Source organism: Neopsephotus bourkii, unplaced genomic scaffold (genome assembly GCF_033783945.1).
Source record: "Neopsephotus bourkii isolate Nb327-2 ecotype Australia unplaced genomic scaffold, CSIRO-AGI_Nbou_v1 NB_245, whole genome shotgun sequence".
Lineage (NCBI taxonomy): Eukaryota > Metazoa > Chordata > Aves > Psittaciformes > Psittacidae > Neopsephotus > Neopsephotus bourkii.
This window is the reverse complement of record NW_026900755.1, coordinates 855,980-1,976,986: the sequence shown is the minus strand read 5'-3', so window position 1 is coordinate 1,976,986 and position 1,121,007 is coordinate 855,980. Positions and strand designations below refer to the sequence as shown.

The 1,121,007-nt window shown below is 40.3% G+C and overlaps 16 protein-coding genes and 8 long non-coding RNA genes across 45 annotated transcripts; 11 read left to right on the top strand and 13 right to left on the bottom strand.

Annotated features, from left to right (window-relative positions):
• Positions 1–7,831: 7,831 nt before the first annotated feature.
• PDP2 (pyruvate dehydrogenase phosphatase catalytic subunit 2) lies at positions 7,832–12,088 on the top strand. 2 transcript variants are annotated; one of them, XM_061345945.1, is made up of 2 exons: positions 7,832–8,076; positions 9,984–12,088. In XM_061345945.1, the coding sequence occupies exon 2, from the start codon at positions 10,043–10,045 to the stop codon at positions 11,639–11,641; it is 1,599 nt and encodes a 532-aa protein (XP_061201929.1). In that variant the 5' UTR covers positions 7,832–8,076; positions 9,984–10,042; the 3' UTR covers positions 11,642–12,088. The 2 variants fall into 2 exon arrangements, with proteins under 2 accessions (XP_061201929.1, XP_061201931.1); XM_061345947.1 differs by lacking the exon at positions 7,832–8,076 and adding an exon at positions 8,104–8,429.
• Positions 12,089–28,513: 16,425 nt separating this feature from the next.
• LOC133208224 (uncharacterized) lies at positions 28,514–37,133 on the bottom strand. Its single transcript, XR_009724298.1, has 3 exons — positions 37,014–37,133; positions 36,777–36,872; positions 28,514–29,100 (listed from the first exon to the last, which is right to left on the bottom strand). It is a non-coding gene; the product is annotated as an uncharacterized LOC133208224 (long non-coding RNA).
• An 80,726-nt stretch (positions 37,134–117,859) lies between these two features.
• On the bottom strand, positions 117,860–121,131 carry RRAD (RRAD, Ras related glycolysis inhibitor and calcium channel regulator). The gene is made up of 5 exons (XM_061345944.1): positions 121,076–121,131; positions 120,624–120,990; positions 120,438–120,511; positions 119,705–119,909; positions 117,860–118,739 (listed from the first exon to the last, which is right to left on the bottom strand). The coding sequence occupies exons 2-5, from the start codon at positions 120,976–120,978 to the stop codon at positions 118,462–118,464; spliced, it is 912 nt and encodes a 303-aa protein (XP_061201928.1). The 5' UTR covers positions 120,979–120,990; positions 121,076–121,131; the 3' UTR covers positions 117,860–118,461.
• Positions 121,132–137,809: 16,678 nt separating this feature from the next.
• CIAO2B (cytosolic iron-sulfur assembly component 2B) lies at positions 137,810–140,548 on the bottom strand. The gene is made up of 5 exons (XM_061345943.1): positions 140,330–140,548; positions 140,142–140,221; positions 139,775–139,900; positions 139,246–139,291; positions 137,810–138,025 (listed from the first exon to the last, which is right to left on the bottom strand). Exons 1-5 carry the CDS (start codon positions 140,469–140,471, stop codon positions 137,928–137,930), a joined length of 492 nt encoding a protein of 163 aa, XP_061201927.1. The 5' UTR covers positions 140,472–140,548; the 3' UTR covers positions 137,810–137,927.
• Positions 140,549–149,461: 8,913 nt separating this feature from the next.
• LOC133208220 (fatty acyl-CoA hydrolase precursor, medium chain-like) lies at positions 149,462–159,884 on the top strand. Its single transcript, XM_061345942.1, has 13 exons — positions 149,462–149,609; positions 150,407–150,611; positions 151,450–151,591; positions 152,033–152,166; positions 152,506–152,659; positions 153,531–153,632; positions 154,593–154,697; positions 156,029–156,169; positions 156,271–156,357; positions 157,349–157,493; positions 157,696–157,827; positions 158,136–158,208; positions 158,633–159,884. The coding sequence occupies exons 1-13, from the start codon at positions 149,537–149,539 to the stop codon at positions 158,805–158,807; spliced, it is 1,668 nt and encodes a 555-aa protein (XP_061201926.1). The 5' UTR covers positions 149,462–149,536; the 3' UTR covers positions 158,808–159,884.
• On the bottom strand, positions 152,504–153,535 carry LOC133208221 (uncharacterized). Its single transcript, XR_009724297.1, has 2 exons — positions 152,946–153,535; positions 152,504–152,813 (listed from the first exon to the last, which is right to left on the bottom strand). It is a non-coding gene; the product is annotated as an uncharacterized LOC133208221 (long non-coding RNA).
• A 2,909-nt stretch (positions 159,885–162,793) lies between the features above and the next one.
• PDCD2L (programmed cell death 2 like) lies at positions 162,794–170,442 on the top strand. Its single transcript, XM_061345939.1, has 7 exons — positions 162,794–162,954; positions 163,064–163,227; positions 163,364–163,433; positions 165,834–166,234; positions 167,289–167,402; positions 169,052–169,200; positions 170,292–170,442. Exons 1-7 carry the CDS (start codon positions 162,841–162,843, stop codon positions 170,420–170,422), a joined length of 1,143 nt encoding a protein of 380 aa, XP_061201923.1. The 5' UTR covers positions 162,794–162,840; the 3' UTR covers positions 170,423–170,442.
• Positions 170,443–171,702: 1,260 nt separating this feature from the next.
• UBA2 (ubiquitin like modifier activating enzyme 2) lies at positions 171,703–192,133 on the top strand. The gene is made up of 17 exons (XM_061345933.1): positions 171,703–171,901; positions 175,574–175,657; positions 175,906–175,976; positions 177,087–177,151; positions 177,623–177,723; positions 177,887–178,008; positions 178,638–178,705; positions 184,929–185,050; positions 185,828–185,927; positions 186,455–186,615; positions 187,495–187,588; positions 187,682–187,794; positions 188,263–188,418; positions 188,977–189,073; positions 189,703–189,808; positions 190,615–190,751; positions 191,604–192,133. Exons 1-17 carry the CDS (start codon positions 171,746–171,748, stop codon positions 191,783–191,785), a joined length of 1,935 nt encoding a protein of 644 aa, XP_061201917.1. The 5' UTR covers positions 171,703–171,745; the 3' UTR covers positions 191,786–192,133.
• A 9,706-nt stretch (positions 192,134–201,839) lies between these two features.
• Positions 201,840–284,073, top strand: WTIP (WT1 interacting protein). Of its 2 annotated transcripts, XM_061345925.1 has the most exons (8): positions 201,840–203,424; positions 233,647–233,748; positions 260,347–260,414; positions 272,668–272,730; positions 275,143–275,273; positions 276,372–276,423; positions 278,269–278,337; positions 280,114–284,073. In XM_061345925.1, the coding sequence occupies exons 1-8, from the start codon at positions 201,948–201,950 to the stop codon at positions 280,264–280,266; spliced, it is 2,115 nt and encodes a 704-aa protein (XP_061201909.1). In that variant the 5' UTR covers positions 201,840–201,947; the 3' UTR covers positions 280,267–284,073. The 2 variants fall into 2 exon arrangements, with proteins under 2 accessions (XP_061201909.1, XP_061201910.1); XM_061345926.1 differs by lacking the exons at positions 233,647–233,748; positions 260,347–260,414; positions 272,668–272,730; ... (2 more) ...; positions 278,269–278,337; positions 280,114–284,073 and adding an exon at positions 206,318–206,994.
• LOC133208210 (uncharacterized) lies at positions 270,059–273,617 on the bottom strand. The gene is made up of 4 exons (XR_009724294.1): positions 272,779–273,617; positions 270,957–272,739; positions 270,343–270,491; positions 270,059–270,150 (listed from the first exon to the last, which is right to left on the bottom strand). It is a non-coding gene; the product is annotated as an uncharacterized LOC133208210 (long non-coding RNA).
• Positions 284,074–308,574: 24,501 nt separating the features above from the next.
• Positions 308,575–309,098, top strand: LOC133208181 (uncharacterized). Its single transcript, XR_009724279.1, has 2 exons — positions 308,575–308,750; positions 308,859–309,098. It is a non-coding gene; the product is annotated as an uncharacterized LOC133208181 (long non-coding RNA).
• Positions 309,099–338,150: 29,052 nt separating this feature from the next.
• On the bottom strand, positions 338,151–361,479 carry GPI (glucose-6-phosphate isomerase). Its single transcript, XM_061345934.1, has 18 exons — positions 361,243–361,479; positions 356,526–356,616; positions 355,986–356,054; positions 353,021–353,140; positions 350,896–350,979; positions 350,666–350,812; positions 348,910–348,981; positions 347,777–347,821; positions 346,881–346,934; positions 345,886–345,946; positions 344,264–344,307; positions 343,889–344,041; positions 343,403–343,532; positions 342,985–343,061; positions 341,354–341,482; positions 340,824–340,899; positions 340,678–340,744; positions 338,151–339,176 (listed from the first exon to the last, which is right to left on the bottom strand). Exons 1-18 carry the CDS (start codon positions 361,359–361,361, stop codon positions 339,053–339,055), a joined length of 1,662 nt encoding a protein of 553 aa, XP_061201918.1. The 5' UTR covers positions 361,362–361,479; the 3' UTR covers positions 338,151–339,052.
• Positions 361,480–370,082: 8,603 nt separating this feature from the next.
• On the bottom strand, positions 370,083–376,243 carry LOC133208219 (uncharacterized). Its single transcript, XR_009724296.1, has 3 exons — positions 374,659–376,243; positions 372,920–374,524; positions 370,083–371,005 (listed from the first exon to the last, which is right to left on the bottom strand). It is a non-coding gene; the product is annotated as an uncharacterized LOC133208219 (long non-coding RNA).
• A 3,668-nt stretch (positions 376,244–379,911) lies between these two features.
• On the top strand, positions 379,912–380,732 carry LOC133208218 (uncharacterized). Its single transcript, XR_009724295.1, has 2 exons — positions 379,912–380,459; positions 380,576–380,732. It is a non-coding gene; the product is annotated as an uncharacterized LOC133208218 (long non-coding RNA).
• A 1,510-nt stretch (positions 380,733–382,242) lies between these two features.
• Positions 382,243–446,065, top strand: GARRE1 (granule associated Rac and RHOG effector 1). 5 transcript variants are annotated; one of them, XM_061345929.1, is made up of 14 exons: positions 382,243–382,361; positions 413,491–414,826; positions 423,253–423,459; positions 425,637–425,777; positions 426,060–426,155; positions 426,287–426,448; positions 427,371–427,529; positions 432,124–432,221; positions 433,392–433,517; positions 434,016–435,010; positions 442,946–443,111; positions 443,794–443,928; positions 445,002–445,080; positions 445,629–446,065. In XM_061345929.1, exons 2-14 carry the CDS (start codon positions 414,332–414,334, stop codon positions 445,950–445,952), a joined length of 3,183 nt encoding a protein of 1,060 aa, XP_061201913.1. In that variant the 5' UTR covers positions 382,243–382,361; positions 413,491–414,331; the 3' UTR covers positions 445,953–446,065. The 5 variants fall into 5 exon arrangements, with proteins under 5 accessions (XP_061201913.1, XP_061201916.1, XP_061201911.1 ...); XM_061345927.1 differs by lacking the exon at positions 382,243–382,361 and adding an exon at positions 387,665–387,802; XM_061345930.1 differs by lacking the exon at positions 382,243–382,361 and adding an exon at positions 402,432–402,648.
• A 2,613-nt stretch (positions 446,066–448,678) lies between these two features.
• SS18L2 (SS18 like 2) lies at positions 448,679–450,728 on the bottom strand. The gene is made up of 3 exons (XM_061345940.1): positions 450,576–450,728; positions 450,332–450,408; positions 448,679–449,531 (listed from the first exon to the last, which is right to left on the bottom strand). Exons 1-3 carry the CDS (start codon positions 450,642–450,644, stop codon positions 449,444–449,446), a joined length of 234 nt encoding a protein of 77 aa, XP_061201924.1. The 5' UTR covers positions 450,645–450,728; the 3' UTR covers positions 448,679–449,443.
• A 709-nt stretch (positions 450,729–451,437) lies between these two features.
• On the bottom strand, positions 451,438–473,360 carry LSM14A (LSM14A mRNA processing body assembly factor). Of its 4 annotated transcripts, none has more exons than XM_061345935.1 (10): positions 472,987–473,360; positions 464,273–464,436; positions 462,759–462,891; positions 460,539–460,661; positions 458,549–458,725; positions 458,155–458,217; positions 457,265–457,444; positions 455,540–455,711; positions 453,728–453,956; positions 451,438–452,771 (listed from the first exon to the last, which is right to left on the bottom strand). In XM_061345935.1, the coding sequence occupies exons 1-10, from the start codon at positions 473,105–473,107 to the stop codon at positions 452,748–452,750; spliced, it is 1,386 nt and encodes a 461-aa protein (XP_061201919.1). In that variant the 5' UTR covers positions 473,108–473,360; the 3' UTR covers positions 451,438–452,747. The 4 variants fall into 4 exon arrangements, with proteins under 4 accessions (XP_061201919.1, XP_061201920.1, XP_061201921.1 ...); XM_061345936.1 differs by having other exon boundaries at positions 460,539–460,658; XM_061345937.1 differs by lacking the exon at positions 458,155–458,217 and having other exon boundaries at positions 472,987–473,359.
• A 10,124-nt stretch (positions 473,361–483,484) lies between these two features.
• Positions 483,485–484,986, bottom strand: LOC133208207 (uncharacterized). Its single transcript, XR_009724293.1, has 2 exons — positions 484,506–484,986; positions 483,485–484,285 (listed from the first exon to the last, which is right to left on the bottom strand). It is a non-coding gene; the product is annotated as an uncharacterized LOC133208207 (long non-coding RNA).
• Positions 484,987–485,338: 352 nt separating this feature from the next.
• Positions 485,339–733,931, top strand: LOC133208204 (transcription initiation factor TFIID subunit 4-like). Of its 8 annotated transcripts, none has more exons than XM_061345915.1 (15): positions 485,339–486,492; positions 490,248–490,420; positions 506,975–507,109; positions 508,165–508,392; positions 509,265–509,387; positions 511,150–511,239; positions 512,483–512,740; positions 522,546–522,651; positions 526,774–526,888; positions 532,584–532,747; positions 550,942–551,072; positions 552,995–553,120; positions 562,729–562,785; positions 589,171–589,293; positions 639,536–639,722. In XM_061345915.1, exons 1-15 carry the CDS (start codon positions 485,379–485,381, stop codon positions 639,701–639,703), a joined length of 3,111 nt encoding a protein of 1,036 aa, XP_061201899.1. In that variant the 5' UTR covers positions 485,339–485,378; the 3' UTR covers positions 639,704–639,722. The 8 variants fall into 8 exon arrangements, 5 of the variants coding, with proteins under 5 accessions (XP_061201899.1, XP_061201898.1, XP_061201897.1 ...); XM_061345914.1 differs by having other exon boundaries at positions 506,975–507,136; positions 522,549–522,651; XM_061345913.1 differs by having other exon boundaries at positions 506,975–507,136.
• KCTD15 (potassium channel tetramerization domain containing 15) lies at positions 641,124–687,131 on the bottom strand. 4 transcript variants are annotated; one of them, XM_061345922.1, is made up of 6 exons: positions 685,808–687,129; positions 685,342–685,468; positions 679,949–680,124; positions 658,547–658,691; positions 650,230–650,535; positions 641,124–644,659 (listed from the first exon to the last, which is right to left on the bottom strand). In XM_061345922.1, exons 2-6 carry the CDS (start codon positions 685,342–685,344, stop codon positions 644,504–644,506), a joined length of 786 nt encoding a protein of 261 aa, XP_061201906.1. In that variant the 5' UTR covers positions 685,345–685,468; positions 685,808–687,129; the 3' UTR covers positions 641,124–644,503. The 4 variants fall into 4 exon arrangements, with proteins under 4 accessions (XP_061201906.1, XP_061201907.1, XP_061201905.1 ...); XM_061345923.1 differs by lacking the exon at positions 685,342–685,468 and having other exon boundaries at positions 685,808–687,131; XM_061345921.1 differs by lacking the exon at positions 685,808–687,129 and having other exon boundaries at positions 685,342–685,597.
• CHST8 (carbohydrate sulfotransferase 8) lies at positions 720,068–900,707 on the bottom strand. 3 transcript variants are annotated; one of them, XM_061345919.1, is made up of 4 exons: positions 900,211–900,707; positions 857,675–857,898; positions 723,731–723,768; positions 720,068–721,472 (listed from the first exon to the last, which is right to left on the bottom strand). In XM_061345919.1, exons 2-4 carry the CDS (start codon positions 857,781–857,783, stop codon positions 720,324–720,326), a joined length of 1,296 nt encoding a protein of 431 aa, XP_061201903.1. In that variant the 5' UTR covers positions 857,784–857,898; positions 900,211–900,707; the 3' UTR covers positions 720,068–720,323. The 3 variants fall into 3 exon arrangements, with proteins under 3 accessions (XP_061201903.1, XP_061201902.1, XP_061201904.1); XM_061345918.1 differs by lacking the exon at positions 900,211–900,707 and adding an exon at positions 899,948–900,085; XM_061345920.1 differs by lacking the exon at positions 857,675–857,898 and having other exon boundaries at positions 900,211–900,706.
• A 56,093-nt stretch (positions 900,708–956,800) lies between these two features.
• Positions 956,801–1,098,573, top strand: PEPD (peptidase D). Its single transcript, XM_061345964.1, is given in 16 exon segments — positions 956,801–957,105; positions 962,063–962,246; positions 963,495–963,622; positions 977,290–977,353; positions 979,336–979,383; positions 980,924–980,985; positions 988,001–988,045; positions 995,339–995,414; positions 996,988–997,034; positions 1,032,873–1,032,941; positions 1,039,676–1,039,753; positions 1,058,624–1,058,772; positions 1,076,451–1,076,635; positions 1,089,205–1,089,396; positions 1,097,913–1,098,032; positions 1,098,034–1,098,573. Coding segments are annotated over 16 exon segments (1,782 nt in total). The 3' UTR covers positions 1,098,064–1,098,573.
• Positions 1,098,574–1,100,717: 2,144 nt separating this feature from the next.
• Positions 1,100,718–1,102,342, top strand: LOC133208203 (uncharacterized). The gene is made up of 2 exons (XR_009724286.1): positions 1,100,718–1,101,609; positions 1,101,814–1,102,342. It is a non-coding gene; the product is annotated as an uncharacterized LOC133208203 (long non-coding RNA).
• On the bottom strand, positions 1,101,938–1,109,251 carry CEBPG (CCAAT enhancer binding protein gamma). The gene is made up of 2 exons (XM_061345912.1): positions 1,109,142–1,109,251; positions 1,101,938–1,104,094 (listed from the first exon to the last, which is right to left on the bottom strand). Exon 2 carries the CDS (start codon positions 1,103,983–1,103,985, stop codon positions 1,103,533–1,103,535), a length of 453 nt encoding a protein of 150 aa, XP_061201896.1. The 5' UTR covers positions 1,103,986–1,104,094; positions 1,109,142–1,109,251; the 3' UTR covers positions 1,101,938–1,103,532.
• Between the last annotated feature and the right edge of the window lie 11,756 nt (positions 1,109,252–1,121,007).

Here is a 1,121,007-nt window from a genome sequence, read left to right as displayed (position 1 = left end):
CATCCTGTTCCTCAGTTTCCTCTTATATAAAAAAACTCATAGTAGCCTTCCAGTATCTGAAGGGGCATACAAGGATGCAGAGATGGACTCATCCTCAGGGACTATAGTGACAGGACAAGGGCTAATGAATGGGTTCAAACATACACAGGGGAAGTTCAGGTTAGGTATCAGGAAAAAGTTCTTTACTGTGAGAGTAATGAGGCTCTGGAACAGGTTGCCCAAAGAAATGGTAAATGCTCCATCCCTGACAGTGTTCAAGGCCAGGCTGAGACAGAGCCTTGGGTGACATGGTCTAGGGTGAGGTGTCCCTGCCTGTGGCAGGGGTGTTGGAAGTAGATGATCTCAAAGCCCTTTCTAACCTAAACCATTCTGTGAAAAGGAGGGTAACATTGACCTACCTCACAAAGATCTTGTGAGGGCTAATTCAGCATTGTTTTAGATGTGAGATTCTTACATAGCAGATGCAAGGGAAACAGAAAATCATTACAAAATACAATGTATTTAGCTATTATGAATGTAAATTTGCTAGTAATGCAAACTGGTATTGCAGAAAATCAATTTAATTTATTTTACAAATGAAAGAAATGAGTGTGCATCTCTGTGCTTTGTTTTGATTAAAGCTACCTCTCCCTACTTACAGCACTGTTTTTCTCAGACTTTCATTAACAGAAATGCTGTTTGGTATCTTCAGCTGGTGCATCTAAATCTGATCAAATGCTTTGATTGTTTACCTTCAGTTTCATGGAAACCTCGATTATGCTAAAGTAGAATGATCCAAGGACAGATAAATTATGCCCCCAAAAACTTCAGGGCTTTTTTAATTTCCACAAAGTCTACCTCTGTTTAAAAACTATTTTTCATCTATATTGCAAGTGTTCTCATCTTCTGAGACTAAACAGGGTATTTGGTTTTTTTAGCTTAAAGCTTTTACTCAAGAGATTCTGACTTCTTGCCTGGTCAGTTAGATTATTATTTTAATGACTTTTATGTTCCTGTTAAAATTAAAACCTCACAAAGAGACAAACTGTAAAATGTAAAAGGTCTTTTAAAAGAATCTCTACATATTGGATAGTCCAAATACATTTTATTAGGGGTAAATTAAAATACTTTCCTCATTAAAGTGTAACTAATATTACTTACCATAGATAGCTTAATCAAGTACTGTTGCATTAGTATGAGTACACACTTTCACAGGACAAGTCACTGATCAATATTTTCAATTTTCTCATTTATGGAGTATTAGGCGATTTCTGCTCACTCACCCTCTCATGAAAGGTAAAGAGAGTTTTTATACCAACACATCTGTTTATTTCCCAGCTACAAGCAGTCTAATAAAGTAAAAATCTGATTTATCCACAGGATGTGTCCATTCTGTGACCTTGAACACAGTACTTAAGCTTCTTTAAGGGTGGCTTAATCATGTATAACAGAAGTGTATAATAGTTAGCTCCCAAAGTTATTGTAGAAGCTTAGCTACTGTAAGGAGCTTTAAATGCTGAATCCTCACAAGGTGTTCAGTTCCTGGGAGAAACTGGATTATACCTTCCTTCAGAAATAAATTTCATCTTATTTACAGGGTGGGGTATTTTGTGTGTGTGTGTGTGGTTTGGTTTTTTTCTTTGTTTGTTTGGTTGGGGTTTTTTTCTCATTTGAATCAAAGAACATGATCTCTTTTAACCATGGTAAACCAATATAAAAGGAAGCCCTTTAGATTCTTAGTTTCTTGAAACCTTGGTCATCCATCTTCTACCAGCTACGTTAAAGGAAAAATAGCAGTTGACTTTAACTATTCCAGCAAGACTTAGCTCAACTTCTAATCGGATCACAGTTGTCAGGACTAAGAGAACACGAGGCCTCGTATTTAGCACAGGGACGGAAATTGCACAGCTGTAAATGCTAGACTAGAAATGCCATCTAGTGGCTGGCTGTTTACCACAGCGCTTAGAACAATTTTTAAGGCCAATTCAGTCAAAACACAACAGATGAGCAAATTAACTTTAACAACAATCGGTTTTAAAGGCATAGCTGAGAGTAATCGAAATCCCTGTCCTGGCTCTGCACATGTAGTCGTTAAAATGCCTTTATTAGATAAAAATCGATCTTACAAAAGAAACTCAATAAATTAGTTCCAATTTTTTATTCCTCTCTTCACTGATAGAGTGAAGATGCCAACTGCCTGGTAAACTGCACATTATCTTTAATAGCTATAGTTAAGGTCCAATTTAGTTGTGGGGTTTTAGTTTAGTTGGCTTGGGTTTTGGTGGATTTTGGTTGTTTTTTTTTTTTTTGTTTTGTTTTGTTTTGTTGTTTGGGTTTTTGTTTGTTTTGTTGTTTTTTTTTTTTGTTCCCATCCTCTGCAAACAAAGATTTTTAGGCAGTTTCAGTGATATAGTTGATATGATGTAGCAGTGATTTATAATGATATATTTCAGGATGAGTGCAAATTAACCCAAATATAAGCATCACAGAAAAAGTGTTGCAAGGTGTTTTGTCACTAGGTGATGCTTTTGGTGGTGTTCAAAGGTCAGAAAGATAATAAAAAGGATTTCAGAAAAAAAGCAAAGATAAGCCTGAGGAGAAAAAAAAAAAAAAACAGAGTGGGGGAGGGATGTTACCTTATACCTTAGCCATTTTCCTCTCTGAATTCCTTCTTCATGTGAATGTGACCATTTAGTAAAGACACTGCATCTTGCTCTATGCTGCCTGTAAGAGGGGGTCTCAAGTTTTTTCCTCACCCTGAATGAATTACTGTACACTGATGAAACTTGACTGAGTTTAACATAAATATTCTCAGTTTGCATGGCTGTAAGGCAGAAAATATTTATTCCTCTGATGTTCCATTTATACCATTACTTGCGTTACATTTGAATTTTGCCTTTACATTTTTGCTTGCCCAAGGAAGTTGTGAATGCTCCATCCCTGGCAGTGTTCAAGGCTGGGTTGTAGAGAGCCTTGGGTGACATGGTTTAGTATGAGGTGTCCCTGCCCATGGCAGGGGGTTTGAACTTGATGATCTTAAGGTCCTTTCTACCCTAACTATTCTATGATTCCATGATTTTTGTAAACATTTCAGCCCCTCACTCCATGTAGTGAACAGCAACATAGTAATGCAAACCATCATTTTGCTTCATTTCATATGAATATAGTGGAATATTAAATGAAGCAATTCAGGAGTCAGCTCATCCTATTCATTGGTTGGAGGGAAGAAGGTGGAATGAGGGCAGGGAGGAAAGGAATATAATTCATTTTCTACACATGAGCACTTTGGACCAACATATAAGACTTCTCTGCACTTGTAAGCTGTCCTAAAGAAGTTCCCCAAGAAAACTTACTTTTACAGTGGTACAGAACCTTCACTGAGCATGTATTTCAGTTTAACAAACCAGTTTGTAAGCAATGTCCAGTAACAATTTTATATGTGGCGTTCAGATCCAGTTACAGCAACTAGAAAGGCCTTTGCCTTAGTGAAATTACATTAACTTAAACTGGATCTTTGGTTTAAGCCCTGCAACTTTGTATAGAGACACACTGACAGACTCTGCTGTTGCAGCAGAGGTTAAATGAAGTTGGAGAGTTGGACTGGCATTTTTCCTACAGTTGTTCATTGTGTTTACCTCTGTTCATTGACATTTGCAGCTTGTTTGCTTTCCTAGCACTTGAGTATTTGTTTTAGATTATATAGGCAGATCAAAGACTGGAATTTGCTGTAACCAAAATAGGAAAATGCAATTGCTTTGTCAGACTTAGAGGAAATCTGTTTTTCTGTCTCAAAAAGAGATCTCTGGATCTAAGGTGCTAATCAGCCTTCTGTGAAAATTCAGAATATGATATACAGCAAATTAAATGTATGCCATTATTCACAGGGCAAAATGCACACAGTAAACAGCTGACATTTTTTAAAGACTTCCAGCAGGAAGATATCCAAGTGTTTTGTGGGCTGGTGTTGAATTAATTTCCATTCAGAAGCTGGTTAGCTAGACTGTTATGCTCTTTGTCAAAGGCAAGTTCCAACTCAATCTGTATTTTCTAAGTGGGACCAGAGAGTCAATTCATTCAAGGGACTTGCCTTCCTCTGCATGGTGGTTAGTCACATGTTTGGATCTATGGCCATTTTCTGGTGTGTATCACTAGACTGAGTCTTTCCACTTCAGGAAAACTTTAAGTAAACTACTTTTCTTTGAATTCAAATCGTGTTACTTACTAGTCAGCTTTTGGGAAAATTATTAGTTGTTTGTTAGAAGTAGTATTCTGATTTTTAACTTGATTTCTTAGGAACATCAGGCTTATTTAACAGTTCTGTTCTTTGTATGTCCCCATAAGAAGAAATGTTTACAAAGCACTAGTAGTCTCCCACCTCTAATGAATATAAATTGGTTAATGGAAAGTAAGCTATCATAGCACCTGCTATGGGGGCAGTAGGAACTGAGATGCATCTTCAGCTTCTGGAAACAGAAGTGGTATATATCACACTAAATCAGCCACAGCCAGTTGCCCAAATTCGCAAGTGGAGGAAAAAAAAAAAAAAGTTCCATGGAAAGAAATTTCCAAGGAAATCCCAAATAGTGCAGTGTCAGTGTAAGGAAAGTCAGATAGGAAACTTCAGGTTTCCCTGTCAGGTTAGTCACAGAATTAGCCTCCTTTTATAAAAGGACATGAAAAATAAGAAACATGCAGTGAAACTGATGAAGTCTCTTTCACAGTCTCACACTTCTCCATCCATACAGACTTACAAGTTGGCTGAACAAACTTAAGCAGTGTACTCCTGTCTGAAACATCTGGTAAGATTTATCTGCTTAGCTACTCCTGAGGTAGCAACTTTAGGTCACAATTAAAGTCATCGTGTACGTGTGTTCACTGCAACCTGTGTCATGTAGACCTCTCAGGCTCAAATAAATATTTCATTTAATCTGGACCCCACTGAAGCCTTCACTGGGAGCTGGATCATGGCCTAAACAAGCAACAGAAATGAGCATGAAAATGTGTTTGCAAAGAAAATCAAAGTTGCTGACACTACAAGTACACAGACAAAATGAAACCTTAAAAAATCTAAATATAGCATTTCTATGTTTTAACTTATCCCTGCACCTTAGTGCAATGCCCTGGGAATTAGGGTCATTTGCTTATAAATACTGGTAAGAACTTTTCTCCTGGCAGAAGATACTCAGTACTGTACTGAGTGATAGTTTATCTATAAACAGGGAAGTCAAAGCCAAATCCTAGTTTTATTTAACGAAACTTGAGTTACAGTTTTCTTGGATACAAACTAACAAGATAGAGCACCATGGCAACCGAGACACTGTTGCCACAGAAATTTGCCATTTTAATTAGCTATTCCTGAAGACACAAATACTACAAGCTTGTGCAATATTGTTTCTTTCCTCAAACCATATCAAGGAGTAGCATTTCTATTTTAAAAATCTTTAATCATACGTTGTTCTGGCTCATCAGCATAACCAAACACTCCCAAGCAGGATCTAAATCTCAGTTCAATTTCATATCTAGTCCTGTCAAGTACTGGTTATTAACATTGAAATACATTAAGTTTCTTGGAAGCCTCCAATACAGTATTTCTTCTTGTGTTTAGAAAATAGTGAATGAAAGCAACATCTTCTTCTGGAGGACTGTAAATTGTTTCGCCTTCATTAACACATTTCCCAAATCACTTCAGCTTATGCATACGAGCTTATGGAATTACTGCATGAAGTGAGTGATAAGTAATAGCGTTCAGCTGAACAGAAGTATTTAAAAATGCGAGGAGCACAGAAAATCTGAGCAGTCAAGTTAGTTTTCAGGCTGCTCTATGAGGCTTTATCACTGTTGTGAATAGTGCAAAAGCTGAACAGAATTGGTAGGTGAGAGTAAAGAGCGCTTTGAGACCCAGAAATGACTGCTCCTATACCTGTGCAGTGGAGCAAAGAGAAGAGGTGCAGGTAAGGGCTGGTAAGGGCTGCACTAGTACAGCAGATTTGTCAGACAAAATAGTCATGTCAAACTTAAGATTTTTTTTTTTCATGTGTGTTAAAATATTGCCCTTGAATTTTTCTCTGAAGTGATCTTCTATTTCTTTCTTTTTTCCTTTGGTTTGGTTTTCTATTTGACATGAAACTATGTTTCACTGTGTTAAAAAAAGCCTAAAAAACGGATGAAAGCTCAGACTCACAAAGATGGTTGCACATCCTTCCACTTGAGACAGCCTGGGAACACGTTGATTTCATCTAGGATACCTGCAACATGTTATTCCGATGAAACAAACTTTGGGACAAGAAGCCAGGAGAATAAAAAAATGCACTATTAAAATCAAAGCGTCTTGTGACTTGTGAGCCTCCGTTTTAGGGTAGACCATCATGCCAGGTTAAAGCAAGGAGTACTTAGTAACCAGCCCATAATACACAATAACTTATTAACCACCCTGCACTTTGGGCCTGTGCCTTGTCTTGCTACATGTTATAAAACCACTCCGTACAAATTTTAACTGGGAGAAGCAGCCGCATGAATCATCAAAAGAAACCAAAACCACAAAACAACACCAAAAACAAAAACAAAACAAAAAATAAACAACCCACCAAATGAGGAGCCCCAAAATGAGCCTTAACTTTTGCTCTCCATAATTTATGTGACCGTTTTCAGAAGGGCTTTTCAAGTTTTGACGCTCATCAGCTGGTGGTCTCAGCACTGAAGACTGTGGAATTGTATTTAAACGAAGCAAACAAAAATCCTAAGGACCCTGCCTCAAGAGAATGTAGTTTTTTGACCCTTACCCATAAGGAAAATAAATGTTGCTAATGGTTTTATTTCCCCTAACACATCTCATCTGCTCGCTTTTGTCGCTCAGGTTATTACCCTGCTTGAAAGCATGCAGGGAAGTTAGAAGCGGAGGCCGGGATCGCGGGGCCTTCTCTCAGCACCTCAGCCGTGAGGCAGCCAAGCTCTGCGGACCAGCGCGGGCAGCTGAGGTGACAGGAGCCGCCGGGCCCCGTTCCGGTGATCCCTGCTCCGCGCTAGGCCCGGGCGGCAGCTCCACAGCCGTGCCTGAGCTCGCCGTGCAAAGGCAGGAGCTGAGGAGAACATGGCGGAGCGCGGAGGGGCGGGAGGCCGCGCTCAGCCCCGCGTGCTTCACGCGTCCCGCCGCGTCCTGACAGGACCCCGCGCACCGCCCCGGGCGCGGCAGTTACCGGAGGCGGGTCTCCGGGGGCGGGGCTGGCGGCGGGGCCGCGGGTTGGGCTGCAGCGCCGTCAGTCAGTGCCGTCAGTCCTCTCCCGCCGCTCCGGACACCCCGGAACCTGCAGGCGGCTGCGGGCGGTGTATGTAAGAGCGGCGCAGTGGCTGCCTCAGTGCTGCGCGGAAAGGGAGTCGGTGTCGTCGGTGTCGTCGGTGTCGTCGGTGTCGTCGGTGTCGTCGGTGTCGTCGGTGTCGTCGGTGTCGTCGGTGTCGTCGGTGTCGTCGGTGTCGTCGGTGTCGTCGGTGTCGTCGGTGTCGCTGCCGGTGCCGCCCCGGGTGAGCCGCCGCGCCGCGCAGTTGGGGCTCGCCTGGGCGGTGGCCGCCGGCTCTTCCGCCGCGACACCGACTGAGTTGGGCGGGAGGCGATAACGCGGGGCTAAAGGGAGAGGAGCCGGGCCTAGCTTGATGAGTTTGCTGAAGGGGCAGCCTCCCGGTAGCGGGAGCGGGGAGCAGTGCGGGCAGGGAGGCCGCGGGGAGAAGCCTGCGGGGAGATATGCGGCTGGAGCTGTGTGTGCGCGATGGGGTGTGAGGTGTCAGTGGGCAGCTTGTGGGAGGTCGTGTGGTGGGGCTGGTGGGTGTGGGATGTGTGTGGGGTAAGGGTTGGGTGTGTAGGGGCTGTGTAGGCAGTGTCGGGAGCGAGGGGCCCATGGGGTGTTGGGCGCTGTATGTGGGAGCTGCTGCAGGGCTGTAAGGCTGAATGTAATGGATATCTGTTATTTTACTGCACAGCGTGAACTCCTCTCTCCTGCGAGCCCCCGGTGTGTAACCCGGCTAACCAGCAGCTGGCGGGCTGTGTTGTGGTGGCAGTTTCAGTTTCAGTGATTACACTAATTCACCTGATGAGGAAGTGTTGAAGTGGTAGGTGTGCCGCGTGGGGAGCATAAGCTTTATGTAATGGGCACTTACATAATGGTCTTTAGCACATTGCTTTTATTAGCAGTGCTACCGTATTTTAACACACTTGTGCTGCAGCGGCTAACGGGTGCGGGTGGGTGTCCTGGGCAGAAGCAGTGGGATCTGTACACTACGCTTGAATAGGAACCCAAGGATGTAAAGATGTAGTTATGGCAGCGAGTTCACAAATGTGCTCCAGGACTGATCAGTGCTACCTGACCGTAGGCAAACACATGCCTCTGGGGTATTGGGCAACTCTGCTTCTAGGAAAAAAAATGCTGTCTTGCAGTGTCTGTCAGTCAGCTGATGTGAGCAAGGTAAGTTTGCTTAAAACACTGTTTTTATTGGCTTTTGAGTCAGGAACATTGAAGCTGTCATTGTTTCTGTCTCTCTTGGCATTGGCAGTAAAGTTATGCTGCGCTTTTGCCTGCCCTCATAGGGTCCCAGAATGGTAGTGGTGGGGTCTTTGTTGAATGGCTTGTCTTTTCTGTTGTGAAGCATGGGTGATGCACTTCAGAAATATTTTGTTGCATGTTGCTTTTGTTTTCCAAATGGAATTTCAGTAAAGTCATTGGGTTCTATCAGTAGGCCTTTTGTTTACAATAGTTCAAGTTTGTTTTTAGCTCTTGCTGATTTCTTAAAAACACTTTAATGCAACAGCAGGGCTGGCTGCTAGTTTCTCATGAAATGCCCTGCTAAAAAGAACAATACTGCAGTGGTAGGTAGCACCTTTGGGCCAAGTCCTGGAACACGTTGTACTGCAGGCCGCCTGGAAGTGGTTCAGAGCATACAGAAAACTGTATTGTTCTAACTGGCTGCTACAGTGATCTTTTGGGAGTAATTGTAGTGCCAGTGTTACTATACAGTCAGCTTTTGAAATCCACGGGGCAAAATTGTGTTCTGGAGTAACCATCTGGTTGTACTTAGCCATTTCCCACAGCTTGAATAGCTTAAAGCAGGAGACAATATGATGGACATCTCCCATGGCAACTGAAGTTTTTCGGCTGGTGCCCTGGGTTTTAGTGATGTTGGCAGCAGAGCTTTTCACAGCTGCTTGTAATATTCACACCCCTAATGAAAAAGCAGAATTGTAAAAGCTGTCAATGTAACTGTGCTCTATCTATCACTGCATCAAAGTTCATAATGCTGTGATAAATACATTAATTAGCCAGCAGTGGAGTCTGCCTTCAGCTGCACAAAAAGTCTCACCTGTGTCAAGGTTGGTTATGACCTTGAAGGTAAAAAAAAAAAAAAAAAAACAAACCCAAAACAAAACCAACAATAGAAAACCAGTCAAGCTTATAAGCTGCAACAGAACTGGAAAGGTAGACTAGCTTGTTCTAGATGTCAGGATCATGGCAATCCATATAAATAATTAATTTCCCACATCTTTCCATTTCTCCATAGGATTTGAGTGCTGACCTTTTCTTGGTTTTGATACCTGGAGTGTATTAACAGAGCTGTGCTCTGTCAGGCTCTTTGAAGTTGAAACTTAGTTGTCATTGAAGTTCCTGTTTTCGAACTTGTAGGTTCTGTTTTTAGTTGTTCTGTTAGATAAGGCTTTTCTCTGTTGCAGTTTACAATTACATTTCTTGTAATGTTGCAATTTCTCCTTAGCCTTGCCACAATGAGGAAAAACATGCCTGGAAGATAAAAGTTAGCTTTCCTGATGAGTTAACTGGAGAAGGACAGTCCTTTCCTAAGGTTATAATTATGTGATGGAAGTTGCATCACTTAAAATGCCTCTATAGCAGTCTTCTGGGGAAAAAGTGTTCTGAATATTTCTGTGAGCTCTAGACTTGTTTTTGTGTCACTGTGTAGAAAGCTTCTTTGTGAATCTTCTAAGTTTTTTGCCTTTTCTTATATTCTAGGTCATAAGGATATTCTGTGTGACTGAAGGACAGTGCTGCTGTTTGTGGAGTGACTTACGATGTCAAGAACTGTATCATCCTGGATCTTAAGCTCAGCAAGAAATGGCATTGTTTTACAAGGAAAAGGACGTTTGTACTCCATCTGTATCCCAAACAGAAACAAGATAAAATGGAAGCTCATTTGTTCCAAAACACAGCTGTACCCTGCTGGAAGCAGCAGTTTAGACAATGTCTTCTCCTTAAAAGCATTCCGACACACATCTACTGAAGAAGAGCATTTTTCTTTCCAGTTGTCTCCATCACAAATCAATGATATACTCAGAGCAGGTGAATTATCCCATAAAGTATTGACTTTCAATGGTAAAAATGCAAATTCTGTGTTGAGGTTTGAAAGTAACCAGTTGGCATCCAACACCCCCATAGAAGACCGCAGAAGTGCAGCCACTTGTTTGCAGACCAAAGGGATGATGTTTGGGGTCTTTGACGGTCATGCAGGTTCTGCATGTGCTCAGGCAGTGAGTGACAGGCTCCTTCATTATATAGCAGTTTCTCTCATGTCTCGGCAAACCTTGGAGGAGCTTGAGCTTGCTGTGGAGTGCATGAAACCAGTGCTGCCTATCCTGCAGTGGCACAAGCATCCTAATGATGTAGAGTATCGAGAAATTACTTCACAATATTTTGAAAATCTCCGAGTTTACTGGCAGCATTTACTGGACCTAGACACTGAGCCAGGGTTCAGTTTAGAAGAAGCCATGATATGTGCATTCAAAAGGTTAGACTCGGACATATCACTGGAAGTTCAGGCACCCCAGGAAAATGAGTTGATGAGAAATGTTGCCCTTCAAGTAGCTTTTTCTGGTGCAACAGCCTGTGTAGCTCACATTGATGGTGTTCATTTACATGTTGCAAACACCGGTGATTGCAGAGCAATTTTAGGGGTTCATGAGGAAGATGGGACTTGGTCTACTCTCCCTCTGACCCGAGACCACAATGCCATTGATGAGTTTGAAATTAGAAGACTGAAAAGGGAACATCCTGGATCTGAGGAGAAAACACTATTTGTGAATGACAGGTTATTGGGGATTCTTATGCCTTCCAGGGCTTTTGGAGATGTGCAATTAAAGTGGAGTAAGGAATTGCAGCATAGCGTTCTTGAGAATAGCTGTGATGTTGAGGATTTAAATATTTACCAGTACGTTCCTCCAAACTACTATACACCCCCATATTTAACTGCAGAGCCTGAAGTCACATATCACAAATTAAGAAGCAAGGATAAGTTTCTAGTTATGGCTTCAGATGGACTGTGGGAGATGTTAAGTAATGAGAAGGTTGTAAAACTTGTTGCTGGACACCTTTCAGAGCTTAATGTGCAGAAACCACAACTGGCTTTTGAGAAACCAGTTAATTTGGGTTACATGCACAGTTTGTTACTTCAGAGGAAAAACAAAGGCATTGCCTCGCTTGACCAGAACATAGCTACTCATTTAATAAGGCATGCAATTGGAAGTAATGAGTATGGGGAGGTGGACCAAGAGAAACTTGCTGCAATGCTGACACTGCCTGAAGACCTTGCGAGAATGTACAGAGATGATATCACAGTTACTGTGGTGTATTTTAATTCAGAAACAATTGAAAATCACTACAGAAACAGTAAGTAGACCTGCATTGTTGCTGTTCTATACCACAACTTTGATACTGGAACCATTTCTGTCTTTCTCCGATAACCAAGCTGTTACCTGTGTTGCGGTCTGGAAGTTTCAAAATCTTTTTGTTACTTACTAGTCTCGAAAGTAACTTCCTAGAAGTGAGTTTGAAAGTTCCCTGGCTTTCTAGGTCTGTACATACTGAAGAAAAAAGTTTTGACAAAAGTTCATCGAAATGTAACTGAACTCAAGATTGCTGACCCAAATCTGATTCCATGGGAACCACTGTTAACCTTTCCAAATGAACAAAAGAGAGGAATTATACTGAGACTGGTGCAATTTAAGGGATGGCTAATACTTGTAGCTGCATGGAGGATAAGAAAGGCTCTGCTCTTGTGGAAAATGAGTAGCATACTATTGAAGCACTGTATTGAATTAAATAAATAAACTATCAAGCATCTATTTGATGTGTCACATACTTTAACAAATTGCTTTATATATGTGAAGACAACATTAAACAACTTCACGGAGCCCTGGGATTGTCTGACCTTGTCCTGGGTTCAGCAGTAGCAGTCATTTTTTCTTCTTAGTAGCTGGTGCAGTGCTCTGTTTTTGACTTTTGGCCTGGGAACAACGCTGATAACACCAATGTTTTTAGTGGCTGCTCAGTAATGTTTATTCTGACCAAGGACTTTCTAAGTCTCATGCTTTGCCAGGGAGGAGGGGAAGCTGGGAGGAAGCAGAGACAGGATGCCTGTCCCAAACTAAATAAAGAGGTATTCCATACCACAGTACATCATGCCCATTGTATGAACTGCGAGCAGTTACCCAGAAGGGCTAGATCACTGCTTGGTCAGGCTGGGTATTGGTCAGTGGGTGGTGAGTGGTTGTATTCTCTTCCCTGTTATTTGTTATTATTGGTGGTAGCAGTAGTGATTTGTGTTATACCTTAGTTACTGGACTGTTCTAATCTCAACCTGTGGGAGTTACATTATTTCGATTCTCCTACCCATCCCGCCAGGAGCCGGGGGGAGAAAGGGGGGAGTGAGTGAGTGGCTGCGTGGTTCTGAGTTACTGGCTGGGCTTAAACCGCGACAGTTCTTTTGGCGTCCAGCTTGGGGCACAAGGGGTTGAGATAATGACAGATCTGACCAGAGTGTGTCTAGTCGTATGTGTGATAAGCATTCATTCTTTCGGGTTAATAGTCACTCGTCACAATGCTGATTCATTGGCTCTCAAAGTTGTTGCACTTGATCTCACAGTTCCAGCATGTCATACCTTACTTAGAGCCGGTATTTGCTGTGTTAGTGTTTATTGGCTGGGGGTGCTTGGGCTAAGGTTCTTGTTTCATTATACTTTGTGGTAATGACTTGTAATTCAATAGACTCATTGATCATGAAACTGATCTGGCTTGCGTTCCCAGTCTGGTCATCACCTCTGTACTTTGGGAGGTATATAATGGAAGTGTTTAGCAATTACGCATCTCTTTTTTCCTCCTTGGGTGGTCAACCTATGAAGGAGACATTCCCTTACACTCCCAGCCCCCCCCCACTAGGCCATTTACAGCATCACTTGAGAGTTCTGAACATTTTGAATGGTCTTTGGATACCCTTGAGACATGTTGGCACGCATACATCGTGTGTTTTACCCACAACCATTTCAGCTGATCTTGAAAGTTAAGCAGAGTCGGGTTTGAGTTTTGTCTAGGGCTAGGTGACAATATAGGAGGGCCAGGATGAGTGGCAGGGTGTGTGGGGTAGTATGAGCAAATATCTAGGCCAGTGGGCCCCTCCAGTGCTTTGGAACTTCCCCAATGAACAAGTGCAAAATCCAGAAAAATTAGTAAAACACTTAAATGAGGTGTGTTGTCATCCTGGTCATACCAGAGAGGGACAAATCATGGCAAAGTGCTGGGGTTTGGCCTATGCTTACAGAGCGCTGTTCAACACTATCCAGCACCTTCAAAGGGAAAAAGATGTCTCTGTATCTGATGGCAAAGCAACAGACAACACAACTACTTCAACTCCAAGTACAGCAGCTACACCAACCCCAGTAACAAGTACAGCAGCTACACAAACCCCGACAGCAACAGACAGCGCAGCTGCTGGTGCTACTCAAACCCCAAGCACAGTGGTTGCACCAACCCCAACAACAGTCACTGCAGCCACTCCAACCACAGTGATAATCACTATAGCTAAACCAAAGTATCACCTCTTGCCAGTATTGGTTGCCCCTGTATCAAGGGAAAAAGCAAACAAGAGGCGCAAAAAGCAACCTGTACACTGAAGAAAGATGAAGAACCAATGCACTTGCTACATGGGACAGCATCTGGACTACATGGGACAGCATAATAGAATAATTATTATTATGTGGATCAGAGGCAGAAGAGATGACCGCAGACCTCAACCAAGCTACGGTATATGCAAAAAGATTTTACTCGTCATCCAGGGGAGCACATCATCACCTGGTTGCCCCGATGCTGGAATAATGGGGTGACCGTCACGAACTAGAACGTAGGGAACCCAAGCAGCTGGGATCATCTGCTAGGGAAGGGGGATTTGACAAAGCAATTGCAAGAGCGAAACAGTCCCTCAGCCTTTGTAGGTGGTACTTGGCAGCTGTGAAAGAAAGGTTTCCATACAAGGATGATGTTATGAGTTGTTTGGCCAACTGAGCTACTCTAGAGAAAGGCATCCAGTCTCTGAGGGCATCAGCAATTGCAGACATGATCTATCGCAGGCTAGATGCTGGGAATCCATCTGTAGATCCAGATGAAGTCGAATGTACACAACCCATGTGGCGGAAACTTACATGGAATGCACCGTCATCATATGCCCACTCACCTGGCATGACATAGCACCACTAAGAGTGGATGAAACGATTCGTCAACTCCGAGGGTTCGAAGACAATCTCACCCCTTTCATCATTTCACCTGTGGAAAAACTGTTCCAGGAGTTCAAACAATTGAGGGACGATCTATCTGATCTATCCAGCTCCCCACATGTACCAACGCATGTCTCAGCTATTAACAGAAGTTGTCCTACTGCTTGAGAGAGAAGATATAGGAGGTACACACCACTGGCCACCCTATGGTTTTACCTGTGGGATCATGGAGAAGACCTGATGAAGTGGGATGGAAAACCTACCTCAGCTTTGGAGAAACTTGTGTGTGGATTGGAGAGCAAAGGTCAAGGCTGATCATCCCATGAAAGCTGCGGCTTCAGTCTCTGGTGAGCAGGTTCCCAGATGGAGTGGAAGAGCTGATTTTACTCCAGTTCCTGTGATAAAGAAGACTAATCCCAGTCTACAAGATTTAAGTGAACAACCTTATGATCACTATTAGAGGGCCCCTGCCTCCAGCCAGGTGGAGGTAAGGGTCAACTGGATTTACTGGACTGTGGAACAGTGTCTTGTTGATCACATCTGTGGGGATCTGGGGACACCCATCGTGCCATTTAATTCCCCAAAATTGAATCTCCTGTGCAGGTCCCTTGACCTCACTCCATTTTATGGTAAAACTGGCTTTCAGCAGGATTTGGATTATTTTCCTCCCTTTCTCAAAAACTTCTTCTGCTGTATGTTGAGTACTTAAATTTTTCCCAAGATCTTAAGTAGATGATATCTGAGGGCATAAACAGGTAGCAGTTGTGGATTTGGGGCTTTTTGTGTGCTTTTCTTCTGGATAAAAATTCTCACTGCTTTTTCAGGCATTTAAATAATTTGTTTTAAAGATTATTTACAAGGAAACTAAAACCTGAAAAAGTAGCCATGTTTTTGACTAGCCAGGATTGACCTGTAATTTGGTGCTACAATTACCATCACTGAATGCATTCTTACAAAACCCTCTGTTCTGGAAAACTAATTTACTCTTTTGTTTTTTCAGCTAGTACACGTTGGAGTACATCCAGCAGCCTGGAGGCACATAGTGATACTTCTCAGATAAAATGAGTAGGCCTTTGCTAACAACAAAACAGGATTGCCTCAAGAGACCTGACAGGTCTTGGTGACATACCTAAAGCCTGCAGGAAGGCTTTAGGTATGTATAAGATGTTACAGAGACTGCTGAAATTCTTGTTGTTGGGTTTCTTACAGTAAGTAGAGTTACTGTACAGTGTGCCTTCATCTGTGAGGCTGGTCCTGTCGGATCCGAGGTTTCATCTCAGCAGCAAGGAATGAAGGTCAGGCCCTGTGTTCATCTCAGGAGGGGTCTGGCCTACCTATGAGGCAATTGGGTGAGGCGGGGAGAGCAGCATTTCAAAATCCTTGCAGCTTTAAGTGGGCTGTTTCTATTTGCTCTTACAGAGCCTTTTGCATGATTAGTTCCATGCCTCAATGCTTGATAAAAATCAAGCAGTAAAAGAATGCATTTCTAGACTACCTCTTAATAGAGAAATTACTTAAGAGTGTAGCTAGAGAAACAAAGGGGCTAACCCACATTGTTGCTGATATGAAATGATACTTTTAAAAGTGAAGATAATCTAGAAAACTTTTGATGTAAACATGCAACTACCAAAGAAATGAAGCTAACCAGCTACCTTTTTACCTAGTAATAAAATAAAAACAAGCTGTGTTGTTCTTTTCACCACCCAGAGGTGAAATCTAGGGTGTCTTTTAGACGAGCCCTTGTGGCACTGCATTATTTAAGTGTTACTCCTGGATATGTTATTGATTGTAGGTTGTTGTAACTGCAACTTGGTAATGATAGTTTTGGGGAACATGTTTGAAATAGGAAAGGTTCTATTTCGAATTTCATGTTAGTTTTGCCCAGTTTAACATGCAACACTAGAATTATTCTACTGTGGATAAGGATAATGTTAAACTAATTAGGGGTTTGTGTTTGTTTGTTTGTTTGCTTGTTTTTAATTGCAAATAATGAATTTAACTGCATGCTCCCTGCAATTTGTTGAAGGCCAATGAAAGCAACTTATCTGTACGTCTGGTAAGGAAAATAATGATTCCCCTTGTTTACTCTGGATCATAGACATTTTCATATCCTAACTGTAAATGCAATTAATAGGCATTAATAAAAGTAGTACTCTGTGATTTGGAAAAGAAGAAGTGTTTAAGTGAGTGAACTAAAACATTAATCTGCTCCTGCAAGCACAGTGATGTGAAGATTTGATAGCATGTTTAGATCCCAGTCCTACAATATTGGAATAATATTGCACATCTGTTTGGTTTAGGTTAGATTGTTCTGCTTGGTGTTTGTTTTCTTTATTTCATAGTAATCCAAAGAAGCAATAGTCCAAAAGTCACACAAATTCTGTTTCTCAGAAGTGGAATTATGGGCATTATGACTCTGACGTAAAATATCTGAGGTTAAGCACTGATGTAAATAGAATAAAAAATACTGTTTTCTTCTTAGAACTTAAACATCGGGTTGAAATATATCACTTTGTTTTTTATTACTCTACAGCTCTTATTCCATATTCTTAAATTATGATGCTTGCTTATATTTGGAGGGTTTTTTTTTTTGGTTGGGTTTTTTTTGTTGTTTTTGTTTTTCTTTTTTGATAACTTCTTTGTTTTTACAAGTAAAAACATTCATTTTATGCTTCAAACTAGTTTTCTTAAATGGATGAAAGGCAACATTTTGGCTGCTGTACAGGAATCTGTCATTCTTTCTGCTGAATGCTCATATTAAAGGACACCAGATTCCAGCTAGGAGAGCATGAATGTTTAAACAGAGGTAAAAGTGAATAGTTTGAGGAGACATTGCAAGTCTTCTCTGTGGTTTTTAGTTCTGTGGTTTCCCCACAATGGAAATCATTGTTAATACATACAAGTAAGGGCATCTTGGTAGTATTGAGCTTCCACTAAATTAATCAGTCAGTAGAGGGAGCACGAGTCCACCCGCCAAAATATCCGAGTTGCGCTTCAGTTAATCTACATTCATACATATTGTATTTTAATCAGGATAGGCTCATATGCACATACGTGTTCATGTTCACATGCACGAATGTGTTCATCAGCAGTGAGAACATCACTGTAACATTCACATCAGGTGTGTGTTGCAAATGTCTTAAAAATAATTCAACACCCCCCCCCCCCCAAATACATCATCTATAGAAACATTGATTAAGTCCTTGAATTACAACAGACCAGGCAAGTGTTCAGGTACTTAGTCTTTGAAGCTAAACTTTATTTCCACTAATTCCAAGTGGGAATGAGGGTTGTTTTTTGTTTGGTTGGTTGTTGTCTTGTTTTGTGGGTTTTGTGTGGGGCTTTTTTGTTTGTTCAGTTGGTTTGGTTTGGTTTTGGTTTAGTTTTGGTTTAGTTTTGGGGTTGGTTTGGTTTGGTTTGTTTTTTTATTTGTTTGCTTGGGTTTTTTTCCCCAAGAAAGAATATATTCATCTAAACATTGAGGACGAGCTTTTTGGTCCTCTTTTAGTCGAGGGGAGGTTCTCTGTTCAGAGCTATAATTGTACTGAGAACTGAAAATAAACTGTTCAAGCTTTGTAGTTTTGTCACATATCAATTGGTCACACTGGTGGTGTCTGCTCTTTATTACCACAGCCTTAATAGTACAGTAGTAAACTAAGTGTGGTTCTTTGGGGTTAACAAAGCATGATGTGACATCAAAAAAAGGTTTTCTTTCTTCATATCTCTTGTGAGAGGTTAACCTTCAAAGAAATATTATTGCCAAATAAAACACAGGAAATTTCACTAAATCTCTGTCTCTATCCTGAAGAGCTGACTCAAACTGCTACTGTCAGATCTCTCCAGCTGTTAGTCAGGTGACTGTCAGCCTGCTCTTTCTCACTGCATTAGTTAATTGCTGCTCAAGGACTTTACAGCCTCCTGGCCTGCACTACAGCACCATGCTAACAGGCAGTGGGGCATCTACTAGGGTTAGGCTGCTTTGAATCTGTGCTATTGGATACTCTCAGTGTTTTGGCTGAAGCTCTAGAACAACTTGAAAGAAAGTTGACTGGGAGCCAGGCAATTGTGGAGAGGAAGCAAAATTATTGTGGCTTCTATTTGGGTTCAGCGAAGTTAAGCTGGCGCTTCGCTTTTCTTTTAGGAAAAAAAAAAAAAGGTAAAAAAAAGGTATTTTTTTTTTTGCCTTCTGGTGAGCTTAGTTAAATTAGAAACAAGCCAGAAGGGGAAAATGTGATCAACAAGCAATGCTTAGAGAGCCTTAGGCAGCAGACAAGTGGATCGTAAAGTTTACTTCCTGTTTCTCCCTGCAGACATTTTGCAGCCAGTGCTACAGGGCGTTGCTCTAGAATAGGTTGGTTAGTTCAGACTCTGACTTCTCTCTGATCAGCCAAGATGCTGCCTGTACAAACTTCTTCCTGCAGGCTATGAAGTGCACTAGAAACACGCTCCTTGGTCTCAGGCAGGGGTTTTCGAGCTCTGATGGAGCCATCAACATGGTCTTTTCTGTTCTTGTTTAGTGGGCTTTGCTTCGTGCTCTCCGAAACGGCCTTTGTTGCTTTGAGGTGGCTCTTGCATCACTCTTCATGCTCCACAGTTCTGTGGCGTTTTTCTTAAAAAGGATAGCAGTTTCAGTGCGTTACCGATTAAATCTTTGATGTCGCACGTGCAGAACCGTGGCTCGCCAGAAGATGTCATCTGAGCTTTGCAAGAGCCGACGTGTTGTGAATAGGCTCTTCTATATTGTCTATGTGGCGTTTACAACTTAAATTTCAGGTGCTGCTGAAAATTTGAGTTTCAAAACCCCACAAATCACCTACACACATCTTAAAAATTGTATGTGATTTATTAGTACTCCCGATTTTGGTACTGTGTCTTCCACACACAGCACCGAGGGAATTCTCTAGTGTGGCAAGACGTGCTTTCAGCTGGGGGCATATGAGGGTGATCCTACAGTGCTATGAAAAAGCTTTTTCCAGCAATACAATACAGCACAGCAAATAACAAAACTTCTGGAGTGCTGGGTGATACAGAATGATTGCTTTGTCCTCATTGTTAACACAGGTAAGTGATGCAACCTCCTTGTAGACCAACTTTACCTTTTAATCCCAAAATTCAGCCTATGTTTGAGTCTCTGTTTCTAGGCCACTGTCTATGAAAATGAAATAATCAGACAATACTGGCAACTCAACTGAAAGATTAGAATGATAGGTGGTAGTGGGGCAGAATAAAGCTGATGTGTTTGGGTTACAGAGCTGATTCTCCGTGGACCTTCTTCACACATGGGCTTGGGTCATGCTCTGATTTCAAACCCATCTGGTATATTTGCTAATCAGATCTTTGCTGATCTATTAAACGTGAAATGTAGTCATTTGGCTGGATTTTCAGAGAAACTAGGTCATGGGTAAAATCTTCCAGGGTTGAGGATCACGTTGCATCATTTTTTTTAGACAGAATTGTCATGTCTTACTGTTCTCAAGCACATGTAAAGCAGATAAAAGCTCTGCATCCAACCCCTGTTCTGATGGTGTCATGCTTTAAGAAACACTGGCTTTCCCTGCTGTGCTATCCCCTGTGAACTCCTGTGGCATGTACGTAGGTCCTCTCTCTCACTTGCAGAGCTATGGTTTTAAGTAGGACATAATTCCGTACTTTCCAGACTGATAATAGTAGAGAGTAAATCCTGAATGACACGGCTCCTTTTAAAAAATGTGTCTAACAGTGCTGAAAAGTTTAGTTTATTTTTATTATGACTTTGCTTACAGCAGGCCCTGTGTCTTTGGAATCTTTGGCTACAGTACAGTAGATTGCAGTAGTGAATAGCCTGAAAGTTTCCTTGGTGACATGATGCAGAAGAGAGTGCAAAACCTTCTGTAAAACCAGCAAAAACTATGTACCATTGCTGCCCTTTGACATCCATGTTACTAAAAGCAAGAGGGGTTTCAATTTCCTTTTGACATTTTTCCATGTAGTTTTCCAACCACCCAACATAAAAGTAGGTGTACTCAGGTATCTTCATTCCCTTTTCTGGAGTGCAAGTTAATTTTCTATTCTATTTTTTTTCCAGTCATGCTTTTAGAGGCATTCTAGTGTTGTTTTCAGTGAATGCTGGTAATAAATATTTCTACCTTATTCACCTGCCAACTCATCTTTTATTCATCCTGCTGATGAAATCAATCTCCCATGAAACTTCCATTGCCAAAAGAGTTCAAAAACTTACCAACTATGAAAGTAGTGGATCTTTTAGCAGCTTAGTGTGAATTTTCTATGGCCTTATTACACACTTTTGAAGTTAATAATAGTGAAGTTCTGATGTTAAAGCAAGAGAAAGTATGCAACATGGTCAATGTATCAATATTTGAACCTGTTCTTATTACAGGCTATTATGTTCTTACTGCAAAAATGCCAATGTTGTACCAAAATAAAGACTTGGCTGTTCTTCTACCCTTCTGACTTCAGAGGTGGGGATTGGTGCAGCTGGACCTCAAGTCCTTAGTCAACAGATGCTGGTGCTCTTGCTTTATGGCAGTGGAACCACACATGGTTACTTGTGAAGTTTTGTGTCTTCGGAATTGGAGCTGAGAATAAATAAATTGGCAATGTTTATTAATGGAAAAAAGGAAGCACCGACAATACTGACTCTCTTTTTTTCATCTAGGGTAAGAGTGTGTTTATGTAGGAGCTTGGTGAGATAGACAACACTACTCAGTGGCATCCAGCTCAATCAAGCTGAAAATTCAGTGGAAATTCAGCTAAGTGGTAATTCTTTCTTTACACTTGAGTGGAAATTGCTAGTTTATGCAAGCTATTGACAGCATGATCTCAGCTTTAATTGCCATACCTCTTTATTTAGGAACGAGCACATAACTTTTCTGTAATTCAAAAAATCTTCCTCTGGTTGTATTTTGTAAATATGTTTTGTAAAAACTGTAAATTGTTGCAGGAGCCTACATATCTACATAAAAATTTAACAACATTACCAAATACATTTTAAACAGGCTTTGAACCAGACCAACTCATTTATGCAGCTTTATACATTCTATATAAATGTATCTAAAACCCATCATTTGGCCTACAGATGAAAAGTAGGAACTGTAGGCAAACTACTGTCCTGCAGAGTCATGAGTACAAGGATCCTGCTACTTTAAGTATATGTGTGTGATATGAAGATGTGATTTTTATGCTTTGTGAAGAGAAAGGAGGAGTATGAATATGCATCCAGTTAAACTTCTATCTGAAAAAGTTCTTTATACTTGACTAGATGAAAGTTCAGCTGCTTCAAGAGCTCTCCCATGACCTTAATCAGAGGCATGACTGCATGTTTCTGACACGTTCCTCAGCAGCATGTCAAAGTCTGGCTGTGATTTTCAAGATAGTGTTAAATTAAAACCAATCCTGCCAATGATGTAGCATTGCCTCTGAAGTCAGATCTCTGGGGGCACTAGTCAGTAGGATCATTATCCTCTGAGTTCTGGCAGTAGAGTAGAAAATAAGCAAATGTCCACCTCTGAAAAATTATGGAACATCTGATTCCGTGGCCTGGAATAGGAAATACACTGTCGTGTTTTCCTTGAGCTCAAGTAAGATTTCACTACCATAACATCCTGGGACTCAGTCCAGAGGCAATTGACCTCTCCTTGAAAACTTGGAAGGAGTAGAGAGTGTGAACCCCTGGACGTGTACATTCTGACTGCAAATGAGATGCAGTTTTAGATGTGCTGTGCCCATGGCTGATGATTACAGATCTGTGTTCCTATAGCTGTGCAGGAGTATTTTGCCTATTGGCTGATACAGTGTATTTTTGTTTATTGCTGACCAGTTTTTGAACTTTGCTCTTTGTTTCTGTAGCAGAAATAGGTTAGATCAATAACCTATTAATAACCTATTCAAGCTCAAAGTTCTATTCATCCTCACTCTCCTAACAAGAGGTATTTCCATTGTTCATTATTATGTGCCATTTCCATTTCAACCCCGACCTCATAAATCATAAATGAGCTTGAAGTATTCATTTCCCTCTTTCAGCACTACCTTCATCTAGTATTTGCTGACATGGCTTGTTACAACTTATTTTATAGCACAGTCAGGCCTTGTTTTCTGAACAGATGAATTCGTTGTTGGACAGGACTCTAAAAATAGAATTTAGGGTCCACCAAAATGAGAAATTCCAGCTAATTAGGATCTCATCTGGAACAATGTGATCTGATATAGAGAAGTTTTGAACTAATGAAACAAAAGCAAAGATCTAGCTAATTGGTTCTAAACTTTTACATTATGAAAGGGCTATTTCTGTATTTCTGTTAAGGATGATAGAAACCATCTGGAAAAGAGATTAAAGGCAGCATACATTGGAAAGAAAGGAGAAAAACTAGGGTAATTAAAGAAAATATGTGAAATGTATACCTTGGGTAAACAAATGACTTCTGGTATCTTCTGGTATTCTGAGCTACCTTCTTCAGATAAAAATTAAAGTCTTGTCAACCTCCGCTATCTTGTTCATATGTAAGAGGCAGTCGTGTCTCCTCTACCAGCACTTGGTGCTGAAGTGGTGAAGTCAATTTATGGGTATGTGACTCTATTTCAATATCTCAAGTAGAATTACTAATGGAAAATGTGTGAATCCTCAAACTACCTAGTGTCATGGGAGACTGAAGGCTTACTGCCTCAGCCAGAAATATGTCCTCTGAGAACACTGACAGTAACTGTGTGCATGTTTTGCTCTGACTGACACATCGTGCTTTTGGAAGCTGGAACTCTGGTGTTGGGACATGCATGAAGACTTTGCCCTAATTCTTCCCTTAGTGGCAGGCTTTAAACGTGGTTGGATGCCAGGCTAAGTCAATTTGTTTTGTTATCATGAAATAACATCCTAACTAATGTCTTTACTTCCTCCTTCCTTACTGAGGAGGAAAGTACACTGGGTAGGAGAAGACCCTATGTGAGACACAGTAAGTAACTGAAGTAGCTGTGGACAGTTTTTCTAGGATATTTGTTCTATATATTTATCTCACTGTTTTCTACAGTTTTCCCAGGACATACTAATTTTAGCTTTTTTACTGTGTACTGAAACCAGTTGAATCCATGTGTTGCCTCTAGAACCAACAGTTTATCACAGAAATTAATGACATGATTTTCTTAATAACTTAGATGTTTAAAATTATTGTGCTTTAAATAAGAAGCCTGTGAAATATACTGTTAGTGGATTAAGTATAATAATACACATCCTTAAAAAGTATATACTGTGCCCACTGTCTCTAACCAAAGCTGCCAATCACCATTAGTTCATAATTTGATGTATAGATGTTGACCTGCCTCATTAGTTACCAGCAGCGGATATTGTGCTACCATCTGACTCATCCTGCATTTAACTGCATACTGATGGGTGAGTGAACTGTTTGAGATAAAATAAGAAACTGCTTACAGATGTTGCTGTGTTGAACTAGGCCCTTTCACTTTGTGAAGGAGCCTTGCTGACAAGTGTGATGCTGTACGGTCTAGGTGAAAGCACAGCTTTCACTTTTCCCAGCGCACTACCAGAAGGTCTGTGTCCTTGTGAGTTGACTGACCTCAAAGCCACACAAAAAAAACTTGGTGCACATGAGACAAACACCAAAGGTAGCACTAACCATCTCTGGTCATGCAGTCGTTAACAGGGACAAGCTATTGAGCCAATTTTAAGAAACTGTTATGTCTCATAGTCTTACATCTTTTAGAAATGATGATTCACAACCTTTATTCATTAATGGGCATCTGATTCATCGCTGGTTACAGTGGAAACAGATTGTTACATTGTGGGATAATTGTTCATACTGCTTTGTAAAGACTCTGCAATTATTTCTATTATTGATGTCTACTTGGAGAATTTATAGCTCCTCTGTAAAAACCTATAACCTGCTAAGCTACAGCATTAGAGCAACCTCTAGATGAAGTGATTTAAAGTGGTCATTTTTAATTTATAAAAAGGTTTTCCTTAAAGATAAAGAAAAGGTTTCAAAGCATTCACAGCCTTTTCAGTAGCATATAGGACTATAGCTTTCATTTAAAAATAAAAAATGCAATAATTTTGTGTTCATTTAGCTAAATGGAAAGGTTTTGCAGTCACACATTTCAGCTTCAGACACTAATTTTCACCCTATAAAAATCGGAATGTTTGGAGGTAATCAACAAATTTTACAGGAAAATAAACCCTGCAATTACTTTTGTTTTCCTCAGGGAAGGGATGAAAACTCTCAATTTCTATGAAAAAGCAATTCAGATCTTCTGTCAGCACTTTTTAAAGTTAGATGACTTATTCAGGGACAGCTTAGATGAAATGAAGTATTAATTTTTAAAGTTTCACTGTCTATAACTTGAGCGGACCAATTCAGGTTGAATCATGACAACATGATGCCATTAGCCTTTAAGGCCACATTTGTTCCTTCCTACCTTGTGAAGAACCTTGATGCCTGTGGTCTAACTGGGTTTGAAATGTGCTGCTTCCATCCTGCACAGTAGAAGTTTGGTTCATTCCACATGGAAATGTTGCTCACTTCAAATCCCTTTATGAATGGTCACTAGTGGGTAATGGTGAGGGGGTTTTTGGGGAGACTGTTGTGAAGTTTTATGTGTTAGTGCCCATTTTACTGAATTGCCTGAGAATTCCAGGGGTCCGGCATAATGCTGAGAGAGCTGAGCTGATGAGTGGCATCAGATTGTGAATGTTCTTCAGCATCTCAAGATTAGAGAAACTGACTCACTTTGGGAAATTTTTATTCATAATAAGAAAAGTGATAGTAAAAGCAAATCTGATATTTAGCACTTGTTATTCCCATAATTTGGTCCAAAATGCTTTGTTAACTTTCCTATAGTCTTTGGCAAGCAGTAACTATCAGTTCTCCTTTACTGATCATACCTCCTTTGGAGATTGTGACTGCTGAGACAGATCTTGGCAACTTTGCAGAAGTCACTGTGTTTTGAGCTGATGGAATTTATACCAATGATACTGTGAAGTAATTATCTAAGAACAGATTTGTCCTGGTCACTAGGGCAGAAAGCTTTCCCTGTTGATATGAAATGATTGTTAGAAATTACTGTTTCTTCTTAGTTGCAATTTGTCAGGAGTGGGTGAAAAAGCAATGTTAAAACATGGAATTTTCATGGGTAAAAGTAAAGCCATTATAAGCTTTCAGGTACCGTGTCTTCAGGATGCGCTTCTGTCCAAAGGCCGTACAGTCAAGCTTAAAAAGTAGGTTATTCCCATCCTGTTGTTGTAACCCTTAATACATAGTTACTTTATCAGTAACTACACCAGTAACTATGCAGTCTACATCTTTCTTTTTTCTTACTATCCTTTATGCATTTCTTTTTATTTTATGTAAATACAGCTGATATATTTGACCATTCATTATTGTCTTCTGAAATAGTAATTGCTGTCAAGATGAAAGTATTAGGAGGGTAGGAAAGAAAACAGGCTCATATCTATTTATAACTATATATGTATATGTATTTTAAGCTATCTTTTATTGTTTGTCTTTGAATTGAGGCATTGTTTTCTCTGAGGACTGTGAATGTTTACCGAAAAAGTTAGAGGGTAACAGCAGCAGTAAGTGGAAGAGCACTGTTTTCTACCACACTTTAGACTGACCAAAAAGAACTGTTCTTATGTTTGTGTCCAGCTGGAACACACAGAATGTGAAGATCCCTGATTTTAATTTGTACTTTAGAGGTACTTTGGCAGTATGCACAGCTTTGCTCTAATACTCCTAATATCAGACACCATTTACCAACTGCTTTATTTCTATGTTCTTTTATCTAGTGTTTCACCTTCTTAGAGGGAGCACAACAGGATTAATGAGATAATCTTATCTTTTACAAGGTACTGGCAATGGCGAAGTAATAAGAGTACTAATAGCGCCTGTAACCTAATGTACAAAAGATTTTAAACCTTAATTCTATAATAGGTTTTGGGTTGTTCTCATTATATTTAACTCAAAACTCAAGTTTCAAATCAAGAGGTGTCCAGAAAAAGTCAGGGAAATAGAAAAAACAGAAGATAATTTGTTTACAGTTCAGAAGGTAAGTTTCAGTTAAAAACACAACTGGATGTATATGAACTTGTACTGATACAAAAAAGGAACCATGTAAATTATGGGTAGAGTTTCTAGTCTCTATGTGCTCATCAAAGGAAGAAAGCTGCACCGTCTGGGAACAAATGCATCTTTCCAGGTTTTTGCTTCAGGAAACAAGCAGGCTGCTTTGCCTCACAGCTCAGAGCATTTGGGCAAGAGAGCTTGTCTGAAATGTGATGCTGAGCATTGTCTGCTTTACAGTAAAAATATCACAGCTCTTCCAGAAAAGAGGCAGTAAATCTCCTGTTGAAATCTGGATGTAAGAGGAGCAGAGTTACTGTATTCAGAGATGTCTGTCACCAAGAAAAGCTAAAAATATTCTGGGTTTGAACCTTTGCTGACAGTGTGTAGGGCTTTATCTGCAGGACTCCTCTTGATTGTTAGCAAGGGAAAACAAGGAAGGAGCCTTAATGAGAACTTTAACCAAAAATGTTATCTAATGCACCTAATTTTTTTAGTACAGATTCTTTAGACTTTTATAGTACAGATACTTTCTAACTAAGAAAATACTTTAAACTGCGGAAGTTCACTGTGATTCCAGTACTTACCTTGTGTGTTTAGATATCTGCTAATCTCAACTGCTGAAAAAGTCTATTTATGTCTGTTTCTGGAAAAGGAAGGGTTTTCATCTGTGAGCTGAGAAAAGGTGAACACATGTCTAAAGAGACCCCACCCAGCTCTGACTGACAGCTGGTGTGCATATTACACAGATGACAAGAACTACTCATTTCTCGGTAAACCACTGAGTTATCTGCCTCTTGCCAAATGTTAATTACACAAATGTCTCTGTCCGTCAAGTGTGCATGTTGGGATTGCGGAGCATTTGACTCGATGCTAGATGTGTACTTTATCTGGCCTGCTGTCAGCAGAGTCCTCATTTCCACCTAGCACATCAAACTGGGGATGAGAAAAGCCTAAGGATTATGTGCTTGAAAATTTGCATGGAAGAGCAGTGATTCTGTTTGACATCAAGGTTTTCAAAAAAACCTTAGAAGTAAACCAATAACATTTCTGCATAAAATTGCCCTATGGTCTTTATAATTGATAGTTGTTTTGATTCTTCACCTTTAAAGACTAAATTACAAGGTGATTTCAGACATTAATTATGAGTTGCCTGTAGCTTGCATAATGGCATTCCCCCTTTTTGGCATTATTTCAGGCTTGAAATGAATTCAGAACAATTCCCCTCTACCTGGTAACATGCTGTCAACTACAAGCTGTGTGCATTGTTCCAATATTCTTATTGCTTATCTAACTCAGGCTGAGTAATGTAATCATAAACCTTACATGTTTAAGATACACAAATAGTGTTTCTAGTTAAAAACAGACAACCAAGCCAGTAGAAAAGAATTAAGGCTTTGACCTGTTGTTTGGGGATCAGTCTGGAAAATCCTTGGTATCACTTATCCACACAAGTGTAATGTACAGCAGGTTATAACATCCTTTAACGTGAGTATGTAGGCAGGTAAGCCAATAGTAAGATGAGTAGTTGTCTGAACCTGAGTTTGTTTACAAAGTATATTACTGCACATTAATGGTATGCATTGCCTGCTGGCTATTTTGCTACGGACAGTTTTTCAATTAAAGGTGTTGTGCAGTGGAATACAACACCATTCACTGAATAATATATATACTAAACAAGTGACCAGCTCTGACTCCAAAGACAGCAAACAGTTACTGGAGCACAATGCTGCTGCTTAGTTAAAAAAACTGTTGTTAGGACCTTTGTATAGTGCTGTGTTGGTATGACTGCTTAACTTTTGTTTCTGGCCACAGCTTGCTGAAGGAGGTCTGCACCACCTTTCATTTTAAGGGGAAGGCAAAATACTGTTTCTAATGCATCTGTTTCTGTTTCTAATGCATCTGTTTCTTAGTACAGATTCTTTAGGGGAAAGCATCTTTTCAGCTCAGAGCATCCTTGTCCATACGGATTGATTTTTCTTTTTGAAGTGTTTCCAGACACGAGATAGTGAAAAATGGTAAGAAGTAATATTTCCTTACCCTGGCTTAGGGTAAGTCTTACTGTAGACAAGCCTCTTAGGCACTCCTCAGTCTGTCCTAGAAGAGCTCAGCAAGAGAGTTTTATCATACTTAATTTTTCTAACTTTCAGATTTTATAACATTAATAAAAATGAGAGAGATCTGGTGTATGATAATGCAGCTCCTTTCTGATAATGACTGCATCTCTCAAGCTCTAATGCTTCGTAGTATTTTAGTTTTTTTCTAATAGGGGTCAGAATTAAAAATCACTGTTAAATTTCTAAGGTAAAGGAAGGGAACGTTTTCCTACATAAAAGCAGCTCATTGTTTTACTATATATTTTTCTGATGCCTGTATTCTGGTAGACAAGGTAAGTTATGACTCTTTATTAATTTTATTTGAGCCTGTTTTGTGTTGTTTTCTCAAATAAAGCAGTCTGGCAGATATGGTACAAGAAAATGCATATTCTTCCATGGGCTGTTTCCTCTAGTCAGACCTTGCTGTGGATACCTCAAAAAGGCAAAGAAGATATCGCTAAAGCATAGGTATATAGAAATAAGAATTGTATGACAGCTTTTAGAAATAAAACTCACTTTTTTTTCACCTGCATCATCTAAAAACATAGTAACTTTTCAATCCTTTTGTTTTCTTTTGTTCTTTTCATTTTAGTGTTTATAAGGAAAGCTTTCCATGGGAGCTTGTAGTCTCTCTTGCAGCATCTGAAATGGTCAAATGCTAAAGGAGAGGGATATTATGTACAGGGGGAGAAGAACAATTTACTAGTTGGATTAACATTAATGAATAAATTCATTAGCATGCCTTAGAGAGGAAAGTCTAAGGGACTGAATTTTTACTTAATGACCAGTGGGTATCAACATCAGTGAGCAACTAAGATAGATAGGTTTGTATTCAGCTGTAGCAATTGCTGCCCAGGCTTTGAATCTAATCTGGTCAGCTTTCAATCCTTTCAAAGTAATTGTGAAATGAATTGCATTCAGCAGTCTTAAAAAGTGTACCTTGAGTATGCCCTGCTAAAATAGGACAAATTGGAATCATCTTACTTGCAGGCTTAAGCAGCCTTAATGCACTGGTATTTAGGACCATATTTATTTACAGAAGAAATAAGTCTCTATTCACAGATTTCTTGTGAAATTAACTTTTAAAATTATTTCAAATATTGATAAAGTGTCCATACACTGATTTTTTTTTTCCTCCTATACTTTTATTACATAGATTTGCTGTTAAGTCATGTTGATGAAAAAGGGAACAGAAGCAAGAAACTACAATGGAAATAAAGCATTAAAAGTAGAGCTGGAGATCTGTTCCTTTTTTTTTTTTTTGATGACGGGCCATGGATTTGTTTTTATCTTCCCACTATTTGTCTGGCCTGAATGATGCATAGGGACTCCCCTCTTACTTCTATGTCTGTATGGTGCTAAGTACAACGGCTAGAGACTGAACTGCAGGCATGAAAGAACAGCAAACCGTAACTTGCACTACAGCTAAACCTGAAGGCAAGCTGAAAGCAAATCTTCAGTCCCATTAGAACTGAAGCAGTGCTGAAATGAGACCTCATAAAACTTGGAATGTCTGACACAATTTAAAGAAGTGTTTGCTGGAAATCACCAGGTTTGGCAACCAACAGGTTTTAACAACAAAGGAACTACTGTAGCTCTACAGGCTGATGAGGGTCTTTGCCAGCTGAATTCATGGCCTTGGAGATTTTCAGTCCTCTCTGGGTAATCTCTTACTTTTCTTAACCACCCTTGTTATAAAGAACATTTGTCTTATGCCTTTCCCTTGTTGCAACCTGTGACTACAGGTTTTTATGCCTTTGTGGCATTCCTTTGGGTATAGTCTGTCACAGTCTTCTGTATAAGCCCCACCTTTAGACAGCAGAAGACAACTCTTAAATTCCCTTATGGCCTTCTTTTCTCCAAGCTGAACAAACCCCATTCCATCACCCGCTTCTTACACATTATGTGTTCAAGTTCCCTACCATCCTTGTGGCTCTCCACTCTACTCTCTCCAATGGAGAGAGCTGAAAAGCCCAAAACTGGACACAGTATGGCACATGTGGCTCCTCACACAGCTTCTCTCTCTTCAAGTTGTCCTTCCACAGTGTCCACTTATTTCTATCTCCCTGTATTGTTTTCCTAGGTAAAAGTTGATAGTCTGGGCTTGTATTTAGTCAGCTGCAAATGACACCATGATCATTAAAATGGTAATGATTGTTTGAAAAATCTTACCAGTTACATTAAGATTTATAAGGATGGGAAAATTAAATTACCTTCCAGATTCTGTATGCACTGTGGTAAGCTAGGTCTAATTTGTGAAGCATTTTTTAAGCTGCAGAACATTTAGTAGCAATACACATTTCCCTGAGATTTGGCTCTGACTACAATAGTAAATATCAGAAACACAATTCACTATAACGTTGGTAGCAATGACTAAATTGGGTGGTGCTGCCAAAATGTTACTGTTCTGTTATCTAGTTGTACTGAATGATGTGAGGTAAAATAACAGGAGCTCTGCCTACGCACTAGCTTCTGGTGCTGTTTATGGCTGGTAAAGTTGTGCTACTGGGAAATCATGACTTAAAAAAAACCTGTTTGGATAAGGACATCTTCAATCTGCACTATGAATAAATAGGGAGCTTCTATCTGCCAGAGGGTGAATTTGGCATCTGTCATTAGTACCACATTTTCTTATTAACATAAATAAATAAATATATATATATCTTGTCTTCAGGTCATTAAATGAGGAAATGTATGAGACTCATCCCATGGTTACATTTCACTTCTAGTTAATTCAATTAAAATTATTTTCAGTTATGTTAAGTATCAGACCATCAGACATCTTAGAACTTCTTGAAGTGACAAGTCCTTCATACCCCTGCAATGATTTGGAAAACCTCACATGATAATACAGTCTCTATTTTCTAGGTCAGCTGTTCCGTTAGTGAGTACAAACAGCCAGTAAAATAAACATACTCCCTATCTCTAAGAAAAACCACAAGTCCTCTGACAGCACCTGAGCTATGTGCAAAAGTAGTTGTATAGGCTAAAGATCATCAAAGTTTCTGCAAGCATTTGTGCCAAAAATAGCAAATGTTTGGTATCTTAAATCAAAGGGTTGCTATAAAAAGATGCTTCTAAGCCTGTGGAGTATCCATGTCATTCGACAGGATGGTTTATTTTTGGCATGAGCGTTGACACAGCCACTTACAATCAAGGCAGATAGAGTCACTGAACCGTGAGTTCTAGGAGCAATGCTGCACAAAGAGCACTGTGACTCTCACGTGAGGAAAGCCAGGGAACGTCACTGTCTGTGAGCTGTGTATCTTAGAGGAGAAATTATAATTATATAACACAGAGCTGTATCGTTGTTGCTGTAGTCTTCTAAGATCTGTGCTTCCCAAAACAACTCAAAGGCCCTGCACATGGTGACCCTTTCTGTAGGCTGAAAGGGCAAAATGCTGCATTGTTTATCAGGGAGCAGCGGCTGTTTAAGTGTCAGAAGAGATGTTCATTACCCAAGAGGAGAGCTGGAAGGCTCTCTGTTATCACAGCCTTTTTTGACCCCCATACTTGAACTCTGGGACAGTTGGGGTTTTTTGATAGTTGAAGTAGAAAGCTGTTTCCAAAAAAAGTTGTCCACTTTTATGCTCCTCGGTACCATTGTATTTGAGGGCTTTGCAATCTTACCCTGAAGAACCCCTGCAAATATTTTTCAAGCCAATAACTTGTTCAAGGTCACAGAAGAAATCTCTCATGGTGCAAGATGTGAAAGCAGGTTTCCTAAGCGTGTCTGTCCTCTGCAGGACTGTCGATGTCTGACAAAGGGTATCCTTTGGCAGAAGATTTTCTTCTGGCAGACAGGCCGAGTCAATTTTGCTGGACTTCTGTAGTGCAGTTGTACCTAAATGCCACCTTTTGGCCAGCACATGCTGCAAATGGCAAAATGCCATACCAGTGTGCTGGGGAAGAAGACTGAACGCTTCAAGAGAGCAGATTGCAGGCTGGCAGCTCAGACAGCAGTTCTTCCTGAGCACTGCTGCTTGCTGTGCTGCCTGGCAGAGTGCGCCTTGTAGGAAAGGACTTGGGGCAATCAACAGTCCCTAATTTGCACAGGTGTAGTATGAGGTAGGATCTAGGCCTTAGTCCTTTTCTTCTTAATTGAAATTAATGAATTATCCAGCTTCAGATTCCAATTTCTTGCTGAGGCTAAGAAATGGGCAAAACCCAACTGATGTTACAACAAATTCTTGGTATTGCATATTAGCTGTATATATTCTGCTTTCAGGATACATAGTTGAACATAGTATTTGCCAAGTTTCATGACTTAATTTTATACACATTCTTGGGATCTCAGAGAGATTTGAGTCTTCTTATTAATTTACTGAGGCTATTTTCAGCTTCTGCAGTACTAATAAGTAACTCTGCTCCTGCTCTTTTTTTAATCTTCAGAAGATTTTAAAAAAGACTCTTTCCTAAAATAAGGTTTTCCCTGCTCCCATGTTTTTCCACTGGGTACAGCATCTTTTCAGGATGTACGGTTTGATCTGGCTTTGGCGGCAGAAGTTGAAGAGCCTCCTGTTGATTACACAGACCGCCTGAGGGTCCTGCAAAGATCTTCAGTGGTTGGTCGTGTTCAAGTTCCACTTCACTGTTTCTGGCAACAAGCCCACCACGCACAGACACTGTTGACAGGATGGAGGCTAAGGAAAACGTCAGAAAAATGTCAAGAAATGAAGCGTGTGTGTGACTTCCCTCTTTCCCGCAGATTATTAGAAGTAGAGGCATAGCTCTATGACTGAGTCCTGCCTTTCTGCAGGGTTATTTCCATTTACAGCCACACTTCTATTGCTTCTGTTCCTCCAGGTTACATAAAATCCCTTATAAACACTGGAAACATTTGCATCTGGTGCTTGCATATATTACTCTGTTCTTGCCTTCAGTCTTGATGTTATCATCTTAAAAATTACATTAAAAGTTCAGTTTTCTTCCTTACAAAATGATTAAACAGACTAAAATAAATCTTAGTAGTGTGAATACAGCCTAATACTAGTGCAAATGTGAAGTACCTGTACTGAAGTTAGTGACTTAAATGAATTAAAAATCAATTTACTCAAAGCAAAATTAAGACTTTGGATGTGGCTGGCCACAAATTTTCTGTTACGGGCTGGTAACAAATCTCCTTTTGCACAAAAGCTGAAAAAAAAAAAAAAAAAGAAAAAGCTTAAACCCAATACCATTAATTTGCCCCTGAATTCTTGTAAAATGAATCCCCTGCCAAGTTTCCAGGGAATGTGTTTGATAAGGACTGGGCATCGTTGTGACCTTACTAAATGCTCTCCTAGTGTGGGAATATATCTTACACACTGTGCCCAGTAAGAATAGTAACATTGCTAACTTTGTAACAGATAGCTAAAACCAGACTACTTCACACCTTGTGTAAATTATTCCAGTATCTATGTGGATGATGTGCAAAAACTAACTATGTGAGACCAAAGGTTTGATTTAAAACTGAAAGGGTATGAGAAGAGAGAGCTCAAATGATGACTTGGGTAATTAAAACTGTCTAATCTGGCTCCTTTCTGATTCTAGAGTTACGCATGAAGGTTTGCATTGCAATTCAGTCCATTAATGATGAATAGTTGGATAGACAACTGTGGAGCTCACATCACCTTCTTTCCATGGTTTGTTGATGGAAAAATAGCACTTCAGTGGTTAAAATTCGAGTGACATGAGAAGTATAGGTGATACCACTAAACAAAAATTCCACAGAAATGCCCTTCCACAGCACACTGGGGTCTAGAAATACCCCCCTCTCTTATCTCCCCTCTTCCCGTTTATTTTATGTTTTAAAAGGGACTGAAACACTGCAGAATCTGATACATAGGTAGAGGCCTGAATGCTGTGTTAACAAAGGCAACAGCATTATTGCTTTGTTGACCTCCAGTTTCTAAGGGACTTTTGAAGGTAAGCTATTTAATTCTGGTTGAATAAACTCTGCTTTGTAACACATTAAACACACTTCATAAAACTGCACAGTTAAGCCTAGGTATACTGCTAATTTAATCTATTTTTGAAGAAAACTTTGCAGACTTTCTCTATAGGTGTATTTTATTGTTAGATTGTAATGTTCACTTTATAACAGGGCTTGGCAATTGTGTAGTAAACTAAAACATATATTGAAAGAGTATGCTTTGGGATTGATTAGCTAGGCAGCACACCAGTTACCAGAGTTTAGAGTGAATCTGCTGTCTAAAATAGACTGGGACATCCAATCAATACATCCATTTTTTAAAACAGGGCAAGACTGTTAAGTCTGACAGAATGCACTGGCATGAAAGTGGTCTGTGTTGTTTGTATTTTTGAATAGTGTTAACACAAAGCTATGTATTTATTTGATGTTTCAATGAAAACCTGCTATGACTTGGTGATAATAAACTTTGTAATAGATTTACAAATCTTCGTTGTTTAACCAGATTTTCAGAATGGCTATTACTGAGTCTGACTTTCAGAAATTCCTGTTCCATGCTTTACGAGTGGTAAGTCCTTTGAAAATTCAGAATAAACTTTGCCAGTTGGCCTATTTCAAAGCGTAAGACTACTTTAAGTTCACATGACATATTAGCTGGGGGAAACTAAGTAGATGCAGGTGTTTACAGTGTATTTGCACTGTATGTTCAATGATACATGTATTTTACTTCGATATCTGCATGGCCTTCTGCTATGTTGTTTTTCTTAAATGTCTCTGAAATATTTCCAGTTCCAATACTTATTTGTATTGGGAAATAATTTATTATTTGGCATTCTCAACATGAAAATTTAAGAAATTTGTAATGTTTGCATCACAAACCAAGCTTTCACTGAAACCTTCTATTCCGTGGCTGAATGGATAGAAAAATACTGTATTCTGTCACAATTTTGAGAGGAAATTGATATTAAACTGTTAGAATTCAGATATTCTTGTCCTACATTCCTTCATATTTTCTAAAATATATACTCTCTGAAGCATCAGAAAAATCTCACTTTTCAGCCAAGTGAACTATCTACCTTGGCTTTTCAGACTTTTTCTATGGAATTACTGTTTTTCTTTTTTAAAAGATGAAGTTAATCAAAATGATTTGGCAAACAAAATCAAATGAACTGTAACTACCCTTCATTACCATGCTGTATCTTTCCAAATTTATCCCAGCTTTTCTGCAAGATGCTCGTTTTGCTAACAATGGGATTTTAAAAATATTGCTTTATGCACTCTGTGCTCTGCAGATCTAATTTTCAACTAGAGTCTGCAGTGTTCTGGGAATCCTTGCATAATCTGGAATGTGCTATAAATAGAACATGCACTCAAAGGAAGGAAAGCGTGACTTATTTTGTAACTATATGCTTGCCACAGATCCAGCTTTCATCCAAAGTCAAATTGCTTTTGTCAGGGCTGCCAAGTTGTCAGTTAGGCAGAGAAATTTCCTGCAATGCGCAAGGTGACTTTTCAGACTAAAGGGAGTGGGGGAGGAAGGAGGTTTCCCTTCTGCTGAGTAACTGGTTTCAGTCCTTTTTACTAGGCTTTTTATATCTTCAGTTGAAGATACTCACCCACAATGAGATCAGACTGACTGTTCAAGAAGGTCTATGAGACACTGAGTTATGGTCTGTATTGGGTCCCTGTTGGTACCAGCAGATCTACTACTGGAAAGAGCTGAATGAACATTTGCAACACTGAGTAACGAGGACATAAGTGAGAAATTGTACCTTCATCCCATTTCTGTATGCTGTTCACAGCTGCTGATCTGACAGGAGAGGTGGTTAGGTCTTCCACAGGAAGAAGCCATGTGGAGACCACTACAGCCCTCTTAAGACACTAGCTCTTAACAGGAGGTGCAGCTTGCAGCAAGGGGACTTCATTCCAGGAAGAGAGAGAAAACAGCAATGCAAGAATCAGTGTCTGAGTCCAGATTTCTGTCTGGTTGATTGCTTGCTTACGTGTGTGCCAATGTTTGAAGGGCATTCTGGAGCAAGAAGGTGGCTCTTACTTTCTCAAGTCTGTGATCTTACCATGTTTTGTGTCTTCCTTAGGTCTGTTCTTTCGAATCTTCCTGAATCCAGATGAACAATGTGATTTTGCTGTAACTATGGAAAGCTCTGAAATACAGACCTATTTTGTGTATTTCTACTCACTCTGTCTGTGAAAATCGATTCCTTCTTCTACTTGTATTCTGCGAATGCTCCTCAGTCAGGTCATCAAATAATTGCAACGACTCCATTCCCAATAAGCTGAAATGAAAAAATCAGTCTGTCTTATCCAATTTCCCCAAAACTCCGATATATCAAAAGACCTAATCTTAAACACTGCTGAAATATTAATAAAATTGGAGGATGATAAAAAGACGGAAAAGCAGAAACTCATTCCTGTACCTTGGATTTCTGAGTATGTCACTAAAATTATTGAATTTTGAAATGAAGAAAAAGCAGATGGTGGTAATTTAGGGTTTCTGTCATCCTCATTGAAAGGTAAAATGTTACTTTGTAGCTAAAATGTTACTTTGTAGCTAAACCACTCCTACAAAGCAGCTACTCTTGATGACTTAAGAAGTAATGGTGAGATCACCACAGCAGAGGGAATCCTCATGAGCCTGAAATTCACATCACAGCTCTAGTGGACCCCTCTTCCCCCTTTCCTGCCAGGAAAATTTTGTGTGGCTACACCACTTGTCTTAACAATTTCTATTTATAATAGCCCTCTTGGGTTTACTGGCAGTTGGCATTACTGAAAGCAAACTTTACCCTAGTGCACCCTGTGCTCGGGTGCACTTGGGCAATGTCCAGCTCCAGAGTGAACATAAGACCTTTTTTGCAAAGCTGCTCAGATGTGAGCCAGACTACAGTGACATTCTGGAATGATGTTACAAGATACGGGTAAACTCCCTAAGTATGTTTGGGAACAGTTTCCAGACACATGGTTCCGACTAGGAAGAATTTTGGTATTTTTCACAGCTTGGTGTTGTTTTGATCATGTGCACAGAGAATCAGTCACCAATTTCAAATGAAATCCCACCTCTAGAAGGAAGACCTTGTGTGTAAAGCACAATTCTAAGCTACTAGGAAAAAGCCACTAGAGTGAAAGACGGAAAAGTTTGTCCCTAAATTGAGCATGATTTACAACTTAAAATAATAAATCAGTGAAATACTTGATGACTTTGAAGGTTTCAAAGCCTCAAGAAACATTTGTTGAGCCATTATTAGGACTGTCAGCCCTGTTCTTTAAATCTATACTGTTCAAATCAGGAAATCCTAGTGGTCTTGCATTATTCCATTCTGTGTGGTCATAAAGTTAGCATAAAATATAACCTCAAACAAGCTATGTTATTGGAACTTCTTATTTTTCTTTTCTTACTAATTCTAGTAATTTTCTGCCACTTGCATTAAAAAAAAATCAAACCAGATGGGGACTCTAGTGTCAGAAAATTTTATTCTTTTGCTTTTAGTAAGTGACTAGGAAGATTACTCTGTTTCTTAGTCATTGCTCTGAATTTGATCCAAAGTAACAAGGAATAAAAATGTTGAGGTGTTCTAATAATGGAATTTGTGGTTCCAGCTGAACTTCAAAAAGAGTATTATCTGAGTTGCAGAGGAGCTCTAATGTTTTCAGTTCCCTTCGCTGTTCTGAAACCTCATATATGGTAGCACTTCACACAGCTGGACCTTTCCAGTGAATCTTCTTTGATGACCTCATGCCCTTTCAGAAGTCTCACAGCCCCTTTGGCAGGCAGGAAAACATTCCCATTGTACAAAAAGGGGAGGCTGAGGTACCAAGGAGGGAAATTCCCTGGTTGTGCACAGTAAACCTCAGCTGCCTGGACTTCCATTCTACCTACAAAACATACCTAAAACAAAACCAGAAAGGCTTCTGAGAGCCCCTGGCATACTGCATATTTAATTGAATCATGTAACAAAAAATGACTGCCTGTGAGGCTGAAGAGAAGCAATATGATATTAATGTGCAGCTTAGGCAGGGGATTAGTAAAAGTAAGTCATAAAACTGTTTAAGAAGAGAAAAGAACAAAGTCTGTTTGAATTTATGAAAGTAAGATACTAGGTAGGACACAAATGCTAATTGTAGGAGACATTTTTGAGGAGTCCAGTAAAAACAGCAGACAACATGCTTGTCTAGCAAACTATCAAGTTTGAGACTTGCTAGTGTCAGGTACTATTAATTTTTAATATCTAACCACAGATTCTCTGGGGACTTTTAATCTGTTTTCTCACCTTTTACCAAGGAAAGGTAGAAAAAAAAAAAGAACATGAGCTGGATCCAGAAAATCTTTACCAGGCCTTCCCACAGTACACACTGAACTTTTCCCTTCCATCTGTCTTTAGTCAGTGCCTCTGGAAAATCTACAGACAGCACAAACATCTTACACTCAGGAGGTCACTGTCTCTGGAATTTGTTAGGCAAGATGGTAAAAATGCTGTCTTTGAAGACAGTGACTTAAATCACTGGATATTCTCAGCCAAGGAAAGAAATGAAGCTACTGATGTTCTCCCAGATTTGCCTTCTGAGAGGAGGAATCAGCTGAAGTGCTTAAACTCCACTGAGCATAGAGAAGTTCTAATCACAGCAAGTTTTGTCCATTCAGAATGTAGTTCCCATAATCAAATACCCAAGAAATAAGTAAATACATACATAAAATGGTGAGAACTACTCCCTTAGCCTGTTTCCTGCCCACATCCCTGCTTTTTCCTTGTCTTCACAGACACTCTGAGGTAACTTCTTTTTTATATTTATTTAGAACTCCATGCTATTGCAGATTCTTACATTCTGATGGTACAGAAGATTTATGCTTACAAGTCATTGGTATAAATATCACTTACTTCTGAAAAGCAGTCCCAGATTTATTCTGGGAAATATCTTTCTCCTAAAAGCACATTTCTTTAATGCTGACAATAATTTTCTTTATATCTTAGCTTCTTATGAAAATGAGATGTACACTATCATATTATGAGCAATTACACAGTCTTATGTCCCTGAAGAAGTTTTAAAACCCCTGGGATAATTTTAGCCAAATTTGACAGAAAAACCACAACCAAAACAAAAAAAAGTCTAATTCATAATTAAGTTTCAATAAAACTGAAGCCTGTATAGAAGAGAAAATCTGCACTAGTGCTGTCACTGAGGGAAGCAGAGGTGCACACACTCTGTTTAGCAGAGGCCAGCTAACCAATCTACAGGCAAGTGCTGTCTGAGGATGTTTCAGACATGCAGGGAGAGAAACTATTAATACACTGATGTGTATTTGTAAGCATTTGTGGAGATGAAGAACACAAATTGATAGAAAGCAGGCCTCTCATTATTTCCAGCGCTCACAAAAGAACTTGCCTTTGATCAGCAGAGTCTTACGAAGTTTGGAGACCTGAAAAGATGCTGGAATTCTTCCCTAGTGTTGTGCTTTGACTTTTAGCAATAAATTAATATGGTCAAGCAATAAAATTAAAAGCTGCTTTTGAAAATTTGACCCCAAAGTTCATCCTTAGTAATTTAGGTTTTACTTCAGCAAGGCACATCCATATATCCTGAAGTAAAACTAGCAGTAAACAATTGTTTAAGTACCTTGTTGAACTATATCCAAACATCATAAAAAGGCACACATAATATTCTTCACTAAAAAATAATTAACCTACTAAATTACTACAATCTTGATTCAAGTACCTTTACAGTAACAGTTTTTTAAGACCTTGGTAGAAAACCTGAAGTCCTTTTAACTCATATAAAGCTGTATTCTTGAAAGAAGACAATATCTTGACTTGATTTGGAATACTGGAAGTGTGATTCCCAAAATAGCATATGGCTGAAAACAGGCTGTTACCTAAGTAGAATATACACTTTTCCATTTTATCCTGGGTATGATGTTTTAAAGGTGGTCAGTTGATTAATGTAACCACAAGAGATTTCTCACATGAAGCAGAAATGGACACTAAAAATTCATCAGTGCTAAAAGAGATGAGGGTTAATCAGGATTACCGAAACTAAGTCTCTCTTTTTAATGCTATTGTACCCAGCTTTGGAAGATATCATCATATTCATTGTACACTGAGTATTTTTGTATTTTGCTGGGAGTCTTTAGCAATGGTGTGCTCTTTATCAGTTCTGGCTGTACACATAGTAGTTCACTCAGGTTGTATTGGTAACAGGGCCCAAGCCAAAGTGAATTTCTTACTTTAGTCCATGAGCAATGATTGCTAGGAAGCTATTGTTTTATTTAGAATTACTGCTTGGCTAGTATAGAGAAAGAAAAGCCAGATCCTTGACCCAGTATTTCCTCCAGTTGTCTCTGCTTAGACCCATGAGCAGATCATAAACAACCCTTTTTTCTTTTGATTTTCACAGGAATTTGTGTTTAACAGAACTCTCTAATGCACATGAGAAGTCAAAACCAAAATCATGTGCATTTTAACAGTCTTGATAGGACAAGAGGTAATGGGTTCAAACTTAAATAGTGGAAGTTTAGGTTAGGTATATGGAAGAAGTTCTTTACAGTGAGGGTGGTGAGGCACTGGAATGGGATGCCCAAAGAAGTTGTGAACGCTCCATCCCCAGCAGCGTTCAAGGCCAGGTTGGACAGAGCCTTGGGTGACATGGTTTAGTGTGAGGTATCCCTGCCCATGGCAAGGGGGTTGGAACTGGATGATCTTAAGGTCCTTTCCAACCCTAACCCTTCTATGACTCTATGATTTCTACATTGTTTTTTCTCATCAGCTCTTACTTGACTTTCATATGATATGTTCTACTCTTATAATTTGGAGGGAGTGTATGAAAAGAGGCCAGGTACCTTAAATTATCAGATATTTGTAATGAGCCTGTGTACTATCATGTAGCAGAAGGCAGCTATGAATTAGGTAAGGCAAAATGCGAGTAGTAGGGGAGCAGTCACTTACTTGTACATGCATGTGACTTTCAGACAAGGTGAGAGTCATAGAGCAGCTTAATGCACACAGAAAAAGGTTTTCAGATTGAGTAAATCCATTGCCCATAACTTACAGATTGCGTATTACTTGAAAACATTAATATTTCAGTGTTAAACACTGTAACAAACTGCACTGAAATCTTGGTTACTCTATTTGAATAGCTTTAAAACAGACTTAAATGAGATGCACTTTCAGTAAATTCTCCTGAAATGAGCAACATGCATTTCAGTGAAGTGGGAGTCACTTCCTGAACTTTTCCTTATTTCTTTCAGCTTCCTAAAAATACATCTTCTATGGGCTGATATACATTTGGAATACTTAGGGAGGGAATCCCTGGTGATGTCACTGTACACACAGGCGTTGTGGCTTGAGCCAAACGGTAACTCAGAACCACGCAGCTGCTCACTCACTTCCCTTCCCTTCTTCCCCCTTGCTCCTGGAGGGGTGGGGAGGAGAATGGGAAGAACTGAACTCCGACGGGTTGAGATCAGAACAGTCCAGTAACTAAGGTATAACAAACCACTGCTGCTGCCACCAATAATAATGTCATGTCATGGCTTGACTTTGCGAACGAAGATTTGGGAAGGGCATTTACCCACGCTTACTACAAGCGCGCTGATGACTAAGAAGGCCAATGTGGGATAGGCAAATCCGGCTACAAAAAGCACAGCAGAAGGTCTCCTTGGGTGGAACAGGTGGGACACGATTCTTCCTGCGTTGTCTTTTCTCCTCGAGACTAGTTCTTCGTGAACTCTCAAAGGAGTCAGCGGCATTATGTATGGTGTGCCTCCAAGTCTCCCGATTGGAGGCCAAGGTGGACCACTGATGGTAGTCAATATGGCCAAGGCTAAGGTATTGTTTCAGGGAGTCCTTGTATCTCTTCTTTGGGGCACCTCTCTTGCGGCTACCAGTGGCAAGTTCACCGTAAAACACGATCTTGGGGAGGCGGTGATCCTTCATTCTAGAGACGTGCCCTGCCCAGCGCAGCTGCAATTTCAGCAATATGGCCTCGATGCTGGTGACCCCTGCCTGTTCGAGGACAGTGACATTAGACACATAGTCAGTCCACAAGTGATGCACAATACAATTGTTCACCACTGCCAACTAATACCCAGAGCAGTGATCTGGGCCTTCTGCGTGACTCCCCCCAGTTTCTATACTGAGCATGACATGCTGTGGTATGGAATACCCCTTTGGCTAGTTTGGGTCAGGTGCCCTGTCTCTTGCTTTCTCCCGGCATCTTGTGCCCCTCCTCCCTGGCAGAGCATGAGAGACTGAAAAGTCCTTGACTGGGGTAAGCATTGCTTAGCAACAACTAAAAACATCAGTGTGTTATCAGTGTTATTCTCAGACTGAAGTTGGAAACACAGCATTGCACCAGCTACTAGGAAGGAGAAAAATAACCGTTACAGCTAAACCCAGGACAACATACTAAATGCAGTCTCAGACACCTCATTGCTTTCAATGTAATTGAAATTCTGTGCATTTAGTGAGAAAATCTAGATTAATAGGCAATTTATGAGGTTATCAGATATGGTCATAGAATCATAGAAAAGTTTGTGTTGGAAAGCACCTTAAGATCATCGAGATCCAACCTCCCTGGGCAGGGACTCCTCACACTAGATCATTTCACCCAAGGCTCTGTTCAACCTGGCCTTGAACGCTGCCAGGGATGGAGCATTTACCACTTCTTTGGGCAACGTGTTCCAATGCTTCACCACCCTCACAATAAAGAACTTCTTCCTTATATCTAACCTAAACTTCCTCTGTTTAAGCTTGAACCCCTTGATGATAAACATACAGTAAGCACATAAATAGACTATTTTATAATTAATAGATTTCTGGTTTTCTGAAAGATTGCTTTGAAAAATAAAAACCAGAAAGAGTTTACTTTGTTAAATCAGTGTTTCTTGATGTATAGAACAATTTCATATTGGAAATGAGAGAATTATTAAGTTGCTATAGGGTGCATTTACAGACATGTCACTGTCTTTATTGCAAATTCCTGATAAGAAAGAGCAAAAGAAAGAATTTTAGGTTAAATTCAAGAAGGTATCTAACACATAGAGAGATTTTTTGAGGAATATTGTACTAGCATGAACGTTTTCAACTTTTTTTTTCCCTGGTATTATTAAGTGAAGTTTTCAAAGAATATTCTGTGCAGCCGCAACACTGCTTTTACCTGTTTTGCATAATATAAGGGGAAATTGCCAGCTTTGACTTCAGGGAAAAGCTCTGCCACTTGAGGCTTGATCCATTTACGAGATTATTAGTTCAAGGAGAGTATGTTTCAAGTAAACTCACTCACAACATAAACAGAAATGTTGCAGTGTTCCCTTTCTCACCTAAATAAGGGTTTACTGCTTTAAAACATTTATACAACTTGTTCTTTGTGTCTGTTTAAATTCACAAAATATTAACGTTCAAGTGTCTTTACAAGCAGCTCCATTGGGTTTATGTCCACTTTGTTGCATTATGAAAGGTAATTTACGTTTTTACAAACAGTATATCGGATAATCCTTATCCATTATTCTGAAATTAGATAAAGATTGCTATGAAAGATAACACATTTTAAATAAAGCCATTAGGAAGAGATTTTGTCTTTAATAGAACATTAAGTGTTAAGGAATGGTAGATGGGTGAAACTTCGTAGTTTAAACTGCATTGAAATCAGATGCTAAAATTGCCTGGAGGGAGGTAAGAAATAGCTTTCAATGTTTCTTGTGAAAGCACAAAGAAAGCACATGGCAGATCAATGTTATTCTTTCTAGGGTGGTCCAACAACACCATGTAGACCAAACTCATTGACAATGCCAATGATTATCCCACAAGCGTGACTGTCAGGCACCCTCTGAATTACACAGGGGCATGACTTATCCAAATATGCCCAGCAGCTTAACAAGGCTGGTAGGCTGTCTGGCATGCCTGGCCCTGGAGCGGCGTGCAGGTCAACTCTTCTGGAGTTTCACTATTATCATTGGAAAGCTTTTCTAATGTCTAACCTGAACTTTTTTTTTTGTTCTTATCCTGTCCATCCTGGGCAGGATTTCACTGCTTTTCCAGTTTTCAATGCTTTAAGCAATACAAGCCCATTTTGTTCATTCCTGCATAGAAACTAAAAGAAGCCTCATGTGGCCCTTGGAATTTTCTTAATCTCAGCAACAGCATTTTTGAAGAATGGCCTCCAAAACTGAGCCCCCAAATGTATTTCAGCCAAAGTTGCACCACTGCAGAATAAGAGGATGCTTTACGTATGTCTTTTAGACTACATTTTAATTTAAACCCCTCAGTGTCTTATCTTCCATTTTTTGTGACTGCATTAACAGCGTTGACTCATGTCCAACTTCTGAGTCACTGAGACTCCCAGGTTCAGCATTCATGTTGCCTTATCATTTATTCCCCATCTTTTATTTCTGCAGTTGGCTATTTCTGTTTGGAACATTATAGCACTTACCCCATCGACCTGCATGTCTTTTCAGATGGCTTTCCAAATTTGTACTATGCATTTGCAGTCTCTCCCAGCTTGCTAGTATCTGCAAATTTAATAAGCACAGTCTCTATTCCGTCTTCCAAGACAGTGCTGAGAACAGTAAGCAGCACTTGTGCAGGACAGACTATTGCAGAATCCAGCAAGGCAAGTCCTTCAGTTTTCATGAGCAATCATTGATGATTACAATCTCAATACAGTTTCCAAGGAGCCCTGCATCCGTCCTACAGCAGTTTCATCCAGAGGACACTTCCTTCTGTTTATGTTACATATGAGACAACAGCCAAGGCTTTACTGGACATGAGATATTTGACTCCTACTGCTTCTTCAGAGGGCCAGTTACCTTTGACAGAATGGAATTAGATTGACTTGACAGAATTTGTTCTCAATAAATATATGATGTCTGTGAATCTTTGGGGTTTCCAATGTGCTCTTACATAAAGTTTTGGAAAATACTTCAGTATTTTTCCAGGAATTTTAATTGAGAGCTGTGCTTTGTAATTTCCCAGATGCTACCTGCTTCACTTTTTCTTAGAATAGGCACTACATTTCTTTTTCCTTTTTCATTTTGTACCTTTGTGTACCATTTTTTTAAAAAGAGCTATTATGAGCTGCAGAACTGCTTCAGTTACTTTTTTCAAATATCCTACGGTGACAAAGTTCACCCAGCCCAGCTAATATGAAAACTCCCTAATCTGTATTTTATTTCTTCTAGGTCAAGATCTTATTTCTCCCTTGCTGGTACTAATTATGTTAGGCTCATGCTATTGTCACTGATCTTTTTTAAAAGGGTGATGAAAAAAAGATAATAAACACTTTAGTCTTCTCCAGAACTGCCATTTGTTGATCTCTTCCAAGAAAAGTACTTGAAAAGTACTGAGCCTTCCCTTAGATTTCTGTTTTTCTTTTAAAACAGTGTGTGGTTATACTGCCAAACACTGATACAAAAACTGTCTCCTATTCCAGAAGATTCTGTTCTGGAAAATGTTTCTATTGCTGTTGTTCAGATTTTTTACAATTCATATATAGGAAGCATTTCCTTTTGTCCTACAGAGCTGAAGCAATAATGTTTTGAAAATCTCTTTGGCCCATCCTAACAAAGCTCATTCAAGAGGAAAAATTAATACAGTTTTGAAAAAGTGGCTGTATATTAAGCTACAGATACTTAATTGTATAGACCTCAGGTTATGGGCAAACAATTTTTCAGAGAAAATAAAAATAAGCAATCAGAAATTAGGACATTATCTTTATGGAGATCATGAATTTAATCACAGGATTGCTCACAAGAACACAGATGCTCAAGTAAGAGTCACGTGGAGGATGGAAACATCACTAGGCTAATAGCATCTTTAATTGCTGTCCTTACTTAGAGACAAAATTGAACCAGTGGAGAGAATTACAGTACTTTATAGTGTGAGCAAATCTTGATAATTTTTTAGCTATTTTAAACAAGATAAGCTCCTATGAGAATATATCCTATGAGATCTATACTATATTCTCCTATATATTGCAGAATATAAACTGCAATTATCTTCTATCTGGGACAGGGAATGACTCATTTAGATATATGTCCCTTTATTTTTACATGTATGTAGCATTTCGGGACTAGTACATGAGTGATCAAAAAAGTGTTAGCTTTGCTTGGACAACCCCCCTTATAAACTGCAAACCAGTACAACAGAAATGGTGCATTATAACACAACCTGAGACAGTGCTTATTTCTATCGAGTCTTACCCAGCTCATTATGAAGTCTTATGGGAATAGATGAGCACATTATCAAACGATAGCACTTTATCAGATATCCCATGAGAGTTTCAACCTGTGTGGAATTATGACTGGCCTTGAAGTATTTGTGTAACAGATTTATTCCTAAAGTTTAAGTGCTTGTTTTCAGGAGCAGACTTCAAAATCCAGTGCTATAGTAGAATTTGGAAGAGCAAGCAGAAGGGATCTGGAGACCTGCATGCTGACAGAAAGCTGTGTGCTGATTTCTAGGGAAGTAGTGGATACAAGCTGCATCTTACACTCTGAGTTGCGAGAAATTTTATTCTCTATACTCAGGAGGATCTTCTGTCCATTCAGATTCCACGGCATTGATATCTCTTCCAAATGATGCCACTTCTGCCCATTCACTCACAGAGCAGAGCAGGCCTTCCTTTTTAATCTTGAGAGGTTCCTTCAGAGGAAATATATTGGTGGTATCTCCTTTTCTGGTAAAGGCAGTTGCTCAGAAAATGAGTGTTATTCATTCTTTTTGCTTAAAATATGTCAGAGTTAAAGAGCTGAAGACTGATTTCCATATTCTCTATGCTACAGAGTTCTTCTATCTTTATGACTCTACCAGAAAAGCAAGGAAAATTATAACTAAAAATGTCAGGCATCTCCAGATGGTTAAAAGAAATTCAAAATCACTGTTTTGGAGCTGGCTTTCAAATTAAGCCTACATCTTATTTTAGGTACCAAAGGCCTGGATCCTCAGAGATTTATCTTCCTAAAACCCAACTGACTTCACTGAGAGTTAAGTGCCTCAAATACTCTGATACTAAAATACTCAAATACTAAAATACTCTTATAAATCCAGGCGAATGAAGTCTTTGATTTGCTCTATCCCTCAGTTTGAGCAAAAGACACTTGGTGTTTTGCTAGATCACTCCTGGAGTGGCAAGGTAGGGTCAGAAATATGTGCTTTGTCTTCCCTATTTGATTACCTACTGCAATTTTTCTTCAGTTATATGAGTTACATGTTCTTCAGTTATAGAACACCCTGCATCTGGAACTTGACTGTTTCAGTGTACCCTGGAATAGCTGAGGTTACTGGTTCCCTTCTGAGTTGTTTATGTGCTCTTCCTTTGTCTTTGCTGTTGGGCAAATGCTAAAAATAAGAATTTGCTTATCTAATTTGTATGGATCTTCACAGTGTATGTGATTTCACTGTCTCCTTTCCCCTCAAGCAGTGGACAGATTTTCCAGACCTTATGACTATGGACTATGCATTCATTGCTGTCGTAAGTCAAAGGATTCTTCTTTTCAACACTGACATGCCAATTTAAGATACACCCAAGTTTTCCATAAGGAATAGTTAGAGGTAACAGTTTCTGTTTGTTCTGTTTGTTCCATTTGGGCTCTGGACTTACTAACTCCAATCTGAGTTTATTTATTTCCAGTCCTGGAAATCTAGTTAACACCTTGTAAATTGTTTACTGCAAGCATGCCTAAAAATGTGCTTTTACCTATGAACTGATCTTTATTTTTCTTTAGATTAGATGGGCAAATTGTATTTTGTGTCAGATTAATAGCTTGTATGACAGAAGAATAATCAGGGTAAGCTCTCCTTTGTTGTCAGGCCCTGTGGTAAAAGCTTCACTAGAGATGGCATTTTGGAGAAAGATCACATTATTCTGCCTTCAAACCTGTCCTGTCACTTACCTTATCTGTATATCTTCCCTTATTAACTCAGATCAGCAAAAAAAGTTGCATACCCTTAGAAGCTTACAGATGGTAGGAGGGATGAAAAATGCACTTTCTCCTTTTTCCGTACACATCATTCTTTTTTCGAAGTTGAACTGAGGAATGACAAATAACAGAGCAGTTATGTTTTGCTAACTTGAAACATCTTTCTATCCTAGCTTTACGTGCGGAGTCAGCAAGCACAGCAAAGCAGAGCAACAAGAGTGATTAGGTTGAAGTGGTGGCTTGCAATGGGCACAGGGCTGTGACGGTCAGGGCCAAAAAAGAGAGAGAAATTCCTTCTGAACATAATAAAGTCATCTGGGGGACCCATCAAGGACAAAACATATGGGCTACACAAGAGAAATAAACTGTGATATGTGAGAGAAAATAATCAGGGCTGAGGGAGGAATAAGGAGGGTCCTGGAAGACCCTAACTTATGCCCAAATAAACAAAAAGATCCCAAAACAACAATGATAGTGGAAGTATTTGGGGCTTTTTTAGAACTGCATTGTTAAGTGACTTAACAAGCATATGTGTCGACCTATTTACTTACATGATTATGTTCTCTCATGGTTGGAATTTTGCCTCTGGAGGAGCAGAACTGACACTGTGTTTAAATAACAAGGTTTTGCTCAGCAAATGCACTACAGATGTCATGAACACCTCCATGCACAAATGTGTATCTGGAGCCTACCTGAGCCAAAAGGAATTTAAAAGCATAGGAGCTTAATGTACAGGGAGCCAGTTTAGCATATAGTTTAGTAACCAGCTGGCAAAACTTTTAGTTTGACAGCAGATAGACCTTTAGCCACATTCTCACCCCAGCTGCACCAACCAGTATGAATACACGCTAATTTCCAACTCTGTCTGAATTTGCCCAGTAAATACGTTGCTCCTGAAAACTCAATTTCATCCTTTCTGTGCAACCTCAGTTTTATTATGGGACAGGTCACGTTCCTTGAGGGAATAATGAAACATCTAAGACATCTGGCAAATCTCCTTTCTGACAATGATACAGTGGTAAAATAGGTCAGTGCAGTTTAGGGTTGCTTTTGAAGTTAAGCTATAAGAGACACAGAAGACTTCTAATACAGGAGGCTGAATCCTAGGGACAGTGAGATTAGTTTTTACAGGGAAGATGTAGAATGATATAAAAGAGCTCTGAAAAAAAAGACATTCAAGAGGTTTTAAGGCTGCAAAACCAGACAAGATTAAATTAATTAAATACTTCTAAGTAATTCAATACAGCATTGGCTGTTGTTTACAAGTGCTTGGAAGGTAGTACAATTCCAGTGAATCAGTACAGTACAGTATATAGGATCATAGAATGGTTTGGATTAGAAAGGACCTTAAGATCATCTAGTACCAACCTCTGTGCCACAGGCAGGGACTCCTCAACTACATCATGTCAGCCAAGGCTCTGTCCAACCTGGCCTTGAACCTGCCAGTGATGGAGCATTTACCACTTCTTTGGGGAACCTGTTCCAGTGCCTCACCACTCTCACGGTACAGAACTTCTTCCTTGTAACTATCCTGAACTTCTCCTGTTTCATTATGAACCCATTACTTCTTGTCGTATCACTAGTCCCTCCTCAGCATGCTTGTAGGCCCCCTTCAGATACCAAAAGGCTGCTCTGAGCTCTCCACGCAGCCTTCTCTTCTCCGGGCTGACCAGCCGCAGCTTTCTCAGCCTGTCTTCATAGACAAGGTGCTCCAGTCCCCTGATTATCCTTGTGGCCTCCTCTGGACTTGCTCCAACAGCTCCATGTCCTTCGTATATTAAGGACACCAGAATTGCACACAGTACTCCAGGTAGAGACTTACAAGGCAGGATCACCTCCTTCGGCCTGCTATACATGTAGGATATGTATTAGCATAGTATGCAACAGACAAGCTTACATAGTTCTTCTGGATGCATGAGTACAATTAAATGTAGTAATGAAAAAAATTAAAAAGCAAAGGAAGGTTTGGGTTTTTTTTTAAGATTAAAACTAAGTATCCTGTCCTGAGAGTAACATTTGGAGTTGTTTGCAAACAGATACATCTTGAAGTATTAAAAACATGGTAGATAAAACACCATTCTTAGCAACATGAGTTTTTCTTTTAAGATAAAGAATTCTGGTTCCAGCAAACTTAGGGGCAACTTTTGAAGCCATCTGAAATTACCCATAGCTTACAAGAATAATTTCTGAAGGTGCATATGTCTAAAGGAAGTATGTAGCCTATTTGCATGGCACACCCAGATATTTAAAAAAAAAATCTGTTTAATGAAAGACTACTAGAAAAATAACGAGTAGCTGGAATTAGGTCAAGGCCTGCAACAATATTTAATTTGGCTTCAATGAAGGGGCCTGGATTTATCATTTGTTGTTAATCTGGGCACTCTGCTTGTCCTCATTTATCTTCCCTTCAGAGCTACTGAGAAGAGCTTCAGAAACACATTTCAGCACATTGTGCAAACAGTCTCTGCTCACAGCTAGTAATGAAGAAATCATGTAATTAATTGCTGTTATATAATGGCACTTGGTAAATTAATGTGTACTGCTACACAGTAAATAAAAACTAGTGCTATTTCTGGAATACCACTTAGAAACATCTTGACCAAAGGCCTGGAGCATCCAAACATTTGACTGATAATTTTTTTACACAGAAAACATTGACTGTTGGCTAAAGGTGTTGTAAGGGGGACTCTAGAGATTAAGAGCTCCTGTATCACTGCTGAGTAAGGACAGCACAGCCTGTGTACTTCACCCAGCTGCCTCTGTCACAGTCCTGCAGCTCCTTAGTTCCTGTCATCTCTGCTAAGCTGGCAATGGCATTCTGTTAATTCCATCAGCTCCTGGGGACAAAGTGATGTGGTTTAAAACAAAGCCACATGGTGTGCTGCAAAGGGAAGCATAAAGTACAAAATGCTGCTTTCTACTGACACTCATTCCCAGAGAGCCAAGAAGCTCTTGTGGGTGGGTATTAGGAATCACCTTTTGAAGTTAATAACCTAGGATTTTTTAATGTGTACTCCTTTCCTACACCATATGGGAAGTTTAACCATAGCCATGGTCTGTAAGTCTACACAACCCATGAGGGCCATGCGAGGACTCCTGAACAACTGCAAGCAAACACACAGCAGAGCATTTCCTCTGTGAGGCCTTACACCCACAAAGACTCAGCCTGTTGACAGAAGAACTGTAGTAAGAATGTTTGGTAAAGGAAGCTGCTCAGGGAGTGCTCCCTTGAGAGGATCTGTGGGTAGGATGGAATTGGGAAGGCTGCCAGGCTACCCTGTGACTCAGAGAGGGAACTCCCACCTACGTGGCGGAATTCAGAGCCAACAGGCAGAAAAGCAGAAGCACAAATTGTGGGTGGCTTAACCGGCTTCTGTCATGCCCTGTACTAGCAGAGCCTGATGACAGCCCTTGCTTGTTATCATCCCCATCTTTGTCCTGAAATCTGAACCAAAATTAATAGTTTTTATTTTTGCAAATGGGTTGACAAAACAGTATCTCTTCATCCTAATGACTAAGAGCTGCAAAGTAACCTCTTGGCCTTGGTTTGGGAAAGTTAAGAGCAGATTAAATTATCTGTTGCTATTACACATACCTTCATCTGTTTAGCTTGTGATGCATTTTGAGGGGATGGCTTTTTTTTTTTTTTTAATCAAGGCTCATACATTTCCAACATACTATTTTTAAATTTCTCATCTGCCCATTTACTTTGATTTTCAAATTCCTTCTTTCCTTTCCCATTTGAATAACAAATCCCAAATAACAAATTTAAACTGCTATTTATAAAATGCAGTGGGTGAATTGGGGCTTTTGCTGATTACAGTTTAAAATTTACCCAGTTTTGAACCTTCATGTTTAACCAGTAATTGTTTCTTTCCTGTTAATCCTATTGTGAATAGAAAAAAAACTGCACTGATAAGAAAATCAATCGGGTAAATCTGATTTTACACTGGGAATCCACTAACCTGTAATTTGATGTCTGATTGTTTGGTTTTGTCTGTTTTCTGTTTTATTCCTAGTATTTCCTTCAGGCCTCTTAGATTGAAGCTGCTCACCAGAAATCCCATGAATGCCTCATAAAGCCTTGATATCTGAATATTAACACTGCAGTTCAGCCACTCTGGTGCTGGAAGCCCTCCCAGGCTCAAGATTGCTGAGAGGATGGCTATGTGCAGTGGATCTGGACAGAGGGATGGCCACCACTGCCTGGGCATGGGCTACCTTCGTAGTCCCTGTGCCCTGGAGGAAGAGGGGCTGATGAATGTACTGGGCCACAGACAACAACCCAAGTGCTGTCAGCAACAAAGACAGCTGTCTTTTCCCTCTTCTGTGCCCTGCCTGTGGCTGTGCAGGCTTACCAGGGCAGCCCAGCACCAAGCCTCACCACCACCCTCTGCGAGGTGAGGTGGCCATTTTCCCTGCTGGTGCCCTGACATGAGGCAGGGTGCTAGCACAGCCTGTGTGACTCCCTCCCTCCAGCCCAGGCAGCCATCTTCCCCTCAGCACCCCACCATGGGGCGGCAGAGCTTGTGAGCACCACTTGACAGACAGCTGTCAGCACCCTGAGGCACTAATGCGGGTGACCCACCTGAAGGCTCCAGCCTCACCATGGCGCTCCATTTAACCTGTTACCTCCTGCTAAGCTCTAAGGTGCTAGTGGTGGTCTCTAGCCCAGTCATGGCTGCGTTTGCTGTGGTCTTGTTCATCTGCACCTTCAGCTATGACTTTCTACCGTGGTCCCGGACCTCCCTCCTCACTGCGGAGCTGCCTGGTAAGGCTGTTCTTCCTGCCAGCCCCTCGCCCTGGGGAGGCAGCGACCTCCTGGACGCTTACCCTGCAGCCACAGTGCTGCTCGGCGGCGCTGACTCCTCGGGCTGCGGAGGGCGCTGCCTGACGCAGCTGCGCCCAGCCTGCGGCAGCTGGCGCCGCTCCCGGCGGCTCCGGACCCTCCCGAGTGCCAGGTGTGCGAGGAAGGCAGGTTGGTGCCTAACCTTGATACCCAAATGTTAAAACCCCACCTGGCCAAAGGCTGTTTTCTGCCATTATTTATAGCTTTTCCTCTCAAGGAGAGTATTTGCGTGTAAGAATGTTTCTGTGACACAGTAATGCTGCCTTCACGAAAAGGTTTCAGCATACGGAGGGAACCAAAAGGGCAAGGTTTGAACTAGCCTAACCCTCAGTTGTTATCTTGACTGTTTTCCTATAGCTCTGGTGCCCTTTCTGTGAGTGACAGGGAGCCATGGTGAGCTGCAAAGGTAATCTTACAGTTACCTTTTCAATGCCTTCCCAATTTAGCTTTCTTTTTTAAAAGAAGCTCTATGTGTACTTGGCCAAAGGACAGGATGAAGAGAAGGAAGAAGAGCGGGCTTTCCTAATTGGGGTTTGCTAAATGTATCTATCTGTAGGGTTGCTCTTCTTGTTGTGAAAAAAAGAGTCTGCTCGAGCTAGCTAATCACCCAGTTTTAGAGATACACTTCAGTTTCTAACTTCCAGGCTTTTCCTTAATGTTTGAGATTTTATTTACTTATATATTTCTAAATTTGAAAGCATAAGTGAATTCAGCTTTTGGTTCCTGTAGCATTGGTGCATTTTTGCATTCAACTCTCCTAGAACCATAGAACAGTTAGGGTTGGAAAGGACCTTAAGATCATCAAGTTCCAACCCCCCTGCCATGGGCAGGGACCCCTCACACTAGACCATGTTTCAAAAGGCTCTGTCCAACCTGGCCTTGAAGACTGACAGGGATGTTTACGGCATCAATGGATTCAAACTTAAACAGGGGAAGTTTAGATTGGATATAAGGAGGAAGTTCTTTACTGTGAGGGTGGTGAGGCAACTAGAATGGGTTGCCTAAGGAAGCTGTGAATGTTCCATCCCTGGCAGTGTTCAAGGCCAGGTTGGACACAGCCGTGGGTGAAATGGTTTAGTGTGAGGTGTCCCTGCCCATGGCAGGGGGGTTGGCACTTGATGATCTTAAGGTCCTTTCCAGCCCTAACCATTCTATGATTCTAATATGCATTTGCCTGCCTCAAAGTATCTTACTGTGATTGCTGTTTCATTTTACTGGATTCCTTTTCATGCTCGTCATACTTAATATAGAGAAATGTTTCATCTTTCAAAACCTGTTAATTGTCATCACTTTTATGTGGGCACCAGTGAAGGACTCCTTTGGAATAAACTGTGACCATCTAAAACAAACATTTATTTTTAATGTTATTTTAAGATGGATTGGTTCCCTGATCTTCTTCATGACACATTTGGCACATCAGTGGTGCTGGAATAGTGGAAGGAGCAATGTGGACGCATTTGAGAGCAGGAACTGTTTAGGTTGGCGGTATTTGCAAGTAAATAGCATGAGGAACCCAATTCGGGTATGTGGACCCAATCTGGATGCTTGAAACAGTTGGCTCTGCCTACTAAGGCAAGTAAGTGATGGAAGCAGTCAAAAAGTGTGATGTCTGACTGTCAGAGACTCCCTCGGGAAAAAGAGGAAGTTCAAGCCCAGGTGGAAAAGATCCTTTCTCTGAAGCAGACTTATAAATACTTTTGTTGCTGATCTTGGTCACTGCTTGTCTGTGAATACTTCCTCTGCACAACAAAAGGGAACTGTTTGGAAGACTTATTATTTCAGTGACAATGCAATTTTATTGAAATCTGAAATAAGCTTTAGGTTGCACATCATAAATGTAGTTTTTTTCTTTGAAATCAATAGTGAATTCTATTGTGCAAATTGTTCTCCATCCCAGGCACAAACGGTGCAGGGAAGATGGTAATAAAAGGTACCTTGTACTTGAAAGGCAGTATTCAACTGAGTGAGAAATAATACAGGTCATCTAAAAAAATCTTTAACAGAAACAAGTAGTGCCACTCACTGGAGGACAGTAATGTAACTTGGTTGCCTGTTTCTTTCCTGTGGTTGGTGGACTTTAAGCGAACTATACAAGGCTGAAACTTGACATGAATCCATGCTATACAGCAGGCAAAGGGCACAGGAAGAGCTGAATGTTCACTTAGAAAACTGGAGTCTGTGCTTATTAGACATCAGAAAGTCTACATGGGAGATAAATCTAGATGAGGGACTATGTGTAGCTGAAAACAGTGAGTTCTGACTTACAGATCTCCTTTGCTTATAGTTCCTTATTAATCTGTCTTCCACAGAGTTCTATGTATAAAAAAGGTTGTCAGTCATTTTCTGTACTTTCTCTACTTTTCTGCTATCTATTTTTATGAAAACTGTAGGGCATGTGCTGAATTCCAGTTGGGGAGACCCAGAAGGCATTAGTTTTATAAATTAATGTGTTTATAACACAAAGCCTCCTCATCTCACTATATCTTCAGATCTCCTACATTCCTGTAACCTTCACTGCAATTCCTCAGATCCTTCTCATATTTCCTATGGTTTTCTGCTACCCTTCATTAGCTTTTTACTGCAGTACTCTATACTGTCCCATGTTTTCCACATGTTTCTTTGGCCAGCTGGCTGAGTTGCACACGGTACCCCAGCTGATCTGAAGCCATGGTGATTGAACAGCCTGGTGTCTAGAGGTTACATGTTTTTTTTATTCTACTGGACACAGGCCTCATAAATTTAGCTTAGGAACAGTATGATGTTCCTGTAACAGCCCTGCAAATCATGTGAAATTTTTCAGTAAATTAAAATTCTGTTTTGAGACTGACAGATACACAAGTGACTATACATAAATACTTAAGTGCATAGGTGCATAAGTTTCAGTTCTTCGGAAAATCAGTCTATATATATGTGCCTTAAAAGAAGCTTTTTCATTTTACAGAAGAGCAAGATCTGATCTTGTATGGTGGTTCTACAGGGTAAGATATACCTTCAACCGTCATGCTCCTTCTAAAACCTCAACACTGAGTACTCCAAGTCGTTTGTGCAAGTCTAACCTTAGACTTAGGTCCTTATTCTCTTTCTCACTATATAAAGCCCTTCTGGCAGTATGGCTCACGTGAGTAACTGTGGAGTAACAGCTACCACACTCCAGATAAGCAGTGGCCATGGTCTTTGGTGCATGCTGTTTTCCTGCAGCATGTAGGAGGCAATGCAAATTACCTGAAGTTTTGTTAAATGGGTGGAGTAGGAGTCCCACATACTTTTAGCGAAGAAATCATAGAAGTTGGAAAAGACCCTTTAGATAATAGAGTCCAACATACATGAAGTCTTGCAAACTCCTTGGTGTTGGAGAATATACTTCAGGGATCTTTCTGCATGCAGCCGTATTGTAATTTTCCCAGGTCATTTGGCTCACTGAAAGTGTTATTTGACGTCATACAGCTGTTTTTTTCCCCACAAGCTTCCTGGGAGGGAAGCAAGATGGGATATTACAACTATACAAATTATTGCTAAACAATTCAGAGAAAAAAATACATTCTCATGAAATGTCATTATTTGTTTGAAAGCTATAGATTTCATATGGTTAAATAAAAATGTTAGAGTGCATATATATGTAGAATAGACAAATGGATTGGATAGCAGTCTAATTGCTGTGTTTACTAGCAATCTGTATGGCTACATGTATATTCAGGGTGATTGTGCATTTTAGTGACTGAAATATGGAATTAGTGATGTTCCTAGAGGTGGAAGGAAGTGTACATTTCTGAAAATTAAGAGAAAGTTTCCAGGCAACATTTTTGCCTCTTGAAACAGGTACTTCAGAAGGAGATTTCTCTGGTTTTCTTTCTCTAAATGATTACAAGAATAAAATTATTTAAATGTATAGCATTTCCACTTAAAAATGTTGCCTTTTACTTGCATATGACACTGTATATCAAAGCCTGAATGTTACTTCTGTTGCATAAAAACAAGAAGAATATTTCCCAGGTTTAATCTTTGTTTTACCTTTATTACACTAACTTTGCCCACTAAGTAATAGGATTAGAAGTAATAGAAACATTTTTATACCAGTTTTATATGGAAATGCTTCAATTGAGATTGTAAGCCTTGTTAGGTTCTCAGCTGCACAAACAAAAAGAGCAATCATTGATCTAAATAGGTGACAATCCAATAGCCTGACTTCTCATTTAAACTTGGAGGAGGTACATTTACCAGAGGAGTAGAGAATGCGTTTTGTTATCACAGAGTTCAGCTTGAGTGTAGTTACTAGGCTAATTACTCATATCTTTGTGAAATGGGAACTTGAATATGTGTGTTTTGGTAGGTACATGCAAAATGGAAATGTGTATCTATGTGTACACCTAGGAATATATCCCTGTCTCTACAAATTGGACACTAATGGTTCATCACTGGTTTACCGAGCAGATTAGACTAACAGAACTTTGTCAATATAGGTGCATTTGTACATCAATTGAAAAGATCAAGATGGTGCTTACAAGCCTCTGTTTCAGTTCCAGAACAAACATTTGCCTTATTTAAGGTGTTGCACCATTCTGGGGATGGAAAAAACGTTTAAAAATATACTTCATGTTTACATTCCTTGTGCACTAGTGGCTCTATTCTCATTTTTGGTTCGTTTATTTAATCATTCATTGCTCATTTTTAAACTGCTTTTGGACTGGAAACTTGTCTCATTTGGCTCCTTTTTAGCTTGTGTTATTTCTGGGTCTGAGTAAGTATTACACATATCCACCATGAAAACAATTATGTATGGGAGATTGAGAGGACCTGTCAGAATCATCAGCTTGTCACTATAAACATCTGACATTTGAACTGTCAGGCTTTAGATTTTAACAAATGCAATTTCACCTCCCCTGCCTGCTTGCTGCTTGAATATTAAGGTGATTCTGGCAGAATATGCTTTCTGAACTGCTAAAAATAGAAACTTCATTTTAATGACTTCAGTAGAATGCTCATGTCCTAGAGACACGTTGGTAAAGCAGTTTAGGTGACTTCTGTTACATTTGTATAAACACCTGGCTGCCCAAAGCAAATGTCACAGACTTGATCATAGAATCATAGAATAGTTAGGGTTGGAAAGGACCTTAAGATCATCTAGTTCCAGCCTCCCTTCCATGGGCAGGGACACCTCACACCAAACCATCTCACCCGAGGCTTCGTCCAACCTGGCCTTGAACACCACCAGGGATGGAGCATTCACAACTTCCCTGGGCAACCTATTTCAGTGCCTCACCACCCTAACAGGAAAGAATTTCATCCTTATATCCAATCTAAATTTCCCCTGTTTAAGTTTTAACCCATTACCCCTTTTCCTATCACTACAGTCCCTAATGAAGAGTCCCTCCCCAGCACCCTTATAGGCCGCCTTCAGATACTGGAAGGCTGCTATGAGGTCTAATCAGTGTGCTTCAATCTAGACCTATACGCATATCTATTGTTGGATAATATCTCTATTTCATCAGATTCTTCAGTTGAGGACCTGTGGAACAATTCTTTACATTCTGTGTAGAAAGAATCTTGTTTTGGAAATAAAGACCTAACTAGCTTCTTACCTGCTACTAACCTCTTATCTATCACACAGTTTTGGTTTGTTTGAGTTTTTTTTTAATTTTTTTTTATCTATCATGGCAAATTAGGGATAGTTGTTCATTGCAACAATCCAAGCTGTGGAATTTAATAATAAAGGCAAATTTTCACAGCTAAACACATTTATACCCTTGCACTGATGCTCCTTGCAATGAAAGAAATCCTTGCAAGTCTGCAAGGAACAGTGGGTCTGAATAGCTCCTGAGGATACTTCTCTCAGATTCTATCTAAACAAAATGGTGTTCTCCAGAGGGCTCTATGTAAAATATTTGCCAAATATCAGTGAGAGACTTGGTTCATTTGAGATTTTACCATTTTAAGGAAATGAATAATCATAAGAAAGAAGGAATCCCTGAAATCTGTTAGGGCAAGTTTTACCCAGCTGTATTAGAAGAGCTGACAAAGCACCTTAGTGATAGTTTTGCTGGGAAATATATTATTTTCCTGGAATAAATTTAACAATAAACTTTTGAAGGAAGCTAAACAGATGGACTAATTGCCTGACATCTAGCATATTCAGACTCCTGTGCCATGAAAAGATGCTAGTATCTTCTGCATTCTTCTGAACATTTGACTCCACCTTGGCAGAAACATGGGCTAGAAACAAGTTGAAGTGTCTTCAAGTCATTAAAAGAGACAGAAATGTAAGTTCAAATGATAGGTTTCAAAGGCTAAGAAAGCTGGATGGTTTCCAGGTGGGAAGTGGAGTGTTCTTGCTCTGAATGCTCTCTATTTAAACTTGTTCCTTTTCTCGGTAAGTAAAATGTATATATTTCATTAAAGTTTTTTCTTTTCAAGCTTGTGTCTGCTTTGCAGAACTTTTTTATTCAAGATGTTAGCTCCTTCTACCCCATATAAGCTCATGAGATGAATTTAAGTTTCTAGCTATTAAGTCATTTTAGCTCCTCCTCTACTACATTATTTTTCTGGAAACCTTTTGGGACAGAGCAGTACTTCAAGCTTTCACAGGTTTATAATGTTTTTTTCCCCACAGTATTTCTACCTAATTTCAGTAATCTTTTTTTTCTTTCTTTCTTTTTTTTTTCTTTCTTTTTTTTTTTTTTTTTCCTTTCTTTTTTCTAGATGGTATTTTTCAGTTCCAAAAACAACTGAAAAATGTCACTATGTCATTTTTACTTTACATGTTTTTTTATTGGTTTTCAGTTTGATTTCTATGCAATGATTGGTACTAAGCCTAAACAGAACATGCTGTACTGCATCACCCTGGGTACACTTCCACTTACCTGTCTGCCCTATCAGCTACTTTATTTCAACTGTTATTTCCAGGTAAGAGTCACTACAAATGGGTACAAAGGTACAGGTGGTGGTTTTAATTATTTTACAAGTTAAAAACTGTGAAATCAACCTCAATTATGGGAAAACTTCCTATAATTCCTCAATTATAGGAAAACTTCCCTCCTCTCATTACAAACCAAGGCAAAATCCCTTACATGAAATTCCCGTGTTACAGAAGTGCACAAAAACTCTCAGCCACTCAGGGTGGGTATTTATTTTCTATAAATTATAAATCAGAAGTCTAAATGGGCAAAAGCAGTCTCAGCTGACTGGCTAAGTTTCAATTTCCAAAGGGGATCATTCAGACCCTTTTTACTAGGTTGCTATATGAGTTTCATGCCACTAGTCTTAAGTGCCACTGTAAGCATAGGCTGCATTTATTTAAAGTAATTTCCATCAGGCAGTAAAACTAACATTTCTGCTGTAATGCATAGATAGCAGTTTTACAGAAAGCTGTTGATTATGTTCAACTTTAGGGTTAGCTACTGGGAAGATGCTTACTGCTTCAGGGTGGGGGGTGAAGTAGGTGTTTGACTTCCTGCTGCTCAATTCAAGATGAGTTCTCACTGTTCACTTCCCTCTTATACTGTGAGTATGTAGTTGCTGGTTTCTGCCACAGAAACCAGCTTTGCTCTAAGTAGTTATGCAAAGTATTTCCTACCTTGGACTAGTAAGATAACATGTTCAGATCTGATTAAGGAAGCTGAAAGTAGCAAGTGACAAAACCAGTATTTTTAGTGGGTACAAGGGGAAGTGATTAACAGGTACAGAACATAAACAAAACTCTTCAGCTGTCCAGAGTGGAAGGGAGTAGGAAGACTGGCATGTAAACTAGTTGGCCTCTTACCTTCACAATAGGAAGTATATAAGACTCTCTTAATTTTTACTTCCCCAAAGAGTGATAATTCTTGCTGGTTTGTGCCATTTGAAAAGCCTGATTCATATACATGTAGCTGAAAAATTAATCTCCCATAAACTGAAGCTTGTTTAAAGGTACTTGGTAGAGCCTTTTCAGAAATATGTACACTTATGTTTTCCACCAAAACACAAATTTTTCTTGGATCCAGAGGGTGTTTGACAGTGCTATGTGAATTACAGCAAAGTCACATTTTCTTCAAAGCACTCCCATGGTTTTGGAGAGTAATTCTTCCTTTCTGAAAGCTTAGGTGTGTAGGGTACAATTAAACAGTTGCCAAGATGTAGCTTGTCCTGAGGATTTACCGACCATCAGTTGATGCGCACCATGACTATCCCAAACTACCCTACTGCAAAGCAGAATGGCTAACTTAACCTTGACAGCTTTTCTTGGTAGTTAGGATAGACAAAGTATTTATGTTGTTCCAGATGACAGGCAGGATCTTTGATGACAAGAGTGTGAGCAAGCCTATAGAGGTCTAGTACCAAAACAGGGATTTCAATTACAGAAGAGACTCCTTGGCCATTTAAACATTTGTATTAGTATATGGCCCCAGTAAATTCATGTTTCCATGCTACTTGGTGGTTTGCTTCTTGACGTTTTATAGCTGTAGAGAGCAATAGTACTTTCTTCTTGCTGAGGTTAATTTTTGAAGAATAGGGGTATGAAATGAGTGATAATTCAACTGCTTTAACTTCTTATGATGCTTATTCATTGTCATGCCATGGGGACAGTTTAGGAGTAGCTAGGGGAAGTCTTTAGTGAACGGTTTATCACCTAGTTTATCATATAAAACCAAGAAGTCATTTAATTGCAATATTGAATAAACTTTATTGGATTTTATACAGTTTATAGAGCAATAAAACTCATAAGCTCTAATTACCAGTTACTGTTTAATTCCTCCGTGACCCATAAATTTACAGTGGCAACGAAGTTGTTAAAAAGCTTCCTAGACAAATCTGTAGCTCTTTAATATAGTTTTTTTATTAAAGAAAATGCCTTCATTTCCCACTTTTACTAGACTATGGAGCATAAGAGTTTTTGTTGGTTTTTTTTTTTTTTCAAGCTTTGTGTCTTGTCACTTGATAACTGGAAGCAAGAAGCTAGGGGGTAGAGAAGAGAAATTCCAATTTGAGGAAATGCATGAAATATTTTTTAGCAGTATTGGTTGTTTAAGAATGCAGTCAGTAATAAAGTGGAGAAGTCCAGTGAATTATCCACAGACAATGTGATCAGGATGTTCTATTTTATTACCAGACACAATAATGCTACTTTTCTCATCAGGGGCACAAGGCTATTTTCTAATAATAAGTACCCTATGTGGGAAAAGGGGGAACAAATTCTACCTAATTAGGCTGCCATGGAGACCAGACTAACTTCTACTTTTTGCTGCTTCTCTCTGGCCTGAATATGCTTTCATCCAAGTTCAGAGGAGCCTTACCTTTGACTTAAGTGGGAATGCAGTGAAACCTTCTCTTTTGTACTTTATGGGGTCTGACCCCTGAATAGAAGAGTGGCATTTCTTGTAGTGAAGATAGTGTAAACACCAGCACCCAAACTCAGGCTCTTTCTGGCTGTTTCCTTGTTACTTTTAAAACCAACTCAAACACTCAAACTCGGATGACAGGTAATTGCAGTTCCAATCGTTGCTTTCTTGCCTTAAGGAAATTTCTTGATGATATCTAACTTTGAGTTTAGCTTTTTAATTTTGCATGTCCCCATAACACACTTATGGACTGAAGTGAATACAGCACAGTTTTTCTGGTCCATCCATTCACAAGCATTGTTTGTAAAATTATCTACCTCCATTTGCCAAAGCATACTCTGGACTGTGACAGCATTGTCTCATGATCTTTTTATTTACTCCCAAGACCAAATGAACAAAGATAATTAGTATAAGTAAACCTGCTGGGGGAATAAAATTAAAAAGAGTTACACATTTAAAGATACTTAATTCAGGTTAAAACTTCTGTTTGTAAAAGTCCTCACTGTTTTTCATTTAAGTATTTTTTAAATTAAGGGAGTAAAGGGGAAGTAAACAGAACTGGATGTTGACATTATCAGCAATGAAATATTATTAGCTGTAAAATAAGCGATATAGGTTTTCTGCTGGAAAAGTAGGTTTAGATTTTTGGTTTTACAGACAGTTACATTCCTACAGTTCGAGTGGTACCACCAGTGATGCCAAAACCACTGCAGAATCACTGCAGGGCTTGCCTTCCTTCCTCCCAGCTGCTTATTTGCATTGTCTGTGCTTAGTACACAAGCAAAGAGTCACTGAGACCAAGGGACAAAAGCACTCTTTCCTCTAAAGGAGAGGCGAGTCTGTCATGGAGAGACACATTAAATAGGAAGAACACAAGATCAACCTGCCTCATGTGAGTACTGCATTCAGCTCTGGGGGTCCCCAACCCAGGAAGGATATAGGTCATTACAGTGAGTCCAGAGAAGGGGCACAGAGATGGTCTGAGGGCCAGAGCACCTTTCCTGTGGAAACAGGCCAAGAGAGTTGGGCTTGTTCAGCCTGGAGAACAGAAGACTCCAGGGAGACCTCAGAGCAGCTCCAATGCCTAAACAGGGTCTGCAAGAAATCAGGAGAGGTGCTTTTTATAAGGGCATGTAGTGACAGAACAAAGGGGAATGATTTTAAACTGACAGAGGGAAGATTTAGATTAGATCTTAGACAGAAGTTCTTCCTTGTGAGGGTGGTGAGACAGTGCCATGGATTGCCCAGAGAAGCTGTGACTGCCCCATCCCTGGCAGTGTTCAAGGTCAGGTTGGATGGGGCTTGGAGCAACCTGCTCTAGTGGAAAGTGTCCTTGCCCATGGCAGGGGATTGGAACCAGATGAGCCCTAAGATCCCTTCCAACCCAAACCATTCTGTGATTGTTTATGGAAGCCCTTTCTTGTCTAAAAATCAGAAGATTAAATTCCAGTTCTGAGACCAGAGCCAATATGTAGAGCCGTAGCTCTTAACTGAAACATGTCCCACTTGAGAATGTCTTGATATTAAAAATTAATCTTGATCAAAACTTTCTAGCCTTTTTTGTCATTAGCATGCAGCAAGATAGTTAGTTATACCTCCTTCACCAATTTTGGGAGTGAAAGAAAATGTGTGGAAGTGTTTTGGAATATCCAGAGCAGGAAATCCTGAGCCAACAGCTAAATTCAGTTTGGCTTTCTTTGCCTTCTGGAAATTGGTGAGAATAATTAAGCACAAGTGAAGACTTGAGTATATGGATATGATTTAGCAGTGGAGTTGGCAGTGGTGGTTTGATGGTTGGACTCAATGACCTTAAAGGTCTTTTCCAACCTAAACAATTCTATGATTCTATTAACAGCTGTAGATGGATTAAACTCTAAAGGATAGGTAAGGCTAGATCAACTTGCACCCTACTGAAGGAGGAGGAGACTAAGCACATAGCATTGCAGTGTTAGCACATACATTGCAATCTGTCCTCGATTTCATACCTAAAACCCCATTTGAATCCAACCACTCCGGCAGTCACTCTGGTCTGTCAGGCAGCACAGTGTGGGCAGCACAAACGTCTGAGCTCTGCTCCCACAGACAAAGAGCCAGGAGTTAAATCTGCTGCTGGAATCTTCAGCACACAGTGAGCTTTTCAAGGGTGTCACCATCATTGCACTTGCTCCTCACTTTCATAAAAGGAGGAAAGTAGCTGCCACATGACTGTTGCATGAGGTGATGTGAGTGTATCCCTGTCTTTTGGGGTGGACATACAGTCTTCTCAGTGATCTTAGACCTTTATTATCAAACTAAGAATTTATCTTTAGATTAATTTTTGTGGATTATCTTTGCCCATGTTTCTTCAGCCTTGTTCCTAGCCAAATATGTGAATGGACATACAGAATGTGAGCTGTGAAAACCTCTAACCATCTCACTGCTCTTGCTTACTGCTCTGGGGAGAAAGGAAAAAATATTTTATGTATTTTTAGCTATGACCAGCAATGTGACAGTGAGAGATACAGCAAAGAAATAGCTGGTAAAGTTGCTTTAAAATAGTAAGGAACTTCTTCAGCAATAACGATTTTCCATCCCCACTTAGCACAGTCAGCTGTATAAACTAACATTTTTTAAGCAAGAGCTTGGATTAGGCTCAATTTTATATTTAGCAGCCAAGTTTAGGTTCTGAGAATGAATGCTTAACCCTAATATGGGGTACTACTGGGCACTGTTAAAAGTAGGTGAACAACTTGAAACAATTAAATGGTGAGTTTTAGTTCATATATTGTCTGCAAATGTCTGCACTTATAAATACTTATTGTCAATCAAAAAAGTTAAGCAAATGTTTTGTATGAGGAAAAAATAGCTCTGTTACACTCTTCAAAATCTATAGGGGAATTATAAATATATCTGTTAACTTCAACACTCAGCATAGAAATAGTCTTTCAGCATTCAGTTAGAGACCCAAGTTGTGCCAGAAGTTGAACACTTTTAAGTTTTACAAATGCACTGATCAGTTTATCTGTGTCAGCCTGATCCAAAATGCTAATTAATGATGAATACCTTTTAGCATCTAGCACAATGGATCCTGATCCTTGAAACTGAAGGGTTGACAACTTAGATTTAAAAAGGGACTAGATCTGTGTATGTGCAAGAAGTTATACTCATTGGCACTGAAAAAAAATCTAATTGGCATGTTCAGTATCCTAGTTCAAAGCTTGCAGAAGTCTCCACCAGACACTCCTAGAATGTCATCAAACATGAAGCTGTGACTATCACTCAGGGTTCCTGCTGTAGAGTCCTATGCCCCTGTGTGTGGACCCTGTGAACAGCAATTCCAGTCAGTTTCTGAGTTGCTATTGGTTGAAGTACAGCTCTGATTTGGGAAAATATGCATGCTCATATCAATAGATTTATTGCTCACAGAATTAGTATCAGTATCTTGCCTGCTGTCTTTTGAGGCTGTATTTTGACAACAGCCTGATTTCTGCAGCAAAGCCTGTTCAAAGAGACTGTGTGCTGTATTTCACTGCCCCTTTATGCTAGCACAAGGAGCAATGATTAGGTTTGTACTGTAACCCCACAAGCAGTTGTGTAGGCATTAATACTGGGTGAAGCAAGACTTAGAGGAGCTCTGCTGAGTAGTGTCACTGAAAGAACATATGAGCTACACCTTCAGGATCGGCCAGAAACAGGACCAACAGGCTGATGCAACCCGAAATCACTTCAGATGCAGCTATGGCTCAAGAAAGCACACTGTAAAATAGTTGCATGAAGGTAGAGGAGTCTTTTCTTTGGTATTACTTTTTTCAATATTGTTTCAGCAGACTTTTAGTATTTTAAATGTACTAGAATTGTGCCTCTAGATTGCTTATCTTTAAATCACCTGCGCTGTTAATTATTGCTACATTTTACTACTTTTACTGCTGTCCTCTTAAAATAAGAGCCATAGGACAGTGATCTGATTTTACGTGACTGAGACACAGTAAATAGCACAGCATAAATATTAAACATTTCCATTTATTTTCTCAGAGCATTCACACTTAGGATGTTCCACTTAACAACCCTTAAAATAGCCACTTCAAACTATTCCCTTTCAAACAAAGGAGAAATACATGCAAATGAATCACTGCTGCAATTTTTGTAACAAACATCAAAACATTATAGGGAGCATTTCTCCCTAGATATACACTATATATATATATATAGTGTGTATATATATATATATATACATCCAATCATATACTGAATCATGATCTCTTTAAAATAAGTGCCTACTGACCTTATAAGATATAATTGGGCTTCTGAAACATCTTATAGACTCAGCTGAAACACACAGCAGTGCATTAGCTATTAAAAAACCTCAGCTCATTAAACTGGTAAATTGTGTGTTTGACCATCATGCCACTTCATTGGTTTCCAGATCATGTACAAGTGGGAAAGAGGGTCAGGACCCGAGCGCTGAAGAAATCTCGTGAAATAATGCAATAATGAAGCTAATGTATCCTTACTGTAGACCAGGCTCTGAGTAATTACTGTGCTTTTTCAGTGTTTTGCGTTCACTTTAGTGTCCTTACCCATTGATATCCACAACCAGTACTGCCAGATTATGCCACAGCTGTGCCACACAAGTCTCAATTTATAACTTACTTTCAGGTTTGTCAACAAAGAGCTGACATCTGGTGCTGTGGCTCACTTATTAAAAAGAGATATACCACTGGAGGCACATCATACAGGCATGTGATTTTTATAGCTAGGAGTTGCAAACCAAAGAAGGAAGCTTAAACTGCTCTTTACATCCAATCTGTGTGTGCTGCCCTGGGTTGAATAATTACTGTTTGGTCATGCTTACTTACTTTATGTCATACTTGCTGCTTATGATCAACAATAAATAAACTTGCTGTTTATGATCAGCTACATACTGAGCTGATTTTCAAGGAGGTACTGAAAGCTTGGGCACTTTAGACAAATACCCTCCACATTGTGTACAATTCAGTCTGGTGCAAGCATGGTAGTAGGAATTGAAGAGAAACTTTATTTTTGGCATATTACATACTCACTGAATAAAGGTGCCAGACGGTACCAGTGCGAGCTTAATATGACCTAAAAGATACCAGTTCTGATTTACTGCAGTTAAACACAATGGCCATAACACCTTATTTGAAGAGGGAAAATGTGTGCCTCATTCCAACAGGAATTCTACATCTTGTGAGTAGGTAAATGGCATCAGTCTCAGAGGTGTCACAGAGAACTTCATGATGTTGGGGGCAATGAGAGAGTAGATTCCATGGATGGCACATTTCTGTGAACTGTTTCAGATTTGGAGAAACCAAGCAGTAATAAGTAATATTCTAGAAATAAGGAAAGGAGAACATGGAAACAATATTGGAAATAACATTTTAGATGGACAATACTCAGTCTGCCCTGAACAGTTGTTGTGCTTACGTAGTATCCTATTCTCCAGCTTTAAATTAAAATTAATCTATCTGGTAGCCCTTCTTAATTTTACACTTTAATCTTACCTTCAATAGAAGCAGGTCTAAGCTTTTAATCAAGGACAATGGAGGAAGATCTGCACAGATGCCAATTGACTAATAAAAGAGCAAAGCAGGTCACTGTCCGCTTCTCTGGGTGGAAATAATTTTCTTCAGCTGTGCTGCAGCAGTAACAGTCCTTGGCCTTTCCACACTGGTGAATAAGGGCCTGGAGAAACTTGTGAGCAATATTTATAAATGGATCTTGTAGGTCACTGACAACAGCCGGAAAAAAGCATGTTGGCAATCTGTTCTTAATTCTATTTTAAGATGCCATGACTTTTTCAATGACAGGTACAACTTAGACCTGCAAAGCCAGAGGCAAAGATCAGTATATGGTATATACTGAAGGCCGTTTGCCTCAGGCTCATAATACAAATGCTGAAAATTACTGTGGAGCAGGTCCAGATCATGATCCATTCCATACTGCTTCTATGACTTCTTTTAGTGTTATTTTCTCAGTACTGTCATTGTTGCTACCTTCACTTACTAGCCCACTATGCTCCAAGGCAGCAGGTGTCTTTTCACGAATGTGGGCTATGTTATTTCCTGCCTTGTTCAGCCTCATGTGTCCTCTAGATTAGCCCTACAATAAATTTCACAAAAATGTCATGAAAATCTGTCAGACAAGATTTACTATTTATGTAGACTTGTTTTAAGCAGCTCATGTTTCTTTTTAGTTTTGTGATTTCATCTCTTATTCATGTATGAAGGATCTAGCCAGCAACAGAAAGCAGACTCTTGATTTCTCCTTCTTTGCTTTAGTAAATCATCTCTCTTCTAGAGTCCCACTTTGAAAGTGCTGGAAACCGTTGCAATTATGCCACCGATTTCTTCCAAATACGTTTGAGCTGCCTTTCCACCCAGATATCACCCTTTGTACTTGAGTCTATAGTATGGAAGACAGTTTTAGGAAACTGCTTGCCAGTGAATGATTGAGCATAAACAGTTTTCATTATTAAAATGTGTTTTTCAGTTAAAATACAGTGTCTGAACAGATCATTAGAATGGTGTACTGTTAGGACATAGAGTACACTTAATCTAGATTGGAGGTGCAAGGGAAAACACAGTCTTGGACAAGATTTGTTCTCTCCAGTTACTTCCTGGATTACAGGTAGTAAGACAGAAACAGGGACAAGCAAACAATTCACTGTCTATCCTGCTGAAGTTGCAGGTAACTTCCAAATACAGAGATAACTCCTCAGCAGCAAAACAGAAACTTAAAAGAGTTTTTGTTGTTAGCACAAGGCAAAAGATAGCTTTCACATACATGTTGTCAGACTAACAGAACTGCTTTTGCTAAAAATGGATCATCCATTGGCAAGGAGCATCACTGAGAGGAAGGTAGCAAAATAGCATCACTGAGAACGCATGGAGTAACCTGAACATAAGGCTGCTAGGAAGTCGGTGATATATGCAATTCTCTGAAAAATAGTTTTGGGGGAGGGAGAGGAGTGGGGTTGTGCTGGATGGTTTTATTTGGGTTTGTTGTTGGTTTTTTTTTTTTTGCTAAGTATGTAAGCACATGCCTAAATATTCCTCACCTTTTTGGGAATTAAGTGGGAAAATATTTTCTTTTAATCTTGTTTTGGAATGTGGACTTTGGGAAGCTTAGGATGAGTTGACAAGTAAGGAAATTCTGTGAATACCCCTCTAATTTTATAGATATATATATTATAAAATCAAAAAGCACTATTCTGATCATCAGTCTGATGACTGATGCTTATGAGCAGACTGATCTTTATGAGCAGCTGCAGACAAGTCAGGGAGGGCAAGGGAATACAGTTCGTCAAATTAGCAAAGTCTCCTATCAGTATTCTAATACTTATTAGAATGTGTTATATATGGTATAGACCAATACTTAACTTACATACTTTTATCTAAAACTTTTCTTTTTCTTCTTTATTCCTTAAGAACAAAGCTGCACAATGTATAGGTTGTGAAGTTGAAGGTGTTCCAAGAATTTCTATCTGTAATTACAGTTATGGTGAGATCCTAATAAGATCACTCACTAGGGTAGTGAACAACATGATTTCTTCTTCACTCTTGCCTACAGTCTGTGTCCTAGGAACTCTACTGGTCTAGTTGATCCACACTATCTGACTCCATCAGTGCATTTCCTAGAGAGTCTTCTTGAATCCTCTTCTTGTCTTCAGAACAGGTGAATGTACTAGCTGTACTATTTGCAATTAAATACAATTGGGAAACCTCTCTGTGTTTTAATTTCACTTTTTATAATCTTATCTCTTCACAGTCTTTTCTATTTCCCAAAGATGATGTCTATTTGGGGTAACAGAACAGCAGGGATTTTTTAAATTTTTCTAATTTTTCTCATGATACTCATCTTCAAGAAGCAAAATTCCTCCCTGTGACCTCGCTGAGCTTCCAGAATGCTGGAAGGCAAATTTCACTCACAAATGGTTATCTCTGAAGATGTCCTTAAAAATTAAGATCTAAAGTCTGTGGACTGCTCTACAATGATAAGTAACAAAAATGACCTTAAAGTAGAAGCATATTAGTGGGTCTTAGCCATTATTGGTGGAGTGGAGATAACTGGAAAGCAAATGCTTTCTTACTGTCTATGTGTTAGGCCTGAGGTGGAGCTCCACTCTGTTTTGGGATAGGGGAACAATGTGTGCTTTGGGTTCCAGCTGAGTGTTTCCCAGCATTAGATCCACATGTACATCTGTAGGAGAGCCATGCAGAAAGGACCAACATCCACAGAAAAGTGAATGTCCAAGAATTTGGAATGCTCAGACAACTTTAAAGAGCATCCTATTTCTTCTAGGGTTTCACAGAAAGTTGTGTGCTTTTGAGGGGTTGGCTGCCTATGATGTACTCATCTATTTGTAACTGAAGATGTCAAAATGACAAGTAGTGTTTCTAAGTTCTTATGCCTGTAAGGTGCTGTGTATTCTAGGGCATTAAGTCCCAAATACTTTTGCTTGTTTTAATTGATTAGTTATGTAAGGAGAATGAGGGATGCGGGGTGGAAATCTGTGCAGTTTTGGTCTGCAACTAATTATAAACTGTAACACGGTAAAGTGGCATTGTTTATAGTAAGGGGCGGATATGTAGCAATGTGAAAGAAACTAGGCTAAATGGGAACATGTCTACTATAATGTTTCAGATTAGAAGCCAGTAGGTGTTATATGAAGTCTTAGACTGCATAAACCAGTGCTAATTAGATGAGGGAATTGAGTGTACTATCAGCAAGTTTGCTGATGACACTAAGCTGGGAGGAGTGGCTGACACGCCAGAAGGCTGTGCTGCCATTCAGCGAGACCTGGACAGGCTGGAGAGTTGGGCAGGGAATAACTTGGTGAAATGTAACAGGGGAAAGTGTAGAGTCCTGCATCTGGGCAGGAACAACCCCAGGTTCCAGTATAGATTGGGGAACGACCTGTTAGAGAGCAGTGTAGGGGAGAGGGACCTGGGGGTCCTAGTGGACGACAGGGTGACCATGAGCCGACACTGTGCCCTTGTGGCCAAGAAGGCCAGTGGCATCCTGGGGTGTATTAGAAGGGGGGTGGTTAGTAGGTCGAGAGAGGTCCTCCTTCCCCTCTACTCTGCCCTGGTGAGACCGCATCTGGAATATTGTGTCCAGTTCTGGGCCCCTCAGTTTAAGAAGGACAGGGACCTGCTGGAGAGAGTCCAGCGCAGGGCAACTAAGATGATTAAGGGAGTGGAGCATCTCCCTTGTGAGGAAAGACTGAGGGAGCTGGGTCTCTATAGTTTGGAGAAGAGGAGATTGAGGGGTGACCTTATTAGTGTATATAAATATATAAAGGGGGAGTGTCACGAGGATGGAGCCAGGCTCTTCTCAGTGGCAAACAATGACAGGACAAGGGGCAATGGGTACAAACTGGAACACGAGAGGTTCCACTTAAACTTGAGAAGAAGCTTCTTCTCAGTGAGGGTGACAGAACACTGGAACAGGCTGCCCAGGTAGGTTGTGGAGTCTCCTTCTCTGGAGACATTCAAAACCCGCCTGGACACGTTCCTGTGTAACCTTATCTAGGTGTTCCTGCTCCGGCAGGGGGATTGGACTAGATGATCTTTTGAGGTCTCTTCCAATCTGTAACATACTGTGATACTGTGATACTGTAATGATGGAAGAGTTCAAATCATTCTCTCTTAGAGGACCCTAACAGTGGTAGGAAGCTTTGTATCCTTATTGTACAGAACATGTAGAACTTCGTGGCATCTTCATTTCTAATGATATTTGGAACTCAACCAGATAAGGCCCTAGAAACTTGATTCAACTTAGAAATTAGTCTTCTTGAAGTCAGTTAACTTTGAAATTATCAATCAGAAGATGACCTCCTGAGAACCCTTCCAACATAAATTATTCTATGAATTTGAAGTTTTGTATTCAAAAAGTCTTAATCCCTTTCCTCATAAGGGAATCAATGAAGACTTTCCAGAAGAGACTTTCAACTGTTCTTTGATTATTTAAAACTGTAGGTCATGTGCGTTCAGGGAAAATACTTGCAACAGTCTTTTACAGAATACCAAGTTTGTGAGAATGCATCCTTTTTTGCATGTGAATGATATTTTGTAAGCATAGATTTAGAAGGAACAGCTGAAAATGAAGTCTCTGCTGTGTCATTGCAACATCACTAAAAGAAAACTTGCAATTCTATATGACTCATGTCTCAGGTGTTACCATGTGATGTCTGGAAAATAGAGATTTTTGAAGCAGAATCAATATAATGCTTTTTTGTGTTGCATTGGTTCAATCTCATTAAAGAAATATGCATCATTCTAGCCTCCCACAAAAAAAAAAAAAAAACAAAAAACCAACAAAACAAAACAACCAAAACAAAACAAAAATAAGAGAAATAAAACCCAACACAATTCCCCCCCAACAAACTTTCATTAAATCAGAAAGTAGAAATAAGGTCACAGAAAGGATGATCAGGATTACATGGGAAGTCTCAGCCGTGTGAGTCTGTGGATTCCAAGTAATTTGGTCAGTATATGTAACTGGTGTTAGTATTTCTGAAATTACAGATATAAGTTATGTAGTTAGGAAATCTCTACAAAGCTAATGGACAAAACAAGCTGTGAATTCTTCTTACTTGACAACATGAACAAATGGTGGAAGGAGTAATATACTGCTTACCTTTGAACCTCAGACTGTGATTAGTCTTTCAAGCAAACCGTTGTGGATTAGTGAAAGTAACAAACCGATATCTGTGAGGCCAATGTGCATAATCCTGCTCCCAGCAGCCAAAATTGTGAGTGGACTCTTGGAGACAGGCTGGGAATGCAGCCCCTTTGACAACAGTGAACCTGAACCTAAGGCCAGGTTGGACAGAGCCTTGGATGACATGGTTTAGTATGAGGTATCCCTGCCCATGGCAGGGGGTGTGGAACTTGATGATCTTAAGATCCTTTCCAGCCCTAACTATTCTATGATTCTAAAACATCAATGTTTAATAGTAGAAGCCTAATGAATTTCTCATATAAGAGGCTAAACTTCTTCCAGTCCCTGATTTTGGAACTGTTTAGGATTGGGCTTTTGGAGTGCTTCATACTATTTAGGAATGAATCACCCCAGTTGCTTCTCACTGTAATTGTCTATGAAGAAATGTGATCGCAGTCATCTTGTTGACCTTACCCTGCTTTTAATACATTCAGTGATTTACCATTCAGCAGTTGTCTCTGGCTCAAGGCAATTTGAGTGCCAACCTTTAACCACTGCAGCCAGCTCACTACAGCCTTGTGTCACACATGAATGTTTAAATTACAGCACTTGCTTTCACATATGGCTCTTTCATTCACAATGACAAGAGTAGATTCCCCATCTGCTGTCAGAGCTAGGTGTGATTCAGATAGAGGCTAAAAAAGAAACATTCCTGTCCAACTTACTTGGATGTTTTTTTAGGTAAATGGGTTGGTGACGTCACCAAAGCGTGAATCACTGCAGAGAAGTAGTTTCTAGAGCAATAAATGGCTGATGCCTCTGTGCTGCTGTGCTTCAGTTAACAGCTCTGGTCATTACAAATAGCCTGCTATTTTTTACAATTAGATTGCTTCCCAGTGTCTGCTGATTTCAAGGTAGTTTTTGAGGAAGAAATGTCAGAGTAAAATTTTGATGGTTATGACGTGCAGTGTAAACTGCATTATCTGGTTGCCAGACCCCTTGACATATACAAAACTGAAACAACTTTTAAGTCTACCTCCACACAAGGCTGCACTGCATGCATTTAGGAAGCAGGGTGCATTGCTACAAATGCCTTAAACCCAGCAAGAGCCATTTAACTGTTCATTAGGTGCATTCGTATTGTTTTTAATGAGACAATGTTGTGACAATAAGGGATAAGGTCTCAATTTGGTTATGAAACAGCTAACTTGATTTTTAAAACAAAAGAAAAGACTGCAGGAAAATACTTGTTTTGATGAAAGAAAAGGTTTTTCGTCACATTGCCGTAACAGGTTTCAGTAAATTTTCTCTGCTGTGATCAGCAATAGAATTTTGCAGGAATAAACCACCACATCAAAGGCTTCTAATAACCCTGCAGCATTCACTCTGTGCCACAGAATCCCGCTCACAGGTCTAAATGTGCAGGTAATCTGCCTTTTCAGTAATAAATGACCAACAAAAGAAGAGTTTTATTGAAAGAGTATTTAATACTAGGCAAGAAGGAACTCTCAATTTTGATAATTCAGTCTAAGGACAGGAATATGAGGCCAGAAATCTCTATCTTCAGGTTGCCTTCAAAACTAATAGGATCATAGGAGTTTCAAAGGTGCACTTTTAAAAATACAAACAGTTTCCATGAACAAGTGTGGAGCCAGAGATTACCTAGCACACAAGAAGTATGTTTTCTGCTAGTCATTTATCCTACTTACTCATCTATCAAAGTGCAACTTACATCCATGTGACACCTCAGAATTTGGTGTGCTGTCTGCTCTGCTGGGCCTAAAAGATGGACAGGAAGATGCTCTTTTCGGTGGCAAACCCAAAATCCATTCTTACCTTGATCCTGAGCAATGACCTGCATTGTGTAACTGCCCTGTCCAGCCCCTCCATGGCTTGAATTATCCATAGTATCCATTGATGGCAAACCACTTCAGAAACTCATCTCTTGTGGAGCAGCTGTAAAGTGAAATGTAGTGGTGAATTATACTGAAGTTTGTTTAATATTTTAAGGAGTGAATGAAGGGATATAACCCAGCCAGGACTGACGTGCCAAAGACAGGTAGTGAAAAATTCAGAAAGGAATGTACCTGTCAGGGCTTCCTGATGCTTTTCAATTGTAAGATACAATTTTCAGCTGCTAAATTTGCCTTAATGTTAAGAAAAATCTCACCTTCCTTGTCTACATCAAAGCAGTTAATTTCTTGGGATTGTTTCTGTTTTTATAGTCCTGTCCAGGTACAAGTCTAAGCAATGACAATGTTTGGGCTTAGTGCACGAAATTCCAGTTATCTTTTGTTTGAACTGCTATTGCACCTTGGAGCCATGATGACTGAAATGGAGCAGAGGCTTGAGAACAGGGAATGTTTGGAGAGGACTTGTGTAGTTTACTGTCAGGGCAGAATCGTATTCTTGGCCATTGGTTTTTAGTTTGATTTTAAAAAATGTCCTAGCTTTTTAAATACTTTTGCACTATGTATATTGTGATGTTGAAAGCTGGATGGTTATGTGTAATACATGCTTTAAAACAATCTTAGAATTTGATTGTTTGCACATAAAGTAACTTTACAGTTCTTGGAAAGTTTTGCACTGGCAAATGACTGTGAAGGGCTACAACAGCTTCATCACAGCAGATAGCTGTGCTGTGCGGGAGGGACGCCTGCCTCTTTTACTTGCAACTTAGGCATCCAGTGTATGCGGGATGGTAGAGAATAATAAATCAGTGCCTTATGAAGCTTGGAAAGTAAGGAGCTGTTCTAACCAATCTAGGAAAAGAAACATCAACACTAGCAAACTTTGAGTCTGAGTTAGCATACAGATGGGTGGAACTTACATGGAAAGATGTATTTTGAGTATTGGCTGAAAATAAAAATTGAGATTTTTATGTTTCTTCATACGGTATTCCCTTGTATTCAGTCCTATTAACCAGTGGTTTATCTACTTCGAAAAGTATCTGTGCTGTTGTGTTACTATTGTTTGGGTACACATTACAAAGGCAAATAAAAGATAATTTGAATTGTAGTCTGTGCTTTGAAAGAAATCCTGATTAGCTCATTAGTGCTTATGTGATGCTGGCAGGGTGACAAAGCATCTACAACTTACTTACTGCCTCAGTTTGAATCAGAATTCTAGACTTGTGCATTTACAACATGGGCAACATTTTTACTCTTGCCCTGGATGTTCCTTAAATAATTGCAATGTCCATTTTAGGTTCTGAATAAAAAATGAAATACCAATCTGCTATGCCATCCAAAACCCTGTAGGTTTTACGGTTGATCACAGATGACTTAATCATTTTGAAAGCATCTACATCTTTTTCATACACTTTCTTCAAATGATAGCATTCAGTTGCTATGATATCAGTTGGTTTTCTTGTGTTAATTTGACAAGCTCTACAGCATAATCAAGGAAACAAAGTTCACATGTCTTTTTGAACAAAATTATTTTTCGATTACCTTTCCTCATAGATTTTGGCTATTTATTTGACAGTGAAGCATATAAATATGGGTGTAACTAAGAGTAAATAATATGTCAGTGATACCAGCTACAGTTTATAATTTCTGTATTACAGTTCTTACAAGACAGCCTTTATAAAGAATGTTTTGGATTTGGCTCTAATTTTTTTATTTCCCTACCTCTTGATACAAGGCTGAAGCTTTCCAAGAGTTTGAAATAGATATATAGATTTGACTAGAAATATAATGACTGAATAACATAAAGCTGACAAATTTCAGCCAGCACCCACTTCAGTTATAAGATGTGGTTGCCACCGAACTTGCACAAAACCTGACAGTTTTATTCGATTTTCTAAGGGAACAATTTGAGATATCACAACCAAAACTCTGAAGTTTGTTTTGGGTTTATTTCCCCTTTGTTTGTGGGTGAGTTTTTTTGTTTAGGGTTTTTTTTTTCTTCTTCTTTTTTCTTTGGACATTACCTAGTACTTAAAATTATTTTTCTTTGATTAAATTTGAGGTTCACTCATTAAACTTCTCAGCAATAGAGCTTATAACTAAGATCTAGTGAGATTCCTGGTTTCTTGGCCAAATGCAAATCCTGACCTAAATCCACTGGGACACCAGCCTGTTTCTTGGTGCTTTCATAGAATCATAGAATAGTTAGGATTGGAAAAGACCTTAAGATCATCTAGTTCCAACCCCCCTGCCATGGGCAGGGACACCTCACACTAAACCATCTCATTCAAGGCTTCATCCAACCTGGCCTTGAACACCGCCAGGGATGGAGCATTCACAACCTCCCTTGGCAACCCATTCCAGTGCCTCACCACCCTAACAGGAAAGAATTTCCTCCTTATATACAATCTAAACTTCCCCTGTTCAACTGGTTACCCCTTGTCCTATCACTACAGTCCCTAATGAAGAGTCCCTCCCCAGCATACCTATATGCCCCCTTCAGATACTGGAAGGCTGCTATGAGTTCTCCATGCAGCCTTCTCTTCTCCAGGCTGAGCAGCCCCAACTTTCTCAGCCTGTCTTCATACGGGAGGTGGTCCAGTCCCCTGATCATCCTCGTGGCCCTCCTCTGGACTTGTTCCAACAGTTCCATGTCCTTTTTATGTTGAGGACACCAGAACTGCACACAATACTCCAAGTGAGGTCTCATGAGAGCAGAGTAGAGGGGCAGGATCACCTCCTTCAACCTGCTGGTCACTCTCCTTTTGATGCAGCCCAGGATACGGTTGGCTTTCTGGGCTGCAAGCACACACTGAAGCCGGCTCATGTTCATTTTCTCATTGACCAGCACCCCCAAGTCCTTCTCCACAGGGCTGCTCTGAATCTCTTCTCTGCCCAGCCTGTAGCTGTGCCTGGGATTGCTCCGACCCAGGTGTAGGACCTTGCACTTGGCATGGTTAAACTTCATGAGGTTGGCATCAGCCCACCTCACAAGCGTGTCAAGGTCCCTCTGGATGGCATTCCTTCCCTCCAGTGTATCAACTGAACCACACAGCTTGGTGTCATCGGCAAACTTGCTGAGGGCGCACTCAATCCCACTGTCCATGTCAGCGACAAAGATGTTGAACAAGACCGGTCCCAACACCGATTCCTGAGGGACACCACTCATTACTGGTCCCCAGCTGGGCATTGAGCCATTGACCACAACTCTTTGCATGCAGCCATCCAGCCAGTTCCTTATCCACTGAGTGCTCCACCTATCAAATTGATGTCTCTCCAATTTAGAGACAAGGATGTCGTGTGGGACAGTGTTGAACGCTTTACACAAATCCAGGTAGATGACATCAACTGCTCTACCCCTGTCCATCAGTTCTGTAGCCCCATCATAGAAGGCCATCAAATTGGTCAGGCAGGATTTCCCCTTAGTGAAGCCATGCTGGCTGTCACCAAGCACCTTGTTGTTTTTCATGTGCCTTAGCATGCCTTCCAGGAGAATCTGCTCTGCTTTCTTTTGCTTTGCCTCTTGGTATTTTCTATTCTTGGTATTGATCAATCTTTCCATAGTCCATGCTGTTAGGCACACAACAAGAATCACTTACAATTTTTTAACTTCAGCTGTCAGATACTCCAGACTATTTTGTAAGGAATTCCTGTTACATTATCAGCAGCAGTGTTAAAACATCCATTGCAGGCCAGCAAGCACAGCAGGCACAGCTCAGATTTACATGCAAGATTTCACTGGGGGTGGAAGTCTCCTTTTCTCCCGATTTGCCCAGGGCACAGTTCCCAATGCTTTCTGCAAAGTGTGTGCATTGCTTTCTCCTGCTAAGAACCTCCTAATTTGGTCTGCAAATAGTAAATGGAGCCTGTGAAGGTTTTGGCATGTGGTTTCTTTAATAATGAAGATATGACAAAATCGTTAAAAAGAAGAGCATTCTCAACACAGTGCCTTCAAGAACTCAAAAGGCTGAAATTTAATGATGTTTTATTCACTCAGAGAAAAAGAACCTGAGACTCACTAGGTGAGTTTAGTAGATAGAGCTATCCTCAATTCCCAAAGGGTAAAATTGAAGCAGGATACAGTTACAGAGGACAACCAAGGTTATAGTCACTTTCTTTTTTTTTTTGCTTGGGCCCTTTTTCTTAATTTCTGGACTTAGTTTACACTTCTGGTGATTCATTTGGTTTAGTATTTTCTCAAATAATTTAGCACAATTAAGGATTAAAAGCTTCAAATTGAGTTAAACAGCTTCATTTTCTCCATCTAGCCTGCATCCTCCCCAGCCTTATATTCTCTGAAGGAAAAATAATAAAACAATTGGATGCGTATCTCACACCTAAGCAAAACTTTGTCTACAAGTACCACAATAATTTGATGGACACTTAAATTACCAGCTGTCTTGGATGTCGTGACTTCCAGACATGCCTGGCTTGCGTCAGGACACTACACAAACCACAGTAAGTTGTAGATACAGAGTAGAATTATTAGTAACTCTGATGACTTACCAAACACTAAACCAAAGTCAGCAGTTATCTCCAAAGATTTAAAATGAGATTATAATAATGTAATCATCATAATTCTTTAAGGGCTACTCTATAAACACAGAACAAATAAACGCATCCATGTTCTGAAGCAGTACCCTGTGCTGCACTTAGTAGCTGTGCTCTCTCTGGAGTGATTATATTTCTAATTACCTGTAATGATCTTGGGTCTTGAATCTCTTTGGAAAATAGATTTGTGAAAGACTAGAAAACAATTGCTTGTTTACTTCTGTAGTTAGCTTAGCAATAATTTTAATAGCAGTTACATGAGCACTTGTGTTTTCTGTGTAACTCTTTAATCTCTGCAATCTTTTAAGATAACAGCTGTGGGTACAGAGGCTTCAGAATAACAAGCAGTGTGGTGCTGAGGATCCCCGTTACAGGCATTGTGAGGACTTGGGTCATTCCTGTTTGCCTTCTTGAAACTCTTCACCTTTTTTCCAGGAACAAAGGATTAGTTTCTGTAGCTTTCTGTGGCAGATGAGCTGAATGCATTTCCTCTATGGAACTTTTTCCCAGAAATGTGACTGATGTGTGGATCAGAGGGAGGAAACTGACTGTCCATTTCTTAGTAAGTTAAGAATTTACCCTTTGAATTCTGCACTTCAGAAATCTGAGCCAGGCTCATTGAAATCAGAGGAATTAAGCACTCTGAAGAGCATGACCAAATTAGTCTAGTTTAGAAGAGATCTATGCATTTGTTCCTCAGACTTTGGGATCTAACTATCTAAATTCCACTCATGAATTTGCCTCATTAAACCCCAGCATTTTTTTTTTGATCACTCTTCCATTATTTGTGTTTGTTACATGATTTATGAGTGTTTTGTTGTTTTTTTAAACAGCTTAGTCTTTTCCCTTTGTTTCAGTTTTCAGACTGTGGCTACACATCTTCCATTGCCATTATGTTAATCCCCTTTAGATTCAATATGTCTAGACTTGCAATGCTTAAAAATAGAATCTGCTAGTGAGCTCTCTCCACCATTGTTTTCTCTAGATGCTTTTGTATGGAGTGGAACTAAGTGGTGGTACTTGCTGCTCCCCAGACATGCTCGTGATGTGAAAGAGGGAGAGCCAACAAGGGAAGATGGAAGCCAGGAGTGGCATCTGTATTCAGAGAGATTAAAGCCGGCAGAACCCAACAAAGTACAGGTAGCCCCTGCTTCTGAAGACTTTGAAGAGTACAGGCCCATGAGGAAACAGAACCACTGGATAAAAATAGATCTGCATTTTTTCTCCACAGGGTTTTCAGAGTTCAACATTTGTCCCTCAAATATAATGCTGCATATTCCTCTTGTTACACTTCAGTCTTTTCTGCAGTCTCTGCTGGGGTGCAATAGGTTACATTACGTGTTAAGACAAAATGTCTTTTTAGATGGCAATACCAATCTCCTTACTTTCATAATCTGAAACAGGGATAAAACACTATTTGAACTTTTTCTTTTAAACATATAATCTTAAAGCCCAATTCTGAATTAACATCTTCCACTTCTGTTTTGGACAGAGTTTGTGCTAAAATTTGTTTGCTGGTAGTCGCCAGCCTTGTCCAAGTCTGTATGTATTAGTTTATTGACTGAGAACTTGCTGGCTACTGAGGTTTGAATATACTGATTTACCTTAATGTCACTTTTGTCAGAAGCTAGAATTTCCTTGTAAATGACAGGCAATGACTAAAACCATACTGTTATAGCTGACATCACTGAAAGAAAAGTATCACTTAATTACTGTCTGCTTAAGAGTATTAGTACATTCACTGATGATACTAAAAACCCCAGGTTTTACCCTTTCATTGATAACAGTAGAAAGGTAAGGCTGGTTTGCACAGAAGTAAACCAGTAAGGATGTACTGCATTATGCAATTACTAAAAGATAATATATATTTTTTAATTGGCTTTATTTAATTAGTGACTCATATGGTCCCAGAACAAACTCAACACCGTATTTTCATTACTTTTATTGTTGCCTTTTAAATCTGATGGAAAAAAAGGATCCTATAGCTCATTTCATAGTCCTTACCAAGCCGGATTCTGACTAGAGTGGGGAAAAGGTTATCAGGAGTATAAAACCAGGCCTTGACAGCCCTATCTTCTACTAATGAAGGTGACTGTAGAAATAATTCATGTTACTTTTTACAAGTGCAATGACTTAACAGTTCACTTCTCTGTAGTATCACTTGCCACTTCAATTACAGCCAAATTGCTTAGCTGAAGTGGAGGAAAAACTAAACACTAATTTCCAGGAGCTTAAAGCTGTATTTTAGGAAAAAAGATAATTTAATTCTAATTAAAACCAACCAACCAAACAAATAAACCCACAAAAATCCCACAAACAAACAAACAAAATAACCCACCCCCCACCCCCTCCTACAAACCACCAAACAGTGGGTATTTTTATTCAGCAGCTTTATATTGCATTGTGCTGAGCTTTTCCAGACAGGAGAAAAGGGAAATGTCTGGTTTTCATAGAAAAGTGGAGTTAGCTGGAAACTAGATTATACCAAACTGAGTTGTGTTGGGTTTTTTTCTTTAACACTGTTTCAGCTTCATGGAAAGGGGTAATGATTGCCTGTGATTCCAGCAGACAGTTATAAGTAGGCATGTTTTAAGTACTGTTAGCAAATACAAAGCTCCAACCTGAGCTTCATCCGTTTCTGATTTCTACATTGTAAGAATCTTTTCAGTGATGGTGTCTGATTTACACTAGTAAAGCAGAACTGCTGGTTAGTTGTTTGGAATGGGGAACTGTTGTCCCATTCTGTCTTTCCGAAGTATCAGTATAATAATGTCATGCCTGAGGAGTAGGTTCTGAAGTGCTGCTATGCTACAAGTAGTTAGTGAAGCTGATAGTTGTACTGTGAGAGTAAGAGGAGGAAAAAATTTTGATTCTACTGCAATGAATTATTTACTGTCATGAGATGCTAAACATGACAAATGGTCTTTTTAAAATACATGACAATTAAAAACTCTCTAGGACTTTAATTTCACACCTATAAATTTGGGGTCTTTATTGTAAGGTAGTTAATTATATGTGAGCTAAATAGCAGGTAGAAAATATTAAAGGTTAGCTCTGCAGGGAGGTAAACTTAATACAGTACACCCTGGGTGAGGACATCATGGTAACCCTGGTTAATATATGTTGCAGTAAGACCAAAGTGCTTTTTCTCAATTGATTTTGTTTTGTTTTCTTTTTTCACTGCGGAAAGGCTTCTGTACTTTGCCCTCCGGTCAGGTAAAATAAACAACACAGCAGCGAAAGCAAGGCTTGGAATATTCATTAAGGTATTTTCACAAACCCTGGTTACCTTAAATGTTCAGAAGAGAAGACCTTCATGTTTGTGAGTCAGACTGGACTGCTTCTAATAATCATTATTAGATCTTATATTGCAAAAAGGCAAGAGTTCTTGTGTCTATGGACAAAATTCATCCATAAATTGGTAAATATCTGGGAATATAATTTAGTTTGTCAGATTCCATCATAATCAGGCAATTCTAATGACAAAACAAATGACACCTTGTTACTGCACCACAGCAAGAGCAAACTGTGGGCAAAGCTGACTGAATAAAAATGTAATAAAAAACCAACCAAACAACAAGAAGAAACCAGCATGCAGACGGTCTTACTAGTTTTCCATGCATCTGCTGTTAGAAATGGTATTTCTAGCTCTACAGGTTGTATTAGGAGCTGTCAGTGTCATAGCATTAGCTGAATTAGCTAATGTCTGAGGTGAAAACACAAATAGTGAGATTCTGTTTTCAGTTACAAGAGAAAACCAGAATTACTGTACAAAACTCATAGTTACTCTGAATTGTTTTTTAATGGAACTTTCGGGGGGGAGAAGTGCGGGAGGTAGGGGGGAGGTGTTATGGAACTTACTATCTAGCCCAGAGATTTAAATGTGGAAGTTAGCTTAAACTGGTAAATCTCTTCTGCTAGATACTTTGGCCTGTGAATTATCCTAGCTAAAATATTGACTTAGCAATGCTAGCATAGCTTTGAACCTTTTCTGTACAACACATGGATTTTTTAAGGGACTTTACCTGAATATGTAAACAGCTACTGGCTTAATTAAAGTTTTTATTTTACTGTGTTTAGCCTTTTAGTTCAAACCTATTTTAATTCACTGTTTCACGAGCTTCAAATTATCTCATCCCTGGCTAGAATCCTATGGTACCTTTGCAGGCCAGATGCTTGCAGTGCCAGTGTGGGGGTCGTTTAGACTTCAGAAGGTTGCATCTTCAGAAAAGTGAGTAAATTTGAGTATCATGGCCTTATCTTTGTGGTCACAATTGCTATCAGTATACCTGCTTCTGTATCTTCATGAATAATGAGTTGTCTGTTTCACACTGAAAAAGATTACAAAAAATAGCACCTTTTACTGCTCTTCTGGTTTTTATCTTGAATTTCAAGTTACTTTCAGCTACAGCACAGGAATTGGTATAATGATCTATGATAATTGCTGTAGTGTTCATATGGGGTGCTTGACATTTTTCCTCCACTTTTAAATGTAGAATTAGTTCATTTAGTAGTCTTTTGGCAGCATTATTTTAACATCAAGGAGCTCTAGTAGTCAAAGTCCAGCTGTGCTGTGAGCTTTATCATGTGTACAGTTGTTATCCATGTCTTAGTAATCCTAGAATCACAATTCAGGGTAAATTGACCATGTGAATTAAGGAGAAGGGAAAAAAAAAACCAACACAAAACAAAACACACAAAAAATACCCCAAATCAAACAAAAAAACCCCCACCAACAACAAAAAAAACAAACCCCAAACCCTCCCCCCAGACAAACAAACAGGAAAACCAACAAAAACAAAACAAAACAAAACAACCCACCCCACACAACAGGGGAAGTGACAAAAGTATTTTTGCATAGGAAAACTAATGCACTGTATCTGGGATTAATAAGTATACCATGCAATACATCCATTTCTCCCTTCCAACACTATTTATGCAAGTGTAATTAGATTTCAAAACAATGAACTAATCTTTGTGACAGAGGATCAGACTAGAATTAGCCCAGTTTTCCTAGTGATATTAATGAAAATTTTATCACTGACTTTGGTGGGAACAAAGTTAGATCTACCCTTAACCTTTGCCATAGCTGTCTACATATGAAAGTGATTGAGTTGCTGAGTTAACTGAACATTATTCAATACTCCAGAGTGCAGTTCTCTAAGATGTCAGCACTCCTTTGACAGCTAGCTATTAGAGTAAAGTTTCCAAGTCTGGTGTGTTAATCTGTCCCCTCTGAGATCAAACATTGCACCTTCTATAATAAGAATGACAACATCTTAACGGGCCAGATAGTTATCAGGGATGCTTGGAATCACTTCTGTGTTTTGTGCTGTATTTATCTCAGCCTTAAGCCCTCACATGCTATTTTAAAAGCAATGGAGAAATATTGAGAAAAAAGCTGTCAATCTTATTGAAGTTGGTCTCAGCTCATCAGAGTATTTTCCCAGCCTAGGTAAGCCAGGTCTTCAATGTTGCACCAAGTGAAGGAGACCTTGCCAAACTTGGAACGCTAGGTCAAAATCTGACCTACTATAAAGGTTTCAAGAGTTACTTGGTATTTTGAAGAGTTCTTACAGGTGTGTAGACATCCAGGTTAATATGCCCAGTGCTCATGCTGTTATTGCAAACCTTCTGAAAACTGGCACTTTAATATGCAGGAATTTTAAAACAAAAGGCAACTATTCCCCCCTTCTCCCCTGCACAAGTTTTGTATGACTCTGTCTGTGTGTAGGCATGTAGTATTTAGAATAATTTCATGATCCAGGAGCCGTAATTCTGATTCACTTTTTTTTAACACCTTGAGATGGTTAGCCATTCTGTAACTCAGTGACTGGATGAGCAATCCATACAAGCAGATTCTTCAGTGTTCATCAAATATATGCTCATGCAAGAGTAGGTAAGTCTTCATGCATACATATATAGATGGTTCATACACCCCTTTTCCCCCCAGGTAACAAATACGTGTACAGCTAGCAAAAAAAATCAAAAACAAAACCCAAACCAAGAAACCAAGGGTATTTGCTCCAATACATGCTTGAAGGTGCAGGAGTAGAGATATGGGTATGTGTTCAGTCACACACACACAAATCATGCCTCTGTACAATCACATACAGGTAAGACAGCAACCCATGCACTGGCATAAAGAGGTATGTAAAAAGAGGTATGTAATCAACTCATTAAGATATTGGCTTGTTACTTATTGCTAATAAATAGATTTTTAATATGTGTCCTTGTGTTTTTCCCAGTTTATTGGAGTGTTGAGCTATGTATCTGGGGTTCCTTTGTGTATGTAACAGGCAGGAGAAAAGAGGGTGACTGCAATGATAACCACTTAGTGCATGATGCTTCTGAGAGTGTTTGTAGGTAGAAGATGCTTCCCACTCACTAATATACTGCTAGTGTAAGCAATATGCTATTGTCAGGGGCAGGAATTTAGTAACAATAGAGTATTCCTTTGTGAAAACTTAGGAGAGTTGTTTACATCCACCATATCCACGTTAACGAAAATGTTACAGGAACTGCTGAGATCTGGCAAGGAAACACAAACGAACTTCAAAGCTTCGTGACCCAAATGAAATATTTGATGCAGAAGCAGACATTCTTTAATAAGACACTATCCTGACTGTCTGCTGCTGGGTCTTTGATGTTATAGGTTTGACAGGAGATAATCTGCTTTTAGGATTCAAGATCTGTTCTAAATCTGATTACAAGAGAAGTCAAGATAACAAAAGTTTGAGTGATCTGCCCAGTAATTAATCTTCTATAGCAGTCTTAATTGTGAAATTGTATTGTGAATGTATGTATGTGGATACTCCATGTAAAATGGATCTGTAAGCCAGACTGGTAGCTTCAGATTGTGAGTGCCATTGATATTTATAAGGCTCCCATAAAAATACCTATGTCATTGGAGCTGCAGTACTGCTGTGTCACTGGGGAATCACTGCATCATCCTTGTGAATCATCGTAATGGCCAGTGTAATGAATGTGAAGTTAGCAGTTACTCTTTCGTATGGACTGCAAAAAACCTTCTGCACTCAGAGCCACTCAAATGGGCTGCAGCTTGAGCAAGGAGCCCAGTTATTCTTCATAGCACTGGCATTCAAATTGTAATCTTCCAAGGTTATCACTCCAATTCCTTTGCTTATCAATCAAATTTCTTTGCCAATCTGAAACGAAAAAGCATTTGATACCAGAGGCTCCTGTCTCAGTATCTCACAAGCAATTTTAGAACTGTTTGTCTTTGGGTCATTAATATTCTCTGGTTTTACTGTGATGATCTCACTTCCTGCAAACAGTAAAAATAGTGAGTTGAGAGTGAATTACAAAACACCCCCCACACAAGTACAGCACTTGAAAAGTTGTTTTCCCCATTACTTCAGAGGAAAAAAAAGCTGTTTAGAATTAAATTCGATTGGTTTTATTTTCAGGGGTTTGAGACAGTTCTTATGTAATACACATTATATAAAGAATGTGATAATTTATCTTTTTGCAGAAATACAAATAAAGCAAGGTATTAAAGCAGAAGGACATAAGAAATAGTGAATATTCAGATATGATAGATTCATCTCAGATTAATGAGGGGTTTCTAACTTTTTAATATTTTTTTCCCCACTGTTTCTCCCTAAGCTTTATCTCACAGGTTTTTTTTATTACTTCATGAATAACTGTGCCTCTTCTAGATCAAAATCTATGAATTTTTCAAATGCTCTTGCAATTTCTGTAAAATAATAATTAAAAAAAACCATGTTTTTTCTCATTTAGCAGCTATGAGGTAAGATCCTCACTGAAGTAAAGCTTGTGCAGCTGAGACTTACATAAATTCCTATCCTTTCTCAGAGCTGTGGTGGACTCATAATTTTACAGCCCATGTTACTGAGTAAGAACTCTTCTCACTTTTGGCTGTATTCTCCTTGAGTGCTATCTGATAAAACCCCTGGGTGAATGCTGGCAAGTTGTCGCTTTCATCCATCACTGTTATCAGCAGCATAAGTGGATCGCTGTACAGCAGCCTGTCACTGTTCCCAGCAAGAATCTGAATCTCACACTGATACAGTTCAAATTGATGGGGGTGGAGGGAAGTATTATTAATAAAGTGTTCGTTATTAATCTTGGTAGAATTTGACATGAATATTTCCATTTATATAAAAACTGCTATGATCTGCAGTAGAGTTGTAACATTCAACTCCCTTTTAATATAAAAAAAAAATTTGGAAAAATAAGGATGTGTAGGACTGAAAGGGCCAAAGGTTGTTAAAGTTCAGTGTTGAGCCTCACAGACTACTTGTAACATTTGTTATATAAAACTTTTCAGTAAGGTTTTTTAAGGGATTGCACAAAGCCCAGTGTTATATTAGCAGAACTAAAGGAAACAAGAAGAGGAAAGGAGAATACAACAGTGGACAGCTAGTGTATTTAAAAAATTTCCTTAAATTTCCCCTCTGACAACTGTATCTTCAGCTGCAGTAAGGCATAAATGTGAACTCTTATGCAACTCCATGCAGCATGTGGACTGTGCTGGTAGATAGTCTAAACTTTTGAACTGCAAGCCTACCTAGTTTGGAAGTGATGCAAGATCACCAAAACAAGCAAAGTAGTCAGTCTTGTCCAGAAACAGAATTTCTGCCATGAGCTGGACTACGAAGACAGAGATAAGATTACTGTCTATTTATAAATTTATCTGACAAGTATTGATCCGATTTCAAATAATGGTATTTGAAATGAGGGTTTGCCTATAGCAAACTTTAAATGCTATTCTCAGCTTTATATATTCCAGAGAAAAATCTAAAGCTGAAAGGTAAAATGTCTTATCACTGACAGAAAAAGACTTCAGTATCCCAGATGGCAGCTTGCAGGCTTTCCTAATACATGGAAGTCCCAGGGCTCTTTCTATAAATATCTAGGACCATATGTTCCTACATCACTGAAACATCAGTAAGCTCGTTTCATAGAATCATAGAATGGCTAGGTTTGGAAAGGACCTTAAGATCATGTAGTTCCAATCTCCCTGCCATGCCTTCCATGCATACTACCCCTATACTTTTTCTGTTACTTCCCTTTGGAAAAGTGGGACAGTAGCATCATAGTAAGGACATCCCAAAAATCCAAGACAAGAAACTGTAGACAATAAGATCTGTACTCTATGTCTACCCAACTCAACATTTGGCACAATATTCTTTCTTAGTAGTGCCTGTTATGGGCTGAGTGATGCTGGGGTCAAGTCTAGGAGGACATGAAATGGTATTTAAAGCATAGATTTGTTTAACAGTGCTGCTGCCAGACCTGCCTTGCTGCAGGAGCACCCAAACTGCTTTCCGTGCTCGCTGTTCCTTCAGAAGGCCCTATGCAGCACCTTTGGCCCATAATCTGTTTCTGTCCCCACTGAGCCAGAGGCTGGGCTTTCCATTCTGACATTTTTTCAGGTAAATTATAGTTGGTTTCCCTGGTATTTTGTGGGAATTATGACTACATGGAGAAAGATTGCAGTTTAGTCCCATGAAAATAACTATGGAGAAAATACGAAGGAATGCATTACTTATGTAAAACTCTAAACAGAGTTAATGCTTCAAATAGAATCAGAACTCTGTTAGTTGTATTTGATGAATCACTGTTTTTATGGTTGAGGGTCAAATCCTTTTCCTAATCCAGTACAGTCTTTCTGTACTGGAACGTAGAACTGTATTCTGCAATTGATATCAGAAACTTATTCCTCAAGGAAGAAGTTTAATGGATAAGGCACTGAACAGAATGTAATTCCTAAGTTAGTCACAGACTGCCTGTATGAATTTGGGCAAATTACTCTAGGTAGTGTCTTTTCTTCGGCAGCAGGAAATAATAGCATTTTCCCACTGCCTGGAAATGCTGAAGAGCTACCCATTAAGGTGGCATGCAGGGACATAAATCCTACTGTTGTGAGACAAAAGGTTATTAACAGGCAAAAGATTGTTTCCCTGTCCTTATCTTTAAGCATCCTATTGTTTCACATATGTAAAGTTTCCTTAATCCATATTAACAAAATCCTCTGTGTACTAAAATCTCCTGAGCAGTAGTTGAAGTCATAATACAGCTTTTGACTGCTTGTTCCTTGTAATAATACTTACCTCTGCCTGACTTTATCTGTCAAGCCCTAGTGTTGCATAAGTATTTCCACCTGGATCAATGTAGGAAAAAAAAAAAAATCCAAGGGGAGCTTCCCTTCAAATAGTAATGGATCTTTCTACCCTCCCACTGAACCTGGAATCATGGGCAAAACATTAAAAAATATGAGTAACTTTGGAATGGTTCAGTCTAAAGGTCAGGGTCACACAAAAACACCATTACATTTTTTCTGGCAGCTACAGAAGTTTGCTATTAGGAGTGAGTAGGCAGAGAAATTGAACTGCACTTTGGGTGGACATTACGAATTTCTTGTGTTATCATTCCATCTCCTTGCCTATTCGAGTATGAACCGAGAAGCTTGTCTCTGATATTAACAGCACAGAATTTGTTCTTACCAAGATAATTTAATTCTTTTTATCAGTTACTCTTTTTAGAGAGGCAGCAGGCCTCAGGATGAAACTGGGGACAACATTGCTCTTCCATCTAGCTGCAGTACAGTGTCTGCTCTTAAAGCAGCTGTGGTTGAGGACTGAGCCAATGTGTTTTGCCATAATAGGCTTCTTAAACAATTTATGTTATCAAAAAATGTTGAGATATGCTCTACTAGCTATAGAAGGCATCTGGAAATCAAGAAATGCTGGACTTGAAGATAATTTCTGTTAGACTTACTCTATGTATCATTAGTCAGGCTATTTATGACTGAACGTTTCTGTTGACTTTAGCTGGATTTATCACTGAACATCTAAATAGCCAACACTAATCTCTGCCTCAGTTATTGTAAAATATAGTAATTCATGCCTGCCTCCTGCAATATTGTGGGACTTGTATACATAGTTTTATCAATCTGCTTTCAGATCCTTTGAATATATAATTATGTTATAATTATTCAGACTTCTGATGAGATAGTTCAAGCCTCCTCAGTTCCACATTTTATAGCAAACAAATTCAAAAGGGTAATAATGAAATTGAAGTGAAATAATGGAATAATGAAACTCTTCTAGGACTTTGGGACACATTTACTTGTTATTACATGGTGTAATCTTTCCATCATCACAAGCCAAAGCAAAATCAAATCAGTCAAAGCTTTCCCTGACATGCTTTGGCAGACTGAAAGTTAACTCATTTTCAGGTTGATTTAAATATGAAATTGAATTAGCCAAGCTAAAAATATTTCTGCAGTACTGCACTGGTGGAAAGCACTAAGCGCTTTTTTGCCAAATAGTCTCAGAAAGAATGGACAGCAAACTCTGAGAAAATTATAACCCATTTTTTTGCTGTTGCCACGGAAACATAGCTACAAACACTTCTGTTTAGACTGTACAGTCCTCATGAAATACAGCTTGTCAGTTGTTTTTATAAGACATAAACCCTTTCGACTCCATGGATGCAGAACAGTTCCTAACAAGGAGAAAGGAGAAGGTGACTGTTACAAATGAGATATATGCAGTGCCTCATCAGTCCTCAAAATAACAAGGCAAAGCCATTATGGAGGCCTCATTCTAATTTAAACATCCATTTGTTTATGCTAACATTAATGTGTTTCTTGGGTGATTTTGTTTAGATTCTGTGCCTTTTAACCCGTATGACTGTACTCCCAAAGTATGTGGATACAGTCATGCAATGAACTCAGTTCCATCGCTGCATTACTTGCTTTGCTATGAGGAAAGACAGTACAATCTCTAATCCATGTTTAAAATAAGATTGTTATTTTAAGTGACCTTTTCCTACCCCTTTTGCATCTTTGCATGCCTGAGGGATTCCCTTTGGAGTTCTAATAAATAGAGCAGCAGGCTTTACTCTGTGTGTCCAACAGCCCTGTGTTCCTGTTGGTGCTCAAACAGTGCAAGCTGAACAGGCAGTTATGGTTGGAGTTATAAGATAGGAAAATACAGCACTGATTTTAGGTATTTCTAGGAAGGTGACAGTGTGTAGTTTAGCCTTTCAGGGGGAAAAAAAAAAAAGTGTTTACATGTCCAAAACACGTGCATGTAAATGACTTCAAACACCTTCATGTAAATGAAATGCACTTTCATCAGCTGTCACTTGAAGATCACATAACTGAGATGCATTTCTGATCACCTAATTAAAATTGGTCTATTACCATAGACATTTCCAATGTGGAGCACAGTAAATCTGCTCTTCATAAGAAACCTGTGAACACAGCAGCATTTCTGCAGATGCACAAGAAAAGGCTGAATTTAATGGGATTATTCGTAAACCTAAATTATCACTGGTTTGCTGTATCAAAGACAATGTTCCTAACCCAAAGGAATTACCCAGAGTAGATATAAAACTACAGGGGAAACTCATCTTGTTGAAGTTGAATGATTTTGAAAATCAGGATGTCCTGACACCTTGGAAATGATCTGTGGATAACTCACATTCAGGAGTTCTGGAGGAAAATGGCACCTGGATTTACCTAGCTGTTTTCCTCAATTGTGATTTCTGCTGTTGGTAAGGCACAATGTCCTAGAGACTGATTCCTCAAATCCTTGACTTGCACAATTAGATGATAATTGCTGCACTGGGCTGTGTCCTGCACAGAGCTGTCTACAAGTAAAAGAAACTCAACAAAGACATAATTCTTTTGAAAAAGCATGACAGCTGGTCTAGGAACATGAAATTAAGCTCACTCGTGTTAATTGATGCTAAATAATTAGAGCCGCTACTTTGCTACAGGCATATTTCTGTATTCTTGATTCTGTGTATTTGTCTATATTTGTTTACTGAGGGTTACTGCAAATGGTAGTAAGGTGATGGACATGATACCTCTGCTGAGCCTCCTAGAAGAGAAGAATCTGGGACTCTTCTGGGACAGTTCTGTACCTATTTTCCATGATACCTGTGTATCTTTCAGAGTCTTATAATGATTGTATTGATCGCTTGTTGCTGATTATCCTGGGTTAGTGGCTGCTAAATCTTCACTTTAAGGTGACTGTAGCATCTGCTGCTGGAAAAGAAATGAAGCATTGCCAGAAAAACTTCTCCAGGCAGCTCTCAATAAGAGGTGCCAGGAGAGCGAAGCTCAGTTTCTGGGCTCTGAGGAGAGAGCTGCTCTGCGGAGGGATAAATGGAGTATGTAGGTAAATGAGAGACAGCCACTCTAGATATCATACCAAACTTGTTCTAGGCAATGCTGTGACCTGTTTTCACTATCACTTACCTGAGGTGACATTTGTTTTCTTATCATTGTGACTATGCACCATAAAGCATGGAACACTACTTTGTTATTGCAGTCAGTCATGAGGAAAGCCTTTTAGAAGTTTGATTTAGGAAAGTTCCCCCTTCCCATGTCCAGTGGAGGGATCCATTCAGGGAAGCTAATTTAGCTACACCAGCTTCTAAATCCTTAGGCACCAGGCATCCTGATCTGCCTGCTGTGCCAATGCTGTGAGTGTTACTGTCTAACGCTGGACAGAGATGATGTCAAGCTGACTCATAATGACCAGTGTTTCCTTGATGAGGACAATTCAGACTGATAACTCCAGCAGGCTGTCACTGAATTGCAGGCTGCCTCCTACTTTATGCTCTGCATGGCTTTTCTGTGAGCAGAAGGTAGCCCTTCCCAAACTGCTCTGTATGGACCTTTCCTCTAATTGCAGAATTTTGCTGGATTACCTTCCTGCTTCCTCTGAAGTCATCTCATTGAAAGGAGTCAGGAGTATCAGGAATGGGAGAGGATGTAGGACTTACGATATATTAAAGGACCCTGGCAGGGGGAGGCTGATTTATCTTTGAATGTTCTTTCCTCATACATTTCTGATGAGCTCGTGATGCAGCTTTCTGTAATGATTCTGTAGTGACTAATACCTGAAAGCCATAGAAATTTATCTGAACTCTAGAATGAGGGAAGATGTGCTCTTCTGTTATCATGAAGGAGGCAGAGGATGTTTTTGCTTTTGTATCAGAGAGGGTGAGATATATATCATGTTGCTGTGTCAGTACAAAAATAATAGCAACCATGAGAGAGAAGTTAGGAAAGCCTGCTATTTTTCAATCTCTTTACCCAAAACAGAATTATATAGTTGAACTGTTTCACTGTTAAACTGTTCCTGAAACAAAAGAAATCAACTGAATGGCAGCTGTATTTTAAATATCAGAGGAAAAATATTAGACTAGAAGGCTCAAAAAAAATCTGATGTCATCTGAATCTTTCTTTTTGGAGTTTGTTGCTTAATTTGACACATATTTTTAGTGATAGTTTAAGCAGCCTTCATCTAATCTAAGAAACTAGCTGTCCAGGTTGGTTATTGTTCCTAACTGTTATTCTGACCTTAGCCTTTATCTAAAACATAAGCAAGGACTTTGTTAAGTGATGGCCACCAGCTGTTTTCCAGGGGAAATATTCTTCACCCATTTCCATGAAAACACTTAAAATTACTGTCTCAACCTTAAGTTTGGTTTTAAGTGCTCTTCCCATTATGGTGGTCAGCCTTACATAGCATTTGGAAATGTAAAAATAAGTCAAAAATACATTCAGGAGCAGAGTTGAATTTTTAATTTTGTAATTACATAATTCTTCATGCTATTTCATGAAGAATATGGAGAAGTGACCAGGAATGCACCTCTGTGTGCTGTCCTAACACAGTACAGTGTTTAAAGAAAGCATTGTAATCTGTGTTAGCTTCGTAAAAGATGATATTCCATTATTGCTTTGGAGTTGCCATGTTCTACTGTCATATTTCCAGGAGATTTTTCTCTGCATAAAATGGCATTTGCAAAATGTTTAAGGTAAGAGAGACCATTAAAGCCCAAGGTAAGACATTCATTCTCCAGTGGGTATAGCATGTGATTAAAATTTCTCAGGCTAGATGTTCTGTTTGGAGCAGGCAGACACTTAGTCTTTGCAGTCTCCTTTAAAATATTTGACATTATTAATTTTTTGTATTTTTTTTTTAAGAAAGTATTTTTTCCCTGGGTTGTTCTGTTCCCTTTTTCCTGCTGATGCAAAATAATAATGTACATTTAACGTAATTCCAAGTTATAGGTTTAAAAAATATAGATTTACTTAATCCCCTACAATATGTACTGACTTCTTTGGTTGCAGTCTCCAAAATTTTCTATGACTGTTACATTAACACGGACTTAGTCTTTTGAGAATCTTTAATGAAGTACACAGTGACTGCAGGCACACAAAATGGACTTCAAAAAGACCTTTCACTGCACTACAAAAAGCCCTAATCCAACGTGTCATTAATGGTGATGCATTGTGTGGGTGTACAAAAAGCATCAGGCAGTGTTTTTCCAGGATAACAATTTGCACATTCTCAGCTGTACTTTATAATCTGCGGACTCAAAAAAAAAAAAATAAAAAAATCATCTGTAAAATGAAACTTTGCATATTGGAATTTACTCACAAAAGAACTGAAAATACAGAGTCATCAGAGGCAGCAGCATCTTGTGGTGGGTATGTTGGGATCATTATTAGAGTTGGCTGCTCTGTGCCAAGGTGTTATATTTCTACTGCTTAGGTAACTTAACAAATGATGGAAAATCTTACATCAGGTATTACTAAAGGGCCATCTTTTCATATAAAACCAAAAGATTACATGGTATGGCAGCTGCTGTGTTGTGTGCTTTTGTTTCTTTATTACATATTAATTTGGTTATTCAGATTTTTACCACTGAAAAACAAAAGTTCTAGTAGATGTCTCTGCCCATGACAGAGGATTGGTACTAAATGATCTCTAAGGTCCCTTCAACCCAAATCAGTCTGTGATTCTATGATTCTTTTTGTGTTAACAGCACCTAAACAGCTCTCCTAACCTAGAGCTTATTCCTAGTTCTAAAAAAAACAGTACATCCTCGAGCCTCTAAAAACATAATTTTGTTTAGTTCACATGCTTGTCTGCATTGAACACAGTCTCAAAATAGAGAACTGACTTCTGTTTCCTAACGCTTAAGGTCTATAGTTTTCCAAACACTTAAATACAAAACAAGAGAGAGCTGCCCAGCTATATCTTACTTTCTACAGATAAAGAAATAGCTCATGTCCTTGAATCCATCTGGAACATGTGATCTGAAGGTTGGCTTGAAGGCTGTATGAGGATATTATGCTGTATCTCATCATTTGGTGTGGAAGGGTGCTGTGATTTAACCTCAGCTGGCAACTAAACACCACAGAGCAGTTCCCTCACTCCTCCCCAGATGACCAGTGGGGTGGAGAAGAGAGCTGGGGGGAAAGACTGTGAAGTAGGCAACAGATTAATGGATTAATTAGAGGGGCCAAGACCGTATTGGTCTAATTTAGGCTGCTTCCGTGATATGAACAATGCACATTCTTTCTATATTTTAATGCAGTGTTGCTTAATTATTCAAAATAAAACCTACTTGGAAGTAAATATTCCAGTGTTTACATTTGTATGTGCATTAAACAGATCCTAAATCACTTTTGTGTCCTACACTAAAGGTGGTTGTCTTTATGGTCAAAATATACCCAAACTCTACCTTTATTTCTATGCCAGTGTAAGTGGGATTTTCTAGACACAGTGGAAAACTATCATGTGTTCGTTGCTCATGCAATCACGCAGCATTTGGTAAATGTAAATTGAATAGTGGTGTCAGGATGGTTTGACATGCATGGGGTTTGACATGCATGGGGAATCCCAAAGGACCTGCTAATTGCTTGGTCAAAAATATGTATCTCTTCTCATGAGGGATAGTAGAGGTCCAACAATGTTTTTCAGAAATCTCCTGAGGAGTAAGCATTAAGAAAGCCTCTAACTCCCATTTGTATCCCTATTTGTATGAAATTGGAGACAAGCCATGTTAAGGGTTAACATTTGGAAGAGTAGTAGTATTCAGAAAAGAGCTTAGGAAAGTGCTGTTATATTAACTGTCAGAAATGTAGCACTACGAATTGTAACACTTTGTTTCTGCATCTACTTTTTCTTTGTTCTCAAGAATTTTTGTTAGATTGGAGCAAATGACAAGTACCCATTAAAACTCATTCAGCCTTCACACTATGAATCCTTCTGCTTCTGTGGCATGAAGTAACTTTTGCCTCTCTTATAAACATATGGAAATGCACAGCAAACCTTTTATAACATCTACAATAGGATGAATATTGCTTTTAAAAAACACCTTCTGAGACATGATGCAGAGCAGCATGACCAATGCAAGCAAAATGTATGTATTGAGGGAACCATCATGCTGAGGACAACAAATTATTTCAGAGAGAAAAAAACCTTCTTGTGATTAATCAAGGATCTTATTCTCTGGCTTACACCTCATTTTCATCAGTATAATAATACAGAGTTTCGTGGAGTTATTTGTGAATTATAGCAATGTGAGAGGAATATAATACCAAATAGGTCATATTCTCTGATTATTTTTGCCTCACATCCTGACTGCCTGGCATCTGTGCTGGCTTTAAAATGCTTCCTGTTTCATGTAGGAGCTTTTTATACCGTTTGTACTTGCTGTGTAAGGGAGAGGAAAATTAATCGCAGTCTAAATTAAATCCCTTTGGGATGCATTTAGATATGACTAAGAAGACTCCTAAAATATGTTAACTAACATGCTTTAAAAGTATATTGTGAAGAAAAGAACATTTTAATATGTGTTTGCAGGTCAAGGAGATCTGTAGATTGAGTGCCTTTACAAGATCACATCAAGGAAACAGCATATTTTCTTGTCTATCACCACTCCAGTCTTTGCCCATGTCCATTATGTGCTTGTTACCTAAGGTGTTTGCAGGTCAAGATGATCTGTAGGTTAAATGCCTTTACAGGATCGCCTCAAAACAACAGCGTATTTTCTTGTCTGTCACTACTCCAGTCATTGTCAATGTCCATTATGTGTTACCTAAGGTGGTCTAAAACAACTTTTTCTTTTCAGTCCACACACGTTTATCGTGTTGTAAACCCTGTTGAGAAGTAAAATACAATTAACCTGATTTTGTTCCTTTTTTGATTTAGTAGACCACAAGCAGATACAGAACTACTTTAATAGACCCTTTTGTTGGGAAACTGGGCAAATCTCTTAAGTTTAATTTTCAGAATGTTTCCAAAACATGAGTGGCTTGCCCTTTGAGGACTGAAGCATTATTGCTTGTGTGCTCGTCAGATGATTCCCAGTTACAAGGTATTACAGAAGAATGCACAAGCTCAAGAAGCTTGATAATTTTCTTTCTGACTTGTGTCCTGAAGATTTATACTTACACCTTCCCCATTTCTTGGACAAGCAGAATAACTTTAACATAAAGCCTTAGGTACACTAGCAGCTTAAAAAAAATAGCCAAACAAGGTTTAGCTATTTCACCCTCTATGAAGAGTCTGAAATCTCCCCTACTTCCATATTAAAATACTGTTTCCTTCTGACTATGTTTGACTAAGCAGTACCATTTGCTGTTCAAAAATATGCTGGGAAGTTTATCTATAGAACTAATGATAGAACAGTCCATGTTTCTAAAATAGTCTCCTTTTAGCCTGCTTATCTCTTCCCTGACATTTCTTACTGAGCATCAGTGAGCAGGCAACTTTGTACTGACATCTGAAAGCAAGTCTAGAGCAGCAGTGTTCAAAAGGCTATGGAACAAGCAGTCACATGGTTTCTATATTTTCTCTCTCTTTGTTTACTGTGTTCACAATGCCAAATGGCAAATTAAAAGAATGCCCTAATCCCAAAGAGTAAGGCATGGTATTTCTCCTTCCCACATGGATGGTTGTGATTATCTTTGGGGAGGGAAAGCATTTATACTCATTTTCTTGATATTCAGTTTTACTATCTTCTCTGGGAGGGCAAATAATTTCTGAACTTTCTGTATAAACACTATATAATCTACAAAAATTTGATTATTTTAATTAAAAGCTTGACTAAATTTACAAAGATTAGCACATATGATCTGTAAAACTTTGGTTTTGAATGTAGGAGGAGACAAAGGAATGTGCCTTTATAGAAAGGAACTGGGAAGGTTGATGTTACCTTGTGTTTGCTAAGAACTGTAGAGAAGACATCTTTAGTTAACACTAGCATACTGCCTTTTGTCATCTTCTACTGCTCATGATCCTGGAATTCAGTTCTTGATGGTCACCATCTTTTTGAAATAGTAATTTTTAGAGCATGTTTTATAATACACGTTACTAGAGCTGTAGGACAACCTCTGTTAGTTGCTACTAATAAAGGGCACATGAAGTTTACATGTAATCATAGTTTACATTAAACACAATGAAGTTTAGATTTAATCATTAATTTATTAAAAATTTAAAATATTTAAAATAGAGGGAAAAAAATAAACTGGGGTGTGGAGATGAGCTTCCTCTGTCTCTTCTGTCTGAATTTCTGTCCTTCATCTCACCCAGGAAAAAAGGTAGCAGGGAGACAAAAGACAGGCTGATATTGAGATCGCCAGGTGATGCCCTTGCTGCTGCTTCTCAGGGCCAGAACTATGGAGTTACAGTTTTCTCTGCCTAAAGCTAACAAGGGGGTGATGATTTTTTTTGTATCACTTTCACTGTCTTGGCATAGCCACAGTGCAATTTGCTTATATACAGTCCAGAAAGAAAAAACATGAACAAACAAGTGCTTGGGTATTGCTTTGTTAGTATTGTATTGCCACTTCAGGAGTATTGGGCTTTTTGGATGTTTGAGTCTATCACTTCATGTCAGTGTACATTAATGTAACAAGATCCATGCACATTTTCTGCCTTCAGAGAAACATCTCCTAATTTGGATGCTGCAGTGCATATGTCTGATGACAGCCAAATACTTCAGCTGTAGATTTTTTTACTGGCCTCACCTATATTGAAACTTGGGGGGGGGGACGAAAGTGACTTTATTGCTAAGTGTGGCCTGAATTAGTGTCAGGGGAGACAGGTGACTCAGGATACATATCCAGAGAAGTGTAGTCTACTTGTGGAATAGGCTATAAAATGTGATTCTGTCATGAAAGGCATTCAGGAAATAATAGAGGTGTTTATGAAGTTGTCACCATGAGATACCTAAAACCCCATGATTTTTGTTCAGTTCACACCATTTATTAGTGAGCCTGGGGGAGCTTTTACTGTATTTGGGAGGATAGAAGGTGTAAGAGTAATCCATGTTCTTTAATTTTCAAATTCTTATTTAGTAGGGTGATTATAGAATCACAGAATGGTTTGAGTTGGAAGGGACCTTAAAGCTCATCCAGTTCCAACCCCCTCCCATGGACAGGGACACCTTCCACTAGACCAGCTCCAAGCCCCATTCAGCCTGGCCTTGAGCACTGCCAGGGAAGGGGCAGACACAAGTGATACTAGCTGATAATGTGGTCTTAGTTTTCAATTAACAATAATTTTATCTTAATTTATTTAATTAGCGTTATTTGCTAATTATTTTATACTTGGACACTCACATATCAAAATCTGATCAAGTAGTCCCTATAAGATCAAGGCTACTTAGTTTTTCCATTCAGCGATCTCCAACCACAGGGCTGACATAACAAGCAAGCACATTAAAAATACGAAAGAAAATGGGTTAGTAAATACCCCCTTTACTTTCTTTTTTTTTTTTTTCTTTTTTTTTCTTTTTTTAAGACTTGGGCAAAAAGTGTGCATTGGTTATAGTAACTGCTGGAGGGGAGTTTAGCAATATGACTTAAAGGACTTAGTCTGTGTTCAGTAGCAAGAATATTCACAGCAATACATGCATCTGGAAGTAATTTCAAGGAGAAGGTAAATTCACATCAATATGCAATTTAATTTTTTACTTAAAGAAAGCACTATTTTGAGTAGGTTTTCAAACAATATCAAAAATGTCTATAAATACTTTTTCACATTCATTTAATATCTATTTCAGTGCACAAAACTATCTGCACATGCAGTTGGACAGTTCTGAGCTCCAAGTACACTTTTAGCACATGCAAAACATTTTAAAATCACCTTTGAAAATATGTGCAGTTGTGCTACTCTATGACAAATAGTACAGTTGTATTAGGACCACATTCGTGCTCATGCATTCAGAAAGTGTCAGGTAAAGAAAAGGATACTAAGTCTGAAAATAAAGTTCGAGTACGGGTTACACAAGCCTGGAAACTGTTTTCAAAGATACTGACATTATCAGCATTGACTTGAAGGGTCCTAGCTGGTGCTGCAAAGCACAGCAGCAATAAAATGGCAGTGTTCTGTTCAAAGTCAATTTAAGTACAGCCTAATGAGTCACTGAAGCACCTATTAAATGCCAGATGGTGCTTATGACTGGAAAGTAGAATGGCCATTTGTTATTCTAGCAGAGGGCAGTTACTGAAGTCAAACCGGTTGTTGGGAATTAAAAGGCAGGCTTAGTATCAGTAACATTTGTTTCATTTTGGTTGCAGACTTCATTATAAGATTGAACAGGACCATAATACTTAAAATTAAAAGGACTTTTACTCTGGTCTTTCTTTTTCTTTTTTTAGTAATTATGATGCCTCCCTCAAAATCTCTGCACCCTATGACATCCCAAGATACAGAGAAGTACACAGTATAAATTGTTTTCAATATGTATTCTGAGTGGCTCCAATCAACAGTATTTATACTCAGAAATTTAGGATATTGTGTTTGGTTTTCATCATTTATTGTGCAACGGTTATACGGTATAGCAATTGTAAAACTAAAGGTAGGCTAGGTGGGTCTTATTCTTCATTTGAAATGAAGGTGCTGACAAAAACTGCAAAATTATGGTTTTAAGTAACAGAGAGCCTCAGTGTCTTCTAGAAAGTATTCTCTGGGTCTCTGATAGTTCTCCTCTCCTCTCCTCTCTGAACTAACCTCTCTGTTGTCATACTTTTTTGAATGCACAACAGTTAGGAACTCGTAAGACATTTAAGAAGCGGAATGGTGTTTTGTGCGTGCATGTTGCCCTGTTAGGGACCCCAGCACGTGCAGAAAACCAGAGTAAGAGCTGTGACTCCTTGTATTTACCACAGAACATTTTCAAGTCCAAACATTCAGGAGGTTTTTTTTTTTTTTAATTATTCCTATGAAATATTTTTTAAAAATCCTTTTGTGTTTCTGTTGACATTTTTCTTGGAGGAAAAACTCTTTCCAAATATTTATTTTAAGCATTGAGATAATTCTTTTAAGTAAATAAAAACCAGGCAAAACTTTGCTAGTCCATTTTTCACACTGAATTCCTAGGCTCAGACTACTTAAAAAATGCTATCAGTAGAAAGGTTTATCTGGCTATAAGACAAAAAGGGGATTGCTGGAGACAGAGCTATTAAAATCAATCTATTTTTACCTGATAACAGTGGCTTTTTCTTGTATTTCCTGGATACCAGCAACAGGGGCCAGGAAGAGCAAAAGGAATTAAAAAGCACATAGCAAGCTAGGATTGAAAGTGATTTTTTATTTTTTTTTGCATGCTGCAAAGGTTTCTTGCAAGCAGCACTACAGTAATGTAGGTGACCCAGTTTAGTCTGTCTAGCTTATACCTGCCCTACAGTGGTGTCACTTCATTGACCTTGGTGGGGCTACCGAACAGTGAAAATGAGGTTAGCATCATGAGGGTGAAGAGGGTGGGGTTTTATGGTAGCATAAAGAATACAGTGGGAATGAGCCATCTTACTTTTCAGGTACCAGTGCTTATTCTTTTCTGCTAATAAGATATATTATTGATAACAACATAAGAACCTGAAAGATAAATGAACTTTTAAACTCAAACAAAACCAAATACAATTTTGTGTTTTTCCTGGCAATACTAGGATGACATCTTTCCTTTACAGCAATGGAACAAATACCAGTCTCATTCAGTGGCATGTCTTCCTGAAAATTAGTCCTGTCATTCTGAAGTTGATCAATATGCATTAGAGCAGACTTTAGTCCTACTTTCTCCTCTTTCTAATAAGAATTGCTTGCTTATTTGTACAGTGTCCCTAAGTACATTCCACTAAGTTCTTCAGTAAAATACATAACAAAAATGTTTGCATAGGTTAATGACTTAAATACACTCTTCTATGTTTAATCTTTCCTTTATATGTGACATCAGTAGCTGGAAACCAGGTTATACTTCAAGAGGATGTTTAGACTGTTTCTAACAGCAGATAGGATAAGCTTTAACTAACATAGAGGATTTAATCTAGAATAGTTCTGAACTTCCACTGAATCCTTTGGAATTCAAAACCTCTTTGTGTCAGGTTTCTAATCACAATTATCTGAACTCATCTCCCTAATCTGGAGTTGCTTTTAATGCTAAGGAATGAGTTCTGAACCAGCCTCTATTTCTGCATATGCATTATGGTCTGAGATACTCAGCTGACCTCAGTCCTTGGTACAGGAACCATGTACAGTCAAGTTTTGTGGTCTTTAATAAACTCCAGCTAGAGAGTTGTTAAAGATGGTCAGAATAAAACTTGAATAATATATAACCCTGCACTTTTGAAAAATTTTGTCTCAGGATGAGTTTGTGGTTCATTCTCATCTGAATAACCACCATCAACCTTGAACCAGGTCTAAATAAAATCATAGGCTAATTAAACAGGCATTTTGCACCAGCAGCTCCGGTGACAATATTTGTGCACTTATAAAGGTCATGTGGAAGAAATTAATCTTATCCCCATCCCTGCAGAAAACATGTTTGTAACATCACTGGCCACCAGACAACATGGTAAAGCAGAAAATATTAGAACTGGTAGACTAATAGGTGTCACATTTCCATTATCTGATTGTTCATGTTTTCCACAGGTTACATCTTTGGTAAAAAGCATAGAGTAAAACTCTGAATGATGTCACAAATGTATCTTAGCCCATTTAATAATATAATGTGTTCAGGACTCCTTTATGTGCCTGAGTGAGACAAAGTGACAAAGCACAAAATTATTCCTGCAAAATGGGGAGAATGGTTCATACTCTGCAGTGTGCATCTGTGTGTGCAAGAGATTTATCTAAACCCCTGTGAGTCTTCACTGTTAACCTCTTACAGTGCTATCACCTTGTTTTCATACTTTTCCACTCTACCAGGTCATTGTCTTTGTCAGTCTACACTCTTTTATATCTAATTATGGAACAAATGCAATAATAAGCTGACTGTGGATAGATTTATAAGGTTACAGGGCTCATCTCTTCCAGAATCACAGTAAGATTTCTGTTGGTGGTGTAGACCCATGGAGCAGGTTCATAGTGTGCTCTAGGGTCAAAATTAACTCAAACTTTATATGAACCACAAAGACTATCTATGGTACAAAGGACACTTTTGATTCACTGTCCTTTTTTAAAGATATATCACAGTGTTACAATCCAAATATCCCATTATGATATATTGCTGTGAATATGAACCATCATCCTTCAGTAAGTACTTCCCTTATTAATGTTAAAACTGGATGTCTACTTAAGAAATCTGATATTTAAATATCCCAGTGAAAGGTAAAAGTATTTCACAGTGAAACAGAAGTTCATTTGTACTAGATAATTAGAATTAAAATTTTTATCAAAACAGAACAATAAAGATGAAAAATTACTGTAAATACTCTGGGGTTTTTTTAAATATAAATATATTAGAGCAGTATGGAAATGCTTATGTTTACTGAAAGGTGAATGGTGAAAGAATGATATGGGGGAAAATAATGCTTAAAGCCAGTTATGCCTGTTGTCTGGCTCAGTGTCAGAAAACTGGCTGAATTGTATCCCTGGTATAAACTAAATTAAAACAATCGACTAAATTTAATTGACCATTCCCATGATATAAAGCAACAAAATCTAACAGTGGATGAATGCTTTTGATTTCTCCTGTTTTCTTATATAAGTACTGGACACTGTTTTAATCTATCGCTATTGTCCTGATGCCTCTTAAATAAATTATTCTGAGGAAAAAGTACTGATTTACACAAAAAGAAGGGTAATAGCACAGTGGATATCCTGGTACTACAGTTAGTCATTAGAGCAGTAGCTCTGCAAATGCAGATGCACATGTTACTTTGAATTTAATTCAAGTAGTATCAGGCACATATCTAAATATCAGCATATATTAAAGTTGCAATACTGAAGGAAGGAGCAATATTAAAGTTGCCTTTATTAAAGCAATCTATCAGTTTTAGTTCTGATTCATTCTTTAATATACATCAGCTTGTACGGAAGGGCTCTAATCACTGAAAGCTGTGGTAGAAGAACTTTGGTAAATTGTGCTGTGGATCTTCAAAATGTTGTTCTTAAATATGAATGGCACCTCTCTGGAATATCCAGGTCTTATTTTAGCCCTACCTTCCCTGGTGCCTTGAGCTAGGCCAGCCTGGTGGCCAGGATGCAGGGTATGCACTCTGGCAAAGTGCTGGTGTGGAGAGTGAGCTGGGGAAGATCAGCTCTCCAAATCCCCCATCATATGTTTAATTTCTTGAAGTTGTCATTTCAACTCAATGTAGCTCTTCCTCAGCATGAAGTGTGGCAGGAGCATGTGCCTTTGTAGGACTTTGACCTCCACTCTATTTTTAATCAAATAAAATGAAAGGTTTTTCCGCAGTTTTGTTGTTGTTAATTGCCTCCCAGACACAGAAACATAGTTTTGCATTTAGTCATTCAAATATTCGAGATGTTGGAAACAAAAATAATCAGGAAACCTTTGCTGGGTTCATTTTCTTAATTTCTCTGTCTGAATGCATCCATCTGTCAAAACATTCTTCTGCAGAACATGTAACACGAGGTACAGGTTTTGAATTCTTTCTGTGCATAGTTTAATAATTTGTACAAAATCCACTTAAAAATAGAACTAATTTTTCTTTTTGTGCTTTTTAAAGTTACTGCATCTTTAATGACAGAGGAAATACAGCTTTTGGCCACAGTTGGGTCTAAGGAAAAACTGTGTTTCATCAGGGTCAGGATTTAATCCGTTCTATCTGCCAGCAGGGCTGGGCAGGAAACCATTTTCTTACCACATGATTCTTGGATGCATTCAATTTTCTTTTCTTATTCCCAGCCTCAGGACAAGCCCCCAAAGTACTCTCTGTTCTTATTAGGGAGGTGGAGGGGGAGTGAAAAGGAATCTCATCAAGCAACTGCATACAGATGCATCTGTATTCCAAGATGCATTTGTTCAACTGCATCGGAATAGGTTTGAATTACGGAAGACAAATGAAAACCAGTCACTTTCAGCTCAGTACTCCAACCATTCAAGTAGCAGGTATTTTAGCATGGCTTGCTTTTGCAGCTTAAAAATTCCTGAAATGCACATGGGGCCTCTTCTGTATTGCAAAGGTGTAGGAATGTTACCTGATGTTTCAGCACAAAAAGAAAACGCACATGTGGACATAGGCAGACAAAGAACCCTCAGATAAAGTTGGATTACACTAGTTTACGACTCTGTCTATTCAGCTTTTTAAGAATTCAACAAGTAAGATGTCAAGCAAAGTTTTTTTACAACTGATTACTGTAGGCAAAGCTCGACATAGGAAAAGACTGTGCTGGGCTGCAAATTTACAGAATCTTCTTAGAAATAAAATAATCCTACTTCTAATGAAAATATAAAAAATGTCACACAGTTGAGCTTTGACCTAAAATGAGGTGTTGCTTCTCCAGGTGACAGCCAGTAAATGGCTACAAAATTAATGGTTGATTTCATAAAATATTCTGACTGAAAAGGAAGTAAGAAAAGAATTGCTTTAAAAACCCACAACAAAATCCCCCCAAAAAAACCCAAACAATCACAAATCAAACTCTCCCCCCTCTCAAAAAAAAAAAAAAAAAAAAAAAACCCACACCAAAAAAACCCCCACAAAACAAGACACAACCTAAATCCAGTTCTCTTCCAATTCAATGCAAGTATTTTCATAGAATCATAGAATAGGGGCAGGATCACCTCCTTCGACCTGCTGGGCATGCTCCTTTTGATGCAGCTCAGGATATGGTTGGCTTTCTGGGCTGTGAGCACTCAATGAAGCTGGCTCATGTTCATTTTCTCATCGACCAACACCCCCAAGTCCTTCTCTGCAGGGCTGCTCTGAATCTCTTCTCTGCCCAGCCTGGAGCTGTGCCTGGGACTGCTCCGACCCAGGTGTAGGACCTTGCACTTGGCATGGTTAAACTTCATGAGGTTGGCATCAGCCCACCTCACAAGCGTGTCAAGGTCCCTCTGGATGGCATTCCTTCCCTCCAGCGTATCAACCGAACTACACAGCTTGGTGTCATCAGCAAACTTGCTGAGGGTGCACTCAATCCCACTGTCCATGTCAGCGACAAAGATGTTGAACAAGACCGGTCCCAACACCGATCCCTGACGGACACCACTCATTACTGGTCTCCAGCCAGACATCGAGCCATTGACCACAACTCTTTGTGTGCGGCCATCCAGCCAGTTCTTTATCCACTGAGTGGTCCATCCATCAAATTGATGTTTCTCCAATTTAGATACAAGGATGTCGTGTGGGACAATGTTGAATGCTTTACACAAGTGCAGGTAGATGACATCAACTGCTCTACCTCTGTCCATCAGTTCTGTAGCCCCATCATAGAAGGCCACCAAATTGGTCAAGCAGGATTTCCCCTTAGTGAAGCCATGCTGGCTGTCACCAAGCACCTTGTTGTTTTTCATGTGCCTTAGCATGCCTTCCAGGAGACTCTTCTCCAAGATTTTGCCAGGCACAGAGGTGAGACTGACTGCTCTGTAATTCCCTGGGTCATCCATTTTCCCCTTCTTGAAAATGGGGGTTATATTTCCCTTTTTCCAGTCGTCAGGAACTTCACCTGACTGCCATGATTTTTCAAATAAATGGCCAGTGGCTTAGCAACTTCATTTGCCAGCTCCTTCAGGACCCATGGATGGATTTCATCAGGTCCCATGGACTTGTGTACGTTCATCTTCTTAAGATGGTCTCGAACCAGTTCCTCTCCTACAGTGGGCTCAAGGTCTTCATTCTCATAGTTCCTGCCTCTGTCTTCCAAGACTTGTGTGCTGCGGTCAGAGCCTTTGCCAGTGAAGACTGAGGCAAAGAAGTCATTCTGAACTTCAGCCTCCTCCAAATCCAGGGTAGCTAGTTCTCCTGATAGCTTCCGGACAGGGCCCACATTGTCCCTAGTCTGTTTTTTATTTGCTATGTACCTATAGAATCCCTTCCTGTTATCCTTAATATCCCTAGCCAAGTTTAATTCTAACTGGGCCTTAGCTTTCCTAACCTGGTCCCTAGCTTCCCAGACAACATCCTTGTACTCTTCCCAGACTGCCTGCCCTTGCTTTCACCTTTTTAAGCCTCTTTTTTTCCTCAAAGTTTCCTCAACAGCTCCTTATGCATCCATGGAGGTCTTCTGGCCCTCCTGCTGCACTTCCTTCTAGTTGGGATGCAACACCCCTGAGCTTATAACAGGTGATCCTTGAATATCAACCAACAGTCTTGGGCCCCCTTGCCCTCTAGGGCTGTATCCTATGGAATCTTACTAACCAGGTTTCTGAAGTCTTTATCAGTAACAAGTATTTTCTGTGGTTATCTTGATACTCTGCAGCAGATTAAAGTCACTGTCAGTAATAAACTGCAAAGTAAAGCAAGCAAACTGCAAGATTAGGCTGCTTTCACTCTATGTTTTTGTCCTTCCCAATAACAAGTTTTCACTTGTGCAAGTAAAAATACTCCTGAAGAGGCCAAATTCTGCTCCCTTGAAGTCCAGGGCAGTGAGCTTGTTGCACGCTCTTCTCACTGTCCTGAGGATCTTGTATTCAACCATCTGATGATTGCTACAACCAAGGCTGCCCTGAAGCATCACATTTCCAACGAGCCCTTCCCTGTTGGTGAGCACGAGGTTAAGCAGGGCACCTCTCCTTGTCAGCTCCTCTATTACTTGCAGAAGTAAGTTGTCTTTCTTAATTGTTCTGCTGTAACTCAGAAGAAGGTACGGCTTAGAAGCAAGTTCATACTGGTTCTGTAACTTGCAAATGGATGCTTTCCACGAATAACAGAGATCCATGAAATTGCCAGTGTTCGATTTTATCAGAAATTCACAAGCCAGCATTTGAAGTTGTGTGAAATTTAAGAAATATCTTACTTGATCCTTTGGGTTCCAATTAGTTTTTGTTTTTAACTTTTCGCTATTGATTGATGGCTTGGCTTCTCGAGCGAAGATTTGGGAAGGGCTTTACCCACACTTGCTACAAGCACAATGACCAAGGGCATGTGGGATAGGCAAATCTGGTTGGAAAATGGCAACTTAGGCAATCAGGAAGTGTCCAACCAGTACTGTCATCTCCTGGGGCAATCTCAAGTGACCCATGCCCTGGTCTGCCCGCATGCAAGGTTGGACTTTTCGCTATACCTCTACAGCTAAACCCTTAATTTCTAATAGAGGTGAGATTCCAGCATAATCATTCGTTTCCAAAAAGTAGATTGGGTAGGATGTTAATAAAAATTTCAGCTATCCTTTTTATAAATTTGCAATTTAGAATTAAAATGATGTGTTAGAATCATATCCCTTTCTTTGGAAAACTGATTCTTAGCAACATTCTGCTCTGTTGAAATTTCTGTGTGTTTGTGACATTATTATTTTAATGGTTTCTTAACCTTTGATCTGTAAGTGCTGAGAACATTCCAAAGCAGGATTTAACTTATTAGCGATTAATGTAATCCCTTATTCTAGTAGTGGGTACCTGATCTGTCTTATTTTTATGGTAAAATAAATCATCAGTGGAGGAATTGTTTAGCTTTGGTTTTACTTTGGAGAACCATCCTATGCTTGTTCACGTTTTCAGTACAGTGTGATTGTGTCTCACAGAAATTGCCATTATTGCAATTATTTAGTTTTCGAAACATATCCTGATCCTGCGAACATGCCATACATGTTCATGAGACAACATAGACATCTCACAATGCCAAATTCCAACTTTGTTTTCCCAGTGGTATAGCAAGAACACAATTCCAAACCGACAACCTTTTAAATATTCATTTCAGTTTACACGTTCAGTGTACGCTGCTGACATTGCATGTGTGTTAGTGCTTCCAAAACCAGGGCCTAAATCTGCTGACTCTTCAGAAAAGAGTAGGATTTGTCCTGAGATTTTAATAACATTATTTACATAAATAGCACTCAGTTGAATAAGGAATTATAAAGCTGGGAGTACGTTTAGCAATGAAGGTGCTGTGCCTTATCTGCCATTCAGATAGAAATGGAAGTAAAGAGTATTAAAAATTTCACCTGGGTTTTTTTTCTGTTCATCTTTCTGGAAATTACAAAGGATAATATCTGAAACACAGATATTAAAATGCAGTTAGTGTTCTTCATCCATTATTCACCAAGTGACCTTAATAAGCCATTTTCTGTGTCATATAAAATGTTTTATAAATGTTTTTAAAGCTTTAATGGTTTTTCAGCTTTTCTGATGCAGTACAGTTAAATTCAAGGAAGAGTAAAAGAAAATGCCTAAACTATCGCTTTGGTTAACCAGCCTCAGCAAGGATTTATTCCCTGAAATGCATGGGATTTTGCTGGATTATGTTAGTACCAGGTGGAGTTTTAATTAAACCTCTATCCTGCTGTTAAGAAAGCAAGCTTTACAATCAGTAAATTAAAAATAGCCCTTTGGGGGTGGGGGAGGGGAGAAGGAGGGAGGGTAAGGAAGAAGGGTAGAGGTGATACTTTTAAGATGCAAGACATTTCTCAGCAAACACAACATGGAAGAACAAACTGCTTGAGCAGCTTAGACACTTCACTCCATCTTCCTCAGCCACAGCTCCTTGTTGAAGTCAGCAATCTCTGTGCTGCAGTTGAAGCAGCTCCAAGACAAGAAGTTAGTACAAGTGAAGTCTGCACTGCTCTGATTGCCCTCCTTTTCTCTGCTTCAGCCCAAGACCCCCTGCATTTGCCTGTAGAGTTTGGGAAGGGAATAGTTGGCAGCAGGCAGTGATCAGAAAGTGCACACTGCGTCTGGACCTACAGGTCTTCTCTGGCATGTTTATCCCACCCATTCATCTATCCACCCACCCCCCATCTGCAATTTCAGCAGCAAAGTCAGGTGATTTACTTCATAAATACCCTTGAATGCAAATACCAACTTGCATACAGATTTCATTTCAATACATTCCTTTTTGCTCAGCCTTTTATGTGACTTCTGTGGGTGCCAACATAGTCACTCTTCCTATGATACCCAAAGAAAAAAAAAAATCCAAGAAAAGCCAATGTAAAGCAAATGTCATTTTCTAGATGTAATTATATCTTTTGATACTTGCCAGCAAACATACCCCATCCAGCATTAAACTGGACATTTAGAGTGCATGAATGCTTCAAATTCTCTTAAAAAATAAAAAGAAGGATTATAAAATACTGACATTTATTAATGAGGAGAATATTAAACATCTTTGTTCAGTCAAGACCTGAAATTACCACCTGGAATGCTGCTTTGCCTTTACAATATTCACAACATCCAAACTTCTGTCAGAATTTGTCTGTGGTTTGTTCTTTTGGGCTTGACCTCTGCTCTACATCTTGCTTCTCAAATGAATATTGCATTAGCAGATACTTAGGCATAGTCATTCAAAAGAAATGTTAAAGCAGGCAAAGCCCTCTCCTTCGAAGGCTGGAGATGTCCTTATTCACCGTGGACAGGTAGGATGGAGCACTGTGACCTTAAAGGGGCCACAGTCCAAGCCAGCAGAAAAGAGAGAGAAAATCAATCAACTCCCAGTTTCTCTGGTTAGAATGAAAATGCTTTTTAGTCCATCTTACTCTTGATGGGCAGAACATTAATTTGGGAGTGAAATAATAAAGATGTGTTAATTATGCACCTTGTAATTAAAAATGAACCAATTAATAACCAAGTCAGGATCTGTAGAATTTAACTAAGAATTTCATTTAAAAGTCACTTTCTGAAGGCTGAGTATGAAATTGTTCATTAAGAAGTTCTTATCACCTTTTTGGTTTTAAATATCCTTTTGAATATAAGGTGCTGTCTTCTAGAACTGGTCTAAAAACAGTTGAACATTCTGCTAATTAAATCTCTCAGAAGATAGAAGGTACCTTGCTTGATATTTGCATACTAAATATTTATGCTTGAGGACTTGGCCATTCAGAGTTCTGCTCTGATGCTTGAATAGCTCAGCTTTTGAATAAATGTTGTGCAGGCATGCCACGGGTACATCAGCTCTCCAGTATCTTGAAAAAACTAATGGTGAATAAGAGACAGATCTGCAGGAAGCGTTATTTGCTCACTCAGTTCTCGCTACTGATTTATTTTTGTACCTATTTCACTTCTATGCTATACCTTAGATCTTTAGTATCATCTTTTGAATTATTACATAGGAGTAAAAGAAAGAAAAAATAGTTCTGCAGGTAGTGGCTGCATGTAGATGCATTCATTGTGTGTTTATCAGACATATGAATTGAGTAGCTTTACTTGCACAAGTGAAACATTGTTAGTGATAAGGACAAAAACGTAGAGTGAAAGCAGCCTAATCTTGCAGTTTGCTTGCTTTACTTTGCAGTTTATTACTGACAGTGACTTTAATCTGCTGCAGAGTATCAAGATAACCACAGAAAATACTTATTACTGATAAAGACTAATGAGTTCTATGTTTTCTTTGTTTCTCTGACCAGTTTTTCCTTTCTGAATTTAATGGACTACCACAGTGATGTGGACTGTGAGTTGTAAACCCTGCAGAGAAATGTGAATTTGTTGAATAAAATGTTTTTATTAGTGTTTTTAAAAATCATGGAAACTTTCCCATTGCTCGTATCTTTAACCCAACTTGTTTAACTTGAGTGTGTGTCAGACTTCTAACAAGATTTTCCATATGGGACTGGGTAGGAAGGCTATTGATCCAAGAACTCTGAATAATCAAAAGGCAGAAGAGCATATGCAGCAAGACTGCACAGCCAAATAGATTTCCATTGAAAAACATTACTATAGGGTAGAAATGAGAAGTTGCTGTCAGATTGCTTAGATTTGTTCTTTTTTCTCCATACTCTGATGAGCTAAAAATCTATTCCCTTTTGCCTTGTAAATACAGCCGTACCCCTGACATTCAAGGAGAGAGTAATTTAATGTGCTATGTCTTAATCAGGGACTTACATGCATCAAAATCTGACATTTTTATCTAGACTATATTATGTAAAGCAGTGAGCTGGAGGACCAGGTTTGTGTTACAGCTGTTGACAGCTTATGTTTTTCAGTAAGTCATGCAGCAGCAGAGGAGTGCTGCTTTCCCATTCCCACCGTACCGCTGAGCCACTGCTGCAAGGGTGACAATGTGTAACAATGGAGGTTGAAAAGATAAAGCTGAAGTTGACACGAAAAGCGTGTGACAAAGAAGCCCAACAACTGAGATACCCATAGCTGAAAAATCTGTGAGAAAGTTGTTCAGCACCTGGCTGATACTCAAAGGCAGTTACAGTATTCTTTTTCTTGAAGAAGGTTGGTAAGCACTGCTCAATAAATCCCAATGGCAGGCCTGTAATAAAGTGGAGCTTATGCAAGTTGGCACGGTTTGAAATTTCACCATATGTTCTAGTTCAGTTAAGATGTATTTCTGTTGCTTTATGCTTTTTGCATCCTTGATCTGCAAGAGTGATGAATAGGGCATGATCTCTTGCAGTTAGCGTAGCAGTGACAGATGCATTACGCTCCTGTGGTGCAAATACCTGCAGTAAGACACCTGAACACCTGCAATTAGAAATGCAAGGATTGTTCTTATTGAGCAGTCCAAAATCAAGCAACACTGCTGATTTTCTAGTGAGTTCACAAGCTTTGTAGCCAGCCAAGAAGCATGCAGCAAAGTGAAGCATTTTCAACATTACTCATACTATTTGCAGCTTTTCTAGATCATCACTTCACCTAAAAATGTATGGAAACCCAGGCTTGGGGTTCCCACAGCACAGAATTGACATGTTCATTTGGACCTTGCCAGCTTGATTAACATGGCTGTATTTCCTACTACCTGGAGCTCCTGAAAGCTCTTTGTTAAGCATAATGCATTACAGTAATCCAATTTAGATGTGACAAAAATCGTGTTCTTCTGCCAAGGCATCTACTGCACTGAAAACTGTCATTCCCAAAGTAAGGGTCACAGCCTTCAGTGGGGCTGCCAGCCTAACAGTGGTGTAATTATCTAAGCTAGTGTAATGAGGCTGATGAGAGTGGGACTTAACTGCCAGAAACAGGCTGAGGAGATTTTTAGGGGGTAACTAGACTACTCTGAACAGGAACACTTGCTCTCCAAATACTGTTTTGCACTTCAGAGCAGCTTTTTGGAGGATGAGAAAATTAATGTTTTCAAATGTATTCTATTTATGTGTCTCTGAATCTGCTAAATTTTAGTTCAGATTAATATTTTCTTCAGGTCCTGTGATAAATATGGTAAGTATTAGAAAAAATGTGTAGGCTCCTAATTAGTTTCCAATGATTCATTCAGACAGCATATTTATAGATAGGGGGAAGAAAGGGCAGGGGGAGGAAGGGAGCACGAGAGAGAGAAGATTCTTTGGAACACATGCTGCCCATTTTACCCAGTAGCCAGAAAAATTTTGCGGTACATAATTATATTATTTTGTTCATGAAGAGCTTGGTACTGGAACTAAGTTTCTTAGCCTGCCTCCTACCCTCTAGTGCTAGTATCCTTACTACATTTTTAAGTTAAACGGTGTTGTTCCCCCTTGGATTCTGAACAGCAGTTAGAGAAATCTCATTTGTAGATAAGTAATGGGCATTTGTTCTCCCTTTTATCTTTTACTTCTCTGTTCAATGTCCGTATCACTGAGCACAGGAAGAGCTGACATAATTTACTATTTCAATTTTTAGAAATTAGTAACTTCAGTAGTGTTGGAGTTCAGGTATTCCTTTATTCAGAGGGAGTCAAATTGTCCATTATAATGCCAGACACCATGTGGTAAATTATAAATTAAATGGTGATCCTGGAATGCACAGACATCACCTGTGACTGTGACTGCAGGCTCAGTGAGGTCTCTGTGACATACATGCAATTAAACCTGTACATTGTCTCTGAATAAAATTAAGAGTACTAAAGCAAATTTCAGCATGAGTATTGCCCCACACTTTTTTAGATTATGTTAGCAATCTCTTATCACACACTGGATTCGTAATCACTGTCAACTCACTTTCCTTTTCAATAAAGAACAGTGATGTTATGCAATGTTACTATGTAGAACATGCCCTGGTTTTTTTAGTCCTATTTTAAGAACGTACATCTGAGTAAAACTACATTTTTGGTGATGCTAAGTCTTCCCCCAGCAGTTAACATTTTGTCTATATTTATGTGACATGACTTTATGCTTTATAGTTTTGGCAGAAGGAGGAATGATTTTCTTCACATTTTTCATATGGTGAGGAATTTACAGGAGCTAGTTTAGCAATAGCAAGCAGAGGAGGCTTTGATTTGTTTACTTAACATATGTGTCACATATAAAAGGCAATGTCCTTCCACTGTAGTTGTTAATAACTAGCTGTTCCAAATGGATTTGTGCCAACACAAAATCCACCACCACAATTAGCAGTAATAGGAATTTCAGCTGGCAGCAGCAATGAAGGCAGTAAAGATTAAATGACTGTGTGAACTGTCCCTCCGAATTAACACTGATGTACATTGGCAAATAGTAAGAAAACTCACACCACTGTTACTCTTTGCTCTGTTCTACTCTGGTAATAATTAAGGGAAAATACAGCTGTCTGCGACTCAGTAGTTCTCACATGGTGTAGATTCACCCCAGTAACAACAAGCATCCAAGTATCCACACCAGTAAAACGTCCCAGATTACAAAACCCTTACAGATGACTTTCAGATGCTTCAGGATACAAATAACCTTTCAAAGAAGGTTGGTTTTGAGAGGTATTTGTCAGTTATGTGCCTATTACTGACTTCTAGCTGGTGATGCACATATATTTCCAAAAGGCCTACGTGAAAATTCCACTAAATGACATCCAAGAAGTTAATTTTTTTTTTCAGAATAGAAAATCTTCGAGGAGCTACAGAATCTCAGCAATATAGCATTCATGGTAATACCTCTACAGCATAAAATACGAACTTGGCCTGGAGCAGGTTGTCAGAGATGCAATAATAACAAACCCTCCCGCTTCTCATGAACCATGGCTTAATTATGCTAATCCTTGTACAATCAAATGAATGAAAAAAATAGTAGAATGAGGATTTGAATAATTATTTTACAGTATTAACTGATAGAATACATTATAGATGAGCCCAAGTTTCTTTAGAGTGATTCAGCTTGTTGTCTCAGTGTCTTGTATGACATACTTTCAAAATACAAATTATTTTCCACACTTTAAATGAACCTCTAGCAATGTGCTAGAGCACCTCAGAAATATTTTAGGCTTAAGAGTTGTCCAAACCTAACCTTTGAATTCAGGAACACAGTAAAGCATCAGATTTGTAGGTCAGGGTGTGCGAAAAGCACAGCTGTTAACCATGACCTTGAAGAGGCTTTGCAGCTGCAGTTACGGTGCAGCATTAGGAATGACACATCTTCATAACATTTTGTACTTTGTGAAATGCCATATCTTAACCTATGGGTTTGCAGGACAGCATATGATTCCTTGTATTTGCTATGGACAGAATTAAATCTCACAAGTCAATCTGAGATGTCAGTCCTTTCCTGGTCATTCTGAAAGCATCTGAAACACAGAAGCTTTGCAGATGCACAGGAAGCACCATGTAATTTTATCAGTAACTTTAGCATGTACATGAATAGGTACATGCCAAATTTATGCAGATGAATTCAAGTATCTTTGCTGTAGAATTTTCAGGAATAGCGCAATTGCTTTGGTGTTGACACTTAAAAGCTTCCATGGAAATAGATGCCTGGTGCCATGCTCTGGCACTGATTAGACATTCCAGTGATAACAGTTTGCCAGGAAGCAAGGCTAGCAAAAAAAAAAAAAAAAAAAAGAAAAGCTAAATCCAGTTCAAATTTATCATCAGGTAAATGTGAGTTTTGGCAGCAGGACAGAATTATTCACGTTAGACTTCACTCGGGACTCACAGTGAACCCCTCTCTTCATAAGAAAGGTGACCCGTTACCAGCAACATAGGCTAAACTGTGCATCTAACCAGGTAGGTCCACCAGTAGCACATCAGGAGACACTAATTCTACCATGTATTACCTATGTAAATCAGATGCAATTTTCCCCAGTATTTACTGTTTCCTGATTTCCCAGTGCTAACTGCCCAAGCATTGGGTTAAGCCAGTGGAGAAGTGGTTGTTGGATCTTGGGGAAGCAATACATAAGGTGTAACAGCTGATGCAATGTGCCTGCTGTATGGGACAGGTCAGCCCCTATAAAATCATAGGCAAATAGAACTCTCTGAAGAACTGGGCATGGACAGTAGAAAGAGACAAGAAAGCACGTTTTATGTTTTTTGAGAAGTTTATGTATTAAAGAGAATGCATCCTATGAAAAGGCATTTATAAAGCAAATACAGCAAGTCCAACTTCTTCACTGAGACATGATTGCTTTTCAACTTCATGAATAGCAAGTAGGGAAAAATCATGGACACACATTAATTATAATACAGTAAAATGAACATGAAAACTTTAACAACACTGAAGGCCACTGTACACCACAACTACAACTGTAGCCTACAATTGTTTCAAGCAGCCTTGCCAGTCTGCTTTGACCTTTTTGAAACCACAAGAAGGTTATCTACAGACTTGGGAGTAGGTAAGTATACTGCTCCCAGGGAAGGAAAAAATCCCCAAAATGTAACCCAAATCCCCACATTTGGTTATTGGCTATAATACAATACCATCAACTCAGGAGAAGACTTAGAACACAGAACATTACAGGCTTTTTTTATCAATATAGACACCAGACATTTAACTAACTCAAGGCATTATATACAGTCCTGTTCCTGCCAGAGCTGAGAACCAGACTGAAGGCACCCCTTCCCACTATGAGCTGTTGAAGTAGAGTATTCATAAAAGCAGGGTTTATATCTTAAAGAAGCTGTCCATTAAAGAAAAGGACACAGGTATTCCAAATTCATCTTGTTCCAGAACTTTCACATGTAAATCTGTGCATAATGTTTTGTACGGTGAAAAAAATCAGTATAAAAATACTGCTGTCTTTTATCCATACTGTGAGAAAAGCACAATTTTTAACAGGAAATAATACTTTATTATAAAATTTACATGTAAACAAGTAACAAATTAATTGAAGAATGGTTAATGTAAGTGCAAATTAACTTCATAAAATGGTATCTGTTCTGTATTTAAATATATATAATTTGTTTTGTCACATTCTAAAGTGGTTCTACTCCACCATCCCCAAATTTCAGTTTAAAAAGATTTATCATTGCTTGCTTTATACTAAAAAGAGTGTACGAGCCTGCGTACAAGTTTTAAGTTTTGCTCTGCAAACAAGACACATCTATGGTGATACTTATCATCCTTTCTTAACATCTGATATCCACAGGACAAGAAGATATATAACATATATACACAGTGAAAACGTGGGCATGTCAAGCCACTTAAGTTTAGTTCATTTGCTTGCACAAATTGAAACTTAAACCATTTATCAATGAAGCAGACACTGTACTGTAACTTCCAGACTTGCTTGCACACCTTAAGGCATTAACGAGAGTCTCAATTGATAAGTCATTCTTGTTATCACCATGAGGATCATCTGTACAGTTCTTGTAACAGTCAATTGCTTGTTCATCACCCACATGCAACAAGCTGGCCTTTCTGAAAGCTCCTAAAGCACAGACAAGTCATGGCAAGACTTTGATTTTGCTTTGAAAGCCATCTTCTTGTTGTTCTTTGCCACAATTCTCCCTAGGAATCGTCTTGCCTTTTTGCCTATGCTTTCTCTTCTTTTTGTGTTGGCCATTCTCCGAGCGTTGTCTTCTTTGCTGTCTTTGCGAAGTCTAATCTGCCGAACAATACCTTCAAAAAGGTCCTTGACATTATGATGAAGAGCAGCTGAGGTCTCAATGAATTTGCAGTCAAACACAACGGCACAGGCCCGTCCCTCTGAATGGAAAAAGAAATAGAGATAAGTAGAGATGGTGATTTTGCCTTTATATATACTGGCAGAATAAAAAACAAAACAAAATTTGACTTTAAGTAAAGAAAGTGCCTTCAATGCCACAGAAGAGCTTTACTACGTTGTAGGAAAGTCCAATTTTGTGCTCATGTTTTTGCCCTCTTACTCTTCTCAGGTTTGCTGTGGTATAGTCAGGAATCTCATTTGACCAATGGCACTGAATATAAGGCAATACTAGTCCTCTAGGCAGAGCATCCCAGTCTTGTTTAAGAGCTAAAGCTGGTATAGGATTGGCACTTGGATGCACGCTTACAGTTTGATAGCAAGAGTGCGAGGTACAGAAAGAAATGGGCTTTACTGCTACTGGAAGTCACTGAGCTACTATGAACCTCTGCCTTGCTGTAATAATTGAGTTTTCCACACTAGCTACAAATGAAGCAGTTGAAGTCCACAAGTCAAGTCATTGAACATACCAATAGATGTTAGGAAGTTGTACACCACTGGATTTGACTAGGACTGCATTGAAAACACAAGATGCTCAATGTTCCAGATGTAAGCACGTAACTCTGGAACATTGCAGTAACCCATATCCAACTGGTGGTAAGTAGTGGCAAAGTTGTAAGCTTGAGCAAAATACTTATGTTGCAGCTAGGACAGGTTAAGCATGCACTGCCACCAGCCTGAAAAAAGTGACCATCCGATGAACTTCAGTCAGTCCCCTGTGTGCAGGCATTTAACACAGGGAGCATAACAAAAACAGATCACCACACTCGCCACTGTTTTCTGTGGGACCGAGTCTCTCCCTGCATGAGCCAGCTGGCTTGATTTTTCCAGCATGCCTCAAATAATTTGTTTTTCTACATTAAAACCAGACCATTTCTATTAACCGTGATCCTTCACACCCTTTGCTACTACTGTAGCCACAACTGTGCACGTGAATGGTGTCACTTACCATCAACCGAGACTTCCCGGGATCTGACCAGGTCGCTTTTATTGCCCACAAGAATAATAGGAATGTCTTCTGTTTGCCTTGCTCTTCTTAGCTGGATTCTTAGCTCAGAGGCCTTTTCAAAGCTAACTTTGTCTGTCACTGAGTATACAATAATATAGGCATCTCCCATCTTCATACAGTGGTTCTGAAGCCACTGGCTGTCATCCTAAAACAAAAGGCAAGAAATAGATTTATTGCACTGAAAGTCTATTCAACATTGTTTTAATTATTGTAAGCACCTTAAAGGTATTTTTCTTAGCTTTATTATAAAGAGTTAGTGAAAGTAAGCCAACCTCCCAATTTTTAAAAAACATTTAAGATACATTACAAAACAAAATTATTTTGTTTCTAGAAATCCTGTCAGGTCTGCACTGCTCACATTGCAAATCTCTCATTTTACAGTAGTTCCCTGGGCTGCTCATGTAAGCTGCTGCTTATTCTAAGCATTAAGGGATTCACACTCCAACGCTCTTCAGATTTATAAATTGTGTGTAGCTACAAGAAATTAGTCGCAGGAGTGAACAAAGGCAGCACGAATTCTAATTGTTAATGTCATTTTTTAAATCTTAGTTATCTTCTTTTAGTGTTAGTTATCCGACTGGAGAACTAGACAGACATAGCTGTGCTATTTCTGCTTTTGTGAAGAGTGAACTACTGACAAGCCATGACAAAGAGATACCAAATCTGTAATTACCTGCTCCCATATATCGAACACCACGAGAGACGCCTCTTCTCCATCAACTATAATCGATCTGTCGTACGTATTTCCTACGAGAAAGACAAGTACACAAAAAGCAGTTACTCTCCTGCGTCCCCGACGGGGTGGCCGTAGGGGGATGCCCCGGGAGTTACGGGACCCCCGCTCCGCCCGCAGTCTCACCAGCTTCCTCCGCCTCCGCGCTGTCCTCCACGCCGCCGAAGATGCGCGCCAAGCTGGTCTTGCCGACGCCGTGCTCGCCGAGCAGGATCACTTTGTAGAGGCTGCTGTCGGAGTCGCTGCCCGAGGAGATGACCGAGTCGGAGGAGTCGGAAGCCCAGCTCTCCCGCTGCGCCTCGCCGGGGCTGTACGAAGTGCAGCGCACCAGCCCGGCGACTTCGTCCTCCGGCAGGGCGGCCTGCAGGTCCCGCTCGTCCACCGGCATGCTTCGCCGGTGCAGATGCTGATGCACGGAGAAAGGCATGCTGCAGCGTCGCTTGTCCAGGTAGAGCAGCTTGTCGCCGCGGTTCAGAGTCATAGAGGTGCCGAGCTGAGGCCGGAGAGAAGAGAACTGTCAGCACCCGCCGCCCTGTGCCGAAGAGCCCCTCCGTACCGTTCCGCGGAGCGGCGCTTACCTCAGGGCGCTCGGAGAAGAGGGGGCAGTGAGGGGTTCTTCGCTCTTACCCCTCGTACCGAAGCTCTCTCACCGAGTGCTGCCGCTTCTTCGCCGCGGCTCGTATTTATAGCGCCGACAGACGGCTCGGCCCGCCCCTCCATGACGCGCCCGCGGCACCCTGCCACCGCCAACGGGGGAAGCGGCGCACGCCCACGGCGGGGTGGCTTGGCTCCGGTTGACGCTGCTCGGTCGATATCGGTTCGGCTCGGCTCGGCTCGGTTCCGTTCGTTTCGGCCGAGGCCGACGGGGAGCCGCGGACCGATCTGCCGGTGGCAGCGAAGGGGTGGGCGGTGCGGCTGCCCTCCCATGGGCGCGGAGGAGCCGCCGGGACCGCGGCACGGCCAGGCAGGGCGAGCGCCGATGGGGCAGGCTCGGAGCGCTTCTGGGGGAAGCACCGCCACAGGGATCAGCCCCACTGCCCGCTCCTGCCGACCCGGGGTCCCGCTTCCCTGATGAAGGCAGTATTCCCATGTATGCGGCTTGTTGCCGCTAAACAGCCCTTTGTGAGAGAGCACCTGTTGAAATCAGATAGGTTTCTGAGGCTTGTTAGGCTCTAAGTAACTGACCAGGAGTTTATGTGTCTGCAGTAATGTTAGGGAAAATACTGTCAAATCTGCAGTATTTGTTTCACTTGGTGCTTAACTTTACTCGGTGCTCAGAAGGGAGTTACGAGAAAAGAAGCTGTGCTGCTTCTTGCACTTAACCTTGCCAATGTCTTCACATGCAATGCTAACGATATAAGAGGTCAATATAAAACATATTATACACATAAAGGTCAAATTCTTCTCTTGATTCACCTGAGCAGCAAAGTGAAACAGTGAAAGTCTTATCTCATAAGTGACACAGTCATCACCGTGTGATCGGGTGAAGAAACGACTAACCAGATAACTATACTTGTATTCCGAATGGCTCACCCATGCATCGTGTATACAGTTTGTTGTTTACCTAGCAACGAAATGTGTGAGACATTTTTACAGCCAAAATAACTTTGGCTGCTGCTCCCAACAGATTAGAGCCTGATCAGTATGGGAAAATCCCTGTGACTCTGGGCAGGAGCAGTTGCCACTGAATTCGTGACAGTTTAAGGATTTACAGTTCAGCTGCAGAAACAGTGCTAAAGAAGGCAAGAGGTAGGAATGTGATGGAAATGGAGTTACAGATATAATACAGGATATAGGAATAAAGTAAGGAGAAGAAGAGAGCATGGTATTGGGCTATGGGGTTGCATAGCCAATGAAATACAGCATACCGGCTCAGAAACGTCTTTTTTTCTTACATTAAGCTTCTCAGGCTCCGTAACTGCAACAAAGATAACCATAAAAATGCTTTGAATGGACTGACCACAGGGAATGAATGTTTTTTTTTCCTATGAAATTGAGTGAGTGAATATTCTGTTGGTTTGGGGTTTTGTTCAGGAGCCAGTTACAGTCTTCCAGTCCTGCTCTCGGGGTCCTTTTGACCCTTTTGCCCTGATAACTGCAGTTCGAAGTGTTAATGTGGCAGTTAAAGATCACCAAGTGCTTACAGCAAGTTCTTTCTGCCTGTCTCACAAAAGAGCAACCAAAATAGCCTTGTCAGTTTAAATAGAGTTTGGTGGTGAAATGAAGTGAGTGCTTCCGAACAGGATTATAAAGCTCTGGTTAGCAATTTAGATCATATTTAAGCAAATTATAGTTAGCATTTGAAGTACAACATGGTTACTTGGATAAACTGGAATTTGCCAAACCATCTTGATTAATCTGTATTTATATACTGTTAATTATGTAACTACCATGCAATGGAAGGGTTTGTCGTCAGCTAACTTTTTAAAAATTTGAATGTTTCTGCTTAAAATTCTCACCTGAAGATACTGTGAGTGGGTTTCTGGGTCTGTTGGACCAGTGTTTCTTGAGTGCCTTTACTGTGTGTCAGGGTCAAACTTTAGAAGCTGACACATGAAGTGGGGGTATCCCTATTTCTTTTCTGAAAGAAGGAAAATTGGCAAAGCATCAGAACCAAAGATGCAGAGGGCCCCTTCTGTGCTGACTGGAACCAAACTAAAAATGGGAGTTTCCTGGTGGGACTTCAAGAAGCCATATTCCAGGCCTTTTGTTGGTGAGAATTATGAATATTTTAATGATGTACAGACCTCTTGCTAGCCAAAAAATAACATAAAAAGCATATGTAAAAGTGCTAAATAAAACCATTGAGAGAACAGTGTTTCAGCAGGAAAAGTGATTGAAAATAAAATAATACCTACTAGAAATTGTGCAGAAAATCCAGGACTATGCGACAGGTATTTGTTTGGTGCCAGCAGCCAGGTACAACTAACGAATTAATGGTTATAGAACACCACCATGGTTACGAGATACCACTGAGGATCTGGCACTGGGTTCTGTGAGTTGTCCTTTAATGCAAAGTGAGATGGGTTTGGATTAGGTCTCCAGGGCTTCAGTTGTTCTAGAGGGGTGAGTACAAGCACATAGGAGTGCTGTGCCAAGGTAGATAGGTCTGTTGCTATCTGCCACAGGATTTGTGCCTGGAACGATAGAGAGGCAGATCACAGGGGTCACATAGCTGGTTCATCTCCTCTGATCTTAATAGGTCCAGCTATTTTGTGAAGTTGGAAGGAATTAACAGATAATTCAGGTTAATCACTTGAGACACATAACCTGCTTCTTCACATAGCATGTAATTCTATTTGCTGTTAATTATTGCTATATATTCATGTATACATTACCGTGGCACCTGCTGATTTCAGTGGGGTGCATATGAGACCACCTTGAAATGTTGATCTTTTCATTTCCTTGAAGGATTTTAAGACCATCTCCTTTCTCACCTGCCTTCCATTTCCCCTTATATGTGGCTATTCTTCTAACAGATGGATTAACTCTAATTCATTTCTATTTTTAAAAAGATTTTAATGTCTTGCTTTTCTACTCTTATTTTCTGTTGTCATAGCTTCCATGGTCTAGGGTTTGATTAGATTCAATGAGTGCTTCAGACATGTCCCGTAGACTTGCTGGTTTTAGTAGGCCTAATACACCATTCCTTACATCCTGAAATGGAAATGGGAAATTTTATATTTTGGTTGGATTTTACATGGAGCAAGACCTGGAGTCTCAGTGTGGAGGGTGAAAGTCCTGTGTGGCAGACTGTAACTGCACCGTTATAACAGTGGTACCATCTGCGGTTCTTCAGTCATGGTTGGCCCCTGGGCAGTTCAGGTGCCTGTCCCTGCAATGGCTGTGTCATAACCAGCAGCAGAGCTGCAGCCCAGGGGCTGCTGTCTAACTGCCTGGGCTTAAACCATGACAGTAACCCAGATCCTTGCTGTGAGGAGGTACGGCTTAGCAAAAGTAACAAGCAAATTCTGCTGAGGTCAGGAGTCATTTTTAGTCTGCAGGACCCCAGTCAAGGACATCTTAATCATCAGGGTATTCTGGGATCCTGGCGGAGCCACTGTAACTTCCCATTTGTGAATCAACCCAAAAATTTCCCTTTTGCTTGGCTGCCCAGCCAGCATCTGTGGTGTGTGTCCTGTGGTTGTCATGGAAGATTTTCATCTGAGACTTAGAAGGAAAGGAACACTGATATCCTGTACTGTGTGAAATTGAGCATGAAGCTCTCTAAAAAGGGACTACCTTTTCTCCCCCAGTTTCATTCCATCTGTATATGATTTTCACTTTTGTTCTTTCATACACTCTCCACTTTCCTTTCTTTGTATTTTACTGTTGTACTGTATCTGGTTTCTTTCTTTCTCTCATTCTTTTCTTATGCTGCCTCTCTTTCTTCCCTTTCAGTTTTTCTCTAGCTTTTTAGAAGTGTTGGTGTTCACTTCTAGTGCACTCTTTTGCCGTGAGTACTTTTCATCATATGGGAAATGGTAAATATGCAGTCCAATCCTGTTTTTCCAGTTATTTATTCCTGTGGTAATAAAGCCTGTGCTGGGAGTTTCTTTATGCTATATTACGTGCACAGTGGATTTCACGGTCTAAATGAAAAGCACAGCCATTGCAGGGGCTGCAGTGATAGCTAAGAATGTATAACCGAATACCTAACCTCCTGTCTTTTGAATTTTCAGATAAAAAAATCAGGATTGGGGGGGGTTTAATTAATTTTAGGTGATTCTACCTTATCAGTGTTTGTTCAAGGTCAAATGTCATATTATAAATAGCATTTATATTTTTTAGATCAAAGTAATATTATCACTGAATTCCAGTTTTTGCATTTGCTGCTGTCTTACGCTGGAATTGGTTTGTATTTGATTAGGAGTAATAGAAATATGTCAAACAGCCCAAAGTCTGGATTATCAGCAGTGAGGTTTAAGAGAAATTGTTTTTCTCAGTGGGGCTCCATGCTGGAAGTCGTGGGTTTCTCCTGTACTTACTTTTCAATTAATCTGCACTGCCTCAAGTCTAATTAATCAGCCATTATGTGGATAAAGTTTTTTCTATACAAACTGTAGAGATATCCCTAAAGGTCTGTTCTTGCCAAGTTACATGAAGCATTACTCTTGCAGAGTCTGGCTACCTCCCAAATACCTGGACTAAAACAGAAATAGCAGCATTTATTATTATTTTAATTACAAAACTGACAGACTTGGGGCAGTGGTAGAGGAGACAGAGGCAGGAGTTGGAAATGTTTTGGGGTTTTCTGACCTAGCAAGATCGAACAAACAAACAAGCCAATTTTTTTCCTTATCCTAAAAAAAAAAAAAGGATGTAGTGAAAACGAGTTGTCAATTTGTCCTCACCATCACCCTTAAAATCACAGATTAGTGTGTGCTGAACCAGATACGGGATAATTGGTTCAGTTTGTGGGTGTATATAAACACATATTAGACCTTTTCATGTGTAGCAGGTGGTATATTGCATTGTCTTGCAGTTAATATATAGGGATGCAGAAGTAAGCTGCAGATTGAACTGTAAGTGTAGCTCTAGCAAAGGCTGAATCAATTTCAGCCTTCACACTACCCACCGCCTTTGTGGGAAAGCCTGATAAACGTCACATCCCCACTGAACCTGTGTTTGGACATTACCAAGGGAGGGCAGCACAGCCTCTTAGCCAAGGAACCCTGCTTTTTCTCATAATTACTCATGCATTTAGTGACAGATCATATTTTGTTGGAGTAGTGGTAGCCATAAATTGGGGCTGCAACAGTAATATGCGAGAAATACGCGCTTTGTAGTCCATAGAAATTGACATAGCTTAGAAAACTCACATAGAGTGCTACTGGGGAAATGCAAGCAGAAACCAACTAAATCCATTATTATGTCTACAAAGTTAATCACAGGTTGGTTCCTGTCATGGCTGCTGTGCTTCCTCTGAGCTTCAGACCTCAAATTCTAAAGGGCACTGATAGGCACTGCAGAAGAGTGTAGTGCTGTTTGTGTTTTTCAGGTAGAAAGTGATAGAATAGGTACGTTTTAAGCCCATGCTTGTAACTTAAAGCAAAGGAACTTAAAGCAAAGGCTTGTCTTTCTGAAACTTTTGCAAAAGAGTGCAAAAAATAACTTGGGCTAAGAATAACTGGAAATGTGGTTCATCTTCCTGCTGCTCTGAATTTCTCACTGCTTTGAGTAAGCTCAAAACCCTCCACTACTAGATAACCTCATGACCAACAGAATCAGGTGAATCACTGCTCTAAAAAAGAAGTTGCACAAGTGGCATATCTAATTTCATTTTTGACTGTGTCATTCCCCACCTTTTTTTTTTTTTTCACAAAATGCACCACACTGTCAATAAACTGCCCTGTTGGAATATCTGTGGGAAAGCAGTCTGTGTCAGTATCACTTCATTTTTTAACTGATTTTTATCTTTTTTTGAGTTTATTTCACAGGGACAAGGTAACCGCTCATGCTGTACCCTGCTACGAGAGTTAAGAGTATGGATACCCGTTTAGTTTCCTCAGTCAGTGCAGAAGGGACTCAGAGCACGTACTGTGTGCAATCAGCTGTTTGCTCCTATTGCGTTTCAAGTTTGGAGTAAAATCAGAACATGACCTAAGATATTTCCATAATTATTTTCTTTTATCACCCCTAATTCCTCTTTTTCAGTATTAAACCTGTCATGGCTAATGTGCATGACATACATCACCCATCCATGAGTGGAATGCCAAATATCCTGTTACAATTCCTGTGGGATGCATACTCCTTAGTGTGGATTTCACAGGCCCATTACAAGAAATATCTAGAAGTCTGATGCTATGAAAAGGTTTCTGAATTTACAGATTGCAACAGACAGTTGGTTTAAGGAGCGGGCAGTGTAAATGTCTGTCTGTCTTACTAAGTGCATAGTGGTAAGGAAGGAAATTGCAAATGTAAGATTTATTGTTTACCAGCAATAGCTCTTGGCAAGAGGAATGAATCTATTTACAATAACAAATTAAAGGAGCTCTACTGGGTCAGACTCAACTTACAGGCAGTTTCCAGCAGCTGTCAGTAGATATCTAAAGAGAATGGACAATAAGAATATGATAAACACAATTAAAACTCTCCCCATACAACCACCAGGCTGAAAGTATTCCTTCTGTTCAGAGGCCCTTAATGTGGTTTTTCTGCCTATTTTTCTAATGGCTTTTTAACTCACAGATTATTGATATCCTGCAACACCCCCATTCACTGTACTGTGAAACAGAGAACAAGATTTCCCTTATGTCTTCTTCATACATGATGTGTTTTAATAGCTTTCTGCAGTAATTATCTCTCTTATCTAAGCAACCTAGAGTATTCAGTCGCTCCTTATGTAAATGCAATCCCTACATGTATCTTTCGTAATAGAGCTTTTTAGATGTTAGAGGACGAGAAGCACATAGGTTAGAAACACTGCATGTGCACATGGACTTACACAATGGACAGTGATGCTTGTTGCTTTCTATGTTAATCCTGAGAATTCCTACCATCTGTTTACGCTATCAAGTGAGCAGTGAGTAACGTTTTCATGGACCTACTGTAAGTCCTTTTCTATTGAGGAACTAAAGATTTAATAGGCAGTAAATTAGGTAGAGAACAGCCTAAAACTGACCTTGGTAACCCACACAGCCCATTTCTCCCATAGGCCTGCAGGACAATGTCTTCAGAAGTTTCCTGTTAGAAGACACCTTCCAGATAGTACTGCAGAAAAAAGTGCAGGAACTTGTAGAAGGAGAGTATAGCTGTAAGGGAAAACTTCACTGTAGCATGAGATTACAGCAAGGGTGCTGGGAATATGCCAGATTGTGCTGGTGACAAAGCTTTGCTTACGTTTCAACACATTACAGATGTCAGAGGAAAGAAGAGCCAGGGATGTGGGGTCGGAAAATCTGGATAAAGTCATTATATTGTAAATGTTTCCATCCATATGACAGGTGAACAAGGAAAAGTATCCTTGCAATGAAAATCTGTAAGTAAGAGCAGACCTGTGGTCCTCTGAGAAAATGACCACTATGCTTCCAGCACGCAGAGTTGCACTGATCCGTTGCTGAGGGCATCGCACAGAAACACAATTTATCATGTGTCTGGCAATATGAAGCGAAAGTTTACCTATGCTGCCCTCTTCTGTGTACTAGATAAGAATTAAAGAAAGGATGAGGATTTTTTAATCTATCTTCTCTTATACAGAAAAATTTAGTTTTGTGTCCAAATGTGCATTTATAATGGTTAGAAACACTGCAAGTTATCTAAAGCTCCAGGTGGGGACTGGTAGTGATGAGAATTAAAACATAGCTGCCCTTTTCCTTTAGGTGAAAAAGTCTGATCTTGTTTCCCTGTGGGGAACACTCAAATTCTCTTTTATTTCAACAAATGAAAGCTTGAAGCAGGGAAAAAACCTCAGTCACGGAGGAAACATGAATTTGAATTAGAAGGCTTTACACTTCTTTATAACCCAGTGCAGAATTTATGGTATCTTTTCCTGTAGTGAGTGATGTGCAAAGTGTGTAGGAATTTGGATGTGTGAGATGTTATAATCTGTTCGAGGAAAAACTCAGAATTTGCCCATTTGGAATGTGCTGAGTTTGGCAAATTCCACATTTGCATCATAGCAGTAATAGGCATCTCTTCTTCTTCGAAATGCCTCATTTCCTGCTTTGCCTCTGATGCTATACAAGATACTTAGATAAGATCTTCAAAATCCTTATAGTACAATTATACTAGAATCAAATCAACTTTCTGATATCCAGTATGAATTGTCAAAGTTCTTTCTGATTTTATCCTTAAGATTGCAATAATGATTATATATAATATGCTTCATTATCTACCACTTTCCTTCCAAAAAATACAAACTGATGAGGATCTAGGCTCATGATGAAATACAGAGAACAAGCACAAGCATAGACTGAAGCAACAGAATGGTATGAAGTGTGTTATAGAGGGTTATAGACAGTAGACTTGAAACATACAATTTCATGAAAGCAAATGCAGATCTTAATTTCAAAGCCAGCCCTAACTCGAGAAAGCTGAATCAAAACTCCAGTGCTAAAAGTCTCTCAGTGCTAAAGATAAAACTACAAAATCTTGATGCATATGAAGGATGTTCTATACCCAAACCAGTTAAAGTGGAGCAGGTATTTCCCTGTTCCTCCCACAGGCAACTGCCCCACATCTAGTGAATACCAGCACACTGAAATCTTCAGTGAGGCAGTGGCATGCTGAGTTGCTGATCATGTTGGGGATGTGCCAAGGAATTAATGCTCTAGCTCTCAATCTCTGCATGTCTCATGTGGGAGGGTGGAGTTCCCTGTCAGAGGTTCCTTTGACAGGCACATTATAATGTAAATCTTTGGGCCTTAGGCATTTTGAGAGTACTTTCTTAATTTTCCAAGTCATCAAAGCTACTTACATTCAAAGAAGGATGATGATTCCATTCTCTAGTGGTAATGGATTTCAGGAAAATAAACCCAGCATTTTTCCCAATTTACAGTTTTGAAAATGAGATCAGAATCAGGCCTCCACGCTTACTCACAGCAGTAATTACCATGAGCCAAGCAAATGCTTCCTTGGAATCAGGCTCTCACGTCAAAAGCATCAAGTCTGTGATTTCACTGCCTGCTCATGCACCCTGGGCTGTGGGGTGAAATGGTCTTTATTCAACAATTAATGTCAAAAAGAATATGATGAATACAGTAAATTGGTTTTCCACAAAGGCTCTTTCTTTTCACACTCACCCATTTTTTTCATAATCTTTACTGAAGAAAGGGTTATATGTTTGCATTACTCTTCTGCTGAAGCACATCAGCACCACCAGAATCATTCAGATGAATCTACAGCCTTCTAAGGTAACAGGCACATGTAGCTAGGCAACAAAAAAGAATATAGTATTTTTCAGGAAGGAGGACTTTGCTAGATGATCTCATATAGATGCAGTGGTGTTTTTTGCCTTATAAGAAGAAAACGTTTCATTGGAGAAATTAGTCCGTTGTCCTGTCATCATCAAGTCATCTCGATGTATAGGCTTTCTCTGATTAGCTATGACAGAAGATAACTATGCATTGTGTACTGCTCCTATTTATTTCTCTGTGTCTATCTATTGCCTATCTGTAAGTTTTTTTTACAAAGATTAAAACACAAATGATTTTATGGCAGATTTCATTAACCCTCATCCTAATTAAAATAGAATGCTTCAATAATTACCAAGTCAGCTGAAATAAATAATATCTCAGTTCAGCAGAAAAGTGTCAGCATTCAAAAAGATTTAATGAGTGGAAAAGGCATGCTGTTGTATGCACAGTCCATCACTATATGTAATGACAGGGCTGTTGTGAATGTCGGACACTGGTTTTATGCTTATGAAGGGATTTGTTTAAATGCAAGTAAAAACCTGATGTGATGTAGCTGGTACGGCATTGATGCCTTTGGTGCCCTGGATGACAATGATGAACCCAGCAAACAGAGGATGGCAGAGATCCAGGCCAGCTTCTGGGATCTGGGGGACAACTTCCAGCCTGGAGAGGCAGCAGGGGCTGTGAGATGCTGGATGAAAACATCATCCCTTGTTTCTCATCTGGGTTTGTGTTGGCCAGGTCTCAGGACAGCCACAGACCTGTGTGAAATTGTAGCAGCATCTGCCGGATGCCCTTACCAGCCCCTCAGCCACACCGGGGTTCATGATCTCAGCTCATGATTTCAGCTATCCCATTTCCCATTTCTCATTTTCTGCCTCTCACTTCATCTGTTCCAGTTTCCAGTTTGTCTCTACATCCAAAAACATGTTTAACTTGCAGTGGTTTCAGGTTTTCTTTCCCAGTGTGGTACAGCCAGCATGGCTGGGACAGGCCATGCACAGTGCAGGTAGGAGATATGTGGGCAACAGAGAACACATTCTGACCTGGAGGAGGGCAGTCCCTCGCAAGGGGTCCATGTTTGTGAGAGCACATGCCCTGTGCATTGCAGTTTCTGTGGCCAGCACTTTTTCTGGTACAGACCTGAAAGCAGCTGATCAGAGACACTACACCACAGTCTTGGCAGCTTTCACATACGCATTTCCTTTCTTTGGCATGCTATTTTATTTGTGTATTCCAGAGCCTGTTCTGTAGGTGGCTTCCATTCTTCCCAGCTGGAGCAAGGCACAATTCATACCACATTCTCTCTTTCATCTAGTCAGACTTCATGACGAAGCAGGGATTGCCCTGTTAGGCATGCGAGCCAAAAAACCCCCACAATGTATTTGTAGTAAGTGAAAGAGTCAAGCAGCTTTGAAGAGGATGAAGATCAGATCACAGTAAAATGTCAGAAGAAGGTATAGTGTCTTTCTAACATCCAAATCAAAGTTCCTGCAGTTTCAAACACTAGTAGAATATGTTACAAGTGCTAAACTAGTATGATACCTTAACTGATATGTATACAATTAGGATCTAAGCTATTGTTCATTCAGCAGTAGAATGCAGAGAACTGCATATCTCCTTTGGAGTTAAGTGCTTAAAGTACAGATGAGCTGAAATATGTACATGCAGATGGCATATGTATTTAAAATAAGGCAATTAGGACTGAGGTTAAAGCTGATACAATGTTTACTTTTTGTTTGAAAAGATAAATTAACTCTCAATGAGTGGACCAATATTATTGTTACCAACAAAAACAAATGTGACGAGACATCATCACTTCTATGCTAAAAATATAATCCAGAATATAACCTCAATTAAAGCACTCAAGTTTGCAGGCTCAGACCCAGAATGGTGAGTTTGATAGGGGAAGAGGAACAAATTGTTTAAATAACAGCTCCTGTTTCAAGCTCCTGATCAATTTTGTCACCAGTAAGACTCATTAATAAAATAGAATCTGACAGGCTTTTTGCATTATTGACTTTCATTTAAAAAAAAGTGTCTATAAATGCATTGTTGTGAAAAGAAATCAGTACCGATTTGAAAAGAAACAATTTATGTGACTCATTCCTAATCTTCTTCTCTCAACCTAAAAAGTAATTGTGTTCGTAAAAATGTTGGCTGTAGTGTCAATGAAACTGTTTTCTGATTTTCAGTAATAAAACTAGTTTTGTTCTGTTAAAACTGTTAGAAAATAAAAAGAAGTGCAATCTACTGGCAGTTATAGTTTCTCTCCACAAGCATTTCAGACTACGATGATGATTTATTTGCCACTTTGAAAGGGAAATAAAAAGCACTGCTTCTTAGATACTTTCATAATCCTCAGGCAGAGCATGTGCCAGCTCTTCCATCAGCAAAAGGGTAGGCAATCAAGCTGCCAGGCATCCTGGGGTTAAGCAAGCTCCTGGCAATCTACTGAGGTTATTTTGGTCAAGGCCATGTGTGACACATCTGATAGGAACTCAGATGTAACTAATTTGGGAGGGTTAGGAAAAGAGGTGCTATGATAAACCATCATCTCACAGTCACATCAAAATAACAGGGAGGATCACGTCCAGCAGACAGAGTTTGGCAGTGATGACTTGCCAGTTGCTTGGGTCTTCCTGCTTGGCTCAGCATGGACACAGCTGCTGCCCACACTATTTGGCCACTGCACTTCCAATCTGGCAAGGTGTGCATCTCTGAATGCCAATTTAAAGCGCTAGTTTCACCTAGATACTTTTTCTCCTCCTGTTTGTGACTTGCCTGCAGGGGGACACCAAAGGCTTTCGTGCTACCACAGCAGTGCAAGGGCATTAACCTAATGGGCTGTGTAACAGCCTAGCAAGAGAAGACAGAGATCCACGCTGTGGCCATTTCTTGGCTACAGGCCCCACATGGGAATTGTCCCTTCAGGCAACCAGGTTGTAGGGAACAGGAAACCGGAGGGGTGGGACATGTGTAGCATAAGGTAATGGGAGCTCATAATTTTTCCTGTAATTTGGAGGATAAAGCCTCCAGCATCATAGAAGCTCCCTGTTTCCCATGTTGCTAGCGGCAGCACAGTGAGGTGTTGTATGCCCCTGCTGTTTCCTTTTCTCTTGTCTGCACCCTCCCAAAGCTCCCAGGCAGCAGCAGCTCCCCATTTCCATGTTATATTTATTCCACAGACTTGTTGGAAATGAATTGCCGCTGTGTTCTGTCCCTCCAGCCCTGTGCTGGAAACTGAGCTAAAGGCAGGCACTGGAGACTGTTTTAGCTTCTGTGCCTTTGCTTTTTGAAGCTTGCTTGTGCTGCAACATGATGCTGAACAGCATCAAAACTGATGAGACACCTGGCAAGTTACTCAGTGATGCTGATGAGTGTGTGGAATCAAGTTAGGAGAGCAGGGTTTCCAAACATTCAACCAACCAGGATATTTTTATCACTGCAGACACTGCTCCTTTGATCCATGAAGGAAACCTAAGGAATGGAGGTAACCTGCCACACCATGCAAAAGCTCTTTTACAGTTAGGACATGAAGGAAGAAATAGATGATGTGTGGGCAGCTTACACAGAATGCAATAGCAAGTCTCCTACACCTACTGAACTGTGTTGAACAGAGGGGGCTCTGCTCTTTGTAAAAATCTCGTGTACTTTTAACATTTTGTGGATGAATTAAAGTTTTATGTGTTTTCTATCACATGTTGTTGTCAACTGGAGCAGATACAAACATAGACGTAAGAGCCTCAGCTTCCCCTGGTTTTATTCCGTTGATGATCAGCTTTCCACAGGAACATTTGAAAGATTTTGCTATAAACTTTCCTTTTGTACAGGGAAAAAAGTTGACTCTGCCACTTATCAGTGTATATTTATGCTAAACAGTGCACTTCATAAAGAAAGGGAAGGGAAAGTGGCATAGTTGTCTGCTTGACAGGCAGGGAAATGTTTCTAACAGCTATAAAAAATAAAAACCAGGTAAAATATGTAGATTATAAATCAAAGCTCCAGAGGAAGACCTTTATGAAAGCACTGTACTGATAGCAAACACATACATCTTAAGCATGATCGGAAGACTGAAATAACTTTCATTAACCAACAGTTCTCAGCATGTGGCACACTGCTCCTCCACCCAAGGAGCACAAGAAATACTGCAATCAAAGTGTGAAGTTCTTCCAGGCAGTTCAGTTGCATCTTTGGGTACAAAGCTGCTAAGCTGCTTCCCTGCCACTATGAAATTGGGGAATGAAGTCTTCACGTGTTTCAAATTGCTCTACAAGGCAGCAGTGGCAGTACAGGAGCTGCTGGGAAGGAGCCTGCCTCCTCCCAGGGAGCAGGACTCTGTGGCAGGGTGGTGAAACCGTGGTGGTCTGCAGCTCAAACACGGCAGGTTACCTGAATGCACAAGGCAGTCAGTTGCCCTAGGGAGCTCCTGCTGCAGTGTTTGCAGACTGAGAGGACTGAATGCCATTCAGTCACCCCTGGAAGGCTTTGCCCAGAGCCTAGGAATGTGGAACAGATGTCTGCCTCTGGCATTCTTCCTGGATTTGAATGAGGCTATATTCAACGCAGCTGCTCTAAAGGGTCACAGTTTCTGATGGAATGTGTCCTGTTACAAAGCATTCCAGAGGCTAAATTTAGGGGTAGCTTTTGGAAAAATAGAAGTCTGAAAAGAAGTATTTGTAATAAGTTAATGTTTTCTTCTCTCACTTTATCTCCATACAGCAGGAGCCAGCTAACAATCATTAAAAGCAAGGAATGGAAGACTTTTGTTTGAACATTATCATTCGGAAAGTATCCAAACTGAGGGAGCCTCTACAGGAGGACCTAGAATCTTGAGCAAAGTAACTGTGGTTTGTTCTTAACCGTTTCTGCCATCTCATAACATCCACAACATTTAAAGAAGCATGCCAGATCTTAAAGCAATAGAATTCTCCAACCCCGAGTACCAGAAGTCAGACCTTTTCTTTGATATCCCATAATAGAGTCCCATTTTCTGAAAAGTCATCCCCCAACTATATGCTATATATTTAAATAATCTAACCACATACTGTTGCTTCTGAGCAAGTAAATGGTACAAATTGCACCTCAGGATTACTGTGTACAATGTGCTTCATGGGGCAAGTGCCAAACTCCCAATAAATTGACACTACTATTGTGTAGTGGTGAAAGCTAAGCAGAGAGATTCAACAAAGCATAGTTCACTATTCTTTCTCTACTTGGAGCACAGGGTGAAGCAATCTGTTGGCAACTTAGTCATCCTTCTATTTTCCCCCTGGCACATATTTGCATTCCTTTCTTCCCCAAAATCCAGGAGGGCAAAATCAATTTCCTATTAAAAAAACTCAACCAAACAAAACAAAATGGAAAACAAAATCAAACCAACCAAGCATGCTGCCTACAAGCTGCCTACATGCACTGCCATGGCTGAAGTTTCATTCGTGGTGCAAACACTGGCAATGTCAGAACTAATCAGTTCAGTGATGCAGGAAGATAAGCAGAGAGGAAAGACGGTATTAACAGCTGGACCATTCTGCTCCCTTCTCAATATTACTAGTAAATAAATATTGTCTTTATTTACAGTTTCATTCATACATCCAAACAAGTGTTGATCATTCAAAGGAAACTAAGATGAATAAGCAGATTAAGAGATTAAGACTGCTGCAGAATTAGCTTTCTGTAGAAGACCTATGCAAACTGGGTGCCTTGTTTCTGAAACAGGAAGCTTGCATTTGTTTCTGTCCTAGTCTGCTGTGTGACTTTAGATGTCACACTTGGATCACCACTGCCTCGGTTTCCTCAGCTGCTCAACACAGACTAAACTGAACCACTAGGCTTTGGTTTACATTGTTCACAAGCTTCAACAGCATCTGAGACCTTAAAAGAGAAAATACCACTAAAATATAAAGCATTACCATCAAACAGGTGAGCACAATCTACTTTTCTAAAAGTGTATTACTATACAGGTAACTGACAATGATGAAGGTAACATCGCATGTGAGCAGGCACCAACATACCCAATAGGATGTCTTCATTAAGTTGTTAATTTTCCATATGGTCCATTAGAAACATGTTTTCCATATGGTCCATTAGAAACATGTTTTACAAAAATTCAGATTAATTCTGGAATTCTTAAATTATTTTTCTCTATTATCAATTTCTGCCAAATACAATAGTTGAGTAAATGACACGTTTCTCAGACCAGAAGCTTAGGTCATGTACTATTATTAAATCTCAATAGCCTTAAGCAAAACTTGTCACTGAGCTATCAAATCTTGTGAGGAAACGGTACAGAAAATAGCTGTACTGTTCTTACAGAAAACTATGAATTATTCTCTCCTATATTGTGGCAGGCACATGAAGAAAAAAACCCCAACAAAATAACCCACCTCAAAGATTCTGTATTTCTACCACAATCAATGAGTAATTAAAAACAAGTCATACTTTCCATAGGTCTTGGGAATTCTCCGTATTTGTCTAATCCAAGGTAATGTAATAAAAGCTACCCAGATTATTCAAAAGTGTTTACACTTATCGCTAAAATGTGATGCTACTTTGCACACATGAATGTACACTGTTTTTGACATCTGATGCTAAAATTATATTAGCAGTCCAAAAGAGTCATATGAATGTAAAGATTTTAACTGCCAGTTAGCTTTGTGTACTTGTGTCCAGGTTTAAGCTGTAATAGTTATTTTTCTCCTTCTTAGTAGCTGGTGCAGGGCTGTGTTTTCGACTTGAGTTTGAGAACAGTGCTGATAACACGAATGTTTTTAGTTGCTGTTAAGTGACGTTTACTCTGATCAAGGACTGAAGAGGACTGGCTCTGCCAGTGAGGAGGGGCACAGGAAGCCAGGAGGAAGCAGAGACAGGACACCTGACCCAAACTAGCCAAAGGGGTATTCCATACTACAGCATGTCATGCCCAGTATATAAACTGGGGGGACTTACCCGGAAGGACAGGATCACTGCTCTGATGGGGCTGAGCGTCGGTCTGCAGGTGGTGAGCGGTTATATTCTCTCCCGTTATTCCCCTTACCACTATTAATTTTGGTGGTAGCAGTAGTGGGTTGTGTTATACCTTAGTTACAGGACTGTTCTCATCTCAACCTGTGGGAGTTACATTCTTTTGATTCTCCTCCCCATCCCTCCAGGAGCCAGAGGTGAAGAAGGGAAGTAGCAAGCAAGCAGCTGCCTGGTTATGAGGTGCCACCTGGGCTTAAACCATACGAACTTGTGAAGTCCGTTGTGCAAAATCCACTTCTAAATCGCAGTTTATAGCTAATTTTGGATAGTGAGAAACTGGATAAACCAAGTTGAAGCCAATCTTTTTAAAGAAAAAGACTACCTATGCTATGACTAATAAATTGTAAAAATCAATTTTCATTGTATTTTTGTAGCTGCCTGTAAGACAATTTCCCACAAACCATTTTTTGTAGGAGTAAGAAAACGTTTAAGAAAATCATTATGATTTTATTTTGAACACAGATATATGTATATTATAACACCAGCGTCAGCACTTACATACAAGATCTGTTTAATATAGTAAAATACCAATAATTTTCCCATCGGGCGATTATGATCGAGCAGACAAACACTGATTCACCACTTCCAGTAAGTGAGAGTTTTCCAAAGCAGCTGCTACACGTTCTTTATCAGCAAGCTGTTTATTAACTGTACAAGGAAAAAAACAAAAAAAACAACAACAACAACAAAAAAACAACAACAACAACAACAACAAAAAAAAAAACCAACAAAACACATTAACCCAGTCAAAACATTGGTATACAATGTCTTTTTAAAAGCATTTTACATTGAGATACATAATCATACTGCTGCTATGGTACTCAAGTACACCAGAAACTGCAGAACATAGAACCACAGAATGGTCTGGGTTGGAAGGGATCTTAAAGCTCCAACCTCCTGCCACAGGCAAAGACACCTTCCACTAGATCAGGTTGCTCCAGGTCCTGTCCAACCTGGCCTTGAACACTGCTAAGCATGGGGGTGCTAACTGCATTTAGCAGATGCTAAGTACACTCCAGAGTTGCAGTCTAAGTCAAAGCTACCGTGTTATCAAAAATTAAACCAGGAAGCTGTTCATGATCCAGTAGCAGAGAGATATGCATGTGTAGGTGAAACACAAGAAAAAATCTACCCCCAGTCTCTCCCCATTTTTTAAGTCCTCCACAACCAAGGCAAATCAACAACAGCTGAGAACACAGGCTGCCCGAGGAGATGTTTAGAATACACAGAAGAGTGGCTGGAAAGCTGCTCAGCAGAAAAGGACCTCAGGGTGCTGACTGACAGGGGCTGAACATGAGCCAGCTTATGTACAAGCAGCCAAGAAGGCCAACAGCATCCTGGCCTGCATCAGCAGTAGTGTAGCCAGCAGGGTCAGGGTAGGGATCATCACCGTGTACTGGGCACTGCTGAGGCTGCACCTCAAATCCTCTGCTCAGTTCTGGGCTCTTGTTTAGTCTGGAGAAGGGAAGGCTCAGCGGGGCCATTATCACCCTCTACAACTACCTGAAAGGAGGTTGTAGTGAGGTGGGGATTGGTCTCTTCTCCCAAGTAACAAGCAATAGGACAAGAGATAATGGCCTCAAGCTGCGCCAGGGGAGGTTTAGACTGGATATTAGCAAAAACTCCTTCACAGAGAGGGTGATCAGGTATTAGAACAGGCTTCCCAGGAATGGGGTGGAATCACCATCCCTGGAAGTGTTCAAAAACCATGTAGATGAGGCCCTCAGTGGTGGTTTAGTGGAGGTCTTCACAGTCCTGGGGTAATGGTTGGACTTGATCTTAAAGGTATTTTCCAACCTAGTTGATTCTGTGATTCTAATACGATACAGAACAAGAAAGACCATACAACAGAGGCCTAAAAACCTTACCTGCATGCTCAGAGACGTGTGTTCCTGGTGTAATATGAACATCCAGCTTAAAAAGCACCACGAAAGAAAAAGTCAACAAAATACTGGAAGGTCAAGTTCAAACTATTTAATAATAAAAATTAGACAGTTATGTAGAAGAAAGGAAAAATGGATATTCTTGCCAATGTATGATATTTCTATATGATATATAGCAGAATAAAGTCTGAAATAACAGAATATTCTGCATTCCCACCTGCTTAAACCTGCTTCAGACAAGGGGGCGTGGCAACCTTTCCTCCTGTGCCGCAGAGCACTGCGGGTACCCTGCGTCCTGCTCACCTTTGACATGCCTGCCACACAACTGTAATCCTGCATCAGTATCTTAGCCCACTGCCCTCTCTGGTTTCTGGTGTGTTCCCTCCCCCATAATATTAAAATAGCTCTTGCTATTTTTCACTGTAAGTTAGTTAGCTTATTTTTTTGCCTTTTATTTTTTCCTTCTTAAACACAATTCCCCTCTTCTGCTTTCCACAGTGATTTGATTACTCACCTTAAATCTCTCAGGCAGAGACCTAATCAATTTTACTTTTATGGAGAGCCCGATTAAGGTGGCCATGCTGCAGTGAGGAATGGTGGGGGTGAACTCCACTGACACCGTGCTTTCTGCGTCGTTCACCTGTTAAAACAAACACCTCCAGTACACAAACCACGACAGTACCACACTCGCTGCCTTCACCGCGAATGCCATGCTTTATTTTACATGCAATGCAGCTCGAAGCCATGCTTGGTTGCCCGTGGGTCTGTTGACTGACAGGGCAAGTAAACCTGCACACACGGCTGCAGCAGGCCTGCGTTCATGTCAATGATGGAGCGCGCCGGCAGAGGCCGCACGGCTCTGCGGCGAGCGGGGACCTCACCTTCACTCGCACTTGCTCGACGACGTTCAGCTCCTCCAGCGTGAGGGGGTGCTCGGGGTCGTTAATGGAGCGAATGAGATGTGTCGGGTTAAGGAAAGCGGAGCGGAGCGGCGCCGACCTGGCTCCGCGGTCCCGGCCTTCCCGCCCTCAGCCCAGCGCGGCCCGGCCCAGCCATCAAGGCAGGATATCGAAGATCTCGCGGTCGTCAATGATGTCGGGCAGCTCATCGTCCTCCTCCCGCGCCGTCACCGGCCGCTCCCCCGAGCGGCGGTAGATGAGCGGGTTGGCGTTCTCCAGCGGAGCCCCACCGCCCGGCCCCGGGCCCACCATGGCGCCTCTCAGCCCTCCCCCCTCGGCTGCGTGCGCGGCGGAAGGAGCCCGGACGCCGTTCGTCACCGCACCGGGAGTGGGGCGGGCCCTAGTCCGCGGTCCCCGGTTACTGGTGGCCATAGTGCTCCCTGTGGGTGAGCAGTGTAACTGGTAGTGTGTGCGGGAGCTGCTGGGACAGCTCGGGCGAGCGTCGGGGTCGCTTCTAGGGCAGGGAGCAGCGCTGAGGGAGGGTGTTCGGCCGCCCGAGCCTGGCACGGCCTTAACTAACGTCTGAGGGTGAAAACCGAGTGGCTTCACCGGAGTCAGCTGCGCTGCGGAATGTGTGAGGGACCTCTGAACGGAGCTTAGTGCCGGAGAGGGTGTGCTTGGTTAAAATACAGACCTGATGGCAGCCTTCTTGTACCGAAATGGGCATAAAAGAAATCAGAAGAGGGACTTTTTACAAGGGCATGTAGTGACAGGACAAGGGGGAATGGCTTTAAGCTGCTAGAGGGGAGATTTACATTAAATATTAGGCACGAGTGAGGGCAGTGAGGCGCTGGCACAGGGTGCCCAGAGAAGCTGCGGCTGCCCCATCCCTGGCAGTGTTCAAGGCCAGGTTGGGCGGGGCTTGGAGCAACCTGGTCAAGTAGAAGGTGTCCCTGCCCATGGCTGGGGGTTGGAACTGGATGAGGTTTAGGGTCCTTCCAGCCCAAACCAGCCTTGTATGAGTCTGCTTGCTGCAACAAGTCCTGGTCACAGGCTTAGTATCTGTTCCCCAGGAGAAAGGCAGCAGTTTCCCCCAGTGGCTGACTGAAAGAAAATACTTGGATGTTTAAAAAGGTGTTGCAGCTGGAAGAAAATACTTACATTGGGGTTCTGCTGCTCAGCACAGGTACGGGGGTTACCTTAGGTGTGCTGCTGAATGCGTGGAGTTGGGCCACATTGAGTTTGTCTCCAGCAGGACCTGTTTACACATCTGCTGATACTTTAAATGTGATTTACAAACTACCACTGAGCAAAGTTTTCATTTATCTCTGCTTTCATCTCTGTTTTGTATTATATTCAGTTAATACATAGATTACATTGGCATTAAAGTTCACTTCTTAATCTAAGCCTTTCTTAAGTTGGTCTTTCAATTTGTGTATGTTGTTTTGGATAATAAATTTTGTTGGTAAGGATATTTTTCTGGGTGTTTGGGAAAGCTGACTGAGCTGACTTATTCTAAGTGGTGAAGGTATTGGCTGATTTTAAAAGTGAGGGTTCCTGTGGTTGGTTAGTTTTCTTTTTAATTTTATAAAGAGAGTTCAGTTTGGAAGCACAAGAAGTCCATGTTCATTTAATCTCACTAGTGGAAAGTGTTCAACTTAAGTAGCCTCATGGTATCCTACCTTTTCCAGCTCCTCTCTCCCTGCCTCGTATATGTGCATGTATGTGTCTGTGCCTGGGTGGATGTATACATGCACAGACAGGTGCACACACCTGTTCCCATATGTTGAAATCTGCCTTCTGGTGTTGGTCTGTCTTCCTGGTCCACAAGAAGAATCATAGAAAAAAATCCTAGGGCTGTTCACACTGGACTGGAACAACAAACAGTAAATGCAACAGGTAGCTACTTTATAGAGAAAGTGAGATCATGGCCCTTTCCCACTTTTCCGAGAGAAGTACATAGCCCGTAATGTATTGATAAGTAGACCTTGGTTTTTGGCCTTCACAGAGGCTGCTCATGGAGAATAAGCTGTAGTCTGGCCCTTAAATTTAATTTCCTCTTTAATTCTGAAAAACACAGGAGGTCTATTTTTATTCAAGAAGGGATAAAGAGCTATTTTGAGATATACAATACAACATTTGGGCTGGAGACAGAGAGGTTGCCAATGACTTTGCCTACCAGAATGAACACAAGGCTTTGGGACAAAAGACTTTTCTTCAGTACTGTACTAATGCTGTCTAACAAGTTTCATAACAATGTGTTGATTTAAGGATAAACTACTGTGTGTAGAGATTTATGTAGAAACCTTCACACAGGAAACCTTTACTGGCATAAATAAAAGCTTTTCAAGACAGCTGCTACACTGTACTGCATTTTTGCGTATGATTTGATGCTGCAAAAATAAACACCAGTAGTATGAATAAAGTAGAAGGATGCAATTCCAATGTTAAAAATACTGGAAAAGTTGAATGGCACTAATAAAATCGGGTTTCTTTTCTGTGCAGGCATCAAAAGTAACAGGTTTGAAGGAAATGGGTGAAAAATCAATCCCTTCAACTTCAGAGTTTTTACTACCAATGTTGGTAAGTACTGTTGCACTAATAATCTAATTTGAGAAGTGAGATTTATTTTTAATGCATATGAAAGATTTGTGATGTCTGGTGTTCTCTAATTTCCTGCTTCTTATATGAGTATGTCTTAGTCATAGTATTACTAACACAGGACTTGCACAAATGGGGTTGAGTCAGGCCTGGGATTTGGGAAAATTCTAGACCTCTGAACCAGCATTTTTATCTTATGTATTTGTATGTAGGCTTACTACAAATAATGTCCCTAATCTTATGGTATCTGATGGTTAATCTCCTGGTTGATGGATTTCAAGGCAGGATTTTTCAATATGTTTATATTAGAATAAATGCAACTTTTAAAATAGGTATGTCACACTCCTGGTGAAATGTATTTTTCAAGCAGCAAATTCTAACACTAAAAACTTAGGCTGTGTTTGAAGAGCCCGTTGGTCTTGGCCTGTAGTCTAATACTCCATAAATCTTTCACAGACTCAGCGAAATTACTTTTTTAATTCCCATCTCTCTTCTGAAGAAAACAGAAGCCAAAGGTAATTAGGAGAAGTTTCTGGATCTTTGTTGATTCCTGTAGCATTTCAACCCACATAAATCACTCACCTTAGGTGGTTTGCTGGGTTTGGTTTTTTGGTGTTTTTTGTTTGTTTGGGTTTCCCCCTTCCCAGAAGGTCTAAACAGATTTTATTTACTATAATGTTTTCCCATCAACATGGGTGCTACCCTAGAGCTTTGTGCCTTTGCAGAATCTCTAAAGTTTAAAAGACGACAGTTTTAGCTGCTAATTCACAGAATGATAATTTTTGTGATTGTGTCTTGTTTCCTTTTTCTCTTAGGATGTACCATGAGAGTTTCTGCCTGTGACAGTGGATGAATATCTAGGAAACACAAGTGTTCCTGCTGAACTATGGGACTGATTTCTGTTGGTAGGGGATGCAGAAATTGCCTTACCATCCATTAAAGCATCGAATTATCACAGGGGTGAGCTAATGAACACCAGTAGGATATTCAGACTTCCTTCTACATGCTGGATCAAATGTAGCCAAAAATCCAGTCATGCGTAGGCAGCTGTTCTTGAGATTTCCCCTGGGAACTTGAGGGTGAAGAGTGATACAGGTATGCAGGCTTGTGTGAAGCAAGTGTATGTGCTCCTTTATCTTTGTACCAGAGTGTTGTACTTGTCCTCATAGTCATAATATATTGAGAGCAGAGCGTAATAACACAGGTAGATGTTTGCTAAGTGAAGTATACAGGCTTAAAATTTAAAACATGCTAAAGCAACCTGGAATTTGTCCTTTGGCCTACTGCTGCTTGGGAAATCAGCAACTCTGTATTCTGGAGACTTTCTAGTATTTAAGTGTAGACAAGCGATGCCAAAATACCCAGAACTGGAATTGCCTTTATCTTGCCAGTTTGGGCATTTTTGTAGGATTCTGGAAGTTTTGGTTCCTTCAAGCAGAATCCCATCTTGCTACAGTCCTAATGGATGTGCCAGTCATGGAACAATTAGATGCAAGATATCACATCAGGAGTACTACAAATCCAGCAATTTGCTTTAATTGCATATGACTAAAATAATAATACTTGGGATGGAGTATTTTCTTTCCCATGAAACAAATTAGGAGCAGTTCTTATTTTGACAAAGAAACACAGAAATTCTACTTATTTTAACTGAATTCACCATTATTTCTGCTTTTATTTTTGTCATTTGCACAGTAGTTCATAGTCTTTTTCACAGCCTACATAAATGAAAGTATTTCCTTTTACTCCATTGAACTTTGGACCAATCCAATTATGTTGTAAAAGCATCTGTTAATTTGTTACTAGAGCCTTTTGATTTTGCTTATATTTTATATTTACTTTTTTACTAATGTTACCTTACACTAGAAAACACTACATAGTTCTTCTTCTATTTGCCTGAATTTACTGAGAGCATTAAAATAGCAAACATTTTTATTGGTGTATTGAGATTCATTTATAATTAATAACACACTGTAACTAAAATTATTTTTGCCTAACTGATATGGTGGGCATATGTGTAACTTTATTTAAATTCATTTTCTTGAAATGATAAGACATGGAATGACCTTGTCTTCTATCAGAATGAAGAAATCTTTGCCTAGTCATGCTCTGAATAATAGGGAGGATTTCAGGTCCACAACACTATGAAAGTAAACCATGTGGCCTGTTCCTTGAGTAGACCATTCCCATGCCTTTTGATGGGACTCAGGAAGTGTGGGTTCTTTTTTTGGTTCTGCTTCTGGTTCCCTGAACAACTACAGGCAAATCACCTTATTTCCTTGTACCGCAATTCCCCCATTTGTAGAATAAGGATAATTATGCAAATCTCATTCATAAATAGAATTATGTTGGTAATTGCTGTATTACTAACTTATTACAAGTACGGTGCCTCTGTTGTAATCTTAAATTGTTACAACATATTCAGAGAGTTGAATGCTGCTTCTGTAGTAGCAATATTTTGCTTTTGCCACACATCATAATTGTGTATTTTGTCTCTCAGGTGAAGTTACAGAGGAAGAAAAGCGCCTTATTAGACTCTAATGAAGTACTGGGTTAACTTGATCAAACTGGGTAAGAATCATGAGATTCATGACACACACAGTGAGTTAGCTGTTTTGTTGATTTCAGTCTTCTGTGAATTTTACTGTGACAGGAAAGGGCATCACTCTCTTGCTGTTTACAGAAATCCTAATGGAGAGGGTTTGATTGATTGGCTGTCTTAGAACCTAAATGAAGAATACTTAGAGATGAATCTAAACCAAAAGAAAACCAGAAGGCTGAAGGAAAAGCAGGTAGTATTATCTGGAGAAAGGTGATATTTGGAAAGATAAATAACAATAGAATGGAGAACAAGAAGGTTATTTCAGAGTTACAATTTATAGTCTTAACATGCATATAATATGCAAACTATGAGGATAGTAAAAGAAATTACTGAAAGTGATTTTGTGGACAAAATTATGTTTCCTTTCTTTTTACCTTTTCTTGACAGTTGTCATATTTGCAATTATTGAATGTAATAATTCCAATTGAGCTATTTTGCCTTTTTGATCCTTTACTTTTTTTCCTGGATTTGTCTACAACAGAAGCCTCACTTATTAAACACAGGTACCAGATTTCCCCACTGCTCAGGTTTTTTTATCATTTCCACGGGACTGAAGACAGAACGTAACAGCAATCTTGTTTTAATGACATGAAATCAATAAAGACCCAATTTGCAAGTAAAACTGTCTTTTGATGTCAAGTGTATCAGCGATGGTACAGAAGTTTTGGTTTGATTTAGATACAGAAATGTCATCTGTGGGGAGGGGAAAAAAAAAAGAAACTAAGGAATGTTCTGCTTTGTGGGTTGGTTTTACACCATAGTTACTGTATTTCTGACTGCTGTGATACAGTCTGTAACAGTAGTGCTGGAATTAAGACTTCTTTCAAAGGTTAGAAAAGTGAGAAACGGCCTCTACTACCTGAGTGAGAAGCCTCTCTACTACCTTTTTTCTTTTTAAATCCAGCAGTAACTCCGCTAAAACAATCAGTGTTGGTAACATTATTTTCCTGTCCTTACCATGGTGCTCTTTATTGTGCTCCAGGCTGTTCTCTGTGCCCTCACTTACAGATCTCTGTTTGCACTAGGTCACAGGCCTTCATTACTAGCAGTGGAGGGAGATTAATTTGTACCAGAATTATTGCAGTGTCCTTTCTAGCTCATTGGCACTTGGAGTGTCAAGAGCAAGTCTTAAAACACTGACTTTCTGCTTTCTCTGCTATGTTGTTTCTTTCTTCTATCTGGATCCCAGGACACTCCAGCTGTCCCACATGTATTCCTGACCATGCTGCTACATCACAGCAGCATTATGCAGCTCCACAGATCCTACAGGACACTAGGCATCTGTTCACCACTTTTTAATCTCCCCTCTATGTCTCTGGAATGATTTAAGATTGTACATAGATAATAATGTCTTACAGCAGCTCAGTGGCCATTCCTTCTTTTCAAGTTACTTTATTGGAAGAAATAAAGTGGGATTTCCTCTGTCTTTTTGCCCAAATTCTGTTGCCAGTCAGAATTCAGAAGGTAGGGTTAGACTGTAAGCACAACTGCTGTTCCAGTGAGTGGCAATTCCTGCTAAGCATCTGCCCCTCCCCCTTTGTTTTAGCTAAGATCTTTTATGAGGGGAATACAATCTCAAAATAGGCTTGATAGATTTTCATTGCACACACAATTCCCCTGAATCCTGTACCACTCCCTTTCAAAGGAGATAAACAAGCAGCATTGTATGTATATGCACAGAATATAAGCTTATCTTGTAATAGTATGCAGAGAAGTGCAGTGGTGCTGACTTCTTAGGCAGAGGCAGAGTGCTAAAAATAGATCACAGTGGAAAGTGTCAAAATATTTTACTCCTATCTATTTAGAGGGGAATGTTCTGATACTCTGTATCATCCCAGAGACATCCCTATGTGAGATTAACACATGCTAAAGAGACAGCCAGTTAAAGCTGTCCAAGTACTAGCTTCATAGACTCTAGCTTTAAATTTTATACCCTATAGCTTTATTGAATTCTCACCAGGGGCTGAGTAAAAAAACAAACTGCAGAGTTTCAAACTGCAGAGCTTCAAATGCAGAGTTCTAAACATTTCTATCATACATACTTGAGGCAAAATGTAATTGTGAGCTCTTACACGATTATGAGCCTCTAAATGTGCTATTTGTCTCTATTTCTCAGCTGTTGAAATAAAGGTAGCAGTGCATTTAAATGTAGAGGCAAATGTCATCATATGTCGGGAGGTTTTTTTTATTTATCCCTGATTTACGCATTTTTCACTGTTTGAGGGTAAACTGCAAAATGTTATCAAAATGTAATGCCAAACAGGATTCAAGAATTACACTTTTCAGGTATGTAGCACTGTCTCCAGTTTAGCCTATGTCGAAAGAGTAAAAGTTTCCACAGTTGCAGTGCATATAGGTCATGCTTGCAGATCCATACAAAGTATTTACAGGTAAGGCTGTAGGGTCCTAAAATCCATTTTCTTTATTATCCTTTTGTAAGTAAAATTGGCAGAGTTTGCAGAAACTGTTTCGTAATATTTTTAGAATGGCTTCTTCCCTGGGAGTGTGGATTGGATATGGGTTAAGCCATTTTGTAGAAGGGTACTTGGGAGAGCAGTAGTGAAGATTAAGGCTTGGAAATAGCCAGTTGGGGGGGGGGTGGATGTAATGGGAAAGCAGATGAGAAAGGACAGTTCAGTAAAATCAGTAAAGATCAGGGAGAGAAGAGGAACTGTTTATGAAGATTAAAATCAGTAAAGATCAGGGAGAGAAGAGGAACTGTTTATGAAGATAAAGTCTGCAACACCAAAAGGAGAAAGGAGCAAGCAGAGTTCACAGCATTGCTTTGTAACAAAGCACGGCACTGGCATTGTTAACAGCACGGCAGCAGCAGTGCAGAGCTCAGTACAGAGGGCAGGAGTCTCCTGATTAACAAAGCAAGTGCTTAAGATACGCAGCATGCACTGAACGTGTACATCTACCTGTCAACAGTTTGCTCTCTAAGCAGTCCAGTATAAAGTTGACTGGGGTTTACCTATGAGGGCTATAAATCACACCTGTGCAGAAACACTTAGGAAGATCTGAAGTAAAGTACACAAGCATAGCCATAGTGCACGGGACTACTAGGTGCATCATATAGGTGCTGAACTGCTTTAATGACTGTGGGTCTTCACAGCCCACTTAGCTGAAAACAAATGTGCAAGCAGTAGGTGAATCTATAGAAATGCTGTCTCTGGAAACTGAGAATTCTCATGACATAAAATTGCAAAATGGCCTTTCTGGGGCAAGAGTTACTGAACCTTGCCAGAAAAACAGGGGAACAAGGGCCAAAGCTTACATAAATCTAGCACAATCCCTTAGTTAACGTGGGTGGATAATCTCTTTTCATTTCTGTTCAGCTTCCCTCCTTTTCGTATTGCACTCCAATGACAGATGCGAGTTCACACAGAAGCCCATGCATGCTTCTGATTTTTCAGAGGTATTAAATGTATAGTTCCACCCAAACCCTTCAATATTGTTCCCACACTACAAAAACTGAAAAAACTCACCAGTTTAGTATTGCAAAACTCATGTTAGATACCAAACAACCATCCCTGAACATACAGGACTGAGTGACGGAGTATCCACCCTGCAGGGAAAGCTAAGATTCTTCTAGTATTGTTTTTGTCAAGCAGTATCCTCCTGCGAGAATAAAAATCCCTCAACTTTTACTTCAGCAAAAGCACATTTTTCAGGAGTATGGATTTGGATTTTGTTCTTTGTGGCTATATTGTGTGTTCCTTACATTGAGATACTGATGCCAAAACAAAGTAAATAGATGTAATGAAAATACAGTTCTTTTCCTGATCTCTTCACTGTGTGGTATGAGGAAATCCCAGCTTTATTGTGGAAAATTGCAGGGTTACAGCAGCAGGACAAGTCTCCTGGTGTAGTAGGAGACAACTGTTTTCAAAGCATTTTAAAGCACATAGTTGATGCCTGAGGTTTTGCGAATGAGAGAAGGGGCACTAGAGAGCCAGTATGAAACCTGTGGGGCCACATGCAGTGCGATCGTGGTGCATTTCCCCTGGAGGAGTGCCTTATGAGCAGGGCAGTTGCTCTGGATGCCTGCAGCTAGGTTGGCTTACAGCTTGGGTGTTGCTTTTCCTAATCAGTATTCGCCTTGCGTAACAGTTACACGTACTAGAATATATAAGGCAATGCACTGAGGACACAAACGTGACTAGCTTGCAATATGGCAACTGCAAAGGAAACGTTGCTGCTGTGCTTGATTCTCACCATGCAGGTCACAGCACTTTTAGCTACTGGTAAGCTGCAGAAGGGCTTTTCCCCATTGCCTTCAGTAAGGAAATAGAGCGGAGGTGCAGCTTTCTCCCCTAAGAGAACCCCACGTTTAAGCTTGCTTGCCTAGGGGAACCCCAGCTTTATCAGAGGAGCTGGGCACTCAACCTCACTGCAGTGAAATTAAGTCTGAATAGCAAGAGTTCTTAACTAATTTCTGTGATCTGTTTTCAGTCATTTGTCTTACTTGCCTTTTTTTGCAAATAGCAAAATCGAATTCTTGTTCCAAAATCTTGGTTGATGAGACACAGCAGATGACTGATCCAGATTTGTAATTTGGTATTGAGAACTTCCATCTTAAAATGAATCTTGCTTAAATCTTAACAGTATTTGTATCTGCCAGATTATTTTCAGTATGTTAGAAGCTTTTTCATTTAGCTGTGTACCCTATATCAAGCATCTGGAATGTATTTCGTGTGCTCACGGTCTTCCTAAAAAGGAAATGCCTTTTCTTCATGACAGCAACCTCTTGGACTTTTAACTAACAACTTGGATCAAAAAAGATTAAGATCTATATGCAATTATTAATGTGTGTATGTAGTAAGAAAATACATATACCCAAGATAGATCATACATACAAACCAATCAAAATGAAGGCTGAAATAATGTCAGTTATATTGACTAGAGTTTGTTGAAGTCTTATGCTTGGAAATTAATTGTTAAAGCAAACAAAAGGTGTGTATTTATGTAGCTAAAGCTCTTAGAAATCTGGCAGTTACTCATGAATGGACTGATTATGTAATTTTGTGTTCATATTCTCCAGAGCAGAAAGCAGAGCAACCAGAAGTGGTGACCAAGTACGGGACACTTCGAGGTTACCAATTCAAAGTAGACGCAGCTGAGAAGAGTGTGAATGTTTTTTTGGGAGTTCCTTTTGCTAAGCCCCCTGTTGGACTACTGAGGTTTTCTGAACCCCAGCCACCTGAGCCATGGAAGGATGTCAGAGATGCCACTTCCTATCCACCAATGTAAGACAGTGACAAAAAAATAGATCTTTATTAATATGGAATTCCAGGACACTGATGTACAGGGCAGTGAAAATCCACAAAGTTTAATTCCTTGGTGCCACCTGCAACTGTTAACAATGAATGCATTTCTAAAGGCATCTTTATAATCTTCTGGTTTTATTAAAAAATGCTATCTAATGGACATCAATGATGAACTAAAATGGACTGGCACTTTGCCAATAATGTTCTGTTTTGGGAGCATTTGGCCATAACTTGGCAATGTTTATAAACTGTGTAGCTTTGGAGCAGAAACAGGAAGAAACTGAGGAAATGTTGGAATGCAATATTAGAATTAAAAAAATGCTGAGACACATGCTTAACAGGACACACAAGAAAGACTGACCAGTTCTAGTCTATACTGTAAATGTCTTACTCCATTTGTACTACTGCTCTTGTTTAATGCCTCAAGCTTAATACCTAGCAGCATTATAAAAAGCTATTGAAGATGTAAAATAATTAATTTGTGTTTCCACTGAAGTGATTTAAGGCCATGTGTATTTGCAGGTATATTGCTGTGATATTTTGAAACATGCAAAATTATATCTGCATGTCACTGTGTACTGCCGTAGACTATGTCTCTGTTCTGACTCTCTTTAATGCCAGGTCAAAGGGAGAAAACACATTTAAAGTGAAAAAAACCCCAAATGATTATATTTTCTGTTGCCAACAATCTACAAATGTGCCAGAGACTGGTTTCTGGTTTGCATTTTGTTGTAAAAGAATAGAAAAACTACAATTTATAGCTTTAAGGTTTTAGTTATCTCTGTTTCTTTTTGTTTTGTTTTGTTTTTTAATTCAGGTGTCTACAGGGTAAAGAAGGACAATTTTTGTCAAACTATGTTACTAATAGAAAAGAAAAAGTTATCCTGCAAGTGTCTGAAGATTGCTTATACCTAAATGTGTATACACCCATTTCTACAGGAAAACAGGAAAGGCTGCCTGTAAGCAAAATCATTATAAGACCTCTAGCAAAATTATCTTACAGCAAACCTATGACCTGTGCTGTATGCAGACCTAGACAAGCAGTGTGGTAATGCTGATTAACTTACATGCTTTGCCCCAGTAGGTATTTGCTGAGATTTAAGAGATACAAAATCCTATTTTATAAATAAAAAGTTATTGATGTTTTATTTAGGTAATGATTGATTTCTTCTGAATAATCTGTGAAAAGTCATGGGGCACTGATATAGTGTAAGTATTTAATAAAATCAGTGCCATTTTGTAAGTTTGCAGGCCTCATCTTGAAAGATTTCTATTTGTGAAATGAAATCTGAAAGATTCAGGAGTGAAATAGCACAAAATACTGTATATTGGCTTATATTTAGTTTTTATCACTGAGAGCTCTTCTCTGTGCTGGGTTGCTTCTGGTTTTGTCTTTTCAGGTCTTTGTATGGATCCATGGAGGTGGATTAGCTCTTGGAGCAGCTTCATCATACGATGGTTCAGCATTAGCGGCATTCAACAATGTGGTAGTTGTAACAATTCAGTACAGATTAAATATTCTTGGGTATTTTAGGTAAGATATTTTATGGTGTTTTTTGCTAAGTGATTTCTAAAATTACGTGTGCAGAGCCTCTGTATAGAGACATATGGAATACTTGCTTATGCAAAGAAACTATACATTTTTTAATTACATATGCAACAGTTGGGAATAATTTTAAAGTCCCAAATCAGCTTCCAGGTCTGTTGTTTGACTGCTACTCTGATCTCAATGCTTTGTGAGCATTTATTTTTCAGTTATGTAGAAAAACTCTGTGTAGATAATGGCAACTGATTTCTTATACCACAGGTTGTAATTTTTCTGCCTTTTTTTCTTGCATTGAGCATTTAAAACAAATCTGTTCTTCCTCTGCAGCACCGGTGATAAGCATGCCCGAGGTAACTGGGGGTATTTAGATCAAGTAGCAGCTCTTCAGTGGATTCAGGAAAATATCATGCATTTTGGAGGTGATCCAGGATCTGTCACTATTGCTGGTGAATCTGCAGGAGGAATCAGCGTTTCTGCTCTTGTAAGTTCATAGTAATACTGGATTTTAATTACTTGGGGGAGAAAAACACCATCTGCTTTCATTTGTAGTACCTGCATGTAAAGTCAGTGAGAGAAAAGGAATTGTTTTACAGGAAATGACTCATCACCTTGGTCTATAATACAATATAATACAGCTTCTGATTGATGAAAATGGTATTTTCATACCCAAATCTTGTAGTTCAGACCCAAAGTGTGACTTCTCATCTACTAAATAAAATTCAGGGGCGGAGGGGAAGGCTTTCATTGCCAAAACCCCCAAAATTTACCCTGAGAAGTTCTTTAAGGGGGCGTATTGCCAATTTCCTAGTTGCTTTGAGAGCCACTTGTGCAAATGAGGTGAATAGTCATGATGGCTGAAATAGATATGCACTTTGTGACCCAGTGATAATGTAAAATTTTTATATCAACACTGAGCACATTAGCCAAGAGTTTCTTCTTATCCAGTCTCTCACAATTTGGTACAGATCACATAGTGAAACCAGGGTTCAGAGATACATGTGATAAAAATCTCTGCTGTAAGCTTCTGACCTCTGGCCAGTAGCTCTTTATTCCTCTTCTGCAGCACAACCAGGCTATCTTGGACACGGTTCTATTTCATCTATATCTGGCTTGCAGTGTAGTCTTGGAAGCAAGTTGCTATGGGAGAGCAAAAGGCAGGCACAAACTTCTTGACAGTGCTGCCAAAGCTCTTTGCATGGCTGAATTATGATCAGAGCCTACAGAATAACAGTCTTACAACATTTGTTTTCAAAATATTTTAAAGGGCAATTCCTGATACTGAAATTATAAGTCAGTGGTCAGAACACAGTGCTTGTCATGCTTGAAATGCTTGTTCTTGGTTTTTTTCACAGATCTTATCTCCCCTAGCAAAGGGCTTGTTCCATAAGGCCATTTCAGAGAGTGGTACTGCAGTCAGAGCTTTGTTCACTGACCATCCTGAGGAGGAAGCACAAGTAAGTATTTTGTGACAATTTTAATTATTTTTCCAAATAGTTTTGCATACCTTAAACAGCATACCCCAAATGTAGAAACAGATTTTTGTCTTGTGAAACTACAACCACAGTCATTAAAGACAGTACTTCTGTGGAAATAATTCATATTTAATGATGCCTTGCTTGTCAAATACCCAAATATCCATATATGCCTGATTGAAAGTGAAAGACTAACAAAGTGATGAGGGAAGGCAGGGAAGAAGTGTGACATTTAAAGGAATACTATAACATATACTGACTTCAAGAAAAGTTGAGATGTAATTTTTGGCAGGAAAACAGCACCAGATGCCAAGTATTCTTCTTTTTCCCTGCTGTTTGGTGCCTGTTGTGTGCAAATAAACAAGACTTTATTCTATTCGTTTATATTTGAAAAGAAGAGCTGGTTTCAACTTCTTTTTTTTTCCTCCCCCCCCCCGTTTTTTTTAATAATTATTATTTAATGGGGGGGGAATAAATAAAAATCCCAGGAACCGAGATTTGAAAATCTGGGATATAAAAGAGGCAACATTATAAAGAGCTCTGTTTCTCTAATGATGACTGTTATTCCGTCAGAAAGACATCATCAATAATTGTATAATGTGTTCTTTGTTACCATCTATCTACCGGCTGTATTCGGATTATACATGACTCTGACTCCTTCATGTCATCCTGCCTTCTCAGCCCATGTTATTTATCAGAATGACTTTCTCGGTCTATTCCTGTATCAAAATATTCTGGAGGCACGTTTTGTCTTTCTGCTCAGCTCACACTGTGTAGAGTTAGGAGGGCTTCCTGTTCTCTACCTCTGCAGGGGGAACATGGATGGCCTCGATGATCCTTAATGCACAAGCTTAGACTTCCCCCTGCTGGACGCTCAGCCGCAGCTTCATATGGGAATATGGGAAGTACCTGAAGAAGTGTTGTTTTTTTTGTCAATTGCAGAGAATTGCTGCTGCCTCCGGCTGTGAAAAACCGAGTTCAGCTGCCATAGTTGAATGCTTAAGAGGAAAAACAGAAGAAGAGATAGTACAGGCAATGCTAAAACTGGTACGTGAAATTACACTTTTTGGTTTCAAACGGCATTTCAAATTCTATTGTAACAGAGTATGCTGTTTGGCTGTTGTAATATTAGAATGTGAAGTGGCTGAAATATCTATCTGCTTGACCCTCTCAGGATTTGACGACAGGGTGACCATGAGCCGACACTGTGCCCTTGTTGTCAAGAAGGCCAATGGCATCCTGGGGTGTATTAGAAGGGGGGTGGTTAGTAGGTCGAGAGAGGTCCTCCTTCCCCTCTACTCTGCCCTGGTGAGACCGCATCTGGAATACTGTGTCCAGTTCTGGGCCCCTCAGTTTAAGAAGGACAGGGACCTGCTGGAGAGAGTCCAGTGCAGGGCAACTAAGATGATTAAGGGAGTGGAGCATCCCCCTTATGAGGAAAGACTGAGGGAGCTGGGTCTCTATAGTTTGGAGAAGAGGAGATTGAGGGGTGACCTTATTAGTGTATATAAATATATAAATGGGGGAGTGTGACGAGGATGGAGCCAGGCTCTTCTCAGTGGCAAACAATGATAGGACAAGGGGCAATGGGTACAAACTGGAACACGAGAGGTTCCACTTAAACTTGAGAAGAAACTTCTTCTCAGTGAGGGTGACAGAACACTGGAACAGGCTGCCCAGGGAGGTTGTGGAGTCTCCTTCTCTGGAGACATTCAAAACCCACCTGGACACGTTCCTGTGTAACCTTATCTAGGTGTTCCTGCTCCGGCAGGGGGATTGGACTAGATGATCTTTTGAGGTCCCTTCCAACCTCTAACATACTGTGATACTGTGATATGCTATGCTATACTTCACCTGAAAAATGTAAACAGGTTACTTCCCTTTCATTCTGCATGGACTTTAAGCTACCTGTATTTTGCTGTCATGCTGTACCAGGAGAAGGAAGAGAGTGTGGAAAATACCACAGTTTCTCCTGGAGAACCTGAAAATTAATTACTATAATATGTCATATTTAAAATTTCTTATCACAATGCTGGAATTCATGTTCCTTTGCAATTTCAACACAAAAATCGTTTTTTTTCCCTGACTGTTCCACACATGAACCTAAGAAGAGATGTGAACTGGACATCATCATCTATGTTTTGCAAACATTAAAAGTATGATGCTAATCTTCACTGAATCTTCTGCAGAAAATGTGTCACAGACAATTTAGAAGTAGTTTGAATACTATTAATTATTAGATTTTCAGTTGGCAATTTATTTTTCTTTGGCACTACAGTAAAAAAATAGGTTTTTTTCCTAGAAGCATAATTAATATATTAATGAAGCTTTGTGGTCTGTGGGTTTTTTCCCTTTTTTTTTCTTCTTTTTTTGTCCAGCCTTCCATGTCCGCCAATGCAGCTATAGATGGGGTGTTTTTTCCAAAGAGTCCCGAGCAATTACTATCTGAAAATGCGATCAATGCAGTCCCATATATAATAGGAGTAAATAATTGTGAATTTGGATACTTAATTCCTATGGTAAGAGACCAATCATGTTGTTATTTATATATTGTTTTGTTAATACAGGATTATTTTATTCATATAAGATTTTCTAATCAATACTATTCTGTATCATGCAGGTGATGAAATTTCCTGCTTACACAGATGATCTGGATGAAAATGTTTCACGTCAAGTTTTACAGACCTCCTTAGCATTACCATTTAAGGTAAGAGGCCATTTTCAGAATACCCTAGTGCTGCTTCTTCACTGATCTGGTTTTGTGTTTGTACTCCTGGAGGAGTACTTTTAGACAAACTTCTTTCAAACAAAGCTGTTTGACAGCTTCCTACCATGGGGCAGTGCTGAGCAGCATTTGTGGTGTATTCCTGTCATTCCTGCCATTAGTGATTGAAAATACACGCTACATTTCTATCCTAAGTACCTCTCTTTTTAAAAGAGTTCTGTGGAAATCCAGAGGTGATTCAGGTACCTAAACATAGGCCTCTTGTGACATTTTAGATACCTTAGATTAGCCAGAACATGCGTATGACACAAGATCTATAGAACACACCATTCTGAAGCAGTAGCTGGAGACCAGAAAGGACAACGTGAGATGTTTAAAATGGCTCTGAGAGACCTATATTCAGGTTTGTTGTGGTTTTGCTTCCCTTTAATGTACATACCTCTCAGCTTTCTGGTTCCTTTGTGCTCTCCTGAAATACTAAGTACAGAAAAACACATATTAATAGGTAAGAAGGATTTTATAAATGTGGCCAGGATTTGGAATGGATCATTCAGTGTCACAACAACCATCATGAACTTGGAAAGGCTTGGTTTTTAGACCAAGTTATGTCTGTCTATCTACAGCAATAAATTAATTTTATGGAAGCCAACAGAATGTCTTATGAGAGTTACTTCCACAGAAGGCAGAACAGGCTACTGTACCTGTTTATCAGCATCACTGACTGATGTTTATCTAAAGATGTTTGAGCTTTAGATCTTGCAAACCTCTTTTCCCTGAGAACATCTATAACTGGTAGCTGTGTAACTCCTGATTCTGAGCTTTGAGCCACACTCTGACACAGTTGAGGATTTTCTCTGAAAGTAGTAATGTTTGGGGTTTAGCCAGGGATGTGCAGATGGCACACTCAATTAGTGCTGTTAATCTTTATTATATTTGTCATTATTATAAGAAGTATTTTTGTTGTTCATTTCAGGGTGCTTCTGAAGTTGTTGATCGCGTATACAATGAATACGTAGGGAATGCAAAAACCAGTGCTGAAGTACGAGATGGCATTCTTGATGCATTAGGAGATTCTGTTTTTGTTCTGCCATCCATTCAAATGGCTAGATACCACAGAGGTATGTCTCTGATTCAGCATCTATTAAAAGAAATGTGTAATTCCAGGGGTGTGTTTTGGACAGTATAAATCACACTTCATTATCCAAAGAAAAAAAATAGTGTTTTCATTTTACCAAAACTGCTTGTAATGGAAATTTATTATCTTTCATTATAGATATTTTCAGCTCTTCCACTAACGCTCTTCTGTATCTTTTCTACTAGATGCTGGCAACCCAGTCTACTTTTATGAATTTCAACATCGACCAAGTTCAGGAGAAGGTGTTATACCAGAGTCTGTAAAAGCAGATCATACAGATGAGATTGCCTTTGTCTTTGGAAAGCCATTCTTGGCTGGTGATGTATTGATTCTTCTAATGTATTCCTTTTAAAACATCATTATTACTCATATTACCTACTGGGAGGCTTTAGAATAGAAATGTTTCTTTTAGAAACACTGGACCCAGCTTAAACATTTTCTGTCTCTAGTAGCAGCTACTTCTCATGAAACCATTCATCTGCTGTCCTCTTCTAGAGTGCTGCTCAGGTAGAACTATAGCTCAGAGTAATTAGTAGAACTGATTACAGTCTATTGAAATTTATATAGCTGCTACTTTTTTGATTATTCAGGTTTTAGTATTGCTATTTTGTCTCTCACTTTGCAGGGCATGCTACAGAAGAAGAAGAAAAACTTAGCAGAACTGTTATGAAATACTGGACTAACTTTGCTAGAAATGGGTGAGAATTGTAATGCTAATTACAGCTCAAGTTTTGTCTGTGCTGCCTGAAATATATGCCTGAAGGAATACTCACATAGTGGTTCCTACAACTGTGACAGAAGCAAATTATTTCTATACATAATAATTCTGAGAAAATCTTCTAAATGAACCTGCAGACCAAAGGAAAAAAAAAAACTCAAAGAAAACAATCCAAAACCAAACCTCTGTTACTCCATTTGCAGTGGAGTTTTAGATCCAAAAGCAATGGCAATAATTAAACCTTTGTTATTCTGTTAATGAGCATTTTGATAAAAAACATGCATCTATTGGGTACTAGAATCACATAATCTGAGCTTGTGTTATTTTTCTGAAATACAGCCAGACAAGACAGAGCACAACTGACAGGCAAAGGAAAAGCTAACTTTTCTTTATGTTATTTCCAGAAATCCCAATGGAGAAGGCTTGGTCCATTGGCCTCAGTATGATCTGGACGAAGGATACCTGGAAATAGACCTAACGCAAAAGGCAGCAAAGAAATTGAAAGAACACAGAGTGGATTTTTTGATACAGCTCACAAAAGAAATGAGGAATGAGGAGAGAAAACACACAGATTTATAAAAGTTGTAGAGGGTAGAGATTGTTTTCAAAACCTGAAATAAAGTCAAGCAAACTTATTTTGTCAGGATGCAGAATTTAATAATCACCTTCTAACTCACTATTATGTAATCTGTTGTCAAGATCACAGGGAAAGGAGAGAATAGAGGGAAATGTTGAATGTTTGTGGGACTAAAAATCACTATTTAATGAAGCAAGCAGAAAAAACCCACAATCATTCAGGCTCAAAAAGACCTTGGTATCTATTTAGTGGATGTCAAAACTGAATAATGCTGATGTGAGAAGGGGAAATGGAAAAATTGGCAGACATTGAAATCTGTAAGAAATCATCTATACAGAATATATCATAAGTGTCAGACATATGATGTGTGTTTATTCCCCTTTTCTTCCAGACTAGAATGGTCAGATATCATGCTTACAGCCTCTTTCCACTTTTTTAATTGGAAATAGCTTGTAGGGAGCACAGCATCCATAAAAAAAATCAGTCAGATGGACTTGACATCTCACAAATGAGGACAGAAGATCCTACTTGTTTTCCTGTTTTGTAAGGTGTTATAAATTAATGTTGCTTTTGATTTTTTGGAACTTCCTTTTCTTTCACTTAACTGATACAGGCTAATTCTAAGAGGTTAAATCACACCCAGGAAGCCAGAAATGTGTCCAGTTTCTTTGTTCAACCTGAAGGGTTTCAGATAGGAATTTTCCAGTCTTTTTTTGCAGAACCTGAGCATGGGGGTTCTAGGGTTTTTACAGACTATTCTGTGGTGTGATTATCTGTTCTTCAACCCTTCCTGGCAAAGAATTCACAAGTCGTTGGCTGAAGGCAGGAGGTATTGCTGGCAGAAAAGACACCTGCTGAGACAGAGGGGAGAGCAAGTATGATGTTGATCACTGCATGTTGTTAGCTCAGTATTGTTCATGGGCTCACAAAAGGAAGACCTGCTGCTCTGCAAAGTATGCATACCCAGTCTTCCTGACTCTGGCCTTCAGCTGCTGTTCACTGTGACTTAGTTGCTGAAGAAAGTACTGTTCATGGAGGAGTAAAGCACAGTTAATAAAAGAAAATTGTCAGTCTTCTGTAACATTGATTGCAGATAATTCCGTCTACACTACTGTGAAAAACTTGATTCAGCTGCAGTGATTCACTGCTTAAGAGGAAAAAAAAAAAACAGCAAAAGAGATGGTAATCATAACTCTATTAAGGGTTGCTAGTGCTGTACTTATAAGACAGAATAAATCCTGCTTTAAGATGACAATAACTTGAAGCATATCCATTGTATCACACTTGCTTAGCTCTTGCAGAACTTCACAACAGTGGACTGGAACAATAATAATGCACCTGAAGAATGTGAGCAGGTACATTCCCTACCTTGCATTTCACGGTAGAACTGCATTCATCACAGGAATGTAAACAATTTAGCTTATTTTACCCTGGGAATGGTCATGAACCAGGCAGGATAATGAATACCAAGTAGTTAAAATTGCAAAGATGTAACTGGCAGCTTTGCGCAGCCCGTTGTGTCACCTTTGTCATCAGCAAGGCACTTCCCAGCAGCTGGCTGATTTTCAACAGTGTGTGCAAGAAAGAAGGACTTGCATATTGTAGGAAGTAATACAGGATTTCTCAACCCTTTCTAGGAAGTGCAGCCATGAAGAAAGCTCTCCTTGTCGCAAATGTGACCTTTTGTTAATAGCTGTTTTATCTGTTGCCATAACCAGTTTTTCCATATCACTGTGCTGGCTTGTCAGTTCTTTTGCAATCTTACCATGTAATCTGATTTTGACCCTGTTACTCGTGCAACCCTAAGACGTTAGAAACTCATTAACAAGTTACTCTCTGTCTTGAGTGCTATTAAATTCTTAACTGGTACTAAAATTGCTAAAATTACTGAGAGAAACTCAGAACAATGCCTGAAAATTAATTACTTTTGGCATTATATATTATAGCTGAAAATAGGTCACTTAAGTAATTTCTTTAGGTAAATACTAAGAGGGCTGAATTATCTTTTCAAGCAAAACTGACAGATAAGTAATGAAGAGGTGTTTTATCTCTCCAGCATCCTCTTGCTATTGATGCAGTTGTGAACAGAATATTTTTCCCTAAAATCCCATTGCTGCTGCTGGCTGAAAAAGGATCAATGCAGTCTGTAATTAGACATAACAGGACTAACTAAATTTGGATTTATGCTTCCAACTGTAAGATACATACAATGCCTTTTATTTGTATGTTGATTTATTAACTATTCAAGATCATGGGAGCTAACAGAAAACATTCTTTCACCCTGCAGGTGCTGAAGTAGAGCACAGAGTCCTTCACAGTGAGAGGCAACTTTAATGTGCTGATTGTTATTTAGTGAGGGTAGGTACTTCAGGCCTCCACTAGTCCCTCTTCCCTCTCCCTCCTCCTCCCTCCCCTCTTCATTTTCTTGGATACAGACACTGTGGCAGGATTCCCCCCTGTACTGCAATGTCCTTGAACTAAGTGTCAAGTGTAGAGGGACATTTGGGTTGTCATGCAGGCTCTACAGAGGGTCCATCATTTTGGGGTCCTGGAGGCTGGTTCCCAAAGCTCCAGGATACTCTTCCACTTCAAGCTCCTGCAAACCTCTTGCTTCCAAGTGAAGCTGTAACATGTAACACTGAACAACCAGCAGTGAGTTTCAATTACTTATTTCACTTGTCTATTAGTGTAGTATACTTTCAGGAATTTCAGCACCAACCGAGTGTCCTGGGCTCAGCCGTAGCAGTCATTTTTTCTCCTCCTTAGTAGCTGGTGCAGTGCTGTGGCTTTGACTTTCAGCCTGGGAACAATGCTGGTAACACACCGATGTTTTTAGTTGCTGCTCAGTAATGTTTACTCTGACCAAGGACTTTTTGAGTCTCATGCTCTGACAGGGAGAAGGGGAAACTGGGAGGAAGTAGAGACAGGACACCTGACCCAAACTGACCAAAGAGGCATTCCATACTACAGCATGTCATGCCCAGTATATAAACTGGGACAGTTACCTGGACGAGCTAGATCACTGCTTGGGTCAGGCTGGATATCAGTCGGTGGGTGGTCAGCGGCTGTATTCTCTTCCCTTGTTATTTCCATTACCATTATTATTATTGGTGGTAGCAGCAGTGGTTTGTGTTACACCTTAGTTACTGGACTGTTCTTATCTCAACCAGTGGGTGTTACATTCTTTCAATTCTCTTCCCCATCCCTCTGGGAGCATGGGGGAAAAGGGGGGGAGCAAGCAAGCAGCTGCGGGGTTCTGGTTACCAGCTGGGTTCAAACCTTGACACCAAGTTGAACTTAATGTTCAAAACCCAATTCTTCAAACGCAGATCATGCAGGTGGCATTTGCTTTGTGCTTGGGAAGTCCTTCTTGGCAGGTATCTCAGCAGGTATCTGTGATTTGCTAAATCATAGAACCATCATAGAATCCTAGAACGGTTTGGGTTGGAATGGACCCTAAAGCTTATCCAGTTCAAACCCTCTGCCATAGGCAGGGACACCTTCCACTAGATCAGGTTGCTCCAAGCTCCATCCAACCTGGCCTTGAACACTGCCAGGGATGGGGAATCATTTTGTTTACTCATTTGTATTGGAGCACTGTTAAGATAAAAGCATTTCCATTAAATAAGAAATTTCAGTACACTGCAAAAGCACTGGACTCATGCTCCTTCATTACTTTATTTAGGTGGAATCAGTTCCAGGACATGCATTGAAGCAAAGCTCCTGTAACAGTGCAGTGATTCTTCTACATCGTTTTCCGCACAGGGAAACCCCAGACTCGGCGTGCAGCAGCGTTCACCTCGTCCCTTCGCTGCGATTCCCCTCGGCGGGGAACTCTGATCGAGCAGAATAGCTCTGAGGCGCTGAAGCGGCATTGTCGGGACCCGGTTAAGTTCTCGTACCCCGCCTGAACACCACACCGCTACCGCGCAGTCTCCTCTCTTAGCGCCCTCCCTGCGAGCATGCGTTGTGGGGCGTCACGTCCGGCGGCGTTTGTCCGCTGGTGGCCGCCGTAGCGGGGCGGGCGGTGCTGGGATGGCGGTGCGGCCGGCTGTGCTGCTGGGCCTGCGGGACGCCGCTATGGTGGGGCCGTGCCGAGGGAGCGGGCAGGACCCTGCCTGGGTTACCAGCAAGCTGGGCGGCTCCGCGGTAGGGTTGGGGCCGCGCGGGGCGGGCTGAGGGTGGCTGTGCTGGGGGTTCACGGCATGGTGCTCCTCGGAGGGTCCCCAGTGAACACTCGGCGCCGTTCCTCTTCCAGGACTGGGTGCCGTCCGTGCGAGCTGCCGCGCCGCGGTGCGGGGTGTGCGGACGGCTGCTGGCGCAGCTGGTGCAGGTGTACTGCCCGCTGGAGGGGTCTCCTTACCACCGCCTCGCCAACGTGTTTGCCTGCACCGGGACCGGCTGCGCGGGAGACGCCCGCAGGTGAGGAAGGGCTCACGGCGGCTTCCTTCGACACGTGCGCAGCCTCCCCGCCGCTGATAAGTGTTACCAGCTCGAATGGTTTGTGCCTCACGTGGTTTTGATTCATTTTCTTTTTCCTTTACACGGCTTGTTAAAGCTGGAAGGTGCTGCGCTCCCAGTACTTGCAGACACAAGAAAAGGAAACGCAAGATTACAGTGTAAAACAGGTATAGCTGACAACCTGTTTTCTTGGGTTCTGTCGTAGAAAGGACCTTAAGATCATCAAGTTCCAACCGCCCTGCAATGGGCAGGGACATCTCACACTAACCATATCACCCAAGGCTTCATCCAACCTGGCCTTGAACACCACCAGGGATGGAGCATTCACAACTTCCCTGGGCAACCCATTCCAGTCCCTCACTGCCCTTACAGTAAAGAACTTCCTCCTTATATCTAATCTAAACTTCCCCTGTTTAAGTTTTAACCCATTACCCTTTGTCCTGTTGTTACAGTCCCTGATGAAAAGCCCCTTTCTGGCATCCTTGTAGGCCCCCTTCAGAAACTGGATGAGGTCTCCATGCGTCCTTCTCCAAGCTGAACAGCCCCAACTTTCTCAGCCTGTCTTCATACAGGAGATGCTGCAGTCCCCTGATCATCCTTGTGGCCTCTTCTGACCTTGTTCCAACAGTTCCATGTCCTTTTTATGTTGAGGACAGCAGAACTGCATGCAATACTCCAGGTGAGGTCTCATGAGAGCAGAGTAGAGGGGCAGGATCACCTCCTTCGACCTGCTGGTCACGCTCCTTTTGATGCAGCCCAGGATATGGTTGGCTTTCTGGGCTGTGAGCGCACACTGAAGCTGGCTCATATTAAGTTTCTCATTGACCAACACCCCCAAGTCCTTCTCCACAGGGCTGCTCTGAATCTCTTCTCTGCCCAGCCTGCAGTTGTGCCTGGGATTGCTCCGACCCAGGTGTAGGACCTTGCACTTGGTATGGTTAAACTTCATGAGGTTGACATCAGCCCAGCTCACAAGCGTGTCAAGGTCCCTCTGGATGGCATTCCTTCCCTCCAGCGTATCAACTGAACCACACAGCTTGGTGTCATCGGCAAACTTGCTGAGGGTGCACTCAATCCCACTGTCCATGTCAGCGACAAAGATGTTGAACAAGACCGGTCCCAGCACCGATCCCTGAGGGACACCACTTGTTACTGGTCTCCAGCCGGACACTGAGCCATTGACCACAACTCTTTGTGTGTGGCCATCCTCTCCTTTGTGTCAATGTGCTGTATGGAAATAAGAAATTCAGCAGGGTTGAATGAGTTTTGCACCTAATAGATAGTTGTTTAAGTGACCGTAACATGTTATCTGTAGTTGTTTAAGTAACCATACTTAGGATATATAGTGACAGGATGAGGGGATGGCTTAAAGCTGAAAGAGGGTGCATTTAGATTAGACATTAGGCAGAAGTTCTTCACTGTGAGGGTGCTGAGGCGCTGGCACAGGGTACCCAGAGACGTTGTGGCTGCTCCATCGCTGGCAGTGTTAAAGGTCAGGTTGGATGGGGCTTGGAGCAACCTGCTGTAAGGAAGGGCAGGAAGGTGGCTCTTCCCATGACAGAGGGTGGACCTGGATGAGCTTCGGGTCCCTTCTAACCCAAACCAGTCTGTGATAGCCTTTTTTAAGAAGCTGTGCTATGTGCCAGTTTGATTCACATATGTGGTTGTGTGGATAATTTGTGGTTATGGAATTTTGACGCCATGAGTACTACGTGTTAATTACTAGAAGAAACTTCTTGTTTGTGATCTGTGTTAGACTTGTTTTAAAGTGGAGATGGTAATGCAACTGTATGGTCAAAATTGATAATTAATGTTTTAATTGAGCTACCTAACTACTATTTTTCAACTTTAAATGTTTGGGCTATACTGTTTAGGTTTGCATCTTTAAAATGATGTATTTTTCTGATTTAAATATATTTTCTAAAAATTATTAGTTCTAATTAATATGACTCAATTACTGTTAATACACTTCTGGTATTCTTGCTCTTGAAGAGCAGCTGCATGTTGGCTTAAAAAGATTGAAAGAGGAGGATGGCTGTCAAAGTAGTGATGACAGGCAGAAAGTGTTTAATCAGCTGCTGCTTTTGTACTGTGAAATTTTGGTCTGTGGTAAATGAGCTTGTATTGTTGTTCTTATTATTTTCCTCCATATTCTGCCCTTTGAGCTTACCTGTGTTTCAGTAACTGTGCTTCAGCTAAATGTACCCAAAGTAGCTACCAGTGGCCCTGGCAGCAGCCAAGGTATGACAATGCGATGTGCAAAGGCCAGGCAAAAAGCTGATGAATTCCTGCTCTGTTTATCTCCTGTGAGATTTTTTTTGCCATAACTCATAAATGTTGAGAATTTTTTTGCCATGGCTGCAGTACCGGGAAATGTAAATGTGGGTACACTGTTAAGTATCACTGTGAGGAGAGCAGGTTAAATAGCACAAAGCACGAGGTGAAGGTTTTGGTTTTCTTAGCTTTTATGAAGCTATATTTGAAGTGTCTGAGGGTGGCTGATCTTGACAGTGTTCTCTTTACTTCTCCTTTAATCTTCTTTTTTTTTTTTGCTTTATTCTTCTCAGAAACAAGAATCACATTTCACTCCAAAGGATTGGTGTGATGAAGCAGATGACTGGGGAGTCTCTGTTGGAGCAGAAACTCCTGCATGTACCTCCCTTCAGCTGCTTGGCTTAAATGAAGCAGTGAGCAGCTCCTTGTCCAGAGAGGTGGAGTGTGCATCCCAGCTCCAACAGCTTTGCTTGTCTGAGGCTATGGATTCAGGTTCCCTGAATACGCATTCTCCAGTCAGTGAGGGAATGGTAATGGAAACATCTGGTTCAGCTCCTGTGTTTCAACCCTTTTACATTAGTGTTGTGGATGAGGAAGACTACACTGGTTTCCTTGATACAGATCATGCAGATAGGCTGTTGAAGGAGTATCAGCAGAGAGAGGGTGTTGATTTGGAGCAGTTGATGTCAGAAAGGTGAGAACAGGTCTGGATTTCACACTGAATTGAAGCGATTCCATAATTTCCTGTCTGATGATTGTAGTCAGAACCTGATTCTTACTAAATCTGAATGCTTTCTGTTTGTAACCATTGGTGTGTAGTACTTTGCTGGAAGAACATGACAATACACCCTGCTGTGTCAAATTTTAAGTTGTTCAGAGTTGCATCTGCTTCTAAGTGACTGAGCAATTGGAATGGCCTTGGGCTCCAGATAGAGCAATGGACTGTCAATCTCTGAAACCAAACTTTTGTGGTTCAAACAATGTCTTACACTAAATGGCATGAGTTTATATTGTGACATTTGACTTTTTTCTTTTCAAGGCTAAAGCTTTTCTTACATTCCAATCACATTTTTAAGATTTAAATTACTTGGAGACTTTGGCTAGAGACTGGGATGATGGAAAGACTCCCAAAGATTTTTTAAAGGTTGTCTGAAGACAGTTTTTGAACATAGTTACTGAAAATATTTCAGTTATAACTTAGGTTTTCACAGCAAGCACTTGAATCCTTACTGTTTTGCTTTTGATTATATAAACATGTGATGTGACTTTTCCTGATTTGTGGACAACAATGAATTTTTTGGTAACTAAGGCTACTGCCAATTGCAGAATCCACATGGAACGCTTTTTAGTGGTGGTATTCTGTTGAGTTTTGTTGACCTTTAATGAGCCATAGGACTTTAATTGCATTTAATTCAAAATTTAAAAAGACAACATTGTAATTTAAAAACTTGTGAGAAATTTCTAAAATAATGACTTTTTTAAGTAGTAAGGAGGTATATGGTACACTTCAATCTCATATGGTAGTTTGAAATGCTATTAGTAATTGTAAGCCACCAGAAGCAGAAGAACTAGAAGAAAAATGTTCACTTGCAACCTTTAACAGGAATTGCCTCTTAATTTAACATGCATATTTTTTTCTGTGCACTTAGTACAATTTTAATGTGAATGTACAGTAACTATTGCTTATTTAAAGCATGCATATTGTACTGAAAGCCTCAGTGAAAATTCTGTTTCTGTTCCTGTTCTAGTTTTGCTGGTGAAGGTGGCAGTGAAAAATACGAGAAGAGTGAAGTCAAAAGCAGAGACCACAGATTCCATAAATTTATGAAAAGAATATCTCTCTGTCCTGAACAGATTCTAAGGTATGCTGATCATCTGGTTGTAGCAGGGAGATACACATCATAGATATGGATTGTTAGTACCTCAAAATAAACTATTTCATTTGAAATATATGTATCTTTTTATTTCTTTATAAGAAAAATTAAAAGGGCTGTTACCATTTATGTGTGGTCAGACTTCAGTCCCTGGTTGGGCTTTTTTGTGTAAAGTGTAAGTAGGTGAGAAGCGAATTAAGATCAGAGACCCTGGATCTGGCTGTGGGAGACTTTCTTCAACATTAAATCTGATGAGAACAGACCCAGACTGTCTTTGAAGACTCCCTGAAATCCACACATAGCGGTTTTCAAGTAACATTTTGGAGGTGGAAGTATAATACACAGTGGTATGCTGTTGTGATAGATTTCCAGGGCAATCTGCTCCTCTGAAATTTTGTAACCTTATTATAATTGCTAATTGTTTCAAGTCCCAGAGATACTATTGGAGTAAGAGATTACCTGTTTTAAAGCCTGAGTTACTCTGCAGCTTATTGTGATTACCCCTTAGGATGCTGCAGTCTTAAGTTCTTGTAAACCTGTTGCTTTTCCTAGGATAAAAGCAGATTTAAACGCAGAGCAGCTGCTTTCCTGAAAGAGGAGTTAATTCTGAACGGAAGTATAACAAAGAGTTCAAATCATAAATTGTTAATAGTAACAGATAACACAAATGGTTTTCATGCGTCATACCAACTGTTAGTTTTTTAACTTCTTTGTTCCAGATAGCCCAGTGCAGCCTATCTGGTCAAGCTGTCCCAGTGCAGTGACAGGACCATTGTTTAGCTAGTTCCCAGAACTAGGTACAACTAACTGGTACCTTCTTGAGGAGGAGGTAAAGTCTGAGGGTCTGTTTACGCAGAAAAGAAACATTAGAAACTTTATGTATCAAAGATCATACAGAAAGTACACTAATGCAGAGTGCAAGTGGCGTTTTGAGACTGGGTTTTTTTTTCCACAGGATCTGTCACTTTGCAGTATTATGCTCTTTGAGTTTTTCATTCTTCTGAAACATCACCTCTGGTGATCCCTATGACTGTCACTAGTTACAGTCTTTACCTAACCCTCCCTTTCCCCTTCATGGGTACCGTGAGTATGCCTGTTAGACCCCTGTTGCTCCTAGAGGTTGATCTCTGTTGAGCTTTCAGCTTAGCACAGAATCGTCAGCTTGGCATTCAGTGGAAACTATCTTCAGTCTTGGTTGCCTGTTAGTTGTGGAGCTCTGGTAACTCTTACAAATAGAAAATCAGTTCTGTGGCTTAACTTAGAGAGGTTTTGAGACATATTCTGTGCTGAATAACTGCCACTGGTTAGGATTTCATTTTTCAGGAAAGTATAGTTTGTTTAATTGAGTCAGGTACAGCACATTTTAAAAGTGTCAGTTCAAAGCATTTGTTGTCCTTAAATCCAGCTCTCACTTAGAGACTTTTGAGGTGTTGACTTTACAAGTATTTCCCCCTCCCCATCTTTACTCTGTTTAATGATTCATCTGAAGCTGACTCAACAAATCTAGTTCATAACAGTGGTTTTTATTACAAGCAAGTTCAGAGGTTTTGGAGAATCCTGAATGCTGTTGCCAAAATGTAAGTTTTCTTCTGAAATTCAGATTTAAAAAAAAAATACAATTTTTTCATTTCTTTTAGATACTCTTGGGGTGGCCAGCCTTCATTCATCACATGTCCTCCAGACAACTTTACCAAATGTATTCCAGCCTGCAGTAACTGTGGAAGCAACAGAATATTTGAATTTCAACTCATGCCAGCACTGGTCAGCATGCTACAGAGTGATTCAGGTGCTAACCTTTGACTTAGATGAACGAATACTAGAAAAAGTCACCTTCTTGGTAAAGTTTATGACTGCAATTTGGGTTGTGTCTCACTAACCATCCACACTGATGTGCTTCACTGTGGTCGTCTTCGTATATAGAATCCACTCTGCTTCCATTATTGATTTCACTAAGCGAAAGATAGAACTTTGGTTTATGGAGACTCTTATGATTGCAACTTCATTTGCTCACGAATGAACAGCATTTTAGATAACTCGATAACTCCTGACCTGGGGAGTAATTTGTCTTTATTGCCTCTTAAGGGAAGCCTTGAAAAATAAATATTGTCAGGTAAGATTGTAGACACTTAAGGTCTTTGAAAATTCTGAATGTGCTTGTTTTAAAATCTTTACCATTAGAAGACTGAATATGAGTAATATTTTCTGAATTGGCAAAGACTGAAGTGAGCAATGAGCAGCAGCTCCGATGATACCATTTTGTCCTGGGTTCAGCAGTAGCAGTCATTTTTCTCCTTCTTAGTAGCTGCGGCAGTGCTGTGGTTTTGACTTTCAGCCTGGGAACATCACTGTAACACCTGTGTTTTCAGCTGTTGCTCGGTAATGTTTACTCTGACCTAGGACTTTCTGAGTCTCATGCTCTGCCAGGGAGGAGGGGAAGCTGGGAGAAAGCAGAGACAGGACACCTGACCCAAACTAGCCAAAGGGGTATTCCATACCACAGCACGTCATGCCCAGTATAGAAACTGAGAGCAGTTACCCAGAAGGGCCAGATTGCTGCTCGGGTCGGGCTGGGTATCAGTCGGTGGGTGGTGAGTGGTTGTATTCTCTCCCCTTGTTATCTCCCTTAACATTATTATTACTGGGGGCAGCAGTAGTGGTTTTGTGTTACACCTTAGTTACTGGACTGTTCTAATCTCAACCCATGGGAGTCACATTCTTTTATTCTCTTCCCCGTTCCTCTGGGGGCTGGGGGAAGAAGGAAGAGGGGGACGGGGGGAGTGAGCTAGCAGCTGTGTGATTCTGAGTTACCGGCTGGGCTTAAACCACGACACATTTTTCATACCTTTACATTGTGTGCCTTTGTTGCTTTGTTTTTAGGTTTGTCAGTGGAATTTGGAACTGCTCTTGTTTACATGTGTGAGAGAAGCTGTTGGCCAACAGATCACCACACCCCTCTTGAAGAATTTATATTTGTACAAGAAGACCCAGATCAGAGATTATTTAAATAAATTGTATTTCTCTGCCTAAATGGAATGTCTGATATTTTGGTTTTGTGGGTTTTTTTTTACTACAGATGAAAGAGTGTAATTATGCAAGAGAACTTTCCTCAGATGTGGTGAAAAATGAAATTGTTGTGATGACATTGTGTTTATTTCCACAAATAACTGATTGAACATGCCTTTAAAATGTGGTGAAAGAAACTTGTATGCTTTGGTTACACATAGAAATTCTAGAGATGGTTTCCTGAGTGTAGTTAATGCTTAATGTTTGGGGAGGACAGTAAAGTAGAAAGTATAGCTAACTGTAGTGAGGCAATCTGTTAATTCATCAGCCAAACATGATTCAGTTTTTAGAAACTATAAGCAGTGAAGAACTTAATGTAAGCTTGATTTTAAAAACCAAATCTGCTTTGTTTTGACTAGATTGTAAACTCGATGGGTGGTGGCAGGAGCCCTGTTAATCACTGCAGTCTTCCTATCATGAAACTTTTCTCTATGTTTTTCTGATGAGAGATAAGCTGCATTAGCATGGTGAAATGTGCTCTGACAGGTTGCTTTGGATGGGGAAGGGGTGGAGTTTTTTGTTGGAGCTTATTTTCTCCCGGGTACAGTAATGGGGTAGGTACAGCACCTGCCTTGTTACCGCAGCCTGGTCCTTGCGGGCTCATCACGCTGCTTTTGTTCAAAACAGTCTAAAGCCTTCTGCGGCGTTCCCTGTTAGTGTAGGCTGAACTGCAGTATTTTAATTGACTTAACAGAGGAGTAATTTGAGTGTCTTTAACTGTGAGTTTAAAAAGGGGAGTGGCGGGGGCTAACATGATGGAACGTCTCTGAAAAACTACTTTTTGAAGGAAGGATGGTCACCGTGTGTGGTTATAGGGGTAGTCAGTCAGTCAGGCTAGGCTGGCACACACACATCTCGCGTTCGGCCCCGACTGCTGCCCCTGCTCCCCAGGGTGCCCGCCTGCTCTGTTTCCCGGCCACGGCCCGTGTCCCCATGGCTCAATCCCTGGCTATAGCAGGCGAAGGCCGACTTCCCTGGACGTCGGCCAACTCATGCAGTCTCCAGCCGAAGCGGGGCCTAGCAACGGCGACGGGAGCAGGACTCGAACCGAAAACACACTCCTCCCCGCTCCAGCGCCGGCCCCGCCGCAGCCTTCCGGGGCGGTGCGCGGGAGAGAGCAGAGGCCCTCCTGTCTGGCAGAGGGCGCTGCGGACGAGGCTGGAAGCCGCCGCTCTGGTCTCGCCCGGTCTCTCTGTCCGGAGTGCGGCCCGGCTGAGGAGAGTCGCGCGCATTTTCCCGTTGCCCGCCGCTGTTGTTCGCCCGCAGTCATGTCGGTGCCGGTGTCAGTGTCGGTGTCGGGCCCCTTGCGCAGCGAGCTGGCGGAGGCCGTAGCCCAGGCGCGGCTCCTGGTGGTGGGAGCCGGCGGCATCGGCTGCGAGCTCCTCAAGGACCTGGTGCTCACCGGCTTCAGCAATATCGACGTGGTGCGGAGCGGGGCCGGGGCCGGGGCCGGGGCCGGGGTCGGGGGCCGGGCGGGTGAGGTGCCGGCGGCGAGGCCGGGGCGCCGGCGGTTCGGGGAGTGGGGCGGACCTGGGGGAGTGGGGGGGCGCTGTGTCTGCGCGGCCGCTCCCGGCAGCCGCATTGTCTGCGTGTTTTCAAACTGCTCCTGGCCCGCCAAAGCGGCCGGTCGAGGCGAGGACAGGCCCCGCCACAAAGGGGCCGCGGCCTGCGGGCGCCATCCGCGTCCCCGCCTCAGAGCGGTCGGCCCGAGCTGTGCCTGGGCTGCCCGGCAGAGCGAGCACTGCTTCCCCCACGACGGCCCGTCCGCCGTCCTAGGTCCCGCTGTCGCTCTGCGGAGGAGCGGTTGCGCCTCTCTGGGAGCCCGTAGATGAAATGTCCCAGGAGACAGCAGTGTGCCATGTTAGCTGCCGCACGAGTGATCTTCAGAGATCCTAAAGCCGCCTTCACTGATGTTGTAATGGCCCAGTGATGGGAAACTAATTTCGTGGGAGGTGAACTGTATTTTCAGATACCGAGCTGTAAAGCTGTCAGTTTTAGGAGACTGGCCACGACAGCTTCCCGCGGTCTGTGCTTTCAGTTTTGCTTCCTGGTACTAATCTCTAAGTGTGTATAGAAGGGCAGAATTGCGAGGTGGTAGAGAAGAGGGGGTTGGAGAGAAATAGTGTTAGCAAAAGCCTGATTACCCAGCTTCCAGACCTTTATTAGTAATGTCTTGTTTTATGAAAAGTATATGGTTTTAAGAACTCATGGGAGTACAAAGCCAGGTGGAGCACAGGGCTGTTTCCTAGAATACATTTGTTCATGTTTGTGCCTGGCCAGGAGTCACATCTGAGAGTTTTGCATGACAAGTTGTCAGAAGTTTTTACAGTCAGACTTTCTGAGCAAAGCACGCAGAGATAGCTTTTGTCTGAAACTGTATCTGCTCGTAGAAGTGTCCAGCTACTGATTTGCCTTGTTCAGAAAACTAAGGCCTTTCTACTGCAGTATTTTAAAATTTGCAGGTTATGCTTAAGTGTAACTCCAGGTTGTCCCTTTGATTTCAGTCTGTGCAGACAGCCCATCTGATTTTAGTATTGTACTGGTGAAATAAACGTGTGCAAAAAAGTGGAATCCTGTGTTTTCTGGACTGGTCTTTTTCCCCTCTTTACTTTTTCCTACCTTGCTGTGTCATTTGTGTACTCCTGCAGTCCGTTCTAATAGAAGGAGTGTAATATCCACTGATTTTCCATTTAGTCATTAGGGATAAATCTCATTGCAGTACACTTATTTTTTTCACTTACTATAGTTTGATTTTTTTGTGGTGTTTTTCAAGGCAAGTTGGACTGCATTAACTTAGGTACATTTTGGATCAGAGCCATCTTAATTTAAAAATATCATTGGCAATGTTCTATGCAAGACAGTAATGTTTTAATAATGTATGGAGTGGGTGGGCAGAAGATGAGGTGAGAGCAAAAAGAGAATTGGTACGCAGAGATGAAATGTGCTATTGGGAGAATAAATTGCTTTTATCAACATTTATGGTATTGTTGAGGGTAACAGTGTAACAAACATGGACATCTGAAAAAGCTTTGTATTTTATAAGTTGTGAATTAAAAAAAAAATTAATGCTATTTTAAAAAATCTAGTTTTGAATACCTGACAACTTGCAAATATGTGATTGCATTAAGTATACTTTCTGGAAGGCAGTACCTTTGCCCTCATGAAGAACAAAATCAAATTACTCAAAATCCAGGTCTGAACATGAATGTATATATTCTTAGGAAGCTCTGGTCCTTTCCTTCTGACTTACAAAAATTGGAATAATGTAAAAGCTGTTTTAATAAGAGAACTGTTATATTCTGATTATTCTGAGCTAGACTGACGCTTCTCTTGAGGCCTAAAGGTTTCGGGTACTCTCTTTGGAGAAAAACTGCTTTTGCTTCTGTTGGTCTTGGTAGTACTGTTCTCAGGTGTGGTTTACATCATTTGTTATCATCTCCAGTTAAGCGCCTGAATGCTTTCTCGGTAGTGGAAGTTTTAGCAATGATGCACTTGATCATTCTCACTTGAGGTTCTTGGGCTTTCTGGCTTTGGACTAAGCAAGCTTCTTGAGCGTGTCTCAGTGAAAAGAAAGGAGGTAGAAATGTGTTTCAACACAAATACCATTTTCATTTAAGGATGCAAGACCATGGGTAGTTATTAGGATCCTATAAAAATTAAGAGTCTTTATAATACTTTATAATACTTTCCTAAAGCATTGTGTATTTTCTGTTTGCTCTATAAGCACATATTTAGTGTTTAAATAAAGTTATTTACTATTACAGTTCTTAGTATATTAAAACTTAGATTTAAAAAATATTCTCTTCAGAAAACAGGCAGTTTAATTTGGAGCATGATTCTCGCGTGCCAAAGGGATGGCATAATTTTTCATTATTTAAGTTTGGTTAATAAAATTAGAAGTGTATGAGAACACCCTCAGTAGATCATGTTTCAACTCCATGCTGCACGCTCGGTCTGATAGTACTCTCCATATAGCTGGAAGCATTACTGTGTTGATTATGTCAACATTGTGTATGGGAATTGGGGAGAAATATCTCTGAGGCTCCAAAAAAATTGTCTCCCATCCTAGTTAAAAATGTTAGGGACAGGAGAGGACTTCTTAAAGGATGGTGGATCAGAGCAACTGTTTAATTAAAGCAACAGTGGCATCAAAGGTAGGAATAAATCTCAAATTTCTAATTAAATCTTAATTCTCTTGGTGGAAGGTAAACACATTTGTAATTATGGTGCTTATGTGCATGTATTAATAAATAGAATCATGGCCGTTAGGGGGACTACAGTCATGGCATCCTTTGAGGTTGCACTTCACAGGTGTTCTGTGGTACATGTTCTGTGGTACATGTTCTTACACATCTTGATTGCATGATTGGATTTTGGTGTTTGGTTTTTTTTTTTTTGTGAATAGACTTCATAATTTTTTAATATACACTTAAGCAGTTAGTCCTGGTGACAACTGGTAAAGCCTTTTTGCTCTGCAGTGTGTATGTATTAGAACACAGTGCAGCCCTCAGTGAACGGATTCAGTTGCTCAAAGCCATGTTCAAATGTAAAGTAGAAGTACTAATTTGCTGAATAGCCTTTCTTTGACCTTGGGGGAGCGTGGAACAGAGCCAGTGGTCAGGGTGGTTAGTCCCAGGTTGAGTCTTACTGGACTTAGCTAGGCTGATGTCTGTATTGTCCCTTTTGAGTCTGTGTACTGCTCCTTATGAATTCTCACTAACATCTTTATCCTGCAGTAAACAGCAGAAGGTCAGTAGCTGATTGTCCTAACTACTGTGCGTACCTATCTCAAAATTCACGTGTGGTTTTAGTAAGGATTCATTATTCAGAAAGTTCACTGTGTGTAACCCTTAATTTTTGACATATGGCTCCATTGTTAGTAATTATTTAAAATGACTGGATTCATGAAGATGATTAGGTGATCACTCGTGCCTCCACAGTTGTTATAGTGCAGATGTAACCCCTGAATGCAGGTCTGAAATGGAGTTTGTAAAGTTTATGCATTTTGGTCAGTCTTGTTTGCTTCAAATTCTGTTAATGATTATGTTCCTTTTGTTTCTGTAAAAGTGAAATGGCTGTCTTTTGTGACTTTATAGATTGATTTGGATACTATTGATGTCAGCAATCTCAACAGGCAGTTTTTGTTTCAAAAGAAACATGTTGGAAGATCAAAATCACAGGTAAGGAAAAAGTCAGAGATCATGTTTTACTGTCCACAAAATAATACTGAGTGTTAGAAACATGTCACGATTTTGTTTCGATTGTGAAAGGGAGGTGTTGGTTGGTTGGTCTTGACTATCCACAGCATTTCATTATAAAAGTATTTAAATCTCTTAAGGTAGTCAACTTGATACTCAACTGGTATTAAGTGTATCTTCTGAAGGAGGGAAGAAATAATAAGTGGTTTTTTGTTTGTGTTTATTTCTAGGTTGCCAAGGAAAGCGTGTTACAGTTTTATCCAGAGGCTAATATTATAGCTTACCATGATAGCATAATGAAGTAGGTTTGGTTTTATGCTCTAATTGCATGTTTTAGTTTATAAGTACTGTGCTATTTAAGTGCTATGATAGGGTGAGTTAAGATACTTTACACAGCTACCACAGTAAGAAGAAAAAGCTGTGACTACCACAAACCTGAGTGGGAGTGTGGATTTTGAATGAGTTTTGAGTAGTTTTGGTACTATGCTGTAGTCATTTGCTTATATCTAATTCTCATTTTATGAGCAACATTTAGTATATAAATTTCTACACTGTAAGTCTGCCCTGGTGTTTTGAGCCATTATTAGGTTAAAATAAATGTGAATGTTGAGTCTGCAATGAAAAAAAAGAAGTCCTTTGTTTTAGGTAACTGAGTATTATATATGCCCAAAACTGTTAAAATTTAATCTTTATGATCCATAACCAGGGAGTAGAGTACAGGATTATGTAGATTTTCATTTCTGTTTCCTATGTTTTAATTTGTATTTGTTTGGTTTCTTAAAAATTGATACTGTGGCATGTTAAAGTTTGAACTCTGATATTAGTAGCCACTGAAATACTCACTCACTGCATCCTTCTGAAACTGTAAAACTGTTAATCCTGTTTCCTTTTTATTCTCTCATCACGTTCTTTAAATAAAAAAAACTAAATGTAAAGGTACTAAGGCATCAGGATTTTAAAATCCTGTGTCTTGGATCCTAAAAGTATGGAGGTACAATCAAAACCAATTGAGCTATCACAGTGTAATGACTTATCAACAGTCTGAGGAAATGGTAATTGCAGTGTGCGCATTTTAGCCTCAGCTGGTGGTTTTTAAGGTCAGTTACCACAGCTCAGCCGATTTCCTCATGTTACTGTAAGAACAGTATAATCATTTCTTCATTGACTGTCTCTCTCATTGGTCAAATTAGCACTAATTGCAATAGCTTCCTTCCAACAGCATAAAATCCATTATTTCATCCAGTTTTAAAATGGGCAGAAGGCAAATCAGGCAGTTAAAGGCTAGCAGTAAACTCATAATATGTGTAATTTATCACATCAGTCCGCCCTTTGCATGTGTATAGTTTCTGTTGTGTCATAATAATCAACAACTTTGATATACCATTCTGAGTATTGTTTTTCTTTTCTGTAGCCCTGACTATAACGTAGAGTTCTTCCGCCAGTTTACATTGGTTATGAATGCTCTGGATAACAGAGGTGAAGCTTTCACTATGATTTTTATTGGAGATGAAAATAACTGTTGTTCATATGAATAATCATACAAACAGAACTTTAATGTGTTTTAGTATTCCTGCAATGTCAGTTAAATAATAAGTATCCTCTTAACCTCTCTGTAGTTTCACTAATACTTGTGTGCTTTACTATAAACTTGAAAGGGTAGTTAGTGCTTTTACAGGTGTTTAGAAGGTAAACGTTAACTGCTGTGCTGCTGCTTTATAGGAACTGATGATTATCGTGTATACATGTGTAACATTATTCAGTTGAGTTTGCTATATTTAATACTGTTGATGTATTTTCTGTTAATTGAAAAATAACTGTCAAAAAGGCATAGTAGTGCTTTATGATGAAAAAGGCACTTAAGGATAAATGTTTGCATAGGAGGCTGGTTTGAATTTGGAGAAGTAAAACTTTTTTTTCTGTTTTTCTTTAAAATCTCTTGGTTTGCAGCTGCCCGTAACCATGTGAACAGGATGTGTCTGGCTGCTGATGTTCCTCTTATAGAGAGTGGAACAGCAGGCTACCTTGGACAAGTAACAGTTATTAAAAAGGTTAGTTTGTGTATTATTACTCTTGTTGCTTTAAGTTTAAATCATTGGCTATTTTAAACAGCAGGGCATTGGGTGTTTTGAGATAGTTACAGTTCAGCTGGTAATAGCATATGCTGTCAGTAGCCTTCACAGTGTGACACATAAATATTCTGCTTTTCACCAGGGAGTGACAGAATGTTATGAATGTCATCCCAAACCAACTCAGAAGACTTTTCCAGGCTGCACAATCCGAAATACACCATCAGAACCTATCCACTGCATTGTGTGGGCTAAGTATTTGTTCAAGTAAGTGATTTATTTAAAAGGAAAACGGGTACTGTGCTTCACTCTTCTGGTTGCTGAACCTACAGACAGAGAAAGAAAGTGAACATGCTCTTTTTGGTTTGTTTTATGTTCAAATGAATATGGATTATAGGGAAAACCTCCAGTTCTTTGGCCTGGGTTTTAGGGTGCAGTTTGGGGCTTTTTTAATTTGGATATAAAGATGAAAGGTCAGCTAGTACTTAGACCTTGCTTTAATATCACAGAAAATATGGCAGTTTGGCATAGTGCTGTTGACTTCGTTTTTTACCTGTGTGAGAAGTTAACACATTTTTCAGTTTAATGCATGTATTAACAGATGTAAAGTTTGCTAGGATCTTGGAGGGTTACAGGCAATGCATTCTGTACTGCAATATAAGGTAAACTGTTGAGTGAGTAATACAGAACTTAGTTTTTGTATTGGACATTTTGTGTTGCCAGTGTTAAGACCATGTGTGATGAATCCCAGAAATTTAAAAAGCAGTGTGTGAAATGGTTCTCTGATAGCAAGAATTCTAAAGTGGATAATATATATCTCTCAGCAAATGTTTCAGTCTTTTACAAGATATGATAAAATTCTAGTGTGGTGTTAATTGTTCTTAATTATTATATAGCCAGTTGTTTGGAGAAGAAGATGCTGATCAAGAAGTCTCTCCTGACAGAGCTGATCCTGAAGCTGCCTGTAAGTGTGAAATAAGCCAGTAGTTTACCCTGTTATTAAACAGTTCTTGTTCCTGTACATCTCATAAGGTCAGAGAGTTCAGCTACATTTTCTTTTAAGATGATTCCATTTACTGCGCCCTTGAGCAGTAAGAGTTTGGGATGTGTTGACACTAGTTTCCCTAACAGATCTTCATGTACATGGTGCGTAATTTGGTTCCCTCCTACTGTCGCTTATATTTGGAACAATTTCCATGCTTTTAGTTAACTTGATCCACAGTGCATACCAGAGGTTTTTGCATGGAGAATATGCAAAAACCAAAAACCATTGCAAAGTAACAACAGCATAATAGTTTCACCTGTCAGAAGTGTGGCCCTTGTGGGCAGCCTAAAATATCATTAAATGATTACTTCAGCTGTGAGGAAGGCTTTTCTATACAGTATAAGATGGGTCACTGGCATTCACCAAATTTTCTCAGGTAGTGTGTGTAGAACAGCTGTGAGGACCATAATCAATACGCTAATCATAAAGCTCCAGTTAACAGTGTTAAGATATGATTTAGATGAATGGGCATGTATCTGTGGGGAGACTCCTATTCCCTCTTGCCCTGGGTTCAGCAATAGCAGTCATTTTCACCTTCTTAGTAGCTGGTGCAGGGCTGTGTTTTTGACATTCAGCCTTCAAACAATGCTGATCACACCAATGGTTTTAGTTGTTGCTAAGTAATGTTTACTTAGCTTGCCTTTTGAACTGAGAACTGAGTGGTATTTGTAGTCACTCTATACTTTCCATTCCTAGCTGAGGGGTTGCAAGGAAATACCAGGATTGTATGTGAACTCTTCTAGACTGAAACACTTCCGTGTTAATCTGTGTAGGAAATATGCCCATTTTGAGTGACATTTTTATAGCTATTCAGTATTCTTCTATAGGGGCAGTAACTGTAGTTACTGTGCAGTGCATAAGCATAATTGTTTCTTCTTTTGGATCCTTTGATAGATGAACGGACTTGGGAGAGGAAGCTTAGAGGATTCTCTGAACATCAGGTAGTGATTACCCGACAGATTGTTCTTACAGAATGTGTAGAATGAAATAGCTGAGCCTTTAAAACAGTAGTATATAAAGTTACTCAAAACAGTGGCTTCTGGAATACTTGGAAGGCAGCAAACACAATGCCACTTATTTAAACAAAGATGTCAGGGCAATTATAGGAGGTCCTCAGCCTGTAGCTGAGCTGTAGTAGGCAAACTGTCCGTAGCAATAGTGCTGTTTAGAATCAGTGGACCTATGTGGTGTATCAGGGGGAGAGCCAGTGCAACCTTTGCAAAGGGAATTCATGCCTCGCATGGCTCTGCAGGTCCTTTAAAGGAATTGGGAAGCCTGTGGACAAACCTATCTGGTCTACACTCTTCTGAATCTGCAGGGGGCACTCAGAAGCTTTTGTGAGGTATCTGAAGGAGCTCAGCAGCCACGGGGAGAAAAAAGGATGGAGATCCTGAAGTGGCTAAGCTTCAGAGATAGGTGGTGATTAGAGGAGAGGCTCAGACTGGGGATGGGACCAGCGTACCATCATCATCATGGCTTGACTTCGCGAACGAAGATTTGGGAAGGGCTTTTACCCACGCTTACTACAAGCGCGCTGATGACTAAGAAGGCCAATGTGGGATAGGCAAATCCGGCTACAAAAAGCGCAGCAGAAGGTCTCCTTGGGTGGAACAGGTGGGGCATGATTCTTCCTGTGTTGTCTTTTCTCCTTGAGACTAGTTGTTCGTGAACTCTCAAAGGAGTCAGCGGCATTATGTATGGTGTGCCTCCAAGTCTCCCGATTGGAGGCCGAGGTGGACCACTGATGGTAGTCAGTATGGCCAAGGCTAAGGTATTGTTTCAAGGAGTCCTTATATCTCTTCTTTGGGGCACCTCTCTTGCGTCTACCAGTGGCAAGTTCACCATAAAACACGATCTTGGGGAGGCAGTGATCCTTCATTCTAGAGACGTGCCCTGCCCAGCGCAGCTGCAATTTCAGCAATATGGCCTCGATGCTGGTGACCCCTGCCTGTTTGAGGACAGTGACATTAGACACATAGTCAGTCCAATGGATGTTTAGAATTGTACAGAGGCAGCGCTGATGAAAGTGTTCCAGGAGTCGCAGGTGATGACGGTAGATGACCCATGATTCAGACCCATATAAAAGAGTAGACAATACAATGGCTCTGTAGACACTGATCTTTGTACTTTTCTTCAGGTGTTTATTACACCAGACTCTTTTATGGAGTTTTCCAAAGGCTCTATATGCCTTTGCTGTTCTGTTGTCTATCTCTTTGTCGATCGTGGCATCCGAGGAAATGATGCTTCCCAGATAGCTGAACTGCTGAACTGTCTTAAGCTCTGACTCGCCGATGGTAATATGGGGATGGCGATAATCTTCTTGCGGTGCAGGTTGGTAGAGGACTACTGTCTTCTTCAAGCTGACTTCCAGCCCAAAAACCTCAGCCACCTTCACAAAGCAAGATGTTAAACGCTGCAGAGCTGCGTCTGTGTGGGCAACAAGGGCAGCATCATCAGCAAAGAGCAGTTCAGGGACAAGATGGTTTAGGGTCTTAGTGTGGGCCTTCAGTCGCCTTAGATTGAATACGCTACCATCGGTACGATATCGAATATAAATGCCGTCTTGTTCATCGAGGTCTGCTGTAGCCCTTTGGAGCATCATGCTGAAGAAGACTGTGAATAAGGTCGGTGCGAGAACGCAACCTTGTTTCACACCATTGGTTATTGGGAAAGGCTCAGAGAGTGCATCACCATACCTGACTTGGCCTTGCTGATCCTCATGTAACAGAATAATCATTTTGAGGAACTTGGGGGGACAACCTAATCGTTCTAAGATCAGCCACAAGCCTTTCCTGCTCACAGTGTCAAAAGCTTTGGTGAGGTCAACGAAAGTTACGTATAACCCCTTATTCTGTTCTCTACACTTTTCTTGCAGTTGTCTGAGAACAAATACCATGTCTGTGGTACTTCTATTAGCTCTGAAGCCACACTGACTTTCAGGTAGAAGTTCTTCTGCGATAGCAGGTACTAGTCTGTTCAATAGTATTCTTGCAAGAATTTTACCAGCAATGGAGAGCAGAGTTATACCACGGTAGCTTGAGCAGTCTGACTTGGCACCTTTTTTCTTATACAGAGTGACGATGATTGCGTCACGAAAGTCTGACGGTATTTTGCCTTGTTCCCAACAGCACACAACTAGCTCATGAAATTTAGCGTGGAGTGCTTGGCCTCCGTTCTTCCATATTGCAGGTGGGACTCTGTCAACCCCAGCTGCCTTGCCAGTTTTCACCTGCTGTATGGCCTTAAGAGTCTGTCCCATGGTAGGGGCTAAATCCAATTCGTTTTTCACCGGATGTTGCAGAATGTGCTGGATTCCTTCGCCTTGGACTACACGATTTGCACTAAAGAGGGTTTGAAAATGTTCAGACCAACGATTCAGGATGGAGATCTTATCTGTAAGAAGCGTTTGGCCATCTGCACCAAGTAAGGGGCTTTGAACCTGGAATGTGGGTCCATACACTGCCTTCAGAGCCTCATAGAATCCTCTGTGGTCACCCAAATCTGCACATAGTTGAGTCTTTTCTGCTAGGTTGAGCCACCACTTGTTCTGGATGTCTCTAAGTTTCTGTTGGAGTTTGCTACATGCAAGACGAAAGGCTGCTTTTCTTACATGGCAGAGTGGCTGAGCGAGGTGTGCTTGATGAGCAGATCTCTTTTTTGTCAGCAATTCCTGGACCTCCTGGTTGCTATCGTCAAACCAGTCTTTGTTTTTCTTTGAGGAGAACCCAGTGGATTCTACGGAGGACTGCAGGATGCTGTTTTTGATATGTTGCCAAAGCGCTTCAGGAGAAGAATCTATAAGTTGGTCTTCAAGCCTAGTTTGAAGGTTAGCCTGAAAGCTGTCCCTCACTGCAGCTATTTGAAGATTATCAACATTGAGCCTCCTCCTCGGAATGCCGCCCCTCTTAGGTTTGGGCTTGAAGTGGAAATTAAGTTTGCAACGCACAAGGCGGTGGTCTGTTTGGCATTCTGCACTAGGCATCACTCTGGTCTGGCAGACATCACAAATATTTCTCTGGCGCACTAAAACATAATCAATAAGGTGTCAATGTTTAGATTGAGGATGCATCCAGGTTGTCTTCCAGCTGTCTTTCTGCTGGAAGATAGTGTTGGTGATGGTAAGCTGTTGCTCTGCACAGAACTCTAGTAACAGATGACCGTTATCATTGCAGCTGCCAACACCGTGCTTGCCTAGTACTCCTTTCCAGGCTTCAAAGTTCTTTCCTACTCGGGCGTTGAAGTCACCAAGGATTATGATCTTACCTTCTATAGGAACTTTCTGAGTGAGGTGACGCAGGTCGGAGTAGAATTTTTCTGCAGGGTCAGCTTGCAGAGTTGGAGCATATATGCTGAAAAGAACAACGTGTTGCTTATTGTGTAGCAGAAGACGTAAGGAGATAATACGGTCGGAATGACCTATTGGCAGATTTTCAAGTTTGGAGGCTATGGAGTTTTTAATCATGAAGCCGACTCCAGAAAGATGACTTTCAGTTTTGGGTTTGCCTGACCAGTAGAGTGTATAGCCAGCACCATGTTCTTTGAGGCTACCTTCCTCATGAAGGCGAACTTCACTGAGTGCAGCGATATCGATGTTAAGACGTGACAATTCATGGGCAATTAGCACAGAACGGCGCTCAGGACGCCCACTGTTCACTGTATCAAGCATGGTTCTGATGTTCCAACATGCGAGTGTCAATCTGGACACACCTTTGGAGGCAGGTGTATGCCTTTGTCTCTTTGTTTTTAATTGACCGCAATAGAAGATGCCCGTTGGCTGCGGCTAGCCAACCAGGTGGAGGGGGAGATGAGCTTTGGTTAGGCCACCTTTTCTAGGCCTCTCTCCATATGGAGCAAGCAGTGCTGTCCTTGAAAAAGGCTGCTTGGTCATTCAGGATGCTGCCGAACAAGACTGTCATCTCCTGGGTCAGACTTGAGCGACCAATGTCCTGAACCGCCTGCATGCAGGGTTGGGTCTGCGACTTCCAGTGCACCTTATCACCTGCCGTTTCGTCCCTCGCCTGTCGCTACAGGGCTTTGCAAGTGTGGGTAAACCCTTCGGGCCTGCGCAGTGGATTTATTTTAGGTGAGGCACAGCGTGCGCAGAACTGGCCTCACCCTTTACACCTGAGGTTTATCTGCCAGGGCCTAGCGAGCTTGGACGGTGACAGCAAAGTCCTCAGGTCGTAGGTTTAATTAGAGTATCCTTCTCTTAGATGGATGGCCTTACAGGGCTACACGAGCTCCATCTGCCCAGGTTTGAAGTTGGAGTTGTCCTTCTCCTAGGATGGTTGCCCGAAGGCTAGTGAGCCCATCCTGCCCATGGACACACTTTGTCTGACCCTTCGTTTGAGAGCTGACTGGCATGGGAGACCCTACCGGAAGCATAAGCCACCACCAGCATAACTCCCAACTTCACAAGGGCACGCAAGCTCTTTCCCCATGACAAGGGGGTGTCCGTGAAAGAGGACCAGCATACAGGATTAGGCAAAGTCACTTAGGACTGTAAAAAGTAGTGGAATGCTGCACAATGACTGGGCAATGTGGCATTAGGTAGATCTGATGCAGGTAAATATAAAGGGATGCAAATAATGCATTGGGGAAAAGGGGAAACATGCAAAAGTTTACACATAAAGTATGGTCTCTGGTTTTTCTTAGTCAAGATGTTAATAGTTTTATGAAAACATCAACCTACTGCTTATTAGGAATTATGATAGCAGTTGCTGGATGTGACTGGGAAAGAAACACAAAATGAATAGCATCTGTGCATGTAATATTTTTAAATAGAAATAACCAGAGCTAAGATAAGATAGGTGTTTTTGCGTTGAAGTTCTAACCGAACTAAGACTGGAGACTACTAAAGGAGAATCATTGGACATACATGAAATCACATTATGTGGAGAGTATTAGGGAACAATTGTTCACTCTTTCTGCCAATAAAGGAAAGAGGTGACAACAAGTTAAATTAGTGAGTTGCAGTTGCAGAAGCAAACAGGAGTAGTCGCACTGTGTCTAATTCAGCTTTTTGGGCACAGTAAAGCCATTTTATGGTCTGTGCATAAATTTGGTTATTGACTCCAGGGGAAATGTTTGGATGGGAACTTTCCTGCTTTTACTTGAAATATTGGTTCGTATTTATTAATAGGGGAGCCAGCAGAAGCAGAAGCCAGAGCACGAGCAGCCAATGAAGATGGTGAGATTAAACGTGTTTCAACTAAGGAGTGGGCTAAATCAACTGGATACGATCCAGTAAAACTTTTTACTAAGGTATCTTCTTTACCCCTATAAATTACTTTATTTGAAGCGCACGAGGTGCTGTAAAGTTGTCAAACCCCAGTTTGGACACTTAATGCTAGCTATTTATTGTGCAATTACGCTACGACTTCCACTAATTTTGCTGTAATATTGGTCTTTTACAACACTTTGTTTTATGACATTCCACCTGTGTTGTACAGATGGCTTCAGCAGCTTGTCTGTACTGTACAGAAACACTTCATTCACATTCCTTTTAATATGAAAAGGTAAACCTGAATTTTGTAGGAATTTCACTGGGTATAATCACAGTCTGAGGACCTAAAATCTATCAGTTGTTATGTATAATCAGGCTCCGGCATGAGAAAATACAAACTGGTTTAAGAGTCTTCCTTCCAAATAGTTGCGAAAGTGGATAGAGGAAATTTGTATGGAATGTAATGTTGATAGGTAGTAATAACTTTACTTTGGAAACACATTGGCTACAAATAGCTGTAGTGTTGGCTTCAGCAGGCAAATGTTTGGATTATTGTTTCCTGATTTTTACTTTATTCCTTCTCAGATTAATCAGAGCTATATCTGCTTTATGTAATAAGTTTTAGAGGATTAGGAATATGAAATTTTTCAAATCTGTTTTTATTTATGTGGTTGAAAATGTTTTCAAGGACAAAAGCAAGATCTCATAAATATGCTGATTTTTCAGTTTCACAGCAGATAAAATAAAGTATGCCCTTTTTTTACCTTTCATTTTAATGTGTTTTGGGTTTTTTTGTTTGTTTTAATGTTTCCTAGCTTTTCAAAGATGACATTAGGTACCTGCTGACAATGGATAAGCTGTGGAGGAAAAGAAAACCTCCAGTGCCACTGGACTGGGCTGAGATACAAAGTCAAGGTAATTATCCCTCCTCCCACTGTTCATTTGTAAGCCATACTTGCTGTTTATTAAGGCATCTCTGTGATAACTTTCTCACTGCCACACTTGAGTACTGAAAAACATCTTAATTCTTTGCAGTTCCTCAAGATTTAAAATTTTTCTCTATAAAGAAAACATTTCCTTTCTAAAACTGTTTTGCAGTTGTTATTTTAGATACTCGGTATTTGCTGTAGAAAATTCACATTTCACAAAAGTACATATCAGCTTATTCTAGGAGCACTGATGTATTTATCTCTGAAAGCTGAGTTTTGCAGAAAATATACATTTGCTGTAATTTGTTCATGTGTGGGCAATTGATACAAACGTAGTTGCAGTTTTAAATGCAGATTTGTTGTAAAATGTTTGGGCTGCTATAGTTTAGGGATATTCTTTGATTTAGAAAATACATAATTTTGCTGAAACTGGAAAATTCTAAGCTCTTTGAGAGAATTTCTGTGAGATTTTTAAGTCTTCCTGATCTTAATTTTATTTTCCTTTTCCCAAAGAGAAAAACACATCTGATCTACAAAATGAGTCTTCTGCAATCTTGAAGGATCAGCAGGTTCTCGATGTCAAGAGCTATGCACACTTATTTTCAAAGAGTGTTGAAACCCTGAGACTTCACCTGGCTGAGAAGGGTGATGGAGCAGAACTTATATGGGATAAAGTTAGTCTGCCCAAATACATAAGAACCAGTTACAGTCTACATATATAGTACAAATATTAATTATACTCAGTTTCATTCCAAAATAGTACTCTGGTACTAGTTAGAACAATGTCTGGCACCTCACTGAAAGCGCTTTGCATATGTAAACAAATACAAACTTTAAACACTGTTATTTTGTAACCTGCTGAGTGTAAGGATTAACTGTGATGTAAAATAATTCACCAACTTCAGAAAGTACAAATTCAGAAGTACTTGTCATATTTTGATTTTGAAAATATTTTAATAATGCAACTTCACTTTTTGCTTTTTAGCTTTCTCTAAAACATGCTCATAAATAGTGAGTTGTAGTCAGAGTTCTACTGAGTTGTACCTTCTGATTAGCTCTGATGATAGGTGTGAGTGATACGAGTTTCACGGAAGAAGAAAAGAATTTTCTCTCGTAGCACCACAGTGTAATCCTCATGTAGTCATTGTCGTTTAGCATAAGAAAAAAAAGTAGTCCATAAATACAGGGGGGACAAAATAATAATATTACAACAGACAGTAAAAATACTTCTTTCTGAAACACCCATTTTTGAAACTGAGCGTAAAACATTGTACGATTTAGGATTTGGGTATTTTTTTGAACATGCAAGGCATTTTACTGGTACTAATAAGCTACTGAAATAGTAAGTACAGTTGTTAAATGTGTATTTCAAGTATTACTGCTCTGACTAAACATGGCATCTGAAAGAGGAAGTATATTGCCTTTGGAATGGAATACTGCACAGACTTTTTTTTAAACTTCCTATTTTTAAGGTTTTAGGAAATGCATGATGCAGGCTATTTCCAGTGACTAATGTGATTTTTAAATACTTAATGTATTAATTTCTTGTCAAGGATGATCCTTCTGCGCTGGATTTTGTCACTGCTGCTGCGAACCTCAGGATGCATGTTTTCAGTATGAATATGAAGAGCAGATTTGATATCAAGTGTAAGGATAAAATCCAGCACTGTTTTATTTAAATAATAATTTTTCATTTTTACTTACTGTTAAAAATCTTGCATACTCTTGCTTATTTTGCAGCAATGGCAGGAAATATTATCCCAGCTATAGCTACTACTAATGCGGTAATAGCTGGTCTCATAGTGCTGGAGGGTTTGAAGATTTTATCAGGAAAAATAGATCAGTGTAGAACGGTAAGTAGGAATGAGATACTTTTAATTTCTTGTTATTTATTACTTGTTTAGAAGTTACAGTTAATCTGCTTTGACTATTCTGTAGTTTTACTGTCTCTCAGTTGTTGCTTCAGTAGATTCTGAATGTGCTGGGAACTTTCAGTCACAATGAAACAAAGAAGTAGAAGCCTTAAGGAACATTAAATTCCTCTGAGTTAATAAAAATCAGTTGCTGAATAGGATAGAGAACCAAACTGACATCATTTGAAATACCGTTGTTTCATTTTAATTTGGCAGCAGCTGGTCAGTCAGCACAGGTGTTACTGTGGACTGGCTGTAATACATGCCTTTTCCTGTTCAGCGGGCATGTCAAGAAGAATTAGGGAACAGAACAACCTGTGAGACTAAACGAATAAATCTGTAGGAAAACAGGTTTTATGACTGCTGTTACTTACAGAATAACTTGTTTTCTTCTTTTCTGTCCTCAAGATTTTTCTGAACAAGCAGCCAAATCCCAGAAAGAAGCTATTGGTTCCTTGTGCTTTGGATCCTCCAAATCCCAACTGTTATGTATGTGCAAGTAAGCCAGAAGTGACCGTGAAACTTAATGTACACAAAGTTACTGTGTTAACACTCCAGGATAAGGTAAGTCTTGAGTATTAGCTACAACTTCTGTTATTATTCTAATACTGTAAATTATTAAAGTTAAGGTTTTGCTCTGTATATTTTGACTGAACACCAACTTTTATATTTGCTTTACATTTTACATTTCTCTGAGCAACAAAAATGCAGTCTGCTTCTTACCCATGTGTACTTCTGTAGCTTGTGAAAGAATGTTTGTATTTTATGACTTTGGTGGTTTAAAAGCCTGTTTGTATTTAACAACAAAAAAATGAATTTGTTTTTTGGTTGTTCAGTAGCCACATTACAGCTGTATGGTCACAGTTGATGTGTTTCTGCCATTTAATGAAGTCTTCTAAATTTTTTCAGCATATCTAAACCTCGAGATTTCAGACAGCAAAAAATATCATTCTTTTGTTCATGGAAATTTAAAAGAAAAGGAAAAAAAAAAGTATAGGCATTATAGTTTTTCAGCAGATGTCTGAAAATGAACCAGGATAAGAAATCAACATAATTCAAGGTTCTTTTTTGTAAGTGTTTTTAAGTCCAATCTTAATTAAATAATCATCTACATCTTTTCAGATAGTGAAAGAAAAATTTGCTATGGTAGCACCAGATGTACAAATAGATGATGGAAAAGGAACTATTCTTATCTCTTCAGAAGAAGGAGAAACAGAAGGTATGCATACTGAAGCCTTTTAGGTAAGGGTAGATACAAACTAGGAAGAAACCAAGATACATAGAATGGAAGTATAGCAGATGTTCTGGGGTTCATCCTATAGACTAATATTTGAAGAGAGCTGGATTGTAAGTATTTAAGTGCCTCAAAAATAGCTACTGGTATCATCTACAAGCTTGCATGTCCAGCTCAGTTTTCCTATTAAAAGTACTTTTCACCTGAAGTGTCAGGATTCCTTTCAAGAGCAGGTATTCAGCTATGAAAGTGCATCAGTCATTTTCCTCTCTTCACAAGGCTGCTTCATTTTCTTGTTCTTAGATTGTGGTCATTTTGTGCTTGAAAGTGCTTGAAAGCACTGTTGTAATACAAATACTCTGGCCAAAATGTTTCTAAATGTAATAATAGTGAAGTGCTTGAACATGATGCACAAGGGGTAAATATGTCAAACATAAGCAGTTCTAGCTCGTGATAGCTAGCTTTAAATATAGCTAGTAAATGTTAATCTTATGTTTCTGTATAGAAGTTCTGGAGTAGTCATTTCATCATACTCACTCAGGTGTAAAGGATCTTTACGTAAATAGCTGTATACACTACCCTGTACATACTGCAGGTTTTCACTTTTTTTGTAGCAAATAACCACAGGAAGTTATCAGACTTTGGAATTCGAAATGGCACTCGACTACAAGCAGATGATTTCCTTCAGGACTATACACTGTTAATCAATGTGCTTCATAGGTAAGGATTCTGAAATAATTATTTTTGTATATAGAACAGTTCCACAGGGAATTTCCAACTCAGAATTTTAAATTAATGAATAAAGCTCAAAGATTAAGTTGTAGACAGAAAATAAAGAGGTAAAAGAGGAATTGTTATTTTTTTAATGAATTTATAAACTTTAGGGTGTTTGGTTTTTTTGTGGATTTTTTTTGTTTTGGGTGGGGTAGGCTGTTGGTTTTCTTGGTTGTTCGGGTTTTTTTTCCAAGAGTAATTGGAAAATGTTTATTTGAATAATTTGTCATTGCACAGCATAAAAATACAGTGCAGAAAACAAATTTACTTTTGAGGCAGCCAGCAAATGGGAAAATGCGGTTACAATCTTTTAAAAGGCAGAAAGCCACCCAGGCTGCTGAGGTAGTAAATCCCGTGTTTGACTACCTGTGTTTAGATACAGCAATGCAAATAGAAGTCACTTTGAAATAACTGGTGTGTGTGTGTATTTAACCCTGGACAAGTAACATACATTTTTGTACAGTAATTTAACACAATGCACTTTGAGTGAGAAGAGGAATGTGACATTGAGGAAGAAAGGTAAGCTCAGGTAATGCTTTTAAGTCATGGCACTGGGTGGAACAGTGTTTATGAACAGCGAAAGCGTAAATTCTAAAGGACTAAACAGATTTTCCTCTTTTTTAATGTGCTTTTCTTGTTTTGTCACAGTCGCAGGGTGCTCTAACACTGTAATGTCATACATTCTTTGTTAAAAAGACAGGATTTTTTTTATTTTCACCTAGTTGTTTAAAAGCATATGTATTCTTCTACAGTGAAGACCTAGAAAAAGATGTAGAATTCGAAGTTGTTGGTGATACCCCTGAAAAGGTTGGCCCTAAACCATCAGAACCAACATCCAAGAACATTACCAATGGGAGTGATGACGGAGCGCAGCCCTCAACATCAACAGGTAAGTAACAGTAATAAATATGAAATTTTAAAAAGTCTTTCAGTAGAACAGTCCAATTAAAATGGTTGTCTTCAATTTTATGACTTTGCCAGCATGAAATGAGGCATTTAAATTCCCTGAGTGTATAAATATAATATTAAATAGAAAAATGCACATTTACAGTTGCTAAAAAACGCACATTTAAGATTGTTACAGAGGTTTACAGTACATACAACCTGAAATTATATCATATTTAACTTGCAAGGGTTTAGTGGGGTGTCAAATGCATCATTTTGGACAGTGTTTTACATTAAGTTAGACCCATTCTATCTGATGGTCATGCTATTGCTTGGCAAAAAAGTATCAACCAGATTTATCACTTTCTCCTAGCAGATTAAAAATTACTTTGTGGATGTCTTTGATCATGTTTTATTTTGTTAATTTAAAAAGATGTCTTTATTATCCGATTCCAAAATAATTCTTTTTCACCTGTCAAGCAAAGCATGGCAAGAAAATAGTATTTCCTATTCAGGAAGAAGTACCATCACCTTCCTAATGTAGGGGATATGAACATACTCAAAGTAGGTTAAGTTAAATCAGTATCAGATGCTTCAGCACTGAAGGCTCCTGTTCTGGAAACATAGTGTTCTACGGGGGTAGTGTATGAATCTGAATACTTGTGACATATATGTTAGATATTTTTTAGTTCTGTTTTACACTTTTCAAAATACTCTTGGAGTTAAATGATGAAGAATAATAAAGAATGCTCCAAGCTGTATTTGTTTTATTAGGGACATTTTTATGTATGAAATTTGGGTTGAGAGTAGGCTGTCTTAACAGTATCCACCTGAATTACAAACATATATTTTGCAGCTCCAGATCAAGATGATGTATTGATTGTTGATTCTGAAGATGAAGGTACTTCAGGCAGTGTTGATGATGATATGGAAAACAAAACCCGCAAGAGAAAACTAGAAGATAAAGAGTGTGTCAGTACAAAGAGAGTGCGTACTGAGCAGACAGAAGAGCAAGATGAAATTATAGCATTAGACTGAACATGCAAATGCCCCTTGACAAAATGATTCAGATAATGTAATACAGTAACAGCATATTATGTTGGGATGTGAAAGATGCACAGAACTAGACTAATTTTAAGGCCTTTGTTCCAAGTGAATACCAAAACACTGACTTAAATAATTTCTCTTAATGATAAAGGTCTCTTCTCAATAGACTCTTTCAGAAGTTTTTCTATATGAATTCCATATATTAAATGTAGTAGAAACATAGTTTATAAATACTTACAGATAATTATTTGTTTAAACAGTCATGAAAAAAGCATGTTACTATGTGTAAATACTGTTTAGGTATAATTCAATAGGACAAAAAAACCCTACCATTATTTAGTAATGATGTCCAGATGTTGAGTACATTTATTTTCTTATCTTTGTTTGTTTTTCTTGAAGAAAAACAGTTTTAGCCTAGTCCTAAACATTTTTCACACCCTGAACAAGTGAAGAAAAAAATTCAATAAAAGAGATTGGTGCCATGTTCTAACAGTGGTTTTGAACTTCAGCTGGAACTATGTACATTACTGTAAAACTGTTAATTTACTCAAGTTTTTCAGCTCGTACTGCCTGGTATGTCAATGTAAGAAGCAAATTTTTGTGTATTGTTACAGTTTCAGGTTATTTATATTTGATGTTTTGTAAACTCAGATACTACTACTATACCGTACATCTGATGGACCAAATAAATGACATCTGAAATACTTGCTATATTTGCTTGCACTTACAGGATTTTACAATGTATAGCCTTCAAAAATTACTGTATTATTTTCATTTTTCTAAACATAACCTAGTAGTACAAAACTTAAGCTTCACTTGTTTGAGGTGAAAGGGGATTTTTTTTAATAAAACTTTTGTGAATGGTTCTTTTCTTGGACAATCAGTTATTGGCCTCTTCAGTTGGAGCATTTGCACCACCACACACATGCTTTGCCACCTCATGCCTTCAGAAAGAAGAAAGCATCAGTCTGTTGTACTTTACATTTTGCACATAGGACAAAAGTGCACTGTTGAGAATCGGTATCTTAAAACCAGCTGCATTCACCTAACTATTTTGGTAGCTCTCAAAACTGTCAGTGTTGATCCTCAGAACACATTTATCAGCCTTTGCTTGTCACTGCACTAAAACTGTTTTCCAGCTTTGTGTTAGTGAACCAAAACTGCTACTATTTATATATAGGTATGCTGAATTAGCCTTTCAGTGCAGAGGAATGGATTGGACAAGATTTATTCTGTTACAACTTGCAAACTGAATTTTGAATAAGATGTTAACTACATAGAAGCAGAATGTAAAAACTAATTTTTGAGTTAGTTGCTTCTTGGACAGCATGAATGAAGACTAAGAGGCAAAGATGTAAATTAGAGGCATTACAGAAAGGATTTTTAATGCTGTGGTGAGAAGCTTTTATAGGTCCTTGCTATGAAGAGCTGATGCACTTAGAATTTAATATGTCTAGTTACATCTTCCAGAATTAAGGCTGGCATTTTGGGTTTAAAGTTTTACTAAAAATGAAGTTACTGGGTTGTTATATTAGTTATTTAATAGCTTAGCTGTCTAATAAGATGTACTTATTGTGCCATGACAAAGCTTTATCTAAGCTGATAGCATGTGTAATGTATCTAAGAGAGTCTGATCCTGCCTTACTGCCCTGCTTGTACTGGTTGGTACACAGGAACTTAGCTTTCATCTGTAGTTCTGGTAACTATTGTATTAGTTTTACTGAAGTTGAGTGTTCATGACTTGGAAGTTGAATGGTATATGACCCGAATCGAAATAACACACAACACCAACAGATTTGGGGGTGAGAAGGTGGGGGGCTATTCTGTCCCATTCACTCTCACTGGCTTGTTAAATTACTAGCATTAACAGCATAAGATGCCAGTACTGGAATTATAAAAGTATTCGGGATGCTGCTATCCAAGAAGATACTTGGTAGTTTTTCAGGTCAGTAGACAACTGTCGAGAAGGCCAGATTGTAGAAATGTTCAGAATTAATCAGACAGTGTATCTTTGATGGAGTGGTACTGCTGCAGGACACTGGTTAGGTTAAGTTTTATAAAATCATCAAGTAATTTTAATGATGCACCCTCATTTGGTTTGCAGCATGAAAGGCAGTCTAGAATTTTAACTACCCAAGCAATTATATCTTGATGTATTTACGAGATGTAATTGGGTTGCTTTTGTTTGATTAGTAAGTTAGATGGCCAAAAAATGCTCTTACATCCTTCCTGCAAAATACTTTAAAGTGAATGATTTTTAATCTCTTTTCTTCTCACAGGCTGCTCCTATAGAACATACGACAGGCTGTTCATACAGTGTCAGCTGTTCTAATCAGTTTTTAAGTTTGACAATGCTGAATGAAAAATGCAAGCTGCTTCTGTGCTAAATGAAAAACTGCTTTTCAGAACTGGAGTATGAGTGTCCTTAATTGGCTTCTAGTCACCAACATTGTATTAATGTAGAATTTTCCACCTTAACTTTCTCATGCCCTCGAGAGCGAGTTATAAATTGAAGCATTTATTAAGCTTTCAAGTAATTAAAAAAATACCACAAGGCAAGCCACTTTTCAACTGACAACTTTTTCAACGGCTAATAGCAGTAATACCGATATGGAAGGAAGTGTAGCTGGAAAACGTAAGATTGAAATGTTAAAATGGAGGAGAAATTCTTCCTAGCGCCTTAGCTTGGCAATTCTCATGTAAGCTCTGTCTTCACTAACAATTTTTGAGGCGGGATCATTAAATGAGTTTAGAAATTCCTATTTGCAGTGGTACACATTGCTCTTCTGTCACACAGCGTTCTCAAGTTATTTATACTGAAACACGTTTCTGTAAAGCAGATGATAAGCTTTTCTGGCTGCTTTTCATAGTAACAATTCATTATTGATGCTTTTATTTTTTTATTTGTGCAGTGAATTTCAGTTGCATGTATGAAAAAGACAAAATACTTTAGCGTAGCTGAACATAGCAGTGTATCTTTGTATGCTAGTTCAATATTCTTTTCATGCAGTGGAGCATGGAGAGAAATATCAACCACTGCTGATATACAGCAGTTAACTAGAGATTCATTAAGCTGCTCTGGCTTATGGTGAAGAAATTTGTAATGACTTCCCACAACCTTACTGTAAAAAGAAATAAATATGTATTTCATAACAGCAGAAGTGCACCCATCTGATTCTGAAAGCATCTAGAGATCACCCTTAAGGGGCAACTGATAACAGACAGCCCACCTCTAAAGAGCAACTTTAACGTGTGGATAATTAATGTTTGTAGTGCAAGCTATCTGACATTTTAATTTTACTTTATGACACTATTTCACTGTTGAATCATAGGGATAGATGCATGCCTTCCTCGCCTGTTGGCTTTGACAGCTGGGAAACAAGCTGATGTGCCATTTCAAGTTCTGACCTTTACAACAAAGACCTCTTGCTAATCCCAGAAGACAAAATAGGCTTCTGTTCAGTTAGTATATACCATTGATACCTGTTTCAAGCCATCTCTCTACTGACCCAAAATTTAAAATTTGGATTAGAATACTGAATAAACACTGAATTAAGGAACATAGATTTGTTTTCTCCCTGTGTTCTGTTTCTGTGTCTACAGGTAGATATATTTTCTTTCTTCACTTCGCAGCTATAAGGACAAGAAGCCCACACTTTTGTGCATCTAAAACACAGAAACCAGGCTCAAAGCAACACAATAGTTCTTACACAAGTCATCTGTGTTTTGCTTATCTGAGGTTATTTCTGAGCTGGTGTCTAAGCAGGGGGATTACAAGTAAGATGTAAAGAAAATGGAATAGGAGGGGGAGGCAATTTAGTGCTTTGTTTTGGAGGCCTTGATTCTTCTTTAAAGGAGGAATAGGATGAAGTAAATAAAGGTACACCTTGATATAGTTTGAAACCTGTTTATGTTAAGAGAGGGAAACTGCTGTTTAGGTACATGTCATTATTTTTATCTTTCTCATCCACATACTCCTTCACTCACATGAGAAACGCGGACAAATTTTCAGTATGCTTTCCAAAAGAAAAGACAGGGAATTGTTCCACCGGTCCTCTCCAGAATTTGAAGCTACTTGCAAACATTAAGCAATTACACCAGTGATCTCAAAGCTACTGCAATTCCATCAGTAAGTGGCTGTAGGTAAGGACAGACAGACACACAGAACCATTTCTACAGTAGCACTTAGCCTTCTGAGGTGTGGTACTGTGCCGGTCTTTATGCAAGTCCACATGGGAGTTTGCATCTAACCAGTGACAGCTGGAGGTAGCCCGAGAGTGTTGAGAAGAAAGGGTGGCTAAGAGACCAAACTAGGACCTTAGGAAGCTTCTGGGAGCTGTGGATATAAAGGGGACAGAGACAAGGTGGTGTGTAGGTGGGCCTGGGAGAGAAATAGAGATGTTATGGAGGAGTTCCAGAGACAAAAGAACACTGACAAGGCTAGAGATGTAGGTGAATACAGTGGGAGGAAGCTGGAGGTACTGCTTATAGTGGCTGAAGTCTAGGGTAAGTCTGTAGCAGTGGGACAGCTCTGTGAGACAAAGGGTGTGATAGAACTGCAGCATTACTGGGGTTTTGGAGAGGAAGATACAAGCAGGAGAATGCAAAGCATGTAGAATACAGACCTGTAGGAGACCATCGTTCATTAGTTCCAATGCTCATGAAACAGCGCTATACTTCTTGCAAATGTCTTCATTGTTTTCAGCTAGCAAGTGTGATCTCTGAAATACCATTTTATATGGAAAATACCATGAAATGTAAATGTAACTGAGGTTGTCCACAAACCAATGTCCTCTTTCTTCTGAAATGATCCTTCTCATCGTAGCTGAAGTGTGTTGTATTGCCAGGTCAGGAGGTCAGTGCTCGTAGCTTGCCTTGTTTCTTGAACAGCTATGAAGAGATGCATACAGTTAATCTGATGCTTTTCACCAGCAAAGAATAGGGAAGCATGTGTATAGCAGTCTGACCCTCACAGAGTGTTTCTGGTTTTTATTAAACGCACTAACGCTATCTGATTTCTTTGCCAGATGATGGTTTGCAGTATCATAATGAGGGCTTTCTTCTTAACGTGTCAAGATAAATTTTAGCTCTTTATAGAGTCCTAAATCCCTGAATTAAGCAGCTGTATTAACCTAAGACCTCCTTAAAAGTACTAAGTGGGTACACTGCTAATGGAGCTGATTTATGTATTTATGCAAATGCAGTGGCTGCTGTTAAGCTAACTTTGTATTTGAATATACAGGGATTATGTCCTGTGACTGCAAGGAAGTATGACTAAGGGCATCTGCAGTCCCAAGTATGAGCCAATAAAGTGCTTTAGCCAGAAGTGCTATTGTCTGAAATATGTAAGAGAAGATGAAACTATAAAAGAAATACGATACATAAATGGTGTATTAATTGTAAGTGATTGGACATATGTTGTCTGTCTAACCTAGCAGGTCCACAAAGCGCCTGTTGTGACTGGAATTTCACAGAGGCCTGTCCGAAGTTAAATTTGTGCAGCACAATGAATAGCTGCATTTGCAATGAATAAGAAGAATGTAAAAAATGTTAAATAGTGTTTTATTGCAGATTTAGAATGAGAAATGACCTGTACGCCTGCAGAGTGGAGTTAGTCAAAAATACTTCAAATAGTTGTGCCTCGCAGTCATTCAAATACCATGTGCTCTGTCTACCAGAAGATGGTGCCCTAAAACGCAGTCAAAAATTTCAGCTTTGAAACGCTATGGTCGACTGTAAATGAGTATATTTAAAAACATGGGAGAATAAGGTGATTTGCAAACAAATCGCCTAAGTCCAAGTACATATTAATATCCAAACTTTACATTCCAAAAAGCTTGCGTAAAGTTATCACAACACAAATTAACAGACAGGACCCAAGCATGCAAAGCAAAGCAATGGAAAATACAAGACCACTATCCCTTGCATTAAAACTAAAACTTCAGTCCCCCCACCCTAAACAAAAACATTCCTCAGCATAATTTTTGTATGAAATTCACAAGGGTTTTGGTGGTTTGCTTTGTTGAGGGTTTTTTTTTTAATTAAACTTGAAACAGACCAGAGAAAAAGGACAATCACTATATTCCTCACCGAGAAACCAATCAGCTTTAAAACTGGAAATCAGAACAGTAAATCCCTGAGTAATAAGAAGCCTTATTTACCTTCTGGCATTCAAGGTGTAATTGCACTGATTTCTTTAAAGCTGGAGACAAGGAGGAAAACTGCAAAAACTCAGGTAGCATCTAGTTCAGTAAGCAAATCTGTACAGTAGCTTCAAATCATTAAATTGATGAAGTGAGACAAAGCACTCCCCTCCTGCACTGTGTCAGTAGAACCACATATGATATAACATACACCACAGTACAAGCCAGTAGGATTTCTGCCATTGTCTTCAATAGAGCTAGAATTTCACTGGTGGACTCTTACATGGACATGTTCTCTGCTTTGTTGGCATTAAGCTGTTAGCACTCAGGAACACAAAACCCCCAACAAGCCATTAGATTTCCCCTGCCTGCTGGCTTGGGCAGCCTTTCCTTAAAGGCACTGGCAATTAGGAGAAACAGGAGTGTGCTGCCTGCGAGGCCCAGCCGGCTGGTATTCACAGATCAATAACTCCACCTGGCTTTTTTGCTCCCTTTAAGTCTCAAACAAAGGAGTTTAACAGAAGCAGCTGGCTTTCCTTAATATCTGGTTTACTGATATAACTTAAAATCAGGCGTAAGGACTGCCACCCCAAATTAAGAAATTAGGTTCAGCTTTTATAACGCTCTATGACAGCTCTTGTGCTCTTGGTTGTGGAAGTGAGTCTTTTTGAAATATATGTATTTTAGTGCTGGTTGTTACAATTCAGCAAATGTATTTAGAATGAAGTGAGGATTGCTGAGCTGTAACTTTTGAGTTTTCTAGTACATAAGAGTTAGGAGAGTGATAGGGTACTTATTACAGCAACAGCAGCTTCAACTCCACACTTTTTGTTTCCACAGCCCAGCACATATGGTCCTCTGTGAGAAATGCAGCACTGCTCAAGTGTGCTATGTACCACTGCAAGCATATTTATTTCACCCATGTGGCCTGCATCTGTGGCTATGGTGTGGATAAATGTTATGTTCATTACGTGTATGATAGAAGTACAATTTACTGGTGAAGAGGGGGTCTGTTGTATTATCCCTGGAGCAGGGCTGAGGTGGGAACACAGGGATAGTCTGGCCCAGGGCTACACCAGGCTCATCTGGGCCTGGCTTTGAGGATTTACTTACAGAGCATAAGCCCTCAACAGTAAAAGTAAATGATTTTTATCATCTGATTCACATTACTTACTAAAAAAGTGTTTCGTTATATTCTCCATATTCTCTTGGTCTCCTGTATGGTTTTCCCAGGAGTTCATCCTCAACATGCTTTAATGACTTAGGTAGCAAGAGACTTGCTACCACAGAAACCTGCTGCTTGCTTGCAATGGAAGCAATATAGACCTGTGCTGCCTCAAAAGGTGGGAAAAGGGCCAGATTTCTGGCTCAGAAGGGTAGAGCTACAGGACAAGGAGCTTCTGCTGCAGCTCACACTTCTGACTTCATGCAGCATCAGCTCTGCAGTTCTTACTGTAAAGACAGACATTCATAATGCTTCCATGCATGAGCATATCAGAGGGGCCTCCCAATATGCCCTACCCATTTCTAGATTAATCGTAAAGTTATCTAATGTTGTGAAGTTTTTTAAAGCAAAACAAAAACTTAATTTTTCCTTACATGTGCTCTGATGGACCAAGTCCCCAGGTTGTCCACGACCCTCCCCTAGTTTCTCAGGAAGACAACCCTGTAAATATCACAGTAGGTGGTTCAAAGTCTGTAACAGGACAGAGCATCCTAGCGCAGGCTCCAGGAAGGGCTGAAGAAGGAGCTCCTATGCATGAAGGCAGCAGTTGATGAGACACCCACTGTCCCAAACAAACACTGTGTGGAGAACCAGGTGGGGTAGATGGAGAGCTCAGGTTAATGGCAACTTCCATGTGCTCTGTGAAGGAACCTCTCTTTGTTCTTGGTGGGTGCAAGCCCACGCCATGTGGCTAGCAGCACAGTTTGTGTCTTTGCTGACAGCTTTACCAGAAAGCCCAACGCTTGAATAAGACTTGAACTACTGCTTTGATCCTGCTCTGTGCTGTGGCACATTTGCTGGGAAGCTTTTGCTGCTGGTCCATGGGCCTGCGCTGTGTTAGCTGGAGCAGGGACGGCATGCACCAGGACACAAAGCTGCAAGAGGTGCTTCCAGCCATCACACACCTGCAGACTACAGGTGAAATGTAACTTGTCCCACAAGTAACACCTTGTTTAGGAGATTGGCAGAAAGTGCAATGAAAGATGTGAACATATATTAGAAAAGAACACTTGGCTCCCAAGATCGTTTGTATTGGCACATGGATGATCACATTCACTGTGACTACCTCTCCCATGTCTGATAGATTTGCTTTTCATGTCTTGCTCTATGTATTTATATGATTTGTTGGATTTCCACCCCCCTGCCACCCCTCCACACAAACAGATTGCCAGTCAATTGCCCTCCACACCTGGGGACATTTTTGAGTACACAATTGCTTTTAATGTTTAATTAGGTATGGTAACAGGATAAAATGTTCTTGGCAGTGTACAATGGCTATAGCTCAATATTGCAACGTATTTCTCCCCTCTCAGGGCGCCCAGCACCTGGCAGTGTGAGAACATTGTTCAGGTACCCATTGTTACGGCTTTGTCAGCATTTCTGCCATTACCACAATGATCGTTAGGGATTTCAGCTTAGTTGCAATAAAATTAACTGTAAGGTGCTGGTTTAGTACGGGAGTTCTCAGTTCAGTAGCCGTTTTGGGGGTGTTATTTTCTGGCAGCCTTTTTTGTGTATGTACAGATGTAAATGGCAAGCAGCGCTGGGTCTTGTTACCAGATCAACAGATGCAGCTCTTGAAAAGTTACACAGTAGCTTGCTTTCTTAAACTCGTGTCAATTCATAGATTGCTTTAGGCCACAATATGTTTATCGTATGTCTCGGCACTGTCTATAAAAGAAAACAAGGAGGCTACCTAACTGCTAATGGCGATCAGCTGCGGTGCGGACCGTGGGTGCTGAGCGGGTCACCGGCCCTGCTCCGCGGTTACGCACACGTGTAAGTCACGGGCAGCACGGCGCTGACCGCAGCCCCCGGCCCCGAGGTCGGGGGATCGAAGGGGGCACCCCTTTCCGAGGGTCCCGCCGGCAGGTTCCGTGGAGGGGCGAGGGCAGCGGAGCCCCCCGGGGAAGCGGGACCCCACCGGCCGCCTCCCCGACAGACCCGTCCGTGCGCGGCCGCCCTGGGTGCGCTCCGCCGAGCCCCCGGCTTCCCGGTGACAGCCCCGCTGGCCCGCGGCGGCACAGCCCGACAGCCAGTCCCGGGCAGGGGGTCTTGGCCAGTGCCGGCCATGGAGAAGAGCGGGCGGCGCGGAGGGGAAGCCGCGAGGAGCGCCGCAGCCGCCCTCTCCCAGACTGACTCGGTGAAAATCATTGTTTGGCTCCAGCATTAACTACATTCCAGCGGGACGCAGCGCCCAGTCTCCTTCCTCGCATTCCTGCCCCACACAAAGGAGTCCCTGCCTCGCCGCATCCAGCGCTCCGCTCGCCGGGCCGCAAAGCCCCTCCGTGCCGGCCGCCGCCTATCACCCCCCGCCCCGGGGGTGCCGGCCGGATCGCGGCCCCTTCGCGAGGCGGCCGGCCGGGGGCGGCGGGGGCAGGGAGCCGCCGAGCGCAAATTCCTCCGCGCAGCGCGCCATTGACTGGACCGAGCAACTTATTTAAGGCTGGAAAGTGACACAGGGGCTCTTCATCTCTGCTCGCCGCACTCCGCCGGGTAGCCCGGCTGTATTGAGACGGGGATGCCGCCGAGGTGACTGCCGCCTCGCCTGGCCGCCGCCTCGCAACCTCCAGGCCAGGGAGCCGCGTCCCCGGCACTGCCCTGCCAGGACCGCAGGAAGGGGCTTGCTTTTGGGGTGGTTTTTTTTTTTTTCCTTTGGTTTTGTGGTGCTTTCTGGAGTGGGCTGTTTTGTTTTTTTTTTCCCCCTTTCTCTGCTCCGTGCTGTGCTTTCACAGAGTTCGCCGTGCCTCCCCCGCCCCGCCGCGCCGCCGGGCACCGGCCGATCATGGAGAAGTACGTGGAGGACATGGCACTGAAGGCTGCCAAGTTCATGGAGGATCTGTCCCTCTACGAACCGTGCCCGGAGGGTCCGTACGGCCGGGGCGGCCGCCGGGACATGGTGCTGCACCCCGACCTGGAGGAGACCAAGCGGGTCATTGCTGCCCACATGACGGCAGAGCAGAGGGGCCGGAAGATGAACGGCACGGCCGCGCCGCCACCCGCCGAAGCCTTCCCCGCCGCCGCCCCCTGCGGCAAAGTCTACCCGCCCGCGGCGCCGGGCGTCCCGCTCCGCGCCGCCAACGGCCGCGCCGCCGAACCACCGCCGGGCGCGGGGCCGCTGTGCTGCGAGGAGGGGCTGTGCACCCGCTCGGAGGTGGCGCTGCCCTGCTACAGCGGCTTCGCCGACAAGGGCAAGCGCTACTCGGCCGAGGGCTACCGCTACGCCGCGGGCAGCGCCTATGAGGGCGGCTACGTGGCCAAGGGCGGAGGGCGGGTGCCCGGCGCCGGCCCGGACGGCAGGTACGGTGCGTCCAGCCCGCGGGCCAGCCTGGCCACTTCCTCGCCGGGCCCCGTCGCCGAGCACAGCAAGTTCTCCAGCCCGCGATCCAGCCTGGGTGGCGCGGCCGCGCTACCCTACGAGAAGTTCTCCAGCCCGCGGTCCAGCCTGGTGGTACCCGGCCAAGAGAAGTACGGCAGCCCCCGCGCCAGCCTGGTGCAGTACGACGGGGCCGCCCTCAGCCCCCGCTCCAGTTACGCCAGCACGGCCAGCGACACCAGCAAGCACTCCAGTCCCCGCGCCAGTCTCACCAGTTACGACGGCGGCGGCGGCAGCAAGCCCAGCAGTAACCGCACCAGTGGCATCAGCATGGGCTACGACCAGCGCCACGCCAGCCCCCGTTCCAGCACCGCCAGCCAGTACTCCTGCACCACCAGCCCTCGCTCCAGCTACTCGGACTCTAGGTACGGCCCGCCGGGCAGCAGCGCCGAGCCGGAGGCTGCGGGCGGCGCTGGCTTCGTCTTGGCCAGTCCCCGCTCCAGCCTCTGCGGCCCCGAGGGCCGTGTCGCGGCTGGCGCCACCGTGGTGAGCCCCCGCTCCAGCATCTCCAGCCAGAGCTCGCGGAGCTCCCGCGGCTCCATGAGCGCCTACCCTGAGCTGCAGCTGCCCTCTCCCCGCTCCTCCCTGCTGGGACCCGGCCTGCAGGAGGACGGCGCCGCGCCGGAGCTGGGGGACGTCTACCACAAGATCCATGCCCAGTCCCCGCCGCGGCTTGACCAGCACCACGCGGCCGCTGTCCCCGAGGCCGTGCCCCCCTACGCCTACAGCCCGACCAAAGGCTCAGTTTCGGCACCCAAATTCAAGCTCCCCTACCAAGTGACGCCGTGCCGGGAGAGCGGCCCCAGCCAGGCGGAGAGGCGGCTGGAGGCGCTGACGTTGGAGCTGGAGAAGGAGCTGGAGATGCACATGAAGAAGGAGTACTTCGGTGAGTGAGCAAGGGCGGTGAGGGGCTGGGGGGCGGCAGGGTGCGGGACCGCGTGTGCTGCCCGGGCTTGCTCCTGGCCAGGCACCTGCTGGAGGCCCCTGTCGCCGCAGTTCTAACTGTCCAGCTGGTGTCGGAAGGACTTGCACCATAGCACGCTCCTGGTGTGTGGTCTTGTTTTCTATATAGTCTTCACACACTAGGCAGAAAATGCCGGGACATGTGGTGCTTCCCCTTCCACGTGCGGATGGGAGGCTTTTCTGAGGTGTTACAGGAGCTGTTTGTGCTTGCAGTGACTTTCGTGTGTCTCTCTTGCTCTTGAGCTTACTGATAACCTCCTACACTCCTGAGGCTGTGGCGTTTGACATCGTCCTCTCAGCCGTTTTGTGATAACTGTTACACATATGAGTGTGGCTGGTAAAGTAACTTTTAGTGCCCCGTTCAGTAAAATCCGTGTGTTAGTTTGGAGCAAGAGTGGAATCCTGGCTTTGTTTCTGCCCCTGAGAGCTTGAAAGGCTGTCATGGGTCAGCATCTTCCCAGGGATGGGAGTTTGGGCAAGGAGAGCCCTCTGTCCCTGCTAAGGTTAACCAAGCCCGTTGGTCATCTCCTGAACTGTTGTTGCTTCTTCGTAGAACAAAAGTAACTTACTGAAATCAGTGAATGCGTTTTGTAGTCATGCTAGTTGTGATTAAACTCCCTTGTCTTTCTTGTTTTGTACTGTGGAAAAGGCCAAGATGCTTTTGAAAGATGATCCTGGAGCATGCAAATACTGTGCTGTGGGCTGTAGATGAGCTATGTGACTGCAAGACCTAGGCAGTCCTTGGGAGCAGGCTGTCCCCAGCTCGATCATGGGGTGAGGGCTGTCGTGTAGGGGTGCAAGAGCTCCCGGCAGAGGAAGGATAAAGAAGCCTTGGAAAAAGGTCTGTGGGTGAGCCAGCCCCCATGTATGGCCTTCGAGGAGGCACTTACCTCTGCCTTTGTGTGCTGCCTTCATGTGTGGGAGCTGCTGCTTAGTGGCGTGTGATACGAGCCTTGCTGAGGATGGGTCATGCATTGCCTTAGTTGCCAATTTAAACACAGGGATTCAGAGTGGTTTTGGCATGGCATTAGTGCACTCTGCATGGAAAGGTGGAGTTGCAGGGCTCCTTGCAAGCATCTGGGAGAGGCTTGTAGTGAGAGAGACCTGGGCTGATAACCGGAGGTAGCTAACAGAGCAGTACCCTCTCCTACTAGGAAAAAATCTTTCTGTGAACTGCAGCAGCATCATTTCTACAGGTTGTTGTGCCCAAGGGAAGCTGAACACAGTGCTTTCTGCCTCCCTCCATCCCTTGTGGGACTGGTAAGAAAGCTAGTGGTCATCCATGGCATCTTTTGCAGGGTCTGGAAGCTGGCATGGTGCTCCTCAGCAGCTGAGGACAGTAAGAGTTTGCTTCTGTCTGTGCAGAAGCTGAATGGGAGGGCTCAGTTAACATGCTCACTGAGCACAGGAAACACTGCCTTCAGAGTTTCTGTGATACGCACTGGAGATTGGGAAATAAGATGTATTCAGAGTGAGAAACAAGCTTGTTCTGAGGCTCTGAGTGGGGTTTTCAGCGGTCAGGGGGGCTGTATGTGTGATCAGCAACTCCAGGAGCACCGCTGGGGAATCTGTTGCGGGTGGGTTTTTCCTAATTTGTAAGAATTTGCCAGTTTCAAGTGTCACTACTTGCAGGTATGTTCTGCAGTAACATGTTGCAGCATGCTGTGAATGTCGGCAGATGTGTCCTGTGTAGGATCAGCAGTAAGCTTGTGCCTTTATGCCTAGGGAGCATATATACCAGCTGCTCTGTGGATATTTGTTGTAGCAGCACAAAGACTGCTGCTGTGACTCACATTCTGGGAGCAGCTGAAACCCAGAAAACTGGGGTTCTTTAAAGGAGAAAGTTGGTTTGTGTGAGTTGATGAGGTTTTGATAAACCCTGGTGGGCTTGATCCTGCTTTTTTGGTTCAGATCACACATGCAGGTGAATGCTGAGCTTCAGCTGAGCAAGTGCATTGAGGGCTGGCAGGAACGACTGCAGGCTGACGGGTCAAAGACGAGGAAAGTAATAACAGGACAGGGAGAAGTCTGTACCTGGGAGGGTCTTACACACTGCTAATGAAAGGGAGCAAGGAGAAATGCATTGGTTGGTGTAGCAGTTCACACACAACTGCAGCTGAAGTCTTTGCTTACGTGTTCACTCCCTTGGTGCTGGTGTCTGGCATGCTCTGGGGGCAGTAGTGAAATGTTCTGTGATGCACGTGGAGAACCGAAGTGTTGAGCCTGGAGTCTAACAAGGTAGAGGGAGCAGAGGGGATAGTTTAATACTCCTTAATAAGGAGATGGTTTAATACTCCTTAATTAGATGAGCTCAATTGTCCAGTGAGTAAATGCTTATATGAGGACATTGGTAATTTTAGTGTTCTCCCACTGTTTCCCCTGTTGCACCCTCCCACTCATACCCACTCTCCCCCAAAAAACAAAAGGGGGTGAGGAAAATGAATTGAAAATTTGAGCAGTGTCTTTGAGGTCAAGTGACTAACAGGAGGAGGAACACTCTACCCTGTCTTCATTCTGTTTGTGGGTTAGTTTGAGTGTTCCCTAACCATGCTCGTGCTGGCAGTTGCTGACTGCTCTCCCACATCTCACTGCTCTTCTTCAGTAGGAGCCTGCAGTCTGGGGCAAATAAATAGGTGATGAAGGGCATGTCTGAGCATTGAAGAGGCTCTGGAGGAGCCGAGTAGCGTGCAAGCCAGCAGGTCTAAGGGACTGACAGCTGTGTCTGCCCATGCTGGTATGAATGGCTCTGAGCAGTGCTGTGCCGGGTGGTTTGCTTTGCTGCCTCACCTTCTCCGTCCTCCCCTCTCTTCCGGCAGGCTTCAGCGCATCTGTAGCGAGGAGGAAAACGCCCTTCCGCAGTTGGTTTAGTCTGACTGAAGATGACAGCGCCGCAGAGAAGCTCTCTGCATCTGCCCTAACCCCAGTTGCACAGCTGCAGGGTAGCGCCCTGCCACTTCCAAGTGCTCTCGCCAGCATGTTGCAGCCACATGGGCGCACTCATCTTGCAGAATGTGGAGCCTGCAGGGGAGGAAGGGGAGAGGGAGGGTTGTCCTGGGCTGGGTTGGTGAGCTGCTCCGATCCATCCCTGTGGATGAGGTGTCTGAGCTGACCTGAGGAAGAGGGTGCAAAGAAAGTGGTTCCAAGAAGTTGGGACTGTTCCCTTGGCAGCAGCCTACAGCTGGATTGGGTAAAGCTTGTGGCTGCTGCCTATGCAGTTCCAGCCCAAACTGCTTCCTCCTCCACCCTCTGAGACCTCCTGCCTGTCCCCTGTCTAGGTACTGACAGCTTAGTAATGTGCTTGGTGTAGTGGCAGATGATAAGAGAGGTAATAAGAGTATTTTCACTTGCTTTCATAACTATTCTCAGCTGAGTATTTGTATGTGATGAGGTGAATTGCCAAAGTTGTTTCAGGGATACTTTGAATTGAATGTGAGTCCTGAAGTGTCAACAGGACATTTGTGGGTGTTGGAAAGTCATCAGCTCAGGCGCTGCCTTAAATCCTGTTTTCTCTGCAGAATTCTTCGGTCTGACTACATGTTGAAAAAGGCAGTTTAAGGCAAAACCCTGGCTTTTGGCATGGTTATCCACATCAAGCAGTCCTTTTGGGACTGACTGTAGACCTACAGCTTGTCATCTGCTGGGCAGGGAAATGTCATCGTGTTGAACAGTCAGGCTGATTTGGCTGTTGCTTTTGAACAATATCTCTGTATGTCCTGTGGCTGTGCTGGCCTGTTGTCAGGAATGGAAGGAAAGCCGATGGAGGGGCGCAGGCAGCTATCCTATGCTCCTGGCAGCTCCTGCTGTGCTGCAGCCATCCTCCATCAAGGGCTGTCTGCTCATCATGGTCAGGGTGGGGGATCCAGTGCAAGAAGTCACTGGATTGTCTCACTGGAAGTAAAGAGGAGATGGAAAATGCACTGTGAGAAAATGAGGCAAGGAAAGTGTGTCTCGTTTCCTGCTTGTGCAAAGCCTAGAGACAAGCAGGTTTGCAGTCTTGCTGGCATCTTTCGGTACCCCCATGCAGTGCCCTTTGTGAAGGTGAACATCAAGTGCCTTCCTCCCCACTTTGTGGTCACCTCACCCCCTTACCTCCCACATCAGATATGCAGGATACAGCAAGTTCATACCACATGTGGTAGTGAGAAACAAGCTAGCCCTTTGCAGAGAGTTGTCACCTTTCTTACTTTATGCCTTTGTCTGACCCTTCTGTATCCCAAGGGAAGCAGCCCCTTTCTCAATACCATGCAGGAGATTTACCAAGCAAATCAGGAGTGAGTTATGTCTTGGAATGAGATGCAAAGTCTGGATCCTGTTAATAACTATAGTTACCTGTCTAGCAAAAGTCTGCTGTTACCCTAGCAAGTAGGCTTGCCTTTTGAGAGCTCCTGGATCTTTCCAGAAAGCCACCCAGTAGTACCAGCACAGGGTTTTTTGGAGCACCACCAGGAAATGCTGCTGGTAACATCCTGCTGAAAAGCCTCTGGCCTGGTAGGTAGTTGAAGGGAAGAAATAGATTCCTAGACCCATCCAGGACCTTTTTGCCCTTTGTGTGCGTAGTCATCCATGCAAATCTGGACTTGGTTTTGGGCCCTACACTATGCTTCTGAGTTAGTTTTTGTGTGTACAGGTTGGTGGGATGGGGAGATGTATATGCAAGTGAGATCAAAATTAAGAGAGACAACAGTGGTGAGTCCCTAGAAGCTGCATTGTTTAAAGATGAAATATGAAAATCTGAATGGAATTTAGGTGGGCTTGCAGTTGGTGACCAGAACACTTGATGTATTTGCTAAAGTGTTTTAAGCTTTCTTCCTGAAATATTAGATCTTTTCTATTTCCATGGAAATAGAGGTAACAGTTGATACATCATACTGTGTGTACCCCTGTGAACATCGTGCCTTGTGGCTTTTGAGGGGATCCTTATATGCGAACTGTGTGTGGAGAACGAAGTTACTTTTTGCCTGTTTCAGAGAGTCTGTATCTTTGTGGAAAGGGTACTACTGGTTTGCAAGGGCTGAGTGGAGCCTGTGTTGCAGTTTGGTTTGGAGCATGCTGTGCGCCTGGTGGTAGCAGACCCAAGGGGCTGCTGCCTGAAACACTGAGCAATTCATTATTTCTGCTCCGGGTTTCTTAGGGCTGTCACAAGCTCCAAGCCAAGTCTGTATTGCATTCCCCAAGTAAAAGCTCTCAAATTCTCAGAAGTAACATCAGGCTTTTAAGTAACACCCTTCCCTGTGCCGAAAAAAAACCTATCAGGTATGCAGCCTTAGGGTGGTCAGGGAGACATCCTAAGTGAGATTAAAAGATTTATGGGCGCAGATGTCCCAGTTTGGTGTTAAATCATGCACTGGAAGTTCATACACGGTGGAGTGTGAATTGGGAGTAAATAGTTTAATGGATTCTGTGGCCACTATAGGTTGCGGAGTAGGAATGTGATGCTGCTGTGAAGGAACAGGTGACTGTCAAAGTAGCTGCAGTTACAACGTGATTGAAGTTGGTGCTTCATAGTGGAAAATTCCCCTGAAGTTCTATAACTTTTGTATCATTTACACATGTTAAATGTAACTTCATGTGCTCCTGCTGATGGCTTGATGGCAGCAGCGAAGATACTGGTCTAGACTGAAATCCTTAATATCCACAGTTAATAAATTACGATGTAGATGTCTCTGTTACAGCCATGTGGATACTGGATGCTTAGAAAGCCTTCTCAAAGCAAAAGTATTTGCCAAATACTAAAGTGATTATTAAAAAATGGGGGAAAAATATCTGGCACAGTAATTTCCAGATGTTTCAAAGGCTTGTTCAGCAGTGGAAAGGGAAAAAAAAAACAAACACAACCAACCCTGCAATGGTAAGTCAAACAGTTCTACTAAAACTGAAACAATTGCAGAAAGATGGTACATCTAGATTAGATAAAGGAAGAAGTTCTTACACTCTGTTCCAGCGCTGAGGCACTGGAACTCACAGAGAAGGCCGTTAGAACAGCTTGCCCAGATAAGCTGCAGCTGCCCTGTCTCTGGTGGTGTTCAAGGCCAGGTTGGATGGGGCTTAGGTCAACCTGGTCTAGTGGAAGGTTATGCTGCCTGCAGCAGGGGCTTGGAACTGAATGAGCTTTAAGGTCCCTTCCAACCCAAACCAGTCTGGGATTCTATGAAATCACTGTGATTGGGGTGAAGGTGTTAGGATCCTGTGGCACCCTGCTACCTGGGTCCCCTGCCTCTCTGGTGGAAGAGGAGGTACAGCTACTCCTGTGGTCTCTTAAAGTCTGTGCTTTGTCCTGCAGCGTGCCCGAATGGAGTGGTTCTGCAGTCAGAATTAGCTGTAGGCTGAAGAAACTAGGTTTCTCTTAGAGTAGAATGTGGTGTTTGATTTTTATGTCCGTCCTGGACAATGTGCCTCCTCTCTGACAGAGCTGGGAAAGTATTTTCATTTTAAAGCAAAATTTAAGCAGCAAAAAGGAAGAAATGAAGGAATGTGCACGGTATCTGTAAACTTTGTTATGAGCTTAATAAGGCTTGTTTTGGAGGGCTACATTCAACCGCATGCAAGGATCAAGTCCTGACAGGATGGAGGTGCCTGGGGCTCTGATGTGGCATTGCTTGGAGATGCTCCAGGGGCGTGACAGATCCCATGGCTCGCAGCAGGATTCCCGTTGGCTTATTTGGTAGCAGGAAGGACCAGCCTTCAGATCCTAACAAAATTAGCAGATGTGCTAACAATTGGCCAGTAAATTCCAGTATTTGGCTGGACGTTTACATGATTTTTCACTGTGGCTGTGTGTATGCTGTCTCTGGAAGTAGATTTTGTTCCTTTTTTCTGTGTTGCAGCAGATATTTCTGTTGTGTGGTATGTGTTACCTATCTATTAAGCTTACTGTGGTGTTTTAATTCCCGATCAGCATAGCCGTGTTTATTACTGTGCTGTGATACAGAGGAGCACAAGAAAACGGCCAAGCAAGTCATGTATCTCTTCCAGCTGGAATATTTCACATCATCTGAAACTTTGTTCCTTGTTTTTTTGGAGCAGTTTCACTAAATCTGTAATGTCACATTTATGTGTTCCAGCAAACTTTTAAGAAAAGGCCTATGACTCATTAAGGAAAAAAACCCAGCATCCCAGAGCACAAACACTCATTTAATGCTCAGCTGAGAACTACTGTGAGTATAAAACATGTAAGGGCTTACACAGGGGGACTCAGCTGGGGGTCAGGATTTATTGCTAGAGACATCTGTTTCCAAATTTGAGATCCTGGAAAAGCTCCTCTTGGCAGGTTTGCACGAAAACCTGTAGGCAATTGGGTTCAAACCTCTGTTCCGTGTTGCTGGGGCTGTGGTGGTGCAAGTCTGCTGACAAGAGCAGCTCAGCCATTGTAACCCAACCTAGATGCAAGCCCCAGCCTTCCATGTACCTGAGATTAGGGGGCAGCAGTGTCAGCTACTGTGCGGTTGGAGGAAGGGGTGTATTGATCTGGTTTGGTAGGTGCTGCCCACTGGGGTTGGGCTGGCATGGGATCTGCTAAAGGGCACTGCATGCTGCTTGCATGCTGTGGGCATGTGGGAGTTTTTCCAGTGATGAGGTTTTGGGAGCTCAGGTACCTGACAGAACTGAGTTCCTTCCAAGTGCCAGGGATGAGAAGTCGAATGACTTTGAAGAGGGATTTGAGTGCGTTGGAATAACACCACCAACAGCGAATGCTAAATCTGGGGGAGGTGGGTAATTCTGAAGTCTCTAATTGCAGGCAGCAGCACTGAAATGCATCAGGGTTTTTGTGAGGTTTAATGTGTGTATTTGTGTTGTCAGGAGAAGTGCAGGGAAGGCAGCATGTAAACACAAAGAATATTAATACCACATATTGGCATGAAATAGTCAGGGAGTGGACCAAATGGACCACGAGGAGGCATTTTATAGGTTATAAAAGGCCATGTCTGGCTGAATAAGGCATGTTTCTGTTCAGAACGTGTTTATAGCTTTTGTGAAGAGTAGATGGCTACTGTGGAAGAATTGCTGGGGACTCTCGGATGCTTTCCTGGCCATCTAAACATTAATTTAATTGGTGAGCTGTTTCACTTGTGACACCACACAACTTCTGGAAAATGAAAACAAGATGTTGTCTCCCTTTTAATGTGGCCACTTAAAAAAATTGGAAAATTTCAAAGTTAAAATAAAGAGAAAAGCAATGCCTAAATGCAGTTTGACACTTACGCACATTTAGATGCTGCAGCTCACTTGGATCATGTTTCCTGTGGTCTGTGGAGATGCTGTGGCCTCTCCCAGGCATAGGAAATACCCTTTTGTTCTGGCGGTCATTACATAAACCTCTCTCCTGTGCTGCAGGCTTGTCCCCAAGTGTATGCAGTACAGGGAGCTGGGATCCCATGTGTAAAGCTCTGGGACTGGAAGCTGAGTGATTCTGCTGTGCTTTCTCAGTCTACTCCAGTGTTCCCTGGGTGCTGGCAGTACCAGCCCCTGGTGTTTCAGGGGGCAGGATGTAGCCGATTGGAAACCTTTGTTAGGAAAAGATATCTAATGAGATATGGAGAGAAGTATGGTTGGTTGTTACTGTAATACATCAAGCACTGACCTGACTGAATTGAGATGGCTGAAGTCTGCTGCTGTTGCTTGATTCAGTTTCCTGGCCCTGTGGATGTGACACTGCCTTCGGTAATGCTAGAGCAGTTTTAATGTCTTTTTTCCTAGTGTGAAATTCCTACTAAATCCATTTTTTTGGGCCAGGTGATGATTGACTGGGAAGTAATCACTACGGAAATGGTTCTGAGCAAGGGGATAGTGAATAGGTTTTGCCACTGTCTATGGTTTCCTCTGCTCAGAAGGCATGCTGACCAGGCCCATGTGCTGCTGTCTGCTGCTCTACCTGTTCTTGTCATCAACATGAAACACAGCAGGATCAGACCCAGGATCTCTGTGGACTGTCTCACCTGGAACTCTTCTTTCCACTTCTCCATAACTAAGCTAGTTCAAAGAGAATGTTGATTTAAAAAAAAAAAAGTAATGAAAAAGGTAGAAGAATCAAAAGCTTTTGGAGTCCAGCAGCAGCTGAGACAAAACAACTGTTTATACCAGACAGCAGAAGGAGCTGTAATTGATAAAACGTTGGCACTCTGTTTCTCTTTGTGTTGCAGCAGTTGCCATGCTGTTAACCTTGAGCATCTCAGTTCTCAGGTGTAGATGGGGGAAACAGGTAATTGACAAGGCACAAGTTCTGATGAACAGCTAATAACTTGCAGTTTGCTCTCTGCCAAGCCATTATGTGAAAATTCTCTGTAATTGGTGGGTTGCCCACTTTTAATCAAAGCCACGTTTCCCAGATCTAAACACTCAATAGAAAGCAGAGCTGCACAACAACATGTTAGAGTCCAGATTTTGAGCTGGTTTGAGAAATAAGCATGTAATTTTCTGAAGTGTAAGTCTTCTAAGAAGAGCGGGTTGGCTTGTTGTACATGTTCCTGGCTAGAGGAGGGCTGAGCCTCTGTGATACAGCCCTGGAAAGCAGTAGTGGTTCACAGCAAGTGATGCACTTGCTCTGGTGGAAAACCCCTGCAACACAGGCGCAGACCTTAGTGGCTTAACTCAGGAAGGAAACCCCCTCAAGACATCTCACAAGGAAATCCATGCAGGGTATTAACTAAGTACATTTTCATTTAGAAAATGGAACACTTACCTGATAAATGCAGACCTCTCCCATTCATGACAGGCCTGGTTAGGTCATGGGGGCAAGTCTGACTTGGTTTTGACAGCTTGTAGTTATCTCTAGTTGTTTTTATTACACCACAGACACCAGGGAGTAAGTAAATTCGTGTCTGTGTTTTACCCTTGCCATGTTTCTCTGCCTGGCTTGCCAGGCTGCCTCTGCACCTCCCAGGATGTATCCACTGTAGAGCTGTGAGTATACAGCTGCTTTGAGCTGCGGCTGCAAAAGTGACCCTGGGAGTTTAGTACCTTGACCGATAGACACCAGATTCCAGCCAATTATGATGTAAATAACAAAGAGCAGGTGGAGTTAATGGTGTGAAAGAGGATTATAATGCTCTGTTAAGTCTTACTGACCTCTTTCAGCTTGTACAAAGCCAGCTATTGCCATTGTGCTCCCAAGTTACTCTGCTTGCTTGCAGGAGACAGCTTTATGGAAGATGTGTGTGAATCCTAGGAAAGCAGAAGCTGGAATCCCACCATCTTGGGGCATTGAAATGCCAGTGAGAAGAGATTAGATCCAGAAACTGAACCTGACTTTTCCATATGCATGATTTTGGTAGGGTGTGGTACAGGTAGTGTCTAGAAGTGGAGTTCTGCATCCTCTACTTTTCCTCTCCTTGTTGTCTTGTGTTCAGAACAGAAGTAATTTAATAAATGACTTCTAATAAATGATAATAAAAATATCACAACCTAAACCGGGAGAGGGTGTACAGAGCAGAGGAACATAGGTAATCATGTGACACCCATTGCCTCTGATTTGCAGGTAATTATAGAGAGCTCCTTGATGCTGTGTGTGCTCTGAATGAATGCTGGGGTCTCCTGGTACTGTTGCCCCTTTGTTCCTTTTGATGCCTTTTTTTTTTTTTTTTCAGCAAAATAAAAGGTCCTGTTTATTGATATTTAATGTTTTTTCCTAAAATGTTAGTGTCCATCAGGTGTTGATCCAGATGCTGTGTTACAGATAATTAGAAGAAAGCTCTCTGTTTTGCTTTGCCAGGAAAGAGACCCTCCCAGTCACTTCTGTATCTTAGTTTTGAGGGAGACATTCCAGTGTGAGGTTGGCGAGAGTGGCTGTGCTGGGAGGTGTTGCCTGGTCTTGGAGAGTGGTTCAGGGCTTCCCGATAGCAACACACACAGCATGAGCAGAGCAGGTCACTGCCCCATTCAGAGAAAGCAGAAAAACTGAACCCACTGCAGGTTTGGGCTTGGAGCTTTGAATGCAGCAAGGGCAGGCACAAGGCATGGTTTGCCTCTTGCTGTAGTTTCTGGCAAAGTGGAGATGTGGCAGTTCGCTCACCAAATCCCACACTGCCCTAGAGCTTCAGAGAGCTGTTGTGTGGGGTGCAATGACTCGAGAGTGCCAGACCATGCTCTTTTAAAAAACAAAACCAAGAAACCACCCTGACATACTAAGAAAAGGGAAAAGAGAAGGGGCAGCTTGGGTTAGGCTGAAACAGTCTTGAATGCTGTGTAAGAGCAAACTGCTGTTACTCTTTTGGGAAAAGGCTTTCTCAGCTCCTGCTCCACACCTTGGAGGAATTCAGGCTGGTGAAGAACCAGCCCAGAAAGAGGTGATCCCTGCAGGCTGATCTGCTTTTATTCACAAAGAAGATACTTTGAAGATGCTCCAAGTGCAGACTTGCAAATCAGTTTCCTGGTGTGCCAAGTGTGAAGCTCTGCCTTTCACTGCTTCTGCCTCTGTTCCCCACCTTGCAGGGCTTTGCCTGCTTCCCCATGGGGTGGTGGGAAGGGAGAGGGGGGCAGCTCAGACCCATCTGGCTGCCGCAGTGGCTTAGCTCTGGTTGGGTCACTCGTGTCTTAATTTATTTCTCAGGCTCATGAAAGAGAAAAATGCCGCAGAACGCCATAGCTGCTGAGCTTAAGGCTGAATCTTGGACTCCTTTGTGGGCAGAACTTCCTTTCAAATTACTGGGCGTTTTGCTTTACTTAAAGACTGGCAGAATTGGGAAGCGTGGTCTTAGGTTGTTGTAAGATCAGAAAAAGGATGCATTGCAAGGTCTGGGGGTTTTCATTTTTTTTCTGACAAAGTACCCATGAATGAGTATTGGCTTGGAGCTTTTTCATTCCCAAATAGGTTGGTCAGCACAGTGTGCCTCCATGGGGAATTTCTAACCCTGCTCTGCAGGCGGGATGACAGAAGAGCTGCTGAATGCCACTGTGCCTGGATGGAAGCAGACCTGGCTGCCCAGTCTCCCAGCAGTGTTGTGTGTTGTGCTTGGGGGCTTTCAGCATGGAGCTGAATCCCACCCATGGGAACCGGAGGTCAGCGGCAGCAGCACTGAAGGGGTGAGGGTAGGTTCTGGGGTGCTGCTGAGAGCACGCGACCATGCACAAACATTAGCTGGACCTGAAGGCACAGACATCAGGGTAGCAACTGGTAGAAGAATTTTTCCTGTCTACATCCAAGTATCTCCTCCTCCCACTCTCACAGCCTGTGTGGTTGGGGTGAGGATGGTATACCCACTCACCAGCATGTGCATTTGCAGAGGTTTTAAATTCATGTTCCTAACCAATGTGTAAAACGCAAGAGATGACTTTGATTCAAAACAGGAGAAGGGGCTGCTTCAGAGGGTTTTAGCAAATACGTGGCAGTATTTGCCTAACTTTTGAGAAGTGTTATTTCACCTTTATTGTGAAGCTTATGCCTGTGTGTTTACACACACACATTTTCTAGGCTTTTGCTATTTCAAGGCATTGTTTCCAGAACTTCCAGCATCAGGGCTGAGCTGAAAGTGGCTATAAAACCACTTTGTTTTTAATTTCGGCTGTTTTCATTTTGAGCACAGGAACAAGTTATAGGGGCATTTAGGGGAATGTTAGGTCGTAAGCTTTATTTTGCTTATGTATGTTTTACATTGGCTTTGGAGCGCAACCAAACTGCAGTGAGGTGGATGGGAGTCTTCCCTTTTCAAAGGACAAGAAGTACACACCCATGTAGCAATCATTTGTAAAAACATCTCCCTAAGCAGAAGACATTCCAGTTTTGAAGAAGGATCAGCAGCTGGGGCCTGGGCATGCTGCTGATGCAGGCTCAGTTCTGCATGCATCATTTCCTTCTGTAATGCTGCTGTTCTAAAAAAAGTTATACCAGCCAGAAAAAAAAGAAGTATTCAGTAAGCCTGCAAACAAATTGTAGTCTGATTTTTGATTTTTTTGTTGTTTTTTTTTTTTTTTGGACTATAGTTTGCAGCTTCTTACCAAGCAGTTGACTTAAGAGAACAGACTTAGTGTTGTCTTGGGGTCTAAATCAGAGTAAGACTAACTCCAAGGTCAAGTGTGACAGTTTAATAATAAATAGCTGTATGTTTTTATCCTGTGGGTCAGGGCATAATTTTTAAGCCTGTGGTGGGATGGTGAGATGGGGTTGTTCTGTGCAGGATGGAGACTGGAGAACTGTGATCCTAAATAGGAGTATAATATTTTGAGTTTTCTTTACTCAAAGAGCTCCAGGATCAGGTAATAGAGAAATGGTACCAAGTAGTGCCCTGGGCAGTATTGTACAGGGGAAGAAGAGGCTGAAGGCCAGGGGACACCCAGTATTTCAGGTCTGAGCTGAAGATCCTTCTGCTGTCAACAGATGCTTAGGTAAAGGAGTGGGATACTTGTCAGGATGTAAACCTTAAACCCAGTACTGTAGAGGAACAGGGCCTTTTTTTTGTTGTTATAATAAGATGCAAGTTTCTTGTCAAACTCCTGAGTGATATCACACATCTTTACAGCAAGTATTTTGGTTCAAGAGAAGATCCTGTGCTTTCCATGACAGAAACTTTCATGAGCCATTCCTGTCAGCCTGAGTCATTGATACCACTGCAAGATAACAGCTATGGTTCCCATCAGATGAAGACCAACAGGGAGCAAACATCTGTAATGATTACTTAGTTTTACTTGCTTGTTTGAAGAGACATCTCTCTTTTTGGCTACGATGGAAGACAACTGGAGAAAACATTTTGTGACTGATACTAGATTGAAACAGAATGTTTTAATTGAGAATAAACAATGATTCCTTCTCTGAAATGGACAAACAGCTCGTCTGCAGAAATGATAAAATCCTTCATCTTTCAAAGGTACCAGTGAGAGAAGCAAGGGATGTGTAGGTACCAGCTCAGCACCAACTCTGTACTTCACTCATAACCTTACAGAGACAGCACAGTAGAGAGATTCTTTACTGATTTAATAAAAGCTACCCTTATTTTCATGAATGTAATTACTGAAGAGGCTACATTCATCTGGAAACAAAGGCTTTATTAATTAAAAAAAAGGGGGGGAGCAAAAATAAGAACAGTATACCCCACCCCCCAACTAATGCACCAATTCTTTTAGCTGGTCTTCAAGAGAAGTATTATGGGTTGTGGGTCTTTCTTAGGGACTGTCTGCAAATTTATTATTTAGTGGATACAATGAAAAGAGACATTCCAGAAGGACTTTGTTGCAGTTGAGGCAATGGTTGCATTAGGTTATGCTGCCATTGATTTACTGTGAGAAGGAAAATCCCAACTGAGTGATTTACACACTGATCCTGAATGTTTTGATTAAAGGTCACTCAGAAATGCACTTAACTCTAATTTGAATGTCTGAAGAGAATCCACTGGGGACTTAAATCTCTAAATAGAAGTTGAAGGTATAAATATTCACAGGTAGCTCTTTACGTACCTATGTCATTTTGTTGTGAATTTAGTTAGGGAAAGCTTTACTTGAAAACGGAAGTCCTAGAACCTACAACAGGGGAGAGCATTCCTGTAGACTGGCCTGATGTTGGTTATTGCATATAAAACTTTTGTACCTTACTAACTGGAAGGAGTTAGAAAGTAGCTGTACTTTATATAGGAAGAAGAGAAAAGGGATCCAAGAAAGCCTTTTTCAAGGATTCCTGTCTCCAACCTCAGGAACGGTCCATCCTGATGTGCAAGAACTCAAGCAAGAGTGGCAGGAGCCCTGCATGGATGAGCAAACAGCTCCAAAGGAAGAAATGAAATGTTAATGTATAAGAGGTGGAAGCAGGGCCAGATGACCTGGCAGGAATATAAATATCTGAGCCATGAATGGATGGGGTCAGGAGAGCCAAGGCTAGCCTGAAGCTGAATCTGATGAAAGATGTGAAGGTCAGGAAGTGCTTCTGCAGATGTATGAGGAAGAGTGAAAATGTGGTGCAGGGTACCGGCCTGTTCTTCTGTGATAAGAAGCTTGGTGAGTAAGGGCAGAGCAGTGGATGTTGTTGATCTTGGCTTTAGCAAAGCTTTTGATACGGTCTTCTGTAGCATCCTCCTAGCCAAACTGATGAAGTGCAGGCTGGATAAGTGGGCTGTGAGGTGGAATGAAAACTGGTTGAGCTGCTCGACTCAGAGATGTGACGAGCAGGGCAAGGTTAGTCCACTGGAGTCCACTCACTAATGGTGCACTTCAGGAGTCAGTACTGGGGTCAGTACTGTTTAACTTGCTCAGTAATGACCAGGATGATGGGACAGTACACATCTAGCAAGTACGCAGATTGTACTATGCTGGGAGGAGTAGCTGGCAGATCAGGTGGATGATGTGTTGTCATTCAGCAGGACCTGGAGAAACAGGCTGACAGGAACCTCAGGAAGTTCAACCAAGGGAAGCATAAAGTCCTGCACCTGGGGAGCAACAACCTTGTAAAATGGTCTGAACTGGGGGCCCACTGGCTGGAAAGCAGCACTGCAGAAAGACCCACTGGTGTTTTACTAGACCTGAGCCAGCAGTGTGCCCTTGTGGTAATGAAAGCCAACACCATCTTGAGCTGGTGTTCAGACCCATCTGTCTTGGATCATGGGAATATCGAAGCAGAATGTATGCCCTGGATGTCTGCCTGGAAACTGGGCGCCCACATGCTCTGTCCATACGCTGCAGGTCATAGAATGGTTCCTCAGTATCTGGGCAGCTTGCCCAACAAGAGCTGTATGTAAACAGGGGACTGCAGGGCCTGGAGGCTTGGAGTGAGTTGTGTCAGCTTCTGTCAGGTAGGTCTTGGGTGGGAGAGGTGCCAGCTCTCACCCAGTGCCTAGATGGAAGGTGGTGCTCCTGTGATGTGAGCCTGTGGGGCAGCTCGGGTCTTAGCCAGTCTTACCAATAGGAGCCCCACTGGTGCCCACTTCTCAGGTGAACCCTTTCAAACTTAAAAGGCCACAAAACATGTACCACATAGACCATAATCAGATGTAAATTATCTTATGTTGCTTTTGTCAAGATCCTAATCTGAACCAGTGCTTTAGTAGTAGGGAAGGTATTTATCACCGACGTTGCACATGGGGTTTCCACCAGGCTCTGTAACAGTGGATGAACAGTGAGGTTGAGGTGGAATGGGTTACCCCTCTTTATCACTCCTCTTTATTGATACTCTGTGTTTTCCTGAGTATTTTAATTTAAACCAGATAAAGGAATGTTTTTCACACAGTTTCCATTTTTTAGTGATTTCACCTGCTGCTGAAAATTGCATGAATACGTAACACTAAGGAAATAATGTCACAGACTCATAGACTAGTTAGGATTGGAAAGGACCTTAAGATCATCTAGTTCCAACCCCCCTGCCATGGGCAGGGACACCTTGCCCTAAACCATATCACCCAAGGGTCTGTCCAACCTGGCCTTGAACACCACCAGGGATGGAGCATTCACAGCTTCCCTGGGCAACCCATTCCAGTGCCTCACCACCCTTACAGTAAAGAACTTCCTCCTTATATCCAATCTAAACTTCCCCTGTTTAAGTTTTAACCCGTTACCCCTTGTCCTGTTACTACAGTCGCTAATGAAGGGTCCCTCCCCAGCATCCTTATAGGCCCCCTTTAGATACTGGAAGGCTGCTATGAGGTCTCCACGCAGCCTTCTCTTCTCCGGGCTGAACAGCCCCAACTTTCTCAGCCTGTCTTCATATGGGAGGTGCTCCAGTCCCCTGATCATCCTCATGGCCTTCCTCTGGACTTGTTCCAACAGTTCCATGTCCTTTTTATGTTGAGGGCACCAGAACTGCGCACAATACTCCGAGTGAGGTCTCACGAGAGCAGAGTAGAAGGGCAGGATCACCTCCTTTGACCTGCTGGTGACGCTCCTTTTGATGCAGCCCAGGATACAGTTGGCTTTCTGGGCTGCAAGTGCACACTGAAGCCGGCTCATGTTCATTTTCTCATTGACCAGCACCCCCAAGTCCTTCTTCGCAGGGCTGCTCTGAATCTCTTCTCTGCCCAGCCTGTAGCTGTGCCTGGGATTGCTCCGACCCAGGTGTAGGACCTTGCACTTGTCATGGTTAAACTTCATAAGGTTGGCATCAGCCCACCTCACAAGCGTGTCAAGGTCCCTCTGGATGGCATTCCTTCCCTCCAGCGTATCAACCGAACCACACAGCTTGGTGTCATCGGCAAACTTGCTGAGGGCGCACTCAATCCCACTGTCCATGTCAGCGACGAAGATGTTGAACAAGACTGGTCCCAACACCAATGCCTGAGGGACACCACTTATTACTGGTCTCCAGCTGGACACTGAGCCATTGACCACAACTCTTTGTGTGCAGCCATCCAGCCAGTTCTTTATCCACCAAATGGTCCACCTATCAGATTGATGTCTCTCCAATTTAGAGACAAGGATGTCGTGTGGGACAGTGCCAAACGCTTTGCACAAGTCCAGGTAGATGACATCAACTGTTCTCTTGCTGTCCATCAGTTCTCTAGCCCCATGATAGAAGGCCACCAAATTGGTCAGGCAGGATTTCCCCTTGGTGAAGCCATGCTGGCTGTCACCAAGCACCTTGTTGTTTTTCATGTGCCTTAGCATGCCTTCCAGGAGAATCTGCTCCAAGATTTTGCCAGGCAGAGGTGAGACTGACTGGTCTGTAATCCCCTGGGTCATCCATTTTCCCATTCTTGAAAATGGGGGTTATATTTCCCTTTTTCCAGTCGTCAGGAACTTAAAGAGGACTTTCAAGAGAGGAATGTCAAGAGGAACGAATGCTCCTTTTGGCTATTATGAATAGAGGCTTCTCATATCAGTTAAGTGTTGACTTTGCAGTTACGAGGTTACACATTTCTGTTATTTTTTAGTCAGTCTCCTAAAACATAAATTAACTAACCTTTCACCACTTTGCATAACCTTTCAAAATGGAGAAGGGAGGTCTGGCTGATAAATTGCAGAAGATCACATCTATTTGGAGATATTTGCTGTAACTGAAAAAGTGGAAAATCACCTCCCTAATCCTGTGGCCTTTTCTATATGCTCACGATTTCCCTGGTTTTGCGGTTCTTTATTTTCCTTTTTTCTGCCTCTAGAAAGATGTGTAATGAATTATCCTGGAGGGGTTTGCTCCACAGCTGTGCTTAGCTGTATTTTTGTAAGTGTTGCAAAAAAATTACCCACAACTCCTTTGCTGCCTGATGCCAGGGGGCAGTGGAGCTGATGAGTTACTAAATGAGTGATGTCTGAGTGGTGGGATGCTTGTGGGGATGGTGGGGGATTGACAGGGGAGAGAGGAGCATCTTGCTTTTGGTTCGTCACTTTGACTTGAGTGTGTCATCCATCTCCAGAATAAATGGAGTCCATCTTCCAAAATTCAGCTTAAAATGAAGTTGCCTTGCCATCTTGGCACAGAGACAGTGAGCGGGGTGGGTTGGAGAATGCACCTGGTGCTGGTTTTGGGAACAGGCCTCCTGCAATGTGTGGTTGGGTCTCACAGTGCTGAGGGCTTGTTGACAGCTGCCAGCATCTGTTTTGTGAAGACCAGACTCACTAGGCACCAGGGCACCAGTGCTACACAAGTGATCATTTTGCAAGCAAATAGCCTCTGACATTAGCCACTGGGGCCAAACTGTATTTCACTGTTTGCATCTCAGTGCCAAGTGCTATAGCAGGACACGTGTTCTTTAACAGGAGCAGCTTAGCACTTCAGCTAAGCAGCTGCAGGTTTCTCCCCTAGAGGGTTTGGGCCAGGGATTTGGCTGCAGGTACAGTGGGCAGGTTGCAAAAAGAGCAGATGATGCCAAAACCCCATTATAGTTGGGGTTTGCCTTTTTTTGCCATGTTCTTCCTGAGGGAACTCACTCGTCAGTGTCTTGAACTTATTTTTTTTTTAGCTCTGTGCTCAGCTTTTGCAGAGCAGCCAGGCACTTCTACTGTTGGTCTGGCCTTGAGAACGTAAAAGGTGCGTGGCAAAACCCCAACTAGGCATTCAGCCTGTTAACCTGGAGGGTGGTTTATTATTAGCTGGGAAACAGTCAACACATGCTACTTATTGAGTGCTGTGACCATACCTGTTTCCCACTGTCTTCATCTGAGAAAACTAGCTCTACTCTTTTTTTTCTTTTTCGAATTTTCCAGCCTTTTATACCCACTTTGTGTCAAGATAAGTGAGACAGAGACAAAGCAGGGGAGACGGATGGTCCCAAGTGTGATATTCATGCATTTCTGGATCATTCCTTGATACCAGTTGGACAAAGGTCAAGTGTGTGTTCACATTTGTCATATTAGCCAGACAGACCACGTACCCTGGAGTTCACGCCAGCTGCTGAGAGCAAACTGTTACCTGATCCAGCAAAAAGTCAAATCAGTCCAAACATACGATACCTGACCTAGCAGAAGACCTGCTAATACGAAGTTAACCATCAGTAGTTTACACTGTGTAGCATCTTCTGTACAGTACCAAGAGTTGTAAAGGCGGATTTATTCAGTCATTGGAGCACATCTACTGCAGTACTACTGCCCATCTCATTGGAAGGGTTGCTTTGGTATTGAGAAAAATAAGATCTGTCTACTCCTACAGGTCTGAGTGGTGCTGGCTGGCCACAGCTGCCCTAAAAAGCAAGTCACTGAAAATGGAGCTCCTTTCATGGTCCTTTCCTCCTGTAAGAATCAGTGCAGACAGGAATCTGAAGTCTGAAACAATCACCACTTGCCTGCCTTATTTTGCTATGGAAATTGGCAGTGTGTTGATTTTCTAACTCTTACCTTCCCCTCCAGTTGGATCCATAAGAAGTACATGAGCCTATATATGTATATATAGCATTTGCTGTTACTGTTTTGTGGAGGTTGAGGAGGCAAAATTTGAATATCCTGTTTACATGTTGTTAGTGCTGTATTTGACCGTTGTCCTAAGGGTTTTCAGCTTGCTAGATCAGGACAAGCTTTTGTTAGTCTGAGGGTTTTCTGTGTTACAGGATAGAGGAGTGTGGCTGTTTGCACAAGCCCTGAGCACTTCTCTGGACTGAGCCTTGCAGCTGCAGAAACAGGGCTTTTTGCTGCAGCTGAGGCAGGGAAAGTGAGGCTTGCTAGGCTAGGTACTTCAGAACTAAAATCTTTCATGAGCTAAAGGGAGAAACCCCTGAAGTGTTCAAGGCCAGGTTGGACGGGGTTTTGAGCAACCTGCTGTAGTGGAAGGTGTCTCTGCTCATGGCAGGAAAATGAACTGGACGAGCTTTAAGGTTCCTTTTAACTCAAACCAGACTATGATTCCTGAAGGATATCCTTACAGGAAGGCATAGCCCTCCTCTCCGTGTTCTCAAAGCATCCTTGAGTCACTTGACTTGCAGTGACTGAGAAAAAAGCCCCCTCATTCAGATGGTTGAAGTGACAGGTTTTAAAGTAATTTCTAGCTTTAAGTAATCCAGTCTTTCTAAATATCTTCGTATATTACCTACATATATGCATGCTTTTGTTCAGGCAAACCTATTTATACATCTGGAAATGATAAAGAACCTCCATGAGGCAGGTGAGAACTAGTGATCCAGTGCTGGTAGCACCTTTGGAGGGTGGGTAGTGGAAATGTGGGGCTGCTGTGGACGTGTAGCGCTTGGTACTGCTTGTGGCAGCAGCTGCTGAATTTATAACCAGACATGGTTACCTAATGCCATGCCTTTTCCAGACTGTCATGCATGTTCTGGAAATGAACCGTTACCTGAGAAAATGGAGAAGTGCACCTGGAAACTTTTAGACTAGTCTCCTTGTTTAATCATGAACCCATTTTAAATATGTCAGGGAGGGCAGCTGTAATAAATGACCTTTTCCTGCCATATATTAGAGTGATGACTCATGTGCAATGTCAGGAGAACATAATGAAAAGTCTCTCCAGCTTGACGTCTGTGCAGTTGAAAGCTTTCAGGTCTGACATGCTGTGGAGCACGGCATTTGGGCTGCATTGTTGGTGCTTTCAGTATCACTGCTGTCACCTGGTTGCACAAAGCTGAAGCATTTATATTGATTCTGTCTTTTCCATGTCATCTAGAAGGCTTTTTGTCTGAAGACCACACAGGTATCAGAGGCTCCCATAGAATACCGAAAAAAGCCAAGACACAGAGAAGCTAAATGGTTTGCTAAAGACAGCTAAGAAAGTCAAAGCTGGAAAAGGGGGCTGGTACAGTAGAGTTGCTCACTGATTTTGTACTGTTGTGTATATAGGAAAATCTGCTATGTCTAGATAAATAGATTATTACTAATACGTGGTATCAATCTGCACAAATGAAAGGTGGTGAAAATACAAGCATTAAGTATTTTGTTTATTGTTTACTTGCTGTAATAAAATTGTCTGCAAACCTGCCACTGGAAACAGCTTGAATAAAACTTAGCATGTCCACTTTTCAACCTGCAGTATGCCAGAATAAGTCTAAAACAATGGCACGAGCAAGCATCTCATCTCAGACCTTGGATAATCTTTGAATGGTGCAACTTGCAGAAATTAAAACATTGGTAGAAATTGCAGTATCTGTGTTAATTAAAACCCAGATGTTTTTGTGTGAGTGCATTTGCAACCTGATTTCTTCTTTTTTTCTCCCTGAGAAATCTTCGCTATCACTGTCTGTGAGCTGCCACTTCTTCTGCTGCCCATTCAGTGTGAAGGTCTGTCTTCTTTCTCAGTGTGCATGTACAGCAGGGCTGACTGCCCCTGCTGCTCTGCAGTAGCTTCACAACAAGAAATTTGCTCAGCAGCACTGGGGAGGTTTGGATGTTGGTATTAGATCATTCTCAATTGAAACTGAGACTCGCAGGAGCATTGCTCACATCTGCTGTCTACATGACCTATGTGTGTATGTCTGTTGGGCTTGCCTGATGACTCTGGATGGGGTGATGCATCTTCTGCTGCTAGAAGTTATACAAGCTCAAGTTTTTGCTGGCCTAGCCTATTTTCACCTGATTGCTACATCCACCATGCCAGAAATGTCACATTCCTGCACTAGGCTGAATTATGTATGCAATCACATATAATTCCAGGCAAATTAAGTACAGTTTGAGCTGAAAGGTTAGGTTGACGCAGTCCTTTTGCGCTGTAGGAGGATGCATGTCAACAGTGAGACATTCAGATGTTCAGCAGCAGAGGGGCAGTAGGACATGGAAAGGCCTTTACAGACACTCTTTTTCCCTCCAAGTCATTCATTCCCAGTGGTGCTCTGCTTTACCCCTGCAGCTGATTACTAATCCCCGTTATCACAAGGTTCTTCTAGGAGCAGGATTTTCTTGTGTGTCTTTTTGTGTTTTTTTCCGCCCTTTTTTTCTTTTTGTCAGTAATTCAGTTGCTAATGTTATTTGCAAGTCCCCTTGTGCTGTGGCTGTCAGCTTGAGCATGAACCTTGAGCAGTCAGCTGAGCTCTGAATTGTGGACAAAGCACCCCAAAGTACCACAGACGATAGAGCAGCCACAGAACGACTTGGTCTTCCAGTTCATTGCCTCAGTAGCAAAAGATCTTTCTATAAGCGCCAAGCGAGATGTAATAAATCATCCTGGAACTGCCATGCGCTAAATCAAGAAGCAGAGAAATGAATGAATATTTGTAAACCAAGTGTCAGTGTAACTAAAACACGGCGCAGAACAACAGGCCTGTGATAAGCCTTGTGCCATCAGGAGGCTCCACGGCAGAGTCAGACCCATACAAAGGGAAGTTATGCAGAGGCATGCCGGCTGCGGCTGAGGCAGAATGAACTGTGTGCAGATAGCGTCAGTAATTTCATGGTTCAGAGCAGTAATTTCACATACTGTATGAAGCAGTAAGTGTTCGCTGTGCTAGTTTCAGGCTTTCGCTGGGTGATGAGGTGGATCTATTTGAACGGTAACAAAAGCCTTCCAGTTTCCAGCAGCTGCTAATCAGACCTGATACTAGCTCCCATGACATCTCCTGCTTCACAGTATTGACCTGGAGCTGCTGTGTCTTAATTTGCCAGCACAGACATGCCCTGGGCTCCTAGATGTGAAAATACAGTCAGGAAGGGTGGTGTTTTAGAGTTGTTTCTGCAGCCTTCTGTGTTCCAAACTCTTGCCCATCATCTCGCCCTACAAGAAGGTTTCTGACAAAACAGTGCAGCCCATGTATTTACCAAAGCAAGTGGGAATAGGTTGAGGCTGAGCCTTGCTGGCAGCACCAAGTCAGTCCTTAGGCAGGTAGAGCTCAACTCCTGTGTCCTGAATCAGCACTGTCACTCCTGGAATTGATCCCAGCACCTCCCTTCGTGGCCATGACATCTCCCAGCAGTTACGTCCTATACGAGCCATAGCCTTATTAAGCGATAGACAGAGTGGAGATAATTGAACGTTATTCCAGGAGCTGGAGTTAGAACCTAAAACTTGCTTCTGCAAAACTTCCAGTGAATGTGAACTTCACTGTGTTTGTAACCAAACATAAATTAACCTCAAATTTTGGTTGTTCTGAGTAAGTTCAACACATGCATCCCTTCTGCCCGAAGTCTGTACATGGAGTAAAGTCTCTTGTAGGAGGCAGGTGCTGAAGTGATGGACATATTTTTAAGTCAGCAGGTAGATACCTCAAGGTCCTATAAGTGGTTTATTTGTGGGAGTTTTACCACCTTTTCAAGGAATAAGGTTTAGTGATGACAGCAGAAGGTTTCTTCGTCCACAGCCTGCTTCTTGTCTTGCTTTGCTTAAGCTGTGATTTGGGGTAGGTGTTGCAGCCCATCTTCCTCCAGTTTAGAATGCCCCAACCTCCAGCACGATTGCTGCAGGGAGCGGTGTTATTGAATAGGGTGAGGTCCCTCCTGGCTGTGGAGTGTTGCGGTGCCAGGTGTGAATGGGAAAGGGAGCATAAAATGTTTACTTGAGCATTTCCCACTTTTCTTAGTTTGTCATTTTCAGCCTTAATTCAAGCTGTGGTGTCTTCTGGTCTTCCCCTGCTGCAGAGGGCAGTGCCAGTAGCTTAGCCAGACGAGTCCCTCCATTGTTTCTGTCACAAGATGCTGAGTGTGTCTGGGATATAGTTATCTATTTATGTATGTATGTATTTATTTATTTATAACTTGAACATTCCATTTAGTTTTTTGCTGGCTATTCAAGCCATTTGCTAGATGTCTGCCAGGTGACTGAGTCCTCCAGTCAGAGCCACCCGTGGTCGTGAGGGCCAGGAGGGTTTCAAGAGCCGCCTCCTTTGTTGCCGCCTGGTTGCTGGGTAGAGGCTCTGCCCTGCACAGGTGCCTCGTTTCTTCTATCTGGCTCTGCCTGGGAGATGACGTGTGTCAGAGGATCCCTCCTCCTGGGGTTGCTGGAAGGAAGAGAGCATTCTTCTCTTCTGAAGTCAGCTCTGGGCACCCGAGCTGCCACAGTCCAGGATGTCTGCACAGTAGCTGCTGTCAGCTTGGGCAGGTCCTGCTGCAGCAGTGGCACAGCTATCCAGGCATGGGCAGCTCTGATGCTTCACTGTTTACCCAGCTTCTTAGCAGTGTATTTCTTTAAAGATAGTAGCAACACTGGGTAAAACCTGGCCAGGCATGTGATCACTGGCTGCAGGCACTGCAGCCTATGTGGGAGAACACCTCCCATGGCCATGGCCCTTCCAAGGACTCCTGCTCTTGTAGCTGGCCCCTGTTACTGCAGTTTGATTTCTTGAACTGGGTTAAGGCCTCTCCTCCTCCTTTGCTCTTCATGTTTCACAGCTGTAGGTTTTCGTTTCATTGTCCCTGTGCTTTGGTTGGGGCACAGGTGTGAACAACCATGTTGGGGACTTACATAGAGATGGTCTTTTCCTGTCCAAGAGAAGAAAAGGGGATTTTGCAGTCACCCAGCCTGATGTTCACCAGCCCTTTTTCCAGCACTGCAGCATGAACAGAACTGCAGAGGCATGGAGGGAGTCATCTGTGCCATGTGTTAGCTGTTAATTTTAGCCTTACCATAACTCTTGATGACAGGGTTTGGTGTTTCCTACTGTAGGCATCATGTAGCACTTATCGTGGAGATACGGTGTGGCTGTAAGATAGCAAAGCTGCAGCTCATCCCTAAGCTGCAGTGCGCTGTCAAGCAGTGAGATAGCCAGATTCTCTTTCTGACTCCCATAGCTGCTCTGTACTGGAGTTGAGAGGCAATGGTACCATGTGGTACATTTTTTATTGAATTTGTGCTAAACCCTTGACTTCAGGTTAAGCAAGGATGGCAGTAGGCGCAGGCTGAGTTCCACACATCTCTGAGGACAAAGCTTAGCCAAAAGGTTGTTATATATTAGCCAGAAAAGTCTCTCCATCATTATTTTATATTGCTATTGTACTGGCATGGTCAAAAGAGTGTCCCAGAATTTGATGTACAGGTCTCAAATAGAACTTCCGATGTGTAGGCTATGTTACAGTATGTTACAGCAGGCTGAACAAAATCACATAGCTTTAATAACCCCTCTGGATTATTGATGATAGTTTTACTTGTTAGAGTGCATTGCATGCTCTTGGGTCTGGACCAAAATCACTGACTACATCAGAAGATACCCATCATATTTTCTCCCAGTGCTGATATTAGCTCTTGTTGATGCATGAGTTACCCAGAGCATCGTGCTTCTGACGACTGTGTTGCCGTACAGTGCTGGAGAATTGCCTGGCTTGCATCCAGAGATGATGTTCTGACTGACATGGTCAAGCTCAGTGAGGTGGATTGGTTAAATGTGCGGGGAGCACTGGCAGTGTTCTGCGGCTGATTCCAGCAGGGAATCTCTGGGAGCTTCTTCTCTTGCTAGTGTTGTTTTGGTGGTGGTCTTTTGCATGGTCTGCAGAGTTTGGTCAGTCTCTACTCTCATGTTTGGTTAAACACTGCATGAGGATGCAAATGTCTTTTCGCTGCAGTGAAGGAATGCTGTGACGCTGTGCTCCTGCTCAGCCAATCTTTATTCAAACTTTGGGTACATGCAACATCTTTTTCTAGCTAAAGAGTGATACCAGATCTGTAGGAGAGCTGATGCCTTTAGTTGGAAATGCAGTAGTTGATGTGTTACAAAAATGGAGGTACTGTTGGCTGCTTAGAATAGCAGTGCTGGGGAGAGGCAAGGAATTATATAGAGGCTGAAAGGGTTGATCTGAAGTCATGTCGAGTGAAGTGTCAGAAATGAGACATGCTGCTCTGTAACAGAACATTCTTCATAGACACTTTAACAAGCTTTGGAATTAAATCTGGAAAAAAAAAAAGCGACGTGGCTGTTATGTCAGGGCTTTCAGAAGCTTGCAGTGTGCTGTTTGGGCTGTGACTGGTAGAAAACCAGACGAGAGCAGCCATGTAATCAGTGCTTTTCCTAGGCAGTTATGAGCTCACACTATACTCACACCACAGCTGCATATATGTTTTCCAAAATACACTTTTGGAATTATACATACATTTTGTTAGTATGCTAATCGTCTCTGTGGTCATTCATTCCTGGAGTTAATGACTAGTCTAATAGAGAAAATAAGTTAACAGACAGCTGCTCCTAACAAATCACTTGCTGGAGAGCCCAGTGTAAGTTTAACATTCACAATAAATCCTTCTTTTGCTTCTGATGGTTCAGTGGAGCAATGGCAAAGAAATGAGGCAATAATTTCATTTATCAAAGCAGTTCCTGGCAGATTTGAGCATGTGAGCTTATAGACAGAGATGGAAGGGAGTTACAAACTATGGATTTCTGCTGCTCTTTGAGTAATACTAAGTGTAAATGGGAAAGGATAAGATCTCTTGGTATAACCTCACAGTTGGACAGACTAATAGCTGCCAGTCCTGGGTACATGTTTGGCATGAAAAGACTGGGAAAAAGGGTGGAGATAAGCAGGGCGCTCCAAAGGGGCTTTCTTCTGTCTACTGCCAAGAGTGAACTGAATCTCATATCAAGAGCTGACACTGAAGTAGCAGATTGCTTGTTTCAGATGTGAACCCCATGTTCTCATGGTTGTTCTGCATGCAACCCCTTTTGTTCCCAGGTTCAGGAGGGACCATTGCAGAGTTCATGGTGCATGGTAAGACAGAGGGCAGGTTTATGGATGCTGTGCTGCTGCTGGCAGTAATTCTTGCAGCTGCTGGCTGATGGGGCACCTTTTCTGATCACAGTATCTACAGTAATCAATAACCATCTTTAAGCAGCAGCTAACCATTAACTCACAGCAAATAGCACATGTTTTTCATAACCTGTGGTTACAAAAAAATAAATAGACATAACAGCCTTGGATAAGGCAAGAAATTTTCTGAAATTCCCATTTGCTGGATCAGAGTTGATCTACCCTCAGGATCAGCATTTTCTTAGCACTGTATATGGAATGAACTGACAGATCTAGTTGGCAGCAAATTTGTATTGCAGGTTTAGCTTGGAACATTGGTGCCTGATAATATTGTAGTTCCTGCATCACAGAAACACTGACATCAGGTTTAAGATTCTAAGATTGTTGTTGTTTTTCAAAATTACAGTTTCATGTGGCAAATATGCTTACAGTCCAAAACGACAACATTGTGCTGAGCTAATTGAGTGAAAGGTTAATTAATCTCTCTGTGATCTGAAATGAGGGAGCTAAAGGTATAAACACCAAGAAACCTGTGATTTAAAGAAAAGTCTTTCATTTCCGCATTTGAATTAATAGTATAGGGAAATTCTTTTCTTCAAATGCAGTATGTTTTTAAGTTGACAGTATCCTGATTAAACTGATCACGCTACATAGCCCATACAGGTGGCTGCGTTAATGCTACACTGAACTGAAACAGCTCAGTTTCAGAAATGGTGTTGCATTAGGTTTATATGGCATTAGTTTGGTAGTGGGAAGGATAACGGGGTGGCTTCAGTGAGAAGCCACTGGAAGCTTCCCCTGATTCTGATAGAGCCAACACCAGTCAGCTCCGAGATGGACCCACTGCTGGCCAAGGCTGAGCTCATCAGCAGTGGTGGTAGTTCTTCTGGGATAACACATTTAAGAAGGGTGAAAAAAACCTGCACAACTGCACCCAGAGAGAGGAATGAGAATATGAGAGAAACAGCTCTGCAGACACCAAGTTGAGTGAGGAAGGAGATACCCAGGCTGGAGCAGGTTTGCTATCAGGACTGGTGACCCCATGGGGGACCCATGCTGGGGCAGTCTGTTCCTGAAGGACTGAACCCTGTGGAGGCGACCCACGCTGGAGCTGTTCATGAAGAACTGCAGCCTGTGCAAAGGGCTCATGTTGTAGAAGTTCATGGAGAACTGTCTTCCATGGGAGAGACCCCACACTGAAGCAGGGGAAGAGCATGAAGAGTCCTCCCCTGAGGAGAAAGGAGTAGCAGAGACACCATGTGATGAATTGACTGCAACCCCCATTCTACATCCCCCTGCAGTGCCGGAGGCAGGGAGAAGGTGGAGAGTTTGGGAGTGAAGTTAACCTCGGGAAGAAGGGAGGGGTGAAGGAAAGGTGTTTTTAAGATCTGATTTTATTTCTCATCACTCTAATCTGTTTTGATTGGTAATAGATTAAACTAATTTCCCAAACTGGAGTCTGTTTTGCCCATGGTGGTAATTGGTGAGTGACCTCTCCCTGCCCTTACCTTGACCCACAAACCTTTTGCTATATTTTCTCTCCCCTGTCCAGTTGAGGAGGAGACTGATCAGAGCTGCTCTGGGAGTGTCTGGTCATGGTCAATCCACTGTATAATTGTATATAAGAACTACTGCATAGGAACTGTTTCAGGCAGAGAGTACTAATGTACTGCTTATGCCAGTTTGTATGCTGGTAGTGAAAAAAAAAAGCAAAACCCATAGAAACTGAATGAAGGCACCAAATGCTTTGTTAGCTTAACTCTGTTTTTTCTGCTATTAAAATTTCTACCGCTTCATAATATGCTAATTTACCCCCAAAGAGGTTGCATTTGTATTTTCTCTGTGTGTGTCTGTATAAATGTTCACAGCACAGCAGGGGAGAATTTTGGATTATTAAAGCCAAATTTTGTAATTCTCAAGTTTCTAGACTCTGAAAGTGTATTAGCCATCTTGCTGATGCTAATGGTTAATGCTAAGCTCATGAGTGTGTTTGTAGAAAGAGACCCTCAAGCACATGGATCATTATAGAGTTGTGTGAGGCAAAATCTCATTTTTTATTTTCTGTGGTGCTATTTTAGAAAAGTCACACAGTCTTGTCTTGGGATGTACTGTCCTGCTGTGGTCAAATAGAGGCCAATGGGCATCTCGGAAGAATTTACAATCAGTAGTCCTGATTATGTGACAGAAGGACATGATTCTCCTCCAGCATTCCATTTCCTCTTCACGAGGATACAGAAGCAGTGACTTTTTAGTTACCTGCTTGCCCTGGTTTGACTTTAGGAAGGTTATGTATAGATAGAAATAAATGCATGGGCAAAAGACTTAAAGCTGCAACTATGAGGAAAAAGCTTTTTAAAATGGGACAAATAACCACTCCTAAGACCCTCTTCCAGAGACATTATTGAAATCATGACCTTTCCTATTAGCCGGCTGTGTTTGGAGGTAACCACCGACTTTACGAGTGCTGCTCTGCTTCTTCGCACTTTGGTCTGATGCAGGCTTCATGAGAGTCATCCCCAGCATCATCAAGAACAGGTTTGGGCAGCAAAGGTGAATTTCTGACCCCACTGAAGCAAAACTGCCAGCCAGTATTTTTTCCCGTAGAAAGATAGAAGCCTTGCTCTTCTGTTTTGTAAGGCGCCAGGTTATGTTTATGTGGTTAGATACTCCTATCTAATGTAACTGTGGAGAGTTAAACAATTCTCAACGTGACTGACAGGCCCATTTTTCTGGTGCTGCATGGCTTTCAACATGGACCAGTGCTCTTGGTGTTGCCTTGCTGGATAGGGGCAAAGAGAAGTCTTTTGGGTTTGAACCGGATTGTTGTATTATTAGTGATTATTGAATGTAATGAGATTGAGCACCTAGATGTGGAGGTGAAATAATTTCTTGGGCAAATGGAGTTATTTCTGGAGAGTGTGTGTTTTTTTCTGCCCCCTCTTGTTACACCTGCCTCCTTTGGATTTCTCTCTTTAGCCAGCCTCAGCCTTCATGGATGGAAACACCAGCAGAGGTTTCCCTCCCTCTTATTTTGGGTTAATTTCCATGCGTCAGTTTCATTAAAGCCATCTGCAGCTGTCTGAGGTACTTGAATCTGTTCAGGGTGGGGATCCCATTGATTTAGGGTCTGATGGTGGGGGTATCATGAGTGATATGAACCAATGGCCTGGAGCAGTGGAGGATTCTAACTGTCATTCTTTTTCCTTTATAGGTATTTGTATAAAGTGTGGAAAAGGTGTGTATGGAGCGAGCCAGGCTTGCCAAGCAATGGGTAACCTATATCATACCAACTGCTTCACATGCTGCTCTTGTGGTAAGTCAGATCTACCATAGCCTTATTAAGTGGCTTTATTTTCTAATATATATTCCTTTAGCAGCAAGTATGCAGAGTGAAACCTCATCTTGCCTGCTCTTGAGGCAAAATTCCCACACAAGATTCCAGCTTCAGAAGCTGTTTTTTATTTGCCACCTGTAAATGTTCAATGGCATTTTCCTAAGCAACAGCCCAGAAAAACAGTATTTGGTTGGTTTAAGGCCTGCATTTACAAAACGGCTTCAACCTGGCCATTATAAGCACTACATACTTAGATCACTTGTGTTTACAGAACTGTAATGTGCATTTATCATTTTTACCGAAAAACAGTAAAACTTATGCAGCCAAAACTGTATTTTCCCTCACTTCCTATTCCCAAATTTAACCCTAGCCAAGCACATATATTTGTCATTTCTGTGTATACCTAGTGCTCAAAATTGTTTTCTTACATTTGAATGTGGTAAAAACAAATAGAAACTGCATGTTGAAATAGTTTAAGCTATTTCATTTTGCAGGAGAAAACTTGCGGGTTTATCGCTAGTTGCTCTTTGCTGTTCTTGGGACCCTTTTAGGTTTCTCTTCAAACCTGAATGCATCTGAAAGTGATCTATTCCGTATGTGATCTGGGGAAGTCATGGTTTTCTCAGGGAAAACAGGACTTGGAAAATTCAGGGCAGCACTTTCTGAAGCGTTTGCCTTCGATCAAGCATTGTGAATTTAAGTTGTAAGCTTCCTCAGTGTATTGTCTGTAGCTGCTGAGAGCTCACAAATTCACACAGATTCAAGGGAAGCATGAGAGCTCAGTTCTCATGAGTCAGGTAATTTTTCTTGATACGTCCACCCATTTATTTAGGTACCTAATTTCTGAAAGTATTTGCCTGGATGTTGAAGATGTTGTTGCGATGCATATAGACAGAAAAAGATTTACTCTGAGTAGAATATGCCAAGTGTACATTGTTTATAAAAAGGATTAATTAAGGATTAGAAAAAGAGTAAAAGATTATTGGCATAGAACCAAGTAAGTTGATAATGAAAAGACCATTGTAAAGTTGACTTGTGAAAGGAGAAATGTTGTCTTTTCTCCTGAGATTTGTACAGATAAATATTAAAGAAACCTGTAACCTGAACACAGAATTTAACGACCTTTATAAATGACTCTGGAGCACTAGCAAGTTCTAGAGTAAATTCATCTGAAACCTTCAGGGATCGCTCTTGACTTTGCTCAAGTCTGACAGTGAAAGAGCAGCTATTTTGTTGGCTCCCAGAGTGAACAGCATCCTGTTTAGCAGAGGATTACAAAATACGGTATCAGATAATATCTATCCACTCATTGCCAACATTAACCTAACCTAATTGTATGGGTAAATTCCAGCTCTTCTCTGGGGCAGATGTGTTTTATTTAAGTAATCAGGATACAAGCTTGCTACGACAGAGATCTGTACACAGGTCACTCTGTTCCTCAGAAGAATGCGTAAGGGCCAAGGAATGTATTTTAACAACAAAATACAAACCCGACTTCATTATTAAAAAGGACAACAAGCTCTTCTGACTGTTCTAGCAAGGTGTGTGTGGCCAGTGTACATCTACCACGGGGCAACTTGAGACATGTCTGTTGGGAGCATAGTTTTGCCCACCTCATGATGCCAGTGGAATTTCATGATTCACGGCACTTCCCATGAGTCACATACACACACAAGGAAATGGTGTTCCAGGTTGGTCTTCCAAGCTTCTCGCTGTACTGCTTGTGGGCTGGAGGGCCCGGCTGTCATCCACCAGGATGTTTCATAAGTGAGGGCTTGGATTTCCTTCTGCCTGCAACCTCTGGTACAATCCCATTGAAAGGGGAATGTGTGGGGACTTTCTTATGTTAGGCATTGAAATGGGGGGTGTGTTGCTAATGTGGCAGAGTTACATAGCATATTAAAAGGGAGGAGACAAGCTAATTGTGAGAGCCTGTGTATGGGCAAATTATGGGAGGGACATGTGGCCAGAGCTCGTCAATACTTTTACCATTAAGCAGCATTAGAAAGTGGTCTCGTGTATTAGTCGCAAACATGAGAGGCTGAATTTGCACAAGTCAAATAGGAAATCAAAGACAGTTTTTGAGGAGGATTAACTGCTGGAATGAAAAAGCAAAAGAAGTGGTAGATTCTCTGTTCTTCGTTATTTTCAAATTAAGACAAAATATCCCTCAGGAAAGGGTTTTAAGTTGAGCTAAGCTTTTAGATTCAATACATAGGTAACTGGGTGATCATTAATGACCTTTGTTAGGCAGGAGGTCACAGCACACACACTAATGCGCCTTTGAGCCTTCGGCAGGAGAGTAGAGAAGGATGTTAGTACTCTCTGCCTAAATAGGTGCCTATACAGTAGTTCTTACGCACATGGTGGGTTGACCCCGTCTGGACACCAGGTCCCCACCAAAGCCGCTCTTATCAACACCTTGCCACGCTTAACCCAGTACAACTTAGAAATCTGAGACAGAGTAAGAGTGCGAGCTTGCCTTTCTTTATTTCCCAAGTAACAAAAGGGATCCAAACTGTCCTTCATCAGTTATCGGCCTTACTTTCAATATAACAGATCTAGAAAGTAAAAGGCAGTAGCTGAAGAGGAAAAATTCTGTACGTGAAGACGTCTGATTTAGGTAAGGGCCAAATATGTAACCAGCAAAATTAAAAATGTATTTCAGATCCTTGGGAAAAGTTGTGGTTTGGAGACCACTCATGCTGAAATGTGATAATGAGTGATGGAGCTTCCAAGGGCCTCATTTCAGCACTCAGAAGTGAGAATTTTCAACTCAGCAAAGACAAGTGCAGTTACGTAGAGAAGTGGGAAGAGACTCTCAATAGGAAATTTTGCCTGAGTCAGAATCCCTTCTTAGGCACTTCTCTAACTTTGGTTTCAGTGCCAAGTGCCATCTGTCAGGGTGCCCTGGTTGAAAAGGGCAGTGTGTGGCAGAATGGGCCATCCTTCACTTTCTGGGGAGCATGTAGCACTTGCCCCAGTGCTGTCCTTTTCAACTCCCACCATTGCTGGAGAGTTTGTGTTGCTTGTAGTTAAGAGTTAACCTAAAATACACTCACAGATGCAGGCACTTCTGTGAAGACTCCAGCCTTGCTAGCGTATAAGTGTGAAGATGCAAAGGATGGATTCATCTGCAGTGGTGATGGTTAGCTCTTGAAACATGAATGAAGAAAGATGAGGAAATGCTCCAGAAGTACAGTAAATAATCAGGAGACTTCTGTCCCCTTTAGATGTTTTTGTAAATGCTCAGATGGTAAATCTCTTAATTGTCTTCCTAAGTTCTGAGAACTTCGGGATAAAACTCAGTAATACATTAATTCAGAGTTGCACAGGATGTCCTTAAAAAAACCCGAAATCTTGCCAGTGAGCTGAGGTCAGAATGGAAAGGAAAAGTAAATGACCTAGCAGGCATATTTTTATGTGCTGCATTTCTGGCTCTGTAATGTGTTCAGTGGGCTTTGGATAGTTGAGCCTTGCTCCCATAACACCATTTTAGAACTTTGCTCTGTCAGTTACTTTTTTATTACATCTCTGTGTAAACCCCTCTTGCCTTCTGCAAAAAGCCATACTCCTCAGATAGCTTTTTTTTTTTTTTCAGAGGCCTGATAATTCTCTTCAGGTAATGTAAAAGCCAAAGCAGTCTGGTTTCCTAGGATCAAGTAGTTCAATGCAGATCTTTATTCACAGTCTCTTACAGAAAGCAAATGAAGCTTGTTAGGGTGGTTTTAAAATGTAGATTCAAATCTTCTATAAGCCTTCCATCAGTGGAACTTCTTGATTCAGCAAAACACATAAACATGTGCTTAAATATGTTATATTGCTCATGTGTAATCATTTGCTGAATCTTAAATAACAGAGATTAATTCAGGCAGCAACATACACTATCCCTTCTGTTAAGTGTAAAATTTTAGTTTTGGCAGGAGTTCAGTTGCAAATTTTGCTTATGGAAGATAAAAGCTGATATCTGCCTGAAAAGCTCATCATCTAATTCCTCTTGGAAGTATTTCAGAGCATAACAAGATTTCTTGAAAATTAACTGCAGTAATGCCAGATTGCTTGTGTGCTATAAGTGTAGCTGATCAGTTGCAGGAATTAATGGGGTCTATTTGATAGTCATTACAGAAGGTAACTTACCATGTGCCTCCAGTTTGCAGACCCTAATGCCATCCCCAGAATCTCTTCAGGCTGAAAATTTGAATCCAGTAGCAGTGATTGTAGAAACTACAGTAAGATACATCTTTACAATGAGGAATATCAGTTTACTATTTGTTACTCTGAGGCTGTAGGAAATGGGCAGGGAATGAGCTTTGAAGAGCTAAGTGTTTCAAGCTTCTGTACTCTCAAAGCTGAGACGTATTTGACTGTAAAAACAAGGAACATTTTCTGCTCTTACACGATGGCAAATGTTTGAGCAAAGCATTCATCTTTAATTTGCACTTTTGTTGATGGTTTTAAGGCACAGGAAATCACCACAAATCAATCAGAAGCATTAAGCAAAACATGTAGTCCCAAAGATATATAGCTTATTTCTTACCTGATAGCTATTGATCAGACTGGAGCACTGATGGGGTTTTCATACAGCAGTTTAAGTGACAGCTTGTAAAGGTATTGCAGTTCAGCTGATTACTGGCATGGCTGCTGCTTCAACACCAGCCTTTGTTCAGGCTTCACAAGCTCATTGCTACAATATGATACTCTAGGAGAAGGATCACAGCGAGGGCTGATAGCACTGCTGTTTGAAAAGGCCAGTGTGGGACAGCTGTAGCAGTACATATCGTTACCCTGAAGGTATAATGAGCAGTTCTGAACTAGCCCACGCCCTCCAACTGGTGTGAAAGTGGAATTGGTTCATGGTTGTGGACCCAACCTACTTTTTCTTGGAGACAACAGCTTCCTTCTGACTGAGGCCACTCAGTGCTACTGTATGTAGAAGTCTCTTCATAGAAGGTTGCTCATGTCCGGACTTGTAGGGAGAAGTTCCTTGTGACACTGGAAATGGTCTTTTGCGTATTTACTGCCCTGGGTTGAACCCTGTTGTTTGCTCTTGGTGGCAATAAGGCATAGAACATCTTAAGGGAGCTGTGTCCCTTCAGTGTATATTTATCCACAGTCAGTGAGTTTTTAAAATACCCCAGTTCCCAATGGAAGGTTCATTTTTAATTCACGTTTGTTCTGTCCCCACAGCATATTTATAAGTCTGGCATGAGTCACTGCGTCCAAACTGCACACTGCCAGTACTTGCTTTGTAGCATTAAATTGTCTGTGGATGTGATTTTCACATATAATAAAACAAAGCTCAGTGTCAAATGTGTGAGCTCTACACTGTATGTCCACCAATACTAGAGTTGATAATCACAGAGGTGCAGATAACTTGTGTGTGTGTCAGTGGCTTTTAACTTTTCAGTACCTCATGGCTGACTTTTAGCTGACGCAGGTGTAGGTTTGGTATCTGTTCATCTGAGGGCCACCACTTCATGCAGCTATTCTGAGCACCAGGGAAACACAGTGAGAACACTTCAGGGAAAGGAGCTAATGAGTATTGCCACAAGGGGTACATTGCTGCGCAGTGAAAGTGCTAGGTAGCTAATGTTCTTGCACGCTTTTCCCTGCTGTTTTCTAACCACATGCTCTCGGACTGGAGCAGACTGGAATTTTGGGATTTTTGGTCTAATCCTGCCAGAGCCATTGGCTCTGGTGCTCAGGGGAGGACAAGCCGGCAGGTGATTCAGTGCTGTGCATGTGGGAACATTCCTCCCTGACCCCATGGCCTGGAGCGTGAGAGCTGGATGCCCTCACCTTACATAACTGTGGTTGTTACTCATCCCAAGCTCACACCCTCCATTTGAATTGAATTCATGGCCACCTGAGTGTTTGGTGGTTTCCAACCATAACTGGAGCTGGCAGTAGGTCCTGATGCGCACTGCTTATGGGCAGTTACTTTGAGGTGTGATTCACAGGAAAAGGCAAGCGCTTAAAAAGAAATGGAGTTTTGTTAGGAAAAAAGGACTGAAAGATTTTCTGTACATTCTGCTAAGGCTGCTGTTTGTGTAGATGTGTAATGGAGATAACTTGCAGCGCTGCTGCAGGACTGCAGAATTTTGCCTGAGCCATTCTGCATCATCAGGATAAGTTTACAGCCTGTGCTTAGTCCTGCACTTCCCTTTTTAACACCTATCAAGACAGATAGCTAAAGCTATTTCAGGTATGTCTGCAGCTGCAGTCCCAGACAAACCCATTAGTGCAGAGCTCACGGAAAGGGAGGTGCTGGCTTTAGAAAGAATCAGTCAGTTGGAAGGTAGAGATGACAGCAGGCTTCAGATGATTTGAGTTCACCTTGTGCAAGGCTGAAACATGAATGAGTCTCGGCAAAAGAATGTAATCGTGTCTTTTGATAATTGAAAGTCCAACTTGGATAGCAGCCCATGTAAGACACCAAGTACCTTCGGGTACCGATTGGTAGAAAAATGTTTCCTTTATCTTGGTTTATGGTTAGTCTGATAATATTCCAGGCTTTAAAAAAAAAAAAAACAAAAACAAAAAAGGATGGGATGGGAAAAGGGTAATCAGAAATGTTTGAGATGGGACTGACAGGAAACTCTCTCTTTTTTTTTTTTTTTAGAATGTATTTGGTTGGATTTTGTATTTTAGGAGGTATGTAGTAGTTTCTCTGCATTGCTGTCTGTTGTCCCAGCTAGCTCTGGTCCAGTGGGACACTAATCAGTGCGCTTGACTTCAGATAAATCATCCAGTCCATTGACTGTGCACCTTCTACAGATGATACTAATAGATGTTACAATTAAAGGTTTTCAATTCTGTGACCACTTTCAGTTAATTCAGCTTGAGGAGAGAACCTGGTTTTTGAGGGTGGATTATCTGATTGGCCCAGTTCTGGGCCTTAATTCCACGGGGACATTTCAGATGCTTGAAGGTGCATATGCATAAAGTTTCTTTTTGGTTGGGGCAGTCTTCTCTGAAGGCTGCTTTTAGCTTGGTTTTAGCTTTGGTAGATCTGGAGGCTGATCCCCAGGGAAAGGTGGTGTAGATAGGTAGCTAGCTGACAGAGAAACAGGAAGTATTTCCATTTCCTTATTTCTGATTATTAGAGAGCATGTGATCAATAGTTGGCTGGTGGTTTGTCTTTTTTTGTTCTTGAAAAGTGGTAATTGCATTCTGCTATTAATTATTCCAGCATGAAATCTGTGGCTTTTGATGGTTATTTTAATTGGAGGGGTCTGCCTGGCAAGTAATGATGGAAACTTTCCTCTGTGTTGATTGATGACCATAGATGTATTCCTTCCAGAATATTTTAGTATTCATAGTGCAGAGCCAATCACTGACAGGGGTTGGAAAACACATAAAATAAATAAAAAAAAAAAACCCAAACCAAACAAACACCCCCCCCCCCCACACACACACACCCTAATTAACAAGGTTTTCCTGTGTTTTTTATTTCTCTGTAAAAGCCACAGAGAACCTAATCACTTCCTTGCATAGTTTTGTATGTTTGGAATGCCACCTATTGTTTAGTGTAATGAGATTTGCTAAAATTGCCCTGTTTCCTTGTCAGCATCTATTATCTGCAGGTCTCGATTGTCTTAGTCTGAAAGCCACATCTCTTGCACCTTTTTTTTGTCTTTCCATTCTACTCTTTTTTTCTCCTCTTTCTTGCCTCCCCTTCTTCTGCCCCAGTTCAAAATGTTTTCTTGGAACACATCTCAGTTTATCCAAAAGAGAAGATTCCCCTGGGCTGCTCTTGAGTTCATCTCTCAAAGGAGAAGAAATCCAGATAATCCAGAACAGAGCACAGGCAAGTCACTGACATTATCAACAGATGTTTCTGTTTCCTATTCCCCGGTTCTGTAATTTTTAAGTATTGCCTAAAACTAAAGGGGGAAAACAGGTGGCAAGAAGAAAGTGAAGGAGAAAAGGAATGAAACACACAGTTGGCTTCCTGTAATTTCAATAATCTTAAATTTCCGCTATATGTTGTCCCTATGTATTTTGCAACGTGCAAATGTCCTTTAATGTCCTTTAATGATGTGCTTGATCCTTTAGTCATCTGAACACTAGATCCCAGAATGCCATAGCTCTCTGAAATAATTTCTTATTTAATAAAGATCATCATCACTTCTTCAACAGTAACTCAACTCTGTCTCCACATGTGCCAGTTAACCAGTTTCGTCCATCATTTAATAAATCACTCCTTCCTATTACAACCAACTAATAATTTATTTTCCACTGCTTTCCTCTGTAAATTTGGTCCTCTCAGATATACCTGTCCATGTACTCAAACATACAATCATAGAATCATAATATAGTTGGGGTTGGAAAGGACCTTAAGATCATCTAGTTCCAATCCTCTGCTTTCATTCATTTAGCCTCTCATCTAAACATGTTTCACCGGGATACTTTCATATCATTTGACTGAATCCTGAATCTCCATCTTTCCTTTGTCCATTCCTTTGGATGTGTGCCTCTCACCATTACTGCTCTGTACCAACCCAAGCTGTGGTCTGTGGGCCACCACTGTTTTCCTGGCATGCTGGAAGATTTGATGGTGTGAAGCGGAAAACTGTTTTTGCTGCTTCTGTTACCTTCATTCTCATGCACTAACAAAACAATTCTTTTGCTTTGCATCTCATCCATGCCTCCCATCTAGGCTAGGTTATTAACTCATGCTTAGTAATTCTTGTTTACTGCTTATTTCAAGGAAGAATGTCAGTATAGCCTGAAAACTCATTGATGTTCCACACCAGAAAGCAGCTTGAGTTTTACTTACAAATTAATTTTCCAGATCAAAGATATCCACTGCCACTCTTCACCTTTAGGATGCATTTACTTGTTGCAGGTCTAGAAAAGGTGTTTCCCATAAGAATCTTACCATGTACAAAACAAAATTAAAGAATATTTTTTCTTCAGTTTGTTTTCACATTTATAAGATTAGTGGTGGTAGCAAACTTCAGTGTTCTGTCTTTCAGGCTTTCTTCTGATATAGGGTACTGGCAAACAACAGAGAAAAAGGTTCTTGATTGAGAGGGTTGATAGGCTGGTGGTCACAAAATCAGCCTGTAAGGCAGAGGACGGGGGTTTATTCCGCTTGCTATGGGCTTCCTTCTCATCTTGGGCCGATCACTCACCCATGTGGAGATGATTCGTCTCACCTACCTCATGTGGGTGACACTGTGCTGATTTCATCAGCATTTTTAAATTTTTGAGAGCCTGAGGTTGAAGTATTGAAGGGAGAATATTATAAATTATTAAATAATTATTGTTAGATCACAATAGATGCATTTGCTGGAGGAAGCACTTGCAGTGTCTGGCAGCCAAGCCATACAGCTGCTGCAGCATGCTACTGAAAATAATTACTTGGTCAAATAATGCATATTTACAGTTTATGGAGGACTGGTTTGAGGTTCATATATCATTAAATACATAGGCTAATGCAAGATTTTAGAAGACTACTTTCCCAGCACCACTCCCCAGAGCCCCTAGTGCCTGAGCCACGTGAATAACGTTCCCATTCCTCTTTCCAAGCCCAAAGTTGTGTTTTTAATTTATTTTAAGTATCCGAGGAATGCTGTCTCCAGTATTTGGAGGACTCTAAATCGGATGTGAGAGACAAATGCACCAGAGAAGCTTATCAGAGAAACAGGCTTGGCATGAAGCCTACATAAACAACCATAAATCTTTTCTCGTTTAAATGATGGGACTCAGGAGGATTGGCTGATTATAGCTGCAGTGGGCTGTCCTTGAGCACCAAGGAAAGTGCTTTGGTGACCCCTGGTATTTGACATGAGTGGAATGTTTTGCTTGCTTGTAAACTTACTGTTATTGAGTGACCAGCTTGGTTCTGGTAAATGGACTTCTATACGTCACTTTCAAAAGTTATTTACCAGCACTGGATGTTTTCCTGGCCTTGGACTTCTCAGGAAATTTTAGCTTGGTTTTAACCTAGGTTAAGGGAGACCTTTGTTCCCAGCCACTCTTCTCTGCCTCTCTCCTTCAAAACACAGCACAGGAAGAAACTCAGTAAATTTGACTTGGCCAGAAAGTGTTTTTTCCCCCTTCCAATAAATATCTCATTTCCTGAAAATCCTGCCTTTGACCAGTAGTTCTACCGGGACTTTTTAGATTTATCATCACCAATGGCCAAATTGCATTTCAGGTAGTGTCAAAGTATTCTTGACTTTGTGGAAAGTAGCATGAGCTCTTAGCTGGGCAGCAGGAGCCTGCTCCCATCACACTGACATGAATGGTGTAGTTTGCCCTAGGTGAGCCTGCTCCCTGTACTTGTATTAAAGCAGGTAGTTTTGCAATATAGCTTTGATTATGAACACCTTGCCAGAAATAGTAAGGAAATATTTCATGGTTTTGTTGAGCAACTCCTAGTATTTTACCAGCATGAAACCTGTATATGGGTGCCCTGCACTGAACTGACAAAAATAGGAAATCTTCATGCTTGCAAACTCAATCCCACAGTCTCAAATTAGGTACTGTAAATACTTTCTAAAAACAAACCTGAAGCAACCCCCCCCCCCATGGCCTCCTTATGGCCAGCATCCAGTCTGTATTCAGTACTCCCTCCATTTATAGGATTATTGACTCCATTTGGCAGTTCTCAGGACCAGTATCTGATTGAGCACCGGCAGCGCGTTGGCAGCCAGCAGGGGTGAAGCGATACTCTGTAGTGTCGGTGCATGCCTGGAAACCCACGCTGGGCTGCAGAGGATGAAAGCACTCTGACTGGGGCTGGTAGAGAATAGGCAGGTGCCCTATGCTGTCCCTTAAGCAGTCGCCTTCTCTTGGTGATCCACCCTGTCATGAGAGCTCACCTGCTCTCCTGCCTCAACGCTGAAGTAAATTAATGAGAATTACTTTTTTTAAGTGGTGGAGAAAGTGGGAGTGTAATAACCTTGGGTGTAGTCCTGTGTTCCTTGCTTGCCTCAAACATGCTTAGGGCATGGAAGGAGTCAGGAGGGTTTCCTCAGGGAACAGCTTTGAGCATTTGCTGGGCACTAGGTCCTGTCACTCCTCGGGGGCTTTTAGTACTTGAGGAAACAGGTCTGCATCCTGTGGTTCTGGGCCAGAATAACCTCCTACCATTGTTTGAGGTAGTGTTGGCTCAGGTACTTAAGCATTTCACCCACAGCCTTGCTGTTCCTGGGTGATGAAACAACCACCCTGCAAGCTGAAATGATGCAGTGTTCCAGTCTCTGTCTCCGTTGGACAGAGCCAAGTGGCACATGAAGATGTAGGTCAGTGTGTTTGCACTTAAGTTTCAGTTTGTGCATCAGACGTGACTAGAGAGGTGTGGAAGCCTGCTGGAGGCACCTAAGTGTGGCTTAACGCTCTTGAAGCATCTTTCTGGTGAGTGGTTTTGCAAGCACTCCCATCATGTCGAGCAGTCTGGGAAGAGTGCTTCGGAACAGGAAGGTTCAGGAGAGGCTGCTGACAGGCCTGGCCTCCAAGATGGGGTTCAAACGCCATGGTAAACTCAGTTGTTTGTGAGGTTACTGGGGCCTTGCAAAGTCGTTCCCAGAGTCCCCTGTGAGTGCTTGCTGCTTTGTGGTATTAGGGGTGCACTTGCAAGTTTTCCAGTTGCATGGATACCCTTCCTTTCCTCCGGCCTGTTCATCACAGGGTGGTACAGAGGCATTGGGTGCTTAGTGAGAGGTTCCCTCGCTGCTTTGTGTGCTCCTTTTGCATTAATATATGCAAACCCAGCCCCCCCATATTCATTCCCTTTCCTCTTCAGTGTCCCATGTAACCTCATCCTCACTTCCTTCTCTGGTGTTACTGCATCTCCCCCCCGTGACTCAGCTGGTCAGTCCCTGGTGCTGCCATCTCCTGCCTGATCCTTCTGGCCACCAGCCTTGCTTTCCACTGGCAGGGAGTCTTCTTCCAGCAGTGCTCCCTGCTGTGTCCATATCCTTAGGCTTGCTTCGTTCTCCCCTAGGCCTTGAGCTGATTTTTCTTGCCTAGAACCATCAGGTCTTGACTCTCTTTGCTGCGCTCCTGTGAGCTTGCAGCGTATTTGGAATAGTAGCAAAAAAAAAGTGAATGATAAGTTAGGCAAGAAATAATCAAGGAAGTGAGTAAGGAATCTTTAAAGTATGTCTTGTAACAAGAAATAAAATCAGTAGTGGCTGCTGGCTTCTGAGAGCACTGTTGACCGACTAGCGTGGGTGACCCATAGTGCCAGCGCACATGCAGAATAGAGCTGCTGATATATGCCAGTGCTTTTAATTGTACCTGTGCAGAGTGAAAGGCATCTGATTCAATGAGTATTTAAAAGCAGGAATGGATTTAGCAATCATTTTTTATTACTGACTGCTGTGTCTCAGTGGCTGTCTTATCAGCATGTTTTAAAACACAAGTGTGGTATTTCCTAACATTAAATTGGACATAGTCATAGAACCTCAGTCACTTAACTCAGCAGGCTGCCTGGGTACTCTACACTGTTCCTCTTCCAACTGCATTCCCTGCAAAATTTTTCCTGGAAATAATGCAAATAACTTACTTGAGTGAGTCAGTGGATTACTGACCCTAGGAACCACAGCAGTGTAAATGCAGACCTATGGAAACAATTTGTGTGTCAGTATTAACAGTCCAGTGGTCTCTAGAGCAGCAGTCTGCAAAGTGGAGGCGTTTATAATTTATAAGCAAATATACCTGTATTGGGGGTGTATGCTCAAACATTTTTTACTGGTAGGGGAGCAAGATTGAAAAAGCCTGGAGACCACTTGCTGTCCTAGAGGAAGAAACCCTGAGGAATATACAGCCACCAGGACTTGTTTTACTGTTTCCACAAGTTATTTGGCAAAGGAGAATGTATATGCTTGGGGAAATGAGGTTGGAAATCATGTACTTAAACTCTTAAGAAGGCAAGTAGGTGAGAGCCAGAGATCATGTTTTCTAAGCTTTGTTTTTTAATAGATGTAATTTTTTTTTTTATTGGCCTGGTTAGATTCTAGTAGCAGATCATCCCTGTTGTTACAACAGTTCTTTTTTCAGGCCACATTGCATAAAGTTGGTTCAAGTAAAGTGGCCAGCAGCTAGAAATATCTCAGAAGTACTGTGGCATCCAGATGATGATGATGAAGAGAATTTGGTGTTGCACACAGAGATGACACAGCACTGATGCTGGCAGATGCAGACATGCAGTACCTGCACATGGAAACCTTGATAGATTCCAGTTGAATATTTGCAAAGGGTAAAGTTGTCTTTTATCAGTGAAGCTCTGCAGCTGATGCAGAGTGAAGCTCTGTGCACTTTGGATTTGATAGCACAGTGCATTTGGTGTTTGTGGTTTGCTACAGCTGCTTTTTCATATTTGCTATATAGCTGCTTTTCCACCTAGCCTAAATAGTGTGCTAGTGAACAGGATATACAAAAACAGAAAACCAGGGGAAGTCAAAAGAAGGAATAACCAGGCTTAATATGAGCATGGCTGAAGGCAGGGGTTTTGGTTGTCTTAGTCATCGCTGGCTGTAGTGGCGAGCTGATGTCTCATGCTGGGTAGGGAAGAGAGGAAGGAAGTGGATTTAGTGGAAAATTGATTGCATCTACTTGGGCTCTTTCCAGCTGAATCCTGAGTTAAGTACATTCATCCTGAGCTAATCGTTGGGGAGAATTGGCTGAAATCTCACATACTTCTTAAAAGGAAAGCTAAGCATTAAAGGAACAATATCCTTATTGTACCTGAGTGCCAAAAGAAGCTAGTGTACTATCAGGAGTTCTACCTATTCAGTTTTGTGTCTACAAGCTGCTTGTGGTTTTAGTTCTAATGTAACCTGCTGTAGGAAGCTGTGGTCAGTCCACCACAAAACATCAAGGACAGGGCATTTTGGAGGACTGATTTCTGATTACATTTGGAATTGGCTGAGCAAGCCCCAGTTCATTTCAATAATATGGTACAACTGCAGTTTTCAGGTTTATTTTATTTAAGGCAGAATATACTGGAATATGGTGTAAAATACATAGCTAAGGTTCTAGTAAGGTTCTGTTTAAAGTTATACAGAATAAATCTGAAGTAATGTTACTCATATCAGTATAACTCTTCACCAGTGGGAGCAAGAGAATAGTTGTCTCTGTGCAATACTGCTAAATAATCTAAACCCAAAAATGTGCTTGAAAACTGACAGATTGTTTTAATACTTTGCTATCCTGAGAATATTTAGGGTTTTTTCTACTGGTACTGGAATCATTCCTCAATACATTCTTCCATTATCAAACAAAAAAAAAAGTTAACTGCTCAAGATACTATCTCTAGGCATTGTGTATCTCAACAATTTCACTTTATTGTGAAGTTTAATCTCAAGGGAATGAGAACTGGACAGTGGGCACTTGATTTCAAAAACACATGGGTGCCACTGGTGTTGGCTGCTGAGCACTTTCTGGACGTGACTGAAATCCAGCATTGCTGGTATGTTGAGGTTCAGGAGCAGTGCCTTTTGATGCTGCTAACACTGAGGTGCTGACGCATGCAATGCTATGGGGAGGAAGAAAGTAAACTATTCCTCTGCAAATCCATTCTTGTTTTTTTGAGACAACGCAGAAGATAGTTTAGGGAAATTGCTCATCTCCCTTGAGGCTGTCTTGCATGTTGCCACAGGATTGGGCTGCGTCCACTCCTTTTGTTCAACATTCTTTTATGTGCAAAGTATAAGGAGTGAAGGTGATGCTGCAGCTCACTTCGTGCAGAGATGACATTAAGCAGTCTGACTTGTTGCTTCAGGTCTTGATCAGATTTCTGATTATCTGCTTCAGAGCCAGGCTAAGCTGTGATTTTTAGTTGAAGCTGAACTTGAATGAAGAAGAGAATGATGCCTTGCAAGAAGGAACTTAGTAGCAATGGTAAGGGGTCTGCTGTGTGCTTATCTCAACAAGTTTACCTACCTAGCTTTTGCTAGTCAAGTTTGTCACATAAAATTTCCGGTGGGTTCTTGCCCTGCCCCAAATGTCCGGGTAGCAGTCCAGGTGGCGTAGGGACCAGTTATCATCTTTTGGATGTATTCCCAGGGAAACTGTTTCCAGTTGTGTCTTACAGCAGTTCACGTCTTGTGAAAGCTGCTCATTGCAGTACAGAACTCCATGGCTTGGTCAAGTTTCCTGCAAGGACCTCACACACAAAGTGTGAACTTTTTGAGCCATGACTACTGGTTCCACTTATATGTGTCCACCTCCGTGTTGTACAAAGAGTACCTGAGCAGAATCTTAAAAAGAGATGATAGATAAAAATACCAGTTGTGCCATTCATTTCCACAGTTGAAGACTTAAGTTTCAGGCTTTGACTTCCAAAGCAATTCTCTTCTGTTTGTGATGGCTGTAGAGGCTTTGTTCTTCAGGATGCAACAGGAGCTTGAGATCAGCAGAGGTTTTAAACAAACAAAAGGGAATGCTTCATACAATGCATAATGCAGTTGTGGAATTCGCTGCCATACGGACAGCGTGGAGGCCGACAGCGTGGAGGCCAAAAGTATAAATGATCTCATAGAGGAATTAGACAAATTAAAGAAGGATTGGTCCAGTGAGGCTATTAAACATAATAGTTATGATGCAACCTGCAGTGCAGGAAGGCCTTAAGTGCTGGCTGCTGGAAGCTGGGAGGTTATTCTTGGGAACACATCAGCCTATGCAAGCCCTGTTTCTGATGCTCTTTCCCATTCAGCTTCCACTCTTGGCCAGAGCTGGATACCGTGCTAAAAGGATCCTTGTTGCTGCCATCATGGTGGTTCTTGTTGGAGCTCAAATGAAAACCACCTACCACGTTGCATGGGTAGCTGCCAGCAGGGCTGCTTGAGAACGTTGCGTCCTGCAAGAACCAGGAAGACTAGGGCTGGAATAGGCTGCAGTTTGGTGACTCGTGGATTTATTTTGCCATAGAATGGGTTGGCACTGAGACCCTGGGATAGTGTGATAAGTACTCTTTCAAGTCCTGGCTTAGAGGCAGCAGCTGGGAAAGTGGCATTCTTTGCTGATAACAAGCAGGGTCTGTGATGGAGTGATAAAAGCTTCCCACAGTGGAGGCCACCTTTGAGGGAGAGCTCTACCGGTTCCCCTCACAGCTTGTTCTGTGCTGGGGAGGGCTCTCGTGGTTCTTACTCAGTGGTCTGTGTTGCTTTGGCCTTGTTCTTCACTTTTTTTTTGCCTTTGTAAATCCAGCCCCAGGAAAAATAAAAACCAACTTAAGTACATTTAGTTTTAGTTTACATTTCCCTATTAGTGTGCCTGCTTGCTAGCTTACTAAGAAATGTATTTTAAGATGTATGTTAATCTGTAGGCCTAAAATAGCTATTAGATCAATGCAGGCATTTGTATTTCTGTTTTTAAATACATGCTTGGCTTATGTTTTTACAAACTCCTTTTCAACATGGGTCCTGTTGGAGCTCCATGGAAATAATTTATGCCTTAGCCCGGAAACTGATGGGTGGTATGGGATAGAATAAATACGTAAGTGGGAGAGAAAGGAAACATCTGCCAATTTTAGCTTCAGCAAATTATATGGAAGCTTGAAAGTATCTGCTAAGTTTGTAATATGGTCTGCACAGGAACGCTTTGCCCGAGTACCAGAGGTCAGAGATCTTCTCATCCCTGCAGCATTAAGTAACCTTTTGGTTAAATAACCTGACTGAAGAGTAGGAGGAGAGGGGAGGGAAGAGAGAATTCCACACTAGAGTAAACATGGCACGGAGATTATGGATACCCTGCCAAGAAAGGTGTGGTTTTCCAGCAAGGTAACAAAAGATACTAGCTAGCTATCTACATAATCATGCTGGAGACTGACAGTGTAAGTAGCACAGCTGGGTTGGGGCAGAAATGTACCCTCTACTTCCTCTCCACCCAGTATTTGGCTTGCTTGCTTTGGTGGTAGTGAATGCTGCAGAGTGACCAGAGCAAGATACATTGCCTGCCTCAGTGTGATGATTTTTGGCAGCAGAGGTGTGCTTTCTGGACAGATGGGTGCTTCCTTCAGTGTGGTAGCTGACACAAGGCAAAATGCTAGGGAAGATAATGAAGTTTTTCACATTGACGTCGTGGCAGGTTAAGGTAAACTGCAGAGGAGATGCTGGAGTTTACCATGGGCTACAAACATGTCAAGATGATGAACTACCTTGTTTTCATCTGGATTTTACTGCACGTTAGTGAGTGCATAGCAAAGACAGACTTTTTTTTTTCTCGCAAAGATAGTTCCTTGGGGCAGGTCTGCAGCTTATATAAATGGTGATGAATTTGGTGATGCTGTCACGATTCACACCAGCTGCAAGTTCAGCTTCGCACAGTCTGCTGGGACTGCTGGGAGGGGAGTGGTACTAGCACATCTATGCAGCAGGAGCTGGCACGCTGCTGCCGTGCTGGAGAAGTGGCATGGAGCACAGAGCAGTGCAGAACCTGGATAGCAGCCCAGAAATGGAAATGATAATTGTGTTATACAAGAGCCTACTTTTGTGGGAGCCCAAGTAAGAGCTGGGCAGAGGTAATCAGGAGGAAAACCAGTTAACTGCCATCTGCCTCTCCAGGACATATCAACTTGGGATGGAGAGCGGGAATGAATACTGACTTAGTAGCCACAGTTAATTTGTACTGAAAAGCTCTTTTTTTACTGTACAAATATTAATTATTCTAGGAACTTAAACTATAGGGAAATTTTCAATTCAGATTTTTCAAATAATTTATTTTAGATCTAAATTATGATTTTAAACCATTTTTATGCTTTTCCTGCACTGATACTTTTAAAACGTAAATCTCCCAATCTCTTAAAAGTGTTCGTTTGTATCTTGCCATGTCTGCCTACCTGATGATAATATTTGATTAGAATTTGTTCACAGACTCTGAATACTCTTCCCTGAAAGAACCTATGTAAAGGCAGAAAACAATACACATCCTGTACTCCACCTTCATAGGCCTCTAGCATACGATGTCACCTTTTGTTTGCAAGAGTTTAAATTTCAAATAAAATCCCAGCATTCGGGGGGGGGGGGAGGCGAGAAAAGGAAAAAAAAAGGAAAGGGCCTCTCCCCTGCTTAGATTGTCAAATCCCAGACTAGCCCAGAATTGAATAGGCCAAGTTGGTGACCTCAGGCAGAAAGAATGTTGGTTATTTACGTAGGGCTTCTGCTATTTTAGCAGCAAACCTTTTCTTCTGAAAGGACAATCTATACTGTTTTGTGTTTATGGCCAAGTAAAAAGCTTGTACATCTGAGATTTGCATCGTAATAGCCTCGTAACTCAATATACAGCTCTGTTTTGTCATGGGCAATGCGGGTCTTTTGGAGGCTTTTACAAAAGTTCTCTGAAAAACTGTGCTATAGGTTCAGCTGCTTATATGTTTGCTTTGGTGGCTTTTTTCCCCTGGAGTTCTTCTTTTTTTCCAAACCAAAAATTACACGTGGTTTCTGTATGAGCTATCAGGCCAGTGCTCAAAATATTTTGATGCATCTCAAGCTAAGCTGTGCCTGCAGCTTGAAACCAGGAAAATGTGTGAGAGTGTGTGTGTGTAATTCACACACTGAGCATTTTTCTTGAAATAATGGAGGATCTTTACAGGCATTCTGGCCTGGTGGATGAGCCTGCAATTCCAAATGGTTTTTAAAGTGTGCTTTTCTCAATAGATCGTAACCATGAGGCGCTATTGTGCAAGTAAAGCACACATTTAGGATCCAATCCTGCATTCCTTAAAGTCAATGGGAGTCTGAGCGTGAAAAGAATGCAGGATCGGGTCCTGAAACAGCGGAGCAAAATTGTGTGCCAGATTGCTTTGAAAAGAAGAATACAGCACATCCACAGTAGCTTTTTAGTGTTTCAGATTTCAAACGGATGGAGTCTGTGAAAAGTGGCTTCTGCCAACAGGCAGTATCTTCTATTCAAAGGAATCTGGCATTGATTTTTTTCTTTTTTTTTTTTTTTCTATCTTAAAAACCTTGAAAGCCCCAGAAATTCACCCCTCCTTTCACAAAGCCTGAGCAGTTGAGCATTGTGAGGAGGGGACAGTGCCAGTGGGGGATGGAAGATTCTCCAAGCCCAGGGGCTGGAGCTGGAGCAGGCCTCCCCATGGTCCTCCTGCGGTCCTTCCTGTGGTCCTCTGCTTCCCGCATTTCCTTCCCTCTGCACTGACCTTTCCTTGCCCTGGCACCCACAGCGGAGGCTGAGGCTGGAACACAGGACCCCGTCATGAAGAGTTGGTGCTCATGTTGCTTGGTGGCTCTGTGTGAGTCCCTTGTAGAAGATGGAAGAGGAAAATTTAATTAGCAGTTATTCCAGGGTTAAAGTAACCTCAGTGCTCCCCGTTCTCAAGTGGGTGGAGTGGCAGGAACCCCATGTAAAGAAAATCTCTGTGCAGATAGACAGTCATAAGCCAGAAGGGAAGGATGGAGAATGGCAGGCCTAAAACTCACATGTGAGTTAAAAGAAATGGCAATAAAGTATTGGAAGCTTTCGTTTTCTTTTGGCATGTCTTGAATGTTGGGCAGGTAAGCCTCCTCTACCAAGTGAAAGAGAACAGTGAAATCTTGGGTGAAAACCTCAGTTTTAACTTGAGATGACTGGGAAGAGGAGGTAGCAGAGGTGGGTTGTTATTATTTCATGTTTTCAGTGATCTATCCCATGTGTGTAAACTTGGTATTTCTCTTGAAGTTTCAGCTCCTGGGATCATCCTGTGACATAAAGTTTAGTGTCCACTTTTTAGAAATAGTAATCCTCCAGCCTGGGGGTTTGTGGAGAGCAGAGTGGACTCTGGAGGTTGCCTTTATCCTTTGGCTCTCGAGTTATTTTGGTCACGGTTTCTGAATCATTAGGATGTGTACGTAAGAGAGCACAGAGGCCCCGCCACAGCCCATGGGTGCCGTGTGGGGTGTAAAAGTGCATTTGGGTGCTGTCTGCATATGGGAGCATAAGTAGCCTGTGAATGTTCACCACATACAGGCTCTGAATCAGAGCAGCCTACGTCAGGGGCTTTTGCAAAGCAAAATCACCACGTTTGGTGTGGTGAAGTTTGTGTTTGCATTGAACAGTGATGGAGGCTGTGACCCCAGATGGGCAGTGGACAGGCAGATTTGTCTGCTCAGCTCAAGGCACCTGGTGTCTGGTTTCACTTCTGCAGGGCTTTGGGGCAATACATGACAATTTTCCTTCCCCATTACAGAAGCTGGGAAATACTTGAGCAACTGTTGTTGCATATTTAATCCTGTGTGTATGTTTACATGTCGCTTTAGTCTGGAGGCTTTGAGAGACTGTCACTTAAGGTGCTAACAGTCGACTGGTAACGATGCTTGTGTCACATCAGTCACTGCAGAAATGGTGTCTGAAGCAGTTAACAAGCAATTAGGTCCGTATTTAACATTGCTAACTAAAACAATTATGCGCAGTTCTTTGGCCAGTCAGGCATGACGAGTCGAGTCGGGGCTGCCATGCTCAGGAAGCAGTGTGAGTCGTGGACCATAGCCTCCAGGATGCAGAGATTCTCACCAAGTGTCCGTTTCATCCTTAGAACTGACAATAAGTAAAATAAGAAAGAAAGGGAAGAAATCCCAGTGAGAATTACAGTATAGTTTGGGTTGGAAGAGACCCTGTAGCTCATCCAGTTCCAACCCCCGCCATGGGCAGGGACACCTTCCACTAGACCAGGTTGCTCAAAGCCCCATCTAAGCAATGAGAGAAGCAATGTGATGTGCTTTTCTTCCTCCAGAAAGGGCTGTTAAAGGAGGATGCTGTGCATTGTTGGTGCTGTGAGACAAGCGTGGAGCTCCTCATGGGTGCCGCTTTCCGACAGGAGCAGTGCTACGGGCTCGAGCAAGCCCTGATGCTGCAAGGGCAGCCACAGCCGTCCTGCCTGGTCCTGCTGCACCCTGCACCCCACCTCACATGCTGCCTGTGCGGAGCAGCCATGCCCCATGGCAGAAGTGGCAGCAGAGCTGAGGTCTGTGCTCATGTGTGGTCAGACCTACCCAGGCATGTCCCCAGCCACCGGGAATAGCAGGTACTTGAATACTACTCTATGGTGATAGCTTGGGCTGTCCAGGCTTTTAATTAGCTCTGCTTTAACGAATTTCTTATCTTTAGCAGAGATACATACAGCTGAACTCTTTGATTGCACTCCATATGGGGAGGTTTTAATTACATTTTCTGACTCGAATATAGTCCCCTTGGTCCACAGAGCTGTAATGTTAGAAATAACGTTATTAGTCATCTTGCACTTTGTCCCTTTTAACGCTGAAATTTTCCCGCATGAAGTTCCGACAAGAGGCACGTCTATGATGAGAGAGATCGTGATGGTGAGAAGGGACACTGGTTTTATCTGGGAGGCGGGGCCGGGGCTGCAGAATTCCCATTATGTCAGAAGGGAGCTGTTTGGTTTCAAGTAGCGTCAGGCACTGAAACAATGCAGGCTTCTCACATGAACTTGCTTATATTACAGTACTAGTAAATCATGATTATTACCCAACGGTTGTATGTTTTTAATCATCAAAGTACTTAAAATATTATAATAATGCTTGGCACTTTTCAACTTCAAAGCACACTGCAAACAGTAATTAGGTCTAATAACCATGCTGTGACAGTGAGACACTGCTATCTCTTGTCTTACAAAGGCGAGGGGGGTGTTAGCCCCTGACGAGGTTGCATCATCCCATGTCTCTGAGACTGGAGATCTACCACTGAAAGCTGTGACTTGATAAATTCACTTCCCTATAGGCAAATACCCCGCTGCCAGCAGCAGCAAGGAGGGCTTTGGAGATGCTTTTGAGGCTAGTGGGGAGGGGCAGAACATGTTCAGTGCTCTTTTGAACACCTCCTCAAGGCTGTAAAACCTGGTCTGCTTCACATTTAGTTCCATGAGGGCCTGGAGCAGCTTTTGAAACAGTGTTGGAAAGAGTTTTACCCCATCTTGCCTGCCTGGCTGGTGTGTTTTCAGCACCCAGTGGAGTGCTGTGGAGACTGGAAAGAATAGTTGTGGACAGCTGGTGTCAACTGTGGGTCGTTTTTCCTTTTGCAAGCTGAACCTCCTTTGAGTCCTTTGCTAAAGCATCAGCTCTCCTGTTCCTTCCATTTAGTTTGCAATGCATAAAAGATAAAACTGTGCATCAAGCAATTGCTAGACACATTTAAATACCAGAGACTCATAAACTGGTGAAATTTGAGAATTTATGTTAAAAATCTAGAACTGATTCTGATTTTATAAATATTTTTGAAGTTCAAAAGCTTGCATTCTTGTGGATGTTTGTGTGTTGGTTGCAAACACCAGTTGTGATTGTTTGTTGTGACAGTCATTTCTAGCTTGCATTTTATTAACTACTAGGTTATCTACAGGAATCTTTGCTCTCTTTGCTGGAGCATTTGTGAGGTCTCTGTTCCCCACCTGAGTTGGGGGAATCCCTTTATCCTAGCACTAAGAACCCCTCAAAGGTGTGGTATTAGTCAGGAAAAGTTACTTGCAGCAAGCATTTGCTGTCACCGTGAGTGCATAAGCTTTGTTTTCTACAGTAAAACAAGGCTAAAGAGCACTTCAGGGGGGAAAAGGAGCTTCCCTATCAAAGCTGGTGTTATGTGCCTGCAGGTGGGCTGCAGGCTGGGTGGTTCTACCCCATCCGTGGTCCCCCCAGTGCATTCCCAGCCAACCTGCTCCTCCCCTGGTCGGTGTGAACTGGAGCCTCCCACTGCTGTTGGGAACTGGTCTGACAGGGCAGATGTGCCAAGGTGGGTATCCAGCAGGAGGAGAAGAGAAGCACAGTGTTTGTGTGTGAAACCCCGTACTTGTTGAACTCTGCGCTAGGCTGCTCTTTGTAACTGCTCATTATTATTATAATGAGCTATCTGCAAGTTGCATCAAGTTTTGTCAGAAAATCCTGACATTTTTGTTTCACTATTACGAAAGCAAACAGTAATCTGGGCGGAAGGCCAGGCAGCAGCTTCTGTGGACCAGTGGGCAAAATGGTATTCCTTGTCTAGCTGGCCAGGCGCTTTACTCAGCTGGCTAAAGCAGCATTAGAAGTTTAAAACTTGTAATCTGTGCCTGATTAAGAATATGTTATGGTTACAGGGAAGAGGCTGGTGCTGTGCAGGCCCCTGAGTTGCTTCAGGAGGGCCATGAAGATCCTGCATGGGCTGCAGCACCTCTACTATGGAGACAGACTGAGAGAACTAGGTTTGTTCAGCCTGGAGAAGAGAAGGCTCTTCCAATACCTGAAGGGCGCCTACAAGAAATCTGGATAGGAACTTTTCACAAGGGCATGTAGTGACAGGACAAGGGGGAATGGCTTTAAGCTGACAGAGTGTAATTTACATTAGATCCTAGACAGAAGTTCTCCCCTATGAGGGTGCTGAGGCGCTGAGACAGATTGTTCAAAGAAGCTGTGGCTGCCCCATCCTTGGCAGTGTTCAAGGCCAGGTTGGACGGGGCTTGGAGCAAGCTGGTCTAGCAGAAGGTGTCCCTGAGCATGGCAGGGGGTTGGAACTGGATGAGCTCTAAGGTCGCTTCCAGTCTAAACCATTCTGTGATTCTATGGTATGACCTGGGAGGTGAAACTGCCCTGTCCAGCACATGTTGCTCAGGGCAGGTACCCTTACGTCAGGATGCTGCATCCACCCATCTGCAAGGCTGTCCTGGGGCTGGGAGGCATCAACACTGCTGCATCTCCTCAGGATTTGTATCTCCCTGGCTGCAACTACCAGCACTTTCCTCTTGATTGCAGTTTTCACATGACGCCTGGAGATCTGCAGAGTTCAGGGTTTGACCGTGTTCAGTGCTGTCAAACTGTTAGCAAACTGTTCTGGAGGGCAAGTGGAATGTGTATTTTTGCCTTTATTTCTAAAGTGCAGTATGTAGAAGCCAATATAGTGCACCAGGGTTATTTGTGTGAAAATTTGCTGTTTCTTGTTTATGAGATAATGTAAGATCCCGGAATGAAATTCTTCTAGGGTAAAAGGCCTGTCAATCTTATTAATTATTGCTAATAATAGTAATTATCATGTGACCACGCTGTCTGCCTCCTTTATGGGTTTAGGCAAGTCATTTCCCTAATAGATGGCTGTAAAATGGGGAAAATGGTATTTTTCCTCAGTCTTGAAAGGTGTTGCCCTGTGAGTGCCATGTGAGACACAGGTGTTTCACCAAGGCAGCTGTATGGCAGGGACGGCAGGGGTTTGTGTTTGGCAGAACAGGGTGTGAGCAGGGGCTCATGGGTTGTGTACTAGCTGAGGAGGAGGCTTGCAGTGAGGTGAGCTTGTTTCATGTCACAGGGCCATCAGCTGCCAAATGCATCTGATAACATAAACATCTTTGAAACCCAGTCCAAAACATCCCTTTTGCCTTGTTAGCTTTGGGTCATAGGCTTCCCATAAGCTTCTGCCAGTGATGCTATGCTGTGGAAACAACAGGAACAGAATTTGGGGTGTTTCTTTCAACCTCAGCACTGCCAGGATCTGCACACTGGGATACAAAGTGGGTTGTATAGGTCCTCATGGACCTTCTGCAGCGCCTCAGGAGATGCTTATGCCTCCCCAAATTAGGGATTTCCTTTCCTGCAGAGATCCTTGCAGCAATGTAGTTCAGGATTTGTCCCTTAATTATCTCTGCTGCTTCCAGCCATAGTAGTGGTGTGTGGTCAGGATGGTGGCCAGTGCTTCTCTGCCTGAAGCAAATGCCCCAGCTCTGCACTGGTGATGGTGTGAGCAAGGTGGAAGTACTTCATCAGCACATCCAAGGCAAGTCCCTGTTCTGGGTGCAGCCACTTGACTTCCATCATCTAAAGACAAGTTGTGTATCAGTTCTGGGTCTGCCAGAGCCAATGTGTCTTTTAAAAAGCCATTCTGGCCTCTTTTCTTCCCTCCTTTCCATTTACCTTTCCTTTACTTTTCAGTGGAGAGGTTGAAAACAGCTTGGATAAGCAGGGGGTATGATCTAGAGGTGATTGCTCCTGCATCAGTTGAGAGAAGCCCTGTGACCCACTGACTGCTGTCCCAGCCCCGTGCCTTGTTTGTGTGACATGTAGGATGGACCAGTTTGACCTAAGAGTCCCAGAGGAGGTAGGACAGTCGCAGTGCACTGCCCATGCTACCAGGCTTCTGGTCTCCACCAGAGCTACCAGGCAGCTGGAAAGACAAACAAGAGCTGACTCCACCTACCAGCAGTATGGAGACAGCAGCCCGTGAGATCGACAGCCCAAGAATGTGCACACAAAAGAAGCATTTCCCTCGGCCACGACAGTAAAACCGCCAGACGACCACATGCAGCATGTGATTTCCCAAAAGCATCAGCCCAGATCCCGACTTCTTTGTGCCACACACTGTTTCCCAGGATCAGATCACAGTGGCAACGTGTAAAAGGCATTTTCAGGCACTGAAAATTAATCATATTTTCCTCAACATTGTTTATGGAAACCCTGGAGTACGCTCCTGCCCCTCTGTGCTTGGCCAGCTGGCTCAGCTCGCCGGCCCTTGGAGTCAAACCCTCTGCAAAGACCAGCCATGTTTATGGTGGAGCCACTCACTCTGCCTTGATGGGAGTCATCCAGGCTTACTCTGTGGAGTAAAAGCTTAGGCAGTGACGAGTGGTCTCATCTGCTGACCTGTAAATACAGAGCCTCTCGCCCTGTTCCTCACTCTGTGTCACTGCTAGCAGGAGCAGGTACACATGGTAGGCACCGTGCCCTCTGCTTGCCAAGGCTGCAAACAGCTTGTAAGAGCCCCCAAACATTTGGGAGCTTTGGCCAGTGGGACTCTGGCACAGAGTGGAAATAAGGTGAGACAGGATGAGTGCGGTTTCCCTTCTCCCCCACTGGTTTCCATTGATAAATGGCATTGCTTTCAGTGGAGCAGCTCTGGTTAAGACAGATCTGATCTATCCAAGAACTGTTTGGGCTGGGTGTTTTCTGAATTCCTGGCTTTAATCCTTTTTGTTGTGACTCTCTGGAGCCTGTTGTACATTCTTAGCTGTAAAGGGAGCCATCAGTTAATGATGATCACAGGCTTTGTCAATAGAGTTCCAAAAGCGCTAACGAAATGGCAGACGTTCAAACTTGAAAATGAAATCTCTTGTTTTCAGTGTGATTTTTCTGCCCTTCCTTCCATCATGTGTGGCTTGTACTGCTCTAGTAATGCAGGCAGCTGTGTGTGTAGCTGCTGTGGCATTTCTGAATGTATTAGTACTTGTAAAGGTGACAGAACATCTGTTTGCAGTGTCCCTTGTTTGGTCCTTCAGAAACAAACGCTGACTGGAGTGGATGTATGCCTGCTGTGATTTCACCTGCTAAGGAAATAGTCTTAATGTACAAATGAGCCTTTCCCCCCACCCCACAATAGCAACCTTTGGGTTTAGATTTCCAGGAACTGGTATCAGCTGGGTTCCATGACCTGCACTTAGAAACAACATTTAGTTGATAAGGCATTGATAAGGCATTTAAGGCAGAATGGAGCTGAGAGCCAGACCACCACCCATTTCTCTGGATTGACCCAGGAAGAGGAGAGGGGCCGGGCCAGGAACTGGCTATGCGGATAGGCACAGCAGGGCGTACTTTCCACTTAGCATCCTGAGTTTGGGTTTGGGTATGGAGCACAAATCCTGACAGTACTGTGTTTTAACAGGGAGAAGACTACGAGGAAAGGCGTTCTACAGTGTCAATGGAAAGGTGTACTGTGAAGAAGACTTCCTAGTAAGTAAGATCTCAGGCTTCTTTTTCTTTTTTTTTTTTCTGTTTTGTTTTTAAACCAGATTGGTTTTTTATATTGGTTTGCTTGCTTTGAGACACAGTTTAGTCATCTGAGGCCTCCTGCCAGTGCTGGAATTGGGAGGCATTTACCACTAACTCCGTAACAGCAGGATCAGGCCCTTGGTTTGAAGTGGTGGCTATGAAACCAAGTACGTAACTGTCCATAAGCCATCACAAAGTGTAAATTATGAGAATAAACACTGTAGCTGCTCAAGCCTGGGACTTGAATTGCAGCCACAAAGGCTTGCCTGCCAAGCTAGAGCTCAAAGTCAAACACCTGGGGAATACCAGTCATAACAAGAGGGGAGACGTTTTTGACTGGAGCACGTCATCACCATGTACAATGTTGCTTTGTTGCAGGCACAGTTTTAATCACCACCGTGCTCAGAGTGATGTGGAGCTGCATTGTGATTAGCTAAAAACTGTTAGCCACGGAGGAGCAACTAATTTTCTCTCTGTGCACAGAGCTTTCATAAATGCTTTACTTTAATAGGGACTAGGTCATGAAAAGAAAAATGAAGCTTGTTGCTGAACTGTGTTGTTCCAGAAATAAAATATTTGTGCAATTAGGGGTGAGGATTGTGCAGGACACAGAGAATGATTTGATAAGTGGCAGACCATTTATAATTAAGATTAAGCGGACAGCATGTCTGGGAATTGAAATGAGAGAGGAATGATATATTTTAGCTTAGAGGATGAGATGTTGTTGGACAGCCAGTATGTTGAATGTGTACCACTTTTATTTATTGAAATACCAGCTTGGGTCTTCCAGAACTACTTTCCATTTCTAATGAAAATATGTGCTTTTTGCAAAGGAATTACTCAAAATACATCCCACAACAAAAATGTTACTGGCAGTTCAAAGAGTGTGCAAATGCATTTCTCATCAATTCAATCCATAAAACTCATGGAAAGTCCCCAAAATATAAGCCATATTTGCCTTCATGTGTTATACCTTTACTCTCAGCCTACCACAGCTGGACCCTGTTGAAAAGAGCAAATTATATTTTGTGCAGAAAGTAAGTTTCTTGTTATAATTTAAACGTGTTACTGTTTTGCTGGCATTTTGGAGAGAAAACTGATTTTCTCCCTTGCTTTTTCATCTTTTTTCTTTTCCCCCTGTGTTTCTGCAGATGCATGGGGAGAGGGGGAAGAAGGTGGTGCGTGAGGTGGAGGGGCTCAGACCTTTGAGATTTTTATTTTGAACTATGTACTTTCCCCATGGCCAAAACCTTTCATCCAGACTTAGTGAAATTATTATTGTTACTAGTTTGCAATTCCAACCTAAACATGAGAATTTAAAATCTCAATCTGTTGGAGAACATTCCATTTTCAAGGGATGGGGAACCTCTGGTTCTTCAACATGTTCTGTAGTCAGCTTCTGAAGGGAGATACTTGCAGTGATCTTCCCAAGAGATTAAGGGCCTGATAGGAATAAATTGTGCACGTTAGGGAACTGTTGGGACATTTAAGACATAGATTTAAAAGTCCAAACCTCCCACAAGTGCCTCTTAGCAGATTCACGGTAGTACAGAGGAATGGGAGAGAAGCAGACCAAGGGACTCTAGGCTGTGTAAGTCAGCAAAGAAATCAAATTCTGACATTGTCCCTGCCTGTGTTAAGCCAGCTGCTTCTCAGAACGTGATTTCATCTTCTCTCAGTTCCCCTGAGCAAATGTTATAGCAAGATTACTAGGAATTGTCTTGTTTCCCTAATAAAATAAAACAACTTTGCTTATTTTAGAGTTCTGTGGACAGAGAAAGCTCAAAGCTGCTCTCAAAGTCAGAGGAAAAGACTGCAAAGTGGTAGTTATAAAGGGAATTATTTAGCTACTTCATATTTCCTTATTTCCTCTTAACCACTTGGAAACCTTAGTTCTAACAAGAGTTGTTTTTCAGTCCAAAGCAGATAGCCAAAGTTTTTTCTGTTTAACAGAATTTCAGTCTCTATTGTAACTCAGTGCAATTTTATACATGGATTCCCTGCTGACAGTATGGTAGTGGGGTATCAGGATTGTCATTCGTAGGTAAGAGCATAGGAAAAAGATTATTTTAATTTGGAGAGCTAACAGAGGTAGTCTACCTCTGTTATGATTGTATTCCTGCTAACAAAATACTGTCTCCAAGTGGTATCCTTGCTGTTTCTTAGCTTTTGCTTGCCTGGAAGTTGATCAGGAGAATTACATGCTCCTATAGGTATTGGAGCTGGGTCACAGGTCTTCAGAATTGTGACCCTGCAGCTTGTGACCTGGTTATGTCAAGTATGACACAAAGATAGTAAGAATTGGAAAGCAGAGCAGCTTCAGAAAATTGGGCAGGAGGTACCGTGCTATCAGGCTTGGGTCAGTGGTGAAATCCATGTATTAACAACTGAATTGGAGGGGCCTGTGTGTACATGGTTCGGCTTGCAATAGCAGGATGCTCTTTTGATGGATTGCCAGGGACAGATGTGAGGATTTGCGTTGCTTACAGTCCTGCTGAAGCAGCAGTGGTTTGAGTGATCCCCTCATTTGCCCTTTCAGCAAGAGGCATGCTGATGGGAAGCAGTTGCAAATGTAATGCCAATTGGGAGCAGGGGTGGTAGGAGTCTCCCCACTACCTGGAGGAGAATCCAGCCCCTTCCTACGCTCAGCAGGCAGCATGGAGGGCTTTAGTTCGTGCAGAGCTCTCCCTTCCAATTGTTACCTCTGTGTATCCCATGAACGTGATGCAAGTGCTTCTTCCCCTTCATCCCTGACGTCACTCTGGGGATGTCCTGCAGCAGGCCAGGCAAGACACAGGAACTTGTCAGTCCCACTTTAGGATTGCAGTAAATAGCACATGAACAATGATGGGTGGAAAAGCTGAAGCTGTTCTTGCTGTGAACCAGTCAATGTAGGAAATTTTAGGGAAGAATTTATATTATTTATGGGTTTCTTCTTACTGTAATTGTTAGAAATGTTTAACATCCTACAGATGCATTTTAACTCTACTGTAACACTGCTGTTTCCTGCATCAGAACAGCTCCTACCAGAGCAGAGTCCCCAGAACTGTGGTTGGTGGCTTGTATGTGATAGCTGGTTCTTTAACTCCCACTCAAGACAGGTCAGCTCTTTCCCTCTATCAGAGGTGATGCTTGGAATTTGCTGCAGTATCATATGGTGCATGAAGGCAAGACCTTGAGAAAAGTCATTACCTGATCCTTATAAGTGCCAGAGTTGTTTCCAAACAAATCGGTCCATAAAAGTGTGACATAAGGAGCTGTTAGTGTCAAGTGTTCAAAATAGGGGCCTTTCTTTGAAAAGTGCTTTTGATTTCTGGACAAAAGGTGTTAGATAAATGTAGATGTTATTAATTATGAGCAATTTCCACTGCACAGCCATAAAGCTCTCCAAAGTGCAGATACACCCGTCAAAACCTTTGGCAATACCCACAAGGTACATTCTTCTACCAAATAGTTTTCTCACATATTTGCTCTTAATGAGGGTACAGATTATCTTTCTCTGAATAAGGCAGCTTGTTTTGGTCACTCTTTTCAGGAAAGAAATGCTACAAGTTTTTAGACATGCTTGTGGAGCTGTGGATGGGGAAGGGATGCTGCATGCTACAGTCATCCTCATACATCCTTTGCTTTAGCTCCAGGGAAGATCCAGTCATGCTTTTTCAGGCCACCTTAAAGTAGCAAGTCCAGCAATATCCAAGTCTTGCCCTTTTAGGATGGTTATTTCATGAAAGGAAATAAAACAAATGGCAGTTTAATCCTTCCCTGAAAGCTGTTCGGACACAGATGGGTAACTAGCCATAACAGGGACACTGTTCCTGGTGCAGTGAACGAAAAATAAATGCCTTGCTGTGTAATAAATAATCCCAGTCAGATGTTCTTGTTCTATTTTGTTGATAAATTGCTGCATAATCATGGGTGACGGAAAAACAGCTCAGTAATTCTGTCTTTCCCTTTCAATGCTTAAGTATGGAAAGAAATTTAAAAGAAATTACCATTTTTCTTGGCAAAAAAGACTTAACAAAGTCACCAAAGCAACCTGAATCTTACTTCTATTATATTTTCTTTTTTTTTTTTTTTCTTTTTGAAAGGTTTTCCCTTTTTCTCTTGAGGTAATGAACATTATTGAGTGGGGGTCCAGTAGAGGTTAAGAAATTGGAGAATTTCCCTCCAGGGAGGAGATGAGAGGGGTAAAATGAACCTCGTGACAGATGTTAGTTACACTGCTTAATGCACTAGTGGAAGACACTTAGATGCTCTAAAATAACCAATTACAGACACCACCAGCTGCAGTGCATAGCATTAAGGTCATCCAAACCTTCCCCTTTTAAGATTACCTCTTTCACTGTCTTATAACTTTGCCAAATTTTATCATCTAGGTTGAACTTCTTCATGCCAGGTTTTTGCCTCTGGCTAACTTTGCTGTCATTAGTTGTTGAAAGTTTTACTAAAGCTGTTCATCCATTTCAGTGAGTAAGACTGGAGGAAAATCTGTCACTTTGCCCATAAATCCTCAAAGAGAAAAGCTCTAAAGTCTTCAGTTTGCATGTGCCAACCAGAGAGAGAGACTTAGTGCATTGTAAGCCTCTAGGGCCTTGCAGGTTGCCTCTCAAGTCTTCCTTCTCCTCTCCATCCACTTAACAAAAGTTGGCTACAGAGAACATGCAGGGCCTCATCTTCTATCCACAACTGTAAAACTCCCAATGATTTAAATAGGTGATGAGGGTGTGTGAGATTGATAAGAAAGGTGGCAAACGGAAATGATGAGCCTTTCATGGGGAGAAAGGAACAGGACATCAGTGGGGGACTATCTGAGTGATCGACAGTTCAGGAGAGCAGGGCTTGCACCCTCATCTTCTGTAGCACCAAACACAACAAGACCCATACCCTAATTTGGGCCTCTGGCCATGGCTGCAATGTAAATATTAATGCTAACTAGGCTATTCTCAGTTTGTGCACATGCTGTTTTCCAAGCCTGGTGGTGGTGAAAATGGCCTGCCCACTGGCTGGGACCCTAGGAAGAGAGTTTTTATTTAGTGTAATGGAAGCTGGTGTCAGCTGGAGTCAGAGGTTTGATTTTCCATCTAAGTGAGTATAAATATTTGGAGATCTCCCTTGGGAGGTGAGCACTGGGACTAGTGCATTAGTCAGAACCCACTGCTGCTGAGCAAGACTCTCAGAAAAGGTAGACTCAGTTGAAAAGGTAAGTGACGGAAGTTGCAGCTCGTGTCCATTTCATTTCTAATGGGAATCACAGAGCAAATGCAGTTCTAGATAATTATGAAGATGTTGTGTTTAGAAGACTTGCTGTTAAAATGCATACCCCAGTCAGAGAACAGGCAGATACGGGTGTTTATTGATATGTTTAACAAAAGGATGGAATCAAAGCTTGAAAAGGGATTTGCTGCAATATTCCTGATGTACAGAAGCACAAGGAATTCTGTGAGTGTTTTCAAGGCGTTGATGATTCTAGGCAGGGACAGGAGGTGCCTTTCAAGTTCCAGAAATATCATGAATGCCAAGCGTTGCTGTGGTCCCAAATACTGTCATTGAAAACAAAGGCAAACAGATTATAACGTGTTACTGTAATCAGTGCATGAGGGAGTGAAGTTCGTGTTGCTACGTGTGTGTGTCTTGCTCCAGCCCCTCCCTGCCAAAAAAAGCTTGAATACTTCCTTCCCTTAGTTTTTCTTAAGTTTGTAATATACCAGTGGTCTGGTTTTATTTTACAAACAAATTTGACAGTAAAGACACTTAATTGGGGTGTTCTAATTAGAGTGTTCCATCAAACCTACAGATGGGCTTTAAAATTCAAATTTCAAAATATCTGGGGATAGTCAAATCCTGATTGGCCTCTGCACTTTGGGCTTGAATGTGAATCAGCATGAGGAGCATGTCGATCTGGCAGTTTGGGTTCACCTCTCATTGCAACACAATACTGTAGTGCTGTATTCTGTATCAAGAAGTTACAAGCCCATTGAAGCTGGTGGCAGAAGTCCCACTGACTTCAAGGGGGTCTGGATTTTCTCCCAGGAATTCGTCCCCTAGGGTCTACATAAAAATGTTGGCATCAAGGCTGAGAGGCTAAGGATGAATGCTGCATGGCGCAGCAAGTGCCATTAGCAGGTCTGCTAATTGAAGAATACTGGTGTTTTGAAATAGAAGATGAACTAGAAAATCTCTCAAGAGCAATACACAGGCAGTACCTAGACTCAGGTGATAACATAGATAACCATAACGTGATGAAAGGTGTGTATTCACTTAAAGGATGCTCAGCGTTTCCTCAGCTAGGTCACGAATTGTCAAATAGGTCACAGGAATCACTCTCTGGGCAATAACGAACTAGACAAGGAAAGGATGGGGTTTTTTGGAGACGTATCACTAGGTGCTAGCTTTCGCAACTGTCCGTACTTTACATTTGCATTTAGTGGAATGTTTTGAAGGGTATGTTACAAAGTCCGATTGGTTTCATGCCAGATAGCCACTCCCCCATTTCCTCTTGAGATGGCAATCCAAAAGTCAGATTATTGCATTTTTCTTAATATTACATTGAAAAATAAATTACAATAACTCAAGCACATTTAAAAGAACTAGAGCTCTTTCCAATTATGTGTAACTCCTGCCAAACACTTAGAAGCAGACAGCATTAATTTTTTTTTTTTGGGGGGGGGGGGGGAAAGAGTAAAAAAAAAACCCCAAAACAAAACATGTGAGAAAGTGGTGTGTTTCCACTTCTGTAGTAAACGTTGGTATTAGTTGCTGTTATGTTTTGAATTGAAATCTTTCAACAACTGTTTTGAATAAAATCCAGATTTATTTCCTTTTTTCCAGGAAGATATGTTCTAATGGAGGCAGCTCTTTTGCAGCATACATAATAGATGGTAGCAGTGACAATAAATAACCCCTAGCAAGAATATAAATATATGATGTGAGTCGAGTTAATAGATTTTTGGGCTGTATGGTATGAGGCAGAATTAGAGTTGTTGCTTCAAGCCTTTTACTTGATCATTGTTACTTCAAAGGTTCCGCAGGAGTTTGTTTAAGGAAGTTCTAGGTGAGAAAATCATTATCGTCTCTTAATTGATCAGACAGAAAGTAGTCTTGGTGAATGTGTACATGGCTCTGTGTAGGCTCTCTAGGACATAAATGGCTGTTCCCTTCTCAGAGACTCTGAAATGCCTGACTGCTAAGGCAAAGTTAGCTGCCAGCTGAATTCCTATCTTTTGGCAGAGTTTTGTGCATAGCCAGACCAACTGTTACTTCTGTGCAGAACATGAAGTCCCTCCTTGCCCTACCCATGTCCTTCAAACATAACAAAGTGGAAACGGAGAAGCAAGAAGATAAGCTGTGATAGTGTTTCCTCACTGGCAGCAAGACAGGGTTAAGCAACAGGGTATAGGAAGCGGTTTTGGTGAGATGAAGAGTAAGTTCTGGACTATTTTCCTTTAATCTCTGCGCCACCTGCCATGAGGCTCCTGTATCTTTGAGCCTAAGAAGGCCTCATTTTGTTCAGTTCAGTATGATCGCTGCCTTTAAATATGTGTGTAAAAAAAAAAAAACCACAAAACCCATCTGCATCAAACCAAATTTCATATTTTCTCCCTCTCTTAACGTGATCCCATGAATTTCTTGCATTGTTGTGTCCCATGTACTGAGGATCCCATGCAGAGAGCAAACAATAAAGCAGCGAGGAGACAGATGCTCCGCTAATGGGAAACCAAGGAGAGGAGAGTCTGTGAGGGATTACAGGCAGCCTGGGGTTGGAATACATTATTAGCATAGCACCCAATTCAGAAATTAGTTTTCAGAATTAAATGCCTGAGGCGTTTTGGCAAAATGTCCTGACCATCCCTCTCAGAAGCCCTTAAAACATAAAAGAGTAGGAATCTCAAGTCTAGGCTGAGCAATCACACTGGGTGCGTTTGCAGTGCTGGAACAGTGAATTGTAGTTTTTATGGCTTCATACCATTACCGGGGCAGCAACTGCCCCACCTACTGAAATGTAACCCTCTCGATCTGCTTGCACAAACCTTTAGCAGGTTTTGAACATCCTCATCAAAGAAAAAAACAGGCCTGAATGAGATTCCAGGGTCTGTTTCCAGGAGGAAGGTTTTGTTTTGTTGAGTGCATAACAGCAGGGAAGTGCCTCAGCCTCTCCTTGGGCACGGTTAGGCATGTGAAGGAAAAGCAGCAACATGTCTTTTCAGAGATCTTACGTTGCCTAAGGTAGAAATTTGGGGTCCTGTAGCCTTTTTCAGGCATGCTATTTTCTGAATGCTTTTTGCTTTAGAAAATAGTGATAAAAAGATCAAACTTTAAAAGACCCCGTGTAGACAACCAGGCTTGGTTACAGGACTGAGGGCAGACAGGAGAAATTGTTTCTCATAGTACTTAGTGGGATTATCCTCCATGCATAATTGTTCATTATATGCTCAAAATTCATTGTTAATTTCTTTTGGATGTATTGCACATTAGACAGAAGAGTTATAAACCCCAAGATTATCACAGGGGTGATATCACTAAGAGGCCTAAATATTCAGGACAGAAGGGGACTTGTTTTCCTCTTGCATTGAAACAAAGACTCTTGGTCAGAATCATTAGAGAGGTTTTTTGCCTGTTTGATAACCAAAGTATATTGGACAGCAAACAAAAGAAAGGATCAGCAAACCAGGTCTTCTACTTTATTTTTACTCTTCTATTCTAACGTAATTAACATATTTCTCAAGGTTTATTTAGTTTCCCAGAGCCTTATTTTATGTAAGTATCATTGGGAAGCTTGATTACAGGGTCTTGCTTCATGCACATGAAGTGTGACTTTGTTATCCTGGCAGGACAAGGTAAATATGGGAGGAAACACCTGGGACCAAACCAAGAAATCAGAAAAAACACTATGCCAACTCTTCAAGATGCACTTGTTTTCTTTGCATCATGGTAACTAGCATCTTATTTCTAAGTCACAGAAGTGAGAGTAGAGGGTAATAGTTCATTTTCAGCTTTGAATCTTAGCGGTGTTCTTTTTGTAGCAACTTCTTTCAAAGTTTTTATATATGCTTAATGAGAATCTATAATGAATATTTGGGAAAGTTGAAAATTAAGCTTCTTATGTGTCCTGGGTACAGACTGTCTGTAGACTTCTGAACATTTCTGTCTAGTTTGAAACTGGTTTGTATTTATATCATTGTACAGGTCTGCCAACAAAATTGAAAAGAAAAAAAAGCCCCCCCAAAAAGCCTGGCATGTACAAAACCTCATAGAGTAAGTCTAGAACTGAGCCCAGGACTTTTTACATCCCAAATGAAACTGCAATATAGAATACCCTGTGCACAGGAAGCATAGCTGTGAGTTGGCAGCTTCTCCACAAGGCTGTTGCCTATCAGCCCGTATTACTTCACTGTTTCACCTCAGTTTGTTTTTCACGTCTCCAGGTTGTGAGGGAGGGCTGGTGTGTGCAAAAGCTCATTTTCCCTGCTCCAACTGTGTCAGTGATAAAAGGGGCTACAAGTTTGTAGAGCATAACCTCCTCTTCTCTTGCAGTTACCAAGTTCACAAAGTCTGGGGGACCAGTGCTTCTTCCACCCAGCCAAACTGGGCATCCACCACTGGGGAAGCTCTTGGGTGTGCTGAGAGATAATAAAGAGGCCATTCTGCCTTGTCTGCAGTGTGGAGCAAGTCACAGCTTCTCATTGCACACGCAGGATTTCTGAAGGTTAATAATAATAAAATGCTTCAAAGACAGAGGTTGCCAATTTTAATTAGTATTTTAAGACTTCATTGGTAAGCTCTCCTTCTGAAATTGAAAACTTAGCCCAAGAGCCCTGTTTGAAGTCTCCAAGTTAAGAACAACCAGTGCAAAGCAGAAGTTGACAAGTAGAGAAAATTATTTATTATTTACATTTAAACACCAGTCTTCACGGTACTACCATCATGTAGGAAACTGCTGCAGGGATCTGAGGCTGTTTCTCTGTTCCAGTCCAAGTAGATTTAAAATACAAGCAGAGACGAATCCAAAACTCTGATCTCACTGTTTGTCTGGGATCAAGACTGCGATCAGAAGAAAGTGTAGTGGTAAAGGACAACTCCCCACACCCATGAAATATGTTATCACTGCTATTAGACTTACTGCCCTTTTGCAAAGTCTTAATTGGGTAATCCAGTTCTGGATGTGTTGGACAAATAACAGTTCTCTTGTTAAAAATAAATCATGGTTTTAATTTAATAGGGTTAGTCATATAAAGAGTGATTTTGTGTCAGCAAAACCTTTCTTTCTGACAGTGTAATTTATGACAATCTAGTTAGCAATAAATGACATTATTCTGACCACTATACCATTCTGTTCCAGGGGAATAATGTTCCCTCTTAATCAATAGCTGGGTAAATACTCCTTTGAATTCCTTATCAAATGACAGCCAGATGGAGCTGGTAAATTCATTCCAGCAGGATTTTAGAATTAGCTGGGTTTGTACTATTGTTAATCTTCTGCTGTCTGCACCACTTGGACCTACCCACCTGTTTCCAGTAACCCTCGAGTCTGCAACCTTAGGAAATAGTCTAGCCAGATGGTTACTCACACAGTGCAGCCAAGAAGCATCCCAAGCAGTGAAGCCTTTTGTTCTGCATCTGTAAGAAAAAGGCAAACTGGTATCTTGTAGTAATAGCCAGCTAGGACTGTCTTACTCTGTATTTGTTCCTCAGCACCCAAGTCTCTTTTGATGAAGTTTCAGTTCCTTAGGATTACATAAACTGTGTTACTTAGCGTGTAGTAAATCTGGAGCTGTGGCAGCTGCCATACTGTCATGTACTGACTTTCTGGGCCCATCAGAGAGTCTACGAGACCTTTTCCTTTATAATTACTCTGTTGCATAGCAACAATAGTTTTGTCTCCAGTGTATTGATTGGAAATAGTATGTGATCCTCTAGCACCAATAAAAAGGAAAACATATGGCAGCTCTAGGCGGGAACCACTCGCTTGTGAAGTGAGAGGGCAGTTAATCTGCACTAAATCAAGGGGCGATGGAGCAAGCCCTAAGCTCTGTTGGGCTGAGGCCCTGAAGATGCATTAGATGCATGAGCCAGTTAACCTGTGCTCTGGGAGAAGAGTCCAGTTTACAGTCATTCTCCCCATTCCCTCTCTTGTATCTTGTGCAACTGAAGTACATTTCAGGTGAGCTTTGCTACAACCTGAATTTTTGAAATAAGCATCACTCTGCAGTACCATACAAATAACTGGGCACCCCTTCCCTCTGGCAAGAAAGAGTGAGCACGCACCACTTTGCTTATATGGGACTGCAGTGGCTGAGGGCAAAGTTCAGCCACTGCAAATACCAGTTTGAGAATGACGTGGCTGGAGTTCCTCTTGCCTGTAGGCCAGTTTGGTACATCAGTTGTCTGGCCTGATAACCTTGGTATTTTTTGTACACAAGGCTAAAGACAGACTCTGGCATCCGAAACAGGATCTGCTTTGGGGACGCAAGTACAAAGTTAAGGTCAAAACGACTGAGGCAGGGAACATAGCGCTTTGGTCCCAGGTGGGCCAAGTGACTCGCTGCTGCTGTGCCCCTGGCATTTGAACCCAAGAGGGCTCTGCTGCCAGGCATGCCCAGCCTTCCCATTTCCCACTGAAAGCTGGAGCATAGGCTGGTGGATGGGGTTTGTATCATCTTTCTGAGGTACCTCACTGTTCACATCGTACAGGGAGCCCGAGCTCCTATGACTGGACTTTTAGATTCTTCCCTGGATAAAATGCCTGGTATCCATGAGATAGCTAAATTCTCCTTGGGCCTGTATTCATTTTTCTAGCCTGCATGTAAGAGTGAAATGTAGGTCAGTATCTGAAATCAGTAAGCATCTGTTCACTAATTTGAACAGGAGTTGAGAGGGAAGTCCTGTGTTATTTACTTACCCAACAATAGCAACCAAAAGAGTTAAGTCAAGTGAGTTCTAACACACCAAACTCGACAATTAGACTTCCAAAATAAAAATCAAGCTTTGAAATAATATTGAAAATCTCAATGGAAACCTTGCACTGGAAAGCCAAGCTGGTATCTGAGCATGCTGCAAGAGCAAAACAAAGGCTTCTACTATGTCCCAAACCTATTGTGTGAGTTTGTTGCCATATATATAGCACAGGCTGGAAAATAGCATAGCGCTCACTTAAAAGGTATTTCTGCAGCTAGAGGAGTGGCTACTAATAATCCTCTCTTTTCTGTCATTTGAATAGTATTCAGGTTTTCAGCAAACAGCGGACAAGTGCTTTGTTTGTGGACATCTCATAATGGAAATGGTAAGAGACCTAAATCCCTAACCATGGAGCAGCTTACTGTTCATGTACTTCAGGCCCTGCACTGTGAGACGTAGTGCTTTTCACTAGTCAGACTGTCACTGTGTCCTCACCTCTTTCAACCTATCGTTTGAAACTTAGGCAGTAAATAAACAGAAATACCTTCATGCTCTATTACTTTTAAAGTACAGTAAGTTGGTCTTCTTTTCTAGCTGAAATTATGGAAAGTCGTTCTGCCACATGTCAGTTTAAGAACAAAAAGATAAATAGAATTTTAATACTAAGGAGGGAAAATACAGCACAGCTTTGTATGAGAACATGGTAAAGGAAAATAGGGTGTGCTCTGTAAGACAGTAGAATAGCAAGAGCTCTGTCAGGTGAACGGAAATGGCTAAAGAGGAGGCAGTATCAGTAGTCCTGAGGCTTGTTTCCTGATATTTTACTGGCTTTATTTACCTGCTGCCAATTGCTCCATGTCAGTTAAAATGCATTTTGCCCTGGGATTTGTAGAGAGACAGCAGTCAGAATCAAAGGGCTATGCGTTGGGGCAGGTACTGCTGGCATCGTTTATTTCAGTAGGTGAAAGTAGGAAGAATCAAGTCTGTTCATCCTAATGAGAAATTCCCCAACAAAATGAAGTGGCTTCCACACCAAGGCAGTGCAGATCATGTAGTGTATCTGTTTTCCTCTTTCTATAAAAGGTACGTGAACCTCAGTGTGCCTAATGGAAATAGCTGTTGCGATGAACACACAGAGGTTCGGTACGAGCTGGAACTGAGACATAACTAACAAGGATTTTGGCTCGTATCCTGGCACCACTGGTTGGACAAGGATATTGTTTATTTTAGCCCAAGAGCAAATTTCTAGAGTTCTGTCATGCTGGGAGGGGTATCCTGACTTGCATGCTTTGCGCTGGCCCTTAATGGCGGAACCCCAGGCAAGAGTCTGTAATTGGTCGAGCTCTGTAGCTGGAAGCTTGGCAGGTGCTTGTCTGCCCTTCTCCCATCTGGAAGTGTGCTCTGACAAAAGGAAACAGCTCTCGGAGCTCCAGGAATTAAGCAGTCTTGTTTGGTTGATTCCTTCATGTTGTTCCCTGAGAGTGCACGTACAATAAAAATGACTGCACAGCAGTGGTGACCATGTGCAGCTAAAGAGCCGGGAGCTGCACAACAGCCCTGGGCATACTTGAAGCTGTTCAAGGCTGAAAGTGCAGTTGAATTAGGAGTTGCTCTGTGCAGAGGGGTGGCTGCACAACTATGCCAGGCTATGGCATATGTGTGTTGCATATCTGCCTCGATCACAACACACACAGGTGGGTTGTTTCTGGCTAGGAACAGGCTTGCAAACCAGAACTGAACTGTAGGGCTTCATTACAAGGGGGAGAGCGAAAGTTAAATTCAATTGACTTGTGCATTTTTCCTATGTGGCACTTCTTATTTCCTGTTGATCTGATCGTTATTCATAGAATCATCTACAGGGCCATGGAGATTGGCACGTGGAGATTTTCATCTCCAGTTTATTAGCAGCTCCCAGCTGAGCACTGCTGCTAGCAGATACTTATTGAAATTACCTTCCAAAGGTACTTCTTACATCAGAAACGTATGTGGTTGGTGCTGTAAGCTGCTGAGAGCTGCCTGAAGATGATACCATGTCTCACTCTTCCCAAAGGCTTGTTCACGGGTTTGGTGCTTCCTCCTTGATGTCCCAGTGTCACAGTGAGGGTAGCCGACAGGGATGCCAGGAGGGTGGGGATCTGTTCTGTGGTGCTGTAACTGAGACTGACTGCATCAGGCCCTTCGCTTGAAACCTTTAAAATGAAGTAGGGAAGGTCAGCATGGGAAAAGCCTGGGCAGATGGATGGATCTGTATCCATACACATGGATACATATATGGAATTTTAACAGAAACTGATGGGCCCCTATGACTGAGTGATAACCAGTCAGTAATTGGTGGATTTGGATCCTTAATTAATGAAGGGACACTTATTTATTTGGTTGGTTTGGTATTTTAAAGTTTGAGTAATGACTGGTTTGGATTCTGTCTGTTAGAGCCTGTTGAGTTTTGTAAATTAACTCTGTATCCCATTAACTTGTGTTTGGCTGCCACAGATTTTCCAAGAAGTGGTCTCTGAAGTCGTTTTTAATTTCTGTTGGCAGTACTGGCCCTGCAGAGCTACAGCTGATGGGTGTTAGACTGATTTTCAGTTAGCTCTCTTTATTGGGAGCCAACTGAAACCCACTGAAATAAGCAAGTTGATTGTTTTAAAAGCCTCCTGCTGACAGATCTGTGGAGTGGTAATTTCATCCTGAAGAGCTTTTCTCACTGTCGTTATTAAGAATCAGACACAGCAGTATATGAGGGTTGGATCTCATGTAAACAGGCATCTGCTTATCTTGTTGTTTGCCACCTCTTAAGATCTTACAGGCCCTTGGAAAGTCATACCATCCTGGCTGCTTCCGCTGTGTAGTGTGTAACGAGTGTTTGGATGGAGTCCCTTTCACTGTAGATGTGGAGAACAATATTTACTGCGTCAAAGATTACCATACGTAAGTATGCAAATCCATTGATGCTTAGTAAAATTATAGTAGTTAAATTATTGCATAGTTATACGTCTGTATAAGCCTTATAGTTATAAACCTTATAATTATAAGCCTATGCAAGTTGTAGATAAAAAGGGTCATTCCTGTTTGCTCAGATGTCGAAGTGCTGCTCTCACACGTTGGCATTTGTAAAGCTTCTTAAAGTTATATTAAAGGTCACTTCATGGGCCCTGTGCAACATGCAGTCACTAAGTGAGGTTGAAAATGTCAGAGGATGTACTTTTCTGGTGGCTGTTTCTCTACTTCTTTTAGGACTTTCAGTATGTATTAGATCAGTCTAATTCTGCAAGTGATGGTAGGTTTCTACTGGCTGTTTGTAAGAATTGACTTTCTGGTAGTGCATGACACTGGTTAAGTGTAAATCAGGTTAGTTTAGACTGGACAGTAGACATGTAATTAGCAGGTAGTGTTAGAAAAATTACAGCCTCACCTGACAGAAAGTTTTGTGGTTCAAGTGATGGCATTTGGACTCCTTTCTCCCGGTCAAAGGTGCTGGTAGCTCCAGTCAACCAGTAACTCAGCTTATGCTGCAAGAGTACTCAACTCTATTGGTACCAACGTGATCGTGTTACAAGGATAGAGTGAGTGTTGGCCCAGTTACTATCGTAAAATGCAGCTGTAGATAGTAAGACCAGTTGATGTGTTTGGTTTAAGCAGAACCTAGCCATGAGCAGCCCCTCTTCTATTTAGCATAATTATGTCTCCCTGACATCAGTGACAATGCCCACGTCAGGAGCTGCTTTGCAGTCAAAGCAGTGAATCTCTGGAAGAATTTGAATGACTTTGAGTAAAGGTAGGTAAAAGAAATGGCATACATGGGAAGAGGGCTGCGTTCACTATGCCTAGTGGTCAGGAAGAGCTAAGCAATAAAGCTGGACTAGCATTGGTCTCCTTTTCCCTGAGTATCATCAGACACTTAGAGTAGTTTGGAATCCTGTGGATCTCCATTTTGCTAAAAACAAGGAATGATTAGAATAGGTCTTTTGGTTGTACTTTTTGAAGAAGCTTTAAATGTGATTTGACCACTTTCTTCTTGCACCCTAGGGTTTTTGCACCAAAATGCGCTTCCTGTAACCAGCCGATCCTCCCAGCACAGGTACATGTTAGCATGCATCGATTCTTTAGAGAAGACAGCCGTTGGCATATGAACACTTTCCAAAAACACATTTGATGCTTTTTCTCCTTCTCCCAGAATCTATACTGTCAGATACTAAATTAAATACAGTTTGGAGTAATGTCACTCCCAAACATTCACAGAGGTTGTAATAGTCATACTACTTATGCAGCTTAGTACTTTGTATCTTTAGGGTGCTTTCCAGCTCTTAATTATGCTGTTATAAATCTCATTTAATTGAAAGCTCTGACTGGGCCTCCAAGAACAACCCAAGAAGCCTTGCTTATTTTTAGAATCTCCTGTTAGCTCAAGTAGCAATTTTCGTTGTCTGCTGCATCTGCATTTCTGATGTGGATCTGTTAAGATGCTCAAACTTGAAAAGGCAGCTGAGGGTTTACCCTGGCCCTGTGAGAAGGCCACAGAGTCTCTTGTCCTGGGGTGGCAATGAAATGAAAGTGCTTACAAGGGTTGAGAAGGCAGCAGAAAAGTTGGCTGAGAGGGAAGCCAGGTGAAGACATACTTCCAACCTCAGCCTATCCTGACAGGATAGTTAGCATGATAAAACTTCTGCATTAAGACATCCCTTTTCTGCCTGCCTGCAGTGGTGGTCCCTCAGACTCTCAGGGTGCAGAACCCATTGCTGAGGTCACTGACCAGATCGCTTGTAAGCAGGGGCCTAAGCACCTCCCTCTTTTTCCTCTTGTCAAGTTTATAGAGCCAGAGCTTGCATCCTATAAGCTGCTATGCCTGGTGCTAGAGCTTCTCAGCATGCCCACCTCCATCACTCTGCATGTTAGTCTCATTTGTCATTATTATTTCTGTTACATGGGCAGGTCTCACATAATTAAAAACCTCATAAAGGCTGAGCCAGAACTGCTTGTTCTGGTGATGGGATGTCAGGAGAAAACCCCTCTGTAAATTTCACTGGATTTCTGTCTTACAAAATTAGTTAAAAATAAAAAAAAAATAAAAAAAAAGAGGGGAAAGAAAGAGCAGTGCTACTGCTGACTCATGTGATGGCTAGCAGGGTAGACTCCACATTCTTTCCCATGGAGGTTTCTTAGGTAGTTCAAGTCTAGCAGTGCAGGTACTAACTTGCCCGTAGCTTCTCTCAGACATAGTCTACGTCATATCTGATGCTTTAAACCACACCTAGAACTGGAAACAATGAAAGGCAAGAGATTTAATGAGCTCTGTCTTCAGAGGCTTCAGAGCAGATCAGGGAGTCTGTGAGGTTACAAGAAGGGTATAGGCTGCTTTGCAGGGCCTGGGGCTCAGCCAGGAATTACACAACTCCACCATATCCATTCTCATGCTGAGGTTTTGGCTGGTGCACATAATTACCTGTCAGACTGGTATGTAACTCCCTGTGGGGTACATACAGTGACATGTGCATGTGCAAAATAGCTGTGCAGCAGATGGTTTGAGGGGAATACAAGTCCTGGAAAACTCAGGCCAGGATGTCCACAAAGAAAAGTTACCCAGTCAGCAGATCATAGGTTTTGGCTGGTAATTCATTCAGAACCTGGGTGCCCTTGGAAAATTATTTAATTTCAAGATTAGTTTCTCCCTTGAGGATAAAGTATTGGCTACACTTCCCAAATGACCTCTACAGCTTAGATATGTCAGACACTCATGCTGCTCCTTACATCAAAACCAGGGGTGCACCAGGGACAAGACCTCCAGTGGTCACAGAGCCCTGCTCTGCAAAGGAGGAGGGATCCCCCAGGGAAGCAGCTCTGCAAAGCAAAAGATTGGGCGCTGGGAGAAGATGGAGAAAACACTGCTTACAAGCCCACTCTTACCTTCTTTCTGCTTCTGCAATAGGGCTCTGAGGAGACCATTCGTGTGGTGTCAATGGACAAAGACTACCATGTGGAGTGCTATCACTGCGAGGTAAGCATCTGGCCCAACCCATGGCAAGGCTTTGCTCATACCTAGCAGCCTCTTGGTAGGTGCCTAACTAGCACCCCAGGGTGCACTTGCTGGCTTTTACATGCCTGAGCAGGTAGGGCTCTGCCCCATGGCTCCTGGAGGGAGGCATGAGTGCTAGCTGGTCTGTAAGTGGTGCTGCCATCCCCAGTACCATGTTTTGGTTTAGTAGAAAATAGATAGGGATAGCACTGTGTTGCTTTTTGGGCAGTAGTTTCTTTTTTGTGGAGAAAATTTAAACTTCTACTGAGGCAGATTAAGTTGTGGGATTAGTGCGCTTGCTTTGGAGAGAAGAGCTGAGTTCAGTCCTAGCTTTGCATCCAGAGGCATGAGGAGGGGAACAAACTGTTTAATTTGGAATCAACCCAAAAGATCCACACAGATCCTACCTGTCTTAGCACCAGAGGCAGAAATGCAGCCATATTATCTTCCATGCTTTTTTGCACAAAAAAAAGTTTTACAAAGAGACTTCTGATTGAGGGAGAAAATAACAAAATTTGGAGTATCTTGAAAAGTATATGAATGTAGGCATAAGGAAGACGGCTTCCCCTTGGCTGTCTCCTTCCAACAGAGATACCTGATACTCCATCCTTTTCTATTAAATTTTAACAAGAAATTGGCACAGGAAATTGCACTATTTTGGAGAGCTGTACTTCCCTCCTCCTTCTTACCCCATCTATTGCTTTGTGCAGGCTTCACCTAAAATGACAGCTCCCTCCCCTTTCTCTCAGGCTATTGACTTTATGTTAGAATGTCCCAATGGGGGTTTATTTTCTGTTCTGTTTCATTATTCATTTCCCCATTCTCCTTCTAGTTTGAGGCAAATCAAGCTGCCTCCACATCTGCCCAGAATGGCAGATTGCATTTATGTACAGAAATCAGGGGTTAACCATGTGTTAACAGGGGTAAGTTATTGCCTCATGGTCTCAAATCAGGCTCTCAAACTACATGCTGGGTCAACTGCTGTCCCGGAATCATGCTAGAAAAGCTAGTGCCAGTATTTTGAGGTATTCGGATGGAGACTTCTGCAAAGTCTCTGACCAGCCACTTCTGAAATGCTGCTAAAGTCATCCTTACCTGGTGGCCTTGCAAAGGTCAGTGGGCAGTGATGAAACTTTGCTGTTTTTCTCTATGATCTCTTTGTTGTGTAATCACTTAAATTATGCTGAGAAGTTTAAGTAGGGTTATAGATCAGTAGACCCCCATTCTAAAACTGCATGTGTCCAATTAAAAACTTTGCATCAATTTTCAATACTAAAATGACCTCTATGCCCAAATAATAATGATGACAACTGAAAGTCAGGACTGTCTCTATTGTAGCATGCATAATAGCAGGTAGGATCATTGCTTGTTATTCTTCTTTTTATCTCTGTTCCTCCACTGCTGTTCACCCATTTTGTACACTTCTACTCCCCCATTTCTTGCTTGCTGCCTTGTTGTAGAATTGGCTCCTTCTCATTCCTAACCTCTTCCATATTGTATGTGTCAGGGTCAGCCCTTGGCCTGGTTTGGGTTGGGTTTTTTTTTCCAGAGTGGAAGACAACAGGAAGAAAGATGCCGCATACTATTATAGACTGGCCTGTTTGATTTCAGCAATGTCATTTTGCTTAATATGAGATAGTCACAGTCCACCTGCAGAAAATTCTTGAGGTTGCTGGCTTCAGAGGATGGGTAGGTCAACATTGTTGCACAATGACACCTGAATCACTCAGTAACATGAGATGTATATGTTTCTTCTAGGATTGCGGCTTGCAGCTCAATGATGAGGAAGGCCATCGTTGTTACCCATTAGAGGGCCACTTGCTCTGCCATGGCTGTCATATCAGGCGCCTTAATATTAAACTGCCATCACATCCACCTCCGAGCTATCCAATGCATGTCACAGAACTCTGAAAGACATTTCCATTACCAATAAGCCGTTCGAAAGAGAAAACAAATATCTAAAAATTACTTCCCTTTCGTTTCCTTTAAAGATGAGATTCCAGTAATAACTATCTAAACCAGCTATTTATTTTTTAAATCGGAGGTGAGGGGTCTTTTTTCTGATCTTGTACATACGCATTCTTTTATCTAGATGTTTTCACTGAGACACCACCTACTTGAACAAGTAATACAGCACTAAACTGTAACTGTAAATGACAGCATTTCTAAAAGCAATGGTACAAAGGGCTGTTCTGCACTCCCTATTCACTTTATTCCAGTGGGGATTTCATCCAACTAAGGAGTGTTGGAATTACTTTCAAAAGTTAGCACCTTATATTGCAGCAAACTTGATAAGATAAATGCTAGTATTTTAGCTAGCTTTGTTGAATTCTGGTCTTCGAGAATACAGGCTCGCATTTTTTAAAGCTTAGATGCCCGAAGGTAGGTAACAGGGAATAAACAAGTGTTTTTAGTATGGACAGTTTTCAGCAGGGGTTAAATAATAGCATTCTCTAAAGTAGAATCAGGCCAGCTTTCCATCCTACAAGGTTCCAAAGTCATCCAAAGACGTGTTGAAGGCACATAGCAAGTATCTCTCAAAAACTACGTTACAGAGGATTATATCCAAAAGATTGGCATATGCAGGGTCATAACAGTTGAAGAAAGTTACAGACCTCTGTAATTGCTTGCTGTGTACAGCTGTAGCTATGGTTTCAAAATGCATTCATATCAGCTTGATGATTTGGCACTTAATAAGAATTTATCTTTCAAAGCTGTTTTTTCTTTAATAGGGTTAGCTGCCTCTTTCTATGCAAAGGTACACTTGTATTTATGCTACTTGTTTTATACAAGACTCCATTTGTTACCAACTGCTTTATGATTGTATGTTGATGTATTATTAAAAAAAGAGGGGACAGTGTTTTTGTATTATTTTTTCAGCTTTGTGTTTTTTTCTAGATGTACTTTTGAACTGATTATGGTGATTGTCTTAGTTGGAAATCAAAGTCCAGTTTAGCAGAAAAATAATTTAGAGAGACCATTGAAACATTGGTATTTTATAACAAGTATTAGATGTACATAGAATGTACACACTTTCATGTTTTGCATAAGCTTTTACCGTAACCTCATTGCTCTGGGGAAATACATGTCTTCCATATAGGAAGTTAGATGAATCCTTTTTATGGTTTGTTTTGTACCATGTGTTGATGATTTACATGCAAATCACACATCTGTATGTTTAAAAAAATTCCCTGCATTCTCATGAGAATTAATCCAGCCTTCCTGAATTCAGATTTTAAATAAATCCATCATTGCTGTCTTCAACTGTACCAAAAATTACAATAAAATAAAATTATCCTGCTCCAGAGGAAGTGGAAATACCAGACCAGATTCTGCCCATCTGTAAATTGGGACATTTCCATGCCAGTTCTCAAAACATCAAGATTTTGATGGATACATTCAGAAATGATCCCATCTTAAAGTCAGCATGCAGACTGGTGAAATTACTTATTTGGCAACACCATTGCTGTTTAGTTTCTTATGCTCCATTGACTTTCTGAAAGCCCCTCTCAAAAAATACAAAGAACATCCAATGGACACTAATTCCTAAGTGGAATAATTAACTCCCTTAGCAGAACTTTTTGATAGTCTGGAATTTCCTTAAGGGGGAAAGGGAGGGGCAGGAACAGTTCCTGTGAACTTTTTTTTGTTAGTAAGGAACAAAAGGTATGTTTTCTGAACTTTTGCCAAACTTTCATTGGCCTAGATTAACCTGTCCTACTGAACACTCCTTGGCAAGTCAGATGCTCTTTTAAAAAGTCATTTTCTGACTAATATATATCAGTTTATAATTAGCATATTTAATGTGACAAACGTGTTTTCAAGTAATTACAGTGCAACTGGTGCCTCTTTTCTACAGTGTGGCCTAAGAGCCCTGCAGAAGAGAGGACGTAGGGTGCATGCACACTTTTTCTGCATTTGCAAATGTTACCTCTGTGTTCATAATCACCAGCCCAGCCTCAGAAGGAAGTACATGTGTGCCTCTTACCCAAACAGCAAATGCTAGAAAAAGGAGAAAAAATGCCTTAAATTGGAGTGTATTACTAGTTAAATTCAAGATTATTACAAACATGGAAGATACCAGAGCTTCAGGATACACTTTTTAGCATCAGCTGCAATGTAATACTATTTCCATGTAAGGAAGCTGCTTTGGACCACATTTAGCTTTGCAGCATTTTCACTTGCTTGTCTTTACAAATATATTAAGGGACCCAAATTAAGTGGCAAGTTTAAGTTTCCACTGCAACATAGTTTTCAAGGGACAGCACACTAGCTAATATGTACATACCATACCTTTTCTTATTTTTTGAAAACAATCATACAGTAGAACAGAATAATATTTTATTTCATTTCACATGTTAATTTGTCAGTCTTGTAGTTCTCAGTTGTGCTAAGTATCATCAATACTTCAATATAGAATAAGCAATTTGTTTAAAACCAGAAAGCAGCAGTTGTTATTCCAGTATTTTCTATAGACAAGTGCATTCCATTACTGTATAACAAACTACAGCTTTGCTTTTCCAACTCCTAGTGTAAAAACAAGCTTGAGTGAAAATTGCCAGTAGGGTTTTTTAGGTTTTTTTCAATCAAAGAGAAAAATAAAAGCAAATGTAAAATAATGATGTGCTGTGATAGTGCTAGTTTCTGCACATTTTACCTCTTGTCTGGGGATTTATGTAGATAGATGTAAAAGCTTGTCTTAATGATTTTCTTAAAGAGTATTCTTATGTTAAATGAGTTCAACATAGATGTAAACTTTCTGTAGTTCATTTTATGATGTGATTGTTCTTCAGAAGCCTTTGCTGTACTTTCAGACTATTTCCATAAAGTTAAAACAATAACAACTTGTTCTCATTTGCATCAGGACAACAACACCTTTCCATTTTGGTAATGAATGTTACAAAGTCCCTACAGCACAAAGCTGTTGTAGGCAATTCAAGAGTCCCTCATGCACTGGAGGACGCATTCCAAAGAAAGAACCAAAATAATAATGTGAAACAAAACAAGAATGCACTCAGATAATTGAGCTTTCAAAGAGGGTTTGTTTGGGTTTCTTTCCTTTTCCTTTAATTTGTGTGCATGTGTGTGTATGTATTTTGTAAGGTGGAGCTTCAAAAGAAAAACATGGTTAGAGGAGCTCTTTAAGACCAGAAATTCCAGAGTAGTAAAGTAAACCAAAGCTCTAAAGGGGACAAAAGCTGCTTTCTTGTGTTTCAAGAAAAGTTTAAAAGTTTGTGATTCATCCTGTAACTAATGCCGTAACTAGAGTATATAATTTGACTTAAATTAAGTTTTCATTTAAGAAATATTTTCATTTTCTTTAAAAGAATATAGTTTTCTTCCAAGAACTTGGACCAACGTTGATTTTTATTTTGTAGGAAATATATAAATTCCCAGTTTGTATATCATGTAACTAGTTTACATGCTGAAAATATACATTAGTTTAACTATTTTTGTATATATATATATCCTTGTGAAACCTTTCATTGTGCTTCTGTCTTAGTCTTTAGAATTACTTGTGGTTTTGTGTTTCAGTGTTTGATTCCCTTGATTGTTGAAGAAAAAAATTGGGAAATGTAGATTTATTTATCTAAAGGAGAAGCTACTTCCTATCATTCTAAGTTATTTAATATTAAAGTCAGAAGTTTCATTTAACCTTAGATGCTATAATCTGCTTTTTTTCAATAAAGACACTTTGTAGTGATCTTTGATTTTGTAGTTTGTTGCATATAAATTGGTTTGGGTTCTTTTTTAATCTAGGTGGGTACTAAAACAATTTTCAGGACACCCCTGTATTGCCTACAGAAATGCCTAACTGATATTAATTGATCGCAGCTGCATTCATGAAAGACTCTGGTCCTCTAGTGCAAGTGTTACTAATTAATGTCTAAAATATGCCCACAGCTAACATTTTGCAGCTGCACTTAGAAAAGAATTTAGCCACTCTGGCAATTTCTAATTAAGCTTTAACCAGTCTGGCTAGTTCACGTGTGGGACAGTCAGTATTGAGGAACACTTTCTTCTCAAGGCTCACATCATTTTTTGGAGTGTTCCAGAAGAGGTGTGCTGCCTGGGCTATGAACTTGGATAAAGCACTCAGACCTTGGGGGGGGGGGCAATTTTATCAATATTCTTGCTAAGTCACAGTAATTCAGCCAGAGCTCTCATAGGATCAAAAATATGGTTTTTTATATGTATCTTACTTTTATGAACGTTCTTGCCTCTTTCTTGTCTCCAACTTCATGGCACAGATGGATTACATTTATGTTCTGCACACAGTGGTTCTGCAAGAGCAGCTCTTACCTGTCAAAGAAAAGGTTCATCAGGGTTGGTATCTTATCTCCAACCTATCGTCAGAACTGAATCCCTGGTTTCCTCATGTTTAGTGGGTTTCCTTTCCATTAAGCTGGTCAGTTTACCACCCTTGGGGATGCTCTTTCCTCCCGTGACTCGCATAGTGCAAATATTCACAAGCTGTTACTTTAGTGGAGGAAGGCCCACTCTGCAGCGCTCTCACCCTGGCTTTGCAAAGTACAACTGCCTTCACATTTGGAAATGGAACTTTCAAGCATTTTTCACACAGTGGCTATTTTGGCAAATTTGTCTTTTGCACAGTCAACAGAAGGAGTTATAAACACCACAGTTGTGTCAGGGACTTAGTCTGTGCTTCGGAACAGATGTATGCACTTCTGTAGGGCCTTCACACACATGCTATTTTCTCACTCTGCTAGTTTTTTTTAAATTCCTTCTAAACAAGCAATTCATACCCTTGAATTAAAAAAAAAAGGAGGGGAGAGGGGACAGGATGACTAAGGCTGGCCAGCTGAAAGCATTTTCACAGTTCCTTACCACAAAGGTGACACAAATGTAGTTAGTAGAATCTAGGACATATTCTTAATGCACTAAGAATTTACACCAACCCATAACAAGCCTGGTATTTAAATATATTAACTGCCCCTCATGGGCCTCCTTGCAGGAAATACATACTGGAAAATGAACATACATTCGCTGGAGGAAGGCTGTGAGTCAGGACATAGCTCCCAGACGGGAGCACCACACAAGTCCACAGTGTTGTAGGACTCCCTGGCATGGCATCTGAGCCACAGAGAAGTGTGTAACTGGAAGCTGTTGCATGACGAATGGTTGCTAAATCTGGCATGCAGATTATTCAGGAGGGCTTTGTGAGGCTTCACCTTACCAGATGTTCCTGGGGTCTGCACAATTTGGACATGGAGTAGGACACATCAGTCATCTCTGGGTGCCTAAGCTGGACATAAAAGTGTCACACATGAGGTAGAGGGCATGGTTTCTGGAATAAATTGCAGGTCACGCCTCAGTCACCGCTACAGGGCTCATCGCTAGTTGAATTACGTATTTCAAAAGCCTTGGACTTAACCACAATTTTTGGTAAAAACTGCAGAAAACAAAAAATATTTTCTTCCTGTTCAAAAAATCAAATTTAAGATCCTATCCTAGTGCTCAGTGCAGTTCTCACCATCTCTTCACTTAACACTAGGACAACAAAAAGAAGTTACCATATTAAGAGCACATACCTGCAGTTTTCCTGTTCTTTGTCTCGGAAGAAAATACACTGCATTAGATAGATAACATAAATCACCGTATTCACATAACCAGCAAAGGAGAAGTACAAACTGTACAAAAAGAAAGAAACCATATGGAGAGCTGATTTTCCAGTAGTGATAAGTATCTATCCAGCAATAAATTTAACAACAAATTCTTAAAGGTTTGTCTCATGGCTGAAAAAAGTCCACAAAACCCCATATTTGTATGTGCATGTCTGGGAAATCATCACCTCGGAGAACAAGGACTGCATTGGTTAGTTACAGTAACTCTAGTGCTTAAATGGACTGTCCAAAATGGCCTGTTCATTAAAAATTTGGCACATTTAAACTATTGCAGGAATGTTAAAGCCACCTGATCAGTTAATTACTGGCTGCTCTGGTGAGCCACAGGCACCCCTCGGTGCTTCCAGGTATAGTAAGGGAACAGTGACATGCTCAGTTCCCAACTAGTGTAACTGGGTCTTGTTCTACTAAAACAAGGAAGCTAAACTGGTTCATTCTGAGTGTCTCATGCCTTCTGTAAGACAGGGCATTAGAATAGGAGAGAAAATTTTTGTGTCAAGCTGTGTCTCTTACCACTTACATTCTGCAGCTGAAAGCTTCATGAGCCAAATGTGACAAGCTTACCAGAGGGGAATAAAGCAGCAGTAAATTTTGTTCTGGGAAGGGCAGCTATTATGTGACTCTGGCCTAACCGAAGTGCCTTTACCTGAAGTTTGCAGAAGTCACACACTGTGTGTAAGGATGCATACAGCAACAGAGTAGGGGAAAAAATGAATCTGGCATGTGTGGCAGGGTGCAACACTGGGGAGAGAGCAACAAGACTTACCTTCAATACCTGCAAGCCATGTGTTTAAATTGTACTTACAGCTACTAGTGGACATGGCTCCCAGATTATTTTTTTTTCACAGATCATCTTTAAAGTGCTGAAGTAAAAAAGGGCACCAGAAACCGCTGAGTGTTGTCCAAGAAGATTGTGGCGGCACTCCTCCACACCTGGGCTTACTTTGGAGTTAGCTCTTTTCCTCAGTCCTCCCTCCTACATCAGAAAAAGAATAGAAAAGAAAAAAATAATCACAGCTTTATGTGATGAATTCACTTTCCCATTCCTTATTAGGAACTTTATCCTATTCCACTTTGAAGCAAGGAAGAAGAGGAAGACGACACCCTGTCTGGCACCTCAGCACAGGCTGCTTGCCAGTGGTCACTCTGTCACCCATGGATTCCTCTTACCAAAACAGCAAGTCTTGGTCCAACAAATATTTTGGCCACTTTATGCACACTATTGCTTCTACCAAAGTTTTATCATTTGGAATAGATCATTTCCTACCTACATTCCCAACTCGTAAAAGCTATACCTACAGTTTGTATAGCTCATTATTCTTTTATCACCCCAATATACCACACTTAATGGAAAAATAACAGACATTTAGTTGCAATAAGATCTGCCTTTAGTTGGTTATATACATTATTTCATTCCCTAATTAAATAAAAAATATGTTTGCAACCTTTTTAAATAACTTACTTGCCTTGCATCAGCTGCTGGCTGCTCTCTTGCTAACAGTACATTTTCCAAGCTCTGGACCAAAACCATTGGTTTTTTTAAAGCCAGAAAAAAAAAGTAATTAAAAATTAATAAATTCACTGCCAGTTAATGTGTAATTTGCTAATTATTTTTTAGAAGTCCCACCAGAATGGGGAAAAAATAACTAACATTTCTATATGTAAGAGTCCATTAATGCTTCTGAAATGAAGCAGAACTCCTTAAAGAACATGCCATTGCATCTTCCAAATTGAATCAAAAAAGAAGATCAAACAAAGATTTCTTTAAATGTTTCTTTGTAAGCTGCAACATGCTGCAAATATCTGCTAAATCAGTGGCTCTGGCAGCCACCGGACGATGCTTCGCTAAAGCAGCTGGATTCCGTGACATAGCTGACCTTCAATTAGATTTCTTTTTTTTTTTTTTTTTCACTAATTATAACATCTTCAAAGGTGAAATCTTTTCCTTTGCTGGTGAGCCAAAAGATAGTCTGAAGCTCGGCTCCTACTGCACAGCAATCAGTAATTTTCAGATTACCTTTCAGAAATTCTATGGCTTTATTTGCACCCCAGGTACCAAAGAGTGATGTTTTCTTTGAGCCAATCTTCAGTTGCAGCCTTCTATATAATCACACAGCCCAAAAGGAAGCAGCATGGTAAAGAGGATGTTGCAGAGACTCAGCAATGCTTCTGTACTGAACAGGAGAGAAGAGGTGAGCAGGACTGTACATAACCTGCCAACTGCCATCCCTCTTTGCAGAGGAGCAGCAAAGCAAGCCACTAGCTCTTGCTGTGGTGTAAGAGTAGTCTCTTCATCCACAATCTCTGCAGCTTTACTGTCAATGAATGCTATCCTTTGTATCTGCCCATGGAAATGGCAAAGGTTTTGCTTGTCCTAACACTACTCCCAACTCAAAATGAAAACAAACCCACATAGATGAACTTACTGTCTATACTGTACACAATATGCATTATTAATAAATCCACATATAGAAGTGTAAGTGGGCTGAATGGCTGGTTTGTGCAAAGATTTCACTTTAGAGGGAACCAGGCCACAGGAGGTTCACTGGCAAAGGTTTACAGAGTATTTTAAATATATCCTAATATTATTCTTTGGAAGAAGGTGCTAACAATGCTTGCACATACATAAGCACATTTCCTCTTGCTGTCTGGCAGTGTATATTAATCCTCACACCCTCTCCAGCTGAAGTTTACTTATTATCCCATTTTACCAGGGAGTTGCAGATACATGCTCAAGGACAGGCAGCAGAAACGGGACCCGTGAGCTCTGCCCACTGCAGCTGTGGCGGGGCACAAGCTGGAGCAGGGCCTCGGCAAAGGATGGGGATCAAACTCCTGCGCTGCTTTGGGTGTCTGTTTCTAGGTGCTGCCCCACAGCCTGCTGCAATAGAGCACAGGCTTGGGAGAACAGCAAGAGGCACCCTTCTGGCCTTTGTGTGTTTGGGTCTCAGATGAGAAAGACACGGCTGAAGCATGTTGGACTAAGGTAAACAAGGCCAAAAGGTGGGAAAGATGGAGGTGACCAGTCAATGGCTTGGTTGGAGGAGCAGATGGCCACTGCTCAGCTTCCCACTTGGTGCCAATGCCCTGACTTTGAAGGACATGGGAATGTCACCCTTCTCCTTTTCCAGTGGAAATGTCAAAGTTACTGCAAAACAGACACCCCTGAGCTGTCTACTCCATCCTCCCCTGTGCTTCATGGTGTACACAGCAAGCAAGCATTAGTAGGGCAAGAGCAGCACCACCAGTCCCTATCCTTCTCTTCCAAAATGGCTGTTCTAAGGGGGGCTGGCACAAAGCCTCATTCACATTCCTTGTTTTGCATAAGTAACGCAAAGAGGCCCAACACCACCTCTGCCATGTTTCCTACCTGGATAATGTCAGTAACTAATATCTGAAATGCCATGGAGGAGACCCTCCTCTTCAGCCTGCTGCTGTGAGCTGCACTGAACTCCACTGAGTTCCACCACAACAAATCCAGGTTTAGCTGTGCAACTCTCTCTTTCTTCTAGTTTGGGGTTTGTTTGGTTTTTGGTAGCTTTTTTTTTTTTGCTAAGGAGCTTCTGGAATTCACTAAAAATACGTTTGTTTGTGTTTTTAAATGGAATCCAAACACATATTTGTGTCGTCCTTCAATATGGCACTTTCCCCTTGCCCCTACTTGACAGGAGATTTTTCAGTCATTAAGAATGCTCTGCATGCACAGAAATACCTCGGGTTATTTTTCCCATAATCAAAAGAAAACAAATCCCAGAGCAGCCCTGGCAGGCCACTTCCGTCCAGCACCACTGCCCCCCCAGAGACCCATCATGCTCAGCTGCTGCCTCCAGACTGCAAACAAGAAACTTTGCTTTCAATAGAAGTCTTTCCAAAATCCCCACCAAAACCCAAACTCTTGCACTACTACTTCTCCATTAAACATATTCCACGACAGTACTTCAGATGTATATGAGTGGTTTGGTTCATATAAGCCAGCATTTATATTCTTTCCCCTCCTGCTGTCAGTACCATTGGATACATTCCTGGCCAGGGCTGGAAGCTCACATCCCACTGCAGTCACATGTAAGCATTTGTGATAGAGCTCAAACCCTGCTATTAGCTACCAGCATGCCCTCTGCTTATTGCCTGTTTCTTCTTACGTGCCTTCTCCTGCAAGGCCCTTCCTAATTATGGTAGTCTGGCGTTGAGAAGGAACCACAGAGTTATTTACCTCATTATCTTCTTTCAAATCCCTCCCAAATACCCTCATCTGCTGTGATACCTAAATGAATTTTACCAATTAGGGCTGATAGCACACTCCGACTACCATCTGTACCCATCTATCCCATCTTAAATTTGGACAGTAGGTTTTTGAGGGCAAAAAGTTATTTTTTAATTACAAGGAAGACAGACTTGCAACTCTACAACAAGTTTACAATTAAATGCCAACAAATCTTTCAATATTGCCAGAATCTTCTTAGCTTAATGTAGTGCAGTTCTGCTATAGGAGTTATTTCTATGTCTAGCACTGAAATCTGTCCTCATTAAATAAATAAAGAAAGAAAGAAAGAAAGAAAGAAATGAAACCTATCACAGCCTTCCTTAGCAGTACCATTCCTGCAGTGGGTTTATGTAAGTACAACTTAAAGAGTTTTCACAGGCAGTTCACAGTAATTTAGCCAATTAGTATTTTGCTTTGTCTGTCCATTATAGATAACACTGGTGAGAAAATATGCTGGCCACTATCCAGAATTGTTGAGGAAAGCTTCTGGAATGCTTTTGCATTCTTCTGATGGGACCTTAGCGAGAGACCACTGTCGTCACTCTTAGCCTTGGGTCTGCAAGGTCAGATGAGTCACTGCAGCGTCTCCCTTTCACGTCTGATCAACTGTGCAAAATCCTGGGGACAAATACTCCTGCACGTTACTCCTGTGTCCTGGGGGTCTTCATTCAAGAGCATTCAGAGGAAGCAAGCATGAAACGAGGCTGCAAAGCGACGTCATTTAAAAACTTAAGCAGAGTTACAAAAAAACACTGGGGCCTAAACCAGCCTTTTGCTATCTGCATACAGTACCCAGCACACTGGAGACCTAACATATCATTAAGCACCTAAGCTTTATGGTTTAATAAACTTTTTCATTTTAGCAGATCTGATAATTCATTAGATGTCCTACCTTTTGCATTTATGGGGGCTTTGAATCTTTATCCCCATCTTTAATCCCCAGCTGGGCCTCTTCCCTTCAAATATGTGTCATCACACTGGATGTGTCACCACAAGAATGCAAAATACATGCTTCATGTCATTGCGTTTTTCGGTGTGGAGTTGCATGAACTATACTCCCGAGACCTCTGGAAGGAAGAAAATTACAGTAGCTTCAATCACTATAAAATATTTAGAAGGTGAAGCTCAAACACATAAAGGATCCTGGTTATAAAAACTTATTTCACTGCAATTAACTGCAAAGAAGTAAAGACAGGCACCACCGAATATTGCCAACCCCCCACTGCATCAGTCTTTATATAAGCCAGATTGCACAGCCACTACTCTAGGATTTTATATTCCCTGTTACACTGAAATCTAGTTCTAGGTCTTGTTCTTTGCCCGTGAGAGGCACATCCTGTGCAGGGAAATGCACAGAGACTAGATCATGGCTGAGAAAAAAAGCAAGGAGAGAAGACAGTACAGCAAGGGGGAAGGAAAGCAACTGCCTGCCTTCCATTTGGAAGCAGATTGCTTCCCAGGGATGGGGTTCATAAAAAAAAACAACAGCCAAGCATGGTTCCCCAGGAAGTTTGTTAGCATTGGCAAAGCCATTCAGCCTGGGGGGAGGCACAGTCAGGTCTTAGGACAACTTAATCCTGTCCTTCTACACCCATCACAGCACTTGAGGATCACCTGCAGTCTGGGACTTGACACTCCCCATCCAACCATCCTCAGGTCTTGTGTAGGGCATCAAGAGGCCTCCAAGTAGCATGAGCATTTGGAAAGAGCAGGACCAGATATTGCACACACAGGCTATCACTTTAATACTTAAATCCAAGCCTCTAAGCAAAAAGCAGTAGCAGCAACACCAGCCTCTAGCAATCACTGTCCAGGAACCTGAGTCACTTCTGTGGTGGGCTGCATATCCACCTGGGCTCCTCAGAGAAGAAGGTGTCTGCAGCCAGTGGCAAGCTTATATAAATAAAACGTCTATATTCCTTGATTTTCTAACTTAAAAGGAAAAAGTAGTCATACTGAAGAAGAGCTGTGAAAAGGCAGAATGTTTTCTGTTTGAGAATGGCCCATTTGCCAACTTTCAGAGTCTTTGTGCGCAGGGTGCTGCAGAACTCCATACAGCCACCTAGTGCTGGAAGCAAAATCTCTTCCCCACTCTGGGAGTATCCTCTGCAGTCCCCGTAAGTGTATTTGAGACCAAGAGTCGGGCAAGGAGGAGCAAAAGCCAAGTCTCTGTAAAAGTCAAGAATGCACACTTCCAGTTATGGGCAGCAGCAAGTCTGAGAACAAAACAGCTTATGAACTGTGCACACAGGAAACGCTCTTTTATCCTGATAAAGAAAAAAGAAACATCCCACAACAGGCATGGCTACTGACTGTGGATTCTCTGGCGGTTGTTATCTGTGGCATCTTTTCTCTGTGCTGCTGGGCTAAGCTGAGTAGCAGGTAGACCTACTTATTTTTAAGGATACCCACTCTTTTAAGAGCTGTCCACCCCACTGCTGGCCCTCCCTGCTCTGGCTCTCCAAACAGCTTGCTTTCTTCTCTTCCTAACAGGGAACTGCCAAAATTTGCTTCAACCAAATCCTTCTCATTTCTCAGCAATTCCTTGCTGGAATTGCAGGATGAAGACTGCCTATCCTCACATATAAGCGCAGCTATAAAATAAAACTACAGTGTTCTTTCCAAGTCACTTGCTCCTAGGTTCATACATCTCCTCCCATATGGTGGCACAAGCAATCATGCAGATGTGCAGTGGAGCAGATCAGGGAACCAGACTGGTTTAAAACTAACCCAGCAAAGAAAGAAAAAAAAGAGAAAAAGGTTTGCATCCAGCCAGATCAGTTACCTGGTTCCAGTTCACTGCATAGGTGAACAGATGCTTGTGCCAACGGGAGGCTGGGGACAGCACCAGCACCAGGTGATGGTGTGATGTATTCAGCAAACTACAGTGCAGCTCCCCATCTCTGCCCCCGCTATGGCCAGAAACAGCAAACAGGAGTCCAGAATGGGCCCTGTGATGCCTCCATTAGGGGACAATCCTGATTAAAACCAGGTTAGCTAGTGAATACCTTTCTTTAAAGTCTTTATTCTTCCATAACTTTCAGACTGGTTGCCTGGAAAATGGCAGAGCTTACCCCACTCAGGAAGTGTGTGGTTTGGATGTCAGTTTGGAATATCCAAATTTATTGGGGTTTTCCCCTTTGGATTCATAGATATTTTGCCATGCAGATAGCTAACCAGGTCTTAGAAGGGTATGGTTCCTTGTTCTCTTGCTTATAAGGAAAACTTGAAACAAAATAAAATTATTCTGGCCTTGTACTAAAGGTCAGCATTGCGGGGCAGGATGACTTGTTCGGAATTCAGTCAGGAAGTTTAACACAAATAATCCAGCTTGAAGTTCTGTGAGAACAAGTCCCAGCCAAAAAAAAAAAAAAAAAAAAAAAAGCGAAAGAAGGAAAGAAATGAAAAAAAAAAAATCCATCAGCACTTTTTAAAGTCCTAAATCTCTCCTTTCCAAGCATTTTTTCCACCAATAAACCTAGAGGCTTTTAAAACTGCCATGTGAACAACTATTTAGCTGAGGTGTGAAAGATGCTATTGGTACCTTCCCAGATAAAACCAGGCTTTTATTGGGAGATTTAAGCAGGAGCAAGGAGGGAAGGAAACAAAAGATATTGTTGTAAATTGTTGTGAAGATAGGCTGTACTGTACAGAGTGTCAACATTAGGCTGCCTCAAACTTCTTCAGCAAAGCTCATGCCATATAAAAGGGAGAACAATGGATAAAATCCAACAATTTATTTGCAAAAAACTTAATTCCTTGTTAGTAAAGAATGCGAGCAATATTTGACTCTGAGGCTACATCACAAATTACATTTGGAATTGTTCATGAAACACCAGGAAGACTTTAAGAGATGCTGTTCGTACTAGGAATGGGTATTAGAAAGCAGATATTAGAATTATTAAAAAAAAACACTAGATACTCTACTTTCATGTCATTGGCAGCATTGAAAGGATGACTTCCAACAGAAATAGAGAGAAAGCACTTGTTTTAGCCAGTATGTATGTGTTTGTGTATATGCCTATGTAGATGTATTTCTTAGTAAACCCCCCTAGGGACACAGTGGGTCAGGAGATCCCTCACAAAACTCTGGAAATTGTGAAAGAACACAAATTGTCAGTTCCTCACAGTTTTATACCTCTGTGGCTTGTCTGATTGAAACCAGTGGGGCTATAAAAGCATCTGCACCTAAAGACTTAAATCCAGCCTTGGACACTCTGGGTTTGTTTTTCTGGCTGACCAAAAGCTGTTACCAAGAAATGAGGCTTTCAGTCCCCTGTCATTACAGAGCATTCAGTTCCACCAGTAAGTGGGCACTCACATTAAACCAGTTGCACCTGCGACTAGAGCAACATTAAAACCAAAACAACCTGCAATGTTCCTGTAACGGTCACATAACACAGCAAGTGTGGAGTGCCATGGTCGGTAATGAAACTGCCCTGCAGATAGAAAAAGCCTGAATCAACTAAGAACCCTGTGTGGTTCTTAAAAGAATTTCAGTGCATTTCCAAAAATGCTGAGCTGGAATAAGAACCAAATCACTTTGAAAATATGATAGTAAACTTTAAATTCAGTTTCTATAGCTGACTCTAATTGGATAACCTGCCAAATGCCAGTAATAAGCAAGCCTTCGTATTTTATGGACAAACGTTTTGATAATTTTTGCAGGAAGAGTTGCTGTGGCCTACATTTCACTAGTAAACATGCACGAACACTGGTGCAGTGTTCTTAGCACAATTCAACACCCAAATCTGTCCAAAGAGGTTTCTGCTGCGTTACCTGCACACCCAGTTTCATCCCGTCCAACCCTGCACAATCATGACTCGCTGCTGCCCTCTTTACTCCAGTATTAGTTTCAATGCATGATAAACACACGGTGCCAGGAATATTTCTCCAGCTCGGTGACTCAGTGTCCATTGCTTCAGTATTTGTGTGCTCTTCTCAGCAAAAATAACCTGGAGAGAATTGTGCTTCATTCAGAGAAAAATACATTCCTGTAGTCCAGTGGGAAACAGCAAAAAAGCAGAACTGACTCACCAAGTGCTCCCTTCCAAACAGCAACATGATGTCTTGCCACCCAAGGTGCTGTAATTGGACCATTCAAATGTGGATGTTTCCTTTCAGCTCTAACGATGCATCAGCAAATGGATAACATATCTATAGCCTCTGTCTTTTTGTCTGTCTCTGGAAGGCAGGTGCAGACTAAAGTAAGGTTCACAAAATGGGTTCAGATGTGACCGATTTGTAAATTCCCAGGCAGCTATCCTGAGAAAGCTTACTGCTGCCAAAAATGTGCACTTTGAAACATCACTGAACGTCTCCTGTGTTTACAGTAATGGCTTCACTAGATAGAGTTCCTCAAGAAAAAGGACCAAAAGGACATAAGGAGGAAATTCTTTCCTGTGAGGGTGGTGAGGCACTGGAATAGGTTGCCCAGGGAGGTTGTGATGGTTCCATCCCTGGCAGTGTTCAAGATCAGGTTGGATGAGGCCTTGGGTGATATGGTTTAGAGCGAGGTGTCCCTGCCCATGGCAGGGGGGTTGGAACTTGATGATCTTAAGGTCCTTTCCAACCCTAACTAGTCTATGATTCTATGACATTGGAGAAATATTTTAATATGTTTAAATGAAAGTGTCATGACGAGTGCTGCTGCTCCTGCTGGTTAGCAGGGAGAGGCACCCACAGGTGCTCTCCCAGGACAACTGAAGCATTTTCCTCATGTATTCTGAACACTTATTTCAGTGGGAAAACCCCCAAATCTCAGTTTCCTAGCTGAGGAAACATAATAAAGTAGCACCAAAGCAATCCAGCTCTGCCTTAGACAGAAGAGACATTTTTAAAATGGCTTGTAAAGGTTAGTTCTCCTGTAATATGTAAAGCATCCGCTTGGTATTAGTGGTATGAAAATATTAATTTAATTCATGGTAAACTCATTTTTTGCCAGTGGACTTGCTTGGGATGGTTTTTAAAGGTTTGTCTTATCAGCAAAAATGAAGATTCACTGACAAGTCATTTTTAATGCTGAACAAAGACAAATGTTCCTTTTGGCCAAAATTAAAAGAGTATCTGGGACTCTGGCCTACACTGATAATAGAGTCAGACTGTCTGTTATTTATTCTTTTTCATGAGTTAATCTACACATACACAGTGTACTGAAAAAGAAGAAACAGCAATGATAACCCAAAGGTTAAATTCATCCCAAATCTTTGTATATATATTTATACATGCCCTTTGGCATGACTGTAGCACAGCAAAAAGCTCATTTTCATGCTCTGATGGAAGAAAAGGTTTTCCATCAAACCTGTTAAACTTCAGCCAAATTTACTAATAAGAATATTTGTATGGTTTCCTGTTCTTTGCTTCTGTATCCATGAAATGGAGAAATGGGTTATCAGAAATGTCTCAAATAGCAACTTATCGCTGAAAGACAATAATGCAGCAGAGTATTCTGGGTTTCCCCCCAAACCCTCTTTCTCAAAAAAAGGGTATCAGGTAAAGTCCTAAAGTATCATCTTAACTTTAAGCCTCTGAATCATCCCATAAACAACCAGAACAACCACCATTTCCAAGCAGCAGAGCTTCAGAGTCATCTGCCAAGAAGCAGGGAGGTTGAAAGGTGTTCAGAAACAGCAGTCAGGAGGCTTGGAGTTTCCCATTTGTAACTCATTGCATCTGAAAGTCTCACAGCAGAGTATGGAAATGCGAAACAAGTAAAGTCCTGAAATAATGCATTATTACTTTGATGATGATTCCCTTTCCATTTGTCAAACTCCCCTTGCCTGGGTAAAACTCCCTGTATGACTGCCAGCAAGCAGCTCCGTGCAGCACCATGTCTCTCTCATTACTGCTGCCTCCCATTAAACAACAGCGTGACAGCAGTGACATAGAACAGCTGCCCCCAGAAAGTTTACTTTCATGGGCCTGTGGGAGCCTACCATCTGCAGCTCCCTGCACAATGTCACATCTACCTTTCATGCCATGCAGGGCTTTTAAAAGTCTCCAGAGCGGGGAGATAGGGGAAATAGTAAACCTTCTACCTCCAAATTACTTTTGCAGTTTTGAGGGTATTTTTTCCATCTTGGAGGACTAAAATAGATCAGAAGGGCTGTTTTCCCATAGCTCCCCCAAATTATTCACGAAGTCTCTTCATGGTAGTGAATGTTTCATAGGGCTCATGAGGAGTGGTAAACAAACAAACAAACCAGCCAACCCACCCTAAGAAACACTCTCCCCCTCCACATTTGTTTTTTGCTGTAGCCTCAAGCTCTGAAATGATACAAGGGAGGAAAAAGGAATTCAAATATATATGCAGAGGTCTATATAGCTACAGCATAAATGCTTGAAATGTAACCCATGAGAATACCGACTGCAGGCTCAAGAAATCAGTTGCATCTAAAAAGATTTCAGTTGCTAAATTAAGACTGCATGTGAGGTTTTAAGAGCTTTAAGAATTTGTACTCAGGTGCCTTCCTACTTTATTTCCTTGATATTCTGTTTACCATGCACACTTTAGCCAAATCAAACAGCTTTGCAGTCACCAGATACATTTCTGTAAGGGAGACTGGACCAAGATAACCTTTGATGGATTCCTGATGCCAAGGAAGCTTGCTTGCACCCCTCCTTGCACATTTGGCTGTCCACGGGAGGACCTCAGCTCTGTAACCATTTCTGTGGCAGTAATATGCCACAACAGTGCCAAATACTGACAGCCATACCAGCTGGCACTACTGCTGCTTGGATACCTGACTTTTCCTCAAGTTTTCTGCTGACAGTCATCATCATCTGCTCATTTGCGGGGATACCCCCCCAATCCCAGTCTTTCTCTTCCCTTCAGGTATTTGCATGTTGTCCCTCCTATAGGTAACCAGCAAGCACCACAGCTGGCCCCACCAGCAAGGGCAGTAATGGTGAATCTGGTTTCCATCCAGAAAAGCCTCTATCCATATGCAAACCTTTGCTGACCTGAACTATGCATTTACTGCTTTCTTGCTTTGCTTGTAGGACAGCAATATAATAATATTGCAGAAACAGCAAAAGCTTATATTCTCAACTGTGACTTTTTGGAAGTGGGACATTTCTGGCAATCCAGCAGAACACTCCGGTTTGGTTACGTCCTCAGAAACAAGTCTCCCACATCTCCCATCTGATTGATTCTAAGGGTGCAGGTACAGACTGTACATACACATCATGGTTTACTGTGCAGTAATCACTGGTGTGTCCCTATCACATGATAACTCAGTAACTCATGACTGAGTGGAAAACAATGGAAACAAAATGGAAAGGTACAATCAGTAATTTCCAAATGTACACACCCCATATTGTTTCTTTTTTATTCCTGCATGCTTGACCTCCTGAAGTCTCACTCTAGAAATTTAACTAGTGCAGATGACTTAATGAAGTAAAAAAAAAGGAAAAGGATAAACTGTAAAAGAGAATAGTCTAGGAGATGTCACAAAGATATCCTGTTCATGGATCAAAGCATCACTTGGTGAGTATTTATTTGAAAGTGGGTAGATAATTTTTGAGCAACTACATGAATAGCTTCCTGCAGAAGCCAAGCCTTTACATTTCCCTCTGAAAAAAAAAGACTTGTCAGAATCCAAGCAGAAATAAAGCTGTTGGGTCTACAGACTTATCCAGGTAACACAGACTTAGAATAATGAAATCATAGAATAGTTAGGATTGGAAAGGACCTTAAGATCATCTAGTTCCAACCCCCCTGCCGTGGGCAGGGACACCTCACAAATAAAGCAGAACACTGATAACTTAGTGCTATCAGCATCAGAGAACTGACTCTGAGGTGGAGGTGCAGCAACATTTGTAATTACACTAGCATTCACCGTAAGAAGCTGAATAGGCAAGCAACCCACAACCATGATAACATGGTTACACTGGGAAAGAGAATTTATGAACAATATTTATATACAGAACCCAAAAAGCACTGCAAGTCCACAAGTAAGCATGTAAAATTGATATTCGGAAAGAAATTAAATAGGTGAAATAACGCAGTTCTTAGTAACGAAGCTAAGAAGAGCAGTAATGGCTATTTCTGTTAGGGAAGAACTTCACCTAAAGTTGCAGAGCATTTTGCCAAGGCCTGCACACATACAGAAAAGACTTCTCTACAATCTTATTATGGCTACATACAGCTGACACCAAACCTCAGAGCTGAGGAGTCAACAAAATGAAAAAAAAAAGATGAGAACTGCATTTTGAAACTTGAGCCTCCCTCTAATTTTGTGCAGAACAAGTTTCCAAAGTTGAGATTTCCAAAACAAGTAGGGCTCAAAGTGCAAACAGACATTTCTTTCCAAGTCCATTGTGGATACCATGGATGCCTGGCCTGCTGACATAGTTTAAAGTTTTGAAGGGAGACAGTCTCAGACCCCAGGGTGGGTTCCTGTCAGCTGAATGGATAGCTCCTTTGTGCAGCCCTCCCTGGTGAGTGGGTGCAAGGACAATACTTAACACTTCTGTTCCTGCCTTGTCTCACTGTCTTTCTTTAAGCAATTTGCTTAATCCTCAATTACCCATCCACAAAGCTGAAATACCACCAGAAATAATTTGTCAATGATGTCTGTAAGCTGTTTTGACTCTGTAGTGAAGGGCACCAAAGAAAAATTTAGAAACAGATGTCTGTGGAGAGGGGAAAAAAACCCAAACCACCTGTGAATGTGTAAACATACAATATTTAGTACTCACATAAATCCAAATCTGTCTGACAGAGAACTACTTGGTAAGCATAATTAAAGGATGGTTTCAGAACAAACTGAACTACAACAGAAGGTTGACGTTCTTTTTCCTCACAAGAGTTCAATGCAAGAGAGATACTGAGTTGCTGGAGCAGGTCCAGAGAAGGGCAACAAAGCTTTTGAAGGATCTGGAGCACAAGCATGATGGGGAACGGCTGAGGGATCTGGGGTTGTTTAGTCTGAAGAAAAGGAGGCTCAGGGGAGACCTTATAGCTCTCTAAACTGCCTGAAAGGGGGATGAGTGAGGAAGTGGCTAATCTCCCAAGTAGCAAGTGGTAGGACAAGAGGTAATGTCCTCAAGCTGCAGCAGGGGAGGTTTAGATTCGGTATTAGGGAAAAATTCTTCACCAAAAGGATAGTCAGGTATTGGAACAGGCTGCCCAGGAAAGTGGTGGAATCACTGTCCCTGGAATTGTTCAAAAAACCATGTAAACGGAGCATTTAATGACATGGTTTAGTGGTGGACCTGGCAGTCCTGGGCGAGCTGCTGGACTTGATGATATTAAAGGTCCTTTCCAACCTAGTTGATTCTATGACTATACTTTCTATGATAGTATCCCCAGCACTGCTTGTGAGATAACAGGATGTTTGCACTGAGCATTTCTTTCCTCCTTAAGACAAGGGTAAAAGAAGACAGCCAGCCAAGCTGACATAAGGACTGCACTTCAGCAGACAAACCTTGTGTGAACATTAACCAAGGACAAGATCGTCTTCCTTATCAGCAAAGACCCTCACACACTATGTGTTAGAATCACACATCTGACATTTAAGGAGGAAGGGTTTCTCGTATGAATCAATAAAGTTAAGATACTACCAACAAATGTTAGAGGGCAGACTCACAAGAAGTTTCTGTACACAACAAAGCCTTGATCTGGGTTTCCACAGACTGCTGGCCCTAAATACCAGAATATTTCTGCTGCTCCATTTCCATGTATCAGAATTCAGAGACTGGTGCCTCACTGAGTGAAATGACACTACAATAACCTGTAAGGCAGCTTTTCAGAACCAGCAAAAAATAACGTTGACTGCCTTAATACCTTAATCAAGACTTGAAAACTGGCTGGGTAATATGGACATTTCAAAGGAGGCACAATTTAAGAGCATTAAAAGTCATTCATCAACCAAAAATGACTTCAGCCAGAAACTCCCAAAGAGCAGCTGAGCACTAATTCCCACAGAAATCACACTCAAAGAACATAGCCAACTCCAGATCTAATTAGTAGTTTGACTCAATAATAACTAAAACAGATCAAGGACAAGCCTCTTTTGCTGCAATTATAAGGATCTGTATCTTGTACTGCTTTTTTCTTTTTCCCTAAAGCCAGACGGCACAAGAAACACAAGTCCTGCAAAGCATGGACATATTGGCATGATTCCTTTAAACAAACAGTAATGGTCATCAAGACACACAAGAGTACATGTTGGGGACTTCATCAGGATGAGCCACACTCAAGGCTCATTATGCCAGACTCCAGTGATCTGGAGTGAAAAAAAACCTACTTTGTCTCAAACATAGCAAGTATTTGTCTTCTCATGTCTCAAGTGCAATCTATGTTTTTCTCCCTGTTTCCTCTCCTGCCTCGCTTGTCACAGAGATGTTCCAGCAACATGATACATTTTGTTCACATTTTGTTCAGCCAAGATTAGTCTGTCTCTTATCTTATGTCCTTACTCCCTGTCGCCATGTCACTTTGACTTGTCCTGTGTGAAAAGTTATTGTCTTGGATACAAAAGCACAGAGCAAAATATTTATACTTAGGAGACTAGCAGGTATCTGTGTTGCTGATCATCAAGAATCACTAGATAAAATCCACATGCACAAGTAAAACTGGGACAAACATTTTAATTTAAAGGTTAGGAAGAACATTTTACCATAGATCTCGAAATGAACTAGCAAAAGCCTTTGGATCAGTGCCCAAGGGACCCTGCCTACCACAGACCGACCATGTATTTAGTACAATTAATACTTTTACTAATGAAAAAATAAGATTGTATTTAAAAAATGGCAAATACACTGCGCCCATATTTTCCTAAAATATACTCCTTCAGATTATATTGTTATCTTGCATCAAAATACGGTGACACTTTAAAACTCTTTTCTGCAATTTCCACATTTACACAGCTATGTCTCAGGTATTGATATGATTGAGCCAAAACACTGAAATCACCAAAATACAAGTATTAGTAACATAATAATATTACTTTTGATAAACAGAGACACATAACAAACAGTTACATTTACTGCAGGAACATTTGAATACAAGTTTTCTGAACAGCAATATATGAAGTCACCTTGCATTCAAAATGCAGCTGTTCTGCTATTAAGTAGGAAATGGATTTTTTAAACTAGAATCCTGTTAAACATGTAGGGAAAGTTTTGGCAAGACAGATTGTTTTCCATTATCAGATGAAATTTTGAAAGCTGTTTCCTAGCAGAACATGCCATTGCAAATATTTTTGATACTTTCATCTGACTTTGAAGTCAACTGAGATCCATGCTAGCATCTCGAACAGTTACAAGACAAAAAGCAGATTTCTGAAGGTAAAAATAACTCTCTTTTCCAAGAAAAAAGCCTGCCCCTTAGAAGGAAAAGTGATAAAATAGTTCACAGGAGTAGATGCATCTTTTCTTGTAAGGAATTAAGTGACAGTTGCACAATGGTTTAATTTAATTTCCAAGAACTTATTTAGTTCAAAACAACTTCTAGAACATTAAAAAAGCCCACTCTCTATGCTTAAATGTCTGGTAGATGCCCAACACCCACTGCCCAAGTTAATTTCTATGAAGCTACAGTTATGACCCTATTATCCTTCAATGCCTGAAGCAACACAACACATTCCCTTCCTTGCGAACATACTGATGCTTCACAAAAAGACAACACTACATGTTTATATTGCAATATCACGTATTCTCATACATAGGTGTGTTTCTTGCCTGGTGTTGCATTATTTGCAATGATTGCCCAGAGAAAACCACTCTGCCCCTAAGAAACTCATCGAGTTGTCCATCTACCTGAGTAACTGAGGTCTTAGACTTTATAGGAAATAGGTGATGTTTCAGGTGCCTCCAGCCAGTGGCTGTTCCAAGGTGAGACGAGCACTTGGGCCAGTTTTCAAAGTAACTGGGCCTTTCTTCAACATAAAACCTCTTCATCTAGAAAATGAAACACGGAAAGGCTTTACAGTTAACTCAGAAGACCAGACCACGCATCCTTGGAGAAGCACCACAAGTTTATCCTAATTTTTTTTAATTCCAGGTCCTACACCTGGGTTGGATCAACCTCAGGCACAGCTACAGGTTGGGCAGAGAAGAGATTCAGAGCAGCCCTGCGGAGAAGGACTTGGGGGTGCTGGTCTATGAGAAACTTAACATTAGCTGGCTTCAGTGTGTGCTTGCAGCCCAGAAAGCCAACCGTATCCTCGGCTGCATCAAAAGGAGCGTGACCAGCAGGTCAAAGGAGGTGAGCCTGCCCCTTTATTCTGCTCTCATTGAGACCTCACTTGGAGTACTGTGTGCAGTTCTGGTGTCCTCAACATAAAAAGGACATGGAACTGCTGGAACAAGTTCAGAGGAGGCCACAAGGATGATGAAGGGACTGGAGCACCTCCTGTATGAACACAGGCTGAGAAAGTTCGGGCTGTTCAGCCTGGAGAAGAGAAGGCTGCATGGAGACCTCATAGGAGCCTTCCAGTATCTGAAGGGGGCCTATAGGGATGCTGGGGAGGGACTCTTCATTAGGGACTGTAGTGATAGGACAAGGAGTAATGGGTTCAAACTTAAACAGGGGAAATTTAGATTGGATATAAGGAAGAAGTTCTTTACTGGGAGGGTGGTGAGGCACTGGAATGGGTTGCCCAAGGAAGTTGTGAATGCTCCATCTGTGGCGGTGTTCAAGACCAGGTTGGACAAAGCCTTTGGGTGGCATGGTTTAGTGTGAGGTGTCCCTGCCCATGGCAGGGGGGGTGGAACTTGATGATCTTAAGGTCCTTTCCAACCCTAACTATTCTTTGATTCTATGATTCTATGATTTTTTGTAGACATTATAGGGATCATTTGCTGCCAAATCGATGGAGCAAAAGAGCCCTGTTCCTGGGCTACATGACTAAGGCTGCTGAGAGAGGCACACCAAACGCCACACTCTTTTGGCTGTGAAATACACCTACTCAGATGGGAAGAGATGTTTCTGTGACACCTCATTCTCCTGGCATGCTGCACATGGAATTAAAACAAAAGGAGTGGGATATTTCTCTGTGGTTTACAAAACAAACAGGAAAAGCCCACCAAAAAAATCTATGACTAATATGATGTAGTGAAGAAGAAAATCACACAAACTTCTGTTTCCATGACAAAGTTTATATAAAACAAGATGGTAAACAAGAAGAGCTGCAGCATTCAAAGTAAATCACACTGACTTTGGAAAGACAGCTTTACTTTATCCAGCTTAAGTGAAACCCTTTTCTAGCCATATAGGAACATTACTAGCAATCTGCAGGTAACATTTACCTCTATCTCCCAGAAGTTAGCTCAAACCAAAAAGTGCATGCTATCTGATATCACCTTTATAACCACTGAAGGTGATGAAGGGGATTGAATTCTGAGAGTTTTTGGGATCAAAGTCACTTGAACTAGCTGGGAGGGAAACATCAGAGCATTCCCTGCCTCTTTCCTCCACATGTGCTTTTCCAGCCACCAGAGCTGATCATTGCTGGGAAGCAGATTTTGAAGCAATTGCTCATACACCAGGAATGATGACACCAGGTGTGGTTATGGAGGGCCTATTGGAGCCTAACAAGTTAATCTTATATTTTGCTAATATTTGTGCTTATGCTAAATTACAGCTCAAAGAGTAGAATTGCAGTCACAAATGTGGAAGCTTCTTCGGAAGACAATGATGGCACCATTCCTATTTGGTACTAGATGTGACTTCAATGTTCAGAATTGAAAATGTGTGAAAATCCAATGAAACAAACAAAATGCTCACTCAAAACCGTCCACAAACATACAGACTTTAGTGAGTACATCCTAATGCACTGAAAATACCCCAGTATCAGCCATAACAAAAAAAGAAACAACCCTACCCGACAACCCACAAAAAGAGAAATCACAATGACTGGAGTATTTGCTAGTAATTCTCCATGGTGGAACACGATATAAAAAGATCCATCTCAACATACAAGGTAATATTACTCATGTCTGCATGACTGTAACAAAGATAACCTTATCTGCAAAATATTTGTAGATATTAAAGACTTGCCAGGAAAGCACCATGATAGTTTCCATAAACTCATAGTTACCTTGTTGGATTTGTGGAAGGGGGTGCTTGGAGAGGAAAAAGACAAACAAGGTCATGTTACTTTTCAGTGGTAGTTGGATGGTAGCAGAAAATTCCAAATAGCAATGACAAAAAGGAGATTTATGAGCACCTTGTAGTATTTAAGAACAGCTGGGCCCGAATATGCTTCCTTATGCAAACAGATATTTGAGTATGGAAATCAGCACTTACACAAACAGATCGCCATGTGTACAAACATCTCCCCATGAAAGCTGCTCATTTCTTAAGCCAAATCTGCTCCCATTCAAACCTATGGTACAATTTCATTTGGCCTGAGAGGAAGCAAGAATAGAACCCCAACGTCTGCAAAAACATTCTCAAGGTTGTTTGGGCTTTGGTTGACTGGTTGTTTTTTTAAAATCAGACCTGCATATGGGACTGTCCATCAGCTTGAAGATCATTCAGCAATTGGAATGGGTATATCAGAAGTTATTTCTGCAATCTTTTCTCAACATGAGGTCAGTAAAGCTTTTGAAGTGGTTATTTCCTGCAGAGTGTGCTCAGACTTACATTGCTAATGCACCCAAAGGCCTCGGAAGTTTTGTTTACAGATTCTGAAAACTGCAAAACTTTTGCATTTAGGATCCATTCACATTTTTGTTCCAGAATACAAACTGTAATGTGTTTACCACAAGAAACATCAGATATTCCTTCTGTAAGGAGTTTGACAGTATTGTGGTGTGTCAAATTCACTGAATCCCCAAAATAAGAGCCTATTTATTAATCACAGCTAGCTTTGATAAGCTCTGCATGCTGATACCAACTTGTTTCTTCATTTCTTTGCTTACAATTTTTCTTTATTTTTTCAATCAACTAACATTACTGGTGAGTAAAAAGCAGCCAGGAAATGTGATCCATAAAACACAACAATGCTGTACGTTTCCCATGGCTACTCAAGCTATTAAAAGGTTAGTTCAAGTCTGTACGCAGTGAAATCATACCATCATTATCATTGTCTTGTGGGAGCAATGATTCTGGGTGGTCTGTAACACTACAACTCCTAGCCTCCTAGATAGTATGACGATGTTGTCAAGAAGAGCCTATCTAGGAGTGTAAGTAGGCTGAGGCTTTTTGACCTCATAGATAAATAGGTTTTGTTGAAAGCTGTTCTATTATTTTTCAGATTAGCTTGGACTTGCATTTGGTTTATTCTCTGCCACAGGGGTGGGGGGAGAGAAATGCCTTGAGATATCCAATAAATGTTTATCCAGCTGCGGTAGCTTGATTCTTAAAGTATAACTGTCAACATCTCCGCTCCCTCATGCAAATCTAAATTTGTAAACAATCCTAATAATTTCTCCTCCCTGTTGTTCATTTTAGTTTTACATTCCTGACTGAACAGCCACAATATTTGAAGGAAGGAAAGCAACACTAGTCAATCCAGAGCTGACTGCGGTGGAAAAAATATGTGCTAAAACCATGGGCTCCCAGAACAGACTGTTCAATGCTAATTTTAAATCCTAAAAAACAGGGCCAGTCTGACTTCAGAGTGGGGCATTTTTCCGTATTTTTTAAATAATCAAAAGCAACTGTGTTGCTTTTTAAAAACAAAACATTTGATTCAGCTCCCGTTCCAATAGCCTTAGAACATTTATCAATTTTTTTTAAACTATACAAACAGCATTGCACTTCACAGACGTTTGCTTACCACCATAATTCATAAAATTTCTTTATCTAATCTGTGTTTGTCTTTGCAGCTATGCTATGCCAGAGCAGTGGGGCAGTAAGTTGACCTACAAAGGATATTCATTCAGCTCTATGTACCACAAACAAGCTGAACTTTACAATGACATGATACCACACCACTGAAGACGTTTCATTCCAGCCACAGCTAAGAGCTCTTTTCAGCATTTATCTAGTTTCAGCAAAGGCCAGATATTGCAAGTATTTATGCACAGGCTTAACGGGGAATAGCTTTGAAGAAGTTAATGAGCTTCATGATCTGCCAAGACTAGTCTTGCACATAAATTTTTGGAGCACAAGGGACTAATAGCTTCAAAATTATGGAGACAATTCTCTTTAAATGTAACATTTTAACTTGTTCAGATGTTAAGCAACAAAATAAGGTATTATTTTTCATATATTTTATGTCTTAAGGTTCACGTCCTTGGAGGACTCTCTAATGAATACAGTTTTTCCATTCAGTAAAAGTTAAAGTTCCTTTCCATTTTCTCCCCAACTATTCTCACATCACTTCAAGAACAACCAAATTTGGTTAGAAGTTTGCCCAAAATTCTGAAGTGATGAAGGGACTGATAATACAATGGCATAATCCCTGTTTCTGGCACATTTTCTTTAGGAAAAGGCTTAATAATACCATGGAAGTTAAAAAAACAAAACAAACAAAAAACCCCACCATCTGTGCTACACCTTATCAAACCTGCAGTTGTAAAAAAGGTGTTTAGTTTGTATATATTTATTTGGCAGATTATATACTAAAAAGAATGTGTACACACAGGGAGTCAGTCCAGACTTAATTCTGTGCTTCCTATCTACAGCTTTAGCTCTCAGCTTTAACACAGCTTTTCTGTTACTTCCTAAATGCAAAGATTGAACTATGCATTTCCTCACCCTCATTCAGCTTGCCAGGAAGCAACTGAATACCACAAACAACCTCACAGCCTTGATATTACTCCCTATTTCATGTGGAGCCTGAGTTCAACAGGCATTTGAATTAAAAGCTCTGTTGAGCATCAGCCTGCTTTCAGTTCCTGGTGGTAGATGAAGCCTGAAATATAGATACCTATCCTCATTTTCCCCACCACTTCTTTCTCTCTTCTGAGATGTGCTCATGAGGCAGTTTTATTAACTGCTTTCTCCTTTCCTCTCCCTCCCCTAGAGGCTCCCACATTTTCTCTGAAGAAAACACACATTTTGGTCAGTCCAGCTGCTCAGGAGTCGCTGTTGCTACCTCTAGAGCTCAGGAGGACGTATACCTTCAGATAGCTTTTCATACCTCATGTCTTCATAGACATACTGTCATCTTAAGGACACAAGTGTTTCTATATGGTGGTATTCCTCCAAGTCCGACAACTGACTGAAACTGTAAAATTTTAACAATAAATGCTGTATTCCTGGGGTAACAGCTGGACTCAATGATATTAAAGGTCTTTTCCAACCTAGTTGATTCTATGATGCTATGATCAAATGCACAAATTAGCATACATCACTACTGAGGGCCATATTTCCTCTTCACCTTGTAAACAAGTAAGGACCTACCTTGCACCAGGCACTGAAACTTGGTACAGATTCTCTAGATGTGTGGAGCTGAGAAATTAGAAAGAAGTCTTTTGGGAAGCAGAGGAGGGATACTACATCCTCCTGGACTCAATGGCTGTCCTTCAGCATTCAGCGATACCAAGGATGGAACATGATATGAAAAAGAATCACCTCAATCTAGCAGGTAACATTATTCATGTCTGCATAACTCACAGGGCCAGCATACATGGCTGAGGGTCAGTTCTGGCACACAGATGTTGCCCTTGTGATCTGACCCCCTTTCCATTCACAGAACGTAAAGCCCCATGGAGCAACTGCTGAAGGAATTCATAGAAGAGGAAGGGATGGTATTACAGAGGTTACAGCTTCTCCAATTCCAAGACTTTCAGAAAAGAACCTGAGGTAGATCTGTTTACTCAGACATGCAAATCCAGACCATCCATTCTGCCAAGTAATATTTTAATCTCTGATTCCTGTCCCGAAATTTCTTCACCGTTGATACAAATATGAAAAGGAATCTAAATGAGTTCTACTCTGTGAAGTTTTCAAATTACATGTTCTGCTGCATCTTCATACTCTGTTGACCAGGCCTAATTTCCTGGCAGTATTTGTTACTATTACTCACTCACAACACACCATTTAAGTCATTTTTGTAAGACCTCATCAATGATGCTTACAACAGTGGCTTTCGCTGTACTTTGTAGATGTGGAGTAGCACACACAGCTCTTCATAAAGGCATTAAAAAGGCAGTTTTGAAACTCAGATTAAGCACATCACAATTTTCAGACCCACTTTGGCAAGCATTAGGTGTGTCTTTATAGCTGTCCCTTACATCTCTTGTGCAGTAATGTCTTCAAAGAATTCCATCAAGGCAGTGAGCCATGACCTCCACTTCCTGATGCTCAGCCCACCGTAATCAGGCTTTTCTGAGCAATCTTACATTTGATCTCTGAAAAGTAGTTTTCTAGGACTTTCCTACTAAGAGATATCAATTGTGGCAGGCTGGCACACAGAGGTGCTTTTCTGGGCAGTTAGGGCAAAGGCAGTGTGTGGCACATGTGAAACTGCAGGCAGCTGCTCAAAACTGAACCCTCTTGGTAAAACACCCCCTAAAGATGCCTTGTTCCCCTCCTTAAGCACCTTCCTGCTCTTGGGCAGGGGTGGATGTTGTACTGCCCAAATACTGAGAGGGCCCTGCCGCATGTGACTTAAGAGCACGTGCCTGGCACCCTGCAGGGGAACAGCAGCAGGCTAATAGATCTTGGTAAGTTTGAATGTGTGTCCTGGTCTGCATCCCATTAGTGACTGCTTATTTAAAAAAAATAAAGAAAAATAGCGTATCTCGATACCAGGACACCAGCCACTCCTCATTTCCTATCCCAAAAGGCTGGTTCCTTAGTCAACCATATAGTCATATATGAAAGACAAAATCACAACAAGGGTTTAAGATCTTTTGGAAAACACATTCCAGTTTTCAAAAGTAATTCTTATAATCGTGGAATAGTTTGGGTTGGAAGGGACCTTTAAGGGTCATCCTGTCCAACCTTCCTTGCCATGAGCAGGGATATTTTCCACCAGATCAGGTTGCTCATAACTACATCAAGCCTGACCTCGAACACTTCCAGGGATGGGGCATCCATCCATCACCTCTCTGGGCAGCCTGTGTTTCACCATCCTTAACTGTAAAAAAGTTCTTCCTTATATCTAGTCTGACTCTGTGCTGTTTTAGTTTAAAACCATTTCCTCTTGTCCTATCACAACAAGCCCTGATAAAGAGTTTGTCCCCATCTTTCTTTTGAAAACATCTTTTTTATGCTTATTAATGCAGCTACATAAAAATTGAGGTTTTATTTTTTAAAGAAAATCATGATGGCTGTTTTCAGTAGGAAATACAAAACATTTTCAAGGTTTCTACAGGATTCAGTATTTCAGTGTTGCGCTAGGTTTTTCTTGCAACACAGTGTCACTACTACAGCATAGCATGTATGATATTATGGTAGTTCCAATAGTTTTCTTAGGCACAGAGGTTAGGCATATTGTTATTTTGTGAAATACTCCTGAGGTTTTAGAAGTTTAATAATTTCTATGCAAGAATGTAAACATTAACTCTTGTTCAGATGTACTTGAAAATAATTTTGATTTGTTTACATTTGTGCTACTTTTTTATATAAAATAGTCATGAAGTCTTTTGCATTGGGCCAGAATCTGATATAACATTGCTGTGCATTCTTCCTAAGACGTGGTGTAAAAGTATGTTCAGTTACAAGAAAAGGACCTTAAAAATGGAGGTATTTTGAACAATAATTAGTGTTTGTAAGTTATAGTCTTCTGAACTAAAGGATTATTTATTTTGCTGGAAAGTTTTGCTGATGAATAAGGTCATATGTGTTGGAAATTTTATTGAATTATTACATAAATCAAGATTCCTGAATATGTTTCTCTATTTAAGAACTGATAAGTCAGCTAAATCTCGTCTTCAAAGTAAATTTGCAGTATCAGAGATGGATAAATGTCCCTTAACATCAGTGAGAATACTTCATCTGTGCACAGATGAATTCCCCACCTTCAATTGTTCTTCAAATTCTGATTATTTTGAAAGCTTTTAAGCTACCTTCTCCCTGGGGAGAAGGACTTGGGGGTGCTGGTCGATGAGAAAATGAACATGAGCTGGCTTCAGTGTGCGCTTGCAACCCAGAAAGCCAACCGTATCCTGGGCTGCATCAAAAGGAGCATGACCAGCACATTGAAGGAGGTGATCCTGCCCCTCTACTCTGCTCTCCTGAGACCTCACCTGGAGTATTGTGTGCAGTTCTGGTGTCCTCAACATAAAAAGGACATGGAATTGTTGGAACAAGTCCAGAGGAGGGCCACGAGAATGATCAGGGGACTGGAGCACCTCCCATATGAAGATCGGCTGAGAAAGTTGGGGCTGTTCAGCCTGGAGAAGAGAAGGCTGCATGGAGACCTCATAGCAGCCTTCCAGTATGTGAAGGGGGGGTATAGGGATGCTGGGGGTGGACTCTTCATTAGGGACTGTAGTGGTAGGACAAGGGGTAATGGGTTAAAACTTAAACAGGGAAAGTTTAGATTGGATATAAGGAGGAAATTCTTTCCTGTGAGGGTGGTGAGGCACTGGAATGGGTTGCCCAGGGAGGTTGTGAATGCTTCATCCCTGGCAGTGTTCAAGGACAGGCTGGACAAGGCCTTGGGTGATACGGTTTAGAGCGAGGTGTCCCTGCCCATGGCAGGGGTGTTGGAACTTGATGATCTTCTTGTCCTTTCCAACCCTAACTATTCTATGATTCTATCAAGTTTGCCTTCCCCACCCTGTATCATTATGAGACCATGTTAGGGCCTTACACTACTCTGATCATTCCTAACAGCCATTTACCACAGAAGAGATCGTGCTGTTCTGCTTCAGAGACAAAGGTCCAGCCGTACCCTACGTGGCTGTGTGCAATGAAGCAATTAAAACCATTTTCTGAAGTACACAAAGAACCAGTGGAGCTAATATCAGCTCCAGTTGCTCCTGACTCCTTCAGTAGCCAAGCACCTTTCCACCAAATGAATCAAAGGGGATGGATTCAAGTTACTCCAGAGGAAGGCTCAAACTACTCTGATCCACAGCAAGGGCAGTGACCTGCTCCTGCCTTCTGCTTCTGTCTCAGGAGGGTGTAATGCATGAGCTCTGGCTAACTTGAGCACTTGCCAGGTGGTAGCTGTTCAGCCTGATCAAGGAATTCAGTACATCACAGCACAACAGGCAAACTGAAACACCTATTTATTGAATTAAGCAGCAAAACGAGGAGATTTTGTTCACTTGTTTAATGTGAAGTTCTAAACTGATCCCAAGTTATTTAGAAAACAGTTCACTGGATTTCAAATAATAACTCAAATGAGGAGATTCATACTGAGAGAACAATTTAGGTGCCAGGAGCACCATCTCTCCATCACTCTGCCTGCAGAGAATTAAAGAAGGGAAAGAGAAGGATGAAGAGGACAGGAAGAGTCAGGGTACAGAACTGCTATAGATTTTCTATTTTTTAACCTAAGTCTTACCAAACAACTCCACTGCAATGTTCCTGTTATACTAAAAGCACATACTTGCCAAGAAACAAAGAAAAGTTGTGTTTGTCCCTAGGAAAAAAAAAACAACAAACAAACAAAAAAACAATGCTTCACTTGCCCTACAAAGTTTCACCCTTATACCCTCCTTTATTTTCATTATAATCTTTGTCTCCCTGTAATGTCTGAGATTTCTTTTTAATCTTTCAATTACTCCCCAATATCCATTGTCCCATCTCTCTACACTTCTCCTGCTTTACATGCAACCCATGTCCTGAAAGCATGTGAGGAGGCCAAATACCAGGCATCTTGGCACAAGCTTGTACTTTACACCCATTCACAAAGAGAAAACATTCCTCTTTTCTTAAGGAAAAAGAAAAAAATAAGAAGAAGGGGGAGCAGAGCTCCCCCAAGTAGTCATAGCAAAGAGATGAAGTAATGTTTACACTCACCCTTTCTAAAACATGTCTGGTCCTTTAATAATGACCTGTCAAAGCTGAAAATTTAGAGCAGCCTCCAAAACAGTGAATTTATTATTATTAATTATTATCCTTACTGCAGTTATTTCCTTACGTCCTGTAACTGTCTCCATCACACAAGCTGGTTTACATCTGCAGAACAAGAGGGTTTCCACAGGCAAGGTAGGGCCTGATGCTGGACAATGGCAGCACATGGACTGGCCTCATGTCCACTGCAGCGTGGCACAGTGGCACCCAAGAGACTCTCAGAGCCCTCCAGAAGCATAGGCCCAAACCCAAGCACCCAGAGCTGCCAGGGAAAGAGCAGAGAGCACTGAAACAGCCTTGGACAAAGGGTCTCCAACAGGGAAGGTCAGATGGGCCAGAGCAGCTCTGGGCCAGCTGGGAGGGCATGATGCCAAGCACAGAGCAGGAACAGCCTTAGCTTCAAGTAAGATTCAACCAGTAAACAAGCCTTGGACCCACTACCCCAGGCTGTGGCTGCTAGGTCCTGACATCCTCCTTCTGAGCACCATGCCCTGTGGATGAGCAGAACAACACAGGTCCCCCACCACCACCACCACCCTTGCCAGTGGGCAACCCTCCAGAGAGACGAGGGTGGAAAGCTCAGTCTGAGAGGCAGTACAGCACAGAGGAGCTCATGGTAGCTCTGCCAGGCTTCAGCTGGGCATGCAATGTGGAGTTTTTATTTCCTCCACTCTTTTCCACCAAAGAAGCTACCACGAGCAGCAAGCCAGACTCATGGCAGGGGAAGATCTTTGACCTGAAACATGAGGTTTTCTACTGTCAAAGTACCCTTTATTTGAGAATTGCTTCTTGTGAAAGCATTAGTTACCTGCTATCAAATCTTGAGCCACTAAGTCAACAAAAACAATAATATATGATATAGCTTCCTTCTCTTGGATCATAAGAAAGATCTAACCTCTTGTCTGAAGAATTTACAGTGTAATCAATTACATACCTTGTTTTTATTTTTTAACATCACAAAAGCTCACAACAGATACCATTTTGACATAAAGAACCATCCATGAGCACAGATCAGTACAACTGATTTTTTACAATTAAGTGGATACCCCATCAGAGTAATTCCTCTTCATGTATCTCCACAAATGCATCCTCCCAAGGAAACTTGTCCATTCTCATGGACACTCAGAACAGCACAGCAATTCATTCTCAGTAGCAAGACCTTTGCCCAGGGAGATGAGTCAGGAGCAAGGGGCAAAGCAAGGCAGGAAGGGACCTCATGAGCAAGCAACACAGTCCCACAGTCTCTGAGCAAGCAGTACAGGTACAGTGGCATGAACTGGGGTCAGCCACACTCACCAGACAAGTTTGCAGTGATGAGGTAGGTCCAAAGTCAAGCCAGGAAGCCAAGCCAAGCCAAGCCAAGGCAAGGTCACGGTCAGCAAGGCACACAGCCAGGTACAGGCACACACACATTGTAGTTCATGCAGGGAACTGAGCTTAAATGCGACTCCTGAGCGAAGGGAGAAAGCCCTCAAGAAGCCTTCTCACCAAGCTTACACAGCTGCCCCATATCACAGCTGGCTTTGATAGAGCCAGGAGATGGGGAACAGGTTGCAGACCCTGCTGCCACACTCCACACCTGAAATCCACCTCCAGGAGCAGAGAAGCAAGCCCATAATTGCTCATAATTGTCCTGCCCTCCTGCTCCCATCATCACTACAGCTGAACGTCTCAAACAACCTTTTTCTGTATTGCACAGACTTGCAGTCTGAAAATTTATTAAGCAGGATAGCTTTGTATTTGTGTGCCATATCTACTGGCCGATATTTTTGAAGTGCTAACAAATGTGAATGTGAGTTTATCAATTACACTGAAAGGACTGCACTGAATAATTCTTATCTGTATACTTTAAATAAGGTATATGCTCATGTTAATGGAAATCTGCGAAAGTGAGGATTTGTGAAAGCTGTTGTTCATGGGTATTGTGGGTGAGTATAAGTAGAATTGGCTACTCACATTTAAAAATAAAGACAGCATCAATATTCAAAGGTGAAAGGCGTGTTCTTAGTATCAGCCTGGTTACAAAAAAAAACCCACCAAACAACAAAAACGACACACACAAAACCCCAACAAAACTACCACCCTAGTTCATGTATGCAAAACTCAATTGTATTTTCCTGTATAACAGCTATTTGCAAGAACCTGTGCTTCATGGATGCATTGCAGTACCTGAGAAACCCTGCAGTTACACGCTTGACTTCTGGGAAAAGCACAACCATACTCTCAAACTTACACGAGAAGCAAACCAACATGGGGAACAAGCAAGGTTTTACTCCCGGGTCAGAGGAAGGTGTCTCCTCCAGCCTAGCCCTCAGGCTGGCACTGGCTGGGAGAGAAGAAGGCACTGCTCAGGTAGGTGATGCAGACTGCGCAAAGTGAGGGCACAGGCACCGGGTGTCTCCGTTTGCTCTTGGCACCAAACTGAAATTTGAAACACACCACTTGGAAAAGATTTCTGCCTACTCCTGTTTTCTAGTAGTGAAGGAGGGTTTTTGTTCAAAGAACATGGACTTTGTTCAAACCTGACATTTCTGAAAAGCTGTACATTGTTGTGGTCTTGAAAAGAAACAGTTTAAAAGAAGAAATTCCTTGCCAACTGGGATTTATTATTATGTGCCTTTAAAAGTAACTGTCTGAAAGGCTGCTGATAGCCTTGGGCTATGAGAACTGAACAGTCACTATGAACGATACAAATAGCTGTATAGAGAGTACACTGCTCCAGGACAGGTACCAGTTTTGAATTGTCAGGCAGACATCGGTAGATCTATTTCAAATTATCCTCTCATTAGAGTTTTTGTACCACTGCTCCCTCCTTAACAGATCTGTGTTATTAAACTGAAAGTCAGCTGAGCATAATAAAGTAGTGAATTTAAAGTGTGTGGTGGATGTCATGTGTCACAGTCACAGCAGCTTATTAGCTGACAGTCAAAAACATCTCCTGGCTAAGCCTTTCCTCAGGATAAGCTGAGGATTCTTAAATTCCCCCATCAGCACATCTTGCATTTCGAGCTCTCCTGCAAGCGGTGCAGAGGACAAGATACCAGCACAAGAGGCTGTGCGGGCCCTTCTCCCCTGAGCCCACCACTCCGGTTCACACCTTCTCCTGCCTGGATGAACATACCCGGGCCAGGGCTTGTTCTTTTCCAAACTGTCCTCACATCAGCCTCCGCTGTGCCCTGCTCACAGTGTGTATTTTACATGGTTTAACTACATCCACTCAGTACAAGTTTTGGGGGTTTTGGCTGTACCTAAGAACTAAACAGCCTGCAGAGATTATAAGGACAATCTCAACAGACTTCGAGCAGTGGTGACACAGATTTTCTCTCAAACTAATCTTTTATAATTCTATCTAGCAGGATAAGGATCACAGAGAAAGCTTCCTGCTTCCCACCTTGTGAGGTGTCATGTTAACACAGCTCTGCCCCTGTGCAACCACAGCACACTCCCGAATATCTGTAGCAAGCACTCATGAAAGACCTCTACCCAAAACAAGACCCATTCCTGTAGATTGCACATACAGGTACAATGGAGAAAGTGTTGAAGAATACGTGCTATAAAAAGATACTGTTTGTTTGGTTTTAAATCAATTTAACCTTGTATCGGTTTACAAGCAAAACAACCCCTACTAGCAAATGGTTTTGTTAATACAGTTATGTCTGCAGTCAGTTTGACCTTTGCTTGCATAGAGCCTGACTTGAAGAGAACAATAAAAGCCGCCTACAATCACCATTGTGGGGGGAAGGACAGAGAACTCATATTCAGTTGAATAGTATATAAGTTTGCATTCTTTAGTCATATGATTCAATACAAAGCAGATTGTATTTTAAAATGCTGCAGAATTGTACAGGCCAAAAATAGACAGCTAAATTGGTCACATCTGAAATTCTTTATGTTGATGTATGGTCACCTTCCACTGACGAACATCTACCAACAATGTCTGCTGTGTCGAGCTGGCAGACTAAAAACCAAACCAAATCCAGAAGATAAGCATCACACTAGCCCAAAGGTGAAGATTTACGAGAACAAAATTAATGTATAGTATTTGCTTGCCCTTTTACACCTGAGAAAGATTTCTGGCATGAATGTGCACATCTGCAGGGATATCATATAATATGCATCACAGAAACATGGTGGGATGGCTCCTATGACTGGAGTATTGGAATGGAAGGTTACAGACTCTTTAGAAAAGACAGGCCTGGTAGGCAGGGAGGGGGAGTTGCCCTTTATGTTAGAGATAGGCTGGAGAGTATGGAACTCTGTCTGGGGACAGGTGAGCAGTCAACAGAGAGTTTGTGGGTCAGGGTTAAAGGGAGAACAGAGATGGGAGACATTACTGTGGGGATCTTTTACAGACCACCTGATCAAGAGGAATCTGTGGATGAAGCACTCTATACACAGATAGGAAAAGCCTCACGCTCACAGCCCTTGTTCCCATGGGGGACTTCAACTACGCTGGTATCTGTTGGAAGGATGGTATGGCCCAGCACAAGCAATCCAGGAGGTCCCTCGACTGTGTGGAAGACAACTTCCTTCTGCAAGTAATAGAGGAGCCGACAAGGAGAGGTGCCATGCTTGAGCTCCTGTTCACCAACAGGGAAGGGCTGGTTGGAAATGTGACACTCCAGGGCAGCCTTGGTTGCAGTGATCATGAGATGATCGAGTTTGAGATCCTCAGCACAGTGAGAAGAGCATGCAGCAAGCTCACTGCCCTGGACTTCAAGGGAGCAGACTTTGGCCTCTTCAGGAACCTGCTTAGTGAGGTTCCATGGGATATAGCCCTAAAGGGCAGGGGGGGCCAAGACTGTTGGTTGATATTAAAGGATCACCTGCTACAAGCTCAGGAGTGTTGCATCCCAACTAGAAGGAAGTGCAGCAGGAGGGCCAGGAGACCTCCTTGGATGGATAAGGAGCTGCTGAGGAAACTCTGAAGGAAAAAAGAGGCTTATAAAAGGTGGTAACAAGGACAGGAGGCCTGGGAAGAATACAGAGGTGTTGTCCGGGAAGCTAGGGACCAGGTTAGAATTAATTCTAACTGGGCTAAGGCCCAGTTAGAACTAAACTTGGATAAGGATGTTAAGGATAAAAGAAAGGGATTCTGTAAGTATGCAATGAACAAAAGACAGACCAGGGACAACACAGGCACCCTCCAGAAGCTGTTGGGAGAACTGACTACCCTGGATTTGGAGAAGGCTGAGATTCTGAATGACTTCTTTGCCTCAGTCTTCACTGGCAAAGGCTCTGACCACACCACTGAAGTCTTGAAAGGCAGATGAAGACCTTGGGCCCACTGTAGGAGAGGATCTGGTTCGAGACCATCTTAAGAAGCTGAATGTACACAAATCCATGGGACCTGATGAAATCCATCCATGGGTCCTGAAGGAGCTGGCAAATGAATTTGCTAAGCCGCTGGCCATCATATTTGAAAAATCATGGCAGGCAGGTGAAGTTCCTGATGACTGGAAAAAGGGAAATACAATCCCCATTTTCAAGAAGGGGAAAATGGATGGCCCAGGCAATTACAGACCAGTCAGTCTCACCTCTGTGCCTGGCAAAATCTTGGAGCAGATTCTCCTGGAAGGCATGCTAAGGCACATGAAAAACAACAAGGTGCTTGGTGACAGCCAGCATGGCTTCACTAAGGGGAAATCCTGCCTGACCAATTTGGTGGCCTTCTATGATGGGGCTACAGAACTGATGGACAGCGGTAGAGCAGTTGATGTCATCTACCTGGATTTGTGTAAAGCGTTCGACACTGTCCCACACGACATCCTTGTCTCTAAATTGGAGAGACATCAATTTGATGGATGGACCACTCGGTGGATAAAGATCTGGGTGGATGGCCACACACAAAGAGTTGTGGTCAATGGCTCAATGTCCAGCTGGAGACCAGGAACAAGTGATGTCCCTCAGGCATTGGTGTTGGGACCGGTCTTGTTTAACATCTTCGTTGTTGACATGGACAGTGGGATTGAGTGCGCCCTCAGCAAGTTTGCCGATGACACCAAGCTGTGTGGTTTGGTTGATACGCTGGAGGGAAGGAATGCCATCCAGAGGGACCTTGACACACTTGTGAGGTGGGCTGATGCCAACCTCATGAAGTTTAACCATGCCAAGTGCAAGGTCCTCCACCTGGGTCAGAGCAATCCCAGGCACAGCTACAGGTTGGGCAGAGAAGAGATTCAGAGCAGCCCTGCGGAGAAGGACTTGGGGGTGCTGGTCAATGAGAAAATGAACATGAGCCGGCTTCAGTGTGCGCTTGCAGCCCAGAAAGCCAACCATATCCTGGGCTGCATCAAAAGGAGCGTGACCAGCAGGTCGAAGGAGGTGATCCTGCTCCTCTACTCTGCTCTCCTGAGACCTCACCTGGAGTACTGTGTGCAGTTCTGGTGTCCTCAACATAAAAAGGACATGGAACTATTGGAACAAGGTCAGAAGAGGCCATGAGGATGATCAGGGGACTGGAGCACCTCCCATATGAAGACAGGCTGAGAAAGTTGGGGCTGTTCAGCCTGGAGAAGAGAAGGCTGCATGGAGACCTCATAGCAGCCTTCCGGTATCTGAAGGGAGCCTATAAGGATGCTGGGGAGTGGCTCTTCATTAGGGACTTGTCACGGACAAGGGGTAGTGGGTTAAAACTTAAACAGGGGAAGTTTAGATTGGATATGAGGAAGAAGTTCTTTACTGTGAGGGTGGTGAGGCACTAGAATGGGTTGCCCAGGGAAGCTGTGAATGCTCCATCCCTGGTGGTGTTCAAGGCCAGGCTGGACAGACACTTGGGTGGCATGGTTTAGTGTGAAGAGTCCCTGCCCATGGCAGGGGGGCTGGAACTTGATGATCTTAATGTCCTTTCCAACCCTAACTATTCTATGATTCTATTATTCTATGAATAAATCAGCAGGATGTACAGATTACTGCATCATGTTATAATTTAAATAGTACTTGTCATCTGGGTAAGGAACAGGGGTTTGTTAATCCTTAATTTTTTAGAAAAAGAGTAATTTCATTTTAGTACAACATTCTCTGAAAGATAATGATTATGCAATTGCTAATAAGAGGGCTTGGTGCAAGGAGTACAGCAAAGATGATCTTAAGAAAGCAAAAGTATACTGAGTCCATAAGCAACACTCTGCTTCTTGTAAAAGTAAATGCTGGATGGCATTTGTCATTTTTCTCAGTTCTACTTCCCGATGCATTTGGGGAAAGAAACCCATTGGAAAAAGCCTTAATGACACCGCCGAATGCACGTTTGTATTGTAACAGCAAAATAACTGGTTTAAGGAATGTTATGATTTTTTCCTCCCAAAAGTGAAAATCAAAATGATTTTTGGAAGAACTTTGTCTTGTGCATCCAGGTTCTGCATACACAAATATGGGTAAAATAAAATCCATAGGTCCCTGCCAGATATTAAGTATATATTGTCAACAGATGGTTATGATAAAGCCAGACCCAGTCTCTACACACAGCACTTACATGCTCAGTACCAGCCTGGCTCCCCATAGGTTTCTATCATTGAAGTATGAAAGCACTTTGATACTGCATTTTATACACAGGAAGAGGGTGGCTAAATAAGACATTCAAAGCCACAGCAGTAGTGATCCCATGTTTCAGCGGGCACTGTAACCACCCTGCTGGTCTGCTTCACCGCGTAGGAACACCTTAGCATCACTGTGACCACAGTTTACTATAACTAGTTCACTTGTCACTACCACCCTCACAGAGCGTGATTTCTAACCAGTCAGTGTGAATTAACCTTTCCATTAAAGTTGTCCAGCACTCACTTATATGAAAACACCCATCCAGATATATATGCTGTGCTGTAAATCTCCTTTAAAGAAGACAAGTACAGCAATACCAGGAAGCAGAGCCCTCAGGCATTCTCAGAGAAGTATACAGTAAAATGAGTCTTCCAGAGACTCCCATCAAGACACAGCTATTGATCAGTCTCTACACAACAATTAATGACAACTCACTTGTGGCACAGAACTCAAGGCTGGCCTAATGTCACTTTGAAACATGAATGTGCACGTGTATACTCATTGTAAGAGGCATACCCGCATGATTTTTTCTGAAGCACTTTTGAAGATCAGGTCTGTTTACCCTGTCTATGGAAAGATAAGCTTCTTTAGAGCTCCCTCTGTTGTAAAACACGAAGAAAAAAATAATCCTCAGAGCAATTTACTGATCATTTTTACGTAGGAGAGGATAACAAGTTTTAAGATACGTAAAAGTAAGATCTAAATTAAATCACCTCTGGAGTTAGTAACCCCAAGGTTACCGATTTTTGTGGCTAAAAAAAAAAAAAAAGAGAGAGAGAGATTTGAATGTAACATTTTTAATATTGAAAGAATTTAAAGTTTTTTTTAAAGAGGAAATTATGTGGATTTATGCTGTACATAGAGATTGACCATTTTATTCACTCAATCCTACATTCTGTGTCAGTATGTCTAAGCTTTGCAAGCATGCAAGGAAACACAGTTCAGCTGTGCTCAGCTCTGATTTCTCCCTCTGCTCATCACGCAGGTTTCCCTATCAGAGAGTTGAACCTGGCCCATCCCAAATGCTGCCTTCCCCCCATTTTCTCTCCAGACAAAAGGAAGAGTATTACCACCTCTCCTATGAGTGGGACAAAGGACAGGCACAGTTTTAATTTATAGCTGTTAAATTAGAAGCTTCTACCTTATGTCTCTTCCCAGCAGAAAATAATAAATACTTCTTCTTGATCCAAAAGGTTTCTAGGAGAGCCAAGGTCTGGCAACAGCTCCTGCTGTTCCCCAGCCAGGCACACACACAGGCTGACAACCACCACACCCCCATACAAAACTCCAAGTTAGTTATTCCAGCTGAATTTAATGTCTGGTGAACTGCTGTAGCACTTATCACCCAGGTTTATGAAGGTAAAAGGGGGAACTGAGAGATGCTATTGCTCACTAAAGCCTTATGGCCACAATGAAAAACCCAAACATGCAGGCATGACAGAAAACCTCTGTGACACCATGGAGCAGCACTGCCACCTTTGAGCTGTGCCACCCATTTCCACAACGTGCAGGGACACCACACTTACGATTTGAGTCCTGCAATCACAATCCTAAAGGACTGTCCGGTATGGGTGTTCTTCATGACATGGCAGATTCACTGTTCACAGATCAGTTTTTCTTTCCCTCTCCACCACATGCTCAGGGTTCAAATTCTCCTTAGTCATTCATTCAAACACTGTACTTTTGATTCCCTGGTTACAGACCATTAGCCCAGACCCACTGTTGTTCTCAGAAACACTGGGTGCAGAGCCCCAAGAACTGTGGACATGGTGGGACCATATGTGAATGACTTTGAGAGAAAGCAAAGGCCAAAATAGAAGTAGTCTCTATTCCTCCAAGAAAAGATGACTCTGGAGATTACAGTGACTCCTCCAGCTCCCCGTGGTGCCCTAAGAGGCCATGAGTGCCTCTCTCAGCAGTGGGTGCATTGCTGCTCCCACCCTACAAGCCAGGGAGAGCAAACAGAAACCCTAATTGTCCCCATGGAGCCAAATTTGACTGGAAAAGCAGCATTAACATTTCTAGTATCCCCAGGGTAATGCAAGCATGTTTTTAACAGGGAAATAATTAGCACATCAGAGCACTCAGTGCAGATCACCATTCAGGTGCAGCTTGGTTTTAAATAGGTATCTAATAATATTATATAGCAAGAATCACATCCCCATACACCCCCCCTCCCCCCCCCTTCATTAAGTGATAGGGATATTTGCAAGGGTGTGAACAAGCCAGCCAGATCATTACTCTGAAAGTAGCTCATGCATCAGGTTCCTCCACTGCTCCAAAATTCTGATGCTGCTCCATCACTGTGGCTGATGTATTGCAGTCCACCTCCATAGAATGAGGTGAAAGACCCAGGAAATGAGGTCAATGCAAACATTGTGGAGAGGGTTGAGATTTTTTTCTCTTTGCCTTGGAAGAGATGCAAATAGCTGAAGGCTGGAGGTCACTGGAGCCCCCCAGCAAGTCTTTGTAATAACAGACAGCAGTCTCGAGGTCTGCAGGTGATAAGCTATCGCTTGTCAGAAATATTTTGTATGCCTCCTGCTGAGCTTTTCTGGCATTCAAGGGACAGATCAATGTTTGGTATTTTTGCTGTGCTTGAGGTGCTATTGTTCTTTGTATCTGAAAACAGAGTAACTGTTCTGATGTTTGTAAAGGTAGCCAGGGCAGCATTAGGAGGAATGTGAAACAGAAAGAAATTAAAATATATTACAAGAAGTGAAAAATCTTCAAACTCTGGTTAGACCAAATGGTTCTATAAAACCAAAGAAACAATACAATACCTCTTAACACACAGAGCAAGGGGCCACAGCTGGAAGCTACTGTTTCCCTTAGTGAAATTAATCTAAAAAAATGGAATACTTGAGTGAAGTCAAACCAGAGACCACAAATAAGGGTCTTTTTAATCTTCAGTCAGCATTATTAGAATGCTGTTTGTATAAACTAGAGAACAGGTGTATAAGAAAGGCTTACATATTTCCTATGTTACAGCTAATGGACTTTGGGGACTTCTCTCACTTTTGAATGAATGAAGGCCAAGCCAGGTTACATATTTGTGTGCCTGAGGTGTGTTTAGGTAACATACAGAGAAGAAGCTCCAACCATACTTATCTCTGAGGTTAGAAAATCAAATTAATTGCCAGCTCTACAGGATTTCTTTCTCTAAAAAAAACCAAACCAAAACAAAATACCAACAACTAAACCCAAACCCATCAATTGCTTAACTGTTAACATTTTAGTCTGTGTTGCCTGAAGAAATTCTGGTTTACAAAAGTTAATTTTGCCTATATTTGTTTTGGTCTGTCTTTAAGCACTCAGCACTGCACTGCACCACCCAATAAGCAGCTGAAAATGGAGATCAGGTATTTCTTTGGCGCAACTCTCCGTACTTAATGGAAACATACCCAGACCTGCTCTGATATAAATACCTGGTGCTGATGACAGCAAACAGCTGCTTACCTTACATATCCCAAGCACACCTTTCTAGCCAGGTCTGGGTCTCAGGAAATCTTGTCTCTCTGCCCAGAACCTCTTCCCTTACCTCCTGCTTCCTCTCCCCTGCTGTGCACACCTGCACAGATGCAGCTCAGCACTCCCTGATCCCCTTACGTTTTCCACCATTCCCAGAGAAATTATCCATCAACCCCCAGCTTGCCTTCAGCCCATCCCATTGCCTCCAGCTCCCTGTTGCTCACTGCCACAACTCCAGAAAAGGATTTTCATTTGTTTTTCTACTTGCTGTGAAAGAAAGCATTTACCTCACTCGACAGCGTTAACAAGGCCTATGATTGCTCACGTATCAAACACCTATGGCTGCTACAGTCCTAAGAATACATGGACAGAATTAAACTAAGTGTAAAAAAAAAAATAGGATTCGTGTGATGTATTGGGCTGACTGTCCAACCACCATTCCCTATGTGCCTTCGGCAAGCGCTCAAAATCAGACTGGCTATAAACACACGTTTTTGTTTGCTGCTGCACTAGGGAAGGAAAACACCTATCTGGCAGCCTGCTCCAGGCCCTTTGCTATCTTACCCATACTACATTTTGTTCACTTGCTGGTGACAAAAGCACCCATGTTTTCATTAACATGAAGTCAAAAGCTGCATTGTTGGGAAAAAACTACAACGAAAAATAAGACAAGCAAGGGGTTCTGCACTGGACCGTCTGGCTCTGCAGACAAAAAACACACCAAAAATGTTTCTGTTTCTTTACAAATGTGTGGTTGCTACAGCAACAATGTTATCACCCTGTCAGACAGCAGCCACCACTCAGCCTCACAGTTTCATGTGCCATTGATAACAACCTGGACTTGGCTTTAGTCAGCAGTAGCTTAAATAGGTTTAGAGATGTGGCATATAAGATATAACCATATATAAAAATTATTGCAGGCTTCAGGTATAAAGACTATCATGAGTACGTAATGGTACAGGTCAGCCTTCAGTCTCAAGATCCACTCTAGCTTCGTCTCCTGTCTCCTCCGCATCCTGTTAATTGTGGTACAGCAGGAATGAGGATAAAACCTCAATTCTGAAGAGTAAAGACTTTATTATATGGTTAACGGAGATGGTAGTGTGTCCATTATTAGGTACTGCCCTCGTTGCAGCAGTATTGCATCATCTCATCCTTTTTTCTGTTTACCTTCAGCACTATCGCACATGGAAAAACAAGGGTAAAATGAGGTAGAAACGGATAAAATGGCTTTTCAGAGGCTGCAGCAGAGCAGTAACCCAATGTGGTTATACCACAGGCCCCTAAAAGCTGGGGTCTCCAGGGGCTCCTGACCTTGGCCCTATGCCCAACTTGAGAGCTGCTCTTCTCTACAACAAGTCAGTGAATAGTACAGATTAAGTCCCCTCAGTTACACAGCCTACATCTGCATTATGTGGCATGGGCCTCTCTGGAGAAAATCAGTATTATTCTCTTGAGGTCTCTCAGGTGTTGAAGGTGATCAACAAGCAGACTTAGGGCACGGTATGACTGCATCAGTCCATGGCTCTTTCTTGGGCATTGATGAGATTCATGTTTTCAGCAATGTGGTAATTATACACTGACAAGCCAGGCTGAGAGATCTGGCTGGGGAAAACCACTTCTTGTTAAGGACCATGCAAGCAGCCTGAGCCAAAGGAACACGGTAGTGCATTACCAGGGCTCAGGAAATCAGCACTGAAACAGCTTATGCAAGCTATCCAAGCACTGGGCAGAAGTGGCTGCCTCTCACTAGGCCAAGGCAGGCATAGCAATCACACTAGACTAGTTCCCTTGGCCTTATCCCATTTGAGAGGCCATGGAGATAGGTAGCTAGGTCAGCCCCTCCAGAGAGCAGATCATCACTCTTATCCTACTCTTTGGGTGGCAGATAGAGCCTAAGCCCTTACCACAAGAAGCAATAGATTCGGTATCAAGCAGGAAGATCTTCACAACGGTGAGAAGCAAACAGCTAAACTGACTTCCAGCAATGATGCAGCTGCAACAGTAACAGCCACTGCTACCAGCCTGACTGGAGTTCAGTCCTTTTAGCCACTTCAGTGGCTATTTACAAGCACAACTGTAAAGAGACTCATCATTAATTGACTGTATTTGTAATGGAGTCACACAGGGTTGGCTCTTGAAGCTGAGCTGTTTAGTATCCTTACCTATAAACTGGAACAAAACAGAAATTGTTTGGACATTAAATCCACAGATGATGCATCTGTTTGAGAACTGTAACTAGTAGTAAGGGCTATCTGAGACAAAGCAATTGCTTGGTAAAGCAGCTCTGTTAGGCAAAAACAGGAAAATTCTTAATATATTGCTAAGGAACATGACAATAAATTGGCTTGTCTCTTTGTGTACTGTAGTGCATAGTTTGCTTTCCAGATAATCTGGGAATGTCACTTAACAAGTTCCATGTTAATGTGAGGATCTACGAGCAGAATAAAGCTCTTACTTACTCCAGGTGTCTTCCAGTGGGACATGGGAGTTTGCAGCTCTTGATCTTTTACATAAGATTGATAGGTTTAGATTTGTTATAGAGTGAGGTTTGCAACTTGTGGTTTGTCGGAGCATGTGGAATGGGTGTTGTGCAGACCATCCCGAACTTTCAGACAACTATGACACAATGACAACAGTCAAGGCTTAATGAAAAGGGTGATGCCTTCTAATCTTACAGTGCTACCTGCATGAGCAGAACAGAATCATGGTATTAACTGTGACAGCAAGTTCTGCAGAGATTTTGATAAAGCTGCCTAATTTTGAGCCTATTGTTTCTGTATCCAGTCAGGTCAGGAGAAAACAGAGCTCCATTACTCCACAACTGAGAATGGGACCAGCTAATGATGCTAAAGCTCCTGAAGGTGGTGTGTGTTGGCTGATGAAGATACAGGCAAAGAAATTAATTCTTGTAAAGGGAGTTCCCTTTGCAGTGCTATGAGAAACACAAAGAAATCCTGTTTCGACTGGTTAATTGAGCAAACATTCCATCCTGCCTCAAAATATGCCTGCTATGCTTTTTCAGATTTTTTTCTTTTGGAAGTGTATCACCCCTTAGCGTGTTCATGTCTCCACCGGTCTGAAGAGCAACTGTCAGTTCCAGCCCCTGGGGCTCACCTGCTGCTCCCCACTCCTATCAGGCTGGATTACTTTAAAGAGCATGTTGGTTGCAGCAAATCTTTTAATGCACTGGGAAAAGCTTTAATATTTACCACCAGATCAGCTGTGCTGGGTACTCCCCCCTTACCAAGCTTCTACCCCCCTTGACTGTAGTGTAGTGCTGTTTACTCCATGTTGTCAGCCCTACCTTTACTTGCCCACCTCTCCCAGGAACGCTTCAGCTGTGCCAGACTGCTCTTCTGCCTTCATCCATACAAAATCCAAGTCTGTCCCATGACTGGCAGCAGCAAAACTCCTCAGGAGTCTTCCCTCACCTTTCTGGTGCTCCGATTTCTCTCCTCCTTGCTGTGCTTTCCCACTATATGCAAGTCCCCTTCCCCAGCTCCCTGGCCCAGACCCTCAGCCTGCTGTCCCTATGCCATGCCACCCCGTGCCTGCATTCCCTGCACCCTCCCCACAGCACTATATCCCAGCAGACATGCCAGGCCTGGATCACACTGCCAGGCTCTGTTTTCTGTACTGCGCTCTTGATGTGTTTTCAGCTCATTCAATCAACAGAAAGAGCTGCTTTGACTTTAATGGATTTCAAATGAAGACTTCAGACTATGTCTCCACAGCAGCACAGAAATAATGACAGTGTTGTGTAGAGATACTCAAGCAGCTTTGAACTAATTAGACTGGATCCCAATAACCACCTAATCATGGAAACAGGGAGCTCAGTATTGGGTAATTTACCCTAATGAGATTGTGAGCTTGTCAAAGGAGAGAGCCTGTGTTTGCTTTATTCCAGTTCCAATCTGACATCATAGGCCCATTGCCTTTTAAGAAACACCTACTATTATTTAAAATCAAACAGCACATGCCAAGATAACTTCTCTTTTCATAGTAATGCAGCTACACAGAGCAACTGCCTAAAACATCCCAAGTGTCATGGTCAGTTCTCTTTTCTCTCATCTGCCATCTGCACAGTAAACAAACAAAAGCAACATTTTATAAAAAGACAGGAAACGCAGAGCACAAGAGAATATGTGATTTATCTATCAACTTATTAGGGGGAAAAAAACAAAAGCAACAAATCCTTTGTTTCACAGTACCCAGAGACAGCTAATCCTTTCCTTGTAAAAAATGTAAATGTTGAGCATTATAAAATAATACTCAACAGGTTAATAATAGGTTAAAAACCTTTCAAAATGCACAAACAAGATACAGGACTCTCCAGCCAGTGGCATTGGTTTTCCCTTGGAAATCAGAGGTAATCACACCTGCAATCTTCAGACACACAAAAACCTGCTAAATTGCATGTAAGAAGATAAAGCATGCTGAGAAGACAGATACAGGATGTTTCCTATATTTCAACATGTATTCCAAATTCCAGTTATACAAAACTTACTGCCTAGGATTTGCTCCAAAATGACATTTTCTGTCTTATATTTAAGTATAATTTTCTGATTATTTCCCCCTCATTCTGATTTAAGGAAAATTCTGATTCTGTTTTAAGTCCATACACAAGTGTCATTGTCATGTTCATCCTGCCAAAATTGGCTGAAACTAGCCCTTACATTTCTGAAAGGAGATGCCTGACTTCTTATAGTGCTTTGCATTCAGCAGCAACCACTCAAACCAAAGGTATATCCTATACTGTTGTAAACCAGCCAACATAAGCAGAAGCCTAAATATAGATTTGGGAGTCTAACTTGGGGTTTCTGTCTTTGAAAAGTATGATTTGACTTCACTAAGTAAACCAAACACCGTGTGTTCTCCACAAATGCCTTAATCCCTGAAAGCAAAGCAGAAACGGAAAGCAAACATTAGAGGAAGGCATATGAGAATCTTCCATATGATAGTGTTAGGCCTGAGAAGATGAACAGCTATCCCAGCAGCCTCTCAAATTTTTGCCCCACAGACTTGGGTAACAAATTCGTCTTCAAACTGAAGCCAGTAACAACATTTATCATCAAGTCATTCCTTCAGTTTTGCATTGTCATTTGGCCAAAAACTATAATTGACTAAGATGGAGATTTTTCAAGTAACTAGAGATAGCAGGTGCTAAATGTGGTTATTGTAAAGTGAATGCTCAACGACTTCAGAAGCCATTCCAAAGCTTAGAGAGATTATAGACAAGTACCACTAGATAAGGTACATCTATACAAGGCTTTGGTGCACCACCACAAGCTACACATTGAACCCTAGGCTTTACTAAGTCCTGCTTCCTTCGAAAACCCTGTAGATTCTCAGATCCAAAGTTTCTCATTAATCCAAAACTTCCTTTCAGCAGAAGAGAGTGAGCAGGAGGGAGAGCCTGCTGCTGCGGGAACAGGATTTAACAACCAGCATTATCACTTACTGAATACAGTGCTCCTCCTTCAGCTCACTCCCATCTGCCAATCTCCATCCACATGGGATCACTGAATGTTGTCCTTTGTTGATGTATTAATCAACAAGTGCTGTATCTGTGTTTGGATCATAATTATTTGTTCTCAGTATGCTACCACTGCAGGCCCACATCTAATGAACCCCCAAAGACTCATTAAAGATTCAAGCATGGGATAAATCAAACTTCCCGAAGTTATTTAGTCTCAGCTTGATGCTCCCTGTCATTTTTCACCCATTTCTTAATGCATTCTAATTTATATTAAAACACTTAGCATTTCAGAACTCTGAAAAAAACCCAAGCTATCCTTCAAGCCTCTTCCTTTTATAAATATATTAAGTACACTATTAGCATGCTTTGGTTCAAAGGAAACGAGTGCCCTGTTAAATTTAAAACCCCATGAAACCTCAAGGGAAGAGAAAAGTCCAAAGTAAAGCATCTGGGACTAGACTGCAAAGCTATTTAGGTACCAGACTCCTGCTGATTTAGGAACCATCATACCTTGCAGACTAAAGCTGATTTATGATTCCCTCAGGGAATTCTGCATTTCATCACTGAATTTTCTGTTACCATAACACTTTGTCAACATCATCATTCCCCCCTTTTCACCTCTCCCTGAATTGTTAATCTTCATTCTGCAAAGTCCATTAAAGGACTCTCTTTTATTTCTAGCTCCCTTCATACTGACTGCTTTGAGTACCTTGAATTGCTGCTACATTCCAGTCCTATCAGACTCTTCCAATGCCTGTAGGTTTATGGTGTTATATATATTAAAAGATTACAAAAAATTAACAAAATCCATTTAGAGCAGCTCCAGATTTTCCTATTTTGGACATGGCTTATGCAATTCTTTCCTGCACTTCTATAAGCCAGGAACTTCCGTTCAACTGAACTCATTACGATCCCTCACAACTTCAGCAGGATGTAGGCATTTATGCCAACTATTGAAATTACAGTGATCCCTATTTTTCTGCCACCCAATCACTACTCTTTCTTCCAATCATGTCCAATAACTGTATTTTATTGCAGAAAAATTTCTTCATGCAATGTCTAAAACTTAAACAAAATTTCAGTGTTCTAATAAATCTCAAAGAATGACCTGCCACTTCTGAAACTGAAAGCTGCACATTTCTGATTTAGAAGTCATTTTAATAAGAACCTACCAATCATGACAACTAACAGACTGGCAGCCCAGGAGGCTCCATGGAATGTGACCAAATACAGAAAATAAGACAATGTTCAAAATCAAACCAGGTTGTCTTCTTCCCATATGCCATTCTGAGCTGTTGTATTAATAGCGCTGCACCCCCAGGATCATCTCTCCTGAAGCTGAACCCTGACTGCACTCAGAACAGCAGCCCTTCATACAATCCACCATACAGCTTTTAATCAGGAACCCTAGATAAGGCATGCGTAGACGCAACAAACAACAGCGCAATATGTGAAGTTTTGGCTTAAAGCCATGTGCACCAGGAGAGAGCAGCCCTGCCCAGCCACAGCACAGGCAGTGAAAAGGAATACTTTTTCCCACTGCAGCACATCAGCCAAACCCAGTGCTTTTTTTTTTTAATACCTTTAAAGGATCACAAACTTTCCAGTTTCCTAAATGCAAACTAACCTTCTCTTCCCATTTGTTTTACTTTGCCCCATTAAGCTTATGCACCTTTTTTTTTTCAGTAAAAAATATCACCTAATTTTTTATTTTTAAGTAAAAAAACATTTTAATGAATATTTTCCTTTGGCTTTGTAGGATGATCATTCAGTTACATAACTGACTCCAGGACAAAAATAACAAGATGCAATAAAAATACATTTCTCTAATGAAGTATGATTGTTACCTCTACTGCAGTAATAAGCAAGAGGCTGAGCACAGCTCTTTCTCTGAAGGCCATACCAAAACCTGCTGTCATGATTTAACATGACTGGATTAAAAAAAAACCCAACAGTTATTGCTTACATTACTTCCAATACTTTATCTGCCATTCAGAATTAGGGCAGCAGAAAGTCCCAGTGCTGAAGGAGAGAGGATCTTTGTAATTGTGTAGAGCAGAACACTAATGCTACTAGCCGTTTTGTTTGTGGTACAAAACAAGTATTGATTCTATGGGCTCGATCCTGCATCTCTGTGTGAAAACATCCTTTCAGGCAGGGGAGGTTTCCTGCTAATGGAGACAAAGTCGCACAAACCTCATAAGCATTTGCTTGTTTTCTTCACCTGACGGGGAGATCAAGTTCTGTGCAACTACAAAATCGCCTTATCACATGATAAAGGAATTGTCTTGTTTTCCTGTGATTGTCCTTAAATTGGCTTCCAGCTACATCAGGGAGGATGATTTATTGTTAGAAGAAAGGTGTATTTTGTAAAGCATCTTCAGATATACATATGCCAGGATGCAAAGACCACATGCATCTACCATAATCTACACACTGAAGATCGCAAGGAGGCCACTGAGCCCATTCCAGTTACTGCTGTCACTCTAATCTCTCATGGAAATAAACTCTATCCAATTAGCAGTTCTATACCAATAAAACTACATCCAAACTGAAGGGGTCATATTAATTTCATTGTACTGGTTTAATTAAAGTGGTACAACCTGTGAGCACACAAGGCTTCAGTATCTATTAAGAAAACACGTTTCCTCTTAAAAGATTGGGGAAAGATTTAATTCCCTTAAAGTCAGCAAAATGACACTAGGGGCCATTGAAGCCCAGCGCCCCTGATAACGAATAGTCCTATAGCTGAATCCACTTGCAAGCCAATTAATTACCTCCATACCCAGCTGGTATGTTCCAAATCTTATTTTTATTTCAAAATCAAAGCTAAATAACTAGAAAAATCATGTGGCTGAGCCAAACTGCAACTTTATGGGTTTTAATTTTTGAGATTAAAGCAAAGTACAAAGACACACCCAGTCAGCAAAGTCTGGAGACAATAAGATGTAAAGCAATCCTCCTCCTGACCTCACATTAACACAGAAATCACCCTACAGCATGCAAGTGTCAGCCAACAACGGCACCTACTTATTTCCTGTCAGCTTGTCCCTTTGATCTAACCTGATCCTTCTTCACTTTATTAAAAACGTTCTAATCTTTTGTCTTTGATCTCCCTGTAGGATTCTTCAAAGAGCTTCAAATTAGCAAACATACAAACAACAAAAAAATGTACTCTGTATCTGCAAGAAACAATGATGTGGGGAGCTGTTTCCTTCCTCAACACACAAGTTGAACGAACAGCAGCATTTTAAAGCCAAAAGATGCCATAGTTATCTGTTGTTTATTGACATTAGGGTGGATGACAGAGTCCAAGCTTTTTTACTGGGGGGTGGTTTGCTCTGAAGGTGTAACAAGGCAGCCCAGCAGGGGCAGCAAAAAAGCCATGTGCATACTTCATTCAGCATGCCAGATGAAAGGATTTTGTCACATTCAAGAGCAACAAAGAGCTCTGTTTAAGTTTGTACCAGCCTGGAACTGTGGGGCAGCCGTTAAAGACCACCAAGGTTTTAAATAAAACTAGACACTTTTAAGTTTCCTCTAGCTTTCCTTGTGGCAAATCCACCCAATATGAAGGGAATGTCAGTATCTCCCAGGAGGAAGATCTCCGAGGCTTCAAAGAGGAAAACAAGTTTAATGTATTTTTATGTATGTAAAACCCATATGTATATTCTAAATATGTATTTATATATGATTTTTTTTATTATTAAAGGTACCATGAATTCAAGGAGATCACTGTATTCATTTTCTTCCTCGTAAACAGCAAAATGTTTTTAACAGGAAAAGCACTGCTCTTCTACTATGCCAAACAGTTAACATCATTCCTGTCCTATAACTGTAATTTAGCCCCAAAGATACACATCATCCAAGATAAATCAGTGCTTTTTATTGTGAAATACTACGCACCTCTGAAAAGAGTTATGAAGCCAGGTTAGAAAGACTATAAGATACAGTAAGTTCCTTGCATGTGTGTCTGCCTCTTAGCAGCGACTTGATTTTAACTCTCACTCCAGGCAGAAGTAGATCAGTAGCCAGGCTGACCTTTGCCAAACAATCCAGGTCACTTGAACTCCCCCTATGACTGCAGGTAATAATTTAAGGCTCAAACCAATATCTATTGAAGTCAATGAAATATTTTCACTGGTCCACAAAAACCCAGTTATATATTGTGAGACAAGCCTTGGCAGTAAAATCTCAATCCCATGGAAATAAAACTAAACAGAGTTTGAGCCAAGCTGGTATGCGTGTACCTTGGCCAGTAGTACTTATATCAGGGTCCATACTTCTAAGATTAGAATGGATGAAGTACCTATGCAGATTCTTTTCTCACTTGTCATCCTAAAATCTACTAAGATTATAGGTAGCAGGTGTATATCCTGAGAATTAAACATAACTTAGGTAACAGATCATTATAACTCTTCCAACTCACAATGATGTAATTTATGCCAAAAGGCTATTGAAGACCAACACTGATATTTACGGAGAATTTCGGTGAGGCTCCAGCTGATTCTCTGTACTCTTGAAATACTGGTTTTCTTAAGTGGTTCAGGAAACACTGCTGCTAGAACACAAATTATCCAGCCACAGACATATCAACAGCCCTTTTATTGTCTATGTTAGTGTCTATAATGGGTTTGGGAGAGCAAAGCAAACATTAAAAAGACCAGTTACATAATGTATCAAGAGCAAAAAAGCAAAACTGCAGAGATTTGTTTGTATAGTTAAAGAAATGATAGGCCAAAGACACATTTCTTGGAAAGCCTGGAGAGAGTCCTAAAATGAGCAGCTCTGCTAGCACAGCAAAGCACATCAGTTGTTCCAGGAGCCCTGCATAAAACTGAAGAATAAATCAGACCAACTGTAAATAGAAATATTTATGAAAAGTCACATTCAAGGTTTGAACTTGTCAAACTCATTAACTGCTGAGACATTGGTTACCCACTTTACTGACTTACAAAGACAAAAGTTGTGTTTGTAATTAGCCGAAAACCACACAGGAATATTTAACAAAAGCTACTGGAACTGCTACTCAGGATTTTTTCTTTTGACAGTTCACTAGCACTCCAAATCTACCCAACAACAAACAACACACTGCGCTTTCATCCTGTGTAAGTGAAAGGGATCTTCCCACCGGATATTGTCCCTTGTGGCTGTTAATGATGAAAGGCAGAGCTCAGCCTTTCTAGGAACTGCTGTGTACTAGGAATGCTCCAGATGCATGGTCCCAGGCCAACTTCTTAGCAGGCTTCTTGACGTCTAGCTCTTACCTCAGCTGAATCCACCATGCAGTCTGCTTCTGGACTCTGCAAGGATTAACCATTCCCCACGTCCTTTCAACCTGCACAGCCTGGGGGCAGCCCCATTTACAGGGACTGAATGGGCTGAAGACACTGGGTCTCCTCCCCATACAGGACTCCACTTTGGTCAACAGTTCTGGGCTCAAAATAATTCCTTAGAGAAAACAAATCCTGAAAACTGCAGTTTAGAGAAATACTAAGAAATGCATTTGCTTGTGAAATCATCAACCTGACTACAAATAATTTTGGGAGCATGCTTTTTGAAATTCCAGGTGCATTCAGCAGGATTGGGAACTGTTGTTTTGCTTTATGAGAAGGTCAGAATCTTCTGGGTTTTTTTCCATCAGAGAACTCAAAATGAGAAAGGAAACATTAGGAGCACAATAAAGTTATCTGGACATTACCAGCCCTCTGGGAATGTTTAGCTCTGGAACTGTTTTTTACCTGATCTATTTTGACAATCCCCACATGTTGCAAAACCAATAAAAACTTGAAAAGAGGGTAGAGCAGTATGGTCACTAGCATCCAAGTCTGACTGAGAAGCAGCTAAAAAGCATGCTCTTCTCTGTTGAATTTTCATTAATAATCCAAGTTACTTAACTCTGGAAGCCAAACTGCTTTCTATTTGTCACACTCTGTAGTCTCTACAATAGTGCTCATAACGTGGCCTGCACTTTTATCTACTTAAGAGTTGACAAGATGCATACCCTGCCAATATCCTAATGAAACCTCACAAAACCAGACTTATGCAAAACTTTAATGTCCTAGATTTCACTGCTCTATTGTACACTGTATTTACCTATCTAACTCTCCAAATTCCATTTTTTAAAAACAAAACATAACAGCAGTAACTGCTAAAAAGCAGAACAGTTTCAAGTACGTGTAAATACAACTCCCTGCCTGGAAGAATGTAAAGACAAAAATGAATGAATAAGGTAAAACTATCTTCTTTGTACTTGACTGACCTATACAGACTTACGGCCTAGTTGCTTCAGCACTAACACTGCAGGTCCGTAAATGCATTTTGCTCCTCCAGAACAGCAACAGGTTCAGCTGAAGCTCTTGGTGTAGCTTGGGAAATTATACTCATCTTCCTTCAAGCAGTCTAAACAAAAACTATTACCATCATTGAGCCTGCAGGAATTCTGTATGTGGTGCTGGGTAGTCTGGAAATTAGAAACACTGCAGCAGATGAGATCACTGTGAACTGGACCAAAGGGGATCACTTACAGGTTATTCCTGCTAAATTATCTTTGAACAAAGGAACCAGAAAATGTCTTCACTGCAATCATAATTCTGACAGTTTCTTCAATTAGAATGTAAGCATATTCTTTTTTTAATCTCATACCCACAGAGTCTATGTTAAGCACATGCCCAGTGGGAATGCAGTATGAATTTATCTAACTTTCTTTAAAAATAATAGAATTTTCCCTTGAATACTCTAGTTACCTTCTCAAAAACTGTTAAAATAAATTCATAGATGAATTCTGACTTTGAAAAAATATGATTATATAGACAAATCAGAATTGCAAGTGTACGGATGGTATTTCACATACATATATCAACTTAATACTTACACTGACTGATGCAACCCTGCACTCCTTCCTCAGAGGCCTTCAAAGGGAATGCATGTCTTGTGGCTAACACACTGGGCTGAGGATCAGGGATCTTGTGCAGCTCATGGGTCTGACAAGTTTCTGCTTTAGGCACACTATTACCTTTCATTCTCTCTTGTAGCATGACAGACATCACCAGGGAGCTCAGCCGTACCCACTGCACTTCCCCAGTCAGAAGTGCATCGGTCAGACTTTCTAAGTACTAGAGCACTATTTACGAAGAAATCTGTTTTGTCCTTGCAGGAATCAGCAGGCTCAATATTACACAGAAGGATCAAAGCTGTGGCTGCCCATCCCTGGCAGTGTTCAAGGCCAGGTTGCACAGGGCTTCAAGCAACCTGCTCTATCGGGAGGTGTCCCTGCCTCTGGTAGGGGGTTGGAGCCGGATGAGCTTTGAAGTCCCTTCTTACCCAAACCACGCTGATTTAAACTGATACACTAGAGCTGGTGGCTGCCCAAGCTTTCTGTGGTTTTTATGCTATCTCATCCTCCAAACACAGCCGCAGTTCATTGCTCTGCACTTTGTGATCTTCCCGCTCAACGGCTGCAGGGGAGAATCTCCCGTTAAAGCTTCTTCACAGACACTGTTTGACTAGAGCTGAGGCGCCGTGCCATGGAGCAGGCGCTCAGGTCTGACCGGCCCTACACACGCGCGTCGCCAGGGGGCGCGCCAGAGTTCAGCGCATGCTATGGTCTGTCAACCGGGCTGCGTTGAAGGGCGCCGTGCTGAACGCTACGGAACCCGAGAGCGAACCCCTCAGAGCCCCTTTTGCTGTCGGAGAGGGTGAAGAGCTTCAGAAAAACAGCTTATGTTTTTTTTAAAAAGAAACAGCGCTGGCGACTGAGTCTTGCCACTGCAAGATCACTGCTGCATTATAAACTGCACAGCATGTGTGTGCTGCTCTGCCGCTTTAGGTTTTGAGATGAAGGGTGTAAGCACACAATGTGTTACAACTAGGACATGGTGTCCCTGTACAGGGCAGAGGTATTAGGACGAGGTAATGCACAAAGTCCCTTCAACCCCAAACTCTTCTGGGCGGCTATGTTGTATTTCACATTGTTAAACTCCATGCAAGATAAAAAAAAACAACCCAGGTTTTGGAAAAAATACCAAGCTTAGAGTAGCAGAATAGATATAGCTTCATTCTCTTTTCCAGAAGGACACAAGGTGAAAAAACAGCACTGGACCAAAACAATAGGCTTGAACATTCAAATCACAATGGGTATCTGAAGAAGAAGATCTCGCTTCACACCTACCTCTACAGAAAGCAGAAGCCATGCATTAGCACATGCTTTTACAGAGACAGGTAAAGTTTAAGACTTCATACAGAAATAATGCCTCCCTCTAGTGGATTCTCTTTTTGTGACCATGTTTTATGTGGGAAAATTGCTTTATATAGTTGAATAAAACCTAAGCAACTAAGCACAATATTCTGAGTTTAGCAATTCAAATTTATGCAGGTAAAGCTGTTAAGTGTGCCACACCTGCAAGATTTGTCAATGAATCTGTGCTATAAACACATGCATTAAGAGGCACAAGCTCAGACCTTGCAGCCAGAGTAGCATCTGTCATGAAGAGTTCAGGGTATGAGAACCACAGTTACTATTCATTTTCCTTTCAATGCTTTGTCTTACCTTTATTAAAGGTGTTACAGAACAATAGTCACAGCATGCCAGTCTGCTAGCAAAGGCGAATTAACAGTGGTAGAGAAAAGAGGGTATAAGCACTTTTTTCACAAAGTAATTTTTTAACTTGTTGGAACAGTGATGCTGATTTCAGAAGAGTGAGGGAAACTGTCTCTGGAGGATGCCAAAAAAATCATTTCTTCTGCAGGTAATCAAGCTTTACCATCAAACTCCTGAACACCGTTTGAAAATTAGGTTATCACTGGCACTGCAGGAGCTTTCTTCTTTTTTGGACAGCTGTACACATAGGGCTGCCACAGTGTACAGAAAACTCAGGAGATCTTTTACAAAGATTACAGAGCTTTCTTTTTCACAGTAGCATTGGATAACAATCTCTATCTTGCTCACATGCATCAAATGATGCAACCTGAACAATCTAGAGCTGTTACACATTCTAGTTTCAAGCTCACAGAACTAGTCCAAAGATACAGGAGTTACTTGGCTTCAGAGAAATTTACACAGTGAAGCACATGTTACTAGGTCTGCATTTTAAAAACAGAGTGAAGAAGGTTTACTCATCCATCATACCTTTTATTTTCCATTATCAGTATGTGATCATCTTAAAGGAAGTGAGGGATAAGAACTGAGGAATATTATCAGCTGCACTTTACAGATTAACAGCCACAATAATAGTAAGCAACTATACCATCTCTAGGTTTCACAAAACTAGTTTTCATTTGTAATACTTGACGCAACAAGATTAACTGCAACAAGTGACACTACATCTGTAAAGTGCTATTTTTGTTAAAAGTGGCTAAAAAAGCACAACTACAACAGATCTAGGTGTTTGGTGACTAGATTGTCTATCCCCTTCAAATTTTTAATTTCAGGCTCTGTGTTTTTTGATGAAATTGATGAGCCCATTTGTTGAGCTATCATGAGATGTCACAGGAGCATCTGACTCCAGTTCAGGTTCAATTTTCTTGGCAAGTTGTTTTCCAAGTTCAACTCTGCATATATAAAAGCAGGAGAAGAAATAACAACATCGTTAGTGCTAACAGCCTGCAGTGTTTACTGTAAGATATTGACATTAAAAATAGGTGCCAGTAGAAATTAACTTGACAGTGAACACTATGATCAATGTTCCCCACCCCCCCAACTAACAGACAAAGTTAATATTATTCAACTGGGTGCCATTCATGAACAGCTGGAGTTCTCACAGCTGCTTAGCTGAACAGACAGCTCTCAAATTACAGGATGTCTGAAGAGAGAGTTCTCTTGTAAGAGTTAAGCAGAGTCTTTTCCCCTTCAGTACTCAGTTGTGTTATGCAGCCTGCCTCAATGCAGAATGCATTCAGCTTCCTACTGTTCACTGTTGAACCTGTCATCACTCAGAACACTGATTTGCAGCACCAAGACAATAAACAGGCCTAGAAGCCTCCCCCAACTTACAGCATGCTGTCCAACAGTTACAGCCACAGAGACTAAGGACCTAGGATTTTCAAACAGCTGCAAGAAACTAGGCTGGCTCTACAGTATCCCCACATGGCATAGTTTTGGATGCCATTCTGGATTTTGATGTGCTACAGTAAAAGCTGTAGTTACTCCTATCCCACACCTGATCTCAGTTTGTAGTATCAGCTATAGATGTCTATAGACATCAGCTTTTCTTAGTCTTTCATTTACACTTTCTACTGCAATATTTTAGCTAAAGCACTTGCTATGGTAGCGTAGCTCTAAAAATACATACTAAAAGCAATCCCTCAGCCTTTAAGACAGCTTAGTGTGAACAGCTATTCTAGGCCTGCAGAGCAAACCTGCTCTTCAAAATACCTCCCCAACACCATAAAACTAGGTTCCACCTGAAAAGTCTCATTTCCCAATCCCTTTCTCCTGCCAAGTGTTCATGCAGTATGTTGTACCATTTACACTGTTACAGATTAAAAGCAATCTGATTAGCTCCTGATTAGGTCTTCTATTTTTAAGACTGACAAACTCCTCATAAATCTGCTGCTCTCCACATGGAACTCTACCATGAACCTTGGCCACAGGGTTCCTGTATATGAAGACATCTGCCAAGAACAGTCTTTTATCTCCAGTATAGGAGAATTAAAAGGCAGTCAGTCTTTTGCTTAACAGATGCCATTCAAACTGCTTACTAAATGTTTCTAGAGGTAATTCTTTTTTTCCATTTTATAAGGGAAATTATTTTCCCTTTCCAATTCTCAGAGCATGCGTTCTCCATGCTTGACTGTTTTACTCATTATTACTGCCTCTTTTCTGCATTCATAGTATTTTCTTAATCAAACAAAACAAAGGTCTTTAGTTAAAGTTGTATCTACAAAATGATTACAAATGGCTGATCAAGGATATACGGTGACTTATCCACTGCAAATCTGTTTCACTTAAAACTTTCATAATCAGTAAAACATTTACTTTTAATTGTCTTTTCTTCGAGTCATGACAGATTAAGGAATACCACAGTACAAGAAACATATCAAGGAGACTTACCCCCACTGGTCATAACTGTTAATATCCCAGATAATTCCTTGAACAAATATCTTGTGCTCATACATGGCTATAAGCAGAAAAAGATTTATCAATTAATTTTACCAGAAAGTCTTAATAAGCATTCACAGAAGAATCTATTTACTTACCAATGATAGCTCCCAGAGTGAATGGGTTGAGTTTTGTAAACATGATTGAATTGGTTGGTCGATTTCCCTCAAAGACCTTTCAAAACAAGAATTACGTTGTTAACTAGTATTTTCTAAAACTTACATCAGAAACTTCAACTTTGTATTTTCATTACAGCCCACATGGCACCAGCTGTATTAGCAGCAAAACCAAAATCCTGAAAGCTTTAAAGGCTAACAGCTTCAATCATAAAATTGTATCACTTTTACATTTTATTAAAAACAATGCCAAAATGTTATCTCCAAGCACTATTACCGACTACTACTGTCTACCGGAAGTAAAATAAGAGTCATTATCCTACAGCCAATGATAAGATCTTTTCTGACAAACTCCAACTCAAAACTTCACAGCTGTCAAGACAGTAGCACTTGGCAGCCACCGGAGGGCACTGCCGCATTAGCAAACTCCATCGAGCATCAGACCCCTAGAGCGCCCTCACCACCACAGTAGCTAGTCAGAGGAAAGCTGTCAAGTGCCAAAGCCTGGTTACCTTATGGGGAAGGAGCTTCTCCAGAGCTTCTCCACTCAGTCCTGCTGCTTGAAGTTCCTTACGAGCTTCATCAGCAGTCTTTCCTTTCATCAAGGCCTCAGTCTGAGCAAGGAAGTTGGCCAAAAGGATCTAATAGGTAGAAATAAAAAAATCAACTCAAGCTACCATTTTCTTAGCTGGAAAAAGATACTTAGGGCTTGAATCTAAACCAAGACCTTGATTATAGTTACAGCACTTGTTTTTAACCCTATAGTAGCAAGATGCGCAATATTTATAGCTGCATAATGCCTGTTACTGCTTTTTACCTCCGAGTGCCAGGAGACTTGATTACTGTCTTAACAGTACATGTTTCCATAGACAACCAGGAGTGTTTTGCAGAGTCCTGCCACTAATGAGACTGACAAGCAGTGAGAAAAAAGAAGCCACAATTTCACACAGCTCTTTCACCCAGTATAGTCTATACTTTGTCACATGCTACACCATGGCTGTAGATTCAGCTGAGTGCTGAGTCATTAATCTAGATCATGCTTTTATCAAGGTTGGACCAAATGATCCTTGAGGTCCCTTCCAAGCCGGGATTCTGTAATATGCATGGAATGCCAGGTGCAACAATTAGTCAAAGGAAACCAGCTAAGACATACTTACTCTATATGAAGGAAAACCACCGCAGCATACCATATACCAATCCCTACCAATTAAGTTTTTAGTCTCCTGTTCCTTGCTTAATGTTAGCTTGCAAATTCATGTGCACTTTCATCCTACTCATTACACTGAGCATAAACTCTTACTATATCTACAGTTGAATTAAACCTTTTCTCCCCTTCTTTTGCAAAGCCCTGCTCCTCTAAAGCTTTTGCCTGGACTTGGTATTGCTTGACAAAAAGTACAATTACACAGTTTTATAGAATTTGAACTCTGACATCATGAAAAGATTGAAGTTTAGCGAGGAAACATGCTTTTTTCTGAAGCATGCACTTAGTATTAGTAGTAGACCTGGACATGTTTCCACCTACAAAACTTAAAATTGTTTAGCAGTTCCCTGTAAATCTTCAGTTGCATGATACAGTAAATTAAAATTGGGCTTGTTAAAAAATATCTGTATCTAGAAGCCTTTCACCCTAGCCATGTTAGTATACTCACTAAATTCTGTTCCGAAATTAAGATCTGAAAACCTCAGAGCATCAGCTCTTGCGAATTTACTTCTACTCTGCAAGAATTTCATTCCTTACAATTGGAATCACAGAATAGTTATGGTTGGAAAGGACCTTAAGATCATCAAGTTCAAACCCCCCCTTGCCACAGGCAGGGACACCTCACACTAAAAAATTCCTACAAGGAGTTTTCTCTCCAAATACTTAATTGGTCAACTCTTGCCAGACTCCGTAGGCCATCAGACCACACCACTGATCTGCCTCAAGAACTGTGGCTGCAGATTCAAAAACAAAAATACAACCCTATTACATAAAATATGTAATTATAATTAAGATCTTTTCAACCCTATTATGAATGTTCGCAGAGCATATGTGTAGAGTTTCAAAAAGACATTTAGAAATCTTGCACACTATAATACTGAGTAAGCTCCAGTGCTTTCAGCCACAGTAATATGGGTGCCCTGACAAAGAACTAATTACCTTGTGATGCAAGCCATTTCTGATTGGATGCTGGGTCTGGACTGGGATCAGGAAGTCACAAGGAATCATGCGAGTTCCTGTAAGAAAAGGCACATTAATAACCCCGCAACATGAATGTCTTAGAAAAAAAACTTCAACTCTCAAAGCTAAGACTCAGCCATGTGAAAAGCTTTTTTAACAGCAGGCGGAAGTGACAGTACAGCTTTGTAGTTTTATCTTTAGTTCACCATCCTTATTGTAGGGTTAAAACCTGCATCTTGTAGCCTTCAAAAGCCACTAATGAATAGCACCATAGCAATGTGATGCTAAGGATTTAAGAGTCCAACCTTTAAAACAGTGTAAAACCTTCAAACTCTTCCAGCTTTGTAGCTATTCAGAATTGAATTCTAAACTAAGGTAGTGAATAGTTTTATTTTACCTTGATGAATGAGCTGGTAAAAAGCATGCTGCCCATTGGTGCCAGGCTCTCCCCACACAATAGGGCCAGTATTGTAATCCACTCGAGAGCCTTTCTTGGTAATGTATTTGCCATTAGATTCCATATCACCCTAAAAGAAGGGAAGGGCTGTATTACCATTCATGCAGAACCACACAGCATCAGTACAAGTTTCCATACATACTTCAATTACAGTAAGTGTTGCCTATTTATGGAGACTTCGTAAAAATCTGGGATAGAGCTGCTTAATGGACATCAAGATAATGGATGTCTGAGGGGAAAAAAAAATAAAATCTAAGTTAACTGAGTAAATAAGCCTGTACCAATTCATGGCACCAGTCTTCCTTAAGCCCTTGCTAACATAAGTGACTGCAATTTTAACCTAGAAACATGCATTCAGGCTCTAGAACCAGGATGGAAGTGTATCTACATACTTGCTTCTTGAAACTTACTTTGTCTGACCCTTACCTGCTGGAAGTAGGCAGCAAAGCGGTGCATGTATTGGTCATAGGGCAGAAGGGCATGGGTTTCACATCCATAGCAGTTTATATACCAGATCCCCAGCATGGCCAACAGAACAGGCATGTTTTTCTCCAGCGGAGCAGTGTGGAAGTGATTATCCTATGTGACACAAAGGAAAATTACACTTTTGATAAAGAAACTGTAACTCCCCACAACTCTGAAATTATTTTTATTGTTTTTTGATCCAGGGAGAACTCCCCAGGCACAGACATTTTAAAGGCATTGAGAGGACATAAGCTGAATTTCAGAAACCAACCTGCCTTCAGTTACCTTACTAACATCTCTTAAGAGAAACATCTGAAATAGGCATCACATACTCACCATCCAGTGGGCTCCTGAAAGCAGGCTCTCAAAGTTGTCAAACCCTAAATGGAAAAAGTCAGTTTGAATTTACTACTACAACTCAAACTTTTATTTTCCTTGTAGAGAAAACTGTAAACCAGTTAAAATTTCTTGTGTACAGTAAGGCTCCCAGCTATTACTGGAGTTTAAGGCTGCACTTTGACTTCTCCTGAGATCTGCATCCCATAATTCCATATGCTGTTATGACTGAAGCTTCATAGCAAGTCAAACTTCATGAAGCATACTTCAAAAACCTTCGCCTAAAATCCCCATTCAGACAGCATAAGCAAATAGAAGGAAAACAGAGCCATGTATTAAAGGCTACAGTTTTCAGCAAGTTTGAACACTTATTAACTTCACAGCCACAGTGGGAGAGACACGTACTCCCCAAAAAATGAGGGCAAGGCTAGTACAGCAGCGATTTCGATGTTGGTCTGAGGAAAAAAAACAAAACAAAACTGTAATACAGTTTTCTCAAAAAAAATTACCCTTCTTAATTAGTGTATTTAAATCAATATTCATTTCCACTAATAAGCAGTTTAACACCATTCTTTCCTGCAAAGCCAGGTATCCTGATTTTCATACAGAGAAGCGCTTAGCAATCAAAGCAGCAGCTCTACCTATGGTCAGAAGCCAGCTTTGGGAGATGAAGGATTTAAGAGTAAAAAATGCCAACAGACTGGCTTTTCAGGCATCAGCACCAAATCTGTCTGACAGCAGAGATGAACAGTTTATTACAGACAAAACAGTAAGTGCCTGAATGAAGTTTATTTTGCTGTTCAGAAAGTTTTTCTACACATGACAACTCCTAATCATATAATTCCAAAGCCATCAAAACCAATGTTTTTCTTTTAACCTCAGTTCAAGGTAATTCCAGCTTTTATTTAGAGAAATAAGTGACATGGCTTCAGACTTTAGGTATCTGACAGAAGTGATGAGGAAACAAATGCAAAGCTGCTAAACAACCTGCTCGCCAGCCAACAGCAGAGTTCTTTGAGCTCTTTCACATTAACTGTGCTCTCCCCCTGTATCTGAGATCTGGATCAGAAATGCCTATGCTACAATACTAGTAGGTGGGAATTTGTTTCAAGGGTCTATGTTTGTTCCATGATCAACTGCAGATAGAAACAGCACTCCTGTATCATCAGGCCCTATAGCCTAGAAGAACAAGTACTGGGGACAAAAGAAAGTAAAGGGAGAAGACAGTTAACGATAAACAGAGCTTATATGCAGAACTGGAGAGAGAGCTTTGATGTTTAGTATGCATATAGTTACAGAAACTACTCATATAGTTTAGGAATGTCAGTTGCAAGGTCTGATTTTGAACACTGACATGGCTTTACATACAACAGGCACTTTTGGCTACCCAAGTGACTCAGGAGATGCAACTTGTCCATCTGTACTTAAGTATGGATAACTTCCAAAACTGCATTTACAGTACCAAAAATCTCAACACTGCCATTGCATTGGATTTTCTTCATACAGCCAACCACTCAGAGTAGGTTGGGTAAAATAATATTTGCACCAAATCTAATCCACAAGACATTAATGTATTCTATAATTATATTTCTGAACCAAAAAAACATCATAAGAATACCTACCAATATGCAGGGCAATGGAGAGACCAATGGCAGACCACAGAGAATAGCGACCACCAACCCACTGAAAACAAGAGACTGGTTTAGACAAGAGAAGTGCAAGGCTTTTAAATTCAAACTTTTTCAAATTATGAGGAAACAGCAGTGTGTGCTTAGACTATTTTCAGCAAAACCAGCATTTCTGGTGATAATTCACTGCATATTATATGGTCTCGTCAAGGGAACCTACACTTCACAATAGCTCCCTAATGAATCCTTACATATGCATTTTTTTGGACTTTAAATTTATCCTAGTTATCCAATTTGAGTCACATCTATTGAAGATCCCTTGATTATTCCAATCCACTTCCTAATACTAAAATTTCACCTTGTATTAACTGCTTTCCTAATGTCACCCCTCTGCAGGTAAAGTCTGCTTCAGCAGGATTTTGACGCTATCTAGGAAAAGGTAAGGCTCTACATACATTTTTAAACAGCAGTTTTAGAAATCTAGTTTGTCAGGCACAGAGTCAATGAAACCAACCTGTTTCTAATTAAGTATAAGGGCCAAGACAAGGGCAATATACTCAAAAGTATGCATCTGCTATGAAATATCAGATTAGTCTCCCATTTCTGATGTTTGACCTTTACAAGCCTAAATTATATACAGTAGACCCCCGCAATCAAATGTCAGAGCTTATAATAACTACTTACACAGGGGAACAACCTAAGACTTGCATCTCCTGTTACCCAACAGCTGATTTGACAGGCAATAATACAGAAGACTCCTCTTCAGACCTTTGACTGCAGGATTTTAATGGAATGGGCAAGAGATGAGACTGTTTTGCTTGCTGACAGGTACTCAGTTTAGCTTCAAGTTGCAGATGTTTCAGTACAGAGCACAACTACTATAATTTCAGTGTTTTGGCAGTTTCCTGACATGTAGTTAGCATTTTCTGAAGCAAGTTAGGTTATTCTAACAGTTAACGTCTACTACACAACATTAGGCATTTACTTACATCCCAAAACTCAAACATGTTCTCTGGGTCAATTCCAAAGCCTTTAACTTTAGGCTAGAATAAAAAAAGTAAATACATAAATAAATAAACCCAACAACAACAAAAAGAGATTAAGAACACTGTACGTAAAGCCAACAATCTTTAAAAGTTTTAGGACTAGCAAATAAAACCCGTAAGTTGGATACTTATTAAATAGACAATTCCCCAATTACATCCTTGATTTGAAAAAATACAAAGCATTCATCAGAAGAGAAGTGTACCTTCCTTTCAGAGATCACTATCACTCTTCAGTAATCTCAAATAAAATTGGTGACATACACATTTTCTAATCAAAATGGCAACAGTTAGGAGTTGAACTGACATTCAGTTTACATTTAACAGAACCAGAATAGAAGAAAGGAATTTCACAGCACAGTGACAGCCTTTCAGTTACTGCACAGCCCAATAGCTTTTGGTCTTTTTACTTTATCCTTTTGCATGAAACACCACATCTAGGTACATTATGCTCATATGCGACAAATTAGTCACACAAACTGCCTGCATCACTTCAGCACTTGAGAAGTCTAGGAGAGTAATATTTACATAACTGTGTTCATACAAATGTAAGCAATTACAGGTAACACTCATTAATAACAGAACAGTCATTTCAAGTATTAAAGACCTGACTTCAGATTTAAAACTCTATCAGAAAAAGCATAAATCTACAAAAAAGGTCCAGTTACAGTCCTGATACAGTTCATTACCCGTTTTTTAATAGGAAAAAAAAATATGCTTCCTTCAGGAGGAAGGCTAACTTTTGGTGTTCAAGTAATGGTGTCTTAAAAGGTAGGCTTCCTTACTGGATTTTAAAAGGAGGCCATCTTAAAGGTACATAGAAAAAAAATTGTTATACTTACAGCATTGGTAGACAAGGCAACGAAATGCTTGGCCACAGCTGAAGGCTTGACAAAAACAAACACAGTGTTAGATCTAGGATGCTAATTATTTTAAGTTCCATTCATAAAGCTGATCTGCTACTATTTAAACAATGGTTGACTACCAAAAAGTGCAAATAATGTTTGCATTATACTGACTTTCTTATTCACATTCAGTGTGGGATTTGGCAGCATACCTGCCTGAAGATAACATTCTGATGAAGCCCTCTGGAAGCAGTCACTACTTAGAGCAGCACACCGTTTCCTTAAGAGTATGCTATCAGTCTGGAACATCACTACCACCACTTTGGAGCACATGGAGTTTGTTGTACATGCACTACCCTTCCAACTAGGGTCAAAAGGTCAAGACAAGTGATATTACTGATAAATCTCCAAGCTCCAAATTTAGACTTTGGTCTTTCATTAAGTATTGGGGTGGACAAAGATGAATTGTCTGCAGTAGTAGTGTAGTATGGAGTTTTGAAAAGTGCAGCTTTCAAACTATGTACAGCTCCCCTGACTGAACATGTTGAAGACCATCTTGATTACCTGAGCAGGCAGAATCTCCTTTTTTCTCTTAACAGTTAGAAATAGCAGAGAATGAACCAAACACAAGGTTTCTATTCATAGCACAGCCATCTGCCACTGAAATGTCAGTATATCACTCCAACCACTAACTTCATTTCAACTCTTTAAATATTTGCCAAGAACCGGAAGGCAATGCCACATAGAAACCATATTCTTGGCTTTTCATATCAGTGGTTCCACTAAATTATTAGCCAGCTCTGAGCCGAATGCAACACTATTACTTAACAGGCAGGATTTGGGGGAACAATGCATGACACCCATTTATAATGAAAAACTAATCTTCACTTTGATCGAACATACAGTCTGTCACTAACTATGAAACACTGACATTATATATATTAAATTATATATTACTACATATATATTTTATATATATATATACATACACATACAGTATTTGCTGAGCTATACATCTTATGTCTGGGCAGCTACTGGCTCTGCTCCAAAGAACACAGGATGACCAGGGAGAAACTGCACAAGAAAAAGCTGTTGCATTCCATTATGCAACCTAAACATATTAGACTTACATCATTAGCAGCATGTAAGAACCACTCTTTGGCCGTTTCTGCATTGGTGATAGTTTCTTGGGTGGTGAAAGTCTGCCCATCAGAAAACAAAGAAGTATGTAAAACACTGTACTTAAAATTGAAAACAGTGCAGGCTACTAAAACATTGTATGTTCCAATAATCAGAGCAGAGCAACTGTAGATATTCATAATAGATACCTGCTGTCACATTTCAGCAAAAAAGCAAGCTGATCAGTCCAAAAAGACTAGTGCTGTGACATGTACCTATCTAGTTTTAAACATGTATCTGAAATCAGAATAGTTATTATTCCCCATTTCCTATCTTCCCTATCCCAAACTGCTATGCAAAACTTTGAGACTGAATTACCTAGTCTTTCACTAAATGCAAAGTTTTACCATTCAACTCAAAAGAAACTAATTAAGCATCAAAACAGGATAACCTAGCTTGATTGTCATCTTGTTCTTCAATTTCTACATTTTCATGTAGGAGCACTCATTTCTCCCAAGACTCTTGCCATAATTTTGTTCTGCTGATTAGAGGAAAACATTCCGTTGCTTCACGAAGTGTGCACAGAAGTTCAGTCATGCAGTTTTGCAAATATCTACAACCATTCTGATTTACTCACCCATCAAAATTTAGCTTTAAGGGTGAACACCAGACTGAGCTTACTCTCATCCATCTCAGAAATATTTCATTATGAAACACAAGCCTTTTATGGGAAACAAAAAAGTGCCATTCATCCTCTTCCAAATATATCCAATTATCTAACTACAGTTTGGCAAACAGAAAGAGAAGTGTTACTCTTTCAATTTGGCAGTCCTCTAAACCTTTGAACCATGGTTGTTCATCTCAATTATTCAAAGTGATCATGTGCATTAGTTTGTGAAGTTTCTTTATTATTCCATAAGTTGTTGCTTGGCTGCAGTATTGCCAAAATAAGATAATGAGCACCACAGTAGAGCATGGCCAATATTACACACACTCATTTGTTACAGATTGTCTTCAACAGCAAAAAGGTTCTACTGTGCTTTACAAATGTAGGCAACCCAAGTTACGTAACTATAAAGTTTTCATCAGTTTCCTCTGCTGACCAGAAGCACTCCTCAATGCAAGATGGCAGAGCAGCTGCATTTATAGAATAGTTAATAGCAAGGCAAGACTTGAAGGCCTGTAGTCTGCATGCCATCTCTGCCATTTTGTAAACAAAGAAGCTTATTATATATATAGTGCTTAAGGGCTCATTTATTTAGTTGTGGACATATTGTTACTACCCTAAAACAGAATGAAGATTTCCAAACTGCATGCAATTAATGCAAAACATTAATGCAGAACCAGAACATGTTAAGTAGTTACACTGTACTTAAGAAGAAGGACCAGAAGTAACCTTGAGTAAGGAATAAGGCAAAATATCCCGAATTCAAAAAAATAACTACACAGGATCTGACAGTCCACCCAGTAAAATAAAACATTCTGAATAAAGCTGAAAACTTGTGTTGACTGAGAAACACAAGTTTCTAGACAACACAAAACTGCTTATAGGTCTCTCTTGTAGGAAAAGTAATTTTCAGCACTTGACTTCTGGATTCCCAAGTATTTCATTAGCAACACAAGACTGCACTGCAACTTCAGGATGAATCACAACAGACCTGTTTAGAAACAGTCCCTGATCTAGATCTTCCTGTGTACACATTTCTATTCTGACTGAATCCTTTACGGTTACAGAAAGGCATACTCCAGTGCTTGTAAGAGACATACCTTTGATGCAATGATGAAAAGCGTAGTGTCTGGCTTAAGCTCAGCCAGGGTTTTGGCTATATGAGTACCATCAATGTTGGATACAAACCAAACACGAGGACCTCCCTTGGAATATGGTTTCAGAGCTTCAGTTACCATCAGAGGGCCCTGGATAGAAGCAACAAAATTTTATTTTCACTGCAAGCATACACACACAAAAAGATGAGAAAGATGTATAGAAGTCATCTTACCAAGTCAGAGCCACCAATCCCAATATTGACAACATCAGTGATTGCCTTTCCAGTGTAGCCTTTCCATTCACCACTACGGACCCGCTGTGAGAAAATACAAAGACTGCTGCCATGACTCTTTTACACCTAAAGTTAGTGATTCTAACACTGAAAATGCTAGTTTCAGGCACTGCTGCAGAAAGTCTCTGAAGACAACTTTCAAGCTTCTAGACTTTAGAGCCTACACACAAAGCTACCCTCTTAAGTCAAGATTTAGTTATAGCCAACATAACCCTTCATTAACAGTTAGAAGTCTAATGCACATATTTAAAAGCACACTGTAGTATTCAACTCTCCTTCTGTATGGACTGCTATAGCAATTACAGTATTGACAAAGGCAAAAGAAATACAGCTAAAAATTAAAAGTACTGGGCAGTGAACTATTTGCAACAAATATCAGAACCAGAAGGGATTAAGTGCCTTTAGAAGCAACATTGCTAACTAAACTGGAAGACATTAAAATAATGAATAGAGCCATGCAGATAGCAATTTACTGGCAAACCAAGTATTTAAAAAGCTTTTCTAATGCATGTATGTTTGCATTAAGATTTATTTCTGGGCAGGTTTCTGCTCTACTGTTGTCATTTTATTGGTTACTGTGAGTTCTGACAAACAAAATTACAATCATTAAGTAATTATCAAAAAACTGCACTGGACTTCGCCCATCAGGTACCACCCTATGCATTAAATGCATTCAGTCACAAAATTAATCTTCCTAGTTATCATGCACACTTCAACATACATTCCCCCATTCTAAATCAACTCTTCTACAGCATATCACCTGGTTATGCTGATAGCTGCTCTCCTCCACAGATGGTTTAAATCTTACAGAAAAATCATTTTAACATATACCATTTCTGTAGCCTGTAGATCATGTTTTAAAATTCCATCTGCTTAAGTGAGTTGACTGTAACAAGCATCTTTGTTAATCTTTCCAAATGACCTGCTTAACATTACTTTTATTTTACAGAGAAGATAAATCTGCATGGAAAGTGGTATTTACCACCAACATCTTAATTAGTGAAAACAAACTATACAGTGGAAAATTCATCACTGAATTTCTGTAGCCACTTCAGTTCTTGCATTATCTGAAGAAAATACCAAATTCAGACCAATTAGCATCAGTTAATAATAAATGCGGTTTTGGCATTTATTCATTAGGAGCTGAACACAGTACAGGCTCATTTTGTATACGTTAACAAGCATGAGTTGGCAGCAATATGAGCTACTACCACCTGGATAAGACTCAATCAACCAAGTTAGTTCCTCAGCACTATGTTTAAAATGCACTAAAACTACCCAGTGAACTTTTATTGATTAGTTTTATCACAGAAATTTGACTTCTTTAGAGTTCCAAGTTCTTCAGAGCATTTCCTTAACTGATCTGACAATGCACCTACATTTTAAAAATGTACAGCATCCAAAAACAACCCCCAAACCAATTAATGATATTTGAAGATAATGCTTAACTGCTGTATTTAATTAGGGAATAACAAAAATTTCACACCACTAAAGTTGTAACAGAATAAAATTATAATGGAATCTGACATAAAACCAGTCTAAGAAACTATTTAAGCAGAGTATAATCACAACTGCAAGTTAGCAGGCATCTCCTACCTCTCTGATTTTACAAAAATTGATAGTTTCTACTCGATAGAGACAAGTGAGTGAAAAATCAGCAAGAAGAAAGGCAATATCTGAATGGTACTAAATGCCTTATAAGTCTTCTGAAGTAAGTGCAAGATTACTGTGAAAAGAGCAAGATCTAGAGAGCCTATTAAGAAAAAAAAAAAAAAACCACAAAAAACCTCAAAAGCAAAACAAACAAAAACAAAACCCCAACAAACAAACAAAAAAAAAAATTCCCCAAACCCAGAAAAACTCAAACTGGGCACAGACAGAAAGGAGCAAATCATACTAATCCCAGCTCTAACTCCATGCTTGAGCCAGAACTGTTATTAACATCAAAACAAGGGCACAGTAACTCATGTGAACCAGCCCACAATCAGTGCTTCACAATATACATAAGAACTGGGCTAGGTATAGAATAATTATATGAGAAGTAAGCTATGGTAGCATTTTATACCTGGCAGAAGTGTTTCATTTTGTCCAACACTTTGTTTACTTCTGGAACAACATCCTTCCCATCTACAAGTATTGGCACATTGGAACGATTTCTCAGAGCAATATGAAGCACAGCTCGGTTCTGAAACAAAAAGAGAAAAAATTCATTAAGCTATTTCCAAATCATACCCAGGGGTCTCAGATGCTGCATCCAGGAGGCAGTACGACCTTCACAGCTTAAGAATTCTTTAGATTAACTGGATTAGTAGAGCAGTAGTTTGTGCATGTATGTGTATAATACACACTCATCACCAGCTATCTAAATCACTCTCTCACTTCACAAAATCACTGCAGAGGGCTTACCAAAACACAGTATGCAAAGTAAACAAATAGCTTCTTTGTTTATATTGACAAGAAAGCTCAAGATCCCTTGAAAAGCAATTAGTAACTGAGGGTCAGAATTCAGCAATAATCACTATTCAGTGACCTTAATTCTTTTGGCATGCTTCAGGTATACGAGAATGAAGTTGATCCCTATTAATGACAACACCAAAAATCGATTATAACATGCAGCCAAAGTTCTCTGGCATTTTCTCAATTACTCTGAGTAATATTTCATATAGGAAGAGACACATACTTATGGATTTGACAAAACAGAATACAATAGCCATATTATTCTGCCCATTGCTCACAATTGAATGTTCCCTAAATACTGACACACCAGCTATATTGGTGGTAGTTGTGTTGGGGAAAAAAAATGTTAGTATGCACCATTTTATGTTAATCCTCTAGTTATACATAAGTCAAAGCATTGAAATCTGGCCTGTGATTCACCTGAACCGGAGCAGCTTGAATCTGGGATGAAGGAGCTAGTCAATACTAATGAACAAATTTAAAAATTAGTCTGTTCTACCTCATTGTTCCCTGATACAGTGAGAGGCATTGTGAGACAAAGACAACACAAACAATACAAACTGCCAAGTCATGATTTAAATACCAAATGCTAATTCAAAAATCATTGAGTCTGACTTGGAATATGAGAAAGCTCTTTCAGCTGCTAATTATCAAAGGGCACCCACTTGTATCTGTAGTAAACAGAGGAAGGTTTTTCTGCAACTCAGCCATGGAATGGTATTTGATAAATACTGCTCACTATCCAGCTTGAGGGAAGCTTTGTCTTGATCAAGAGAAGCAGTCATATTTGACCTGATGTCTACTGTTAAATGGAAGTATTTTCTAAATATCAGTTGGACTAAAAAAAACCTGTCCCCATAACAAGGGGTTAGATTTGAGATACCTTGCAATGCACTGTCTTTGTGTCTTACCAAGCTGCAAGTTTTAACTCATCTGGGACAAACACCTGGCAATGACACACTTGGATGAACTATAAAGAATTTCCACATAAGCACACACCATGCAGCCAATGCCTGCAGCATCAAATACAGACAAGTCTTAAAATACTTGAGACAAATAGCTAAAAACATTCTAAAACAGAACAAGAGTAGTAGACAATTCAGCTCTTGCCATTAAGGAGCTCCCTTCTATCATATTGCTTTAGGTTTATTCAGTCATGCTGTTTGAAAGTATCCTGTTTTTAATGTCTCAAGACAAATTTCATGTTGTCCACATGTTCTTATTCCTGAGCCAAAACAGCCTGATTTGGTATTCTACACAAACAGAAAAAATTAAGGAGGCCAAATCTACTTCTAAGTCAACTTCTGACTAAATGAGAAACAGGCCAATATGAAAAAGACGTTTCCAGACTCATCATGCAGGTAACTGCTACATGAAAACTGACGTATCAAGACAGTAGCAAAGCAGAGAATTAGAAGCCAAGTACATAGTTTAACACTGTGTTTAAGTGGTTTCTGTGAAAATTACATCCTTCTGAGAAGACTTCACCTGCTACATTTGTTCTCATGTAGGCAATGAAAAGTAACTCCATAATATACAGTCAAAGATGTGCTAACCCTGCAGCAATTTTTACGTGAGGCTAGCCACCAAGTATCTGAGGTGACAATTCTCCAGGTAGGTTTAAGACATCACCTTCTTTTCCACTTCCATTTTTCACTAGCTAGAATTGCTAGCGTGAATTGAAAGCATTAATACAGAAAGAAAAGAAATAATCTCTTCAGTGAAGCTTTATCTGTTTGTGCATTTTTACAAACATGGAGCATTCTCAAACAATACAATGTCCAATTGCTGAGTTATTTTAAGCAAACAACTTGTGCAACAGCTACATCAGTCAATAACCAAGCCAAAGGAAATAATGATTTCTGTGTATTTACCTCAAATGTACAAAATAGCCTTTAATTTTTAAGGCAGACTAATAAATCACACTAAAGACTTTCCAGTTTTTCCTATTTTTCATTTCAGAAGAAAATGTTTATTTGGTTTTCTGTACATTTTGGTGAAGATTGAAATGTAATTTCAACCTTCATATCTACAAAAAGAGCAAAATACTCATCCTCTTACTGAAATAGGTGGCTCATTTCCCCAAGATTGTTTATAGCCTCTACTGTTAAATATACCAAAAGATAAGTAGCACCAACAGCCCAAAGTCTTCCAGAATCCTCAGTCTTCAACAATCCTCACTAAAACTTTGTAGGAAGTTTACTAAGCTTTATGATCACCAACATCAGGCAAAAGCATACAAGGGATACCTGCAATGCAATACTCTATGCCCACTGCAAGACCTAACTTATCCTACATTCTATGATTGAAGACAAAATAATAAAAAAATACCACCAAAATCTGTAAAATTAACGTATGTGTGGAAGGGAGGCTTGAATAGCTTTAGCCATACACATTTTCTTCTGTCTAGGTCAGAGTTGTAAGAATTTCTCATTTAAGTAATGCAGCAAGCATTACAATCACTCAGCACTTCAAAGAGTAAGTTGTTTTCAAGACTTCCTACGTAGATGCATGACCATCTGTAATATATAAGCACAACTGAAGAGAAGACCGATGGACAGAAATAGCCTTACCTCCGTGAAGTTGATCTTCTCTCCACTGAACATACGCTCTCTGGCACTTTCCACACCCCTTGACTTTGCCTGGAAAATATAAAAATAGATTCCTCTAGGAAGGTCCAGCTACATCAAGTATGAACATCCACCATAAGATGGTGAAACAAATTACGGTATTAGATTAAAAGACCCACCTGATTCTACCTTAAAAAATTCTCTTCTTGGAAAGCAAGTATTATACAGGCTGTTCATTTCCTTGAGAAGTTACAAAGTAACATGTGCTGAATAACCAAGATGCAATAAATCCATCTTAATAATTCAGTTTCATGTTGTCATGCTACTATACAGTTCAGTGATCTCCTGTACTAGCTTTTATCTTCTTTTTTTTAAAGTGAAGAGGAGGAAAAGTCATTTTGCTAGTTTTGCTAGGATACATTTTTAAAACAGGAAGCACTACCTGGTCTAAGCCTCTGACTGCACCACTAGCCAGGGAAGGGTTGTAAATAGAAATACTAGGCTAAAATGAAGTTTTATTAATTCAACATTTTAAACAGTTACCAGTTCCATCAGCATTTTCATCACTTCTTCTGTAACAAGGTTCTTTGAATAATCCAGTAAGATATCCCCATGATCAGTATTCACAGTCAGGCTGCCAAAACAAACACGTTTTTTAATTGCAAATTCCTGGAGAAAAACTGTTTAAAGCAAGACTATGATAACTCCTCTATAGATTACAAAATAATTTGAATCTAATTATACTAAGTTAGTAAAGATAACCTGAGGGACTGATTTGCACCACGAGTTTCATAAAACGACTTACTAGTGTGTTGTTTTAATTGAAGACCATGGTTTTCAATAAGCTAAATTATAGTGTCCACTTTCTGCTTGGGTAAGTCCAAATAAAATAACATACATTTAACGCATAGCCAGACATTCCATTTTATTTTCACTATGCCACTAGCACTCTCTAGCAATAATTAGCTTTTTTCCTAATATATCATAGGTAAAAAGCTTAACACATTCTTCTGCTGCTAAAAAATCAAACTGTCTTCCTACAGGTCTTTTCAACAATAATGACTACATAGTCATTATTTAATATGGTAAATTGAACAAGCATGATTTAAAAACCTACACAACTTCATGTACAGAAACACCCTATCAACTACTATGCCTGACTAAACTCCCATTTGTGCGTGGTAAAGTCTCACTGACCCAATGGAAGTGTCCAAGTTATTTGACTAATCATCATCTGAAAGCTATAGCCTACCACTTCAAAACACAAGCACTTTTGGGTTTACTGCTGAGATGAAACACAGAAATGGTAGTCCAGTGGAAATCAAGTGAACTCATTTGTATTACTAGCTTTGTAGCCATGGGAGAAGTTGTACAGTCCCTCTAAGTCCTTTATAGCACAGTTTTCTGCCCATTTCTTCTTTGCACTAATTGACAGCCAAAATACATATTTACTCTGAACTGGAGAACCCAAGTCTTTGAAATAGTTCAGTAGGCCTCCTATACAAGCACAGAAGGCCTTTTGTATCTCTCTTTTGCTCCACTTGCACAAGCCACAGGAAATTGCACGCTTCTCAATTCTCCATGCTTCTACATTCTTCACTAGCTCCCCTGCTTTCTCCTTCCCAACACTGAGCACAGAAATATGTGCTGTTATTTTAGTGACCATGTATGCCAGAGACTTCACAGGAACAAACCATGCCCTAATTGTTACTCCAAACAGATACAATACAAAAGACCAAGCAAAATTCTGCCAAGGAAGAAGGAAGCTGGACTTGTAGAAACAGCAATAATCAGCAAAGTCTACACATTTGAGTGGCTTCATAAACTTGAGGCAAAAACACAGTAGTGTGCACTTTTTCTAGTCCTAAAATACAAGAGACAGTAAATAAAGAAAGGAAGGTGTCTTGAAGCACTATCTTTGAAGGGTGTTTCTTTTATAGGTATGAACACAAAGAAGGAAAAACAGTATCATAACTGCTAATCACTGTTCTCTTCACTGGGCTGCAAACAGTAATCCTGAAACCCTGACCATCCAGCACAAGGGTACATAGAATACAACTAGCTAAGAGAAAGACTGTCACCTCTCATCAGCAAAATATGCTATTTATTGGTAAATTACAAAAGAAGCATAAGAAAAAGTCCTTCAAGTCTGACAATTTATAATTTATTTACAGACAGCTCTCAGATTTTAACACATTTTACTAATGATACCTCAAGGCCATTACTATAGTAATACTACTTCAGTTTAAAGAAGTAGAGCTCTTAAAATTCTCATCTACACTTCAATATAGAAAAATAATCTTTCCAGTATTCTACTCCATGAATACAAAATCCTTACAATCTTGTCTTTGTATTTACCTGACATACACCTTACTTCTAGAATTCATTCTTATTTTACTTATATGAATAAAAAAAATAAATCAATCTTACTAGAGCTAAAAGACAAAGTATCTCATGAAGTTCTGGCTGAATTCAAATCACGATGCATTTGGAGAAACTGCAGAAAGATGGCATCCCAAGACATTCCGCACAAAAAAAGCAAGCAATTGTTACAAGATCTAACTTCCCACACACTGTGGAGCAGAGAGCATGCAACATAATCTCATCTTAAACCTTTACACCAAGGGATCCACCCTTTGTTTAAACAGAAGCCCTAAACCCTGCAGCTCAGTTGCATTCTACTACACTATCCATTCTGCAATGCAGCAACTAATGGTAGCACTACCTAGGTGGAACAAGAGCTTTGTCACGTAAGCCACATCCACATTTAAGTGATGCAGTCCTTAACTGAAAGGCCACCCACAGCATCTCAATGATTTTATCTCTCAACTAAACACAAACTAAAGCTGTATGCAATCCCTAAATGTATTATTACGCATGGATTCCCTGGTAGTATAGTTTCCATTTAGACTGGGGGCACTTTCTGATCCTTCATAATGGACAAGCCAGCTAGCAGGAGTATAATAATAGTGCTTTATATCCTGCACTACCTGTTTACATTGAGAGTAACTTAATCAGCATCCAGGTATCTATTATCTACTGACTTTTATGAAGCTGCATCAGATCAGTTCTAACCCCTTCAGAATAGTGGAGTTTTTCATGTTGTTAAGACCCACTGTTCTTAGCAGACCTTACATTTGGGTGACAATGAAAGCCAAAGGTATACCTTGTAGGGTTGACTACACTCCCAATCAGGAAAACAGGAGATACAAATTCCGAGAACGACAACAGGAAGAGAGGATTTTCCATCTATATTCTGTAGGATATAATCACCAAGTGTAATGTTCTTGTAATAAAATTAACTAGATACTTGTTTCTCAAACATAAAATACTCAGATTATGTTATTCACACCAGTAAAATTTCTCCAGAACTAGGAAGCACTTTTACATGGGTGAGCATAAATTTCTCTTTTCCTTCTAAAGGAAGATATGATAGTCAATGTTTTTATGACAATACCTAACAGAATTAACTGAAATGTACTAATAAAGATGAATTTCACATTAAGAGAGAGGTGCAAACCACAAAGGACCATGTGGCCAGTCCTCCAGACTGCTAGGCTTTCAATGCATGGTAACTACCATCATCCTGCTGATCTGGCTCAAAGTGGCAATTGGTGAGATGTATACAAGCAGACCTGTCAAATCAAACCTGGCTGCCCGTTCTGTGATTGTATTTTTGTATTTCATGATAAAAGTGGCAGCCAGTAGGATTAAGATACAGTGCTATCCCCAATAGGAGTACTTACTTAAGCCATTCAGGAAGGAACCTTGTAAGAAAGTGCTTCATTTTGCCTTTTGATTTATTTAGCTAGTTTATTTCAGCTTTCCCATGTTCCAAGGATGTTACCAAATTCAAGTCTCTTCAAATATAGCAGATACAAGGAAATCCTGCAACCAGAACTAGCTCTAGTAGAGAAAAGCTAGATGTGTATAAGATATGACACAGTTCTTTAACAGTATAGAAAATCCTGTTAGAAGAGCCAGATGAAGTCAACACTCCAAAAATTTAGGATACCTTTTCCATCAATGCAACTGACATTCTAAAGTTCATCTGCTGGTGTGCAGGACTTCATATACGATGTTTAATTGCAATTTAAGAAGTATCTAATGGGCTCAAAAGGGAAGAAAAAAAATCACTTTATCTAGGACAGTTCTGAAAAGCTTGATACTACAAGTCTTTATCAGAAAGGCTGAGAACAGCAGCTCACTTTATCTACATTACCCATGCTCAGTTCAAAACTAAGTCAGGGACACATCTACATGCTATTACTTTACAAATTGCTGGTATATACTCCAAGGGAGCCACACACAACTTCTGAGCACAGTCTCTGGTGCGCAGGATGAAACTGCTGAACGTTACCGTACTGCTCGCACTTACTTCCTCCTCACATGTTAATGTGTTGCAATACATCTGCTGCAACGTGGATAGCATGAAGCAAGGGAGGGCTAAACCTGCTAACCATCCCTCTCCTTCCCCATCTCAGAGAAGTTAAGCACCGCGGTACTCCTGACAAGTAGAGGCAGATGGATGGATGGCTCCATGCGATTTTATCGCGGACCTTATCATGACTAAGCACACGGGTGCGAGAGACTGAGAAACGGAGGACCCACAATGCCGCTGTGCAAGCCGCAGCCCGGCGCCGTGCTTCCCGGCACGTACCCTGCTGCAAGGATGAGTCAAGGACAAGAGGGCTCGGCCGCCCTCCTCGGGGGACGCCGGGCAGCGCTCCCCCGCCCGCACCCGCCCCGCTGCCCACGCCGCGCTCCCGACAGAGAGCTGCAGGCCCCAGGCGCATGTGCCCGGCCTGCCATGGGCCTGCGGGCGGCCGGAACGGATTCGGCCGTCTTTCCCTAGCCCCTACGCAAGCCGGCGGGAGCGGCAGCGAGCAGAGCCGGCCACATCTGTGCGCGGCGACTCCCCGCTTCACTCCCCCGCCGGCCCCCGCTCCTCTCCCGGGGCAGCGCATGCAACAGGGAGCGCAGCAGAGCTCCGCCCGGCCCCGACGCGGCTGAGGCGGGAGGGCGCATCCCGCTTGCGGTGAGGCCCCGGCTCTACGGCAGCACCCACCTGAGGGAGCGCGGGAGGCAGAAGGAGGCAGCGCTACACAGCCCCAAGCAGTCCCGGGCCTCGCACACGGAAGTGCCCGTCGTGCCGGCAGCCTGAGGGCTCGGCAGGCGACGGTGCTCGGTGCGGATGGCAGGTGTGACTGCTACCTCGCTGAGCCGCGGGGGAGGGAGAGCAGCAGCAGCCCAGCCTCACCTGAACTTCTGGAACCGATCCTTGTCAGCCTCGAACAGCTGCCGCAGGACGAGCTTGGGCGAGTTCACCTTGTGCCACTCCACCAGCTTCTTAAACTGGGGGTCGCCGGAAAGCGCCATGTTGGCGGCCAGGGAGGGCTGCGGCAGACAACAATAAGGCGCCCTGGAGCGAAGACGGCGAGCACCGCAATCGCCCCCGCCTCCGCCTTTATAGCGGCGAGCTCGGCCTCCTGCCGCCGGCCCCGCCCTCCCTGCGGCCGCCCCGCCCGCCTGGGCGGTGGGATTCCCTCAGTTCGCCTGCGCGGCCCCGAGAGGGACGAGTGGTGGTTCGTGGCGTTTGCTGCAGTTGGTCGCGGTGGAGGCGTACGTGTAGGGGTCGCTGGCCCTTGGGGTTGTAAATCCTGCCGTGAGGGAAGAGCTGTTTCCCCGCCACGGGGCACCTGTGCGCGGCGGCGATCGCAGCGGTTCGGCGGACCCTGCTTGCCCAGTTCCTCATTGGCCGCCGCCGCAGTTGTGCCAGGGCTGTTTGGGTGCATCGGTAACTGACCAGGGTAAAAGCAATGGCTCTTCCCGATGTTATTTTTATCCTTGGTCAGCCCCACGGCCTGGTCCAGCATGGTCCAGTTGAGGGGTGTGAGGGGCGCAATGAGGGAAGCCACCCGCTGTGTGGCCCAGGCCTCAGGGTAGGGATGCGGTTGTGAACCCCGCCTGGCGTTGACACCACAGTGACACCCGTGCTACGCCTCTAATCCCCATAGGGTGCCCACCCTTCCTGCCAGCAGCATTTACCCGCTTTTTCAGATGGCCGAAGCACGACACGCCGCCTGGCCTGGCCTGTGCTCCAGGGCCTGGCTTCCCCTGTCCGTTGCATAAGGAGCTCAACGCGGCTGACCTGCGGCGACTGCCGGCCGGCGCCACGGTCCGCTGCTCGGAATGCAGGCCAGGGCAGGCCGGTGAGCAGCTGCACCATTCTTCAGAAGGAAAAAAAGGGCTGTTCTGGGCACAAAGCAGAACGTTGCCTAAACACGGGCATGTAAAGAAGCATGTCAAATTCCAGAGACTGCTCTCTGTGGCTTAGGTGAATAAATCCCAGTGAAGTCATATTTTATGCACCTAAGCCCCTTTATGGATCTGAGCCCAAACTTGAGGGCAAACTTCACTGGCGTCACTAAAATCACAGCCCAAGTTTTCAGCAGCAGGATCAACATCTTGTACTTGCTGCAAAACAAAATTCTTACTCAATCCTTAATTACATTAGCAAATCTGTACCTCTAGTATAGTGATAATAGACTGCCTAAAAAAGGCCTCTCCTTACCTCACACTTGCTTGTTTCTAAGGTTTATTTTTCAGACTTTAAATAACTGTTTTATAGGCTAAAGCCTTTTTTCTTCAGCAAAATAAATCTCAATAACTTGATATGTCTTATTTTTTTTACATTTTGGAGGCCACTCTAATCCCTGCCAATCATAGGCTTGAGCAATTTCTCCAGGTTAAAGCCTTCTCTCATGCTGTCTGAATCTACCTGACCATCCCTCAGTGCGTGTGGTTCCCTGCATACCTTCACCTAAGGAAGGAAAATGGAACGACAGGTAACAATTGGACTATGGAGTTGATTCCAGAAAGAAGCCCACAAATGCCCACCCAGTAAGTCTTTAAGAAGCCACTTATGTCATCATGCACTCTGCCATATAAACTTTATACATTTTCCTTCCTTTTCAAGGCTTTTAGGATAAAACCCTCAATAATCTTAGAACCCTGTTCAGTGTCACACTGCAACCCAGGGTGTAGAGTTCTTTGGCTTAATAAATACCTCCTATTAGTTACAGGGACACAACGAATACCCTTTTTAAAATTATATAAATAATATAGCATTTAAAAGCATTTGATAGTAAGCCATGAAATACTCCTAATTTTTCTCAAAGCAGGGCAAATTGGATTTCATTAAAGTGGTCTCATTACATCTGCACCAAATCCAGGGATTCTTTATATACACTGTTCCTGAGTTTCTCTCCTGCTGTCAGCAGTAGTCATTGTTCTCTGAACACTTTCTTCACTTTCTACTGATTGGCTTCAAGGTCCGCCATGTATACAAATTTACATTCACTTCTCTTGCAGCTCCTCTCAGCTATCCTGTTGTTTTCTTAGATGTTGATGTCTCAAATTTGCCTCTACTTTTACACTTTTATTGTTTCAAAACTGGCAATTCCCATGTTCTGCCTTTCACTATAAAACATGGGTGGTATCCAAGGTGTTCCTTTCTTCACATTCAGGATTTCACCGCCTCTTGTTACATGACCTGCTGAAATATTATTTGATGATTCCTTTCTTAAATCCTCATTCCTCACTGTAGTTCCCTGGCCACCTCAGTTTTCCACTTCCTTTGCAAACTACTGAACCACAGTGTAACTCTGTAGCTTCTTTCTGCTCTGATCAAGTAGCAACTATGTAACGGTTCAATTTTCAATTTTCATGTGAAATTTGAAGCCTATGTTCTTATGCAGTGTAATTGCCCAACTATACCTTAGTCCAAGTTTCACCACAGCTCTCTTCGATTTTGTTTCCCCATTGCTGTCATTTTTTACCATAGTCCTTGCACTATTTGATTTGTCTCCAAACCCTCCAGATGTTAAACCTTGAAGATCTTCAATTTTATTTGATCCAAACCCAAAGTCAGCAGGATTTTGCTGGCTTAACATCCCAGATCTACAAGCATTCTTCTCATACTTAGTTATATCTGTGCAATAATGTATAGGCTCAATTAATCAATAACATAATCCATAACATATTAATTCTAGTTCACAGTACGGACAAACTATGAGTGTAACATCACTGCCTTGCTACCGATTCCACTTTCTGAAGTGCTGATTTTATTACCTGTGATTAATGTGCTTGCTGATTACATAATGTAAATTCCATTTACTTTCTTCTGTAACACTATATTCTAAAATTTTGAGATGTTGTCTCTCATTTAATTAACCTTCAAGTTTATAAATTACCTGCCATTCATATTTTCTTTTCTTAGATTCCTTTGGTGCCAGCACTTCCTTCTTTCCCTAGGATACACACCTCAGAGAGTTTTAGAGTTCAAACTATTCTTGTAGCAGATTATGCAAATTTATGACACATAAGAAAGTTTTCCAGGCCAAAGTCCTAATTCTAATCTTCAAAGACCACAGGATAGGTCTGTAGCTGTTCCAGGAGCTGCTTGTGTTTCCATAAGCTGTGCACCGGCTGACCACTACAGGGACAGTAAGGCCTTGTCTACACTGAAAAGACCAACTGATTTCATTGTACAGGGCAGGAGGAGGATTTGGACCTGGAAGTTCAGTAGTCAAGACAGCTGTTTCTTTGACAGCTGATAGCTGTCATACCAATTTCCCTCAAGATTAATTTTAAGGCAGCTCTAATGTAGATGGAAGTGATGATGTAGAATCAAGGCAAACCCATAAACTAATGGAAGACAGTCTGAACACAGTGGTGCATTAGCTCTTGCAAAATAGATGTCTTAAACACATTCCTATTCCAAAAAGGCCAAAGGCTATCATAGCGAGGGATCACACCCTTTGGGGCTGAGAAAGGGCATTTTAGTAATGGATATTCTGTAATTAATGGAGATAAATTTTGTGACCGATAGGAAAAATGGTGGATTTACCATTTTACAAATGCCAGTCTATTAACAACAGCTGCACAATGACCTACTTATAAAAAAGACAAGTGAAAATTCCATTTTGGAAGACAGCTGCATAGAAATTAATATTTCCAAATGAATGTGGAGAGCCTAAATACTACTGCCTCAGGCACTTATGCCAGAAAGGTTAAGTGGCACATTTAATAGATAATCTCTATGATTAATTTATCAGAAAGAACCAAGTGGCTAATTTCCCCTAATTGAAATTTTCTGGCATGATAAAAAAATTTCATATATAATTCCACTTCCACTTAAGTCCATTGTACTAACCTATTTTATTATGTGAAAGCAAACAAAACTACAGACTTCCATTTTCTGCTAATGAAACAAACTACATGAGTGGCAACAGAGAAAGTAGCAGAATGGATTCTTCTGAATAATAAGAAATAGGACCAGACTTACAGATCCAGTACTATGTTTTAAATACAAGCAAGAAGCCAGATTTTCAGAGAGCTTCACAAGCAAGTTTCACAAAGCTTTTGGTTTTAGGAGTGGGAGAAACCAAACTGCACACTCACTACACGAACTGGTTGGAACACGGCTCACTCAGATCAGCGAAGAAACATACTTTGAGATTGGAGGAGGCTTTAGGAAAAAAAAACACATAACAACCTAAGGCCAAGACTGACTGTCAATGTAGCAATTCTGAAATATTTGACCTGATTGTTTATACCTACATTTTAAAGTATTTCTGATAAACTAAGTGCTCTAAATTTTTAGGAAAAGGACAGTTTGCAAGGAGAAGTAATCTTTTTACTCAGACTGCGATAGTCAGATACAAACACAGAGAGAGAGCAAACTTCACGGTAAAGATAGACAGGAAGAAATTGCTCTGAATTAACTTTGCTAGGTAAATCAGTTAAAAAATTTGGGGTGAGGGGGGGGAAAGGGTACCTGACATCTGCAACAGTGAAGGAAACTTGCAAGGAGAGCAGTAATGTGGGTCTTATCCAGAACAGCAGTTACATGTTTCCTTTGGGCCATGAAGTAGCATGTGTGTGGAAAATATTGATATATGGTCAATGTCAATGTCTCCATTATATCCATGTTATTTCTGCCCTGTCATTTTTGTTCCTGGGATTGTCTTCTCAGAATACTTCTAAAGACTTTTCTGATGGTCAGGACAGCAACCACAGGTGGTGATTACTTTGTTTAAAGCTTCTGCTAATTCTTTCTATGTTTTATTGCTTGTCTATTTGAATTAATTAATGTATGTAGTAATTTTTTGATTTATTTATTCGCATGGTTCACTTCACATAGTCCTCATACAGGCTTTTGGTTCATCTTTGGCTTAGATAAGACAAAAGTTTACAAAACATGGATATTGATGGATCTTGAGCAGAGGTATCAGCTCTTGAACCCAACATACAGGTGCATAGCACTTCTGAAACTTGCTGCAGAGCATCTCAGCTTGGCAGCACTGGAAAAGTGAACCGCTACATGATTCTCTGAGGGCTTCCTAATGAGTTGCTGGAACTGGAACTCCATATGCCTGACTCCAGATCTCACACCATGTCTTTTGTACTGAAAATTATTGCTGTTGAATAGATTTATGATACACAAACATTTCTTGGCTAGAAAGTAGAGTTGTTCTTTTTTTTAATACACTTTTTATCTGTCACAGGTTTTACAGGTTTTAAAACTCATGCAGAGAAATTTTACAGATTCCACTTCTTCTCTTCCCTCCTTGGAGGCCTGGTCTTCACAGAATTAGCCCTGGCTAGTAGCTTCAGATGCAGAAGAGGGTCTGAACAGTCTTGATCAGAGCTGGGAGCCAGAGGCCCCCTGTCCTGTCCTGTCCTGTCCAGCCACTTCCCCAGCAATGCAGCAGTACAGCGCAAATGCCCTGCCAAGGACGCGCAGCTTTTTGGAAGAAGAAAATAGTAATAATCTACAGCAAGTCAGTGTGGCAGTTCATCGATCAAGGCTCGGTAGCAGTTCCCCTGCAGGTTTGCTAGGCAGTTACCAACAGATGGCAGTACTGCACTGAAGATTCGGTATCTGTATGCGGGCGTATGGACTTCTTTCCCCTGCCCTTCCCAAGGAACTTCAGAATGGTTACTACCTTGTTTTGAATTCCTCTCATTCCTCGCAGTGTTCAAGGCCAAGCTGGAGGGACTTTGAGCAACTTGGTCTTGTGGAAGGTGTCCCTGCCCGTGGCGGGGCTCTGGAATTAGATGAGCTTTAATGCTCCTTCCAAACCAAACCACTCTATGATTCTATAATGTCTTGTAAAAAGCCAGCCAAAATCCCCGTAACACAGGGAAGCTAAGAACATAAACTGTACTATGGTGGGAAAGGGAAAACCATTTCCAATTATGTCAGATGCATGGTCCATAATAGAGATATTTTCTCTAAGTTTCTTATTACCAGTAGCTTTCCATCTATGAAAAAGGGAGCCAGCAGTATAAATGAGAATTAAGCCACTCTATTTTAATTAACTGGTATTCTAAAAAGAGTAATGGCAATAAGTCTGAAACACAGGTAGGAAATAGTCTATCTCAGAGACACAAAAATTGTCAAACTAGAGCTTTTTTATATTGGAATTACATTAATAATTTTACTAAGTAAAATAATAGTTCTGTGTAATATATTACTGATCTGGAAAGAAAGCAAATATCAGAAAAGGGAGCAGCAAAATCTGTAGAGGACAAGTTCTTTATATTAAGTTTAGAGAGGACTAGAAAGAATTTCAAAAGACCCAATTACTCAACATTATATGGACAGACTAATGGCATGCAAAACTCAGTTTTGGTTAACTACAAGTATTGTACTATGGAAGCAAAGAAAAGGAGTTATATATATCATTCACAGCATTCTAAAAAAGTGTATCAGCTTAGAAAATGGGCTGAGGTCATGTTTAGCTGTGGCCAAAACAAGTAAATGAAATGTTGGGATGCATAAGGAAAGTGATAATAAGTAAGTTGAAGAATGTTAGAGCAAACTGGTACTGATATCTTCATCTGGAAGGTAGTGTAATGATACAGTCTGCAAAGATCTTGATACAGGATACTGCACAGCTAGATGAAATTAAAAGAAGGATGAGAAGAATGAACTGGACCAGTAAAAGGGCAAACTGAAAGCAGCTTAGTTTTTTACCCTTAAAATGAATCAGGCCTAAAAGGCCTGTGATAAAAAAAAAAACCAAAACATAAAAATTACAGAATCTTACAGAAAATACAGATTTTGAACTAAAGTCCTTGCTGAGGAAATTTGTTGTAAAATGCAAAAATAACAATAAAATATGCTTTTAAATATATTATAAAACCTCTTGTTAAGTGAAATCACAGAGACCAACAATTTCATGAGATTCAGTGGTTAAATTGTTACCAATAATAACTCAAAAGTAGATTTCTTTGAATAAAAAATTGTTGGAAGTATATAAAAATTCCATGCTTCAGGTTTTTAACATTCAAAACACGTTTAATAGTAAGTTGAGATCTCGTATGTATATCAGATTATTATTATGAGTCTTCTACAGCTTTCTCCGAATCATCTGCTAATGGCTTCTGTTGGAAACTATACATTAGGCTAAATGTATATTAGCTGAACAATTCCCATATCTACACAGTACAAAATTTCTGCAGTGATCATATTTTTAAATTATACTGAAATCACAAACAGATTCCAAGCCTGTGCAGAGATGCATTTCAGTAGACCTAACAGTGGCTTCCCAATTTGCACATTATTTACCCTAGCAGGCTACTTTCTGGGAAAAGAAAAGGGAAAGGGAAAGGAAAAGGGAAAAGGAAAGGGAAGGGAAAGTATATAGGTATATCTAAGTGATGCAAACCTTTACTTTCCTGCAGAACAGCCAGCAATGTCTGTGTTCTTTCCTTGAATATGCAACTGCTTCAAATCCTTAACAATACTACTTGGCTTCTTAGCTATCATATTTGGACTCCTCAGCATCCAACACAAAGCTTCAGGCTGCATTAACATGCTGCTTTTGGTATGACTGAAGTTGTTCACAGTCTGTCCCAAAATTGTTCTTGCTCATTTTGGGCTAACTTGATGGAAGACCCATGGAGATGAACACTGCATAAGCAGTTAACATCTCTGTAAATACCTACTAGGGAATACACACGGAAAAGAACCCCAATCTCATCCTTTCTGAAGAACCTAGTATTTCCATGCTTCAGTTATCAGCTCATAAAATGACTGTAATGCTAATGCTTTACATGAATGGTGACTAGTTAACCAACATTTCTTAAAGTCCTGAAACCTCAAATTAATAGGACTCTGGAGTATAAAGACATAATATTATTTCACTGAGCATTTGTCATTTTAAAAGCTCTATGCCTAAAGCTTTAATCAAACTGTACGATGGCAGCAATTTTCTTTTTTGTCACATTTGGGTCTCTTGTCTCTGCTAAGATGTATGTGTAGTTAAACTATGCATTTCTTTTGAGAGGAGCACTTGGTATTACCGTTTATGTGACCACAGCAGCCAAACCTAACAGCAGAATCCTACACTTGAGAGAGGTGCATAGTTGTTTTAAGAGTTATTTTTAGAAGATATGTTTTCTGAATGAACAAATTGTGACACTATATAACTTCCATTAGTACAGAAAAACATCTCCTCTTCAGATAACTATTGTTTTGTAAAAGCTACCACATCACAGTGTCTCAGTTCTAACAAAACCTGCTATTTTTTTTGTTACATGAAACAATTACTGGCTACCAGATTTAAACATGTTTTGGTAGCATAGGAATAAATTAATCTTGGGTACGATTTCTCTATACACAATGGATTTTAACAAGGCAGGAAATAAATTTATAATACTACAAAAATCAAGGGTATTCTTAGAATAATGAGCAAAGAGCTATGAATCTTCAGTAATGTCCATGGCTACAGAAAAGCTATCAGAGGCTTTAGCAGTGGCCAAGAACACTTGAATAGTAAAAAAAAAAAATCACTTCAGATATATGTCTGTGTAGCTTGAGGCTGAAATTTCATGGTCATTTGGCAATTGTGCCATAAACATTAATAAAGGAATACAGCTTACTTCAATGGCTGCAAAATCGGGCCCCATGCAATAGTTTTTTCAAGCTGCAGGTGACACTGTAGAGCATCTGACTGCTTACTTGGACTCCAGTGCCCATGCAAAAATCTTTTTCTTTTCCAAAAGACCTCTGGGGAAAACAAACAAACAAACAAAGATAACAGCAGAAGACTGTTACTCAAGCCTCATCTTGCGGCTAAGCACATAGCATCAAGAACATTACTGCATGTACAGCACAAGCAGCAGTGCAAGCTGAGGGCACAGCTGCTTTTAAAAGGAGTGGGACTACTCCTTTTAAAAGTAGCTGAGATTTCTGCTCCATCAGAAAGACTGTGTGACGATGGCCTGCAATTGCTCAGGTTCCACACAGGGCTGGTTGTGCTAACACAAGCAGATCTGAGCACACATATTCTTTTTGTATATTCTGCGAAGCCAACTGTATGCAGAAAGGTTTTTCTGCCTTTCTTGTGTAATCAATACTGACAGGTAAATTCCTTCTGACATTACATATAAACTTCACCCAATCTCTCACAGTTCAGAGTTTTTTTCCCTTTACAAGCAAAGAAGCTGAAATTGGATTATTACTCTGAACAGCAGTGGTGCCTCCTCTGATTTTTATATTACATTCTGTTTACAATTTCGGTAAAGATCTATTTACTAGTTGTCAGCCTGCTCCATTTAATATTAAAAGTTACTGTTTCTGACTTCAATATGAAAATTAATAAAAATTCAGGAAGTACAATTAATAATTCTGCTAATGAAGCGATGGTCAGGAAGTTTACTCTTTCATAACTGTATTAGTGGTGACATTAGCTGCCAGACATACTGGCAGGAAAAAATACTCATCTAAAAAGAAAGCAAGCAGATTTTTCTTTATTTTTTTATTTTCCTCATGGAAGGGTAGCGAAGTTGTTAAATTATGTATCCCTTTTGATAGTATTCACAGGGAAAGCATTTGCCAAGTTCTCAGAGGAAATCATCGCACCAGCCTGGTTCGCAGGTCCATGATCAGCCATCCTTGTCTTGTTTTCGTAAAGGTGAGGCCATCAGTTAGGTAAAATATGGTTCCACTCGAAACAATGGGAAATTAATGTTGATGTTAGCAGAATTATGTCAGTTCCCATAACTATTACTTTTTCAGGTAATTGTTGTATTTATTATACTCTGTATTAGCATTAAATATTATTTTTATAATTACGTGTAATTACGTAAATATTACACGTACTTATTTTGCACATAAACCATGCAATAGAGAGGAAAGGTCTTAAGACATACTATTTAAAGATGATATTTATTCCCATATTAAAAATACTTTAACAATGGAAATGGTTTAATACAGACATTTAAGTTACTTTGGTTTCTAGAAAAAATACATTTTTTGCAGTCATAGAGTCTGATCTACTCCTGCTAAGTTTAATACAAGATTGCTGCTCATACTAGAAGCCGCAGAACCAAGCTCTTAGAATACATTCTTTTAAAATACGGTTACTACTTTAAATGTTCATAATTGCTGCAGTGAATTGCATATATATCTGATGACTAGGAATTTGCAGTATCAAGTAAGAAGTGACAACTGTTTTAGTCACGTGTGTGTTAACTCAAAGTTCTAGCAAATTCTCTGTATATGATTTTTCAATTGTAAATCAAGTCCTGAATGGGAAGCAAAGACACCTTTAAAGTACCATTCACGTGGAATTTTTGGCAGCTGACCCACTGAAGTGGAGTTTTGAGACTTGTGCTTTGCACTGCTATCATTTCTGCCACCAGTTTCCTTCCTCCCCTCTTAGTGAGGTTCCTGCTGGGAATGTAACACACATCACTGGAGTAGGCAGCGATGTGCCAGCCTGCATCTGCTACAAAGCAGCCTAAAAACAAATCCCAATTGGACAATGCCATTTGGTGTAGAGCAGCACATAGTGTAATAATGTAAACCAGGCTGTCAGCAAAGATAAATGATTGTTCAGCTACCTGCAAAACAAATCTCGAAGTCTTAAAAAAAGTCAGAAACAATCCTTTGATATTCATTTATAAACATAGTCTCTCAAGATTTATTATTATTGCAATTTAATGAATTTGCATCAGTGAAAGCATAATGAGAACGTCTCATCAAAATTTACTATTAATATTTTAAGAAATCAGCCCATTTTGCAGCTTGTTTCAGTTTAAGGAAGGTCTCTGGGAATGCAGATTTTGGTGTAGAAGATCTCTGCCCTTCAGGCTGATATTTTTTCCTGTGCAAATCAGATAAGCCCGATTCTTTTGCTGGTATCTCTTTTAAAATCCCAGTTCCATAGATGGAATCTTTTCAAAAGGATCTATATGTTAATGTTGTTCTTTTTACAGATTGTTTGAAATACCTGCCTGTGTTTTTTTTTTCTTGTGTGTATTATCAGACTCCTTGAGTTTAAAAGAGTATGATCATGCAGAAAGTGCAAATTACCACAATCCAAATAATTGCAGACACTTACAGATACAACTTTGTACCTCATCCTTCTTGCTACCATGCAATTTTGCTGGGGGGAACCTCTCCAGATCTTTCAATTTTTGAGGTTTTCAAATTACTATTGTACTGGATTTTGAGGCTATTTACTATTATTATTATTACTAATTCATAAATTGCTGACCTTGAAACAAATGCCCACATTTATTTTATGTAAAATGCAACTGCAGCTAGACACAGACTGGAATAATACTAAGTGCAGATCCTGGGCCTTTGCTTGGTAAATGGATCTCACTGCAGGATCAGCACTGTGATTTTTAAATTAAGTAAAAACATGATCAAAGCTAACAGGCTTTAAATATGTTCTGTTATTGCTACTATAGTTACAGATGGAAATCCCCAAATTACATGTATGACACTGTACAGCTGGAGGAATGATCTTTACAAAGATTCCTCTTTATATATTTTCAGAAAAATTATTACAAACTCTTAAAAACATAGGGTATAAAACCACTACAGTTGGAAATTCATTCTTATTATGTACTGTACTGGTTTGCCAATTCCACATGCACAAAAACCACGAGAGTGTCCCAAAGTATTTTGAGCCTGATTTTTCTCAGGAAACAACCATTCCTAGAACTGAGATGAAGCAAAACATGAACTTGCAACCAGAAGGCCAAAAGTAGCAACTCTGAGAGTTATTTAATCCATATGAGGAGAAAAACACAACTCCTGACAAGGACAAATATGCCTAATCCTCAAATCCTGCTTTTCTGTAACCATGATTGGGGTCACCCTGCATACATAGCCAAGAGTTTGTTAGTTGGCACAGGGGTCATGCTCATACAATTGTGGGTAATTACACCAGGAAATAGCAAATCCTGTTATCTCAACAACTCTACAGATTACTTGTTCTCTAGAAACAATATTGAGTAGATTGGTTGATAGAGATACATACTGTACGTTTTAATCTAAGAGCACAATAATAGATGGTTATCAATACTTTCATGATTATTATCTGATACAGTTTCTATGACAGGACAGAATTGTCTGCGAATTTGTACAGAAGAGAAAATACTTGGATCTGCATTGTGTCCCCAGCTCAGAATGCTACTTATAAGCCCCAATACTTCTGCAGTTTGTTTACCATCTTCTTCTATTTGTAGCCTTTGTTATGGTGAAAACCAAAGATAAATATGACAAATCAACTCTGTATATTTTTATCAAATCAATCTTTGTAAAACCAGGTAATTTATTTATTTGTCATAGTATCTGTAGTAACAATTAAAGATCAGACAAATACACGTGCACCTGTGCATATACATGAGCATTTCTTTGCATGCTTCAAGGTTGTCTTTGAGCTGGATAAAACCCAATTACTAGCTAGCATTAGTGAAATATCAAAAGTGATGTGCTTATCATTCTATATTACCTTTATTTCATATTACGGTAGCATGTATTTAGCTTTCTTAGACGAGGCTATGCGTAAGCTACTCTATTGTGATAAATTCACAACAGGTTCCCTTACTAATTAGTTCCTTTACTAATTAGGTTTTTCTTTATTTCCTATATGATTATGCATTTCAATCTCTTTTCTTCTCCTTTATCTTTTATGCTAAACCAAAAATCTGTCAGCTACATCACCATGTCTGAAATATTCTCCCATTAAAAAGGAGGAAGAGTATACTCTATCATATTATTTATTGACTTCTCATTTTCTAACTCTTGCAATGGCAAAGATCCTTGAGAAGTATACAGAGTGTATGACACTCAATACCACTAGCAAAGCTTAACTTTGAAAGATCTGTATCTTATCACATCATTTCCTCACTTTAGCTCTTGGAATTCAAAAGAAAACTAACATATGCAAAATTCAACAACAGAAAACAACTGCTGTATAGAATTTGTATGGCATACAGATTGCTTTATTACTCCCTTATTTTCTAATAGCTGTTGTCTTGATGTTGTATGCCTAAAAGGATCTAAAGGATATATATTTGGGTTACAGTATCTTGATCCACCAGTGTGAAATAAAATAAAAAAAAAATGCACCTGTAGGTACTGTTTATCTGCTTTGAATTATTTAGAAGTGCACACACAATGCTGAAAACTATCTTCCCCTCAAACTTCAATTGTTGCTACCACAGGGCTGTTGTCTCAGTCCATTGTGCTGACATAGGACAACTCACACAAGAGTTGCATACTGCATGTGCACTTCTTGTGGGACTGATGTTTTGTTTCCTGCCTCTCACACCAGGGAGAACTATGATCTGATAGATTGACACAGGCCTGGTAGCTTTTTACACCTCCTTTTACAGTACTGCAATTGATTAGATGTTATACAAAAGATCTGGGAACCACAGCTATCAATTTCAACAAGGCTATACCAAATTTATATTAAGGACACATGAATTGGGACCTTTGGAGCCAAGTGACAGTGGAAAGGTCTGCATGTGCCTCTTAAAACATGGAGACATAGTAATCGAGACAGCGGATGCTAAGAGCATCTTTAACTTGCCTATTCAGACATAAAGGGCATCTATCTCCCTTAGATGCCCTGGCACATTTGGAAGATGGTGAAGGATGTAAAATTATTGTGAAATGCCTCAGAAATAGCTTCTGGTAGCCCTTAATGCAAACAAATACCCAACAGAGGAATTTCTGGGCTGTGAAGAAGGCAACAGTAGATTGAACCGTAAATGTTCTCAGACCTGCTTCTGCATCCCTGGCATGTGTCCAGCGGTATGGGATGTTTGCATCTGATAACTCAGCCACTTGTATATCATTTTGATTAAGGAAGCTTAAAAAGCAAGCAAACGAACAAATCATCACTGCACACCGCACCATCAGCTTTAATTTAATGATGAGGAGAGTGAGCTGCTCAAACCTGATGTCAGGTTTCTTAAGGAAAACCATGCCCAGGAGGTGGACCACAATGCAAGCAAACTAAATACCCTCTTGGCAGCAGTTACAGAGAAAGTATGAAAGCACCAGAAGCTGACTAAACAAATCAAGAACCTGAAACCAGCCAGAGGTCAGCTACTCTGGCTTTCCTGCTGGAGCCAGAGGAAGATGGTACACAGCCAATCAAGGATTGCTAGCTGCACTGGTCCTTGGAAAATAGAAGAGGCTGAGTTGCCAAGTTTTAGTAGCTAAGTCCCACTCTTCTCTGTCAACATCCTGAATATCTTCTGAAGCACAGGACAGACAGGTGGCCAAAGCTCCGTTGTGGCCAGAGACTAGCTCATAGGCATCTCACATTTCATGATGTCACCAGCAGACCTGGACTGGTTTGGACAGGACACTCAAAAGAGGCTCTGTATTGAGGGGTTTAGCAGGAGTCATTTATGAAGGAAGCTTTGTCAGTCTCTTATTTTGTTGTTTCTGAGAAATGCTTTCCTCTAAGTGGATTGCTTAAATCCCAGATGGGGCATTTCAGTATTTCTGTAATCACTTAAGAAACTCTAGAGAAAAGACTAGTTCATTTGCATGCCATGCATGCATCAGATCACAGCTTTATCTACTACACTTTTCTGTATGTTATGAAGTAATTTAGTTTCGTACATGACTCACATGTTTCTGTTATCCTTCTGTTCAACTTACTTTCATAATTCCACATTCTCCATTACAACATTATTCCTTATTGGTCAGTTTGCCATGGTACAAAATAATCCGTATAGGCAAAAGGTAATAACAGTACCACTAAGGCAGTGAAATTCAGTTGCCTTTGTTACAGTGCCCTAACAGAAACTAAGGCAATGCAATAGCAATTGGTCTCCTGGATCAGTCCCCCTGTGACAATCCAGTGCTGCAAGAACTACCACATGGAAATTCTTTACCATTTAGGCTTATTTCTAGACCACTTCAAATATTTATATATATCTTTAGAAATATTTTTATGTCTATTTATATGAACATAGACTCATAGAATAGTTAGGGTTGGAAAGGACCTTAAGATCATCAAGTTCCAGCCCCCCTGCCATGGGCAGGGACACCTCGCTCTAAACCATATCACCCAAGGCCTCGTCCAACCTGGCCTTGAACACCGTCAGGGATGGAACATTCACAACTTCCTTGGGCAACCCATTCCAGTGCCTCACTACCCTCACAGTAAAGAACTTCTTCCTTATATCCAATCTAAACTTCCCCTGTTTAAGTTTTAACCTGTTACCCCTTGTCCTATCACTACAGACCCTAATGAAGAGTCCCTCTCCAGCATCCTTACAGGCCCCCTTCAGATACTGGGAGGCTGCTATGACTTAAAATAAATAATTCAGAAGTCACCATTCATATAGTAACATATTTAGTATAGACCATTAAAATAAGAATTGTATGTCCAACATTAGACACAAAAAAAGTCAAATCCCGTTACCCAAAATACACGTAACACCTTACTGCAACCAGTCGTACCAGGTTAAACAAACAAAACATAATCTGGCAGGTGGCCTCTAATGACAAACAATTAGTATAAGGGATACTATTTTTCTATACCTGTTTATGTTCTAGAATTAATTATAAATTTTGTTTCACTTCTTTAATAGTGTTTAGACTCTATGATATTAGAAGCCCTAAATACCCTATTTAATAAGTTAGGTCAAGTATGTAGAATTATATTTTACTCTTAGTTACATCCTTACAATGAAATACAGTTAAATGCCATATTTATTTTTAAGTGGAAAAAAAAACACCACCAAAACCCAAAAAAACAAACCAAAACCAACAGAAACCAGTCTGGTTCTCATTCACACATTTACAGCATATCTGTTTTATAACAGTCGTCTCAGATCTAGTATTACAAAATATCAACAACAGTTCTTTGTCTCTCACAAATATTCTCTCAATACTTCCATGCATGCTGCATACTTTGAACACTTCCAAGCCAGCTTCTAATGGCTAACTAATAATGAATTCATAAACACTTGCTAGTCATCAGAATAATTTTTTTCTTTATAAAAACCTCTCCAGAATTTAGATGGCCAAGGAAACTGTTTTACCACAGCTGGCTGAGAAGTACATTTTTGTGGTTTTGCAAGCCGATTCCTTTTTTTGAAAGTTTTCAAGAAAACAAGCAAAATAAGATCCCAGACATCTGAATCACCAGACATTCAGAAAACATTATACGTGTGTTTGAGTAGTTGACTTCCTAAAGCAAAAATATGAAATGCCAATGAACATTTTGTGCATGCAGTTGGGAAAAGTCCATTCCTGTGCCCGTCTAGCTGGTTAAAACAGAATTTATTTCAGAGGCTACTCCTCCCCTTCAGCACAACTGGAAGAGAGTTTCTTAGGCAAAAGAGCAATTTAAAAACAAACACATCTTCTCCTTCATCTCTGGACTAGGGACACTGACCTTAGAAATATGCAAAATTCTTCCACTGCCTGCAAACAAAAATGGACTGCAGGCAGTCATGATCATGTGTCACTCTTACAAAACATTCTTACTCATTAGCTACTTTTTGGAAAGGTTATTTGCTGTCAATCAAGTGATAAGTTCTGCTTATAATAATGGTGATGACATCAGACCCACAGAAGAGAAGATTAGTATGGGGAGTCTAAATATATAAAGCAGAAGGTCATGGGACACATCCAACGTCAACTGAAGTTAATGGCCTCCATTCACTTTGATCAAAACTGGACTGATCCATGCAGGATTAAGAGATTTATATATATATATGTGTGTGCGTGTGTGTGTGTGTTTATTTTTCTTATAGCTAGTATCATTGGCTTACAGCCTTGGATTTTTTAAGGTGACCTATATCTTTGATTTGTCTTACAAGAAGAGGTGATTGTCCCTGTTCTCTTTTTTAGGTGGCCGTACATAGTCAGTCATGTTCACTGTTTCCAAAGTTGGAGTTATTCTGCGGAGGTAATGGGCAAGAATTTTTTCTAATCAGCAGGTTTAGGGCTCTAACCTTGCATTTCTTTTGCCATTTGGTAGTATTTACAAATAAGGTGGGAGAGAGACCAGTACTCATTTTAAGCCTCAGGTTTGACACAATGGTCAGTCAAGGTACTGAGGGGTATAAAGCACAGGTCAGCAGCTTTCCTGTCAGGCAGCAAATAACTAAATTTCACTTGTCTGAGATAGGATTTTAGTTGTCCAGGGCTGCAGGACAGAAGAACTTTTCTCACCCTGACAGCTGGAATGGATGATCTGTGAAATGTATTTTTAGAAGTCATATTTGCCTAAGTGTATGCTTGCATTGTCGAACACGCAGACAGCAAGAGGGAGTTAGGCTACCAGCCATGAGGACCGTGACATACTGTACAAACTGTATAACATAGCTAGAGCTAAAGCTGCATTTTTGTTACTTCTCACCCTCCAACTGCAAATATACAGTCCAAATATTAATGCAACACTACTGCTGTTCTTCCTGTACTTCAACCATCCCATCGCTACAGCATTCACACTAGTTAGTAACCACAAAGGGGAAATCGCTGCTGGTACAATAGGACATTAGTGATCAAACCTATTTTCAAAAATCACCCCAGTTTTTCCCACATTTCCTTTCCCTAAATATATCCCTATCTGATTAACAGAAACAACAACCTCTTGTAGATTAGCCTTTTCCTTTAACAAGACAACGCACTCTTGAGGGATTTTATTACTAACATTCATCCTCCTAATCTTATCCCACACCTTGCCGATACGCATTTCCTTATTAACATTTGCACATGGCTATTGTGCCAGTGCTGCTTTTTTTCCAAGCTAATGATTTCCTCCTCCTACAGCCCATGACATCAAGTTGCAGTCATAGTACATTTCAAAGCTGGTTTCCTCTCTCCCTAAACAACATTGTTACATTTTTTGTTTAAACAGTGCATTGGTTTCCTTCCCCTCCTATTCAACAGAAGTCATGGAAACCACATTTCACATACATGTAACATCACTATGAAAATCATAACTGAATACCTCTAGTCTATGCTGATTTACATATGGTTTTACTAGTTAATCATACCACCAGCTTTCAAAAATATTTAGAATTACAAAATAAAAAAATCAGACTGTTGAGTACAAACATAGTATTGTAAGCATTCAGAAAAAAAATTTCAATGTCATGATAGCTATACTACATACTTTCTTGTCCTTAAGAGTTTCCTCTTTACTCTGCATTATGTACTTCTACTGTACTGAATGTTTTCATACCCTGTTTATATTAAAAACTGTGAACTTCCTACTTATTTCTCAGTCTGTCTTAAATATTAGCTTTAAGGCTAGGATTCTTACCAGTCTTCTGCATCTTTATGCTCTTAATGTATAAACTTCATCTGTAATAAAATTCAAATGAAATGTCTTATCTTTAGAGGCAGAATGTGTTGAAAGTTGTTACACAGCACTGTAAAAAAATTATAACGTGTAAATAAACCGGGCAAGTCAAATAAAAAAATATGCTTATTGTGTGTAACTCCACTGAAAGTGCCAACAGAACCAAATTGTGCACAGATCCACGGAATACAATTAAAATCACTAGGATAACAAAATAGGGAACGGATTTAGAGACCTCCTGATAGCGTGAAAGGACATGTTTGTGTATTGCGTTGTATTGAACTGTAAGACTAGGTTGGTAGAAAAAATTTCTGCCTGTGAATACAGTATGCTTTAGTCAGTGTGGCTTGTGTAGTTTTGGGATCTATTGGTAAAACTGCATGTTGGTAAAACAGCTTTGTTAGAAAAAGTTCTGGTGGCTGGCTATCAGCTACTGCAACATAATTTGTCATCAATTCATCATCAGGAGATTGGTGTGATCCTATGAGCACCATATCATGCCCTGCATATGACCAAGAACCACAAGGTATTGCAGCTTGGAAGCAGAAGGGTTTCTGCAGGTGGGAAATGTCCATGGCTCACCAGAGATTCTAGATTTCTTTTTGGACAGGTCTGGACTGGACATGCAACAAGACTTATGTGCGAGGGGTAATGTTTGCCTTAGTTACTCCTAATGGTTTCCTATGACTGTTCCAGACACTGCTCTGCGCTGCTGTGTGATGCAACCTCAGCACAAGAGTAAGACCTCAGTTCCTGGATATCTGCTTGGAGATAAGAAGCTCCAGACTGGCCACCCTGCTTCCCAAGGATAGGAAATGTAAGTACTCCTAAGAATACATATCTGTCTAGATGTGTTAATCTCTCTCCATTCCTTGAAAAAACCCAAACGAAAAAATGAAGGCATTTTGTGAGCTTTTTCGGTCTTCTTTTAAGGTGTAGCCTCAGTATCTGGCCTCGGAGGAAGGACAATCCATCCCAGTATTTTAATTTCTCTTTCCCTTCCTTTCCAGTTCCTTCTGATTTCCTCTAGACTCAGTTCTTTCACTTCATACCTGTACTTCCTTCCTATTAAAAACCTGTTGAAACCTTGTTGGAGTAATTTTAACCTTTTTTTAAGTCAATCTTTCATCTACCATTTAATTAAAAACATAAAAGAAAGAAAAAAATAAAAAAAAAAAACAAACAAAAAGAAGAAAAAAGGCACCTTCTCCAGCCCTTTACTGCACTCTGCCAGTACAAAAAATACTCAGATATCCCTCCCTCTTGAAGGAGCCAACAATACGGCAGCCTTCTGTTCGGTCGTGTCTTCCAAGTATTTCCTAGGTATCTCTTAATTATAGGACTAAATTTACTAGGATGAGACATTAGCACACATGCAAGAATCAGAAAAGTTTGGAGGGAATACACTGATAAGAAGCCCAGTCTGCCAGCCACCATCTGTTATGAGAAGGAAACAAAGCCACAGATTGCTCCTAGGCAGCTCCCCGCAGACACTACTTGAGAACTATTTGTAGTCTGTGGCTAGAAGGTGTCCAAAAAATTGACAATTTCACTTCTTCCCACGGAGTTTTCTGATTAGCAACACTGAAACTGGTGGAAATTACTATTATTTTCACTTTATTAGTACCAGATCCAAGTGTGTAGGTTTGGGTTTCTTTGTGGGCGAATTAGAGCCAGATTAATGGATGCTTAGCCTTGCTGACAAAATTTTTGATCACATACATTGCAAAAAAATTTAACTACTCTCTTACTATTAGACGTTACCTTTTTTGTAACTTCTACCAGACATTTCTGTACATTATTAATTTCTTATTCCATTTAAAATGCAATATTATAAATAAGCCTCGGCAATAAAAAGTGTCCACTTTCTCCTAAGACAGGATTAGCATAAGACTATTCCAATGGAAAGGTAATTTGAAAATGCATTGTGTTGTACAGCAAACTCCTCTGCATAATATAAACCTGAGAAATAGTAACAAAGCAGTGTAAACACAGCAAAGCCATCATAGACTAGGCCTGTTTCTGAGCAATTCCCAAAGCCAGCAGCACCATGAAAATTATGCTCAATGGATCAATCTGAGATAGTTTTTGTGCATGTTACCTAATTCCCACATAACTCCGTTTAGCAGCAGTGTTGAACTCTGCAGTTACTCCAGCCAGTGATTTTGAAGGGAAGAGGAATACTGCGCTTTGCAGGTGCCACTGGGGATCTCCATCAGAAATTAGACTACTAAGGACGCTGCACCTGACCACAGAACAACAGAATGAGAAACCTCGTTGTTCTAAGCAGATATTAAATATTTACTGATTATTTTTCTTCCTTTTCCACTTCTGCCCTGCTCTGCCGTGCCGCACCCTCACCCCCCTGCGCCCCTCACAGCCGAGGCCCGTCCCGGGCGGTCCCTGTCACCCCCTCAACGGAATAACCCCGCCGCCCGCCTCGCCTCCTTTCGTCCCTTTACGCCACCCCTGTCCCTGGCGGCTCCACCGCCCCTTGGGTCCCGGTGCTGGCTCTGCCCGCTTTTTCCCCCACAGCCCCCTGCCCTTCCCTCACCCCTCCGCCGGCAGCCGCCCGCCCTCTCCCGCCTTCCCCTTCCCTCTGTCACTCGCGGCTCCGCCCGCCCCCTCGCCCGGCCCCTCCCCGGCGCCCGGCGGAGGAGCCACCGTTTCCGGAGTACACAGAGCAGGGCTGGCAGCGCGGTGGGGGTGTTGCGGGCAGGTGAGTGAGAGCTGCTGCTGAACCCGTGCTCCCGCGGCGGGGGCGGCCTTCCCCTGACCCCCCGGACAGGGCTGGTCCCCGACCGCAGCCCCACAACACGGCCGGCAGGGCCCTGGCGGTGCGAGGCACCGGGCTGGCATGGACGGCGCTACTGCCGCTCCTCCCTCCCCGGGCGCCGAGAGGCACGGGGCGCGGAGGAGAGCGGCCAGCGCCCTGAGGCCGCACGGGGGAGCGCCCCCAGGGCCGCGGCTGGGGGCACCGGCAGGGGGTGGGAGGAGCCGCCGGCGGCGCCTGCGGCGAGCCCCGGCCAGGGGGAAGACGGCGGCGGTGCCCCGGGGCGCGGCCCGGTGCTTGTCGCGGCGCTCCCTCAGCGGGGCCGGGCTGGCCCTGTGGCGGCGGGGGCAACTGCGGAGCGGGAGCGCAGCCCGGGGCGGTGGCGAGGCTGCAGCGGCCCCCCCCCCGTACCTCTCCTGTTCCCGCCGCCGTGACCCGAGTGCGGCAGCCCGGGGAGCGCGGCTGGGACTGCGCCTGCGGGAATTCCTGCGCACCTTCCTGCTAAATGGTGACCCGCGGCCTCCCGGGGCGGTCGGCCCGCTGCGAGAGACCCCGCCGCGGGGGCCTCGCCTCAGGGCTGCGCGGCGCTGTCCGGCCCGCGCGGTGAGGCGGCCCCCTGTCTGTGCGGGCCTCCCGGGCGGTGCCGGCGGGAGCTGCCCTTCGGGAGGGCTGTAGTGTCGGGCACCCGAAAGCGCAGCTCCCCGCGGTGGGCTTTCTTCGCCCCCCCCCGGCCCGAAGGCCTGTGGGCAAGAGTGTCTCCTTGGCCACTGCAGTGGGTTGCGCTTGCACGGTTGTTTCACCTGATGTTGACTGGGAGTGCTGTTTGCTGTTACCTAGCCTTACGTTTAATGCGATGTATCCTAATGGTAATCACAAGAGGGTAGCTCGTTTTGGGCTGTAGCTTAAAACTTCACTACCATCTCTTTTCCCAGCTTGAGGGGTTTTATCGTTTGAGTGGGGCAGGTGTATATTCATCAGGTGGATGTTGGCTTAGAAATTTGAAAGGAGTTAAAAGATCTCATTTGTTTTATGTGAGATTATAAACCTTGTTGCAGGTATAAATCAGCCACTGTTATTATTGGGTTTAGAGAGGAATAGATGTTGGGATGTCTTAAGGAGCAGCATACATCAGGTGTCTGTAGTCACAGTTCACTGCTTGGCTTTTAAGAGTCCGTCAGCCTGTGGCTCCAGAGGTGTATGCAACTGGCAAAAGGTTGGGGCTTGGTTCCCAAAATGGCACTGCATCTTGTAATGGCGTGTGTGGCTGTTGAATAATCTCAGATCAAGATGCTGGGGAAAATGTTGCTGTCAGTTTTCTCACGTCAGTGCTGTCTTGCAAAGGGGCAGTGGTGCTCTTGAGGAACTGTTGTTTTCTATGGACAAAGGGTGACTGAAGTTCCTGAGGAATGCTTCCCTTCCCTCACCTCTCTGAGGTATGAGTCGCATAGCTCCTGGCCCCATGAAAGTTTTGGTATGCAGCTCATGGGATCAGGAGTGTTGGCCTGTCTTGGTATGTTCATAGGTGCTATTTGTGTATCACGGGAATCAACTCAATTTTGTCTTCTAGTGGGAAACATTTCTACAGAAGAGAAGCTGGACACTTCTTTTGTACAGAATTGCTGGTTTTCCAGTGCAAGACTTGTACAAGGTTTTCTTCTTTTATTTTCTGTTATTTTCCCTTCTAGAAGGAAGGACTTCATCTAATCTGTAGTTGTGAACATGTCAACATATATGTTTCTGCAGCTTTGTGAAACCTTTAGGGAGTCAGGAACGGTGTAGGAAGCAGCACGGAGCCACTGCTTTCCATGCATCTAGTGGTACTGCTTCCGAAGTCAGTGTAAGGCATAAATCCTCTTGGTTTCTCATTCTGAAACAGGAGTTACTATAAGTTGTTAGGAAACTAGAAATTATGTATATAGGGAATATTTTTCTAGTCAAAAGTCTCCTCTGAGACTCTGAAATAAATAGTCCTTCATAGAGAAAGTAATGTGAAAATAGTTGCTACACATGTTTAAAAGACAGGTCTAGGTTTCTTCCACTTCTTGGGCATCAACTTCTCCACTTCTCGCTATTTATTACTTTTCAACACCTTTTCCCCAGTGTACGAATGACAGCCAGTTTTATTTTACAGCAAAAGAACTGTATTTTTGCTGTCTTGTAAGGTGTAAGTGAGCTTCCCTTTTCACCTTGAACTAGTTTTAAGTGCTGCCACTTGTCTTCTGTTACTCAAAACAATATTATCAAGAGAAATTGTGCTGCTGCTTTTGTTTATATAGTAGTACTGTAATGGGAAAAGACTTTGTTCTTGGAACAATGAATACTGGTACACCAGAAATCCTGCTAATGATAGTGATTAATGGGTGCTGCTCAAAATAGCTATCACTGCTGATATGACTAATTGTGCTGTATGAAAAGAGCTCCTTTATTCTCAGTAATCTTAAGGTGTTTCTACAGTTTTGGAGAAATGCCTGATCTGTGCAGACAGATAAATGCACAGTGAAATGCGGAACTTGCAGTGAAGTATGGCAGTTCTTTAAGGGCTTGCTGCTGTGCTGCAAAACCACTTGGGGCTGAAAATGAAGACTATTTTCTTGTGGTTACTGTAGGTAGATAGAATATTATTACTGGAATTGGATGTTAGCCAGACCAACACCCTACGTGTTGCAAACAATGCCAGGGTATTGTTAGTAGCTACAGAAGGGGTTTTATATCATACATGAAAGATGACATTTCCAGCAGCATGGGTAACCTCATCACAAAACATTGTGGTGGGGCTGGCTCAGAGGGCAACTGACTCTGCTAGGACTGATAAAATCTACAGTGTAATAACGCTGGTCCTCCTAGAGCTTGGTGATAAGTCTGGATTAGTGTTTCTTAACCTTCACGGGCCTTTGAGTAGCAACTGTATTAGTAACATGCCATAGGTAGTCTTGTGCTCTGCAGAAACTGCAAATCTAAACCATAGAAGCTGCTGTTTCTTGGTATCTGTAAAAATCTGAAGTTCTGCCAGGTAGGATGAAAAAATATTTTTCAAGTTAAGCAGAATTTGTTAAAGATGGATTCCAAATTCACCAAGAAGGAGTTAGTAGTTGTGCTTTGTTGTGCCTCTGGCTTTGCCATGGGCTTCTTCTGTTCTGCTCTGTGTGTACCTCAGGATAATTTTATGGCAGGAGGGGTGCAGATGTTCATCCCTTCTGCCCCCAAATAAATTATTAAGGGATGGCTTGGAGTGGAGTAGAAGGCATTCGTTTAACAAATCATGTTTTGCGGGTTAATTGCTGATTTGGTGTGATACAATCCCAGTCTCCTGGTGTTCTGTGAATGAACCGTTTTGGTTCAGTCCTCGAATTTTGCAAAAACAGTAATTAAAAAAAAAGATTTTTTTCTATGAAACTTGAAAAAGATGATGTTGGTGTTAATGAGGTGTGTATCCACTTTGAAGTGCTTCTGACATTATACAACAATTTATTTTGAGAACTGTGGTTTTGAAATAACCAATCCTGTCTTACTTCGCTGTAATTAATGAAGATTAGTGTTTTGATAAGATAAATTTGGGGAATTGATCTGTCTGGTTCTATTAGGGTCATAAACTTTGCATCAGGTCCAGTGATCTGGGTTGGAGTAGCTTTGAAGTACAAGAGAAAGAGGGGGGTTGTGTGGAAAACAGCAGAATAGAGGGTCTAGAAATGCTGGTTAACTTTGAATAATGAAGAACGGCTGAAAAGGGGAATGTGAAGTACTGCAGGTGTAACGGGGGGATCATGAGATGTCTGTGTGTGAAGGTCGGTATGGGTGTATCTGGGAGGCTTTAAGCATGTTTAAGAGCCTTTACAGCAAGTCAGACATTTTTCCAGCTGTTATATTGCATACCATTGGTAATACATTGGCTTAAGGCTAATGATAACATGTGACAACTTATCAGGGCAAGAACCTATTACAAGTTTTTATTTAAACAAATCAAGTTTGATGTGGGATGTTCTAGGGCTTTGTTTTGAAGAACTGTTTTCATAAAGGAAATAAAAGCAGTCCCTTCTAAGGGAAGACTTTCTAAGTAAGGCCTCATAGGACAACATGGTAGCACTAGTAAATAGAATTTTTGCTGTATTTGCTAAAAAAGCAAAACAAAATCTTTAAAAAGTTTTTGCTGCAAGGTGGCCATCTGGTCTTTAAAATAAATTTTTACCTTGTGTGTTTTCTAAATTTTAAAATTTAAAATTTTAAAATCTAAAAATTTAAAATAAATTTTTACCTTGTGTGTTTTTACCTTGTGTGTCTTTAAAGTAAATGTTTACCTTGTGTGTCACATTAGAGAAAATAATTTTTTAGGAAAAATCTTTACAATACAATTATGACCAATTCCTGCTTATATTCATAGCAAAATTTTCTCTTTAAAATGACTATTGCATGTTCTCTCTTTAAGGCTACCTAGATTTTCACTGTCTTGTAACAGAGCTGTACAACTTCTCTGTTGTCTTTTGTTTCTTCCTAATAGTTTTCTGCTTTTTTCAAGTGGTTAGAGTTTTTTTGTCAATGGGACTCTCCTTGGTTTGTTTTATCTAGTCATGTTTCAATGCGGTACTTGTCAGATGCTGAAGTCTTCCGGTAAGCATTTCTGAGAATAGCACTGCAAAAGATACATTATTTGGAAAACTTCTACAGGGAGATCCATGTGCCACCTTGTCATCCACCTCTTCTCAAGTTAGACATTCTGGTTTTGTTCTTTCCTGACACCACTTGTGTGTTGGTTAGAAAGTTATAAGTTGGTTAATAACAGTATTTTAGGTGCGATTCTTGTTTAGTTGTACACTCAGAGTTGACACTTAACGGCACCATCCAATTACAGAAAATTCCTCACAGGCTTTCTGCAGTGTACTCTGCAGTCCAGGAGTTGAACAGTACTCAGTTCAAGGACTGTAGTGGACCTTTCCACCACTTCTCCACAGGCATCCATGGTGTGATTCCTTCATGTGAAAGTTGACTACTAATGAAATCTGTCTTCAGTCCTCACAGTAACAGTGTTTTCAGTTTCCCAAGTAGGTTACCTCACTGTGATAATTTGCTATGCTTGTGAGTTTCTGGATGGTATTGGGAATTCTTCTGGATTTACTGGGGTAAAAGTAAGCATGTCCACATAGCCCATCTGATACCAGGATATTCAGAGAAATATTCCTAGGTATTTTTTTGTTGTTGTTCATGAAAGTTGATCTTCCTGCTTTTTTGTACAGATCACAGAATCTCTAATCAAGTGATTGCAGATTTTTCTGTAATATAGAACTATGCATATTCCCAGGATCACTATTCATGCTTTTTTTTTTTTTTTCTTTTTCAGGGCTTTGTTCTAACAGTTGGCATTTCCTTCCAGCGCTGCGTACAGTTTTCATCAGCATGTAAGTCTGATGACTGACTGTGCCTTAGAAGAACAGTTTGAGTCCAAGCACAAGAGCTTCCCTGGAGAAAGATAAAGCACCTGAATATCCGCAGGTCACATTCCAGAAAAACCTGGAGATCTTTTAAGTGTTCCTTTTCAGGGTCTAAGTGCAAAGTCGTATTTTCAAATGTTCCTTAAAAATACTTGAAGCTGACAGTTTCATCCTGAAGAAGTTAGACGTTCTTTTTCTGTGGCCCAGCATATAACAGAAATGCTGAAACCCAGTGAAAGCTGTAATGACTGGAAAGGACAGACCCAAGAATACCCTTGTTGTTAAAAGACTTTTCTTGTGTCTGCATCCTCACAGCTTGAGTAAAAGACAGAGTATCAGAGGGCAAAGATCACTTTGGTTAAATGTAACTCTATGCCAGCCTCCAAAAGATTTGAGGAATGTAACTTCTTTTTATTGAGTATTTCAAATTTTTCTCAGAATCCTATTTGCAAGTCTTGGACCAGATGGTATTATGTAGAAGGGGAAAGAGTGCATGGAGGAAAAGGCTACCTAAAAAATTTATTCTTTCAGATCTATATGTTCTTCTGCATGCATCTTGCAGGGTAACGTCAATGTAGAATGAATTTGTCATCTCTACATGCTCATAAAAAAATCACGTTTGTCAGATTAAGATAAAAATTAATGCTGTTTTTCAGCATTTGTTAAAGGCACCTGTGTTTAGTCCAAAATGGAAGGATCCTGAGGATATGAGATTTTTTTGGTTGGAGGGAAGAATAGCAATATGACCTGCTGCTGAGTGGACTGCACTTTAGTGTCCAAGCAGCAGTTGAAGGCCAGGTGGCATAGAATAGTGTTAACTAAAACTGTGCAAATATGTTGTTACAGAATCCGTTTCATCAGCGCATGTTTCACAGCTCCAGAATAAACTTTATTTAGCCTCTTACCAAAGACATAGTTAGATATTGGGGTTTTTTTGGCTGAGCAACACAGGTTGCAAGTGTTTAAATAAGGTAATAAGATATACCCTTTTTCTTACATGAGATGAGCTTACAAGCAGATGGTGTAATTGAGAATTATAATATGGTACTGAAAAATAGGTCTACTGCTAAATATGCATGTATCATTTAGAAAAGCTGAAGTCTTTAATTTATTAAATAAAAAGAAAAAAATGAAAAAAAAAAACCCCAAACAACCAGTAAGATTTAGTAGTGATCGGAATTTTGGTTTACTGCGTTTGGGGTAGTGCAGGTGGAGTCATCAAGACTGCCAAGTGCCACTGTTGCCATCAGCAGAGTGGAGGTTTAAGTGGGTCCTTATACATTCTTCACCTACAGAGAACAAACTGTAGGTGTATTTAGCTAACTCAGAGTGGAGGTCAGCTGAACTGTTTATCTGCCAGTGTAGGTACACAAGTTATGATACAAGCAAGACGTAAGGTTTTGGTAGTATGATAACTTGCAGTTCTGTTTTAGCTCTTTTTTGAAGAGAAGTTGCTGAAGTTTATGTATGCAAGGGCAGGGTAGGTTAAGTAAAAATTACATTTCCTAAATTAATGCAAGTGTTAGTGGCTTATTTTTCTTAAGAGACTTATGTGCTGATGAAAACTGCATGGGGTGCTCAAAGGAAATGCCAATTGTTAGAACAAAGCCATGGGAAAAAAAAGCATGTATGGTGATCCTGGGAACTTGCATGGTTCTGTATTAAAATAATGTTGCAAGAATCCTTACTCAAAGAGCTTCCAGAATTTCTGTCCATCTTGTGTTGCTGTTAGGAAAAGAATGGAAACATTTTCTGTCTAGCAATCCTATTAGATCTCATAATGAACTTCTTTGTCTGAACATTACAATAATTTGCAGTGCAGTGGATTGTGATGTTGAATTCAGCACTTTGACCTTGTTTCAGGTCCAAAACGAGTGAGTTTTAGGGAAGTTATCCTGTTACAACTTTGGTAATTGGTGAAATTTCCATAAAATCTGGCCATGAGTTTAACTTGGGTTTGTTCACAAGTTGTTCTTAGTAAAGTTATTTTACAATTTCAAGTTATAAGCTCTAATTTAAATGTTCTACAATATTTATTCTTAAAACTAAAATAATAACTGAGGTTATGGGACAGCGGATGATTTAGTTGGGCAGTCTTTGGTCGATGAGAAAATGAACATGAGCTGGCAGTGTGCGCTTGCAGCCCAGAAAGCCAACCGTATCCTGGGCTGCATCAAAAGGAGTGTGACCATCATGTCAAAGGAGGTGATCCTGCCCCTTTATTCTGCTCTTGTGAGACCTCACTTGGAGTATTGTGTGCAGTTCTGGTGTCCTCAACATAAAAAGGACATGGAACTGTTGGAACAAGTCCAGAGGAGGGCCACGAGGATGATGAGGGGACTGGAGCACCTCCCATATGAAGACAGGCTGAGAAAGTTGGGGCTGTTCAGCCTGGAGAAGAGAAGGCTGTGTGGAGACCTCATAGCAGCCTTCCAGTATCTGAAGGGGGCCTATAAGGATCCTGGGGAGGGGCTCTTCATTAGGGACTGTAGTGATAGGACAAGGGGTAATGGGTTAAAACTTAAACAGGGGAAATTTAGATTGGATATAAGGAGGAAGTTCTTTACTGTTAGGGTGGTGAGGCACTGGAATGGGTTGCCCAGGGAAGTTGTGGATGCTCCATCCCTGGCAGTGTTCAAGGCCAGGTTGGACGAGGCCTTGGGTAATATGGTTTAGAGCGAGGTGTCCCTGCCCATGGCAGGGGGGTTGGAACTTGATGATCTTAATGTTCTTTCTAACCCTAACTGTTCTATGATTCTAAGTGCACTTACTACTTTATCCATGTGGAAAGGTGGTACATCTGACCTTTGCTGTTTTGAAAATAATCTCTCTTATGGTTTTGTGGTCAGAAATCTATTGCTCTGCAGATGCTGCTGGACATGAAATCTGTTGAAAACCACCAATGATACTTGTTTTGTTTTTATATAGGAATGTTACATTTTTGTGGTGATGGATTGGTATGATGGAGTAAATCTGTAGTTGACATGCAAGATTTAGGGAAATGGTTTTTGGGAAAAGTGCATTTTCTTCCTTTGAAGGCACATCAGGAAAAGAGATTGCTTGTGGTTTTGGTGTTTTCTTTCTTCTTTTTTTTGGTTTTTTTTTTAATTTTTTTTTTTTTTGTTTTATATCAGTTTCTGGAACAGTTGGGCTTTAGGAGCTCTGATCATGATTATCTGGTACAGTCAGACAAATGAATAACAGACCGTGATTTGCCTTTTAATTATGTTGTCCCTGAACATGTGTTAAAAGATTCTAGCTCTTCTTTCACTCTGGCTTCTCCTTCTGTATTACTGTGACCATGAGGATGCAGAGGTCCTTTTCAAATCATAGATGCTGTCAGAATGGGTTTTTGTCACCGAATCTCTAATGCTATTTATGTTCTTGCTGGTCAGATGTCAGCAGGGAGTTACTACTCCAAAACCTTTAACGGTGTCTTTGATTCTGGCTGCTTTTCTAAAGAGTATGCTTTAATCAGACACATCGTTGGACCAAATGCTGGGAGTATTGAATTGCTGTGGCTTACAGATAACATTGTTCATGGATGAATAGCTCTTCTGGCTTTAAAGGAACAATATATTAAGCTTAACTTGTCTTAAACAGCTGCACAGAGTTTGTTGCTTGTGCAGTACATTGACGTGTGGGGGTTTTGTCATAATTTAATGTGTTTTGAAACTAAACTTCTCAAGTCAGTTTCTGAGGAAATACCTGTGTATGAGCATGTTGCTGTTGGTCTCTTCCAGAATCACCTGTCCTTACCCTCTTATTGTTTTGTGTTTTATTATGTACTGCTCCATCCCTTACACTTGGTGGATTATTGATGGAAAATGTCTGTCCAGCCTCTGCAGTCTCCTGTATTTACACATTATTTTGCTGTGTGTTTGTTCCCCTTGAACGGCCCTCATGGCCCTCAACTTTGTGCATTGTGAGAGATGGAGAAGACTACTGCAAATACGACTGTTAAAATTTGACTTGATGTTAAGTTGTGGTTTGTTTGTTCTTTTCCCTGAGACATTGACATTTTTATCGGCTTTTTTTTTAGCTTCACAGTGCAGCCAGTGGATGCTTTTTTCTGTCTGATGCAGTATCTTGTTACCGATACTTTAGTTGCATCCTGAAACGGGAGAAAATTATGTAGTTGTCACTTTCTGCTAAAGAGTTGCATCTGTATTTCATTCTGAAATCGTTTTAGCAGTTTCTTTTAAGAAAATACTGTGGTTTTAGAGAAATAATATATTGTTATCTTTGCATAATGCTATTTGATTGTACATATTCTGGAACATGAGTTCCTCATCTCTACTCCATTATTTGTTTTTCACTGCACATTAAATCGTACATCAAGAAAAACAAGGGTAAGTATAGTTTATGGAAATTTTCTATGCTACATAATTACGCTGTTTTTCCTTTAACTTAAGGTTTTGTAGGTGATACAGCCCTCAATTACAAGAGTACATGGGAAAGGTATGCTTGTACTTTGTTACAAAATGCTGTATTTTGATACAGTTGTTCAGTGTGTTGTGGAATAAATTATAATATGAATGCAGGGCATCTTGCGCACTATGTCCATGTGAAATATTTTTCTCTAAAATGAATTCTAATGTAAGCAAAGTTAAACTGTTGTAATTTGGAACAATAGACTTGGGGCAAATATTACGCAACTAGCTATGTGTGAATATTGATTATGGTGCTTTGTAGCATGCAAAAAACGTGATAGTGCCTCAAAGCACTGTTGAGTTAGGGGGTTTCGTATTTCTTATTTAGCTGTCTTTAAAGGTTTGTGTTGTGAGGGTGTTTTTTCTTCTTTCTTTAAGTCATATTATTGACTTAAAACCTATAGTTCAGTGGCTTTCACTTCCTGTCTGCCTGCAACAGTATAAGGTATTTGGGCCAAATGACACTGTTGTGAGGGATAGCACTCTCTCTGAAATAGTCCAAGTCTGGTGACTTCAGAAGACCCACTTAATACTGTGGAAAAAAAGCAGGGAATAACAATTGCAGCCGTAGAATATACTTCAGAGAGGGGAACCAATTGCCAGGTTGACTTACATATACCAATGTGTGTCCTCAAATGCAAGGTACCCTTGTCTTAATTGCTGTGTATTCCAGCACTGATAGGGTGTTCTGTATCTTTTAGGTAAGAAGTAATACCTTGAAATTGGTGCTTTGTAGTTGATGTGACAGGAAGAATTGTTTTTTTATTTTCACTGGTGGCTTCTTTTGTTCTAAAACTGATTTCTTCCATATAGAAGGTACCAGGTTGGGCTGGTGGTAAGCAGTAGGTTGTGTGACAGGTACTTGTAGCTTCTTTGCACTGACACTGGAATGCCTTTCCTTCTGCTTTCTTCTTTTCTTCTTTGTTGTCTTTTCTCTGTTCAAAGGCTTTGGTTTCTTCTTAAATACTTTCATAATGAAGATTAAGGTAAGAAACATAGCAAAGCAACTACTCATAGTCATGAATTCAATGAGTAATTAATAGTGCTGAATGTAATATTTTAGAATTAACAAATAATTAGGTAAAAAAACTTTTAATTTACTATGTGTGTCAGATTTGAGATTGTTATTCATAAAATAGCCAGATTTTTACAGTGTTGATATGTGGTAAAAATCTAGATGCCACAAGATTTTTCACTGATGTTTTTTCTAAAGTAGTTATGATCTAGGAGTGTAATAGTATATATTTTCTTGAGTAGTTGTCTTCTAAGAGCTTACTAGTACAGATTGCTTAATATAACATTGAAATTGTTTTTACTAGTAATGAATGAGTACAACTTCTGACCAATAACAATCCATTGTCCAAATTACGGACAAAAAAAATGTCTACATAAATGGAGTTTGCATATTTCAACTTCAGAGGCAAAGCATGCCAGCATAGTTGCCCGAAAACTATGAAAAGCAGTCCATGGAATAATGTTCTATTCAGGACAGAGGATAATATGTTAGCTGCAAGAGGGGATGAGACTCCATTTTACAAGTGGCTGTACTGTTTAGAACAATTTGCTGATACGCATATTGTAACTCAGAAAGCTGTAGGATGCCTTACTAATAGTGTTTGAGAGCCCTAAAATACAGTTTAATCTAATTTTTGAATATCATTAGATTGATTTACTGTAAGGAAAAGCATCAGTTTCATTGCCAAGCTCACAATTATCTAACTTTATTATGCTGCTGAATTCAGTCACTCTCTTCTTCTCCCTGTAACTATTTTCCTCCTTTTACTTCTTGTGTTCTGCTTTACACTTACTTCACTTTTAAACTCTCCCATTTGCATGTATTACACTGTGAGGATTGGAATGTTACCTGAAAGATGGGGAGAGGAATCTGCCGTGCTGAAAATGTGAAAGATTTCCTACTGTTACAAACTCGCTTTGGTATGAGCGTCAGCGTCCATGCTGCTGACATGGCACAGTGTCACAGTGCTGACATGCTGACACAGTGTTGTGCACTGCTTGAACTCTTCTGCTGCACATGAATACATGAGTGGTAGTTGAGGATAAAAATCCCTTGATGTATCAAATAATACTCGTGATTGTGGTTAGTCCCAGTTCTGACTTCAGAACACACTGTTCCTAGTAAAATAATAAAAGCAGAAAGTGGTGTGGTCTGCTCCAGCTGCACTGTGTTACCGGACACTTTGAAGGAAGGTAATTATTTTATTTATTTCTAGAATGGAAATTTTGAGAAAATGACTCATTGAAATTCAGCTCCTTTAATAAAGGAGAACATAAGTCCTGTAATATGCATGTAACAGGTATTGTTAGGTGTATGCAGGAAATACATGTTTTGAATTACTTGTGGATAAAACCAAATATATATATACCTTAGTAAGTAATAAGGATGCATTGCTAGTACTGTGGTTTTTAAGTTTGCTGGAGTGAATCGAAAAGTGGGAAAAAGAAATTGAAAATAGGACCAATGTTAATGAATTGAAGGCAAGAAAGTAACATGTTTTCAGTGTTCAAATGTTGCAGGTAAATACAAACTTGATATTATAACAGTTTTTTTGAAAAGAAGACTTAGAACATGAACATAGCATGCCTGTGTTTATTCATTGTAGTGTTCTGTGAGAGATTCCTACAGATACATATTGTAGGTTTATGCAGAATGTAGAAATTGCAGTTTGCCTAATGGAATAACTCTGGAAGTAAAGCAAGATCCTTACAAGCCTTGGAAGGAATATTAGTAATAGTAGGAACAGAGTTTATAGGTTTTTTCTGTGTATTACTCTGAAGAACAGGAATGGTACAATCTTTCCTGCAAAAGCATGTTAGCTGTTGTGTTTGTGCAGTAGTGATTGATTCTTTCTGCTGCCATCAGTAATTCAGGAGCACAGTACAATGAGTAATCATTGTAGTAATCATTGAGTAATCATTTAAGGTTTTTGTCAGAGCTTGCTTAATGGGGAAAAAATGTGGAAGAAGATGTATTATCAGTAGATGGAGAACATGTCATAGGATTACAGTGGAAGCTTGATCCTGAGATCTTAAGGTCTAGCAGCAGGGTTCTTTCCAAACAGTTAATTGTTCTGTGGGAGTCTATTACTGTGGTTTATATCTTAAAGCAGATGCAATTTTTTGCCTTTGTAAAAATTTCAATCACCTTCTCCAGATGTGTGCAAGGAATAGGTTCCATAATACTGATTATGGGGTAAGAGCAGGGATTGAGTTTTGCCCAAAAGCAGTCATAGCTGCTATGTGATGCTTCCACTGAGGTTGGAGGAACTTGAAAGTAGTGAGGATGTAGGAATGTCTTAGGTGAGATCTGTGTTCAAATAGAAGATTCCTCACTGTGGTTCTTGAGGTGTTGATTTGCAGTGCTCGGTTTCTTGCAGGAAGGTGGATTTTACAGTAGGCTGCAGGCTCCCTTGGCACGGGATCTGCATGAGGGCTCAGTCAGATGTGTGGAGGCAGTTTATGGCAGGTAGCAGAGGGTCAGGAGGCACATGTTGTCTATTTGGCCACTAATTTTATCTTAAATGTAAAATTTACAAGATCTTGTTAATATTCTTGTATATCATGTTGATATAGTTAATATTTAAAATGGTGTTATTTTTCTTTAAATTAAGAACTATATTGTTAAATTCCAAACAAAACAGTCGCCTAGTTTGATGATCAGCATTCATTTCTTTACATTTCAGCACTGACAGCAGTAGTAGGAGCATTGCTGTTAGCACTAGAACGACTTTACCTGATGGTATGGGAGGCTTGTAAGTGGAAGGCATTATTTTACAGAAATCCTCAGAATTTCTTTTCAGAAAATTTTAACCACTGTATTTTTGTAAGCTTAGATTTTTTTCAGATGCTTATTGAGTAATTTGAATGTTTCATGTAAACTATCATGTTAAAAGGGTTGTTTAAACTTAGTAGAATGTTTACTGCATGCTTTATCCAAAATTAAGGCACAAATTAGCATGCATTTCCAGCCCTTAGCTGTACTCCAGAAGCCCTTTCTCTATGAAGTAAGGATTTAAAAATGGTGTCAACTGTGAGTTTACTTTGGTACACACTTGACTTACAATGTGATTTAGTTGAAGATGTCCCTGCCCATGGCAGGGTGTTGGACTAGAGGACTTTTGAAGGTCCCTTCCAACCCAAACTATTCTATGATTCATTCTTTATGACTAATGAAGACTATTCTTACCTAACTAAAACCACCTATAATGTGTTCCTGCAAATTTATGAAAGATGGGAGTGGAAACAGTTTTGAAAAGTAAAGACCTTAATGCTGTTCTCAGTAAGAACTTTAGAATTGCTTCTGTAACTTTCATACTGAAGGTAGAGACTGGAAAAACGTTTTAAAAATTATATTTACATCAACAGTTACATTAGTTCTTCAGTTACGTGTTTTATGGACACCACAGTAATAAAATGCTAAATAAATATAATATTTTGAAAGAGTTGGGTTGTTGGACAGTGGTTGTGTGATACTGTTTTTTCCATTTGAATAACAGTATCCTTTTGAAAACACACTTGCAAATATTTTCCTAGTGCTATGACGAATTTTTGTGGTTGTCATTCATTGACATGAGAATCTTAGTGAGGTTTTCTTGAGGTGTTTCTAATCCTCATTTTGGGCTGGGGTGGAGGAGCTTTCAAACATTGTCTCTTAAGACTCAGTGAAGTTACCTTTCAAAATATGGAGCATCTTTTTTTTTGCTGAGGGAAACGCACTCCTGACATTTCTGTTGACAATATAAATTTTTATTTTCTAAAGTAAAGAAAGCAAGCATTGTTACTCCCCCAGTAGCCACCTAGGAATGAATCTCATGTTGGGCTGCTGCTGCTTGCGTGGCTCATGCTAAGCTAACCTTTGCTTCATAATATAAATTGATTTGGTAAGTATATTGATGAGATGGCTCTTCAGGGTTTCTGTATTCATTGTTTTCTGGTCACTTCAAAATCTGTCTCTGCTACCTTAAAAAATTCTTACATTGTTTTTTCTCTAGTCTGATTTATGTTCACTTGCCTACTTTAATTCTTAATTACTAGAGGCTGTCCTCCCACTTGCATTATTCAATTTCTGTGGACCTACCAGTAGATTCAGTTGATGCCCGGCTGGGAACAGGATGGAAGCTGAGGGAGTGGGAGAGGGAAACTAGAACAAACTAATGGTAGAACAAGCTAATGCAGACCAGTGTGAAACAAGCTGTATTTATTGTAAAATATGCTTATAAGATGTATACAAATTCAACAAAACGTACTGTAACACTTAATGTCTATCTTCAAGGATTGTTCCTTCTTTCCTAATTTTGCTAGTGGGGTCCAGTTGTCCCAGAACTGATTATATCTAAAATATAGTTAGAAAGTAATTCTGTGGAGTATTAGTGGATGTTTCTTTGCTATTAGCATCCTAGTCTGACTAAATTTTGTTATTGATCAACAGAAAGTCCTGTCAGTATAGTTGGTCTTGTTTTGAAGGTCTAACTACTAGCTTGGTAATTATTTTCGTATATGGGTACAGTGTAATTCCCTTTTTTGTTCTTAAGGGTTTTTTTTAAACTTTGTAAGTGAAGGCATTCACTAATGCACAGTGGCCAAATCAGTTCCTCTCTGCAGAGTAAGCACACAGCTGGCGAACAGTGACAGATGTTCCTCCACCCTCCATGTTTTCTGGGACTGAAATAGCTTGTTTTGGGGTAGACAGATGAGTGTGGCTTATGACACCGCAGACGTGTACTTGTAACTGCGCAGCTCTGAGAGGGCATGGCTATGTCAGGCTGCAGCCTCCAGACTTGGGACGCACCATGGAAACTTCTTGTTTTTCTGCACTTTGGAGACAGAAAAATATTCTTCATTCTTCAGGAGCTGCTCTGTATCAAAGTGCTTTTGTGGGAGAATTTGTGCACAGAGGAATGTTTTGCTGTAGCAACTGTATAAATTGTGTATAATTGATAAAAATATGAAAGAAACTTATGGATAGTGCCAATTAATGAAAAGTACGAATTTTGCCATTGTGGCAACTGGTTGAGTCAGCCACTTCTATTTTGGTTTGCTTAGTGTAAGAAATGTTACAGAATTGATGGCAAAGAAACAACATACCTTCTTGTTGCGAAAAACCAAACAAGTTTAAGCAAATTCCTTCTCAGAAATAGATGGTGTCAGATGAGAAGGCTTCTTTTGTAGTAAACCCCTGTAATCTGTAAGACTTGTCCACAGATACTCTCCAAGTATCAATAATCGCTGGAAGTTAATGCTTTGCTTTGCAAACTGCCCTGATATACAGATCTGTGGTATTTTAAGGTCTTTATCTAAACCTTCTAACAAACAGAGCTTTTTCATTGCAGTGGAATACTGACAGTAGTGATGAAAGCCCCTTTCTCAAAGAAGGCTTTTAAAACCTATGTTGCATAAATACAATATGTTTCTAATGCTGTTAAAAGTGTTGTAAAATTGTCCTCAACAAGAAACATATGGTTAGAAATTCTGACATACTCTGTGCTATCCTGACTATGGGAAGCAGAGTCTGCAACATGGAGGATATTTAATTTAAAAAATTGGGATAAGGGTCGTGAATTGTATGCTAGAAATAGAAGATAAGATTAGAGGTTATGTTTCAGGCATGGAGCTGTCTCGGGGTGGGGGGGACAGAGCAAGGTTACTTCAAGGTTTGGAGCCTGGTTGGGGGATGGGGAGAAGGGAGGTAAATCCAACAGTGGCTAAAAATGGTGCCTGTGTGTGTTTGTAGTAATATGTAAAGTAGAAATTGCCTTGATCCTTAGTGTTGTATATTGTAGCCTTACCCTCACCATCACTTGCTGGTGCCAGATTTAGTCATGGGCATTGCTTGTACCAGTGGGGTGGTCCTGGCTGTCAGCATGCCCTCTGCGCAAAGAGTCCCAGTGGCTAAAAGGTCACTTTTTCTGAATCTAATACTTAAGACATGTATTTGAATAGGGTCTGGCCAGATCTGTAATAGATGCATCAGCTGGTATTGAAACATTGCTCAAATGTATTTGGCATCTTTGCAGGGTCTTACGGCTTGCAGAACTTCACTGTGTCGCAATTTCTGCAGCAGAAAGCTTTACCAACATAAGTTACTGGGAAGGAGTGTCAGCATGGCTTAAATCACCTAAGCATCATTTAATGTAAGCCTAGTCTTTCATGTTAATAATAATTTTCAAGAATAATTAACACATCAGAAGATAGCACTTAAAATTTTAAGTGTTTCTTTCTAGTCTTCATTTGTGAACAAAATTCAGCTCTGTTAATGAATACTGAGAGGTATCATTGCATGGGCCTAATTAGGTATGAGTTAGGATCTTCCACAGATGCATACATATGAATGTGTACAGTTTGCCCTACGTGCTTTGGGGAGAACACACATGCCTTTTCAGAAATATCTAACAAATAATAAAAGTCTAAGCTTAAGTCTCTAGCTTGCTTCTAGATGTTTGATTTTTACTGAATAGATTAATTCGTAGAGTCATAGAATAGTTAGGGTTGGAAAGGACCTTAAGATCATCTAGTTTCAACCCTCCTGCCATGGGCAGGAACACCTCACACTAAATCATGTTACCCAAGGCTCTGTCCAGCCAGACCTTGAACACCACCAGGGATGGAGCATTCACAGCTTCCCTGGGTAACCCATTCCAGTGCCTCACCACCCTCACAGTAAAGAACTTCCTCCTTAGATCTAGTCTAAAATTCCCCTGTTTAAGTTTTAACCTGTTACCCCTTGTCCTGTCACTACAGTCCCTAACGAAGAGTCCATCCCCAGCATCCCTATAGCTCTCCTTCAGATCCTGGATGGCTACTATGAGGTCTCCACGAAGCCTTCTCTTCTCCAGGCTGAACAGCCCCAACTTTCTCAGCCGATCTTCATATGGGAGGTGCTTCAGTCCCCTGATCATCCTTGTAGCCCTCCTCTGGACTTGTTCCAACAGTTCCATGTCCTTTTTATGTTGAGGACACCAGAACTGCACACAGTACTCCAAGTGAGGTCTCATGAGAGCAGAGTAGAGGGGCAGGATCACCTCCTTCAACCTGCTGGTCACACTGCTTTTGATGCAGCCCAGGGTACGGTTGGCTTTCTGGGCTGCGAGTGCACACTGAAGCTGGCTGATGTTAAGTTTCTCATTGACCAATACACCCAGGTTCTTCTCCGCAGGGCTGCTCTGAATCTCTTCTCTGCACAACCTGTAGCTGTGCCTGGGATTGCTCTGACCCAGGTGTAGGACCTTGCACTTGTCATGGTTAAACTTCATAAGGTCGGCATCAGCCCACCTCACAAGCGTGTCAAGGTCCCTCTGGATGGCATTCCTTCCCTCCAGCCTATCAACTGAACCACACACACAGCTTGGTGTCATCAACAAAGTTGCTGAGGGTGCAACCAATCCCACTGTCAATTACATAATTTTAATTTTTTATGGATTAAAACATTGCATATGTTTATCTTTCAAGATGTTATTATATTATTATACCAGCATAAATATCCCACTGTATCTTTTACAAATTTCTTGCACAACTCGGTGACCTGAGTGACCTTGTGACAAATTGCGCTCATGATTGAGGGCTTAGTTGTTGACATAAAATAATCAGTACTTCTGCATTCAGGATGTGGTAAGGTGGTCTGAGTGTGCTTTGTATGTTTCAAATTAGAATTCATAATTTTTTAACAATAATTTTGTTGGGAAATATTTTGAGAGTTTTTGGTTAATAATTTTACCCAAAGAAGAATTCACTTTTTTTAAAGGAAAAATCACATTACACCAGTCAGATCACATCAGTATTTATCTGAACATCAATTTGACTGTTGTATGCCTTTCCATGCCATATACTTAATGTAGCAGCTTAAAGCCGGAAGCTAGAAAGGCTGTGTGTGCTGGTGAGGCGTGCCGGCAGAATTCCATGTATGCATTTGTTAGCAAGTAGCTCTTGTGTGAAGTTATTTATATTCTTTGGTAGCATCTACACTAGATATAAAAGATATTTTCTAAACATGTAAATCTATTTGTATTGAAAGAACTGTAACATTGATAAGAACGTTAACTCTGGTTTTTAAAGAGGCAGGAAAACTGTGTATTTAAAATATGAAAATCTTTGCTTTTCTGTATAAAAGGAAAATAATCAAGATAGCCTTCCGAGGAAAAATGTGTCAAATGCAAAACCCAAGTAACTAATTACTTTTAAGCCCAGAAATTTCTTAGAGCTGTGTCAGTGTTAAGGAGTGGATGGAGAAGACCAGAAATTGCTCTAGTGTTCTTCAGCTTTCAGTCTGCAGCTTTTTAAGTTGACCTGTGGCCTATTTTGACATTTACATTGCGTGGATAAAAGGCAACAAATTATTCCATGGACTGAAATAGAAAGCAAGATTACTGAAGCAGCTAATAGAAGGTACTAGATGTTGGAGTCTCAAAGGGGTAAGTTGTTGCCATTGTGGTTAAGGCTGGGTAGCACACAGAGGCTTGCTGAAATAGGGCAAGAGGAAAATCTTTTTGTCTCTGGTGCTTAACTTGTGTTAGCACCAGTTGTTAATAGCATTTGCAGAAGACTGAGCAACTTGGGGAAGGATTTTTTTAGGTGTCTGCTGTGTAAAGCAAACAGAACAACTAAGTGAGTGCTAAGCTTGAAGGGGGAAATGTTAGCAGTTGTCGAGATTGGGCTATATTTGGGGGTTGGAACAAGGTGATCTTTAAGGTTCCCTCTAACCCAAACCATTATAGCTCCCCTCCCACCCCCCCTTGATTTATATTAAAGGTTTTTAAACTGAAAGGATGCTATATTGGATCTTACAACTAATCATGTCATGACCCCACCTATACAAAATGAGTTAGTCCTGTTTGAAAAATCTCATTTTTATTTAATTAAGACTTACCAAATTCTGGTCTTAATGAGAAGGGGAACGCTGTGCCCAAGACACACAAAGAGCTGTTTTTTTATTTGAAAAAATGAGAAAAGGTAATATAGTATACATGCTACTGCTTTTTTAAATTTTATGATTTAAAAGTACTTGTCACCACTGTTCCTTCATCAGGTACAGAAATTAGTTCTACCTAATCTTACTAGAAAACAAAGATTTGTTAGAAATGAAGCATTTTGACAGTTCCAGGAGTGTCCTGTTGCAAAAATCTAGTTCAAGAATGGTTTTTAGAATTAGTTAAAACTATTCAGCTACTACTGCTTATGAAATTGCTATTTACAATAATATTATATGATGCTTTTGAAGTATTATGTTTCTACTGATGTTTGGTTTTGTTACAGGAGAGAGACTGTTATTCATACTGGATTGCTCTGCTTTATTCGTATCCTGTGACAGTGAATCAGACATTTCTGTCTATATACAGACTGAATTGCCAGCCAACTTTGAGCCCAAATATGGTAAACATAATTAGGTTCATTTGCTGTAAAAATACATTCTCCTTAGTTTAACATTTTCATGATTACAGTTTTCTGATAATTCCATAATTTTCAACATGAGAGGGATATGAAAGGCCTAATCATCATGTCCTTCTTCAGTATAGAATATAGTTTGTTTTCCTGGGCAAAACTCCAGCTGTTCAGTGATGAATCCACTGCTACTCAAATACAGTAAGCCCATAAAATGTTTGGAAAGCCTGTTCTCAGAGTGCAGGAATTGTGGTATGAGGACATGAATCTCTGTATTACCTAGGTGACAAAAAAGCTGATGGCTGCACTGTTGTGAGAGAGTAAATGCATGTGCTGATGTCTGTTTTCCTGATACGTACTTCTCTTTCCTATTTTTGGAAATGAAATCTGTGTCATTTCAGAATACTTAATGCTTTTCAAGTAGGAGACTTTCAATTAATGAATTGTGGGAGAAGGCAGACATTAAGATAGCCAAAGCTTCTACCATGTACTGAAGAGAATAAATGTTTGTAAATAGTGGATTAGGTTTTAATTTCAGTCCCAAAGAAATAGTATGGTAATACACTTTTAAATATAAAAAGGTGAATCATTTACACATGGAAGTACATGCTAATGCTAATAATAGCCACTGCATTTATATGAGTGGGTTAGGACTAACATATTTAATGCAACTAAGAAAACACATTTGCAGGTCTTTTTCTTTCTCTTTTTTTTTTTTTTTTTTGGTGTAGTCTAGTGTCAAGAGAATGTTTTAGATGTATTCTGTGACAAGTGCTGAGAATTCAGAAGTAGCATAGTAATTTGGGAATGGAAAGATTGGTGGTGTTGAGTTACTGCAAATGTTTTGAAAGCTTTCATCATCTTTGCTCCAAACAGGCTAAAAAAACCCCAAAGGATGAAAAAACAGTGAAATGCTTTGCAGGATTTTTTGTAGATCATCTGTCTTATGTTTCTAGGACTCAAAACTTACCTACTATGAAGAGCTTTAAATGTGTAGATGATTGTAATTTTCACTGCCTTGAAATACTACTTTTGTCTGACACTACTGTGTGTACTGAGTCTACTCGGAGTTTGGGTTTTCTTTCTAAAGTTGTCTAGCATCACAAACTCAGTTAAAACAGTTTAGAAATTTGGTTTAGGGATATTTATTCCAGTCGGAAAATTCAAATGTGTATATGCTAATAAGTACTGTGGCATTTATGGAATGTAGCATCTGTGTTTGCAAGAGCAGCAAAATGGCTGGAAGCCTTCTCTAAAAGTTAAGAGCTGATTTATCAATGAGTAAATGCTCCTGTTTCCAGAGCAGTTGTAAACAGTATGCCACTGTGATATACTGCTTTCGATGATCACAAGTCGGCATGAATAAGGAGTGAAAGTGGCCATGCTGATCCAAACTTCAAAAGTGATCCAACTCAACCTTCTTTATGCAGTGGAGGTTATAAACAGATACTATGGATAGGCAAGCAGGATGAATCTGTGGGCTGCACTCATTTAAAACTGTCTTCAGCATTTTGCTGCATATAAGATTTCCTGAGTCTGTGATTAGGCTATTTAGTAAGCCAGATGAGCCCCTCTGTAAGAAAGAGTGATAAGGAGACCAGAACTGCATGCTAAATTTGAAGAGTAGGTAAACCATGGATTTATGCAGTGTCTGATTTTCCGTGCTGCCATGCCCTTCCAAATTCCTTTGCTAATAATTTGTAACATCAGATTTAGTCTTCTGACTACCATTCAGTATCAGACTGACATTTTAGCAAACCCAGTCAGTTGTAACACCGAGATCATCTTCCTGAGTGGAAATGATCAGGCCAGAGCCCATCACTTTGTATGTGAGGCTAGGATTGTTTTTCAGTGTATGAGTTGATAAATTTAACCGTAACAAATCAAGTCTCTTATTTTAGTCCGTTGTCCTGTAAAGTTATGCCACGCTGCGTGTGTGTGTGTATATATATATACACACACATATATATACTAGTTCATGTGGTATGTCGTGACTGAATGCTGTAGTATTTGACTTGAGCTCTTACTCCCACTTGTCTTTCCAAGTCTTGTTTAATGTATGATTTGTCTGGGGCAATGACAAGTTCCTCCGAAGACCCTCACTTTTGAAAGATGTACTGATGATGACATTTATAGAATATCCTTCAGTTACCTCTCTAAGTACTTTGCCAAAGACTGGGAATTATTCCCATTTTTCTAGGTGCGGAATCTTTTTATGCAGTATTTGGGTCCATGGACAAATCATTTTAAGCCAGTGGAAATAAAGCTCTGCATAGAGGCCTCTGCTTGTTTTTTTCATCTACACTGACTCAGCAGTAACAGATCTCTTCAAAGCAATTTCTTAAACCTCTTCAGCAAATTTAAATAGAAACTTTTAGCACGCATATTAAAATGTATATTAAAAACCTCTCTTCCCAGTGAATGATACTGAGAAATACATATGGCCTTTGCTTATGCTGGAAAGCTGCAATTCATGATTCAACAAGGAGATTTAATTCTCACCTGAGTATGTGAGAGATACGACTAACTTTACTAGAATTAATCATATGCATAAGTCCATTCCGGAAGTGAGCACAGAGGTTTAAGATGTTTACCTATAAGATTACAGGATTGTACGATTGGGGGGGGGGAAGGGGGATTTGTTTGGTTTTGTTGTTGTTCTTTGTTATATCCTGTTCCCCCCTACATGAAAGCTTATCTTGTGCAGAAACATGGGAAATCTTTATCTTTGTAGCTATTACAGTTTTGGGTTTTTTTTTATTGTTAAGTTTTTACAAAGAAATACCTTCCTGGACTCTGTGTTTACTGTATTTGAAAGTGAAACACTAATCAGGAGTGACAGGTAATACTCTAGCATAGGTAACCTCCACTGTAGCTTAGAAGGACTTCAAGTGCATATATGATGTGGGTGGGTTTGCAAGGAAAGACTTGGGAGGGAGCCTGTGGAGAGGCATTATCTCAAATAGCCATCACTGGACTATGATGCACAAGCCTGACCAAGTAATATTCCTGTTTCATGTATGGTTTAATTGAATATTTATGTAGTTCAGCCTTTTCTTCTTGGCTTCTCTTCAGAAGGAAATGACATCTGCCTGAGAAAGGCCATTTATAGGAATAGATGCTAGCTGATTCTCAAGAGCTCTCCATCCCTTCAATGAAACCATGACTTCGGTTCTTCACTTGGTTTTGAAGAACAGTGTATTTCTTGCAGTGACTGGCTTCCAGCATGAGCAGGCAGCTCTTCCCAAGCAGTCTGAAGGTAGTGGCCATAGTCAAAGAATTCTGTAGGTTATCCTGAGAGGCAGAGTTGTGCCTTTTCTGCAGGAAGCTTGTTCTGTTCTGCTCACTCTCACTGTGGTTGCACGAGTCTTTTCTTCATCTTACAATGGTTTTCATCTTGGTTGAGAACAAGAGAGTGTGCTAGTGGCTGATGTTAAGTGCACCTTCTTGGGAGATGAGAGATGGAGTCTTGAGTCTTCTGGCTCACAGTCCCATTGCATGGGAATTTCTCAAGCTGTGTGCAAATGCTTTGTTAGGCTGCTGTATCAGAAGAATGGACATGTATTTTCATTTCCTTCAGCTCCCTTTCAAAAGGGGACTGGTCCTGCTTTGAAAGTAGATAACGTAAGCACCTATTGCCAGGGGAGGATTGAAACAGTGAACCTGATCTGACACAGGCATCTATTTTTGACATTCAGGGAGGCACTCAAGTCTGAAAGAAGGTCTGGTGTAACACATTCCTTTCACCAGCTTTTCCTTTTGCTGTCATGTCTTACTGCTGAGACTTGAGTTAGTACTATTTGGTGTGTTGCATGTTTTACTTCAAGTAAGATGTAGAAGTCTCCTGTTGCACTGTAGGTTCTGCCATGAAAAAATCCAGCTCAGTACACTGACAACTGTGAACCTGATTCAGAGATACTTACCTTCTGTGTGTGCTTCAGAGGGAGCGTAGTTACACAGTTCAGGGCTGTGGACTCTTTTTGGGGAGTGTTAATTGCTGGAAGTGAGATAGTGTAGTGCTGAGTTGGAAAGACCCTCAGTACTTACATACCTCCAGAAATTTGGTGTTCTTTGTCTTTTACCAGTTCTCTCTGTTTCAAAGTGGTTTTCACAGCAGAGTCTTTAGTGACTTGTTTTTTTGAGGCAGGGCATGCTTGTCATATAGGACATCTAGCCTAGATGTTTCTCGAGAGTATTTTTCAATGTAAGTGCAAAAGACACAAATTGGCACAAATAAATTAATAGTTTTGTTTTAAGGCAGGTCATTTTGAAGGGAAGAAAAGTCTAGACAAAGGCATAAATTAGTTAAACTGCCTTGGGTAAGTATTTCATCAGTGAAATTGTTCTTTGAGTTAATAACACCAAGTTGCTGGAGCTTTCCACTTAGGTTAAATGAATCTTTATGCTTCTGTTTGTCATTGCTTCAGTGGTGAATGAGATTAGTTTATGCATTAATAAGCTGCTCTGCTTAGATTTATATATATTTAAATGGGATGCTCAACTTGATGGTTCTAGTTAAACTACGTGAACTACATAGTCCCTGTAGAGTATGTGGCATGAGCTATGGTCCCCAACTAGTGGGTGGAAAGACTGAATAAGGTTTAATACTGTGGCTGTTGACATGCACCTAACCATGGAATAGCCATGAGAGCAGGCCAGAGCTTGTGGTGAGCTGGTATTAGGAAGGAGAAACCCTGGTAAGAGGATGTTTCCAGCTGAAGCTTCATGGCTTCAGGAAGGTTTGGCTTGCCTACTTTTTTTTGTTCTGTTTTGTGTCTTTCTTGCAGCTGTTCTGGGCAAGCAGCTGAAAAGGAATCCCAGTAAGCAAATCATGAGCTAACAAGAACTAAAATGGCATTGGTAAAACAGGCTCTTTCTGTCTCTCTTGCCTTTTCTCCCGTGGTCCTCCTCTAATAGGAGATTTTTAAAACTTCAATGACTAAAAACCGAATGACAGCTCCCCAGAACTCCCGGACTGTACAGGAGATAACGCAGCTCTTCTAGTGGCCACAGCCCATCCGGTTAGGAAGGCCTTGAAAAGCGAGGCTGGTTTTCCTTTCTGGCTCTGTAGCCTGAGTTCAGGCATCTGACCAGAAACCGTTGGGGTTTGGTGTCTGGTGTTGTCTGCCCATCGGTTGGGCTCCCAGGACTGTCCTTTTCCCCAGTGCTCCCAGGCTTCTGGTTTTCTTGGCATGTGCCTGCATCCTGACAGCTGTGTGCAGTGAGTCCTGAGAAACGGTAAGCCTCATTTGCCCTGATGGTGAAGGTAATGATACTTGTCAGCTGCTGTAAAAGCCCTTGCCTGCTTTAAGTATTTCTGATGTGTTGGTAAGAAATTACAGGTGCAAAATTACTTAGCTGATGTCAAGAGATTAATGCGTATTTTCTGCCAGTCAGCATTACTTGGAGTTGGCTCTTCTTGTTGACTGAAAAGCTTAATTTTTCAGAACATAGTTTCAGCTCTTGTATTATTCTGAAGACTTTTGTGTCTAAGTTAAAAATTAAAACAAATTTGAAAAGCCCACACACTTTAATTTTATGCATTTTATCTTTATGAATGGATTGAATTTATTGTACAGTTCTCATTCTTACAACAATATTAATAGTATGTGGTATATTTATTGAGAGTGCTGGAGATGCAGTGGAAGTCAGAATTTCATTTCTCAGGTTGAGATTTGTTACTGAAATTCTGATAGTCTTTATATTGATCTCTGGCATGGAGATTGCCATTCCAATTTCTAGTGTTTTTGAATGGATATGTTCATAAATGCAAAACATTCTCTAGAGCTGTAGATATAATCCATCTTAAGTTTGGGGTAGTGTAAAGTGAATCAACTCCCAGTTAAAATGAATAGAATACTGTATTGATGTCTGTCTGAAAATTCCTCTCTGTAAGTAACTGGGACTGTTTGACTGGGTTTTTTTAACCTGTTTATTTATGAGGATCCTGAGAAGTTTATTTGGAGGAGTTTCCACCATTTGTTTTAGTTCACTTGTATTTTTACAGTTAGTAGCCTAGAGGATAAGAAACAACCTCTTATATCACACATAGCCTGTGGCTCTTCCCTCCAGGTGAAGATTTTTTTACTTTAATGGCTCACTAGTGCCTGGAGCTCACTGGAACAGTGTGCAAGGTCCCTATCTGGGACTAGCTTTCCGTTTCTCCTCTTTACTCTCTCTGTGCTTCCGTGTAGATTGCAGGTTTGAAACCTTTTTATGGTTAGGCCTTTTGATGCTGCCTTCTCCACACTCCTTTGGTGTTGTCTCTTCTGTCCTTGCTGCCATCATTTTGTCAGTGTGGGGCTCGAGTACAACAGCAGAGCCTGTTGTGTGATACGCTGCCGGATGTCATTCCCAGTGAGGGGTCCCTTCTTTAGGCTGCTGTGTTTCCTTGGCCAGGATGTTGGTATTGCATTGTGAGGTGTCAGTATAGAGATTGACGTTGCTTGGGCCCTGGCTGGTAACTTTTTTTAGTTCTGAGACGGCTTATGATGGGGACAATAGGAGACTGGTCTTCAGGAAGCTGTGTGTGGGCTTCCCTATCCGTTTTGCTTCCAGTTTGCTGTTTATATGTCAAAGACTGGGATGGTTTTATTTTGTTAGGGTATCCACGTTTGTACTTTGGCTGGCCTGGCCAGGTGATGGATGTGATGTACACATTACTGACAGCAGAGCTTGAAGGTAACTTTTGCATTTGCACAAGATTTGTGTAACTGAATGAGGGAGGGAATTGGTGTGTTCTAAACAGGAGGCCCTTGGCTCTAACAGCCTGCTGGCCTTTTGGCCTTGCAGTAGGCTTTGTTTGTTCAGGCTTTTTCCTGGTAAGCAATCTGGCTGTTCTGGGTTTTTTCTTTTGGAGTTACTTTTTTTGGACATTAATTGAGTTTAGTTGCTCTCATGTTTGATTGTTTTACATGAATGGTTGCAGTGCTAAATTCATCCTGGAATCTGTATCTCATAAAATTAAAACCAGCATACAGTATCTGGAAATGTTACTTTAAAAGAGATTTATCTTGAGTATTTTGGATCATCTTACTCATTTACGTTATGTTGCAAGTTCACTGAAAAGACGACAGGATTCACAGAGAATACATTTGCAAGCAGTTTTTAAAACTGGGATCAGAACCCTTTTTAAAGCATGAAAAATTGGGGATTTTTTATCAAATCAATTTAAGCTGGTGTGACCTGCAAAGCATTCATGTAGATGGTAAATGAAGTTGGCTGAGAGGAATTTGACACTACGGGTAAATTGTGTAACTAAACTAGCTAGTGATAGACTTGTACATTTTGCTCACTACTTCCTCTGCTCAGTTTCCTGTGTTGATTCAGGAATAAAGTTGCATCCTCTGCTGGCTGGGTAATCCCAAAAGTCCTGGATGGGGATTAGACCCATTTTTTGCTGGTACAAAACAGAAACTGGGAGGTGCCAAATTCCATTTGTCTGAAAGTCTTTCATGTTAATGTATGTCTCCTGCAGTCAGTGAAGTTGGAGAAAATGCTTTTGATTTTTCTGGGAAGTTTCTAAGCAAAAATTTTTGGATGTTACATTTAAAAACCACTAGTGAATTTGATTCACTTATGCACCTATTTTTGTGCAATTCCTGTTTTTTCCATGCAAGTGTTGCTGTTGGTTTTTTTTCCGTGGAAGTCAAATAGCTCAAACTAATAGCAGTTAACTGGCACTAACTCCTTAAAGTGAGAACATAAACAATGTGCTGAGCTTTTTCAGTAGCATTTTACAACTTTCAACAGGGTAATGTTCAGTGTGGAGCTTGTTTTTATACTATATATTCCATTTATAATGTTTAATAGTACATAAGCAGCACTGCTTTGGCCTTGATTACATACAGGAAGGAATAAAATGTATTAGTGGCATGCTGGCTTTTTTGGGACTTTCTGTACTTGTTTTCTGTGAATATTTCTATTTTCTGCAAGTAAGTACACACTGAAGGTTTATATTTTGGACTGATAACATGCTATTGTATCACTAGAATGAAACATTATTATTTATTTTTTCTAATGTGATGAGTTACATTAGCATAAAGTTCATGCAGTTGCAATATTTGTCAGGAAAAGATGCAAAAGGAAGCATATTTGTTCTGTACATAGCATGTCGGAGATCTCATTATATAAAGCTTAAGACGTGTAACATTACCCGCATGCCTAGCACTGAGAATTGCAGCTTTCCTCTCTTTAGACAAGTATCTCTTTAGATACTGAAGGTGTAAGAAGCTGTCCTCTTGAGCTTTTGTGTTCACTTTATTACAAGGGAATATTGAAGAATTCAATCAGTACCTGCAGGTCTGACTATGAAATTATCTAGAAGCAAAGCACAATGATTTGTCACATTTTTTCATAGCTGTAGAAAATACGAAAACACCATTTTTTTCTATTCATTGCATTCATGTTCTTTAAGGATGTAGCAGTTTTATGCATTGCCTAAATACCAGAGCATTTCAGATGATTTCAGTGTCTTAGTTTGATCCTGAAAGACTTCATCTGTAATAAGAAGCACCAAATTGTAGTATCTCTCTAATATGCTTGTCTAAATCAGTGCTACGTAACTTGAAAGCCCCTTCTTAGCTTTTTATACTTTTGACACTAGTTAACATTTAGGTGTTTCATGATCATTTAAGTTCTTTTGCAATATGAAGTTCATGTCTACTTAGAGAAAATAATCACCAATTTACTTACACAGTGTATATAAATTAACCGACTTTTGTTCTGTCTACATTTATATGCAGTCAAGAAACCAATTTATTTATGCTTTTCCCTGTAAGGTATTATAGTTTGTAAGCAAGGAGAAGAATATTTTCAGCTGTGCATATGATAGCAAGACCTCCAAGGAAATGCTACTTTGATGGGATTTTTAAGTTTTGACACATCAGTGTGAATACTGAGAGAAGTATAAAGTAGTTGGGACAGAAAGTAATCAAGAGCATTTTAATAAGGGATGCTGACATGTGTGGGAATATCTGCTGGGATTTATATGTTTATTGAGTTTCAAAAACTGGGAATACAAAAGAATATTTGCTTTAGATCTCAGAAGCAGAACCATCTGCAGCAGTGACTTCCTGAAAAACTTGTGTCTGTTGTTTTAGTGGGTGGGAGACCATCAGTTCTATATGTTATTCTGTACTGCTGTGTCTTGCCTACTTCTTTATCTGTGGGATTTTTGTGTCATATGTATGTGTCAAAACACATTATGAGAATGAATTAATGTCTTATTTGTTCAGACAGGTGGAAATAATAAATTTTGGCTGCAAATCTTTATTCCCCTAATATTTTGACAATGTCTCAAATATAATAGCTAAAGGAACATTTTGTTGTTGAATTAAAGGGCGCCTTCCTTTTTTATTTAGATTATCTTTTAAGTGCTGTGGGAAAAAAAATATTAGGAATTACTGTTTGATATTAGCCTTGTGTGTTGCAATTACTGCAGTAAGGAGAAGATGTCCTTATTTGATCAAATCAATTTATGTGTAGGTGTAGGAGAAGGAGAGAGTGGCCTGTAGTGTGATTAATAGCTAGGACTATATACACTGATTTAACAAATAGTATTCCTCTACATTATACTTTCCTTTTAATAATGTCCTGACATTGTTTATCAGTGTCTTTTGCAGTCTGAAGAAATAGAATGTGCCTCTCTCAAAAGCAAGGAATGCTGTAGGAAGCTAAGGCTACCTGTTCAGCACACTAGTATGGGGTTTGCCATGGTGGGATAAGAGGTAATGAGGTCAATGCAGTTCCAACTCTGTCACAGAAGAAAGGCAGATGATGGTGATGGGATTAAGTAACAAGGTATAAACTCACAGTACATTAAAAAAAAATCTTGTCAGACATGTGTGTATAAATATATTGTATGTTTATATAAAATGTTTATATAAAGACACATAGATGAGCTTCTAGGGTAACTCCGACCAGTGTATGGGTGTATGACTCCAACCTGTAAACAAGATCATGAGATGCCAAGCCCTGTCCAGTTAAGACCTGTGTTTGGCTAAGGGGAAGGGCTTAAAAATCTTCATGCCCTTTTCCAGAAGCTCCAGTTCCTCCAGCCTGCCCTTGAATGTCTCTTGCTGCAAACTAACCCTTTCTCACTGGTCAGGCTCTGTTTGCCTTCCTGCAAATACCTTCAAGAAAACACTGTTGACTGTTTAGCTACACCATTAGTTTGCTAGTAGAAGCAGGGCAGAATTTCCTTCCTACTTTATATCTGAGTGAGAGTGTTATTTAGGCCAATCTGTTAGGCAGGTCTGCCTCATGTAGTAACTTGGTATGATAGATGTTGTACTGAGAAAAAAATTAAGGACCTCTATCTGTTGATTTACTAAATTATTAAAGTGGATGCGAGCATTGGATTTATGCAATAAACTATGGTGCATGAAAAAAAGGTTTAATTGACTTCAGTCTTTAATTATTTAAGAAGGATGAGTTTAGAAAATGTGATCAGCTCCCCCTGCACTCTGCATTAATAGTCTTCCATTGTTCTTAACTGTATGAGGGTTGCACTGGGGATTAGCTTTATCGCTAATAGTCTCATGTTTGACAGTCTTTAAGTTTTTAGTCTTAAGTTTGACAGTCTAGAATGGGGGGATAAATAAGAAAATATTTATCAGTTTGAGTTTAGCAGGATGAAATCAACATACAACTTCCTTTTAGATTATCAGCACAACTTTCCCTCCCTTTTGGTCTTGCGTGTAGTTGACATGGTATGCACAGAGAGGCATACCAGGACACTGCAGGAGTTAATCTTAAACCTTCTCGTTGCTCCATAACATTTTAAACCTCTTTTTTTCTTTTTTCCTTTTTTTTTTTTTTTTCCCTTTACAGGAAATGACCTAGAGGCCTTACAAATACATTTGTGCATTTTTGTTCTGAGTCTCCAATTGAGGGCAAATGCAGTCTGGAAGCACCACTTCTTAATGTTGCAACGGAAACAACTACCTCAACAAACAAAGGGAAAGAAGGCTTGCAGTAATAAACACTCTAATTTTTAATAGCTTACACTTGCAAAGTCTTCTGTAAACAGTCCAGATTACTATTTTTTTTCCCCTCCAGTATTAATAAGAGACACCACAAGTAAATCAATTTGGCAGACTGGATCTGTCAAGACGTTTGAAGATACTTGATCTGCTGACGTAAGGATTTGTTTTTTCAAGGAGGGAGCCTCTGCACTGCTTTTAGAATCGCTGTTGATCGGTGGTTTGCTCCACTTTCCCTAATATTACTAACAGGAAAATCATATTAAGCTATTGCTTCTAAAACTGTTACTTGCATTGACAAAAATAACGTCTGTAGACTTAACAGCAAGTGATTACAATATGCTCGTGAAGAAATTGTAGGCGATAGTTTCTCTGGTCCAGCATTGCTTTTCTGTGTGCAGAGTGGAAAACCAAGCAGGAGACAGAGCATTATTAGGATACGTCGGATTGCTTTTTGCCTACAGTTTTAACTGCAGCGGGGCTGCACTGAACACTGAAAATACGAAGTCAGCAAATCTGCTGCCTTTCTCACTGCTGATACAGATTACACGGACGCTTGCCTTTTTGAAATGCCTTTTGTGAAACCTGCGTACACAGTCCTCCACTGTTACTGTACGTAACTATATATTTGGGGAAGAAATTTGACAAGTGATTGTTAATTCAAGGAATCTTTGGACAAGCACTCACTTATGTATTGCTGTAGTGCACAAGAAAGCAAAATGGACTATAAGCGGCGCTTTTTGCTTGGCGGGTCCAAGCAAAAAGTGCAGCAACACCAGCAGTATCAAATGCCTGAACTAGGCAGGACGCTGAGCGCACCACTGGCATCTACATCCACAGCATCCCCCTTGGTCTCCTCAGCTGCTGCAGGCAGCTGCAGCCACCCTGTGTCCCATACAACTCCGATTGCAGACATCCAGCAGGGAATCTCCAAATACCTGGATGCACTCAATGTGTTTTGCCGTACAAGCACTTTCCTTACAGACCTTTTCAGCAGTGTATTTAGGAACTCGCACTATTCTAAGGCAGCTATGCAACTGAAAGACGTGCAGGAACATGTCATGGAAGCAGCGAGTCGACTCACAGCAGCAATAAAACCAGAAATAGCAAAAATGCTGATGGAACTGAGTGCAGGAGCTGCAAACTTTAAAGATCAAAAAGAGTTCAGCCTACAAGACATTGAGGTAAGTTACCTTGGGGGATACTGTTTTGCGTGTGAATTTATATCATTCCTTCTTAGTTGGACATCTCTGCAAAATCACTTCTACACCGAAAGTTCCCTCTGCTTTGCTTTGTGCTTGTGGACTGTGCTAGTAAAAAAAGAAACTATTTCCTGTGTTTTCCTGAACGTAGTAAGTCATTTGCAGTGCCTAACTTCCAGCCATGTTGAATTAGGTATTTAATAGGTATTTCTGTATAAGAACTTGAACTCTAAAATTTAAAGATGTCATGAAATAAGAAACACGAGGTACAATTACAGTGTATCACCTATAAATTTCTAAATGGTAATCTTCTATATGTTTTAATCTTAAAACCTGCCATCCAACAACCTCTTTATTCTTGGGGGCAACTATGCTTAGTTTAAAAATGATAATGCAAAACAACAAAAACCCCCAACCAACCAAACCAGCACCCTGCTCCTCCAAACCAGCTAGATAGAAGTTTTAAACAGTTTTCTGTTTTATGTTAGCTAATATTTCTAACAATATTAAGCCATCATATTCTATATCAACCTATACTTTCCTTAGTATTATCTGTTCTAAGAGGAAATCTGAACGCTGGGAGTGGCGTATTGTCATCAGTGTTTGTGTAAAACTGCATATTATGTGACTAGTGATTGAAATTGGTGTGAAAACATGTTTTATCACTCTTGGAAGCATTTTTGTATTTTTGAGCTGTTGTGCTTAGAAGAAAAATACCATGCTAGACTGAGACATTTGACATTTTGTGTTGTAAAAAATTTGTCCTGACTTTGCTATAATTTCCATACTTTGTCAGCGAGTGCCCAACAGCCAGAATTTGGAGTTAAAAGAAGATGCCCAACTCTCATTGTGCCTGGCCGAGTATTTCTGAGTATTTCTCCTGTAGTAAATGTCTTAACTGCGTAACAGGCAGTGTTAAGTGACAGTCACAGATGAATCCCTGGTGTTTTAAGTAGTTCCTCATATTTTGACATATTTCTTTACAGCAGTTGTTGCGAAGTTATTCCTGCAGAACTTCATCTTGAGTGGAAAACTGACTTTTGAGTTCTCACATTTTTTATGTAGATTTCAGGTAACTTTGTAAGGATAAGTGTTATATACACAGTGTATATCTGCTTTGTGTAATTGCACAACTTATGAATAAGGTAGTTAAGTACAATATTATTTGTAGTGCATAATTTTAGTGAGAAATATGACTGTTTTCAGTGTTGTATACTTAGTATAGAGTGAATTAAGATTTGCTATATATTTGTTATAGTTGCCTTCTGTGGACTGCAATTTTTTGAAGGCAATCTAATAACATCACTATTTTTAGCTATAGTAGCTGTATATTGCTTTTATAACCCAGTCAAGCAATTCTAGGTACTAATTCAGACCCTGCCGCACATGCTTCATGGAGAGTGCTTTTTCAGTAGGGAGTTCACCAGCAAAGCAAACCGTTGTTTGCTTAAGTTGGCTGTGTGTCCTACCAGCTTAAAGCAAAGGTAGAGAAACTTGCTTTGGTCCCTGCTTTACCTGTATAGACCTAACCCATATTCCTGAGGAACATGTGCACCTGCCGTGCTCTTCTCAACAGGCAGCTCTGTGGTAGGAACAAAAATAAAGAGAATGCAGGCAAAAACAGCTGGATTGCTTGGTTCTGGTTTTGGGCATATCTTGTAGAAATTCATCATTTGTCATTGTAATTTTACCATGGAATCCCAGACTGGTTTGGATTGGAAGGGCCCTTAAAACTCATCCAGTTCCAACCCCCCCGTCACGGGCAGGGACACCTTCCACTAGACCAGGTTGCTTGAAGCCCTGTCCAACCTGGTCTTGAACACTGCCAAGGATGGGACAAGCACAGCTTCTCTGAGCAACCTGTGCCAGTGCCTCAGCACCCTCACAGGGAAGAACTTCTGCCTAATGTCTGATCTAAATCTCCCCTCTATCAGCTTAAAACCATTCCCTCTTGTCCTGTCACTACAGGTCTTTGTAACAAGTCTCACTCCAGCATTCTTGTAAGCCCTGTTTAGGTATTGGAAGGCTCTGCATCTTACATATAGCTTTTTAAAAACAAGCTCAAGATTCCCAGGAATTTTTGTGTAGTGAGGAAAGTATTAGGTTCTGATTTTGCTTTAGAACCAGCAAAATTTAAGGTTTTGACACCGACTCAAATGGTGGTTTTATAAATCAGCCAGGGAGCATGGTTTAGATGACCTAAGTATACGGGCAAGCTAGTTGGGTGATTGTTCCCAGGAAGCAGTTATCAGTGCTCACTGTCAAAATGGACCTTGGCAGGTCAATATGTGGAAAGCATATGATACAACTATGCTGGGAGACCTGCTGAATTAAAAATAATCTTGAATTGAACAAATGAGTTTTCAGTTTGGGTTAGAATTCAGAGGGGAAAATGTAATGTTACAATGTTTAAGAAGACATTTTCAGCCTCAGAAGTGGAGCCCCCTGGGAAGCCGTTCTGAAGAACTGTTCTATGGCGCATGGTAGTCATACGCTGAGTAGGAGTCAGTATTGTGTGGTTGCAAATAATAAATCAGTGTTGTTGATATTGCGCAAAGAGACGGTTGTCATGCATTTAACACTACTGTAACCTGCACGAACCATGAAAGAAGCATTCAGCTCTCTTCATTGGTTATTATGGCCTTAAACACAGCAGTGCCCCCATGTACCACTGTTGTGGTAGTTAGAGAAATAGTGAGCAACTGAAGACACACCAGAGGATAACAAGAGCAATCAGACATCCAGGAAATAGGACTTCAGAAGACAAATTGAAAGGACTGACCCTACAGAAAGAGAAGACATAGCAAGGAGAATCAGAATTGTTCAGGTATGTAAGAAGCTGCAAGAAGATGTGGTATTGTTTTGTTGTTCATGTCCACTTAAGGTGGAGCAAGAAGTAATGAATTTAAATTTCTGAAGGCAAGATTCATATTAGATGCTGTGGAAATACTTTGTAGTGTTAGTGAAGCACTGACGTGGATTGGTACAAAGGGTAAGGAGCCTACATCATGCATAACTCACAGAACAGGTTAAACCTGCAAAACTAACCCAGGTGAAATTGCTCCTTGCTTGGGACAGTAGGGTGACCTTCAAGAGCCTCTCCTACTCTGTGTTCCTGTGATTTGAAGACTGAGCTATTTATGATGAAATTTTAATTCAAGAAAGCATGGCTTAGGATTTTTTTTTGCTGTATCTGTAGAAAATTTAACATTTTTTGAAACTTATCACCAGGATTAAGAAGTTCACAATGGAAACAGAAAAACACGAAGGGCTTGCCTGATTTCATCAGAGTTCACTGACTAGGGAAATGGAGGGCAAAAGAGTGTGACAGCCAGTGTAATTGTTTCCTTAGGAAATAAAAAGGGGAAATAAAGTAGTATCTTAAGTTGCTTTTGTAGCTTCTGTAGTGAAAGAACTTACAGCTCTGAGAGAGAGTTGAGTGATTGAGTGATGGTTGAATGTCTGAGTGGTAGCTCAGCGATACCCTGTGAAGAGGTACTCCAGACCCTCTTATTTGAGGGATTGAGTCTGGTATTACAGAAACAGTGGGAGGTGAGTTGTACTTCCTGGTAGGTGAGAGGACAGAACCCCAGATTCCTGAGGAGGACATGAGAACAAGGCTTTTTCTGTGAGTGAGCCCAGCTAAGGAAGACACACTTTTCCTAAGCCTGCCTCGTCAGAGCCAGTATGTCTTGAGGAAGAATGAGAAAAAATAGAGCAGGTTTGTCTTTAGAAATTTAGCAGAGAGCTATAGCTTTTTTTATAGTGCCACATGTTTTTTATCTAGTGTAGTGGCCTTTACCCCCCCAGGGCAGGCAGTATCAAGAAAACTTCAGGCTTTCATGAACACACTTGGATTCGGACTACAAAAAAGGTGGTGCAGCCTGGACTGTAGTAGCAGTGGATGAGGGTTTTAATTCATTTACTGTTTTTTAGCGGAACAGAGCTTGTTAGTTCAGAGCTATCTGCCAGGATGTGCAAGAAGATGACTTCTCTTGATCAAAGTATTGGTAACAAATGGAGTTTTCCAAGGTTTCTTAATTTCAGAAATGCAAATGCTGAGTTTTGTTTTCTGCCTTTCATTTCATCTTTCAAAAACCTTTGAATTCTCAGGTGTTTTGTGCTTATACGGGTGAGAAACAGGTTGGAAATCAGGGGAAAAAGAGTGCATTTTATGTTAAGTTTTCCAGCTCTGTTGTAAACTGAAAGACTGCAGTAAAAATGCACTCCTGTTAATAAAAGTGCTAAAGGAAATACGGGGGAATTAAAACTGGAAAAAAGTTTGTGTATTTCCTCATCTTCTGTGAGGTTTTGCAGCAGCCACAGTACTGCAAAATGTGCAGAATGAATCTTGGTTTAGCTACATGGAGTTTGTGCGTTGTCTTAGAAGTGGTAGTAATGACAGAGAGGTACATGCTGCCTTCCCAAACAAAAGGGAAGCATGAATGGGCACAGGATGTTTACTTGGATACTTGTCTTTGTACTAAACAGAGTTGTGGTTTTTTGGGTTTTATCTGTATAGTAAATGAAGATTTTTGATCAAGAAGCTTGTGGGACAAAAATGTCTTAGTAAATACAAAATGTAAGCTGTCCTTAGCAAACATTTTAAAGCACAATTTTAAATACATTTTTTAAAAATATTATATTTGCTGTTATTTGCCGGGATTGGCTTCAGACTTCCCCAAGTTGAGAAACTGTCAGTAACAAAAAGCTGCTTCAAATCCGTAGAAAATGCTATGGCTTGCTGCAGTGCTGTTGTCCTCTTGTCTTGCTCTGCTGTCGCATGGTCTGCTCTCAGAGCTGTTAGCATTGTCTTTAGAAATGCTGTGTAATACATTTTAATGGCTTTTTATTTTTTAAATGATTAATACTGAAATGCTTTTTTGCTAAATCATAGTTAGCGTTTTAGTAGCTGTCAATATCAGATTATCACTGCTGGTTAACTGTTAGCAGAAATGAGTCTGTCACTTTGCCCATGTGGGCTAATACGTTATCAGTAATTCTGCTGGAATCTAGTTTGTCTTGTAGGTACCACTTCTTTAATGAGCAGGACTGTGTCTTCCCTTGGAGGTGTTTTGGTCATGAGATCACTCTTGCAAACTGCAGGGCACTACTGCACAGTAAAAATGAATAGTATTCTGCCCACTTTCAGTAATATGTGGGAAAGGGTGCAATTTGATCATCTGGTACACCAGTTTGAGTCATACCTCCTTGTTAGCTTCATTATGTTGCTATTTTAAGGTGACTCTTCAGTGGGTAGATGGGTTTTGCACAGGCTTATTGTTACTCAAGCCATTAAGAACTCTGTTAAAGGAAAAGGAGGTAGTAGGAAACCACTGAAAAGTGGGTTGTGGTGTTTTGGTTTTTTGAGTGTTTTGTTTGTTTAGGGAAATGCCCCCCCCCCCCCCCCCCATGAAAAATTCTGCTATGTAAGATGGTACTTGGAACTGCAGGTCAGCATTTGCATGACTTATGGAAGGCTGACTGACACCGATTGTTTGTTAACTTTATTAGTGGCAGTGTTCTTTTTTTAAAGAACCTGTTGTGTAAGATTTGTTTGCCAGGGAATTTACATAACATCACTGTTTAGAAATGAATTCTGGCAATTTTATGTGTGCACTTTGTCCAGCTTGATTGTGTGCCCCCATTATGAGAATGGTATAGGACAGATCAACCTAACACTTCATCTCTGCCTGATGCTCCTGTTTGTAAGTAACCAGTTTCATTAAACTCGTCACCTGTTTCAGAGACAAGGAATTCTGAAGTGAGACCTCCCCAAAAAGTCCTATTTCTTCCAACTGCCTGAACAGTAAGGCAGATTTCCTTTAGGTAAGGCTATTTCCTACTGAGATAGACAGCTGTCCTGCCTGGTAATGTTAAGGAAGTCAAGATGTTTGAGCTGTATTTCTTGGGACAAAAAGCTTGCAAGCTGAAGACTTCATTGTATATGCAATATAAATTGTTCTAAGAAATGGATTTAGAAAACACATCACTACCAAGAAGTTATTAGTTGACAACTGTGATGATTTCACTTTGTCTTTGATTATTGCGTAGTCTCTTAGTCTCTAGGTTTTTAGTTTGTTCTTAGTGTGGTCTAAAGTAGGAGAGTTAAACAGTTCTGCATGGGAAAGTAGGAAAAAACCTTGCAAAAAGAGATGGTGGTGTCTCCTTCTGTGGAAAAGACACATCCATATGCTAATACTGTTCTGCAGGCTTTGCAACAGAGATTTAGTATATTGCTTTACACACTTTGGTAACTGCAGGCTGACCCTGGCTGTATTTGTTAAACTGTGGTGGTCGTACTTCCTTCTCCAGTTAAGACAGTTTTAGCTCTTCGGAAGAAAACCCTCAAGAAGTGAACTTTAAAGCAAAGTGAGTTTGGCATCTGCACTGAGCATTTAATAGTGCAAAAATCCTCCACAACTTGGGTTTTATTTAAGCAGTTGAAACCATCCTTTCCCATTTCTGAGAAAGACTGAGCTAGATTATTTTTTTAACAAAATAAGAGTTCAGTTAAGCAGATGTTACTATTTATCTTTACTGTTTAACACTGTAAATTATACTAGGAATGTTGTGTGCTACCACTTAAAAAACCTAAATAATTTGTTTATTTTGAGCATTATTCCCAGGCAGGGGAAACTTTAACCTCTGTACCTTAAATATTCTTTGAAATGTAATTGGCTTGAGATTCGCAATGAGTCCTAGTTTCTTCTTCCACTGAGAACTCCATTCTTTGCACACAGAAATATTCAGATCACTAGTTTTCTTACAAATATTTCTAACCTTGTAGCCAGGAAAGTTGGAGGTTTCTTTTTTTATTATTTTATCATTTCCTGGCTGCTTTTTTAATAAGGCAGACTCCTTTCAGAGGTCAGTCAAAATATTAAAAATGTTTAATTTCATGCCTTGTACAAAGAAGGGAAGTGATTGAACCAGAATGGAATGTCAAAAGGAGTCCGGATGCAATGGAAAATAGCATTGCCACCACTGGTTCTTCTGAAGTAGATAGTTAATGCATATAACTGTTCGTGTGAATACAGAGTCTTGCCAGAAAGATCATTGTGTCGGAATATTTTTATTCCAGAAGAATGTAGCTGAAAGTAAGCCTGATGATTTATTTGCTCCAAGGCATAATGGCTTTGTACATTCTCTATGTATTTTATGATTTATTCCTAAAATGGAGTTTGAGTCTTCTTTTAATCAGTCAAAGTCAAATACACATTTTAAACCACTGTGTGTGACAAAATCCAAAAAAGAAAAAACCCACTCTGAATAGCTATTAAATACTTTCTGCAGTAATTTGGAAAATACTTGCTTCTTTGCTGCATTGTAGCTGTGCTTTGTGGTAAGCTTTGGTTTGCTTAGAAGAACGTGACCCTGAGGGTAGATGAAGCGCTCCTGTTTGTGCTGCTTTGCTTTCCAGGTTGTCTTGCTGGATGGCTGCACTCCTGTCTGGTCTTCCATGTGTTGTGGCTGTTCTTAAATACTCAAGTTGTGTGATCTGATTTGTTTGTAGTAACTGAGGCATGTGTTTGTCTTTGGTCATAATTCTGATTAGCACTGGTATGACAGAGGGAGATAAATGGGGATGGAAACGTGCAGGGAACAGCAGTCTGGGATGCAGAGGTGGGACCCTGTTCCCCAGCACAATGCCGGTGCTGCCCTCAGCCCAGTGAGTATGGGAACTCATCAGCAGCCCTTCGCCTCCCTGCTTTTCCTCGGGCTTTCCAAGTGAGCACTCCATGACCCATTTCAGTGAAGTATTCTGAAGAGAAGATTTGTGCCAGCGTTAGCAGTTCCTGTCAGACAATACGAGTGACAGGCCTGCAACTTTGTGCATTCTGCAGTCACTGTTACATTCTAAAAATGGCACTGTGTTGTCACTGCATTATGTTGCAAAATGTTTTCATGCTAATTGCTGGTTATTGCTCTGCTTGGAAGATAAACTCATGGATTAAACTTCTCTGATTTTAATGATACTGTTTTAAAATTATTCAGGCTTTTGTTTTTCTTTGTTTTTTTTTTTTTTAGCATAAATTCAGTAAGGTCTATGTGCAAGTGGGTTTTGCTGTTGACTTTGTCCTTGTGATAATGTGCTACTCCCCTTTTTGTATTGTTTCATGTGCTCAGTATTGCTAAGTAACTGAACAAGTTTTTCATTCTTCAAATAACTAACTTGAGTGCAGAAAAATGACATGGGATCAGTGTGATCACCCTTGAATTCATAGAAACCAGTGTTTGCTTGCTGATTACCTTATTCTAAGTAAACAGTTAAATATCAAGTATTACTTACGGCCTGAAATGTTATTTTAAAAGATCTGAGTACCCCAGACACTGAACAAAGGAAGAAGAGAAACTTCCGTGAAATCCTCTACTTTCTTGAAAAGGGTTTGTTTCTTCTCTCACAGGTGCTTGGGCGATGTTTCTTGACGGTGATGCAGGTCCACTTTCAGTTCCTGTCACAAGCTTTGCAGAAGGTCCAGCCAGTGGCACACTCTTGCTTTGCTGAAGCTGTAGCCCAGGAGAGAAGGAATGTTAGTGGGGCTGGAACCTCAAATATAAGCCCCACAAATGAGCTAGAAGATGCAGTAAGATCATGGAGAGGAGCAGCAGAGGTATGGAGGTCTTGCTGTAGTTACATTATATTTAGTGAAATGGCAGTTACTTTTAGTGAAACCTAAATTTAGGCTGAATGCCCTAATAAAGGAAGGAAGTCTCTGATTTTTAAGACATGCTACATTTGAAGTGGGGAGCATGTTGCAGTTAGTTTTACCTATATGCTGATTACACCCATATGCTATTTTACCTACATGCTGATATATTTCTGCCCTGTTTAAAGTTTTCTTTGTGATATATAGGGAATATATAAGGAGTACACAGTGGAAGCAGCTTTTTGTTAGTAATGAATTAACAGCATTCAAGTGTGGTTTGGTAGAAGTGGTAAAATGTTTGAAAAAACAGCAGAAAAACCTAATGAAAAATAGTTTAGATTATGTCTAAACCTTTTCTGCTTTCCATTGCACTTTTGAAGTCCGCAGACTGATAGATCAGAATGGCTTCAGACACTTCATGCACATTTTCCTTAAATTCAGGTAACTTGGAGAATGTGCTTTTGAAGCCCAATTTGGCAGCACAGACAGGCTTTTTATAGTCATCTTGACTGGAAATCTTGTCAGGGTTGCCATTTATCAACCTGGAATGTGCAAGGTATATGAAAGCAAATAAGTTTCTTTTAGAACTATGCAGAGGAATTATTTGTAATTTTTACTGCAACATAAATTTATTTCATTGGATAAAATAAGGATTTGGGGGTGCTTTAGGTGTAATACAGATAACTGTAACAGGTCTAATCCTGGTATAGCTGTACTTCTTTTGCATTAAAAATAGTTATTTTTATGTTTAATGTACTTAGTTCCTTAAAACTCTTACAATTTGTAGAAATGCCCTGCCATTGCTATCAAGTTAATTTAAAAATGTGGTTGAAGTTAAACTTGGGTCTGCAGAATCTGAGTCCTTAACTTTCCCTTGTACCTCCTTGACAGCCCTCTTCAGCTATTTCTGTTAATAAAACCTGTATTCGAAATAGAGTTTAATGCAAGTATTACACTAATCAAATCCTTCATTAAACATGCATGGAGAGAAGAGAAAAATACAGGTTCTTCCTAGTTCCTAGAATAAAAATAGAAGAAACTTCTTAATTTTTATGGTTGCCTAAAATAACTACTCTGAAGTATTTGTGGGGGGGGTTAGGATAGCATAAGAAAAATCTGCGCTCTCTTATAATTTAGACAGGCTAATATACAAGTCATTTTGATAGAGGGGAGAGTTGAAATACTGAGATCTTTCCAAATTTTAACCTTACGGAGAAAGGCAATCCATTATTTCCATATAAAGCCAGCTTCCTTGACAGGGAATACACTGCTATTTCAGAATAAAGTTTAAGATAAAAAGTTTTGTCAGTAGCTCAAAACTGTTTTCCCTTTTTAAGATTTTTTGGCTTGGAAAATGCTGTAATTCTGTATGTGTCAATGAGGTGAGCAATACCCATTGGCTGTAGCACCAAAAATCCCCAATTTCAGCATCCTGCTTTAGAGCAAGACTCGTTTGTAGTCTGAAAAATAAGCTTTTTCCAAGGCCTTAAATGCAGTTGTGAGCAGTTTTTTTTGTTTTACCCTGCTCAGTCGTGTATTATTTTACAGTTAAAACTAGATATGTGGCTTTTCGTATTTTTTTATTTTTAAAAGTCATACTACATAAAACTGTTCTGCTGTGCTAAGTTGGTCTTACTCTTGTGTGGCTCTTCTCAAGTCACACCACAGTAATCAACCTCAATTTTATAAAATACATCCTGTGTACACAGGAGTGTTTGTCCATATGGTTAAATGCGTTTTCTGTGGCAAGTAATACCCTTTATGTTGAAGTTGTATCTCCTCCAGTAATGACAGTCATCATGTGGCCTGTGTAACAGGATCCTTAGTCCTGAAAGGGAGCTGAAATAGTAACAGCAAACAATGAATTAAGTTGCTAGCCAGCACCTATATGCCATACAATTTATGTGAGATTTGTACTTTCGAGGCAGCAGTAGAGATTTAATGAGCTATAATAAATAATCTCCTCTGGATCCTTCCCACCAGGTGCTGCTTCTCAACTCCTTTATAAAGTTTTAAACTCTGTGGGGTTTTGTTTGTTTGCTTTTTTTTTTTTTTTTTTTTGCTCTTCTTTAAAATTTAATTAAGCTTGACCTGGTTTAATGTTGAACCTCTTTACCGTGGATTTTTATTTTGCATTACAGGCCACATCTCGACTCCGAGAAAGAGGCTGTGATGGATGTTTGGCAGGAATTGAAGTTCAGCAACTTTTCTGCTCACAGAGTGTGGCAATCCCTGAACATCAGCTCAAAGAGCTAAACATGAAAATTGACAGTGCTTTGCAGGTAGTTTTTAAAGACTGCAGCTTTCATGTGCATATAGTACAGTCTGTGGGCCAAGGAATGAAATAGGGAATTTTACTGTCTTACTGCAGAAATATGTACCAGAGGCAGCCATGAAGTATTTAAGAATTACAGTTTTGGAATCTTATATGGTAAATGTATGTATGCTGTAGAACTGAGTAGGGTGGCTCCATGTAACAATTCTTATGTATGTATCCGGATGTGATGACTGCTTGCTTACTTGCTGTTATGCCTGTGCTATCTCAACCTTTTGTTTAATGCCAGGCTTACAAAGTGGCTTTGGAGAGCTTAGGCCATTGTGAATATGCAATGAAGGCTGGCTTTCACTTGAACCCAAAAGCTATTGAAGCAAGTCTTCAGGTAAGATCTGCTAAACCTGGTCTTTCGTTTGTCCCTCCTCACCTTGAAAACAACTATTTCAAATGAATAAGTTGGACTCATGTTTTTTCTAATGTCTTAATTTCTTCTAATGGACCTGTTTTGTACTCCAGGGCTGTTGCAGTGAAGCTGAAGCCCAGCAAACAGGAAGGAGACAGACTCCACCTCAGCCCATTCAGTGTGAACTGCCCACTGTACCTGTTCAGATAGGATCACATTTTCTGAAAGGAATATCCTTTAATGAGTCTGCAGCAGAAAACCTGAAGCTGAAAACGGTAATAACGGAGTAAACAGTATAAAAAAGAAAAGTGAATTCCTTAATCTTCAGAGAGCAACTGCAGTAGAAGTTCAGTGCCAAACTTGTATTTAAAAGTGCATATTTTTAGCCTGACTTCCTGTAGAAACAAGATCTTGATAACATTGTAGGTCCACGCCTGCTTCTGATGACATTTAATCACCTGGAAAAATTCGGTTCTATCTGAGAGGAGCAGAGAAATCTAGGAGACACTGAAGCCTTGGGAAGATAGATGGGTTAGGCATCAAGAAGTGGAGGGGAATGTGAGCCCTTGCAAGTGGCTCAACCAGGTGGTGCACTTGACAGCACTTATCTTCTTAGGTGCCAAAATGAGTCTGGCCCAGCCTAGTGCTAAGGGAGAGACTTAAAGCATTTGTACCAAAGCTCCTCTTAATGTCTTCTTACAAACTTTAACCAATTGCTAAAAGTAATTGAAAATTGTGGAGAAGTTAACTGTGTTTTCAGTGTGAAGGAATGGAAAAGATACCATTCAGGAGTAATTTGGGCAATTTGAATGAGCATTTTCACCTTTTCATTTTTTATTTTTTATTTTTTTTTTAGGATAAGCCCAGTTCCTAGTTCCTGAAAGAGTTGGAACAATCCATGCTTAAAATGCTGCTTTTCTGTTGTCTTTGCAGTGCTTCTTAATTAAACTGTTCTGCAAGCTAAGCAAAAAAACCTGTTTTAATATTTTGGAGGAGTGTTGTGTTCCCAATAGCAGAGATGATCTTGTATATTTCTGTTCTGCAGTTGAGCTTTTCTAGTTGTACAAGACTGCTCAGAAGTAACAGATGTTACAGTTGTGTGAAAAGCATGTAGAATAATGCTAAATGCATGTGGAAGCATTGGTGTTAACATTTCTGAATTGTGTATTTAATATGACAAAATGTTTATTTTTTCAGCACACAATGCTGCAGTTGATTAAGGAAGCTGGATGCCATAATGGACTTACACCACGGGATGACTCTCCTGTTACTGAAGTACTAAATCAGGTTTGCCCTTCCACTTGGCGAGGAGCCTGCAAAACTGCTGTACAATTGTTGTTTGGCCAAGCTGGACTGGTAAGTGACTATGAATAGGCTTAGCAAAAAAAGAGCTACATCCTGAAGAGAAACTGGGTATTTTAAAGAGCTTGGAAATTAATTTCCAGGGTCTTACTTTGTGCTTCCCCATTTTTAATGCTGCAGCTAACTTGATTTATGAGCAAAGTGTATCCCTGTAGAATGCAAGTTCATCTGTAGCTGATAGGAACAGGAGAATGTACTGTGTACTTTGTACTCTCTGTTACTGGACAGAACACAAAATGAAACTTCTAATTCATAGTGAAAGATTTTCAAATCTATGGATGACCATGTTAAAAAGAAACACCCTTCCTCTCCCTTTCCCTCCCCGCTTTTCTCAGATTAGCTTTAAAAACTGTAGTTTTTTTTCATTTCCTCTCTGCTTTGAATGGAAGCTGGGTTTCCTGCCTGGCATAAACCAGGAAGTCCTCTGCCCTGCGTAATGCTACCTCACATATCCAAAAGAGCCCAGAGCAGCTAAACACCTTGCTGATGACATACGTGTTTAGAAACAAAACCCTTGGATTTCAGAGTGTTTAAACAGTTGCTCAAGATAGGTGCTTGGAACATACTCTGTAAGAAAATGCATTTGTGCTCCCCTAACTAATTACTGAAATCTCTGCATTTAATAAAGTGTCATTCATGACACAGATTTTTTTGGACTAATGTGAGTTTTCATTTGACTGGACAAAATGGGGGCACGAATGCAATCTGATAGGAAGAAAATGCAAAGTACACCACAGCCTATGACAGTTTCTGTCAAATATTCTTTGAACCATCTTTAACCTACAATAACCTAAATGCTTCTTGTTGATTCATATATGAATGTTAAGATGATGGCAAGGCATCAGGACTTTGTAATTAATTGTCATTTCTGATGAAAGGATCCATATTGCTACATACCTAGTAAATATCACATTTTCCAAACAAATCACACAGCTGATTATGTGACTTTGACCTTCTATCTTCGTTCATTAAGCCATACGTGTTTTGGTACTATTGACAAGGTCTTTGATAATGGTGAATGATAAATTGGAAGTTATGAATTTGTGAGGTGTTTCTACTTTAGCATTCCTTTGATACTAGATATTATCTGTTAGAGGAGTAGGTTCAAATCATAGTGGAATTCAAGTGTCTTTTCATGTAAAGAAGGCCTAAAATCAAAGGCACAGACAACCAGTATCCAACAGCAGTGCATCTGCTGTCAGTCCTGACTTCACTATGATACAGGGATTCAAGGACAGGAGATAGTAGTGCATTAATCACTCTGTGTAAGGAAGCTTTATAGGGAGGCGTAACAAGGTGGTATCTTTGCAGGGAAAGAAAACAATTGTGGAATAGTAGGATTGATCAAATTTCTACTGAGGTGTTTTCAAGGAAAGCGTATTAAATATTAGTACAAGAACTAAAAAGAAGGCTATGGTTAAGTGGGTTTGTATCTTCACCTACCATTGTTTATGCTAGGATGCTGGGAGCCAGCAGCAAGGGATGGGAAATGAGGTTAAGAAAGGAACTGCTGCTCAGCAGCCCTGTGGGAGCGTGCTGTAACTCAAGAGTTCTTGGCTCCTAAGTGTCTAGATGAGGAATGCCTTGGAGGATGCTGCACCTCCCGTCATTTCCTTTCCAGGGGGTTTCAGTGTTGTGCACACCCAGGTTCTGCCCTGATGAGATCTGGGGAGTGGCCTGAGGCACATTTGGACTCAGGATTCTGAAAATGTCTTGATGTCCCTCAGTCTAGACATAACTAGTTAGACCTGCTGGTAATTAAAGCAGTGATATTCTTCAGCTTTATCATAACATTTAGAGAGTTGTCAGCATAAAACTTACTTACACATTCTCCCAAATGACAGTGCTGATATGGAATATTATTTGTGTTGAATCATGCATGTGTCCAAAGCTTTTTGCATGAACCTCAGGTTCTGAAAGTAGCAGGTTTCTATCTTCAAAGACAGCAGTGAGCTATCTGCATGACGAAATAACTTGACAGCCTTCTCTCTTTCCTTCATTCTCACTTTGATTTGTTACAGTCTGGAAGGGTGTGAGAGTTGAGGTTTTTCTTTATAAACTGTGTGCTGGAATTTTTTATGAGGTTCAGCTATGGTTCTATGTAGCCTCATGCAATGGTGAGAAAGTGTGATTTGCTTCTCTAAAGCATTCTTTAGGTGGAAATGAGAGAGGAAGCACCTGTAAATGAAGAACAATAGATGTCTGATGCACAGGAAGCTATCTTCTAAGCACCCACCAGGCAGGGAGGGAGAATGTGTTTATTTTAAGTTTATTTTGTGTAGAACTCGGGTAAGTGAATCATGAGACAAGAGTTATGTAGCCTTTGCTTTGAAGCTTTTAGAAACTAAGCTGTCTGCACTAGTTCAGAATTGTGTATAAATTTGTCATTCAAATGCCAAATTTAAAAGAGAACATTACTTGACAGTCTTTAGTCTATCTTTAATCTATCTTGCCATGTGCCTTTTAAGAACAAACTCATTAAGAGTGGAAAGCACAATGAGATGTGACTTAGTTTGCATGGTTATTTTAGGCTTCTGTTTTTTAACATAAATAAATTTTTTTAAGTGCAGTTTTTACCTTAGCAATATATCAGATTTGGGTCAGCTGAAGAAACCTCCATGTTTTAATAAATGATGTGTATTAAAATAGTTTAATTCAGAGGATGAGTAGAAATAACACTTTGAACTGGCATCATGCAGAGTCATGAAGAGAAGGTTTAATTGAGTCTCTAGCCTTCCTTTTTTGTGCTAGTACATCTTTCTGTGCAAAAAACATGCATTGCAAAGCCCTAAATGTTGTAATAATGTTTAAATCCCAGATGTTGTAACTCTGACCAAATGTTGAGAGATGTAAAGCTTTTAAAGGCAAAAACAGAATGGGGGGAGTGAGATGGGGTAGACAGACGATGACACCCCAGCAAAGCCCAGACCATGAGCACTGGCCAGGCACCAGAAGCTGATTTATGTCTGCTAAATCAGAACTTTAGTTCTGACATACAGGTCTGAGATGCAGACAGGATTTTTTCTTGGGAGTTAAGAACAATCACTCCTAAGGTAATCTCTTGTTACCCCAATTATAATTGCAATATAGCTGAATTGCAGATTACCGAATTGCCTAAAATTAAGATGGTACAAATACAGGGAGAAAAAGAAATGGAGTTGCCCTGTTATTAAATGAGGTATTTTCATGAGTGGGTAATAGCATGGCTCTTTGTCACTGTGCTTAGACATGTTTTACAAGTCTGAATAAACTTGCACAAATGCTCAGAGTCAACTGAAGGAAAATTAAGGCCTTATGCTAAAGTACCTTAAAGGTGGGAAGTAATTATGTTCAAGTGTCATTGGATGGCTCTGTCAAAGCAAGAAAAGAGACTCTAAGCATTATTCATACTTCACATTTCTTCATAACCAGTAGTAGACAACCACTTAGGAGCAGAACCAGTGTAGGATGATCACAGAAGAGCCAGTAATATCCCTTGAGGCTTATTTATACCAGAGGACGTTAGCCATTTCAAGGATAAATGGTACAGCTAATCTGCTAGTCACTGGAGCAAGAACTGCTGATGGCTGCCAAAAAGCTGCTGGTTCAGCGTGACCAAAATAGGAGATTATGGAAATGATCAGAAAGGCTGACCTGTGCAGACTGGACAAAAACAGAAAGCACAAACCAAATATGGAACTTACTATCACTGGCTTTAAAGTTTAAATGAAGCTGAAGTGAACCTGTTCCTCCTCCATTCCATAAAAAGAAAGGTTCGTGACAGCAGGTTGATTTTTCAAGACTTTTATCTTCCATATATCTTCATTATGTCGTACAGAAGGCTCAGAATTTCACAAATTGAACAGTCACTTTTCTTCCCTTTATGTAATAGGGAATTAATAATAATACAGTTCTATTAGATAGAATAGACAGATGTTGGTGTGGGATTTTATAACCTTAAAAGGGAAGAGGGGCTCTTAAAAATTGTGAGCTATGTGAAGAATTTCAGAGTCTATACTACTTGTCTGTATCATAACATGCGCTGCAGTTTAATTATTTAAAATATTTTGATAAATAGGTGTTGGGGAGTTGTTAAAGTACTCATAGTGCCAAACCTCTCAAATACAGGGGCTGTTGCATGAAGCCACTGATGGCTACCAGCTGTTTAGGTAAAGTAGTTGGTAACTACATTGTGATGCATAACTATAGTTATGCATCCTGAAATATATATATATATATATATAGTTATGCAATATATATATACACTATAAATATACTATATACGATATATATACTATATACGATATATATACTATATACTATATACTATATATATACTATATACTATATACTATATAATATATATATAGTTATGCAATATATATATAGTTATGCAAACCTGAAATAAAGGTTACTGTATCAAACTTTTTCTAATTTACTTTTTAAAATAGAAATAGACTTACAATAATTATGTGATTTGTTTTTATCTGGTTATGTTTTACACCTGCAGCATGGCACATAGCTGAAACTATTGCATCATGACTACAGTGGTGATAAAGTATCTTGAACTAATTTTTAAAATCATTTCTATTTTCATTTTATTTGCTAGGTGGTTGTGGACACAGCTCAGATTGAAAATAAAGAAGCTTATGCTCCTCAGATAAGTTTAGAAGGATCCAGAATTGTGGTGCAAGTTCCATCAACTTGGTAAATAAAAATACTGTATTGCAGATTATACTGTTAGCTATGACTGAAATATGTAGGGGGAAACACAGCAGTACAAGTGGAAGAGAGAATACTAGGCAATTATAGCATATCTTCCTGAAGTTCCTTTATCTGGAACTGAGTACAGTTCCTGACAGACTGACAGTTGTACTTTTGATGTCTTTCTACTTGTGCTGCCTCCGGAGGCAATGAACAGGGGCAGTGCTGGGGCAGTCAGATGTTCTTATGAAGACGTGAAAGCTTGATGATGAAGGTTTAAAAAATAAAAAATAATAGTCCAGTAGTATTCCTGTTATGCTTCTTCCCTGCAGGTCCTCACAGCTCTTGCCTCAGAAAGACCAGGAATTAGATGAGTTTAATGTGAGAGCTTTAGCTCTTTCTTCACTGGGCTGTTCTTTAAGCACTGTCATGAACCACAGAACTCTGTGGTCCGAGAGACTCTATCCCTGCCAGTTTAGCTGACTGCCTAGGGAAGAACTGTAGGATTAATCTGCAGTTTAGGTTAGGATTTCTTCCCTTTTGAAACAATGATTTGGATTTAGAACACTTCCTTTCTCTCTTACTTCAGAGTTCCCTGTGTTAGGAATTTCAGTACAACACAGTTCATTCATCTGAATCCTTAGTGAGAGCCTGTTACTAGTGGTACCAATGGTATGTCCAGAAGTGCGAATCAACTGATAGTCTGTTTATACAAATACATCTTTAATTCCTCTATAGACTGGCACTTCTTTGTTCTCCTCATGTAAATTGCTGTACTATTAAAGGACTAAGATCATGTGGAGTGCTTGAGCAAGGCTTTGTGTGTTCTGGAAGAGCTCCTCCTGCTGACGCACGGTGAGAGTGGCTCTGCACTTCTCTGTGCCTGAATTATGCTTGCTTAGCTAAAGAGCTAATCATTAATCATGATTTTAAAATAAGTTATGCAACTCTTATAGTTAGATTAGCTGTATCTTCAACAGTAGAAAGAAACCAAGGGTGCAGGCATAGTCTTTAGGAACTATCAGGCATCCATACATTGTGCTGCTTTTATTAGCTGCAACTCTGTAGCGCAGCAATTGGCCGTTTGGTATCTGACTAGTATGGTAAAATTGTCTAATGTAAAAAAAAAAAACCCAAAAATTTTAATTTTTAAGTTAAACTTAATGATTACAGGTGTTTGAAAGAAGATCCAGCAACAATGTCTCTGCTACAGAGGAGTCTGGATCCAGAGAAGACTTTGGGGCTAGTAGATGTGCTCTACACTGCTGTGTTTGACATACACAGGTGGAAGGAAGGAAGGTATATCTCCTCCTGACCCTTTTGCTTTCATGTTCTAGTGTCCTAGTTTAAACAAAGCCATCATTGTTGAAAGATTTGTACTGATGTATTTAATACTGTTCATCAGGAGGGGAAAACAGTAGTCAAACTGAGTGCAGAAAATTGGTAATCTACATAAGTACCTTGAGGATACGTACAGAGATACAGCAGTCTTCTTGAAATGAAACCAGCAGCTAATCCAAGTGTACAAAAATATTTATTTCTGTCTTAACGAAAATACTTGATTCTTATTTAATTAGTCACCATTTACATATAGAAGCACAACTAAAATTTCTTAATGAAAGTAGTTAATGCTATTGCAAATACTAGTAATAATTTGCATTGTTACCATAAGAAATAATTGATGAACTCGGCAATCTTTGGGTTTGTTTCTTGCACTAGCTACACCCAAATACACATTTTCCTACGAAGTACTAACTCAGTTGTATGAGTGGTTTGATATACGTGTTTTTGATGCAGGGAGCAAGCTTTGCCTTGTATTCAGATCCAGCTACAGCGTGAAATCTCAGACTTTGGGAATCAAGTTGACATGCCATCCGGAAATGGAAGCAAATCTTCAGGTGGTCTGCAAAAGACGTTCTCAAAACTGACTTCACGGTTTACAAAAAAAACTTCCTGCACCAGTACAAGTAATACTGGAAGTTACTCAATCCCCAGTACGCCTTCCAAAAATGTCTTCGTAAGTTCCACCTCAGAGGAGAAAGCTAAAATGCCCACTAACATAGATGCAAGGTTACAAAGCATCTTGAACATCGGTAACTTTCCTAGGACTGCAGATCCACTGCAGTCAGTTCAAAGCACAGATAACCAGCTAGTGAATGGGTTTCTAGTTGAAAGACGGGACAGCTTCTTCAAGCCAGACGATGGCAAGGATGAGAAAGGCATGAATTTACCAACTGACCAAGAAATGCAGGATGTCATAGATTTCTTGTCTGGTTTTAACATGGGCAAATCCCAGCAGACTTCTCCAATGGTGAAAAGAAGGAATTCTGCTGCATCCGCTACAGCAGCAGAACAAAAATCAGTAACAGTACAACAGCAGCCACAATCTGTCTCTCACACACCACTGCATCCTTCCCAGCAAGGCTTGTCACAGCAGCAGCAGTCACAAAAGCAGCAGCAGCAGCAGCAAATGCAGTATTACCAACACCTGCTTCAACCTATTGGACCACAGCAACGTGTACCTGCCAAATGGCTAACTAATTCTTCACAGCAACCAGCCCAAGCTGTTGGAGCTGGATTGTCTCATCTAAACCAGTGGAACAATCCTGGTTTTTCAGATTTAAGCTCTGATTTGTACAGCTTGGGTCTTGTGAGCAGCTACATGGACAATATGATGTCAGAGATGTTAGGACAGAAACCACAAGGACCTAGAAACAACACGTGGCCAAATCGTGACCAAACTGATGGAGTGTTTGGGATGCTGGGAGAAATCCTGCCTTTTGACCCTGCAGGTACGTGCCTTTTCCTTTATGTATGTATGTATGTATATAGTTATTTATTTATTTTAAGGATTCTTTCACAAAGAATACTGTTAGATATTGCTAGCAATAACTTATTTCCTAGAGCTAGTCACGAAATGCAGAGGTGCTTATGAGGCCAGCAGGTATTTGTTTGTATGCATTCTTAAATGGACTAAAGTACAAGAAACTTTCATTGATAAGTAAGAATGGGAGCAAGTTCCTTGTTTCTTGTCCCAGCTGTAGTAGTTCTGACCTTTCCTGTATAGACCATATCAAAGTACTGAAACAGATACTTACAGATGATGTTCCTCCTACTGATAATTTGTGAAACTGTTTAAAAGTCAACTCTTGAACTTACATGTTTTACATCTCCCCAGAATGATCCTTAGTGGTCTTTACCAGTCCTGCAGTATGGAGATTAAACTGGATTGCATCTCTCACATATCCCAGCATTTCTCCTCCATTACTATGCAGTTCCATGGGAGTCCTACTGATTCCTGTTCCACAGCTGTGACTGCAGTGAGAAGCTTATATGCCAAGTGTTACAGACTTCGAAAGAGTAATTGCCCTGTGGTTTGCCAGATGTGCCTGAATCACCAATAAACTGTAAATCTAGAGGGATTACTGTTAAAAGATGAAGTGAAATAAAATTTTGTAGCCATAAGCAAATAGCTAAAGACTATGAAATTGACTGTAGAGCCTAACAGGAGATCAATGAATTCTTCTGATAGTAGTACTAAGAACAACTTAAAATCCACTGTCATAATTTCTGTTGGTGTGGAACGTCACTATAGAAACTACTATGCATTTAGGAAAACTGCCTGGAGGGAGGCAGTGCTCACACCAACAGGAAAACCTGTTCTCAAACCACAGAATACGCTTCCTGTGCCCCTTTGCATGTGCATGTGTGTGAGGACTGTGGAGGCATCTCAGAACTCAATTTTGATAGTTACTTTGTCAACTTAGTTGATAAATCAGTGGAGTTTCGTCGTGGTTTAAGCCCAGCCCGTGACTCAGAACCACGCAGGTGCTTGCTCACTCCCTCTCTACTTCCCCCTGGCTCCTGGAGGGATGGGGAGGAGAATCAAAAGAATGTAACTCCCAGGGGTTGAGATAATAAGAGTCCAGTAACTAAGGTGTAACACAAACCACTGCTGCTACCACCAATAATAATAATGGTAAAGGAAATAACAAGGAGGGAGAATATAAAACTAAAAAGGGAAGGGAAAAATGCCCCAACACAATAAACACAAGTGATGCACAATACAGTTGCTCACCACCTGCTGACCGATACCCATCCCAACCCGAGCAGCGATCTGGGCCTTCTGGGTGACCCCCCAGTTTCTATGCTGGGCATGATGTGCTGTGGTGTGGAATACCCCTTTGGTCAGTTTGGGTCAGGTGTCCTGTCTCTGCTTCCTCCCAGCTTCTTGTGCCCCTCCTCGCTGGTAGAGAATGAGACTGAAAAGTCCTTGATTGGGGTAAGCATCACTTAGCAACAACTAAGAACATTGGGGTTACCAGTGTTGTTCTCAGACTAAAGCTGAAACACAGCACTGCACCAGCTACTAAGAAAGAGAAAAATAACTGTTACAGCTGAAGCCAGGACAGTACCCACCCCTTATTCCACACCATTCATGTTATGCTCAGGTCACACATTTTTCAATATACTATCACTTTTTGTCTCTTTACATATATGTATATATAAATACACACACACACACACACACACACACACACACACAAAGAGACAGGTACACCTTAGTCCACGGACCATCCATATAAAGTTCTCTGAGATCATCCAGTCCATGTTAGGCTCCACTGTTTTAAGAGTCTTTCAGGGCAGGAGAGACAGTGTGCAGTGTTGGATTGTTGCATGCTGATGACACTGCTCAACTTGTCTGGTCTCATCAAAGTTCAGTCTTTAGGATGGCAATTGGAGGGAAGTCAAGGTCAGTTACTGGTGACGTGATGACAGTTCTGGGAGACTCCTGCTGCTGCTGCTGGCTTTTCCCATGACTTCATTCTCTGCTGATAATCATGGCACCACGTATCTTCTCAAAGCCCCAAGTGGCAGAGATGGGAATCTAACTGATGAGCTATAGAAGTTACATAGCAGGCAGCAGCATACAATTGAGTTCATTGGCTGTTTTCCCCCCAGATCAAATCCCCTTGAGGTACACATCGGACTTCCCCATTTTCCCACGTTACCCACCAAGTACATCCAGGTCCCTGAGCAAAAGCAATCCCACGAGTGGGTTTGCCTTCACCTGAAGCAGGAATAACCCAGACGTCTTCCCCAGCAAATTCTTCATGTGCACCACAGGAACTCTGTCCCCTTCTACAGTATGTAAAAGTTCTGACTGGGCTGGGCCAGCCCTGTTGGCAGATCCCCTGGTGTTGACCAAGCAGGTGGCATTTGGTAAATGTCTATCCCAGTGTTTGAAAGTCCCACCACCCATTGCTCCCAGTGTAGTTTTTAACAGCCCATTGTACCGTTCAATTTTCCCAGAGGCTGGTGCATGGTAGAGGATGTGATATACCCACTCAGTGCCATGCTCTTTGGCCCAAGTGTCTATGAGGTTGTTCTGGAAATGAGTCCCAGTGTCTGACTCAGTTCTCTCTGGGGTGCCATGTTGCCACAAAATGTGTTTCTGAAGGCCCAGGATAGTGTTCCGGGCAGTGGCGTGGGGCACAGTGTATGTTTCCACCCAGCCGGTGGTTGCTTCCATCATGGTAAGCATACGGCACTTTCCTGGGCGGGTTGGTGGCAGTGTGATACAGTCAGTCTGCCAGGCCTCCCTATGTTTGTACTTAGAATCATAGAATCATAGAATAGTTAGGGTTGGAAAGGACCTTAAGATCATCAGGTTCCAACCCCCCTGCCATGGGAAGGGACACCTCGCCCTAAACCATATTACGCAAGGCCTTGTCCAGCCTAGCCTTGAACATTGCCAGGGATGGAGCATTCACAACCTCCCTGGACAACCCATTCCAGTGCCTCACCACCCTAACAGGAAAGAGTTTCCTCCTTATATCCAATCTAAACTTCCCATGTTTAAGTTTTAACCCATTACCCCTTGTCCTGTCACTACAGTCCCTAATGAAGAGTCCCTGCCCAGGATCCCTATGTGCCCCCTTCAGATACTGGAAGGCTGCTATGAGGTCTCCACGCAGCCTTCTCTTCTCCAGGCTGAACAGCCCCAACTTTCTCAGCCGATCTTCATATGGGAGGTGCTCCAGTCCCCTGATCATTCTCGTGGCCTCCTCTGGACTTGTTCCAACAGTTCCATGTCCTTTTTATGTTGAGGACACCAGAACTGCACACAATACTCCAATTGAGGTCTCACGAGAGCAGAGTAGAGGGGCAGGATCACCTCCTTCGACCTGCTGGTCACGCTCCTTTTGATGCAGCCCAGGATACAGTTGGCTTTCTGGGCTGAGAGTGCACACTGAAGCCGGCTCATGTTCATTTTCTCATCGACCAACACCCCCAAGTCCTTCTCCTCAGGGCTGCTCTGAATCTCTTCTCTGCCCAGCCTGTAGCTGTGCCTGGGATTGATCCGACCCAGGTGTAGGACCTTGCACTTGGCATGGTTAAACTTCATGAGGTTGGCATCAGCCCACCTCACAAGCGTGTCAAGGTCCCTCTGGATGGCATTCCTTCCCTCCTGCATATCAACCTTCAGCCATCATCCTCCATACTGCAGAGGCTTTAACCACTTGGCTTGCTTAATTGCAGCGTGTTTCACGGTCATGAATAACGTGGGCAATAGTGTCCATTGGTAAGTCCACTCCTCCATCACGAGCCCATCTGTATGTTGCATCTCTGCCTTGATGGCCTGAAGTGTCATGGGCCCACAGGGCCAAAAAATAATCCACCTTTATGTTGCCAATCTAAGTCCATCTGAGCTGCTTCAATCTTAGCAGCTTTATCCCCTTGTTGGTTGTTCTGGTGTTCCTCAGTGGCCCAACTCTTGGGTACATGGGCAACTACATTGTATACCTTCACCACCAGGTTCTGCACCCGGGCAGTGATATCTTACCACAGTGCAGCAGGCCTGATGGGTTTACCTCTGCATTGCCCATTGCTCTGCTTCCATTGCTGCAACCACCCCCACAGGGCATTTGCCACCATCCATGAGTCAGTATACAGATAAAGTACTGTCCCCTTTTCTCGTTCAGCAGTGTCCAAGGCCAGCTGGATGGCTTTCACCTCGGCAAACTGACTCGATTCACCCTCTCCTACAGCAGTTTCTGCACCTTGTCACTGTCATACAGCTGCCTTCCATCTCCATCTCCAATGCTTCCCCACAATATGGCAGGACCCATCAGTAAACAAGGCATACTGCTTTTCACTTGCTGACAGTTTATTATATGGTGGGGCCTCTTCAGCACCCATCACCTCCTCCTCTGGTGACATTCCAAAATCTTTGCCCTCTGGCCAGTCCATGATGACTTCCACAATGCCTGGATGACTGGGATTTCCTGTTCGAGCTCGTTGTGTAATTAGTGCAGCCCACTTACTCCATGTAGCATCAGGTGCACGATGTGTAGAGGAGACCCTGCCTTTGAACATCCAGCCCAGCACGGGCAACCAGGGTGCCAGGAGGAGCTGTCCTTCAGTGCCAATCACTTCCAAATCAGCTGGAACCCCTTCATAGGCTGCCAGTACCTCTTTTTCGGTTGGGGTATAGTTGGCCTTAGATCCTCTGTATCCCCGACTCCAAAAGCTGAGGGGTCGACCTCGAGTCTCCCCTGGAGCTCTCTGAGAGAGGCTCCAGGTGGGACCATTCTCCCCAGCTGTGGTGTAGAGCACATTTGTCACATCTGGCCCGGTCTGAATTGGTCCAAGGGCCACTGCATGAACTATCTCTTGTTTAATTTGTTCAAAGGCTCGTTGTTGCTCAGAGCCCCATCTAAAATCACTTTTCTTCCGTGTCCCATGGTAGAGAGAGCTTACAATTGAACTGTAATTCGGGACGTGCATTCTCCAGAACCCCAGAGCACCCAAGAAAGCTTGTGTTTCTTTCTTATTAGTGGGTGGAGACATTGCTGTCACCTTGTTGATCACACCTGTGGGGATCTGGCGATGTCCATCTTGCCATTTCATTCCCCAAACGTGAACCTCCTGTGCAGGTCCCTTGACCTTACTCCGGTTTATGGCAAAACCAGCTTTCAGCAGGATTTGGATTATTTTCCTCCCTTTCTCAAAGACTTCTTCTGCTGTATCACCCCACACAATAATGTCATCAGTGTATTGCAGGTGTTCTGGAGCTTGCCCCTGTTCCAGTGCCATTTGGATCAGTCCATGGCAGATGGTAGGGCTGTGTTTCCACCCCTGGGGCAGTTGGCTCCAAGTGTACTGGATGCCTCTCCAAGTAAGAGTGAACTGTGCCTGCACTCTGCTGCCAAAGGAATTGACAAAAATGCATTGGCAATATCAGTCGTGGCATAGCACTTGGCTGCCTTTGACTCCAGTTCATACTGGAGTTCCAGCATGTCCGGTACAGCAGCACTCAATGGTGGTGTGACTTCTTTCAGGCCACGATAGTTTACTGTTAGTCTCCACCTTCCGTTAGACTTTCACACTGGCCATATGGGGTTATTGAAGGGTGAGCAGGTCCTGTTGATCGTTCCTTGGCTCTCCAGTCTATGGATCAGCTTATGGATGGGAATCAGGGAGTCTTGGCTGGTGCAATATTGCCACTGGTGCACTGTTGTGATTGTGATTGGCACTTGTTGTTCTTCAGCCTTCAGCAACCCAACAACAGAAGGATCCTCTTGAGAGATCAGGCAAGGTGGACAGCTGCTCAATTTCCTGTCTCCAAAGCAGCAACACCAAAACCGATTGATACCCTCTTGGGTCTTTGAAGTATGCTCTCCCAGTTAGCAACATCTAAAACATCAGTATGTTATTAGCATTGTTCTTAGACTAAAGCTGAAACACAGCACTTACCAGGTACTAAGGATTAAAAATAACTGTTCCAGCTGAACCCAGGACAAGTTTATAAAGCAAAAATAGGCAGTGTAGTTATGTTATCAAAAGCTTCTTAACAATTTCAAGTCTGAATTAGCGTCATCTTATTTAAATGTACTTAACGCTATATACTTTAGGAAGATTACAACACTTAAGGATAAAATTATTTTAACCAAGTGCATAGAAAGGACTGGCATTTCTAGCATTTTGAATCTGTTATATTTCTGTGAGATTTTTCTTTTGATTTTCTTAAAGCTACTTGTTCGATTGGATGGATATGGTGAATACCAAGGACTTTGAAAGTGTTAATTTGGAAGGCTGACTTACTCAAGTTGATAAATGGTGCTGTCGATTAAGACGTACGTTCCTACAGTAGAAGTGATAAGTTGACAGTATTTTCCACAGGTGTGGAGTTTAAAAAACCAAACAAAAACCTCCAATCACGTAGACTTTTCCATTGGAAATACAACTTTTCTGCATGTAACCTGCCAACTTCAGCTCTGATGTAGGTGTTTTCAGTTTAAGCTGTACTTAGTGCAGCACAGAAAGCTTTAAAAAACACAAAACACTTGTTCATTTCCAGACTTTCTTGGGACTTTGTACATTTCTCATTTGAAACAAATGGCACTACTTTTTTGATAAATACTTTTAGAGCCTGAAAATGATGTTTCTTTTCAGGTGCAGATCTGATAATAAACAATTTTAGAAATTGTAGAAAAAGTCGAAGGCTTTTGGCAGTGACCAGAAATGTTCTGCAGTGCTTTTATAATTTGTGGGAATATTTGGTTCTGACAGCTGTCAGATAGCTCTGTCCCTTGCTCACGTAACAAAGAATGCGTAGAAACAAAGTTATTTTCTTCACTGTCATTTGAATTTGCACCCAACAGAACACTGTGGGGCCGTTTTCTGAATATGCCAGGTGACAATGAGGAAACTTCTCTCCTGAATGCTGAATTCAGTGTAGAGAAGCCATCACATCAAAGACTGATTTTCTGCTTTGGGCTGTGCATGCTTGGTGAATGTTCTTCAGTCTCCACTCTTAATTTAAAACTGAGACCAGCAAGCCAACAGCTCTGCACTTCCTGCTGCAATTACTGTGCATGTAGTCTAGACATTTTCCATAGATCCAGTCAGATTGCAAAGTTTTATCTCAGGGGAGGAGTGGGGAGAAAGGCAAAAGGAAAAAGAAGCTGTGGAAACTCAATTACACTGACTCACAACAGCATTCTTTTTAATACAACAATTACTGGCTGTGATCAGTTGAGCATATAAACCACTTTGGCATTAAGGCTTTTGCTGTCTGCTCAAGATCATGCTGATCACTTGTCAGATGCTTGGGACACATAAAGCCTTTTAAGAATGGAAGAATTTTTAAGAATTACTGCTTTTTTCTCTGTATACATCAATGTTACTCTGAAATGTCTTGCAGGTCAGGATGAGAACAGCGTTCAGCTTGCTGTCTAATCCTTGTAGGAAGCAAGCAATTTGTGGGCTGTATGTTCTAATATGTTCAGGCTGAGATTCTGATTTCTCAGAGTAAGCAGGGTCACAGCATAGCTGGAAATCATGTTGCAGTCTGGAATCAACTACAGTAATTGATATATTCCTTCTCTCTGAGCTCGGGTGGATGTACAGGCTTTAATTACATCAGCATCTGGTGATGGGATGTTTCACCTTTCAGTGTATGGACATGATCATAGTGACAAATACTATTTCACTGATGGAAGGCAAGGGGCAGGTGTACTTTCATGTGAGATTATTCAAGTATGTATGGATGTGTCTTTGCTCCATAAAGAGATATCAACTCTTGTGTGGCATTTGTTATCTGTGAGGGAATTATTTTCTGTTGGTGGGATATGGTCAGGCCTAAAGGATTAAATGAGGGAGATAACTGCAGTAGAAATAGCTGAATGTCAGCAACCGATTTCTTGGTTTCTTTTGTTCAGTTGGCTCTGACCCAGAATTTGCCCGCTATGTTGCTGGGGTCAACCAGGCTATGCAACAGAAAAGGCAAGCACAGCATGTCCGTCGCCCAAGCAACACACGTAGCAACTGGCCTCTCCCTGATGATCCTCATAAAACCTGGCCATTTCCAGAGTATTTCACAGAAGGGTAAGATTTGGAAGGTTACGCATTTCTATTGTATGTGAGTCTGTTTTACTCACAAACTTGGCACAATGTGGGATTGTTGGGTGCTTTTTCCAGTTACTGCTGTATTTGTGAATGCTGCACTTCATTATGTTGTGAGAAATCTGAGCCCTTCCTGCTTTGCTGATACGAGGCACTGACATTTGTTTGATGTCTCCTTTAACAGTGGAATGTATATTGACTTTGACTTGAACAGAGGAAATAAGGAATTTACAGCACAGATGTATTCAGAATTGTCTTACTTCAGCATTTTGAAAACCTTTGAGACCTAGTTTTAATGAAAAGTGATGCTGTTGAAGTTGTAGTACCTGACTGAATTCAGCTTTCCAGATTCTAGCCACTCAGTCTTGCTATACTATAAGGCAGGTACCTTACAGCAAGTACATTAGTAGTTCTTAATCTCTTCTTCTGTTTATCACAACAGAAGTATTTCAAGATTCTCTTCCCATTTGTCCTTACTTAGAAGTAAGTGAGAGCTATTTGTATTACAAATTTAATTTTACAGATTTTACATTTTACAAAGTACTGCAATGTCTTTGTGCTGTGAGGTATCACTAGTGACTAAGATTCAGCGTAACTCTGCAGGGCTCACAGTCTGGACCAGGCATTACAAATACAAGGGCTAACACAACTCCTTGTCTTGCAGTGATGTAACAAATAGTTGGTCTGGTACTCAAGGAGACTCGGCCAGCTCAAGTGATGAGACCTCTTCAGCTAATGGAGACAGTTTGTTCTCCATGTTCTCAGGGCCAGACCTTGTTGCTGCAGTAAAGCAGAGAAGGTGAGCAAAATAAACATAAATGTGTATTGCTTCATAAGAGTTCTTTTTGTGATAATCTCATTTCAGTAGCCACACAAAAGGAATCCCTGCTAATTAGATGAAGATAATAGCAATGTCCATGTGTGTACTACACTGATGCTATTGGTCAGTGTACAGTGTATCTGACTTTAACGCTCCCATATTGCATTATATTAGTAGCTGTCTCCTTACGCAAACTAGCACCTGTGCAAATAGCCAGTTGTTAGCTGAAATTCAGCATGTCTAGAAAAGAACGGACACCCCTTACAAGAGAATCTACTTCGGATGGATGCCAGTGCTTTCTGAACTACTGAGGCATTAGAAATCATCTTTGAATTGGCTTTCCAAACTGAGTACAGTTTAGAACAAACATGCATACCCCAACTCAAGACAACCAAAACCGAGCAGATTTTGCAGAATGCACATGCGAAGGACTTCTATTCGATATTAGGTCACAGATTTAAACCAAAGGTAGAACGCTTGTTCTTCAGTAAATTCACTGTGCTTCAGCAGGTGTTTCAGTTGCTCAGCTGTTTCTTTTGTCTTGTCTGTAAAGTTATTTCAGAAAAAAATACATTAAAAAAAGCAAACCAAATTAAAAGAAAAAAACCACAAAAACCAAGAGCACATAGAACCATAGAACAGTTAGGGTTGGAAAGGACCTTAAGATCATCAAGTTCCAACTGCCCTGCCATGGGCAGGGACACCTGAAGAAGAAAAAAGGCAATTTATTTCTTACTGTCAGATTTCTTCAAAGTGGGCAAAAGCCTAGCGCATCTTCCTTTCACCTGTAGAAATACGTGTATGTGTTGCTGAAGCTGTAGCTCAAAGAACTGTCAAGCCTCTGACAATGTTCAGTAATGAATTTCTTTCTGCTTTGCTTCTCCTACCTGTACTGAGCAGACATGAAGCAAGACTAAATGTCAGTACACATTCTAGGCTGTCAGGGATGACAGAATGAAGCTGCAGAATGGTGTCTGCCAGTGGCAGATTAATGGGGATGACTCATTTAAAAAGCAAAATAATAAAGTGAATGTTACTGTCTTTCTGGGCAGAAAACACAGCAGTGGCGAACAGGAACCTAGCACACTACCATCACCACCTCTTCTTTCTGCAGCAGATGACCGTAACCAGGTAAGCTAAGAATGGCTTTGCTTAGTCATTTTTCGTATTTGCATTTAGGGGTGGTTCACACTAGGAGGACAACTAGATTAGCATCTGTATCTCCAGATATCTTAGCTAAAACACAGACCATCAGCACATTAGTACTAGATGCTTTTATCAAAGTTACCAGGTTTAAATACTAGCAATTCAAGTTAAGCTAAGAGGGAACACAGTCAATTTTAATTGTTTGTGCAGAGAAAACTGAACTACCACTAGATTTATTACTTGTCTTTGCTAGAAACTTTTGACTTGGAACAGGACTACTATGTGTAAAGCAAATGTGAAGTAAATAAAAATGTTTCTCAATAGGGAGATACTTTAAGAATCGGGAGTGGTATATCTATGTATCAATTCTGCTTTCAAACATATCTTCTGAAAATGTCTAAAGGAGGGGATGATAGTGTGATGTGTTAAGTATTGTCACAAAGTGTTTTGTTATTGTAAAAAAACCAAAACAAGCAAAAAACCCCCACAAACCAAAACCCCACAAGTCCCAAACCCAACTAATGTTTTCCCAGGATAATAAGACCAAGACCTGGCCTCCCAAGGCACCCTGGCAGCATTCAGCCTCTGTCACAAACACGCTACCTGGTCAAAGTACATCTTTGTATCCCATGAGCAGCCCTGTCAGCCAGTGGAGCGACACGATGCAGATTCTGCAGTCACCCATGTGGGCAGCAGCCAACGACTGTGCTCCAGCAGCGGGACTTTCCTCTAACTTTGCCTATGCGCAGCAGCAGCAGCAATCACAGCAGGCTTCCCAGCACAAACAGATGAATAAGGGCTTTAAATCTTTCCCTGTGAAGCATGAACGCAGACCATCTTACCTGCATCAGTACTGACTGCTTCTCATGTTGGGGAATGCAGCACAGGGCCAAACATAAATTACCTGTACTTTGTTTCACAAGTGTGTATTGGCTATATCCTGTTTATCTCATTAAATACAGAACTGAGGGGGATTAAATACAGAACTGAGGGGGATTGGGTGAGATATGCAAACTCTTGAATTCTGATTTACAGTGCTGAGCAAACATGGCCAATATGTTTGTTTGATGTATATGAAGCAGCCCAAAACTGTGATGTAGAAATGCTTTTAAAAACGTGTATATTGCCTTTACTTTCAAATTTTATTATTTTTTTTTAAGAACTGCTGAAGGACTACCATACAAGAAACACTGTATTTTATAGCTATTTTTCATATAGATTTATAGTTAAGCATCTTACTGAAACACATTGAGTATGTTGAAGCAAATATATAGTGGTCACTCTGCTCAACACTGTGTTTAAATTTCTAACAGCCAAGCTGTAAAGCCTTTTGAATTCTCCATAAATGGCCTGTGGGCAGCTCTTTTTAAATGAAGTGCAGCAGCTTTGTGTGTGCCATACAAGCGTGTTCACGGTGAGCCTGTTGCAGAAACGTGAAATTGAGTTTTGTGGTAGTTCCCTTACTCCTAAGTAATGATCTGCAACAGAACCACTGGAGCTTGTGTCACAGATGTTACCTGAGCTGCTTAAAGTAGATGGCGTCTGTGTGGATATTAAGACACTGGTTTTCAGATACAGAGTTTCTTACTGCTTCATTTGGCCAAAGGCATATCCACACAGTGCTTGTTAAGTGTGCAAAAGTACAGCTGAAAAGACTACTTGCATATATTGAAAGTCTTATTTCAGATGCTACAGTTGATTAAAAATTGTGAGCTGGCTCAGTAGATACTAAACTGAAACGTGGGGTAGCAGTTAGTTAAAAAAACATTATTTTTTTTTTTAAGGATAAAGTAATTATTTGCAGTCAATATGTGCCATTAAGTGAACCTGTGGAATTAGCAAAAATCTTCCAACCAAAGTGGATCTGTGAGAGTGACTGGTGCTTAAAAATTGAAGAACAATGGTAAATATATGTATAGCTATCCCACTGTATATTAATTGAGATTACAGAAGATTCTTTATATAGTTAGAGCTTATTTAAATTTTCATATTTCATCTTTGAAAGAGTCTAAAAACCACAATATTTTCTGGTATAAGAGTTTTGACAGTATTAATCTTATTTTTGTATTTTTCTTAAGTCATATCATTCTAATATGTTAACTACTAGTAAAATGGATTATTAGTTCTAACAACATAATTTTTCAATGAAGATAAAGCACATTTGTGGTTTTGGTTTTACAAACTAAGTACATCTATATCTAAAGATACCAAAAAAATAAATACATTATATAAAGTATACACAACACTAAAACTATTAAACATGTGGGTATTTAAAACCCATCCACCTTTTCTGTTTGTTCAGTGACGGGCTGTATTTGCAGGCCCTGATTGTTACCTTTTGTGCTGTTTTGAGGATGCCAATGTTGCCTGTATTTATGATATTGTCACCATGTTTTCTGAAACTTCATACTTACCATGTTTACAAAGATTTGTTTGCTGTACATAGACTTTTTACAGTAATGTGCTTTGCACAATCAGTGTGGCTTCTGTCTGTAAATTGTTTATGGTCTGTACTACTATGATTTTGAAAACCCTCTGCTGAAAATGTTAGTGGTTATTTGATGAATGGTTTTGAGTTTCCTAAACCTTGTCATTTAGAGCTAATATTAAACCCTAAATTTGGTTGTAGTTACTGGTTATTCATAATAAGACCAAAATGGAAGTTAATGAAAACACTTAATTTTGAACTTTTTCTAACAAGTGCCAAAATTATTGCTACAGTTTTTGCAGTTTGTTCATAATGACAAATGCTGGCAAGTTTCTGGACCTACAGAAGTGAGTTGTGAAAACAAAACAAGTCTGTCTGCATTTTGACCACGTAGGTGCTACCCTGTCCTTTGCTTCCATCCTCCTGAACACTGGTAATTTTGAGAATTGTTGCACTTGGCAAATGAGTCTTGCCATTAAAGTTCACTTACACTGCCAAGTGCAAGGGTTTGGTGCTTAGTTAACTTACCCTTATTGCAGTGCTTCTTGTGAATAGCTAATGCTTCTGAACTGGAACTGTACATTTTGTATTTTAAAGCTTCTGTAAAAGTAAACTATTTGCTTTATTAAAGACATACATTTACTAGGTCATACCTGTTTAAAATATGCACCTTGCTGAAAATGAGCAGCACCTTAAACTGTAATTTTGGTTTGTAAACAAAGATCTTATTTCATTAACATGGGATTATTTAACAGTTTGAAAATTGTCAACTGCCTACTTACTGACTCGATCATATAAAAATGAGCTTCATGCACTGTACAATTTGAAGCATCTTTAAGGCTACCTTTTCAAGTAGAATGCACTGAAGAACATGATACAGAAAATGCCTTAGCAGTGTCTTTGAACAAGCAGTGCTGATGAACATTAACATACTGTGTTGAGCTTTTAGGAATCAGAGTAAACAACTTTGATGGTAGTGAGCAAACTGTAAACTTCCCCCAGCTAAGTAAGACTGTTAGTTTAGCTTATGCCTGTCATGCCACTGAAATGCAGTATCTATCTGAGGTGTGCAAGCTGTGCTCTTTCTGGGTGAGAGTACCCAAGTGTACAGCGTAGCATAAATGATGACAAACACACAGGAAGCGTACAAGTCCATTGTGATTATGCAAGAATTTACTTGTTTACAGAGTCTACAGTACAGAGCATTTCAAGCAAAAAGGAAAAGCCTTGACACAACTAGGGCAAACACACAGCCTTCTCTCACTGGAATAAAGGCTCCGTTTCTCCCTTGCACCCCACTGCCATGTTATGCAACAGTCTCACCCTCCCTAGAGACATTAACATTCTTGCTTCACAACATCACTGAGCTGCTCCTTTGTTAATGTTACATGAATCCAGAAATACATTATAATTTACAAGGAACATCTTTAATTTACTGAGTAAAGTCTTACAGTACAAGGTACAAAACAGTCTTCTGCTTGCATCTATGGCAGTAAATGACTGGCTGTGTTGTGTTGGAGGTAGAAGTCATCCAGTTAAATGCTTCCCTGTTATTGTACAGTCTTACGTCATGAAAGCCTCTGCGTCATGAGACTGCATAGGGCCTCCAAACGCCCCTGTGGTAGCACTGTCCTGACCACCAGGCTATGTTCAGTAGTACACTACATGTAGTTTTTCAGAGGGGAAAAAAACACAGGACTATGATAATGATCACCCTTAAGAAGTTCTGCTTACAGAAAGAGGGAAGAAGCTAGCCTAATATGACATTAAAAGCTACATTCACATTTTCAACATAAATGCATAGATGACTTTTTACCTGCCTGTCAAGACCACACCCTCTCAGCTCATAAAAGCAGGACTCTAAACTAAGTAGTTCTACTGATGGTTAAAGCATCCCTGCTTGTGTCCAGGTATGTGCAGTCATTCTGTGGTCTTCTGCATGCTGAGTGGCGTCGCATCAGCAATTGTAGCTAAATAAATGAGGTTTCTGTGCAGGATATGCTGGTACCTATGAGAGGAAAAAACAAATCTGGGAAATGCGTTCTTTTCTAGCAAATTACCCACACTTCGTCACCTCTATAATCTGATCAAGATTTGCTCTTAGGAAAAGAAACAGCAAACTATGAAAATAACAAAAAATGAGGGCAAACACCTCTATATCCAGTTCTTGTTCTAAAGCCCAGAATGATGCACTGAACTGCACTGTGTAACCAGGTATGTGCTACAAACCGACCCTGACAGCGAACACCTACATTAAGTTATTTCTGTGGTCAATACTGCAGAGCTCCAGGAAGCAGCCCAGGGGTAGGAGATGGCACAGCTCCACTGCTGGGCAGGCCTGACAGTGCAGTCAGTACAAAAGCCGGCTGGGCGCTGCCAACCTGCTCATTCTGGAGGTCCCCTCCAAGTTCAGGCACAGCCGAGCTGCTGCAGACACAGGCTGATGACGCTGGCTACCTGCAAATACTACTCGGTGTACTTCACACACTGGGGGCTGGGAAGAGCTTGACCCAACAGCGCTGGTTCTCATACCAGCACAGAACAAAACCCTTAGCAGAAAGGTATCAGATTCACTCTATGCACTGGTTTCGCTTCACAGCTCCGTGAAAGCAATTTTTGGGAAGCCGCCTAGGCAGCACAACCGCACTTTACTAGCACAGGAAAGCTCTGGAGAGCGGGAACCGTTTCGTTCCCGTCAGGAATGTGCGGCCTGCGAAGCTCTCGGGGCTCGGACTGTCCCGGAGGAGGCCGGGGGGTGAGGGTGGTATCAGCGCTTGCGCGGCGCCCGCGGTGTCTCGGCTCACTTACTGCACGCAGTCGGTGGCCCGGCCCTTGCTCTGGTACTCCACGATGCACCGGATCAGCTGGTCGTTCTCCTCCAGTAGCTAGGGCATAGGAGCGCGCCGTCACGGCCCGCCGCGGCTCGCTACCGCCCCACAGCCAAGGCCAGCAGGGCCAGCTCTACCTCAGCCGAGTCGGAAGGGCCCGTGCCGCAGCCACCACCACCACCACCACCGCCGCCGCCACCGCGGCCCCCACGGCCAGCACTCACCCGCTGCAGCGTCTCCTGGTTCACCTCCGTCTTCCCGCGCAGCCGCTCCGGCACGAACGCCACCGACATGGCCCCTCCGTCGCCTCGCTCAAGGCCTGACGGGAACCGACGGCCGCCACCGGCCCCGCCCTTCGCAGGCTCCCATTGGCTCTGAGGGGCTGTCGCGCACGCCCCCCCCCTTCCCCGGGAGCAGCCGCCGCGCGCCTTGGCACGTCCGTTGCGCTGCGGTAGGCGTGGCCCGCCCGGCTTCTCCCTCCTACCACCGCTCTCCCCATGACCGCGTGGTGGCGCGCTTTGAGCGGCCCGTGAGCCGCCCGCCGCTCCCCGACCGTAAATCAAATAACCTCCAGAGCCGGTCTTCAGGGAACGGTTTATTGGGGTTTAACATAAAGTGAAAACAAAAGGAACATCCCCTCGGTGCGCGGCCCACAGCCCCTGCAGGCAGCCTCGCGGGAAGGGCCGGACCGCCTCACCCCCTTCCCAGCACAGACTGCCCGTATTTACAACTCATGTTTAAATAAGCCCGGGCCACAGCCTGCAGTAGAGTTATTGCAACAGCACAGCACTGGCTCTGCGGTCCAGCATCCCCCACGGCTGCTCACACTTATGATCTGTGGATCCCAAAAGGCATTGCTGTTAACATGCAAAAAACATTACTAAACAATATTATCTTAACTTCTACTTGACCTTAATAAGGAAACCAATTACAAAATACTTCCCTGTAGTGCTATACAAAAGTTACAAAATTAAGGTTCTATCACCACTTTTAAATATCCCAATTTTCCAACAGTGCAGTCTTCCACCTTTTATTACCACTGAGCATTGTGAAGTTTAAGAAGAAAAATAAAATGAAATCTGCAAATTAGAACAAAAGGTTTTAATCTTTGGATCCCTTTATTTCTGTGGCCTTCATACACACAGACAGACACAAATGACTGGGGTTTCTATTCCAGCGCATCAAAGCATCATAACTAGTCACTCGTAATTGGCAGAGTCCATTCTACATCAGCTGTGACTTCACGGTCTTACAACCTGGGTCATAATGTCTCCAAGCTATGGCCTAGCAAAATGCAAACAACTTCAAACACTAAGAATTCTTTAAATTGCTTATGTCTACAGGTATTACAACAAAGTTAACAGCTCAAAAAATGATGAATGGAGACATGTATCAGACCCAGTCACTCCAGGAGAATCACAAACTTGTGTGCCTGGTCCATCATTAGAAAGTTAATATTTATCACGAAGTAAAATTAACTGCAAATTTGACACACTAAATTTTCTGTTCTCCTTACTTTAAAACATCTCCTTTAATTTGGTCAAATCCTGTGATATGCCAGAAACTAAAAAATTATATCCTTGCAAAAAAGAGGAAAAATGTATCCAGTTCTGTGTGATGGAAGAGTATTTTTAAAGTCTTCACTAGAGTCCAAATACAAAAATCAAACATTTAAGACCAAAAAGCTGCTAAAAAAGAAAAACAACAAATTCAGTGTTCTTCAGCATATCAACTTCCGCAATAACACAGTATGTTTGCTGACTTAAAAATGTTTATTCCTTAAAAAATTAGTTGCTTTTTATACAGCTATACAAAGTTTGTGATGTTTCTTTGGCAATGGGATACAATGGAATTTTACAACTATATAAAAAGATTCCTTTGCCTAAGAAACAGTATTTACTGTGTGTACATACTTGACTGACAAAGCAAGTTACCTACTGTCCAGCACTCTAGTTGATAAAAGTACAACTATCTCAAAAGGGATATTACAGGATTTCCAAAAAACAAACTTCAGTGGGTCAAAACACTCACAGTATCGACGGCCTTCTGCATACAATTGTTCTTACAACTTGAAGCAATTATCAAATACAGTTTAGTAGTAAGAAAAATCCTTTCAGTGATGAAAAAATACTTAACTCCATCGAAGTACTGCTTTATAATTAACTATACATAAGAAATTACTCATCCTTCTTTCTCAAATATATTTAATGCTCACTGTTTTCAAAGATGGCCATTTTTCTTAAGTAACTGCATTACACCCCTTTGAAATTAAATAGTTAAATCCCAGTGCTGGTGACAAGTATACAGCAAATTAACTTCATTCTTTGCAGAGATTGAAACTAATTCTCTGGATCAAGAAGATCTAGATGTTCACCCAGTTTCAGCTTTCCTGTAGACTATGCAGCAACCTTGTTGTCTTTCTAGAGGGAACAAAAGTGTAAGATTAAAATTAAATCTGCAAAACAAACAAACCCCCTAACCAAAACAAACAAAAACACCACAAAAACAACTACAAAAATATAATCACAAATTAATCTGGGCAACAGCATTAGGCCAAGATGTACCGTGATGGCTCCTTCCCATCCTCACAACAGGAAAAGAGACCTCCCTGTGCAAGCAGGGTTACTGTCTGGTTAATGCTCCTTCACCTGGCACATGCTGAAGCAGCTTGTCACTTGGACATGGCACAAATTCTAGGTCTTTACATTACCTCCCACTTAGCTGGAAGGCTGTGAAATTATTTCACGCAGAAATTCTGATCTTCTACCCCTCATTTCAATAACATGCTCAGCTACCAAAAATGTCTTTAAATCACAGGACTAATTGTTGCAAACTAACACAGGAGTAATTGAGGGACAGTCAGAAATCCTTAGCCACGAGAAAAAGATCCAACCCCTCTTGTTTTTATTAAAAATATTTAAATTTTCAGACATAAAGTAACTGCTCATGCAGTAAACTACCAGACAAAGTTTTTCTGTGCCAGTCAGAGTTGTAAAAGCCTACAATTCCTTGCACCAATATGATTAATTACATTTGATACTGATTCTGAACAGGGTGCCAGTATTACTGCTGTTCCTTCACAAGCCAATGTTCCAGCTGCATATACACATCTGACGTCAAGAAAAATATCTTGCACTGAAATTGTTGCAAGATTTTGTTTCTCTAAACAGCTGAACTCTGCTGAGATCATATGTATGATCCACAACCTTTCATACAGAACTGAATTTACCAAGTTTCCAATGTAAACTGGAAAATTTATACGCAAAGTATTATTCAAAAAATTCTAGTTCAACATCAAATCTAATAGCAGGAGGTTTTTCACTACTAGTCTCCAAGAACAGTGGATCAGGTTACAGTAACATTAAATATATTTTACCCTGTATTCAAAGTCAGCAAATTCCCTGCCTCCACGACCTCCTCTGAATCCACCACGGAATCCTCGGGGGGCAGTGAAGCCACCTCTTCCACCTCCTCGACCTCTTCCACCTCGGAAACCAATCGCCCCTCTGCCTCTGTACCCTCCACGGCCACGATTGGGACGCAGTGGAATCCCAAAGGTCTCTGCATTTAATCTTCTTTCTTCAGCCCACGTGGGTCGCCGCTCTCTGTCACACAAAAGAAACAAGGATCACCGTAAAACACACTTCAAAAGGAAGATTGCCTGGGTTAGTCAGAATCACCAAAAAGCCCATGAAATGAAAAATGATACATTAATCCCACTGTAAATCTTCATTATCCCTTCTGCAAGAATCTAGGTGTGTGCCACAATTCATTTCTCTCAACAAAAAGGGGTATGTTACAGTATCACTAATTATATATTAATAATGCTGTAAGAGTTTCCAATATAGAAGGACACAGTCTGTATCCTCTGCATATAACATCATATAACTAAATAAATCTTAAGAAGTTATATGCAATTTAAAACAAGACACAGAAAATATAAATTTGCAGTTACAGATGCTATTTTATCTAGCTGTCAGTACATGTTCTGCTGACAGGCAGAGTACGAAACAAAACAGCATGTTATACACTAGCTGTATACAGTTTACTAAACAAGTACACTAACATGAATAGGGTCTGTACCTCTATATACACAGTAAATAAGTACAATAAAGCAAATCGGATGTGTGTATATATATACATATATATACACATGTAAGTACAGAGGAAAATTAGCAATGAATCAATTCATTACTCCATAGAGAGAACAGAGATTAAGAAGAAATACTTGACCAATCACCATCCAGGCCCACACTTTCAGCTGGGAAGCTCTGCTGCAGCCAATGCCAGGAGTTTCAGGTAACTGCGAAAATTCCTATGCAGTGTGTCTACCCATAGGGGAGGCTCTGTATTTGGCCACAAGAGGGTCCTCCTTTTATACCCTTTGAAAAACAACCCACTTTATGCCAGATCTCTTAATTGTTTATTTGTGGGGCCATGCAGTTTCTCATTATCTCATTTGTCCACTGTGAGAGTGCTGGCCAGGCACACCAGTGTAGCCAAGTATGAAGGTCATAGAACAGCTGCACATCTACGTTTTCCTGCATCTTTGTGACAAACAGTAACAATGAACACATATTCTACCAAATACACTTTGACAAAACATACTCCCTTGTATCTCTCAGTCACAAGAGGGAATCAGCTCCCAGCTAGGTTCCCATCCATTACATATCAACACCTCTCCACCCCATAGTTCATATAGGTCAGTAATCCATACCACCTTGTCTAATAAGAAGGACAACAGCGAAAGACAAGCTCTAACATTCCTGAAATGCTGTCTTCCTATTCAAACACCACAACTTGCCAAGACAGTTACGTGATCTACTTAGAAGCCATTACTAAGGCAGAGTTGTAACTGATTTAACTAAAGTGGTGATTTAGTAGGAAAATAAATCACAACACCTACTTCAGCAAATCTGTAAAAGAGATTCTGGAGTATGCATACTAAGTTCCAGAAGTATAGTTTGGAAAAAAAAAAACATTTAAAATATTTTCTTATTATTGCACTGGACTTGCCCACAAAGAAATTTTGTGCTTGGTATTCCTATTTTATTTTTTGCCTACTGCATGTGGAAATAAGCTTTACTCATTTTCAAACCAGAGTTGACTTTAATGAATAGTGCTGGCACTAACTTGCAACATAAACAGGCATTAAGAAGACTAACAAGTTTCCCCTCACAGGTCATACCTATTGTCATCACAGGAGATGTTATCAAAGAAGGATTTGGTTTTGTCATAGTAGCAGTTGGGGCCAAGTGGATCTTCCTCATCCGCATTCCCTTCACTATTTTGGGTATCAACACCTGAGTCACCTTTGTCTTCTCCATTTACAGGCTTCTCTGGTTTCTCAAGTTTATCTTCTGGAAAATAAACAGAAGCTTTCCAGACTATTACACTAAATGAAACAGCACTATTAACTAATTCCGAGACAGACAGAAACTATACTGAATGTTCAAAAATACACACCCCCCACACCCCCCCCAAAATTTAATGGGAAAGTCAAATAATTTGACACATAAATTAGGATGTTTTGCTGTTATTGTCTGGAAGTTTGATATCTTCTATATTATCTGTAGGTTTAATTAAGAAAAACCAACCAACAAACCAATCCCCAAAACAAAAAGAAATCTGTGGTAGAATGCATTTGATAGCCATCTATTTTCTACCATCCCAGCTACCTCTTTTCCAAACATAAAAGCCTCACTCAGTCATTCCTCATAAAAGCCGTTCATGTTTTTCTCATCCCTGTTGCCCTTCTCCTTTGTCTTCCAGCTCTGCCGTTAATCCTTTGAGAAACAGGGCCAGCACTCATGATATGCAATGAACTGACTTTGTATCTGCTTCCTAATAATGCCTGAAGTTCAACTTACTTTTCTGAATGGCACTGAAAAGGAAGCTGGTGGTTCAGCAGAACTACCTACTACAGTCTTAGAGTCTCATTCCTGAATGGTTACAAATTTGCATCTCATAATGTTGCACATAAAATTCAGATAGCCAGCTCAACCTTTCCACAACACACACACACAAAATGACCACTCTGTCTCATAAAATATTTCTGTAGCTCTTTATGGTTTGCTTTCCCTTTCCTCTTTCTTATTCTGAGTAATAAAAAATATTGTATCAACAGCAAACTGTCAACTCATTTCTCATTTAAAAATGATCCAGAAAGAGGTAAGCATCACAGAATAAATACTACTACGGGACTCCACTGGTGGCTTTTCTCTACACTGAAATCTGAACACTCACTCCCACCTTTTGTTTCCTGGTTTTTAGAAGCCATCTACTGAAACAGAGAACGCCTTATTTTAACCTGCAACAATTTTGTCCAAAAATAGATGCAGCAGTGTAACAAACAGGTGGCTGGTCACAAGAGGATGAGATAATTAAAACAGAAACCTGCTAGGAAAAATAAAGACAAACATGCTGGCAATACAGATTCAAACTACTCCTGTTTCCTTGGAAAAGGGTAAAAGGGAAAGAAATGGCAGAAACTTTCTTAAACTGAAACTCTTGTGGATCCTCCAACAAAGTTTTGATTCCAAACTCACATTTTTATGACTGCTTTAGTCTATTAATAATTGGAAACATAAATGCAGGCTTTCTTTTACTGTGTCTTTTCCAGAATTCAGAAGTAAACACTGTTGGGACTTCTGCTCAAGTAATCTTAATTTTTAATTAACAGATCTGTTAGAACATGATGTACAATATTTGGTAGTTAAAATGCCTTCAAAACTCAAATACTGACACAATCATTTAATTAAATAGATGATTCCAGTTTGCTTGTTCATTGATTTTTTTTTTTAAGAACTGCAAACAAGACTTAATAGGATATGCCTTTTACAACTTGTTCTTCAAGACAGGATTAAAACAGCAAGACACAGTTTTTACCATGATTAAAGCAAAAATGATTTACCTTTTAGTTTAAGTTTATTATGAAATTCTCTATCAATTTCCTCCTTATTGAATTGCGCATTTGCACTTTCAAAGTCAAAGTCCTTCTCAAACTTCATTGGACCATCTCTCCTAATACCAAATCTTCCTCGACCCCCTCTGTGACCTCCACGGCCTCTCCGTGCTGCAGGTCCACCTGGAACTGAAAAGAGGGAAATTGCATTTTGTTTTGGTTTGTGGACTGTTTTTCCTTTGAGGGTGGTGGTTATGGTTGGGTTTTTTGGGTGGAGGTTTGTGGTTCGCTTTTTAATCCCTGGCGTAACAGGTTGGGATTTCATGCATCCTCTTCCTACACTTCTGTTGTTAGGTCCTGTTGGAGCAGCTCGTAATTTGTAAATTCACTTACAGTAATTATGACAGTGACACACAAAGCATAATGGTACTGAACTTGGTATTAAAATGACTTTCTAGAAGTCATAAAGCTTTTGAAAGAAGAGTTAAAATGTTACTGGCTTTTCAGTCCACTGTTTCTGTAGAAAGGCGACAGGTTTTATTTTATGCTATTGTGTTTCTAAATACACGCATACTGCTTGGTTTTGCATTTTTATTCAAATTCCTTAGTATGGAGCAATCAGAAGATTGCTCTTTATAGCATTCTCTATAATGTTGACTTTTTGTGTTTGTATGATTCTGACCCCAATGCAAAGTTACTATTACTCATTAGAAACAATTACATGAAATAATTCTAAATACATAAATTCTTTACTAATGTAATCTGAACTGCAAGATCTCTGGCTGTTTATGAAGACCTAACACTTCGCAAACTACAGAGAATGATGTATTTCAGCAGACTTTTAAAAAAACTTGACAAAGTCTGGAAACATGACAGCTATTTCTCAAAACAAGATTTACCAATTTGTCGTTTGTTTTCATTTCTGAGTTCATTTTCTGATCTTGAAACCTTGTGTGCTTCAGCTAAAGTTGGAAATAAAAAAGTTATTTATTTATCCGATTATGTATCTTTGATCATACTTTTGTATATAGTTATGTAGTTCATATTTCAAAAAAATTCCAAATCTATAAAAAAGTAAACTAGAAGTTCAATTCATAAAAGGGAAAAAAAAAAAAGAAAAAAAGACATTTTGAATATATGCTTTGCCTTCAAAAAGAAATACATAAAACCAAGGTCTCTGCTAGTCAGTCAAACAGAAATTGACTGCAAGAAAATTCCTAAATGTTACCCTTAAAAAGAGCGCTTCATATGTGTATGGAAAAAGAAAGCCATATGAAAATTATTCAAAGCTACCTCGTCTGTGCTCCTGATTCTCTAACAATTTTTGGCTAGCAGACACCAAAGGTCTGGCTGATACAGGACTCCTCCTCCCAACTGGCGCTGGAGTAGGTAAGTGGGTTGAAGCTGTTTGTACTGATTGCTCCATGGAGGGGCTCCTTCTCAAGTGCTCCATCTGAGGGCTTGAACGACCTGGGACAAAACCAGAACAGAACCAAAACCCAAAGAGTTATTTCTCATCTACAGATTTTAGTTACTGGTCTCAAGCAATCTAGACTGACAAGTTTATCTGCCTTACCAGTCAAAACAGCTGTGTCCAAAGAAATAGGTATTTCTGTACCCTCAGATTCACTAATCTACAATGAAGGCTATTTAGCAATTCCCTTTTCCCCAGCCTGAAAGAAAAAAAAAAGGGGTAGGACAACTGATCCCTACCAACCCATCCATGATGTGCATTTAGCTGTGGAATTACAGTTTTTGATCGACTGGAGGTAAAAATACTTTCTGCTTCTACAGAAAGCCAAGTGGAAAGTGACTTCTCCTAAACTCAGAGATGTAATTATGATACTGAAATTTCATTTATCTAGCACACTCTGTTGTATGATCACGACAAAGTAAATGAATCGTGATGGCTAGGTGCCACAGAGTGCTGTTCATATATTTCAATTTGCAGCCATGAGTGACTGGAGCCAGAAGCATGTTTAGAATGGAAACATCTGATGCAGCCAGACAAGTTTATGACAGCATATAGGTCAAACTATTAAGAAATTAGAATGAGATTCAAAACCCAGTAAGTAAAAGGGCAATGTTATATCCTGTAAAAAAAAAAGAGCTTAACAAAAGAAATCACCACAATAAAACCAAGCAAACAAGAACCCACCACACCCAACAAACTAACGCCACAGAATCTATGAAGATGATAAATATTTTAAAAGCAAACACACAGAGATGAAAACTTTTCGGTGCCCCCCAGGAGATTTGGTGTCAGAATACATATTCATCTGGCCTATGTGTCATACACTAAGTCCAGTGATCGTATGTGTTTCAATTTCACCTACAGAAACCCAAGGTACTCCTTCAACACAGAAACAGTAAATGCTGAGCATGCTTCCCCCCCACTTTCCATGAACGCAACACAAACCTAGAACCTATTTTTGGTAATCCCCTCAACTAACCCTACAAAATAGTCCTAACTGGTATACAAATCTCAAGTAGAAGTCAAGAAAAGCCCTGTTTGCTGCAAGCGTTTTGCATTTTAACATGACTGCATAAACTTAAAAACAGCATTAGGAATATATCTATTATTTAACAAGCAGCAAAGAAGAGTGAAGAGCAGCAGATAATGTCATTCAGATTTTGAGGAGCTAGCAACAAATCTGCACGAAAAGTGAGGGTGAAGGTAGTCAACATTTAGTTTCTTTTTTCTTTGCCACTCAAAAAAGCATAAAGAAGTTGCTTTTTGCTTCTACTTTCTTTTTCCAGTATTACACAAACTACCCATACATTCTACTACTATTAAGCTAACTTAACTGTCATGTCGCTTTCTCTAACAAGCAATCAGGTCAGTTGTTAATATTACTCACCTAGATACACATTAACAAAAAAATACCTTTAAGAATACAGATTTTAAAATTGTAGGCTGAAGAACTTCACAACTCAGTCAGTATGAAGTACCTTGAGTTTTGGCATGTAAGCAATAAAACTAGATACTGAGTTTCCATAGTCACCTATCTGCAAACAGTATTCAGTGGGACCAAGTCCTGCTGTTCAATACAGATGGCTTTAAGGAGAGCAACAGGTATATTGCTAACAGTTACCTATGCAGCCCGTCAAGATAGGAAAACACTCGTAAAGAGGAAGTGCAAAGCCCCTCAACACTTTCTGGTTTTAATATCAAGTGTTTCATGTCAGGATTCAGCTGTTTGGTTACCATTTCTGGCAACCACATAAGTCATGGAGGCACGATTGGTCAAAAAAGATCAAATAGTTATTAAAAAAGATCTACCTTGAGACATCTGTGTTTTTAGTGATCTTGCATCTGTTGTAAATGCAGAACCAACTGTAGTGCTTTGGGACATGCTAGTGCTGGCTGAAGACTCTGTTCCAAAAGATGTTAAAGAACCTCCTGCTTCGAAAGAAATAATATAGTTGTAAAACTTAGACTTTTTTTCGGGGGGGGTGGGGGGGGGTGTTTGCTTTTCTTCAAATTAGCACTAAATGATTAGTGAAGTCATATTAGGCAGTTATTCTAGAGTACACATAAATCTGCCCTTCCTGTATGCTTTTAAGAATAATGTGATACATGTATTCTTTCACAGTAAGTTGTTAAAACTCTAATATTTTGATCTAACCCCCTCAAAAAAAAACCAAAACAAAAAAACCCAAACAAACAAAAAAAACCACACCCCCCCCCAAATCACTGCTGACTTTTATGTCACAAGTATTAACACTGCACAGTCATGACAGCATCTTACAGAATAAACAAACTGTACTGGCATATGTTTCCACTCGACATACTTTAAACAAAAATATGACTGCCACATCTTATTAACTGATACCAAGTTATGACCAGCTCTACAGCCTTCCTTTCACATGGCTAACATTTTCAGCACCAGGAGTAATGCTGATGCCACAACATTTACACAAACTAAGTTCCTATGTGAAAAACTAAAATGTGGAATTGAAAAAAAAACAAAACAAAAGGGAGTAAGATGGTTGAAAGTTGGTTGGCGAGTCTCCAAAAGCATCTGAAAGGAGCATTTAACCAATGCAGCTCACAAATACTTTAAGCGTGTACTTCACGTCAGGCTACCATCTTCTGAATAGCTGGAGGACTGTGATGGCACATGTATTGCTGAACAATTCAAACCCCTTGTTAAGATCCATGCTACCCCATCAACCTGGAACACAGCTGGAGAGGTTTTGTGGAGGAGCTGCCTACCCTTGTGAAATAAAGCTAACATACGACGAATACAACGAATATATACAAAATAAAATGCATTACTGCATACAGGAACCCTTTTGAGATAGGGTGTTTAATTCTCAATCATCATTGCTTTAATTTGAGCTGCAAAGACTATGAAAGACACTACTTTTGAGATAAATCCAGGATCGGCGTTAGGACCGGTCTTGTTTAACATCTTCGTCGCTGACATGGACAGTAGGATTGAGTGCACCCTCGGCAAGTTTGCTGATGACACCAAGCTGTGTGGTTCGGTTGATACGCTGGAGGGAAGGAATGCCATCCAGAGGGACCTTGACACGCTTGTGAAGTGGGCTGATGCCAACCTCATGAAGTTTAACCATGCCAAGTGCAAGGTCCTACACCTGGGTCGGAGCAATCCCAGGCACAGCTACAGGCTGGGCAGAGAAGAGATTCAGAGCAGCTCTGCGGAGAAGGACTTGGGGGTGTTGGTCGATGAGAAAATGAACATGAGCCGGCTTCAGTGTGTGCTCGCAGCCCAGAAAGCCAGCCGTATCCTGTGCTGCATCAAAAGGAGCATGACCAGCACACTGAAGGAGGTGATCCTGTCTGTTTACTCTGCTCTCATGAGACCTCACTTGGAGTACTGTGTGCAGTTCTGGTGTCATCAACATAAAAAAGACATGGAACTGTTGGAACAAGTCCAGAGGAGGGCCACAAGGATGATCAGGGGACTGGAGCACCCCCCATATGAAGATCGGCTGAGAAAGTTGGGGCTGTTCAGCCTGGAGAAGAGAAGGCTGCGTGGAGACCTCATAGCAGCCTTCCAGTATCTGAAGGGGACCTATAGGGATGCTGGGGATGGACTCTTCATTAGGGACTGTAGTGATAGGACAAGGGGTAACGGGTTAAAACTTAAACAGGGGAAGTTTAGATTGGATATAAGAAGGAAATTCTTTCCTGTTAGGGTGGTGAGGCACTGGAATAGGTTGCCCAGGGAGGCTGTGAATGCTCCATCCCTGGCAGTATTCAAGGCCAGGTTGGACGAGGCCTTGGGTGATATGGTTTAGAGCGAGGTGCCCCTGGCCATGGCAGAGGGGTTGGAACTTGATTTTAAGGTCCTTTCCAACCCTAACTATTCTATGATTGTATGATTCTAAACTGTGGGAGTGATACAGATTGAAGACCTTGGATCTGCCTTTAGAGTAAGAAAGACATAGGTGAAGTTGTAAGCATCGATTACTGTCTATGCATACATAACTTCACTTAGAGAAAAACACCAAATAATCAAAAGCAACATACCAACTCCAACGGCGCCGAACTGCTGCCCCACCAGTGGGCTTGGACTAAACTGACTGTATGCAGGCATTCTGCCAAAAGGACCATAGGACCCCACATTCTGGAATGAAGATGCAGTCGAAGATCCTAATGAAGACTAAAGACAAAATACACTTGCAGAAACTCATGTTCACACAAAAAGAAATAGTTCTGCAAGGCAAGAAAATCAGATACTCTAATACTATCTTTTAAATTTACCCCACCACTGCTGTGGCTAGTATGTGTACAAGATCTCAATATTCACAAAGTTGCTTCTTTTAATATCAAGAATTTAACCACTTTAACACAAGTGAAGACAGAACAACAACAACAACAAAAAATAATTTACACACGTTACTCTGTATGAAAACTCATCACAGACAACAGTTGGCAGAAAACATTTTCACAACTATTACACAGTTTAGAAAGTACTTTACCTTTCTAAGATCACAAACTTGTGAAAACAATACCACAAAATTCTGCAACCTTCTCCCTAAAACCTCAGATACTGGATTCCACATGTATAAGCTTTCGTAATCGAATTTGGAAAATGTCATATCTTTTTCCTTATAGTTTCAAATACTACATGAATAACAAAAGACTCAAGCATACTCGAGAAAGGCAGACCCTTACTATTACTTGGCTTCGCAGTAATGCTATTTCACAGCTCTCAACCATCATGGACAGGAGTTGCACCACATTTAGAAAAAGAGCTCAGAGGACTGCAAGACTACTTTGTAAGGAATTATCAAGAATTTTACCTTATGGAGTAGTTAAACATTAGAAATGTAAGCACTTACAGAATTAATAAGCTCCATTTGAACCAAGAACTTCTATCTTGCTCTCAGGGATGATTTTTAAGACCCCAGAAACATAATCAATAAGCCAACAAATTTCAGTGATCAAAAATATCCCTGTCAGTCCATTTATTATGGAATAATGGCTTATTTAACCTTGAAGACTTCAAGATACAAGTTGCTTTCTCTTTAAGCAACTAAATATTCCTTTTTCAGGTAACTGCCCTTTCGTATGAAGCCTTTTCAAAAACACACTGCTACATGAAACTTCAGAGTCATCAAAAAAAGATGAACATGGAAAAAGAAAAACAAACAGAAGAACTCACTAATGATTTTGAGAGGTTTCAGCTTCTATTCCATTTGACTTACACCAAGTCTCACCTTTCCAAGAAGTCTTGCATACATGTCCTCCTAATCCCAGTACCTTTCCAAAAAGACAACAAGGTCTACTGAAAGTCGTTACTTGTTTTGATAAAACTGACAGCCTTGGTATCCAGTGCATTGTGCTAGAGTTAGATTTCAGCCTTGACTTTCACAGTTAAAAGACATGACACAGAAGAAAATCCTTCCACAGTTCTTTACCTTGGGCTGTGAACTTTACAGCAACAAACATTTTATTTTTTAAACACTCAGCTAGAAAGCACTTAAAGCTACCAGATTATAACTTCAGGAACAAACATCTAAAAATATGCTTTGACTTACCTGAACTATAGCAGGGTCCTGTGGCAAAGAACACTGGGGCTTTGGTGGCTCACAAACAGTCAAGTCTTTAATGTCACTGCCACGGAATATAATATACTCAAAGACTTCATCACGAGGCGGTATAGGTCTATCAGTTGGTCTATCTTCTGTGCCAAAGGAGCGAACTGCAAAATCAGGAAGGCACAAAAAATAAAAACATCTTGCATTTAACAAAATGGTCTCAAATATACTGCGGATACCAACAGCTTTAAACAAAAAGAAAAAATTTTGTTCAACAACAACAAAAAAACCCCACACAAATAGGCAGCATATCCTTTGTTGTTATCAACTGTTCAGACTTAAAACAAGTTATTTGATCTTATAAATTTCAACTGAAAATGGAGCAGAAAGACACCTATTTTTCACTGAGACACCATTTATGCTATCATTCACATTGACTATTTTGACTGTTTTATAAGGGGAAACAACAAAGCAGTTTTTTGCAAAGTTAACACCTTGTGGACATTACAGCAATAGGAACACCAATGAAGTCTGGTAAGTCATTCCTGTGAATCAAGGACTACAGGAGTTTGCATTCATATTCTGCACTTGCAAATCAGGAAAAAAATATGCTAATACTAGTAGAAACTCAACTATTAAAAATTACCTAAAGCAAAGTATTTCTCAATAGATTCCATGTCTGAATCAAGACTGATATAAAAATTAGAAATTCTATAGCAGGTATATGCAATTTTCAGTAAGCAAAAGGCATTGGTGGTGGTGTAAGGTTCTCACAATCTCTGCCAAATTAAGTAAATTCACTGGGCCCCAACCACCTTCTTAAGGGTGCCTGCATAGGGTGCAACATATCAAGACATTAAATTTATTTATAAGTATTTAGCTGAATGCCAACAGTTTTCACATTGCATAGGGATGAAGCTTATCATGCTTCTGCCTCTGCACTACATAAAATCACTAGCACTGTGTATGGATAACATAAGTTTACTTTCACTACCCTCTTGAAAGACTTTTCCTCACCTTAAGACTGCCAACCCTAGGTGAAAATTAAGCGAAACAAAATTTCAAGAGCTATGTTTCCAAATGCTAGAATTTTGTAATCAAAAACTAAACAATTGAAACCAGAGAAGAAAAATCAAAATCATGACAATCACATTCTACTGAACCTCAACCTGCAGAAGCTTCAAGAATCCCTCACAACTATCTTTTCTCTACATTTATGAGGTTTTTGTTTGGTTCGTAAGGTACTACAGGTTATGCTGAGAAAATACCTGTATTTTGCTTTAATTCACCGTATTTTTTCCCTCCATTTTCAAATACATCATCAACTTGGAGACATCACTAGGCACTTATTTGCAGCCATAAAACCATTAGTCAAGAAAAGCAGAGTTTCCTGTAGAGCTGTGTAAAGCAATACCAAGTCATTTCTCAGGCTGTGCCAACTATCTTCCATCACTGCTGCTTCTTCTAGTACTGCATAAACAGTCAAGTATTAAAAATCTCTGAGAAACTTAATTCAGAGGTAAAAGGATCAATTCCACATTACAATGAAAAGTAACATTAAGTGGTTACGATTATTTTGGTCATGCTTATATCATCTGCTGAGCTTCATTTAATCAAGTTTTCTTTTTCTGTGCATCTCAAAATGTCTTCTGAACGGTAGTAAGCAAAAAAAAAAGTGCTATAAAAAGGCATGTACTTGTAAGTGATTTTCCATTTTTGTTATAAATCTGTCTCCTCTTCTCCCTCTACAGAAAAAAAAGATATCCAAAGCTGAAGAATTTCCAAAAGTTAGTTCAAAGTAATACACAATAGCTTAACAATGTTACCAACTGGTCATGTGCATTACTGTTGTGAAATTTTTATTCATCAGGCTTTTTCTATTTCACTGTCTTGACCAAGGATCTACCTCCACTTTCTCGCCATCCTATACTTTATGTATTAGATAACTAATAAATTAACTTGGCCCTTCATTTTGCCTGCTGTCTTGGTAAGTAAAACCAAAGTTGATTTTGTGTTGGTTCTCTCTACCCACACTGAAATGGTTGCTCCGGTAGCCATTTTGTCTATGAAGGTGCACAAGAATGGCCATAGTGTCATCACTAAGTGTCCTGGGTTCAGCCGTAGCAGTCATTTTTCTCCTTAGTAGCCGGTGCAATGATGGGATTTTTACTTTCAGCCTAGGAACTAGACTGATAACACACCAACGTTTTTAGTTGCTGCTAAGTAATGTCTACTCTGACCTAGGACTTTCTGAGTCTCATGCTCTGCCAGGGAGGAGGGGAAGCTGGCAGGAAGCAGAGACAGGACACCTGACCCAAACTAACCAAAAAGGTATTCCATACCACAGCACATCATGCCCAGTTATGGGGGGGCATTTACCCCCATAAGCTGGGGGCAGTCACCCAAAAGGGCTAGATCACTGCTCATATCCACTGGGCTGGTTATCGGTCAGCAGGTGGTAAGCAGTTGTATTTTCTCCCCTTATTATTTCCCCTATCATTATTATTATTGGTGGTAGCAGTAGTGGTTTGTGTTACACCTTAGTTACTGGACTCTTATTATCTCAACCCTTGGGAGCTGCATTGTTTCAATTCTCCTCCCCATCCCTTCGTGAGTGGGGGAGGGAAGGAAGGAGTGAGCAAGTGGCTATGAGGTTCTGGGTTACCAGCTGGACATAAAGTTAGCAAACTATTTAGTTTTCTAGCTAAAGGGAACAAACTAAGCAGTAACAACACCACAAAAGAGAGTAGTAAATTAGAGACTGCACCTCACATTTACATACAGATAAAAATTTTATGAACTGAAGAAATCTGTTTTGAAAGTATTTAAGTCAAAGCTATGCTGCATGGATAAATATTTTACTATTAATACTAACATCACATGACTCTTACAGAACAGTTTTAAGAAACTGAAATTATCTTTCTCCATTCTAAACCTTTTTCTTTTTCCCTTAAAAATTGAAACATTTTTCATTTAATGACACCTTAAAATATGTAAAGGGTTGTACTGTGTGTAAAAAAGAATTTGTCTTTCTCCCTACCATAAACGTATGAAAACATGAAAAGGAAGTATTTTCAACATTAAAAAAAAAAAAAAAATCGGAATTCATTTTTAAGACATTCAGCTGTCTATGCAAGTGCATCAAGATACCGATATGGTCATCAATGGTTTTGCAGTGAAACACATTAACAGTTGCTACTAAGAGTCTGGGGTTTTTTTCCTTCTACCCTTCCCCCACCCCAAACCAGACTTGTTTTAGTGCAACTTTCTGCAAAATATAACAACAATTTCATCTAATAAGGCCTCACACTAGTAGAGAGGGGTAAGCAAACTCCTCCAATTTGGGGCTCAATCTTCCCCTCTCGTCCCAAAGCAACAAAAACAGTCACCTCCAAGTCTAATTTCCTTCTAAAACAAGGAACCAGAACTGCACAGGCAGCAATCTAGCAATGCAGTTTAGGACAAGGACTACTTGATGATTTTGCAGTTTCAATCCCAGCTAGGTTCTTCAGATAGTATTATAATATAAAAGACTTGAATGTTACTTTTAGTATTTTGCAAAGGGATAGCTATCTTCCTAGCTTGGATCAGGATTTAACATAATCTGAGCTCATCAAAGAAAAAGCCCAATATTAAATGTGGACAGTAAAATAGTATTTTTAGAAGGAAATAGAAAGAAAACAGAAAGAAAACCCAGTTTTGCATTATCAGAAATACTAAGTTGCCTGAGTATGAAAACCACAATGCATTGTAGCATAACAGTTTTAAGAGCTCTATCCAGCTCTGTCTCTTGGGGAATTTACTCAGACGACATTCTTCCTCCAGAACCAGGTACAATGGTACATATACAGTAAAACACTGAAGAGTGACAGGAAATTAAAATAAGCATGTGAAAGATAACAGTCTTGTAACACCTCCCAGAACTATGGTAAACCCATTTAATCTTACCCTGTCAATTTAAGTGTGGTGAGGTTTTTTTGTTGGTTTGGGATTTTTTGTGGCAAATGTTCTTTTTTGTTTGTTTTCTGTATTTTGGGGATTATTTTTTTTTTTTTTTGCATTGGGGGTTTTCGGGGGGGGGGGAGGTTGTTTTGTTTGGTTGTTTAAATGAGCTAAACTGGCTCAGGAACTTTCAAATAAAAAGGCAACCATAACAAGTTAAAAGCAAACTTTTTTTTTGTCAGTTTAAATACACACAATTAAGTAGCTAGCTGGAAAGAAATTAACACCAATGAGCCCGACAAGATTCATGTATGTAACATTATGCCCAAGAAGTTCCACTAACTTCATATTAAAGTGCTGCGGGCAAACTTCTGAAGATATTTTTAACTGACTTCAGTATTACTACTATACTATATTTTAACAGATATTATTGTATTATACTACTACAGCATCCAAGGAAAACATTGCAACTATCTCTATCAGTTAACAGAAATGACTGCCTGTTGATTAACACAGAAAAATACAGTGTTAATCAGAAGCCAAGCTATACATTCTACTAGCAAGAGGACTCTCTTCCTGTACAATGTGAATTACTGTAAACCATTCAGTCTCTGTACACAGTACTGACACAATCTTACCAGCCTTACTTCATATTAAGCATACATACATGGAAACCAGTTTTTTCCCAACTAATGCACCCATGAGAAGCTTGACAACTAAAATTTGACCATTTCCATGAGAACAAGTAATTTCAGTTGCCATCTCTGCTTAGATGCCTGCACACCACATTACAGGAAACATATTAATGCAAAGCAGCCAACCTGTGACAGGCTCATACCTTCAGAACAATTAATTCAGTCTGTACTGCCTTACTGGTAGGGGTGGTAAGCTAAGAGGAAGATAGATAGAAGGGAAGCAGCCAGGAGTGGGCTTTGACAAGGCGAATTTTACTACTGTAACACACTACACACAGGGCTGGTTTGGCACATGTGCCCTAAACCTCAAACATGAAGGGATCATGTCATTTAACTGGCTAAAAAATAACTTCATAAAAAACTTGATACAAATTTAACCCCCCTTTCCTGTTCCCACCTCTGAACTACAGGAAATACTCAAGTCTCCACAAGAATTTAACTGTCTAAATTTCCGAGTCTTTTCCCCAATTAATACTGTGTAAAAGTCTAAAAGAAAGCAAGTTTTCTCTTTCATGTGTCATTAAACTATGTAAAAACTATCACAGATGGCTAAAAATGCCAGAAATATAACTACTACTTATATTACTGGAAGCTATTTCATTAATATCTGTTATTATTAATGACAGGGTTTCCAAATGCAAGTCTCAATGGTCCAGTAACTGTTAACTGAAAACTGATGCATTGTATCAAAGAGACAGGAAATAATTTTCTGTTTCTTATACCCACATGCCTACGGATTCCCCACTGCTGTTAAGAGAATAAAGCCTTTTCTGACCCGGTATGGTTGTTCTTACACTGCTTATCAACATCAAAATCTCTAAATCAGTGCCTTGAACTAGAAAGACATTATGTGTTACTAGCATGACAGATCACGTCTAGGTTTTAATGCTGCGGTATGTAAGATCAAGATTATTCTGTAATTCCCCCAGGTAGGGCAGCAATCACTCTACAGCAAGAAAATTTTACTCGCAACCAGGGCTTGCAAGCACTCTACTCTTAAATTGGTTGGACTTGATGTTGACAAAATTAAGCCTGAGTTGGAAGTATGAACTAAGAGGACATCCCAAGTTAATTTAACTTGAAACTTCAAAGTAAGGGTGGATAGTTTTTGGTTCCAAACATTAGCACTGAAAAGCTGGCCATCCCCCCAGAAACAGTATACACCAATAATACCCAAAAACCTCGAATACTTGTACACATTGCTTAACATTTGGAATCTGACAATGGGAATTTTCCGTTATTTAAATAACACACTTTCACATTTTCTGAAAGACTGCAGTGCTTTCACTTATCAGAGTCCATTAGGACAAAAATGCTGTTATTTAAACACTTGCTGTTTTCCTCTAATTTGCAAGAGAGGCCACAACTTTTGCTAGTAAAAGGATCACAGCTCTCTAAACAAAATGCTGATTAGAGAACTATAGGAGACTGCCCCTCAGTAGGCGAAGACTACAATCAGTATACCCTGTCAGCAATCCAAAAGTATTATTTCTGTCTAAAACCCCAGAAGATTTAAGCTAAATGAAACAATTCCATATGTACAACCTTGTAAGATCTATCTCAGACTTCAGTTTAGCCCACAGAAGTCCTACTGTTAGGCAAATCTGTAGTTACTCAAGAACAAATTCTACTTTTACAGTTCCTGTCACAAAACGTAATTTCAGTTAGGAAATAAATAGTGGTAAGAGGAGACCCTGCACTCAAGCCAGGTAACAGCCACACGAACCCAGCTACCTAGCAAATCAACTGAAAGCACTGAGTCATCTTTTGGGGCCTTTCTTGTCTCTTTCTGGCAGAAAGTTTTGGTATCTGTTCTAAAGATCTATGGTAAAGAGTTCTGGTTCAACTTCTGGACTCACCAGAGCAAGAAGAGGTAACTATTATCTGATCAACATACTTACAGCTACAGACAGTTCAAAAGGAAGATCTGCTTTTTTCACGTAAGGATCTGGCCATAATTAACCACACTTGCCACCTTACATATGAAGCTATCATACCGCACTCATGTGACCTAAACCTTCATTTATTCAGAATCTTCAGTACCCTAGAGTTGAACAACTTGTTCATAAACATGGTGAATTGTTTTGCAGTCTGATCTGGCTGTTATCAGCTCCCAGATTAATCTCAAGGTTTTGGGGTCTACGTGACCTAGAAACACGGGTTTATTCTCTTCTGAATCATGACACTGTATTACAAAACACACATTCTTCAGCTAACTCATCTAAGTTTTATTAAAGCAAATTTAATGGTTTATATTTACATTTCTGATGAGAGCAGTAGGAAGAGAGTAGTTCAAATTTGTAACTGCAGTTCTATCTTATGTACACTTTGGCATATATGCCATTATATGACTTAACCACTCTTTGAGAAGTCATGCAGAATTGAACTGATCATTAGTAAAATTGTCTAATTCAGTGCAAGGCTATCACAGGTTTCTCAAGGTTGAGATTCTTCTAAGTGCTTTTCTACAGACTTTAACAATCACAGCATGCAACTGGAATTTCTAACGCTGCTCAGGCTTTTTCTCATGTGAATACTAGCTGCGGTTTTAAAACAGATAATTCCAGTAAGTTTATTATTGCAATGAACTATGCAATTCTGGGAGCAAACCAACTATAAGGTGTTTCAAAGCATTTTGAAAGTAAAAATTTACAGACCAAAGCAACCTATTCTTTAAATAATACTTGTCGGTGGGGAGAAGGGGAATAAGAGGACAAGGCACGCAAACAAGAATTACCACAAAGGCCAATGTGAGATGAAAGCTAACGAACTGCTGCTAAACAGCATCAACTCCACAGCCCAGCTATTACACACAGACTATGTAAAATGTACGAGTGTCATCATGCTGAACTGCTAAACCTATCGTATCAAGCAGAAACTGAGGTTCAGAATACTCTCAGTCCCAAGTACTTAGTTTACACAAAGCAATTTTCTCCCTTACCTAATGACTAGATAAAGTCTCTGCTTTTACATATGCATTTAGATTATTAGCAAGACTTTACAGAGTCAAGAAGTGTAAAGTAAAATACCACTGAGTTTTGCAGGATCTATTATAAACAAGTTGTTAAAAAATCTGACAATTTTTTACCTCAATATTACACATTCACTGCCATGGCTAATAAACTTGTGTTGAGTGCACGCTATCATGCACAAGAAACAGCAAAGTCCTTCGATGCCCCGTTTCAAAGATCCTCTTCTGTTTTTCACTTCCCAGTCTGACCCTCTTCTCAGTAAACGTATCTGCCTAACTTTCTTAAACATATATATGCATACATTCTCCAGACAGTACATTCTCATGCCAGTATCAATTTCGATTTATACACTGCCATACAGCTACTTCCGAAATCTAGATCTCACAGCCTTTGATGATATCCTAACACTCACAGGATCCCCTTTAGACCCCAGACGCCTCGCAGCCCAGGATGCGTTAACAGTTCAGTCGAATGCGGCCCTATACCCTGAAACCCTTACGATGCAAACAAATTCTCTTTCCAACCTCCCCTTCCTACTCCCTTTTACGCAGTAACTCTAACCCAATTCCACCTCGAAGGGCGTTATTCTTTTACTCTATTCAGGAATCCTATGAGCAGCCCCTAAAGAGGTAACGTTCTTGGCTCTCTTTCGCGACGGTGCCTGGGCAGCCGCTCTGAGTCTTCCAATACCACTCCCTGAAGCCATGGGAGCAGCCCGCGCCGCGGGAGCCGGGGCCTCCCCAGCGCGGTCCCGCCGCCTCTCCCAACCCCTTACTCACTTCCACCTCTGCCAGAAAGCGCGGCGCGTCGCCCCAGTCCCACCCGCAGAGTCCGGGTAGATGGCGGGAGGACGCGCCTCCGGCCGAGACTACGCAGACTCTTACTAAAGCTCTGCCAAGACCCTCACAGCTGCTGCTTGGCCCTCGCGGGCTGCAGGCCACCCCTCGCACTTTCCCATCGGCACACCACCACCTACAACTCCGCCGCGCTTTCAGGTTTTTGCTCGACCCCAACAGGCCCCCTGCGCTCCCGCTCCCCTCCCGCCCTCTCCCTAAGGTGTTGCTGGCCCGCCAGGGCCCGGTCCTGCACTCCACCAGGTCCTTACCCTTGGCCAGCGCCACAGTGGAGTTTTCGGTGTCGATGGTGTACAAAATCCCTTCATAGCGGATCTCGGCCTTAGAAATAAGGCTGATCTTGCTCCCGATATACGGCGTCCCCCCGCTCATGGTGGTGGCTTCGCGGTCAGGGACAGCCCCCTCCCTTCCTTTTGAAGCCGGCCACAAACAGCTAAGCAACCTCGGCTGAGAGTGGTAGTAGGCACTCAACTCCTCCTGTTTCGAGCCCGACCTTCCCTCGATCCCCCAGCGACAGCTTTCCCTGCGCAGACTCCCTCAGCACACCCCGCACGAAAAGCTCCCTGAAGCTCCCAACATGGCCGCCGCCTTCATCTTCCCTCAGAGCCGCCCCCCTTCGCTTCAGCCGCGAAATGGATGCCGGGAGCGGATATGATCTCGCGAGAGCTGCCGGCCGGAGCGGTTTGGGGGGCTGCTGAGGTGGGGGTGCGGCCATTTGGGCCGCCCGGGAAGTTAATGCAGTGGTGGCGGAGTGCTTGGTGGGTGCCCATGTGTGGAGTGTGGCTTCTCCGGCGGGCGGGCTCGGCTGTGCCGCATAGTGCTTCCCATGCTTGGCTGTGCTGGGCTACGGCTGCGAGGAGCCCGTGGTTCCCCCCTCGCCGGGCTCGCGCAGGTTGAAAACCCCACCCACGGCCTGTAACCTGTGGGCACTGGGGGATGTAGGAGTTGGTTGGATGATCTCGTGATTTGTGATCATGGGATGGTCGAATTTGAGATCCTCAGGACAGTGAGTAGAGCGTGCAGCAAGCTCACTGCCCTGGACTTCAAGGGAGCAGACTTTGGCCTCTTCAGGAACCTGCTTAGTAAGGTTCCACCGGATATAGCCCTAGAGGGAAGGGGGGCCAAAGACGGTTGGTATTGATAGGCTCAATCCGCGTTATCAGTATTAAGGGATCACCTGCTACAAGCTCAGGAGTGTTGCATGCAACTATAAGGAAGTGCAGCAGGAGGGCCAGGAGACCTCCTTGGATGGATAAGGAGCTGCTGAGGAAAATTCGAGGGGAAAAAAAGAGGCTTATAAAATGTGGAAGCAAGGACAGGCAGCCTGGGAAGACTACAGGGATGTTGTCTGGGAAGCCAGGAACCAACTTAGGAAAAGCTAAGGCCCAGTTAGAATTAAACTTGGCTAGGGATGTTAAAGATAACAGCAAGGGATTCTGTAGGTAGACTGTGAATAAAAGACAGACTAGGGACAACGTAGGCCCCCTCTGAAAGCTATTGGGAGCAGTGGCTAACCTGGACTTGGAGAAGGCTGAGGTTCTGAGTGACTTCTTTGCCTCGATCTTCAATGGCAAATGCTGTGACCACACCACCCAGGTCTTGGAAGGCAGATGCAGGGACTGTGAGAATGAAGACCTTGGGCCCACTGTAGGAGAGGATCTGGTTTGAGAGCATCTTAAGTTTGGGTCAGGTGTCCTGTCTATGCTTCCTCCCGACTTCCCCTCCTCACTGACGGGGGGAGCTGCCTGCTCTTCCCACAGCCACCCAGCCTCTTGCAGGTATCCACCCCTTATTCCATACCATTCACATCATGCTCAGATCCTACATTTTTCAATATACCATCACTCTTCTCTCATATATATATATATATATATATATACACACACACAAATCAACACACACACACAGAGGTATCATTCCTTAGTACATGGACCAATCCCTATAAAGCTGCTGAGTTTATCCGGTCCATGATGCCAGGCTCCAACTCTTGTAACAGTCTTTCAGAGTAGGAGAGATGGTGTGCAGTGTTCGATTGTTGCCTGCTGATGACACCACAAAACTCATCTGGTCACTGCTGAGATTATCTGGTTTATCAAAGTTCATTCCTTGTTGGGATGATGGTCAGGGGAAGTCAGGGCCAGCCGCTGGTGACCTGAAGATACCTACTTGGTGGGCTATAAAAGTGCCACGTAGCAGGCTACAGCATACAATTGAGTTTATTGGCTGTTTTCCCCCCAAATCAAATCCCTTTGAGGTACACATCGGACTTCCCCATCTTCCCGCGTTACCCACCAAGTACATCCAGGTCCCTGAGCAAAAGCAATCCCACGAGTGGGTTTGCCTTCAGCTGAAGCAGGAATAACCCAGACGTCTTCCCCAGCAAATTCTTCATGTGCACCACAGGAACTTTGTCCCCTTCTACAGTATGTAAAAGTTCTGACTGGGCTGGGCCAGCCCTGTTGGCAGATCCCCTGGTGTTGACCAACCAGGTGACATTTGGTAAATGTCTATCCCAGTGTTTGAAAGTTCCCCCACCCATTGCTCCCAGTGTAGTTTTTAACAGCCCATTGTGCTGTTCGATTTTCCCAGAGGCTGGTGCATGGTAGGGGATGTGATATACCCACTCAGTGCCATGCTCTTTGGCCCAAGTGTCTATGAGGTTGTTCTGGAAATGAGTCCCAGTGTCTGACTCAGTTCTCTCTGGGGTGCCGTGTCGCCACAAAATGCGTTTCTCAAGGCTCAGGATAGTGTTCTGGGCAGTGGCGTGGGGCACAGCGTATGTTTCCACCCAGCCGGTGGTTGCTTCCACCATGGTAAGCACACGGCACTTGCCTGGGCGGGTTGGTGGCAGTGTGATACAGTCAATCTGCCAGGCCTCCCCACAGCTGTACTTCAGCCATCGTCCTCCATACCAAAGAGGCTTTAACCACTTGGTTTGCTTCACAGTATCACAGTATCACAGTATGTTAGAGATTGGAAGGGACCTCAAAAGATCATCTAGTCCAATCCCCCTGCCGGAGCAGGAACTAGATAAGGTTACACAGGAACGTGTCCAGGCGGGTTTTGAATGTCTCCAAAGAAGGAGATTCCACAACCTCCCTGGGCAGCCTGTTCCAGTGTTCCGTCACCCTCACTGAGAAGAAGTTTCTTCTCAGGTTTAAGTGGAACCTCTTGTGCTCCAATTTGTACCCATTACCCCTTGTCCTTTCATTGTTTGCCACTGAGAAGAGCCTGGCTCCATCCTCGTGACACTCCCCCTTTATATATTTATACACACTAATAAGGTCACCCCTTAATCTCCTCTTCTCCAAACTATAGAGACCCAGCTCCCTCAGTCTCTCCTCATAAGGGAGATGCTCCACTCCCTTAATCATCTTAGTTGCCCTGCGCTGGACTCTCTCCAGCAGGTCCCTGTCCTTTTTAAACTGAGGGGCCCAGAACTGGACACAATATTCCAGATGAGGTCTCACCAGGGCAGAGTAGAGGGGAAGGAGGACCCTTAATTGCAGCACGTTTCACAGTCATGAATAACCTGGGCAATAGTGCCCATTGTTAAGTCCACTCCTCCATCACGAGCCCATCTGTATGTTGCATCTCTGCCTTGACAGCCTGAAGTGTCATGGGCCCACAGGGCCAAAAAATAATCCACCTTTATGTTGCCAATCTAAGTCCATCTGAGCTGCTTCAATCTTAGCAGCTTTATCCCCTTGTTGGTTGTTCTGGTGTTCCTCAGTGGCCCAACTCTTGGGTACATGGGCAACTACATTGTATGCCTTCACCACCAGGTTCTGCACCCGGGCAGTGATATCTTACCACAGTGCAGCAGGCCTGATGGGTTTACCTCTGCATTGCCCATTGCTCTGCTTCCATTGCTGCAACCACCCCCACAGGGCATTTGCCACCATCCATGAGTCAGTATACAGATAAAGTACTGGCCCCTTTTCTCGTTCAGCAGTGTCCAAGGCCAGCTGGATGGCTTTCACCTCGGCAAACTGACTCGATTCACCCTCTCCTACAGCAGTTTCTGCACCTTGTCACTGTCATACAGCTGCCTTCCATCTCCATCTCCAATGCTTCCCCACAATATGGCAGGACCCATCAGTAAACAAGGCATGCTGCTTTTCACTTTCTGACAGTTTATTATATGGTGGGGCCTCTTCAGCACGCATCACCTCCTCCTCTGGTGACATTCCAAAATCTTTGCCCTCTGGCCAGTCCATGATGACTTCCACAATGCCTGGATGACTGGGATTTCCTGTTCGAGCTCGTTGTGTAATTAGTGCAGCCCACTTACTCCATGTAGCATCAGGTGCACGATGTGTAGAGGAGACCCTGCCTTTGAACATCCAGCCCAGCACGGGCAACCAGGGTGCCAGGAGGAGCCGTGCTTCAGTGCCAGTCACTTCCAAATCAGCTGGAACCCCTTCATAGGCTGCCAGTACCTCTTTTTCAGTTGGGGTATAGTTGGCCTCAGATCCTCTGTATCCCCGACTCCAAAAGCTGAGGGGTCAACCTCAAGTCTTCCCTGGAGCTTTCTGAGAGAGGCTCCAGGTGGGACCATTCTCCCCTGCTGTGGTGTACAGCACATTTGTCACATCTGGCCAGATACAGACTGGTCCAAGGGCCACTGCATGAACTATGTCTTGTTTAATTTGTTCAAAGGCTTGTTGTTGCCCAGAGCCCCATTTAAAATCATTCTTCTTCTGGGTCACATGATAGAGAGGGATGTGCATTCTCCAGAACCCCACAGCACCCAAGAAAGCTTGTGTTTCTTTCTTCTTAGTTGGTGGAGACATTGCTGTCACCTTGTTGATCACACCTGTGGGGATCTGGCGATGTCCATCTTGCCATTTCATTCCCCAAACGTGAACCTCCTGTGCAGGTCCCTTGACCTTACTCCGGTTTATGGCAAAACCAGCTTTCAGCAGGATTTGGATTGTTTTCCTCCCTTTCTCAAAGACTTCTTCCGCTGTATCACCCCACACAATAATGTCATCAGTGTATTGCAGGTGTTCTGGAGCATGCCCCTGTTCCAGTGCAGTCTGGATCAGTCCATGGCAGATGGTAGGGCTGTGTTTCCACCCCTGGGGCAGTTGGCTCCAAGTGTACTGGATGCCCCTCCAAGTAAAAGCGAACTGTGGCCTGCATTCTGCTGCCAAAGGAATTTAACATAGAACTGTTGTAGTTTAAGCCCAGCCAGTAACTCAGAGCCATGCAGCTGCTTGCTCACTCCTCCCCATTCCTCCCCCAGCTCCTGGAGGGACTGGGAGGAGAATCGAAAGAATGTAACACCCATGGGTTGAGCTAAGAAGAGTCCAGTAACTAATGTATAACACAAACCACTTCTGCTGCCACCAGTAATAATAATGATAAGGGAAATAACAAAAGGAGAATACAACTGCTCATCACCTGCTTACCAGTCACCAGCCCGACCCAAGAAGTGCTCTAGTCTTTCTGGTTAATTGCCCCAGTTTATTATATACTGGGCATGACGTGCTGTGGTATGGAATACCCCTTTGGCTAGTTTGGGTCAGGTGTCCTGTCTCTGCTTCCTCCTGACTTCCCTTCCTCCCTGGCAGAGCATGAGACTCAGAAAGTCCTAGGTCAGAGTAGACATTACTTAGCAGCAACTAAAAACATCGGTGTTATCAGTGTTGTTCCTAGGGTGAAAGTCAAAACCACAGCATTGCACCGGCTACTAAGAAGGAGAAAGAATGACTGCAACTGTTTAACCCAGGACAGTATCTGAAAGTGCGCAAGTCCATGGGACCTGATGAAATTCATGCAGGGGTCCTCAAGGAGCTGGTGAATTAAGTTGCTAAGCCACTGGCCATCATATTTGAAAAATCATGGCAGTCAGGTGAAGTTCCCAACAACTGGAAAAAGGGGAATACAACCCCCATTTTCAAGAAGGGGAAAATGGATGACCCAGGGAATTACAGACCAGTCAGTCTCACCTCTGTGCCTGGCAAAATCTTGGAGCAGATTCTCCTGGAAGGCATGCTAAGGCACATGAAAAACAACAAGGTGCTTGGTGACAGCCAGCATGGCTTCATTAAGGGGAAATCCTGCCTGACCGATTTGGTGGCCTTCTGTGATGGGGCTATGGAACTGATGGACAGGTGTAGAGCAGTTGATGTCATCTACCTGGACTTGTGCAAAGCGTTCGACACTGTCCCACACGACATCCTTGTCTCTAAATTGGAGAGACATCGATTTGATGAATGTACCACTCAGTGGATAAAGAGCTGGCTGGATGGCCACACGCAGAGTTGTGGTCAATGGCTCAATGTCCAGCTGGAGACCAGTAACGAGTGGTGTCCCTCAGGGATTGGTGGTGGGACCCATCTTGTTCAACATCTTTGTCGGTGACATGGACAGTAGGATTGAGAGTGCCCTCAGCAAGTTTGCCGATGACACCAAGCTGTGTGGTTCGGTTGATACGCTGGAGGGAAGGAATGCCATCCAGAGGGACCTTGACACGCTTGTGAGGTGGGCTGATGCCAACCTCATGAAGTTTAACCATGCCAAGTGCAAGGTCCTACACCTGGGTCGGAGCAATCCCAGGCACAGCTACAGGCTGGGCAGAGAAGAGATTCAGAGCAGCCCTGAGGAGAAGGACTTGGGGGTGCTGGTCGATGAGAAAATGAACATGAGCCGGCTCCAGTGTGCGCTTGCAGCCCAGAAAGCCAACGGTATCCTGGGCTGCATCAAAAGGAGCATGACCAGCAGGTCGAAGGAGGTGATCCTGCCCCTCTACTCTGCTCTCATGAGACCTCACCTGGAGTATTGTGTGCAGTTCTGGTGTCATCAACATAAAAAGGACATGGAACTGTTGGAACAAGTCCAGAGGAGGCCACGAGGATGATCATGGGACTGGAGCACCTCCTGTATGAAGACAGGCTGAGAAAGTTGGGGCTGTTCAGCCTGGAGAAGAGAAGGCTGTGTGGAGACCTCATAGGAGCCTTCCACTATCTGAAGGGGGCCTATAAGGATGCTGGCAGGGACCCTTCATTTGGGACTGTAGTGATAGGACAAGGGGTAATGAGTTAAAACTTAAAAAGGGGAAGTTTAGATTGGATACAAGGAAGAAGTTCTTTACTGTAAGAGTGGTGAGGCACTGGAATGGGTTGCCCAGGGAAGTTGTGAATGCTCCATCCCTGGTGTGAGGTGTCCCTGCCCATGGCAGGGGGGTTGGAACTAGGTGATTTTAATGTCCTTTCCAACCCTAACTATTCTATGATTCTATGATTTGGGGGTTTCAGGTTTTTTAGAGAGGCCTAAGCCACCTATTATTGAATGCTATGTTGATCCTTAATAAGCAATTTAGAATCCAGTCATGCAGAGACCTGCAAAAGCTGTGATGACAGTAGCTATTTAGTTTGCATTTCAAGGGGGATTCTGTTTTACTTGGTCATCAGAGCCTTGAAATGTTCGGATCTTGCCAAACAACACAGAGCAATGCAACTGTTGATGGAATTTTGACTGAAGTGTGGGATTAATCTGCAATAAATACCCTTTTAATAGAATTAAACACACACACAAAATAATAATTTCGAGATTGCACTTAACTTGTACATCTCAAGTAAAAATAACAAATGGGGCTTCCTTTTGGAGTCTTTGTCTCTTAAAACATGGTACTATCTCAGGTGCCCTTTGTATATTTACAGCCTAGAAAACTGCATGCAACAAAGACTAACTTCTGGAAAAGGGCACTTAATAGCTTTTGTTGCAGCAACTGGACACTCGTAGATTGCAAAGATTCAGCAAGTATTTTGTTCAGAATAGGGCTTTGAAGCACAATAGCAAGACAGATTTTTCTGGAAGAGACTGTGGGATTCTAAATAGGAGCCATATTAGATTTCCAGAAACTTTATGCACAGGTTCAACTGTCTAACGTTGTGGAGGACTTGAGTGCCCAGGGAGCTTTAATGTGATGTGCTTTAAGCATGTCCTGGACTAACTGAAAGATTTTGGAACAAAGTTGTGCAGTTAATTACTGAATATACATGTCCATGTAAAGTCCCTGGGAGACCACTGCTGAAAATCAACATTTTAAACTCAGCTCCAAGTAAAGCTTTCCATTAAGTCCTGTCTTGGTAAGTACAGACAAATATTTACAATGACGATTAACTTCAAAAGAAAAACTCCTACATTTCTATAAACTATATATAAAAAATAAATTTGTTTGCAACTGAAGTACATGAAACTAAAATTAGGCGTGTTTGTAGAATAACCTTTTGATACTCTAACCATCTCAGTGCTGAAGGTGTATATTTGAAAAGAACACGTCATTGAACTAGGCAAATAGTGCTCCTTTCTAAGTGCTTTCATTCTTTTAGCGATGTCCTAGTTTTGTCTGGGGTAGAGTTAATTTCCTTTGCAGTACCTGACGTGGAGCTGTGTTTTGGATTTGGTGAATCAGTGTTAGTAATACAGAGATGTTTTAGTTACTGCTGAGCAGCTTACAGAGAACCAAGGACTTTTCTGCTCCTCACCCCATCCCCCCAGTGGGTAGGCTGGGGGTGCACAAGGAGTTGGGGACACAGCCAGAACACCTGACCTCAACTGACAAAAGGGGTTTTCCATACCATATGGTGTCATGCTCCGCATGTAAAGCTGGAGGAAGAAGGAAGGGGGAGACACGTTTGGAGTGCTGGCATTTTGTCTTCCTCAGTAACCATTAACATGTGGTGGAGCCGTGTTTTCCTTGAGATGGCTGAACACCTGCCTGCCAATGGGAAGTGCTGGATTAATTCTTTGTTTTGCTTTGCTTATGTGCTCAGCTTTTGCTTTACCTATTAAACTGTCTTTATTTCAACCCATGAGTTTTATCACTTCTATCCTTACAATCCTTTTCCCCATCCCACTTGGGGGTGGGAGGGTGAGTGAGTGGCTCTGTTGTGGTTTAGTTGCTAGCTGGGGTTAAACGATGACTGGCCTTTTTGGTGTCCAACACAGGGCACATAGGCTTTGAGGTAACAATAGATGTGACTGGGATTGCTAGATGGAGTTTATAGCTGTTACTGCTGTTTAGCTATTAACTGACAGCATGCTGTGCTTGCCATGGGGCTTGCTTGCCTTACTGTGTATCAGAGTGTTGAGCTCATTAGTGGCTGCCTTTTGCTTTCGCTGCTTGCTGTCCTGCTTATCATCTAACTGCTGTGCCTGGGAACATTTTGATAACAGCAATGGCAATGTGCCTGGGCTGGCAGATGGCCACGGCTGCTGTTTCTGGGCTGTTTCTGTTCTTCCTGGGCAGGCTGGAACTCCAGTGTGAACTCAAGTCAAAGGCACTGTGACCTGTCAATCAGACCACATAGGAGCAGGACACCCTGAACCATGTGTGGCTATAGGTAAGTCTATGCCAGAGCAGGTACACATCTTGAAGCATCTATGGCCCTCGTTATTTTTGAGCTTCAGCAGGTATACCTCTGAAGGGATGCAACTCAAGAATGAGTCCATGCTGGAGGAGGAACACCTTGAAGCATCAGTAGCTGTGCATGAGGTCATACTGCAGCACCTCAAAGCACGTGGCCAAGGATAAGACTACAACAGAGAGGATACACCTCTGGAGGGTCTGCAGCTGTAGATAAGGCCATGTTGGAGCAGGTTTATTTCTTAAGGGGGTATGGGTTAAGGCCATGCTGGTAGCAGGAACTTCTCTGAAGGCATTGTGACCCATGGAGGCCATGCTGGAGAGGTGCACCTCAAAGCAACTGTGGCTGTGGATAAGTCACTGCTGCAGCGGGTATGCCCCTGGAGACACTGGCTTGTAGGTAAGGCTCCACTTGGAGAAGGTACACCCCTAAAGGACTGCAGTCTATGGGTAAGCTGAAACTGGAGCAGGGGCAAGGGGAGGAATTCATTGCAATGTTAAACCCTATGGTGCGGTCCAAAGGGACTAGGCATGGAGATTGTAGTGGAAATAGCTTTAAATTGTTGCAAGCCATGGTTTGAGTTGCATGTTATAGGAATTACTGTAAGTTATGTAAATATTTTAAAAATATTTTTATAATAAAGGAATGAATACAAAAGTTCACCAAGATTCTGTGCTTTACCAAGTCTTATTCCCTACATAGAAGCACAAGCCCAAAGGCAGCTTCAGCAACAAGTTTATATACATTCTTACATATGTCATAACTTCTGGACTTGAAAGGAGTCCAATATGAATCAGTACATATCATGTTTTATTAAATGGTTCTTTTATACTTCCTTATTCTGTGTGTTTATATATATAAAATGGCTCAATTAAGAAGAGGTGAGTGGGAAGAAATATGAATTAATGTTTTACAGATTACCCACCCACAAGTGTATTTTAAAACTGTAATTAAAAGTAGGTAATTTTTTAAGTTTTGAAATCTGTTGTATAAATCACGACTTCCCATTTTTTTCCTCTGGTGTGAAGATTACTTCTTATCTTCTGAAGTCACAAAGTTTCTTCTGGGTGTGTTTTTTTTAATGGAGATGCCCAGTTTGATGCTATAGTGTTAGAGAAATGTATACAAAAACTTTTTCGCATACAGGACTAGTTGCAGAATTGTATGTCTACCTCTTCATTAGAAAAACACTGGGGATGGTGGTATGCAAATCAAGTGCAGGATAAAAGCATGTAAGTCAAGGAAGCATTGGAGTCTTCTCTGAAGTTAATAAAATGTGCAACTCTTAAAGTAATAGTGGATAGCTTTTGATTATTTTTTTCAACAAAAATGAATATTCTATATTTTTGTGCAATAACAAATTGAGTCATAGTCTACTAGTACATTTTAATCAAATTTCCAGGTAGAAACATTTGTTAAAAGTCCAAATTTAATTCAGTTGTATCATTCCATAAAAACAATACCCACTTGCTAAGCAAATTTTTGATGCATAGATCTCCTGTGGACAGTTAACAGTGTTTCTCATAAGCACCACTGCGCTTTCACAGTCACTTAAATGCACTGTCTCCTGTTTATACATCCTGACCACACCTTTGAGCGTTCAGTACTGTCACTGGCCACTTTGCTGATGAAATACATACTGGTTTAATTTCAGGAGACTTGTAAACTTAATTAAACTGGCACAACCTATTTTTAATGCATTTTAAAAGCAGTTTATTTTGATTTATCATAAACCTGCTCCTAAATGTATACACAGACAACCAGGAAAAACTACTCTAAATAAAAATGTAACCTACATTGAGAGGAAACAGATGGTAACAAGCCAGTGATTAGGAGTTTAGTGACTTGACAAGTCATACAATGTCTGACTTAACAGATTGAGTCTGAGAATGGAGAAGAGTTGTGCATGCATACACTGTGAGCCCTGCACTCATTTCCATCAGTAGCTCATGCAATTGAAGGTGGGGTTTTCACCAGTGCACCTTTTTCAATTGTGTGGAAATTCCTGAAAAATCGCAAAATGGAGAATGAGTCACCATTTCAGGCCACAGCAGCAGCTCAAATACATTCAAGTTTGCAGACATCCAAGTTACTGCAGGCTGGCAGAGACAGATAATGGAATCTAAGCTGTTTTCTGCTGGCTGCATCACAAATCCATGGTAGTTATCACCTGTTTGCAAGAACAGATGCAACAAACTGTGGTCAATGGCTATTCATAGGGGGATAGTTATTTTGAAGGCCCCATCAAACAAACTGCTCTGTCATGAGTCAAAGAAATTACAGTTTAGAACCACTCTCATAAGTGAGATTTCTGAATGCACGAGGCAAACCTTGATTAGAAAAGGGCTTACAGGAGTGCAATGCCAAGTGTTAGCATCAAAACGAACTACCTCAAGTTTTCTGTGTGGATGCTGAGGGAATACAGTATGTCTGAACAGCTGCTGTGACGATGCAAAGAATCCTGGGTTTGGTTTACAACTCTTCTGTTAACAGCATCCACATTAGGAATTGTATTACTGCAATCATTCTTGTTTAGGTGGAGCTGTAGCTTTGAACATGCTCTGCGTGCTTCTTAGGATTTCAAACCGCCCCAAACAGCATATGCAGTTATCTCCTTTGAAGGAGCTGGTGTCAGGCATCTGAGCCACTATAGCTGGCTACACACACGCTTTCAGTTCTACCTAGGCGTGAGGAAAATTGTCCTGGCTGCAGCCGTCCTCACAGGGTATGAAGTGAAGGCAAAGAGCATAATTACGGCAGCTCTGCTAACAAAAAGATGACATGACTGCGTGACATTTCAATTCCCAGCGTGCAACCTAACACCTCTCTGTCAGCACTAGGGTTTCTTCCAATAGTCAAACCTCCGAGCCAGAAGTCTACAGACACAACTACCGGCACGCTCTCACACGCACCACCAGCCCCGCATAGGCAGCTGTCCGGAGAAGACTGCCTCTTCCCGCGGCGGCCGGGGAGCAGCCGACAGCGCTCTCACTAAATGCCCCAGGCCCTGTGCCTCTCGTGCCCGTTCCCCAGTTAGGCCGCTCCTCAGGAGAGCTGCGGCTCTCCCTGTGCAGCGGCGGAGCCGAGCACGACCCCCACTCAGCCAGACCCGGGAACCGCTGCCACCACCCCATGAGCGCTCATCCCTGCCCCGGCCCGCCCCAATGGTGGGTGGGGGAAGCCGCCCCCTCCCGGCATGCCCAGCGCGCGGCAGAGGCCGGTGCGCTTGCGCGCTGCGCGGCCGGCTCCCAACTCAGCGCAAGATGGCGGCGGGCGCCTCGGACCCCTTGGAAGAGATGCTGCTCTTCTCCGAGGAGGTGGACGAGAAGGCGGTCAGCGATCTGGTGGGCTCCTTGGAATCGCAGCTGGCCGGCGGCCGGAGCTCTGCCGAGGCGCCCCAGCCCAGGATTTCCGCCCCGTCCCAGCAGCAGCAGCCGCAGCAGCACCAGGGGAGCCTAGCGGGGGGCAGCAGCCCCGTCCGGCAGCAGCAAGGGCATCCCGCGCCTTCTCCCACTCCTGTGGCAGATGAGGCAGCGGCGGGGTGTCCCGGAGCCGCGGAGAGTCGAACCCCTACTCAGGGGCAGCTCCCGTCCCCGTCCCCCCCGGCGGCGGCAGCGGCGGCGGCAGCAGCAGCGGCGGCAGGGAGGGGAGTGAGTGTAAACAGTAGTAGTGTGCAGCAATCACATGGAGCGGCTCTGCTCAGCAGCGGTGGCAGCCCCGGCGCGCCCGCCGCCCCTGCCCCTGCGCAACCCGCCGCTCTCTCGCCCTCCGGCGCCCCTGCCCAGCCTGTCAACAACCATGTGGCTGCCGGCGCCACTGCCCGGGAAGCGGGCAGCCCCAGCCCCAGCCCGCCCGCCGCCGACAGCACGCTACCGCCGTCGCATCGCAACGAGGCCGCGGGGGGGAGCGGGACCCCGGCCGGGGGGGGCGGGCCGGCGGGAGTGGCGGAGGGTGCTTCTGCTGCTGCCACCGCGGCGCTCCCCGGCGAGGCGGCGCCCAACGGGGAGGGTGCCGGGGGCCGGCCGGCGGCAGTCCCACCAGTCAGCAGCCACGGCAAAGCAGACGCCGCCACGGCACAGATAAAACCCGCGCACGGCCCGCTCTCCGCAGTAAACGCACTCCGTAACTCAGCCAGCCCAGCGCCTGCCGCACCGCCGGGGCAGGGCTCGGCCACCAACTGCGCCCCGGCTGCACCCGCAGCTCCCAAGCCGGCGGTCAGCGCTTCTAAGGCTGGCGCAGTCCCCCTCGCAGCCCCGCAGGCTCTTTCGCCCCGTCCGGCATTGAGTGCTGCCCCCAGGATCGTTGCCCCGCAGCTGATCATGAGGCCGCAGCACCAGACCACCATCCAGCTGCCCCCCGGCTTCACCATCCCGCCGGGTAAGTGAACCGCAGCAGCCGCTCGGGATAACCTTTTCTTTTTTCTCTTTTTGGCCGAGGTTGTTTTCATTCCCCAAAGTTGTCTTCCCGCTGCTCGACGCGCTGGGAACAAGAGGAGGCACCTGTCTGAGGGCGACGTCTGACAAACAGGCTGCCGTTAATGAGGGTGTAACTGGTACGGGACGGGCAGTTGCTAATGCAGTTTAATTACGACTGTTGTGTGGTGAGTTACTTGTTCTGTCCTGGGGTGAGAGCGGCAGCCGCGGTAAGTTATTTTGGATGGATATAGTGAGCAGTCGCGCTCCAGATAAAAGGCTGGGTGTTAGCGAAACGTAAGTTTATATGTGCCTTGAAGGACTCTGTTTTCTGCTTGACTTCTGATAGACTTTAAAAGTTTTTTTACTTCAGGGAGTATCTTCTGATGTGAATTAGGCGGCGAGACACAGGCTGATGTACATAATTTAATCCAAAATTTCTGATTTCAGCAAGTGTGATGGTGGAATTCTCTGCTGTGTCTGGGCAGGCTTTACATCACTGGATTTTATTTCCAACTCTGAAGTAATGGTTGCATCCAGTTTATTCTGCTCTTAGTTTTTAACTGTCATTACTAAAAATGTAAGTTCAACAAGGTTGCTAACTAACCAAAACAGCATCGCTTCATCCTGGTGATTCCTGTTCTAATTGTGTATTCTTTCAACTGAAATTCTAAAGGATTCTGTGATCCCCTACTTAGACTTTCGTGTTGCAAAAAGTTGGTAACTTTGTGGCTTGATTTAGGAGATGATTTAACATTTGAACTGGTTTTGATACATTTTTGCTAGTACTAAGAATAGAATGATAATATGTGGAGCTATTGATGTAGTCTGAAACAACTTTTTCCAACATGTTTCTTAAAATACTTGATATTAGCTAAGCATAGCAAAAAGCTAAGTGTAGCAAAAATGTAATGGTGTTGAAGCTCACTTCTAAGTGAAGGTTTAGTAGTTTTATATTTGGCTGTAGTTTTTGAAAGTCCTGCTCCAGAATCTAATGCTCCAAAGGTAAAAAGCTCAGTGGTTTCAAACAGGTAAGAAGTTGCTATTCAGACTACATTAGTGACTTTAGCCTTTGGTTTTCCATTGTTTATTTGTTTGATAATTAGCATACACATACGATAATAACTTTGCATACTGTTGCTGAAGTTTCTTGTGTTGACATTTCATTTTGTTACTTAATTTTCAAACAAAAGAGGGAAAACAGAGCCCTTGAAAGTGATCTGGTCCAAGATTTAGAAAATGTTATGGAAATAATACTGTGGAAAGTTATAATTTGAATTTGATTTTATTACAGGTCAGCTTGAAATCCATTGTATTTTTGTAAACAGTAAGATAGTATGTTCTAAAGGAAGTTATTCAGAAAATACAATGATATTTTTGGGTTTTTCATTCTTAAAATTGGTGGATCGTTTATAATTAATTTTGAAACTCCCACATTGTAAATTTCTTTCTAAAGAAGAAATTTAGAATCAGCTTTTGAGAATAGGTTATTTTACCATATAATAATCATAAGTTGTGTGGTTTGACCTTATGTGGCTGACAGGAAAAAATAATCTCATAATTTAACCAGATTCTAATTTGTATGTATTGCTCGGTAAAAGAAATTTCAAGTCCTCCAAACTGAATTAAAACATAACATTAATATGTGAACATTTATGCATCTATAGTAGTAATTATGTCTACAACTTTTATTGTAACTGTGGCTTGTGTTGCAATTAATTTTTCTTCTCCATTCATTATTTTTTTTAATTCAGAATTGGTTTTAGAAGATTGGAAGATAAATCGACACACCTATGAATCTGTAGTTTTTAATGTGTGGTAGGCAGATTTTTATATAGGAGGATTTTTATACAAGATTCACAGTGTAATCAGAGGAGGGATATGTGTTTGGCCAGTTGGCAAGGTACTGGTGTATATATATATATATATACCAAGCACATAATCTGCGTATGGAATTATTTGCAAATACAGACCATGAGGTTTGCTGCTTAAATTGCTGATGGACCTTAAAAAGCAAATATATTTTAAAAGAGTTTCTATGGGCTTTTTTCAGCTTTTCTTTTAAAAACTCCCGTCTGGTCTTAGAGTTACGAACATGGCATTTGGATGTGGTTCTTCCTGTAAAGCTCTGTTCCTTTAACCTTAAAGCTTGATTTCCTAAATTCTTTAGTTTGTTGTGGCAGAAATTTGGCTCCTGTTTGTGTTTTTAGCAAGGAGGGTTGTGTGGGAGCACCTAAGACTATGAGAGTGAGGGCTTTTGTTGGTGCTGCAGTTCACTTGTGTGTTAATCCCACGACTGGGATTTGTATTTTTATGTTAAGAGACTGAAAGAAAGACTTTCTTGGTATAGGGTACATCTGAAATTTGGTATTTGCTTGTTATAATAGTGTTGGATTTCTTTATCCTGATGGTATGTTGCAAGCCATGTCCCTTTACTCAGGTAGGCTTAAACACACACACACACACACACCCCCCCCCCGGAGCTCATCAGAAGTGAATGTATGCTTTTACCTCCTTTATTTTCCCTTAAAAAGTAAAAAAAAAAAAAAAAAAAAAATAAGCAGCAGCAATTTGCACATAGAGATGAATTGTAGAAACACTGTGAACTGACTCTTACCACCAGAATAAAAGTGACTTCCTAGATTCTTATGTTTTTTGTTTCTCTTGTAGTTGCAGTCAGGATATTTTTCTGTTTATAGACCTATTGTACCCTATCTAGGTTAAACTGTTAAAGTGTATTCTGGAAGTAACTCGGAAATTCTTTTAAATGATCTGGCTGGGGAATTGCTGCTTAATAAGGAAGCACTTTACATGTTTTGCAATGATCTTGAGCAAGTGTGAAGCTCCAGGTGATCTAGGGACCAGCTTAGCCATTGTCTCCCCTTTTCTGACCTGCTAATTATGGAAAACTTAAGACAAAGCTTAGTGGCACTGGCTGTGTTGTGTAGAATGCCTCTATTTGTGAAATGTGTTACCAGAAAATCTGAGAAAAATTATCATTGACCTCCAAAAAGTATTAGAAAACACTTGCCAAATACTGTGATAATTTTGAAACAATTCCTTTGGTGTTTGCCTAAAATACACGCTTGTGTATCATTTTCTGCTGGCTGGGTTGGTTGTCTGGATTTGCCAATATTTTTTTCTTGATGTCTAAACCACAGGTAATGCCTCCCAATGCGGTGATGATGGGTACCCAATAAATTCATCTGTTAACTCGCAACGATTACCTAGATCTTAAGTATTGTATACTAAAAAATGAGGCTGGCCTGATATTTGTATGTGCACATCTCCTGAAGCTGTTGTTTAAGTAAAGCTGTCATGTCATTGTCCCTGCTATGTTCATACTGAATTCTATTCTCAGCTACTACATTATCACTATAGTTTAATTTTAATGAATATTTCTAATTTTATTCTGCTGATCCTGACTAGACTGCTGAAAGTATGCGTATGCACGCAAGTGACCCTTTTTTTAGTCACTGTTATCCATAAGCTACAGTTACTTGAATTCCGGGCTGAATAGGGTATTAGTTTTTGTCTGCTGGTGGGGGTTACTTTTCTTCCTTGAAATAACATCTCATGCTACACCAGAATAAAAAATGATACAGTGTAAAGAAAAATGTACATTCACTGCTATCCCTAAGTTTTACTTGTATTCCTTAGTTACATAATACCTCATGTGTTATCTTTATTGTATAGTTATTGTTACTTTGTTCTCATTAGGTATGGTCTTAGTGCGCACAGATGCTGGACAGCTTGTAATGGTGCCTCAGCAGGCTCTAGCACATGCCCAAATGCAGGCTCAAGTACATACGCAGGCACAGGGTCCTGCCACCATGTCACCGAGACTTTCCGTGCCCACAGCTGGCCCTGTTTTTCGCCTATCAACAACTCAGGTATGTGTGGCTTGATTTCACATGACTTTTGTGCCTTGTGTTTTACTCTGTCTTACGTATTGTTAGTTCATGTGTGTTTGCAAATATTCTTTCCTCCTCTTTTTTGTTGTGGAACCACTAAATACTTATTCAAATACAGTTTTATTTTCTGAGGCCTAGGATTACATTTTTTTTCTCATCTTTCAGAAAAGTCTCAAAGAGTCTCTCAAGACCTTTTTCAGACTGTAAGATCATTGGAGGCTCAAAGACTCAGTCTTAGCCTAAACTGAGTTTGAGCTTTATACTACTGGTTCATCAAGTGCCCATTGTTCCTCTGAATCACAGAATCATAGAATCATAGAACAGTTAGGGTTGGAAAGGACCTTAAGTTCCAACCCCCCTGCCATGGGCAGGGACACCTTGCTCTAAACCATATTACCCAAGGCCTCATCCAACCTAGCCTGGAACAATGCCAGGGATGGAGCATTCACAACCTCCCTGGACAACCTGTTTCAGTGCCTCATTACCCTAACAGGAAAGAATTTCCTCCTTATATCCAATCTAAACTTTCCCTGTTTAAGTTTTAACACATTACCCCTTGTCCTACCACTACAGTCCCAAATGAAGGGTCCCTGCCAGCATCCCTATATGCCCCCTTCAGATACTGGAAGGCTCCTATGAGGTCTCCATGCAGCCTTCTCTTCTCCAGGCTGAACAGCCCCAACTTTCTCAGCCTGTCTTCATACAGGAGGTGCTCCAGTCCCATGATCATCCTCGTGGATTCCTCTGGACTTGTTCCAACAGTTCCATGTCCTTTTTATGTTGAGGACACCAGAACTGCACACAATACTCCAAGTGAGGTCTCATGAGAGCAGAGTAGAGGGGCAGGATCACCTCCTTCGACCTGCTGGTCACGCTCCTTTTGATGCAGCCCAGGATACGGTTGGCTTTCTGGGCTGCAAGTACACACTGAAGCCGGCTCATGTTCATTTTCTCATCGACCAGCACCCCCAAGTCCTTCTCCGCAGAGCTGCTCTGAATCTCTTCTCTGTCCAGCCTGTAGCTGTGCCTGGGATTGCTCTGACCCAGGTGTAGGACCTTGCACTTGGCATGGTTAAACTTCATGAGGTTGGCATCAGCCCACGTCACAAGCGTGTCAAGGTCCCTCTGGATGGCATTCCTTCCCTCCAGCGTATCAACCGAACCACACAGCTTGGTGTCATCGGCAAACTTGCTGAGGGCGCACTCAATCCCACTGTCCACGTCAGCGACGAAGACGTTGAACAAGACCAGTCCCACCACCAATCCCTGAGGGACACCACTCGTTGCTGGTCTCCAGCCAGACATTGAGCCATTGACCACAACTCTGCGTGTGGCCATCCAGCCAGTTCTTTATCCACCGAGTGGTACATTCATCAAATCGATGTCTCTCCAATTTAGAGACAAGGATGTTGTGTGGGACAGTGTACCCCTTTGCACAAATCCAGGTAGATGACATCAACTGCTCTATCCCTGTCCATCAGTTCTGTAGCCCCATCATAGAAGGCCACCAAATTGGTCAAGCAGGATTTCCCCTTAGTGAAGCCATGCTGGCTGTCACCAAGCACCTTGTTGTTTTTCATGTGCCTTAGCATGCCTTCCAGGAGAATCTGCTCCAAGATTTTGCCAGGCACAGAGGTGAGACTGACTGGTCTGTAATTCCCTGGGTCATCCATTTTCCCCTTCTTGAAAATGGGGGTTATATTTCCCTTTTTCCAGTTGTTGGGAACTTCACCTGACTGCCATGATTTTTCAAATATGATGGCCAGCGGCTTAGCAACTTCATTCGCCAGCTCCTTCAGGACCCATGGATGGATTTCATCAGGACCCATGGACTTGTGCACGTTCAGATTTTTAAGATGGTCTCGAACCAATTCCTCTCCTACAGTGGGCCCAAGGTCTTCATTCTCACAGTCCCTGCGTCTGCCTTCCAAGACTTGGGTGGTGCGGTCAGAGCCTTTGCTAGGGAAGACCGAGCAAAGAAGTCATTCAGAACCTCAGCCTTCTCCAAATCCTGTGTAGCTAGTTCACCTGAGAGCTTCCTGAGGGGGCCTACGTTCTCCCTAATCTGTTTTTTATTTGCTGTGTACCTGTAGAATCCCTTCCTGTTATCCTTAATATCCCTAGCCAAGTTTAATTCTAACTGGGCCTTAGCTTTCCTAACCTGGTCTCTCTAGCTTCCTGGACAATAACCCTGTATTCTTCCCAGGCTGCCTGTCCTTGCTTCCACTTTCTATAAAGCTCTTTTTTCATTTAAATTTTCCTCAGGAGCTCCTTATCCATCCAAGGAGGTCTCCTGGCCCTCCTGCTGCACTTCCTTATAGTTGGGATGCAATACTCCTGAGCTTGTAGCAGGTGATCCTTGAAGACCAACCAAGAGTCTTGAGCCCCCCTGCCCTCTAGGGCTATATCCCGTGGAACCTTACTAAGCAGGTTCCTGAAGAGGCTGAAGTCTGCTTTTTTGAAGTCTAGGGCAGTGAGCTTGCTGCACGCTCTTCTCACTGTCCTAAGCATCTCAAATTCAACCATCTCGTGGTCGCTGCATCCAAGGCTGCCCTGGAGTGCCACATTTCCAATGAGCCCTTCCCCGTTGGTGAGCAGGAGGTCAAGCATGGCACCTCTCCTTGTCGGTTCCTCTATTACTTGCAGGAGGAAGTTGTCTTCCATACAATCGAGGAATCTCCTGGATTGCTTGTGCCGGGCCGTACCGTCCCTCCAACAGATACCAGCGTGGTTGAAGTCACCCATGAGAATGAGGGCCTGTGAGCGTGAGGCTTTTCCTATCTGCCTATAGAGTGCTTCATCTGCAGATTCCTCTTGATCAGGAGGTGTATAACTGATCCCCACATTAATGTCTCCCATCGCTGTTTTCCCTTTAACCCTAACCCACAAGCTCTCTGTTACCTGCTCACCCGTCCCCAGACAGAGTTCCATACACTCCAGCCTATCCCTAACATAAAGGGCAACTCCCCCTCTCTGCCTGCCAGGCCTCTCTTTTCTAAAGAGTCTGTAACCTTCCATTCCAACACTCCAGTCATAGGAGCCATCCCACCATGTTTCTGTGATGCCTATAATGTCATACCCCCGTAGATATGCACACATCTCTAATTCCTCTTGTTTGTTCCCCATGCTATGGTCATTTGTATAGAGGCATTTGAGCTGAGCTCCAAATGAAGCCGGCTCATTGGCTGGAGCAGCCGGAATATCTCTGCATTGTTCCAAGCATTTATTATAGGTGCTGGCAACTGACTGGGACACACTGAGATCCTGACATTCTGAATGGATGCACAAGATGGCTGGATTTTAATAGAAATTAGAAAAAGCCAGGCATATTCAATACAAAGATTTTCAGGAATTAACTTTTCAAATAACATCTTATTAAAAAGAAAGGTTTAATTCCTTTACTTCATCTCTGATTGTCATAGGTCTACGCTTAGTTTTGCCTGTGTCATAACTATATTTCCTTTTTTATATGGATTGACAGGATAATGTGCTTCCTTACTGCAGATTTGTCAATGGAGTGTTTATGTCAGCTCAGAAGTGATGTATATTCAAGAGTGGAGGGGTATTGTTTTTAAATGACTTGATAGGCTGCATTGGTTTAAAATTGTTTAGGGAGGTGGTTCATCTTCAGGTTATTTGGGGCTAGAGCTGAGCTATCTTACTGAAATATAGAGTCAAACACCTTTAGATGTTAGTACAGGGCAGCTGTGCCATAATAATGATAGGCAGTTTAAGGTAGATGTGCCCAAGGTCTGTGTTTGCAGAAGTGGTAAGTAATTCTGAATGGAAAGAGAGGAAGAGGTGCCTTTCTAATTTTTTAATTGATGGTTGTATATGTTGCTTGAAATAACTTAAATGTGTGTTTCCCAGTGTTTAACATTTGATTAATGTCCTCTTACATGCTTTGTGAGTTACACCATATTTGTAGTCTAAAGGATTAGTAAGTTTAATTCAAAACTGAAAATGATGATAAAATTTTCAGAAGAGAAGGAACCAGAACAAAATTGGAAAACTGAAAATAAATAAATAACATGAGGAAATCTAAACCACAGAATAGCAAGTAGAATGTAAGTTTTAGAAATGAGTATCACTAGGAGGATGGTAGCTCAATGGAATGCATCTCAGAAAAGACACAAATAAAAGTCTGGAAGCACTTGAAGGACTTTGTGCTCTCAGGAAAGAGAAGTGTATATTGGATGGAATTTGTAAAAGAACTCTTCACAGAAAAGGCAGATGTTCAAGGTTTAGATCTGTGATATCCCGGAGTATAAGAAAGCTTGTAGAAACCTTCAAAGATAAATTTACTTGAGGAAAAATACACGAGGAGATAAGCCTGTGTTAATTTTGAGATTTATTTCTTTTTCCAAGTTTGATGGCACTGAAAATCCAGACAAGTTGTTCTTTTGAATTTATCTGTCTGTCTGTGTTTAGGGCTTTCTTTGTAAATAAGTACAATCAGTTCTTTAGTACTGAACTACAAGGGGCTGTATGGCGCACATTCTAGTGAAGGATCCTGAGATAAGTGCATAACATAAATGCAAACCAGAAACTGTGGGGTGGGACTGTGCCAAGAATATGATCTCAGTCTGTTAAAATGAGTTAGTTTTAGCTGTTTCTGTTTCATACTGTTAGTTTTCATGTAATACATTGTCATTATGTTGTGGCCAGCATACAGAATTAAAATTCAGAGTGGAAACATTCATAGCAAATTGAGTAATTGTCTGTAGTGTGGAAACGTTCAAGGAATGCATATTTATTATACATAGAGAAGCATACAAAAATGTAGACTGCTTGGCTATGTGTGTTCAGTCTTTACTAGAAGACTGGAGTTTGGATACCAAAGTCAACCTTAAGATGTGTGCACAGCAAATATTGGAAATTGACCATGGTGGCCTCAGGCAATTATAGGAAGCAATTAAAGTTGCAGAAAGAGTATAATCTGATTTGTTGGATTTATATAAAACTGAATCTGTGAGGATACTGCATGTTTATATGCTTGTAGAGATGCCTAAAATCTGAAGGAGTTCAGGTATTAGAAAGATATGATTCTTTTTATGCAGGGTTCTGCCCAGATAAATACCCCACTGCATTACAGATACTCTTTTTACATGTGCTAGTGCTAATAAGCTGGTTGAAAGTAGAGAAAACCAGCCAGACCTTATGAATGATTGATGTCTTTTATAGGATGCAAAAGTTTGATTATTTTAACATAGTGGGATTAGAATCATGGTATTGCAGCTTGTCAGGATTCATCTCCTTTGGCAGATCTTCATAGTAGCTGCCCAGACTGTACTGCATCATTTATTTGTTGTAATTAGCAAGGATAAGAAATAATTAATATTGTCCTTTGGAAATTTGCATTGAACTTCCTTGACTCTGCATGTGGTCCGAGGCTCTTCTTCCATTTTGACAGTGCTTATGTTTTATAAATGTTTGACCTTAACATTTAAAAATGATGGTTGATAGCCTTTTAAAACCAGACAGTGAAGGTTTCAAGTCTAAAGGTTTATCCTGTCAGAATTAGGCACTAGACTTTTATTTGATTAGGTGGATTATAACGAGAGTCCTTGGTTTTCTGGAGGGAAGTCTAATGATAATTATTATGCTAAGGTTTTAGAAGTGCCAGTTATTTAATAGTCATTATGATTGATCAAGAAAAGGGATCAAGTTCTAAATATAAGAACTTGTATATCCTGAAAAATATTTTTTTCAGTGAGTTTATAAAGTTTTTTTCTTTCAGAATCAAATTCTGATATGTCAGCTAAATTCTGTGAATTAAAATTTTCATAATTTAACAGGTATGGAAAATAGTGTCTTATGGGTTTATGTGAAGTATAATAGTTAATCCTAGTCTCCACAGTGACTGAAACGGAGAAAAAATGTGTGTGCCATTAGCTCAAGACAGACAAAAACATTACTTGCTTGAGTTCTGCAAAATATTTTGCAAAGTTGAAGAACATTACAAGGTATGCTTTTTTTTTTTTTTTTACCTCTAGAACATAGAATGCCTATCTCTGGTATGTTAGTGGGATGATTGTTATGTTACTGTGCAGAGCTCAGATTCACTATCATGTTTTTATTCAGTTATTTCAAGTTAGTTTTATTTGAATTAAAATGCAGCGTGCTTTAAATGTGTAGAGTTTACTAATGTACTTCAGTCACTTTGTGTTTTACTCTATTTTATTTATGTATAAGTCTATGCAGGTGGTAACTTGCAGTCTGTCATAAGTATTGTAGGAAATAGTAATTTGTTCTATCAGAAAAAGTCAGGTTTCATGCTTTATAGGTAGTATGGTTGCTTTTCTTCAGCTTGTTCTGATTCCTAGCCACTGTCAAAAGTTACTGAGCTAAGTGATTGCTTTCGGTGCTAATTCTGTATACACTTTAAATGATTATTGTGTTAAGAAAGTGTTATGAGCTGTATAGTTAGACGTAAAACACAGGTTATTAAATAATGTGAAAGAAATTGCAAAAGCTCACAGTTATTTTTGGCAAATCATTAAGAAGTGTTGAGAGTGATAACTGGAGAATATAAAATGAATTATGAATTAGCTTCTTTAAAAATATGAGAAAGATTGTCTGAAAAGTTACGAATTTTGACAGCTCTTTGAATCACTCCCCTTGATAATTAAGTAATTCTTCCTTCACTTGCAAGAAAAGAAGGAGGGGAAAATAAGGCAATGTTTTTAAATGTACTTGGTTGAGATTGGCTTAGTTGACACGTACAGAGCCGTCCAGGTTCTAAACTGATTCTCCAGCAGTTGAGAGATTTTATTCTTGTGTCTCAGGCCATTATTTGCCATATCTTCTCCCTGCTGGTTGGGAGGGAAAACAATTGGGTTTCTCTTGAAAATTCCTTTAGCTTCAGCAGCTGGGCCTATATCCAGGAAGGATCCACCTTCCTCTGGGAACAATGGAAGCTCTTGAAATACAGAAAGTGTAGTCTGTTTCCCTTGGGATTTAGTATATGGGCTTAGGGTAATGCTTTGCTTAAAGACAGTGGCTTTATCCTTACATGTTGCATTGCTGAAGGTTGAGAGTCAGGTATCTCTATAGAGTAGTACTTACTTTTACAGGGAATCAATACAGCCGTATGTAACAGATGGGAACCTAGCTAAGAGTTAGTTCTCTCTCATGGCTGAGAGACAAAAACAAAGTATGTTTTTGTCACAGTGTATTCTGTAGAGCATCGATGTTTATGTTCATCATTACTGTTTGTCAGAAAGAGGCAGGAAAACATAGGGGTGCAGCTGTCCTGTGACATTCATGTTTAGCCACAGCAGAGGGCCTTGCCGATGCTCTTGATGTGGACAACAGTGAGATCTTGAGAAAATGCCCAGCTTCACAAGTAAACAATCAGAGGTGGGGCATAAAGCTGGTTGTTTTTCTGAGGGTATAAAGGCAAGACCCTCTTGAAGCTGAATCTGGAGCCTCACCTCTGGTGGACACACTGCACAGGAATTTTCTCAGTTACTTGAGACTCCCGGCGCTGACTGCAACAGGGCTTCCCAGCTGGAAGTGTGAGCCTGGATGATTATTCGGTGGTGAATGGTCATGTATTTCTTCTTAATCTCTTTTCTCTCTATGCAGTAATGACTTGATGACTGATTTTCCTCTGTACTTATATGTATATATATATATGATTTGCATTAATATATATAGACAGATATACACCCTATTCATGTTAGTGTGCTTGTTTGCTTTAGTGTGCTTGTTTAATAAACTGTGCACATTATATGTATATTATACAGCTAGGGTATGGTCGTTTTGTTGTGTGCTGTGCCTGTCAGCTGAACACCATCCTCTGCCATTCCCAAGTTTAAGAAGAGATACTTTGATTGGAGTGCCAAGCACACAAATTTAGGAAGATTAAGATATGTAACTTCCCGTTCATCCTATACTAGTTTCTTGTGTACGTACGCAGCAAATTCCTTACAGTCTGTGTGAGATAAAAGCAGAGAGATAAAAGCTTCAGCTAGGCAGTCAAGGCACAGAGTTGATGTTGCACAGCAGACATAAATCTAATGTTTCTTATATTTTGAGCTCTTGACTTTGCTGTTTAAGTCATTGTTTGACTTCTATTGTTTGTAGTACCTTTGGCTAATTCTTTTGCAGCTTTTAGGAGTAGATGATGTAAGTTAATGTAGTACAGCTTTGGGGACAATTTTGAAGAAGATAGGCAAATCCAGTTTGAAAGAAAGGTTCTTCTCGATTCTTAGGTGTGTTCATCTGTCATTAGACAGTTACGCTTCTCTCAATTGCTGCAGTGTAAAATATGAATAAAAACTGCTTGTTTCAATTCCTAGTGGAATTCTGGAAAAGCGGCTAATGAGAATAAGCAACTACCTTGTTGGAAGGGTTTCAGTTCTGACTGGTTTATTGCCAAGCCCAAAAGCTCTGGAGCATGGGCGTGTGTCAAAAAAGGATGTACAATGTCTGAACCAGAGTCAGAAGTAGTGAAAGGGGTTCAATCAAAATAATCAGAATATGTAAATAACAGAACAGAGAAAGCAGTAAGTGAGAGAAGTGTCTAATAGAAAAATGTACTTGGTATTTTAATGGTATTTTACATCAGACTTTCTGGTTTATTTAAATAAAATATTCAAGAAAAGCATGAATAGACGCGATTGCACTATACAACAGTTTTAGTTTAGGTCCACTTTTAAGATTGTATAGGACTGTAATGGGGGATATTGACTACAGCTAACAAAGCTTTTCAGTTTTTTTGGGGGGGAAATATTGCAAGATATTCAGGTATATAAAACCAAAATTTGTTTCACATTGTGAATATATATTCCATCTTATTGATGCAGCTGTGAGAGGCTTGCCTTTTTTAAATTGGAATCTTATGTTTTACATGGAAGTACTCACACTTCCATGACTTGGTCAATGAGAAAATGAACATGAGCCAGCAGTGTGCTCTCCCAGCCCAGAAAGCCAACCGTATCCTGGGCTGCATCAAAAGGAGCGTGACCCGCAGGTCAAAGGAGGTGATCCTGCCCCTCTACTCCGTTCTCATTTGGAGCATTGTGTGCAGTTCTGGTGTCCTCAGCCTAAGAAGGACATGGAACTGTTGGAACAAGTCCAGAGGAGGGCCACAAGGATGATCAGGGGACTGGAGCACCTCCTGTATGAAGACAGGCTGAGAAAGTTGGGGCTGTTCAGCCCTGAAGAAGGTTGCGTGGAGACCTCATAGCAGCCTTCCAGTATCTGAAGAAGGGCTATAAGGATGCTGGGGAGGGACCCTTCATTAGGGACTGTAGTGACAGGACAAGGGGTAACGGGTTAAAACTTAACCAGGAGAAATTTAGATTGGATATAAGGAATAAATTCTTTACTGTGAGGACGGTGAGACACTGGAATGGGTTGCCCAGTGAGATTGTGAATGCTCCATCCCCAGTGTTCAAGGGCAGGTTGGACAGAGGCTTGGGTAACACGGTTTAGTGTGAGGTGTCCCTGCCCATGGCAGGGGGTTGGAACTTGATGATCTTAAGGTCCTTTCCAACTCTTAAGTATTCTATGATTCTATGACTATTACATTGTAATCTCTTGATGCATTATTAAGTGTAATTTTGTTGTACTGTGAATAGTTTTTCAGGGATAGTATGCGTGTTTGAACAAAACATATGTAATAAAATAAAAGCTTTCGATGTTTAAAGCAAACATTGGTTTGAATTAACTGCATAATTCTTACTGTACAATTTTTTCTTCATACTTTGTTTTCTTTAAGTTTTGATTGACAATTTAAATGAGTATTAAAAAATTATTAATGTTGCCAAAATTTTATCTGCTTATAGGGCCTTAGTTAAGGTACAGGATTTTGAGGAAGCAAACTGTAATTTAGTGGAACTTCAGTTGATCTTAGAAAAAAATTGTTCTGGATTCTTGTACTGCAGGCAGGTCAAATAAGCAGGGGTTTGCTTGAATTACTATATTCTTCAGAGGTAATAAGTACGTTTAGAAGTATTCCAAAACTTGATTATTTGATGACATTAAATTTTTGCCTCCACATCTTCTTTTGAAGCTTATACTTGTGAAATTATGAAAAATAGGGAGGTGCTGCCATCTAGTTTTTCTTTGTTGTGTTTCTTTTGTTTACATTATTCATTTGTACATTTATGGCATTTCATGCTTTTGATGCAGCTTGTTTGCTAGTTTTCAGTATCTTAATACCCAATGGGGTTTATATTAATAAAAAGCAAAAAATAAGTTACATACTTAAAATTATTTTAAACTAAAATAATTTTATTAGTTACAGAATTAAAGTGCTACTGTCCATTGAGAATATAAAGTGAGTATCATACAGGAAAGACCAGTGTTAGCCTCACACATAATATTTTATTGTAGAATATCTGTTACTGGAACTTACAAATCAGGGGAAATAGTGTATATTGGAATTTTCATTGTATATATTGGAATTCTGGTCTTAAGACTTTACTAATAATTTTGTTTCAAGTTTGATTCAAAATGTGTTTTCCAGCATTAAGTTGCTTTGTGTATTTCTAGTGATCAGAAAATGTAGTGTGAAGTTACGTGTAAAGTTTGATGGTTTAGTCCATAACAGGCATCTAAGTAGGCTATTTAACAATTCTTCTTCTTTAACAATTCTTCTGTTACAAATATAATTACCAATCACTTGAGTTTTGCTTCTGTGGCATAAGTTGTCCAATCAACAGATACGTGTATGTGTATGTATTTTTTAAGAACATGGTAATTCTTTTCTAGCTTTGTTTCTTCTTGCTTTAGGCATTTTCTGACTTCTGCTCTTCAGAATTTCAAGTTTGTTATCTAAACTTCACTGATTTGTTTCCTGTATTTTGTTAATTCACTTTCTGTTAAGTTTTACTTCCCCATCATTTATTAAAATACGGTTTTTAAACTTGTGAAAAGTGCTGAATCACCTGCTCTGAAAGTGGCTATATTCTTTGCTATGGAATATGCTCAGTGCAGGCAACAGCAGTTTAGTCTTTGCCATCATATGTTGAGAGGAGTTCTAATTTGGCTGATGTTTCACAAGCTGCTTGTCTTGCTAAAGCAGAGCCTTTGACATGACATACTTCCACTGTCTGTTTTCAGCAGTGTTTGTACTTTTATGTCATCTTTTAGTATTTTTCTTGATAATTTTTCAACTGTTTTCCACACCCTTACTGCTTTTTGAGAAATACTTGTTTTGCTTTTTGCAAACATTTAAAGCAAATTGAGAGATCTTTTTTGTTGCCTAAGGTACGCTATCATTGTTATCAAATAGGCTATTCTATGCTGTTTCTTTATACAGTCAGTTTTTGGGCTTCTTGCACAATATTCTGGAATATAGATTTGAGTTAGCAGGGCAGATAGGTTGGAAGGTCAGAGAAAGTAAAAAAAATGTATGGTCTTGGCTGTGCTTGCTTTAACCACAAAAGATTTTCCTTCTCTTCATGGTGAGGGGATCTTTTCTGTATAAGCAGATAGTAAGTTCATGCTACTTACAAATTCTACTGTTTACATTTTCATAGTGTTAACGTATCTTCTACAACTTCTTAGAAGACACTCAAATATTAGTAAGGCTGTAAAACTAAACAAAGACTAGAAAATGATATAAAGAAGGTTCCTGAGTAGTCTAGTAGTGTCTTCCACTGTTCAGTGGGTTTCTTCAGGCTTAATTGTTGCACACTAAGTTCCCCTCTGAAGTGGGAATTAATAACCACACAGGGTTATTTTTTCTTTCTGGGTTTTTTTTTGGTGAAGCTTATCCCTATAACAGCTTTTTCAACAATGTATCTAAGGGGTTTATTGCCCTTTTTTTTTTTATAAATAGAAAACGACTTTATTGTCTCTATTTAAAAATACTACATTAAAAATACTGTGGTTTTGGTTCGTTTGTTTTGTTTTGTGGGGTTTTTTTTTGTGTTTGTTTTTATTGAGTTTGACTTCATTGTCTTCAGTTTTAGTCATGACCGCTCCTGGTCACAAACTTCACATTTCAAGTTGGGTACTCATGTTATCAATGAGAGAGCCAATCTCGTTTTTAAAACGTAAATCTGTAAATTTATTAAATTGAGCAAGCGATAGCAGATAAAAAAACCAGCGCTGGGTGTGCAGCGGTGCCCCTGCTCCCCCGAAGACGCGCATGCGGGGTCTTTGGGAGGCTGTCCTTTATATTTTTCAGTTCAAGGCTTCAGCCAATCCCGCTGCTTCTTTTCGCTCGGATGCTGACATGGCTCTTTGCCATTGCTTCCCTTTGGTGCTGGGGGTCTCATCGTCGAGAAGTTTCGGGAGATTTCGAGAAACGCCCATTACCAGCCTTATCACAGCCTCCCTCACTTATATGGTGCATATAACAAGATACAACTTCAACCTACCTAACCCCCCCCTTAAAGCGGCAATATCGAGGCAAGTCTGCGGCCATGCCTCACTGTCTTCCCCCCCCCCTTCTTTTCCCTCTCATAATCTTGTGTAATAATACAACTGACTTCCCTTTATAACTCACGAAGTACAATAGTTACGAAGAAGGAATATGCTTCCAGTTGCAGAGAGTTTCTTAGAGTGTAGCAAGCAATATTTCCCTGTAAACCTTTTGATGAACAAACCTCACACATTACACTCATATATATACCATATGAGTATTGTTTACAGTAGGTTATCTATATTTGCATGCAGCACAAGCAGTGAACAATTGAGGCAGGGGAATAATCTAATTGTGCCAAAATTGAGCTGCTTTTTATCCACCAGAACCTTTGCAGGAATCCTGGTGGCTACAGGTGGATCAGCCACTTCACCAGAGAACGAGAAAGTACTTTAATTGATGAATTATATAGGTATTTGCTTACACCAACATGATGGTGAGACTTAAGAAGTAGGAATTTGGGGCTTAGAAACCCTGGTTTCTGAAGGTTTTTCTGTTGTGGCCCCAAGCTCCTCTGCCTGTCTTGTCTAATTGCTTCCAGTCCTGTGTCTTCCTACCCTGTTCTTGCGAACATGTAGTTTGTGAACCTAAAAGGGGCGTGATGAATATGAGAATTACAGCAGCCTCTCCGTGTGTTAGGGCTCTGGTGCTTGACTCCATCAATGCTGTAGTAGCAGTGAAGGTTCTGCCTTTGTTGGGTAAGTTTTTAGAGATTCTGCCTCCAGCAATTTTATGCAAATGTCAGTTTTTTAAAGGGTTAGTACTTTGGCTCAATTTGGCTGTATTTTTACCAGAATGAAAAACAAATTCCTGACATACAAATTGCTTTTCATCTGACGTTTAAGTACGTGTTCAGACCAAATAGCTGAAAGAATTATGAGGCAGTCAGTAAGTACGATTTTTTCCATGAGCTCTGCAGAAAATGGACAGAGTTTCAAGCATTCAAAAGCAGAGTTTGGTTATGGGGAGTGTTATGATTGATACTTAAATAGTAGGTAGGGCTACAAGCCATGCCTGTAAGAAAGGTTGTAGAAATTAGTTACTCTAAAATGATGTGGTAATTTGACCCTTGCTGGATACCTGGTGCCCACCAAAGCTGCTCTATCAATCCCCCCTCAGCTGGATGGGGTACTGTAAAATGTAATAATTTAGGGAGTGAATTTACAGGACACAGAGTGATTCCACACTGACTTCTGTGAACACTTCTAATCTGCACTGACTGCCCTGCTGGAATTCACTTCTTGTACCCTGAAACTGGAGTTACTTGCATTATGTGGGTAACTTCTGCAGGCAGAGTGGACATTGGGATATGCCCTCTCTAAGCTGGCAGGATGAGAGACAGATGTGTTTGAAAATCCTAATTTCCACAGTAGCACTTGTGGTGTGTTCTGTTTATCAATTTCTCATGTCTCTGTGTGGACAGAGCCAGGTAATGTCTGTATACAAAAGGCTATCATAAGCATTCTCAAGTGTCCCTGTGGAAGTTGGTGGTGGATTATATTCTGTATTCACGCAATTTCTAGTTTCCCACCTGTTAATGCCTGAGTAGAGAGGAAAAAGCATCTTAAACATTACCTTAATGTATTCAGGAAATGTAGAAATATGTGATACGTCTAATAAAAAATAATAGTTACATGTGAAAATATATTCCATTCTAAGCTTCTCTTTTTAATTTTGAAATTTAACAGCATCATACCAAACCTCAGCAGGTTAAAAAACATCATAAATTCTTTTAGCTTTTTCCAGTAGGAGCCCGACGTGTTGGGTTATGATTTTTATTTTTTTTTAACATGATGACAACTTTTGTTTTCTGTTTGATAGATTCTCATGAGATCTGTTTACAGCTTTCCTTTCATAGAAAACAGCCATTTGTTTCTAAACAGTTTTACCAGTTGTTCTTGAAGCATTTGTGTTGAGAGTCCTTAGAGTGTCTTCTGGCAAATTGTAGCTGTCATTTGAAGATCATTTCCATGATACTTAAGGATTTCTCTAGGCTAGTTGCTTGTTACGTTTCTCATCCATGTATTTCGTAGTTACCTTTTTAACATTTATGAGTTTTGGGACCATGTTAGTAAACTGTTGCGTTTCATTGTTTGCAGTTCTGTGGTAGTAAGGCTTTTATTTCATATCCAATGCATTAATAAGAGGTTTTAATGCCATTTTGTATCAAAGGCTTTTGTCAACTATTGATTTTAAGACTGAGGGTGAATTTAGTCTTCATGTTGCACAGTTTGCTCGTGTGGTCAGGCACAGTAGAATGTATGCCTAGTTGGATAAAACACCGTTATAATAAAATTTTATGGTTTAATTACAAGTGTTTTTGGTTCCATGTATGTCCCTGTGATAAATCATGGGCATTTATTAAGATGAGGGAAAAAGCACGACCTTCTAGTTAGCAGTCTGAGCTCTTTGTGTTTACACACTTCTGGCTCCAGATATTTCTTGGAACTGAGTAGTTTCCAGAAGTTTGCCTGGTTGTCTGCTTGCTTAGTATACCCTCAGCTCTGGAAGCACTGACAAGAAGGGGGCAGATATCACAGGCACGCTGTATTTTTAGGTTGGAAACACTGATTAATGAGCAAGATACACAGTATTTTTGTGTTGTTTTTTTTTCTTTTTTTCTTCTTTTTTAGTTATACCATTTATCAGGTAAATACAATTTTATTCAACAAGTATTTAAGGAAATTGAAGCAAGTGATCTTTACAATGAAGAGGTATGATACTGAAAACCAGAAAAGGCTTTTATATGATCATTCTTCAAAAAACCCCCAGACATTCTGCTTATTCATGATGATGCTGTTTACTGTCTCTAGGCTGTCTCAGTATGGAAGACAACTCTAGTCAATATTTTTAAAACCTTGAAAGCTGTTGAAATAAACAGAAAGGTTTTGTTCAGATCTCAGGTAGATTTTTTTTGTTTGTTTTCCTTTCCCTCCCTCCCCCCCCCCCCACCGTGTACAGAAGGTTGATATCCAGTAGATGATGATGCTGAACTGATTGTTAAGGAATGCTTGGGGCTTTGAATGCCTGCCTGGGCCTTTGCTTCTTTTGGAGATCTCTTAAGAATACTGGATGTTCTTTGAAGAAGTTTTTTATGTAGGCTTAATATAAAATGTAAGAATCGAAAATAAGCCTTTTTTTATAAAAATTTTAACTGAAGACATATAAAGTAAAATTTCAATCAGGAAAAAAATAGTCCTATCTTGTGAGAAACAGTATTCTCCATGAATTTATTTACTAGAGCCACCTTAGAAAATTTGCCTTTACTGAGTATTTGTTTTAATGCAAATCTTAATAAATGCAGGGTATAAGAGACCAGGGGGGCCTCCATTTTTTAATAAGGAGTGGTTCTCTTTTTGTCAAAATTGCCACATTGTCTGATGTATTTCTTCCATACTGGTGTTTACTTTCCTGTAGAATTAAATAGCAACATACCTGGAAATTTTTTTTATTCCAAAATTTTGTCCTTTTATATGATGGTAAGAGATTTCAGTCTCCCAGTTACATTGCAAGACCAGTAAGTTTGCTGTGTGAGACAAATTTACAGAGTTTAGAGTATGCTACTGAGTGAAAAGCTGTAAGCCAGTAATTTTTGTTTGCACTTGACATTCTGATCTGTTTACAGTGTTCTTTCTGTGACAAAGGTTTTACTAATGCTTAGACTTCATTTCTGTTCAAGTTGGTTTCTGTGTAATTTAATCTGAAACTATTTTTCTGCTTTCTGGATTTATCTCGCCATATTCATTTTCTTTAAGGAAAAAGACTAGAACAGACCAGCAAATACCGAAATGAGCAATATGTGTTACTGGCAATTATGAACCAAAATATTGATGAATACTGACAATTAAATGTTACAACTGAACTAGTACATCAATGTAATACCATTTTTTTTTTCAGGTCATGTCCTGGTTTTCCTGATCTTTTCCACAAAGCTGTAAGAGAAATAGTTTTTTAGGAGAAATATTAAAAATATGCCATTAAGTGTATTATTGCATTATTTGTGAATATATCTCTAAAACATATTACTGGTTTGGGTTTTTTTTTCAGCATTAATAATGATTCTTCATGTAAGCACTATCATTAAAGTGTCTTGGAGATCAAATTACTAAAGAGGAAAACTAATAAAATGCTTATTTTTCCTTTATTAGCAACCAACTTCTGTAGCCACATCTCCTGTCTGCCTGGGACTTCCAGTCCAAGCCAAAGTTGTTCAGTCAGCTGCACCTGTCAGTGCTACATCTGCTGCTGCTCTGCCAGGAGGCTCTATTCTCGCCCACACCACAGTGAGTAGTAACAATACAGATGTCAAGGTGTGTGAAGAAAAGGATGTTTGTAGTTACATGTTTTTTTTCAAAAGTGAATTTAACGTTCTGATGTTTAGTGTTCATGTAGGAGAAGGGGGAACTGGTTTGAGCTGAAAAAGGGGAGATTTAGATTAGGTATTAGGCACAAGTTCTTCCCCATGAGGGTGTTGAGGCACTGGCACAGGTTGCTTGGAGAAGCTGTGGCTGCCTGGCAGTGTTCAAGGCCAGGTTGGATGGGGCTTGCAGCAGCCTGGTCTAGTGGGCAGGGGGTTGAAACTGGGTGAGTTTCATGCGATTCATGAGTTTCATGAGATTCTATGTTTGTTTTTACCGCAAACATAATCCCAGAAATTGATAACAAATGTATAGTCAGACTGTTACACAGGTCCTGAGTGGTAGCTTAGATTTTATTTTCTACTGTTTCCTAGATAAAAAAAATTGTAGGTACTATAGATTCAGTTTTAAGCTTCTTCTAAAAGAAAAAAAACAGCTGGACTTGCATACCATTTCAGTAGTGGACATGCTGCACTGCATTTGCCCCTGTAGAGAGTGGTGGTATCTGCTGTGTGGTTGCTGGTGCTGCAGGATCCATGGCATCTGTAGCATCACAGTGCAGGTGCACGGGTCAGCTTGTAATTGTGCACAGCAACAGCTCATATCCACATGACATGACACTGGTGTAAACCTGGTGACATGACCACAGATTGCTGGGAATTGACTTGTTTGTGTTAAGAGACAAATTTACAGCAAGTTGTGTTAGAGAAGTCACATCATTGTGGTGATCTTAAACTGCTGAATAATAGCAACTAATTTTTAATTGAACATTCATTTATATTATAAAAAGAGGACTTCACTGTTGAGTAAAGAGTGGCAAAATTAGGGTTAAAAGCAAGCAAAATCAATGGTTTTATCAGTAAGGCTGTATTTGAAAAGAAACAAGTTTTTCTTGTCAGGCTTTGAGAAACTTTATGGTTGAGTAAAAGAATTAAAGGAAGATAATTACCTAGTTTTTTTTCAATATAAAATATGAACAGGTATCAGTAGCTACAACGAGCGCTCAGAATTTATTCAAGGCAACAGTAGCAACTGGAGCATCAACTTCTCAACAACTTGCAGTAATTACTGGTGGACAAACTCAAGCTACAGCACAAACCCAGGGTCAGCCTCGGTTGCCAGTTCCACCTCATACAACAGCACAGGTACCAGCACAGCCCCACGTCATACCAAGCTCTCCTGTAGCTGGAACTACAGTTGTATCACAGGTAAGCTTTAACATATTACAAATTTGGTTTTCTTAGTACTTTTTAAACTTCTCAGGCCTATTCAGAAGAAGGAAGAATTTTTCCTCATGCCAGCACTCTTCCTGTGGTGGAACAAATAGTTTACAAACAAACCCTTCCACTCATTTCAGCTAAATAAGATACATATTCTGCGAGGGAGGATGAACATTTCTGATCAGTAGTGAAACAGCTATCCTCTTTCTGCTGACAGAACAATCAGGCCTTCAGTCTTACAGTCTTCATTATTATCATGTTACTGGGCCTCAAAACTCTGGTTATGCTGCAGTGTTTCCATTTCCATGAGTAATTATATCACATAAAAATAAAGGCTTGAAAAAATTAAAGCATCTGTTTTCCTACTGATGAAGAAAAGATTAGATAAGGTGATATTTGAATACTATTTCTAGTTTGATTTTACTGCTGTAGCTGCATTGTACAGAAGCATACTGAATCAATAATTTAACAAATTAAGACAGCTTGGGAAACGTTGTACATTGTGTAGTGGACGCTTAAAGGAGAAAGCATCTCCCAACAGGTTGTTGTTGGAGATACACTTCTCATATTTAAGGTTGTTTTTATCAAAGCAGACTGTAAACTATTAAATATATATATATTTTTTTCCTAATTTTTTCTTTTTTGTTTTTGTTAGTATTTGTGAGATATGGTGTTCAGTTACGTAAAAAAGTGAAGAAAATGTCAGGTAACTAGCAGCAAGATCAAAATACCAGCAGATGTATTTCAGTGTCCTGCCTCTATTAGAACAATTTCATCATTTTTCCTATTTATAGTGATCAGAGCATGCATTGATCCCGATTGCAGAATAGCGTGGATCTGATATTTCTTTTCTTTTGCAGGAAATGCAAGAGAATGTGAAAAAATGCAAAAACTTTTTAGCTACCCTTATAAAACTTGCTTCTCATAATTCACCATCTCCAGAAACATCCCGTAATGTGAAAGCTCTGGTTCAAGATTTGCTGGTAAATAATTATCTTTCATTCTGTCATTTATCTATTAAGCTTGTTATTTGCATATGGTAAGGACTATTGCTTTGATCTTAGTGTGGTTTTTTTTTTTGTGTGGTTTTTTTTTTTGTTTTTGTTGGTTTTTTTTTTCTGTAATGTAAGTGAAGGGCTGCATCAAAATTCATATATTCTGTATATTACATATCTTCGAAAGTCTCTTAAAGGTAGGCTGTCTCTTCAATTTCTGAAGGGGGAAATGCAACAAAGCAACAAAGCATATGCATTTGTGGAGAACACTCTTGTTTTGATGGGTAATACTGTGGTCTTTTATTTAGGTAAAGATAGTAACATATAGTATTTTCCTTGGGTTTTCACTCAGTTTCTTTTCCCCCAAACTGAAGTCTTTTCTGAAACAGTAAGAAGCTGTTTAACCACAGAATGGATTTAAATGCATGCCTTCACAATGTGGTTTATAATTTATAGGGGTGAAGTAAAAGTCTTTTGCTAAGCTGCTGAGTCCAGGCTGCTGAGTTCTGCAGGCAGATGCCCCTGCATGGAGCCTAAACTGCAAGTGGATTTCAAAAGGCAAAGATGTGTTTCAGCTAGACAGAGTCCTTGGGCCCAGAAAAAGTCTGACTTACACTCTCCAGTACCACTTGCATTTCAGTGAATTGTATAAATGAATTGCACACATACAGTTACTGTCGAGCTGGACAAAATGGTCAAGCTTCTTAAAAAAAAGATTAAATATAGTCTATGAAGAACTTGGATGTAAAAGCAGTTGATGCATATTTCTTTGAATTGGTTGACAGAGTAACCTGTGTGTTTAGACAAGTCTTAACACTTTTCATGTAGGAGACATTCAACAGTAATATTAATGATTCCAGTTTTGTTTTAACGTTTGAAAACTAAGATTACCTAAGTAAAGGTAATGACTATAGTATTTTTAGACCAACTAATAAGACATATGTGTAATAAATTCATTTATTGAAGGTTGGTTTTGTTTTTTTTTCTGTTCTTGTTCTGTATCAGTCCAGGAAAGCTAATGAATGTCTTTTTACCACCTGAGATTGTAACTAAAGATACTTTAGAAGTATTATAAAATACACCTTGATCACAGAGTTTTTCTGTATTAACTACTAAACAAACTATTATATATTTCATCTATTTAAACATGTGTGTTTTGTGAATATACATACATACATTTATACAGGTGGAAATTTTATATATATACTTATATGTATACTTTGTATATATGCATATGCTTTACATATATATGTGTATATATATAGATATATATGTGTGTATGCATACACATATTCTAAGTTAGATTGAACCCTCAAAATTGGTTTTAGAATTAAGTAAAGGTAATTTTCATATTAAAAGGGCTGGCAAATTTTATAGTAGTTGGTAAGGTTATTTCAACAACCTGTTTTTTTTTAATCAGTCTTTTAATTTTAAAAGAAGAAATCACTATGTAAATGTTAGCATGAGAATGGAATCCCAAAAAAGACTTAAGTGTATGGGAGTTCATTGTGTCTTAAATTGTACATGCCCAAGGGAACTTTCTGAATTCCAAGGGGCTTGGTGCATATGTAGATTAGCTCTTGACAGAAGGATTTTATAGGTACAGAGGAGTTGAGGGACTTCAGCTTTGGAAGTTGTTCTTGATATGGTAGCCCATTTAGCTAGAGGTATATGTATATACTTATCTAGAAAAAAAAGCAACAAAACAACTCAGATGAGTTCTTGATGCTTTTTCTCTTTCCCCCTAAAGGATGCGAAGATTGATCCAGAAGAATTTACAGCCCGCCTTCAGTCGGAGCTCAAATCATCTCCTCAGCCATATCTTGTACCTTTCCTTAAGGTGATGTGAATCTTGCTTATATAAATTTATTTCCATAAAATGTCATTACATGAAGTTTTAGAATATACTTTTAAAAAATATATTTGAAATAATTGATGTCTCTTGTAATCTGGAACTAATTTAAGATGGAAGTTCTGATGTGATACCAAATGGATTTATTGTAGGGTCCTAAATTAGTATATGTGGGGTAAATTTAACTTTTATTTAGTTCTTGTTGTACATCAGCTGCAAAAGCATCCATATACAAGATTATATGCAAACATACAAAATGTGTTTAATTATGCCCCAACAAAACCACAACTGTAATTCTAAAAACATTTTTCTTCTAGTCCAGAGCTTCTCAGTTTAGGGCAGATTTTTTTTTTTTTCCCCCCTTCAACTTTTCTTCAGAACTCTCACCCTCTGTTTCTGTTTTTTCAAGTTATTATTAACCCTTATTTGTGCCTTTTCCTGCTCTTACACTGCAGTCATTTATAGAATCATGATAAGTTTTAACTTGCTTCCTTTCTTTGAAGTTCTTTCTTGGCAACTGAAAGGCATTAAGTTTTTAAATAAATACTAGAGGTTTAGAAAGAACTGTAGCTTGGGATAAACACACTTGCATTCTACAGCTGCCTGGGGGGAGCACTTCAAAAGAACTCTACCACTACTTAAAAAGTAAAGTTTGTTTGTGAAGGTACAGTATAGCACCAGTTTTTGCTTGAACTGGTCTGAACATGAAGCATACACTAGTACATTTTTCTAATCCAGTCAGAATACATTAGATCAGTAAAAATACAGTAAATAGCTGTTGCTGTAAGGCATCAGCAGTTGTATCATCTTCCAGGTACTGGAGGCATGTCAGAAGTAAATTGGTGCAGCTTACTTCTTCTAGCATGCAGTGGGAATGGGGCTGTTCTTATGGTTCTGCCTTTTCTGTTTCAATTTGTTACCCTTCCAAAGACCTAAGCTACAAGTTATAGATAGTTTTGAGGAGGGGAGTGTTCTGTTTTATGGCTGTGGTGGAGTTAGGGCACATAAAAATTGACAGGTTGCTAAATCCAAATTTAAAGCTTATTAAAAGTCTAAATTGATTCTTGCCTCTTACAAGATATGCTCAATCTTACTTCTTTTTGATGAATAGGCCAATATTAAAATGGGAAAGCAAGCTGCATTCTTTTAGTTATGTTTACAGCAAATTTCAAAGTATTTTTTTGGTGTGCGTGCTAAATTTGGTATTTCATAAACTTTCTTCTGTTTTTAGAAAAGTCTACCTGCACTGAGACAATCTTTACTGAATAGTCAACATTCAGTTTTGCAAGGACAGCCGTCTCAGCAGTCACTTCAGCAAACCAAACTGTCACAAGTTATACCTCAGTCTGCCTCTGGAAGCATTTCCTCTGTTGTCACCACACAAACAATGGGAATAAGGCAACCAAACAACATTTGCACAGTCTCTGTATCAAATACAGTGCAGCCTCCTCAGGTTAAGGTGGTACAGTCAAATCAGAGTTCTCAACTGGTAGGTACTGTAGTATAAAAGAGAATTTCTTAAGCTGAATAGCAATTTTCAGTGTTATTTTTATTGCAGCTTGTTTTGGAAAATACTTTTTTGTTTGTATCATATTCAGTGATATTTAGTAGTTCGTCATTTTGTGGCAGTACACATGTATGTAAACTTAGTTCAGGCAATGTTATTGGCGTAGCTTAAATATAAGAAACTCTGCTCTTGTCTGGGATACCATGATTGTTATATGAGCACAGTGGAATGTGAGTTAATTACAAACGTAGAACAGAAAGCTTTTCAAGACTTGCAGATGAGTATAATTTTTACTATGTCGTTAGATATGCTGCTTTGTTTAGCTTCATCTGCATAGAAATTAGTTCTTATTTTAAATTCTTCTACACATAGTTATAAAATATTGTAGAAGAATAGCTGTACTGTACCAGCATGCTTTGTTTAGAAATAGTGCTGTACTTTGTTACTTACTGAAATATGTTACTGTTGTACATTCTGGAGTATTATGTGCTCATTAATTTTAAAGGCACTATCAATAAGGCAACTTTACAGTCAGTTACTCATTGAGTGTGGTGAATTTATCCTGTTGTTACATAGGATCTTGCATGTGTGTTTACAGTGGTAATTAAAACAGGTTTAAGATTTTTACAAGGCCTTGATTTTACACAGGCATTATCATCCTTCAGGCAAAGATGTAAGAGTTTTGTCTGTGGTTTCTGTGTATGTATGAATGAAATACTTGACTTAGATTTCAAAATCAAATTGACAAGTTCAAGAAGGTGTATCAGGTTGGTAAAAATTTGTCTTAATCATATCACCATGATCCAGAAATGCACATATGATAATGTAAAACCTTACAGTGATCTGTCTTTGAGCTTATAAGCTCTGTAAAGGATGTAAATAATTTGTAGGGTGTGTGAAGAGAGAAATATTTCTTTTGCTTTAATTTAAAAGTAGCAGTGCACAATCTAAATGCCTAAGCCAGCAAAGCCATGTCCTTTGAAGCTTACAAATACTTTCTAGAAGCTAAATTACTAGCTTTAAAATGAAATTAATATAATTTTACCATCCTTTAGTGAGCGTGGTTTGAATGTGTAAGAGCATCTTACGTGCTTACACTTCTGACTCTGGCTTTTGTAGTACACACAGACATTTGGCAGTTTTGCACCTTACCTTGTCTCCTTTTTGGTCAGCTGCTTGCAGTCTGTCTTTTTTAAGACGGGTTCTCCCTACCTCTGCCGGACTGTTGCATTAATCAGAATAGTGGTTTTAGGCTTTTTGTGGCTTCTTTATGATTTATCTCTGTTAGTCTGTGTTCAGTCATATCTGTGTAGGACTGAATTGACAATCACTTTGGTTCTTCAAGGTAGGGAGCAGGAACAGGTTGCAATTACAGGCAGTAGATGTAAAAATTACCCCTTTTTCTGTGGAAGGCAGTTTCTCAGAGCAGCTGACAGGTTTTTTGAAAGTATAAATGTTAATGGCCACTAAGCATAGACTTACTTTATGCAACAATCTTAGGACTAACCTCCTGCTGAGTAACACAGCTTTTCCCAGTTTTTCACAGCCAACTATAAACACTCATACCTGCTTTGCTGGTTGTACCCCACCTTTTGCCAAACACTGACATAGAACAAAAATGTTTTAGTAAGTCGACAAGAGTTCTTACTGTTACAGTTTTTGTGGAATATTTTCTGAACAGGATAAAGCCAAATTTATGGGAAAGACACTTCTTGTGTCTCTCTCACATGACAGTGCTTGCTCAAAGCAAGCAATCATGATGTTTACTGTGGTAGAGATTAGCAATATGAAGAGTTGCTCTGTCATCTTATTTGACATACCTGTGCAATATGAAGGAGCTGAAAACTGCTAAAGTAGTGTATTGTCAAGATTGATCTCATGGACCAAAGAAATTGTTTGTCTGTAGGAAGTCGTAGGTCTAGGATTGATTTTATTATTTTTTTATTATTTTTTTTCCCATCTTACTGGGTGCATGAAATGATCACTGCGTTTTCCAGAAGGTAGCAAACTGCATGGAGCAAACCTATGCTTAATACTGTCTGTTTTCTAGAAAATATTTAGGGAGGAGCAAATAACTTAAAAATTGTAATTTATTGTTGTATTGCAAAACTGGCGTTCAGTATTTGCTTTCATTTTATCAGCAATTAGTTAATTGAACCAAACATTACATTTAACCAATCACTTCTTAATGGCCTTCGGATTAGTTCTATACAGACAAAAGCAGCATCAGGCAGTAAGATCTACTGCATAAGAAAAAAGATGTTGTACACCACAACCACCATCAACTCAGGTGCCAAGGCAGAAAACCCAGCAGCATCTCTATATTGTACTAGTAATTGTTCTTAAGTATAGGCTTTTTTTGTGGTGACACTGATCGCACTCTTTACACTTCTTTGTGCTCCTCAAAATCAGAGCATAGCGAAGAGCTGCTGGCCATCTTGCCTGGGACTTGTCCGGAAGAGGAAGATTACAGCTGGCTTGCCTAGGGGTGGCCAGCACTGATGGAGGGAACTGGCTGAGCTCCAGACTTTCCAAGCCTGAAGCTCACTGGAGAGAGTTCCAGCTGGCTTTGCAAACTGTCCAGCTGCAGAAGGGCAAGCCTGTTTTGGAATATAGATCCTTCTATACCAGCTACTTTACAGGAGTCTAGTTTCTTTAAAAATGTGGGGAATCTGTTAGCGGTTCATTTGTTTTCACTTTCTCTTTTACAAAAGGGTCAGATATGGTGATACTTCTGCCAGTTATATGGAGGTATCTTGCAACATGGGAATTCTGTGTATGCTGTTTAGCACACAGTGTAGATTGCACAGAGGAGACCAGCATTAAAATATATAATAATAGTAGGTATGAAGGAGGAGACTATTTTATTTATCTGGCTTGTAAAGTACTAGAATTATGTTCCGAAACTGTGAAAAAGCTATGATTTAAAAAGCTAGATAGTGCTGTTAATACTGGTAACTACTGCTAGCTAGGGAAAAAGAGAATAATCTTAGGCTAATATTTTATTGATGAGATGTTAGTGAGATAAGCCAGCAATCAATTTTTTTTAATTGTTCTAAGAGCAGCATTCGAAGTTTATCTGAGTTGTCATTCTTAGGGTGCAGGAGCTCTATATAGCCTTATATACGTAGGCGTTACCTGTTTTGTTCTGGCTGTTACAGCAGGCAAAATTTCTATGAATGAGAGATACTCTCTATTAAATGTGCTGAAGTTGTAAGTAGATTGATGAGTAATGGAGATCAATGAGCACTTTATATAGAGAGTTGACACTGCATTGTAAGAAGAAAGTACTGCTGGGGTTTGATGCCAATTATTAAATGTAAATGACAAACAGTAAGAAATTGAAAGTGATCAATCTTAATTAAAAAGAATTTAATTATATGCAAGGCAATATAAAGGTTTAGGCAGATCTGGGATTTGGAAAGATGTGTAGAAATACATGTATACATGGTGACAGACCACTGGAACAGGCTGCCCAGGGAGGTTGTGGAGTCTCCTTCTCTGGAGACATTCAAAACCCGCCTGGACACGTTCCTGTGTAACCTTATCTAGGTGTTCCTGCTCCGGCAGGGGGATTGGACTAGATGATCTTTTGAGGTCCCTTCCAATCTCTAGCATACTGTGATTTGTTGCTGCAGCAAATCGTGCACAGATTCTGGAGGGGAAATTTCACCATCGTCCAAATTACATTGGAAAAGTAATCGCTAAAATGTTTACTATTGCTTTTTCAGAGACTGTTGTAGTGATTAGAGGCTCACAAAAGTAATGGAGTTTGGAAACAGGACACAAAAGCGAAATAAGCATGGTATTATATGGGGATGTTCTGCTCTGCTTCTTAATTCTCTGTTGAAGCTTAAATGATTATAATTCGTACACATTTTAGTGACATACAGGAAATAATTTTCGTCTTGTGCTGTATGCAAGACAGCTTAGGAGTAGAAGAGTAAAATATGGCCATTTGGATAAAAGAAGTAGTTTCTATTAATGAACTAATAAAGATTTATTTGATGACTTAGAATTTGCTGTACAATAAAATTTAAGTAAAAATGGCTGTTGAACAGTAGATGCCTGAGATGCACTGACAGGAACAAAGCCTGTATTTGACAAATTGTTTGCCTATTTGAAATACAGCCTAGAACTAACTAGGTTGTATTTCTTAGTTATCATGGACTTTACTCTCAGAATTTTGTGGGATGTACCTTAATACAAGGAGCATATTGGCAAAGAATGCTGTTTGGAAGTGAGTAATAAAGGATGGCAATTAAAGGACAGACTTGAAAGCAAAGACTGAAAGAAGGGATTAAGAGACTTAAACCCATGTAAATTGGTCAGATGCTGACTAAAAAGGAACATAAAAACCATTTACAAATATTTTAAGGGTTTAAACATCAGAGTATATCAATGAATTATTTAGAGTGGTCTGAGAGAGTGTAAGTATGAATAACAGGATATTATTAAGCAGAGGGTTTAGGCTGGCTATAAAGTGAAATATCCTTACAGAAAGATCATTAGATGGTAGATCAGGCTCCCAAAGGCAGTGATGAAACAGGCATCACTGAAAATGTTCAAAATTAGACCAGGTGAAATACTGTAGGAAGAATTGAATTGTAGGATTCAAACTTGCTCCTTAGAACAGGTGGTACAAGTGATCCAGTGGCTTCTGGTCTTATTTTTCTTCATGGCTTCTTTGAAAATGTATACTCAATGGAACAGTATTGTCATATTAACATTAAAAAATACATGCTGAGTTTTAAAAAAAGCCCATATCTGTCTGGTTTTGGTGTGTTCTTTTTTTTGCATATGCAAATTTTGAGGCACTGTTGAAAAATTGTAACTGTTACAGCATGGTAACCAATGCTAAATATGAAATCTAAGCCCATAAGCCTGAACATTGGAAGTTAATGCTGCCAGATTACATGACAGCTAAAGTTTGATATGACATTTATCTTCAGGAGTGAGTAGACTGATAAATCAGAAATGGCATAGCCACAAGTGAGTTAGCAAGTGTTTACTCGTGAGTGAAGATAAATGTCATATCAGACCATAGCCATTCTGAATTTTGTACATTTACAAGTGGCTTGTTTCTTCCTTCCACAATACTTTTTCTTTCAAGTGAGGGGAAAAAAAAAAAAAAAGAAAAAGTTTGTCAAGGGATATATTTTCCAAATGTCTTTTTGTTCTGTTTTTGTTTGTTTTGTTGTTGTTGTTTGTTTTCTACTTTCAAAAGCTTCTTTTCTGTTGCAAGGTGTGATTCATTTTAATTGAGTTAGGCTGGTATTGCACCCCTTGTTAAGTAAGGGGAAGCATATTGTTGGGGCATCTGCATTGGTAAAGCAGCATTTAAATTGCTGAAGACTTGCAAAATCCCTGTCCTCAAAAACTTAAGCAGTGAGTTCTGGTCTAATCGTCCCAAAGGATTTTTCCTTTCATTGGTCTGTAGGTAGTAGCTTTCAGTTTTATTTAGTATCTCCTGTTTGAATAAGAGAAAGATAACAAGTTATCAGTCTTTCTGCTTTTATACATTTTCTGTGCTTTGCCTAAATTCTTTCTCAGCCTAAATTTGCTGGTCAATTGTGCTGTTAATGGATGGTCTTCATTCTTATCTGTAATTTGTTCTTTGTCCTGCAATAACACATATGGTAGAAGATTCACATCTGTCATAGTGTGATCATCACCTTTTGCCTTGAGACTGGGATCAGAGATCACTGTTACTTTTTTCTCATACAGTTATTGAATACTTTTAAAGAAGGGCCTTAAGGAAAACGGGTACTTCAGCTGTCACCACTTAGTTATTCTGGTTACCAGTAGTATGACAAATACCCTTTTTTCATCTTTGTAAGTTGTCTTGTTTTGTGGAAACACCATTGTATAAACATCTTTTTACAGATGTGAAAATAAAAGTTAACTTTAGCAACAGACAGGGTAGTAGTCTGAAGCATTCAGAAAGTTAGAAAAGGAACTTGTCTGGCTGAGCAGGCAAATGTGAAAAAATGTGAACGTGCCTAGTGAAATGGAATGGAATGATGGTTAATAGGAGAATTGGGAAGATGAAATAAAAAAGGAGAGAATACTTTGTTGTGAGAAATGTGCATTGTTTATGCATAAAAGTGTTATTTCATAGAATAAAACTTGAGGTGGCTTTTCATGTATTGCAGTCAGAGAAGCAGTACCATGACTTTCCTGCCTTAGTGTGTTCCTTGAAGAGCTCCAGAGTTCATCAGTCTAGGAGTTGTTCTTCAACTTTTCATTGATAAATGAAGAGGAATGAAAGGAAGAAATATATGACAGTACTTGCTGTCTCAGTACTATCTTGTTCATAATTTTGTTCGGTAGTTTTACTGTTTTCCAATTTTTCAACGGCTAGATCAGATTAAATCTTTTCCTATTTTCTGTGACTTTGTTGTTACTCTTCTGTTGTGCTTGTCTTCAGTGGTGAAGTAATGAAAATGGCTTCCCTTCTATTTTGTGGAGATGTAATGATTAACAGTTTCTATAACTTTGGAGGTAGTCTGTCTTGTTACCTTTTCTGACTCAGCACTTGTATAAGATCATTGAGAATACAGTTACAGATGTAGTCATAAAATGTTGGAAAGGACTACTGGAGGTGTCTAGTTCAGCCTCCTCTTTACAGGCTAGCATGTTGCCCAGGGCCTTGACCAGTCATGTTTTGAAGCATCTTCAAGATGATATTACACAGCCTTTCTGGGCAACCTGTTCCAGTGCTTGCCCACCCTTGTGGTAAATCTTTTTTTTCCTTAGATTAAGTTGAAATATGCTGTATTTCAACTTGTACCTATTGTGTCACATCCTTCTGCTTTGCATCTCCAAGAAAGGCTGGCTTTATCTTCCCTACATCTTCCCATGAGGTGGTTGCAGACAGCAGTAAGATCTTCCCTTTTCTGAAGTAATGTCTCTGATAACCTGAGTATACTAAAAAATCCACTTCTGAATCTTCTAGCTCAGTCTGGGTTAGTAAATAGGTCCTCATGAATGGATCATCTGGGCATTTAGCATCAATTCAGCGTATCAAGAGATAGCAATAAATAGGGTACACACATTGTGTGTGATTTTAAGGTGTGAGAAATATGAAATAATATAGTTAATAATCTCTCAGACTAGCTTGATAGTACCTTGTTTGTTGTCCACACTTTTCATGCTGAGTTAAGGACATAATAATATGTTTATGCTGTTAGGAAAATAGACAAGAAGAGTTAGAACAGATAGAATTATTTTAATTGATGAAGACTGGTTTAGGTTGTTTATACATTTTAATGCACAGTCGAGTAACTGTTTCATCAGTATTTACTGTGTTCCTTGGTTGCCACTAAGGAAGGTTACACATTCTGTTTCAGAAACAAATTGCTAATGTGCATTCCTTAATCACTTCAGTTCTGAAGATTACATCTGTGTTGAAAGGGATCTTAAAACTGCATAGAAACTGGAATTTAAGTTAGTGTAAAACGTTGCTCTGAGTTCAGGTGCTGTTGTTCCTTTTAGAGAGTATGCACTTGTTGCTGATCGGTTTCTGTATGACATTTAAGATGATGATTTTGATCTGTGCCCCTTGGAGAAGTTATTTCTCAATCATTTTCTATACTTGCAGCACTTCTACATATGTTAAGTCCTCATACTTACTAAAGGACATTTTTGAATGTGTTTGATATCAAGGAAATAATTTGCATTATTTATGTAATCTTAAAATGGTTAAATGCTGTTCTGTCTTTTGTGGTGTTAATGGGTAATCTTTTAGGGCATTCACATGGCAATATTAAACAGGTGAAACAGAACTCGATTCTGAACTGTAGAAGTTGCTTGCTTCACAGAGGAAAAAAAATGGAAATCACAAACGATTATTGTAATACCAGATAGTAATTCTATCCACAGGTCACACATCTCCTTTTTGGCCTGGCTTCTGGCCGGTTAAGGTGTGGCTGCTTTTCTTCACTGTTCTCTGAAAAGTCATAAAAAAAATTTACTATAAAAGTGTCAACATTCTCCTTGGGTTTTGTACCAGTATGTTTTGGGTTTTGTTTTTTTTTTTTTTTTTTTTCTGCAGGCTATTCTACCTCTACTTATTAAAATGCACTTGTACATGTTTCCTGTGCATCAAAATGCAGTCAAATTCCACTTTCCCCTCATTTTTACTTATCACCTCTATTTCTTTCCTGTTTTAAGCATGGTAGCTACTTCACTCTTCCTCTCAGAATGTCACTATATACTTACTGCCTGTCTTGAACAAGTAAATTGACATCCATTTGCTCTGTTTTTGTGCTTAGTACATTTTCCTTCATTGTTTGTAGTTGGAGCTCAATCCTTAATCATTTTTTCCCTTTTTCTCTTTCTGCAAGGTAGCTATTGCTAATACTTCTACACCCACAGGTTTATTAAGACTTTTAAACTGCTGATATTTTAGGATGTACGGGATGCAATTTCGTAACTTCAGAATGGCCGTGTTTGTTTAGTTTGGGTTTGGTTTTTTTCTTTTTCTCCAGACGATATCACAGGTCTTGTTCCCTCGTTATTCTTTTCTTGTTTGTAGTTTTCACCTTCTCCTCATGGGAGCTGTGGTTCCTGCTGATGGAACAATTTCTTATTTGTTCCATAGCCTCTTTACTCTATTTTTACATCTCGTTTAAAAATACTGTTCCTCCTTTCCTTTCTCCACAGCATACTTGGAAGTCAGAGATGTGGCAGTTCATTATTCAGCTAAATAATACCAGGTTTAGGTATAATTTGTAAGAATAATGCCAACTGGTGCTGAACAAAGGTGCAGTGGTTCCTGTTTGCTTAAAGTAGCCATGTGTTGTGTGGCATGTTGTCCTCTAGGAGGGAATACTGCATCGTGTGGGTGTGAGACTGATTATGTGTAACTTAGGAACAGCAGACACATTATGCAGTGGGAGTAACACAGTTGTGACTGAAGAACATATGACTTCTCAAGTTGTCATATGTGAGCTGTGGTTGTTATTTTATTTGCAGCTATTTGCCTGTATTTTGTTTCCAAGTTTATGTATGGACTTTTTTTTTCCAGCTCTGAAGCATCTACTCATCTTTTAGACTCTTCTGTTCCTTACATCTGTGCCTACCTTGTCCTTGATTTCATGAACGTACATTTTGCTGTTGCTTACACATAACCCTTACAGACTTTTTCTTTTTGATTTAATTTGCTTATGGGTCAAATTATAAGTTTCTAACCCAGTTTCAGTTTTGCGTAGGGGCTTCAGAGCTTGGCTTAGTAGTAAGTGAAACCTTGAGTTTAACCAGTTAATACTTAAAAGATGAATAGTACATGATTGCTACAAAACATTGTTTTCTTTCTTGTGCATATCTGACTTCAGAACCCATGATATTTTTGAATTTACTTTTAGTATATATTTTTTTAAAAAGCGTAGCTATCTAGTGAAAGGCCTCATGATTGTAGGTGGAAACCACTAAAATTGTTGCAGGATTTTCTTCTGCAAAAATGTTTTTCTTCCTAGTAAAACTTGTAAAGACAGACGTCTAAACTTTAATATTTATTTTGAAATAGATTTTTGATGAAAGTTGTGACATGACATTTGTGTCGAATATTTTTTAATTTTACTTTTTTTTTAAGGCATAATGACAAAATAGGTATATACACACACACACAACCACATGCATTACATGAATATGACTTTTGTCACTAGCTGGTTGTGCTTTTAGAGATCCACATGTTTATATTAGTAATTACAGGTATTAGTGTATTTACGTTGTGTGTGTTTGTGTATAAAGAGTATAATATAAGTATACTTTTTTTTAATAATAGCAGATTATCCAGTCAACATCTGCTCAAACTGTGAAACGAACCCCTGCTTGCCAGACTACCCAGATTAGGATGCCAGTGGTAATAACTCAGACCATTAGACCACAAGGTATGGGTTTAAATGTTTTAGTGAGATTGTTACCTTTGTATGAATTTCATTGTAAATACAAACTAGTAGCATGGGAAAATTTTAAAGTGTTGAAATTGGCAGGCTTGACATATTTTTTTATTCATGCTGGCTGAGGAATGCATGTTTTTGCTATGCAGTTTCAAGGTATTTCAGACAGCTAAATGTTTTGGAACGCACATGCTTAGTCCTTTGCTCAGCAGTTATTCATGGAAGGTTCTTGAAAAAAGTCAGAATTACCATCCTAGACTCGTAACTCTGGGCCAAGAAAGAAATTCATTTGTTTTATCCCTGGACCTAGAAGATGCCTCAGTGTAATCACCCTATTTCTAACTTACTGCTGAAGCAGAGCATGATAGTCACTATGTCTGCAGCTACAGAGGTCAAGATAAGAACTCCAGAGAAATTTCTCAACCCCCAACTGCAGCAAAGTGACATGCCATGATCAGCCAGGGGAGCAAGAGGAGTGGCTTGAGGGCAACTTCCTCGTATCTCTCTGCACAGGTGGATTAATGCCTGGCTTATACATCCCACTTTCTAAGAGGGTTCTTGAAGCCTTCTTACTTTCTAATAAACGCTCATTTGTTTTTTTCCACTACTAAACCTATTAGGCTTGGTTTTTATTTTTCCTGATTATGTGTGCAAGTATCTTTTTGGGTGTGGGCATTTAGATGATTCAGGGTTTGTAATGGAATACAGAGCTTGTCATATTTAGATACTCAGAAATCAAACTAGTTTAAACTCACAAAATGTGTTCCTGCCTATTTGACTTAACTGTTTGGTCTTCTCTGTCCTCTTGGGAAAAGAAAGCATCAAAACTGGTTAACAGCAGTTGATGTTCTGCCATTCTCTTCAGAGAATCCAAAGGTTGAATGGGCATGGAGACCAAACTGTCACTGTAATCTTGTAGGCTGTTTTTCCAAGTTAGGAAGAAATGCCATTAAAGGTACCATATATTTGATAGCACTGATACTCATGTCCTGACTTTATTAACAGGAAAGGTATTCGACATCTTATAGCATGAACTTCCACTTCTAACTAATGTGTCTGAGACTGAAGGCTGATTTAATTTCTGTGCTTGTTCAGTCTCTGAGTTGTGAAAGTCATCAATGTGCCAAGAATTTACATGATACTGGCATCTGCTTTCTAAACACTAGTTTTGGAATACAAATTTATTCATAATAACAATTGATCAGCCAACAAAATGTAACTTAGTTGGCAGTCTGACTTAAAGAAGGCAATAGTTCATAAAGGCAAATTAATGCAAACCCCTGCTTTCAGATGAGCATATTCCTAATTACAAGCTTGTTTAAGCTCACCACTATATTCTTTTAATTATACAAGAATTTAGAAAACATCCCATTCTAAAACTGCCCATCCTGCAGCCTGTGTCTGGTGAAAAGTCTGTCTGTGTGCTTGCAGCTCTAAGAAATGCCGCTACGGCATACGGTCAGATACCAGATTATTTTGATCTGGATATATTGTTAAAACTTTATTTATTTATTTATTATTTATTGCTAAAACTTTCTACGGTAATGACCGGTATAAGGATGTTGTATACTGGCCTAGGTGTTCCTCTAGAAGGAAGTAAACAGTAATACGATGTGGTCTATATAGAAAAATAAAGTAGTATAATTTGGTGGAGTGTGATTTTTAGTGACACCAGAATTGAGCCACCTTCCACCAAATGGTACATTTTCCTTCTCAGATTGGAGTGAATCTCCTAGTGTGTTGTGTCTTAATGCATCTATGTGAACAGAGTATAATGCTTTTTAAAACAGTTGTACAAATAAACAGGCTTTAAGGACTCTGATATTAATAAAATTACTTCTACACTGGGGAGAGTGACACCATAGTTACAGCCAGAAAAATTCACACTCCTTTATCAGATCACTTGTCAGTATAATAATAATGTGAATTGCACCTTATGAATGGGAGAATTGAGCCATAGAATAAAGACCCAGCATATTCATTGCAGCTATTTAACCTATGCCAGAATACAACTAAGCTCCTAAATTGGGGCTTATTTCCCTAGATCTTCCTACTTAAAATTTTGAAACGAGAATGCAGTGGTAAAAGACTCTGTATGTCATTACCAATCACATGAACTATCTAGGCCCACAGTTGATTTGTGATTTAAACCTGAAAGCTTTTATGTCACCCCAAAACTTATATTTACTTTAGCAGATCCATTTGAGTAGAATTACACATACATGGGGTGAAAGAAAGAGGCCTATTTTTCCATATCCAGTGTAGACATACTCTTTTCTTAACACCAGGAAGCTAACTGATCTCTTGCTGTACCTTTTTCTTTTCTATTTTTTTTAAACCAAAATTTATCATATCATCTGTAGAAGACAAGCTGTTGATACTAGTTCTAAAGGAATGCTGTAGTAATTCTGGAGGAGTTAATGCCACTGTTACCTTCATTTTGCCACTGCAATAATTTTCAAGGTTAGCACACTTTTAATCTCCTTGATGTTAATTGTAGAAAGCAGAGATCTGCTAATTTTTATTATTCTATTATTTCTTTCCTTCCAGTTCACTTAGTACTGTTCACATACCTTTCAATTAGCTAATCTTAAATAGATAAATGAACTATCGTGACCATGAACTGATGCTATCTATGACATCTCATGGACCCTGAATATTCTGATGACAAAATATTTTTGTTCCTCAGGCTTGGAGCCTCAAGTCCTGAATCTTGTTTTGTACTTGCTAATGTCGACAGTCCACACAATGGTTGATTTATCCAGATTGAAGAACTGAACAAATACTGTTAGATCAGTTTAGCTTTATGATCATATGTTGAAGTTGTTGAAGACTTCAAAATAAAAGAAAGTAATGCTGTACTCATTCAAAGCTAACACTTTTGTTTTAGCAAAGAAGTGTTCTCACAAGAATTTGTTTGGGTAATACATTTCAGATTTTTATAATTCCTGAAAGAAAAGTAATGCAACTCTACTAAGGTTCATAGCATGTCATTTATATGCAGTTGAGTTACAGATGTGTAGAAATAACCTCATGTCCTTCTCAGAGTCTGAAGTACTATGTGTATGTAACGCTCAATAAAATTGAGTGAAAAGAAGGTGCGATCTTTTAAGTTAAGCAGACATGAACTCATTATTTTCACATGCCAAAACACAGGTGGGATTAAAGGAAATATAAAATACAACCCAAGTAAACATGTTTAAGCAGTTAAGGAGGGCTTACTCCGAAAGTTCAATTTATCATTCCTTTTTCATTTGTATACTGATGAAATGTTTTTAATAGTAATAATACAGGTCTGTTGATTTTTCTAACTAGCAACACAAATTTGTAATTACTTTTTGTTAGATATTAGAATCATAGAACCATAGAATGGTTAGGGTTGGAAAGGGCCTTAAGATCATCAAGTTCCAACCCTCCTGCCATGGGCAGGGAGACCTCACACTCAACCGTCTCACCCAAGGCTCTGTCCAACCTGGCCTTGAATGTCAGAGAGGAATTAGTATAAATGTTTTTAATATACTGTCTCAAGAAGCTGAATGGTCCACCACAGCCTGGCTCATTTAGAAAGCCCAGTTTTACTTCCAGTCTGTGTCAAATTTTACAAAAATGTCTTTTCCTTTACATATAACATGAAATATTTTAAAATATTTAAAATAATGCTTTCAACTCTGAAAATACATGTGTTTCACTGCAACCAAGAACAATGACTATGTAAAAAATATAAAAGGCATAGTTAATACCCTGAGTGACTGCGACTTAAATTGTCTGTATCAACACCATTTCAAATTCTGCTTCTTTATTCTGTGCAGATTATCTAGAAAAGTGGTTTAATGGCAATTGCAAACACACTTATAGCCATTATGTGTATTATAACCAGTTATGGCAAATGGTTTTCAGTTTTGGAGTCCCCAGTATCTCATAAATATTGAACAAACTGCAGGATTAATGTAAATTTTGTATTTTAAATTGTTCTTCTTCAGCAGTGTAATCTTTAAAAATAATAACTTCCTTTGTTTGCAATTTACAGACAGTTAAATTTAGTTCCTGGACAGAAGGTTCTTTGATGTAAATTGCCTAAGACAGCTCATAATAACGTTGCTTGGTGTTTTTCAGGCACAGTAGGAAAGGCACCAACAATACAAGCCAGCAAAAGTCCTGGGGGCTTTGGTGTTCAGGTCTCTGCAAATCAGAAAAACAAGCTGAATGACCCTGGAGGTGGTTCTTTCAGGTAAAAAAATAAAAAATAACGAGAAAAATGAGGGGGGTGGGGTGGGGTGTGCTTGGGGGGAATCTTAAATATAAAATAGAATTTAGAATTGGCTTAACACCAGAGGGCAGTGTTTTACAATAATTCCTGCCTTTTCTTACTATTATTGGGTGACAATTTGCTCACTTAGTTCTATTTTAAAAAGAAGGAGGGGGTCACGACATATCTTGAGGATTTTTCCCTAAATGCACTTTTTAATGTTTATTAAAGCCTTCAGTTCTGTGGGTTATAATAAAACTTCTGGTAAAGGGAATCGTGTGTATGAAGTTTTTAAAAAATACATGGGTGGTTTCATTCTATCAGATTCTAACATTCATATGGAATGTATCTTGCTGAGAAGGTGCTGAGTGTGACGAGAAGGCGTCCTGTTGTTAAGCTTCTGCAGCTATGCCCTTATCAGCATAGAGAAAATACTGTATGGGTTTGTTTTGTTGTTGGTTGTTTTTTTTAGTAGTTGTGTTTGGGTTTTTGTGTTGGTTTTTTTTTTTAGGTTTTTTTTGGTGGTTTGGTTTGGTTTTTTGTTTCATTTTTATTTGTTTGTTTGCTTGGGTGGGTTTTTTGATGTGTGCTTGTGACTGTGTGTAGGATTGTTGTTCCTGGTTGTAAAGAGAAGACATCGTATATATTCTTCACGTGCTTACCCTTCAGTAGCAGAGGTTGGGGCATTCTGTGGGTCCCTGTATTAACCAGGTGATGCAAAGGTTCAGCAAAGTAGCATTGATGCATTGAGTTGCTACACCAGCTCTATTGTACTTCAGATATTTTTTTAATATGTATTTCGATAGTTTTACTTTTTGTAGTGAAAAGCTAGTCTTATGTTTACTGCACTTTGCTTATGCTATCATAATTTTAATTTTTTTCCACTGATAAAAGTACGCTTTATTTGTGTTTCAACATTTTCTTTCTTTGTTAAATGACAAAGTGTTCTTAGATTTTCATATTCTGTATTTCTTATGTTGCTCTGACATCATCAAACCAGTAATTAATTTTCAGGCTTATGCTTTCACAGGTGAAGTAGAAGAGAATTTGTAGCTCTTTGAAACAGCTCTGCTTTGAGGCATGTCAGCATTGCAACTAATAGTGGTAGTACTTAGTATTAATCTAGAAGCAAAATCATTCAATTTTTTATTTTCCAATGCTTTTGCCTCCCACTGAGTATTTAAATGATTTAAAATGTCTGTTGGGTTCAATTGTACTGTCTTAATAAGTATTTTTTATGTTTGTAAGCAACATGAACATTTATTCTTCGTTAGTACAGCTTTCAATTTTACATATACCAAAAGGGACAGCATTTTTTTTTAACTGGATGTTGTAAACTGTGCCAGGATTGATTCTTGCATTCACTTAGTTTATACATAGAATATATTAGGTTAGCTGGAATTGTTAATTTTCCCTTGGGGAGAAGCAAATGCTCAAGGCACTGATTGATAAATCAATAAATCTTTAGTGAGTTTGGTAAATAAGCTGTCAAGGGTGTATGTCATTTTTCCTCTAGAGAACAAATTTTAGTCAGAATGAATGTGTTTGTTTCCTTGCATTGTTTTCTCCTTCAAAATAGTAAAACACAAAGCTGCATTTAAATAAGTCCATAAAATTGCAAGGATTTATTAAACAGCAGCAAAGATCAAGCTTTTTCTTGATATCTTAACAAAGAATTTAGTTGTTTGCATATTTGCATTTCAACCCCTAACCTTTCCTGAGGACAAATAGATGTCTGACTATTAAGCCTAAAGGCACAGAGCTGGAAATCTGTATTAATCCTCTGAATGCTGACTAGTTTTCCTCAGCATTCCCAGCGTGTGTGAAGAATGTGTTTTTAGCCAGAAGGCAAACTGGCATCTAAAGCAAAGCAAGAATTTTGAAAAATAGTTGTGTTATGTATAAATTTATTTTGCCCTTAGTGTTTTATTATTGCATATTTGTTTCATTATTTTATATTCTGCTTTCTTTAAAATAACTTACTTGAGCTTTTCACTTTTGTGAGCAAAATCTTGGTCACTAGAAATGGAAATGTGAACTTTATTTTCAGTTTCCTCTGTTCTGGACTGTGGAAAATAGAAGAAAGAATTACATAAAAGCAATGAGGAATTTTGCAAATTACAGCTTAACCTTTAATGTCAGTATTTATTAATGAACTCTACCGGATATTATAGTAGCTGTTTTATGAAGCAGAGTTTTCAACCCAGAACTTCTGTAACATAAAGTTGTTGTATTGATGAATTACTGTCACTTTTTGGTATTAAAGTTTGTTGTTGCTGAATTCTTTAGAGAGCTACAGACATATTCCATCTAGTTGACCTTTCAACGCTGTTAATATTTGAGGATGCAAATTTGAATTGTTTTTTATATTTTTTTGTTTCGTTTACAGTAAAGATCCAGACTTGTGCTTGTACCATAAGAGGTTTCCATAGTCCAGAGAAATGAACATACTGACATAATCTACCATTGACAACAGTGAAAGTAGCAAACTGTCAAAGTAATTATTAGCCATACTTCAGACTGTGGCCAATGTAAAGAACTAGTGGAAACATTTTTACTCCCTGATACTAGGTCGCAGTAGTTTCAGATGGAAGGGACCTTGGGAGGTCAACTAGTCTAACTTCTGACTCAGGGCAGGTTTGATCAGGGACTGGCCAGACTACGTATCTCCTAGGATGGAAATACTGTGTTTGTACTCTTGTATTATTCTCCCACTTCCTAACTGTATTGAATAAGGCTCAGTGGCATTACATGTGCAATGAGGCAAGAAGCGGACAGAACCATTCTTAATGTGTTATGGACAACTGTGCAAATACGTTGTTTTTCCTTTCTTATTTTCAGATAAGGTTATTTTTTGTAATTGCACAAATGTTTTCAATGCAGAAGAGAGGGGGAGGTATGTCACAAGAGGTAGAATGCAGGAGGAGAGCTCAGCTCTTAGCCTATTTTAAGATGTAGCTTGTGTTTGGAAGGAGTTTGAGAAACCATGCTCTCTTAAAAATAGCATGTATGTCAGAATGTTAGATTTATCCCATAAGACTTGGAATTTAATCCAGTAAAAAACCCTAGAAATAATTACTGAGACAATGTAATTAGCGTGAGCACAGTAATACACACCAAGAAACATAAAATTGTTAAATACTGTTCTGGGATGAAAAGGGAAAGATAGACATTAATCGTCAATCTAGACGACCACTGGATGGCATCTTTGTTCCACAGGATGACTTCTGAAAACTCAACTGGACTTAAAAGTTGACTTTTATAGGAAACAGTTTTGGAAGAATGCCAGCCCTCTTAACCTATAAATGTGTATGTGTGTTTCAGTATCCAAATCCAAGCTTTTACTCATGATGAAGTTCCTCAAAGTCGAAAATAATATATTGGTAGTTTTTCCCTTTAGACTGAAAAAATTTTAGTCCCAACTATGCTTAAAACATATTTATTTTCCATTAAACATTAAAAATTGCTTTCCAAAACATTAGGAAAAAAAATGTACTCACATTAGATTGCTAGTTTAAGATGGAAGAAAATTATTCTTTCCAGCAGTTAGTAATGATGATTATAAGTGCAGTTGCATTGATTTTTGGTAATTTCATTGGAATCCTGGTTTGTGCTCAAATTAATTGTGTGGTTTTATTTCAGGCAATATTTGTTTATTTATAGCATGTTCTCAGACCTATACTCTGAATTAAAATCAGAATAGTGAAAATGCGAAACAAAAGGAAGGTAAAAGATAAATTCTATTTCTCTGTTATCAAGTAAAAGTAGAGATAAGTATAAACTTTTAAAAATTGTTTTCTTGAAATCAAGAGTGCGATCTTGATTTTTGTATGGATGTTTGCTTGAAGATGAAGTTCTGGGCTTAATTCTGTTTTCCAGTAGCTTCTTCTATCTTATATAGTTTCAAGTTTGATTTATGAGAACTTCCTTTTTACTGAATTTGGTTTTGCTGCGGTTTAAAAGGCCTGATGGATTTGGCCTTGTTAGTCCTGGGTAGGTTACCTTGGGTGATGCTCTTTCTGTTTTGAGTGCTGAGGTTTTTAACCTCCCAAAATCTTAGTTTTCCCCCTTTGTTCAGCCTTAGTTCCTGTTTTTCATTTATAGTTAGAATCTTTTGAACTTGTCAGTGAAATATTTAAATCATTGTTAATTGATATGTGGCTAAGTGCATTTATCAGCTGTGGTATTTGGGGGCAGTTTCACAACTGGTTGGACAAGGCAGAAGAGTGGTTTAGTCATCCATGCGCTGAATGCGTAGGAGCCCAGTTTCTCCATGGCAGCTCCTGTGTCCCTCCTATGAGTGTCATATACATACCATGGGAAATGTGAAAGTGAAAATCCTTTAGACTCCTCATGAAAACTGTCAAGTTGGGAGATCAATTTTGTTATATTGTCCTAAGGAATTTCACTCTTAGAGAAGAAATCATATGCTTATCAATCATTGAAAAATTTTCCATTTTTTGCCTCAGTTGTTAAGTACGCTTATCTAGGTTTATATGAACAAAAGTCCCTTCTTGAAAAAATCCAGTATCTAAAAAAACATAGAAGTCTTCCACCAGAATGGACTGCTGTAGTGCAGATATCAAGGAAGGTGTAGAAGGGGACAGATTTCTAGATTTGTCTCATTTTGTCCTTACTTGTAGCTTTTGGTTTTGACTGTAGACATTGAACTTGTAACAAGCGACAGAAAGTATTCTAGGATTGCATCTATGTAATGTTTTGGTTTTTTAAATCTTTCAAATTAAGCTTTTATTCGTTTGCTTTATGCAGTAGTTGGAGTCTGGACTTGGATGTATGTGAGTCTTTTCATATTTATAGTCTCTAACGTTGTGTAATTGCTTCTAGAATATGCTGAAATAGTGTTCATGTCAGTAACAGTCCTAAACAGAATGTGCTGAAAAACAGATGGTTATTTTCACAGTTACGAGTCATACCTCATAAAGGTAAAAGATGCTTGGAAGATACAGGTATGGAAACTCAGATTTGGCAGTGTACTTCCTCAAGCTTCCTGTTAGGAAGGCTATTGTAGGGCAAACAAGTGAAGTCCTGCTATCATCTTCTCAAAGTGGTATTTGAGAAGATGATAGCATCTAATTTTTCTAAGACTACTTGACATATTCAGCCAATTGTTGCATGTTGCCGTGGAAAGTACCAGTGCACATTGAAACCACACTTGGAACCCAAACATACCCAAGAACTCATTGTGGTCAAAGAATCTTTCCTTACTATTGGTGTCCATTTTGATAGGAATTTGTGAAATAATGCAGTATTCCAAATTCATGTTCTTTCTTTTAATGTCTGTGGGGTTTTTATTTATTATTTTACTTCTAGTTTTCAGCATAAAAAGAATAGCCAAATGCTGTGTCTTTAGTGGTGATCATTGCCTGACCATCCTGGTTTCATTAATATTACTAACTCTCAGATGAAGAAAGGACACTTCAGTCACACCTTCTGGTACAGACAGATTGTCCGGCTTCTAAAATTTTCCTAATACAATCAAAGAAATACTTAGTTATTTCTGAATCCTAGAATATGTTCTATAAAAACAGAGAACGTGGTGGTTGTGCTCAAGGTGACCCAGCCACTGGGCATGTTGCAGTGATTATTTCTTGCGAAGCAGTTAATCACAAAATGAATGTACCACATTCAGAATTATTTTGTCTGTTTATTATCATAGAGATGATGATGACATCAATGATGTTGCCTCTATGGCTGGTGTTAATGAAGAAAGTGCCCGCATTTTGGCTGCCAATTCTGACTTGGTTGGAACTCAGATACAGTCCTGTAAAGATGAGCCGTTTCTTGCTGCTATACCTCTACATAAACGCATACTTGAAATTGGTGAGAACCGTGTCCTTTCCTTTTGATAGTGTTTCCTTTGGAATAAATGAGTATGCTTAGCATTTAAGATTGTTTTTTTAGGAGTTTCATTACTTGATCTTGTATTACTAAACTTTCAAGGTTTTTTGTGATAAAAGTCACTTAATTATGTCACATTGAAAAAAAAAAAGTATACTGGTGCTTTTAAACATGCTTTCCCTCTGTTTTTATATCCAAGGATCTCAAAGCTCTTTGCAAACATTAATTATTTCTCACAATCCTCCTTCATGTTTTACACATGAGAAGATTGAAAGAGAGAGGTAAAGTAAGTAGTACAGGTCACAGAGGACACCTGTGAATAACATTTAACAGAATGTTGAATTTGTCTGTCAAAATTTTATTTCACTGTGCAAACCAGTTATATCTTAACATGTGCATGTATTTAAGTTGTGATTTTCACATAGCTTTTTTTTGTTTGTTTGTTTGTTTGTTTTCCCAAAGAAAGGTGTGTTTATTTGTCCTGGTGATAAAAGTGTATTTATTTGTTCTGCTATTTGAAAACAGAAGTTAAAAACCAGTGGAAAATTAACTCATCACTATTAGTGATATTTTAAGGTTTGTAAGTATCCTCAGAATGTATTTAATATGACATACTTAATGTACTGTGTATGTTCTAGTACCTAAATACATCTTTTTCAACACGATTTTGGTAATATTTTCAGAGCTATCAGTGTCTTTAGATGCTAAGCTCAGAATCTGTAAGGGTGTGATTCATGTATTTCTTTTAGAACTATGCTTGTATCACTGGTAAAATTTTTAGGGATCTAGTAATTTTAAAGATAGAAAAATCTTGTTACAAATCAGTACCGTTGGGTTTTTATGTTATGTGGTTACTTCTGAAATGTTGTGTTGTGTTCATTGAATTAATGGAAGTCTTTTTCATATTGCAGTTGCAGGTAAAGTTTTTCACTAGCTTATTGTCAAGCTTCATTCTTGGACTTTAACTAGTGCCCTTTTAAGTTCTAGGAGAAGTAAATTATTTTGCATGCTGTAGTTACTAGGTTGCAATGGTGCGATGATGGCATTATGTGATATTATCTGGGAAGGCGTATGCACAGCATTCTGTGAGATGGTTCACCACCACCTGAGAGAGGAAGCCATCAAGGTTTCAATTAAACTTGAGTAACTGTTGTGCAGAGTGCTCACACAATAGATAATAATGGTGTAAGGAAACAAAAAGGAAGCAGACATAAAACTGTTATAAGAATGGGAAATCAGTAATAAATTTGCCATATAAGCCTTAATGAACTGTCTGGGTGTAACAATTGCTGCACAACATGAAGCTGTAATTACAAGTGCAGGACTTAAAGGAATCTGTACATACTTTAAGAGCCACAGAATCCATCACTCTATTCATCACTGCCTTTTGGGGTTTACTCCTCTGAGGAACAAATCCCCATGGCTGTTTTTGAAGCTTTATTGGCTTTGATAATTGAAATGAAACTTTCAAAGCTTTTAAAAGCAGCTGCAGGGATTTACTTCTCAAAAGCAGTGAATCCAGAAGAGCGGCCACTCCTACTGATCTCCTGAAGCCACTTTTAGAGCTTTATTTTGGCTTTACATGAAGCCTTTTATAGTTTTGAAAGTGGCTGTGGGGTTCACTAGTGGCTTCTATCTGGGATCTGTGGCCCTTGAGGAGAGAATTCCTTCAGCTGGTTTTGAAGTTTTAGAAGCTTCGTTTTCACTGTGTGTGGCCAGATTTGTTGTTTGCATAGGACCACACACAAATGTAGTAGTTTGTGCTACTGGGCACTTAAAATAACGACACTGTAAGGTCATGACAAAACTCAGTCTTACCATATGTTGCTGTGCCTAGACACACGAAGGCTAAGCAAAGGAGGCTGTGACCTTCTCAAGCACACTGGGAAAAAGAATGTTGTGTGAGTCTTCATTCTTCTGTTTTTGTTAAGCCTGTTGACAAATGACATAAAATACATTGTTTCTTCTTACTTTTACCTGAATAGGGCTTAAACAGACTTTATTTTCTACCTTTAAGTCTATTCATACTTAATCACTTCAGTTTTAGGGCACGCTTTTAATGTTTTAGTAAAAGAGATTTGTGGTATGTACAATAATAGGAAACTGCTCTTCTTTCTTTCTCAGAAGCTAGATCTTTCAAGTTTTCTGTAATATTAATCTCCTTCTCTTTTCTGAGTAAGAGCTCTGTCGAGCAACTCAGTAGTGTTCCCCAAAGGCTGTTTCAGAGATTGTGCTCCCATTCACTAGAGTCGGAATATAAACTGCTAAAGTAAGAGCAGATGCTGTTCAGTCTTTGGCAGTAACCACCAGCCAGATGCCTCAAAGTTACAGTGAAAGAGGTTTCCTAATATATTGTACATTCCTACCTCTACTGTAACTTTGTAGTGTTATCATCCAAATGTTACTTTAAATCTTAATGACCAATGTTATTATTGATCCTTTTAAATGGAAGAAGTAACTGAAATGTAATTCATGCAAAGATATTCATTCACTTCCCACATGCTTCCTTATCCAATTCTGTATCTCGTCTTTGGCTGGTAATCACTGCCACTTGTTCATGTAGGAAGACAGGGCTATGACTGTTACAAATGCTTTGATGCAAAATCAAGTGGGTATTTCTTAGCAGATAATGGTGGGCGTTTTTTTTTGCAATTTCATTCAGGATCATAAAACTTTAAACCCTGATCTTTCTACATGACAGCACAGTACAATGAAACATATGCAGAGTTGTAAGGCTTTTGTTTCTCTTTTTGGGAAGCTGGGAGGCAGAGTTTGAAGTTCGTCATGCATGTGCGTTCTGATGTCCATATAAACTTCCGAGGTCTTTAACTCTGTTACTAAAATGGGTAGTATTTCTTTAAAGGGCAAGCTAAGTCAATTGGACGCTCACAAATAAGTAATGCTGAAAAATCCTAGCTTTTTAATGTGGTTTTATGGGAAAGAAACAAGAAAAATAACTTTCGTAATTATTTCACCTTTATTCGTTTGTAAGGTGTTTTTTTTTGTGGGTAAGAATGGTGTATTAGTTAAGTTTTAGAAGCTGGTTTGTGACATGCTGTTTTCGCTGTTTACCAAAAGGGGCGACACTTCAATGAATAAAATAATTTGACTTACTAGGTTGTTTTTAAGCTAACAGTTTCCTCTGGTTTGTACCAACCTTGTGAAAATGGAATTTTTTTGGCTCAGGAATTACTTTGTTACAGCATTGTTTCTCAGAGCAGGTAAGAATTAGGATGCATTATATTTTATATTTAGTATTCAATAGTAGTGAAAGGGCATATGGAAGGATGGGATAAAAACTGACCTATTTTATATTGCCTGCTAGCTAAATCCGTGGAAAAGGGAATAGCTATGTTATGTATTTTTCTGAGAAGTCTATTGACTGGGATTTGGTGGTCTCTAGAACACCCAGGAGTGGTTTCAAAAAGCTTGCTTTATGTTTTGTGGTAAACCATGCGTGATATTCTCACAACCTCAGAATCTGCAGCAGTTTATTAATTCCCACAGCTTTTGTTTTAATTCTGATTTTTTTTTTTTTTCTACAACCAGATGATGCCATTTTGCTTTTATTGGCTATCCCGAAAATGTCACAACTTGTGGAGAATCTTAACCGTAAATTAGCTGTCTTAATGTAGTAATAATGAAATTCAAGTTAGGCATACTGTATTCGTTGACATAGCTTAGTTTTTTTCTCTCTCTTCACTTTCAGTGTTCTACACCCTATTTTTCTACTTCATTTTTTATGGTTACAGAGCACTAGCTAAATAGAATAATTACAAATGTGAAATTCTAAGAAATGTGGGACTGGCTTGGCCATACTGAGTACATTTTAACTGTCCATCTTATATTTTCCAAATTCTTTTTACCTAAGTATGTATGAAAAAAGTGTATTGGTGGATCATCAATTACATTTTTATTTTACATTCATTTGGAATTATTTTTACACCTGCATTAGGAAATCTTTTTTTTCTGTTGTGTGATTTTATGAAATACTTCATTTATGTCTGGTTTCTAGCCTTGTTATAAACTTCCTTTGGAAAAATGCTGTTACATTGTCAACACAGCATACACCTGCAACATTTCCTGTCACAATATTAGTACTAGATTCCCTTGTTTCATCCAAATAGAGTTAGGCAAGAACACATATAGTGGTGCAGGCCAGTTATTACGAAGTTTGAAAGTGTGCTGATGAATCCAAATTCTGCTAGTCCAGTCGTTAAAAAAGGCCTGCAGTCTTTCTTGAAACAGCTTCAGAGAAGCTTGGCTTGAAAGAATTAAGCCACTGTCTCTGTTAACCTAACAGTTATAGTGTTAGGCTCAACATAATTTATAGCTTTACATGTGATACATTTTTTTAAGTCAGTCTGAAGTATTGATAATTGTTCTGCCTTCTCTCTTCTGTCATACTTGAATTGCATGTCTGCTGTAAAAATGCATGTTAAAACATAAGGAAATAGCTTATGTTTTTTCTGTATTGTGGAATGTACTGAATATGCTATGTGGCATCACAGTGGCAGCCCAGTTGTATGCATGCATGTGTATATATTGTAAATAAATAATTTGAATACTCTAGAGGACATTTTATGTTGCTAAACCATCTAAAAATTGATTGGGATATCATTCATGAAACCAAGCCAGTAGATTTCAGAGCTTCTATTTAAACCATTTGTTACTAGTTTAATAAGAGTCGTTCTGTCACCCTGCTTCATCTGTTTGTCAACAGTTGTGCTTATGTTTGAATGAGATGAAACTGCACTATTGATGATTGTTCTTTCATATACAGAGCAGTTCTAACATGAAAGTACACTTCTCTGGTTGGTTTACTTTAGAGAGTTTTTATAGCTGCTTATATTACAGCTGTGGGTTCTGAAATTCTGAGCTATTGTATTGACTGTGAATGTAATCTTTTGTTTTCACTGCACTTTTTGTTGATGTGACTTGGTAATTTTCATTGTTGACTTAACTTTTTATCCACGAGTTGATTTGTCTTTAAACTGAAACATTCTTTTAAGATCAGTTTTTCTACCAGCATCTTTCTATCAGGGTGATCTCCTTAAATGCTTCTGGACATAACTGTTGATTGTGTTTGGAGGTAGTTCTAACACGTACTTGTTCATAAGCGTAGTATTTTGAAGTTGTACACTGTCCTAGTGACCCTAATGCCCGTGGCAGGGGGTTGGAGCTAGATGATCTCAAGCCCTAACTGTTCTATGATTCTGTGGTTCTGTCTTAGTATCAGCAGCAGTATTGCCAAATAAACATAACCAGTAAGTATTTCAGCAGAATGTTAAACTGTATTGTTCTTTCTTTAATAGGTCCATGATCAGACTTCCTGTTTTACACGATGTCCCAACATGTGTTGGAATGATAACTTCAGTACCACCTGAGAGCTTGGAGTCTGCCTTTCTGTGAAAGGTAGGGCAGCTTCTGTTCAATATTTTTTGTGTATTTCTAAGGTTTTCTTTTTATTAATCTTACTGGTTCTGCAACACTACAGAATCAGAGTCATGCTTTCAACAGTATCACCTTTAAGTGCCAGAACTGGTGTTATTTCATCAAACAGTAATTTCTCAAATTAAATTTAGATCTGTTCAAAATATGATTATTTATAAAAATGAAGCTGTTTCAGGCATCATTTTCGAAGGTTTTACTCCAGTTGAACTGAGAGTGTGAACATAATACTTGCTCCCAGAAATATTTGGAGAGTTCAAGGTTTGTTTTCACCATAATACCTTGCTTCTGTTTTATGAATGTAGTGGAAGAGCCTTCTTGTAAAGGTCTTGCTATTTCTGGAAGGCAGTTCCGGCCTTTAGGGCCTACCAAAATATGTTGCCCAGTCTCAAAATAAGTTTATATCTGGGAATTGAATGGCTTAAAGATCTTGGCCTCTCTGCAAAGGAGAGCAAAATTAAGGTCATCATTCTGTGGGGATACATTCTCTACCAGTTTAATTTATAAAGTCCATCTCATAAAGAGATTTCTGGTAATACATGCTGGATGTAAAATAAGAACAATAAAAAGAAAACCTTAGAGAACCATTCAATATTGTAATAAAGCTGACTTACCTTATCGCTATAGGCAAACTCCATGCTCTAGAGGTGGTACTAATGTCCCTAACTCTCAACACATGTTGGAACATCTTTGTGGAGGAGGAAGTCATTGATCAGTGAGCAGCATCTTCAAGGATGTAAGGGGGAAAAGTAAAAGGTAATATATTTTGAAGTGTATTGAAATGATTGTTCATTATGTTTATTTGGCAATACTGCTGTTCATACTAAGGTCGTAATGTTTTAGTTTCTTGCATTTATTAGAAGTATTGAAAACCTCATAAACTTCACTTTAGTCTTTCCTTCCCATGAGTTTGAATGGAATTTGTTAGCCTCCTTCATGTCACTGAGTCTACTGCATATAAAGTCCAGATTCTACTGTAGCTCATTGCCAATTTGACTGGGGTTTTTGGGCTTTTTTTTTTTTTCAGTGGTTATGACATGGAGAGAGTTTGTGTGTAGTTTAACCAGTTTTGCAGTGTCCAGTGTTCAGTAAGCCACAGACAAATGTTGTAAAGTGTAAAACTGGTGCAAATAAATTCCACTGGTAATGAAAGGGTATTCGGTTTTGGGAAGTAGCTGTAACACCGGAGGTTGTGCTAGATAAGGTACCACAATCTATTCTTGTACAATAATTTCGATGTGCAACTTCAGTGTCAACTATTGTAAACTAAAGCTATGTATTTTAACAAAATCAAATGACCATGTCTGATCTGAATAAACTTTGTAGTGGAGGATGATCCAGCGATGCACCGATTTGGTGTTAATGAATTTGGCAAAATTTCCTGATCTTGACAATTTTCCTTCTAATCATGGACATACAGAGGTGAAGATGCTGACATTTTAAAATTCAGGTTGAGGTCTTTGGTCTACCCTTCTGGTATCCTTCATAATTTCCTTTCTGGCTGACACATCCGTAAGATGACCCTCATGTTGAGGGTTATCATCTGCCTGGGTATCGTCTGGCTGGCATCAGGCTTGTAGTGAACAGTATGCTACTAAGAGGACTTCTGTAGTGACAGTGAGGCAGTTTCTCTGGTGGGGAGAAGAGGGAGGAAAATCTGCATTGTTTGCAGAAGTTGCTATAAAAGAGCAGCCGCATACAGGTGGGTTCATATACTTGGTATTTTTTTTATCCTCATGTGGATGTGATTGAGAGCGTGTTCTGTTACTGTGATGACTATGCTACAGGATGCTGACATTTGTGCCTTTACGCATGTTTGTCATCTCTGACATTCTTACAGCAGTTCTCCATCTTTGTCTCACCGGACATTTTTTTGTAATCGTGTGCTTTGTACTCTAAGCCTGAGGTCCTGTAATGGTTTAGTATCTACTGATCTTGGGTTTTGCCCAAGAAGTACATTCTTCTAGCGTGCATGAAAACACGTAAGAGCTAAATCCCCAGATAACAACTTCCCTGTTGCTTTCATAAGGACTCTTAACTGGCATCGTTGCCATATTAGTTCTTTCTCATCTCGTCCCTCTAACAATCTCTTGATTTGGCTCTGTAGTGAGTACCCAAACAAAAGTGCACTGAAGCATGTACTATTATTCATAAAAACAGAGAACATATTTTCCAGTTCTGCACAGTAACTCTGTGTTTATTCTTGAATGTTCTTGAATGTTTTTGGAGACACTTGTTATATTGTATTATATTTTTGTATGGGGAAAACTAAGATTAAAAAAAAAAGTCCTGGTACTGTAATTTGTATATTCTCATTTGACTTGTTGAGACCTGCACCTGTTTCAGTTCTCATCCCTCCTCTTTTACATTTTACATTTTACATTTTCTTCACACTGTGCTGATGGTGCAGCACAGGTTACTGGGCTCATGGGATAGGATCTGAATGTATTTCCCAAAGGTTCTTTGACATTTCAGTTACTTCTTTTTAATAACTTCATCACCTTCCCGTTTTTTTAGGATACATGTGCAATTGCACAAAACTAATCTTAAAGAGGAGTTGTTAAAGGAGAAGGAATTAAACATCAAAATTAAGGATGTTTCCTTAGTGCATTGAGATCCTGAATTTGGAGAAACTAGGTAATATGAACTTTAGTTACAGAAAAAATAGGGAAAAGATCATTAGTAATAGCTTCTGATCCTTCAGAGTTTACACTTTTTTTTTTGTCCTCTCTGATGGAGCTGTAAAGCTTCCTTGCTATCTGAATATCAAACACTCTCTTCTCCTAGATGCACTGTTTATATGTTCACACTTTCATGATTTGTGGCAACTCCTTCCATTTTCTAGGCTTCCACATACCTATACATAATGTTGTTTGGTGAATAGCTTGGTTCTGTTTCAGAAAAACCACTAGGGATAATAAAAGGATTCTTTAGGGATGATTAATAGCTACCTTTCAGCTGCTTAATTGTCTGGGTTAGAGACAGAATTTTGGAAACTGGATTGTCTGGTTACATATATTTTAAGTCAGACCTCTTCTCAAATTAGTACTTTCTTTTTGCCAAAAAGTATGAATTATGTGTGGGTTTCCCCGACTTACCCATCTGATTGAAAATTCTTAGGGAAGTGAAATCTTTTATTTAATTTTTTTTTCTTCTGTCATTCTTGCATGCCTTTCATAAAAAAAAAAAAAAAAGCCATTGATTATATAAGTAGGGTTAAGTAGGATTCTTGAGAAGTTCTTTTTCTACTTGATAAATTATTTTTTTCCTGCCTCAGATTCCACCAACTTGCATAAGAGATCTGAATTGGCTCAGAAAATAAGATCAGACATTTTGGCCTGTGTTAGACATAGATTTTGCATGGATCTAACTATTTCTCTGGTTCTCTCGTGTTAAAATAATTACACCAGTATGTATGACCCCCATTTTTCTGCTTTACCCTGTGCAAGAATTAGGGATACAAAATTAAATTAGAAGGTAAAAGTTAAAAAAAAAAAAAAAGGGTGGGTTGGTTTTTTTTTGGTTTTGTTTCTTTGCCAGGAGGGTAGTGAAGTTATGGGACTCTGTTTTAAGATGCTGCAGATTCAAAACTTCTCTTGAAAAATTGATAGGAGGTAAATTCCATCCTGACCTAATAGAGAGGATAGATAAGATCCTCTAACCTTGGAGTGTCCTAGGCAATATATTGTCACACGATTACCACTGCACACTTTTTACTGGTCTTCCAGCAGCATTTCCTCTTCTGCTGCCAGAGAAGGGATGAGAAACTGTATTATCCAGTGTATATTTCTTGTTCAATACTGTAATTCGTAACTATTTATTGTAGTTAGTGCTAAGTTAAATCCACTATAGTATTGAAAACAAGCTTTATGAGTGGTTTTGTACCAGTGTGTTCATACTACAAAGTTTTGAGTCTTGGTTAAATCTTCCTTTACTAAAATAATTTGGTTAGCATTTTCTGTGGAGGGAGAAGGAGAAGGGAGTATTAAAATCTATGTATCATTTATTAAGAATTTTTATTCCTTTAGGTTGCATTCCAATTGTATATCTGATTATCTTTTTTCTGCTCTGTCTTGCGCTGAAAATTGTTATGTTTTTTGAGGATTTTAATCTCTAAATTTGGGATTTCTTAATTGATCTTTAAAGAGCAGATGATTTTTCACCAGTTTCTCAATTTCACAAGATGTTTCCTGGGGAATTGTCTCAAGGTGATTGTTCTGAAGCATAGAACAAATACTACATCCACCCAGCAAGTTAGAATTCTCAAGACCTCCCATGAGGGTAGCTTTTATCCTATGAGAGGAGAAATCATAGAATGGTTTGGGTTGGAAAGAACCTTAAGATCATCTAGTTCCAGCTCCCCTGCCATGGACACCTCATACTAAACCATGTCACCCAGGGCTTTGTCAAACCTGGCCTTGAGCGTTTACCACTTCTTCGAGCGACGTGTTCTGATGCCCCACCATGCACGCTCACAGTTCAGTGTTCTTTTACAAAGAAGATTACTGAAGTAGTTGATGTTGGGTCTTCTGTTATTTTGTAAATTACAGTTACATGGTGCTAAGTCATTTTCTTTTAACAAAGTCAGTTTGTTACCTATGAGTGTGAACTGGTAGTGTTGAAAAGTTTTACAAAAACTTTCCCATCCCAGTTTGGGCTGGTTTGGAGCTATGCAATATGTCTTGGCCTTCTGCCCCTCACAGGGGGCTGCTGAATTTTACCTGCTAGAGGGAATCATTTACCAAATCTCAAATCACTTGGCACTGATTCTCTCTAGCTTGGCAGGAAATAATCTGTAGCTTTTGGCTTCCCTAAATTCACTCGAGGTTGTAGGTTCCTTGGAGACGTCTGCGCAAATGAGTTCATTTGGATTAACTGTTTTTGTGAAGAGAGCAACTAAAGTTTTATGGTTTATCCTTCCTTCATTCTGTCTTCCAGCCCCAGACAGGCTTAATGGTACAGCAAGTCAATGTTTATTTAATTATTTATGCATTCAGCTAGAAAGACTTAAAGTGAAGCTTTTAGTTAAAGGACTGAAAACAGAAACATCCCCTGTTCTGTAGCTTAGTATTAAAGGTGAGGCTTTCCCTTTGATAGCAGTATGAGTGCTATATGGGAGATGTACCCTGTTCTTAAGTAGCACCTGATTAGGTTGTGGCAAGTTCAGTAATTACAGATTGTGGCTCCCCAGGATCTCAAGAGCTCTTAGTACTAGAGTTGTTCTGCCTTTGTGCCTCATCAACCTGATAATTAAATGCTGTTGCTCAGTTTAGGACTATTAATGCAATAATTTTAGACAAAGTACCTATAGCTTATGTTGGTTTCATGACCTTCTTTCTGTAGAGACCACATATGATATGTCTTAGGGCATAGAAATACCTAGTTTCTAACTAGAAGTTTCTAGTTTTAGGTGTACTGGTGTCTCCCCCATATTTTTTCAGCTGTTAGTCCCTGGAAGTTCCTGTGTAGTGTAAGTCTTGAACAGTGACTACTTAGCTGATCACATATTTAATTGCATCTAATTTTAGAGATTAAGACATTTTGAATATCTCACTGCTGACAACTACAGCAGATCTGTAAAGTCATTAGTTGCCCTTATGCTGCAAGTCCTGTAAAACTCTACCAGTTCTGTTGGGATTAAAAGAGGAACAGGGATCAAGCCTACAGCTGGAGATGCAATCCAAGACACAGCCTAGTACTTGTTGTGCTGTGGGGATGAGATAGGTAGATATGACCAGATGCATCTTTGTTGCATTATTCTACATCTGATGTCATTGAGGTTAAATAAAAGTTTAAACAAATCGTGTTCCAGATTCATGAACTTTCCTGATTTGTTTCCATTAGGTAGTATGCAGGCCATCTGTAATAGCAGAAGAGGTCTAGACCTAAGAAGCCTGGTTCCAGTTGCACTTTGGGCCAGTATTTCCTGCATAGAACTATAGCATGAATAAGTTCTTTAAGAAATTGCTCCTGGTTTTAAGATGATAGTAGAGAGTGCTTTCTCCATTTCTTCTGCCTGACCTGTGATTAGGGCAAATAGAGACTAATTATGCATTCTCCAAATGTCTTTGTTGAAGGACAAGACAAATTCAAGCCCTAAATGCATGCTGTTTAACTGTTTAAAACCAGTTCTTCAGGGTTTTTCTGTTTTAAGTGTAAACGTAAAGACATTTTATATACAGGCACTCAATAATTTATCACATCAATAATCAGTCAGACCTGATGTTTTACAAATAATTTTTTATCTTTGATCTCAGTCCTGTCAGTCCTCTTAAAGTATAAATTATTAAAGTAACTTTTTGATTCTTTGAAAGCCTATCTGCAAAGATGGTATTTTTCTTCTGCTTCTCAAATAGGGCAGTACTCTTCTTACGATTTAGTTCAGTTTGTTTGATCAATAAAATATAATTAAACTTTTAAAGTGCAGCAAAGCGAGTACCTTTCAGGTATCTAAGCAGATGATAGCACTCAGAATTTTCACTTCTTGGGACCTGAAAGTTTTCAATGACAAGGTTTAGGTGCTTTTATGTTTGTAAAAAACAATCTCGTGCTAGTGACACATATGCCAATATCAGAATAATATTGCTGAATGTTTTTTCCCCTCAAGGTTTTTGGAACTTACATACAAGTTCTAACTTTATAGAAACTCTGTTGCAATATCTCAAACTTTTAACTAGACTATAGTTTATTTGCAGCAAAAAAACTCCAAAACTTACACTTCCTTTGCATGCCATCTTGTATACTGTAGATCTTTATTAAATGTTGATTGAACCGTGGTTTGCTATTAAAGTCTTCAAACATGTAATAAAAATTCTTATGTAGGTAGGCTTTATCATGTTGTTCATCATGTAAGTATTTGGCAGATTAGAAATTTGCTTAGTTTGGGGGTATTGATTTGTTATCCTTCATGTTTCTCATATAGGATAGTGTGACTCAACTGACTGCTTTTTTGTTGATTTTGATGCCTTTGGTAATGTGTTGAAACTGAGTCATGCCACGAAGAATTGAAGTGTTCATGCAAACAGTCATCAATTCTTGATGGTCTTGTACAGCTCTAGTGTAGCAGAGATCTGGCGAGAACACTTGAATGAAGAATGTGACCTTAGTTATGTCTTTAAAAATATAAAACCTCAAATTCAAGTGGGGAGAATGGTGAAAATTATTGCTTGGAGCATTGCTTTGCTCTAGCTTAATTTTTCTTTTTATCCTTGATGATGTTTTTTATCATAGCTCTAGGAAAAGTTCAGAATTGTATTGCTAAAGCAATTTTAAGAACTTGAAGCATATACTTGTTATCAAAAATGTCTACATTTAACAAATGTGTTATTTAGAAGCAAGCAACTTTTTTCAAATTATACATATTTTTATGTTTTACTTTTTAAGTGTATGGCTCCTTCTGTTTTAAATGAATTTTGGTCTTAAAACTACAAATTAAGAGGGCCACATTATTGAGCTGAAAGTACATTAAGGAGGTCACCTAAAAGTCAGAAAAAAGTTCAACTTTTATTACAGTATCACAGTATGTTAGAGATGGGAAGGGACATCAAAAGATCATCTAGTCCAATCCCCCTGCCGGAGCAGGAACACCTAGATAAGGTTACACGGGAACGTGTCCAGGCGGGTCTTGAATGTCTCCAAAGAAGGAGATTCCACAACCTCCCTGGGCAGCCTGTTCCAGTGTTCCGTCACCCTCACTGAGAAGAAGTTTCTTCTCAGGTTTAAGTGGAACCTCTTGTGTTCCAATTTGTACCCATTTCCCCTTGTCCTTTCATTGTTTGCCACTGAGAAGAGCCTGGCTCCATCCTCGTGACACTCCCCCTTTATATATTTATATACACTAATAAGGTCACCCCTCAATCTCCTCTTCTCCAAACTATAGAGACCCAGCTCCCTCAGTCTTTCCTCATAAGGGAGATGCTCCACTCCCTTAATCATCTTAGTTGCCCTGCGCTGGACTCTCTCCAGCAGGTCCCTGTCCTTCTTAAACTGAGGGGCCCAGAACTGGACACAATATTCCAGATGAGGTCTCACCAGGGCCGAGTAGAGGGGAAGGAGGACCTCTCTCGACCTACTAACCACCCCCCTTCTAATACACCCCAGGATGCCATTGGCCTTCTTGGCCACAAGGGCACAGTGTCGGCTCATGGTCACCCTGTCGTCCACCAGGACCCCCAGGTCCCTCTCCCCTACACTGCTCTCTAACAGGTCGTTCCCCAATCTATACTGGAACCTGGGGTTGTTCCTGCCCAGATGCAGGACTCTACACTTTCCCTTGTTATATTTCATCAAGTTATTCCCCGCCCAACCCTCCAGCCTGTCCAGGTCTCTCTGGATGGCAGCACAGCCTTCTGGCGTGTCGGCCACTCCTCCCAGCTTAGTGTCATCAGCAAACTTGCTGATAGTACACTCAATACCCTCATCTAAATCGTTGATGAATATATTAAATAATACTGGTCCCAGTACCGACCCTTGAGGCACTCCACTAGTTACAGGCCTCCAACTAGACTCCGCCCCATAGACTATTAACTAAAGACAGATTGTAGCAGTTTGTTGGTAGAACTAAGGTGGGAGGTTTTTTATTTAATCCTGATTTTCTCTTCAGGTTTTATATTTCTGTATATATGTAAGTGCAAATATTATGACTTACTATTGCATTGGTCAGATGGTGCGATTAAGACTGGAATCCAGAATGCTAGGACCTAAATAAAAATACCTGTAGATGAAGCCACTGTCTAGTGAACTGGTGCCTTCCCAAGCATCTAGTGACCTGGATGCCTTCCCAAGCACAGATGAGATTGATAATTTTCCCATCCTTGCCCCAGATGTAATTCAGCTATTGAAGTAGGGTGCCAAATCGTCATGTAGGGTACAGCTTTGGTATGCACCCTGCTTCTGACACCTTATGCTAACAGGGTTTTAACTAATGTTATTTATAGCAGGGAAGGGGTGATGATGCTTCCACACAGGATAAATGTTGTGCATTACAAGCTGACTTTTTAAAAAAGTATCTTTTTGGGTTTTTTGTAGTCTGGCTTCTTGACACTAATTCATTTTTTTGGGGAAAATTTGTTTTGTATTCTTTCTGAGCCTGTTTTCCAAAGAAAACTGGCTTTAAATGATTGAACATTCTATTCATCTGCCTTCTCTATCCCTTCAGGTAACTTTTGAATCCATTGATAAATCAGCAGCTAGATAGCTCCTCCGTGTGTCCCAGTTGAGGGGGAAATGAACCTTTTCTTTGTTTTGCTTGGCTGCCAATCAGTGCTGTCGTACAGACTACTCAGGCTGTCCTCAGGCTGAGCAGGCTGTGCTCAGCTAGCAAGCTGGACAAATATGTACTAGGAGGCATGCCAGGGGGTGATCCTAGATGTATGAGGGAGCTGGGGCATTGTGCAGTAAGGAACATAGGAGGAAATTGGAGCTATGCAGGAGGACAGGGATCATGGAATCGCTCAGGTTGGAAGAGAACTTGAGTGGTCATCTAGCTCAACCTTTTACATTAAGCTGGGTCAATGTTAAATACAGCCAGGGCTGCTTAGGGCATTGTCTGGCTGAGTCTTAAAAGCCTGGAAGTTATGAGAGTCTACAACTTTTTTGTGCAAAGTGTGCCAATACATAATCATCTTCATAATGAGGAATGCTTCTCCATATGCAGTCAGAACCTCTGCTGTTTCAGTTTATGAATTTCTTTCTTTCAGGGATCCTCAATAAAGAGTCTGGCTCAGTCTTCTCAATGACCTCTCCATTAACACTTCTCTCGGCTAAAGAACCCTCAGATCATCCTCATATAAGTCATGTGGTCCAACCCCATAACTGTCTTGGTGACTTCTGGGGATTTAAGTGTTTTCAAGGCTTGTACAGGGTGACCCAAAATTGATTGCAGTATTCTAGATGTGGGCTGAGTTTAAAGGAATAATTTGTTCCCTTGATATACTGGTTACTGTTGATCTACCATTTTGCTGTTGATACAGATTACTGTGCTGTTAGTCTTTGTTGTTGCCAGGATGCACTGTTGAATCCTGGTTAGCCTCCTGACCACCAGACTCTCATGTGCTTTCCATTAGTGCTGCGGCTCTGATAGGAAGCTCATAGCCCATATTGTGGCATAGAGTTAATTGCTTTGCATTTGTCCTTCTAGAATTTCATGAAGTTCGGTTGGGTGCTCATCAGGTCCTTCTGACCAGCATCGCCCAGTGTGGTGCCAGCTGCAGACTTGATGGGGGTACTTTGTGTCTTCCCCCTCCAGGTTCCTGAGACATATATAAAAAAAGGAGAAGTCCCAGCACACACTCCTGAGGGACTACATTTATAACTGGCCTCCGGGTAGTTTTCTGAACTTTAAAATACTGTGTTGAGGGGTTTCAGGAGTAGAAAGTTACTGGGATATTGAAAAGGCTGATGATAAGGATATAGGACAAGAATCTTTAGGAACCAGTCATCTCGGTGAATAGTCCCTTGATTATGGGTGAATTTCTCATGAGCTGAATAAGCGACAAACCATATAATAGTTGAATTTACTTAGAACAAAAGTCTTTAAAATTAGGAAAACCTTTATTGTGGAAAGCCCAAAGTGGTGATAGTTCAACTGTGTGTGTGTTCAGTTTGGTAGCTGCAGTTACACTGCTGAAATTCAAAGAATCATTATTTTAACAATTACTCTTTCATACCCTTACCTGGAATACTTGGCAGAATATTTCATCTCAAACCTGTTTTCTGGATACTAGTTAATTAAATTTCCCTTCTTACTTGCGTTTTACTTTTCAGACTATGGTTTTTTGTTTGATAGCTTTGCTTACACATCTTTGCATAATAGAGTGGTGCATGCTCAAGTAAGCCTTGATATTGCAAGTCTGACTTGGACAAATAGCTAGTACCAATATGAATAGTCTTACCGACTTCAAGGACTTAATTTGCATGAATAACAGTTGCAGCGCGGGGATCTGAATGTGTATGTCTGCTTTCCATTACACGTTCAGCTCTCAGCAACTTCAGCGGAGTGCCATCTCTATTACAGGAGACAAATTGGGCTTCAAGGAAGATGTAATTTCTTTCCACAATAAAGCAGAAATCAGTTAAAAAGCGTATGTGCATATTGCTAAAATCCTTCAGGTAATGTGTGCAGTGTGGAGTTGGTGGTGGCTTAAGTTAGCTGAAGAGATAATTTTGTTAATGACTCTTTGAAGTTGTTAATGTCGGAATTACATGGCATAGGGCGCTGGGAAGAGCGGGAATGGCGTGCTGTAGTGATGCAGTAAAGCACGCATTGAAGTAGACACCGCGGACCAGAAGATGGAGGGGAGACGGGCGAGGAAGGGCCGCGGTATCCATGACCGCGCCAGGCTGTCGGCGTTACCTCAGCGGGGCCGCCGCAGCGCCCCCAGCCGGCGGTGACTGCACCCGCCTCCCCGCCCCGTTGATGGAGCGGCCGCAGCCCGGCGCTGACAGAAGCCCAGGGTGATGGTGAATGCTGCCAGCTCGCCTCAGATCACATCATGGAAATAACAGACGTGTACATCCCCGTAAGACCGCTGCTCACTTGTTCGCCCTCATTTTTTTAGACGTGTGACGGTTTCTTGCTCTTGAATTTGGCCACAAAATGCCTCTCAAAACAAATACTCGTTCTTAAACCTCTCAGGTTTGTATGAGGTCGGGGAACCCTCCCGCACACGAGGATTACTTTTGTAATTAGCCACTCAGGAAACGGGTTCCACAATATTCTCAGACGAATTTGCTGTGCTGTTTTGTACGTATCAAAAGCATATTCACAAGTGTTTTTAAAAGTCTTGTGGAAAACTGATTCAGTGTCATGAGAGTGTTAACCCCCTGTGGTGGGTCAAGTCCAAGAATCCATACAAAATGCAACTGCTGACTTTTTTTATATGTAATATATATATAATATATATATATTTGTGTGTGGACACAGAATTTTTATCCAGAATACTGTCCCACTGGCACTACTTACATCTATGTCTTTGTAGGAGGATAGCTTAGATTAATATCTACAAATTTATATCCAATATTCTGGAATTATTTTGATGCATTAGGGAATTCTTATGAGTTACCCATAATGTTGTTTCCATAGCTCAGGTGTTTTCTTAATATATTAATACATTAGACTGTACAGAGTTTGCTTTTCATATAAACTTAGCACAAAATACCAAATATACAAATAACCACAAATACAACTCTTAGCAGTGTTTGAGGGACAACTGTGTTTCTTAATAACTGTTGTTAATATGACTTTATTTGTTTGTATTTAATTAATAGGTTTTTTTCCCTAAACAATTTTTATTATCACTAGCATGCCAGTAGCGTAGGCTAAAGTACATAAGCAACAGTATGCTTTGGGCTGCAGCCTCATCTCATTGACACTGAAATTAATCTGCACTATTGCTTTGGAAAATAAAGAAATTGCTTTGTCTTTTGTAGAACAACTGAGAATTCAAATTGTTTATGCTTTATTTTAATATATGAGGATAAGCTTTGGTAAAATTTCATACGCTTAAATTTCTAAGTGGTTAAAAAAAAAAAGCTCCGATATCTCTTTCAAACTTCAAAGTGCAGTCACACCTCTTTTCAAGGGGTCATGAATGTATCACCAAAGCCATATAAATACACTGCTGTGGATTTTTCTGTTAAGGAATATGAAGTTGTGGATTTATGTTCTTTAGAAGGTGTCTTTATGGCGGGTAAGCTAATTCTCTGTTGTTTTCTTTTTGCTTTAGCTAAAAAACTTGGAATTACTGATGTGCCAGCTGAAGTGGTTACTTTTATTTCCCATGCAACACAAAACAGATTAAAAACAGTGATAGAAAAAGTAACAGTGATAACCCAGCACCGGATGGAATCGTACAAAGTAAGTGTACAAAGAAACGTATTCTGTATGTTATAAAATGATGCAGCGTGATGCTGTTTTTTCATAACATACAGTAGATGTTTTGTGTCATTCTCTGTGCAAAGTGTGTTTTAAAGGTAGGTTTGTCCATCTCAGCAAATAGAAGGTGGTGTGGGATGATAGCACTGTTTGCCAGATCTGTCTTCCTTCTGTATGACAATTATGTTTTCATCTTCTCTGCTAAAGTGTCTAGCATGGAGCATCTGTTAAGCTATTTCTGTTCATAGATTGTGACTAAGATTGTTGATTCTTGACATCTCCTTTTCAGACCAAGGTATCCTTCAGTTGGATCAAAATGGTTTCAATATAAAGGAATCTATGATAAATTTACATATCCTTGTCTGTGACAAATATTAATTTTTACAAAAGCTACCAATCTGTCTTAAACCAACAAATAAATTTCAGCTGCAAATTCTGCACTGTAATTAAACGATTATGCTCTGTTTAAAAAGAACATTTCAAGATAAAATGCTACCTGATCCCATTGTTAGTGATTGAATTCTTAAAGAAAATTAGATTAGATATATTAAACCAGAGAGGAATTTTAAGTAATACTCTGCAAACCAGCTTGAAATTCAAATAAAGCAAACATCTTTATTGATAAATTTGAAATATCCTAAATAAGATGCTAATAGCTATTAAACTGGTGTAAAAGCAAGATTACAATAACTGTTGATGTATGTTGTGTCTAAGCTGTGTTTAGATTTCTTCAGCATGCATATACATTGAGTAGCTCTGGTTTGGGGCTCTTTTGCTTGGGGGGGGTTGTTTGTCTGATTGTTTGTTTTTAACCTTGAGTGAAAGCCTGGGCAAAAAAGTTTGAACTGTACCTTTGCTCACCTATTTCCCAAACCTGAATCACAGTTAGACTAATTACATGTGGCATTTTTGAGAAAAATTTAACTAGGATCTGTGACTAGAATTAACATCACTGTGATAGAAAAATAGATTAAAAAAACCCCACAAAGTCTACTATGACTGTGTGCACTTACATCTTTCCTTTCAATTGATACATTCTACTACATTGGATTAAAAGTAAATCTCTTTGTTTGTTCCCAGTATTCTTCTTCAGCTTCAGCAGTGTTAAATCCTTCTTTCTTTCTCCCTAGGATGGCATCTGAGAAAAAACCCCACTTTGCTTAGCCTGTGCTAAGCCAAAGATGCATTTAAAGGTTCTTAGGGAAAAACCACTGTTGTCTCCAATTTTCATTGTCTTCTGTATATTTCTTGGTTAATGGTTTTCTTTGATTCATAACATGACAGTCAGAAAGGAGAATTTTAAGGAGATTAATATGATGGAAGTAATGTGAATAACTTATTGTTCTGACTGGCATTCTGAGTGTTCACCCTGTTCATTGTCATAAATTTTTATTGTTTGTTGGGTCCTAGGAAAGCTTCCATGCTCTTAGTTGTCATAAAGTTCCTCTATTTTAATAGTAATTGGAGTCTTATTTTCAACTGAATTTTTTGCTTTAATGCTTTTATTTTTTAATGCTGCATTTTGATCATATCTATTACTAGTTCGAGTACATATACAGGTACTGTATATTGTACAAATATCAGGCTTATATGCTATAACTAGGACTGTTCAGTAACAAAGTTGAGCATCCTAAGGATTTTTAATTAGTGTTTGCTTTAACTCTTTGATGTCTCTCTTGCTGATAAATCAATCCTTGTTTTTTCAGTTTGCTTAGATACTAATTAGATTTAGCTGCATTATTAACCACAGGCTGGTTGCATTCCCCTGAGCTTAAAAAAATTGGTAATTTTATTTTTTTTATTGTTAGTAAAATGGGAAGATTTTAAGTTATAGCATCTATAGGCTTCTTTAAATGCATAGTCTTGATTAAAACACTTTATAAGACACTGGTTTTATTTTACAGGATGATGAGTGGTATGAACAATCTACAGATGTCCGATCACAGTTAAAGTTTTTTGAACAGTTGGAGCGTTTAGAAAAGCAAAGGAAAGATGAACAGGAGAGGGAAATCTTGCTGAAGGCTGCCAAGGTATCTGTTTTGCTCTATTTTTTTAAAACTACTAAACAATTCATAGACTTCAATTATTTAATTTCATTAAATCTGTTTCATAAATACTTTCCTTTTTTTTTAATAACAAAAAGATATTGTGACATTACAACTTAAGTTCATTAAGTCATGCTATCTTATCTGTGACAACTACAGACCTATCCAGCTGGAACTCTCCTGCATTTTTCAAGATACAGCTCTGAATGTGAGGAGTTCTTGGGAATATAGGAGACAATGGCTAACATTTTCAAAATACCATGGTGAAATAATTTTCACAATTGCCTTTGAAATTTAATAGATGCCAGGGTTTCTGTGCCATTTGAAAATCCTAGGCTGCACTTCTGGTATTTAAACACAATTCAGTAAATTCTTACAGATTTTTTTTATTTTTCAGGCTTCTTACTTCCTGAGTTACTAGATTTCTCTTATTTTAAAAAAGTTTTGTTCATTTATTTATTTTAATTTAAATACTGTGTGTCTCTCTTGGTGTTCCTCCTCTATATATAAGTTCATTATTTTATTGGTCCATGCCTGTCTTCAGTTAGCTATCAGTTCTTCTGGACTTTTTCCTTTTTAACTTTAATTCCAAAGGCTGAATTTTTAAACTAAGGTAATACTCCTTCAGGAGCATACAGGTATAGATAAAACCTCCTGTTTGTAGCTGAAAATTTAATTATATATAACATATCAAAGTGCAAATAAGTTTATCCTTTAGTTATCTCAATTTTAATCGCATTTTCATTGAATTATTTATTGTATATTCTGAAGATATAATACAGAACAAGTTAACACTCAGTGGTAAGATTTAGCATCCTGATTTTGTGCCATTGATGTCTGTAAATTAAGGTATTTCAAAAAAAAAAAAAAAACACAACAAAAAAAAACGGAAAAATAACCTACCCTTGCTTATGTCAGAAAGTTGTTTCTCAATGTAGCGCTTTAATCTGTCCCATTTTCACTCTTAATTTGTGACTGTTCACATTGTTAAATATTCCACAAACTTCTACATAATGTATATACTCTAAATGTTTAGACTGAAAAGGTAATGCTTATTAAAAAAAAAAAAAGAGGTATTTATTTTTTTATCCCATTTCCTTCTTTCTGTGAATACATCTTGATGACTCATGTTTTCCGTGTATCTTGCTACTTGTTTGTTATGTTGGTTATGGTTTTTTATGGACATTGAGGAAAATACAGTAGCTTGCAATCCTTCAAAACATTTTCCCTGACTTCATTAAGCCTTATATACGCTGATCTCAGGTTGGGTGAGATGACCTCTCCTGTTGTCCCTTCCAACCTGAATGACTTCATGATTTGATAATCTTTGTGAGTTGTTTCTTTCTTTTAGTCTTGAATAATCTCCTGTGAAGTCAAAATTTAGGAAATAAATACATGATCAACATGTTTGATTACTATAGATGACAGAGCAAATCAAAGAATTCTACAACAAACAAATATAAGAATATCCTATTTGAAGAATTTTTATTAATGAATTTATAAATCAATTTTATGACCAGAAAGTGACAGGAGGCAGCTTGGCATAACTACATGGTGTACTGGAAAAATATCTGAAGGTGTTAAATAACCGAAACTAAACCACAAAGTAGCCATGGAAGAGCAATGCTGATTGATCAGTATGAATGTTCAGAATGAATTTTCAGAAAGATAAGTTAGAAGTATTGTGAACCTTTTGTGAGGTGCTTATGCAATGTTGTGATCTAAGTGAAAATGCCTATTTGGAATTTACATGTATTTACATTGATAGTGTCTTCTTTCTGGATTGTTCAGCTGGCTCTCAGCCATTCTGTTCTGAAGGACTGACAACCTATTGCAGCACTTGTGTAGGACATAGTTTGGCAAAATATGGTCAGACGACAACTTTTAATTTGAAATAATAGATTTTTCATTATTTCCTTTGAATCTAGGGTGCTGCTCAAACTTGAGACCACCTGTACAATAATATCAGTAACTACTGAGATCTTTATTCTGAATTTCTATGTACTAATTCCTTACTCAGGATTTAGAATTTTCTGTCTTTTATGAATTTGCCTAGTGGTGTAAGGAGATTGAGGTCTTTGTGGAAAGAATACAGTAATTGTAATGACACAGGCATTACCTGGACACAGTTAAAATCTGCCCCAGCTGTCCTGATAATCATGGTAAAGATCAGTAACTATTTCATGTCTGTTTGTGGATGGTGGTTGATATTTTTGTCTGCAAAAGGGGTAATAGTTAAACTGTCTCTGAAGACTGAAATACCCACTATGCAAAGAAGTCTTTTCCCCAGTCATGGCATCTTTATCACCTTGACAGTGCTGTGTGTTTAAAGGTTAGAGAACTTTGGATTTTAAAATGAAATTTCTGTTTCTGATTTTTTTTCTACAGGTGCTTATGTGTAAAAATCAGATTTATTTTTTTTTATTTGTAACTGCAACTTCTTAATGTGTGTATCAGATGAACAGATTTTTTTATGTTATACATGTTTTGGTGTGTTATTTTGCAACATACTTCTAAAGTTACTCAGCAGAGTAATTTTAGGAAGAGTTTCAAAATTGCCTGCTAGTGGTATCTCACCTATTGTCTGTTCCGTGAAAATTCTGTTTTCCTTATTTACACTTTGGAGCTTTGTTGATAGCCAAAGCCCAGGTTTTTGAGAAAGAGTAAGACAAATAAATGTTTTGGCTATTGGAGCGGATGGTATCAAATAGTCAAACTTAATAAAATTATCAACTGAAAAGATGAAAAAACAAAGGAATAGGTTGAAATGAAATGGGAGTCAGCATGAGTCTTTTGGAAGCCTTGAAACCAATTTGGTAATTTTGCATTGTAATTCAGCAAGGGGTAAGAAAGTATTGGGTTTGCAGGTTTTGTGGTTGTTTTGGGTAGTGGGTTGGTTTCTTTAGTAGGAGAAAAGAAACTTTGATACTAGTGTTTGGATTGATCTACAACCATAATTTCAGTTGTTATAGTAGGATGTGATTGCAGAATTTGTAAGCATCCAGATGGAGTTGATTTTGTTTCAGATAAAAGTTTTGAGAGAAAGAGATAAAATTTGATTGGAAATAGACTCAAAGTTAGGTTCCAAAAAGGGATTTAAAATTTTTGCCAATCTGTCCCAAGTTAAAAAAAAGTGTGAAGCTAGAAGAGTATCTTTAAAGCAAAATAACAGTATTATTTGCTTGTTGAATGAGAGAATATTACAAAATTTTACTTGCCATGCCTATTAAGTACTAGAGAAATAGAAACTTCATACCACAGTTTAGAGAAGAATAACTCATGTTTGCATTTCAGCGAGGTATTTTGGGGGAAGACACACCTGATAGGTAAGGAAAAATCATACTATGCTATAGTAGCAATGCAACACACAATTTACCGTTACTTCTGGATTATCTTCCTGATAAGTGAATAATTGAGTAAAATAAAAATGTCACAGGAAAGGGGTGTCTTGAATATGAACACATAGATCGAGTGCAGTTTCTTTAAAGGAGATAATCAGCTCTTCTCCCTCATTTGTTTTCCTAGTAAGAACCCGTTGTTTCCACATGTATGCAGAAGCACAGATCTTTCAAACGTGTCTTTGGTGATGTAGAAGAAATTGCAAGGAGAGCTAAGTAAAGTCTTAACACTGCATAAAGGTCAAAAGCCAGACTAAAATCACTTGAGGAGTTTACGTTTGACATGGTGTGTGCTGTGTGAACTTTCTTAAAGAAAAACGAAACATAAAAGCATCAGTCTTGCTATAGTAAAAGATATGTTCCTTGCTGCTTTCATAGCTATTTCCAAAACCTGGGAAATGCAGGCTGTGTGTGTCAGACTGAATGAGGTTCTGGTTCTGGGCTAATAATTGAAATATTTCCAACAGCAGGAGGAATAAGAGATAGTACTTAATTTTTTTTTGGTTGGTTGGTTTTATTTCTGAATTAATTTTTTGAGAGGGTAGTACTTAATATAGCGAAGATGTGCAGCTTGGGATTGCCCATGTTTTCAGAAAAATCTATTTTCTGTGATACAATCTATATAATAAAGTGAATCTTGGTAGAATTACTGTGTTAATTCATCCACTCAAATAGGCTAAATGCATTATTATTATCAGATTAATTTTGAAAACTCATTTCCAATATATATATATTCCATTAGTCTACTATTTTGAGTGCTCGTATTAGTAACACAAGCCTGTCAAGTTTTAGAGTCTTAACTCCTATGAGAGTCATATTTCTATTCTGTAAAAAGAATAATTACATAAGTAAATGAAAATTGTTTAGTGTTGTTTGCAAAGTTAATTGATGTTTATGGGTGATAGTGATCTTTATAGTACCATAGGCTGAAGGTCTTTTTTATTGCAGAGATCACTGAACTTGGGCAATGCAAATTTCCTTACTTGAAGGGGCTGCCTCTTTGAGCCATAGATGAGTTCAGTCATCATGCCAATTAAATCCTTTTCTTCTCTTCTGAGAGTACAGTGGATGTAATGCAGTTTTCTGTGAGAAGTACTCTCTGAATGGAAACTTGTAACTCAATTCTGATGTGAAGAGAGCAAAGAGGGAATTATTGTGTTGAGATAATTTTCTGTATTTTTAGAAATTTCTTACTACAATTTTAATGATTTTAAAATAAATCATTTTTTTCGATCTCCATTCCTGCATTCCACCTCACTGTGGTCGTAGCTCTGAATAGGGTTTTACCCTCAGCTATGCTGCTTTTAACTTTCACTTTTTATTAACAAAGCTAATGTGAAAGCAAAGTGTTTCATGTTGCCAATTTAATTTCTTTAATTAAAAGTGAAAGTTATAAGCTGGTACAGCCGTGGGTGAAGTTCTAATGTCATCAATGGGGAAAAATAGGTTTAAAATTGAAACTGTTGGCACAGCAGTGACTCTCAATAGTGCAGCACCTGCAGTTGTGACTCTTAACTTTATTTAATGAAAAAAGTTGAATTTGAAGCATTAAAGACTCCCAGTGTATGTAGTGGGAAGGGGTTGTAGAGTTGTAAGTGCTTTAACTGGGATCAGATGTTGCTAAGTGTAGGAGACATGTATTTAGGAGGAGAGATCTTGTGAGATGTTTTCTAACACAGGGTTAACAAGCTGGGACTTCAAAATCATTATAAATCTGATAGGAAACATTTTTTGTTAGTGAGACAAAAAGTGTAACAACATTTGTAACAAAGCATCTTTGACATTACAAATTACAACAAAATGCTGGATAATGGTCACAGTTAAATACATCAGAAGGGCTGTTAGTCTGCACATCTGCATAGATACACAAAATACCCTCCAATTTTAAAAATAATTGCTGCATATGTTTAAGTAGTATGTGAATAATAGATACCATTATTTAAAAAATACTGTTACTTTCTAATTTAAAAAAATTCTATGAAATACAAAATCCCCTTCTTAAAATTACACTATTACAGGTGTTATTAGATGTCTTTGTGGTATTCTTCCTTAAAACAAGCAAGGAGAAAAGCTGAGGTTTGGAACATTATGAAGGCTGGTAACATGTAAATGACCCCCTGTATTTCTGATGTGTTTTGAATATGCACATTTAACATACATTGCTTTTCATACTTTGAAAGTCTGATATTTTCATAGGCCTAATGTGATCTATGCAGTTTTCAGATAAATAAGATAACAAGTTCGTTAACACAAAGCATTTTCATTCTTAACAATTAAAATATCAGGCTCTCTGGTCTAATAAAAATGGCTTGTGTTTGGAGTAGTTAACAAACCTGGTTTGGTGAATAAGTTCTTAGTAGGAGATGGCATTTGATGTATTTAAAAGTATATTATATGGTTATGATCAGTCCTAGGTTTTTCTAAAATGATAATGGGAATCTACCTTGCTTCTAAAGTTGTTTATTCAGCAACATGAAAATATATTACACAAACCCAGCTTTATTTAGAGATCTAGACATGAAGATTAGAGAGCAGAAAGGAAAGGAGTTGTGATAAAGTCTTTTAACCTTTTTGAGCTGGGGGGGGTCAGTGGTTGGTGTGTGTTTCCAAAGCTTTAGAGGAAGCATTGGTGTATTGAAATATTTTGGAAAAATATGCTTCAAAAAACAGGTGAGTTGCAGCATGTTAAGATTTGGATGTTAGAGGGAAAGGAGAAAACAAGAAAAAAAAAAACAACAAGAATACAAGATGTTATTGAAGAAAAAATTTAAACTGGAATTTCAAAACAAAAGAATGATTAGTCACTAGTTTGTCAGAGGTATAAAATGGTAACACAGTTGATGAGTGAAAATGGTGGCACAGAAACAAGCACTACAAGAGCTGAGGAACAGCAGAATTACTGACTCTTCGGAGAAAGGAAAAGATGCTCATAGGTGGAATGGAGTGTAAAGAGAAGCTAGTGACATTTTAAAAGCTTATCTAAGCACCTCTGTTAAGCTTGACATTTTTGTTTGCTTATATTTGCTTTAATCTGTGTTGCATTGGCTTTGTAGAAGCCTTTTATAGTTTGCTTAAGATCATAAAGAATTAGTAGTCTTTGTTTATACTTTACACATTTTAGCCTCCATATGCTGATGATTTTATTTCTGAACCTTACTGCTTTGCAAACTGGCATGGTAGTCAGCAGGAAGGTATTTTAGTCTTAACAATCTGTTTAAAAAAAAAAATCCAAAGTATAAAAATGTGTCTGAACACAAAAAGAAACAGAAAATGACATTTAAGTTCATGATTTTTTTTTACTAATTTATACCAGTAATAACTTATCCAATGTAAAGTTGAGATTCTACTTTTTGAAACAAAGCTCCTTGAAAAGGCTACTTGGTGAGAGTTCAAGCAAGAACTAGAAACTCATTGCATTATTCTGAATATAAAAGTAGTTCTACCTTCACCTTCAATCTGGGTTTGTATATCTAAACATCACCTGGTATTTTAAATCTTCCTTACTGAAAAATTCCATGTACTTAATACCAGTCAGAAGCTGAGGACCTGTTTTCACCTTTGATTATTTATTTACTGTGAATGAGCTGAAGGTTACACAGAGTAGATCATACGGGTTTTTGTCTGCTTTTGGATTCTGCTTTTTCAGAGTGCTGTGAATTACAAATCTACTTTTATTTGGTTAGTTTCTGGAATGGGTCAGGGGGAAGACCCAACTTTTAAATGTGCTATCAGCTGTAGCACTTTCAGGGTTGTTCCTTCACTTACAGAGTCCAGGAAGTTGCAGTGTTACTTTGCATCTGTTGCTTTAATTTTTCTTACAGTGTCCCCAAACACAGTGTAGATCTAGTGTGTTTTCCAGGATTCTATCTTGTACAACTACAGCTACTTTCTACAACTTTCTTGTCAAAAGTTGGTAACAATATTAGAAGTCTTAGTTTGATTCTCCCAGGACACCCTGCTTTCTCCTTAAGCTGAAGTGCTTTTAAGTTGTACTTTGCATTTGGCAAATGATTCAGCTTTATACAGTAGTATAACAACACTTTTTTATTTCTGTACTGCTTTCACTGAGACTCAGAAGGCAATAGAAGTTCATTGCACATTTATAAATTTATCATCAAAACCCATGAAAGGGCTACATATGATTTTCCATACATCACGCTGGAGAAACTGAGGCACACAACAATTAACTGTCATCACAAAATGACAGAGCAAGGACCTAATTCAGCTCGTTTCATAAATACTCACCTGTCTCCTGGATAAGGAGCTCATTGAATGGGGCTTTTTATTTGTTTGGGTTTTAACCTAAAAGGTATAAACATAATCTCGTTCTTAGTAGTTGCTGTACTGAATAGAATTCTGGCAGATCTACATATTTAATGAAATGCCTTTTTGTTCTTTAAATGTTAACTAGATCATAGAATCATGGAATCAGAGTGGTTCGGGTTGGAAAAGACTTTAAAGATCATGTAATTCCAACCCACCTGCTATGATCAAATTATCTACATTTTTCTTATTGTCTGGCCACAGCAGTTAGAAGGAATCTCCATCTGCGTTAAGTTAGAGTTCCTTTCTTGGTTGGCACAGCTAAAGTATTGAGAGTCTAATCTACCTACAGATTTTAATTTGTCATTCTTTACTCCATCCTGCCAAACTGCCTTTTATTATGCCAACAGGCACAAAATCACTTGTAAGTGGTGATGGAAGATGAAGCTAATGTGCATAGTGGAAGAGTAAAGCATATCTAAAATTATCATTATTGTTTAATTTGGCCATGTTTTATCATCACTATGTTTTGTATAGGTGGCATATTAGCTGAAAAATAATCCTACTTTAAGAAAAACCCAAACAAACATGAAAAGAGGATAGAGAATTCAGTGTCATTGGTGCCCTGTATGCCAGGTCATAGTCAAGGTTCTCTCCAGATATATCAACAATACTGTATGTCCTCTTACCCTTAAAACCTATCTCCCATTGGTTTTCTTCATGGATTTTTTAACTTCTGAGCAGAATATATTATGAAAAATTTAAACAACAGGGAAAAAAGATATCTTAAGTTTGCAAGCTAAAATTCTTTTGAGTTTTAGGTTTTTCTTCAGCAGAGAAAAGGCAGAGAAAGGTAGATAGGAAAGGGCATAGGGATTCTTATTCCTTTAGGAGTTGTGTAAGTGATATCACTTTAAATGTCAAAGAAATGCGAAAATAAAAAAGTTACATCTTTAACGTCTCAGGGACAACAGTTTTCCATGGATGTCACAGATTTTATTGTCGCTTCTTACAGCTTTTCATGCAACATTTTCTGAATCCTGACAAATCATGCCATTGAAAAGCATAATGTATATATTATCTGTCTCCAGTTTTGAATTCCATCATTTTGAGTATACCTAGTGAGCATAAATAAGAAGTTAATCGTTTTAACATATGGTTGTAAACCAGTTTGTATACCAAGAAATGTATGGTTACGTATTGTTATTGTAATTTAGCAGTTACTCTTAGTGGTATTTTAGAGCTATTGTTCTTGGTTTTGAATGAAAATATTAAAGTTGCCATTTGGCAATATTTCTCCAGTTTTAAAAATTATAACATTGTAGTATTAGTAGTACATGAGTGAGTTTAACTTAAGCGTATTTGTATGCTCAAAGTTCAGCTCATACAGCTAATAATAGCTGTATTATGAGGATCTACTGTTTGGGAGGGTGACTTTACAACTGTTCTCTCTACATTCTCTACCAACAGCTGAATAAAAGCTTAGTTGAAAACAGTAGATAATTTTAAAATAAGTGACTGTAAGGACTTAAAATTTAAAAGTTCAGGTAATGGAAAGGGTGTTACTTCTGCTCTTGAATTTGTGTTAGATAATTGAAATCTAACCTGTATAGAAACTTTAATTGACAAAAACATGTTGGGGTTTTGGTGGGTTTTTTTGTTGTTGTTTGTTTGTTTGTGGTTTTGTTGTTGTTTTTGTTGTTTTGTTTTTCTTTAATTTAAACCAAGGGTAGATCTTACTTGCAACTGAATATTTAAGTCTTTTGGGTAAGGCCTACAGGTTTAAAATTGCACTTCTGTGAATTTAAGCATCCCATCTTTGACACCTTGTATCCTGTTCCCCTTTCTTTGTTATTTTTTAACTTACTGCAACAGATGAGGGGTTCTTAAACCATCTGGTAACCTTTTTTCCCCATTTTTTTAAACATGTAGAGTCGCTCAAGGCAAGAAGACCCAGAGCAAGCCAGACTGAAACAAAAAGCAAAGGAGGTAAGCAGAGCTAGAGATCATTACACTTGACATTTCAAGGCTTGAACATATTAATTTTTTATGCCTTGCTACTTGTATATCGTTAATAAAAATCTGACTAAAAACTTTTTAGGATGTATTTGTTGCTTTGCCTTTGATCTTAATGTTTGCAAACTAATACATTAATACATGTGAAGCCTAAGGAGATTTTATAAGAGAATATTTCCATACATTACATTTCCATTTTAGGTAGCTGTAGCTTTTGTTGGGTTGTTGATGACAGCAGCACTAGATTTTGGTGGAAAAATGTATGCCTTTGTCTTTTTGTAAAATGTCACTTTCTCACAAATGTGCTACTTAACAATTTTGTTCTGTTAATAGTCTTTCAAGTAGTGTAATTGCCAGACATTTTCTCTGTGATGTGATTCAGTGGACTGTTTACTTATCAGTCTAAATTACACCAACCTAAAAATTACTGAATAATTTCAGATGAAGTTTTGATACGTTATTTGAAGAGTAACAATTTGTGAACCAATGAGTACCTTAATTTGCTTGTAGGTAAGAGTGGCTGTCCCTTGCTTAAGGCATCTCACAGTTTAGGGTTGGGTTGCAACTTAATTGGAGTAAAATATCTATCAGTTGATAGTCATTCCTATTTTAAAAATTTTGCAACATTATTTGTAGCAAACGCATGCTGGGGTTTTTTAGCCAACTTCTTTGGATATACGCACGAGGACGTTATAATCATACGTTAGAAAGTTATATATACAGAAAAATGCATGTAACAAGTTTTTTTGTATTGCCCTGTTCTTCTTGTCTTGTTTCCCTGTTGGCAGTATTTTACTATTCCGTTAGTTATACAGATCTTATATATATAAGCATATAACAGTCAAAAAAATTCCAAGTACATATTGAGATGACTTTTTTTTTCCTTTTCATTATGCGATTATGTAGTAAGATTTGCTGAAATGAGTTCTTGTAAACATCAGACTGTGCCTTAGTATTTCCAGAGCTGGGTTTGTCAAACAAGTATTCAAATGAAATAAGTTATTGGGCAGGAAAAGACGTAGGATTTTAATGCTACTTGACTTTCGTATCTAGCCAGTGTATGCAAAGGAAGAATCAGGTCTGTGAAATACTTGTTGGCAGGTAAAACTTGCTGTTGAGCTGAGAACTAAAACTACCACGCTGCTTGGAAGTGAATGCAAGCTAGAAATTACTGCTTTTCTTGCTGCCACAATATTTGCATTCGTGGTAACTCTTTTTTGGCCATTGGAAACTTGAGGAAGCCAAATTAAACAACAGGGTTACTAAACCCGCATTTTTATAGTAGTCGGAGTGGTTCTCTTTGTAGCTGCAATGGAAGTCTTGCATTCCATTACGTGTAACTGCTTTTGGTGTAGCTGCAGGAGTGCTTCTCTCGTCTGAAAATTCAGGTTGTCTGTAAGCTCTGTTTCTTACCCACTAGAGGGAGTGACGCTGTGCTGATGTGGATGAAAGTGTATGAAGTGTGTTCTTAGTGATAGCAATAGTGGTATTAGTGAAGAGGTAGCAAATATTTTGGTGGTAACCTAATAAAAAATGCTTAGATCAAACTGGTATGTAATTTTAAAGTAGTGGTGTTCCTGGATATGATAACATGTTTGAGTAAATGCAGAATGAAAACTAGGTTTTCTGTGTGAGTGCTGCACCCCATTGTTTTGTATAGTAGCCCTGCCTTTTTTTCTCACTCTTCTAATGAAAGTGTATAATTTGCTGGCACCATGCCTCTCTCTGAAGTTGAATTTCATTCTACCTGTTCGAAACCATAAGAAATACAAGCATGTCTCTGTTTTTAGTAATTAGCGTTCTACAGCTCTTTCTTCAGCTGGTTTAGAGACTTTCACCTGAAATATTCCAATATATTTAGCAAAAAATGTTCTTTTGCATTAACTTTTGCAAAGGGGTTTGGGGATGTGTCAAATTGTACTGCCACTGCCAAAAATAAAGTAATTAAAAAATATATAATTAAAACAGTCTGGAACTGTACTCTTCAAAACTGGTTCTGTGCCAGGTAGAAATGGATGACCATCTAAAACAAATACAGCAAAAAGAGAATATAGTCCAGGATACTTAATGAAGACAAAAGTCAGAGCAAGAAAGCGACATACCAAATAAGAAAGTCTTTTACATATTTAAGAAAAAAAACACTTGTGGAAACATTGAAAAAAATGTAGAAAGCATTGTCTTGCAATGCAAAATAAAGGAACCAGTACAAGGATAATAGGGTAAAGAGGAAATAAAAACTAGCTTTGTTCCAAAACATTCTCCTTTATGGATATTTTGGGGTCTTCCATTCCATAACACTCTGTTTTATTTCCTAACTAAAAAAAAAAAAGAAGTTTGAATTCTTTCACTGAACTTACACCCTTAAGAAGTGCCCTTCTTGCTTATTGGTGTCATCAAGAAAATGTAAAGGGAGATTACTGTGTCCTTTGAACATATTTAAAAATTAATTTAGTAAGGTGAAAGTTATTTTATGTTTTGTTCTGTAACTTCATTTTACTTCATTTATTAGCCAGTTTTCAGCCATTCTACATATTGTTTAAACCAAACTGGCTTAAATCCAATTTAAATTGTGTTTAAATACTTACCAAAACAAACAGAAAGCATGTCTACATATGGTCTTATTGGAGACTAGACATAACAGTGAGGTTTCATTCACAGACTAGCACTGTTTTAGTTCAGTCAGTGCAAGCCCACTCTTATTTCAGTTTGACTTATTTTGTTTTAGTATTAACCTGTTTCAAATGGACTTGAGTGAAAGCAGTAGGAGAATGTGCCTGTGGGCATTTATATTGCTTAAAACTCTCTGTTTACTTTCACACTTCTAAATTGGTGCAGCTTTTTGTCAGTGGACATTACATGATAGTTTTAATGGTAAATCTCTGTAATAAACTAGTGAAAAATATTTTCCATTGAGATTGTTTCTAGGAAAAATGTTGGTGTTCAGCTGTTAGTTGTTGCATTGTTTTGTAACACAAATTTGGAAATGTTTGATTCTCAGTACAATTTAATGTAAGAAATAACATCATTTGTGAGTAATGCTTACCTCAGGTTGCATGATCTTACAGATTCAAACTTTAGAAAATATACTGATTTATGTAGTCTGTTGGAAGTATGAAAATTCACAAATGTAAGTTAAACAAATTACCAGTTCTCTAATTTCCAGTAAAAGGGTCATTAAATAGGTCATAAAATAGGCCATATAACAGATAGGAGGAATAGATCAAGATTCAGAATAATGGAGTCAACATCTAGTATTAATAATAGAAATAATTTAAGAGAAAGGCAGGGAAGGAAATATCCTAAGTATCCTTTCCATCATGGATGTTATTCTACATATTCAGTGTCTTTTGGCTAAAAATCTTTTAATTTAAGAGTCAGGTAGTAGAGTTTGATCTTTAAAGATCAACTTGGTTAACATCTTTGTGTCATCACCAACCAACAACATTGCATAATGATAAAAACTTAAAACAGACACCATAAATGTCTGGGCATGTATCCAGAACCTAGAACAGTTTAGATAACACTCAGTTGAATCTATTCTCAGATGTACTTGTTAACCATGCAGACGAAATCTCAGACCGGTTGATATTCATAACAAAAGCCCTAGTGATCTGAAGACACAAGACAGTCCTTTATATGCCTTTGTCAGCACAGATATCCCATCTTAGGGTTGGATCAGGTCCTTTAACAGTGAAATTTATTTAGGCGGGTTGCTGTTCTGACTATTACACTGGCTGGGTATTCTGGGAATCCTCGCCTCTTCCAGAAGCACACCAGGGGCAGGTATTTTCCATACTTCCAGAAGGGGTAGTATCCACTGCAGTATTATGTTAACCACTCTGCTTGGGCGCTGTCATTCCTCTGGGTCTGCAATGTCTTCTCTTAACAAGAGCCTCACTCCGCTGTGTTTCAGATTTTGAACTGTATCATTTTCTGAGTTAGATGCGCAAAAACATCTGGGCTGTGAGCATATAGAGGGCTATAGGAAGCCATATGAACCTTCTCTGATTAAAAATAAGAATGAAATATGTAGGATGTATTTCTTCTGTGGCTCTAACACTGGCTTAGAAATTGTGAATACCACATAAAACAAGTTGACAAAATTACTGTAACTCCAGTATCATATACCTAATAGATTATGAAAACAATTTCACTTCAAATAATTTCTTGTCACCATATTAATATTTCTGTATCAACTCAGTAGGAGTGGTTTCTTTTAAAATACTTAGTTTACTGCAGTTATCCTGTTTTCATAAGGTGTTACAATGAAAAGCAAATGAAAAGTATTCTGTTTTCTTGAAGTTCGCTTATTCCCCTTTTTTACAAAACCAGAGTCCTTAAAGATTGTACTAGTAATGCAGTATCTCTTGTGATGAGAAGTCTGAAGGAGTTTTCTATTTTATCAAGCCTGACATAAAAATATTGATTCAAAAGCAACAATCTTCTCTTAAAAGTGTTTCTTATAAAACATTCCACTGAGAAATGGAGCACTTTCACAGAAATGAGTTTAAATTAAATTTTCAGTTAGGTCTGTAACCCGTCTGAGGGTCAGTAGGGGGAAAGAAGGAAAAGCTAGGAATATGATACCTGAAGTAATCATAGTGCAACATTTAGGCAATAATGTTTCCTCAGAACTGAGTTATTCTATAGATAATTTTCTGCATCAGGTTACCAAAGCTATAACCGTGATGCAGAAGGAATGCAGGCATTTTTGTCAATACATGTAGAAGGTTAGATAACAGAGCTACTGTGTGTTTAGTCTCCCTTTACTGCAGGTCTGTTGTTTGTACCCAGAAAAATGCTTCAGATAAGTGTTTAGGCTGTTCTGGTACCATCCAAGCCCATTCAACACTGCCATGGATTTAGCTTTGGAGTACAAGATTTTCCTGAAGTCATAAAGTTGTTGCAGTAACTTCATATGTTAGTATTAAACTTGCATTTCAGAGAGAAGTGGTCCTGTCTGTTATCAGTCAAAATACTTTCATGAGAATCCTGCTGCGTTATCAAGCTTACTGTTTTATCTTAACTGGATTTTTTTCCTTTTGAGTAGATTTTACTTTGGATGTAGAGATACATTACAATACATTGATAAGTCACAAATTCTGAACAACTGAAGTTGTTTATGAACTTATGGGAAGGACAGGAGAGGACTAGTATTACATTTGCATATACAAATACTGCTGCTGAAGAAACAAGAAGATCTATAATAAGTAATAAACTCAGTACATCTGAATCTTGGTGTGTAGCTCTTCAGAGTTCCAAATTAGTTTAAAGACAGTGGGGTTTGACAAAATGTTTCCTGTGTTTCTAAGGATAAGGTGCTACCCTGTCATGAATTCTACAAATCCTGAAGAACTTCAGGCAGCAGTAGTCTTACTATTAAGCAGAAAAACCAAACACATTCAACCTGGTTTTGTGTGCTAAGAGCAGAAGCGATGGCAGTTGTTTGGCTGAAGATGAAGTGTGGCATTACCCTTGCAGTAGAGGGAGTCAGAAAACTGAGTAACTGATGGAAAAATGCCATGGGATCAAAGGAATGGCCATAATATTTTCCAACTGAGTCAAATTGGTTTATTCCTGCTTGGGTGAAATGTATATTAATTAGAGTTGAGTCAAGGGCTGGAGTTTGGGTTTGGCCTTTTCTCTAACCCAAGCTTGACCCGAGATTACCTGGTTAGTCTAGTAGAAATCTAAATTAAATCCAGTCCTCTCAAACATAATAATTTCCTTCTACAAAATCATGTTGGTGGAGTTCCACAGTGATGCGAGATTTTAGTGTATATATGCTGCATAGCTCTTGCTTAGTTAACATGAATGCTTATTTTTTGTGACTGATTAAAACTGTTATTTTTCGCATTCTAAAAGCAAATGCTGTTTTACTGATACATGAGCTAAATACACAGCCCTTCTTAAGTAGCAAACTATTTTTATACTTCATACATCTTTAAAATATGAAGAACACTCTTAATATTTATTTATACTTGCTCTCTAGAAAATAAAGTCTTAGAACTTTGTTTGCTCCCTCACTAGAATTTCATACAAATTTGAATGCACTGTGTGAGGAGGACAGTCAGTGTCATATTGATGTGTTCTGCTACCTCACAAAGAGCCATGTCAGAATTGTGAGTCTTTGTATGTGGGTTGTTTATAAGCACAGATGAATGAGGCTGCGTATCTTTCAGAATGGGAGCTAAAGTGAAACAAAATGGGACAGGAGATACGAACAAGAAGGCAGGCTGCCTAGTCGGACTTTTTTTTGTTGTAAAGCTGATATCTCAGTCTAGAAGAGGTATTTGAAAGGTAGGAGCCTTCGAATTAACACAGCAACAGTGTAATTTATTTTAGATTTTGTATGACAACTGTATTTATACTGATGGAGTCTCCTATTTGAGACATTAGCAGCAATGTATGCAAGTGAAATATAGTGATAGTTCCCATGTGACTCTGGGAATGTAGGAACATTAAACAAGTAAAAGTTGTATAGACTTGTATAAGTAGGCTTTTCCTTTCAGGTTTTTTTTTTGATTGTTTGTTTTTTTTATTTGTTTGTTTGTTACTTTTGCCAACAAAATTTTAAGTAACTATGTACTCTGATACTCAAATAAAACTAGTAGGGAAGAAAAGACTCATTTTCAAGTTAGAGTTTAGCTCTGTTATGAAATGCATTTGGTTTGTTTTCTTAATATATCAAAAAAAGGAGTACCTGTTACAAATTCTGCTCTGCTTAATGGGTTTCATTTTTTAAAAAAGCTGACAAGAGGTTAGGGGAGGATAAATCCATCCCTGTGGTTTACATTGACTGTGTATACTCTCAATGGAGTCCTGCCTAATAAAAGATTGTTGTCTCTCATTATAAAGCAACAGGACCACTAAAATATGAATTTCCAGAACTTGGGTTTAGAATGGTATAAGCTCTTTGTAATGAATTTCTTTAGCTGAAGTTGACTTTGCTTTTCTGAATGTCACCAAAACACTCCAGCAGCAACTTTCTGTTGTAAAATGAGTTCCATGAAAGTGGTGTCTGACTTCAGGAAGGTAACAGGACAATTTGCAGCCCTTCAGGTCCCTTGCAGTTTCCCTTCCATGTCTGTAGGAATAACCAGTGGTACTGCTGTTGAATTTTGAGGGACTGCTAAACAAGTGGAGAGTAGTGGCCCCCTTTTTCTAATTGCTTTTGGGTGCCCAGACAACAGGGCTTAGTGAAGAGATAAGGGAACTGTTTTCTTCCACCTTTGCAGTGTGAGATTTGTGATAAGGATGGTTTGGCTTTGCATCTCCTGAGTACTGCCAATTGCATCCAGAGGTTCCAGGAGGGGCAGTGAGGAATGCATGCAATGGTACTTCCTTTTTTTTTAAAAAAAACCCTTTTATGTGTCCAAATATAGAATCATAGAATAGTTAGGGTTAGAAAGGACATTAAGATCATCAAGTTCCAATCCCCCTGCTGTGGGCAGGGAAACATCGCTCTAAACCATATTACCCAAGGACTCTTCCAACCTGGCCTTGAACACTGCCAGGGGTGGAGCATTCACAACCTCCCTGGGCAACCTATTCCAGTGCCTCACCACCCTAATAGTAAAGAACTTCCTCCTTATATCCAATCTAAACTTCCCATGTTTAAGTTTTAACCTATTACCCCTTGTCCTATCACTACAGTCCCTAATGAAGACTCCATCCCCAGCATCCTTATAGGCCCCCTTCAGATACTGGAAGGCTGCTATGAGGTCTCCACGCAGCTTTCTCTTCTCCAGGCTGAACAGTCCCAACTTTCTCAGCCTGTCTTCATATGGGAGGTGCTCCAGTCCCCTGGTCATCCTCGTGGCCCTCCTCTGGACTTGTTTCAACAGTTCCATGTCCTTTTTATGTTGAGGACACCAGAATTGCACACAATACTCCAAGCGACATCTCATGAGAACAGAATAAAGGGGCAGGATCACTTCCTTCGACCTGCTGGTCACGCTCCTTTTGATGCAGCCCAGGATACGGTTGGCTTTCTGGGCTGCAAGTGCACACTGAAGCTGGCTCATGTTCATTTTCTCATTGACCATCACCCCCAAGTCCTTCTCCGCAGGGCTGCTCTGAATCTCTTCTCTGCCCAGCCTGTAGCTGTGTCTGGGATTGCTCCGACCCAGGTGTAGGACCTTGCACTTAGCATGGTTAAACTTGATGAGGTTGGCATCAGCCCACCTCACAAGCATGTCAAGGTCCCTCTGGATGGCATTCCTTCCCTCCAGCTTATCAACCGAACCACACAGCTTGGTGTCATTGGCAAACTTGCTGAGGGTGCACTCAATCCCACTGTCCATGTCAGTGACAAAGATGTTGAACAAGACTGGTCCCAACACCAATGCCTGACGGACACCACTTGTTACTGGTCTCCAGCTGGACACTGAGCCATTGACCACAACTCTTTGTGTGCGGCCATCCAGTCAGTTCTTTATCCACTGAGTGGTCCATCCATCAAATTGATGTCTCTCCAATTTAGAGACAAGGATGTCGTGTGGGACAGTGTCGAACGCTTTACACAAGTCCAGGTAGATGACATCAACTGCTCTACCCCTGTCCATCAGTTCTGTAGCCCCATCATAGAAGGCCACCAAATTGGTCAGGCAGGATTTCCCCTTAATGAAGCCATGCTGGCTGTCACCAAGCACCTTGTTGTTTTTCATGTGCCTTAGCATGCCTTCCAGGAGAATCTGCTCCAAGATTTTGCCAGGCACAGAGGTGAGACTGACTGGTCTGTAATTGCCTGGGTCATCCATTTTCCCCTTCTTGAAAATGGGGGTTATATTTCCCTTTTTCCAGTCATCGGGAACTTCACCTGACTGCCATGATTTTTCAAATATGATGGCCAGCGGCTTAGCAACTTCATTCGCCAGCTCCTTCAGGACCTGCGGATGGATTTCATCAGGACCCATGGACTTGTGCACGTTCAGATTTTTAAGATGGTCTCGAACCAATTCCTCTCCTACAGTGGGCCCAAGGTCTTCATTCTCACAGTCCCTGCGTCTGCCTTCCAAGACTTGGGTGGTGTGGTCAGAGCCTTTGCTAGAGAAGACCGAGGCAAAGAAGTCATTCAGAACCTCAGCCTTCTCCAAATCCTGTGTAGCTAGTTCACCTGAGAGCTTCCTGAGGGGGCCTACATTCTCCCTAGTCTGTTTTTTATTTGCTGTGTACCTGTAGAATCCCTTCCTGTTTTCCTTAATATCCCTAGCCAAGTTTAATTCTAACTGGGCCTTAGCTTTCCTAACCGGGTCCCTAGCTTCCCAGACAACATTCCTCTACTCTTCCCAGGCTGCCTGTCCTTGCTTCCACTTTCTATAAGACTCTTTTTTCATCTGAATTTTTCATCCACAGCTCCTTATCCATCCAAGGAGGTCTCCAGGCCCTCCTGCTGCACTTCCTTCTAGTTGGGATGCAGCACTCCTGAGCTTATAGCAGGTGATCCTTGAAGACCAACCAGGAGTCTTGGGCCCCCCTGCCCTCTAGGGCTATATCCCATAAAACCTTACTAAGCAGGTTCCTGAAGAGGCCAAAGTCTGCTCCCTTGAAGTCCAGGGCAGTGAGCTTGCTGCACGCTCTTCTCACTGTCCTGAGGATCTCAAATTCAACCATCTCGTGGTCACTGCAACCAAGGCTGCCCTGGAGTGCCACATTTCCAACGAGCCCTTCCCTGTTGGTGAGCACGAGGTCAAGCATGGCACCTCTCCTTGTCGGCTCCTCTATTACTTGCAGAAGGAAGTTGTCTTCCACAGAATCTAGGAACCTCCTGGATTGCTTGTGCCGGGCCGTACTGTCCCTCCAGCAGATACCAGCATGGTTGAAGTCCCCCATGAGAACAAGGGCCTGGGAGAGTGAGGTTGTTCCCATCTCTCTGTAGAGTGCTTCATCCACAGATTCCTCTTGATCAGTCTATAACAGATCCCCACAGTAATGTCTCCCATCTCTGTTATCCCTTTAACCCTGACCCACAAACTCTCTGTTAACTGCTCACCTGTCCCCAGACAGAGTTCTGTACTGTCCAGCCTATCCCTAACATAAATAGCAGCTCCCCCTCTGCGCCTGCCAGGCCTCTCTTTTCTAAAGAGCCTGTAACCTTCCATTCCAACACTCCAGTCATAGGAGCCATCCCACCATGTTTCTGCGATACCTATTATATCACACCCCCGTAGACGTGCATACATCTCTAATATATATGTACACACACACACACACATACATATATCAGATCAATTTGCACAAGGACGATATCAAGACTGAATTCCCAGTTCCTCTTCTGCCTCAGTGGTATGTTGTCCGAATATTTGTCTTCCTGAGGTAGAAACAATCTTTTCCTTAGTCTGCGACATCACAGTCAGAAAAGAGGAAAGGGAAAGGAAGGAAAGGAAAGGGAAAAGTGTGTGTGGGAGAAGAGATATTTTCATATGGAGCAAGCGTAAATGTAGAAAAATCACATAACTCTATTATCTGAACACTGCGACAGATTTACTTCCCTGCTGATCTGGCAAAAGAGTGGTGCTTTAGAAAACTTCAGAATATGATTGCCTATTTAATAAGTAGAGGGCAGCAAATGTCAGCTGTGTCAGCTTGTCAGAAACTGAGGAGTTTACTTGGACAACAATCTAAATTATTATTTAGCTGTTTTGTCCCTCAGTCAAGCCTGCTCTACCCTATAGAAGCTTGCAAGGAGAGGTCAAGGTGTACTTAGGCTTCAGCCTGCAGGGCAAGTTTTCCCCCATTCTCAGTATGCACACTGTTTTTTTACCCCAAAATAAACCCGAATAAGGGCTTTAATTCTGCCGCTGAGCTAACATGTTTGTAAGCCCTGTTTGGCAGCCCTGGAGCGCCTGAGGCAGCACACAGCTGCCAGCTTTCATCTGCCCCCAGTTCCTCCAGGCGCTCCCGTCACATGAGATAACCTAAGGGGATCGAGACGCACCTACTAAATCTTCTGTTCCTCTGCCCACTCAGTCTGGGTGCTGCACATTGCACCGGCAGCAGGCAGCTGGCCATCAGCAATCAGCTGCATACCTCCTGCTGACAAATCTTCAGTCTCTTCTTTGTGCAAGCCCCACATACAAAAGTCTACCCGTGGTCCCCACATCTACTTCCCGGCTGTAGTCTGGAAGGGTATTTGCATGTTCTTGTCATTTTACAATGGCAGAACCTTGTTTCAAATGTATATATTTTGTAGAACACACTGAGTTTCATAAAATCCGTGGTCTGTTTCTAGCCTGTTAGTGGAAGATGAAAGAGTTCACGGGAGCAGAGTTAAAGCTGAAGTTGGAGCTGTAGTAGTAAAATTTTAAAAGCGTAATTTTAAATTTCCTTGCCAGCATATTTTTGAGAGTGTTAAAATATGTGCATGCAATATTTGTGTATCTCCAAGTAGCTTATGCACAAGACATTAATTTTCACAGATCTCTTAAAGAATATTTTATTTAGCTGGTTATGAAATCAGATACAAAGAAATAATCTGATTCTGTAAATGTGCTTTGTAAAAGTCTCATAATTTTTGTACAAGGCTCATTATCATCTTCAGTTTGTGCTGGGATTTGAGGATTTACATTTATGTATTTACATATGTATGTATTTATTGTGGAGTAATGGGAATAGTAGCTTTGTTGTCATTTTCAGGTAGTTTACTGTGGTAAAGTCATAAGGAACATATAAAACACGCAACAGCAGAGTAAAAAGTGTCAGTTTTGATGTAGTAAATACTAAACTTTTCCATCTATAGCTCAGTTATCTGCATACTCTTTTCCTAAACTACAAGCCTGGCGGCTAGCCAATAATGTGTAGAGGTCATGAAAGGCGTGTTAGCATCTATTTCCTATTCTTAGCTTAGTCTTGTCGTTAAAAATACCTTTGTGAAAGCCTGTGAGTCTCCCAATAGTCACATCAACTTAGATGTAACATACTGCTCAACCTACCCTGAAAATTTTTCCCTTTAGTATCTTTAAAAATAAATAAAATGTATTCTTGCCATTCAGGGTAAACAGGATGATTATTTTTCCCTCAAGTATGTATTACTAAAGGTAGATACAGCTATGTCTAAAAGGTACACTTGAAAAGTGTCACTGTATTTTTAACCTTATTAGGCAGTTGTGTAATTATTTGTAAGGATTTTGTTTTCATTTAAAGTTTAAAGTTACTGCTGAATTGGTGGTTAACTTCTAGTTTTCCATAGAAATGGACAGAAAGATGAGAATAGGATTTTCTGGAATGGGAAAGCACGTTATATGTTTGTGCTGACAGGTGTCTGTACACTGAGGTGTTACAGCTTCCTCAAAAGTGATACCTCACTATATGTAGGGTAGAAGGGAAAGGAATTGAAAACCAGTATGATCCAATTACAGTTCATGGGTTTATTGACTCTACACAGCCATATGAAAAACTAAATAAGCCATCTGAAAAACAGAGTAGGCTTCCTTACTCTTCCGTGTCCTTTCCCTTTGCAACTAGTAAATTTATATTCAGAAATGCATTTCTATTATTTAAAAAGAAATAACACCATGTAGATTTCTGAAGGTTTCTCTTAATCTTGTTTTTTTTTTGACATACTATCAGGTTTTAAAGTGATTTTCGCCCTGTATGGCCAAAAGCCATATTCACATGTTAAGGTGTATGAAAATCTATAAATTTCCCCAAAAGTAAGAATAGTTAAATAAATAAATAAATAAACCTAACCTGTTAAATAAACAAATAAATCTAACCTGGCAGAAGTGCTCATACCTGGCAAACATGTCAGGCAAGTCAAGTAAGCTTTAGGAAGGTGTCACATAATACCAAATGCGAAATTAGAAGCATGAAAAACTTAGGTGTTAATTTTGTGCAGGAAGGCAGGAGAAAGGGGAGCAATTTAATGAGAAATACGATAATTTTCAAAATCTGTGTTTAAATTTTTGAAAAGTTTATGTTTTCATAAGGTGCCTCTTAGCCTTAAGGCATCCCAGCACTTTGTGGCAATAACAGACATCTGTCAGCTCTGAAGAAGTGAGATGGGCTCCCCAGTATAGGTTACCTGCAGAATACATAGGGATATCTGCTCTATCTTACTATGACAGGTAATAATTGAGAAAGTTATTCAATATACATTATTACTTCACTGTATATGCTGCTGTTCAATTACGTAAAGCACTTTTTACTTCCTTTTTTTAAGGCAGAATAAATTCAATATGCAACAAAATTGTTCTCTGTTTTAATCATGGTCTGCCATTAGCAGCTGCTGGTTTCTCCTTCTTAAGCAATATGCAGAGGGAATCCAGTGTTTACTGGGGTGTGTCAGAATACATAAATAAAGGATGATTTTTCCCCCTTCTAAGAATACAAATTGTTTACATTTCTTATATATTTTACTTAGGTAGAATGATACAGACCTCCAGCTTGCATGGAAAATGCCTAAAGACCATGAAGCTACAGTAGCTAACCCTAAAACCTCTAATTTAGTCTTTATTGAAAACCTGTACCTTATTTTAGGGTGCAGAAGTCAAACGAGGCTCTGGATTATACTAGAGATGTATCTTCTTAAGGGACAAAAGTAACTTGAGGTCAGGAGAGACTGGCAGGCTTATCAGAAACCAGTTGTTCATTCCAGTTTTTTCAAGGTTTAATCTCAGTAATTTACACTGACATAAAATACACTTCACTATTGAGCTAAACTTACATACGTGTTGCATGGAGTCATGGTGCTCAATAGAAGGTGCTGGGTTTCAGTAGTATGTGACAGCAGTCTACTCTGTGGTGTTTTTTTTTTTTATATTCTGGATATAGAGCGATTATAACATACTTAAGTATCTTGTATGTTGTCACGTTATCTAAAATGCCTGCATTTCTTAGGTTTGTCAACTGATGCTTCTGTGAACATTGCAATATGTGATGATTTCTGTGATCTGCTTAGCTGTATGAAGGAAAACATAAATGTACATTTCTTAAATATCTTTACATAATTTTAACTGAGGCATTAAAAATAATTCCTGGGTAAATGACTCTTATCTGCCCAACTATGTACATGGGGATGTTATTTCTGGTTAAGTACTGAAATTTGAGAAACAAACCCTTAAATCTGATGGAGAAGGAAATGTCTGCCTGAGCAGGCATGCCAACGTAGGGAATGCTGGTGACATATGGTAGACTGTGTGACAAATAGGAGAATGATCCGGCTATTCTGTCTTGGGGATTTTTATTTTTGCCCTGTTTGCCCTCCTTGTGTGTTTTTACTCCTGTCACTTTTTAAAATATGAGTTCCTCATACTTAAAATATCGGAAATTGATTTCTTCTCTGTTACACCATTGTAACTCTGGGATAACACTACTGACATCTGTAGCAGTATTCAAAACAAACAATTTGTCTGTCTAGTGTTACATACAATCTTGTATCAAAGCATCTCTTGTGGACAATTATAATTTCTTCTTATCAGCTCCATTTAACCTTTTTCCTTAAATGCAGACTACTTCTGTAATTGCATATATATAGTTGTGTTTATGTATATGCTTTAATTGAAAATCAACTCAAAATTTTGTGATTTTTTGCACTGATTTTTATTTTGCATGTTTAGCATGTATTTCCAATCTCCTAGCTTTGATTTTGTTATTTAAGACTCAAAGAAGAATGTAAAGCTTTTTAATGCACGGAATCTGTTTTGTTTTTGCAGTAGTTTTGCATTTAATTACAATTGTCTTTGATAATAAATTGTGTGCCAGAGTTTGTGGTGTATTTTATAAAGCAAAGGCCTTTGGTGAGTTGGTTACTGAAACAGTAAGCATTTGTGACAGGTTGTTTGCTGAATACTTCCTCTGTGCATATGGCAGATCATAGTTCAGTTGTTAGCAGATTATCTGTTGTGCCTTGATGTTAAAAGAGGATACTTCTCAGCCTGTGTTTAAAGCTCTTCTGCACTGTCCTAAGAACGGTTTTGTTGAGTGGGATCTAAGAGAAGATAGGGGAGGCTCAAATGCTAAGAAGGGAAATAAACATAGCAAACAGCTTGTAGTGATTTTAGTTTTCTGCTCATGATCTCTGATACTATTTGTTGTGGATATTCCCATGGAATTTAAAACAGTTTTTAAACAGTTAATCAGTTCTATAATAGAACCTCATTATATATTCTTCAAATTTATACCCCCACAAAAGAACCTTTAAAGGCTTGTAGAACCCTTTATTACTTAGGGGCCAGTATTTTAATCCCATGTTTTTAAAACTGGACTGGTGAAAAAAGTGAAGGGGTTTTTTTAAACCTCAGTATTTTGAACATTGATTCTAGAATGTAAGGAAATTTTACCCGATTAGAAGAAGAAAGTCAGAAATATTTCTTTTCAAGATTGTGAGGAAGAGGGACTTGTAATGAGGAGAGGGAGAATGTGTACCCTACCTCACTTGATGTACCAAGGAATAGAGAAATAAGAATATAGTGGAATTTTTCTGTGAAGAATTATATTCCGCTTTTAGTTATATGCATTTTAGACTTGCAATAAGTTGAAGAATTGTTAAGATTTAAATCAAAGGTTCAATTTGCAATAAATGGAAAACTAATTAAACCCCCATGTGTTTTGGAGATGGGGGGAGTATTTTGGGGAGAAACAGAAGAAAGAGTGGAAGATTTAAAATATTTTACTTGAGAAGATGAATGTAAGGAGGTACATTTTAGATCATCTCATTTCCTTTTTAATGAAAATCTGATTCTTTGATTATTCACTTTTATTATTTATTATTTTACAAAAGTTAGAAATTATTACATATTGGGAATGTAGGCATTTTTATAATGCAATAATAAAAGTGCTATTTATTAATTTTATCTTCTGGTGAGCAACAATTTCAAGAAAAAAATTCTGAATAGAATTAATTACGGGATTCTGAAAGTGCTAACCGTAATGTAACTGCAGTTCTTTACAGCAGAAGACGAGAGAAAACAAATTATGTCCCTTAAGCAGATGCTTACTCACGTAGGATAGCTACTCTTTGATTTTGGAGGGGTGGTCCGACTTGCAGTTGGAAACCTTGATTTATTGTGTCGTTATTTATATCTGCAATAAATGAGGAATAAGCATAAAACACGAAAAAGGAAATTAGGTATTATGCTAGTTCTCTTTTTGTATTTTATTTACGTGAAAGATACGTTATTTTTTTTTAATGGTATGCCTTTTGTTGACCATATCTGTACGCCAGGTCTGTCTGCTTGTTTCCATTGGCTTGTCATGTTCACTAATTAGGGAACTGCTGCATGATTCACCTTGTTAATTAGAGGGACTTGCACACAAAGGCCCTTCGGGCAGTGCGAAAGAAGAGCCTAGCACTAGTGCCCTGAGAAAGCTACTGCCTGTGAAGTAATTCTTCTCATCTACCTTCTATTTTTTATTTGAAATGAATAAATCATTGAGATTTTCCTTGTGGAGTGAGAATGCAAGAATTCACATCTTTATAAGATGTAAATTATATGTGATCAATAGAAGGGGATGACTACTGTATTGTACTTACAAGGTTCCCTAATTTACTACTTGTCAGTGTATGAAAAATTGCTTGAAATATTTTGTCCCCACACTGTAGTGTGTTGTTTCCTTGATCTGCAGGAGGAATGAGCAGTAGCAGTTTTGCCGTAGTTAAATCTAAACCAGAAAAGATGTAGATTATTTAAATTTTGAGGTTGTTTTGCATCCCCAGTGGAACTTCCATTTTGCAAGTGAACCAGTCCTATCCCCATGACTTTTAAGGGGGAGAAGGATGTGGGCGTCTGGCTATTTTTGTTCCTGATATTGCTCTGCCTCGAATCTCACTTTGGAAAAGAGTAGCATACTCGCTATACTGTGCATTCTGTAGTTGCATATAGTTTCAGAATAAATTAAAATTTTGTAATGTCACTTAGACTTGCTCAAACCACAATCCAGACTGAAAAAAGGATATTGTGTTAAAAGTGCACAACCAGTCTCTCAACATTTCCCATCTGTTTATGACTTCAATGCCATTCTCTCTAACTATTTGATTAAAATTATTGCAGCCAAATGATTTTTAGTAGATTGCTCCACTTGCCTCATTTCCTCAAATGAGGCTAGCAGTTTCAAGATGCAGATTTCCCATAAGAATGTGAGATGACTGGTATGAAAATCTGGGCGTTTTCTTTTGGAATAATCTAGATAATAAAGCCTCTTACCAAAATTTCTGATAAACTATTTTGAAGTTTTGTATAATGGCATACAGGCAGAGAAATTTCACCAAAAGAGTTGTTTTGTTTTTTTTTTTTTTTTTAATGGGCAAAATACTTCAGACTGACTTGAGATTTTATGGTGTGACTTCTGTCACTCTCCGCTTTCACAGAGCTGAGATCTTCCTATGTACCTTGGTCTTCAGTTGACTCCCTTGATGCACTGACCAAAACCATACATTTCCTGGGTTTTTGCTGCAGTTCTGTTGTACTGGTTCTTAATTATTTCAGGTTTCAAGTGTGTGCCTGAGATGGAATAGAAATAAAAGTAACAAAAGGCCATGCTATGCTATCAAAACTCGTGATGTACAAAGAAGATGTGCAGATAAAATTCTTGATTGGAGTCTCATAGTACTAATCATGCAGAGTTGTAGCAGCCATGGAGAGCTGTCAGTATCCAAGAGCTGTTGTATTACTCAGATACAATGAAAGATTCTTTAAGGGGCAGTTTCAAAATTGTTTATTTCAGGGACACTTTGCCATCTGAAAAATAGAGCCATTGATTCATGTTTTAGTACAACCTTTAACACTGTGTTACAGTGGACAGCACAGCCTCTGGGAGTTACTGCATGCACTCCAGCTGCAGGCACAGGGAGCTGGTGGAAAGCTTGGTTGTGAGGTTCATCTGACCCTTGTGTTTTCCAGTACATGATTTAAAAAAAAAATAAAGTGTATTTCCTCACTTTTATTAGTTGAGTTGGCTCCCATTATCCCACTGCTTCTGTCAGACCTCCCTAACTAAAGCCACAGCTCAACACGTTTGCTGCTCTTTGTAACTCCAGTCTGTAAATCTAGATATGATGATAATTCATACAGGTTTTAACTGTATTTTATATTCCTAAATCTTCATTAAAATATCTTCTGGAGCCCCTCATACAGTGTCTCACTTCAGGTGGCAAGGAGAGCATCCTAGAAATCTTGGGAGGATAGTAAGGCCCCACTTAGATTAACAAAGGACCTGAGAAAAGTTCTCAACCAGTCTTTTTTCAACCATGCCCCAGAAGTGAGGGTATCCTTCTGTTGCTTGCACTTGAATTAAGGAGCCTGTGAGTAAGCCATCAAGCTTTTTGACAGGTATTCTTACTAGTCTGATTTATACTTTATGGGTATATCTTGTTTCCTTTGAAGAACAGTTTGAGAAAATCTGTCATTGTCCAGTCTTGAGTTGCTTTGAAATAAAATTAAGACCAATAACAAAAAATAAAATCACAGATCTTAGGGATTTTTTTTCAGAACTTTTTCTGATTTATTACAAGTAAGTTACTGACATCTCAGAAAGTTGCTAGCTCTGGTAATACTGATCCTGCCAGTTTTCTGTGCCTGAGAAACCCTTTGCTCAAATGATCTGTATCTGCTTAGTATAGAAGAGCCTAGAACTAGTGCTATTGGAGCTAAGTTGTTTGAAGAATAGTATAACCAAGAACCAACAACAGATTTTAAGGAATGAAGAAATGTGATTATTAAGGTTACTATAAAGACAAAAACCCCTACATAGTTAGAGAACTCTTTCCAGAGGAATTTGAGAAAATTTGTTAAAATAAATATTATACCTTGTATTACTATAGATGGGAACATGAAGCTCAAGAAATGGTTGGACAGCTGTAGAAATAAATGGTTTTAAGTTAAACTAAAACAGTGCATTGTATTTGGAAAATCAAAAAGGCAACCAATCAGAAATATACAGAATTAACCAAAAGAAGTTCATAGATACCTATAAAGACCATTAGTTGATTAAAGGGACTAGTGGGGTAAGAACTTCAAAATATTTGCAGAATAAAGTACTACTAGAGATGAATTATGTTAAAAAATGACAAGCCTTCTTAAAATCACTCTAAAATTCTTCATGCTTTTGATTTTTTTTGTATGCTGTAAGGAAGCTTCTAAGGAGACTTCCAAGAAAATTAAGCCTACAAATATGAATATATATATAAATCAGTTCAGACAGTATGTGATCTGAGTAGTAGTAAGAAGATAAAACTAGTTTTACTGATAATTATTTTAAAAATTGCATTAAATTTGGTAATTTACATGACTGGAGAAAATTACAATTAAGGTAGCTCTTTTCAGGCAAAAATAATGATGAAAGGCAGGATGCACTTAGTTTTCTGTATCAGAATTTTGACATACGTAGTGTTCAAAGTAATAGGGCAAATGTTAATGAAAAATTTGGGTAAACTTCTACTGTAATGAAATTAGATGTCATGAACACAAATGTCTACTGTAGGAAAGACACTTGGTCAAAAGCATCCCAGTGAAGGTTCCAGTACTGTAATCAGATGCTCATTATTTTGAGAAACTCACGTTGGGGGCTGAAATGTTCCCAGCTTAGTCTTTGCCTAAGGTGGTTTTTTTCAATACCGTGCAATAATTTTTAACTGTTGTTAAAAAGAAAAAAAGGAAGGAGGGAAGAAAAGGAAGAAGACCAACCAATGCACGCACCTCTTTGAGTAAAGTAAAATCTTGATCTGTATCAAATAGATGTACAGCCATTGCAGGTGAGGATCAGAGCTTTTACTGAGTTGTGGCAGAGCATTTGTGGAGAAGTAGCATCCAGCTTTGTACTGTAGAATATTGGATATCATTCGGTAGAGCTGTGAATGTTTAAGTGTATCACAGAACACATTCAGTAAATGATTTACTGTTACCCACATATAGTTTCTCTGGTATTGCATTATTGCAGTGCCACATATAAACTTTAGCTTCTTTGGACCAGTTTCATACAAGTCAGTGTTATTGCTGTAGGAGTTCTGCTGACCTTTAGAGACTTCAGAAATGCAAAAGAGAGGCAGAAGCACAGCATGGGCGGTCTGCAGACATTATCTGTTTTTCAAGACACGCTGTCTGATGTTCACTGATCCTTCTTGATCATTGTCCTGAGCTTGTTTAGGTTACTGCCAACATTTTTAATGAGTTTCATTTTTTAATTGCACCTTCTGTTGTGGGCATCTTAGGACATGTGTAATGGTTCCACATTTCAGGCCCTCCTCAGTAAAAAAGGTGTTTTTCTAGGGGGTGTAATTACTGTCTGAGACTGATAGATATATGTTGCAGAACCATCAATTAAGACAAGCTTTTCCCAGCATATGACCCTCTTATCAGGAATTAAACCATCCATCGCCAACAGCATTAGGAGGGATCTCCATTGATGCCTATTGGCTAGAAATCAATGCTTAAATCATTGTGTATATGATCTTGCTTTCATCAAACATTTCTGCCATGTTGTGCTCTCTGTTGCCGATTTCCTGTTTGCTGTTCATTCCTGGCTGTATTAATTCTTGATTGCGGTTCACAGTCTTGTCAATATTTATAGCTTCTCTCGTGCTGTTAGCCTCCGTCCTCTTTTCTTTTTCTTAGGTGGTATCTCTGAACAAATTTGGGAATTGTGAGTAGCCAAAATCAGTAGCTCTGAGTCTATAGAAACTTACTTTTACAACTTAGCTTCTCTTCCCTTCTCAAATTCTGTATTGACAGTATTTAAACATACTTGAATATTTCCTCAAGCTCTTACTCCTTCTTTATCTTCACAATCATCTGTGTGTCTCTGTCACTGGATTATTTTCCTTCCAAGCCAAAAAGCATCCATGATTCCTGCCTGTAGGTAGAAAAGCACCTCTTTGACTCCTGTCTCTTCTCGTTTTTATTTTTGAAGGTGTTTATATGTAGACTTGAATTGTTAAGAGTTCCAGTCATCCTCTTATTTTCTGATTATATTGAAGGAATTTTTCTCCAGGTGTGGTCATTACTAGCTCATGCCCATATTTCATCTGCATCTCTTGATTTAAACAAAGCTAATTTCAGTTTGCTTAGTCTTTGCCCTCCATTTGGAGCACACTTTACCATCCTTCCAATACGCTTTTTGCTCATGGTTGTGTAAAGCTCCTGTCTTTCTGAAGCGTAGTGCAGTGCTTCATTTGCTGTGTGACATTTCCTTTTCCTATGGATTCAGCTGAGCATGTTAGGTTCACTGGGTTGTTTGCATAGCTGACATTAACAGACTTTTGTGCTCACTGAAGAGGGAGAATCCTCTGTTGACAGTACAGATTACAGCCACTGCTAGGCCTTTTCATTTTCTGGATTGGAGAAGGTGTTTGATTTGAGATCTCTAGGTGCTCATACCAAGTATCCAGCATTTGTTTTACAGTTGCCTTTCCAGACTAAATTCATACCTTGAAAAAATTTGTAGAATTTATTTTTCTAGCAAGAGCTTCCTTGAATTTACTCGTGGTTCAGTTGATTTTTTAAGAAAGTGGAAAATAATCTTCACTGTCCTCTGTGGTTATTATAATACTAGAGTAATGGATGGAAGTTCTTATGTCTTGAAAATTAAATACTCAGTTTTGAAACAGGTGGTTTCTTACAGTTGTGTGGACTGCCACAATTCCCAGTGGAAGTAAAAATCTAAGAATGTGGCTGCCACATCCCTGGCAGTGCTCAAGGCCAGGTTGGACAGCGCCTGGAGCAACCTGGTCTAGTGGAAGGTTTACCCTGCCTCTGGCAGGGGGTTGGTACTGGGTGAGCCTTAAGGTCCCTTCCAACCCAAAGCAGCCTGTGATTCTAAGAAGGAGAAAGTATTCACTAAGCATACTAACACCACATATTATAAGCTCAGTGACAGTTCTCACGATGGTTTGTATTGCAGAAAAGGCTTAAAGTGTAAAAGGTTTAAAATGCTTGGTTTCTTTCACAAAAATTACTTACAAAGCATGCCATGGATAAGTGAGTTCTTGATTTTTGGAAATTATTAAATCTAGATTTTAAGATCTAATGTTGATACTTTAGATAGACATCTGGCTGTTTTCCTTGTGGCATATGGCTTGTGGCATTTCTTTCTGAAATATATAAATGTATCAGAACATAATGATCTAAGGAAAACAAACTAAAATTCTAGGACCTCTCTTCTTAGCTTTATTGAAGTAGTGAAGTAGTGTTCTTCCTTGGGTTTTAATGTCATTGCAACATCACAAAAATTTTGCTGTGTGAAAAAAATACTGGTGCTTAATTTTTATACTGTACTTTTTCATCAGTGGCATCTAAGTTAAAGTCATTAAGTAATGAAATACCTTTCAGTAAGTAAATGGCATGCTAAAAATAAGTTGGGATCAAATAAGGAGCAAGGAACAGCATCTCGTCTTTAAGCATTTTCCTTGTATAATATGTCAGAATATTTGTGGTTTAGATTAATATTTTGACTTTCAAAAAAGTTAATTGTTGTTGGTTAGTGTGGTTCTAAATGAAGCATTGTTTTTTTCCCAGAGGGTAGAAATTTGAATATACTATTGATAAATATATCCGTATTAATTGTAATGAAGGCAAGTTGAAGAATGTTACTGCATCAGCAGTCCAATATGAAAATGAGAATGTGAATGAATACAGGTGTCAAATAGTAGCATCTTGTTGGTTGATGTACTGAGTTAGATTCACTTCTGCTAAATCATATTAATTAACAGGAAATTTATTTTTTTATCAGAATATATAGACATTAACGGGTGCTTCATTTGTTTAACTATCCAGAAATTATTAACTAGCTTAGTTAGAAGATAAACTACACTGTAGTAACAATCTGTTTTGTTACTTTAAAAATCGAGTAAGAAGCTTAAGTAGCTTTAGTTTTAGTTACTTTTAAGAGTAATTTCAGAATGCTGAAGATAGCTACATGTAATTCACCTTATTATTAGTGCTAAGAATTCAGAGGGTGATTACCGTGTAGCTCTGTATGCAGAAGTGGTTGCAAAGTCGAACTGGTTGCAAAGTCATTTCCACTTGTCGCAGGGACTAGAGTATACTGGGGAGAAGATGCTCCACTAGTCAGTGTCATCTGGTGGTACAAGAGGTACATCTTAAAAGTAATCTCTGTTGGCACCAAAGCAGAGTTATTAAATCTAGGTTATTTACACAACCCCCATGAAGCTTGGATATTCCTAAACTTCTTGCAAGTTACCTGCAATAACCATATCAGGTTTTATGACAATTAAAAATAGCTCCTATCTTCATGCCATTAATTTTAAAAAGCTCCTGTTGAATCAGATGTTGGCAGCCACGTTGCATGTGTAAATGTCTTTATGAAAAGTGTAGTGTCCCCTTCTTTTCACCAGAGGCAAGATACTGCTTTTTTAAACAAGGATTACAATTGGGGATAATATTTTTTCTGAAGGGTCAGGTGATGAGTAGGAAAGAGACTAGTACAGATAATCTCATGTAGGGTATAAATAAACGGAAGTATGTGCCTTGGAGAGGGAAATCAGAGCAAGCTGGAATATGGGTACGAAGAAGCCAACAATGGTGATTATTGTGCTCCAGGATGTTAAATAACATCCAGGAATCTTGTCAATTATCTCACTAGTAAGTATCTGTAAACTGCAAAAATGTTTTATTGTAAGCAAATTAGCAGTTAATAGTGAGTGTGGAAAGATGTTCCCTCAAGCCAGCTAGAGTAAAGTAACCACTGCAAGATAAAGGCTTCTGTTGGTAATATCAGTATCACGGTCATAATTCTCTTGATTATTTTCAAATGTAATTTTATCATCTACCTTCAGATGAGCCGGGGTGGGGGGAAATCACCAGCAATAAAGAATTTTTAAAGATTGATGAGAATTTGTGTACTGTAATACCTATCAAGTATTTCACTGCTTCAGCTCTTACTATGTAAAACACCAGGATACTGTGGTTGTGCTGATGATGCAAATATATTTGATGTATTTGATATTTTTATGACCAATATTCCTTGAAGTATACATAAGAAGGTTTTGTTTTCTATTGTAGTATACCAACATGTGTACTGTAAAACCAATATCAGAAACTATTGTGTTTTTGTCTGGAGTTTTACCTGGCAGCTTATTCCTTATTTGTATTAGTGTGTATCGGTCCCATTGGGGCCAGATTATAAGTAAGGCACATTGAGGAGGATCCATGTCTTGAAAACTTATAACCTAAATAATAGACACACTGTGTGAAGCAGGGTGAGTGCCACGGGAAAGTGAAGGGAAGGATCTTGGTGGTTTTTCAATAGAACAGAGCCCAGCTCTATTGGCTAACCCAGATTTCCTGTCATGTGCTAAATGGAAATGGTGACTTTGAATAAGAGAGAACACTTTCTGCATGATACCAGTTAACTGTCAGGCTTTATCTTTGACCTGCACTTCCAGGAAGTGAATACTTCCTCCAGTGCAGAATTTCTTATTCTGTGAAGCCATCCACTTTACAACTTCGTCTGAGATCACTCCAAGCCAGTTGGCCCTTGCTAAAATATTCATCAGGCTTCGGATAATTGTGATAACCCGTATAGGCTAGCAAGCATGGCAAATTAGCAAAAAGATGATTGATCTTTTTTTATATGCAGTTTTATCTTCAACCTTTCCTGGATATATGTTATACTATAGTAATAATTTCTTCTCTAAGGTATTTGCCAGTATCTAGATTTGCACATCTATTTACAGTTGCCTTGAAGCCTCATAATTACAATACAGCTGAAATGTCCATTTTCTTTCCCTGACTACAAATAGGGATCAATCGAATTTTAAATGACTGCTTACGGGCTAGCTTCCGATCATGACCTTTGTAAATGATTAGAGCTCACCACTGTTGCTATCTACCTTGAAAGGGTAAGCGGGCAGGTCTGTCTAACTGGCATTTAATCTGGAAGAGAGCCAAAGATATTTGAGCTAAAAAGCTAATATGAGTTGGCAAAGGGAAGTATGTATAGACCTTTGCACTATTATTTAGATATTTTTCCACATTTCATTTTGTATTTAGGAAATTCTTTTGTCCTGTAGATGAGATGTGTGTTTGTAGATAATGTTATGTTCAACTAATGATAATAACTGAAATCACAAAATATATAGCATAAAAATGTGGAAAATGGGGTTTCGAACTCTAAATGAACTGAATTTGCTTTTTCTGAAGGACATGAAAATATGTTGCATTTCTAAATGAATGAAACTAAAAAATACACTAAATAGAATACATGAAGTGGACCTGCTCTTTCTAGGCAAAAGTAGCTGGAGAAAAGATACCATACATTGGTACTTTTAGTCTAAATTTCCTTTCCTTTTACATTGGCCAAGACAGTTCAGGCCCTGCTTGTGTATATTCAGTTCACATATAACTAATGGCTGAGACACTTCCATCTACACTTGTCAGTTCAGTTTTATTTTAATGAAGAATAACTGTGTTTGTATCATACAAGGTTTTCATTACCAGTACTGAATTTCTCAAGGTAGTGTTCTGTGCGTTTCTGTTGAAGTGGGAACAAGTATGATATCAAAGAGACTAGAAAACAAACACCTCCTCTGAATTTACTGAAGGATTATGCAAACCCAAAGTTTTGAAATTGGTAGTAATGATTACTAGGAGCTATGGGGTTATAAATGCTTTTATCTATTTAAAATAATATGTTGCATTACCTAATCAGTTATTCTCGTGTAGTATTGCTGATCAGAATATTTATTACAGTAAGATTGTTCATGGGAATATGTCTGTTACCATTAACTTTCTGAAAGGATTATACTTAAAATGAATATGCAGTCCTTCCTCTTCAGAATGGGGTGGTCAGGATACTTTCTCTTATTTTCTGTAGTTTGGTATATTGTTGCATAATGTACTGGCAGGTTATTTTCTTAGCTTCAATCTAGTCAAAAGTGTTGTTACCTGAAGTCTAATCCCATAAACTGTAAATTCAGTTTGTAGGGGGTTTGTGTCAGCGCTAATTTCTTCTAACACTTAGATAGAAGTGTTTTATAAATTTAGATATGTTGGGTTTTTTGAAAGAAGTATCAAGTGTATTTGAAATATTCAAAATCTGAGATGAAATAATGTTTGAGATATTTTTGAGGATTTGAATTGGTGTTTACGTTCTTCGTATCAATCTTAATCTGGAGATGTGTGGTTGGTTCTGACTAATGCAGTTTTCAAGAATAAGGATGGAGTTTTAAAAAAAAAGTTGGGTTACTGGAAATGGAAATCCTGTGAAAAGCCAAGAGACCTTCTGTGTCTTCATTACTGCAAGGCTGCATGCTTGAGCTGCTAAAGTGGTATTTCTAGGAAGAGCAGAGTATTCTTAGGGATTGTTTATGTGTCAATTTTACCCAGTGCTCACAAGGCTGAGAACAATTTCTTGAAATGACAACAGAATTAAAAGTAACCAGAGGTTTTTTCCTCTCTCTAATAGATGCAGCAACAAGAACTTGCACAGATGAGACAGAGGGATGCCAATCTCACTGCGTTGGCAGCTATTGGTCCTCGGAAGAAACGGAAGCTTGATTCACCTGGACTGCTTGCCACAGGGGGAGAGGTACATGTCAATGCACAGAATAAGATAAATTACTCTTTCAAAACCTGGTAGGAATAACCAGAAATGCTACATGCTGATATTTTCATTGAACTGTGTAACTTGAGCAAGGTGATGCAAATTCCAGAGTTAGGACTGAGTCCAGTTTATCTTGCCTTAGTTAAACTGGCATGTTCGTTGTATTTTCAAGTGTTAACTTTCAACAGATAATGGAAGAATATTTTTAGAAAAAAACAAGTTAAATGCAAAGTATAGGTCTCTCCCTGAAACTGTTCACTGCCTTTATATTGTTTTTCTCCTCTGCATATTCCAGAGGAAGACAGGAAGAAGAGTAGGGCATGAAGAAATATCTTGAGAAACATAACTGTATTCTTGCTTACAGTTTGGACTGAGAGCTTGTAGTAATAACATTAAGTGCAGTTTGCTTACAAATATGTGTCTAAACTTTTTACAGAATGGCTAGTTTTCCCCCGCAACTGCAAAGATGTGTTTGCAATCTTGCTAAATTGTATGCAGTTTTAATAAGAATATTGTGCTCTAGAAGCAGAATCTGATTCATTAGCATGATTCTTCTGTTATCTTAAATGGAGAAGTAGCTACACTACTCAATGGAATGCAAAATCTCATAAGCATGATATATATTAGCCAAAGTAGAAAACTAGGATAATTAGGTTAACTTATATTAGATAATGCAGTAAGAATACTGTGTTGTTTAGTACAGCTAAAGTTTGGCTGCTTTTGTTTCTGCTAAATATGACTACAAATAAGAATCGAAGTAATTCCCTCTATTATATGCGTGTTCTGAGGAAAATGCAAACATTTTGTTTTGAATAACTAACAGTTTTGGCTCTGACATTTGGCTGTCTAAATGCCAGGCGATTCCAAAGACCTTTTTGTTTCCCATTTTGGATAGCTTTTATCTGACTTGTCTCTTTTCATGTGCTAAGATTAGTGCAAAGGAATTAGCTGAGCTAGGAACAGAAATGGATCTTGTTTATGTTCTGAAGTTGACTTATGACTTTAGATACGTAGAAGGTGCTCCTGTTTTCTAGTCAGAGACTGGAAAGTCTCTGACTTAGTTTCAGACTGAGGGAGCTTGCTGGGTTTTGTGCTGTCTTGTTGCATTGCCTTGCTTTCAGTCTCGCTCCTTGTCTTACATTCAGTAAAGAATTCTGTTCTCCTCTGCAAGCACCTGTAAGAAATTCTGGAGCAACAGGACAAAAAAACCCTTTCATTAGAAGCTAAGCAGTGATAGCTTTGGCTTCCATTGTTTAATTTAAAAATAATTTGAACCTTTGAAATAATATACGAATCCGTTCAGATTCATGATGTACAAATACACGTCCTCCATACATCTTTACTTGACCAAAGGAATATTTTTTCCTAAATACCAGAATTTCATTTTATTGTCTACTGTCCCCTTAAAAATATCTTTTTTTTAAAGCTTTTATAGTTTGGTTAACCAAACTGTAGTCACCTTTGGTGAAACATTTTATTCAGAGCTATATGTCTGGATGGGTTATGGTGAACAGCTTTCTTCTATCTAGAAGCTCCTTACTCTCCTGGTACAGTGCTTAAAGGAAACATAAAGGTCTGTGGCAAATTCTGAAAGTTTCTGGAGACTTTTTACTTCCTTTTGTTGCACTCCTAGCCCAAATTTTGCTGAACTTCTGTGTTATTCAATTGACAAATTACCCTTGAGTCTTTTGCTGATACATAGATATCCTGGAGTCATGAATTGTGTGACTTCTGCCAGTTCAGACTGAAGTGCTCCCATCCCTCTCCTCCTAGCTTCTAACCATTCTGGCTGACTTATATTGGTGTCTGGCTGCAAATTGATTTCAAGGACTTGGATGCTGTATCTGGATTATTCAGAGTCTTTGGGGGGGGGTTATATTGTAGAAGCTGTGTCATACAAGTTGGCTGCTAGAAACTCCCTCTCTCTTTTTTTCTGAGCTGTGTATGAGGGCTGCTGTGCAGAAGTAAACTGAGCTCCTCAAAAATGTTTCATTTTAAAAAGGTTCTGGAAATCTGTATTGTTTGTCTAAGACTATCTGATTTATCTTCTTTGATTTCTGGAAATTATAAACAACAGAGAAAACTATTTTAAAACTATATCCTGTCCAGACATCCCCTTAGCCCAAATGGAATTTCAGATGTCTGATTTCCACTATGGTCTGTGACCTTCTGATTTCTCTAAGCGATTTCTAAGCTGCTTAAGTCCTTGCTACTGATAATCTATTTGCAAGATCTGACTTGGTAAGAGCTTTCTTTGCCTGCCCTTTTTGACATACATGTCTGCTTTTGTTGCAGTTAGGACACTGCACATTTGCTGATCCAAAGTGATAACATTTACAGATCATCCCACCCTGCATGTTACATTTTTTCCCTTTCTGAGCTCTTGTTTGATATTTTGCATTGGCCATTTTTTTTCAATGGAAAGTGTTGAATTTCAGTCTAGTTTCTTGGTTTAACAGAAATACTAGCTCACAATTTCTCTTTGGAAATTAGATCTTTTTACTGATACCTTTTTGATCTGAGCAGGGGGTCAGTTTGGGGAGTAGTGGTGGTTATTTTGCTTAAGAGAAGTTGATACAGAGTTTAGTGTTTCTGTGATCAAGTACTGTTTGTTGTATACAGAGAAACAGCTCTTTCAAATATGAACAAGTTTGTGCTCATGATTGTAAATATTATTCTACCATCACTTTGTTCAAGAGTGTTTTCTTTAAACTGTCTCACATTGCCAGGGCTTATTTGAACTTCTTTGCTTGTTTTCCCGTTGTAGATAAATTGACTTTTTTTCTGATGGTAGAATTAGTTTAAATTATCAAGGCCAGGCGCATCATTTGCCTCTTCTGTACTAGTGTGGCTGGGTGTTTTGACCACTTTTACCTGGGGAGATGGAAAATCAGAAGTTTGAGAGTGAGGCTGATTTTTATCATATATGCTCATTGTTTTGCTTCTCCATGCAGCCATATTAAAAAAAAAAAAAAATCCTTTCAAAATATATGAACAAAAGATTTTATAAAAAAGTGCATGAGCAGGGGCTAGATATCCTCAAATAACACTGCCACCAAATGTGTAACTAGTTTCAGACTGTAATTGCACAGTAACATGAGCTAATCTGGATGTGATCTCTATCCCAATCCCTAGTAGTGCATTCCTGCCCCTTCGCTTTCATTGGCTCTGGCTCTTGTTGTACCTTGTGTTAACCCGTTCCCATTTGATAAATTGTCGGAAAACTAACCTAACAGCAATAAAAAGTGAATAGTTTCAGCTTAGCTTGTTGAAGTAGTTTGGCCTAGAGCCCAGTGGGCACTGGAGGAGGAATTTATAAGAAGACAGAGACATCAAACTTGAGATCACCTGCTCTTCATTCACTTTCTTTTTAGTACCTTTCTTGTCTTCTCATATTTTAGACAATCTGCTAGGAACACAGGTTCCTCTGTAGCAGCTAGCAGCTCATCAGTAATTCAGTCTGCTTATTATAATATTGTGGCTTAGATCAAGAGTGAAAGAGAAGGGGTAAAGAGAAATGAGGTATCTTTAGAAGAATTCAGCTTCTCTGCCTTGCAGAGTTGAAAATACTGCATTTGCAGATTTTTGTTTTTTCGTGTTCTTAATGATAGGACAAGCTTATTGGAAAATATCTTTAAATGTTACTGCATTTTGGAATTTAATGCATGATTATCAAGTTAGGAATCTAATAATCTTTAGCTGTATTATGCATTTAGCAACAGTACTGTATGATTCTTACTTGCTGTGTCCTTTTGATGCTTGTGTTGATACACAGCAGTGGATGGCAAAGGATGACATGTACAGGAATGGAAGAACAACCACTTAAGCTCTTTAGTTAGTATCCTTAAGCACCTCTAATGTTGGGTTATTTTGAGTTGCTTTTGTTTACCTTATGGATTTTAAATCTATTCAGTTCATGTTTTTCAAGCGTTTGTCTTGAATCTTAAGGCTTTTTTTTTTTTTTACTATGGGATTAAAGTGCGGAGGTTAAATACAAGTAGTTTTCTGTATTTAATAATAATAAAATAATTTGGCTTTTCATCAAGACCTATGGCTAGTATCCCCAAATACATAAACACAGAGTATATGTTTGAAATATCTCAGGGTATAATTTGTTTAAATATAAAGTGAAAGCCCTCTCCTGGTACTTGCTGGCACAGATGGTTTTTGAATACTGAGCTTCCAAATGCAGCTTCAGGGCTAGTTCAGTGAATCACTGCTTATTGAAGACAGTCATTTTAGGGATAAGAAAACCCCCTCTTTCTCACATAGTGGAAGAGCACTCATGTTAAGAATATTCAACATACCGTACCAAACACCATCTTTCAGAATTTGCAGGACCATATGTTGGGTCAGTGCTCAAGGGAGATCTGATACTTTGAGTCTTTTCTTACCCAGTATATTCCAGCCATCATATTAGTCAAGGAAGATAATGTTCTTGCAGACCTGGAAGGTCCCAACACAGCTACAGTTCAAACAGTGATGTTTTGTGTAGAGAAAAGCTAATTATGAAAGTGATTGTAAAACGTATTTTGGGCATGAGGCACCACATTTTTTTAATTAAATTCGTCTTTCAGATGGTATAATTTGAGCATTTTAACACTGTTTTCGTGTTAAGGTTTTGTATAAAATATAATTTAAAATTATGTCTTGAGACTTGGAAATCTGTTATCCCAGAGACTTCCAAATGCAGACACAGAGAAGTTACATAATATTCCTGTCTATCAGATCTTTATACTACCAGTAATTCCTAATTTTTAAGTGGAAATATAGGGATGGATTCATGATGATTTGGGAGGCACTTCAGTACTATGACGCAGTTTGAAAAAAATCTTTTGACTACCTTTTCTTTTTGATTATCCAGGACTGAATATGATTAATTTGTTTGCACACATTACAGCTGCCTTCCTCACTTCATGCTTGGATTATCCATAGACATTTTTCAGCCACTACAGCAATTATTCGTCAGATCTGCTTTTAGTGTCGTAACAATATTAAGAAGAAATCAAGGTACTGAGTAATTTTCAATTTGGAATGGGTCAGACATGCTGAAAAGTAGGACAGAGCTGTCTCTAGGAAAACCTGGCTTTGTTTCCTTCCTTTCTTTCACTTTTAAGCAAGAAGGTATGTCTTGCAGAAGTCTTTGTTACAGAAGGGTTGTGCATTGGGTTCTCTCCAAAGTGTCTACTCAACAAATATCATGCAGATTCAGAAGTTCATGAATAAGCGAACGTTAACTGTGAGGCATAACTGCTTCTGACACATCTGAAAGAGTTAGAACCAATGAATAGCCTTATTTTGAAGAAAAACACCAATCAGTGGGATTGCCCTGCTCTGAGCAAGTCTTCAGGGTATTCCCTCACGTTTTTTGGCACTAAAGTAATTCTATGGTATGCACTTTCAAAGATCCTTGGAAGGACTTGTTCTACAGCTCAAGTCGCAGCTTGGTCTTCGTACTGTATAGTTTGCTCTTGATAAATTACTTTTTGTTTAAAGTGGTCAAGATGTGTTTAGAAAGCACTGGAATCTAAAGAGCCTTTACCCTGGTTAAGCTTGAGTTATATGAAAGCAGATACAATAGACCAGAACACCTTTTGCAAGTGTTCATGGTTCAAGAAGTTAAAGCTTGCTTTTTGTGCTTTTAAACCTGTAGACTAATGGCAGGAGGAATTGTTATGATTTATTGTATCATTGCCTTTTCAAGCACTCTTTGCTCCATGTATCACTGACATGATAGAATGTAGTGGTTCTCTCAGACCTGTTTTGATGTAGGATGTCACTGCGGCAAACAGTTATGATTTCGTCTGAGATATCCGAAAACTACCAGTTAAATATATGCGTTTGAATTTTCAGGGAGACAGAAGGAATTTAAGGACTTTCTCCTTGTAATTTTTTTATGTAATTCCATGCATACTACTTTGAGTCTTTGAAAATCTCAATTTTAGTTTCAGCTTCTCTGGCTTGTTTTATTTTCTGTTTCCAAAAGTCAAATATATATTAAAATAATTCACAGGAAATGTATTAATATCTATTTGAAAATTGGTCTTTTGAAGGACTATATAGATGTTATTCTAATTAATAATGGCAGCTATTTTTCTCATTCTGAAATAAATGATGTTTCAGTTTAAAAAAAATTTCCCCAGTAATAAATTTCCATTTAAAAAGATTTAATTTCAAACTGTGTTTTTAGCCCATGACAAATGCAGATGATTTTTTTTAGAATTCAAGTTTTTTGTGAGACAAAATTTGTTAACATGACTCTAATGCATCTTACAGACTTAGTAAAATGTAGGAAGGCTTAAAAGATGATGGATAATGCTGTGTTTGCATTGGTGATAAATAATTCTAATCTGGAGAGAACATATATAGATATATTTGTGCCTGTTGCAGACAGGCAGGAATACAGACGGTGAGTCAGGAGGCAGAACAATTTTGCATGGATCTCAGTTGACAGGAGGTAAAAGCCAGGCAGAAATGCAAGAAAATAGAAGGTGGCTCTCTGCCAGCAAAAACATTCTTTTTTTGCTAGTAGAACAGGTTTGCATACTGTGTGTATTCCTTTGATCTGTGTAACACAAAATATTCTGACACAGGTTCAATGATATTAATAATTTTTCCTTATTGGCCAAGACAAATTCGATTTTTACTTCACTTGGAGATGGAAATCGTAGTTGATACTTCCTGACTGCATGACAGCCCTAACATGTTGATCTAGCACACAGAAGAGCACTTTTCTCTGCTTTTCAGAGGTTCCTTACTGGAGTCTTAAATAGCATTTGGGGAGGGGGGAGGTTGATTTTTTTTGTGTGTTTGGTTGGTTTGTTGTTGTTTTGTGGTTTTTTTTTGTTTAATTAAAATCCTCCTTGGATAAAAAAAAAAAGTATTGCATTTTTTGAAAGAAAATAGTTTTATCAATGTGGTAATATTGAATACAGTCTATATTTACAATGTTTTATGAATATACTGTGTACAGCTTATTAGCATGGAAACTGAGAACTTGGCAGAATGACTTTTGAGTAGTTAATAGTTCATCCATTATTTGGCAGTCCCTAAATAGGTTTGCTGCTGTTGCTGTGAAAGAGTTGTTTTTTCTCTTGCGAAAGGCAGCTACCTTGAAGATTTTGTGGGGAAAGAGGGTATGTGAGCTTGCTCTTTGGTTTTTATTTGGGGGTTGGTTTTGGTTTGGGTTGTCCTGTATTTTCATTTATCTTCTCCATTTGCCTTCCTGATTTTTCAGACACTGAAGGATAAAGCACATTTTACATCCTGTTTTTCTGAAACAGTTCGAGCCTTTTTCTTTCTTATGGCTAAATAAAACTGGTAAGACTAAGAGAAAGTCTGAAGGGGTCTAGCTGAGGGTTTGTCAAAACTGACTTGAGCCTCTCCATTGATTTCAGAAGGTCAGACCCAAAGTGCTATGACATTTTTAGGTGTCAGTAAAAATAATTTTTAAAAACCTGACCATAGGATTTCCAAGGCGTAAGTTTTCAGTATGTGGAAAGATTTAGACCTGTATCTTAAAGTAGCAATGTTTCTCTTTTAATTGGTCCTCCTCCAGAAGAGTCAGATGAGTCACCAAATAGATTAATTTCCTTCAATGCCAAATAGATTTTGTGGATTTTTTTTTCTTTCTGCCTAAGAAGTCATTTACTGGAGCTAAGGTATTGAAGAAGTCTCAGGAATTTGAAATATATTGAGATGCCTATTCTTGGGTATTTCCAGCTTGATTCTTTATAGGAAGTCAAGGTCATACAGAGAGTGACAGTAATTTAACATTTTAATCATAGAATACCAGGTTAGAAGGGACCTCAAAGATCACATGATCCAACCTTTCTTGCCAAAAGCACCGTCTATGCTGGATGCCCCAGTACCCTGTCCACCTGAATCTTAAAGTGTCCAGTTTTGGAGAATCCACCGCTGCCTGTGGAGGAGGACTTGAGGGTGTTGGTTGATGAGAAACTGAAAATGAATCAGCTTCAGTGTGTGCTCACAGCCCAGAAACCGACCATATCCTGGGCTGCATCAGAAGGAACATGACCAGTGGGTCAAGGGAGGTGACCCTGCCCCTCTACTCTGTTCTTTGTGAGACCCCACTTGGAGTATTGTGAGCAGGTGTCCTCAACATAAAAAAGACATGCAGCTGTTGGAACAAGTCCAGAGGAGGCCATGAGGATGATAAGGGGGCTGGAGCACTTCCCGTATGAAGACAGGCTGAGAAAGTTTGGGCTGTTCAGCCTGGAGAAGAGAAGACTGCATGGAGACCTCATAGCAGCCTTCCAGTATCTGAAGGGGGCCTATAGGGATGCTGGGGAGGGACTCTTCATTAGGGTGGTAGGGTTGATGTAGTGATAGGACAAGGGATAATAGGCTTGCACTTAAGCAGGGAAGATTTATGTTAGGTACAAGGAAGATATTCTTCACTCTGAGAGTGGTGAGGCACTGGAATGGGTTGCCCAAGGAAGTGGTGAATGCTCCATCCCTGGTGGTGTTCAAGGCCAGGTTGGAGAGAGCCTTAAGCAGCCTGATCTAGTGGGAGGTATCCCTGCCCATGGCAGGGGGGTTGGAACTAGATGATCTTAAGGTCCTTTCCAAACTCAACTATTCTGTGATTCTATTATTCCAGCAGTTGATAGCTCTGATTGTGAGAAATTTTTCTCTTGTGTCTGATTGGAATCTTGCCAGGAATAAATTGTACCCATCACCCCATATATTTTCCATATGACTCCATGTAAAAAGGGAGTCTCCGCCGTCTCCGTAGGCACCTTTTAAATACTGTATTAAGGTGATAAGGTCTCCCTTGAGCTATCTTCTGTTACGGCTGAACAAACCCAGTTGTCTCAGCCTTCACATGGCGTCCCACTCCTTGGGTCATCATTGTGGCCGTTCTCTTGACTATCTCCAGTCTGCCCACATATTTTTTTGTATAGAAGGGACAAAAACTGAACGCAGTATTCCACGTGTGGTATGAGAAGCATTGAGCGGAGCGGGATAATGACTTCTTTATCTCTGCTGGTGATGTCCTTGTTGATATATCCCATTTATTTTATCTTGAGCCTTTAGACAAACAGGCATAAACTTCAGTCTTGAAAGATTAATGTTGCCATCTTCTAATGTGTTGTGCTTTAAGCCCAGCTGGTAACTCAGAACCATGCAGCCACGTGCTCACTCCCCTCCTCCCCTCTCCGGGCAGGATGGGGAGGAGAATCCAAAGAATGTACACCCCACCGGTTGGGATAAGAATAAGTACAATACAAAACTACCACCACTACTACTGCTAAATAATAATAAGAGAAATAAGGAGAGAAGACAGAAAACTAAAAGAGGAAAGTAAAATAACAAATAAGACACAAGTGATGCACAATACAATTGCTCACCACCTGCTGACCGATACCCAGCCCGACCTGAGCAGTGATCTGCCCTTCTGGGTGACTCCCCCCAGTTTCTATACTGAGCATGGCATGCTGTGGTATGGAATACCCCTTTGGCTAGTTTGGGTCAGGTGTCCTGTCTCTGCTCCTTTGTGGCTTCTTGTGCCCTTCCTCACTGGCAGAGCATGAGATTGAAAAGTCCTTAATTGGGGTAAGCACTGTTGAGCAATAACTAAAACATCAGTGTTTTACATGATGTAGGCACCTTACCTAGAAGAAAGGAATTTTTTGTTATTTTAACTGATGTAAATTGTGGAATCAAAAATTTGTCCCAGTTGTGTCTGTTCGTCATGCCCTGGTCCTGTTCCCCATCTCCCCATCCCAAAACAACAGTATCTAAACTCTGCTTCTGTTCACTCTTGACTATTTCAAAGAATTAAATCTGTCTGGGATCCTCTTTTACATTTTCTAATGTAATACACAGAGAAAACAGTTTAGAATTATCAGATAAGCTCTTCTTTCTTGGAAATATAAAGTTATCTGGATAAGCTTTATTGATGGTTCTTAAATGGATCTTACCACCACTATGCATCATACTACAGATGAATGTTGCATTTCAGTCAGGACTTCCTGTCTTATGTATAGAAAAGGTTATCCCTTCAGTGTAAGTAGTTCATATCAAAATAAAGCTCAATGTGTAATAAAGATGAATGAAGACAGGGCCTTAATGGTTTCCATTTACCATACACAAGTCTTCCAAGATTGTGCTGTAAGTCTGAATGCTTTTTTTTTCAGTTTGGGAGTATTTCACATATCATATTATGTGTATATGTGCACAAGTTTTAGAGTCAGGTCCCTTGTACAAGTTTGTTAAGTGATGTCATTATGAAATTACACAATATCAGCAGTATGGGGTGCAGGCAAATTTATTGTGATGAACTTTGGTGTTTATTGAACATGATGTTTTTAAATCCCCATGATATAATCTGTATTGTAAGAGTATTTTGAGCAATTATTTTATAAATTTGGAAATTAAACTTCTTCCACGTATGTTGACCAGTGTTCTACTGTCCCCAGTCCTCTTCAAAATTTGGCTGGAATTTGTCAGTGAAAAAATGCAAAATTGTGGCTCAAATACACTGAAACTTTGAGCTGAAAGTAACCTTCAACCTTCGTTAAGAACTGTTTACAAGTTTACTTGAACATGTGTATTGCACATCCCTTCTTTGTAAGAGAGACAGTAAAATGGGTCCTGTTTGGCCACATTCACTCAGGATTTGAGCTCTAGACCTGCAGGGACATAGGTACATGCTTAACTTTAAGCACAGTGGTTAGTTTGTTTGAAGTTAGTAATGTGCCTTGCGTAGAACATTAATTACATGCAATAAGCTTTTGCTGGATCTCTGTGTATGCCAGTGTTCCTGTCAATCTTCTTGTGTTTCCTGCTGCATGAACTTGGGTTTGCTAATCCCCAACGGATTCTGATGTAGGAAGTGCTTTCTTTCTTTCTTTCTTTCTTTTTTTTTTTTTTTTTTTCAATGCTAAAGACAGGAGTTTCTTTCTAGAAATTTTCATATACATGCTTTTGAAAAGCTTTATGTTATTTGACCACAAAAGTCTTTGAGTGTGTGTTAAGTGCCCATTTATGAAGTTTTCCAATGTGTCTTGAATATGATAGGCTGTATTTTGCTTTACAAAAAAGAATATAGTAAAAATATCTGATAGTGGGATCTTCGTCTTGGTGTTCCTTTTGTTACATACTCTGTTCTAGTCAGTGGCTAGGAAAAAAGGGGCTTTTGTTTTTGTTTTGCCTGGAGTCACACAGGAGCATGCTGGTTAAAGGGATTCTGTGGGGGAGTTGGGCTGGAGAAGGCCTTAGGGAACTTGAAGAGACATCTACCACCAGCAGCTTGTCTGTGCTACCTAATTATAGCTAGGGTACTGTTTACTTTAGTGGTATACTCCTTATTTATTAGTTACTTAGTTACTTGCTTGCCTTCAAGTTACAGGCTTGCAGCCAGTTCCTGCAGGGGAGGTGAAATAGGAAGAACAGGGCACCATGCAAGACTCCAAATTGCAGCTCCCCAGCCTTGGTGTGGGGTTTTCTTTAATATAGACAATAGGAGAGACACTCAAACACAAAATCAGACAAGTTAAAAAATGGCAACAACAAAAGATTAAGGAAATCTTTTACAGTCTAGAGGGATGTGTTTAATAAAAGTATCATGAATGTCTCCATGACTTATTAATCAAACTGGGGTTTTCCCCTGCTTTTCATCCTGAGTAAAATCTCACTTTTTGGTCTATATGAAGTTACATTGATTTGAATAAAGTTTTTATACTTTTTTTAACTGGGGTCCTACTGCAGGAATCTGGAGTTAGTTTCACAGAGCAGTTTCACTAACTGGTTAGTTTTGCATTAGCGCTTTTCCAAACATGAGTGAATCCACACACCTTTCACACAGTTGACTAAAATTAATTTAAACTTTTAGACTGTGTATGGAAACCCTAGGTCATGTAGGAGTCCAAGTTGTTAGGAGTCAGACTCCTAGGCCTTTAAACCACTTCGGGAAATCTTATCATAATTCACCCTCTCATTTTTAGGATACTTTGAGCAGGGCCCGTGGATTAGCTATCTGAAGTGGGTAGTACAGTACACCAATTTCCACTGCTAGTTTTGCTGTTGCTTTTGTTATTCTGTTTGTAGTAATCTCAGTGTAATAGTTATCTCAGCAAACAAAAGGACGAAGAACAGTAGAGGTTCATTTTGTAGAGATGACAGCAAATGAGAGAATTATGAGAAAATAGAAGGTATCATAAATAGTGATTTCTGTGCTTTAGCATCATGGAGTAATGTTGGCCCATGCTGTAATTGTCAATAAAAGAGATATTTCTTCAGTCTTTTTGAGCCTGACAGTCTCTTGGAAAGCCAGGAGGATAACAAGAGCTGAACCTCTGTGTGATGGACCAATTACTGTGCAATTTAGAGGAAGCTCTGTTAGGACAATGAGCATCCTGTAAGATCCGTAAAAAAGATGAAGTTTTTGTCTCCAAAGGAGAAGGTAGGGAATAAAAGGAGCACAACAGGTTAAACAGCCTTGGCCGAAGAAGTGAGTACCCCTAGGCAGACCAGCATCTCTAATCAGTGGTAGTGGTACTAGCTCTGAGGGGAGGGAAATTCAGGCTGGTGCTCTCATGTAACATTAAAAAGGACAAGCAGTCTGTCAGGGGAAGCAGTCATTGGTGTGGGATTTCTTCTCTTGATCAAAAAGACAGCAGCACTACAGCCTGCTTTATCTACTGGGGAGGTGTTTGGCAGAGGGAATTTTTTTTTCCCAGGCCATATCGCTAGCCCGTGATATAGTTTCCTAAGCCATACAGCAACATTTTAATTAATCCCTCTTTTTCTTCTTTTGTTTTCATTTTTACGTTATTGCAATAAAAATTAATTAAGAAGTATCTTTACAGAGTGGAAGGTGAGCTAAATCTGATGAACCTGGAAAATATGCCTGGTGCTTGTCTCCAAAGCCAAAGTAAATTTTCTTATCTCTGTAAGTAATTCTGTATAAATAAAGTACCAGTCCTTATGTTGTTTCTGTGCTCCTCCTCTGAGTTTCAAATTACAGTGTTCTCAACCTTCCCCCCACCCCAGATAACACTGACAGCCATAAGTCTGTTGCCTTTTGATAAAACTTACGTTTCCAGAAAATTCTTGTACCAAAAGTCGTAATCCTCAGCTGTAGCTACAATGAGATGGGATGAATTTTATGCTGCTGTTGATTTAGCTTTTATCTTACAAAATGACAGAACAAATCTCTAATGAAGAGCTGCAGGTATGGTTCCTACCTGCAGATAGTCAAAGTAATAATATTTGTGAGTGATGTTAGAAAAAACAAAATAATCAGGATTCCAAGTATTCTGTTCATTTCATAATATACCTTAAATAACTTAAAATCAATATAGAAGGGTTTTTAAAACAAGAAAATTAAAATGGAAAGTAGGTTTGCTCTCTTTGAAGAAATTATCAATAAAAATTGCCGCTTTGGAAATACTTGACATCACAGTCTCATTTCTTGGTTGAGAATCTAGAAGAATTATTTACTTTGAGTCTGAATCTTCAGTTTGTTACTTCGTAATATTGCAAAATGCTTATTTGTTTGATCTCTAATGGGACATGTTTTATGGCTTTTCTCGGTTAAAGGCAAAGAGAATTACACAGGTGATCTCATTCTACCCCAGATCATAATTTTCAGGTTTGAGCATTTGTCAGTGTCCAGATCACTCAGGTGTTAATACATTATCTTAGAAAACTCTTAATGAAGAGTGTCCAGAGTAAGGCTAAACTGATTTCAATCTGATTCCTTCATAATCATATCTGTAGATTGTATACATGGTGCATTTCAGTTCTACATCTGATCAGTTTGCAACAATTAACGAATATTAAGAATGCTTAATTAGCATTTAATACTTTTCAATTTACATTCCTGATATGTGTTGGAGACTTCAATGTTCCAAGTGTCTTTAGAATTCTCTGCCTAGATCTACTTTGTGGCTTATTAACTCATGTTATTCACAGTACGTATTTTAGCAATAGTGATCAGTAAGTCAGTTTGACCTATGGGGGTTTCTTTTCTACAGTGCCGTATATTAAGAAATGTAATGTAATCCATAATTCAGCTTTTTCAACCTATATTGAGCAGTAAATCCTGTTTGGTCTGAAGGCAAATGTGTTTTTACACTAGCTCTACTGAGATAGAAGATTTTCTGGACTGCAGTCAGACAACTTTTAAAAGGTTATATATTGTCTTTTAAGCTGTTTAACCTGGTGCCGATGAAGATTCCTTTTAACATAATTTTCTATATTTTTGCCCTTATGTACTGCTGTGGTAAATCTGTTAAATTGTACTAAGTGGCTGGGTGGGAGATAGCAAAGCTGTGTTTCTTTTTGTGAAAATGATTCTCCAGCTGCAGATTCTCCGAAATTATATATTCACTTTTATTTAAATGATCAGTTTAAGTCTTCTAATCTCAAAATAGCTCTTTAACAAGGCTACATCATCTCTAATTTACTTCTGAGTTATTTCATTAGACTATATATTGAGAATCGGTGCTTTTTACATTAAATGTGTAATCATATGCGCCTCAACAAAAATTATACTTTTTTTTTTAAGGCTTTCAGAGGTATATTTTTATCTACAGCATTCAACTGGTATAACTGAAAAATTCCAATTTGTACTGAATTTCTGAAACAGTTTTCTACCAGAAGAACAAAACAAACCCAAGCCAGTAGCAACTCACTAACAGCTTTTCTCCCCTCTCTGCTCTCTCACTCTCAAGTCAGAGCTACCTGACTTATGTCTGGTTAGAATGAGCATCGCATAAAACAGACGAATCAAGCTGTGTCAGATTAATCTGCCTTAAGCAGCTTACACTCCAATTGCATAGAAAGACTCCATAACATGGAGAAGTTACTCAGAATTGACACCCAACTAAAGATTGCTTATCAAAGAAAATGCTTTACCTACCTATTCTGAAGTCTACCCTTTAGTGGGAATTGTTCTTCTAGATCTGATAATATAACATTTTTCTCTGGCTGTGCTGTGTCATCTTGACATTTGAAATACAGATACATGAGAAGTATGTCATGTTAACAGAACACTACAACAGTCATACTTTGTCTCAATTGATGGGGGGATTGCAGTGTACAGAGTAATTCATGTTGACAGTAAGAACTTGCAGATAGGCAGCCTAAAATGGTGAAATCATTATAGAAATTTATTTCACTGGTTGAATGGCTGTAGCAGATTGGTTGAGCCAGCCAAAGCAGAGAGACGCTGACTAGATACCATCCCTACTGCAATTTTTAAGATTAATTTGTGGCTGGCTTATGTGTGTTTGGAGTACATACATTTCTATCTTTCAGTATCTATACTAATATCCAAGCTAATAGTAATTGGTAAAATGTTAAGTACATCCTTTAACCTCTGTTGTTCAGAGATATAAAGTTATTCTTTTCATGGTTAAATTTTGGGGAAACATACTGAAAAGAAGGCAACCATATAATTGAAAATGAATTCACTGAATTTTCATTTATATTTCATTCTCCTTGGAAAAATGTGTTAGCCATTTACTCAGTAATATAGTTTCACATCTTGTTTTAATTAATTCACAAAATACTTTCCGATTGCTTCTTTCTCTTTGTATCTAAGTCTCTTATCCATGACGAAAGTCAGAGTTTTGTCTACAGAAATTGTATAGATAATTTACAGGAGGAGCTGCCTAAAGTATTAAAACAATACTATTTAATGAAGAATCTCTTTTTAAGTTTAATTTCTTCTTTGCAAAATGGTACTGTAGTTCTTCCCTCTTACACTTTTGAAAGTAAATTCTTTTGATGTGTGTTAGCTGCAGCATTATGTTACCTAGTTAAAAGAGGAATGTTGTTACCTGGGTCTATCAGTCTAATAATGCAGTGGCATCTCTGGGTGAAGAACAAGAGGGATGGTGGTTTGTCACTGTGTTTTGTTTGCAGGTAGAGCTAACTCCTTTTGCCTAAGTGTGACAGCGTAAGTGATCTTCCAGCTATTTTGCTCACACAGGACAATGATAGCTTCAAATGAGAGAAGGAAGCCTGTTGGTCTGGCAGTATTTTTTCATTTTATGGCAATGTTTTGCATTACTGTTTTTATCCAAAGCACCTGATTCCAGTCAACCCTGTGTATTCATTGTCAGAGGTAACTGGCTATGAGAGACAGACCTGGGAGTAGCTCCTGTTCTCGACTTTAACCAAACCCTAACCAATCACCTACATGTACATATTTTTTTAGAACTTAATTTCAACAAGTTTTAGTCATATCCTCTAGGATCTCCATAATACAATCCTGTAGGTACAGCAAAATCTGTAAATCGCCGTCAGCACCAGAGCACACAGGCATGTTACAGATGTTAAGCACGAGAGACCTAAGTCTGTAGAGAGAAATATGCTTTGAGTATTACCCATATAAAAAAAGAGAGATACTCCAAACTTTGCATATAAAAATGCATCTCTCAAGTGCCTTTTTCAGTGTAAATGGAGGTGTGCATCGGCATTGAACGACTATATAGAGAATGCTCTGTAGCCCAGTAGAATGGGAATTCTTCCCTTGTCAGTCTGGCTCTGCTTCTGTTTGTGGCTTACTGTAGTTGACTTTATCTTACGTACTCTTATCTTGTTAATTGCTATTCATAACCCATACTTTTGTGTGAAGATGGGCCTTTATTCATAAGAAATATATGCCAAGTTCCTTGTTCCTTTATGTAAAGGAACAATAAATACTATTTGAACATATATACCTTTGATTTGTTTTCATGCTTGGTTTAATTATGCAGTGTGTATTTTAGACAAATATGTCTGATTCTTGTCTTGTATTAATTTGCCTTTGCAAGTTAACAGACGTGGAAAGAAAACAAAACCAGTACTGCTTTCTAGGTACGGGTATATTTCAGGCCATCTGTAAGTTCTGGTGATAGGAGAAGGTTATAGCCAGATGTTCACAGTTTCTGGATAACTTAAGAAAAATTGCCTCCAAAGATGTAAAAGATGAAAAATTGGCAACTCCTCAGCTATATGAGAAAAGAAGTCTGACATTTGACTCTGCTCCTTTTTTTCCCCATTAATTTCTCAAACTCCTGCTTTGTTTAGTCAGGGGAGAAAAGGGGTGATTGCGTAGGTTGTGGAAAGCAAGTGGAGAGTAGAGGAGAGAGTTCTCAGTAACTTCTGCTAACTTGTATAAATTCTGTTGACTAGAACTAAAGTGCTCCAAACCTCTTCCTTTAGTTGTTCAACCAGTTGCAGTTGTTCTGACATACATGATAGGTAAGGAAGGAGTAATTACTAAGAATTCATGAAGCAAATGAAAGGTATATGGATTTGGGATTGATACTCTGGTAAGCCGCTGCACAGGAACTGTTTAAGGTTACCATTTCTGATTCAAGTCTCCCCTTTGTATGAAAGCAGCATAATTAATCAGGCTGTAATGAATTCAGGTGCTTCCAGTTTGTCACCTCAAAAGAAAAGTTACCAGAGCAGGATGAAATCTAATTGAAATTATGGTTACACTGAGTATTTACTATTTAAAAAACCTTTTTACCATGTGTGGTGTAATAGTAGGCACCTTTTGGTAAGGTTGGGAAATGTGTGTTTTATGGCTTGAATATTCCTCCAAAATGGAAGATGATCCAAAATTCTCCTGCAATTTTAGAAAAAAGAACACCAAACAACCCAAACGCAAAACTGATTTACAGTGTATTTACACATTAAAAAGGGACTCTTCTAGTGCTAGATATGGAGTCTGCAGCTCAAAATGTTACCTGATTTGTATATTGAGATTTGTCTTTATTAGCAAAAATCTCAGCTTGCTTCAGTGTGAAAGTTGAGTCAGGCATAATCTATTCACTCAAAACCAAGAATTACCTAACAGTGTTTTGGCTTATGGTTTAAGTTTTTACTCTTAGTGATCTCTTAACAAAGCTTATTTGAACAAAGGTGATGGTTTTGGTGCTGTGCACATTTGGTGGGAGATATATATCATTATTGTTCATGCTGTTTTCAAGTATCAGTGCTATTCTAAGTCCTATGTGTAATTCAGTAGGAAAATGGGTGTTTTGTTGAGTAAATAAAATAATCAGGTTTTAGGCATGGCTTTATTTGCTTGCTAATTTTTAAAACACTTTAATTTATATTACTGGGGAGATGGTATTTTAGAAGTGACTGTTTTCTAGGGCTTCAGGAAGACAGGCACAATGCAAGCAACTATACTAGTTGCCATCCATGTGACTTCTTATCAGAAGTCACCACCATGAAGCTCTGACAGTGGAACAGTTTGTTCAAGTGTATTCACTTTAGACAAAATCAACTGGATTATTCTAAATAATGTAAATAGGTGCTATGGGTTCGACAGGCTGATATTGCCTGAAGTGAATTAGGGAGCTGGCAGATCTTCAGGATAATAACTTCAGCAGGGGGCAGTGAGGAGCAGCTGGGGGGCATAAAGCCTTTGATCAGCACAGCTGGATCCAAAGCTAACATCTGTCTATAGTCTTAGACTCGACACTTTTGTTAATACTGTGAGCAGTATTTGCATTTGTTAGATTATTTTGGTAACAGTGCTTTCCTGTCTCTAGTGTTCCATTTCTTTCCATAATCCCCTCTCACAGCAAAATCAGTATTGGCAATTCAGGAGAAATAGAGCAATTATCATTGTGTAACCCTTTAACAATTATTAACTTTCTTATAGTTTTCTAGCAATTGTTATATGTGTAAGTCTCAGTAAAGAGCAGCTGTGAAATTAAAATACTGGAATTACAGAAAGAAGATGTTCAGTTGTGCTACAATTGCCATCAAAGAGTTTGTATACACACTCAGTCTTTCATAACTGATGAGGAGTCCATGTGCCCATATACTCAGGATATTTCAGGTTCCTCCAGTCATGAAAGTTCTCTGTGCCTTGAGGAAGTGAATGGCTGATGGGAGGACAGGAGATTTGAATTTACAGTCCAATGCACTCTTGACCATAACTGAGTTGATTATAAAGATCCTTATAATAATTTAATGACAATTTGAGAAACACAGGGAGGAGAAGCTTAGATTTAAAAAGGGTGCTGTGAAGCAGCAGTTTTGGTATCTATTCCGCTTCCCTGTGTACACTTATTTATGACTCTTCCTTATATCTTCTCTGTATGCTTCAGAGAAAAAAATCTTGTAAACATTTGCTTATTTTTGACATGGAATAATAAAGCAGACAAGTGTCACATGAATGATTGTGACACTTGTACAAATGTCTCTGACAGGCAAATTATGTTTTGACCTATTAACTATAGCTGTCCTAGGTAAAAAAAAATACCAATTTGTCTAAAATTTTAATTCAAATAAGCACTTCAGACTTAAAAATTCTACAGAATCATACTTTCAAAGATTAATAATTTGTCTGCATATCAAAAGCATGTTAAGATGCGTCGTTCCATCCTCAGTTTACTGAAAAAATACAGCTTTGAGTGGATGACAGGGAGGAAAATCCAGCAGTGTTTGGATTCCTTTTCATACAGATACAGACCATCTTTTCCCCATTCTTCCTGCTTATCCATTTAACTGCAGTACTGTGGAAAAGATGAATGAAGGCTTTGGATATGTCATTCTTTGGCATTAACAACTTCTCAAATTTCCTTTCAACTTCTCATAGTGTTGTGTTGATTCTGAGGTGGTAGTAAGAAGGTTTCTACAACATAGTAAAGTGGCTGTATGTCCATAAATGAACATAGGACAGCCTGGCTTTGGGGCTCAGATACTGCAAATGCTTTATTTTATGATTTATTATTATTCATGTTGGAAAATTTTTAATTTGAAGGATTATTTTTTTAAAGAAAATAGACTGTATAAATTCTGTCATGTCTCAAAATAATTCAAATTTATTGTTATTTCCTTTTTAGCATAGGTGTTTATGTAGTTACATTACTGTGTTGGAGTCTGATGCCATATGAATTTTTCCAGCCAATTCTCAGCAGTCTTATTGTAGAAAGAGCATTCCATACCTGTGTGTTGCAGTAACTGAAGATTCCCATCTTTTGCTGTTGTTTTCTGTCTTCTTCCTTGCATGTTCCTTACCTGAGATTTTCCTTACGTATTCTCCTTTTTCTTCAAGTAAGTAACTTTTTTTTTGATGGTGGATTTCATTTTCTGTAATTGAGACCTCACTTGTGAAGCATTTTCTTAAAGATGTATCGATGTTAATGAATTCTCCGTTGCTTGGTTTTGATTATATGGACGATAGTACAGCTCAAGAATTTAGGACAAAGGATAAAAATTTTAAGTATTCATGTACTCTTAATTTGAGCATTCTAATGGATCCTCAAAGTGTAACCTTTTATTAATGAGGGTATTTTGGAAGAAGATTAGCAGTCTGTAGCAAGTAATAAACAGGCCGAATGTACGTTTGTGTAGACTTCTTTAGTATGAACAAGGAAATGAGTTTGGATCTGCTTAAGGAGGAGATAAAAAGCCTTAACTTAGTTAAAAGGCATAATAGGAGTAAAAAAGTGAGGCACAGTTTTAGAGTGAAATGAGAGTGAAGACTTGGCAGATTAGGTTTGCCTCAAGTCTGTGATAGTTGAAATAACCCAGTTTAAAATTTTGAGATTAATTTACATGTTCCTTTATTATTATTCAGATTAATACTAAAAGGGCAGAAGTCATCCAAGAAATTTACGCATTAATTTTCTTCCCTTTCAGTACTCGGCAGATTTGTTTCAAAATATTTTTCTAGCACCTTGAATTCTGTTGTTATTTTTTGTTTTGACAAGAAGTAACTTTTATTCCTGACTGTCTGTTAATGCTGCTGAGAAATAAAAATGCTTTTACCAAATGCTTTCAAGCACAAAAGGAGATGGTTTTCAAGAGATTATTTTACATATTTACATATTTTACCTTAAGCATTTTGTAGTCACTGCCTACTGGTGAATGTATCAGATTTTTACACACACTTTCAAAATGAACCAGTTTTGCTTCTAAGCCATTGCAAAGGGAGGAAATGAATTCTAACTTTTTTCACTTCATTTTCACATCCTCACATTTCCTTATTTCACATGGTTTAAAACAAAATGCCTCTAGCATTATTTTTCCTTTCTCAAGAGCAAAGTGAATGTGACTTTTCTAAGGGGGTCACAGGATGCCTCTGAGGCCTGTGGGTGTTACTGGACTGCTGCCTGCTTTCAGCTTAACTGAAGGGCTTGTCATAGTTTTCATCTCCTAAGAAATTAGCCCTAGGTGCTGGCCAGAAGCAGGAGAAGGCAGCATTATGAGTCCCACGCTGGTTATTTCCCACTGACATCAAATCCTGAGGTTTTTAAATTAATCCTACACAAAGACAACCCTTCATTTTGGTGCCAGTTTGAAATTAGATTGCAGTAATGACCTTTTAAAGATGTCTAGTTGTTAAGATAACCCGCTGTTGAAACTTGAAGGTAGCTGTTGGACCCCGTGTTGATAAGACCTTACTGACGCTTTAGCAGATTTTGTAAAGGTGATTGGGAGTCGTGGCCAGTGCCTTGACCTGTGCTGCCAACAGGAATGAAACTGATAGCCCACTGAAGCTGCCTTGCCTTGTATCTCCCTAAATCCTGGTTCCAGGAGCAAACAAAGGGTCTTTATAAAGTTCCATCACGCAGATTAGTTACAAACTAGTAATAGAAGACTTGCACAAAAGGAGACTCACTTGGCCACCAAAAAAAGTTAATACTTGGCTCCAAGTGTGAATTAAAGGCACACCTTCTAATGCTTTAACACTGGCTGGCAACTGGAAAAACTTGGAAAACGGAGTGTTAACAGCAACTGCTAATATAAACAAGTAAAACAAAGTGATTTAATATATGCTACCCTCAAGTGTTACTACATATGAGTGAAAACTGACCCAGTAGAAAATGGGAAACAGAACAGACCTGCATAACAGACAGGATTTTTGGCTATTGGAATAAATAGAAATTTGTCTTGGTCCTCACTTAAGATTACCTACCTAATTGTTCCTGTCTTTTCACCTTAGGGTTTTGCATCATAAGCCTGTATGAATTTACCATGTGCAAAATTGTCTTTCATTGCTATAATAAATAGGTATGAAGCTGGAGATGGTATCTCTTCATAGTCAAAATAGGTGTGTATAAACAAAGAGGAGATGCTGTATATCTATGAAAAATCTTTTTGGTAACCATTCCCTTAGCAAATTTTTTCTACATTTAAATTATGAAAAAATGCTATCAATCACACTGTTTCTGTAAAAATGATAACGGTGTCATTTTCAAAATGTAAAATTTGACTATGCTGAGTTTTTCACGGATTTTGAATTTTGCAGTACTTAAAGGCAGTTACAGCTGTATAGAGTATAACTTCGATTACGGAGACAAATTTGATTATGATTTTAATTGTACGTAATATATGAAAATTTCATCTGTTTAGCCAGAATCAGTGACATGTCTCCCTGTAAAAACTGTAGTAGGTCCTGTGGAATGAGCACTTTTCATCTGTTTCAGTACTCTCCCTTTGACTATTTACAGTTATTTCAGTTCTGTTCATCAAAAATAGAAAATATGCACTAAATAGTTCATTATTTGATGGTGCACTACACCATCTGCTGCCATAATGCACACAAATCTTCCTTGTTTTGAGAAACATACTGTGAAATCTTTGTTTGAACCTGTATATTTTGAAAATGTGTAATATCCAGATGTTTAAGAATTTATCTTTTAACCTCTTTTAACATTGTTAGAGATTTCACAAGCGTCTTTACAGCATTTCATGAATTGAAGGCTTACCAAATACAGGCTTAAGAAAAATGCTGTTTGTATCTTATATTTCTCTTTTGGCTATTAAAATAGTGAGTTTACTTGCTTTATCAGTTTAAAGAGGTAGTAGAAAAATTGTCTCTCTCATTTTGTGATCATTTCTCTTTCTTAATACATTTCACCTAGTTTAGAAGTATGGATCAGAAACTCACAAGGAAAACTGATGCCCTTTCCTGCAGCTAAATTAACAGGAATCACGTGGAAAACAATCTGAGCCTTGTATGAAAAGGGGAGCCATTAAAATTAGCCCTAAGCTATGGACTGCACCCAATATCACTAGAACTGCACTCACTGCAGATGTGGAGGCTGGCTCTCAGGCAAACTGAGCTGTGTTGTATAGCTACAATTAAAATCAACTCCTCTGCCAAAAAATAAAAGGGAGGAGGGTAGAAGGAGAACATCAAAGACAGATTGAAATGTGTAGTTAGTAATAAGAGTGGTCTCCTCTTGAACCAAGCCCTGCAGCTATTCATGGCCCCCTTGTTAATGAGAAATTTTGACCTCTGGTTTGTAAGTTAAACTTGTAATCCCAGCTAATGAAGTAAATCAATCCCAACTTCAGTCTGTTGTTCCCATTTTTCTTTCCACACTGTGTCTGGGAGTTAGTATCCAGGTCTACAAATACAATTTGGGGAAAAAAAATTATTCTGCTGCTATGTAACTTCTCCTATTTTGCAGATTCATGTAAACATATCTGAAGCAGACAGATTATTTTAACTTGTCTGTGGGCTTGTAAAATGTTCTGTTACTTTGGGTGGTTTAGAGACATTTAAGTAATAGACCTGAGTTAACATTTTAGAAGGAAAGCTGAATTTGTAACTATCCAAAAATATTCATCTCATAAACAAATTTATGCTTTAGATATGTAGATCTGTTTGAAATTATTTGAGGAGCCTTAGTTTAGTTCTTGTTTAAGGGGATACTGATGAGGGCTTTGTGTCAGAAAAAAGGTGTCCCACTTCAGTCTCAATTCTGAGCGAAAGCAGATTCACTAGCAATAAAATGAATGCAAATCTAAAATATTAATTCTCACGATGGGTGGATCATCCTTTGAAATACATACTTCTGTGTCTGGTAAGCCAGTGAGTGACAATAAACCCAGCCTCAAATCCAGCCCAAAAGCCCTGGTAAAGCTTCCGAGTTGATTCCATGTCATATCATGTTATTAAAGAATCTGTAAAAGATAAGCAAATGGTATAAAAGGAGGTGAAGTCTGTGGCAAAAACAAGGAGATGCCAGGTTCATAGTAATCCCTTAAAAGAAAACATAACCAGCTAGAGAGAAAAAACAAACAAACAAAAAACAGTAACAAAAAAAAAAAACAAAAACAAACAAAAAAACCCCCCACAAAATACCCCCCCCAAAAAAAAACCAACAAAAAACATCAGAACTACCAAAACATGCGTGCTTGTAACTGCTTTGCTTTCCTTCTGCATTAGCAATTGATATCACTGTGGACCCTTCTAAATGATATGGGCCCTTTTTTGTTCTTTTTCTCTGAAAACAAAGAGCGGTTTTACATTATTTTACTGCTGTTTAGTGCTGCAGATACAGTGTTACAGGAGAAGGGGTTCACAAGTCCCCCTCTAACTGTAAACAACTTGCTGCATCTTTGCATGCACCTCCATTCTCCCTGGCAGCTGTGGTACAGAGCCGCATGGAGTTGTGGCTGGCAAGTTTTGGCTCATATTCCTGCCATTTGCTCAACAGGCCTTACAGCATACTACTATCTTTTGTACAAATCACACACTTAGATTTCTGTCACGAAGAGGAAACAAAAGACCAAGTGCTGCAGCATTTTATGCAATTTCATTATAGAAGAGTTTTTTACACCAGTGAAGTAGGTATCTACGAGGATTGACACAGTTCAGGAGTTGTTGTTTCTGGGGTGACCCTGGAGATGCTGTATTTTGGTTACCTCTGAGACTGAGCCTGGTTTCAGTCTACTTTTTTCCAGAAGTAGAAACTGTATTATTTTTACTCTTTAAAAAAAAAAAAAAGAAAGAAAAAAAAAGAAAAAAAGGCGACTCCTGACTGGATTTGCTTACTTGCTGCCAGAAAACTGAAGCTGATTTCCTCAGGGCAGGCAATTGTCAAAAGGCTGCTGGGGTACCCAGAAGGGATGCATTCCCCCGGGGTGGGGGGACAGGCTCCTGACGGCTTCAGTGAATGACCTGTCATCAGCAGGTGACACCCGGTCGTTATCCACTGCCCTGTTAACTGATGGAGACTGGGGAGCTCTGGGAACGGTGAGATTCAAGCAGATTTGGAGAAGAGGCTTCTTTGTAACAAAGGCTGTTACAAAAAAAGCTGTTACCGGAAGCAGAAGCTCAGACTTGCCGGTATAGGCCCTGGGTACTTTCTTTTCAGCCTTCCTGAGAAAAGCAAAACACCTGAAGGGATGAAACCAGAGGTTAATGAACAGTAGACCAGAAAGCTGTGGAGGGTGAGGTGCAAGAGGCTCTCCCAGTGCAAAGGAGGAAGAACTTTTCTGTAGAGGAACAAAATATTAACTCAATACAAATACAGAGATTACATTCCCTAATAAGTTTTAGCCTGTAATGTGTATTTTTCCTAAGGATCAAATGCAGTGAAAATTTCGACTACTCAGAGTTCCTCTGTATCTAGAGGGGCTTTGTTTGGTTTGAAAGTAGTGCATGATGTGTTACATATGATCCGCAAAGGGATGAAGGGTTAGATTAAACTGTATGCTACTTTCGTTGGTGATAATACTGTACAGTCGTAAACTTTACCTGTATTATTCTTTGAAGATGCTCACAGCCTTCATAATGATTTGAAGCTGGATGCTTTAGACTGCTGCAAATCATTAGTACATTGTAAGCAAGAGTTTATAATAACCTACTTTTTGTCTCACTAAATTTAAAAGAAGCTGTTAATGCTGACAACAAGTGGAAATCGCAGCAGTGAATCTGTTCTCAAGTGATATACCTTAGTATATGGAGAATCCTGTTGCGAGGAACTTCGAAAATAATCATGGTTTATTAGCTGCACAGTCTTTTCCCCTTTGTTTCTATTCATTTAATTTAAAGTGAAACAACTCAGCATGCAAAACTAAAATTAGCTGCAAAAAAGGTGTAAGTGAATAAACAGGCAAATCCATTAGAGTCGATGGGTTATTGGATCCCTTGCCATTCCTCAGATGGCTGCCTATTAAAAGTGGTAATGTCTGCCTCCAGCATGGCCTTAAGGCAAGAAAGAAGGCCAAGACAGGCATATTTCACATGCATCAGACACAAGAATTAAATAGACCAATGTTCCCTAAAAGACTGAAGTACATCTCTTTCTGACGTTCATCTCGGGCAAAAATTCATTGATCTCAGTATGTCCCTTGGCAATTATAAAATATTAAATCCAAGTCACACTTTTCTAGTTGGCTTAATTTTTTCTCTATTCAGAGCTTTCTATTTGATCAATTTTAACAAGTTAGGAATAGCATCTAATAATAAAATAAAAACTGCAGAGTGAAAAAGTTTGTTCATTTGACAGTCTTATATTTCTGTCTTTAGACCTGCCTCATTTTATTGTATTTTAAGTAGATTTGCAGACTAAATAGATGAAAAGAATATATGTTTATTCACTCAAACCCTCCCTCCACTGTCTCCTTTGAATTAGCACCCTCTTCTCAAAGCTGGATACTTGTATGTGGTGATGGTATTGCAGTGAAATCTGTATTTTAAAGCTAAATCTGTGTAGTTAATCACCATTGTTTTTTTCTGGAGTCAGACAGTAATTATTTTGCTTCATATTTCTCTTATGTCAGACTGGAAAATGTGATATTGGTGGAACCTTACTTCTAAATGACTGCATACATGAGCATTTGTTTTGCTTTGTTTTAACTGAAATTTGGGTTTGTGTAAATACCAGTCAGGTAGCAAAATGAAAAATAACCCGTCAGAACCTGGATCTCTTTTAACATAAATCTGGAGCATATACAGTACAGCAGAAAGAATGTCTTTGCCAGTGGTCTTTACTGATGAGAGAGTAATCTGGGGGAAATCTATTCCATACAGGCATTCTACCTGTTGTGTGAGCTTGTTCCCTTTCTGCTTAGCATGCTCATCTGGCTGGCACACTTGCAACCTTCCATTTCTTAAATAAGCTCATTCAGTGGCCAACAGCTAAAAGCAATCTTGGCTGAAAAGATGTCAAGAAGAATGCTCAGAGACTTGGTTGGCTTTCAAAAAATGACAATTTTGATTATTTACTATCAGCAGAATTACTGCACAGAGAGGGGGAGGCTAACCAGTGGGTCTTAAATTTTCAGAAAAGTGAAGTTTAGGATTATGTGTTGCATTTTTGGAAACAAGACCCCATTGCCATGTCACTACATGTTTATAAACTGCTTCATTTTTTATTTTAGTAAGAAAAGGTATTGTAACTATTAGATAGAAAAAAGAACATCAAGGAGTATGGCTGCTAGTGTAGCTCCGTGAGCACCATTGAAGAGGAATCAGCTTGCCTTGTTTAAGCTTGCCTGGTTTAAAACCAGGAATCAGCTTGCCTGGTTTAAAACATGGGCAGATTAGATGCATATTTCTGTGTTTTATCAATTTCATTTTTAACCTGGAAAACATTTACATTAGTGTTCAACCCAGCATGTGTAAGATTAGTTTTTTTTATCCATGTTTATAGTCCTTGACTCAGTTTTGCATCCACTTGCCATGAGTTGCAGCTTCCTGGGTGGCCCTGGGAAGTGGACCAGCTCCCAGCTCACTCTTATGGCTGCACTGAGATTCCCTGGTTCTAGAGATATCAGAACAGCTTATCATCCATTCTTCTTCTTTTCCTTTTTTTCTTTTTTTTTTTTTTTTTAGACTGCTAATTGTGCCTGTTCTTGCTGTGTCTTTGTAGAGCATATATTGTAACAGAGCTCATTTTTAGATGGGGCTTAAAGGTTGATACAGTTGCTGATTGACCAGCATCCATCTATCCTGCCTGTGACAAAGAAAGAAGTGTAGCTATAATAGGTATTCAAGGATCACAGGAAAAATGTACTGGTGACCCAGAATCCCAGTAGCTGTAGAGATTTTTTTCCCCTTTTTTCATAGAAATTGTGATCCAGCCATTTAAAAGTCAGTTCAAGAGCAGTGTTACTCAGAAGCATATTGAGTCTTGGAAAATACAGATATAATTTTCCCTTTTTAAAATTCATTTTTTTTGTTCTTTTGAAAGAGCTGCAGTTTGAAAAAAGGTCTATAATATAACCTCTACTGAAATGCTTGTGTGTGTATTTTCCTGTATACACACACTTAGACATATATATGTATGTGTATATATAATATTTTCTAAGTATACATCTGGTTTACAATCAGCCATTTGATACAGCATTATAAACTGTTTCAAATATGTCTGAGACTAATCTCAATGAAATTAGAGCAGTTGTGTTCTGTGTTTGATGATTCTAAGTTGACAGGGTAATTGGATCGTTCCAAGTTTCAGCATACTACTTGTTAATATATTCTCAGTAACGGTGGTTTTTTTGAACTGCCAGCAGCACACCTTTATGACCAGCCAAAGTTTGATTTCCATTTCTTACCTAATGAACTGACACATAATATATTATTTATTAAAACCATGATTCTAATTGATGTTTAGTCTAAGTAAACATTAGTACATTGGTACTAATGGTACTCTGTTCACAATATTGTTTCCGTTATTGAGTCCCTGCTGCCATCAACCATACACTCTTAATTTCATGCTATTTGTCTCATCTGTCCTGAACACCACTCTCACTTATTCATGTTTGAATGTATAAATTGCAGAACGAGATTTGCTTTTGAAATCCACTTAAAATTCTGTATTTCAACAAAATGAGACAAAGTAGGTTGATTTTAAGTATTCCGGTTACGGATGGTTCCATGACTTCACATAGTATGAAAAAATGACCATCTCCAGCTATCAATTTTGTTTTGTGAAATAAATGGCAAAAATAAATACAGCTATTCTTATTTTTTTTCCAGTTCTTTGAACATAAATTAGTAATACTTTAATCAGTTTTCTGGGTGTTTGCATGTTTTTTCCTAGTCAGTTCTACATCATGATATCCTTATACATTATATTATGATGCTGTGGTACAAAAGTAAAATTAATAGCTGTAAAAAGTGGCAACATTGTTCTGTAAGGATGTGCAATATTGTTTATTAAAGTGATCCTGTTTAAAGAACATTTTACTGAACTTCATTTTTCTTGAACTGCATACTAATTTTAAAGGTCAGTGTGGTTAGTTACCATAGTAGTGACCTAAAAATAACCTTTCTGGTGTACCTGTATATTTCTGATCTGTAGTGTTAGCATTCAGAAATGTTCTTTCCCTTAGAGTTTCAGCAGCTAAATAAGTTGCAACCCCTTCAGCTATACTCATAAAAATTTGCTTCCAGACAACATGGTCTGTTTATTGTGTAATAATCGAAATGGCACTAAATTGCAATGATTGCTGAACACTTAGGAATTGCATTAACCACTTAACTGCTATACTTCCATTTTCTTCCTCACTGTGAAGTATTATATTGATTTTCCTCTTAGTTAGAGCTGCTTAACTAAACCTCTGAGATGAACAGAATATTTTAGCAGCCTCATACACCATCATATTTTGAGTCAATCAGTAGTGACCTTGTCTAAGAATTTTCTAGAAGTTTTTAAAAAAGCTATCAAGCAGAATAGCTCACAGAGCATTGCCTTGAATCTTTACAGAAAACAAAGGGAAACACAAAACATCTCTAAGTGAGTTTAAAAATATATAGGGAGAATTAAGTCTTTCTTTTTCCTTCTATATTAGGTAGGTTATTTCCTATTACTTCTGATACACTGCTGATGAGACAAAACAGTTAATAGTTTTGAGGCCTTATCCACGGACTTAATCATAGTCTGTAATGTGGTGCTGGGAATGTAATTAAAAATCTAAGTACACTGATCGGTGAAGGATTTTAGTAATGCCATTGTTTTTATGGATATGTTGATGATTTTTTGTTGTCTACCTGTTTGCTGTTAACTGGGGTAAACCAGACAAACATTTGAACAATATCAGACTTCAAAGCTCCATGATGATTGCCAGCTAAAATAGTTTTGATTCCAAATATTTTAGTTTAAAATTGATTTCTGTTTTCTCTCAAGGATTTATAAATTCTGGTCCTGTTTGCTTGTAAGAAAAGTTGTCAGGAAAAGCAAGAGGGGTTTTGGTTTGTGGCTTTGTGTGTGTTTTCATCTTTTTTTTAAGCAAAGCCCTTCTGAAATCTTGCTGCAGAAAAGGGGGAAAAAGGCTGATACAGGTAAGGAAGAGTTAAACAGAAATTGAGCGGGGATGCTGGGGGGCAGCAGTGCTGCAGAACATAGCAGTGTTCGTGCGAAGGCAAGTCATTTCCCGAAACACTGCAGACACATGGCCTGAGGCAGTCTAAAACCTTTGGAGACCAAAATGGCTCGCAGGAGTTAGAAGTAATAAGGTGTTTTTCCCTTCTTTCTCCTTCACTGAAATTCTGTAAGGTTGCTATGCATTACCAAGGAACAATGCCACTATTTTTGTGTTTTATATGGGTATTAAGATCCATTACAATTTGACATTTTTAAGATTGGTTATCCTGTAGTTTGGTGTTAAATTGAAATTGTTTGTTTTGAATTTAATTCTTTCATTTTTCAAAGGAAAAAAAGGCAGCACTGCTGTGCTGATAGCTTACTGAAGTATGCCAGGATCTGATGTTTGAATTGAATGTTTGCTATCCCAAAATATAAGCAAGATTATCTGTAAAACAATTCTTGAATCTGGGGTTTTATATTTTCTAATAATTTTTTTAAGCCTGAAAGATGCTTTCTGGCTAGCTTTTCACAGATTGTAGAAGATATTGCACATGTAATATCTTTAAGGCATGATGTTTCTGGGATTATTTTTAACACTATGTTACGCATCCAAGATGTACTGTGCTTAATGCAACCTGCTTATGATTATTATAACCCTGTATGTTTGCAGCAGCTAAATAAACTCCACATCACATAAATTACTGCAGCAATGTTATTAGGCCAGCAGCAATGTTAAGGACATCTGTTAACTCTTTTTCAAATGCCCTGTCCTTACTCATTTATTCTAAACATTTCTGTTGTTAATTACTACTTAAATACATGAAGCAGTTATTCAGACATAGCTGTGAAGAGCAGCTGAAGAGGATGAGGCAAGTTTTGGTCCCATTTTTAGCCTTGCTCTGAGTGCCACAGTCAGAAGGGACCTGTAACATATTGTTTTAGGGTAAACACAGGTAAACCAGGACAGAGCAATGGATAATAGACATATATACCCATTACAGTAATAGTCATTGTTTTAGCCAGAAAGACCTCCTCTCTATATCAGCCAGGCACAGTCCAAACAACTTTCTCCACTTAGGCCCTAAAAGTCTGACTTGTTATTGTAGCTGGTGAAAAATATTTGCAATGGAACTTTCTCAAAATACGTTTTTGTCAAAGAATAAAATGTTTAACAAAAATACATCTGTTTCAAAAACATATTTGACAAGGAGGTTTCTCAACTCCATGATGACATTTCTAGTGAGAAAGTGAGTCTGTTGCCAAGTGGTGCCAGCCTGGGTGTCGGATTTGAGAGATGAATAGCACCTTAGCCACTGCGTTGATGAGTCTCTCTGCCAGTCATGTTTGTTACAACACAGAAAAAAAAACATAGCTGAGAATTGAAATGTTTTCTGGCTTAGTCTTTATTGTGTGGTAAAATGTTACACCAACAAAATGCCCAATTCATAGTTCTTTTAAATATTATTTCTTTCCATGTGGAATTCATGGGAGACCATAAGGTGTTTTACTGGCACCAAGTCACCCAGGTCTCCTCTTCATTTGTAATTCAGTGAATTTCAAATACTTGATCATGAAAATAAACAGGATGCTGTTTTTCAAAAGTTAGATGGAACTTAAGAGCAGCTCTGGTAAATTAAACAAGCAATAATAAAAGGTCCTGCAGAAATTCTTTTCAGACAGTGTAAAAGGTTTCTGTTTCTGCTGGGAAGTTTGCCAGGATATTGTGAATGTATGTAGCTTTTCATCAGCCTTGTAGGAAAAATAGATGCAAAGTAAGGAATACTCAATAAGTGTGTTTCATTTCTATCTTCTGAGCAGTGTCTTATTTTCAAATTACAGTCTTGTCTCTTGATGCAATTGAAGCAAGCCTGTAGTATATACTTATAGTATTGCCAATTCAGGTATTTTCTTTTCTCTTGCTCGCTACTACTGCAATTCAGTTAATCATAAAGTGCATGTGGCTTATTGCAGTGTGTGAAGCTGTGGAGGATCACAGCTCAGGTAGAAACCTCTCGTTAAATGATTTACCTGCAGACAGACTGATCAACCAAAGACAGACTAACTGCCTGCAAGTGTACAGGTCCAGGTTGCAAAGCAGCATCCTCTCCTTTGCCCTCCTCGTTGGTGAGACCAAGACACCCAAGTGGAGCACTTGACCTCTGTTTGTAAAGCCCAGTGTCTGCCACCACCCCTGACCAGTCTTTCTCCCATAGTGAGATTCCCACAAGTGCTCCCCAGATAAGATCATGGGTTGGCCAACTTTATTTATGGACCAATGAATTATGCAGCTGGGGTAATTAGATGTTTTTGTTTTGTGAATCAGAATTAGCTCCTGGGGTGCCAACCTAGGAAAGTCTGTGAAACTGCATAATAAAAGTCATTTTTATGCAGAAGTGGAAATATTTGAATGCAAAAGAAAATTGGGAGGAGGGGAGTGGGAGAGCTGAGCTTAAGTCTTGATGTATTTGTAGTGGAAAGGTGAAGTGTAAACTCTAGTTGTTACACATTAAAGCTTTTATTTCTCTTGCATTGTATAGGGAAGGAGGAGGCTGTTTTAGCATAAACTCCAAAAGAAAATAAGTGCTTCTTCCTTCCCCCAAGTATGGCTATAAAATACAGATGCTTTTGTGTAGCTGGAAAATATGTATGGAATTATATATGTATATTCAGGGACTCTATAGTCACCATATGCTATTTGTATAATAGACCCGGATTACAACTAAATTCAATATAGTTTCTGTGATACCCTTCAGATGCATATTTTGAAAGACATTTGAGGTAGCAGGCTAGTATGTAGTTTTGACTTCTCTAACCTATATGCCTTATGTTTATGCCTCAAGATAACATTGAATAACATATTTAAACTACTCATGTGTGAAAAAGCAAAATTATATCTCATGAACTGATTTCACACATTCAAAAAATTGAATTCCTGTTTTGTCCAGATACTAAATAGAAATCAGAAGGGAAAATGCTTGTAGAAATGATACGGTGTTTCAAAATGGAGAAGATACAAGTAGTTTTAATGAGAAGGGACTAATTTTAGAAGTTGAATCATTTTACAAAGGTATTCTTTACAAATGTAGCTTACATTGTGTAGGCATTACAGTCTGGTTGATTTGATAATGAGTCAGAGAAGTTTACTGGGCTGCTATGATTTAATATTTGGAATTGAAGCTAGATATTGTAAAACAGTAATTGGTGATAGCCATATTTGATTCTTTCTTCAATTTCGTCATCCATAAGAACTGCTACTGTCAAGTGATAATCCTTTATTTACATATAATAAAAACTGAAGGTGTATATATTCTTGTGGCTATCATCAGTATTTATTAAATATATATTTGTTTTCCATATGTTTGTGTGTACATAGTAGTTTTGTATGGGTATGTATAAATTACGCTAAAGCCATGGCCTTTCATAGATTTTAATTACTGTGTAGCTATTCTGTGAGTTTTTGTAAACAAGACAGACATTATATTTGAAAGCAGTACACCAGATGAGCTGTTCTGGCAATCCATAGAGTTTAAATCTTAGACTTTTGAACTCCAACATCTATATGAAATAGCAGTTGATGACATGGCACGCAAGTCTTAAAAAAACAAAACACAAAAGCAACCCCACTACCAGTAATTACAGAATTGCTAAAGGTCCTCTCGCAATTTACATAATCTGTCTGGGTTTCTGAACTTTAGAGAGATTTTAATGTATATTGCCATAAAACTGGCATTTTATTTTTCAGTATGATGCTACTGTTTATGAGTATGCAGAGTAGCAAGATGGCAAGGTGTTATGGTAATGGTGCTTCATAGTGTGAGTTGGTTAGAGACCGAGTCAAGCACCGTGGGGAGCATGGCTGAAAACTTGGAAGTTTGCTCTCAGAAAGGAGAGTCCATTGTAGCTCCATTGAAGGTGATGCACTGCATAATGAAAACCAAGTGCTTTATAAATGAATATGTAGAGAATATAGAAGGATCTTGAGCAGTGTTTTTCAGAATAAGGAATGTTCTGGTTATTGATTTGTCTTACTAACTTGAAAAACAAACAAACTAACAAAAAAACCCACCCAAACTACTGTGGTTTTGTAGAGATTCTGTGTTTAAGACCCTGACCAAATTAAGTCACCTGGGGAGCAGCAGAGCCTTCTGAAGAGCAGTATATAATCCAGCTGTGCATTTTGCTGCAATTGACTTTTAACAAGGTTAAGTAGAAGCCAAAATCGTAAGAACTGCAGCAGTTAGCAGGAAAAGCTGAATGGGATTATCAAGGTTAGAGTTCAGATAGAACAGATGGTAAAATAGTTATAACCAACTGTACCATATGTTGGTGCTGCACACATTCAGGTAGCACATTATATGTACTGTGTGGAAAGTTCAGTGATCCTAATGCAGGTTTGTAGAAAGACCAAAAAAGCTCTTGAAAATCGATTTCATAACTTCAGTCTGGGTTAATGAGAAAGCCATAAGTGTTTGAACTGCACAACAGAACACCCTATTCCAGAAAGGGATGCAAAAAAATAGGCATAGTGTGCAACTGTTACCTTTTCTAATTCCCAAAAAAGCTAAAATGAAGCTTGCATTTCAGGAAGTGTGTTTCAGTCTCCTTTTAATTGAATTTCTGGGGAAAGTTATTTAAAGTAAAAACAAATTCACAGCACTTGAATTCAGACCATTCAAAGCAGGTTGGAATTTACGATTTTTGGAACTTTTAATCAGGAGCCAGATTTTAAAGGTGCCAATGAAATGATAACATTTTTTATCAGAAACAACTGGAGCTTCACAGCATCAGAATACTTCAGAAAATGTGACTCCTGAATCTATAATCTCTGCTGTTATTACTCAGATGCTTTTTAAGGAATCCGATATGATGCCATAGGAAAGTAAAAGACAAGAAAGAGAAAAAAGGGTTAATCAAGTCAGAAGTACTGGGAGAAGAAGTGGAATGGTAACAAAGAAGAAAAATGAAGGCAGAGAGTTGTGATTTGGAGTGGTGCTAAAGAGCCTCTGGGCTTGAGATTCATCTCGCATTTTATAATGCTCATGTTGTGTTGTATCATAATGCACTTGCTCCTACCAGAGCTAGCTGTTCCTCCTCTCTTATTGCCAATGGTAAAAATAGGCCAGTATCACCATTCCATATTATTGAGCAAATTCTGAACTTCACGTTATTTTTTCACTTGTCTCTCTAATTAATTTAGTAATCCTCTGCAGTGTGCATGCATGTGTACCTTGGTGTATGTTTGCTCAGTTGCCCTCTTCCATCATGTGTTAAAGAGTTCTCACGTTGCTGATGATTGGTTGTGCCAGCTCCCTTCCAGAGATGGTGAATATATTACTTTCCACTGCCTTTCGTTTAACTTTGCAAAAAAATAAATCCCATCATGAGCCTCGGGTTTTGGCTAGTGCTTTGGGAAAGGTTTTTCTGCTGTAGTTGCAACCCTCTTTTTTAATATAACTTTTATTTTATTTTGGGAGTAATTAGATATGAGAGACTTGTCAGTTTATACATTGATCATTGTCAACTGTAGGGATCTGTTACTAATAGCTATTCAGTATGTATCAGATGATTTATGGTATTAGGTGGTTTTGTGTCTGCCTTAGACTTATTTCCTATTATTTATTATCATATCTGTTTCAGTTACAGTTGTTCATAATGGAGCCTTTGATTTTGGCCATCAAGGTTTTAATTTATTTTAAATAATTAATAACTAAGTATGTTGGTGGTGTTTCTAATACAGGAAAGATGGAGATAGTTGAGATATTTATTTGTTGATTCTTCTTTTCTTGCAGTAGTCTTGAGTGGTATCCAGATTTGTGAGTATAGTAAAGATTACAAGTTAGGGATAACTAACATGAGAGCTTTAACACCTGAAAGAAGCATTTTGTGTATCACCGTGTCTTCACTATGTATCTCTATCTGTAGACTGAAGAGATATTTTTTTATATTCATATGGATTGCTCAATCATTTTCTCACAGCAAAAAACAGTTGGTTAAAGGATGTCCTTTGAAAGCTTTCTGATGCATTTAATCCCTCTTCATAATAAGAGGTGGATCTACAATAATTGTGAGAGCATGAAAGGGTTAACTTTACAAAAAAAAAAAAACAAATGAGTTTAGTTTTTTCAAATGGCTGAGTTTGAAATTTGAGATTTATTCTCTGTTCGCTGTGTCTTTAAAAGGTTTGTTGGTTGCTTTGTTGGGGAAATGGGTTGGAGGAAGATAGGGATTTGGGAATTCATGGAGAGGGGATTACAGGTTTTCTAAAAGTTAGAGCAAAGTTTAAATTGTCAGTATAGTGTCTATAAGTTAAACTGATCTGCTTTTTATTCAAGGCTTGGCTGTCTTATTTTGTCTGATAATGGAGACAAAAAATCCTGAATAGGCATTAAGAGGTTAGAGTTCAGTATGAAGCAGAGGTTTTTGGTTTTTTTTGGTTGTGTATTTTGGGGAATATTTTGTGTGGTTTGGGGTTTTTTTGTGTTGTTTTTTGTTTGTTTATTTTGTTTTTTGAAGATGTTTTAAACATGTATGCTGAAGCAATTTGAAGTTTGGTGGCAGATTAGATTGCAGTCTGAAGGACAGAGAACAATGAAGAGTGGCGGAGATGTGGGGGTCACTGAAGCATATATACTTTGACTCCTGGATAAGTGATCCTGGTGTAAAAGAGAGAGAGGGGAAGGAGACATAGAAAAGGACTTCAGAAAGAGTACAGCATGATAAGCAGCATGGAGTGACGATGACGTGCAAGGGGACTGTCTGCGTAATGTAGAAGGGGAAACAAAAGAACCTATTGAACAGGGGTTCCTATAAGCTTACTCATGTCTGCAGGAAAGAAAACCCACCTTGTTTCTTTTCTTGGAGCCATTTGTCCAAACACAGAAAACCACTAATTTAAAAAGAGTCAAGAAGAGTGAGACTTAACTGGGAAACAGAAATGTTAAGGAATCACAAAATGAGTGGCTAAATGATTCAGCGTCTTCTCCCTGCTGAACTCTGGATCATCTCTCCCTAATGCCTGAAATGCACCATGCCTTAATTATATTCTGTGATATTTTCAGTAATAGAAAGTGTTAGCCTCTTTCACATTATATTTACAAATTTTAACATCTTATTTCCTGTACACTGGCACTGTGTTCTGACAATGTGCTCATCCTGCAAGGTGAAGGTATTAGCATTTAGGGCTTAATTTTATTGCCACTCAATCCAGAGATATCAGCACTGTCTGCTTTGTTTTGCTTTGTTTAATGGGCTGGGTGTACGAGTTAGGGCCATATACTACCCTCAATCCACAGAGGAGCCTCTGGTAATTATAGAGAAAGGTTTATACCGCTGTTCATACATAGATGGCAACTAATCTACAAGCAGATTTTACACAGGAATAACACGTGCCAGGAGCTGGTAAATCTGTGACTATTTTGCCTGTTGTTTGGCAAGTGGTGCATAAAGTCTCTTGATTGGCACTTGCACAATTGCTGAGAGTGCACAAGATGGCCAACAGTTGCAAACACAGTAAGTCTGGGTGTTATATACATCATAATTAAGTTTAAGAACTGAAAGTCAGTTGAGATGAATGAGGGCAATTCATGCTCTCAAGAGCTGAGAAAGTGATTTTGTGGTTGCATTAAGATTTAGATACTTTTCTCTCTGTCTCCTGCTCTTCCTCCCTCCCATGGAAGGATTGGCAATATATGAAACACGTGTATGGTATCTGTGTCTCACCTTAAAAAGGGGAGATATAGCTAGCACATGAAATGTCATGATGTACTTATTGTGCTGATTTCCTCTTCATCAAAACTAGCTAGGAAAGAATCTAGTTCCCCGCAGTTGTTCTGCTCAGCATGTCTTCAGTAAGAGGTAGACCAAGAAACAACTTTTACGGAATCCCAAGGGTTGGAAGGGACCTCAGGAGATCATCTGGTCCAATCCCCCTGCAAGAGCAGGGTAACCTAGAGCACATCACACAGGAACTTGTCCAGGCGGGCCTTGAGTATCTCCAATGTGGGAGACTCCACAACCCCCCTGGGCAACCTGTTCCAGTGCTCTGTCACTCTCACAGTAAAGAAGTTCTTCCTGATGTTAACGTGGAACCTTCTATGCTGCAGTTTACACCCATTGCCCCTTGTCCTGTCACTGGATATCACTGAAAAAAGCCTAGCTCCATCATCCTGACACCCATCCGTTACGTATTTGTAAACACTGATGAGGTCACCCCTCAGTCTCCTCTTCTCCAGGCTGAAGAGACCCAGCTCCTTCAGCCTCTCCTCATAAGGGAGGTGTTCCACTCCCTTAATCATCTTTATGGCTCTGTGCTGGACTCTTTCTAGCAGTTCCCTGTCCTTCTTGAACTGAGGGGCCCAGAACTGGACGCAATATTCCAGATGTGGCCTAACCAAGGCAGAATAGAGGGGGAGGAGAACCTCTCTTGACCTACTAACCACACCCTTTCTAATGCACCCCAGGATGCCATTTGCCTTCTTGGCCACAAGGGCACATTGCTGGCTCATGTTCATCCTCCTATCCACCAGGACCCCCAGGTCCCTTTCCCCTTCGCTACTTTCCAGCAGGTCAGTCCCCAGCCTGTACTGGTACATGGGGTTGTTCTTCCCCAGATGCAAGACTCTACACTTGCCCTTGTTGAATTTCATCAAATTTCTCCCTGCCCAACTCTCCAGCCTGTCCAGGTCTCACTGAATGGCAGCACAGCCTTCTGGTGTGTCAGCCATTCCTCCCAGTTTAGTGTCATCAGCGAACTTGCTGAGAGTACACTCGGTTCCCTCATCCAGGTCGTTGATGAAAATATTAAACAGCACTGGTCCCAGCACCGACCCCTGAGGCACTCCACTAGTCACAGACCTCCAGCTAGATTCTGCACCATTGACCACAACTCTCTGCCTTCTTCCTTCCAACCAGCTCTTGATCCACCTCACTACCTGATCGTCAAGCCCACACTTCCTTAGCTTATCTATGAGGATGCTGTGGGAGACAGTATCAAATGCCTTACTGAAATCAAGAAAAACCACATCTACTGCTCTACCATCATCCTTCCACCTAGTCACTTCCTCATAGAAGGCTATAAGGTTGGTCAAACATGACTTCCCCCTCATAAAACCATGTTGGCTGTTCTTAATAACCCCCTAATCCTTGATATGCCTAGAAATGGAGTCAAGAAGAAGTTGTTCCATCACCTTTCCAGGGACGGAGGTAAGGCTGACCGGTCTATAATTACCCGGGTCCTCCTTCTTGCCCTTCTTATAGACTGGTGTGACATTAGCCATCCTCCAATCCTCAGGCACCTCTCCCGTTTCCCACGACTTACCAAAGATGATGGAGAGTGGCCTAGCAATGACCTCCGCCAGCTCCCTCAGCACCCGTGGGTGCATTCCATCCGGACCCATCGATTTAGAGATGTCCAGATTGCATAGCTGATCTCTAACCCAATCCTCATCTACCAAAGCAAACTCCTCCTTTGTCCTGACTCCTTTACTGATGGCAATTGTATATATTTTAAATAGATATTTAAACAGTTAAATTTTACAGTTATATGGGTCTAGAGATTGATGGATGTCAAGAATATTTTAATTATTTCAAGTTTCTGATTAAATGAAAGTCACCAACAAAAAAGGAGGAAGAGGACAGTTAAAAGCAAGGGACTTCCTCCTAAATCTGTTTTCCCCACCCAGAACCGCTTTGCTGTCCTGCAGTGGGCTGATGAGGAAACACACTCGCACCATGAACTGGTGCACTGGTAAAGAAGATCTCTACTGGTGCTGCCAGGAAAAAGCTTTGGGTTGTAGTGGTAGGGGACTCTGAAAGGAACAGAGGCACCCATCTGTCGGCCTGACCCAGTCTCAAGGGAGGTGTGTTGCCTACCAGGGGCACGGATCAGGGGTGTTGCAGAGAGGCTGCCTGCTCTTGTAAGTCCCACTGACTATTACCCACTTCTAGTGATCCATGTGGGTGCTAGTGATATAGACAGCAGTAGCTTGGAGAGCATAAAGAAGGACTACAGAGCCCTGGGAGAGGTGGTTAGAGGCTCTGGAGCTCAGATAGTCTTTTTGTCAATTCTCCAGGATAAACGGGAGGACCCTAAAAAGGGTAGGAGAATTGGCCAGGTTAATAAATGGTTAGGATGGTGGTGCCATAGGCAGGGATTTGGGTGTCTTGAACATGGGACCCAAGTTAGTAGGCCACATCTACTGGGGGCTGGTGGAGCTGGTCTGACAAGGGAAGAGCGGTTTTGGTAGGAGGCTTGCCAAAATGGTCAAGACAGCTTTAAACTAGATGTGTTAGGGGAGAGGGGCATCATCCCATCCCAACACTCCCAGTCAGTTGCCAGCACCTATAATAAATGCTCAGAGCAATGTAGAGAGATTCCAGCAGCTCCAGCCAGTGAGCCGGCTTCATTTGGAGTTCGGCTCAGATGCATCTATACAAACACCCATAGCATGGGGAACAAACAAGAGGAATCAGAGATGTGTGCATGTCTATGGGTATGATATAATAGGCATTGCAGAAACATGGTGGGATGGCTCCTATGACTGGAGTGTTGGAATGGAAGGTTACAGGCTCTTTAGAAAAGAGAGGCCTGGCAGGCGCAGAGGGGGAGCTGCTATTTATGTTAGGGATAGGCTGGACAGTACAGAACTCTGTCTGGGGACAGGTGAGCAGTTAACAGAGAGTTTGTGGGTCAGGGTTAAAGGGATAACAGCGATGGGAGACATTACTGTGGGGATCTGTTATAAACCGCCTGATCAAGAGGAATCTGCGGATGAAGCACTCTATAGGCAGATAGGAAAAGCCTCACGCTCCCAGGCCCTCGTTATCATGGGTGACTTCAACCACCCAGACATCTGTTGGAATGACAGTACGGCCTGGCACAAGCAATCCAGGAGGTTCCTTGATTGTGTGGAAGACAACTTCCTCCTGCAAGTAATAGAGAAGCCGACAAGGAGAGGTGCCATGCTTGACCTCGTGCTCACCAACAGGGAAGGGCTCATTGGAAACGTGGCACTTCAGGGCAGCCTTGGTTGCAGTGACCACGAGATGGTCAAATTTGAGATCCTTAGGACAGTGAGAAGAGCGTGCAGCAAGCTCACTGCCCTGGACTTCAGGGGAGCAGACTTTGGCCTCTTCAGGAACCTGCTTAGTAAGGTTCCATGGGATATATTCCTAGAGGGCAGGGGTGCCCAAGACTCTTGGTTGATATTCAAGGGTCACGTGCTACAAGCTCAGGAGTGCTGCATCCCAACTAGAAGGAAGTGCAGCAGGAGGGCCAGACCTCCTTGGATGGATAAGGAGCTGCTGAGGAAACTTAGAAGGAGAAAAAGAGGCTCATAAAAGATGGAAGAAAGGAGAGGTGCCCTGGGAAGAATAGAGGGATGTTGTCTGGGAAGCTAGGGACCAGGTTAGGAAATCTAAGGCCCAGTTAGAATTAAACTTGGCTAGGGATGTTAAAGGTAACAGCAAGGGATTCTGTAGGTACATTGCAAATAAAAGACAAACTAGGGACAACATGGGCCCTGTCTGGAAGCTCTCGGGAGAACTGGCTACACAGGATTTGGAGAAGGCTGAGGTTCTGAATGACTTCTTTGCCTCAGTCTTCACTGGCAAAGGCTCTGACCACACCACCCAAGTCTTGGAAGGTAGAGGCAGAGACTGTGAGAATGAAGACCTTGGGCCCACTGTAGGAGAGGATCTGGTTTGAGACCATCTTAAGAAGCTGAATGTGCACAAATCCATGGGACCTGATGAAATCCATCCATGGGTCCTGAAGGAGCTGGCGAATGAAGTTGCTAAGACACTGGCCATCATATTTGAAAAATCATGGCAGTCAGGTGAAGCTCCTGACGACTGGAAAAAGGGAAATAAAACCCCCATTTTCAAGAAGGTGAAAATGGATGACCCAGGGAATTACAGACCAGTCAGTCTCACCTCTGTGCCTGGCAAAATCTTGGAGCAGATTCTCCTGGAAGGCATGCTAAGGCACATGAAAAACAACAAGGTGCTTGGTGGCAGCCAGCATGGCTTCACGAAGGGGAAATCCTGCTTGACCGATTTGGTGGCCTTCTATGATGGGGCTACAGAACTGATGGACAGGGGTAGAGCAGTTGATGTCATCTACCTGCACTTGTGTAAAGCATTCGACACTGTCCCCCATTACTTCCTTGTCTCTAAATTGGAGAGACATCAATCTGATGGATGGACCACTTGGTGGATAAAGAACTGGCTGGATGGCTGCACGCACAGAGTTGTGGTCAATGTCTCAATGTCCAGCTGGAGACCAGTAACGAGTGGTGTCCCACAGGGATCAGTGTTGGGACCGGTCTTGTTCAACATCTTTGTCAGTGACACAGACAGTGGGATTGAGTGTGCCCTCAGCAAGTTTGCCGATGACACCAAGCTGTGTGGTTCGGTTGATACGCTGGAGGGAAGGAATGCCATCCAGAGGGACCCTGACACGCTTGTGAGGTGGGCTGATGCCAACCTCATGAAGTTTAACCATGCCAAGTGCAAGGTCCTACACCTGGGTTGGAGCACTCCCAGGCACAGCTGCAGGTTGGGCAGAGAAGAGATTCAGAGCAGCCCTGTGGAGAAGGACTTGGGGGTGTTGGTCGATGAGAAAATGAGCATGAGCCAGCTTCAGTGTGCGCTCACAGCCCAGAAAGCCAACAGTATCCTGGGCTGCATCAAAAGGAGCGTGACCAGCAGGTCGAAGGAGGTGATCCTGCCCCTTTACTCTGGTCTTGTGAGACCTCACCTGGAGTATTGTGTGCAGTTCTGGTGTCCTCAACATAAAAAGGACATGAATCTGTTGGAACAAGTCCAGAGGAGGGCCACGAGGATGATCAGGGGACTGGAGCACCTCCTGTATGAAGATCGGCTGAGAAAGTTGGGGCTTTCATCCTGTAGAAGAGAAGGCTGCGTGGAGACCTCATAGCAGCCTTCCAGTGTCTGAAGGAGGGCTATAGGGGTGCTGGGGATGGACTTTTCATTAGGGACTATAGTGATAGGACAAGGGGTAACAGGATAAAACTTAAACAGGGGAAGTTTAGATTGGATATAAGGAAGAAATTCTTTGATGTTAGGGTGGTGAGGCACTGAAATGGGTTGCTGAAGGAAGTTGTGAATGCTCCATCCTTGGCGGTGTTCAAGGCCTGGTTGGACAAAGCCTCGGGTCACATGGTCTAGTGTAAGGTGTCCCTGCCCATGGCAGGGGAGTTGGAACTAGGTAAATTTAAGGTCCTTTCCAACCCTAACTGTTCTATAATTCTGATTCTGTGAGCATACAAGTTAGGAGAGAAAGGGCCTCCCACTATGTGAAACTGAGGTAGTGTTGAACTAGTATCAAGGATTACCACATGAGAAAATTCAGATGGGAATCAAATATGATTCAAGGAAAATGTGAATCCTGAAAGTTCAGCTATAGGGCTTCTGCCAAAGTTGGTTTGACCTCTCTTGACTCCTGGTAAAAGAGAATACAGGATATAGGAGAGTACAGCATGTCTAGGCAGCAGTAAGATGGACAAGTACTTAAAAAAAAAAAAGTCACCAAAAATCACCAACCCATCCAAAAAAACCGCCTATGCTAATACTGAAGAACAAGAAGGGAAAAGCACCACAATGCTTGGGAAAAAAAGGCATTAAAAATTTTGGCAGGATAGTGTTTCAAAGGGAGCAGCACTTGATTAAACGTTTGGAAAGCATGGGAGGAGAAACATTCCAAGCAAAATGAAAATATATGTGTATGATGGAAACAGGATAAATAGACTATTCCACATATAATTACCACAGCAAGAATGCAGCCCAAACTTAAAGTTCTTAATCAGGTAAAATTGTCATTGCTTTTAATTCCAAGTAAGGTGGTGAATTGTGATAGGTATGAGATGTTTGTGGATAAAGATGTTGGCAGGATCTATAGCTGCGTTGAAGAGCAGGTCCATGAGTGAAGTAAGTAAAAAGAGCCAGAGACTGTGCCACAGAGCAAATTATGAGTATGTTGCAGGAAGTTGGAGGATACAAGCCATCAGTTTTTTATCACATACCAAGTGAGGAGCAAGGGATATAGAAAGATCTGTGAGAGGTTAAAAGACCTTAGAGGGTGCAGAGCTGTATCTCTGTGCAGGAAAAACTGGAGGCTTGCTTTCTCGTGTTAGCACAGTGATTATTCAGAGATGTACATGATTAAGAAGTTCAAATTAGTTGCAGTCTGGTTTCTTCCTGAGAATGACCTGTTGAGGACTGGGTGGTTGAACACCTATCTCCCTTAGCAGGTAGATGTTATAGCCCATAGCTGCCTTAGAGCTCATCTGAATTATTTATTTCCATTGGGGCAGACTTCTTTTCAAATTGTTTCTTACTGCAGTGCTGCCCAGCCTGCTTTTTGGCCTTGGTCTCGTGCAGTTTGTAGGGGGAGTGCTCTCCTAGAGGAAGGAACAAGTGGTCAGGTTGGGAAGAGATGCCCAGTTCTCTCAACTGGAAGATTTTGGTGTGATGCTGTTTTACAAAGCAGGTTTTCAATTGTAATAGTGCTTGCATATGTGACTTAGCTTTACATAATAATGGCAAAGAGCAGGTACATACATATAAAGCATTCTTCTTGTAATGGCAGCCGTTTCTTTAGGTTGAAATAGCATCATGTAATTATAAACTAAAGAGATCGCATTGTAAGAAAAAAGTTTCACTGTACCCATGTCTTAGTATGATTTACCTTCCTCTTATTATTTCTTAATATAAAAATTACTGCGTGCTGTCTTTGAAATGTTACAATTGTGTTGGTATTTGAAGTACTTGTAAATACTTGTGCAAATCAGTTTTTCTGATGTTTGTCTGCGGGGCGAGGTGTGTGTTTATGTGCCCAGGGGAAATGAGATGCATTTGCATCCAAGAGGGTGTAGCAAGTGAACGTGTGCCAAGATGGATTCTGTAGGAACAGTTGCACTAAAATAGTACAGGATGAAAATGTTTGCAAATTAAAATAACTAGCTTCCGAAGAAGTGATGGGAGCTAATCCTCCCTGTTAGTGTAGCTGATCTGAAGGCCTGAACGCCAGCTTTTGGTAATGAATCCTTCTAAAGATACCTGTCACTCTACTGCCTGTATGAAGATGTACCATCTTTTTGTAGATGTGATTTATGGTGCTTGCAAACGGTTATCACTTACTTTTCTCTACTTCAGGGGAATACTAATTTAAGGACGTGAAATCATTACTATTAGCCTCAATATGTGCTGAATTAACCCTGAAATGTGTGGAAGAGCTAATCATACATAATATACTTGGTTTTCATGTACAAAGTGCCTCTCAGCCAATGATCTAGTGAAACTTTATGCAAGTAGACATCATTGCTGCAGAGTATCTCCACAGTATTTCTTACTATCCAAGACCTCTTATTGGTAAGAGCAGACTAATATATACCTTATCTTCCCACTCCTCTTCAGTGCATGGAAGTTGGAGAGACAAAATTCCTGGTGTTTTTTCACTCCATATATAGCTTGGCTTTGAATTGTTACTGTTCAATTCCCACTTTCAGAGTTGGGCTTGAAATGCAAGGCTGCCACAAGGATGAGCCATGTAGCCTGGGAAGAAAACCAGCAGATCTTTTATCATTATTGCCTTGTCTCTCTGGGTCACAGAGAAGCAATAGCCGCAGATCAAGACTATGTTCAAAGGAGAGTTGTCAGGACTGAATTGTTTTCTGGTGAAGGAAGGATGGATAAAATATTAAATGCAATCTTCTATTTGCCCTTTGTATTTCCTGACAAGAATATCATGCTGTATTTTCATGGTTCTGTAATTCAAAGCTGAAGGTATACAGATTTGTGAACAACCTGATCTAATTGTTCAAATTATCATTATTATAAAAAATAAGTGCAGATTTTGTATTAAATATGCTTTCTTATGTGAAAGCATTTCTATCTCAAGAAAGGAATAGCACACTTTGGGGAGTTACTTGGTTTAATTTTCATACACCTGATGCTGTAATTATTGTAATTTAGTGCACAAGGACATTTTTACTTTCTGAGCAGTTTGTCCATGAAGATTTAGAAGAGGTATGTCTGTCTCAGTCCTCTTTCCCAGTTAAACCTTTTGGGAAATGCTGATCAAATCTGGTGGTGGGGACCACCAGAAGGGAGAGAGAGGTAGAAAGGATCTTGGGATTCTAGGTGCCTGCAACTTCCATGTGAGCTGATGACTTGGATACAGGAAGGAGAAACATGCCAGTCTCGCCAGCGAGGAAGAGGCTGTGGTATGAGCCCAGCAAGCTTTGGGGTACATTTGGCTTGGGGGCCATGTGTCTGCTGGGTGGCTGATGAGCACATGCATCCACCCTATGGGACATGTGATAGGTGGAGGGCAGCACTGTAAACCAAGAGTATTTCTGAAGCAGGCAAGAGGTGATGAACTCTCTGGAGAGGAGATGGTTTACTGTGTTAAGCAGTACCAGAGCGATATGACACGTTGGAAATGAGGCTTCGCTTTTCTGCACAGGACTGTTTGTTTTAATTCTTACCCTATCACTGTGAGAGTGTGTTTCTTTGGCAGACTGTTGGGTCAGTATTTTATTTTTAACCATTTTTATTCTGCATGAGTTTTCCCATAGAGGACAATCATGAAAATAGCAAACAAGCTGAGATGGGTGACCCAAACCTTATGTCACATCTCACATCAATTCAGAATCACTTCAAAATGTGCATGTTGAACCAGTAATTACTTTGATTCTTCTTCTTCAGCCATAATTTCAAGCTAGGTAGCTTCTAACAGTTGAATTGAGCTTGAGAGTCCAGCAGTGTTATTTAAAATACTCTGAGCTCTGCGTGTCTGAAGTGCATTAAAACCCATTAAAGTAAATGGACTCCCAACTGTTTCAGTGTGTCCTGGATTATAGGTTAACAGAGAGCATGGCACCATGGCAGTCTGTTGAATTCCTTGAACTTATTTTGTCTTCATTCCCAGCTGGGAGCGGGTGCTGTGTGTGGGTCTTGGGAAAGCCCTGTTGTAGCCGCACGAAGAACACGTGGAGCACAAAATAATTTGTTTGCTCTCTGTGTCTTCCTTGCTGTCCTGTGGGATTTGCAGCTGCCAAGTTCAAGGCTGTCACCAGTTGCTGTGGTGTGTTACAAGAGAGTAGGATTGAAGTGGCAAGGGAGAAGAGGCAGTGGGGGAAAGTGAAGGATGAGATGGAAGGGGATGAGAAGTCACTGTACCTTGTGTATGTAAGCAGTCTCAAAATGAAGAGGAGAAGGAGTTTGCATCTAAATTAAATGATTTTTTCTGGTCTGGAACATCTTCAATTTTCCTTAATTTTTAACTCATACCAAAGCTGGTACTGATGTATATTTGAGTGGGTGTGATTTGGGAATAGCTTGGGTGTGGCAGGCCAGGAAATAAAGGATGTAAACATCTTTTATTCAAGCTTTTGTCTTTGTAACTTATATTAGTTGCCATAGATACAGACAACAAAGGGCTCATTGGGGTTAATGAAAAGTCTGTCATGCTGACAAAAGATGTCATTTTTCTGGAGAAAGATCTTCATTTTACTTCAGTTCCAGTATTCTTGGCAATTAATTTTAACTCTGCTAGCATTCATGTATATAATTAAAAACTCATGGCATTTAGTAGTCTGCATTTCTTATATAGCATCTGCAGAATAATTATTCTGAGTAGCAAACTAATTAGTCTTTAAGTTAGAAATCATATTGACAGATCTAAATCCCTGTTCTGTCAGCTTAGAGATGCTTCTGTACTTCCTAAAATCTTACAATTTTGTATCCACCTTCCAGAAGAATTACAGAACATTGTCAGGTAGCTGACTGGCTCACCAGTGTGGTTATGAAAGTGCACAGCTCCATGTCATGATGTTGCATGTAGTATTTGTTCTTCCTGTGTGAAAGTTCAGTATCTTGAGTGATACATGCAATGAATACAGAGTCCTAGACTGGTTTGGGGTGGAAGGCACCTTAAAGCTCATCCAGTTCCAATCCCTGCCATAGGCAGGGACACCTTCCACTAGACCAGGTTGCTCCAAGCCCCGTCCAACCTGGCCTTGAACACTGCCAGGGATGGGGCAGCCACAGCTTCTCTGGGCAACCTGTGCCAGCGCCTCAGCACCCTCATGTCTTAATTCCAGCTATTTTGTCCAAATAGGAAATGAGTTTATGTGAAGAAAAAAAATAAAAAATTAAGTAGCTTTTCTATGACTGTTTAGGTAGTGTGTGCAGGCCGGTCCCAGTCCAGTGTGCTATGGACAGTGCTTTTCAGGAAGTTCAAGGTGGCCACATTTCTTACTAGCGTGTTTGTCACGGTGAATTTGAAGTACTACTGGGGGCAGGGGGAAAGATGCATCATGTGGGGAGCAGAGACGAAAGAAAAGTATTTTTGCATCAGCTTGACTTAAAGATCTATTTGGTGGTTACTTGGAGAGTAGGAAACAGTGGCAACAGCCCTGGCAAAGTGGATCCATGGTCAGAGCGCGAGTGAGAGGCAACTTAAGGTAGTGGATCATTCACGACATGTGGAAGATGAAGAATAGGAGTTTAAATGATGCTATTTCTTTTACAAATGCAGAGTGTTTTGGCATAGAATTCAGGGCACCACGAAATAAATGGATTGTGTGCTGGGGATATGTTTGGCATCAGCATGGGTGAGCAACCCTTGCAGCTGCAGCACATGCTTTTCCTATGAGCAGTGAGGTTAGTTAATAAATCAATCTGTTAACAAAAGCTATTCCACACGGGAGAACAGAATCCTTCAGATCAAATGCTCATGGTACTCAAAGGTTGTGGGCTTCTTCCTCTCTTGCTTGCAAGCGTAGCCACATTCATGTAACTTTTGTGGTTCTGGTTACAAGAGAATAGGATTTGCCCCACTACCGTGATTTAATAATCATGTATAGGAGAAATTATCTTGAGCAGCACAGCTCTGCAAGGAGTCTGACTGCTGATAAGCTGGGAGAAAAGCAACGGAGAAAACAGTGCCATGTCTTACTTGCAATGTACCATATATGTTTCCCCTACAATCTTTCAGTAGTAGAGTTACAATTAACTGTATTTTTAATGGCTAGAATTAAGATCCTAGAATAAGTATTTCCTGGGGAAAGAAAGGTTGGTTAGTAAGAGCAGCAGTATGTAAATTTGGGATTTCAAAAGTATTGAAAACTCCAGATATCTTAAAGGTTTGAAAAATAATTTAAATAATTTTAGAGATTAAAACCGATATTCTAAGTTAAAAGTTTGTTTTGCCAGAAATCAATTGGAATTAATAAAAACAGTGGTCTCCTAAGGATAAAAAAAGGGTTGCATGTGTGTGTGTTGCATTTCAGTTTTAAACTCAACAGGACTGCAGAGTCTCTGTAATTTTGTCCTTTCAGTTTCTAAATAGTCAGAGCACAGTGGTCTCATGCCCAGTCTGTGTGTTTTCTCTCTACATATAGAAAGCCAGGATAAGGTATGCAGTAATTCAGTACCCCTGAACCAATTTAAAAAACAGAAATAAAAATTATTTAATATAGCCTTAGTACTGTTATTTGTCTTTATCATCACACAATGTCCTTGTGATTTTTCTGTTTGATTTTCCATCTCTCAGCTGAGTATTGGTTGTGTACTGGAGCAAGGTTGCCGACTATCTCTCCCCACACTGAGCATTTCTCTTTGGTAGATTCAGAGGAGAGAATCAGGGTCCCTGTGGGACTCACAGCTGCAGAGGTTATTGCAGTAGCAGCATCCTGATATACCACTCACTGTTTTCCAGTCCTAGACCCAGGATGTGGAGTAGAATGGCGCACACATTCGCTGTACTGATGATGGCTTTATCTGCTACAAATAGTTTTGTCCTAAATAGGTTCCTGAAATTAAACTGGTCAAGTCTATGGTTAACACGCGTGTAGCAGGACAGTAAGTCAGACATACTTATCCTGAGTTGCAAATGAACCAAGGTCTATAGCCTCATGTGTGTTTTCAATTGGGTTTCTTTACTCAGGATAACTTGGTAAGACTCAGAAGAATAGAAAAAGAATAAACTAAGTCTCGTGTAATATTTTCAGAATTAAACTCACAATAATCAAAGATGTTTCAAATGATACAGCAGTCAGTTGTAAACTGACTGCTATAAAAAGTAGTTGTAAACCTGAGAGTATGAGGAAACTCTTTGCTGTTGCAGGACTTTTGACTTTGCTATGTTCTGTTTGCAGGGTCTCGGTATGTCTAGCGGAGGTCAGGCTGGTTTGGGCACTCCTTCATCCCGGCAGTATGCACGACAGAAAATAACTCGCATAAACCTCAGGGACTTCATCTTCTACATGGAACAGGAAAGAGAAATGAGCCATTCTCTCCTGCTCTATCGAGCTCTGCTTAAGTAAAGCCAAGAATTGTACTGAATTCTCCATACAGAAGCTCAACTTGCATTAAAAAGCTGTCATTTTAATGTGCCTTCTATTTTTTTCAGAAGTCTATGTTCCAGTAATTTTATTTTGTAAAATTGTCAAACACATGCAATAAATTCCCTTTATGTAAGAAAAAAAAAACAAAAAAACACACACACAAAAAAAAAAAAAAAACAACCCACAAAAATGTGCAAAAGGTTTTAAAATGTTAAATCTAGAGATACAACCACCATTGAAGTCTTGCTTCATTTGGCCACTTCAGGTACAGCTGCAGTGGATGGTGTTGACTGGTAAGGCTGTTGCGATGGCTCACCACAACCATCTGCATAAGGAGGACTGGGACAGGTTTACAGGACTGGAGCCTAACTGTGATGTTAACCTGTATGCTCATGAAAGGTGTTGGGTTTGTTTCCTCTTTAATTTCGTTAGAAGTTTCCACTAACCATGGCTACAACGTATCTGTTGTTATTTTAGATTAGTTATAATTGCAGTCTTTTGCACAGCTAAGAGAATAGCCACTGCATACTCTCACACATTTTGTATAGTTAGGATTTCTGCTTTTACTGCACAGCTCATTTCCTCTGAGCCATTTTCTGAACCAAATCCTAAGTGTGTGAAATCTATGTGCTTGGGTCTCAGCTGAGTTACCTGGACTAACGTCCAGTTGTTTTCTGGAATCTTCTCAACCTTTTGCACATTTGTAGCAACTGGTTAGTAACATGAATCAAAGTTGGGTTTTATTTTCTAAAGCAAAGTTAAAAAAAACCTTATTTATTGCAGAGTATGGTTTAATGGTGGTTTTGAAAGAGACGTATTGTTCAGTGAAGATTTCAGAGTATTGTACACATGGATTTTAAAGTCGCTGTAAGGGGAGTTTTGGGGGCTGGTTCCACTTGTGGAAGATCAAGTGAGCCCTGGTGCCACAGTGCCTGCGGCCTGGCCATGTCCTGGCCTTGGAAGACTGGACTCCAGTCCAGAGAGGCACATGAACAAGTACATGACTGAAGCATAATGAGTAGTGTTAATTACTTAAAGGTGGGATGAATGCTTTCTAAATGCTTTGCTGAAGTGGGATTTAAGAGGCCTACAACAAAGCCAAGTGACATTAGTGTGAGTCTTTTAAATGGGGATTGTCTATGAGTATTGACCAGGCAGGTGGGCACAAGTTCTACTTCAAACATAACAGTATTAGGAGTAACCATTGAAGGGGAGACGTTTGCTTGTTTATCCTGTCAATTTTTACCATGTTATGCTTGCCACTTTTTTGAGGCAATTTTTTTTTCAGATGGGGAAAACATAGCGAAAGCACAAACAGAACTATTTGTCCGATAGTTTTAAAACAAAAGTTTTAATTATTTTTTAAGATTCATGAAAAGCAGAAGAAAATTTATACTGCTGCTATTTAGCCAAAAGATTATTCATAACATATTTAAGGCCAGAAAGTGTAAAATTATGTTTTAAATTTATTGATCATTTGTACATGTTGTTTATAAAGGCCTTGTGTTTATTAGAATTACGTTATTTTGATGATTTATGTACATATTCGTAAATATCCCCAACTTGTGTGAAAACATACTCCCTTATTTGTACTTATTTTATAAAGAAATAAAACAATTTACTAAAGTAACACATCGAGTAACATACAGTATTAATTTATCAAACAGGAATTTCACATTGTCTTGTCGTTCTTGAGCACTGTTCAGGAACATTTTGCATTAAAATATTAACAGAATACCCTCAAAGAAATACTAAACCCAAATACTTCAGTGTTTTGTTGTGCTGATCCTTATCCTTTGTCAAACATCTAATAAAATTGTCATCGAACCCTGATGCTGTTAATACAGTGAATGAATGCACTCAGCAGTTGTCAGTTCAAGAAGCACAACAGAACATTTTCTCTCTTGCTTTCCTTCCGAGGCTTGGGAGCACAGCGGTGGGAAGTGTATGGGAAGTGCTACTGAAGACCCAGGTTCTTCCAGCCACAGGTTCAGTTTTCAGCAACGGAGAATTGGGACTGTTTTGTGCAGCTGAGTTGGGCGAGAAGCCTGGCTGTGTTTGCTTCTTGGCCTCCATGGTTTTTTAGCCTTCGCTGGGCTTGCTGGGGTGTTCTAAAATCCGTCTTAGCAATGCTGAGCAATGTTCTTAAGTTATGTTGCTATGGTCTAAGGCCAGAAGTAAGAATTCAGATCAGTTTTTGCTGCTATTGCTGCCTTAAAAATATAGGGAAATTAAAAAAAGATATAAAAGAAACTGTAATAAACTTTAAATAAGTGACCTGAAGTTACTAACTAAAAGAACATGTCCTAGCTTAACTTTGTTTTAAAGGCATATTTCTTCTATCCAAGTGATTGTTTCCACATGTCTTCTTTGCCTTAGTGCTATTTTGCAGTCAATGCTGTGATGTCATGGCTCAAACTTTCCATCTCAAGTTCACATTTAACTTGGCTGGTGCAGCCTGGAACCCTTTCCAATGCCACCTTAGCAAGCTGCCCCAGTCACTAGAGCTGTTTTATTGAGCTCTAAAGAAACACAGGGTAAAAAACACCAATCTGAAGAAAAACCAACCAACCACAAACCTCCCTGTCCAGGAGGGCAAGACATTAAGTGTATGTAGGATCAAAACAAGCTAAACAGCTTATTTAAGGATACTCTGAACTCAAAGTGAACTCAATGTATGAAAGTAATAAATAAAACACTTTTTTTTCCTCTTTGTAAGACCTGGCTACATAGAGGTGAATGGAGCAAAAGCCAGAAGCGATGCAATTGAAAACTCTCACGTCTTTCAAACAACATGGAAGATACAGTGAGTGTTCCACCCTACTTGCTTATTTTTGATCACTTACTTTACAGAAATGTTTATGGCATGAACTACTGTATGAGAAATGTGCATACACAAATACATGACAATTATGTTCTTTACAATATTAAATGTATAATGTACAATTCTACAGATATCTTACATACAAAGGTGAATGTTGTGCCATATATTCAGATATGGCAATGCCTAGCAACTTAAGAATGTCATACAAGTATAAAACCACAAAATAAAATAACTTTACAACTCTTTTGAAGTAGACACATGTGCTCAAAGTGTTCCGCTAAATTAGCAGGCTAATGCTGACTGGCTGCGAGATTGCCGAGTTGGGCAACCAAGGTGAGGAAACCTAGGGAGGTCTGATTTTCCATGGACAGGTATCCAGCCCTCTTCCAAAAATTAGACCCCTGCCTAGATTGTCCCTTGGGCAGCCAGTACAGCTCACTGCTGTTGAAAGTATTAGTCTTAAAAAATGATTTTTTTAATTTTGCCTGATTGTGATCAATTGGCATTAAGGAATTTCTGACCACTTCATACTCTGTCCCTTGTTCTATCTGGCTGTATTTATGCATCTAAGAAGAGTTTCATTAAAATTCAGCATCTACAACAGTATTCTATAAATTAATGTGGGAGAAACTAAACTGTGATTAACACATGAAATAGTTACTGAGGACCCAATCATGCCAAACAGCAATCAACAGGATTTAGCAGAATGCTATTTATAACCTTGCACCTGCAAACCCGGTGCTGTCTCCTGAGTTAGGAAGCCCTGTGAGTCAGAGCTGATACCAATTTATGGAAGGAGCAGTCACCTCCTGCAGACAGCCTGCTTCAATAGACAAAATTACAGGTGGGGGCAGCTACCAAACTGTATTTTAATAATAGTTTACAGAAATAGAGGGAAACGAATCTAAACAAGCACGTCTGGCTTCCATCGGACAGTAGAGAGGGGTTTAACATAGTTTTGCAAAATTACAAATAATAGTAATTTTGCAAAAAAAATGTAGGCTTATCTAAAATTCTTAATGCCTCCTCCTAAATGTGGGCTTACAACATGGTCAGTAAATGATTAACAAGGGATGGCAGAGCTTGCTTGGCAGAACCACGCTGCTTTGATGATGCCAAACCTAACAGTTTCTGAGTCAAAACAAGACTGTCTTTAAGAGAACTACAGCTCCATGTTGGGTATGTCACCCTTGTGGGATGGCAGCATTTTGTTTTGTGCTTCCAGATCCCTACTTTTGCAAACATTGCCAAAATGGGCCTTGTCAATTTTTTTGTCACTATTTTTTTGTTTAGTGTGGTTTTTTTTTTAGTACGGAGCACCAGTTGACTATAAATTGGTCCTTTTCAGATTCTGGAGTCTGTCCATAGGGAGATATATCTGTTGAAAATGTAGTATAAAAATAAGCCATTTGCTAGTACGAGCGAGTACAATCACAGAAGTGTCACGTCATGTATGGAGGTGTAAACCACGTCTGATATGAAGGAGGTGCGGCAGTCAGGGAAGATACTCAGTGCACTTTTTAAGGAACCATCTTCCTCTCGGAGGCTCCTGCTTCCATGCGTCACAGCGTCGGGGTACAGCTGGAAAGGCTGTTGGAACTGCTTCTCCTGCTGATCTATTCAAATTGCTTTTACTGCTCTTTCACAAGTCCAACCTAGGGCCAGTGGCTGATGAACCTTTGCCTTTTCCACCACCACCACCGCTGTTCAGCCCAAAGTACATTCCCAGCCGGCCTGGGATGCTGAGCATGTTCAGTAATTCCATCGTGAAAAACGAACAACTGGTTTTTCAAATGCATTTCATGGCTGGCTATGTGACAGGTAGTTTCAGAATACCACTAATTGGCAACTTAAAGTCAAAATCTGTTTGCTAATACTGTTTTCCGAATTCTTAGTGTTTCACATAAGGGACTATTAAACACTTATACGGTTACAAAGGAGTAGGGGGGTAGGGTCTAGTCCAGGGGCTCCTGTTTTATTCTGATGGTTGGAGTGGGTTGTGGTCGTCTGTCCTCACGACACAGCACGTATTCACTGAACTGAGAGGAATCCACCCCACCACCGCATGAAGCTGCCACATTGAACCCCTTCTGAAATAATCTTTCAAGCACCTGCAATGTGGGGAAAAAAATTCAGATTAATATTTAGCAAATTTTAGTGATTGAAGCATTCAGGATGACTGGCTCTAAATGGCGGATTTAGTCTTACCAGTCCTCATCGAATGAATATTATTCAGCTATAATTCTTTTAAGTTATTGTTAAATGACTATGCTGTGATTAAAGTCTCGCTCTCAGCAAACCTCTGCAGAAAACAAAAATTAATCACACAAATAAGAGCTCTGCAGAGCAGCTTAGTACATTATATAGTAAAATACTGTACTGTGGCGATGTTATATCTTACTGCTTACAGGAAGCAACATCAGGTTTAGGTTGTAATGAAAAGTGCCCATTACTCATTAGCAGTATGAACAGGCTTACAGAAAGGGGCTGAAAACATCTCAGCTCATCCTTGGCAGATGACAATGCCTTAGGAGGCTGAGGGACACATCTCCACACATTCCACCACATCTCCATGGACATCACAGTCGTGGTTTTCACTCGCTGGAAGGGAGTGCTGCTGTATGGTGCATGCAAAGCATGCCTGGGATGGGATGTGGACCCAAGACAAGGACAAACAGGAAACGCTCCGGCCCAAGAAAGAAGATCATTTTTATTAACCAAATACGTATTTTCTCTTTCTCCTTCTGAAGAAAAGCTGGTGCAATTTAGATGCATGAATTTAAGGAACCCAGAGGCAACTTTAATTTCTGAGGCTGTGTCACACAGCACATTACCCTAGGATATACTGATCTCGGCAGTATGTTCGGGGCCATGTTTCCACATGCATGAGCATGTTGATACATGGTTTCCCAGCAGAGCAGGATGCAGGCAGAGTTTTCTCAGAGCAGATGCCAGGTCCACCTTCAGCTGCTCTGCAATGCTTTACTGGAGGAGCTGCTGTGCAGCCTCCCACCAGTGGTGGCTCTCCCGGGTCCAGGGCAGCAGCCTGGCAAAAAGGTTCTTCTACCGGTAAATGCCATCAAGAGGAGCAGCCTGTACTGGTCTGTATGTGCCCAAGGCACCGTGTCCATTGCCACAGCACACGAGCCTGCTGTGATGGGAACTGAACCCAATGATGGATTAAACCTGACGAACTTGGCAACACCAGCATCCCCATGTGCCAGCTGTCTGCTGCCCACAGCGACAGACTAGGGACAGAAAAGGGACTAAGCCACTTAAAAAACTTAACCATAGAATTATGGAATCCCATACTGATTTGGGTTGGAAGGGACCTTGAAGCTCATCCAGTTCCAACCCTCTGTCATGGGCAGGGACACCTTACATTAGACCGGGCTGCTCCAAGACCTATCCAATCTGGCCTTGAACACTGCCAGAGATGGGGCAGCCACGGCTTCTCTGGATCACTCAAACCTGAGTGTGTTTAAGTGTCTAAGCAATAGACACACATTCAGTCAAAGGCAACTCATATGCTTTTACAGGTTTACGTTATGGGAAGAACTTTCTTTCTTTTTTGGTTTTACTAGCCCTGTGAGCTCTGCAGCAGTTACACCTACTGCAGTAGTACTGAAAAGTCTTAAATTTCACACCCCAAGCTGACTGTTAAAAGATCTGCACACCAGACTGCTGCCCTGACACACAGACCCATGCAAGGCCATGGTGCATTTCTTAATGTACCCTTTCCTTGGCCTGCATGTTGGGTGTGCTTTCTCCAGAAACATCAATTCGAAGCCTATATTAAGGGCAAAGGACAACTATCTGAGATGGTACCTTGGTGTAATGCAAGCCATGGCAGCAGCATTTGCTGGTTTTAATCCATGGGAACTCAAAGATCGAAAGAGCGCACCAGTGTATGGTAGAAAAGTGAACCTGGGGAGATTAAAAGAAGGGGTGGGAGGGTGGGTTATCACAATACATTTAAGATGCTTACAACTCTCTTACTGGGGCTGTATGCTGCCTGCAAGACAGAAATGGGGTGCGTACACTAACACTTGTTCCAGCTGAAAGAGGAAAGCAGGTGTTTGAGAGGGAAAGAAGAGGATGACATCATCAGACTGCTGTTCCATGAGCTGGAGAGTATTTTGACTGCATTGCATTCCTAGAGCTGGCAAGATGAATATGAGAGGCAACCCAGCTACAGGAAAGGAGGCTGGTTCTGTTTATCTGGATAGCAAACCAGAGGACTGATGGGTAAGATTTCAGAGAGAGACGTGACTTCAAAATCCTTGATAAAAACTTTTTCAGGTCAATTTCCTTGTAATATAAACCAAGCGCAGGGCTGCCCTTGGCTTGCCTCTGTCCAAAGATACGGAAGGCTGCCTATTAACATAGGACTCCTCTTCCCTCAGCCAGCTTTCTGCACACACACAGTCCAGGTAGGCATTACACCTTAGAGCACTGCACGCAGAACAAAGTGATTCGGTTTTACTACCTAAGTGCTCAAAGGACTAGACTGCAGGCTATCTAACCTTAAAAACCAGTTTCTCAGCCAGAAACAAACGGAACAAACTCTATCATCCAGTTTCTCAGCAAGAAACAAACGGAGCCAAATCCTGTAAACAATGCAGAGAATGTTTAAATATTGTAGCTTTTCAAGTGTAACTTGGATGACCTTGAACTCAGCTCTGTGGAGAAAGGCTCCTAAAGGCTGCTTCCACGTATGCTGAGCACTGGTTTGTACGTGCTGGTGCGTGCACAAGACTCAACAGAATGTTAAACATGGACAGATTTAAATGCCATTTACTGCATTTGCTTCTATGCACATTACTTTTTCCAAAGGTAAGATACAGACAGAGGGAAACTAGTGTCTCTGAGTCAAACTGGAGCTTCTGTCCTGTAAACCTCCAAAGAGAGTATGTCAAAAGGTGAGCATTAGCTGCAATTCTCGTATGTATGGGGGGACACAGTATTAGAGGACTTGTGAGTGGCGAAGCCCTGGAACCGGTTGCCCAGAGAAGCTGTGGCTGCCCCATCCCTGGCAGTGTTCAAGGCCAGGTAGGACAGGGCTTGGAGTAATCTGGTCGAGTGGAAGCTGTCCCTGCCCATGGCTGGGGGTTGGAGCTGCATGAGCTTTAAGGTCCCTTCCAACCCAAACCAGTCTGGGATTCCATGATTTAACATACTCTGTCTCCCAGTATCCTGAGCACATCTGATTTTGTTGCACTCTTTTCTAAATAGAAACACAACATTTTCACTTAACGCACCTCATTTAAACTTTGCAGAATGCTAACAAATACATTCTTAATTATGAAGACCCAATGTTCAACATAAACAAGCACCACAGAATTTTCTCTAAGGTAAGCTCCTGTATCTCGCCAGAACCTTTTGCAAGGACTTGAATAAACACTGTCAGTCTTAAGAAAACTGTATACCTGTTAGTAATTACAAATGGGCATTAAATTAAGAGCTACTGTATTCTTTTGGCTACCACTACCTACTCACTGTTGACGTTCTTTGTTGGAAGTGCGCAGCTCTGGAAACAAAGCCTTTAATGGAAATACCTTCCAAAGATAGGAAGAATTGAAAAATATTGCAATTTTGCCACCAACAAGCCAGCAAGGCACAGGGAGGCAAAAGTGCTGTACTGGAGCAAGCAGCAGGCAGACTGACTGCGTCGCCCTTTGAGCTGCTTTGAAAATGATTCTGCTGTCTCACCCACTTACCCTTCTAACCCATCTCCCTTAAGTCTGGGGCACTTGCTTCCCTGTACTTCCAACTTCTGACTTTTGCCAAAAAACCCTGGGAAAGGAGGGGCAGCACCTCTGTGCTGACCAGAGTCCCACAGAGCCAATGATAATTAGCTGCTGATTTCATCAGCCTTTGGTCTCAGAAATGCATCATTTTGCAGAAAATGTTTGAAAACACTTTCTATTAATTATATAGTAAAATCATGTAATTTAGTAAAGTGATGTAATTTAGTATTATTATTTATACTGCAGGCTGACAGAAATTTTTTCACAACACGAACTTGTGAAGAGATGCTTTGATTCCATCTGAATTCTGACTGAATTCAAAACACATTCAAATATTAACACTAATTAGCATTCAGTTTCTACTGCACACCGCTTTGGCTTATCCAGAGCCAAGTGCTCAGCCTGGTGGGCATCCAGCTCTTTGCCTGACTGCTGGCAGTGCTGAGCCCACTGGTGGCCCTTTGTTGCTTGTGTATTCTAATTTCTGCCTTGCGAGTAACTGTGTCACAAGGATAGGGTGGCTGAAATACAAACACGCTTCCCCATCCACTCACCTTAGCTGAAGTGCAGCTGCTTCCTTCTCCACCCAGCACAGTGATGAATACATCACCATTCCCACTGCCAGCAAATGGATCTGCCTCCAACCCACCTCCAGCTTCCTATTTCTAGCAGTCCACTCTAACCCTTGCCAAATGTGAAATTGCAAAGGACTACACAGAATCAACCACAGGCATCAGCCTGACCAAAAGTCAACCAAATAAAACACTTGGGAGACTTGAATCAAACCATCCAAACCAGCTGGGTTTAGACTGGTTTCAGACAAAAGCATTATGAGTGCATGGAGCACCAGGGGGTGCTGCCCCAGGGAGGGACATGTCAGTGTCAGATGTGCACTGTTAAAATGGCTGCATCCACCTTTATTGGTCTTCACAGTCTGGACAGCCTGTCCCATGGGCCAGCTCTTCTGTGGGTATTTGACCACAGGGAAGTGCACCAAGGCCACTAAAGCCTTTCCCACAGCCCATTTAACATCTGCACCCGCAGCCCATCAGCAAGGGACAGTAACTTTGGAAATATTCCTCACAGGCTGATTTCACTTTCCACAGTATTTGCAGCATATTTTAGAGGCATACATGCGAAAGCTGAGAGCTGTTTTGACCTTGTAAGGCACAAGTTAACAGCATCACCAACACTGTTCCTTTCTGCAGCCAAAGGATAACTACAACATCAAGGCCTTGGCCACAGTGGTGATCCACTGTGAAATGGCATTTCTTGTCTGTAAGGCTGCTGCCTGCACGGAAGCCACAGATTTATTTCTGCTACCATCTACCTATCTGTCCAGTTATCTTCTTTTGTTTCATATGTTTAATTTTAAGCCTAATGTCAAAACTCTGAGTATAAAATGAAATACATTTTGTTTAAAATACTCTGGGCAATTTTTATAGAACATCCTTTTGAAAAAAAAAAAAGTGCAGAGATCAATTTTTTTAAGTCCATCCCGCAGGCACCATCATTTAATTATGAGTGAGACATAAATTATGCATTTACACATTGTTGCATTTTCTATAAAATGGTGTGGAGATTTTTTTTTGTAGTTTTTGGAACTCTCTCTTTCTTCCTGGGGGCACTTTGGAGGAAAAAAAAAACCCTGCTGCAGGCTGTACATTGATGAAAAAATTAGCATTTATCAGTGTAACACCATTATGAGACCAGCATGGCACTAACATACACAAAATCTAAATCTATTTTTCTGCTTAGACTTAGGAAAACCTGAAAGGCTGTGATCTCACCAGGCAGAAAATGTCTCCTTGCAGTATAAGCACTGAAAGTAATCGGGCAGAAGCAAATAATCTGCATATAATTGAGCAAGAAATACTAAAAAACCCACCCCAGCAAACAGATAAGCCAGCACCAAAAGGCCATTACGTTACCTGCACTGAGTTCAACCGGCAGTACCCATTCAAAGGAAACCTAATAACGTGGGTAGGGTCCTGGTTCCAGCCGGCGTTCACAGAATTGCACATGACATCCCCAGTCTCCGGGAAGATCTCTTCTATTAAAGCTTTCTCCCCACTCAATGCAATTCTCTCTCCCAGATCTGGAGTCACTCTGACGACCAAGCAGTCACAAGGCTGGAAATGTTTCCTTTGTTCTTTCTCTTGTTTCCATCGCTCAAGTTCCTTAATCATTGGCTGCAGCTGGTAATATTTTGCTTCTTCATATAAAAGATTAAAGTCCTGGGGAAGAAAATAAAAGGGAGAGGGAGAGAGAGAAACTAGAAATGCTGATAGAGTTCTCGTTTAGCAATGAGCATTGTTCCTATTTGACCTACTTAGGCTTAGGTATTGTCAGCAAGAGTGCAAAAGCAACAGGTACCCACATAGTTTGTCTTTGTCTTACACCTACACAGAAAACCACACTGTGTTAGTGGTGAATCTGTTAGAGCTGATTGTGAAGTTCCCACTGCACTGAATTATTTGTTCATTTATCACCCCACAAGCTCAATGCCAGAAGGCTTTACTTTTGGATTAAGAAATCAAAATAACCGTTTGCATTGAAGAAAGCCTGCTGATGTAAGAGATGTCCTGAGCCCTAATCTTCACTCTTGGCCTCAGAGAGTCACTTCTGATTTTACCACAGAAGATCTTGGACATCACTGTCACCTCTCACACGTTAGGAGACGGAAATGTAAATTCAGCTTCACTTCTCACCTGTCTTTGCTGAATCTGAAATTCAGCTACGGTAGCTGCTCCCTACATTTAATGATTATTCTTATATTTAAAGTCTACTTTGAATCCTGGAAAATTATACAGTGGTAGTGACCACCCCACTCCAACAACTTAAAAGAAACAGTTTTTCCCAGCCATTTGTCCATCACCTCACTTGGGCTTTGGGCAATTCAAATTCACAATCTGATCCAGCTCCCAGTTTGCTGACTGTTTTCTGCACATCCTCATTAACAGCTCTTCATCAGATCACCAACAGACCTTTCCACCTCAACTGTTGAGTATGATGAGACAATGGGTGTCAGCAGCCCATAAGACAAGCCAGAGAAGGAAGAGATGGGTGAGCACTGGGTTGACAGTTTGCTTACAGTGGCCCCACCACCTCCTCCAGCCTCCTGAAGGTAAGAGGAACAACAAGAGCACCAGCTCCTCTCTGCAAAGACGTGTCGTTTGCTTTCCTGGCTCTTATGCCTGTCTGCAGATGGAAATGCTGCATCACAGGTATGCCCTGTGATTTTTGTGGAGCATGCTGCAGGTCAACACACCTGGATGTAAAGACTGCAATGAAATAAAATGAAAAATCACAAGAGTGAAGCGACTGGTATAATTTGGACTGGGAAGAATGGCATGACAAGAAGTAATCAAGAAACAGGCAACAAAATTCCATGAAAAATAATAGCAGTGCTGCCGCTGCAGGACTTGGGGAAGCAGGGAAATCAAAGGCCAATGAACAAGCAGCAGAAAATATGTGACTCTTCATAGTGGCTTGGAATTAACCTGTAAAATCTGTTGCTGCAGGATATTACTGAACCAAAGCAGTTAGCTCTGTTCAAATTTGGCACACAGACCCACCGCTGGTAGTGGAGAGGTGCTCCGTCTCCCCAGGGCTGCCTACAGCCTGGAGATGTATGAATATTCACTGACACTGGTAAGTTTATCGCGTTTCAAAAGGGACATCCAATCCTTTACATCTCTTTGATGTCTGTTAAGGCTGGGACAATAGGCACTCCGCTAAGGGAGAAAAAAGTACCAGAGAAGGCACAGAGAGGGAAAAGGGGAAGAGGCAAGTGGGAAGAAATGAGGGCAACAAACACACAGGAAGTAGCTGGAAGATGAAAAACAACAGGAAGATTAAAGAAGAAACCCTATACAAAGCATGCTGCAAACAACTGGAGCTGGTTACAGGCCAGACAAAGAGACATGGAGACTGGCTGCATCACCCAATCTCAGGTAAAGACAGCATCAGCCCCAAAGCTTCATTCCCTGATGGATGATATTTTCTCTCCTCCCCAAAACCATTACTGCTTTTCTGTACCCACAAGGGAAGCTCCCTGGTTACTGACCATGGGATCAGTTTAAACCTACAGAGATTAGTGACCTAACTTAAAAACAGCCCTTGCCCTAAACCTTCTGAAGTTTTCTTCTGGGGGACACAGCACACAACCCAACTGTGCTCATTACAGAGGTGTGTGCAGGGGGGCTATCAAACATTCACTGGGCATCTGCGGGTCCCATGTATCTTTTTTACTGAAGGAAAACTTTCAATGCTAAGGAAAAATTTAACTGTGGAGAGTGAACAGGAGCATCCAGTGCTTACTGAAGGCAATGGACAATCTCACAGTTTTCAGTAGGTCCTGAAAAACTAGTTTTAACCTATCTGTGTTCATGGTCACTAAAAAATAACGTATTATTTGTAAGATCAATCAAGTGAATATGTGCTAAGTAAACTCAACAGCAAAACCTAGAGGAGATGGTACAGTACTATAAAAAGCAGTCCTTTATTTCTGGAAGAAGAGAGAGGTACAGTGCTCCTGAGGGTGGATGCGAAGCCCATCAGAGTCACCAGAGTCTTTTTGACTGACTTCACCAGGCTCTGGACTAGGCTGACAGTATCCTGAATCACAGGAGTTCACTGGTCCAGCACCTCCAGGCCAAAACAGTAAAGCCATAACACAAACACAGCGAGGACCACACCACCTCTACCTCCCCCTAGCCAGCTGTTAGCCCACCACATCAGATGCAGCTCTTAGTGGCTCCTGCTAGCCATTATTTATCTGAAATAATATCTAAGTAAACAAGACAAATTTTACATTCTGATATAATTTTGTGATAACACGACCAGTTTTCAAATTAAACAGCTCTTCCACTATTATCTTTCCCAGAGGATACAGCCACGCTTCAGATGGCTGTGTGGAAATCGGGCTGCACTGGAGCATCATGCTCTGTGGGATGAGGTCTGCAGCTGGTCACAACTGCCTGGGTTAAGCCAAGGTGTTTGGGTTAGTTTCTGGAATAAGATACTCTGTGTCCATTCCATACTTGGGTTGAAGGCAAATATCCTGGAATGGGTTCTGCACCTGGAAGAAGGGGTTTGTAGCAGAACCTGGGAATCTGAGGTGTCCTAGTGTGGAGAAGCAACACGCATGCAACGTCAGGGAGTCTGGGCACCTATTATCAGGCAGTGGCAATAAAGGGATATAAAAGCAATAAAAGTGTCTTCTGCTAGGCAAGAGAAAATTCACCTTCCATGGCCCTCCCTCCATCTACCACACACTGCCCAACCCAGATACCAGTATCCCAGCCTGCCCCACTGCCCCAACCCTGTACTGGACTGCTGGTGCTTCTGCACTGAGTGACTTGGGCACTGTTCAGGCATCTGATCACATATTTAGGGAGAGAACTTTGCCAAATGAGGAACAGAGAAAGAGTGGCTCCCACTGTGGGGGTTCAGTTGTCTGAAGCCTGTGCTTGGCAAGGGTAATGGACTCACCACACTGCTAAGTACAAGATCTTGTCTTTCAGGTTTTATACACCACTCAGAGTACAGTGCATCTGAGACCTGACTGGAAGCGATGCCCAGCTCTGGTTTGCCTACAAAGGATGTTCAGGACAGGTAATACCAACATAGCTACTTCTGCCCTTGCACTGTAGATATAAAATCCTATCCTGATGATTTGCAAAAATTTAATATGAAATGTGAAGTAGAATTCAACCCACAAGGGACCTCACCATGGAGGTGCCACAGGAGCCACAAGAAAACATTTCCATGCTGCTGGTTTTGATAAGTTATCAAAGGCAGACACAGACATGAATCTTCCTAGACCTATCCAGAAGAGGCACATTTCACTGAGGCAGGCACACGAGTAGCTACAGGGCAATAACTGCTTAGCACAGTGGCAAAGTGCACACAGTCTCATTGAAACTCAGCCTCAGAGCAACCTGGTACGGCTTTTGTCCCAGGCGCATGCTGGCAGATGCACACAGATATTGCACTCTTTTTCTCAGAGAGGCTGCAGCTCTGATGTCAGTGCAGTCCTGCTGAGCTCAGACAGCATTCCACAGCAGATTTTGTGCAGCATCCAGGAGTTCCTTGTCCTGCGGGACTAATGATGCATCTCCCATTTCTTCTAAGTAGTATTTCCCTACCTTCACAGCTTCTTAACGGCACTACACTTCGTGGCAGCACAGCCCAGAGTCAAGCAGCATGTATGGTAGCTAATGAAGTTGTCTGTGTTTAGCTAAGGTAAATCACTTTACTCCTAAGGTGATTCCTACCAGCCAAGGTCCCTGCTCATGCGCTCCCTGCTAGACTGAAAGGGGAACGGGGACATGGACAGACCAGCCTCTGATTTTGCTGTAACGTACCACAGAAATTGGATGCAGATCCCAGACAGTGTTCAAGGCCAGGCTGGACAGGGCTTGGAGCAACCTGGTCTAGCACAAGGTGTCCCTGCCCATGGCAGGGGATTGGAACTGGATAAGCTTTAGGGTCCCTTCCAACCCAGACAATTCTATGATTCTATGAAAAAGCCTTCATGAGCTACCATGAGCCTTCAACTTGTGGATATTGTAGGAACTAGTGAGGAAGCTCTGTCAGGTCACCTGCAAGAGGCAGCAGCTGGCGAGGTGGAGTGAACCCAGCCTTTCCCCATCCACAACTTCTGGACATTTAGATCTCACAGGAGAGGTAAACAGATTCTTCAAAGACACAGCTTTTAGCTTTTCACAAAATAATTTTCTGCTCTTGACTTGGGAGGAAAGCTTTTTTCCTGGTGGATTCTACAGTCACCACTGACAAGCATGACATACTGCTGAGGAGGAGATTGGGAAGTGTGAGTGCACAGCCAGTTGTGCTGCTGTTTCCACATCACTGCCAGCAGGTCACAAAGATCAGCTAACTACAGGTAGACAGCCAACAAAAACTGAACAGTGTCTCCTGTGAACCTGATACCGTTCTCTCAGTACTGAAGAGGTCCTTTGGTTCTGTACCTAATGGTGACTCTTGAACAGGCTGGAATGGCTCTTTCTGCCTATTTTCCACTTGTTTGTTACATGAAACAGCAAACTGTCATCCTTAGTCAATGTTTCTTTTATATTTTAGTGCTGTGAAGATTTGACTCCTGGCTACGAGAAAAAAGTTGCTCACTTCTACGATGACAACTGCACCATTTGGTAAGGTCAGTTTGAGAGCACTTAAAATCAGATGCAAGCACTGATTTTAAAACAGTAATAAATTAGCGTGTTGGGCCCCATGCTTCTGGTGCTACAGGTGACATCTATTTCCATACAAAACTCTGATGTCCTGTGTATTTGTGTTCCTCCCCTCCTTAAGATGGAGCAATAATATACACGTTCCCTATATCTGGTTTTGTTTGACAATCTCTAAGGGAGGTGTGAGTCTCAAGTAAGTAGGTGTGATGAGTCGTGGTTCTGAATGAAGTTATGTACTGGCAGTGAAGGGCGCTCAGAAATGTCCTGGGGAAACACCTCTGACAATGGAGGAAGAGCAAGGCACAAAGGCCAGGTTGGACAGGGCTTGGAACAACCTGGTCTAGTGTGAAGTGTCCCTGCCCATGGCAGGGGGTTGGATGAGCTTTAAGGTCCCTTCCAACCCAAACTGGCAGCTGCAGAGAGGCAGCTCCAGGGCCAGCCATCCCCTAACCCAGCAGCATGGCAGACCAGGGGGTGCTGGCTCCACATTCTGCTCCAGGCCATTCGTTGCTCAAGATGTCATGGTCCCACACACAGGTCTCTGAACCGGTGCAGGAGGAGGAGCTGTGAGCAGCTTTGGGCTGCTCGCCATTGCCTGGCTCAGCACAGGCTGGCTGCAAAGTACTAAGCCAAACAGCTCACAGTAATTTCTCAGCATACTTCATGTGGCTTAAAATCCCCTGAACACAGGAAAATTATATGAACTATTAGAATGTTGCTTTCAGCAGGGAGACCTGTCAGACACGAAACACTTTCAAGTTCTGTCTTATTAGTAGTTGGAAGTGTAATTAATATTCACTGTAAACACACCAGTCAGACTTGATAATAAAGAATCACTAGCCTTGGAACACATACCCACTTTCTCTGCATTTCAGTGTTAACTTAGTCTGAAAACAACACTTAAATAGCAAACACAATAATGCTAGTGCGGTACTAACATTCCAAACTTTCCAAAATAACCATCTGAGCAGCAATTCAAGTTGAAAAGCAACTTGGCTAAACCTTGAGGCTAATAAACTGCTTGATTAAATTAAGGAGTAAAAACTAATAAATATTCAAAACACTTGATAATGCTTTGTTTGACATAAAGAACATTTAATGCAAGTCTCACTGGAAAACCTGTCAGGTTTTATACCTTAAATAGAGTTTTGCATTTAGAAACACCAAGTGATTCCATTTGCTTCCTTTGATTATTGTCTTCTGTCACTTTAATCATGCTGGTAAAATTACACAATTTCTGTGAAGTCAAATCCGTTTACAATGCAATTTTAATATAGCTTTGCAGCACGTTCTTCTATGCATTTTTATTTAGTTACTCCCTACCTAGCAATACTTTGCTTTGTTCTTGAGCCCTCATTAGCCTGGGGTTTGCTCTAAAGCTCTCCCAGGGAAGAACTAAATAAAATACAGTTAACCCTATGCAAAGAGATGGTCTGGATCAACGGACTGAGCCCTGGCACAGCGCCGGCTCTCCTGAGTCTCTTCCAGCCCTGCCAGGGCTCACTGCGCAGACAAGTCCTTGGCACCCACCAGCACTCTCACCTCCAGGCTCTTAATGAATCTTGCTGGTTTTGTTTCACAGCACCTCTGAAATCTGGATGCCAGTTGAGGCTATGATCATCTTGAACTTCTCTTTTACCCTCCTTTCGCATGCCTTCTTGTCTCAAGAGATTGCCCAAAATGCTGCCCCTCAAGCATCCCTCTGGCCTTTCATTTGTACTGCTTCTCCATCTGCCCTCCTTAATTTGATCCATTCCACGATCCACACAGCTAGTCCGGTCTTTAGCTTCACTCCCACCCATGTGTTTTCTCTCTTATCTCTTTAAAGAACTTTTCTTGCATCCACCCCTCAGTCTCTGGCTCTCACCCTGCCTCGTGCACCCCAACCCATAACCTGCCCGCCACTCTCCAGAAAGAGCAGTGCCAGGGCAGCCCTTCTGGGCTGGAGCTCTGAAACCACCCACAAATGCCAACATTTCTCCCTGCCTTAAGATTAGATGTGTTCTCCCAAGGCACATGCAGCAGTCAAATACAACTGTAACTTAGGCAAGAATGGCTGAGGAGAGGTTTGCAGCATGAGGATCAGCTGTACTCCAAAGCTAAAGCCGCCAGAGCAACCACAAATCTGGACTGACTCAGTCATGACTGGCCAAATTATCTTGCCTACCTAGGCCAACAAGCAAAGTGAAATCCCACTGCAAGGCGCAAGAATTTTCCTTTTCAGCAATGTTCCACATCCTCTAACTGAGCAGAGCCCCACTGCCATCCCAGTTTAGTCATCATTTCATCCTGGAGTTAGTGCTTTTGTTGAATCTTGTCATCTACAGTCCGGGCACTTTTGTCTTCTAATTTTCATACATAAGGATGACAATGTTACAAGTTTCACAAGGGCAAAGCCAACTGCTTTCCAGAGGAGAGCTTTTAGAAACAATCAGGGATTGCAAAGTGACAGCCACCACCGTTATTTCACAGAGAACACGTAATGCTCCTGAAAAAGCCCTCTGTAAATTCCATCTCCCAAGAATATTTTCACATTCATAAATCGTGTAAAAGCTTACTTCCTGAAATCAAAGTATCTGCATCTAACACAAATCCTCACAGGCTTGTTTAAGGGTATCTCTTCTTTATACCAACAAGAAAAGAAATTATACAATTTAAGTCCTCTAAATACCAAATTTTAAACATTTCTTTCAGATCCTGAGCATTAAGCCCTGGTAAGCGCTAGTTGCTGATGTTGCTTCTTAATTGTTGTTATAACCTGATAAGTAAGCTAAAAATGTGAGAAAATACAGTTAGTTTAGAAAAACTGATTTAGCCATAAGCTTCCTTGGTTTTTATGGTATCCATGACAACCAGTGGTCCATTTATTAAATAATAGCATCCCTGGTGTAATACACAAGTACTAAAAATCCTAACAATAAACAGCAACATTTAGTTAAGTGTGTTTAGGTCAAGCACACAATTCAACCCGCACCAAAACAAATGACAGAACAGGAAGAAAAGATAGGTTGCATACTACAGCTTTCCTTACCTTAAAGTCATCTGGGAGCAGTAGCTTAGATGTCCTTAGGAAGCTTAATATATATCTGAAAATTTCACCATCTCGATCAATGAAATAATGTTGTTTTAAACTGTCCAAGACAATAGGCTCTGTGCCATTAAACAGGCGACTTATTCTGAAAAAAGAGAAGAAAAAGAAATGGGCAAAAGAGAAAAAATCTCATCACACCCTCAGGGCTTAAGAACATCCACCCAATTTAGTTGCATCAATTCAGTGTGCATGAAGTAATATCTTAATTTAGTGACAAACAAGTGCACAAAGACAGATGCCTTAGACAAGCATATGCACCCACACGCTCACACACAAGAAACACGTGTGCACAGGCACACACCAGCAGCAAGTGGCTGGAGCTTGCACTGCCGTGAATCAGTGCTGCGTATTAGGACCATGACCCCAACAAGGAAAGTGCCTATGAAATGCTCTCCCCATGGCTGGCAGAGTAATTTTGGTGAGAACATGTGTCACCATTATACAACGCTGTCCACATGTCCTGCTAACGGAGAACCAAACGGTTGGTTACTCAGAGATGGGTTCTTGGCCATGAGCTTTTCCTCCAGCTTGGCTGTCATTCTGATCAACCGCCATCAAAACCTTTCTGTGCTAGAGGAGAGGCTGGCCATCCATGGAGATGAGCTGCATGAACCCCTCAGTGCTGGATAAGTGGCCATACAACACTAAATGTTTTAGCAAACCAGCAATCAGTGGCCAGTGCAGCATCTGCAGTACTGCCTGGGGGACTCTGGTCCCAAAAGCCTGTGGGACCAGAGTCCCACCACCAGTAGCCCTGGGGATCAGAGTCTGACAGAAGAAAAGCAATGTAACACATCTTTCACGAGCAAAGAAAAGGAAGGAAGACCTATGAGACCTGATGATCAGCTGGTTACAGGACCAAAATCAACTATATCAACCCAGCTTTCTCCATGTCCTGAGGAGCACACTCTGCAGAAAGCAAACCAGGCATCTGCTTGCCTGCCATTCCTCCCGCCTCTCCCCTCCAAATGCCTGGCTTCTTTCAGAATGCTTTGTCTTCCCATGAGAAATAACCCAGCTGAATATATGTTCTTGAAAGGAAAATCACAGGAGACAAACAGCAACGACCTATTAAGTAATTGAGTCCATCTCTCTGACAGTGCAGCATTGTTCCCAACTGCAGAGTGTCTCGTGTTTCAAAGTTGAGTCTTACATAATCCTGCCGGTAAGGTCTCTTCCATTTCCCAGAGAGAATACCCCACAGCCTGCTGGATTTCACTGTCAAATCATCCCTTCGACTCAGCCATTCAATCCTGCTGTGTCCTTCACTGAGACCAGGGCAGGGCTGTCTTCTACCATGGTAACAAGCTCACTAAACCATACCAAAAGGCAATGGCCAACACTGCTGGTGGATCCTGCAGCTGCAGCCTCACTGCCTCCATCCTTCCAGCAGCACCACCCCAAGGTTTTTGGTCCAGCAGCAAGGGAAGGGGATGCAAGGGGAAGGCGTACACCCACCCCAGCGATGGGAAGAAGCAGGTTTGCTCCATCACCCTGACGATGGGAAGGGGCAGGTCTGCTCCATCACCCCGGTGATGGGAAGGAACAGGTTTGCTCCATCACCAGTGATGGTGCTTCCGGTTGCATCTCACACTCCATGCCTTGGGCTGTGGGTTTGTGCAACGCGGTGAGATTTGCTCTCAGGCTCTGAGGCTGCACCTCAGCCTGATCCTTTAACTTGCTAATTTATTTGCAGATTTAATTAACATGGCATTTATTTCTAAATTAACTACGGAGATATTAAATAAAACTGGACTTAGCAAGTCCCCACTGAATTCAGCTAAAAAAGCCTTCCTGCCCTCTTAAGCAAGTTCCAGCTTTTACTGCCTCCTCTCATGTCTATGTCAGCAATCAGCTAGTCTGAGTTACGTATGAGAATAACCAAGTGCTCCACTAAACCCTAATTATAATATGTTTACTGTTTTTCTTCAACTTCTAGGTCTTCAATGATATCAGAGAACATCATCCAGTTCACACTGCGGCATTTAATTTATGTAATCCCAAGTTTCAGTAAGCCTCCAGTACTTATTTTCTTTTTCGTTTTTATTTTAGGGCTATTTGCCTGAGATGGTTAAATGTATTCCCTTGTACAGCGTTAAATTTTATACCAGGAACTAGACAATTTATTTCCTTAGACATACACATGAGCCAGTGTGCTGTGAGGGTGAGACTGAAAGCAGAGGGAACACTGACTGAGCAGCTTAAGATTCAATAGAGTACATTTATTGAATAAATTTGGGTGGCTACTGGAAGTTTTGGAATCTTACAGCTCAATAAGCTAGGCTGTGGCTTCAACCTCCTCCCCTTCGCTGACACTGCCCTGTGAAGTCTGTTGGGCTCTGCCACGCGTATGGGGAAAGGTCTGCCAACAGTGACAGGGTGCAGGGAAGACCGGGTAGGAAATGTTAATGGGCCGCTCTTCAATGCAGTGAAGGTTTTTTTTGGTAATGAAAACAAAACATGAATTTTGAGGACTTTGTGGAGTGCCCTGAGCTGTATTTCTTCACCAGCAAAATTACTGCTGGGGAAAGAAACTTGCAGAGTGTTGAAAGACTTAACTGCCACCCCAAAACAGAGTGATGAATAGTTCAAGGATTTATTTGGCATTTTCGGGGGCTGCTATGTTCCAAGAACCAGCTTCACTGCAGCATGTTGTAATGCTGCGCACAGGAAGCGCTCCGGCTTCTCCCTTCTTGACAGGCTAAAAAATACCTGCAGAAAAGTCCACCAGAAAATGTAACACTGCAAGAGCACAAAGTGTACTCAAACAGCAGCTTCGAAAGAAAGTTCGCCCGACAGGCGTGCGAAGCCAAGGAAAAGAGTACAGTGCCTGGGGGCAGCTCTGTAAGCCCCACCAGGACCCGATGTGCTCAATGGGTGGATCTTGGGCGGCCAGAATGAAATACTTTGCGCAAACGCATGGAAACAAAATGTGTGCAGACAAGTCAGCAAGTGCAAGGAAATGGGAATGGTTTTGCACTGTGCAAACTTGTTAGTGCTCAATCAGAAACGAGGTACCAGACCGGCTGGCAGGCTCATGAAGCTCCAGCACCCTGCCATGTGATGAGAGCTAGAAGTTATGGGAAGCTTCACTTTCTAATTTTAAAACCATCTCAAAACTTCTGTCCAAGATTTAATCTCCAGACAGGGAACCGACTGAGCCAAGATCAATCCTAGTAGTTGCAAGCCTAAGGATGCAAACTTGCCTTTCTATTGCCTCCAACTCCCTGGCCAGTCCTGCAACGTCCACACCATCTTCCCAGTGCATGGTCTCTTCCCAGCCATCTATCCCTCCTCCTCAGTTCCTCCTGCCCTCCCAGCAATAAGCTCTTCCTCACCATTCTGCACTGCTGCCCACCCCGATCCTTGCAGGGTCCCTGTTCCTGGCCACCGCTGTAACATCTCCCAGCACAGCAGAGCCTTAACAGGGTCAGTGTCCAGCCTCCAGCTTAGAAGGTATCACCAGCACCTCAAATCCTGTCTGGATGCTCTTCCCTGCTCCTCCCAACACCCAAAACACAACCTGTTGATCCTATTTCTACAATTTCTTTGTGCTTCTGTTGTTTCTGCTAAAGGCTTTTTACATTTTCAATCATGTTTTGCCAAAACGCCAAAGGGTGAGTTTCTACCTTTGTACTGATTTTACTATGATATTAAGATCTCCTTTTATTAGATTAAAAACAAACAATGCAGACAGCCAACCCACAAGGACAAGAGTGCCAGTAAATTCTTTTCTTAGTTTCTGGGGCAGGGGAGGAAGCTGTGTGTGAGCACCTACTGATGGCTGCTGCTACTCACAGCCCCCAGAGCGTTGGCAACTGATTGTCTATATGAGCTCCCTGCAGCGCCCATCAAAATGGGAACACAAGGGTGGGCCTGCAGAGCAGGGACTCCGGCCCCCAGAACAGAGCTCACCACACACCATCTCTTTCATAAACTCATCCAACTCCATCTTAGAAGCACCCAGGGCTTTTGGCATCCCCAGTTCCCTCTGGAGCACCTTCGAGTCTTCCTGAGACCATCACTGTGCACAGCCACAGATCTGTACCTCACACACCACTGTCAGGGTGTTTAATGGCACTTTGGGATAGGAACATTTTTGGGGTGGAGGGGGTTCCTTTCTGGTCTGGGACAATTTAGACATTTTCTTGGCAACTCTTACTAAGAAAGAACTTCTGTTTTCTGTTCAAAGGCTTTACATGCTGAGAGAGCTGGGCTTGTTCAGCCTAGAGATGAGAAGGTTCCAGGGAGACTTTATAACAGCTTTCCTATACCTAAAGGGGCCAACAAGAAATCTGCAGATGGACTTTTTACAGGAGTGTGTAGTCACAGGATGAGGGGGAATGACTTTAAACTGAAAAAGGGTAGATTTAGATTAGATACTAGGAAGAAGTTATTCCCTGTGAAGGTGGTGAGACACTGGCAGAGGTTGCCCAGAAAAGCTGTGGCTGCCCCATCCCTGGTAGCGTTCAAGGCCAGGTTGGATGGGGCTTGGAGCAACCCGCTCTAGTGGAAGGTGCCGCTGCCCATGGCAGTGAGTTGGAACTGGATGAGCTTTAAGGTCCCTTCCAATCCAAACCAGTCTGGGATTCTTTGAGTAAATCTGGTTCCAGAGGCTTTCATACGAGCACCCAGTATCACAGGACCTGTGGGACAGCCAGCAGTTGGGATGTAGCAAGTACAAAGCCCTCTGCTCCCAAGCCGAATCACAGGGGAGCTACCGTGGTTCTGTCCCATCCCACCCACACAGCCAGCACAGCAACACCGCGTAAGCAAAACATTATCACAATGTTGCACTAAAAGTATTAATTTAAGTAATTACATGATTAATATTTAACTGTTCAGTGATATTTTTTGTCATTCATAATTTAGTTGTTTACATTTATTAAAAATTGATTCTGTAGACACTCTTCCTGCCCAATGTCAAATCAGCAGGGAATGCACATTTCAGCAAACTGTCAGCAAGATGTATCTCTCTCCTAATTTTATGAGAAGAAGAGAGAAGTGCACCCTCCTGCTTCACTCAGTGCAAACATGCAGTGAAGCTGGTAGAAGCTCTGCAGCAATCCCTGCCTTCTATCCAGTGGCTGTCAGTCATTCTTGGCTGTTGGGCTTTGCTGTGGAGCTGGAGAAAGAGGTGGTTCTGGGAAATGCCACAGAGAGGAGGAAGAGGGTTGTTCAGAGCTGGGACACTGAGTGTGACCTGAAACTGCCCCACGGTACACGTTAGCAAAGCATCCCAGGTATACAAGCAGAGTCATTGCTGCTGAGCACAAACAGTGTTGCTTATCTCTTAAATATTTGCTCAAGGTGTGTAGGATAGATACTGTTATCTGCTTGGAAAAGAAAAAAATGCTGTGAATTGGAGCAGAGGTGCTTGAGACTGGAGCGCCTTACACTGTGCCTGGCATAACTGTGTTACAAGCCTGTACATCCCATCACAAGGAAGTAACATGGGAAAGAATGGGAAAGCAGCTAGAGCAGTTGGGCCTACCCAGTGCCTGCATGCTGTGAGCCAGCTCTTGGCTGGCACTGCTGCATCCCAGTCACAGCAGCACAGTCTGGGCTAGGCACAGGACAGTGCTGCCAGGCCTTTGCCGTACTGCTTTTCATATTCCTATTATTTTAACTGTAAAACTCATGGGGTTTGTGCACAGGTTCTCAGCCAACTCACGGAGAAAGCACCTGCAGCTGCCCTCCCCAGAGAGGTATGTTAAAACACCCAACGCATTGGAAAAAAGCAGGCAGGACTGCCCAGAGGAAGACAGGGATAACCCAGCTGAGCAGCGAACGGGTCTTCTGTCTTCTGGCCTTACAGTACTAATAAGGGAGGGATGTTAAAACATGGTCTCTGCCAGGACACATGCTCCCTCACGCCCTGTACAGCGAGGAACATGGCTAAAAGCTGCATCTGGCTGCAGTAGGTTTTCTGATCTGCCTCAATTTAAAACCTCAGCTGTAATTAGCATGAAAATCCATAAACAAAGGTCTGTTGTATGGTTATACCATACCTTCACACCCTGCTACCTGACCGGTGGTTTTAAGCCCTTCTCTAATTATAGAGAACTAGCATGTAGGAGAGGCACTGTCTGCAGTCCAGGCCTGTGCACAGATGACAGGCTGCAGAAACCGTGTGGGCTTCAGCATTACGGCTCTGCCACAAGCTCCCATTTTAATCCAAGGTAACATCTTGACCACCTCAGATTGCTTCAGGCATGCACTCAGCCTGGAGGATGCTTCAGCTGGGGAGAATTTTGTTTTAAGCATCTTTTAAATGTTTTATTTGTACAGTGACGGGGAAAAAGTGTGGGGGAAAGAGTGTCAGTCTTCAACTGGGAGCATAAACTACTGCTCTGCAAACTATGGTAAATCCAAGCAACCATGTGTGTTTTGGGACCAGTTCATGTGCCTGAAGACACGGAGAGATGCTCTAAAGGGGTTTTCTGGCATAAACAAGCCCAGACCAGGTACTTCTCCCACCACTCCTATAAGATGAGGGGGAGCACCCGCATTTCAGCAGAGCAGCCTCAGATGTCCAGCACCCTCCAGGAACTGCCTCACCCTGTACAGGCATCGCTCAGCCCTGGTCCCTTCAATCCTCATGGCACAAGCGACATATTCAAGTGTTCAGATATTCAAGTACAAAACTGACCTATGAGAACTAAATGGAGACACTAAAGCTTCTAACACCAAAGCGCCTCTCTCAATCTGAACAAAAAATGAGTAGGGTCTGATCTCAGCAGAGATGGAGGAGGTCACACACAAGGTCTATCCATCTCCAATTCCTATAACCTCCTGTTTTTGCCTTCCAGTACTGATCCCGGAATGCCAAAGGAATCTTTTTGAGCCATATGCTCACTTTGCAGTGCTTCTGAAGGATATTGCACTCATTAACTATTAAGCACCTGAAGGAACTGCAGGATCTATTACCTGTATTTAATACTTTGTATTCTGCAGCTCAGGCTAGAATATCTGTTTTCGCATCAGAGCTAATCTATATAATATCAACACGTATTTTTACAAGTCAATAATCCATAAATAATATTATCATCTACCACACAGAATATGTCTTAGGAAGCTCTAGAAGGACTTTTTTTCTGTTCTTTATACTATCAGTAAAAAACAAAATTAGGTATGTAATGCATTTTCTAGTTAAGACAAAGGCACAGACAAGTATGTCTTCAGTTCTCAGCTACTATCAATTGAAGGCCACTGAAGCAACAAGTAATAGAATCCACTGAAGTGGAAATTACCTATTACTTTTGAGATACCACAGTGCCTTCATGTTGAGGGTAAGAGATTCTAAAGTTCTTTCTTTTCCACCTATTGTTAACAGCCTATCTCCACACTTAAGACACTTTGGCAGGTGACTATGATACATAATTTTACGGAAATATGTATTTTTAGATCTTAATACATAACAATTTGTAGAGGCAGTATTGCCTACGCATAAATCAACAGTTAAGACAAGAAACTGGGAACACTAATGCCAGCAAGAGAAGCCAGTGTCTTTTCCTGCATTAAAAATTGCTTGGCAGTGAAGAGCCATGCTGGTCCTGCATCCACGCAGCCAAGAACCCCATCAGGTCTTGAGGGTAGAGGAGGAGTGCTCAACCAACTATAACGAGCAGACCAGCGACTAAGAGAATTGGTGCCCCCATGAGCTTTCCTTTCAACACTTTTCATGCCCACCAGATTTACAAAAATATTAACATTAAGCCCTTCACCTCACTCCAGTAGTGGGATTAGGCCCATCAGCACTGGCCACTCATCCCAAATTTGTCAGCAGCATGTTTATCTCCAGGGTCTGCCTTCTACCACCCATTTCAGGGAGTCAACAGCTCAAGAGCAAAATGCTGCCTAGTCCTGAGTAATGGTGTCAGAGTCCAATTCTCTGTCAGGCTAATGGTTATATTTTGCCTTATGAAAATAGCATTTGTCTATTTCAGTGTGTTATTTTAACAGCTATAAAAAGACTTCATTGAAGAAACAGTTCCTTTTATGTTAATTGCTGTATTACAAATCCTTTCACTGCATTTGGCCTATAACCATACTTACAGGCAGAGTAAGTAGACACAGATAGAACAGCACTCATCACTACACACACTAGCATCCCACCGCATTTATTTAAGTCATCAGTCACAAAATGCCTTCGCTGTGCTTAACAGGGAAAAAAGTACCTTTCAAATACAGGTACAATTTGCACTTCTCCATTAAAAGTTCCCTATGTGCTTGCTTATCCTTTGTACCAGGGACAGTGACAAACAGCCCCCCATCAGTTTTTGATGCTTAATCATACTGTTTGCATTCATTTGGTCTGCCTGAGCTGTTTTGGAATAACCATCACCAGAACAGAGGCTTTGGAAGGTGTGCAGATGCAAGGCAGCCCAAAAGGAAGCAGAGAGGCTGCAGTTACTGTAGTTCAAGACAGGCCAGTTCTGCCACCCTTGTTCCTACCAAGCAGTAACTGCTTAGGGAGAGTAAGAAGGTTAGAGTCTAGCTGACTTGCATATTCTTAATAAAAGTAACCAAATAATATTACAATGTAATATGAATCTCCAAAATACAGAATTTGTTAACACTAGAAGCTAAATACTATTCTTCCAGTGAAATACTTCTAAATCCAGGTAACTGCACAGAAGCTCACACATTCCTGATAATACTTAGCTCTTTGGGAATCTCTCTCTATTTTAGATCATGGACTTACATTTAAAGAAGCACACATAAGATGGATTTCTAGTACTGTAATTTTTTCTCGTATAAAGTTCAGGTTACTTTTACTCTTCTTATGTCTTTTACTTCATTCTAACTGACCTTTCATCTAAATAGTGAAGATTAAAAATAATAATACAAATTTGTATTGCAAAAGTATTCTGATTTTATTATGCCATTGTGCTGCTGTCCTGACTTGAGCTCTGCAAGGATTCTTAGCCTTTCGTGTTTTCTCAACAGAGAATTTAAACTAAATTTTGGCTATGAAAATCAATGCAAGAACAAAAATTCTTTAATTTAAACAAACTTCTAAACTAGCACCTTAGTTTACTAAAGTGTTCCCTAGCTTCCCAAAGGTCCCAATCCTGCAAGAACTGCATTTCACTTCTAAATCTGTGGGAGTAGTGGGCACTCAACAGAATGAAATTGTTAATACATGAGGAGATGTACAATTCAAACAAAACATGCCTGCCTATACAAGCCTTTTCTTGCTATTCCTTTAACCATTCCTTCCCCCTAAATCATGGTACTTTGAGGGCCCTGGTGAGGACAGAGCTGCATCAAAAGCCAGCTCTCTTACTGCTCACCTACTTGCTGTAACATCAACTGCAAGCTAACGGTGTTTTTATTAAGATTTGCAAATCTGACTAGATCTGGACATTACTTCCATTACCATTACCCTTGCACAACTGGGAAGTTGAAAAACATGTAGATACTAGTTGTATTTTAATATAAATAGGTTAAATCCTTGCTCACTGAAAGAGCAAAGAGTAAAACTCCCACTGGGACTGGCTGAAGGCAGAGAAAATTTCCAATGTAACTCGTTTATTTACCTTTCAGGGTGCGGGACTGTCCCTCTGCATCCTTTGCATGTGTGGGTGCTGTGAAACTACCATGTTTCAGTACACCGCAGGAGAGAGAGGGATAGATACAATATTTTATAAAGTGTAAATGGTGACAACACGTTCACTTTGGAACCTGCTGCTCCTGTAAACAGCTAGAATATTTACTCTGCTTGAGCCACCTCCCTTCACTTCTGATCCCAGACATGCAAAAGCTGACCAGCCTTTTCCTACAGCTCTTTCATTTTTCTACAGTTCTTTTATTTATTTCCATATCCACAACACAGGCTGTCCGGGACTCTGCAGCACTACACCATCTTGGATCAGTACCCTCAGTGCCCTTGCTGACCTCTGCTGCACTGGGAAATCTTCATGCTGAGAACAGGAATGATACCAGCCTCTCTGAGTATGATGAATGAATGATGCTCCTGCTTATTCTTACATTTGATTAAGCTGTACCCAACATACTTTTCCTGGCTGTTCATTTAAAGAAACTGGACACACTAAGAATGATTTGTTAAAGAGCTATTTTGAAGGGAAAACAACCACCAAAGCCCATATACCCACATGAAGTAGGAAGACTAATGTAACAGTTTTTGCTAGTGAGCCTGAACTGCTGGCAGATGCAAGGCAGAAGCAAAGAGGAATTCGCAATAGTTTTCTGTTACTGTAGCTGGAGAGCAGCGACAGAGAGGAAGTGACCCACTGATGTCCACTGGGAAGAGCCTGGCTCCATGGCCAAATTCCAGCAAAAAGAGGGAGCCCATGACTACTGACTATGGAGAGGGAACACAGACCTGGGAAGGAGACAGTAATACACCTGCTGCACAGAGGACACATGCCCTACAGAATTAACTTTGGTAAAAACTTTAAAATAGTAGGAAAACATTAATTGTTGGATGCTGATGAGATACTGAAAGTTGAACCTGGCTTTTTTTATGTGGCTGTGAGAGATTCATTCTTAAATACAATATTATGGTCATGAGTTTGATTCTGGTCTCTGGTCTCAGTTAAGTCAAGGCCAAAACATCCTCTGATTTAATTGAAAGCAGAAGCAGGCCCCTACTTTAATACTCATGCCTGAGAACAGAATACAATTGCATGTGAACAGAAGCAGAAATATGTTTGGAACTGGTTACAAATTCATGCGTGATTCCCCTCTGCCCCCCCCCTTAAGATTAAAAAGTGGTCATTGAATTCTTTTCTTCAGTCAACAGCTGTATTAGGTCCAAATTCATCCCTCTTTTCCTCCCAGACAATCCCAGCAGAAGCAGAGGACCCTGTTTCTCTGTTCTCATCTACCAGTTTTTACGAGTTCCACTAGCCAAATTTGTCCTAATTCTAAGTTTTGCAAAGGCATACCATGTGCCCAAATGCCAAAGCTGCAGCCTTTGGTATAAACTTCTGGTACGACTTGTTGGCATAACATAGTATGACACCAAAGAGGTTAAAAAGAGTCCCAAGTGCCTGGTTTTCACTGTCCGCTTTCTCAAGACAGATTTGCTGCTGCAAAAGTGTTTACCAGATCAAAACGGATTACCTGCTGCACTGGCAGCATCTGCACTCCATTAGGAGAGAGGCATAATGGGAGCCTGCCTTTGGACTGGGATTCCTTCAGTGTTTCAGCTTTACGGTACAAATCTCAGTTTCCAGTGCTTGCCAACTGATCCCTCCCGAGTCTGACCAAGAGTAATGATGTAAATGCCGCATAATAGCTTCCCAGCATCCACGTGCAGGACTCCTTTCAGATTTTGCTTTATGTGGTCCTCAGCATATAAAAAAGCAGCAATTTTAGGCTTTGAACATATATCATACTAGAGTAGAGTGAAATCAAGACAGTACAGGTGAACACAGAAATACCTCTGCTCAGCCTCTGTCCTGGTGCCTAGCTCTGACAGGCAGGCAGTCATCACAGTGACTGCATCAATAAGGAATGCAACCGTCAAACACATGCAAAGCTAACTGCCATCCTGCCTGGAGTTTCAAGTGAGAGTAAATCAGTTAGAAAAAAAGACCAAACCCCTCTAAAATGTTTACAGATTGTCATTTCTTTTTTAAGCATCGAAAGATTGAATTATATGCTAATCACAGCAGATGAGGTGAAGGAGTAGGCAGGCTGGTGGACAGAGCATGAAGAGGAGTTTATAATTCTGGAGTTTAATTCCAGCTCTGCAGCTTCTCCCAGCCATCAAGTTGGCTTAGGAGAACCACCAGCCTTGTGTAACTCTGCATCAATGGAGTTATAGCAGGGATGAGAGTGACTGACAATACTTACTGTTTTCAGTCACCAGATTATGTATTTAATGTCAGTAACAGCACAAGGGAACAAGCTGATGTGCTGGAAGGACTAGGGATACTCACCAATTTATCACATTCCATGTACCACAAAAACTTGGCAAAGTTATTGTGGCTAGCAGCAGCACAGAGCATGACCTGCTTAAGCTATAGCCTGGCATCTTCCACTCAATCCTGTTACTCTGTGCTTGAGAGATCTAGCATCCCTCATGCTTTCATACAATCCTGTGTTTGCATACCTGCATGTTTCTTCTATTTAAATATGCACCTTGTTCTTAAAGATTTTATTAGCCCAGAATAATTTAACTCTGATACAGCTGAACCCAGGACAGTTATACAGGTACAAATTTGGAGTAACTCCTTCAAAACCAGCAGTCATCTCTTTCAGAAGGCCATCTGACCAGGAAGGATACATGCTGGACCCGTAAGTGCATGATGCTTTTTCTTCATTTGGCTGTTGTTTTTTGAGACTCAGTATTGTGGATACCTAGCAGAAGCGTTTTACTACAACGTTTAGCTTCTCCTAACTCCTCTCCACACATCACACCAGTATACATCCCTGGTATAATTCCACAGAGGTCAACAGAATTACACTAGGGATTATTTTGGCCAGGTATAATTATTAGGCTAGTTTTCTGAAAGAACACGGCTTATTTTGTTTTCCTTTAATCTTACGGTAAAAATCCCATTGACTTCACTGGAAGAGAGGTTTGACACAACGTACCAATATCCAAACCACCCCTATTTATTTCAGTGAAAGTAGGCAAGAAATTAATACGGTCCAATGTATTTTTAAATGTTAGATTTCATAAATGATCACAAGCATGTAGGTCACAATATCTACACAGAACGACACCTACAACAGCCACCAGTGGGATCATTAAAATAATTAAGTTAGGCCTAGAGACAAATTCATTTCCTAACATACTCCCTACAAAACAGACACCCCCTTACTCCATAACCTAGGAAGTCCATTTTATAAACTTCCTAAGTAGTTCATGAAATATCCCCCTAAGCAGACGAGGTCTACTTGCCGTTGCAAGGGTCTTTATAGATCAGAAGACAAATACCAGTGTATTCAAAGACCAAATATGAAGACGTAACCTCATTTATACCTCATCTGCTCCACTGGTCTGGTGGTTACCTGTGACCTCAGGACACGATTTCCAGTATGAAGTTACCAAATCCACATCTTTACATAACTCCTCTCCCTATGATGAGTGAGCTAGACACACAGCGCATGAAAAAGCCATCAAGAAAAGAGATTCCCCTTTGCTTTAACTGTAGAGCTGCTACAGCTGTGAACCTGAACATAAGCGCAGTACTTTACATTGGCAGGAAACAGCCTCCACTAGCAGCACATGAAAGCAGGAGACAGGTTGCTTCCACACATTCCACGGGATTGGTTTCTCGAAGTATGCTACTAATGCTTTTCATATTAACACTGTGAAGATGACTGCTAAAAAATATTTAAACTGTGCTGCTGGCACCAAAGTGCCCTGTCAGGTGAGTGGTAAGCAAAAGTAGCAAGAAAGAAATGACAAAGTACTTGACCAACTAACCTCAGAGTCTCCTAGAGTGGTAAACAACAACAACAACAAAAAAACACAAAAAGTTGAATTTTTGGTCTCTCCGTCAGTATTTCTGTGTGAGTTTTAATAAACCAGACTAGTTTACAACCTGTTGTAAGCAGGAAGGGTGGAAATTGCTCATGTGCTTAGTGTAAATCAGCTAGAGTTGGGTTACCATTGTAGAAGAAGAAAGGGAAGAAAAGAAAATGAGAGACAAGGTCAGCTAGGTTTTGCACCAACAGTACTGGAGACACTCTTAAATGTTTATCTCCTGGACTCCTCTCAGAGGCTGTGACATTCCTCCTGAACACTGCCAGGCTGCACGGAGGTATTTCTTCTTCCCTTCCACTATCTGGGCTGAGCAAGCTAGTATCTGAATAAAGAATGTGCAGTTTTCTCAGATTCAGGCTTTTTTGGAAAGCCTGTGCCAGGCATAGCACCATAGCCATAATTTTATTTCTGTAAATCAGACAAGTGTTGATTTGTTATCCTCTCCACTCCGTGACTAGCTTGGTCTGCCCCTTCCTAGATGCCACAATACCCATTTATGCCTACAACTCCACAAAATCCAGGCTGTAAATGTATAGGGAGAAACAATAATTTCCCAAAATGTGCTCATGAAAGACTATCTAGGCAGTATTTTCTTCTACATTCCATCAAATATTCCAAGTGAACACACAAATAAGTCAGACATCAACAGGGCCCAATCTCATCACTCAATTACAGTAGATTTGTACTCCTGAAAGGTAAATTGCTTTCCTCTCCAGAGCCTACATGAAGTCCCTGGGCAGTGCTGTGCTGGGCAAGGCAGTGGTGAAGAAGTCCAGGAAGTAGTAAACACCTTTATCACAGCAGACAGCTTAGCTCTCATGTGGCTCCCTACATGCCAGCTAGTAGGAGATCCTGGAGAAGTGGACACAGGCACATGTGAAGAATTAGTATCCATATAAACTCCTCCCTTCCGTCTCCTCAAGTCACTTCAGTGACTTAGGGTTACAGGGACTAGTCTCCTTTACCACCAAAGCCAACACTGCAGCTGTGGAACAACAGCTCTGGGTAAGATGGGGAAATCTGCTATTCTGGTGAGCTTCATGGGCTCTGTCAGACCCTAAATTCAGGACGTTTTCCAATTAGTGAAAGCTAGGAACAGGGTATCTAAAATCGTCATTCTCAACTGTAATTACATCCCTGTTACAGATTGTGTTTATTTTCCATGGAGGCCAAGCGACGTGCCCCTCCTCCGGCACAGGTCATGCCCTCATACTCACAGACCTAGGACTGGTGTGACTCCTGCCATAGTGGCTCTGGCCAGCCTGCAAGAGGAAACAGTTTCTCACCTTCACCCACTGTGCTTTGCTTCAGGGGAGCTGTGCTGGATGTATCCTAACAGCAATGTTCGTCTGCCCAAAGGAACAAACATTTCACACTTTCCACAGAGCTTATCAAAGTGCTGCATGGACTTGTGCAACCTCAGCCACGCAGCACCTATACCATAGTGGCTTTGCAGATGGGGAAAGACTCGTTCAGCAGCCTGGCAATCTGGCAATACAATTTCCTTCGCTTGTGCCAGCTCCGTCTCTGGTAAGTGCAACATCCACAGGCAGGCTTTGGGGAGACAGAGGATAGGAAGGGGAAACGCCCTTTTTAAGAGTTTTTTTCCTTAAGGGTCAAAATTCCCTTGGAAACCGAAGACAGATTTGCCCAGTCAATAACCAAGTAAGAAAAACTCAAAAGATTTATCTCTAAATTGCAGGTGCGTGAAATGAAACTGAAAATTATTTTAATCTCCGTGAAAATTCTTATGTTAATTCAAAAAAGGCACTGCACAGAACCAAAACCTCGGGTTTTCAGCTCCTTTACTGGTTCTCATCTGTAGCATACACCTGATTGCCTTAAACAACGGTGGAGCCCCGGGGAGCCCTGGCAGGCTCACCCCTCTCTGCAGAGCTGCTATGCTGGTGTGTGGCGTCATTACACGTGGGCAGTGATTGTGCACTATGCCCATGACCTGCACCTCTGAGCGTTTGTAACATGCAGGAAAACACTCCTGACTCTTCAAGTGTTTTGCTTTAAAGTCTGTGTATGGTTTAAGTTCACAATACCTATTAAAATTAATGAGCTTTTACATTGCAGCTCACATGCAGGCACATTTTGTAGCACTTTGGCTGAACGTGGGCTGCTGGCTCCGACTCAGAAACTCTGCTTTTTAGGTAATACACAACAGTTCAGAACCTGGTGTCACCCCACAAGCCGGGTGGTCAACAGCTGATCTCAGTGGAAAGCACAGTACCTTAGGAAGGGTGAAGAGTGCCATGGCAGCACACTTGCGTACATCCTACACTGTGCTTAAACCAGAGTCATTTAGTAGGTGTGCATGGATGAGAGAGAGACTCAAGAGGAACAAGACACTATATGGATGCTGTGAAGGTGAACAGTGTGGAATGGCAGTAGCATGGAGAGGTTTGGGAGACACTTTATTCAAGATGAACACTATTAATACAAAGTGGTGCAGGACTGCTGTGGCACTGGGCTGGCAGGAGGCCGAGCTGGCCCGACAGCTGACACAGCTTCTCCTCTAGACCAGGATCCCGCGTTCAAACTCACCATGCTTTCACAGACACCAGCAATCTCTGGTTATGAAGAAATCTGGTCTCCACTTAATTCATCTGGAGTCCCAGTGTTTTCAGGACTGACTGACACCCTAACTGCCAGCATGGGGCAAGTGATGGGATTTGCTAACTGGACATTGGGTTTGGACAATAACATCAATAATACACGTATTTAATGGGAAATTAACAAATAAAACTGCTACAGTGAGTGACACTGGATTGATCCTACATGAGAAAGAAATATGAGATGTTCTCAGGTACGCCAAGTCTGAATAATTATATACCCTAAACATATATAAATTAAGAATTTCCTTGGTCCCTCCCAAGAAGTGCAGAGCAGGAGCTGGTACAGAGCCCTTAGTGTAAACGATGATGTGGGAAATTTGTCTTGTAGATCTTAATAACAAATGTGTTTGAGCTGTACCACTGTATCTGGCTATACAGGGTCAGAAATCATGTTCTGTCAGGCACAACAGAGGGGTCCTAAAACTTGAAGAAGAGCATTCCCCTGAACTTAGTCCAGCCCAGAGTGGCTGCAGAACAGGGGAAAAGCAGAAGATCTCAGGTGTCAATGCTGAGCTACAGCAACCAGAAAGATGGAGGAACTGGAGGAAAAAGCAAGAGAATTAAACCCCGCGGATTCCGACAGAGGAGCTGGAATCACAAGGTCATGCTTGGCAGGAGAGTTTTTCTGAGGGTGGGTCTATACAGGAACGACAGTTTGACAAGAAACACTCAATAGGAGAAGATGTGCTTTAGGGGACTCCTTTTGACCAAAGAAGTTCATAGGTTCAGAGGTGGGGGTATGCCTGGAAAACTCTACTATGTCTTATTCCTGCTTGCTTTTGTCGTAACTAATACCAGAAAAAGCATGAGTTTTATAAATACATTTTGAATAAAAGAACATACTTATCTTTGATAGAGGGTTATGCAACAAATACTAATTAACCAAGAATGTAAGGTAAATACATTCACCTTTTATACCAGAAAAACTGACAAAGAGCTCACAGCAATTCTCTGAGTTAAAAATACTATTAAGGGCTGCAAAAAGGACAGGCTTCTAATGAAAAATCTTGTTCTGCTAATAGAAATTCAAAGTGATATCGAAATTTCCAGTGAAATTGAGAAGCTGGGGCTTGCTCTGCTAGACTGCAAGTCTGCCATCGAGTTCAGTAAGACTGAAGGATCTAGCTATGTTTTTGGGTATTCCTGAGTGCGTGTTAGGAGCTTGGCGTTTGGTGTGGGTTGTTTTTTTAAATAAGAATTGTCTCACTCCCTTGGATAAATATACTTTGAAACTTGCTTTATAGATGTGCTAGAGGTTTTGCAGCCTTTAAAATCTGTCATATAAATCCATATTCAAGTGTCAATGTGTGAAGGGGATACTTTAGAGGTCCTCTGGGTGAAAACATGAATGGAATTTCTAGAGGAAATGCTCTCAAAGATAAAAAATTTGTCTACTTATCCAGTTACTTCAGAAATAAGATGCTGATGGTAAGGGTCACTAGACTAAATTCAACAGTGGATTTTTCTTTGTACCTGTAACTCGAAACTACCAGAATTAGGAGTTTTGGTGGGAAAACTTGCTATGTCAGTGAACTATTGAAACTGAACCTCAGATTCATGTAACAACATCAGCCTCCACGTGCCTCCAAAGCTTGTTAACTTTAATGCCTATTTTGGGTATGCACAAAAAGCAGCTTCAAGTAGCTAAAGAGGGATAAATAATATTGTTTCTTAAGTAATTTCCGTGACCACCATCATTATGCTGTTGTTGATCATAATTTTTTCTATGTTTTTCATTTTTGTTGCCTTTTAATCTCTTTCTTGTATGGTGTTTCATTCAAAAAGCCAACTGATGAGATGTGTAAGAGTAGTGCATAAGGTGAGCATAAGTGGTTTAGAAACCATCTCTGGCGGTGGCTGTCTAACCCTGTTCTTTGTCACACCAGTTGTGCACTGCTCAAGTTCCCTCCTTCTTAGGTGTATTTATGTAGCCTATAAAAAATTACTGGAAAGAGGGCCTCTGCCCCTCTTAATGCCTAATCTGGCACCCTTCACTTATGTAAATCTAATTAATGGACAAAAGCTTTTCTCTCAGCAGCTGCACTAATACAAACAACATCAAAGACTATCAAAGTTGCTCTGAAACAACTCTGGGATCACTGAAATGCAAGAACTGGCCTCTGACTTCATATCACCAGCCATCTGCTCATGTGAGTAAGACTTCCAGAATCAGGTCCTTTCTCCAAATTAGAGCCAACCACCTAACTTGGGAACAGCCAGGCACAGCCAGCTGAGTGGGCTAAGCACAGTCAATCCTAACAAATTACAGTAAGAAATCTACCACGCTGACTGCTGTCAGCTGTAATTTATATCATACCAGAGGGGTGACTGGAGAGCAGGTATAGGCAGGAACTGGTCATACCTATACTTGCTCCTGCTGGGTCTGATCTGGCAAGCTGCTGGGAGCTCTTCCATCCCTTTACAGTCAAAGTGAACTGAGTTTGTTCAGGACTTCACATGACTGGACCTCCTCAAAATACTATGGAGTATAAACATGATTTGATGATTTATTTTCTTCTGTTTTCCATTAGCATGTGATGTCTCCATGTGCACACCCCACGCACTCTAACTGTATTTATACACATGCTCACAATCTGTATGTGTCTTTTAACATTCATGTACAGTACATGCTACGAGCTAAAAGCATACTTAGGATTTTGGAGCACTGATAAAGAAATAGACATTGTAACACAAATAAACAGGAAGCCTTATTTCCACAGCTTCCAATTTTAGTGGGTACGAACTACATGTGACTGGGGCTATGATTTAGCAAAGCACTTCAGAGTATCAGCTTACATCTTTTGCTGAAATACAATGTACGAATATAATTTCTTAGATTTGGAGTTTTAAACTCACCCTTAAACTGAGAGTTTAGTAGGCTAACCAAAGTAATCCAGGAAGCTCTGTGTGGGATGAGTATGGTCACGCCTCTGTCTGTGGCCATGCATGTTATCACTGACCACAGGCTAACAGTACTCAGCCATTAATTCCAGATGTCTTGCTCAGAAAAGCTATTGCTTTCCTCCTGCACCTGTGCCAGACCTGGGATTCCTCTCCCAGCAAGACCACTGTGAAGATAAGTCTGTGCCTTACGGAAGATACACACCAGGGCAGCAAAGCACCATTAGGAGCTTCAACCATCTCCACTGAAATCAATGCAAGTACTTTGCCTTAAACAGGAATGAGAGCAGGCCAGACTTAATGGGGGGTAACCAACCAAGCCTACTATACAGCACTGCAGAGAAACAGATTTCACATAAATAAATAAATAAACAAACAAATAAATAAATAAATAAGGGGGGGGACAGATTAAGGTGCACCCTTCGTAATAACTTCATAATGTATCTAGCAATATTCCTACTTGGGATGCTGGATAAAATTGTCATCTAAAGATTTCATCCTGTAAGCTTTTACTCCAGCAAAAACTGAAGTTTGAGCAGCTGGAAAAGCATTCAACCCTCATTAGATAACACAGCAATGGAAACAAAAGACAGTAAACAGCAAAATACCAGGCAGCACATGAGCTCTGTCAGAGTTTTGTACTTTCAGTTTTAACATAGTACAAAATCTAAAGAAATACTCTTGTTACTATCAAACTGGAGGTTTTAGATCAATACCCTATACTCTTTAAATAAGATCTGTGAATTTATATATATTCTCCCAAAGCTTCCATAACTGAAGTTTTCATTAAGTAAGTGTGATATAGGGGATATTTTAAAAATACTGTCAGCAGTGATACTTTAAAATGTAGAAACGGATGTGCTACTCTATTACAACTACTGAATCTTCCCTGTATTTTTTTATATTATGAAGCATTTGTCTACTTCTCTGCTATAAATTTCTCCCCACTGAACAGATTTCTTCTCTGATTAAAGCAGTACTACACAGACATCACTAAACAGGCATTGTCCAGAAAAATCATATTGTTTGGCCTGACCATCAAATACAGGTATTTCAGTAATTGTTTCTTTTCCATGCAGAATTTCAGCAACTCCCATTCCTTAGAATGAAATCACATCCATATGCTTTATGACATCAGAGGCATTTCAAGGTGTGTCCACAAATGTCATTTATTGCTTGGGAACCTGCCAAATCTGTAAAAATACCTAATTCTTTTAAAGGAAAAATCTTCAAATGAAACTAGAGCTTTACACTGGCTGTCATACCAAAAAAAAAAACAAACACCCCCCCCCCAAAAAAGACAAAAAACCAAAACCTGTCCTTTATGAAAAGGCCATGAAGGTAGCAAAACCTCTGGCAATGAAACGTGTTGACTTGGGCCCTGGTTTGGAATCAAGAGTGCCTCCTTTAACCAGTCTGCTGCGGACCCTGACACTGCACATCCACACCTTCTCTTGGTTACGTACGAGGCACTTGCCCTTCTGAAAAACAAGCAGTCTGAATGAAGAGCTCAACTAGTTTAGTGATCATAACTGTAAATCAAAATCAGGTAAGTCTTAATAGACTGCTCCGATGAAAGTGCTTCAGCTGTTAACACAGCAGTTTCTGCCACACTACCAGCACAGGGCTGATGCTGTCCAGGATCCCCCACCCTTCACACACCCCGTGGGACTGGGAGTACATACAAATATACTTTCATGCTGCATCTATTCATAATTGGGCATCATATATGGAGTCTAATCTGCGATAATGTTGGCCAGCTCTAAATAAATCTTGCCAGATATGTCACCAACCTGTCCAGCACAAACCAGCTACCTTTAAGCACTCAAAGATTCAATCCTGTCTGCAGCTAAGAGCAGACAGAGCGGGTCAGCTGGGTGGCCACTGCCAAAGGAAATGACCACTGACAGTGAGGCATACAGCTACCACTGGGGTCAGGATTTTGGCTGGCCAACAGAAGCATTACTGAGTCCCAGTATAACAAAGCCATACAGTTTTCGTAAGGAAGGAGTAAAGGATTTCCCCCCTCCAAAATATTAAGGAAAGATGTTTCTTGGTACAGTTGGAAATAATCTAGAGCAGCACACCAACAGGTGTTTCAAACACAATGGCAGAGTGCAGAAGACGTTAAGAGAGAGAATGAATAGACTCTCTAAATAATGCATAAATTTTACAGGCTTTTTTTTCTGTAGAAGCCCAGTGAAGTTACTGTATAAATCAGAAACTAAATTATTCATAAGTGGTGAATAAATCGTATTTCTCATTGAAATATTCCTCACAGGTGCATGCCTCTCTCCATGAAACGAACAGAAATGGGCAACGAGCCTGAAAACACCAAGGTCTTACCTGGAATCCGGGTACTTCGTCAAGGTAGCCAGGCTGCTGGTGTACATGTGTCCTCCTACATCAATATGCACAGGAGCGTTCGACTTGGTGAGTTGGGCTGGGAGAGGAATTCCTTGTGCAGCCAGAGGAGAAACCGGGGACCGTGTCAGAGACAGACGGGACATGCTTCTTCCCTCCTGCAAAAGGAAAGAAAAAAAGAACAGTTTCTTTTAAATCTACCAGTGTGTTACCTTTCTTTCCAGTGTGATCACAGATCTAATCAGATCATTTTTGCATCTGCCTGATCACATATTCAGTTAACAAATTATTGCCACCACTGTAATTAAGTGTATTTGCATCATTTTCTTCAAAGTACCAGAGGCGAAGAGAAAGATGCTTATTAGCAATAAGAAATCAAGAAAAAAATTTTTCAAGGTGTCAGCCTCAAGGGGCATAAAACAAACTGCAAAATTCTAATTAAAGGTCGCGGGCTTATGTGTTAGATGTGAAATATCCCCTGACATACGAATAACCAATTTGTGAATCGGGATTCAGGCGTTTTTGCAAGTTTGTCTCAGTAACAAGACACCTCTAAATTAGTGACTTCCTCAGTACCTAAGGCATTTAGTTTATACATGTAGTAAATTTCACATCAAACTAAGATCAATTTTCTGGTTTACTTTCAATAATTGTGAAATAAATGTATGATTTTCAGTTAAGCCTTAATATCAGACATACAGAACTAATAAGCTTTCAAACCGAAAGCAATTAATACCTGGAAGCAGTGAAAACAGGAAGGTAAGTAAACTGACACATGCTTTCATGGCAAGACGCGTGAGAAAGTACTGTACAATCTGGCACGTGAAATTACAAATTCAACAATCCACCTAACGTTTATTACCCTGAAAATACTTGAAAATTGGTGAAATTTCTGATTTGAGTCCAAAAATCCTCAGCTGATGTAAAAAAAACAACCTGCAAAATACTGAAATGTCTTAAAAATGAACAGGACAACCACAGCAAAAGAAAATTCCTCAATTCTCTTCTGGAAGAAAAACACAGCTTATTCTGCATGAAACGTGTGTCTCAAAGCTGATTTCAGTTAAATCGGTACAAACAGCATACATGTCAAACAGAAAAAAAACCTTTTATAAAAGTTAAAGAAAATGTCCATTCTCCCCCTTATGGGTAAAGCAACATATGCAAAACATTACAGTTGAAGACATTTCTGAATATAATCTAATTTTCTTGGTATTTTGTTCTGCAAGCATGCTACCAAGCACTCAGGCTCTTCCTTATATCTGACAAGCACTTTACATGCAGCATGGCAAAGTAATTCCCATTTCTCCCGCATTACTTTGACAATCTTTCTCAGAAATCTAAAGCTGGTCTTGCCTTTCTCTTAGCAGTATTTTGCAAAAGATGCCTGCCTACCCCACTTGATGAACATACAATCAGCAAAAATTCTTTGTAAAAACAAACAAACAAACAAAATCTAAGCTGCATAGAAAGGGAATAAGAAATGACAGCTTCACAAAGTCACTGCAACATCTCCATTTACTGTATTCCATCTTGGTTAGCTCCTAAGAATTTCCTGAATCTACAGCACAGAAATACATCACCCCATTATGAATCCACATCCTTTCCTCTTCAGAGGCTGGACGGACATCTGCACTGAACAAGAAGCAAATACCAACTCTGTCTTTAGGACTTCCGTGTCAGCAGATGCAAAGTTGGGCATTAACATTTTTACTACAGCACCACCTTCAAGGAAAGTGACTGAATCCTTTCATGACTGAAGACGTTGCTTTCTTGTTTCCCATAAGAGCCTGTTGTGGGTAATCTTCAATATGTCATAGAGCATAAATAACAGAACTAACTTTTAAAAACAACTTGGTGTGTAAGTACCTGCAGTATTTTAGCGATGTGTTTACTAATCTGTGGGTGCCTCATCTGTATGCCAACACAGACAAAGGTTTTTGGTTGGGTTTTTTTTTTTTTTTCCTTACCAAAGAGCACTGCAAACTCATGTTCACTCTCTACTCCTTCACTTAAATGAAAGGGTCAGAAGATCCAGGCTAAATGTCAACCCTGTCTTTGTTCAGACCCTAACCATTACCACTAATGATAAAGGTGCAAGGTACAGAGCTGCCTTAGAAACACATCTCATGCAGTTTCACAAAACAAGTGCCTAATTAGGGCTTATCAGCACCCCTTGTTACAATTTCCAAATGAAATCAAAGGACTTCCAGTCTTCTGTAAAACGTGTCTTACATTTAACCATTTGTCTTGAAATACAGACTTCAATTTTAAAATATGCACAGATAGCTAAAGATCAAGTGATCTGAATCTATTTGTGCATATTTAAACACAGCTGCTATCTTAGGATTGTGTTTAATGTTAGCGTACCAGTAAATTCCTTGATCTGCAGAGAGCCTGAGATTCTCAGTGAGGCCATACTCACACAGTAGATATTTAATTTATACTATTCACTGGAGGGACCTTTTGAACAATCCTCTGCTTTTGGCATCTCTCAGCTAGAGCATGTGTTGAAAAAACAATTATAGAAAATCACTGGAAAGCTAAAATAGTTCTCAAACTTTCATGGCTTTTCGTACTTACTGAGGGTGCCACTGGCTTTCTGGGGGAGAGGAGGAGAAGGGGAATTAAAGTAAAGGCTTTTCCCCTGGTTGGAGAGGATTCATATTAAAAAAAATGAATCCTACGTTTTTATTAAAGTTGTGGAATTCAATCATTTTTGTATGAGCAAATTATCAGGGGGCATAATTGCTAAGCATCACAAGACGGGCACCAAAAACACTTACTGCTCAAAAAAAAAAAAAAAATCCCTATTTCTTAAGGTATCGTAACCCTATTTCTAATGACTCCTTCCTCTTCTTAATGCGAAATGCAGCTAAAATTCATCACACTGAGTAATGTGCTTACTTTATACACAAAGCAAAATCCTAAATGTATTTATCCAGCAAAAGTCTTTATGCACATATTTTCTAATACTGATGTGAAAATTAAAACCTTAAGGGTAAATATCGCAGAAACACTAACAAACTTCATTTATTAAACCATGTAAAATAATCCTTGCTCTTTAGTCGCCTACAACAGGATACAGCATCCCAACTAGTGGCACAGGCAATAACCCTGCTCTAATAAGTAACACAGAAACCTGCTGAAGGCAAAATCAATAGAGCCTGATTCCCAAATTATGTGAATATTTAGTTTTTCCAACATTACACACCAAGATCTTTCAGAGCCAGCTTATCTTTTTTCTGCCTTTCTAAGCTAACTGCATAAGTACTGCTTGTAAAAACTATTTGCCCATGCAAAGTGAAATAATCACAATGCCATGCTCATTTACACACAAAATGATTTTGTGTCCCATTGTGCTCACAGTTGTTCAGCTCTCTAGGGGTGATTAAACTAGCTATGCTGCTACAGCTTGAGATGATTTCACTGAATCGTTTCTCCATGAAGTTGCTTCTTTGCTAAGCTGTTATTTTAACCATAAAAGGTAAACAGAAGGCAGTTGTAAGAGCTCCATTCAGCTCTGTGCCCAGGGCTATAACCCTAGGGCAGAGAATGCTGAAAGACTGCAGAATTTTCCAGGGTGTTGCCTTTCTTGCTCTAAAGCCTTTAGGAATACTGTTCATTTAATACACACTCTAGATGATACATTTCAGATCCTACTAAAAGAAAGACTTCAAAAGTGTAAGAACTTTTGGGCGGATGAAGCTTTCCCACCTCTGCACATAGCTCGGGGCCATGGTAACCAATACTGCTGTTGGATGTTGGGAAAATACAGCAGGAATAAACCGTGCAGAGCAGACATAGAGGGACAAGAGAGGTGAAAGGTTGCAGGGTAGAAACCGGCAGCAGGCTGGAAGGGGCAAAGAGAAAAAAAGGGAGAAGAATGAAAAAGGAGGTGGCTCGGAAGGAGGGACAAAGTTAAATCAAGAAGCAGGCACTTAAAAGACTACAGATGGGAAGCAAGACTAATTAAGGATGTAAAAGCGCTTTGTTTCTAAAGTTTATTGTTGCCAGGATAAAAAAAATAATTGAAACTAATGCTGTTATTCAGTCGCGCAGTTTAATTCCTTCATGCACATTTAGGACGTGAGCTGAGAACTGCAGGTTTAAGGACCTGCCATGAGGCAGCTCTTTCCCCCGGGGGGCCAGGGCCCGGTCCAGCGTCTGCAGAGCCCCGGCTCACGCTCCCCGGGACTGCTCCCAGGCCGGAGTCGGGAGAGAGGAAGGGGAGGGAGCTGTCCTCCTCCCCCTCTGCCCCCCGAGATCTCCATTCCCATGCCAGCAGGCCCTGAAGAGCTCCGGGGTAGCCTCCCCACGCAGCCCAGCACCCCGGGGCGGTGATCGGCTGCAGGAGTCACCCGTATGGCAGTGCTGGCGCGACCGGAGGGACACGGCGGCTGCAGATCCGGCAATTACCTTTGTCTCTACGCACCCAGAGAGGGCGACCGCTCGGGTCTGCCTCTGGAGCCACCCTGAGACAAATGCTCACGCCGTGAACAGGGCCTACAGACAAAGCGGGGCGGGGGGGGCGGAGGAGGCTGCAAGGCACGGGCTGCAAGGCTTCAACACTGAAAGTCAGTGAAGGCTTGTGCACACACCTCCGCACCTCCCCGCTGTCTCCCTCAACACTGGACCGAGTGACAGAGAACATGGTGCCCAAAACTTTTACGGGGGGGGCAGCCCCCTCAGGAACTCTGCCGAAAAGAAAAAAAAAAAAACAACCCTAAGAAAACAAGTGCTTCCCCCCTTCCCAACCCGCCTATCTCCAGCCTATTTAGTGCAAGTTTAACGTCACCCAAACGCCTTTCCAGGCGTGATGTCCAGAGAAATCACAAGCAAGCAAACGCACCCGGTCACTCAACTTCTTCGTTTCTCTTTTTAAACACACTGTGTGCCCAAAGGTAAAATTCAACCAAAAAAAAAAAAAAAAAAAAAGGCACAACATGGCGTCCTTTACTTATTCCCACATAACAAGAGAGGAGATGTCTTAGATGAATGCAAGGGGAAAAAAAAAAAAACACAAACCACCAAAAAGCCAGCCCCGAATCCCCGCTCCTGCTCATTTTCCGCGCAGCCAATGGTGGTGAGCATTAGCCAGGCTAATGTATTAATTTTGCAGAAGTGTGCCACATCGCATGCAGGAGAAGAAATGCAAACTATAGCCTAGAGTGGTTTGAAGTCTACCCCAGACCAAGCCTTCCACTCTCACTGGCGCCAGAGTTTCATTCACAGCCCGCCCGTCTTTTCCATACGCGCCGCTCCCCATTGTCGCCCGCCTTCCCTTTGTGCCGAGACGCCCCGTCGCCAGCCCCCGCGCCCCGCTCCGCGCTGCCCCGCGCACCGCCCGGCCGACCCCCGCGGCTTCGCTGTACCATGCGAGAGCGCGGAGCGAGCCGCGCTGCCTCCGCCGCGCTGGGGCTTGGCCGTCGTCTTCAAAGCCGGGGCCGGGACGGCAGCGCGGGCACCCCGGGCCGCGGGGCTCCGCCGGCGCTGCCCATGCTGGAGCGGAGCAAAACAAAACATACACACACAGACAGAGACACGGCGCTATCAAAGCGGGGCGGCTGCAAACGAGTCCTGTAGCTTTAAAAAAAAAAAAAAAAAAAAAAAAAACAACAAACCGCCCCTCCGCCGCTTCTCCTGCGGAGCCAAGACCCGAGTTAGTTTGAAGAGGCACTTTCCAAAAAAAAAAAAAAAAAAAAAAATTAAATAAAAAGGAGGAGGGGGAAGCGGGAGAAGGCGAGAGCGCGGTGCGCCGCGATGCAATGCGATACACGGCACGGCGCGCAGTGCGCGCTCCGGCCCGGGCAGCCGCGGAGCCGCCGCCGCGTTCCTTACCTTGAGCACGGAAGAGATGTGCAAGCCCCCCTTTGGCTTTGGGCTCTGTTGGGTTTGTGTGTGATGGGCTCAGCTTTTTGCTTTTATTACTGTCTTTGCTCCGCAGATCCTGCTGTGATTATTATTATTATTATTATTTTTAAAGCTCCTCTGTCTCTCCTCTCCCCCCGTTTTTGCTGCTTCTTTTTCTATTTATTCTGTGTGTCTGTGGATGTGTGTGTGTGTGAGGGGGAAAAAAAAACCTTTAAATGAAACTGCCGAGGCTGTTATGAGAAGAAAGGCAATAATCCCGTCTCTAAATAACAGAGGGAAGGGAGAAGAGGAGGAAAAAAAGCGAATTCTTGCTCAGGGCTTTGCAAACGCCTGCAGGGCAGAGGATTAGGCTACAATTAGCTCAGCCCTTTGCTCTCGCCCGAGCTAATTTTGCGATGAAAATTGGATATTTTCCCCTCCTTTTGGTGAAGGTCTCCAGATTTATTCTTACTTCTCTCCCCCCCCCCCCCCCCCCCCCGGAATAAAATAAAACACAACCCTTGAAAATTAAATCAGGCTGGGAAGGCGGCCGGCTCCCCGGCCCCGCCGTCCGCAGAGCCCCTCCGCGCAGAGAAGCGCGGATCGGGGCGGGAGCCCCGCTCAGCCCCGCGGAGCGCTGCCCGGCCCTGGGGATAACGGTTCGGTGTTGGGGAGGATCAGGCCACTGTCACGTCCTTCAACAGACTTACTGAAAAGAAGAAGGAGGAAAAGGGGGATGGGGGCTGGAAGGGGGAAAAAAGCTGATTTTAATCATTGTCATTTGGTCTGATGTAATATTTCCCCAGGCGTTTTCAACTAGGCATAAATTTTCAGCTCCCAAATAAGTAACACAGGGCACGTTTCTCACATTTCTTGACTCCTCTGTTACAATTAGGGTAGCACCCACTCTGCACTTGTTGATAAACTAGATCAAGTTCAAAAATAAATAATAATTTTAAAAATAATCCCGACTTCCCCCTTCCCCCCCGCAGCACCGAGCGCCGCCGGGGCGCGGACGGGGGGTCTCGAAGGCGGAGGGGGCGCAATTATTCGCCTCCCTCCCTCCTGTCTCCCCCTCCCTTTCACCCTTTGCTAATGTCTCGCATTGTAAACGCCAAATTTCCTGTAGGCCATTAAAACCAAATGACGTCTATCGACATGCATTGTGCTATTGCGGAGCGCCCTGGCAGCCCGCCCCCGGCCAAAAGCGCCATTTCAATTAGAGAGCGCGGCGCGATGGCGCGGGGCTCCGCGGGCGGCTCCGCGGGCGCGCACCGCTCCCGGCCCGCGCGGCGTGGGGGAAGAGCCGGCAGGGACACCCCCCACAGAAATCTTTAAAAAAAAAAAAAAAAAAAAGATAAGGCAGAAGAGCCCTCCCTCAAGTTTCAGCCAAAGACCCGGGTCTGCCGATGCCTGCGCGGGGATGCGCGTCCTGCTCCGCGCTGCCCCTCGCGCAGGTTTGGGGGAAGGAGCCGGGCCGCTCCGTGCTTCACAGGCGGCGGGGTAACCCCGGCGCTTGGCCGCCGTGCCCAGGGCAGCGGGATACCGCCGCCTACCGCGCCCGCGGAGCGCTCCCGTCCGCATTGCCGGCCGGCAGCCCAGCCGCGGCATCAGCTCGGGCTGCAGCGCCTACTAGTGCCCAGCATGGCCGCGCAGCGCAGTTATGCAACGCTGCGCGGCGGCTCGTAAAGGTCAGGCCGGCGGCGCGCAGGAGGGAGCTGCAGTCCGTACCCCTGATGCGCTCCGTGCACCGTCTCTTCTCGAAGCAGGGGAGAAAGGCAGGACCCTCTAAAACAGTACTTTTTTCCAAAGTTCTCTTCCGTGGCAGGAATAAACAGAAACTTTTTTCCTAAGGGTAGCTTTTTTTTTTTTTTTTTTTTTTTTTAAGAGTACAAACTACGGGAGAAGAGGGAAATTTTCTCATTAAAGTTACATCCCTGCAGTTAGTTTAATTACTTGATATATGCAGAAGATGTTGTAAATTTAAAGATTTAAATAGCTTACAAAGATGCCGGAGGCTCCATCAGTTAATTTCCTTAATTTATGGATTTTTAGCTGAGCTTCTGAAATGAAAAAGAGAATGAGAACTAGGTCAGCAGAGAGATTTGCATCCAGAACAGACTAAAATTTGTTTTTCTTGACCATCCCCTCAGCCCAGGTGCTGACTTTGTGGGGGTCACTGTCCCACCTCTGACCTCCAGGCTGGGACACCCATTTGCCTGTGTGAGCACAGCACAAAGGGGTGGATTTTATTCTTGAACAACCTGGGAACACCAGCGTGTCCCCACACCAGCTGCTTCACCTGATTGCCGGAGGAGGCTGTAGCCTAAGTAGTCTCATTTCCTCAGCTCTTGGGTCAACAAGTGGGTATAGGGAAGACAAGCTCCACTGAAGCTCAGTGACCTGTCACACAGCCTGAGTTTCACTCAGCTTTCCCATAGGAGTGCGGGCAGACTCTTTGAGATGACTCGGCATTGTAATTTTTACTTCCTTTGTGAATTACTAACTGCTAAATGAAAAATAAATATGAGAATCTGAAACAGCAATCAGAGCATCATAAAAATAGAATGCTTCCACATCCAGGCACAGGATAGAGGGAAAATAAGATCCAAAAACTCGGTGCTGAATAAGAAGTAGAAACTGTGTTTTGACTCATCCCAACCGGGCTGTGACAGGTACCATTCAACTGTGCTGTGTGGAAATAGGACGCGGGTCTAATAAAGATTTGTTTGGTTGGTTTGTTTGTAGATGAAAGCAAAGACATAGCAGCACTAGGGATGGAAAAGGCACACGCAGGGTATGTAACTCGTGTGGGATTGATTTTACGGTAACGAAGAAAAGGACAATGTACTTGAGAGCTTTGAGTTTTTTCTTGCTTGTATTAATGCTGAGGGTAATAAAGGTATGCATTACAGCTCTATACGCACTCACTCCTTCCTTTCTTCTCGCTCCAGTGTGTGAATGCTTTTCTGTTGTTGTGTTTCAATGTGTATGAATATATACATACGAATTAATACTTAAAAGATTGATACAAACTAAACAGTTTTAGGAAGCAACATTGCAATATGATTAGCATTGGTGTTCGTGATTTAACATTTCTTTTCCCACTAGATGAAGTTTCTAAGATTTGCAAGGTACGTGTCAAGGACGGGTATATAAATGGATTTTTATTTATTCACAACTCCAAGACTAATTGCTTCTCTTTGCCTGAAGGCCAAGAGATTGGTTTTAATATGACACTTCAAAAGTATTCATAGAACTACAGAGATACTAAGTGTCATTGTTTAAGAGAAAAATCTCGGTATGCTACTTGTGACCCTGAAAATAAAATCTTCCAATGTATTTTGAATCCTAATGTTTTTCAGAGTTTCACTTAAAGCTCAACTATTAAGAAGTGTACAAAGGAGAGTATTAAATAGTATGTAGTGAACAAAAAAAAGAAATACTTCTAGAACTGAACATAACTTATTTTCTCAACAACTCTATTATCCTCCCAATAAAACAATACAAAATCTATAACAGGAGATTCCTGAGCTCAGTTACAGGGTATTATAACCAAAAGTGGTAAGTTGTAACTTATCATAGGTGTTTTAAAAGTTCTTGGCCAAATGACCAGCCTGTGTTTATTAAGAGACTAAATACATTAAAATAAATGCTTTGGATTTTTTTTTCTTGCCAGCAGTTCTTTGTATCCTATGCAGATGTTTTAAAATAGAATGGACAGAACCTTTCTGTAACCTGTGTTTTATTCAACAGTTCATTTTGCTTTTTTTTTTTTTTCAATAAATAGGTAAAAAATATTGACACTCTTAAGCCCATAAAGAAGCCCTGCTCCTTTTTCTCCTTTTTTTTTCTTTTGGGGTGTGTGTGTTCTCCGAAGGTAACAAATTGTGGATATTTTACAGGTCAGAAGATGACTAGATTGTGAAAAGATGCAGAATTGAATGAATATAAATTTCCTATTGAAAAGATGTTCCACATATATTTTGAAATTATCAGATTTGAAACTTATTGACAGTGTGAAAGGAAGTGTCGTGAATTGAAAAATAACATTGACATCTTCTACACTATTCAAATCGGAGTAACAACTTCCAGTTGGTATTTATGGTTCTTGAAGGCCCTGTACTTATGGTAGTAGGCATCATCCTGACTTAGTCCTTTACTTATGTGTCTTACCTTGAAGTTTAAGCCTGACTTAAAGACTTCTTACATTACATACCTTAACCCAAGGCTTGATCCTGGCTTCACAGTGATGATATTCCCACTGATTGCAAAAAGTGCAGGAAGAAAACCATGGGCTGCCTGACCCTTCACTCTGGGCATTTGAAGAAAAAGCAATAAATAGGAGAGAAAATGGATCATTTCCTGAGATGTTTAAAGCAGATAAATGAGAATTAGGGGCTTGTTCCTTTACAATGAATTGATATTAAATGTACATTCATGTTCTTTGCAGTCACAATTAAGACACCACTGTAGTGTAGATGGGCTTTTGTATATGGAGAGAAGATTTGAGAAAGAAATTGGTGCTTCAAAAGTAGTTGTTGGACTTTGCTGTATCTTTAGTCAGCAAAGCCTACATGGCCTTATTGCCTTCAGTGAGGTTTTGTGGATGTGACTGCACTTAGCCCTGTCTCCCTACACTGCAGAGGCACGGGGAGAAGCATGTCCGAATGCAGAGAGTAGACAGGCGTGGATCCTGTGACTAGCACCATTGCTTCCCTCACTGAAACTGAGCTAGAAACAGAAGGTGTGGAAGGCTGATGTTAGAAATGTGTTGAGCTGCCAGAAAGGTTTGTGCTTGTGAGAAACCTTAACTATAAGCACCTTGGAATCTCAACACTCCTTACAGTCAGTTGACATAAAAGGAATAATAAAAAGGAAGAATTAAGGACATCTCCCAGTTAAAGTAAGTTTTCAAGCCAGTTGCAGTGCCAGTCACCCTGGAACAGGAACTTCACCTAAGGTTTGCTAATTAAGTCAAACAATTGTTTGTCATTTGTAGGCAGATAGGGGGTTTCCTGGCAGCAAGTAAGCATGATCATACAAAGAACTAAATCTGATCATTAGGAAATCACCAAGTCTTGTCACTCTTTTCCCTTGAATGCTCTTCTGTTCTTTTCAAGAAACAGCTTGGTGCTGAGTAAGTTTACAAACCATTACGTTATTGACTAAATACAGATGGACTGCTTTTAAAATTATCCATTATCCAGTGCCTAACTCGTGACAACAGCGTGATACAAAGAAATAAACACTGGAATGCCAAGATGAAATAGGGTTTTGGGAAATACAGTATAGGAAATGTTTGCCCGTCTCTTCTGTTTCCAACTCTCACAAGACAAAAATAGTTTACAAAAATTTACTTAATCAAGGTGTCCCATGTTAGCATTCAGCTCGGTGTTTCTCAGTTTTATACATTGCCATTTTGTTGTGTGCTCTCACTCCTCTTCTTAAGCAGTTACAATAGCGAGAAGTATTTTTAACAAGTAACAAATATGGCATTAGTTTTTAGCATCTTATTAAATTAAGCTTATCCATATTATATATGTCATGGAGAGGAAAAACATTTTTATGTCTGACTGTAATCCGTTCATTGGTTTATTAGAAACACAAAGTACTCTGAAGAATGTCACAAATCCACATGGTGTCCCTGAGCACTTGGTTTTTTATATGGATCGCTGACTTAGCTGAACGATGTATAAAATCCTGTGTAGCCAGGCAGCTCCCAACTGAATACTCTTCTAAGGGAGGTTATATGCATTGCTTCTGCCAGCAAAGGTCTGGAATATGTTAAGCTGCAAAAATACCACTTAACAGAATACAGAGAATGAGAAAAAAAGGCATAATGGCCTTTTTGCATCAAATAATTTAATGTTTTTAGGATATTTGGGCACCAGCACACTTAGAATCATAGATGAATTGCTTCTTATTTATGTAGCAGTGTTTTAGTGTGCTTTTTCTTTGGCAAATAACAGACTGAGGTGGTTGGACCATGCATGGCTGGTATAGAACCTGAGAAAGCAGCAGCTCAATAAAGCATCATGACAATGACATGAAAATGGAAGAAGAAGATAACAGAGCAAATTCTTCCAGATACAGAGGCCCTCTGTGGTTCCAGAAAGGGTAGTCAAAGAAAGAACAAGGGAAATCTAGTATCAGTGACAGGGAAGTGAATATTCTGAACTGCTCAACTTTCAGGTCCACTTTAAATGGAAGGTAGTACAAGCTGTCGTGACTCTCAGACAATAGGCTGAGTAGGTAGATAAATTCTCCTGGGAGGCAAGGGAATGACTTCTTGACAGCTAAAACAGAACCTGAATTTGACAGCATGTGCAGATGCAAGTAAGTGCACTTTTATATTGCAAATAAATAATAGAAAATTAAAAAATAATAGAAAATAGAAAAAAAAAAACCCAAAACAAAACCTCAAACAACCTACCACTGGAAGCTGCAATAAAAAATTAATTGAGGTTGTGATGTTCATCCATTGGATGAAACAAACCGTGAAAGTTTGTGGAACTGCAACTGACTTGCAGATTGAGACACACTACAGAATAAAATTCATTACTGCTAACAGTATGAAAAGAGAGCAATAACAGGACTGTGGTCTAGGATTTCTGCATCCTAACCCCCCGATTGTTATCCTTGCCCACCTGTGATGCAAGCAGGCTCAGGTGGAATGTTTCCCCACATGCTGTGGTGGGAATGATTTCCTACCAAATGGGTGATGCATAGCAGTGCTGCTGCCAGAGGAGAGCTGAGCTGCAGCCTCCATGCCATTGTTTTAGCACAAAGAGAAAAGCTCTAAACCTGGCCAGCTGAGTGAGAGCCTGTCCAAATCCCGCTATGCCAGAGACCCTTGGAAAGGAAGCAGTATGTCAGACATATGGTTGAAACATGCTGTGCTCCAGCCATCCTCAGCTAGCGTATGGTCTCCTGAGTACCACTGCCAGCTGGGCTCTAATTTACACTGGGCCTGAGAATCAGGGACCTTAGCAGTCTCCCTAATGGTCTCTTCTCCTTTGCTTCACTGATTTCAGATATGCAGCTATTTGGAGCTTTTCATTTCCCCTGCCTGGCATCCTTTCAGGCAGACACAGGGGAAATACTTCTTTACTTAAACAGTGTTTTCATTGAAAAAGGAGAGACCAATATTCTGCGAGAATAAAATTTCAGAATCTCGACTCTGTCAAATTTTTGATATCCATGGTATCACCTCAGATGTTGTGCAAGTATGTGAAGTTAATAAACACAAAGGTCCCCAAAAATCTGACATAGGAACAGCATTACCAAGTAGTAGAAATTACACTTACCTGTTCCAACCTGTATTTTTGAGGATGCACGTGCTGCACTACCATTGTACATAGATTTGTGGGCTTTTGACTTCTTAAAGAGCGTGTTACTCTTAATTTTTGTAATGGATTTATTGTTACAAAGAGAAGATTGGGAGAAGAAGGTTGTTTTTTTTTTTTTTAAATAAATGCCACGAATAAGGGGTGTTATTTCTCATTATGAAGTAAATATTGAATGGTGCACAAATGAGAGAATAACCAAAGTCTTCATTAAACCCTTTAACCTTCAGTTCAAGTATTTCATTACAATGCCACAGGTTTTGCCACCTTGTAGTCAGTCTTCATTTAGAAAGGTTATTAAAGGAACTAAAATTTGTGTTTTTAAATCCAGCTTTTTGTTTGTAATTAGCCTTTGAGGTGTAGAACTTGCAGAAGGAATCTGTAAACAGATGAATTCAATGCAATTTGAATTAAAACTTATTTGATGCTACTGGACCCAGCGTAGTGGCCTTAAGATGATTTGTAGCAGCAGTTGCATGGTTATGGTTTTGTCCATTTTTGGACATTCTGCTTTATGCAAAGGACTGCTGTGCATGTTTCGTATTTTTGTAAATGTCATTCAGCTAAGCTTTCTGTTGTCAAGACATCCTTTTTTAAAAAAAAATAGTGCAGGTAAATTTTCAGTTGTGATATTCTTTGGTGAATAAAGTTATGCAAAAAGTCCGAGCATGAAACAGTTTCACATTAATCCCTTACTTCTGAACGCACTGCATTATCTCTAACACAGGAAACCAGCCTTGGCTGCTCGTCTGCTTGCTCAGAAATGGCTGTCCTTGTAGAACTTCACCTTGGGGTGAGTCTTCTAGACCATCTCCCGTTCCTCACAAGATACTCCTGAGTAATGACACAACCAAGGGACCTGGTGGCTAGCAATTGCATCTCCTCTGAGGAACTGGTGATTTTAACTGGTGCCTTTTACTAAGGGCAAATTAACTGAACAGGTCGAAATGATCTTCAGTCAACATGAAGGTGTCCCAAGGCCACATAATCCTGTTACCATCACTGTGACTCTCCAGTCCCTTCCTTTCACTGCTCTGCTGTTCAGTTCTCTGTCTTATTTCAGATGATACTGGGAATTTTGGGTTGGCAATGGTTTTATGCGGCCCAACACCCTGGAAATCCATTTTTCACCTGGGTGCCAGCCCTCACCACATGATGGCTTACAAGATTCATGTCATCAGCTCTAGCAAGATGATTAAATGATAAGGGTTGTAAGAATTACACTTGGATCTCCACAAGGATCCCATATTGCTTCTGCAGCTACTGCTTTTCAGTTTCAGTCTTCAGTCACAGGCCTCAAATTCAAATGCAGATTTCCCCTGCTGTGGGCCAGATACTACCTGCTTTTCACAAGCATCTACATTCATATTCCAAGAATGGCAAGGGGTGTGTGTTGGTGCTTTGACTGTGAAAAGGGCAGTTCTTCCAGGAGGATTAAAGGTTCTTCTTTCATGCATATGGGGAATAATGAAGCAGGGTAGGTGACCACTGCAGTGTCTTCCCAGGGGTCAGCAATGGCAGAGATGGAAGCTGCTCTCCTTTCGTCTGCCCTTGTCTCTCCCCATCTGTTGGAACCAGTAGGATATTGGCCTGGTTTAGGGGAAGGAGAAGGACCAGCGGCCACTCTTAGAGGACGTCTTGGCCACAGTGTTCCTCTTTTGTCCTGTCTTTGGCCCAGTACACGTATTTTGCCTTTCATTTCCCCAAATGAAGACCCCTGCCCTCATTGCCGTGCCACTCTGCAGCTCTGCCAAGGTAGGATATCAAGCATCTCTCCTGTTACGCTACATGAAACTAAAAATACCAACCCCACTGGAGTTACTCCAACATTAAAGATGTAAGTGAAATAAAAATCACTTTTGGAGCTTTCAATTTTTTTATTGAATTTTTAATTAATATTAATTTGAATTTTGAAGCAATCTGAGAAATAGTTATAAATTAATATATATGTATTTTCATTTCCAGTGCTGAGAGCATTGAATAATGCAGGACAAACTGCGGCTCCCCGTTTGTACTGCAGAAGTCGGGGTTTTGTACAGGACAGCATCAGGCAACCTGAGGGCAGGGTGCCCCCATGTCGGCCAGCCGAGCTGGCCCCGGGGCAACCGCAGGCCCTTTCTCCCGGTGGGTATGTGGAAGCCCCTGCGGCGCCAGGCCGGGCGGGTAGGCAGCGCTCGGGGGCCGGGGGAAGACGCCCGCAGCCTCCCGCGTCCCGCCGCGGCGCCGCGACCCCGCCTCGGCTCTCCATATGGCCTTCCCGCCACCCGCTGTTGCCGTGGAAACCGGCGGCTGCTCCAGGGGGGCTGTGGGAGCTGGCAGGCGGGCGGCGCCCCGGGGGCCTGGCGGTGCGGCCCGGCGCTTTGAGGGGGGTTGGTGAGGGGTTACGGCCCAGTCCTAGCACTGCTGGGGAGCAGGGAGCCAGGTACTGCGGAGCTGTAGGGCTGAGAGCTTGGCACAGTGGGGGACCCTGGAGGGTGAGGGGCTGCCCGCATGGAGAGCCCCGCGGGGTGAGCGCATGGCTGCAGAGGGGCCTGTGGGGCTGATGACCTGGCAGGAGCCCCGAGGGCATGAGCTGTGGCGGGCAGGGTGAGGGGCGCAGTCGTGTGCTGGGTATGCTGCTCGGGTTGGGGTAACAGCTCTGTGTGTGAGCAGGTGGAAGGGCTCAGGATGGGGCACCGGGGCAAAGTGAAACTCCCAGCAACCCTCAGGTATGAGCAGTGTGAGGTGTCCGGGGACCTGCTGGGAGAGCACGGTCCTTGGAGAGGTAGGACGTGTTGTTGTTTCTAATTAATGCCTGTGTAGTAGCCTAATCTGTGTTACGGGGCTCTCATGGGTATTGTGGCAACAAGGTATGTTTTAAGGTTCTGTTAATTAAAAATTATTTGCACTTAACTGAAAATCGCTGTTGCGGCTGTACCACTGAAGAACACATTTGTTCAGTTAGTTTGACTAACCTCCTGTAGAGCTCTTTCTGTGCTCGTATCAGTCATTCAGCACTGGATACTAAATACTTGCTCTCCTCTTCTGTCAGTCGAACTAGCGGTAGTGGGGAGGGTAGGACTGATACCTGCTTTTAGCTATCTCAGTAGAGGAGCATCCAACTGAATTCTGGAAAGAGTATCAGAGCTGATCTCTGCTGCAGGTTTTGCTTCCAGAGAGTGGGCTATACTGCTCTTGTAACTGTGCTTGGTTGTAGGGCTAAGTTTGTAGCAGGCTTTAGGTTTTGGATATGGCTAAATGCTGGGATAAAATTTTGTCAGCAGTCCTCAGGCAAAATGATGTTATGAATTAGCTTCTGATTTTATTTTATAGTAAGTTTATTTTTTTCTGGGGCTAATTTCAAGTATGTACGGAAGTATTAATACACATTTTTATAGCTATATGAATATATAATTTGTATAAATTCAGTAGCAGCAGGGCACCTAAGTATGTATTTGTAGTGAAGATGTGCCTGCCTGACTTGTTTGCAGTTGTGTGGTTCAAGCAAACAACTTGATTAAAAACCCTGTTGTTTTTTTTTTCCTTGATCCAAGTTTGTGTGTGTATGTTTATTTTGAAGTTTATTTTGAAGTTAAGTACTTTCTGAGACTCATAATAAGAAAGTCTCTCGCAACAAACTAAAGTGAAAGGAAGTAATACAGGATTTGGATTCCGTATGTATAGTGATTAGACAAATGCAGCCATCTAGGTACCTGTAAGCCCTAGTTTCACACTGCATTGCAAAGTATGTCAAGTTTTCCTCAACTGCTGGGGTTTTTTTTCTTTCTTTTTTTTTTTTCTGTGCCAACTCTGCTGACGCCACTTCCCAGAAACAGGTTTATTTTCAGGATTCAAGTCCTTGCATTAATATTACAGTTTCTCTGTGGCCTATACAGATTAACAGATTAGTAAGTAAAATGATGTTTGAAGGGAAATACTTCATTCCTAGGATAGAAAATACACACTCTAGGAAATTATGAGTCAGTCCTAAGAAAATGTTGGAATAAACTACTTAAATAGTGTAATAAGTACTTCAGTATTTTGCTTGTATATATATATATATAAAAAAGATCTAAACAGTATTTATTCTTGAGCTTCTGTACTTTTCTTCTACAAATAGAAAAAAAATCTCTGTTCAATAACATATCTGGGAAGGCTTGCAAATGTGCATGTCAGATTTGGAAGCAAAGCATGATCTTTCTTGAGCATTTTTGAGGAAAAGGATTACTTAATCATGAAAGATTACTTTTTATTATTTTGAGAACAGTTAAAAAGTCCCAACACACAGAGAGTGTTTCTGTCTTATTTCACAAATGTCTCTTACAAAGATTGTCTCTGATTGTGGAAGTTGATTTGTAGTCTTAGGAATCAAATTTCTTTGTCATCTACTTGTGCAACTTAAATCTCAAGAGGAAAGCACAAGAAGTAATTTGTCTTGATATCTAGATTCTCAGTCTCTATATGCTGCTTAGAATAATTTTGTGAATAAGGCCAACAATATCAAGATAGGATAATTTCGTGAAAATGTTGATATTTTTGGAGACAACTGCTTGCCTCTGCATGGGTTGCAGATCCCCTTACATATTTGATGACTCTCTTAACATGGGCAAAGGCAAACAAACGAAAACCCCTGATGGTATTTAACAGTGCAGATGATATTTGAAAGTTAGCAGAACTAGTCCTTGTGGTGTTCTAGGACTCATTATCTTCTAGTTGAAAAACATAGTATTGGTTCAAGAGGTGTACAGAGTTGTCAACTATGTTCATTGGATAAATTTATTTGTCACAAGCTGCCTGTAAGGTTATTTCATCCTTTGTGGAGCAACTGGGGAAGCAATAATTTCAGGACCAAAGCTTGCTGGCAGCTCTGCTCAAAGCAGAACTGTTTCAATGAAAACATGGGAAGGTTTTAACTGGGGAGAGGGGAAGGTGTGCTGGAAGGGAGGACTCTACATGCCCATGTATTTGGGAGAATATAGTACACTTGCTGCATTCTTTGCAAATAACTGTTCTTGGCTTTTTTTTTCACATGCTGTTATGAGCCGATGTCCATTGTGTAACTTACGTCCTTGTAATAGCTCCATTAAGAAATCAAGGGAGGTCATACTTAAGCAAGGAAGACTAAGGCCAGCCCTACATTGAAATCTGGTGGATATTTTATTTCTCAAATTTGGAATTTGTATGAACCAAGTTCTGGCCTTTGTTCATCCATAGTAAACTCTGTTATGCAATTTAATGTGTTTTTTTTTTGTGGTGCTTGATAGTCAAGCTAATAGACTATTAACTTTGTGCTATTTAATGTTTACAGTGTTAATAACAAAAGGTAATAGCTGGGGCTTTACTGTGTTGGAGATTTTCAGTCTGTTACTTATACATCTGAAACCTACAAGATATGATATAAAAGCCTTCAATATGAAAAATGTTACATTTCTGAGCAGACAGTGAGAAAATTGCCTTTTAGAGGTCAAAACTCCCAATGCCTCTGGCAACACGGCCTTGATGTCATTTGACAGGGTGGAAACAGCCCTTCATGGGAATAAACAGCCAATACCTGCATGATTCATTTTGTTAGGAGGGTTATCCCATTGTTGCTAGGCAATATTTTCTAGGTGGAGTTTAAAAAAAAAAAAAAACAACAAAATAAAACAAATGACAAAACCCCCCAAACCCAACTGCTGTCTCCTCAGACTAATACTTCTTTCAAGTTGTCTTGCTGTTAATATTATTATTATTTTTTAAATTAAATGTTAATTTCTCCTTTCTACAGAATTAATAGAAGCCTTCCCTTCTGAGAGGCAGGGAGAGGAAGAGGTGGGAAAGGGTTGCACCTGGTTAGCGGAAGGTTTCCTTCTTGTCTTCTTCCCTCTGTACCTTCTTAGAGCTGTCTGCTTGGAAATGCTCAGCTGTTTTGTGATGTTCAAGTCTTAGAGAAGAAACATGGCAGAGACCAGCAGACATTCATTTGAAATGATTTTCATTCACTGCATTCTGGAATGGACTTGAAAGCAGGTCTCAGAGGCAACTTGTATGTACCAGTTTGTCTTGCGTATTTATTTATGACAGACTTGAATCTTCAGGATGGTATTCTATCAAGTGACATACCCACTCAGTGTGATGTGTGTCTGAAAATAGGTCATTGTCAAAGGACAGGGAAGGAATAATAGAAATTTATAAACTAAACCATTGCAGTCTAGTATGGTAGCACACTAGCATACTTGAAGCTGAGGTAGTGCTGTTTTCAAAATTATGCTTCCCATAGATCATTTTTCTAGGACAGTATAGTAATAGTATATAGAATAATATGTAGAATAATAATATAGACCTCATAGCAGCCTTCCAATATCTAAGGCTGCCTACAAGAATACTGAGAGGGACTCTTCATCAGGGACTGTAGCAATAGGACAAAGGGTAATGGGTTTTAACTTAAACAAGGGAAGGTCAAGTTAGACATAAGGAAGTTCTTTACTGTGAGGGTGGTGAGGCTCTGGAACAGGTTGCCCAAAGAAGTGGTAAATGCTCCATGCCTGGCAGTGTTCAAGGCCAGGTTGGACAGAGCCTTGGGTGACATGGCTTAGTGTGAGGTGTCCCTGTCCATGGCAGAGAGGTTGGAACTTGATGATCTTATGGTCCTTTCCAACTGTAACCATTCTATGATACTAGCATTGCATTTATTAGAATAGGAGAAGGCTGTTTGAAGACCCTAAAGATAGCTAATGCTAATGAGCAAATCCCGACACAACAGTTTGAAAACACCGAAGTAAACCAAACCAGAGGTCATCTCAGAAGGTAGCAGATTTGGACCAAGCTTTGTTCTTATACTTAAAATATCACAGATTTCAAATAACTAATTTTTCATGTATTAAATCATGATACCATAAAGCATTTATTTAACTTTGAATTTGGACATTTGGATTTAAAAAAATAATGTTCCTGCTTTGTACATTTGGCCAATATGAAAGGAATTATTTCTTTTTGCTCTTTTTTTTTTTTCTCTAGAGTTAGTATGGCCAGGCCTGAAAAATAAAACTGCAAAGAAATTATCCTTTTTTAAATACAGGGCATCAGGAAAGGGCTCTTGTTGATGTCATTTGGACTGTAACAGAGGAATAATTTTTTTCTGGTTATGACAGTATAAGCACTACTATGTAAGTAAGGGCTGGAACTTAACTACACAAGTAACGCATGTTTTGATGATCACTTAGGTGTTGTTACTGCAAACCAATTAGAGGGGCTAACACCTAAGGTTAGACTGGAAATGATCAGTGGTCAGGAACAAATACATGTGTATAGCGTTTGAAGTTACCAGTTATAGGTGTAGGCAAGAAAAAAAGGAGAAGTGTGACATCTGGTGGAAAGATGGTATCAGGAGCAAGAGAGCTGTTAATGCTAAGTGGGATTATTTGACATAAAAATGCATTATGTGATGTTTGAAAACATGTATCCTGCTGGAGATGAAATGAGGTTGAGTGACTTACTTGTGATCTCATAGTTCATGTTGTCCTAACCAGTAATTGGCCAAGCAGATAATACTCTTAATAGTGATCCCTTTTTCTAATACACCAAATAATGCTTATATCATTAAGTAGCTTCCTCAAGCCCTTAATCTACACTAAAAAGAAATTAATATGGTACAGGTTTAACTACCTTTGAAGAGTCAAGTAATTTTTCAGAAAAAAGAAAAATTGTAACTACCTAAATGTCGTATCCTAGCACTTTTTTTGAAGCTTGAGTTCTACAAATTTTTTGTAGTACTACTTTCAGGTACAAGCCCCAAGTTACCAGGACCATGTGCTGCTGTATATTCCTGCTTGCTGCTCTTGGAGATACTGGTCTGTTACTGACTTGAAGATGTAATTCAGGAGCATTAGAACCTCTCTTTGGTTTGTATTTTCTTACAGCTGGTTGGATACTGTGTGTGTGCTCTGCTGTAGAGAGTGGGAACACCATAATATTGCATGCTTGAGGGAGGAGAAAAGTAGAAGAAGGGAGGGGGAAAAGCGTAAATGCTTCTTGCTCAGTGACAAATTGCTAGAGTTAGAACTTGCTGTTCTTCAGCCAGTAGAACTGGCATCAAATCAGGATAGGCTCAGAGCTGCAGAGATCTTGCTTTGTTACGTTTATTTTCAAAGTGTTATAGTATGTTGTGGAAAAACGTCTGCAATTCATTGGAAAATCTTTGTGTTAAGGATGTTTAGGAAGCTCCTGGATCAGCTGAGAAGCACAAGGGAAAGAAAAGAAGAAAATTAATCTTAATCTTTCAGTTCTACCTTAAAGTGTCTGATTCTTATGAGGTTTTATTCTATATGATACTGATCATCCCATGTCACTCTGAGATTTTTCTGTGTTATGGCTTAGCTACTGAAAGGTTGCTTTATCGTAACCATAGTACAAGTTCAATCACAACTCTGCTTTGTAGCTCAGGTTCACCTCCTGTGCATGCCTGCCCAACTCAGTTGTGCCAGGTTGGACATGGCATTGTGTGACGTGGCCTAGTGTGAGGTGTCCCTGCCTATGGCAGGGGGGTTGGAACTAGATGATCTTAAGGTCCTTTTCAACCCTAACCATTCTATGATTCTGTGTAGGAAATTCCACTTCATCAAAAGGGAATGGGTCTTGAACTTCTGTTGTTCTTTATGTGCTTTTCTTCTATTTTTAATGTTAGCATATAATATTGTAGAACAATATATTATTAAAAAGTTCTGTATTACTATTGGCAATGACCTTTTCTTGCTTTGGAGGTAGACTCCATCTGCAAGTTTTTGCCTGCTTGCTCAGAAATAATGCTTTTTGGGAATTAGTCAGTTCAAGCAGGGAATCTAGTTAGTAAATATCTAAAATCAGAGACCTGGCATTTCAGTCATTCAGCCCTGGCTGAAATAGAGAAACATGGGAATGGGATAGACCCATCTCAGGTGGATGGCTTCTTGGTTAGTATGAATAACCTGTTTCTTGGGTCACGTGAAGAAACCTGGTTGTAAGAGTCACAAAGGTTGATATTTATGTTTAGTACCCTGATGAATAAAATTTGTTTACTCCAAAGAGTAAACTGTTCTGCTGTGCTAGCACAACTGCCATGCAGTTTTCATTAGGTGTTGCTAATCTACATGGATTTGAGTAGAAGAGGGCCTTTGGTAAACAGTTGGCTGTCACATTCTAGTGTGGTTCATTTCAGTGCTGAACACTTTCTTCCTCCTCATCAGTGTGGCAGTAATTACCCTTTTCTGTTTGTGTTTACTAGGATAGATTGTGTAGGCGCTCGCATACTCATGGAACCAGTTAAAATTAAATTCAGTTAACTACCAGTTACTGTACTGTCATACAAAGACTGGATATGGCTTTGCATTTTATTGGTTTTGGGGAAACAAGCCTTGTGTTTTCCTCCAATCTAAGTGAGAAACATAATTTTTATTGAATTTGAGGCCTGATTACTTTAAAAGATCTCTAACCGATACGTTAAAAACAAATCAAACGAAGAGTTTTGAATGATTTGAGAGCAGGACTGAAAAGTTTTGGTTCTCAGCACTAAGCTGGTAAGGAGACAGTTCTCCTTAGCAAGTTGTAACTGGTGATGGTACTGAGCTTGTGCTAGCACAAGGTCCTTTCTTAACTGCAAATGTGATCTCAGTCTGAAAAAAATTAATAAATTAACTGAATGGATTTCCTTCTGTAGTATACTTTTAGAATTCTAAGACTTTCATTTTTGCCCAGAGCATCTATTTAGATATCATAAAGTGAAAATAATCTTAATGTCACTAAATGAGAAAAAAATGAACACATTGCCTTGGAGAGAAACAAAATGGAGAGGGGAATTGAGGAGACAAACAGTACAGTGTAATATTTGCTGCACTCTTGTGGACACAGCAGAAAAATGTCCTTTGTTTTTTCTGAGATTAAAGTGTGTTTGTATCAATGTTGCAGCTTCTCAGTAACAGTTTAAATTTTTTTACTCTTGCAGATGTGATATATAGCCTTTGAGAAAGCTGATAGCTTGTGTTTGTGCACCTTGGTCTCCATTACTGGATTTGATGGCTGGTGTATGGTAGCTGTTCTGGAAGTGAATGTCAATGGAAGGTGAGGAAGGGTTCCTTGAGAACCTGTTGCGGGGGGGTGGGGGAAAGAAAAAAAAAAAATCAGAGGAAATCAAAAGTAAGCAGGATATGAAACTTGCTTGTGAAGCATACCACTGGATGCCACTGTTGCTTCATGGAATGTCATACTGCTTATTTGAAAAATTTTGCTTTTCCTTTACTCTCATCTTCTTGGTTCTTTATTACTTTAATCTTTGCTCATATCAAAGGAAAAGAGAAATCATGCCCCACTTATTCTCTCCAGCAACATGATGATACGGTTCCCATATCTAGAAGTGACAGCTTGTCACAGGAAAGAAAAGGGAATGACACAAAGTTCTGTCTTTCTTCTTCTTTTTTTTTCCTTTATTTTTTTTTTTTCTTAGCCCTTCTAAGGTAAAATCATCTTCTTGAAAAGAAGAAAGGTTCAGATGAAAGAGCAGCCAATTTTCCTTGTAACTAAATTCCTTCTCTGCCTCTGAATCCTGTGTTAATCGCAACTAGATTAGGACATGAAGCCTTTATTCCTGTTTTAAGGTCATCCTAGAGAGCAGGGCAGGAGGTCACTTTCACAAATGCCTGTTTATTTCCTTTCCCAAGTGTTGAAAGACTGGCTTTTGCTTATTACAATTTTTTCTCCCTAGGGGGTGGGGGTGAGGTGGGGTGTGGAAGCAAGGAAGGTGAAGATTATCAGGTGAATTTTTGATGACTGTTGCTTGTTTTCACAGGGTAGTTTGTAACCACCTGATTAGTAACTCTGCAGCTCTTCTCTAGGTCATACAGTGTATTTTTTCATATTTTGTTTGTTTTTTTTTTTTTTTTTTTTTTTTTAGTGAAACAACCCCCATAATTAAATGAAAAAACCCCATAAGTAAATGAAATCAAATCCAAAAAAACTGAAGCCTAATTTTCAGATGGTTTGGGTTTTGTATTTTTTCCCTATCTCCTATGCCTTTGTATGAGAGAAAAAAGAAAAAATGCTGGAAAAAGCTCTGAAAGATGAGCTTTTTCTGGTGTGGTGGTGTGTAGGCAGCCTGCTAGCCTGGCTCCTTCAGAAACTTCTGCCGCGTGCTTGCTTAATTGGATAAACCCTAAATATTGTGGGTTCTAAAAAGTGCTAGCTTAATTAGTGACAATAGAAATGTGGTGAGAAGCAAGCACAATGGAAGCTATCTGTTGAGAGGGCTGTGAAGGGAAGAGAAACAATAACCACGTAGCCCTGAGAAAGCACGTTTATTCTCTCTCCTCAAGCTGGGCTGGAGAAGGCAGACAGCAGGGTTCCAGCCCGGAGGCCTCGGCAGTGCCATGGAAACAGCACAGGAGCATCACATCCCTCCGGCTCTCGAGGCCTCCTCCAGGCTCTATTGCAGATTTAGAGGCAGCAGCACCCACAAAACCTGTGTGCGTCTGCAGGAGGGGGAAGGTTAAAATGCCCATCTGTTCTGCTCTTTCACAACTGGCTTATAAGGAAAATTAAGGAAAAGAAGAAATAAGCAAATATACCAGTTGTCAAAGGCTGGCAGCTGCAGCACAACCCCTGTGCTGGGTTTTTGACAGCCAGAATGCCATTTAATTCTGCTGCTGTTCACTGATAACTCTGTTCTCCCTTCTGAAACCTGGACTGAAGTTTTGCCTGGATTAGATGTAATCAAAGTTTTCCAGTGGATGCTAATACTACATCGTTGTAGGTACAAAAGAGAAGCCTGCCTGCAGAGCTGCTACTGCTGTTGATACTGCATAAACTTGTAGCGGTGACCCAGATAACATTGTGACTGACACAGTAAGTTACAGTGTCAGGAGAAATAAATGTCTCCTGCAGCCCCTTGCAGAGCTCCAGCTGTGTCCCGGTACCTGCCCTTAAGCCCCATCTACCAAGAAACTAACCTATTGCTGATGGGCTGTGGGACTTGCTTGGCTTTGCTCCATTGTGAACTAGTTGTATATGTGGGTTCAAAAAATACACAGTGCTTCCAATTTGGAAATTATGGTAATGTAGTGTACTTATTAATAGACCTCTCCAGAATGGTTGCCTGTGCTCTGCCATGTCTGTTGAGAATTCCTGGTAGTCCTCAGAGTTAGAGCTCTCTGGAGAGCATTCCTGTGCTCTCTCCCCTCACCTACCACTCTCTGCTCTGTTCCTGCTTCTGGTCTTTCAATGCAGCGTGAACTGGTGAAAATGGGACAGAGCAGGATTCAAGCCTGTGTTCGTGAGAGGCTGTGGTGAGGTTAGCTAGCTATGTAATGTACAGGATGAGGCAGAGGAGGACTGAAAAAGCACGGCATACATTCAGCTGCTTCTGCCTCTTTCTCAACCCCCCCCCCCCCGCTTCCAAGTTTATGCTTGCTTCCTCCCTTGTTCATTTTAGAGTGAGTGGATGCAGAAGATTGCTGCTGAACACTGTCCTCAGGCTTCCTATCTACTGTGTGTGTATGTATATGGCATGTATATATATATGAAGATCAGGAAAATTTCCAGAGTCTTGAGCACCTTTGGAGTGTTTCTTAAGTGTACAGAATTCAGTCCGTACTGCATCAGGAGCCTCCTGAAGATAGAAATTACTGGTTCATAGCTGTGATGTCTTTTGTTAACTGGAAGACTTAGTGCCTTATATATAGTAAACTCCACTGCCAGAAATGGCAGAGAAAGGTTCTGTATCTTTTACAAGAGGCAGTAGACAAAGAGCAGATGTGTTCTGGAGCAGAGGTTGTGAGCACTTCTCCATGCCACAGGCATTGTCAGGGTTGTGCATATGGCTCTGTATGTGTGTTTATACCCATGAATCATTATGAAGCAGAAACCAATTGTTTTTACCCCATGTAAGCCTCTGCTTGCATATCTATTTGAAAGCAGCAAGTAATTCTTTTTGCCTTATTTGTAACCTTCACAATTTAATGTTTATTACAGTCCTTGTCTTTTATCCTGCTGCAGTATGTTAAAAAACTGAGCATAATTGCTTTCAGTCTCCCCTTCTATGGGGGTGATCCTCTGGCTGCTGGTATAAGAAAAGTGCATTGGTATGAAAGATCTCTGTGGTTCTTCACTGCAAGCCTCTTCAAACTCTCAGAGGAGATTTTTCAACAGCTCCTAGCTCATAAGCAACAACTTCCCCGTGATAACCCTGCAGCCACTCATTTTGTTCCTTCAGGCTTCTGTCTCTGTTGCCAAACCAGTCATTAGACTGATCATTATTTAAGCTGATTGTGACTTCTGTTTTGGACTCTTTGCTTTTGTAGTGAGTAATTAGAGAAGGCATTTTCCCCATCAATTTGTGCTATTCATGGAAATGTTATCACTTATAGAAGATACAGAATAGACATTTGTAGGGTTTTGCGGTTTGGTTTTTTTTTTTTTGTTTTGTTTTTAAAGTTAAAAAAAAAAGTGATTGAGTAAAAGTTGATGGGAAAAGTGAGGCTTCTAGCTGACTTCTAGAAACCTTGCTCTGTTGGCCTTGCTATGTACTAGATGTTTAGGGACTTGATGCTGGTGTTTTGCAACATGCTTATATTCTCCAATGGTGTGGTGGTTTTTTTTCCCTTTTCTTTCCTATCCTCCAATATTATAAAATTAAGCTCATGCTATTTCTGTTCTAGATAGGACAATATTTAAACAGTGCATGAAAATATTCCTATGTTATAATATATATTGCAACTAAAGTCTACACATGAATTTGAAATCAGGGCAGCAGAGAGTGGCAAAACTGTCTTAATGAAGAAAAAGATTTTTATGGTTTGAAATAATGTAGTCATAAATGTGTAAATTTTAAAGCTGTCCGACAACATTAGTTCTTTGATTAAAAGACACAAAAGTTTAAATTCTTCAATTAGTATGTAGGCTTTCCTGAATGTTCTGGGAGCTGGAGCAATGGTAGCAACTGAGTGTCAAGGGGGTAAGGCTGGCATTAATCTTAGTTCGCCTGTGGAATATATCTGTGAAGACGTTCCTGCTGGAAGAAGACTACGAAACTGTGGGCTTTTGTCAAATCTGACTTTAGAGTGATAGAGGAGAAATAAGAAATGTAGAAAATTTGATCTTTCAGGTTTTTTGTTTTTTTTTTTTTTTAGGGTGGGATGGGTTGTTTTCACAAGAAAACTTATGAGGGGGAAGGCTTACTGTGATTCAAACCAGTTTGATTTCAAAAGAATAAAGGCTTGGTGAAACTGCCAGTCTTCAGGTCTGAAAGCATGTGTACTGGATGAAAGGTTGTGACAGGGACAGTTAATCTCTGATAACCTCTTTGTAGCTACTGAAGGTTACAAGTACCTCTGAACATGAAGGTGTCTGGATTTCAATGTAAGCAGCCCAAGAATGTTCCAAATTTTGGCACTGATTCTGTGCTTTCTGTGCTAGTGCCTTGTTCTTCTCCACTTTTGTTGCTTGTAGCCCAACTAGTTTTCTTGAAGTTGGAATGAGAATGACTGCAATTTTAAGTGGGAGCAGCACAACAGAAAGTCCATTTTGACTGTATACTTTGTCAATCAATCTTCTTGTGCATTAAGTGGGGTGTTGAGTGCATGAAAGATCCTATGGGTCTGGCTACCTTATTTCTGTAAAGTAAAAGACCATACAAGATAAAAGTAAGTTGCATTACTATAATTTCATCTGAAGTACTTAATGATCTGAGATAAGAGAGGATGTAAAAGGGACAAGTGTTGCCCTAAATAGCATCAGAGCTGCAGCTCTGTGTAGAGAAGTACACATTTTGAATTGGTAAAAAGGAGTGTGTTAATTATATGGCATGCCATGCTACACATGAACACCATTAAAAAGTCAGCCTTTAAATCTTAAAACACTTCCAGTTCTTACTTTCCTCATTAGTAACATCCATAATCTACATTAATGCTTCTGGCAAGAGGTGAAAGCCATCCAGGGTGAAAAGAAATTAGTTTAGTTTTTCAGTAATTATGGGGAAAACTCTTGTTCACTGGCTTTAGTTACCCTCTCAAGTTACTCTAGAACTGCTGGTTGAAAAGATCCTGATCTATGGTGTTTCACTTATGATCAACAGTTTTAGAAATTATGTTTTCCAGCAACACAGCCTCTGTTATTGGGACAATTTTTCCCTGTTGGGCAGCTGCCAGATCTTTTGAAAGTGCTGGGAAAACTAATGAAGGGTAAATTTGTTTGGTTTGGGGCTTTTTTTCTCTCTCTTTTCCCATATCCTTTAAACTTAATATCACTATTGCCTGAGATGCAAAATAATGCTTCCCGTTTTCAAAGGAAAAGTCCACCCTCCTCCAAGACAGATATTTAATATTTAAGCAATCTATGGCTGAGGGGAAACAACTAGTTGTTAGTATCACAACTAGGTAAAGGAAGAGACACTGGAGAGTATGATAAAAATTAAGTGGAAAAGACAGAGCAGCACACTGAGGTAACAGCTGTCTTAAAATGTGGAAAGTACTATACGGATAAATAAAATATCTTAATTTGTTGTGTGAATTTTCTTGTTATTTCAGATGGGCCTCTTGTTTTATAAGGTTGAATGATAGAGTAAGATTGAGTAATCACCAAAAGTGTAAGATTAGACTATATTAAAAAAACAAAGTGTTTATTGGATAATAGGTCAATTAAGTACCTGCAGCATGAAGTGTCATAACTTAAATATTTTTCATTAAGGAATTTAATTAGATCTTGAAATTTCTTTTCCACCAGGACACCTTATATTCCGCCAAAACTGGAAGATAGGAGTTTGCAGATTTTCAAACTGCAAGATGTTTTACATGAATAGTTTATACCTTTCTGTCACCTGATCACCTATGTAATCAAATGTCCTTACTCTTTAAGGCTACAGGCAGACAGTAGAATGCACGAGAAATATCTTAGGACAAGCTACATAAGACTTCCCATAGAACATCAGAATTGTTCTTCAACTGAGTATGAAATCTTGCCTTTGGCACTAAGCTATATTGAATACTTCAGAAGGGAATAAAAGGAAGGTAACTTTGAATGCAGAGCTGATATGTGTGGATTTCTACCTATTCTCCATTTGGTACTTTGATTTAATTTCCCTTTGTCTTGACTGACTGTGCTACAGTCCTGTCAATTTTTTATTTTTTTTTTTCAGTTCTTTGGAGGAGAACAAAAGCTAACACATAAAGCTGGTATTCATAAAATCTGATCACGTGCTATAAACACCGTTATTTCTGATTCATGGTAAATATCATAAGATCTCACACTGTTACGATATGGTAGAAGGTACAATGTCCTTTTTATTCTAATTGTTGCTTAAGAGTTGCCTTTGATCAAAATTAATGCTTGTTTTGAGATAGCTTGATAAAAGCTTAAAAAAGCCATGCACTGAGCTATTACTCATATTTAAGGTAACAAGACTTTAAATTAAACAAGACTTAATTAAACAAGACTATCATTGCCTGCATCTTGGAGTCCCTTTCTTACTTAAAGAAATTGCCTCTTGGCACTGACTACCCATACCTCTGGATAGATGTACATCTGTCTTTGATACAGTTGAAGACCTTGATGGTATATATGCCTGTGTTGTAAGTTTGAGGCTGATTATCCACTTAGCCTTTCAGTAGATCTTTCCTTCTTGCCTGTCCTTTTGTTTGTGAGCTATTCTTCTGCATTCATGGAGAGAAACAAAGTATTGGGAGGGTTTTTAAGCTGAGATTCCTCAGGAGGTGTAAGCTGGAAGATAGCAGATGTATACTTATTTATAGATATGCAAATATCTATGCTTCATAAGTACAGATAAGCAGTAAGGGAGAGAAAGTGAACAAGGAATGAGTTGGGGGATCTGGTAGACCAGTAGTCTAGTCAGTTCTAAAATGTTACCATGAAGGAGAGAGTCTGAAAGGTTGAACTGGGTCTCTCAGGCTGGCACACTGATAGAGGGGAGGGGAAAGACTACGGGAGATTCTTATACAAATTCTAAGATTAATGCAGAAAAGAAATTATGAAAGCCAGGATCAGAAGGTGAAAAAAGGATGAAGCCCCACAGAGAGCATGTATGATCATAGTTTGGAAATGAAAACTTGGCAGTGCTCTTGCCAGAGGCAGGAGGGATGTGGTGGCTTTTACTAATGTAGGGATGCTAGTGAAAGGGCTACAAAGATGTAACGGGCATAGAAGCCAAAAGAAAAACAAGAATACCCTTGCTACAGCTTCTGTAGGTGAGAGGAATGTGTAAAAAGCAGTTCCATTGTAGGACCAGTACTGGACCAGCTGCCCAAATGTGTAGGTAGTGTGTTCTCTCATGGCTAGATCCTGTAGTGCTTCTCCCAAGACAGCCCTGCCTTTGTCCAGGATCTCTGAATAGTGCTTCCTTTCATGTTGCTCTGTAGAAGACTTTCTGCTCAGCACAGGTTCTGTGCCCTCCCTGACTTTGTATCCATTTTTATGCCCTAATCTTGACTGATGGAGGGCATTTATAGTAAGTTTTAATGTACTTTGGCTACCTTATAGACACTGGTTCTTACAGACCTTTGGTTCTTATAGACACTGTAGCTTACCTTCTCTTGCAGTTAACCTTGTAAAGTAAGCCATGTGGTTTGTGAGGGCATGTGATCTTGCTGGATCAGGGGAATGATACAGAAAAATTTTTAAATGTCAATGAGGAGCCAAATTTTTTAGGCTTTTAATCTTAGTGAGTTCTTGCTTGATTTAGTCAGATGCTAGTTAACAGTGAGACTTAACTCTGAAAATTTGAAGACTTGAGGGCCTGTCTGATTCACAGGAGGGATCACTATCAGCCTAATGGGACCTTGGTTGCAACTTTAATTACAAGAAGAGGGTAAAAAGCACTGTTTAAGGAAAAAAAAATTAAAAAATCCCCTTATCAAATTTTGTTGCTAGTCTAGTCAGGCTAAAAATTCTGCTTAATCTTAATGACTAGTAAGAGTTCTTCATTTCTGTGAGATTTATAGTGGTGTTAAATAAATTACGAATTATTCAGAAGCAGTATATTAAAGGAGATCTAATCAAGATATCCAGAATATTGTGACATACTTAAATCCCATAATATTAAAAAAAATAACATTTTTGAGGGAGTAAAGATACTTTATATACAATTAGAGGCAGGATGATTAATAACCTTGGGCTCAGATTTGACATCTTCCTTTGGGATTTGAGTTTTTTCTCTATCTCTGGAACCAAATACATGCCTTAATTACCAATCAGTCAGTCAGTGAAGGCCGACCTGGAATGTGGGTGTATATACTTGAATTGGCATTAATGTTTCTTTCACAGACTTGGATTAGTGAGACTGAGTGTATCTGCAGAGTTTAATTGCTCTCCGGAAGAATGTGAGTCCATGCTATGAGCTTAGATTTTCAAAACTGGCAGACCTGTCTGTTTCAAATCAGATGATGTTTACACAACATGTTAAACCTGGAAAAGGTATTACTCCAGATGCAGATGTGTTTTAAAAGTGCTGAGAAGATTCAGACCATTTAAAACCAGACCACTAATTGGGCAAGGCAATGCAGTTTCTCCCCAGTCCCCTTTCTTGAGGTTTTTTCCCAGAGGGATAGGAGATTTTGGTGTGTGAGAAACCCAGCACATCAGATTTGAAATAAATTTTGTTGCAGTTAGTCTGCAAGACTACAGTATAAAATCTGAATCAAAGACAAGGAAAGTGGGTACTTTTGAGATTTGAACACCTATGGGTTGCAACATAGTGAGTGGGCAGTGCTTTTAAATAGCAAGCCATATCGGTGCTTCCTTTTTACTGCAGAAACAAAACTGATGAGTCAATGCGTTCAAAGTTACCTGGGTTGGGAGCTCAGGGATTTGGAAGGTATTACTCCGTGTTGTTTTGCTTGTCAGATATATCTGCAAAGGAACTGATTACTGAGTTGAAACTAGGTAATGGAAAAATGTGCTCAAAACTAGTCTTCATTGTAATTCTGGGTACCATGTATTTCTCATAATTTAGAATGATGAATAGTGAAGTAGTTCCTTGTGAAAGAGAAAAAAATAAAATAGCATTACTATCTGGGGCTTTCCTGGGCACTAAACCATGCAGAAGGCAACTGAAGGTGCATCTTGGAGGAGGCAAGGATTCAACTAAACTCATTTATCACTGAATTAAGTCAATGCAACACTCTAACTTAATAAGATGCCAGTGAAAACCAATTCAATTGGGGCGGAGTCTAGTTGGAGGCCTGTATCTAGTGGAGTGCCTCAAGGGTCGGTACTGGGACCAGTATTATTTAATATATTCATCAACGATTTAGATGAGGGAATTGAGTGTACTATCAGCAAGTTTGCTGATGACACTAAGCTGGGAGGGGTGGCCGACACGCCAGAAGGCTGTGCTGCCATCCAGAGAGACCTGGACAGGCTGGAGAGTTGGGCGGGGAATAACTTGATGAAATATAACAAGGGAAAGTGTAGAGTCCTGCATCTGGGCAGGAACAACCCCAGGTTCCAGTATAGGCTGGGGAACGACCTGTTAGAGAGCAGTGTAGGGGAGAGGGACCTGGGGGTCCTGGTGGACGACAGGGTGACCATGAGCCGACACTGTGCCCTTGTGGCCAAGAAGGCCAATGGCATCCTGGGGTGTATTAGAAGGGGGGTGGTTAGTAGGTCGAGAGAGGTCCTCCTTCCCCTCTACTCTGCCCTGGTGAGACCTCATCTGGAATATTGTGTCCAGTTCTGGGCCCCTCAGTTTAAAAAGGACAGGGACCTGCTGGAGAGAGTCCAGCGCAGGGCAACTAAGATGATTAAGGGAGTGGAGCATCTCCCTTATGAGGAAAGACTGAGGGAGCTGGGTCTCTATAGTTTGGAGGAGACTGAGGGGTGACCTTATTAGTGTATATAAATATATAAAGGGGGAGTGTCACGAGGATGGAGCCAGGCTCTTCTCAGTGGCAAACAATGAAAGGACAAGGGGCAATGGGTACAAACTGGAACACAAGAGGTTCCACTTAAACCTGAGAAGAAACTTCTTCTCAGTGAGAGTGACGGAACACTGGAACAGGCTGCCCAGGGAGGTTGTGGAGTCTCCTTCTCTGGAGACATTCAAAACCCGCCTGGACACGTTCCTGTGTAACCTTATCTAGGTGTTCCTGCTCCAGCAGGGGGATTGGACTAGATGATCTTTTGAGGTCCCTTCCAATCTCTAACATACTGTGATACTGTGATACTGTGATTTGGAAATCGGTTTCATCAGAGGATTACCACATTCAAGTATTTACCAGCTTTTGTATGAGTCAAATTTGTCCTCGGTGTCTTGCTAATCAAAGATGAGAATGTGATTTCTGTTATTATCTCTGCTGGGCTGTCCTGTCCTGTGCAGTCAGGGCTACCTCTGCCTGTTTAGCTTGACTGTAACAAGCGGACTCAACTTGCTGTGATTCTGGTGCTGACCAGACTGTTCCTCACCATCCTTACCCCTGCACTGCTGAGGTGTGGCGTTAGGAAGCTGCTTTTGTGCTCAGCTGGTGTTACTCTAGGGCAACTGAGTTCCATTTAGGATTGGGCAAAATGATTAGGTGGGTGTCATGGTGCTATTTTGGAACTAGTGGTGAAGAAATGAAAATACATTTGGGTTGTGTTTTTAATACAACTTACTGGAATGTCATTGTTCTTGTATTTATTTGCTTCTCTTTGTTCTTTCTGTAATCAGATAGATGCAGTTCCATTACTTATCATCCATCTATCTTGGAATTTTTTTCTAAAATTGATTTTATTTCTGCACATGGTCATTCTTGAGTGTTTATTAAGCTGTATATTCTGGTCAGATATGGCAGGCATAGTGTTTTATTCTAAACAGTTGATTTTGAGACTCCTTCTGAAAGAGCTCCAAGGTAAAATGGTTTTGATCATTACCAGCTACTATGTGCTTTCTAGACTGTAATATAAACCTGACGTTCAATTTTGGTGGGATGATCTGATGAAGTTCTCAGATTTATTTTAGCTAATAAAAAATAAACTCCCCCTTTTTTTTTTTTCATGAACATGGATAAATTGTCAGACTCATAACCCATCTTGTGTCTGCAACATTTTCCACACTGCTTGGAGTGGTCACTGTATGCCTGATTTATATAGACAATATCACCTTGATGAGTACACAGTGTGTCACTTGAGCAGGATTCATGTCTGAATGGATTTCAGTGGAGAAATATAATGTGAGACTGTATAAATATTGTAGCCTCTTACTCTATCACATTTTTTTTATTGGTGAGATTACCTGTGCTGTAGTGACTATGGCTTTTTTTCTGGGGTAGTGTAAAAAAACCCAAACAAACCCAACTGATAAAAAAAGGAGATACTGTGGGGGGGGGGGAAAATCAGGCTAAATCCAATTCTGTTATACATTGCTATTGGTGAATTAAATGAATTTAAGATCAGTAAATAGAATATGATGAAAACTACTAAAATCACATAATTCCTGAGTTTTCCTCCACACCAGTGATGGGGAATGATAAGCGGAGCAGTTCTAGGGGATGAGACCCAAAACAGATAATGGATAAATCATAGACCAAATCTCCCAGTTACTTTCCCTAAGCATTAGCATACCTGATTACCACCAGGTGTAGAAGTGTTGTGAATGAAAACTGTAGAAACAGGTTAGCTATTTGGCACTTCATGGAAATGGACAGCTAAAACTGTGCCCTATGGTCTTCAGCGTGTGTATCTACATATAGGCTAGCATCACCTTCATGTGACTTCTCTAGCTACATCATGGTTCTCAGAAAGGGTTATGCTGACTGAACACTCAAAACAAAGATAAAATAACTTGTGATCATAGTGTACATTAGTCTGTATCTGTAAACTTGAAGGTGAACCGTAGCCTGGAGCTTTTATTTCTTAAGAAAGAAGCCACCTCCGCTAGTCTTTAATGGATTGGGACAAGCTCTTAGGGCCAGTTGCCTTAGGGCATTGCCTCCCATGCTGTTCCTCCCTTTGCTTGAATGTAATCTTAACACCTTTTGCAGCTGGTGACATTACTTATGTTTGGATATGTTTGAGAGGAAATTTCCTGTATTAAGTGAAAATAAATTTGGACAGGAATCCCAGATTGAGAAAATAACTGTGGAAAAGTTGGCTTGTGAAAACCTCTTTCATTTTTCATAACTTGACAGCATAATTTTAAGCTCCAGGAAAAAATGATGACACTGCTAGGAAAGATCACTGATAGAGAATTCTATAAAGCTGAATGTGAAACATAGGCCAGCACTGCAGTAATAGCTGAATTTGAACAAAGAAGTCAAGTCTCATATAAGGTAGGTACATAATGAAAAACTTGACCTCTGCTGCAATTCTTTTAAATGTGTGTCTTCAGTTAAAAAAGAGTTGTTGGCAAAAATTGGCAATGGATGGCAGAATTCAAAAGAGCTTTTTCATGCAACTGTGTAAAAATCACTGTGGCACAAACTGCCTAGAGTATGACACTTAAAAGATTTGCCCACATAGAAGGTATTATATACGTATGCTCCTCATTGCATGCAAGGTAGCTGCTACTGAGCTCTGTGTATGCATTGGGATACCTAAGTGTTATTTTTAAACTAAATATTCAGAGTTCTTCATTAAATTGGACCAGAAAATATTTTTATAAGGCTGAATTTTTGTATTAGGCTAGTCCTAAAGCAAACATTCTTATTCTCTAGCATGAGTCAAACCTAACTGTATCAATTGCTTTATAATACGTTAACCAAATAGCTTGGTGGCAGCGAGAAAGACTTAATCTCATCTGTCTTCCCATTCTGTGTCAGTATGTTCTACACTGTCTTGCCCTTACTGCTCAGGTGATGCATTATGTATAACAGTCACATATTTCAGGATTAAATTGAAGTGTGGAACAGGTGAGTGCCTGCCATGCTTAAAACTTGAATCCATTGTGAGTCTAGCTGCATGTTTAAATCTGGACCCCTCAGTTTGAATGAATAGTCTGAGAAATTATGGCAAATGTGACTTATCAGTGGTAAATATCAATTGTCACTGGTATGTAAATTCTCATTCTCTCGTACTCCAGTGCATTCTTACAGCAGTATCATGCTGGAAGCAATTAAAGATGTTTGTTTACAGGCTTGTCTGCTAGGTTCCCTTGATGAAAGCTAAGAAAATTGCTGTTCCTTAAACAGTAGCTGTTGTCTTGGGATGAAAACTAGTTACATGTGTCTTGCCATATGGAGCTCGGGACACTTCTCAAGTCATTGTTCAAGAGTGCACAGGAGCATGCTGAGGGTTTGAAGTCTCCACAAATAACACTGCCAACCTGAAAGTAATCCCTTGAAGTGGTATCAGCTCAAACAGGCTGTGACCTGTCTTGTCTTTTGTGTTGTGCTCTGAAAACAAACTACTGCTGCATGCAGATGCTGTTCTGGTATCGCAGAAATTAAAATGAACAGATGAGGCTGAGCCTTGTACAATCATGTTTCTCTTCCAAGTGGCTGGATGGATTATGCTCAGCTACCTGTAGAGTTTCTTGTTGGGGGGTTGAAAAAGGATGTCTCTCTACTCAGCAATTTAAAGCAGCTTGTGTCGGTAACAAAGCAATCGTAATTAAGCAAAACAACAGCAAAAAAGAAACCTCTTTTCAGTTTTTATCTGGTAATTCCAGGTAACCTACTGTTTGATTCAGCCTGAGTAATTAATCTGTATTATTGCACAAAGAAACAGCAATTATTTTAAAATTGATGCATATATTTGATATTTCTTGTATTCATTTTCAGTTAATCTTTGGGAGATTATATCTTCCACTCCATGCATTTGTGAGTTGTTACATTAAAAAATCTTTCTGTTCATAGATACCTTAGTATGCATAATGCTAGTTGCACAACTTTTTTTTCTGCGTACTTTATATGCACTTATGTAAGTAGATAATTATGCATGAATTTGTGATAGGTGTGCTTTTGCTTCTACTGTCAGCAATTGTATTACCCAAATGGGAAAAATATGGTGAAGAAACTAACGATTAATGTACTGTGTTGTACACGCATTCTATATATGTTTCTCTCTCTTACTCCATGGATCTCTGTCTCTCTCTCAAATAACCCAGCTGTCTGATCATCCAAAAAGGAGACTTCTGAGAAAGTTGCTCAGAAACAAGGCTGGGGCAGGGAGCAGGACCTCCAGAACTCAGTACCTACATTTTAAAAACTTTAAGAACCCTTTGCTTCAGTTGTTATGAAGCTAAGCTGTAAACCAATAAACCTTGAATGTCCACTTCCATATGGAATAGAATATAAATTTGTTATAAATAAATATGAAAAGAAGGATAAAATATGGAAAAATCAGAATGAACAACTCTGAAGAATGTTCACTTGCATTATCAAAAATGAAAATGTAAAGATTTTGCATGTGGGGGAAGAAAGACAAGATAATTTAAACAGAAATGAGTGGCCTGAAAACTTGACACTATCTATTTAAAACTGTTGCTTTTTATTTAAACATTTTGATTGACATGAAAATATTAGTTTATTTGTCTGTTGTCTTAGCTGTTTTCTGATCAAGATAATGCATCTCTTCTGGCTTTGAAATACACCTTTACAGATCTGATTTTGTTTTTAAACCATTTCTTGACTTCTTTCTACCTGTCACAGGGAGTAAGTGATGAAAGTAATAAAGTCCAGTTAATGCAACTAGCCAGTATTAAGTATGTTCAGGTATCTAGAATACTTCTATCTTCCTTGAGATACTCTAAAACAGATGGTACTGTGACATATGCAGCTTGTCATAAACATGCAAACCACTTATTTACAGTCTCTGTTTGAAGTGTGCTTGTTACCCCAGACAAAATAAAAGCCTGCCAAAGTCTTCATTTGTCATTAAAAATATTATTCCCCTGTCATTAGTTTTTACTGGAATAGTAAGGTTTTTTAATTAAAATATATTAGGGAGGTGGGGAGACGATAGTGGTAGTAAAAGCATCAGTTTTATACAATCAGAAGTGCTGTTTTGCTGGTGTATTTTTTCTACTCACACAGGGAACACTTTGCTGATGTGTAGCTGTCCAACAAAGTCTTTCAGGTACAAACATGACCTTGTGGCTCTATCAGTTTATGTGTGTATGTAGATTAAGATGAAAAAGAACTGGAGTGATGGAGGAGGAGGAAGGAGAAAGGTCTTTGATACGAATCCAGCTGTAGGATTAAGTACCTTAATCTTTCCACTTAGGGATCTCTCTAGCTAGCAAAGTCTGAATAGAAATGATACTCAGTTTTCTTCTGGTTGCATCACAGAGCTAACCTAGGAGTTAGCATGGTCTCTTCTGCTGTGATGATGCTGCACTAAGTTGAATTGAGATTCTTCTTGCAGTGGAAGTTCACCTGCTGACTTAAAGAGTTTAGTGCTAGTCTGCAGGAGCAGTGGTAGCACCCTGTGCTCTGGTACACTGATGTGCTCACAAAGTCAGTCCCTGAAAAAGAACCTGTGAGGGCTCTATATCTGCTATATTCTTTGTCTTGGTGACTTTGTGATTTCTATGCCTACAGGCAAATCACTTGCATCATTTGGAGTACCGTCACTTCTTAGAGAACTTGGTATCATTGAGGTACACCATTCCTTAGTAGTTAAGTTCCTAGTGGTGGTCTTGACTATGCCTCTACAGCCCCCAATAAATACCACCACTGTCAAAATCAGTGTTCTTCTCTGTCTGCACTATGAAGTGTTGAGTGAGTTTATCTATCTGCCATGCTTTTATGTTGGCAGATCAGCCCAGGTGAATAGCCCCCAGCCTGTTTCTGCTGGCCTGAGCTGCCCCATCAGAATACAAAGGCATGTGAGCAGATGAAGCACCTTGGGGTAGGTTGTTAGCTGCAGCAGCAAGGCAGCAATGGGGAGCTTGGGCAGACAAGGAATGGGAACTGTTTTTATGGAACAATGTAAGTTCCACATTACCTTTCTAATGCAAACATTTGTTTTCTGAACAAAAAAATGAGAATCTGATGTCAGACATGATGCATAAAGTATTTGTCAGTAAAGCTTTCAATACAAATAATTTTGAAACAATTTTTCCTGATGTGAAACTGCTTGGAACAAGTGTTTCTTCTTGGATGTTTGTACATTTGTACAGTTAGAAATGCTAGAAATCACTGTGGAGTTCAAGTTCAGCTTTGTGGTAGAGTTTGAGTCTTGTTCCAGTATGGCCAATTTAAATGTTTTCATTTCCAGTGGTTAAATGGTATGTAAATAAGGGTACTGTGTCCAGAATTAGATTGAAGATTTAACATTCTCATAAGTATAGAAAATTAACAACTGAACTGAACCACCTGGAAGATTTTTTGCATGTTAAATCAGATCTAATATTACTGCAATAAACAAGTGCAAATTGTTTGCAGCAATGAAAAGAACTACCCTGTTGGGCAGGAAGTTGTATTTACTCTTGCTTGTTATTTTGAAGGAAAAATTTGATATTCCTGGTGACTATGAAGATTAAACCAGAGATTTATGTTAATGGAAATGATTAAAAGAATCTTAATTACATTTATAAAGATGCAAATATTCGCCTGCATTTTATCTTTTTGCAGATGAATGTGCCATGAGGGAACTACTGAAGGGGGAGAATGTGTCCTCACTCTGAATTGGAACATCTGGTTTAATACTGCACTCACATGGTCATTAAGTATCAGTTGTTTTCACCAGTGTGGTTTGGAACAGTGTGTGATACACTTTTTTCTCCTTACCTAACTCTGAGTATCAGTAAATAGCAATTTACCACCAGCTCCAAATAACTGGTGCCTGTTTAGGGTATTGCTTTGCGTGTTGCAATGAACTGTAAATACTACCCAGTGTATATATATGTTTTTTTTTTTTCTACTCTGTCACTTTCAGACTGATTTTCTGAAGGGTGAAGAGCTTGAAATACTGACTCCACTGCAGAATCATCAGCTAAGTTTCCCCAGTTTCAAACCATCCTCCCAGTGCAAAGACAGGCCACACCAGCATGGAAAATTATGTGCTTTATTTGGGAACCCTGACACGTTATATGTATATGTACATACATTTCATATGGAGAAATCATAGAAAAAATATGATTTGAAAAAGGAGGCAATTAAGGTGAAGGTGTAAACATCACTAGCCATTGGGTTTTTCTTGCTCTTCAGCCGATTGTTTACTAACAGACAAGTATATAGAAACAAAAGCCACCTGGATTTTTTACGCAATTAAACTGATATGACTGTGAAAATGTCACAGCTCTCAAATCAATATAAATCTTCAAAAGGTTTTGAGTAGTTAAACATCAAGTAATCCATATAGTAAAAGTCGTAGCTTTGTTGTCGTTGAGAAGGAGAAAGCTGTGCAAAATACTGTTTTGTAATTTTACTGGTAGTTCTTTCTTCATTGGAGTGCCTATCCTTAAACTTGGGGAAACTTAAATTTTGTGGAGCACCAATTAAGTGCAAGAAGAAGTTTGCATCATCTTCCATACTTTCAAACTTCCCAACAAAGTCATAGTCTATTAAACATGGACTGCAAAGCCTGTTGACATGGTCCCAGTGGATATCCATACCCACTGGCCTATGTACATCCAGGAGATACTGAATGAACTCTTTAAATGTGACTCCAGATCCTGTCCTTAATGCTTCTTTGGTGGCATTGACACGATATCTGGAAATGATAGCTTTTCCAAAAACCGGATGGTAATAGTTGTTTGGGTGTTCAAACTTGTCCCGAAATGCAGATACCAGCTTTTCAAAAGGCTCACGAATGAAAAGCATCTTTGTGTAAGTGTTGAGCCGATGATAAATTCCTTTGTGGTCAAACCCGTCCAGTCTTTTTAAATAGTTTCCGTAGTGCACTGTGTTGTGCTGTATATCTTTTGTGGAAGAAGCCAGCCCGTTGAGAACCATGAGCACTCGTTTCCAGTTAGAGCAGCCTGCTTTTGGAACTTCACAGTATAGAACTCTGTATTTATCTTCTACAAATATTCTAGAAACATGATAAGGAGTGATTATTCTTCTGTTATTACTCTTGTACTTGGAACAAGTTTCTCTCATAATCTGCTTTCTTTCTCTTTGGATCTGATAAAGATTTTGCCATTTGTCGTTGTTTCTATCCTCAGATTTAAGCGTCGGCAGGTTGAGAACAGAGCTGTTTATGGAAATCAGAATTGGGCTCTTTTTAATTATAAATCTCCTCCTTCGTTTATGGAACCTGATGGAATTATTTTCTTCACTGTTCTGTTGATCTTTCGTAGCAAACATTATGCTGCTTTGCCTTGTGTCTGTGCTTTGAAGCTCAGCGGGCATGTTCTCAGATGGGTGTAATGAATCGCTTTCCTTTACTGTTGCTACACTGTCTACAGTATTTTTTCTTGAACTTCTATCGTGGTTCTTGCTAGAAATGCAGTCCTGATGAGAAAAATAGATGAAAGATGTTAGTAAATAAGAAGGTGTTTGTCACTGTTAACAGCTTGTGCACTTACTGTGGATCTCTCGTAGACTCTGAGCTCAGCAGAACTGTACAACAAAAGGCATTGCTGCAAGTGCTCAGTGCTGGGCCTACACTGTCGTATGGACTGTTGTCATCTTGTTCTGTGCTTACAGGGAAGTCAAAGGCTGCGATGAACCTGAACTGGCAAATTCCAGTTCAAATCTGGCTGGAAAGTTGTGCACAGAGGGAAGCCTGAGAGGGAAGGGAGGTTTATAATGTTTGTAAAGTGGAGTGAAGATGTAGAGGGAGCAAGAGGGAGTGAAGAGCAGGAAAAGGGAAGCAGAAGGGACTGAAGTAGAACATGGAGGATTTGCAGAGAAGTGGGTTAATAAGGATGAGTAAGGACTCAGAAGGGAGGCTTGAGTGAGGTGAGCCTTGGACTGAAGTGATTGAAGCTTGATGAGAGGCAGTAAGAGTGGGAATGAATCTGTGGCTGGGATTAGGCAACTGAAAGCAGAGTAAGCAATAGGGTTCTATGGACAAGGGTTTTCTGGGACCTGCTTGTTTTCAGTAGTTGGATCTCACTAGTTAATACTACTTCTGACATACTGGCCAGATGTGCTCCATTATTTCGGGCTTCTCAATGCAGCTGCATTAAATCGCTGTCTCTGTATTTATGCCTTGAAGACTATTTTAGGCTCTGGACACTGTTTAACTACATGTCATTTCTGTTTTGAGAGCTCACCTGGGAGCTGACAGGCATATGAACCACCAGGGTGTATTTCAAAAGAGGAAGCAGATTGTAGTTGCAGAATGTTTACTGCTTACTCAAAATACTTAATGTTTCTGTAGAGGTTTTATAAATTATAAGTTTATGATTTTCAGTATTTATTTGCTCCCTGATAGTATTTAAAACTGGCTTAAAAAATAAGATACTGAATGAATTTTAAGATGTAGAGTATGGGGATTAGCGGGGTCATGTTCTTTCGAGGTGGCAGATGAAGTCTGAATTGTGATAGTGTTTTACAAGTCTCTGTTGGCTGAAAAAAGTGATGCTATGGGTAACTTAAAAAACTTGTGCTGTCATGGAGGTTATATCCTGCCTCATCCTTCCTTAAAGGTGAGAGGCTTAAGAAAAAAAAAAAGGTCTAAAAAAGACTCAGTATTCATTATAAGAAGCATTGGTGACAAAAGAAACAAAAAATCAGACTGTCTATATTCTAAGTGACTTGCTTAAATAGATAACTATTATACAAAAGTCTAATAGAACAGGTAAGTACTAAGCACAATTTTTAGACTACTGTTCAAGTTGTTGCAGAACATGGGCTTCTGAAATATCTTGTAGTGGGGGTGGTGTGTGACGTGTGGACTGGGAAACCAGGTGATAACTTGCATGCAAGACACTATGTATTCAATTGTTGGAGGTGCTTTTTGTACTTTGCTCTTACCTTCAGAGGCTGTTTCTGGTAGTCAGAGGTGCATTGAAGATTTTATGTAGAATACACGTGTATTTCTAAATATTACCCTTTGCAGAGTGTCTGAAATTCAATCTAATTTACTCATGATGTGGCTGATATTTCAAGGTTTTCAAATCCAGACTTCCTGGATATTCACATCTTAAAGTGATGACACTGACAATGAACCTAGAGTTTTTGAGGAACTCAAATGCCATGATTTGAATGTCTTCTGCAGTGCTGACCCTTCATCAAGAAGGTCAGGCTGGAGCTGTAAAGATGGAGTAGTGTCACTCACATCACTGATTTCACCAGGCAATGGCTTTTGGGTAACAGCTAGCAGTTGCACAATTACTCAGTTGCATATTTTGCACTTTAACCATGAACTAGCAGCCGCCCACCACAGCCATCCCCTGCTGCTGTCAGTGTCCCAACAGCCACTAGATGGAGGAATTTTACCAGGTTTTTCTTTTCGCCTATTTCAAACTGCCTCTGAAAGCATTATTTGATCAGCGTTATTTCGTGCAGGATATTAATATATGCAAAGTTTACGGTATCTTTTAGCAATATCCAGTCTAGGAAAAACCTTATAACATTGAAGTTGCATAGCTTATCATATTTATATTTTAAAAGGAAAATTTGCACTTCATGGCAAAGCTTTGATGCATCTTTCCTTTGCAATACTTCATCTCCAGTCTGATGGCCTTATCCCAGCCATCTCTGTCCATACTCTGTACTCAGAATATGTGTATAATTTTCCTTATGTAGTTCTGAAAACTTACTTTTCTTGGTGGCTGGAATCCCATGTTATGTTTTATCCCTAAACAAAAAAAGAAATTGAAGACAACATTTAGTAAAAATAAAAACATTGGTTGAATTTTCTGATGGACTGATAACAGCGTGTCCTCTCAGTAACTAAAAGAAAAGCAGGAACAAGTTCTATTAAGGCAAAGTTAAACAGAATCATAGAATCTTAGACCACTGTTGAAACATAATAAACGTATTTCATAGTAACAATACTCCATGGAAGGCCTATTTATTTACATATGTAATAATTATGAAATGGAGTGAATGGCTCTACCTGTCTTTTACAGATAGAGAAACTGAGATGGAGAAAAGCGATTGCTTAACCTCAGCTAAAAGGCCAACAGCAGAACAAGAAGCAGCTGAAATCTGCGATCTTTGTGCACTTACCAAAGCTTGTGTGGTTTCTCCCCCTGCAACTTCGGATAGTATGGTACTTAATCTTAGTAATAGCTTGAATTAAGTAATATACTTTGCTGTTAAACCACAGCAACATACAGTTAAGTTATATATAAGTGAAGTCATTTGTGGAGTTCTGGAGAGACAAAAAAACACAGAATTGTGTTTTGCCAGATCTGATTTCTAGTTATATCTACCTGAAAATGTAGTAATAAAGATGTGAAAATCCTAGAAGGCAGCTTTAGCAGATGTGTAGGATCTATTTATTATTCTAACCTCTGCTAAGGATAAATTAATACAGGAATGTATAATGGAAAACACTTCTTAATTATGAAATTATTTTGAGGCTTTTCAACTGCTGTCATCACTGCCACTTTTGCTTGAGAAATTCAGTTGCTTGAAGACTTCAGTTTAATCAGTCTATATGATGAATCTGCAGCCTTTTTAACAAGGGCAATTGCAGATAAAGGTATTGCAGAGCATTGTAAGTGGACGCATCACTGGGCTAGCTCAGTCCCTTCGGCTTAATTTTCATGAAACTATGAAAGGTCTCAAAACACAGTGCATGCATAGTTCATGCAAGTCCAACTCACATGATCAATCATGTTTGAGGGTTTTTTTTTTTTGTGTTTTGGTGTTTTGTTGGTTGTTTTTTTTGTTTTTTTTTTTTTAAATCCTATTTACAAACTTGTGCTTATAAGTGAAATTGTCATGGTTATTTCTATGCTGTTATGGTTTATCTAGCAGTGGTTAATCACAACTAATTACATTTTTGTAGTAGTATTTCATAAAGGTAACTTGAGAGATTTATACTTTCCACTGATGCTGTGCTTTAAAAGTTAAACACAAATGCTAGTAGAAGATGAGTAACTGTTTAAAGAAACATTTCTTCATTTACTGGCTTTAACATGTAATCAGACAACAATTCATGTTTAATGTAAATGTTTGGTGAAGCACTTGCCAATCTCTTCTGTGTTTTCTGAGTTTGACTTCTAAAGTTGGCTTGTTTCAGCTGTCTTTCACATGATACAGTCTGTCACTTCAGATTTAAAGCTACAAGGAAAAAAGCCTCTTAAGTGCAGTGAACTCAGAAGTCATGTTGTACAGAACTAGTATACTAATACAAACCTAAATTTAATGTTATGCTACATCTTTACTATACATGTTAACTTGCCAGCTCTCAGATGTTGTTGCCTAAATGGCTGTATATTTTTTACCATAAACAAACCACTGGTGTCCTCCTCACACAGGTGAATTAGTGGTCGTTAAGTGTCTGGTGCCAGACTAACATCTCACTAGCGCTTAGAGAGAGTAGCTGGGAGACAGAATCATTCCATCAATTTTACATCGTTTATGTCAGTTTTCATGATGTTCTTTTCTCTTCCCCTTGTGCAACCATGACTTTTCAGACCTGAGCTTGGCCTATGTTTTATGTCTGTTTTTGTTTTCTTTCATGAAATATGAGCCTTATGCTTCAGCCAGTCCTACCATGTAGTCAAACCCATTGTGATCTTTTTTTTTCTTTTAAAATGCTACTAGCAGCACAATAAAATGGCCTTGATCTTCCCTGTGTAATATTATATAGCTTTTTCTCTCTGTCCTCTTTCTCTCTTGAAGACCTAATTTTGGTTTGTCTCTGGTATTTTTCTCTGTTCTGAGACTACACTACAGCTGAAATATTTTTTAATAAAAATGATAACTTCAAGTCAGCATCGGTGACTCCATCCCTTAATGAGCTTCTGTGAATAGTGTATACTTCCTTGCTTCATCCTAACTGATTTGTGCAATATACTCCTGAAAGGCTGTTACTGTCATTGCATGCATATCTATGTCAAGTATCTAGTCTTCATGCACTCCAGTCTTAGGTCTTTACTCAGAGACAGGAACGTACACTTGCAGAAAGTGTAACAGACTAGCACTCAGGATTCTGATCAGCATGAAAAAATTTTAGTCTGAAAAGGATTTTCCTTAAAGTACTGGTCATATCAGGTCATCTTTTTTCATATGTATATATTTATCATTTAAAATGAACTCTTAGCTTGTACGGTATAAAAGAACTGCCCATTTCTGATCCTAACTTACTCTGGTGTCTGATTTTCTACATATTTAAATAAAATTGCTCATTAAAGAAATTTATTTTTAAGATTACTACCTTTGTAAATTATTTATTCTTGTATATACAAAGTATATGTAGCATGCATATTTGGAATACTTTAAAAATATATAACCCCTTGGAAGAAAATGCTTTTATTTTGAAATTGTTGCCTAATTAGTAGAATTTATATGTGTGTACCTCTTTTAATTGTATGCTATGTGTGTATCCTTTTTATATCTAGAACTTTAAATTTATCTGATTAGGAAAAATTCCCTTTGAAGTCTCCATCTAAGCAACGTATACAGAATCTCACTTTAACACACACAAAATTAATTACTCAAAGTAAAGAAGGCTTAACAAAACTAGCACCTCTTCAGTTGTGCATCAAACAAGAAGCAAACCTATATAGTGAATCTATATAATCTAACCTCTTCATGTCCCTGGTAAAGCCACAAGTATATGGTGTCATTTCCCACATATGAGTAAACTTACAGTGAATGCTTTGATTAAATGATACACTCCTGCTCTTGTCAAACCAAAATGCTTAGTGACAGGACATGCATCACTGTGTTTTACAGAAACCTGTGAAGTCATGTCTTTCGCAAGCTTAGAGTGTATTTTCATGTCTGTTTAACACTAGTTGTTGTGACAGTAAAGATAACACAACCAAATTTCACTGTATTCTCTATGAATGTGGAGTTGCATGCAGGAAAATCTTGAGCCCCCTGCAGTTTGACCAAAGAATCTGTCTGTCACTCTTCAAGTGAAAGCAGTCAAGTCTCCATAGCACCCTTTGCTTTGATGGCACCCTTTTTTTATTTGGTGGCAGAATAATTATATGTATGAGAAGAAATATTTTATTTATGTATGAATTGTAAGAGTAAATTATTGGGGAAGGTATTTGTAATGCATCTTTTCTGGAAGGATATTATATGTTACTGTGAATGTTTTATTCTGATATCCATTGCTACAGTATGTACCATCTAGTGATTTTTTCTAAACTTCACATTGCAAAGTGTAGTAATTTATTTACTACTATTTCAGCTTTTCACATGTGAGAAGCAGAGGCTAATAGCTACGTTTGCCAAAGTGATCTGATTTTTAGGTTGTCATGTTTTGAATTACAAACTCAAAAATTGATTGTTTCAAACCCCCCATATTACTGATCAAGTCTTACTTTGAAAAATTTTAATTCAGACTCATATGATGAGTCTTCAGTAATGTCTAGATTAGCATGCAGGTATCTGACCTCTAATCACAGTGTTCAGTTCACCACATTGTAGATGATTTCTCAAGTAGTGAGATGCAGTTTATCCACTGAACACTGTAGTTTCGAGGCCCAGATTCTGCTGCGCATCTCTGGATCAGATGCTCACTTGCACCCACCAAGCTGCCTGTATGCCATATATCCTTAATATGCCACATGTCAATGGACTGTGGGCTGTAGAAGCATTTTCAGCTTGTGTGAAGCTGGCCAGTAGTTTAGGGACTGAGCTGCAGAGGGAAGGATCCTTCAGTAAGCTTTATTGTAGGGCACATGGGCTGTATGCAATATAAAGCTTCAACTTCTTGAAGAGCCTGACTGTGAGAAAGATACAATTTTGCCCTTGGTAGGTGGTGTCTGTTCACAGGGACTCCTGGCTTTTAAAATCCATTATAAAGAATAGTACTGTTAACTTCAGAGTACTTCTTTTTGCTTTGATGGTATTCTGCACTTGTGAGACCCCACTTGGTGTTCGCAACATAAGATGGACATGGAGCTGTTGGAGCAAGTCCAGAGAAGGCCATGGGATGATCTGGGTCCTGGAGCACCTCCTGTGTGAAGATAGGCTGAGTAAGTTGGGGCTGTTCAGCCTGGAGAAGAGAAGGCTGCGTGGAGACCTCATAGCAGCCTTCCAGTATCTGAAGGGGGCCTATAGGGGTGCCAGAGAGGGACTCTTATCAAGGACTGTAGTGATAGGAGAAGGGGTAATGGATTCAAACTTAAACAGGGGAAGTTTAGATTGGATATAAGGAGGAAGATCTTTACTGTGGGGGTGGTGAAGCACTGGAATGGGTTACCCAAAGAAGTTGTGAATGCTCCATCCCTTGCAGTGTTCAAGGCCAGGCTGGACAGAGCCTTGGGCGACATGGTCTAGTGTGAGGTGTCCCTGGCCATGGCAGGGGGGTTGGAACTAAATGATCGTAAGGTCCTTTCCAGTCCAAACTGTTCTATGATTCTATGTTAGTATTTTTGCAGCTGCAATTATTGGCTTCTCTTCTGTGCTTCTACAATCTCAGGTTTTGGCTAATAATTACAGCCCTTTTTTGTACTTGTGCTCTTAATATTCATACTTCTTTCTAATAATTTCTTTCCCTTTACCTTTCTTTCCCTATCTAAATAATTCTGTCTCTGCTCTGACTCTGTAATCCAGCACTTCTGAGAAGGCTTGTAGTATTTCCAGAAACAAAAATGTCTGCATTTGATTAACTAATTTTTAATTGATCCTTCTCAATTTGAAACCTACTTGAGTTTTATTGCTTTACTGTTGTCTTTGCCAGCAATCTTAATGCAAAAAAAAAGTCTCTTATAGGGAAAATCTAGGCAGCATATTTTATACTCTTCAAATGGATGTTCATTAGCAGCAACATCTGACAGGACTGCTGACAAAATATACTGCATTTGAAGTAAAATTTATGGAAAAACTATGGGTTTTTTTTGAGTGCAGTTAAATAAAATGATGTTTGTTTGCTGTGCAAATGTTAAACCTCATCTTCTCACGCGTCCATGGTCCTGGTATGCAACATCGATCTCCCATTATACTTTGTGGCAAAGAATCTGATTCTGAAGTCCATCTCACTGAGTTAAAGGAACTGAAAGCTTCAACAGGTTTGATGGTTATGGCCTTCTCACAGCGGGGGATGGATAGAATGTTTCTGTGATTATTTATTTCTCAGTCTCCAAAGTAGCCCTTTGGAGCTATAAGTATAGCTGAGTAAAGAGCTGGTTTGGTTTCTTCCCTTGTTTGGGAAAGCATAAATAGTTTGCCAAGCTACAGAGGGTAAGGGTTCTTTTAATGTCCTTACGGTCCTCCTTTCATGTGCACGTTCCTTTCTAAACCAGGTAACTCATTCCTTCTGAGTTCTTAAGTTTTTTGTTTCAATCCTACCATTGCCCAGCATGCAATTTAATAGTTTAAATGTAATCTATATGAGGAACTTTGACTTGAGGCTTATTCTTAAGCATTTTGTGACAAAGTATTCTACTTTCCCAAAAGATTAGTTCACCCTAATTTTCCCCTCTCCTGTGCCCATAATGTGCACAGACTGAATTGCTTCATATTGATCTTGAGCTTTTCAATCTGAGCCAGCTTCAGCAAGGTAGGCACTGAACCTAAGTGAAACTGCTAACTTCATGTTTCTACACCAGGCAAATCTGAAGTTTCTCCATCCCATTGGCAGCAGGCAACACAGTATTGTGCTGTGTTTGTGTCATGGAGTACTCAGGATGGTAGCAACTTATGTGCACCTCAGTTGATTAAAACATGATTACTGTGGCTTTTTGTGGTTGAAATGATTTTCCATCTTAATGAAGTAGGGGAGTCTCTGGGCAGAAGTATGGTATGAGGTGAAAGCTGAAATGCAGTTCTGAAGGGCATAACGTGGGTCTAGTTAAAAGCATTTGGTTCATCCACCAGTTTGAAAGAAAAAAAAATTGCAAATGAGGGAACCAAAGTAGAGATCAGTAGACACATTAAGTGACTTTTAATATTTGCCACTTGAGGACTTTTGTACTGTCAAGGAACTTTATATTCCCAGTTCACTTGTGGTATCAGGAGCTGATCTTGTACATCTGAATTGAGCAATTCTGCATGAAGTCTTCATTCTGAAGCACAGCACTTGCTGACTTGTGGCTGCTGCCATGTTGTCATTGCTTCTCTCTTGATTACCTCGTGAACTCCATTTTAACAAATACTCTTGACATAATGTTCCTCTTGATGTTTTAATGTAGGCCATTCCTCATGCACAGCTTTCTCTGCTTTGTCCAGTAGGAGATTCTTGGAGTAAAGAGTATGGAGCTGGTAACTGCTGTTTCCAAATGTGGATGCCACCTGAATATAGGTTTTATGTCTACACAGTGTTTCTCAGGCAGAATACTCAAGCTATCCTCCTGCTGTTTTTTCCCCCTCATAAAGTCTCTGTATCTCTTGGGAACTTGCGCCTGTTTTGCTGTACGTATTTTTGTGTTAACTGTACTAGTAAGAAATACCAGCAACTGAAACTGATATTTTTCAGTATTTTTAACACAACTTCATGTGAGAAATAAAATTGCCTTGAAAATTTTAGGATTTACTGGGGTCAGAGCAAGAGAGAAGCAGAAAAACAAATGGTAGCATTTTAGAGGAATACATTCTTTTTGAATCAAAAGTCAATTAAAGTGTTGCTCTGACTTCTTGGTAAGCTGTCCCCCCCCTTTACTGCCCCCGCAAATATCTACAGTAACTTTATTGGAGTGTTGTTTGAAAGGGTGGTGTTAGTCTTGTCCAGAAAGTTATTATTTTACATTTAGATTTTGTAATGAGGCTTTCTGTTATCTGTCCTCTACTCCACTACTGCGATCATAAGTTGAAGAGAAGATTTTCGTATTGCTTGGAATTTGAAAACCCTGATACTTTGACTTGCAGCATGTTAATAGAGCAGTAATAGGAAGCCTTCAAGAAAAACAAAGACTACTGTGTTTTTGCATAATGTTCTTATGCTCTAAAATATAGTGAATCAATCTCCTTGACTAAATAATCATGTAACTTACACCTGGTCTGTTTCCTTGAAGGCTAATAAAAAGGAAAGGGAAATGCATGATATCTTTATATTGCAAGTTTAACCGAGTGAATACAAGAAGCTGTTTGTGAATTTATTATGAGGAAAGTACTACAACTTGTTTACTCTGTCTTCTCTTTGCTCTTTAGCCACCCTAATTAGCGACTGTCATTTTCTGGCTTAATTTATATTCTGTAAGAATTCTGTGAAGAAAGTGGAAAAGTCAAGCCTATGCTATTGTATTCCCCATTCCTTCTGTGGACCTATCCCTGGGAATACAGTTAATTAGCATCATTAGCTTTCAGGCATTGTCAGCAGTTACTTGCAATTTCTATTTAATACCTTTCAGTTATTTTCCATTATCATACATGTAATATTTGCGTATTGCCTTCATAGTATGACTTTGACAAGGACATTATGCTTTGTTCAGGTTTATTAAGAAGGAAAAGCTAAGGTTTAAAATACAGCACTGCACTTATATTTGGTACCCTGTAAGAACTCTTCAGGTAACCAGAAGAGTTTCAATGAATCTCAAGCCAGCACTTGATGTAATTTGTGACTGTAGAGAAGCAGGAGTTAGCTAGAACAGCTCACCTAGAACCCAGAAACATTTCAAGAAATTGTACTATCAGGACACTAAAGCTTCAGTGGTCTTTCTATTGGAGTGAGGACAAAGTGATACAGGTAGAACTTTGGACTGCTTTCATGTCACTCTGTAAAGACATTTCTTTGGGAGAGAAAGCACAAATGCAAAAAGAGGAGACTCCAGGCAAAACTTAAAAGGTAGATCCATGCAGACATGCCTCTGAATCTTGCTTCAAGAGATTTAAGGAATTAAAGATAACCAAGTCAAAACACAAATTAAATTGTTCTCAAGTCAATTAATAAAGAAAAAACAACGTACTGATGTGTCAAAGGACTGCAAGGCTTGATGGCAGATGACATGAAACTTCATCAAAAATCAGACACAGACTGAGTGATGTCTATGCCTGACAAGACAATGCCAGCAGGTCTGGGAGGTAGTCAGATACTGTTATTGTCCATGGAGGCCATCAGGCATATCAGGAGGCACTTCTCCATCAGTAAAGTGGCAGTTTGGTGTTTGTGTTTTCTCCTTGGCAATGTAAATGTCAATGAAAATTGGTAGGAGGCCACCTGGAAAGCAAGACTTTGTGTCTGTACAAGTTGTCAAATATTTTCTTACCTCAGTGTAAGGGACAGTGCTTGAGGAAAGGGGTTTTTCTTAAAATGAGAGAGAGAGGTATTCTCTGTTTGGTCACTCTTCCTGTTTCCTACAGGTGCTACTTCTTGTGCAGCCATCTGCCTGGGCTGCAGTAACCTGGAGGGCTCTAGTATATTTGACTCTCTGGCACTATGAACCATTAGTAGCACCTGAAGTGAGTGCACTCCTGCCACTGCCATTTTATGGCCACATCTGCATTATTTTTTTTTATTTGGGCATAATAGCACTTCCTAATTTTTCTAGTATCCCAGTGTAGAATGGTGCATCACCCCAAGAAGGGGCCATATGAATGGAGAGATTTAATTGTTTTCATCTACCTTGACAACCCAGCCTTGGGATAGAGTTGCTATGACAGTTGAATCATCCGATTTTGTAAGTTGATGCATACAAACAGAGGGGAGCCAATTGGTTGCTGAATATGGTTAACTGGGGATGTAATTTTTATTTTGGTGATCAAAGTGTGTGAATATGTCTGATTTCATTGAGAGCTTTTCATGATCATTGTTCAGAGCATTTCAAGGTATTTGTGGCTTGCTCAGTACATTGCTTGCAATGTACTAAGTGCATACAATGAACTGAGTATATACAATTTATTCTCTCCATTATGCATTGGCTAAGGGATTTCTGAAGTAATCTGCCACTCTAATTCAGCCTTCTGAGACAATCATCTTACAACAGGAACAATTTCCTGACAACAGAGCACACCGCTGACTGGGTATGTGGCTTACACAGTGTAATTTCATATTGTAACTCTTTTTTTGATGCCTCTGCTCTAGCACTGATTAAACCCCAGGATTGTAGCACAAAACTATGCACATACAGTATGACTGTCTATGTGACTGTTTCATCTGAAATGCAACTCTTTCACTTCAGATGTGGACATTTAACTTAATACCTCTTTAAGTTTTTGTTGAGAATGCATACAGGTTGCACTGGTATGTGTAGAAAAGACCTATTTTTAAACCTTAGAGTAGTCTATGCAGCTTTACTAAATAGTCTCTAAGTGTCAATCTTTTGCATTTATTGAGAGTATTTTACCTTTGACAAGTCATTTCAGTCTTTATATCCACTTTTGATGTTATTGCAGAATCATAGAATGGGTTGGGTTGGAAGGGACCTTCAAGCTCATCCATTTTCAACCCCCTGCCATGGGCAGGAACACCTTCCACTAGACCAGGTTGCTCAAAGCCCTGTCCAGCCTGGCCTTGAACACTGCCAGGGGTGGTGAACTGAAACAGGTTGTCCAAGGAAGTTGTGAATGCTCCATCCCTGGCAGTGTTCAAGGCCAGGTTGGACAGAGCCTTGGGTGACATGCTTTAGTGTGAGGTGTCTCTGCCCATTGCAGGGGGGTTGGAACTAGATGATCTTAAGGTCCTTTCCAACCCTAACTATTCTATGATTCTATGATTATGTTAACATGCTCAAAGTTGACATCACTGTAACTGTGACTATTACATTTAAAATGAACAGCATTCCTCAGAAACAAACATTTTACAATTTACAAATTGTTACCCCTTCTCCTATCACTACAGTCCTTGATGAAGAGTCCCTCTCTGGCATCCTTGTAAGCCCCTTTCAGATACTGGAAGGCTGCTATGAGGTCTCCTCCTATCTTCATACAGGAGGTGCTCCAGTCCCATGATCATCCTCGTGGCCCTCCTCTGGACTTGTTCCAACAGTTCCATGTCCTTTTTATGTTGAGGACAGCTGAACTGCACGCAATACTCCAAGTGAGGTCTCATGAGAGCAGAGTAGAGGGGCAGGATCACCTCCTTCGACCTGCTGGTCATACTCCTTTTGATGCAGCCCAGCATATTGTTGGCTTTCTGGGCTGCAAGTGCACACTGAAGCCGGCTCATGTTCATTTTCTCGTTGACCAACACCCCCAAGTCCTCCTCTGCAGGGCTGCTCTGAATCTCTTCTCTGCCCAACCTGTAGCTGTGCCTGGATTGATCCGACCCAGGTGTAGCACCTTCCACTTGACATGGTTAAACTTCATGAGGTTGGCATCAGCCCAGCTCACAAGCATGTCAAGGTCCCACTGGATGGCATTCCTTCCCTCCATCGTATCAACCGAACCACACAGCTTGGTGTCATCGGCAATCTTGCTGAGGGCGCACTCAATCCCACTGTCCATGTCAGCGACAAAGATGTTGAACAAGACCGGTCCCAACACCAATCCCTGAGGGACACCACTTGTTACTGGTCTCCAGCTGGACATTGAGCCAAATCGCTCAATGACCACAAATCGCTGCGTGCAGCCATCCATCCAGTTCTTTATCCACTGAGTGGTCCACCTATCAAATTGATGTCTCTCCAATTTAGAGACAAGGATGTCCTGTGGGACAGTGTCGAATGCTTTGCACAAATCCAGGTAGATGACATCAACTGCTCTACTGCTGTCCATCAGTTCCGTAGCCCCATCATAAAAGGCCACCGAATTGGTGAGGCAGGATTTCCCCTTAGTGAAGCCATGCTGGCTGTCACCAGCACCTTGTTGTTTTTCATGTGCCTTAGCATGCCTTCCAGGAGAACCTGCTCCAAGATTTTGCCAGGCACAGAGGTGAGCCTGACTGGTCTGTAATTCCCTGGGTCATCCATTTTCCCCTTCTTGAAAATGGGGTTGTATTTCCCTTTTTCCAGTTGTCAGGAACATCACCTGACTGCCATGATTTTTCAAATATGATGGCCAGTGGCTTAGCAACTTCATTTACCAGGTGATCTGATTTGGTGGTCTTCTCATGGGCTTACAGTTGATCTACTGGGGGGAAAAAAATCTGTATTTTTGCTCCAATGGCTGACTTCTCTACAGCACAATTACTAGTTATTCAAAAATGGGGTATTTTAAACCTCTGTACTCCAGTGTCTGCAGATTTGCTACTCTGAGAACTGGAGTTGGAAGTGTGGATTTAAAAAAAAGAAGTTACAGTATTATAACAGCTCCTGTTTAAGCAACAGTTATTTGAGTGTATAGCACTGTCTTTCAAGTATGAAAAATTTGGCATTTCCTTCTGTGGGTACAGGATCAGTTCCTCAGCGAGTGAGTAGTAATGCATTATCAATTTCTGCAATTGATGGCAAACTGCTCTCCTAATCTATTCACTCATGCTGTGTCTTCTCACTGTTCATCATGGCTTGACTTCGCGAACGAAGATTTGGGAAGGGCATTTACCCACGCTTACTACAAGCGCGCTGATGACTAAGAAGGCCAATGTGGGATAGGCAAATCCGGCTACAAAAAGCACAGCAGAAGGTCTCCTTGGGTGGAACAGGTGGGGCGCGATTCTTCCTGCGTTGTCTTTTCTCCTCGAGACTAGTTCTTCGTGAACTCTCAAAGGAGTCAGCGGCATTATGTATGGTGTGCCTCCAAGTCTCCCGATTGGAGGCCAAGGTGGACCACTGATGGTAGTCAATATGGCCAAGGCTAAGGCATTGTTTCAGGGAGTTCTTGTATCTCTTCTTTGGGGCACCTCTCTTGTGGCTACCAGTGGCAAGTTCACCGTAAAACACGATCTTGGGGAGGCTGTGATCCTTCATTCTAGAGACGTGCCCTGCCCAGCGCAGCTGCAGTTTCAGCAATGTGGCCTCGATGCTGGTGATCCCTGCCTGTTCGAGGACAGTGACATTAGACACATAGTCAGTCCAATGGATGTTTAGAATTGTACGGAGGCAGCGCTGATGAAAGCGTTCCAGGAGTCGCAGGTGATGACGGTAGATGACCCATGATTCAGACCCATATAAAAGAGTAGACAATACAATGGCTCTGTAGACACTGATCTTTGTACTTTTCTTCAGGTGTTTATTACACCAGACTCTTTTATGGAGTTTTCCAAAGGCTCTATATGCCTTTGCTATTCTGTTGTCTATCTCTTTGTCGATCGTGGCATCCGAGGAAATGATGCTTCCCAGATAGCTGAACTGCTGAACTGTCTTAAGCTCTGACTCGCCGATGGTAATATGGGGATGGCGATAATCTTCTTGTGGTGCAGGTTGGTAGAGGACTACTGTCTTCTTCAAGCTGACTTCCAGCCCAAAAACCTCAGCCGCCTCCGCAAAGCAAGATGTTAAACGCTGCAGAGCTGCTTCTGTGTGGGCAACAAGGGCGGCATCATCAGCAAAGAGCAGTTCACAGACAAGATGGTTTAGGGTCTTAGTGTGGGCCTTCAGTCGCCTTAGATTGAATACGCTACCATCGGTACAATATCGAATATAAATGCCGTCTTGTTCGTCGAGGTCTGCTGTAGCCCTTTGGAGCATCATGCTGAAGAAGATTGTGAATAAGGTCGGTGCGAGAACGCAACCTTTTTTCACACCATTGGTTATTGGGAAAGGCTCAGAGAGTGCATCACCATACCTGACTTGGCCTTGCTGATCCTCATGTAACAGAATAATCATTTTGAGGAACTTGGGAGGACAAGCTAATCGTTCTAAGATCAGCCACAAGCCTTTCCTGCTCACAGTGTCAAAAGCTTTGGTGAGGTCAACGAAAGTTACGTATAACCCCTTATTCTGTTCTCTACATTTTTCTTGCAATTGTCTGAGAACAAATACCATGTCTGTGGTACTTCTATTAGCCCTGAAACCACACTGACTTTCAGGTAGAAGTTCTTCTGCGATGGCAGGTACTAGTCTGTTCAATAGTATTCTTGCAAGAATTTTACCAGCAATGGAGAGCAGAGTTATACCACGGTAGCTTGAGCAGTCTGACTTGGCACCTTTTTTCTTATACAGAGTGACGATGATTGCGTCACGAAAGTCTGACGGTATTTTGCCTTGTTCCCAACAGCACACAACTAGCTCATGAAATTTAGCGTGGAGTGCTTGGCCTCCATGCTTCCATATTTCAGGTGGGACTCCGTCAACCCCAGCTGCCTTGCCAGTTTTCACCTGCTGTATGGCCTTAAGAGTCTCTCCCATGGTAGGGGCTAAATCCAATTCGTTTTTCACCGGATGTTGCAGAATGTGCTGGATTCCTTCACCTTGGACTACACGATTAGCACTAAAGAGGGTTTGAAAATGTTCAGACCAACGATTCAGGATGGAGATTTTATCTGTAAGAAGCGTTTGGCCATCTGCACCAAGTAAGGGGCTTTGAACCTGGAATGTGGGTCCATACACTGCCTTCAGAGCCTCATAGAATCCTCTGTGGTCACCCAAATCTGCGCATAGTTGAGTCTTTTCTGCTAGGTTGACCCACCACTTGTTCTGGATGTCTCTAAGTTTCTGTTGGAGTTTGCTACATGCAAGACGAAAGGCTGCTTTTCTTACATGGCAGAGTGGCTGAGCGAGGTGTGCTTGATGAGCAGATCTCTTTTTTGTCAGCAATTCCTGGACCTCCTGGTTGCTATCGTCAAACCAGTCTTTGTTTTTCTTTGAGGAGAACCCAATGGATTCTACGGAGGACTGCAGGATGCTGTTTTTGATATGTTGCCAAAGCGCTTCAGGAGAAGAATCTATAAGTTGGTCTTCAAGCCTAGTTTGAAGGTTAGCCTGAAAGCTGTCCCTCACTGCAGCTATTTGAAGATTATCAACATTGAGCCTCCTCCTTGGAATGCCGTCTCACTGTACTTTTCCCCAAAAGGACTGGGATGTTAGCGCTCCTGTACTGAAACCATTTATTTTGGAAAACTGCAGTGGGCTTGTAAAAAGCAAGTTTCTTGTTCACATGTTTTCATCTCATTGTGTCTATGCCTCAAGAAGAATTAAAGCTATTGGGAAGATGTTTGGAAAAGAACATCACTATTTCACATACTCTCACTGGTTTCTAACCTGTCCTCCTTGCATAAAAGGGGACAGCATTTTTTAAACTGTCATAATACCCTGCAGGAGAAGCTTTAATTATCCAAAAAGTGAAGATCAAAAACTGCAATGTAAGGACTTAAGTGAGATATGAACATTTTTTGCATCATAGTTTAGATTGAATTTAAATATCTCTTTGTGTTTCCTGATGCAAATGTAGCTATCTAGCTTTCCTTTCTTTTTTCTTTCTTTTTTTTCTTTGACCCTTTTTAGTCACTTTAAGATGAAAAACAAAATCTAAGGCCTTCTGGCAGGATTTTCATGCAATCTCAGATTGTGTTTTTGCAGATGCTCTGAACTTTCTTTGGTGGAGCTGAAGCAAACTGAACCTTGCAAAGGCACAGTACATGCAATTTTCGATAGATTTTCTGTACCTTCTGCTATATAGGACATAAAGATTCCATTTATCCTGAGAAAATACATAATAGCATGGCCTTGAATCTTGTCCCATAACTGCTTGTGCGTTTGGTTTTTTTGCACAGAAGTGAAATTCAGTGTATATTCCTCAGAGAATCTCTCATGCCAGTTCCACAGAGGAACTTGTGAAACCTGCATTTTCACTTTTATGGTTTGTATGTGGTGCAGGGCTGATAATCCTATAAAAGAAGAATGTATCTTACATTAATAAAATCAAATCAGTAAAATTATAGGAAGCTTGATCTGATCTCAGTTTACTACCTCTTAAATTTGAATCCATAGCTCTGTTTTGCTTGTCAACAATTGAGACTCCAGACTATAAACTGACATAATTTTCCTCCTCCCCCCTATTAAGAAAGTGGTAATTGCAAAGCTGTTGACAGCAAGTGCTGGAAGAAGCAATGTGAGTGATTTCCTTGGTGACTGTCAAAAACTTCAGACAAGGTTTTCAAACTACATTTGTAATAACAGAAATACACTGTGGGAAAGATAGGCAATGTGGTCTTTAGTGAGCTTGTTTCTTGCTGATGTACTGAAATCAGCTGCCAGCCATTCCAGCTTCATTACTGGTGTATTAGCTTGGGGAACTCACTGAAAGACTAAATGATTCATTGCATACCTTATTTTTACAGAGAACCAATAATATCTTTGAAGTGTAGAGATAGAACCTCTGGTATAAAGTCTGTACATATTTTTTGCAACACTGGGTTCTCAAGAGATCTTTCCTGTAGTGACTAATTTTGTATTTCATAATAGTGTGTTTCTTAAAAATCCATTCTCTCAAATCACAAGATGACAGATACTGTCTTGGAGTGAATTAATAGAAGAAAAATTATTCTGCAGGTAGTAAATGGCTAAGTATGGGTCAGGGAGTTTCTGAGGTTGTTGCTGTGCTGGTTTTGTCTGGGATAGAGTTAATTTCCTTCACATTACCTGGCATAGGGCTGTGTTTTGAATTTGGTGAAACAGTGTTGGTAATACAGAAGTGTTTTAGTTACTGCAGAGCAGCTTACATAGAGTCAAGGACATTTCTGCTCCTCACCCCTTCCCACCAGCGTGGAAGAGGCTGGGGGAGCACGAGGATTTGGGAGGGGATACTGCCAGAAAAGCTGACCCCAACTGACACAAGGGATATTCCATACCATATGGCATCAGGCTCAGCATAGAAAGCTCAGGGAGGAAGAAGGAAGGGGCGACATTGGAGTGATGGCATTTGTGTTCCCCAATACCTCTTAAAGCCCTGCTTTCCTGGAGATGGCTGAACACCTGATTGCCAATGGGAAGTGCTGAATGAACTCCTTGGTTTGCTTTGCTCATGTGCTCAGCTTTTGCTTTACTTAGTAAACTGTATTCATCTCAACCCATGAGTTTTCTCATTCTTACTCTGATTCTTAAACCCATTCCAACAAGGGATAGTGAGTGAGCAGCTGTGTGGGGTTTAATTGTTGGCTGGGATTAAAACCACAGCTGTTACTCAATGTAGGTAACACTAGTTTTGTGTTTTTCTGATTGTGTTTTAAATGAGCTTAGTTTTCAACAGTTTACAAAGTGCTAGGTTTCAAAGCCTGTGTAACATAAAATTATGAGTTTAGCATACTTGAGTTGGTCTGTAGGCTTGGTTCATCACTAAATCTCTTTTCCCTGAGTCTCCACAGCTGTGAAATAGGAAGAATGCACCTTCCTCAGAGTGCAGAGCACTTTAAGTGACCGGCCAAGGACATAAATGGCTGGTGATCTGCATACCTGATGATGGTCTCCTTCACTGAGGAGTACTTAGCAGTACTAAGGTTTTCCTGTTGTATTTTGTGCTACCTTCTTTGTCTTGGAATTTCCTAAAAGTTCTATCTGTGTTTATATGTTAATGTTGATGGACATAGTGTTGACATTTTCCCAGTGATACGACCCTGCATGCACCTTTGATAGGATAGGTTTTCAAATATCATTATGCAATTGATTGGCCTCACATCTTATTTCACCTGAAGTGTCACAGTGGACTAGCTGGTAGAGAATTGAAGTATTCCTTGCTAAAGTGAAATTTGTGTTTATATGAACCCCTTGCATGATTTTTAGTGTGGGGGCTTGGAAGATTTATTTGGTTCTATAAAGTCTTTTAAATGAATTTGGGTGTGGATAGGATATGTGGCTATTAAATCAAGAGTTTTTAATGTGTTTTGACAAGCTACTTTCTGGGTATATTCTGAAAATCTTCATAACTTAAAAAGAAGCCCACAGCAGTAATTTTTTTGTGATGATGTCACCTTTGTCAGTAAAATAATGCAAAGAAATTCTTCCCTGTTATATTAAGGCTACAGAGATCTAAAATTAGCTGTAGTATCTTTGCTTAAATTGTACTCCTCTGTGAGTCCTCCAAAAGAAACTGGTATCTTATTGCTGTGTAACAATTGTCTCCATAGAACTGTGCCACCTCCTTGTTCTCAGGGTTCTCTTTCTTCTCTTTCAACACCCTAAAGGCATCACAATAACCAAAATGAATATAAGCAAACATCTGAAGAAAAAAGTGCCTATTAGGATTTCTAATGTTTTTAACATTTTTCTGCCTTCCCTTATCTGCATGTGGCTTTGTTTAAGGAATAAACTTGCAAATAACTAGAAATCCAGATGGGGATTTCTCTTGCTTTAACACTATACCTAATTTGCTTGTTACTCAATTAAAGAACTATTGAATAATAAAGTAATACAGAAACTCTGGGTCAAGTGAAGAATTGCATTTGTTTCAACTTTAGTTAATTATATTTATCTGTATTTAATGTTTCCTTTAATGCAAATAAATGTCCAGACATTCATGGCATGTAAAATGTTGCTACTAATTTAAAACTATTGAATAAAAATTCCCTTCTTCTGTGCATCACTCTTACTGAAACTGGGAGGTAGTAATGAACACATCATCTCCTCTATTTTTTTATAAGAATACAGATGATTTCATTGCAAGTAAAAGTTATTTTAAATTAAATAAAAATATGTGTAGTGTTTTAGATAGCAAGCTATAGCACTAAGAACCTAAATCTTATTAAGCTTAGTTAAATAAGAGCAGAAAATATTATAGTGATTTTCATTGTCTAAATTTGGAGAAAAATACATGAGGTATATTGCAAAAAGCACAATATGAAAATCCATGATTATATTCTTTCTTTTTTCTTCTTTATTTTCATAGCAGAAGCTGCTTTTTCTTAATGTACATGGAAGCCTTTGATTTTGCAGTTTCATACGTAAAAAAAAAAGAAAAAAGTACTCTTCTAAAGTTTTATGCAGTTCATAACTGGGTTATGTAGTGAAAGCTAAAAACCTTTCTGGTTTATGTGGCTCACTTCCTAAAATCAAGCTTGTGTGATAGTACCAGCATCTCTCATCAGATTAAGGTGAGCCTGCATAACAGCATGGGCGTGAAGATGTCAGGCTTGTAATGCTTCTGCTCATGGACTGTTATTTTTTCATTGATCTTTACAAGAATCATAGAATCGTTCTGATTGGAAAAGACCTTTAAGATCATTGAGTCCATCTGTCAACCCAGTACTGCCAAATCCACCACTAAACTGTGCCCCTAACTACATGTCTTTTAAATATCTCTTAATGCCTTTTCAAGCCTATAACTCTTTTTAAAAGTATGCCATTAGATAGATATTGAAAGGAAAATGCTGATGGTGGCTGTACAAAACCAATAAAGTTGCCTTTATTACCTTTTATAAAAGTCTTTATTGCTCATAGAGTGTTAGTCTCGGCAGGCAGTGAACCGCAATTAGGCACTTAAAAACTGTTTCTCACAGGCACCTCCAGAAGCCTGTGCCCCTGCACTTACGGGGTTCCACCCTTGTGGAGTTTCTGCCCACTAAAGCCAACAGGCAAAACATTAAACAGATGTACCTGCTCTTAGGTGTGCTAGCCAGTGGAACAGGTCAGTGTTGGCTCCTGGGACAGGAAGTTCCTTTGTTTCCAGTAGTACAATAGCTATGGCAGTAAACATTAATTTTCATTAAGCACGTTGCTATAAATCTTAGTTTATGTCTGCTTCAGATGTTCTAGATAAACCCTTAACCTTTCAGTTGTTCCCTCTTGTAATCCTGTAATGAATCTTGGCAAATGGCACTGTTAGACCTTGCAACTACTTCTGTTCATGTTCTTCCCCTGAGTGCTTTCTTTAGAGGAAGGAGGAAGGAAAAGGGACAAGCTTGGGAAGACAGCTTGAATACTAATGCATGTAAATGGCATCCTTCTCTTCCTCCCCTTCCTTGAACTCCTAGCCTGTCTGCAAAAACTAGAAGTTACCGTTTTAAAAAAAAAACCCACCACCTAAACACAACAGCAGGTTGGCTAGTACAAACCATTTGCTTGTCTTGGTAGTAAATAAAGCAATATTAGATGATCAGTTGGTGACCCATAGCCTTCCAGATCACTTAGTTCCAACAATGATGCATGTAAACATCTGAAGGTGGATTGTCTCCTGAAGCAGGAACTACCTTATGCTTTTGAGATCATTTGCAATGAGTTTATTGTATTCTTCCAATAAATCTGATAGCATACTGAGTATGATTGAAAGAGGGATGCAGTCCTACAGCAACCAGAAAGTCCAGAAATTTTCTCCTTTTAAAAATTTCTAGTCCCCTGTGGCAAAAAAAGCTACCAGTTGTCCTGTTGGAGAGAGCACTATTGTCATACAAGTGAGAGTTAATATATGTCAGGTAAGGAGCTGATTTGTGTTGAACCAGAATGAACTTGATCTCTGAAACTTTTTGGTCTGCCCCAACTTTACCACCACCTGATGGGAAGATTGGCAGATGGGTACAGTAACAACTCCAATTTATGAATAGTATTACTCCTGGTGTCAAAGTGTGGTGGTAGATGTAATTAAGCGCTGTTTTCCCCAGGACAAAATAAAACTTGTTGTACTGCTTTTTCCAGTTCAGATCCAGGTAAAAACAGGATTTTGACTCAGGGTTTGAACACAACTTCTGGTGAAACGAAGACACCAAATTAACTTGGGAAGCTTTTGGGAATATTCAGTTTATTATTTATATGCTGTGCAGTGTAGATCGGGTAGAGCCTATGACATGGCATGAAAGTGACCTCTGTTAGCCTACAGGGACTCCAAGCTGTAATGCTTTTGCTGGCCTGTGGTAGGAAGTGACCTTTTCGGTTACTGCACAGCCCCAGGAAGCTCTGAAATGAGTTGTAAAGTCATTCAAGAAAAAACACGCAATACCACAGAACAGTGCAGAGAACAGGCTCTGTCTTCTGAAAAGGTATGTGTCTACATCTCCAGGCACATGTAGAAGATCTGAGTACATCCAGTACCTCCTAAGACCTGGCTCAGACCCTATATTTTCATGATACTACCAGCTGGTTTTTGTTTCCAGTTATTGGCTTTTTGGGAATAATCTTTCTTAACAAGCTCTCATGGGTGCCTGAAAACTTTATTAATACTAAGCAAAGAGCTTGGAGATTCTTTACCACAATGTGGAATGTATCAGTAAGGATAATGCTTTAATAGCATGGGTTTGCTACAAAAATAATTCTATCCTGTACCTTTGAACAACTGGAATGATTTTTGTGCTCTTTGTTAATATATTTAGATTCAATGCTAAAGTGAAAGCTTAAACATGCTGTCATCTTCAGGCACACTCAGGTAATAAGAGTGCAGCTTGTGTTATTGTTTTATAATTCAGGCCTAGTGAAGTCATGAATTAAGAAGCTCATTAAATTTTCAATTGCATTAATAGGAAAATTCAACTTATTAAATTCTTTGGTAAGGAAATGCGTCTTGCGGGGGGCCCCCCCCCCCCCCCCCCCCCCTTTATTAATCCTTGTTGCCCAGATAGCCTTCTCTACACTTAATATAGAAAAAATAAAGTAATAGGAACAGAAATTGGAGAAAACAACGTCTCTTGCATGGAGTTTAACATTGATCTTCCTTGTCACATTGTAAAGAATGTTTTAACACATGCTCCTGACTGACAGCCTGCCCACAAATAGCTGCAGGCAGCTCAGCAGAAAGGTAGCAGCATCTTTGTGCCCTGGGCTTGGCACTGCTTTGTTTGTAGCACCGTATCAAATAAAGACTGAATACACTATTTTTATTTGGCAATGCATGATACATTTTGATGCTATAGGTTAGAAACTATTAAAAGTACCAGGTAATGGGTTCAAGACCAAATTATTTGAAAATTAGTGTAGTTACACCCAGTTATGCTGCAGCTGATTTTATTCACTGCATGTTAGTATGCTCACATTATAACAACATAAGTACTACAGAGGTTCTTCATTCATCTTGCTAGGTATTGTTGGTGTTCAAGTTACTCAGCAGTTATTTCAGTTATTGCCAAGTTGTAGTGTGACAGAGAGAGAAATCATCATGAGGGTGCATGAAATGCTTTGCACATAGTACTAACTCACTCTAGATAAGTATATACACAGAAAGATAAATTTTTGGCTATATAATTTGGAGGCATGATTTTTTCGTTGCATGTGTGTGTCGTTTCCCCCCCCCCCCCCAAAATAGACTAATAAGCTTCCTGTTGCCTGCTACCATTCAAAAGATAATTTTTCAGTGAAAAAGCTATCTTCTGTATTTAGACCAACCTACCAAAAGTGTATCTATTAGCCTGTTTGTTCAATTATCTGCTCAGACTTGACAAACAAATGGCATAGGACAAAAATAGGTCTGCATTTCTTCAGGCAGTTCAGAACATCTATATTCCCCGGGTGAACAGGTCCAACCCACTGCTTGGTGAATCCAGTAAACTACTACGGAATTCAAGGTTTGAAATCAGGGACCCATTCAAGTTGCCCAGTTGAAATTTGCAGCAGGGCATTTAGTAAATGATCTTTTGTCTCACAAAAGTATTTGATAGTTGATATTGATTTGATATTGATATTTGATTCTTCTCTGTGAGGATGGTGAGACACTGGCACAGGTTGCCCAGAGAAGCTGTGCCTGCCCCGTCCCTGACAGTGTTCAAGGCCAGGTTAGACAGGAGTTTGAGCAGCCTGTTCTAGTGGAAGGTGTCCCTGCCTGTGGCACATACTTTAAACGAGATGAGCTTTAAGGTCCCTTACGAACCAAACCCTTTTTATGAGTCTATATTTGCAGTAATATCTCTTTCTGTTCCTCTCACGAGACACTTGGATATCTAACTGCAAAATCATTTCTTTTTTTCCATCTGTGAAACCCAGTACTTTTTTCTTGCAGACAGGGAAGATGAAATTGGCAGCAGAGGTAAGTGCTGTCTGTCTTGGGGTGTGAGGATATAGAAACAGTGGTGCAAATGAAGGGTGTGTGTAGGAACTATAGATGAGGTATTTGTTAACTCTAAGAGCTAAGGATTGTCCCATTCTCAAGTTAGAGAAGCATATGCAAATATTTTAAATAATTCTAATCATGATAATGAAGATGTTCACAGTAAGGAAATACTGCTGGATAAAACTTCAGTGTCTTATTCCCCTCTTTCTGGAATGTGGAAGTTTACAAGCAGTTTCTCTGTAAGTGGGTATTTTGTTAAGCAGACAGTATCAGCAATGAAAGGACTTGCATTTGTTTCGAACCAGTATAGCTCATTCTTAGACCAGTCGTTCTTTTTGGCAGTTACAATCCCGGTTGCAGTTCCAGGCTTTCAAGTATCACTTATGTTCTTTATATTTGGAGTTGTATAATAAAGAGCTGAGATACAGTGAAGGTTGCCTGTCTCATGCTCAAAGGAATAGGATTTCTTACAGAAATGCAGAATTTCATACAGAAATGTGATCTCCATTTAAGATGTGCTTAAGTTTGTTTTCCCTAACCCATGGCATGATGAAAACTGATTGGTTTGGTTTAAGCATTTATCTTTGAAGTATACAGCTGTAACTAACATTTTGGTTAAACTACCTGTGTCTCTGTGCAATAGTTTCTTAAAGATGGTTTGTTAGACCAACAGGTCCTGGCTTTTTAATTTTTTTTCTATTGTCAATCAGAATAATAAGTCCCAATGTGCTTTTCCATTTATTTCTTCCGACAACCCTGCTGCAATAAAGCATATTAAATAATTCCATTTACTTTGGCCTAGACTTCCATGAAGAATCTCCTTAATTGGCCAAGCGTAGCACAGATGTGAGGTCTATGATTACTGCAGCTATGCCAGTCTACTGGCAATGTGTCATTTTTAATGTGACAGCTGTATTCCAGCAATCAAGGGTTACAGCTTCTGGCAGCATGAAGTTCTCATTATGCCATTTCTGCTCTGCAGTAAAATAATTATTTCAAAGCAAGCTGCTTCCTTCTCATCGCTAACCTGAGATCAGAAGTCTTCCTGTTTATTGTTTTGTGACTTTTCAACTAATCATTATCTGCAGCAGCTGGGTTCACGTTTAAAAGTTAGTGCTCAAGACTGACCTAAAGGGTATTACTCTTTTTTAAAAAAGAGGCTGTGTGTGTGTATATATATATGTATGCACACATATACATATATATAAAAGTAACAAACCAAAATCTGTTCGAAAGTACATTTTTCCTTCAAGTAAATGAACTGGGAATTGCTAAAAATTAGAGAGTGTTTTTTTATACTTAATTATGTTATATACACATTTTTATGAACTTGTCTTTCAGTTAATTCGGAGCTATTAAAATGAATACTTTCTATAATGATTTCATTTCAGGAATTAAAAAATAAAAGCTATGCAGTATGTTATCTTGAGAAGATACCACAACAGAAGCCTGAATCAATTTGATTTCACTTAAGATATATTTAAGAGGAATATTTTTTGTTGCTTTTTATCCTAAAACAGGGAATTGTCTTTAAAGTCTGAGTGGCAAACAACGCATAAGTGAACTATTAGGAAGCATTATGTTACCATAGCAAAATATGCTCACATTTGCAGAGGTCAAAGGTATCAATCTCCCTTCCCATTTCTGAAATTGCTCTGGGCATCTGAGCAACTGCTGAAGGAGGGTGTGTTTGGTTTTGGTTTGTTTTTTTTAAGTGTCAAAGAATCAAGCTAAATTAGATGGAGAAGTAACACAAAAAACCTTTAAACAATTCTGAATTATAAGTCCATGACCAAAAATAGAGCCAGCTTTTCTGGGACCTTGTGACTGCAGTGGTGATAGCAATTGGAGTGAAAATTAGAAAAGCATCTTGTAAAGATAATCACTTTTCATCAGCACCTTATTTATAATAAATCAGTGCTGAATTTTCATTTGTAATTCAATTTCCTTAATGCATTCACCTTGTGTAACTGAGAAATCAATACCATTGGATGGATGTATTGTTTGTGCCTCTGTACTTTAAAGGTCTCGTCCTAATTCAAGCAACTATAAAAATTAACATTTCTCAGTAATTTTAGGATAGATAAGATTTCTCTGTAGCCCTAAGAAAAGTATACTAACGTGCTTTTGGTAGCAGAATAGTTTGATACATTGCTGCTATGTGACAAACTCAATACTGAATCCTTATTAATAATCCTGTTAATGTTTCATCTAATGTGAGGGAAATGGCAAATAAATTGTGGCTTTAACCCACTGCTGAGCTTCCAATTACTATTTTTCTCCCTATCTGCTTGCAATATATCATTTTTTTAATATGACTGAAATGTTCTAACAATCAAGGGTTAGGATCCTAACAGCATGAAGTCCTCATTACATGATTTCTGCGCTACAGCAAAATAACGATTTTGAAGCAAGCTGTTCTCCATGCAGCACTTACAGAGTATCTCATAAGATTACCCATTTACCAGCTTCTGGTTATGGATTCAATTACTTCATGCCTCAGGTTTGTGAAGTTTGAATCATGTCATGCATCTGTCTTGAGCTGCACCATATAAAGCATTCAAAGAGAATAAATTACAGGTGATGTTCTCGGGAAGCACTCTGAGGTTTTTGCTTTCTCCCAAGCCACTCAAGGCCATGTCTTCTAAAAGTTTAATGAAGGTTTTATAAACCATAAAAAAGCCCACTAGAATGTCATGACCTTCTTTCACTTTCTGATTCTGCACAAAAATCTACATTTTCCACAATTAACATGGAAAAGAATATTACACTTGACAGCATTTAAATGGTATGTTACAGGCCCAAATATATATTAAACAGTACTGAATAGGTAAATAAACAATGTTGCAGATGGCTGTGCATATCTCATAAAGAGAGATTTTATTTTTCCAAACAGTAGGTCTTTGTATCAGATTAATACAGTTTGCGTCGTTTGGTATGCAGTGTAAAATTGGCAAAGAGATGAAATCATAAATACTTAATTATTAACAAGTGACTATGTACAGCTGCTGTATATCTACTATTTCTTATACTAAGCATATACCAGGGGGAAATTCAGGGTGTCTGACTGTACCTCATCTGACCTATTGCCCAATCCTTTTTCTCCCTGGTACTATAGGATAAAAGTAAGGCAAACATTAATGTAAGGCTGACCAAATGTTTTTTAGAAAAGCCTGTTTTTCAACAGGAAGGGATCCCACTGAACTGACAGTGTAAGAAAACTTGCAAATGGCAAAAAATCATTGATAGGTGATCTAAAGTAATTACCAAGTTTGAAACTCAAACAGCGTACAAAGCATACTTGAGTTATAGCTCAATTATTGATTGTGCTTTTATGAGAATTTTAGCATTAGCTATTGCTTGTTTGCTCTCTGGTGCCCTGGTGAATGCAGTAAGATGCTTACTTGAAATAACGGATTCATTTGGAGCAGGGTCTTGCTCTTTTTCTTCCTGTTTGTTGGGGTATTTTTGTTTGTTTTTTTGTTGTTTTCCCCATGTTTTCTCACAGCTTTACCCAGTAGAATTTCAGAGCAAATGAGGTAGTTAGGCTACTGATACAAACCTAGCTGTCCTTAATACCTGTTGAACTTTTAGACACTGTGTAGCCATACATTGTACTCCCAGCTCACACTTTGCCTTGCATTCTGCTGGGCGGATCAACAGTGCCAAGGTAACTACAGCATCAAATATTTTTCCCTTCTCACGAATACTTTGAAACAACTTGAGGGAAAAAAATAGATTATTCTGACATGATGGGAGAAATTATGCACAGTAAATTCTGAACTATTTCAGGAATTTGGCTGACTGTAGCAGACTGCAAAGTATTCAGTCTTCCAGTTCCTAAAAGGGAACCATGACAAATCTGGAGAGGGACTTTTTATAAGAGCATGTAGGTTTAGGACAAGGGGGAATGGCTTTAAACTGACATTTACATTAGATATTTATGAAGATGTTCTTCCTTGTGAGGGTGGTGAGACACTGGCACCAGTGAAGGTTTGACCAGAGAAGCTGTGGCTGCCCCATCCCTGGCAGTGTTCAAGGCCAGGCTGGGTGGGCTTGGAGCAACCTGGTCTAGTGGAAGGTGTCCCTGCCCATGGCATGGGCTTGGAACTGCATGAGCTTTAAGGTTGCTTCCAACCCAACCCAGTCTAGGATTCTATGATTCCCTCATGTTTCAGACAGGGAAGCCCTGTAATTCTGGACCATGCTTATTGCATTCAGTCATGGAGTGCCAGGATCAGGCTGTACACATGGATGGCATTAAGAAGCCTTTTATTCTATAAAATCGGGTTTCCACACCTTACAAAAGGGTGGCTGTTTTCCCAGAGGCTGAGACATACGATGATTTTTTGAATGTAGGTACATTGTTTTGATGCTTTTGCTGGGTGTGAAATGTGCACCTGGTGGGTATGAAGTGGGAAATACTAAAATACCCGAGGAATGGCTAAGCAATAGGGACAGCTGTCTTACTTTCCAGGTATTTTACTCATTGAAAAAAAAAATCTTAAGTAAATTTATGGGTTGCTCAGCTCCTGACAGCAAACTATAGATCAACAGAGACTAGTACTCAGGTGTTACCCTTGCAATAGATACTTAAGTGTGGGTTTTAACAAAGATATGATAGTGAGATTTTGGATTTTTGATTTTTTTCCTAACTGGTCTATTTCTGTAGCTTTCTAAGTGTGATTTTTCTGACCTTTGTTTAATATCTCTTATTTGCAGGATCACTTAGACAGAAAAAGATGCAGTTTCATGTATCATTAATTCCTTATAACCTTGGTGTTTATTTCCTCTCTTGATACTGTTTCTTTCAATATTCAGTTTTAACAAAAGGTTAAGGATTTTAAAGATAGTCATGTAAAAAAGCATGGATGTTAATTTAATAAAGAGAAGTCCCTGCTTGAGTGAAGGTCTGCAGTCTTTCCTTCTGTATCCAAGTCAGTGATTTCCTGTAGGTTTTTACAGTTATCCTACAAAGCTGAGTACATAAAAAAAATCATTGCTGTGGAAACCTACAAAACAGTTTGGAAAATGATGGAATTCTCTTAAAACATTACAGGATAGCAATTAACTTAATCGCTTTTATGCTTCATTGGAATACTTTTTGTTTCTTCCACACTACAGGAATATAATTACATAATAAATGGTAAAATACCTGTTTTGCTGAAGCCATGATGCTCACTTCACTGGGACCAGATTTTTATCTATCGTGCTTAAAACTGGCTCATATAATAGAACTGGCTGTTGTTCTACAGACATACCTAAATGTGAAGAAATATGGCTATATGAGATATGCCTGGCTGCTGAGCTGAAAATTATAGGTCAAACTATATGGTGCACTTAACTAATATGTCAAAAAGAAACCAAAAAGTTCAAATAAATGGACCATTTATTGCAAAATGATCAAAAGGCAGAATTGTGAAGCCTAACCTTTGCAAAATCCCAGCTTGGTTTAATAGTTCTCTAGTTCTAGAAAGAAACCTTGGGATTTCCATTCATATGCTTCACTAGAGGTTGGCTCTTTTGTAATCTCTGTGTTATTCTTAAATAGAAAAGCCATTATTTGCTTTTGTGAATGCACCTAAATGGATGCTTCCTGGAGTGACTTTTATAGACTCAGGTATCTGTTGTACCTCTATCTAACATATCTTTAGTGTTGTGTAACACTTTGTCATGTGAAGCATGTAAAGTTTCACAGTGAATATTGCATTTTTATGGTCATATCCTCGTAGCTTTTCCGCAATCTCTTTGCATCTTGTAAATATTTGCAGCTATTTCTGTTTAAAAATAATCTTGCATTTAGGTACTTATAAGGCTCTAAATCGCATAATGCTCAGAGTGCTTTGCAGAGCTGTTATCATAAATATGCAGAAACATTTTTTTCATCAACAAAGAAATCCGCTGGGCATGTGTATATATATGTCGTTTCCTAACTGCAGAAACAGTACATGTACCCACAGGGTAGAAAAGGACTGATCAAGACTCTTGAACTGTTGCCCTTGCATGTTTTGTTCTCCAGCTGAACATGCTATTAAACCATTCCAGGAAAGAAAATTTGATGAGACCTATTGAAAGCAGAGTTTTCACAATGGAACTGCACAAATTTATTTAGCACAAGCATCTCTTCAACTATTAAACTCTGAATAATAGTGTGGCTTCTCCTGTAACATTTGCACCTACATAACTGCGGCTGACAAAATCAGGAATATTAACTGGAATGCAAAATATAAAAGGAACATGTATGCCTGCATCAGGTCTTGGCTTCAGCTTTCCTGAAAGCTTTGGTGGCAGAATGTGGTTAGTTGCTTCTCAGCTGAGAAGGGTATGGTAATGCTGTGCAGACATTCTGGAGGGTGCTGCTGTCTCGTGGATAAGCCATGGTAGAGTCACTTCACTGGGCCTGGTGTTAGTCACAGAAAGTGATATAGAACCATAGAATGATAGAATAGTTAGGGTTGGAAAGGACCTTAAGATCATCAAGTTCCAACCCCCCTGCAATGGGCAGGGACACCTTGCTCTAAATCATATCACCCAAGGCCTCGTCCAACCTGGCCTTGAACACTGCCAGGAATGGAGCATTCACAACCTCCCTGGGCAACCTATTCCAGTGCCTCACCACCCTAACAGGAAAGAATTTCCTCCTTATATCCAATCTAAACTTCCCCTGTTTAAGTTTTAACCCATTACCCCTTGTCCTACCACTACAGTCCCTAATGAAGAGTCCATCCCCAGCATCCCTATAGGCCCCCTTCAGATACTGGAAGGCTGCTATGAGGTCTCCACGCAACCTTCTCTTCTCCAGGCTGAACAGCCCCAACTTTCTCAGCCTATCTTCATATGGGAGGTGCTCCAGTCCCCTGATCATTCTTGTGGCCCTCCTCTGGATTTGTTCCAACAGATCCATGTCCTTTTTTATGCTGAGGACACCAGAACTGCACACAATACTCCAGGTGAGGTCTCACGAGAGCACGAGAGCAGAGTAGAGGGGCAGGATCACCTCCTTCGACCTGCTGGTCACGCTCCTTTTGATGCAGCCCAGGATACAGTTGGCTTTCTGGGCTGCAAGTGCACACTGAAGCCAGCTCATGTTCGTTTTCTCATCGACCAGCACCCCCAAGTCCTTCTCTGCAGGGCTGCTCTGAATCTCTTCTCTGCCCAATCTGTAGCTGTGCTTGGCATTGCTCTGACCCAGGTGTAGGACCTTGCACTTGGCATGGTTAAACTTCATGAGGTTGGCATCAGCCCACCTCACAAGCATGTCAAGGTCCCTCTGGATGGCATTCCTTCCCTCCAGCGTATCAACTGAACCACACAGCTTGGTGTCATCAGCAAACTTGCTGAGGGCGCAGTCAATCCCACTGTCCATGTCAGCGATGAAGATGTTGAACAAGACTGGTCCCAACACCGACCCCTGAGGGACACCACTCATTACTGGTCTCCAGCTGGACACTGAGCCATTGACCACAACTCTTTGCCTTCGGCCATCCATCCAGTTCTTTATCCACTGAGTGGTCCACCTGTCAATTGATGTCTCTCCAATTTAGAGACAAGGATGTTGTGTGGGACAGTGTCGAACGCTTTACACAAATCTAGGTAGATGATGTCAACTGCTCTACCCCTGTCCATCAGTTTTGTAGCCCCATCATAGAAGGCCTCCAAATTGGTCAGGCAGGATTTCCCCTTGGTGAAGCCATGCTGGCTGTCACCAAGCACCTTGTTGTTTTTCATGTGCCTTAGCATGCCTTCCAGGAGAATCTGCTCCAAGATTTTGCCAGGCACAGACGTGAGACTGACTGCTCTGTAGTTCTGTAATATAATTAAATGCAAAGGTCTGTAATACAATTAAATGCAAAGGGTTGACAGAATTCTTACCAAACTGCTACAGGTGATTCTGTGATATGTTCAAAATGGTGGAGGGGAAGAGAGAAAGGTGCTTATTTGTGGAGCTTTATTTGTTACAATGTCAGGGAGGCATTTAACTATTTTTTTTGGTGCGTGGTGCTCTGAATGGAAGCAAAGGGACAACCAGTGTTGTGCTGCCTAGAGGATGAGTAAGCAGTGCTTTAGGCTTCAATGGACTACCTATATGCATGAAGCAATTCATACATCTGTAAGCAAAGCTGGTTACTGTTTCAGTAAACAGGGATGGTGATTCTGCCCTTCTGCTCTGCTCTGGTGAGACGCCACCTGAAGAAGTGCATACAGCTCTGGAGCCCTCAGATGGACTTCTTAGATTGAGTCCAGAGGATAGCCACAAAAATTATGAGAGGGATGGAACATTCCATTGTAGGGGAATGGCTGACAGAGTTGGGGTTGTTCAGCCTGGAGAAAAGAAGGCTTCAGGGAGACCTTATTGTATCCTTTCAATACTTAAGGGGGCTTATAAGACAGATGGGGACAGACTTTTTAGTAGGGCCTGTTATGATAGGACAAGGGGAAATGGTTATAAACTAAAAAAGCATAGAGTCAGACTAGATATAAAGAAGATTTTTTTTATTATGAGGGTGCTGAGGCACTGGCACAGGCTGCCCAAAGGAGCTGTGGCTGCCCTATCCCTGGCTGTGCTCAAGGCCAGGTTGGACGGGGCTTTGAGCAAACTGGTCTAGTGGAAGGTGTTGCTGCTTATTGCAGGGGTTTGGACTAGATGCCCTTTAAAGGTCCCTTCCAACCCATTCTGTGATTCTAAGGAAAACAGCAAAAGCATCAAAGCCTGAGACAGGCAATACGAACACTGCAGCAGTCACATATGTCCTGAAGAGCCACCCAATTATCACAGTTCCTGACTATTCAATACTGGCAGGCAGGTGTGGAGAAAGCCTTTTTCAGGTATATGGTAGACACAAACCTAATCACTTGTAGTCCTTAGGCTCTGATATTACAGTCGCTCTGTAGGAGCATTTGCTAAAATTTCTGTTGAAATTTTATAGATTACATACACACATGCAATTCTCTGGAAAATGAGAAGTTTTCAATTAATTCTTTGTGTTTAATGTTTGAGGAAATGCAAGTATATTAACAATGGAAGGCTCTGGCTTGAATGTGTTACACTGTTCCTTTTGATAAGGCAGGTGTTTCACCTGAACGTTCTACCATGGCTGGAGACACCAGAATGGTAGATGCAGTCTAAGCTGCTCATGGCTGGAGGAGTGATGTCTGAGGGTTGACTCTGGTTAGACCTCATGGCTGCACTTCTAACTAGGACTTTTAGCTTTAGGTAGATACACTTGGTTAATATTTTTTCCCCCCGGGAAGCTGTTGCAGTTTTCTCAGAAGAATTCTTTCCTTCCCTAATCTTTGAAAGTAATGCATTTTTTTACCTTGCAATATTTGTGTAAATAACATTTTAAGTTTTTTTTTTATTATTTTTTACTTTTATCTTGTGATCTACAGCATGGAGAAAGGCAAAACTACCAAAGGAGGCTAAATAAAACTAAAATAATAATAAAAATTGAAAAAACCTCAAGTCTGCAGGTTAGTGATAAATTTTCTTGGCCAAAAGAAGCATTACAAGATTTTTTTCACTGACACCATTCTGTTTTGTGGAATTCAGAAACCCACCAAAAGCTTCCATGTGGCAGATGACTGTGCAGCTCTGCTAACTGTAATAATGCTTTCTCTGCTTTGGGTGCCTGGATGAAGCCGAAGCCATTTAAGTGATTTCTTTAAGTGGCCACTGGACCTGTTTTTGATGGTAATAACTTTTTGGTTGCTACAGCCCTGTTCGGGATTCAGAGCAGTGACCTGAAGTGAAAGGCTCCATATCCTATTGCAGTCCCTTGAGTTAGCCAGTCTTGGCGTGTTTTTCTTCTCTGCAAGCAGCCACTTCTGCCTCTGGAGGTACTGACTGAAACAGGCAGCAGTGAAATCATTCTGTGGCTCATATTTCCACTTGGGTTCAGCGATCAGGATCATGACACAAATAAGTGTGTTGAAAAGGGTCTTTTTTCTTAAATGTTTTCAGTGATATGTTATAAAAGCACTGTGTATTCCAATTAAACTTAAACAGCAGCTCTAGCAGGGAGCAACTGCTGTGCCTTCACAGGATAAATCAGCTTTCCTACTGAGCTCCACAGCGTAGTTAAACTATTTCACCAGCTTCCATAAAAGCATATGCATTTTCCTTCTGTCTATCTTGCTTAATCCTTCTTACGTAGTTCTTATTCCTCATGGATATAAACGCCTATGCCTCTGTGTGGGGCAAAATCCTTTTAATTTCAGAGAATCTTAAACAGTAGTGTCATATCTGCACCATCTTTTGCAGGCAGATGATGGAGCAAGCTGGGCTTATCAGCTTTGAGGTTTATTTCTACTCCAGGTCCCCTGTGGCAAGTCATTCATTCCTGCAAATGTGAATAATGATTTGTTTGCTGTTTGGCTTTTTTTCTGCCTCAGATGGAAAGTCTTTTGGCCAGAGAAACATTTTTTGAGCTGTTTAACCTACACTAACTCCACTGAGTCCTAAACTGGATTCCAGTTGGGGAGGACTATCATGGAGCTGAACCAAATCTGGTTCATTGTAATCATTTTTATTGTTTCTATCCAAGCTATAACTGCGTCTGAGCCCATGGAATTTGGCTTATTTATGAGCAGAGAAAGATCCATTTTGGGTACCTGAGTATATAGAAAAAAAACTACCAAGATAAGCCCCCAGTGAAAGAAGCACTTATATACAAGCCATGATCAGTGGCAGCTCTGTTAGCCAACTTCTAAGGCAAAAGATGTTTTTCACACTTAGCAAAAAAATCCATTGCTGCTATTTCTCCTGTGGTGCAACAACAAAATGAACTTTTTCACTTGGCCAGCTACAGATACATGCAGTGCCCTTGGTTATGTTTCTTTTTGCCTCTTGCTACTGTACTGTAGGTAGAAATGACCTTAGCAAGGCATACTAAAATCTGACATGGCTTGTGCAGTGCATTGGCCATTAGTACTGTCATAGCTAAAAGGCTCAGACAGCCAATAATGCCCTTCTGTGGTCTCCAACCTGACCAAAACAGAACAGATTTAATTAAAGCTATTATGGAAGTAGCACTGCATGATGATTTACCCTGAGTGAGAGCCAGTGTCCCATTTGTTTGAGATTAGTATAACTTTGTATGTTTGAAAGGCTATAGTTCTCTGTGTTAAATATAATAACTGAAATTTCATATCCGCAAGCCTACGTGTCATAAAATGAAAACCAACTCTGTATTTACGTGGATCATTTCTGTTGTTTGAATCACTTTATGGCTACATGAAAGAAAGTCTGATGAAATGAAACATAGATATGAAAAATAGCAAGAGTAACATGCATTTCAGATTTTTGTATTGTATAAGGAGAGTCTTGGGAGATCAGCTTGACAAAAAAATATGTTTTTTCTTTTTCCTCTTTTTTGTGGGTTGTTTTTCTTTTTGCCTGCTTGCCTCTTACCCTTTTTTTCTGCTTGCTTATTCTTCCCCCCCCCCCCCCTTTTCCTTCCCATTGCCTATGAAATTGAGATGAGGACAAAGATAGGTGTTAAAAACTCATTTTCCTGTCTTAGAATAGGAAGGATTGTGAGGCAGCAGGATAACCTATGCATTGCAGAAAGGGGGTAGCAATCGATAATAATGAAATTTTAAAGGTACATAATTTTACGGAGTACATCAGTGGGACAGTAATTTGGTATAATATTGCAGCTTTGCCATAGAAAGAAGAGTTCTGAAGGATCCATTAGCTAATGCTAATTGCCAGCACACAAATATAAGAAATCCACAGTGTTGCCATGAACGGCAAGAGGAAGCTCCTAAAGTGCTACCACCTAAGGGGAATAGTAACACACTTCGGAAAATGTACATCTTCTGGTATAGATTTTTCCCACATATCCCTTATTTATTAGCTTTACAAACAGTCATAATGGCTGTACCTGAAGTAGTAACAACTCAGAAAAATTCTGCATTCTCAACAAACATAGGGAAATAAACGGGCATAAAAGCTTTCTAAACTCTAGAGTCGGTATTATACAATTAAAAATATTTTCATTTGGTGTCATAAGTGATGAAGTTAGAAGCAGCAGTATCTTTGAATTGGTGACTAAGTTGGTCTTTTGTGCTATATTTTTCTGTGTATTTCATATCCTCTTGATAAAATTGGTGATTGTTTTAAAAAAAGGATAGATTTACATCTACCTTAAACACAAAGAAAGGGTACCCGAAGATTTTTGTATGAGTGCAGTTAGCCAGATATCCTTAATGTAGAATTACTCTATTGATACGTAGCTGTGAGTCTGTGTTGTATTTTGTGTAAGCAACAGGGAAAAGGGAACAAAGTCAACATGAGACAAAACTCTGAAAGCAAACAGGCGCTGTGGTATGAATAATATTTAAAGGAGAGCTGTTGGATAATGGTGTTGAGGTGATTATAAGCATGTCTAAGGAAGTATGCATCAGCTTGGATTTGAAATGAGATTTGTTTCATTTTTCACTGATACCTTGCTTATTAAGCAAAGTGCTCTTTTGAAAGGAAGAAATGCATGAAAAAATATTCTGAGTTGGTTTATTGAAATCCATTTAAATACTGATGATTTTTTGTTTTTATTAGAAATGTATGAAGTCAAAAATCCCAAGGCACATCTCAGATTTAAATTTCCAAAGTAAACTTGTCCTTATTTGACTGAAAAAAAATATAGTCTCCAGAACTAGCTGATGCTGACTTTCAGAGGTGCTCATCCTTGAGCAGATGTAAGTAATTTCTCTGGAGTTTGATACTAAGTCCTTTCAGTCCCAGAGTTCTTGGTAGTAGTTCATTAGGTGGTCATTTTAAAGACCTCTTGGATATCGCTCCAGATGCACTTCATTATTTCTGACTTTTGAAGAGGTAATCTTTTACAGGGAAATTTGATATTCTTGTTTTAATGCAAGCAACTCCTTTAAGCACTTCTAGCTATTGATATTATTTCTGGCATCCTAGGAGCTCAAGACACAACCAAAAGATGGGTCTATTCTCTACAGACCTTGCTAAGAGAAAACTTGGAGACAGTGGAAACAGTGAAAGGTTGGAAAACATTCACTCTATTACTTTTTGTTCCCAAACTAAAAGAGAAATTAATTCATGATAAAGCTTGACAGTGTTTCAAAAGCTTGAGCTATTCTGTTTAAGGTTTATGTATTTCGCTGTCTTCTACCATAACATCTCCAGAAATATTCTGTGAAATAGGAGCAGTCAGCTTGCAGATGCAGTGTCAGTCCAGTTTCATGGATAGCTGTCTGTGTAGCAGGAGGTCACAATGAGGTGGAATGAAAAAGACATCCCAAAATGGTTTCCTGGTTTCTTTGAAGTATAACACATCCTGCAGATGTCAAAACTACACAAAGCATCCTCGGAAAGTGGGGATGATGCCTAAAATTCTGGTTTGGAGGATTAAAATGCCACAATTAATGGTGGATGTTTGATCACAGGCCATATATTACTGACTATACTCTTCTTGGGTCTGTTTATTAATAGGAAGAAGTAATAATTTTTAAAGGTTTAAGCATTGAATTGTTTTCTTTTAATGCATTTATTGCATTTGTTCTAATTATGAATTGGAATGTGCTGGATGTAAATATAGGACAAAATGCCTTTTGTAAAATACTGATATTTGGTTTAATTAGTCCAGTTTAACACAAGATTTTCTCAAGGATTAGATAGCGTTCTTTTTGATAACTTGTGTAAGAACAGTTGGTTTCACTAAATAAAGTGTGATTACTAGTTGTGCCTTATCTTCCTTTTAAATGAATACTGTATTTTTAGGAGCAATTGCAAGAACAAGGATTGCAAAGTCACAAAATTCAAGAGCCAAATGTTAATGCTTTGGCATATTTGAAATAACTAGAGCGAAGAGAAAGCTTCCTGCTTAGAGAGACTGTAATTTTTACAAAATTATGTAAATATTGTTTTAGAATAAGCAAGATATTTTTATAAATTCAGAATGTTTCTTTCAAAGTTTTTTCACAAATCATCATTGCAGGCTTTTGAAATGAAGAATTATTTTTATTGAGGAAAATTGAAACATTATATTTAAGACTGAGAAGAACATTTTCATGTCTACTAATTTTGTCTGACGTTTTTCTGTCAAAACAGACGCAGTTTTGCAAAGTGTTTCACTTCTCACTAGGTATTATTTTACCAATGCTTTAGTAAATAATTCATATTGAAATAGGTGGGGTGAGATGTAATAGAAAAAGTTTGTCTGGGTAGACTGTGTAGTAGTGGTGGTAATTATGTCTGAATAATTAATAAAATATGATTTTATTTTCTTTCCCCTGCTTCTTCTGGTTGTGAATACATTGTGCTATAGCCACAGTGATTTTGGCTTTCTTTTTTTTTTAATTGAAATACAATATATTGATATATTGATGTACAATTTATTGATATATACTGTGTCTAACATTACAATAAATTACAGTGTCAGCATTAACTATTGAATTCTGTTGCACAGCATTATGACTGCAGCTCAGTTAAGGGTCTGACAGTATTTACTATTCAGTCACTGCTAACTTGCAGTGTTCAAATCGTAACATTTTGTTGAATGGCCAAAGTATGAATTATGTCACAGTTATGGTCACATTTATGATTATTAAATGCTAAATTGTGAATTACTTTTCATAGCTATAACACTGTGTGTTTTACTTATAGTTTTAGAGCCTATCCTAGAGGTTTTGGAGCAAATAAAGGCTCTCTTAAGTATTCCTTAAGTATTTTCTTTACTATTCATAGTGCAAAATAGCTTTGTATGAGATTTACCTTTTAGTATCTTTCCTTGTCATTAGTATACAAGATCATGTTTATAAGCTGGCTGCTGCTTACCTGCTCCGACTCTTAGATTTTTAGGTGGGGCAACTTAGATCTGAACTTCAGTCTGTCTCATTGAAGTTGGCAAGAACTGTAGTTCAGAGAGACATGTAACTGCCTATTGGAGAGGGCTCTACCCAGGCAAATTCACTGAATAAACATAAGTGCAGATTCATCAAGCCATTAAGTTGTTAGCTTCCCATTCACTCTGGTTCTCAACTATTCTTTTTTCTTTTTTTTTAAAGTGTTTGAATTATGTAGGGCTGTGTCAATACCATATATCAATAAGCATATTGGGCTTGTACTCAAAAGTAAGAAAACAGGTAGGATTTTCTATGCAATACTGATGCATAGTGTTTGTCGTTGCGAGTACCAAGTGTTGGGTTTTGTATGTGGAGACAGTTCTTGAAGACAGACTCTTTTCTTTTTAAATTTAAAAACTCCTTAGTTCTGGTAACTGTAAAGAGTTTCTCCTCTATTGGTTTCAAGGAATTTTGGTCTAGTGGAAGGTATTCCTGCCCGTGGCACGATGAGCTTTAAGGCCCCTTCCAACTCAAAACATTCTGTTATTCTATGATTAAGTAATTTATAATTACTATATTTACCAGGTCACTGTTATATTTAATGTCTATTAGCATGTAGTCACTGCAAGACAATCTTAGTGTATTGGATCTCAGAAACCTGCCTGCTATTAAGTGTCTAATACAAGGGTGGATGTCCTTTCATTCAAGCACAGATGAAAAGAAAATATTTTGCTAGTATTCAGAAAAAACATTCATAATAGGTTGGCATTCTCCAGTTTTGGAGTCAACAAGAAGGGAGAAGAATCCTATTTAACTCAAACTCGCAGAATAGGACCTGTTAAGAAGGGCTGAGTTTCTGAAGTGCAACGTCAATCTATTTATGCTTTTTAAATGCAGGAAGTTTGAAAGGTAGAACAGTCTAATGTGTTTTGCAGTTTCTCATTAATTTGCATTATCACTGAAAAATAGTTTAGCTCTTTTCTCTTTTCTCTTTTTTCATTGGTAAAGCTATAAATGGGTGAGCCCTAAAAGGTTGAAAATACAACTTTTGAAACAAATGTCAGAAAATCATATCAGTTTAAACTTTTGAGTACCTCTCTTCAGACTGTGTGCCACTTCTTGCTTTTCTGACACTCAGGCTCTTGTCCTTCTAGTTACTCTTTCAGAAATGTTGGGAATTTTAATGTGCTGTGAGTCACATAAGCTTCAGAGTCCATAAACGAGTTAGGATGCAGGCTAGCAGTTGGATTTAGAGGCTTTCTATTTTACATTTATATCTCTTGATGACTGAATATTCAGCCTTTGTAAATGCTAAAACAGCACAGGCAAAACTGTTAGCACTGGAATGTCTTATCAGTGGATTTGGTTGGGATGGTGAAGTCTGGAAGAGGGCAGTGGATCATCTTGGAAAGATATAAGGCAGAGGGAGAAGAATCAAGAAAAATGTATCTTTATTTTTTTTTAATTTAGACTGCTGGAAAAGGGCATACTACTCAGACGTTTGCTGAGTAGTTCTGACTGGTGTCATGCTAATGGAATTGGTAGTTGTACATATGCTGGGTATTACTGGAAGTACTAAATTCCTGTAAATCAAAGGAAGCATATCATGACAGCCGAGTCTGTGTCAGGGCAACTCTTTTGTGATACTGACCTACAATAGGTGGAGCTCACAATGCTGAGCTGGGGCTGGCAGAATAGGTGCCTGCCCTTCTCTTCCATGGAGACAGTGAAGATTGGCTTTGAGGGCATGCAGTAAGGACCCTGTGGATACAGGGCTCAAGCAGAACCTCTGATCTCTGTGTTTTCTGTTAAGTGTACTGCTGCCAGTTCTCTAGGTTCATGTGACTTGGGCAGTGTCAAATACAGACATGTTCCTTCTTGAAGCTATCACTTTTTTGACACTGACAGAAGACCAGCAAATGTTTCAGTGATGTCTGCAGGGCAATGAAGGCAATCCAATGTATGTTTTTATGACATTTTCGTTATTTTGCAGTATAGAGCCTTTTTTACATAAACAGTGGGTGACAAATTCTGTAGCTGGAGTTCAGAAGTGATGAGACAGCTCATGTTATATCTTTTGTGTGACTGTTCACACATTTATTTGGAAAAATATAAATATAGTTGATGTACATGTATATTCTTTATCCTTCACACTGTTATTTTGTCTTTTTTCATTTTACACTGGGTATGGATTTTGTGCTTTTACTTCTGATCCAAACCGTGTTATAAATAATTCCACCTACTTATCTGTCTAGGAGTGAATAAACAGCATCCTGACATCATTAGACCAGCATCATCTGGATTTTAGTGGAAAATGTAGATCTGAAGCTCATTGATGGAAATATTAATGTTGGGTTATCTGAAAACTGACAGTACTTTGCAAGTCTGCTTAGAGATCTGGAATGATATAATTTCAGCAGGATGGATTGCTTGTCAGAACTTTGAAAGCATATGAAAATGTAATTCATCATGGGATTTTTCAGCTCAGTGTATTTGCCAGTAGAAACCTTTGTGTGTGGTGTGAATAATTTGCCAACATTCAAATCTGTAGGAGGAAGAGAGAATTAAGGTTTTGTCATGGTACTTCCTTCTGCATTGTGATCTGACCTACTTGGCCACTTTCAGTTGTATGTTAGTCTTGTTCTGGCTTCAAAAGAAAAAAGAAAAAAAAAGAAAAGGACATTGTTTTCCTTTACCTACCCAATGCTACCTGAGCCTTCCTCCTAAAGTACATCCCTGACAACAGTCCCATTTCTCATGCTTTGAAAAGAAGTCAGTTATGGCTTCCCAATCACAGTCTCTGCAATTTGGAATATGAAGATATTGCTCTGTCAAATATTGAAAGAAATATTCCTTTTCAAAAAGCAGAAGAAATTGTCTGGCTGGGATTAAACAAGGGCAGGAAGTGAAGCATTTGTTTGTTTTATGAAGCCTGGCAAATTTTGATAATGAGTCCTTTAAAAATTATGATATTGAAGCTTTTCTAATTCCAGACAGATAAGAAATAATAGTTACATATTTCAGCTTCAAAGACAAAAGTAACCCTTTATCACCTGATTTAACAATCTTCTTCATAAAATGTCTTAGAAGAATATAAAGCATCATTTAAATAAAAAAGCCCCATCTTTGAATTGCAGGATTTTTTAATTGCCATAATCAAAGTCCAAACACATTTCCCTACCTGCTTTAAATAGATTCTCTTAATGACAGGTTTTTCCTTAATGAGGAGGAGAACAAAGGGAACAACTCTGAGGGTGTTGGTGTGACTTCAGTATGACAAAAGTTCCAATTTTTGACAGCACCCACTAGGAAAATATGAAAACTGGAAGTGGTTTAATTAATGTGTAACTATGAATTGCTAGTTTGCATTTTAAAATTTAAACATTTTTTTATATTAGCCTCTGAATATATGTTTTAAATAGCAAAAACGGAGAAGAAATCTTATGCTGTAGGTCATAATGTATTAATTCGTACTTCTTTTTGATAAATAATACAAAATATCTTTTAAAATTGAGCATTCTTGTTGAATTTACTAACTAAATTCCCTACAGCCTGAAAGTCCCCAGGTGTTGGGTGAGACAAATGGCATCAAGATGGAGCTGGGAATGACAGGTCAGCAAGAGCAACTGGGGGGACACAATCTTGGTTCCTCAAGAAGCTGCTGTGGAATCTGGATATCAGTGCTGTGCCCAAGAGGTGGGGCATTGATGTTTTCAGACAGTAAGGAGTGTTTGCACTCCTTTAAGCTTTTTGCTGTTCTGTCAAATTGTCCTTATTTTTGCAGCCACAGAATGCTCCAAGAATAATTATATTTTTAAGATAATTATTGTGATTGCGTAGCGAGAGTGTTTGCTGGTATCAGTTTAATAGCAGAGGAAATGGCCTCCAGTTTTTGAATGGCAGGAATTCTTTTGTTTTCATTTGCTGTCAGTAAAGCTATGAATTGCAAAAATATGTGGATAGAATCATGGCTATTATCTGAAAGGTAACTCACAGAGCTGGGGAACATCTCCCTCCAGCCCACTGCTCCAGTGACATCTGCTGGGAAGGTTATTGTGCAGAAGCAGTTTTGTAAGGATTTCCTTCCTAATGCTCCCTTTTCTCTCAGAAGCATCTGGTGTAAGAAAGAACTGGAATATGAAACTGGATTCATGGTTAAAACAAGAGATTATAATTTCCATGTCATTCTCTCCATTCCTCACCATCCCCCTTTCTACTGTTTGATAATAATCTAGCCTGATAATGAAATTCATGAGTCTGTGACAACAAAGAAACCCATGGAAGGGAACAGGGGCTTGTCTGATGGTATAGATTTGCATGCTAATGAAGATTATAATGTTATTAATATTACAGAAACATATTAGTATCCAACCATTGAAATGGGGATTGATAGATCACGATTAATCTTCAAGAAAAAAACAAGTGCATTTTACAATATAGCTACATCTTGCAACTGCTGAAGACAGAAGTAAACCCAATTCGTGTAACTGAATTATTTTGATTTGTGTGTCATTTCAATAAGGTTAATAAATGTAGACTTGCAATATATTTTATTGTCACTACTTTGTTGGGGAAAAAAGACCCAAAACTTTAGTTTTCTTTCAAGTAACAAAGGCTGATCACAAAAAGTACAATGTCCTATGCGGTTCATAGGACTCAGGTTCAGAAAAACATCATGACTTTGACTTCCAAGTATGTTAAGAAGGCAAGCTTGTCTGTCACTGGGGTTTTATTCCTGTTTTTCCTAGAGGAATCTTGACTTTGGAAAACCTTATGATAATTCCCTCTGCTTGCTTGTTGAATAGTATAGGTTCATAGACTGTACTGAGATTAGGAAAAGAAGGACAAAACAATACCAAAGCTTCAACAGCTCATGTTGTAGGATTTCCAGCTTCTATGTCTTGGTTTTGTCTTGGTTTGCTTAAAAAAGAGCATTTGCCAAGTCTCATGTCAAATGTCAAGTTGAGCAGCAGTTTTCTGGGCTTGATTCCCTCTTCTTTCTGCTTCGCACGATCATGATGCCTGTGCAGAGACACAGGATTCTCTCAGAACAAGGTGGTGGTGTCTTTATGCTGCATGAACAGAGAGGCATCCCATAGTGCAGCAGAGTAGATACCCTTACTTCCAGTAGATTTGCCTTTCAATTAAAGTATGGAACAGCAAGGCTACCCATTACATGCAGCACTGTGATATCCAGCATATGATCTGTTAGAGTGCAGCAAACTGAAAGTGTATGTTTATGAGGCAGACAAAGAGGGTCATGTTCTCACATTTGGCTGCTGTGAGAGGCTTGTTTCAGAGCTCCAACAACACAAGGAATCAATTCAGTGTAAGAGAAGCCTCTGTTAGTCAACAAGAGAGTTATAAAAAACCTGCTGAAGTGCCTCACTGCATGGTTGTGTTTGAAGGTGGTGATGTGTTTGGGAAGATTCAGTGACTCTTAGGGATCATGACAGACTTGAATGAAATTTAGCTGGTTTGTAAGCCTAACAAAGCAATTTGTGCTTTTCTGATACACCGTGTAACTTACCCGGTCATTTTGCCTCAGTTAAAAGAGTCCAAGCCTGAAATCTACGTCAAAAACTATGTTTTGACAATGGAGCCTGATAAGGACAAACTGCATCCCGAAGACAGTCAGATGGGTGCAGTTTTAACTCTGTCAGTGTTGAAGTGGGATGCAGCAGTGTGCCCTCAGGAGATCTGCAGACCACAGGTGCTATAATGCCCAGCAGCACACCTTGCTGCTCTAAAGGCTTTGTGTGCATTTGTAATGTGCCTAAGGGAAATATGGGATATGGGCAGACATTTTGTGCTTCGCTGCTGCTGAGCTTCTTGAAGAGTTGCAAAATGGAAATAGAGGAGCCAAGAAGAGGAGGTGGCTGATGCTGAACATCAGCAGGGGACTCTGCTGTTCCACTCCACAGCCTGGGGCAGCATCCCAGCCCACAGACAGCTTCCTTGGTGTCTGTGCAGGGAGCAAGGATGGGTCTGTTACAAAAATGCTTCTGTAAAGAGAGCCATGGATTCCTGCTCAAATATTTTTAAGTGTCTGTTTATAAAATTTTGCCTTAGGCAGATATTTCTTTCATGTTGAACTTTAAATAATGAAAGAGTTTAATGTGTTTCATATGAGAAACAGCTTAATTATTTTTAGGGATTGTGAAATAAGTGTTTTCATAATATTGTGCTGTGTTTAGTAGCCTTCATAAGAGCTTGAAAGGCTTCCAGTATCCATTTCCTCTTTCTCACTGTAACAAAAGGTTTTCTCTTCATTGTTAATGTGGATTAATAAATCTACATTAAATAAAACACATAGGAAAGTGACAGTTCTGACAGCCTAAGTTGTACTTCCTTTGTGATGTCTTCTTTCAGAAGCATTGATGAGTAAGCAACAGTTCCTTGTAGTGCTCTCTATCTGATCAAAAACATTTTAAATTTGAGAGAACTAATACAGCATCATAGCCTGAGTTAAAAAAACAGCTTGTTTGGTCAGTCCCCCTTTGGTGCAGAAGTCTCCCCTAGAGCCTGCTCATTGGTGTCAGCCCCATCACAGACTGCAAGATGGATGGTGATATGTGCAGGATGAGCAGACACTGGGATACGTACTTCCTGATTAACAACTGCAGTTAGGAATTATGTGTATCTCCTAGCAGAACCTCCAACAGACCGACTCTGGTCTCTTTGGTTGCAAGTGACACATGTGCGTAAACTGTTCGTTCCCTCAGGCTCCATTTGTATTTTTCCTTCACCACGTTTTTCATATGAGTCTTTCAGTGATTAGTGGAAGCACTTCTGAGGTTGCACAACCTGCATGTTCAACTCCTGTGTGTATATATTTGTGATTAATGGCTGTGAGTTTCTTTCCTAAGCCAGAGTTTACTGTGGAAGCCAGGGTTAGGGTTCCAGGTAGTGGAATAGAGGAATTACTTCTTAACACAAGCTAAGGCAATTGTGCAGCTCAGTTGTGCTGTCCTCAATAGATATTGCAGAGAGGCTGTGTTAGCTCCTTGGGTTAAAGCACAGGTCAGAGGACTGTGGTGGCAAAGGACCATCTGTGTAGAAATGTCATTGCAAGTTTGAGACTGGTTTGTAATTTGTACTCCTCTATTAAACAATGCCAATCATTTGATAGCGTAGGAGATTCAGAGAAATGTTCAGGTTCCTCTTAGCAACCTTTGCACCCTGGTTCTTCAGACTTATTCATGAAACATCACTTTGGATTGCCAAATACTCTGACTGAGAGGTGCAAGCCACTGTACTTCTATTTCTGACTTTTACTGCTTGTGAAAACAATAGTAAATAGAAGTTCAACACTAAGGCTGTAGTTCTCTCTTTGCTTTCCTCAGCACTGACAATGATCCAGTGCCTATTTGCCAGTATATACATTAGTGGCCTTTAGACAAAGCACAGCAGTAGCCTGTTATTTAACAGTACAGTAATTGCATGACAGCATAATTTAATGGAAGTCTTGATAAAACTGAGGCAAAAGAGCTCTCCTACAGCTTTTACTGGGTTCGATAAGACTTATTTTTAACATCCTTTCCAAGGAACTAGTGGCTGTTTTGCAAAAGTTGTACTTTTTTTTTATTTCTTCCATGAGCACAGTGGCTCCATCTAGTTAGCAAGTAAGTTAGTTAGTTAGTTAGTTAGTTAGTTAGTTAATGGGGAGCTGGGGTGTTTACCAAAGCCACTGTTCTCCTTTCTCTCCCCTTTCGGCTATGTTTAACAGCAGGATATGCTATTTTTGTGTTTCTGGGAGCCTGGTGCTGGGCTGAAATCTCAGTACACTTTGCATCTATATGGTTCATTAGTGTGTTCAGGTATCAAGGTCATCTTAGTTATGGTTTAAGTAGCCTCAAAATCCTCTGGGATTTTGACGGTACGGGGGCTGAATTTGCCTCTTCTCCTCTCATCTTTCTCTGAAGTCATGTTAGTTATGAGCACATTGCTTTATTCAAGGAATAATATTAGCATATTAGCTAATATTAGCAAGGAATCTATTATCTCTGAGATAAGCAGTTTTTACAGAGCTTAACTACTGGGTTCAGCAGCACTTCACTTTCTTATTCCAAACAGAAATGTCAATATAATGTGATTTTCAGTTCTTTTGAACTTGTGCATAGCTTTGAGTAAGTTCATAACAGGAAGTGCTATAATAGCCTCCATTCACTGTTGTTGCAGCCCAACATTTTTCATCCAAGGCATGTATGCCATTGACCAGAGTGGGGCTATTGCCTCATCGACATGAAGCATCATCTACTCAGTATGAATGCATTTGCCCCACTACCAGTGAAGTCTGATCTTTCTCTGGTGGGTGAGGCTGCTTTGCAGAATTCAGAGACAGTTATTTCCGATCTGACAGAAACAATGGAAAAAAAAATTGGCTCCTGGAAGTCTCTGCTTATCCTTAATCTTTGTGGTAATCAATCACTCATGAAGATATGATAGGCAAGGGTAACCTGATTTAACTTTAAAGCCTGCTCTGCTTTGAGCAGGAGCTTGTGCTGGATACTTCCAGAGGTGCCCTATAATCTGAATTTTACTGTGATTCTGTGACAGCCTTGCAGTTTAGCAGGTCTTCACATTTCTACTGGGTTCATATTTTGTAGTGCTTAATGCTACCTTTCGCGGTTCCTTTATCTTCCTTTGGAAACATTAAGGTCTCTGTTGCACTTTCAATGATTCCCAAAAGAATTAGAAAGGGATTTTATGAATTACATTCAACAGCATTTCTGACCAGAGCTACAAGACATGTCTGGGCTTAGAGAGCTGGTAGGAGCAGGTGAATACAGGAGACTATTCTAAAGAAAAATGTAAGTTCAATTATAGTACTTAAGAGGTGATTGCTCTGAAGCTGTGCTTCCTTCCTCATTTTCGTATGAACATGATTTAAATTACCTGTCTGCTGTTTCTTTTCTGCAAGAATTTTGCCTATAAGTGGTGCCTACAGCCATGTTCTGCAGAGCCAAAGTTTTGCTATTTGAGGTTCAATTGATTTCCCCTTCAGCTGAAAGGGAAAGCTGCAGGACACCAAACATCAATACTGTGACATTGCAGATACTGGGCAGCTGATGTTAAATGTATTGCACTTTTGGGTCTTTTCGTGTGGCTTTCCCTTTTCTCAGATGTCTTTAGCGATTTCTGAATTCTTTTTCCCATCACAGCCACACTCCCCTTTTAGTTCTTTTTATTGTATAAATCTGTCTCTAAAAAATAAATAATTAAACATTTCAAAGGGTTTCTGTACTCAGAATCATTATTGTATGTCTGTTTTAAGTCTCTCTTGCTTCCTAAAACAATTACCTTATTATTTCAGATCTATTTGTATATTAACAGCTAATAAGCTTTTTACCCCCTGGTCTTCATGCCCTTCTTCACACAGTTCCTGACCTCTTTATCAGCGTGCCTCCCCTATTCTGTTCATAATTTAATTTTGTATCGTTCTCACCTCTTTCATCTCTCTGTGCTTTGCATATTTCAGTCTACATTCTCTTCTACCCAATTAACTTTGTTCCGTTTCCTCTGCCATTTGAAGAAGCTTTCCTAATGAAATAGCTCACATAATAGAATTCCCTTTCCTAGTGCTCAGTCTGCGTCCTGATCACCCACAAAAGTCAGTGGCATAACTTAACTGGCAGCAGTGCCACAGACATGAGCCTTTGCTTTACTTATGGAAGACTTAATGTATGAGGTATTTGGATCCATGAAAAACAAAAAAACCAAATGAAGTAATTTCAAGGTTACATGGAAGTTGTCAGGAGCTTTGTCAGTCTTCTGTGCAGCACTGATAAGCCCTCAAACAGTGCACAAACACCAGTCATATTTGTAAGGATGGTCTGCACCTGAATGTTGAAACCAACTGTGTCTAGATTGGAATCATCCAGTAAGGATCTGTTCTCTCTGGTAGGTCACCTGGAATTTCCTATAGACCTTTGCCTTCCCACCAGTTTTGAAAAGTTCAGGATACTGGCTTGAACTTTGTAACAAGTATCCCTCTAACGCAGTTGAGCACCTCCCATTTTGGATTTTTTGGTTTCTCCTCCTAGTAATTCAGAGATTGAATTTAAAAATAGCATCAGAAACTTCAGATTCCAATATTTTAAAATAGTTATTCAAGAGGATTTCTGTGAGAGAATCAGGTATAATTGCTGTAAGTTCATGGAAAGAAGGAAGTGAGCTGGTAACTATGGTTTTATCCCTAACCAGAGTCACAGTCACACAAAAAAATCCTGTAAGCTAACTCTGATAATGCTTTTAACTTGAATTTTCTGAATCTGAAGTTGCTGTAACTTGGCTAATTACTGTTGTGGCCCTTCATGAGGATTCATGTTAATGCTGAGAAGTTAATGTTTTAGTGCTGACAGTCTTTTAACACCTTCCATAGTTAGTCACATCAGCCTGGAGAGGACAGACAAGTTCTCCTGTAATTTAGTACAAAGTGATCATAAACCAGAGGGGTCTTGAAGAAAGATCTCCACTGGCGTTTTAATGTTCTATACAACTAAATCTTTTTTTTTTAGGTGAATTGGTCACTTAATAAAAAGATGATTAGTTTAGTTAAAAATAAGTATCTTCCCTGTTTGCATTGCTATAACTCACAGTTTAAAAAACAAATTGTGTTAACAAGCACAGAAGTTTCTGGTTGTGAATTTGAAGAAGTTTCATTAAAAATCAAAAGAAGTCCCAAGACCCAGTTTTTCTTTTGGGCCTCATCAAAACCAGCAATGGATGCCACTAATTTCAGTAAGGCACATATCACACATGAATGTTACATGTAATATTCATCAGTGTTATTATACTGTAAGTTCAATAGTGTAATTTCTGCTTTACAGCAGCAGACATGCACATAGAATTGATCTAAAGGCATTTTGTAATGTCATGTTGCGTGTGAGTTTTTGCCATGGATGTAACCCTTTGTCACCTGAGAAATAATCTTTATCCATCTTGTGGCTAAGGCCGTGTGGTTTGGTTGAGTGTAAAAAGAATAATTATCAAAGTGGTACATTTCCCTCCCTTAATGTGATAGACTTTTAAACAGACTTAAAGGAAATTAAGAAGTTACATACTGAAAAGAAATGACCACTGTAGCATACTGCAGTCAGTGCAGAGATCCGTGTATTTTTTATTGTTAAACCCATGAAAAAAGGTTCTGTTTTTTTGTTTGTTGTTGTTTGTTTGTTTGTTTGTTTTTAATTTGGACTTGCAAACAAAACGCCACCAAAACCCCCTTTAAACCCAACACCCAACCAAAACGCCCACCCCTGTTTTGATCCTATGTATTAAGTTTTTCTGCTGCCTGGTTTATTGGATTTATGTATGTATATTAGCAGTCAAAATGTTGAAATTTTTTTTTTTTAAGTGCTAAAACAGCACTGTGAAAAATAATGCCTTCATCTCCCAGAATCTGTAAAGTAACTGCATAACTTTATCTTTTCAGGCTGCACTGACCAAAGAACTCACTGGGTATCTCTCAGATGGGCTGGGAGGAGGAAATATTTGGTAATGGGAACAACTAAACTCAATGACAAAATTTGAATTGATTTCCAAGGAGCAGGACTTAGCTTTTAACTTTCCAAAGATGCCAATAGTTTTGTAGGGTCAGATTTTTTAGGAAAAGCTACTGCATAACTGATTCTTAAGTGCCATATATTGTAAGGGGGAGAAAAAGGAGATTTGGATGTCTTGCTAACAGATTCGTTCATGCTTCAATAATTAGGTGTATAGCTGGGTTTTGTACTTCCATTTGATATCCCTTCTTGGGAATTTCTTCTCTGCAAACGTAGGCTAAGTTTATAAAACCAGTTTCATGATGATTGCTGCAAAGATGATGTGGCATTTGAACTGTGCTAATCTTCTTGGGATTTAAAGCCATGGCTCCAGAGAGCTTGTGGGCCACGTACAGGCACAACAATGCACCAAGGCTAAAATGTGCACTACCTAGAGACCACTTGGAGATTGCAATTATTTGACTAATGTGGTGTTCCATTCTTACTAAAACTTCTAACTATTGTAGGATTTTTTTCAAATAAGCAGTTTTGGAGCCCAGTTTCATAGTAGTAGAATTACAGACCTTTTAAGCATGAGTCTGTGGAATACAATTTCAAGATTAATTTCATCTTTATTTACTTCCTGTTTCCGAGTAAATTTTTGATCACATAAAAAAAACTTTTGATGTTGCCTTTGGGCAGTTCTTGAAAGAATTACTTTTCACAGCTATTAGGCATGCACCATTTTAAAGTTTTCTTCTAGGAATAACTAGGAAGCAATTCAGTCAAGGCCTCTTTTGTGTTTGTGATGCCTGGAGTTCTGAGAAACTTAATTTGGTTTTGTATTTCAGCCTAGGCAATGCAGCAAGACTTGAATGTGATCATATTTTAATGTAGTATCCAGCAACAGAAATATATTTAAAGAATATTAGTTCAGTATTTGGACTGGTGAACAATTGGAAACATGGGAAGAAATATTCTAGGATAAATAGGAGCGTAAGTGAAAAGACCACTTGGTAGAATATTCTTCAGTTTTTGGTGGAATAGTGGAACAGCAAAACAGTTCACATGAAGTGTTTATGTGTGTTCCACCTTCTTGAGACAATATCAGGCTTCCTTTGAATATGAAACAATATTGAAATGTTAGGAAACTTAGGAAGGAAAGGGAACATAATTTTAATGAACTCAATATGGGCTTCTGTAGTTTACAGATCGATATATTTAGCACATACTTAGACAGACTGGTTAGTTCTGGGAATAGTTTTCATAGTGTCTGTGACTCTGTAGATAGCTAAACTGTGACTAGATGCCTTTTCCTATGCATTTCCTGAAAGCTGGTCTCTTCTGAAGTGAGCAGTACATGCTGAGCTAGAAACTCATTTGAAATACTGACTTGACCAGTTCAGATATGTGCTAAGGAATAATGAATTGATTTTTGTAAAGACACATAGGCTTTCCTGAACCCTAGGGAATGGTGTCTTTTAGCTCCTGGCAGGGTCCTGGCATTCAATTTTTGAAAGACACACACAAAATTGTACTTTGAGTCAGTATTTAAATGAGTCATTGTCGTTGAAATTTGTTTGACTTGCATCTTTTTGAAGGCAGAAGAAAAAATGGTGCTTTCTCTTTGGTTTGAACTAAACACAATTTATAATATTACTATGTTATTAAAGATCATAGGAGAAGGTTATAATATTAAATAATAAGGGTGTGATGGGCTACTGCAGAGGCAGAAGAGCGAGAATGTCAGTCAACTGTGGAACAAGAAGGGAGATATGAGGAAAAACTGAAAGCTGAATACAAAAGAATTCTCCCCTCTCTTGTGCGCATGTACAACAATTAGATCAAAGTCCATGATAAGCATAAGCTTGATAAAATTTAAAGCTGGCAGTACTGCTTATTTGGGTAATGAGGTGTCACTAGAAAGAAGATCACAAAATCTAACTACAAAAGAAAGAAGCCTGCCAGGCATTGTTAAGCCTTCGCTTTTGACTGCAGGCTGAAGATTCTCCTGAATTCTTTATGCAATGAAAATTTTTAACAATGTGATTAACCTTAGCTATGTCATTAATGGGTTTGAAACGTGCTGTGCAATCTCAGCAGCACCCTATCTGTTAATCTGGTATTTGTAATTGATTAGTGTGCATAATAGGAGGCAAAAAGATACACTTCAATCAACAGGCACACACAGGCACAAGAGGTTCCTGCAGAAGAAGCATTCACAACACACAAAGGAATAGGGTTGGATAGATGCATATTCTAGTTGTTACCTGTTACACTAAAATTTAAGATTACTAAAATTTAGAAGTTTTGAATAGTTCACAATTCAAACCGTATTCATAGTATAAGCATCAGTAGTACTACCATGTTCTACACAATCAAGACTGTAACTATCAAATCAAATCAAATGGGCCACATATTAATTCTGTTTAATGAGTTATTTTCTGCTGATTCAGTTTGAATCAGCGTGGCATGCAAATATTGCTTTAATTTTATGATAAGAGTTAAATAAACAGAATGCTGTTATACCTGCTTCTATTGAATAAATGCCTGAGCTACTCTGGGCCAGAAAGACTCTTTATTTCATTCTGGATGTTTGCCTGGTTACTGTACATGGAAAGCCTCAAAGCATTTTTGTGGCTTTCCAGAATTGTAACTGTTGCTTCAATTTAAATCCATTTATTTGTGTTTCTACTCCCATGTGTTTACCCTTGGAAGACCTGGGAAGATGCTAACACACTCTTGTATTATACATCACTGTTTGAGATATCTCAGGATCTTTAAGAGGGAGATTTTCTCCAAAATATAGTTGGAAACCAGAGGCATAAAGATACAGGTTTTACCTGAAATCACCAATTTACAATGATGCTTAGCCGGGAGGAGGACCTGGCAGTCCTGACCCCACTAAACCATCATATTCCAGTTTTCCTTTACCATTTTATTGCCATAATTTCATCATTTTCTAATATTTCTCAGATATTTGAGAAACTTGGGTCTTAAATCTTACATACTCTATGAAATAGGCCAGTTTTTACTGGATTGAATTATTTCTCTAGAAACATATCCCAGGATTTGGCTAAAGATTGTGGGTTTATATTGCATGGTTTCTGCAGCAGGGTGTTATGACTTCGTGGAGCTGCATGATATTACCAACTGAAGTATTAAAACAAAGACAGGAGGCTGTGAAAGTTATGCAGAGGCTTTCTCTCTGTAAAGTAGATGATGCTCTGACGAGAAGTAATCAAAGAGTTTGCTCCATGTTTCCTACTAGTCCATCTGCCAGTAAATATTATTCAGGCAAAATATTGAAGCTCCTTATTTTTATTTTACCAGCCAAATGTTGGCACCTAGAAATTAAGCCACTTTTGAAAATATTCTCCATCGTTCTTCACTAAGATTCTGATTGAGTGATGACTGGTTTATCCGAAGCATCACCCTTCACATTAATCTTTGTATGTCTGCATGTTGAGCGCAACTTTATTTGGCTAATGTTATTTTTAAATCCATCTTTGGTATGTTTTCTCTGGGATTTCTATGAATTTTCCTTTTTCTTGTTCTCATAATAAGAATTAGGCCTAATATCCAAGAGAGTGCTTTTGTAAACTTATGAAAAAAGATACTTTTATAAAACTTATGATCCTATGCACAAGTTTGTGAAATTAATCCTATCCTGTGGTTTGTACTTTCAAGTAGATTCTTACTCTCTTCTATGTAAGAGGAGTTTTGTAGGGCTTTAAATGACTCTTTGGAACGTTTACGTAAGTTATTGAACTTTCCATGGAGTGTAAATGAGCAGCCTTTAGCGTTATGGTGTATTTCTCTTACAGCAGTTTTACCTGTTATGTGATCACTTTCTCTTTGTAATCTATTCTTATTTCTCCTTTTGCCTACTTCTGTATTTTGGGGGAATTAATGTAACGAAGATAGAGTTATTTTAATTGTCTCCAGCCAGGATTTTAAACGATCTCATGATGGCTCTGAGTGCCAAACAATTGGTGACAAGTCAAGCAGGGAAGGTAGTGGCAAAACACAGACACATCCGTTTTTAACTTAAAGAATCACTTTGCTTCAATGACCACATTGATCTGCTACCTTAATGTGTAACAAAATATGAACAAGCTTTATTATCTAGTTGCAGAATGTTTTAATATCTGTAAGGAGACAATACAAAACTCCCTGATATTAATGGTCTTTAGAATATAGCTGAAAATTAATTATCCACTCTAGTGTTCTAATTTTTCGTATATTTATTCTCAATAATGGCTTGACTCTCTTGAGCTATCAATAAGCATTGCATTTATATTTACATTTCGGTGAAGAAGTGTTCTTTTTGCTAATGTTGGTTTACCACCGATTGTGCAAGATTCTTCTTTGCACAGTCTTAATCTTCTAGTTGACTATCTGTATTAAGTGATTTAAATGGTTTTCTGGTTCCACTTACCTTCGGTCATGCTTATGATAATTCAAAGCTACCTTCATTTGTCTACCTGTTCTCTTTATCCAAAATCTATTGGAAAGGCTGTCAGTACCAAATATTCAACTGTATCTATCTCTTACGATGCTTTGCTTTCAAAGGCATATGAAATCCCTTGGCAGGTTCGTGTGTTGTGCAGTTGGGAAAGAAACATTTATTTAAAGTTCTGTGAGGTAAACAGCCTGTTTTAGCCTGGAAAAAGAATAGCAGGAAATAAACAGTAATAAGCAATGTCTATCTAAACTGCTGCTTCATGCTAATAACCTGAACAGTGCAGAACTGGTGCTGACAATTCGGTTAAACCAGACAGGTCCTAAGTCATCCTAAGGAATGAAATGTGAGATTTCAATCACTGCTCAAGAGGCTAGATTGCTAAAACTGCTTTGAAGTTCTCTTGTGATCTTGTATCAAGAGGCTGAGAATCAAAACTGCGGAGAAGTTGAGAAATAAAAGAAGAAAAAAAGCAAAATTGGAAAAATAAATAAATAAATTCAGAGGCTTTGAATTCAGGTATCTTTTTTCAGGTTTTTCTTTACCAGCACGGTTTTAAAAAGTCTTCAGTGGTCAAAGGATCACTGAAATCAGTCTTCCTACCCCAAAATGAAAATGCAGACTTACTTAGAAACTAAATTTTGGGCTGCTAATTTTGCATATGTGGCCCTGATCCCTAGAGAAATATTAGGAGGTGCTGTATTTAGAAAATGACTTTGGTGATCCCATCCATAATTCTCAATGCCCAAACCTTTTCTTTATTCCAAAGGTGCTGCCATTTCTTGCCTGAGCTTGTCAGATTGTCTAATTAAAAGGTGATTTCTTGCTGTTTGGTGCATCTGTTGGTATATTTTTTTTCATCACAATTAATCATTCACAATGGCAATCAGCTTACTTGAATTTTATAGCACTGGCAGTGTCATGAGTGTCTCTGAGACAAACTTTCCACTGATTCTTCCAGTACGAGAGCTCATATTACCTCTGAATTCCTTCCAAAGCAGCAGGATACAATGCATTGACTTTATTGAAGTATACTTCATACAATAAAACAGGAACAACAGTTAATGAAAATGTACCGTAAGATACATAACTATATGGGGGAAAAAATTATAGGAGTATTTTTAGATATATAAACTAATTACTGTAATTTCACTTTCCCTGAGCTATCTCTTCTTCCAAGCCAGGATAATGAACTGTCTTATCGCTGAAGTACCTCTACTAAATCTTTTGCAATGTCAAAAGAGAACTAATATTTACATCAGAATAATAACTACAATTACTTACCCACTTTCCAATTCATTTGGAGTCAATTATTCTTTAGTGCTAAGAGAAATAGAGCCTTACTGTAATACTGGAATGAGTTTAATTAATCCTTTTTCACATTCAGCAGACTGATAAATGAAATTCAGCCTGTAATTTAAGAGCTTGGGGAAATAGTATGATATTAAGGGTGCTTTGAGTGATTGACAGTTTAATTTATTACAAAGAGCAGTAGTCTGTTACACCTTGGAGTTCACTTCAGTTTTGTAATTAATGATTTCAACTGGGGAGATGATCATCATTCTGAGAAGACTTTCCAAACAAAATTTTCATGGACTTCTTGGCATCACCTATCAATTGCTACATACTTGTAACCCTTTATTTTGGAAAAATGATTGATTAAAAATGCAATGTGTAATACCAAAAGTGATGCTGAAAAGTTCATAGGAACTGGAGAATATGATATATTTGTCTAGTAGAATTTCCCACAAGTTGGTATCATATTTTCATCAGGAAGGGGAAAGGGTAATTAGATTTAAATGTCAAGATGTTCCTTCTGTGGGTTGAAGTCACACATCTATTTTCTCAGCTACAGCTTTTGCTTGTGATTATGAAAACTGCACCCACTTGTCACTGAAGATGACAGTAAAGAATTCTCTAAGAGTGAGTTAAATGCTGAACCATAACCTGAGTATTTGACACAAGCAATATAAGACCACTGATATGAGAAAGAAATTATTCCACTGGATTTGGTAGACTGTAGGTGAAATAGTGATTTTACTAAGAACCAACACAGGTAAAGATAGGAAAGATTAATCCAGCAACATATTACTCATTCAGGCAAATACAGATGTTTGAGAGGTGAAGACAGTTGCCTGCAGGAGGAAAACACTGCCAAATTTGTTTTCCTACCTCCCCTTTTTTCTAGATATTTAGAAGCAAATAGAATGAAACATTCGTAGAACATCCGTTATTTCCTAGACTGACACTTGTGGCTATGTTTAAAATAGTAACAAAAGGGAGTTTTAATAAATGACATCGAAATGTGAATATATCTCCTAATGCAATTCCCTTGACAGCAATTCTGTTCCAAGCATTTGACCCTTACACAGTAGGTGTTGGCTTTTCCTGACTCCCACTGAACCCAAAAAAGAGCTTAAGCAGCACAATTAATGCTAATTTTCATTTAGTAGAATTGGTTAGGTAAGATTCCTTTGGTGTCTGTATTGTGAAAGGGCACATCTTGTTTTTCCTAGAATCTCTTCAGATCAGAGGAGAACCTGGGGGTTTCTCTTCTGTTGCTGAGGTACAAGAAGAACACCTGTAAAAGCACCTTCTACCGAGTGCTGGGTTCATACTCCTGTTGTGTGTCATGATCAGCTGTAACTGCTCAAATGTGTAAAAACATTGCTTGTGAATAAGGATGGTATAATTTCAGTTATGCACTTGTGTCTGTTATTTGTTATAGCAGTGCTAAATAGACTTAAATAGACTTATCAGAAATATGTTTTACAAGAACTACTGTCAGTGTATTACTTTTTCCCTTTTATAGCCCTTTTTTTTTTTTTTTAAGAGGATGCTTGTAATGCTTTAGGAAATGCACAGCTTACGGGTACTGTGTGATACTGAGGTAATTTTTGTGCATCTCTGTCAGTCTGTGCACTATTTTGAATATCCAGTATCTCTGCTTTCTTCTATTCTGTTCTTTTTCAACCCTGTTCTAGACTGGTATCACAGTATCACAGTATGTTAGAGATTGGAAGGGACCTCAAAAGATCATCTAGTCCAATCCCCCTGCCGGAGCAGGAACACCTAGATAAGGTTACACAGGAACGTGTCCAGGCGGGTTTTGAATGTCTCCAGAGAAGGAGACTCCACAACCTCCCTGGGCAGCCTGTTCCAGTGTTCCGTCACCCTCACTGAGAAGAAGTTTCTTCTCAAGTTTAAGTGGAACCTCTTGTGTTCCAGTTTGTACCCATTTCCCCTTGTCCTATCATTGTTTGCCACTGAGAAGAGCCTGGCTCCATCCTCGTGACACTCCCCCTTTATATATTTATATACACTAATAAGGTCACCCCTCAATCTCCTCTTCTCCAAACTATAGAGACCCAGCTCCCTCAGTCTTTCCTCATAAGGGAGATGCTCCACTCCCTTAATCATCTTAGTTGCCCTGCGCTGGACTCTCTCCAGCAGGTCCCTGTCCTTCTTAAACTGAGGGGCCCAGAACTGGACACAATATTCCAGATGAGGTCTCACCAGGGCAGAGTAGAGGGGAAGGAGAACCTCTCTTGACCTACTAACCACCCCCCTTCTAATACACCCCAGGATGCCATTGGCCTTCTTGGCCACAAGGGCACAGTGTCGGCTCATGGTCACCCTGTCGTCCACCAGGACCCCCAGGTCCCTCTCCCCTACACTGCTCTCTAACAGGTCGTTCCCCAATCTATACTGGAACCTGGGGTTGTTCCTGCCCAGATGCAGGACTCTACACTTTCCCTTGTTATATTTCATCAAGTTATTCCCCGCCCAACTCTCCAGCCTGTCCAGGTCTCTCTGGATGGCAGCACAGCCTTCTGGTGTGTCGGCCACCCCTCCCAGCTGAGTGTCATCAGCAAACTTGCTGATAGTACACTCAATACCCTCATCTAAATCATTGATGAATATATTAAATAATACTGGTCCCAGTACTGACCCTTGAGGCACTCAAGGGCATCTCAAAGATCCAAAGAACCAGCACTCAAGGCTGGTTTACTTGGAATGCTTCAGTATGTAAGATTGTACTTTGGTTTAAGAAAGAAAGAGTTCTGATCATCAGAGGAAGAATTAGAGATCTGCAAGTGCCTACTGTGTCAAATCAGGAGAATTCATAATGAAGAGGGATGGAGGCTGTAAAGGCAATGCACTAGAGGGAAGCCACACTAAATAATTAGCCCAAGATGAGGGAAAAGTCTGATAAAGCAAGGGAAAAGAAGCCTTGACCACCAGAATTTAGGATGGCCCTGGTTTGTGTTTCCTAGTTGGTTTGTAATTAATTTCTACTTCTGCTTTATCTTCTGTGTGAAGAGTATTTAGAAACCTGGTAGTGGTGAAAGAGCTCGGAAACCTTGGTCCAAACTGACTTGTGTACTACACAGTATATTTTAGACAGTTCCCTGGCAGTCATTTAAATCTTCAGAAGGTCTTGCATGGACCTTAGTTACCTGCTGTGTCCTGGGTTTAGCAGTGGCAGTCATTTTTCTCCTTCTTGGTAGCTGGTGCAGTGCTATGTTTTGACTTTCAGCTGGGAACAGAGCTGAAAAACAATGATGTTTTGGTTTGGCCAAGGACTTTGTGGGCCTCATGCTCTGCCAGGGAGGAGGGAAGCTGGGAGGAAGCAGAGACAGGACACCTGACCCAAACTGACCAAAGAGGTATTCCATACCACAGCACGTCATGCCCAGGAGGTAACTGGGAGTTAGCCGGAAGGGCTAGGTGGACTGCAGGGTTGGAGGAGGTATCGGTCCGTGCTTGGTCGGGCTGGGGGGGCGAGTTATCGGTCGCCTGGTGATGGGGTGTTGTATTCTCTTCCCTTGTTATTTCCTTTATCATTACTATTATTGGTGGTAGCAGTAGTGATTTGTGTTATACCTTAGTTACTAAACTGTTCTTATCTCAACCCGTGGGAGTTGCATTCTTTTTGATCCTCTCCGTCCCTCCGAGAATAGGGGAGGGCAAGAAGGAGGGGGGGAGTGAGTGGACAAGCTGTCTGGCATTGGTTAAACTATGACATGCTGTCACAAGAACTGGGCTTAGAGACTTCATTCGGACTAAAGACCTCAGCCTTTGTTGAGAGTCTGGTGGCCAAACCCATCCCACAGCAAGAAGAGACAGAAGACAGCAGTTACTGATATATAGCAATCTGATTCTGTGGGGCTTTCCTACATTTGTGAAAACATAATCCCTATATTGCCATTCCTAAGTAGTTCTTTTAGCTGAGTACAAACAAAACGTTTATTCTTTCATGGGTTAAAACCTGTTTTTTTTTTCCTCAGTGATTGCAGTACAGGTGATTTGTGTGAAGTTTTTCTGCTTCCTGTATGCTTGACAGATCAATGAAAAGAAGGTGGGAGAGCACCAACACTGTCTAGGGCCAGGGCTGATTTGCAAGGCTCCTCATGGAGAACAGGAGAGTAAAAGTTTTGATGTTCCACTAGTTTTCAGTGCAGCAGGTGACTGACAGATGTCTGGTGAGTGTTTCTGCCCTTCCTCCTCTGGCTTGCTCTCCAGGTGCTGTAGTGTTGATGTATCAAAGTCAGAAATCTGTCTAATTTGACAGTTACACATTTCTAAATCATTTAACATTTCTGAGTTACTTAATGAAAGCAATTCGTAAGAGATACCAGGGTTGGGTGCAAGACCTACAAAATAACCTACTGGTGTTGATACTATTTGTGATAGTATTGTCTTATGCTTTTACAGTACTTTCCAGTCCCAGCATTCTTGGTAATGAGATGCATTTGGCACCACTAAAATTCAGTGGGTGGACAGTAATAATCAGATGATAGATTATGTGTGGCAGGATAAGTGTGTGGCCATAATCATTACCAAAGACAAAGTGCAAATCCCAGTTCTTACAAATAGCTTTAAATGAGATTTCTTATCCTTGCATGGCCTCTTTCAGACAATGGATAATCAGTAAAGCAAATTTTAGTCATTTTTGTCTAAGGGCAAAAAAAATACAATCCTTTTTTGTACGGTTTCACCAGTGTATGTGGATTATAGCAACTACATTAAAAAATGTGGCACTTTAAAAAAAAAATTACTATCACTACATCATCACTTTAAAGTCCCATGTATGTCTTTACTCACTGGGCTGTTACTGAAACACTTGTTTCATATCTAACCTTGGATATCAACATAAATGGCTGTTTATACATTTAACTTTGAATTCCTAGTTGGATGGTAGCTTCAGGGTGTGGTATTCTATTTTGCGTTTGTGGTTTTCTGTTTGTTTTTTTTTGGTTTTTTTTTTTTTTTTGAATCTATGAATGACAAGGAAATTGACAAGGAAATCTCCTTTTCTATTAGTCTGGGCTGACTGGCATATCTGGCAAGGCCAGTTGGTAGGTTGTTTAGTACCATCTATCACATGCATTTAATCCACTCACTGAAACTCTTTTAAATTCCACCTGTTATATGCAGGCAATTTACATTCGTGTTGTGCTGTAATTCATCACTAGCCCTGTGTAGTCTGATACTGAGTCACCACGTAGGTGTGTTGGAGCTACAACTTCATTCATGGTCATTTTTGTGGTATTCAGTTAGGAGGGAGTACTAGGAGTTAAGGTTTTGAAGAACAACCAGCCAGTTTAAATTGATCTTAAAACCATTAAATGCTCATCTGCTCACTGAAGGCATGAGGAAATCCCATGGATTCCTTTTTTTCCATGGCATTTCCTTTTCCAGACAGAACTAAGTACCTTATCTTAATGTCACTGAGCAGGACAGAAAGAGAGTTCTGCAAGTGCTGGCTTAGGGGACCGGTCCTGCCTGTTGCAAAGGGGATTCAGTGAAATGGTTCCTATCTCTGCTATGTTGCCTTTCCTGTGCTGGAAATGTGCAGAGAAAGAGTAGAGAGCCTGGAGCCCTTCCACAGCTGTCACTCTAGAGAGCTGGGCAGAACTGGAGGAGGCTGTCATCCACTCACAGAAACAAACACAACCCCAGACTATGGGTAAAGCAGGAAGAAGGCAAAGACATCAGTAAAACTAATCAGTTATTATGGGATCTTACTATATATATTTTTTTATTTTTTTATTTTTTATTCTCCCCCCACACACACACATATACAGATAGCAAAAAGGGGCCCGAAAGGTCCAGAGAGAAGGTCCATAAATTCATCCCTCTTTGATACTTTCTTAATTTCTAAATGCTTTGTTAAGGGTCACATGGCTGACCTAGAGGCAAGCTGAAATCTAGTGTGTGCAAAAAGTTTTCTAGGTTTAAGAACAGAAGCTCTTGAGAGGATGACATATATGTCCACAACGCCTGACAGATGCCTAACTAACCTGTAGGTTAGGTATAAAGAATAGATAAAGAATGATAGGGTTTCCATAATCTCGCTTAGTTGCTGTCCTGGTTTTGGCTGGGATAGAGTTAATTTTCTTCCTAGTAGCTAGTGCAGTGCTGTGTTTTGGCTTTAGTCTGAGGCTAATATTGGTAACACACTAATGTTTTAGTTGTTGCTCAATAGCACTTACTCTGATTAAGAACTTTTCAGTCTAGTGCTCTGTCAATAAGGAGTGGCACAAGAACCCAGGAGGAAGAAGAGGCAGGACACCTGAACCAAACTAGCCAAAGGAGTATTCCATTCCACAGCATGTCATGCCCAGTATATAAACTGGGAAGAGTTGACCAGAAGCCACCAGTTGCTGCTCAGGGATGGGCTGGTTATTGGTCAGTGAGTGGTGAGCAATTGAATCGTGCATCACTTGTCTCTCTTGAGTTTTATCCCTCTCTCCCCCATTATGTTATTATTGTCATTATTAATATTATTATTTAATTATTAAACTATTGTTATCTCAACCCTGGGCTTTAGGTTTGCTCTGATTCTCTATCCCACTGGGCATAAGGGGCAGTAGGCAAGTGGCTGCGTGGTACTTAGTTGCTGTCTGGGGTTAAACCATGACAGCTGCCTGTTCCATTATAATTGCCTTTTAGTGTACAGAGTTTTTCCCAATCTAAGTACTTTTCACTGAAAATTAAGCCAATTATGTCTTGTCCTCTCCCCAGCAGACACAGAGAATAATTCATCAAACTCCCTTTTAGTAAGAGCCTTTTACATTAAGATGATTCGTCTCATGGCTATTCTGATACTCTCTTTTCTACTAAAAAAACCCCCGAAACCCTGAATCCTTGAATTTTCCTCCGTTTTTTCCAAAGCTTTTAACATTCTTGCTAACTTCTTTGAAACTTCCTGCTCTGCTCTGCTTGCTCTGACAAGGTGTGCCTGGCAGCCAAAAAGATCAGCTTTTCCTCAGACTCTAGATATTCCGGATGCCTGGTCCTAGCAACCAGTGACAGAAATAAGATTCTGCTGATCGTGTTGTGTGTTTGTTTGGTCAAATCTGAGTGTATGATCCCCATATAGCCACTGTTGAACATTCCCTGAGCCAAACGTAAAAATTCCTGAATTAGGATTATCTTAATTTCTGTAACTAGTCTTTACAATAATACCTTACTGTGCATTTTTTTTTTTTTTTTTTTTTTAAGTTTGCTCCTTCTCTGTTTATAAAATATTCAGAGACAGCAAATGCAGTAAGTTGAATACAGGACTGGTGTTGAGGAACAAAGGAAATTCCTCAAAAGCAGATTTTTGCACACAGTCAGTTAGAAAACATGCTGTATCACTGCCCTTTTCTGCTCTCCATAGCATTCACATGCCAGTGGTAGGCTCTAGGGACCATGGAATGTAGGTGTTTTACCTGATCAATCATTTATGAAGCAATTCTTAAATGATTAAATTTTCAATGATGACAGCCAGTTCCTTCCCTGCTCTTGTAATTATTATCCCACTGAATAGTTATATTCCAACAAATGCTGAAATAAATATTTCAAATAATTTCATTATTGTGACCCACATTTTGACTGACAACCTTCAGTGAACACTGGGGCTGTATGAAGAGCATTCCATTTTTTGCATTTAGGGTATTAATCATCTTTAGGGATTATGGTTTGCTGTAATTCCCAAGTGACTGAACTACTCTTTGTGTTCTGCCATCATCTGTAAATTATGGAGATAATGATTTACTTGAAGAGAATCGCATTATGTAATGTGGCAGACTCTGTTATAGTTGTAAAATCCCACCCAGTAAGGGGGAAATTCAGTATGGTGATGCGGTCACTTGAGACTAATATTTTCTGGAACAAAGCTGATGAGAGATGGTGTCCTTCATAAACTAAAGGCAAGGTCTTTATACTTGTCTGTAGCTGTAACATTATGCTGGAAGTGTAATTTTCACAAACTGGAATTGTCCAACTGTGGTTTTGAAAGACTTTTCATAAATTACAAATATGAAAAAATAAAGAAGCTTTTGAAGACCTTTGACTTAAAGGCCTGAAAGTTAGAAAATGTATTTTGTGGCTTTGTCCCAGTTCTTTCCAATACTTTAAATAAAATCTCTAGCTTGCAGAGCCTGTCCAGTTTCTAATTTCTGAAGAAATTAATTTACATACAAATGTAATTGCTGAAGAAAAATGTTACCAATTATGCAAAGGAGAGGAAAATGAAATATGACTTATTTTTTATGCAGGAAGGAAACTTACTGTGATATTCTGCAATAATTGAATCTGTAAGAGCTGCTTTGAAGTAGTGCACAAATGAGTGGGGATAAAGTCGAGTCTAGTTCCAGGTACAGACCCCTGGTATGAACAAGGTACGCTTCACACCCTGCTAGTCAGCAGTAAAACAAGCCTTCATTTTTGCAATGCGTGTGGAGGATTCCTGTGTGGTCTTTCTGTCCCACAGCCTTGTGCAAAGCTGTGCAGTTGTGTTTCCCTTGGCCTTGCTCATTGAGGACTCCTTGCAGAAGCAGAAACTAAGTGAATAGAACTCTATTTTTAACAATAACAAACTGAAACAAATATTTAAGTTTCAACAACATGGTTTGGAGTTTTAGTGTTGCTCTCTGAGTAGCTGTGCTGCACCTGTGACTTAGTAGTCTTGCCCATTGCCCTCCCAGCACTTCTGCTTTATTTGCAATTAGCATCATCCCAATTTTGCTTTATTATGTTGGCAGTGTCTTTAACCAGTGCTTTAACCAGTGACAGCCACAGCAGCATATTTTTGGTACTGATTTCTTCTTCTGCAAGTCGTAAGATTGATTACCTCCTCTTTCCTGTTAATGTATCTTGATAGACAATATTCCTGGCAATACCTTAAACAGAAGAGGAATTTGGCTTGCAGTGCTTAGCAAACCACAGCTTGTTTATTCATTGAGTTCATTTTAATCTCTGGATCTGTGATCATGAAGTGCAATGCAATTATTTCTTTATCTCTACATTAAGGTAATTGTAGGGGTGGATTTATGGAGAGTTTAGTTATATCAGATGGAAATGTCTGTTTGTTTTTGTTGGATGACTGTGAAAGCTGGAGAACTGTGCATAAAGCAATTAAAACAATTTCTTGCTGCATGTAGGGATCATTAGGATACCTAATCTCTTATTAGGAAGGAGGATTCACAGTTCTATGGATGAGTTTGCTTACTGCAGAGATGTAAGATAATAAAGGCTGAGATAGAATTTGTCTCTGAACTCTCTGTGAAAATATTATCGTTTATGTGCAGCCTTCCTTAGCAGCAGTAAATTTATCACAGTGAAACAAAGAACTATATGATTCTACGATAATACCGAGATTTTCTTATCAGATATTTATGTATACGAATTAGGTAGTTTCAGCTTAGGCTGTTGTCACGAATTAGATATAAAGTAGAATATGTGTTTGTTGGGTTTGGGTAAGGGAACATTTTCCTTTATGAAGTCCTTTATGAATCCAAAGCAGGATTTGAAATTGTTTTCCCTTCACTTCATAACAAATCCCCTTAAGGAGGTGGGCTTGAAGTTGCATGCGATCAGGTCATGGTGTTTTCCCATGTTCCTGTTTTCAGCTAAGCTGCTGTTGCTCTGTTTGGACGCACTCCATCTCATGGCAATGGTGAACTGAAATTTATTTGCTGAAAGGATCTTTGTTAAGGTTTACAGTGCACCAGAGCAGTCTAAAAGCCTGTGCGGTTAGTTGCAAGTGAGATGAAGAGCAGTGACTTATAAAGCTTTTGTAATTCAATTGTACTTTAGATGTGTATTTGTACGCTTCTCTTTCTATGCAATATATTTTACAGCCTCTGGAATTTATGATGCCTTCCAATTGTGTATCACAAAGTTTTGGAAAGGCTTATGTTAAAGCTATCATTCTTCTCAAACTTGGTGTTATTTCCTTCCTACTAGTGAATCTATGCCATTTTGATTGCTGCTATTATGTTTGTCACGGGTGACTTGTACCCCTAAAAACTTGTAGTTGTTTTTGGAAGGCGTTGAGGTTCAGGATTCCTATCATATTTATATGCTAATATTTTAATCAGATGTATTTTTCCTTCCTCATTTTACCTAATGAATGATGACCTTTCTTCTCTGCTCCCCATCTGATAATATATTTAGACATTAAGTATAAATCTTAGCAGATGAATAGCTTATGTATATTTGCCATGATATATCTCTCTTCCAGTGTGAGCAAATGTTTTGTTTAAACAGGAAAACGAATTCCCTAGCATCTTTTTTTCCTTCTTTAATGCACACTTAGGCACTTCAGCATGGTTATAATAATAATATATAGCTAGTATGCTGTACTGTGAAGACCGTAAGTACATAACGTAGTAGATTTTTATGTGCAAGTATGCTTAACTAAAAAAACTTCTCATTTGATGCTTGAAGACAAGGGAGTCAGTTCACATTCTGTTTAGGTATATACTTGTCTTTGCATCCTTCTCTGAGAGTTTGCTGGAAAAAAGTATGCTTGTGTTTAATTCAGGTGTGCCTGGTTTTGTTCCTGCCCTCTCCGACCCCTGAACTTTCATCAGTCCAATAAATAAAATTCCTTGACATAGGTGTAGAAGCACATGCATTGTAATATCTATGTGCAGGGACTAAAATTTGAAGTTGACAGCTTTCCACCCCAATCATGTTACAACGTTTTCTATTAACTATGTTATCTGACTAAAATTACTTACGATAAGTATTGATTCTTATTCTTCAGGATGAAAATTACTCCATTACCTTATATGAATCAGTATGTAGCACCAAGAGTAAATATTTAGCTCTTCATAGAGAGCCTTTTAAAATCAGGATGTTTGTCATGCAAATCATGTATTTGTTAAAGGACAAGATATTCACAAGATTTTGCTTTAAGGCGTTTGTTAAATGGGACACAGGCTGAAGGAGAATTTTCAGTGTATACAGTACAGGAACCTGTTGGACTGAATGTCCTGGCAGAAAGAAATCATCATACCGTGTCAATCATGGGCTGGAATGGAGTTTTTGGTTGATTGTTAAGCTAACTATTGATCACCTGTGTCACTGGAGAAGAGGGCATGTTTGAGATAGGCATAACATTTGCAATAAACTGTGTTGTCTGCACACGTGAAAATTTTATAGTTTAAATGTCTGATGGTGGGGGCATTACCATGAGAATTAAAAGACTTGACCCTCCTGCTGCTCGCCCAGAACCCCCTACAGATGCTGAGTGGTTCTGACATGAAGGTCTGTAGTGAAATGCTTTGAAAATTATGCTGAAGACAGAAAGAGAAACAAGACAAAGAAGCAATGTCACGGCTGTGCATTCTGGATTTTGAGAGTACAGCAAAGCAGCTGTAAGCAAGAACTCCTTTGAACGAAGACTGACACAAACCTGTAAAATGACCTTTACCTGGAGTAGTGTAGATGTGATCAGTAAATTCAAGAAAAGCTGAGGTTCTCTGTGGTAGTTTAACGAGCTTCAAGGAAAGGGCAGGCATTAAATTAGAAATGAATTACTTTGTTGTAGCTTAAATTAAATATTTCTCATCCTGTTCAGGAAGGAAGTTTTCAGTTATTTCCGGTTGAGATTAACAGATGCCAGAGAGGAACTCATCATCAGGGACTGTAGAGATAGACAAGATGTAATGGGTTTAAACTTCAACAGGGGCAGTTCAGGTTAGATACAAAGAAGTTATTTATTGTGAGGGTGGTGAGGCACTGGAACAGGTTGCCTACAGTAGTGCCCACAGAAGCTGTGGCTGTCCTGGCAGTGTTGAAGGCCAGGTTGGATGGGGCTTGGAGAAATCTGATCTAGTGAAGGTGTCCCTGCCCATGGCAGGAAGGGTGAAACTGGATGTTCTTAAGGTCCTTTCCAACCCAAACCTTTCTATGATTCTGATTAATCAAGAATTTTAAAAATTAAATGCATGGAGCAGTCTGGAAAAGATGTAATGTTTCTTAGATTCAGCTGCAACTCTGATACTGGAGAGAGGGAGATAATGAATGAATTGAACAGCGCAAGTGAAAGCTCTGGGTGTGTGAAGAAAGGAAAAAAGTGAGATATCTACAGGAGATACTTTTAGAAATAGCTAAATCACATCAAATGCAGTTATACAGTGGTGTTTCTGCTTGAAAGGATGAAGCTAAACCTGCATGGTTCACATGGCGTATTAGAGATCTCCCATTTATTCTAGCTTTTACTCATAGAACATAATCTGTAAAGAGGTTCTGTCCAGGTGAAAAAGAAGAAAAAACAACAGCAACAAAAAAAAGTTTAACATTTTTTTACTTTCCTATTAACATCTTACAACTCCCAAGAAATCCTGATTTTGTTATGTTGGCAATAAAAAACCTACTGGTTCAAGGGACACTGTAACTAATAATTGACTGTGGGTGAGTGCACATCTGTGTGTGTGTGAAGGTTGCTCCTGACCTGAAGGTGCTTATTTTTAATGGAGTGTGTGGCTAGGTTGGCACTAAGACTGGATCTGGGTAAACGTGCTTCCTGCCAAGCCAATTGTGATTAGAGCCCCCAGTAATAGGAATCCAATATGGGATTAGAGATTCCAGAGTAACTTTAAATTAGAAATAAATTTGGCTGAAGCAAATTCAACAGCAGGCACCTTCAGAATTCTGGGCGACAAAATGGTTTTGCAGATTTTACAAACAAATAAAGAGCAGGATTATTTTTTTTAAATGCATCTACTGAATATTTATGGGCAGTTAAGAAGCTTGCCATTCGGTTTTCAAAACTAGAATGAGAAATATTTACAGATAGTGTGATACTTACACATGCAGTTTCTCCTTTTGAAGAGACAGAAATCGATCAATGCAAGGATTGTAATGTGCAGGGGGAACAAACTAAAGAGAGGATTGCAACAGATCCTATTAAAAGGAGTATCAGGTGGAAATTACTAATGATGTTCTTCAGAGATCAGTCTTGGCTTAAGCCTGCTTATTCTATCAACTAATGATGTGTGCGAAGAAGTAGATATACTGAAACCTGTGGATGGCATGGGTGGGGCGCTGCAAACACTGGTGACTGCAAAATCACATGTAAAATTAGAGAGCTATGGAAAAGACTGTATTCCAAAGCAGGAGTTTTCTCTGATTTCAGAAACCAAGGGCTCAGTAAGTCTTTGGATTTCGTGAGCAGGGGGCTTGAAAGGAGACTGGACTGCAGTTTGTTTGCAGTAGTGTAAATTATATTAATGCCATACTGCAGAACTCCTGTTTATCATCTGAAGAGGTGGAAGATAATGTTTTTCCCTTGCATGGTAGTTTTGCTTTTTTTCCTGCTTAAGTTAGTTCAAGCGTTTTCAGCTCCACAGTGTTCTCTCAACCAGGGCATCCATTAAACACTTTCCTGAGCCTTGATGCCTTGATCAGGTGGCTGTACCCGTGCCACACTCCTCTTCATAGGTTTGCATTGCTGGATTACTAATACATTTCCTGCTTTTGAAACAGTGCTCCATGTTTTTCAACTCTGAGTCAATCCTTTTTCTTCTTAAAGCTCACCCCCTGCCAGAGGTATTTGTTTCTTGCACGCTCATGTGTGCTATGGCTAAGCTATGATACTACTTGGTGGGTATGTGAGGATTTTTTTATTTCTCACCAGGGTATCAGAGCTGGAAAATCTCACATATTATGGCAAGATATTTCTTTTGTCTGCATGGTGGAAAGCATATAATGCTCATTTTCAAAGTCTGTTATGAGTCTACTTTATGTTAATTTGCCATTGAATTACTATGCCTTGAGCTGGGAGCTTTAGGAAGCACAGACTTCAGTATTAGATAAAAACCTATTCAGTCTACTTTGACATCAGCTCCCCATGTTGCACAATGTTCATATATTTTTAAGCTACAATTTCCTCTGTATTTGTATTAGGGAACAATACTGTGAATGCACAAAGGAATGTCACAAGCGGGTAGTGATTAAAGTGGCCACCTACCATACTTCAAGAAAAAAGTAAAGGCTTGATCTGAGCGGCACTAAAGTTAAAAAGATAGACTTGGGCATTGTGGTCTGAAACGCACCTGCATCTCTACTTCTTCCTTTCTGCTTTCAGTGGCTGAAAATTCTAAGAAATTAATTTTATACTGTTACCTTAGGGAACCTATGATACACCAGAAAGTCTCTAGAAAATGTGTGTGGTTGTAAAGAATAAACTTAGGAAGCAAGTACATGGTCACTTTCTTAGCAGTTACCATATTGGAAGATTTTCTGGAGTTGATTTCCCATTATATAAATATTTTTCTCTTCTCTCCTTGTTTTCCACTCAGAACCTATTAAAATCCCTAATGGAATGGCAATTAATACAGCATCTTCGGATTTACATTGGCTAAAATTTCACTGATCCTGTGGAAAATATTTATTAGGTTCCTGTGATGGCAGCTTGTGCCATCCTCTGGCACTGTACTGCAGGGACATCCCTGGCATGAGTGTAGCTGACAGGGCTGTCTCTGCTCTCCAGATTATACCAATATGAAGGACCTTGGTATTTCTACATTGCTTGCCAGGGATGATCCTGTCTCTGCTGAAGGGAAATGCTGAATAAAATACTCACTTTGCAATTTCAAAACTTGCTTTTCAAAACAATGCTGCCAAGAATAGTCCAGTGTTTTGAGGATGATAGCTTAGATAACCATGCAGGTCTTTTCTTTCTCCAGTTTCAAGACATCTTTGATGATGTGACATTTCATTAGCTGGTGTGATACACCATACATTTATATTACTGGTCAGCACATGAGCTTCTGGACAGCAAAAGCACATTCACTCTCATAGCCATCAGTCCAGGTTTATGCTGCAAGTCAAGCTTCACATGCTCAGGAACAGTCTGATAACAAGTCTGAAAATCTCCAGACTTAAAATTTCTTAAAAACTGAAAGATTAACAGGAAGGGCTCTGGATTGTGAGTGTGAAACTTCAGAGTTAAAAAAAGGTGTTATATACAAAAACACCTTGGCTTCACATTCACCATGACACTGACACCTCCAGTATTTAGGTAGCTGTTAGAATCACATATATTTCTACAAGTTGAAGTCAGAGTGTTAAAACGCTGCAGTGCAAACTGCATCTTTGGTATCAGCTGAACTGCTTCCAGAGCCTGTAGATCCCTGCAGCTGCTGAGAGATTGATAAATATACAAGGTGAAAGATATGTGAAATAATCAAAATATAATTAAATGACAAATTTTATCATTTTCTTGATGTTGATGAATTTGACAGTGTCTGCACTGATTAATGTATTCAAATATATAGACTGAAAAATAGATCTCATTAAATGAAATACATTGTAGATGCCTTTCTCAAATAAGGCTTTTCTACCTACATAAGGCATTTGCTTTCCAATAAAAATAAGAGATCTTTGCAAAAATTGGTGGTGGTGGGAGGAACACAGTCTTCTGAATTCTCAAATCTGTGGAAGAAACTAAAAAGCACAGTTAAGGTTTTCTGAGCTCAGTCTGATTTCCAGTCTTAGTTGATTACCATACTCTCTGACTTCTTATATTCTGTACCATGATGCTTGAAATATGTGAACACTGCACTTTGTTACCTCCAGAAATGTTATTTTCTACTGAGGTGACCTCATCTCTTTGCTGCATGCTTGGCACATGGTATTTTCTAATATTGTTTTAAGGATAAACATAATTCATAAGATATTACCTTATCCATGCTAGGAATGAGAGCTTGTCAGATACAGAAGGGAAAGGAGCCTGCTAGGGTTATGGCAAGCAAAGTTATGGTTTAGAGCTGGTTTGTATGCAGTTATGGTTGTGTCACTGCTGTATGCTCAACTGCCTTATCCCTGCTAATTCCTCGTTTTTTCAACCAGTTTGTGTCTAACATAGGATGCTTCTTGTTCAGCAGCTGCCATACCTATTGTGGATACTCATTTCTGCAGCCATAGTTGTGAATATTTTCGCTGGTTGCTGTCAGGAAGAGTCTACATAATATCCATCCTTGGATAACTTCAGTAAGTGAGAACATTTCCCTAGCATAATCCTAATAAGCTAGTGTTTGAGGATTTATGATGAGCATAAGTGTCAATTTTCCATCAGAGCATGAAGTCTGGAGCAGTCAGTGTAGGAGGGAATGCTGTCTCGTGAGCCATGATACTCTGATGATATCCAGAGGCAGGCATACATAGCAGCCTGTCCCTCTAGTGACGCAATACACAGTTACACTGTTGACTTCATGCAGACATAAATTGCATCATTCTTAAATGCAACAGTCTCATAACAAAGGGGAAAAATTCTGTATCGGTGAAAGCTGCTGAAAACTGCACTGTCAGCCTTAGGACTGTGTGGCTCCAGCGACTTGCCTGGCTCATGAGTTTCTCTGAAAGTGAGCTCGGCACTGTAACAAACTCTGGCACTGCAGATTCATGTTGTATGTGGAAGCTGTCATGGAGGGGTGTAGGTCTACCAGAAGAACATCTCATGCCCTTCTTAAAATTTGAGTAACTCTCAACACAACGTGGCTTGCTTAATGATCAAATGGGAACTGAATGCAGATGATGTAAAAGGACAGCTCGGTTGGTTTCAAGAGTCAGAACTCCCAGGATCTATTCCTACCTTTTCCAGGAATTCCCTGTGTGATGGCAGTTAACAGTATTCATTTTAGTTAACCTTTCTGAAAAGGCAAGATGCAGTACTGCAGAAGTGTTGCCTGCCCCAGCATAGGTATCACCTCACACATGTGTGCATTTTAGGCAGTCAGTGCCTCAGGCCTTCATGTCCATGCCAAGGGTCTGTATGCAGTTAACAGAAAGCAATAGATACTTTCAAAGGCAGGCAGAAATTGCTCCTTCTATTTTCTCTTGTGGACCAGTGCTAGCAGACAGGCAGTTGGGCTCCTACCCCACTGACATTTTCCTAAGGGCTTTGAATTCCATGGATAGAAACTATTTCATCGTACAAATGCAAGAAGCTAGTGGTAGTAATGCTAGCTATTCTAACGTTGTGGACTTGATTTTAGATGTCCACAAATTGTAACTGAAGAAAATACAAGTTTATGCCTCCCTGAAGTTCACATGAGGCAGACAGACTTTGTCAGATGGTATTTAAAGTGCCATTGCAATTCTAAGGTCTGTCAGACTTCATTTGGGAAGTGCCCACAGGTTTTTTATTAGAGAACTAGTACTCAGGAATTATGTTGCAGAGTTATTAGAAGGGAGTTACCTTCAGTGTCAGCTCTTCAATGTAAAGCCAAGTGGCAGACTAAAAGCATTCAAAGCATCTTGTTCTTAATTTCATCTGCCAGTAACAGCTTCTTTATTACAAGAAAAGGTGGGCAGGAAATACAAAGGAAGCCTCACATAATATTCCTATTCGCATTTGCAAGCTTGTTTTCTGCCATATATAATTGCAGTTATCACTTTCCATTTACAATCCTGTAATTTACTTAGTGAATGTAATTCCTGTTTTTTTTTTTTATAGGAGCAGTAGGAATTCTGATGTAAGGCTTAATCGTGCACATTTTAGTCCAATTTTAAAAGGGCATTTTTAATCCTGATTCTGTAACAGATTTTGCACCTATGTTCCCAAACCACTGCACGCATTTTAGCCAGGCCTGCTTTGGTAAGAGGTGTGTACAAGAGGGATGGAGTCTCAGGAAGCACTCTGGGAACAGAGGGTACAGCAGTGCTGTGGTAGGCACCTTTTTGGCAATTATTTAGTTGTCTGTCTTGGCAATTTCTGAACTCATCTGAAATCCTCTCATCCTGCCAATTGCATTTCATGACCAGTATTTCTGGCTGACAAAAGCTGGTAGGAATTGCAATTCTTTGCTCTACTTCTCTGCTACTTTTGGCACTATGAAAGTTCAAAGCTTTGAGTGAATTCTGACTATACTTTTGTCTTCTTTGGAAGTTCATGGAAAATGTTGCATTATTTTAACACACAGATTTGAATTTGATGTGCTTCTGGCACAGCTCAGGTAGATTCCTGACCTCTGAGATAAGTAAGAGCAGCTTTGCTTCAAGTGTCTGGAGACCAAGAGGGCTTTTTCAGCAGGTGGGAACTGCCTGTGTGTAGGTTGTCTACATCATGCTGTCCTTGGCACAGTCATCATTATATGCAGTCAGAAATGCTTTAGAGAAAGTAAATGTTGAAATACCTGAGAAAGTTAAGTTATGAGGCCAGAGGAAACCTAAATTCAGAAAATAAGTATGTTTGCAGTAGGAAAAATAGCTGTAAACATACAAATGCTAGTTGTAAAGCCACATAGAGATGCTCATGAAAGAAAGAGCTCTAAAAGCTGAATCACCTCCTGTCTGATGCTGCTGCTGCTTTTAGAAATGCACAAAACTAAGCATTTTAGCCCAGAGTAAGGCAAATATGGTGGTGCAAGTGCAGGTATATTTGATGAAACAAGTGTACTAGAAAACAGAAATATTCAATTCTTTGTCTACAGGGCAATGCGCAGCCAGGGTTTTTGGAACAGTGTATCCAGCTGCACACACATTGCTTTTCGGTAGGAATCCTTCTGAATCAGAAAGAGTGATAGCCCATAAAACTGAATGAAAATTTGCTAAGCCTGGAGAAGAGAAGGCTCTGGGGAGAACTTAGAGCAGCTTCCAGTACCTAAAGGGGCTGACAAGAAATCTAGAAATGGTCTTTTGACAAGTGCATATAATGATAGGACAAGGGGGAATGGGTTTAAACTGAAGGAGGGGAGATTTAGATTAAATATTAGGAAGAAATATCTGATATTAGGAAGAGGGTGTTGAGGCGCTGGCACAGGTTGTCCAGAGAAGCTGTGACTGCCTTATCCCTGGCAGTGTTCAAGGCCAGGTTGGATGGGGCTTGGAGCAACCTGGTCTAGTGTAAGGTGTCCCTGCCCATGGCACGGGGGTGGAGTTGGACGGAGCTTTAAGGTCCCTTTCATAGAATCATAGAATCATACACTAGTTAGGGTAGGAAGGGAACTTAAGCTCCAACCCCCCTGCCATGGGCAGGGACACCTCCCACTAAACCATGACACCCAAGGCTCTGTCCAAGCTGGCCTTGAACTCTCCGAGGGATGGAGCATTCACAGCTTCCTTGGGCAACCCATTCCAGTGCCTCACCATCGTTACAGTAGAAGCATAGAATCATAGAATGGTTAGGGTTGGAAAGGACCTCAAGATCATCTATTTCCAACCCCCCTGCCATGGGCAGGGACACCTCACACTAAACCATGTCACCCAAGGTTCTGTCAACCTGGCTTTGAACACCACCAGGGGTGGAACTTTCGTAACTTCCTTGGGCAACCCATTCCAGTTCCTCACCGCCCTCACAGTAAAGAACTTCCTCCTTGTATCCAATCTTGTTTCAATCCAAACTCTTCTATGACTCTACAATTCTATGTAATTTGACTCATGTCTTCTATTGTTAAAGCCATGATAGGTGCTGGGGAGTTCTACACACTGGTGGCTGGGATGGTGTTGCCATCATATGGGACATGAAGGGAGCATCGCTGTACCACTGCAGCCCTGCTGACAGCCTCATCCTGCATCACCTCAGTTCTGGCAGTGCAGGCATTGCTCCCTCAGCAGGGTAGTCACACACAGACAGAGCAGTTTCCCTGTGTGGCTCTGCTTTTGCTGGAGTTTGGCACAAGTGACTCATTGGAACAGCAGAAAGGTCAGATCAGTTTTTTTTTAAATGATATGGAAATGACATTTCAAACAAACCAGACCCTCCATGGTCAAAAAACATCTTACCTGAACATCTAGTGAGCAGATACACTCTGCCCCAGCAACAGATTATAACTGAAATTCAAGTACTTAGCAAGGATGGGAATATTACTCAGTGTGCCCCCAGTTAGTGTTTTCCTCCTAGCAAGGGAAGACCAACAATTTGGAATGTAATGTATCATTTTAAATGTTTCTTTATTCCATAAAGGTTTTTTTCTAATTTTTATTTTTAGCAAAACCATGTAAAGTAGTCATATGTTATAACTGAAGCAGTTTCTGGAGTTTGAAGTATTACAGGTTTCTTCATTCAGGCAGTTTTCATTTCTGTATGTGACCTGTGAGTATTTAGGAATAAAGAAACTGCTTGTGGTGCATACTGATTCTGGGAATCGGAAGAAAACTTGAAAGTGCTGCCTCTTGGGCAAACTGGACAGAGCAAATCTGATTTACAGACTTGTGTTGGATTTTCAAAAGCACTTAAGTATTTTAAGCCCATAAGTACCATTGACTTGAAAGTCAATAAGGTGTTTTTAAAAATCCAGTCCACAGTCAGTTATTTTGTAACATGTAAATACAGCAGCAAAGGAAAGAAAAACTGCATTCACTGACTGCCCACGCCAAACTGCATCCTACCCTTCAGCTGGATCTTCTTGCAAGGATTGTTGGAGGTTGTGCCTTTGGCAGCCCCATGTGGGACTGAGCAGAGGTCTGTTCCAGCAGGTTTACAATCTTAAAAGAAAAACTTAATATCTAGACTGCAAAAGTTACAGCATGGGTGTGGAGATTTGGGGGAAATCTATATTGTTTATTCATAGGTTGGGGACTCGTATTACTTCTTGCTTTTGGATATTTATGTGCTTGCTGTACTACTCCCAGAGATGCAAGTTACTCACAGAACTATGAGTTCTGTATTTTAAATTTGTTTTGTATGTGTCTCTCTTTAGGCAGCCAATTTAGGTATTTTCATTAGGAAACTAGGCTTTCTCTGTGTTCAAGGAAGAAAGAGGTGACGGATCAGAAGGTGTGAATACCTTTGGATCCACAGCAAAACAAAGCACAGCGAGAAACTGCAGTGTCATGAGCTATCTTTTAGTAGTGGAATTACACTGCACCGTTTTTTGTTTCCAAGTAGAGACTTAGAATAAGGATTAATTAAAACATATTCCTGGGCTATGGGAGTATTAGAAGCCAAGCTACCCTTTGAATCTGTTGAAGCAGATACAAGTTTCAGTTACATGACAATGATACAGTTTGTACTCATTTTATGTTACGTTAATGTGGAGACAAAGCAGATTTACGGTACCTGGATGCTTACATTTTCATTGTATTTCATTCATACTGGAACTGTAGCTATAATAACTAACTGGTGTGTTTTCTCTGCCTGTGCTTCTTTTCCTCCCCTATCATGCTTGGAAAATGAAGAAAGGTGTCACAGCAAAAGAAGTGCATCTCTGTTGTCATGCTTTGACAGCTTCTCCATTTCTGCCCACAAATTCTTATGCGTGCACTGTAAACACAGACATTTCAGTTTGCATTTTTCTCTGTTTCATAATACTATTTATTTATAACATAAAAAACCCCTGAATGTGTCAGGTCTCTCTAGCATAATTCCTGGTGAAATTTTCACTGAAGCAGTAGAAAACACTTTGAGGAAGGCATTTTCCTCCAAACCCATTACAACCTTTCCAGAAGGGGCTAAAATGAAGGTTGGAAACATGCCTCTTCACTCTCTTTCGTAAGAGGAAACCTAATTTTGTTCCAAGTCTAACAAACCCATCTAACCTTTGCAACACTACCAGCTCTATTTTTTCTTTTTCTCATGCTATAGTATTTTCTGCTTTTTGCTGAAATAACTGTCCATAGGAGGTAATGAGTTTTGAGGGGACAGGAGGCTGGTCAGACATTCAGTAATGATGACTATTGTGGTAGCTGCAGAGGCACATGGAGAGCTGTGGATATAGAGACAGCCGGAGAATACATGCTATCATCTCTGAGGGTTCTTCTTAGCATCGCATAGATGAGTAAATGCATTCACTGACACTGGAAAGGTTAACAGACCTATAAACGTGGATTAGCAGACCTCTGTTCTGTGGCTCAGTAACACCAAATGTGGCAAATGCATATATATAGAATCATAGAACAGTTAGGGTTGGAAAGGACCTTAAGATCATCAGGTTCCAACCCTCCTGCCTTGGGCAGGGACACCTCACACTAAATCATGTCACCCAAGGCCTCCTCCAACCTGGCCTTGAACACTGCCAGGGATAGAGCATTCGCAACCTCCCTGGGCAACCCATTCCAGTGCTTCACCACCCTAACAGGAACGAATTTCCTCCTTATATACAATCTAAACTTCCCCTGTTTAAGTTTTAACCCGTTACCCCTTGTCGTGTCACTACAGTCCCTAATGAAGAGTCCTTCCCCACCATCCCTATATGCCCCCTTCAGATACTGGAAAGCTGCTATGAGGTCCCCACACAGCCTGCTCTTCTCCAGGCTGAACAGCCCCAACTTTCTCAGCCGATCTTCATCCAGGAGGTGCTCCAGTCCCCTGATCATCCTCATGGCCCTCCTCTGGACTTGTTCCAACAGTTCCATGTCCTTTTTATGTTGAGGACACCAGAACTACACACAATACTCCAGGTGAGGTCTCATGAGAGCAGAGTAGAGGGGCAGGATCACCTCCTTTGACCTTCTGGTCACGCTCCTTTTGATGCAGCCCAGGATATGGTTGGCTTTCTGGGCTGCAAGTGCACACTGAAGCCGGCTCATGTTCATTTTCTCATCAACCATCACCCCCAGGTCCTTCTCTGCAGGGCTGCTCTGAATCTCTTCTCTGCCCAGCCTGTAGCTGTGCCTGGGATTGCTCCGACCCAGGTGTAGGACCTTGCACTTGGCATGGTTAAACTTCATGAGGTTGGCATCAGCCCACCTCACAAGCGTGTCAAGGTCCCTCTGGATGGCATTCCTTCCCTCCAGTGTATCAACCGAACCACACAGCTTGGTGTCATTGGCAAACTTGATGAGGGCACACTCAATCCCACTGCCACACAATCACACTCAATACATATGTGCGTATATCCTCCAGCAGTAATCTTCAGTGCTGCTGGAAGAACAAGACCTCAGATGTAAGAGGTCAGTGACATTCTGTATTGGCCCCCATAAATCTGTCGACTTGGGGAAAATAGTCTGGAGCAGAAGACGTAAGTGGCTGATTCTGCATCAGTGCCTACTTGTGCCTTAATACATAGGAGAATTTGTTCAGAAACAGTTAGCTCATTCTTGTGAAAACATTAGCCTTCTGCTGCTACCAAGATTATTGGTGGCTTCAGTTACCTGATGCCCTGGGACACATTTCCAAACCAGTGAAGTCCCTGGAAGGTCTACTTCAGTGTCTGACCTTGTCTCCAGTATAGACATATAATAAAATACCTGTTACTATTTTTAACACAAAGCAGATGTGTTCTTCTGGGCAGTCCTTCAGCAACATACAAAGTGTTTAAGGCCCTTACAGTGAAGTGACAGGAAACAGATTACTTGGTCTTTTTTTTCCTGAGCATGTTGCATTATTTGCGATCTCTCATACAAAATGGTTAGTTGCTAGAATAGTATCACTGGAAAGGTATGTTTTTGATGTCCCGTGTCCCCCTCCCCCCCACTCTTGGTCTATGTAAGTAAGGGGTTGCTTCACCTCCCTGTAGACCCATCTCAAAGGTTGAGAGTCTGGCTTTTACTCCAAGTGCCCAGGAGTTCAACCTGTCAGAAAGGACTGGTGGTCACAGTGGTGCTGGATCTGGGTTCAGTCTTTAGGGTGAGTGAAGATAATGTGAATAAGTTTGGCAGGCAGCTTAGGACTGTCTCAGGGGTGTGTGCTGTACATCTGTACTACATCTGCCCTACCTGCAGCATAACTGCTCTAGCAAGTACACATTGGGGAGATGTTAAGGCCGCTTATAACCTAGAAGGCTGAATGTCTCCCACCTTGGCAGTTCCAATTCTTTGCCATTCAACCTGAGTCCAGGCCAGCCTCCTAGAGCCATAACTGAGCCTTAATTAGAAAGCATAAAATCAGTACGCAAGAATTCTCTTCACTGAGACACCACAGTGAACCCCATTATCTCCTTAAAGGGAAAGTATTCTGTAGAGCTTTGGATGTAGCATGTTCGTATGTGGTATAAAGAATTCATGGACATTTTGTAAGTCTAAAAAGGTAAAATACAGTATCAGTTAAAAAAAAATTCACAATATAACCACAGTATTTTTGTCTTTGTTTTGTATTTTTTTTAGTCCTTTTAGGGTTGCTTATTTGATAAAAGATCAGAGATGAACATTTCATGCCTAATGAACACCTGGTAAAACACCACATTACTTCTCAATACTGACCAAATGTCGCCATTAAGCAGGCTATTCGATAATGGTCAAGCAGCAGCTTTTGTCAGTATCATGAAACAGAATTGCTGTCCTTGAGAAAAACCCAATTAAGAAAATTCTGAGTAACAGTGAGTAGTCTGCTCTGCTTCTAATGCTATTGATCATGAAACATATTTCTTTGACTGTTCAAGGACCTAAATCAGGCTAAAGACTTCTATATCTTTATAGCTTCATTTTTCATGTGTGTGAACATATAAATAACAAAATAATGATTTTTTTAATTTTGGATTTATTGAAACCTTCTATATATGAAGGCCTCTAATGCAAGGTAAAGTATGAAGAATTATGTTCAAATTTCTATAATTAATAGTAATGAAATAGAAGTGTAGAAATGAGTGCCATGATGTTTCATATGGTAATTGAACATCCTGGATTGGCATGCCTAGAAATTTGAAATCAAAGATGATAATCTATGCTGTGGTTCTGAGTAGAACAAAGAATCAGTTGCACACAAGCTTTTAACAACTTTTTTCCCGGCCTTCACTCTGGAAAACCCCAGATTTTTCTACTTTTTAAATTGCTTTTTTTTTTTTTTTTTTTTTATTTCAAATGTGGTTTGGTAGGAGAATGAAAGAGTTGATTATAAGTGTAAAATTGACCTTTTGTTCTGCATTTAAAGCACATTTCCATCTTCTGCAAAATTATCGGTTTTCTTATTACCAAAATCAACATTATCTGTCAACAATACAAAGGGTGAATGTGATTAACCACCCACTTGCTTGGAACAAGTGCTATCTTGATTCATTTAATTTAGAACAGCTGAAGCTGTCAGTGACTTACCATCTGCTGAGGGTACCTGCTGTAGTCTGAAATGCCCTCTTAGCAATACACGGGCTCGGTTTTATAAGGGAGATCAGTTTTCCTCATCTGTATTTCAAGACTGTGTTTGTATAGTTTCACTTAGATAAAAACTGAGCAACATTAATTGCTTCAGAAGGTGTAAATTGAAACTGTAATATCACTGATGTAATTTGTGTCTATAGTAAAAAGAGATCACATGGAATCAAAAATTGACTGCATATGCCCAAATGATGACCTTCTTGTTATGCAAGTATTGCTGAGATGTATCCCAGCTGCTTTTTTGTTTCTCAAAATTTGAGTTTTGATAGAGCAGAAGAGGTCTGCTCACCTTTCCTTGCCTCTGCAGTGGCTGGTTTGAATGGCAGCTGGGGTGTGGTTTATGGCATAGGAAGGTTTTCTCAGTTTGTTTTCTCAGCTGCATCTTTTATGCAGATAAATACAGCATATCAGTTACTAATTGTATCAACCTGGCACCTTTAATGACCGTTGTCATAAAAGCTTTTGAGCCTGCTGTAGTCTAATGTCTACCCTCACCTCAAATTAAAAGCAAGCCTTTCATAAAGGCAGTCTGAATTGGTAAAATCAGTGCCATTAATACAACACATTATTGAGTGCTTTTTGTAATGAACTGTAGAGGAAAGGTAAAAATAGATTACGCTTAAGTGGGAAATATAATGACAATTAAACATGAAATATAACCAATAAAATGATGTTACACTGTCTAATGATTTCTATCCCATCTACAACTTTGCAACAAATGCTGCAGAGCTACAAGAGCTGGCATTAAAACCCACAAAAGCTGGCAGAAGTGCTTCCTGTGGCCTCAATTTGTGTTGCAGTACAAGGTGTGTTTTCTTGGGGCATCAAGTATACAGCCACTTATTTTATTTTGGTTTTGGTTTTGTTTTTTAATACCCAGGAGTTTCTCATCTTGCAGTGTTACAGATTGTGGCGGTTTTTAAATTCTTTGTAAACGTAACTTGTGCAGATTCAAGCATTTTTTCTGAGTGTTTTTCGAAACTTGGCCTCCGTATGACCATGTAGCATCTTGGGAAAGAAGGGAAAAGATTTTGTAAATAAATAAGAATGATCAGGGGACTGGAGCACCTCCTGTATGAAGATAGGCTGAAAAAGTTGGGGCTGTTTAGCCTGGAGAAGTCTGCGTGGAGACCTCATAGTCTGAAGGGGGGGCTATAAGGATGCTGGGGAGGGGCTCTTCATTAAGGACTGCAGTGACAGCACAAGGGGTAATGAGTTAAAACTTAAACAGGGGAAGTTTAGATTGGATATAAGGAAGAAGTTCTTTACTGTAAGGGCAGTGAGGCACTGTAATGGGTTGCCCAGGGAAGTTGCGAATGCTCCATCCATGGTGGTGTTCAAGGCCAGGTTGGACAGAGCCTTGGGTGACATGGTTTAGAGTGAGGTGTCCCTGCCCATGGCAGGGGGGTTGGAACTTGATGATCTTAAGGTCCTTTCCAACCCTAACTATTCTATGATTCTATGATTCTGCCAGACAAAGAATGAGACATCCTGAAATTCTCATTTCAGAGAACTACATGTGCTTGGAGTATAAATTACACTTGACTTGGTAAATAGAACATACAAAGAGGATTTTGTTTTCTGGCGAACCTGTTTGTATGGTTATGCTTATTTTACTCTATTTACTTGAGCAGAAGGTTGGCTTCCAGTAAAAACAGAGCAAAGTAAGGCTGGTGGTGGCTGAGAGATTTCAATCTGGGGTGTAGTTCTTTGCACTTTCTGTGGCATCATAGAACCTTTTTTCCCCCCTTTTCTGCAGTTCTGCAGTTGTGCCCATTCAGGTGTTCGTTCAGCAGGGCTGTCATTCAGGGCAAGTGGGAGCAGTGGAAGCACAGGAACTTCTCCCAAAGAACATGAGCTGTGCCCAGCTGTCACTCCTAGATCACATTCCCTTCCTGGCACGCTCATTACTCGGTGCCTCCTACCTTAACAAAGTACAGTATTTGACACACTGTTACAAAATATTTCTGTCTTTCAGAGTGCTATTTGTTTTCTTGTAAAAAAATAAATCATAATTTTGATAACAGCTTATAAAATCATTGCTTAAACAGCAACATTTTTCCTTATCCTATCAATAAAATGCCTGGCTGAGCAATTTTGGAATCAGCCAAATGATTCACATTATGGGTAAATTTTGTCACTTGCAGCATAGGGAAGAAAGTAATTTCCTTTTTTTTTTTTTAAACCACAGTGAACTGATTTGGTCTGAGGTTGATCTGTAGGCTAAATTGTGGGGAGTCAAGCTACAGACATTGTTTGACAGGGGCGTGCATCTCCGGAGGGAGTTAAAATACTTGGTGAATGCTTAAATTCTTTATTCTCTCATACACTTAGTGCTGTATCTGACACCTTTTCATTTAATCAGTTTTCACTGTCTCTCCTGCACCATTTTTATTGCTTATCAAGTCATTAGAAATGGTTTAATCACCATCTGATTATATCTCTTCTCTCCAAGAGCTCTACAAAACTGGTATCCTCAGATGTGTGTATATACAGTGCTGTGTTTTGAATACTGGGCAGTGTGCTTGGGTGCTTTGCAGTACAGTGCAAGACCAGTAAGATGAAACCAAGCTATTTAGTGCTACAAGCTTTGCTTTTTAATAATTTTCTTTGAAAACCACTCTTTTCATTTCTGAAAGTTGCTTGTGTGCCAGGCCTCTACTTTTTAGTGTCTGAATTTTTCGCTTGAGGAGCAGTAGGGTACTGGGCTTTACTAAATGAACGTACTATAGATCACCCCTTTCCACAGGTACCTTGACAGCACTCTTTCTTCTGGCTCCTGGTGTCTGAAATTGCGCTCTTTCAATAACTAATGCCCTTCCGAGACTGTTTTCATTTCAGTTGGCTGTGTTTGCTGACTATGCCCATTTTTATTTAAAACAGCCACATATGCTGTTTGCAAGGCAACCAGTTCACTTACAGGTCTTAAGTTAAAGTGACAATGTCAAAGTTCGTAAGGCTTAATACGTGTCCCTCTTCAAATAACAAAATAAAACCCAAACCAGAAATTGAAAACCTCACAGAATTCCATTCAGTCGTATTTTTCTGCTATGAATAAATTAAACTGTACACTTTTTGGGTGGGAGAAAGAAAATGAGTAGGATAAGGGAAAAAAATAAAGATAAGGGCACAGAATTTGTTACAAAAAACGCTCACCAAAATATATAAGATGGGAGCAGGATAACATGACAATACACATTGTGTATTGTCACAGCGATGAAAATGAGCTGGTTTTAAATCAGTTTAAGAAAAATTATAAAGCTGTATGCACATTACGGGAGTTTTATGCTCTTACAGGTGCACAAAGCTCTTATAACAAAACCCAATTTTGTACAAAACTGTCCTGGTTATAGTACTCCTAAACTTGGTTGGATGAAATGTAAAGTCTATGTGGACCAGAGCATGGTAGAGGAGCTAGACAGTTTTGGAGATGGATGGAACATGGCAAGCCTGTTGGTATCAGCTACTTTTGGGGGCAGGAGAGAAGAGAATTTGACTAATAACAACGCCTATTACAGAATCTTTGGAAGTAAAACAGAAATCTGTTAAATCTGTAAGAAGCAAAATTGCAGCTCTGTGGCTGGATTTTCCTTTTCTGCATGCTAATGAATGACGCTTATGTGCAATATGTCAGCTGTTCTTATATTCTAATGTTATTTCGTGAAACACATGTCAATATGCTCCTGTTAAAATGTTTACCTAGTTGATAACAAAAGGAGACCACATCAAAAAAGTAAGTTAAACCTTTTCATCAATTACATATAACCTTCAGAAATAGGAGAGAATAACCACTTCAGAAACAGTTTTCATACCACATGACCACTTCTTTATATGCCAAAATCATCACTGTGCAGTCTGCACTGAGAATATTGAGAAAATCTCACCTATTTGCCTTTAATTTATTTTTTCAGGATTTCATATCTAGATCCAGGAAATACTAGCAAGTTCCCATACTACTGATGACAAATATTAAAGAAACTAATTTTTAAAAATGTAACTATTAAGAATATTGTCCTATATTTGAACAAATACGTATTATTTTTTTGGTTTGCTAATTGGAAGAAGTAACCTTTTGAATGTTATCAGCATAGACTTGTTAAATGTTCCTCAAGCACCAGACTCTAATGTGTATGTCCTTCATACAAATACATAAAATAGATTTCTTCTATTATTGTGATTTTGCTGCAATTTTATTTGTTACATGGGAAGTAATATTATTTCAAATATGAATTGTTAATGAGTAATACAAGATACATATTTTGCATAGTAAATAATAATAGGAACCAGAAATATTCTGTGTCTCTGTTACCAAATTTTATACTACTTACAATTCAGTACATGAACCTTTTAATTCAGTTTCAATAGATTGCTTATGAGCCCCTTGAAAGCCAGTCCAATTTAATAATATTGGATGACAAGAACAATTATAAAAATTAACTCTATTATCTTTCCTCATTAGTGAAAGCATATCAGATATAAAGACTCTTACAACTGCTCTGTAGGAATACTCTATATTTGGTTTTAATTAAGGCATTTTAAAAATTAGTGCCGTTTGAAAGTTCACTGGTGGCAGTTATTTAGGCCAGTTTTGTTAAATTTCCTCCATTAGTGGAGTGATTTACTGAACTACAAAGATCCTTAACTGTGTTAAGGGATTTGCAATTAAACTAATCTGTTTTTATTTGGGACATTTCAGACTCATAGCAAGCACTTTGATGATCTAGATTTTGTTAGTGACAAAGTTTCACCAAAGACACTTACTTGAAAAAAGATCTTCATAGTCACTCTTTCCTTTCTTCCATCAAGGTGCACCAGTGTTACCAATGTTGCCCTTTTTAAAATAATGCCATGAATAATTAACTTACAATCATACCTACATTTAAAGAATCCTCCCTGTCAGTAAATAGGTTTTGTATTTACACAGGAGACTGGAACAAATAAGATGCCAAATTTTGGAAATTTGCATGTCTTTAGAAGTTTGAGCTTTAGTCTTGGGAGATGAATCTTCCTTGGTGGCTATTAGTTCCCTGAACTCCCTGCTGTCTCTCTCCTCCTTGAATTAATTGACTTACTACTTATACATACATCCCTTCAAATAAAATCTGTATATACACAATTTTAGTCTGTATAATTATATAAAGAAATCTTGCACTTTTTTGGGCTCTCTACTCCCATTTAATCTCATTTTATTTCCAAATGCTCCTTGCCCAGCCTTTATGGACATTTATAACATCTTTTTACTTTTGTATTGAGTACTTTAGCAGTGGACCCAACGGAGATAAATATCATCCTATATGGATCCAACCAGATACGAATTTTCATGACGCCTTTCACATGTATTAACAGGGGTTGCCTTTCGAAGAAGAAACTGTGATTCACGTCTCGAAACAAAGCACCTGTTCTTTAAACTGATTTAAACCAAAGAACTAGTCAATAAGAAAGGAATCAAATTAGTGGACCTTGATCTTCTGTGCTGCAATTAAGTCTTTTCTTTCTGAGTAGAAGAAGACGGGAAGTCAGGATGCACCAGCATAATGCTCAGTACTGACAGACAAGGTGCTTGTAAGGATTTAATGGAATATCTTAATGCATCATGTTTTGTCAAACTGAATTACATAATATACTCTTGAACGGATTTTTAAATGTAATACCTTAGCTGGGAAGTCAAGTTGTTGATAAATAGAAATGACACGCTGTGCTTAAAATTAAAAAGAAATAAAATCAGAGTGATGTATAGAAAGCTGAATACACACGTCTAAGTGAATTTAGAGAGAGTTTTTGTTGTTCTTCCTTCAGGAAAAAGACAGCAATCTATACTGTAATCTCAAAAGATAGGTGCAGACAGGACTCAGCTTTTGTCTTTTTACGGAAGCAGTCTATCTTTAATATTGCCCATGCCAAAATTCATCATCTTCAGCTGTCCAGCCAGGTAGAAGAAGAAGCAGCAGTCATTCTTCCTTTCTTTCTTCCAAAGAATGGCTCCCAATTCAGGCACACACAAGACATTCCTTTTGCAAATTTGTACTTTTGGGGATTTTTTTGGCATTCTTTTTTTTGGCATTACGTTGAGCTGACTATTGCTTATTTGTAAGTACTGTTACCAGGAAAAAGAAGGACCATATACATGTGCTTGATATGGTCTTCACTCTTCCAGTGTATTTCAAGGAGAGCTTGACCATGCTGTTAAACAACTGCAAATTCTTTTTTAATGGTTGTGTTTAAAAGTGTTCTAGACATTGTTTAGTATCCTTTCACATCATGATGTGTCATATTGCATGCTTTTGGGTGAATGTAAGGAACAGAATACTGGGAATATGCTTGGGTCTTCATTCACTAGTAGGCATTACTAAAGTAGGTATTTCTAGTTGGAGTTCAAACAAGTGTCAAACACCCACTCTCCTCTACCTAAAAATAGTTTTTCTCTCTCTCGAACTGGGTTGTTTCTTACTAGGAAAAAGAAGAACCAGGGAATCAATCTGTGGAGCCCAACAGACTTGCCTGTCTGTTTCTGTTGCCCTAACATATACTTGTTTAAGCTACTGGATGTTTCTTCAGAAAAGGGCAAGTGATGTAGGAAGGAGAAAGACTTCCAGTGGGACATACGTGTGTACCTCATCTGCTGCTCTGGCATTCTTTCATGCTCAGCAAACCCATGGAGTTCAGTGGAATCTGGGGAATTCCATTATGAAGCTGAAATCAGGGAATGAAAAGATTTATTAAGGTATATGTTGAAGTCTAGAAGATGTGACTCACTGCAGGAATATTTGGGCAAGTCACTTGAGTTTGGATATACTGCATTCCATTGTGACTCCAAGCTTGGAAAATAACACCTAAAAGCTACATTTGAAATTGGTGCCCTTCAAGACAGGAATTTTCCCCAAGTGCTGAACCTTTAGGATCCATCCACGGGCTTAACAGGAGCATTTAAACATGAGCTGCTTGGAACATCAATTCGATTTTAAAGCAACATAAATAAGGATTAAGGTACTTAACTTTCCTGTCACTAAGCTAGGACTCTCAAGTGGCTTTATGAAGCTAAGAATACGTATAGGAATTCTCTTTTATCATAAGCATATTTCCCTTACGGCATGTTTCCTGTATGATATCTAGAAACAGTTCTATTTTTAGGTGTGTTATTTAAAATGTTATACTGATGGCACATTGAAGTATTGCTAAAACCTCTCAAATGTTTTAATAAGAATAATTTAAAAGCATTTTTCTGGCTTAGTTGCAACTAGGAATAACTGAAATAAGAAGCCTTTAAAAAGCTACTCATACATCTTTAAAATTGATCCTAAGCATTTCATAACACATTCCCAACAAAATAACATTTTCTTATTTGTTCATTAGAGAATATGCCTTAAGGAGAATGGATTTTATTGCAGTAAACCAAAGTACTTATGCACAGAATAAATACACTACAAAACAAGGAGGTAGAAGAATCTTAAAGACCCACATTCTGTACATAGGGTATGAACCATTGTTCACATGACGACTGGCTTAGTTGTTGTCCACACGAAAATCTGAGCAGGAGCCTGTACTTACAAAAGTTTTGATAGTGTGTCGCCCTCTGAGAGAAATGAAAGTACTGGATTACAAGAAAATGAATATTTGACAGGCATGTCATAGTTATCTTCTATGGTTGTCTTTCAATTCTTTCCTCACTGATTCTTGTTATCAGTAGTAATGCAGACATGACTGCTCAGTACTGACATGCTACTGAACACAAGGTGCATGTCTATTAAAACTGGGTATATAAAACAAGACCAGCAGCAGCTTTTTCTGCGTGTCTCGGTGTCATTGCAATGATGATGTGACACCACTATGCACTGCAAGTGCTCTGAAGTTTTTAAAACTGAAATTCAGATCTATCAGGATTCAGATAGAGGTGCTGCTGCCCTAATAGCTCCTCCAATGGACAGTAATCTGTGTATGTCCATGTGCTCTTCTGTTTCTCTTGTCTGCTTAGCCTCTTGCATTGCCTCTCTCACCTTTCTCTCTGATCTTATGAACATCTAGCAACTGACTTATCATTTACTTTTGCCTCAACATATGATCATAACATAACAGGCTTTAGCAATGCTCCCCAAACAATTTTATATGCTAGCCAGCACAGAAACGTAAAACTACAATGACCAAATTGACTCTCTGCATTGTAGAAACCTACTAGCAGTAGAAAGGGTTTACTGTAGAAGTGCTCCCTGTGACAAGTTTGGCCACTGGTGTTGGTGAACAGCATGGCACAGACCATCCACAGGGCAAAGTTTTGATACTAGCTCATCCTCCCAAGTGGTAGAACACACTATATGTAGTACTGTTTGCTCTGCATGCAAATACTGTTTGTTGCCATGCAATGGAGTGACCAAGTGTTAAAGCCCCAGACTGCTGGTTTTGTTTCCCCAGGCTCTGAAGCACTCATATGAGATCTTTACAGGCAAGCACCAAAATCTACAAACTCTTCAAATATAATGTAGAAAGTTGTATTCTATTTGAGGCAATTGCAAAGAGCAAGGGCTTTCCTTCATTTCTCTTCCCAGGCAGAGAGGTTACACTTTGCTCTGACAAAGCATTTACTGAAGCATTTGGTTTTCCTTCAAATGCAACATCAGTTTAGACCCAGAGCAGGTAGTGACAGCCACCCCTACCATCCTGCGTTATATGGGACACGGTGCAGCAACCGTCCTGCTGTTTCTCTGCTCTAATAAATGAGGTACCTGTGGGTAAATTACAGCTTGTGGTGCATGATCACGGACATTGTAAGTGGCTGCACCACAGTTGTCTTAGCAACAGCCACATCCCACAAGCTAAAGAACGGCTTCTTAACTCACAAGCGGATAAAGAGACATTGATGCTTTGTCTCCACATGAAAAAGTACATGCACATTGTATTAAGTGTTCTCCTCCCTGTTAGAAATAAATTACAGGGAAGCCTGTGATAAATAATAGGTTTTCACTTTTATATGACCAGCTTGCAGTCTCTCATGCATTGTGGGACACTGTAACCAAGAGGACATCTGCACAGTAAACCTGCAAAAAGCAAAATGCCCTTATGTTATCTGTCTGAACAGGGGCATATTCTGTATGTATGAAAAAACCCTTGCCAGAAACCTTATGAATTGCCACAGAGAGGCCTCATCCATGGACAGTTGACACAAAGGAAAGACTCCTCTAACAGTTGCTGGCTTTTGGTCAGAGCTGTGTGTATGAAATGAGCTTCTAGAATCTGTTCCCTGTGAGTGAGACCCATTGAAATGAAATTGATACAAGCATCAAAACTTGAATTATTCAGTTGCTTTTCTAATGCATGTTTCTAAATATGCTGATTGTGGGAGGCTGGCAGTGCGAATTGGGCTTTGGGGACTGTGTAACTGCGCCTGATACAGCTTTGTAATACAGCAGTCTCTGTTTGCTGTGCTTTTACCCGGCACTGAAAGGTGAGTGATTACTCTATCATGATTGGATAATTTTCAAAGATTTTACTAGGGATTATTAGTTTTACTGCTCTAATAAACATATAATTAAACAATGCCTCTATATTATTGGATCCTAGTCTGCTTTGTACACAATGGATTTACAGTGTGTCAGTAAATATTGAAACTGGGATGTGGTAATTAAGATTTACATAAACCTTCTCTGGAAGGGTGAGAGATTTTACTGTGAGACTCGACTAAAGTGCTGCAGTGGTAGGAAAGTATCTGAATGTAAATTCTGGCTATTTCTTCCCTTTCTCCCCCAAGGTATCTAGTTTTGTTCAAGATTTAAGCCCTAAATATAGCATAGTCTACATTTTGAAGGAACAGAAGTCCTTCTCTAAGTCTAGGACAGCACTCCCTGACATAAGCCAAGGCAAATGAACATCTAATCTGCAATCTAAGAGATAACCTTGAAGCAGGAGAATGTACTTGGGAGCTTTCTTCCTCTACTAGACTCTTATGGCTCTATTCAATTTGACATGCCCTGAACCCCCAAATGCATTCCACCAAAGGACTTGAGCTGGGGTGTGCAAACCTGGCATTTGATTAAAAGCACAGTGCACTTCATTTGAATTGGTGTATCTTCTTCAGGAGATTAAAAAAAAAAAAAAAATTTCCTAAAACATATTAAATTATCAATCAAATAAATTGCAGTTTAGATTACATATTTTATGAATGTTTTGTGAAACTTACTAATAAAAAATGCACCTCTTGACAGACCTAATAGTGTTCAGGTTAGTTTAAGTACTAATCAGCCCTGCACACCTAGTCAATTTTTTTTAGCTGGGGAAGGCAATTAAGTGGTACACAAAGTATCTGCATGATGCAGTTCCATTTAGATTAGCTAATTATTTAACTTCCCATGATGTAACTCTCTTCTGAGAAAGATTAAAAAGATGGGTCCCAGAAATACAAAATGATGAAGAACAACCTTGATCAGTGCATCATTTATCATAAAGTTGTAATGATTCTCCCCTTCAAGGCTACTTGGCGAGAATGGCTGAACTGTAATGTGCTTTAGGAGTGAGTAGCATTCAAAGGTGCTGTATTGATTCCCACGGGGGACAACCCTAGCAAGGCTGAGGGACATTGATTAAAGATGGGAGTAGGGCAGGAGGAAGCCGTTAGTTACATGTTTCCAGTCGTAACACTGACAGCAGATAGCGGCACTGGTCACTAAACCAGACAGAGTACCCTGTGCAGTCTTTCCCAGCTAGTGTCACTGCATGCATGGTCCACAGAGTTGCTTCATGGAAACTGGCAACTGTGTAAAATGGCCCCCAGCAAGTGAAGGTGGCAGTGTGAGCTCTCATACCAGATAGAGTGCAAGAAATCACAAGGCAAAAAGACTTAATAAATGACCCAACTGTTAGAAAAACTTCTACCTGAATCTGAACCGAGCGTGAGAAGCTCAGTTCTTCAGTCAACCACGACATGCACGCAAATCTGTAAGAAATAAGGGCTTCGTTAATCCTAGTGCTTGCAAAATGCTCCCTATACAACCACTGTTATCTAAGGCCAGCCTAAATGGACCACTACTGAGAGACTGTGATAGGAGCCTTGAATACACCAACTGTATGATATTGCTTTAATTAAAATATTATCTGTGGGGATTTTAATAAGAGATAAGCACTGGGAAATCTTTGAATTTACCTTTGGAATCAAATGATGTCCAGAAATATATGTTTCCCAACATGCAAGGTCTTAACTATGTTGTTTCAGCGATCCCTTAGGGCTGCTTATATGAGTAAGATCATAACTATTTGTCAGGATTTCCAGAATCAAGTATCTAAAATTAGATTTTGCATCAATGGCTGCTAATTATTATGTACAGTTATTTTCATTTGGTTAATAGATAGGCATGCTCTTGTTTCTGAAGTACTACCTCTCACTGATAGCCTGTTCATTATCAAACATGTGAAACTGAAATGAGTCTGGTGGGAAGAAAATCAGAGTTAGAGTAAATATATGGAAAATTAGACAGCATTTTAATTTCTGAATTTTGCTATCAAACTAACCAGCCTTTTTCCAAAGGTCATTTGTATTCTCCCCCAAACATTAACATCAGCATTATGATGTAATTTAACTCTTATTTTTGTCAAATTAAGGTACTTCAAATATAATTTTATAGGTAGTGCTTTGCAAACTACATTGAACAAATTATATAATTATTATATTATGCTAAAAATGTGAGTTTTATACTAATTATACTACAGACTCAGTCCCTGGAATTTTGCCATAGTTCCTTCTATAATACTGCTGTCCTGGGAACGGAATCATTTTGTACCTGATTGTACTAATTACCACTGAACTTTAGAACATTTAATGCAGTCAAAATTCAAATATTTAACAAGCACTGATATTTGCAGGATGAAAAGGTGGAATTTACACAAGAATATAATATTCTATTTCTTTAATAATACCAATAACTTAGGGTTGACTCTTACTAATATTTAGTACAGTAGTAAATGTACGGAGTTAACATTATAATGTTATGATTATGATCGATAATAACTTGGCCCTACATGAGTTCTTCTGCAGTTGTTCATTCTTTGTGTAGCTTGATATGGGAGGGAGGAAAGAAGCAATAAACTAATGAAGTTTATAAATATCCAGTAGTACACATGCTGACCTATTTAAAGGAATGTGAAAGGGAGATTATTGTCTGAATATAGGCAACAGTTTCCATCCCTTTCAACAGCACAGAGAATTATTCCCTGCTCCCTAATTCCTAACTAGAATGAAAGAAAAGTTTATGATGCTTAATGGCATGTAAAACTTCTAACAGGCATGGTATTTTCAAGTATAATATATATATAGAAAATGTATTAAATGTGTTAAGTCATTTTGTGTTCAACTGCCATCTCCCATTACAAATTTACCTTTTGATATATGGCTGGGACGTGTTATTTTGCTTAATAAGCCTCATAGAGGAGAGTATCCTGTTAGAGACCAAAGAAAACACTTGCTATCAGGGAAAAAAGACAGAAAGGAATTTGGGTTCCTCAATCAGAGGCATGAGAATGGTGTTACCAAATATCTGACCCATAATTGGTGGTTTAGGTAAACTTTCTCCAATCTATATTAGGTATTCTTCATAACATGTCACTGAAATAGCTTTTTTATTCACCTTCCTGAGTGTTACTTATTGGTTCAGATCCCTTAATTCTTACTGAAAACAGCCTAAACACTTCTGTCTATCATGAGCACATTTCTGAATATTCATTCTCTCTATAATACATAAATGCCACCTTCCATGTACTTTGAGTTCTTTGTGAAGTTTTTAAATATGTTACAAGGGATGTTATCTATTTTAGTTGATTTCTGGCTTAATCATCTGGATCAGCTATTTGCAGGAGGCTCAACTGCTATGTTTTCTTCTAAACTACTTGTGTTTGTACTTGGCACTGGTTTTGTCTCATTAAATCACTGGAATGACCCAGTGATACTGCATGGATAATTTCAGCAGGTCATCATTTTCTGACAAAGCAGCCTGTGTAATTGGGGAAGTTTTGCTTGTCACATAAACCCAAACTTGTCTTTTGCCAGAATCGCTGGCATCAGCACTACCTCTAGATAAACCCATGACAACTTTTTTTTTCTCATAAAAAATCATTTGGTACTTACACCAGCATTGTTGTTTCAAAGACATCTACCACTTTGAAGATAATTCAGGTATTCAGCATGTGTAATAGCTGATCCACTCTAATGAAATCTAATCCACTCAATGAAAATTTTGCTGAGGGAAATGCAGAGGGAGGGCTCCTAAAGCTGTGCATTGCTACTGTTGTGTGGCCTCAACAATGGTTGTGTGACTGCTGCTTGACCAGGCAAACGTGGACTGAACATGCAGAGCTACACACTCTCTGCTGGCACTGTGGCCTCTGTGGGTTCAGTTAACCTTGTAGAACCTCAGTTACCTGCTACCAAATGAGGATAATGGCTCGTTTTTACTTCATAGGGGTAAAGGTGGTGTCTTGGAGGTTGTGAGAAACTTGGTCATTGTGCTGTGGTGATGAGCACCAGATAGGAAGCAAACTTTTTCATCAGCAATTAGAGAAAAATATTCTCTTGTATCCATGTGTGGGAGGATCTAAATGTATCCCAGATACTGGTGCGTTCTTCCTCCCTGAACAAGCAATGTTTGCAATCAGAATTAAGATTGGACACAAGGTACCATCAGTCCTCAGGTTGAAACTCATGAACCTGAGCAGAAAGCTATTACAGCACCTGTGCAGGAGAGGGATAAGGCTGGACAGCATTTGTGGGTCTGAGAACAGCTAAGTAAGACTTTTTACTGAGGAAATGCCCTTTACCCGGACATGTACTGAATAAGTATTATTTACTGCAACATTCCAAATACATAAAAGTAATTTGCTAATGCAGTATAGATGCTGCCGATACAGTACTGCTTCTGGAATAAATCTTCAAGAGAAAAGTCAACAAAAAACTGATGAGATTTAATGAGTGAGCTGTGCCAGACACATACTGTAAAATTGTTTGCCTACTGTGCACATATAGCTTTATCCTAATCACTTCTTCACCAAAAATATTCATAAATATGCTCTTCTCACAGTACAAATAACAGTATGCATTCGCATAAAGACTAAGGAAATCAGGCATGAAAAGTCCTTCATCTGCCAAGGACAGGTGTTTGGTTGTTCTCCTTTTGTAAAGCAATTCTCTAAGAAAATATTTGTGCTGCTCCACAGCAACAGAACAGAATTAGTTGAACAGCTAATCAAGCAGGTATCCTGCACCAGCTTTTGCATTGGTGAATGCTTCCGGTGAGCCAGGTGCCCTGGCCCAAAGGAAACCAGAAGACACTTGCACTGTCACCGGTGGCATCACCACCCCTCCTCTTACTGTTGCTTAATCTCAATTTTTTTCAGGACTTCTACACTTATCTAATGATAAGGAGGAAAATGCTAAATCTTAGGTATTTTTAGTGCATCTAAGATTAAAATTTAGCATTTAAGCATGCCAACTACATATTACTGACTTTCTGCCATCTCCAGACAAACTAGAGGGTCTGCCAATAGTTACTCATATGCTTGATGCTCTGTCACTTCGTTGTTCTTTGACTTTCCCAAGCTAGACTAATTGGATAGCTCTGAAGAATGCGGGGAGTATTTGGCGTTTGAAAATATTCTTCTTTTCAGGCTGCTTTCCAACCTTGTCTCCCCTGCCTAATGACCCATTCAAAAAAATTTCCAATGAAATTCTTAGACTAGATTTACATAAGATCATTAGAGTATTCCAACTCCTTTACTTTAAAATATTCATGGCAGTCTCACATTGCTGGCTTCACAGAACCAATTTCAGGCAAAAATCCCATCAGCTTCACTGAATAAGGATGGCAGGGTAGAGCTCTAATTGTCAAAAGCTTAAAAGCTTCAGCTTTGGTAGCTGTACTCCATGTCAATACCAACTCAGTGCTTCATTGAGCATTCTGCTCACTCTGTGGCATTAGGGAGAGGCAGGTTAGATGGTTTTTATTGTCCATAGTCTTTGAAAACAAATTGCAAGAACTTGCTGATTTAAATCTCAGACTATGAAGACTTTTCTGAATATCATCTGTGTGTAAAACTTGACTGGATTTGCAGCTTAAAAAGTAAAGCACTGTGCACCATCATATTAAAAACTCTGTGCTGATTTGTAGCTTACTGATCTACCCTAATGCTCTGGACAATTGTAGAATGGCAAAAGATGCTTCCTGTAAGGGGATGGCTTGGTTTGTCCACAGAAACTGTGGGAAATCTTTATATATAAGTTGTCTCTTAGCTTAAGCAAGAATGCTCTTTCCAGCACCAGTATAGTATAAACAGTTTCTAAGAGAAGTGGTGGTGGGGACTTCATATCAGTCCACAGACTGGCATGGAGGTGAGCACTCTCTTGGCCTGGGGTTGGAAGGCTCACTCAAGGGTCACAGCAGCAGGGCAAAATAATTTAAATTCACTGCTTTTGCCAATAAGCTCTGTGTTGAGCTACTGCGCTCTACATAGGCAGTGACTGCAGCAGCTGCCTGTAGTAGTAAACATGCCGTGGGCACCCCTGTGGTATAGCACTTAATGCTGGCCCTTATTCTTGAAATGTGTGACAGCTCAACAGCACATGGAGCCTACAATTCCTTCTTTCCTCTTCAACCACTTCCATTGTCTTTGCCCAGATCCAGAAATGTTTTGCCCAGTGTTGTCCACTGTCTATTCCACTATTCCTGGCTTAATGAACACCCCAACATGCAGAGAAAGGTCTCTGGAGAACAATATGATGTAAAATGTCCCACTGTCTTAAAAATTTATTACTGAAGCAACTGTGCTTGGATATATTTTTAAAATGGAAATGAATAATTTAAGACTGTTTAAAATATATGAATGTAACTTTAAATTAATCAGTTTTTTGTGTGTACATTGCTTGGCAAATAAAATATATCTCAAAGGGTTTTGTTTCATTAACAAAACTCGCCTTTCCTTTTTCTTTTTTTTTTTTTTCCACAGAAGCAACTTTTGAAAAGACTTTTAGTAGCATTTCCATAACACTGAAGCATGCTCTTTGTCTTGCCACCAAACCTGTATATTTCAAAGCAAACAGATGCTATTAGCCATACCAGAGGCAGGTGAAAGAGAGATCTGGCTCAGCAATTACTTGAGGCAGAGCGTGTTGAATGCAGGTAAATGCACCAGCCATGCTGCCTGTGTTCCTGTGGTGACTGTGGAGCACAGCCATGGAATGCAGAAGCTTGTGGCAACTGGAAGAAGGAACGGAACATGGGTAATGCTGGAGTGGGTAGGTGTGAGCAGCAGCCAACATGGTCTCGTTCAGCTACATGTACAGGTTAGCAGCTGGCTGTAAAACAGGCAGATTTGGAAATCAGTGTCATTTTATTTGTGTATAGTGTTTGTGGCTTTTTCTAGGGAAGTGTACTGTGTACTCTACTAGATAGCTGACAAAATATATTTTAATGTCTGTGGTAATGGATGGTACCTTGATAAGAGTTTGATCAGTCAGAAGCTCAGCTTCTCAGGGTTACTGCTGTCTGGTTGTTAATAGTGTGAGTATTCAGGCCTGGCTTGCCTTCCAAAGCCCATTGAGTACAGGCTGCTGCTCTCAAATGAATGCACTTCAACAGTTTCCCTTTCTTGTAAGAATTAAATGATGAGTCAGAAAATCAGTGAGAAAGCCTGTGGCTGACAGGGATGTGCAACATTCAGACTGAACCTCCTGTTGTGTTTAATTTGGTGCAAGGACAGGATCTGAGGTCATCTGTACCCAAAGTGAATGCCACACCTATCAAGCCATAGAGTCTTCTTGGCCCTCTCTTCTCCTGAAGTTGTCATTTGGGTGGAACAAAACCTGTGTTTTATCCAGTGTTTGTCTGTCAGAAGTGAAACAGCAGCTTAACCACTGTAACTCCCGTGGTCTCACAGACTAGAAAAAACTTGGCTAAACCCTTAAAATTTATTTATGGTACAAAATCTTATAATTTATTTATCTTCACCGAAAGCTATGAGAAGGCCAAGCTTTACCTCTTCATTTGCTTCATAAATCATTATGGATTTAAGCATATTGACATTTACTGTGCTTGTGTTTCTGAGCAGTGCTTATAAGCTTTGGAGTATGTGAAGGTAACCATCAGCTGGCACTGCAGGGAGCCTCGGGCAGGGCATTAGTGATGTATTCTGTTTTAGCAACTCAAAGACTGAGGTATTTTCATACAGCCATAAACTTCATTTTCCTTCTGCCAGGTATTTGGATTCATTCTCCTTGTGGTTTTAAGGACATCATTCAAGAACCTCTGCATTTTGCACATTGCAACCAATTTTGGAAACCAGATAGAACATGTAGGATAGGAAACTGCTTGAATTATGGGTACCACCAAGGATTAAAAAACATCTGAATTTTAAGGGTTTGCCTATATTTGGCAGTGATCATGCTTCTGCTTCTAGAGATAATTAAAGGTAACAACTAGGGCCTTAGAACCTAGTTCTGGTAATTCATTAAGTCCTCTAATTAGTTGCATAATTTTGATAGCGTTTTATGAATGAGGCTGTTGGCTCAGTTGAATGCAAGATTCACTATAAATGACAATGTAGAAGAGGTATTTCTGATGCAGTCTGGATATTCTTTGGTATCTAGATGAAAGCAAAAATGAGCTTATCTATAGATCTCCAGGTAGGAAATGATTAACTGTCAATCATGTGAGTTGATTAACGCTGGGGCACCCAATCTGTTTGCACAAACTCTGACATATTATTGATCTATTTAGCAGTTTGATATTAGCAAATACGTATGTCTAAAAGAAGCTGTACAAAATGCAAACACAGAACACAAAGATTTGTGTAGATGACGTAGGACAGCAAATATCCTTGGCTAGTAGAGCTTGCAGGACTGATGTTGTATGTCTGAAATGAAATCCTATCATAGGATTGTTTTGGTGGTGGTGGTGATGGTGGGGTGGGGGTTAATAAATGAATAAATCCCTTTCAGAACAAATATTTTCTAGTATCAAGCCAGAAGGGACATTTTCTTGTCAAGCTGGTTAACTTGTATAATGTGCCCTGCACTCTAAAAATTCACAACCAGTTCTTTGTATCAAACTGTGTTTGACAAGTGGAGCAGTAATATTTGGTGTTGTTTGGTAATTTGCCCATTTTAACATTAGAAGCTGTAACTGTTTATGGAACTTAAACAGTAAGCTATTAGAATACAAACACCCATCTGGGATGTTCTTCCACAGGGGAAAAAACCAAAATAATGCATTTAAAATATTATTTGATATGAGTTAATTCTAAGCCACATGTGACAAACAATTGCTAATATCTCATCCTCTCTTGTAGCACTGACTTGTAAACTATAATCACATCTGTTGCATCAGTATTTGTAATAACTATGTTTGTGATAAACGATCACATCAAATTTTAATAGCTTTGCTAATGTTCAGAAGAATGATTGCATAAGGAGGTTACCTTCTCTTCAATTTATTGTGCACAAAATGTAGTGTGCAGTGTACTGAGAAAAGCCAGCTTCCTCTCAGAAGTGCAACTCCCAAAACAACTGCTTTGTAGCAACAACAGAACAGTGAAGTGGCAACAGGAGAAAAAAGCTTCCCAGAAATATCTCCTTTGTGAATGTGGTAGGGACTGTGAGCGTGATGAATTCTGCTGTGCTTCAGAGGCAGTAGCTTATTCGCAACTTTTTTACTACAACTCTGTTTACCCAGTATATGTCAAAAGTAAAGTAAAAGAGAATAGTAAAATCAAATCAAGAGAATAGCAATGGAAATAACGATTCCAGATCTGTATATTCAAGTCACTGCTTCCTACACTGTCAGAAACTTTTCTGCACTATGTATGCTGTCTATATGATCAGTACCTCTTTTTTTTTTTTTAAATAAATCATAGCTAAAATATATCACAGGACCAGAATATCTGCAAGAAGTCATTTAAATTTAACAGTTATTTCATGAATGTTTAACAAAAGTTAGGAAGAGATTCTTTCCTGTGAAGTGAGGTTCTGCCTGTGCTAAGTGTGGAGGTAGGAATTGCACAGGATACATCAGGGTCTACTTATGTCTTAAGAGTATGTGGCTGTCCCCATGCACTGTCCAGTCTGACCTTCTGGTCTGGTGTATTTTACTTCCAAATAATACAGGATTCAGCCGTTCTGTCTGTTAATTTTCTGTAACATACAAAATTTACAACCACATTCCCCAATCTTTCAAATTCAATTTGTTGTGGGCAAATTTAGCCCTTGTCAGGGACAGTATTAGGAAAAGCTGAATTACTCAGGAGTTTTGGTCTAACTATTTTTGTCACAGAGAATCTGTACAAATGGCATCTTTATAGTTTAGAAATTCAATCATGTACTATTTAGGGGCTGCCATAATACTATAATGAAGTGTAAGAGCAAAGATCAATAGCTGATGCTTGAACCCTGGGAAGTACCCACTTTGTAATCCTGGAAATGCTTCTTATTGTTTTACATGCAGAAAAGGCAGTCAAACTAGTTCCTGGTGGAAAAAGAAATACGCATGTAGAAAGAAGAGGAGATGATCCTGGGTTTTCTGGGCTTCTAAACTATACTGTAAAATGCTGGGGAAAAGTCAATGTTACATCTTTCTATCTCAAATATGGTATCTAAATGCGACATTAAAATTTGCATTATGATACAGATTCTTCAAATGTATACCTAGTTCATGACATTAAAATGGTGTGAAAGCTGTTTAAGGCAGGACTAATTTGGAGGTTACACTGTAGCAAGGAGGCATTCTGCAATGAACAAAGGACCACACAGCAGGAAATTCATGGTAGCACATACCCCTGCATGCCTGTTAGCTACTTGTGGATGGGACTAAGCGTGCCATTCCCATGGCTGTGGTTCTGCCATTCATCTGTTTTCCAGAGCCACTGCACAAAATATATGCCCTGGCAACTGGGCAAATTGAGCAGGCGTATCATTTATCAACCTGTTAATTAAATCCATTCAGCTCTAATACGTGAAGGGACAAAAGACCCCTCCCTCTTTCTTTAAAGTTTGATTTGTGGACGTGTGTTTACACATGCAAATTGTGGAGACACACACGGCTTTCACACCACGTATATAATACGTTATAGTAAATTGTGTAGCCTGCTGGTAAGTATGTTTATCATTAATTTCCCTGAGGCCCCTGTCATCTCTTAAGGACTTATTTTGACTTTCCAAACCACTGAACTGCTTTGACTAACCAACCTTATTTAAATTAATCTGACAGATGTGAAAATTTCCTCTGTTTTGTAGTCCCAAACCCAACTTGGCTTTCCAGCAGCAACTCCTTTCTACTTTCAGTTTCCTACGCCATGAAAAAAAACCCAGTGTATCTTGGAATAGGGCAAGCTGGTAAACCTGATGTCCTTGGGGTGATCCCTTTGGCATATCCACACTGACCCTGGTAAAAGACCAGCTTTGGCCAAACTTGCTCTTTCATCTCTGCTCCAGACTGGCACATAGAGGGCCAGGACTGAAGTATTCTCTGTAGATCAGCACATCAGCCAGCAGCTGGGCTGCAAATTTTGGGGCACAGTAATTTGCAATTGCTGGTCCTGCTACTGTAGCTGTGAGGAGAGGGCAGAGATATCCCATGGCTAAGATTGCTTTACAGGTAGGGGTGTCAGATGGTAAGGGAACAGATGCATTAGGGGGAATAGAAGAGGCTTCAAAAAGAAGAGGCTATTGCTGTTGGAGATCTAGGAAGGAGACGGCAGCACACTGAAATTATCTGAGGGTAGGAAGCAATGGCCTGATACCAATAGGTTGAAATCTTCAGTGGCTTACATGTTCATTTGATGTGTGTGTCCCTGTGACAGGGCTTGCATGGAGGAGAGCAGTATTCTGTTCCTATCAGCCAAGGAAGCTCCTACTGCTTCTTTTTTCATTTGTTTTTCACTTAGTGAGCCAAAAATCCAAGAATTACTCTGTCACATGTCTCTCAACCTGCTTCTTATTTGAATTTCACATGCTGCCTATAGAGTCACTTGTCAGAGTCTCCTGGAGAATGGCCATGCCTGTGGGGAGCCCAGCACTTCAGCCTCTCACTGCGGAAGGGAGCACTGGCACTGTTCAAGCCCCTCTCAGCAGTGGGCAGTGCCTGTGTTGCACTGCCAGCTTCCCCTGCAGCAGCTAAGGCAGGGGTTCTGCACATGAGCTGATGATTTCAGTAGCAGTTGGGAATGCCAGCACTGTGCCAGGTGGCACTGGCTCTGTTTTCTTCGGGAAGGGATGTGAAGGGATTGATCAGCACTGAAAGCATCTGCATACACTTCAGGGTTGCTTGTTACCTTGTTCTGTGTCTCTCAGTTAATTGAGCTACCTCAGGCTTGTTTATGCATGAATCCAGAGCGCCTGAACAAAATACTTAATACTTCTGCCGTGGCATCCCCCACAGATGGACTGAGGTTTGTGATGCACAAGCATTAGGACTAAAATCAAGAAGTAAAAACATGCTATCAGCAGTATCATCAATCATTTATAAAGATTTCATATAATTGACTATCCTGTTAGCTGTCTGATCTATTTTTCTTTGTCCTAAGCTTGGATTGATCCTCAGCTCTTTGACTTAGAAATACAAAGAAATTCTCTTTGGTGGGACCAAGAAGTCACATGAGAGTACCTTTGCATGAGGAGAACAAAAGGTAAATCTGCAACAGCAGCATTTTCCCTTTATTAGCAACAATGCCACTTGTTCAGCATTTAGAGTAAAACTTCCAAAAGATTCTCGAGACCAGTGGTATCACTGTGTAACTGGGGTAGATACACATGAAATCCTTCAGCATACTGCAAAACCATACTCATGTGAGAGACATTTTCCTTTGTGTTGGTGCAGTACTGCCCTGAACTGACCTACCAGGCATGTCTGTAACCATCATGTAGATAAATCTGTGAGGTCTGTGTTCCTTTGAAGTTAAATGAAGCTAGATACACAATGCGTTTTTAAAAGCCTTCTCCTAATTTTAAGTATTTTTCATTTGTGGATAAGTGTTGAAATTTTTCTACTCTTAAAAATATGGGAAAATTGGACATTGGTTTGTGCTTCATGTTTAAGTCATTGTATTGGTGTTACATACAGAGGGAAATTATACAGTGGCGATATATTTTAAGAGGAAGGTTTCACTTGGATGTGTAGGAATTTATTTCAGTGTTTCAGTATGGCTCACGAGTTTTAATGCAATTGTTAACAAGCAAATCAGTCTTTTACAATTTGAATTTTTATTTCTAGCTGCACATTGCAGTAAACAAGAGGGTAATTGATGAGTTCCAGCAGATAACCTGTGCCTTAGGTTCTTCCTGTGCAAGCTGGAGAGAAATAGTTATTTCACATACACAGCAGAAACTTAATTGATTTATATTTGGAGGGTGTTTTCAGCTCTTTGGTAGAAGGGCAAACATTCCTTTTTCAAACTCATATTAAAGAAAAAAGCAGGTTTAAAAAAAGTTTTTTCTCGTAATTTGTGATTTGTTGGAAAACACTTTTCTCCGGAGCAGAGGTGGAAGCTGATGGCCCTATGTTGCTGCAGCCCCGCAGTGGGAACTGAGGTGGAGCACTAGCTCTATGGTGAGAATCAACATTTTGCATCTGTAGCACAGTAAGGATACTGAGTAAGTACTTTGTAGAGAAGCATGAAATGTTAACAGTTGCCACTCAAAGTCCGCAGTAGTTTGTATTGCTAGGAATACTTTATAGTTCAATTTCATGGAAGTGGTACTAATGGACAGCAATTTAAATGTAATTACATAATTGTGCAAGGAACTGTTATGCAGATTTTTCCTTTTTTTTTTTTTTTTTTAACTGCCCCTGGGCAACTTTCTGACACCAAAGCCTTCTAAAATCGCTAAGTGTTGCTGACTGAGAAAACAAACAACGCTGTCACATTTGGAAAGTCAAAGCAGAAAAGTGTCTCATTTGTAGAGCAATTCATTTCGATTTTCATCTTGCTGCTGTCACTGAGGATACATGAACAACAGCAGTTGGTATTATCAGGAGACCTAAGCAGACCTGTTTCGTTGGCTGACTTGACAGCTGTTCCATGAAAGAGATTCATGCTCACAAAATCAAAAAAGTATGAAGACCAGATTTTCTTTTTAACCCTTTCTTGTCTCACTGTACCCGTGTTAGGCTTTAATAAAAAAATCAAAGGCAGGGATCAGGTAGATAGGTAAAACAACGGAAGGACTTAGTTAAGCAACTACCCCTTGTGTCCTATGTAGTGCTCCTTAAAGAAGCATCTCTGACCTTGTTCGGATCTGCACAGCCTTCTGGGGAAATTAAACACAGAGGCCTAATTCCCTGTTACCACAAGCAGCACATAGCAGGGCAGAGGTTTACATTATTCTCCTGAATGCTCCATTTCTCAGGCTTTTGTAGCAGGTTTTTTTTTGTTTGTTTGTTTTTGTTTTTGTTTTTTCCCTTTATATCAACAAATACACAAATATTTAAAAGCTTTGAACGGTATATCTCCTTTCAGTTTTCTAAAAGCTTGCTTGCTGGTTTTGAAAGAAACATTATTTTAGCAGATACTATGGCCAGATGACTGTGTTTTCCAAAGTTTGGTTCTCCTATCATAGTGGTTTTAACGTGGCTGTTTTGAGATTTAGTAACGAATACAGCATCTCTCTGCATGTTTATCCCTTGATGCCAATGTGATTTATGCAGTAGAAGAGTTTGTCTCACAGTTGCTTACATGAAGGGAACTTTAATATCTGTGTGTTTAATAGGAGTGGTACCGATCACACTGCACTAACATTCACTGGTGACACTGTTTCATTTAGCTCCTGCTGCAAAACTCTGCAAGTGTATTATAAGTTACCACAAGCTATTGTTGCTGTGAATTGTTAGTCAATGGGAAAGAAAAGTCTGTGGGAATGAATCTCCATGAGAAAGTCAAACTTGTTATAAACCTGTGCTCCATCAGCAATACACAGGCCTCACTAGATTGCTCTAGAAGGATGTCAGATTTCAGTGAGTGTTTCATTAGGGCTGTGGAGTTTGGTTTGGATTGCACTGGAGACAAAATGTAGCGTAATTGCAATGCATGGATGAAACCAGGGCAGCTCCTTCTAGTTAGCCCAGCTAGTGTTTCTGGGTATCTCTATTTCCGAGTTTTGTGAATGGTTCTGTCCCCCTGCTCAGGGGCTGTAGGACTCTTGCTGTGGTCAGGCACATTGTGGTGAGGTAACTGGTTTGGTCTACAATCATTTCACCATGTTTATGGTTAGTCATTTAAATGAATCCCCTCTTTATCTGGGACTGGGGTCTTGGAATGACACTATATAAATCTAAATTCATTATTTAATTTATTATAGATACTTTATTCTAGATACTGTGACACTGAAGTCTAGAAAAGCTCTCTGGAGATCATACTCAGAGATTTTGTTGGCAGTTTTGGATTTTCCTGAGTTGGGACATGTGTTAACTATGGCATTTGCCTTCACAGTGGGACATGAAAACCAGCATCAGTGTACTTTTACCCAGGATCACAGGCTTTGCAGTACAGCACTGAGATCCATCTAGACTCTAGCATGGAAAAGCACAAACTCACTTTACTCGTTGAGTATTGCTGCTAAAAGCCATGGATAGGACTGCCCTTGTTAGCGAATGCTTCTTCCATTGGTATGTCTTTACAGAGCAAGTCTATTAAATATGTATTAAACACTTTCCTGGACAATATATGGCATGTGCGTGTGCTTGTAGGGAGGTGCAGATGACACTTCTTTCAAATGATGCTCCTCAGTCATGAATCCACTGTTTGCAAGCTATTGAAGCCATGATAAATACTGCCCTTTTTTCATAGGACTTTTTCTGTGCTTTGTACAGTTACTCTGCAGAACACACTCAAACAGAAGAGCTCAGACTGATCAAATTACTTTAGGTGTCTAATATAGTACTCAACTTTGCCATACTTCCACCACTGTCAGAAGAAAAGAGAAGAAAGAAATGACAAAGATCTCTTCCCTCAGGCAGGGCTCTGATGTTTTCTTACCTGTTCTCAACAATGGAACCTGATTTTGCAATTAGCTGAAGTCTCCAGACAGGAGTATTTTTCTGTAGATGAGTATAAGCAAGAGTCTTTATCTTTTATCATTCATTACTGAGCAAACACGCCATACAAAGAGCAAGCAAGCCTTATCCTGAAAAGTGCTGTTGAGCACCTGAAACCTTTTGCTTATTGGGTTGTTTAGGACATGCAGTGACTTTAAACAGTGAATGGATGTGTTCAGATGTAGTGTCATAATATCTTATTATCTGCTATATAAGACCTAACAATGAGGTTGAAATATGAGGGATGAAGAAAGGGAGGGAAACAAAAATGCTGGGTGCTTTTAGAAATCTATCTTTTCAAAGTAACCTTCAGCTTAGTTTTCCAGAGCTGACGCTACTTACATAAGTCATTCAGCTAATTCTTTTTTTTTTTTTTTAATTATGTAAGCAAAACTAATTACTTACTTTAAGTTTTGCATGCATGGAAGTGCTTTGCTAGATTCAGAGCTGCAGTCAGCCATTATCAACTGGAATTGTTTTTTATCTAGGTTTAAGCACTTAGCCCAATTTTTTTTTTTTCAGCCTGAAGACTCCTGAGACAGTTCATACATTGACACCTTAACGGAACAAGTATCCATAACACGTTTTTCATTGGGAATACTGGGAATTGCAGCAGAGGGAGGGACAGTCTGGCTGTACCTGTACCGCAGCACAGTCTTCATTTTCTGGGGAGTGCCATCTTTTTGTCATTTAAACACAGGCAAGACTATTAGTTGTAATTTCTTCTGTGTAAAGAGCCAATGCAGGCACACACCCCACCTGGATGCTTGCACAGGAACTGGTATAGTCCTTGGCTTACACATTGGGTGGAATGAAGGACTTGATTTTCTTACTGAGACTGTAATATTCAGTAGCAGTGGAGTCTAGATGTTTTAAACAAGGCTGTCTCTTCCACCTTCTTTCCTATGAATAAATTATGAGTTAATTAATTATGTGATTTTATCCCATTTCCTTTTAAAAGCAGTCCTGCTGAGATTTTAACGTTTGGTTACAGTGAAGTCTAGGTGTCTTAAAAAAAGCCATCCCTTTCAACTCCTTACTTTTTAATTAATAAATTATGAACCAATTAATTGTTTTTCATATTCTCCCTGAAAACTACTGTGCTAAGTCAATTGTAGAAAACCTTTGTTATATGCTTCTTATATTCTGAATAGATAGTCTGATACTGAGCCTCTGAATTTGTAATTTACTATAGAGGCATGGAATAATTACAGGATTATTATTAGGAAATAGTACAGATGTGAGTCTCTTTCCTTGAGAATATGATTTGCTCAGGAAGAACTGCCATATTATTTGATTTGCACAGTATGACTTCAGATTTTAAATTCCTTTTGTACCTGTTTGGTGGTATTTGTTGCATCACATAATAACTACAGACAGAAGACATTAATATATATTTTTTTTTCTGCTAAAATATATTAATTTTAAAACTTTCGGCATTATATACAGTGTGAGATGCTGAACATCAGCATGTATCTGTAAATAGGAACTGAAGAAAGAAAAATAAAAACCTGCTGTAATTGGCTGGAAATTGCAAAAGCTGCATAAACAATACTTCATTAGCATTTCTGTAAAATAGTTACTTAACCTCTATTACATATAACAATCTCTACAACATATAACATCTGTAGGGTCCACCACTTTGGTTTTCTTCCAGTGGAAAAAACAAAGCTGTTTTGTGAAATATGTGAATTAGAAATTATTTGTTTTCTGAATCTTGTTTTCTCATCCCGTGGCTTTAGTATGTGTCCTAATTTAAACCAAGACAGTACATTTAAAAGCAATCCATTGAAATACGTGCCACAGCCTCTGGTTTAGCAGTGATGCAGATCTGCTCTGTATGAAGCAGAGAGTAACTGGTGCAAAGATTTCTTGTTCCACTACTCTAGCAGGCAGCTGTCACAGGGGAGGGCTATCATCTAGCTCTGACCTCTGTGTAAGGACGACAATTCCAGCCATGTTGCTTTTATCTGCTTTATCAGGATAGGATGTTTTGACAGTAGGGGCTGCAGGAATGGGGATGACATGGTGGGAGGGAATGCAAGGTGTGGAGGTGACAGTGTCCCCATAGACCTGCTTGTGGGCAAGGACACACAGGCTAGCTGCTTCCATGCAGGGAACAGGCAAGGAGCAGGTGTTGTGCAAGGGCTGTTGCTGGCTGGGAAGGATTACCTCTGGGTTGGTACCTGTACTTCCTGGGAAGTATCTTCATCTCAGTGATGCAAATACAGAACAGTATGACCGGGCAGAAATTACATGTTAGCAAAACCGTGGAACAGCTCTCCACCCTTTGTTTGCTTCAGTTTTGAAGGTGAAGATGAGCATTTAGCTCCTGTATTCTCAGAAAGCTCCAATCTTCTCTCCCCTTTGTTTTTTTTTTTTTTTTTTTTTTTTGTCCCAGATAACAGTGACTCTAATGCTGTTAGCTGGGGAGGGCAAGGCAGCTAAATGAATCAAGCCATAATTTGGGAAAGGTTGGTTCCTGAATGTGAAGCCTGGAAGGCTGAGACCCTGCAAGGCACCTCCAGTGACGTTATTTCCCTTGTTTTCGGAGAGAATGCCTAGTAAATTCAAAAGCTGTAACATTAATGCTTGATGATAGATTCAGCTACTCCCATTCTCTCACTCTGTATTGAACAGGAAGGAAGGAAATAATAAAATTAATTTACTCCTTAATTCCTACATGGGTTGAGTTAAATTTGCCAAAATGCTACAGTTCTGCTCTCAAGGACTAGAAAATTTATCTGGTTACTATGTTGGTACGTAATATATGCAGCTAATGTGTTATAAATCTTGTTGAATCCTTTACTAGGACACAAAAAAAGCAGCAAACGTTTCAGCTGGGAACCACTGATCTTTTGAGCATATAAAATTTGGCATAAATCCATTTCCAAACTGATATTCTAATATTCAGTTCCTATACAAAGCCTGCGCATTTTCAAAGAGTGGGACAAAGCAATAGAATCCATTACCCACTTGGTTCATTAAATACGATTCTTGCCTGTAAATCCAGAATATTGCTATTTAATTATGTTTGATGGTTATAATGTCCCCTGTCCTTAAAGTAAAAATAGAAATGCATACTGAAAAGTTGAGATTATGCTCTGGTAACTAAAAAAAAACCCTAAAAAATAAAATCACAAAACCTTCTGTGCTTTGCTATAGTGGGCCTCAGTTCTAAGTCCTGAAATGTAAGTTACTGTTAAAACTTGCGGGATTACAGGGTAATAAATAGCGAGCAGGTGGGAAAGGACATCCTGTGTCTGCTGATTACATGTGTTACAGTAGCAATTCAAGATCACTTTAATAATAGACAAGGCTGCAGCCTGCTGAGCAGAAGTATGACGGTACGTCCTTGACCACACACAGAACATGCCTAAGCATCTTGCTGCAGTTCTGAGCTTCACACAAGGACAGTTGGCTGCTAAAAATAAATGAAGAGATAACAAACTGAAATGTTAATATACTGTGGGATGCAATGATTCCATGTACATGGAACAGCACTGCCATGCAAATGATGAATTTCCAGAAAGAGAAGAGAGAGTTAATTCTCATATTGCCATATTGAAATGGCTTAAATATGCACCAAAGCTATTTTCAGTGACCAGAGAATTGCATCCTGTATGGCTTTCTGAATGGAAACTGACAGCCTGCTACAGGAAAGTGCAATGCAATCATTTTTGGGCTTGAGCCAGGCATATCAATCGAATCATGGCTCCTCCATAGTCGCTCAGTGAAAGAAATGCAGAACGAGTGCGTCATTTTATATTGAACAGAAGGCTAAGAGTTTAATGACTGTTTGGGGACCTGAGGCAAGACTTCCATCAACATAGTTAGCCACTGTTGTTTTCAAAGGAGACATGAAGTAAACAGTAAAGCTGCAAGAATTTACTGCATGTCCCTTGGCCCATGTGAAGGCTGGCGACATGCCTACATGTGCTGGTTGTTAACTACAGCACACAGCCTTTCTTCTGTAGAACTTGTGACATTTATGAAAACTAGGGTCCCTGCTAACATTAATTGTAGGTGGTTAGAACTGCTAATGATACTGGTAGACCTTCTACACTACTGGTACTAACATCTTCTATCCAAAGTTTTAAGTCAAAGGGACATTGTTGTCACGTCATTAAAAGTATGATGAACTTCTCCCTTTGCCTTTAAGTGCATAGACTGGGAAACAGCTGAGTTTATCTAGTACTTCAAATTGCATTTGTGCAAGGGTTTAACTGCTGCAGCAAAACAAGCAGAAGAAATCAGCTGATATTATAATCTGTACTGCAAGTGGAATTACCAAGTGAGAGGTCTTTCTAGCAACGACTGCACTTCTGCAATGAAAAAGCTACAGAATCCTTGAGGTTCCTGATACTAGCTCACAAACTGTGCAAGCATTCCTTTTAGAAAGGCACAAAGGTGTTAACTTTGAGCAAGGACTCAAAAAGAAGATTATTTTCATTCTTTTATAGCTATATATACAGATGGAATGAGATATGCAGGTATATATTTAGTTGAAAAATAAGCTATCTATGAGCTAATTTCCTGTATGATGGCAGTGATTCCTCTCCTAAATAGATTTATGCTTTCTTTAACAAACTTGTTAAGCAGTGCAAACACTTAACAGGAACAGCTCTACTGGATTATTACTCTTTCAGCATGTGTGCAATGCTGTCTTCAAAACAATGCTTTGTATAGAAGACTTAATTAGCTGAAGAAATCAAGCAGGTAACTAGCTCCTTAGCTTCCAGCAACAACCTATTTGACAGATTTGTAGTAACTGAAGATCAGATCCTGTTACTCGTTATACACCAGGTAAACTTTAAACTAAATTTTACGATGTATATTCAAACAGGAATGCCTGCTCCACTGAACAGCAGCCCAAAATACATTCTTGGGTAAACATCTACATGAAAAAGACACCTGCCTAACAAGGTGTGCAGCTGAATAATGGTTGGGGTGAACTTGGAGGAGGGAATGGTAGTGGCAGTGATGTGCACCTCACCAGCTGGGCAGGAATCATGCATTTCTGAATGGAAATTGAATTAAATCCATTACTTCGTATAGCATATTCTCCTGTTAGATATGAGCACCAGCAGCACAGCTTCAGACTTATGCCAGTTCTCCTATGCTGCTGTTTCAGACTCTCCATTTGACTGCACATGCATCTGGTTTCTGTGGATTAACCAAGTGCATACAGCATGCAGCCTGTACTTTCAGCTCTGAACTTCAGGTGAATTCCATCTTCTAAGTTATTTACCCTGATATACTTAGGTGGCATTCAGTAGCAGCATAAACATTTTGAACTGATATGCTTCAGATAGATAATTTTTATTATTGGCCATTTAATAGCAGAACAAATATGATTATTCACTGTCTTTTTCACCAATAGCCTTTTTGCAAAGCTTGAAGATAGGAAAATCCCAAAACGTATTTCTCTTGGATTGTTTAACAACTGCAAGCTTGATCCTGTGAGCTGTATGTAATGGAAAAGCACAGCTAAGGCACTGGTAGGATTAAGGAGCATACTGTATTTATCTCACAGAACAGCAGTAGAAAGCTGACATTAAAGTCTGGTGTGCTACTGGAGTCTGAGGATACTGCTGGTGTGGTGCGGTCAGCCTCCTGACAGTCTGGACTCCCACTTTAAGTCCAGTCCTTACTCTGTGTCAAACCAGTTTTTTTTTTTAGGCAGCAGCAGGGGAATCTTAAATCTGTAGGGACAGGATCTGTGCATCCTTCCTGCATCCCGTTCCCTGGTGGGACACTGAATCTGACATTCTGCTCACCAGGTCAGGTCACTGCACTGTGAAGCACCTGGCACTACTCCGTGGTCAAGGCCTGAGCAAATGTTGTTGTTGTTATTATTGTTCTTCTTCTTCTTATTGTTGTTGTTGTTATTATTACCAGTTGTCATATTTTAAACATGATATCTTTTCCTGCCATGAGGTGATTATGCGAGTAGTTTTCATTTTATTTTTCATGGTGTTCTGCCCTCATATTAACAGAAAAATATGAGAGATGACTATAGAAAAAAACCCTCAACTATGTAAAGATTAACCAAATAAATACAAAAGAATTAAAAAATCTTGTAAATTGGTACTGTGAGTTCCCATTGCCTTCCAAATGTTGATGCTATGGGTTCTTTATATCTTCAGCTAGCATTTTAAAATGAAACCACTGAATTAAAAAGAGCTTTAGAAGAGTAGAAACTGAAATATGCACCAACACCACAAGAGAGAATAAACTTTTGCAATAACAGTGCAAGGGAGAAGTGTGGGTAATGTTTCTTTGCTTTTGTTTCTCACAATCCTTAGTCTGTTTACATAGAGATGCTTTTCTGTCCCTGGTCTATCACTCTGTAGTGTATTAAGTATAAAGCAAATATTCGCGTTGTCTCACTGATTTCCACAGGAGTAGGCACACGGTTAAGGTTTAGCATGTATGACTGTGTTTGCAAAATCAGTGCTTCGGAAAAGTCTTTCCAAAAAGATCCCTGCATTCTGGTGTTAGGTAATGATGGGTGTGCTGTAGATAAAGCACTTCAGAAGGTATGGAAATGGATTTGAAACCATATGAAATACACCTCACAGACTCCTCAGAGTCGAGTCTTTGTTGGATAACAAAATGCAGGAGACTGATAGGCAGTAACCTCCCAGGCAGCTCCTTTTGGGTGGGTACTTTAAGGGGGATGTTGGAATGGCTTGTCTAACACAGCAGACTCAGTGGTAGGTACTGCGGAGCTCCCAGCCCCAGCAAAAGGTTAAGAAAAAATGTTATGACAGCGACAGAGCATGTGTCAGAAACCTCATTGCTCTTCTGTGACTGAAAGCGAGTGCTGCTGAAAATAGATGGTACTCTCAGGTATCAGTGCAAGGTAGTTTTCAGGCACATTTAATCTGGCCATCTTTCATTAAAACCTAGGGCTAAACTGGGTTTGCTGAATACACCTGCACACGCTATGGGCGACTTGGAAATGAGTGAAACCTCAATAGGACAGGAAATCATGTGCAGTGATGTCTGGTTAGGGGATCTGAGAGAGGCAGTGGACTAAATTATGTGCTGATGTACAGCAGTGTGGTTCCACTGAAGTCACCCAGTTAATGTACTTGCTATAATTTGCCTTTCTGTTTTAAAATTATTTTGCAGCTATACAGATATTTTGCAGACTTTATTTGGCTTGGGAACAGAATCTGAGCAATACTGTAGAATAGTTACTATAAACTCAGCAATGCCATCATGGAATTTCAAAGGATTGAGAATCCCATATGGGGAGACCCCAGACTTCATCGGTTTAGGGAATGGCTTTCCAGTTCTTTACATGTATACCTTGTACTGACTGTTAAATCCAGGGAATTAGCAAAAACATCTGTTTCTTAAATAAAACCTGTAAATAATGTCTGAAGATTCTAGCCTGTTCTATGGGAAAAAAAAAAAAAAAGCATTATTGAGCCTTTAGTTATATTAACACCCCTCTGTACTTTATAGCAATTTACATGGGACTTTCCCAGGGTACAAATTATAGTGGAAATGCATAAATGTGAATCAGACTCTATGACATTAAGCAAACTAAACTTGATAGCTGTGTTAACTGATACATCTTTGTAATGCTCGAACACTTCTTTTTCATTTTATCCTGAAGAACACACTCAAGAGGGCACAGGTAGGCAGCATTTTGTGCAGCCTGGGTGGGATTTTCCAGCTTTCCTCTCCTCCAATGGCATTTATTTTTCTTGAGAAAATAACTACTACTTCACATGCATTTTAATTTCGTGGATATTCAGAAGAAACATTTATAAAACAAACTGTAATTTAAGGAATGAATGAAACATGCTGCTCTGCCCTATCACTCATGCGGCTCCAGAAAATCAAAAGAAGTGGCAATAATATTAAAAAATCAATTTTGATTAAAACAAAAGAGCTGCACGTTGGCTGATCTAACTGCAAGCTCTGGAAACCTGAAAGTTGGTAAAGCCCAGGGTTTATAAGTTTGATCTCTTTCTGGAAACTGAATTTAGGTGTTTGCAATGAATGAAATAATGCATTTGTAAGTAAATATTCTATTACAATAATGTACCAAAAAAAAATATATATAGGGTAACAAGCATTAAAACAACTGGGAAAGTATTTCCAGTGCCCAGCTTACACTTTTAAGAGCATTTATATAGTGTGATATGTACTGTCTCAATGCCATTTTCATTCTGTCCTGTTTATATTAGATTAATTACTCTGTGTGATTAGGGGGGCATAAAAGAACATACAGCTTCGTTTCCGAACAGAATAATCCATGTACTCACTGCAGTGTTTTATCTCTTAACACCTCTGGGAACTGAGTTGCCAGATAATAAGTAGTAGAGACCGCAGCATTTTAAGACGCTGCTATGCTTTATCTGCTTGTTTTTCTTTTGATTGCATCAGGCATTTTCATGTTAAATCAGTATTCTCAGCTCAAAGCACCTTTATTGGTGGCTTAAATTATGGCAAGTTTAGACTAATCCCCAGGCATGGCTGGGCTGAGTCCAGATTGCCACTGCCTTAGGTTTGTTGCATGATGCTTTTCAACCAGGAACTGGGCTGGTTCAAGCAGCTAACCTTGGTGAAAGAATGATAGATCTAAGAGGGTGAAGCAGCTGGAGGAAAAGAGTTGGATTTGTTCTAACCCAGTGAAAAAAAGTTATTTTTAATTTGTAACAGTTCTGTAAGCAACTGTCTGACTGCATTGAAAATGAAAATTCATGAAATTGTTTTGGCCAGCCAAAATGTGGGAACAGTGATATCTGGCAGAGAAGCAGATACATGGATCTCATTGGGATTAACTTCCTAAACTGAAGTCCAGTCTTGACCTCAGATCTGGTATTACAAAATACATTATTTTCCCAAAAGTACATTACAAATGTTTGGTTACTGACAATCATAGGATTGCAAGTTAGAAACAAAGATTTTTATGATTTTAAATTTATTTTTTAAATTATAGTAGGCTATTTATACATTTCCTCTCAAAATTATCAAACGTGTAGATATGTAAACTTGCCTCTATAGCCATGCCTAAAGTTACAGTTCTCCAGAGTTATTAAGTTAGGTTGTGCACATCCGTAACTATAAGCAACCTTGCTTTTATCCCCATGCATTGTTACTTGAGTCCTAAGTACCTGAAAGAGCCCTAAGCACATTATTCCACAGTACTTGTATGCCATTTTCATAAATGGAATTTGCTAAATTAAGAATTATTATAATCAAAATGGCATTTTCCTAGAATGATTGCTATGTGTCATTTACTCACAGAGAAATCTAAGTGTGCTAGGCATGCTGCTACCCTTCTGTTGCCTTGTGAAACAGTCCCATAGGGTTCCCAAGACGCTCCTGGTAAAGTCATCCAGAAACATGAATCTGTAATCATGAGAAGCATTTTAATCCAAGTTTATAAATGTCAGATCTTCCAGATTAATGTGCATACTGTGGGTCGCATACATTTCCATATGCTTAAATCATGTGTGCCAGTACCAGAAGGAAATCCATCCTGTGCGTTCCTGTACCTAATGGGTGCCCTTTCCTGCAGACATGCACACAGTGACATGTGGCACAGAGAATGACATTTTGTGTGTTTAAATTAGCTTCATGCATTTTCAAAAATGTGCTCAGAGCAGAGGTAGTATTTACAAAAAATAATTCAAAGATAGTTCGTGTCCATAAATTGTGATTTTGAATTTAAAAAGGGACATATTGTAAAATTGTTCTGTATGCAAGTCTTACTGTTGCTTGGCTGTGTCATTCAGCTTGTCTCCAGCACACATCCCCATGTTAACCAGAAGGGAGTTATGCTTATGAACTGGCACAGTGGAGCTCTTAATTGGAAATACATGATTAGACGCTCTGAATTTACAACTAGCCTGATTAAAGCTGGACTCCTAATTCCATAATTCTTCATCTAAATAAGTGTTCTGGTTTAGGAAAATGTAGTTTTGCTCAGTGGGGATTATTCACGAAGGGAAGTGCTCCAAAACGATGTGTATTTATATGTGAAACTATTGTGCTTACATGTAGAAAAATAACATACTGAATTTTGTCTTTTGTGGGGTTTATTGGAGGTTTTAGTTGGAAAAAAAAAAAAAGAAACAAAACTTCTGAGGGTCAAAATCTAGTGTTTTGTTGTGGAAATCCAGTTACCTTATAAAGAAATTTCTTTTCTTTTTTTTTTTTTTTTGGTCTAAAAAAAGTCTTTAACATGCTCCATTTACCAGTTTAGATAATAAAATGATTTATGTAAAGGTTCAAGAATAAGTTTGGGGAACAAATATTTCAGTGTGCCTCAGAATCCCATATATCTTCGAGACAATTAATACTGCTTACTGACATATTTACCTCCACTCTTCAGCTAATAACAGCCACAATGATTTAAGCCAGTGTATTTATAAAATAATTAAAATGTACATCTTCACAGGGAACTGTTGCAGTTTTATTATTAATTTGACAAATGTAAACCCTAAGAATGAGGCTTATCACTGATATAGTAATAGAATTTTCTGGGTGTTGCTAAGCAGTACTGTAACTATAGGGTTTGGATATAAATTACTTATGTATGTGAGAGGAGGTAATGGCTTATGAAAATACATTAACCTTCCACACCAGAGTATGAGATGGTGTATACTCGCTTCACTCCTGTAGGGTTCCAGCTTCTTCCTGCAAAGTTTCACTCAATTTCCGTAGAAGGGAAAAAGATTGTAAAATCGATAAAATCATTCTGGTTGTAGCTAATCTATTTTAAAGAAACACTTGTAAGCAGTGTGCGTTATTAACACAGTAAAGTTAGTCTCTGCTTATGGGCTTTGCTGCCAGTCAGCTTCCCAGACACGAATATAACCACACAGACCCTGTGGTCTGACAAGTGTTTACATGTTAGCATTCATTAGAAGACCCAGTCAAGCAATTCATGCTTCATTAATTGATTATCCCATGGTGACAGTTCATTTTTTGAAATAGCTGCCAACCTGGGCAGGAGCAGAACAGTCAAACCAATGACAAAAGACATTGATGGACAAACACTGCACATACTGAATAGCTGCTAGAGTGGCAGACTGGCATCTACAGGCTTTAATCAATGCCTCAAAGACATGGCAATATCATAAAGTCTGTTTAGGTCTTTCAGTGCATTTATGAATTGTTAATGCAGTCAATACATACTAGCTTCATTTGTTGCACTTTGGATCTGAATTAAAATGCAATTTGAATTTTCCAAGTTAAGAGTTACCTTTTCATCAGTTTTTGTACAGTGAAATTTATGAGTCCTTACAGGTTTATAAGGTTTTATTGGGGCTAGAAAGCCAAGCATGATTTCTGACTTTGTTTATTCCAGCATTACAGAATTACTAAGAGTTGACATCGCAGGGCTTATTGAATGAATTCATTTCCTTGGCAGTGTGTGCATTTTGAATTTTCTTGAGTTAAGCCAGAAAAAGTGGATGCATCAGCACAAGCTAGCAAATAGCAACTGCACTGCAAGAGGATTTCAAGCTAAAGCAGTGCAAGGAAGGAGCTCTAAACCAGAGCAAATTATCCATAGACAGTAAATGTGTTGGAACAGATCCTTCCTTGCCTAATTGTACTGAAGTCCATCGAATTACCCAAGAGACAAGTTTGGCCCAATATTAATTTGCAGCAGATGTTTGACTAACTAGTTATTTGAAAGAGCTTGAGTCTATTGCGATATAATTATCTGATAGTGCAGTATACTGCTCTCAGAGCTTGTTTTTGTTTTATTCTTGCAGTAGAAACAATAATGCCAAAGTCACAGTGTAAGTTTTCTGAACGATCATTTGGGTTTGTGAGTAAAATGAAACAATCCCACATGATTAAATGATTGTGGCTTACATGTGAAGTCAGAAGCTGACTCCTCTGTGACCTTGCCCATGGGCAACAGTATTTGGAGACTGATTGAGAGAAACAGAGAGCTGCTTTTCTCACATCACCCAGCTCCATTCCTCTCCCTCCTCAGTATCCTCTTTCCTTGAACATTATACATACAGGCTGACAGGGCAGGACCATGCTGATGCAGCAAAGATGGTTCTTTATTTCTTCTGGATCCCTTGCTACTGATAGGCTGCCCATGGAAGCTGCTGTAGCTCTCACATCTTTCTTGACAGCCTTACCTAAAGATTTGAGCTTGTTCTTCTAAAGTCAGTAAGAGTTACCACTGAATTAAGTTGCAGTTTCCACTGCCATTGCTGCTGTCTTGTGTATTCCTAGATTTCTTGAACTGGATGATTTCAGCAACAGGCTGTTGGAAAGTATTCTGTACACCTCAATTTTTGCACCACCATGTCACACATTTCTGTTTCAACCCATCTATTTCTGGGGTTTGTCCTCCCTGGAGCTCTAACCTTGCAGCCACCATGAGCTGGTCTGGGCATGACTGTGATGCCACAAACAAATTCAACTAAAGGGAGGCAGCACACTGTCTGTCTTTTGAATTATGAGACTGTTCAGGAGTCACAGAAAGAAAATTTTATGAAAAGAAATGAAAAAGATTGGGCATCTTAGCCAAAGTGAAAGAAGCTTTGTAAGAAATATGAGTGCTCCTGGGTTAGAGCATAACCTATTTTTTACTAATGAGAATATTGAAAAAACTTCACCATGTAGTAGTTTATTCCATAGCAGACTACCTTGAATTTTCATTTAAGTAATATCAATACTGCCCATTGCTGAAGACAGGGTATTTTAATGTGTAGATAGGCTCCTGATCTGAACCAACATGACAATTCCTGTGCTCCTATTAAGAGATGCTGCTGTCATTTCAGTAACAATTAACTGACAAATCCTATTACAGGACTAAGATCACCTAATCCTCAACTCTGCTACATTGTGCTCACTATGATAGGTGTTTAATTATAAAAAGCTTCTGCAAGCTACAGTACTTTGTGCAAAAAAGCAAAAAAAAAGCAAAAAAAAAAAAAGCAAAAAAACCCCACAGAAATTGTGCTAGAAGACTTCACTTAAGAATGACACATTAGACATCTGCTACTTCAAAATTATTACTCCAACCCTTCTAATTGGCATAACTACTTTGCTGTGCTGTTCAGAGTGGCTTTTTACAAGCTTTGGTGATGTAGGAAAGCCAGCAAGGTCTGAAGTCACTAGCAATTTTCCTCTCTGTTGCATTTTTAACTTGTTTTCAAAGGTAGAAAGCAAGAAAAAAAGATGCTTGGAGAAAGCCCACTATGTACATTATCCACTTGGTGATTTAATCCTTTTAAACTTGTTCATTAGGTGTTCCAAATAGAGAGAAACACTACAGAAGTGAATGCCAGAGAGCCTGGTTGCACTCTGTAATGCATTCAGCCATGAAACAGCCTATCACTGTGCTCCAAGAACCCTTCTCTAGGTATTGCAGACTGGTGCACACTGAAGAGTGTGGCAGTTACTCAGCAATGAATAAAACCAGGCTTTCTTTGACAGTAGCTAGTCTTGGGGCTTCTTGTTTGATTTTTTTGTTGTTGTTGTTGTTGTCGTTTGGGTTTTTTATTTTTGTCTGTCTTTCTCATAGGAAAAGAGCTAACTACAAGAAATATGAAATCTAACCAAAATGAGTTAAGTGCAACCTGTTCTTTATGTTTAGTTGGAGCATAGAAAGATTTCAATGAAGAATAATCCCTTACACTCTTTGATAAACTGTCCGGACATACGTAGTTTGTGTAATAAATCTTGTGCTTTGTGCCTTGTATATTTAACTAGTTTCCTTTATGTGACTTTCTACTCTTCAAAATTTTAAGTTTTGCAAATTATTTAGCACTAGAATAAGTCTTCTCCTTCTACAGTTACCAGTTAATGGTGGGAGATTGAGATTTTGTTGTTGCATTAGAAAATGCCACCTAACAGTCTACATACAAACCTTGACTATGCAAGCAGAATTTGGCCTTAAAGGCATCTCCGTAATGTTATTTTAGTGTAATGTTACTAAGTACTCTCAGTATAAATGCATTTTAAAATCTGTTCATTATCACTTCTATTTCACAGAGCTAGAATAACTGCTGTGAATCTCTGTTGCCATGATATACATGCTATTCCTGGACTTTTATTGTACTTAGTAGTTGCCTGGATTAACTTCCTTGTGAGCTAGGGGCAGCACTCCTGTCATGAATGTGCTGTCTTGGGCTGATGCCTTTTCCTGTTACCACAGTTAAATCTCAGTTACAACAATGAAGCAAAACAATTAACAGTCCTTCAAAAATTCTTATCCCTTTTCACAAAAACTATTTATTCTTTTAGCAGCCTACATTACTCATTTACCTTATTCTTCCCCAAAGCCCAGGGTATGCTTTCTCAGTAGCTCTTCCAATTACAAGTATCAGTATTATGATTCTATGTTACGCTTTGTATTTTGTTGTCCCAAGACTCTAAATCTGTTCCTTTTCTCTTCAATGTTATCTTTAACATCTTTATAACAAAACTGCTGCAAAAGCTATTGGAGAAAGATCAGTCTGTCTGACAACATCATTCTTTGCAGCAGGGTAGATTTTGAATAGAGGCTACCAGCTTTGTTATACGAAGTAGCATTCTCTTTAACAAAGGAGGATAAGCATCAGAAGCATCTGAGGAAAACCTCTGACTCAAAATGCTGCACTGTGAATATGAATTTTAACCAGTAATAAGAAAGCAAGCAGTGTATCATCTTTAGTAAGCTGAGTTCAACTCTATTGAAGCACAAGGGCTGAAGGAACTGATAAGTACTTGGGACACAATCCAAAGCAAGTCAGTGGAAAACTTCCTGGTGACTTCAGTGGCCTTTGAATTAGGTTTTCCAAAGTTATTTTTGAAGCACTTACATACCTGAATCTTCACCTGCACTAGGAGCTAACATACTCATTGAGCAAATACAGTTATTTATGTGTATGAAAGGGTAAAGCAATCCTAGAAACATCCATGTGCCCAATGCACCAAAAGGTTGAAAGAAGAGGCAATTTTGGAACCTGCTGAGACTGATCACTTTTAAGTGTTAAAGTGGGAAGACTCTACCTTGCCTGTAGAATTTTTAGATACTGTTCCTGTCCAGTCACACTCATCTCCGTAAGTACTTACACCAGTGCCTGGACAGACGGACAGTTGCTGAACTGAATCACAGCTTAAAGGATGAGGTTGCCAGCAGCTGTAGCAGAGGCTATGTGCATTACTTCTGGGGAAGCTGAAGTTTAAGCCAAACTGGTGATTCTGAAGTTTTGGTTATTTTGGTTATTTTTCTAGATAAAGCTTTCCCTTTCTGTTGTTTCAGATACATAAATAAATGTTAGAATAAGAGATCTGAAAGACGTACATTTGGAAGAAGGGTTAAATGTGGTTGCCACAAACAGCTGGAGAGTATCTAATGTGTTGCTTCTGTGCCTGCCTTTCATGGAACTGTGCAGAGCCCTGCAGGCTCCTGGATAGGCAGTGTGAGGCTCCAAAAAAGACCATTAAGTGCAGGCACATTTACTGCTAAACCTGCTCCTGTGCTTGCCTACTGAAGTAATGCAACATTTCAGCTGTGTGGTTATTTGTATGTAGTGTGGAGCACTCCTACTATTTACACACCCAGGAAGGACTGTGTTTTACTACGATTTCCTCTTGGAGAGATAATTTTTGTTTTGTAATCCAAACCGGGTGCATAACTTTAGGTACATTTCTGGTACTCATACCCTTAAAGCAGTAGTTTCAACCTTTGTCAAGCCTGTGAGCATCTAAAATTACTCTGTGGACATACGGAGGTTTCCTAGGTGTAATCTTACTTGACTTTTTTGGATCTCTGAGTTTAGAGACATCAATTTGATTAATGGACCACTCAGTGGATAAAGAACTGGCTGGATGGCCGCACACAAAGAGTTGTGGTCGATGGCTCAATGTCCGGCTGGAGACCAGTAACCAGTGGTGTCCCTCAGGGATCGGTGTTGGGACCGGTCTTGTTGAACATCTTCGTTGCTGACATGGACAGTGGGATTGACTGTGCCCTCAGCAAGTTTGCCGATGACACCAAGCTGTGTGGTTTGGCTGATACGCTGGAGGGAAGGAATGCCATCCAGAGGGACCTTGACATGCTTGTGAGGTGGGCTGATGCCAACCTCATGAAGTTTAACCATGCCAAGTGCAAGGTCCTACACCTGGGCCGGAGCAATCCCAGGCACAGCTACAGGTTGGGCAGAGAAGAGATTCAGAGCAGCCCTGAGGAGAAGGACTTGGGGGTGCTGGTCAATGAGAAAATGAACATGAGCTGGCTTCAGTGTGCACGCAGCCCAGAAAGCCAACCGTATCCTGGGCTGCATCAAAAGGAGCGTGACCAGCAGGTCGAAGGAGGTGATCCTGCCCCTTTATTCTGCTATTGTGAGACCTCACTTGGAGTATTGTGTACAGTTCTGGTGTCCTCAACATAAAAAGGACATGAAACTGTTGGAACAAGTCCAGAGGAGGGCCACGAGAATGATCAGGGGACTGGAGCACCTCCTGTATGAAGATAGGCTGAGAAAGTTGGGTCTGTTCAGCCTGGAGAAGAGAAGGCTGCATGGAGACCTCATAGGAGCCTTCCAGTATCTGAAGGGGGCCTATAAGGATGCTGGGGAGGGACTCTTCATTAGGGACTGTAGTGGTAGGACAAGGGGTAATGGGTTAAAACTTAAACAGGGGAAGCTTAGATTGGATCTAAGGAGGAAATTCTTTCCTGTTAAGGTGGTGGCACTGGAATGGGTTGTCCAGGGAGGTTGTGAATGATTCACCCCTGGCAGTGTCCAAGGCTAGGTCGGACGAGGCCTTGGGTAATATGGTTTAGAGCAAGGCGTCCCTGCCCATGGCAGGAGGGTTGGAACTTGATGATCTTAAGGTCCTTTCCAACCCTAACTATTCTATGATTCTATGATTCTAACTTAAAAGCAATCCATGGACTCTCAGGGGTCCGCAGACCACACTGGCTTATTGACAGCTACTGCACTGAAGTGGCTGTGGAGAGGCAGAAGCAGGGCTGTCAGAGCTGTGAGCTGTACTCACAGATCAGCTCCACAGTGTTCCCAAGCATCCGACTTCCTGGCTGTTTTTGCAGAAGTTGACAAATGTGCCTGTGAGGGAGCTGTATAAGACTGTTTATGTATTGCCTCTAGAATAAAACTTTGCTGTGGGGAAATCCCTATACTTCATCTTCAGACTGTAGGTATACAATATTACTAGCAAAAAGATGTTGAATTTTAAGTTTAAGAGTTAATTCCCATGGTTTGTACCCTTTGCATGGCAATGTTTTGTTGTGGAAAATAGTATCTACCAAACCTTTATGTAACAGATGTGCCTCATGGCACAAAATGTGCATCATTTTGTTTGCTGTGTCCAGCAGAAGAGTAGCTGTCATAATTTTTATTCTACTGCCTTCAAATAGCCTTTCCAAATGCTAATCTCCCTGTAATGCATTATCCAGTCATTTGAAGTAGGCCAACATAAACTGCTTGTAATTTGCAATTTTGCTTTCTTTTTTGAAGCACCTGAGCTAGACTTTTCTCATAATAAAATTGAAATCTAATTTACCACTGATATTATTCTAATCACAGTAGCAACTTTCAATTTGCTCTCACAACCGAGCTCTCACATCATTCAAAACCAGTTTCTATCTGGTGAACTTCTGATTTTTTTTCTTTAGTTTCCAACAGTTATTTAATTGTCTTGTTAACATGGATCATTTGATTTTATATCAGCTTAAACTGCAGTCTCGGTAGTTCATTTTCCCAGTATGCCGTGTTGATGTAAGGTACAGAGAATTTGAATGGGTATATATCTTATTAAATGTAGATTTCATTAGCATATAATGTTAATACTCTCTTCAGTTCAATAAATCTGTGTAGCACTTAAACTATTATCTTCTCTATAAAGCTTTGGATAAACATTTTGAAGTTGCATGTTGGAGTTCATTAGTTTTTGTATGTGTATATGCAGAGATTTGTTTTTGAAAACAGGCACCAGTGGGAAAGGTCTTCAGTAGTGGTTGGGGTACCTGCCACATACTTTATGAACGGTGGATTGGAGGTGGGTTTTTGGTTTACATGTTTTATGAAATAACAAAACAAAAACATTCTTTGGCAGTAATTATTTTGTTTAAAACTAGAATGCTTGAGGAAGGGATTATACCTTTACCTTAATAGAATTCTCTAACTAAAATTAAGACACATTTTTTACATCTCACACTTCATATCAGGTATGTCCCCAAAAGACCCATTTCTTGCTCATGCATCACAGAAAGCAAAGACGAGACCTCCTGCTCACAGCAGGAGAGCAAGTTTTATTTAATGCCACGTCTAGAAGAGGGTGATGGTTTACTTTATAAATATTAGATTTCCTTTGAAATGCCACTTAAGCAGACTGTGTCAAGATTCTGAACTGACAGCTAAACTAAAAATAGTTGGGAAATTCCTGCTGCAATGATGCTTATCTTTCAGTGTGGATCACTTTGATTAATTCAGAATGTCTCATTCCTATTGTTTGGGATGTGTTTTAACTGTTATTGTTTCCCTGCAGGGCCACCTCCTCCTTCCCTCCCTCCCTCTCCTCCTAGAAATGAAGCTTTGCAAAATTTACATTTCAAATACATTAATTTCGAAAGATTGGTTTTGGTTGAAACCACACTTCTCAAATTAATTATTTGAAGAATAAAGGGCTTGGCTGGCTGTCCAGTGGGAATAGTGAGAAAGCTTCCCTTGGACTACACAGAGTGTTATCAGATGGCACTGCCCCAGGGTATTGATCTACTACCAGAAGATAAGCTTGAGTGGTATTTGTTTTAAACTCTGATTTATCAGGGACAGCCAGTGACATGAGCTATTTGGAATTTGCACTCGCAGTCGTGTTACAGCCTCAATGGGTAGCATGCTAACTGCAAAATGTTTCTGTAGCTCTCAAGCATCTGTTTTTAAAAGACAAACTGCAATGTATTAAGTCCAGGAAATGTAGAGAATGAAAATATGAAGATTTTATACCCCTTAATATAAATAACCTACATGATAGATTTTATTTGGTGAAACATCTTGTATTACCTTCGCCACCTCTGAGAATCCTGCTGGTATCGGCTGTCTTGTCAAGTTATATTTGACACTGACACAACAGTGGCCCACTGTGAAGATGGAGAGACTTCCAGTTGTCTTTTATTACAACTTCTATACTGAGGGATAAAACCCTATAATTTTTAGGACCCGATCTTGCCCAGAGAATTGTGCAATTATTAAACGTGTTGCAGACAGTTTGCTGTTTAGCAGTGAGTTCACTTTGTGAAGTCTGTATTTATTAGTCTATACCAATTTTATTCTCCTTGTGCCAGGAACATTATCAGACTTGTGGATTGACCCATTCTGAGTCTAAAAAACACTATTGGCTGCCTGCACCTGGGTTCCTACTTCCCCTGCAGGTGTCCCACATCTGAACCATAGCTCATCAATGGACACAACAACCCAAACACAGCTATGCATTCAAGAAATCTTGGTCTTGTGAAATTCCCACTACAGAACATTTCAGCTTGCCAGATGAAAAAAGTAGAGACAGACAGATTCATGCAACTAGGCTAAGAAGATGCAGTCATTGCATGCAAGAGATTTAATGAGTGCTTCATTTAGGGAGCAAAGTCCAAGCCATGAAACAGAACTGCCTTTTCCCAAGATAAACAGTTAAATCTGGGCACCTTCTCCACTGAGACAGAAGATGGTAAATATTTCGCTGCAACTAAGACCTGTGTTGCTGTGCTTGCCTCTGATTCCTCTAAATGACTACAAGAAGATGGTTTGTCTTGCTAATTAAAGCTTCTCTCATAGCAAATAGGTTATGCCTTGGAATTAACAATTCGCCCTTCACTTGAATGTTTTTACAGCATCAGTGGTTGTAAAGAAATATTAAAAGAACAGAATCTCAGAAACAATGAATATTCAAATATTCAGAATTCTTGAAATGCTGTCTCAGCAATTCTTTATGAAACATCTTTCATTATAATCAATTGACTATCTGTTTGTGGTGGTATGGAGGGCTGTGGTCAAAGTGGCTGAATGCTGTAGAAATGCCTATAAATCTACACACCCATCTGAAGTCAGTTGGAGCCAGCAGTTGACTCATGCTTCCTAATTTCAGGACTTTGAAATCTAGGTAATGTTAAATCGCAAAAAAAATATAGAAAGATCAAGGGACAGAAGGATGCCTTTGCTACTTAAGGTAGGGACAGGGCTGGAAGCAGAATGCTTGGATGAGGGAGTGAAGAAGAATGGCAGTGTGCTGTCAGCCATGTCCCTGCAATGTGGACTCTAGGCTGCTCAGTCTTGCTCCCCAGGCTGTGTTGTGTGAGACATTTAAAAGACAGAGTATTTTCCCTTACCCAAAAATATAAGTAAATAAAACCAAAAAATACACTGAAGCTGATGCTACAGAAGTGTCTCCCCAGAGGCCTGAAGTGAAGGCGTCAGGAGGTGCTGAGCTGACAACTGTGTGTGGTGAGAGTACCGCTGCTGGCTGCTTGGAATCATTCAGAGCAAAAAGGAGAATCATGACTGTGGTGATGGCATATTCAAGATTAATGTGAAGGGTAAATCAAGTCCAACTCAGCCTTTGAAGTTGAAGGGGGAAAAAGAGTAAAATACACTCGTCTGTACTGTAGGTCTCCAATACCCAATCTCTGATTTCATGGAGGAAAGAAACTGTGTCACTGAACTCCTTTTAGGAACTGTGTCCTTGGCTAATTAATTTGCTTTATGTGTTGTCCACTTTTTGGGGGAAGGACTTCATTTGTGTGGGGGTGGTATTATTTTAGGAGATGTCTCAGTTAATTATTATCTACTGCAACGTCACCTAGGAGATACTCCTTCTCTGTCATGCAGCTTGATACTTCATGCAGTAAAAGGTAACTCTTCCATCGTTCGTTAAATTATGTTGCGGTGAACTTACCTCCACTGGGTCTCAATTAAGAAGTGAAGCCAGTGCCTTTAGAGGAAAAGGCAGAGAACAATCAGAATATACTGAATATATAATTTGATATCTGGAAAGGAGCAAGAGGAAAAATATAGTGTGCAAATGAGAATGGGTTATGTCTCAAAGATTTGTATTTGGAACTAAAATACAATTAGATCATTATTGTTCATTAAGAATATTTAGTGTTCTTAAAAATTCAAGGTGTTCTTTCTAAGTTTGTTAACTACTGTAAATTTACTGTAGTAAATATTCATTGTCCTAACTACTTCCCTTGTATCCATTTTAGCACCTCTGGGAACTTCAGTCATATTGATTCTGGGCCCATTGTTTATTAACATGGTTTATAAAATTGCAGTAAGTTTTCTCTTACATTCTAATTTAATTAAACATTTTTTGTTTAATACAATGCAGTTATTTTCCTTTAAAAAAATGTTTAAAGTATATAGTCTCTCTGGATGTTTTTCTACCAAAAAACCCACAAAGCTCCTTTCATTAAATAATTCCAAACATGAAGAACAAAAAAAGGAAGTTATCTCAACTTTTGTTTCTCAGACCTCCTTTCCTACCATTCTTTGTGTGCTGCATACATTTTTTTTTCCTTTTTTGTTTCTCTCCCATTTACATGCTTTTCTTTCCAAATGCTGTTATAATGATTAGCTAGATGCATTCTGCAGGTGTTGGTGAAACATGGTAGTGGAACAGGCAGTGACATAGTTGGTTTAACATGAAGCACTGAATACATCATCAATATGTAGGTGTTAATACTTGACTTTGTACATTCTTGAGTAACTTAATTCCCTTCAATAGCATGAGAATGAGTAGCTCATAAATGCAGAATAATTGGAATTTTAATTAAGTAGTGAATTAAGGATGCTTCCTCTTTGCAGGTAGTAACATCTCTTGAGTAAATGGATGGAGGGGCAGGTTTCAATTTATGAACACAGTTTGGTTTCCACAATTAGACTTGGCTGCTCACAGTATCTAAATGTACTTAGTGGCTGAGATGCCGATGTTTGTTTTGGGCCTGTGAATGGCATCCCAGTCCTGCTTAAGTTGTCACCACAGTCTTTGGGATGTGTTTTAAGCAATTACAGTGAATTACATTAAATGAGTACAGAATTGCTTTGCTATGGCATAACATTCATGGTATCTACCTGCAGGTGTGTACATTTACTTTTGTGCCTATTTGGATACACGCCTTTTCATTGAAGTACACTGGCTACAATGGAGCAGTGAGTTTGTTTTCTTGTATGAGATAAGCATCACCATGTTGTTTCTAGCAGCCGCATGCACAATTAGGAGGACCCAATTAAAGCTGTATTCAGCTCACATACAGCAGCAGTGATTGCTGTCTATAATTTCTTCCGTGGTTTGATTTACGGTTATTAAGTTATGCAGAACTTTATTAACAAATAATGTCAAGTCAAACGAATCAAGAAAAAAATGTAACAAACTGGAAAAAGGTATGTAGAATCTTGGCCACTGTGCACTACCTAAAGCTTGAGAAAAGGTGTTTCCCCTCCCACCCCTTTCAAATAGCCACTTGGGCAAATGACCGGTTTCCTCTATTTAGGTTTGTGCTTTCTGTCCTCCTGGCCACAGATACACAGTATTTGTGTATCATCTCATCTGCTTCCATGTCAGCCATTCTGACTGCAGCAGGTGCAGACCATCTGAAGACTCCTGTGAATTCAACACTAAAGTAATTCTAAAGCCAAATATACCTTTGTTTGTCCCAATCATTATCTGTGCCATCATTACAGAGAGCTCAGCGCTACAAATCATCATGCCAAATGGAAGGAGAAAGGTAAGTGAATTAGAACAGAGAAAGAACAGGGCACTGGACCATAGGAACCTCCTTTGAGGGATGAGTAATTTCATTCACAACCTACTTTTTTTCCCTCCTGAGGCTGTTCAGTTCCCACTGCTACAGAAAGGGACCGGGTGTCCCCTGATTTCCTCCCGGCCCTTGTAACTTCCTTTGCATATGATCATACATACTCGGTGGCACAGCATATTTCACTTTCACCATCTAGGAATACTCAAAGACAGTAAAAACTGATCTCTTGGCAAAACACTAGACATCTAGCCCCTGCAAAGAGATTTATGAGAAAACATGCGGCTTCCAAACAAAAAGCAAGGACAGAAGCCCTGAAAGGCTCCATTTCTGTAGGTATAGATAGTCAGTGGATAGTGTCTCTGAAAAAAAGGAGGAAAAGAACATATCTGAATTTCCCTTATGTCCAGAAGTGGCAATGAGGAAGAGCCTGGCTGGAGCATTTTTCCCCTTAATCGCCACATAGGTCTTCTGAAGGGGCTGAGACCCAAAGATGGGACTTAATTGTGCAAGGTGTGGAATACTCTGACCCTCAGGCAGCAGATCATTTCAGGCATCAGAGCAGAACTAAGGGTTGTGCAACTTAGTTGATATTGAAGTGCTTTTCTGCACTGATGCTATGAGCTAGCATCTTGTAGGATAGGGCCTGCACGTAACGAGATTAAAATCTGTTAATGACCCTGTATATGTCAAGTGGTGACAGATCCAAAACCAGTCACTTATTTTCAAAAATAGCTAATTAATTTGAAGAAAATTATAAACATGTCCACATGAAGTTGCTCTTCTGTAGGGCCTATACAAGATCAATTATTTGCTTTTTATGCTCTCTTGACTGGTACTAAAGCAGTAAACTGGCAGTTATGATGCTGATACACAAAGCAAGCCATAATAGAGAAGAAAGCCACCTTTAATTTCAAGCTCCACTAGAATCATGAAAGGAAAATTAATGTTTACTAAATGAAAAAGGATGATACTGCTAGAGAGAGGAAGTTTTGGTTAAGCTTTTAGGGGAACGTTAATAACTTTGAGAAATGGAAACACATATAATCAAACACGTCTAAAATGGCATAAACTTTAGAAAATCTAGAAGGTATTCTAAACTTACCTCAGCTCCTCAGTGTGGTATCAAATTTTAAAAGTCAAGCAAAGTGACAGCTGGCACATGGAAGAAGGCTATCTAGTACTCACACATTTTCTGTGAAAAACTTCAATATAGCCTTACATTTAGAATAAACATTTTGAGGTGAAATGAAAGTCTGCTGGTCAACTTTTGCATGCTTCTGTAATTCCTCTGCAAAATTCCAGGGGAATCTGAGAAGCATCCAGGCTTGTTGCCTAGGAATATACTTCATAAAGCTGCCACTCTGAGACTGCTGACATATCATAGTGCGGTTGAGTTTTGCCTGTGATATGTTGCCAAGCACCATAAACGAATGCAGCTCTGAGATGGCAGGTCACTTTTTATTTTGCCAGACACAACAAAGAAGTGTCAACCTCTGACAGTTTTTAAAGCAGGCTTTAAAAGAAATATCAAACCTTTTTTTTTTTTTTCCTTTTTTAACCAGTCAGCACCTGAGAAGAAGTGCTCACAGAAAAAGAGAGGATAGGGAAATCTATGGGAGTGGAAGCTGCACTATGTGAGTGATTTAGCACTGCATCACTCCAGTTTTATGCTGATAAATACATTTGGAATTAGGTGACATGGACTTTATGCCATCAAATAAACGGGCAGTGAATCTGGTTTAGTCATCTGATGTATGTGAGCAACACTGCAGTGGGATTATAACTTCTGCTAGCAATGCACTGGATTTTGTGATAATGTCACAGTTAATATGGCTTCATCTTGCCTTTTTGTAGTAGGATCTAGTAGTCTTTAGGTATCTTGAAGCCCCTGCAGAGAAGCCCCTTTAGAATAGGAAATGGAGACATTTATCAGGTGATTTGCCTCATATAACACAATACAGCGCAATCTGTAAGTTGTATGTCAGGACAGAAAGAAACTGCAGCAGGTTTGGATCCCAATTGCAGAGTCTAACACCAAAGTGTTCTGACTCTTGTGAAGCACTTGCTGATGGTCAACAGGAAATAGTGGGTCTTATAAATACTGGCGTGCAATGCTATAGCTTAAGAGCTGTATTTCCTTTAATAGGCTTTAGGCTAAAGCATGTTAACAGAAACGGAAAAAAAAAAGTGTCACTGTCCAATAGCATGTCATAAATAAATTCTGTGTTTTTCGTAAGCCTGCCAAAGATATGTGGTAGTCATGAAAGCAGAAGAAAAGCATTGTAAGAGACAATCTCTATATATTACTAGTGATAAAACAGCTTATACATGATTGCTTTCAGCACTAGAAATTACTTCTGAAGAGGCCTGCACTTGCAGTGTGGGGCAAGGTTTCTTTTGTAACCACCTGGACTGCTTTGATCCCCCTATAGCAACAGACTGATTAAGTCATTGCCAGCACTTCTTTCATGGAAAAATAACCAGCTTCATAGTCACAGTCAGACTAAACAACAAGCATTTTAACCAAGAAAACAGATATATCATAAGACTGCATTTCCCTCATGTAAGTGCCTTGCCACCGCAGACTAGGAAATAGATCTCTTTCTTTTCGTCCCAGTAACTGCAGACTCTTGGGAACTAGTCTGCACACAGGGAATTTTTTTGCTGCGGGAAGTTCAGCTAAAGCAGGCTCAGAGAATGAGAGCAGAAGGTTCATTCACTCTTGAGTTGATGGAAGCTGACCTTGCACACAGAACAGTGTGCCACTTCTTCTTGAAAAGAGTATCAGCGACCCTGCTTGCCTCCGCTACAGTCACCAGCTTCTTTTGTTCATGATTTCTGCTGATGTGTCAGTTGAAAAGCAGATTAAACAGCGTCCAGTTTATAAAGAGCAGTAAGTTGCAAATTGTGAGAAAATTCCTTCTGAAATTATATATCAATGCTAGTTCATTTTCAACTGTAGTTATAAAAAGTTTCCAGTGTAACGAACAACCAGTGCATTGCGTGCTAGGATAGTATTATGGAAATGTATAGGGAGCATGGAGATGTGCATAGGACTGTAATTTGTGAGTAACAAGGCGTATGTGCTCTGCATAAGTAAATAAGAAAATTTCAGTATAGCTACAATATTGGTATTTGCTCTAAGGCTACCGCAATATACAGTAAGATTTCTATGCTGTGGCTCCTTTGTGGCATCATGTTTGCAATAGCATTTGCATGCTGCCCTTCAGACTGTCATCTCTCCTTTCTCCCTCTCCTCCCCATCACACCCTGAGTAAAGCAGAAAATAAAGATGACAGTATTATGTTAGAAACTGGTAGATGAGGTAAGGACAGCAATCACTGCAGAATCTCAGTCAGATGAGTTTCAGACTTGGTTATAGGAGTACTTGACTTTCAAATTCTCATATAGTCGGACTGCAAAGCCATTTCCATTCTACTCCCTGTTTTCACCCTTTTGTAGCTCTCACAACATGCATCCTTTGAGATGTATTTTACACTTTTTACGAGCTCCCAGAGGAGTGTGTGCCCATACATATTCATCTTAAAAGTTCTAACTGAAAACTCTTGCAGGTTTGTGAATTTAGTAACCATACAGCAAAATCCCAATGCTTTTACTGCAGAAGCCAAATTTTGTATCATGGACTCACAAACTGAAGGGAAGGGACCTTAAAGCTCATCTAATTTGAGCAGGGACATCTTCTGCTAGACCAGGCTGCTCCAAGCCCTGCTCAACCTGGCCTTGAACATTGCCAAGAATGGGGCAGCCACAGTTTCTCTGGGCAACCGGTGCCAGCACCCCACTACCCTCATAGGAAGAACTTCTGTCTAATACATAACCTAAATCTACCCTCTTTCAGTTTAAAGCTATGACTCCTTGTCCTACCCCTCCTTGTGTTGGAGGCTCCACAGCTGGATGCATGCTAGGTTGTGATGAGCTTCCCATCAAGCAATACTCCCAAGACCTTCTTCTCAGGGCTACTCTCAATCCAGTCTGCTGAGGCTCTAGTTGTGCTTGGAGCTGCCCCAACTGATTTGCAGGGGTATATATATATTTTACAGGGAGAATTATTACAAGGTCATTGCATTTCTGTATGGTGTATGACTATAATTCATACTGCTTCTCAGCCCACACCCGTGCTTTATCCTGCGCTCTCCACAGTAATACCACTCTTCATAGATGCTGAGAAAATGACTGTCGTAAGTGAAGTTATTGTCTCTTTAATGACCACAGGAATACCTACTGAATTTAATATATTGGCTTAGGAAATCTGTTTCGCCCACCCTAAATGGCTGTCTGTCTTAAATATATCTGCTCAGAGTGATGTGCATTATATAAATAAAACTACACAGACAGCATGTTTGTCAATCAGCAAAAAAGGCTCTACACCCACTATCCTGGGCACATATACTTTGTAAGCATTGGTTTCCAACAGATAAATGTAATCAAGGTTTATATGCTCACAGAAGCCAACAGGATGGGATTTTTTCACTTGAAAGATCAGAAGAAAATTGTAACTAATGTTGTGGAAAATTACTTTGATATTGCTTTCTCAGTACAGCATCACAATTAGGTAGAAATGTGAAGCACAGGGAAAGAATAAATGAATAGTAACAAATCAACACAAACAGCTACTGTCAGGAGTACTTTGCTCAGTGAAAGTAATGTAAGCATTACTTAAAGTTTTATGGCTGTGGATTTTATACTGGTTTAAGTAGTACATCAAGGTCTCACCATCATCTGGAACGGACAGATAAAACTAAAGCACCAAAGTATTTTTATTAATCTTGTTTCATAAATTGTACTATCTTAAATTAAAGATGACTGAACACACTAACAATGAAAAATCTCCTTTTGGACAATGCAAAATTCCCATACTCCGCTTTTCTGTGGAAAATAAATGTTACTGACTTTTCTGTAGCCTTCCTGATGAGATTCCAGCATCTGGCAAATATGTTTTACTATGTAGTGGCTGCATGGGAAATACAAAAGCAAAGGCTAATCCAATAGAACTTTACCATACAGAATCTGTTGTCCTGTGTAGCTTAATCACACATGCATTTGTTCAATTCTACTTAGGGAGCAATCAGACAAGCAAATTATAGCAGTATCCGATCTCCATTAGAAACAGGCCCTTTTAAGAGGAAGGATCCTTCTCAGCGTGCCAAAAATGTCACTTGTGATTGACAGATTTTCACAGGAGACTGTCTGCGAATGAAATATGTCTATGACTGTAGCTAATGAAATGAATATTTTTTTTCCTGTGTCCTTTAAACCACCTAATAAGTTGTAGTGATAACTGGCATTATTTTCAGAAGCAATGAATATGAGGAGTATCTGAGACCACTGGGAGTTGAAAGCACTTAACACACACAAAAATCAGCCAGACGGAAATAAGAGTAATTGTATTGAGCACCTTTTACTCAAGGGTGCAGTTCTGGTTCCTATTAACATAAATAGTAATTGAATGTGAGAATTGAGCAATTGATTACACACCTTTGGCAGTAATAGCATTGTTGGGATGTTCATGTTTTATCTACGCAGAACCCTGCCCATGGCAATCAAGTCTGTTAAAGTTTTCCTGCTGGAGGCAGGAGCACTATTCAAACTCACTCTTATTTAAATGTTCTTGGGCATCCCCTTCTGTGTTTATATCACTCTCAAAAATCACTTCACAGTATGCTACAATCAGCAGTTGGTGTTCAAGAAGTACGACAGGTCAGGATGAGGGACCAACAATGAAGAAAAAGGAGAAAAAATGCACTGGTTTGGAGACACCACTAGAAATTCCTTCTCTTTCAGAAGCAAAGAATTAACTTTCAATGTAAAGTTACACATTCTTTGTTGCGTTAGAGTACTACCTGTGTTTGCTGTCCATACGTCTTTCCCCTCACCCCCTACCCACTGTCCAACTTCAGTCAAATATATGTTAAGTATAGAAAAATCAATTGTAAAAGCACTGAAGTGACTGGTTAATTCTCTGCTTTGCACAATGATGATGATTCATTATTTCTACAGTTTCAGCTGAGTGGCTGCTTAAAAAATTGGTGTGCAGTTGGACTAAATAATAAACATATTAATGTACAGATTGTTTAGTGGCAAATAAGTACTTAATAAACCTGGACACAGAAATTAGCACTTAATGTAATTATGTAAGAGTTTTCCCTGTTAGGGTTTAGCTCTATTAAAAATATTAGTAATACTTTAAAATCTACACAGTTGTGTTCATTGTACAATGAAGGTGTCTACTGAACAGGACTTTTGTAAAGCACTTATGTAGTCAAAAGAGAATTTCAGTGTATATAAAAGCAAACAGTGACCAGACCTTGGCATACAGGGGCATTATTATGAGCTGGAGTAAGTGTGCTGGCATTTGTCTAGGCTCCCAACCAGCCTTAGCCAAAGAGAAAGTGACTAAGTAAATCAACAGATCTTGTGCTTTCTCATAATTCTTGCGTGCCTCTCCTTTAAAAGGGAAACCACGAGTTCAGTCCTTACATTGATGTAGTCTTTGTGGCTCTTCACAGTTTAAAGTGAGGAGCACAGGAAGATGGTGTGCATCTGGATGAAAGTTATGAAAATTTCAGTGGAAGTTAAGCACATTAAAAGAATGAATCCCAAAATATTGTATGCTTCTTGCATGAGTCATTTATGCATCCCTTATTTTGCATCTCCCTGTCACATTGAATACCCTATACAGGCAAGGGTAGATTCCAAAACATGTTTCCAGGAACTGAACTTTTGGTGGTATTTCCCAATTTCATATTTCTAGTGGCATAGCTGGCAGCAGAAGTTGGTCTCAACATCAGCAGAAAATTGACTCCATCCAGCTGACCCTGCACACCTTGGTGAAGATCCCTGCATAATCAGTTAATTGGTTTTTAGAGCAATTTTTTAAGCAAATTCCTTTTTCTTCCTTTTTTTTTTCCTCTCTTTTTTTTTTTTTTTAATTGATTTCAGACTGCCCGTCATTAAAAAATTACATACCTTTGTTGAGGCAACCTCCATGAAATATATAAAACATGTTAAGGGTATAAGTACAAAATGTTGAACATGAAGGAGTGGGTGAGTCAGACAGAAAGAGGAATGCTAACCTGGTGTCTGCTGATGAACTATTTCTTCTGGATCCTGCAGGTGAATGAAGACAACAAGTCCAGCTGCTCCAAACAGCAAGATGAAGGAGAACATACATGTCAGCCTCATAATTACTGTTCTCAGATCAATCCAGTTCTGACCCAGGAAAAGAACTGCACACAATCTCCAGGATGCTCTTCACTCATAGTCTCATCCTCCCAGCTGGAAGTTTGATGTAATACATCTACAAGAGGTAAAAAAACAACCTAAAACTTAACATGCAGATCATTTTTATTTTTCAATGCAGGTTAGTAGATTTAAGTCCTTTTTTAGACCAAATAACTGATTTCTCTAGAATTTCTTTGGTACAGTTAATTACAGTCATCCAGTCAGTTTCTGCCCCATCAGTTTGTCTTTAATTGTATGTCACTGTTTTAACATCTTGAAAAGGCAATGTAGAATATCATTAAAGAGCACAGTTTGGGAGAAATGGTCATGCCATGGCTGCAATTTACACAAAACCCCCTCTTAATAATCACACCAATATTTGCTTGCTTCAAGTGAAGCATGTGTCGCTTTCTATTTTTCACTGGTTAAACAATATGAAAGCATAAAGTGATGTAATGTGGGTGAAATGATCACAGTTGCTGCACTTGCATGTCAAACTTGAGGAGAAGGATGAACAGCGGGCAGCTTCCTGCTTCACCCTTAATAAAAAAGAGTCATACAGAACTGGTACACTACAGGTCCCCATGATGCCTGTTGAAAAAGCTCTGCAGATGTACTGATTTCCAAGGGAAGTGCTTGGACCTTCTTTCCTGGCTTGCAGAACACACAAGAAAACAGAAGGTGGACAGCAAGTGGGCTGTCTGTGCAGATGATGGGCAGGGCTGCCTCTCCTCTCCTGGGAACTCCCAGCATGTTTCTGGGCTCGGTTCAGTGAATTCTTACTGTTCAATCTAACACTTTCCATTATGTGCAGCTCCAGTGAAATGGCAGCAGCCAGTCCCAGGTGGATCAGTAGTAGGTCATTCTAAACCTCTTCCTGAGCACAGCCCTAAAGCAAATACTTCCATTTAAGCACATGAATAGTCCCACTGGAACCAATGTCCATTCTGGTAAGATACCAAGAAGTGAAAAAATGAAAGAAGGGAACCAGAGAAGAATACCATTAATGTGCCACATGGCTTTATCAATTAAAATAAATGCTTTTGTCACAGAGTTAATGCTGGTCCTGTGTTTTTTTTAGTAACATGAAGGAAAGTGCATTAGAGCACAGGCAGTGGAAGTGGTTACTGAAAACATAACTGGATTTCTTACCAGCAAATCTTTGAATACAAGGGTTCAGGCTGGAGATCAGCAGAAGTCACAGGGGTGGCAATCACTTCAATTTTCTCATCTTTCAATTGTAAATGCAACCTCATCTGAAGAAAGGATTCTGAAGGAGGTGTTTCTTTACAAAGGAGCTTTTAAGTACAGAAAGACTGTGTAACACTAGTTTTCAGGGAGGGTGCATTGTGGAAAAATGACCATTCAAAGTAGTTATACCAGAAAAAGTCTTTAAAGATTTGTTCTCAATGTGCCTGGAATATTTGGTGTCTGGGGGAACTTGTTTGCTTTTCATGGTTTCCATAGCAAGTGTTTCATTTTCTGCAGTGTACCGGCACTCCAAAATTCTAAAATGCAACAAAGAAGAACACTCGTTGTGCAGTCCTGATGAAGTAATTTCTGTGCCTCTTACTGGTGAGGTTATCTAACGGCAGCTGTGGTTATTTAGTGTGTAAAGCAGCCTGAGCTCCAGGCCAGAAGCACTGGTGGATCCTTGTATCTTGAATGCAGAGCACTAAGTTCTCCCTATATATAGGTGAATTCAGCTTTATTTTCTGTTAAAATTGTGGCAGACATTAACTGTGTGGGTTTGGGTTGTTTCTTTTTTTTTTTTTCTTTTTACTTCTCTTTTTTTTTTCTTTTCTTTTTTTCTTTTGTGCCTTAAACGTCTCTCACCCTTTAAAAGTAAAGCTAAATGAAAATGTTACTAAGTTTTCCAGCACTAACAAAGCCAAGTCCTTATTGGTCCTTGTGCAGGTCTATCTGTGCCTGTTGTGTGCATGTGTATATTTTGCACATATATTTAATATATATACTTAAAGGTCAAATACTAACTCTAAGGCCTTAGGGGAGGCAGATTAGGGAAGGAGGATTAGCCTTCAAAGCAGCTGTGTTACAGTTCAAACCACTGCTCCTATAAGCAAACAATTAGGGAACATGAACCCCTCTCTCTGGTTCAGTATGGAATTTGTTTGTGCTAGGTAGTGGTATAGATAAATGGGTACTTTGAATCAAATCCACCTGTGGCAAGGCTGATACAACACCAAAATCACACAATCATTTTGTGAAACCGTTCAGTTAGAGCTTTCTAAGAGTTGTATTTAATTACCTAATAGAAACACTTCCCTTTTTGTAATGAATTTATGGTCTCTGCATGTCCATGGGAGGAGGATGCCACTACCTGAGTTTACTGTGAGTGTCTTGCCCAGGGTTGTACAATAAAGTCTGTGGTGCAGCAAGGAGTGGAAGGGTCTTTCAGCCCTGAGGCTGGTTTTGGTAGCGCTGCCCTTCTCTGCTGGGAATGCCCTGGCAGCTGGTGGAACAGAGAGATTGCAAGAAACTCACCAACATAATTCGAGAAAAAGCAGCTTGAAAACATCCACTTGCAAAGAACAAGGGGTTTATATTCCTTAACATGGAATTTTAAGGTCATTTTTGGAATGAGTTATACCCTTGAGCAAATAAGGGTTTCTAAAACCAACTGTTATTAGCTTAAGGTGCTAAACTGTTTTCCCTGGTTTTGATTTGTTGAAGTGTTCTTGTTTGAGGTAGAGGCAGCATCAAGACAGAAGATCCCTAGCCAGCTTCTAATTAGTGTGAGAAATGCTACAGTAGCAGTTTCAAACAGTTATAATGTTTGCATTACTCTACATCCTACAGACAGGTTCAGATAACTGTTTAGGTTAGATATTACGGTGTCTTCAGGGCACCTGAAGACACAGCAGTAACAAAAGCTAGAAGAAAGCATGTATTGAAAGAATATATGCTTTATAACTCTAAAGAAAGACCGCTGCTTATGGCCTGTTACCATTACACATCTTTGCAAGCAGTGAATATAGAGGGAGTCCAAGAAGGAAAAAGAAAAGAGATCCTCTTTACTCTCAACAAAATTATTACCCTCAACAAAACACAAACTTAAGAGATCTTTAAATTAGGGGTCTAGGCTTTTCCACTCTCTATTTTCCTGTAATTATTTTTTCAGTCAGTTGACTTTAATTAATGTGTCCTATGAGAGGAAAGCTGGTGAATGGGAATGGCTGTTTTATACATGCTGAGCATGTGCTTCCTGAGCCCTCCCAAGCTGGTTGTTGAGTTGCAGGAGCAGAGGAACTCTGAAAGCAGTTAGCACTGGCTGATAAATGTGAACAAATATCCTCATTAAGGAAACATTTGAAAATATCATTTACACTCAAATCACATCATTTTGGAGATGGATGAGATAAAAAAAACCTACAAAAAAAAAAACTTAGTGGAGCATCAGATAACATTTTCTTCAGGCAATGCTTCCTCAGGCATGGGAGAGAGTGGGATGCTGTATGCGGGAGCTTTTGATTGATCCATGTAGAGCCCCAGCATCTGGGAGGCAGGATTTGAACAACTTCTGAGCCTTCAACTTACACTTTGGATTTGCAGTCACACACTTTAACTGTGTTCCTCACAACCAGCAATAACATATCTTTGTAATTCTTATTAGTATTATTGAGAGCACAAGAAGATAAGCTTGCAAGCACCTTCCAATCTAAGCTTACATTTTTGGCTGTCCTGAACTTATTAAACAGATGGAGTAATGTTCACTAAAACGTGCAATAATGAATTGGAACATTTAACTTTTAATTTAATCTTCCTTCATACATTCCTGCGGTGAATAAAATTCCTATGTATCAATATGTTTTTCCAAGCTTTCTCGTTACCATGGTATGTGTATGCTCTGCCCTTGAAAGCAGCAGAAGTGTGTATGTGGATAATAATTAGCACTCAGATAGCACTTTCCAGTTCAAAGACATTCATTAATCACCACAGTACCCCTATGAATTGTGAGGTTAGGAAGTACTAGCATTTGCTAGGAGAAAAGGTGTTGCATCATTAAAGCAAGCCCTTTAAGGAAAAACATGTATGGTTTTAGGAAAAATCATTGAAATATGTCTGTGGAAAATATTTTAATATTATAGCAAAATTTCCAGGCACCAAATCTTTTACTTCCAGACACAGAAGCAGGGCTAATTCCCCCTGCTCCCAAGCAGTACTGAAGTGCACTGCAAACCAATACGGTGGGAAGGATTTACTTAAATCTTTTGACAAGAGTGACACTGGAAGCAGCGCTTTGCAAACCTACTTGCAGTAACTGCCTGGAAGCCTAAGGGCTGAACAGTTTTTCTGTGAGCAATTTGATGTTACGATAATGGATCAGTCCAAGTATGACAAAGAGACAGTTTTCTACCAACATTTCTGTTGTCTGATTCCTCATCTGAGGTGGGTCAGCAGGCTGTTTGATAGCACATGGCTGTTCATTCGTGAGTTCTGCAGATGCAACATTCTCTCTCTTGTCTGCTCACAAGCCTGTGTAAAGAATACCATTGATAAGATAGCAATCTAAGGGCATGATGTAATTCTTATGTGAGAACTCAGAGGATTGCCTTTGGTCCATCTAGAACTCAGTATTTCCCTTATAGGATCCACGTTGATGCTTCAAAGTGAAGTAAAAAGCGTTGCAGAGCAAAGCTGTAGGATAACTTGCCCCCAAGAAAAGGTCTGTCTATCTTTTGTCGAGGTTACCTTCTTTTCATGTGGGTAGCATATCTGAGACTGGCATGATGTCAGGGTATGCAGCTTTCACAGCACTACCAACAATTGCTTTCTAAAAGCCTGGTGGCTCACGGAGAACAGGAGGGACAGGGCACACACGATAGCTACAGCCCCTTGTTTCTCTCTGTTGGCTGTTTGTGGAGACCTGGCAGAACCCAAACTCCCTGTCCAACTGTGTGCTGCTGTGCTTTCACACCCCAGATAGTCAGTGATCAGCCCAGCTAAACTGGCCTGAAGATGAAAGGAACTGTGTCAAGATTAAAACAGAAGGGGCTCTTTTCCTATGTAGGACCAGGCGAAGTGAAGGGCCAGAGACCCTGTAAGACTCATACCTACTGCAGGGAACCTTTACACTCTCCCTTCCCTGGGATTTCACTGCAAGGTGCAAATGCAGCTCACAGTGAATCAAGGAATGCAAACTAAAGCCAGCATCAGGTTTACATTACCATATACATAAGCAAGTCAACAAAACACCCAAGTTCTTTGCAAACATCTACTGATTGCTAAATTGGACAATTACAAATCACCTATGAATGAATGTAAATGCCCACCACATGTGCACTAAACTTCATTTTGCATGCTGTGTGAGCTTTAGTTGATACACCTTTAGTTAATAGCAGGCTGCTGGTTTAGAGCAGAGTCAAAGCCCACTGTTTATTCAAAGGAAAGCAGCAGAATGCTGGTATCTTTGCTTTCTGAAGGCAGGGATTGATGCACTCTGTGTGCTGTTGAATAACCAGGTACTAAGCAGCAGAGATTAGCTTGGGTCGGGGCTCCTGCTGCTGTGGTTATACCATTCTTGGGAGGTAAACTGGGCTATCTCCATGGTGGTGTGGAGCTGTCTGGAGAAGTATGGGTCCACTGTAGCAGTGCCCAGGCTCTTTGTATGAAGAAACATGGTGTTACGCAGGCACAGCCTCAGCAGTGCCTTCTACCTGTGTTAAACTGTCCCCAGTTAACAGCACTCATTTACTGATAGTACTGCCAGGTCAGAGAGAGATGGTTATAAATGCAGAAGTGTAAGTCAACCTGATAGAAATAAAAACTATGTGTTAAATTTCAGGACTGCTGTAGCTGATCTGGGGAAGTTTAACTGGGAGCTGTTGGCAGCTGGGAGCTGTGACAGGTTTTTTGCTGTCTTCTGGGTTTTGTTTTGTGTATTCTGAAAGGGTGCAGTAATGGAGCACTTTATGCGTTATTAAGGTAATTTTACTTAGATTATGTAATGTAGTCAAGAGACCGGGACAGTGACAGTGGGCAATTAGCTGAAAAGAAAGAAAAGGGAATACTGTTACTACATGAACCTACAAAAAAGATTTGCTGTTGCTACTGAAATGCTCACTTCCAGATACATTAGCTGTGTTTCTATGAGTTGGGTGAACAACGGCTGCTTCTCATCTCTGAAGCTGAGCCAAGCATGCATTTCCTTGCTTCAAAGCACTTGCAGAGACAAAAGGCCTTCACACACATGGCACTAATTTCCCATTACTCAAGTGTCCACTGTCTGCCTAGATCAGGCTTGTCACGACATTTACAGAAGAAAAAAGGGTTTATAAACATTACTTAATATTCACCAGTAAACTTAACTTTTAATGGCAGTTTTTACAAAGGCAGGCACTGTACTAGAGGTGGAGATATTAAAAGTCATATTATTCTGTATCTGTCAGCACTTTTTCTTGGAAATAGGAAATGCAAATGAATCTCAAGTATTATGTCCCAAATCCTCTAGCTTCTTTAGTATAAAAAGAAGTACGGAAATATTAATCCTGTTGCTGCTTCCATTCCCCAAACACTTATCTTTGGGTGCTGAATTTTCTGACACTGTAATTCTTGCTCATGTATCAATAGAACAAAATCTTTGATTTTCCCTCAGATCTGCAAATGACAAATTTGTTTCCACCTGGTATTTCAAATCAAAACATTTTGTCTGGCTTATTGCAACTTCATATATAATTATGTTCTTCTCTATGTAATAAAAAAGGTACTTTGAAGCAGAATGAAATAAGAAATTTAAGTTGGATCTGTTCAAAATGCCCTGCCCCTAAATTCTCCCTAAAATTATTTCCTGAAAAGATCTGGATTCACATTTTTCCTTCATACAGGGAAAAGAATTAAACCTGCTTTGATGAAGTCACCAGTGAAGTTAAAGGTTCTTCTGATCAAGGCAGGAATTGGCAGTGAGGCGAATCAGACCCACTGACCTGCCCAATGAGCTGGCATCTCTTCCTCCCCGCAGCTGAATTACTCTCTTCTCTGTCCCAGCGACCCTGAAGGAACATGCCGAGCTGACCACCCATGTTGCAAGCCACTCAGCACACACCATCAGTGTGGTAGGAAATCAGGCAGAACTTACTGCCTTACAATTCTGTTCTCCAGTCACTGATGTCATTATGCATCTTAGCTTTCAGCACCTCCTCCAATTATGCAAGATAAGGATTTCTCAACATGAAGAGAATCCTGAGAATTAAAGGATCCTCTTCTGCTCACATGCACATGAATCCATATACCACAAAGAGTGAGCAAAAGGGGGTTAGAGGCTTTCTTTTATTCTGATGGAAACTTGTTTTGTCAAGTATCAGTGGGTCCAGTTCTATTCTGCCACATATGCCAGTTTTGGCCTTCAGTCCTGCACACTGCTAAAAGGTGTATTAACCCATATAATGTGCCCAAATCTGAATTCTGGCATAACTGCCAAAAGCTATGACATTGTTTTATGTGGCTGAAATCAGAGTGATAACGCATGACCCCTTTTTTCCCATTCCAAACCCCCTGGCAAAGCTGCTAGAGCTGCTTCTCTAATTTCCATCACACATTGCAAAAGGAAACAGGCACTTCTGGTTTCCACTTTCATCTACAGTTTAAGACCAAAAAGGACAGCACTCAGTAAACAACCAAAATAATCCTTTCAAAGTTGAGAAGATTTCTTTCCTATCGTTCTGGGTGCAAATTGTAGAGTCATGTGTTACTAATCTCCTCAGTACTACAGCAGGTCCTTAGCAAGTTAATAGACACACCTCTCCAAGGTCCTAAAGGGGTTATAATACTTTTCCTAAGCTAAAATATAGTATCTAAAATGGTTTGCAAATCGAATGAAAAAAAAGTTTCTTTGCTTTGTTTCAAATTAACATCTCACAGGAGCTGTGCTTTGACAGTGTAAATAGTTAGTGTCAGAAACTAACTTGTCCAGCTTTCTTCCACACCAGAGTGGAGGCACACAATTTGCACGGCAGATCTTGCATACAGGCAGCCTTGCCCTCCCAGTCTCTGCCTGGCAGCAGGATTTATAGGGATATTGTCCCGCCTACAGTATTTGGTATAGGAAACTGCTGAAAGCAATGAACTCTTGTAAAATACAGCAGAAAGGTTCCTAGTTTTTCAGGTGCACACTTGGTTCTAGTTAGTCCCTGGTTTGAAGTGCTTCCCTCTCTCTCCACTTGCCTCAGTCTCTCTTCTGTTTAAAGTAACTATCACATTTTCAAAGGGAATTTTAGATTATTGCACCATCATATGAGAGCGGTGGCTGCCCATCCCTGAAATACTCTTCTTCAGTTGTTCGTAAGGTGCTTCATTTGTCTCTTCCATAGAATCATCTATCTATTCCAGATGAAAACACCTTCTTTCAAGAGATATGATGCACCTAGAATAAGCTGGACTTGCAGAAGTACCAAAAAAGTCATCACCCCAGATATGTCCCCTCCTTTATGTCTGTGTAAAGCAAATGTACACTGGAGTTTGCTTTTATAAATTATTGTTTTCTATGCAGTTTTAAAGGTGCTGTGGCAAGGAGAAAAAGATTATAGAACATAGAGCTTCTGGGAGCTGTTTTATATATATGTGTATATATATATATACACATACACATAAACAATATGCTCCTATCCATTGTGTTACAGTTTTCTTCACAGGCCAAACCTCTTGACATCATGAGATTTTGAACAGTTATTGTAACAACAATTTTAAGTGGCTTTATGTATATATGTGCATAGTGCCCTGTCCTCCAACTTGATGGTTTAACTTTGTGCCATATCTAACACAGTTCATATAATATGGTGTGGAGATTCCTGGTTCTCCAGTGTTATTTCCTTTTCCTAAAAAATAGAAGTATCTGAGGTGGAGATTCTTTGGGAGTTGTAACCAAGCAAAAGAAACAGGAAAACTGTGAAGTGGCCCCTGTAAGCTAGGAACTAAAAGCTTTGTCACAGGTGAGGGTGGTTTTAATTCAGCACCTGACAAAACAAAATACAGCAAAATTTCTGCAAAAGCAGAAAGAAAACAAACTCCTGCTCACACTGTGTCTAGTTCATTGAGGTGCTACTATGGTTCCTTCAGAAAGAAGAAAATAGCTCTCATAACTTTGCAATGGAACAGTTTGCTGGGGCAGTGGAGAGGGTTCCTTTAGTGACTTGAACAACTTTTGTGATGGTGTACACCTGTTTTCACCTCTTAATCCTCTGAGCCACGATGACTAATTTGTTTCTTACTGAAATTTTAGAAATGCTTTCTCCCTAATGAAAGATGTTGAGTCAAAGTCCTTTTTCATTTAGACTGCTCGTATGTCAGAGCTAAGTTATTTCTTGATTTGGGCAGTTGAAGCACAGCAGCTAATTGAAAGGAAATATCCTGTAAGTAGATCTAGTTGGAAAAATATTTTTTTTCTCTGAAATGCCTCTTACGTATTCTTACCAGATGAAAATTTTAACCCAGGATATATTGCAAAGGAAATCAAAACAAATATTTGTGTTTGATTTTTAAGTGTAATTTCTAACAAAAAGAAATTGAGTTTTTATTTTTACTTCAGCTATCATGTTACTGCAATGTATAAAGGAAAGCTGCACTAAGTACTGAAGGATTAGTTGGCTGTGTGTGCACAGACATAGCTGTGACATGGGCTGGCAGGTCTGTGGCAGGGACTGAGACCCTTTGCTTCTCATACCACATGGGACTAAAGGGAAGATCTGCAAGCTGAGAGATCTCCTAGGTGTGCACTGGGAAAGAGAAGTATCTGAGGGCTTTGCCATCACTTAAAGAGGAATGAAATGGTTCTGTGTAATGGTGACTGATGGAAAGTACATGTGGAAGCTGGTGGAGTTGCAGAGTCATAGAGCTGTGGCATGGTCAGGAGTTTCCTGGAGAAGATGCATGTGGGGTAGATGATGACTATTTGAAGGCAGCTTGAGGGAAAGTTTATCAGTATTATACTGAAGCATTGCTTACATATGGTGATGAGCATTTGCCCTACCATTGTGTTCCTTGACTTCTGAAAGTTTTGGTTTCTGGAGAGGTCAGCTTTGGGGAAGGGGTGCAATACCACCTGCAGCTTCAGCCCCTATGTACTTCGAAAGGCATGAGTGCATATCTGCTAGCAGAGCCACACAGTCTGTGTTCAGAAATGTGGCTATTTCATTAGGTGGTGATTGCTGTAACTGCAGGACTGCGTGAGAAAGGAGGTGCAAGGTGGTCTGGCAAAGGACAATAGGTGCCCATTTACACAGTGGACTGGAGACACCAGTGTGTGTATAAGGAACTGAGATGCCTACATGCAGCACACTTCCAGTTCTTTCTTCTCTGCATGCTACTGTTCACCAGGATGTCAGACACCCAAAATTTCAGAGTGGTCAGAGGAAACACATGGATTTCAGAGCAGCTATTAAACAGAAGGTGGTTTTCAATATTGAGCTGTAACGAGAATCCAGAATGGGCATGAACTATCTTTAAAATCAGCTCTGTGATGCTGGTACAGTGGGAGAATATTACTATTGGGTTTGCTGTTATTCAATTATTTTTAAAAACTTTTTGTCTGATTTGTAATAAGAACAGATAAGGCAACTAGCTGCTAGGCATACTTGTGTGCTGTAAATATCGGAGATCATTAAATGTCACTGGGAATGTTCCTGTTGTTACACTGATACTCTGTAGGAATGGATATACTCTATTGACTCAATGCATCTGACATCAGACTCATTTTGTAACTCCATCCTTTCTCAGCTTCTGCATTCAGTGAAGGGAAGCTAGACACAGCCTAGCCTCAACCTTCTGCCCTTTCCTCTTTTTTTGATTTTTTTTTTTTTTTTTTTTTGATATAATGTGGATAGGCATAATGATGTTCCACCTTTAGGAGACTGAGCTATTGCCAATGTATGTGTGACACAGAGGAATCCTTCTGGGTTAGAAAAAGGATATTCTGGTATTCCTCTCCCCAGCACCAGTGTGCTCTGGCTGTACTATTGAGACACTTACCAGCATGTTGGTACTGGTGAATTAGGCTTGGGTAAGTGAACAGCAAAGATAATATAAACCAGGAATCTTTTCCTGTCTGGTATGTTTAGCCCTGTACCAGGCCGGTTACTCACATGCCAGGGGCTGGCTTTCAGGGCTGGCATTACTGTCTTGTCCCTGTGGGTTGACACTCATCAAGTCGTGGCTGATACTGCAGGGGATATTACTACAAACACAAATATTTGCCTTTGTTACTCAAATTGAGGCATTTGCATTCAAAGACCCTTACTGAAATTAGAAAAATTATTGTTACTTTTCCAAAGTCACTCCCATGGTTCTGTAAAAGGTTCCAAAAGAATTGGGTTTTGACTGTAGATACTGCATTGTGTGCTTGATCTCTCTGTGTGCTTTCCACTGTTGAGGCCTTCCACCACTGAAAGAAATTTCTAAGCCCACATGGCCACAGGCCACAGCCGAATATTTCTGTGCATAAATATTTGTATTAAGCTATCCAAATTTAAAATCAAGACCTTAAAAATAAAATAGCTACTGACCTTTTAGTTCATTTATAATTAAAAGCCATTCTAATGTTGTAGATATAAATAATAGATAGCTGTTTTCACAGATCAATGCCTTCTCCTGCTTTATAAGTAACATTTTTAAGTAAATTTACTGTGCCTTTATGTTTAATAGGAAAATTTGATGTGTTAGCAACTATACGTTGATCTCCTTACATTTTTAAATTGTAAATTGCACTTTAAAAATGCAAACAATTATTAATATTGATTTGAACTAAAAAAATATTGAATTTCAATATATTTCTGGCTCTTTTATGAATTACCCTCTACTGCCAGTGTGATTATGATGAAAGAGTATTTGCACGCTCAATTTCTTTTCAGCAAGAAACCTTGAAGAGTGCTAGTTGGGTTCAGGTTGATAATGATAAACCCATGCATTCAAGGAAAATATGACTACCTTAAAAATCTCAACTGAAGCATAGTAAATTAATATTTCATGCTATACATGCAGTTCTTATATCATGCTAGCTGAACTTTTGTTGTTAACAAATATTGAGAATTTAGTTAGAATGCAGCTCACTGCCTGAGCCCTCTGTTTTGGTTGTGCATCGCGTGCAATTATAAAATGATGTCAATCCATCACTGCAATTTCCTGCGACTAAGCAAAAAGATGAATATATTCATGGCCTAGAATGGTGTAGGATGCCCATTTATTTAAGTGCCATTAAAACTATGCTTCTATGCTGCGGCTGGAACAAACATTTCATAGCTCTGTTGGTAGAGTGGTTTTGAACTTTTCTGGTCTCAGCTATCATCTCAAGGTCTGTTTGCTAACTGCTTACTCAGATACCCCAACATCTCCCTGGAGGCCTCATCCTGGGGACAGACTTTCACCATGCAATGCGGCAGCAGCCATGGCCAGAAAGGTCTCTCCAGCGGATGCCATCATTACAACACACAAGAGTGGGTGGAAGGGGGTCACCCGAGAGCCCTGCGATACATGGACAGAAGTGTCTGGAAAACAGAAACCCTTTCCCCTGGGGAAAAGAGGTGCACTGAATCAGGACAAAATGTCAAAGTAAGGTTTTTGAAGAAACAGATTTTTCAGAAAAAAATTAATTTATTGGGCCCTTAAGCGGCATTTTTATTGTGCTTGGCTGCTAACCACCTGGACAACTTGTGAACTGCCAAGGGTTTTCTAGGCACACAGAGGGCTCTCATTCTTCCCACTTCATCCCCTTCCTCTCCCTTCACAGCAGTCCACGTTCCAGAAGGGCAGAGGGCTGGGGACTGTTAACCTCCAGCAGCCTGCCTGGAAGGCAGCTGTTAAACTCCATTCTTGCTAAAAGTGGACTTTAAGGAGTGTGTGGCAGGCAGCAGCCAGGTGAGCCTTAATTTTGATTCTTCCAGGGAAAAAATCCAGACTTTGTTTTTCCACATAGTAAACTTGGGTTCTGTGAAAAGGGCATTTTCTTACTGAATATACTTCTGCTGGAGAATTCCCCAACCAGCTCTTTTTCTGGAACTTACACCCACATAGACTGAAAATAACCAAACTTGGTGACTTTCCAGTCATGTTACAAAAGCTAATGTTTTGCTAGAGTCCCTAGAGACAGCCAAGTTGTGCTACTTATATTAGGAAAGTGGTAGCACACAGTTAGCAAGCCTCTTCAGGACTAGCTTGAATGCTGCTGGCCCTTAGTTCAATCATATGTAATGAATGATTAATAATATTAAGGCACTTAACCTTGAATAGTGTTGTAATTATTTTGATTGTGGAATAAAATCCAGAAAGCGCTATGATATTTACTATTTTTAAACCTCATTACTTTGGAGAGCATCATTCAAGAATTTTCAACACTTGAAATCAGCAAAACAGGAAAATTGAATGACACGTGACTTTTCTTTCCCTGACACAGATGCTCTCCAATGTGATTTCTCCCTCCTATAGGTAGAGTAGTGGGTAGGTAACAGCAAGTGTCCTTGCGTTCATTTCACAGGTAATCTTGTTTTATACTCAGACGCCCATAAAAGTATAGCCACCTCTATTACTCCATGTTGTAACAGCATTGTAGTTTTGATGAAAACAAGTCAATTTTCTTTGGCAAAATGGCTTTTTAACAAAATGATACCTTTCCGAAAATGTATTATTTGATCGTAATTTTGTGATGTCAGAGGTACTTTCCTTGATAAAGCTAAATTCTGTGTCCTGTATTGCCAGAACTAATATGGTGAATATTACTGTAATTCTGTAATACATATGTGTTACATCATACATACAGTATTGATACAAAATACTCTTTAGGACTCCAGCCTCCAGGGAAGAAAATGGAGCTGAATCGGTTTGATGCAGTAACTGCAAACCGTAACACTTCTCAGCAGAGGGAAGTCCTGGTTTTAAGAAGGAAGGACATTCTTCCTGTTAATTTTTCATTAGGTTGATCCAGATCCTGCCCTGTCTCTATACAGTCTTCAGCTAGATTAATTCTGGATATACAGCATGTTTTGTGCCTTCCAGTATCAACACTGAGGACAACAGGGCTAATTCTGCATTGCCTGAACACAGGCACCATGTAACGGCTACTGGTGATTCCTCAGAGAGTGTCTATTTAAAAATGTCAGAGAGAGCATGTCAGCTCTCAGATGGTGGGGCTCCCCTATACTAGAAGGATGTACAGCTAATAATGATCACAGAATCACAGAATAGTGAGGGTTGTAAAGGACCTTAAGATCATCAAGTGCCAATGCCCCTGCCATGGGCAGGGACACCTCACACTAAACTGTGTCACCCACAGCTCTGTCCAACCTGGCCTTGAACACCACCAGGGATGGAGCATTCACAACCTCCCTGGACAACCCATTCCAGTGCCTCACCACCCTTACAGTAAACAACTTCCTCCTTATATCCAATCTAAACTTCCCCTGTGTAAGTTTTAACCCATTACCACTTGTCCTACCACTATAGTCCCTAATGAAGAGTCCCTCCTCAGCATCCTTATAGGCCCCCTTCAGATACTGGAAGGCTGCTATGAGGTCCCCACGCAGCCTTCTCTTCTCCAGGCTGAACAGCCCCAACTTTCTCAGCCTGTCTTCATGTGGGAGGTGCTCCAGCCCCCTGATCATCCTCCTAGCTTTTCTGTGTGGTAACTCACAAGGAAATCCCTTCATCTTTTTGGTTTAGGCAATGAATTTTAGCATTCTTGGTGTCTCTCAGGTGACGTTTCCTGATACCTTAAACTGGTGTCAAAATTCTTGCTCAAGCAACTTCTGGCTCCTTAGCAGTTTCTCTCCAGAATGATGCCTCTGCTCATCCTAGCAAGATGGAAATACCCAGAGCCTGAAATCTGCCTTTTGGTAATTACTGTATGTCCTGCTGCCTCATCAGATGACAGCTCATGGTTGTGGCACTCCAACAGAGGAAAAACAGCGTAGGATTTGAGGAAAATACACTTTTTTAAAGTCAAATCAGGCTGCACATTATTTCTATCCCACTTGCAATTAGCAATGTGTGGGCTGAACACTAGTAATAACCTGTGGTTAAAACTGAAACTTAGCTGTGCTGCTCTGGGTTTCACATGTTGCTGTAAAAGTTTAATCTAACAAACTAAAGAAACCATTAAAGGAACTCCTGTGGTTCCAGATAGCAGTGTTTCAGCTCTGCAGCCCTCTTGAGGGCTAACAATGACTGGAGTTTATGTACATTCACCATGGCGAAAATTACAGCTTTGCCCATAGTCTAACTTGCTGTGTGAGCCTAAGAATGGCTGAACCACAGTGTTACATTCACCAAATAACCAGGTATAACAGAGGGGTTAAATGCACCGTTTTAGACTTCATTCTGGACTTTTCTCAGCTTCCAGCCAGCCCATTCCATTACTTAAAAAAAAAAAAAAAAAAAAAAAAAATATTTTTTATCCTGTTTTTACATATATTTTTTGCATTTCTTTTCAGTAGCATGACTTTATTAAAAGCTGCATTGCAAACCATTAGCTTCAGTTTAAACACGCTTCCAGCACACAGCACATGAAGAAAGCACTGAAGACTGTCTTTCCCACATAAGAATGCTGTAAATGCAATATGATAATTGTGTGCAAAATATTGTTAGAGATCAGTAAACCAGAAAGAATTGAGAGCATCAAGACTAACGTAAATAAGTGCATTCTGTGGCTAATGGTTAGGATGTATTTGTGGTTTAGGGACCTACTGAAATAAAGGAAAGCTATTTGGACTTGAACCACTAGTGGTAGCTTCTTTGCTGCCTCCATTTATCTTTTTCACCTTCTTGCCTCCACCCTTTTTTTCCCATTCTGCCTATGTATAATGAGGAACTTCCCGTTAAAGCATTTTAATGTTAAAGACATGGAAGTGATAACCCAGGGGACTTGGTAGACGACGCAGAAAAACAGCAACCACAGGCAGAGAGCAGCAGCTGTGTGGTGGAGGAATTTTCAAGCTGAGTGTACATAAGATATTTCTAAACTGTTCTGAAAAGTATCTAAAAAAAGCAGCCTTATTTTTGTAGACTTATTTATCTGTAGAGGGATTCAAACCTATGAAAAAAAAAAAAAAAAAGCAGGAGTCTATCAATCAGGAAAATAAACAACCCCCCAAAGTGAAGACCTGTCTGAGTTGGTGAAATGGTCAGGCCCTCTCAGCAGCATCACCCAACCCTCACTTTTGCAGCTCTTTCCTATTTACGTGCAGGAAAGGGTGAAGCTGGACAAAGAGGTCCCTTACCGTTAAATGTGGCTTATATTACACACTTGCTTGCCATTGACTAAAACAGTAAGTCTTAATGATCAACACTATCTCTTCCCTCCACACTAAAACTCAGTCTTATCAGAGAAGAAATACACAAGATTGTAAATGAGATGCTGAAGCATTCAGTAGCACAGAGTGTAAGAAGAATGTGATCCTCTCTGAACTGGCTTCTTGTCTGGCTGAAATGCCTGAGAGGAGTTGGAGGCTAAATCTTGCAGAATGAGAGAGTGAAAGAATTAGCAACTGTTTTCCTCCTACCTTATGCGTCTGACTGTGGATTTGCTGTGCTTCAAAATGTTATGACTAATGCATAAACCGTTGTTCCTCTCCAGACACTCAACTTTTCACTAGCTTGAGACTTAAAAAAAAGAAAAGCCATGAATCTGTCTTTGGCTGTAGGTCTCCAGGCGTGTAACCTTTACTGTATATGCCATGCTGGCATTCGTTGTCTAGTCTGCGCTGTGTTTATCAGCCTCGCTTGCTGTGCATGTTGCAGTCTCTTAGATCCTTCTGTATTTGCTCCTTGCTACCCTCCCCCGTAACTACAAAACTAAATTTCTCTCTAGGAGAAGCAGCCCAAAAGGGCCTAGGCAATATTTTGTGCTGAATTCCTCTCCTTGGACCTTTATCTATCATTGGTATATCTTTCAAGACACCTCTGGGGTTTGGATACTAATTTTCCATCATCATTAGCCAGAACCTTATCCTCATGCTTCCTTTCATTAATGTCTAATACAAGAATGAAAAGAAGTGCTGTATATGCACACTCTTTTTAACTTGATGATGCCATATGCAAATAATTAAACAAGGCACAGAAGCAGTGGTAAAAAAACCTGCAAAATTTCCTCATTAAACTAAGCAATTATCAGCAAGAAGAGAGACATCTGAACCCTCTCCCTCCACACCCATGATAAAATCTCCACATCTTGCAGATGTTTGATTTTTGCCCAGGAGGAAAAAAATCACATTTAATTATCATCAAGGATAACATGGTGGGTGCATAGATGGTGACATCCAGTTTGTATCTGCCAGTGAGGTGGCTGTGACTTCGCATGCGATCTGTTTGGATATTGTATGCAAGGTCACAGCTCTACGTAAAATCAGTGGAAACATTAATTGAGTTCTAGCTAGGTCGTTTGCTACTGTGCAAAAAGAAAAAAAATGATCCATGAAACTCTAGGGCCATGATTTGCTGTTTGGTGGCCACACAACTCAAGCATTTAATACTTCTAGCTGTCTCATCCTGCCTTCTGCGTTACACCAGCCTAATGTCTTTGAGCTGGGTATTGAAGTGAACTGAGGAAACTGATTCAGCTGAGAAACAGTCCGTCACAAAAGAATGGAACTGAAAGTAAGCCATATTCATGGAAATAAATATATTCTCAAAAGCACTAAATTAAACCCCTCCATGTTCTGTTCTTGCAGTACAGTTTATCTGCGTAGTTACCAGCACTGTCCTTGTCACTGTCATAGCTGAGATTTTCAGTCTATAGTTGTGAAAACAATATTATTGTTTGCATTTTATAAATGAGAAGCTGAGGGAGAGGAACCTGAAGAACTTGCCTAGAGAAGCGGGAAATCTGTACACAAGAAGAGGCTGAGTTTGGACCTTCCACAATTCAGTTTAATATTCCAGCTACTGAATCCTCCTCCTTTTCCTTAGTTACTGGAGAATAATGAAAATGGTAAAATGTTTGTTTTTTATGTAAGAGGCAACTGAATATGCAAATCTGAAAACAGGAATAGATTTTTTTTCTTTTTTTAACTTACAACCAGAAGGTGTGTAAATCTGCCAAGCACTTCAGTTAAGCAACTGTTTCACACTAGCTGGGATGTAGGTTAGTGGTTTCAGCAAATACACAGATAATTAACTGCAACTCCTTTTGTTCTAGCTGACAGTATAAAAGCAACGAGAGAAAGGGAGAAAATCACTGGGGAGTAGTGTGGCATCTTGCAAGCTTTCCAGTGCAATATACTTAGGATTACACTGACAAGCTTTTCTTGTGCTAATGAAGGGGTGTCACACTGGCAACAGCAAAACCTGATGTATTTACTGAAAAGGAACAATGTGTGAATGAGTAGCTCAGATATCCTTTTCCAGACACCAGTGAACGGTTGTGAAGGGAAGGGCATGTACATTTAGTGTCTTTCAATGGAGGTACAGCCTGCTGCACTGGTAACCGAGAGGTGGTCAAGTGAGATGGTTCTTAGGTGTTACTAAGGCTGTGGCACAGAAAAGCAATTTCCCTGTAGAGAAGGGAATCTAAGTTGCGTAAGTGCAATATATAGCCCTTTATTATTATTACATATTATGTGCAGTATATAGGAAGGATATCGCTGCTGTCCCTCTGGAGATTCTCTGCAAGTCTAAATGTGCACAGAAAGTGTCTCTGTTAAGTGCGAACTGTAAGGGAAGGGAGTTACCAGCTCCCCTTTTCCTCACACCCTCCAGCAGTTGGTAACAGATTACTAGAGCACCATGCTGCAATAGGGAATCCTGTGGTTAGCAAGATGTGAATTAGTGAGGCATCTCCCAGAAAACAGGAAATACTTTAACTCAGCTTCTTCCAGTGTCACCTTGCATACATTACATTATTAGTGAAGTTATTATTTATTTTCCTTATTATAAGGACAAAGCCAAAACTTCCATTTACTTAACAAATTTTATGAGAGAACAAGCAGTGGCCAAGTTCTGCAGTCAGGTCTGTGAGATGCTCAGCAACTTTTAGTTGAGTTCCTGATAGGTGTTTTTATGAGGAGCAGAGTTAGCAGGATAAATGTAGTTCTGAAGTTTCTGGAGCGGGCTGGGAGGTAGATGTGAGGTGTGTTTTAACAGGCAGCAGAAACAGTCAGAAAACCACCACTGGCAAAAGAACTTGCTGAAGAGTCTGTTGCTGCAGACTTGTTTCCCAAATAAGTTGTCTGTAAACTCTGCCATCATTAAAATTCTCCACAGTGATAGCTGCACTTTTCCTGGAACATTTTGTTGAAGCTTGCAAATGGAATTATCTGGTATGACTGCTCTTTTGAGCAGTGTAAATCTTCAACAACAGTCCTAAATAAACCTATGATATACAGTGTATGGAACACCTATTTTTATAAATATCTCTGCAGAGAAATGCTAGAGGTACGAAGAATAAATTACAAGCAAGAAATGGCATTTTAAAATGTGTTCTAACCCTGCTTGCTCCTACTCTCTCTTGGCACTGTTCTCCATTAACCTAGCTCCAGCCCCTGGAAAGGCAAAGGTCACAGCTTTTATTTACATAACACAAAGTTTCTAAATAACAAGCATTAAAGAAGTGAGGTTTTGCAGGGGGAAAAGTCAAACCAAAACAAAAACCATATGAACAAGAAATAACAGTTTAGCCTCTCTGGCCAGAAAAATAGCAGCATTGGGCATAATACACCATTTTAACAGTGATACATAAACACTATCACCTGAATATAGCACAAATACTTGACTCCCCACTGGGGAAATCATATCTCATTTCAGTTGAGGGACACTAAATTACTCTCTTTTGCCTTGTAAGTGCTCAGTGTTTGGCATTTCACTGCACACAGGACAACTGCATTTCTTCTTTAGGCTACGACTCCTTCTCAGAGATCTGAAACAACTTCCCTGAATTTGGATGTCATCCCAGGCATGAAGTGCTTCTTACTCAAATCCTAAACTACTATGGCATGTAAATGTCCAAAGCTGAATTTAGTGCCTGGAAAGAGAAGGAAATGTTTAGCAATGGCCCTTTGAGCACCCTATGTTATCTTATACTTTACAGCCTGGCCTCACAGCAGTAAGGTTTGGGCTGTTTAGGAAGGACTAGAAAGCTTTGCCATATCCCAGTACTGTAACTCAAGAGTCTGCTTCATCTTACAGCTTATACAGGCACAGGGAATTAGTGTTTCTACCCTCTTTCACAGCCTTTCTCATTCTAATGCTGCTCATTTTAGTGACTTTTAGGATGAAACAACCTGGTCAGGCAAAAGAACCTATAAAGGTGATGTGGGATAATGTTGGTCAAAGTGTCATCTTATAGAGCAGGTGACAAGTATAGTAGGTCTTATCCAAAAGAAATATTTGCATTGTACTGTCTAAAGGAGATTCATAACTATAACCCGGTATCAAGGCTATGATGCTTCTGTACTGAGTTAGCCAATATAACTTGTGCTCAGCTATCACACCTTTAAATAATGCAGAACAGGTATGACAGATCCAGTCATGTGCTCTGGAGCTTGTATCATTTTCTACCCAGAAGATGACTTTTGTCACCCTGGCAATGTAACGCCTATGCAGCCGCTGTGACTGCTAGATGTGCTCCTGGCAAGGGATAACACACAGCTTTTTAGGCATTGGCCATGATGAGAGATGATTGGGAAGAAATATAGAATTCATTTTCAGGATCACCTTCTACTCGCAGCAAATGAGAAGTACATATGGATGTTTTCATTTTTCACACTGTACTGCTGTCCCATGTGGCCCAGGCTTTGTAACTACTGTCAAACCAACAGTCATTTGGTATTCATTACACCAGAACTAAAGTAAGGAATTTCTGAAGACCTTATGGAAAGTATTCTTGGTTTCTCATGCTCAAGAGAAACTCTGGAAAAATCCCAAGTGTGGAAAGAAAATGGAATGAGAATTTTTGACTTTCAATGAGCCACATCTGCACATACACATTTCCTGTGTTACTATATTTTAAAAGAACTTTTGAAACTGATGAGACATGACCACCCCCCACTCTTCCCAGAAATGTAGTGGAGCTCTGCTTTTCTTTTGTAATTCAGGGCTATTTTAATAATACTTGCATTATACACTCAGCTAAATTACCCTTCCCAGAGGCAGCACTCCAGCCTGCCTCTATAGGTATCAGGGAAAATGACACCTGTGAGGGAACAGGTGAAACAGACCCTGGCCTGCTCCACCTTTATGAGCCCCAGCTGGTAGATATGGCTCTTACCAAGAGCATTCTAAGTCCTTGCAAGGTGTGGGGTGAAGCTGTTTCGCCTGTGCTGCAGCTCTTCTGTCACTAGTCTCTATTCTTCACTTCCGGAGGCCGTTAAGATAGAGACAGCAGCACTGAGAGTGAAACCCCTGTGCCTGGTGTTGGTGGGTTGTACTGCAAAAAGGTCATCTGATCCCAGAGGAGGTGGGAAGGGCAAACAGGGGATTGCTGGCTGGAGGATGTAAGGTGCAGGAGTGCTATGGGGCAGAGGCATCTGGAGGCCATGTTAACCACAAAAGTGTAAGTAGAAGGCTGAGACTGCAATAGGAAAACTGAGCCCCCAGTAGGGCAATAGTGCCTGGATTGTAAAGCTAATAAAGGAATTAAAAAAAGAGACAAGTAGGGCTCCCAAAATATAACAGACACCATTGGTATGAAGACAAGGAGAGAGAAAGCTGTGGATTTTGTATGCTGGCTGTCACCCATCACATAAATTGCATCTACTTTTCTCTCTGTTGTGTGTGGTGAGTGATAATGGCATTCTCTGTTCTCTGCCTGTGCAGCCTCTGAATGCTCTGCATTACCAGACCATTGCCATACAGTGCCTTAAAGGTGGTGCCTTCCAGGTATGGATGATGAGATCTCTGCTAGCAGGCACACTGTCCTCGTTGGTTTGGAAAACATTTTGGATCTTTTGGGTGAAACACTGATGCGTGTGATCCTCTGCTAGGATATACACAAGGAAGAATCAATAGCATAGCGTCAGCACATCACCACTCACATGGGAGGCTCCTGGATCCTGCCCAGTGTTTATAAAGCATGTGTAAACTAATGAACGTATTCATTATTAATAATGACACAAACATATGAAAACCTTGTAAATAAATACTTGAAAGAGTACTAAGCCTACTACCAGAATGAAGTCTAAGGGTTCTCAGCAGCAAAATGCAGTAGAAAATTGTGGCTGAAAGGAACAGATGTTCAAAATGAATGCTTTCAGTGTGCTGAGCTAAAATGTAATTCAAACACATACAGAAAACATATAGACTCCCTGAAATACCTATACAAGTAACCTTGTTTTGGATCAGCAAGGCTTATTCTGTTTATTAAATCAATAAGTGTAAAGCCCAGAGACCGTTTTATTTATCAGCCTTTTCCAACTGAATATCCCAAGCATTTTTAATCACAACCGTCTGATTTCCATTATTTTGACCTCCTTCTTCTTTGCCTGGATCAATAATGTCTGATGTAATAATCTATCAACATATACTGGGAAAATTATTGATTCTACTTGTACACATTAGCTGGGAGAAAAATATGTCAGGCTCTCCCTTTAGTCTAAATGCCTTTCTAGATTTGAATTAAGCTGCAGTCAGTATTTGTATGAAGGATATTAGCACTGTATGTAAAACAAATCGCTGTAGCTGAAATGGATGTTTTACTTGCCCAGTTCCCCTGGTACTATTAAGGCACCCATCACTGCAATATCTGGTTTTCATACTCTAATTGCTTTGTGAAATCTCTCGCTCCTCCTCTGCCTCCCACCCCTGTGCATTCACGCAGCGTACTGCAACACAGTCTGACACTTTTCATCCTGCCTCTTAGACTGAACTTAAGGCCAGCTGGAGATTTTATTTAGTTGAGGGATGTACTATATAGGTAGAAAGCTTTCATGTAAATCCTGGATGTTCACAAAAAGATCAGAAGCTTACGTGCATAATATGGTATGGGGTAGGATTAATAGTTGTCCATGATACATTTTTGGTGTGGAGTTTATTGGTAAAGTAGTATTTGGAAGAAGACAATGAAGAAAAGCTAGGTGTTATGTATATTATAATAAGCTGTACTGTGCCTGAGAACTATCAATTGCAATTCATTTATGAAAATCAAACAAACGGAAACCCAGCTAATCGCATTTCTCGACAGCTATGTATCAATACACTTTGGGGGAGGAAGAGCCAAATACTAAAACAATATGCTGAGTCATTAAGTGGAATGAACCACTAGAACCACCCCTTTCCTCCAGCAGCTATAATCCGTCATCAGATTACTTACCTAATGCATATGTTGTAATAGCCATCTGTAGCTTCTTTTTCATATCCTTTCATTTCAGATGAAGCGACTTAAAAATTGCAAATGTTTCTCCCCTTAGATGCAAGAGTATAAATCACAAGTACTACTGAGCTCTCTGCCTCATATTGATTCTTTCGTGAACTAAGCCAGATGGGTTCAGATATGAGCGTGATCTAATATTCCCCTTAGCTTGATTTATAGATTTCTTTGTGCATTACCTGACCATAAATGAGTCTTGCATTATTTCTCGTGTGCCTGTCAAATTAAAGAAAAATATTCTCATTGACCTTTAAACCTGGGAGAAAAAAATTAGTCAGAGACATTTTACTGCATGTATTACAGTGATCTTAGTGCTTACATGCCAATTAAGAGTTTGTGATTATGAAAGAGGTCTAGTAATTTGTGTTTTGTGTAATGATTTCATTTTCCTGTAAAGCATACAGAAGATACACAGCCAGTAACATAAGCTACATTGCAAATAACCCTCAAAGAGAGAAAAAAACAGGAGAACAATTTGGCACATTTCATTTCTTAATTTACAAAAATGAGCACTAATTGCAAGAACTGAAATGTTTTTCTGGGAAAAAAATAACGTTCTTTAAAATGTAGGCACAGCAAGCAAAAACGCAACAACTGCCACATAAGGTGTTAACGTCATTAAAAGGAATGAGCATCATGAGGCATTTGCTGACCCCAGACACCTCTTCTGTGAAGAGAATGAGTTTAATATGTATGAAAAGTAACAAGCTATGTATCACGAACCTATCATTAGGGCACAACTCTTGGCTCAGGATTTGCAACCAGACCCTGGTGGGAGACACTAAGTTTTGTCTGAGCAAAAAGCTCATGCTTACATGGAAGGGACTGACTTCAACAATCCAGCACCTCCTCCCACAGTTTTCAAGAGTGTTTCTGTGGCCTAATGAGCCTATTATCTCCTCTATTTGTAATTAATACTCAGAGCTATCAAATCTAGGCATTAAAAAATAAAATACATCTGTCTTTGCCATTCTTCTTATTTTTAACCAGGTGAGGTATGGTGAACATGCTCTGAAACTGCTCAGCAGACCAAATCCCCTTCATATTTCTGTTCATGTTGCATCTCTGTTCTGTACCTGTATCAGATGACAGTTTCAGTAAGAACAAGATTTTAGCTTCTGTTTTCTAAGAAAGCACTCTTAATGAGTCTTTCCATGCTGTGTGGCCATGCCACAAAACCTGGCTTGTAGCCCTGGCTCTAGGAACAGTCAGACCTGTTTGTGTTGTTGGTTCTTTTCCAGATACCCTCCCATGCATCTCTATCACCACAAAGATCCCTCTTTAGGTTTTTCTCCAGTTCAGGTACATTTGGACTAGCTAACCTGTTCCTACAACTGAAAACATGGCTTCAGGAATATTAACATTCCTTTCCAGTCCCTTGTTAAGGACACTGAACTATTGAGTATCCTGTTTCCTAGCCCATGGTCTTTGTTATTTTATCCCTAAGTGGCTCTGCTGTGGCAGGAAAGCTTTTCTTAACACTTCCAATTGGCCAAAGGCTGAAGTGTTTTACATCTGTCCTGGGACGTACCTAAACAGTATATCTGGTTTTGGAGCCAGTGTATTTATGAGAGAAGGTCGTAAGTATAGATTTTCTTTGGTTTGGTGGCTTTATTTTAATTCCAGTGGCTGAACACATTTGTTTATTTTTATTACAGTAAGCTTCCAGTCCCTGAGAATGGGATCTGTGGTGCTAAAGAGACTTTTATTATATATGAGACTTCAAGTGATAGTCTTTGCCCTGAGGACCTCACAATAAAAATAAGCAGACAGAGAGATAAAAGATGTGATTCAGCATCAGATGTAATTTGCTGTATGAAGCTGATCCAATTGTATTTGAAAGATTTATTTTACAGATGAAGAAACTTAGGCGCAATGAAATGACTTGCAGAAAATACCACAGAAGTCTATGGAAAAGTAGAAACTAAGACTGATTGCCCTGTAGCTCCCAGGATAGCCCTTCTATGTGAAGCAGGGCAAACTCTTTATGCATTACATGAACACATGCTGTACATCCCAATCTGAAGAAATTATACAGCCCTACACAGTTAGGCCATGCAGCAGATTTTTTTTTATCCCTCTGCTGTGCATAACCCTGGCACTATCTCTTCTTTCTTCTGTGAGTAGTTCCTATTCAGAGATACTCTTTTGACTTCTAGCACAAAATAGTGCTTTGAAGAAATATCTTTACTGCATAAAGGCATACAAAATAAATCTAATTTCCCTATTCCGGTCACTATATTTATATGAAAAGTATTGTGGCAATACATCAAAATGCAGCGATTGCCATTCCTCTTCCATGGTGACTTGTAATTGTGGATTTACATCTGGCTGAAAGACACCGTTCAGACTGTCTAGCTTGCATGGTAATAACAGCAAGCTCCTCTATTGCCTTTTAGTATGGCAATGGAGACTGAGAGCCCCTTCACTTTAAACAACTTGATGAACACATAAAATGAGAGTTAAAGCCTTCTACAAAATACAAAAATAATAAAGCACAATCAGTGAAACCCTAAATCATAATGACAGTGTTATCCAGTGTCAGCTAGAGACACTTACTGACTACAATGGATTTTTGAGTGAAGTATTTCTCTAGTTGGTTAACAAAAAGCGGGGGTGGGGAGGGAGAAGAGGCAGAAAAAAGGGAAATAATATTCAAGAATTTCTTAATAGAACTGAGTGGCCAACAGCAGAATAAAACCGTTCACTCTCTGGTACTATGGGGTTTTGGAGTTATGCTTCACAACAACAAAAAAAAATAAATAGGATGCTGTAGAATCTGGACGTCTTGTTCCCCTTAAAAACATTTCTCAGTCTTGGCAGTATAAACATCCACGAGTCACCTTCATATTCATAAACTTAATTATCTTTGGTTGCCTTTGTAAAACCCATTCAGAAAGGTTTTTTTTTTTCAGTTGCCTAGAAAAGCAAGTATCCAAGGCTGAGGGCTTGTAGCTTGCTATTGGTAAGAGCTGGAAAATGTTATTATTGTTTGAAAAGTAATACACCAGACTGACCTGTAAGACCTTTGCCATATAACGAATAGGATATTTATAACAGACTGTTCGACTAAGGAATTTTCTGCTGGCATTGGGAGTTCAACTCTCTTCCTGTCCTGAGATGGGTAATGAACATGTATGAGTGTGCTTCAGGTATGAGGTAGTCCTCAGGCTTCAGGGACGAGAAATGCTGTAACCTCTTTTTCATTTCTTCTGAACTTTCTTTTCCCTGCTTTAGCATTTCTAGAGCTGTATAGACAGAAGTCCTAAAAATTCATTCCAGACTGAAATATACCTCAGAAAGACTAAAAATTAGGAAAGAAAGACAAAAATTTGCCTCTTATGTTCAGACAGATACTTAATACCGAGCCATCTCAGCCAAGTATCTTTGCAATCTTGATACCCTTCTGGGAGATATGCTATGCTCTACAGGTCACCACTTCAGAGAAGAGAAATGCTGCTATTTTGCTGGCCACATAGTGCCCCTCATAAGGCAATGTGGAGATGAACTAAGTGGAGCTTTTTGGTAGTATCCATCACTACATTCAAAGCATTAAATCCTTCTCCTTGTCCAGTAGTTTATTCCGTAATAGGAACATAGATAGTAGTGACAGAGAAAATCACTTGGGTCATCCAGTTTATCCTTTGCTAGGAGAAATATTGTTCTTGCATTTGTTGTCTTTGCAGACAATACCTCACCCAAAATTACCACCTGACCTTAAAGTCTGACACGGAAATGGAATATTACTAAGACAAACCATGTTCAGGTGCCTGGTTTATTTTCTGCATAGCAGCAGAGAATGAGATCAGGGTACGGCTTACAGGATGAAAAGGGGGAAAGAACTGTAAACCTTCTTCCTGCCCAGAAATAACAGCTCAGAAAAGATGCTGAGGGAAGGAAAAAGAGAAAACTGAGCATTATGAGTCTGCAAACAGTACTGTCCTAAGGGGGTGGTAACCTGTGGAGATTGTTGGGAGTCACTGGAAAAGGAATGAATGCAGTAGTGGTCTCTATGTGGATGCTGAAGGACTCTCCTCCCTTAATCTAGAGGATTCTCTGGGAAAGGACTAGGAGTCCTTTTCTTCCCCATCTCTTTTCCCTATAGGACTCAGGAAAGAAATCACACTAAAATGCTGATCTCTTTTTCTTCCTAAAGTTGTAAAGAGGATTATGTCCCAGAAGGTTCTGTACAAACAGCTGGAAGCCACAGTTGCCTCTTGGCATAGATCCTCTAAGACACGAATTTGTAATGTCAGTAGTGGTTTTTCAGGGCTTCATGTATGCTCCCATAGTTTATGAGTTCATTTCCAGCAGGTGTCTGCTTTCGTAACATTCAAGGTGACTCTGGACAACACCTAGGGCAGTGAGAGGGAAGAGAAAGGCTTTGCTGTGCTTTGACTGATCCAAGGTCCAGGCTTTGGGAAACTCATCAAACTATGGAGAATTGCTGTAAACTGTTTCCCTGTCCTTCTTTGAAAGGAGATTTTCATGGCCAGTCAGCCTCTGGTTCTCCAGGAATCGCGTGGAGCATGTATGATGGGTCTCCTTTAAGCTAATCTGGCTCCTCACTCTTGCATTTAAGTCTCAGTACACCCTCCTCTTGCATGCTTTTCTCCCTTTGCCTCGTGTCTGTAGCCCCACTAGAGCCTCTGGACAGCCCAAATCCCTCTTTTCTTGCCTTTAGCAGTTGCACATTTTGCTGTCTTTGCCTGATTTTGTATGTTTTGCAGCCAGTGCAGTGTCTGGGAGGGGATACAGGACTGGCTATGCTGAGAGTAATGTTCAGAGACAGCAGGTCAGAAGAAGCAAAACCCATTAATGGATTGGTGTCTTACCACAGACCATGTGCTCCTCGGACCCTTCCTGCCCTCCTCCACCCCGTGCCTTCCACAAGGCAGCTCCTTCTGCTCAATAATCAAAGGGCACAGCCTGTTCCCTAGGTTTCGGAGCAGGGCTTGCTTGCACTGGGGTCCCAGTCTGTGCTTCTGCTTCAGCTTGCCCAAGCTAAGCCATCCCTGTCACCTGCTGAAGGGTGACAAAGACCTTCGTGTTCCTATGCATGAAAAAGTGGGCTGGTTAATATTCAAATAAATTCAGAACAAGGTGACATTTTTGCCCAGAGAGGGTGGAGATGGAGAAGAGGTTCTTGTTCTTGGAGACAGACAGCAAATACTGCTTTCCAAATTTATTTTGCTTATGTTTCATCACAGGATTTTACCTTTCCTTTCTGAATGCTGTCAGTACACAGGGAGGAAAGATGTGTTATTTTGGTACACTGTTGTATTTAGAACAGCCACAAACAATTAGAATCCAAATCATATCCAGTATATCGTGGGATTACATGGCAAACTTGCATAGCTGGAGATCCTCTGCACCACACTCAGCCCTTGACAGAGGTATCACAAGCAATGTGAGTGATGAGCTCCTATTTAGGAACTAACAAATTTGTGTGGATCAGTTGTTATTAAAAGGAAAAAGAAAGGAAAGTTTGGTGTGGTATCATCCAGGAGCTGCCAATGTCTTTGGGAAAATTAAAGTCATCTTACAATGCATATTTCAAACATCTTGAATTTAACAATTACCCAAAAGACAGAAGCAGCAGCTGATTTCCAGAGTGTGTTTTGCTGTCCATTATAAATACTGACTCTCTGAAAGGCAAATTATAACTTCTTGCATTCTTGCTAAAGTTTGCTTAGGTTTTTTTTTTTGTTAAATCAGACTAGCAACTGGCTAAACAATTACTATAAACAAAAAACCAAAACCAACCAAATGTTTCATTTTGATACTTTTAAGCAAAGAAAAATCTTTGTATTGATTATTTTCAATTTTGAAGATTTCTGTGATAAAAACAAAACAGTCACTTGTCTTTTGGATATACCTAAAGCAATTCCTTCCCCCACTAATTTTGGTTCAACCACTGAACAGAAAAACTGAGAGTGTTTAATTCCTTTCACAGGAACAAGCCTTGCATATGTTAGTTGTCCACATTGTATTGTGGCATGAAGCCTGTTATGGCTCTGCTGAAGCAGAGTGAGGTAAAGTGGTAGAAAAATTGGCAGTATTGCTAAGAATAAATATTTATACAGTATGAAGATAGAAGATATTTTAGAAAGTTTGTCACGTCATTTATGCCTGCAGTCCTCATACACACTGCTACTATTAGTTATTGGAGGGTTTGTTTTATTTCAGTAAGCCCATGTAGAAATAAGAAATATTTATTTTAAACACAATATTATTACTACAAGTATTCTTTTTTTTTTTTTTTTCTTCAGAATTTTTCAGAACTGAGACTATAATTGCAAATCCAGTACAAAGAGAGACACTTGTTTCAGGCAATAAAGAATTAAGTAAATCCAAAGGACTGGTACAAAGTGATGGGGAAGTGTAAGGAAGAAGCTGGTTAGTTTGATAGATTATTCTGTCTTACAAGGGGCATCATTAGTGTCAAGTTCTACACAGGCATCAGAGTGACTGGGAGGTGTCCAGCAATCTAATCCTGGGCACATCCACAGAGCAACACATGCTATGGTGTGGGAAGTTTTTTTTCCATCTTCCAGTACTTTGTTAGAAATCTTAATATGGTCTAATTTTTAAAAATTAGGTTCAACCTTCTCCCTTCATCTGAACCTTCCCACTGCTCTGAGGAGGATGTAATTCTTTCCCCATATAAAGGTTTCACTCCCAGTCATGGTCTTCTTTTCTATGACATGAATCAACCTTTTCCTGAGGCTTTTTGCTTTTTTAGATTTGTCATCTGTAGATTTGTTATAAACTTTAGAAAAAGCAGCAAGCTGGAAAGAGGCTGCATGAGCAGCTCCCCTGTGCAGGAGGCTGCACCTAACTCTGGCAAAGGTGTTTGCAGCAAACAAGAATTGGTCTTAGGAGTCTTCATGGTCAGTTGCCTTCTCCAGCCTTGCTGCCTTCTGTTGATACCTTGGCAGCAAAATGGAGAGTTATTTGGTATATTTTCATTTGCAAAATTAAATCTGGAGAGGAGAGAGAGAATAAACAAAAGTAGCTCCACTGGGTAATAAAATACAGCTAACTGGGGGAAGTGCGTATAATCAATATAAATAAAGGCCATGTAAAACCATGATGCTGTGTATTTCTAGTAACCAACCTTCAAAAGAAGAAGATTAAAACTAAGGAGAGCAATGATAGGTGGATTAGAGAACATAACGTGTGAAGAGGCTGAGAGAGCTAAATTCATAGTCCACTGAAAGAGATGGCTCAGGGGGAACATGATCACAGTCTATAAATACCTTCAAGGTAACAATAGAAATGAAGGGAGGGAATTATTCACAGTCTCAGAAAATTGTAGGCCAGGGAGCAATGGCCTGAAGCTAAGAAAGAAAAAGTTTAGGTGAGATATTAGGGGGGTGGAAAGAAGCCCTGGCAAAAGAAAGCGACAGGGCAGTTTAATAGCTGAACAGGGAAGGCGCCCAGTGGAGCATAACTGCCAGGTTTATGCAACCAGTGAGGTGGCATATCACTGGAAAAGAGGGAGAGACTTCAATCAGACACACAAGAGCCAGATCAGATTGAAAGAGTGCTTCTTGGTCTCGCAGGCTACACTCTGGGTAATGTCACAGAGCACTACATGGAACTACAAGGCAGAACTGTTTTTTTGAACTAGCTCAGCTGCTTCCTTTGTTGCTCTCTCTTAACTATTTCCTTTAACCATCATGCACCCCTCTTTCCCATCCAAATGTGGATGAATTCCATGTCATCCGCTCTTACTAAGTTTGGCTTTCCATCCTGCTGACAGAGGTGTCAGGAGAACTGCAGGAAGAAGAAGCATTTGTTACTAAGGCAAGTCCAGCCAAGAGGGCTGCTGATATGACGGATTATAGAAGAAAATCTCAAAGTCATTTAAGGATGAGGAGCTGGAGGTTTGCATGAATAATATCGGTGTTCATATAAAAAACTCTCTGCAACACTGAAAGTTGGAAGAAACTGCTGCCTCTGTTCAGAGCACCTCAAAAGCCAACTCTGGTCTCCATTGAAAGAATGGGAGGATTACCAGGGCTGATAGAGACTTTTTGAAGAGAAAGCTTTTCCTGGAGGAAATGAGCGAGTAGGACCCTGTGAGTCTAGTGGTGGGTCCCCACTGTGCAAGCCCTCCCCACTACTTCCCTTTGCCATAGAAATGAAAGGGAATGGGTCAGCCCGGTCTGAGAGAAGCTGATATTCATTCTGTAACATGGGAGGGAAAGGTGTTTCTAACACATGCCCAGCACACTTTATGAGGTGTGCTAATTACAAACGACAGTGAGTTCACAGTCCAGAAGACACTCTGGAAGTGGAGTTCGGTTACTCGGAGGTGCGGTGAGAAACAGAAAGGCTGTTGCTACCCACAGGCATAGGGGCTCCCACTGCGACATGATACACGATTACCACAGAGCTCGCCGTTGGTTGGCATCTAGTCAAACTCCTGGGTACACAGCAACCAGAACCCAGGGAGGTTTACAGCACAGTTACAGAGCTACTGCCAGAATAAATATTCAGTGTAGAGCACAAAAAAAACTCTTCCACAGAAACCTTCCACAAACACTGCTGGTCGCCCTTTGCCTTCGAGGAACCACAGTGCTGCTGCCATCTGAGGTCCTTTCCATAAAGCTCACTTGTGGGCACTGCCCCTAACTTGCCAGCAAATGCATGTCTTTTTGCAGGAGACCCCTCTCTCCAGTGCTTTCTTTGCAATGTAGTGCCCATGGGACATCACTGTAGGACTGCTCTGCAGCTGCCTCCAGTGCCTGTGCAACTGAGGGAAAACAAGAGCTGCAGCACGTAGTGCAAAAGCAAACGAGATGCTCAATGTGAGCCTGCTGCATCTTTAATGCCAGGCCAGAAGAAGCACTGGAGTAGCAACACTGTATCTGAAACAATTTTATACCGTTTTAATAGTTTAATTTGACTTGTGTTATAATTAAGCAGAAAAGCCTAATGAGTCTGTGCTGAAGTTCTCCAGTTGAGGGTCACCACATTTTAGACCAATACAGAGAGCTGAAAGATGTTTTTGCCAGTGGTATCTTAGTGACAGCATCTTGCAGAGGGAGTTTCTTGTGTTTGTTGGTTTCTTATTTACAAAAAAAACCTAATTAATGTAATGATTCACTGATGTCTACAACACAGATCATAGAAGAAGCATTTCAAGGTTGATCTGTATAAATTCAGGGTTTTGACTGGGTTACAGAGAAGGCTTGTTTATGGTAAATGCCAATCACTAAAAGTATCAAATGGAATACTTTGAAGACCAGAAACAGTGAAAAGTTTTGCTTTCTTTGGTTTTAAAGTTATATCTGTAACATTTGCTGTGCTGAAAACACCTGACAATTACTGGTGAAATAAAAAATCTAAAAGACTTTTAAAATCATGGTTTTTAAATGTCACCCTTTTTTATTTTAATAGTATTCCCTATCCTGAGGTGTTCAGATAGGTACCTGCAAGCAAGTATTTCCAGAAGGTATGTCCTTGGAAAAACCTGGAAAGAATAAAGGAACAGAAGAGCTGTGTGGGTCTGCTGCACCTTCCTCCAAGTTGCCCTCCTTCAATAACTATTAAAACAATCCACAGCTACATACATAGGCTTAAATGATCGTCTTTCTGAATAGCTATTTAACTGAAGGGAACTACACCATTATAAAGATATATCTCTCTTACAATCTATAGTGAATGTAATCTTCAAGGGGCAATAACTTATCTCAATTACGCAATTTTTCTGTTAAAAATGGCATGTGTTACAATCTGGGTTGTCAGCTCCTCTGGCCGTGGACACACACGTTTCTCAGTAAAACAGTATCAGTGTTTCTCAGGATGCTATCAGTAAGATCAGTAATAATGTTAAACTTTTTTTTTTAATTGCATGTTAGCATAATCTTTCAAGTTATTTTCCAATATAAATACATTGGGCACAACAGCTGTTTGGAGATCTCCAATTAGAGCTTTTTTGTGGCTGTCTCTACAGAAAATGCCTTTGGTGAACATAATTTAAACCTCTTCTGTAAATGCATTTCATGCTTTGAAGTTGGCTAATAATTTCTGTCATTTAAGAACAATGCTCCATGATTTGCTCCTATTAGTAAAAGTGAGAAAATGAGCGCTCCCCTCGGCTCCCTGCTCCCAACTGCCTTTTGCGGGAGTGCTGGTGATCTGCTGCCATGCTCCTGCCTTGTGCTAGGTGGGAAGGGGATGAAGACTCCAGGATGGCATCTTTACAATGATCCCATTGGCCAGGGGAACTTCACTGTTAGGTCCCAAGGTCACAGCCAGAATTGGGAAGGAGAACTCTAAATTACAAAGCGCTGGACTGCAGCCAAGCCCGTGGGAAGCTGCATTTAGCATATCATTCTCTAAGCAGCAGGATGAAACCTTAACTCCCTTTCAGATAGAATTTGAATGGAATTTGTTATAAGAACACTTTGATTGAAATATCACCCACCAACTGGCTTTCCATGACAACTCGGAAAGGGGTTGCAATCGTGGGGAGATCCTCTTCCAACCAGCCTAAAATGATGATGAGGATGGTGACAGAGCCCTATCAGATATTTATGAAAACCAGATGAATTCCTGTGCTAGTGACATGCTGATATTGTAACAGACACCTCGAATAAACTCCTGACACTAACCTAAGCTCAGGCTTCTCCCAGTGTAAACTATAGGTTAAACAACAAGCTGATTTTAGTATTTTGAACTGAAAATACTGCAAGAGACGTTAACAGCAATGTAGTTAGAACAATACAGTGCAGGTAAATGTGATTATTTATTATGTGTGGATATTATGTACAGACTGCCATCAGTGCTGTAGACCTTCTGTGTAAGATGCAGAATTCAAAGAGCTTTATGTGAGTTACAGATTCCTTGGGCAGGGGTTCCCATATTTTACATGCAACTATTTTAAGAATGAAAAAGTTTCTTTAGATTTTAAGGTGGGGGGGGAGGGGGGAAGAAAGAAATGACCCATGTAAATTTTCTGTATCATAAACATGAAACCTCTGCCTCTACATCTTGTTGCCACTCCATTAACTTCAAGACCCATATTTAAAGATGTGAGATAATATTATTGCCAGTCTCAGTGGGAAAAGGGGCAGCTTGAAAGCAAATCCCTTCCCCTTGCCTGCAAAGCAAGAATACTGGCATTAAGTGCTGAGACAGCTGCCATCCTTCCATCTTGGCACTAAGTTAGGTGATGGAAAGCAGTGAAGAGATGCTGGGGAGTTTGGGGAGGGCTGTGTGAAGGCAGACAAGAGTAGTAATACACTGGACAGCAGCTTCCCCAGATGGATCATCCAGGCATAACTTAAGTAGATGTGGACCATTTTGATAGTAAGTTGTAGCTGATTCTCTGAAACATTGTCAGGGCATTTTGCAATGAGGGAGGGTACTAGTAGCAAGAAACACTTAACACTGTGATCTGTACAGCTGTAAAGCCAGAAAAGCAATAAATTAGTTTCTGTAGTTGGAGAGTTGTGTTTTGGACGCGTGATACACTTTTGCAGAAAGCTGGGAGAAAGCATCTAAGTATTTGTAAAACATCATAGAGATGGCAGGGAGGCAACTTTCCCTGGAACTGGTGGTGTGGAAATGTGTAAGTTCTGGAGTAGGAGATGCAAGGATGAAATAATAGTTGGTCATGTTCTGGTTTACATCTGATGCTGTGATAACCTCCAGGTGAGCAGGTTTCAGTCAGTGCCGATTAGGACAGGATTATCTCTTCTGTTACTTGAGAAAGCAGGCAAATACATTTCTGCTGCAAGAAAAGAAAGGCAGCATTCTGTAAGTGCTCCTTCTCTGAGCCTTTGGCATCTGTAAAAATGAAGAAAATAACTGCTGTTCTGAACGGCAACACAAAGAGGAGATTCACAGCATCTCCCATGTATGTGCCTGCAAATTCATGTGTTATTGACCAGGATACCACTTTTACAATTTCTTCCTTTATTTCATAGATCTTTTCACAAATGGATTTTGTGATTCCTAAGAAATGAGATGTCCAAAGGTCCACAAAACAACAATCTGTTGTTTTGAAAGGAAAGAGCGGTGTAGTTTTAATCCCTTCTTATGCACTAGTCTAGCTTCTGATGCACCCTTCAGATTTCTGAACTTATTTTACTAATTTGGCTTGTACTGATTTATATGCTTTACGCAGATCAAGCGGTTCATGCAAAAAAAACCCAAAACCACTATTAAAGTATATTAAATAATTATTTATATAACATCTCCCTTTAAAGAACTTAAAAGCAACAGAAAAAATAATTGTTCTTCTTTGAGCTAAGTAGTATCCCTATGTCAGGATGTAAAAATGAAGGCATATTAAATCAAATATTCAAACGTAGGTGCCTAAAGTCAATCATGTAAGTAATACACGTCACCAGCTAACTACTGCTTTGATTCTCACAACTCAGAAGGGAATAATTTTTGCATTTGAGGGTCACACTTTATAGAATGAGAAACCAACATTTCTTAAACTGTTTCTGTGCAGGTATTAAAGGGACCCAGATTTAAAACCCAGGATCTCCTGTGGCTTTGGCTCATATGAGCAACTGTTAAAAACCAGAGCAACTTTTATTTAGCTCCTAGCTATAAGTGGATGTCAGATTGCAGGCATTCAAGTTCAAAAACCACTCTGAAAGTTTATGTAACTGATCCTGCCACCTTTCCCAGCGTGAGTAATTACTCATTTACTTACATTAACTGACTTTCATGAGGTTGGTTACTGTATGAATAGGGGTTGGCAGATCAGGCCCTAGGAGATTTTATCATGGTCATGCTACTCTTGGCAGCACTGCAGGCAGTAGTCAGCCCCATTGCCTGCCTTCTGTCTTTATCATAGGCACAACCTCAGCCCTCCTCCGCAGCAAGGGCTCACACCTCTGAGTGAGGCAGGCATCTTTCTGATGAAGACTGAAAGACCATTTATGGATGCTGTGATACACATATCAAATTAAGTGTTTTAAGGGAGGTGCAATAATTGTCACATCTGCATATTTAATGGACCTTGAGCTATAAACATGCCTAGTTAATATCAGTTTGACAGTGAATTGGCACAGTGCTGAGCTCCAATGCATCAAATTAGCATTGATCCGCAAAATGTTACTGAAAGGTTTCTTAAATCTGCCAAGTTTTGAAATCAATTTGGGAGAAGAGGGCCTCTCCCTCCATCCTGCCTTTTTAGAGTTGAGTTCCCTACCAGGAGTCCAAAGGCATTCCTTCAGAAATGCTTTAGGAATCTTTTCAAACTTTATTTTCCTATCCTTGCTCAAGAGTGATCAGTTCCTCTTAAGAGTGTTTCTTTGGTGTACAATTTAAAATCCTGCCTGCTCTGGGTCAGCAATAGTGGAGCTATGGCCACACAGTGCCCAGCTGGGGTTCAGCTGGGCTCTGTGCAGATAATGCGCATTCGATATTCTGGGATGCAGGTGCTCCACTGCCTCCAGCGCATGGCTAATAACTTCCAGGTGGGATTTGAAGGAACTGGCACTGCCCCATTACATTCCTCTATGGCTTCAGTCCTGGCAAGTTCCTCAGCTTCCCTTCTCCCTGTGTGATGTTAATACAGCTGCGCTCAGTGGACCCGACTATGCTGGAACACCCTCAATAAACAGAGGGAAGCTGGCACACTCTGCTCTCTGAAGGGTTCATGACTCTGCTGCAGTTTCAGCTCCGTCTGCCAGTGCTGGGGTTTGTTAACCTTCCTGGCAGCCTGCAGAGCCATTCTGCTCTGGGGCATGATGCCGGGGCCTGGCAGAGCCTGCCCGATGGTGTGCCTTGAACTGGGGGAGTTAGAAGGAGGCTTATGCTGCCAGAGGAGGAGTCCTCTGGGGTGGCCTTATCCTGGTCGGTATTAGCTCACTTTGCTTCCATTTTGCTCTCTTGATTTTCAAGAACTGTGATAGAAGGGTGTGCATTTAAACAAAAGAATTAAGATATAATGGTGACATATTTCTCCAGAATTTTTATCCTTGTCTAAGCAGGAATACAAACATTAGGGTGCTGTTCCACCTATTAAGAGCTTTCCTTGAAAATGCAATGTAACAGCTATTGAAATGTTTTGCCAGAAAAAGTCAGGTAACAGCACCTGTGGGAGAGGCTTGTGACTTTGGTTTTTATCCCCAAAAGAATGGAAATTGGGTGGCTTTCAGAAGAAAGCCAATGAATGGGCTGTTTAATGGTTGCTTACTACTAGGGATGCATGCTGTGATGTGTTTATCATAAGGTGGCACATGCCAGCACCGAATGGTTCCAGGAGTGGCACTGCCAGACCTGGAAGGTTGTCCCCAGCATGGCAGGGAGTGTGCTGCAAGTTACCCCCCTTGTTCCAACCTCTCTCAGCTATCCTCCCGCTTTGCTCTTCCACCAGCGGGGTGATGCTGTAAATACAAGGCCATGCTGTCTCCTGACCTCTTCTCGCGGCATGCTTTCTACCGCTGAGGCCACAGCTCCAGATTTCAGTTGTGGCACTGGGAGAGGAGACTGTGCCTTCAGAACAGTGGCTCCAACTCCCATTGGACTACTGTGGTTGTGCCTCCTGGAGATGGAAAACTCCTGGAAATACCTCGTTTGTGGATGTCCCCCACTAGCCCTCACTCATCATCAGAAACAGACAGCTGAAGGTGTTGCTCCTATGGCTCAGCTGAAGCCAGGGAGAAATGTCAGCTGCTGTGTGATGACTAAGGCTCACATGCTTATTACTTCTATCAGTCAGAACTCTTAATCACTTTATGCTGTTTCATCCTATAACATGAATTCACTTCAAGCTGTGAAATTCACCATTTTTGCCATGACTAGTTTGTGAAATCTGCCACCTTCCTTCATGGTTCACTTTGTGCCCTACTTAGGCATCATCTGTCTGATGAAGGAAGTCTGTGATTTGTTTCTTGCTGTTGAGCCAGTGCAATTTTATTTCTCTCTTTTCTCCTCTTTGCGCTCAACTGTGATTTCATTGTCACTTTCGCCTTTTGAAGCACCGGGGATGGTGTGGCGTGGAAGACACTTTTGCTGGGGTTTGCATGCAGCAAGTCCTGGCTTTCCTCCTCTGTGTAATGTGTGAGTCAGGCTCAGTCTTGCATCAGTGGGACTCAACCTGAGACTTTAACCCTGGCTTTGGTTAAAGCTGTTTAGGTCTATTATATTATGTTTACCATCTTACTACATTCCTTGCAGCCTGGTTGCTGCAATATTTTGGAAATCGTTTCCCACCTGCCTTGCCAGTGCCTTGTTTCACGATACATCTGTTACTCTTTATACTGAACGTTCGCTGGCATTACTAACTGCTATAAATGTACCCAGTATACCATAAAAATACACAAGCAGCTGACTGGTCTTGCCTACAAGAAATACTATTAATCTTTCATTTTTCATATGCTCTGGGTAAGATCCAGCGGGTGCTTGAGGAACATTTCATAACTGAATCCTGTCCTAAATTCCAATCTTCTCACTGACTGGTTAATGTCTAAAAATATTTCCCCCCACTCTTAATGTCTTAATTGTTCCTTGAAGATGTCAGCTCATCCCTCCTTTCACCCATAATCTGCACTGTCTTGCAAACCCAGAGAGACATTATTTTAGTATTTCTATCACTGAAATACAGTGATAAATGGTCGTCTTTTAAGATCCCTGGGAACAGTATAATGGATGTGCAGGATTGCTTATTGACTTGCTCTTGCCAAGATGGAGCCCTGCCATGAAGTTCAGAAGGATCACGAGCTGCCCTGGATACTCCTCATGCTTCGAAGAGTCCTTTTGAATGGTAAAGCTTATGGGTTTGTGCTACACAGAGTTTTATTGAGATAATGAGAGGAGATCAAAGGAAACCTTCCATCCTAGCTGTACTCTTCTTCACTGTAGCCTCCCTTTCCATCTCTCTCTTCCTGTATTCTAAAAGTTTTTTGGGGGTTTTTGGTTGTTTTTTTTTTTTTTTTAACCAGTTTCACAGAATGGTTTGGGTTGGGAGGGAACTTGAGATCACAGTATCATAGAAAATTAGGGTTGGAAAGGACCTTACCTGGTTGAAAAGGTTGACTCAGTCTAACTTAATCATCACCTCCCTATCTGAAATGCAGTCATGTAAATAAGATCAGCAGCACCATTTCTATTAACAGATAAATAAATGACAAATCTCTGAGAAACTCCAGCTGTCATTAACCTTTCCTCAAAAACCTGGAGGAGAAGGAGGTTCAGGAATGTCCCAAGCACATATTCATTACTTTGTCCAACTATCAGAAAACCTACGGGTCTGATCCTGCTTCTGCTCATATGGTTGATAAAGATTTCCTTGAATGACTCAGAGCAGGATTATTCCTGGTGCTTTGCACCCCGTGCTTTTCTCTGTATCCACTGTATTCAGCTTGGGAACCTTGCAGTCAGACTAGCCCAAGCTATTCACTTACCACCACTGTGGACTAATCAGACGGCAGTAAAAGCTTTTACTGTGCCATTCTGTTTGTGATCAGCAGAAACATAAAAAGCATGTTAGAAAATTGATTTTTGGCATTAATTGTGAGGAAGGAGCATCATATTGAGCACAGATAGGGTGGTGTGGTTTTTTTCAGGCAGAAAAATTCTATTTTAGTGTTTTAAAAGCGGTTCTGGAAGATGCTGAGCTAAGCCCAACGGACATACTTTTCAAATACCATAAGGCAAAGAGTACTTACTGAATCTCCTTAGTCTTATTAGCTTACATAAACATAAAAATTTGAATAATGTTTAAAAAGCTAAATTCTCCAGATAATCCATAATCAGTAAATGTTCATTACTGAGATGTAGCAAATATGCATAAGATTTCCCTGGTGACATTTTGGTTACACGATTTAAAAAGCACAGAAAACCTCCTCCATGTGGGGCCAAGCAGAAACTTCTGCACACTCCAAAGGTCACTCAGCCCCAGCTTGGACCTTGCTGGTCCCCTTTCATGATGAGCAGGAGAAAACAAAATTCACTGTCTCATTTTACAGCTCTGGTGATTTATAAATAAATCATCCCCACATGATGATTGATGTCTCCATATAAATAATTAAGTCTTGACCTTATGTTATGACACCTGCTAAATTTTTTGGCACTTGAAAGCAGCGCCCAGGAGGGATCCTTGACACTGGATAAATAAAGGTGGGGCTATATCTGAGGGGGAGCCAGGTTTTTGTTTACCCTCATCTGGTTCTGTTTGATTCCATCAGCTAATTGATGATGATGATTATTAATCTCCGCTGCTGTCTTCTCTATGGATTTAATTCCTGCCTGTGATTGCTGTTGGAAAGTTTGCTCCATCAGAAGCAGACTTTGATTAGATTTCCAGTAGCCCCGGTTTCCCAGAGCTCCCCAAAATCACTGTGCGACCTAACAAGGGCACTTTGCGCCTCTTTGTGATTTACTTCACTCGGTGGCCGAGCCTGGGTGACACTATCATTCTGCTCAACAAGGGTAGATAGCAGGTGTCAGCAAAAGTTTAATTTGGAAGCTCATGAATTCAAAAGAAGAGCTTAACGGTTATCCCCAACACAGAGAGCTGCTGTGGCCTGCTCCGGGAAAAGAGAAAATCCCGAGAACACGAAAGGAATTGATGAGACACCAGGCATCTAACAAAAGGAAATCTTCCTGGGATAAGCTAGGGGTAGCTTTCTCATCAGACGGTGACCATCTTTAATAAACAAAATGGATTTAGCGACTGTATTTCTGATTTTCACTTCTGAGGCCATCTGGGTTTACCATTTACCCCCCCTCACTGGTACTGTATATACAGCCTATTCTCTGAAGAGCTGCAACTTTTAAATCTTGCAATAAAATATGAGCATTTCAGGGTAAGCAGGGTAACATAAAAAAATGAGCATCTCTGGGTTTTTTAAGCGTGTTAAATCTGCCCACGACACAAGCCAGCTGAAGCCAGAAAGCAACATTAGAATACAGTCACAATAAGGGGCTTTCCTAACCCCCCAAAAGGCTTAAAAAAACCAACCACACAGCTACGACGGGGCATCACCTTGTTCCCAGCCAACTCTGGGAACCCCAGATGCCAGCGTGGTGCCTGGGTTGTCTGGCGGCCCAGCAGTATCATACTAGTACTAACACACTTCTGCAAAATTATTCTTTGCTGTATGCTTGCCGTGTTTTGAATGTGTATCCTCTTAAAGGTAAGGTGGCATTCTGCAGGGTCTGAGTTGTCAGTGTCAGTGGGCAGGGGAACGTGTGACTTGCTGAGAGGTGCATTTATAATGGAATGTGGTAGAACAGCACCCAGAACAAACCCCGTTTCCCTGTTACTGGAGATCAACTCTTGTAATAAGAAAGTGCCTTAACACCCGCCCCTGCTTGCGCACAGATTGAACTCGGGTCAACTGGATTTCCAGCCTAGGGAGATGCCGGCATTCACTAACTAGTTTGCTTTGGATCCCATTCTTTTCCTTACAGGCACCCAAGCCAGCCCCGTATCCCCGGCTCCATCCCTCACCTGAAGTTGGGCTCCCGGTGCCGGCGCTTCTCGGAGCCCCGTGCCCGAGCGAGGGAATCGGACCGGGCAGAGAGGACGAGCCACAGCCCCAAGGCAGCCCGCAGCAAGCCCAGCCCCGGGCGCGGCACCTGCCCTGCAACCCCAGCAATTACCGGCGCTGTTAATTGCGGCGCCGCCCGCTCCCTCCGCCGCTGCGGGCTGGGAGGGCAACCCGGAGGTGAGGGGGTCGCGCCGCCGGGGTAAGGGGGGAACGAGGGACAAGGGATGCCCCGCCGCAAGTTTGGGTACTTTCCCGAAGTGGAGAGGTGAAAAGTTGGGGAGCAGCCGGGGGATGCGGGGGCACAGGGGTGCCGGGGCGGCACAGCCCTGCCCGGGGACGGGTAACTCACCACTGACCTGTGCCGCGGCCGTGCTGTCTCCCCGCACTCAGCGCATCCTCCGCGCCGCGCCCGCCTGCCGCCGCTCTGCGCGACGCAACCACGGCTCCGAGCCGACGATCCTCGGTGGGGAGGAGAGAGCGAAGCGGGACAGCCCGCCCGGAGATGGGAGGCCGCCGCCCCCCTCCCCCCCTCCCGCCCCCCCCGCCGCAGCCTCGCCCCGGCCCCGCTCCCCTCGGCTCGGCTCAGCGCGGTCCCCGCCAGCCGCGCCCGGCTGCGCACCTCCGGGAGCGGTGCGGAGGCCTCCGGCGGCGAGCGCAGCGCGGCCCGGTCCTGCTGCGCCCTCGGCACATCGTCCCTCGCCGCGGCCCGGGGACAGCGCGGGCGGTGCCGGTGCCGCCTTTCCGGGATGCCGCTCGCTTCTCAAGTTTGACACGTTTCGGCGGCGCCGGCCGCCTTGAAGGCTGCTGAATTATGCATTGTCTGAAGGGCAAATTACCGCCGTGCGGAGCAGGGGGCTGCGAGGGGAGCCTGTGTGTGCGCACAGGCGCGCAGACGGCTCCTTGCCGGGAAGCTGCATCAGGAGCGGGTGCCTGGGCGTCTCTGACCCAAATACTGCGACCCCCGAAGGCGAAGTTGCGGGGGAAGGAGGAAAGGTCCCGACAAGGCGCCGGGAAAGCTTCTGCGTCCTTGAGCAGGCGTTTCCTGGGAGGAAAGGGGCAGGGAGACACTTCCCCTATCCCCGGTGTGGGTACAAGCATCCTTCTGGGCATGTCCTCCGGTCTGCAATTTAACAATACCGTGGGAAATACGCGTATTTTAAGTCTAGTTGGGAAGATAGGTGGCCCACACTTACTCCCCCAAAAGAAGGTTGTTGTGAACACAAACCCCATAGGGAGAAATGGAGTAAGTAATTGGAAGAGAATTGATGTGATGGGTGCTCCCGAGCAATAAACTGTGTGCTGTGGTCAGGCCATGGTGGAGACTGAGATTCTTTGGCTAGAGCTGGGATGTGGACTGTGGATTAACTGCACAGAAGGTACCTCTTGCATTTCTGTTGGCTATTTTCTGCTCTAAAATACTTAGGGGCTTTTCTCCCACAGCACAATGAGCAGTCTAGTAAGAGTAAAACCAGTAAAAACTGTAATTCCCAGAACGGCCTCTCCGGCACACCTTGTTGTTGCTTGGTGTAATGAAGTGGCCACTGGATGAAATCAAGAAACACTAGAGTTAGATGAAATGAAATAGTATTCCCATAGCCTTCCACACCTCCCAGAGTGCTCTGCGCCCACTCCTCAGTTCCTGGAGCAGCGGGTCCCAGAGGCTGCCCTTTGTGCCAGGGGATCGTGGATCTGAGCTTTAGCAGCAGGAATCACCATCAGAAAAAGCCAGTGTGTTACACTGATGTCCCTGTCGTTAACAGGACGTTGTGCACATACAGTGCTAAACGCGTGTCAAGATGGATCCTACCTACAAGCCTCTGAATAGTTCCAGGTGTGTCTTGTAAATAAATGGTGACATTTATCCTTTGACTAGATTAACAGAAATACATTATACTCAGTCTGCTCCCTAGCAATCAATTGTTCCCACTAAGTAGGTGTTATTTATTAAAGTATTGATTAGGGACCCAATTCTGTAGTCTTTAAGCAAGCCAGGTCTTTGCTGATGAATGGAATGTTTGATTGGGAGTTTTGAGATCAGAGTTTGTGTAATTCTGTCATCATAGGAAGGAAGAGTGCACACGATACAGCTTTCCGGGGGGAGATGCATTCATGCCACTTGGAGTTCAGTGGAAGAATAACACATGCTCTTTACATGAAAACTACAATCGTCGATTGACTTGAGCATCTTCTGTCATATTCTGATGCAGGGTGCATATGCTTTAACAGCACAAATAAATAGTCTAACTGGGGAAAGCGCATCGAGTTACAGATTCTAAATGTCAAACATTCCTAGATGTCTGTTGCTATGGCAGGTGACCAAGGATAATACTGTCCTCCGAGGGCTGGCTTCTGTTTGTGTGGCATAAGGAAACTTGCACCTGCTACATGCGTGGTGCTCTCTTTTGTGAATAGAGTGAGCAGAGCTGGCTCTGTATCCTTTATTCAGGTTTGGTTATGAAAATTGCTTTAAATGAATGACCTTGAAAACAAAACCCAAAGAAGAACCCTGGCAGGACTCACTGTTATGTTTCTCTTTAATTTTTGTCTCCATCACTTGCAAAGCATTCTTGGAAATTTGATAAATAAAGTATTCAAAACAAGGATTTCTGGGGTTTATTTTTGTATTTAAGAGGATTGATTTTTATCTTTTCCCCACTCTGCCTCCAATGGAACAGAAGGCAACGTGAATCCCTTTTGTTTACTTCTTTGTTTCTGCTGCTGACTGCCTAATAAATTGAGCAGTTATATGTATGGCTCTGGCTGTAGGCTGCTGCTAGTTAGTGGCTATTATGAAGTTAGGAGGAGGAGCAACAATCAAAAAGCCTTGGTTTTGAAATAGTAGAATGAAATAGAAGGACAGAATGGAAAAAATTAATAATTATATAAAAAAATATACCTGCTAAATATCTATGCTATAACAGTAAAAGATTTTCATACAGGTGTTCGTCTGAAATGAGATTTCTCATTATTCTGAGATTAAAACATATTAAAGTGAATGTAATATTTACTGAAGGGGATCTTTTGCATTAGTTGGACAGACTCGTACACTCAGGGTGTAAGGAAACACCCCAGCATAGAATCTACTATTTTCGTTGTGATCTAGTGATACTAGCACTGTGCTTATAATCAGGATTTCTGGTTATCATATGTTATAAATTGTCACTTAGAATCCTATTTATAATCTTACTTCTTTTAAAATGGAAAGGAATTGTTTACTTTTGTTTTGTTGTAAGTAAATGCAATTTATAAAACGCATTGTAGAAGGCTGGCAAACATTTGGGGGGTGAAATTAATTACAAATTTGGTTTTGGTGCTTAGACACATGTAGTGTATTTCTGGTGGAAAAGACTGAAAATTATTTATCTTGGTGATTTAGAGCCTGGTACTTACAGCAATACTATCTGAATGCTTTTAAAAAAGATTATTTCCCCCATTCTGACAATTATGTTAAAAGAAAAAAAAATATTTTATTATTAAGTATTATAGGAAAGTTTATCTTATATTGAGCCTTTATTCATCTCTCAGAAAATATCACAGAGAAAAATGAAGAGAACATATGGTGTCTTCTATCAGTCAGTCATCATTACTGCTTCTTCACACTATGTCATCACCCCACAAATAGCAAATGAGTGTGAATTTCTCCCTGCTGAAAGAGAAAAGAGGAAACTGGTTAGTGCAGCCAACTGAGAAAAAAAGAAAGAAAGAAAGAAAGAAAATTAATAAATATTACAATAGCATCAACTAGAAGAACATATAAAATATTAAAGACAATGAGAATGAAGAGGGAAACCCCCCTAAACTGTCAAACAATAGTATCAAACCTGCAAATGTTGAGCTGGAGCAGAACTCATGAATTTCTCTTGATTTGATAGCCAAGCTTGAAATATTGATGGGACACAGTCTCTCTTGCCCATTCTTTATGAATGATTCTGTGCTATTTGAGGTGCTCAAACAGACAGTACTCAAATAAGAACTGCGGGGAATGTAATGTAATAGTTTGTCTCTGGGGCATCCATAAAATCCTGAATCTCCTTTTTAAGCAGACATCTAGGAAAAATATAATTTTATTTAATTCCCTGATGTTCCTATTACCCTTCTAGTCTAAAGGTTGCAATTCAAATCCTTATCTGCAAAGCCTCTCTGCCATTCTTAAAGTCTCTTGCAAAGAAATACATGACAAAGCAGCCTTGGAAATAGGTGCCATAGGAACTTAATAAACCTCAACATTGGAAATATCCATCCCAGCTTTGGAAGGGATATTTCAAAATCAATCTCCTACAGAAGCAGCAAAAGCAGTGGAGGGCTTTGGGGGACGGAAATGTATATATATGTGTGTATATATGTATTTATCTGCAACCTGGCAGATTTCCTCAGATCAGACAAATCCTCAGGTCAGAAAAAACTAAGTGTTCATTTTTTTCCTTCCATCTTCCTCTCCTTCCCCCCCCCCAGTGGTGTTGAAACACCACAGAGACCCAAAGCAGACCCTGTGAATAAAGCTCCCTGAATGGTAGGTACATCCAGAATAGTGCAACAAAGCAGCAAATGAAGAGCCTGATAGGAAAGTCTAAAGCAAATGTAGGCCAGATTGCCTCCCATATCTCTAATCCTTCATTCCCTTTGGATTCTTCATTGGAAAAGCAGTTCATAATGGGATGCTAATGCACCTGGAATTGAGCCCCATATGTAAACTCATTGGGAAGCAAGCTCATTTGCAAGCTCCTTTCATTTTGATGCCCAGCTGAAATAGGTGTATCCCAGATGGTCAGTGAAACTGCAGTAAACAACTATGTGGAACTACATAGACACTTGGACTAGAGTTAAATTTCTTCTATGAGCAGTCCCAGGATATGATATTATTTTACCGATGCTGCTTTGGCGTACTTATGCCTGACTGGAAACAGGGCTTTCCTCTAAAGATCATTTCTTGAGAATTGCTTATGCTGCAGACAGCCAGTAAGGGTGAGCTTGGCAGGTTGGGGAATGCTAGTGTCAGCTAGGGTCATGGAATGGGGAAAAGAGCAGTGGTAGGTAATGCTAGGGATAAAAGAAAGCAGAATAAAAGTGAATTTTGTGGGAGTTTACCAAAAATAAGAAAATATGAAATAATTCCATACACTCTGCTCCTGGAGCAATGCTTCTGCATGGGCAGTATCTGGAAGGTAGGAGTGGCAAGGTTTCTATGGAGAGGAAGTATCTACCAGACTGAAGAATATCAATGGGACAATTTGTTGGGTACACAAACCATTCTTTGGGAACAAAATGAAAATCTCTGTAAAAATTATAGAAACCTCAAAAGACAGAATTGGAAGAGCTTTATTAGATCATACAGTTCATCCTTTGGTAGCAGCAGCAAATTGTCCCCTAGAGACAGAGGACATCAGTTATTTCATAAAATATAGCCAAAAGGCTCAGAAGGAACAATATGATTTTGACAGGGAAGCCTGAGAAGCATGTGATTTAGTCTAAGTGAGAACAGCCAGACCTACCAGACTCAGAATCCAAAACCTGCCTTTTTACTCTTTGGAAACTCCATTGATAACCTGGAGTAAGCAGGAGCTGTGGCTTTTGTCCTCATTACACTGGGAAGGTGCTGAAAGGGATTCTTTCTGCAGGACATACAAAGATGCATATTGAGGTAGCCCCCTACAACAGCATATGAGGTCACAGGGGTTTGGAGTATTTTACTGCTTCTATTTCGTCCTTCCTGGAAGAATGGTGGTTGAGATGGAGCAATTGCTGATGGCACTCTGAAGGACTGAACCTGAAGGGCTTGGTTTAAGACATGATTTATGGTGAGTGAAACCATGCAGTGTTCTAACTTTGGGTCTCCACTCCATCCAGTTTTGGCATTTGGGGCTTGGGGCTCTTTAAAAGTGACTTGGGTCTCCTGGATGGATTAACTTTGTCATTTCCAGAGATATTAAACCTCAGGGAGAGAATTTGTATGCATCTCACATGCAGCTCTTTATTGTTCATGTTTGGGCTAGAAATGGAACTCTGATCTATCAGTATAGTGATGGACTTTGCAGTGCAGTGGTTGGGATGACCCTCAGCATGTTTTTCCAAGGGGGTGAGTGGAATGAATCATACTGGAAAGATTAATTGGAGAGAAATAGGCTTAATGCTGGCCAGCAAAAGGGATCTTAAAGGGATCTCTCCATCACTGAGGAAATGTGTCACAGCTCTTTCATGGGTAACTTAAACAAGGTTCTTTTTAGGCTGCCAGGAACAGGGGCAGATTTCCTGGCACTTGCATTCATTCTTCTTGATTTTATATGTTTTGTAAGTTGGTGGTGTGACTCAGCAGAGAGGGAACACAGTGCAGGCATGTAAGGCTGTTTCTGAAGAACTATTCTGAGGATCAACCAAACCAAAATAACTACAGAGTGTAACATACAATACTCTTCCTAGCCTCACATTAGGCCTGGTTTCTGCTCCCTTATCATGGACCTTCTCTCTCTGCAGTCTCTCTTGCCTTCTGCTCTTTTACACCAGGGAGTGTGCCTCTGCACCATCCGTCCCACTTCCTATTGCAGGAACAAAACTATCTTTGGCCAAACCTCCCTTTCACTTCTTCTCTTTTCCTTTGCTGCTTCTGTCTTTTCTTTTCCATGTTACTATTATGAGTTCTATTTATTTATTTTTTTACCATACAATATGAAGAGTCGATTTTGTGCATACTTCACATGGAGGTGGGCTGAGCCTGCGAATAAAGCCAATGTTTCTGAGTTTTCCCTCTATCTTTCTTTTACATCTGTCATGCTGTTTTTAATAAACAACTAAAATAAGTACAAGTTGTGTGGTCAACTGGGATTTCACCTAGTGTGCTTGCTTGAATATCCCTTCTATGAAATGGGAATGATAGGAACAACTTTTTGGTCCACAGTTTCATTGTAAGATACCGTTTCTTGTTTCTCCTGTATTTTCACTGGCTGAAATACTGAGGGGAGACAAATGGGGTAAAGGGGAAGCTGTAGATTTAAGTCTGGCTTTTGCATAACCTTGTTGGTTGGGTTCTGCTTGCAAACCCAAGGGTGCTTGAGATTCAGGTCACTTCTCTCAATCCCCCTGCAGTAGTAGGCGTGTGTGTGAATGCATCAGAGAAGAGAGATAAATGACTCACATTATGATCCATCTTTATTTCAAATAGTACTCAGCAAAAGCGAGAGGTTTGTGTTGCAAAACCCTGTTGATTTAATTTTTATTTCACAGAGCTGGGTGTGGTTTGGACAGAGGTACTATATATTTTAACACACAGATGAGAGCAGCACAGACCTGTGATTTTTAGTTTGGTCAACTTCTCCAAGGAAAGCTGGCAGGTAAATTTAGGAAAAAAAAATCATAATAATAATAAAAAAAAAACCTAAACTGTTCTGTAGATTTCCCCCTGATTATTCCCTCTCAGTTTTCATTTCTGAACAGGCATCGTCATTGTGTCTCATTAGAGGTAATAGAATCTGAAGGGTAAAAAGACAAAAATTCTGGCTATTGACATACATGATGCAAACTAGCTGTTATTTCCTTTGTAAATTGGGGATTGTGGAATACTGTAGCAGATGTCTTGTCAACTGGGGAAAGTCCGCTGTTGTCCTTTAGAAATTAGCTGCTGCCTAGGTGCACTGGTGTTCTTTAGAGCTAAAGCAGTGATGCTTCCAGCATAAGGCTTCCAGTCTTCCCCAGATTTTGAATCACAAAAGCATCTCCAAGGTCACTTTCTGGAACACCTTTGGATTTCCATCACTTTGGGCCATCTGGACTAGATGACCAAGGTGATATCAGTGAACTCCTCTGTGAACAACTATCCATATGACAAAGGGAAGAATGTCCTTTAAGCGCTGTGAAAAGGGGAGCCAAAGCTCAGGGCAGAATCAGGATTTCAGTTCTATTTCGAACCAAGAAATGTAACCCTTCAGATTCACAAAGCATTATGAGCTCTTATAATCCTTTATTAGTCTGCTTGCTTTTGATTTTACTATGTAGGGAAAAATAGATTTTGGCATCCTTTAGTCTGAACACTGTCAACTGGCACTATAGGAATAAGGCAAGTAAGAGTTACTTGCTTGAGCAAGATTTAATTGACCAGGCACTTAGGAAGAAAAAAGAAAACAGGAGCAAAAAGAAAAATTATTTAAGCATTCTCTCTGTTCTGGAAAGAAAGGAAGAGCGAATACAAGCTGCTGCATTTGTGTGATTGCACTAAAATAGCAGCCTGTGTTTACATGTTAACTTTCTACTGCGAAGCATGCTGGCGTAGCTGGAAGCACAGATAGAGGATGTGGCTAGTACCTGTTCCATGGACCCTGTTTCAGTGTGCTGAACAGCCAACACACAAACATTTATCCTTCTGATGTGAGTGCCAGCTTCTGGGGCAAAGGCTTATGGCTCTGGGGATTTTACTTTGGTTTTGTAAGTACCAGAGAAGGAGAATATGCAGAAATAGAGGAGACACAAAACATGTTTGCTCTGCTCTCTCAAACTGATTTTCCTTTTACAGTGAAAGTGGTCAGTGACTCTTTGTGCTGCTGTTAATTCTCACTGCATTGAAATTCTTCTTGATATCACCTAGGGCCAGACTCTGCCTTCACATAGATTTTGGATGGTCTCTTAGCATGTCAAATGTCTTGTTAGGCTCCAAGTGTGATATGGTAAAGCACAAAGCAGTATTTTATAGAGTGGCAGACCTGAGTCACCAATTGCAGTGTAAATGCTCTTACTCTTGTATGTAACTCATTCACACTGGTTCCTAATAGAGGTGATCCCCTGGATGGCTTCCCCAAGAACCGATAGCAAAAACACAGCCATATGCTGGAAAGGCTAATGAATGGCCTTTCATTTTTAACAATTCCTACTCTAGTTATAAAGCTGTTCTTATGGTTGAAGGAACTCCCCTCCTTTCCCTACCCTCTCCCCAGATTTTTGGTGAGACTGAATGAAGACCTGATTCTAGGCTGTCACTTTGCAAATCAAGCGGTTTCCTAATCAACAAAACATACAAGTATTTGCCCTTCTGTACCTTAAAAAGCAGTGACAGAGATCACTGGTAGGAGCTCAGTGATACTATGTCAACCCTTTTTCATTAAGCATGCCAGCTTGCATAGTAACCTCACTGCTGCTGCTGTCAGAATACAATAAACTTTCTGTTTGCTCCCACAGTATCCTTGAAGTTTATTTCATTACAAAGTATAATATCTCCTAATGGAAACCAGGTAATAGACATACCAAGAACTAGAAAACAGGTGATTTTTTGTCAAAAGAGAATTCAATTTTAATTAATCTTTTCAGAATAATTCAACTGAGTATTCAGGAGGAACCTATTTCTGCATTTCCCCATAGTTTCCTATGCTGAGTGTTTTAAATCTGTAATTCAGTAGTCCAAGGGTACATCTAAATAGAAAGCACAAGATACGTGTTAGACTGCATCTTAGAATCATAGAATACTTAGGGTTGGAAAAGACCATGGGCAGGGACACCTCACACTAAACCATATCACCCAAGGCTTGCCTTGAACACTGCCAGGGATGGAAAATTCACAACCTCCCTGGGCAACCCATTCCAGTGCCTCACCACCCTAACAGGGAAGAACTTCTTCCTTATATACCCAATCTAAGCTTCCCCTGTTTAAGTTTTAACCTGTTACCCCTTGTCCTATCACTACAGTCCCTAACAAAGAGTCCCTCCCCAGCATCCCTATAGGCCCCCTTCAGATACTGGAAGGCTGCTATGAGGTCTCCACGCAGCCTTCTCTTCTCCAGGCTGAACAGCCCCAACTTTCTCAGCCTGTCTTCATATGGGAGGTGCTCCAGTCCCCTGATCATCCTTTTGGCCCTCCTCTGGACTTGTTCCAACAGTTCCATGTCCTACTTATGCTAAGGACACCAGAACTGCACACAATACTCCAAGTGAGGTCTCATGAGAGCAGAGTAGAGGGGCAGGATCACCTCCTTCGACCTGCTGGTCACGCTCCTTTTGATGCAGCCCAGGATACAGTTGGCTTTCTGGGCTGCAAGTGCACACTGAAGCCGGCTCATGTTCATTTTCTCATCAACCAGCACCCCCAAGTCCTTCTCCACAGGGCTGCTCTGAATCTCTTCTCTGCCCAGCCTGTAGCTGTGCCTGGGATTGCTCTAACCCAGGTGTAGGACCTTGCACTTGGCATGGTTAAACTTGATGAGGTTGGCATCAGCCCACCTCACAAACATGCCAAGGTCCCTCTGGATGACATTCCTTCCCTCCAGCATATCAACCGAACCACACAGCTTGGTGTCATCGGCAAACTTGCTGTGGGCGCACTCAATCCCACTGTCCATGTCAGCGACAAAGATGTTGAACAAGACTGGTCCCAACACCGATCCCTGAGGGACACCACTCGTTACTGGTCTCCAGCCGGACATTGAGCCATTGACCACAACTATTTGCATGCAGCCATCCAGCCAGTTCTTTATCCACTGAGTGGTCCATCCATCAAATTGATGTCTCTCCAATTTAGAGACAAGGATGTCGTGTGGGACAAGTCTGCTCCCTTGAAGTCTAGGGCAGTGAGCTTGCTGCACGTTCTTCTCACTGTCCTGATGATCTCAATTCGACCATCTCGTGGTCGCTGCAACCAAGGCTGCCCTGCAGTGCTACATTTCCAACGAGCCCTTCCCTGCTGGTGAGCACAAGGTCAAGCATGGCACCTCTCCTTGTCAGTTCCTCTGTTACTTGCAGAAGGAATTTGTCTTCCACACAATCGAGGAACCTCCTGGATTGCTTGTGCTGGGCCGTGCCGTCATTCCAACAGATGTCAGGGTGGTTGAAGTCACCCATGAGAACAAGGGCCTGTGAGCGTGAGGCTTTTCCTATCTGTCTTGAGAGATTTGTTTGTGTACAATATTGGATCTTTTTCCTGTTAACAGGACTACTGTGATTTAGTGGCAGCAGGAAGATCTTAGTGGGTTTTTCCATGTATCATTCTCCCTCCTCTCCCACAGTGCATGTAGAGGTACATATGTTTCTGTGTGTACACATGTATATGAACACACATGAATATTCACTAGTTTTTCATTGGCAGGAAGAGTTTCCTTCTCTGACATTTAATTTAAATGTGAGAGGCGTGTTTCTTTGTTACTTTCTCTGCATCCACTTAGCAGCGCGAGTAAGAGTTATGTGTCAGCATGGATGGGTGCAGTGTACGTGTGTTTAGTCTGTCTGTATCTACAACCTCCTGAGCCTGATGCAATAATTCACACACGGGTGACAGCCGGTTTAGAAATGATTCTCTATAAAACAGAAAGGAAATACACAGAAGGTATAAACTTGCAGTATTATCTCCTAGCTAGTTCTCCTTCACCCTCTGAACAACTATTTTCTACATTTTTATTCTTATAGCCTTTAGGGCTGAAAAATTGTTCTCTCAGTATCACTCTGATTTTTCTGACATGGCTTTCAATTAAAACACTTTCACTTCATGGATGATATTGTATTGGTTATGTTGGGAATCATGTCACGTAATGTGCTCTGCCCGCACACCAGCTGATGAGGGTATATCCCACAAGGCTGTGGGTAGAAGGTAGTTTAGGGGGTCACTTGCTTTAGGTGTAAAAAACTTAAAATCATGTAATCTCAAAGTAGTAATTTATTTTCACCCACTTATGCAGAAGTATCTGAGGGTTTACCATGAGAGCAAGAGACTGGTCAATTGTGTGGAGGAAGGCAGAGCCTGCCCATGGGGGGATGTGTGGTTCTGAGCAGAATGCCAAGAGCAGAACACTCTCCCTTTCCCTCTCTTATTTGTGCTGCAGCCTGCAATAGAAAATAAATTAACATACCCATTTTGATCTTAGGCAAGGAAGAATGACATGTATTGCTTATCTGGCAATACAGGGTGTCTGTATCATCTTTGGAAGAATGGGGAACATGCAGGCAAATAGCAAAACATCTGCAGAGCCACAGCCTGATGAAAGGTGTGGTGTGGTGATTGAAGTGAAAGGAGCCAAGTGTTCCAGAATCAGAACATTAATGACCAATTTATTTTCCATTTAATTCTCTCCTTAGCTTTATTTAAAATCATGTTGGTAATGGGAGGCTTCTGGACTTTGGAATTTAGCACAGGGAGGGGAGAACACTAAGGTTATGTATTGCTGTTTCTGTAGGTATCTAGCATACACAGTATTGCTTTTGCTTTATAGTGCAACTTGAATTCTCATCCTCTGCTTCCTCTCACCACAGTAGGCAATATATCTAGCCAGAAAGCTTCAGTGGGATGGGGTAAGGAATAAAAAAGAGGAGCAAGGAGTTGAAGGGAAGAGAGAGAAGAGAAAAATGGATCAATAGGAAAAACTGAAAAAAATGTAAAGGGGATATGAGCAGCAAGCAAGAACCACAGAATCATAGACTGGCTTGGGCTGGAAGGGACCTTAAAGCTCACCAGATTGGCCCTGAACACGGCAAGGGATGGGGCAGCCACAGCTTCTCTGGGCAACCTGTGCCAGTGCCTCACCACCCTCACAGGGAAGAACTTCTTCCTATGATCTAACCTAAATATCCCCTCTGTCAGTTTAAAGCCATTTCCTCTTGTCCACTTTTGAAGGAAGGTGCAGCTGGTAACAAGAAGGAGGTGGTGCTTTGCACTGGTGTGCAAAGATACTGGTCATCCTTTTGCTGGGGGTTGTGATGGATACAAATGAGAGCCTGAGCCTAATATGAGAACTCTCAATTTTCCAAGAAATACATGAAAAGAACTTGACTATGTTGTACTTATGAGCTATTTATTTGACATGCTGTAGAAACTTGCTTTTCATTAAGAGAGAAAGTGAATATGAGCTAATAGCCTAATTTATAAAAGGAAGTGTCTTTTCCTCAGCATACTTAGTAGCTAAGTAGACAAGGCAGCAGAACACAGCCCCGCTGTCCAGCACCGGATAGCAGTGGCCACTGGGCCAGCAAATAGACCCAGCAGCTATCAGTGTTTATTTTGGGGCAGTTTTGAAATCTCTGTTTCAGGGAATGTGCCTGTGGAAGCACGGGCTGCTCAGACTTCCAATGTCAGCTGGCATTAAGATGCCAAAACACTGCTAGAGGTTCTTCCAGTGTAATCCTAGTGGTGGCCCTCCTTGTGTGGGCCTTTTCACCAGCAGGTGTTAGTGGCTGTAGTTGGGTTTATCAAGGACTCAGACTTTCTCGCCTAGGGCTCCTCTTAGCCCAGGTCATCCTTTCTGCCTTGTCTACACTAACAATATGTTATCGCATAAACCCTCACCTTCTTTCTTTGTATCCACTCTGTCATGCAGCATGGTAAACTTACCCAGGGAGCAGTTAACAGATGACCAGAGCTAATGACTACACAGAGGGGTGAGAAGGATGGGTTGCAGTGTAGAGCAAATGTCTGAAGTCTTTTCTTTGTGCATCCAAAGAGCTGTGTCACTCCAAAACCATCAAAGACCAGCAAGGGTGAGGATTGTGTGTTCTGTTGCTTCAATTCGTATGGGAATATTGGGACTGAGTTAAAACTGGAGTAAATATATAAAACCTTAACATGTTCATGGATGATTCTTGAGAAATGTACTTAGAAAATCAGAAAAATAATAAGGAACCCAAAGAAAAAAACAAGCAGTGTTCAGAGCAATCCACGATAGGCTGCAAATAGGAGTCCTCTTTTTCTTGAATCAAAGTGAAGGAGAAATATGAGGGAAATCTGTTTAGATATTATGCCATTGCATGGTATAGCTGGCATCTCATCTGCTAACTGTTAGGGAGAAATGTTTAGTTACAGCATCCTATTTACTGCCATTCTTTTTCTATTTGAGCATATGTAATTAAAAATCATTTGAAGAACTAGCGGTGTGAAACAAACTTAAATGCACAAGGTTGTTTCCTTCAAATCTGGGCTTTAATGACGTGCAGAAAGAGTCTTGCTTAATTTCCCCCAGGCAGACTTTGATTTTGCACAGTTTCTTTGAGCCCAGCCTCATATAAAATTGTCTTGGGAAGTCAAGAGTCATCCCATTTCCTAAGGGATAGAGGGGCCCAGCCCACTATTGTGTACCTCAGGGGCAATGGGGTGGCTCCAGCACAGTGTTTGGCTCTGTATGTGAAGAAACCTATTTCTAAAGATGCTGTGTTTGCCAAGCAGGGCTAGAAGGAAGAACCTTGTCAGTCCTTTCATTTTTGCAGAATAAACTGTGAAGAGGTTTTTCCTCTACCCCCCCCCCACCCCCCCCAAATCCCCATCCCACAAGCACTTGGCTTAAAATTAGCTCTGACTCACTTGCCAGATTGCTGGTAGGTAGTTCAGCGCTAACATCTCTGCTCTGGAAAGAGGCTCACGTTGTTCGAAAAACCTTTCTCTGAGCGCACACAGCCTGGGATGTAGAGGCTCTGGAATCTTCCCTCTCTCTGCCATGGTCTTTGCCTTGGCTGTCATGCCTATTTTAAAGACCTCTGGGTTGTTTTCTTATGTTTCTTATCAGAGCATGAACCTCCAGCCTCATGCCTTGGGCTGCCTGTCTAAACTGTGAACTATGACAGTTAAACCACATTCCTGATTTGTGCACAGTGCCCTCGTCTCTCCATCTGATGTGAGGTTTAATGACACACCACTGTCCCAGGTGGACTTTCCAAGAGGATGAGCAATCTCTTGATGCATTCCCATCCAGCATCCTGCTCACAGCTCTGCTGGTTGTATGGCAGAGAGGTGTCTGAATGTCACCAGTAGAGGAAATGTATTACATGTAATCATCCATAGTGCCTTTAGCAAATGCAATGGTAGGGTGAAAGGTCTAAAGCTCTAATAAACAGAACAAAACAACAGATAAAAGGTCTAAAATAAAATGTCTTACCTCAGAGCTCCTGGATAGGCTCATCCTCATGCCTACTTCAGGATTAGCTTTTCACTTGCTCCCTTTATTTCCTTTGTTCTTCAGCTGGCTTTGCTACAGGTTTGCAGGAACAGTCTTTAAGTTTTGGGGATATGAAATCATTTAAATTCTTATCTCTGTAATTTGCCCTGCATTGGCAAAGCCTGATAGCTTACCTGCTGAAGGTAAGTGCAGACATGGCAGGCAGAGATGGGGCTCTTGGCTGGCCACATAAAGCTACTCATTCTGGTGAATTTAAAATTTTGAGTTAACTCTTCTAAAAGCTGCTTTTATTTGGGCTTCTCTGAACCCAGACCTTCCTGAAGACATCCCAGCAGCCCCAAGGGTGCCATGACACTATTGCACTGTTAAGTTCTCCAGGGCATGGACCATCTCATGACATGGAGCCTGTGATGTGTCCTGCCTGCTGCACTCTAGGAGCTGCTGCAGCATGTGCACCTATGTAACCACAGTGACATGATAGCGACATTCAGGCAATTGTATAGCTGAGAGCTATTCCCATGCCAACTGCCTCAGCCATTTTGCTGTAAAATGCTTCCAGAAATTAGAGTGAGAAACAGGAAAAGGGGTTTTTGTTTTGTTGGCTGGGAGACCTGGATATCAGGAGGCAGTGGGAAGAGACAAGAAGAATCTAGACAAAGTGGTGCTCCATCACAGTCTAGTCCATGGTACCTGGGAGCAGAAAGTATTTCTCTTTTCATGTTGCTGTACATGAAAAGCAGGGTTGCGCCACTGAAAGATGTGGCCTCTCTAATGAGCAGCATGTTCTGCTGTTGCTGCCCCAGCCAACAAATATTGAATAAGGTTCAGCTGAGGTTGTGCCTTCAGGGATTAATTTCACTGTGGGAATAAGGAAGGCCAAAAGTTCTGTCATAAAGGAAAAAGAAAGAAAATCACGTGAGATCAGAAACCTACATGATCTGTATTTTGGGAAGTCCGAAGGGACAGTAAAGCTGCTGAGAAAAAAGGTTCGTTCTGATTCTGCACCCTTCTTCTAGGCAAGCAGGTAGTGAGCATGGAAGCCTGCTTCGAAGCACACTTCAAATGGAAATGTCATTGCTAATACCCAATAATTGCCGTATATTGTCCTTGTAATACACTGCGTTCATAGCCAGGCAGTGTTTTACTGAAAGCATAGCAAAGCACAGTCCTGATTTAATGCAGTCTCACGTGTTTTACGGAAGGGGAAGGGAGGCACAGAGAGCAGCAGTGTGTGAGCCTGCTGAAGTGGGGCTGTGTCTCTGGGGCTCTCCGTGCCATCTGCAGCCACCCAGCAACTTGCTCACCCTGTTTGTGTGCAAGGGCTCCTATTTGGAGTCAGATATTGTTGTCTGTCTGACACGTGAAATAACTGAATCAAATACACCTGGAGTGCTAAGAACTCATTTCCAGTCTCAAGAGAAAATACAGCCTTTTGAGCTAATACAGCGCACAGTGGGGGGAAGAGAGTGACACACTGGAAGGTGGTTGTAGCAGTTGTTAACAATGTGGTTTGCCTGGGATCTGAGAGGGTTATTAAAAGCTGCATTTATGTTTTGTCTACCCATATCTATATTTTACTAAAAATGTGACATGTGAAATGTAGATTAGGATATTTCAAAACCACCTGGTTCCAGGAGCATTGACTCAGATGTGAATAACTGAATTTCATCAGGCTTGAGTTTACCTTCCTGAACAAAGACAGGCTGCCCAGCCCCTGGAGGAAGTTAAATACAAGGGAGAAATAATTTCTTTGTTCAACTGCTGCCAAATGATGGATACTTAACAAAGCACACAACTAAACAAACATCCTCAATATTTTTCTAGCTATGTTTTATAGCTATTGCTCTTGAGACTGGTCATAGTCTGAAGGACAGGCATGCCAAAATTCCCTGGTAAAAAATACAAGAAACTTTGGGGTTTGAAATAATACTAATGGTAATAATAATAAAATAATAATTCCATGAATTTTTATAGCCCATGCTCTTTTCCATCTCCCCCATCCTGCTCTGTTCCCCCACCTGCACCCCTATCTATTATTGCCCTGGCCAGCCAGAGGGAAACAGCATCTCAGAGAGAGAAGAAAGACACATCTTTCTTGGTGTCTGCAGACTGTGTGTTAGTGCTCTGTGTATGACCAGGTAAATGAAGAGCATAATGGGGAAGGATAGATAATCCAGAATAGTCAGCAGTACCAAAGATGCCCCATAAATGGCATGCCCTAGATGAACGTAGCTGCAGTGTGTCAGCAGCGAAGCATCGGTCATATCCTGCTCTGATGGGACCCAGCAAGCCCGGATTAACTTCCTGGAAGTTAGCAGATGCTCCAGATTTGCATCAGCAAAATCACAGATGGAATGGGGTGATGTTTCTGAAATGTTTGAAGGAGAGTATGCATCTCCCGGCAGACCAGTTTCAGTTGGATCCAGGATGGCAGGGCTTGAATGCCATTGTACCCTTCTTCTGTTTTTAATAACCCCGGGTTTTAGCACTTCCACTTATTATTGCATCAGCTTACCAGGGACCTACAGGAAAATCCAGTTTTATTGAAACTGAAAAGGTCAGTTTTGTTGAGCGTTTCCATGGTGAAAATAATAAATTAAATATATACAGACTTTTCAGGCTACTCAGATCCCCAGCTTGGGCTGACCAACTGGAAGATATTCCCACAAGCTATTTTAATGGTATCTTCTTGCACAGCTTTTAGTGTGGGGTAGGCTTGAGGATTTTTTTCCAAGACATATTTTTCTCTTTGTTAAGCCAGATTCTTCAATTCTTTGTAGTGCTGTCCATGGACAAATGACTATCAGGAAGCCTTGCCTTGGGTCCAGAGCACACTGGGAAGGCAGCTTTTCAGTATCGCCATTGCTGTCTCACCATGAAGGCTCCAGTTTGCTTCCCCTTTAACTGTGTGCAGACTCCTAGTGACTGTCCCACTAATAGGTGTTTTGAGGAGATACTCCTCCATTTGCTTCTGGCAAATGCCACCTGCAACTAGGCCATTTCCCACTGATGTCAGTGAGTTCTTTGCTTTGTGTTTGCTGTGCTTTGGGTTAATCCATAACACATTTTATTAGGGCCTAGATTGATTTTGGCTGATTGGTCAGGTCAATATGATCCCTTTTTCATTCCCTGAGCACTGGATAGTATTTGCAGCTATTGCATCTCCTTGGTGAGGAAAGATTCAGGCACCCTTCTCTAGGGTGCTACACCTAGAAATGTTCCTTTTCTTGTCTCTATGCCTGCAGAAAATCCCTGCCCCAGCAAAGACAGGCTGGAGCTGGAGAGGCTTCTTTCTGTGCAGTGACTCTTGGGATGGAACAGCTAACACATTTCTTGTTTATTGGTTATAACTAAATGCTTAGCCCTGCTCTATGAATTCTCAATTTCTCATCCGTCCCACGTGCTTTCTATATTTCTCTTCCCTTCTGCTTGCTACTGAGGTGTCATAGGTATAAAACTAGGTCTTCCTTTTAAAAGGTCTTCCCTTTAAAAATGTTCCTCTGCTCCTACCACTCACTGCTAATTAGTTCCTTCTTCCTATAATTTTGATAAATCTCTCTCAGTAACTCTGTATGCTGGCATCTCCCACAGGGCTTCCTACAGTGCTGTTGCTGTGGAAGTCCTTTGCATGATCCCATAGAAAGGAGTCCTGTCACCTGTCCTGGCTCTTCTGTAGTCATCGTCATATGTGTGACTTACTAAAAAGGTGTGAAGAAGAGATGGCACTGGGAAAGGAGAGCTCTGCTTCACAGTTAAGCTGTCACTCCTATCCTGATCTCTGATCTCAGGGGACCCAGGGCTGTGACTCCTATGCTGTACTACCAATGTCCTGAATAATGTCATGCTGGGTTTCAGCCTAGAGACTGCCTGAGTGCACAAAGGATGGGCTGACTGGTGGCACTGAGCACCAGTGGGGCAGCGCAAAGACCACGACCAAAGTGATTTTGTTTTGTAACTTATTTTGCATGGAAGTTTATACCTTGAGATAACCCCTGAATAGGGGAGCCAGTGCTAAGGAATCAGTCTTGGGCTAGTTGACTGTGCCCTGGCATCGTGCTGATTGCTTGTGTATTTTGGGTGCTGCCCACCCTCGCCCCGTGGGCATGGGGAAGCTGTGAGATACCAGCCCCTCTTGTCCCAGCACCATTTGTACAGCCAGCAGGCCCTCAAGGAGGCAATTGTCATGTTAATGAAAGACCTGCCTGGGTTTTATAATCTTGGATCTGTGCCCTTCTCTCCCTCCTACCCCAGACTCTTATTTTTATCACGGCTTCTGCTTCTGCTCTGGTTGCTGCTCACCCCTGTGTGACCTTTTTACCACTCAAGCAGCTTTTCTCTTGCAATCACAAGAAGCTATGAGTAGCTGAATCTTGTATTTTACTTGCAAGACACAACTGTATGTAAATAGAAGGAATTAGCTTTCACTAGGTTTTCTTCTTTCTTTCTCTTTTTTTCCCTTTTTGTCAAAAGTAGCCTGTGATATGTGTAACATGGTAATCCTTGTATAATATCCTCACAGTTTTATAGCTCCCAGTTTTCCTATATCCTCATACAAGTTTCTCTATGCAGTACCGTATACCATATGGCAGTGCGTAGTTGGTGGGAGGTTGGGTAGTGCTCCTTGTCTTACCTACCCTTAAACCCTCTATCACAGCTGCTGGCTCATGCAGAGTACTCTCTCTGGTGGGTTTTTCCACCATTGCACATGCATAAAAAATTCCTGACCTAATAGCTTTTAGCTATTACAGCTAAGTTCAGAGGCATTCTTCAGCCTGCACAGCTAAGAGCTGTTTCATTTTGCATTCAATGTGACATAAATTGAAGACCTGGAAAACAAGTAGGTTGCAAACTTTGGTTACCCACTGCCTCTTTGGGTTTGCATTCACAGTACGCTGCACACACATGTGCATATACATGCTTACTTATTAGGGTTTGGTTGTTTTATTTCTCAGGGCAGACAGTTTTGCTATTAAAATCTGCAGATTTTTTTGTTGTATGAAAAATATGAGCACCCACAAGTCAGTGTATTTGACTTTGTTCTCCTTTTCCCAGTGAGCAAACTCAGAAGAGATCAAACATTAAAATGACAACCTAGCAAGTAGCTGGTTTAGTCTTAGCTTCTTAGGGAATATGGTGAACCCTGCAGAATTATTCATTTACTACACAAATGAAATAAAATGGGTTCTTGCCCCTTTCTCTCACTGTATAAATCCAATCCACTGTAATAGAATATTACTGTGATGTATGGTATTGTAGGAAGCAATTACTGAGATGGAAACAAAGAAGAAATACTCAGAAATTATTACTACCAATCATTTTTTTACTTTACAGCTGAACTGGAGGGCCTGCTTTTGCTCGAGAACTGTACCCACTCATAAAATGACAGCACATCCCAGTATGGGAGAGGAATTATCCCCATTGTGAGGGTAAAGATGTGAACAGGGACCTTGAGGAAGTCATTCAAGATGAAGCACAGATTCTGTGGGAGAGCTAAAGCTCACTGCAGAGTCCCAGCTCAGCGGTGCTTTATTTGAAGGATCATCTTTCCTGTTGTTAATAATGAATATGATCTTCCAAATAAGATTTTATATATGTTTAAATTTAATAGCTCATCCTTCAGGAAGGTCTCAATCCTGCTAGGTACTACATCCAATTTGGGTTGGTTTAGATCTGTTGGGAGCTGAGAATGCTCCTCTTTTCCTGAATCAAGCCCTCAGTGAAGCTGATGCTATTGACAGATTACCATTTATAGCTCTTTATTGCTTACTGTAGGTTTATTGCAAACTCCTTTTCTGCTTAGTTCTCCTTCCCTCTCTCAGAGCAAACATAATGTACAGCCCATGTAAATATAAAACATTAAGTAATTACTGCGTTATTTCAGATGCAGGGCTAATAATACATCATTTCTGAAACCCACAGCTTTAGATGTAGGGCATGCTATAGCAGTCATTGCATACAATACTCACTGGAAAGTGAGCTCAGCCATTACTGTTGTATCCCTGAGTTATTACTCACTCACCTCAGGAAACAAAGGGGAGTCCCGGAGGTTAATGTGGTTAGTAAAGCAATTTGAGGAAGCTGAGCTTGTATCTGCTTACACACAGTGTACAGAAGATATTTAAATAGCAGACTTCCATCTCCTGCTCTTGTCTGCCGACTCCTGCGTTACTGTCTTGCTTTTGTAATGCCTGTGAGTCTTCTGCTGAAATAAAACCCTGTGAATCTAAGAATTTGCTATGTAAGAGGTCCCTCGGGCAAGTCGCCTGACACAGTTTTAAGGGGGTAGATGTGGGTACTTGCTGAGAGTGCAGACTTATGAATTTGTGTGGCTTTTGTGCCCTTCTGTCCTGCTCAGACTTGGGATACACTCTGGAAGTGTCCTGAGCAGTGTGATGAGGGAGGAGGGCAGTGGTGCAGCAGTGCTCTTCTGATAAGGACAAGGAGCAGGGACGTGGCTGTGCACCCACATCCCTGGCCCTGACAGGCCATGTCCCACTGCTTCTCCACTGCATCCTTGATGCTCTGTTATCTGGGCAAATAGGGAAGAAATGCTATTTGCCTCTCAGAAACATTTCTGCAGCTTTGTCTGTGGAGAGGGACTCACTGTGTTCTGAGTCTGATGCAAACAAAGAACCAATCCTAAACCCTCCCTGGGGCTCGGCAGTGTATCAACACTAACATTAGCACACCAGCAATACTGAGAAATAGTGTATCTGCATCTCTTCCACTGCCTGTGATCTCAGGTGAAAACACTGGGGTGCAGAATGCCCATAGGATGTCAATCCATGTGGGATTAACACTGCAATAAAGTGGGTCACTGCTGCCAGCTGAGACACTGGGTGCTCTGGCCTGCTTCCCTTTGCAACACATACTTTGTATTTGATGGTGTTAAATTTTTTAATAAGTGCCAAAGGCACATGGATAGGGCAGGCTCAGTGAAGTCTGTGCTGCCTGCGTTATGCCTGTTCAGTGGGTAAACAGCAGAATGAATCTGTGGAGCTGTCAATCCAGCACCTCCACCAGCACTGAGGTCTCTAAGAAAGATGTTTTAAAAGAAAGGTATGGTTGCATTGTGCTTCCTCGGAGTACAGAGTTGAAAAAAAAGGCTAGGATGTGCTCAAAACCCCCACTTGCTAGTATTTATGGGCTCCACCAAATAATCCGTCTGATGAATTTCTGAAGTTGATTTGGTAAAATATTAAAATCAATGCATTGCGGGTCCTTGCTGTGAAGCAGGCTCAGAGTGACTCAGTGACAGCGTGCTAACCTCTGAACTTTGCAAATTACTATGGCCTGCACTATTATTTCTGCTTTAATAGATTTTGCTTTGAATAGAAACACGGGCTGTTTCCAGTCTGGAGCAGCTCTGTGACGAGCCCTGAAGGCTCGCTCTGCGGCGTGGACCTGTGCTCTGGAGCCTGGCCTTTGTGGAAAGGGGCTGGCTGGCTCTGCGGATGACAGCCTTGGAAGGCAGCACCGGTTTGAGCTTTAGCAGTGATAAATGAGGTTTTGCTGATGGATTTTTGGCTGGCCTTTTCCAGGCATTTGGCTCGCAGCTGAGCTAGTTGTCACAGCAGTAATGGGACTGCCTATGATCCCAATAAGAGGTCAGTTTGCTGACGGATTATCTTGCCCTTTCCTTTTTTTACTTGGAATGTGAAAAATGTACTTCTTCTGCTTTCTTGAAAATACCTAATCCACAGTTCCAGTTTGGGACCCTTGATATGTGGGTGTGCCTAGATGGGAAGGGTCGGTATGACAGAAAGAGATGCAAATTGTAGGAGTGGGCTGCGATACTAATCACAGAATCACAGAACGGTTTGGGTTTGAAGGGATGTAGTTTCCAAACATGGGCAGGGACACCTTCCACTAGACAAGCCTGCTTAATCTTTGAACTGTGTTAAATTTGGAGTACCAAAGTGCACGTCTTTGCTGCAGTGTCCATATTTAATTTGTGTTTGTGTAGGAATAAGCAGTGCTCACTTATTGCTGCATCATTTACCAATTACATAAAGAACATTTATATTTATGATTCATTTATTTAGCTTTTCTTTTTTGGGATTTCCATGAGCACAGAGATCTAGAAAGAATTAAAAGAATATGGCTAAGTTACTAGCAAGGTATTACTTCAGGCTTACTCTGCCTGCATATCATTCCCATTTGTTTTGGCATGCGAGTGCCACGATCTAATTCTTTATTGACATGATAAAAATCCGTCAAGCTGAACATAAACTGTCAGCCTGTTTGGAGGGTCCTGATTATGACCTGCAGCAGGACCAAGGCAGGTTTGCTTCTGAGGAGAATAACTAAACTTGGGGCAGCATGAGCAAGTCTCCACAAACCGTGCTTATACCAAGCACTTTTCTTGGGAACATACAGAAGTTTCTAGTGTCAGAACTGTGCTTTTGTTAAATTCTGAATTTCAGTGCATTTAAGCAGTGGCGATCAATAGTTCTTCACATTTCCCTCTCTTTCTGATGTGCAGAATGTGCTGAGCATGGCTGAGAGGCGCAGCTGTGAGTAACAGGCTGCTATTCATTCCTTTGGGAGACACTGGCCTGCTTTGGTAAAATGATTATCTTTTGGGAAAAAAAAATTTGATTTCTTGTGGAAGCCTTAAGAAGCTGAAAAAATAAATATTTTTAGTTCAGAACCAGATAAAATGAAAATGTTTTCAGCTTTCCCATAAAGAGCAGACTGCTTCAGGAGGAAAAACACCCCAACATTTCTGCCATTATCTGTTCTATAACCCTCCCCTCAGACATCCTGCACAAAAATTCTCTGACACATTCATAAAAGAAAAATAGAAGGAAAAATTTCAAGCAACCTTGATATTTACAAAGGGAATTTTTATCAGCTCTCAGTTTGCAGAAGAAAATCTCATTCCTGCCAAAGAAGCAACCCAGACATGTCTCTTTTAATGAATTTCCACTACGAACATCAGTTTGTGATGTATTGGCCAAAGTCTAGTCAAGAGAGTAGGATATTGATAGTGCTGCGAGCAGGGGAGAGATTGGCAGATAGCCTTTCTCACATTTTGCAGAAGAAATGGCAAATCTGTATGATTTACTATTCTTAAATAACTTGCCATAGTCCAAAGCTACCTTCTGTTTTATCCAAACCTCTTGGTGACTTAAAATTATTTCACTTAGTTAGCAATTCACACTGAGGAGACTGGGACTGAGCTACGCACCAGTAGATGAGTATTAAGCACCCAGTCCCGATGGCTTTAGGGCAGTAGAGGAGGCAACCTTCTAATTTGCTGCTCCTCAAAGAGTGGAGCAGGACTGCTGGGCTGTATGTTTTGCCAGAAAATCCCTACCTACTCCTAATTAGAGAGCTGTATCTGGCCTCTGTGTTTCAGGCTTATAATTCTGTTTGGAGATCAGATGGTGCATTTTTACCACTGAGAGCAATTTCCTAAAAACCTGCTTAGTATTCTGGCAGTTTGAAGGATGAAAAAAAAATATAGATTGCCTAGGGACAAATTTTTTGCCTGGTGCACAGTGAGTTTTAACACGCAATAACTGCAGATGGGTGGGTAACTTGCTGCACTGGAATTTTGCTTCTTCTTATCTTCAGATTATAAGGCAAGGTGGTTTTCTATATAAACTTATGGGGTTTTGCCTTTTTAGATCTCAACTTTGTAACTTACAGGAAGTGGATGAAGTTTGTAATGCATAGAGAAGGAAGACACGCACTGTTGCTTTAAGCAAAACCAGTTGAAATAGCTCAGGTAGACTTCTGCTAGTTGGTAGCTCTACCATTTCTTAAAAATCATATGGTAATCAAATCTAATGTTTGCGCTGGAAGCTGAATGCATTTCAAATGGGAATTAGACCTATGAAACGCAGAGCAGCGGTGCATAGTTAAGGTGCTTCCTAACAGAGATTGCTAGATTTGAGATTGCTGAGCTGCTCCATGGACCATAAGATTATTTAAAAGCATACCTAATGCTTTTCTCTTCAGAAAGTTTTGATTCCCTGAGAAACAGGAAGATTTGTTCTAGGTGATCGAGCTATATGCTGGAGATATGAAGGGTCTCAGCACCTGCTGCTTTGGTCTCCCGAACCCACTTCAGCTTAACCAAATTACTTGCTAATGGCTGCCCAATTTTCTGCTTCTTTAGCATCAGGTAGGTTTCTTGGTGGGAGTAAAAACAGTTTGAAGTTTGTTCTGAATGTTTATGGTGAATGCCACCCTCTGGAAGAGTACCACAAAGGATAGCAGGCAGTGGGGACCATGAAGCTGATAGGTGAAAGAGCATTGACATGTAAAGAGAAGATGAAAGAAAACGCAGGTTCTGTGCTATCAAGACTAGGAGGAATAAAATTCTGTTCCTGTCTCCAAAACACTCTTAATTAGAGCTGACTGTAAAATCTGATATACTTGAGAGGTTCTGACAGTGACTGAGACATGTATAAATTGGGGTGAGAGTTTTGTTAACTCTGACTTCCAGATTATTCTTGGCAATGGTAGCAAGCATATTGGATGAGTTGTTAATTTTACTTCTAAAATTTCTTAGATTTTCACAAAGTTTTTACCTGTGTTTATGTTTCCTTCTGCTCATCATATATGATTAAGAATACAGCAGCTTTAATAATTTAAAAATTTCCTTAGCTCTTATGACACGTCTTAAATCACCCTAATCTGGTAAAACAAATAGCTCCCCGCTATTGTATTCAAGAGGTAAGGAAAACCCAAAGAACCCAGTTAGTTCTTCTCAATCCCTGCTAAGTTGACATAGGGGGAGTGAAGATCGTACTAAAAAAAAATCATAGTTTTAAAATGCTGGTGTAAGCTTAGAGAAGCTGTTCCTAGTCAGCACTCACAGAATACAGTGACAATGTCAAAATGCTCTTTGCACACAGAATTGTGAAAGAACAAAGAAGCGGAACAAAACATTACTAACAGAGCTCTGTAAAATGCATGTTTCACTTTGTAAGGGCTGCTGCAATAATTTTTCTGTTTTTTGACCTTTGTGTGTTTAACATTAAAATGCTGTGGCTGGAGCTCTGGATTCAGGTAGAGGCAAATCCTAAAAATAAACCTAATTTGTTCTAAGACAGAAAACTGAGGTCTGTGTAACTTCAGCATGCAAGTACAGGTGTGCTCAGGTTCACTCAACTGAGAATCAGTTGCTAAAACTTGCAGTGTTAATTTAAACCTAGTAGCAGAACCTGCCAAAACACAAATCAGGCACGTTTCCTGCAGCTTTATGTTGCTCCAGAAGCCTTCTTCCAGATAAGTAGTTTTCTTCTACTGCTTATTCATTAATGTTACAGTACTATGTACTACTGTAAGAATAAGATGTGGGAGTTCCTCAAGGTGAATATTATCATTACAGCTACAAGCAACAAAAAGCAAGGTGGTTGGGAATCAAGGTTTGTCTTGAGTTTGGCTTGTTACAGTTGTGTATAGATTGTTTAACTCAGCTCCAGAACAGCGATGGCTGGGCTGGTGGGAGCTTGACCTTCTTGATGGTTTGCAGGAGTTTGAGGTGGCTCCTTGCCACTGCCTGAATTTTCAGAAGCTGTTTTCTGTAGGATCTGGAGTAGGTCTGTGCAGCTAGTGCAAAAGCAGTCCCTAAGAAACAAGGTTAAGAGGTGAGGCTGGAAGGGATAGATGTCCAGCAAGGGAGCATTTTAGGTGCAATTACACAAGCTTGTCTGATCCTAAAATTTGATTAAGAACGAATAAAATTATATTGCTGGGCAGTCAGAGACTTCTCTGACCACTTTAAGCCTTTGCCTAGGGCAATCTATGAATATACAATGTGATGACCTCTGATAATATTGGAATCACCTGAACATACAAATCATGGAGCTTTTTTTATCCTTGAGGTAGGATATGTTTTTCATTATTTTTTCCCTCTTGATTGAGTGGCACACCTTGAACTCAAGTATTCAGTGGTTAACACTCCCTGATCATTGTATGCTGATCTTGGCTATCCCTTTTTCATCATAGCATTGATTGTTTGAAGTCTGAAGTAGTTGTGTGAGCACATGCTAAGCCGGTTTCAGATTACCTGAAAGGGTTTGATTCCTTCTAAGAAAAGGTCCCCTCTGTAGTGTCTGTATTAACCAGCTCTGCTGCCGCCTCCTTTGTGCAGGGCCAGTGACGCTGGGTTTCCACTGCTTCCTATCCTGTCAGCTGTGGACAAAGAAAGCATTTAATTCCTTGTGTCTTTGCACCAGAACATTAGGCTAAACAAAAATACTCATTCACAGTTTCTGTGTAGGCCCATTTCCTCGACTTTGACCTTTCCTGCTGCTCTCCTTCAGACCCTTATATCAAGTGGTCCAGGTTTCTCCTGGAGGGCAATGCCCCACACTTTGGCTAAACTTTCCCAACAAAAGCCTTGTTACCCTGAACAAAGTGCAGACTGTCCCCTTATATATTCATGTATGTTTGTCTCTTTCAAAGTTGTGGCATTCTTGTTTCCCACTAGATGTAATTTACTATAATTGCTAGATTCTTTTTCTAAAAAGCATCCAACTTACCAATTTTCCTCCATCCTGTATTTCTGCAGTGGAGTATTTTTGCATGCTCTAATTGAAATGCACCCGATTGTTTGCGCTAGTTCCCCAGCTTGTTGGGATCATTTGCAATTCTGATCCTACCCTCCTGCACATTTGCAGTCCCTTCTGGCTGGGGGTCATTTGCAAATGTACTGAGAATACTCTATATCCTACCTTCCAGTTCACTATAGTATGGCATTGAACAGAGCTGGCTCGGGACAAATCCCCAAGGAATTACCTTTGTTTGTGCATCCTTCTATTTTGACAGTAAACAATCAATAAGTCCTCCCTGGCTTAAGTCACCCTGTTTTTCTTGTGTCCACCTACAGTAGTGTAATATACATTGTGTATCCATAGCTTATATAAAAATATCATGCGAAACAGTGTCAGAGACTTACTAGATGAAGTATATTTATCCTTCTCTCTTTGCACAAGGTCTGCTACCTTGTTGAAAATTAAATGATATTGTTTTGACATTATTTTTATGTGACAGATTCGTTCACAGTGCTGTTCATCTCCTTCATGGCTTCCATGGCCTTACAAATCACTTGTTTATTTGTTCCACCATTCTTGACTGCCCTTTCATTCCTCACACTACCATCTTTTGCCATTACTGAGCAATGTCATTTTCCAATTGTCCTGTGCCTCTTTCATGGCTTCTCAAAGGTGAACTCCTAATGATGCCCCTGACTGGTTCTGAATAACGACCTACAGGCTATTTACCTCAGGAACTAATGGGCTGAAGCAATCAGAAAGATCTAACTTCAGTAACTTTGAGATTGGGTTGGACTGTTTTTTTCCTTTCCCTTAACATAGATAAACATAGTTACTTCCATCACAGGTCTTAATTGTTAACTTTCTCCATGGTGTTGACCCTTTGATGAAGATCATTGCTCAAAAGAAAGCCTCAAAATCATTAAGTTCACCTCTGCTGTACAGCAGTATGACACTCCTGATTTTCCTCTGATTAGTCTGTTACTTACCAAATTTTGTACTGTGTTTTGTGATTTCCCTGACCTTATTCCAGCCTACTTTTCAATTTTTCAATGCCTGCCCTAGTAGGGTCAGGCACATTGTAAAGAACCCATGGTAGGGTGCACCAGGGATTTGCTACCAGCTTCCTTTCTGCTTGTCCAGAGTCGCTCAGCGATCAGACAGAAATAAGCATGTCTTAAAATCTCTTCCATCCCTTACTCTAGGTCTATGCTAAGTCAGCGTAGACTAATTAGATAATCTGACCCTCATTTTGCCATTTAGGAGGCAGAAGGGAACTGGTAAATATCACAGACAGCCCTTGTCTTCATGGTGAGCCACTATATTGTGTTTGTTGTTGTGCACATTGCAGCCAAAGGACCGCAGCTGGGAGGAAATTGAAGACAATGAAAGTCCTCTGGCCTAGCTGGTCATTGTGATATATGGAAGAATTGTGTCAATTTATATAAAGTGGCTTTGGCTAAGGCTGCTTCTACTTGAATTTGATTTTGAAAAGAAGAAATTATTCTCCCTCCTTACTGCATACTTAATAATGCTTATTGTATCCTCCTGTCAGGTCACTCAGTACCTGAAGCATCCCACTGCTTTTCTGATGCAGAAAAAATACTGCCTTTTGTTTCTCCTTGTTCAGGCCTGATCTCTCCTTTTGCCCTGCCATCCACATCTCTCTGACATTGCGATTTTTGCGGGCTCAGCCAGTGCATGAGGAAACCTTTTTGGAGAATTTAAAGGAGATAATCTCACAGGTTCTGACATCCCCCTTCTCGTTTCAGCCCTTGGCCTCTCACAAATGCAGTGGGATACATCCTTCAGTACCCCACTTCAGTCTGATTCATCTTCCTTCCAGCAAAAATGCCTTAGGAGCCATCTCACCCTGTGTGGGGATGCTGTATTCCCCAGAGGTCATGTGTGCTAATGATGGCCCTGTCCCTAGCTTCCTTGGCTGGCTGCGGATTCTCAGGGAAGTTCAGGCTGGAGGATATTCGAGCCATCGGCATGGCAGCAAATTCCCAAATAAGTTAGAATCATAGAATCATAGAATAGTTAGGGTTGGAAAGGACCTTAAGATCATCAAGTTCCAACACGTCTGCCATGGGCAGGGACACCTCACTCTAAACCATATCACCCAAGGCCTCGTCCAACCTGGCCTTGAACACTGCCAGGGATGGAGGATTCACAACTTCCCTGGACAACCTATTCCAGTGCCTCACCACCCTAACAGGAAAGAACTTCCTCCTTATATCCAATCTAAACTTCCCTTGTTTAAGTTTTAACCCATTACCCCTAATGAAGAGTCCAACCCCAGCATCCCTATATGCCCCCTTCAGATACTAGAAGGCTGCTATTAGGCCTACACTCAGCTTTCTCCAGGATGAAGTCCCAACTTTCTCAGCCGATTTTCATATGGGAGGTACTCCAGTCCCCTGATCATTCTCGTGGCCCTCCTCTGGACTTGTTCCAACAGATCCATGTCCTTTTTATGTTGAGAACACCAGAACAAACTGCCAGATTTGTTCCTGGTGCCTGAGGCACTCGGAGGAACATCTCCTGGCTGGTCAAAGTGCAGGGTATCTTAGGCAGCCTGACTGCAGGTGTCTGTTGGCTTTTTTCAGGATGGTAAAACTGACATCTCTGTACTACGGAGAAGCTTCAAGAAATCTCGTAATGTGAACACACAGCTAGATGGATTTTAGTTTTAGACAACTTCCAGTATCAAATACACAGAATAAGCCTCTGAAAGAGCTTGTGCTTTGCATTCTCAGCACACACCACAAAGTCCTTCTGTCAGGAAGAGCTAATGCCTGGAAGATGCTTTACTGACCACACACCTTGAAACATCTCTATGCCCCCTGGTATGTGCACATGTATACAGATATATACGTGTTCTAAGAAGCATTTTCTCTGTTACCTTTTTTAAATGTTAAGCAACATTTTTGTCACTATTTTGCTTTTCATTACGTCTTTAAAGCTGATGTTAACTAGCAAATCAGAGCCAAAACCAACCTCAAAAAGCCGTTGCTGACTGATGCAGAACAGTATGTTACTTGATTGGAAATAACTGCAACTATTGCAGCAATAGTATTGCCAATAGAGTAATAAAACTAAGCGCATCTCCAGAGGTCTCTATATACTGAATGATCTAACCCTTGTAAATGTTCTGTCATGCAGCAAAATACCAGCATAACTCATTTACAATGGACAAGCTAAGGGAGAGAGTCTGAGTCAGTCTCCAAACTTCAAAGCAAACTCTCATCGGCTGGAGAAAATGGCTGTTGGTGGGTGTATGCTTGTTGCCTTGCTATCTCTGTGAGAACAGGCATGGTGGGGATCTCCTGGTGCCTGGTGTCCTACAGAGGAAACTGGAGATGTTTCACCCGAGGTGTATGTGTACAAGCTGCTTATGTGGAGGTGGGAGGTGTGTGAAGGTACCCCATGGGATTGTTGGTCAGGGATGCCACTGCTCCACAGGGGTGCCTGTGTTCTGTAGGAATCATGGTGGTAGGGCCAGCCTGTGATGAAACTTAGGTTTTGACTGTGGTGGCACCCGCATCAACGAGGTTAGAGAAATAGGTATTGTAAACCCTTGATAAATGGCTACAGCAAATAAGAGGCAGGTAAGATGCTGTGATCAAAAGACAAATAGGTTACATGAGATACAAGAGGAAGAAAACAGGATAGATAGCTTTATAAATCACAGCAAGGAGTTATGTGACACAAAAGTTTGCTCTTTGCTATAGAGGCTAATGGGGAATTATTGGCAGTACCTACAACCAGAAAACCTGGACAATGGTAAATGAGATAAGGTAGGTGTAAGGGGAGCCTCCAGGATTACAGGAAACACCGTTTTATCATGAAACCATTTAGACATGGCAGTTTAGGCACACCCAGGCTCACATCTGTCCTTCTGCTTTTATCAGGTTAAAGAACAGCAAAACCACAAAGGACTCCATAGAAACTCCAGGTGATGTTAGTGGTCTGTGGAGTAGACCCTGTATTTTGCTTCCGTTTGCTGTTGAAGTGTTGTGTGCTTCTTGGTCCCTCTTGGCCTGGGATCACACTTCTCATACTTGGGGAAGTGGGGTTGGCGATTTCATCCACTGCCAAGCAAAAGGGTGCATTGCACAGCTCCATCCATATAGCATTAGAATAGAAATCTTGGTAGGATCATTTTTTGCAGGAATCTGGGGGCACACAAGCAATGAGCCAAGGGGAGCAGTCTCTCTGGAGCTGGCTGTTTCATCCCTTTTTATAATCCTCTTGAACTAAATGACGCATTGATAACCTGTCTAGGATAAATAGTGTTTTCCAGGCATTACCAGACAGTGGGACCTTTTTCAATGATCCTTTGTCACTGTTTCAGATCAAAAAGGTTTGTAACCAGTGAAATGGGAGGAAGAAAAAGCTTCTTGATATTGCAGCGGGTGTTTAAGTATCCCATTGTTTAGTTAACGTGTTTTGACAGATGTGTCTTCAAGATGCATAAAAGCCTAAAAAAAAAAATAAATACCTATATAAAGCTCATGAGTTGAGGATTGGAATTTAGATGTACTTCTTAGTGAATAGAGCTACTGTGTTGTATGATGGAGCTAGTGAAAATGCATAGCCATAACAGTGTTTGGATTTAAAATGCTATATACCAGGTGGACTTGCATGGAGTGATCAGAATACTAAGTGTCACTGGTGGTTTACAGTGAGACTGAGACATTATTTGTTTTAGGAAGAAAGATGAGTAGGCCTGCTGTAAAAGTGTGAAGAATCTTTGATTGGGGGACACATGGTAGACAGGCCAAACATCTTTCAGTCTGATTAAGCAATATCAAACACTGAAGTTGGATTGCTTTTTCTGGTGATGCTGAAACTCCCTGTATGTCATGGCAAGTTAATCTGTGCCTCTGGCTCAGCAGTAGCAGGGGGATGAATTCTGGCATTTGGAGTATGTTTTATCACTTGTTCTCCTTCTCTGATTTCTTTGTTTGAAGTAGGGTCTATGTGTGAGAACAGTTGCTCTGAGCTTTGATCTGCTTCAGGATTTGACCCAACGTCACTGTAATCTCCGCCATGCAGAACAGAAAGCTTTAAAAAAGAGCATGGCAAAATCTTCACCAATTTTGAGCTGGGCTTTGATAAGGTTTGTGCTGCTGTTTGATTTTCTGCTTCCTGCAAGCTTCTTCATGTAGTGCCTGCTGTGCTAGGGCTTCAGAGGAGAATCTCAAGGGAACTTGCCCGTTACTGAAGTTTCAGCTTCTGATCTGGTCCTCACCTTGCTCCCTGCAGAGGAAAGGTGACACGTAAGCATGTCATGCAAAGGTGCCAGTTCTGTAGGAATGAATCATTTTGAGCCTTTCCCAAGCGGTACAGACCTCCTAGTTCATAATGAACAGGAGGATTAACAATACTGCTAAATGATAATGTTTGTAAAATGTCCCGTTTTGGCTAACAGAGCTTCCCAGCGCAGTCTCTCCTTGTTGGTCAGCAGGGCCTTCTGGAGGGTTGGCCAGCCTTGACTGCAAAGACATGCTATTGGTACACACAGTTGGCAAAAAACCATTCTGGGAAAAGCAGGCACAGCTACTGATGTAGATCTGGATGTAGCTGCACTTGAATAGAGTTTGATCCTCAGCTCTGCGGTACTATTTAGGTTTCTGGTGCTTTGCTGTGTCTGCCGTTTGCTCAGGCCACCTACACGCAGAGGCAATGCTGCAGCTCCTCAGGGCTTACAGCAATCCTGTTAGTTAGGGTTTTGTAGGGGGTTTATATTTTTCCCCAAAATATATTTAAACAACTACTAACATCATGCTTTGCTTTACTGAGCCAGTAGTGAAAGCACTGAAAGCAACAAAAACAGCAGGAAAAATACAGTGGAGATGTGGAGGATTAAACAACAGGAATCTTCTCATCTTACCAGCAAAGCTTTTACTGAAATACCTTTACATGAAGATTTTGAATGGTTCTGATTTTACACAGAGTAGCATTAAAAATAAACGCAGAGTGTTAAGCATCCTAAAATTTCGGTCACTACAATACTTGAGGCCCTGGCAGTATGCAAATACACATTCTCTTGTTTGCAAGGCTATTGCAGAGGTTTGGGTGTTCCTAAGGCAAAAGGAGGATGGTCCCGATAGATGGAGTCAGGTTTTCCACTTGTGTGTTGTAAGTCCTCTCCTAGCTGCTAATGAAGAGGTGCTTGCTGCTGTTGTTTGTAACCAAGAAGGCTGGGGGCTCCCAGAGGCTCTGATTCCTGTGCTCCTGGCCATCCATAACTCTCAGTGTAGTGGCATGACATGAGCAATAAAATGAAAAGGAAAAAACATTGGATGTCTATAAGCCTTTTTGAAAAATTGATCCAATAAAATGTTCCATGAATATATCCACTAGTCATTTATGCAGCTCTATGAGCTAAAAATAAAGATGGGAAGGAGGAAGGTGAATCATTATACGCCTTATTCCAAATAAATAAAGTTGCCAGATCAATTATTTGTCAAATATGAACTGAGCAATGGTTTGGTCCTCTGTAGTAGTATGTCAGAGAACTACACACTTACTTGGCATTAGCCTGGCTCACTACTACATATAGTGTCAGCCTTGAAATTCTGTAGGCCAGTTATTATTAACTGCTCAGATTCTTCATGAATTTGTTTTTTGCTCATTTGGCTATACATTGCTAGACATCCAAACAGATGTATGTCATTGATGGGTTTACTCCTGAAGTGTTCAATTTTACCTTATGCCCTGGGCAGATCCTTTATAAAAAAACTGTTTGCTGAAAAATAATTTCTGTGAATATCTTCCCATTTGCTTACATTTACTGTAGCTGATGCCTTGAAGATTTCTTTTCCTTGGTCTTTTTGTTATCCATGTTGATTTAGCTATTAGCCTGCAAATGTCCCTGAGAACTTAAAAATCTTGTCCAGATGGACTGATGGCTCATTATTACTAGAAATAGCTTTTCAGAACTCATTTGTTTGTTTTCCTGGTAGGTTCTGCCCTATTCTTAAGAATGCATGTCTGCTCTAATTTGAGAAAAGACTTTGTTTCTTAATTTTGTACCCAAATACGGGGATGCTAACTGACAGCATCTCCTTGCTTTGCTTTCCATTTTAATATAAGCAGCATTTAAGGCCAAATCAGGCAAAATCACTCCTTGACTCTGTTAACTTCAGGGGAAGCTTTGCTGAATGAAATGAAAGGTTTTGGCTAGTTAACAGTTTTGATGCTGCAGTAGTACTGAAAGGCCATATAACCATATCTCCCACAAGATCACCAAAGTCTCAGGGAGTCTCAGGGAACAGAGGTGGCAAAGAGACTGCAAGAAATGGAAAGGGAGGATATACAGATTTGGGAAGGAAGATCCAAGTACAGAAGTAGAAAGGAGACCTTGAACAAATGGAAAAATCTCTCTAATACCCAGCACCCACAGTATCATCTTCAAAGCTTCTCATTTCACTTGGCTTTCTCAAACCTAGACTCATGTACATGTAATATTTGATGACTTAGGCAGAAATAAGTCTATTTTCAAAGCTATAATCTTTGCATTACATATTGAATCCATTATAGATTCTCTTCTCTTTTAATGAAAAGCCTGCATGAATGGCTTAAAAAAAGAAAGAACTTGTATTATAAATCGGTCTGAGGCAACGGCCTGAAAATTAGCATGAATATTTTGCAGTAAATGCTGCCCCAATAAAATAAATGGCAATAGGAAAACTATTCAAAGATCTCAGCACGAATAAGAGAGATGTAAGTGCATTCTACATTCTGTGGCATTTTGTGCATCTTTGTTAGGGCAGTATTTCCATAGCATTTAAAGGACATGTTCTGTCTTTTTATGTTGTGAGGTAGCTTCTGACATGAGAGCAAGTCCATTTAAGCACAGTAACTGGATCAAGAATTTAGGGCTTATGCTTAAAAGAAGAAAAGAAGAAAGAAAATAGTGAAATAATGGTGGTCCTATGGAAGAGATATGGAACTAAGATATGAAGTAAGTGCTCTGTGACTCATTAGCAAATGCATGGAAGTACTGCCTCCATTTACTGCATCCTCCCAAGGACCTGTATCAAGACAGCTCTTATGGAGGTTGCATGCATAGGAAAACAAAATAAAAAAAAAAGAAAAGGGCATAATCCTGTCCTTGTGCATTGTTTTTTTTCACTCCAGGCTACTGCTCTACATTGCAGCCCTCACCTGTGGGAGGGAATGATTGCCAAGCAGAGTGAAATAATTGGGTCATGACTGTGATTACAGTGTAGGTTTGTTTTGCTAGTTAAGCCAGTATTTTACCCCTAAAGATTCAAGAATTTTGGATTCTTAACAGAAAAATAAGAACAGCAAAGTAAACGTGGAGCTACTCTACCTATCATTTTTCCATTTTCTTTTCTTTCCCAGGGTTTACTGGGTATAAATGTTGCTTTGTTGACATTACTGCAGCAAATATGTTTTTCTTTCTTGGTAAGGGAACAGGTCTTTTCCACTTACCTGCGAGAACAGCATACTCAAAACAATTATTCATTTATAGGATGAATGGGAAGGTACTTAAAAGAGATCAAGCATGTAGAATGAAATGGCAAGGTTTTCTTTAAAATCACAGATGGAAGTGATTTGCTGTCATCCCTCATTATAAGATTCTTTTCATTGTGGATATCCTAACCCATCATCCCCATGTAGAATATCCAGGTCTAAGTGCCGCGTTGTCATGGGTACACATGCTTATCAATGCACTTTGTTCAAATGGGGCCTAAACAGTCGCATACCTACACACAGAGAAATTCTCTTTTCATTGGAAGAGCTGAATTTGTGCTCACTCTCCTCCCCATCTCTGTGCAGAAGCTTGTTTACTCAAATGCAGTAACACAGAGCCAAATGCCAGCATAGCTGCTGCTTGGAAGGGGGGGGAAGCTTTTCCCCTAGAGGAGAGGTCCCCTGCACTAGACTGATTGCATTGGTCTCATGACTTTAAAGAAATAAAGGACCCTCAGGAAATTTTAGGGTTTGATCCTGCCTCCCAACTCCACCATTCAAGTTGTGGCCAAAGGATGGACTGCCTGCCTGCCTACCTGCTGGCTGCCATCTCCTCTCCTAGGAGAAGTGGAAGCAGCAGATTTGGAAGTAATTGGAAGTAATTCGAGACAAAATAAAATATCAAGTAAGCACTCAAGCTTCCTGCACTCCCCTCCCCCCCCATTCCACCTACTCTATAGATATTTCCCAGCCTGTGGCCTATGGGTTCATAATTTTTGATGGAAAACACAAGCTGATCTTGAAATGTGACAGCGATTCAGAGGGAGGAAGGAGTTACTGCCAGATGGCTCTTCTTTGCACCTTCTTCAGTTTGCAGGATAACACTTCGTGATTTGCCATAAATTTATTGTTTTCCCCATTTCTCTGCTGTGGAGTGAAGCTAAACTTTTGGCCTCTTGGCTCCATCTTTCCACACAAGTAGCAAAACAATGTGGTATCGTAATGGGAGGATGAAGAAAGTTTGTCGTTTGGTATGCGTATGTGCAAAGGAGAGAAAATGGGGGTGGAGGGTGCTGTGGAAGGGAGGAAAAGCATCTCATGAAGAATGTAACTAGCAGAGCTGGAGACACCTCCTCACTGCCCACAGTGAGCATCTCATTCCTCGGAGAGTCTGTTTGGAAGTATCTTAAATCCATGAGAGACCAGAAGAACTGTTTGTTCACATGATCATAATCCAAGTCAGAATCATAGCCTAGAAGTTTTTGAGATATATTATTTGCCACTATACAAATCCAAATGGCACTTTCCTAATTTTCTTTGCTTTCTTCTCTCTGAACAGCACAACTGTGAAGCGATTCCACTGGGGCATGGTGGGCCACTGATCTTCACGCAGAGAGCCAGTGGAATGTGCTGTGCCTTCAGATCTGACTTCTTTATCGACCTCCTCTGTCCTTCTGGCCTCTCTTCAGAGCTTCCATGGATAAAATTTTAAGCATGTTGTTATCACTTTCCATGCTGTAACTAGTAAAAGTGTGATAAGGTCACATAATGTGATTATTTTTGGTGGTTGTTATACCATAGTTACTTACCAGGAACTGATGAGTAATAAGACTATAAATACCCATTCCATGACCTTAATACAGTCTTTCTCGCTTATGAAAATGTTAGTTTGCATTTATGATAATCTGCACAAATATAGTATGTATAGCAGAATGGAAGTCAGAAACTTGTATTTGGGAGCTCTCTTTTTTCCAACTTCAAGAGAGAATTCAGCACAAAAAACATGTCAATAGGAGGCTTTTGAAGCGTGTGTCACTTTTGCAAAGCAACTAAGTTTATGCATGTCATTTCCATATTCTGATATAATTCTCAACCAGGCTTTTAAAATTATAGTCCTAAAATCTGAAGTGATGTTTTGGCACTTCTAAGTTCGAATCAAGTTTTGTGCATTCACTAAGCTATTTAGCTGGGTCTATCATCTGCACACGGACAAGACAGCCCCCTCAGCCTTGTTCCCCTGATTTCATGTGTTTTGAACTGAAGTATTGTGTCACTGGTGGAAGTAGGAGATGCTCTAGTGACAACACTGTCCTGATGCAGCTGAGGATGGATTTGTGGTCCTCCTCCATGCAACTGCCCCAGTTTCTCTTTTAAGCAGTCATTCCCAAACCTCACAGATCTTTTTGCCTGCCCAGGTTGCACCTTTCCAATTACAGAATCATAGACGAGTTAGGGTTGGAAAGGACCTTAAGATCATCAAGTGCCAATGCCCCTGCCATGGGCAGGGACACCTCACACTAAACCATGTCACCCAAGACTCCATCCAACCGGGCCTCGAACACTGCCAGGGATGGAGCATTCATGACTTCCTTGGGCAATCCATTCCAGTGCCTCACCACCCTCACAGTAAAGAACTTCCTCCTTATATCCAATCTAAACTTCCCCTGTTTAAGTTTGAACCCATTACCCCTTGTCCTACCACTACAGTCCCTAATGAAGAGTCCCTCCCCAGAATCCTTATAGGCCCCCTTAAGATACTGGAAGGCTGCTATGAGGTCCCCATGCAGCCTTCTCTTCTCCAGGCTGAACAGCCCTGACTTTTTCAGCCTATCTTCATATGGGAGGTGCTCCAGCCCCTGATCATCCTCATGGCCCTCCTCTGGACTTGTTCCAACAGTTCCATGTCCTTTTTATGTTGAGGACACTAGAACTGCACACAGTACTCCAGGTGAGGTCTCATGAGAGCAGAGTAGAGGGGCAGGATCACCTCCTTCGACCTGCTGGTCATGCTCCTTTTGATGCAGCCCAGGATACAGTTGGCTTTCTGGGCTGCAAGTGCACACTGAAGCTGGCTCATGTTCATTTTCTCATTGGCCAGCACCCCCAAGTCCTTCTCCGCAGGGCTGCTCTGAATCTCTTCTCTGCCCAGCCTGTAGCTGTGCCTGGGATTGCTCCGACCCAGATGTAGGACCTTGCTGACTGTCACCAATTGCTTTGGTATCTGTGCAGCGGTACAGCACATAACATGAAGGGATCCCCCTGCAAGGACAGTGATTTTTTTTGCAGAGTCTGTTTTTTTGTCCATGTCCCCAAAATAAACCAGGAGGAATCTGTGGGCAGGTTTCCTTCAGCTATTCCATTCCAGCCATGCAGTTGTGGTAGGAGACCAGAGGCTTGATACTTGTAACTGTATGAGCAGCTAGCCATGCTTAATATATTAGATGTGATCTAGATGCCTTTTATAAATAAGTAAAAATGTAAATACCTATTGGTTTTACACTCTGAAATCTATGCAGCTTTTCAAGTACAGTGTTACCTGAAATGGCTTCCTACTGAGCAGACTCCCATAATGACCTGCCCTCTGATATGGCATGAGTGCACGTAACTTAATATCTGCTATTGTGTCATACACAGATGTCTCAAACACACTGCTTTATTCAGAAAATCCAAGCTTAGGTTTGGCTATAATTTACTGCAAATGTGCAAGCAAATTAACTTCCACTCAGAAATGTATTTAAAACATTAGTTTGCAAACAACTGTATGTGCAGAATTCTTGTTTTCTCAAGAGAGAAATGTGTGAACATGCAGCTGAGGTAGGAATAATTAAATCCTTTATGTCTGCTCCTGTTCTAAAACTTCTTCAATGCTACTGCAGTGGCTAGAAGGACAAAGGTGCTTTTGCTATAGACCACATCTAAATGGAAATAAAGATAGCTACAAGTACTTTGCATATATGCAAGCTCTGGTCAGAATAATAGCTTTAATATAAGAATGCAGACTTTCTTGACAGCTCCTGCTATATTTCTGGTACTCCAACAGGGACTCAAGACACTGAGAACAAATCCTTTCTCTATCCAAAAATACTATTCAAATGAAAATTGTAATTTAGATACAAAGGCATGATTTCAAATAATCTCTGCAGATTGTAACAGGAGTCCATTCTTAATAAAACATCGGCCTCAGTCTTATTGTCAGCGTTAATATGGTTTTTCTTGCAAAGTAAGAGCTGTCTCCAGAAGGTCTGGTTTAAGGAATAAAGGAGGACAAGAAGATTCCTATTTTCCAGATTTGAGTTTGTTTTACAGGGGGAAATTGTATTAAACCTACATTTAAATAGAAAACAAAAAATAAACATCAGTTGCAGTCATCTAAGACTTTGGTGGGTTTTGTTTGTTTTTTTTCCCAACTGAACCTTGGAAATAATAAAGAAATGCTGCGTCTACACATGTGCACACCCCTTCATTAGCTGCTGTGAAGAAATCCATGGTGTTAGAGTATGATCTGGTGGTCTTGACACAGTTACATCGGCAGGAGGTTTTCCTGATTAACATCTACAGCCCAAGTCCTTAGCGCAGGTGTGTCATCCTGGTGCTTAGAAAACTGCACAAGAAATCATTTCCCACTGAGATACTGCTAAAATATTTTTAGCAGACTGGGGTGATTTCAGGAGAGAGGGGGATTTAGGCAGGATTTTCAGGCATTGTCTCAACCCAAGTATTTCTTATTGCAGAGACAGGCAATGCACAGAGCAGGAGGCGAGGTCTGCATGGGTCACCCCAGCTACCACAGAATTTCCCCAGCAAAATGCCACCCACTTCAATTTTCTTCTTATGACATGGTGTTGGCCTGCAGACAAGGGATTTCTTCACCCTCAAAAGGGTATGAACTCGCATCTCCTACATTCCAGATGTTTGTCTGAGGCATGTAAGTTTAGGATCGTATTTTAAGCCGGTATTTTCCAGTTCGCTTTCTCTCAGCAGGTTCCATATTTGTCCACATGTGAACAAATAAAGGCCGTGCTTGAATTCAAACTCCTGAAGCTTGCATGCTCCTACTTTTACACAAACAATTGCTGAGGTGAGCAGCTCGAGAGAGGACGCCTTGAACACCCGAGGGGGTGGAGATCAGCGTCCAGGAGCCTCAACTCAGAGCGTAGAGAGCCACCGAGGGTGCCTCAAGTCCTCCACAGGCCCTGCCCAGGAGCCGGCAGCTCAGAGGACGCGGGCCCGGACTAACAGGGGGCGGAGCCAGGAGGGGCGGCACCAGCCCTGAGTGGGTAAAAACCTGCTCCGGGCGGGTGGAGGCAGTTTGCTCGGCAGCTCGGGCTGGCAGGCGAGCGGGATGGTGAGTCCTCGCCCTATGATCAGGGTCCGGTCTGGGAGCTCTGCTCTGGCTGCCCCGGCGGTGGCCAGCGTAGGCACCCAGGCAGAGCCGATGAGAGGGGAGGCTGCAGTGCAGAGCTTGGAGTGTAGAGAATGCCTGCGCTGGCCTTGCGAGGGAAAGGTGCGCAATGGGCAGGGCTGCACCCGGGGCTCCCTGGTGGAGGTCCTGCTGCAGCAGGGGCTGAGCTGCGAGACGCTGTCAGTAGCTGAAAGGTGTCAGGGTAGCTGAGAGGAGGCAGGAATGCTTGCTCGAGCTCCAAACTGTGCAGGGGCCTCAAGCTCTCAAGCTTCCCCTCTAGCTCATGAAGGAAAGAAGGAGACCGTTAATCTGGGAAACTGGGAATTGGTGACAAAAAAAAAAAAAAAAAAAAAAAAAAGGAGGAAAAGGACAATTAAAAGCAAGGGACTTCCTCCTAAACCTATTACCCCCCCCCCCCACCGCTTTGCTGTTCTGCAGGGGGCTGATGAGGAAACACACTCACACCAGAAACAGCTGGCTGATGTGCTGGTAAAGAAGATCTCTACTGGTGCTGCCAGGAAAAAGCAGCGGGTTGTAGTGGTAGGGGATTCTACTTTGGAAGGGACAGAAGCACTCATCTGTTGACATGACCCGGTCTCAAGGGAGGTGTGCTGCATACCAGGGGCACGGATCAGGGATGTTGCAGAGAGGCTGCCTGCTCTAGTAAGTCCCACTGGCTATTACCCACTTCTGGTGATACATGTGGGTGCTAGGGATATAGATAATAGTAGCCTGGGGAACATAAAGAAGGACTACAGAGCCCTGGGAGAGGTGGTTAGGGGCTCTGGAGCTCAGATAGTCTTTTTGTCAATTCTGTAGGATACAGGGGAGGACCTAAAGAAAGCTATGAGGATTGGCCAGGTTAATAAATGGTTAAAAGGGTGGTGTCACAGTCAGGGGTTTGGGTGTCTTGAGCATGGGACCCAAGTTTGTAGGCCAGGTCTACTGGGGGCTGGTGGAGCTGGTCCCAGCAGTTTTGGTAGGAGGCTTGCCAGACTGGTCAAGGAGGCTTAAACTAGATGTGCTGGGGGAGGGGAGCATCATTCCATCCCAACACACCCAGTCAGTTGCCAGCACCTATAATGAATGCTCAGAGCAATGTAGAGATATTCCAGCCAATGAGCCAGATTCATTTGGAGCTCAGCTCAGACGCCTCTACACAAACGCCCGTAGCATGGGGAACAAACAAGAGGAATTAGAGATGTGTGCACGTCTACGGGGGTATGATATAATAGGCATCACAGAAACATGGTGGGATGGCTCCTATGACTGGAGTGTTGGAATGGAAGGTTACAGACTCTTTAGAAAAGACAGGCCTGGCAGGCGGGGAGGGGGAGTTGCCCTTTATGTTAGGGATAGGCTGGAGAGTGTGGAACTCTGTCTGGGGACAGGTGAGCAGATAACAGAGAGTTTGTGGGTCAGGGTTAAAGGGAAAACAGTGATGGGAGACATTACTGTGGGGATCTGTTATAGACCACCTGATCAAGAGGAATCTGCGGATGAAGCACTCTATAGGCAGATAGGAAAAGCCTCACGCTCACAGGCCCTTGTTCTCATGGGTGACTTCAACCAGCCTGACATCTGTTGGAATGATGGTACCGCCCGGCACAAGCAATCCAGGAGGTTCCTCGATTGTGTGGAAGACAACTTCCTTCTGCAAGTAATAGAGGAACCGACAAGGAGAGGTGCCATGCTTGACCTCGTGCTCACCAACAGGGAAGGGCTCGTTGGAAATGTGGCACTCCAGGGCAGCCTTGGATGCAGCGACCATGAGATGGTTGAATTTGAGATCCTCAGGACAGTGAGAAGAGCGTGCAGCAAGCTCACTGCCCTAGACTTCAAAAGAGCAGACTTTGGCCTCTTCAGGAACCTGCTTAGTAAGGTTCCATGGGATATAGCCCTAGAGGGCAGGGGGGCCCAAGACTCTTGGTTGATATTCAAGGATCACCTGCTACAAGCTCAGGAGTGTTGCATCCCAACTAGAAGGAAGTGCAGCAGGAGGGCCAGGAGACCTCCTTGGATGGATAAGGAGCTCCTGAGGAAAATTCAAATGAAAAAAGAGTCTTATGAAAGGTGGGCACAAGGACAGGTGGCCTGGGAAGAGTACAGGGATGTTGTCTGGGAAGCTAGGGACCAGGTTAGGAAAGCTAAGGCCCAGTTAGAATTAAACTTGGCTAGGGATATTAAGGATAACAGGAAGGGATTCTACAGGTACATAGCAAATAAAAAACAGATTAGGGAGAACGTAGGCCCCCTCAGGAAGCTCTCAGGTGAACTAGCTACACAGGATTTGGAGAAGGCTGAGGTTCTGAATGACTTCTTTGCCTCGGTCTTCACTGGCAAAGGCTCTGACCGCACCACCCAAGTCTTGGAAGGCAGATGCAGGGACTGTGAGAATGAAGACCTTGGGCCCACTGTAGGAGAGGAACTGGTTTGAGACCATCTTAAAAATCTGAACGTGCACAAGTCCATGGGTCCTGATGAAATCCATCCACGGGTCCTGAGGGTCCTGAAGGAGCTGGCGAATGAAGTTGCTAAGCCACTGGCCATCATATTTGAAAAATCATGGCAGTCAGGTGAAGTTCCCAATGGCTGGAAAAAGGGAAATATAACCCCCATTTTCAAGAAGGGGAAAATGGATGACCCGGGGAATTACAGACCAGTCAGTCTCACCTCTGTGCCTGGCAAAATCTTGGAGCAGATTCTCCTGGAAGGCATGCTAAGGCACATGAAAAACAACAAGGTGCTTGGTGACAGCCAGCATGGCTTCACTAAGGGGAAATCCTGCCTGACCAATTTGGTGGCCTTCTATGATGGGGCTACGGAACTGATGGACAGGGGTAGAGCAGTTGATGTCATCTACCTGGACTTGTGCAAAGCGTTTGACACTCTCCCACATGACATTCTTGTATCTAAATTGGGGCGACATCAGTTTGATAGGTGGACCACTCAGTGGGTAAAGAACTGGCTGGATGGCCGCACACAAAGTGTTGTGGTCAATGGCTCAATGTCTGACTGGAGACCAGTAACGAGTGGTGTCCCTCAGGGATCGGTGTTGGGACCAGTCTTGTTCAGCATCTTCGTCGCTGACATGGACAGTGGGATTGAGTGCGCCCACAGCAAGTTTGCCGATGACACCAAGCTGTGTGGTTCGGTTGATACGCTGGAGGGAAGGAATGTCATCCAGAGGGACCTTGACATGCTTGTGAGGTGGGCTGATGCCAACCTCATGAAGTTTAACCATGCCAAGTGCAAGGTCCTACACCTGGATCAGAGTAATCCCAGACACAGCTACAGGCTGGGCAGAGAAGAGATTCAGAGCAGCCCTGCGGAGAAGGACTTGGGGGTGCTGGTCAATGAGAAACTGCACATGAGCCGGCTTCAGTGTGTGCTTGCAGCCCAGAAAGCCAACCGTATCCTGGGCTGCATCAAAAGGAGCGTGACCAGCAGGTTGAAGGTGATCCTGCCTCTCTACTCTGGTCTTGTGAGACCTCACTTGTGTACAGTTCTGGTGTCCTCAGCATAAAAAAGACATGGAACTGTTGGAACAGGTCCAGAGGAGGGCCACGAGGATAATCAGGGGACTGGAGCACCTCCCATATGAAGACAGGCTGAGAAAGTTGGGGCTGTTCAGCCTGGAGAAGAGAAGGCTGCATGGGGATCTCATAGCAGCCTTCCAGTATCTTAAGGGGGCCTACAAGGATGCTTCATTAGGGACTGTAGTGACAGGACAAGGGGTAACAGGGTAAAATTTAAACAGGGGAAGTTCAGGTTGGATATAAGGAGGAAATTCTTTTCTATAAGGTTAGTGAGGCACTGGAATAGATTGCCCAGGGAGGCTGTGAATGCTCCATCCCTGGCAGTGTTCAAGACCAGGTTGGATGAGGCCTTGGGTGATATGGTTTAGTGTGAGGTGTTCCTGCCCATGGCAGGGGGGTTGGAACTTGATGATCTTAAGGTCCTTTCCAACCTTAACTATTCTATGATTCTCTGATTCTATGAAACCCTTGGTATACGTTCCAGCACCGCTGTTGAATAGCACGAAAGTTTCAGATTTTGCAAATACAAGAGTAAGGAAGGTTTTGGAAATCACATAGCATTTTTGTGATAAACAGATCGTACAGTCACAGAATAGTTTGGGTTGGAAGGGACTCTAAAGATCACCTAGGTCCAAGCTCCCTGCCACAGACAGGGGCACCTTCCACTGGACCATGATGCTCAAGGCCAAGATTTAAAACCTCATAATTATTGTTGCATGTGAAAAAAGGGACAGCAATTTTTAGATTTAAAAAAATCTGGTGAGTGGCATCTGTTTCTTGTTGGCTCTGATAACTGATCCAACATTGCCTTTCTTTAAGCTTTCACAACATAGTTCTGTCAGATTAATGCTGGATGATGCTACGATCCATATTGATTGTTCCAGGACTACACAAGGTAGTAGCTGTTGCAAATTCTTTGATCACTTCCCTTCTCCACAGCATATGCACTGCTTTCATGAAGAGTTTAGAAAATCCCAAATAAATAGTTTTAATCAAAGGAACACGGGTGAGAGAATCAGCCATAGTTATGTACGTGTAGGCGAGAACAGAAATCTTGCACCTGGTATGGGGAGGCTTGTGCATTTGTATCACCCAGCCTGTCTGTTTATCAATATTATGATCACTCCAGAAAAACTGCATTTTTAAACCCTTAGTTTTGATTTTCATGGTTTTGTCAGCAATTTGTATGATTGGCAGAACCTTGGATATAAAAGCCTACTTCAAACACAGAAACATTAGATCAATCATGAGATTTTATAGCTGCTACATTTGGATCCTTTTCACTTGCCACCTAATGCTGAAATGCTGGGGATTCCCTTTTCCCTAAAAAAAACCCACTTAGCAAAAGAGTTACACACTATTTGGATATTTTGTGCTAACCTGATACCATGTCTGGTCTTGGTGAAGAGTACAAATACTGCAAGATGCAAAGCCATGAATCCTGTACTTGCAAGAGGGGCACAAGCACCTGAGTTACTGCTCCTCCGTGAGCGAGCTGTGCTGAGCTGGCTGTACCTGGGGAGTCATACACCTTAGCCTCGACTCCCTCTGTGGAACAGCCTTATTTAGTGTTGGCTTTTCCAAGTGATAGCAGAGGTTTGACACTGCATGTCTGAGTACACCCTTAATTACATTATTCTTTCTCTGCTTATTACTGGTGTAGTGAAAATATTTTTTCATTTAGGTGATTGAAGTCTCTGTGATATCTAACCAATGCTTCACACAATAAAACCGTCGCTCCTTTTATCTCTCCATTATTCCTTAAGCAATCTGATTCTCTATTTTTCATTTCATATGTACATTGGCTGAAAACCTTAACAACATTACACTGTAAGTTTTATCTGTTTTATGAGGTAGATTGCTCCAGTGCCTTTCCAAATAATAACTATTTCTTCTGCCGTTTTTTTGCTTGAAAACTTAAAAGTCTTTTCATATCTGCAATTACCATCTGTTAATCCAAGAGTGTAATCAATCTAACACCTCCATTGTATTAGAAATGGTTTGGATGTCTTCTCTAATTTAATTTCATCTGCAAAATTTGAAATGCAGCTTTCAAGTCCATCAGTCATGTCATTTCTATGACAGCACAGGAGAAAGACTGAGTTCAAAAGTTCAGGCGTGTAACTTCTTGCTAAGCTCTTTCTGGGTTGCATGTTATTTATGCTTTCTGCTTAGACCTTCTTTTTAAAAGTCTGTAACATTTGACGCTTGAAAATCTATTCTGTTGAGGGTTTTTTGTTTGGTTGGTTTTGGTTTTAACAGACTCACTTTCTTAACTTAATATAAGAAATTAGGTTACAAGGGTCAACCAGAAGCCTTGGATCAGTTGGAGTCCTTTGGTGAACTTCACTGAGTTTTGGATAACAAATTGAAAAAAGGAGATTGAAGTAACTGCGGTGGCAGCTCATCACCCTCAGCATGCTTGTTTGGGCAACAAGCCAGGAGTGAAGAAAGCAAGATCCCCATCCCATGCCCCATCCCTGGCAGTGTTCAAGGCCAGATTGGACTGGGCTTGGAGCAACCTGGTTGAGTGGAAGGTGTCCCTGCCCATGGCAGGGAGCATTGGAACTGGATGAGTTTTAAGGTCCCTTCCAACCCAAAACATTCTGTGATTCCATGAAGATAAAATTGGCTACCTGCACTCATTCCAGAGTTGTGTGGATAGTCAGATGTATAGTATTCGATTTGAAGTATTTCTGTAGTGTTTGGACACTTGGATTCCTGTATCTTTCCATTCTGCCACCAAAATGGTCATCTTCAGGCTGGTGAACCTAACAATGTTCACCTTGAAATTCTGGTACTTGGATTTTTTGGAAGTATTAAACATATTAGAAGTGTTGATCGGCTATCTTTTACATTATTTTTCTAATCTGAATTTAAGTTTATTTTTGAGTCCAAATCACTGCTGCCCATACAGTCCACATGTGTTTTAAAGAAACATCTGTTCACACATTTGGATCAATTCTGTCTTTCCTTGGAATGTCCATGAGCTCTTTTCATCTGCAGGTATGGGAACACTGTCACACCAGCTACCTGCCTGTGGACACCCACACATTGCTCGCTGCTTCTTTACTGGCTTTTTAAAGAAAGATCTGTTGGTCAGATGGAAGCTTGGCTAAGATTACATAACTTCAGCCAGAAAAGCAATGATATTCATGTTCTGTTCCCTGGGAGCAGCTGGGAATGACTGTTTGAACAGAAAATACTGTCTGTACAAAAGCTGCCTCCTGCATGGGGTTGGCCAGGAGCTACTGCCGCTACCAAATACTCATATGGAGAGGGAAGGGTGGGAGGAAAGGGTGGGAGGGAAAGAGGCACACTGCCTGCTCCTGAGTGACTGGTAGGGCCTCTGTGCTGTCTGGTTTTAGGAGAGGCCTGGGGAAAAGGAGGTGCCTAAGCTGCTGATGAGTTGAGCCTGCATTTGATAGCACAGAAATTAAAGGTTATGTCTCTCTACATTCCCACTGGTTTTGCTGAAGTCACTGGAATTTCACAAGGACTCAGCTGGCTGCAGAGACACAACTAATTGCAGGATTGAGCACAGCTGATTATGTTTGAAATTGTCTTTAAAATGGTTAATCCATTTTCTGAAAATCCATGATGTTAGCAGAAATCTAGTATCTTTACTGAACCTGGTTTTGTGTGATCTTGGATTCAGAAGAGAGATTGTTAAATTTCTATTTGTACTGTTCATCTCATCAAGGTTGCTTATCATTGTTGCACAAGAAAAGGAAACATATCAAATGAAAGAAATCTGTTTTTATAGTTGGCAAATGCCTGTATTTTGTCTTTGTATGATGTGCTGTCATTCATCATCTAACCTTGGGGAAATCATGGGCACTCTAACAATGTAAGAGACCAATAAAAAGAAAATGATTTCAGTAAAATTGCAGCTAGGGATATGTAAAAGAGAAATGCCCCTGGGTAATAAAAATTACCCATGCATAATGGCTGTGAATGTATAAAGCAAGTGTACTGTATACAGTGTGCCACACCAGCCCAGCTACAGGATGTCCCTGCTCAGTGGGCTCAGGCTTACAGAGACAATAGGAGACTCGTGAGAATATGAAGTCAAGCCCCAAGCAAAGGACTGAGAAACCATGTACTTGGTAAGTGCTCGCATCTCTTCACCTGTCCCTTTTGCCTTTGTTAGAGCTGTCTCCTGTGATCTTGCCTTTCTCATTATTACTCTCCACTACAGAATTTGGGCTCAGTTCCAAGGTTGAGGCCTGCTCCTGCTGAACATCTCCCATATCATTCCCCCGTTAGTCAGCCTGTCTCATTAGAGTCTGGCAGGCTTATGCTGTGCCATAGGAATGACATTCCTCGCTCTTTCTTCAGTGTACTGTAGGCACTGTGCTCCTCTTCTGGTAATAGTTGGATACATTTTCTACTGTAGTTTTCTTTGGGCTCAGCTGGCATAGCTTTAGGAAGCTTCTTAATGTACAGCTCTTTAGTCTTCATTTTGGTTTTCTGAGTTCCTGGCCCTGATCTGTGCCTTACCCATGGCCCTAAATATTCTGAACAAGGCAGCAGTCTTTTCCAAGGAACTGCTTTTCTCAGCAAGTCCTGTTCTCACAGACTGCAATTTCAGCAAGCAGTACGGCTCTTGGTGGAAGTCTGAAGTTTACTGCATGTTTTCATTTTGTACTTTACATTTTTGCTTATTGCACTTTTTAATGTTACTGACTCTCAAGCTAGGGAAAAGAACAAATCTAAGATTAAGGATAGGTCAATAGGTTATTAGGTAAGTGGGACTATGTCCTTCCTCTTAGCCAGAAGTTATGACACAGTAAGCGTTTGACTGCCTCGGGCAATTGTCTGTCCTGCTTGTCTGACCAGTCCCTAAGGAGCAAGAGTGACATGCATAAAACAAGTCACTGTTGACAAGGAATTATTACAAACAAAGGGATAGTTCTGCCAGCAAGCACTGGGGATGTGGAAAGGGGTCCTTGAACTTTGACACTGAAGTCAGAAAAGTCTTCCAGAAGCAGTAAGTCAGAGCTGTTGCGGCACATAAAGCTCTTCACAGATAAACAAGTCCAGACACAATCCCTCCTCCTTTTCTACTGCACACTACTCCAGTGACTCCTTACTAATAGGAGTCTCCTTCTTTTCCATGTGACATTTTCCATTTGCAATGACATAAAGGATTCTCAGTGAAGGCCAGACCCTTCCCCACAGTGGCCGCTGCATTTACTGGCTTCTTGCCTCCCTGTTGTCCACTGCAGCTAATTTAAGCTTCTTGTCTTCATCTGTGAAGCCTGTCACTGCTCCTAGTGTGAGCAACTGAGAGTTTTCTCTTTGAATCAGACTGTTGCTAAAGGTCCTTTATATCTCCTTTTTTTTCTGATTTTAAAAGGGTTTAGCTAATCTTGTTGGCCCTAGTACTGGAGTCAGAAAGGTGGGTGAATGAATCCATGAGGAGCTCTGTGCTGCTGTAGATGGCTTCTTCCAGTATCAAGCTAGGCAGTTTAAAAATAACTGGGGTTCCAGTATGTTCCAGCATAGTCATTGCTGTGCCTGGAGCACAGACATGCCCAAAGAGTCTAAATTAGGAACAATTTTGCTGATTTTATTCCAGCTGCGCCAGCTGTTTGTTTTTGTAGATAGCCAAACAGCAAACACCCACAGAGTTGTTAACTCTGCAAATCTTCAGTAAGTATTTCCTAAACTACTGCTGACAAATTTCTGACGAGACCTTAATCTCTGTAAAATCTATTGGATGTTGTCAAAGCACCATTAGTCAGCCTGTCATCGGGCCTGCTTTGTGGTGTGACTCAGAGATTTGCTTTTCCATACTTACTGCAGGAAAGTGAAACTGGGAAAACCTCACTCTGTGAGAGAGCTGTGCACAGCCCTGAGCTGCTGATGAGCTGGTGGATGGTACCAAAATGCCCTAAAACGGGATTTTGGAAAGAAGGCTGAGGCTGAAGAGGTTTCTCCTCTTTTATTTGTATGTCTGAAAACAAGTGAAAATTGCCTCCTGTCAGTCTTGGGAAAGCAGCAAATGTTATTGGTTGTCTGCCTACTACTCCATACAGTGAAAAGGGTGGTATCACAAAAGGGGTGCTGCAAAGTTAAAACACGCACTTAGCAGGAAGTAAATCAGCATACAGTCAGGTCATAAAAGAGCGCTGCTGTGTCATGTTGAATCCTGGAATTGTTCTGGTTTATACCTGCTTTATGCCTCCTCATATTCAATATAAACCCCGAAGTACTTTCATTGAGAAGGAAGCTGGGGCTGGAGGAGAGCAGGCTGACTGCTACAAGCTGACAGCATCCCAGGGTGATGCCTGCACCTTCTTGGCTTCTGCTCAGCATCTGCCTAGTTCTGGAACTCAGTAAGAACCCATGTTATTTTCTGAAGCTGAATTCTTCATCTCTGGCCATCATATGATACCAGCCTGGATCAGAAGAGTTGTTGCTGTCAGCAGCAGTAGCAGCAATAAAGTTACCACATCTTCTGAAAATGAAAACACACCAAAAAAGTCACCTCTCCTGCCTGCATACAAAGCAAGGACACCAAGTAGCAGTTCAAACAGAGCCCCTGCATGCAAGCAAACAAAGATGACTGTCAGGGCTTAAGGCAGAAAAAATGGCACAGCTATAGCACTGTGTTAGTGAAATTGTGTGAGCCTTTTTATTTTCTAGGATGCAGACAGATGCCACCTGAAGCACAGGATGCTTGGAGATACCACACATGCACACACATTTAAACCACACACATTATTTGAGCTTCTAAACCACACACGTTATTTTGAGCTTCCTTTCTGAACCTCCTTTGCACAAATTGCATTAACACTGCTAATGCTGATAGAAACCAAGTGAAGCTGTCCTCACAATAGTTTCAACTTTTACAGAACCAAAGGGTAGATTAGCAAAACAGAGTTTTTGAGATGTAAAATAACCACTTCTTAGAAACCATATCTACATTTCCGACTGTGAAGTTAAAACCAGATGTTAGTATTTGAATAGGCAGCAGAGGATGGTGATTGTGGATATTATTTGCGTTGCTCAAGTTGAATCTCATTGAGCCCAATTTTTATGCATGCCTCCAAGTTACTTTGTAGATACCTGTGCCTAGTGTAACCGCTGCAGGGAGGCTGCTGGCGTGAGACAGCTGGGCAAAGGATGAACAGGTACATGCTCTGGAAACAAGGGCTGAGTGTCTCTGCAATAAACAGAGTTCCACTCTTATCAAACTGGTAGTCTTTGAAAAATGCCTATAAATATGACCCATTTTTAAAATAAGTGTTAGTCAGTTGATTCATTAAAAGGCGAAGAGGTATATTATATCCATAGTGCACTTTGTACTGTTGGCAGTTTCCACTGCCTGTGAGAAAGGCTGTACTTTTGTCTTTTGGGGAGTAAGCATTTGTGTAAACCAGCCATTTCTTTACAGTTCAAAAGACAACCAAATTCTCTGATTCACAAGGTCTTGGTATTGTCTCTGTCCTCTTGCAGGTTGCTGCACAAAGCCCTCTGTTACTTCCTAAGCTCCCAGGTGAGAGCTTGCTCATGGGACTGGGCTTTGGACACTGGGTAGCTTAACTGGTCTGACTAACTGAAACAGTGCTGCAGTCACAGGACATAAGTTGTGATTAGATAATCTGATGGCAGTTGCTTATTACTTTGGCTTTAAATTGAAGCCAGGAGCCAGCTGGCTTAAATTTCCAGTTGGATGCAGTGGAGATTAGATGAGTGCTGTGCACGGACAGGAAGTTGTGTATCTCATCTTCTGTGGCTGGCACTGAGGGATGACCCTGGGAGCCCCTTCTTAAGACTTTTGGCCAGGAATAGTCACACCATCAAGTTCACCGTAGTGGCAGACACAGCTCCATGGCAACCTTGCTGTCACTCGACCCTCTTAGACCAACTGTAGCCACACAATGGAACAGTATAAGAAAGGAAAAGCTGAAGAAGTGATGGTTTCTATCATTAGAAGGCAGCATAGGAAGAAGCTGGTCTTTCTTTCCTTGCAGTTTCAAGCAGAAACCCTACCTTGCAGGGTAGGGCAGTTTCAAGCAGAAAAAAGAAAATTTTGCCCATGCAAAGCCTGTAAGAACTCATTTCAGTAATCTGTCTGTGTAAGAGAAAGCAATTTCTTCATTATCAATGAAATGCAGATCTTGATAAATCAATGGCTTAAAAAATTTTAATACTTTCCATATAAACAGTAAATAATAAAAGAGGATTTTCTTAGAAAAAGTAAGTGGAAAATCTGACTTTAAATCAGTGTGAAGATACAAATCATAATCTTCAAAACCCTGAAGGCATCAATCTTTTGAGAAAATATTTATATAAACATATTATAAGCTTGTTTGGGGATTTGTTATGCATGGGGTGGAGAATATATTACGTAGACAATAATGAATGAAAAATTAAGATTTGTAAACATGTTCTGTATTATAACTGTACAATGTATTGCAAGGGTTCAGGTAAATTTGTGGTAGCATGGGGAACTTGCATGAGAAGTGATGCTTTCCCATTGTACAACTGGTTGTATGTTCATATGTGCAGGTATTACACAGTACAAGGGCACACACCTCTTAGAGAAACGAAAAGGAGTCATGGTGCTGGGCACTGTGCAAAGGACACGCAGACAGGTGTAAACTGTGCCTTCACAGCCATGGGTTAGCAAAAAACCAATATATGAGCAAACAGACTGAAAGTCTTTGAGAAGTTGCCTGTTATTGAAACAATATGTTGCAATATACAAAAAATTGATTCTTTCAAGCTGCCAGAGGTATTACAGAGACATTACTGAGGTCATAACATTGACCACTAATCTTCAAAAAACTAACAAGCCAAAACCCCCACTAGAATGGAGTCTTACAAGCAGTTTTATAGGGCTGTTTTAATATATCTTTATGAGATAATAGCAACTTATAAATGCAGATGGGCAGATTTCTTCAACTGAAACAATGTCAGTCTATACTAAGGAACTGGAAAAAAACCACTCAAACCTAAAACAAACCCCCAAAACACCCAACAAAACAACAAAAAGCCCCCCAAAACACAAACCACTCAAAACATAAAATCATAAAGCTTTGTAAAGATCAGTGAGTAGCTACCTTAGACTGTCTGATCCTTGATTTGGACATTGTGAATATACGAAGTTTTCTTACTCTGAAGTGAATGTCAATGGAGAGAGTAATGAGGCAATGTAATGCTTTACCTTTCTTGTCTTTTATAATAACTTAGTTCACAGAGGCTTTGGGAAAATGACACTTTTATTTCAAGATTCCAAAGATCAATACAACAGTATACATTTAGTGCTGGAGGGAAAATTTACTCAGAATTGTTTCATGATGAAAATGCCAAAGGCAGATGTTTTTGTTCAATCCAGTACTTTGAAGGGACATTGTAATCTTAATTCCAACTTAAAGGCTCATAGCTATTAATCAGACAAAGGCAGCATATGTATCTTTTAGTGATGAAATGCTAGGGATCCATGTATAGTAATCTGATGGGGAAAAAAAAACAGTATTAACACATTTTAACAAAGGAAACTGTGTAATTATTTTGAACTAACAGGTGATCCTGCAATATATAAAATACTTACACTCATATACCTATGAACTCTGTTGTTCTTTGTCTAGCCAATGCTATTCCATCCAAGTGAAGAGCATCTCAAGCCAGCAATGTTCCATCTTCCAAAAATCTGGGGGAATAATCAGCACAAAACCAGATCAAGCTGAACTTAGAAACATTTCTGTGCTGATAAATCAGCATTTCCTGTTATTTCTGGTTTTGTGATGGCACGTATAATATAGAGGCTTTCTAGGTATTTTGGGAATCAGCTGAAACATGGTGAAATCATATATCCAGCTCAGGATTTACTAAGTAGGGCCGATGGTGACCTTAGTCGCTCAGCATTAGACCCTCTTCCCCATTTCATGGCATAATGCTAGCAGCTCAGGAGTTCTCTACTGTGGTACCATATTCTCCACTCACACATTGCAGTATTATGTCTCTTGTACCCCCAGACTGCTACAGTGGGGATTTTGAAGATGTGAAAGTGCAAAACCAAGCCTCCAACATGAGAGAGGATTCTCTTGAGCATGGGGAGAGGTCTTACTGGGAGATAAGTGGTCAGACAAACCTTGGTTTAGAGAGAAACGCTTTGAACAGTCTCTTAGATATTAAGGTCTACCCCTGTGTTATCTCAGTTGCACAGCCAAATACAGTGCAGAGAGAATCAGAATTATCTATGTGTGCAATAAAGCTGGTCTTGCTCCCAGTCTGGCTGCCAGTGTCCTTCCTGTGGCTTGCATTTCAACTGTCTGCCAGTATAGCCACCTTGCAAATGAGTTTAATTTGTGCACAGTGCAGAAGTTTCATTCTTTCAGATCCTAAGACAGGAGAAGACAGTGTTTTAGTTAATGAAAAATAAAAAAACCCAACAAACATGTTTGTTCTGGTTTTCTGTTTTGTTTTTTTTTCCTAAGGAACAGAGTCTTATTTTCTGCTGAGATTTAACACGATGAAGGTAACTCTTCTAAATCTCAGCAATTGGTTTTAAAAGGTGAGTAAAATCACCAAGGGGAAGAAGTAAGGAAATGAAACAGGACACAGAACCCAGAACTACCATTTTAAAGAGCAGATACTACAATGCAGGAGACCTTTTCTCTAAGAAGAGCAAGAGTATGGGTAGGCAAAGAGGAGCTGGGAAAAATAAACGCCTGAAGCCACTAATGCAGTATTTGGAAGACTGCCTTCAAGGATCTAGTCTTTCCTCTACTCCTGACAGAAGGAAAGGCAAAATTAACTTCCCTGCCTCCTCCTCGTAATTCTGCATAAGTCTAAGCAGCACAGAGCACCACTAGGGTATTGAAAGTGGTATTTTGCTCCAGTTACATTAAAAAACTTTTTCATTCTGCATAAACTAAAGAAATTCCCTTGAGATTCAACAGCTTATTGGTGATAATGTCTAAAATGGGGCTTTGCCCATTAAACTGGAGCCAAAATTAAATATTGTATCAAGGCCAGGTTGGATGGAGTCTTGGGTGACCATGTTCAGTGTGTGGTGTCTCTGCCCATGGCAGGGGGGTTGGAACTTGATGATCTTAAGGTCCTTTCCAACCTTAACTACTCTATGATTCTGTGATTGTTCCTTGTCAAATGGGCAGTCCATGACAGCAGCTTCTGATTCTTTCATTATATATTATGTAGTAAAGGTCTGTGACCCTTGGGCATAAAAACATAAAGAGCTACAGGATGACTACTTGCCTGTTCTAGTTTTCCTAATTTACACACTCCTCTGTAGACTTCCTGAAGTCAGACTTTCCCTGTGATTGCAGCCTTCACACACCACTTCAGAGCCAGCTGTGCACGAGTAGCTTCAGTTTTCTCCAAAGTTCTAGTGGATGATTTGGCCAATCAAGAAATGGTTTTAATCATGCTCATTTCTTGACACCAGTGCACTAGTCTGTTATGACAAACTTGAAGCTCCATCTATTTTATGATCCTCCTTCTACCACCTCTTCTCCCTGCCCTCCCTCTCCCAAGCACTTGTAATGAAAGAAGACCTTCCAGGTGCATTAGCAAATATTCTGTGGGACCACAGTACTTTCTTTTGAGAACAGTGCCAGAACAATAAATAAGTGGCACTGCTCACCAGCAGCAGAGCAATGACTGGCGCTTTCGTTCCAAGAAGGGAGCACTTACGTATCTGCAATTAACTGCTAGCTCAGCAGTAGTTATCACTGTTTTATTGAGGCACGGAGCAGCAAAACTGTGTGTTTCAAGTCACAGCTAAGAGCTCCCCCTCTTATTCCCTTGTATGGGGGCCTGCAAGTAATCTGGAGAGGGACTTTTTACACGGATATGTAGTGACAGGACAAGGGGAAATGGCTTTATATTAGGTTGTTTTGTTTGGTTTTTGGTGGGTTTTGTTTGTGTTTTTTTTGTTGTTGTTATTTGTTTTTGTTGTTTTACTTTTAGTTTTAGGAAAAATCTTCCCTGTGAGGGTGCTGAGGCACTGGCACAGGGCACCGAGAGAAGCTGTGGCTACCCCACCTCTGGCAGTGTTCAAGGCCAGGTTGGGTGGGGCCTGGAGCAACTTACTCTAGCAGGTGTCCCCGCCGGTGGCAGGGGGTTGGAACTGGATGAGCTTTAAGGTCCCTTCTAACCCAAACCACCCTGTGATTCTTTATCCAGTATTCCACGCTTCTCTTTCGTCTTGCTGCTGCATGGTGGTACTGGCCACATGAACCCTGGCCTAGGAACTGCTGGTTTATTCAGGTAGTTTATAATTTTTAGGCAAGAATAACTCAAGTTCTGAACAGAGCTGTGTGAGTAAGCAGAATTCAACAGTGGGCGACTGCGAGGGCTGGTGCTGGCTGCAGCACACCGTGAATGGAGGCTGCTGTTAAACACCTTCTCCATTTCAAAATGCAAGAGGAAACCATCTCTTACAGGGATTATTGCAGCACAGCATGATAAATGGATGTTTTAAGCAACTATTTCAGGGAGCCCCTTTGTAGAATGCAGCAATCCCTGTTTAAGACTGTATTTACATTACACAGATTTTGGCCTTCAGGACTGTTGTCTCGTACCAGAAGCCAACAACTGAGGTGATGGTCACAAACACACCTCTACGGTGGCGCAGGGAGCTGCAGAGCGTGCCGATGAACACCATCCTTCTGCAGACAAGCACTCAGAACCCGATCCGATGCGGTCCGAGCCAGCGACCCGGAGGCCGCTCCGCTCGCCCGCCATTGCCCTCGTCCCACCCCCGGTTCCCGCTGAGGCGGCCCCGCCATCACGTGACAGGCGAAGTCCGGCGAGGCAACATGGCGGCGGTGGGGTAAGCATCTCTCCTGAGCTAGTGCCGCCGGCGAGCCCCGCTCCTCACGGGCTCTGCGCCCCGGCACCCGGTTCCCCGCCGCGGGCGCTGCGCGGCGGCATGGCTGTGCGAGGCCGGCGGGTCTCTCTGAAGGGCCCGAGTGGGTCGGGGGTGCCAGTGCAGCCTGCGGAGTAGGCCGGTGTCTGCGCTGGAGCAGGGGCTCCTGAAGCGGACCCAGCTTTTGAGCGAGGCGGCGAGAGAGCGGTTCAGGGTCCCGCGGGCTCCCTGCCCGCCGGGGCGTTTTGGCAAGGCCTACCCCGAACCGCGGGATATCCTCTTAAGTTGGGTTAGGCTGGGGAAGTCATGCAGAAAAGTGGGTGAGGATTACTTAGCTCGGGGTCTTTACCACATTTGTAGCTAAACTCAGCAATTTTTTTCAGTGATTTAAGAAGATGCTATTAAAAATTAATTGGAATGAGGGGGGACTTTTCACAGGTGGGCCCACCACATTGTGACTTGGTTCCAACTCTTTAGTCTGTGGATGGAGGTTGCTCCCCTGTGAGGTCCTCTCTCCTGCCCTGGGTTTCCCAGTGCTGAGCCCCTGTGCTGAGATGCTCGTGTGTCCTCTGACCCTGCTGAGAGCAAGTCTGGGCTGGGGGGAGCAGGTGGGACATCAAATGGGGCTGGGACTTTTAGTTAACTTACTTACAAGGAGCACTGTGCTTGCCATGAAGAAGACATCCAGTTTATGCTTTAAAAAGCAGTAGTTGTTTCCCTTGTGTAATTTATTTGCTTGTGCTAACGTTAGCATAGGCCTTCTGCTCTTCACATATTTGATGTGGAAGTAGCACTAAATATTGGCTAATCTTCAGGCTGATGTTGACAACTCAATTGTTCAAAACAGATAAATAAGGCCCAGTCAACAAAACAAATTATAACTTCTTGAAAACTAGTTTCAGTGGTTTCTTATCCTCATTGAAATATGGTTCTTGTCTGCATGACCTGAGTGGAACAGCAGTGGTAGTCCATGAATTTTCTTCTGAAAAAAACCCTAGGACTACAAACAGTTAGCTGAAAAATGGTGGGAAAAACCCAGAAATAAAATAGGATTTTTTGGTTATTGGTGTGTTCTGGTGGCTTATCAAAGCAAATCCAAAATGCTAGATGGATCATACAGTAGCAAAGTGTAAACTCTCTGAAAATACAAAACTCCTGAAATAAGCATTGAAAATTAAGAGGTCCAGGCAACAGAAAAATAGCCTTTAAAGAAGCAGATCTAGTTTAATGTTCCTTGCTACAATTCACTTCCAGTATAACGAAAGTTCTCTTGTGTGGGCTTGGTCCTAAGTGATCGTAAAGATTGTGTATGACAGACATCAGGAAAACTCTCAGCTAATGTAGGAGGCCTTTACCAGACTGAACAGTGGCTGAATTCTCATACCAGACTAGAGAAAATGACGAAGCTGAACTTAAGTTGTCCTGTCGTCTTGCGAGTAGCCATTTCTGACACTGATGAATGCTTATTTGCAGAAGCTTGCATAGCTTCTAAGAGACATGCACCACAAAGCAGCGTTTGCATTAAATACGCTTCCTTATCAAATTCCACATGAGAGTTTTGATTTGAGTTTGTGGCTGGTGACGTCAGAGACCTTTCACTAACAGAAGAAACAGACCTTGAAGGACCAGCCAATATATTGTACTAATCAAATTCTGTTATTTATGTGTCTTGTGTGATATAAACTGAGTGATTAGAGATCAGAGATCAGCATTGAAAGTTCATCATTCCCTCCCTAGAAAGAACTCTGTGGTGGTATTGCTAGGTGGCAAATAACAGTTTTATGCTGATTACGCTGTAACTGCACGTGTATTTGTAGGGGTGATATACACGTGAGGCACTTACATACATATACCCACTCAACAGACAACAAGTGTCATAGCAATGACTTCTTATATTTGAAACTGAAAAAGTGCTAAATAATAAGCGTGGCATAGACAGTATTACATAGCCACAGGGGTTTGTAGCAGAGCTGGAAGGAATGTGGAAAAAAGACCAGGCCAGTCATAATCTACTGACCTGCTATGTATTTCTTAGAGCAATGGTTGTGACAAGAGTGATGGTTACACAGACAGTCCTGTGTGTGAAGATGTTTCTTGTGATCTTGAGTAGTGAGAGTTTTTCTTCCAAAATCATTATTTGCAATAGAAAGCTGTATATGTATTTTTTTTTTTTTTTTTGGTAAGACTTAAAATTCCTGTCAGTGATAGTCTCTGAAAAGAGCATAAATTGTGGAAAGCCTGTGCTGGGATCATGTGTGTGGAGTGACCCAGTCTCCGCAGGCAGTGCAGCACTGTGGGTGTCTTGCTGTGCTGCTAGTCCATCTGTGAGGGTGCTGTTAGTTTGGTATCTCAGGCTTGCAGGAGGAAAGAGTGAACAATGGCTGTGGGGGAAGCAAACAGCTCTGAGTTGAATCCTTTCTGAAACCTAGCTGGTTTTCTGTGCAGAATTGTAGTTGTGAAAGAAGGTCTGTTGCCTGGCAAGCTTGTACTGTGCAAGGTATGAATTAATATACGAGTGCTCAGTGGAGAACTTGAAGAACTGAGTGGTATTTGCAACAACACTCAGCCCTCCTGTGTCCTGCAGCCCTCGCTGTGGGCTCCAGTGTGCTCAGCTCCCGTGACTGTTACAGTAGCCTTAAAATAGAGACCGAGGCCATACCTGTGAAAAATCTGTGAGTCTAAACCAACTATATAGGCCCGAATTGTGCTGTTGATGAGACTGTGGCATCAAATTCAGGCAGCGAAAGTAGTATCTTTTGTATTTAAGGAAGAGCACAGTTTTGCCATGGGCTTAGATAAAACGTGCAGAACTGTCATTTTGCACTGGAATGCATTTCAGCTCCAGTGTTGAGATCCCAGTAAAAGGCAGTCTGAAAGTGGTGCAGTGGGACTATTAGTAGGAATTGCTGCCTGACATTGTTATTTCTCCTTGAGTCTCATTTTGGTTGTCAAAGGTTTTAAGTGCAATGAAAACGTTAATAGTAAACATAATGGGGATAAGCATGTGCCTTTGTAGCAGCTTCCTATGAGCTCCAGGGTGTAGGAATAGGCCTGGAGAAGAAAGGAGATCGGAGTAACAGCAAAAAAACCCCAAACTTGTGAAGCAGGTAAAATTACAACGAAAATGACCTTTTTCTCCTTCCTTTAAAGCAAAACATAAGACAGGCTATGCTACAACCTCTGCCTTTTTTGGGTTTGGGTTTTTTTTTATCAGCAGATACAAAGATCTGAGAGTAATGTATGGCATAAGGGTATCTGAAGATGTTCTCTCTTCTCTTTTATACTTGTAATAAGGTGAGCATGTGATTTCTAGGCCCCTGCAAGGAGTTACTTCATGGGCGGGATCTTGCTTGTGTTTTCAACCTCTTGTGCATTGCTGGGTTGCTAAATCACCCAAAGCTTTGCACCCAGAAAGCCTTGCCCATACTTATTTTAGGGTTTGCTGTCTGATTTAAAACACAGAGCAGCTTTTATTAGGATAGTAAGAACTTCACTCTTCCTGTAGGCACCGGTACTCCAAAATGAAAGCTTTTGCTGTACTTCCACACTATGCTGATGTGCTGCTATAGGTCGTCTGCAGCCCTTGTAATGATCACCTGCCATGGTGCTGGGTTATCAGGCGTTTGTGTGAAGTAATAAAAATAAACACACTGGGGTTTTGTGCACCATCAGCTGAACTCCTAGGCAGATAGTTTGAAAATTGGATTATCAAGAGCAATCTTCCAGCTTCTAAAATTACTTACGCTGTTATATCATGTAGATATAAACAAGTAAAATAAAATATTTTATTAGCTTTTTGTGCTGTCTCTGCAGCAAAAAATGATAGGGTTTTAATTTCTGATGCTGATAAAGTCTTTCAAGAGGTTACTTTAATGCAGCTGTAAATCAAAGGTTACTTTTCAGATTGCCTATGTAAACTATATAATAATTAAATATGGAACTTTGCTTCTCTAAGGTTGAGTCTCCTAGTAGTTCACTTCTTGTCATCTTAACATAGTACTGTACCTTTCTGTCTTCTCGAGAAGCATATTGGATAGAAAATAACCATCCACCCAATTAGTGTTCAGTAAGCTGAGAGAAGCTGAGGTGGAGGGATAAACTGAACTTAAATCATAGGATTTAATTGATAAAACACTCTTCATCAATAGTATAGCATGCCTTTGCTATATTAAACATTAAAAAAGGGAATGTTATCTCCCCATCTGATAAAAAAAAAAAAAAAAAAACGAAAAAGAAAAGATCCTACAACAAGCTATTATGCTTCTACAGGTAAAGCTCCAAAAAGTGCAGGTATGGACCTGTAAGAAATGTGAACGAATCAGCAATATAGTCTTGTAGTACCATAAACACCTTAAATTACTTAATAACCAGTTTAAAAGCTAGCTTTCTACTTTTAAACAGTTGCAGCTCTATTGAGTACTTTCCGGGCTGCCTTAGGGGCAGGTGGTGATGCAGGAGGTCATTGGTACCCAGGACATGCTCCTTGTGCCATGTTTGTTGAGTTCAGTCACTTGCTGAAGCTGCTCGTATGCATGCGAGAATGAACATACATATGTAGACAAGAAGTTTGCAGACACTGTGCGAGTATGGGAAATGCTGTTGTCCTGCATCTGCTATCCGTCACCTTTTGTCTCCAGTCCCTGTTTCAGCTGCTGAGCATTTCCCAAAAGGACTTGCTGAAGTTTGCCCAGCTTAATGTAGTTGTTCCCTTCTGTTTTCAGTAACTCAGTACGCATTTTCTTCTCTCCTGTTCTGCCTTCACTCAGCCAACCCAGGCTGTTGCTTTCTACCTCTGCTTTTTGCGTTGCTTTACCTACAGGAATGTAATGAGTGACATGCTGTGGGCCATAGTTGCAGCCAGCCCTGTCTTCCGTTGCTCTCATTTTCCATTGGTACTGGTATGAGCAATGTTTGATCGTTGCTTGAGTGATACTCCTGTGCAGCATCTCTTCCCCTTGAGCTATTAGCATCTTGTTTTTAGAGTTGAACTGAACTTCCTTTCTGTTCTGGTCTGAAGTAACAGACACTGAGTCTGAATTGTGTTAACCACAGACTTTGTCTTCCATAATTTGTCTGTTAAATCTTTTCTAGACCGTCTTTTTGGCTGGGGAATGAGACATTGAAAGTGCCTGTTGCGCTCTTTGCCTTGAATAGAAGACGACTGTGTGATCGCCTGAGATTGAATAAGGATGTTGAGAAGAATTCAATTGTTCTGCTACAGGGTGGAGAAGAAACCCAGAGATACTGTACTGATACTGGTATTGTGTTTCGCCAGGTAAGAGCTGAATCAGAACTCCAAATAAAATTAAGAAACTTTCTTCAACTGCATGAATTTTTAAACAATTTTTAATTATTTTCCTTTGATCTCTCATGCACTTTGCCTTGCTTCACTTAAAAAAATTGGTTTCTTTATTACATTGCCTCTTCAACTTCCAGTTACTCTATTTTTCAGTGCTTTAATATATAGGCTCAAACCTGTTCAAGGCCCTACTGCCTATCAGTGTTTAATGTCATGTTAAAGACAGCAATGGCATATTTCTTAAGTCTTTTAGTCTTGTCTGTTAGCCAAAAAAATAACCTTCATTCTGTAGTAAAACATGTTACAGTGAAGCTAAACTGAATTAATTCATAGAAAAGCATATTTCAAGTTTTTATAAATAGTATATTCCACAAAACTGGATGTATCTTAGAATTTATAACTTGTGTCTTCTCAAATTAGACTCCTCCTTAAGTATCCATGTGTTCTGTCACAAATAGGACTCAATAACTTGTTAATGTCATGCCAAATATATTCATAGTCTTCAGTGAAGCTGGTGTAGCAGAACCCTAATTATGCATACCACATACTTTGCATAGCTGCTACACTACTTTGTTTTGTGAATTTCAGTGAGCTGTTGTATGTTATGAAGAAACAAACCCAACAAATTTTAATCTAGATAGTATATATCTCAGTGTAGTTACTGGTCTGTTTTTAGGAGATGCATCTTTCAGGGTATCATAGCATGTCTGTCCTTACCAAAATTAATCCCTGTATTGTTAATGGTTTGTTGTTTCCTTGCTTGTTCTTAAAATAACTTGTTTCTAGTACAGGTTCCTGTTCTCTGGGGAGGTGGGGTCTTCGCTTCAGCACTTGGCATCACAACTCAATGACTATGCACTCTGCTTTTGCCTTGTCGCATGTGGTGTTTCTTCCTGATTCTACACTCCCTAATTCTACATTGAAAGAATGTATTTTATGGTGTGCTGTATGTTTATTGCACTGAGTTGGCCTTTTCATTTCTTATAGTAGCTTATTAATCTCAGATCCTTTCTAGTTGCCAACCAAAGGATTTGTATTATTGTAATACTGCCATCATTATTTCACTGTGAAAAGCTTTAGACCTAAACCACTTTCCTCCCCTCTCCAAAAGAAAGAGAGATCTCTCAGATATGTGGAAGTACAAATTAGTATATATTGTAGTTTATTTTTAGAGCTGGTAGAAGTGAGGGTTTTCTTCTAAGAATATATTTTGTGTTAACTTAGGAATCTTACTTTCACTGGACTTTTGGAGTAACTGAAGCAGGCTGCTTTGGAACAGTAGATGTTGATACTGGAAGATCCATGCTTTTTATTCCACAACTCCCTGAAAGCTATGCCGTTTGGATGGGAAAGTAAGACATACCTTTTAACTGTGTTCCGATGTATCTGAATACTTCATATAGTGTAACTGTAGAGCTGGAATGCTATCTCATTTTAATCAGATTCCACCAAATCATTTGGTGTGAATTGTAGTGATACATAATTCAGTGGTACGTACAAAAAGTGATCAATTGGTATTGATCATATGGTGTCAAATGATCCACTATCATTTGGTAGAGAATACCTTTAGAATTGGAACTCATGCATCTCATGCTACCCATGAAAGGAAGCTGAACCTTAACGAAAAGTACAAGTCTTGTGTTAAGACCAAACAAGTTAAACAGAAACGCAGGCTTTTTCAAGTTGCTTTACCAGTTTGCAGTTACTTTAGCTAATGAAACTTTTTGAATGGCAGAAGGTAGTTTAGCCTCTTCAGTACTTTTTTTTAGATGTGAACTGACGGACTAGTGAATGTGATTTTTAATACTCTTTTGTGAGTATGCCATAACTGTCTCTCTATCCACATTGGTCGTAAATATTATTCAGTGCCATAAAAGTGGAAGAATTGGTTTATTTATGTGTTCCTTTCTTTTCTTGTTCTTAATTGTATTTATGCCCTGTAACAAAGTGTAATTTTTTTTTTATTGTCTACATTGTCTCAGAACATTGGATTACTTCTAATTTAATATTTTGAGCTCAGGTTGCCTTGCTTCTAATTGAAGCTATCACTTATATTTTAATGCTAATTTTGGGAAAAAGAAAACAATCACATATGCTGAAGTGTGCCAGACCATATGGTAGGGCATGGCTGCTGTCTTCTCAGAGAGTCTATGACTGTCACAGTCTTAGACCTGCCTGGGAACTGAAATTGTTTGTGATAGCATAAAAATGTGAATACTGCTGTCTGAAATATTTCAGCTGAGAGCTACACCTGTCTGGGAGGGTAGGTTCTGTTTAACCCCAACATGTACTCTCTAAAGTCTGTTCCCTAGTGGCGCTTGTTCCCATTTATAGGCAAAGCTTTTTCCTCCCCCTAAATTTTCTTCTGTTAGTTTAAACTAGTTCTTTCAAACCCACACTGATTGTGCCTAATCTGAAAAAGCATAAAAATATTACTGAAATTCCACCGTCTTATTTTGCATTTTAAAAAAAAACTTTGTGCTGTTTAGAAATGGTAGCCTTTTTGATTTGTTTGTGCAGCACTCGTTTAGTGGTCCATTTAGAGACTTGCAACTCTGGCTAAGAGTTTATTGTTGTTGTGTCGTCTTATAGAATATAACAAATCGTCTTTATCACAGCATCCTTGTTTTCTAAATTCTCCTCCTTACCCTTCCTGAGTTTCTCTGTTTGAATCTTTGTTTTCTCTTCTGTCAGCTGTGGTCATGTACTTTTTCTGCTTGTCAGAAGGAGGATGGATGAGCAACTCATTTGTGAGTCAGTAGCAGTTCTGCTTCATAAGTTGGTTGGCAGGAGGTACTGTGCACAGCTAGGGATTGTGTTCCTTCCCAGAAGACTCAGTTTTAAGTCAAAATTAGTGCTGAAAGAAAAACACAAATAAGTTTGCTTCCATCAGCTGCTGTTCATCTGCTATATTTTGCATTGGAAGTGCTTGTTTCTGCGCATGTGGAAGGCACTGCCTGCCCGCTGAAGAAACATTCATTTAGCATCAATGAAGCACAAATCAATTCAATTCCTTGTATAGTACGTGTGAGGTTGGTATTTTGCAGAGGTCTACAGCTGGTCTTCTAGTTCATAGCACAGGGTGCAGTTGCTTTGCCTAGTGTTTATATTGCTTTCTATTCAAGACAGATGTGGGAATCTGCTATGTGCCTATAGGCAGAAATGCATAGATTTTCTTAAAATTAATGCCGAAGGCTTTTTGCTACTATGTTACTGCTACTGTATTACTAAATGTATTGTTTGATGTGTTTCCACTTTTGAAGGACACTTATTTGAGTTGTTTTAAAAAAGTAGCTTAGGAATGTGGCAGTCAGAAGAGTTAATTTTTTTGCCTTGAAGTAATGTAAAGTGGGGCTTCTTGGCTTCATTTGAATTGTAGTTTTAGTTTGGCCAAAAGCAGTGAAATGTCTGAGAGTGCTCGCTTGGAGATGAGTAGACTATTAGTTTACAAATAACACACACCATGTACACTGTAATTATCTTAGTCTCACTAGCTGCACTTGTTTTTATGAACTGAGGTTCTGCTGAACCAGATGAACTCACCACCCTTAGCTGTGTTATGCAAAGAGCCTTTAGGGACTCACCACTATGTACTGTTGGTGCTGGGGATGACTATCACATCTTCAGAAGTATTATTTATCTTGTATGACTTCTTGCTGAGTGTGAGTCCTCTAAAGATTTGTAAATAGCTGTAAGGCTACCTTTCAGAAGTCCTTAAAGCCAAAATACCGTCTGCAATTTTAAAAGGAAGGAGAGATTTAATTTTAGTCAAAAATTGTGGACATTCTCAGAAAACCCCACAACCTTTTATGATGTCAATCACAGAATTGTTAGGAGGGTAATTGTAGGACTGGTGGTCCTACCTAAGTATTGGGAGGGAATTGCAACAACAGTCTCTCTGTTTTTAAATTGTGAGTGTGGGCATTTCGGCATATGTTGGTCTAGCCCATTTCTTAGTTGCTGGTTGGGAAAAACTTTTCAGCTGACTTTGCCTATGTCTTGATCTGTACCTCTGCTCCTTGCTCCTGTTGATTGTAAGGCAGAAACAAAGACTCTCACAGGGTAGCTTACTCTTGGCCTCCTGCAGTATTTTTCTATTCCTACTCCTGGAGGAAGAGTTTGAGAAATGGATGTGGTAACACAAGGTTGTAAAGCTTCAGAAACATAACCGTGTTGTAAGGGCCTCTCTTTTTTTGGCATGGTCTTACCTAGTCGATTTTGTGGTGCAAAGCTGTTAGCAATCATTTCTATTCCTTGGAAATACTAAGTTGGTATGAGTACATGTCTTGCACAGAGACTTCAATTTCACTAATTAATGCTGCACCTGCCATTTACCTCCTTAATTATAAATGGCAGAACTAGTCAGTGTGCTGATTGAAGATATTTTATAAAGTAAAACATACTGTACAGCAGCTGCTTTGTGTGGAGTGGATGCCAAAATAACTTAATTGCCTTGCCACATAAAGAGTGGTTTTGATGGAAAACAAAAATATTTAACGCTTTCATGCTTTAACTTTAGAAATACATATTAAATGGGACAGAGCAATATTTATGTGCAATTTCCTGTGTTTTCTTTGAAGCCCTGATGGCTGATTAGTAAGTATAACAACATTAATCTAGCATTGCATCCACTGTAAGTAACTTTTTTTTCCATTTATTTGGTTGGAAGCTATCTGTATTTGCAAAGTTGAACCTTGGTGTGGCACTTTGGAGCTGTAATAAAGCACAATGAAATCCTTTGCAAATGTTAATGTTTTTTCAGTGACCTGATGAGGGAGCTTCTTAAGCATTGTTATAATTTTCTAAGTGGGTTACAACCAAAATTAACCTTTGGTGTTTGGTGATTAAACTTGACTGACTTCAGCAAGCTGAGAAGTTTCACTGCCTTCAGAAAAGTTGCAGAAGTATGGGATATTTCTAAATGAGTTTTACTGATGTGGTGCATACTTCTCCATAGCATATTCTGGAGCTGTGTATTCAGATAGTCTTTGGTTTTACCTTCTGAACTGATCTGTCATGCCATCCCCTTGTATTTTTTCTCGTCATTTTTTCTCTAAAATGAAACACATTTAGTGTTTTCATTTTCCATGTCTATCATTTCTAGTAGCTGGTGCAGTGCTGTGTTTTGGCTTTAGTCTGAGAATGATGTTGATAACACACTGATGTTTTAGTTGTTGCTCCGTAGTGAGCTAAATCAAGGACTTTTCTGTGTCCCATGCTTTGCAGTGCTGAAAGGCATGACCAGGATACCTGATCTGAACTAGCCAAAGGGATAGTCCATACCACAGCATGTCATGCCTAGTCTAGAAAGTGGGGGGAGTTGCCCAAAAGTCACTGATCTGGGATCTGGGATCAGCTGAGTGAGTGGTTAGCAGTTGTATTGTGCATCACTTGTCTCTCTTGGGTTTTATCCCTCTCTTTTTATTTCCTATTATTATCATTACCGTTGTTATTTTTTACTTATTTCAATTATTAATCTGTTCTTATCTCAGCCCGTGGGTTTTGCCTTTGTTCTGATTCTTCTCCCATCCCAGTGGGGTTGAGGGTAGAGGGGTGTGAGTGAGTGACAGCGTGGTGCTTAGTTGCTGGCTGGAGTTAAACCACATGTACCAACTGGCAATTGCAATTTATCTGCAAAGTTTGTTGCTACCTGCAAATGCCATCTGTGGATCTCATGAACATATTCATATCCTGTTTCTGGTTGTGAATAGGATCAGAACTAGTTTCAGTCTTTGCAGTACCCCACTAATCAAGACTTCAGTCCATTGCTGTTTATCACTTTAACTTCTGAGAACATCAGTCTAAATGGATACAGCACTTTTCAGTGTGGGGGTTGAAGGATTTCCCAGCCTGTGAAAAGCTCATCTTTCTTTCTCTTTAGTTTCTGCTTCAGGCTTTTCTCTTTTTTATTATGACTAGTAATTGCGTGTTAGGTCACATTGTAGTGTTCCTGTCCAGGCAAATTTCAGTTGATTTTGGAGAGTAACAGTCTTGAGAGAGATTTTTATCAAATGTTTTACTATTATTCAGGTAGTACATTGATTACTTCACCCTTCATCCAATCCTTTCGAAACTGTACAATAAAGCTGGTTGCTTTTGATTGACTAGACTTACTTGTCTAGTTGTCTGTGCTGCTTATTTTTCATGATTCCAGTTCTCTGTAGTACAGCGATTTCCATTTCTGTCTCCCATTCATTTATTACCTAATTTCTCTACAGATAAAAATTACTTTTACAGAATAATTAGTGTCTGGATTGCTCTTGCCACTTTACACATGGTTGGTTTTCTCTAAACAGTGCTGCTTGAATGCTCCGACTTCTCAAATGGTTAGTCATTTGTCTTAGTTTAGTCACTGTCTCAGTATTCTAACTGTGCATGAGCTTTGCTGGTCCAGGATGAATGTGTATTGTTTCTAAGAGTTTTACTTTAGTAATTATTTTTATAAATCTTTGCTTTCCAGCTGCTTAGGTTTCCTTGTATTTCTTGTTGAGAATGTTTTAAACTATAATAGTAATTTATACCAGTCCATTGATTTGCAGTCTCTGCCAGCATACACGTTTAACTGGATGCACAAGTTGGTGATTTGCAAAGTGTGAAAGTGCTTCTGTTTCCTCTCCTTTTTGGTTCGGGTGTACTGAGAAATGGAGCCAGCACTAAGTAAATCTGCTTGACAGTGCTGCATTAGAGCTTTTTTAACATCCTGATGTGGCTTCAAACCACAGCATGAGAAAGGTTAAGTCTTGCCTGCGCATGTCTGATTCCTGTGGTATGACAGGGAATGGTGATAACCCCCACCGGGCATTTCTTATTTTATACTTTGTTTAATGTGCTAGCAGGAACATCAAGTTCAGTGCTATAAACTCCCAATAACATTTTGATTTACCAGGGAATCCAAGTTTTCTTTTGATCAGGTGTGCCACATGATTTTCCTCCAAGGACTCAGCTGCTGTTGGTAGGAAGGTAGGCTGGAGCAAAACAAATGCCCACAGGGATTTTCCAGCAGTGCTCTGACAAGGCTCTGCACCTCCACACTGCCTTCTGCTGTGCAGCTGCCTGGCTTGAGTGCAGAGCTCTCAGCTTCTTGTCAGCCTGGATTTGAGAAGGCACTTCAGTGAGAGAACTCCCAAATACCTCTGTGGTGTCTCTCTTCTTGCACTTCTAGAATTCCATGTTTTCAGCTCTTGCCGTTAACCATTTTCTTTAGGTTTTTTATTCCCTGTGGCCTGGGCTGTGTCTGTATGCTCAGGAACGACTCTGTGGGTGGTTTTTCTGTTGAGAAACATACAAAGAGGGGAAAAAAAAATCACAGTTGTTTGGTTAAAATAGGATAGTGAAAAGTGCGATCAATATTAATGCTTCTTGAAAGCTAAATGTGAGTAAAAACTGGGCAGATGGTGTTTTACTTGCTGTGCACCCCTTTGCCTGTGTACCTGCTAGAGCTCTGGGTGTCAGAGCATGGCCTCAACCCAAGTCCTGGGGCATCCCAGATACTTCTTGTGTTACAGAGCAAAGTGCCATGGTGGATCCAGCACTGTTTGCATGGGTAGGTTATGCCTTTCTGCCCAATGTGTTGTGTGGCAAGTTAATTTCTTTATTACTTAGTTTTCTTTACAAGTTGTAGGATGGGACTATTATCATCCCCTTCTTAGAGCTGTACAGGTCATCTTAATGCTGCTATAAACAGCAGTATAGCTTTCTTTGATGCTAATACCAGTTAACATGGAAGGTGTGGGACATGCTGCACGCATTCGGGAGCTTCCTGTAGTACTTTATGTGTGAGACATAAAATATTGCTTGTTTTCCCCCAGTATAGGCATTTTTTCAAAGTAAAAGCAGAACATCTGCTGTTGACAGATTCAGTATGTAACTTTTTCAGTTAGGAAGCATGAATTGAGACCAGTGTTTGAATGCTATATAGTGACCTAGAAATTATACCTACACTTTTAATCATTATAATTCATCTTGTGCCCTTTTTTTGGGAAGAGAGCTTTCTAATGAGCATTTGTCAGCGGTCTGACACGATAAGAAATCTTTCAGGGATTTCAGTGTATAAACATTTCCTTTGCTATGTTTTTTTGTTTTTTTTTTTTTTTCTGTAGTTTTATAGAGCCCTTCTCTCCAAGGAAAAGTGTTATTTGCAAGGAGAAATAAAGCAAAGGTTACCAATGGCAAGTGTTCTGTGATTTTAGGTAGCTCTTGGTAGTATCTCTTAAATGTCTAATTGAGGCACTGCCTCTTGAGGTAGAATTTATAGAAAGCCTAAAGAACTTTTCATCATTTGGGAATGCCTGTGGTGGGAATAGCTGAGCAGGAGGAGACAGTTTCTCATGCACTTTAGGCAATAATACTCTTAGGACATTTTACTGTATATTTGAAGTAGTTGAAATGGTAGTTCAGAGCTTGGCTTTTATCAGGAAGAGCCATGAGAGTCTCCTAAATACATTATTTCTGTTTTCATAAGTCCAGTAGTCTGTATGTTGTTCACAGTTATTCTGCTTCTGTATAGACTGTGTGTAGAGGCACTGGGAAGTCTGGCATCATATACCCAGCATCCTGTGTCCAGCATCATGCATGTGAACTCTACTGTTCCATCCCTCTGCTAAATACGGCTTCAGTTACAGCCCTGGTTACCTTTTCAAGTCATATCAGCTTGAGTCTTAATCTTCAGTTTCTTTTAAATTCTGTTATTTTCTCAAAATCCATCTAGCTCTGGACTGATAAAAGGATCAGGGAGTCTGAATTTCTGTGTATGCAGGTATTTCTGTCCTTCAAAGGATAAACCAGGAATCTATGCAAGTGTGGAAAGAGAGTGGTGTTAAGATAGTCAAAACATTGCTGGAGGCTGCCTGTGAGACCATTAGAATTCTTTTGTTTTAACTCTAGCTTGATGCCTTTTAATCTTTTTATTTGAGATCGTGAAACTCCTTTGGGGTATATAGGGGATTGCATTTTTTTGGACAAAGTCAGGAACATCTGCGGGTATCTTGTAAAGCCTCCTGTGTTGTTCTTCCTACCAGTTCTCGACACCTTCTTGTTTGGTTAATGCTTTGCCATCTGTTAACCTGATGCTGTTGTAATGAGGAGGGAGTTTATTGGTGAATCTCTGACAGCAATAAAAAACAGCCTTACTATCCCCTTTTTCTCCTTCAGCTCTGTGCTTTGCTGTTGTATTTCTATTCTTATGCTTTAATTTTTGCAAGGTTCTTATTCTTTGTAAGCAGTCTCACTGAAACTTCTACTCTGCTTTAAGCAAGTCCTGAGAAATGACTTGTTGGCTGTGTAGAACTTCAATTGCTGAAGACTATGTTTGTTCAGTTTAATCCTTGTATGTGTGTTTCGCCTCGTACAAGTGAAGATAAATGTGATGTAACTCATGCAGGGATTTGCTGTCCGGAAATATGGGCATGCAGTGGTGCCAAGTTCAGGCACTATGTGCAGGCATTTACTTTGCTTAGTAGAGACTACTTGCTCAAAACAAAGGGAATTTGCCATAAAGTGGTGTTTTATGTCTGTTCCTCTGAATGTGAAAGGGTGGAACGGAGGAGGCAATATGGCTACATCCATGTAAAGCAGGAAGCTTTAATGTGTAGTTTTCTAGGTTTCAATGTTCTGTCTCGCTGCATGAAGAATCTGCCTCTTCTGATTTTGTGCTATGAGCTTGGACAGTTTCTCATGCACTTTAGGCAGTAATACTCTTAGGACCTTTTACGAGAACACTGTACCCTGAACATTATTGTGTAGAAACCTTTTTGCTTTAGATTTTCTCATGATTTGTGTCTTTGATATTTGCCTGTTTGTTCCAACTTTGTTAATTCTTGCCTTTAGTTACAGCTTCTAAGAACATAACTTTCTGGTAACTGTCAGGAGCTGTGGATCTGAAAGATAGTAAGTAGTGGGCTAGACTTGTGCATCTGTATTTTAATTGCAGGATATACTTTTTAGTATGGCATGTCTTGCTTTGTGTCAGTAATTGCTGTCTTCCTTGCTGACGTGAATAAGAGATCATCAAAATGGTTGTTGACTTTCATTTAGAGGTTCCTACTAATACTTAAAAAAAAATACGTTAATGCTGTTGTTTTTTGGCTAAAGTCAGATTCAGTGTTTAGGAACTGTAGGTGATTCTCATTATTTGTCCCTAATGTCTATTCACTGATAGCTTTTGTGATCAGAGTGCCTGTTTTAATGTCTGTGCTGTGTTATTAACTTAGCATTTCCTTTTGCTGGAGAATGGTTACCTCACATCAGAGCTTATGTTAGGATACACCTGTTGCTTTCTTTTATATGTTTTCAAATTAGTCCTAACTAGAATTTCTCAAATTTTTGTAATGAACATACCATTAAGGATATTTTTTCCAACAGGAACAGTTTCACAGTCTAGGCTATGCAGTAAAACAAGTAATCTTGAATTACAAACTCCAACTGAAATGCTGAAGAAAAGCTAAATTGGACTACTTCAAGAAAACTGAATTTCATTTTAAGGCTGATCTACTGTAAAAGCTAAAAACTGAATGTCTGTCCTAGAAGCATTAAGAAATGCAAGTACAAAGCGACCGGTAGGAATAAATTGTTACATATATTAAAAATTGCCTGGAAGAAAGTTTAGATGCAAATGAAAGCATATACCTGTGAATGTATACCAGCAATTAGGTTGCAGATATATTAGTAGTTGGCGTTTCTTTCAGGAATAGCTATCAACTCTTATAAATTCTGTTCACAGTTTTTCTTTGGCACTTGTGTTTTAGATCCATCTCATTTGTACCTCTCTTCTGAATGCAGTTCTGAAAACTAGAACACTCTTATCATGTTGGTATTATGAGGCTATTGCTCCAGAGTCCTTTAGAGTACAAAGAAATGTTGCTTAATGGAATTCTTACGGTAATGTCAAATTTGTACAAATCTCTTAAGGTTCGCTGTTATGAATTCTTGTGCAATGTAATGAACAACAGGTTTAAAATGGTTTTAGACAATGAAACAAAGTTTTCATTGGGTTTCAAGTGGAAACACAACGTGGTTAATAAAATGTTGGAAAGAAACCGAGGTTGTCCAACTATATAAAAGCTTAAAAATATGTTTGGTTTTTTTTTTGGTTTACTTACAGGGAGGCTATCAGAGCTGTTCATCTTACTGATGGATAAACAAGGGAGTCAGTATTATATTCATGTTAGAAGGATTGACCCTTTAGTGGAGCCAGTCGTAATACTGTGGTCTGTCAAAATTGTCGCTAATTTGATGAGGTTATGTTTTGGTGAAGCATCTTGTTTTTCAGAAATGCCATCATGTACCATTGTAAATTTAGTTAAACCAAATGGAAAATTTCAGAATAAACTTGGAAGATTTCAGTAAGCTGATCGACTGACTGGGCTTCCTGGTTACTAGTTTTTAATACTACACTCCCTTATTCTTTTACTGGTGGTTTTCCTGTTTGATTGATATGTAAGAGAAATGAGGTACAGCTAACCTGGCGTCTTATTTTACTGTCTGCCTTAGTGTTTAATACTGTATTTTTGTAGTAAAAGTACTGCTGCAGCTCCTCCTCCTCTTTTTCCCATTGCTACCTCAGTAGAGTTTTGTTTATAATAAAGTTGTCACTTGCTATGATTGAAAGCTGGATCTTCAATATTTGGTGCTTTAATAAAACCTTAGCTATTAAAATGAGACTGCACATCACAATTCAGATCTTCTCTTTAAAATGTAGCTTCACATCTTTATACTGTCTTCAGTGTTTCCCAGTTGCTATGAAGATCTTGAGAGAGTAAGAAATGAAGTAGGTGAACTAGATCGCTTAAAAGAAAATGGAAGAGGAAAGAGTTATGTAGGAAGCATCAGCAGAATGTTAACAGCTTTAATGTTTAACCCAAAACAGCTCAAGCTTTTTCACTGGACTGGAAATTCCGATGTGTCCTAAGTGGTGAACTAGAGACACTCTCTTGTTTAAGGGATCCGTTGGTGGAAAAAATGAGGACTGCTGTAAATAAGTAGAAGTTCTGGACTCTCCTGTCTTCTTTCTAATGGCCATAAACTATGAGCTGCCAGATTTTTGCCTAGCCTCTTGAGCATATGGTTTTGGTTTTTTTTTGATAGGTAAGGAGAGACATGATGCAGCAATATCTGGGATCATATCTTCCACTTGGGTAATCCTTCTAATTAATTTATGACTTGCACTGGGGTTTTTTGTGTGTAGTCTCTGCAGTGATTAATCAGAATTTTGAAACTGGCAGCCCATAGCAGCATTACAAAAGACAAAGCCAAAATTACAAAAAATTGTAACCAATTAACTTATCCTACCTGCCTGAGAGTCATTTGTAGGGAGAAGCACTCCTTATCTCTGTGAAGTATCAGATGTACTTGAAATTAGTATAACTGAATATATTTTTCATGATGCCAGTGAGTGTGAAAGGTACCATTCTTGTGGCAGTGATGGTCAGTGCTAAACCTCAGCCTGTTTTACATTTAAATTACTTAAAAATGAATACTGAGCCCTGTGTCTGCTAAGAAACTCTGCACTGGGACTTTTTTACAGTACCTATGGTGTTGGCACTTAATAACCTCTCATAGATCTCTGCTAAACTGAGGAAAAAAAATTGAGAGACTGGAGGGAATATGGAAAAGTGTCAATGAGAATAATCTTTTCTCCTTTTTCTTCCTGAGCTTCTGTTTTGCCTCTACACTACTTCTCGGTCTGCGCAGCACAGAATTTTTCCAATCTAGTGTAGGCTTCTATGTGCACTTTCTCTGTTTACCTGTATTGTTCTGCAATAGATCTCTGCAGAAATCTTCCTAGTGGAAGGGGTAGCTTCAGCACTGCAACATCGTGGCTCCTGTGGGATGGGTAGGGGATGGTAGTTTGTTGGAAGTGTATGTGAACTGATTTTACTGTATAGTCAGAGGTGCAAAGTGTGTGAAGAAGCGAGGCAGAGCTCTCAGTGCTTCAGAGAGGAGCTGAGAAGTCTTGTGCTCTACTTCATACTAAAAGTCTTGCTGACTTCTGAGCAAGGTAGGAAGAACAAGAACAGCAAAGAGGTGTACATCTGGGAAATGTGATGGCTTGTCACTAGGTCTGGTAGAGTCAAAAGTACCTGGAAGATGACCTAGTAACAACAGAGAGAGGATGGAGGATTGGGGGAAACTGCTATTTTATTTCTCTCAAAGTAGAGAAAAAGTCCTCAGCCTTGAAACGATGATGAGCTACTTTTGTTCCTTAAAAGAGTGATTGTATACATAAGAGATGTCGGAGGGATTGCATCCAGAGTGGAATTAATAATGGATTATTATTAAACCCTAGCCAGAGAATTAAATCATCATCAGTGTGCTGTAGACCACACAATGGTAGGAAAGCAACTAACCAAAACAAAACAAAAAGTTGAAAAATAGCTTGTGAAAAAACGAAAGTTTTCTTATTGGCCTTTTGGAAAATGAGAACTACTCCTACTTCAACTGCATTAAATGAAGTGAATAAAATCCAGCACATTTTTGTGCATACTTCTAAGAAATATTTACAAGAAGCAGTTCCTCAATTCAAACAATGCAGTTAATTGTAAATGGTGTTTTGGAGGTATTGCTCTAAAGAGCATATGTTACCATAAATTACTCTTGCCTGTAAATTAGCTGCTTTTACAGTGGGGATTCTTCTGATACCAGATGAATTAGTTAAAACTGTAAAAGAGAACAAAAATGGAAAGTACTAAATCTGTTCGTAATGTTTCTGGAATATTAGAGTACTTCAATGTATGAGGAATGAAGGAGAGGAAACGATGCCTGTAGGAAAAACAGATTATGCAAAAGTTGGACATAAGGGAACTATAAAATACAAGGTATAGAAAGATAAGAGGATATAGTGATTTTTTTTTTTAATTATATGTGAAATCAGCCAGGGAGAGAAGATAAATGATAATTGCTTTGAAATCTCCAACACTGATGGGAAGAGTCCACAAAAGGAGCATTGCAAAAGGGAACATACTATGAGGTATTCTTGTGTTACTTTTGAGTAGTACTTTCACAGGTAAATAAATTCTAAAAAAAAATAAATCTGTGATTTACTGCTTGAGAACACCATAAGTGCTTTCTTGTTGTTGTTCATGCCTCAGCCCAGTGCTGTTTGGAGTATAAAGGAATGTAAAATAAAAAATGGGTGCACAAGATTGAAAAAATGATGTAAATCAGAGCTCTGGCCACCAGGTACGGCAGGCAGCAATGGTACAGGTCTTTGTTGTGGAGCCTCCTAAAGATGCTGAGCTCATTGTCTCACCACTTCTACTCTTCCTCACTGCAGGAGTTAGAAAGTTTCTTCGCTCTCCAGCTTAGTTTGTTCTTTCTCCATTTGGTCTTGGGTTCTTGTAGTTTAAAAAGCTGAAGGTTTGGTCCTGCACGCACATCCTATGTTCTCCTGCTGTAACTCAGGAAGCAAAATGCAGAGGATCCTCCAAATTCCAGCTCTTCCAGCCACATTTTTCTTCTGTTTTTGTTACTTTGTGGAATGATGTAAGCTGAGTGGTTTTTTTTTTTATTTTTTTCTCTTGAGATTGCAATTTCACAATTGCGTTGAATGTGTTTGTTTCAGTTGTGGGGGATGGGTAAGGATTATAATTGGAGAAAATCAGGTACAAAATTAGTGTTTCATTGATTCTTTGAATGTAACACCACTCTTTTACTCTCCCACATCCTTCCAGTGTCTGGTGTTGGAAAGTTGTATATAAATAGCAAAAATCTTTAACAAAATTGGCTTGTGTAGAGTGAATGGGGGGAAAAACACCCTTTAATTCCAGAGGAGACCATGAAATCTAAGTATCCGTGGACTGGATTAAAGCACACTGATTTTTGTAGCCGTGGTAACTTCCTGTGTAATCTCCTGTTTTGAGAAATGGGGTCAAGGATAATATTATTACAACATTCCTCATATCTGATTCTGTTGTGATAGCAGAGGATATTATTTCTTTGTCTGTGGCCTTATTAAATGTAACTGTTAAACTACAACAAACAGTAGAGCTAATCCCAAACATCTTTTTTTTGTTGTTTTCCAAAGGATTCATCCCCCCGAATTCTTCAAGAAAAAATACGCTGTGGATGAAGTCCACTATGTGAATGAGGTGAGTTCTCTGTGTGTCTGAGTATTTGTCTGTGAATAGAAAATCAATACATGGCAATGATTGCTTAATTTTAGTACTCTGCTTACTGGGTATCTCCTGATTTGGTGGGACTTCCCCCCCCTCGTAGTTACTGGAAATGGTCCTTCATTCTAGTAAAGAACTTGTCATTTATTATTTTTCCTTTTCTTTAAAGACTGCCATTTTGAGCTGAACAGTAAAGTCTTAATCAAAAAATGGTCTCATAGACATGTTTTTTGCATTGTGAGACCTGTCAGTCTGCAAAATTACACAACAGAAACAAGTTGCTAAATACATTTTTTTCAATGCCCCGGAGATTTGACAAGATTGCTATCAGCAACATTGCATTTCCTACCTCTGACTTGGGAGCTGACATTTATTTTATGACTCCAAAGAGCTGTGAAGAAAGGCTGTCTGCCTTACTCTTAGTTTATGTTGAATCATTCGAATATTTGAATAAGCAAATATGTTAATGTTTTAAAATACAGGTGTGACTTGCTTAGGTAGGTTTCTTGTTTCATTCTGAGCAGATGTTTCTTTACTTATCCAGCTGTCCAGTTGTCTTTTCTTCGGTAGGAAAGCACAGCAGGGTGAGGACAGTTTTCCTGCCAAACTGTGTGGATGATTTTCATAGAGAGCAGCTTGAAAAGGAAGACTCTGATACTTCTGTCCCTGCAGAGCACTAACTCTGACACACTAGACTAAAAATTCTGCTCTCGTCAGCTGCGAGGATGTTTCATTTCATTTTCATAATGAGTCCAGCTATGAAGTGAAGTTTGATCCTGTATTTCAGTAGCCTGGGGTGAAGGAAGCTGTGGAGACATTGCTTTTTGACGTGTGTGTCATGTAGAACGCAGGAGCTCCAATGCTTATCTGTCAGACACTGAAAATTGCAAGTGGAAAATACATGGTTTATTTTTAAAAATCACTTTTATTTTGGGTCACCTTAGTGGTTTTGGGTCACTTTTGTCAACTGATGCCTATACTGCGGTTCTGTTATCTACTTGCTTACTGCTTAAAAACCTCTGTGGGGACCAGTAAACTGTCCCAGCATAAAGGCTGCTTTCCACCTGAACTGCATGTATTGAATTCAGAAGCTGTTCAGCTTCCTATAACTTTTGCCTGATTTGCCAAGGAGTTGGGTTTCTACCACTAGAACACTGGGGGCCTTATTTACAGGATAGTTTTATGTCAACAAATGACCAACTTGTGTAAGTGTGTAATCCTGATACTTCATGGGGAGGAAAAGAAAAAAGTGGAGTTGGTATTTTTGAACCTTACTGCCGTATATTTTCTTTCGTTAATATTATTAGTATGCTGTTAAGCTGTTTTAAAATTCCATGGACTGTGCACTGCGGAATGATGTCATCTGTTCATTGCCTCAAGAAATGTGTAATTCAGTGCCCACCTTTCTGCAGCTTCTCTGAGAGCCTACTTCTCTACAAGCCCAGTGATCTTGTTCTTAGTTTGTAAATGTTTGAAAGATACTGAAGGAGCCTGATAGAAGTATTAACAAAAGATGATCAGTGAGAGTAACAGTAAATACTCATAACTAAGTATTTAGCACATTGTAGCATAATAATATTAATGCATGTGTGTTTTGTAATACATTGAGGATATAGTACCTTGTTTCTTACTATTTCTGTGTGACTTTACTTTTTTGGCTTATATTTCCTCTGTTGTCCAAATGATGACAGTAGACTTAATTTTAAGTTCTAGTTGGTATTTATGTGTTCAAAGGATGCCATCAGTTAATGCACTGCATTTCTGCCTTAATGTTTTGTGATCTGCTGGCTTGTTGCATGTTTCAGGTAATACTTCAATATCTGAAAGATACCAGAGGAGCGTTTTTGTCTTTGCAGCTTGTTTACTTTGTATACAGCACATGTTCATGTGTGTGATTTATCAGTGTGATTCTGAGGAAGAAAAAAATAAATTAATAGCAATATAAAATTTCTTTTTAGATATCCAGTGTTTTGGCTTCGAAGAACCCTTCTGTGCTTCTTACTTTGGTGAGTCATATTCTGAATAATAACTATTCATGTTTTTCAATGAGGAGATCAGTTTATTTATCACTTCTTTGAACTGTTATTCAAAATGTTTTCTTCCTCTTCTTTGCCAAATTTGAGGCCACCTGTGTACAGTCATCTAGACTTCTGGCTCCTCCATGATCTCTAGATTTGTAACCTCAGGCCTTCCAGTCTATATTCTTGCTGCCAAAAGCTTTATTTGTTTTCTGGTAAAACATGATAAGCCTATCTGTCATCGCCCATGCTATCCTCCAGCCTGTGTACAATGACTGCAAACTCCTTTTATGTTTTACGCTGTTCTGGTCATGTCATGAGCATGTTAGGGCCTTTCTGTGGGATTCCCATAAGGATACAGGGTATACTTTTCCTGCATAAAGTTGATAAGAACAACTGCTGGAAGGAGGGGGTGATACCAAATGCCTGCCAAGTATTTTGAGTGGTGCTTGCTTGTTTCTCTGGTAGGAGGATGAATGAGTGGGTTTAAAGCCTGCAAGTTTCTTCTTCCCCATCACCTCTCTCCCAGCTGCTTTCCTTGACAGATGTTCTATAAACTATATGAAATAATTTGCTGACGGAGCTTTCCCTTACAGCAAATGCAGCGGCAGCTCCTGGGTTTACCAATGACCAGACAAAAAAATCCCTCCTTAAAGCAGTCACATAGCATGAGATCTGATTTCTTCATCCATTACGAGCAGAGGCCCTAAAAAGTTTTCAATCTTTCTTCCACTTACATTTGTATACATACACATATAAAAGATGACCTTATCATTTTCTTTCATGTTCTTTAAGAGAAACGAGTGGGAAAGGGAATATTTGATCACCTTGTACTTCTTCATGTGCATTTCTGCACATCAAGTTCTTTAGTAGCTGTCACTTCATGAGCATCCTGTTGTGTGAAGAATTTTAACCTGATTTTTGGCTGAGAGGAAGGAACTGTGATTCTTCCAAATTCCTTCCACTGAAGAAGTGTGCAGAGACGGGAAGAGCTGTTCTCTTTTTTCTGCCTGAATGGACACTTGGTCCTCTTTCCTGTGGTCTTTTTCCAGATATGGAGCTGTAATGATGCTCCACGGGGTTTCCCAGGCACTGTGTTCATCTGCTGTGTAGCAGCCAAAGTACTCTTACTTACACTACTTGCTTGAATGGAAAGCTGTAGGGGAATGGCATGCAAATTTAAATAATAAGCATTGCCAAGGCAGGGCATAATAATTTATTTTTAAATGAAGTAACTTTAGAAAAAATTTGCCCATTTGTTACTCTCTTGCCCATTGTCTCCCAACTCCCTCTCAAGACATAAGAAAATTAGAAATCAAAGCCTGCCCTACTCGTAAGCAGCACATCATAACCTAAGTTCTGTGTTGGTATCCTATGAAAGACTGGGGTTTCAATTATAGTCATTCAAGTAAACTTACATACTAAGTTTTCCTAAAGACTCACTGCGGTCAGGTTCTGCCCATGGTGTACGTTTTAAATGCTTGTGTTCAGCTCAGAATCATGGTCCTTTTTATCTTTTCCCTCCCAGCGTGGTGTTAATACTGATAGTGGAAATGTCACCAAAGAAGCTTCTTTTGAAGGAATCAGCCAGTAAGTGACAAGGCTTTTTTATCCATTGGTTGTTGCATGGTTATGTTAAATCATTTTATACTTCATGTTAAATGATGTTTTGCCTAGTGACAGGATGTTGAATGTCGAATGAAATATATTAATACTTCTTTGGGAATAAAATGTTTGACAGGTTTCTAATGACTTGAAATACACTGGATTTTGGCTTGGTTTTGTGTTGTATTTTTTTTCTCAAATCTTTTTTATATCTGATTTTGTCCAATGTTTCTCTTAATTTGTTTTTGCTTTAAGTGTCTAAATCCAGAAAAGACCCATCCCTTTGCCTCTATTTCCACAGCTGGGACTGGAATATTTGGTTTTCAGATTTCAGGAAAATTAGTCTTTAAGAGGAGCTTCTTTCTCTTACTGACTTCCTTGTACATTATTAAGGTAGATATTAGTGATTCTGGTAAGCACAATCTTCTGAAAAGATGTCGCATTACAGGTGAAAAATTAAAGATCACTTTTATGCCTAGATGTGCTCCTTTAGTGTCCCTTGATGTTGTCTTTATACGGAGTTTGGCTGCTAGGGGAGTAAAAATGTTTTCCTCCTTGCAGTGTTTTGAAAAGGCAGTAAATAACAGTGCGTCACAGCCTGCTCTGGGATGTAAAGATGATGGCCTCAATTTTGAATGAAATACAACTATCTATTCTAATATCCCCAAATGAGATAATTTTCCATTTTTTGCTCAAGTGTATGGCTAAAAAGAAACACCCCCCCTATTCAAAAGCCTGTTAAGAAACTCCACTTATTCTGAGATGTTGAGTAGGTGGTCTTTTTTTTTAATACCTGACTCCCAGTCACCCTGCTACATTTTTCTCCATTTGCCTCTGTTGAGGGCATATTAATTCTGCAGTGAAGATTGTAATGCAGAGTGTTTGCTGCAAGTCTGGGCACTGGTTTGTTTAGTCCGAGAGCATGCTTTCTGCTGGGATCATCTCTTCTCCCTGTCATGTGAGCTGAAATCTGGAATATGATTCCATAATTACTTTGTTCTCTCCTACTGTTCTCTACAACCTAAATAGAAACTTAATGAGTCTGTCAGGGATATTGGGGACCAGGGTTTCAGACTTTTAGGCGTCTTTTGCTGCTCGGTAAGTTAAATATAAACTATTCCAGAATAAAGCAAGCAGTTTGAAATGAACATACAGCAGTATGATGTTCTGTTGCTTTAACCAAGTGCATACTCGTTTATCTTACACTCTTCAGGTGCAGGTGAACTCCAAAATCTGTGTGGAGCGATACCTCCGGTTTTATCTGAAACATCTCCACATGAAATATAAACAGTTATTATCTCCAACACTAATTCTTTATGGGAATGATGTACAGAGATCTGTTTGAAGTACCAAAAAGCCCCTTTTTCACCTGAATTTCACTAGAGTTTAATTAGGAACACATTCTATTACAAGTCAGTGTTAAGTTAGGAAGCCACTCCATTTAGCACTTGATCTGAGATTTTAACAGCATGTCTTAAAGGGATTAATGATATTTTATTGTGGGTTCACAGTTTGTGGTAAACATGCTGTCACTGTGCTCCAGGAGAAGGGTTTCTTCCTTTTTTAGAGGCTATTTCCAGCTGTTTAGTAGTTTAGTTAGTCCCTTATGAGACCTGGGTTAATGCTTATCCCTCTCCACCCCTTGGCACCAAGTTGTTCATCTTACTGCCTTTGACAGATCTGGTTGGTATGTTCCCTTCCCACGCTTGCGGTGTGGAAGAGCAAGCATTGATTTTGTTGTTGAATGCGCTGGAGATCCAGTCCCCTCTTCTGACAGATACCGTGCCCTCAAACCACTTGTCACTCCAGCCTTCTCTGGATCTCCCTGACTCCTGCTTCTGTCTTCTCTGGGGCTGTCCTGTCTCTGGTGAGAGCGTTTGGCCTGCACGCCAGCGGCAGCGTGTGGAGAGTGAACGCTGCTCGTTGAGGGCGTGAAGGAGGGGGAGAGCTCCCTTTTAAACTCTGCTGTCCTCAGATTTTTGTAACTGCATATATAAACCAGTTTGGTTTGTATGTTTTCGATGCAGACTCAAACCAATTTCAGCATTCCTGCTTTCCTGCTTCTCCACCTCGTATGTCAAATATTTCCTTTATATTTCATAGAATCACATAATGGTTTGGGTTGGAAGGGGCCTTAAAGCCAGTTCCACGCACCTGCCTTCCACTGGGCCAGGATGTTCAAAGCCACACCCAGTCTGGCCTGTTTCTGTGTATTTTGGACGTACTTGCTTCTTCTGAGAGGACTAAACCCATGGAGTTTGTATCGGACAGTGGACTCCTTCAGACTGTGCTCCCTCCCATCTGTCTGTGCCTATGAGTTGTCAGCTCTCTCTGTCCTCTGCCCTAGCTATGATGCTATATCTTATTCCTGTGTTTTTTGTTTGTTTCCATTTTCTGGCTACCTGGCCAAGATGTATTTGCTTGCTAGGGCCCTTTTCTGTTTCTCCTGCTCCCATTTGTCTGTTTTCTCCTAGACTGATTTGCCCTGGTGTGTTTTTCTGTTTGGGTTGTTTCATTTGTGATGGATGATAGGAGAAATAATGTATCATTTCTAGAAAAAGCTGGATCTTGCTCCCTTTGCAGGCTGTTCATCTGCTGCTGTCACAAGTTGCCTTTTTCTTCTTCTAATGATTTTGCTTCCTTGCCTTGCTTTTTGAACCTCTTGAACTTCTTCTGGAACATAATTACCTAAACTATTTGATTAATTTTTCCACTGTAATAAGTAGCCATTTGAGACAAAATGACTACTGTGGCAATGAGTTATTTCTTTGATCTCCCTGAAGATCAACCCTGAGTTGCTTTTGCGCTGGTAGCAACGATCAAACTTGATTTTAGGCTGATTTTAAAGCCTAAATAGTGAAATTCATCATGTTTTCCATCAGTTTATTTATAGTTCTTCCATACAGAATCACAAACTGGTTTGGGTTGGAAGGGACCTTCAGGCTCATCCAGTTCCAACCCCCTGCCATGGGCAGGGACACCTTCCACTCGACCAGGTTGCTCCAAGCCCCATCCAACCTGGCCTTGAACACTGCCAGGGATTGGGCAATACATCTTCTCTGGGCACCCTGTGCCAACTCCTCGGCATCCTCACTGGGAAGAACTTATCCCTAATGTTTAATCTAAATCTACCTGCTGTCAGCAAAGTATCCTGTACAGAAAAAAGCTTGTATATTGCTGCAGCCTGTAAAAATGGAGAATGGTGGTGCTTGGGAAGTTGTCCTGCTCAGCAGTGGGTAGTCCCGTTGTCCCATGAGGGGAGCAGCCTGGGACAGGGACTTCGGACAGGAAAGCTGGACTGCTGCTAATGCTGTTCCTGGTAGCTCCCCTAAGGTCAGCTTTGTTTGCAGCTGTTACAAATCCCACAGAAGTGACTTCCTGCCATTTGCTTCAGGTGGCTAAAAGTGTAGAAGGCAGATTTCTAAAGTAGTGCCAATACATTTTTTTCTAGACAATTGCTTTTGTTTGCTAATGAAGGCTAGTTCTGTCGGTGGTGGGTTTTTGGTTTTTCTAATTCATGGACCCATTTTTCAGACTGGAAAATGAGCAGGAATTTTCTAAATCCGGTCTTGTGCCAGTGATGTAGCGCTCGTAAATGTGTCATATACTTTAAACCACTGTTGAATAAGTCTTTGCTTGCTGTGTTGCTTGATTTTGTTCTGGTTTTATTTGTTTGTTTTTCATCCTCAGAATCAATTGATGGAAATGATGGATAGTGTAAGCAATTGTACCTAAATGCTTACAATTTTTCAATGAATTCCTTTCCCTCAGAATTGTACTTCTTGAGTCTGACAGTGGAAACCATCTAAAAAGCCTCTTCCCTATTGTGTAGTGAGGTCCATTGTTAGGAGAAAGACTCTTATGTTGAGAAGAGTAGAAAATTCTAATACTGTGTATGAGGATGTTTAGAATTTTCTCACCATATACACACAAATTATATTCATTAAACTGACAAAATATGGTCTCTTTGTGCACTTTTATTATACAGGAGGTGTAGATTTGTAACTTTTTTTTAAACTAATGAAATTGTCTTGCAGCTAAAAGGACAACTGAGTATGAAATCAATTTGGACATGCTTTTCAGTGTAGCATTTCTTAGTTCTGTGATGATTAAATGGGAGCATTAATACATTACAGGTTGCAGCTGTAGCAAAATGTCAATTTGTTTTCTTCCCCAAGACCACATGTCTCATCATCTAAGTGTTGTCTGTTTGTACACTGTGGAAAAATGTAGAATTGGATTGCTCTACATGATCCTCTTAACCCTAGGGCAGTACATGTTTTTGAAAAGTAAGTTGATTATTGTCTAGCAGGATCAAAACTCTGCTAGAAGGACATGGTAGGGTGATTTTATACAGGACTTTGTGCACAAATTGTGTGAATTAAACACCATTGTGTACTTGTGTTGGTGATGACAAGCTCTTTCCCTTGAGGTTGGTATTTAACCAGTAACTTTAAGAGTGTATTTTGTTTAGCTGCCTTTTTGGTAACTGAAATGAAGCATAATTTGAGTCAGTTTTAGTAAGTCTGGCAGTAATAAACAGGTTGTCTCGTAGCCACTTGGACAGGACCCACAGCTATCACGAGCTAAGCAAAGTTGAGAGAACTCAGTCCTTAATTATTGGCTTATCTGAAAAAGCTACATAAAATAGATCAGGTTCTAGTCTAAGTCTGAGTTGATGCTGTGTCCCAGAGATCTAAAATCTTGTTTTCTACTTGCCATCATATCAGAAAGTCTGTCTTTCAGGTGAGAGGTAAAATTGCTGTGTGACTGATGACTTCCTGCCTCTTTACCCCTACCCTACACCCTCTCGTTGAAATCCTGCCCCCTTTCTGTGTGTTTAATTCACTTCCATAATTGACAGCAACTGTAATTTTAAGGAGCTGCCACATAGAGGGTTCTGGCAGCACAAAGACAGCTCAAGAAGAGCATTTAAGGCCAGGAGAGGAAAAATCCAGGGACTGCAGCAGAAATGGTACATCTCTTGACTGAAATTTCCTTCGTATAAGAGCATTATAGTATAGGTTTTTCCTTTTTGTTTATATTTATTTAATGCTCAGATGAGAGACAGTCTTCTGTTGTGAGGTTCATGTTTGTTCATTTGGCTTGGTTTTGGTTTCATCTGTTTGTGCTTGTGGTTAAAATGAGTGTGTCAGGTTCTTGAGAGACGTGCATTTTCAGAGCCTCGGTCAGCTGCCTTCTTCACTTGCCCTTCCCCGCCCTTTATTTTCTTTTGTTACTTCCTAATAACCATAGATTATACTTGTCATATTTGCATAGAGCTGCTGTTGGAGCTTTCTGCAGTGCTGCAGTGTCTCCTTACAATTGCCTTCATTGATCTGTTTTCTGTCTGACATACTGATGACAATTATTGAATGTCCTTGCGTCGTTGCAGCTCCAGCTTAATTCTTCTGTGTCTTGTTTTTCTGTGGTGGTGTCAGTTGATATGCTTTCTGGCCAAACAAGGAGCTCGGGCTTTTGGTTTTTTAGAATTTGTATAGATTGATTACACTCTATCATTGTTATATTTTCTTCTGTATAACTTTGTGTTTAATGGACTCTTCCATCCCAGAATTATTTCTGCATTATTGTATGTAGGTAATAGTTGTTGGGATGGTGGTGATTAAATTGAAAAAATGCCTTTTTTCTCTGGTTTTGAGACTTTCTTGTTTCCAAGTGACTAATTTTATTCTATAATGATGCATTGTTTTGTGACTTGTGGCTTTTTGTATTGTGTTGCTTTTTCAGTGGTTTCTAATTAATACCCATAATACTGAGTACCATACAGCTTGTCCTTGTTGAGTGTTGAGATAAGTTGTTGTTTTGTACCCTGGAGTAGTGACACAAAGCTATTAACCTTTACCTTGTTAGGATTTTATGAGTTTATGAGCATGTGTTTTTGAAAAAGAGAAACATAGGTGTTTTTTTTTTCCCTGCTATCTGAGTATGCAGGAAGACTCTGGTACAATTAGGAGTGACTTCTAAATAATTTTTTTTAATTGGATTTGTGCTTTTGTTGGTCCCTTCTGAGGTGTGAAGAATGCTTAATAACCTGGAATAGATTAATTTTTCCTTCAAAAATTTGGGAAAATGAATTATTGCCTTATAACATTCTTCTAAAGATCTGTTAGGAGCCTTGGAGCATCTTAATTCTCTTAAATGCCATAACTGAGGAGCCAACAGTCAGACAAAAATATCTTTGGTGAAGGACACTCCTTAGGCATTTAAACTGTAAGCAAAAAAAACCCCTTGAACAATGCTTGAAAATCTATTTGTGTTCCACTTAATTACTCAGCTTCTTACTCTGTTGGCCACTGTAATGTTATTGTTTAGAGAACCTCAAACTAGTTCCAAGAATACATGAATTGCTAATGCAGAAAATAAACAGAAAAATAGTTAAGTGTTTGAGGCCACAATGTAATGAAAACTTTCGCTTTGCCTCTTCTCTAGGTCAAAAAAGGCAAGGAGAGATTGTTTTCATAGTCCTCTAAGCAAGCTTATTTATCACATGCCACATTCTGTGCACAGAAAAATGGGAAAGCGTAAAACGAAGGATGAAATTAGCAGTTCACTGTGTTTAATTTCACTGAAGCGTTTTTAAGGAGCAAAGTTAAAATCACAGAACACTTTGGAAGGGTCCTCTGGAGGTCGATCTGGTTCAACCCACACTCACAGCAGTGAAGTGAACATTTTATCTTTGTCAAAAGAAGGTTAAGGAGTGTGTCCTGAACATACTGTTCTTCTGGTTTCTCCACATTCTAAAAATTACGTATGTGGTTTAGTCTCATGTATTTCAAAATTAAACACTTGCACAGTGATGACAAATGTGTGCATTCTGCTTACGGGGATCTGAACTGATCTGTAATTAGTTGCAATACATTATTTGCTCTCACAAGTTTTCATGTCCCCAGAGAAGATACATTAAAAAAAAAAAAAAAAAAAGTCTCTGCTGTTGTGTGGCTTTTTTTTAATATTTGTGTGTTGCTTTTTTTTTGTATAGATTTAATGTGAACAACAAAATCCTTCATCCTGAAATTGCAGAATGGTGAGTAGCATAAAATCTTTTTCTTTGAGTATCATTGAAAGTGCTTATATTAGGGCAAGGGATAACTGTTTCAAACTGGAACAGGGGAAGTTCAGGTTAGACATAAGGAAGAAGTTCTTTACTGAAGGGTGGTGAGGCACTGGAATGGGATTGCCCAAAGAAGTGGTGAATGCTCCATCCCTGGTGGTGTTCAAGGCCAGGCTGGACAGAGCCTTGGGTGACATGGTTTAGCGCGAGGTGTCCCTGCCCATGGCAGGGGGTTTGGAACTAGATGATCTTAAGGTCCTTTCCAACCCTAACTATTCTATGATTCTGTTGCTTCAGAGAGCCGTTCCTCATCTGAAGCATCCTACTTTACTAGGTTTTAATTTTAAGTTGATTTCACCCTGTAGGGTGGAAATAATGTACAGAAGTAAAAACAGGTGAAGAATTTATATATCATTCCTTAAGCATTGTGTCTGGATATACATTTTTATAGGATGTGTTAGGAGTTAAGTCACATTTGTGTAAATGTGAATTTGTATGAATAAGAAAAGAATGAGGATAATTCATAATTCATATTCTAGAACCAAAAATCAAAGGTAGATCAAAACTGTCTGAACAGGTAATATTTAATAAGGTGTTATTACTTCTCTAGGGTTTATTATAAAAGCATTAATTCTGTTGAATTATTATTAATGTAGCTATACTTTATATTTCTAGGGGAATTCTGCTGTAGCCTATCTAGAATAGACAAAATTAGAGAGTGTGGCAAAGCGTAGGAGTAGCTTACAAAGCTACTGCATTTCACTAGCTTTCCTGTTATGGTCAGCATTGCTGACTTTGTCCTCGGGATTGCTCTGTAACTAGGGCTTTCTAGTTTTGCATTTAGGAAATTAACTGACGAAACAACACAGTGGGTTTTTGTTAATGAATTAGGTTTTTATCTCAGCTTTTTCAGTATAATAATCTAGAAATGAGGAAGCAAATCCTTAGTTAAGACAGATAAACTCAAAATCTTAAAATACAAACAGGAGAGTATACACTCTTGACTACCACTGTTGTAGCTTATTGCAATACATGTTACTATATATTATTCTTTTTAATGTTTATTATTAGCACATAGGCTGAGAACAATCTGCTGTCTTCCTCTATGTCTGATTGCCAGCTGGAAAACTGTGGAGATGTTGTTTTGAACATCAGTGTGATTTCAGAATATGTATAAATTTTAGTAGGTCACATTTCTGTTATTAAAGCCATTTGTCATTGCTTGGCATGGCACAAAAATTGTGTAGAAGGAAGGCGGGAAGAGGGGAAACTTTGCTTAGACATTGTTTCATTATAGAGGCATTGGTGGGCCTGGAGATCTGTAGTAGTGGGACTCATTGCTTGCAAATCCTGTTGATGAGTGGAAGGGGGAAAGTTAGTGCTGCTTTGTAACACAGAAATCTCAGGGTGCCAGTTTTTAAATCACGCCTGTTCTGTCCGTTGAGAATTTTGACCTTCCTTTTCCAAAACAAGTTATCGTGCAGAATTGATTTCTGAATTTATTGTATAGAAGTGATTTCTGAATTGAAGAGTCAAGAGCCTTTGAGATGCAAAGTTCTGAGTAATGTAGACGGAATACAAGATTGGAAATTGATGTGTGGAGATGTGCTTTTCAGACGCACAGGTTAAACACAATTAGGTAAAGGAGGAGCATGGCAAAACGGGGTTTGGTTTTGTTTTGTTTTGTTGGTTTTTTTTAAATATCATTAGGGTTTAATAAGTCAAGTTCCTGTCATTACAGATATTGATAGGAAAGATCTAGAAATTTCTACACATGCTCCGAGACCCCTGATGCCATGCTACAGTGGCATACAAAACTAACAGAAAGGATAAGTCAGGTTAGAAGCTCTTCATAAAGTCTTACTTTCTTGCAGAGGTGGCTGTCCTTAAGCTGTAGTTCGTTGGTTTGTTGTAGGGCATGGTGTGGGCTTTTTGTTTTTTAAGACATTGGGAATTTCCAGTTCTCTTCATTATCATGTGCCCAGCAGCTAGAGGAGGATTCTCCTAATGACCTGACAAGCTGTTTGAGAAGCGGAGGAGAGAGCTACATTTTCATCTTTAATGTGACAGTGTCATTTTCCTGCTCCTCTTGTTTGTTTGCCTTTTTGTACTCTTGTTAGCAGGGAACAACAAAGGGCAAGAAAGGTGACCTGAAGAGGGCCTGGTCTAACTTCCAAACTTTGATCCGTAGGTACAGCAGCACTACGGGAAGAGTGGTGACAGGTTTAGCTGCAGAAGGCTTTGGATTAGGGTCACAAGCTGATTCCCAAGTCAGCTTTCATTCTAGTTCCATCTACCTTACCAAGGTCCCACCTGATAAGCTTTTCTGCTCTGTATTTTGCGTTAATGTGGGGGTTAAATCTTCTTCAGGAAGCTCAGAGTTGGAGAAGCATGAGGTCTGTGCATCTGTCCTGAGATAGATGGAGCATTGAGGCTGTAGAAAGGCAGCACTTGGACCTGTTTATCTTGGTGCGAAGAGAATCTTTTCTGTGAATTGCAAGTGCCAACCTGGAATTCTGCTTCTGTTCTCTCTGTGATATCACAGGGGAGAGATGCTCAGTGTGTACCTTCTCTCCACTTTGCTTTCAAGGAAGGGGAATTCTAAGTGGAGCCAAAGTTCATATGTGCATTCAAAAGTGTTTTAAAAGGTTTTATTGAGTTTGGTGGATTTCATTTTAAGTCAGAGGTATGTTGTGGATGGTTGTTAGGATTTAAGTGTCTGGTGAAACTGCTATATGAATGACAGGCTATGCATATTAAAACTTCCTAAAACAGAAAGTTTCCTTGGCATGTAAAGTTATTGATCAGGAAACTTTCTTTAGAAGGCAATAATATTTTTAGAATTAAGAATATTTTACTTTTAGGAAGATTAATTTTTTGGGGGGTTATATTCTAGAGTAGAAAATTGCTTCATTTAAATCATGTGCTTGCATGGATGCATATAATTTCAAATTCAACAAGCTCTGAGCTACTCTGGTTTACCATGATACTTGTCAGTAAAACTCCGATCTATACCATGCTGTCAAAGCTGCCAGCAAGAAGTGAAATGGCTGAGCTTTCTGAACCAGCCAGGGAGAACTGTGAGCTACAGAAGGCAATTCTAGTATTATACAGTCTTCTCATAAAATACAGGGAAAATGGTTCAGTACTGACAAGGGGCAAAGTGTTTGTGATTAAGGATCTGTTGCCTCCCTTGCTTACTCATCCTTTTTCAAGATCTCAACTTTTTCTCAGTTGCTATGAAACTTAAATATAAACCAAAAGGATCTGACCTTAGACAAGACTGCAGCAGTTTGCATAGGGTGTTTTCACTTTTGTTTTTTTTCAATTGGGTGAATGTGTCTACAGACACATTTAAACACTTAAATTGTAAATTTCAGGGTCCCTGTTTCAAATCTGATACTGAATATGTATTCTAAGTATTGATTTCAGCATTTTGAAAAGAAAATGTCATCTAACAGAAGACAAAGTCAAAACTTATCCGAATTATCTCCCTAGTAGTCAGAAGGAATTATTTTTACACAAGCATTTAGAAAAATGGCCTTTTGTTACTTTAGGATACCAGTGTCTGTTTGTCATACTTGTGGTAGTGCTGGAAGATAATGTACAGCTTGTTTTCTGCTTGCATATACTTTATTTTGCTATAACTCCAATGAAAATGGTATTCAATAGTTCTGTGTGGAAGATTTCATGTATTCTGTATTTTGCATTACTTCGATGGAAATCTATATTGTTTCTTCTGGGAAAGTAATCTGTATCTTAATGTCTTAAGGTTGGGTGTATGCTCTTTGTGGTTTTAGAGGATTTTCTTACCTAAGTTGTAAACCCTAATATCTTTTTGAACTGTTTTAAAATGAACTTCCGCATTCAGCATTCATGCAGCTGGCTTTCAGAATTGTACTGCAATGCTTATCCTTTGCCTGTGTGTGTTATTATGTTGAATGGCTTCAGTGTTAATTCAGTTAGCAAGTTAAAACTTGCTGAAGAGCATAAATATATCAGCTATGGTAGAGAAATGTCTATAAATAAAATGTGGAAAGGTAACAGCAGGGGTAAAAAAGGGTGAAGACAAGGCAGGACTGTGGAGTCTGTCTGCATGGGTAGCATCTGTATTTACTAGGTGGTCTGTAAGCATAATGTTTCCAGAAGGATAAGGAAAAATGGATGTACCCAGATATTTTCCATGCATGGCACAAAAAGCAGCCATTAAGGTTGCATACATGTACTAAAAGCAACAAAAGAAGACATCTGATAAACACTGAGCTGATAACTGGGAACAGATACTTCTGGCAGTATGATCAAGACTGAGTGCACCATAGTGAAGCAAACACTTGTGTATCTTTAAGGAAAGCACTGGTTTAGGGAAATAGAGTTGAGTTACACAAGTTTCAACCTCATAATTGTCTTGACTCTGTATGCTTTTGACCACTTGATCAGTGGAAAATAGATTGTGCATGCAATTTGGTATCCAGCTGCTTAAAATGCCCAAACTTAATTTCAGAACTGAAATAGTACTTTGTATTGAAACGTCTCTCTTTTGCTGGATGAGTGACATGCATGAAAAGACCACCTGCTCATATGGACGAGTGCAAATAAAAGCACGAAGGTATGCAAAAGGATAGAATGAGAAAGAAGGCATAATTTTACAGTAGTAAAATGCAGGGGGAGGGAAGTTAAAAGTTACAGGTCAGTCCTGACAGTAGGAGGCTTGTGCTTCGAATTTAACTTGATTGCACTGAGTGGCTTGGCTGTTAATCCAAGAACCATGTTACATGCTGAATCTGTACATTTTCACGGTTGCAGTAGCTGGAGCCTGTCGATGGTGTGTTCCCATCAAAGTATTAATGAATGCATTGAGAGTAACTGCTCCAAGAGCCATTTTTAATAGAACATTGAAGTTCAGTCATGAACAAAGGTGGGACTTTCTTCCTAGCCTTATCTCGGAAGTGGAAAACATCATGAGAACTGTGGGCCACTCGTCACCCTCAAGACTGCTTTGCAGTGCTAACCAGAGTGCTTTGACTAGCAATGCTTTGGACCTGGCTCGGGAGAATGTTGCTTTTTGTGCAGTGAGGTGGTGGTGAAATGCATGCGCTTATACTACTCAAGTGTGCTGTTGGTAATTCCATCAGCAACATCAGGGCAGGCAACATGGGAGCCCAGTGACATTTTCGTTTCGGTATCCAGTGGAGTGTGAAGTTGGTCATGTTCTCTGCCTGATAGTACGTCCTCCCTTTCTTCCATGTTAATGGCTGGGTAGTGGGTTTTATTGGTCTCAGAATAAGTAAGCATTTTCTGTAAAATGTTTCAGTGCTTGACCTTGTATAAATGAAGGTGGTGCATTGCATAAAAAGTCTGAGCCTGAGCATGAATTTGTAAATGCAAAAAGATACCAGAAAGGTATGATCTAAAATACCTTGACCCGGAAGCCTTATGACCTAGCCCAGTAAAATAAATTCTAACACTGTTTGCATTTGTTGTTATGTATTACTAGCAGATCCCAGTTAAGAGATCAGACAACTGAATTTTGAAACAATCTATTTTTGAGGCACTTGCAGATCAGGGATATGCACTGTATATTGAAAGTAATATAAAGGCACATCAAACAAGTATTAAATTATCCTGCCTGTACATGCAGTCTTCCAAAGAACAGGATTAAATAAATATATATAAGCCTTTGCTACCTCATTCTAACACGAATAGATTTGAGGTGCTATTCTTTGTGTCTTGGCTGAAAGGCAGAAGCAAGAGTCTGTTTGCTCACCCATGGTGAGCAGATTATACCATCCCAGTGCAATTTTTTCACCTCGGTGTTCATTTTAAAACCTTGTACTTCTCAATATGTGTAATGATTGTTTTGTGTCATATTCCAGTTGACGAAAAATGTCAACCCATTCCCCTCTACTGTATTTCTGTTTGTAAGAGCGTTTGGATTGATACTGGCATTTTTACAAAGGTACCTTTACTCTTGCCAGAGAAGTTGTGCTTGCAGGGGAGTGGCTGTGCCGCATAGTGATGTGATCCCTGTCTGTGGGAAAAGCTCTTATCACACATCAGAGGCACTGATGGCTGAGAAGCCTGTTTCTGGATTCATTAAGACAAACTACAGGAGCAGAAACACAGTAAATAGTTTTCTGCAGCAGTGTGAGTAGGAGCATGTTACAATGACAAAGGGGTGTCTTGGTGGCAGTTTCAAAGTATAACAGTTATGGTACTTTGTAACTACTGCAAGCTCTGGAGTGGAGACCGAAAATACAATTTAAATGTTTTCGTGCAATTCGATAGATGTAGTTTTGTTCTTTGTAAACAGCTAAGTATGTACTTCACGGCTGCCTTTGAGATAAGCATGAGAAATATCAGGAAATGAGTACGTGTAGCAGTGAAGAGAGTAGGTGATTTTTAATAGATGGTATGGAACTATCTATGCTTCCCTGTTCATGGCATACTAAACGAATGCTTTTATTTGAAATACATGGTAGGAAGCGATACAAGTAGATAAGAGAATGTTAAATTTTTTGAGATGAGTTCAGAACAGAGTATCAAGGCTCATAAATAGACAAATTCAGTATCTCATAAGGCATGAAGAACAGGATGGAATTTTTAGGGGGTTGGGTTTTTTTTTTTCCCCCAGAAGCATATGAAAAAGAACGGACATAGTGTCTGTAATTACTGCTGCTGCGGTTTCTGAATTTCTTGTTTTGTTTTTTTTTTTTAATACCAAACAGAAATAGCATTTTTTCATTACCACCACCCTTATTCCCCCTCTCTCCTCTCTCCTTTTTGAGGTATTGCAACTAGGTGGGAGTTGAGGCTGTGCTAAATAGAAATTCTGGAGCTCTGGGAATTTCATTATGTAAACTAGTTTCAAGTTTTGTTTAAAAAATAAATCAAGTATGCTTGTAGAAATGTTCCTTTTGAAGTGGTGTTTGAGCCTTGGCAAAAGCAGAAATATGTTGCTTTTGTTCCTAATGTATTGTAGAATGATTTGAAAAATGTTGGTTGGACCACTTGTTTATTAGCATTAAAATAATGCCCTCTGATGTTTGAAATGCTTGTGACTTCCCTTTGTAAGATTGTTTTGCTAATGCTGAATCAATGACAACAAAACTTTGCTGCCATGAGTACTGTAAAAGCTCTTAGCTCCTGAGGTATACTTGATCTAATTTTACCGTAGGTGATGGATTTTATTTTCAGGGGTTTTTACTTCATAATCCTTAAGGTGTGAAGTTGCAACCTAACCTGATATCTGTTCTACTTTTCCTTAAGTCGTGTGATTAAGACAGACATGGAGTTGGAAGTTCTGCGCTACACCAATAAAATCTCCAGTGAAGCTCATAAAGAGGTAATGGATCTTTTACTGATAATAATTTTTGCTCTTCATGTAGCAGTGGTACTCAGAAATGTTCCCAGCAACCCTGAATTACTTAGTAATAAAATAATGGAAAAGCTGGATAGAAATAAGAGGATAATATCCCTCCTGTTACAGCCCAGTAATATACCTTACATTGTCCTTGAACTCACTAGTACATTTGTGGTATCTGAGAAATGAAGTGTGGTTTTGGATAAAAGCTGGAGCCTCAGCAGAAGGTGACATTCTTGCAGTGTATCTCTCCTGTATGGACAAATATCAGTATAGTGATGGAGAAAGAAGAATCATAGAATCATAGAATGATTAGGTTTGGAAAGGACCTTAAAAATCTCTAGTTCCAAACCTCTGCCATGGGCAGAGGTGGCTCACACTAGACCATGTTATCTGAAGCTCTGTCCAACCAATAGATCTGTCCAGCCAAGAGATAAAGAAGATTATTCTTCTGGCCCATGTCAGCGTGTGCAGCTCTGAAAAGGTTAACTTCATAGGTTACTCTCTCCAGATCCTTACAATTCAGTCTGTAATGGTTGTCAGTGTTTGATAGTGCTCCTTAGGCTGTTCCTCAGAAGTAGGTATGTCCAACAGTGTAGTGCTTCACGATTGCTATTGTGTTGGCACAGCAGAGTGTCAAAGATTTCCATGCTCTCAGCAAGGCTACCCAGGTTGGACCTAGCGCTATGCCAGTGGAGTCATATTGCTGTACTGGTATTGATGACAAAATTAACTTGGGTGTTAATGCTATACTCCATATTGTGATGCAGAGATGCCATGAGTTCTGACTGACCAGAGGGAGCTTAAGAAGAAGTAACTGATAAGGTTACTGACTCAACTGTTGTCTTTGCTTCTGCTCCTCAGATTTCTGAACTGTGAAGTATAAAAATATTTTAAAGGAAATATAAAGTTAAAATTGTGAAGTCTAAGAATAGTTATTTACATTCTTTCTGGTTGGTCCTTCATCATCCTGGAATAACCCTGTCATGTCTGAGAGAATTTCTTCATAGAGCAGCTGCCTAGAGCTTTTTTTTAATACAGAAACAGGCAAAGGAATAAAACTGGTGCACATTTTCAGCAAATCCAAGAACAAAAATCAGACTTAACGGGTTGTGAAATAGTGTTAACTCTAGTAGTTTTCTGTTGATTCGCATTGCAAAGTATGAAAGAGTATCTCCTATTCTAGTTTATTCCAGTTCACAGTTTCGTTTTGCTGGTGTTCCATAAAAGTAAAACAAAAGAACTTTGCTGGCAAGTTCACCAGGGCTTTAAGAATTAAGCACTTTATTTCAAGGAGCTTCACTTCATTAGGATATAGTAGTTTGGTAATTGAACTTGCTTTTTTGCTGGAGACTGCAGGCATTTATAAAAATTAAAATGAGTTTGATTTCTAATGTAGTTTTAAAATGTGTCTACTGATGTAAATTTAAATTAAGTACAGATTATATTTTTGTAATATAGGTTCCTCTGGAGGTAACTCAGTCATAAGTCATAAATTTATAAATACGATATTCCCTCCTGCTATGAATGTCCCATGTTAATATGTATCTTACAGGTAATGAAGGCAGTAAAAGCAGGTATGAAAGAATACGAGATGGAGAGGTAAGAGTTCTTTCAATAATTGTAATAAAAAAGAAGAAAATCTCTCTGTAGTAGGGGTAGAAGCAATAGCTGAGGCAAAGTAGTAGCATTGATTCAGATGAGACTGAGAGCTCATTACTGTTTGAACACAGTTGCAATCATTTTATTATTTTGAGGTGATACTTCACCAGTTTCAAACGTATTTTATGATGGTTGATTATTTTCTGGTGGGGGGTTATTGTAGCAAAATTCTCATTTTAAGTTTCAGCAATTTACAGAAGCTTTACAAAATAAATGTTATTGTTTGAAGCCATCCAATAAAATGGAGTTTATGGATAAACAATGCCCCGTTGCTTAGAAGACTGCATGTGTGAGTGTTTAAGAACCTTATAAAAGGCTGTGTTCAGTTACATTTTGCCTGCAATTACAAGTCAGCATTACCTGTACTTAGCCTGTACAAGGAGCTCATCTCACAAGTGCGGTGGATGTTACTAGAGCTGTTAAGTAAATAAGAATGCAGCTTGTATCTCTTGTGTTGAAGAAAACATGCTGTACATGCATATATAGGAAGGATTGGCTGCTCTTAACTGATATAGTAGTGATGTGTCTAGATACAAGGAAAACATTGCCTCCTCTTTTAAATCAATATTTACACTAAATCAGCAGCAGCTTATCATATAAAGCACAGTTTTGATCACGAAGGCCATTTATTTTTAGCTTGCATACTGTATTTTCAATTTTCAAAGTATTTTCCTAATGAAGAAATAGAAAACTGCAGCTATTTCTCAGTTACTGTTGTTTCTTGATAGTAATTTTTCAAACATTAGTAAGCAGGATAGTTCAGCACCCAGTGAGGGGGAAAATAAAGTGGTCTCAGTATTTGTCATCAGCATTTCAAGGTAGCTCAAAAAAAAGAAATAATGCCCTTGCAACATATGTAATATGGAAAAAAACAGTGTTGCATTTAAGCAGTTTAAATTTCTACAGACTCTATAGGGTCATGCCCATAATTTGAATGTGCTTCAAATTGCAGCTTCATATACTGCCAGGAAACAAGGGGGGAAAGTTGTGGTATGCATTCCCCTGTTACCTTTATTAGTGAACCTCGTGTTTGTGTTCATTTTACACACCACCCATGCTGCATGTGCTGATAGTGAATGGTTGGTTCTGGAAGGTGATAGTAATCAAAAAATTCCATATAGCAGAGTTTGTTCTCAGGTGCTTTTAAATGTTACAATCCTGGCAGTTTGGTTTAATGTCATGGAGCAAACACACACACACACACACACACACACACATATATATATATATATATATATGCTCTTTTGGAAGTCTTTGTATAACTGTTTTCTCTTCAGGGCTTTCATTCTTCTCTGGCTATCTTCATCCGTACACAGCAACCTTTTGAAAAGATTTATTTGTGTCTTTCAATTAAAAAAAAAATAATAATTAGGCAACTGTCTATTAGACCTATTTAAAATTGCCTTCTGTTCTTCCATATGTCCTGATAGATTGCACTTCCTGAAAGAGTTTGAGGTTATTTCATTAATGAAAGAGGTCTTGGCAGACTACTTCTGTAGCGTCTGCCTTGGAAACTATAATTAGAACTTTAGTTTCTGTTGCTAGTGGAATCCATCCCTGCTCTGCTTTCTGTTCCCTTGTTGGTTAGGGGAAACGGGTCCTAAAAATGTAAACCTGTAATTTCCACACCTTTCTGTCAAGAGATGCATAGTTGAAATGGTTATAAATGAAGTTAGAAAGCAATCAAGGAGATTTATACTGTGTATGCAGATCAAGCTTGTCTAAGAAGGGAACTTTCAAAGACCTGAAAATAGGTAGCATCCAAAAAAAAAAGAATTTTCTTTGAAATAGTAGGAGTTCGGTTGGTTGATTTTTGCTGTTTGGGGAAATTGGGAGGTTTGGTTGAGGTGTTTCGTTTGTTTTGTGGTGGCTTTTTTTGGTCAACTGTGTGACAGCTTTGGTACAGCTGAAATCTAAGGGTGCAGAGAACCAGAATTCTTAGTCTGTATAGATTTATCTGAAGTATTCACACTTGTATTTAAAAGATGAATTAAAAGTTAATGAAGTTTTTAATTTTCTGATGTTTTTAGGGCTTCTGCTCCCTTTGTGGAAGCTTTCTGAATTGTGTGGTCCTTTCCCCAGGTGCATTTGCAGTTCCCACTTACAGCTGTGAAATTGTGAATTTTTAAATGAGTACAGATACCTCTTGAAATGTGGCCAATAGAACCCCCTTTCATATTGCTTCACTTCATTCTTTGACATTGTGGAGTACATATAGCACGTGTAGTTGAGTACGAAGCTAGTCTGACCTTGTCTGCTAGGAAGAATAATGCCAGAGATCTCCAAAGCAATTAAAATTTTCCATTACTACATGTAGGACCTAAGCGTTGCCTTTTCTTTGCTCATTCGGTTAAGCAGCATTCCTACAAAAAAATGAGTCATTTTACTTCTGTAACATACAACAAGAATATGTTAAAAGTACTCCAGGAAATGTATCTAAGAGTCAGCAATGCATAAAGCAAGTTATATTTCTAGGATTGAGATTATTCCCTGAGAAGTAATTTGAAAGAAATTAAGTAAATTATGGAAATATGTCTAGATAAGATAGTATCTTTTATTTTGAAGGTTGAAAGCTGGCTTCAGAAATGTGCTAGAAGTGTTCTTTAAGATTAAGGTCCACTGGTAAATTATTTTGAACCAGTAATGTGTTAATGCGAAGATACATAAAAAATGAACACATTTAACTGCAAGTCCAGTCAGCCCTGAGTTCTTTTTTTGGTTTGATGTTATTTAACTTTAATACGTGGTTGGTTGACTTTAAGGAGACAGCCAAGGCAATTATCTACAAACAGTAATTCACAGCATGTGTAATTGCATATGAAGTTATTTTGGTAGGTCAAATTCTGGATTTTCTCTGAAGCAGTTTGTTTGGTATTTGTGCTTATCTCATGTTTAATTAATCTTCTTTAATTAAAGGCTTTTAATTATGAAACTGCTCTGTAGTTAATATATTGTTGGAATGCAACAAAATTATAAAGGAAGTCTCTTCAACATAAGTATGTGAAAAAAATCTGATTTCAGCTAAGTTGTTTTAAGTGTGTATATATATAAACAAAAATATTTTTGTGTGTATATATAGCTACATATATATATATATACACTGAAAGTATTAATTAGGACCTACAGCCGTCTGTTTCAGGATGCTCTAAAGTGCTAGAGATACCATCTCTGGATCAGCGTTATCTGTTTATAGACTGCTTCTTAGTATTTATAAAATGAAGTTTTGAATCTTCTGTGCATTCTCTCATTTGTTCCATTTTTTTATTGAAGAAAACAATTTTAAGATTGGGATGGCTGTTTGGAATGTTGGTTTACTTGGTGAATGACATGAAAGTGTATGCTGTGGCAACAGAAGAGCAACTTCCTGTATTAAGAGTATTGGACATGTAGCTATTATATGCATTGCCTGTTCTTGTGAGGTTTTACCCTGTTCTTTTTAGCACTGAAGGCTCAGTGATAGAGTGTGTGCACAGTCCTGAACTGATTATATGATAACATAGTCAACATTACCTTGATGAAGCTGAGCAGCACTAAACCAGGCCTAAACACACCTCTTGTCCAAGATCTCCCTCTATTATTTGACTGTCTCTGAATCCTCTATGACTACTAACACAAGAGCACCATAGTGTTACCATACACATAACTGATTCCATTATCTAGGACCCCAAAACCTGGATGCTGTAGAGTGGATTTTTTAAACCAAAGGAGCAATTAGCTGGTGTAAAGGTGTTGGAGGTGGGTAACAGAACTTTGCATGTTGTTTCCATCAGTAAAGCAGCAACATAAGCAGGATCTGGCCATATCTGCAGAGAGGAGCTCTGAGACTCTTGGGCACTGCTGAAGTACTGTTGGTTTTATTATTGGCTTGCATGTCTGCTTTCCTCTCTGAGGTTTGCCTGCATTTCCTTCTTGTGACTTTAAATGTTCCAGTGTAAGGTTGGTGCAAGTGGTGGAGGGCAATGTGTGTTCGTGCTATCTTGTTCTCCAGATGTGGTTGTAGAGGGGGGAGTTGGAGTTTATTCAGAGCATATGCCAGCCAGGTCAAGAACTTGTGCCCCATCACTATGTAGTGTACTGGGTATTTTAGGTCTTTATAACCATAAAATAATTGTGGGCATTTTGTAGTAGTTAATACTAAACTGAAACTCCACCCTGCTGTAACAGCAACAAAGTGAAGAATGAAATAGGAAGAAGGCAGCTACAGAGGTTTTTTTCCTTCTTGGTTTGCAATGCTTGCAGGCTATTTTTACACCTTGCCTCTCTTACCAGCTGGGGCTGATACGAGTTCTTTATCCCTATTCTTTTTAGTGCTGTCCCTGATTCTAAAGCAGAGCTTAGACTCTGAGATGAGTTCCTGTGGTATCTGTCAATGTTAAATTTCACTATCTGTGGAAGTCTTGAGAGTTGTCTCATGGATTATGGCTCTCGTCTTTCGTTTATCTGTCTCTCCTCAGCTCCACTGGAACAAACTGAAAATAAAACACACATGTTATTTCACTAGGAAAGAGAAAATAGCCAGATTCTTTTTTTTTTTTTTTTTTTTTTTTTTTTTTTCATGTAGTGCAATGCTGATTATTTTAGCTGATCAGTATTTGCCACTTACTATCTCCCTGGTAGATTTTGCTCTGAATGTTCTTGAGAAAGGCACTGACTTTTGCAGCAAATAATCTCTACTTTTTTTTTTTTGTGATTCAGTTTTTGGTTTTAGCATTTCAGCTTATATGTAGCCTTTATAACTCCTTTACATAAGTGTGTATGTGGATAGTAAACAAGAATGGCTATTGCAGCTGACAAAAATACATGGGTGAATTCTTCACAGTTGTTTTTTGACATGGGAATGGTATTGAATTGTGCCATGACCATCACTGGTATTTCTGTATAGGATTTATTTTCATTAAACAAGAGATGAGCACTCCATGAATCAAGTCAGGATGCTCAGTTACTGAAATGAGATTTTCCTTTAATTTTATTTTTCAGGTGGTTGGTGGCATTGTGTAGCCTGAAAATGGCTTGACTGCTTGTTTCCCAAAGCTGCCTAACAAGTAGAGGTGATGGGTTTTTAACTGTATGTTACAGCTATCAATAGGCTGGATTTAAAACTTTGAAATACATGAAAAACATCTGAAAGAGAGGAGGAAGGAGGCCTTTGCCTGTGTGCTTAAAACAAAAATCCACTCATTCTTCCTTTGTTTCTTCATGCCTCTGTGTTAAGACTGGTGTATGTCTCTGACTGCTGTTTGGGCAGTATTTTAGTACTAAGACAATCCTGTATCCAGTATTATTTATTTGCCTTTATATCTGGTTTTAGTAGAAGGGTCAAAGGAAAAAATAGATCAGCAGCAATTTCTGTTTTTTAGCAAAATGTCTGCACTGCACAGCAGCCCAGGAGCTTCTCTTCAACAGGCATTGTACTGAGGCCAGTGCAGAATCGCAGGATCACAGACAGGTTTGGGTTGGAAGGGCCGTTAAAGCTCATCCAGTTCCAAACCCCTGCCATGGGCAGGGACACCTTCCACTTGACCAGATCACTCCAAGCCCTGTCCAACCTGGCATTGAACACTGCCAGGGATGGGGCAGCCACAGCTTCTTTTGGCACCTTGTGCCACTGCTTCAGCACCCTCACAGGGAAGAACTTATTTCTAGTATCTAATGTAAATCTCCCTTCTTTCAGTTTAATGCCATTCCCCCTTGTCCTGTCACTACAGGCCCTTGTCAAAAGTCCCGCTCCAGCTTTCTTGCTGGCCCCTTTAGGCACTGGAAGCTGCTTTAAGTTCTTCCTGGAGCCTTCTCTTCTCCAGGCTGACCAAACCCAGCTCTCTCATCCTGGCTCCAAAGCAGAGCTGCTGCTGATCGTCTTCGTGCCCCACCTGTGAACTTTCTCTAACACTGAGTAGCTGAGCCGGTGATTTCATACCTAAGCCTGGGGAACACATGGTGGGAGAAAGCAGCTCGGGGTCCCTGCGGCAGGTGCACCCCACAGCCTGGGGGAGCTCCCGCATGTGCAGCTCTTGTCCTGTCCTCCTGGTGGTGCTTGGAGGGTGTGGGTGTCAGGATGTGGGGTCCTGAGCCAGTGGAACCATATTTGGACACAGCTCAGACCTGAATGTGGTATAGTGGAGCCATGTGGGCAGCCGTTTTGAGCCATTCCTCCTCAGAGCAGCGGTCTGTGTTGGGGACTGTGCCCTCAGGTCACGACACTGACCAGGGGAGCTCCTCAAGGTTGACAGCACTCCCTTTTTAGGTGAGGGATTGCACATTTGAGATCATTGGCTATAAAGTTTAAGAATCAGCAGTGTAGTGATGATTTCATGTGTCATCCTGAGTCTGTAGTTAATGTTGGTGGAGCTTTAATTGAGTTTGAACAATAAATTTCATTTAGCCTCGATTTATTGTTTCCGTGGCAGTCACATAGAACCTCCTAAAAACAGCAGCATGAAATGACCTGCAGCAGCCCAGGGCAGGCGGGCAGCTCAGTGCAGCTCTGACAGCACACATCAGGTAGCTGCTAATTGCTTAGGCTGAGTGAGCCGCTTTATCTCAGGTGTCCAATGCCCAGAGGGAAGTCAGACACAATATTTTTGCTGGGAAGAGCAACTGGATTCAGAGGGACGGTTCCTGCAGCCTTCACCTCCTGCCTACCTTCCCTCAGGTACAGCTGGTCCTTTGTTTTAAATTAGCCTGTTGCTGCTGATTTCCTTGTCCAGCTGAATTAAGGTTGTAAATAGTCTTAAAATAAATCTGAATTTAAGAATTGATTTAGAAAACCCCTGAGCATTGTTCCTCTTCTGTGGCACACAGAGGCACATATGCATACTTACATGCACTCGACTCAGCAGAAGTGGGGTGAGGATTGCTTCCTGCACATGGAGCCTCCTGTCTCAGCACCTCGTCTGCTTTAGGGGAAGAGCTCCTCTGTGGTAAGTGAGGTTCCAGCAGTCCCAGCCCTGGCAAACACACACCAGTTTCCAGTAACCCAGTCACTCAGCTCTCCACAGCTGAGAGGAGAAACGTGGAGTGCAGGAGTCTCCTGGGGACAGGAGCATTGGGAGACCAGAACCTCCAAGGCCTGGAACTGCTGGTCTCAGCGGTCATGGTGGCTGCTGGTGGACTCCATTAACTGCCGGGAGGGAGCAGATTTGAAACAGTATTTTCATAGTAACCTTAACCTTAGCAGCATTCCCTCCTTGCAGGAGGTCCTGAGGCAAGCTCATACATTTTCTCTTTCAGTGGAGGACAGCTTGATTCGCCTCCTTAATGTCACTTTAATTAGCTCTTTGTGTAGGAGAGTGCTGTTTAATTGCACAGGTCTCTTCTGTGACTTGTGATTGAAGTTCCACATAATTGGGTTTTATCTTCCTCTAAAAAATTGTGGAATCGGACTGTGTGAGAGCTTTAAAATAAAACCCTCATCAGCCCACAGATACCAAAGAACAATTACCACGTTGGTATTAGAAAATGGTTCCCTTCAGAGAGCAAGCTGTGGAAGGACGTATGCAACATGCATGCGTACAAAACTTGGCTTGCTTTTGTAGCAAGATGTAACCTAATTTCAGCTACTGTGTCATTGTATGTCCTTACAGGGTTATTAATCTAGTTAGTGCAATGATAATTCATAATTACCATTTTATTATCATTTTGGAAATCAAAAGGTAGTCACTATTTTTATTTGAATTTTGAATCTGATGGAAAATTACAAGCAATGTTAATTTCTGTGGCTGTTTCATAGAGTGGCTGTTACTATTATTTATATTAAGGAAAGAACAGGCCTTCTTCGCACATTAGCAGTGATGTCAGGTTTTACTGAATCTAGTGTGGCATTGAGATAGTGAACTAATTAGCATTACTAATGACAAGCCAAGATGGAAGATACGTGAAATGGAACTCATTGTAAAACACAGCAGGCAGAACTGATTATTATTTGCTGTGGATTTTGTTCATGCTTGTTCAGACAAGTCAAATGTAAAGATTTTACCATATGCAAGGCTTTATCTGCATTGTGAGCTTTAGTTCAGTAATTCTTGCTCATTACTGTTAAAACAGATCACAATTCTGTGTTCTTTGGCCCTCCTCTTTGGATAACTGCAGTTGCTACATGGTCATGCTCGGAGACTGGAAGCCCAACTTGAAGGAAATGGGTAGGATACCAAGACTGGCCATTAATAATATGGTGTTGCAAAGTGTCCATCTGCAAATCAGAACTATTTTACACAGATGAAAAGAAAATGAGCAGATTGTGTTCCTTCCTGTCAGCATACCCCCTGCATAATTTTTTTTCCAAATTGGTTCTTAGGCCATCCTTATCACTGCAGTGTGCAAGTGCTGCCTCCCAGCTTATTACACAGCATTTCTAGCATTTTTCCTGGTGGTTCTCTTTTAGCTTGTTTGATTTCTGTTTGGCTTTCTGTTGTTGCATCACCTCTCTAGGGGAAGAATTGTGCAAAAAAAGTGTGCTATTTTGGCAGGTATTAGGGTTTTTTAGTGCACCCATTATTAGCAGTATTGCAAAAACACAAGGTCAGGATTGCAGTTACAGGATGATATGTGATGGTCTCTTCTAGTTTTATTCTCTATGCATATGAGTTTGATCTTATTTGCAGAATGTTGTGTTGCTCTCAAGTGTTGTAATTTTTTTGACCTAGGTGCAGCTGTGGGGTCTTAAGTGTTGTTCAGAGATGGTAGGCTTAAGCCTCTTAATGCTTACTAAGGTCTGAGATTACAATTGAAAAAAATAAATGTATGGGAAGTCAGTGAAGGTAGGAAAGGACAAAGTAGCAGGTGGCTGTCTGTAGTGGGAGATGCAAGAGTACTGGTGTTTCCTTAGCACTGAAGACTTCATGCATAACTACTGGATTTCTACTGTGAGCAGTGCTGAAGGTGGCCTGTGTAACTAACTTGTATAGCAGCGCAGAAGAGAGCTGAATTGCCAGGCAGAAGTGATGGAAAATGAAGTGAAACTTAGAACTGGGAGGAACCTGAATCATATAAGACAGTAGAGGTGATGTTTCTGGTAAAATAAAGTTGAGCCTTGAAGCAGTCCTAGGAAGTGAGGGATACAAAGACCTTTGCTGACAATTGACTCTGTGTCTTCTGATTCACTTACTGAAACCTGCATATTTTAAAGAACCAGTAAGATACATGATATGTAAAGCCTCCACAAGTTTATCTGGTAGTGTAAGCTACAGTTGCCATCACCTATCAGTTGCCGTCACTTATCACTTAGTACAATCCTCTTGTAAATTGTCATATCTGTCAGGTGTATTGGACTGGAGTTTTGCTCCTTCTTATTTTCAAATGGACCTACTATGTCCCCTTGCCCAGCACTGAATGCCAGAGGTGGGCAGGCATTCTAATGTCTCTGGTGAGCAGATGATTTGTAAAAATTGGGTGAAGTTGTTTGGGTGCAAAGTGTAGCTAAACATTGCAAATAAGGATTAGGTGAAGTTTAGATGTTAGATATGATTTATTAATAGCATCATACCTGTCAAATCTCTAGATTTGCTCTCTAATGGAAGGTTTGACACTGGGTGTAATACATTAGGTTTGGGTCAACTCTCCTAAAAGAGTACTTTTTTCTTTATTGTGTGTTTGAAGAAAAATGATAGCATGTCTTTGACTACTGTGTTATTTGGGTTGGAAATGGCAACACCATTCAGGAATTGTCTTCCCGGTCCTGCAAGATTTGGGGAGATTCCAGAGATGTTTGTGTTGAGGGAGGAGTCATCTGGTTTTCACCAGAAATCCTGTCTTTGTGCGAAGGAAGTTGGTACCATATAACAAGAAACCGTTTAATTGAGGAGGGTGTAAGCCAATGCTGTTTCTATTGCAGCTGCAAATCAGAGAGGCTTGTGTCCATAAGACCTTCCTAGGAGGTTTAGAACTAGTTTGGGTCAGGTGAGCTTGTTAGTTATTTGGGGCCGGTGGGGCAAGGAGATCCCTGTTATTTGAAAGAGTTCCTGAATGGATGTTGTAAGTTCTTCCTGGTAGTTCTCTGTATTGCGTTGTGCTCAATTTTCATACTGATTCTAGCACTTGGAGTAAGTGTAGTGATTTTAACACCTGTGATAGGCCCTTGGAGCTAGATTTGCCATCTTTAGGAAGACTGCTAAACTGCTGCTGTCTAGGTCCCTAGTGCAGTTTAGAATAAGCATTGGAAATGCATCCATTCTTGTGTTTCAGCCCATCAGTCTGCATTAGCCTCTGATTTGCACTGTTGGTGTTTGGTCTTTCTGCCCTGCTCTTCAGCCAGGTCAGGTGCTGAGCAACAGCCTCAGCTCTGCGAAAAAGAAGCAGGAGTTGCAGAATTGATATGTGCTGTGTCAGCAGGACCCTCTGAACAGGGTGCAGCTTATTCGCGCATGAGTTTGGGGACTTGCAGATTTTGTGACCTGCCTACAGAGCACCTGTTGTGGTCATTTGTTTGGACTGTGCATTAAGAAAGGAATGATGAAGACCTCCCAGGAATTAGAGAAGGTGTGATAGGTAGACTTGGTTAAAAAATGTGCCTACATCTTCCTGAGCCAGATGGAGTCCTGCTTCCTCAGCTTCCCTTCCCAAAAAATTCCGTCTTCTGCAGCTGTCTGAATCTGGTTCAGACTTCGTCATCATAAATTGAGTGTTACAAACTTTACCCTTAAGGTAGTAGGTTTACGTATCCTGTATGACAAATTACTACATTATGCTCCAAGAATAGTTCAAGTATTCAGAAAAGTACTGAGGGCAGATTAAGCTCCATATTGGGACCCCAGCCTCCTTATAACCTACGCCTTTACTGCAGTTCTGCTTACTCAGTGGTGTTGAACTGAAGCTCAAACTTCAGATACCCAATTTGAAACTGAAAGAAAGATTATGACGCATTGGTGATTATGTTGGCATTCTGTGTCACTGAATAGTGCTTGTTTTTTATGTGCTATGTGGGTGGCTGTGTATTTGCTAAGAAGCATAACTGAAGATGAAAGTTTAATTATTTCTTCAAGGCAAATCCTCTCTCCCACAGACTTTAACTTGCACAAGAAAAATGAAAATTCATAAGGAGTGTAAAAATTGGCTAAAATTAAAACCCATTTATTTTTACCCTATTTATTCTTCTGAATAATAAAATTTCCCCATGGGTTTTTGGAACATATGTAGAATAATTACACTGTAGAAGTAGTGCTTTAGTTCAGCTTCTAGAGCTAGGGCAAACATTGTGATTATGCTGCAAGCTGAAGTCTAGGTTTTATAGAAAATCTCATTCAAGGCTCTGTTGTCATCAAGTGCAAAAAACTGTGACCCATGGATTGGTCCCTGTGGGAGCAATTATTCTTTGCAGAGATTTTTTTTTTCCAGTATGGAAAATTATAAATATCTGAAAAAAAATTTAACCCTCAGTATCTCTAAAAGAATGTTTCCATACCTGCTGGCAAGAATATAAATTTTTAGGTTGCATTTGCAAGCATTTATATTTAAGCCAGGATTTTTATAAAATCTTGTCTTCATAAGCAACTCAAAGGTAACAGTGTTGTCTTTTAGTTATAGTCTGTATGCATTGGTGAAGACAAAACAGAGTCTGAAACTGCCTGATGCTGCTAATGCACTGCTGTGCCCAAGCTGCTCCTGGCTGGATTCTCGCACATTGGGTGCAGTGTGAATTGATGATTAAAACCTCTTGTCTACTGGTGGCAGAGGGGGGAAGAATGTCGAGTAAGTGTGGGTTGCTTAGGAACACGGGTTAGCATCTAATTTTCAGTGTGCGCATGAGTGAAGTGTTTTGGTGAGCAAGAGCAGTATGTTCATCTTCCAGCCATGGGTCTGTGGAAAGTAGTGGGTAGCAGGAGCTGATGCTTGCCTTCAGGGGAATCAGCTGCCTTTTGAAGAGGTGCGACGTGTTCATTTTCACTTCCTTAATTCTGATGTGTGTTTAAGTCTTAGCAGTCAAAGCATGTGCATCATTCCTAGTAGAAATTAAAATAATATTTTTCCATTACTTAAAATAAGAGATCCAAATCTAGCAGATTCTCTGCCCCCATCCTTCTCTATTTTCTTATGTATCGTTTTTGGTGCTGAGTACACGTTGCTCATTAACTGTGATAAAACTGTGAGAAAATGGATAGAACTTTCATTATATGTCCAAAGGCTTTTGCAAAGTGATAGTAGTTGTGACATGCAAAGAGGGATGTTATGCTACCTGTCTCTGAAGTTGAAGTCTAAGATGGGCAGAAGCACCTTTCTCGCATCCAAACACTGCAGAGAGGCATAAAGACAAATTGATCCCAAATCTACCAACCCCAGGACAGGAAGAGTCACCTTCGTTTCTACTTAATTTATATATTTTTTTTTTGTCTAGTGATTTGTATTTATCACATTGTTTATTACTTTTCTATATTTAAAATATTGATGATACTCAAAATAGTCTCAGTCAACATTAAGAGAAGAGTGTCTGGTTTTGAGAAAGCAAAAGAGGACTGTGCAAGTAAAAATGAGTAAGTTTTTTTCTGTTGGGCTTATGCTGAATGATGCAGGTCCATTTGTATGGGTAGACACAAGTGATGTATTTTAGCTGTTGTGTAGAATTCCAATGAAATTTGATAATTTTTTTTGAGGAAAGTTATGTTAAGATTTGGTTCAGTTATACTTCAGTTAACATGACTGTATGAAGAAGTAATTATAAAAGATTTTGTGAGGCCTTTCAGCAGTTCAGAACTTTATTCCAGAATATGGTGATAAACATTAAAAGTTTATTGCGAAATAATATGTGAAAATGCACTGCCCTGAGGTTATGTACCATGTTACAGAACTCAGGTGAGATGGCCAGACCTTACATGGAGTTCTGTAACCCACTGCACATTATCCCACTTTCATCTCTACAGGCACCCTGTCTGTATCCACATCTGAGGGCGTGATCCTTCTGCGTAATTTTGACGTAATTTTGCTGTTTGCCAGGTGTGTTCATTTCTTCATGGTCCAGTCTATGCGTTTTATCTTGCTTCACTTTCCCCTCCTGTTTGATGAGGTGATGCAGAGAGAGAGTAGTTTTATTCCATTAACCCCTTAACTGCTGCTTGCTTTCTTTCAAGACAGCTTGGAAAAAATCAATGGGTGTAAGTATGTGTAGGCAGAGACTGTTCAAATATTTTACTTTAGAATGTGAGACAAAGGGTGCCTTTTACAGCATCACACCAGGTTTCTTGGCCATGGTTGGTGGGGCTGGTTGGGGAGCATGTAGGGACCAGTGAGACCAAGCTCATGTATGAGGTCCTGCTCCTGTGCTCTGAAGCGCTCCACACCATCTTCATCTTGACAGTCTGATGGTGGCCTCACATTGATCCTCAACATCTGAATGGAGTGTGAAGCTAGGTTGCTGGTGGAGACATGCCAGTTGTAGTTATATGCACTGTTGGTACTAGAACAAGAGGCATGGGGCCTCTCAAAGCTGGCAGAGATGAAAACTTGGCTTAAAGTATTTGCTTTTATCTAGAAATTCTGAGTGACGGATTGAGTGCTGTTGCCTGCTGAGGGAGTGGAAAAATGGTAGTGGATTGTGTGAGCAGTGCCCTCCAGCAACACTGGGAAGCTGTGGCTTGATCTTTCCTGGTATTTCATAGATTAAAACCCCCATAAAATAAAACTTTCCATGCCATCTTTCATAAAGCAGGAGAAATTCAGAAGCTGATAGGGATGACCAAGAAGTGTGTATCTTTTTATGTAGATTTCCCAGCTGGAAGATAGCTGTTAGAGTGGCAACAGTAGTTTTAAATCCTTTTTTTTCTGGTGTTTTTTTTTTGGTCGGGGGGAGGGAGCAAGCATTGTTTACTTTATATTTCATTGTATAGGCAATTACACCTGGGCATGCTGGTCTATACCAATAGACCGTGAGCTCCATTTTCTTCAACTCTGAATCACTCCTTGCTGGTTTTACATATGCTTTTCTCTTTTCCAGCCTGTGTTTTGAATCTATGAATCATTTATCATCGTAATTTTTTTTTTTTTTAGAACTGGAAGCAGGTGAAAATTCATTTGGGTGATGAAAAGGGATCTGGGAAAACATGTGTATCAGCTGCCATGATAGGTAGTTTGCTTGTAGACATTGCCGGTGGCCTTGAGATCAAACAGCAGAGAAACAGCTTCCCAGTAAGAGCCCAGGAAATGCTAATTAGGTAATGAGTAGTGTCTTTCTTTTGATTTACGGCATGGCTGTACAATCAATCTGTAAAGCTTTGAAGAGAAAAAAAAAGAAAAGCCTCTAAGGCAACAGGAAGGGCCATACCATTAGTTGTTACTGTGTGCTTGTCTTCTCATTCCAGAAGTGTGTGCTGAAAATGGCTGATAGTGTGTAAAAATCTCAACTATTGGCCAATTCCTTTGTAGCTTCAAGCTGAGATATGGTTCACATCATGCTGCTTCTTGGAGAATATTCAGTTTCATCTTAGCTATAGGTTATGTGTAAAGAGTTGTAGTTGGAGGAATTTGACAAGAGGTGCATGTGTGATGTAACTTCCAGCCCTTGTATATCAAATTCTTGCTCTGATCTCTTTTTCCTTCATCTTCAGTATGTGTCTTTCATTAAAGAATTGGATGGTGGTATCTTGCAGAATCTTTGAGAACCGCATGCAGCAGTATTTTTTTACTCAAGTAAATCACTATAGTTCAGAAAATTTACTCAGGAATATTGCTCTGGAATTTGGATTTAGAAATGCAGTTTTAATTGTCAAGTCATTATTTGGTTGAGACTGCTCGATTGTTAATTTGTTTGAAGTTGATACTTGAGTTAAAAGACTAATAGCTGCCTCAGTGCATTGCTCAGTTTTAAATCTAATCTGTTTCAGAGTTTGGGTGTACTGCAACTGTGGATGTAGCTTGTCATTTTTATAGGCAGGGGCACAGTACTACTGTTTGGGGACCTAGGGTTTTACTGTTCACATGCACAGGCTTTTTCTGGTACTTTAGTAAATCTTGGACATAATGAAGAGCTGATCTTAAAGTTTTAATGTGTTTATTATAGCAGTTGTTTCCACTACTCAGAATAATTTATCTACTATTAAAATCCAGAAAACTGTCTTCATCATCTGAAAAATGAATTGTTCGGAAGTGCAAGTTTAACTCTTATGTTGTATGCACAGAGTGGTGTCAATGTCATTGTCCCTGTATTAACATGCACATACTGTCAGAGGTTTCTAATACATGTGACAGACTCTTCTTATGTGACTTTTTTTAACATGGATTTGAGGGATTTTATTGAAAAGTGACTGCTAACTTGCGTAAGTGATCTTCATTTCCAAAACCAGTAATTTGCGAACTAAGGTAAGGTTTTCATTCATAGCAACAATCTATCTAGCATTATTTCATCTTCATATTTTCAATTAATCAAATACACTTTAGACATAATAAAATAGTTTTTTATTAAAATAGTTCACGTAGGAATATTAATTTTAATGTAAATGGTGGGATAGGAATGAATGAAAATGTTTCCCCATCCCAATACTAGAAAGCTGCTACCTCAATAGCAAGCTAATATTTTCTGGTCTCTCAGTTCTTAATGTTTCCCCAGTCTGGCTCCTGCTTTACTCTGTAATGATTTAGACTGCCAACAGTCAGCAGACAATTGTTTTGTTGTTGTGGTTTTGGTTTTCTTTCCCTCTCTTCCCCCCCAGTGTTTTCTTGCCTGCACCCATTTGTTATTTCAGTATCAGGAATGTTTGAAACTCAGAGTGTAAACTGTGAAATATTTGGTGTGCTGTCTTTTACATAGTTAATAGATGTACTGTTACACTTTGGATCCCCAAAGTATAAATCATATTATGTAGCCTATTATGCTTTACATAGGAGAAACAAAATATGAAATATTTTGCAATGCAGAAAGTGCATGTGAATCAAACTTTTGTTGTTCCTAAGGGATACAATTTTGACAATTTTACGAGGTTGTAGAGTGAGTTGTAACATGGCTTTGATAAAAGTAATGTTCACACAGCATACTGCTACCAAAAATACTTTTTTAAAGCCACTAGTCTTGCTGACTTGTACTGTTGTAATGAAGTATCTGTTAAACTCCCTAGAAGTATTCCTCTCAGAGATATAAACCCTGTATGGTAGCACTGGTTGGAGTGTTGGCGTGGTTTAAGCCCAGCCTGTAACTCAGAACCACACAGCCACTTGCTCACTCCCCCTTTTTCTTCCCTCCTTCCCACTACCAGAGGGATGGGGAGGAGAATCAAAAGGATATAACTCCCACAGGCTGAGATAAGAACAGTCCAGTAACTAAGGTATAACACAAACCACTACTGCTACCACCAATAATAATAATGATAAGGGGAATAACAAGGGGAGAGAATACAAAATTAAGGGGGAAAAAAAAATCCAAAATCCAAACAAAACCAAACCCAAAACAACCAAACAAAACCCCACAAACAAATGAAAAAGACCCAACACAATAAATACAAAGGCCACACAATACAATTGCTCACCACCCGCCTAGCGATACCCAGCCCGACCTGAGCTGCCATCTGGCCCTTCCAGGTAACTCCCCCCAGTTTATATACTGGGCATGGTGTGCTGTGGTATGGAATGCCCCTTTTGCCAGTTTGGGTCAGGTGTCCTGTCTCTGCTTCCTTCCGGCTTCTTGTGCCCCTCCTGCCTGGCAGAGCATGATACTCAGAAAGTCCTTGGATGGAATAAACATTACTCAGCAACAACTAAAAACATCAGTGTGTTATCAGTGTTGTTCTCAGACTGAAGTTGAAAACACAGCATTGCACCAGCTACTAAGAAGGAGAAAAAGAGCAACAAAAGCTTTCAATCTGTGCTGAAGAACATGTTTTAAAGAATAACAATGACAATACTAAAAAGCTGTTAAGAACTGGGGAGGGGCACTTGTAAAAAAAAAACAAAACGTATTTTTTAATGCAAAAAAATCAGCAAAAACAGTTGGTCTTGTAACTTGCATGCTGTCTCTTGTTGTGAAAGAATGGTTCGATGTGATTATCTGAAGAATAGGATTGTTGATAGGAATGGCATTTCATTGAACAAATATTTCAAAATGTCTTGTAAGATATTCCTGTAAAAATACATGTCAAATCCTATTGCACACTAATGTACGTTGCTCAAAATTCAAAATGCGACTTTTCACGTGCATCTTGCTGCTTCTTTTCTGTATGAGAAGAGGTACCCAGGAAATTCTGTACCAACCACAACTGTTTTTCCAGTTGACCCATAGTTTGAAGCAGAGAGCAGAACCTTGATGAGTCTCCCGTACACACGTATCGATGAAGAATCATGGCCTGAAACTGTGGCTCCTCTTGCTTTCCAGGCATAACAGCATCAGTTCAAATTTCCAGCTTCATTTTTAACATCTCTGTTTTCATATGGCATTTCTTTGCTTGCTTAAGAATACTCATCTGGCAGCCATTTCTGAAATATCTATGGAAGCATGCTATTTCAAAATAACCAGCCTGATAACTGGTATTTATTATTTTCAATTTTAGTTTTTACTTTTCTTTCCTTCTCCTTTTTTATTTCCTTCTTCTTCCCTCCCTCTTCATTTGTATCTTCTCAGTCTTCTTCAGCCTCTCTTACAGCACATGCAATATACTAAAACAAGGAGAGGTGTCTCACAGTATTGGTCCCAGTCTTTGGGATATTTTTCACAGAAATGTTGTAGACCATAGGGTATAGTGGAGCAAAGAAGATAGTTCAGAAAATAAGGGTGAAAGGAGTTTGATAAATAAATTATCTATGAAAAAATAATGGGGAAAAGAGTTTGGCAAAAGAATGATCTGTAAAGTAGAGAAGCTGAAAAAGAAATAGTTGCACATGAGCATCCTTAGTAAACAGATTATGTATTCGCCTAAATGTATGATTTTCTCTGAGGCTAAAGTTTTCCATTGTAACGGTACGAGTGCAACAAAGAACCACTAAGCATGCCAGTGTGACAATGCATAGCCTATACATCCTGTGGTATGAAAATATTTGCTTTTTAATACTGTTAACATAGGTAATTCATTAATGGGGGTTGAGGAACTTGCCTTGCACAACAGTTTTCCTGTGAGAACAGAATAGAAAACTAGAATGATAATAAATGGTCATTTAATAACAGAAGTCAAGAAGATCGTGAGCTGAGACACTGCCAACTCGACCAGCTGGGACAAGAATGAGCGTATCCAGGGGCTAAGGTTTGGACCGGAAGTTAAAAACATGTTTCTGTACTGACCTCTGCCAGGAGGTGCTATACAAGTCTCTTTGTCCATCTTATGTCTTTCCTTTTGTTATTTCTCTTCTCTGTGGAGACAGAGCAGAAGCTCTGATTCCTTGTATGATACCTACAACAGCAAGCAGCCAACTTCAGCTGCATCTCTTGCTCCCCTGTGATCATACTCAAATATGCCCCAAAAGCCACCAGTAAGGCCCACTTCCCTTTCAAACACAGGATACAGCTCCTGCAGTTATGCTCCTTTGGTATATGAAAGTTGAATTCCAGTTTTCTGTTAAGCTAATCAGATTTGCTTTTATTACAAGTGTTTTGTTGTTCTTAGTCATTAAGAGGTGAAATAAAACCAACAGAAACAACTCAGGGAATTACTGATTAAAGGAGCAGTAGACTTGTTTTTAAAGATTCTTAACACCGTTAGTGAATATAAGGAGAGCAAAATGAAACTGCTGGTGAATGACGGATTAGGAACATGAGCCTGCATAGCCTCTAAATTGCAGATCACCCTAGTGTGGTAATTGTTGTGATTACTGAAAGCAGCTGGAATAAATAGGTGAAACTTACTTTATTCTCCCCCAGAAGCCTGGAGCATTTGTAAAGGAGTTTTACAAGAGTATGCAGAAAACTCACTCAAGAGAAACATGATAAAATGCATTCTAAAAATAACAGTATAAATTAAAAAATGACACTTGTGGGTGAACTTTGTACATTTTGTGATCAAGAGGATGAAAATTTGGATGATGGTACACTTGGAAAATAGGACTTGTAGCAATTTAAGAGCTTGTATAGCATTATTATTTTGTAGGAAAGTAAAGGAAATAGTTTGGAGAACTGCAGTTTGTTTCCATAATGTGTGCGCTTTAACAAAGATGTCTGTTTTCAGTTGCAATTACCATAAATTCAAAAAGAGAAATAAAAAAGATCTGTGTTTTTCCCACAGTCACCACAGTTGTTAAATGTTATCCTTAAGACTCTCATTTTCTATTTTTTCTAATGAAGACTGATAGGAATAATTACATTCACTTGCTTAAGGAAGCCTGGAGGATCTGTGCTCTCTCAGAGGCAGGCTTGGGCTGAGCTGAGTGCTTGCAAGCTCACCTGGTGTACAAGAAGGTGCAAGTGAAATAGATTCATCTGTTTTTGTTATCCAAGCTAACAGGGAATTGAAAGTAAGGGTAGAGAGTGAAAAATGAATTGGATTCCTTTCAGCTTAGATTATCAATGGAGCTGCTGCTAACATAAGGAAAGACCTTGGTTTCAGTTTTGAAAAGTGCTGTAGTCCCACTTCCATAGTGCCTTTTCAGTAGAATTTAAGCTTTTAAAGTTTGGATTTTTAAAGACAACTGTATCTTTTCAGGTAAGTATGAATCAGTGATTTAGTACTTTGGGGAAGTGGGCTTTGGGGAGGTGGGCTTAAATTTCCAAGATATTTAGGTGCTTTCTGAGATGACCTTCTATCTTCTCAGATAGCCTGGATTGAAAAGCATTACTAATAATCCAGAGGGGGCATAAAAAAATGCTCCTGTTGACAAGGAATGGCAGAAGTTTGTGCAATCGCCTTGGTATCCTCTTCCCTAGTAGCATGTTGAAGAAATCAGTGAGCAGCAGCTGGTAGGTTGACCACGCAGGTGAGAGTGACTTGGTGAAATGGAACATGTGGCAACTCAGAGGCAAAGGCAGGTCGTAAGAAAGAACCAGTCCTGCCTCTTGTCCTGAGCAGGATTCTGGTGCTAAGAGAATGCTGCATGAAGTGGTTTCTCTTGCTGTTTGTAGAGGTAATTACAACGGTTTGTTTGGTTCTGGGTTGTGGGGTTTTTTTTGACATGGAAGGTGGCAAACATGTCAAAGAAAAAATATGAAAGGAAAAGTTAAATGCTATCAAGATCACTGCGCACATTGTTAAACCTGCAAAGGTTTGCTTAGATTCCTTTCTTAATGTGAATAATACTGATGTCCTACCTTTGGCTTATGAAAGCTCGGTATTTACCCCTGATGTTTTATCTGTCATAAAACTTGCGAATCTGACCAATTAAAAATTATTTCTATTTGATTAGTCCGTTTTAAGTACAGATAGCATAAACCCAAAGAATGATTTGATAGCAAAGGGGAGAAGCAGAAAATATTATTTAAACACTAGTGATGTCTCTAGCAAAGCCGCTGTATTTTGTCTTTTTCTATAGTGATTTTCTGATTAGTTCTGCGTCAAACAATCTCCTTTACCTCATTCATTCTTGTAGAGCTCTGCTCAAGTACCTATATTAAGTAATTTTAATTTATTATAAGCCATATACATTTTGCTGTTTAGCAAAGTGCTTGTCACTTTGCTGTAAACCATCTCATGTGATGTGACCTAACCAATTCTGACAGCAGAGAGAGTTCAGCCACAATGTCGAGTTTTAAAGTTATTTACAGCGCTTGGAGGTTTGTCTGCGTACAGTATCCACTTAATCCGGCCTTAATCTAGGGAGCTGTCTTCTGGCCCTGCCACTCTGTCTAATGGGTGTTAATAATAGCTGTTCTAGTCACCCTGTCTTCTGACTGAAAATCTATCTGGAGCTGTTGCATCTCATGAGGCAGATCAAAATTGACATTTTTTTATTGATGTAACTGGTTGCTGCTGCGTACTTGGGGACAAATAAAAGTAACTGAACTCAGAAATGAAGGGAAAAATAATTTGTTTGCTGGAATTGTAAGCCAACTGATGTATGTATTTAAGTAAGCAGTCCTCTAAAGGAGGAGTTAAAAATAGAGTTAAAAATATACTTGAAAAATGAAGAATTAAAATTAGCGTTAAAGCTATCAGTTGCTTTACTATATCGCATTTATGTTCTTGAATATAAAAATGATCTAATTATTAACTTCATTAAATTAATCCATGATGTAGACAGATCTCATTTAACACTTCCATTTGGTTTTCAGTGGAGTAGCATTAAAAGTGAGAAACTGTGCAACATTTCATGAGAAAATGGTCCTTGTTTCACAAGAAAGTGAATGATCTTTGTTTGTTGTTACTGTTTCATAACTATTCTAATATCAATATGTGTATGCAATATCGAAGATTTAAAATGTGGCTTAAATTTTAGCAGATCATCTGGCCTGGTTTAGACTTGGGGCAGGAAGAAAGAGAACCACCAGTGGGTGAAGACTGGGGTTATGGGGCACGTCAAATTGAATTCCTGCTGAGGAAAGCTTATTTGTAAACTGTGACAGTGTTGATAATGATGTTCCAGTAGTGGAGGACAAGTATTTAATTAATAAGAGTTAATGTGGTATTGTGAAGGACATTTTATTAAAGAAGCCTGAATTTAATTTCTTCCTTTAGACTGCAATTAGTTGGTAAAGTTATCTCTGTGGCTGTAATGTACTTAGCCTTCAGTATTGTATGTGACTTATTATCACACAACATTCTGATTACTTACATACAATATTAATAAGGTACACATTGAATGGATTAAAACTTGGCTAACTGACAAAAGTAGGTGTCAGGAATGAGTCATCTTCTAATGCTTGTTCTTTTTTCACAAGTGGGTTACAAAAGAGTTGATATTCAACCTGATGGTGTTTGGTTTCTCATAACCATGCCAAGTGCAAGGTCCTACACCTGGGTCGGAGCAATCCCAGGCACAGCTACAGGGTGGGCAGAGAAGAGATTCAGAGCAGCCCTGCGGAGAAGGACTTGGGGGTGCTGGTCGATGAGAAAATGAACATGAGCCGGCTTCAGTGTGCGCTTGCAGCCCAGAAAGCCGACTGTATCCTGGGCTGCATCAAAAGGAGCATGACCAGCAGGTCGAAGGAGGTGATCCTGCCCCTCTACTCTAGTCTCGTGGGACCTCACCTGGAGTACTGTGTGCAGTTCTGGTGTCCTCAACATAAAAAGGACATGGAACTGTTGAACAAGTCCAGAGGAGGGCCACGAGAATGATCAGGGGACTGGAGCACCTCCTGTATGAAGATCGGCTGAGAAAGTTGGGGCTGTTCAGCCTGGAGAAGAGAAGGCTGTGTGGGGACCTCCTAGCAGCCTTCCAGTATCTGAAGGGGGCCTATAGGGATGCTGGGGAGGGACTCTTCATTAGGGACTGTAGTGGTAGGACAAGGGGTAAAGGGTTCAAACTGAAACAGGGGAAGTTTAGATTGGATGTAAGGAGGAAATTCTTTCCTGTTAGGGTGGTGAGGCACTGGAATAGGTTGCCCAGGGAGGTTGTGAATGCTCCATCCCTGGTGGTGTTCAAGGCCAGGTTGGACGAGGCCTTGGGTGATATGGTTTAGTGTGAGGTGTCCCTGCCCATGGCAGGGGGGTTGGAACTTGATGATCTTAAGGTCCTTTCCAACCCTAACTATTCTATGATTCCGTAAGTAATTTTTAGATCACAGTAAGTCATATAGTTGTAGACCTTTGGGGTTGGTAGGTCAACAAGATGGTGGGGAAGGTTGAACAGTAAGATCTGGATCGTTTGATCAGCTGAACTTGATAATGTAAGATTTTTTTGACATAGCCAAGATAGAGGTCATAATTGTAAGAGGAAAGAATTGAGATGAAAGCTGAAGAATACTGGATTTGTCATCTGGAAATAATTTAGACATGAGAATTTGTAAACAAGTGAACATACCTTCTGTGTAGGGAAACTCAAAACCAGCTAATGAGATATTTATCTATGCATCAGAACAAAGGTTTAAATAGCTCAGGAGGAATGAATATAGCCCAAAGTAATGTTTTTAAAATATCTATCGTAATTTTGTGTCTGATGTCTGAGTAGAAAGTCACAATTAATGTCTTCTAATGTCGGCTCAATTTTGAGAGTGATGGCAGGGAATACTTTCTCCTTGAGAAATGAATGCCTACATATTCAGTTACCCAAGAACAGTAATTTTGGGAAATACAGTCAATCTTTTAAAGCATATACAGGTACATGGGGGCTACTTGGGTGCTTAAACAGAAAGTCCCCACATGTTTAGTAGCTGTGTGGTGAAGCCTGACAAACTTGAATAGGAACCAAAATAGATAGGTAAAATATAAACCATAAACAAGGGAAATGGTGAATTTTACCTGTTTGCAAAATCAGCACTTCTTAAACGGAAAACCAGCATATTTGGTAAAGACTTTTCTAAGTAAGGACTCAGGCAAGTTAAGTGTACAAACACATGTGCCTGAGAAATCAGTGGTTGATGTTTACTAGACTTTACCCTGAATTCATAGAAGTCACAGGCCCTCAACTGCTTCCTGATGTGCTCTTCAAGAGCATGTCCTGGTCTTGGTCCTCTGTCTTGGGGCATGAGCCCGATCTTTTTGCCTTCTGTTTGCAGAGATCTGACAAATCTATGGTGGAAGTGGCTGCTCCAGTAGGCTGTTCATAGGGTTTCAGCACTGATGGCATCTGATACTTGCTTTGTCAGTGAGGAATGGCAAATAAAGCCTGTATTTCTGTTTATATCTTGTAAGTTTACTGAAACCAGCCAAAGAGGTTTACCTGTTCTGTGTGTAGTCACCTCCAGAGGGAGATGAAAGGTCTAATAGGCTACTGAAAAGGTGCCAGCTAAATCAAGAAGTATTTAAAATGCTTTTTATATTCCCAGCAGAATTCTCACATCCCCCAGATTCTCTCATTCTCACTAGATTCTCTCAGCATACATCCTGGACTATCTGTTGGAGCTGCTCACATTCCTAGATTTTCAGGCAAGAAGTAAGTGTTGAGAATTTCTATGAATTGATCCACTGCTGCTTGGATGTGGCATTAGACTTTGGGACATGCTTTAAGACACTGGGACTATGTACATCTTTTCCCACTGTCTTTAGGGATGTGATTGCTTGTTCATCTGCATCAGGAGGAAGTGCAGAACACCTTGTGGAGCTAGTCTGGGAGCTGTTGTCCTGCAAGTCCTGCCTCTATATGTTTTCCTGGTTGCTATTGTCTTCCTGCAGGGACAAGGAGCTGTGTTTGGTGGGTAACAAATCCTCCATATGGAAAGAACAGATGATGTGACTTCTGTATAAGAGCGTGACTGTGCTTCCTGAGAGGTGTGGCTTTGTTACATAGTTTTACATATTGACATGAGCAGTTTCAAGCACTATGTATGCATGCAGCATCATGACAAAACTTACTTAATTTTTTGACAGATCTAAAGATTATATACTGTTGGTCCACTACTGGAATTATTGTTCTCTTTGCTGCTAGTGGAGACTCAGCAATGCCAGGAGTGGAATAACTGAAACATCCTCAGAGTTTTGGGCATGCAGTGGAATTTTAGGCTCATTTATACTTGTTTGATGTTATCTTTCTAATCCATATGGTTTTAATTCTTTCTAACAAGAGCAGTAGATCTGGAGAAACTGATGAGCACTGAGCTGGGCAATTTTCTGTGTGTCATTTATGAGCAGGAAAGTGGATTTGTTAGGCCTTGCATGACAGCTTGGATTGTTGAAAGCTCTGTTGAGGGTGTACTTTCCCTTCAGTTTCACCTGAATCATGGTATGTACTCTGCTGCGTGGACTAGAACTGCGATCAGCGTTATGGATTTCTTCTTGAGACTGCAAGAGCCCCAGAGCTGTAGTAATCATCTCTGCTCAGCACATTTCATTTTGTTCCCCATGTCTTGCACTGGTATTTGTTTTGAAAGCTGCATATTGGGTTCTTAGGAATTGAAGTTAGTATGTTTATAAAGCTTTGCTGTCGTGAGTTCAGTTTGCAAAATTCACCCTGCATGAGCAGAAATCCACTCATGTTGGAGTTTCCAGGGCAGCGTGCAGCGGAATGTAGCTTCTTCTGTCTGTTGAAAATGCTTTCTGGTTCTGTTGTATTGGATTGACTTGAATTTAGCTTTCTGGTCTGTTGGGACAGAAGATTGTTGGATACTCAACAGATTAATCTGTGGACACTTTTAGCCATATAGTGTTAAAGTGTTGATACACGTTTTCTTTGCTCAGAGTCTTTTTCAAAGACTTATAAGCCCTCTCTAGATTTTTATGACAGATAGTTCATAGCCCCAAGAGTAGATCCTTGGGCTCATCTGTCTCAGGGTTGGCTCTCAAAAGAGTAATTCCACTGGATTGAAGAGGCAAGTGTTTGAAATTCAGGAGACTATAAAATTGATTCTTCCATAAAGAAGTAATTTGTGGTAAATGGTGTAGTCCTCTGGGCAGCCATTCACTCATTTTATATGACCAGGACCCTTGAAACATGGTCAGAAAGATTAGAGAAGGACATCTCTTCTCTGTTATTTATCTGCACAAGCCAGGAAAACTTCCCTTCTTTTGACAGTACAGTATATGGAAGCAGACCCAGCCAAACATACCATCACACTCTGGGCTTCTGTGGCAAGGAAAATGCAGTTTTGAGAAAAGTTTAGATAGTATTCTGAAGTTAACTAAATGATTCCGAAATACTTAACCGGGCTTTCTGTACTTAGCTGCATTTCTTTACTGTGGAAGCAGTAATGCACTGCATTGTTCCAGAAGGCATGTGGGAGATACAGGCATGGTTGCAGGGCTCTGTCTCTTGGGAAGTAAGCATGAACTCCTGCAAAAAAGTATTCCCCCCCTGAGAAAATGTTAGTCAACTGTCCATTTCCATATTGCTCTGGTGGCACTATATTCTCTCAGGATGAAAGCAGGTAGGCAGCTGGCATTTCTGTGCTATGTCCTTGCTTTAGTAGAAAATCTTTGTAAACAGAAGAAGAAATCACAGCACTTACTGGCCAAAGTGCCATTGTAAAACAAAGGCAGTTACTATAGTTAGCATTTAAATAAATAAGTAAATTAAAGTGAAAGTAAGACAAGCTGTCAATATATATCTGTTTAGCTTCTATCATAACGTTATTTCTTATATTCGCCTTATTACTGTTCTTCCGCAGCAGTTGTAACAGCTAACATGTTTTGTCTTCTCAAGTATTACTGTGCATGCAGTCCTTAAATATGTTTGTCCTTGGCTTCATACTTACAGACACCAAGACAGTAAAAGCAGTAACCTGGTAGGAAGGGCAGGTGATGTGAGGACATAGTCTCATTTATCTGCTTGTCGCTTATGCTGGCACTATGATACTCTTGACATGGTGGAACAGCAATTGGGTGCTATGTGTACTGAATATAAGAGATTTGGATTTTTTTATTATTATTTTTTTATTATTATTCCAGGTAATCTATTAAAAAGTAAGGAGTGTTCTCAATAAGCTTTGATAAAGCACATTGCAGCATCAGCATTTGTTCTTGATGTCTGTTAAGTATGAATACTTAAATATTCAAAATGACCTTTCTATATATACTCTCTTGATGAGATACAGTTCCTCTATTTCTCATAATAAGATGTTGTTATTTAATCAAAATATAAATGGGTAATGTGTACTCTATAAGGCGGGAAAATAAATTTCCTGCCCCCAGGAGATTGCCTATATGCAGGAATAGACAGAAAGGGAAATAGAAGAGAGGATTTATGTAAATCAAACTGTGCAGCAATTTAAGTCTTGTGGGGATATTTCATAGAATCATAGAACCATAGAATAGTTAGGATTGGAAAGCACCTTAAGATCATCAAGTTCCAAACCACCTGCCATGGCCAGGGACACCTAACCCAAGGCTCTGTCCAACCCAGCCTTGAACACTGCCATTTCAGTATCTGTGCGTTCAGTGACTTCATCATACACACCTGTGATGTGAGAGCATCTTAACCATTAGTGTGTTTTAAATGCTACATATTTTTAGAGAAAACTTGAAATAAGCCAAAATATCAGCAATTTCACTAATATATATACAAATAAGAGATACCAGCTTATGAAAATTGTATTTTATGTATATGAGTCAGTGGAAATAACGTAATACAGCTTTTTGAATATTTGTAAAGTACAATTCAATGGGTAAGTCAATTAGGTTTCTCCTATAAGCTTTTTAGTTTCTTCATATCAAATTCAGATCACTGAAAGCAGCGAAACCCTAAGACCGAGTTTATCGTGTTGCACAACTGCTTGAAATATGCAGAGTTTAGAAACATGTTTAATAACTCACATTTTAGGTTGTATCAGAAAAGTAGTAAAATGCAATTTTAAAGGTTGGATTTCTTCAGGATATTGAGTGTTCATAACCAACTATCTGTATTTTTTGTGATTCAGAAAGAAATAATTTGTTCCATACTTGTATTAAAAACTGACTTAGCCATAGTAAAGAACAGTTAAACTTCCATCATTTCATAATGAAAATTGTTGGCTACTGTAGTAACTAAAGCATCTCTTGGCTCATGCTTTTCCTAAGATTGTGAAGGGAAGAAGTAGGAAAACTGGTACATATGTCACCTTGTATTTTTTTCTTAACTCTATCAGGATTTTTATTAGGCTTGTATTTTCAGTTGGAGAAACTTGAAGACATGCAAGTATAATAATAAGGGTAAAGCATTTCTCTTTATTACGGTCAGTTACTGCTAATCTCCCTTTAGAGTTTTAACAGGGATTTATAGGGATTCATTTATGTTTTAGGTTTGGAGATAATTAAGTACCTTTCTGCTGCAAAGAAGAAATCGAGAGAGAATTGGCTCAAAGCTAAAACAAGATTCCCATACTAGTGCATATATTAAACTTCCTTTTATTTGGTTGTCACCCCAATAGGAATGATTAGTGGGTTGTAAAGAAAGAAAATGTATTGCATTACATCTATTAAAGCATGTTTTATATGTAACAGTAATTAAAATATAATTGAAATCATGAGTTCTTCTAATTATTGGCTTTACATAATACTTAGTTAAAGAGTGAGCATCTATAAATGTGTCCTTTTTACACATCTAGAAATGGTTTGCTGGCAGCATTTTAATTAAAGATGGATTAGTTAAAATGCAGTTTAATCATTCTGTCATCAAAGGATTTAGACCTCGTTAATTAGCTGTTGATAAATAGGTTTAAACTACAAAAAATTAATTTAAAATATGCCAGTTGAGATCTAGAATTATTGGAGTTGGGAATGGAGCAGTGAATCTAAGAAAAATTCATGCCAGCTCTCTCTGTAATATTAGATTAAGTATGAAATTTTGGCCAGCACAGAACTTAGTTCTGCCTTGTTAGTAATGGACATGACTCAAATGGACTTTAGAATGGGTGAGGAAATAAAATGGAAACCCCTCTTAATGGTCGTTGCTTTCTAGTGTGGCAGTGGGAATGTTTTTTGCATTCGCATGTTTGGTGAAGATTGAAAAGTCGTTTAAAAATCCTTCTGCTGTAGAAAGTAGATGAAAATAAATCCTGGATTCAAGGTTTTACAGCTACCACTTGGCTGTATGGGAACACTGCACAAGAAGATGGTGCTGCTGTGTTAACTACCTAAATACAGATCTGGGGTTACAGACTGACAGGCAGGCCAGGAGCACGAAGAAGGTAATGGTAGCACAGTGCAGAAGGACAAGTTCCCACCTTAAACCACGTGCTTTACAGCTGTGTTCAGTACTGAACCACCCTGCTGGAGACTGACTCCTGTACTTGCTGTTGCTACAGGCTCCAGAATTGAGCTCAGGCTCTGCTGCCTCTTTCAGCTGCAGGGATGGTTATGCAAATCAGTTCAATTTCATTGCTTGCAATGGTCTGATCATAGACCATTGCAATGACCTAATTGCAGTGATTAATGATCTAATCATAGCTGCAGTCTCAGTGATGGCAATCTCTTGTACTGTTTATGCGTTTTCTGTCAGTTACTTGATGATGGTTCTTTAACTCCCTGGAGCTCTGATGCAGTCCTTTGGGTAGCCCTTGCTTGTGTTCTTTGTAACAGCCCCTTGGCAAACTTAGCAGATCCGGAAGAGGCGTATTCCTCTGCTGACAGATCAGGTTGAGCTTCTGCATACGAAAACAAATGGAGAGAGGTAGACCTTAACTTGCAGGTTTGTACTATGAATATCTTAATGAGCTTAATTGCTATGAAACAATGAAGGATTTCAGTAGTTCCGTAGTCATAATATTTGAATCCATAAATTGACTGGTTTTTACATAAATGAGTCAATTCTGACAAATGATAGGTGAACAGAGTTAGAAGAGTTTCAGGAAAATAATGACTTGACTTCCATACTTGAGGACTTTCTTAGAAGGCTTCTGGAATGTTAATTTAAAGATTGGCTTATTGGAAAGGTGTATTTAGAGAGTACTCTGGCAGCTGTCCTGTATCTAGGGTGCCTGTTCAGTTGTCTTGCCAAGCTTCTGGAAAATCATCAACAGTAAAGTAAAAATCATCAGCAGTAAAGTCTGTTATAGACTTACAGAATCGTTTGCACTTGAATGTTGGTAATGAAATGGGTTAGCTGAACTTCTGTGAAATGAATTCTCAGAGTGAGGTAGAGAGATGTCGCAGCAGCCTAGAATTAGATGAAGGGCACATCAAGTGAGAGCGGGTATATGCAATTCTTTAAACTGCATCTGCTAAAACTCTTGCCCTTTCCACATACTGGGGAAAAAAATGGATGTAAACTCGAACAGCGCTGTTAGAAAAATCTTAACATCAGTCTTGTCTGGGAGGAAGAAAAGGAGGTAATTCCACAGGCATTCTTAAACTGCTGCAGTACTGTAGAGTCATTTTTGCCCCTACCAAAAAATTATTCAAAAATCGGGGGGTTGAAAAATGATGGTGGAAAGCTTGTTTCACATGGAGTGGTTAACTGTGGCAATAAAAGGACAAATTAATCAACAGAAAGAAAGTATGTCTGTCTGTGTGTGTGTGTGTGTGTGAGAGAGAGAGAGAAGAAAGCAACTCCAGGTTCTCTAAATTGACCAGTCCATGTAGTTCAGCAAAAAAGATGAAGTATCAGCTAATGTCATATAATCTCCTCAGTTATTCTTTATATAAGACAGATAATTTATAATTCCCAATTATGCAATTAAAATGCTAATTACCCCTCACCTAAACTCTCTTCTTGAGCTAAGATTATCAGTTACCTTGAATCATTGCAAATCATATATGACAAATGTGGCAGTGCTGAGTTTTGTATTATTTATGGACTTTCTGTTTAATGGGTGACTGGTTTCCAGGTAGCATTAGTGGTTGGTGAAATGGTTTGCTTTGGAATGGCATTCCTCCCGATCTGTGTCATTTTACATTCTTAAAATGTGTCTGCATTTTGAGGTAATCTTGCCATCTGTTCCTGCCCAGAGCTCTGGATACATCCATTTTAGTACAGAGAACTAGCACATTTAAAAACACCAACCAGTCTCACAAAAGTGAGACCACTCACTTCTATGCTGCTTCTGCACAGCTTTTCTTTATTTCATAATAGATGTTCTACATGTAACTACATTAATGTATTACCAGTTTCATGTGTCATACCTGCTTGATGAAGTTACAGTTCTTCTATCCCTGCTGTACTCAAAATAACATTTTTATCTTCTGTGGACCTATTATTATCTTGAGTTTGCTGCATATAAAGAAAAATAACTTGGTTACTAAGAAAACACGCAGACACACACACACATAAGAGAACAGATCAACATTTTTTAGAAAAATAACACATTTTTTGCTTGTGCATGATACAAATTAGGAGAATTTTAAATAGAGGTGCTTCAAAGTATAGCTGCGTTCAGTGTCTCTGGTTGATAGTAAGCTTCAACAGATCTACTCCATGATTGTGCAAAATAACTCAGCTGATGGTTTGAATTGTAACATTTTCATTACAAGTCGTGTACAAGGGTTTAAGAACTCATTGTGCAGAAGTGGTTTTGTTTCCTGTTGTTCTTGGAGCAATAAATTCTGTTCTAAACAATTTCTGGTCATGTAAACCACTTAAATAATAACACTGCTTTCTTAGATCTCTAACTACGTTGTCTCCAAGGTGTAGAAGAATCCTTTGCTAATTTGTTCATAGTTCCAGTTTTCTTCTGATGCAAGTTTGTAATCCACCATTTGTTCCTTAATAGTAAACTGGATTATTTCTCCTGCTCTTCTCCACACCCCTTCTTTAATCTTTTCCAATGAAGTACTGACTTTTTTTTTGTTGTTAAACCTCAGACATGTTTTGCAATATTGCAGTGTTGTTTGTGAACTAAATGAAAATAGGATTAGATAAACTAAGCCTTAAAGCATCAAGTTGTCCATGGAAAATAGATTACATTACCAAAGTAAATTGGTTAACGAAGAAAAATGCTCTATATTTAAAAACCTCACAGTGTCTAGTGCAGAATTAAATGAAACACTGCTCGTATTTCAACTGATAGACTGTTACTGACACCTCTTCTTTCCTTTGTGCACAGTTCTCCCAGCATAGTTTGATGCTAAGTATAAATACTTTAGATATCACGTACAAATTATATTTACTGTGGCTTAAATATTTTACGTTATTTGGGCCTTACAGCTTTCTCATGTGAAAATATTTATGTGACTAAATGATCAAAACAGTGGCTTTCCATCCTGGTGTAGAGAGATCATCTTTTAAAAATCTGGCCTTTTGTGAATTCTTTATAAAAACACTGGGTTCAACCTATCTCATGGCTATGCTTGATACTTACACTGTACAAAAACATAAGGGCACATTCGAGTTGTAATTGGAAAGTAATTCAGTGCACAGATAACTAATAGATATTCCCCTACATCTTCCAACTGTACTCACTGAAAACAAAAAACAAAAAAAGCAACTCAGAAAAAAAAAACAACCCAGAACACCAGATCTACAGAAAATTCTCCAAGTTCTATACAGAACTACCTTAAGCTGCTGTGGCTTCCAGTTTATAGTTCAAAACCACCTGTTTGCATTTCAAGGCAAATCTCAAGGGCTGTGTTCAAAGAATTGCTGTTTTTGAAGCGTGTAAGAGTTTCTTTTTATTAGGAGGCAACTTTCTCAGAAGTACACTGAGGATATTATTGTGGATCTGAAACATCCTCAAAACAGTTAGTTATCCAGTGTGATTTTTTTAATATAAATGTATTTTAAGTTATCAGTATTTAAATGTGATCACCTTAGTGAGATATTGACGCATGAGTGTCCCTGACTCTTATGTACTGGCAAGATGTGCTCCTGACAGCAGATCTCTGATACACAGTCTAAAAGTCTAGTTCCTGAACTACCAGTATCCAGCAGGTGTTCTTGACATGGCTCTAATATCTGGAATAACAAACAGGATTATTCGGTGGTTTTGGTCCTTCTCCATTGGAAATCTTGGAATGAGTAATTGTTCCTCTTTTGCAAAGCAATGTGCACACCTTGTTCTGCAGCACTTTGCTTTAGTTACTATGGATGTGGGACTTGGTTAGAGGTAGAAGTTGCCACTGAGGAGCGTCAGTGTTACAGGAACTTGGCTTTTGAATTTCTGTCAGATGTTCTTGCCACTTTTTGTTCCTTCTCTGTCTTTCTCTGTACTTGCTGTGTTTTCTGTAATTACAGTTTTTACCTGTTTTCTAAGATGCAAGCCAAAATATTGAATTGGATTTTATACAGAAGTTGAACCTTTTTGATCTAAAAGTCTCAGTTTTGGAAGTGAACAGCTGAGAAATACAAAATGTGGTTTTCTCATAAATATTTGTTACAACTCAAGAAGAACTGATGACAGGAATTCAAATTAGAGATTGCTTGTTTACCTCTTTTGGTAAATAAAAGTCGCACTCTGGTAAGCATGTGTGGATATGTTGTAGTCTAGTCCTGAGGAAGATCTGAAAATAACCAAAAAGTGTGATGGAAATCATTACAGATAGTTCTGTCCCTTCTGCTTTTAAGTGCCCTTACTCCTTAAATCCACTTAAGTTAGGAAAATGTTGACTTTATTTAATTCAGTTAACGTTTGTAGCACAGATCTGATTGTAGTTGCAGCGTGCATTAGATAACAATTGGAAGACCAAAGGTGATCATAAAACGTGCAAACATTGTCAGAGTGCTTCTTATAATTTGTCAGAAAGTTTATCCATAGCAGGTTTTACTTTAATGGCTTTTCAGGCTGTGTTGAAATTGAGGTTTTTAAGCATTCTGGAGTTTTGTTTGAATGTACATAATACTCCACAAGATTCCAAAAATAGCAAGTATATACTTTTTCTGTTGCTTCTAATGATGAAGAAAGCAGAGTTTTCTTCTCTCTCAAGTCTGTACTTGAGATAGTCAAGACTCAGTAGAGTGGTGAGGATAACTTGAATTGTTGGTTGGTAATTTTAAAAACCTCACTGCTTTTTTCCATTAACTTAAAAAATTCCCAACAATCTTCATGTTTTCAGTCAATTAAAGAAGCTCATGATTTTTTGCACAATGAAAAAGTAGCAAACCCAGGATTTACCTCTGTGGTAAAAAAAAGTTAGTTTCTAAAGCAATGCAGAACCCGTGTCAGCTCCAATAGCATTGTATGTGTTTAAAAGATAACACCTGACTTGCAGGTACTGCAGCGCCATGGGGCAGAGGTCAAAGGTCATGAGGTTGCGAAGTCAAATGGTAATAGGTCGAAGGGATTAAAGATCACATTTTTGTTATAGGTCAAATGTCAAGGGGGTCAAAGATTTCATAGGTCACAGGATCAAAGGAGCAAACTCTTTGGCTCTTCTGCCATATGACCTGCTTTTTGCCATTACTTGGTTTTGGGGCAATACAGAATTACCTCATAAAACCACAGCATTTTGAGCAGAAAAGAGATCTTGAAAACTGCATCCCCCCAGTAAGCCTCTAAATTTATATTTTCTTTTTTCCTTTTGTGATTATTTTCTATGTTTTGTTTTGTCTCTCTTTAAATACTGTCATTTTGTATAATTTTAAAATCTGGTTTGGATTTACAGGCATGTAATGTCTTTAATATCCTTCAAAGTGTTTGAATTGTGTTCTGTGGATCGCTGCTGTAGAAGGACAAAATCACAACATCTCTATTCTTCTGAATAGCAGCATTATCACTCTGTGTTAATGAAATTATTTCAGTATTACAAGTAATGAGTTTTTGAAATTCAGTATTAAAGGGAATTGGATTGTAGTTAGAGCATATTTCAAAAAGAATAAAAGGATCCATGACATGTGCTCAGCTCTTAAAGCACCTAATCCTGTATTAATTGTTCTTTGGGCACATCTGCCCGCATATGAAGGGGACTTTGACAGTGAATATAAAAATTTTTTAATGCTTTTAAAGCCGAACAGCTCCTCCAGCAGGATGGCAGTGCAAAAGGAGTACTGTTGGAGAGCATGGGGCTCAGTCTTATGTTACCACATTATTTTCTTGCTGTTGGGATTGAGTCTGCAGTAATTTTTTTCCCCCATATGTCCTAGGTTCAGCTATAGCAGTCATTTTTCTGTTTCTTAGTAGCTGGTGTGGTGCTGTGGTTTTGACTTTCAGCCTGGGAACAGCGCTGATAACACCAATGGTTTTAGTTGTTGCTCAGTAATGTTTAGTCTGACCAAGGACTTTCTGAGTCTCATGCTCTGACAGGGAGAAGGGGAAGTTGGGACGAAGCAGAGACAGGACACCTGATCCAAAGTGACCAAAGGGGTTATTCCTTTATTAGGGGTTATTTCTATACTGGGCATATACACGTCATGCCCAGTATAGAAACTGGGAGCAGTTACCTGGAAGGGCTAGATCACTGCTCGGGTTGGGCTGGGTATTGGTTGGCAGATGGTGAGCGGTTTTATTCTCTCCCCTTGTTATTTCCCTTATCATTGTTATTATTGGTGGTAGCAGCAGTGGTTTGTGTTACACCTTAGTTACTGGACTGTTCTTATCTCAGCCTGTGGGAGTTATGTTCTTTCAGTTCTCCTCCCCATCCCTCCAGTAGCAGGGGAGGAAGAAGGGGGTGAGTGAGCGAGCAGCTGCATGGTTCTGAGTTACCGGCTGGGCTTGAACCATGACACCGTGTTTTGGCAGGGGAGATCACAGAGGTATTAAGGTACCACAGTCTGAAATTGAATAGTTTTATGTTTTTTCTGTGTCTGTTTTGCTACAGACAAGAAAACATAAGACCATCCATTCCAGGGTGGACCATGGTGCTAGCAGAGAGTGCCTGGCTTGACTTAATGGGAGAGCGCTGCTGGCTTGTCTGGAGAAGAGGGTGTACAGCATAGTCAGATGTAGTTCAGGCTTCAGGGATATTTGTTTCAGCTTTCAGCAGCAGCTGTCAGTGAGGTGGTAAAAATGAGAAAGCTTCTGCTGAATTAGTTTTGAAGAAGAGCTTTTCCCTGTCTGGTGCGCTCCTTCCCTATTCACTTTTGCTAATTTGCGCACTGTAGACTGAAGGCAGGAGGGTTGAAAATAAGGATCATGGGTGTGATTTTATACCTGAAAATGCTGCAGTGGTTTTCTCAACCTCATTTCAGAGAGTTTGGCCAGCTTCAGCATTTACCTGTTACCCTTCCTTTCAGTCTGTGGCCAGATGAACTACCTTTTGCCAGCAATGCTTTGCCTTTCTATGTTGTGTTGTTAAGGAAAGCAATTTTCCATTTGAAGTTAGCAAGCTGCACTTGACCTGCTCTTCTCTGCTGCAGAGTTGCTTAATGGGTTTTCTGAAAATTGCATGGTGCTCTGCAGGACTGCTGAGCTGTGGATGTGGGTGAACCTGAGTCTTCAGATGACCAGAAATAGGCAGAGAGCCTCATCGAGGAGCCAGGGATTTGCACCAACACAGCTGTACTCAAGAAAGACTTAGCTTTGATCCCTGTCCTATGGGAGTTTTGAATATATTACTAATTACCACCTTTCTTTCTTTGCAGCCTATTCCAACACTACTGCTATGCTCGAGGTGGCATGCGCCACACTTCTTACACTTGCATCTGTGGCAGGTAAGAGGATTTTTTACACTGAGTTGTTGTGGTCTTTATGGTCAGGTTTCCACTGGATATTTGTAATATTCCTTTGAGGCCTGTGATTTGTTCACAAGTGCCACCACAGTGAGTTTTGAACTGTTTCCTCTGGAAAATCCGAAGAAAGGTGTTTTAACGAAATAACGCAGTTACAGATTCTGCCATACTCAAGAGATTTCTCAATGACTGCTATTGCCAAGGTCATGTTTATGCTTATGTCTGTGCTGCAGTTGCCTTTTTTATTAAATAGTGTTACGGAGAAGGGCTTTAGAACTGTTTTCTGTTGCTCAAAAATACTCCCTTTGAAATATACCGTAAATATTTAATATCTTTCTCAAAATTCGTTGCCTTATAGGTGAGCATGCGATTAAACTAATCTTTTTGGAATTTGGAAATTCTTTGCTCTGTAATTTTCTTGCTGAACAGCTAGTGTTGGAGGTATCGTACTTGTTAATGTATTATAAACGTTTTTCCTGCAGTTGTAGAAATACACATTTTTAATTTGCAGAACTTAAGAGAATAGCATTGTGTACATGTTGAAGAACAGCTGTGTGCTTTGTTCAGATATTAATCTTATTTAGTCAGTGGCATTCATCTAATTAAGAGTTGTGTGACAGATGAGGCATGTATATCAGTATATATATTCCACTTGTAAATCTGCTGCTAGTCACAAGCATTTGCCCTCCACTGAAAACACATACTCTTAAAAAAAAAAAGATTCACATTAATGACAGTAGTGTTATATTGCTTTGGAGGTAATAGGGACAATTAGCATCTTCACTTCTTTCTGCTGTTTACTCAATTGCTTATTCATAAATGCAATTTTCCAATTTGTATGCAAAATTGCAATAGGAGCATGAGCAGTTTTATGGCAAATTGTGCATCTAAATTGTCTGAAAAGTTTCCTGTTTTAAGTACCATCATATAACTTGAGAATTAACATCCCATTGAAATGAGACTCCGTCTCTGTGGTATTGTCACAGGCTGTGATGGTAAAATCAAGTTGTCTCTGTATATGGTTTTTCACAGCCATACAGATTTCATATTCACTTGTAGTAAATCAGAGCACATACTGCAGGGTCTGCTTTGGATGCTTAACCATCCATGGTTTTGATAAACCTATAGAAACATCTACTATATGCTTATAACAGTACGGTGGATCCTTGTGACCCTGTGGGGACAGACTAAACTCTCCACAGGATTGAAAAATCCAGGACTTGGTTACATTACTCTAGTAACCCAGGAGGAAGAAAGCCCCAACAGTAGTTCAGAAGGGAGTGAACACAGGAGCTTCATGGGTGTCTGGCCCCACCATGCTGGAGGGGCTTAGCAGGGTGTGGGAGTGGTGTTTGAACTGCCTCAGAACTGCTGGAGGATTTAATACGTGGAGAAGGACTACCCTTGAAATGCAAGAGCCTAATAATATTGTGACTCACTGTTGCAGTTGGGAGCTGGCATTGTATGCTTCCACTACAATTAAAAGTGCAGACAAACTTGATTAAAATAAAACTAAATTATAAGAAGATAGAACACAAAGGCCTTTGTCTGTAAATTGCTATGGTCTGACTATGAGCAATGAAGTAAGAGTGAATAATAGTAACAGTTTTATGCTAGGTCTTAATAAAATGAATGTAAGTAGATCTATTTGATGAATTCAGTTAACAACAGCAAAAATAATAGGCATTTTTTATCATGAAAATATCATGCACAGTAAATATTACACTTACCTATGTTATAAAGATAGCTATTGTGATTAGGATTTTTGTATAGTTAATGTTTTCTTCTATTCATGCTGAGTTTTGTTGTTTTCCTGACACTTAAAGTTGTGATATGTTGGCAGGGTCTTTCCTTGTTAGATTACAGGCCTGATAATAATTTCTATAGAAAGAAATCATGCTTCTAAATAAAAACCATGTTTGTTATTTAGATTTTAGAAAAGATGCTCACTAAGCTGGATATCAAGAGTAGTCAATACTATATTTTGGTATAGAAATGAATCGCTTTGCACATGTTGAGTGCATCATTTGCAGCTGTTTCCTGTCCAGTGTTGAGTACTCTTCACAAGATGGTAAATGAATATTTTGTGTGACCAGATATGCTTTATGGATTCTCTTGCTTGTATTCACTCTCCAATCAGTTGAGAATAACAGGACATATATATTAGTATTACAAGTCATTACATAGCGAGGTTAGTCCTGTAGTTAGTGACACTTTCAAACACTTGTCAACTTGTCAGTGGTTTGAAGCGCAAACAGACGCCACGTTAAGTGCAATTAAACAAGAATGATAGTATTTTATAAATGTACTTGGATATATTTAGCACCAGTTAACAAAGTGTTAACTTCTGAGTAGTTACCAAATGCTAACGAATTATTCATTGCAGTGTCTTGGTGTATCAAGTAACCAGTTTTACAAAGGGGAAAGCAAAGGTTGAGTCACGTGCACAGTGCATCCTGGTGACCCTACAATGGATGGTACCCACTGGTAACCAGGCACAGAGTCTCCATCTGGATTCAGGTGGAGATGGAAGCATCAGTATCTCTGCAACCAGTGCAGAAGCCATGATCAGCTGCAATTTGATACTGGGGAATCTTAGGTTCAGATCATCTTGACAGATGCCTCCAGGCAGATGACAGCTCTCAGCAGATGATTCCAGTGATTAAGAACAGCGTAGTGCAGTAAAATGCTTTCCTCTATCTGAGGACTGCCATATGTAAAGCTTTTTGGATAAGTTTAGGATACTTATTTAATCTGTTTTTCTTTCCTTTTCAGTACAACTTTCAAAGATTTCATATCTCAGGTGGAAAATTGGAGAGATGGCTGTTAGTGCTTCCCTCTGGATTGATTTTATTATTTAAATCATGATAGAAACAGATTGCTGCTTTATTTAATGGTCTATTGTTTTTTCTTTAGCTGTTCTTAATGTAGAGTTAGTAGCTGCACTCTTTGCAATGATTGATGCTTAGCTTACTCCTGTTCTTAAAATATTACCTGCATTCTTCCTCTTTGTCTTTTTCCTAATACTTTGTTTTCAGGGTATTTTCTGATCTAAAATGTATTTTGGGGATTTTTTTTCTTTCCTTTCCTAGTATATGAATCTCTTCCTACTGTTTGCACTCTCGGTGTTAATTTACAGATTTTTCACCACTTTATGCAGTTCTTTCTGTAACAAACACATCTTTGGCACCAGTTAGAGGCAAATTATTAAAGGAATAAAAACACAGAAGTCTCTTGAAGAATTTTTCAGGTTGGCTGCCTGGAGGCAGACATTAGACACCCAATGTGTGGTGGTTTTCAGAGGTGCTAACCTCCAGGAAGGCAGCGGAGCTGCCAGTGATCCACGCCTCCCCACAGTGCATAATTTTAAACCCTGACTGTGGTGTGCTGATGCCAGACATTTCAACTGTTGCTCCTCGGGAAGAAAGGAAATAGCTTCTACAGGAAGGCTCATTTGCTTTGCCTGTGGCTGGGGGTTTTGTGTAAGTTGTTCTGAAGCCACCTTGAAAGTTTAACCGAATCATTAGGAACAGTTTCTGGCTAGATGTAACGTTTGCCTTGTGGGTACACGTCACTTCTGTAACATTGTTCCTAAAGCATCTTTCCTGCCTGGGTCTCAGGATGGTGGTAAAGACGCTTCCTGTGAGGAAGTTTGGACTCGTACCTCTTGGCAAGAACAGGCTGGAGGTGTGTCCACATCAGTGTTATTAATTTCGGTCAGGAGTGCATTTCTGAGGCAAGGTCTCCCACTCATGCCCAGCTGCAAGGCTTTGCTCAGAGGCAGGGACCAGTCCTGGCGTGCATACACTGAATTTCTTTTGGGTGAAAGACAGCTGAGAGAGTTTTCAGGAGCAGGTCTGCTGTGCTTCAGTTGCTAATGGGTGTTCAGCCCAGGGGACCTGCCCAGAGCCAGTCCCAAGTGAAACCCAGACCTCTTCACCCCAGTCACTTCAGACAGCCAGAAAAGATGAAATGCATATGGTGTGTCTGTCTGGTCTTCAGCACCAACTGTGCTCTCTGTGGTACGATCCCGTTTCCTCGACAGAGCCAAGATGTGCGTGACAGATAAGGAGTCTCAAATGCCAAGAAAGATTGTGTGCTGTTAACGCTTCACTAACGGTGCTGAAAAACAGATTTTTCATGCATCTTCTGTAACAGTTGGTGCAGAATGTTACAGAAACATTTTGTAAACTAAAACCTTTATGTTAAAATGTGCAAAAGAAATACCCCATCTTTGTATTTGTAATGTCTGTTGTTACAAGCATTTGTGAGGTGCTCATATTTGAATATATGACTTCTTTATGCAGCTAGTATGGTGTATGGCACTGAGGGTGCCAGCATATGAGGATAAGTAAACAAGCTATCCACAAATACATTAGCATGAATTTTTTTTTTAATTTGATCATAAATATATGCATGTGTTATTTGCTTCTCCTGCTTTATCACCATTTTTAAAGGAAGAGAAGGAATAGTATCAGCAGCTAAAATCCTGACACGCTGTTGTGTGAGCATATGTGTGTACTAACAGGTATTGGCTTTTTCTTTTTTTTTTTTTTTTTTTAATAATTTTTATATTTTAACTTAAATACCAAGTGTGTGGGCTCACAAATGGTGTCATGCATAGCACCAAGCTCATTATAGTTGCTTTGAAATGCCAGTCCCCCCAGAACTGTAGCCCTCCACCTGATAAACAGTTCTTCAGACAGGAAATGATGCTGCCTCCTCTTGTCATGCTGATAGTCCAGCTCAGATTGGTGCCCTTCACGTTAAAGGAGACAGTTGAAGCTGTAAGCTTGGTGCCTGCTTGGCACAAGAGGTCATTTTCTTTTGATTGCAGTCCATCACCCTATAACACGTCTCTTTTTTCAGACAGAGCAAACTAAGTTTGAAAGTGGCCTAACTGTGGAGAACTGAGATTGTGGCCAGAAGGAGCTATCACAGCACTGCACAGGAGACATGACATCTCAGAAGGAATCTCACATCATGTCTTCCTGTGTGCAAGCTTTATGGTGCCATTCTTAGTTACCTGCACAAGAGTCTAGGTTACCAAGTCAGGAATCCAGGAAGTCAAAAGCAGCCAGCTAGTATCCAATCGCAAAACTGTGCATAAGTGATTGAATCAGCATCACAAAACAAATCTGTTACAGCCTTAATTCTGTTGGGGGTTTTAAATTCTTGATTTAACAACTTAATTTTTCCCTTTGGATTATAATTTTAAGAAATACACTTTGTATCATAGAATCATTCCTATAGAACATTGTCCTTCACTTCCTCGTAACATAGTGATTCTTGTATGCTAAAAATTAATTAACAATAAAAACTTATTTCGAAATACTAACATGATCCAGCCATCAGAAACTTTAAGCAGCCTCTGCTTTCTGCCCCATCATTATTGCTTATGGAGTTATTATATCTGAATGACCAGTGATCTGTTAAATATCTAATTGGTCACAAGTACTTAATGTATCTTGACTATAATTGTTTTTGGATACAGTGCATGTTTACTGTTTTTGTAATTGCATATATCAGAAGTCTAATATGAGAATATTATTTCTAGTATGTCAGATGGCACATTTACTGCAGATGCAACAAAAGATTCATTGAAACTGAGCCTCAGATTCCTTTCACATAAGATATGAAGCTGTTCCACTATTACAACTTGAAAGAATCAAATTTGAGCAGGATGACCAATTGAGTTTTGATGAAAGGTAGAATAGAGACTGGCGAGTCAACTGGGAGGTCAGAGAGATGCAGCAGTAGCCCTATATCAAGACGTGCATTTTTGGATATGATATAATCCTTCTAGCTTTTTGAAGAGAAAAAGAGAGCATCTTTCTGAGGAGAACAGAAAAGAAAAATAGGTAGAGCTTGAGGTCTTTATCGGTCTTTTAATGTTTGATGGGCCTGGGGGAATATCATTAAACAGGAGAGGATGTCAAGGCCAAATACAAGTCACTGAATAGGCCATGGAGCTTCAGAAGCACAGAACAATGGTCCATCCTTTGCTGGAGATGTTTCTCTGTGAATCAGCAGTTTAGTCTGAAATGTTTCAGCTTTTCTTTGTAATATGTTTTTTAGTAAGAGGTAAGAATAGAGTGCCTGTTGCTGCTGCCAGCACTGTATGTTGTGAATGCTCCCTGTGCAGTTTGCAGTGTGTCCACTCCAGCAGAGGTCACATGTAGGAGCGCCAAAGGTGAACTGGAACTGTTTATTTGGACAGCTGAATTTTTCAGGTCCCAGTGACTCATAGAGCATTTCAGGCATGTCGGATTTACTCCAGTGGAAGTTAATTTTTTATGCCTCAGTATATTTAACCTCAAATTAGGGAAACATATCACTTAGTAATCTAAAAAAATCCAGAAGGTAATAAATGGGTGTAAGTTCAATAATTACTCATGCATAATTGCTTCCTTAACACTCTCATGGATGTGGGAGATATTTCTATGAACTGTGCCAAGTTCCTTCTGCAGAAAGGTCATATCTTGCAGCCAGAGTAGCAAAATGCCCCCTCCATACTCATTTCTGCTGAGCGAGCTGCAGGATATGTTTTTACAGCCTGTGCCAGGGCAGGACCTCTGGCAAAATTTCGTGCTTAATACATGAATACAAAAAAGTGATGTTTACAGTGTCACATGTTTACAGTGTTTCTTCTCATGCTGTGTTTGTTAATGTTTCTTCTCCCATTAAATGTCTTGAATTTTCTTTTTGGTTGTTAGTGGGGAGAACTCGTCTGTTTTGCACTACGGCCATGCTGGAGCCCCAAATGATAAGACTATTGAAGATGGAGACTTGTGGTAAGTAAAAATTTAGAGTTCATTTGATAATTTTGTTACACTACTGCTGTTCTCGTACACGCATTGTATGTACTCTTGGAGTTAATTAGTAGAATGGTGTCTGTGTAATACTGAAAGTCTAAATCTTTAAAATAGCATTTTGCGTGCTAGAGTTGTCTGGCTTTTTCCAAAGATCCTGCATACCTGCATCTCCAGTTGAAATAGAAAAGAGATTGTTTCCAAAGACTTCTGTGCAAAAGGCACTTAGAATTTAGTTTGAGAAATGTCTGTATTCTAAGTATAAGAAGAGTTGCAAAAGTTGGCATCTGAGTATCCTCTTGAACCTCAACTGTCATGGTGGGGTAGAGGGTCAAGAGAGTGTTGTCTATTTTTCAAGATCTGCATCAAATTGCAGTACGAATTAATCTTCCAAATGCTTATGTGCATGCAGACTCCCCAGCCCGAAATTAGACTCTTGAATGTGTGTGGAGATTGAAGTCAGCTCAGTCAAGTTAGGGCAGGGTGCTTCTTGTCCTGTATTATGCCAAAAAAGGTTTTGCTTAGAGTTTAGCATTGCCATAATGCAGTTGCAAATACCATAATTTTTTTCTCTACTTAGCTGTCCACATGCTTTACAGTATCACTGCAGATAAAAGCAGGGTGAATGAAAGCACCAAATACATTGCTGTTGATGGAGAGACAAACATAATTGTGTGGTGTGTAGTGTAGCAGAATATGCAGTTTGTACTTCATCTCCAAAGACTTTGGTCAAAAAATCTGCATTTATGAAAATGCAGAACTAGTTTTGGAGGAGTTAGTTACTGACATTTGGTGCAAGATATGTATTAGTTACTGACATTTGGTGCAAGATATGTATTAGAGTACTTTCATAGGACATGCTTAAAGGGTACAGGTATGTATTTTCAGTTGAATGTAAATGTATGGAGGAAAGCAAATTATTACCATTATAGATAAGCTCCAAAGCTATTATGGAAAACAAATTGAATCGCAAAGTGAAAAATTATGCCTTGTTGACTAGTGTTCTGGGTATATCTGCAAGTGCTGCAGAATGAATCTCCAGAACTACAGATAGGTAATTTCTTTTAACGCTGTAAAGGTGTTTGGAAACCATTTTGTATGGTAGTTTATGTATTAACTCCATCTATGGTGAATAGTTCACTAAACCCATCAAATGCTAACATTAGTTTATTGCAGGACAATAGCTTTGACTTATGATCACATTGTGTTTGAGCAGGTAATATGCTGTGAGGATTTTTTTGATCAGGCATTGCACACCAACATGGTACTATATTGGCTGTAGCATTCAATTAAATTAAAAAAAATGTGTGTTCCCACAGGATATCTCGTCGTATGTTACTGAGAGAAGACATGCCACAGTGCATTATCATGTACTGTATGTAAAATTAAGGCCTTTACATGGTGAGGGTGGTAGTATTGCTTGGAGACATCAGGGTGAAGGTTATATACAGGACCCTTTTACTTACAGTCTCTGAGGACAGGTTAGTGGGTGGCTGAAGTCCTTCTTAAACTCTGACAGCATATGCCAAGACTCCTTGCAAACTTGGATTTCCTGCTGTATTGGCAAAATCTTTTAAAAATGCTTTATTAGCCTCAGATATCTGAATGTCAAAAAAGCATAATCTACCAAGTACATTGATCACTTAGCATTTCGGAACTACTGTACTGCAAGCCCACTTTATAACCATCTCAACAAAGACAACAAGTTTTAACCCTGCTGCTGAAATGGTCCAGTTGCATCTTTGTCTTGATGAGATAAAGTTTGTCAGGTGTAAATTGGCTTTTGCAAATAAATGTTCCATGTGCATAAGCACACCCTTTCCATTCCCACTGGCTGATACTCATGCAGTAGGCAAACTTTGTTCCACACAATTTTCTTAATGTTTTTCTCAAGCCAGAGTAGAGAAAGTATATGAAAATGTAATTTAATTTGTGTAAAGAAAACTTAAAAAATACACTAATTTTCCACCATTAAAAAACCTTGAGCTAGCATGCAAACTCTGAATTCAGCAGCATGCAAGTTCTGACAAGGCGTTACCTGGGTGGTTTTAATGTATGCTTTTACAAATTTCTAAATTGGGTGTAGGTGCCACATGTATGTGCATACAGAACAGGTTATTAAAATGACAGCATGCTGATTTGTGTGTATATACTAGAGTTTGTGCATTTGGCTCTCAACTGAGCTTTTTAATAGCTACTGGGAGCCCTCTGTTGGATAATCTTAGGAAGCCCTGAACATAGGGAAAGAATGGCTTTACTTTGGTGAAATAAAAAGGTAGAAGTGTTTTAAGGGTTATTTCTGCTTCTGACAGTATTTTGGTATAAATCTAATTTAACAATTCCCATACCTATGGAATAGAATTGGAAGACTGGGTACTTGGTATTTATTAAATTATTCAGTAGAATTTCATGTCCTATTTTTTAATATTATTTGGTGGATATGAATAACAATCACGAACTTTGCAGAAATGGGTTTCTGAGGTTTTTTATGTACGAAGCAGTGCAGTGCAGTAAGTGTCAGTAAACAAGTCAACAAAGCACCTGAATATTAGAAAAAATATTTTTGGAAGACTAGTGCTTTGTTTCTGTGCAGCACTCAAGTGCATGCATTGTTTGCAGTTTCAAACTGTAAGTTACAAGGATTTGGTGGTATTGAGAGGAGATAATAGGCAAAGATACTTAGCACAAGTATCTGTGCTATTGCATTTTTAATTTTTTTATAAAGAGTGTTATTCTGACTACTCCTTCAAAAACTGTGGCAGGTTTAGAACAGCCAGATTTTATGATGTTCATTTTTGAAAATTAATCAACATGAAAAGGGTTTATGGCTTCTCTAAGAAACTGCTATGGAATTACATCTATAATGCATTGTAATCCACATTTTGTACAGGTATAGGCAAGGATCTTGGTGCAAGACATGGAATATAAGGAAAATGTCTTACTCTTCTTGTTAATATAGACTGTCTGGCTAACCTGGACTGTAATTTACAGTCTATTAGATATTAAAACAAAAATAGCTAACTCATATAAAGCATTATTATTGACATAGAAAAAAATGAGTATTTTTAGGTAAGTGTGGGTATTCAGGAGATACAAGAACTTAACTGATACTGATATTAAAGGTAAAATTGCAGTGTCAGTTTCTTATATAGATAATTCATGTACTGTAACATCTATGTGGTGAACATTGAAATTATATGATCAATATGGTCTAAACCAAATCCTTTCCCTTAGCAAGTGTCTTTTGTCTCCGTGGTCAGAAAGGTCATGCAGATAAATGGGTAGCCTGACCACCTTTATGAATCACAATTCTAGGCACTCGACCCTTTCACTTGGTATTAACATTAAATAAAATCTTCTACTTAGAATGTTGCAAATCACAGCCTGCAGTGATGATGTATGTCCAGGCTAATGTAAAAATGATTTTATTCTGTCATCTTATACCTGTGACAGCTTGGATTGAAACTGAGCCCTAGACTGAGGTTTCTTGAGGTATTACATTGCTCATTGTAGGCCAAGACATCTGCTATTCCTCTAGTGAGGCTGTTAACTACATTTTGTAATATGAAAAGTGTAATCATAAGCAAAAGTGCTCGTTGTAGTTTGCAGTCTCCTGCCATGTACGCAAGAGTCTCTTCATCAGAAAATAACCACATCAAATTTTCTAGGCTTTTTCTGAGCCATCCTCCCACCCCACCCCACCCCAGTCCTCAGTCCAGTTTGGATGACCAAAGGTCTTTCAAAGTTTGGTTGGGACTAGAATGAAATTCAGAGTTGCTACTCAAGGAAGTAAAAAACCCAACAAAATAAAACCCAAAGCAAATAAATTCAAAAAGCAAAGATCCTACTCCCCACTATGCATAAATCAAGAGCAAATGAGCACCTGGGACTCATACCTCCTTTTGCAGTTATTTTGCCTTTGTCTATACTAGGGAGGGAGATTGGTACAGTGTTTAGAATGCCCTTGTGGGAGACAGAAACCTCATGTTTCAGTTCTCCTCAAACTGATCTCTGACTTTGCCTGGAAGTTATGACTTGACTCTGGGAGATAGCATCTGTGAAAAGTTCAGTCAAAGCCAGTGTGCTGCTTCTAAAAGCACTGATCTCAACAAATCAGCGTCTGCCTTCTAAGAAATGAAAGCATCTACTTTCTCAAAATGAAGGAAGCAAGTTGCCTTGAGTCCTTCCTTCTGCGCTCCCATTGCTACAGTGTGGAGCCACACCATGGTTGTCACACGGAAGGAGAATACTGCCATCAAGATAGGGTGCAGCAGAGGAAGCCAGGGGCAAGGCAGATGTCCCTTCTCACCTTTGTGCTTTGCTGGGTTGTTGTAGGAGCCATCAGAGGTGCTGAACCTGAAGTGTGTACTTTACATTTTGATTTTGGGAAGGTATTTGGGAAAATGATAGTTCATTGTGTTAAATTTGCAGCCTGGTGATTCGTGCAGCCTGCCTTTGTGGATTGTTGGCATTGCTGCATGCTGAAGGCACATCTGGAGCTGATTGCTTTATTGCAGTTGACCAGCAGCGCTCCTGCAATGTCTGACAAATAGAAAATACTTTTGCGATCTTAAAATAAAGATTGATTCTTCATGATGGGGCTTGCGCTTAAATAATAGAAATGTGAGAAAATAAGCCTGACCCCAGATGTCACTGAAATAGATATGCCTATTACCTGAGATGGTTTTCTGCAGATGTCATGAGTTACAGGTCTTGATCTTTTTGTGGTACCTGGCAAATGTGTCTCAGTGAAAATTCAGCACTTGGTAAGCAACTTCAGTTGGCAAGTTCACCGACCTTCAAGCACTTGATGACATTTTGGAGGGTTAGTTGGTTCATTCTGGCTTTGCAAAATAGTGAAAATAATTGCCTATTCTGCTGAAGCAGTCAGTATTTTTGACAATTTGAGGTGTTCTCTTGTGTCCCCATGTTAAGAAAGGTCTGCCGATTCATGGCTGTTCTGGTCGCCTTTCCCCATGCATGGGCAGGTCCCTGATAGGAGCATACTTGCCAGTGGGGCCCCAAGGCTGATCTGCATCTGGTCTGCACACCCCTGCAAAAATGCGCACTTCGGTATTTGTACTTGCTGGTCTGGGGCCCAGTGCTGCACGAGCAATTATCACGGGATACTAATCCTCCCTGGAATGATGTCCAAAGTGTAATTTATTAAGAGGGCTGGGTGAAAGCATAAATAAGGGAAGTACAGTGTCAACTGCTTGTGAAGTGCAGCAGACCTCAGAGAGAGAGACCATGACCCTTGTATTCACAGTGGGACTGTTACTGATAAATTAAAACTTACTTTAGAAGTTCAAATGGAAGTACATTAGATCATCAGGTGCTGTCTTTTATTTTATATGACTGTTTCTTTTAACACTCAGATTTCAGCTTACTGATTTCAGTGAAAGCACTGGGAAGAATTCAATATCCTTAGTGAAGCAGGATCTTTCCTGCTGAAAAAGCTCAACTGCTGTTCCTATGGCCATCTGATGATGACAATAAAACGAGTTTTACCTGCAGATAGTTTTATTGCATTCAGGTACCACAACATAGGCACTAGGAAAGATTTTGTTAGTGTCACAGTCAAACACATCTGTCATAAAATGTGTTAGTGTAACACATCTGTGTTAATTTTTTTTAAATACGTCTTGGCTGTGTTAACAGGTATTGTTATTTGCTTAATCAAATAATAGAGTTGGGGATATGGAAGGCAGTTCAGTGTTGCAAAAAGACTTCATCAGAATTACTTATCTCTGAGGAAGAGAAACTATTTCTTTCATTAATACCCTAATGGAAATTTAAGGTATCACAATAGGAGTGACACCAGGGGGCACTAAAAAAACCTCTTCTGCTCTCTGGAAGGAGGTTATCATAATCTCACGTTTTGATTGTACTTCCCAGCGCAAAGGCCTAGCAGCCTTCCAGGAGCACTGCCTTTATGTGTATAATGTGCAGTCCACTCAGGGTTTGTTTCCTTCCATTTGGCACTCGTATGTACCTTTTAATATTTTTTTTTAATTTATTATTATAACTTCTGGTACTGTCAAAAGATGCTGTTTAATTTCTAAGTGCTTGTCATTTCAGAAGCTTTGCTCATCATAGGGAGGTTTTTTGACTGCAAGTACAGGTTGTTGTGAGAAGCTGTTCTGGATGAAACAGGGAAAATGCTAAGTGTTTGGGGCATTTTATTTTTTAATTACTCAGAAGAGACAAAAGACAGTTTTCAGGCTTCCTGGAGTTGTTTGTTTCAAGGTGAAGAATATTGCAAAACTAAGTTGCTTATTGCAAGAACTGATCAGATTTCATGGTTATTCTAAAGGTTAATTCTTCTATTAGGTGAAAGAGAAGTTACGTTGCTAAGTTTACTTCTTTGATCTAAAAGTGTAATGTATGCTTTTCTGCAATCCAAAAATTTGTTCTTTTCTGTATAAGCAATGTGCATTTACCTTTTATTTGTATACACAATATGCACGTGCAGTATATATATTGCACTGAAACTACATCAGCATATTTATCAGATTATACAGTATTCTTTGTAGAAAATGCACTATTGTCTTTTTTTCAGGAGTGAATAAGTGTATAATGTAAAAGGACTTTTTGTGACTACTGAGTGGTTGTCATTTAGTTCAGGAAAATATTGAGAGACTTTCAGTAAAACTAACAGACTTAGGTGAGCTTTAAAAATGTATACTACAAAAGGTAATAAAAGGTTGCTGTGACTTTTCCAAATTTTGTTGACATTTGCACTGTGTTTTATCAAGTTTTATGATATGAATGCCAACCTCTAAATCGAAATTCATTTGTCCAGGTGGGGGCAATGTTGCATTAAAAAGCAGGGACTGACCAATCATTTTTGCATCAGATAATAGAAATCCTCCCTTTTCCACCCGAAGTACTTCATTGTCTGCTATTAAAACAATTTATCCTAGAGAACAAAATATTGTATTTATTACTTATTGAAAGCACTGCTTTTAAGATCCCAGGATATTAATGTGTCAGATGTAAATGCTCAACTATTTATGTGGCTAAGACTAGTATTTTCATTTGGCCTGGTGCATTTTTTTTATGCATTTTGAAGTTCAGTGCAGTAATAATATGTAAAAGTTATGGTTAACTTTAACCTTTCAGTCTGCAGTTTTGAAACAACTTGTTGTTGGTTATGGTTTTGTTTCTAATAATAATACGAAATACATTGCTGCTACTTACTGGTTGATTGCAAAATCAACCAGCGATCCATTTCTGAAATAATTCCTTTGGCTTGATTCCCCTGGTTTGATTAATATTTACTGTTTTCATCAAGTGTAGATATTTTTCCTTTTGTTGTAGTTAATAGACTATATTAATTTTATGCTAATCTAGAAAAATTGAATTTGATTAAAAATAGAAAAATATATTTGCTAGAATTAGCAATAATTTTTCTCTAATTGAATGTTTTCTGTTGGTACTGGTTAATTCAGGCTATGCGGTTGCCTACCATCAGAAATGTGTAAGACTTTTAACCAATGCAAAGGTTGCTAAGTATTAATAGTGTGTTTGCTGTAACAAATTTTAGCTTTCCTTTAAGTGCTATGTTATGATCTACCTCCTAATTTTATGCTTTCTATAGCATATGTGAAGCATCTTTTTAATTGTCACCTGTAAATTAGTTTTATCTGCCTTAGTTTCAGCTTAGCATTCCCAGTGTAGTCTAAAAAAATAGTAAGAGCATGAAGTTGCTTTAGCTGCTGTTGGACTGATTTGACTAGGGTGGTTTATCTCTAAAGAAAACAAGTAGGGTAAAAACCTAGTACTTTTTTAATGGCTGTTGGTTTAATACTGCTGATTTATGCCATGTAGTGTAATCGATTTTTTATGGTAGTCTTTGTTAACACATGAAGTATGATAGAAATACTCATGGTGTATGTTGTTTATCTTGGATTTTGGTAGCAAAATCTTCCACCTTGCTCTTGGTGTGAGGAACTAAACTGTATAGGTCAAAATAAAATTTCAGAGGGAGTCTGCTTGGCTTTTAAACCACTGTATGGTGCATAGGGAAGGTATGGTGAGTTTACAAGACACTCTTTGTGTATCCCCCCTGAATAAGATGTAATTCCCAGTTCCTGTTGGGTCTTCTCACGTGTCTCTTCAGAAAAACCACTTGTTAATGGTGGAGGCACAGTCTTGCAAAGTAGGAGCCTCAGGAGGAGTCCTTCTAGTGTAATACTGCTCCGCATCTAGGCTGAACCAATTTAGGTCTTTAAGGCAACAATATTTCTGATTTCAGTTGTACATTGCAGCACTATAATTTCAACCTGAGGTGCTGCCATGAAGAGTAGGTGTTTCTTCTGAATAGAAAAAAAAAAAAAGAAAAGGATGTTCTTACTGGCAAAATAGCATGCTTGACAAGGGAATGGGCAGCCTTCTTTTCTGAAATACTGGTCGCTGCCTTTATTACTGTGCACTTGGCTTGAACATTTGGACCTGCCCATAGCAAACCTAGCAGCTGTCTTGTCTGGCTTTTTGCATTCAGTTGTCATCTTCTGTAGAGCGCTCTGAAACCCTGCCTGGTGGATTCCATTTGAGAACTGATAATTTGGAGGTTGCTTGAACAACCCCAAGAACTATAGGATATTTAGAAAACGTGAATGAACCTATACCATTGAACACTAGGCCAGATTTTATAATGGAAAAAATTGTGGGTTATTTTACATAGATGTGTATGTGTGTGCACACATACACACATAATAAAACTTGACAGTATTTACAGTAAAAATCAGTAAGTAAGGTCTGACACTTAACCTACTCCTGTGATCATAGAATCATAGAATAGTTAGGGTTGGAAAGGACCTTAAGATCATCAAGTTCCAACCCCCCTGCCATGGGCAGGGACACCTCGCACTAAACCATGTCACCCAAGGCTTCGTCCAACCTGGCCTTGAACAGTGCCAGGGATGGAGCATTCACAACCTCCTTGGGCAAGCTATTCCAGTGCCTCACCACCCTAACAGGAAAGAACTTCCTCCTTATATCCAATCTAAACTTCCCCTGTTTCAGTTTTAACCCATTACCCCTTGTCCTATCACTGCAGTCTCTAATGAAGAGTCCATTCCCAGCATCCCTATATGCCCTCTTCAGATACTGGAAGGCTGCTATGAGGTCTCAATGCAGTGATAATCTGGTTGTTTGTCCGGGCTGGGAAACATAGGGCAGAGTATCCAAAAACAGCTGCTGAAATCTAAGGCTCTTAAGTCCAAATCTTAGCATCTAGGAATGGTGGCCCACATTAGAAGTATCAAACTCCTACAATTCACTTCTCAGTAGACATCTAGAAATTGAGTATTTTGGTTAACTGCAAAATTTTAGTAACTTGAAAATGTAGCTGTGTTGATGTTTCCCTGCGCTACTATCTCCCATGCTGGTGAAAAGCTAATGAGGTTTGCTGCCCTCAGTTTGATTGGGAAGTCCTCAGCTGCCTGTACAGGTTTTTCTTAGCACACTCCCTTCTCTTCCCTGCAGCTCTGACATCCTCGCTCCTTGTTTGAGCAAGTCAGCTGGAGCTGTGAATGCTTCCTTTCCAGTGGGGAGGTTCCTAATGAATGGAAACTCGCCAAAACTTGGGGTTTGCCACCATCTCTCTTAGATTGACTTTTCAGCAAAGAATTGTCTCTGCTAAAGAGACTACTGTTGCTTATTAAAAATGTCTATTAAAAATGGATAATAATTAGGATAATAAAGCCAGGAAAAAAATCACCCATTCAGCAAAAGTACAAGTCAAACAGGTAACCCTTCTGTCAGAACTTTACCTGAGACTCCTCCTGATCTCTGGCGTATTGCCTGCATGGGACTAGCAGAGGTGTTACATAGCCAGTGCTGGCACTTTACCTTCTGCATCTTGTGAAGCATCCATGCTGCTTCCTCCTTCTAACCAGCAGTACTGGGTTGGTGTTCCCAATTCTTTACTTGTATGCAGCGCTTCTGTATTAGAGACTGGCTTAGCAGAAACACTGGGAGATGGTGCTCAGGGGTAAATTTGGCTGTGAACAAGCCAATAAAAAGTTTTTTTTTTTGCTCTTTGCTAGGGCAAACCTAACATTTTTTAATAAGGCATTAGTACAAACTGCAGGGGGGGAAGAGGGGTTATGCTTGGTCATGGAAATTGGTTTGCTTAGTGCAGAAGCTTCAGGCTGTTGTCTCAGATTTCTTCAAGAGGTAAATACTATAAGCAAGGGACTCCTTAACCGGTGTGTGAAAATAGCACATAAAGTCTTACTAGAATACGTGGGTGTTTACTGAACCAGCTCTTACGTGCAGCTCATTTGGTGAATTCAGTGAGACTGAGATTTCATATCCTGTGAGACTAGTGCATCTGAAGGTCTGCTTGGCTCAAATCATTGTGAGAGAGGACACTCCCACACGCTGTTGTTGATTGAGGAAAGCATTTTTTCTGGGCAGTGCGGATGGAGCAGCAGAGCAGAGGGACATCTCCGTGGGGTGGCTGGGCATACCTCCTGCTGCTGCTCACCTCTGCATCGCGCTGCTGCCCTGATGCTGGGAGCCAGTGCCTCTGTGTCTGTTGCAGTGAGAAAAACCCTGAGCAGTGCAGGGCACGAACACCTGGAGAAAAGGAGTTTGGGGATTTTTTGTTCATTTGCTTTCTCTCTCTCTTTATTTTTTATTTATTTATTTTTTTTTAAGTCCAGCCAGCTCAAACTTTTGTATCTTACAGCCACTTAAATCCCTGTAGTTGGCATTGTAGAGGTACAGGCATGCAGTCCTCTCTCCGTCAGGATTATATAAAGACAGATATTTGATCTTCTTTTTTTTTTTCCCACCATCTTCCTATCTGAGCAAAGCATGATGGCATATCTTACCATCTTCTGTCAGAGAAGGTTGAGACAAGCCTCCCATTATCTATAATAGTCTGGGAAAGCCTTAAGTGAGACAGGGGTACAGAGGAGCAAGGATGGGAAAGCATGGAGAAGTTTAGACATGATGAAAAGACATGGATGAGGACAAGCACAAGCACAAAAAAGATGGGGCCACACAGTTTTGTGAATTGCAGCTGGATGAAGAATAGTCATACAGCCATTTTGTGTGTCTGTGTTTGCATTACCTGTGTGGGCTACAGGATCTTCTTCTGAGCAGAAGACTTAAACAAAAACTTACTGTTTTCTTGTGAATACCCAGAATTCTATTTCCTATGCAAAAAATATTCTCTGCCGTTTTCCAGAGTTTACTCTTTGACGACAGGTGTGCTGACAACAAAAAACTGACCTTAAATCAGCAAGCCCAAACTGTCTTCAAGACAGAGCTAGCACAAGCTGTTTATACTGTATCAGATAGAAGCTGGTTACAGCAAGATACCTCTTAAAAAAAAACTTTCCTGAGGATAGTAGGACTTTATGCTAAGATATTCCACTTCTCTGTTGGGGTTTGCAATGTTATCTTGCTTAGTGTTGCTTTTCTAATTGATAGCTCTTGGCTAGTCAGGATGCAAGTGGATGAAAAAGTGTGTCACTTTACTCTCCATTTTCTTACTTGTGATATACTTTATTAGAATTCATTCTTGTCGTCTGCTATTAAACCACCCTATTTCCAAATCATTTGGCATATTTCCAACGATGTATCTCATAGAAATGCTGATACCTAGTTCCCTTAACCTTGAAATTGCCTTAGATGTGTTTAACAAAACAAATGGTCAGATTTTGCTAGAGCATGAGTACTGAAAAGATTTAATTGCTGCATGAAGTATAAAGCTGAGAGCACTCTCTGTGAGCTCAGAGCTGAGAATGGTGAGATCACACAGAATAAATCTCAAGCTGGAGATTACTTGATTGCTGTAAGAGGTTGTGTGTACCTTTTATTCCTGCTGTCCTAGAACTGGACTGACACCAGTTCATCTGTGTGGCTGCTTGGTTAATAATGCCTCAAACCCCTAAAACCTCAATAAACATTTCTAAGTATATCAGTATTCATACCTGTTCACCTTTAACCTGAGGTACAAGGAGAGCACAATAAGATACAGTGATGTCAGTTTTCTAAATGCTAGTCTTGCAGACCCGCTCTGGGGAAGGAAAGATTTTGTCCTGAGAACAGGAGCTGGGGAGGACATGGGTGAGAAGTGAGTGACACTCAGTACAATCCTGTACCGCAGTGTGCTGTACCAGGAAGAAATCCAGCTGGCTTTCATCTCAGTTGTCGCTTTGTGGCATCAACAACTGCAGGAGAATAATTGGGTTTTATTGTGAGGCAATCCAGTTCTGAGTGTACAGTCTGAGCAGATACATAGAGCAGGAAGGTGACAGCTTTACGTGTTACCTTGTGGGAGTAGCTGTAGGCTTCTTGAGAAATGCCTGCGAGAGCTTGTCTTTGTGTTGGGTTCATGATTGGATCATAAGCATTCATACACATCTCTCAGATATCCCAAATAGAGTATTGCTTCCCATTGTGATATTGGCCATAATTTGCTTCATTGCCTGGCAGTTTCAAATTATTTGACAGTAAAAGTGTCAGCAAGCCTATAAAAGTAAAACATTCTTAGAGGAAGATGATGCTTTATTTTTAAAAAATGGTATACAGTGAATTTATGAAGAAAAGAACATGGATATTTATAGTCCACAGTTTTCAAATCTACGGTGTTATACCAAGTGTGTTGTGATGCTTCACAGTCAGAAGTTAAGAAAGCTAAAATCAATACCAAAATGTGTACTATTTTGGCTTGAAAGCCAAAAATGTGACTATAAATTTGTATTTTGTGGTACCAGTGTTCTGTGGAAGTAACACAGTGACCTCTTACTTATCTGTATTCTTTCAGAGGCTCAGGAAGGGAAAAGAACATCATGTCATGTAGCATATCAGTTACAGTATCAGTTACAGTAGCAACTTTGAAGCCTGAATTCACTTTAAAATTATAGGACAAGGGGAATGGATCTAAGCAGGTAGAGTGGAGGTTTAGATTAGACATTAGGCAGAAATTCTTCCCTGTGAGGTTGGTGAGGCCCTGGCACAGGTTGCCCAGAGAAGCTGTGGGCAGTGTTCAAGGCCAGGTTGACCAGGGCTTGGAGCAACCTGGTCTAATGCCCCTTCCCATGGCAGGGAGATTGAAACTGGATGAGCTTTAAGGTCCTTCCAGCCTTAACCAGTCTGTGATTCTGTGATTCTATGAAAATCAACAGGACTTGAAATATTTTGTCCAGACTCCCCTCCTCAGTTCCTGCACAGGGAGCAGAAGCCCTCTTTGGTCGAACATAGAAAGGCCTAGAAGTTCCTGTAATACGGGACGTCCAGCTGATGCTTTCTGCGGCATGTGACATGTGTTTCTGCTTCTTTTCAACTTGATGCCAGTTTATGTACAAAATTATTTTAAGTTGTGGTGTCAGACTTTTTCCACATGAAAGGAACGAAATGCTTTTAGTAATACTTGAAGGTGACTTCTAAAACAGATGCAGAATGCAACTTTTTTGATGCTGTTGGCTGATGTATTAATGATACATAAGTGAGTCATCCTCTCAGCAGAGCAACTGACAGGTTATCTGATTTTTCTCATACTTCGCATTGTTCAGTTTTAGTTAATAATGTTTACAGTATTTTGCAATATGTTCAGGAAGAAAGATTATATATATACACAGAACTGAGACTTTCCTTAGGAGAGCTATGCCCATGCTTCCAAGAAGGATTTTGGAATATTTCTGCTATGCATCTTTTACTTGTGGTACAGCTTCTTACTTATTCTAGAAAACAAACTGAGGCAGTAATATGGCATTTTTAGAGAGTGCTCAGGTCTTCTGACTGTTAAATCTGCTTTATACATCATGTACTTTTCACCCTGAAAAGGAGCGAGCCAGGTAGGTGTTTGCTGCTTTTGCTCCCAACAGAGTAATGCAAAGCAAGACTAGCTTCTCTCTCTGAAAGTTTTAGAAGAGATTGAGCTGTGCAATAAAAGCCTTCATCAGCTTCACCCTAAAACAGTGATAACTTTGACATACAACCACACACCTCTCACTTACCAACAATACTCCTTCTCCAGCCACCTTCCCCTTCAAGATGCCTCAGAAACCTGAAAACCTCAGACATTTCATCCCTGCATTCATTGAAATCAGCAATTAACGGTTACATCCTTGCTGAAAAAGGAGTGGGAAAAGGGACGTTCTGGAATGAAATTTTTCTTCATTCAACAGAAAACCGAGTTCACAGTTAATTTTTGTAATAGCCAACATATACAGTCTGCTAGATGTATAGCACTTTAAAAGGTAAATACAACAGAGTTTGGAGATACTTTGTTATATTATTGCACATACTGCTCTAGATCAGACAGTTCTAAAAAGGTAAGCCATAGATCAGGATGCCTGTAAGGCCTATTTTCATTTGTGTATTTTATTTGTTTAGATTGCTGCTACATTTGATAACAGTACAAATAACATTAAGTAGTTGTTTCTGTGCAGGACCCTTTGTAAGGCTTCATTATCAGGGAGGTAATTTAGTCCATGCAATTGAGAACATACTAAAAATACATTTATAATATCTCTTTTACTAGCAGTTCACTAGCAGTTACTATATAATTTCAGGGTAAAATAAATGTTATGTGGTTTGGTTTTGTTTTTTTTTTTTTTTTTTTTTAAAGTAACCTGCTTTTAGAAACTTTTTCCAGTTTGTCAGCTGGAGAAGATAGTAGCTCACATGAATTTTATTTGACTTAAATGTGCTTCAACACTTATTGTGCCTGGCAAGCAAAGATATGAAACTAGGATCTTCTCAGCCTCCCATTATTTTCTCAGGATAACCACAATATTTGGGCTATGTCCATGTCTTGGGCAACATTTTAATTAATGGATATGTTCCCAACTGAAGTTAAATGGAAGAGAATTCCCAATACAAGCCAAATATCTCCCAAATGTACAGTTTGGTTTGGATGCTTATTCACTGAAGCACACAGGCTGGATGATGCATTGTGCTCCAAGGTGGAATTTGATCATCTTCCCTCATGTCTTCTCTTGTCTGGAAGCCAAGAAACCTGAACAAATGGTGCTTCCTAGTTTGTGAGACTTGTTTTGGTGTACCATCAGCTTTGTGATATTCTTTTTCCATTACTCAGTGTTCCAGTAACTCAAAAAACTATTTAACAACCACCAAATGATGAATGAGTTTGAGAAAATGCTGGTAATTGCAAGGTTAAAGACATAGCTTTGCCTGTGGTAAATTCAGAATAACTGTTCTTCAGGTAAAATACAGAAAGTGTAGCAGCTTCCAGTAGATATGGACAGGGAGTTTGGGAGTTCTTGTTCACAGCTTTACTGTCACCATACTAACCTGACACTTAAGACTTGTAAATGCAACAGAGTTAGGCCACAAAGGTGCTGTGAATCCCACAAAGCAACATAAATTTTGATTTGTGATTTTGAAAGGATTCAGTCTGGGATAGGTAGAACGATTTATAATTAGTCTGAAATCTGTATCTTCTTGGCACATTAGAGAATGTAGCAGCTTCTTATGTGATTCTTAGTTGCTGCAACTAGTTTTCTGCATCCTTAGATTTTCTTTGTGTGTCATTAGTTATTTTTAGCAGCGAATCTAACCATAAAATCAAAACTTAAGCAGTGTTGATGGGGTTTCTGATTTTGAGGTTTGGCTAGGCTGGCTTACGGTTACTGTGTTGGTGTCGAATCCTGGGGGGGTGGCTTACCCTCTGGGCCTGACGTTGTCTATTGCATACCTTTTTTCAATTAGCAAATTTCTGGTTTTAACATACCAAATTTCATATTTTCGTGTATGTATATAGTGTTCAGTTTAGCTCTGTGTGTTCATACATAGCTTTGCAGTTCTTTCTGTGGCATTCTCCTGAGGAGTTTGCTCCTGTAGCTTTAAGCCTTGTGGAGTTCCGCGTTTAAAAACTATGGGGTTTGTTCCTGAAGTTCCAGTCCTGCAAGTCTCTCTGCAGGTGAACCTTGCCCAGTTTGGGGAGGCTGGTGGTGACTTCAGCAGGGCTTGCAGTCAGTGTGAAGATTTATTCTTGGAGGAAATTGTAGGGTGGATTTTAAAATTTCTCAGAGTAAATTTCATCGGTATGTGTCTGGGTATGCTGCGTAGCAGGAAAAGCCCCAGCCCTGCTGGAATATTACCTGGCTCTATCGTGACTGCCTTTGTTTACTTATTGTCCATTGCTTGCAGTGGCAGTTATTTTGGAAGTGGTGAACATTTACAGCCGAGTGCTGTAGCACTTTTTATGGTAGCTTATGCTTATCTTTACATAGTCATGTGTGCTGATTGGTGACAGAGCTATGCTGCACGGTTTTCCTAATTATTGCTGTAATTAGGACTCAGTGTCAGAGAGGGTGTCCCCGTGGAGTGTCCTTCCTTCTGCTTGTGTTGTCTGACTGAGCCTGCTGTGAAGCAGAAGCAAGAGGAAGAAGACTCCAAGGTTTTCAAACACAGTAAAGGAAAATTATATTTCTTGTGATGACAAGAAACTCATACAGTTGTTTGAAGTGACTGGAAGAAGACTTAAATCAGCAGAACTCTCATTTGTTACCTAGGAAAACAGGAGGATACACAAATGCTGTCTGTCACGACCAAAGTCTTACAATACATAAAATAGTTAGTTAGGGTTGGAAAGGACCTTAAGATCATCAAGTTCCAACCCCCTGCCATGGGCAGGGACACCTCACACTAAACCATATGACCCAAGGCCTCGTCCAACCTGGCCTTGAACACTGCCAGGGATGGAGCATTCACAACTTCCCTGGGCAACCCATTCCAGTGCCTCACCACCCTAACAGGAAAGAATTTCCTCCTTATATCCAGTCTAAACTTCCCCTGTTTAAGTTTGAACCCTTTACCCCTTGTCCTATCACTACAGTCCCTAATGAAGGGTCCCTCCCCAGCATCCCTATATGCCCCCTTCAGATACTGGAAGGCTGCTATGAGGTCTCCTCGCAGCCTTCTCTTCTCCAGGCTGAACAGCCCAACTTCCTCAGCCTGTCTTCATACAGGAGGTGCTCCAGTCCCCTCATCATCCTTGTGGCCCTCCTCTGGACTTGTTCCAACAGTTCCATGTCCTTTTTATGTTGAGGACACCAGAACTGCACACAATACTCCAGGTGAGGTCTCATGAGAGCAGAGTAGAGGGGCAGGATCACCTCCTTTGACCTGCTGGTCACGCTCCTTTTGATGCAGCCCAGGATATGGTTGGCTTTCTGGGCTGCAGACACACACTGAAGCTGGCTCATGTTAATTTTCTCATTGACCAGCACCCCCAAGTCCTTCTCCGCAGGGCTGCTCTGAATCTCTTCTCTGCCCAGCCTGTATCTGTGTCTGGGATTGCTTCGACCCAGGTGGCATGGTTAAACTTCATGAGGTTGGCATCAGCCCACCTCACAAGCATGTCAAGGTCCCTCTGGATGGCATTCCTTCCCTCCAGCGTATCAACCGAACCACACAGCTTGGTGTCATTGGCAAACTTGCTGAGGGTGCACTCAATCCCACTGTCCATGTCAGCAACAAAGATGTTGAACAAGACCGGTCCCAACACCGATCCCTGAGGGACACCAATCGTTACTGGTCTCCAGCTGGACATTGAGCCATTGACCACAATTCTTTGTGTGTGGCCATCCAGCCACTTTTTTATGCACCGAGTGGTCCATTCATCAAATTCATGTCTCTCCAATTTAGAGACAAGGATGTCGTGTGGGACAGTGTCGAGTGCTTTACACAAGGCCAGGTAGATGACATCAACTGCTCTACCCTTGTCCATCAGTTCCATAGCCCCATCATAGAAGGCCACCAAATTGGTCAGGCAGGATTTCCCCTTGGTGAAGCCATGCTGGCTGTCACCAAGCACCTTTTTGTTTTTCATGTGCCTTAGCATGCCTTCCAGGAGAATCTGCTCCAGGATTTTTCCAGGCACAGAGGTGAGACTGACTGGTCTGTAATTCCCTAGGTCAAATGCCTACGTGTAATCAAATGTGTGATGAACTAGGGGGCCTGTTGTTTGATCCAAATGGTTACTTGGTTCTTTTCTGATTTTTGATCCCGCTGAAACCAGTGCAGTGCCTTATCAGGTCGTCTCAAGAAGCATAGTACCGCAGATGACTAACTGAGTTATCACAAGGGTGTAGAGACCCATTTGCTATTCTTTGTAGATTGATTTTTGGCAACTGAGCAATCAGTAGAGAATCACTGATTCATGTATAGAATACACTTCTCAAGGGGTAAACCAGTTTTTTTGGTCCCTATAAAAGAAAGCAGTTAATTATTTTTTTTTTAATTCTGATGCAGAAAACTGTATTAAATGTTCTTTTCTGGTTGGATTGTCCCATAATCCTTGTTTCTTTAATCTCTATTAGTTAGGCAAGTTTGTCCTAAAGGGAAGATTATACTGTGAGGAGTGGGAGTCAACCTTTACTGGGGATATTTTCATTTAAACCATCAGATGCATTTTGACACTTAGATACAAGAGGTCGTAATTTAATTAACATTTTTCTGTTAAGTTTTGAGGTTAGACCCTCTATGTGGTGATAGCATTTCTCAGGAAAGAAAAAAGAATGTGTGTTTTCTTCTGAGAAGAGGCCCTAGAAACTGGAACTGAAGAGCATGGATTCCTCACGTACTTCTTATCTTCCTTCGTGCATTCTCTCAGTGTTTTCATCCAGGACCAGCACATCTCATAAGGGTGTCCACTTAAGCCTTAGGTAATGCAGATACTCTTCTGCTGGCAGATTCCAAGGGACTGTTGTCTTATTTTACTTAGGAACAGCATTCAAGGGGTGGCCAACTCCCCAAATGCAGGTGGCTTTTAAGTGCACAGCAAGAGAAGTATCTTCTGTTCTACTCTTCTCTGGCATTAAATTTTCATTTCTTCTCCCCCCTCTGTTTCCTTTTCAGCCTGTTTGATATGGGAGGAGAGTATTACTGCTACGGTTCTGACATCACCTGCACCTTCCCTGCGAATGGAAAGTTCACTCCTGACCAGAGGGCCATCTATGAGGCAGTGCTGAAGTCATCACGGGCTGTAATGAAAGCAGTCAAGCCAGGTAAAAGATCAGTACATGTCAGCAGGAATTGACAAGTTTGATGGAAGCATTCAGGCTCTTGAGACACTTATATTTGGGTTTTAGAAAGTGCTGGAAAGGAACAAGATGGCAAAATTAATTTACAGGTTTAAACAGCTTCTAATGGAAGATAGAAATAGAACACCCAACGTTTTCCATAAAATGCTTTAAAAAAATCCCACATAAACAATTATTAATAGGATTAAGAAGATATCTTAATATTCTGCTTTTTTTTTTTTTTTTAAGTTCCTTTAAACTAGTGGTGACAGTTACACAGGTGTGTGTTTGCAGGAAGCTTTTGCCAGAGACCGAAGTCAGAGTCTGAACATCTGTGTCATGCTGCAGTTTGTTTCAGGCATTTTCTGTATTTTACATGTAAGCTCAACAGAAATCTTCTGTTGAAAAAGAGGATGGAATGTGCGTCCTTTGAGGAGGATACTCAATTACCCTTAAAAAGCTTTGGAAAGCACTGACTATTGGGTACTTCACTGTAGGCTGTTAAATTGCAGGCAACCTAATTCATCAAGTGTACATTTTCACAGTTGAAACAACTGCCTGGCTTGATGAAAATCTTAATTTTCTCCAATTCTGCTTTCAGGACAGCCAACAAATGCTTGTTGAGCTAACTGCTGCTGTGATTTTGAGTATTTCACTGGTGAAGGTACTTGAGCATTTCTCAGTATTACTAATAGAACAGCTTTGAGAAAAATGCACTTAGTGCACAAAGCACACTTATCCTTTAAATTTACCACATTAGCATAGGTTTTCTGGATTGCCAGTCAGAACATGTGTAATTTTCCTGTTACAGAAGCTGAGAGAAGCACAGTTTGTTCGAACAGTTTTGAAGGGAGCAATAACAGTTGAGGCTTTTCTGCAAAATGAGACTAGGTGTCTTGCCAGTTTAATAACAGTGTGCATTCTCCACCATCTGCTGTTTCTCCCCTGAAGAATCTTGTTCCTTTCTGCTTCATAGTTCGCTTTACGTTTCAGTGCCACCTTTAATTCTATGTAACTTTTTTGGCAGTATTTCATGCTAACAAGTTGCAGACTGTCTTCAGAACTTGAGACCCAATGTGATGCTGTACTGAGGATGGTGCAGAGAATTCCTCAGTTTACTTAACACTTTGTTTACAGTGTCAGAAAATAAGGACATACTGAGCTAAGTGCTTCTGAAAAGCAGTTGTAAGGATCCTTTACTAGCCTTGGGAATTTGAGATTCACATAGAATTCATTCTGAATGTCTGACAGAAGATGGGACTGAACATTTGTTCCCACTGGCTTTAGTTGTCTTGCCTATTTAGAAAAATGGTGCAAATGTATTTATGCTGTTTATAAGACTAGTAATCATGAATTTTCTGGCTACAGAAAACAGGCTAAACACACGTTCTGTGGGTTGGTTCATTGATTTGGTTTACTTGGTATTTCTGTGTACTGAAATGCAACCTAGACTTTTTGCACTCTGTTGAATTACAGATCTGGGTAGACACCTTCAATGTGCAAACTTTTTCATCACATGGAAAAGTCTGCTCTTCAGGTGCATGTGGCTGGTACACTAGTTCTTCCGCAGCAGTCCATCTGCCGCTGATGCAAAAAATCTGACTATGTTGCTATATTTTGCTCTGATGATCTCTCAAAAAGACACCAAAAACCAAAGACTCTAGTACTGAAATTGGCATGTAACACTTAAAATAGGTAGTTGTCAGAAAAACATTGACTGTCTCAAATTAACTTAAAATGTTCTAAAGACAATTCAAACTGAAATAATAAGTTGAATTATAGAGAGTTCCTCTTTTATATACAACTTTAAATAATTTTTAAAATTGGGTATTAAAGAATTATTGAGTTTTCAATCACACACCTTTTCTTACTGAAGGAGACATAGGAGGTAAGACGTTTCTGGTAAATGCTTTCATAAATCCTTTTAAAGAAATGTATCTGCCTCGTACCTTCCACTGTATTCCTTTAAATAAAATATTTTGGCTAGGTATTTTAATTGAACACTGAGACATACAGAGAAACTGCCATGTCATGTACTAGTTGAAAGGGGTATTGGATCTCCTGGAAGGCTAATACTCCACTGTAGAAAAGAAGAAATAGAAACAGTGACCTTTATAGCATGTTTTGTGTCACATACTTCTCAGGCCACTGAGAAACCGCAGAGCCCCTCAAAGGGGTGGATGCAAGCTGAATGTATTGTTACTGCTGCCCAGAGAAAGCTGTTTCTGTGGGAGAGGCAGCAGCCGCCTTCTTCTCATTGAACAAACCCAATTTGTTAACTCATTGACTAAAGCAAAAGGATCTGCTCCTGGGGGAGCCGGTGGCAGTCACAGAGGAGAGCAGGAAGGGATGATGTGAATTCAGGTCTCAGTGTCGCTTCTCTCCCTGACTGACAGAAAATTAATACTTCAGGTCTCTGAAGAAGGAGGCAGAAAAGCTAGTGGGTTTATAGGCACTAAATGTAAACCCCAGCCCCATCATGTTTTAGTCAGATTTCAGAAAAGCAGAGCTCCTGCTCATTTTGCTGTTTTTTGTTTGTCTCCGTTTCCCTGGGTTCTTAAGATCAGAGTCAGTCAAGTGACTGGCTCACGTAACAGTATCCATTCATGGCACAGGCTGCACAGAAGGAGTGTATGCAGCAGTGTCAGCAACTGTAGGAAATGGTATTTCTCCCCAGCTGCAGAACTGGGGCTGTAATTAGGCCTTGTGGCACAGGTCACAGCGGATGTGTAGCTGCTGTCTTCAGGAGGTTAATAATTCCCAGAGTCTTTCTTATGACAAGATAGGGAGCCAGTATTTTAGGGAGAGTTAATAACCAAATACTGGCTTACATAATTGTGCTTATGGAAGGACACATATTTGCTAGCAACCTCAAACATTATTTATAGTTTTGTATAGTTCAGAGGTTTGCATTTCTTTTTTCAGTTTGGCTCTCATACGAACCTAGTTGACTCCCAAGTCAAGCTACTTTTGGGGAGATAATAGACCTCTGCCTAATACATTTTGTTTATACTTCTATATGCGAACAGTTGTCATAATTTAAAAAACACTCCAAAACATTGTATTTTATTGTAGCAAAGCATTCATTTGACTAGGTCCTGTGCATGGTCCAAACATGCAAACAGCTAAAATCACATACATGGGTCTCCCTACCTTCCAACTGAAAGAACAGAGTGCTTTCTGCAAGCCAAATAATGTATTCTGAAAGCTAAGAAACACTATCTATTTGATTGTAGCCCAAATTCAATGCAGTTGTCACAACTGCTGCCACAAACCAAATCTGTTTAAAATTAAAGGGGAGAAAGACATACTCAGTCTTGCATAAGCATCAGTTTTGAAACTGCTGAAAATGGATCTCATCACTGAAGCTTATCACTGAAGTGAAAGAGTCAAAAAGGCATGCTTGTGTGGCAGTGGGATAATTGTCTCTTTCCTACAAAGTCAGGCTTGTGATCCAGGATGTCAGAGAGGAATGCTGCATTTCTACTTAGAGAATATTCTTAATGCATCAAGTCTGTTTGCATTAAATTTACTCTTTGACAAAACTAAATACAGGGGCAAATGTGTAGAATAGTGACACTTCCATTCACTTTGGTGGCTGAGGCTTCATCTGCTTCTTACTCAGAATAGTGATATGAGAAACAATTTGTCTTTACATAGATATTCTACATAAAAATAACTGAAAAAAGAGTGAAATTGCAAAGCCAAGTATACCAGACTTACGGTATTTCAGAAGTTAGTGTCCTAATTTGTCTCACTTATGCATTGTTTTATGATCTCATTAGATTTAGTAAATTGGTGGAAGAAAATTAGGTGCAATCCTGGAGCATATCTCCTAGTTTACTTTCATCTGAAGAATTCAGCTCATGCACTTCAAAACTGCATTGTGTAAACCAAAACACAGTAAGTGGGGCCAGCCAAGAGGTTTCACCTCCAAGAATGACTGGAATTAAAATCTTGTTTCTTTCTCTGCTGTCTTCATGCGATGCATATGGCAAAAAGAGCTGAGCTAATCAGCAGCTATTCAGTAGTTTAGTTTAACCTTTCGTTCCATGAGTGGTCCAGTGCTGTTTATTGCCTACTGTTCAAAACCTGCTCTGAATCCAGAATTATTAAAATCCTCACCAGTTTTTCTTAGTGCCCATCATAGCAGCATGCAGGTACCTGGCAGCGGTTAAGTTGGCTTACACTTCCTCTTAGAGATGTGGAAGTGTGCAGAAGTTCACTTTCTGCAAGCAGTGGCACATGGGCTGGAGAAGCTAGTATAAAAGCTGTTGACTCATTTTGGATTCCAAGATTGAAATTCATCAGTCTGGAGGTTGGTTTTGGTTTTTCTTTTTCAGAGAGTTAAGCATTGCTCTTGCTCAGACCCCAGCTGTTTTGACCTCTGTTGCAGCTGTGAGTGCCCAGCTTTTCTGCAAATCAGATTGTCAAGCCAGACATCAGTAAAATGAAATAAAATTATTAATAAACAAATATAAAATACATAAAAAGCAAGTTGCCTGGCATTCTGCTGGGAGTCAGCGTTTGAGGCAAGAATGCTTGCTAATTTCAGCCACAACATTCAGGTGCATTTGCCATGCTTGCTTTTTTGTGAAGTCTGTTGTTTTTCTTCCTCTTGGAAGATGAATTACATAAGGAACAGATATCTTCAGTGGCCGAGCAGGAGCTGTGCTTGGCTTGGAGTTAGTCTTCTGGAAATAAGTAGCCCTAGAACTAAATGCACTTGGGGCTTCCTGTGAATTTGCATCTTGTGTTTGGTAGGAAGCTTTACTTGGTCTGATGGAAGCTTTTCCACTGGGCTGAGGTACTACATTACAAAACATAGCACTGGGTCTGCTTCTCTGGTAAGTCTAATTGAAAATCTCAAAAAAGTGTTAAGTAAAGGACTGAAAAAGGCAGCATCATCAGAAAGGCTGTGCTACTGCTGCCACCCCATCCAAAGGAGTGAATGGTCATGTAACTAAAGGACTGGGCGATTACACGTCAGCACCAAGGGTCCAAGCAAAGTTTGCACAGACAGTGTCAGTTGATATTGCCTAACTCTGGAGTCCTTGATGCTGTAACCATAAAAATACTGCTTTTAGTGTAGTTCTCCCCCACCCATGTAATTGCTGAGGCTTAAAAAAGCAAACTGTGGTGGAAAAAAAGGTACTGTGTAGCACATGAGTAGGTATAAGGCTGTATAGTGTAATGGTTAATGGCTGGTGTAAGGGCTCAACTCTAATGCCTGTAGTACCTCCAATGGACAGCTGTCATGGTAGCAGTTGAAAGCCTGAACTGCAGGGGTAGATTAGACACTTCTGTGAGCAAGTTTGGCACGTCTGTTGATAGTGGAAAGATACGAAGAACTTGAAAAGGCACATGTGCATCGTTCACAAATCCTGTCTCACTCCATTCTTTATACCAGTCAAGTAAGTTAGATCCAGTGTCAGTGTGATAGCTTTATTAACCATTGTTTGTTGTAAATTACAAATGGGAGGCCAGGGTTGTTTTCTCTCTGTCATCAATATAAATCTGTTTGAAGAAATATGTAAAATAATTGATTTTGTGGAAAGTCTGTCTCTGAAACTTCTGGAAAACAGCTTTTTGAAGAAAGATTATCTAGCTGTGAAGATAAGCCTACCCTGAGACATAGTTTGGACCAGATACCTTCCTGGTGCTCCTCCTAACCCAAATCACTCCATGACTCTTAATATGTTCTGAAACGTGCAAATGAAAGTATCAGTGATGTACAAAGAGATGTTGATGACAGTGAATACCTGAGTGCACACCTCTAGCTCTTGACAGGTGTTACTTTGCAAGCCAACAGACAGAGATGTGCTTCACGTCTTGTGTATAAAGCACATTCATACTTAACCTGGCTTTGAGTATCACTTCGTTCATATGGATGCTTTACTGTCGAGTAAAGCATTGATTACATACAAGTCAAATAGTATTTTGAAAGTTACTGCAGAGTTGCTTCTTTTCTAGTCTTAAGCAAATGACTGTGTGTTTATACCATGTCCATCTTCTCATTTAGAGAATACTAATAATTAGCGTTCCATAAATTCAGTTCCTAGTTGATGAGGAGAGTATGGTTTCTATACACATAAAGTTTCTATATACAGTTTCTATTTATAGAAACATTGAAATTTCTCAAATATATTAAATATGCTATTATTTTGAGAAGAAATTAAAAGGAAGTACGCTTATCTTCAAATTTTGCAATTAAAGCTATTTTGGATTAATGCACTAGATCATAAACAGTCTTTAAGATTAATGAGCTAAATATTGGAGCAATCACATACTTTCCATTTTCATCCCTTTGGAATTGCACACTGGAACTTCTGAACATTCCTCGCTGTCTTCTCTGTAGAGTAATGGGAAGTTGCAGCAGAAAGGGAAGGAAGAGAACTTGTTGTGTTTAGCATTCCTACTACTACTGCAAAACTTGTTTATGTTTAAAAAAAGAATACAAAATACTTTTTTCAATATCTATATACCTTAGTATCTGGGGGCAGAGAAAGAAAGAATTAAAACACCTCAATCAGTGAGGTCTATTGTGCTAAATTCCAGAGGTTTTTTTTTTTTTAAAAAGATTTCTTTGTCTAGCAAACTGCTCCCAGGGAACAGTTGAGTAAGGCAAGGTTGGCAGCCACTCAGTTCCCTATCTCTACATTTATATGATTTAAAAAGCTTGTATATCCAAAGTCCCCATTGAACCAAAATTGCATTCAGACATAGCTATGCAGCTGGGAATATTTTCTGATTGATGTTTGTTTGTTTCAGTAAAAATGAAAAATAAAAAATGGTTCCAAATATGCACAGAAGTTGTTGTTCACAAAGTCAGTTTATGTGCAGTGTGAAAGCTTTCCTCCTCAGGACACTGGCATTATAGTGTTTGCCTGTAGGATTTGTACCTGATATTTGTCAAGTTGGAGCTTGTGCTCAGGGGTGTATGCATATCCTCAAGTCTTGCATTTTTCTGTCTAAGAGAGTGAGCATTGTGTTGCCTCTGGCTTCCAGGATTTGCTTTCTGGATACATGCTGTTGAGGAACATCTTGAAGGAAGTCTCAGTCCCAGGACTATCTCTGATAATGGAAGATGGAAGGTTTTTCTATATTTGGGCTGGAAGATTCCTGCCTGTTTTTAGCTTTCCCAGAACTCAGGTTTCACATAAAGACATGGGGGTTTTAAGCTCTTAAATCCTTTCTTCCAGGAACAAAGATCAGCCGTTGAAAATTTCATTGATGCCAAGATTGCCATACAGTCTTTAAGCAAGAAAGTACAGTCAAGTACACTTCAAAACGTTTGAAAATCAAGTACAGTCAAAAGCATTTCAGTCAAAGAAGTAAATGCAAATATCAAGCAAATGAAACATCCTTTTATTAATCATATAGAAATCACCTAATCCTTGAAGCCTGCCAGAAATGGGTACCATTTTGATGCAGGTGCTGAATGAATGCAAACAAGTAAGTAGTTCCCAAAGACTAAGGTGTTCTCAGGTAAAGAGGCTGAGGTGAGAGGTTTGGAGCAAACAGCCAGTGAGCAAGGGCCAGTAGCTGTCAGGCTTTGATTAAGAAATGTTCTCCGTAGCTGATGGTCCCTCCTGTCTCTGCTCCAGCTGTCTTACTAGGATGCGTCTTGTGATTTGTAGTTGAGAATAGGTGTCTGAAGTTGATTCTCTCAAGTTAGCTGTAACACTTCCACTCCATCATTTCTTTATCACATTCAGTAGATTCAGGGCCAAACTGTGTGAGGTGCAGAATGATTCAGAGAAAGGCATTAGAACCTTCTGTAGGTCTCTTAGGCTTTCCATTAAGAACCTGGAGAAGAGGACCATTGGAGTTCACTAGGATGAAACGTGACAACTCGATGGTGTGTCATCTGCCATATGCAACCTTAAACCAGACACAGCATGTTATTATTTAAATTGCTGCTGTAGTCACACCTAGAGTTGGCCACTTGTCTTTCTTGCTTCTCCATGGTGGCAGAGGACCAAAGACAGCCCTGTGTATTTGTAGATGTAGGAAGCTAAACAAAGTTAATCCCATCTGGGCTTGATCTCTGTCTTCCAGTCAGCTGTAACTGCATAAGCATTGAGCTGCCATGTGAAAGCGTGTGCCTGCTTTTTGTCCTTCTGATTTCTTCAGTTTTCTTTCATTTGTGTAGCTTCCTAACCACTCTGCAGTGGAGGAGCCCACATTAACTAGTTTCCCTGTGTACGTCCTTTCAAGGAATGTTGTCAATTAGAAGAACAAACCAAAACAGGCACTTTATTTTGCAGTGTTTTGTCTCCTCCGTGTTCATCTGCTGCTAAAGGATTCAAGTAGTAAAGCTTATGGAGGTAGATACAAGCCCTGGGACTTCAGCAGTTGAATCGTCTGTATATTTGTACAGCAAAATGTAAGCTTTGGATGGTGTATACTCCTGAAAACATTTTGGTATCTAAATATTGAGGCATGATTCTTTGAGTGAGACTGTTAGGTGGAGGTAGGTTCAGTGTACCGGTTTCATAAATAACCTATTTTATGCAATATAAAATGCTGTAATTTGAATTCAGAGTGGCAGTCTGGTTCCCTGCTCTATGTTCTAATAGCATGTCTCTGACAGTGGAGAATTTAGCTCAGGTAGGCGAGTACTAATACCAGGGATTAGAATAACCCAAATAATCAAAGAACTGTTTAATTGGAAACTAACAGCTAGGGTATTTAACATAGCAGATGATACTGCTAGCGGTTACTTCTGTTACTAAGTTGAACAGAGTTGTGCTTGGGAACATATGCAAATTCCAAATTTGCAGCTTCACAGATTACTACTTTCATCCGTGACAGCTCTGTAATGTCTTTAGAATTTAGATTCTTGTTTGCTTCTATTTTGAATACACCTATAGACTAATTGTCACTGTATTCATCTAGGATTAAAATGTATTGTACCTAAAGAATATAATTGTAACTTATTAATATTTATTCCTTACAAGCTAAGTACGAGGTTCTCATTCACATGCAATGGGTGTTTTTTGCATGCAAGTTGTTAAAGTTTTATGTAGTCCAGAGCTGCACGTAGTAGAATACCATGGGGTCAAGCTTGCTGTTGTGCTGTATAAAAACAGTAGCTAATTCTGGTGGCTTTTTAGAAAGAAATTTGACTATAAACTGGACCTTTTGACAATAGCACAACAGGAAGGGGTGTGAGAGCACAATCTATTTTATAGTTTGTATAATTTCAAAATGCCTATATGAATTTTTTTCATATTTCATCCATTCAGATTGTCATATCTTAGGCAGAATGCTGCTGATCATTATTAATCATCTGTAATATCTGAAGCAAAACTATTCTTCTTAGAAATAAAGCATTAATGACAGGAGTTGAAGATTTTATACCAATTTGTCTGAAGACCAAATGCTTTCGTGGCATGATGTAACCAGTACTTGATATCCACAAATCCTGATGAATGACACTGCAGTATTATTTTTCCCACCCTTGCAATTAAGAATGTGTTATTATGTTAAAGATAGATTGGAAAATAAATCTTCTCAATGTATGTTTTAAAAAGCTATTGATAGTCTGCTCTGTTCTCTATGGAGTGGAGTTGGCTGTATTTTTCTTGCCAGCATTGATGTTCATAAATAAGTTTCCCTTTGGATACTAACTCTCTGAGACTGATGCAGAAAAGGTAGTATAGCTTTCCTTGGTAAGTTAATTCTGTTTTTGTCAGTATAAATGGTTAAAGTATAAGCCACCAGTTAGGAAGAGAAAGCTGAAGGAACTAAAGGATGCACAGACAGTTTGCACAGGCAGTGCTTACAGTGTGCAGACAACAGTGACAGTTACAGTCTTGATTCTTGCAAGATTTTATTTAATAACAAGTGTCATTGTTTACTGGGGGATTGGATCATTGATTACTGGAAGATTATGTTGATGGACACATAAGTTATCCTTGCCCAGAATAGCAGTAACCGATGGTAAGAGGTGAAAAAAAAAAAGCATTTTTTTCTGTCAGATTCAGCAGATCCTGCAGTCCCGCTGTGCGAGCAGCAAGCTGTTGAAATGCAGGATTTCAGCCTGTGAGTCTGACTGCAAACCTTCTGGGAGCTGCTCTTCCCTGCTGGTGACTAATGTGCAGGAGCTGACCCATGCATACAGTGACCACTGCAATGTTACGAAGACTAAAATAGCGCTGATTTATTTCCAAGTGTGCAAAACCAGGCACTTTAAAACAGTTGGGCCTTTCTGCCTTGAAGTCCCTTCTGTGTGGGTGTCTCTGAGCAGCCCTGTCTGTAGGAGCCTCTGCAGTTCAAGGCAAACCTGCAGCTTTTCAACAAGGCTGAATGCCTTGCATGGATTTTTCTACTACTTTCAGTGGTTCTTCAAAGATGCTGCTTGTACAAAGCAGATAACATTTAGAAGTCTTCACAGACTTAGAGCCTAAATTGATTGCAGGTTTTAGCCATTCTGTAGTGAATGGGTTTTGATTTAAGGCTGTTTGGCTTTTAAAATTCTTTTTTCATAACTGTTACAGGTTGTAATATTTTAACATTGTACAGTTCTGATCTTAGTAGTGACTTTGAGGGAAATAAGTTGCTTTTATGTGTTCTGATGTGCACTAATTTTCTCCCAGTTCAATATTCAGGAAATGCACTCATTATACATTGTAATTTGAGTTGAAGTACAAAGCTCGTTGAGTCCTTCATTCTTGACACTGCATCAGCTGTAGCTGTCAGAGCGTGAAACTGCTGGACGTAAGATTACGCTCTTTGCCCGCAATCTTATCTAAGCAGTCTTTTCTAAGCTTCAAAGATTGGTAAGTTTCCACACCACCATCACTCCTTCCACACACTTCCCTCCTCCCCCCCCATCGTTTTCCTCTTCATTTTCAATGTACACCTGTTTGGAAGGAACTTGCAGTAAGATACATGGTGTTTACCAGCACTGCACAACCCCAGTGCTGCATCTTTCCAGGCACGGAAAAAGTTCTCCTCTTGCCTCCTGTCTGCATCTATTCAAATTGCTTCTTTTAAGATTTCAGCATGACAGGCTATTATCTTGATGTTGCCTCTGATGTGTTATATAGATGATCATGTTCAGGGTTTGTAATGGGAAGGGTGGGTTTACCGCTTAAAACTTCCATCATACTGATACAAAAGAAGTATTACAGTGTGCAACTGAATAACACAATGCTGTTGAGTCTTTTGAAAAAGAGGTCTGAATTTCAGAGGTGATGGGGAGTCATCTCTGTTTCCCTTTAGGAACTCTCACCCCTGTCAGGCAGGTGCATCTTCTTTGGGAACTGAAGGATGGTTTTTGAAGGAGTCCATCCTGGTTTGGAGCTGTGGCTGTGGCATTCATGGCACAGAACAGGCTAATGTCTAGTAATCCCTGTAGTCAATACCGCAGGTATCTGCAGGTGTGACACAGCAGCACATTCAGCATAGTTCCTGTCACCTTCTTAGGACAGGAAAGTTTACAGTCTGTCCTCATCGTATGCAGCTATGCCACCGCTGTAAAATACAGCCTTAAATTGCATCCCTAAATTGGGCATCTGTATAGCCATCTGATGCTGACTCTGTGAGGCTTACAGGTAGTTACCTACACGTTATCTGAAACTTTGAACAGCTTCACTGTTGCCCAAACATTGTCAGTGTTTAGTACAGCATTTTTGTTTCTCACTTTCTGATTCCTCTCCCTGTTGTACGGTTGTCTTACCTTGTACTGCAAGAAATGAAGCTTGAAAACTGAACTACAACTGAGTGGTTCATCTAGTGGGCCTAAAAGAAAGCATGATAATCAGAAATACCACAAGTTCTTCTCCAGCACCCGAGGGAAGAGGGGAAAAAAAACCTATGTTTTTAGTATTTAAATGATGTTTTGGTTTATTTTTTAAACTAGGTTTGATTGGAATTTTTAAGGACCCATTGTTTTATGTCTGATATGGTCTCTGTGTGTTGGCAGATTTTAATGTGTTCCAGTGGGTTGCTGGCTGGACAAGGACTGCATATTATGTCTGCTTTTCAGTGGCAGTGCCAGGGGACAAATGGGCCTTTTGCCCTTGTCTGTGGACACTCAGAAATTAAATGTAACTTAACCTTAGCACAGTTTGGGGAGAAGTTACTACAACCTTGCCATACTCAATTTTTTTAGTAAGATTGTGACATCTGTACTGGCAGAAAAATCCCACCCTACAGCAACAAAAAAACCCTGCTAAATCATTTGTGGTTTAATCATTGTCACATTGCAACCACAAAGTACCCTAAGTAGCGGCCAAAAAAAATCCTGTTAGGCCTTTTCAGAGCACTTTCCTACCAAAGTGGCTAAATACACACAGTAATTCTAAATTACTTTTGTATTCTGTTTCTACTTTATGTTCTCAAATAGCTTCTAATAAAACATCAGAAAATAATCACTGGAATGAAAACACTAGTGAGTTAACAGCAACTGAGGAACAGTTTATAGTGTGATATATTATAATAACTCATCTTTTTAATTATACTATTTAAAAAGTTACAGTATAGTCATTAAAAGGTAGGGATGCTTTTGATTTCTTGATGCATTTCTTTTTCTCTTTTTGGAACAAAAATCTTCCCTATCAAAAGTGGGATCCAAAGGCCACAGATTATTGCAAAGATCTGCATATAATATTTCTGAGTCCCTAAACGATGGTGTTTGATCTGAAATTTGGTGGTTTAGCAAACAGATAATTAGGGAGCGTTTTCAAGGAAGTAAAAGAATATTCACTTTTTCTTTTCTGTCACAGTATCTAAGAATATCAGATAACATTTAGGTTGATGGGAGTAAAAAAAAAAAACTTTTAGTAAACTTAGTGTATTAAGTTTGCCATTTTTGAGTACAGTACCTCATACATCTGTAAACCTCTGCTACAGTGTTTGGGGGGTATCTGAAAACTAATAGCTTCCATAGTTATATGTTGTTTAATTTGTGATCTTGCATTTCATTATTGGATATATCTACTGTCTGGTCACTGCTGTGTAGTTCATTCACTCTGTATCTCAAGGGATTTCAAATGCTTTGGTTGCTGTAAAAGGTGCTTTTTGTCCCGGCCTCAAACCCAAGCACATGCTTCATGGCAGGTAACAAATTGCAGCCTAATGAACCTTAGTAACTGAGCTTTCCTGGGGAGCCAGTCGCTCGTTCAGTGACCTTATTACCCAGTATCTCATTTGGCAAAGAATTAAGAATGGAGCAGACACATCATCAGCAGATTTTCCTGAGTGCAGACTCACTTTGGTACAAGCTGTCAAAGTCCAAGGACCCTCCAACCTAGCTTTCTAAACCTCATCTGTCAGTGGACTATAATTGGTTTATAAATTGGCTTAAAGATGATAATGGAACTAACCTTTTTACACAAAAAGCATGTGTGCAACTATGATAAACGTCAAAGCTTAAAAATAGTAGTTCTGAATAATACAGGAGTAAAACATCCTAGTGAGTGATTGGTGGTGGGAGATTAGTGCAGGTTGGTGTTGCAAAACAGTCAGCCGTTGCAGTAACTCACAAAACTGATGTTAGAGCCACTTGTGGAAGTTGTTTTGTTGTGGGTTTTTAGTTGTTTTTTAACTGCTTTTTCTCGCAAGAATGCTAATATGGTGTTTGACTTCTGCTGCCTCAGCTTGTGGTGAGGGACAGAGCTCTCCACTGGACCACCATTAATCCAAAAAACTGAAGTGCCTGAACATCCGTGAATTAAGGATTCTTTATACGAAATGTTGTTCATTCAGCATTGTTTAATTAGTGTTTTTTTCTTCACATCTGCTCCTCTTGGGCAGATTGTTCCCTGTCTGCCTGCACAGAGGCTTCTTTATTACTGTTTTCTTTGTTTTAACATGCTAAAGCTGTGCACACAGAGATGCGCACACAGACATCTGAACAGAATATAGGTATCTCTGTGTTTTAACACAGGGATTCACATACCCCCACTGCAAATCCTTCTGGCACATCCAGACTGTTAAGTTGCATGTCATGCGAGAGTATGAAAATATTCTGGTCATGGTTTTCCTAGACAAGTTAGCTGTGATAATTAATTTGTCCTCCGCTGCTTTCTGCAATTATTGGAATTCAGTATGTGCATAGGAAAATTAGATTAGCAGAATGTGAGGCCTTTTGCTCTTCAAGTTACTTGCTGGTTAACTTAAATGGCAGTTGCCATGCCAGCCAGTCCCAGAGAGCTGGGTTTGCACAGGCGATTGTATTATAAAGATTCCAATAGCCAGATAAAACTAATACAATTTTAGGCTTAAAATAAATTTGAAGAGTTGTGTATTTCTGTTTACTGTATATTTAATCTATACAACATATCAATATACTTTAGGTATAACATGGACTAAGAGATCTTTCTTGAATTATGATACTTCCTTTCTTCAGTAGATTGTATTCTGGACTTTTAAATAATTGTCCTATTAATTGCCCTGTAAAGTAGTTCTTTCTCTTCACGTTAATGTTTTTAAGATCATAAGGGTACTAGGAAACGTTTAAAGATTGGCATTTATGTCTTCTTTCTTTGCCAAATTCTCTGTTTAGAGAAGAAAAAGAGGGGGGAAAGGTGTTTGTACCTTATTATTAAAGTTTATTCCTAGCATGATGGGAAGCAACTCATATCAAACAAGGCAAGGATATTGCCATTGTTTAAGCAAAGACTAGTAAGATCACTTCACTTAGTTCACTGTCTCTAGTCAGCTTAAAAATATCCTCATACTGTGTCTTAGCATACTAGTAATAGTCTGTGTAGGTACTACTGTACTGTACGGTGCTTGTAGGTTAGGTGGTTTGGAGGGGAGTGGCTAATAGTTGAAAATACCACCACATTGTATTTGTAGTAGCATAAAATGTGAAGCCAGACCATAGAATAGAAAACACAATCTATCTGTAAGCATTTTTAAATTAAGATTAATTGAACACATATTTACTTGTAAACCAAGATTTGTACTACTAGTAGCTTAATTTCCCTCCATGTAGACCTGTCCCAGTGCTGTCTGCAGCTTCTGCAGCATACATGAAAGAGCTGCAGCTGAAGTACTTCCCATCTCTAGGAAAACTGATGGCATTGGCTAGATGGTAAGAGGGTGGTCCAGGTCATTTTGCTGGGCTCTGTCTGAAGCACTGCCCTTGTTCTAAAAGAGAGTCCAAAGCTTCAGGTTTTCCATACAGCCTCATTATTTGTGTCAGAGTGGAGGCTTGTGTTGTCCTCAGTGTCTCATGAAATAGACGAACAAAAACCAAACCAGATGGAGAACTCAGAACTCCAGGCAGGAGGAGGAGCGGAGAAATAGTCATGCTTTTTCTCAGTGAGAGACAAAAAAAGAAGAGGTGATGGAAGAAGGGTCTCTAATCGATTTGCTCAGTGCCCAGAAATATTTACAGTTTACAGCCTCGCAATCTTTTCAGTTAGGACAGTAATGTCATTCATTTGCTCTGTTAAACTTCTCTAGACAAATGGTTATGTGTTCTTTAGTGGTTTTATATCTGATCAGTTTAATCCTTGTATCTCTTGTTAGTTGTACCTCTTAGTTTGATAAAGGTCAACCTGTTTCTGTAAGTGGAGTCAGTGGATTTGGACTGAGACAAATAGTACCAGCACAGCTGTAGAAGGGAGCTGTGCTGCAGACTACAGGCACCTCATCTTCAGTTCTCTCGGGCACCTGATCTTAAGCTGATTCAGAGCATCCAGGATATGGTTGTGGTTCTGTCTTCTAGCAGCAGAGTTCTGACCTTCATTTATATCAAGAGACGATGAGTCTTTGAATAGTTGACCAGGGTCAGAAATTACATATGGCTTTTCAGTCATGGTGATGAAAATAGAAAACTTGTGGTAATACTCAGTTAGGAAATAATGGGAGAGATTTCAAAAGAACATCTAATGTCCCCAGAAAGAATATTGAAGGCTTTTAGAGTAGTTAATGTTGACTGCAAAGTACAGAAGCTGAACTGGGAGTTACACACAGAAATTCTGAATTCCTACAACCACAAAATAGACAGGAAAGCAACTGTGATTCAGTAATACTCCCAGTTTGATATCTGCAATATTGATGTGATAGATTGTAATGATTTCAGGTTTCCATGCAATAGATTGGAGGCTATTGTGAAATAACTTTAAAACATAGATGAATCTAGAGAAGTCAAAATTGCAATGCAATCAATGTTCAAAAAGATAAAAAGATAAATTCCTTTAAAATATAATTATGTTGAGCATGGTTGTCAAAGAACAGCTTCTTATAGTTGTATTATTTCTTACTGAAGGAAGACTAAATTCCTTTTTAAAGGAGGGAAAATGCAAGAATAGCACATTTGGAACAGGAAGGCTGGATTTTGTGGTTGAGCGTCACTCACATGGGCACTGTTGGCCTTTCTGAGGAAACCGCAATCAAGAGTTTGTCCAGCATATTGTTTGTCCAGCATATTGTCCAGCATATCCACACCTCTGTCTTGTGCTCTTGCTTGGGCCAGAACGGTGTTTCTTCAGCTGCATGCATGCAACATGCTGAAAAGTTTGATCTCTTGAGTAATCTGATGGGGAGGAGGCTGCCTATTAACTAACTTGCTGAGCTGATTCCCAGACAGCATTAATGGGACTGTCAAGGTGCATTGGTTTCTGTGTGGATGGTGTACAAGAGGGAGCTCTTCACTTTGGTTCTGATCTCTGTATAAGAGCCATATAAGACAACTGAATTTTATTTAAGCACTCCCACAGGATGATTTTCTTTCAGTTTTTGAAGCCTCAGTACTTTCAGCAGAAAGTGCTAATGTAATTATGAAATGACATTCATGTTCACAAGACCCTAGAGCTGCATCTTTAACAGCATTAAAGCAAATGGAACTTGATGGGGTTTTGGCCTTAAAAATTGCTCACTTTTTATTTGTTTAATCATGCCAAAATTGAACAAGGAAAATATTCTTCTACTGTACCTTAGCCCTAGTTGTCTTGACTCTGCAATTGCTCTGTTGATGATGACTCAAAGACATAGTGAACTAATTAAGACAGTACTGTGTTTCTAACAAAAGAGCTGCTTTCTTCCTCCCTCCTCCCCCAAGCAGTTTGTCAAACAAAATTGTATCCTATACCAAAATAATAGAAATCTAATGTATCCTGGCACTCTGTCTCTAGTCAACCAACAGTATTTTGTAATGCTGTTCTAGTACGTATATTAGAGGACTTGTGTTGTACACAGCCCATTAACACAAGGGAATCATCAATTTCTGGAAAGTGTCTTTGCCAGAAAGATGTAGGTTTTAAATCTTCTATGTACATAGAAAAGTACTGTCCATCTCAGATGTTCTAAGTAGGTATGATCATTATTGAAAATAATAGGATAGTAATATTTCATGCTCTGCATTTTAAATAACTACACTTTCCAATTTACGTTATTTTAGAAAACTCACTGATACATTTGGATCTGCATAGGCATGATTAGATACAGTGTCATTATTTTTTCATGTGAATCTGGCTTATAAGGTTCTGCTGCTTCTCTCTTTTGTAGATTTCTGTGCTTTGCATGCATGGTAAGATGATTTTATCTTGTTTAAAGTATTTTTGTGCTAATATAGTTGCTCTTTCCACCTTTTTTTTTTTTTATAAGCAAAGGGTACATGTTTTATATCTGCTTTTGGATAGTCGTCTGTAAAAACTTTCAGCAATAGTTAACTCAGCTGCTTGTTTCTGCTCTCTAAGGGGTCGCCTGGCCTGATATGCACCGTCTGGCTGACAGAGTCCATCTGGAGGAGTTGACTAAAATTGGCATTCTGAAAGGCAATGTAGATGACATGGTGAAGGTTCATCTGGGTGCAATATTTATGCCACACGGACTTGGACATCTACTTGGAATCGATGTGCATGATGTTGGAGGCTACCCAGAGGTTAGTGTTAGTCCATTCTCAACTGCCTTACAGATTAACCACTCACAATTCTACCAGTGTTTTTGTTAGTTTATGTACAATAAGCCTGTTGCATCCTCTCAGAAGTAGAGCAAATATGCACTTAAGTGTGTCTTTTTCTGTATGTGGTATTTCATTTAGTTTTCTTGAAGAGAATCTGTTAGTTCATTAAAATGTGAAGTTCTTACGTGGAGAAGTCAACTGATGCTGTCCTTCTGGCATTCTTAATCTTTCAATTCCTATATAGCTTGTGTTGTTCCTCCATGAGTTTCCACTGTAACATATATCACGTAAGCATAACCTATGGTGTCACAGAGAGCATCGAAGTCCACCTAAGACCTATAGTGGGGAGACTCACTTGCTCCATTCCAGATGTAAGGCAGCTGTGGGAGCTCACTGCTGCACCTGGGCTAGTAAATTTCACTGACTGTGTCATATGGAAACAAGCTGGCTCATATTCCTTGAAATCTGATTTCCAGTGTCAACATGGGCACCAGTGTAGATGTGTTGTCCTGTAAAGAGAATAGAAAGAGAAACCAGCAAGTCTTCCAGTCTTTGCAAATGTGAAAGTATATAAGCTCTTGCATTCTGAGTTTCTGCAGAAAACACACGATGATTACCTTTTTCCTTGTGTTAACACAGTGGCTCATGGCTATGGTCTGAGAGCAGAATGGGTAAAATTCTGTAACCTGTGAATAGGAAGATGTTTGAAATGATGCTGGAAAAAATCTGTAAGGGGAATTGAACTTAAAGTTTGAATAAAGAAAGGAAGCTTATAGCAGCTTCTGAAAGATTTCAGAAGGATTTTCTGTGTGTTATGTTTTGATTACTTGAGGGTAGCTGTTTAAGGTTTTTTAATAATACAGTAGGAAAATTTATCATTTGTATTCTCGCTTATGTCAGATGTTCTTTTACAAGAACCTGAAAAAGAAGCTAGGAACTTCTTAGGTGTGGTTTAAGCATGTTTTGGAGCTTGCTCATATTGGATGAACAGGCTACATAACTACAGCTGCAGCTGGGTTCATTTTGCAGTCAAGGAACAAACCATACATAGTATTTGAGGGTACTTGTGTTCACAGTATACTTACTGTGACCAATACTATGATGGCAATGTATTAGCATCAGCTAATAAACTTACATGTAGTACAAATGAAACAAAAATCCAAAGCAGCCTTCTTCTGATTTTAAAGTTTCTTCACTAGCTAATACAGAAAGGGTGGATGTTTGCCCATCTATCTCTCCCAAGTGCATTCTCTCTGTGTACAAATGGAGACATTCAGCACAAGGGATGTGATTACTTGCAGAGTTCATAGACTTAAAAATCCAGAACCCTAATGTGTTGCATGCCTTCACTTAGATTGGTGTGAATAACTTTTCTGAATTTGAAGCTGGCAAATGAAGTTGCTACGCCACCGTCCATCATATTTGAAAAATCATGGCAGTCAGGTGAAGTTCCCAACAACTGGAAAAAGGGAACTATAAACCCCGTTTTCAAGAAGCAGAAAATGGATGACCCAGGGAACTACAGGCCAGTCAGTCTCACCTCTGTGCCTGGCAAAATCCTGGAGCAGATTCTCCTGGAAGGCATGCTAAGGCACATGAAAAACAACAAGGTGCTTGGTGACAACCAGCATGGCTTCACTAAGGGGAAATCCTGCCTGACCAATTTGGTGACCTTCTATGATGGGGCTACAGAACTGATGGACAGGGGTAGAGCAGTTGATGTCATCTACCTGGACTTGTGTAAAGCACTCGACACTGTCCCACTCGACATCCTTGTCCCTAAATTGGACAGACATCAATTTGATGGATGGACCACTGGGTGGGTAAAGAACTGGCTGGATGGCCGCACGCAAAGAGTTGTGGTCAATGGCTCAATGTCCGACTGGAGACCAGTAACGAGTGGTGTCCCTCAGGGATCAGTGTTGGGACCGGTCTTGTTCAACATCTTCGTCACTGACATGGACAGTGGGATTGAGTGCGCCCTCAGCAAGTTTGCTGATGACACCAAGCTGTGTGGTTCGGTTGATACGCTGGAGGGAAGGAATGCCATCCAGAGGGACCTTGACATGCTTGTGAGGTGGGCTGATGCCAACCTCATGAAGTTTAACCATGCCAAGTGCAAGGTCCTACACCTGGGTCGGAGCAATCCCAGGCACAGCTACAGGCTGGGCAGAGAAGAGATTCAGAGCAGCCCTGCGGAGAAGGACTTGGGGGTGCTGGTCAATGAGAAAATGAACATGAGCCAGCGTCAGTGTGTGTCTGCAGCCCAGAAAGCCAACCATATCCTGGGCTGCATCAAAAGGAGCGTGACCAGCAGGTCAAAGGAGGTGATCCTGCCCCTCTACTCTGCTCTCCTGAGACCTCACCTGGAGTATTGTGTGCAGTTCTAGTGTCCTCAACATAAAAAGGACATGGAACTGTTGGAACAAGTCCAGAGGAGGGCCATGAGGATGATCAGGGGACTGGAGCACCTCCTGTATGAAGACAGGCTGAGAAAGTTGGGGCTGTTCAGCCTGGAGAAGAGAAGGCTGCATGGAGACCTCATAGCACCCTTCCAGCATGTGAAGGGGTCCTATAGGGATGATAGGGAGGGGCTCTTCCTTAGGGACTGTAGTGATAGGAGAAGGGGTAATGAGTTAAAACTGAAACAGGAGAAGTTTAGTTTAGATACAAGGAAGCAGCTTTTCACAGTGAGGGTGGTGAGGCACTGGAATGGGTTGCCCAGGGAGGTTGTGAATGCTCCATCCATGGCAGTGTTCAAGGCCAGGCTGGAGAGAGCCGTGGGTGACATCGTTTAGTGCAAGATGTCTCTGCCCATGGCAGGAGGGTTGGAACTTGATGATCTTGAGGTCCTTACCAACCCTAATTATTCTATGATTCTGTATAAACTGGAGCATGCATTCAAGACTTGCTAGGATAGAGACAACTAAATTTTAGGGACAAGTGAGAAGAATTATGAAGAGTGAAAACTACAGTGCCTGGGGTTTACTTAGATATTGTGTGCTTTGAAGGTTAAAGCAAGTTAATTTCGAGGAAGATTTTGGAAGTGATTATGGGGGAGTATGGAGCAATGGACCCTATATACCTTCCATCTCTGAGCAGATTTCAGTAGGGGGGCATAAGGGCTTCAGAATCTGGTTTTGACACTATTTTTATTAACATATGGACAAATTTATAGCTGTTAATTTTCTGGTATATTATATAATTTAAGGGTCATTTTTCTGAAAGACCAAGCTATCCACAGTTTTGAAAGAGCAGCCTGTTACAAATATAGGGATGTATATTCTGTAGGGATGCAGGGATTGTATTGTTAAATGAGTTCTACTCTTCAGTTTCATGCTTAATGTGTGTAAAAATACCAGAGCTCTACGTATATAGAGAATTTTATACCTGCAAGTATTAAAATTATTTGTTTGTGGAGATATGCAACTGCATTCTTACATTAAGAATGTTTGCACAGCTGATTTCCTTTCAAAATCCAATCCTAAATAACAAATTTCCTGAATATGGGGAAGCCTTGTGTCTGATTTCACAGATAGATAAAGTCCTGTATTTGCATATAAATGTGCACATAGATGGATGTATAGAATCAGGTTAGCTTGAAAAATAATGTATCTGCAGAAAAGTAATGTTCTGCAGGAGAGTAGTCCCTTTAAACTCTCTCTGCAGCATTAATTCCACCCTCATTAGACCCATGACTTCTGTTTGACACAAAGCATGAGGCTCTTTATATTGGGTCATTTCATTAAGGTGAGGTACCTGAGTGCCAGAGCACCTGATAGTGGAAAACCCACATCAAAAGCCAATTGATGGGGTGAATTTCATTAGGCTTCTCTAGGCTTGAAGCTGCAATGGGAGGCACAGTCCATGCCCATGACAGGAGGGAGCTGTAGGACTGTGAGTCCATGATGACAGTGTAAGGCTTTAGGGGATGTGGTTTTCCCCAGGTAAATCTAAATATGAGCAACTGAGTACCTCTTGTGTGTGGTACATATCTCTTAAATGGGAGAAGGCTTTTTATCTTTTTTTGAAAAAAAGGCATTTTGAAGACATCTACTATCCTGTGGAGGGGTTTTTGGTGCATTTTAAATGTTTAGCAGCTAACAAGATTTTCACAAGGAATTTCATAAAGCCATTTTTGTGTTTATTGTACACTGAGTCCATGCCTGTAGTATCATGCTCTATTTTTCTAACTGGTTAAGAAGCAACTTAATTGCTTTTGGCTGAGAGAATTTCTGGGAGTATTACAAAGGATTTTTTATAAATAAAAACTTTCCAAGTGGATATTATTCCATTATTTTCCCTCAAGTGTAAACAGTTACATTTGGAATAATACAATAAGATTTAATTTCCTAATTTTTATCCATCACAAAGTTTTCTGTGTTCCAAAAAAACTATTTCCAGACATTGTTAGCTTAGCTTAGTTATTCATTAGTAGCCAAAGATTTCTTTTTTCAAAATTGGCAAGAATAAGTTTTCATCTTTTCCAGTAAGCCGCTTTCACATGCAACATTGAACAAGCACTTTCTTCCTCTTTGACAAACATTGTAAAAAGCTTGCAGATTTTCTGCAAAGGAAACTCTGGGATAGAAAACTCTGTTAGAAAATATAACACTTCCCTTCCTTTTTTTTTTGCCATGATAAAGAATAACTGGGTTTGCCAGCAGTAAGTTCATCTTAGCACCCTCATTTTAGGACAAGATGTTTCAAACAGTGCAACCACCAGTGCTTCCCATTGAAGCATATAAGTAAACGTCTTAATTTTCTGAAGTACTCAGCAGTGAAGAGCTCCTTGGGGAATTGGGTCCCCTGCAGTGTACTGTGTATTTCTCGTGGGGAAGCTGAGTGTCAAACACGTCTTTGAAAACAAGTCTGCTTCTTTTGAGGGTCTAACTACAACTTGAGCAGTTCTGAAAATGCAGCCCCAGTGGTACTAATCACTTCAGAAAATCTGGCCCTTAGTCAGACAGAGCTAGCTTCAAAGGGTGAAAACTCCACTGGGCTTAGCTTCAGTTCTAAAATTTAATCATGGAAATGGTTTTCCCACACTCTTTCATTTGTTTCTGGGTAAATTCGATATGGGATATAAATGAGGGTTTGTGTCTGTTGCAATGAGCAGAACATGGCAGGTGATCCTGAGTTTTCAAACCCTGAGGTAGATGGGGCTGAAGTTTTCATTTAAATCTAGGTTCTGTGTCTCTAGATGCTCGAGTTGATTCAATTTCATGTTATATTAATTGACTGTACGGCTCTAAAGAACACTAAGTACATTTGATGACTTTCTATAATAATAAGCCAGTTAATTTAAGTTAATAAGTACTGTGATTTTAACATCTTATGAATTAAGAGTTTCATTTTGTTTTGTCTTTTGGAATTGTATGATTTATCTTGAAGTTTTAATTTATTTTTCCATTCTTGTGAAAAGCTGATTCTTTCATCACTATTCTGCATCAACAAATTAAGGTTAGAGGTTTGTTTTGATCCTGGAGTTATCTGTGTCCCTCCATTACTGTGCACGCTTGGGGAGTATCTCTGCTGCTCAGAGAGGTATACAAGCTGTGTCTGGCTTTAACAGAAAGCTTGCTTCCAGATCCCAGATGACTGTCTGGGGATTTAGGTCACCAAACTTACTGGAGTATACGGGAATAATCTTGTTCCCTTTCTTGTTCTGGCAAAAGTTATTTTCCTTATGTATCCCTACTTTATGCTGAAGCAGAAGGTTTCATTTTTTTTGTGGTTAGCATTGCAAATGATGCATTAATGTTTTTTCCTTCGAGAAGCAGAGGATGAGATGAATTTACCAAGAAGCCTAGAGCTGTTACATAGAGCCCCAGTGATGCAAATTGCTTCACATGGTCAGAACCTTGCAAAGCCTTGCTCTAGCTCAGTGTACCGAGAACCTGCAAACATGAAACAACCTGTATGGTAGGTGTTTCTGTGAGCAAAGAGTAAATGGGTCTTTCACCAGTTTTAGCTCTAGGATTTGTTCTTGTAGGCCACTGTATACCTTGAGAAAAGATAAGAGAAAAAAAGCTGCTGGTTCTGCTTCGTGGGGTCCCCTGGAATCACTTTCTTTTTGATTGTTTGAATTCTTGCGTAGCAGAGCCCTGTTGTGTGGGCCACTGAGCAGGCAGAGTGCAGGCAAGAAAAAAGTTGTTGAAGGCCTTAAATTCTACAGCATTTCCAGGCAGATGAGCACTGAAATCCATATTGCTTGTTGTTATCTGTTCAGTCAAACATCACCCAGGAGAGTTTCCTGCAGCATAAGATTCTTCTGTGGGATTTAAACTCCTCCCAGAGTTAAGCTAATAGATATTCTTACCCTGCTTTGGAATCTAAAGTGTGCTTAGCAAAGTTGCAGTCAGTTCCTTGCAGCTTTTCCCTGTAAGGATAGATGCTAGATTTGGGGTGTCTATGGAATCTTAGGACTTGAGCAGAGGCAGAAGAGGAGGGAAGGCTCAGGTGCTGTGTCAGTGAAGTGCCATGGTGCAGACCATGCCCTGTCATACCACAAGGTTTCCCTCCTACTCTGAGAAAGAGTGTTGTGGACTTAGGGTTTTTTGTTGCTTATTTTGAGTTTCATTAGTTCTGGCTAATTTTTAGTGAGGGAGACACTTGCTTATGGTTCTTTACTTGTTGAAGCTTGTTGCAAAAGACTGTGTGCTAAGAGAGCTTTTATCTGAATATTTATTGTCCAGATCTTTCTGAAATTTTGTGAGAGACTAACAGAGCTCTTGCTTTTTTGAGCAGATCATTCTAGGCACGGTAGAAGAGAAAAACCAAGAGAGTATAGTTCTGCTTTCAATTACCTGTGAAATGAGGTATAAAAAGGTATCATAGGTATACTTCAGGGGTTTTGCGACCCAATTTCCAGTAGTACTACTATCTAAAGATCGAAAAAGGAAATTTTAAGACCATTAGCTATGTACGACTTCTGTGTGTCACTAGAAAACCTGTCCAGTAGATTTTAAATGGTGCTTTGGCATTGGTCTTATTTTAAAATAGTGTTGCTGGTAGCGCTTGTAATTCGTTACCTAATTTCTTATGAATCCTCTATTGAAATCTAGTCTCGTAATCTTCCAGGTTTATGTTGTAGTTGTCAACTGGGTCGGTTTTACTGTCTGCTATCTCTTTTTTTTTTTTTTCCTCATGCTTAGATTTTATGAAAAAAATACAGAATCCATATGTTCTATTATTTCCATTATGATAGCAGTGGAGCTTGGTGACATCTGAGGATCAGGAAGCAAAAATTACATGGGAAGTTATGCTCAGAACCACACTGTAGAGGTGCACTGAAATTCAGTTCTACCTGATTCAGCAGGCAGCAGTGCCTCGAGTAAGTGGCAGGTGGGTTTTCCTCATTCCCTGTAATAACAGGAAACTTAAGAGGTAGCTTAAAGTATTTTAAAATACTACAGTTAACACCAAGGAAAAGACAAATTTTTTTCAGATAGAATAGCCGGTTAAACATCATGTGCCCTCCATTCCCCCAGTATTAACTTTGAGCTGTGTCCCAAAACCTCCAGCTAGTAATTAGATTCTCTTGGAGAAGTGAAAGCTTTGACTTGCAAATGCCACAAGTGGTATGTGCTGCTTGAGGCATGTTCTCCTGTAACCTGCTGCTGATTTTAAAGGCAGAACTGACAGCAGTTCCTTCAGGTGACTATAGGCAGCTGAGGCAGCTGGGAAAAAGTGGGATAGATTGAATAAACTAATCTTCATTAGTAACAGCCAGAGAAGCAAGGGCTTATAGAGAAGGGACCAGGAGATAAATGAAACGGAATTCAAGACTTACTTTATTAGCTGCATAGGGCTCCATCCTTTTTACAATAAATGAGCTAATTAGAAACTGAGAATACACAGTGGGAGAATAGGGAAGAGCGAAAGAGCTGAGACTTCACTTTGGTGTTCAGTTCATATAATCTAAATATAATGTTAGTATTCTGACTAATTTAAATACTTGATTGCACTTAGCTTGGTAAAATGGTTAGGACTCTGCTGTATTGGATGTGGTTTAACTGGGACAGTCTGTCGGGCTCAAAAAAGTTCTGTGATGATTTAGCTGGAAAAAAAAGTACCAAAAACTAGTTTGTGTCTATATGAGTCTTTTACTGTGGTTCAGTATTGCAGTTAAGAGTAGCTTTTGTGTTCTCTGCTGTGGCCATGTTTTGCTGCCATTGCTGGCTGCAGGAAACTTCTGGGTGATGCCAACTAACCGCTGCAGCCCTGGTTTCAAGAGGAGGGTGTCTTTGCACCTCTGTGTTTGTGCATCCCTAGCTAGTGTCAGTGACCCTGTGGGTGGTAACCAGCTAATACAGAGACATTACCTGTGGTCTTCTTCTGTCCTGATCCAAAGGCAGACCCAAGATCAGGCTCACCTGAGTGGGCCTGGAGCTATTCTGCTTCTAGCTTTGTTTGGCAGCCAGCGTCTGTGGGACAAGATCCAGCATGATACTCATTGCAGTTCTTCCATGAAAAAAGCAACATATACCCCATTAACCATTGAGCTGCTTAGGAGCAGACAGTAATTTATCCTTATACTGAGGTATTCTGGGGATATTGCAACTTCTGGTCTTCCACAGTCACTTTTCTGGGGATTAGTCAGATTTGCATACTTCCTAATTCCCTGCTTATTCCAAAAATAGATCTATATTTTGTATTACTGCACACTTAATTTGAACTTTTATTTTGCTTACATAGTAATGAAATCAGTTTACATAATGATTCTCTTGTTCCCTTGACAGTCCTTATTGCCTAGACATGCTGTTTTTTGTTACCTTACATGAACCGTTAATTGGAATCTGATGTTCCTGGCAGGAGTACAGTCACAAATGACAGTGGCATGCATCTGTGCTTACTGTCGGGGGAGTGTCTCCATTTTAAAATGTGAGCAGAACCTCCAAATAAAATCAGTCTTAGAAAACAATTTCAAATAGAGTCTGTTGTTGCAATATACAGGAAAATAGTTCTTCAAAAAGTAGTTTTTCGAGAATATCACCTGGAGTCACTTTTTAGATGCCTAGGAGTTAATATTTTCTAGATTATTCCATACACTTTTTTGAGGCAAATGACTGGCGTATGCTTTAGAGTTGAACAGCACCAAGTGCAACAGGGTCCTGCTCTGTGTCCTAGATTTCAGGATATAACAGTAATAGAAACAGATATCCACACAGATGCTGCACCAGCATTCACCTTTTTACTCTTGATTTCATCTGACTACAGAGCAATATCATGGGGTTTGTTGAAAACAAGGCTTTCATTGTTTAGGTTCAATATGTGGGAAAGTTTCCTCCTTACAAAGAAGAAAATTCATTAATGGCAGAAGATTCATACTGATGGATGAAAGTGCAAGGTTTCCTCATCAGGCTTTTGCTGGGTTTGACTTGATAGAAAATGGCAGTGTCTTTGTTTCAGACCTGTCATCTTCTGTTTGGGGGTTGTGGTGCTTCAGTCATTAATAAAATCCTGAAGTGTGCCCTAGTTTTCCTAAACAATCAAAGTGGACTAAGAGCTGAGAACTGTCAGCTCATGGACCTGATGGTCATGGTAGCTACTGAGATGGTCATGAGTGCCCAGTGATCGCATGTCACTTAGGGTACTGATGTTCATTTTAATCCAGCGCTGCTCTCAAAAGAAGGTGTTTTTTCATCTCCCTAGCTTGGTCACCTTATCACATTCCTGTTCTGCTCATTCACTGTCCGAGCTCATTTTGTCTTGCAGCCTTGTGGTTAGTTGGACTGGAGTTGTCCTACACTCAGGGTATGCATGGCCATATACATGCAATGCCCAGAGCCTGTCTCTCCAGCCATTTCACACATCTCTTGGTGAACATCTTGCTAGCCTCTGTTAAAAGGGACTGTAGGTCTTCCTCACTGCAAGCCCACCCATGAGTGTCCGGCTTACTGCTGAGCAGTATTACCCTTTCACCGAAGGCCTGTTAGGGATGCTTTTGTGGAAGAGATATTGCTGCTTCCATTTACACAGTGACTTCAATGCCTGCAAAATCCAAATACCTGGAGATAAAACCAGGAGCCAACAGAACCTATCGTTGACATAAAGTAGGGGGGTGTATCAAACAGTTTGTAAATTTCTTCTAAAGAAGTTAAGAGTTTTACTTTGGGTGAGCAGTAGAATTCAGGTGACTCAGGGGCCCACCCTGAATGCTGATGTCCCAGGGAGCCTGCACTGCTGTAGGAGGTTTCCTAACATGAATCCCCATCTTGGTCCAGAGCTGTGAACTTCTGTTGACTTCTTTGGAGGCAGCACTAAAAGCACAATCAGACTGTAAGCTATCCAGACAAAATGCCTATTATTGTTTTAACAGCTGTACATAGGTAAATAAAGTGGGCACTGGGGCTCAGCAGTCACACCTGATGTTAAACATCATTTTATTCAAGAAAAAGCAAAAAAATGCAGATGCCATGCCAGGGCTGCCTTCAGAGGATGTTTGCCATTGTTTTCCTCACTGTGCATTCATCTTTCTAGCATCTGTCTTGGATTGAGTGCCTCAGAAAAGGCATTTAGAAGTAGAATTGAAGAGAAGTGTGCTTAAAAGCCAAATATGGGTTGTTTGTTGTAAAGCAGCCGATAGATAGTTGGCAGGACACCAAAAGGTCCAGACACTAATCTAATTGTTTACAGCTCATGGAGAGATTAAGCCACAAGATTGGATGCCCTTATTTCCTTTACACATTACAATGAATGTGTGAGATGCCAAACCCCATGGGGCAGCAGCAAAAAGAAAAATGGCTCAATTTCAGTGCAGTTATTGTTTCAAGTTTAGAAATATATTGATTCTCTTTGGGTTTTGATAAGAATATAAATGCAAAGTGCCTTGCTTAATTTCAGAGCATTCTTATTTCCTAGCCTTAGTAAAACAAAATTGTGCTTTATTTTACTGTTTATATAATGCTCTGTGAAATTAAACATATGAAATAAAATGCATCAAATACACAGTGAAAATCGTCAGGATACACTTGCAGGGTTGTGAGGGCACTGAGAACTGCAAATGCGCTGCATCTCTGAAAAATGGGCAAAAACTACCTGCTGATGTCCTGGTTGGTTAGCTCCAAAAATCTTGGTTACTCTAAAATGCTGGGCATTGAAACAGAATAAGCTCTGCAAAGGAAGAAACCCCAGTATCGCTAGGGTGATCAGTGAGAATAAAACTAACACTGCTGAGTGTCTGTTGCAAGCAGGATTTCTGTGAAATAGGCTTTCCCTGAACTGAAAGTGGAGCTGAAGAGCAAACAGTGCTGTGGGCCTGTATCTGCTTTGAAGAGGGAATGATCCAGTGAGATGAAAATGGTGGCTAGCTGCAGGGTATGCTTCTGCCTCCCTCTGCCCCCTGCATTGCTATGGTAGTAACCTGGGCGCACAGCTGTGTCAGGACGTGCTGCCCCAGCACACAGGGTAGTGCTGGACAGTGCTCCTTGTCCTGGAGAAGGGGATGTTTCATTCTCGTGATACCAGACAGGCTGCAAGCGATGCTGAAAGCTTCAGCCGGCAAGGAAAATTACCGTGACTTTGGCCAGAAGCAGGATTTGGGAAAGCTACATGGAGACTGGATGAATAATGCCTTGGTCTTGCAGACTTGTTAACCTCTGACTTACTGGCTGAAGTGGAAAAGTTGTCATGAGCAAAGCGTGTGTGCATATTTGCAAGCTAGTGAGCCTGTGAGCTGTTTACTGGTCATCATGAGATTTTATTGATGAAATTTTGCTACGGTTGCAAAGAATTTTCAAAAAGCTAAGGGATTGAGATATATTTATTCCGATGTTGCAATACTTGGCACATTTGGGGGAAGAAAATTAGTATCCTGAACTAGTCTTTGCAGTGTTCCTAATTCCTTGACTAAGCATGTCCTCATATATCATTTTACTTTACCAGCTTTTGGGAAGAAGAGCATGTTTTGCTAGTCAGGACTTGTTCTGACTTAGTTTTTAATAATATCAGTCAGCACCATGTTGCCTGAAAGTCTGAATATGACAAAAGTTTAGTTTTAAATGGGCTACTTTTATGAGGTCATGTGCAGACTCATTGCTCCTGAATCCAAATCATAAATGTGTAATTTTAATAACATTCAGTGAGAATAAGCATTTGCATATCCTTGGAGAAACTGTTCTCTGCTGCATAGTTCAGCTATTTCAGCCATGACGTGGAGGGGGCTGAATTTTAAGATTTGGATGTTGCTTAGAGTATTGTACATTGCAAGGGAGGGTATAGAAAGAAATAGTGCAAGTAATTATTTTTTTCCATGGTGAAGTACTTCTCCCAAGGTAGGGAGTAACCGTACCAAGCATACACAAAGCGAGGATTTCTGTGGTGCAGAAGAGTTTAGGTGTTGAACTGAAAGCTGGTCACTGCTCTGTGTGAATGCTGAGTGAGGGACTGATGAGAGGTAATTACATAGCACAGTTTCAGTCCTCTATTTCCCTATTATATTTTGTATTCTGGGAGTCTGATGGAGCAGTCAACATAGGAGGGCCTTGATAAAGGTCACACACAGTTTGCCCTTCTGTCTGTTGGAACCACTGTTTGTTCCGCAGGGAGTGGAGCGCATTGACCTGCCAGGGCTCAGGAGCCTGCGTACCGCCCGCAGCCTGGAGCAGGGCATGGTGCTGACCATCGAGCCAGGCATCTACTTCATAGACCACCTCTTGGACCAAGCCCTCCGTGATCCTGCACAGTCCTGTTTCATCAACAATGATGTCCTGCAGCGTTTTAGAGGATTTGGTGGGGTGAGTAATTGTTAACCGGATGTTTTTCTGAAATTGGTTTTCTGTTTGTTCACCCTTATTATGTGTTTGAGAAGAAACCTTTTGGAAGTTGTAATAAGGCTGTTCCTGAAGAAGCACCTTGGGCCATTTGACCCTGCAGACAAACTACGGGAGGGGGTGTTATTTTTAAATGCGTTTTTGTACTTGTGATATCCAATTACTAAAATACATGGAATAGACCCATATTTCTCCATTGATCAAAATACCTTCTGTCAGCACTATACACTGACTTGCCAGGTGGGTGTTTTGTCAAATGTGTGAAATATGTACATGTTATGAAACACGAGACTTGAGATCTGAGGTCCAGAGTTAGCTTCCTTTACAGCAGTGCAGTTCGGTGCTCCCTCTGAGGGCAAGAAGACCCTGATGCTGTTTAAGTCAAGGAGGCAATACAGAAAAACAGCAATAATTGTTCTTACTGGGTTAATGCCAGAACCTTATGCATATAAAGCATACCCTATTTTCCAAAGGAATGGTTGGTGGTCTTCACTGAGCACCCATGCTCCAGGTGTGTAGTGTTGCAGGCTCGGTTAGCAGTGTGAAGGTTGGCTGCCCTGGGGGCTAGCTGTGCTGTGGGTGATCATTCCCACACCGGCAGTTGCTGTGCAAGTAGAGGGGCCTTGTTTCTCCATCCTCTCCAGGGCACATGTCCCATTCAAAGCCACTGCCCTCGCAGAGAGTTTAGCAGTTGCAGTGGCTTCCAGTGGGTTTTCATTTTAGTGGAGCAAGCATTTGAAGGGTACCGTATTGTTCTCCGGGCTTCCATATTAATGCACAGAGAAGATAGAGCAGACAGCTGCAGTGCCCCGTCCTCCTCATGGCTTTTCTGCCAAGTCTCAACAAAGCTAACAATCACTGGCAATGGCAGTGATTCTCTGGTATGAAAAATCATTCATTAGTAATTGTCTGCTGCTGCCATTGACTAATTTATAACTGTACACCAGCCATGAGAGGGTAATTACTGTAATGCTTTTGGTCTGAGCTGGCTTTGAATCACCAAGTCCGATATAAAAGTTATGTGTGCCATCACCAGTGGTGTAAACCAGCCAGGTTCCTGGGCAGCCATCTGTGGAGGCTCCCCATCCGATGCGTGCACAGCCTTATCAAGAGACATGGGACTTTACCCTCCCTGGTATGTAATTCACTGCTGAGGTTTGCGACATTATCTGTCTCTCTGTTGTTTCTTTATCAAGACTTGCCAGTCAGCCAGCAGAAAGACTGGTGCATGAAAGGCAGCTAACTGTGCATTTTCTGACTGTGAGCACGTCATATATGGCACCACACACTTGAATCATACTTTAAAGGAACACTGTGATGCACTTGTGTAGCTTGACACCGCAACAAGAACAGGTTATCTTTGCTTTCCTTGTAAACACTCTGTGGGAGTTTTTGAGCAGTTGAATCGGTTCCTGGTGAGCTTTCTCTGGAAATCCTCAGCAAAGCCCACATTGTTCCATGACTTGCCGTGATTGCCCACTCCAGCTCTGGAGCTTCAGACATGCACATGTGTTTGCGTGGACCAGGAGTGACAGCATAGGTAACAACTTGCTGGATCAGGCACTTTTGTTCCAGAGATTTCAAGCAAATCTAACTTTCTTCCCTGTTTTTTTTTTTTTTTTGCTTAGCTTCCTGTAATGATGACTTCTAAGGAGAGCTAGCCAACAAATTTTGCTAAAAGGGGGAGCTGCCCAAAAACGATTGAGCAAAATTCTAAATCTCTGATCCCCCTGTGAACAATACATTTTATTTAGAGAGAAAAAAATAATAATAAACATATACCCTGAGCCAGATGTTGTCACTTCTTTTTGTGCAGCAAAAGAATGGAAATAAAATCTGAGACTGAAATACATCTGAGTATTTCTGGATTCTACACAGAAGCTGAATTATAATGCAATCAAAATTGTTTTTTCCGTCTTTACAATTCTGACTTGATTCTGCATAAATAAAAGATGCAATTCATGCTGTGTAGCATGCTCAGTTATCTACATGCTGGTTCATTCTAGTTTATGCAGAATAAGTATTTTCTCAAAAGCATGACAGGAAACTTTGATCAAAAATAATCATGTGAAACTCAGTATTTTCACTGACAAATATGACTACTACAGGGGTTATGGTGTCAGTTGTAGTTGAAGAGCTCACTACAGCCAGTCCAGTCTGCCCTGAAGTTTAAAAGAAAAATGCGTTCTGCAAAAGGAAATAAGTAGTCCGTTTCCCTCAGCAGAGCTCAGCACTAATTAAAATGTTCTTAATTTGGTTTAGTTTAATTCACTTCAAAAATGAACTTACATTAACCAGAGTAATACCACTGTAATTCTTAGCAAGACTGTCCACACAGGGGATTTGTGCATTTTAATGAATTCACCTCAAATTCACGTCTTTTTGGCGCTTTGGATAATTTTCTTGACCATGACAAGTCTCTGCATTGAGAAGGTCTTTTGCTGTGCCAAAAAGGGCAAGACGGTGGCCATTTATTGTAAGTCATGCTGCCTGGTGTTAACCATAAAGAGACTGTAAAACTGCAAGAGCAAGAAAACATGAGAGACAAGACAAGGTTTTCCTTCACCTGTCCCATATTGCTGCTGGCATGCGAGGTGTGTGCTGGCGGCGCTGGCACAGCTTCTGTGCATGCTGGGAACGTGTCCGTCAGCAGCTTGTCCTTCCATTATCCCTGTGACACAGACACCTGTAACTGCTGCTGAGGGACCTTGTGATTTGGGCTTTTAGCACACAAGAGCCAAATACAGATCTCTTAGGAGGGAGGGACAAAGTTTTGCTAGGGGATCTGCTTCTGAGAGCATGCGCTGCCCTGTCTGAAGCCCTAAGCTCTTCGCTTGACAGCCATGGAGTTCAGTCCTGCACAAGCTTCCTTGGCCAATTTGGGTAAGCCACAGTCGCATGTACTTCAGATCTCAATCTGCAAAACTAAGGTCCAGTTTACTGAGGTCAGAAATTCTGTGGGGCAAGGGCTGCCATCAGATGCTGGCGCAGCGCCTGTCCCAGGGCATCTCTGCTCTGCCTGGACTCTGCCCGCGCTGCTTTCCTAAATAAACATAGATGTGCAAATAGAGGTATGTGTAGACAGTTGCACATACTACTCAGGAAAAGCAGACGATTCCTCAGGGAAGGAGAAAGACTGATTCCAAATGTTGCCCTTTAGGGTTTGACATTTCCATTCTTCATAAGCTGATTACTGATTCATGGGATGTTTTCTCAAAGACCCAGTAAAACCATTCAATCTCTTTTTGGCCTTAAATACTCAGTCTCTGTTCAGGCTTTATTTTTCCCTAGGATTTGTTAGAACTGGCACTAAACTTAATATGTGAAAATTCTATGTAACTTAGAGAAAATGCTGAAAGACAGCTAAATGCTAAAATACATTACTTTCTTTTATGTGCAGGTTTTTCTCATTTAAAAGTTAAATAGATTTGCAAAGCACAGGACCTTGAAGATCTGGTAATATTATGATATTTTTCAAAACAATAGTACTTCACTTACTTGGGAACAAATGTTAAACCAAATAAAAAGCAGGGTATTTTAATTGCTTCTACCTTTGGTTCACAGAGGCTTGCGGTTGTGTCTGTCCTGATTTTCATTTTTCAGAAGTCTGAACTCTATTTCTGGGGTTATTGTGAACGTGTGTTGTGGAATTAAATAGTTTACTACACAATAAACATTATTCTTATCTTTTTCAATATTTCACATTATGCAGCAGTAATAATGCTACACAGCATTTTTGCAGAAATTTTCATAGAAAAGCAGTTGTCATAATAAAATATGTATCTTTCTTTAAGGTCCTTGTAAGAGTAGTGATAGTTGCAGGCAACTCAAAACCAGCAAGTAGTTGCTCATAAACCTTTAACCCTTTTCTCTTAAGTTTTCTAGTTAACATAATAAGGTTAAAGTGAGAGCAGTTGTTTCTAACCTGTATTTAGCTTGTAGTTTATTGCTTCTTTTTGAGCCTGGATGAAGGGATTGTGTGCCTGAAGCTTCTTTTTCCAGACGCATCAGTTGAGCTAATAAAATGCATGGCCTCACCCTAGTAATCTTGATCCTCTTTTATAAAATGTTTATATGGGGACCTTTAAAATAAAATGTGCATGACATGCGGACTTGCTTGCAAATAAGAAGAGGAAGACTAGCAGCATGGCATGAGAAAGAGTCGCTGTGTAGCACAGAGCCTATTAGCCTCTATAGAAAGTATCTTGGTGTTGCTGCTTTGCATAGCATGGTAGCAGTACCTTCTCCAACCCTGCAAGGTACCTGCCTGTCCCTGTGTGTGACATAAAGGCAGCTCTGTTTGCTAACTGTCCCTGTGAAATACAGAAGTCAAGCTCTGTTTATGCTAAGCTTGCTCTATTAAAAATAGTGGTGAGTTAGTGCCTGAGTCAAAATAAGCCCCCTTGGTTCCATGCATCTGCCTCTTTAGGATACCAGCTTTAAAAACAGACATATGGATCCTTCAGATGAAAGAAGCATGTGTACTGATTTACTTTGTGGGATAGTATGTGTGTCCTGTGTCCTGTCATCGTTTCCCAGGCGATTCTCCTGGTCTGAGATCTTGCAGCAATAGTATTTCTGCTTTCCACAGCCATAATCAAACAAATGCTCAGTAGATTCATAAAAAAGGAGACATGCCACCAGTGGTCTTTTTTAATCACATCTGGGATCTGTCATCTGCAAATCTGGACTGTTTAATTGGCCAAAATTGTTTCTTGATTCTCCAAAACCTTTTATATATAAATCATCATGCAGAAGAAATGAATGAATGCTACAACCCCCTTCTCTTGGAAGATAACACAGGAGGCTCTGGGGAGCATGACTGTATTAGTAAGTCAGGACAAAGTGCGAGGCTATATATATAGCTGACAGCAACCCTGGTGTTTTAACTCCTGTGCTGTGCTTGGCTATGCCCACACAGCCCTGCTTTTGGGCAGAATTGAGTCCATTGTGTTGAGCCACATGACGGTTTGTGCCTGCCGTTAGGCAGTTGTGCAGTCAGGTCTGTCCAGACAGATCATGCCATTACCCTTGATACGAAAAGGCATTTTAGAGACAGTCCTGTCAGTCCTGGCCACTTCACCTTTGCAGGAGTTCTTTTTGAAGCATGCCATTTCACACCGAAAATGCAAAGCCTCCCTTGGGGTATTTGCAGAGCGCCCTGAAAGCTGCGGATTCAGCAAGCTTCCCACCTTGGTTTTCTGTTTGTTTAAGCTGTGTCTGATTCCAAACTGCTCTGTAGCCCTGAAACAAGCAGCACTATTGAATAAAGAGCCTGCAAACAGGGACAGCTCTGAGAGCAAGTTTCATAACCACTGTCCCCTACTGGGAAAAGCAGTCCCAAGCCAGTGAGCCTTGCCAGGCAGATCCAGCATCTTTTGTCCATTTGGACAGAAGACAAGACCAAATGCCAGGCTCTCCTGTAGGGAAGGTTTTGCAGGTCCTCTGAAGCTGCTTCCTGCTGCTGCTGAGTTTAAGCTCAGGGTTAAATATGGAGGGTGTGAAGGAAAAGAGCAAATGCAAAAATTTCCTTCCGCTTGAGAACCTGTGTTCCTCTTGCACTTGTTTTGATTTTAGGTGCAGGAAAAATACCACTGAGAGTGGTCTGTCTTCTCCATAATAGCAAGCACCCGTTTCAAGTGAGATTCATTGGGGCAGAGAAACGGTTAGATCATGGAGGAGATGGAGCTTTCCTAGGAATGATGATGAGCGAGGCCCCAGGGGAGCAGTGGGGCTGTGTCCCAGAGACCATTTGGAGTTGCTGATGGTGAGCAGGCTGATGCAACAGTGCTGGCTCTCCCGCTTTTCACAGCAATCCATGTCTGTACATTGATTTGGAGAAGACTCTGTGGAGACCTCTTAGGAGACCTGAAAGGGACCTACAAGGATGCCAGAGAGGGACTCTTCATTACAGACTGTAGCAACAGGACAAGGGGAAATGGGTTTAAACTTAAGCAGGGGAAGTTTAGATTAGGTATAAGGAAGAAGTTCTTTACTGTGAGGGTGGTGAGGCGCTGGAACAGGGTGCCTAAGAAAGTGATAAATGCTCCATCCCTGGCAGTGTTCAAGGCCAGGTTGGACAGAGCCTTGGGCAACATAGTCTAGGGTGAAGCATCCCTGCCCATGGCAGGGTGGTTGGAACTATATGATTTTAAGGTCCTTTCCAACCCAAACCATTCTGTAATTCTATGACTCTATGATTATAAAACCTAGTAAAAGTATTTATCCTAAACAGTGGGTTGCTGTGTGTGGCAGTCCAGACTGATGGGTTTCCCCATCATCTCCCATTTGGTAATTCTCCATTCCCTGGCTTAGGTGGCTCAAGCACCCCTGCACTCTCCTCATTAGGGTGTCTGGCTTCTCACCTCCACCAGGATCTCCCTCCCTGGACTCTTCAGCCAGCCCCATGTCTCTTTATCCTTTATTTGTTAACCTTGTCTCGCCTCACTGTATCTTCATCCCTCTGGCTTCTTTCATCATTCTAGCTCCGTTTTTCGCTTTCTTTTCCCTACTGATTTTCTCCTGTGGTTTGAATAGCATGCAGCAGTGACAGAGACCTCATCCCACTTGTTTTTCCTCCTCCCCTTTAGTCTGGCTTTCATCTGCTGTGCTTTCAAGTCTTTTCAAAGAGTGCTGAGGTATCGGTGAAGGCATGAAACACTGAACTAGAAAACACCAACATTTTTTTAATTCTTTTGCTAATCTTACCTGGTAAGCAGATGAACTGTGGGTGGTACTATTCTCTAGCAAATACACTGAAGAGGTAGAACTCACGCAGGTGGAGGTTTGTTAAGCCAGTTCTTCAGAAGAGGCTCTCTCCTTAGGCAGTCAGCTCCAGGTTTGGCTGGCCTCCCCTCTGCTTTCAGACTTACATTTGCGCTATTACTTTCCACATCAGCGCGGTGCCCAGCTCCATTTAAACTGGTATGCTTCCCAACATAATGCTTTGGCTTTTACCATGTTACCAGATCTGTCCCTGGTTTGTGGCACTTCTGCAGGGCTCACCTGGTACCATCTGTTTTTTGGCAGGCTGTGCCTAGGCTCAAGACCTGGCAGGCCAGATGCTGGGGGCTGTTGTGAGGCAGAGAACATAGCTCACTTTTAGATGCGATGTGACCATCTTGCTGAATCCTTAGGTTATTTTTTTCCTAAGCTTGCCAAATTTGAAGCAATGACTCAAAAAACGCACCCTGGTAAAATCTGTTCAAGTGCATAAAATCATTCAATGTGTTGTCGATTTCCTCTTCTGCAGCAAGGCACCAGCCTTTCAGGCACACCAAGTGTCAAGAGCCTTGCAGCTTTCAAATTTACAGCTGTCCAAATCAAATGTGCAAACTCAGTGGAGTTTGTTTATTTAATTCTGCTTTATAATACCCTTAACTTGATACCAAGTAAAGGAAACAATTTGGCAAAGACATCATTAAACAGATTAATAAGGACTGGATGACTCATTTTGTTTGAACAAATGGATTATTTTGCAATCAGAAGTACAAATGTTAACCAACTTTATTTTTAGTTGAAAATGTCAAGAGGTCAGAAACAATTAAAGCAACTGTAAGGTGGGAGTACCCAGAGTTTGTGTTCTCTTGGATTTACACCTTACTAAAATTGCTTTTATTGCAGCTTAGTGACTTACTAACATTTTTCTGATAAGATAATGGGAAATGACTGTGTAGGCATATTTACTGGTAAGAAGAGATTAGAGTCAAACAGAAATGGAGCATACTTTTCATTTTAACAGAACAAGAGCTGGAAAGCTGAGAGGATCTGCTTTTTCCTTGCATGATTTCAAATGTAGTGATTGTATTTTAAAAGGAATGTCTGACATGCTTAGGACTTTTATGTCAGCTCAGAATTCGGTGTTTTGAGTATCAGCTGCAAGATATTTCATGTTGTAGTTCCTCTTTTGAAAGTTTATTGTGTTTAGAGAAAAGAGAATATGATGTTAAAGTGCAAAGAGCACGTACTGCAGCTCAGCAGCAGGGCTGCATTGAGAACAGGCACTTTGGCATCAGGAGGTGCTGCTGTTGAGCCTGTCCCTTGCAAGCCATGCACTAGCAAGGTTGGAGGCAAATTTTAGGGGAGAATATTCCTTTTGCTGCTCCCCATGTCAGGGGGTTGGAATTACTGGCCCTGTGTAATTAGGTACCATGAGCTCACTGGTGCAGCATCTCACTCAGCCTGTTCATGTGCACCCAACATAGCAGAGGCACCACCTGAGTCACCTGCAGGGCTGTCACCTCTGGTTCAGCTGCTCTGCTGGGGATCACCGTGGAGCTTGTGTGATCCCAGGAGGATGGCAGGAGCTGATGGCCCAAGGGTGATCGGATGCTCTGTGCCAGGGGTGATGGACAATTCCAGTATTGCTCTGCCTGCTATTGCTTCCACCACCTGAAACTTGCCTTGTGCTCTCACTGGTGCCTGATCTGCTTCTCATCCCCAGCTGGAACACTTTGGTAACTGCGTGCTCTCTATAACAGGTCCGGATCGAGGACGACATCGCAGTGACAGCCAGTGGAATGGAGCTGCTAACCTGTGTCCCACGTACTGTTGAAGAAATAGAGGCTTTCATGGCAGAAGACCAAAGCAGTGCCAAGTCATTTTGAGTGCCTCTCCAGCCAAGAACAGTAACTTCAGGATGATACTGTCTAAGCTAATCACTCATTCTGATTTAATGCTGCAGCATATACAGTAAAACACACCAAATTTTTAATAGCAAGAGAGGCAGGCAGGCTATTAGCTGGAATGATCATTCATTAAAAATGAAGGTAGAAGGCTTCAGCACTTGATATGCAAGTAACTCAAATACTGCTGCTTCCTATCAGCAGTTTACATTGCCAAGTACCACCTGAGTAGCCCTACTGCATTAACAGTGGGACTTATATTTCTGTCAGATCCCAGCTCAGACATATCTTGCAATTAAATCTGAATTCTGGTGATTGGGACTCTTTAATTGTCTGAATGCTGTCAGCAGTTGTAACAATCTAAGGCCTTTTTTGAACTTCATCACAGGTACTGTGAAAATCATAGAAGAAAAAACATCTGTTCTCGGAGAACATGACACAGTTTTCTTACAGATCTTGTTTCGGTGTCAGTGGAGTACACAGAATCAAATTTTTATTAAAATTACCCTTGGCATCATCTATGCTCACAACCTTGTGATCATTATGCTCTTCTGCTCCAGTTCCTGCTTCTTTATCTGACCTTTCTACCAATTTGTGCTCTGGAAACTTTGACCCGTCGTTAGCTAGATCTGTCTGCTCTGGGTAGTGGGCGTACTGATCCTTAACGCACAGCCCAGTGCTTATTAGATTTGTCCATCTATTTGTTCCTTAAAAATGTTGATTGCTGTGGTATTGACAAGCCTTAGAAATAACAAGGGAGAATCTTTGCTGCAGGGCTCAGGGTCATTCAGCAGCATATGCTGTGCAGAAGGATAGGGTATTTTTAACTATCCAGTGTTAGCCGGCTCACAATGAAATCATGTCAGCTTTATTTGGATACACCACAAATATAGTAATAAAGATCATAACTTGAATTTCCATTCATGCAAGGTTTAAATTACCCAAAGAGACCTTTCTTTACTGTAGGTGTTCATCAGCCTGCAGGAGAATAAATATATTTCTTGCATCATAGAATAGCACTAGTTGCTGTAACTACATAAAAATAATCTTGGTCACTTTATGAACACATCAAACTACTGTTTGGTCTTCAGGCTCTGTTGCCCAGTTTGAGTGCAAAGCTGCTTCAGAACGTCCGTCTGCCATGCAAGGGGGGACTGAAATCACAGCAGGATGTTGGGGGCTTTCAGGGTCATACCACTTGCCAGATGAGAGTTTTCCCCATCATTGTGAAGGTTGACTTGATTACCTTGGCGTTGCAGTTCTGTTGCTCACATCTTGTCACTTTATTAACAAAGGAGCCCATTTACATTTTTTTAAAGGTTGCTGGGCACTGGTTTGTAAGAGGTAAGTGCAGGAGGTCTTGATTGCTAAGGGGAAGGGGCAAGAAGAGGAGGGTGTGGGATTTGTAGCTTGTATTTGTAACTGCACTAATGCTTCCTTCTGTGATCAAGTGTCATGCCTCTGAAATGCAGTACTTGTGCAGAGGACATCAGGCTTTGCTTTGATAGCTTTGCAGATTCACAAATGTAGAAGCTACACTAGCACTGCTTCAGAGTTGTCTGCCCCTAAAACTGGGGTTTTTCCAGTGCAAGACAGTGCTCATGGCCTCAGCCCTCTTCCAAGTGTTTTCCTGCTCTGAACACACCTGTGGGATCACTCACTGCTTTGGGCACTCTGAAACCTGGTGTTGCTTGGGTTCAATTTCCAAGTAACACCTCAGAGATTTAAAAGAAAAAAAAAAAAAAAGGAGTTTTGGAATTGTTTCAACAAAGCTGTAACCCCAGTCTAGTTAATAGGCCTTTCCCTGCCTGTGATTAATCTTGGCAAATATTGGCCTCTGCTGCTGCAGAACAGGTCGAGCAATCTGGCATGCTGCGGGAGGCAGAACTGGTTCTGCTTCGACATGTACCAGCGAACAAACCCTGCCACGAGTGAGTTGTGGGGAGCGCACTTGCTCACGCAAACAGCTGCTCTGTTGTTTGCTTGCCGGAGACATGGGTGCATTTGGGGCTGGGATGGTGCACTGTCTCCCATTTTCCTTCATTATCAGGCCCGTGAACTTGGTGAATATGGATTTCATCCTTCCTTCCAGAAGTCTGTTCTGTAATTATGGTAATTTTTATCCACTTAAGAAAAAAGTGAATTAGAACTTTTTTCTAAATTGTGTGTGTGATGCATGGAATTAAACCTTTTAATAATGGCAAAGTGGTATTTAATACACTTTAAATGTATTAGTGGGGGGGGGAAATACAGGTTATGGCAAACTCTCTTTTTGACTACATTAGGATATTTTAGGCTGTTTGTTAGTTGTGTTTTCCCAAATGCTTTTCCCCTTGGTGCAAACAGACTCAAAGTGGCACCAGAATAAGTGTGTTACATTGAGCAAGTTGCTGTGTTTAGAGAGGGCTGAGTGCTCCTGAACCTGTCTGTTTAAACTGTGTCAGCTCCCTGGGGTTGGAGGCACTCGAGATTTATCTGCAGGGTATAATTAAAGTGGTAGAGCCTCCTAGTGCTTGTGGAGTCCAGAGTAGCAAAAAAATGGGAATGTTGCCTGGTAAAATGTATGGTGCTCCTTCTTCTAGTGACAAGCACTGTATTCTGCCACAGACTATAGCTGTTAAGAAAAATGTGTCAAAAACAAAAACCTGAACTTTTATAGGCCTATGTTGTAATTTTCTTCTGTAGATTAAATTTTCATGGTTTTAGGAAGGAGTCATCCAAGTCACCTGCCATGGGTGTTCTGTGTTCTGCAGTGGCATTTTGCTGTCACACAGCCTGGGCTGCTCCACCCTGGGGCAGAGCTGGAAAGCCTCACCTCTGCCTTTGCGTCTCAGAGGTCTGAGACAGACTGGTCTCATAGGCTGGTTTGGGTTGGAAAGGACCTTATAGCTCATTTAGTTCCAACCCCCTGCCACAGTCAGGGCCACCTTCCACTAGAGCAGGTTGCTCCAAGCCCCTGTGTCCAACCTGGCCTTGAACACTGCCAGGGATGGGGCAGCCACAGCTTCTCTGGCCAGCCTGTGCCAGTGTTTTATCACCTTCATAGCAAAGAATTTCTTCCTAACAGCTAATCTAAATCTCCCCTTTTTGGCAGGAGGGAGCTTAGAATAATAGACTGACATTTTCCTTCCAACCAAACTCTCACTGAGGATAGATTTAATATAATAATTTGTTATAATCTTGGGTTCCTGACTTCACGTATTAAAGTGATACGCTGCACACAGCCTACACGCTTCCCTAGGCAATCAAAGCAAGTGTGGAGACTGCCAAGCCAGAAATGCCACTGTGCAAACAAACGACTTTTCATAACTAACTCAGTGGTTTTATTTTAGACAAGAAGGAAGTGGAATCAGAGCTGTCAGGAGTAACAGGTGGAGAAGGCACCCTCCAGTGCATCAGAAAGATTATTACTCCTACTCAAAGATATTTAAGAAATCATTTGGAGTCCCTGTTGTGGTTATTAGGGGAAGATCCAACACCAGCCACTCAACAAGGCCACATAATCCCAATTCACAGAGCTGACAACTGACAAGCTCCTGCCCTTTGCATCAGAGTAGGTAGACAGTTAACAAATAAGGTGCTTTCACATCATCTTTTTTCCTTGTAGTTTTTGGTGTTCTGTTCCTCCCCCTTTTAATTGCAGTACATTTTCAGTCTTAAATTTCTTTTGGTTTTGTTTTTTTGGTGTGGTGTTGTCATTGTTTTAAATCAGGAATTCAGCCAAAAGTGTAGTAAGGTTTTGATTCTTTCCATTCAGTAAAAACCTGTGTGGAAGGCAGAAATGGACACTGTTGCACTGATTTCTCAATGACAGCTGCTTGAGGTAAGCACCTCTGCATTTGAGGAAAATACCAGAGGGACAGGAAAAATGAGGCCAGCACTTGAAGCAAAAGGGTTTTATTAGCTTCTGATATTTCAACTCTACCTATTAAGCTGCAGCTAGAAACAACAACAAAAAAAAAAACAAAAAAAAAACAACCAACCATATCTTTGTAAAAAGACTAACAAACAATCCATAAAAGTCTTCCACATGTATTAAAAGTTTTAAATTCAAAATAAAACTGTCAAGATTTCATTTTCTAACAGCGTCTTTATGAAATAATATCCAAGTTCTCTTCCTAAGTACAGATACAAGGCAAACAAGCATCCTACAAAATAATCTCTAGAAAAAGGTAGTATAGGAGGGAAATTAAGACAGTGTAATAATCCACTAGCCAGACACACAGGTTAAATGTAACACAACCATACCATCAATGAAATACTTTAAAACAAAAATAAATTAAAGTTCCTGCTTTACTTGTATTCTTCAGATCCTCAGTATAGAACATACCACTCCATTATGGATCATGGCAAAGACTTAGCACTAGCATTAAAAAAGTTGCTATAGAAAAACTTTTATGAAAATAAAACAAGACTGAAGATACTCCTTCACACAACTGTATGATGGCTATAGGAATTCCACTGAATCAGTTCTTCAAACTAGGGCCATTTAATTTTAAAACCACTCCAAATACAAGATTTTGGTTGTAAATCGGAGCAGCTATTGAAGTGGAGATGAATGTCAACAAGCAGTGAATCATTCCGGCTGAACAGATGCTGTCTTACCCCTTTCATTTTTTACCCAAGCCACACATTTTGTTCTTCCCAATACCTGCACCCCAGCAAGAATGCTACTTTCCAGAGCAGTTTTCTGGTAGCATTTTGACATTTTGTGAAAACCAGAATCTTGTTCTGAAAAGGCCCCAGTGAGTGTGTGAGCAATGTGAACACAGGCTTAGAATTAGGCTTTGTTACTCTGCTGCTTTACCTCTTACACATGATGCTTCAGACCCACTTGCCATTTGGAAGCCAACTGCCTGTATATATCATCATAATATATTGCTATTTTTCTAGAAAACATCATCGTCCCAGCTCACTATTACTACACACCCTCCCCATTAACTATAAGAGGGCAGAAAAGACCAAGTGGTGCTTTACAGGACTTGCTTTACAGATTTGAAGTGGTCCACCACGTAGGAAACCAAACACCCTCCACGGACTTTTCAGTTCTGCAATATGTAATGGGGAAAACAAAGGTCCTAAATACACTTACTTAAAGGTATTTAAAATACATTTTATCCAATTATGAGTTCCTGATACTACAGTGAACCATTCTGCTGGATTCCTCCCATTATGCAAACTGTAAGAAGGTTAAGTGAACATTTCTGTGAAAATGCTATTTCCCTAATACTAACCTCCTTGTTGGCTATGAATTTAGATCTGTATTTATCAGATACATCTTTTAGAGGAGCAAATTACTTCAAAATGAATACCGTAAGCAGTTTCTGGTTTGCATCAAATCTTCAGTGTTAAACCTAAAAAGAAGAAAATCGCCACAAAATGATAGTTAAAAGAATGGAGTTTTTGCTTGGTTACTGCAGGGGCATTGCAGACAAGCTGCACCTCGAGAGTTCATTTCATAATGTTGCAACAGTGTCTACTGTCCATCATTTTCTGGATTTGTTGTGGTGGTTTCAGTGCCAACAGGTTGCACATTGTCTGCAAGGCTGTGTGCGTGCTCGAGGAACAAGTCTTTCAGTACGCTCAGCTCCTTGGTGAGGAGCTTAATTTTTGCCTCTAAACGTTCATTTTCTTCTTTGAGCTGGTTGACCCTCTGCAGCGTGTCTTGTGCTTTCTGCTTGCTTTTTAACCGGCTCTTTTTCACCGCCATGTTGTTTCGCTCTCTGCGCTTACGATACTCATCACTGTTCCTATCCACAAAAGAATTTTTCTTTCCCTGTTTGCTCGGAGGCACAGCTTTGCCTCCACCACCAGGACTAACAGGCACCAGCTGGGGAACCTGCTGCAAACCACTGGTGTGTGCTTGGGTGTGAATCACGCTTACTCCGTTCGCATCTGTAGTGGTGTTCTGTTGGGATGTCTTGCTCATTTGGACAGGCTCTTCTTGGACACAACAGAATTATTAGGAGACTGAAAATGATTATGTTTCTAGAAGGTGTTTCCAACAGGTCTTCACATGGATTACGGGCAAGGTGAACCTAGTAGGAACAACAACAACAAAAAGCTATTAAAGGTGCTGGCTTCAGCTACAACCTTATACATCACTAGCTTTTAGCATAAGGGACTGATGGTACATCTGGCAATAACACATCACAACTGTGCTGGAAGTGGACAAGCTGCCAACTGCATTTCAGAAACCTCTCGAATGTATTTGGATTGGAAAGGACTGTTACTGGGTCATCTAGTCAAGCTGTATTGTTCACTGGCTTTACTCAGTTATTCCAAAGCCATCCCTGATGGATGGGTGTCTAGCCTAGCCTTGAATATCTCCAGTTTCACAACCTCTGTCTTGGCAACAGGTTCCACTGTCTAACTTTTCCTCCAGTTATATAATTTTCTTAATTTTCAGACTGGAGTTTTCCTTCTGCAGTTTAAACCTATTAACAGCCTGACTCTTGACCAACAGGACTACTTGATCCTTGTCCTCTTCAGACCATCCCTTTGGGTGTATGCACAGACATATTCCTCCCTGGTCTCTCTTCTCTGGAGTGAGGGTGCTCAGACTGTCCACCTCCCTCGAGCATCTTAACAGCACTTGCTCCTGAAGATAATGTCCACATCAATGGCTGTTTTAAGATCTCACCAAGTAGAAAAAAATCACTCTATGCAAAAAGGTAGTGTGCTGTGAAAGCTGTGACTGAGTGGCATTAAAGGATCCCCTTTACCACAAGCAAGGTAAGACAAGCTAAACTTGTTAAAAGTACTGTAACGAGCAGGTGGCACTGAAATGTAGGGTGATGGCAATGTGAGAATCACTACACTGCAAAACCAGAGGACTGTTGCCACCCATAGGAAGACAGCAGCCACAGCTGACTTGTCCACAAAAGACATTCCCCTGCTGTAGCTCCTGCAGCAGTTATTGCTCACTCTTCTTTCCAGCAAACAGGCCTGGGACACCCTCTCACCTGTCTCACATTCTCCCGCTGCCGCAGTCAGCCTGCTCCTGACCCTACTGGTTGCACAAGAAGGACTCCAGCACAGCTGCTGCCAGGACATGGCCCTGGCAAGGCCAACAGCTGCTCCCCTTCACTTCCCATCTCACAGGATGACCTCCTAAATGCCTAGGAGAGAAGTATGGGAGAGAAAAGGGGAAGGGCAACAGGGTTCTTCTAAGTTCCTGAAACATCTACCTATGGCTCCAGTGATGAGTCAAGTGCTGATTTCTTATCACATTACAGTATCTAACTGGTATGAAACAATCCTACTCCAAGATCAGATTCCACTGCAGCAGTGCAGCTCGCTGCTCTGTCACACACATGCAGTATCACATGATTAGTGTACAACATCCTCCTTGCCCATCCTCAAGAGGACCTGCTGGGACAGCAAGCAGTTGAAGCTAGTGGTAAGCAGTGTTAACAGCAGCATCCAATCCAAGGATTATGGCTTGCAGCAGTAACAGCACAAGAGACAGATGACTGCACTCCAGTGGCTACCTGATGAATGGAAATGGTGAGGTGCTCGTAAACAAGCTGCTGTGTGTCACTAGTCTTTCTAAACCCACGGGTTCAAGTTCATCATCTGTTTACGGGTCTTGTTTGTTTCTCTCAGCAGTCTGAGCTGCTGGTTTACCCTCTCCTAGGGTATCATTATAAAGGTTAAAATTCTGCCTAGATAAATTTCAAATTTTTGTTCGTACTAAGGGAGCCAGAACAAGAGGCAGCTGCTGTGTAATATAGTAAAATTCAGAGAAAAGCCTATCAAGTTTGGCTTGAATGTTATTCAAAACTAACATTCTCTCACTGAGAAGTCTTCTCGCTTAGAACAAGTGATGTATGAGTACACCTACACCTATCAGGAAACCAATTTTGGATTTCAGAGTAGAAAGGTACCATCAACTCTTTCTGGTATCTGCATAGCTAAATATATACATACCTGTCTAACCTTTGTGTTTAGTATTTTCCTGATTTCAACTCTTAAAGCAACTTTTGAAAACTACATTAAGACTTAGATTCTGATTGAATTATCAATTTGGTTCAGCAATTAAACTGAATATACAGCTAACAAGATGTTACTGTGCAAATACCAGATTGGCAGGGCCAGTTGTAGTAGCTGTGCATGTGTGACTGCACAGACATTGTTAGTCAAAATGCAAGTGTATGTTCTTCTTGAAGCATATACTGGCTTATCTCCGCTTTAAATACAGGGTTTCTGTAGTCCTCAAAGAGTATATAGATAGCTCTGTTAGACTGCCTATGACAGCTGAATTTTTACACTGATTTTTAGCATCTGATTCTCAAAAGTGACAGTATGCTCTCCTGTCCTCTCCATTTCAACAGATTACACTGCTTGCTAACTTCATCTGGACAGCCCAGCTAAGGAACCCATACCATTTTCATGATCTCTTTCATGTGCTTCATGAAATACTACAGCGGAAAGGGAGGATCCTGCCCCCAAAGGCACCCCACCCCATGTGCAACAAGTTTCTTCGCATCACTGGGTTCCATGTGCTATTTCTGTCTACACTACTGAAATCTTTAATATTGCTTTAACGTTCCCTTCAGATCTCTATCATATTCCCCTGTAATTCAAAGGGGAAATTATTTGTTCTATTAAATCAAACTGTAATGGAGTATTTCAGTTGGGCAGTACACAGGTACAAGCAGAGAAGATGAACCAGTGTCACATCTCTCAAGCAAGCATTCCAGCCCTGCTAGAACAGATGTCCCTTGATCCCACTGGAACTGATCCATGTTGTATTGAGTAACCATTTAATAATTATCTAGCTTGATGATCAAAACTCTTACCTGGGAGAGACGACACATGGATACCTGTCCTGTTCCAACTAACATTTATGCAAAGCAAGCAGCACTAACTGCACTGTATCACAGATAACCCAGGAGTGGTAACAGCTGTGGCCTGGAACTGCTTTTTCCCCCTGGTTATTTGGAGGCTGGATCCCTATTACCAACTGTCAGTTCTTCAAAAGAATGACAAGGAGAAAGGATATCCTGGATAGCAGCAGGTGCTATGTGGCATCCTTCTAGGAATACTGCAAGGATATTTAAAAACAGCAGGTATAAGACATATGGAGGGGGCTCTCATGAAGGGTTGGGTAAAGGACACAGGTGTCATGAGGGCAGGGAGGCAGACGGGTCTCAAGAGTTCATTTCTCAGACACCGTCACACAAACACAGCTGCTCTGCTCCTCTCCCACACACAGGTTGGTTTCCTGTAAATGCATGACAGCTCCAGCACAGCAGGAGGCAACTGCTTGGAAAGCCACTGAGTTTCCCAGCATCTTGTTCCCATAAAGCTGCTCATCAGCTAAAGCTCAGCAACAGCCCCAGGCTGGTTCCACCCAGCACATGGTAGTGTTTCCAGTGGCCAGTTAGAACTGCCTTGTTTTCTCCTTGGGCCACCAACTGGCCACCCAGGACACCAGCTGGCCACCCACTGCAGCCTACATAATAGCTGGTAACTCAGAGGTGTCTTCTCAAGCAGGTAAGTGTTTCTTACTGTCTGACAGCACTCCTCAGGGACAACAGAACCTTCCAAGCAAATCAAGGCCTTTATTTTGCTTTCACAAAAAAAAAAAAAAAAAAAAAAAGCCCTTCTGTTTGTTTTGGCTAAAAACAAAAGATGTGTTTTAATTTAATTAAATCAGGTTGGGTTTTTTTTTACTTGGCAGAAAAAGTAAAACACAACACAAAGCGCTTCTCTCTGCTTCTTTTCTGAGATGTGACTGTGTTGATTCTGATCTTGAGTCAGATTTACTTACTGCACACTTAGATGCCTTGTCTAATGCAAAATCACACCCAATCTGCCCAGCAATAGATGGCCTCCTTTGTCTCCCACTTCAGCAGGAATACTCCAGCATGATCTAACTTTAAATCCAGATAAGCCTGTACAAAGACCAGTACAAAGCTCCAGCCATACTGGCTCAGCACTGGATGGACCCACTCCTGTGTGGTTTTCTGCCCACTCTCATGGGCAAGTTAGCAAGAGCTGATGGTAACTCTTGCATACTGAAGGCTACACAACTTTGAGACTGTGTAGTTCAAATCTACCATCTGCTGCCATAACTGACAAAGCCGCCTTCCCGTATTCTTTCTTGGAGTTTTTCTCCATACAGCTTAAAAGAAAAATACACTCCAACATCCTTAAAAAAATGTGCTCAGAACATCTCAACTATGCATTTTAATTGCAGGTTGGCAGCATTGACAACAGAACCACAATTCCAGGTACCAGGAGGCAAGGAGGTATTGATGTGATCCTGAGTTGTAATGAAGGCAGCTATTCCTAAAGATGAGCTAATGTCTTAAATCCAAAAGTTTTTAAAATTACATATTTGTATACTTTCTGAAGAGGCATTACAACCACTACTGCTGAGGGCAGTACCGCGTTGTTTTAATGACCGCTATTTCCCACCAGATGTCAGAGCTAAAACCGACAAAAGGGGTTGTGCTAGATCTGCTTTGAAAGTTGTGCCTCGACCTGCAAAAATCTGCTGGGAACCACAAGGATCTGTCAAGGCATTCAGAACTCCATTGAGAACCCTTACAGTGTCCCAGTCGTTGCAGAGCGGCGTTCTGCTGGCACCGGCGGCCACTCGCTGATCTTTCCCCAGGCCGGGCACACTCGGTAACAGCTGCGACGACGGCGCGGCCCCGCTGTCAAACGCACCTGGGAGCGCGTCGGCCCGGCCCCACTCCCCAGGGCCGGACCCACAGCGGGCACCGGGCCCGCTCCTCCTCTCTCCCGCAGGCCCGTGGCGGCGGCGCCGCCGCCGCCCTCCCCGGGGGCCGCCTGTCCCCGGCCTCGCTGCTCCTGCTCCTCCTCCCCCGCCGCGCGGGGCGCAGGGGTGCCCGGCGCTGCCAAGCCGTGACTTCACCGGGGGAGGAAAGGGAAGGGGAGGGGAGCCGGGGCCGCCCGCCGATTGCATCATGCGCGCCCCTGCGCGGCGCCCGCTGCGACACGGCAGGAGGAGGGAGAGAGGCGGCCGACGGCCAGCCTGGCCCGACGCGGCCCCCAGGCCCCCCCCACCCCAGCGTCCCGGCCCGCCGCCCCCCGCACGGCCGCGCTTACCTATGGCGGCGCGAGCGGGCGGTGGCGGAGGCGGCGGGAGGGGCCAGGCCGGGCCCGAGCCTCTTTCCTTAACGTGTGGCGTGCAGGCGAGCGGCGATTGCGACACCTCCCGCTCCGCCCGCCCCCTCGCCAATCGCCACCGCGCCGGCCGCCGGGATGATGCAATAGCCCCACCGATTGGCAGCCGGCGCGGCCAATCAGCCCACAGGCACCCCTTCACGGAGAGGGCTTCCCCCCGCCCGCCCCGTCGGGAGCCGCGTCCCATCGCAGCCGGGTGGAGGGCAAGCCGCTGCACGGTCACGCGTGTCCGTGGCGCTGCGGGCGCCATCTTCCCCTCTCCGACGTGGGGAGGGCGCTGAAGGGGCTTGGCGGAGGAGGCTGGTGGTACCTCCCGACGGGCCCCACGGCTCCCCGCTGCCCTCCTCCTAGAGCCCTTGTTTACCGATCCCTCACCCTCGAGGGTAGCACTGGGGGGACTCGTCCCACGTGCGGGTTCCCCAGGCCGGCCCCAGCTGGGTGTTGCGTGACGGCAGCTGGCACGGAATTGGCCAGAGCAGAGTTGTGCTTCTGTATTAATCGGCACCTGTTAATTGGGCCTGTGCTGTTAATTAACACCTGGCTGTGTATTTCTATCTCAGTGTAGCTGCTGTGTGGTTTGTCTCTGCGGGGGAATGTGAGATACGGTGGAAGGCATTCTAAAGACTCCAAATGAGACTTGTAACTGTTCACTGCAGAAATTATGGCAAATTCCTAGCTTTTATAAACTTACAAGTCAAGTTTCCTGTTCAGACACTAAAAAAAGACTAAGCCCTGGCAGACTGGGAAACATCTAAATCACAGAGCTAAATGTCATTAAGTTATGTACCGATTCACCGGTATGTGTTTATTATTGCAAAATACTTCCCTTTTTATAGAGAAGAATTGGGGTTTGGCCCTTAATGTTTTCAGACACTTTGCCTTACAACACTTTAATTCTGCCTAAAAAATCACAGTGTGTACATATATGTAAATATCTCAAGCTCTATATGTGCTTACAGCTCTTCAGATGGGAAACAGGCACTTCAGTACACAGGTGTGTGCATCCGCAGCTCTGAAAATCACCAGTTTATAAGCTCCGTTTTGAACAAGTTCAGGTGCGCAGTCAGTGAAAACGGTGGTGTGAAGGGGAAAAAAGCAGGTTTTGTTTAAAAGCAGAGAAACACAGTTGCAGTCTGTACCTTACACCAGTTTAGCACATAGACCCGCCTGGGAAATACTTCATGTCTGCAAAAGCAGGAAAGCTCAGATTTGTAAACACAGTTGCAGAGCTCAGTGATGCAGATATAGTTACTTGTATTTGCCATTTTTATGTCTGGATGCTGTTGGGGCGGAGGGGATGGGGATTGTTTCTGTAAAGCCTTGTGGAAAACAAACCAGGAAGCATTCTGAGGATTAGCCTGGGCAAAGAGTTTTACTCGGCTCATTACCATGAAGATACTTTTCCTTGTCAGTCATCAAGTATTTGCTTTAGAATCTCGAATGTTTTTCTGTTTCTCAGTTGAAACTGTTACATTTTCTGTGACAATGACTCATCCATCTATAGGTAGAGCAAAATTACAGGTAAGCATTATCCATTATCCTTTGCTCACAATAGTTAAGTAAGTGTGTGCTCTTAGAGTGCTTTCCTAGGATTTTAGAGCACTTTATGACCATTCATTCATTAATCCTCATCAAAGAAAGCTGAAGAAAATAAAATGTAGACCAACTTATTCTCAGAGTCTGATTATTCTAAACGTTGATGCTCACACATAATTCCGCGCAGGTAAGGAGCTCCCGCGCTTGGTTGGCATTGTATCCTGTTACAGGAAAACCATCACACGGTGTGCTTTAGTGTTTGTAGGGTTTTTTTTTCCCACAGCGTTACAGTAGAAACAGGATATGATGGAAGCAATCTAAGAAGTAGCCACATAAATATATGGGAACTGCTCAAGAGGTGGCATTGAAACACAGCCTTTACCTGCTTGTTTGTGAGTTACTGAGCTGTGCAGGAGCTCTGGAGCCAGGTGTCACAGGCTGGGATGGAGTCCTTTTTGCTGTGATTCTGGATGTATTGCTAGAGCTGCAGTCTACCAGTACGACTATAGATAATACTGTATCATATTTTTATGCGCATAATCCAGTCTCATGATTCTTTAAAGAATTTAGCCCTTGAAAAAGCTTGCATGGGTATTCAGCATCTTCAAGTAATCTACAGCGAATCATTGTTAGAGGCACATTGCTATTGAAGATGTAGAAACTGTGGGAATTGGAGGCAGACGGTGTAAAAGGGAGAGGAGCCTGTAGGGTAAATGCCCCTGTAAACTGCACACTCAGTAGGTTCCCTTAACACTTACAAAAACATTTAAGTTTTCTGCAGCCTTCCACTCAGTGTGAGAACGATTTTGTTGCTGTTTGAATCTTCTGTTGTGTCTGTTCATGCCTCTTAGCTCTGTCTTCATAGGCAATTATTTATTTGTCCTAGAATAAAAACCATACAAACACCCTGGACTACAACCTATACTTTAAAAAAAAAAAAATAAAAAAAAAAAATTTTCTCTAAATATTCAGCTATTTTCCTCTATTTTCCTCATGGATAACCCTTCACTGGATTTTTTTACTTCAGACTCGCACATTCCTCTTAGAAGTTTACTTTTCACATATGATGCTACTGTGTAGTTTTTCCCTCTGGTCTCCATCCATGCCTTTGAACTCTTCTAGATGAGAAGTTGGTCATTTCCAGTGATTTATCAGAGAAGAAAATAAATGTATTTGTATATATATTTTACAAGTGGAAATAAATAGGCCCCTTAGGTAAAAATGTACAATTCCAGGATGTAATATGTAATGTGTTTGAGGGCAAATGCATTGAATTATAACAAAATAAATACTTTTCTTGGTAACTGCTACCACTCTTCTTTCAACCCAGATTTGTTCAAAACTGTATAGAAAAAACTCACTGGATATTATTGCATTCCTTATGATTACCAAAGAGGTGACATTCATTCAGGAATATCCCAGAAGTACCAAATCTTTAACAGAGGTTTTCCCTCATTTATTACTGCGAACCTCCCTTTTTAAGTAGCCCCTTCATTTTGGTATTGCAAGAATTACTTTTTGCATTCAGGACTGACCTGCACCAAGACAAAATCCTATTGTTAGAAATCTAAATTTTGCAGAGCTGAGGCTATAAGAGCTTGAGAAAGCAGGATTGCTGATTTATCAGGAATCTGGCAATGTTTAAAAAAAAAAAAAAAAGCAAACACAAAACCAGAAAGAAGCAGCATTATGAATACCTCTCTCTACCTGTTTGAAAAAGCTTACACTTGTTAAGCACAAAATTTCTGAGGTTTTTGTCAACCCAATTTAATAACTTAAATTATAGAAACTTGGCTATTAATAGGTGATTTGTCAGAGGTAGCCTTTTTGAATAGGTGAAGAGAAAGGAGAGGAAACATTGCTTAGTGGTGACTACTATTTCAGGATCGTACTTCTAATTCTAGCACTGACTCACTATAGCCCTGGAAAGTTACAGTGCTTTTGTTCTAGAAAATCCAAAGTAAAGAAAGAACCCATTCTGCTCTAATAGCAAACATCCATTTTATTGTAGCACTGCCTGGAGTTCATTTAAAGGAAAAATCCAATGTCTTTGTTCTTTCTCTCTATGCAGCTATTAAGTCTCACAACTAAGTATTTCCAGTTTCTAGTTCTGAATCTTCTAGAGCTATTTACCTTATTTTTAGCTATCAGTTAGATTTATCCAGATATCTAGTTACTCATACTTGTTTCCGGAAAGATATTAACTCAATTGCATGAGCAGAATAAAGGGAATGGAGTAGGACACAAAAAAAAGACATCAATTCCCTCCCGCACTTCTTCACCTGGTTATTGGGTGGTAGCAAAATGAATCAGGCTAACACAGCAACCTTACAGTGTCTGAGAAAACTGATGTATCAGTGATCACTTTTGCTAGAAACCCAAGCTGTATCTTTCTAGGTGTTACATGCCACACTTCTCTCCAACTAGAGCTGTTCCCATCCCCTCTGCAGTTTTAAGTGAGGGATTGGTACATCATGCTTTCATATAAATAGAATCTGCGTTATTTTTTTTCCTGAGATTTAATCCCTTCATTTCCATACTTTCATTTCATGCCATTGTCAGGAAGCTGAAGTTTTTAATCAGGAACTTTTACCTAGCACTTTTGGAACTAGCCAGCTGCAGAAGAAAAGATGTGCCCATTTTTGCAAGTCTCAATTTTTGTGCATTATTCTGGTTAGTAGGCTGGGTCCCTCAACAGTCTCATATCAGAGGCTTCTCTTTCATAGCTACCAAATACTTGTTAATGATAAATTCTCCTTTTTTGTGAAACCCTTACCCAGCTTATGCTTATCAGTCATGCTGTCAGGTATTTGTGCTTCATGCCAAGCCAGCTCACGTCCTCCAATGCTGCTGTTTTATTTCAGAGATGGTACTTTACTCTTAGAAGTGTACCACTACAGCAGTAGCCTCTGAAGGATCTGAAGGTAGAAGGCCATCCCATTACCCTCAATAATCCTTGGTTGTCTTGTGACAATTCTCTGCACACAAAATTATTGTCACAACAATGTGTACTTTTTCAAGATTTAACATGTATCATCCCCTCATTTCATGTGTTCCAGAGACTTGCTGAGAAGGCGTCCAAAGTATTTTAAGTAAATAGTGATGGCTGGGTATACATTAGTATTCAGTAGCCACAAGTCCTTTCAAAGTGAACAGAGCAGCTGGGGTTACTATATGTGACCTCCTATAGAAATATTGGAATATGGAATTAGAAGCTTTCTTGTAAGTATTTGAGTTTGAAAGTATCAAGCGTGTCCCTGAAGAATGCCTGGCCTGGGAGGAGGCTGTAGGTGTGTCACTTTGCCCAAAGTGTTCAGATTTCTGGAAGAGCATCTAACAAAATGAAAGAGTGCCACGTTCCTTTGCAGATTTTTAACAGGATTTTACAGGTCTTTTATCAAACTATGCCTGTGTTTGAGTGTTCTCTGGCTTTGCTCTCATTTCTAGTGATCCAGTGAAAACTGGTAGCCATTGCTGTGAATTTCAATGGGACTTGGCTTGAGTTTTACCTGGAGTTCTTCAGCAATTGTACTAAACAGTGCAAACTGCGGGTCTTCTGGTATCTAAAAAATGTGTCAGGGTTTTGTAGGCTGCTACTGATCAATACTGGGGTTTGCTGTCACGTGTATGTGAAATGTTAGGTAAGGTGAGGCTGCACAGCTACAGATGAGTAAAAACAAAGTAGATAAATGGATTGAAAGGAAAGTGCTATGTATCACGTGTGTATGTGCACATATAAAATCTGGTTCAAAAGAGACTTGTTAGAACTGAACAAGTCTGAGCAAGAATTAATGGCCCACACCTGGGAATAAGAGGTGAATTCTCAAGTATCCAGGTTTAGTAACTGCCACACCTGTCCTATATTCCCAAAAGCGTAAATGAGGTCTGCAAGGATTTAGATAGCTTAGCTTCTGAATGCACAGTGCCATGGCTCGTTTCCAAGGCATCATCAGTCACCGCATGAAAATCCCCACCCATAATTACTAGGGCATTATTTGTCACGGGGTATACTCTGGTGAAGAGCTGTACCTTACTCATATGATATCAAGAAGAGTAAATAGTTTCAGGCATGAATTTTATCCAGGCTTTAAACTGCTTCTTCAGAACAGAAGCCTAAAATAAATACTCTTCCAGAAAAGCAGTGAAATTAGAGAGGCATAGCCCTGTTTCTTCTTCAGTTTCATAGTGCTGGGAGAATGAGAACACAAATTTCTTCCTTACCCATGGCTTGATTATTCCTTGCAACCAAATGGCCTGTGAAATACCATGAAAAGCTCAGTGAACATCTACTTGAAAAGAAGAAACAGCTTGTCACCTGGCAGGGCATAGTCCACCTGATTATTTCCTCTGCCTCATTTCTATTCACAGAATGAAAACGAGTTATTTATGCCTGGATGTCACAAAATAAATGGGAGGACAATTTGAGAAAGCACATTGGCAATTACAGCGTGTCTGTCATTGACCTCCTGCTGCTGGTGTCTAGGGGAATTTTGTGCTGAGTAGTCAGTGACAGTGATACTTTCATAAGGCAAGTAGAATCTCTCTCTTGTCCCCAAAAGAAAAGAAGTACTTACCTCAACAGAGCCATCCTCCTTCCAAAAAGCTGATCCTCAGCATTTGGTGAGTTAAATGTTGTTACTTTTTCTGCCTCCTGAAATGGAAGCAAATTCTAAAGACACAGTGGGGCACAGCTCTCTGCCCTTTGGCTCTGCATACCTTCCAATATCCTACAGACTCACAGAAGAAATAAGCTTTTGCAGTTGCAGGCACTTGAATATTTCTGTCATAGTGAACTTACCAGACACAATCTGGTGTTAGGTTTCTGTTGAATATAAACACTACAGCCAAATTTGTAGAAAAAGCCACTTTCATAGCATGTCTCTGGGACAAGTGTCACTGGAGAAGAGCTAATCTGATTTTCTTTTCTCTCAGCAGTAACTAGATCAGTTTCCCTCTGATAGTCAGAAGTTTTACGCTTCCTCCACTGCTAGCATGTTCTTTGAGGTCATGTTTCTGCACCTCACTGGCCTTAAAAACCAACACAGCAGATGTCTATACAGAGGAAACTTCTCATTCTGTGTTGCTTAACCATCGTGAGGGGGTTTCCTGCATCAGGCATGACTTATTTGGTCAGAAGTTCTTGCACAATTAAGACACCAACTGAAATTATCAGGAATTTTGCCTGAAGAGAGAATCCATCAATGTTACAATAAAGTGGATGTTGGTGACATAGAAGGGAACAGCCTGTCTGCCAAAATATGGGACAAAAAAAAGAGTAACTTGCAAAGGAAAAGGCAATGGGAGCACAGAACACTTCAAAAGACATTGAACGTGCCCTCATATACTCCCAGTGCTGGCAACCAACATAGTGCAGCAGCCACTTGGCAGAGACTGAGACGTGGTAGCTTCCCAGAAGACTCTTTCTCTGCATACCCAGTGTTTGCTGAACTTACATATTCCAAAGAGGACTTTACCAAGGTGTACGCAATCATAGGAACCTTCAAAGCACACAGTGGATGTGGTGAAAGTCACAGTCGTTTGTCCACGTTTTTGAGGCCCTCCTCCAGGGAGTGCAGGCATTGCTTTGAAGTCACCCACAGTCCTGGTGGAAATGCGGTTTGGCAGTTGGAGAAAAGGACTTTGCTTACCAGGAAATGAATTTCTTCGAGGTACATTGTTTGTGTGTACTTTCACCTCGGGTTCTCTTTTTCCTCTTGTGTAAAGCCCTTTAACATTCAAGGACTGAGCAGGTGGGACAAAACTGAGGGGTGTAATGCATGTGCTGGAAAACCTTGGGCACAAATGCCTTAAACACAAAGGAGTTTATAACAAAATATTTCACTTGTGTGAACACCCTCTTAATGTAGGGACATTTATTCATTCTGCAGCATTATTCTGAAGCAGTCTGTGTGTCTTTGACTTTCATCTTGTGAAGGCACACTACCTGTGGCCGTAGGTTTGGTGAGAGTTCACAGACAGCTCTCAGATACTTGATGCTATAGCAGCACTGGTAGCTGAGCTATGGGAAAACTAAAGAGTGTGTGTGCTTTAACTTTCTTTCTGAGTGTTTTTAAATAGACTTCTGAATTTTCAGTGGTCTTAAAAGTTGATACATGTTACATGTTCTGATACTCTACCACCAGATGGACTTTTTTTAGCCCTGGCCAAAATATGTAGATCCAGGGACTCAAAAGTACTTCAGTGCTGCAAGGGAGGATTTGACTGAATAGCTCGGAGTCCACGCAAACAAATGGGCATTGGCACTGGGGCAATGTGTGCTCCTGAAAGCAGAGTTTGCAGTTTATGTGTCAGGAGATCTGAGCTCTACCTCCACACAGTTTGAACATTTAGCTTTTTATCATAATAGGGACACAGACATTTAGGGTTTGATTGTCTTCCATAACATACAGGCGCCAACTCTTGCACATCCAGTGGAACTGGCTGCAGAGCTTGCACAGCTATATACAAGGGGTAACTATAGTTTGGACACTCACAGTGTCTTGCACTTCCATAACAGAGAAGGAAATGGGAGCCTCAAGCTTTATCAGTGATATCCTGAGCTGGGTAAATGATGTTTATTTCAGTTTATTAATAAAGGAGAAAAGTAATTTCCATGTGGTCTAAATGCCTACCATTGATGCAAATTATTTCTTGATGACTGAAGTGTAAAGAATCCATATGCTCTGCACTTAGTTGTAGAAATACTACCTCTACTAAGCCTTTCTAAAAGGCCCCTGAACATTCATGGAATAGCCCCTTCTTAAATGGAAGATACTGACCTCCTATCAGCTGTACTGTCTAACCAGACCTGGATACCAACTGTGTTGGCTGCTGTTACTGTCAGCAGTTGCTTCTTTGGTAGGGAGCAGCAGGGTTCTGTGCTGGGTTACGCTTTTCTGTCTTTCTGTTTTGGTAGCTGAGTGCCAGACTGCAGACAACCAACATGGATTCATCCTCCCCATGCTATGGGTTCTGTGGCATACAGGATATAGATCATTATCAGCCTTTTAAAATAATGTATTTTAGTAAAATGAACCCCAGAACTGTAGCAGCCCACACTAAAACATGTTGCATGAATTCTTTTTAGAACGGTGTAACTCATGTAATCGAAAATCCAGAATTTTTGCCAGCCTTTAAAGAATACAGGAGGGGTTGTTTGGTTGGTTGATTTTTTTTTTCCAAAAACTAAATTTTACTTTGTCATGTTAAATTTCATTTTATGATACATTTACCACATATATGTCATAAACGTGAGCAGTTTGTACTGTTCCTATTCCCTATTAAGGGAATGTTGGGGTTTGTTAAGAAATGTGGGATTTATGTCATATTAATATATTACATATAATTTGCATACATTTAGCATCTAGTTTAATTGTTTGAGCCTGAAAGAGTGCTTCAAAGTGAGTAATTAAGACTCCAAAAACTTATTCCCATTTCCTATATTTAATTACAGCAGTAGAAGGGAAAAGAAAGTAGACATTTTTGCAGTGTGGGAGCCCAATTCATAACTGGTTCATGTTTTACTTAGAAATACAAGTAGTTTGCAAGGACTTTTTGTTTGGAATTGGAAACCTCTGAGCCCTGGGCTCTTGCTGAATGATTAGCTTTGCTTATACTTAACTCCAGTATTAACTGTACGGCCATATAAGTCACATGATGTTGTTGCCACCTCTTAGCTGAAGGGCAATGCCTTTTCAGCATTGCTTTATGAGGATTTAGGTACCAAAACATCTAGCAAACAGCCAGTACTCACTGGCTTTTTACTTTCTTAAATACTATTGCAAATGAAATATTATTTTTATGCTTCCATAAAATGAATGAAGAAGATGATGGCTTCCATTAAAAGAAGTCTTCTGGTTTTATTCGTATGAATCCTATCATTTTTTTTTAAAGCACTCTGTAGCTCAGCTGTCAACTGCCTTTAAAAACTAAGCAGAAGGAATGGTTTGTAGGTAGCCAGTACTGTTTTCCTCTAGAACTTTGAAATATCCTTGTAACCTCGCAGCCTTAGTTTCTAGATTTCTTTATGGGATTGTGACCCCTTCAGGAAAAACCTATTGATTGTTAAACTCACCTAGTTTGTGATCAACTCTTACTGCACTGAAGAGTAAGACTTGTTTTACCTAGAGCATAATATTCCAGTTTAAATAAGTTTGAAAGTCTTGAGGGACTCCTGCAGTGCTGTAATGTCCCATTTTTATGTCTCTTTATTTTTATGTTTTATTTTACATTTAAGTAGTGTCTCCTTATTTTTTTTCATGAACATGATTAGCATGCTGAATATCTGTGTGCAAATTCTCTTTCTACGAAGGCTTAGAAGGCAAGAGTACCTGTGTGCCAAGTCCTTTTCCCTGCATGTTTTCAAGGAGCATTTGGAATCTCTTCAGGGAATGGAGGGCTGTCTCTCACATCACCTGCCAGTGGCTGCAGGAAAGCTGGTGCTGCCCCATCAGCCTGCTGCATGGTCAGTCTTGAGGTGAAACCACTCTGTGCCAGGGTCAACATGCTGCAGATGGTAACTTGAGCACCATACACCAACTTGTAAGTGTAAACTGCCTCTTAAGTCTCATCTTTGTGCAGTGGTTATTCTTATGGGAGTCAGAGAAATTCTGGTGCCAAGAATTTCAAGCTGAGATTGCCTCTGACTTGCTTCCTTCCTCTGTGTGTCTGTTGTTCCCTGGTGCTGGTGGCTGCTTTGATCACAGTTTGGATTCATTGGTGATGTCACTGAGTGACTCTAAGAACTTTGCAGAGCTTCCTTGTGACTCCCGTCCCTCTTGCTGCCTTTGACATTTTTCATTTAGTAGGCCAGCTCCTGCTTAGATTACTCACACCAGTAATCCCTGGGCTGGCAGTGGAATAATTAGAGAAAGCTGAGTTTAGCTCAACAGGGAGGTCAGATTTTCAGATACAAGACAGCATCCACACTGAGCAGTAAAAGGGTTTTCTATTAGTATAGAGTCAATACTTATAAAACCTGACATTTTACAATATGAGTCAAGTGTGGCCCCAAACCTTTCTGCTACTGAAGTCAAATGATTTATGACATTAATAAAGAAGGTTTGCACCAAAGGTGTATTATCTTCATATTTCCAGGTCTTAGATGCTTTGAGCATCGAATATTTGCAGGCTGGGAATCAAAAGCTAAGAACCACTGGGTAGTGAGGCCATTCTATTGCCTGTCTTGTGAATCACACAATAGCTTCAAGGTAAGAGAAGTGTAAAAAGCCCACCAGATCCTTGAGTTCTCTGAGAGGCCTCGTGCAGTTCTCATCCCTGTGAAGCCTGCCATGGATTCAGCAATGTGTTCATCTGCGGAATGAGCACAAGGCTTTTGTATCCATACTACAGTATCTAATATTTTAACCACATTTTTACTCTTTAGTTAATTTTGACCCTTGTAACAATCTCTCCTAAAGGAGAGTAAAGTTAGAGAGTATGAGAACATAGAACTCAGTCCATGCCATTGTGACAGGATGTGTCATGTACTAAAATACATAATTAAGAAATGGCACAACTGTTTTATAAGCTAGTCTTCCTCTTCCTTTCTATTCCCATCACTCTCACTTTTCATATCTTGTTCTGATAGTAAATTCTTTGTGTAGCAAAGGGTCTTTTTCTGTACCTCAGGGAAGTGCCTAACACATTTCATATTTCCATAATATAAATCATTTTATTTTTGCAGATGCTCCTAGAATAATGTCCACAGCGCAGACAAGAACTACTTAGAGTGGTGAAGCCTGAGCCATGCAGTACCATCTTCTTTTTGAAACTCTTGTGAGGTCAGCAAAGAGTAACAAGATTGCATTGAAAGAACAGGTGTCAATAATCTTTCAGGATGACTATGTGATTATTTTCCAAGGATTAATGCAAAATCAGAACACCTATATAACAGACAAACAAGGGTACTTTTGTGTGATTCAGTGTTCCACTGCAGTGTTCACATAGGTGTGCTCTGGAACAGTTATCAGTATATGCGTTCAGTCATAGCTGCTCATTTAGTTAGTATCTAGGCTTAAGTGCAGTTTAGGACATTGGGATTGAGCCTAAGTTCCCTGCATAGTTCATGTAGGCACTTTGACAGCATCTAAATTAAAGGCCTGCAGTTGGTGTCACCTGTGTGCAAAGGTGACACCTTTTTGTTCCAGTTTTCTGGATTTACAAGGAGATTTAATCTCTTTATTTTTTTTTTAATTACATCTTGGATGATGCCATGAAAAGTAGCCAGCCACATTCTAAGAGTTAAAGTCTT

Excerpts from the sequence above, each read along its gene's own strand:
- PDP2 (XM_061345945.1), top strand. The coding sequence starts at position 10,043 with ATGTCAAGAACTGTATCATCCTGGATCTTAAGCTCAGCAAGAAATGGC.
- LSM14A (XM_061345935.1), bottom strand. The coding sequence starts at position 473,107 with ATGAGCGGGGGGACGCCGTATATCGGGAGCAAGATCAGCCTTATTTCT. Across the intron at positions 455,712-457,264 it reads TAATAAACTTAAACTAAAAG|AAGATAAACTTGAGAAACCA; the intron begins GTAAATCATTTT and ends TTTATTTTCCAG. Across the intron at positions 453,957-455,539 it reads ATCTCCTGTGATGACAATAG|AGAGCGGCGACCCACGTGGG; the intron begins GTATGACCTGTG and ends TTTGTGTGACAG.
- KCTD15 (XM_061345922.1), bottom strand. Across the intron at positions 658,692-679,948 it reads ACGAAGTACCCGGATTCCAG|AATAAGTCGCCTGTTTAATG; the intron begins GTAAGACCTTGG and ends CTCTTTTTTCAG. Across the intron at positions 644,660-650,229 it reads GCCGGTTGAACTCAGTGCAG|GTGCTTGAAAGATTATTTCA; the intron begins GTAACGTAATGG and ends CCCACATTGCAG.
- CEBPG (XM_061345912.1), bottom strand. The coding sequence starts at position 1,103,985 with ATGAGCAAGACATCCCAACAGAACACCACTACAGATGCGAACGGAGTA.
- WTIP (XM_061345925.1), top strand. The coding sequence starts at position 201,948 with ATGGAGAAGTACGTGGAGGACATGGCACTGAAGGCTGCCAAGTTCATG. Across the intron at positions 203,425-233,646 it reads CATGAAGAAGGAGTACTTCG|GTATTTGTATAAAGTGTGGA; the intron begins GTGAGTGAGCAA and ends TTTCCTTTATAG. Across the intron at positions 275,274-276,371 it reads TGCGTCAAAGATTACCATAC|GGTTTTTGCACCAAAATGCG; the intron begins GTAAGTATGCAA and ends CTTGCACCCTAG.
- LOC133208220 (XM_061345942.1), top strand. The coding sequence starts at position 149,537 with ATGGCAACTGCAAAGGAAACGTTGCTGCTGTGCTTGATTCTCACCATG. Across the intron at positions 152,660-153,530 it reads GAATCAGCGTTTCTGCTCTT|ATCTTATCTCCCCTAGCAAA; the intron begins GTAAGTTCATAG and ends TTTTTTTCACAG. Across the intron at positions 154,698-156,028 it reads TACAGGCAATGCTAAAACTG|CCTTCCATGTCCGCCAATGC; the intron begins GTACGTGAAATT and ends TTTTTTGTCCAG.
- GPI (XM_061345934.1), bottom strand. The coding sequence starts at position 361,361 with ATGGCGCTTTCCGGCGACCCCCAGTTTAAGAAGCTGGTGGAGTGGCAC. Across the intron at positions 345,947-346,880 it reads ACATGTTTGAGTTTTGGGAT|TGGGTTGGTGGTCGCTATTC; the intron begins GTAAGTAAATGC and ends TCTTGTTTTCAG. Across the intron at positions 340,900-341,353 it reads AGAAGCTCCTTCCCCATAAG|GTCTTTGAGGGAAATCGACC; the intron begins GTAACCAGGCTT and ends TTGTTTTGAAAG.
- CHST8 (XM_061345919.1), bottom strand. The coding sequence starts at position 857,783 with ATGAGGCTGACATGTATGTTCTCCTTCATCTTGCTGTTTGGAGCAGCT. Across the intron at positions 723,769-857,674 it reads AGTTCATCAGCAGACACCAG|GGATAAAACATAACATGGGA; the intron begins GTTAGCATTCCT and ends TTTTTTGTTTAG. Across the intron at positions 721,473-723,730 it reads GATTCCAGCCACCAAGAAAA|GACTGCATTTCTAGCAAGAA; the intron begins GTAAGTTTTCAG and ends TTTTCTCATCAG.
- GARRE1 (XM_061345929.1), top strand. The coding sequence starts at position 414,332 with ATGTATTGCTGTAGTGCACAAGAAAGCAAAATGGACTATAAGCGGCGC. Across the intron at positions 433,518-434,015 it reads CACAGGTGGAAGGAAGGAAG|GGAGCAAGCTTTGCCTTGTA; the intron begins GTATATCTCCTC and ends TTTTTGATGCAG. Across the intron at positions 435,011-442,945 it reads CCTGCCTTTTGACCCTGCAG|TTGGCTCTGACCCAGAATTT; the intron begins GTACGTGCCTTT and ends TCTTTTGTTCAG.
- LOC133208204 (XM_061345913.1), top strand. The coding sequence starts at position 485,379 with ATGGCGGCGGGCGCCTCGGACCCCTTGGAAGAGATGCTGCTCTTCTCC. Across the intron at positions 512,741-522,545 it reads CAAATCAGAGTTCTCAACTG|CAGATTATCCAGTCAACATC; the intron begins GTAGGTACTGTA and ends TTTTAATAATAG. Across the intron at positions 522,652-526,773 it reads TCAGACCATTAGACCACAAG|GCACAGTAGGAAAGGCACCA; the intron begins GTATGGGTTTAA and ends GGTGTTTTTCAG.
- SS18L2 (XM_061345940.1), bottom strand. The coding sequence starts at position 450,644 with ATGTCGGTGGCGTTCGTGCCGGAGCGGCTGCGCGGGAAGACGGAGGTG. Across the intron at positions 450,409-450,575 it reads ACCAGGAGACGCTGCAGCGG|CTACTGGAGGAGAACGACCA; the intron begins GTGAGTGCTGGC and ends CCTATGCCCTAG. Across the intron at positions 449,532-450,331 it reads CGGGCCACCGACTGCGTGCA|GTACCAGCATATCCTGCACA; the intron begins GTAAGTGAGCCG and ends TTCCTCTCATAG.
- PDCD2L (XM_061345939.1), top strand. The coding sequence starts at position 162,841 with ATGGCGGTGCGGCCGGCTGTGCTGCTGGGCCTGCGGGACGCCGCTATG. Across the intron at positions 162,955-163,063 it reads GCAAGCTGGGCGGCTCCGCG|GACTGGGTGCCGTCCGTGCG; the intron begins GTAGGGTTGGGG and ends TTCCTCTTCCAG. Across the intron at positions 167,403-169,051 it reads TGTCCTGAACAGATTCTAAG|ATACTCTTGGGGTGGCCAGC; the intron begins GTATGCTGATCA and ends CATTTCTTTTAG.
- RRAD (XM_061345944.1), bottom strand. The coding sequence starts at position 120,978 with ATGACTCTGAACCGCGGCGACAAGCTGCTCTACCTGGACAAGCGACGC. Across the intron at positions 120,512-120,623 it reads CGCGGAGGCGGAGGAAGCTG|GAAATACGTACGACAGATCG; the intron begins GTGAGACTGCGG and ends TCTTTCTCGTAG. Across the intron at positions 119,910-120,437 it reads TGTTCGATATATGGGAGCAG|GATGACAGCCAGTGGCTTCA; the intron begins GTAATTACAGAT and ends CTTTTGTTTTAG.
- CIAO2B (XM_061345943.1), bottom strand. The coding sequence starts at position 140,471 with ATGGTGGGCCCGGGGCCGGGCGGTGGGGCTCCGCTGGAGAACGCCAAC. Across the intron at positions 140,222-140,329 it reads TGACGACCGCGAGATCTTCG|ATCTCATTCGCTCCATTAAC; the intron begins ATATCCTGCCTT and ends TTAACCCGACAC. Across the intron at positions 139,901-140,141 it reads TCGAGCAAGTGCGAGTGAAG|GTGAACGACGCAGAAAGCAC; the intron begins GTGAGGTCCCCG and ends TTGTTTTAACAG.
- UBA2 (XM_061345933.1), top strand. The coding sequence starts at position 171,746 with ATGTCGGTGCCGGTGTCAGTGTCGGTGTCGGGCCCCTTGCGCAGCGAG. Across the intron at positions 189,074-189,702 it reads AGAAGAAGGAGAAACAGAAG|CAAATAACCACAGGAAGTTA; the intron begins GTATGCATACTG and ends CTTTTTTTGTAG. Across the intron at positions 190,752-191,603 it reads GCAGCCCTCAACATCAACAG|CTCCAGATCAAGATGATGTA; the intron begins GTAAGTAACAGT and ends TATATTTTGCAG.